This window comes from Leopardus geoffroyi, chromosome A2 (assembly GCF_018350155.1).
Source record: "Leopardus geoffroyi isolate Oge1 chromosome A2, O.geoffroyi_Oge1_pat1.0, whole genome shotgun sequence".
In the NCBI taxonomy this organism is placed as follows: domain Eukaryota; kingdom Metazoa; phylum Chordata; class Mammalia; order Carnivora; family Felidae; genus Leopardus; species Leopardus geoffroyi.
Genome location: NC_059331.1, coordinates 95,947,258 through 97,082,956, shown reverse-complemented (window position 1 = coordinate 97,082,956; position 1,135,699 = coordinate 95,947,258). Strand labels below are relative to the sequence as shown.

General features: G+C 38.0%; 12 protein-coding genes, 3 long non-coding RNA genes, 2 other non-coding genes and 3 pseudogenes across 50 annotated transcripts; 13 read left to right on the top strand and 7 right to left on the bottom strand.

Annotated features, from left to right (window-relative positions):
- Positions 1-42,049: 42,049 nt before the first annotated feature.
- VPS50 (VPS50 subunit of EARP/GARPII complex) lies at positions 42,050-185,232 on the bottom strand. 6 transcript variants are annotated; one of them, XM_045494784.1, is made up of 28 exons: positions 185,051-185,232; positions 167,503-167,571; positions 152,574-152,696; positions 151,212-151,283; positions 148,900-148,953; positions 147,998-148,068; positions 147,192-147,309; positions 147,073-147,108; positions 145,587-145,669; positions 131,117-131,159; positions 129,265-129,363; positions 127,487-127,627; positions 111,828-111,960; positions 108,134-108,222; positions 100,645-100,739; positions 100,236-100,334; positions 88,347-88,437; positions 85,329-85,505; positions 81,418-81,536; positions 78,940-79,046; positions 68,939-69,060; positions 61,214-61,294; positions 53,478-53,626; positions 52,365-52,461; positions 51,218-51,376; positions 47,669-47,790; positions 45,727-45,916; positions 42,050-42,771 (listed from the first exon to the last, which is right to left on the bottom strand). In XM_045494784.1, the coding sequence occupies exons 8-28, from the start codon at positions 147,079-147,081 to the stop codon at positions 42,652-42,654; spliced, it is 2,325 nt and encodes a 774-aa protein (XP_045350740.1). In that variant the 5' UTR covers positions 147,082-147,108; positions 147,192-147,309; positions 147,998-148,068; positions 148,900-148,953; positions 151,212-151,283; positions 152,574-152,696; positions 167,503-167,571; positions 185,051-185,232; the 3' UTR covers positions 42,050-42,651. The 6 variants fall into 6 exon arrangements, with proteins under 6 accessions (XP_045350740.1, XP_045350734.1, XP_045350739.1 ...); XM_045494778.1 differs by lacking the exon at positions 185,051-185,232 and adding an exon at positions 174,572-174,740; XM_045494783.1 differs by lacking the exon at positions 185,051-185,232 and adding an exon at positions 170,991-171,112.
- Positions 180,934-223,992, top strand: HEPACAM2 (HEPACAM family member 2). Of its 7 annotated transcripts, XM_045494792.1 has the most exons (11): positions 180,934-181,229; positions 181,628-181,693; positions 185,821-185,826; positions 188,487-188,840; positions 192,452-192,736; positions 203,575-203,871; positions 214,421-214,546; positions 214,636-214,660; positions 214,752-214,789; positions 216,139-216,212; positions 219,934-220,047. In XM_045494792.1, the coding sequence occupies exons 1-11, from the start codon at positions 181,151-181,153 to the stop codon at positions 220,045-220,047; spliced, it is 1,464 nt and encodes a 487-aa protein (XP_045350748.1). In that variant the 5' UTR covers positions 180,934-181,150. The 7 variants fall into 7 exon arrangements, with proteins under 7 accessions (XP_045350748.1, XP_045350744.1, XP_045350745.1 ...); XM_045494788.1 differs by lacking the exons at positions 181,628-181,693; positions 185,821-185,826 and adding an exon at positions 221,713-222,858 and having other exon boundaries at positions 180,937-181,229; positions 188,490-188,840; positions 219,934-220,043; XM_045494785.1 differs by lacking the exons at positions 181,628-181,693; positions 185,821-185,826 and adding an exon at positions 221,713-222,857 and having other exon boundaries at positions 180,940-181,229; positions 219,934-220,043.
- A 31,450-nt stretch (positions 223,993-255,442) lies between these two features.
- Positions 255,443-274,705, top strand: SAMD9L (sterile alpha motif domain containing 9 like). Of its 3 annotated transcripts, XM_045494776.1 has the most exons (4): positions 255,443-255,662; positions 258,931-259,127; positions 264,377-264,481; positions 269,609-274,705. In XM_045494776.1, exon 4 carries the CDS (start codon positions 269,629-269,631, stop codon positions 274,399-274,401), a length of 4,773 nt encoding a protein of 1,590 aa, XP_045350732.1. In that variant the 5' UTR covers positions 255,443-255,662; positions 258,931-259,127; positions 264,377-264,481; positions 269,609-269,628; the 3' UTR covers positions 274,402-274,705. The 3 variants fall into 3 exon arrangements, 2 of the variants coding, with proteins under 2 accessions (XP_045350732.1, XP_045350733.1); XR_006716280.1 differs by lacking the exon at positions 269,609-274,705 and having other exon boundaries at positions 264,377-264,482; XM_045494777.1 differs by lacking the exon at positions 258,931-259,127 and having other exon boundaries at positions 255,454-255,662.
- Positions 274,706-293,682: 18,977 nt separating this feature from the next.
- On the top strand, positions 293,683-304,444 carry LOC123607256 (annotated as a pseudogene).
- A 10,342-nt stretch (positions 304,445-314,786) lies between these two features.
- LOC123606427 lies at positions 314,787-478,583 on the top strand. 3 transcript variants are annotated; one of them, XR_006716278.1, is made up of 4 exons: positions 314,787-314,980; positions 335,781-335,913; positions 379,330-379,444; positions 474,019-474,775. It is a non-coding gene; the product is annotated as an uncharacterized LOC123606427 (long non-coding RNA). The 3 variants fall into 3 exon arrangements; XR_006716277.1 differs by lacking the exon at positions 474,019-474,775 and adding an exon at positions 392,364-395,176; XR_006716276.1 differs by lacking the exon at positions 474,019-474,775 and adding an exon at positions 478,487-478,583 and having other exon boundaries at positions 314,788-314,980.
- Positions 377,758-378,299, bottom strand: LOC123606426 (annotated as a pseudogene).
- LOC123607733 lies at positions 473,901-474,009 on the top strand. The gene has a single exon (XR_006716882.1). It is a non-coding gene; the product is annotated as a U6 spliceosomal RNA (small nuclear RNA).
- Positions 477,639-492,217, bottom strand: LOC123606428. The gene is made up of 3 exons (XR_006716279.1): positions 490,049-492,217; positions 486,002-486,075; positions 477,639-477,688 (listed from the first exon to the last, which is right to left on the bottom strand). It is a non-coding gene; the product is annotated as an uncharacterized LOC123606428 (long non-coding RNA).
- CDK6 (cyclin dependent kinase 6) lies at positions 489,714-740,030 on the top strand. Of its 2 annotated transcripts, none has more exons than XM_045494774.1 (8): positions 489,714-490,134; positions 492,986-493,591; positions 561,041-561,176; positions 611,295-611,462; positions 673,871-673,980; positions 729,132-729,182; positions 734,396-734,531; positions 739,853-740,030. In XM_045494774.1, the coding sequence occupies exons 2-8, from the start codon at positions 493,359-493,361 to the stop codon at positions 739,997-739,999; spliced, it is 981 nt and encodes a 326-aa protein (XP_045350730.1). In that variant the 5' UTR covers positions 489,714-490,134; positions 492,986-493,358; the 3' UTR covers positions 740,000-740,030. The 2 variants fall into 2 exon arrangements, with proteins under 2 accessions (XP_045350730.1, XP_045350729.1); XM_045494773.1 differs by lacking the exon at positions 489,714-490,134 and adding an exon at positions 492,441-492,873.
- Positions 534,258-534,362, top strand: LOC123607765. The gene has a single exon (XR_006716910.1). It is a non-coding gene; the product is annotated as a U6 spliceosomal RNA (small nuclear RNA).
- A 17,783-nt stretch (positions 740,031-757,813) lies between the features above and the next one.
- On the top strand, positions 757,814-759,370 carry LOC123607643 (annotated as a pseudogene).
- Positions 759,371-762,632: 3,262 nt separating this feature from the next.
- On the top strand, positions 762,633-793,895 carry FAM133B (family with sequence similarity 133 member B). Of its 3 annotated transcripts, none has more exons than XM_045494771.1 (11): positions 762,633-762,777; positions 773,044-773,141; positions 774,964-775,042; positions 775,936-776,010; positions 776,123-776,155; positions 776,625-776,687; positions 777,254-777,346; positions 778,646-778,696; positions 786,586-786,678; positions 788,260-788,301; positions 791,406-793,895. In XM_045494771.1, exons 1-11 carry the CDS (start codon positions 762,754-762,756, stop codon positions 791,490-791,492), a joined length of 738 nt encoding a protein of 245 aa, XP_045350727.1. In that variant the 5' UTR covers positions 762,633-762,753; the 3' UTR covers positions 791,493-793,895. The 3 variants fall into 3 exon arrangements, with proteins under 3 accessions (XP_045350727.1, XP_045350725.1, XP_045350728.1); XM_045494769.1 differs by having other exon boundaries at positions 762,638-762,777; positions 788,260-788,307; XM_045494772.1 differs by lacking the exon at positions 762,633-762,777 and adding an exon at positions 762,886-763,126 and having other exon boundaries at positions 788,260-788,307.
- Positions 793,896-794,339: 444 nt separating this feature from the next.
- LOC123606423 (EF-hand calcium-binding domain-containing protein 1-like) lies at positions 794,340-819,967 on the top strand. 2 transcript variants are annotated; one of them, XM_045494767.1, is made up of 6 exons: positions 794,340-795,183; positions 804,272-804,427; positions 804,724-804,828; positions 811,413-811,564; positions 815,070-815,174; positions 817,097-817,193. In XM_045494767.1, the coding sequence occupies exons 1-6, from the start codon at positions 795,036-795,038 to the stop codon at positions 817,151-817,153; spliced, it is 723 nt and encodes a 240-aa protein (XP_045350723.1). In that variant the 5' UTR covers positions 794,340-795,035; the 3' UTR covers positions 817,154-817,193. The 2 variants fall into 2 exon arrangements, with proteins under 2 accessions (XP_045350723.1, XP_045350724.1); XM_045494768.1 differs by lacking the exon at positions 817,097-817,193 and adding an exon at positions 819,856-819,967 and having other exon boundaries at positions 794,342-795,183.
- On the bottom strand, positions 817,194-824,579 carry RBM48 (RNA binding motif protein 48). Its single transcript, XM_045494764.1, has 5 exons — positions 824,410-824,579; positions 823,566-823,756; positions 821,720-821,865; positions 819,679-820,244; positions 817,194-817,841 (listed from the first exon to the last, which is right to left on the bottom strand). Exons 1-5 carry the CDS (start codon positions 824,518-824,520, stop codon positions 817,755-817,757), a joined length of 1,101 nt encoding a protein of 366 aa, XP_045350720.1. The 5' UTR covers positions 824,521-824,579; the 3' UTR covers positions 817,194-817,754.
- A 163-nt stretch (positions 824,580-824,742) lies between these two features.
- PEX1 (peroxisomal biogenesis factor 1) lies at positions 824,743-885,170 on the top strand. 4 transcript variants are annotated; one of them, XM_045494759.1, is made up of 24 exons: positions 824,743-825,007; positions 829,846-829,989; positions 832,793-832,876; positions 833,291-833,405; positions 833,497-834,182; positions 836,067-836,186; positions 839,269-839,392; positions 839,648-839,748; positions 840,851-840,933; positions 842,049-842,181; positions 848,032-848,128; positions 850,094-850,264; positions 851,690-851,844; positions 856,924-857,113; positions 857,317-857,483; positions 858,906-859,040; positions 862,084-862,148; positions 865,319-865,461; positions 865,539-865,642; positions 866,441-866,617; positions 868,007-868,237; positions 869,409-869,606; positions 869,892-870,022; positions 871,751-872,518. In XM_045494759.1, exons 1-24 carry the CDS (start codon positions 824,879-824,881, stop codon positions 871,833-871,835), a joined length of 3,768 nt encoding a protein of 1,255 aa, XP_045350715.1. In that variant the 5' UTR covers positions 824,743-824,878; the 3' UTR covers positions 871,836-872,518. The 4 variants fall into 4 exon arrangements, with proteins under 4 accessions (XP_045350715.1, XP_045350716.1, XP_045350718.1 ...); XM_045494760.1 differs by lacking the exon at positions 871,751-872,518 and having other exon boundaries at positions 869,409-869,601; positions 869,892-870,006; XM_045494762.1 differs by lacking the exons at positions 869,409-869,606; positions 869,892-870,022; positions 871,751-872,518 and adding an exon at positions 884,743-885,170.
- On the bottom strand, positions 884,504-895,283 carry GATAD1 (GATA zinc finger domain containing 1). 2 transcript variants are annotated; one of them, XM_045494765.1, is made up of 5 exons: positions 894,779-895,283; positions 893,871-893,996; positions 892,162-892,221; positions 888,462-888,645; positions 884,504-885,894 (listed from the first exon to the last, which is right to left on the bottom strand). In XM_045494765.1, the coding sequence occupies exons 1-5, from the start codon at positions 895,028-895,030 to the stop codon at positions 885,704-885,706; spliced, it is 813 nt and encodes a 270-aa protein (XP_045350721.1). In that variant the 5' UTR covers positions 895,031-895,283; the 3' UTR covers positions 884,504-885,703. The 2 variants fall into 2 exon arrangements, with proteins under 2 accessions (XP_045350721.1, XP_045350722.1); XM_045494766.1 differs by having other exon boundaries at positions 888,440-888,645; positions 894,779-895,263.
- A 10,597-nt stretch (positions 895,284-905,880) lies between these two features.
- Positions 905,881-931,854, top strand: LOC123606417 (protein lifeguard 1-like). Of its 5 annotated transcripts, none has more exons than XM_045494758.1 (11): positions 905,881-905,990; positions 906,139-906,277; positions 909,718-909,986; positions 915,916-915,994; positions 916,706-916,759; positions 917,414-917,504; positions 922,771-922,808; positions 922,892-922,940; positions 924,736-924,825; positions 927,634-927,681; positions 931,326-931,854. In XM_045494758.1, coding segments are annotated over exons 2-11 (873 nt in total). In that variant the 5' UTR covers positions 905,881-905,990; positions 906,139-906,275; the 3' UTR covers positions 931,479-931,854. The 5 variants fall into 5 exon arrangements, with proteins under 5 accessions (XP_045350714.1, XP_045350710.1, XP_045350713.1 ...); XM_045494754.1 differs by having other exon boundaries at positions 905,887-905,990; positions 922,892-922,979; XM_045494757.1 differs by having other exon boundaries at positions 905,893-905,990; positions 906,153-906,277; positions 922,892-922,979.
- LOC123606419 lies at positions 922,942-924,497 on the bottom strand. Its single transcript, XR_006716275.1, has 2 exons — positions 924,108-924,497; positions 922,942-923,134 (listed from the first exon to the last, which is right to left on the bottom strand). It is a non-coding gene; the product is annotated as an uncharacterized LOC123606419 (long non-coding RNA).
- A 15,045-nt stretch (positions 931,855-946,899) lies between the features above and the next one.
- On the bottom strand, positions 946,900-1,092,690 carry ANKIB1 (ankyrin repeat and IBR domain containing 1). Of its 3 annotated transcripts, none has more exons than XM_045497041.1 (20): positions 1,092,544-1,092,690; positions 1,039,618-1,039,898; positions 1,029,735-1,030,035; positions 1,017,467-1,017,649; positions 1,006,768-1,006,885; positions 999,103-999,311; positions 997,840-997,928; positions 990,861-991,005; positions 989,224-989,390; positions 979,153-979,241; positions 970,432-970,562; positions 962,275-962,409; positions 961,268-961,354; positions 961,115-961,181; positions 958,592-958,737; positions 957,398-957,576; positions 956,535-956,586; positions 952,342-952,456; positions 950,385-950,518; positions 946,900-950,044 (listed from the first exon to the last, which is right to left on the bottom strand). In XM_045497041.1, the coding sequence occupies exons 2-20, from the start codon at positions 1,039,803-1,039,805 to the stop codon at positions 949,304-949,306; spliced, it is 3,276 nt and encodes a 1,091-aa protein (XP_045352997.1). In that variant the 5' UTR covers positions 1,039,806-1,039,898; positions 1,092,544-1,092,690; the 3' UTR covers positions 946,900-949,303. The 3 variants fall into 3 exon arrangements, with proteins under 3 accessions (XP_045352997.1, XP_045352999.1, XP_045352998.1); XM_045497043.1 differs by having other exon boundaries at positions 952,342-952,438; XM_045497042.1 differs by lacking the exon at positions 1,092,544-1,092,690 and adding an exon at positions 1,089,850-1,089,868.
- A 386-nt stretch (positions 1,092,691-1,093,076) lies between these two features.
- Positions 1,093,077-1,135,355, top strand: KRIT1 (KRIT1 ankyrin repeat containing). Of its 5 annotated transcripts, none has more exons than XM_045497044.1 (17): positions 1,093,077-1,093,598; positions 1,097,886-1,097,989; positions 1,098,924-1,099,083; positions 1,103,504-1,103,596; positions 1,104,698-1,104,827; positions 1,106,572-1,106,815; positions 1,107,010-1,107,125; positions 1,107,356-1,107,499; positions 1,114,328-1,114,484; positions 1,115,390-1,115,497; positions 1,118,292-1,118,448; positions 1,120,712-1,120,863; positions 1,126,011-1,126,177; positions 1,126,908-1,126,995; positions 1,127,589-1,127,795; positions 1,134,259-1,134,375; positions 1,134,863-1,135,355. In XM_045497044.1, the coding sequence occupies exons 2-17, from the start codon at positions 1,097,888-1,097,890 to the stop codon at positions 1,134,929-1,134,931; spliced, it is 2,211 nt and encodes a 736-aa protein (XP_045353000.1). In that variant the 5' UTR covers positions 1,093,077-1,093,598; positions 1,097,886-1,097,887; the 3' UTR covers positions 1,134,932-1,135,355. The 5 variants fall into 5 exon arrangements, with proteins under 5 accessions (XP_045353000.1, XP_045353002.1, XP_045353001.1 ...); XM_045497046.1 differs by having other exon boundaries at positions 1,093,141-1,093,450; XM_045497045.1 differs by having other exon boundaries at positions 1,093,144-1,093,560.
- The last annotated feature ends 344 nt before the right edge of the window (positions 1,135,356-1,135,699 follow it).

The following is a 1,135,699-nucleotide window of genomic DNA, read 5'->3' as shown; positions in this document are numbered from 1 at the left end:
TCCTTTTTAATTTTTATTACAAATATTTTTCTTTCATATTTTTATACTATATTCTTTACTTTTGTGTAATTTTTTTCAAATTCTGTTTCATTCCCATCATCTCATTTTAGTCTACTTCAGTGTATTCATTTTTTCAAATTCTCAATTTCTTTCCCCACCCCCCCCCCGCCTTTTTTTCTCTAATCTGTCAAACCACTTTCAACACCCAGACCAAAACACACCTAAGATCTAGCCACTCTGGAACACAGTATGAAGGTTTCTCAAAAAACTAAAAATAGAACTACCCTACAACCCAGAAATTTCACTACTTGGCATTTATCCAAGGGATACAGGTGTGCTGTTTCAAAGGGACACATGCACCCCCATGTTTATAGCAGCACTATCAACAATAGCTAAAGTATGGAAAGAGCCCAAATGTCCATCGATGGATGAATGGATAAAGAAGATGTGGTATATATATACAATGAAGTATTATCAGCAATCAAAAAGGATGAAATCTTGCCGTTTGCAACTACATGGATGGAACCGGAGGGTATTATGCTAAGTGAAATTAGTCAGTCAGAGAAAGACAAAAATCATATGACTTCACTCGTATGAGAACTTTAAGAGGCAAAACAGGTGAACATAAGGGAAGGGAAACAAAAATAATATAAAAACAGGGAGGGGGACAAAACAGAAGAGACTCATAAATAGGGAGAGCAAACTGAGGGTTATTGAGGTGGTTGTGGGAGGGGGGATGGCCTAATTGGATAAGGGACACTAAGGAATCTTCTTCTGAAATCATTGTTGCACTATATGCTAACTAATTTGGATGTAAATTTAAAAAAATAAAACAAGTAAAAAAAATTTTTTTTAGGGGCACCTGGGTGGCTCAGTCAGTTGGACATTTCCAACTTTGGCTCAGGTCATGATCTCATGGTCCATGAGCTTGAGCCCCACGTTGGGCTCTGCGCTGACAGCTCGGAGCTTGAAACCTGTTTCAGATTGTGTGTCTCCCTCTCTCTGACCTTCCCCCATTCATGCTCTGTCTCTCTCTGTCTCAAAAATAAATAAACGTTAAAAAAAATTATGAAAAAAATTTTTTAAAAACAAGTTTCACAGATGATATATATTTTAGGACTGGACAGGTATCCGTATTCAGGGGAAAGCAATCCTCCTCCAGTTCATTGGGAGACTAGAAAGAATAGAGAAAAAAAATTCTGAAAGACTAGAAAAAAAGCAAACCAACGTTTGGAACTTAGTGACTAGAAAAATACATAAAGAAGCGATAACTCTTGACCTGATTTATATGACAACTATGTGGTCAAGGAGGGTGAAACCAAAGCACTTAATCAGCAATGACAACCAAAAACCCTACCAATAAAAAACTCAATTAATAACAAGAAATAACCCCTGGACTTAGTATATGCTAAAATAGTTGAATCAGAGAAAATACATTGTGCGTTTAAAAAGTGAATAAATCTCCATTCTAGAACAGTGAGTATGTTGATGTACTGAGAAGTCAATCGTCACCTCTCCATTCACACCACCATCTAAGAGAATCTGTTTTCCACCCATGCTTTGGCAGCTATGTTTAGGCCAGATGATCTCACTGTCTGCCACAGCACATTGGACTATAAGCAGATACCTAACCTAAGCTGAACTAGTAAAATTCTCTCTGTCTCAGGAATCCTAACTAAGAGACATAAACACTATTAATTACATGGTGATGGACTTTGGAGATAAAAGTCCACAAAGATCCTGATTTGGTAGCCATTTTTAGCCATAAATACAGTGATAAATAATGAGAATCTGGAGAACAAAATAGACAGACTGAGGGAATAGAGACAAAGAGCTATGATGAGAGTGAGAGAGTAACAGAGAAAGAGAGAGAGAGAGAGTGAGAGAGAGAGAGAAGAGGGGAGAGAGAGGGAGAGTGAGAGAAATGGAAAAAATAGCTGCCTGATTGCTTTCTATCTCTGAAGAGACCTGGCTGTATTTCCAACAATTGGATTCTATAATATTGCCATGTATTCTTACAATTAATCGCTCTTTTCTTGAAATAGTTTCAGTGGATTCCTGTCCAAATATCACAATGTGCCCTGACTAAGATAATTGGCTTCTTAGAACATATGTCTAAGCCCTGAACAAAAACTTGCCAAGGCTAATTAAATGCACCAGACATACTCTTCTAACTCCTATAGGAATGAATAGTAATGTCATAAAAAAAAATGTTCCCTGTCAGAGGGTTTTAGGTAAGAAACAGAGGGTCATGGAAGCACAGATGGTTTTCATCTCTTCTTCCAAATGATGGTAGTAGTTTTGTCAGGGAAAGAAGATAAAATGAAAGGAGTCCAAGCTGAGGATATGAGTGAAAAGTAGAATTTGGTTTTCTGAATTTTATTACAATAGTACATTGAGTCTCTGCTGAGGAGCTGCCGGCTCTACCTAAAGGCTAAGAGGATTCTACTGGGCAGAAAACTTACTGGTAAAATTCAAAAAAAAATGTTTTTGGAACTAAAAAATGAGGACGAAAGGAGTAATAGTGCCCAGATACTGCTCCACAACTTTCTCTGGAGGGCCCCAGCATGCCAGATAAAGCAAACCGAAGAAGAATAGGGTATGTTTCATGGAAAAGTATCTGGGAAGAAAGTCAGAAATAATTCTTCTATCCTACAAATCTATATGACAATGTGAAGTGTGGTAGTAACAAAGTGAATCAGAAACATTAACACAAATAGACAAGTACTGTCACATGAATGTTACAGAAAGTTGGAGAGTCAACAGCAATAGAAAGATGTGATGTCATGTGTGTATGTCTGCATGTATGTGTATAATGTGTATAATGATGTCAAACACCTAAGTTTTATTATATACATATATTTTTTAACTCAACTATCAAACAAGTGAAAGACCAGAATACTATATTGAGAATATATGGAAAAATCATTGATATGCCTATAAAACCAACAGTGGACCTAATGAGGAAGGGGAAAAGAGCATCAAAAGAAATCAGCATGGTATTCATGAAGATCTCTAAGTAAGATACAGAACATTATGTATCTCGCGAAATGTGCACAGCTGGAATTCCTAGTTCTATTAGTGGTTCGTTAGGTAGTTCAGATTCTTTCAGAAACCAACCAAGAACTTCAATAAAATATTAAAATCATCTTGTTAAAAACAAAAAATGAAAACAAGAAAAAAACCAAGGCACAAAATCAAAAGTGGATGGAAAATAATAATCCAGAATCATGAGTGGTCCCAGAAGCCACTCACACATTGAGGGCATTTGTTGATTGAGTGAACCTTAATTTTGACAGATAAGGAAGACAGACAACTTAAAACAGAAATCCCCAATAAGCTATCATCCCCAAAATCCTGTCAGGATTCAGAAAGAGGGTAAATTAAAGTGAAATAATTTATGGAATTACATTCCATCCCACTCTTCAAGATAAACTAGGGAATTTCAACTCTTGAACTTAGTTTAACTTCTTCAGAAATACTTGTGCTGTCCACTGGTGCTTTAGCAAAAGAAAACCTAAATGTCCTGGCAAACTCAAGTGTTCTATTTTTAAAAAATGTAAGTGTAAGCTTTGCCAATAGTAAAAAAAAGTGTATGTAAAGTGTAAAAAAAAGTGTATATAGATATATATGTGTGTGTGTATATATATATATACATATATATATACACATATATATATACACATATATATATATATATACATAAATATATATATATATGTGTATATATATATATATCTCCTGTGCAGCACACAGTCAAAAATGACTAGGCACGTAGGAACAAGGCTACATGAAAAGAACAGGAAAAAAAATAGACTTGCAAACACATTAGATATTTAAATTGTTGTGTGTGTGGGCTATGAAATAATTCTGCTATGTTAAACATACAAAAAAGACAAGATATCTGCAAACGATAAAAAAAAGTTTAAGTAGTATGCTAAAAGAATCAAATGTAATTTCTGTAATGAAAAATATAATAATATTTGGGAGACAGTATATGAGTTTAATGGACAATAATAAGACAGAAGTATAGAGGATTCATGGACTAAAAGAAAAGTGAGAATACAAGGAGCCAAGATGGCAGAACAGCATAGAAGCTTTATGTGTGTCTCGCATCCATGAAACACAGCCAGACCAACACTAAACCATCCGACACACCTAGAAAACCAATTGGAAGATTAACACAACAATCTGCACAACCTGAGCCACAGAATTCAGCAGGTATGCGACACGAAGAGCTGAACTTGGGGAGCAAATAGCCCCGGAAGGTAGGGAACCACTTTTGCGGGCAGAGAGAGGACGGAGACTGGGGACCAGGGGAGCATACGGGAAAAGCACCCCTCCCCAAAGCAGCTGAGAGAAAGTGGAAAATTGGAAACAGCCACAGGAACTAAACTAAAAAGGGAGAAAGGAGAAAGGAGAGGGTTTAAATTCCATTAAGACTGTAAACAAGAGGAATGCAAAGGCTGCAACTCCGCAGCTCGATACCTGGCAGTGCTCTGGTGGGAAAGGTGAATCCCCAGGAACAGAGTGGGGTCCGGGAGGTTCTCGGGCCACACGGGGAAAAGCGGTTTCACTGCTGGAAAGACATTTGATAGAGACTGTTGAAGACACCTGGTCCTGGCAGACCCCGGAAGGCAGCCACATTCGCTGGTGCTAGAACAAGGTCGTTAAGGGTGAAGCCTGGTGCCAAATGTTGTGTTGTGATTTTCCATGGTCCCTGAAATGCTGAGGCTACACTGTCTCTCAATCTTTTCTTGAGGCAGGCTGGCACCTGGCCACAGTCCCGGGGCGCTGGCAACAGCAGGGTCCAGTGGGCGTTCCTGGGTGCAGGCGACATTTGGCCATTGCTCATTTGGCCATTGCTCGGTGAGAGCCTCCTGCAGAGGGGCAGAACGGGTCAAAGCCGCAGTCCTTTGGAAGTAAGGGGCTGGGGAAAACAGCTGCATCTGAGACAAAACTTGGGAGAGAGGTACTGCCTGGGGCCTGGTCACGGAGAGTGGCAAAGCGAGGAGTGCACGAGAGCTGAAGACGGAGGACCGGTGCACGACTGCTGATCGGGAGAACAGACTGGGTGGCTGGGTGACGCCATTTTTTACCGCTCCTGCGCATGCGCATGCGCACCGACCAGCACAGCAACAATCCACCCCAGTAGGCTAGCAGCGCCATCTAGTGGAGAGCAGAGCTGTAACACCGAGCCCTACCCAACTGGGCCAACTTCACACTTCAAGAACACAAACCTCATCGCTTCTCGGCCTTTTGGCTAAGATCAAGAACACAAACCTCACCACCGGCTTAATTTATGGACTGTAAAGAGCTACGTGGACTGACCTCTAGGGGAAAACGAAGCAATTTCAGTCCTACTTCAATCTGTTACCAGGTTTGTCTATGCAATTTTTTTCTTTCTCTCTTTTTCCTTTTCTCTTTTATACTTTTTTCTTTTTCTTGAATACAGAAAGAGAAAAAACTCATTTTTATTTTCAATTTTTATTAAAAATATGTCTTTAATTTTTATTACTATATTTTTGAGTGTGTAAATTTTTTTCAAATCCTACTTTACTTCTACCACTTTATTTTAGTCTACTTCTGTGTACTCACCTTTTCAAATTTTCAAACAATTTCCTTTTTTTATTCTTTTTCTTTTTTTCTTTTCCATTTCTTTTCTTTTTCTTGAATGCAGAAAGAGAAAAACTTCATTTTTACTTTCAATTTCTTTTAACAATATTTTTATTTAATTTTTATTACTATATTTTTTGCTTTTATGTAAATTTTTTCAATTTCTTAGTCCCATCATTTTATTTCAGTCTACTACAGTGTATTCACTTTTTCAAATTTCAAACTATTTCTTTTTGTCTTTTCTTTTCTTTTATCTTTTTTCTCTTTATTGTTTCTTTTCTTTTTTCTTAAATACAGAAAATGAAAAAATTCCTATTTCTTTTTAATTTTTATTAAAAATATTTTTCTATAATTTTTTCTACTCTATTCTCTACTTTCGTGTATTTTAGTCTACTTTAGTGTATTCATTTTTTCAAATTCTCAAACTATTTCCTTTTTTTCTCTCTCTCTCCCCCCCTTTTCTTGTTTTGTTTTTTTTGTTTGTTTGTTTTTGTTTGTTTCTCTAATCTGTCAAACCACTTTCTACACCCAGACCAAAACATACCTAGGATCTAGCATCATCTATTCGATTTGTGTGTGTGTGTTTTTTTAATTTTTAATTTTAATATTTTGTTAATTTTAATTTTTTTAATTTCAATTTTTCTACCTCATTAATTCCTTTTCTCCCTTCAAAATAACAAAACGAAGGAATTCACCCCAAAAGAAAGAGCACAAAGAAACAACAGCCAGGGATTTAACCAACACAGACACAAGCAAGATGTCTGAACCAGAATTTAGAATCACAATAATAAGAATACTAGCTGAAGTCGAAAATAGATTAGAATCCCTTTCTGCAGAGATAAAAGAAGCAAAAAATAGCCAGAATGAAATTAAAAATGCTGTATCTGAGCTGCAATTACGGATGGATGCAGCAGCAGCAAGGATGGAGGAGGCAGAACAGAGAATCAGCGATATAGAGGACAAACTTATAGAGAATAACGAAACAGAAAACAAGAGGGAGATTAAGGCAAAAGAGCATGATTTAAGAAATAGAGAAATCAGTGACTCATTAAAAAGAAACAACATCAGAATCATAGAGGTCCCAGAAGAGGAAGAGAGAGATTTAGGGGGAGAAGGGTTATGTGAGCAAATCATAGCGGAAAACTTTCCTAACGTGGGGAAAGACACAGACATCAAAATCCAGGAAGCACAGAGGACCCCCATTAGATTCCACAAAAACCGACCATCAACAAGGCATATCATAGTCAAATTCACAAAATACTCAGGCAAGGAGAGAATCATGAAAGTAGCAAGGGAAAAAAAGTCCCTAACCTACAAGGGAAAACAGATCAGGTTTGCAGCAGACCTATCCACAGAAACTTGGCAGGCCAGAAAGGAGTGGCAGGATATATTCAATGTGTGAATCAGAAAAATATGCAGCCAAGAATTCTTTATCCAGCAAGGCTGTCATTCAAAATATAAGGAGAGATAAAAAGTTTCCCAGATAAACAAAAATTAAAGGAGTTTGTCAGCCCTGCAAGAAATTTTAAGGGGGACTCTCTGAGGGGAGAAAAGATGGAAAAAAAATATATATATATATATCAAAGTATTTATCAAAATATCAAGATATATATAAATAAATATCAAAAAGAAGCAAAGATTAGAAAGGACCAGAGAACACCACCAGAAACTCCAACTCTACAAGCATCATAATTGCAATAAATTCATATCTTTCAGTACTCACTCTAAATATCAATGGACTCAATGCTCCAATCAAAAGACAAAGGGTAACAGAATGGATAAGAAAACAAGACCCATCTATATGCTGTTTACAAGACACCCACATTAGACCTAAAGACACATTCAGATTGAAAATAAGGGGATGGAGAACCATCTATCATGCTAATGGTCAACAAAAGAAAGCCAGAGTAGCCATACTTATATCAGACATCTAGACTTTAAAATAAAGACTGTATCAAGAGATGCAGAAGGGCATTATATCATAATCAAGGGGTCTATGCAGCAAAAATACCTCTAACAATTGTAAACATTTATGTGCCAAATGTGAAAGCACCCAAATATATGAATCAATTAATCACAAACATAAAGAAACTCATCGATAGTAATACCATAATAGTAGGAGACTTCAACACCCCACTCACAGCAATGGACAGATCATCTAATCCAAAAATCAACAAGGAAACAATGGTTTTGAATGACACACTGGACCAAATGGACTTATCAGATATATTCAGAACATTTCATCCTAAAGCAGCAGAATATACATTCTTCTCCAGTGCACATGGAACATTCTCTAGAATAGACCATATACTGGGACACAAATCAGCCCTAAGTAAGTACAGAAAGACTGAGACCATACCGTGCATATTATCAGACCACAAGAAAAAATTTGGAAAGGTAACAAATACTTGGAGACTGAAGAACATCCTACTAAAGAATGAGTGGGCTAACCAAGCAGTTAAAGAGGAAATTAAAAAGTATACGGAAGTCAATGAAAATGATAGCACCACAACCCAAAACCTCTGGGACGCAGCAAAGGCGATCATAAGAGGAAAGTATATAGCAATCCAGGCCTTCCTAAAGAAGGAAGAAAGATCTCAGATACACAACCTAACGTTACGCCTTAAGGAGCTGGAAGAAGAACAGCAAATAAAACCAAAACCAGCAGAAGACAGGAAATAATAAAGATTAGAGCAAAAATTAATGCTATTGAAACCAAAAAAAAAAAAAAAACAAAAACAAACAAACAAAAAAAAACACAGAACAGATCAATGAAACTAGAAGCTGGTTCTTTGAAAGAATTAACAAAATTGATAAACCACTAGCCAGTTTGATCAAGAAGAAAAAGGAAAGGACCCAAATAAGTACAATCAAGAATGAAAGAGGAGAAATCACAACCAACACAACAGAAATAAAAACAATAATAAGAGAATATTATGAACAATTCTATGCCAATAAAATGCGGAATCTGGAAGAAATGGACAAATTCCTAGAAACATATACACTACCAAAACTGAAACAGGAAGAAATAGAAAATTTGAACAGACCCATAACCAGTAAGGAAATCGAATTAGTAAGCAAAAATCTGCCAAAAAACAAGAGTCCAGGGCCAGATGGCTTTCCAGGGGAATTCTACCAAACATTTAAGGAAGAGTTAACACCTATTCTCTTGAAACTGTTCCAAAAAATAGAAATGGAAGGAAAACTTCCAAACTCTTTCTATGAAGCCAGCATTACCCTGATTTCAAAACCAGACAGAGACCCCACTAAAAAGAACTATAGACCAATTTCCCTGAAGAATGTGGATGCAAAAATCCTCAACAAGACATTAGCCAACTAGATCCAACAATACATTAAAAAAATTATTCACCACGACCAAGTGGGATTTATACCAGGGATGCAGGGCTGGTTCAATATCCGTAAAACAATTAACGTGATTCATCACATCAATAAAAGAAAGGACAAGAACCATATGCTCCTCTCAGTAGATGCAGAGAAAGCATTTGACAAAATACAGCATCCTTTCTTGATAAAAACCCTCAAGAAAGTAGGTATAGGAGGACCATACCTTGAGATGATAAAAGCCATATACGAGTGACCCAACGATAATATCATCTTCAATGGGGAAAAACTGAGAGCTTTCCCCCTAAGGTCAGGAACAAGACAGGGATGTCCACTCTCGCCACTGTTATTCAATTTAGTATTGGAAGTCTTAGCCTCTGCAATCACACAACACAAAGAAATAAAGGCATCCAAATCGGCCAGGAGGAAGTCAAACTTTCCCTCTTCACAGATGACATGATACTCTATATGGAAAACCCAAAAGATTCCACCAAAAAACTGCTAGAACTGATTCATGAATTTAGCAAAGTTGCAGGATATAAAATCAATGCACAGAAATCGGTTGCATTCCTATACACCAACAATGAAGCAACAGAAAGAGAAATCAAAGAATCAATCCCATTTACAGTAGCACCAAAAACCATAAAATACCTAGGAATAAATCTAACCAAACAGGTAAAAAATCTATATGCTGAAAACTATAGAAATCTTATGAAAGAAACTGAAGAAGACACAAAGAAACGGAAAAAGATTCCACAGTCCTGGAGAGAAAGAATAAATATTGTTAAAATGTCGATACTACCCAAAGCAATGTACATATTCAATGCAATCCCTATCAAAGAAACACCAGCATTCTTCACAGAGCTAGAACAAAGAATCTTCAAATTTGTATGGAACCAGAAAAGACCCCGAATAGCCAAAGCAATCTTGAAAAAGAAAACCAAAGCAGGAGGCATCACAATCCCAGACTTCAAGCTATACTACAAAGCTGTAATCATCAAGACAGTATGGTACTGGCACAAGAACAAACACTCAAATCAATGGAATAGAACAGAGAACCCAGAAATGGACCCACATATGTATAGCCAACTAATCTTTGACAAAGCAGCAAAGAATATCCAATGGAATAAAGACAGTCTCTTCGGGAAGTGGTGCTGGGAAAACTGGACAGCAACATGCAGAAGAATGAACCTGGACCACTTTCTTACACCATACACAAAAATAAACCCAAATGGATGAAAGACCTCAATGTAAGACAGGAAGCCATCAACATCCCCGAGGAGAAATCAGGCAAAAACCTCTTTGATCTTGCCCGCAGCAATTTCTTACTCAACACATCTCTGGAGGCAAGGGAAACAAAAGCAAAAATGAACTACTGGGACCTCATCAACATAAAAAGCTTCTACAGAGTGAAGGAAACAATCAGCAAAACTAAAAGGCAACCGACAGAATGGGAGAAGATATTTGCAGATGACATATCAGATAAAGGGTTAGTATCCAAAATCTATAAAGAACTTATCAAACTCAACACCCAAAAAAACAAATAATCCAGTGAAGAAATGGGCAAAAGACATGAATAGACACTCCTCCAAAGAAGACATCCAGATGGCCAACTATACATGAGAAAATGCTCAACATCACTCATCATCAGGGAAATACAAATCAAAACCACAATGAGATACCACCTGACACCTGTCAGAATGGCTAACATTAACAACTCAGGCAAAAACAGATGTTGGCGAGGATGCGGAGAAAAGGGATCTCTTTTGCATTGCTGGTGGGAATGCAAGCTAGTGCAGCCACTCTGGAACACAGTATGGAGGTTTCTCAAAAAAACAAAAATAGAACTACCTATGACCCAGCAATTGCACTACTAGGCATTTATCCAAGGGATACAGGTGTGCTGTTTCGAAGGGACACATGCACCCCCATGTTTATAGCAGCACTATCAACAACAGCCAAAGTGTGGAAAGAGCCTAAATGTCCATTGATGGATGAATGGATAAAGAAGATGTGGTATATATATACAATGGAGTATTATCAGCAATCAAAAGGGATGAAATCTTGCCATTTGCAACTACCTGGATGGAACCGGAGGGTACTATGCTAAGTGAAATTAGTCAGAGAAAGACAAAAATCATATGACTTCACTCGTATGAGGGCTTTAAGAGACAAAACAGATGAACATAAGGGAAGGGAAACAAAAATAATATAAAAACAGGGAGGGGGACAAAACAAAACAGACTCATAAATATGGAAAACAAACTGAGGGTTGCTGGAGGGGTTGTGGGAGGGGGGATGGGCTAAATGGGTAAGGGGCATTAAGGAATCTACTCCTGAAATCATTGCTTCACTATATACTAATTTGGATGTAAATTTAAAAAAATAAAAAATAAAGTTAAATTATAAAAAAAGAAGAAAAAAAAGAAAATAATAAGGAAGAGAAAAAAAGAAAAGTGAGAATATAATATCTGGAGTTCACACAGACTGATAGAAGAAACAGGTAAAAGAGAGACTAAGAAATGTGAGGTCTAACATCTATTTAATCAGAACTCCAAACAGAATGAAGAGAATGAATTGCAAGTAATATTCAAAGAGATAAGGGCTTAGAATTTTCCATAAACTTGAAACACATCAATCCACAGACATAGGAACCCAATAAAGCCAAGAAGAGTAAATAAAAAGAAATTCAGTCATACAGACTAAATTCACAGAAATCCAAAAATAGGAACTCTTTTTTTTCCTTCAAAGTTTATTTATTTTGAGAGAGGAGGGGGGAGGCACAGAAAGAGAGTGACAGTGAGAGTGAGAGAGAGAGAGAGAGAGAGAGAGAGAGACAGAATCCCAAGCAAGCTCCGGACTGCCAGTGCAGAGCCCAACGAGGGGCCTGAACTTCCGAAATGAGATCATGAGATGATGACCTGAGCCAAAATCAAGAGTCTAACGCTGAACCAACTGAGCCACCCAGGTACTCCCAAAATAGCAACTCTTAAAGAGCAATCAATGACAAAAAACAGACTAACTCCTCATGGGTGAATGAGTTAGTTCTCAACATTAATAATGGAAGACAGTAGAATGTGAGAATCAATAGGATAAAATAAAATTAATATCAATCTAGATTATGCACTAATTCAAAGGATCTTTTAAGAATAAAGGCAAAATAGAGAAGAGGCACATTCAGAATGGCAGAGTAAGGACTTCCAAAAATCTACTCCTCCATGATAGCAACGAGAACACTGGCAAAAGCTGTCAAAATCAATATTTTCAGAGCTCTGAAAATTAACCAAAGGCTGAATTATTCTGGGAAAGTCATTAAGCCTCAGCTAGAGGCTTCTCCCTGGGAAAGGAAAAAGTTGGAGCATACCTCTAATGTTCCAGCTTTTGGGGCCAGGGAATACCCCAGAGACTTATTTCTGTCTCACGCACTAGGAACCAGAATACTCTAGGAGCCTGGGGGCTGCTGAGGACAAAAGAAAGCTGGGAGGTTTGCAGCAGCTCCAGAGAGCCTGCAGTACTGCAGACAGACACCAGAGGGAGGAAGAGCTTACAAACTCCTGGGGGGGAATAATGTCAAATCCCTCTAATTGAGAAATCATGCACACAAATCCAGGAAAGACACATCAAAAGCAAAGTGTTGAGACACCGCCAGAGTCTCTAGCCAGACTGATTTGGTAGAGGCCTTTCCTTGTGCAAAGCCAATTTGTAAAGACTGATCAATCATTTCCTAAGGACACTAAGTCGGGAGCTAAATGACAGTGGCCATTCTCAAACACAGGTCTTCATACTTCAAGTGTCACCATTTTCACCACATCAGCTTACCTGTATGTGAGAAAGCTTGAGATGATAATAGATGTTTCACATAACATCCATCTCCACTGGCTATTCCTGGTCTGTAAAACTTAGTAGAGATGGTGGAAGACAAATTGTGGATGCTGCTCAGATATTTCCTTGGTGGTTTAAATATGTATCATGCATCCTAAGTGAGTCCATTTGTATTCAGAATTTTCATTAGTAAATTCACAATACTTTGAAAATCAGTTAAGATTTAATTCATAGCCCTGGGGATGGCTGTTGAGGACTATATTTATAGAGACCAGTGTGCAGAGAGCATGATTGAGGATTTGTCAAGTTTCAAACACCATCATTAAAATGCATAATTATTTTTGCACTTAGGAGGTTCAAAGCCTTCACATTTGTCCTAAGGAGTCTTTGCCCAACAAAGTATATAAGACACTGCTATCATAGGCATATAATTTATACTAGGCATGTATCCATCAGTTTGCAGATTTAAAAACAAAAACAAAAACAGATTGGGCTTGTGGCAGACAATGTGAGCGTTGTTTGGTTTTTCCCTTAGGAAAGCACTGGCCGCCCAGATGTGTGATTAGCTGGCAGCAACCAGCTGTTAATTCCAGGTCCCCCCCTATATTCTGAGCTGAGCACACACTCTTCTCACAGTGGCCCCAACCAATGACTAAGTGACTATTTTTTTTTTTTTTTTTTAAGTAGGCTTCCCACTCAGTGCAGAGCCCAACATGGGGCTTGAACTCAGGACCATGAGATCAGACCTAAGCTGAGATCAAGAGTCAGAGGCTTAACTGACTGAGTCACCCAGGCGCCCTTAAAAATCTGCATTTTTAACAAGCTGATGCCAGGTGATTCCCCAAGTGATCCCAATGCTGTTGGTCCTTGACCACACCTTCCTGAGTATCTTCTAGCCAGGAGCATTCAGCATGCCACATTTGCTAGTGTATTTTACAGAGGAAAGGTAAGAACATGGTTTCATCTGGAAAGCCAGAAGAGTTTCTTCGATAATGACAAATGAGGTTTTACTTTGATCACATGCTATGATAAGTGCTATACATAATTTCGTTTTATCCCCTGAAATACCATATCAGGGAAGATATTATTCCCATCTTATGGATCACAAAGTAAGATTCAGCCAGCTAACTTGCCCAATGACACATGATCAGTAGGTGGCGAGAGACATTCTGGCTAGGAAAGAACAGGTATTCTTATTTCCAATTAAGATTTTGAAAATCAACTAAATGAAAGAAAATATAACCAGTCTGAAGAGAAGACTAGCCCACTTCTCACTTTCTTTATAGTTCTAGGAATTTTCCCAAAAGGAATGTGAAGCAAAAGAGAGAATGAATAGTGTTCAAATTCTGAGATTTCTGAACAAATTCTGAGGAAGGTAAGCCCATGCCATACTTTATTTACTGAAGGCAAAATCCTTATCTTTATTAATAGAAACACTTTCATGCTTGAAATTCTGTCGTATTTATTAATTTATGTTTGTGGATTTTTGAGTGCTCATGAATCAAACATACACCTTACATTAGCCCAGAAGGGATGCAATGTCAAAAATTACAAATATAAGTATGCAACCAAACCCAAATGGAGTTTCACTGAATCCTAAATATTTACAAAGTTGCTGAATAATCCAGCCCTTTACAGATCTGGAGGGACCCCTGGCTGGCTCAGTTGGAAGAACATGTGACTCTTGATCTTAGGGTCATGGGTTCAGCCCTATGTTGGGTGTAGAGATTACTTAAATAAATAAAACTTTATTTTTTTTTAATTTTTTTAAATGTGTATTTATTTTGAGGGAGAGAGAGACAGAGTGTGAGAGGGGAGGGGCAGAGAGAGAGGGAGATATGGAATCCCAAGAGGGCTCCAGGCTCCTAGCTGTCAACACAGAGCCCAATGTGGATATCAAACTCACAAACTGTGAGATCATGACCCAAGCTGCAGTCAGACATTTAACTGACTGAGCCACCCAGGCACCCAAATAAATAAAACTTAAAAAAAAATGTGTAAGTGATCTCCTTCTCGATTAGTAAGGACTTAAAAAGAAGAGTCAAATTTATATTTTATCCTCTTCTTTGAATCACTCTTTTAACACCTACAAGAAAATAAAGCAACACAATGAACTAATACCATAAGCCAAGAAAGCAGAATCCAGATGTTTTTAAGTTTTTCTTCCTGAACAACAGTACAACTAAAAGATATTGTCGATTCCACAAAAATTCTCTAGTTATATTAATTATTAGTTGACAGAACTTTAAAGAATAAATTTAGCTTCATAAGGCACTCTATCAAAAAAGCATTTTGTAGGGGGCACCTGGCTGGCTCAGTCAGTGGAGTATGCGACTCTTGATCTTGGGGATTGTAAGTTCAAGCCTCACATTTGGTTAGAGATTAAAATAAAATAAATATAAATTAAGTAAGTAAAAAGAAAATAAAAACTTTTTTTAAAAAAGCATTTTGCAGATGGTAATTTCAGCCTGTTATTTATGTAAAGACTTATTCAGCTTGACAACTATTTGAGTGCCCACTAGTGGTTAAAAACAGTTCTGCACAACAGTTGACCTCATCTCTTGAAGAAACTGAGGGTCCTACAAGCTTGATTCAGAGTCTGCAAATATTCAACCAACTCTCCTGCTCTCTTCAAAAAGCCGAATTACTTGGAGGAAGCAGGCATGAAAAGTGAAATTTAGTATCTATTATTTTTTAAAAATACAATTCACAAATTACATTTTCATTTTCTTGGAAAGTAAGATTTCTTCCAGCAAAAGACAATGCCAAGTAAACCTGATGTGACAGGCAGCCTGGTTGAAAGAGTGTGAGTGGGGAAGGAGCAGAGAGAGAGGGAGACACAGAATCTAAAACAAGCTCCAGGCTCTGAGCTGTCAGCACAGAGCTCAATGCTGGGGCTGGAACTCACAAACCCACAAGATCATGACCTGAGCCAAAGTCGGAGGCTTAACCGACTGAGCCACACAGGTGCCCCTCAAAAAGTATTTTTCAATCTGAACATGACTAAAGTTTTGTATAGGTGAAAATTAAAAAGTACTTTCCAAAAAATAAACTCTTTTAGGAATACCCTATTAGACATCTTGTTTAGACTGTATCAAACTAAATTTATTTACATAACAAATTCCTACAGATTACTTTTTAAAAACAGGACTAAAAGGCATTATAATTAACCTTTTGCTTTGACATATCATCAAAATAACAAAGTGTTTTGAAATTTACATAGTCTTCAATTGTTTTGTTGGGGAAAGAATCTCTCAAGTGTATCATACTTAAGAGTGATTAGTCTATTTCTGACAATTTGAATTACAGAAGTTCATATAATTTTAGAATCTTTAGGCAATGTGAAATAATAAAAATAATTTGATAAAGAGTATTACGAATTAAAAAGGGATATGTTCTTAGTGATTTTTTTTTAAGAATAAGAAAGTACTCTTTGTGACATAAATATGGGGGAAAAAACCCCACTAGTTCCATTAAAACAAACAAACAAAAAACAAGCAAACAAATAAACACCTTCTTATCCATCCAGGCAGCAGAGACAGAGTAACAGTAGTCCACCAGAGACCAACTGTTTTACCAAAAGTAAGGAAACACATAGTCCATAAGAAAGGTCTTGTAACCACAAAAAGAACTATTAAAGATAAGCAGCAATGTTGTGACAAGGAAAAATTGTAATTGCTAAGACTTAACACATTTGTAAATTGTACCTTTGGATAATGAACGTGATATTTATCAACAGTGAATGGGGACAAAGAAATTATTCACAAAGGAGAGATTATATCGGAAAAATGTTTATCTAAATATATCTGTCAGGGAATGTTTTTCCTCTTTTTAAAAAAAAATAAATCACAGGTGAGTCCTTGTCAAAGAGCAATATTGATTCATTTCATTTAATGGAAGCATTGACTCATTTTTCACCCAAAAGATTTCAGAATATTCTATGTTCATTACTAAATGGTAGATCAAGTATAATAAAAATGGACTATCACCAACTACCCTCCTAGGCAAGACTTGAGTAAAAAGTCATTCCTGGGGGCACCTGGTTGGCTCAGATGGTTAAGTGTTGGACTCTTGGTTTTGGCTCCAGTCATGATCTCACAGTTTGTGAGTTCGAGCCCTATGTCAGGCTCTGCACTGACAGTGGGGAGCCTGCCTGGGATTCTCTCTCCCCTTCCCTCTCTGCCTCTCCCCAGCTTGCTCTCTCACTCTCAAGATAAATTAACTTAAAAAATAAAGTAATTCTTGCGCCTTTGACAAAAAAAGACATGCTGCAATTAATTTATTCTTCCCATGGATGGTGTAAATAGCACAATCTGATTTTAATCTTTTACTGGCATTCTCACTAGGGAAGCATTTCTGGGAAGACATCAATCAATAACCTTCCATGTTGCTAGACTTCAATTTATTTACATCTGGTTTTTCTACCTGTTAGTGACTCACCTTGAATTGACGACTAACCAACATAAGAAAATTCCTAAAGTTGTGTATGGAATAAACATGCTTTGGGTCTTCCCTCCCCAGTAACTTAATACTCAATAGTGTGATATTGTTATTACCCAGGGATTTTAGTTGCAAGTGATAGAAAGCCAATGCGAACCAGTATGAGGGGGAGAAAACGAAGGATTGGCTCATATAGCTGAAAAAGCCAAGGTTGAATCGGATTTCGGCATCGAAAGGTCCAAAAGTTCAAGGTATCATCTGGACTTAATCTCCCTTTCTCCTCTGAGCTTCATTTTACTCTGTGTTAGCTTTGTCCACTGGCAGGCCCTCTTCATTTAATAATCCCTAGCATTTCCAGCTTCTTTTTCCCCCTAGTTCCAATCAAAACCCAGAAAATAAGTTTCACTTGTCATGCCTGGATCATGTTTCCATGCTTGTAACCAGAAGGGGGTGCAAGAGTCTGTGCGATCCCATCTACAAGGACTAAGACTAAGGAGGCATGGTTCCTCAAAGGAAAATCAAAAGTGCTGTTACTGGAAAAGGGAAGAAGGATGCTGGGCAAGCAAAACCTACATATCTCTATCAAAAGTAGTCAGGACCCTCTGGCTACATGCAACAACCTCAACTCTAATTTAGATAATGGAGACGTTTGGGTCAGAAAATCAAACCAGTGGCAGAACAGGAGAACAGCTGGGCTTCAAGGACTCAGGCACTGCCAGGACTGTCTCTCTCTCCATCTCCATGCTTCTTTTTGAGTGCCAGTCTCATTTTCTCAGACTGGACTCCACGCTGGAGACATGGTGACCTATAGATCCTAGTATCACTTCTCCCAGCCTCAGCCAAGAAAGCGTACTTGGCTGGCACCCTCTAAACGCAGGCTTAAAAATCCTAGGAAAGATCTCTGATTGGTTCAGGCTGGATTAGTTACCATACTTAGACCAATTACTGGGTCAGGGAGGCAACAACTTGGATGGAACCATGAAAGCTCCCTCATTATGGAAGTGGAAAGAATGGTTCCCAGAAGGTAAGAGATAGAATTCCCCCAAAGAAGAGAGAAAGAAGGCAGGGCAAACTGAACAGCAGATCTCCCAATTTGTATCCTGGCACATCACAAAGTTCTATTCTATTGTGGTCTCTATACCTTCTATATCTCTGAAAGCAGATATAGGAAATTAATAAACAAATGTCACTGCAGTGACTGTATGCTAATGAACAGGTTCTCCAGGGCCTCTTCTATGCATCCTGCTGGCAAGGAGTGTTATGTTCCAATACAAAACTGTCTTGTAAAAAAAAAAAAGTTTCTTAAGAGGGGACATGTATCATTTTTATTCTGGTACGTATAAATGCACTTGGACTAGCCTGAAAGTAGAGTTGGTATCTATATGACATAACCTATTTTCCCTTTTTCTTTCACTGCCAAAAGATGATACAAATTCTTCTGTATCATTTCAGTAATTCTCTGGTAAGTGAAACTACATCTCTTATCCCTCCTCATATATCAGATTTATTTTTGTATGTACATTTTTTTAATAGACTGCTTCAAATTACTTTGGGAGTACAATGGGGCATATTTTACAACAAAATACAATATTAAAATACTTTAGATATTTATAAATATCAAACCAGAAAATGTTTGTCTAGACCCTATGTCTCATTCCTTATAGGCCCAGTCATTCCTGTTACTGCACAAGTTAGAAGATCTTCCAGGAGTTTCTCTATAACTTGGAAGGTTGAGAAACAAATCCATGCCCTCAGTAGAAGCTATTTTATCTCAAGAATACGCATATGTCTAATTTTGATACCAAAAAAAACCCTCTATAACCAAACTCCCTGTTACATAAAAGACCTGAAGAGCCATTGAGAACCTCAATGAGAACCTAAAATTTACACTGCTTTCCACAGTATGCAAAGTAATCTGTTGAGATGGTCAGTGTCAGAGCCATTGTCATTAGCATTCCTGGTTTTATGAACACCAAAGTGTAGAGAGGCCCAGTGATTCACCCAAGGCCACAAACCTTTGAACCCATGGCCTGTCCAACTCCAGAGATCCTTCGACTACAAGACTTGGGCTTCCCTAAACAGGCATCCAGGTCCTGCTGCTCTCTGGGGAGACTGTGATTTGTCTCAGATTTGTCATCATCTTAACGAGGAAATTCTGGTAAATCATGACTTTCCAAGGCTAAAAATCCTCTGCCAAGTAAACATGGGGCCTGGAATTCATTAATTCATTATTTATTTTTGAGTGGCCACTCTAATTCATTCAAAATTTATTTATTGCATACTAAGGTCTAGGAGTTCAGCAATGGATAAGAATGACAGAGTCCCTGCTCTTAAGAACCTTATATTCAAGTGGAATAAAATAAACAATAGGCAAGAAAAACAGTAAGTAAAATTTTCCCAATAGTAATAATGCTATGAAAAAGAATACATGGGGCGCCTGGGTTGCTCAGTCGGTTAAGCGTCCGACTTTGACTCAGGTCATGATCTCGTGGTTGGTGAGTTCAAGCCCTGTGTCCAGCTCTGTGCTGACAGCTCAGAGCCTAGAGCCTGCTTCAGATTCTGTGTCTCCCCCTCTCTCTCTGCCCCTGCCATGCTCACTGTCTGTCTGTCTGTCTCTACACCCACCACCCAAAAACAAATAAACATTGAAAAAGAATACAAGAAAAGGGGATATAATAGGGAAAAACTAGGTGGCTATAGGAGCTTTGATACTTGAGGTAGGGTTACCAGGAAAGCACCTCTAAGGAACTGACGTTTGCACTGAGCCCTGACTAATAGGAAAGAGCCAGCCATGGGAAGATCTGGGAGAATAGCAAATGCAGAGGCCCTCAAGGGGTGAAATGTTGATATGTTTGGGTATCAGAGACAGCAGTGTGGCTGGATCAGACTGAGAATAATCAGAGTATCATCAGAGAGGTGCACGGGACATGCTCTATAGATGGTATTAGAGAACCAAGTTGGACTGTGCATTTTGAAAACAGTATCAGAACAGTGGTCTACTAAGGATATTTTTTCAGATGTTTGCATTTATTGTCATTAAAAAAAACCTCGTTAATTATATTAAACTCAAATCCCATGTTGGTGTACATTTTAAACAATTTTTTCTTACCTTTTTTAAAAAATATATTATTTCAAATGTTCATTTCTGAGAGAGACACAGAGTGTGAGTGGGGGATAGGCAAAGAGAGAGAGGGAGACACTGAATCTGAAGCAGGCTCCAGGCTCTGAGCTGCAAGCACCAATTGTGGGGCTTGTAGTCGTGAACCACCAGATGATGACCTAACCCGAAATCAGATGCTTAACCAACTGTGCCAGCCACCCAGGCGCCTCCTTACACAATTAAAAAAAAAAATTGTGTTTATTTTTGAGAGAGAGAGACAGAGCACAAGAAGGGGTGGGCAAAGAGAGAGGGAGACAGAGAATCTGAAACAGGTCCAGGCTCTGAGCTGTCAGCACAGAGCCCGACGTGTGGCTCGAACCCACGAACTGGGAGATCATGACCTGAGCTGAAGTCAGACGCTAAACCGACTGAGCCACCCAGGCACCATGTAAACATTTTTTTAATAATGAGACATCATGAACTTGAGTACAAAGCCCAAGAATTCAACAAGTGAAGCTAGTGTAATAATAGCTTTGGTAGTCTTGGCACAGATCTGCCTGGAAGGCAATGAAGAAGCAAGTGTAAACCCCTAAACATTGACTGTAAGGTTTTCTTCCCTTAGTTTATCATAATAGGGGTAGTTTACCTGGAAGACTGGAACATAACCAATCTCTTGTTGAAGATATTATTTTTTGCTAAACATTTTGTGGCTTTTTGGAACTCTTTACATTTGTACATAATTGTCTTGAACAATGCTGCTGTGTGAAAAAATGGTCAAATCATGCAGGGGAAAGAGGTATGCCCCACTTAGCAGTGAATGATCTTTTAACTCCAATGGATGCTTCACATAATGGGGGTAAACTGAACACCAAGACTGGGGGAAGAAAGTCTCACCACAGGCCTGCCTGGAGATTTAGCATCATGGCACTTCTTTGTAGGCACTTTTCTGAACATCTTGCTTTTCATGAAAAGAGAGGTACTCACTTCACAATCTGAGAGACACCAAGGAAATCCCAAAGAATATCCCTCTGGAAAAGGACATGATACCCTAACATTAAGCTTTGAATGAACTCCACAGTAACTGCTGTGGTTTCCCTTTTTCCTTCCAATTTCCTTCTTTACCCCTTTCTCCCCCCACCCATGAATCTTCAAGGGGCCCTCTTAGGATGTTTAACAAAGCAGAACAGAGCATTTTTCTTCCCAAACTTGCAAACCTGTTTTAGAACATGTCCTATGTTGGGTGTGGCCCAATTGGATCTGATTTATTTGTCAATCCAGGAACTTCCAATAAAGCTTACGTTCATATTTTTTCACTTTATAAACCAATTATTACACAGATCTACCCCAAATAGAAACAAATGGTGTTATTCGTCTAACAGACACAAACACATATTATCCTCTCTGGCACTGGAAAAATGTGTTATCTCCTGGGGACAATCAAAAGGTTTTTGGTTTATACTAACAGGAACCCCGTTCTGCAGCTAATATAGGAGGTGAGGCTCTAGCCAAAGCAAGGATTTTCTGAAATCACCAGTCTCTTCTTAAAACTGTTAATTTTATATGCTAAAATTGTTGCACTTAGTAGGAGACATGAGACCAAAGAAACTAGCCAATATTCATTCATATTTCTGTAGGCTCCAAGAGGACATACTAAAAATAAGGAAAATTTACTAAATTCGTGATGGTTCTCCAGAGAAGCAGCTGAGATCTCTATACATGTATAAAAGATTTATTATATGGAATTGGCTTGTGGAAGCTAACTAGTCCCAAGATCTGCAGGGTGAGTCAGCAAGCTGGAGACCCTGGAGAGTGATGGTATAGTTCCGGTCAGAGGACTGCTGACTCAAGACCCAGGGAGAGCAGATATTTCAGTTTGAGTCCAAAGACAGGAAAAAGCCACTGTCCCAGTTCAAAAGCAGTCAGGTAGAAAGAAATTCTCTCCTACTTGAGGGCAGGTCAGCCTTTTTGTTCTATTCAGACCTTTAAATGATTCCATGAGATCTGCTTCCATTAGAAAGACCAATCTGAATCACCCCATCTACTGATTCAAATGTTTATTTTTTTAATTTTTTTTAATGTTTGTTTATTTTTGAGACAGAGAGAGACAGAGCATGAACGGGGGAGGGTCAGAGAGAGAGGGAGACACAGAATCTGAAATAGGCTCCAGGCTCTGAGCTGTCAGCACAGAGCCCGACGCAGGGCTCAAACTCACAAACGGTGAGATCATGACCTGAGCCGAAGTCGGCCGCTTAACCGACTGAGCCACCCAGGCGCCCCTCAAATGTTAATCTAATCTCAAAATCTCACCAAAACACCCAAAATAATGTTTGACCAAATATCTGGGTACCCCCATGGCCCAGTCAAGTTCACACATAAATTAACCATCTTTACCAATATCACTATATCTTAAGCCATACCTCAAAACTATAATTGTTTGATGGAGGTTATGAAGCCAGAGGCTTGACTTTTTCATCCAAAAAATAATCCTACTTTGAGGCCAGACACTAGGTTCCTGGACCTGTTTTGAAAGCATAAGCAGAACTATAGTTGTATTAGTCACATTATTAACTTAGCGCCACATTTTGTTTTGTTCCCTACTTGTTTTATGTCTCTTAATCTCATGCACAATTAATCATTAACTTTGCCTTTTATCCCTACTCTCTGTTTGCCTACTGTTTGTAGAGACCTATTGGTGATGGATGGTAACATTTGTCTTGAGACTGACTTATCTGATCTTACCAGGTCCTGGATAGCTTTCATCATCTAGAAGAATGCATACCTCCTGTTTCAAGGCCCCTCCCCCCAAGGTTTCAAGAAACCCTTTACCCTCCTCTCCTGTCCCTAGGCTCAACAGGGCAAGGCAGCTTTGGGAATGATCCCCCTGCCCTTCTGATAACAAAGCTTTCTTTGCTTCAAAACCAGTGTCTCACACATTGGCTTACTGTTATCATGTGCATGGGCAAGTTTCAGCTCAGTAACAGCTTTACGTGGGGCATTTTCAAAGGGTTAAGTGTGGTCATCAGAGATAATGGAAGTTCTATGCTATGAGTTTTTTTGTACAATGTAGATTATGCCTCATGTAATTTTGTGCAATTGAGACTTACTATTAGAAGCTGGGGATTCTCTTTATACTGTCCTTGATATTAAGAAACTTGTTAAACTTCCTTCATGAAGAACCAAACAACCTAGATGTCCCATGACCAGCTTCAGAATAAAGATAAAATCTCAAATAACCAGAAGCTTTGAGTAAGTAGTATTTTCCAACATTTCTTTTAGAAGAAACAAAACACAGGTAACGCAGCACAAATCATGAGATTTAATCAAAATGCCAACCCACAAGAGAGGACAGATACAGTTGATCTCTTCCACCTATATTGACGTGTTTGAATAATGAGAAATCTGAGTGAGGATTCTGAGACACTACAACGTATTCAATCACTGTCAAACAAATAATAACAAAAACCTCTCAATTATCTACCAATGAGTGTGCATTTACTAGACTGAGATACTTAGAAATAGTTTGTCAATAAATACTGAATCGCAAAGGGTGTGGAGATGCAGTTTGAGTTCTAGAGTGAGACAGGCTTCAGTGATGTCAAACATGATGGCATACGGGACCTGAGCAAGCTATTTAAAAGGGTCTTTGTAGGGGCACCTGGGTGCCTCAGTCGGTTAAGCGGCCGACTTCGGCTCAGGTCATGATCTCATGGTCCATGAGTTCGAGCCCCGCGTCGGGCTCTGTGCTGACAGCTCAGAGCCTGGAGCCTGTTTCAGATTCTGTGTCTCCCTCTCTCTCTGCCCCTCCCCTGTTCATGCTCTGTCTCTCTGTCTCAAATAAACGTAAAAAAAAATTTTTTTAAAGGGTCTTCGTGTTTAGCTGGTTCTGAGAAGGCAAATGTTCATGGGACTTTTGCTTGGTGTCAGGCTCATGCAGGGGAATAAAGCTGACTTTCCAAGAAAAGAAAGGATTCCCTGGGCAGATGAAGAAGAAATGTCCTCACCTGGGAAAGAGTAGACAATCCCTATATGCCCAATTTTGTACAAGACTCCAGATGGGGATATAAAGGCAAGGAGCTTGTGGAAGGTGGCTACACAGCCCTAAGGTGCTGTGGAGACCTCTGGTTCTGAGCTTTGATTTGTATAAAAGAATAGTGTGTAGGTTGTCATCACACGTGAGTATGAGGCCCAAGAACACAGACCCAAGAACCAAACTGTGCAGCAGCATCTGCGGTGGTCAAGGCCAACTGACCTTAACCTATTTTCCAAAAGCTACGTAAGTCCCTATAATTCCTCCATGGTCTTAGTAGACATAAGGGCCCCAGAAAACGTAACTGAAATCAAACTTAATATCTTGGCAAGTGGGAACATTAACATATTTAAGTTTTTAAACAGCTTTATTGAGGCAAAATTGACACAATAAACTGCATTTGCAGTTCCTTGATAGCTAATGAGTTAGAGCATCTTTCCATGTGTTTATTGGCAAACAACAGATCTTTTTTTGGTGAAGTATACATTCATATATTTTGTTCACTTTTTAACTGTAATTCTGGTTCCTAATTATTGAGTTTTGAGAGTTCTTTATATACTCTAGATACAATTCCTTAATCAAATATGTGATTTGCAAATATGTTCTCTCAGCTTGTGACTTGTCATTTTTTTCTCTTAATGTCTTTCAAAGATCTTAATTTTTGTGCAGTCCAATTTATAAATTTCTCTTATGGATCATGCTTTTGGTATTGAGTTTAAGAAATCTTTGCCTGATCCAAAGTTACTAAGAATTTTTCCTGTGTTTCTTTCTAGAACTTTAAAATTTTTAGATTTTATATTTAGATCTAGGATCCATTTTGAGCTAATTTTTATATATGATGCAATCTATGCATCAATTCTTTGTTGTTATTGTTGTTTTCTTTTGCATATAGGTATACAATGGTTCTAGCAACATTTGTGGAAAAGACTATCTTTCTCCAATAAATGGCCTTTGTACTTTGTTAAAAATCAATATAGAACCACATATGTGTGCATCTATTTCTGGAACTTCCAATCTGTTCCATTGGTCTATATGTTTATCTTGACAGAACTACTAAACCATCTTGATTACTGTAAGTTTATAATAAGTCTTGAATTCAAAGTGAATAAGACTATTGACAGCAGACATCCTGGCTTTGTTCCCAATCTTAGGGAGAAAGAATTCAGTCTGTCACTATTAACTATAATGTTACTTGTAGCATTTTTATAGATACTCTTCTTCAAGCGGAATAAATTCCCCTCTATTCCTTTTAGGATAGTTTTTAGCATGAATGAATGATGAATTTTTTTCAAGTGCTTTTTGTGCATTACTCTTTCTCCACTGAATTGACTCCAATGGGGTCAAACTGGAATCAAGAGCAGAGAGATAACAGGAGAATCTCCAAACACTTGAAAACTGAGCAACATACTTCTAAGTAATCTTTATGTCAGAATTCTCAAGGAAAATCAAAAGATAAACCGAACCAAATGAAAACAGATCATATCAAAGCAAGCAGAAAGAAGAAATAACAAAATAAGAGTAGAAATAAATGAAACTGAAAACAGAAAAACAAAGTCAATGAACTAAAGAGCTGGTTCTTTGCAAAGATCAGTAAGTTAGACAAACCTTAAGATAAGACTTAAAAATGAAAAAAGAGAAAAGACACAAATTATCAACATCAGGAATCACAAATGAAACTAGGTATCACTACAGAACCTGCAGACACCAAAAGGATAATAAGGGAGTATTACAAAGAATTCCATAGAAATAAATCTGACAGTTTACAAGAAATGTAGCAAATACTCAAAAACACAAATTACTACCACTTACTATGAAACAGATTATTGGGATAGCCCTCTATATGTTTAGGAAAGTGCATTTATAATTTATTTTATTTTATTTTATTTTATTTTATTTTATTTTATTTATTAAAGTCTATTTATTTATTTTGAAAGAGAGAGAGAGAAAGAAAGGGGGCTGAGGGCAGAGAGAGAGAAAGAGAGAGGAAGACACAGAATCCCAACCAGGCTCTGTGCTATCAGCTCAGAGCCCAACAGAGGACTCAAATTCATGAACCGTGAGACCATGATCTGAGCCAAAATCAAGAGTTGGATGCTTAACCAAGGCAATCCTGCAAGAAGAAATAGAAAATTTGAACAGGCCTATAACCAATAAAGAAATTGAATGAATAATCAAAAATCTCCCAAAAAATAAGAGTCCAGGGCCAGACGGCTTTCCAGGGGAATTCTACCAAACATTTAAAGAAGAGTTAAATTCTTTTGAAGCTGTTCCAAAAAATAGAAATGGAAGGAAAACTTCCAAACTCATTCTATGAAGCCAGGATTACCTTGATTCCAAAACCAAAGACCCCACTAAAAAGAACTACAGACCAATATCCTTGATGAATATGTATGCAAAAATCCTCAACAAAATACTAGCCAACCGGATCCAACAATACATTAAAAAAATTATTCACCACGACCAAGTGGGATTTATACCAGGGATGCAGGGCTGGTTTAGTCTCCACAAAACAATAAATATGATACATCACATCAATAAAAGAAAGGCAAGAACCACAAGATCCTCTCAATAGATGCAGAGAAAGAATTTGACAAAATACAGCATCCTTTCTTGATAAAAACCCTCAAGAAAGTAGGGATAGAAGGATCATACCTCAAGATCATAAAAGCCATATATGAAAGACCCATTGCTAATATCATCCTCAATGGGGAAAAACTGAGAGCTTTCCCCATAAGGTCAGGAACAAGACAGGGATGTTCACTCTCACCACTGTTATTTAACACAGTGTTGGAAGTCTTAGCCTCAGCAATCAGAGAGCACAAAGCAATAAAAGGCATCCAAATTGGCCAGGAGGAAGTCAAACTTTCAGTCTTCACAGATGACCTGATACTCTGTATGTAAAACCCAAAAGATTCCACCCAAAAAACTGTTAGAACTGATCCATGAAGTCAGCAAAGTCACAGGATAGAAAATCAATGCAAAGAAATCAGTTGCATTTCTATACACCAATAATGAAGCAACAGAAAGAGAAATCAAGGAATCGATCCCATTTACAACCGCACCAAAACCCATAAAATACCTAGGAATAAACCTAACCAAAGAGGTAAAAAAATCTATACACTGAAAACTATAGAAAGCTTATGAAAGAAGTTAAAGGCACAAAAAAATAGAAAAAGATTCCATGCTCATGTATTGGAAGAACAAATATTGCTAAAATGTCGATACTAGCCAAAGCAGTCTACATATTCCATGCAATCCCTATCACAATAACACCAGCATTCTCCACAGAGCTAGGACAAACAATCCTAAAATTTGTATGGAAACTGAAAAGACCCCAAATAGCCAAAGCAATCCTGAAAAAGAAAACCAAAGATGGAGGCATCATAATCCCAGATTTCAAAATGCATTACAAAGCTGTAATCAGCAGGACAGTATGGTACTGGCACAAAAACAGACACTCAGATCAATGGAACAGAATAGAGAACCCAGAAATGGACCCACAAATATATGATCAACTAATCTTTGACAAAGCAGGAAATAATACCCAAAGACAGTCTCTTCAGTAAATGGTGTTGGGAAAACTGGACAGCAACATGCAGAAAAATGAACCTGGACCACTTTCTTACACCATACACACAAAAAACTCAAAATGGATGAAAGACTTAGGTAAGACAGGAAGCCATCAAAATCCTAGAGGACAGGGGCGCCTGGGTGGCGCAGTCGGTTGGGCGTCCGACTTCAGCCAGGTCACGATCTCGCGGTCCGTGAGTTCGAGCCCCGCGTCAGGCTCTGGGCTGATGGCTCAGAGCCTGGAGCCTGTTTCCGATTCTGTGTCTCCCTCTCTCTCTGCCCCTCCCCCGTTCATGCTCTGTCTCTCTCTGTCCCCAAAATAAACAAAATCCTAGAGGACAGAGCAGGCAAAAACTTCTATGACCTCAGACACAGCAACCTCTTACTCAACATGTCTCTGGAGGCAAGGGAAACAAGCAAAACTGAACTACTGGAACAGCATCAAGAAAAAAGCTTCCGCACAGAGAAGGAAACAATAAAAAAAAATCAACTTCCTCCAAAGAAGACATCCGATGGCTAACAGACACATGAAAAGATGCTCACCATCACAGATGTACAAATCAAAACCACAATGAGATACCACCTGACACCAGTCAGAATGGCTAACATTAACAACACAGGCAACAACAGATATTGGTGAGGATGCATAGAAAGAGGATCTCCTTTGCATTGTTGGTGGCAATGCAAACTGGTGCAGGCATTCTGGAAAACAGTATGGAGTTTCCTCAGAAAGTTAAAAATAGAATCACCCTACAATCTAGCAATTGCACTACTAGGTATTTATCCAGGGGATACAGGTGTGCTGTTTCAAAGGGCACATGCACCCCAATGTTTATAGCAGTGCTACTGACAATAGGTAAAGTATGGAAAGAGCCCAATGTCCATCGACAGATGAATGGATAAAAAAGATGTAGTATGTATTTGTGTGTGTGTGTGTGTGTGTGTGTGTGTGTGTGTGTGTGTATAATGGAGTATTACTCAGCAATCAAAAGAATGAAATCTTGCCATTTGCAACTATGTGGATGGAACTAGAGGGTGATACGCTAAGCAAAATTAGTCAGAGAAAAACAAATATCATATGACTTCACTCATATGAGGACTTTAAGACACAGATGAACACAAGGGAAGGGAAGCAAAAATAATATAAAAACATGGAGGGGGACAAAATATAAGAGACTCAAATATAGAGAACAAACTTAGGGCTGCTGGAGTGGTTGTGGGTGGGTGGGGGAAGGGCTAAATGGGTAAGAGGCATTAAGATAAACACTTGTTGGGAGGAGCATTGGGTGTTATATACACGGGATGAATCACTGGAATCTACTCCCGAAATCATTATTGCACTATATGCTAACTAACTTGGATGTAAATTTTAAAAAATTAAAATTAAAATTAAAAAAAAAAACAAAAACCTATTCAGAAAATAAATAATATTTTTTCTAAGCAATGGAAGAAATTAATTATGTAACTAATACTGTGCCATCATCAGAAACCCTGAGTAAAATACTATATTTTGTTTCTCTCACAAAACATAAATAAATACATAAATACATAAAATAATAAAAGAGAGTACAAAAGAAAACTACAGACCAATACTCCTCATGAATATAGACACAAAAGAATATTAAAAAATAGAATTCAGCAATTATAAAAATAATTCTACACCATGACAAAATGGGGTTTATTCCACAGATGAAAAGTTGATTCAGCATTTCAAAAAATAAGCAATGTAATCCACATAACAACAGGCTAAAGGAGCAATTACATGTGGATTACGTTTCCCTCAATGGCCAGAAGTACAATTACATTACAAACCTGGATAGGCCCTAGGAACATGTCAAAACAATGGCATTTCAGAGGCACTTCAGAGCTGGGTTTTGGTATGCTTTGTAAAATTCCCAAGACACCATAAGTGGTCAAGGTATAGAGGCTTGTGCTACCTATTAGCTCTATTGAAGGTTAAAATTACCAACTTATACAGTGACTAAGTCGATTTTCCAGTTTAATGACACAGAAAAGCAGAACAAAGGGAAAACAGGAAAATCATCACCCATTTAAGAGTTAATAATAATAATAGCAACTTATTAGCTGATAAGGCTTGCTTTCAGAACAAATCCTAAAGCATCATTTTTTATCCAATTGCATAATGACTGTTGTAGAACAAATATGATGAGTCCTAACCTGTCGTCTCTTTGAACTGGTGCACTGTGGAGTATGAAGAACACCTTGCTCTAGGTGGAGGCTTCCAATGGAAAATATGGAGACTGCCTAAAACAAACAGAAGGCCTACCCAGGCTTAATGTTAAAAGTGTTCATAACATGATTCAGAAAAATATAACACATCTTAGAAACACCATAATGGCTTACTCATTTCCTATAAAGACACATTGTTTTTAGAGAATTCTAAGAAATTGACACAAGGCCAGCTAAACAGGTCTGTGGAACATAGAGCATCCCCTAAGTCTTCAACTGCACAGCCTGACTGTGAAAGGCTGAGGGGACCAAGTGGTAATCAAAGCACACTTGGGGAGAAGACAACTTGCCCAAGGGAGGTGAAATATCTAATTCCAACTGCTGGTGCTATCTGTCCATATATCCCACATTCCAGTTCACACTCATCAACTCCAACCTTCCCTCAGGGACTCTTTCCAGTTTGGCTCCCACTTGCTCCAATAAAACTATACTATAGAAGTAGATCTCAAATCTGAAGACATACTCTAATAAAGCTTATTCTGACGAAGGCAGAGGCACCTGAGGAATTCTTGCTTTGCCTTGCTGATGGTTTCGTCATTCACGAAGGAATAAGGACCGGTGTGGGCGCACTGCACACAGTAGAAGGCACTATTCCCTGCGAAGTTCATGTGCGTGTTGCCCCCTGCAGCTGAGTGGGACACAACCTACAGCCCTGGAGGCAGTTTTTTAAAACTTCAAATAGTGGAATACTGATTAATAAAGTGGAGATGATGAGAATATTGGAAGAACAGAACCAAATTCCTAGGATCCATGGTAGCATGGCCATAAATGGCCCCTAGAAAATAATAATAATGTTACTAAGAATTTTACAGATTTTACCTCATTTAATCCTCCACAAAATATGACAAATGATTCCATTGTTCCAATTTTACAGATGAGGAAACTGAGGCACAGGAGGTTATGTAACTTGCCCAAGTTCCCCTAGCATATTAGACTCTGAAGTTGAGTTGCTTAACCACTATGCTATATATGGTGTCCTCCAAAAGAGATCAGGTTTCAGAAAATGGTCAGGAAAAGATATCACAGTCCTGTGTCCAGAGACTGAAAGGGAATTCATCTCTAGAAGAACATTTGAAAAAAGAAAGAAAAAGAAAAAAAAAGGAAAGAAAGTCTTATGGAACCCAGCCATCATTCTGAGGAAGGAGACAGCGTTGTCTGAAGATGATAGGGTGTCTTCCAAAGGTATATTCTGCTCATCTCACTGCCAAAAATAACAATGAAAATAAAGGTAGGTATATAATCAGGGTCAAATACAAGAATGACAAGGGACCTTTTAGGAGGTTAAAGCATAGTATGGCTTGAGATAAAAGCAGCTTCACCACAACTCTAAGGGTTTTTACATATGTGCTCTAAGCAGAAAGAATAGGAAAACACATCGCTGCTTGAAGCATATGGAGTAATATTAATTAGACTTTAAAAAAACAAAACAAAACAATCCATCCATTACAGTAAGAAAGGGAAAAAAACATGATTAAGGTAAGTGGAATTCAAAGACAGATAATATACCAAAGCACACAAACACCTAGAAATTTACAGGAGTTCAAGTTTCCCTCCTGTGGTCATAAAGGAACTAGAAGTAAGAATTAGAAATTTATGCACAATTATATTGGGTGGAGAAGAGATGTCTGAAGTGTGGAATTAGGTGAATAATATTCTAATATATTGAAAGAATTAAGCTTCCCACACAATCATCTGGTAAGCTTACCATTGAATACTTGGCAGAATTCAAGAATAAAATATTTAAAAATAGTTTGTGAGCACTTATAAAATTTAAAGGTCTTCATCAAAAGCCAGCATGGATTCAAGTGAGGACAAAAATACCAAAATATTTTCACTTTCCATTTTGAGGGCATTGCTAGTATTGTATTCCTAGAAAAGAATATCACAAAATTTCATATTACCTTGTGGCCAAACTGGAAAAACAAGGGGAAAGTGAAAAAAGGTAGTGCATTCATGGCTCTAATATACTTGTTCAAAGAGTTCTGATTACTGGAGCTGCCTTGTTACAGGGCTGAGACCTCTGTCCTTGGTTCTATCCCACTCACATTCTTGTCTACTTGACTAAGGACCTACAAGAAATACTTCCTTATCACTTGAGCAGCAAAGACATGCTTCACGTTCTAAATGACAGAATCCGGAACCAAAAAATTCCAAATAGCTGTAACAAGGTCCAAAGTAACAAAATAGTATTTTTTTTTAGATGAAAATTACATAAGATGTTGAATTAACATTTAAAACAATCTACTGTACAAATGCTGAAGAGGGCAGCATTTTTTTTTAATTAAAAAAAGATTCTTTTCTATTTTAGAGAGAGAAAGAGAGCACTAGTGAGGGAGAGGCGTAGAGGGAGAGAATCTTAAGCAGATTCTATGTTCAGCACAGAGCCCAATTCAGGGCTTGATCCTACAACCCTGGGATCATGACCTGAGCTGAAATCCATTTGGACTCCCAACCAACTGAGCCAACCAGGCATTTCTAAAGACGGCAGGATTTTAATAGCACTGAATAAACTCAAGATCTTTAGGTGAATATATGCTCAAAATGAGTTGACATTCTACATGTGATCTGCTTATCATTAGTCAACACAGCTACTCATAGGTGTTAATGGAAAGGAAACAGACAGGTTTCTATATTCTTCCTGATCTCAGGGCACAACAGAGGACAATGAGAGTAGGCCCCATGGAGTGTAGTTTCAGACCCAGGAAGATCTCTGATGTTCAGAACTTGTGAGAAAGCAAGTTACCTGTTGCTGGAAATTCTCAGGAAGTAGCTAGGACTGACTGGGTAGGAATGCTGTAAAGGATATCATCCCTTGTGAACACCCTAAAGTTATGGACATCCATAACTTTCCTAGTGGAAGGTTGCACTAGGTGGCCTCTTAAGCTCCCTACCAGCTGCAAAACTGTTAGATTTTACTCTGGAAGCTTCTCAGTACTTTGTCTTCTTATTCCCTGGGGCTGCATACTGAGCTCCCTGCTGCGAGGCCCATATGCTGCTTTCCACACAGATTCACTGGATCCTGGGGAAATAGGATGTTACTGGACTTGGGTTTACAAAAGACTCCTGGACACTTCCTGCCTACTCGTCACTCTCCCAACTCTATACAGATCTACTGTGGACTCCCCAAATCATGGTGAAGAGATCACTGCTTTGTCTTTTTTCTGCATGCTCAACTGTTACCAATATTTACTAAAATATTTTTGACTCTCCAACTCTACCTTGCCAGATGGAGAATTCTAGTGTCATGCTGTTACTGCTAAGTCTTCCTATTTCAAATACTACAGTTCTATCATTTATGCATTGTCCCTGAAGCTTAGGGTACAGCAGCTCATCCCACCAACTGGTCTGTGCCTGCCCACCCCAACCCCTGCACTTCTATGCCACCATCATTTTGATTATATCACAATCTCTTCCCAAAGTTCCTCGTCACACTCTCCTGAAGATGAAATCTAAGAGCTAAAAAGGCAAAAGAAGAGTCAAAGGAAAAAGAGGAATACTTGACCTTTAACAAAAAAACCAAAACTCTATTTTGGCTTAAAATGAAAAAAGCAGCTATCAAAATGCCTTAAACCACAAGAGCCAAGTTCCTATTATTATTGTCAAATACCAGCCAAACAACACTTCACATCACCAATATGTTGCAAACTGCTGTAATGTACGTGCTCATGGTGAGCAATGGTACTTCACTTACAAAGATCACCTTGGCTTGTCTCTACAAGATGCTTCGAAAATCATTTAAACCAGCGTCCAACAAGTGAGCTTTTAAACAGAAAGACAAGTACTTACTGAGAAAAGTTATCAGGTAATGCCAAATCTCAGTCTCTGGTGTGTGCTAATTATAATCTCATTTACAATTTTATTACTGACACATGCTTAAGTCTCAGGGACTAAACTGCAGGTAGTTTGCTTGGAACAAGCCTTGTCTCAAAAATTAAGGACTCTGAAGAGGTAGCTGATGGACCTCAGCCCTAATAAATTTTAAAATAACCATCCCATTATCTGAAGAAACAGATACCAGGTAGTACATTGGTTTGTTTAGTCAATGAAGTTGGGGCGCAGGGAGATGTGTGTGAACATAGGAGCCTGGAGAGGAAAATATCAGGTTCTTGCATTATAAATTTACAAACTACAAAGAAATTTACTAAGAGAATTGAGAGTACTCTCCTGACAATCTTAAAATACTGATAAATGGCAGGGTTCTACCTCCATTAATGCCTCTGTTGGTCTGCTGCTTTTCTTTGCTTCTCACTAAACATCTAAATACCACTTTTCTTCTTTCAACCCTCAAAGAAGCTGAACTAGTGAGTCTAAGAAACTCCTAATTTAAGTGTGAATGAAAATGTGCCCACTTACAGAACTACTTCTTCTTTCCCCCAAAACATTGTAAGATTGGAGCTAGAGAAAGAGGTTGGGGAAGAAAGGTATGGAGAGCTAAGCAGAAAAGGGGGGAGGGCACATGGGCAAGAGAGCAGAAAAGGGACTCAGTGCTGAGCTGCCCAAGTGTGGACATTTCTATTCTGTGGGCCACCCACTACTAGACAACCCCAGATGTAAGCCCCCCAAATGGAGAAAACCTTTTCCACACCCGAGATGGAACCTGAACAGAACACCTGGAACTACCTTAGAAGCTGATATAGCAGCAGAAACACCACCACTGTCACATGAATCACACCTGAATTTCTTAAGTCAGAAGAGGGTCTCTTGGGTGGTTTACCAAGAGAATGCATGAAGGAAATGACGCCTCAGCATTTTCCTGTCATAATGGCATAAACAATGATTCTCACTTCCCCAAATTGAGACACATCACTCATCCACAAGAGGCTCTGCTATTAAATCTGGAATCACTAAAGCTGTAAGGAATCCCACGGAGACCCAGCACACATTCTACAGCGTGCCAACTAACTCCTCACGAAGGAGGCGGATGTACAGCCAAGGAATTGATAGTAGGATGCAGTTCAGGCAGCCTAGCATTCTGAAGAAATGTGATGAGGTCTGTCAGTGGCCGGTATGTGGATCACACAGTAAGAACAATGGACTCAGGTTCTGGTTCCATCCCTTGCAGTGTGACTTTGGGAAAACTGCCTCAGCCTCCTGGCTCCTAGTCACCATCTGCACAAAACAATAGCCCTATTAAGTTGGTACTGTTATTGTTCCCATCTTAGACATACAGAAATACTCTTTAAATTATGGCACAGAAGGGTAACTGGAGACTAGCGAGAGTGCAAGAATATGAACTCAACAGAACTCCAGCCACCAACACTCCAGCTCACGCTAAGCTTCCCTTACCAAATAGTCAACTGGCTTCTCTCTCCATCTGATTCAATTAGTGGCTGAAAGAATCAATGACCAAATCTCTGTAAAATGATACATTATTCCTCCAGTTCCATGGTCTCACTGCACATGACTCTTGCACCAATTAAAAATCTCCTGGGAAATCTCTTTCCACTCAAGTCAATGTGAAGGACATACACATGTTTGTTGGCCTGTTCCAACAGTAGTCACTCATACAGGTTCTAATGGGGAAGGCAGCACTATAAGATTTATTTTATGGAAAAGTAGCAATTGTTATACTAAAGTGGACAAAAAATAGTGTCTAAAAACAAAAAACAAACAAAAAAAGGCCTTGTCAGCAGTCGGTCTGGAATAGCTATTCTACAGCCCTGTGAAGGGAAAGAAAGTTCCAGGTGAACAGCTTTTCTGGATCACTTTGTCTCAGGGTGTCTTTGAAGTCAGTGGTTCTCAAAGTTCAGTATGCGTCAGGGGCGCCTGGGTGGCGCAATCGGTTAAGCGTCCGACTTCAGCCAGGTCACGATCTCGCGGTCCGTGGGTTCGAGCCCCGCGTCGGGCTCTGGGCTGATGGCTCGGAGCCTGGAGCCTGTTTTCGGTTCTGTGTCTCCCTCTCTCTCTGCCCCTCCCCCGTTCATGCTCTGTCTCTCTCTGTCCCAAAAATAAATAAAAACGTTGAAAAAAAAAATTAAAAAAAAAAAAAGAAAGTTCAGTATGCGTCAGAGCTATTAAAACACCAATTGTACAGTCCTACCTGCAGAGTTTCTGATTCTATAGGTCTCTAGTGAGGCCTGAGAATTTGCTTGTTTAATGAGTTCTCAGGTGATGCTGAGGCTGATGATCTGGGGCCATACTTTGATAACCACTGGTCTAGGGCAGTCTATTAAAACATGTCAAGTTTTATCTCAGTCTGTAGGCGTTAAAAACTTAAGAAAGTGAAGTAAGTTATTGCTTCTTTTTAAACTGCTAACCTTTTGGCTTCCAATGCCAGTGTGCACCTCTCTTCAACAATTACTAATTAATCCTTTTCCACAACACTGAGAAGTCAATAAACAAATAGCCATTACATGTCTGATCCAGTACAAGGAGCTCTGGGGTGTAAAGAAATATACTTGCGACAATCCAGCCCTAAAGAACCAAGCAGCACTTGAGGACAGTTTAGGGAGGAATTCTAGCTCAAAGGGCCTGAGTATTTATTTGCATTCCACTCGACCATTCCATCCATCATATAGTTTTGAGCTAAGTAATATTCTGTGCTAAGTGCTATCAAGATGGATATAGCGGAACACACAGATAGAAGTTCTGGGAAATTCCCTCATCTATACAGACTCCCTTCTCCTCCAAGCTGATGGATGGAGGCCATTCATTCCCTTGGATGCAGAGATTAAAATTCGAATTCAAGTGCCTGTAGGTACAGCCGGGCCCACATTGTCCACATCTCAAACTGCCTGTCATTCATTATTGAATAAGACCTGCTGCCTAATTCATTTGTGTCTCCTGCTTGGCTGCACAGGATATCTGCCACGTCTTCTCAGTCTTTTCTGTGCCCCTCTCCCTGCCCCTTGTGTGTGCCAACCACACTGCCTTTTCTGATCCTCAAGCACACTCTTCCCTCAGCCTCCTCACCTCATGCCAGTTCTTCTTCATTTGAACATGTCTTCCTCAGTGTAGTTTTTCCCACTTCTGAACTCTCCTTTGGAGTACCCCCCAGAATGAAATATGTTTATCTTACATCTGTTTATCCTACTAGATTTAGACTCTTGAGGACAGGAACTATTTGTCCAATCCACTAGAGACCAGCCAGCTCCTGACACAAGACAGTACCCTGGAGCTAGCTCTAGTTGCCTGAACGATGAGCCAGCTAGGGAAAGGGCTGCCCCAGAACTCATCTTCCCAAAGGAGAAGGCTTCTGCTTCCCAGCCAGAGGAACTACACTGCTCACAGGCCCCAGGTCACTAGGTGGTCAGTTGCTCTCACATTTGTTGCTAACAACCCCCCCCCCCAAATACACACACACACACACACACACACACACACACACACACACAGAGTCTCTGCATTCTCCCAGCCCTCTCTCACCTCTCATGGTGATAATGTTGGGGATGGGTGAAGAGGGTTTGGGGGGGGGGGAAGGGGAAACAACGCCTTTTCTTTCTCTCTCTCTTTTTTTTTACTTTTTGCTGTCTCAGGCTTGTCAGTTTCCCCAAGAAAGCCTATTCCTTAATCTATCCTGTGTGATGTGGAAACTGTCCTGAGCTCAATTTCAAGGAAGATAGCAATCCTAAAGGGATAAAATTTCTATGACCAATGCTTATTAATATTCATGGGCCAAGTAAGATTTTTCTGCCTCCTAAAGAAAGCTTTGGGTTTATTCTATATGCTGATGACTCCCACGTTTACATCTACAGCCCTGACTTCTCCAGGTTCACGTGCACAGCTGCCTCTTCTACACCTCCAGTGTTGTATCTCAAACACAGCTGTCCAAGTATTCCCTTGATCTTCACAAACCCAGTTCTGTCAAAGACTTCTACTTTCTCAGGCGAAAGTTTTAGAATCATCTTTAATCCCTCTTTTCTCAAACATCACATCAACCAATCAACAAATCCTAATGTCTCTACCTTTGAAACACATCCAGAATCTGCTCACTCCTCACCATATCCTGCAGACAGAGCCTCCATAATTCTGTTCTTGGTTTGCTGTATTAGATTCTTACTCTGTCTCATTGCTTCGGTCTTTGTCCCCCTACGGCCTTTTCTCAAATACACAGGTAGAGGGATTTTGCTAAAACCTAAGTCAGAAATGAGGTGCCCACTCTGTTCACAATCTTCCAAATGCTTCCCATCTGAAAGTAAAATCCAAAGGCTCACAGGTCTTCACTCTGTGTGACTCATCCTGCTATACCCTTTCCATTCCTAATCTCCCCCACTTACTGTGCCTGCTATGCTGGCCTCCTTACACTTCTCAGAGCTGAAGCCTTCACCCTGAGCCTTCACTTTGCATTTACTACTCCCTCAGCCTGCAACCCTCCATCTCAGATAACAGCATGACTGGCCTCCTCATTTCCTTCCAAGAGAGATCTTCTGCAATCTTCCTTGTTAAAATTCTATTTCCACCGTGATCACCACCATGCCCTATCACTTCTTCCCCAGAGCACCTACTCTGGTAAAGAACAGGTTTCGTGGAAAGTAAAGCATCTTGGTTGAGTTCTTAAAGGTGGAATTGTGATAGGAAGTAGGGACAACAGAAGTAAAATAAGGTAGACAGCAGGCAGTCAGCAAAGCTGTCTTCTAATAGCTACCCAAGGGTGTAATTACATTTCAGTGTAGGCTCCAGAAGTGACTTCTGTTGAAATGGGAACCCTGACTAAAATATCCCTTCCATCTAAGGCAACGATTGCTATGCTGTTTGTGGTAGCTGGACCAAAAGGCCCACAATATGGAAATGTCTTTTCTTTAAAACATAAATCCTTTTGCTTACTGATAGGCAGAATCAAGAAACAAGGGATGGTGAAGAAACAGAATAAAATATAGGCTGTAGATTAAAACAAAAACAAAAACACCTCTTTTCTGGACTGAAAGGCTTGGCTCAGTGTGAAAAAGTCCTCAAAGAGCAAATCTGGAAATTTCAGTCTTGAGATCAAGAAGTGATCACTAAAGAAACATAAATATGGCTCTTCATCAAAACCAAAAAGCAAAACAAAAAAATGTTATAAATAAATCATATCAATAAAGTACCAAAATTCCAGAAAGAGACTAGTTATCCTTCTTCCCTGAATTCCTGCCCCTTCCTCCAACATCACTAGCAAATAGAGAATCTAACTGTGGGTTTGTTTTCAAACTGAAAAAATGATGCAGATATACTTAGCAAGATTCACAAAAGGATACAACAATCAAGAAAAGTGTATTAGAGTTAATGAACTATGTTTCTCCATTGAGTTTGAACAAGAATTCTCAGGTATAGGGGCACCTGGGTGGCTCAGTCAGTTAAGCATCCATCTTCAGCTCAGTTCTGATCTCACCGTTCATGGGTTCAAGCCCCGCATCAGGCTCTGTGCTGACAGCTCAGAGCCTGGAGCCTGCTTTGGATTCTGTGTCTCCCTCTCTCTCTGACCCTCCCCCACTTGCACTCTGTGTGTGTCTCTCTCAAAAATAAATAAACATTAAAAAAAAACTTAAAAAAAAAAAGAATTCTCATGTATAAAATGTGACATAGTTTTGTCCTGGGGAATGTTGTGTAGCTTAAACTTTTTGATGGCCTTTAAAAATTTGTGGATGATATGAATTGAGCAAATATTTTCTGTAATACTAAAGAAGAAAATCTGCAAAAAGCTGCACTAGTCTTAATATTTACAAAGATCACACCAGAATGTTAATAATTTTGTCACTACTCATTCTGAAGAGTTAAATATCATTTGTGTTAACCACTATGTATGTATTAAAATTGCCTCAAAGAATAAATATAGAAACGTAAATATTTCCCCTGGACTTGTTCATTTTGCTCTGAGTACAATTTGTATTTCATCTTCGGGTCCAATTTTTCATTACAAAAGATAACTATACTTTCAAAGTGAATTGAATTACAAGCCTTTTTTATGACTACATTTTAGTGAGTAGGTAAAGAAAAAAGCTATTCAATCTAACTTAAAGTTTCACTTTAGCACTCAGCTAAACAGGAATTTTCAAAGGAAATTCTGCTTAAAGATATGATAAAATACCATATGGTCCTGGCTTCAAGCAAAATTCGATTTCATTTTGTAAGTTGAGCAAATGGGCTTACTAGTCAAAGTGAACTTATAAGATCTCTGTAGATTTTACAAACTGAATCAAACTCAGTCATTTGAATTGCTATGCATCTCTCTAGCATTTTTTAATGCAAGACAACGTATTTGTAGAAATAATCATTCTTTCCCAGGGGATGCAATTTTCTCCTGCTCTCATATCAACTTAAAATCTTGAATTTCATAAGACACTTTCATACGAAATGCAACGGTTAAGGAAAACTTAGGCACAAAAAGAAAATTTTGGTTACAGTAAAACTTTTGGAACACAATTAATTCCATTTATATTCTCAAGCTTTTCAATTCTATTTATCTTAATGTTAGTTTCACAAAATGTTACATGGTTATAACTCATTATCACTGCATAATGTATTTGAGAAATGTCTGGTTAACTCTCTTGTTTTTAGGTAATTTCACAGCTCAAGTATCTGGTTACTGTTTTGATGTTAATGAACACTCATTAAGCTACCTTGAAATGCACAAAAAAAAGTTTTTAAAATTTTTATCAAAGCACAGTATACGTAAGTTAAAAGATCTGTCCGATTGCATGGTTAATTGTCTAACAAGTAATTCTTTTGTATCAATTCCTATCACCCTGGAAAACACTCTAACAGGTAGGTAACTGTTGTTCATGCTACCTAGGGCAAACTAAAGTAGAAATTAAAGAAAGCCAACTAGAAAGCCCATGTAAAAAAGAATAAATAAGTGGCTCCCAATCAACAGAGAAAATGAGATTGATTAGCTCTTTATGTGCCCAACTGAATATGTCATTTAAACACAAGGACCAAGCTTATTTCATATTCATTTTCTTCCAGCGGCTCTGTATGGATAATGGCTCCTGGCAAAATCTGCCTTCCAAGTACACAGTCCAATGCCACGAGTAGAGCATAATAGCACCAAGCTCATACCGTTTTACAAGAGGAAAGTTTTACTGTCAATATTGACAGTAAATGAACTGCAAAGGGAGAGGCTGAAAACAAAAACCTCATCATACAGACACATATACTAGCATCCAGAGATGTATTCTCAAAGCATTTTGTATTCTAATGTGCTGGTTATGAAAATCTGCAGGGACTGGCAGACACCGAGTGGCTATCACCTCCTTATTCACCTCCATGCCTGCCCTACACGCCACCCTCTGCCCTCCATTTCAGCATCTCAGTTCCCAGAAGGCTCACAGGACACAAAGCCCATTTCTCATGAAATGATGCTTTAGGATTCTATGAGCTGTTGATGTTGTAGGTCACGCCCAGTAATCCTGGACCAACACCACACAAACCTAAGAGCCTTCTACTCCCTAGTCATAAAGAACATGAAAAAAATTCCTGATCAGTCAGTTGGAAGGAGTGCATGGGAAACTGATTTTCGTGTCATATATGTTGACAGAAGGTCTCTGGTTTCAAAAGCAAAGTACATAGTTATTAACTGAGTTCCAAAGTTTATCACTAGCTAGCTCACATTATTTTACATCTGTAATACAAAGCAGACATCTAAGAAAGATGAACATATGACCATAAACTTATTCTTGACTAACAGTCCTTTCCCTAAGTCAGCTAAGCCAGGTTTTGCCATCCTAAGACAAAAGTTGAAATCAAAGAGAGCCACTTATGTGGAAAATGTCCCACATTAAAAAAAATCCCACAATCACCATTCTGTGTGCTACTCAGGCACTGAATAGGTACACCCAATAAGTTACTTTTCACCATTGGTTTCGGGATATAAGATCATTACAATTAGAACATACTAAAAAATTCCATTATCGCTTCCTAAACTATACCTGCCATGGAAAAATATCAAAATTTAGTCTCACATAGGCTGATAGTGTTAGAGTATAATATTTATTCAATTTCATCATTTATGATCACTGTTTTAACCAAATTAACCCCAAGATAAACTCTGACATTCAAAAACACAGAGAGCATACTGATTTTTCAACTATTTTGCTTACATGTACTTTTCAATTCTCATGCAGTGCTCATAATTAGGAGATACTGTACAGAAAACCTCTCATTTATGCTTTCAAGAACCAAGTAGAGAGGGCAAAAAAAATACCAACATAAATTCATTCTCCAAAAAGTGTCCGTGGATGTACTGCCACTGTTCCTTCTAATTGCATTATCTACAGTACATTCTTCGGTAAAATATGTTACTGCAGTCACATAACAATACTTATGACGAGGCAATGATATCATTTCAGGAAAAAAATACAACAGATGAGACTAAAAGTTGAAGAGAGGACCAGAGCGTATAAAAGTCATTTGAGAATACCACACAGACTTCAGTGTTTTCCACTTTCCAGTTGGAAGGAACATGCACAGAGATTTCTTAGCAGACAATTGTCAGGAGTGCATGAAAAATTGGCTTTCATGTCATCTATGTTGAGAGAAGATCAATGTCATTGAGGAAAAAAAAATGCGTTCATTATCTTTTGGGTCTGTCTATATCATCTATAGCAGCTAGAAGTTTTTGTCTTGCTTTCTTATTGATATGGGATCCCAGGCAAACATTTACCAGATTGGTCAGCTGCTTCGTTGAGTACTCCTGCTTGGAAAAAAAAAAAAAAATCCAAATTTAGTATGCTGAAAGACGTGTTTGATCAATGCAAGGAAAGAACAGACACTCAGTTTTCAGTGGATAGTAACTGAGCACTACAAATCAGTGAAAAGCAGTGAAAATTATAGTTTAAGATATGGAAGACAAATTGTTTACTGAGCTGTAATAACAAGAAGGATACTGTAGCAACCATTTGAAACAGAAAGCACTGGAATCTTTTTAATTATGGCAAAGTAATCTGATATGCCCACTTTTAAACTACACACCTTATGCTTATTTCTGTGATACTTTATTAAGTTACTAAAATACACTGACCTCCCAAATTTTTTAAATGTTACTAAGTAAAGTATTTTCTGGAACTCCACACTTCGCAAACATATTAGGTGAAAGAAATAAATCTCTAACCACAGAACAACTTTTCTGAGATACGATAAATAAGTAAGGTAACAAGGATCAGGAAGGTACTAGATTTTAATCCTTCATACTGTCATTGTAGCTAATAAGTAAAATGAAGACTACAAGTATTTTATGCTGTACAAATCCATTTGGTTCCTGAATTTCAGATAATGAGTTGCTAGGATGAGAAGAATAGGGACTCATCAGAAAGGTTTGCATATTGATCGGGTTATAGAGGATCAATAGCAAGAGTTCAGGTAAGGAAAGAGAGTTCTATACCGAATCTAATAAGAAAAGTCATCTGTCAGGATGGCCTGGGTGGCTTAGTAGGTTAAGCGTCCAACTCTTGATCTCATCTCAGGTCATTATGTCACAGTTCATGAGCTCGAGCCCAAAGTTGGGCTCTGCACTGACAGCAGGGAGCCTGCTTGAGATTCTCTCTCTCCCTCTCTCTCTCTGCCCCTCCCACTTGTGTTCAAGTTCTCCTCTCTCTCTCTCTCTCTCTCAAAGAAATAAATATTAAAAGAAAATGAAAGAAAAGTCACCTATCTGGGGCGCCTGAGTGGCTCAATTAGTTAAGCGTCCAACTGAGCCCTGTGTCAGGCTCCAAGCTGACAGCACAGAGCCTATGGGATTCTCTCTCTCTCTCTCTCTCTCTGCACTTCCCCTGCTCTTCCTCTCCCTCAAAATAAATAAAAACTTAAAAAAAAAAGTCATCTGTCTTCACTGGAGGTAGCCACTAAAGATAGTATAATTTAAAAATATGAGAAAGAGTTCATTTAAAAATTCAGCAGGGGCACCCGGGTGGCTCAGTCAGTTAAGCGTCCAACTTCGGCTCAGGTCATGATCTCACGGTTCGTGAGTTCGAGCCCTGCGTCGAGCTCTCTACTGTCAGCATGGAGCCCCCTTCAGATCCTCTGTCCCCTTCTCTCTCTGCCCCTCCTATGCTCTCTCTCAAAAATAAACACAAAAAAATACAAACTACCACCAAAAATTTTAAAACTTAATCTATTAATTAATTTTAAAAAATAAAAATTCAGCAAACTCTTCAGTTTGTGTATCTGCTCTGAGAGCACCTGTTGTTAGCATCTGGTAAATTCTCTCTGTCAGTTAACACTTAACAAGTATTCACTGCCATCAGCACTGGGCTAGACCTTGTGGGGAGTTCCCTGGAAAGCAGGATAGTCAGCTCCTGAGAAAATTTCAGTGAATTACATATATCAGTTAAAGTTCTCACAAAATACTAGACTAAAAATTTTGGCTCACTATATTAAAAGAGGAAACTGAAAAACTAAAAACAAGAGGAAACTACAGTTCAGAAAGGTATTATTCTTGCCTCGAATAATGGATATCTAAGGGCTGTGCTTTCTCTCCTCAGTTACTTGTATTCTTTCCCTAAGTGCCTTCCTCAGTAGCAACATCAAAGTATTTGTAGCTTACTTTACTAAATGAATTCCAATAACATCCAGCACTTCATCTGCACCTGCTTTAGCATTCTGGTTTTCAAATGTCAGATGTCAGTGGGACTAAAAGGGGTGACATTTTTCACAATTCTGGTGTATTGGTCAAAATCATTGAAAATAATATATACATTTCTACTTTGCTCCTACAGACCTGAAACTGACCTACAGTGGGCACATTTGCACAAAACTCAGGCTAATATTCATTTAGTTTTTCTAGAGTATTGAAACCAGACAGGATGAGGCTGATAAAATATAAATAATTCCTTATTTCCTTACCCAGTCAAATGAAGTTAAAATTTACTTAGCTTTTACCCATGATGTTACAGCATAAGTAAATGTGAGCACCAGAGTTACTGAAGGAATAAAATTTGGTGATAATTTTAATACTTCCCATATTTTCATTAAATCTGTCTTCACATACTGTCTACCTAGACAAATGACAGAACAATCACATAGAAAAGCTCCCCATATTGAGCATGCTCTGGTGATACAGGGTGAGTTGAACTGTGCCCAAAATTCAGCATCCGATATAACACATAATAAATAATATTGTTCTCTACTTATCTCTATATCCACACAAAACAAAAATGATCACATCTATACTCAAGGTAAAGTCTAATGTAGGATGAAGTTAAATTTAGTCTTTTAAATATTAACATAAATATTTAAATTAATCATCACTAATACATGTCAGTGTGGTCAGGATGATACGAGTTCATTGTTGGGGGCTAGAAGGCTTAAGTTATATAATAGACTTTAGCTTGTAAATCATTTCAGTGTTGCTGTCTTCAATTTGTCTTGATGTTAACCAACTTCAGCCTTTTCCCACAACACAGTTGAAAGATAAACATAGCTAAAGTTCAGGCTCCGGCTACCTTTCCAGATAATTACTATTACAGTTCAGAAAGATCTCAAAAGGATTTGATTACTCAAAGGGCACTGCATAGATACTGTGTGAATATGGCAAAGAACTGGCTGTTTCTTTATATTTCACTCTCATGACTTTGAATTATATAATATACCAGACAAGAACAGCACAAAGAAAAAGGAATAAAAACTTAATTAACTATTTTCCAGCTCTCACCCTGTGCTCTTTGATCCAGCGTTCCATGTCATTCTCGGTTAGATAGTAGGCTTTAATATAGGTTTCCACAAATTCTTTATCAGGAATGGGTCTGATATCTGTTAGTTTTTCAAGTTTCATTAAAAACTGTTGAAAATCCAATTGCATCAAGGCACGACCCTCATTACTGCACTTCTTGACGTTGGCATATCTAAGATACACAATAATAAAAAAATAGAGGATGGAAAAAGAAACCTGTAGGTATTTCGACTTTTCTTAACGTGTATGTGGACAGATTCTCTAGGAATGAGAGGGTTATAAGAAAAAGAACACATTAGCCTTCTTCCGAAGGACTGGGTTGTGTCCGGACCCTGTCACTCAGCAGTCATTTTACCTACGGGGCCTTAGTTTCTTCATTTGCAAACCAAAAAGATCAAATAACTTACAAAGTTCTTTGCTACAGTTCTTTGCTACAGTTCCCCACAGTCAATTAACATAATCATGTGTAAGAAAGTTAAATTGGTATTCCAATACATTTGACTGCCAAGAACTATTTATAAAAAACGAAGCTATGAATACTCCAAAGTAATCTTAGTTTCATAAAACTGTTCAATATTGTAACTACTGGGTGCAAAGGAAACAAATGTAATAATTCCCCTATGAACAGTCAGCGAACCAGAGAAACGTGTGAGCATCTGAGCAAAGAAGGTATATACATACTTTTCATAATAAAACACTTTATAGACTTATTCTGACACCCGACACTACTGAAAAACTGTGTTCTAAGGTGGAGTAGTAATAAGAATAAATGTATTAACCCTATGAGTACAACATTTTATTACTCATAAGTCAGTGTCTCATTCCTTCAATAATATTCCAACCCTAGGAACGCAGTACTTCCCCTAAGGAAATCTGCAAGGAAACTAAAGTGCATATTATTTGAAGTGACCAGGCTTTTTTTTTTTTTTAATAATAAAAAGTGCTTCGTACAGAAATAAAACCTTCACTTTTCTACTTTATTAAATAAATTTATTAAAAATACTTTTCAGTCATGACTGTTGACAGGGCCATTCTGTGACATACAGCACTGTTGATTTTTCAATGCAGAGTGCCAAAACGTCAGCTTGTCACTGTCACCTTCCCATCTCTAAGACGTTCTTCTTTATAACAAAGAAGAACTGAAAAGAAATCAGATAAATGATAATGGAAATTTACCTGATGTGCAACTCCAGACCATATGAATGGTCTATAGCAGATTGCTTTCCAGAGAGAGTCTGTGTTCTAGATGCAAACATGGTCTCTGAGCGAGTGGGAAAATTAGTACTGAAAGATCTTTAAACTCAACATATGAAAGATGTATATGGTTTACAATGTTATAATGATATCATTAACAGATATAGTGGTTATGAGGACTGATTTTGTCATCAGAAAATCAGTAGTTCATAAACCTTGGTGTTTGAAAACTGTGTGAACCTGGATAAGTTATTTAACCTCTCTAGGCCTCGATTTTCTGAAGCTAGATTTTCTCCTTGATAAAACAGAGAGAGAAATGCTTCTGTCAAAGAGATTATGTTAGGATTTGGTGATATAATCCTGTCAAGTGCTTGATCTAATAAATGACACACAGTGCTCAATAAATGTTATCTACAATCATCATCATCATCATAATTATATTATTAAGGAATAATGACTATTAGGAGTTTAACTTTCTGATAACCATTAGACGCTACTTTCCATGCTCCTCTACTAGCTGGTTCTAGGTCACCACAGAGAAAAAAAAGCACAGACAGAAGAGCCACAGTGGGGTTTAAAGTTTCTTCAATTATGTTCGAAAGTCAAACCTGAATTATTATAGGATTATATTTACTATTATTTATGACATTATCTCCAGGTGATAATACGCAATGTTATTGCATTATGATTTATCACTGAAGACTCAGATAATGCTTTCATGAAAACTTACCCTTCCACAATAGTTCTATTGGCCAGCCGTATACAGTGTTCCCAAAGTATATTAGACACAGGTAGGGGTATCCGAACTCTCTTAGAAACCTCGTTTAACCTCCTGTTAAACTGCTCAAATTCCTAAGAAGACAAAAATCATGGCCATATATGAATATAATTATAATGCCACATTGCTTTCCCATCTTACTGGCAAAGAAGAATCTTTAGAAAGACTCAGAGTCAAACTAAGTAAAACAAAAAGCGAGAATGCAAAAGATAACTTGGACTTAGTATGAAGGGTTTTTTTTTTAAAGTATATCAAACTGCATAAACTATGTTGTGATACAGAGTACACTACATTTCATCTCAACAGATTAAACAATGCAACCAATGTTCAAATGCTTCTTCATCTCAAATTTTTCTATGACTGTTGGTATGGACTAAAAGAGTTTAATCACCTAAAATGTTTTTAAAGTTATCTTCAAGAAACTCAGTTTAATTTTTTTTTTAATGTTTATTCATTTATTTTTGAGAGGGAGAGAGTGTGTGAACGGGGGAAGGACAGAGAGATACACACAAAAACCAAAGCACGCTCCAGGTTCTGAGCTGTCAGCACAGAGCCCAGTGCGGGGCTCAAACTCACAAACCGTGAGATCACGACCTGAGCCAAAGCTGGACGCTTAACCAAATGAGCCACCCAGGCGCCCCAGCAACCCAGTTTAAAAAACTGTCTTAAAAGTTTTCAACTCAGAGTGAACTGTGAACCATTTGTAATTTGAGGCAATACTCCTTAGAGAGCAATCGGATAAAGTATTCTCTTTCCTAAACATTTTTTAAACATAAATAATTATATTCTGAATGATTTGAAAGTCATGTGATAGCTGCAAATTTTTAGTACAAAGGAAAAAATAAAATAAAACCATTCTGGTTTCCTGCAGAAAAACTGAATATTTTTATTACTTATTAGTAACTTCTATGGTACCAGTGTACTAAAAATAAAAATACATGTGACTAATTTACACAATTTCTAACAATTACATGAAAGCAAATGGTTTACCCTTCATTAAACATATTTCTAGCTTCTCTGGACTATTATCGTCTACATATGTTCATTTACAAAAGTAAATGCTATAGATCCTTCCTTGACAATATATTGCAAATAAATATAACAAGGCTTAAAATGACATTTTTCCTTTAGTTTCCTCAAAACAGCAGCCACACAATGCTTAATAAGTCAAGACTGACATGTGTTCAAATTTTCTAATAACACACAGGAGGAAAAAGAATCTAATCGTCACCAGTCAAGCTACTATACGATTACTTGTTATTCTTTTGCTAATCACTTTTTTTTGATGACTTATTTTTGACAGTTAATTGCTTTTAATTATGTATGAAAAAGTAAACTTTCAATCCACTAAGCTTACTTTTGAGAATCAAAGTTAAATAAACAATTGCTCTTCATCCTTTTTGTTTTATGAGTCTAGCAGACACTACCATTTGCTACTGCATTCATGCTTCACTAAACTCTGCTTTAGCTTTCCAGAGTCTTGATTCAGTACTTTTTCACTAATATATATTTTAAAAATTTTTAATGTAATTTTTTTAATGTTTATTTATTTTTGAGAGGAAGAGAGACAGAGTATGAGCAGGGGAGGGCCAGAGAGAGAGGGAGACACAGAATCCAAAGTAGGCTCCAGGCTCTGAGCTGTCAGCACAGAGTCCAATACGGGGCTTCGAACTCACAAACTGTGAGAACGTGACCTGAGCTGAAGTCGGACACTTAACCGACGGAGCCACCCAGGCGCGCCACTAATATTTTAAAGATAAGGTTATATGCTAACTGTATGAAATGTCACTCTACTCATTGTTAAATTCAATGTTCAAGAATGCCTCTTATCAAATGAATAATAAAAGCATTTCATTTTACTTATGATTCTGGCGGGGGCAACAAATGCAAATTGCTTTTTACCTAAAGGTTTGGACTTGAAAAAGTAATAGAATAAAAGTTATATAAAAGTTTCTTTAGAAAAGATGGATTTAAGTTGCTCAAAACTGGGTTCAGGTTGATAATCGGAATACATTGGTTCCTTCTCATAATATTAATGTTTCTTATAATTAAGAATAACTAGACAAGTAGGTTCCATCTAGTATATATATTCACTGAGTGTAGAAGTCTCATTCTTCTTACACCCATCTATGAGTACCATGGTCCGCATGCCATAAAAAAATAAAATCAATCTTTCAAAAGCAAAATTGTTTAAAAAAAATGGTGTGTGTGATTATTTACAAATTACATTTGTCTATCACATTCCAAATTAAAATTCCCAATTGAGACCTCCTGGGTGCCCTAGAAAGCAAAGTTCTCCCAGGGTGGCAATTAGAGAGCACCCTTGTTGTCACTCACCCTTCAGACTTGACACTAGCCCCTAGACATTGCTAACTGATGGCCCACCCTTAGTTCCTAAGTTGGAGTTTCATCACAGAACTCTAGAAGGGCACTGGGCATTGCTGGGAGTTGGCACACTAGATGATGAATTCCGCTGCTATCTCTGTTTTGATCTCTGGCTTTGCTTATTGGTTCACAAGTGTCCCTGGCTACCATGTGTTGCCCAGGACTAAGCAGGTAAGAATGTTTATGTAAATGAGATAAAAGTCAGGAGCTTAAGAAGGCCCATTTTCTTTTCACTGACAAATATGAAAAACAAAACTTTTCTGAAAGTGGTTTTCCTTAGATGCCCTTTCCTCCCCTCAGACACCTGCATGGCTCATCTCCTCGCTTCCTTTGGGCCTCTCCACAACCCTCCCTTTATCAGGATCCTCCTTTGACCACAAGTAAATTAACAGTATTACCACCCTGCCCCCAACCCACACCCTGCCACTCTCTATACCACTTCTGCTGCTTATTTACTTTTTCACTGGACTATTCATCATCTGACATGTCTTATCTTCATTTATGTCTTTACTGTTGTCTCTATACGGGCAGTAAATTCCTTGAGGGCATGTAAGTTCCTTAATTCCCAACTATATTGTCAGCACCTAGATCAGTGTGTGGCAGATGTCAGGTGATCTACAAGTATCTCTTGATGCATAAATGACAAAAAATGAACAATTCTTTCCAGAAAAATTTTAAATGTAAGTTTTGAATTCAAAGATGTTTGCATGACACACTGCAAAAGTAATGTGATTTCTAGGAAAAAAAAAAAGCAACATAGAGTAATCAAGGGCCTGATCTCTTGCTGATAAATCTGCACAAGTAGAAATATCTTCTAATTAAATAGAAATATCTTCTTGTCACCACAGTCATGGTTACTGAGATTACATAATATTAACTTGAACTCTAATTCAAGATGGGAAATTAGCGAGCAAAACCAAAAAATCTGCATAGTATTCTTGGGTCTGAAAGAACACAAAATTCGAAAAGCAAGTCTATTCCAGTACAGGGGCTTTAATATCACGATGCTAGAAATATGATAACAACTATAACCTCACCACCTCAGGGCAACTGCAATGAGCGGAATAGTTCTCCTGATAGACTCCACTTTGACAAAGATGCTCCCAGAGTACTTGCCTTCAGCAGGGCATCTACATATATGTTGTGCTGTGACATAATTTCTTTCACATCCCACTTCACATTAGCCATTAGGAGCAGCATCTGTTCATAATCAATAGCTTTACCAGCTACAATCCAATAAATTGGCTTGCGTAGTTCACTGGCAGTTGAGACTGTCTGAAATAAATTTCACAGAAATGAAAAATGACAGATATTTTCTAAAAACCTCAGATTTACCCAAAATATTTTGTGCCTACTTCAATTACGAAAACACTTTAGTTCATAGGTAGAGGTCTTACTCAAAACATAATCTTGAGACATACAATCAGTTTGAGGCCACGGATACTACAACTTTAAAGAACCAGAGATACTCATGGAGACTAGCAAATATTTCTCAAATTTTTACACTTCTCTCCATTTCTACTCTAAATGTCCGACCTCAAGATTTTGTCCTCTCAACTGTATTTCTGTAAGAGCCTGCAAGCCAGTCTCCCTGCCTGCAGGCTTGCCATCTACTGCCGCCAACTACTCTAACACACACACCAACTGCACCGCTTACCTGTTTCAAATCCTCCGGGACCTTCCCAGTACCCTCGAAATAAAGCCCACCTCTTGGCTGAGAACACTGCGCACCATGTGGCTCCTGCTTATCACCTAGCCATCTTTCTCATCGCTAGCCCTCTTCCCTGCTCTGACAATTTGAGTTTTCTTCAGCTGCTTACGTCCACCGTGCTCTCACTGGCTGATATTCATGTAAGCCATTCCCTTGGTTTGGAAAATACTGATATACCCAGCTGGTCTGGTTTAAACATCACTTCCTCCAGACAGCCTTTCCAGACAACCTTCTCCCACCACACCTCCTTCCCCGCCCACCCCCCCCACCCCGCCCCCAGCCAAAGTTTAAACAGCCTGCTGCTATTTCCTTCCCATTATCGTAATTTATTGTAAATGCAGTTTTGATGGGCTCTCTCTCTCTTTCTCTCATTAGACTAAAAGTTATATGAGGTGCTCAGTAAGTATTTAACACAGGAATTCACGAGTGAATAAACATATTCTAATCGCTCTCGTGGAATACGGAGACTGGCCACTAGCTAAAACACCTGAAATAATGTGTGACAATCTTATCTTGCTCACAGTTGAAATGATTTGCAAGACCATCTCTGACCTGTGAATAAAACTGCTGAAGAAAGGGCTTTTTGACTGCAGGCATCACAGCATCCAGATGGGGTTGAAGGAACTCAAACTGTTCAGCCAAAAATACCCTAAAGAGAACAAATAACCCACCGTGTAAGCAGAGTGCAGGATCTAGAGCCTGTCAGTACTTTTGTAATCTTTAAGATCTCTAAGCAAAAGTTTAACCATTAAAATTCTTTCCCACTTTAGTGAACTGCCTCGTATTAGCTCATTTACAACCTATCAAAAACTTAATGCTGAGTTTATCGCTGAATGTGAGCAGAGGTGCAAAAAGAGGGACTTCAAAAAACTACTTGGAAACTACAAGGTGAAGAGCTATGCTGCTTTGCATGTGAGACAGGAGCAAAGATCACATAAAAAAAAAAACTGAAGAAAAAATACAACAGTATTTTTTGAAAGGATTTCTTACGAAGATCCTACTTAATTATACAGAACAGATCTCTAAATTCACAGATTTAACATCTGGCACTTCTCAGAAGTAACCTCATGTGACACTTGGCTGAGACATACACGTGAACTTCAGGTCAGGAAGCTGTGTGCAGGAGTGGGAGTCATTTGCCTGGAGAACTGCCAGCAGCTATCCCATTTTTCTCTACATTTTGTTATATACACAAAAACTCAAGTTATATTGGACTACATTTTATGGAAGAAGTCATATGCGTTAAGTGTATTAAAAATTGGGGGATTTTTAAAGGTCAAGAAATATTCTCACTGGTGTCAAGGGCTGACTATATCTACCACTAAACTAACAATGTAACTACAGTTTCTCTAGAACCACAATTCAATAGGAAAATATAAAGTATACTACAACTTTTTTTTTTAAAGTTTTACTTTAAAGCAAGGATCATCTTGCTAGCTAAAGACTGAAACCTAAAAGATTTCCCTTCTTTCATTTTAGAACTGAAAAACAACCATGCAGTTTAAAAAATCAATTGGTAATCTATTTTAGGATATACTTCTCAGAAATATATAAGTAACATTCAGAAGAGGGAGATGTATACAGCTAGAAATCTAATTATACAATGCTTACTCTTAAACTTTTCTTAAGTACTTAATGGCAAAGCAACTGTTTTTAACAACTTACAAGGATTCTGTGGCGACCACTCTTTCTGCCAACCCATATAATGTATCCCCAGATGTCAAAACCACTAGGTGACTGAGGTGTGGGCTTGGTACCTTCTCCTTTCTCTCTTCTGCTGCTGTGAGTGTGGCAGTAGGATCTGCTGAAACTTCCTGAAAATATAACACAAGTACAAACACAGCCTGAAATCAAATCTAATAGCAATAAACCATGTGATTTTACAAAACTGGACCTATAATTAAAATACTCGTAGGCATACATATTAATTACATTTAGTCTCTGTTCTTTCTTTTCCTTCCTTTATATTTTCTAACTACTGGAAATTTTCTTTTTGTACTAAGTGAATATGACCCAACTCTATGTGCCATTATTATCTGTGCATGACCTAAAGTTGGCCAACACAAGCAATCTTTATGAATTGGCAGATGTTTCATAAAGACAATAGTAAGATGCCCTTCAAGAACCTGTAAACAAGGAAAGAGATTGCCTCTTGAGGATCATCATGCTGGAACATTACAAAATCATGATATAATTAACCATTTCACATCTGAACTTTAATTAAGGTTAACTTTGGTATAATCTCAAGAAGGCAGGACTAGAATGCACTTACAAACTGAAACTGGACTAACTGTATTGTGTAAGTCTGCAGTCACACTGCTGATGAGAAGGAAGATAGATGGTTAATGGGAATAAAAGAAAGGGATGCCCGGAGAGCAGAGTGTATTGAGCTTTAAAAGATCCTCAAAGACAATTATTGCACAGAATTTGGACACAAACAAATCTAAAAGTGTACAAAATGTAAATCTAGGTTACTTCTTAAATCAATTACATAGTCACAAATCTCCAACACTTGCCTTATGAATGAAAAAGACATCAAATGCACAGTGGGAGCATAACAGGCTTATAAATTTAGCCCAATGGAACTAAAACATTATAAAACCTTTTAAGTTAGAAAAATGGTTTTATTCTTCTTTAGTTCTTTTTTATATCTTATCTTCTACTAAAGATATTGTTTCTTTTCAATCTCTAATTACTCAATTAGCATTTAAAAGTTATTTTGGGAACAACTGCACTTTCTCTAAGGGGAATCAGGATAAGGAAACTATGCGAGTTAATCAATGTCACCACTCCATTATTTATTTCCTACTAAAAAGGAAAATAATCACCCCCTCCTGCTTGTGCGTGTACACACACATGCACGTACACGCACACACGTACACACACACACAAACACAAAGTTACAACTGGCTGCCTATGCTATTTAATTTAATGCCTGTGGTCATTTAAATCACCATCTACCAGACTGTCCAAGTGAAAAACCTTGGAATCATTCATGCCTCTCCCTTTCCTCCCCTCCATCATGCCTTAGCACACAGCTCTCACGTCTGTTTCTTCCTCTCGCCCTGCTTCATTAGGACCTAGGCCCCACAGCATTCTTGCCTGGACTAACAGTCCCCAAATACAGACCTCTGCCTCTAGCTTTTCCTATTTCCACTCCATTTTGCACACAGTTCACTGGTTGATATTTTTAGAATACCCAAGTGATCTTCCTAAAAGGGAGACGTGATCACACCACTCCCCAGTTTAAAAGTCCCAATGGACTATTCACTCCTTACAGAAAAAAAAGCCTAAACTGTTACCATGATACTACTTTTTACAGTGATACCAGCTACCTTGCCAGCCTCATTTCCACGTAATCTATGACTCTAAGGTCTAGCCATACTGGACTTGCTACACCTGTCCTACTGACACTCTTGTCTTACCTGCTCTCTTCTTGTCTCCCTGGCTCTTTCCTTCTCATTTCTTAAGTGCGAGGTCATATTCACCTCCTTTCTATAACTTTCTCAATCTCCCAAGAAGAATTAGTATCTTTCTTGTGTTAGCATATCTACATGTATACTTAATGTCTGTATGTGGCATAAAGTACACTTAGTCAATTGTTTCCTGACCCTTCCACCTCACTGTGAGTTCTTAGAGGGCTGGGACCAATTTTACCGCCTTTGTATCTTAAGACGTTGGTATGCCTCCTGGCATTAGCAGGCCCTCTAATAGTTTAATTGATGGAGACAAGACAGCCTTTACTGTTATCAAGGTCCCCACTGGCATCCCATGGCCAAGTCCAAAAGTCAACTCTGAATATCCATTTTAGTTAACCTACTGTAGCATCCTACATAGCTAATCTTGAAAAACTTTCTTAGTTTCCAGAGCACCATACCCTTCTAGTTTTTCTCCTAAGGCACCAGCCACTTCTCAGATTCCTTTGCTAGTTTGTCCTCCTCCCCCAGATCTTTAAACAGTGGAGTGTCCTAGAGTTCAGTCCTTGGACTTCTCCCACTCACACTCTACTCCCTAGATGAATTTTCTCTCCCAGTTTAAATATCAGCCACATGCCAAGAGCTCAAAATGTACATGCTAGCCCTGACCTCTCTCTTACCTGTAGTGCATTTAACATACCTGAAAACTGAACTCAAATGTGTCCCTCCTAAAAGTCTTATCTATCTACAGTAATGGCACTTCCATTCTCCAGAAGTTAGGTGTCATCATTGACTCCTCTCACAGTCATATCCCACTTCCAATCCATCAACAGATCTGACAGGTCTACCTTCAAAACAGATCCAGCATGTGATCCTATTTCACTACTTCTTCCGCTAACACTTTGGTACAAGCCCCCTCATCTCTCTCAGTAGCCAAAATAATTCTCTTTTACCTAATTTCAGCTCTTCTGCTTAAAGCTCTTTAATAGCTTCCTGTGTTACTCAGAGTAAAATCAGCCTTATAAGATTTAGGCTCCGGCTACCTCTTTGGTTTTATCTATCACCAACCCTCTTCTATGCTTCATTCTAATTATACTCACCTCTGTGCTGTTCCTGGAATAGGCCAAGCATGGTCCCAACCTCAGGGTCTTTGCATTCCTTGTTCCCTCCACCTGAAACACTTCTCCCCAAAATATTCCCTCTCTATTAGAAAAGAAGTTGCACATGAGTAGGGAGTTTTGTCTGATTGCTGTCTCCCCACCAAAATTGTATCCTCAATTCCCAGACAGGATATGGCATCATATATAAAGTGTTCAATAAACAGGCACTAAATAAATGTTTCTTAAATAAATGAATTCTCATTCAGGTGGCTCACTCCTCTATTTCTTCCTTCAGGGATCTACTTCAATGTTACCTTCCCAGAAAGGCCTTGTGTGATCCCCTAAACAAACTAATAACCTTTTTCTCCTCTTTCTACCCTTTCCTAGTTCTATGTAATTCCTGACACAATCTGACATTAAACTGGATATTCATTTATTCCTTATGTGCCTCTTCTACCAGAAAGCCCATCCATTGGTCTTCCACAAAGTATCCCAGCACTCATTACGTGTTTGCTGACTGACTTAATAATAAAGATACCTATCCAACTATCGTGTATCCCTTGAGTCTTACACTGTCCTCACGTAGCTCCTTGCCTTCCATCTACTTCCAATACCTCCTATAATATTCTGTATTTTCTTCTTAGGTCAGAGTTGTGAATATCCATCTCAGAACAAGTCAAGAGATGGTGAGGAGAACTGAAACACTGAAACAAGAAAAACTAATAAAGAAATTGGGTGAAGAGATCACTCACTTAGGCAAGATAGCTAACTAAGCTAGCCGAAGTGGCCCCAATGGGGTAGAAATAGATAACAGAATAGTTCCAGAGAGGGAGAAATGGCTGCATCACAACAAAGCACTTTCTATCAAGCAGAAGTCTACAGCAAGAAGGGTGATGAGTTCCCTATGGAAAGAGGTTCAGTCAGGAGCTGACAGTTACTCGGAATGTATAAAAGCTGTAAGACTGAATGAGCACAGGTAAGCTTCTTTCTATGTTTATATGAGTAGAAACTTGGGAGTATTAGACTCCATAAGTATATTCGAAGCACCAAACACACCCTCTTTCAAAATATTTTGCAATAAACTGACAAAAACAGACATGAACTTTCTGCCAATATTGTAAAATCTCAAACTCAAAAGAGTTCCAGGAAAACCATAAATACCACACATTTGTAACAGCAGAGTTACTTCTGAATTTCATTCTTTTATGATAAGTTATCACCATATATATAACATATATTTATATGTGAATGTAGATATTAACTAGTTAATTTAGGATAGAAAAGGGAGGTGGTGCTGGAAGGCAAAGAGAGGTTATATCCGCAGCCTGAGAGAAATGCAGTTGATCTCTGGGTATGAAGGGAAAGGCCACAAGCACTCACCTACTACCTCCTCGACCTACTCCTTACCTACCTCCAATTCAAATGTGTTGAACTCCCTCTGTACTCACAGAGCTCTTTCACAAAAACATTCCTGCAGAGATCACTGGCATTGCTGCCCCCACTTCAAAGAGTTTGCATTAGGATGCCATTCTTTGTTCCTAGTCAACACTGGTATTTTAGGCATAAAAATTATGGTAATTATCTGCTTAAAGGCTAACGTTCTGTGTTTATATTCAGGAAAATACCCATGAAGAGAGCAAGAGAATAACAACAATGTCAAGTTGATATAAATAAATGGTATGTGCTTATTGCAACTGTCAGTGGAAAAGCTCCAAAACTGGATCAGTGTTTCAGATTACACCACTACAATACGGAAAAGATATAAAACCCTTTGAAGACTTTGAGGAATAAAGCCTTAATCAAAATCTTTAGTTTCACAGTGAAAGTCACAATGTTTAACCTTTCCTGCCACTAATAATTACGACTACAAAGAGAAGTCGTTTCTATGGAATTTTCCGGACCGATTTAAAATACATTTTTATTATCAAAGCACAGGTATCAAAGCACAAAGGTTTGATAGCCAAATATCTTAAAGCAAACAATTTAACATCACCAGATAACTAAAAATTCACAGTTCTGGTACCAGTGTGATCTATACCAGCTTCCGTTTCTTGTCTTCCCCTTGTAGACTCCTTTTCTTGAAAGTCTATTTGATGTGTCAAGTTGTCTTATATTTACATTGAATTTATACAATAAATCATTTCAGGTGGCATTTTTAAGACCATAATGATTCCAAGTTGCCTTTTACAGCTTAAAGAGAAGGAAAACTTAGAAGATATATATGGAGAAAATGGAAAAATTACCAGAAATGTGCTCATTAAAATTTTAACTAACACATAGGGGAAATACAGGAAAAAAAAAATACAACTTCCATCTAGTGGTTCCAGATTGATTAGGCTATAAATTATTTTAATAGCCAAAGAATGTATTGAATAGCAAGAAACCAATTAATGTTCTCTGCCAATGTAGATGCAAATTAATGAAGTGAAGAAAAAGTAATATACCAGCATATGAAAACCTGAGATCAAGGTCTAGAAAATGACAAATATATTTTCTAAAATAATAAACCAATTCTTATCAGTATGAATAAAATTTAACATGTAAAACACTGGAAACCAACAGAAAATTCGGGAAAAACTTCTGTATTACTGGAGGAGGAGTAAGGACCCTGGAGAGGCCCTGTCAAAAAACAGTCAGCACTACTTACAAACTGAAGAAGCAATGACTACTCACATGGTCTTCTGAGCCAAATGCTATCTGATTTAAGAGATGGTAAGGATAAGGACTTAAAGAAAAGATATCTTTAAAAGATGAAGTGCCAAAGAAAAAAGCAGGCACATCTATCTAACCATTTACTAGGGAGGGGGCATGTAGCTGGTTTCTGAAAATACATTTCTAAAGTTGACTACCAATTCTGGAAAAAATTTATCCAATGAACACAGAACTGGTCAGACATGCTACAGATACATTGTTATCAATAGATGGGTGGCAGCTTGTCTCAAAGAATAGCTAGTTCGGTCCCACTGTTTACTCGATAATATTTCATTACACACCATATGGCAAAATCTGAAGCATCAAATCCACTCTTTAAGACTAAAAATTGGAACTGCAGTTTGACAATCATAAAGTAGTAACTAACAGAGAGGACAGAGACGTCAGAATGAATGACTCTAGTGGTAAATTTTGACCCGTCAAGCTTTTTTTCAAAAAACTGTATTATTATTATTATTATTATTATTATTATTATTATTATTTTATTAGGAAAATAATAATAGGAATCCATCACTACAACTGTCATGAAGCCCAGACTGGATTAAGAGCAATGAGTTCTAGAGGTAACTGCACCCCACTCTGGACTTTCTGGTTATGACTATTCAGTTCATCAATTTCAAGGCTTTCAACCAGAAACAAGAAAAACTTTAGCTGTGGACTAAGATCTGGAAAACAAGATCTGATTGATGGTCAAGGTTGTACTAAGTGTCAAACCAGGAGAAGCAAAACTGAAACACAGATACCTTCTAATGGGGTTGGAAGCCAATGGATTTTGCAAAACCAAAACAAAAAAATAAATAAATGGTTGGGTCAAATAAGGAGCCTGGACTCTGAAAATGAAGATCAGGATTAAATGGATAACAAAGCCAAGAACAAAAGCCAGATTAGGCCAGGAGACAAGAAACTCATGGACTGGAGTTTATTCACTTATTCTATGAACATTTACTGAAAAAGTATAGTTTGCAGAGCTAAGTGTTATGAAAATATATATGTGCTGAGCAAGAAGATCTCCAAATTATAAGGGAGATGGATATAGGTGATTTCCTCTGTGTAAACAGTGCTCATCTGAGATATGAGCACATACCTCTCTCGTTTTATTCACATCTCTGCTCAAAGATTACCATTCTTACCATTCTGCTTCATTTTCTTCTTAGCACTTCTCAGTATCTGATACTATATTACGTATTTGTTTATCTGCCTGCCTCAATAAAATATAAGTTCCCAGAAAGAAGTACCTCTACTGTGCAGTGATGAATATCTAGCACTACAACCATGCCCAACAAATAATAATTATTACAATGAGTATTTCCTAAAAGAATAAATGATTACATTGCTTTACTAAGAATTTCAATAGCATAAGTATGTACATAACACAGAGCTTATGAGAAAAGAGGAAAATGACTGCTTGTTTGGGTAGGTGAAGAAATAAAGAAAAATCAGAGGATCCTGAGATTAATGTAGATGCAGAGAAATGTGGCGAACAACAAAAATCTCTGGCTACTGTGACCCATCACAAGAAAAAAAAATTGTTATTTTAAATGCCGAGGTTACCTTAAACACTACAAATGCTCAGCCCTGTATTGTTGCCTAATCTATTTTCTTAAGATACGCATTACATCAAGTGACCCAACAGTCAAGAATCCAGACCCCATACTGCATAGCCAACTACACCCAAGCCTCTTCCTTGAATTTCAAGTGGCTCTAAATACTCCCTGCAACACAACTCTTCAGTATTTATCAGTATCCCAATCACAAAGATGGCCAAACTTTGGGCCAGGCTTGCTCCCACCTCAAGGCCCGTTCTCAGCTTCTGAACCTTAATTGGAATGCCATTCCTTCTTTTTTCCCACTAACCCCTTGCCTGCTCTTCAAAGACTAGCACAACTCTCACTTCTTCCTTTAGCCATTCTCTGAAATCAAGTTTCCACATGAAACTTTCCTCCCTTTGGACCTGTACTGGATGTATAGCCAATATTATACTCTTTCATGAGGATCAGTTTTCTCTCTCCAATCAGACTATAAGAAACTTCTATTTACTTCCTACAAGCATGTAGAGCAATACTGAGGACTCAGGCACTCAATATATATAGAGACACACATTTATATGTAGTTGATTGGATGGTTAATTTTTATTTAATATAACCCAAAAAATTAATTCCAAATGATTACTCACCATATCGATAAGGCTTTCTTGTATTCTGTTAAGAGTTGTTCTTAGTCTACTACTACTAAGGCCTAGTCCTGTTGATTCCAGCTGAAAAAGAAAAAGAAAGGCATATGCTACCATCACTTCGGAGATAATCTTTCATATGTTATACCTTCATATTAACTCAAGTTAAGTATCCATTGAGTTTTCATTCAGATACTTAGTCTTCGGAAGGTCTCCAAACTACATTTAAAAATTTCAAAACATCAAGTCAAATCTTAGCCTTTAAGGGAACAAGAGAACTATTTCACACATTTGCATTTACAGGTCACACTGGCATCTGTCAATCTCATAAATTAATTGGGAGAGAGCTCACCAGTATCTTTTTCCCATAAGTTATTATTTTTAGTTATAAAACTTATGATTTCTGATACTTAAAGATAGTGTACTGCATCACACTTATGTATAAGCATAATAATGTAGACTGTTTTAAATTTATTTTTCTAACACAAATTAGAGACAGCCCAAATCCTCATTCAAAAATGAAGAAAACTTTTTATTAGCCTCAGTAAACATTTCACAGTATAGAATTCGCTTTACTACATCAAAGTCAAAGCACATATAAATACCCCAAGAACATAAATGAGAAGAGACAGTTGACTGTTAAATCATGAAAAGCCAGGTAGTTGCGTCCTTGGGTGATGATTCAATTGATGAATATAAATTTAATTTAGAGGTAATCATAGATATATATAGACCTCTAGAAAGATGTTAAAATGTTCTGTATGAGCCAAAAATTTTAAAGTATTAATAGTAAACTATAAAATATATCATCTCACTGATTCATTTATATATATGTTTGTGTATACATACACACACATACATACACACACAAAACATATTGTTCCTCATCCTTTCTTATCTGAGATAGGATGAAAACAAGTAATTACTTACACAACATGTGACAGAAATCCTAAAGCTAAAATAGTTGTGTGATGGCATGGTACAGTAAAACATGAAAACATGAACTCATTTTATGTGGTAATTTCAAAATACATTTTACTTTCACTACATTTTATAAACTTTATTATTTCATTTTCCCTCTTTTTTCACTAGAGTATTATTTTTATATAGTCAAATTCAGCCATCGCAAGTATAGTTTGATGAATTTTGGTAGTTGTAGAGTCTTATACTAATACCACAATCAAGAGATAGAATTTTCCTCACCTTGAAAAATGCCCTTATGCCCTTCGCACTTGATTTCCTCTCTCCAATCTTACCCTCTGATCTATCACTACAGTTTTGCCTTTTTAAAAATTTTGTATAAATAGAATCATACATGTGTAGTCTTTTGTGTTTGACTTTCTTGTCTTTAGCATGCTTTTGAAATTCATCCATGTTATAAGCCTATTAGTAATTCATGCTCTTTTATTGTGTTTTATTGCTCTTTTATAGTGTTCCAAAATATGGATATATCACAGTGTGTTTACTTATTCACCAGGTGATGCACATTTGGGTTTCAGTTTGAATAATGTCACTATGAACATTCACATATATATCCTTGAGAAGACATATATTTTCTATTCTTTTGGGTAAATATCTACCAGTGGAATTTCTGATTCATATAATAAGCATAGTTTTAGCTTTATAAGGTACTGCCATACTGTTTTCTAGTGGCTGTATTATTCTTCATTTCTACAAGCAATGTATGTAAATTCTAGTTATTCCATTTATGGTCTGAATGTTTGTTGTCCCCTCAGAATTCATATGGTAAAGCTCTAACCTCTAATGAGATGCTGTCTGGAGATGGGAGAGGTAATTAGGGTTAGATGAGGTCATGAGAGTGGTGCCCTCATGAGAGGTTTGGTGCCCTTGTAAGAAAAGACACGGTGCATAATTTATGCTTCTTTTTCTACTTTCTTAAGGTGGAAGCTTATCATTACTTGAGTCTTTCTTCTTTTCTATTATAGGCATTTAAAACTAGATACTTCCCTTAAGTACTGATTTAGCTGTATTGCACAGCTTAATATGTTGTGCTTTCACTATTATTCACTTTTAAGTATTTTCTAACTTCTCATGATTTTTTCTTTAAGCCAACCTTTATTTAGAAGTGTGTTAATCTCCAAATGCTTAGATTTTTTCCCAGTTATCTTACGGTTATTGGTTTCTAATTTAATTACATTGTCATCAGAGAACATATTCTGTATGATTTCAATCTTTTAACTTGATTAGAATATACTTAATGGTCTCTCTCTCTCTCTCTAGATACACACACACACACACACACACACACACACATATTATACACACACACATGCATATATATATCCTCACTTTGTGTATTTTTTACATTTAAAGTGTTTCTTTTGTTTTGTTTTAATCCATTCTGACAATCTCTACCTTTTGAGTGTTTAGTCCATTAACATTTAACGTGATTATTGATCAGGTCTAAATCTACCATTCATTATATGTTATATCTTTTTTTGTTCCTTGGTTCCTCCTTTCCTGTCTCTTCTGATTATATGAATTTTATATTTTAGAATTCTAGTTTAAGGGGTGCCTGGGTGGCTTAGTCGGTTAAGTGTCCGACTCTTAGTTTCGGCTCAGGTCACAGTCTCACGGTTTGTGAGTTCAAGTCCCATGCAGACTCTGAGCTAATACTACAGAGCCTCCTTGGGATTCTCTCTCCCTCTCTCTCTCTGCCCTTCCCCTGCGCTTGCTCTCTCTTTCTCAAAATAAATAAATGAAAACTTAAAAAAGAAAAAAGAAGGGGTGCCTGGTGGCTCAGTCAGTTAAGTGTCCAACTTCGGCTCAGGTCATGATCTCACAGTTTGTGAGTTCGAGCCCCACATCAATCTCTGTGCTGACACTTTGGAGCCTGGAACCTGCTTTAGATTCTCTGTCTCCCTCTCTCTCTGCCCCTCCCCCACTCGTGCTCTGTTTCTCTCTCTCAAAAATAAATAAACAATAAAAAACAGTTTTTTAAAAAAAGGAATTCTAATTTAATTTTCCTTTTGGTAAAGAGTTAATCTGCAATATTATTTTTCATTGTCCTGTGAATTATAATATACATTCTGATATTACACAATCCATTTACTGTTTAACATAATATACAGAAATCTTGCCATCTTATAGATCCATATCCCCCCACGTATCTTGTTGTAGTTGTTACATGTAATATATTTACATATTTTATGAACTCTAGAAAATAATGTTATGATTTCACTTTTAAACAGATATATGGTTTATAAAGAAATTAAAAGGAAAAATACAAAAATAATCTTTTGCATTTCCCCAAGTAGTTTCCATAACCAATGCTCTTTATTCTTTCCTCAGGATCTAAGTTTTCTGGTATCATTTTCCTTTAGCCTGAAAAAAATTCATTCAGCATTTCAGTATTACATGTCTGTTGGTGACAAATTCTTAGGTTTTTTTTTTCTTTTTATCTAAAAACAACTTAATTTCACATTCATTCTTGATATGGTGTTTTTGCTAGATATAAAATTCTGAATGGACATTCTTTTCCTCTCTTTCAGTACCTTAAAGATGTATTACTCTCTCCTACAGCCTCCACAATTTCTCATGAGAAGTCAGCTGATTCAGATCATTGATCCCTTTATGTAATAAGTCTATTGTCATTTTCAAGAGTACTGCTTCACCGTGAGGTACCCTGCTGTATGTTCCTTTGTTCTTATTCTGCTTGCTGTTCATTTAGTAACTTGTATCTGCAAATTTTTGATCAAGGTTTCCTCAAATATTTTTTGTACCTCATTCTATCTCTCTTGTCTCCATCTGGTATTCCAATTACATGTATGTTTGATCATTTGACTTAACATGTCCCTAAGGCTTTGATCATTTTGTTTTCCAATCTTCCAATTTATCTTCAAGTTTTACATATTCTTTCCTCTATCATGTCCATTTAGCTGTAAAGTACATTCAGTAATTTTTTTTAATGGCTGAAATTGCATTTTTCAGTTCTAGGATTTCCCTTTGGCTTTTTATTACTGTTTCTACTAGAACTTCCTACTTCTCTACTGAGATGTTCATACATTTAAAACATCTTTCTACTTTATTCAAGATAGTTCTAATAGTCCACTTAAAATATTATCCCTTAGTTCCAACATCTTAAGGGGTCAAACTAAATTGACTTTCATTTTACTTAAGGATGTACTCTGCTTTTTTTACTTCTATGTATGTTGGGTGAAGTTAGACTGCATCATCAATTTAATTCTGGAGATTTTGGATTCTGTTATTTTTTTCCACTGGGTACTGTTTTCTTTGTTTGCATTATGTAATTTTCTTGGCTGAGCTTGTACTACAAACTGTCTCTTATGCAACAGCTTCACTCTCTGTTCAGATCTTTTTTCTTTGGCTGTAGTTAATCTGTTTCATATGAACATGGTTATGGGTTAATCAAAGATGGAGGTAAAAAAGCTTGGGAATCCCCTCCCTGGCCCTTTTTCTTCTGAACTTCCCCCCTACTATTTTCATTGTTCTCAATTTCCTGGCTTCAATTTTCTGGTTCCCCAATCCATAAAGACAAAGTTTTCCTATGCTTGCCTCTACCTTTGTGCTGAGTGAACTGTACTTAATCCCAGGCTCAAAGGCCATGGAGATGGAATTTATTTTTTTACACCTCCCCTTTCCCCAATCTACACACTAGCATGAACTCCCCCACCCAGAGTCTATATGCTTCGTTCATTCTCCAGTATCTTCAGATAGTTGTCTTTTGTATAACATTCAGGTTTTGTAATTGTTTTCTACAGGCAGTATTATCCCGTTAGACTGTAGTCCTACATATCCAGAAGTGGAAGTTAATTTGTTCATAAAAAAATTAAAAACTGAATCACAGACACTCTATTAAAGAAGTTTCATTAATGAAAGGTAACTTTAAATGATGCTCACAAACTGTTTTCAAGTAACAACACTCATCAGATTAACTTGGATAAGAAATAATTAGGACATCAATCCATGTGTCCTAAGAATCCACTATGTGCTTACTACTTTGTTAAGGTAAGCTACAGAATGGTCTTCATGAGAGGCTATGAACAGGAAAAACCACAGAAAACATAACTCAAGAGGTGACCAATGGAAGGCTGGGGCAAGGCAAGATAAAGCAACACTACAAGTAACATTATTATAATAGAACCAAATGGATTAGATATATAATACAGTATGGTGTTGTAGGCTATAAACAGTTCAATGAAGAGCAAGAGCTTCTGGAGGAGTTAATTTAAAGAGGAAGAATCCCTTAGCCTGCTGCATACACTATGGCCTCCCAGCCAATGACTTTCTAGAAACCCTGGGAAACAGATTCTTCCATATGCAGCATCCATCTGAATTCACTCATACAAGTATCTTTCTTCTCTGGGAGAAAAGTAGGAGCAACTATGTACCACTGTGCTCTTCCTATTCTACCCATTACCTAATTACCCCTCCCCTCCTACCACATAAGACTCAATAGCTAACAGGGCAACTTGGGAGTATATGTGTGTGTATATATATATATATATATGTATGTATATATGTATGTATACACATATGTGTGTGTGTATATATATATATACACACACACACATATGTGTGTGTATATATATATATATATACACACACACACATACATACATACATACATACATACATACATATTTGAATACTGAAATTTCTAGGATTTCTAAAAGATTTAAAAGCTTATTTTCTTAGGAAATTAAAAGTTTACCTCTTCAATCTTATATACTTGCATATGCTTATTTATGCTATTTATTTAGATTGTCTTGTTCCAAAAGTAATTTGAAGTAGCTAATTAAGAAGAATATAATCTTGCAAGGTAAAAAACAAAAACAAAAACAAAAAAAAACCTTTAAATGTATGTAAAATTAAGCTAAGTAAAATATGGGTAGAAGGATGAAGTGTTTCTTTTTACAAATTTGTAAAACCCTTTATAGATTGTCTTTGTTTTGCTTTAAACAGTGTTTCCTTCATTTTTGCAGAATCAAAAACAGCAGAATCTAAATTATATTCTATTTGAAGATGTGCTGTTTTCAATATTCACATGGTCGAATAAAGCTAGTATTACTAAGCATACTCTAACAAAAGAAGTCTTTCTTAAAAAGTACAAGTAAGAGGCAGAGTAAATGCTATATTCATTCAGACATATTCACTCATATGCACATTTTGTATAGGTTCATATAATACAAAATGTTTCTAATATGATATATGGGTAGACACCCAGGTTAAAGACAGAAATGCTTATCACTGACAGCTAATTACCTGAATACAGTGAAATGTCTGTTACTGAGTCTTACAGGATTGAAAATGCTTTTAATACAAGTTATAAGGTTAATGTGTTCTTTAAAACATACTATATTTTAAATAACATATGCAGCATATTTTATAATAAATACCTAACTATACTTTGCTAACTTTCTCAGGTCCTAGTGAACCCTACTGTAAACAAATTTGTGCCAGTATTTAATCAGTATTATAATCAGCTAGAAAGTCATGTCCAAAAGTATTAGTTCCCAAAAGTTTCCAAAGGACCCTATATTAACACATCTTATCAATAATGTGGTCCAGAACTGTTCTACCCAATATGATAGTCACTAGCTACCTGGGGCTATTTATATTTAGCAATAAATTAGCTAAAATTAAATACAATTAAAAATTCAGTTCCTCAGTCATACTAATTACATTTCAAGTGCTCAAAGGTCACATGTGGCTAGTGACTACCATATGAGTGCAAATTTAGAGCATCTCCATTACTTTAAACTTCTCTTGGATAGTGCTGGTCTGCAGGTTTGGCCCAGGAGACACAGTAAGGCTCATCTAGAAGACTGAAAGATTCTGACAATTAGCTAAAACCCCAGAATGTCTTTCTTCTTTAATATTTATGTATTGAGTTTCCAAATTCAAAGAATTAATATTTAATAGCAACAAATTCTGTAGCAATAATCTGTCTGTGATTATTGGTATTCTTTCTAAAAAATATATTGGACAATTAAGAACATAGGAAATTCAGATCCCATATTAAAAGATAAATTCACATGTTTTTAAAAAGATACAAAATATACGAAAAGTTAGTATTATGATATATTCATAGGGCCCAGCAGTATACTTTTACATTATACATTACAGTATACAATAGAAATCTATTGACTATCTAGGTGAACCACATAATAATTACCAAATATTATATAAGGTACCTGTCTAATACCATGTTGTTTTCTTTAGGAGTAGAAAAAGACAAATGCAATAAGAGCTTGTGGAAACACAAAAAGGAGGTACAGGAAATGATTCTGTGGCAGACAGAAGGTTAGTTCAAAGGTTTTCAATTATTTTAATAAATGCTTGCCATTATCTTCTGACTGTAGGAGTGCCTGCTAAGATTTGTAAGCCAATATTAAAAATGTCTCATTTACTATGTAGTAATTACACACTGAGCCATATTTAAACAAAGCAACCCACACATTTTTCATTGCCAAAATGCATCAAGGTTAAAAACAGATGCTGCACTTTTTCTGCCAAAATTTGAATAACATAAAATATGTGTATCATATCAGAGCTTAAGATTAATACATAAATAAGGTAATTAAGCAGACAAAAAGGTGACATCAAAAATTCTGTTAGATTTTCGATGGATAATTTTCAAAATAATATTATTTGTATATTTCATACAAAGAGAATGAAAAATTTTACATTTTAAAAATAAATAAATTTTTAAAGAAACAGACTTTCCCACCAAAGGTGACTTACTGAATCATTTCGACCAAAAAAGGTATATATTGCATACAAGTAATAATCAAATAGCTGAGACATGAAATGGATAACATCAAAGGCAATTGGCTTAAGAATGTTCATCATCTGCATATATTTACCTGAAAAAAATCAAAATTAGAAAAAAATTAAAATCTGTTAAGTCTAACATTATAGAGACACTATATCAAATGTATTTTTTAATGAAATGTTACATTCCTAGTCCCATTAGCCATTTTCAAGTACTCAATAATCATTTGTGGCTAGTGGTTATTGTATTGGACAGCACAGATACAGAACAGTTATAGCATCTTGGAAAGTACTACTGGAGAGCACTGACATAAATAATACCTACAAAAATATTTTTATACTAATATATTTTACTGTTTGTCAAATATTCATGGAACATCTATACTCTTTTATAAATAACACTGCACACACTATAGTTCCACATTCTTGGATTCCATTTGAAATAATCTCTTCCAATAAAATAAAATAAATTAAAAAAAAATTTTTTTTAATAAATTAAATAAAATAATTTCTTCAAAAGTGTTTAGGCATAATAATACCAAAGACAATGTACTTGAAAAAAAGCTTTTCCTTTTTCACAAGCTTATATACACAGAGCAAAAGTAAAAAAGCAAGAAGAAAAAGGACACATAGAAGGCACATCCTATTCCCTTGAACCCTAGCCCTGTGAAATCTTGTGTCAGAGGCCAAGAACATTTCTTTATCACTACATCACTCAAGAGCTCAACACTCTCAAAGTGCCAAAAAAATGTCCTATTCGTTCCTTCCTTTGGGAGATGCCAATATTATGTTCTCTTCTCCCTAAACATATGACACAGTTACAGAAAAAAATATTTAAAAACCAAAATCTCAAAAAAAAGTAAAATGAAAAAAATAAAACCTCAAATCTCTACGTTTATAAACTTGTTAATGTATTTGAAGGGTGCACAGGAGATGGGCTGAATCAAGTAATAAATAATAACAAGTCCCTAATTGTGTTTCTTTTTTATGGGGAATAATAGGGAAAGAAGCACATCTATAAAAAAAAATGCTCTTCTGCAGAAGATGTTAAAACAGGCCATTTGCTTAATTTCCAAATGAGCAAATAATTCAGGTGCTCACTCTACTTAATGTAACTGCTATAAATTTTAAATTGGTACTATTGAAGACACCATGACTCAAGAGAAAACACATTAACTGCAGTAGAAAAAAATTTACTCTAATGGAAATATCTACTATGGAAACCATTTCTTTATTATTTAAGAACTCAGTACAGCTGCTTTAATTTACATGTGAAATGATTCTAAACAATACTCAGATGGTCAGGAAAAGAAACAAACACACACACACACACACACACACACACACACACACACACACACACACCAAAAAGTAAAAACCATTCAACTCAGATTCTATTCTTACTCTTATTTGTAAGTCTTTTGTTTTAGAATCATGATTTGTAATTATTTCACACAGACTTTTTTAAAAAAATCACAATGGAAAAATATTTGAAAATTATGCTCCTAGAACTTTCTGGATCACTATGCAGGTATTTCATCAATTACAAACATGTAGGTTTTAAACTGCAACTATTTACACAAAAAATGTGACACTGAAAAAAATTTAAAAATATCATGTTTTAATTGATATCTGTTTTGAGATATCAATTAGAGAGAGAGATAATAAGAGATGATAAGTAAAATGAGGTAGAATGCAAATATCTGGGTTAATATATATCCAGAACACAAAGCTCCTCTCCATTACTAGTAAGATTAACCATTGTTTATATAATTAATCTTAAGGAAGAATATATAAATGAATTATTAATAGGTAAAGCTATTTTAAATGTTGCATTCAAAAGAAAAAAAAAACTAGATAAAAACCCACCACTCTCACAAAAATGTTTAAATATATTTATATTCATTCATTCAATTCATTCAACAAACAATTTCTGAAGGCTTATTATGTCCTTGGCTTTGTGTTAAGACACAAGGTGTTAGAGTCCCTGCTCTCATACCTTAAATGGTCAGATGAGGGAGGCGGCCATCGATAAGCAGGCTGCCAGCATATTAAAACATTAAGACTAAGACTAAGACTAAGACTAAGACTAAGAATAAGAGCTCTGTTCCAGTTCATGAGGGCACAGTAGGCTTTTGGAGGCTGGAGGAGGCCTATGTACCTTCTCAGAATTACTGAATTAAAAGAATTTTACAGTAGTTTAAGCCTGTATCTATGAAGAGAAAGGGATGAGGAGGGAAAGGCAAGTAGGTATGATCACCAGAAAATGAGAAATCTCGAAAAATTTCTACACCAAACCAATTTCTAAATTGGTAAACCTTTCTGATAAAGGACCAAAGAGTACATAGTTTTAGGCTTTGCATGCCATACAGTCTATGTTGCAACTACTCAGCTCTGCTGGTCTCTGTTTCAACTACTCAACTCTGCCTTTGTAGCACAAAAACAGCCATAGACAATATGTAAACAAATGAGCATGGGTGTATTCCAATAAAACTTTATTTACAAAAACAGGTAGCCTAACTCACTTGACCTGCATGTTATACTGTCCCAACCCCTGTCTGGATGACACATAAGAGACAGGAGAGTTTGACAGAATAATACAAAGAAATCCATAAACCACAAGACGACCATGAAGGAGATAAAAGCTATTCTGTAGGATGGTGACTGCTTAAACTTGGTGGGCAGTGCAAGAGGGCAGGAGCCAGAAATAGAGCTGAAAAAGGATGGATTCATTAAGGGTCCATTACTCTTAAATTACCATTCAGCATGTCTTCCTCTATCACTATCCCTCACCAACAATAGAGTACAGGCTACCAGAATATTCCCATGGACAAAAACAAAAGAAAACAAAAACTCTTAGGATTTCTCTCTAAAAGAAGTAAATAAATGACATGAACAAACCAAACAAAAAAACTGAGCAAAATTAAAAAAAATAACAAATTAGAAAGGCAAAGGCTTCTAGTGTGCATGTTGGCACCACAGATTAAAATCTACCTAATTCTAAAAATTGGGGGATCTGTCCCCATAAAGTAAAGATTGCTAGTAAATCCACCCAGCCTTGCCCGATTCTATAGGAAGTTCCCAGTCAGGATCCCTACTGAGGAGAAAGGGGCAGGAAGAGCATAGCTCTCATTACTCAGCAAGGGACACCCACAGCAGCTATGCAGGCCTTCTATTTTGGATTTGAAGAGGTCATCAAAAATCACCAGTCCCAGAGAGTAAAAGTAAAAAGAAATGCTGATCCCAGAGAAAACAGTAAGTCAAGCTAAAGAAATGTAATAATTATATAAACCTTATAACAGAAGAATATGGGGGGTGGGGGGAAAGAGAATACACAAGGGCTCTTAAAGAATTTAAAAGTGATTTTAAAATTAAAAATTAAAAATTAAAGAAAAAAATGGAAAAATGGAAGTCTTCTAGAAGATCGAAAAAATATAGGAGACATAAAGGGGCCAATCTAAAAGACCAACACTTAAGCAATGAGAAATCAAAGAAAGAGGGTAGAGAAAATGGGGAAGTGGAAATCATCAAATAAATAGTAGCATTAGTCACAGCTGAGGAGCATAAGAGCTTTCAGATTGAAAGGGTCACGAACTACCCAACACACTTAATGAAAAATAACTCACACCTAAACACATCACCAGAGAGTTCTGAAACATCAAGGAAAAAAAAAAAATACTAAAAGCTTTCAGAGAGAGAGAGAAAGAAGAGAGAGAAAAGAAATTCAACTACAGTAAAATGAACAGAACACTACAGGTTTCAACTTTCCGAGGAAAAATAATTCTTAATCTGTAATTCTATTATGCACAGCTGAATTGTCATTCCGTGAAAGGGCAGAATAAAGACATTCAAAATGACAAGAATTCAAAACATTTACCTCTCATTACTCTTTCCTGGGAAATTACAACTAGAAGACAAACAAAAACAGACCAAGAAATTGCCTCCAGGCTGGTGGTAGGGAGGCCTGGGGTGGGAGACTGCTGTTTCCTCACAATCTCTTCTTTACTATTTACTGCCTTACAGTGAGAATACTACCTTAATAAAAGGGAAAAAGCAAGGCTCTGAAGTTAGCCGGCCTCGTTTAAAAAATGTGGTCGGTCAGTGAATGGAGATGTGGTTCAGATGCACTCCACCTTCTCTTCCTTCCCTTCTAGAACTCCCTACAGAGGACATGAGAATGGAGTGCACAACAGCATGCTTTGGAAACATGGAGGAAGGTTACTTAATACACAGCCCAGATGGATGTAGGACTGGCCGATGCCTCAGGAGGGAGGACCTCAGGCTACATGTGAGGAGGGTTCCTGGCTTTGTGAGAGAAAGAATTCAAGAGCAAGCCACTTAGAGGAATCCTTAGAGGACAAGGATTTATTAAATATAAAATATTTATTAAATAAGAGGACAAGAATTTATTAAATATAAAAGTAAGCAAGGAACTACTTCACAGACAAAGTAGCAGTCTCTCCTCCCAGGTGAGAAAGAGGACCCCGCCCCCCCTCCTTTGCCTCTAAGGAAAGGTTTTATAAGTTTTATTTAAATTAGCTAACCATATAGGGAGGGGTTTACTCTTTAACTTAGGGTTTATCATTCACATTGGGCAGTTTTTCCATTGTTTTAGGGTTATGGAATTACCCACAGGAAGCAATTTTAAGAAAGTCCAGCCTGTGTAGCTTTTTATTGCTGGAGAGAGTGAGGCTTATGGTTTTCCATAAGTCTGATCTTGTGACTCTTTTTATGACCTGCTGCTGACTTTTAGGTTAAGGGTCAGTCTAAAATCAAAATGGCTATACTTTGGTCAACTTGTCTCCCTAGCCTCCCTTCCCTCCTGCCTCAAGATGACTAAGAAAAGCATCTCTTCCCAAATGATCACCTGCAAGAAATTCTTATTCCTGTTTCCAGTCTATATTATAACCTCTGTGAACTTCGTCCAGGTGTAAGAATCAACATTCCTGATTTCCTTTACCAGTTGTGAAGCATGAAAAGAACTTACTGGCTCTAGGAACAGACACTCTGGGCTCTACTAGTTAGCAGCTTTGTGACATTAGGCAAGTTATTTACCTCTGGGCTTTAATTATTTGGTGTATAAAAGGGGTATTGTAAAGAATTCATGAGAAAATGTGTGTAAAGTGTTTACGTGGCCTATAACAAGGGAGCAAGAAATCTTAGCTACTGCTATCATTTTAAAATAATTATAGTTATGACGAATGCAGGAAGGGAGAAGTACAGAGTGCTAGGTAAAGAAACTTAGGGGCGCCTGGGTGGCTCAGCTGGTTAAGCAACCGACTTCAGCTCAGGTCATGATTTCAGAGTTTGTGGGTTCGAGCCCTGTATGGAGCTCTGTGCTGACAGCTCAAAGCCTGAAGCCTGCTTCGGATTCTGTGTCTCCCAATCTTTATGCCCTTCCCTCCTCACGCTCTTTCTCTCTCTCTCTCTCTCTCTCTCTCTCTCTCTCTCTCTCAAAAATAAATACACATGAAAAAAAAAAAAAAAACAAAGAAAAGAAACCTAACCTCATGAGGAAACGCAAAAGAAAGAGCACCGTTTACATTAACATCCTAAAATCTAGACTGTGGGTCCTGCATACTCATGGAGAGGAGACACAGAGGGACTGGCAAAGAAACCAACCAAGGAACAAGATGGAGGAGAACTATACAACCAAGAGGAACAGTGGGCCTGCCTTACCCAGCTCATCAGCACAGAGAACAAATATTTTAAAATATTTCACATAAATAACAGAGCAATTACCACATGAAAGCTGGCCCAGGGAAATTCATTTAGAGAGCCACACTTTTACACAGAGGAACAAATTCAAGGGTACAGAGAAGGTGCTGTGTGTGTGTTCCTCCACTGTTGATTAAGACAGAAGAGGAGGAGAAAGTGTTGCTCCAATATTCAAGATTTTAAAAATCGAGGTTTGTCAGTTCAGTATACTGGGCACCTACAAAAGCACTGGCTGAATGCTCTATATGCTGCAGAGATGACTCTGACCGTTCTCATCTGTAGGGGCTGACAAATTGATGGGGAGGAGCAAGAACAGAATCTGAGCTGGAAGGATGTTAGCTATTCTTATCACAGCGCACTAAGTTGAAACACCATTAATGGATATAAATAGCACATAAAGGCAAGCTGGAAATGCTATAAATGAGCCATAAAGGAAAGGAAAAGTTAGTTCAGCTCATAAAATTTAGAAAAACACATTGAACAATGAACTGAAGACCACAGTCTATTACCTAAGTCTTTAACTACCAGCTTTTATTCTACCATTTCATTGTTATTTATTTTTATTCTGTAGTTTGAGTATTCTATTTCAGCCTCCCAAATCTCCTATATGATTTTCTTGCACATTTTGCTGAAGGATGACACTTCTTGGGTCATCCTCTCAAAATAGCATGTTGTATATAGAGCTATCAGCTCAGAAAGTGTTTTAAAACTGTTTAAAAGTATTTCATATGAATAACAAAATGTAAGTATCTTTTAGAGAAACAAAAATATTGGAATGTAATCTAAATTAAATAATGACATATTTTTTTCCTTAAACATTACATATCAAAATATTAAAGTTTCTGAGATAACTTTATTCTGGTTTCATGTTAAGTCTGGATACATGACGTGCTGGTGTGTTATGATTTTCAGCTGCTAAAGTAATGTAATAAATAATTTTATCCTAAGGTCTGTAGTTTTGATAAGCATGGATTTTGGCAACCTGACTTCTGCCCCTCTCAAACCTATCATACCTGCTCAAGTGAGAGCTGCCTCCAGGAGAAGAAAATCTTGAATAGGAAGCCTATCTCAGTGATGAGACACATTCCTTAAAATTTCTCTACCTCTGCAAGAAATTGTCAGGTTGACAGAATTTTCTCTTTACTCAAGCAAGCATTCTGATTAGTTCTCTGCACTTGTGAAAGGCTCCCTGGGCTTTTCTAACAGATTTAGGTACCACCTAGGGCTGGGAAACCCCATTAACACTTTTTTGTTTAATCTCTCCTAATTACCTGCCAAATAAATACTACTTGAAAAGGACATTTTGAATATGCCTTTAATGTTCTAAAATGTGCCTCCCAACTATTGAATAATTAGTTCCTTCATCTTCCCAGGCACCCAAAATTAATCAACCTTATTTACACAACTGTACTTCTGGCTTTGTAAGTAGAGACATTACCTTTGCGGGTTTATTATCTTCAAGCACCTCTATAGCATTTACTCGTTGGAGACCCCTTAGTGAGTGGTTCTCTTAAAGTTGTATTTTATGAATATGTACAAACTGAAGATAAAGACATCCCAGGGAGAGAAAGCGGTAGGGATAAAAATCTACGGGAGGGAATAATGGAAGCACCTAATCCCAGCCCTAAATGGGAAGATGTGAGAGTTAAAATAGCATACTAGGAACTGTTTACTAATTGAAATTCTAGTAAAAGATCTGGCGGTGGTGAAGGCTGAAATTACAATCGTCAGATTCTCTTCACTGAGTAAGGTTTTATTCAGGACTGTCTGCTTTATAGGGTTGACATACCAAAAGCCCATTAGAACACAACTTTTCCCCCATTTCTTAAATCCACGATTAGAAAACAATGTCCACTATGTCAATCAGTAATCCTTCTATAAGAATTTGTTGTTACTGACTTCTGAATTTAGCACCAATAGCACATTTCTATCCATTTCTTACATAATGAGAATAGCAGAATGCAGTTTTTTCATTTCCTTATATCTGCTAAGAAGTGAAGATTTGCATCTGTTGTCTGCATTTAACTGAATGAAACATGATTTGCCCCCCTCCTCAATTTTGTTTTAGCCTTATATTTGATTTAGTTCTACTAAATATATGTCTTTTAGAGTAAAAGTAGTTGATAACCTCTAGTTCTTTTTGAACTAGGTGAGGTTAAAAATATAAACTATCACTAAATGGGATTGATTGTATTATTTTCCCCATTTATCCCAACCCACTCCCCTTCCCTGTAAGAAGATTATGCATCCTCCTCTACTGTAGGAGAGTATTCATACTCTAAAGAGTATGAATCTTAACCTGAATACAAATCTTAACCTGTAGTGCCTTACTGGGCACAAGTGTACCTCTCTCTCCAATAGTCAAGCCTGACTTACCATGGCCAGTGACATATGTCACAGGAAGTCAGTGTGCCACATCAGGGTGGAAGCCTTAAGGGTCATAACATGGACTGACTCCTGCTCTTTTCCCCAAATTGGTACTATTCTTTCAGCGTGAATCTCAGAATGGCACATGAAACAGATCGAAGGTGATCAGGAGCCAATACACATCATGTAAACTTTTGTGGCTGAAAGCCACTGATGTGTTAGGGTGATTTGTTCCTTCAACACAACCAGGCAAAAGATGACTTCATTAAACTACATCTCTCAAGCAGTGTGTTCAGACACCAGAAACTACAGTGAGTCCAGAAAGCTGAGGAGGATGACAAGGATTTTGGAATATTTGTCAGTGGGAACCACATAAGGGAAATGAGCACACTGACCCTAAAGAAAGAACTGGTGGAGCATACAGAAAGGAAGGACAGTATAACTACCACCCAGACCTGAAAAGTGATCACAGGGAAGAATAGGAGAAAAAAGTATAGACTTACTCTTTTTACTTTTAAAGGCATAACTAAGACCAACAGATAAAATTACAGAGAAAAAGAAAATGATTTATCACAAGGAAGAGATTTCTACCAATTAAATCAGTCTAATAGTTGAATGAGTAGCCTTGCAAAATAAGACGTACAGTCACTCACTGTGAGACATGAAACAAAAGCTAGGTGACCACCACAAATTAGGGGCATTAAAGAAAGAAATCCTAGTTTTATAGGAATTTATACCAGATGACCTCTCAGAACTCTTCCAGTTCTGGTTCTATAAATTCTAGACAGGAACTCATAATGCTATGTTCAGTTAGCTCTCTTGGATAAAGAAGAAAGGCTAATTTCCCTGGCAATAATCAGCCAAAAAACACTTTAGAATCTGGTCATTTTTTGGTGTGTCATAAAAATATACAAATTTTTCTTTTCCTCTCAATTCATTATTACTTTTCCACTATTTTTCCTAAAGGAAATGGGACTTCTAAGAAACATTTTGTCTACTTTGCCCTATTCATTAATGAAATTTAGAAATTATCTTCAAGAATACAGACCATTTTATCAGAGTCAAGAGTAATCAAACTAGGCAGCAGGATATTATCATCTCCATATAGAATACAGAGGTTTTTTGTTGTTGTTGTTGTTGTTGTTCTAGAACACCATTAAAATTCCTGACTGGTATAGATGACTTAATTAATTTGAGAAGACATCTCTATAACTTATATGCCAAATGTACAGACTTACTTGTGAGACATAAAGGTTAGGATGGCATATAAAATGTTGAAATGTTGAATGTTAAAAATTCCACATCATCTTCAAACCTAAATATTTTAAATGTAAAATGGGTACTATCATCATCCTACACACACCTCTAATTCACATAGAGAATTTTTCATTACATGCCAAATAACTGGAATATTTTAGAAAAAGTAGAAGACACAAATACCAAGTAGTTAACTGAAAAAGAAAAACTGACATTAATATTAGTATTATACTATTTGAAACAATTATGATGAGAAAGCATTGACCTCTAACAGTCTTAAAACCTTCCTTGGGGCGCCTGGGTGGCGCAGTCGGTTAAGCGTCCGACTTCAGCCAGGTCACGATCTCGCGGTCCGTGAGTTCGAGCCCCGCGTCAGGCTCTAGGGCTGATGGCTCAGAGCCTGGAGCCTGTTTCAGATTCTGTGTCTCCCTCTCTCTCTGCCCCTCCCCCATTCATGCTCTGTCTCTCTCTGTCCCAAAAATAAATAAACGTTGAAAAAAAACATTAAAAAAAAAAAAAAAAAAAAACCTTCCTTGTGGTAAGCATTGGAGTGTACAATGAAAACCCCAATAAAAGTAACAAAAGTAGACTAATTTAACAATTTTTTTTTAAAAGGTGTAGCTACTTACCAACAAGTCTTATTACATTCAGTGTTGTATTTGTTAAGATGGGTGCATTCACTTTATTTAGACTGTAATCTGATTTCTTCCTGCTTTTTAAAGTTTCCCTAGAAACGCTTAATATGGAAAAACAAAACAGAGTTGCAATTAGGGTTGTCAACTAGTAAATCAGTAAGTTATTGAGATTAGGATCTATCCTCCATTCCTAATTAGTTATGAAAAATGTTACCATGTATCAGGTAGGGATATAAAGATTATCTCCTGTCCTTACAAAGTTTACAGTCTACAGGAGAAGAGTAATTCATAAACAGAGAACTAAAGTACTATACTCTATTTCTTTGATTCAAAGACATTAATTAACAACTTAAAAAAAAGCTATGTTACTTTAAAAAATAGATGTTTCAGGGAAATTCTGTATCAAATGTACCAAACATCCTGATTTCAGACTTATAAATATAAAAACATAGAATCTAAAGCTAATATCTAAAACATAAGGTATAATGACAGAGTCTGCGGTTAGGTATGACACTAGGTTCAAAGAAAAAGTAGAACTTATGTGATAAGTACAGAAAAAAAGGGGGGACACAGAGGTAAAAGAAGAGAGTGTGCTCAGAGAAGCATAGAGTTCGCAATGCCAGCATGGAGAATGCGTGGGCTGAGGGAAAAGTGGTAAGAAGAAAGGTAAAGGCCAGGTCACTGAAGGCAATCACATCTAAAGAGTATGAATCTTAACCTGAATACAAATCTTAAGCAGAAAAATGACATGATCAAATTTTTAGATTAAGAAAAAAAAATCTAGGGGCGCCTGGGTGGCGCAGTTGGTTGGGCATCCGACTTCAGCCAGGTCACGATCTCGCGGTCCGTGAGTTCGAGCCCCGTGTCAGGCTCTGGGCTGATGGCTCAGAGCCTGGAGCCTGTTTCCAATTCTGTGTCTCCCTCTCTCTCTGCCCCTCCCCCGTTCATGCTCTGTCTCTCTCTGTCCCAAAAATAAATAAACGTTGAAAAAAAAAATTAAAAAAAAAAAAAAAAAAAAAGAAAAAAAAATCTACATTTGTATCCAAGAATGGATTAGGAGGGGGTAAAACTAGACACAGGTAGCCAAGGTAAGGGGCTGATCCAATGATCTGGCACAGAGATGATTTTTGCATGAATTTCGATGATATCAGTGAAATACAAGACATTTTGATAAATTCTAGAGACACTTTGAGGTTGGAATTGATAGTAATTGATCGAATGCAGGTTGTAGTTCACATTATTCATACTTCTTAGTTGTAAGTTAGGTGGGTAACTGCATAACCCTACAAAAAAATGCAAGTATATACACACATATACTGGCAGACACTATCTTACATGTTCATTTCAATTAGAGCTTTCCTTTTAGCCAAAATATACCCGAAATATCCAGTGAAGAAGTCCAACAACACAGTTCTACTTGGTTCATAACAGATCATAGATGGGAGATATTTAAACATCATATATATGTGAAAAAAAATGGAAACAATTTTTAACATTAAAATATCCATTACCACACAAGTAGATCATTTTTGAGGAGAGAAATTATATTGATTAGGGTTTCAAATTAAATAGGTACTAACTAGGTACTTTGGGGGTAAAAAGTAGGGCAGAATGTACTTAAGTCTATCATTAAGAATAAAGTATATTTGCAGTCACTAAATGTCTGATGCTCAGTCATGAAATTAACTCACTCACATCTAAGAATCAGCCCATTTAAGTGGGAGAAGTTGACAAAAAATTCTTATGTAATTATCATAGTTTTTGAACAGGACAGTTTATCATAGAAACAAAACAATGAAGGAACCTTAACAGAAGGCCCAAATATATTTGTAAATGTAATTGACATCGGAAAAATGAGTGGAGACTCTCTGCATTTACTAGATTGAGGCAGAAACTCCACATACAGAACAAATGACTACTTTCCTCCTTGAGTTTTTTTTTCCTTTTTTTTAATGTTTATTTATTTTTGAGAGAGAGAGAGAGAGAGAGAGAGAGCACGCGCGCGCGAGCGAGCATGAGCGGGGGAGGGGCAGAGAGAGAGGGAGACACAGAATCTGAAGCAGGCTCCAAGCTCTGAGCTGTCAGCACAGAGCCCAATGTGGGGCTCAAACTTACAAACCACGGCATCATGACCTGAGCCAAAGTCAGATGCTTAACCGACTGAGCTACCCAGGTGCCCTTCCTCCTTGAGGTATTTTTTAACTTATGTGAAGCAGGAACTGCCTCCAAAGACAGCTCTGATTTTATAAATCAAAAGTTTGTTTTTCTGCAAAAACCACTGCTCTCTAAATTAAGAGCCCTTTGATTATGCCCAATATAAAAAAATAAAAACTATTTTTTTAACCTTGCAGGAATCATTTAAAAACATATCAACTTGTCACATGACATCATAACCTACAGAGATATTTAATTTTTGTTTTTTGTTTTTTCTTAACCACAACATAGAAAAGCATACAATCTAAGAACAATTACCTTTTCACAGGTGCATCACCTGTCTGTTCATCCACATAATCTCGTTTTAGCTCCTCAGGAACATCACTGTCACTGTCATACTCCTGATAGGCACTTTTTTCTTGTTCATCAGATTCATACTGAAGAAAACACAGTATATTCAACAATGGGTATGAACAGCCAACCTTTCTTGGAATCTTTCAACACAACAAAAGTATCCAATTTTTAAGAAGTAGTTTATGGAAGAAAGTTCTTAGTAATTCATTTTTAATTTTGCCATCAAGAATCATAGTAATCATTTCCATTTTCTCCATCATCTACCTTAACCAGCTCAAAAGAAAAAAAGGAAAATAAGATACAAACATTATACCTACAAAAGTTTCTAAATGTCTCCTAAAAAATCAAATCTTGGGGCGCCTGGGTGGCGCAGTCGGTTAAGCGTCCGACTTCAGCCAGGTCACGATCTCGCGGTCCGTGAGTTCGAGCCCCGCGTCGGGCTCTGGGCGATGGCTCAGAGCCTGGAGCCTGTTTCCAATTCTGTGTCTCCCTCTCTCTCTGCCCCTCCCCCGTTCATGCTCTCTCTCTGTCCCAAAAATAAATAAACGTTGAAAAAAAAAATTAAAAAATCAAATCTCCACATAAAGAAAACAAACAAACAAAAACAAGAATCCTGATAGCTCTCAGGAGAGGAAAAGAGTGTACATTTGACTAAAAACAAAAAATCTCGTCTCTTCCTCCAAGTCGTTTCATGATACTTCCATTTTGCTAATTCATTATAAAGAGGTTGAGTGTACAATTCTGGCACTCTGGAAGTGTTAATTCAGTGTAATAAACTCTTACAACACACATGCTAACGTTCTAATTTATTATGAGGAGATTTAATTCCAAGGGTGGCTTAGAAAATTATGCTTAGCACCATGGGACTAATGAGAGCAAGGGCAAAAATGGTGGATTTCCTCTTGAGAGGAAGGGTGCCTATCTAACCTTTTCATCATCTTTATGGCACCATGGCCCAGTGCCAGCATGGGAGAGGACAGTGGAGTCCAGAGTCAGGAAAGAAAGCAGTTGCAGCAATAGCATTATCACTTAATATTTTAAGTTAGTATGATTAAATAATGGCTAACATTTCTTCAGTGTTAAGTGCTAAGTGTTTTCATGAATTTTCTCACTGAATCTTCAAACCAATTCTATGACAAAGTTTTATCCCCATATTCCAGTTGAGGAGACCAGTATAAAGACAACATGGAAAGAAATTGGTCCCCTAATTCAACACATTTTTTTGAAAGTCTAAAGCAGTGGGACAGGCCATAGTAAGATCTCGACCTTAACTCTCAAGAACTTATGTGGTACCTAGAAAGATTAGATCACATGTTAATAACAACAAACAAGAATTCTATAGGCATTCTTACCCACTTGTATACAATGTGATCATGATAACATTCAGAAAGGTAATTCACACACACCAGGACATTCTGGTTATAACAACAGAGCTTCATGATTCCACAGTACAAGAGATCCTCATTATTTTTTTTTTTCAACGTTTATTTATTTTTGGGACAGAGAGAGACAGAGCATGAACGGGGGAGGGGCAGAGAGAGAGGGAGACACAGAATCGGAAACAGGCTCCAGGCTCTGAGCCATCAGCCCAGAGCCCGACGCGGGGCTCGAACTCACGGACCGCGAGATCGTGACCTGGCTGAAGTCGGCCGCTTAACCGACTACACCACCCAGGCGCCCCAAGAGAGATCCTCATTTTTAAGGATTCTGTGTTTGCAAACTTCCCTACTTGCTAAACTTTATTTGTAACCCCAACATTCACGACACCTTCACTGTCAACCATGGATATGCATAGAGTATGCAGAAACTTTTGAGTTACCCAAAATGCACATTCCTAGCTGAAGGCAAACAAGGTAACGCTCTACCTTTTTGCCTCATTTATCTTTCTTTTTTTTAGAAATTGTATTTATTTTATTTTAAAATTTATTTAAAAAAATTTTTAATGTTTATTTTTGAGACAGAGTGTGAGCAGGGGAGGGGCAGAGAGAGAGGCAGACAGAACTCAAAGCAGGCTCCAGGCTCTGAGCTGTCAGCACAGAGCCAGACACAGGGCTCGAACTTATGAACCGCGAGATCATGAGCTGAGCCGAAGTCAGACACTCAACCGATTGAGCCATCTAGGCGTCCCTTTAAATTTACTTGAGAGACAGAGAGAGAGAGAGCACGAGCAGGGGAGAGGGACCAGAGGGGGAGGGAGGGAGGGAGGGAGAGAGAGAGAGCGAGAGAGAGAGAGAGAGAGAGAGAATTCTAAGCAGGCTCCATGCTCAGCATGGCGCCCAATGTGGGGCTCAATCCCATGACTCTGGGATCATGGCTTGAGACGAAATCAGGAGTCAGATGATCAACCAACTGAGCCACCCAGGCATCCCTTCATCTCTCTTACTTAAACAATGTCCATTTCACTGTCTATTTAGTGCCACATCTAAAAAATATCTGTGCTTTTTGCTGGTGATTTCACTGTTTAGAATGGCTCCTAAGTATAGGACAAAAGTTTTGTCTAGTGCTCCTGAGCACAAGACTGTAGTATATCTTATAGTAAAAATACATGTGTTAGATAAGCTTCGTTCAGGCAGGAATTATGGTGCTGCTGGCTGTGAGTTCAACGTTAATAGACCAACACCTTATATTAACTTAGATGTCTTTAAGCAAAAACATACATAAAACAAGGTTATACATTGATCGGTTGATGAAAATGTGACCAAAGTCTCACAGGAACTGAATCCCGTATTTCACCTAGGAACAATGGTTCTGTATTTACTAATTCAGCGTTCAGAGGGACTTTATAGAACACAATTGACACGAATAATGAGAATCAAGTGCTATGCGAGATTCAATTAGCAAATCATCAGTACAGGTGGATATATTATTTCAAAATGTTGAAAAGACTTTTAATTCCTCTCAGTTTAGTCTGCTTTATAGAGGCAAAGTGTCACCCAGAATCACTAAATTACAACTGTAAGTACAGCTTCCTATGAAATAATTTCTACTTTATGATAAAACATAACAAATGGTATACTTTCATGGCAATGTTTTTTTAAATTATATCTTCACTAAACAAAAAATAAAAATGCCAAAACTAAAAACACACACAATTTCAACAGATTTTTGTCAAATCTGAACAGTTTCACTTCGGCTTCATTAAATCTAAAATAAAAATCATACAGGGTCCGTCTGGAAGTGACGAAGATCAGATGAACCCATCCAAATTAAAAACTGTATAGACACAGGTTACTGTGAAGTAAGCATTCCCTCACTGTAAATATAGGGAAACGGAGGATCACAAAGTTAAAATAAGTTGCCAAGGAACACTAATAAATAACAAAGGTGATATTCATTCCAACTGCCTTCAAATCCTTTCCATTAACTCACACAAACTCTGGTTTATATTATGTTTTTTGAGCTGTTCAAAGTGTGAAAACATTGTACTTCTAAACATCCCGGCCAGGTAACCAAGCAAGACATTACTCTCTCAAATAAAGGAACATGGACAAAATGATTCAGGTGCCCAAGAGAGAGGATGAGAAGTACAGATGATCTATTCCCTCATCCATCTCTCCAACAAATCACATAAATATGCAGTGAAGAAACTACCCCTACCTGATTCAGTAATCTAGTAAGAACATACAGAAATCTAATAAGAGCACAAAATAAACATAAAGGCAAAATGTATTCTTCAAAAGGACATTTTCAACAGAGCATACTATAAAGCCATTACTGTACAAGTGTTATCGCAGGTATATAAGCATATAGGTAGGAAGATGGGTGGTGGATGGATAAATGGGTCTAGCCAATCACCTTGCTCCTTGGGTAGAGAACACTTTTCAATAAGAAAATCTCACTTACATTCCACAATAGGTTTTAAAAACACTACATACCCCATTAGAAGCCAGGACATCTTCTGTTTCTTCATCTTTATGGTTGGCCTGAATTTCAAATGGATTCCCATCACTACAGTACTGCTCAAACAAGGTCACTGTTTTTGAAGAAGTTGAGGCTGGCTGCTTACTAGGTGAAACTGATGGGGAACGAGACTGTTCCATGAATTTAAATTCCTAGACATTAAAAAAAAATGAGTCAGATATCTTTTAGCAACAACAATAAAATTCAAGTACATAATATATTCCATCAATGTACATGCAGAGTTAGAGAAAAAAAAATTAAACCTGATTCTTCAGGTTATTCACTTTTTAATCTTCAAAGTTGTCTGAAAACACAAACTTGAAAATATATGCTCAAAGTTTTCCCTAAAGACAACTCAGTTGCTGATATCACTTTAAGAAGCATTACCTAAATCAAGCTACTTTTGGCTTACTTTATGGAACTGCACAGAAAGTTTTCGAAAACAACTTGAATTTGAATAATTCTAAAAAATTTCACATAGCAGCAAAGACCTAGCAGAATATGGTTTTAATCAATAAAAAGGCCACAATAAAAATTGTTAGGTCAGACACCTTGTATACTTATATGTTTACACCATTTAAGATATTCTACAAAAATACATCAAAATCTTTCTTTGTTATATTGCAGTGAAGAACTTAAAAACTTTCATTCTATAAACTTGCATTTATTTTTCTTCATATATCTAGAAGCAGATAACACAAACACACATACTGAGGTCAAATGATAACATCTTCTAGACCTAAAGCTTGCCATTAATCAATTATATTCCATTAACTTCTTACATATGTTGGGAATGTCACCTGGATTCTCTGTGCCTCAATTTCCTCACCTATAAAATGAGAGAGTCAATCTACAGTAAGAGAACCACAATGCTAATGCTAAAGAGTTGTAGCACCCAGCACAAATCATGCATTTCTCATAAGAGGAAACTGAAGTAGTCCAGAGGGATTCAGTGCTGAGTTCAAGATCACATTGCTTATTGGTGGAAAAGATGGAATGATCTTTAAAGTTTATTTGAATTCCAAAACTCTTGATTTGATGATTTTTCACAAAAATTTGGTAATTTTGCAATTTGGTAATGTTTTTAATCTTTTTAATATTAATACTAAATTTCACATTTTTCATATTCAAAGATAATATTCTTAAAAGTTACATAGGCTTGTTAAATTTCAAATGACATGGTTATTTTCTTTTTAAATTGCAACTACACATTAAATCAAAATCGTAATAATGCTTAAAAACAATGCCATTATTTTTATCATTCTAAACAAGGGAAGACGCTAAATTAATGAGATGATTTTTAAAACCAAATCTATAGTACATGTGTCAAGTGAACACGATCTCAGTTGTGAATAGTTTTTAAAGTGACTACTTTTTAAAATAGTTGTTAGAACCCTTAACATGACCTCTACTCTCTTTTTTTTTTTAAGATTTTAAGTATTAATCTCCACACCCAACATGGGATTTGAACCCACAACCCTGAAATCAAGAGTTGCATACTTCACCAACTGAGCCAGCCAGACACCCCTAGAACTACTGTCTTAAGAAAACTTTAAGTGCATAATAACAGTACTTTTAACTATAGGCAAAATCTTGTACAGTAGATCTTTATCCACCTTGCAAAACTGAAAATTCAAGGTAACTACTTTAAAGGAGATAATGTTCAATTGGATAGAAATATTTCAAATGTATCTTGTAAAAAAATTGTTTTATATTTACACCAAGTACATGTGCTCATATACACAAACATAATTTGATAGTTAAATACAAATTCAAACAAAATTATTTAAATAGGGATTCTAAAATCAATGCTAGAATTCTAAATAATGTTAAGGAATCATATTAAGATTTCTAAAATTATGTTAAAATCAATGTTAATTTTGCTGTCTTTCAAGCATTTATTAATCAACACATTTCACTGTATTTAATATTTCCACACTAGGAAGGCAATATGATAGAACTGAATAAGAAGTTAGCTCTTAAAAAACCATAAAGACTATCCTTATATAAAACTTTTAATCGTGTATTCTTTACATTTATCCAGAATACAAAAGTTGCTTGTAGAATGCCATTCCTTCCAAGGGCAAAAGCTAAACATACTGGATCTTTAATGCAGGGATCTAAGTTTATATATTGTGTTTTGACATTGGTATTTGTAGATCATCATCTATCACACAAGGAGTATTTATCTACAAGTGTGTTTCAACCAAGGCTTAGAAAACAACTCAATTAATATTTTCATAGATCATATATTCTATAAAGATGCAAGGAATAAATTAACTAATAAAAATTAATTAAGAGTATTTTTTATAAGTACCTCTTTTATTCCCGAGGAACTGTCTCACTACAAGGCACATTTACAAGTTGCAACATAAATTAAGAATCTATTAGTCCCTTTAAGAAACGACAAACAAGGGTGCTTGGGTGGGTCAGTAGGTTGAGCGTCCAACTCTTGATTTTGGCTCAGGTCATGATCCCAGCATCATGAGATCGAGCCCCATGTCAGTCTCTGCACTGGTGGAGCCTGTTTGGGATTCTCTCTCCCTCCCTCTTTCTCTCTTTCTCTTTAATCCTCTCCCCCATCTGCATACTCTCTGAGCTCTCTGTCTAAAATAAAATTTTAAAATTAAAAAAAAAGAAATTACAAATATTCTGTAAATATAAGCTTTTTCATTAAAGACCATCAAAATACAGCTGATTAATTTTCTGCAAAATTTAAATAAATCATTACTAGATATTCTTCTGAAATCAAAAGAAAAAGATTAGGCAAAAGAGCTTTCCTGAAGTGCATAAACAGAATTTGTAAAAAGAGACAGATTTTGATATCTATACAAGGATCACTCTTACAAAAGAGGTTTGCTATTAATCACTATTAAGTAAGGAAGGAAGACACTATTCTTTAATGATTTTATGAATGATTTTTTAATATCTGGGTTTTTTAAAAAAGATGACTAAATAAAAGACAGATTTATTTGTTCCTAAGAAATACTTACGTGAAGTTGCAAAATGCTGAAATTTGACTTAACAGGACAAAGCTCCCAGGTCTCATTCTCTAGAAACATTCTCAATTCATCAAGCCGTGTCCTTAAAAAAAGAAAACACTCCAAAAAGTTAGGAGAAAAGTAAACTGCACACAAGATTTAAGAAAATAAAATTTGATTATAGAATTATCATCATAATCACAATCAACTTTGAGAATCCATTCAAATCAACACAGCAAACACAAACATTTACTTTTACTTGTTACTATCTTATCATTAAGAGAAAAAATTCTCAAATATTTACTAAACTCACAATATCTTTATTACAAAAATAATGTACAGGAAATGATATTTTAATTAAGGGATTAAACTAAAAGCTACTCACCAATTCACATACTTAAACTATCCCTAGCTAATTATATATCAATGCCAAAAAGCAGAGAAATAATTTACAAAGTTTATGAGATCATTAACACTAATAAATGCTTTATGCTAAACAGCAAAGATCTTAATCATACTTACTAAGCCACAAGATCAAGATGATTATCAGTCTCCAAATATATTTAGCTCAGTCCCTATCTCTACACAGCATTTACAAATTAAATTAGCAAATATGGTACTTATATGGCCAGCACTTACATCATTACAGCATTTACATCATATTGATCTCTTCTTACTTTTTTAATGCTATTGCAGTTTACTGTCTATCGTGGATCATATATATATATATATATATATATATATATATGTATATGTATATACATATATACACATATACATATATGTGTATATATGTATATATGTATATATAATGTACGATATACATATATCGTACATTATATAGGCAGTTCCAGAAGAATAACTACTTCTTTCCAGTTGACCCAGGAAACAAAGGGCCAGTGCCCGCCCCTACTTTTCCCTTCTTGTAACAGCTTCATTGTTATTACTAAACTGCCAAAACCAAAATCTAGATTTTTTAAAAAATCCACAGGTTCTAAAGTAAAGAGACAATAAATAGGTAAATCTATAAACAGCAAAAACTGCTCCAAATATTAAAATTAACAGAGGGGGACTTTAAGATAACTATTATAATTAAGTTAAATAAAATAGAGAAAAAGAAGTACAAAATGGGTAGAAAACAGAATTTCAAAGAATTGCAGTAATAAAAACAAAAAGAGAATCAGACATTCTGTAACTGAAAAATATAATCACCTTGAGTTAAAAATTGGTTAAGTAAACAGAAGACAGACAGATTGACAGAAACTATCCAAACTGAAGCATGAATTGAAAACATAAAAGAACCAACAGAAAAGATCATAAAAGATAGATGAGTCACAGTCAAAACATCTAGTATGCATGCAACTGAATTGAGAGGACAGAGAAATGAACAGAAGCAATATTTGAGGAGGTAATGGCTGAGAATATTCCAAAAGTGATTGTGCCCGAACCACACACCATATACAAAAATGAACTAAAATGGACCATAGACCTAATGTAAGAACTCAGAACTATAAAAGTTTACAACTCTTACAATTCAACAATAAAAAGACAAATAACCCAACTGAGAAATGGGCAAAGGTTTTGATCAGACATTTCTGCAAAGATTCACAAATGACCAATAAGCATATAAAAAAATGTTGAATATCATCAGTCATTAGGGAAATGGAATCAAAAGCATAATGAGACACCACACCACTGAGACAGCTATACTCAGAGATCGACAATAACAGGTATTGATAAGGATCTGTAGAAATTAGAGCTCTTATACAGTGCTGATGGGAATTTAAAATGGGGCAGCCACTTTGGAAAACAGTTTGGGGGTTCTTCAAAACATTAAGCGTGGAGTTACCACTTAACCTGGGAATTCCACTCTGTATCGGTTTCCGGTGCTGCTGTAACAAACCACCAGAACCTGAGTGGCTTAAAGCAACAGAAATTTATTCTCTAACAGCTCTGGAGGCCAGCGTCTGAAACAGTATTCACCAGGTTGCAATCAAGGTGTCAGCAGGGCTATACTGTCTGCAGAAGCTCCAAACATCATCTACAAATGTGTTCCTTGCTTCTTTCAGCTTATGGTGGTTATCACCATTCTATGGTTTGTAGCCTCAGCATTCCAATCTCTGCCAATCTTCATATTACTTTCTCTGTGTGTGTCTTTTCCTCTGTGTTTGTGTCAAAGCATGAGAAAACTCAACGTGCCAATACTGGCTTTTAAGATGGAAATGGTCATGTGCAAGGACGGGTGAGCAGCTTCTAAAAGCTGAGGATGTTCCCTTGCTGACAGCCACCAAGAAAATAGGGATCTCAATCCTAAAACCATAAGAAACTGAATTCTGCCAACATCCTGAATGTGCTCAAATGTGTATTCTTCCTCAAAGCCTTTTGATTAGAGCCCGGCCCTGCTTACACCTTGATTTTGGCTCTGTGAGACCTTAAAGTTGAGCACCAAGCTGATCCAGACGTCGAACCTCAGAACTGTGGCGCAATAAATGGATGTTGTTTTAAGCTGTTAAGCTCACAGCAATTTATTACCTAATAATATAAAACTATTACAGTGATAAAAGGTACCAACTCACAGACAAAAGCAGCTTTAGTAAACCCCCTCCTGCATAAGGAGTATACAAAAAATAAGACAGGAAGTAAAAGTATACAATAAAAACATAGAAAAACACTAGAAGGGTAAGACAAAGTAAATGCAGTTAGAAAGTTGGTTCTTACATTACTCTGGAAGTATACTAACCTAAGATCAACTATAACAGAACAGGAATGCACAGTGAAATGACAGTGACCACTATAAGAATCCATTTTTAAGAAGCTAACTGAGGGAAAAAAAACAGTATAAAAGTAAAAAATATGTATGATCAATCCAAAAGAAAGGAGGACAATTAATAAATGAAAAAAGAATAACACTTTTAGAAATAAAACAATATGATGGATTTAAACTCAACTATGCCAATGAATACATTAAATGGAAATAGGAAAAACCGTTCAAACAAAATACAAAACTCATAAGACTGGATTTAAAAACAACAGCAACATTGGGGGTGCCTGGGTGGCTCAGTCAATTAAGCGTCTGACTTCAGCTCAGGTCATGATCTCAAGATTCGTGAGAGTTCAAGCCCCATGTCGGGCTCCGTGTTGACAGCTCAGAGCTTGGAGCCTGCTTCAGAATCTGTGTCTCCCGCTCTCTCTCTGCCCGTCCCCTGCTTGCTCTCTCTCTCTCTCTCTCTCAAAAATAAATAAACATTAAAAAAAATAATAAAACAACAACAACACAACAAAACAAACTACATGCTATTTACATGAGATACACTTTAAATATAAGGCCATAATTAGACTGAAAGTAAAAATTACACAGAAACATGATTTCTTAAAATTATGAAATAAGGTGGAATTTTTTTATCAAAATTTTTTTCTTCACCTACTGTGATGATCTTTATGGTATTTTTCCTATATCCTGTTAGTTAGTAAATTAAATTAATTTTAAATATTTAGTCAACCTTATTCTCCCTCTTAAACATTATCTGTTTGTGATGTTATTATCCTTTTTAGGTATCACTGAATGCAATTTGCTAATATTTGTTTAGAAGTTTCACATCTATATTTTTAGGAGATACTAGCCTATAATTTTTCTTTTTGTAATGTCCTTGTTACGTTTTGGTACCAGTGCTATGATGACCTCATAAAATACGTTATGAAGCATTCCCTTTTCCTCTATTCTCTGAAGGAGTGGTGTTGATTTTTCCTCCTTAAGTTGGGTAGAATTTACCAGGAAAGGCAGCAGGCCTAGAGATGGAAATGTTTTAAAGTACGTATTCAACTTCTTTAAAATACATAGGTCTATTCAGATTTTCTGTATTTCACTTTGTTACCTTATTAAATTTTGTTTTATAAGAAACTTGCTCTTTTCATCTACATTGTCAATTTCATGTTACTAAACATTTACTGTATTCTTTTTTTAATTGAAGTATAGTTGATACTCTATTATATTTTTAATGTCTAGGATCTATAAATACCCTCTTTTTAAATGCTGATATTGATAATTGGTTTTCTTTTTTTTTGGTTCAGTCTTGCTAGTAGTTTTATAGAATTTTACTATACATTTGCTTTCTATTTCAGTGATTTCTGCTCTTATCATTTTTCTCCCTCTGTTTCTTCTTGTTTAATTTGCTGTCATCTTTGTAAGTTTTTGAAAGTGAAGTTAAGTGTACTGATTTTAAAACTTTCTCCTTTTCCAAAAACATGAACTTAAAGCTAGAAACTCTCCCCCCTCTGCTTTAGGTGAATCCCACAATTTTGATGTCATGGTTTCATTATTATTCATTTAAAAAGATTTTCTAACTTCCAATATGATTCTTCTTTGACCACTAAAAATAGGTTGCTTAATTTCCAAAAACTGGTAGGTTTTTCTTGTTACCTCTCTGTTACTTATTTCTAGTTTAATTTCACTGTGGTCAGAGAATATAATCTCTATAATTTCAATCCTTTGACATTTTTTTTTTTTTTTTAAATTTTTTTTTCAACGTTTATTTATTTTTGGGACAGAGAGAGACACAGCATGAACGGGGGAGGGGCAGAGAGAGAGGGAGACACAGAATCAGAAACAGGCTCCAGGCTCTGAGCCATCAGCCCAGAGCCCGACGCGGGGCTCGAACTCACGGACCGCGAGATCATGACCTGGCTGAAGTCGGACGCTTAACCGACTGCGCCACCCAGGCGCCCCGTTTTGACATTTTTTAAGTACTTGCTTTATGGCACAACAGATGATCAATTTTGATAAACGTCCTGTGTGCTCTTGAAAAAAAAAATACATATTCTGTAATTGTGTGTGTCTCTCTCTCACACACAAACACAAATGAGGCAAATGTTGGTCAAACACATATCCTTAGTGATTTCTTGCCTGCTTTCATTATCAATCATGAAAAGTGGTATATAAAAAAATTCTATCATTATAGAATTGTCTATTTCTCCTTTTAGTCTGAATATTTTGCTTTATATGTTTAAGAGTTATGTCAGTAGGGGCATACAAATTTAGAATTATTGTTCTTCCTAATGAGTAACCCCTTATTATTATGAAGTATTGTCTTTATTTTTAGCAATACTTCTTGACTTAAAGTCTACTTTGTCTCTTAGGAATTTCTTTAATCTAATACAAAGCATCTACAACCGACTACCACAAATATCATACTTAACAACAAAGCACTGCACAATTAAGACACCCCCCCCCCCTCACTTGTCATGACTTGTATTCAAAACTGTGCCAGAGGTCTTAACCAGTACAAAGATTAGAAAGGAATACATAAAACCATCATTATTCACAAATGACATAACTGTATACACAGAAAATTCAAAAGAATCTCCAACTATTAGATTTAATAAAATGCTAATTTAACCACCAGATCACAGGAATTTCAGGTCAACATACTAAGTCAATTTATATATGTGTATATGTGTGTGTGTGTGTGTATACATATATATATATATATATATGTATGCATATGTGCAAGAAACAACTGGAAACTTTAAATACAAATCAAAACTCAGAATAGCATAAAAAAAAACTTTAGAGAAGGTTCAAAAACAGGCATGACTAATCAACAGTGATAGAAGTCAGAACAGTGGTTACCTCTAAGGATGGTTTTGACTGGAAAATTGTGTATCTTAATCTGGGTAGTTTATGTGGTATACACATGTAAAAATTTATGGATTTGTCCATTAAGATGTATGTACACCTTAATATTACACTTTAATATTTTTTCAAAAGATAAAACCTTAATAATCCTCTCACTCCACTCCCTAAATTGTCTGCAATAAAGGCAGGCTTATTTTAAAAATATGGCCACCAAGGGCCTTAGGAAATGTCAATCCAATTGTGAAGGGTCGCAAGGTCATGACTAGGAGACAGCAGAGAGAGGGTCCTTTATTTCCAAATCTTATTCTTTTCATTGCACTATAGTTGAAAAATCTACTTATTTTGTGACTATAAATGATAAATTGGTTAATATTGTCCAAATTGATTCATTAGAGCCACAGAAAACTTCCTTTACACCTTTTTGCCCAAGAACATTTTACACAAATTGGAAGATTTGCATTTTACTTCTTTCTTCTATTTTACTCTACTAATACACACAAAGAATAGCAGTTATGATGAAAAAGCAGTGTGTATACAAACTACAAACTGCAATCAGATGCTGAATAACAGATATGACTGCAGACACATTACTTGAAGAGCAATCCTAGTTATTACTATTTAAGCAGTTCAGGTGCCCTCTGTGTCTTTTAGAAATAAGATACAAGTAGGATACAAAGAAGCTTCTGTGGCATACAAAAGAACAGGTACAATTAAAACGAAATTTGAAAGATTGTAAAGGGCAAATATAGTAAAGAAGAACAATGACCAATCTGAGAGGCATCTCAAATGTACTGACCTCTGAATTAAAGGGAAAAAAATCCATGAATTAGAACTGTGTGATACCCCGATCTTTTATTTAACTTGATAAAAGACTTGATGCAATATAAGGTAGATTCCAAAAACGAATGATAAAAACAAAGACTTCAAAGAAAGTAAAGATGCCAGTACAAGCCCATCACATTTGTAAGAGAAGGAAGTTGATGCTCAGAGAAGAAAACCAAATTACTGAGGAGGTGAAGTTAGTGAGTAGCACAATAGAGGCAGGAACCCAAGGCCACTGATAACACCACACTGCCCCCAAACACTTTACCAGCGGGAAGAAAACTGGAAGTCAATAACAATAGTATAAAGGAGGAGTTTATACTCCTCCTCTTAACAATAGTATAAGTGGAGTTTAATAGTGGTCCACCCACTATTACTGTGTTCTGTTGCAGAGGGAGTTAGTCTGACATCAGATATACACCATGAAGATTCTGTTCCCAATTTAACTCAAAAATTTAAGCCCTACTGCATAGAGATGCAAATGTTTTTATTTTTATGTAATCTAATTTACAGTAGATTATTTTAAATGCTAAAAATAATTTATTGGTACCATTATAATCAAATTCAAGAACGTCTGTTTTCTGAAAAATATTTTTCCTATTCTCCCCAGAAATACAGTGAAGAGAGTTGCAACAATATCTCCTATCCCACACACATTCTCTCCTGCGACATGACTTTACCAGTATCCCATCAAATTTCTCTCCTCTTGAATCTGGGCCAACCTCATGACAGGCTTGTATTCCAAGGAATGTGGTAAAAGGACTGCATGACTTTGTTTGTTTGTTTGTTTGTTTGTTTGTTTGTTTGTTTTGAGGGCAGGGAGGGAGGGGCAGAGAGAGAGAATCTTAAACAGGCTCCATGCTTCGCACAGAGCCCAACACAGGGCTCAACTTCACAGCCACTAGATCATGGCCTGAGCCGGTATCAAGAGTCAAACGCTTAACCAACTGAGCCATCCAGGACTGCATGGCTTCTAAACATACATCAGAAAAGGCCACGAAGCGTCTACCTGTGTCTTTTGGAAAATTAGTGTTGTTGGAAGCCAGCTGCCATATAAGAAGCCCAACCATTCTGAGATCACCATACTGGAAAAGCTACATGCAGGCACTCTGGCTAACAAACCCAACTTTGTACATCCTCCGAGCCACCTCCACCAAGGTACAAGCAAAGGTACCATGGATCCTCTAGTTAAATCACTTGGTCCAGGTAGAAAACAAAGAGAAGTACTGTATATGGATAATAAACTTGATCCTAGAAACACACATCTTAAAGATACTTTAAAAGTAAATCTTTCTTGGGGAGCCTGGATGGCTCAGTCAGTTAGGCATCTGACTGTTGATTTCACCTCAGGTCATGATCTCATGGTTCTGAGATCAAGCCCCACATTGGGCTCCAGGCTGGGTGTGAAGCCTGCTTACTATTCTCTTTCTCCTTCTGCCCTACATGCACGCACGTATGCTCTCTCTCCCTCTCTCTGTCAAAAATAAAAAATAAATAAAACTTTCTTACTCAGGCAATGGGAGAGTTTTTCTCCCTAAAAGGATAGGTGACCACTCCCCTCTTTTAACACCAGTTGCTGGACCTTTAGGATCCTTGAAAATATTTTATAAGATTTGATTATTAGAGTAATTAAAAATTAAGATGCACTTATTTTAAATAGAATGTTTTGACAATTACATATTCTACATAATTTTTTTGTCATTACTGTTTAAATCAGAGAATTTGTGCTTTGGGAATTCTGCAGCATCTGGCAGAATGCTTTGGATGTATACAAACTTGGTACATGAACATAAAGGAATTTGGGGGAATAAAACCTATATATTTGTAAGGTAAGAATTTATATTGATATAGACTGTGCTCCCTCATAGTCTCATATAATTTTGCCCTAGAAAAAGATAATTGCATATAGTCTTTTATACAACTATCACAAGCCAACATGAGCACACTTTATAAATAGAAGATGTTCCACCCAAAGAGTAAAATGCTTCTATTTTCATCTTTTTATTATGCCTACATTTTCAAACCAATAGTCTAAGTAGACTCTAAGTCTGAATAATTTGGTCCAAGAATTTCTTCATTCTCAAAAGCTCTATTTGGTAGTAGAAAACCATGAAACAAATTGTGAGCATATTTTAACATTTTTATTAACAAAATTAAAACCCACTTGATCTGTATTTTGCCATGCTTCATACTGCTTTTCAATATTTATGTAGTCTAATTTGATTTGGTGACTAAGACATTAAATAGTCATTTAATAGATTTAGATTCATCACTAGCTAACGCAATGACTTCTGTCAATTCAGTATTATCATACATTGGCATCATTTCTAAACCACCTGTAAAGTTTATCTTGCTTTGTAAAGAAAAAGATACACTTCAGAACACATTAATGGTTGGCACTAATTTTACCAAATGATTTTTATTGTAATTTTCTAAATGGCAGCTGTTGGAGAGATAATGACTATAGCTAGTATATAAGCTAGACTTGTTTAGAAACTGGGAGTAGAGAAAAATCTTTAAAAGAAAGTTAAATGTTTACTTTTTAACATATTCCAACAGCCTAACATACAATGCAGCAAGAAAAAAAGGACAAGATCTGCTGGCAACACTTATGGAGACCTTTTTGACTAGCCACCTCATTTTGCAGTTGATAGAACCAATATCCCAGAGAAGTTAAATGATTTGTCCAATGTCAGGGAGCTGGCAAGCAGCAAAAGTGGGATAAGAACCCAAGTCTATCTCCCAGTCCAGCTCTCTTTCTAAAAATACAGTATAGGGGCTCCTGGGTGGCTCCGTCGGTTAAGCATCCGACTTTGACCCAGGTCACAATCTCACGGTTCATGGGTTCGAGCCCCGCGTCTGGCTCTGTGCTGACAGCTCAGAGCCTGGAGCCTGCTTCAGATTCTGTGTCTCCCTCTCTCTCTGCCCCTCCCCCGCTCACACTCTTGTCTGCCTCTCTCAAAAATAAATAAAACGTTAGGGGCGCCTGGGTGGTTCAGTTGGTTAAGCATCCGACTTCGGCTCAGGGCATGATCTTGCAGTCCGTGAGTTCAAGCCCCGTGACAGACTCTGTGCTGACAGCTCAGAGCCTGGAGCCTGTTTCAGAGTCTGTGTCTCCCTCTCTCTCTCTGACCCTCCCCCGTTCATGCTCTGTCTCTCTCTGTCTCAAAAATAAACGTTAAAAAAAAAAAATTAAATAAATAAACATTAAAAAAATTTTTTTTTAAATACAGCACAGCCTCTTCAATGGGAAACAAATTTCATAAACACTTCTAAGAGAAGTCCATTAAAACTTTGAGTGTTTTGGAAACATTTAACAATTCATTTCTACAATCTCTAATTTCATCAAGGTGAACTTTGGTGAGGAAACTCCATCATGGTCATAGTCTAGAAATGCCCGTGCCTGGCTGCCATAGATGACAGACACCTTTTGACAACAAGTAAAGTAAAAAGCAGAAGAGAGATAATTAAATAAGTGTTTTTGCATTGCACAAATCTTGCAGTCACTAGAAACACCAAAATGTCTCCCAGCTGTCTTACTGAATAAAAGTAATCTTTGAAAATACATATGTGGCATGCTTTCATTCTGACAGGTAAGTGAGGCTTCTGGTTCCTTCATGGTTCCTTATCCTTTCCCTCTGATTTAAAAACTAATCATTTTAGGGGTGCCTGGGTGGCTCAGTCGACTAAGCGTCCGACTTCAGCTCAGGTCATGATCTTACATTTCGTGGCTTCGAGCCCCGCGTCGGGCTCTGTGCTGACAGCTCAGAGCCTGGAGCCTGTTTCAGATTCTATGTCTCCCTCTCTCTCTGACCCACCCCGTTCATGCTCTATCTCTGTCTCAAAAATAAATAAATGTTAAAAAAAAAATTTTTTTTTAAATAAAAATAAAAATAAAATAAAAACTAATTATTTTGGAGCACCTGGGTGGTTCAGTTGGTTAAACATCCAAGTCTTGATCTTAGCTCAGGTCTTGATCTCAGGGTTCTGAGTTCAAGCCCCATGTCAGGCTCCATAAAGTAAAATAAAAACTGCTCCTTTTGTACAGCAATGCATACAAGTCAGGCCGTCTGTTTCAACATGGCTTAAGTTTTAACAGGAAAATAATTATAAATAAATAAAGGCAGTGTTAGTGTTTCATGCTGTCCCCTTTCCACTGTTTTCCTGAGGTATGATCAATTAAAAATTTTTTTTTTAATTTTCTAAACATTCTCTTCAATTCAATTATAAAATTCAAAGGCTCTACTTTTGTACTGGATCAATCTAAATCCCTTTCAAAACATATTTAATAGTTCACGATTAACACAGAACACTGGTACTTAAATATATTTAATAATAAATTAGTCAATAGTTTGATGTCCAATAATCTCTCTTCTGATATGACATCAATGACTGTAACCATGTATTGACCCTGAACAAGGAGAAAAAGCAGAATTTAAAATCCTCACCAACCTGGCATCAAATAACAACCAAAAAAATCAAACCTTGGGGCACCTGGGTGGCTCAGTCGGTTGAGCATCCGACTTCAGCTCAGGTCATGATCTCGCGGTTTGTGGGTTCGAGCCCCGCATCAGGCTCTGTGCTGACAGCTCAGAGCCTGGAGCCTGCTTCGGATTCTGTGTCTCCCTCTCTCTTTGCCCCTCCCCCGCTTGTGCTCTGTCTTTCTGTCTCTCAAAAACGAATAAATGTAAAAACAAAATTTTTTAAAAAGTCAAAATTTTAAAAAGTAAAAATGTACAATAAAATTAAGATACAATTCAAATGATAAATTGTATGTAAGGGATACAGTACATATAGTACAGGGCTCACCTTATATCAGGAAAGGGCTAACAAATAGCTCTCTCGATTTAATGCTGCTTTAATTATCCAATCACATTGCTAATTAAACATACTTTCCTACCTTCCTCCATTCCCAAAACCATTCCTAATCACCCTTTCTAAAGTCAGTGATGACTGTTTTGGAATGTAATACATAATCTTGACTTTGTGGCTTGATCCTAAATATCATGTCCTGTTCTTTAGAAGCCTTCTTACTCCTAAAAGGCAGATGCATTTAAGTAACCCCTCAATGAATGCTGCCTCCACCGATCTAACTTTCTTACCAGCTCACACCACATATGGAGGTATAGAATAGTGGCCAAATTGTTTTCATGAACTCTGACATAATAATCATCTTTCACCCAAAGAGAAACTGGTTCAATATTTAGTTCAACATTTTGAGCCCCTCAAAACAATCTATTAAATTTATAATAAATAAGTAATGAGGATATTTTATGGTATTTTAGAGGGAAAAAAGTCCTTAACCATCTTAAAAAGACTTCAAAGAACAAATTCTTCCAAATTCAAAAGTAATTGTTTTAAACCAATTAATGCTATAAGGTTTAAACATGAGACAAAGTATTCTCATTATGTACATAAGTCTATTCACATTTTATTAGAGTTCCTACCTATGGTAGTTCTTAAAATAATTGACGCTTTGTTTTCTGATGGACTCTTGCAAAACTTCAGATTTGCTACCACAAAATTCTTCTCCAACTTGCATCAACCTAATTGGATAAAAAAATTCATATTAATTTCAGTAACATCCTTATAGAACAAAAGTAGTCTAGGTCATCTTTCTTCAAAGATAACAAACCAAAAAAAATGGATGTTTGAAGAAGTTCTAAACATCACAAATTCATTATGGTTTACAGACATCTGAAGGACAGAAACCCAGCAGAAATTACATGATGAATGTTCAATTCTCTTCATTTCCATGAAGAAGTTACACCTGATAACTCACTGATTCATGATTTCTTTGATTACCATGGTTGAATGAAACAAACTAAAGAATTAAAACAAGATCTCAAACAGTACCTGCTGATTATATCCAAAACAAAGATGAAATCATCATATTTAAATATAGACAAATCCGTTCCAAGCAAGTAGGTTTTTACTTTTAGTTGAACATCCTGTAAAACAAAACAAAAAAATATTTCAGGTAAACCCAAAATATAGAAAATAAGTTCCCAGAACCATTTATTCTACAGTTACAAATTAAAATGAGACAGGAATATATTACTAAGAATATATATTTAGGACAATAACCAATATCCTTACAGTGGTATCATAGAGACAATTCCACAAGCATCAGTATAAAAATAGTAATGGCCACAATCATCATTATTAATACATACACACACGTAAGATAAGAATTATACGCAAGTGTTGGCTATGAAGATAAAAATCATCACTTATGTGTAGCTTGGTAGGCTAGAAACCCCAAAACAACCAATTAAAAAATAATTAGAATTAATAAGATAACTATTTCAAGTGATTATGTATAATACATAAAAATTAAGTTTTCATGTATTTCTGCTGTAGCACCTTAAAATGAAGAGATTCCATTTATTTATTTATTTTTAATTTTTTTTAACATTTATTATTTATTTTTGAGACAGAGAGAGACAGAGCATGAACGGGGGAGGGTCAGAGAGAGGGAGACACAGAGTCTGAAACAGGCTCCAGGCTCTGAGCTGTCAGCACAGAGCCCGATGCGGGGCTCAAACTCACGGACCGCGAGATCATGACCTGAGATGAAGTCGGCCGCTTAACTGACTGAGCCACCCAGGTGCCCCGAAGAGATTCCATTTAAAATAAATGTTAAAAGTGTAATATACTTAGGAAAATTTTAAAAGGCAATATCAGACCTATAAGAAAGAACTAACAACTCTAATAGGATACAAAATAAATTTCAATAAAATGAGAGTCAAAGGACTGAATGAGTGACTAAATAGTGCAAGTCAACTTTTCCAAATTAATGCAGTGGTTCAATGAAATTCTAACCAAATCACAAAAAACTTTTCCTTTGAACAATCACTCTAAAATTCACCAGAAATAAGAAACAGGCAATAACCTCTTTTTTAAAAATAAAGCTTTGAAAAGACAGCTTAAAAGGTATAAGTGAATGGGGTGACTGGGTGGCTAAGTTGGTTAAGCATCCGACTTCAGCTCAGGTCATGATCTCACTGCTCGTGAGTTCAAGCCCCGCATCAGGTTCTGTGTTGACAGCTCAGAGCCTGGAGCCTGCTTCAGATACTGTCTCCCCCTCTCTCTGCCCCTCCCATGTTCATTCTCTCTCTCTCTCAATAATAAATAAATGATTAAAAACTTTTTTTTAAAAATGTAAGTGATGTTGGAGGACTTGTACTATCTGCATTAAATACATAAAAAACTATTTTTTAAAAAAGAATACTACCAATACCCAAAGAATCAATAAAATATGACACCTCAGAAATAGTGCTAATATATATACATGAGCTTAAGAAACCGCAATAAAAACTACTGTTTGCCCATTATTTACTTTTTGTCAGCATTATGCTAAGAACTTCATATATTATCATTAATCCTAAAATCGTTCTGTTGAGCAGGCATTTATTATCCTAAGAGATAAAAAACTGAAAATAGGTCAAGTAATTGTCTAAATTCACATGCCCCATGAATGACAAAGCTAAGACTTGAACCCAGGTCTCTCTGCCTCCAAAGTCTCTTTTCACTGGACCTTACTACAAGGAGGCATCACAAATAAAGACACAAGAAAAAAGATCATCCAGAAAATGGTGAAAGGAAAACCAACTAGATTTGGGGGGAAGAACAACTCTCTCCTCTCTACATCACATATCAAAAGATATATAAAAGGACTGAATAAGTGTTTTTGTATGTTTTCAAAAGATTAAAAATTAATCCAATAAAGCAAAAATATTTTCTGAGTACCTATTAAGTGTTCTAGGCAGTACTCTACGTACTTGGGATATAGCAATTAATGTAAAGATTGTAATGTATAGATAATGTATAGATAAATATCTATAATTACCAGATGAATGTTGACCTGAGCTTTACATAGGGAAAAATAGTTTAAGAATAAATGTAGCATAAATTACAAAGGACAAAGGTCAATAGTTTGACTTCATAAAAATGTAGATCATCTGCATATTGAAAATAAGTGAACAGACATATGATATACAAAAGATTACTCATTATCATATAAATCATTTAGAACTTATGAACAAAAAACAAATAATTCACAAATCAGTTAAGTTATGGAGTTTTTAAATGTTCACCTTCTCTAATAATTAAAGAAGTATGAATTAAATTTTTTTTTTCAACGTTTATTTATTTTTGGGACAGAGAGAGACAGAGCATGAACGGGGGAGGGGCAGAGAGAGAGGGAGACACAGAATCGGAAACAGGCTCCAGGCTCTGAGCCATCAGCCCAGAGCCCGACGCGGGGCTCGAACTCACGGACCGCGAGATCGTGACCTGGCCGAAGTCGGACGCTCAACCGACTGCGCCACCCAGGCGCCCCAAAGAAGTATGAATTAAAACACTAATAAAAATATAAACAGATTCAACTGCCTAATTAAAAGATAAAGTCTCTCAAAAAAAACATTTCTTTTATATTTATAGAAGACACAAACATGATCCAAAAGCATTTAAATAAAGACACAAAGGAAAATATGAACAAAATAAACACAGCAATGGTAATAATAAAACAAGCTAGAATTCACAGCAAAATGCCTCAGGACAAAAGAACTACATTTGTTTTTAATTAATGAAGGGAATTACGTACAAAGTAGGTAGGTAAAGTGGTTATTAGCATTGCAGCATCAATCAACCTAGCATCCAAGTATAAAAAGCAAAAGCTATTGTTAGAAATAAAACAAAAACCTGACAAAATTACAATGCTTCTGAAAGATTAAAACCCCTCCCTCAGAATGACACAGGCCAAGGAAACAAAAAATAAATAAAATATAGAATAGAATAATACAATTAATAATAAGCTTGCTTTAATATACACATAGAACTTAACTCCCACTTGGGGCGTCTGGGTGGCTCAGTCAGTTAAGCAGCCGACTTCGCTCAGGTCATGATCTCGCGGTCCGTGAGTTCGAGCCCTGCGTCAGGCTCTGTGCTGACAGCTCAGAGCCTGAAGCCTGTTTCAGATTCTGTGTCTCCCTCTCTCTGACCCTCCCCGGTTCATGCTGTCTCTCTCTGTCTCAAAAATAAATAAACGTCAAAAAAAAAAAATGTTTAGAAAAAAAAAAGAACTTAACTCCCACCACAAAGAAGAAATACATGGTTATTTTTCCAAATGCCCAAGCAAAACATTTTTAAGTGGGTGGCTAATAGGATGTAAAGAAAATCTCAAATTCACAAAAAGTAGAAATATTGCAAACCCTAATTCTCTATAGTAAAAAGAAATAATAATCACATGAATAATATGAATAATTTCTTACATGTCAAATATTTAAAGATAAAATAAAAATCTTGGAAGATCAAGACTTTCATATAGTTAGGTTTGTAAGCTCCATAAGGTCAAGTATCATGGGTTCACCACTATGTTCTCAAATTGACAGTTTCTGCCAAATGGTACAATTGATACAAACTTTTTTATTACAGACTTTCTAGTTGAGTCAAAATACATGGAAAATATTCTAAAAATTTTCGTATCAAAAATCACAGTCATTCTGATTTTGAATTTAATTTTTATGTCAGAAAGGTTAAATATCTTCTTAGAATTTAATTATCCCTATATTTATGACGAATGTATACAAACTGTCACACACTCACTTATGCGTTGGAATTCAGGATTTCAGATGTTAGAAATGTATTATGGCACATATATAGCATATATCATATAACAGCCCCAGTGGGGTGTAAGGCAGTATCACAAAATAAAATGCATTAATATTCCTGCAACATATAAATGTTCACTTTTTTTTTTTAATTTTTTTTTTCAACGTTTATTTATTTTTGGGACAGAGAGAGACAGAGCATGAACAGGGGAGGGTCAGAGAGAGAGGGAGACACAGAATCGGAAACAGGCTCCAGGTTCTGAGCCATCAGCCCAGAGCCTGACGCGGGGCTCGAACTCACGGACCGCGAGATCGTGACCTGGCTGAAGTCGGACGCTTAACCGACTGCGCCACCCAGGCGCCCCAAAATGTTCACTTTAATGAGATAAACACTACAAAAAGTTTAATGACAATACTGGTCTGGTTCTGCTGGTAAATGAATTCAAATTGGGTCAGGTTTGCCTGCTGAATATGTTAACAAAAAACATTTGTTTTTTTGCTTTTTCAAATTGAATTGAGCCTTGTACTTTCAACTGACAAACACTCAAATGCGTTCCTAATGTATGCAAAATACTGTTTAGAACTAATTGAGAACTGTGGTAGGGGGGCAAATGAGACTTGGGAGTGGTGGAGATGAAGATATTCTAAAGCTTGAAACATACAACACAATAATCTATACTCAAAAGAATGATCACTTTCATTAAACTAGCTAAATGCTTAAATTTACTAAACCTCATATTTAACAGATTCTACTATATCAGGAATGATATCAGATTGCCAGACTGAATGGAAACTAGCCCTATGAAATGCCAGGTCAGTATTTCAAAGTACACTGAATTACCAGAAACTCTGCCATGGATTCTACAATTTCAAGTACAATCAGTGTTATTAGGAGACTATATCAGGAAATTAAATCAGAAATAACTCCCATCTGACCCTACACTTATATTCAGTGGGTATGAGATTTCCCTTTCCAGTATATACAAAATTCAGAAAAACGTCAGCCCAAACCCATAATTAATAATAAATTAAAAAGCAGTTAAAGGGGGCAGCTGGGTGGCTCAGTCAGTTAAGTATCTTACCTCGGCCTAGATCATGATACCGTAGTTTTTGAGTTCAAGCCCCATGTCGAGCTCTGTGCTGACAGCTCAGAGCCTGAAGCCTGCTTCTGATTCAGTGCCTCCCTCTCTCTGTCTGTCCCTGCCCCACTCCTGCTCTTTCTCTCTCAAAAATAAAAACAAACATTTAAAAAAAAAAGCAGTTTAGGGATGCCTGGGGGTTCTCAGTTGATTAAACATGCAACTCTTGATTTCAGTTCAGGTCATGATCTCAGGGTACATGGGATCAAGCCACACATTGGGCTCCAGGCACTGATATCATGGAGCCTGCTTAGGATTCTTTCTCTCCCTCTCTCTCTCTGCCCCTCACCACACTCTCTCTCTCAAAATAAATAAACTCTTTTTTTAAGTAGTTTAATATAGAATAAAGGCCACATATGAAAAACCCACAGCTAACATCATACTCAATGGTAAAAAACTGAGAGCTTTTCCTCCAAGATTAGGAATAAGAAAAAGATGCCCACTCTTGCTACTTTTATTCAACACTGGATGTCCTAGCCAAAGCAATTAGACAAGAAAAAGAAAGGAGGCATCCATATTTGTAAGGAAGAACTTAAACTGTCACTGGCAGATTATAGGGTATTATACATAGAAAACCTTAAAGACTTGACCAAAAAACTACTAGAAGTAAAAAATAAGTTCAACAAAATTTCAAATTACAAAATTAATACCTAGAAATCGGTAGCATTTCTATAAACTAATAACAAAGTGGCAGAAAGAGAAATTAAGAAAATAATTCCACTTACTGCTGCGCCAAAAAGAATAAAATACCTAGGAATAAACAACCAAAAAAGGTGAAAGACCTTTACTCTGAAAACTATGAAACGATGAAAGAAATTGAAGACAACATAAACAAATGGAAGGATATTCCATGCTCATGGACTCAAAGAATATTGTTAAAATGTCCATACCAGCCAAAGCAACCTACAGATTTAATGCAATCCCTATCAAAATACCAACAGCACTTTTCATAGAGCTAGAACAAACAATCCAAAATTTGTATGGAACCACAAAAAAGACCCCAAATAGCCAAAGCAATCTTGAGAAAGAACAGCAAAGCTGGAGGTATCACAATGCCAGATTTCAAGATATATTACAAAACTGAAACAATCAAAACAGTATATTACTGGCACAAAAATAGATACATAGACCAATGGAGTATAATAGCCCAGAAATAAGCCCATACTTGTATGGTCAATTAATCTATGATAAAGAAGGCAAGAATACACCATGGGAGAAAAGACAGTTTCTTCAATAAATGATGCTGGGAAAACTGGAAAGCTACATGCAAAAGAATGAAACTGGACCACTTTCTTCCCTAAGCACAAAAACAAATTCAAAATGGATTAAAGACCTAAATGTGACACCTGAAACCATAAAACTCCTAAAAGAAAACATAAGCAGTAATCTCTTGGACATTAGCCTTAGCAACATCTTTACAGATTTTTTACCTCAGGCAAGGGAAACAAAAGCAAAAATAAAGTATTGGAACTACACAAAAATAAAATGCTTTTTCATGGCGAAAGAAACCATCAACAAAATGGAAAGACAACCTACTGAATGGGAGACGATATATGCAAATGATATATCTGAGAAGGGATTAATACCCAACATATATAAAGAAATTATACAACTCAACTGCAAAAAAAAAATCCTCAAATAATCCAATTAAAAATGGGCAAAAGACCTGAGTAGACATTTTTCCAAAGAAGGCATACAGATGGCCAACAGACACATGAAAAGATCTCAATGTCACTAATCATCAGAGAAATGCAAATCAGAACCATGAGATATCACCCTATACCTGTCAAAATGGCTAAAATCAAAAAAGAGATGAAATAACAAGTGTTGCTGAGGATATGAAAAAAAAGGAACTCTTGATTTAGCACTACTGATAGGAATGTAAATTGGTGTAACCACTGTGGAAAATAGTACTGAAGTTCCTCAAAAAATTAAGAATAGAATTACTATATGATCCAAAAGAGCAGCCCAAAAAGAACAAAAAAGAGTTATCTTCAAAGAAATTACACTTTTGTCTAGGAAGTAATAAATTTAAAGAAATTAACAAATTTAATTATCTGATAACAACTATGCCACTAAACTGTAAAAGAAAAGTTTAAGAAGATACATTCAGTCAATAAACATGTAAATGCCTTCCAGGCACAAAATCACTGACTTAGAAAAAACTTTTTCATTCTACACTAGATGTTAACCCAACTATCACCTATTTAGTTTTCCTTTATCTAAAATTAACAGAAAGGAAAGAAAACATAAATAAATGAAATAAAAATAAATAGAGTATCTCAATAAGAAAGCAATTTCTTAAGGTAAGCGTGTATTTGCTAGGACACTAAAAGCAAAAATGTAACCAAGGAATATATATATATTTCCAATAGAGATTTTCAAATTAGAAGATTTACAGACAAATAAAACTGTGAACTAAATTACAGAAATTAAATTAAATGACAGATATAGTCCAAAGAAAAACTAACATATAACTAAATCTATAAGGAATACAAATAAGTACAGAAAAGTTCAAACACCGAATTTCTAAAACTTTGACATGAAAGTTTCAGTTGCTTTTGTAAAGAAAATAATTTAAAAAACCCAAACCTGCCATATTCGTGTAAGTCCATGTTCCAATTTCTTTTTTATGTAGCCACGATCAAAATTAGTTTCTTCAGTACCCATATTACTCCCTTCTGAAAATAAAAGAGGATACACATTTTCAGATTTGATTCCCATTTTTGTTTTCCGAAAAAAACATTTTAACTCTCATGTATTGTAAGCCTGTGTAAAATATACAAATATTTATACAATCAAAACAATGTCAAAAACAGGTATTAGGATTAAACCCATTTGATAAGATACACAAATTCAGACTGTGAAATGTTAAGTATTCTACACTTAAGACCACTCAGTACCTATGTGATTGCAGCTGGAATTCTAACTTGGGTAGTGTGATTGCAGAGACAAGGTTCTCGATGACTGCCAGGGCATTACAGGAACCAATAACCTAAGTATCAGTTAATATGCATGTTACCAAAAGTACAGATTGCAGAACTGCACATGCAGTAAGGTAATGATGCATATGTTTTATATTTTTCATAATCCAGGATAGTCTTATCCATTCCAAATAATCTAACAATGTCCAGTTCAACAGGTAAGAGCAATGATGTGCTTCAAAACAAATTTCCCCCCTAAAAGCAACTGAAAATGCAATTATGTACATTTATGTTAAAAAGATTATGCCTTTTTATGACTAAACTATGTGGAACAACTGAGGATGTTATTTCATCTTAGGCTAGCAGGGTGTCCACTGGTAACCAGCAAAAGGCTCTTGCATAGGCCACATCCCAGGTTCATGCCTCGTGTACCTTTGACCACTCCTACAGCTGAAGCTATTTATTATCTGTTCAGTGTGGCTACCAAGAATTCAGCAGCTCAGGGCAGTGCACCCAGACTATACCTTTAGAGTTTTATTTTATGATAGTAAAGTGTTAAGATACCAAGAGTATCATTACAGCAGGTGACCTCGAGACTGTTTCAGCTTTATGAAGTTCTGTGAAGAAAAATTTTCAAATTTCAGACTCCTACAATTGTATTTCTTAACGTGAATATGAAAGGATTAATTTCAAGTGAAAAAATGACTTTTTGGAGTTCTAGATATTGTCAGCTGTTAGGCTCATCAGAGTCCTGAATACTCTTAAAATACACAAAATCAGGTCAAGGAATTGTAGCAGAGAGGATTAAGTATGAAAGGCTCAATTGGTGTTTTAAGTTTGACTCTATAACCCAATAAAAATACATACATATATACAATAATATATGCAAACTATGAGCCTGAAGCAAAAAAGCAAACCTCACTATGATGAATATATATTGTCTCCTAAACTCTTATTTTATATCTAAAGTTGTATTAATTTTGTTCCAAACTTTGTCTTTGGTTTCTCCTTAATGTATTAAAAAAGGGAAAACAGGTGCTGAAATGTCTTAACAGTTTCTGCAACTAGAAAAAAAAAGAAAGGTTGCCAAAACAGGATAAACTTGTGAAGACCTGGAATCCCATTAAGCCAAGCAATTCCCTAAGTAGCCTGAGGTTTAAAAAGAAAAAGGCAGGGACGCCTGAGTGGCCCAGTCGGTTGGGCAGCCGACTTTAGCTCAGGTCACGATCTCGCAGTCCGTGAGTTCGAGCCCCGCGTCAGGCTCTGGGCTGATGGCTCAGAGCCTGGAGCCTGCTTCCGATTCTGCGTCTCCCTCTCTCTCAGCCCCTCCCCCGTTCATGCTCTGTCTCTCTCTGTCTCAAAAATAAATAAACGTTAAAGAAAAAGGCATATGTATATTTCATTAATAATAGTCTTATTATTATCTCTTGACCCATTTCATTTGATATTAACAACAACCAGTGTAAGCACTTCATATTTTCTCTAAACTTTACACCAAATCTACAAGTAGATGTGTTACTACCCTATATGGGACTTTTTATTTGTTCTGTTTTTTTTTTAATCTATCATTCTAAGAGGAAAGCTGAGGCATGGAGAGGATAAACTTCTTCACATTCTTATCTTTGGAAAATGGCAGTCAAAATTGGAAGCCATGTATCTCTGACTGCAAAGCCCATGCTCACAGAGGTAGTACAGGGATGAGAGTATAGGAGTTAGGTAAAAACAGTCTGGCCTAGAAACCTAGCTCAGTGTCCACTCCTTTCTTCTGCTTTCTCATTTTTCCCTACCTTTGCCATCCTCCCAGCAATATTTCTAAAAGGATTCCTTCTGTAGAATTTTCCTGTTATTTTTTTCAAGTTTATTTATTTATTTTGAGAGAGAAAGAGAGAGAGAATGAGCAGGAGAGGGGCAGAGAGAGAGAGAAAGAGAGGGAGAGGGAGAGAATACCAAGAAGGCTCCATGCTTAGCACAGAGCCCGACATGGGGTTCAGTCTCATGACCATGAGATCATGACTTAAGCCACTATCAAGAGTTGGATGCTTAACTGAGCCACCGGGGCACCCCCATTATTTTTTGCTATCTATATATCCTATATATATATATATATATATATATATTTACATATTTATAAATAAGCTTTATAAGCTTCTTATGAGTCAAGACAAATATTAAACTTATGTCTTCTATACTACCAGAATCCTACAGTAAGATTTGAGTGAGCTTCTACCCACCCAACCACAGAAACCAAGAATCTCAGAAATTAGAAGCTACTAAAATAATTTGATTGATTAGCTACATTAAATTGTGTGCAAAACAAAAACTTGTGCAGTATACTTTATTTTGACCATATTAAACAAAATGCTGATAAAAGCATTTAGTACTTTTAAAAAGTATCTCAAATACTTAATCTAAGCTATTGTACAAGGATAATCACTTAAGACATATAGTTATATAAATGAAGTAATTTAAATATAATGTCTAGTTAATATAATTTCTCAAAGATTTGTTCCTTATGTAGCTGACTATACCATAGTCATTTAAAGTTGTGGTTTTTATTCAAAGATTAATATTTTAAAACATTGCTTTTTATGAAATTTTAAGTCCTACTGTGTTTTCACAGGAAGAAAAATGTAATTATTAATCCTTAGAATCTAGCTTTATTAGTACAACTTGACAACTAGCAAAAAGATTTAACAGTAAACATTAGCATTAATTTTACAGTAAATTTGGACAGACCAATGCCTTAACTAGTTTGGAATTAATTTTTTCAAAGACCTTTTGTTAATAATTTAGTCCTAAAGCCATCATGACATATTCCTGAAAACTGGTAGTATCTGTCACTTAAGAAGTCCTTTGGCCCAGTTAATCCCCAAAGATAATGGAGATTGTAAAGAAAATGAATGACTTGGGGCACCTGGGTGGCTTAGTCAGTTAAGCATCTGACTTTCACTCAGGTCATGATCTCACGGTTCGTGGGTTCGAGCCCCACATCGGGCTCTGTGCTGACAGCTCACAGCCTGGAGCCTGCTTCGGATTGTGTCTCCCTCTCTCTCTGCCCCTCCCCCACTTGTGCTCTGTCTGTCTCTCAAAAATGAATAAATGTTAAAAAAAAAAATGATTTCCAGGGTGCCTGGGTGGCTCAGTCAGTTAACATCCAGCTCTTGATATCAGCTCAGGTCACGATCTCACAGTTCATGAATCGTGCCCTGTGTCAGGCTCCACGCTGACAGTGCAGAGCCTGCTTGGGATTCTCTCTCTCCCTCTCTCTCTGCCCTCCCCTGCTCAGGCTTTCTTTCTCTCTCTGTTTCTCAAAATAAATAAATAAACTTAAAAAAAAATTATAGATTAAAATGATTTCATACCAGCAGCAGAAGTAGTATCCTCATTGTCATGCTTTTCATGCCATTCCATAGTCCTGTAATAGCTGAGCATAACTTCCCACAGTGCTTTGCACAGGTCTGCAAGGCATGGAATATAGCTGTCTGGGGTAACATGCTGAAGAAAATGAGAAAAGTTAACTTGAAAATTATCACAACTTGCCAAAAGGAAATCAATCAATCAATCATGTCATTTGTGCAAACTAAATACCTTTGACAATTTCTAAATTCTAGAAATTACATGGATATTATAGATATTCCATACCTATTAATATTTAAAAATAATGTTTTATATAATGTGGCTATGATATAATATGTGGTCTCAGATCTCCCTAATGAAAATGTGTGGATTTACCCCCCTCTATCCTTTGTATAAACTACCAGTTTGTCCTTCTGCCCTTTTTTTCCTGCAGGTAGAGTGATGCCTCCATCCTATTTTGTAGGCTTTCTGTCAAAATGGAACATCTGCTTCATCATTTGATATTTCCTAACATTTCTTCTTTTGGTAATTAACCCACAAGAACCAATCATGCTGATAAAACACTGAAAGGCTAGTAAGACTGGTATATTAAGCTCTCCAAAGTAAATAGCTGGTAGAAATAAGTACATAGCAAGTATAGTTATGGTGTGACTGATGCTTAGGATAGCACAGGTCGGTAGTGGTCCTCTCTCTTTCAAGAAGTTTTTTCTCTCCATAATGATCTTTCCCTCCTCTAAGCTCCTTGTTTATTAAAACATTCATCAAGCAATTAATAAAAATACTAACTTGTATGACTCAGTCCATTTTTATGTAAGCATGTCAAATCTCTGAAATTCAACTAGGAAGTAGTAAAATAAAAGAGTTGTTAAGCTCTGGAGTCATAGCCCAAGTTGGGTTTAAGCCAAGAATGGCAGGATGGTTCAATCTTACAAAATCTATTAATATAATTCATCATATTAACAATGTAACAAAAAAAATCAAATGATTATTCTAAAAGATTCTGGAATAAATCTTTTGACAAAATTCAACAGCCGTCTGTAATAATAACTCATAAAAAATAAAAATGGATGGATATTTCCTTAAGATAAGAAAACTAAGGCATACCCACTGTGGTTAGGAACAAGACAAAGAAGCCCACTATCTCCACCACTATTTAACAATGTTCTGGAGGCATTAACCAATACAATTACACTATAAAAAAGAATAAGAAGCAAACAAACAGGAAAAGAAGAAACCAAACTATATCTATCTGCAGATGATATAATAATATATCTAGAATATAATTCTTAGAGAATCAGTGATAAAAGCAACTAAAACAATAAAATAATTCAGCAAGGTAGCAGGTTATAAAATTAGTGCATTTGTGTGTATATATATATATATATATATATATATATATATATATAATAACCATTTCCAAGATACACAGAATGAGAAACTTCCACTTATAATAACAAAAGAGATAAAAAAAGATGAAATTTTTTGGAACTTAACAAATAATGATCCAAAATTCTATGAAGAAAACTGAAAGACATAAAATAGACTTGAACAGAGAGACATCTCTTATTCTTGACTAGGATGTGTCAACATCATCAAGATACCAATTCTCCCTAATTTATAAATTTACTGAGATAGAAATTAAAAAAGGCCAGAAATAGATCCAGCCTCATATGAAAATAGAGTATTTGATAAATATAGGTGAATATAGTTTTTTTCATAAATAGTGTTAGGATAACTGGATAGTCAGTTGGAAAAAGACAAAGTTAGACCCACTCCTCACACCATACATAAGAATAAACTCCAAAAGGATAAGAGATCTAAATGTAAAAAATAAAACTATACTAGCACTAGAAAAAAATTTGAGTTAATTCTTCCCTCAGCTTGATGTAAGGAAAGGCTTTCTAACTATGACTCAAAATTAGAGATAATAAAATGTAAAAGTTGATACATTTTACTACATAAAAATTTTTAAAAAGAATTTACATGGCAAAACAAAACACTATAAACAAGGTCAAAAGACAAATTTAACAAACTTGAAAAATATTCACAACATATATCGCAACAAAGAGTTAATATCATGCATTTATATAGAACTCTCTGGGGCGTCTGGAGGGCTCAGTCAGGTAAGCATCCGACTCTTGATTTCGGCTCAGGTCATGATCTCACGGTTCATGGGATCGAGCCCCATCTTGAACTCCATACTGTCAGTGGAGACTACTTGGGATTCTCTCTCTTCCTCTCTCTCTGCGCCTCTCCCACTCACTCTCTTGCTCTCTCTCAAAATAAATGAATAGACTTAAAAACAAACAAACAAAAAACTCCTAAAAGTTTTTTGGGGAAAAGACCAAGCATCCTATAAAAGAATGGAAAGAAGTTACAAGCAAACTTCACAAAAAGAGATACAAAAATGCCATTAAACATATGAAAAACATGTCCCACTTCACTCATAACAGGACATATGTACATTAAAACTACAATAAGATATAAATTCTCACTCATCAGATTGGTGAAAATTTTAAAGTTGACCACTAACAAAGAATCTCTTCTTGACCAAACTCTAGCTAAGATTCTCTGAGCCCTCTTCTTGACTAGGCCTCATTCTTGGCCTGTAAAAAATCGAACAAAACACTAACATAGTTTGTAAAAGCTCAAGGCTGCATACTAGGATGACCCTAGTCCCCATTAACATGCCTACTGAGAAAACTCAAGCCCGCCAAAAGAATTTACTGTTTCTTTCAGCTAACACCTGAAGATAGGCCTCCTGTCTCCCAGCCTCTGAGGGAGAGAGTAGGAGCCTAACTTCCATAAGTGCCAGTCAGCAAACCCAGATGGGCTTCACAAGGATTAACCCCTACCTCCCGCTTTTTGTAATTTTTCATTTCCTGACTCTAAGCTCCTACTCATACCTTTCCCCTCTAAAATGCCGTGTAACCTCTGTACAAAATGAAAGGTGAACTTGGTTCACACTGGATTCTTTTCCATTTCTCAACAGTGTATTATTGATCAAAATCTTTCCATACAACTTTAATTAGTATTTGGCTTTGTTTATCTTTGATACTCTGTATACTCTGTTGGCAAGGCTATGAAAAAGCACCCACCCTCACACACTGCTAGTGGGAATGAAAAATGATATAACCCTATGGAGGAGAATTTGGCATTGATTAACAAAACTACATGCGCATGTTCCCTTTGACCCAGCAATCCCGCTTCTAGGAATTTATCCTGAATTTATCCTCAAACAATGTGAAAATACTTATGCACAAGATTATTTATTGTGAAGGATTATTTGTAATCACAAAATATTGGAATCCATCTAAATGTCCAAATAGGAGACTGGTTGAATAAACTAGTGTTTATACACACAAAGGAGCACTATGTGTGTATAAACTATGAAAATGATAAGTTGACAACACATATTTAAATTTTAATTAAAAAAAATTTTTCCTGGTAACCATCCGTTTGTTTGCTATAGCTAAGAGTCTATTATTTGGTTTGTCTGTTTTTTATCCTTTGTTCATTTGTTTTGTTTCTTAAATTCCACATAAATTTTTTCTCTGACTGACTTATTTCACTTAGCATCATATTCTCTAGCTCCCTGTAAGAGGGGAGGTAGGTGAGAAGATGTGTGAAACAGGTAATGGGGATTAAGAGTACATCAAGATTTTATGAGCACTGAGTAATGTACTGAATTGTTGAATTACTCTGTGGTACACCTGAAACTAATCCAACACTGTATGTTAACTATACAGGAATTAAATTTTTTTTTTAATTTCCCCTTCATGACATACATATATGAGAGAGGGAAATTTTTTTAATTATATACAAGTTTTTTATATATATAAAATATATTTTTAAAAACACTGAAGTTAGTTACCTTTACAAGGTGGGGCTGGGAATGAAATGGAAGAAACATAGGAGGAAGTGACACTTTTCTAAATATACCACATAGGCTATAAGTAACCTATTCATAGAAGAATTAGAATGACCATCCACATTTACACATGGCTTACAGAGATTAATATAAAATATTATTGCATATTTATGCCATAATTTGGAGTAATTTTTTATGTATATATTTCATGTTTACTTTTATAATTACCACTTGACAATGAACCAGTCTTGATTGTTTTTCCCTTTGGTTTATTTTTATCCCATCATAACAAATCTCTTATAGCACACACATTTAATAAAAACTTGATACTGATGCACATGGTCAAGAAAAAGTCAAAAGCATAGGGCAAAGAAAAAAAAATCACAAAAAAAGTTCTGGGCTGCAACTCCCCAATCATTCACCTAAATAAAGGTACTCTTCTACAAGTCAATTTTTTTCACTTTCATAAACTCAACTTTACATAAATTTATATTTATATTATGCAAATAAATTTAATCTAATTATATACCAACATTCTTTGGGGTAGACAAAAGGAAGACAATTCTTATTTCTTCCCAAAGAAAAATTATGGCTATACAAATAATTGTGTTATAGCCCACCAATTAATTTTTATTATACTTGTCACAGTTTAACAAACCAGAAAATTGAATCTTAGAACTACTACTACCTTCTATTTTCCACCCAGCCACTGTCTAGCTACATTATTTGTCTATTTTTTCTAGGAAAAGGAGGTTCTTTACTACATTTCGTCTTGATGATTTGCTGAAATTTAATGTGTTTGGACAAAATACACAGAGATGTATTTGTATTTTTTCCCAAAAAAGTTGAAATTATTGAAGTTATAGCAAGCTTTTTCTCACCAAACTGACCCAAATGTAAATAATTCATAAATCCAGCTAAACCACTGCACATGCCCAAAAGTCTCCCAAAAGAATCCATATTTTATCATCTTCAAAAATGTTCATACGTACAAACATAAAACTATGATGTACTGAGCACAAGATAACAAGATGACTCTTGCCTACATTTTTAATTTAAAATAGAAACAAATGCAGAGATTCATTGTACTAAATACATACACAATTTAAGAAAAAAAGGGCAAGGTGGGCTAGATAAAAAAATACTGTTTTCAATACATTTAAGCCCAGATGTGTTAATTTCTGCACTTGAAGACCATGTTGGCAATAAATTAAAAGAGTCATTTCATTTTAAAACTGGACTCCAAAAACCACTTTCCCTATACCATGTAACTAAGTGGTGTCAACTCTCATAGCAACAAATGGTTCTCTCATGCTTTTAACACCTTATTACTAAAATCATTCACAACTAGTATTCTCTCATTACTTTATAAAAATCTCCTCTAAATTTCAAATACGGAAATTACACAGACATGGGTGAATCATAACTATAACAAAAGAAATTCAAAGAAACCAACAAATAAGCAAATAATTGCATAAGTAATCAAAAACTAAAAGGCAGGCCAAGAAGAGAATCTGGGTTTCTGAATTAACAGCCCATGAAACTTCCATTCAGACATCTATTCTTTTTCACACCAGCAAGGCATATTAGAAACAGGCTTAGAGAAGGAACTGGAAGTCCTGGGTCCAGCCAGCACCAGTTCCACAACTTATCAGTCACATACCCTTCCACAAAACACCACTCTGGATTTAAGTTTCGCCTTTCATAAAATAGTGTTAGAGATTCCTGGATCTAACTACCTCATCACTAGTTTAATCCACTCACCAATTACTAAATGCCTAATACTTCATCTCAATTCAAATCCCAATTAAGGGAGGATTCATTTGGAAAAAAAACAGGAATACCAAGGCAGAGGAGCACCATATTGTAATTCCAGTTCTATGTTTGTATCACGTATCAATCATAGCAATGAAATCTTGATCAATTTAGATAATATTCACAGCAAGACATCCCAAAGAACTGAAATAACATGTCTTTAAATTCTTTTAAAAATTAAGAATATATGGGAAATAGAAATTTAATTATCAAATATTACTCTGTGTTCAAGAGCTATTTTCCATTGCCATTCTTTGAAAGCTAGTAGTGTCAATTTTTTCAGCAAAGGTTGTGAGGTGAAGGGAAAAGAAAAAAAAAAGTACGGTATTTTAGAAATATCTCTCAAAAACATACAGACAAGAAAGAATATTTTAAGTAATCTAAAAAATTTTAAATCCATAACCTCTATACAGATAACATAGATCTCTAGTAACTCTGAAGGTTATAAAAGGTAACAGAGGGAGCAGGATTTGGAGAATATTCACAAATCTGGATATTACAATGTAAAAATTTCAACACAGTATTACCATTATGCTTCACTATTCAAACATCAAAATAGGCTTTTTTTTTTTAATGTGTATCTATTTTTATTTTTGAGAGAGAATGTGCGTGCATGTGAAGGGGAGGAGCAGAGAGAGAGAGGGAGAGGGAGAATCCCAAGCAGGCTCCACATTATCGGCACAGAGCCCGATGCGAGGCTCAAACTCATGAACCATGAGATCATGATCTGAGTGGAGTAGGACACTTAACCAACTGATCTGAGCGGAGTAGGAGCTGAATGGGACACTTAACCAACTGAGCCACCCAGGCATCCCCCAAATAGGCTTCGTAATCAAATCTTGAAGAACACTTTAAAAAAATCCACAGATATCATATCCCTTTCTTCCTCACTGTCAGCTAACACTTTGCACCTTCCATTTCTGCTACTTAACCATCTCAACCAACAAACATACCTGGTCAAAATAAAAATTATGAAATTAGCTTATTAAAATAGCAACATTCCAGCCCAGACTATCAGCAGTAAGTGAGACTCTAGAGGACATTTTCAAAGAACGTGAAATGAACATAAGCAGCCTTTCCAAATCTGAAGCATGCAATGAAAAAAAGTCATCTTTTAAAAGTTGCTTAAGTGCAAAGTGGTAAATATGAAAAAAAAGATGCTGCAGAATTTAGCTTTCTCTTATTAATTTACTTTTATATTCCTCAGAAATCTCTACTACCAAATACTTACAAAAATTTCAGGAAGATGATTTTTCTATTAAAATGTCAAAATAAAAATTCTTAAGGAATATCTTAAGGTATTTTTTGTTGTTGTTTCACTTTGATTTAGCACTCTGATCACATCATGACAAACATAAAGGGAACAGATGTCTTGGCATCCTCACAGGGCTCCCCAACTCCCAGCCGCTGCCACCCTCCATCCCCAACTTCAAACACACACTGATAGATTTAAAAAAAAAAAACCCACAAAGAGTTAGCAGTATCTTCAGATGAATACTGCTAGTGCTGTGAGCTGCATCACCAGAAGCTGGTGGGGAGGACCACTGCCTGTCCGGGAGGACCCCTACCTGTCCGGGAGGACTATTGCCTGTTGGGGAGGCTTCAGGAAAGATGTTGCAGATTCAAACAGCACTTGGCCCTGGAGCTAAAAACATCTCTGGGGAGGCTAAACTCCAGACCTAAGGAAGTGTCTGGGCCAAGCAATTACAAGATCTTTCCAACCTTGAATTACTTCTGTGAGGGCCACGCTGTACAAAATATGAATATCTTCAGTACTTTTTAGCCACTGGAAGCCAGAAATGTGCACAGTATAGCGGACTGGATAGCCACACGTTTGGGCTTAGGGCCCGACTTTGTGACTTATTCAGTCATGATGTTATAAATATCACTTCATTTATCTAAACACCCCAAGGGATAAAGCAAATAATCTAAATTCTCTCTACTAGGTTATTCTGAAGCTTTAAACACTACGACTCTCCAAAGACAACAATATACATACGCTGTAGCAAAACTTCTCTTGTGTCAAACTGGATGCATTCATGATTTAAAAACACAAATGTATCATGGTGAAAAAACAGGCACTCTCATCTCCCAGGCATTTTTATCATTAATGCTAAAATTGTATATATCTATGAAGTCATATGCAGTAAGTATGATATAAATGATGCTAACTCGGAACTAAGAACCTCGCACCTTCTAAATTGTGAAACAGAAAGCTCTCCTTTAAATTCAAATTGCTATTAAATGGCCTTAATCAAATAGACAGTTTAATACTCAAACAAAGCAGGTATAATCAGAATACATAATTTATCTTTCAAAGTTACAAGTGATAAAATGCTGTGAGAATACCACAAAAAAAGGGGCAGTATTTAAATGTAAAAACACTATCAAATTAAAAATAAGGTTTCTTGACAGGTCTCAAGAATGACTTTCTACCAGGAAATTATTTTTTGTTTCTGCTGACAGTGTCTGCCAGCTTTAAAAATAGGTTGGTTTTTCAACATTTATTCCCATCCTCCACCACAACACACACACACACACACACACACACACACACACACACATCACCCAGCAGACTACCTTACACTGACTGGTTCTTAGATGTGGGCAGCCCAGGGGCCTTGCCACACCTGAGCCAGTTTCAAATGGCCAGAAAACCCCTCCATTTCCAAAGAGGCAAGGCTGGATGCCCAGATAACTACAACCCAAAGTATGTACTCCATTGGCACTCATTAGTCCCCAAGAATACTGAAAACAACCAAATATTCATACTAAAAATCCAGTTAAAGCAAGTCAGACAACCTAACACTGCTCACTACCCCAAACCCCCAGCTCCCACCCCAGACACAGCCACATACATTGTGCCTGTTGGAATCCAAGACCCAGCTCAAAAGTTGCAGCTTTCTCTTAACAGTAAGATACGGTTTTGCTTTCCTTAGAACCTTAAGGAACTATGTTGATCCCAATGACACTTTATGTTGTTTCAACTTTTCTTATCCTACCTCTGATCATAATTAATGTGATTTTACTAGGTTATAAATTCTGTAAAGCCTTATCTATCCTTGTTGAGCTAAACTGATTACTTGATTAACAAAAGCTGAGTAATGACAAGGGAACTGGTTTCTAACTTAGCAAGTCAGAGTACCAAGATAATGGAATTTTATGTCCTATTCCAGCATCCATGAAAGAAAGGGTCACAGGCTAGCGTGTCAGTTTGCAAGTAGAATAAAATTTCAGACCCTTCACGGTTCTTGACAATCCAGAGAATAAATGGCAGAGAAAATTTTTCCTTACCTATCTTTTGATTAAGTTTTGAACTTTAAAAATTACCAAAACCTAGTTTTTATTTTACCTTAAATATATAAAAATCAATATATATTCATATATAAAAAATATATGAGTGGTGATGGTACAAATAGGTGATAATAAATCCAACAGCTGAATTCTTTGGAGTATTCTACAACTGACCTAAGACAGCAACTCAAGTAAATACATAATATTGCTCTTCTAACTAAAAAGGCTTCTCTCTTTGACCAAATGTTCAAATTTGTAGCTTCCAGTAAGACAGAAAATGTCTGTTCACCTATCTAACCAAATCAACCAAATTAACCCCAATAATCAATTAAGTGTCCCAGTTGAATTTCCTTCACATCCTAAATATGCCTGACTGATAAACAACATAAATTATTTTGATATGCTACCTTCTGGTAACTGACAATTAAGCTATTAAATACAAAACAATCAGCATTCATGTGTACAAGGAGAGGGATAAGAGCAGACATTGCTGATGAGGAGTGTAAACTGAAACACACTTTCTAGAGGGCAATTTTGGAAAAATGAACCAAAAGCCTTTCACAATACAATTTCATTTCTCGACACTTATCCTAAATAATTAAAGATGTAGGCAAATGGGGCGCCTGGGTGGCGCAGTCGGTTAAGCGTCCGACTTCAGCCAGGTCACGATCTCGCGGTCCGTGAGCTCGAGCCCCGCGTCGGGCTCTGGGCTGATGGCTCAGAGCCTGGAGCCTGCTTCTGATTCTGTGTCTCCCTCTCTCTCTGCCCCTCCCCCGTTCATGCTCTGTCTCTCTCTGTCCCCCAAAAAATAAATAAACGTTGAAAAAAAAAATTAAAAAAAAAAAAAAAAAAGATGTAGGCAAAGACTTACCCCTAAGTCTATTTACTATAGTGTTGTTCATAATGACAAAAGCTAGAAATAACATAAATACCTAAGAATAGGAAGCTGGTTAATTAATCCACAGGATCTTACACTGAAACACTGTCAAGCTATTAAAAGTTATGTGGGTAGCATATTTACTGAAATGGAAAATTATTTATAATATAGAAAGTGGGAAAAATGTTATAAAACTGTGTATACAGCATTATCCCACTTTTAAAAGCTATTTGCTTACATACACATTAAAAGAACCAGCTTTGCATGCATAAATATTAATTTTCTCCTTTTTGCTTATCTATATTTTCTTACAACTAATGTTTTACTTGTATAATTTCAAATATGTATACTTTTAAGAGTAAACATGTTAATTAATGATTGCTTAATTCGAGCAACTATTTATATAATCTACATTCTGTCTAACTCTATAAAGACTGTAAGTGATATAAGAACATATGAATACTAGACTAGTTTAAGTCAGAAAACAGCAAAAGGATAAAGAGGCAGTTAATTCTACAGAGAACAAAAACATGATTATTACTATACATGAACATTGAATTTAGCTCTGAACTTCCTAGCGACTTATCATTCATTGTAAAGACAGTCCATATACTCTCACACCATTTGATGAGAGAAAATATATTCTTCATAACAGAAAATGCCCTGAGAGTTTGGGAATAGAAACATGTTTTGACTAAAAAGAAGACTTGTCTTTAGGTTTCTATATGAACATCAAAATGAACGATATCTTCAACAGAGGACTTACTAAAGACATTTACTAACTCTCAAAAAACTGACACTGAATTATAATTCAATACCAAGAGTTACTACTCAGAAGAATGAAAGTTTAAAAACCTAGAAGAATGGAGTATTACACTAGCCTTCGGTTTGTCTCTCTACGATGTATGCACACAAGGCACCTGTAAAAGTACACAGCACAAAGAGGGTACATAATGTTGGTTTCCTTTCCGTCACATTTAACTTAAATTTGAAATGTGTCAACACCACACCAATTAGAGACTAAGAGGTAAATCCAATTTACTCAAGAAACATTAAGCACCTCCAATGTGCCAGACTCTGAGAAAACTCACACTGAAATGATTTCAAAAATTTTTTTCTAAAAAAACAAAAAACAAAAACAAACAAACAAACAAAAAACTAACTCATTTTTCACCCAAGTATTACTACATTACCAAGCTCATTTCAAAAACAGAACTCAAAACTCATTAAGTTCATTTGGAAATGAAAAACTGAAAAATGGTTGGGAAAATTTCAGCCAGATTTAGCCAGCTTTATTATCATAAAATTAATCAATAACATCCTAATTAACATCTTTAAAAAGCTCCCCAAAGAAATCCTACAGACTGCCAAACAAGGCTGTAAATAAATTTTTATAAATGATGCATACTTCATAAACTTTCAAATAACCTGCAAATAGTTTCTTTACAAAGTTACTAAGTAAAGAGCATCTACTTGGTCTAGAAATCTCTCCACAGACTGGTATAAACATGTAGGGGTACATCAATGTACCCCACAATGTATTTGTGCTTCAAAATAATGTACATATTTTTAAAGCCTAAATTGCCGATCTAAATAAAAACTGTAAGCCAATATATTCAAGAAAAACAGGAAAACCAGACAGAAAGATAAACTATAAAAAGAAAAATTGTGCTTCTAATTAAATCTTTCAGAAAACATTGTTTAGTAAAGAAAGAAAAGTAAGTACATTCAATTACAAAATGATTTCAAAAAGTTCAAAGCCAACTAAACTTTTAAACTCAGAGCAGTGGCTGACAGGACACAGAATTGGAGAAATGCCGTAACAGAATAGGATGCTATTGGCCTTAAAAACTCTGAAGTTCTCGGTTTATCAGAGTAAACAGAAACAGAACACTAATTTTGCCCCAGATTTCTTTGTAAAGGGATATCAAAGAAAAAAAAAATAGTACAATTTCATTCTAGCTCCTCTAGTAATAAACAGATACCTGTGAGTGGTTTAAAATAATACTATGAATGAGGGCAAGCGGATGATTAGAGTTCTATTTCCAATCTCTTTCCATTTAAATGAAACATAATTGTTCCCTATTTCCAGGAACTCTCATCCCTCTCTCAACTCTGCTGAGTATACTATTTCATGTATTTCACTTTTTAATGTTATATTTAAATGCTATCTAGGATTAAGGATTTCCTTCAAAATATTGCTATTAAACAGAGAAAACCAACTGCCCAAATGCCTGAACTCTTTCTTCTCATTTCTAAAATCTACCAGTCAACACCTTTTACACATCTCCTGAGGGCTGTGTTCCTTCTTTCTTACCTGACATAAGACTCTCCCACTAGCACATCCTCAATAAGTATTTTTTAAATGTTTTGTTTGTTTGTTTGTATGTTTGTTTATTGAGACAGAGAGAGACAGAATATGAGCAGGGGAGGGCCAGAGAGAGAGGGAGATACAGTTTCCGAAGCAGGTTCCAGGCTCTGAGCTGTCAGCGCAGAACCCAATTCGGGGCTCGAACCCATGAACCGTGAGATCATGACCTGAGCCGAAGTTGGATGCTTAACCAACTGAGCCACCCAGGCGCCCCACTCAATATGTATTAGCAGTTACTTTTAATTGGGGCTAAAATGATTCACAATTGCTATGTATTAAAAAATCAAGAACCTTACATTCAAAAACAAGGTTCCTTCACAAATCATCTCCCTTGCTTGAGCTGTGCCATTACAGATCCTTTATATTTGTTCCCACCAGGAAAACATATTTAAATTTCCTTTCATCAGTTTATTTACTAAATTTCTAAGGGTTGTTTCCATTTTTCTCTCCTGAAGTAATCACCTTCATCTGTAGAATTCAGTTTCTAAAAGGTCACATCTTTTCATCAAACTAACAAATAAATAAATGTGATGAGAAATAATTTCTTTCTAATCTTCCCTGGTTTAAACATGTCAAATAGAATACAATATTATAAAACAAATTAAAACTTGCTTACGTTTCAAAGAGATATCCACATCCATCTGCTTGTAACAGTACTGCTTAAATACTTCTAAGAGGCATGGGGTAAAGTTCTGAACTTTGTTAATTTTTTGTTGAGAATTGTGCCAAACAAAATGGGCCACCTTAAAATGGATCACATCCTTCACCTCATTATTCAGCTCCTCTACAACATAAAGAGCCCACCATACCTAATTCTGTTAAATCCTTTCCTCAAAGAAATTCCTCCAGGGGTTATCTGGGTGGCTCCAGTTGGTTAAGTGTCCAACTCTTGATTTTGGCTCAGATCATGATCTTACTGTTTGTGAGATGGAGCCCCGTGTTGGGCTCTGTGCTAACAGTGCAGAGCCTGCTTGGGATTCTCTCCTCCCTCTCTGTCCGCCCCCCCCCCCCGTGTTCTCTCTCTCTCACTCTCTCAAAATAAATAAATAAAATAAACTTAAAAAAAAAAAGAAAGAAAAGAAATTTCTCCATGAAGCCATCATCAACATATGCTATTACTCTCACCACTTCAAAACTCCTTCAAAGAATGTTTTAGCACAGCCTGAATATAAACCAGGAGCATAAACTGTGTTGGATGTATAACAACATATGTACCAGCTGTTCTGTACAGGGGCTGGGAGGGTGGTTCTATGACAAAGCTCTAGTATACCGATAAATCACTTGTTTCCTTAATTTAACTGTATATACCTCGCTGTAATCATACATAGATGAATAATTTTATAAAGAATTACCAGATGTTTCCTGAAGTCATTTTAAGAAGGATTTACTCAAAATAAAATCAAGGAAGATAAGCCCTTTGTTATCTGATAATTTAAATATACACAGCTACTTCAAAAATCAGCTTCAAAAAAAACAGTGAAATTGTTTAAAATGCTATGGTAAAAACTTTAAGCACAAATTTTTGTTCATAAACATTTATAAATTAAGTACAACTTTCATCTTTGTATTTTGTAAATGTACAGAGAACTTTCTCAAGAAGTAGGAGCACAAATATGTCTCTGACTTAAAAACATGTCAAAGTTTAATGGTAACAAAGTACACTATACATATACACAAACACACACCAGATTTAATCAAAGTAAAGACTTAAGGACAAAAGCCTAATTTGTTTAAATGTTTGTTTTAATTATTTTTTTTGTTTTAATTATTAAAAGTTATTTTCTGCTGTAACAGAGAAATCACTAACTTGTAATAAATTGCTTTACCATGAGACATCTATTCGTGACAACACTAATATAATCAAAAAAATGACACTGATTGCTTGGATATTTAATTTAAAAATATATACTATGAACCTAAGAAAACACATGGATTAGAAGATAAACAACACATTTCAAAATCACTGAAATATAACAAATGATGGCTGTACTTAGAACTGGATAACTAAAAATGTAATTATGCAACTATATCATACTTGAAGTTAATAATCATTAAGTTTGTGAAATAGTTCTCGTGATTTATGAAATGATTTTTGAAAAAAAAAATTTTAAGCTTTATTAACAACCATCCACTGCCATTATTAACTTAATCCTTAATCTATCCTATATAATCACATCCTCCTGGAATATTTATTGTCTCTTAAGAATACTTCCCAATGGCCATAAAACCTGCACTTTTGACAAACTCAGTAAAGAATGAAGATTAGCTTAATTTTACACTGGTTTCTAGACATAATTACAGTAGAGAATAGATATCTACTTGCCATAACTGTTATTTTCTGAGTAGATGTTAGAAATAATTCAAGAAAGTCTCCAGTGAGAGACACAGAACATTGTTGAGCTAGAAATAAAGAGACCAAGGTCAACAATGACCTCCATATTATCAAATCAAGTGGTCATTTCTGTAATATCACCTTATACAGACTCTCAGAAGCATCTGACATAGGTTTACAGTCAATTCTTCTTGAAATACTTCTTCTGTAGGCTGTTCCACCATCTCCTAGTTTTTCTCCTACCCAGCTAGCTGCTCTTTCTCAGACTCTTCTATTGGTCCCTCCTCCCTACCTAATCCCTGAATGTCACAAGGCCGAAGGGCCCCATAGTTCATTTCTCTACACCCATTTCCCCAATATTCTTATCAATTACCATGGACTTAAGTATAGTTAGATGCTGATGACTCCCAAATCTAACTTCAGCTCTTGTCTCCATAAGTTCTTTTATCCAACTGCCTCCTCAACAAGTCCACTTGAATGTTAATTGGCATCAAACAGAATTCATGACTTTCTACTACAAATCAGTCTTCCTTGTAAACACAAATGACACCACTGTTCTCCCAGTTGTTCATCATTCTTTTCCTCACACTCTATATCAATCCATCAGCAGGACCAATTCTAAAACAGAGCCCAACTCAGTTCACTTCTCACCTGTGGTTATATGACCTATAGACCTCTGTTTCTTTAAGAATGAAAAGAAATTGGTTACAGATGCTGACAAAAATAGCATTTATACACATGGAAAGACTGACCGAAAGTGTATACAGGGAACCAGCAAAGATGATTGCTTTAGAAGGACCTTACATGCAATCACAGAAGAGAATTAAGAGCCTGAGAGAAAAGGGTAAAAGAAGCTATGACAAAGAGTCCATTTAGAAGCAACTGCACTCCATAAATCTATACTACCTCATCAACCTTTACCATTTGTGTGACTGAATCTTCCATTACGAGAAAAAGAATAATATGGGGAAAAAAAAACATTTGGCAAACATATTTGTTTTTCTTTCAGTAGCATCTTCAAATAATAGGTGCTATGAAAAATGGAATATGAATTTAAAAACTAAAAAAGAGAGACGTATGAACAGTTATTAAATTACTACATACTGTACAGAGATCCTTATATTGCAGCTTTTGGAATTTTGTATCTGTGTTTCCTGAACATAGTTCCACATAACCAAGAACAACTTGAAACACAGTATTATGAATGGCTTGAGTGAAGTGCATGTGAAGTTGATCCATTGCTGTCTATGGAAAGAAAAAAACAGTTAACATAATTTCATGTTATTAAAATAAATAAATTTCAATGGATGTGAAAAACATAAGAAAAAAATCTTTACCAATTATAAATTAGGCACAAAGATCACTGTTTTTCATAAAATTATAATTGTACTGTTGATTATTTGCAAATAACCCTTCACGTAACCATAACATCATATTCCTAAAGATAAATATGAATCGTGAACACTGCTCTGTTGCTTTGTGTTTATGACTGGTACCCATCCTGCTCTTTCTTAGACATGTCAGGCATAATCACACCTTTGGATTCGCTCTGCCATCATTCCCTTATATTGTTCAGGATGCTTCTCAATGGTCACCTTCTCAAAGAACCATTTCTTGATCATCCTGTATAAATCAGTACTTGACTCTATCGACTTACGCTGATATCTATTTCTTTATAGCACTTGTTACAGCCAACATCCTGCTTCCCTCACTAAAAGACACATGAGGGCTCATACAGAGGTGCCTGGAGCAATGCACACCGTAGGTACTAATAAATATTTAACAAGTAAAAGAATTAGCCTAATGGGGGAAATTAGACGTTATGATCATATTTTTAAGGGTCTTTAAATATGTCTCTCAAAATTACCAAGCATCTACCTTCTTGTAATTTTTCCTAGGTAGCCTAAGACACACAAATTAATTAACTACGGTAAACAACCAAATTTCTTTATCCAGATTTTAAAATGTAAACAGAGTTTAAGTGGTTGGGTAAATTCTTAGATCTCCTTCTAAGACAGGAGATCATTTAAGGGAAGAAAACATTTACATCTATAATATTTAGCTATTTTTTAGATAAATGTATAATCCTATACATGGAGGTGGTACAATTAACTTTCAAACAATGACACCCTTTGCAAACTTTTCAAGGAAGCCCTTGAACAGTAAGAGTATGTAAAGCCATGCACCATGAGGGTAAGTGAGAACAATCGGAGAATAAAAGAATTATTTGAAAAATCTGATAAATGAGGGGCACCTGGGTGGCTCAATCAATTAAACCTCTGACTCTTGATTTTGGCTCAGGTCACGATCTCATGGTGTGTGGGATCAAGCCCTGCATCGGGCTCTGTGCTTGAGATTCTTTCTCTCCCTCTCTCTCTCTCTGCCCCTCCCCCACACATACTCTCACACACTCTCTCTCAAAATAAATAAATAAGCATTAAAAAAAGAGAAAAATCCAATAAATGAAATGGACCTATTTTACAGGTAAACATACACAGTACACAAAAGTTTACATACCACTTTGAGGGAAACATGCTGGCCCATCTAGGAACCATGAATCTCAATCAGGACCAAGAGCTGAGGTACAAGACTACACATCCTCTCCAAATGAATTATCTTATAATACACTTTTTTTAAAAAAAAACCTACATAAAATTGTGAAAATATTAAACCTGATGAACACTTCATAGTTCAAAACAAACCTCTGTAAGGTTACACTCCATACACTCTGAGCCTATGTGAACCTATGTTAATATGGCATAAAAATTTACTTTGTTAAATGAAACTTTTTAAGGACATTCTACATTAGTAAATATATTCAGCATTCATAAAGATCAACAGATTCCCAATTAATAAAAAGTAAATATTCTTTCAAAACTAACCTGTGTTTTTCCAAGAAGTCGATAAGCTTGCTGAACCTTGGTGTAATGGTTAATGTCAAAATTCTTGCAGATTTTGGAAAGAGCTACATCCAACTGCTCCTATGGAATTACAAGAGAAGGCAAGAGGCAGTTAAGGAATTATGTTTTCAAGGCAATGAGAAGAAAGTAATTTCTCACTTTTAATTAATATCTAAAGACATTTACTATCATACTAGATTTAATAGTCAAAAACAAATTTAGTTATTTTTTTACTGTTTTTTATTTTTGAGAGAGAGAGAGAGAGAGAGAGGCAGAGCACGAGCAAGGGAGGGGCAGAGAGAGAGGGAGACACAGAATCTGAAACAGGCTCCAGGCTCTGAGCTGTCAGCATAGAGCCTGACACGGGGCTCAAACTCCCGAACCATGAGATCATGACCTGAGCTGAAGTCGGAAGCTCAACCGACTGAGTCACCCCGACACTCCTAAGATGTTCTTTTTAATTTTTTTAATGTTTATTTATTTTTGAGAGAGACAGAGCGCGAGCAGGGGAGGGACAGAGAGGGAGACACAGAACCCAAAGCAGGCTCCAGACTCTGAGCTGTCAGCACAGAGCCCAATACGGAGCTCTAACTCACAAATTGCAGGATCATGATCTGAGCCGAAGTCCGATGCGCAACTGACTGAGCCACCCAGGTGCCCCTACTAAGATGTTACTAATATGTGAGTATCTAAAAACCCATGCTTAGTGTTTCAAGGGACACCAAATCAATATAAGAGTAACTAAAGGAATCTTATTTTTATTTGTACTTTATGTTTCCTTAAGCAATTGCTAAAATCTTACAATTGTATGAACTGAATTTGTAAGACTATTAAAAAATAATAAAACAGTCCTTCTATATAATCACTAAAAACTAATTCTCAACAAAACTACATTGACCTTCTAAGCACATACCTTAAGGTATATCTAAATGCATGAACTTTGTTTAAGGATTTCTATTTCAATGATTTCATTGTAACATAATGATTCTCTACGTAAGTACAGAATAATATTATATATTGTGAGTGAAGAAATACTGAGCTTTCAAAAGAAAGTCCTCAATATTAAAGAGATTATTTACTTAAAAGCATTACCTTTATGTTTATCAAACTGTCATTCTTATAATTAGTAAATGATTGGATTTATGATAAAAAAAAAAAAAAACTACCTTCAAAAAAGGTCATTTGAAAGTCCAGCCTCAATTTTTATAAGCACTCTCATCAGGAAAACAGTAAAATAAAATATCAGAAAAAAATAAGTCTAATTACATTTATTAAAACGAATACCCTGCTTTGCAATGACTGCCAAAGACAGCGATGAACTCTGAATAAATGCAGGAAGAAAAGCAAGACTTCATGCTCACAATGACATATCTTTTCCTTTCCATTTCTACATTTTTGATGAACTGTATGAAATATCAGAAGGCTTAGGAATTTAGGAGGATTAATCAGCCAATAATTATTCTTATGTAACTTAGCTCACTGAACTAAAAAAGTTAATAATAAAAAAATAATTAATACATGGTAAATATTTTGTCTATAATTTACATGAAAACCTATCTATAACTAACAGTTTGGGGATCTTTCCAGATATGGTGTTTTCAGATACAAAATACCATTTTCAGATCCCAAAACTCCAAAAGCATTATTGAGTTTAAAAGAAGACTAACATTAACTTGACCATGCACAGATATTCCAAACAAAAAACAATAAACAAAGTGTTGTGATCTAGAACACTGGTAATAACACAAAAGTCAAAACATAAGATTCATATGTACTATTCAAAAACCTCTGAAAAGAAAAAAAACATTATAACTTATGATATAATCCTTCTTACCTCAATTTGTTCTAAAGTATCTTGAAGCTTTGAATTCAATTCACTATTAAATAAAACAGAGTTAGATGTTACTGTCTATCTTTAAAAGAGACAAACTAAGTGCTAAATATATACTAGCTGAATAAATAATTCATAAATTCACAAATAAATGGTAAGAGAACTAAGTTATGCTGATTCTACAGACAGTACAATAAAGCAAGGAAAATAAAAGGGTAATAATTAGAAAAGAATAAAAGAGTCATTACTAGCAGCAATAGAATTGTATAGGGAGACACTCCTAAATAATCTGTAGATAAAACTAAGAATTTAAGAAATTCACAGTTGATAGCAAGTTTTAAAGATTAAAAAGTATAATATCGATAAAAAGTAAAATTTCAAACGTAAAATCAATTTCTATATATTAGGAACAAAGAATTAGATAATGAAAAATTTTAAAATACCATTTCAAAAAACCAAATATCTCAGAATAAATCTAACAAAACATATCCAATACAAAACTGTGCTAAAGTAAAGAAGATGTAAATACCTGAAGATATATACCATGTAAAAAAAACTATAACCTTTGATATAGTTATCAGTTCTCACCAAAATGATCTAGAATACCTGAAATTTTAATCAAAACTCCAGCAGGTTCTTCTTTATGTATGTATATGGAAACTGGCAAGCTGCTTCTAAAATTTATGCGGAAACTCAAATGGTTAAAAATAGTCAGGAATCAGCAACATGCAGAAGAATGAAACTAGACCACTTTCTTACACCATTCACAAAAATAAACTCAAAATGGATAAAGGACCTGAATGTGAGACAGGAAACCATCAAAACACTAGAGGAGAAAGCAGGAAAAGACCTCTCTGACCTCAGCCACAGCAATTTCTTACTTGACACATCCCCAAAGGCAAGGGAATTAAAAGCAAAATGAACTACTGGGACCTCATGAAGATAAAAAGCTTCTGCACAGCAAAGGGAACAATCAACAAAACTAAAAGGCAACTAACGGAATGGGAAAAGATATTTGCAAATTACATATTGGACAAAGGGCTAGTATCCAAAATCTATAAAGAGCTCACCAAACTCCACACCCAAAAAACACATAACCCAGTGAAGAAATGGGCAGAAAACATGAATAGACACTTCTCTAAAGAAGACATCTGGATGACCAACAGGCACATGAAAAGATGCTCAACGTCACTCCTCATCAGGGAAATACAAATCAAAACCACACTCAGATATCACCTCACACCAGTCAGAGTGGCCAAAATGAACAAATCAGGAGACTATAGATGCTCGAGAGGATGTGGAGAAACGGAAACCCTCTTGCACTGTTGGTGGGAATGCAAATTGGTGCAGCCGCTCTGGAAAGCAGTGTGGAGGTTCCTCAGAAAATTAAAAATAGACCTACCCTATGACCCAGCAATAGCACTGCTAGGAATTTACCCAAAGGCTACAGGAGTACTGATGCATAGGGGCACTTGTACCCCAATGTTTATAGCAGCACTCTCAACAATAGCTAAATTGTGGAAAGAGCCTAAATGTCCATCAACTGATGAACGGATAAAGAAATTGTAGCTTATATACACAATGGAGTACTACGTGGCAATGAGAAAGAATGAAACATGGCCCTTTGTAGCAACATGGATGAACTGGAGAGTGTTATGCTAAGTGAAATAAGCCATACAGAAAAAGACAGATACCATATGTTTTCACTCTTACGTGGATCCTGAGAAACTTAACAGAAACCCATGGGGGAGGGGAAGGAGAAAAAAAAAAAAAAGAGGTTAGAGTGGGAGAGAGCCAAAGCATAAGAGACTCTTAAAAAACTGAGAACAAACTGAGGGTTGATGGGGGGTGGGAGGGAGGGGAGGGTAGGTGATGGGCATTGAAGAGAGCATCTTTTGGGATGAGCACTGGGTGTTGAATGGAAACCAATTTGACAATAAATTTCATATATTAAAAAAAAAAAAGGAGTATCTTGAAGAACAATGTTGGAAGGCATATACTAAAATGTGTAAAGGTTATAAAGTCACAGCAGTAAGAGTGTGTTACAAACAGAAGAACATAAGGGGCAAAAGGCTTGAACAGATACATGACAAAGGAGATGACGGGCCAATAAACACATAATAGGCACTTCAAGTAGGCATTCAGGAAATGGAAATTAAAGCTCCAATAACACTCCATAATAAACAACCAGAATGGCTAAAAACATTTTTAAAATATTAAAAGATGACATCAACAAATGTTGGCCAGGATGCAGAACAAATGGAACACTCAGTTCAATGTTGGAGGAATGGAAAATTGATACAACTTCTTTGAAAAAATATAACATCTACCAAAACTCAACACACACTTACATTCCGGGAGTCCTAGATACATATCTTACAGGAATGCATACATAACCCTTGCAGCATTACTTGTAACAAGTAAAACTTAAAGCAACACAATTGTCCATAAACAATTAAATGGATAAAGTGTGATATCTTTATATGATGAAATACTATAGCAATGAAAATGCTATCACATGAATCTCAAAAGACGTATTAGACAAAAGAAGTCCACTATATAGAAGTCACTATATGATTCCATTTATATGTATATAAAGTTCAAAACAGGCAAAACTAAGTTTAATGACAGAAGCTAGAATTGTGGTTACCTTGAGAGAATAATGACTGGGATTAGGCAAGAAGGTAGTTTCTGGGGTAACAGTTCCTATGACATAATTACATAACTATGTTTACTTTGTAAGAATTTATCTAGTTATACACGTAGGTTATGTGACTGAATATGATTTTGAATATGATTTTTCCCTTTAATTCCTCCTAAGTCAGTTAAAAAACCTAAAAACCAGACGTGAAATTATTTGAATTATCTCATTATTAAAAAGGATCTGTGATATCTAACAAAATAAATACAATCATAGAGAAAGTATTTTAACAAAAAAAATTAAGGCAAACTAAAATAAAATAGAGCAAGTGAAAGGTATAATTTAGTACACAAAAATTATACAAGGTATCTTTTCTGAAATTTTTTTAATGTTTATCTATTTTTGAGACACAGAGAAAGCATTAGCAGGCGAGGGGCAGAGAGAGAGTGGGAGACAGAATTTGAAGCAGACTCCAGGCTCCAACCAGTCAGCACAGAGCTGTCAGCAGAGCCCAAAGGTGGGGCTCGAACTCACAAACTGTGAGATCATGACCTGAACCGAAGTCAGACACTACTTAACCAACTGAGCCACCCAGGTGCCCATATACAAGGTATTGTTTTACAATTGTTAATCTCTTCATAAACTTGACTCTCAAAGTCTTACCAGCCAAACAAATAGGGAGAGTCCAAGTATACAATTTGGTGTCCATAATATCAAAAATACTCAAGGGAAAAACAAAACCAAAAAACCCAAACAAAAGTTACTTTTGTTGGCATTTAAGTTCTGAGAGAAAATTTTACCAGAGTCCTTATAAAGGGAACAATGACCTTTTATCTCCTAAGGCACAACACTCTTCGCAATAGCCTTACAGAATATATAATAATGGATTCATGGATTCCATGCATTCACTTCTTACCAAGCCTTTTAATGCAAGGTGAGAAAATAACACCAGCGTGGTTATTTATATGTAGATACAGATATAGATACATAGATATAAAGCACTTTGTCAGAATAGTAAAACCCGTAACACAAGTACCCATTTTTGATGGTCTCAGGGATAAACGTTTAAACACACAGAGAAATTAGACAATTTTCTACAAATATTATTTATCATAAGCACACTTTTGATTAAAGTCAGGAATTGGAGATTACTTTAGTAAAACCTGCAAAATGAGCAAAACTATACACTTTGACAATCAACAGTGTAGGACTGTTAAGGTCTTTAACAAGGATTTATGCCTGAAAAATACCCATACACAGCCACAGACATATCCAAAGGAATATTTGTAGGCAAGACTGAGATTTTCCTTAAAAAAAAAAAAAGATTCTGGGACAATCTCTGTCCAAAGAACAATGAATGAAAGAATGAATGAATGAATGAAAGAAAATGAGACTTAAAGGCCCCAAAATAACACACTAAAAATGACAGTCATTATAAGTACCTTGGCACTTAGAAAGAATTAAAGTTTCTCAGCAATACAACCCCACCTCCCACCCCCGGCCAAGTCAGTATCTTCTCAAGTTGTACTTTGGAACATATTTGAAACATACATTCTTGAGTATATTCCTCAAGTTGTTCTTTCTCCTATGTTCTCTGTCTTTTGATTTATATCATCTTTTGATTTATATCATCACCACCCATTCAATCCAAGCTGGAAATCTCCATGTCATCTTTAATTCTTCCTTTGCTTCCTATGTGACTGATAATCAAATCCTGCCAATTCTACCATTTCAGTATTTCTCATATCCCTCTATGCTTCTTTTTTCTCAATTATGTGCCCGAACTCAAGAATTATCACCTTTTGCTTGAATTACCTTAATAGTTTCCCAACGAATCTCTGCACACGATACCCACACCCACTCTTCAATCCATCATCCATTTATTTGACAAACACCATCAACCTACTGCATACCAAACATTATACACCATCCTCCCAAAAGCTCTCAGGGATAGCTTGAGCAGGGATCTTAATTTCAGATTGGGTTTGGGCAGTATTCTGTTTGATCTGGCAGACACAATTTTTCAAATAGCTTATACATGAAAGGCTTCAGACAAGGCCTGACCACTCCTGTGGGCAGGACCATTTCTTGCTATCTTACTCACATCTGGCAGCTTCATGTTACCAACCTGAATCTGCAGCTCCTAATTAAAGTAGAATTCACGTTAATCCATGGAGGTTCTCCATTAAACCAAAGATAAAGCCCCAAACTGATACAGCATGTAAGATTCTGAACAATGACATGAAAAATTAACTTCCCCGTCACTTTTTAATGCCTACATTTCAGGGACCTGGACTACGTGCAATTCCCCTAATAACCCCCAGACTTTCACACCCTCTGTTCTACTTGTATGTAACATTCATGAGAAATAGAACATACTTTCTCTTCTTCTCACTCACAAATGTCCATCTGTCTTTCCAGGCCCATCCAAATGTCATCTTTTCCAGGAAGTCTTCCCCTGCTGACTGTTCCCCTCAGTTTCATAATACTCTGTTTCCAACATACCGAATGATAGAAGGGAATATCTGTGACTGTCTCCCTTAGCAAAGACTGTGGCTTATTCTCCAGGAATCTCCAGGACTAACTAAACTCATAGCCTGGCTCACTGCTGAGTCAAATTTGCAATTCAAACATAGTGAAATTTTCCCAACATTCCTTTAGCCCCTATTTTCTATCTCAATAAATAAAACTACAGAGATAGAAAAAGAGAAAGGAAAATGTTTTAGAAGAAAAAGAACTGCACTAAAGTCTGGGTCTACAGGTGCCTTAGGAAGAGGAAAAGAGAAATAAGCAGAACTAAAGCAGTTCTACTCCTCTATCATACAGGGCTCAGAAGTTCACCTATGGCTGAAGATAGAGACACAGATACAGAGAGGCAAGAATACCTGGAATAGTAACTAGGTTAGAGCTGGTAAACATATTCTTATGGGGAGTATTTTGAGTTTGGGAGAAAAAGAAATATATCTAAACTCATTCATAGGAGAGAGTAATGATTTCAACTCCTCAACTGAAAAAAATGGGCTTTAGTATTTATGAAATCATCATAAATCTGGATGCTTTTAGTGTTTCTATTACTTATGGTTAAAATGACTCTATATCCTATGTATTAAGAGTTAATGTAAACATGGTAATGTAAATAGTATGTATAAGACTTTAAATAGAAAATCTTTAAATCAAACATTTTGGCTTTAAAATGTTTTCAGAATCTACAACTGCATTTTGACAACAATTCATTATTAATTGAAAACACATACATAAAAAGTAGGTGATTAAGGAGTGTATATATTAACCGTGCAGCCTTCAAGGAGACCTTTAGCCATCATTTATAAATATGAATTCATGCCATTTCAGTCAATTAATGAAAGTATGCTAAAAGGATCTATTCATAAACATTTGGATAAATAAAAGCTACATTATGGTAAAAGAAATTACCAGTTCTAAGATGGAAGGCTAAAAGCTATTAAAGGCTATTTGCAAGCTGAATAGAATAAATCAAACAATTTGAGGGGGCATTTTTAACATCACTACAGAAGATATTAAACATAACATATTCATAAATAACTACCTAACATTGTTCTTTTAAACAGCTGATCTACAATATACACACTCAAAGAACAAGTCCTGGAAAGGCTGCATATAAATCAAAATTGTGTACAAGATTGACCACACAAGAGACAACATGGTACAGAGGTAGTTAGCATCTTAATTATCTTTCCCTGGTCTGTTATTAATGAGCCATGATTTAAGTCAAGTCTCTTAATATCCCTGGGCATCAGTTTCCTATATAAAAGTGTGCTATATCTAAAGGGTTGCTTCCTGCTCTAAAGTTTTAAGATTTTATTATATGCTAAATACCAGTTACCCAATTACTACATCTTTGTGTATGATTGATTCAGTAGAGTGCTAAAACTTTAAAATGAGCTTGAGTAAAATTTATACTTCCAAGCTTATACTATGTGTCCATGGACCCTGGATATTTCAGATATTTAGATCAGAGATCTATTCCAGTGGTTTCAATTTACTCATAGCTGGCAGAGAGTTTATTAACATACTGCAGAGAAAACCTGACTTTCCAACACTCTGAAGCTAAACCAACAATGGTGAGATACCAGGAAATTTCCACGTGGTCCTTCAAACCATGAACAGATTGTAAAAGAATTAAGATCACTTTGAATCTACCCAGATCTCTGTCCTCACTCTGCTCAGAAATCTGAGTCCACTACTAAGAATACTACAGATATTCAAAACATCTCTAAACTTTATGAATTATAATTCTTGAGCAGAGATCAGGCCCAGGAGCCAAATCTAGCCAATAGTCTGTTTCTAAATAAAGTTTCACTGGAAAACAGACACATGAACTTGTTTACATACCATCTATGGCTACTTTCAGACCACAAGGGCAGAGGTGAACAGTTGCAAACTGAAACCTTACTGCCTAACAAAGCTTAAACTATTATCTGGCTCCTTAAAGACAAAGCTTGCCTACCCTGTGCTAAAGTTCAGCAGACCTTTCAGCTGGTCAATTAATCAAAGTTAAAATGGGAATATTTATATGTTGTGTGTATGTATGTTTACATGTATGTTGAACGTTTTAACAAAAATTGTATAACAGCAATTCATTTACCCACTTCTGATTTAGAGCCAAAATCTTTTCTCTTGAGCAGAGTTTTAACTTCTTAGTCTTACATGAGCCAAATCACAAATAAATTGTCCATAATTTCAAGTTTCAATTTCTCTACGATGAGGCAAGAATTTAAAGACAAATGCGGAACAATCCAAATGCCAAATCACATTTAGTTACCTTATATCCCCAACTTTTATGAGTTGTCTCATCCAAAACAAATTCAAAAGGAAACATATTTTTAACAATATGTTTTGTTTTTCCAATGCATTTAACTTACTTTCAAAAACTTGTTTCCTTAGTTTATTTACTTAAGCAACATAAATACGATAACAGATAACAAATACAACCGGTAGAAACAGGTTTAGGAAAAAAATACAATTAACTCAGCTACTGGAGCAGATTAAAAAAAATCATCCTCCTAGCCATGAGCGTCCGCTATATATAACAGTTAGCACACTACTAGATGGTATAATGTAGTAGTAATTTTTTTTTTAATTTTTTTTTAACGTTTATTTATTTTTGAGACAGAGAGAGACAGAGCATGAACAGGGGAGGGTCAGAGAGAGGGAGACACAAAATCTGAAACAGGCTCCAGGCTCTGAGCTGTCAGCACAGAGCCCGAGGCGGGGCTTGAACTCACAGACCGCGAGATCATGACCTGAGCCGAAGTCGGCCGCTTAACCTACTGAGCCACCCAGGCGCCCCAGTGTAGTACTGGTTAAGAGCAACAGGTTCTGCATTCCAAGAGACCAAAGTTTAAATCCTGGCTCTGTCACTTATTTTACAAAGCACCAATTTCCTCACCTATAAAATAGAGACAATAATAATACCTTTGTGGAATATTTTGTCAACACCAAGGAAGAAAAAGTATGGGAAATGATTAGTACAGTGCTTGACACATACAAAAGTCCAAACAATGTTTAAATATTATCACAACCACCATTACTATCACCGTTACCATGATTCAATTTTTAAAAGCTAAAAAATAAAGCTTTAGTAAGAAAACCTTATACAAATCTAATTTAGAATTACTCTACAGTCAATGAATGCTGTCAAAGCTGACAGTGCCTAGCTTCTACTCACACTCTTACAGATGTCAATATTTCCATTCTTGCAGGGGTATAAGAAAGTAAGCCATTCACAGCATGAACATTTCTGATGGTCTTTTGTTTATGTACTCTGTGTTCTTAACTGGCATATTATCCCACAGTCCTGTCTGTTAACTGCCTGTTATTATAAGCTCCTAGAGAACAAACACATTTCAAAAGCTCCTGGTAAAACAAGTAACATAGCAACTTATGCAGATGAGGATTAAATAATACGTCCTTCTTGTCTCATCATGTAGGAGTAAAGAGTCCAACACAGATGACTTTTCTAGACAACTGGTAAAATTTTGGAACACCAAATAAAAAGAAAAATCCTTAAAATGTCTAAAAAAAGAAAAAAGACACTATTTATAAGAATGAGAACAGCATCTGACCTTGTCCTACAAACAGAAGGCCGATGGACAACTGAGCAATGTGTTCCATTTTGTAAGAAAAAAATAACTTTTCTTTCAATCATGGGTATGGACTAAGTTAACATCACTTCAAAATCTGAAAATGTATTGCCCATGTATCCCATATCAAAACAAACAAACAAAAAAATCTCAAAGAGGTAACTGTAACAAAACTGTAACAAAACAAGACAAAGGAAAACATGTAAAGAAGGAAATATTACAGTTGAGTAGGACCTAAAAAGGAGAAAAATGTTCAACAAATAAAAAAAAAACCATCAATGGATTTTTATTTTCACAAAGAGACAAAAAATGACTTTTTAAATAAATCCAAACACTCTACTCAGTTCTGCACATAATAATATTTATATAATCATAATACAAGAAATACAATTTCTATTAGGTTCATTTTTTTAGAAGTAACCTACTGAGAAAACACAGAAGATTTAATTATAGCTGCAAAAAGAATATAAATTTTACAAACTTGACAAAATAAAAATAACTGTTTCACTAACAAAACCTGGAAGATGGAGAACAGGAGTAAAAGGAAGTATACCAAATTCTTATATTTTACTGGAATTTTAATATGAGAAAACAGAGAATCAACAACTATCTACAATGATGAATCATGAAAAAGATACTTTGACACAGTATTTTAAATTACAATGAAATCTACTGGGAAAAAAAACTAATAAGCTGTGAAAGTGGTTTACTCCAGGGAGTAAGAAAAAGAATGGTGGGTAGGGCAGAAAGAAACAGTTCACCTTTTGTTTAAGACACTTTTTGTTTACATTTTTTTTTTGACATTTATTTATTTTTGAGAGACAGAGAGACAGAGAGACAGAGCACAAGGTGGAGAGGGGCAGAGAGTGAGGGAGGCACAGAATCTAAAGCAGGTTCCAGACTCTGAGCTGTCAGCAAAGAGCTGGATGCAGGGCTCGAACCCAGGAACGATGAGATCATGACACGAGCCGAAGTCAGACGCTTAACCGACTGAGCCACCCATGTGCTCCTAAGACACTTTTATTTAAATATTATGTTTTGCTATTAGATTTTACTTTATATTTTTTCAAAATGATGCAGCATGGGGGAGGGAGACAGAGGAAAATTAAATAAAAAGATAAGGAGTACAGGCAATATGAGAATAGCATGCTATGGATTATTCGGCCCAAGCTGACCGAACAACTTGTACTCCAGATCTACTCATGGGTCTCACTAGCTGGCCTGATGATCTAGCAGAAATACTCACTGTTCAAATGCTACCCCAGCCAGAGCTCCTATGTTCCCCTTGCCTGAACCTAAACAGAGACAGAGCATGACGTCTTGCTAGAAAGGAATGAAGGGCAACACGGGAAGCATAGTCCCTACAGTACCACTGTACTTGTACCCAAAAGCTGTGTTTGTTATTTTATGATTTATTTAAAGGAGTTCTACAACCGAAAATTTTCATTCAACTGCCAAGTTCATATTCTGAGGGGGAGGGGGGAAGGGTATTCCAAAGATTTTGAGAAATTAAATACATGTGTCTATGCTACAGTACTCAACAAAGATACTCTAGTTCTGATGGTATACAAACTTTTCAGTGCATAATCCAGAATGCTCTCAGATTCCCTCAAGTAGTTTCATTCAAATTAAATTAAAAAAACTAAAGCAGTTTTGACTTTTAAAAACAACTTTTCTTGAAACTAATTTAGATAAATTTCAAGTGAAAAAGAAGTTAAATGCTTCATTCACAGACACACTTAAACACATTCTGATTTCCATTCCCAGTAAATCCCAACTATATGATTCTGTCGATCAACTCAAGAAATGTCAAGTAATGTAAAAATGTTCCCTGTCAGTTATAAAAGTGAACACAACTGGTGCTATAGTATCTTTTATTAAAGATGCTGAAACACACCGTATCTAAAGGAAAATACAAGGTACTGAAGGGGTACAAGTTTTCTTCCAGTTTTCAATCTACTGGGTACATTGTATTACTTGGTACTGTGTGTATTAAACTACACAGTCATATAACCTGAGACAATATCGTGAAGGGCTCTTTATGCAGAAGCAAATACATGAATTCTGTTCTTCCTGCTTTCAGAATCATAAGAGTTAGCCCTCAGTTGCCCTATGTAATCTACTCCTAAGATCACAGGGTCTCTGCCATCTACCAAAAACCTTATTTCCAATAAAAGAGCAATGTGACTAGCAAAAAAAAGAGGAACATACACTCCACCTCCAAAAAAATTAAGAAGTGGACAAACAGGTACATTGTGCATATGAACTTGCTTAAAATATATTTTTAAAAAAATTACACCAGAGTCCAGAAATGCTCTGCATCACAGGTGGTTCTCTTCTGGACACTTCTAAAGAGAAGATACTTCATGATTCTCTAGTTATCAACAGAAATGAAAATAAATTTAAATATTAAAGAAAACGAGAGTATAAATAGTCAGAAACTAGTTACTATTCCTATGATTACCAGAGTGTCAAATGATTTTTCACTCGGATTCACTCAGGTACAAGCAAAGATTAAATCTTGCCTTTGGTTAAATTCCACGTCTCCAGGTAAATTAAATGAATTTTTAAAGTGTTGATCAATCATGTCTGAACAATCCTAACGAGAGAGCTCAAGAACAGGTTCAGTATTGTATTTACAAGACCAAAGGAGAGGCGCCTGGGTGGCTCAGTTGGTTGAGTGTCCAACTCTGGCTCAGGTCATGATCTCATGGTTTGTGGGTTCAAGTCCCACATCGGGCTCCCTGCTGTCAGTGCAGAGCCTGCTTTAGATCCTCCGTCCCCATCTCTCTCTGCCCCTCCTCCTCCTGTGCTTGCACTCTCTCTCTCTCTCTCTCAAAAGTAATAAAACTAAAAAAAGAAATTAAGAAAATAAAAAATAAGATAAAATAAAAATACCAGAGGAAAAAGAAAAACAGATAGGAAAATAAATGCACAGAATAAAAAGCATGCATCTAATTAATAAAAGGAAGTTAGAATAAAATTCCTTTCATTTTTGTGGACTCAACCTGACCCACACATCTACTAACTCTGTCACTATATCCCATATCACACTATCTACCAGAAGTGAACAAACTTCTCATGCTCTCCCAACTAGGAACAAAAGTGTAAAAAACAAGAGGTAAAGGGAAAAGGGAACTGGGTTGAGCAGGATGAATGGTGGCTAGCAAAACAAACGGCACTGGTGTGTGGGAAGAGGAATTCTGGTGGAGCGGCTGCCATGACTACCAAAGAATTCTAATAGCTAAGCTCTCTGAGCCACCCTTGACATTGTCACTAAATCACTAAGATAAAAACACAACTCTTAACAGATTTCCTGGGAAGCCTAAGGTAAAATTAATTCCTTAGGACATTTTAATACATTTGTGCATGTATTTTTACCTATTTTAAGAGAGTAAGACAAACTTTTATTATTATTACATGCACAATTCACATGTGTAAACACAGCATGCTTCTTATATAAGGTACTCCCTAAAATAGAATAATTATTACTTTAAATCACCATTCTAGATCTTTTCAATTCCAACCTTTTACCAGGTTGGATAACTGTAGTCACACCTCCTCCATATATCACTACATACCTTAATGAGAAAGCACTTAGAAGCCACTTCATGCTAACTTTAAAAAGCCCAAATAAAAACTTATTTAAAAAACATTTTGTATAGTTAACTCTCATCAAGTAAGAAAATTACTTCAGCACAGCTAAAATTTTTCATTATTGAAGAAAACAAAGTGCCAACACATGTCACCTGCTACCTCAATTTCCTGCCACCAAGTTTCCTATTATAATAGATGGTGACCTTTTTAAAGTCTACTCTAATACCTACAACGCCTTCACACATTATGTTCTCTATTTTATTTTCAACCTCTCACTTTCCCATAGATTTTCAGATATTCAGCTTTCCCCCCTCAATTACACATCTCCCTTCTTTATAAAATTTCCTCATCCTATACTTCTGCTTCAAGCAAACTGTCCCAACAAAGTCAGCTATGATTTCTTTGTTGCTATAAATCCAATAAATAGATATTTTCAATCCTCATTTTGCTTGTTATCTCTGCAACAAAGATTTCACCATTATACTCAGAATGTACTATCTACAACCCTCATACCTTGTCTTAGCTAACTCCTATGCCCCTCCTTCAGGCCCCCCTTAGTCTTGACCTCTAAGGAGAGTTCGATCTCAATGCTTCCCCTGTATGTTCCACTCCCATCTCCCTAAGGCCTCATCCCACTATGCCTTCTTCAGTCCTTCGGCCTTATCCTGATTACATTATGTGTAATTCATCACTATTCAGCCAATTCCAAAGCAAAGCGCCTGGCATATAATAAGCAGTAATGTATAACCATCTGAATTATGTTCACCCAATCATACATAAGTGCTCTCACTATAACTGATCACCACAAAACAAACTAAATGTGTGCTATGCTCTTCAGGACCCAGAAAGCCTTGTTAGAAATTGTCAAATACATGCAACATATCAGAGCTAACTCTCTAATCACTCAATTTAAATTTTAAAAATCTAAATAACATAATCAAAGTTTTTAATAGTGACAGTTAATCAGTGTCACAATGGATAAAAACAAAATATCACTGGAACTATCTATGCATTTCCTAATCAAATAAAAAGTGTTGCTTCAGTATGCACGATCCTAAAGAAAAAAAAAATAACATAAATATTTAAATAGCATCTCTTGCAGGGAAATTGCTAGCTCCTTCCCCACATCCTGCAGAGACCTATGATGTGGGAGTATATTAAAAGAAAAAATTTAATTAAAGCTATATTAATGTTTTCATCTACCATAATCCTTTTATTTTTCAGATACTAACAATCAACATCTACAACATAAATGCATCATGTTCAGTGACGGCCAGAATTTCCATACAGGTGAGACTGAGGGGCTGTATATTCTAGGACAGGTATGAATTTAATTTGAAACTGGGTTTGCCTGGCAAGCACACTATTTTACTTAGAGTGTATGTTTATTTGTGATGGTTTTAGAGGAATGATGGAAACTACACCTGGGGATTGAGCCTCCCCAAGGGACTGCCACCAGCAATGCAAAACCTTCATTTTAAGCAGACCAAAAACCCATTAATAAAGCAGAACTAATAACAAAGGCTGCAGTGGCCATGTTAACATTGTACATTTTATAAATAACTAAAGATGTAACACCTTAAATACATAATCACTTAAATATGACAAAGATAATTATTACATAAAATTAAAACACACTTAAGTTTTCCAAAATAATTCTTATCAGGATGAGCCAAACACTTGAACCATCTGGATCTGAAAAACAAACTGTGGTAACACTCTCAATATTTATAAGCTGGGCAAAGTTAAGTAGGAAAAATTCCCAAGAGATGCAAGAGAAACGTAAACAGATACATTATTCTTCTCTACTACTCCATATACTAGAAATAATATATGTATACACACACACACACACACACACACACACACATATATAAAAGAGTTTGAATGAAGTGACAAGAAAGGCTAGGATTAAAAAGTATCTGATCTTTCCCACCTTAAGAATTATTATTTATAATTTCATCGTACTGCCCATTTATGAACAAGAATGTTAAAACAGAACATACCACTTAATGTTAATTTTCAATGTTTGTTAACATTCTATGTTACACAGCTAGCTCCTATGTTAAAAACTGGCAATAGAGTCAGCTTTAAAATTTTTACATTACCTTACCTTATGCAACTATAATGTTTAAAAGTGCTGGCGGCTTTCTGACATTCCAGGCACAACTGAATAGCTCCTGGATAGTCTTCCTCCTTAAGATAACAATAGAAGTCATTAGACAGGAAACATTTTTCCTAAAATGTTTCCCTTGAAAAACAACTAATGTCTGTTTACACTCCATCCAAAAGTTAGGGAACCGGAAAATTTTAATTCCTCTTAAATAAGGATTAGAATACCAATGATAGATAAATAATAAAATATAAAAAGACAACTAGTTCCAAGCCTAAAATGTATGTGTAGATAAAATATTCTCCACCCTAATATACACAGTAACAGCCTTTAAGATCATGACATGTGGATAAAGCCTATACAGAATAATAAGCTGCTTCACAGGGAAGCTATTCTTTAACTGTTAACATATCTTCTTTCAGTAATGTTTACATAAAATGTTTCAAAACAGTATGAATTTCACTTGTAATCAACATTCAACAGTCCTACCACCAAGAAACCAATAAATATTTTAAAAACAAAACTAGAAAAAAGTGAAATATTCATTAATAGCCTTGGAATGTTTTTATCACCTAAACACTAACTTAATGTCAAATAAAATTTTCTTTTTTTAAAATTATTTTTAATGTTTATTTATTTTTGAGAGAGAGAGAGAGAGAGACACAGAGCATGAGCAGGGGAGGGACAGAGAGAGAGGGAGACACAGAATCCAAAGCAGGCTCCAGGCTCTGAGCTGTCAGCACAGAGCCCAACGTAGGGCTTGAACTCTCAAACCGTGAGACTGTGACCTGAGCCAAAGTCGGACACTTAACCGACTGAGCCACCCAGGGGCCCCCCAAATGAAATTTTCACATGCATTTCTCAATTCAAAGTTTAGAAGTTATGCAGGGATTACAGATGGCTCACTCAGAAAACCGATTAATATATGAGATACCAAACATAACTCAAGTATGATATATTCCTTAAATCACTACTATATATTTGATACAAAAGACAATTTTATTGCTATTTGGGTGACTGAAGTTAACATTCCCACAATGCTACAAAGTAAACATTTTCCCAAATAAATTTTTCTAGGGGCGCCTGGGTGGCGCAGTCGGTTAAGCGTCCGACTTCAGCCAGGTCACGATCTCGCCGTCCGTGAGTTCGAGCCCCGCGTCGGGCTCTGGGCTGATGGCTCAGAGCCTGGAGCCTGTTTCCGATTCTGTGTCTCCCTCTCTCTCTGCCCCTCCCCCGTTCATGCTCTGTCTCTCTCTGTTCCAAAAATAAATAAACGTTGAAAAAAAAAATTTTTTTTTTAAATAAATTTTTCTAAATGAAATATGTCAATAGAAAAATGCTCTAGAGCAAGTAAATTTACATGTCTAAAAAATGTTCTTTATGCCATAAAGCAATTTGAAAAAAATGTACACCTGAACGTTTTCCACTATAATTTTTCTGTTTAATATCATCAAGATGGCGAAATTTTCAAATTTTGTTTACTTACCTCTAGCATTTCACTTAAGCGCACATCTGTTCTTTGCTGAAGAAAAACAACAATCAAAGGTTAAATCTGTTTTAACCATAAAATTAAGTTTTAATTTTTAAATAGTAACCTGTACATACCAATGTTTTTATGGTTCTCAGAGATTTCAGAAGTCCAATCAGCAACTGACGTTTCCTTTGATTTGCAAGAAGGCCTAAACTAGCTTGAGTAAAACCTTCTTTGGCAATATTCAAGTGTCTGCAAAAGTGGAGAACAGTTACACTTTTCTATTATAATAAGAATACTATTCATACAGAACAATTAGGCAACTGATGAGGTAGCATCCTCGATTACTCTTAAAATCAGGGATTATGACTACTATTTGACAAATTTATTCAACGGCTCAATCTAAACCAGCGCTACTCAAAGCATGGTGGGTGGACTGGTGCCAATCCTCAAATTGTTATTTATTCATCACGATAAAAGTACAGAAATTGAGAGTAAATATTAAAAAACCACTTAGAGCAAAAACTGACATAATGATTTTATGTTTGATGAATTAATAATTAAAAAACTGAGGCTACATTTTATATATTTTTGGTTATTTTGTTATTTCCTTAGAATTTTGTTTTTATTGCATTTTATAAAAATAGTCTGTAATAAGTTGGAAATTTAAAGAAAAAATACTGATCCTTATATTTTGAGAAGCACTAACCTAAGCAATATAAAAACAGTAGTATGTTAAAGCCATAACTAGACTTACAGACATTTCATTTCACACATACCTTCTTAGTGCAGTTTTTAAATCATAATATATGTTCAGTTAATGAATGGTATTCTAAAAAACATACTCATTATAAAAAAAATCAATTATCAACAATGGTTTTGCAATTTTTCTTAAAATGTTTTTCCATCTTAAAAAACAAAATACCATCAAATATAATACCTTCTCCCATTTGTGCAGATGACAGCAGCTAACTGAAGACCTGTCTGTAATGAGGTAACTCTTTCAAGTTCCTAAGGAAAATTAGGTATAGGTTATTGTTGGAGGTTTTATTTATTTATTTTTATTATTCATATGATACTCTAACAAAAACTTCAGTGGGTTTCAAAGAAAAGCTTGCTTGGGAAACAAAGTAGCAACAAAAATACCTAAACTTAAAAGTTGTTGGCATATTTTTCACAAAATAAGTTAAAATGACTACTTCCAAATGATTTTCATAATGACATATGATAAAATATTTAGTCAATATTGCTTATAAGGAAATCTAGACCAAACCCATTTTACAAGCATAAACAAGTACTAATAATACATCTACTGAAACGTTTCTACCCAACAGAACTTCCGGAGATAATCAAGGATATGACAAATATGATTTCTGTTTGCTAAGATGCTATGACAATGGATATCTTCATTTGAACACTGCTGGATATTTCAATGGATTCTGAAGTCTCTGATTTTCAGATACAAAGATAGATTCAGCTATAAGATTCCAATTTTATTATATTTTAAAGACAGATTGTTACACTGCCATTGAGCAGTCATTATTAATGATCTATATGTTACAAAGTACACAGAAGCAATTTTCACTGGGCCCTCTAAAGTTTGAACAAACCAAAAAGATTGCTTTAGAATCATCAATAAAACTTTGGCTTCTTCAGTTTGGTAAATTCCCCAAATAAGAGAGAAAAACATACATAAAAAGGCCCTCCTACACCCCAAATAGAGTCGATATGTTGCTACAGAATAACTACAAACAAGACAATAAATTACTTCAACAGTTTCAAGTATAAGTCACTAAAGCATTTTTTAAATTTTACTATTAAAAATAACAAATATCATCCTACCTTTACATAAGCAGGCTGTTTTTCAAGGATTAAATCTGCTACTTTTTTAGAGACCTATAAAAACATGCAATCAAAGGAAGTAAAAGAAAAAGCCACATGCTTCCTATTCCACTTTACATTTTGAATTTTTGCAAGAATATTCCATAGGTCTTCCCAATAACTTCTAGCATGCTTTGGGCTATGAAATTAGTAAAAGAGGTATAACAGAGAGCACACTACTTAATCCTTAATAGAAACTCAAAAAATGGTCATTACTACTGTTAATAATATCAGTATCAATTGATTTAACTAGTATGTACAAAAGTATAACATCTTTAAGGGCACAAGATTTGCTTTCAAAAGATGAACACATAAGACAAATATCTAATCAGCTGAATTTATGGAGACAGTATCTGGGAAACAGAGATCATCCTGAACCCTTCAGACCCTCTGTACCACATAAAAAGACAAACAGTAATTTGGTCCTCTATTTCTGAAAACTGGAAAACATGTTTTTGGATTTTTTTTTTAATGTTATGAACATACCTAAGGTGTCCTTGGTCAATTCCATGAAAATTGCTAGTATGTTATACAAATTAGAATTATAATGATTTTGAATATGAGACTCTCATTTCACAATTTCAGGGGCACCTACTAGGCTACACTACAGGTACCATGGAGCATGGCACATCCAAGACATTTTTAGCCTTGATGCTCAAGAAACTCAATTAGTTGAGTTTCCCTTCCCCTTCCCAAGCCAACTGAGAACAAAGCATTACACATACATTCAATTATTGCATCCATCCTTCTAGATTTTAACTCCTTTGAATTTGTATACATATGAATATGTATAGATGTTCCCAGACAGAAACTCACCTAATTTTACCAAATTGGTTTTTTTTTTTTTTTTAAGTTTAAAATAGGGGCACCTGGGTGGCTCAGTTGGTAAAGCGTCCGACTTCAGCTCAGGTCATGATCTCACTGTTCATGAGTTCAAGACCCACATCAGACTCTGTGCTGACAGCTCAGAGCCTGGAGCCTGCTTGGTATTCTGTGTCTGTCTCCCTCTCTCTCTGCCTCTCCCCTGCTTGCTCTCTCTCTCTCTCTCTCTCTCTGTCTTTCTCTCTCTCAAAAATAAACATTACCAAAATGTATTAAAAAATACATACATAAATAAATAGTTTAAAATAGATGATAGAGTTGTTAATCTGCACTGTGCCAGGCAGCGTACTAAGTGCATTCCCTATATTATCTCCGTTACTACTCATGACAATATATTAAAATGAATTACATGCTTCCTCATTTTCCAGATGAGTAATCTTAAATATAGTAGTAACTCACCCACAGCCCCCACAGTAAGTTACAAGGCTGGGATTCAAGCCCAGGTTGACCAAATTCCAAAGGTCATTATGCAGTACAGCCCTTGTGGTGGCATTCTGTCCCCAAAGAATACTACCACATCAAGTACAAGATAGACACGCACATATTTAAACATGCTGAAACCAACAGAAGGCAAGAGATGCCACCATCCGCTGAAATCTAGTTCTCCAAAATCACAACACACTTTTACCACACAACCCTCTACTGGTCAAGTCCCTTTCCCAGACCACTGCTGCTACCCCCAGGGAGATCCCAGCACCCACTGAGACCACTGAGTATAACACAAAAGAAAGAGAAGTACATCTTCCTTTATTTGTCAGATGTATTTTTAAAAATCACATCTTAAATTCAGATACATTTATTACTAGTGCTCCGTTACTATTAAAAAAATTAACAAGACCACATACTAATTTTAACCTTCTACAGTATAGTCTGAGTATTATTAAAAGAGCTCAGCCTAATGCAAGGAAAATCACAGAATCAAAGAATTTTACAGCATCAGAGAAAATGCAGGCCTAACGCACTGCTTCACAGAGAACATGAAATAGATTTAGCAAGGCTAGGTGACTTACCCAATGCTACACAATTAATCAGTGACTACAATTCAGACTTTCTGAATCTTAACTCTCTATTCTCTATGGGCCTCTTTCAACTAGAAGTGGGGGCCTTTATTCTGAGATAAGAAACTGTAAGTGGGGGAAAGATACTTAGCAATCTAAAAAAAGTTCAAAATTCTTTGATCACATTTAGGATTCCAGAGAAAGAACTAGCAAATCTATATTAAGGTAATGTGAGAAGCTGAATAAATTTTAAAATAAATGTATCACTGAGTCTGAGTCATGTTAAATAATATTTGTTTAATATATTAAGTTAAACCATAAAATCTGCAAACATTACACCTCTCTGCTGTGTCTCATTTAGTTATGTCAGAAAGAAAGGTGTTTTTTACTTACTGCAGCTTGCTGTTGTTTCAATTTGTCTCTGTACTCCTCTAATTCTTGCAAATTGAGAATAGGAGGGAGCTTCTAAAAGATACCCACAAATAAAGAGTAAAAAAATAACTTACTTTTTGTTTCATTTACCTACATACCTCTGACTTATAAACAGTGCCACATCCCATTCCCACCCACTCCTCTTGGCCTCCCCAATCTCCCCACTAGACTTCAGACACAAAACCCTACACACCTTTGTTAGCCAACCCACTGGTGCTCAAGTTCCATCCCTCACACAGCCCTATAGGACAGGAGAACAAGAGAAAGTCCCTCATCCTAACCACCCTCTCTACCAGCCACAGGTATATCCCTATTGCCTACAACAGAATTCAAAATATATTTCCCCTCTGAAACACTATGAATAGTAACTACATGCTACAGTGTGAGAGTGATAGTTGCTGGAGTGCATTTTAGATTACACATCAGCTTTCAGAAGGTAGTATGGGAAACTAGCAAAAATACATGCCACTGTGTATACCAGAAACTCCAAGTTAGACTCCAAGTCTCAATCAATAGATTGATGAAACTTCAGAATGAGTGGGGGCTGACTATATACATCCTGCGTATAAAGTAAATATGCAAACTGTATTTGGTTTCATCTAAAATCAAAACTGACTATTCTTTTCTGAACTTCCTGTAAATTTAAAATGACAACATTATAAACATTATGGTATAGAGGTCTTTATCATGGCTAAACAATTATGTAAAGATACATTCATGAGGGGCACCTGGGTGGCTTAGCTGATTAAGCATCTGACTTCGGCTCGGTCATGATCTCATAGTTCATGAATTCAAGCCCCGCATAGGGCTCTGAACTGACAGTGTGCAGACTGCCTGGGATTCTTTCTCTCCCTCTCTCTCTGCCCCTCCCCAACTTGCTCTCTAATAAATAAATAAATAAATTAATTAATTAATTAATTAATTAATTAAAGAAACCAACCTAAAAGAAAAAGAAACATGATTGAAAGTCTTAGAGCTTTTCTAAATATATTTAGACAATATAAGATAAAGGCAGCATATCAACATATTGTAGGCTAAAAGTTAAAAACCAAAAATATAGAAACGTTTCCTGGACGAATATTCTACAGCAGCACTTAATTTTACATTTTTCTAAAATAATTTCAGTGTAAAAACAATGCGGAAAGTTCATTTAATCATAATATGGTCATCAGAGACCAGTCCTGGTATTAAGACAGACAGATAGAGATAAAGAGAAAGAAAGAAAAAGAAAGAACACCCCTAAAAAGCATTCAACTCTCATCCATGAATTCAGTCACTGAACAAGACAGAGTTTAGATAGGTTTTAATGAATTTTTTTTTTACCTCCAGCTCATATTTAACAATATCAAATGAGTCCGTAGAAAAATATACTTGTTCAATACTATTAATTAGTTCTTGTTCAGCTTGAGGGTCACTAGGCTGTTCTCGAAGTTCTCGGAATTCCTCCTTTAAGGAAAAAAATCACAATTAAAGTACTTGTAGCTATTATAATTCTACCTGCATGGAAATAAATAATCATCTATTTTAACAATCACAAATCTCCTGGGGACCCATTCTGAGCAAGGAGACAAACTGACAGAAACCATGAAGATTCATGGAAAATTAGGACTACTAAGACACTAAAAACTATTCATCTATTGGAGAAAAAAAAAAGGGGAGGGTTAGAGATTCAGATTTTATTTTCAATTCTGTGTGTGTCAACTGGTAGGTAAAATAATTTAGAAGTTTAACAAAAGGAAAAAACAAAGTGTCTATGTAATCTGTTGTACATACATACCACATATATACATATTTTCATCATTTAACATTCTAAAATCCGTCTCAGCACAGATAATCAGGGAATGCCTCAATGACTTGTGGGGTCACCGTCAGCATTAGAACCCTGAGCAGAGCAAACATTCTTCCCCATGCTGGCAATCTCACTGCTTGGCTAAGACATACTGGCTCCAGAAAAGACTGCAAGTTTAGCTCTGTAATCCTATGAGGCTTCCTTCAAAGGGTGCTGATACCACAGTTAATAATCTGATTATGAACCTAAAGCTCTGTATTTGATAAAATGCTTTCTTCTTAATGATATAGAACAGGGCTTCTGTGGACTTACACAACTAAAAAGAGCCTGACAGACAAATCTCTACCCCTAAGGTCAGCATCCTTATCCTCTCAATTTTACTGCATCATTGGGTAAACCTTCAGTTAACTGGAAGTTTCATTAATTCAGATACCCCCTCTCTGCCACACTAATTAACCAACATTATTTTTATACACATACAACAATTTTGTCCTTTGATATTTTTATTCATATTAATCTCAAATATATTTAAGAACACAAAAGGAACTAATATTTAAAATAATTTTACAGTCACTAAAATAACATTTAACAAAAATTCTTAATAAATCACCATTGATTAAATATGCAAAAATTATAATGTCTATTAGAGAACATTATTTTTCAAACAGAGAAACTCTAGATTATTTTATTATAGGGCATAGTTTTCATTTATAAAAAAAACCTAGCTTATATATCTTTTAGGCTTTAATTTATATTTTAAATATGTAAAGTGATTAATTATAAAATTATCTCCTCTTAGATTCAAGCTAAAAGAAAATATTAGAGCAATAAATCTGAAACTCAAGAGAAAAACTGTTTAAAATTCCAATAAATTTAAAAGAGAAGGCAAAGTCACACAAACATCAAATCTGCATAATTAAGAGTGCATGGAAAAGAAAATGCCTCTTCTGTACCAAAACTCAACTTATAAAATATACTAACCAAAAAAGGTCAAAGACACAGTCATCACTGATATAGCATGCAATCAAATACTATAAGTAAAGTAAGAAACCCTGTGTCCTAACAGAAGAAGCTGCATTGGCGTAGGGGAGGGAGGGGGGGTCTACAACAAACACACGAATCTACATAACACCCTGGACAATGGAGCTGAGGAACAGACCTGGGTTAAAACCATACTACTTATAGAAAGGTTTCCAACTAACCTACTCATGGGCAACCTCCAAGCATTTAATAAAAATTTGAAATGAGTGAGACATGAAATAGAAAACAAGATCAGGGGCGCCTGGGTGGTTCAGTCAGTAGAGCATCCGACTTCAGCTCAGGTCATGATCTCACAGTTCGTGGGTTCGAGCCCCGCGTTGGGCTCTGTGCTGACAGCTCAGAGCCTGGAGCCTGTTTTAGATTCTGTGTCTCCCTCTCTCTCTGTCCCTCCCCGTTCATGTTCTGTCTCTGTCTCAAGAATAAATAAACATTAAAAAAAAATTAATAAAAAAAAAGAAAACAAGATCAGATATTCCTGGAAATCTCCCTCCCTAGAAGTCCATAGGCATTTGAAATACCAGCTTCAGATGCTGCAAACTGAGGTAGGGAAAAAGACCCAAGTCGGGATATGGCAATATCCTCCCTAGGACTTTCCTCCCTAGGAATTTCACAGCACCACTAACAAACAAATGTAGTTGGTACCATTCAAAAAAAAATTTTTTTTAATATTATAAAAACTGCTAAGATTGAAAACATCAAGTACGAAGTCAAGCAAAAATTCAAATAGATTGCAATGAATGAATACTTTCATCTTAAATGTATAAATGCCAAGGATATCTAACTCCATGCTGAAGTTCTCTATACACTACCTAATTAATTGATCTGAAGGTAAAGACACTTAGGTTTTAGTTACAACTCTGGTATTAGCTTTGGGTAACTTAGTCTCTCTGTGCCTTTTTTTTTTCATCTGTAAAGGACAAACATACACATACGATGACAGTGAAACAAATATCCAAAGTTATTAAGAATGTCAAAGGGAAAACACAATTTCAGTTATAAGTATCTCACAAGTGTACATTCTACAAAATGTAATGAATCTGTAAAAGGAGTACAATCTGTATATGTATATAAAAGGTCAAATGCCATTCGTTCTTGGAGAACTAAGCAATTATATCACAGAGAGCAGACAAACCCACAGAATTTCAAAGAACAGACACATAACACATGACACTCTAAGTAACCTAGACTAAGGACATTGGCATAAAACCGAGAAAGGCAGAAAAAGAAACCTAGCACACAAAGTAGAATTCAACCCAAGACAAATGCCCAATGCTATATCCCTATAAAATACCCTCTCCTTTCAGATAATTTAGTGGCTCCTGTGTGAAAACAATACATCCGAACTCATTCAGACAAACTCCATTGTGCCTACATCCCAATCACCTCGTTCCTTTTAATCCCAGTGCACCTGCAGGCTGCCAGACTCTGCTTCTACCTAATCATTCTCTAAATATTTCACTACTGTTAGTGCTGCCTGCTCAATTTGATTATACACCTTTGGAGAACTGAGATTTCTCCTTATTCTCCATCATTATGCTCCACAGTGCCAAGGCACATTGTAGATAACAATCACTGATCTAACTAAAATTAATTTATCCAGTGAATTGTATGAAAAAAAAGGAGAACAAAAAGAAAGGAAAAGACAATATGTTGTTTTGACAGTAAAAACTTTCCCTAAAGTCTTAATAAAATGTCTCTTCTAACTAGAAATAATAATAAGTGTTAAATGATTTTAGGGATACTTTAAGCATGTAAATTAGAAGAATAAACAGAAACAGCTAGATTGTACATTCTCAACACAAATAGTCCATAATTTTGCCATTATATAAACTGGTTTCCTAGGATTGGTGATGTACAAAAATACATACTTCTTCACCTCAAACCAATTTTGCAAGTCAACATATATGTATGAAGCAAAATTTTACATAAACAAAATGAACAGAAGATTTCCTACAAAAAAATTAAAATGCAAAATCAAGGGAATAGAATATTAAATGAAACTTCTTATACCATATAAAAATAAGTGATTTTTTTAAAGTGACAATAATATTCGATACTTAAACTCAGTTTGAGAATAAAATATTTTGGTCTTACAGACTGCTTTTACTAATAAAATTCTTTAAAGGATTTTATTTTATCATAAATCTTACGTCACATAGTAACTAATACATATTATCATTGGAGTGGTACAAATGCTCCATAAAACTTGAAAATCCAAAAATAATTTGTCAATGACAAACCATCAAAATGTGCCAGAACTTGCTTGTTAATGATAATCCACTACACTTCGAATAAAGAAAACTAAGCAAAAATACAATGGCAAGAACAGAACAAGTCTCTCTTCCATACTATCATTAAGAAATAACCTGTTAACTTTCAAAGCTCTGTTATCATACCTTTCTCCATCAAGTCACATATTTCAATTTAACATTTATTTTAATTCCCACTATACAAAAATTCTCTATACTAGGTAATAAAGAAACAAAGCTGAGTAAAAAAATAGCAGCTAAAATAACAGGAAAGGTCAGATGAATAAACAATGCCCCTGCCAGGCATTACATAAGGGAGTACAAACAAAACACAGGGGTATCAAAGGGCAGTGAGTTCACATCTGATGAAAAAGGTACCATTTAGAGAAGATAGAACAGGCAAAATTTCAAATTTGAGAAATGTGGGGAAATAAGGCAGCAAATACAAAGCAAAGCACAAGTAAAAAGTGTAGCAGGAAAGCATACAACAGGTTAAACATCAGAGAGTGGCTTCATAGGGTAGAAAAACGTCAGCGGGAGCATCTACATATATACCGAGGCAATAAAATGCAACAGTTGAGATTTTTTTAAACCCAATAATATATTTTTATATACACTAGAGCCATATTTTCCCTTTACTAAAAATAAAATACCTTAACACATATCACTGTGCCAGACACTATATCAAAAAAGTAAGCATAAATATTCAATATATTCTTAACGTAATAAACCAAGCAGGATTATTTTAGGAAAGTGGTAGAAAACAAAGAAGTTAGTCAATATTTTAGAAGCTGTCTTTTCCAGCAGTCACAATACACTGTAGGATTACCTCTAATTCTACCTAGTCTATTTTTTTTTCCATTTTGATCCATCTCTGAGATAAAGTGATAGGAACATACATATAAAATGCACATCATAAATGTAACTATGAAAAATGAAGAAAAACAATCATAACAGAAATTTAAGTGAACATCTTTGTTTCAGCCAAGCCATTTTTCCTCTCAACATAACAACAAAAGGTTTTATGAGAACTGGGGATCCAAGTCTATGAAACAATTGGAGCCCTCAAGTGTAAGGTGTTATGAAACATTTCCAGTATATTTATGGTTTCTAAGGAAATAGGCTATAACTTTACAAAACAATTTCCCACTTAAGAGTTCATCTCTTAAGGGAATATATTCAAGTTTAGGAGAAAAAAAAGACCACAGATTTTGCATTTAACAACTACTTTTAAATTATACAAAATACCATGCAAATTAAAAATACAAAATCAAGTTCAAATTTTTCAATTCTATTCACTTTTGTAAGTGTAAAAAGTGAGTTATGACAACTTCACAGTTCTCCTTACCATTATTAAATTCAATTTTCTCTTTAATTTTGAAAAGCAATTTAATCTAATTTTTGAACCCACAGAACAGCCTGGAAATTTATAATCTCCAACAGTAGATCTTTATTCAAACAAAAAAAGATGAATGCAAAATCTTCATTCCACAAGTCAAGTTTCAAAACCCCACAAAAAATGTACAGAATAAAAAAATGAAATGCAAACCAACTTCCATTTCCGTGACTGGTTTATTAGACTACGGTTCACATTACATATCTGAATAGCAGACTGCATTGTGTTGAGAGGGAATGAGGTGGAAAAAAAAGAAATTTTATTCTTGTAAAGCTTGAACTGAGGTTTACCAAGACAAATCTTACCAAGACAAATGCTGTGGTTTTCTTTTTAACTATTTGCACATTTCTTCGTCAATCAACATAAAAAAGCTACTCTGTTAGAATAAATTCTAAAAATGGAAATTACAGTTTTATCAAACTTAGTAACACCTTACAGCTCAAAATGAGAGCAAAAAATGTTTAGCTACCAAAATCCATACAGAGCTAAAAGGAAGAACAAAACATCAAGTTTTCAATATGCAATCAGTGTTACAAAAATCATAAATCATTGAACAAAAATAGTTTTGTTTCAGATGAAAAGGATTCAAGATCAGATACCCTAAAACCATACATATACCACATAAATCTGTAATGAAATGGCAGATGTTGGCTTACGTGGGGAAATGGTACATTTTCTTAAAATCCCACTAGAACAACAATAATGATCCATCAAAGCAGCCAGCTCATTATCAGTTTGTGTTTGTGTGTTTTAAATAAAACATAGCTTTTAAAGCCTGTTTGTGTTTGTTTTTGTTTTGTTTTTTTCCAGGCTTTCAATGCCATCTAGTGGAATACTGGTGAGGTTACAATGAAGGGAGATTTTGAGAAAATGATTTATAGATTTTTCTAGAAGGTTATTAAAGTGGCATTATTTTAATCCAGATTTACAACATATTTAAGTGATTGAAATAATGTATTTTTAATCACTTTCTACATAATAACAGCATTCCAAATGGACACATTTGTCTTTAAAGAAAAAGATCAAGAATACATACTGATGTTATTCACAGAAATATAATTATTAACATACGCTAAAAATACAAAATTAGAAAGCAAACATTTCATACGTGATACTCTGCCAAATATTTTTATTTACTTCTTTTACTTAACAGTTATATTCTTAACAGGCATTTTTATAAATTTATTTCTATTAAAAGGAAAATATTAAAGATAATAGCTTTAAGACATCAAATATACATATATATGTATATATTTATTTTTAAGCTATCTTTAAAAACTTCTCAACTTCAGCGAACAACATCAAGCTGCCTGCCACATACCTGTCCATTTGGAAGCTAATACTAAAGAAAAGACACATCACAAACTGAAGAGAGAAAAATCCAGTGTATAGTCTGCATTCTGTTTTTTAGTTTTAAAAACATTTCATCAGACCCTTTTTCTTTTTTTTTTTTCAATATATGAAGTTTATTGTCAAATTGGTTTCCAAAGAACACCCAGTGCTCATCCCACAAGGTGCCCTCCTCAATACCCATCACCCACCCTACCCTCCCTCCCACTCCCCATCAACCCTCAGTTTGTTCTCAGTTTTTAAGAGTCTCTTATGCTTTGGCTCTCTCCCACTCTAACCTCTTTTTTTTTTTCTTTTTCCCTTCCCCTCCCCCATGGGTTTCTGTTAAGTTTCTCAGGATCCACTTAAGAGTGAAACCATATGGTATCTGTCTTTCTCTGTATGGCTTATTTCACTTAGCATAACACTCTCCAGTTCCATCCATGTTGCTACAAAGGGCCATATTTCATTCTTTCTCATTGCCACGTAGTACTCCATTGTGTATGTAAACCACAATTTCTTTATCCATTCATCCGTTGATGGACATTTAGGCTCTTTCCATAATTTGGCTATTGTTGAGAGTGCTGCTATAAACATTGGGGTACAAGTGCCCCTATGCATCAGTACTCCTGTATTCCTTGGGTAAATTCCTAGCAGTGCTATTGCTGGGTCATAGGGTAGGTCTATTTTTAATTTTTTGAGGAACCTCCACACTGTTTTCCAGAGTGGCTGTACCAATTTGCATTCCCACCAACAGTGCAAGAGGGGTCCCATTTCTCCACCTCCTCTCCAGCATCTATAGTCTCCTGATTTGTTCATTTTGGCCACTCTGACTGGCGTGAGGTGATATCTGAGTGTGGTTTTGATTTGTATTTCCCTGATGATCAGACCCTTTTTCCAAAAGAAGAAATGCTATCTATTCTGAGAAAAGACATCACAACACCTTCAATCTCACTGTCTAAAAACTGCAGTCTTGGGGTGCATAGATGGCTCAGTCCTTTAAGCGTGGGACTTCGGCTCAGGTCATGATCTCTCGATTTCTGAGTTTGAACCCTGCATGGGCTTTGTGCTGACAACGCAGAGCCTGCTTAGGATCTTCTGTCTCCCTCTCTCTGCCAGGCCCCTCCTCACACTCTCTCTGTGTCTCTCAAAAGTAAATAATCATTAAAAAAAACTTAAAAACTGCAGTTTTTCCAGTATCTTCACCTTCTACATCCAATAAAATCCTCAGTCCTAAATTCTTTTAAAATGTCTCTCAAATTTAGCCCTTCTCCATTTCCTAAATTTTAGAAGTCTTTTCATGGATGCTAAGAAGTCAAGTCAAACTCATTTATCTTACTTCACAGAAGTATTTTACACGTGAGAAAACATTCTGCACAAACTCCCAGAATGTTATATAAGAGAAGGTATACAGTAAATATTTGTGGAATGCATTAAACAGACAAACAAAAATACTTTCTTATATTTAGACAAATGTATTTTCAAGTTTTGACTGCAACAGAGATATCTTTTGTCCTCTTGGCCTATATTTGTCTTACATGAAAAAAGTCAAAGGCATAGCTAAACCAACCATGTGTAATAGTAAACCTAGCTGAATCCTATTTGTATTTATGAGTTAGGAGAATCAGGGCCTTAAAAACAAAAAAAAAATTTATCTTTAAAGAATAATATGAGAAGGTAGAAGCTCAGAAAAATTCATAAAACAATATTAACATTAGTACTCTTTTCTTATCAGTACTCTTTTTATACGTAAGCATTATGGAAGAACTATGGAAAATGTTTACTTAAAGTCAAGATACAGATTTATAAGGTTCCGAATATTAATATTTTTAATCAGGATCCAACAAATACTCTCAAATGCAATCCTAATAAGTTCTGTAACTAGTAACCATGTGGCTATTGTTATTATTATATATTATAATAAATTTTGGTCTCAAGTCTTCATAAGTCTTGTAACCAATTAAAATAAGTGAAAACCTTTCACATAATTCAAAAAGTATAAATTTCTCCAAATGAATAACAAATTTAGTCAGTAAATACTATATAGATCAGTTTCCTCTATCTTCACTTCAGCATGAAAATCCCATTAATTTGAATTATAACAGAGTCCATTTCCCAGTAATGAAATTTTAGGTCATCACTAACTCTTTACTCTTTCCCACAAAAACTGTCAATAAAATTTCAAAAATTTTCTTCTACAATAGTTCCTGTAGTTCCCCTTTTTCCATTCTTGTCACCGTGTCCTCCACTTGGCCAAAGATTCCCAAACACTGCTCCACATTGGAATCACGTGGGGATTTCTTAACACTGCTGACACCTGGCTCCACCCCACATACTGTCACTTAATTAGAATGGGGTAGGGCCTGTGGGTTATTAGTTATTCTAATATGCAGCAAAGCTTGGACACCACTGATCTTACCTCTGAATGATTTAAGCTAAGATTTTTGAAATCTTTCTCAAAGTTTCCTTTTCTATAGAAAATGCTGCAAATAATCCTATTTTTTTTCTTTCTACACTATTTTCTCCACCAAAATTCCAAATTTCCAGTATATGGATTATTTGACTCACATCTCTTAAAATGGAATACAGTGTCATGCTGTCCATAAAAGGCAGAAGTTGTACTAGATGATTTCTTTTTTCCCCCCCAAGTTTATTTATTTATTTGTGGGGGGATGAGTGGGAGGGAGAGGAGAGAGAGAATCCCAAGCAGACTCCGCACTGCCAGTACACAGCCCAACGCAGGGTTCAAACTCACAACCCCTGAGATCATGCATGACCTGAGCTGAAACCAAGAGTCAGACGCTTAACCAACTGAGCCACCCAGGTGCCCCGTACCTGATGACTTCTAAGGTTTCTTCCCACTCAGAATTTATATAGTTCTCAAAACAACAACAACAACAACAAAACAGTCCTTTCTGGATTCTCAAGCACACTTAATGCCCTTCTTCAGTTTTCCTTAACCATCTGCCTTTCTGTAATGAGTTGCACCATATGAAATTTGCCAGTATTAGATTATTTTTAACCTAAACAAACAGCCTTTCTTATGATTCATCCTAACATTCCCCTTCTATTTATTCTTTACACCAGAACCTTTTAACATAACACAACCCAAGCTAAACCATTTCCTTCTTGAAAACCCCAGTGAAATCTCACTTCCTTGTTACAACTTAGATAAGAAAAGGAAGAAGACATGGGTCCATACAGAAAAACCAAGGAGGCCTTTTTTAAAAATGTTCTACATACATATACTTGAATGAGGTAAAGCATTAGATGAAGTTAATGTTTAAAAGTTTCTCTAGGGGCGCCTGGGTGGCGCAGTCGGTTAAGCGTCCGACTTCAGCCAGGTCACGATCTCGCGGTCCGTGAGTTCGAGCCCCGCGTCAGGCTCTGGGCTGATGGCTCGGAGCCTGGAGCCTGTTTCCGATTCTGTGTCTCCCTCTCTCTCTGCCCCTCCCCCGTTCATGCTCTGTCTCTCTCTGTCCCAAAAATAAATAAACGTTGAAAAAAAAAAAAAAAGTTAAAAAAAAAAAAAAAAAAGTTTCTCTATACAAGTATTTACACAGACTACTTAAGAAGCATAAATTGGATTTTTTACTTCTGACATTAGAATATCAAGGGAACCCAAATTAAGACAGTGAGGTGGGTTCTTTTGGTGGTGTTTTTTTGTTTGTTTCTTTGTCTGTTTTTTTACTGATGATTCAATATTTGTACATATTGCAACATGATCATAGTCCATCACCCAGTACACAGAATAATTTTTCCTTGGATAAGAACTTTAAAATCTACTCTCTTAGCAACTTTAGAATATGCAATACAGTATTATTAACTATAGTCACCATGTTGTATGTTATGTCCCAATGACTTATTTATTTTGTAACTGGAAGTTAATACTTCTTGACCCCTTCACCCATTTTGCCCACCCCCAAACCCCTTGCCTCTGGTAGCCACCAATCTGTTCTCTATATCTATGACTTGTTGCTTTTTTTGTTTTGTTTTCTTTTTAGATTCCACATATAAGTGAAATCATATGGTATTTGATCATATGGTCTTTCTCTGTCTGACTTTTTTTACTCAGTAAAATTCACTCAAGGTCCATCCATAGTGTTAAAAATGGCAAGACTGCATTCGTGTCTGTGGCTGATAATATTCCATTGTTATGTATTTGTGTGTATATGTGTGTACACACACACACATACACACACACACACACACACACACACACACATTTACTTTATCCATTCATCCATCTATGAACACTTAGGTTGTTTCCATGTCTTGGCTGTTGTAAATAACGCTGCTGTAAACATGAGGGTGCATATATCTTTTCAACTTAGTGTTTCCATTTTCCTGGTAAGTGGAATTGCTGGATCATACAGTAGTTTTATTTTTAATTTTTTGTTGTCCATAGTGGTTGTACCAATGTATATTCCCACCAATGGTAAACAAGAGTTTCCTTTTCTCCTTATCTTTGCCAACTTGTTATTTCTTGTCTTTTTGATAACAGGCAATGTAACAGGTATAAATTAAGTTAAAAAAATATCTACCCAAGCCAAATAACTGGGTAGCTTGCTTTTTAAACCTAGTAATATACTGCAAGCATTTTCTCTGCAATACGTTTCACGAAGTTTAAAACCCAAGCTTCAGAATAATTTAAACCATTTTTGAAACAGAAAAGGAAGGAGGAACCTACACTGACTACTCCATGTGAAAGAGCCTCCAGCTTCACAGTCTACATTACCACTCTATTTCCTTCATAGTATTTGTCATACTTTGCATCCCCTTGTTTACTGCCTATCTTCCCTCCGCTTGAACCTAGGTAAGCTCTCTGGCAACAGAGAAGTTTTCTCTTGTCTACTGCTATAGTCAGTCCCTAGAGAATGTCTAGCACAAAATAGATGCTCAATAAAATTTTGTATATGCATGGGGAAAAGATCAGAAGGCAAAGTTAACCTTGACTGTGTTGGTGATTTTTGTGAATTTTTAGGTATCTTTTTCTGTTTACTGTATTTTTTGTTCACAGTATATACTAACTTTTTATTACAGGAAAAGGTTATTTTAAAATAATAATTTTAAATTCATGTTTTACATTTTGTTGAAATATTTTTAACAACTTAAAAAACTCAATATAAAAGTTATTTTTTGAAGCCATAGAAGTTCAATCATCAAGAACTAGCCGTGACACTAATTTTAAGACAACTGTATAAAAATAAATCATGTAAGGGACACCTGGGTGGTTCAGTCACATAAGCATCCAACTCTTGATTTCAGCTCAGGTTGTGATCTGACAGTTCATGAATTTGAGCCCCTTGTGGAACTCTGTGCTGACAGTGCAGAGCCTGCTTAGGATGCTCTCTCTCTTGCCCTCTCCCGCTGCCCTCCCCAATGTGCACATACTCACTCTCTCTCTCTCTCAAATACTCTCTCTCTCTCTCAAAATAAATAAATAAACTTAAAATAATACTTCTATTAAAAAAATAAATCATGAAAAATATATATCACCATCACTCATCATCAGGGAAATGCAAATCAAAACCACAATGCAGTATCATTTCACATCTGGTAGAATGGCTATCATCAAAAAGACAAAAGATAATGACTTAACTTAGTGAGGATGTGGAGAAAGAGGAACCCTGTGCGCTGTTGGTGGGAATATAAATTGGTACAGCCACTATGGAAAACAGTATGAAGGTTCCTCAAAATAATTAAAAATTCAGCAATCCCATTTCTGGATGTATATCCAAAGGACATGAAAATACCATCTCAAGGAGATATATGCATTCCCACGTTCACTACAGCATTTCAATATCCAAGGTATGGAAACAACTTAATTGTCAGTCAAAAGATGAACACATAAAGATGTAGTACGTATACACAATGGAATTTTATTCAGCCATAAGAAAGAAGGAAATCCTGGCATTTGTGACAGCATGGGTGGACCAGGAAGGGCACTGTGCTAAGTAAAATAAGTCACATAGAGACAGACAAATACTGTATGATATCACTTATATGTTGAATCTTAAAAAGTCAAACTCATAGAAACAGAGACCAGAATGATGGTTACCAGAGGCTGAGGGGTGGGGTAGATGGGGAGATGTTGGTCAAAAAGTACACACTTCTAGACAGAAGATGAATAAATTCTGGGGATGTAATAAAAACTTTATATATATTATATATATTATATATATGACCTAACTATAGAGTAACATCTAAATTGTGTTTTGGGGGTTTTTTTGAGAGAGAGACAGAGACAGAAACAGAGTGCAAGCAGGGGAGGGGCAGAGAGAGAAGAAAATACAGAATCCAAAGCAGCTCCAGGCTCTGAGCTTCCAGCACAGAGTCCTCTGGGGGGCTTGAACTCACAAACCTTGAGATCATGACCTGAGCTGAGTCGGACACTTAACCAACTGAGCCATGCAGGCGCTCAAATAACATCTAAATTATGAAACATATACTCAGCATTAAACTTATACCAAACTACACTGTATAAGGGCATTTCTGAACACAAGTCTTCTTAACTCTTAATTTCAGTCTTGAGTAGGAACTTCACCCATCTCAAACTTGGTGTACTGACTAGAGTTTCACTACTCTCCTGATCCAGCAACTCTTAAAGTCTCAAAAATATGCAGAGGAGAAGGCAGCAGTTAGCTCACCTTGCAGCACTTGTGATGTTTCCAGAGAATGCACAGAGAGAACAGAACAAGCACAAGGACTTATGAGCTTTCTTGAGTAAGGCTACATTTAAGCCCAATGCCATGATACTAATTTTACTATTAATTGTTTTATAATTTAACTTAGCTTCTTAATGAGTGTCAATCAGACCAATGCCCCAAGCTTAATCATCACCTGAATCATATACATACCCTGATCATATGATCCCAGACTAGCCTCTCCACCCAGAAGCAGTCATCTCAAATTACACACCACAAGCCACTGATGGGGCTGCGGGTGGGGAGGTCAATGAGGAGACTGGGTAATGAGATCATTATAAATTCACTACCTACAAGTACTGGAAAAACATTAAGGTGCACAGTGTAAAAGACAACAGGGGTGCCTGGGTAGCTTAGTCGGTTTAGTGGCCGACGTGGGCTCAGGTCGTGATCTCACAGTTTGTGGGTTCAAGCCCAGCATTGCGCTCTGTGCTGACAGCTCAGAGCCTGAAGCCTGCTTCCGATTCTGTGTCTCCCTCTCTCTCTGCCCCTCCCTGGCTTGTGCTCTGTCTCTCTCTCAAAATAATAAATAAACGTTAAAAAAAAAAAAAAGACGACAAAGTTCACACAAGGTTTAAAAACGACAACGTTCTTACGCAATACAACATCTAACGCAATCCAATTTAAGGCATGTTTATAATGCATGATAATCTTTTTTCTAGAGTCAAAGAAATAAAAAGAATTGTCAATTAGGATTTATGGTTATTGCTTAGTTCCCAATTTCATCACATGCAATAATCTTTTATAACATTATATAAAACTATTCAAAATGCCTCTTTAAGGTTTTTGTCAAAGTCATTTCATGCAAAAGGGCTGGCTGGAATATTATCATATTTGGAGAATATGTTTGGGTCTGCTCCCAAATAAAGCCTAAGCTGTAAATACAAAATTCACATTAGGGGATAAGGCTCCTCGCGGGGATGGGAAATCACTCTCCTGAGCAGCTGACACTGAGGCGTCATGAGAGGACTTATGATTGCTGACCAAGAGAAACAAGCCCTATGTATTAAGATGCCAGACACAGGAAACAAATAGTATTTTGAAATATCATCCTCAAATTGAAAATCACAAGAGCAGACATTCAGAAGACGATGCTTTGATCTGTGATGGAGCCGCTATTCACCAAGGCAGCTTCGAATGGCAATATCCCAGAGTGAGGAACAGCACGGTTGTTTTTTGTTTTTTGTTTTTTTTAACAATGGTTAATAATTCTCCTGAGGGAAAGCCAACTAGCTTTCAAGTAACACCTATTAAAATATGTAAACATAAGTTCACATGAATCAGGAGATTAAAATCTAAGATATTTATAATTTATTATAAACTATGCTTTAGCTACTTACTCAAAGATGTCTGCTCCATAACAAAAATATATTTGGCTCAAAATGTTACAGCATAAAAAGTAAATTATTTCATTTTATTTCTCCAAATTACAGCATATAAATCAATAAGTTCCATATATACATATAAAACTGATTTCAGGCTAAGAATGTGATACAATAATAAATCTAAATTTATCAATTTTGCATTTTTCTGTTTCACTATAATGAATCATACTGCATCCCAATGAGTAATGAAAGCAAAAACAAGCCCCAAGCCCACTATACTATAAAAATTTACCTAGTTTTATCATAACTACCATCTTCCTGTGGGAAGGAAAGGCTTCTGTGAATCAATTATTATCCAAAGGCAATATTATTTTTTAAGGAAGTGAAAAGTCACGCTCACACATATAGATCAATACCTTTCCAGGGACCCGGAGACTCTCAATGGCACCAAGATCACTAAGGTTCTCCGGAGGGCTTTTCAGACCCTTAAAAAAATAATAATAAAAAGAATTTTAATTCTGCTGCAGAACTATAAAATGATAGAACATATTTACTAAAATTGAAATCACCATTAAAAACAGAAATTTTCCTGCTTTAAAATATATAGAACGTACGTTCTAAAAACAGCTGTCACTTAATATACTTAATAGGTATTAATATGATATTAAATAGTATTTAATAATAGTATTAAATCAAGTAAAGATGTACTTTTGGAAGTTTAAAATAAAAATATCATATGACATCTTCATAACTAAAGGCTGAAGTCTAATTTAACCATAGTTTAAAAACAACGAAAAGAAAAGAAAATTGGGTGACAAAAAGCATTCTATAAAAGGACTTATCTATTAATCATTACCAAATTCACCTGATAAAAAGGAACAAGTATTATGATTCTCTGATATAATACACCAACCAATTGAGCTAATCAAAGACTTTTAAATAATGCTAATTGCTTAATTAATACGTAAGTAATCCCTTGATTCTACCTGATTATTTCTCATCAATGCACCCAATTTGTACTGTATAACAAATCTCCTATCTTGCTGCTTTCTACTGTTCTTTAGCTCCCTGGTACCTGGTAATTTCTATATTCACAATCTACTGAGGGACTCTGAAAGTCTCATTTGTACCAGGGAAAGTGAACAAGACAGAAAGAAGTTAGCAATCTAACTTTTCCTTGAAAGCCTCTTTTTAAACATAGGCTATTCAAAGCAGGTAACTAAAATCCCTGTAAATATTAGTCTGTGAGGGGCACCTGGGTGGCTCAGTTGGTTAAGTGTCCGACTTCAGCTCAGGTCACTATCTCAGAGTTGTGGGGGTTCTGGATGGGGCTCCAGGCTGACAGCTCAGAGCCTGGAGCCTGCTTCAATTTCTGTCTCCTTCTCTGCCCCTGCCCTGCTCGCACTCTCTCTCTCTCTCTCAAAAATAAATAAATATTTGAAAAAAACTGTGAGCAAAATTAGCTGATGCATAAATTTGAGTTTTGTCCTTTAGGTACCTTATATTGGTCCTTTGATGTCCTTAGTAGCCAAAATATATGGTTTACTTAGGTTGACTATTGGAGAGTTAGAGCAGAACTTGCTTATTTTTAAACTATAGAGCCATGTATTCTATCTTCCCTATTATAAAATATGGCCAGTCATGACTACAATTTTTTATGACAGCAGGTGCTTTGCCTCACTCCCAAGTATTCCATTACTCCCAGAAGACTCCACACCCAGGTTTCTCTCACTTTCATTCTCTCTCATATTCTCTCTTTCTACCCCTCTCCCTCTTTCTCTCACACACACATACACACCTACATGCACATATATACATAAATGCACACGTGTAAAACTTCATAATTTCATTCAAAAGCATGAGCACCCCTAAAATATATTTTAAAAATATAACTGTCATGCTTCTTAAATAAATATTTTTAAAAGTACAGATTTGTGTAATCAATCCAACAGAAATTCTTGGAGGAATATATCACATGTAATTTTCTCTTTCCCCAGAGCTACTCAGTAAAGAAACCAATGCCTTAAATGTAAAGTGATACACACTAATATCTAGGAAAGGGCCTTACCTCCAGATTAGTCACCCCATATAATAATCTGCTAATACTATATGGCAACTTTCTAACAAATGTACAAAATAAAAGTTGTAAAAATTGGAAACCCTATTACATGTTGGGAAGCACGGGAGCTCAGTGATTCAGGGAATGGGCTCTGTGGTCTTGAACAACTTACCTACCTTGCCTGTCTTTATATTCTAATTATGGTGACAATAATGCAGAGGCCAGTGGTAAGGAGTAAAGGAGATAATGTATGTGGGAGGCCAAAAACAGTGTCTGGTATATGGCAAGCATTCTTTAAGTGCTAACCATTATTCTGAATATTACTGTGATCACAGAGAAATGCTTCTCTTTTATCAAAACAGAAATGAATTACATAAGTGTCTCAGAGCACATCTGACACTCACCTGTATTTTTCACATAAATGTCTCAGAGCACAACATCTGGCACTCATGTGTATTTTAAGATTAGCAAGTTTATTAGCAAGTTTATAAATTTCTATTGACAAAAAAGAAATCATTTTTATCTTTACTTCTCTAAAGCAGGAATTCATGGTTATAACTGTAGTACTCTGCTTTTACGAAATTGAAACTCACTGTAATCATTAACCAGTATTTGATTTTCTTTTATATTTAGTATTTGTTTTGAAAATTTCCTCAGTTTAAATTTATAAAAAGCTCAGCATAAATAATACCTGCCTCTGATCTCTTTTGCACTGCTTGTGGGAATGCAAACTGGTGCAGCCACTCTGGAAAACAGTATGGAGGTTCCTCAAAAAATTAAAAATAGAACTACCCTACAACCCAGCAATTGAACTACTAGGTATTTATCCAAGGGATACAGGGATGCTATTTCAAAGGGGCACATGCACCCCCATTTTTATAGCAGCGCTTTCAACAATAGCCAAATGGAAAGAGCCCAAATGTCCATCGATGGATGAATGGATAAAGAAGATGTGGTATATATATACAATGGAGTATTACTCGGCAATCAAAAAGAATGAAATCTTGCCATTTGCAACTATGTGGATGGAAATGGAGGGTGTCAGGCTAAGTGAAATTAGTCAGTCGGAGAAAGACAAATATCATATGACTTAACTCATATGAGGACTTTAAGACACAGAACAGATGAACATAAGGGAAGGGAAGCACAAATAATATAAAAACAGGGAGACGGACAAAACAGAAGAGACTCTTCAATGTGGAGAACATACAGAGGGTTAATGGATGGGTTGTGGAGGGGGTGGGCTAAATGGGTAAGGGGCATTAAGGAATCTACTCCTGAAATCATTGTTGTGCTATATGCTAACTAATTTGGATGTAAATTTAAAAATATATAAATAAAAAAATGTTTTAAAAAATACCTGCCTCTGCACTTTATTTCTTTGCCCAAAGCACATTTTAACACTTCAGACTACTTCTATTATGCCTAAATGAATCTTCTATTTCCATTTATGAGACCAGCAACTAAATGTCCCAATGATCAAAAGGAGCATGTGAGGTGATTTCTGCCTCTTTCTCTCTTCAGCAAAATTCAACATAGTGGCTGTACTCAGTCCTCAATTTCTCTCTAACCCACCTAATCCAGCTTTCCTCCCCATCACTTCATGAGAAGTGCTATTGTCAGGTCACCAATGACCTCCATGCTGCTTGATCCAAAGCTCATTCTCACCTTCTGCCACCCATCTGTTGCAGCATTTAGCACAGGTGATCACTCCTTCCTCTTTTCAATTCTTTACGTGGTTTCCAGGACCCACACTACTTGTTGTCTTTATCCAACATTTATCCAACAAATATTTATTCAGTGTCTGATAGGGGACAGGTGGTCTTTGAGATGCTGCGGTCTTACCTCACCAGCTGCTCCTTCTCAGTCTGCCTTGCTAGATCCACCCTAACCTTCCAGCATTGAAATCTCAAGAGCTCCAACCATGGACTGTTTTATATCCACACTCAATCCATTGGTGATCTTAGCCACTTTATATACCTTATATATGTTTTTAAGTCCCAAATTTTTATCTATATCCTGTGCTTCTCCTCAGAAATTCAGACTCTTAGCCAAGTGCCTATTTTTAATCTTGCCACTTAAACATCTAAAAGAGGCTTTTAAAAAGCAAGTCTAAAAACTTTCTGCCTTCCCTGAATCTGTTCCTTCCTCAGCCTTACCCATTTCGTTAAATGCCAATTCTAATTGAGGGGGCCAAACCATCTGGAATCAACCTTAATGCTTCTCCTTCTCTCACAGCCCAAATCTGATCTGTCAAGAAGTCCTGTCAACTCTAAATTTACAATATACCACAGATCCAGCCTCTTCTCAATCCTTCCACCACGAGGACTCTGTATAAGGCCCACATCCTCTCTCGTTCAGATACTGCAATAGCATCCTTATGGTTCTCCCTTTTTTTGCTCTTTTTCCCTCTTCAACCTATTCTTTAAAAAGAGGCCAGTCTTTGCTGGCAGTGAGGAGCCTGCTTAGGATTGTCTCTCTCTCCCTGTCTCTGCGCCTCCCTCACTCTCTCTCAAAATAAATAAATACACATTAAAAAAATAAATAAGTAAATAAAAGAGGCCAAAAATGTCTTTGTGAAGTCCACATATGTAAAATGGCATCACTCCTCTGCTTGCTATTTCAATCAAAATGGAAGCATGGCTTTGCTATTAGTAAGGAAAAAAGTAGTAGGAGATGAGGTCACAATGAGGTCCTGTGTGATCGGCTTCCTGCTTTCGGCTCTCATCCCGACCTCATTTTCTACTATTTTCTCCTCACTTTACTCCACCCACACTGGCCTCTGTTCCTCAGCCATGGTCCTTCCTCAAGGCCTCCACATTTGCTCTTCCTTCCACCCGGAATGCTCCTTCCCAAATATCCACATGGTTTGCTTCCTCACTTCCTTCAGGTTTTTACTCAAATGTCACCTTCTCAGTGAGGCCTTCCACAGCCACCCTATCTAAAATTAACAACCGCAAATTGCCAACAACTTCCAGACCTCCCTATCCCCTATTCTTCCAAAGCATTAATCCCTATGTCTGCCTGAGCATTTGTCTGATTTGTTCACTGCTGCACACCCCCAAACTTAGAATAGTGCCTGGCACATAGTGCTCTGTAAACATTTGTTGAATGAATTGAAAAAACAGAGGCCAGCATAATAGAGAAAGCTGAACAGACCTCATATAAATAAACAGAGCTAACAAAGCCCACCCTCCCACTCTTTTCCAAAGCAAGATCCTTGCAAAGCTGAAATGCCAAAAAAAAAACCCGTAAGTTTCATAGACCTTTCATATCTCTCCACATTAACAATATTACTTGCATATTCTTTAGCCTCACAAAAAAGAAACATCTTTGTGTATATGTATTGTAATACTACTACATTTAACCCAATAATAAATGTTACTAAATAAAAATCTCCCAATGTAACTCCAGGCAGCACTCTATTTTCACATCTTAAAGATTTATGAAATGTGTATTCGTAACGATTAAATATGTGGAAGTCAAGCCATAAACAAATATAATTAAGATGACTTTTAAAATCTGTGTAAAACTTCTAACTTTACTTCACTTTTTACACAGTATGTTCCAGTTATTTTGTATGTGTTCTTTAGGGTTTTTCTATCCTAAGCACGGATTTGAGCTGCTCAAGTCCAATAAGCAACTGACTGAGACTGAAGAGTCACCATTTACACAACAATTCACTACATTTAGGAGATCTAAACATATCACGGGTATCTGGACTTGTGTATTTTTTCTCTCCCTTCAGTACTACAAAATAAGGTTAAAAACGAATAAAACAACCAATGTTGCTATACAGTGATGACTACACTGAACTATATGGCAAGCAACATGACAGAAGACCAAATTTACCTGATGCACAAAAGTCCAAATTCAGCATTCTAGAAGCAGTTTAGGAGTAGTAGTGATATAATGTATATTGGTGTAAAAATTAAAGAGATACTAAAAAAAAAGCAAACAGATACCAAAAGTCAGCCTGGAATCATCTACTATTGTTACTGCAACAGCCTGCTTCCAGTTTTCCTGCTTTCTCAGCATCAGTGCAGCCACTGAGATGAACTCTGTGATCAAGCACTTCCTTCATAAGACCCAGATGCCGTGTTAACTCCTTGATCTCTTTACCTTCATCATATCATATGAACATCACCATCAATCTGACACCATGAGATACGTGTTATCATCCCTATTTTAAAGATGTGGAAACAAATGCTCAAAAAAGGTGACTTCTTCAAGGTCACCTAGCTACTACTGGATGGAGCAAGATGCAAACATCCCTAAGTAACAAGTGGTATGAACCATAATACCAGTACTCAACAAATGTGAGGGATCGCCACTTACTTAAATCTTTTATTATTCACAGAACTTTTTAATTTTATTTTTGTGACATTAACAATACAATTTAAGAGAAGTAAAATAATCACGTAGGACTCATGTATTCTTCACAAGATATCTACCATTTGTAACCTATTCAGGTATCTCTCAAATTCTGAATTCTCAAATAAGAATTTAATTTGGAATCTGTTTTCTAATAAACAACAAACCTAACTCACAAATGAAACTTTCACTAAATGACTATCCTTCATGTTCTCCAAAGTTCTCAAAATCTCTAATTTACAACCCTGAATTCACTTCTCTCATATAAAAGTAATAAAGTATGGCCAATTACGGTGAAATATTAGAGTTGAATAAATAAAGGTATATAAAGTCATAATTTCTTGCTTGAAGAAAGCTGAGACATGACTAGGAAGTCCATAACATTTATGAGATGGAATAAAAAGCAAAGTTTTTTATTTATGAATTATCATTGTGGCAAAAAATAAAAGACCATTATTTTGCCATAATAATGATTTTTTAAGTATAATTTCTCACGCATTAACTTGGTGACTCTCAGAATTGTAAGATAAGATTAACAAAAATAATTATTTTCATTTTAGCGTCTGGAAATTTAGGCTATAAGGTTTGGGAACTCGCCCAAAGTCACCAAGCTACCAATTCTGTCTTCAACTCATCCACTTTTTTTCACTCTTTCCAGGTCATCTCTATTGCACAGACCTCACCCGCCTACCCAGGCCACCTGCTCAGAGACGACAGGCAGCCTGGATAAAGGGAGTCCTGCAGGCAGCTGAGACTGTCACTGGAACGACGGCAAAAGGGAGAGGAAAGGAAACCAAGATAGCCTTCACTGAAACTCCCTCATTGACCTTATCTAAAGGAATGTTTCTGGGACGCCGCTACCCGCCTGAGCAGAGCTCCGATCAGGGCGGCTCAGATTAGTTTTCCAGGGTGTGCCCCGACTTTCCAGTGCCCCTGACACCTGCCACCAGCCATACCTTAGGTGTCCGCCCGTCCCGGTCCAGAGTCAGACCATCTAGACTCCTCTACCAGCAGAAACGAAGGAGGCCTTTGCTTCAGCCTCTGCGACTTACCTGTCGGGTCATAAGAGATTTGATTTTTTGCATGTCGAAATCGTGAAAGGGGTATTCTGTGGCAAAGAACTGACAAATCACGCCCAAACACCAGACAGCTGGCCGGTACACAGGGAAGCCATAGTGAGTAGTCACGTGGAGCTGCCGACCCTGGTCATCCTCTCTCTTTCCCTGAGCATGCTGGGAATTGTAGTCTTCCGGCTACCACCGACACCCGCAATGAAGAGGAGAGGACAGCCCAGGTACTACATTTCCCAGCAAGCAAAACAGTGGACACTTAAGCCTGCAAGTCTTGTTGCTCTGAGTGACCACGGCGACCGCCTGTCTTTACAGAATTCCTTGCTCTTGGTAACTCCGTTGATAAAATGAAAAGCTAACTCGTAGGTGACCAGGCATTGAACGACAGGAACAAGCATTGAGAAGACAGTATATAAACCAGACTGACGTGATTCCCCTAAGAGTATAATGGAGGAAACCCCACCTAGTAGAGACGGGCGGAGTGGGAGGACCTGAGATTGAGGTGACAGGAACTCAAGGGAAGGCAGTCTCCCAGAAGTGACCTGAGAACCTGGGACTCTCTAGCTGGCTCTGGGCTTGGCCTGAAGAAAGGTGTGGTCCAGGTTGTCCAATAGGCAGCTGTCCAGGGTTAGGGCTGTTCTTCCTCAGTCTTGGCATCCACTGCAAAAAAAAACTATAAAACCCAAAGATTTAACCCCTACCTATTTATTTCACTACCTTCCTAATCTAAGGCAAGTCAAGATGGAAAATGCAACAATAATAAGTACACATGTCACTTTAAAGTTCTCATTTCAACTTTTAGCAATTCAGTTAAATTGAGGAAGGTAGAAGAGTCTTTCGGGTTTAATTTAAGGAAGAACTTTCCAGGGGCACCTGGCTGGCTCAGTTGGTGGAACATGTGACTCTTGATCTTGGGATTGTGAGTTCAAGTCCCATGTTGTGTGTAGAGATTACTTAAAAAAAAAAAAAAAAAAAGTTGTAGTTATTGAGAACACCAGGGGGAAAAAAAAGGCGACCCAGCACTAACAACAGGTAACAACTATTGAGCGCTTACTACATGTCAAGAACTCTGCTAATAGCTTTACATATATTATCTCATTTATCCACATAAGCATTCTATGGGGTTGGTACAATTATCCCCATTTTTTTTTTCAATTATCCCCATTTTAAAGATGAAGAAACCAAGGTATGGAAAAACTAAGTAACTTGTCTGAGATTACTGCAGACATGCAAGCAGAAACTGAAGGACTGATTATGCAGATGTTGGGTTTTTTAAGTTTATGTATTTATTTTGAGAGAGAGAGAGAGAAAGCACGAGGCAGGGAGGAGCAGAGAGAGACGGAGGGAGAGAGAATCCCAAGCAGGCTCTGCACTGTTAGCTCAGAGCCCGACATGGGGCTCAAACCCATAAACCGCAAGATCATGACCAGAACCAAAGTGGGGCACTTAACAAACTGAGTCGCCCAGATGTCCCCAAGATGTTGCTTTAAGTAAGAATTTCATGTATGGTGTTGCAGAGTGAGTCCTGAAGGGTGGTAGCAATAATTCTTTTTAAATTTACTTTTAATTAATGTTTATCAGAAACCCATGATTTCAAAAGTATTTCTTAGGACAACTGAAAAAGTGTTGAAGTGTGCCAAACTAATGAAAAAATTCGGTAAAAAAAATAGTATGGGTGGTACTACGATATGGCAAAAATAATAAAAGTAGTTTGCAAATGACTGAAGTTTAGAGGACCTTACAGAGGTTATTTCCAGTTCTGAAATTATTTTTTTTTTATTTTTTTTCAACGTTTATTTATTTTTGGGACAGAGAGAGACAGAGCATGAACGGGGGAGGGGCAGAGAGAGAGGGAGACACAGAATCAGAAACAGGCTCCAGGCTCTGAGCCATCAGCCCAGAGCCCGACGCGGGGCTCGAACTCACGGACCGCTAGATCGTGACCTGGCTGAAGTTGGACGCTTAACCGACTGCGCCACCCAGGCGCCCCAATTATGAAGTATTCTAGTCACAATTCTTCCCAGTTCTCTGCTCCAAAAGAACCACCCTGTGCATACTTCTGTCGTGCTTAACAGTTCTTTTTGAAATTATGTTTACCTATATGCTTCTCTGTTATTTGTACCCCATAAAAAATTCCAGGTACTTTTAGGCAACCCTAGTTTAGTTTATTCTTTACCTGCTCTGGGCTTTATTGCCAGGCAGTTCTTACTGTATGAAAATCTTCAATATTTAAAAGTCTCTGAAAGCACCAAAAGAAACAGAAACTGCTGACTATATTGGCATGTAAAATGAAACCCAATTCAATTTTTGATTGTTAGGCACTAAGCGACACTACACTAAGCACTTTAGATTAGTAATATACAGTCTCAGTCCTCAAAGAGTTTACAGTCTAGTTGAAAAGCATATATTATAGCTGATCCAAGACCAGTAGTTCTCAAACCTGACCATTCAAATTCACTGGCGGAGTCTGCCATTGCTAATGTTTTCTTTTAGGTTCTTTGTTTAAGATCCTCAGTGATTCTTATAGGCAGCCAGCTCTAGAATTTCATATCCATTCTTTAGAAATGAGAAAATTTTTCCATCTCAGGTTTCAAGGTCACACATTTTAAAATTAGAGCTTGAGTCAGAACTAGAACCCATATCCAAACCCAGAATTTTCCCTTTATATAGTCAATACACAAAGTTACAAGTGACAAAACAAAAAACTTTTTTATTCCATGTATTTGTCTTTTTCTATCAGCCAAATCGGGGAAATGAGAGTTTTCCGTATCTCCATGACCCTGAAAAGTCAAGAAAGCATTAAAACTTTGTTTTACTCTAATACTCTTAAGTTTTAGTTTATTTCTTATAAACTAAAAAGAAACGAACAATCCAGTCTTCTAAAAGTTTAAAGGCTGTAACTATAATGTTGAAAACATGTAAAGTAAATCAGTGCTATTGTCTAAATAAACTATATTTTCTAATTCAGCGTACCCTAACATGATAGAAAATAATTGAGCCATACGTGATGCATTTTTAATTCCCTAAACTAAACAAACAAACCTAGAGCCCTAAAGAACACTTTTTAAAAGGTGAAGCATGTTATCTCATTTCCATTTTTCAAAAATGAATGTAAGGCTTATTTAGGACTTTCATATTTCCCTGAAGGACGTTAGTGGTAGGCCAGAGTAAACTAGTGGAAAGTTTGGATGGCCTGCCAATAAGTCTTAAGAAAGGCTTCCTGGATGGGAGGCCCTTGGTAAAGGAGTGACAGCCCCATTTTTGGAACATCAGAGCAAAGAGTTTAAGTTGATCTGGACAAGGCAGCAGCATTAGCAGGAAAGTAGGATAAGGGCATATTTCTGGTGGCCCAAACAAAAGGAGCCTCTGGAAACTTAAATAAAAGCTGGTTTGATTAGGAAGATACATTTCAAATCATCGTATAAACATGAAAGCAGCACAAAGTTGTGGCCTCTCCAGGATGAAGTAACTACACTTTCGGAGCAAGGAGTAGCTTGCTTAAACTTAAACTTAAAACTTAAAACAAAAACAAAAACAAAAACAAAAACACTTACTGAAGGTAAAGCAGTGACCTGGAGAAGAGCCCAGGAAGGAAGACTGCTACATAGTCATTTAGCAGCCACATGAGGAGACCTAGGCTTCTGGGAGACAAAACTGTACAGGAGTGAACACCAGCACAGCCAGAGGCAATTGCGATGGCCTCCTCTAGAAGCCAGCTCTTTCCAATAACCTGTAAATTGAAATCTAATTACAACATAAGACAGTGCTTTCTTTCACCAGTTCTTAGTCCCCACTATTCTACATTGACCTTGGCATTGGCATTTTACCACTTTTCCAATTCTTCTTACCATTCCAAAATATTCATATGCTACTAATAAATAATGAATGCAGGGGTTTGAAATGCATGTAGCAGACTGCTTGCCTTATGAAACAAGACCAATCTTATTTACAATTTAAACTAGATGATAGTGTGACGTGAAAAGCTGCAAAAAAAGCCCTTCCCTAAAATCTCCCCCCAACACAGTGACTCCTTTCATTGCTTGAAATTTTATTTTATTTTTTTACTTTAGAGACAGGGGAGAGTCAGAGAGAGAGAATCTTAAGCAGTCATGCTTAGATTAGAGCCTGACATGGTTCTCAATCCCATGTCCCTGGGATCATGACCTGAGCTGAAATTAAGAATTGGACACTCAACTGACTGAGCCACCCTCATTGCAATGAGGTGCCTCTCATTGCTTGAAGTTTAATCACCATGGATATAGATTGATTAATCAGACTTTTCACTTTAAATGTAATTATAACTAAGATCAATAAATAGGCTACAGAACCCCTCTGTGGGTTACAAGTCAAATGTGAGATATTGATGATGGGAAATTTCTTATATAATAATAAAGCACTTGAAACCATTTTCAGCAACCATGTAAAAATTGACAACAGTTGAAGTTCTATTTTATCATTACCTTGTACGACTTCCTGTGCAAACATCCTGTATTTAGAAATGACTGGGATCCGTAAGAGTTTATGCCTACCACCTGCCACTAGAGGGCGCCTTGCATTGCATATGCCACGTAGCACTTTCCCCAGGCGTTAGGTACAGGTGTTGCCGTTTTTTCATGTGTGCCATGACATGAAAAGATCACAACTATGATTCATTTTGGCATTTGTTTATATAGTGTCTGTTATCACCTATTTCATAAAATAAAGGACATTTTAAAATATCATGCAAAAGAAACAAAAAATCTCAGAATAAAAATCAGCCCTTTATATTGAGTAAACCTAACATTAAGAAAAAACATCACTACATTGTCTTCATTTCTCTCATTTTGCCTAGGACCCAAAAGGTTTCCTTATGTGCCAGCACTGGGTTCGAAAAACACTGGAAAGAGCTTATTTTAAAAAGACAATTAGAGATTAATATTGATTTAAAAGATATGAGGGAAATCTATGTGATATCTATATTTCTGAATTATATTTTGTACAAACCAATATTAAAAGTATATGCACTTCTTAACATCAGCTGAGAATCAGAAGACATGGGCCAACGAGCATTTGGCGTTTATTTCTCAGGGAACAACTTAACAAAAATACTAGTTAGGCACCAGGTAGGTGCTAAGGATCCATAACAAATTCGACTGGTTTCTGTATTCGAGTTGCCCAGAGCAAAAATAAACATGCAATAAAATTAATTGAGATTAGTGAGATAAGTGCTGCAGTAGATGTATGTCCAAGATTTAGAGGCACCACAGAGAAAACTGTGCTATAGTAATTACCTGGGAGGAAGCTCTGGCTGTTTTTCCGAATCATGGAGAGATCATAAAATGACCTCTGGAGAGGCCTCAGGTTTTCCAAAAGTCACTTACTCTCTCTTTACCTATAGAAGCATTTCTGGAAGTGTTGGGAGCCTTAATGCAAAAAGTGTTTCAAAACTTGGATTCCAAAATAACTATCATTCCTTTTTTTTTTTTTAACCTTTAATTACGCTTGGGAATCTCTTTCCTCTTATCATTTAACTCCTTCAGTGAGCCTTTATGGTTAAAAATGATTTATGCTAGGAAATTTTGCTGGATTTGGTGAGATTTTCTCACATACTTTGTTATATGCTTTATGTTACATGCTTTTGTTACATACTTTATGTAGTGGAAGTCTTGGACTAGAGCCTTCTTGCAATAAATGAAATTAAATGGGAGTTAACTTATAACTTAGTAAATTAAGAGGAAGTGCTAAGGCTGCTTGCTCCCATGGCAATAAAGAGGCCAGGCTGAAAAGCTATAGCCCTGACACCACAGCAGAGACTATAAGAGCTTCTCTGGGCCATTGGTTTACTTCCCCTATGCTTCAGCTGTGAAAATGTAGCTTCAGATATTATCTGTTTTCATTATAATTATGCATGGTCCATGATTCACTGTCACTTGGAAACACACCTGCGGTTTGCTTTTAAAAATAACATGAATCCATAGATTGAATAAAACCATGCCAGACATTTGTAATAGAAAATATTACATAGAAAAAATCAGTTTTAAAGATATTCAGTGCTCTGTTTTGATTCTTTAGTATAATTTTTACATGTTACTTAGTGACTTGATGATTTATAACTATTTAGCAGATATACGAAATACTTCAATTTTCATAGAAAAAGAATTTTAATTTCAAAATTATGGCATAGTTTTTGCCTGATAGGAAACCAACTTACATTTTTCAGGAAATTTCACAATATGCTCTCATTATGAAAGCATACTATTCTTCAGTAAAGTCACCCAAAAGGATGTTCTCCTTCATGTGATTATTAATAACTAAGAATGATTCATGAAATACACTGACAATTACTGATAGTCTGATAATCGCTAAAAAGCTGTTCTAAAGTCATAAGCCGGTATTCTTGCAGAGCACATAACAGGTGTTCCCACTCCCTGTGTCCTTTGTATACACATTCATTCTGTATTCAAATCACAGAAGCAAGAGACAGGATAGGGTCTGTTACCTCACTGCTAATTTCCCTAGCAAATAAACCACCAGCTGCTGGTCCATGAACCAAGTTGCCACCAGGAACAGGGCACTGTATGCATGGGACAGGATGCTTTCATGGAGTCCTTCAGCAGCACGGTTGGGATCTTTCAGTGCAAAATATACCTCCTTCTCTTAGGTAAGGCACTGCATGAATTGTGTTTCAGCTGTTGTTTGGGTTTTCTTTAATTGTGGGCATAAGGTAAATATTTGCTTTAAGCTGCAGATTCACTCAGATAATTGAAAAACAGCTCAGAACCTTTTAAACAATAACACACTTTGTTCCAGAAAAGAAGCAGAACATTTTAGGAGAAATGAGGCTCAATAAGTAGATGATTGTGGTTTTCTTAGAACAACATTTATTGTCAACAGCATTCATTAAAGACCTAAAAACTGAATGAATTTCTTTTTACAGTTTACATATAGATTTAATAGTCTTTAATGCATTCTATTTTGGCAAGTATTCACATAGGCCATAAATTTGTGACTGATTTTAGTGCAACTTGAAACAGTTTATGAAAATGATTTTAATTAAAGATATTGTAGTAAACTGTCAGCTCTACTTCATTTTGAGTTACCTATCACAAAATGCAGAAAAGGTGTGTTTTCAAAGTTACAAAAAATATTTTATACACAATAGGGAAAAATGTGTTAAGTATAATTTCTCCAAATACCTTTAGCCTTTCTCTTTGCCCAATGGCTAGTCCTATTTTTTTTTCTTGACTTTACTGTTTTCCCCTCATTCTCCTCTTTAGTCTTAGAGTTTGAGTCTTCCTTCAACATTCCTACTATTTTATGTCAATTTTTTTCACTAGGTGTTCTGTTTTTCATTCTTCCTACTTATCAGGTTTAAAAGTCAAGTTCATTTCTTGTTTTATCTATAGTCAATAGATAGGGACTTAAAAAAGACTTTATTCTTTAAATTATAAGAACAGATTAGCTAAATAATTTAAGTGTTAGCCTTTTTCAGTAGTTTCAAGCCTTGCTTTCACTGGTATCTTTTATTATAGTTTTCACTATAAATGTGATTATTATTCAAATTTATACCTAATGTTGTATATATCCCACATATTTGAAATGTTCAGTTGTAAATTTTTCTAAGAAGTGTTTGAATTTCCCATAGTTGTGATTGTTCCAGTGTTTATGTTGTCAAACTCAAGCCTATGTAGTTTTTAGTTTTTGAAATTCTTAGAAAAAATAAACAATTACCATAACAGACTTCTTGCCTTTGTGCATTTTTCTGGGTTCTGAAAGTATCCTACGTGTCAGTGCCCCCACTTACTTTTAACTGTATAACAATAGGAATGCTGCCATTTCATTAAGTGATATTTTTGTAATTGGCTTTAAGAAGAACTTATAGACAATTTATTTGAAGATTTTGACTAAAATAAAATTAAAATGTACTTTAGAGAAATAGCATGTTCATAAGTAGTTAAAGCGGTTATCCCTTAAGTTATTCATATGTAAATTCACTTTTCTCCATTGATAGTGTGTTGTAAAGACCATATGTAATGTGGAAATCTTTTTGCTTTTAGAATATTGGATATCTGATTGTTTTTTCTTTTTTTTTTAAGTTTATTTATTGATTTTGAGAGACAGAGAGGGCGTGAGGGGAGTAGGACGGGAGAGAGAGAGAATCCCAAGCAGTCTCCACACTGTCAGCATAGAGCCTGATGTGGGACTCACCAATAGTGAGTTGATGACCTGAGCCAAAATCAAGAGTCAAACACTTAACTGGCTGAGCCACCCAGGTGCCCCCCTGATTGTTTTTTCTTTTTGAAAAAAATCTTAAAAATTTGAAGCCCAAGGGGTGCCTGGGTGGCTCAGTCAGTTAAGCTTCCAACTTTGCCTCAGGTCATGATCTTGTGGTTCGTGGGTTCAAGACTCACTTCGGGCTCTGTGCTGACAGCTCAGAGCCTGGAGCCTGATTCAGATTTATCTCCCTCTCTCTCAATCCCTCCCCTGCTCATGCTCTGTCTCTCTCTGTCTCTCAAAAATAAATAAATATTTAAAAAAATTTTTTTTTAATTTGAAGCCCAAAATGTAGTTTGTAAAGTCTACTCAAAGTACAAGTCCATAATTTCTATTTTCTCTAAAGATACAGGAGTTTATTTTCAGTCAACAATAGTTGTGTTATGCTTGCTAATATTATACATGATAAAGGGGAAGTAAAGCCAACTATTTTGAGGTACAGCTAGAGGTCACTTTTTGAAGTCTGATGTTTATATCCAATACAGTGCAACTAGTCTACGGAATATTTGTTGCTGGAATATAGATAAGTTTCACAATATGACTTCAAGTGTTCCTTACCACTGGATCAGTCTTTTATAGTGCTGTTGTTATACAGCTTAGGGGAGTCTCTAAAAGTGAAATTATTGCTATAATATTGTACCTCAGATTATTAAAGTTTCTCCAAGTTAGTATAATGCCTTATATGCAAAAAGTCTAAGAGTTTTCCTTTTTTTATATTTAGGAAGTAGGTGTTAGTGACTCTAATAATAAAATTTAATTTTTATTTAAGTCCAATTATTTGGAATATCAAAGGAAATTAAAATTTCATCAATTTTTTTACATTTATTTTCTTAAAGTTTATTTGTTCATACAGAGGTTAACTTTCTAAAATCAGTAGTTTTAATTCTTTAGATTTTCTCATAAAACTAGAAAAGAGAGCTTGAGAAATTTTCAAAATGAAGCTAATTTTTTTAAGTTAATAAACTACTGTTTTGACAGCACAGATTCATCACATCTGTGTGTGATACACAGCAATGGCAAAAAGTGTGTGTTCTGAAAGTGTAGAGGAATTATCCAATTATCTGTTTATTCACTAAAGTTTACTACATGTAAGGATTACATCATATCAATAGGTTCTTTCCTGCAAAATGAAAAGATTTTAGTAGCTGAGATAAGTTACTGTATGAAGTGAATTACATTCTTTGCTGATATTCTTATAATGTGCTACCTATAATTTATCTGATAAAAATGGTGTAGATGGTCTAAGGAAAAAGCTATTATAATAGCTGTGCTATGTCTCACTGTCATATGTATATTTGAAAGATCACACATATTTGAAAAAAATTTAAATGATATGATTTCATATCATTTGATATTATAAACATTGAATACATTCAGAGGTATTGGTAGCAATACATTATTTAAGGCATTATTACATGACACAGTTTTCCAAATAGCTCAAAAAACTAGTTAACCCTCCTTAAACAATTATTATAAATGCTGTATAAAATGTTATTTTCTTCTAAAGTAGTTTTATTATTCCTGGGCTGCAACATTTGTATTGTATTTAATCTTTTATTAAATAACATTTGCTTTCCACAACTCCAGTCATAGACTCTCCAATCAGTCTTTTTTGTACTTACTATTCAACATTCTGATTCAAGATACAAAAGTCACCAACATTTCTATTCCAGTCATGCTAGCACTCCATATTTGTAAAGTGCCTTCCAAGCATTTTCAGACTATTACAATCTCAGTTACTCTTTAAACTACAACTACAACTACAACTACCAAAAAAAAAAAAAAAAAAAAAAAAAAAGGGTAGATGAAAAACAGTTCTTCCCTTTTCCAAAATATAAAAGGAAAAAAAAAAAAAACCTACACAAGGACTGCTGACTTCCCCACACAAGAACGCCATCTAAACCTAGAGCTCACTGTCAAAGGCGATTCCTGAGTTGTAAGTCAGCAGCCACACAGCTTTTTCCAGGGCATTCTCAAGACAATGATGTGGATTCCCACCATCCCCCATGGTTCCTTGGCAAAAAACACAGACTTTCTGCCTTATTAAAAGATATCCAGGGTTTGTGACTTAATAAGCAGACTAAAATCTGAGACTCAATACTTCAAATTTCTTTGGGCCCTTTCAATTAAATATGGGTCCTTCACCTTCAAGTGTAAGGTAGTCAAATACAAAGTGTCAAATACAAAAAATTTTTATTTCTTGCTTACCAGGAATGTGTCCAGAGCTTCTTATCCCCACTTTCAATGAAAAGCATGTAGATGCATGTTGTTTTGTGCAGATAACACAGATGCTAAGAAGAATCTTTTCCTTTACTGGTCCCTCATCCAAAGGCCCAATGTCTTTCTGAATCTGTGACTTGAAGAACCCCACTCTCTTCTGTTGACCCCTGCTTCACATACCACAATCATTATGAGGTTTAAGTCCTAGATTCAATTTCTCTTCTTTTTTCTCTCTCTTATGATTTCCTTGCAGAAACCACTACTCCTTTTCTGCAATCCACTTTATTTCCTCTTTAGAATTCCTAGCACCAGTTCCTTCTTTTTCTAATGATTCAGATGAGGAACAACTACAAATTAAACATTCTTGCACTTGCCAGAAAAGAAAACAGAAGCAAATCCTATACCTTTGTAACTCCTTTGTTACAAACCAAATCACTAAAATGAATGTGCAGGCACAGCCCTTTCTCAGGAGAAAAAAAAAAAATTACAAAGTCCATCACAAATACAGAAACTAAGGAGACTATAGGACACATAATTCTTTTGCCCAGATAATCACCTAAGTCTCAGTCCATACAGTCAGTTTCTGGTGAGCACCTAGGAGTTCCTTCTCCCCCTAACATTCTGTAATCTTCCTCTTTATGTTTTCTGCTGAGTTCTCTAACTTTCCTGCTGGACCCCGGTCTCACTCTCTACCAACAGCTAGCCAAAGACCAAAATGATGGAAACCTTTGCACTCACCTCCATCCTGGGAAGCAAAGGGAGAGGTTTACTGTTGGTAAAATTTGATTCCTTATAGTAACAGGCCTACATCTTTCCATTTCTCCAAAGAAATCATTGCACAAACAGATCTTTCTACCTTTCCCTTCCTAATACTGGTGGCCTTTTTATAACACAACTTAGAGAAAGCTTAAAGGTCGTTTCTCAAGTAGGGGTGAAAAAGGAAAGCAAGAAAAGAAAAGAACTATTTTTATACGAGAAAATTGAAGTTGTAAGATCTATTTGTGCCCAAATTTTTATCTTTCCTCACCTAGGATTTTATTCCACCTTTACTCATCTATATTTGGCTTCATCGAGTTTTCTCTTTGTAGTGGATCATTCCAGTAGCTACAGACATAGTGTTCAGCACCCATTCAAAGAAACAGAAGAAGGAACAGAACACTTTTCTGCTCCCCTTCACAGCAAAACTCCCCAGAAATATTGTCTATACTCACTGTCTGCAGTTTCCATTCTTTTTTCCCCTCACTGTTCAAAATATTTCACATTTCAATTCCACCCATTCTCTCCCCCACTATTTCAAATGTTCATATGATGTTGGTAGTATACTACTCCCTTTTAAAAAGAGGATGTTGAAAAGAAAGAAAGGGTGTGCCTGGATGGCTCAGTGGGTCAAGCGTCCGACTTCAGCTTGGATCATGATCTCATGGTTCACAAGATCAGGTCCTGCCTTGGGCTCTGTGCTGACAGCTCAGAGCCTGGAGCCTGCTTTGTATTCTGTACCATCCTCTCTCTCTGCCCCTCCCCTGCTCGCTCTCTCTCTCTCTTTTTCTCTCTCTCTCCCTCAAAAATAAACATTTAAGAAAAAATGAGGATGTTGTGGGGTGCCTGGGTGGCTCAGTCAGTTAAGTGTCCGACTTTTGATTTTGGCTCAGGTCTTAATCCCAGGGTACTGGGATCAAGCCCTTCCTTGGGCTCTCTGCTGAGCATGAAGCCTACTTGAGATTCTCTCTCTCTCCCTCTGCCCCTCTCCCCTGTTCTCTCTCTCTCTGTCTCTCTCTAAAATAAAAAAATATATTTAAAAAATAAAATGAGGATGTTGAAGCAAAGAGCTTTTAATTAGGATTCTAGCAACATGGTAGTCTGAACTAAGGAGTCTCTTCTCAATTGCAAACACACAGAAGTGCTACATAACATTTAAAAATGTATATCATGGCTCAAGGTAAAGGTGTGGAAATTTCCAGGTTCCAGAAAATAGGAAGAAACCTGCAGATGTAGCAGTGAGTGCATGGGCCCAAACAACTCAGGCAGGCAGGATGCTGGGAGCCAGGGCCTCGCATTAGCAGAATTCCATCCCCCCCAAGTCCTCCAGGCCCTCATTCTCTCTTAAACCCACATTAATCAAGCTTTCATTCCCAGTATATCCTTTCAGTATTGCCTCTTGTATGTCAAATGGGCTTCTAAAATGAACATATCCAAAACTGACTCCCAATTTGCGCCCCCCCCCCACCAAAAGTCTATTCTCCTCAGTCTTCCCCATGGTTAATTTATTAGTTTCCCATTAACAAATGACATCCATTCTTCCAGTTGATCATATCAACAACCTTGGGCTCATTCTTGACTCTTCTTTGTTTCTTGTATTTCACCCCAATGTGCCATCAAATCCTGTTAGCATCACCAGCCTTTCTCACAATACCTTTTACTACCATACTAGTCTACAGTACAAATATCTCTTGCCTACTTTATTGCAGTCACCTCCTAAGTGGTCTCCCTGCTCCTGCTCTCGCCCCTATCTCAGTCTTTTCTCACAGCTGCTAGAGTATATCTAGAAGAAGGAGAAGGAGGAGAAGGAGAAGGAGGAAGAGGGAGGAGCAGGAAGAGGAGAAGGAGGAAGTCAAGAAGAAGGAGAAATATCATATCCCTGTCTGCTCACAAAACTCCAGTTTAATCCCCATCTCACTCGGAAAAAGTGCCAAAGTGCTTGCTGTGACCATGAGACACCGCCTGATCTGGCCCCAACCACCTTGCTGACCTCATGTCCTACCACACTCCTCCTCCACTCTGTTCCCTCTGCTCCTGCCTCTTGCTGTTCCTCAAACACACACCAGGTTCCTGTTTCTGGCCAAGAATTATTGATCATAACTGGTAATGGCTTCATGCCACTCTTCTTGGGATATTTCCATGGGACAAGGCTTTGGCTAAAGGCTAAAACTTCCAATAATAGACTAGAAGCCATTTCAGAAGACTTTGGAGGGAGATTCTGAGGAGGAAGTAGCCCCTCAATGTTTCTTGAATCACATAGTTTCATTATGATATAATATGAATCAAACACAGTTTCATAATTCTAGAGGTGTCATTGAACTTTAGAACTAATAATCTTTCCCAGTTCTCCTTTTCTCAGTCAAAGATAATAACTTCTGCTTTTCCTTTTCATTTTGCCTTTAAAGAAGCCACTCAATCAAACCTTTGGGTGGGGTTTTTAAAATTGCCTTTAAAGAAGCCACTCAATCAAACCTTTGGGTGGGGTTTTTAAAATGCAGAAGGTTTGAGAGACAAATATTTACCTCTCCAGGTAACAGGTACTAGAATGGTCAGTACCTAGAAGCCTCTCTCCTTTGTAAGCATTATCACCTAATCAGGTTTTCTCTGTATTGCCCCTTAGATTGTGAAATGTGGCTCAGGATCATTACAACTTTCCTTTCCTTCACAGCAGGTGCTTGCTTGGGGCTGAAAGTGACAGTGCCATCACGCACCGTTCATGGCATCAGGGGTCAGGCCCTCTACCTCCCCGTGCACTATGGATTCCACACTCCGGCATCAGACATCCAGATCATATGGCTGTTTGAGAGACCCCACACAATGCCCAAATATTTACTGGGCTCTGTGAATGAGTCTGTGGTTCCCGACTTGGAATACCAACACAAGTTCACCATGATGCCACCCAATGCATCTCTGCTTATCAACCCACTGCAGTTCACTGATGAAGGCAATTACATCGTGAAGGTCAATATTCAGGGAAATGGAACTCTCTCAGCCAGTCAGAAGATACAAGTCACCGTTGATGGTGAGTCCACTATCAGTGATGTGGGCAGCTGGGTAGCATGGCAGTTAGTAACAGCTCAGGAGATTAGACCATGTGGGCTTTAGGTCCTGGCTCTGTAACTTTGGGCAATTAATTAACCCCCAAGGCCTCAGTGTTTCAGGTACAAATTACATTATCTATCTCATGAGGCACATGTAAAGTATACGCATGTGAAATATATACACAGTGCCCAACTAAAGGTAATCAAGCAATGAGTAGAACTTATTATTTGTTTGCCTGGAAACTATCAAGGATAAAGTCACTGATATAATAATATGGAGGAAATTTTATTTTCTCAGTATCAGAACACACTCTAGGAAGAGCCCTCTTTGTCACATGAACATTCTATGTTGGCACACAGTTTGCGGGAGGATGAGACTTGCTCAAGGACCATACTTAAGGAACAACAGAAATTGCTGGAAATAATCCTCTGAGGGAATGTAGAATCAGCTAAATTTCACACATTTATTTTCCTTAATGAGGTATATAAGTAGCGTACCTCAAATATACGGTGTCCAAATCATGGCTTCTGATGTCTCCCCTTAAACCTGATTATTTAACAGGTTAGTATTTAAAATGCCCTCCATTTTAGTAAGTACTAACTCCATTCTATCAGTTGCTCAGGACAAAACTTTGCATCACCATTGACCCCCTCTTTCTCTCGTATCCCACATCTAGGCAAGAAGTTAATAACTCTGTAGGCTTTACCTTCAAAATGTAGAGTTCAGTTACTTCTTATCACCCCCTCTCCCACCCCTTTCAACCGCACCACCAGCTCTGACCTGGACTATCCCTAATAGCCTGCTACCTGATCTCTCTGCCTACACTCCAGCCTCCAGACACTTAAAATCCTCCCATGGTTTTCTGTCTCAATTAGAATAAGAGCCAAAGTACTAACAACGTCCTACAGGGCCCACATGACTACCCACCCCCCGCCCCCGCAGCATACCCAACATCTCTGATTCCATTTCCTACCTCCCTTCCCCCTCACTCACTCTGTTCTGACCACACTGGCCTCAGAGCTCTTCCTATCACAGGACAAACATTTTGTAGATGTCAGGGCCTTATAAGTCAGGGCCTTTGTACTTGCTATTCGATCTACTTAGATTGCTTTTCTCTTAGATAATAGCATGGTTCCCTCCTCTATTTCCTTTAGGTCCCAGCCAAAATGTCACTTTATCTGTGAAGGTTTTCCTGACCACCTTATAGAAAGTATAACCTCATTCCTCCAAATAGGAGAGAGAGAGAGAGAGAGAGAGAGAGAGAGAGAGAGAGAGAGAAAGAGAGACTATCTATCTTGAGTTCTGCTTTATTCTTTTCATAGCACTTATTTCCACCTAGATTTTATTTGATTATTGTTTCTCTCCTTCCCCTAGAACATGAGGTCCATGGGAACAGGGACCTTTTATTGTTTACAGCTTTGTCCTCAGTACCAAAAAACTGATACTGGCCATTAGTAGGCACTCAGTAAGTGTGCATGGGGTAAATGAGTGGAGACCAGAGAGACTGCAAGGAAGCAAAGGCACAGGATGTGAAAGCAGATGCCTACAGAGCAACTATGAAAAGAGAAAAGGGAGACAATGTTCATGAAATTCTCCTGAGTAGTATCCTATCTCTCCCTAAAACTTAATGGAATATCCATTACTTTTTAATATATAGTAAATTGGATCTGTTTAGGGAAATGCAACTAAAAAAAATCATATCAGGGGTTTAGGGTCTATCTATGTAAAAAAATCTTCCCAGGAAACTTCCACATCTGAGTCACACTCTTTAAGGCAGGTGTTATGATCACAGTCTATTCTGATTGGTTCTCCCCATATAAGACCTTGACATTACTTATTTGACTTATGCCATACCACATCTATTTCCACACAGAGAGATAAGCTTTTCCTAAGTAAAACATAAGCTTTTCCTAAGTAATAGATATACACAACTCATTTTTCTTTTTTAATCATAATAATGTAAAGAAAAGCTATTCCATCCACATCCTTTGTTCTTACCAGAAACTATAAAAGATTAAACTGGGGGCACCTGGGTGGCTCACTTGGTTGAGCATCTGACTCTTGATTTCAGTGCAAGTCATGATCCCAGGGTCATAGGATTGAGCCCCAAATTGGGCTGTGCACTGGGTGTGGAACCTGCTTAGGATTCTCTGCCTTTTTCCCTCTGCCCCTCTCCCTTGCTCACTTGCTCTCTAAAATAAAAGCAAAAATAATAAAAAGTTTAAATTGAATGGACAAATTCAGTTGTCCTCATCTTAAGAAAGGCTAGAGGCTTCAGAGCTACTCAGGTCCCCTGCAAACTGTTTCAACCACCTTTCTCCTTATTTTTCATTTTCTCCTATATTCTCTAGGCTGAAGGATTGGGTCTGTCTGTTTTCTACTGCACATTTCTCTGTATAGAAAAATGTGAGCATGAGTCAAGAGAAATTTACCTGCAGAGATGCATCAACCCCAATTTAAAGCTTGATAGCAAATTGAAATCTAAACATTAGAGTCAATCATTTCTCACTTTTATACCATCTCATTCTCTCTGTGTCCTGTGATGATGCATGGAAGATTATGAAATGCATATCTCTCCAAAATGCAGACGAGAAACACAACCAGATATGCAGCTCTCTTCATTTTGTCACTGACTGCTGTGTAACTGGGCAAGTCACTGTCCTTTATCAAACAGAACCAACAACCTCAAAGATTAGTGAAATTTACTGAAAGTATTTGTGGATACTTATATAATTCCAACCTTTACCCAACAATTTTAGAGTGAAAACCAAGGGAGGAAATATTTGCTCATTCTTGGAAATGTGTTCATTTGACAAATAGTACTATGTACCAGATTCATGACATGAAACTATTTTCCTATGACTTGAAGTTCCAACAGGAATCACTATTGAATTTGTCTTTTATGTCTCTAATGGGATGTAATTGCAATAACACATTTTATCCTATTTTCAAACTGAGTCAGTGTTGAAATGTAGGCTTTGGTTTTGGTAAAGTGGCTAACATAGTGTTGCAATTCCACAGCAGTTAAAACATAATTAGTTCACTCACAAAGAAAGAAAAGTAAGTGGTGAACATGTGATTCTCTAAAACTTTCCCTCAATATTCCACAAGTATAATGTATCTGAGCTTTATATTTTCAGATAGTGGATAAAGATTTAGGTTCATCTATCCCAACCAGCTGCTCTTGAGATATTAGAACAAACCAAAAAGAGGGAAATGTCTTGTTAAAATTTGCCTGTGAGAGTATATATACCTTTATGGTGTTGGAGACAGTACAATGCAGAGGAAATAAGGAAGCTGGTGTTCTCTACACTAACTGCATTATCTGTAAAGTAAAGGTTTTCGTTAGAAAATCCTTGAAAAGTACATTCTAGAATTTGGCTATTTCTGGTATAAATGATATTTTTGTATTTTATCACTTTGCATTTTTCCATTAGTTTTTTATTCTTCTTTACCTTCTGAACCGTCCACATCTACAAAATGTAAAATTTTAGATTCATTTCCCCAGGATTTGGTATTTGAAAGACCGCACAGATTTGTATTATAATTCTGTGGTGGCAAAAATCACTTTTGTCTCTTTTGATATTGCAGATCCTGTCGCAAAGCCAGTGGTACAGATTCAGCCTTCCTCTGGGGCTGTGGAGTATGTGGGGAACATGACCCTGACATGCCTCGTGGAAGAGGGCACCCGGGTGGCTTACCAGTGGCTAAAAAACAAAAGACCTGTCCGTACCAGCTCTACCACCTCCTTGTCTCTCCAAAACAACACCCTTCATATTGCTCCAGTGACCAAAGAAGACATCGGGAATTACACTTGCCTGGTGAAGAATCCTGTCAGTGAGATGGAAAGTGACATCATTATGCCTACCATATATTGTAAGTTTTTTAAAAATACGTACTCATGCGTTTTCTTCTGGGTAGTTTACACAAGGGTTGTCGTCACAGAGAATATCAATACCAGCTGTCATCTGTTTTTTAAGCTACTGTAATACAGTACTGGTTGTAATTACATTTCCTATACACTGCCTTGTCAGGAAATACAGCTCATAGCACAACCCTGTTTCTTGAAGTTCAGGTTGAGATACCGGCCATGGGCCTTTTAGGCTACATTTTCTGACTTAGTCCATTGTGTGACCTTACTTCCAGTAGCAAGTAGGAACCTCAATTTCAAAAACCCAGAGCCATGCTGAAGGACTAATTTATCCAACCCAAGGACAAAGAACTGGTGATTATAAAGTGGGAGAGGGTGTGTTCTGTTGCTGACCACAGAAAGAATGCTCCCAGATTATGCATGGGTATTGTATCCCAGGTTATGGCTGTTCTCTCTGCCCATTTTCTCATCTCTGTTCTTAGAGGCTGGGTGCGGGAAGAATCATAGTCAGAAAAACCTGAATTATTCTGAAAGTAGGTATTAAGGTTCTCAGAGGATCAGTAATTACTTCAGATTTCAATTTCTTTGGTTCTTTTCTTCTGTCATTGTTGCTGTTATTGTTTAATCTCATATACAGAGTTAAGTTCATCAGACTCTTCAGTTTATGTCATATTATTATCCTAACCCAACCAAGATCCCTCTTTCTTGATTGTATTATTTTTCCCAGTCCCCTCTATTCCATGGCACCACCTCTAATATGTTTAATATGGCATTCTAATTTCAGCTTCACACAGAGTTTCTCAACATCCACACTAGTGACATCTTGGGCTGGACAACTCTTTGTTGTGGGGGATGTCCTATGTATTATAGGATGTTTAACAGCATCCCTGGCCTCCCCCCACCCCCCTGCAATTATGATAACTAAAAATGTCGCTGGACATTGCTATATGTCCCCTGTGTGGGGAGGGGTACAAAAATCTCCCCTAGTTGAGAACCAATAACCTATCATATTGGGAAGCCTTCATATCAGTCACTATGTAGCTTAGAGCATTAGCCACAACAGTGTAACAAAAAGAGTGAGGCATGGCAAAGGAAAACTCACCCCTGTGGCAGGAGGGTGGAGGTTTCAGCTAGGTGAACCATAGGGCAGAATTAAGCGTGGTAAGTGTATCTACTTAATCTTCAAGTATATCTGTATAATACTAGGAGAGGCCTAAAGCCTAGTGTTTAAGTAAACAGACCTAAGTGGTAAACTGATTCTGTCATTACCCATATGAACTTAAGAAATTCCTTGACCTTGGGGTGCCTGGGTGGGTCAGTCGGCTGGGCATCTGACTTTGGCTCAGGTCATGATCTCATGGTTCATGGGTTCAGGCCCTGCATTGGGCTCTGTGTTCACAGCTCAGAGCCTGGAGCCTGCTTTGGAATCTGTGTCTCCCCCTCTCTCTCTGCCCCTCACATTCTATCTCTCTCAAAAATAAATAAATATATTTTAAAAATTAAAAAAAAAAAATTCCTTGACCTTTCTGAAATAGTTAAAACCGCCTCACCATATGGCTGTGGTTCAATTAGGTACTGTCTGAAAAATAGCCAAATACTGACACAAAGCAAGCATTCAGTAAACAGAGGCTGTTTATGTTGTCAGTTCTATTTTCTTCAATAGAAAATTGATAGAGCCCTCTTGAGGAAGTGTGTTACTAACTTTTTGGAGAAAAGCACCATATGTACCAAATGTAGGTTTTTCCAACTAGATAAAACTGAGCTCCAGCAATGGAGCAGGAAAAGCGACTGCAAGGAGAGGAGTGCAGTGGTATGATTCAGGTTTACAGTTATGTTTGCTTGAACCAGCAAAATTAAGCCAATAAAAACAGAATCATTGAATCTTGGAACTGGAAGCTATTCTATAGTTACAGCAGAAGTGAGAAAATGTGCACAATAAAGTGTATAAAATAAAATGTCGTAGATACCATAGGGAAGTGTACAAAGGACCATAGTAGCTAGGAACATGAACTCAGGAGCCAGGGCCCTAGTTGCAAATCCTGGATCTACTACCTTACCCCTCTGTGCCTCAGTTTCCTCATCCAAATAATGGTAATAATAGTAGTACCTATTTCATAGAGTTACTGTGAGGATTAAATCTGTTACTACATGTAAATTGCTTAGAACAGTGACTGGCTCATAGTAAGTACTCTGTTAGCCATTACTAGCACTACAATATTATGAGGCTATAGATGAATTTCATTCAGAGAAGGAAAACATTACTTCTGGCTAGAGAGAAGGTGAAATTTGAGATGGACCTTTGGGTATGGGTATGACTGGGGCAATGGCAACGTCTGGAAAAACCATTCAGGCGATGGGGACTACAGGAAACCAAACACAAAGCAGAGGTCAAAGGTTAGGCAAATGGTCCAGTTTAGAGTGTAGGATACAGCAAGGGGCATGGTAGGCTAGATGGTCAAATAGATATTTTTGAGTTAAATCATTGAGAGCTTTGAACACTGGGTATTATTTGATAAACAATGAGGAAAAATTATTTTTTAAACAAAGGTCCAAATATAAAAAGACTAGAGAATGGTCTATAAGCTAATACTTAGACATACATATTCTAGGCTAAATCAAAAAATGTTTGCCAAAAGAGCACGTTTTCAAGTTAGATCACAAACATCATACAATTATAGAAATGGTATATATAGGAAAGAAAAAAAAGGGGAAGTAGGACATATTGACCTACAATACAGAGAGAAAAAGTCATCAGTTTTGAACTATAAAGAGTGACTACACATATCTAAGAGCAATTTGAAATATTTTTTTCTGAAAAGTATTATTCACATAGAAATAGAAAACAAACTTCATACATTGTATAATTCATTTTTGGTGGAGGGGAACCTAAGAGGATTAACTCCTAGTCCACCCTAGTCCAGAATGCATTGTCTCAAAGATTAACCATTCCCCAAATTATATTCAAAAGTGCTGAAGAAGAAGGAAATTATAGTTTTTTACCAAGAAATACCAAAATACCACACACTCCAAGCAACTTACTTAAGATTTGTTACAGTCATTAATTATATTGTGCTTGACAATGGCATTATTTTCATGGCTGAACGTTTACAGTTTTATATAATTTTATATTCAGATAACATTGTGAAAATGTTCTGTCTGTCTTAAAGTGTAGGCTGAGAAATAGATTCACAAAGAAAGTATAAACTGTGCCTATCTGCATGACGACCATTGCATTGGAGTGAAAAATTCAGATTTCATGTGGTCTGTTTATAGGTGTAGTCATATCCTTGACTGAAGTTTTTCTGACATGAATTAACACTTCCATTCAACTGCAAGTAGCACAGACCTAAGTATTGAAGTTATTTAAACACAGTGAAAAAAATATGAGCAGGCCAAGTATATCAAATCTAGGATTATGTAGATAAATCTTTACATTGTTTATTGCTTGGTCTAAATGGTTTACCTTCACATACAAGGTACAAAATGCAAAACCAGATATTAAACCATCCAGATATCATCTACTGAATATCAATCCCAAGGAACTTCCCATTATTCAGTGAGATGAGAGGCAGTAGGAAGTGAGCTTATGGTGGAACATTCCTTATTAACTGATGATCTGTTGTTTCAATCACATTAAATTCTAGTTAATATCATGTCATTTGGGAGAGCAGTGGAGAGCACAGTAGTGATGAGCCTGAGCTGAAAATTCAGACTGCCTCATTTAAAGCCTTGCTTCTACCATTGGCAGGATGTGTAAGTGATCCCATGTCCTCATCTCCTTATCTACAGTTCTCAGTGTAAGTCTAATACCTGTCTCAAGAGGGATAGGGAGGATTAGGTGAGATTTTATGAATAAAGAAGCCAGTGAGCAGCACATAGGAAGAACTCAATGATCTTAGCTTTTTTTTTCTTCCTTTTTTATTTCTTGTTTTTTTCCCTTGTGCCAAAACTATTCTGACATAATTGGAAACATGGCAGCAAGAAGTTATGGAGAGCTTGGGTAATTTAGAAGATGCCTGCAAAGAGAAAATGGAAAGAATACCTTGAGAAGAACATTTGTCTTTCCCAAACATTACCATTGGTTAACATACGTTATTTTGTTTACATGAAAATAGTTTCTTTACATCAATTCTTTCTTATATCTATCTATCTCTTCATCTATTTGCCTACCTTTAAACTCTAGCCATAGATTTAAATGAAAAATTCCTGGGGGAAATTGCATAAACAATCACAGATACATGAAAGTATCTTTTGCATCTTTAAATACACTTTTGTTTGGCTATATCATTTACTTTAATCTGGCAAAGTAAGAATAAGATTTTTCTTTTGACATGTACAAGCTCATGCCCCAATCTCATTATTATCATAGAATATGGTGATATACGATGTGTAAAGAATAAAAATGAGGGAAAAATCATAATCCTTTCTATAAATATTAAATATTATATGCTTTAAACTCTTGAATCTTCTTTCTTATCCTGTGTTATTTTAAAGAATTAAACTATCCCCATCTGAATAAATTCAGATTTCGCAGAACATGTCTTCTATTATAGACTGAACTTCCTTCTTTACATTCTTTTAGATATAGTATATGGAAATCTCACAGAGAAATGTCAGTCATGATTAAAGACTAATGGCAGATAGTAGAAAGAAGAACATTTAGAAAATGTACATATGTATGTTCCACTCACACATTATAAAGATGAATTATGTAAATTATTTAAGAATTACTAGTCTTATTAAGAGGTAATTGTGAATATAGTATTATTAATTTTCTTTCTTGGTTAATTTTACATTCAAATGCAAAACTCTTCACTCAGTCAACATCTCATCTTACTGACCTTCATTCATTCTTTTATTCACTCAATCACTCATAATTTGTTTGATTCAAAAATCAAACATCATGGTCTAGTTTGTGCTAAATAATTATTACTTATTACATAACATATAGAAACACAACCCAGACTCATTAATTTTTAAATTTTTCTTTCTGTTGCTATTTTAGCCCATTTTATTGTTTGTTTTTGTTTGTATTGTTTTGATTTGGGGTTACAGTAATTAAATAAAATATATAATGGAAATATTGGTCATTTATCCTTTCTGTTGATGTGGCACCCTTATTTTTGCAGTCTATATCATTTTATGAAAACTGGGAATGTGTGCCTTGGTTGATGTTCCCACTTCCCTTTCTTCACTTGGTTGCACCCTCCTCTTCCTTCACAGTATCATCTTCCCCAGAAAGGCTCATCTGCCCTTGCCTTGTCTCACCTCTTCAGAGTCGCAAAGAGGTTTGCTGTACTCCTGTGGCACCATCTTTCCTGGCACTCACTGCACCGGAGTCTTTCTGCTCATAAGCACCCCAACCCCAAGTAGGAGCTCTGAGTTATTCATCTCAATACTCCCTGACACAGATTAAGATTAACCAACTCGATACGAGTTTCTTGAACTTGACTAAAATGGAACAGCTTTCCTCATATCCCTTTCAAATTACAGTGTTACTTGAGGATGCTGTAACAAGGCTAAATTCCCATAATAAGATAACAGCTTCTCAATTATAGTGCTTTGGCCTTTCATTTTGTTTTTTGTTTTTTTGTGTGTTTGTTTCTGATCTTTAGAAAAGTTCCTCAATAAAAATGTCATATTGCAATATTCTCCCATGGAGGTCTACATCATAACTTAGAATTTCAGTATGAATCTACTACTCTGTTTTCTTAAGGCACTGTTTCTATGACAGCTTCCTTCACGAAAGCAGCAGTTATTTTTTTATTTTAGCAGAAAAAGTATAACAGAATCTGTCAAGATTGGCCATGTATGTATGAGGTCATGATGTCATAACCTGGTATTGGATTTGGTGGAATATAACGTCAAGTCAGTAATTCAGACAAATACCTACTTGCAGTTCATGAAATGTCTATGCCCTCCAGCTCTGTTGTGAATAATAACCCAGTAACCACTGTATTTTGTGTGCAACATATGGCACGGCTGCAGGGAAGTACTCTAAGTGATAAAAATTAAAGGGAAAAAAAAAAGGTCATTCACTGTAAATACTTACCATCTGCTCCCCAAGCAGGGTGGCAAGCAGCATCATGATGGAAATTTAGGTACTGTTCCCGCCCAGTCATAAATTGTGAAAAAGAACAGATGATATGTGGTTTTATAAGTCACTTAGTAAACAGCCATTTCTGAGGCAAAGGGTTTAATTCTACTGGGAGTTCTCTGCCACAGGCAAGAAACTAAACCATAATCCAAAGTCAAAATAGAATTATCCTTCTTTCATTTTCAATGTCAGAGGCCACACTGGTTGAATCACTCCAAATGTCTTCAATTGGATTGCCCATTCTGATGAATAATGTATTAGGCTACACCTCACAGTAAAAGATGGACAGACTGAAGTGCTCAAAAGGAAATAACATCATAGTGTAGTAAGAAAAAACATTCTAAGAGTGAAGAGTGCAGAGTGCAAGAGAAAGGAAGGAAGGAAGGAAGGAAGGAAGGAAGGAAGGAAGGAAGAAAGAAAGAAAGAAAGGCAATCTGTGTGTATGTGTGTGTGTGTGTGTGTGTGTGTGTGTGTGTGTGTGAGAGAGAGAGAGAGAGAGCGAGAGAGAGAGAGAGAGAGAAGTATAGAAGATTTAAAGATCGGGGTGCTTTGGGTGGCTCAGTCACTTAAGCGTCTGACTCTTAATCTCAGCTCAGGTCATGATCTCATGGGTTCATGAGTTTGAACCCCCAGCTCTGCACACAGACAGCATGGAACCTGCTTGGGATTCTGTCTCTGCCCCTCCCCCCCTCAAAATAAATAAATAAACTTTAAAAAATTAAAAAAAGAAGATTTAAAAATCATATACTGAAATATGGATATTCATTCTTTGAATGGTAAAATTACAAATAAGTTTTCTTTCCATCTTCATGATTCTCTGAATTTTAGGGTTTTATGCAATGAAAATATATTTCTTGTATAATCAAATAAAATATGTTACATTTTAATAAATCATATCAGAAGAAAGGAATTTAAATAGTTCAAGGTATTAGATTCCAGGAACTGGAAGAAATGTTTGTATGGGGGCTGAGAGAGTTTGAGGGATTTTGAGGCTAACTCTGAAGAGTCAGATATAGCATTTAATTAAGGCAGAGGAGAAAAGTTTATGCCAATCATGAAACCCAACAAATGAGGAAGTAGCAAAATCAAAATATACATGCATACAGGAAAGATATGCTAAGATTCCTTTCTTTATAAGCATATTTTATTTGAAACTAGAGCAATATTATTAAATTAGGTAATCAACCTTATTCACCACTTGGCTCTGACAGTGGACTTCCTTTACATATTGAGTCCACTCTACAAAATGAAAGAATTACTATTTTTTTCTTTTTTTTTTAATTTTTTTATAATGTTTTTATTTATTTTTGCGACAGAGAGAGACAGAGCACGAGCAGGGGAGGGGCAGAGAGAGAGGGAGACACAGAATCGGAAGCAGGCTCCAGGCTCTGAGCTGTCAGCACAGAGCCCAATGCGGGGCTCGAACCCACAGACTGTGAGATCATGACCTGGGCCGAAGTCGGACGCTTAACTGACTGAGCCACCCAGGCGCCCCAAGAATTACTATTTTTGAGAATATTCCATTATGTGGCAGGATCCTAAGGCAATTCCAATTGAGGAGTTCTCAAAAAGTTTTGAGTAACATCAGCACACTGAAAAGAATATCACTCATTTTTATGTGTGTCAAATTATCAAGCAATTTGTTTTTATAGTCACATTCTATAAACTCTGAAAGCCAGTGAAAACAGAGACTTAAACTGAATGGCTGTATTTTTATGACCACACTTCTCTTCTTTATCACAGCTCAGAGAAAAGCTCTCTCAGACTTTAGTTTTTGTGCACAGACTTGGGTCTCTGGCTGTTCCAACCTTAGTTGTTTCCTTCCCTTGGTTTCCTACAATATGAAGCATAACCAATACCCACCAGGTGGTGGTCTTTGCTTCTTTAATGTTCTATCAATGCTGACAATGTAAGGGGATGCTGTTGCTGCACTGAGCCCGGGAGAATAGCCACAGGAATCCTGTCTATCACACCTCGGATTGCCCCCGCAATGCCTAGAACAATATTATGCACACAGTAACATATCAATGCCTAGAACAATATTAGGCACACAGTAACATCTCAATATTGATTTTGGTCGAGTGAGTGAAAACAACTTTTCATTTCCGTTATACAACCTACATTTAGCGGAATTCAGAATAAAAGGGTTCCATTTAGCACACACTTCTGAAAGAGTGGTTTTCCCCCTGAGACTGTATCATAGCCTGAAATGATAGGGTTCTAGTACAGCTAGTACAGTTACAGGAAAGGGTATTCATTTCTCTTCACTTTAATTATTCATCTCCTGTTCCTGATTACTTCAAATTTGAAGATACTAACTTCTATGTTCGCTTCCTGAAATCAGGATCATCTCATGTATATATATATAAATATAAACCTGTAAGTTTCCTTCAGATGTCTGTGTCTTTAGGAAGCAAGTATGTGTAAAGTGCATGTTCCCTAGCTAAATATAATTTATTGTTTTGCATCTTCAGTTCCTGTTTTATCTTAGGAAATGTGTTTCTCCAATGATAGATTGGTCAGAAAATGCTGACATAATAGAGAACCACTCTGGGAATCTGCAAATTTGAGGTTGGCTTGTCAGTATCCAAAATAGCTTTAGCATATCATTAATCACTCAAAGGTATTTCAAAGGTAGAAAGAACTTTGTCAACCATTCATCCAGTCAGTGTTTCATAGTAAAGGTGAAAAAAGTGAGATCTAAAAGTTTAAATGACTTCTGAAGAACACGTAACTAACAATTGACAAAATTAGGATTAAATGTAGTGATAACTGATAATGACTACTGTATAGTCATTACATCATATTATTCCATACAATGAGAGATGAATAGTCAGTACATTTTTTTAAAAAAATCAGAACCTTGGGGCACCTGACTGACTCTTCGGTGGAGCGACTGACTCTTGGTTTCGGTGCAGGTCACTATTGGTGAGATTGAGCCCAGCATCAGGCTCTGTACTGGCAGCATGGAGCCTGCTTGGGATTCTATCTCCCTCTACCTCTGCTTCTCCCCTGCTTGCACTTTCTCTCTCTCTATCTAAATAAATAAATATTGAAAAAAAAGTCAGAACTCTGAGACTAGGTTATTACTGAGCAAACCACCCATAGCCTTTTCTAGTTTACCAATCCTTGAGTGTAAGAACTGTGTCTTACACATTTTTTTCTCTCATATATTAAATATACCATCTAACAATATCTCTCAAACAGGACTTTTTGATTTATTACTTGATTAACTGAGTACAGAATTAATATGTAATTAGATAATTACTTATTATAGAACTAATAATATAGTTATACAATAAGAAATTGTTCTGATATAGAAAATTATGCCACATACATTTTTGGGGAGGTAATGTGAATGATCAAATACATATATTATAGAATCCTAGCTCTGCTATATAATAGCTATGTGACCATGGAAAAATTAATTTTTTAAATGTTTCTTCCTTCATCTTATAATGGGAATAACATCTACCTCATGTGGTCGCTTTAAAGATTAAATGTGGTAGTCTGTGTAAGTACTTAAAGTGCCTTTATATGGAAAGTAGCCAATAAATATTGGTTATGACCAGCTGAAAAATGAACATAATCATACCTAAACCTTGAAGTTTTTAGAATAGAAGCCAGGAATGGGGGAGGGGGAGGAAAAAAGAAAAAGAAAAAAAAAAAAAAAAAAAAAGAGGTTAGAGTGGGAGAGAGCCAAAGCATAAGAGACTGTTAAAAACTGAGAACAAACTGAGGGTTGATGGGGGGTGGGAGGGAGGAGAGGGTGGGGGATGGGTATTGAGGAGGGCACCTTTTGGGATGAGCACTGGGTGTTGTATGGAAACCAATTTGACAATAAATTTCATATAATAAAAAAAATAAATAAATAAATAAATAAAATACTAAAAAAAAAAAAAAAAAAAAAAAAAAGAATAGAAGCCAGGATTTAGACTGAACAAGAAAAACTTATCTAGCTGGGAAAATTTTTAAATCTGTCTTTATTTTTGGAAGAAAGCAATGGGAAATGTGTCTTTATCTGCAGCCATTCTGGTGCCACAGAAATAGCAAAATGCTACAAGAATATTGCAGTAAGGACAAACACCATGGGATATCCATGACTAAATACTTTATTGATGCTCAATGAATATTTGTTAATAATAATGAAGAGATTATTTTTCCAAATAGAATTCTAAGCTTAGTTTGCAGGGAGGAGTATTTAAAATTCTTTAACTGCTAATGGGACACTTCTGTATCTATTTGCACAAATTTGTGCTCCATGTGAAACTGTATTTTATAAATATTTGCATGGCTTACCCTAGAACTGAGAATAAAAACAGATAATACTCAAAATATGGCTGTCAATGAGAAAATAATGGCCATAATCTATTTTTTAAAGTGCTTTCAAGTGCAACTCTGTTTTAAGAAAGATGGAACTTGTCTAACATGATTGCAGATGTATCAATACTCAAAACTCAGCATGACAGTTATGATGGCAGTGTCTCTGAAATTACACACTAAGTTTCAAGCCTTACTATATCAGATAAGTTCAATCACACCTCAAATAATTTCCATTGTTGTGGATATCAGAATAACACATTTTTAGGTCCTCATGATTTATTGGGAATCTAAATGAGGATCTATCTGCCAAGTTGAACATGAAGACTTTCATAGAAAGTAAAATGCTGCTAAGCTCTCCAAAATTCTATAACTATATTGTGATTATTTATGCCACCCCTTTATTTCCTTTTTCAATTAATGCAGATGGACCTTATGGACTTCAAGTTAATTCTGACAAAGGGCTAAAAGTAGGGGAAGTGTTTACTGTTGACACTGGAGAAGCCATCTTGTTTTACTGTTCTGCTGATTCTTACCCCCCCAACACCTACTCCTGGATCCGGAGGACTGACAATACAACATATGTCATCAAGCATGGACCTCGCTTGGAAGTTACATCTGAGAAAGTAGCCCAGAAGCCAACTGATTATGTGTGCTGTGCTTACAATAATGTAACTGGACGGCGAGATGAAGCTCATTTCACAGTCATCATCACTTCTGTAGGTAAGTGTGACATAAAAGGCAAGGATCCCAAGGAAACACAAATGCATGCTGGCCTTCTAATAGTCCAATTTTATACCTGTGTGGAAGAGAAAGCCATTGTGGATTGTTGATAAACTCTAAGAAACTCTCTTTCCTGAGTAAACTAATCCATGGCTTCTATGAGTCAAAGAAAGAAAACCCAAAACATAATGGAGGGGGAATTCAATTGTTAACTCTCAAGGACTATGAAGAAAAAGGGAATTCAATAAATGACTCTAAATATGCATTTATGCTCTTGATTTTACAAACAGGAACATAAGAGAAGCAGTTTACTCATTTAAACTGGGTTTATATCTGCTATTGCATTAGCTCAGGTGAATAAATCTCAGTGAGTTGGAAATCTGGTTTTCCTACTATCTAATTTGACTCCTCTTCTCATTGTCTTTCATGGGCCTCCCTTCGTCTTTTATCACTTAAACACCTGCAATCTGTGGAAGTTCTCAACAAGGGTCTCAACACCTTGGAAACTACAAATTTTGTAGGTCTGTGAAATTTGACATTCTTTAGAAATTAATTCTAAATTCTTCAGAAAAATCTGATTTTTCAGAAAGCCTATTGATCCACAAAAAGTTAAATATCACTGCCCAAAAATGTATGCTTGTCAAATTCCCATCCTTTTAAGCCTTCTCATGTCTGTAATACGATTTTATTTTCCTATATGATTTCCTTCACTCCCATGGTTTCATATAACACTGGTACATCCCAAATCTATATCTTTAAAGCTCTAAAACTGTATACTCAGTTACCTTCTGATTACCTCCAATTTGAAATACCAGAGGCAGTGTATAAGTCCAACATACCAAAACTGAACCATCTTCTTTCCCCCAAATAACTATTATTTCTGTATTCCCTGTTTAAGTGAAAGGCCCTGCTGTCTACCAACCTAAACCAGAAAGCTAAATGCCACTCCAGACCCCTTTCTCTTGCTTATTGCTGTGCCCAGCATCCCATCACCACGTTTGTCCATTCTCCTTCCTTCCTACCTCTTAAACCCATTTTATTCTCTCCTTATTCCTTCTCCTTCTTTCTTGAATTTCTTCTCCTCTCCCTCTCCTTTTCCCTCTCCCTTTCCTCCTCCTCATCCCCCTCTTCCATCTTGTCCTCATCCCCCACCTTTTTCTCCTTTTGCTTCTTCCTCTACTACTTCTACTGCTACTATCAAGTCCTTCCTGGACTCAGCTTTGCACATAAAGACAAGTCAGTATCCACCTGGGGAACACCTGACAGCAGGCTTGGGCAGGGATGGGTGGCTCGGGTGCCTATTAGTGGTGTAGGAACAAGTGAGCAAAAGGTAACACCAAACAATACTTTCTCAATTGATATCTTCTCTTTCTCTGTCTTTACAGCCCTTGTGTCTAGATTAGGGCCCATGATATAGAAAGAGTTAATACATTTTGTTGAATAAATGAAGCAAGAATATAATCCTTATAATTCTTAGGCTAAATGTTTTAGTATGTAGCTATTGGGCCATGCGCATCAAAATCACCTGGGGAGGTCTAATGATGTATTTTCATTAAGACACCTCAGACCTATTGGGTCAGGACCTTGAAGGTAGGATCTAGGAATCTGAATATTAAACAAGCACAAGTGTGGCAATTATGTGTTTAAGGTGTTTCTTTTTCCCCTATAGTCTTTTGAGCTTATTAAAAAGCCACCAAGAATTCTAAGACTATAACAAACTACAAATTGATAAAGAAATACATAGTGGATAGAATCCCTCCATGATTCCTTAAAGTTGAATGTATTCATATTTGTGAAATCACCTGAATATATTGGAATTTGTATAACTGTCATGGTGAAGTTTTATTTTTTTATGTGAAGAAAATACCACACTGTCTAGAAAAGTGTTATCCAATAGAAATTTTTGCAGTGAAGGAAATATTTGATCTGCACTAGCCAGTATGGTAACCACTACCTTCATTTGGTTTTTGAGCATTTAATTTTTTTTAATGTTTAGTTTTATTTTTGAGAGAAGGAAAGACAGGGCATGAGTGGGACAGTGGCAGGGAGAGAGGGAGACACAGAATCAGAAGCAGGCTTCAGTGGCTTTTGAGCATTTAAATTTAGCTTTGCAACTGAGGGACTGAATTTATGTTATTTATTAAATATTTAAATTTTATTTTAAATTATAAATAAATAGCCACGTGTATCTGGTGGCTACCATATTGGACAATGCAGCTCTAGAATTTATACCTGAGTTATGTGTCATTTGGCAAGTAGATAATAATTTATTTCCTTTATAGCTCCCCAAAGCGTATCTGTGTTTAGGGTGCTCTAAATCTGACGCTCATTTATTCATTATCTAGCACCTAATATTGGCCAAATACTGGGGTAGGCATTGAGAATGCCAACTGAAAAAAAATTCCTACTAACAAAATGACCACAGCTTAATATACACAGCAGGCATATGAACAGCTAAGGCGCATCATTTGCTTTCTATTTTATTAAAATTTTATTAGGATTAACCAGCTCTTAACCTCAGTGGCTGACCAAAACATAATTTTAAAGCAAGCCATAATTAAGCATATAAAGTAGTTGACTAGCAATCTGGGTGTCATCTTAGACTTGTTCCTTATGCTCATTGCAAATGAAAACATGGCTCCAATATGTAGTTGTATACCACATTGACAACTTTCACACTGCCTGAACTTTCTCCATTAATATTTGGCTAAGGTATTTTCATAATATCAGAAGCCCCCAATATTTGATTAAGATCTTATTACTGATGCCCAAAGACAGCTACAGTCTTTATATCAAATAATTGCCTTTTGCAAAATATAAAAAACCTGTTTGACCTGTACAAAGACCAGGTATTTGTTATTATAGTAAATAAGAAGAGCAGGTGCTTATTTTTCAGAGGGATTCGGAGTTGTCAACATTAGTGACCTTTTTGTGGTTTTTAGAGCTATTTTTCAACTCCTATATGTCCACAGAACTTTAACTCAAACAGCAACAAATGCCAAAGAAAATGAGTAGTATTGATGTGTTTTAAGTATTTGATTTTTTTTAAGTTTTCCAAATTAATGAATCTCCGCAATGGAGATTAAATATACACTAACCTACAGTGAAAAAATGAACATCACTTGTAACTACCATTTGAGCACTTACTGATCATACACTCTGAGAAGCAATCTATGTTAAGATCTGTAGAGAATTTTGAGGGAGAAGATACCTGCCTCTGGGATATTTTCAGAGCCAAGTTGTGTTTGGTGTAACCAGAGTCTAGTACTAAGAAATAGATGAACGTTTTTGTTTTTAGTGAGGCACATAACATGGTGGCCAACCAAAAAGTTTCAGCAAAAAGCTGTGGAGGGCAATGGACAAAGGAGTCAAAGACGACTCCAAGATCACAAATAAGGAAAGAAAATAACAAGGTCAGGAAAGAATCAAAAGTTTTATTGGAGACTTTCAGTTGGGGAGAGGAAGGCGAGAGAAAGTGATGTTTGACTCCAGATGGTGCCTTCTACCTCGGGGCTATGATTCACATCTAATTTGAGACATTAATTGACCTTTCTGTCTCAGTGGAGATATACTACAGAAAACAGGGACAATGGGCAAGGTCACACAGCTAGTAAGTCATAAAATAATATCTGAATTCAAAGCCCTTGTTTTAATCATTATATAAACTGCCTCCCTTGACATTCTTGACTGAGAATATCAGTAAGACTATGGTCTTTCTAGAACGTATACCACATATCCAGGATAGTGTATATTTTCTCATCACCTTAACTAACTTTGTGCTATATACAAAGAGATACTCTAGTTTGTCCATGACATGTATATGCTTTCATATTAATGAGAAATTATGAAATACCTGTAACTAAAAATAATATCTAGAATATAAGTTTCAAGGAAACAATAGCAATTAAAATAATACATTAGCATTTGTATTTGAAAAATAAATGATTTTATTTCTTTGATTAAGGACTTCCTTGAATGCAGATGTCCATGATTTACAATTTTAATGGGGTCTAAACCACTATTGTGACATGCAATATATATAAAATGAAAGTTTATGATGAGAATTCAAGTGTTCACACTTAATGAAGATATTCAAATATATAAATTATTAGAATTCCCAAGAACCACATGGCTATAATTCAGAATTTAGATATAATAGAAATGTCTTGAATTTGTATGTGATCCTGAGAAATCTATCACTTTGAGAAAGAGAGAAAGAGAGAACGCACGTGCGCACACGTGGGGGAGGGGCAGAGAGGGAGAAGGAGAGAGAGAGAATCCCAAGCAGGCTCTGCACCACCAGCATGGAGCTCAATGTGGGGCTTGAACTCACAAACCATGAGATCATGACCTGAACCAAAGTCTGACGCTTAACTGAGTCACGCAAGTGTCCCTATCATTTTTTTATATTTATTTCTATTGTACATCATTTCATACAGAAGAGAATAGGAAAATGATCCAAAGTAGGAAAATGAATTGACTAATTTCTTCTACCTAGAAACTTCTCTCATGTTAAGATCTTAAGGAGACATATTTCACTTTGGGCCACTGGAGAAAACAGCTAAGATAGAACTACAGCCCTGACATCCAGACCCTAAGAACTTAGACATCCCCATGAGCTTTTAGCACAGAATAACTGTGTCAGTCAGGTGGAGCCATGGGAGAGTATAGAAACAGCACCCTCCCCAATATGGGGCTTTCATCTCTATAGGGACAGGAATCAGCTGTCATAATCAGCAAGCAGACTGTCTGGGAGAGATCTCAGAACTCCATTCTGATCTCGGAATGGACGAGCAGACTGGTGGCATATGGCTGCCCTGTTCTGGGTGCAGTCTCTCAAACAGCAGGGCTGTGATGCCATGGAAACCACACCTCTTGCCCATATTTGCACTTAATTATGTTATTTCATTTTATTTGTTTGCCTAAGGAGGGGGCAAATAGCATTTGCAGTAGGGCTTTGGTAAATGAGTCAATCATATTTAAATAATGAAGAGAATGGCATGCTATGAGCTAAACGGTAGGAAACTCTCTAAAAGAAAGAATGGGGCTCCTGCAAGTGTCTAGAACTACATTCAGAATTCCTATACATTCTCTGTAGCAATAGGATCAGAATTTATCTGCTGCCTTACTTTCAAGTGGGGGTTTCAGAAGTCCATCTCTCCAAGACACACTTGCCTAGAACTGAGACTACAGCAACTATGCCCCTTGATTTGATCCTTGACATATTTGGCATTTTTTATTTTGTGAAAGGAAGTAAATTTCAAGTTCTGGGATGGAGAATCAGTGTCAAGAGATAGTCAGGATGCTCTAGAGGAGAAGGAGGCCTAACAGAGAATATCATTTGTTCTGAGAAAAGGGACTATGCTTATTCCTCTTTTTCCAGGGAAAGGATTTGCCATAGCCAAGGTTTTGGGGTGACAGACATTGGCCACTATAGGGTGGTTCTCTGATGTAGGGCTAACAGAGCTAAAGGGAAAAGAGGCAAGAGGACAATAAGGAAGGAATCTAAAGAGATAAGGAAGTAATGGTAAAGGGACTAAGTGGGATCCTCTGAAGGACAGAATGTGCAAATTCGATCATTTTAGGAAACACAAATCAAAAAGGACAAAAAGTTAAAAATGAAGGAGACGCAAGGAGATGTCTTATCCAAATGTAAGACATCTAATCATTGTATGTTAAACTAACTGCCAGGCTTCAGAATCATGGAAGTGCCTGGCAAAGAGCTTATGTATTCAAGAGTGTAACTTCACCATTAGAATGAGAAGTACTTGGAAATAATAATTATTAGCATATTTTCAAGATTAAGGGGGTAAAAACAGCAAAGACTATACTAAAATATTTTCCTGCGGTTTTTCTCATGGTATAAAGCACATAACAGAAGCTTGAGAAGAATAAATCAGCATTCAATACTTTTGTGAGGGGTTAGTGGAATTTTGGTGAAGACAATCTATCAAGAAGTGAAACAGCTGAAACACATCAAGTCTGGTGTTAGAAAAGGTGGAAGGTAAAAGTGATTATATAGGAGCCTACCTGCCATTACAAAACCACTCTTTGACTATGGATTAACAGGAAAAAAATGAACTTGCAGTCAGAAAAAAACCTATGTTCCAGTCTTAGTTATGACTTACTGTAGCAAATATTTTAGTTTCTTGGAGACTATTTCTTTATCTGTACCTATAAATGGTACTTTAATTTTTAAAATTATTTACATTTTAGTGATATGATACATCTCTACCAAATAAATGGGAAACAAATGTACATTTGGTTTTAATTACGTATGATGATTATACATTTAATTGTGCATATCTGAAAATTGGCTAGTTTTGATTTTAATATATGATCTAGAATGAAGAAATAGAAGGGAACCTGGGTGGCTCAGTTGGTTGAGTATCCGACTTCAGATTTCGGCTCAGGTCAAAATCCCCCAGCGTCGGGAAATCGAGTCCTGTGTCCGGCTCCATGCTGACCAGGGAGCCTGCTTAAGATTCTCTCTCTCTCTCTCTCTCTCTCTCTCTCTCTCTCTCTCTCCGCCCGTCTTCCCCTCTCAACTCTCTCTCTCAAAAAAAAAAAAAAAATTAATTAAATTAAACGAAGAAATAGAGAATTCACTTGCTAAAAGTGGTGCCCAAATCATATTCTATATTTAGTATTTCACCCTTATTACTTTGCTTTTCTATCCCTGCTGGTGTTTCAAGAGAGTATTCTATTTGCCTTTATCTTACTGACAATGACACCAGAGTACGGGTTCTTCCAAATTTATATTTTAGAAGGAAAACAGATTAGCTTTTGTTGAGTTTCTAAAATTCTACCTCTAGGATAATAGAGAATGTGGAAATCAATCATACAAAGAACAATAAAACCATTCAGGGATTTTGATTCTGAAGAAGAGAATTCTCAGGGGAGATGTGACAGAAAAATCATGCAGAAAAAGGATTTGACTTATTAGTTATAATTTCATTGGTAGAACTGAAGAGATTTGAGCTTAATGGTGGAAGGATTGCTGTTTCTCATATAATGGTCAGGTAGGAGTGATGGAAAGAGCATAGAACTATAGTCAGACATTATTGAGTTCAACTTTGTGTATCCTGAGTGTTAGCTGTCCCATCTTTTATATGGAACTTATTCTTGTATTTTGGAGGCCAGTGGAAGTGGTAAGCAGTAAAAGTATTAATTTTGGTTAGTTTTTTTTTCATCTTCAAAGTCTAAGACACAAAGAAAAAATGTATAACCAACAAGCAACTAGAGAGGAAAAGAGAAATAAAATGAAGTCCTGATTAATCCAAATGAAGATAAGAAAGGAGAGACAAGAATAGAGGAAATATAGAAAAAATAATAAGACTGTAGATCTAAAACAAAATATATTAATAATTTCATTAAATATTAAGGTACTAAATATTCCAACTAAAAGACAAAAATTGTCAAACTGGATTACAAAATACTATTCAGGAGCACCTGGGTGGCTCAGTAGGTTAAACGCCTGATTTCAGCTCAGGTCACAGTCTCATGATTTGTGAGATTGAGCCCCACATCCAGCTCTGTGCTTACAGTGTGGAGCCTACTTGGGATTCTCTCTCTCCCTCTCTCTCTCTTCCCACCCCCCACTCATACTCTCTCTCTCAATAAATAAATAAATAAATAAATCAACTTAAAAAATACTATTCAATGCAAAAAATACTATTTGATGATTATAAGATATACATCGTATATATAAGGATACTGAAAGATTGGAAGTAAAAGGATGAACAAATAAACCATACAAATAGCCAAAAGAAAGCTGATATACCACTACTATTATCAGACAAATTACATAAGAATTGGATAAATTTTTTGAGACAAGAAGTAATACTTTAGATTAAAAAGTGGACATTTCATAAGAGTAAAGTGGTCTCTCGAGGCACCCGGGTGGCTCAGTCAGTTGAGCGTCCGACTTCGGTTCAGGTCATGATCTCACAGTTTGTGGGTTCGAGCCCCACATTGGGATCTGTGCTGATGGCTCAGAGCCTGGAGCCTGCTTCGGATTCTGTGTCTCCCTCCCTCTCTGCTCCTCCCCCGCTCATGCTGTCTCTCTCTCTCCTTCAAAAATAAATAAAATCATTAAAAAAAATTTTAATAAAAAAAAAAAAAGAGTAAAGTGGTCTCTCCAGCAGGAGGATGTAAGCATTCTGAACTTGTATGCATCTACTAGCAGTGCTTCAAAGTGTATCTAATAAATAGCAAAAATTAACAAAGTAGAAAAATCCATAATCAGAGTAGGAGATTTTAGCGTACATCTCTTGGTAACTAATAGAACAAACAGGCAAAAACTTAGTAGGAATAGAGAAAAATAATCTGACCTAATTGAATTAATATAGAATATAACATACAACAACTGTAGAATATACCCTCTTTTCATATGACCATGTATATGGTCATCTTTCTAAAATCTTGGTATTCAAAAGATTGAAATCAAACAGGGTCTGTCCTCTAGAGTAGACTTCAACTAAAAATCAATAACAGAAAACAAAACTAGAAAAATTCCCAACTTAAATAAATAAAGCAACATGTTTTCTAAATAGCCCATAGGTCAAATAAGAAATCTCAGTGAAGGGGTGCCTGGGTGGCTCAGTTGGTTGAGCAGCCGACTTCAGCTCAGGTCATGATCTCATGGTTTGTGAGCTCGAGCCCCACGTCGGGCTCTGTGCTGACAGCTGAGAGCCTGGAGCCTGCTTCAGATTCTCTGTCTCCCTCTCTCTCTCTCTCTGCCCCTCTCTCGATCACACTCTGTCTCTATCTCAGAAATAAACATTAAAAAAAATTTTTTTAAAGAAATCTCAATGAAAATTATAAAATATTATAATTTTATAATATAATAATTACTTAATCATGAAAATACTACTTATAAAAAACTCACTGGATGTGTTGTTCTATAGTAAGATTGTCTACACTTAAGAAAGTGATGGAGAGGGGTGCCAGTGTGGCTCACTCAGTTGAGTGTCTGACTCTTGATTTCAGCTCAGGTCATGATTTCATGGTCATGAGATCGAGCCCTGAGTCAGGCATGGAACCTGCTTAACATTCTCCCTCTCCCTCTGCCCCTCTCCCACGTGTACTCTCTCTCTTTCTCTGAAATAAAAAAAGACAAAAAAAGAGAAAGTGATGGAGAAAATAATAATGCCAAATAAATTTAAGAGTATATTATGTCCATAGCCATCACATTATCTATGGCACAAAAAATTAAGGAAATATTCTTCTAGCATCAAAAACTATTATTCAGTCCAGCAGTTATTCACATGATTGATGAATGAATGAAGTTCCAATGTATGCTGTCATTTCCTTTTCATCACACTAAATATCAACCAACATTCATATTAAAACTAAACTTGTTCATTTATGATGTAACCTATTTCTTTGTTCAATTACATAGTAATCATAGTAGTTATTTCAAGTCTAATTTTTTCAAAATATGGTTGAATTTAACCCATAGATGGAAAATATAAGAGTTTAGCAAAAAGCAACAAATGCATTTCCTGAGAATCAGCTATGTGTAATTAACAGTAAAGAGTATTGCATATTTTATAGTTATTTCTAAGTTATGTGCTACACTTCCTTTATACCATTAAAATTTGTAATTTTTGTATGTATATATGTGAATACATTTTTTTGAGACTCAATTACAGGTAGGCCACTGGATAGTATCCTATTTACATAATACACTTCATATAAGACTCTCTGGCTGCCCCAAATTCTAGAATATTAGAGAAACAACAAAACTTAAATGCCTCTAACTCTAACCTCATTTCACTAGTGTGAGAATCAAGGCCATCAGTCAAGTGGCTCACCCAAAGTTCCCCAGCTCTTTAGAAAGAACAAACCTGTGAGGTAGGAGCAGAGTAACTGAAGAAAGGCTCAGACCTCACAAAGAGACCACCCAAATGCTAAAGTAGTTCCAAACTAAAAAGGCCAGCTTTCCAACAGTGGGAGAATATAAATTATTAAGAGAGAAAATAAGGAAAAATAATCTTTCTAATAAGTTTTTGGTGTTCTAGTCTAGATCTAGAATCAAAAATCACATACCACCTGCCTAGAAAATCCATGTACCTGGTTTATACTAAGAGTGAGACAAAAGGAAAGAGAGAGAACCACTTAGCATCTGGGGATATTTGATACAATGAGATCCAAGTTAAATGGATAAATGGTGGTGAACACTATTGGAAAGTATGACATAAGCTATATACGACATCTATTTCAACACATCAGTTGTATCCTGGGCAGCTTACCACATTTCCAATCACAAATATCCTTAGCAAATTTAGGCCATTGTGATCAAATCGCTGTGTGTCCTAAAATAAGTGCATTCCTTCTGCTTGGTCTTTCTCATTCTCACTCACCTGCTCACTCCCGCTCTCTCATGTTCTCTCTCTCTCTCTCTCTCTACATATAAACATAAAATAAGTAATATATAATATACAGATGCAGTAATGTCCCCAGGTAAAGCATAAAAAAGTCAAACCATATAGTAATTTATTATTGATCTTTAATAAAAATATTTAAAATATGTCTTTTTATTTAGGACTCGAGAAGCTTGCACAAAAGGGGAAATCATTGTCCCCTTTAGCAAGTATAACCGGAATATCACTCTTTTTAATTATATCCATGTGTCTTCTCTTCCTATGGAAAAAATATCAACCCTATAAAGGTAGGTTAAAATTAGAAAGAAAGTTTACAAATGGTTTTATATATGTGCTAAAAATTACCTTACTGTGTTTTTTTTCCTCTTGGTTTTAGTTATAAAACAGAAGCTAGAAGGCAGGTAATACATACATTTCTACAAATATAATTTTTTCTTGAATGCCTTTTCCTCAGTTATTATCAGTAACAGAAATGCCTCTTTGTCTTTTCAGACCAGAAACAGAATACAGGAAAGCTCAAACATTTTCAGGTAATGGCTATGCTGAAAGGGACTAATGTAATGTTAATGTATATTAATTAATATTGCTCATTTTAATTATTATATATAATGTACTATTGATGTAATAGAATTCATATAAGGTATGAACTGCTATAATGCAAACAATCCCTTAACTTTGAATAGTGCCCTCATTTTACAAAGTGCTATCCCTTGAATTGGTTTTACTGTAAATCATACAAATCTGTAAAATAAACCTGAAAGGCACTGAACTCCAGTTTATAGGCTAGAGAACCAAGGCTCAGAGATTAAGTCACTTGCCCACCATCACTGAGTTCTTCTGAATCCTAATTTATTGATCCTTTTATTATTTTGAAAATGCCCAAGACCCTCTCACTTCATTCATTCCTAAAGCAGGGACAATGCTGGCAGCTCCCTCCCCAGGAGCAGTGGGCAGGGAGGTTTGGCAGGTTTGCTGCTTCTTTGTCCCCAGCTGGCCCCCTTATTGCCCTTCACTATTGATTCCCTACTGAGTTGTTATAAATTAAGAATGGGGCTACCCTCCAGGCCTTGGAGTCACATGATGCTGGGTTTCAGTGCCCTGTATGCCACTTTTTCCCAATGTCACCTTGGGAAAATTAATTTTTTCTGACCTCAACTTTCCTCATCTATATAATGGAGGTAATTACTGCCCCCTCCCTCCACCAGGACCACAAGGAGAATTAAATACAATGATGTAGGTGGAGTGCCTAATATGCCAGGATGCTTAGTGAATGTGAGTCTGCATCCTCTTATCAAGCCCCAGAGACCATCTGGTTCCTCCCAACCACCCCACTCCCATCATTTTACAGATGATAGTTTGGGTGATTTTGATATTACACTGCATTATATTTTGCACATATGGGCAGCTACAATAGTACATTATATATAATAATTTAAAATGAATAATATACATTATACATTGATATTAGTAGTTCTGGTGGTCTCTATTTTAGATCTGACAGGGTGTAATAAATACTATGTGTAGACTAAGAGATGCTGTGATTCCCAGGCTGAAGCCTTGGTGTGCTAACTCTCTGAGTTAGTTACAAAGGACAAAACTGCCCACGTGCGTTTATTTGACCATATAATACACCATTCCCACATCAGGCTTTAAGAATAATTGTCCCAATTCAATTCCAGTTCTCAGCTTCAGAATGAGTGATTTCCAACACTGCTTAGTTGACAATATGACCACAGGGAATTAGGAAATGTTAAATTGGTTTTATACACATATCACTTGAAACAAACAATAACGGTAAGTTTTACAAAGTCTTAAAAAAAAAACTACAATAGCAGATGGAGGTATTTGATTTGTAAGTAGTATTTGTTTTACATTTCAGGCCATGAAGATGCTCTGGAAGACTTCGGAATATATGAATTTGTTGCTTTTCCAGATGCTGCTGGTGTTCTCAGGGTTGGTTTTCCTAATGGCTGATTAACCAGAGGTGTAAGCAGCATTCACTTAAGTGCTTGGGCAGTGTGGTCAAGTGGTTGCACTACCTTCAGCAGAGTTTGCTCGCTCTGTAAAGAAAGATGTTGTTGGATCTGAGGAGCTAAAGCATCTTTTGTGGCCTTTATAAATAAGGCTAACACGAATTAGGAAGTTACACTAATTTGTAAACATTCTTTACCTGGTAAGCTCAGTGAAGAGAAAACCAGCTAGGTTGAAGTTCAAGAGAACCGAACAAATAGGGAATCAGGGACCCTGATTTAAATCATTTTGCATCACCTTCATGGCTACAGCCTGTCACTTCACTGAACTCTCTGTCTATAACTCAGTTTTTTCTTCACTTCCCCTCATGTTTTGCAGAGACAATTGATCATACCCTTATGCTGTTCAGAAGAAAGGTACTATGTAAACCCAAATTATGCAAGTGCACATCTTTACTTTTATCCTAAAGTTGCCTGCGATGCAAGAAGCAGAGCTTTTACACTGTTGAAACATTTTGTTTTTCAGTGTGCAAAGACAAGATCTTTTAAGACAATCAGTTTTGTTTCACAGACATAAAGAATGTTCTCTAAACTAATCAGCTCGTTAACATTTTTATAGACTTTTGTAGGGCCTCTGCTTCCGAGTCCCCCTATAATAGTTCACTTAGGGAAGGGACCATAAACAGACTACTTGCTTTGGGCATTTTCCTTTTTTTTTCTTCTTAAAGAACTATTTGTCATTAGGGATTAGTTACCTCACCTGTTCAGTGAATTCTATCAATGTGTAAGGTTCATCCAGTAATTTTCCTAGCCACCGACTTTATTTCACAAATGCCATGTGAGTAATAGAGGGAGACTGATTGGATTTCATCCTTCTGAGGGCAAGTCGGCAGCACCAGCTCCCACATCATCACAAAGCTTTGCACTGCCCTATTCAGTCTCAGACAGCATTGACTCACCTTTCACTTCTACAACCAAAAAGACAAAAATAAATATTTGTAGATCAATTATTTCAAACAGCTTCTCACCACAGCAGAAAGCACCCCTCTCAGGTGTGGCTTTTAAGTAGGAAAGCAGGAAACTGAAGAGCTAATAAGACTTAGAATTGAATTTTTGAAGCTGGGAGTTTCTTTATTTAAAATAATGCAGTTTGGGGGTGCCTGAATGGCTGTCGGTTAAGCGGCCAACTTCAGTTCGGGTCATGATCACTGGTGAGTTCCACCCCGCATTGAGCTCTGTGCTGACAGCTCAGAACCTGGAGCCTGCTTCAGATTCTGTCTCCCTCACTCTCTGCCCCTCCCTCACTTGCACTCTCTCTCTCTCTCCTCAAAAATAAATAAAACATTAAAAAATTTTTAATTAATAAAACAATGCAGTTTTTATTCCTAGGAATTCATTAGAAAGGAGTGAGATCTATGTAAAAAACTTAAAATTTAGCCTGTGATTAATCAGTACTCGGTTTCAAGATGTTATTTCAGAGGACCTCTATTTGCCCAAAATACTATAATCCTTAAGAACATGGGGCAGAGAAATGAACACTTTGAGTACATATCAAAAGCCCCACTTATTTCTGTCATAAGTACAATAATGTAATTTGGAGCCATACCAATCTTCAAAGCTGAAAATTCCTGAGGAATCAGTGAAGGTTCTTCAACTGCTGGTGCCAGGTGCTTTGGGAAAAAGTGAGAAATCAACACCAACAACAGAAAGAAAAGCGTGAGCAGCAGGACACGTGTAGGAGAACCTATGTGGGAAGAAGCTGGCATGGTGGTTCTGTGTAAAGATTAGCAGCCAAATGCAATGGCTTTGAGAAGAAAGGGAAAAATAATATTAAAACCAAGATATCAAAATTGAAGTTAAGAAGGGAAATAAACTCAATTACTAACTTTTGGGGTTTTTAAAAATGAGAATAATCTCTTGGCTTGTTGTGGCACACGTACACATGGACTCCTCCTCCTCTCTCTACTTGCTGGAATTTTGCTGTCTGTTTAGCACCTCTTTGAGGAATTGGACAGAAAGCAAGGGTATGAAAGGAACAAATTTATTACTTGCTGCCAGCTCTAATATTAGCTTAGGTAAGTAAGTTAGTTATTATCTATAGATTGCTTTTATCATAGGTCCTGGACACCCCCATACCAAAGAAAATCAAGAGTTGATCTCAAGTACACTTGACCCTTGAACATCATGGGGGTTAGGGGTGCCAACCCTACCCAGTCAAAAATCTGCCTGTAACTTTTGACTCCCCCCAAACTTAACTACTAATAGCCTACTGTTGACCAACAGTCTTACCAATAACATCAACAGTCGGTTAATGCATAGTTGTCTTATATACTGTATTCTTACAATAAAATAAACTAGAGAAAAGAAAATGTTGGGTGGTTCAGTCAGTTAAGTGTCTGACTTCAGATCAGGTCATGATCTCTCGGTTTGTGAGTTCAAGCCCTGCATCAGGCTGTCTGCTGTCAGCACAGAGCCTGCTTCGGACCCTCTGTCCCCCTCTCACTCTGCCCCTCTCCCACTTGCTCTCTCTCTCTCTCTCTCTCTCTCACACTCTCTCAAAAATAAAAAAAAATAAACATAAAAAAAGAAGAAGAAATGTTAAGAAAATCACAAGGAAGAAAAAATATATTTATAGTATTGTCCTGTATTTATTGAAAAATATCCATGTATAAGTGGACCTGCACAGTTCAAAGCTGATTTGTGCAAGGGTCATCTGTACAAACTGTAAACCAAAATCTCCTTGGCACATAAATGAGAGGATGAATCACATATCCTAGGGCTGTGCTTTGAGAACTTTAGCAAGTGGAATGGAAACAGTTTCCAAAGAAAACACAAAGCTAAGATGTTCCAATGTAACATAGCAGGCTAAACTGGAATGAGTTGTCAGATGATTTATCAAGGGCAAGAGTCCTCTAGGTGGAGCTGTATAAACAGGGAGGCCTGAAAATAGGAAATGTGATGAAAATCGGAATAGCTCGGGATGAGGAGGGGAACCAGATTTTACCTAACTAATTGGAATGCAATGTTTACAGGGAAAAAGAACATTATCGGATACAAGAAAGGGGAGTTAATAAAACATGAATGCCAGTTTTAATAAAAATGCATGTTGGCTTTTACCGCAGAAATATACTACAATACTTTCCACATTCTTCCAAGCCTTCAGTTTTTAGAACCCACTACTGCATTCAAACCAAAACATCTCCCTTTGTGTTCTATATTTCTTGGTACTTGTCTTTATTAACTTGCAGTGTGATCAGGGCTTTTGGTTGTGCATTATTTTTTCTATTCAACCATCCTTGCGTGTATAATTGGCAAGAAGTGTCAAAAAGCTAACTGAGATGTAATATAAAAGATAATCATATATGCTCTCTGGTTCTAAGCTATCCTGATATCTTCTCTTTTGCTATTTTTTCTTTCTATTATATTTCCTTTACAGTACTGCCAGCTCTTTTTCTTAAATGAAGAAAAAAAAAAGCGATAGCTTTTGTCAAGCTCTTCCTCTTCTGACTTCTAGCTATGCTGCCACACAAACTACCATAGGGTAAGTGCAGGAAACTGTAGCAAGGAGAAATGAACATCATAGGGAAGATAACCAGATCTAGTTCTCTAATCATCACTACTTCCAATTGTTTTCAACCATGCAGTAGAGTAGACACGCTATTTACTGGTCTGCTAATTTTTTTTTAATGTGCCACATTTTCTAGATGCCAAGCAGGTCTGTTCCAGCCTCTGATGGTGTATCAGGACAAGATTTGAACAGTACAATTTACGAAGTCATTCAGCACATCCCTGCCCAACAGCACGACTGTCCAGAGTAAGTATGAACTTGCATTTGGTGATGCTACTTTGGAGAGGCTCAGCATTCAGTCCCTGCTTTCCCCAGAATTTATTGAAAGACTCAGAAGAAATAAATTAAAACAGGAAATTACAGCTTCTGTACATTTGAAGAAATTTCCCCACTGGAAAATAATTTTAGGGAAAAAATAGATAAACACAAGTATCTCCTAGGATTGTGCACTTGGGCCAGTGGACTAGGCGCAGAGCTCTGGAATCCAGTGTTTCCCCCAGTGAATCTACATCTGGGTATGAAAGAGATTTTCAGGCGGGTTTGCAAGCCATTTTTGGTTATCTTGATGATTTTCCAATGACTGTGGTGGTTTTGGAGCCAATGATCTGTTACTACAAATAGGACCAGGAAAAAAAAAACCTACAAAATATGCACAGCTCTGTCACCATCAAATGCCCAACCTCTTACAGATTCAAAGTAGTCTACTCTCAAGTGAACAGAATCACAGCAAGGACTGGCCTCACGCCCAGGGAGGATAAAACCTGAGCTGAGGCCAAAGCCAGGAAACTACTTATCTAGTTAACCTCAGGGCTGACACTAAGGAGTTGCCCTCCCTTCCCAGCCAGGGAGAAACTAAGCCTACAGCTTTTTGAAATAATGAAATGAACTTCCCTTTTTTGTGCTGTAGTTGCCCACAGGCATAACTGCCACAAATCATCTTCCATCGTTTCTTTATTTGTCATTTATTGACTTTGAAAAGAACATCAATAACCACACGGCAGGAACTTCCCCTCTGGCAAAAGAAACAGTGCTAGCAAAGTAATTCAGGCACACCTCTGGATAAATACCAAAAATAACAGCTAACAGTGGATGAATGCATGGGAAATCATCTTAGCAGGAGGAGACCAGTCCTGGGGGTGGCAGGGGGGGGGACTCTGTAGTCATTTAAGGGCTAAGTGGTGAGACATCTCAGAAGACCCATCAATGCACTCCTTCTTGACCCAGGGTGCCTGGAGAAAAGGGAGTCAGGTAATTTAGAAGCATACCCTGACAGAGCTAGGAACTTATGGTTTGAAAAGAAAATAAAATGTTTTAAAGAATTATATTATTAATCTAGTAGAACACAAGAGTTGGACTATTGTTCCATGACAGTTAAAAAAAAAAACAAAACCCTACCTCTCAAAAATGATACCTGACTCTCTTTACTTCTGGAATAGAAAATAAGGGATATTTTTCTTTGTTACATATAAGGAACAGAAAGAGTTTTCAGAGTATATCTGCTTCCCAATTTTGAGATTATATCCAATTAAAAATGTTATCCTATTTAAATTCATGTGTTTTTCTATATGTCTTTCACTCTGCATTATCTATTTTTTCCAATTAGAAGGCAAACAAAACAAATGAAAACTTGAGCTTTATCTTTTAAAGCTCCCAAATATAAAATAAATGCTGATTTATTTACAAAACTGTAGAATATGGCAGCTACAGTTTCAGAACACAAAATAAAGTGATTGGGTTGGTTTTGTGTGTGTGGGGAAAAAAACACTATCTCTAAGTTAAAAAAGAAAATCACCCTCTGAAACTAGACTGCTTTCAGACATGAGCAATATCTTTAGGGTTTCTTGGGAATATAAAACTTTATTTCAGAAATAAACTTGGAAGGTTGAAAATAAAGCAGAAATGCTTTTTTTTCTAGCACATAAAGGACTATTCGAAACTGCTATTGAGGACATGCTCCCTCAAGGGGCAGCAACCCCAGAACCCAAGTTCACACCCCCTGTCCCCCTCCCCATCTCCATGGCCTCTTTTCACCTCCTTTCCTGTCTTCCTAGTCTTTCTTGGCTTCCCTTTGTGTGTCTTTGTCTTCCAAAGACTCTCTTTTCCTTTACCTCCATCCTTGGATGTCTGCCTCTCTGAATCTTTCCTTCTTTTTTCTTCTCTCTCTGGAAAACTGTCTCCCTTCTCTCTAAAATCTCTTTTAAAATTTCCTTCTTCTCCCTTTCTTCCAACTCATACTAAAGGGGAGCCAACATTTTTTAAAGTGTCATTTTCCTTGAATACAGACTTATTTTACCTATTCTAAATTTTAACAATGAACAAGTACAGTGCTTTCTTTTCTTTCATCGGAAACTGTTATACACTTATTTTATTTACAGCCAATCTATAAACATTTCCAGACTATTAACTATCTGCTAAGGATAGAGGTTAAGTAAGGCTCAGTCTCTTAAGGATTCCATAGTTTAGTGGACTCTTGTTTGTTTATTTTATCTAAAGACTCATGGTCCTTAGTAGAATAAATATTCCTCAATAAAGCAAGTATTCCCTAAACATACAGAGGCTATTTTTTTCTCCTGTCTGCCTATCTAAGTCCAGTTAAACTTAACGATCAATTTTATGAATAATGTAGTATTACAGGTGGTTAGTGAATCTCTCTCATTCCCCCATTCCCAAAGTGAAGGTGCCAACTCTGGGTAAAGAAAAATAACTTACTGCTTTTTTGTACCTCTGTTTGACAGTTGCTTCTGTAATAGAAAAGACAGCCAAAAAAATTGTTTCTTTGGCTCTTAGATTATTCTAGCAGTGTTGTTTTCATTACTGCATGTGTCTGTTACCTAATTGGACTGGTGTTTAACAAATTGGTAAGTTGACCTGTTTTCTTATTTTAGTACTCAGCTGTTATTTGTTTATTGAACTGATGGGTACATTTATTTAAATGCTATCTGTTGACCTCATGGAATGCTCCAGGCACAGTTTGTTTTAAACCCATGACTGCCGGGGCACCTGGGTGGCTCAGTCGGTTGAGTGTCCGACTTCTGCTCAGGTCGTGATCTCGCAGTTTGTCAGTTTGAGCCCTGTGTGGGGCTCTGTGCTGACAGCTCAGACCCTGGAGTCTGCTTCAGATTCTGTCTGTCTCTTTCTGCCCCTCCCCCATTCATGCTCTCTCTCTCTCTCTCTCTCTCTCTCTCTCTCTCTCTGCCCCTCCTCCACTCACGCTCTGTCTCGCTCCCCTTCGGAAATAAATAAACATTAAAAAAAAAAAAAATTATAAACCCATGACTTGGCTGTTGAGTCATTTGAGTAAGTAAACCTTTTACTAAACCTTTACTTTCAAAAGGAAATTATCTACAGAATTCAGTGATTCCTTACTCTTTACACTTACTGGCTTATAAATGTAATTTTCTTGAACTAGTTAAAACACTCGTTATTTGCAGCTATTGAAAGGAATAAAAGAGTTTAAGGTTCCTCTACCTGGGGAACTGGAAATCTGTAGAATATTTTATGCATCTTGTAACATCTCTTTGCCAGGTGAGCATTCTTGGGTAAAGCTGTGCACTGGAGTGAAATAATGAAGGAACATTTTGAGGAAAAAAAGTGGAAATGTATATTCACCCGGAATCAGTGAAGAAATCAAGCCCAATACCTCTTACTCATTACTCCTTTTTAATGCAGAATATAGTCATTTATAAAACTGGACTGAAGGTTTCCCAGCATACACACAATGCATTGTGCTACAGAGGAACATGGTGGGAAAATAGTTCTCAGTGGACAGTCTTTATCACGCTGACTGAGAGGAAGAAAAAGACGGGACTTTCCAATCACTCTTTTCATATCAAATTTCTCTAAAAAGCTCAATTAGTTCTAATCTATACTTCCACTTTCAACAACATTGACTATCCTATTTGAGTGACGAATGTGGAAACTTCATGTTTGTAAAATTTCCAGCAGGCTTTGTTTTATTAAATTCTCATTCATGCTAAACTACTATACTAATTTTAAAAAATTTTATTCCCAAATTTCCTTCTTGCTATTTGTACCACAGAATAAGGGTGGCCATCACAACAGCAAGACTTGCCTTCTCCTAGGTTGTCAATTACCAATGGCTTTTTGAAAAGAAATAAAACACTGAAGGAAATGACATTTTTATTTTTGTTCAAGGAAAGATGAATTCAAATAAATTATTCTGGTTTTGCTTTTATATGGCCTTGATTCTTTGGTAGGGCAAAATTTTTACATAAAAGTCAGATTGTACAATTAGATTTTTTATCCTTGTTTCTCAATGTGCAATAAAGTATAGATGGTAGAGAGCTACTAAAATAAGAATCTTGCTCTTTCATTGCTTTTTTTTTTTTTTTTTTTTTTCAGGCTTGAAATTTTTACTTTATTGAATTGCTGATTCTGGGAAAGATCTCCCTACTTGTATATTGCTGTATTAAAAAAATCAGATAGAGGGGTGTCTGGGTGGCTCATTCAGCTAAGTGGCTGGCTCTTGATTTCCGCTCAGGTCATGATCAAGCCCCACATTGGACTCTGCACTGATGGTACAGAGCCTGCTTGGGATTGTCTCTCTCCTTCTCTCTTTGCCCCTTCCCTGCTTGTGCTCTCTCTCTCTCTCTCTCTCTCTCTCTCTCTCTCAATAAATAAGCATTTTTTAAAAATCAGTTAGAGACGAAGTGGTAGAATCAGAAAACACCAATTTACAACCTCCAAGTGAAATAACTGATTCAGATACCAATCGTCATTAGGCAAGACTGCTAGATAAATGGTACCATATAAAACTACTAGATGACCAAGCATCAGGTTGCAGAAACTGTGAAGGGAAGGTGGTCTGAGGCCTAGAGAGAAGTACACAAAGTAGCACAAGGCAGCTGGGCGTGCTCATCTAAGTGTGGTGGATCTGGAAGACGAAAGATGGATATTTGTGTGTAACGACATTGGCTACAAACACTCTGACCTGGCAGTGCCACACTTTAAGATTTCATTTTGGCCAAATAAAGGTAGCAACAACCCAAATATTCAACAATCGGGGGTTTTTAAATGACATTAGATCCATGCAGTGGTTCACACTGTAACTATTAAAAAAGAAGATATATGCCTGTATTTACTGACTTGAAACTATTATTGTACACTATTATTTTATACACTTCTTTTTCAAAGTGTTTCAACTGAACCACTATATTTACACTGTACTTTCCGGGTTTTCACAGAAGCGGATGGTAAAAGGAAAATTAAGACAGCCCACAGCCCCTTTCTGGTCTTCTTTCTCTGCCACCTTATGCATTTTTCTGCTGGAAAAGTCCACCAGTCCCACCACAAATATTTTCTTTTGCATTTGGTAAAAACTGTTTTTATCTAATTAGAAAAAGAAGTAATGCCCATTGTAAATATACATATAATATATATACATACATACTTGGAAATGCAGAAGGCTAACCATAAGATACCTAAAATCACCCATAGAGAGTAGATCTTAAACGTTCTCACAAGAACAGCAAAAAAAAAAAATTGCAGTCATGTGAGGTGATGGTTGTGTTAACTAACCTTATTGTGGTAAATTATTTCACAACATATGCATGTACCAAATCATCACACCTTAAACATATACCATGTTATATGTCAATTATATCTCAATAAGTCTAGAAAAATAATATAAAATCACTTGTATTCTCTCTCAGAAATAGGCTATTAACATTTTCCTAGATTAGTTATGCATGTATTCGTTCATACACCTTCCAGTTCTGGGAAGGATTTATGGTTTATATGATTCAGCTCATATAAATGCATGATGTAACAAGAAAATACTCCAAAAAAATAAAGTTGATACAGAAAACAGGATGAAGGAACAATGTGAGTTTACAAAGGCAAGCTGAAAGCAGAAATGGTGTTAATAACCAGCATGATGAATTCTCCTTCATCTCTTAGTATTGTTTTATCCCGCCAAGATCACACGGCATATACAGGTAGATGTCTGAGGAGGTACTTCTAAACTGAATGCAAGATGTAACTGTCAGAGCCAAAGAAAGGTTGCAGCCCCATCGCAGGGCTGGTTGACAGTACCTTTCCCAGCCACCACTCCTCACAGGTCCATCTGCCTCTCCCCTCCTTTCTCCATCTCGAATCCCCTTCCCCCAACCCACCCCCACATGCCCAAGCATCTCTTTCTTGGAGACCAGATTGACTACAATGAGCTGCAGCTGTACCTCTGTGTTCCCCTCCCAAGACCCAGCCCTGGAACACTTTAAACCACAGACCATCTTATACAGCCTTTTCTACAATAGTTAATCATACACTCACATGATTCACACCAAAGTCCTATAAAAAGCATATGCACCAAGGCAGGTGTTTGCATTCCTTTTTTTGATTTGTGTTTTTGGTTTGGTTACCTTTGTGTATCCCTCCAGAGTATCTTACCACAAACCAAAGGAGACACAAACACATATTTTTGTTTTTTCCAACTCACTTTCCAACCACTTGTAATGCCTCTCATTTCTGTATTGCTCTCTCTCCCCTGCACAAACACACAGACTCTCTGAGAGCATGGTTCCACTCAAAGCAACAAGGAATTGCTGAAGGGAGAAATGCACAAGGATCTAGAATCCAATTAACTTTTGCTGTCATTGGTGTGTGACACTGGATGACTCACTGCTTTTGTTAGTAAATGGGAATGAAAATCTCATAAATTAATCAAGTTTCCAAGGGAAGTGATGAACCAAACCCAGGTGTTTACCTAATTAACAAATTAATCTTTAAAAACCAGCCTGAAGTTCTTTCCTTATTACTAAACATAATCTTAGCTGAGCTCTTGTTAAAATGTTTACCTTTACATTACTGCTTCTCACTTGGAATAGAATTATATTCCTGGTATTCATTAAAGAGTATATCCTACAGATAGACTTTTAAACAAAGAAAAATAAAATACTTATGAATAAAACATAGTTTCCCTTGTTTTTCTGACCATTTCTGTGTTTCCATGTTAATAAGACAATTTCAGTTAAAACAAACTGCACACGTACACTCAAAGATAGTCCATGCGATCAGTTTTACAAGATCATAGCACTTTATGAGGTTTTGTTAAAATAATAAAACTGAGTGATAACACAGTACATGGCATATGGGTAGTATTTATATATATTATTAAAGATTTAATTTGTTTTTAGGAAGTTTTTATTTTCTGTTTCTATATTACTGTGTATGCCTGTGAATTCCTATGTGATTCTTATATGTTCCTCTAAAGCTCATGTTCAAATATACATGAATGTATATGTTTTAGTTTCATGAAGCTGTAAAAAAAGCAAAGCTTTCTTTCTCGCAAGCAGACATGGAAATCAGACATAGCACTTGGATTTAACACTGTTACTTTCTGTCCTTCTCATCTCTGAGATACAATGTTTATTGGCATTACCATGTTAACCTTGAGGTTTATAAACACTTTCATACCCATTACTGACCTTGATCTTCACAAGATAAACTTTGTGGGCTATCATAAGCATGCCCATTTTACAGATGAAGAATAGAGACTCAGGAAGTTAAAAGACTGTGAAAATCACCAAACCAGTGAGTGGCAGAGCTGACCCCTACACCGCACTTCTGGCTCCAAAGTCCAGGGTCAATTCCAACATACCACATTATTTCTCTGGACAGAGCATGCTGGAGTAGAGGGCACGCCAACATTTCTTCTGTCAGTCCTACTTTAGGAACTTCGTTAGTTTCAAATACTATTGGCTCCCCAGCAAACAGTTTATTTCATTTTCGGGTCAGAACTTTCTCACTTGAATATACTCCTAGGGAAGATGACAACTCAACTGCTCGCCATACAATAGGACATAAACTGGCAGATTGCTTCCTCCCTACAGCAAAATTCCACTTTAGGTTAATGACAAGATTTCTGAAGCTTTGGAGCTGTCAGCTCCTTAAATTCTACATAAAGCAGTTGTCCCAGGAGGTTGACACTTCAGAGACTCTCAGGATCACATATTCTTCTGAGTGTCCCATATGGCATCCATCCCGACATATGTGCTTTAGAACACAGACAATAAATGTTTTTTGAGTTGTACTGAATTAGATTACCTGCCCTCTGCATATTTAATGAAGACCACATTCATAGAAAGCAAATAAATTACTATGTTTCCAATAACCAAGTTTCTCTGAGACTGATTCTCAGGAGCACTTGATAACTTTGGGAGTTATTTTTCCTACAGTTCACTGAGACCTTAAACTGTTTTGTTCTCCAGGAAGACAAGTTGTGAGAGTACGACTGTATCTACAAAATTTTATCCTTATTACTTATAAAATAACTAGTGTATGACCCACAGGTCACTTGTCAGGACTAGTTAAGGTTTCCAAATAGAAATGTCTGATAAACAGTTGCATATCCAGGATGAGAACTTTGAGAAGAGGTCTAGATTTAAGAAATAAATTTGAATCTTACAATGCCTTTGGCAGTGAATAACAGAAAACTCTGACTAAAACTGACTTAGAATAATTTATTATCTCAAATGACAGGAAGTTGAGATGCAAAGTAGACTCCAGGAATGGTTAATTTAACGACTCAAGAGTATCATTGTTACAGCAGTTAGTGCTCAGGAAGAGACAAGCCACACGCACTCGGGGAATCAGAAAAGACTGTTTATTTTGCACCAGTGCTGGCCCAGCAGAGTCACCTCCAAAGGCTGACCTGGTGCTGGCCTCCTTTTATGGGTGGGATTAAAGGGACTCAAAGAGAAATAAAATGGGAGGAACCTATCGGTTGTGCTACATGGGCAGTTGGTGGACAAAGGAGGCAAGCAAGATTCCAGAAGCCAAAAGTATGTAAGGGGAGTATCCAGTCTCAGACATCTGGCTGGCCCCCTTTTTTATCTGCTCTTCCTAGATTTCCTTCTCATCATCAAGAACCCAAGTTCTCCTCCATTTCTCCACTCTGCTCTCATGGTTACAGATGGCTGCAGCAATTGCAGAAATTACATCCAGACACCACAAACTCCAGAACATGGAAAAAGCCACCTTTTCCTAGGTTTTGTTTGTTTGTTTGTTTTGCTTTGTTTTTTTAGTATAAAGAAACCTTTCCCAGCAGTCTCCACCAGAATTCCAGTAGTGTTTCCTTGGCTATACCACATGTCCTTTCCTAAAGGGACTACTGGCAAGAGATATGAGATTATCTTGATTGATACAGTACTCAGAATTTACTCCCCTGGACATGAAGATGAAGTCAATACTCCCAGAAGCACATGCCTGGGTGTGAGAACAGTGGGCATCCGAATAGAATTGAAGTTGTTAGGGAAATGAGGAACAAGTGGAAATGAATGCAAGAGGATGAGATCAAGAGCAAACAGATGGAAACACCCTCGGAAATACCAACTTCAGGAGATTAAAGAGAAGCGAAGGAAGGTTAAGAAGCAAGAGAACCTGGAAAGAGATTTTAATGATACTCTGGGCATACTTTAAAAAGACAGTGTGAGAGAGAAATTAAACATGAATTTTATCCTTGTTTATCCATAAATATCTAAGAAAGAGGGTGGTCCTATATATTTTTGTCTCTGGTGAAGGAGGTTCCTGTGTTTACAATGACCACCATCTAAAACCACATAGTCTCAGACAATTCTATTTTAGAGAAATTTCATTAGTCTAATTAACATATAACTTAATATATTTTTAAACTAAATTCACTTTTAACTTTATGATTTTTCATATTAAAAAATTTACCAACTGCAAGTTCTGATTCTTAGTTTAAAGCCCTCAGTGGTAAACGCCTGGGTAGCTCAGTTGGTTAAGCATCTGACTTCGGCTCAGGTTATGATCTTATGGTTCATGAGTTCGAGCCATGTGTTGGGCTCTGTGCTAACAGTTCAGAGCCTGGAGCCTGCTTCTGATACTGTGTCTCCCTCTCTCTTGGCTCCTCCCCCATTCATGTTCTGTCTCTCTCTGTCTCTCAAAAATAAATAAACATTAAAAAATTAAAAAAAAATAAAGCCCTCAGTAGTAGAGACTAACCTGTCTATAGTCGTAATTGGATGTTGATAGACAAAGACATTTGCTTGATTCCATATCCATCCTTGATTTAGTTTCCCATATCATGAAGGAAATTGTTCATCACCTCCCCACTTTTCCAACATACATACTTAAAATTGCATTTGTTTTAAGCCATCTACTCTCAAAAAGTCCCAATTTGAACAATAAAAATATCATACTATACATGTAAAAACCTCCATGATCTGTCTCTTTGTCTTCTGGAAAATTCTTGTTTACTCTTCAAGATTATCAGTGCCAATATCACCCCTGCTGGGCAGCTGCCTTGATAATGTCCAAGTCTCTTACACAGGCTCATGGTGCTACTCACAAAACTCTGTAGGAGCCCTGGTCATGTCCACTTACCCATACAAGACAATGGGTGAAATAATTTTAAATAAATGAAATAATATTTAGTTACTAGGTTACAAACCTAGAATTGATATTAGCAAAAGGTGAGTGTACATGTCCATGCAAAACCAAACACTGTTTTCTTGTGCCCAGCCACCATTGTTTAATCTGTATATGAGAGGACATGACCAAACAAGCTCTTTAATTTTTTAAAATTCCATAGCCTATGATTTTATTAACTTACTAAAAATATCTCTTTCTTCTTAGCAGACAGATAATGTCAGATCGAAATCTTAACCAAGCTGCTGCCTTTGCTTAAATAACTGAACAAGGAACTAGACATAAAAGGTTTGTTTTCTCATTTAAGAACTCAGCATGTCACCTCACATGTACCCTTATCATTTTTATGCAGCACTATGTAGTGTAAGCACCGATTAGTAATTATACATACTATAGCATTGCCAAAAACTTATTATGTCAATAAAATATTCAAAAATTTTCTAGAACATTTTTGGATTTCTTTTTCTTTTTTAAATTATCTGTTTAAAGGAAGAGAACAAGAAGCCAGCCTAAACACTTATCAATGGGTGACCAGGTAAATACTAGTCAAATAGAATTAGGTCACTCTGTGACTCTTAAAAAGCAAAGATAAAAATCTATATGTAATACATGGGGGAAAGTTCTATACATATTATTAGCTGAAAAGCAGTACATCACAGGTCAGTTTTTATGGTATGATTCTTTATGTGAATAGAAACATTATTTCTTTATGCAAAGAAAATATTCAGTAGAAAACATACTAAATTATCAATGGTAGCAACTACTGGAAAGAAGAAAGGAGTAGTGGGTGGAGAGGCTTAATTTTTTTTGTTTTTTACTTCACATAAATTTGCACTGCTTGCTATATATGTTTAAATAATAACATAAAAGAAAAAAATTTATATAAGGAGAGCCTAACATTATAAATCATTTATTTGACTGAAATTCCATTTGTTCAACATTGTTCTGTCCTTTTCAATTACTTTCTTTTCTTTTTCTCCATTTTTCTGGTGCCTTTCCTCCGATTTTCCTTCCTCCCCTCCCCCCCCCCCTCAATTTCATTTCTCCTTGTTTTAATTCCTGTCTTTAATTTCTTTCTTCCCACTCCCAAACTGGATCCTGGAAGGTAGAAATCAGAGAATGTGAACAGGGAACATTCGTATCAGCTGGTGGCTCTGGGCATGGCCCAGGACTTCCTGAATGGAGGATTCTGAACTAACCATGTGGTTCTGGCCACGTGAGAGGAACCGTGGCCAAGACAGAAGGACACCAAGATCCAGAGATAAATATCAAGATATTTAATACAAAATTTTATTGCTGAAACCCAGAATTTTTTTTCTTCATCAGAATGTATAGATATTTGGCTTAAATGGCCTGGCCATTTCTCCTATAGGACTTTAGAAGGAGGAGGAAGGGTGAAACCTGGAGTAAAGAAGCCTCTGTCACCAAGAAAGGATGGGGTATTGGCTATCATGGCAACTGCAAGGTTAGTCAAAGATATAAAATAACTGGGGTCTTGCTTCTTATGGCTAAAAGTTTATGTCATTGAACTGAATTGAAATGAAGTTGAATTAAAACACATTAAATTGGAACCCACAAGACTAATTGAAGAAGAGGGCTTTCATAGATATATTTAATTAATTTATTGTTGCAATAGATGCCCACTTCTGCTAGGTACTTAAAATATATTCTCCCCCAAAATTCAAATCAAAACCACAAGACATCATCTTACACCTGTCAGAATGTCAGAAAGACAAGAAATAACAAATGTTGGAGAAGATGTAGAGTAAAAGGAACCCTCGTACACTTTGGTAGGAATGTAAATTTATGCAAGCACTGTGGAAATCAGTAGGATATTCCTCAAAAACAAAAATATAAATACGATACAATCCAATAATTCCACTCCTGGGTATGTGCCCAAAGAAAACTAAAACACTAATTCAAAAAGATACATGTACCCCAATGTTTATTCCAGCATTATATTTACAATAGCAAAGATTGGAAGCAGCCCAAGTGTCCATCCATAGATGAGTGGATAAAGAAGATGTGGGATGTATGTTTGGGTGTGTGTGTGTGTGTGTGTGTGTGTGTGTGTGTGTGTGTGTGACAGAATATTACTCAGTCATAAAAAAAGAACAAGATCTTGCAATTTGCAATAAAATAGATGGACCTAGAGGGCATTATGCTAAGTGAAATAACTCAAAGAAAGAAAGACAGATACCATATGATTTCGCTTATATGTGGAATCTAAAAACCAACACAAATGAACGAATAAAGCAGAAACTTTGGGGGGATGGGCAAAAAGAAGTGAAGGGGAATGGGAGGTGCAGGTATCCAGTTATGGAAAGAATAAGTGACAAGAATAAAGGCACAGCATAAGGAATATAGTTGGTGATACTGCAGTGGCATTGTATGGTAACAGATGGTAGCTACTCTTGCGCTGAACATAACATAATCTACAGAGTTGTCAAGTCACTAAGTTGTAGACCTGAAAAAAGCTAATATAACTTTGCGTGTCAACTATACTTCAATTTTAAAAAGGTAAATATATATATTTTAAATATATATAGTCTTCAAATATACACACCTGTATGTGTGTATGTATATGTATATATATACATATATGTGTATATATGTATATTCTTCCTTAATCGTAAGAATAACTTTATAAAGCATTATCCCTACTTTATAGATGAACAAACTGAGTTGCAGAGAAGTTAGGTCACCCATTCAAAGTCATTAAGTGATGAATAAATGTCTGTGTCTCTCTCTCAGCTCTCTCCCAGCCAATCCAGCAAAGACTTTTTTTGTGAAATTCTATGAGAGGCTTCATGAAGGCATGTGTTTATTTACAATGTCCCCAGCTAAAGCCTCTAAGCTCTCTGGAATTAAACAGTCATGGAACTGTTTAATCAACTGTTTAATTTGTTTAGTGCTCAGGTGGTTTTCACTTTTCAGACGGTAACTAGAAAAAGTAGAGAATTTTTTGAGCAGACTCAACAAACTATAATCAAAAGGAATATGTCTCTCTTGCTATGTACATAATATATACACATATATACGTACAAATACATGTATTTCTATATGTAAACATCTATATACATATTTGTACATATTCAGTCAATATTTCCATTGTATGAAGCCGACCTGTATGTAAACTACTTTATCTGCAGAGAGAAAAAGATAAGGCAGTGTTCTTGAAAGCTCTGGAATTGGGTACCCAGAATTTTAACTCATATTTCTGATACCAAGCTGGTCCCAGAAGGTTGTCAGTGAGAACTTTATTTATATAGAAACAAGAAGGCCCAGGATGTGTGTGTGTGTGTGTGTGTGTGTAATGTGACTCTGAAAGATCTCTGAAGCAGTGGGTACTTGTTTAAACTAGTGTAAAGTAGTTTCAATGGGTAGACTCGATTCCCATGTCCTCTGCATCTAGTGCATTTTCATCATAAGTGGCAAGGTAGTAAGGATTAGCATTTCGTGACATACCTTTGGAAAGGCACAAACACAAATGCCTCCTATTGCTTTTCTTCCCTTCCTATCTTCCCACCAAAAAGTGGGGTGATAAAACCATTTTCTACTGTCATTGCTGAAGGAAGTTACAGAGGGAAAGCCAACTATCAGATTTTCATTTCAAACTAAGTCAGGGCAAGCGCTATTTGATGTATGTTCTGTCTGTATCAGTAGGAGCCCTTTGGTCTTCTAAGAAAAGCAGGTGCTCTTCAAGCTTGTTTGCTTCTCAGTCACTGATCTATTGAAGTCTAGAAGTGTTAGGTAAGAATTCACATGGATGCCAAGAATAGCTGACCAATTCCCACTGCCTCTGTGTACGCAGTGGACAGTGGGAACATGTAAAACCATTTCTGCCAGGACACGTCAATTTGGCATTTATATGTTTTGCTTAAAACACAATTTTCATACCGCAAAACTAGGTTACTATACAATTTAGCAAATTAAATATGTCACATGAACTCACATTCAGAGTGGTATAGTGCTAATCTTTATGACCAGATCATGCTCACATGATCTTTCTTTGACTTTCTGACCCATGACCTATGTTTTCTTCTTGGGAAAAAAAAGACACACAAAAGCTATAGAAGCAGAAGAATGAAAAGTTTTGCATAAGATAGTTGGTATTTTAAGAAATAGCTTGCAAATAGTGTGTCCCACAGCCTAGAGCACAAGAAAAATGCAAATAGGCTTACATTGTTACAGAGTCTCATGTACGTCAATTAGGACTAAAAGTATAAGTTTAGAATGGGGTTTTTAGATAATGTTAAAAACAGAAACTATTATTTTTCTAGAAATGTAGCTTACCTGCCACAAAAGAGGGTGGCTGAAATGTCCATTCACAATCCCTGCCAACCTAGGAGTCTGGGAGTGGTTCCTTTCCTTTATGCTTTAGTGCCACCTATGGTTCCAAATTAGAAAGTGTTCATTTAAAACTAGCATCATTAAAAATAAATTCTAGAAACTGTAAACACTATCCTGGTTTTAAATTAGCATACTTATCACTCAATTACATTTTGCCTTTTGGGTTTGAATAAAGAAACTGAATATCTTTCTGGAGGGCAATTTGACAATATGCATTATGAGATTTTAAAATGTTTAGACTCTTCAGCCCAGTAATTTCATGTTTAGGAAATGATAAGAGGCAAAGACACATGTATGAGAACATATATTATGATATTATTTAAAAGAAACTAATGTTCAAATGATTGTAATACATAAGTAAGATGGAACATGATGAAGCCATTTAAAAATATTTAAAAAAAAAAAAAAAAAAGAAAATCACCTTTAGTTGTAATTTCTATAATTTTTTTCCTTATAGAAAGTTTAGGTCTTGGGGCACCTGGGTGGCTCAGTCGGTTAAGTGTTTGGCTCTTGGTTTCTGCTCAGGTCACCATTTTGTCATTTGTGAGTTTGAGCCCCACATCAGGCTCTGTGCTGACAGTGCGGAGCCTGCTTGGGATTCTCTCTCTCTCCCTCTCTCTCTGCCCCTCTCCCACTCACTCTCTCTCCCTCTCTCAAAATAAACTTTTTTTTTAAAAAGAAAGATTTTATGTCTTTTATAAAGTGTTAAAAACCTAAAGAGTGTGAAATAGCATACCAAAAATAATATAATCCATAACTGACAAAACTAAACAACTATGTACCTAAAAAATCAAATTTATAAATAGGCTGGAAGAAATTATTTTTATTTTTCATACCCATCAGTAAAGATACATGTGATAAAGTCCATATTTTGCAGAGAAAACGAAGTCATCAGATGGAAACTTCTCCATCTTTCTAAAATGAAGCACGCGTACCTCCTTTGTGTATCTGTCCTGGTCTGCATCTCTCCAATTATCATAGAGGGACCTAATCTCTCCACCTCTGCTTGGAGTTCTTCCCCCTCTCCTACTCAAGAACTTTACACTATGCATTATCCCTTTTCTTCTCATCAGTATAGCCAACCTTTCAATTAAATGTTTTCCACCAGTTTTAAAATAAACTCAGATGTCTGTTATTTAAAATAATAAATATTAAATAATAATAATTCCTTACTCAAACTCATGTCCTCCATATCCCGAATTCTAGCAAAATATAGTCTTCTCTCTCTTACTTCACAGTGTTCTTAATTTTCTATATAAGTTATCACAATGTTTGCAACTTCTGCTCAATCCTAAACTAACTCCAGTTTGGTATATGGCCCCATTACCCCATTAAAACACCTGTTAAGCCACTAATGGCCTCAATATTGCTAAATTTATGGCTTTTTTCAGTATTCATTGCAGTATCTCAGCATAGTCAACACTCCTGACCTATGTGTTGAAATACTCACTATTCTCAATTTTCCCCTCTTTTCTAGCCACTCCTCTATCTCCTTTGCTGCTTCTCTTCCTATTGGTCACTAAATATCATGGCTCAGTCTTTGGCCCTCTTTCCACTCTATATCTCTTCTAGGCAATTTCTTCTTAGCTATGGTTGATCACCATTGATACACAAATGAGTCACAAGTGCTAATTTCTAGTCCAGTGTTTCCCTCCGAGCTCCAGGAACACATATAAAAATACATACATTTTTTTTTCACTTCTTAGAGGTCTCCAAGGTATCTTAGTATCTATTTGACCAAAATCTAATTACGATTTTTCCTTCTAAATTTCTTCTTTAAGTTCTATAAATGGCTCCACCACCAATCTAGTTATGCAAACCAAATCCTAAAAGTCACCCTTGATGCTTCCACCTCCTTCACCATGCATATGTAATCTACGTTCAAGCCCTGTCGCTTCTATTTCCTACCTCTTAAACCTATCCTCTCTCCAACTCGACCACCATATAGATCCAGGTCACCATTATTTCTTGTCTGCATTACTGCAATAGACATATTAGTTGTATGTATGTATGTATGTATGTATGTATGTATGTCTACATGCACTTTTTAGGGCTTCTAGTATAATGTTGGGTAGGAGTGGTGAGAGGAGGACATTTCTGTCTTGATCTCAGGGGAAAAGCATCTAGCTTCTCACAGAAAAGTATGATTTTAGTTGTAGGTTTTTGTAGATGTCTTCCTCAAGCAGAGAAATTTCTCCTCTATGCCTAGTTTGCTGAGAATTTTTATTATGAATGGGTGTTGGATTTTGTCAAATGATTTTGCTGTATCAATTGATACGATTGTATGATTTTTCTCCTTTAGCTCATTGATGAGGTGGGTCACATTAATTAATTTTCAAATGTCAAAACAGCTTTCCATACTTTCATACCTGGAATAATCCCACTTGGTTCAGATGTATAATTCTTTTTAAACACTGGTGGATTTGATTTGCAAATACCTTGTTGAGGATTTTTGCATGCATGTTCATGAAAGATAGAGGTTTATGGCTTTTCTTTCTAATGATGTCTTTGTCAGGTTTTGGCATTAGAGCAATTCTAGCCTTGTAAAATGAGTTAGGATGTGTTCCCTCAGCCTCTAGTTTCTGGAAAAGATTGCATGCCACCAGTATTTGTTTCTTTTTAAATGTCTGGTAGAAATTGGGGCGCCTGGGTGGCGCAGTCGGTTAAGCGTCCGACTTCAGCCAGGTCACGATCTCGCGGTCCGTGAGTTCGAGCCCCGCGTCGGGCTCTGGGCTGATGGCTCAGAGCCTGGAGCCTGTTTCCGATTCTGTGTCTCCCTCTCTCTCTGCCCCTCCCCCGTTCATGCTCTGTCTCTCTCTGTCCCCAAAATAAATAAACGTTGAAAAAAAAAATAAAAAAAAAAAATAAATGTCTGGTAGAAATCACCAATAAAACTATCTAGGTCTAGTGCTTTCTTTTTTGGAAGATCATTAATTATTGATTTGATGCCTTAAAAAATATAGGCCTGTTCAGATTATCGATTTCTCCTTGTATGAATTTTGATAGTTGGTGTCTTGTAAGAAACAGGTCCATTTCATCAAAGATCCCAAATTTGTAACAAAAGAGTTGTTTGTGGTATTCTCCTATTAACTTTGTAATGTCAGTGGGATAAGTAGTGATGACCTCTCTCTTTTTTATTGTTGTTGTTCACTGTTCTTTCTTACTTTCTTTCCTTTGTTTTCTTTTCTTTCTTTCTTTCTTTCTTTCTTTTCTTTCTTTCATTTTAAGTTTTTATTTTAATCCCAGTTAGTTAACAGTGTGATGAACTTTCTTTCATTTCTGATATCATCAATTTATGTTTTATTTTTTTATTGTTTTGTTAGTCTGTGTAATGGGTTGAATTGCATACCCCCAAAATTCATATGTTTAAGTCATAATCCCTAGTACCTAGGAATGTGACCTTTTGTAAATAAGGTCATTGCAGATATAATTTGTTAAGATGAGGTCATACTGGAGTAGGGTGGGCCTCTAATCCAATATGATTGGTGACCTGTGAGGAAACAGAGACACATACAGGGAAGACTATGTGAAGACACAAGGAGAACACCAGGTACAAGCCAAGGGATGCCTGAGGCGACCAGAAGTTAGGCAAGAAGCATGGCACAGATTCTCCCTCGCAGGCCTCAGAAGAAACCAAGCCTGCCAGTGCCTCCATCTTGGACATCTAACCTCCACAACTGTGAGATAATAAATTTCTGTTGTTTATAAGCCACCCAGTTTGTTGTAATTTGTTTCACTAGCCCAACAAATTGAAACTCTGGGCCCTGGAAAATGCATGAGCTATAGGTTTCAAACGCTTTAAATTCCTCTAGTGTCCTTGGTTTTGCATCCTCCTTAAATAATGTCTGTATTTTGGAGTTCTTTTAGCTATAATCCACTATAATTATACTGGAGCCCTGTTGATGTGGTGTTAAGGTGTGGGGGAGAGAAAGCATTCTACAATCCTATAATTAAATCTGTCTTTTAGTGGGCTTGCATTCCTTGGCTGTAACTTTCACAACTATTTCTTAACTTCTTAAGAAAGGAAGGCAAAAGTGAGTTGGATATGGGTAAAGGCCCTTCCTCATAGATGGGGTAAGACTCTGGGAAAGTCTTTTCCACTAAGAGTAGGCGTTTGTTATGAAGTATAATCTGGGTGCAGTTCAAAATGGTTACTTTTCTTCTCCCCCCGCCAGAGCTAGGAGGCAGAATTTTCTCGGCTCTTCACCTGGAGGTAAAGCCCATGAAAATGTGGGTCCCTCTTAGGACTAAGAGTTTCTCTTCTTGTGTTAGTCCACACTCAGCCTCCAGCAACTTATCAAAATTACCATTTTGGTGTCCTCACCATTTTATGGCTTCATTGGCTTCTGCTCCAGGTAAGTAAATCTCAGCTATGATTCTTTGTGTTTGCCTATGCGTCCAGATTTTAGTTTGCAATTTTCCCTGTGACCTCAGTTCTTTGACGGGTCCAAGAAAAGTCACTGATTTTTATTTCATTCAACATTTCTCTTATTGTAAGGTTGGGAACAACTATTTCAGAGCCTTATACATGTCAAAGCTGAAACCAGAAGTCAGAATTATTATTATTTTTCAGATAATTGTGGATATTCTTTCTTTTTTTTTAAGTTTATTTATTTATTTTGAGAGAGAGAGAAAGAGTGCAAGAGCTGCAGCCGGGGGCGGGGGGGGGGGGGAGAGAGTGCGGGAGAGAATTCCGAGCAGGCTCCTCGCTGTCAGCACAGAACCTGACGCAGGGCTCGATCTCACAAACTGAAATCATGACCTGAGCCGAAATCAAGAGTTGGATGCTTAACCGATTTAGACACCCAGGTGACCCCCGAAATATTTTTTAAGCACAATATAATGCCTAAAATATATTTTACATTCATTTAAGATTCTTTACAATGTTAAAAAGAAAACCACAGGTCAAAAATAGTGTCTATTAGGCCGAATCCCTAAACTGGGGCTTAATATATAATCTGATTTTAGTTTCAAGCTCCCCTCAAAATCTAGTCTTAACCAGTCAGTCAGAAATTTTCCAATTGGTGCTAATAGGTTTGCTGCATGGACCTCTTTATTCCCCAAAGGAAGATGAGGTAATCTGCATGATAAGACCCGCCCCCCCTCACCTTTTACTTGCTAGATGGAATGCTGCCTGATTCATGAATCTACTAATAAAGCCAGTTAGACCTTTAAAATTTACTCAGTTGAATTTTTGTTATTTAACAGTAATCATAAGCCTTTTACAGTATTATTTTCAAGTTTTTAAATTTTAAATGAATGGGGCCATATTGTAAATACCTTCCAACTCACTTTTATCATGCATTAATAAATTTTGTAGATTAGTTCATGTTGATGCATGTAGGCCTAATTCATCCATCTTAATTGTTGTGTAATACTAAATTTTATGAATATCTCACAATGTATTTATCTTTCCTCTGACTGTTGGACATTTGAATTTTTTTTGTTCTTTGCTAGAACAACAAATATTCTCATTCACTTATTTCATGAACTTATGTGAGAGATTTTTCATGGTATAAACCTAGAAACTGAAAATCCAGGTTAGGGTCATGGAAATCTTTAGCTTCTCTAATGCTGACTAATTTCTCTCCTTAACAACTTATATTCCCACCAGGAACTTATGAGCATTTTGTTGCACCAACTCTTTATATTTTTCCAAAATAATGGATGTAAAATAGTACCTTATTATATAGGTTTGATATATATTTCCCTGATTACTGAAGATGAAATCTTTTCTTATGTTTACTGTCCATTCAGATTCTCTCCTCTATAAATTAATTCTTTACATCTTGTGTCCATTTTTTCTAATAAGTTGTCATTTTTATTGATTTGTAGAAGCTCTTTGCATACTGGATATTAATCCTTTGATTAATATAAATAATAAAATAATTAAAATAAATAATAATATAAAATCCTTTGATTTTATAATCCTATCTTGATTATGTGACTTGTGTTTTCTCTCCTATAAAATATCTTTGTTAGTTAGGATGCAGTGGGATGTTACGCAAATAAGAGGACTGAAAGCTATAAACAGAAGGGAGAAAGATGAAGGGACAAATGTGTTTTGTTTTGCAGAACCAACAATTCCATCCAGGGAGACCTCAACTAGGTGTTTCACCTAATCACTCCTTGCTAGATGTGTCTTGCCTGACAGCCCCTTACACAAGCCACTTTGAGCTGAACTGGAGCTGAGGACCTGTGCAGAAGTCTCCCTGAGTTGTCCTGAAGTTACCTTTAGCTTATTATAATCCTAAGAGCTCCTGTGGGCAGAATTTGCTGCCATTTTTTGAACACATGATGTATGCACTAGCATGTTGACATACACAATTAAACCAAAGTGCTTATGTAAACTCCCTACACCCACCTCCTAATACTAATTTTCCATTGCATAAAAGCTTCTGATACTAACCCCATGGGAGACAGTGCTTTGAGAGCTATCTCCCTGTCTCCTTACTTGTAAGAAGAACTAAAAAAATTTCTTTGCTTTCAATATTTCCATGGGTTGTGTTCAACTTGATGCACCCCAAGAGGTGAAACCCTTGAGTTCCGTTGTATCTTGTTACAAAAGAATTTTTTAATGTTAAAAAATGTAATATTTTCCTTTATGATTTGTGCCTTATGGCAAAAATCCTTTTTCACGTCTCAGGTTTTAAATATTTTTCTGGGGGTGCTTGGGTGGCTCAGTCAGTTGAGCATCTGACTTTTGGTTTTGGCTCAGGTCATGATCCCAGGGTTGTGGAATTGAGCCCCATGTCGGGCTACATGCTGAGCACGGAGCCTGCTTGAGATTCTCTCTTTCTCTCCCTCTGTCCCTGGCCTCTACTCATATGCTCTCTCTCTAAAAATAAAAAGAAGGGGCGCCTGGGTGGCGCAGTCGGTTAAGCGTCCGACTTCAGCCAGGTCACGATCTCGCGGTCCGTGAGTTCAAGCCCTGCGTCGGGCTCTGGGCTGATGGCTCAGAGCCTGGAGCCTGCTTCCAATTCTGTGTCTCCCTCTCTCTCTGCCCCTCCCCCGTTCATGCTCTGTCTCTCTCTGTCTCAAAAATGAATAAAAAACATTAAAAAAAATAAAATAAAAAATAAATAAAAAATAAAAATAAAAATAAAAATAAAAATAAAATAAATAAATATGCATATATTTTTTCTGAAATCCTTTCATTTCATATTTAGGTTTTAAATTCAACTAGATTGTGTTTTGTCAATTTCGTCACGTAATTTAGTTTTTGCTTCATATGTTTCAAGGTTATGTTTTTATTTTTTTGTTTTTATTTTTTTTTTTTTTTTAATTTACATCCAAGTTAGTTACCATATAGTGCAATAATGATTTCAGGAGTAGATACCAGTGATTCATCCCCTATGTATAACACCCAGTGCTCATCCCAACAAGTGTCTTCCTTAATGCCCCTTACACATTTAGCCCATCCCCTCACCTACAACCCCTCCAGCAACCCTCAGTTTGTTGTCTATATTTAAGGGTCTGTTTTGTCCCCCTTCTTGATTTTACATTATTTTTGCTTCCCTTCCATTATGTTCATCTGTTTTGTATCTTAAATTCTTCATATGACTGAAGTCATATGATATTTGTCTTTTCTCTGACTAATTTCACTTAGCATAATACACTCTAGTTCCATCCATGTAGTTGCAAATGGCAAGATTTCATTCTTTTTGATTGCCGAGTAATACTCCAGTGTGTGTGTGTGTGTGTGTGTGTGTGTGTGTGTGTGTGTGTGTATGTGTATGTGTGTATGTGTATACACTCCACATCTTCTTTATCCATTCATCTGTCTATGGAAATTTGGGTTCTTTCCATATTTTGGTTATTGTCAACAGTGCTGCTGTAAACATTGGGGTGCATGTGCCCCTTTGAAACAGCATACCTATACCCCTGGATAAATACCTAATAGTGCAATAGCTGGGTCGTAGGGTCGTTCTATTTTTTATTTTTTGAGGAACCTCTATACTGAGTGGCTGCACCAATTTGCATTCTCACCAGCAATGCAAAAGAGATCCTCTTTCTAGGCATCCTTGCCGACATCTGAGTTGTTAATTTTAGCTATTCTGACTGGTGTGAGGTGGTATCTCACTGTGATTTAATTTGTATTTCCCTGATGATGAGTGATGGTGAGCATTTTTTCATGTGTTTGTTAGCCATCTGGATGTCTTCCTTGGAGAAGTGTCTATTCATGTCTTCTGCCCACTTCTTCACTGGATTATTTATTTTTTGGATGTTGAGTTTGGTAAGTTCTTTATAGATTTTGGATACTTACCCTTTATATGATGTTACATTTGCAAACATCTTCTCCCATTCCATTGGTTGCCTTTTAGTTTTGCTGATTGTGGCCTTTGCCATGCAGAATCTTTTTATTTTGATGAGATTCCAATAGTTCATTTTTGCTTTGGTTTCCCAGAGACGTGCTGAATAAGAAGTTGCTGCGGGCAAGGTCAAAGAGGTTTTTGCCTGCTTTCTCCTCAAGGATTTTGATGGCTTCCTACATTTAGGTATCTTATCCATTTTGAGTTTATTTTTGTGTATGGTGTGAGAAAGTGGTCCAGCTTCTGCATGTTGCTGTCCAGTTTTCCCAACACCATTTGCTGAAGAGACTGTCTTTATTCCATTGGGTATTCTCTCCTGCTTTGTCAAAGATTACTTAGCCATACATTTGTGGGTCCATTTCTGGGTTCCGTATTGTGTTCCATTGATCTGAGTGTCTGTTTTTGTGCCAGTATCATACTGTCTTGATGATTACAGCTTTGTAATACAGCTTGACATCTGGGATTGTGATGCCTCCAGATTTCATTTTCTTTTTCAAGATTGCTTTGGCTATTCAGGGTCTTTTCTGATTCCATACAATTTTAGGATTGTTTGTTCTAGCCCTGTGAAGAATGCTGATGTTATTTTGATAGGGATTGCATTGAATATGCAGATTACTTTGGGTAGTATTGACATTTCAATATTTGTTCTTCCAATCCATGAGCATTGAATACTTTTCCATTTTTTGTGTGTCTTCTTCAATTTCTTTCATAAGCTTTCTATAGTTTTCAGTGTAGAGATTTTTCACCACTTTGGTTAGGTTTATTCCTAGATATTTTATGGTTTTTGGTGCAATTGTAAATGGAATCAATTCCTTAATTCTCTTTCTGTTGTTTCATTATTGATGTATAAGGATGCAACTGATTTTTGTGCATTGATTTTCTATCCTGCAACTTTGCTGAATTCATGGATCAATTCTAGCAGTTTTTTTGTGGAATCTTTTGGGTTTTCCATATAGAGTATCATGTCATCTGCGAAGAGTGAAAGTTTGACTTCCTCCTTGTCAATGTGGATACCATTTCTTCCTTTGTGTTGTCTGATTGCTGAGCCTAGGACTTCCAACACTATGTTGCACAACAGTGGTGAGAGTGTATATCCCTATCATGTTCCTGACCTTAGGGGGAAAGCTCTCAGTTTTTCCCCATTGAGGATATGTGATGGGTCTTTCATATTGGTATTTTATGATCTTGAGGTTATCATCCTTCTATTCCTAGTTTCTTGAGGGTTTTTATCAAAAAAGATGCTATATTTTGTCAAATTCTTTCTCTGCATCTATTAAGAGGATCATGTGGCTCTTGTCCTTTCTTTTATTGATGTGATGTATCACATTGATTGTTTTGCGGATATTGAACCAGCCCTGTATCCCAGGTATGAATCCTGCTTGGTCGTGGTGAATAATTTTTTTAGTGTATTGTTGGATCTGGTTGGCTAGTATCTTGTTGAGGATTTTTGCATCCATGTTCATCAGGGAAATTGGTCTGTAGTCCCCTCTTTAGTGGTTTTTTTGTCTGGTTTGGGGATCAAGGTAATGCAGACTTCACAGAATGAGTTTGGAAGTTTTCCTTCCATTTCTATTTTTTGGAACTGCTTAAAAAGAATAGGTGTTAACTCTTCTTTAAGTGTTTGGTAGAATTCCCCTGGAAAGCCATCTGGCCCTGGACTCTAGTTTTTTGGGAGATTTTTGATTACTGATTCAATTTCTTTCCTGGTTATGGGTCTGTTCAAATTTTCTATTTCTTCCTGTTTCAGTTTTGGTAGTTTACGTTTCTAGGAATTTGTCCATTTCTTCCAGATTCCCCATTTTATTGGCATATAATTGCTCATAATAGTGTATTATTATTGTTTGTATTTCTGCAGTGTTGGTTGTGATCTCTCCTCTTTCATTCTTGATTTTATTTATTTGGGTCCTTTCCTTTTTCTTTTTGATCAAACTGTCTAGGGGTTTATCAATTTTGTTAATTCTTTCGAAGAACCAGCTCCTGGTTTCATTGATTTCTTCTACTGTTTTTTTTGTTTGTTTGTTTGTTTGTTTTGTTTTGGTTTTTTTTTTTTTTTTTTGGTTTCAATAGCAGTGACTTATGTGCTAATCTTTATTATTTCCCATCTTCTGCTGGTTTTGGGTTTTATTTGCTGTTCTTTTTCCAGCTGTTTAAGGTGTAAGGTTAGGTTGTGTATCTGAAACCTTTCTTCCTTCTTTAGGAAGGCCTGGATTGCTGTATACTTCCCTCTTATGACCACCTTTGCTACATTCCAGAGATTTGGGGTTGTGGTGTTATCATTTTCATTGGCTTCCATGTACTTTTTAATTTCCTTTTTAACTTCTTGGTTAGCCCACTCATTCTTTAGTAGGATGTTCTTTAGTCTCCAAGTATTTGTTGTCTTTCCAAATTTTTTCTTGTGGTTGGTTTCGAATTTCATAGCATTGTGGTCTGAAAATATATAAACAGTATGATCTCAATCTTTTTGTACTTGTTGAGGGCTGATTTGTATCCCAGTATGTGATCTATTCTGGAGAATGTCCCATGGCCACTCGAGAAGAATGTGTATTCTACTGCTTTAGGATACAATATTCTGAATATATCTGTTAAGTCCATCTGGTCCAGTGTGTCATTCAAAGCAAATGTTTCCTTTCAAGGTAATGTTTTTAGAGGCCCACAAATTCATCATTATATTTTCTTGGTAGAATGTTCATTCCTATAAAAGTCTGTTGTCTTACATTCCATTTTATTTTATTTCATATTAACATTGATATATCCTTTGGTTATTTGCCTGGTGTATTTTTAAATACATTTTTTAATTTTTGAAATGTGTATTTATTTTTGAGAGAGAGACAGAGACAGAGACAGAGACAGAGGATCCGAAGTGGGCTCTGTGCTGACAGCAGAGAGCCCTATGTGGGGCTCAAACTCCCAAACCACGAGATCATGTTGGATGATGAAGTTGGATGCTTAGCCAACTGAACCACCCAGCAGCCCATTAAATATTTTATTTTTATTTTATCTGGGTTTTTTGTAAGCTATATATAGTCAACATAACAGACTGAATATCAGTAAGTGAGTTTATGCATTTACATTCACTGTGATCAGTATATATTTGCATTTTCCCTTCATGTTTCATGTTTTCTATCATCCTTTCTCTTTGTTTCTTTTTTTTTCTGTTTTCCTATCTCCTGTTAAATTGGTAAAATGTTCTACATTTCTTACATCCCCTACTTTCATGGAAGCTATGAAATGTATTTCTCTTCCCTTAGTGGTACCCTATATTCTTAAAATCACTTTTTTAAAAAATATATGAAATTAATCCATATCTCTATCACTATCCATGAAAAATACATACTTTAATATTACTTCATCAGAACACACACACACACACACACACACACACACACACACACACCTTATTACTGCTGGCTAGAGTTCTGGTTAGAGAATAAAACTTTCAGCATATTTTATGAATTTGTGTGCCTCCATATTTTTCTCAATGTCCTATGTGTCTATAAAATGTTTTTAAGGTTTTTTTTAATTTATTTTGAGAAAGAGAGAAAGAGTGCAGGCAGGGGAGGGGCAGAGAGAGAGGGAGAGAGACAATCCCAAGCAGGGATTGACAGAGAGACAGAGACAGAGGATCTGAAGTGGGCTCTGTGCTGTCAGCATAGAGTCCAATGCAAGGCTGAAACCCATGACCATGAGATCATGACCTGAGCCAAAATCAAGAGTCGGATGCTTAGCCAACTGAGCCCCCCAGGCACCCCATGTTTCCAATTTTTTAAGTCATGTGTGTTCCCTCTAGGTTCACTTCTCTTCCAATTACCATTCACCATGCAGTCATTTTTTCAATAAGAATCAATTAGTGACAAATCCTCTAGATATTTTATGTCTGAAAATGTCTTAATTTAGTTTTCACCTTTGAATTATGGTTTACCTAAATGTAAGTTTCCAGACTAATGCATACTTTCTCTCAAAATATTCAGTATATTACTCCACTGTCTTTTCTCATCAGATATGTCCCTTTCTTCATCTTTTTTCTTGCTATCTTTCTTTCTTTTTTTAGAGAAAGAGAGAGTGCATGAGCAGGGAAAGGGGGGGAGAGGGGCGGAGGAAGAGAGAGTATCCTAACCAGGCTCCGTGCTCAGCATGGTGCCCAACATGGACTTCAGTCCCATGAACCTGAAATCATGACCTGAGCAGATATCAAGAGTTGGTCACTCAACTGACTGAGCCACCCAGGTGCCCTCATCAGATGTTTATGATGAGAGTTTGCTCCCAGTCTTTTATAGATTATTTGGAACTTTTGCTTTGGGAGTTTAAATCTTTTAGATTTATATTTAAGTTTCACTATGCTATGTCTAGCTATGGATTTATTTTTATTTCATCTGCTTTTGTTATCTTTATTTTCAAACAAAGATTTCATGTTTTTCCTCAATCTTGAAAAGTATCTACCATTATCTCGGTAATAATTGCAATGCCATTATTTTCTTCACTTTTTCTAGAGTAATTAGACATATGTTGAAATCTCTCAGGCTATTCACAATGTATTTTAACGGTTCTTTCATATATTTTTATTTACTGTTTTTCTCTGTGCTTCATTTGGAGAAATTTCTCAAAAGTATCTTTCAATGCACAAATTTTCTTTTTTACTATAATCAGAATTGATCGTGTTTTTTTTTTTTTTTATAATTTTTTTTTTCGTTTATTTATTTTTGGGACAGAGAGAGACAGAGCATGAACAGGGGAGGGGCAGAGAGAGAGGGAGACAAAGAATCGGAAACAGGCTCCAGGCTCTGAGCCATCAGCCCAGAGCCCGACGCGGGGCTCGAACTCACGGACCGTGAGATCGTGACCTGGCTGAAGTCGGACGCTTAACCGACTGCGCCACCCAGGCGCCCCGTGTTTTTTGAAGATAAACATATATGTATTAAATATATCTACATATTTACATAACATATAAACATACATATATACATAACATGCATACGTAACATATGCATATATCATATATAAATATAATACACAAATACAACAAAATTGATATATGTATAATATTTATGTATTTATATAATATATATTTTTATATATATGTATATGTATGTGTAGAATTTCCAAGATTTTCTTTTTTTTTATTTTTTAAACGTTTATTTATTTTTGAGAGAGAGAGAGAGAGAGAGAGACAGAGTGCGAGCAGGGGAAGGGCAGAGAGAGAGGGAGACACAGAATCTGAAGCAGGCTCCAGGCTCTGAGCTGTCAGCATGGAGCCTGATGCAGGGCTTGAACTCATGAACCATGAGATTATGATGTGAGCCAAAGTCAGATGCTTAACCAACTGAGCTACCCAGGTGCCCCTTCCAAGATTTTTAATTAACTATTTCCTCTCTTTTTTTAATTGAATTTCTACCTTTGGCATAATTTCTAATTATATTTATGGCTAGTATCTCTTCAATTATCTCTGTAACAATCCTAAACATGCTTATAAAAAATTTATATTCCTAAACATGCTTATCAAAAATTGAGTTACTTTTTTTGGAATGAATTCATAGTAATTTTTGTTGTCTATCTTTTTGACATTAGTTGGTTTGTGCATTTTGGAATTTGGGCTTGTGAACTCATTTCAAGTGGACTCATTCCTTTTCTCTCTCACTCTCTCATTCCCAATCTCTTTTCTCTCTTCACCAGTTTATCAGTCTCAGTTTGGCAGACTTGCAATTGCCTCCACGTGGCATTCAAGACTCTCATTGTAGTAATATTGAAGTTGTCACTGCTGGAGTCCTCAGACAGTTGTTGTGTTGGTTCAGTTTCTGCTTGGTTCCTGGTTGTGAGACAATGTCTGTTTTCTCCCAACTCCCTGAATAGACCTAGCTTCACAGAAACAGTGACCACATCCCTCCCTAATGTGCAGTGGCCGTCCAAAGATTAACCTTGTGGCCTGTTCTTGCTGCATGAATCGTTCTCAGTGTTGGGTAGAGAATGGCCCATGGGATTTCTTCATGGCTCCGTGGTGAGAGTTATTCAGAAGCATTACAGAAATTCCTCCCTCTCCCTCAGCAGGCAGTTTTGAGCTCATCCCCAGTGCCATTCCTTAACTTACCAAGTGACCTCTTGGTGCTGACACAGTGGGACCCTTTTCCAGCTTACTTCACAACTCTTGAAATTATGATCTTTGGGGGACTGCAGCCTGCATCCCCTGCTATTCCTGCCTAGCTATCAATCTCATGCCTTGTGCCCCAACCCTATTGTCCTAGTGAGTAGGAGAGAGCTTTCCACTGCCCTTTACTCACACTACTGAGAATAACTCAGGCTCTTTCCTCTATCCTCTTCACTACTTTCTCCCAGCTAACTCCTAGGCACCCTAGGATCCTGGATCCTAAGGCACGGTAATTTTTTCATTACCTGATCCCTCTTGTTCAAATTCTCAATGGTCTGAACTGTCCTTTAAGGTATGACACAGAAAAATTGAACTTTTTTGAATATTGAAGCTAAAGTGAGTAGTAGTACCTACTAATTGCTGGGTTCTACTAACCACTACGCCATAAACATATGCCCACAGAAAACAGCGATGATGGATCCTCTTTTCTCCACAGATAATAATTTGCCTGGGATGATGCAAGGAATAAAATACAACAGATCATTTTATTTTTTTAGTTATTTGTTTTTGCATAGCTTTGGTCTGCCATTTAAATAAACTCTACACAGAAGCTTACATGAAAAGTTTAATACATATCTAACCAAACACTTTTCTGCTCAGTATGTTCAAGGGTATAACAGGAAGAAAGACACATGTATTACTATTGAAAGAGCTGCAAAACTGACAGGGGTGGTCATTAGGAACCTCTGGTACACAGAGACTCTGTCCTTTGGAAGACCTGAGTCAGATCCCCCAGAAGTACCACTTGCTGTACAACCTGAATGAGGCAGAACTTCAGCTATAAACACTGATTCTCATGGGCTCATGACTTAGATAATCAACTTCAAACTCCAAAATTCTTGAATCCCTGGGAAAGTTTATACTTACAACAGAAACATAGTTCTTTTGCAGGAAACTGGACAGAGTCCAGGTAGTTGGAGAAAACAAAAGGAGTACACTAACTTGGAATGATTACTATACATGAAAGTTGCCTGAGAAAACAAAGCAAAAAGCTGCCTCCACCTGGAATCTGCTTCTAAATGGTAGAAGAAACCCCAGTCTCAGGGCCATAGGAACTGCTGCAAGCACATTTCTTTCCCTCACCAGATGGCAAATCCTGTAATACGTAATACCACTTCCCTCACAACCTACTCGTATAGACCACAGCTGCACATTCAGAATGCATTCCTATCATTATACTTAATGGTATCTTCAGGGCTTTTTTACACATTGCTTCATCTCAGATGATCTTAAAAGGAGCCCTATCATCCTCATCTTAATAGATGGAAAAACTGAGACAAATAGAGATTAAATAACTTGGCCAAGATCACAAGACTAGCATATTGCTGAGTCAGAACTTTCCAGGTCTTTCCAGAACAATAAATCTTCTTTTGTCTTCAAATAGATCTCTTGAGTCTGATGTATTTTTGTGTGGAATCTCATGTCAGTGAATCATACATCCTATAATCACTCTGGTAATATGCACTCCAGAGGCACCCTACTCAGGAAGACAAACACATATGCAAAGAGGTATCAATTTCAGTAAGGATAAATTAGTCCAGGGTAGAAAGGGTCTGATATAACCAACCTAACACTAAGTGCCTGGCTGGGATCTTCAAAGGACAGTATCATATTGAGGGCTCAGAACTGATCTATGCTGTGGGCAGGTAGGTCAACAAGCAGGGGTAGTAGCTAGAACCAGAGTCCTAAGAAGAGTTCATGCTATTGGGAACATGAATAGCCTTTAAACCTGCCATGATGGCCACTGCATTCAAGGGCCTATTATATAAGCAGTGAAATGACTGGGAACAGAAGCGCTGACATGAGTTGCTCTGTCTGGTAAGACAGATTGGTTTTTTAGTGCCTTCTCTTCAGCGGATACTCTCTGGTGGGCATAACATTAGGCAAAAGGATCCACAGAGTTTGTGATAACTCCCAAAGATCCATTCATATGCCTCTTCCTCAAACTCCCTTGTTTCCAAGATTCCATTTTGCTCTTTGAAGCCCCTGAACAGCCACCTAAGCCATGTGACTGCTCGGGGTAGGGGGTGAGGTCCATGTTTATCCATACTTCAGATCATTTCCCCCTCTATACAAATGAATGACCAACTGCACTGCTTATATCCCTTCCACTGAAAGGATTTCTTTATTATTTTTTGTCAAGGTTACTGTTGAGTGTAGCTGTAGGTTAGTAACAGTCCATTTTTGATTAGCACCAATATGCTGAGCTGACTCATTTGTGAACTGAGCTTCATTTTCTACCTTTTCTCTCAGTTGTCATGAAGAATCACCCATGATGTCATATAGATAATTTGAGAAAGAGGCAACAGTGCAATTGAGATAGATGAGTTGAATTCTGGGCCTGTTTCAGATATTAATACACCTGTTTCTGTAATTACTCTTGACCTCTGAACCTCCTCAGATATGATCTAAATGTACTATTCTATCATTTGACAGAATGCTATTTTACGAGCTTGACTGCATGACTCATTGGATCTGATAGTATTTATCTTGTGTTGTGAAACTCTGGTCACATAATCATTCAATGTCTAGTGGTCAGGCACTCAGTCTCTTCCACAGATCTTTTTCAAACATCAAGTAGTTCTCTGCTACAAAAGTCCTGCTACTAGTCCACAACCCTGGAGAATCTGCAATGTGTCTCTCATATTAGGCCTTTCTAGGGACTCTACGAAGGATTTTTATCCACAATGGATAGCTCTAGCATCATGGAATCTGTTGGGCCACATGCCTGAATAGCAGAGCAGCTTACACCACACTCTGGATCTTCTACAGAACTTCTTCCTCTACCCTCTGTAGACCATATAATCCCTAAGAACTTTGTTGATATAACAAGGCCCTGAATTTGTATGGTGCATCTTTCACCTTCTGGCATGTATTTGTCTTACTAAGGAATCCAGAGTATTTGCTATTTCCCATACAGAAAGTCTAATTTGTGTGATATTACCAACATAGTGGACAAATATGTTTTATGAAATAGCCACATGATCCAGATTCTTGGAGACCATATTAAAACTACATTAAGAGACTTACTGTAATCCAGAGCAACTGCATGGATATGTATTGTTCTCCTTCCAGTTTAAATGCAAGTTGTTTTTGACTGCAATTACTGACAGAGATTGAAAGTAATACATTAACCAGATCAATAGCTGCATGTCAAGTCCCAGAGTTTGTGTTGATCAGTTGCAGTAGAGATACCAAATCTGGCAGAGCAGCTATGGTTGGGACTACCATTTAGTTGAGCTTATGATAGTCCACCACCATATGCTTGATTTATCTACTTTTGCAAGGGTCATATAAAAGATTTGAATGGAGAAATGAGGCCCACTACTCACTCTTTTGCTATGTTTTTGATAGGAGTGCTAATCTTTGCAACTCTCCTCAGGATAACATGTTGCTTCCTTATTCACTGTCTTGGCAGGAGGATGTATGGGCAACTTTAGGAGCTTCTATTTGGTCCACTCTACTGTAATGACACTTGTTTGATAGGTCATGAAACCAATGTAAGAGTTTTGTGAGCTGATAAGAATCTTTGTCACAGTTGTGTACTCTTGGACTGGAGAAGTAACCAGTGTGAGTTTGCAAATGCATTGGATCTACCTGTAAGATGGACTTGTGCCATGACTCTATTATTTGTTTCCGCCATGAGCCCCCACTCTAACCAGAGGACCACAGTGGCATTTTGGATCCTTGGCATTAGTGTCATCTCAGAACTTATATTCAACAATCCTCAAGAGGTCTAGGTAATCCTCTTTCTTCACTGTACTTTCAAGTAAATGAGTGCATGTCCCTGTGGGGAAGAACTGAGGAAATATTTATCATATTTATTTGTTATAGCACTGCAGGGACTTTATGAAGAGCAAGTTGGCTTAGACCTCAAAACTGGCTATAGGAACATAATTGTCTAAATGGTAACTGACATCTGCTCTCCAGCTGTTAATCTTTTGGATTATGTAAGCCTGGTTATACTTGTCATAGTTATCATAGTTTTGGGTTGCCCATTCATCTTCTTCCCAGAACACACTGTGATCTCTTAAACAAACAACAGGCCCTAGTTGCCATTCTGTTTTTGCTGCTATGAAAAGATGAGCTCAATGATAAATTTTTCACTGGAGAATATTACATATAAAAGAAGCAACAGACAGGACAATTGACACAAGTTTAAAATAATCTTAACTCATAATCCTGACCCCTCAACATGTTTTTCCTGTATTCCCATCCTTGATTTGTTGGGCCACCATTCGACCTGTTTCTCAAATTTAAAAATTTCGGAATGATCCAAGACTTCTCACTCTTCCTACACGTGTATATCTATATCATTCATTCTAGGGGCGCCTGGGTGGCGCAGTTGGTTAAGCGTCCGACTTCAGCCAGGTCACGATCTCGCGGTCTGTGAGTTCGAGCCCCGCGTCGGGCTCTGGGCTGATGGCTCAGAGCCTGGAGCCTGTTTCTGATTCTGTGTCTCCCTCTCTCTCTGCCCCTCCCCCGTTCATGCTCTGTCTCTCTCTGTCCCAAAAATAAATAAACATTGGAAAAAAAATTATATCATACATTCTAACAAGTCCAAATTTTTCATAAATAAATAAAATATAAATAAAAGTAATAGATGACATGGAAAAAAAAGAACAGAAAGAAATATAGTTAAAAGTAAATTTCTTCTTATCCCTAAGCCCCAGTCTCTTTTCTCAGATATAATGATATAATTTCCTGCTAACTTTCAAAAGTTTTATGCCTATACCAGCTTATGTGTACATGTGTGTATGCAGAGTCTATGTTTATATACTGTTACATACTTAAAAAATTTTTTTACACAAACAGGAGTGTACAATATACCCTATCCTACTCCTGAATTATTTCCCTTGGATTCTGGAAATCATTCTGTTTTAAAAAAAATTTTAATGGCTGTATTTCATTTATATGACTATATTACCGATTCCTATTTATAGTCAGTTAGGGTACTGCCAATTTTTCTTTGATATTATCAACATGCTTCAGCAAATATCTTTGTATAAACATCTTGGTACCAAGTGTTTTGAAATTTTTCACAAAAGAGTCTTAGCAGGAAATTTTCTAGTATTTTCTAGTATTTTCTTTAACTGGAAACTTTCTAGTATGAATTGATATAGTAAAGCATCCTAAAACAAATAAGAAAAACACGACTAATTTGATAGAAAAATGTACAAAAAACGTGAACAGGAATTTCACAGAAGAGGAAGCATAAATAGCCCTAAACCTATGAAAAATATTTCAAAATTTGAAGTATGGCTTCTACTGAATGCATATCACTTTTGCACCATCGTAAAAATTTTCAACCTCACTAATAATAAGGGAATGGAAATTACAACCACAGCAAGATAGGATTTCACATGGTCTTGAATGACAAAATTTAGAAAGTCTCTAGGGGCACCTAGGTGGCTCAGTTGGTTAAGTGTCTGACTTTGGCTCAGGTCATGATCTCACAGTTCGTGAGTTCAAGCACGGTTTCAAGCTCTGTGCTGACAGCTCAGAGTCTGGAGCCTGCTTTGGATTCTGTGTCTCCCTCTGTCTCTGCCCTTCCCCCACTCGCACTCTGTCTCTCTCTCTCTCTCTCTCTCTCTCAAAAATAAACATTAAAAAAAAGTCTCATAATACCAAGAGTTAGCAAGGATGTAGAATAAGGAGAACTCTTACTAACACTACTAATAGGAGTGTAAACTGGTGTGACAACTTTGGGAAACACTATGGCTTATAGATGCCTGTCTTCTCCCTGCATCTTCATGTAGTCTTTTCTGTGTGTGTGTGTGTGTGTGTGTGTGTGTCTATATCCTAATCTCTTCTTACAAGGACACCAGTCATGTTAGATAAGAGCCCACCCTAGTGACCTCTTTTTAACTTAAATATCTCTTTAAAGACTTTATCTCAGGGCACCTGGGTGGCTCAGTCAGTTAGGTATCTGACTCTTGGTTTTGGCTCAGGTCATGATCTCAGGGTCATGGGACCAGGCCCTGTGTTAGGATATGTGCTGGGCATAGAGCCTGCTTGGGATTCTCTCTCTCCCTCTCTCTCTGCCCTTTCCCTGCTTGCACTGTCTTGCTCTATTTCTCAAAATAAATAAATAAACTTTTTTAAAGACCTTATCTCCAAATACAGTCACGTTCTGAGGTACTGAGGGTTAGGACTTCAACATATGAATTTTGGAGGAGCACACTTCATCCCATAACAGGCACTTAAATCACATTTGAGATTTCAATGTTTTCTTCTGTATTTATATGTTTTATCCATAGGGTCCCCACCACCACAATTTCTGAACTCTTATGACTTAAAATAATGTCTGATGAATAGTTTCTAAGCAATGGTTCAAATTTTTTTGATAATTTTATGAGGTGTTAACTTTGATATTTTACATCCTTCCAAGTCCAAATAAACCATTCCTGAGCAAAACTGAAACTGACTGCATTTCTAACTTCCTCATTCTGCTTCTTCACTGCTGATCTCACACACGGTCAGAGGAGTTGGCGTATTGGGAGACCAGAGAACTCCACAAGTTCATTGTTTGGATTTCTAAAAGGATCTTACAATCTTATTTCTCCTGCCCACTAGGAAAGGATTAAGAAAACAAAGGTTGAAATCAACAGCTTCAACTTTTCAATATAAAAAGAAGTTTTCAGGAAAATCCTGGTAAGTTACAGAATCAGTAAACCTTTAAATTTTCTGCCGATGGTGTGGCTATTTTTTAAAATCCCAGCTGTACTTTTTATATAAATACTTGTGTTTATACATAAATGATTGCTTGTAAAAATGTTGAAAGTAATTAGAAGATCAATAGATTAAATATGTAGCAACATATTTAACTGAGGCTAACTTTGTGAATGCTCTTCTAGAAAGAAATGTACTGTTAAGTGTACTTGTAGTGGTGAGAACCTTATGGTCCCACAGGGCAGTAGGAAAGACAACAGAAAAACAATGCAAAGTTCAGGAATGTAAACGTTAAAGATTGTAAAGGAACCTGTGGTCATGTGAAACTGTGTAAAATTCTGTCTTCCGTAACTTAAGATGTTATTAGAAGCTTTACATTTAATCAAAGATAACACTCTCCAAAGACTATTTTTCTTTGTAAGAAGTCCCTTCACATTCATTTTTTTTACAGCGATCTAGTTAAAAACTGAAAATGGAAACTTAACCAGGAAATGAAACTTAACTTGTGTTGTGTATGGTTTCGTTTCTTCAGACCAGCAGGGGGAGATGTGTAGCCCTCCCAGACTAGCATCAGAATCCTGCAGAGCCTCTCCCTGATGATCAGCCCTGAGTCCTACGGAACAGGACTGCTTGGGGCATAGATATCTGGGATGCTCTGAGGACGCCCCTGAGATGAGGGTGGGTGGGCACCAGTGCTTGACCCTATGCACTCTGATGATTTGGCATTTCTTGTTCAACACCTAAAGAGAGAAAACTGGAGCAGTTGCTGGAGGATGGCATCCTGTAGCTCCTTTGCTAATAATTAATGGTATTACTGATAAGATTTGTGTTCACAATTGTTTCAAAACAGGAAGATGAGGGCCCCCAGGAAGCCAGAGTTATGTCAAGTCAATCTCAAAATTTGTCCACACCAGTCATTTTGATCTTTGCTTAGCTCCAACAATATATATGCAGATGCTCTTATAACTGATAAGGTATAAACTATTTTAAAAGCATTATTGAATATAGTAAGTTCAAATCATTATATGTTCACAACTGCTGTCATGAGAGGAGAGGGAGGTTGAGAACCTTTTGACATTATAATAGGTCCAAGATATTAGTAAAGAGTTTAGTGTATCATATTAAGACAAGGTATTGCCGATTTTTCCATATAACAAAACGAAAGACTCCAGATTTGGGGAATAAATGTCTGTGACCTTATCTGAGAACAGTGTTTCTATCTCCCTGGTATCTACTGGCAGAATCTGAAGGAAGAGAAAGCTGCCACCTCTTAGGTGGCACAAAGTTACCCTTGCAGCACTGGACACAGCACACAGTGAGTTGCTGGCTGTATAGAGGCATAAAAGCTGTAAGAAGAAGGGATACACTGCAGAGGGAAATTTCTGATGTGCTGCCTCATTCCTAAAATGTTGGGCCTTAAGAAATATTGTTTAAATAAAGTTAAAAAATTAAAAGGGGTGCCTGGCTGGCTCACAGAAGAACATGTGACTCTTGATCTTGGGGTCGTGAGTTCAAGCCCCACATTGCGTGTAGAGATTACGAAAAATTTAAAAAATAACAAACTTTAGAATGTTGGGCCTTGGTGGAATTGCTATAATCACTGGCTAAAACAAAAGAGAAACCTTGAGTCTGTCCTCTCAGTCTTTGGGATATCCAGAGACAGGGTGGACGGTTAAATTACTGAAAGAGAACTCTGGCTAAGAGAAGTTTTGCAGCAGATCCGAGCAGGGTGTGTCTGTGGGAAGGGGCTAAGTCCCTCACGAGGAGATCAGCTTTCCAGAGCAGAGGCAGCAGATGAGAACAGCAGAGGTGCTGAGGCTCTGACACTGAGGACCCAGAAGAAAGAGAGAGAGAGAGAGAGAGACCTAGTCCAGTATGAGAAATGACCTTATTTGGAAACTGTGAGTGACACAGCAGAAATGATACAGGATATTATGAAACTAGGGTACCTAGAAGGACTGAAGGAGAAAACATACTTATTAACTTTCCTTTCCTTTTGACAAAATTTCCTTTTCCTTCTTTGTGACCAGGTGATTGAAGCTAGAACTAGTTCTGGCCCTAACGAACAGCCCAGTAAGAATGTCTAGATATCTGTGTGAGATTCAAGCCGAGTGAAAGAACTGCCCTAGTGAAATGAGCAGTCGTTTGGTCCTTTGACCCACAGACATAGCTAATTCAAGAGTTGTCAAAAATTTATTACTTTAAACTACTCTGAGAAAATGTTATTCGTTCAACAAATTTTTTGTTAAAAGCTACTCTGTGCTAAGCACTGTAAAATAGTAAATACATGTAAAAACTCCTGATCCTCATGAAGTACACAGAAATAATGGGTGGGACAGAAAAAGAAACAAGATAAATAGGTAGGAGTATGTGGAATACTTTATTGTGATAAATCCTAAGTATACATATTTAAGGGAAAAAAAATAACAGAGAAGAACAGGAAATACTGGAGATGGAATAAAGTTTTCAGCAGGCTGGCCACCCATGCCTCAGTAAGAAGGTGACATGTGATGAAAGACGTAAGCAAAGGGAAGGAGTGAGCCCTGCAGGTATCTGAGGGCATCCCACAGAGAGGAAGCAAGGACTATGCCAGAAGCAGAAGTAGGTTCTTCCTGCAAGAAACAAGAAGGGGCTGGACCAGCTTTAGAAAGGGAAATGAAAATAAGATTTAATATCAGAAGGGTAACAGGGTGCCAGGTCATGTGAGGCCTTATAGTTTATAATAAAGGGCTCAGCTTTCACTCTGAGTCAAATGGTAAGCCACTGGAGGGACTGAACAGAATATTAGCATGTGATTTACATTTGAACAGGGTCACTCTGGCTGCTATTTTGAGAAGTCTCCAGCAGGATCAATAAGAGCAAGGGTGAAACAAGTGAGGGAGCTGCTCCTGACATCCAGGAGAGAGGTGGGGGCTTGGACGGGTTGGTAGTGGTGGAGATGCCAGATGTGTTTTAGAGAGACAACCTACAGGATTTGCACCACATTGAATGTGGAATGTGGCAGAAGGGGAAGAGAATGCCTGCAACAAATTTTTGGATGTTTGTTTAATTTATTAAAAGTATTTAAATACAGGGGTGATGCCATCTTGGTGGAGGATGTTCTTTTCATTATTCTTTCAAATCTTGTACATGTTTGACTTTTCACAATAGGAAGTTAGGGGGAAAATCTGTCTCATAGAGTTCCTAAGCAACAATCCAATCAATTCCATTTTAATTTTCTGTGATATCGTTTTGTTTTTTGATGTAACAGATTCTCAACAAAAGGCAAACTGGAAAAGGACCAGATCTGTTCTGCCTACATCTGTATTTCCTCACAGATGCTTTCCAGGGCATCACTCTTGCAAATTTTCAAGAAAAGACAACTAATCTAATAGCTTGAGATCAAAGAACCTCACAAAGAGTTATTTCAAGTTGCTGATATAAAAAGAAGTTTTCAGAAAAGTCTCGGTGAGTTTCTAATCATTAAAGATACCTGTTTCATCAAATTTCTTTAAAAAGCTGTCTTTAAAAACTAAGTCTAAAACATAGAGTAGAACTTTGAAAATGAATATATTTTCAAGTGCACATGAGCTATTTCTAATGAAACAATTTTAAAGGAATGAGAAATATTCCCGTTTGTAACATGTACGTATCGCTAGATGTAACTTGCGCTGGCTGCAGAATTCTTAAAAAAAATTTTAACACTTATTTATTTTTGAGAGACAGAGAGAGACAGAGCATGAGCAACGGAGGGACAAAGAGAGAGGGAGACACAGAATCTGAAGCAGGCTCCGGGCTCTGAGCTGTCAGCACAGAGCGCAACGCGAGGCTCAACTCACAAACTGTGAGACCATGACCTGAGCCGAAGTCGGACACTTAACCGACTGAGCCACCCAGGTGCCCGTGAAGAATTCTTTAAGAAAGAAACCTTCCAACCACCATGATGCAGAGTGTTTCTGAAAGTGGAAGTCTCCAGAGATGAGTCTAGAAAGACCTAAGTAAAATGTTGATCAGAGGATCAGGAATTGAAGCATAGCAACCTGTGTAGAAAATTATAGCCATGTGCAGCTATGTCAAACCCTGTCCTGTATAACTCAAGATGATATCAAAGTTAAAGATTAGACCCACCGAAGTCTAATTATTTTATTTTTTAAAACATTTATTTATTTACGTAATCTCAACACCCAAAATGGGGCTTGAACTCACAAACCCAAGATCGAGAGTTGTATGTTCTTCTGACTGAACCAGCCAGGCACCTCTAATCATTTTATTTAAGGCTTTCCTTTACAACTAGCTTGTACAAAGACTATGGGAGGAAATACATGATTTTAACGTGCACTTCCAGAAAATATAACCAACTTGCTTGGCAGTTTCATTTCTGAAGAACAGTAGGCTTGCTGATCTCCAATTGTGAGCATTCTTTACAAGAGGCAAAGATACTTGTGGGCTGCTGAGACCCAGCTTCCTGGAGGCAGGGGTGTGCACCACTGCTTGCCCTAAAAGCTGTTTGGTTTGATCCTTCCTGATCAACCCCAAAGCGAGAAAATAAAAGTCCTTAAGAAATGGGTCCTGAGGGTACCTGGTTGGCTCAGTTGGTTAAGTGTCTAACTCTTGATTTCATTCAGTTCAGGTCATGTCTCACAGTTTGTGAGATCAAGCCCCATGTCAGGCTCTCTGCTGATGGTGCAGAGCCTGCTTGGGATTCTCTCCTTCCTTTCTCTCTCTCCCTCTCTCTAGAAGAAAGAAAGAAAGAAAGAAAGAAAGAAAGAAAGAAAGAAAGAAAGAAAGAAAGAAAGAAAGAAAGAAGGAAAGAAAGGAAAGAAGGAAGGAAGGAAGGGGTCCTGAATTGAGTACTCATAAGGAGAACTCTGGGGTTCAAAAATATCCCAGAACATAATAAAGGAGATAAGGTAGAGGTCTTCTCCCCAGTTCCAAGCAGAACAACACCTTTATCGATTTCAGATCTTAAGGTTTTACATGCTTTTCTTTTGAAGAAGCAGAACAAAAGCAAACAACAACCAAGACAGCACTGGTTCTGTCCCATGCTCCTATACAATGAAAACAGGTTGGCTGAGAGGAGACATAATTAATCATGACATTGTTTTCCTGATCACAACCCCTCCCCTTTATTTATACTATGTAACTTCTTGTTATACATAAAGGTCCCTCATATTTAAAAAATATGCCAACACTCCAGGACATGAATCTAATCAGATAATGTTCATGAAATGATTTTGTCAGCCTCAGAACAGTGAAATATGTCAAAGTTCTACATAAATGTTAAGGAATCATCACCCAAAACAAGGTTGAATAATACACTGAGCCAAAGAGTTATACCAAAGCATTATTAAAGCATTTTGCCCAAATCATGGCCATCTTGAATTAAATAAATGATCCAAATATGGATCATAGACTATGTAAGATGCTTGTATAATTGACAGAGTGCAAAATTTATGTGAAAGCATTAACAAATATATAGTAACTTCAAATCATTATGAATCGTCTCAGCTCTCATCACAGTAGTGGGCAGCTGAGAAAGTTTTTACTGTTATAAAGGGTTTTCATCTTTGAACAGTGGGGAACCTGTGAGATAAAGTACAGATTAAAAACAGATTTGGGGAGGACAGACGCACTTCCAATTTGAGAAGAGCGCTCCCATCTCCCTGTAATTTCCAGCAGAATTCAAACAATAAAGGAGAAAATGTCTCCCTGGCAGGTGGCCCAAAGACCAGCCCTTCCACATCCCCACATTATACACGGACACACACTCTTTGTAGAGTGCTGGAGTCTAGTGGGATTGGTATACTCACTGGCTATATCAGAAGAGAAAATCTAGAGCTTTTCCTTGTAATATCTGGGGTACCCAGAGAAGAAGGTGAGAAAGGACTCTGACTAAGAGAAGATATTGCCACAGACCTGGACAGAGCACATCTGTGGAGAATGACAAGAGCATCTCCAGAAGAGATGCCCAGGGATGCGTGGGTCTCCTCTCTAGAGCAGGGAGTTATAGACAGTCTGTTCAAAGAACAGAAACTAAAATAGAATGTATGGACTTAGTAACAGAAGAGAAGTCAAGAAGCAGTACAGTGGTAGATGTGGTTTCAGGAGCTCAAGAAAGCTCTCTTCTGATTGTTTCAGTTTCCTAGTTGCAATAGGAAGCAGGGTTATAGCAGAAAGTGACAACGGTGAGGAGGTGTTGGAGATTTGTGTGAATGTGTGAAATAGCCATTTAAGACAGTGAGAGAGTGAATATAGCAGGGAAACAGGATGGTAGCTCAGAGCATTTAACAGCCTGCTGGAGGACAGTGGTCATGACTGTAAAGTGAGACCAGGCAGGTTATGGAGGGTCATGTCCAGCCATGTTCCACCGAGTTGACACAGACAGAGTACAAGAGGAGGGAGGACAGAGCAAGTGATTACAATGAATGAACAAAGAAAATCAAGCTAGTTACAAGGGAGAAGCAGTGAGGAGATGCAGGAGGGAGGTATTTGAATCTGAGATGCTGGAAGGCTTGCAGCCATTAGTGATTCTATTAGTTGGCTAGGGTTGCTGTAACAAAGTACCACAAAGTGAGTGGCTTAAACAACAGAAATGTATTATCTCACAGTTCTGGAGGCTGGAAGTCTTCAAGATCAAGATGTTGGTGAGATTGTTTCCCTCAGAGGGCTGTAAACTGGAATATGTTCCTTGCTCTTCTTCTAGCTTCTGGTGGTTTGCTGGCAATCTCTGGCATTCCTTGGCTCACAGATCACCCCTATCCCTGCCTTCTTCTGCACGTGGTGTTCTCCATGTGTGTGTGTGCCTCTGTGTCTGAATTTCCCCTTCCAACGTTTATTTATTTTTGGGACAGAGAGAGACAGAGCATGAACGGGGGAGGGGCAGAGAGAGAGGGAGACACAGAATCGGAAACAGCCCAGAGCCTGACGCGGGGCTCGAACTCGCGGACCGCGAGATCGTGACCTGGTTGAAGTCGGACGCTTAACCGACTGCGTCACCCAGGCGCCCCATGAATTTCCCCTTCCTATAAAGATACCAGTTATACTGAATTAGGGCCCACTCTAATGGCTTCCTGTAAACATCAGCAATGACCCTATGTCCAAAAGGGCTGCATTCCAAGGTAGTGGGGCTAGGACTTTGTCACATCAACCTAAACTTGTCAGGAGGTAATAATTAAGCAAGAGTGTCTATTTGGGACCAAAGAATATGTACTTTGGGATACACAGATTTAGGTAGCAACACACATAGTGTCCCACTAAGCAAAAGTCAGGGGATTTTAAGGCAAAAAGGGAATGCTCATATTCATAATGTTGCTTACAAAGGATTTTTGACTGGGGATCTCAGTCGGTTAAGTGTCTGAGTTCAGCTCAGATCATGATCTACAGTTTCTAGGTTCGAGCCCTGCGTCGGACTCTGTGCTGACAGCTTGAGCCTGGTACCTGCTTCAGATTCTATGCCTCCCACTCTCTTTGTCCCTCCCCTACTCATGCTCTGTCTCTCTCTGTCTCTCAAAAACAAATAAACATTAAAAAAATTTTTAAAGGGGCACCTGAGTGGCTCAGTCGGTTAAGCGTCCAACTGCGGCCCAAGTCATGATCTTGTAGTTCTTGAGTTCAAGCCCCACGTTTGGCTCTGTGCTGACAGCTCAGAGACCGGAGCCTTCTTCGGATTCTGTGTCTCCCTCTCTCTCTGCCTCTCCCCAATCACACTGTTTCTCTCTCTCTCTCAAAAATAAACATTACAAAAAAATTTTTTAATGTTAAAAAAGAATTTTTGATTGTTTTTGGTGGCAGAAAGCTAATCTTGACTGAATATAACTGATTGCTAAGGCTATCACTAAGTAAAACCTCTTCCTAGCAAGTAGAAAATTTGGGCTAAGTCCTTGGAATACTTTTGATTGGGCCAGGTTTAAAAGTTCATGGTTCCTCCAGTGAGGGCATGTATATGGCCCATCTCCTTAATGGCTCCATTTTAAAACCTCTTGACATAAGTGACGCCCTTTCCTTTCACCTATCACAAACACATAGGTTTTTTGAGGGAGGTGGTCATAATTCAACCCATAACAGTTATCATAAGGTCAATGATGTGACTTTTAAGACTGGAGTTGGAGGGAGGTCAAGATCATTAGACAAGAGGCAGTCAAGAGGGAGAAAGTGTATTGAAGGATCATTTGAGCCACCAAAAATTGTGACAGGAAGTGTCTGAGGGCATGAGTGCCTCTTCCCTTCAGCTACCTAGAAAAGGAGGTCAAAATATGTTAAAATATATAAAAAAGCAAGTTTGGTTAAACGTCGACTTCAGCTTAGGTCATGATCTCGTGGTTCATTAGTTTGGGCCCCTCATAAAGTTGTCTGCTGACAGCACAGAGCCCGCTTTAGATCCTCTGTCTCCCTCTCTCTCTCTCTCTCTGCCCTTCCCTCCCCCACCTCTCAAAAATAAAAGTTTAAAAATTTAAAAATAATACAGTAGTCATTTTTTATTCAAACTTTTCTCCAAAGTGACCTCAAAAAATCTTTCATTAGGATTATGTTTACTAATAACTGCTTCTACTATTCCGCATATAGTGCTTGTAAACAGGTAAGGCAGGACCCCTCCCTTCAGCTTATCTGAAATGACACTTAGGACCTCTGCAGAGGAAGCAGGAGGATGCAGGCTCTGGGGTGTGTGGAGTCATCTCCTGGTCAGTAAATTCCCTTTGCTCTGGAATTCTCTTTGGCAGACCCAGTACCTGGATCTGGGAGTAGGAGCACGGACAGCCCACTGTGGAGCACCACCACACCCATCTCCTTGGACCCTGTAGATAGGACTTTGGAAGTCCTACCAGGTAGACTATGCCTTACTCCCTTCACTCTGCCCCCCAGACTTGTTCCCTCTACCTGCCTCCCACCCTACTCCAGAAGCCCCACTTTAACTTCACCTGTCCAATGTCCCCACTTTCCTCATAGTGACATTCCTCCCCTCCTCACAGATCCCAGTCCTTTGCCCATTATTGAGTCTTACACAAAGCACGATCACAATTTATTATTATAAACTGTTTTGAATGTATGTGTCTGGCTTTTTTTTTTTTTTAATTTGCTCCATTGGATTATAAGTACTATGAAAAAACTTCACATCTGTTTTGGTTACCACTATTTTTCTTGAGCATGATGCCTAACAGGTGCTCAATAAAAATTTGTCGAGTGAATAAACAAATGATATTTATTTCTGGTTGCGATATGTGCACTAATTCTTATGGAACCTAAAAGACCTCTTGGATCTACACTGTAAAGTGAATGGAATCGATCATATGAAATACGTTTATAATGTTCATTGTGCCAGTAGCTCATAGTTCTGCTAATTGGCTCAGGACTAGGTATGTCCTGCAGACTGAAGGCAAAGTGAAATCATATGGTATTTGTCTTTCTCTGACTGACTTATTTAGCTTAGCATAATACTCCCTAGCTCCATCCACATTGTTACAAATGGAAAGATTTCATTTTTTTATGGCTGAGTAGTATTTCATTGTATATTTACCACTTCTTTATCCATTCATCATTTGATATATACTTGAGCTGTTTCCATAGTTTGGCTATTGTAGATAAAGCTGCTATAAATATTGAGGTGCATATATTCCTTTGAATTAGTATTTTTGTATTCTTTGAGTAAATACCTAGTAGTGCAATTGCTGGATTGTAGAGTAATTCTATTTTTAACTTTTTGAGAAACATCCATACTGTAATCCAGAGTGGCTGCACCAATTTGCATTCCCACCAATAGTGCAAGATGGTTCCTGTGTCTCCACATGCTCACCAATACCTATTGTTTCTTGTGTTGTTAATTTTAGCCATTCTGACAGGTGTGAGGGGAAATCTCATTGCAGTTTTGATTTGTATCTCCTGATTATCAATGATGTTGAGCATCTTTTCATATGTCTGTTGGCCATCTGGAACGTCTTCTTTGGAAAAATGTCTATTCATGTCTTCTGCCCATTTTAATTAGATTATTCATTTTTGTGGTGTTGAGTCTATATAGTTCTTTATAGATTTTGGATACTAACCTTTTATAAGATGTCACTTGCAAATATCTTCTCCCATTCCATATGTTGCCTTTTAGTTTTGTTGATCGTTTCCTTTGCCATACAGAAGCTTTTTATTTTGATGAAGTCCCAATAGTTTATATTTGCTTTTATTTCCCTTGCCTCAGTAGGCATATATAGAAAGAAGTTGCTATGGCCGATGTCAAAGAAGTTACTGCATGTGTTTTCCTCCAGGATTTTTATGGTTTCAGGTTTCACCTTTAGGTCTTTAATCCATTTTGAATTTATTTTTGCTTGGTGCAAAAAGAGGTCCAGTTTCATTCTCTTGCATGTGGCTGTCCAGTTTTACCAACACCATTTGTTGAAGAGACTTTTTCCCATTGGATATTCTTTACTGGGTTTTTTTGAAGATTAATTGACCATATAATTATGGGTTTATTTCTGGGTTTTCTATTCCATTCCACTGATCTACATATCTATTTTTGTGCCAGTACCACACTGTTTTGATTACTACAGCTTTCTAATATAACTTGAAGTCCAGAATTGTTATGCCTCCAGCTTTGCTTTTTCTTTTTCAAGGTTGCTTTGGCTATTCGAGGTCTTTTGTGGTTCCACACACACAAAAAAAATTTTTTTAATTTTAGAGAGAAAGAGCATGCAACTGGGGGAGTGGGCAGAGAGAGAGAATGAATCTCAAGCAGGCTCCATGCTCAGCATGGAGCCCAACATGGGGCTCAATCCCACAACCTAGGGATCATGACCTGAGTCAATATCAAGAGTTGGATTTTCAACCAACTGAGCACCAGGCACCCCAGTTCCATACAAATTTTAGGATTATTTGTTCTAATTCTGTGAAAAAATGTTGTTGGTATTTTGATAGGGATTGTATTAAATGTGTAGATTGCTTTGGGTTACACGGACATTTTAACAATATTTGTTCTTCCAGTCCATGAGCATGGAATGTCTTTCCTTTTTTTTTTTTTTTTTTTGGATCACCTTCAATTTCTTTCATTAGTGCTTTAAATTCTTCAGAGTACAGGTTTTTTTCACCTGTTTGGTTAGGTTTATTCCCAGGTATCTTATTGTTTTTAGTGCAATTAAAAATGGGATTGATTTTCTCTTCTTGTGGCTTCATTATTGCTGTATAGAAATGCAACATATTTTTGTACATTGATTTTGTATTCTGCAACTCTACTGAATTCATTTATCAGTTCTAGCATTTCTTTTTCTTTGGTGAAGTCTTTCAGGTTTTATGTATAGAGTATCATGTCATATGCAAATAGTGAAAGTCTTACTTCTTTCTTACAGATTTGGATGCCTTTTATTTCTTTGTGTTGTCTAAGTCCTGTTGCTAGGACTTCCAGTAATATGTTAAATAACAGTAGTGATAGTGGATATCCCCATCTTGTTCCTGACTGTAGAGGAAAGGCTCTCAATTTTTCCCCATTGAGGATGATATTAGCTGTGGGTTTTTCATATATGGTCTTTACTGTGTTGAAGTATGTTCCCTCTAGACCTACTTTGTTGAGGTTTTTATCATGAATGGATGTTGTAGCTTGTCAACTCTTTTTTTGCATATATTGAAATGATAATATGGTTCTTATCCATTATTTTATTAAGGTGGCAGATCACATTGATTGATTTGCAAATATTGAACCACTTGGGAACCCAGGAATAAATCCGATTTGATCATGGTGAATAATTTGGGTCCTTTCTCTTTTTGATAAGTCTGGCTAGAGGTTTATTTTATTAATTTTATTTTTTTTTTTTTCAAAGAACCAGCTCCTGCTTTCATTGATCTGTTCTATTGTTTTTTAAGTTTATATATCACTTATTTCTACTCTAATCTTTATTATTTCCTTCCTTCTGCCAGCTGTAGGCTTTTTTGTTGTTGTTGTTCTATTTCTAGCTGCTTTAGGTGTAAGGTTAGGCTGTTTATTTGAGATTTTTCTTGCTTTTGAGGTAAGCCTGTATTGTATATACTTCCCTCTTAGGACCACTTTTGCTGCATCCCAAAGACTGTTTGAGATTTCATTTTCATTTGTTTCCATGTATTTTTTAATTCCTTTTTTGATTTCCTGGTTGACCCATTCATTGTTTACTAGCATGTTGTTTAACTGCCATGTATTTGTGATCTTTCCAATTTTTATCTTGTGGTTGACTTCTAGTTTCATAGTTTCATGGCCAGAAAAAGTATGTAGTATGAGTTCAATCTTTTTGTATTTGTTGAGGCCTATTTTGTGACCTAATATGTGACCTATTCTAGAGGATGTTCTGTGAGCACTTGAAAGAATGTATATTCTGCTGTTTGGGGTCAATTTCTGGGATATTTAGGATGATTTGATAGTTAACTACTTGTGTTCATGAGTCATAATGAGTCTAGGGTCCTCCTACTCTGCTGCCATCTTCCTCTCCTTTCTTATTGCAGTTTTTATTTGTAGTTCCCTGATGATAAGTGATGATGAGCATCTTTTTATATGTCTGTTGGCCATCTGTATGTCTTCTTTGGCGAAATGTCTATTCATGTCTTCTCTCCATTTTTAATTGGATTATTTGTTGTTGTTGTTTGTAATGACCCATATAAGTTCTTTATATTTTGGATATGAACCCATTATCAGGTATGTAATTTGCAAATATCTCCTCCCATTCAGTAGGTTGTTTTTTAGTTTTATTGATTGTTTCCTTTGTTGTACAGAAGCTTTTTATTTTGATGGAGTCCCAACAGTTTATTTTTGCTTTTGTTTCCCTTGTCTCAGGAGATATATCTGGAAAAATGTTGCTTCATAGGCTGAAATCGTTTTAACAAAGTTAAAAACTCATACTATTTTTCTTATCTAATTTCAGTCAGGCCAGGCCAGGTTGAAATACAGCTAATTCCTTTGGTATCTCTGAGAGCCACAAGAATTAGCCAAGCAAATTGACTTCCCTAACATTTTGCTACCACATCTCTTTCTGTCTTGGTGGCCTAATAGCTTGAGTTCCAAAAGACAGTAGGTGATGAGGTAGCTGATTGCTTCATTGCTATGTAACAAAGATGGCCATCTTCCTAGTTGAGAAAGGAGTTTTCTGTTCCCCAACCCACCTCCACTTATCTGGTTTTATATTTAAAGTTTATTTGCAATATTCAGCTATGGGAATCAATGTCTTGTTACTTAAAATTCTGGTTTTAAATTACAAAAACCCTTGTTATACCTAGGTGGCTGTCAGGTGAGCTTCCAACTTAAGCTCAGGTCATGATCTTGTGGTTCATGGGTTCTGGCCCCCCGTCAGGCTCTGTGCTGATAGCTCCAAGCCAGGAGCCTGCTTCAGATTCTGTGACTTCCCTTCCCTCTCTCCACCCCTCACCCACTCACACTCTGTCTCTCTCTGTCAAATATAAATTAAAAAAAAATTCAAAAAACAGTTGCAAAAACCCAACTTTCACCAAATTAAACCTAAAAGGGATAATTACTATATGGATAAAGGTGTATGTGATCCTAGTTGGAAGCAACTGCTCATTTCATGATAATAATTATAATCGCCTAGGAAACAAGGGCACTAATTGGGACTACAAAACATTAGTATCGACTAGTTTTTTTTTAATTTTTTTTTTTTACATTTATTTACTTTTGAGAGACAGAGTGAGACAAAGTGAGAGTGGGGGAGGGGCAGAGAGAGAGGGAGGCACAGGATCGGAAGCAGGCTCCAGGCTCTAAGCTGTCAGCACAGAGCCTGACGCGGGGCTCGAACCCACAGACTGTGAGATCATGACCTGAGCTGAAGTCGGACGCTGAACTGACTGAGCCACCCAGGCGCCCCAGTATCGACTAGTTTTAAGAGTCATTCTTGAACAATATTTTATATATGTTGTTTGTGTAAAATTATGTACATAATTGACTATGTAATTTCAATCGTTAAGCATAATACTAAAATGCTTATCGTATTACTTTTTCCAAGGAAAAAACTGCAAGCTCGAAATGAGTGAAAAAGTAGAGCTACCCGAAGTGACCAACAACTGGACCAAAGAGCATGTGAAACAATGGGTAACCAAAGACCTTAAGATTGATGAGAAATATGGGCAGATTCTGATCGATGAAGAAGTAACTGGATTAGTCCTGCAGGAATTAACTGAGATGGACCTTAGAGAAATGGGGCTACCACGGGGTCCAGCACTTTTGATAAAACGTACATATAACAGATTGAATAATAGGTACCCTGAAAGTAACAATCAGGATTCTGGACAATTAGATCATACAAAACCATCCCTACAAGAACACCCAAAAAAGCCACAACAGACAAAAAAGGAAGATGAAAAATCAGGGTTACCCAATTTTAATCATGATCTCAGAGAGATCAGAGATACCAAAAAACAAAAATCAATTCTTTCGAAAGAAGATGCATTAAATGGAGGAACAACCACTGAAGACCAAAATCAGGATAAGCTAGAAACTGAACAGTTGACTTGTATGCCATATCCTTTTGATCAGTTCCATAACAGCCAACGTTACATAGAACATAGTATTCTACAACCTGAAACTGGCCCACTCAATCTCATAGACCCAATACATGAGTTCAAAGCCCTCACAAATACAGAAGCAGCCACAGAAAAGGACATTAAGATGAAATTTAGCAATGAAGTCTTCCGATTTGCAGCAGCTTGTATTAATTCACGCACCAATGGCACCATCCATTTTGGAGTTAAGAACAAACCCCATGGACAAATTGTTGGTGTGAAAGTCACCAGTAAAGATGCCTTCATTGACCACTTCAATATAACGATCAGACAATACTTTGAAGATGAGGTCAATGAAGCCAAGAAGTGCATTCGGGAACCAAGGTTTGTGGAAGTTCTACTGCAGAACAATACACCATCTGACAGATTTGTCATAGAAGTAGATGTTATTCCAAAACACTCTGTGTGTGAAGAAAAGTATTTCTTAATTAGGATGCAAAACTGTAAAAATGAAACATGGAAACCAAACCAAGATCTTTCACTGTTTGTGAGAGATGGGGCCAGCTCTAAGGATATCCTGGCCAATGTTAAGCAACGGGATATAGCTTACAAAGCATTTTTACAAAATTTAAAGCCACTAGCAGCATCTAGAAAAGAGGCTGAAGAAGAATATGAGGTGAAAGCAAATAAGAAGGAGAGTGAAGGACAAAAGCTTATCAAACTTCTCATAGGCAACCGAGACTCACTGGATAATTCATATTATAGCTGGTACATTCTTGTAACAAATAAATGCCATCCAAACCAAACAAATAACTTAGATTTTCTAAAGGAAATGAAGTGGTTTGCTGTGTTGGAGTTTGATCCTGAATCTGTGAGCAAGGGGGTGGCCAAAGTTTACAAAAAAAGCCGAGTAGCAAATCTTCACTTTCCAAATCAGTTTGAAGAAAAGACAAATAACATAAGGGAGAAAATTTCTAGTTTAAATCTTTACCAGCAGCCCAGCTGGATCTTCTGCAATGGCAGATCAGACTTGAAAAATGAGAGCCATAAGCCCCTAGAACCACACTTATGGCATAGAGAAAGAGCTTCTGAAGTCAGAAAGTTGATTTTATTTCTCACAGATGAAAATATAATGACAAGAGGGAAATTTTTGGTAGTGTTTCTATTACTCTCTCCAGTGGAAAGCCCAGGAGATCCCCTCATTGAAACTTTCTGTGCTTTCTATCAAGCTCTCAGAGGAATGGAAAATATATTGTGTATCTGTGTAAACTCACAGATTTATCAACGATGGAAAGATCTGCTACAAACAAGACTGACAATGGCAGATGAATTAACAAACCACAGTATTTCCACTTTAAATTTAGAACTGATAAACAGTACTATTCTTAAACTAAAACCAGTGACTCAGTCATCAAGAAGATTTTTGCCTTCCCATGGATTTTCTTCCGTTATCTTAGAGAAAAAGGAAGAGGATATCTTGACTGCACTGGAAATCCTCTGTGAAAATGAGTGTAAAGACACAGACATAGAAAAAGATAAATCTAAATTCCAAGAATTTAAGACATCAAAAGAGGAACACTTTTATCGAGGTGGCAAAGTATCCTGGTGGAACTTCTATTTTTCTTCTGAAAACTATTCTTCAGCTTTTGTCAAAAGAGATAGTTATGAAAAGCTTAAAGATCTGATACAGTGCTGGGCAGACTCTCCTAAACCAGTATTTGCAAAAATTATCAATCTTTATCATCATCCAGGCTGTGGGGGTACTACATTAGCTATGAATGTCCTCTGGGACCTAAAGAAAAACTTTAGATGTGCTGTGTTAAAAAACAAAACAACTGATTTTGCAGAAATTGTAGAACAAGTGACCAAACTGATTACCTATAAGGCAACCAGCCATGAAGACTACTTTCCTGTACTTCTCCTTGTGGATGATTTTGAAGACCAGGAAAATGTTTATGTCCTACAGAATGCCATCGATTCCATTTTAGCAGAGAAGGGCTTGAGATATGAAAAAACACTGGTAATTATCCTCAACTGCATGAGATCCCAGAATCCTGATGAGACTGCAAAATTAGCAGACAGTGTTGCACTAACCTACCAACTTTCTCCTAAGGAACAAAGAGCTTTTGAGGCTAAACTTGAAGAAATTGAAAAGCAACACAAGAACTGTGAAAACTTTTATTCCTTCATGATCATGAAGAGCAATTTTAATGAAATGTACATAGAAAAGGTAGTCAAGAATATCCTAAAAGGACAGAATGTTGACAGCAAGGAAGCACAACTCATCTCCTTCCTGGCTCTACTCAACTCTTATGTTACTGATTCTACAATTTCAGTGTCACAGTGTGAAATATTTTTGGGAATCATATACACTAGTATACCCTGGGAACCTGAAAGCCTAGAGGATAAGATGGGAGCCTATTCTACACTTCTAATAAACACAGAAGTTGCAGATTTTGGGAGATACACAGGTGTGCGCATCATTCATCCTTTGATTGCCATTTTCTGTCTGAAAGAACTAGAAGAAAGCTATAACTTGACTAAATGTCAAATTGCATTGAAGATCTTAAATGAAAATTTATTCTATGTTTCTGGAATAGGAAGAGAAAAATTTCAACATGATGTGCAAACTCTTCTGCTTACAAGACAGCGCAAGGAGTATGGAGATGAAACAGACACTTTGTTTGCCCCGTTAATCGAAGCTTTACAGAATGAAGAAATTGAAAAGGTCTTGGTGGCAGGGAGTGTTCGATTCCCACAAAATGCATTCATTTGTCAGGCCTTAGCAAGATATTTCTACATTAAAGAAAAGAATTTTAATATTGCTCTGGATTGGGCAAATCAGGCCAAGAAGAGAGCATCTAAAAATTCCTATATCTCAGATACACTTGGTCAAGTCTACAAAAGTCAAATCAAATGGTGGTTGGATGAAAGGAAGAACTCCAAGGATATTACTGTTAATGATCTGATTACTGTTAATGATCTAACATATCTGCTGGAAGCTGCTGAAAATGCCTCAAGAGCTTTCAAAAAATCCCAAGAGCAAACTGAGAGGAAAGGCTATGAAACTGAGGCCTGGGCACCACAGAAGTTGCAAAGAAAATATGACACATACAATACAGCCGGTTTCTTGGGTGAAATCGAAGTTGGTCTTTACACTATTCAGATTCTCCAGCTCACTCCCTATTTCCTCAAAGAAAATGAATTATCTAAAAAAGCTCTGGTAGAATTTTTATCAGGAAAGGGACTTACTCCCATAAATCCAAAATGTGAATATTATTTGGCTCTTAGCAAGTTCACACCCTACTTACAAGATTTACAATCAGATTTGAAAAGGTGCTTTGACTTCCTTGATGATTATATTGTTCTTTTGAAAATGAAGAACACCCAAAAAGAAATAGTAGAAATCTCATTAAGGAAAAAAATCGCTCGTTGTTTCAGGAAATACATGGAACTTTTCTGCCATTCGGATTTCGGTCCATTACAGGGCAAAGAGAGTCAGTTTCTCCAAGAAGAGAAATGCAGGAAAGGTTTAGAAGCTTTGAGAGCAGATAGGTTTTCTGGACTCCTGGAATATCTTAATCCAAATCACAAAGATGCTGCAACCAATATGGAAAATATAGTGAACAAATATTTTTTCCTATTGAAGCAAAACCCAACTAAACACCTGGCAAAGGAGAAACTAAATTTCATTTTAGCCAACATTATTCTTAATTGTCTAAAACCCCACTCCAAATCCATTCAACCACTTACCACACTGAAAAAACAGCTCCGAGAAGTGTTGCAAGTCATAGGACTAAGTCATCAATATCCAGACCCTTATTTCTTGGCCTGCCTTCTGTTCTGGCCAGAAAATCAAGACCTAGATGAAGATTCCAAACTAATGGAAAAGTATGTTTCATCCTTAAACAGGACCTTCAAGAGACAGTACAGGAGCATGTGCAGGTCCAAGCAGGCAAGCACACTCTTTTATCTGGGGAAGAAGAAGGGTCTCCACAGTCTTGTTCACAAGGCTGAGATAGAGCAATACTTCAATAAAGTACAAAATATAAATTCTCTCGGGCAGAGTGGTGACGTTTGGAAAAAAAAAGAAGTCAAAGACCTCCTGTGTCGTCTAATTGGTCAGGCTGAAGGCAAGCTAATCTCTATGGAATATGGAACAGAGAAAAAAATTAAAATACCAGTAACACCTGTTTATTCAGGTCCACTCAGAAGCGGTGGAAACATAGAAAGAGTGTCCTTCTACCTAGGATTTTCCATGGAAGGCCCTCTAGCATATGACATAGAAGTAATTTAAGAAGACATATTAACTCAAATATGTTTATTCATCTCTCTCTGTGATTTTATTCCCTCTCTCTATTCCCATGGCATTTTAATAACATTATTGGCTCATCTGCAATCACAGATTCTGCGTTTGTCTCCATGAATGAATTATAATTTTTGAGGGCATGAAGTGTGTCTACACAGAGTTTGGTACACAGCAGAGTTGACTGTTCATTGTTTTAAATATGCATTTTCAGACTTATATTCTGTTGGTATTCACTGGTCACATTAGAGCTGGCTATAGATCAATAAAATCTGTTTTAATTCTATCACTCTTATGAATATTCTGAATTGTGAATTATTTATTCACTGTGAAAGCAGAGACTTAAATAAGATGAATATGAAAGGAAAAGCCCCTCCTGTGTTTGGAAATCAGACCCAGAGATCCACACCAGAGTGCCACCTACCTCATCTTGGTATCAATAAAAATGTACAGAAGGTAAATATTTTGTTCTCTTTTCTACCTACCCCTCTACCTATCTATATAAATACACACTTCCTTGTACCCCTTGCCCTTCTCCCAACTTCTTGCTTCAGGAGGGGGAAAACAGAAAACAAAGTAGTCACAAGCCTGAACTCCCTTTGCCCCCTTGCTCCCATTTACAGATAAATCTGTTTCTACGGCCATTCTTGCTTCCTGTCAACATAGTCTTATCTCCACCTGTTCTTTAGAGCCCATCTCCCTTGGCTTCTTTTTTCCATTCACTGCCCTCTTTTCTCTTTTGACTTCTCAACCTGTGCTATATACACGCTATTTTCTCTATCAAATATTCCCTTATTTTCATCCAACATTTTCCATATGACTATTCTGATTTGTCCATCACAACTCAGTTTGAATCAACTCCACCAGAAAGTCTTCCCTGACCCTAGAGCCCCTGCCATAACTTCCTCATGGCAATATGTGTTCCCAACTTTCCAGAATGCAATCCTAGAAGCTTGGCCCTAGACTTAAACAAAGCAGAACAGCCTCGAACAGCATTCTAGAGCTTGGATTTTAAGAGATATCCATTGCCTATAAAGTAAAACACATGCTAATATAGATTAAATTAAATACTTAACAAATACATGTTTATTTATCTACTTCCTATCTCCTTAGTAACTTAGATATTCCAGGTTGCAAAACCAATTCCTCTTGTCATCTAGAGATCTATTCCCTATCAGGGTTCTTTTCACCAGTATTTCTGTGAATCTCTGAGGAATGCTCACATGGTCCACAAACATGCCCCTGTTGCTAAAAGCCACATCTGCTGCTGATCTTGCTCCAGACTGCTGCCTCCCTTTTCTGCAGCCCACCTGTCCATTTGGTGGGCTTCCAAGTGTCCACACACCCCTGGACATAGGCTGGACCCTTAAACCTTCATAGCTCAGCTAAGACCGGGCTACAACATTTAGCAACACTTAACTAATGGCTTGACATAAGAGAAAAAAGTTCTAATAGAAGGAAGAAAAATTGTTAAATATTTCTATTATCCATGAATATCCTCAGAGTTCACAGGCCCAGCTCCTCTACAAGGTTTTTTAGGGATCTTCTCTTTTCTCAACCTGCTTTTATTTATCCAATCACAAAAGGCTATTTATTTTTATGAATCACCAAATGAATAATGTTTTATTGATCTAAGATGGGTATGTTTTACCAAGTTTTCTTAGGCCTTTTTGAATTTTTTTTTTTTTTTTTAAGTAGAGGCTTGAACTCACAACCCTGATATCAAGACCTGAGCTGAGATTGAGAGTCAGATGCTTAACCAACTGAGCCACCCAAGTGCCCCAGGCCTTCTTTAATTTAAATACTAGCTATCTTTGTCACTCCTTGTCAGTCTTTGGTTAAAGGAATTTACTAACTCAGTGATACTCTAATTCAAGCCCTGTCCCCTAATCATACAACATTAGTGTTCTCACACTGTATTGTTTACCTCTTTTCCAATACTCATCTTCACAAGTAGGTATGCTGCAGTACATCAGTTTATATGATTTTAAATAAAACCAGTATTTCCCCAATACTTGAAAAACTATCACATTGAGAACAAGGAACTGAACAGTTAGATGAAAACAAAACCAAAAACCAAAAAACTATAGTTCATTACTCATAACCCTGTTAAATACGAGCTGAAAAAAATTATAACCCAAGATGTTTTTTTCAGATAACTTAAAATGTTTTATTTTTTCATTCTTATTTGAGAGAAAATATTATTTCTGAGTCTCAAATATGTGTGAGTGATCTGAGAGGCAGAATGTCTTCAAACATGGTTGACTTGCACTGAGCACTGTGAAGCCACATTCCATTATCTCATGAGGGGTGGATAAATGCTGACACTTTGGATCACCAAATCCCTTGAGGAACAATCATTCTATTTTCCAGTATTAGCAATACTTTCCATATTTTCTCAAAATACATGACTACATAAACAAAGAGACTGGATTAGAGAAAATTAAATTTACATTAAGCTTGGTATCACTATAAAGGGATTACTGGTATATTAGTTTGGAAATACTCATGATATGAATTACACAAACAATGTGGGATTTATAATCATGTGAATTATAATTAAAGTTACCAAACAGACTCTTAACAAAGCAACAAGCAAGAAGAAAAAAAAATTTAAGTACTACACCCATCGTGGAGCCCAACACAGGGCTTGAACTCATTACACTGAGATCAACACCTGAACTGAGATCAAGAGTCAGATGCCTAATCAATCAACTGAGCCACCCAAGCGCCCCAAGAAGGAAGAAATTTTTAAAGAGAAGTCAAAGGTCAAAGTTTTCTGCTTAAAGCTGAATAACCCTTGGGTAAATAAAGCATATCTATATGCTCTGGGTCTAACCAATCTTTTTCTTTTTCTTTTTTTTTAAACATTCTGTGGAATAGAGACTCTATTGTCCAAACATGACTTGTCCCTCTGTGAAAGCTGAGCCTTCCAGGGTGGACAGTTGGCAACGTTGTATCTGACCCTCACAGGGCACAAGCCAGTTCCTAAAGGGAGTCAGATCTTCAAGAAGCCTCATGTGTCTTAAAGACTAAAGATGTGTGTTGGCCATAAATAGGCACAGGAAGATCCAAATTGTTCTTACCATCTTAGAAAAGTGGAAAGTAGCATTACAAATGAATCATGGCATACAATTTATAGGCTCATCTAGAAAGGATAATTAGTAAAAGGTAGAGAATAGGCAATATCCATGTGGTCTGCTCTTACTTAAAAAGTACCAACTATGTGCTAAGGAACAATATCTGCTTGGTAGGATACAACATCCACATGTAACCCTCATAATGTCACTTTACCTTGTTCTTTCAGCCAATTGTATTAAGTTTCTAACTACCTACCAATATGCTTAAAACACATTCATTTTACTGGCTCATCTTGGGAGTTTTGAAATGATATTCATTACAGATACTGTAAAAATATAAACATTTGCCAGTGGGTGCCACAGCTTAACCCCGTTAAGATGGTAAGAACATATTAGCTAATTCTAACATCGGGCCAGGAATTATGGGTACTAATTAAACTAAAACATTGGTTACTCACAGATGTGGTAGAGTAAAACTGTGATGCTTGGCAGCCTATGACTCTTCATATTGATGTGCTAAGTATCATTTTTTCTTTATTTCTAAACTTTCCAGGTGAAATGACATCAGTTCCTTGTTTCATTTTGACTTATACAAAAGACGGACACAAAGTCAAATTTAGACAAAGGCTTGACAGTTTCTTATAAAGTAAAAGGTGTGCCTATTACATCCAGTAATCCCATGCCAAGGTATTTACATAATAAAATGAAGACATATGTCCATAAAAAGACTTGTACAAAAATAGTCACAGCAGTTTTAAGCATGACTGCCCAAAACGGAAATAACTCAAATGTCTATTTAAAGGAAATTGGATAAACAAATTGGGAAATATTGACAAAAACAGAATACTATTCAGCAATAAAAAGGAGCAAACTAATGATACATGCAACACTAGGACCAATCACAATGACATTACATTGAATTTAAAAGAAGCCAGTCACAAAAGAGTTCATACTATATGATTCCTTGTATATGAACATTTGGAAACTAATCTATGGTAAAAAACCAAACAAAACAAAACAAAAAAAAAAAAAAAAACAGAAGAGTGGTTTCCTCTTCAGGGGGTTAGGAGTAACCAGGGAGGGACATGCTATTACAGAAATGTTCTATGTCTACATTGGGGTGGGGGGATGCTACAGTTTGTCAAGCCATTTGCCAAAACTTTACATTTAATAAACATGCACTCCAATTCTATCTCAGGGAAGCTATAGCTAAAATAAGAGTAGGAGAAGTAAAAAAGAGAGAGAATAGCAGAATGTTAATAGCTTTGAAGCTGGGTGATATATACAAGGGGGTTCATTATGCTATTTTGTTTACTTGGTTTTTATTTGAAATTTTCCAAAGAAAAAGGTTTTAAAATTATGCGAAAAGTCTATTTAATGATGTAAGAAAGAAGCTATATTTTGCTGAGTAGAAAAACACAATATTGGGGCGCCTGGGTGGCGCAGTCGGTTGGGCGTCCGACTTCAGCCAGGTCACAATCTCGCAGTCCATGAGTTTGAGCCCCGCGTCAGGCTCTGGGCTGATGGCTCAGAGCCTGGAGCCTGTTTCCGATTCTGTGTCTCCCTCTTTCTCTGCCCCTCTCCGTTCATGCTCTGTCTCTCTCTGTCCCAAAAATAAATAAACGTTGAAAAACACAATATTGAATGACCCATGCTTCTACTGTTGGACAAATATTTGCCTACCCATAAAACACTGGGAGATTTTATACAAAAGTGTTAACAACTTGGAATGGGGGTGTAAGATCCAGGTGTCTTATGTTTTTCTTTCTTTCTAGTTGTTTCTGATTTTTTTTAATTGAACACATATTAGTTTTTCAATTAAAAAAAATACGACATAGGGGTACCTGAATGCTCAGTCGGTTAAGCGTCCGACCTCAGCTCAGGCCATGATCTCATAGTTCGTAAGTTTGAGCCCTGCATTGGGCTCTCTGCTGTAGGCAAAGAGCCAGCTTTTGATCCTGTCCTCTACTCTCTCTGCCTCTCACTAGCTCATTCTCTCTCTCTCTCACACACACACACAAAATAAATAAATAAAATTTAAAAAAAAAAAGAAAGAAAAATACACAGTAAATGTTACGTTAAAAAAAATAACCAAGATGGGAATGCAATCTGGTGTAGCCACTCTGGAATACAGTATGGAGGTTCTTCAAAAAACTAAAAATAGAACTACCCTATGACCCAGCCATTGCACTACTAGGCATTTATCCACGGGATACAGGTGTGCTGTTTCAAAGGGACACATGCACCCCCATGTTTATAGCAGCACTATCAACAATAGCCAAAGTATGGAAAGAGCCCAAATGTCCATCGATGGATGAATGGATAAAGAAGATGTGTATATATATATATATATATATATATATATATATATATATATACATACATATACATACACACACAATGGAGTATTACTCGGCAATCAAAAAGAATGAAATCTTGCCATTTGCAACTACGTGAATGGAACTGGAGGGTATTATGCTAAGTGAAATTAGTCAGTCAGAGAAAGACAAATATCATATGACTTCACTCATATGAGGACTTTATGATACAAAACAGATGAACATAAGGGAAGGTAAACAAAAATAATATAAAAACAGGGAGGGGGACAAAACAGAAGAGACTCGTAAATATGGAGAACAAACTGAGGGTTACAGGAGGGGGTGTGGGAAGGGGATGGGCCAATTGGGTAAGGGACACTAAGGAATCTACTCCTGAAATCACTGTTGCACTATATGCTAACTAATTTGGATGTAAATTTTAAAAAATAAAAAATAAAAAAAAAACAAGAACAACAATGGAAAAAAATTAAAAGTATTGTTCCTAGATACTCTCAAACAATAAGAAAAGAGGGGAAAAGAGCGACCAGGACCCTTGGATAAAACCTGCCTCATAGGCTAAGAGGATTCTTGGTATTGTAATTTGGCAATACTTCCTTCATCAAAGAGAAAGAGGAACATGATAAAATGTAAAACATTTGGTGGTTCGGTTCCTAAGATAAATTTCATATAAAAACAAGAGAAAGTAATAATAGCAAGAGATATTCTACAAAGTCTTTCTTGGTCATGAAAATTTTTTCTGTGCTTGCTGTTTTATAATAATTTTATTAACAAATAGGGAAAACACCTCCTCACACCATCCCCACAAAGACCACAAGTGAATTAAGAGAAAAACATTGAAAAGATGCTATCCAGGGAGCTTAACTTTAAGTAACCTTCTTTTAAGAAAGGGGTCCTCACTGTCTGGATTATGAAAATAATTTCTTTTTTAAAAAAATATTTTTTTTGGGGGGGGGGCCTGGGCAGCTCAGTCAGCTGAGCTTCCGACTTTGGCTCAGGTCATGATCTCACAGTTAGTGAGTTTGAGCCCCACATCAGGCTCTGTGCTGACAGCTCAGAGCCTGGAGCCTGCTTCAGGTTCTGTGTCTCCCTCTCTCTTTCCCCTCCTCCACTCGCACGTGTGCATGCTCCCTCTCTCTCTCAAAAATATACATTAACAAAAATTTTTTTAATATTTATTTTTGAGAAAGAGAGAGAGAGAGAGAGTGCAGGGGAGTGGCAGGGACAGAGAGGGAGAGAGAATCCCAAGCAGGTTCTGCGCTGTCAGCATGGAGCCCAACTTGGAGCTCCACCTCACAAACCATGCTATCATGACCTGAGCCAAAATCAAGAGTTGGACACTTAACCAATTGAACCACCCAGGTGCTCCTGGCATTGACTATATTCTTTATGCTATGCTTTTTATTCCTGTGACACATTCATTCCATAATTGGAAGTCTGTATCTCCCACTCCCCTTCACCCATTTTGCCCATTCCCCCATACTCCTCCCCTCTGGCAACCATCAGTTTGTCCTCTGTAATTATAGGACTGATTCTGTTTTTTGTTTATTAAAAACATGGGCAGAGGATCTGAGTAGACATTTTTCCAAAAAAAAAAAAAAAAACATACAAATGGCCAACAGACACATGAAAAGATACTCAACGTTTCTAATCATCAGGGAAATGCAAATCAAAACCCAATGAGATATCACCTTGGACCTGTCAGAATGGCTAGTATCAAAAACACAAGAAACAAGTATTGGCGAGGATGTGGGAAAAAAGGAACCCCCATGCATTGTTGGTAGAAATATAAATTAGCATAGCCACTGAGGAAAACAGTATAAAATTTCCTCAAAAAATTAAAATAAAAATACAATATGATCCAATAATTCTACTACTGGGTATTTACCCAAATAAACAGAAACACGAATTCAAAAAGATACATGCATGCACCCCTATTTTTATTGAAGCATTATATGCAACAGCCAGGATGTGGAAGCAGCCTGAGTGTCCATCAACAGACAAATGGATAAAGAAGATTTAATAAACACACACACACACACACACACACACACACACACACACACACCCCGAGGATATTACTCGGTCATAAAAAAGGATAGACTATTTTTAAGAGCAGTTTTAGGTTCACAGCAAAATTGAAAGGCAGGTACAGAGATTTCATATACTGTCTGCCTGCCTCCCACACACATACAACCTCCTCCACTATCAATATCCAGCACCAGAACAGCACGCTTGTTACAAATGATGAATACACACTGACTCATCATTATTACCCAACATCCATATTTTACATTAGGGTTCACTCTTGGTGTTGTATATTCTATGGGTTTTGACAAATGTATATCATATATATACATATACATATGTGTGTGTGTGTGTGTGTGTGTGTGTATAGGCATGAATCCACCATTATAGTATCATTCAGAATAATTTCATTATCTTAAAAATCCTCTATGCTCCACCAATTCATTCTTCCTTTCCCCACTAACTTCCCATTGATCCTTTTGCTGCCTTCATGGTTTTGCCTTTTCCAGAATGTCATATAATTGGAATCATACAGTAAGCAGCCTTTTCAAATTGGCTTCTTTCACTTAATAATTTGCATTTAATATTCTTCCATGGCTTTTCATGGCTTTACAGATCAATTCTTGTTAGTATTGAATAATGTTCCATTGTCTGGATGTACCACAGTTTATTAACTCATTCATCTACTGACGTTTGCTTCCAGGTCTGGCACTTATGAATAAACCTGCTACGAACATCAGTGTGCAGGTTTTGTGTGGACGTAAGTTTTCAATTCCTCCGACTAAATACCAAGAATTGCAATTACTGGGTTGTATGGTAAGAGTAGGTTTACTTTTGCAAGAAACCAACAAGCTGTCTTCCAAAGTGTCTGTACCATTTTGCACTCCCACCAGCAATGAATGTGAGTTCCTGTTGCTGTACATCCTTGTCACCATTTGGTGTTATCAGTGCTCTGGATTTTGGCCATTTGAATAGATGTGTAGTGGTATCTTGTTGTTTAAATTTGCAATTCTGTGGTGCAACACATAATGTTGTCCTTTTTATGTACAAATCACAGATATATAGTATATCTGTAGTATTAAATTTTCAAGGGGGTAAGAGAACTAGTTTGTTCCTTAAGTGGGCAATAATGAGATTTTTAAAAAATTAATAACTGGCCTGGTGGTCAGAGAGGCAGCATGAGGAAAAAGACACAGGACAGAAGAGAGGGCTAGCTCATGCTGAAGGCCTAGGACCTGGCGTCACAGGGAGTCTGAGCAAATATATATAAGGTACTGGCATAAAACTCAGTATGGAGAGCAGAGCAGAAGTTAATTTTTATAACTTGATTGTATTACTCAGGGTTCTACAGAGAAACAGAACCCATAGGATGGATAGATAGATAGATAGATAGATAGATAGATAGATAGATAGATGTGTATGTATATATATATATACATGTATACATACACACATAATATATAAATATGTAAACATTAAAAATTTTTTAATGTTTATTTATTTTTGAGATGGAGAGAGAGATTGAGACAGAGCACAAGCAGGGGAGGGGCAGAGAGGGAGACACAGAATCCAAAGCAGGCTCCAGGCTCCAAGCTGTCAACACAGAGCCTGATGTGGGCCTCGAATTCAAGTGCTATGATCATGATCTCAGCCAAAGTCAGGTGCTTAATCAACTGAGCCACCCAGGTGCCCCGATACATAAACATTTAAACACACACACACACACACACACACACAGAGAAAGAGAGAGAGAGAGAGAGAGAGAGAGAGAGAGAGAGAGAGACAGTCACATTATTTAAGGTCTCTGTGCTTCAGCTTCTTCTGCTATAAAATGGAGATGATAATAGCATCTACCTCAGAGGATTGTTGTGAACAGTAAGTGCATGATAAATGTTTAAAAACCATATAAAGCCAATGTGAATCAACAGTGGAATGTGGAAACAAAAAGCTAATTGAGCACGCACAATAAATGCTAGTAGCACTTGGTGTTAATTTTTTAAATGGTGACTATTTTTGTCACTCTCACTCAGGTAATTCTCTACCTAACCTGATACTGACCTTAAAAAGATAAATCTCTGGAAAGAGCGCAAATGTCCATCGACGGATGAATGGATAAAGAAGATGTGGTATATATATACAAGGGAGTATTACTTGGCAATCAAAAAGAATGAAATCTTGCCATTTGCAACTATGTGGATGGAACTAGAGGGTATTAGGCTAAGCAAAATTAGTAGGACAGAGAAAGACAAATATCATATGACTTCACTCATATGAGGGCTTTAAGATACAAAACAGATGAACATAAGGGAAAGGAAGCAAAAGTAACATAAAAACAGGAAGGGGAACAAAACATAAGAGACTCTTAAATATGGAGAACAAACAGAGGATTACTGGGGTTGTGGAAGGGGAGATGGGCTAACTGGGTAAGGGACACTAAGGAATCTACTCCTGAAATCATTGTTGTACTATATGCTAACTAACTTGGATGTAAATTAAAAAAATAAATTAAATTAAAAAAAAAAAGATAAATCCCTGCCATGTGGCCATCTAACCCTGGTCTGCCCTACAGAACTAACCCAGATATCTTTAGCATTTATAGGAAGCTCAAAGAGTCCCTGTAAGCCACTCCTTCATACTTGAAAACAGAGATGGATGATGAGTCCACCATGGAAGGCCAATGAAATACCAACATAAGCTCTTCTCTACCCGGAGCTCCACAAGCTTTCAAGAGCAATAAAACTCATTATTCCAAAGTATTCCAGATACTCAGAGTATCTGGGAGTTTGTCTGTAACCAAGACAATAGGGCTCTCTGCAGTCCTCAAAACTCTCAAGTAAAGAAGAGATTTTAAACTTTGGATTTTTGACCAAACAGACCAGACTGTGGTGGAGCAATGACTTACCAAAAAAGCATTTCAGAGAGAAAAGGCACTTCTGTAAACTCAGATCTAGGAAAACAAAACTGAAATCAGCTTCCTTCCCCCACCTGCCAGTTTTCAACACGCTCATTTCTGAGACACACCCTGGAGTTCCCGAGCCAAGTGAGATAGAAGCAGAGGATAAATAAACTTTCATAAAAGCTAGAATGAAGAAAATATTTTTCTCTAACATTGAAGGAGGAAGGAAACACAAGATATTAGATGTTCTCTGCACTGAAATACATGGTTTTCCCCTCATATATGTAGAAGAAATTTGCAAGACAATCTGGGTTAAGTATAATATCTACTATTAATATTATTGTTACTATTACAGCATTTCGTTGAATAGGGAGGAATCTACTTTTCTGTTAGAGGATTGAAATATACCCCAAAACAAAAACAACATTTTGAGCCTAGAAATTCTAGACTATTCATTGCTGTGACAGGAGTCTGCTTTGTATTAGTTGAAAAATGAGTCATAACATTCCAGAAAAGATGTCATTGAAAACAAGAGGCATTTTTATTGATGAAATCCCCCAAGGCATTAGCAGTATCTTCAGAAATAACATATGATGAACATTTAAAAATGTACTTTACATTAATCAAACATATCTTCCACCATCTACTCTAAGGAGTAGGCATCTGCCATAACATAAAACTCAGATATTAGTGTCAGATGATATATAGAGAGTGACAGAGGCAGAGGCAGAGGCAGACAGAGACAGAGACAGACAGACTACCACAGGAAGTCCTTGAAATGGCAGCTTTCTGTTCCTGGTAAAAATCCTAGGTTTATGTCTAACTTCCCCCAAAGGAACAAGGTTCAAGAGAGTATAGGGAGGGGGATTACATTTCTCAATAAAGGCCTGATTTTCAACTGTCTTTAAAAAGCTAGCAAACCCTACAATTAACACTACAATTAATAAATATATGTGTGTGTGGGGGAGGGGTGGAGGGGGTGGCGCTGGGTCACTCAGTTGGTTAAGCGTCTGACTCATGGTTTCCGCTCAGGTCATGATCTCATGGTTGGTGGGTTTGAGCCCCACATCAGGCTCTGCGCTGACAGGGCAGAGCCTGCTTGGGATTCTCTCTCTCTCTCTTCCTCTCTCTCCTCCCCTCCCTCACTCACACTGTCTCTGTTTCTGTCAAAAATAAATAAATAAACTTAAATATATATATATGCAGTTATGTAACAAATTGTGTTTCCTTTTTTTATACTCATTGCTGAGCTCAGAACTAAAATTTCAGGCCATTATAGTAAAGCATATATAATTGAAAACAATTATTTTTTTTTAATTTTTTTTCAACGTTTATTTATTTTTGAGACAGAGAGAGACAGAGCATGAACAGGGGAGGGGCAGAGAGAGAGGGAGACACAGAATCTGAAACAGGCTGCAGGCTCTGAGCGGTCAGCACAGAGCCCGACGCGGGGCTCGAACTCACGGGCCGTGAGATTATGACCTGAGCCGAAGTCGGACGCTTAACCAACCAAGCCACCCAGGCGCCCCAAAAACAATTATTTTAGACACTAACTTTACTCCATGCTTTCACCTTTCTTTCCCCTCTTACTTTTCTGCCATTAGCCTTCCCCCGATTTTGTTACCTGAGGGCTCTCGTACATGTGTGATCCCATATCACTTTCTAAACTATGCAATAAACCATTTCTGGAACAAGGGATGGTATAAAGAGATCACGACTATGTGAAATAACGAATGGTGGCATAAATGGAGAAAACCCAGATGATAGACAGCAGTCATTCTTCCAGTATATATTCGCCCAGGGTGGCATTTTCAACAATTTTTTGAAAAATTAAGTTATTGAAACATACTCCTATCAAGACTCTGACAAAGGCTATAGGATAAGCCATGTGAAAGTGAAAGCTTTTTGATTGCAATGTAAAGATCCATAATCTGGTAGAGAAAATCATCGAAAGTCATTCTTTTTTCACTTGTTCACATTCCCAACCATTCAGGACTAGCTTCCCACCTCCCAACTCTTATATGAGAACCTGGCTTTTCATTTGTACATGTATATGGTGTGCAGCTTGTGCATAAGGGCTGCGCTTGTATAACTGTGACAGAAAGTCAGAGAGACCCCAAGAGAAGTATACTGCCAGGATGGGGCAAGAGATTGGGCATGGCGAATTCAGGAGCCTGAGCATAGCTGGCATCAGAGTGATCAAGAACTCCTGATTTAGGTGTTACATTGGTGTGGGTGCAACCAAAGTGAGCTGCACTTTTACAGGGTGGAGTAGATGGCACACAGTGGATCTCATGGATACATGAAAATGACTTAAGACAGTAGAGTGACTGGAGGAGAGTCAGGTAAAAAGACATTGAATCAATAGTGACATGTGAAACCAAAAGTTTTCCCATAATCTGAGGCTGCAGTTGTAATTCTCCAATGAAACTTTTAGACTTCACATGCCCAGAATTGAATTAATCACTATCCTTGATTGCTAATACACCTTCATTTTTTTTAATGCAAGTACCTCTTTTATTCATCTGTTTATCATGTATCTTTGAGGCATCGTTTCCTTTCAAATGAAGTATGTTTATGAAAGGAACAAATCATAAGGGTACAGCTCTATGAAATTTTTATGTGTATTCATCAGCATAACCAGTAACAAGATCCACACATAGACATAAATATTTTTATCCTATCAGTTTTCCTTGTGTCCCTTCCCAGAAAATATCTTCCTCCCAAAGGTAACCACTACTCTGACTTCTGCTGCAATAAATTAATTTTGCCTGTTCTTGAACTTCGTATAAATGAAGTCCTACAATGTTTTCTATTGTTACTGGCTTCTTTCACTCAACATCAGACATGTGAGATTCATTCATGTTGTTGCCTGTAACACTCTAATCTGTTTCTTTATAATTGCTGAGTCATAGGATCAGTGTACATTTAACTTTATTGAAACCCAATTGTTTCCAAAATTGGCTGAAACAATTTATATTCCTACTAGCAATGTGTGAGAGTTCTACTGACTCCACATTGTCACCACCATTTGGTATTGTCAGTCTATAATTTCAGCCATTCTTCTGAATAGTATTACCTCATTGTAGTTTTATTTTGCATTCCCATAACGATTAAAGATTTGGGAGCACTTCTAGATTCCAATCCATCATATCCACTCATGTGACTGTCAAAAGCCCCACTGGTTTCTCTTCCTCTCAGTAGGCCAACTCTGATCCTCAACTCCAGCCCAGAATCAGCAAATGCTTCCCTAGCAAGGGATCTTCCCTCTCTGGCATTTTAGCTCATCCAGTCCTTATCATCAAGTCTAGCTACAACTGTATAATAACTTCAAAAATAACTTTTATAATTTATCTGATTTTTTCTATTTGTTGCAGTGGGAGTGTTGGTAGCCTGCTGTGATCTATGATTTCACACGGGGAAGTGGGACCTTTTCCATTTCTTCTTGGGACATTTTTGGTAAGTTATATTTTTCAAGGAATGTTTTCAATTTATTTCAGTCTTCATATTTATTCAAAGTTGTCTGCAATTTCCTCTAATCCTTAGAATTTTTACAGCATGTGATATTGGTTAGTTTTTTCATCATTTTTAGTTCTTGGTTACTCTTCACAGGTGTGTCAATTTTATTATTCTTTTTTAAAAATTTTTTAAAATGTTTTTATTTATTTTTGAGAGAGAAAAACATAACGCAAGAGGGAGAGGGGCAGAGAGAGAGGAAGACACAGAATCCAAAGCAGGCCCCAGGCTCTGAACTGTCAGCACAGAGCTTGACTTGGGGCTCGAACTCACCAACTGTGAGATCACGGCCTGAGCTGAAGTCAGACGCTTAACAGACTGAGACACCCAGGCACCCCAATTTTATTACTCTTTATGAAGGACAACTTTTGGGTTTCTTTGATTCTATTGTAATTTTTGTTTCTATTTCATAGATTTCTGTTCTCATCTTTATTTTCTCCTTCCTCTACTTCCTTCAAGTTTATTCTATTCTTCTCTGAATTTATTCTATTGATATTTAGTTCATTCAATTGAAAGATTTTCAGTCCTTCTTCTAATTTTATAAAAGCATTTAGGCCCTAAATATCTCTCCAAGTATTGTTGACACTGTATCTTTCAAGTTTTCAAATGCAGCTTGCTTGCTTGCTTGCTTGCTTTTTCTCTTTCTTTCTTTTAGAAAGAGAGGGCGCATGCGAGGAGGGGAGAGGGGCAGGGAGAGAGAGAAAATCTTTTTTATTAACTTTTTAAAAAATTTTATTTATTTATTTTGAGAGAGAGTTGGGGGCAGAGAGAGGAGAGAGAGAATCCTAAGCAGGCTCCACACTGTCAGCATGGAACCCAAAGCAGGGATCAAACTCATGAATTGTGAGATCACAACCTGAGAAAGTTAAGAGTTGGATGCTTAACCAACTGAGCCACCCAGGTGCCCTAAGAGAGAATCTTAAGCAGCATCACGCTCAGTTCAGAGCCTGACACAGGGCTCAATCCCACGACCCTGGGATCATGACCCAAGCCAAAATCAGGAGTTGGACATTCAATTGACTGAGCCACCTAGGTGCCCCCAAATGCAGCATTTTAAACAAAAATTGTATATATTTAAAGTGTACAACATGATGAGTTAATATGCATATACGTAGTGAAATGACTATGACAGTCAAGCTAATTAAATATCATCCATCTCTTCACAGTTACCATTGATTGTGTGTGATAAGTGTACTTGAAATCTATCTCTTAGATTTCAGTGTTCAATACAGCATTATTAGGTACAGTTTTCATGCTTGTACATTAGATCTCTAGCTTATACATCCTAGAGAACTGCAAATTTGTACCCTTCGACCTATATCTGCCCATCTCTTCCCCCTCCAGCCCCTGGTATCCATTGTTCTATGCGCTTTTACCTTGTTTTTGTTTTTGTTTTTGTTTTTATTTAAAAAAAAAAAATTTTTTTTTCCAACGTTTATTTATTTTTGGGACAGAGAGAGGCAGAGCATGAACGGGGGAAGGGCAGAGAGAGAGGGAGACACAGAATCGGAAACAGGCTCCAGGCTCTGAGCCATCAGCCCAGAGCCCGACGCGGGGCTCGAACTCACGGACCGTGAGATCGTGACCTGGCTGAAGTCGGACGCTTAACCGACTGCGCCACCCAGGCGCCCCACCTTGTTTTGTTTTTAGATTCCACACAAAGGTGAGATCAGACATTATTTATGTTACTCTTTCTGGCTTATTTCACTGAGCCTAATGTCCTCCAGGTTCATCCTTGTTGTCACAATGGCAGGATTTCCTTCTTTCTCATGGCTGAGTAAGATATAGCACATCTTCTTTATCCATTCATCCACTGATGGGACACTAAAGTTGCTTCCATATATTGACTATTGCAATGAGCGTGGGGGTATAGATGTCTCTTCAAGATCTTGATTTCATTTCCTTTGGATATATACCTAGATGTGGGATAGGTGGATCATATGGTAGTTCTATTTTTTATTTTTTGAGGAAGCTCCATACTTTTTTTCATAGTGACTGGACCAATTTACATTCCCAGCAACAGTGCATGAGGATTCCCTTTTCTCCACCACTTCACCAACACTTGTTATCTATTGTCTTATTTCTTTTTTTTTTCTTTTTTTTCCTACCAGGCCATATGCCTGGGTCCATGGGAGCCAATCTAGAGTTTGGGTCTTATGGGACCTGGTCCACATTGGGGCAAGTTGAGAGTCTAAGCCCACAGGATCTGGCCCGGTACCGGAATGAGGCAGGAGCCTGGGTATGTGGAAGCCCACCTGGGTCTTCAGGGACTTTGCTATTAGGATTAATACTACATTATAAAATGAACTGGGAAATATTCCCTCTTTTACTGCTTTCTAGAAGAGATTGTGTAGAATCAGTGTTAATTATTTAAATGTCCAATAGAATTCTCCAGTGAACCTATCTAGGCCTGGAGATTTTTCTTTGGGGGGAGTGTTTTTTTTTTTTTTTAATTAAAAATCGAATCTTCTATAAAGTTATGGGACTATGCAAAGGATCTATTTAATATTGAGTGAGTTGTGGAAGTTTGTGGTTTTTGAGAAATTGGTCCATTTTAATTGAGTTGTCCAATTTATGTGTTTGAAGCTGTTCATAGTACTCCCATATTGACCTTTTGATGTCTACAGGGTTTTAAATAATACCATTTCATTTCAAGTGTTGGTAAATTGTGTCTGCTCTTTTTCATTCTTTGTCAGTTTTGGTAGAGGTTTGTCAATTTTAATGATCTTTTTTAAGAAAGCAAATATTTGTTTCATTGATTTTCTCCATTATTTTTCTATTTTCAATTTAATTAGTTTCTGCTCTTATCTTTATTATTTCCTTCCTTCTGCTTGCTTTGGGTTTATTTTTCTCTTCTTTTTCAAGCTCTTCTAGATTTTTGAAGCAAGAGCTTACATGATTTTTCTTCAACTTTTCTTTTCTAATATACACATTTATCACTAGAAATTTTCCTTTCAACATTGCTTTAACTGTGCCCCACAAATTTTATTATGTTGTATTTTCATTTTCATTTGTTGCAATGTATTTTTTAATTTCACTTGAGACTCTTCTTTGATCCATGAATTATTTAGGAATGTGTTGTTTTAGTGTTCAGCAATTTTCCTCTTAATTTTCTGTTACTAAATTACTAATAAGATTCTATCATGATTGGCAAACATATTCTGTATGATTTCAGTTCTTTAAATTGTTGAAATTTGTTTTATCATTTATCTTGGGCACTTGAAAAGAATGATATTCTGCTGTTGTTGGATGAACTATCTTATAATTGTGGTTTGGAAGGTATTGGTTGATGGTGTTAAATTCTTCCATATCCTCAGTTATATTCTGTCTAGTTGTTCTATCAATTGTTAAGAGAAAGGTACTGAAATATCCAACTATAATTGTGGGTTTGTCTAAGATAGTAAGTTCTATCACTGTTTCCTTCAACTTCCTTCTTTGATGCACACACTTTTAGGATTGCTATGTCATCTTGTTAGATTGGCTTATCATTATGTAATATTCCTCTGACTCTGGTTATTTTTTTCTCTGTAGTCTACAGTCTTTATCTGACATTAATATAGCCATTCTTGTGTTCATTACATATCTTTATCCATATTTTTACTTTCAACCTGTCTATATTATGTTTCGAGTGAGTATCTTACAAAAAGGATATAGTTGGGTCATATTTTTAATTCACTCTACTAATTCTGCCTTTTAATTTCTATATGTAGGCAATTTATATTTAATATAATTATTGGTATGTTGGGACTTATATCTACCATTTTTTTTTCTGTTTGCTCTCTCTGGTTTTCATTTCTCTGTCTTATTTTCCTGACCTCCTATGGTAACTTGAAATTTTTTTTACAATTCCACTTTTATCTACAGTGTTTTTGAGTATATAATTTCATATAGCTTTTTCTAATAGTTGCTCTAGATGCTACATTATACATACATAACTTTCAACAATCTAATGGTGTTATCTTACCAGCTTGAATGAAGTGGAAAAAATCTTACTTCCCTTTTCACCCCCTTACCCTATCCCACTTACAATTATCCACATATATCGTTATCTCAAATATGGCCACTACATACATTTAGAACCATATCAGACAGTGCTTCAATAATCAAACATAATTTAGAAAACCAAACAAGAGACAGCTTATTATATTTACTAACATTTTTACTTAGTGTGTTCTTTTTTCCTTCCTAATGTTTCAAGGTTCCTTCTCTTATCATTTCCTTTCTGTTTGGAGAGATTCCTTTAACCATTCTTCTAAGGTAAGTTGTGTAGATTATACCATTTAACATTCTTATCAACACTGCATAAGGGATCCCTCCAGTTTCTCAATATCGTAACCAAGACTCATCATTTACTGTTTTTTAATAGCAGTCATCATAATGGATGTGAAATGATACATCATTGTGATTTAGGTTTGCATTTCTCTAATGATTAGTGATGTTGCTCATTTCCATATACTTGTCTGGCATTTGTTTATCATCTTTGGAGAAATGTTTATTCAAGTCCTTGACTATTTTTTAATTGGGTTATTTGTGTTGTTGAATTGTAGGAAGTTTTTTAAATATATATTCTGGATATTAACCCTTATCAAATATATTTGCAAATTATTTTGCAAATATTTTCTCTTATCCCATAGCTTGTCTTTTCATTCTGTTAATTGTGTTTTTTGCTGCACAGTGTTTGAATTTAATGTAGTCCTACAAAAGGCTACTTTTAAAGTCCTACTTTAAATCTAAAGCAATTTTCCCCTTCCACTCTCTTTTTCTCTTCCCAATTTATTTTATTTTTTTTAATGTTTACTTGTGAGACAGAGATAGAGCACAAGCTGAGAAGCAGCAGAGAGAGACTGTGTGAGTGGGGGAGGGGCAAAGAGAGAGGGAAAGAGAGAATCCCAAGCAGGCTCTGCACTGTCAGCACAGAGCCCAACATGGAGTTCAATCTCACAAATCATGAGACTATGACCTGTGCCGAAATTGAGTTGGACGTTCAGCCCACTGAGCCACCCAGGTGCTCCTGAATTGAGTATTTTTAAATAATACAGTTAACGCACATTATAGCAAACAGCCATTAATGAGGATGAAACATCTCTCTATATATTGACCAGCACTATCCCAAAGATACAGTTAGTGAATAAAGCAAGTGAAGGAAATTGTGTATATTATGTTGCCCTTTGTGTGAAAAAGAAGTGCTTATGTATTTGCTTGGAAGTATTTTTCTGATAGGATATGGAAGAAACTGGTAATGGTAATTTCCTCTCAGGAGGATAATTAGATGGCATGTGTATCTTTTTAAACATTCTAAATTTTATAAGAAATTTTTATAATTATATATATTTTTATATAACCTTTTAAAAATTAGTTGAAATTTTACTTATAAAAATACTAAATAATTTTTCTTTTTCTATATACAGCTATCAGAATGGCAATGCCACTGAACCTACCAGAAAATACAGATGACTGAACAGAAGATATAAATTGATGTTTGGAAAGTCATAGAATTAATCAAAAGTACAGGGAAATCTTGACTGCAAAAGATATGCATAGAGTAATCTTGGAAGTGGTTAACTAAAAATCACCTTGTTGATATGGGCATAGCACATGGATGAGCTATCCATATAGAACAGCTATTCAAATAATTGCAGAAAACATCCTCTGAAGATCTTCGTCAGACATGAAAGAGGGAAAAGGTAGTAAAAATGTTCCTAAAATACAACATTTGATGTAAGAAGAAAATGGAGAAACTTCAAAGCAAAAGCAAAATGATACAGAGAAATCAGTTATGGCTAATGCCTCTACAGTGGGTACAGTCACTAAAAACTGAGTTCATGGAAGATGAAATAGATGACACAAAGGAAAGGCAGCCATCCAGAAAACTGACATGTGTATCATACTTTTTTGACGAATTTGTAACCCATATCACTACAAATCGAATTTTAGTCTACAGCCTGAAACAGGACCACCACTCAATCTCACTGATCCAACAAATTAATTTAAAACCTATTTGTGAAAATAGGGAAACAGCTGCAGAAGAGATGTTAAGGTGAAATTTAGCAATGAAGTTTTCCAATTTGCTTCAGGTTGTATGAAAATTCACCTACTAATGGCACCATTCATTTTGGAGTTAAAGGCAAACCCTATGGAAAAATTCTTCACATGAAAGTCACCAATTTCACCAAGGAAGCCCTCATTGACCATTTTAAATTGATGATCCACCAGTATTTTGAAGACCATCAGGTCCAAAAAGCAAAGAAGTACATTTGAGAGCCAAGATTTGTAGACGTTTTACTGCTAAACCATAGGTATCCTGACAGATTTGTATTGAAGCGAAGGTCATTACAAAGTACTCTGAATATGAACAAGATTATTTCCATACTAAAATGCAAAATCACAACAACAGAACATGGAAACTAAGTCCAAAATATTCAGTCTTCATGTGAGATGGGGCCAGCTCTAAAGACATCATGAAAAATAATGCAGATTTCAGAGCATTTAAATTAGATTTGAAAGCGCTGTCAGAGTCTAGAAAAGAGGCAGAAGAAACATGCAAAGTAAAAACAAATAAAAAAGAGAGTAAGGGACCAACACTTGCTAAATTATTGACAGGAAATCAGGATTTGTTTGATAATTCATTCAAACCATGACTGGTACACATTCTTGTGACAAATAAATGCCATCTGAATCAAATAAAACACTTAGATTCCCTAAAGGAAATTTAATGACTTGCTGTGTTGGAGTTTAATCCTCAATCTGTGAGAAGGGGGGTAGTCAAAGCTTACAAAGAAAGCCAAATATGTATGTGTAGGGGGAAAAAATACAAAATGAGAAGATTTCTAGTCTGAATCTTTATCAACAGCCCAGCTGGATTTTCAGCAATGGCAGGTTAGACCTTAACAGTGAAAAATATAAACACTTAGATCCAAGTTCCTTGCAAAGAGAAAAACTATTTCTCTTTATTATTCTATTACTCTCTTCCATGGATGACCTAAGAGACCTCCTCCTTGAGACCTTCTGTGCTTTCTACCAAGATCTCAAAGGAATGAAAAATACATCGTGTATTTGTGTACACTCACATATGTGTCAAGGATAGAAAGGCCTACTCGAAACAAGATTAATAAACCAGCAAAATGAGCTATCAAGCTAATGTGTTTCTGACTTAAGTCTTGAAGAAATAAATGGTACTATTGTTCAACTAAAATCTGTCACTCAATCTTTTTGCCATCTATTGGTTCATCTAACTGTCCTTCTAAAAAAAGGAGGAAGTTGTCATGACTGTTCTGGAAATTCTTTGTTAAAGTGAATATAAAGACACAGTCTTAGAGGACAGAAACAAAGTATTTGAATTCTAGGCATCAGAAGAGGAAGACTTCTATCGAGGTGGGAAAGTATCATAGCGGAACTTCAACTTTTTTTCCATCAAAAAGGATAAATATGAAAAACTCGAAGCAGTGGTTCAAAACTGGGCAAATTCTTCTAAACCAATATATGCCAATAATATTCATTCATAGCATCATCCAGGTTGTGGTGGGACTACCTTGACTCTGTGTATTCTTTGGGAACTAAGGAAGAAATTCAGATGTGCTATGTTGAAAAACAAGACAGGGGATTTTTCTGAAACTGGAGAATAAGTGACTAATTTAAACACCTTTGGGGCAACCAACCATCAGGAAAACTTACTTGAACTGCTCCTTATTGATGATTTAAAGAACAAAATTATGTCTATTTTCTCCAGGCCTCTATTAGCAGTAGCTAATAGTACATTTGACATGAGAAACCTCCAGTGATCCTAACTTGCATGAAATCACAGAATCCTGTAAAAGGTACAAAGATCTCAGATGGTAATGCTCTAATACAACAACTGTCTGTCAAAGAACAGAGCTTAAATTGAAAAAAATTGAAGTGCAGCATAAAAACTTTAAAGATTTTTGTTTCTTCACGATCGTGAAAAGCAATTATAATAGAAAGTACATTGAAAATGTGGCTAGGAATATCCTGAAAAGACAAAATACTTCTACTGGGAAACAAAGCTCTTTTCTTTCTTGACTCTTCCTAATTCATATATGCCTGATACAACCATTTTACTATCATAGTGTGAAAAATTCTTAAGAATCATAAAAAAGAAGGTTTTCTGGGGAACAGAAAAACTTGAAGGCAAGATAGCACCAACTCTAGGCATTAAGGAATCTACTCCTGAAATCATTGTTTCACTATATACTAACTAATTTGGATGTAAATTTTAAAAAGTAAAAAATAAAAATAAAAATAAATTTTTAAAAACAGGGAGGGGGACAAAATAGAAGAGACTCATAAATATGGAGAACAAACTGAGGGTTGCTGGAGGGGTTGTGGGGTGGGGGGGAATGGGTAAATGGGTAAGGGGCATTAAGGAACGTACTCCTGAAATCATTGTTTCACTATATGCTAACTAATTTGGATGTAAATTTTAAAAAATAAAAAATAAAAATGAAAAAAATTTTTTTAAAAAAAGCACCAACTCTACAATTCAGATAAAAACAGAGGTGGAATGTGGGAAGTACTGTGGAGTGCATATTATTCATCCTTTGTATGCCATTTGCTCACTGGAAGAACTGAAGATAAACTATCTCTCCCAGTTCACCTCTCTGCACAGCCTATCTGCTGAGTTCTGTAGCTCGAGTTATGCGGATTGTTGTGTTAATCCTCAGCTCAATTTTCTAGGTGTTCAAAATGGTTCCGTGCTGATCTAGCTGCCTTTCAGGGATGAGACAAGCTCAGGGACTCCATGCTGCTCTGCCATCTTAATTTCTCCTACTGTTGTCCATTTCTGATCCTTTTTTTAGAAAATAAGCATTGGCTAAAACAATGTCCTCATATCTGAGGTCATTTTGATCTTCTCTAAAAGATTCCATAACCATCAAGGAAACTGCAACTAGGGCTGGTATTTATTTGAGATTGTGGTAATTTATTGTCTAGAGATGAGATCTTACCAGCTTCAAGTAATAAACTTATAGAGATTCACATTCTCTGACTGTAATGCAAGTTTGAAACGGCTAATGAAAATAACCGAATAGAACCACCTCTATATATTTAGAAGTTATATATTTAGAAGTTAAAAAAACAAACTCATGAGGTAAAGAGAAAACCCAAAAAGAAATTTCAAAGTGGTTATAGTTGAATAAAAATTTAAACATTACATTTCAAAACTCATGAGATGCAGTGAAAGTGTTGGAGGGTAAGAAATGTATGGCCTCAGGCACCTGGGTGGCTCAGTCAGTTAAGCATCTGACTTTGGCTCAGTCATGATCTCACAGTACATTAGTTCAAGCCCCACGTCGGGCTCTGTGCTGACAGCGCAGAGCCTGCTTGGGATTTTCTCTCTCTCTCTCTCTCTCTCTCTCTCTCTCTCTCTCCCCCTCTCTTTCTCTGCCCCTCCCCCACTTGCTCTCATGCTCTCTCTCTCACCCTCTCTCTCAAAATAAATAAATAAAAAAAAAACCAGAAAAAAAGAAATGTATGATCTTAATCGCTTATTCCAAATAAGAAAAGAGTGAAAAGTAAACAGGTATAAACTTCAAAAGTTAGAAAATAGACAATAAACTCAAATAAAATATGTGTAATTAAAAAAACAAAATGAGGGGCGCCTGGGTGGCTCAGTCAGTTAAGCGGCTGACTTCGGCTCAGGTCATGATCTCACAGTCCATGAGTTTGAGCCCCCGTGTCTTGCTCTGTGCTGACAGCTCAGAGCCTGGAGCCTGTTTCAGATTCTGTGTCTCCCTCTCTCTGACCCTCCCCCGTTCATGCTCTGTCTCAAAAATAAATAAACGTTAAAAAAAAAAAAACGAATGAATAAACAAACAAACAAATAGCAGATCAGACCTATAAATACAGTGAACAAAATAATAATTGCTAGAGAGAAGGGGGAGAGGAGATGAGCAAAATGGGCAAAGGGGAGTAGGAGATACAGGCTTCTAGTTATGTAATGAATAAATCACAGGAATAAAAGGCACAGTGTAGAAAATATAGTCAATGGTATTGTAATAGTATTGTATGGTGATAGATGGTAGTTACACTTGAAGTGAGCATAGATAGCATAACATAGAGATGTTGAACAACTACGTTGTACACCTGAAAATAAAATAACACTGTGGTCAACTGTACCCAAATAAAAAATCGTTATTAAAAAAATTGTCTTTCTATAAATGAGCCACAAACACATGGACATCAAAATAAAATATCAATACCTTTTGTAATCACTCAAAAAAACCTGAAATGCTTAAGTGTAAGTCTAACAAAACATGTGCATAACTCTTATATTGAAAATTACAAAATGCTAATGAAAGAAATCAGAGTTCTAAATAAATGGAAATACACGCTATTTTCATGAATTAGAAGACTCAATATAGTAAAGGTATCTATCTATTTTTCCCAAGTTGATATATAGTTTTAATGCAATTCCTATCAAAATCCTCACAAAATTCTTTGTAGATATAGACAAAATTGTTGTAAAATTTATACAGAAAGGCAAAGGAAGTAGCATAGCTAAAAACAATTTTTAAAAAGAAGAATAAAGTGGGAAGAATATATTTGACTTCAAGACTTAGTGATCAAAGCCATGTAGTATTGGCAGAGAGATAGATACACCGATCAATGGTACACAATAGAGAATTTACACATAGACTCACGTAAATACGCTCTAGAGATTTTTGACAAAGTCGTGAAAGTAATTCAATGGAGGAAGGATAGCCTTTTTGACAAATGGTGCTAGAGTGATTGGACATCCATAGGTTAAAAAAAAGGAACTTCAATTTAAACCTCATACCTTATGCAAAAATTAACTCAAAATTAACCAAAGGTTTAGGTTTAATAATAAATATTTTAACTTTATAAAATTATAAACTTTAAGGGAAAAAAGACAGGAGAAAATCTTTGGTATACAGGCAAAGCCTTCTTAATCTTGACATCAAAAGCACCATCCATGAAAAGAAAAATTGATAAACTGGACTTAATCAAAATCAAAAACTTAGTATGAAACATCCTATATGAAGGTGAAAAGACAGGATACGGAAGAGAAAAAATATTTGCAAACCACATTATCTAACAAAGGACTAATACCCAGAATATATAAAGAATGCTTGAATTCTCAACTGTTAAAAACAAAACAAAACATAACACCCATTCCAATTAGAAATGGGCGAGGGACATGAAAAGACATTGAGACACTTCATTCAAAGAGGACTATAGATGGCAAATACGCACATGAAAACATGCTCCACATCATTAGCCACTAGGGGAATGTGGACTAAAACCACAATGTGTTATCACTACATACCTATCAGAATGTCTAGCATTAAAAAAAAAAAAAATAGTGCCAATACTAAATCCTGGCAGAATGCAGAGAAACTCCTGCATCACAGATGGGATATAAAATAATATAGCTACCCTAGAAGACAGTTGGGCAGTTTCTTAAAAATATAACTGTGCAACTAGTATGCAACCCAACAATTGCACTCCTGGGAATTTATCCCAGAGAAATGAAAACTTATGTTCATCCCAAAACCTGCACATAAATGTTTAAAACAGCTTTATTCATAACATTCCCAAACTGGGAACAACCCAGATGTCCGTCAACAGGTAAATAGCTAAACTAGAGAACCCTCCATATGATGAAATATTACTCAGCAATAAAATGAAACAAACTATTTACACACTTAACAAATGGGAGAATTGGCAGAGTATTAAAAAACCTGATCCCAAAAGCTTATATACTGAGTGGTTCAATTCATGTAACATTCTTGAAGTTATAAAATTATAGAATTGGAGAACAGGTATTGGTTGCCGGGAGTTAAGCCCCAGTCTGGGGAAGTAGAAAGAAAAATGGGTGTGATTATAAAAGGGTAATAGAAGTGATCCTTGTAGAGATAAAATTATCTGTATCTTGACTATATCACTGGATATCTGTATTATTTCTTAACAGCTACATGTGAATCTGTAATATTCCCCTCCAAAGTTTTTTAATTTAAAAAAATTAAGAGAATACTATCAATAATTCACACCAACTTTGAAAACAAACAGTAAGTTTATATATATAAATTTATATTTACAAATTTATTCACATATATATGTTTATATACATATATATAATTAAGTTTCCTGAAATTGTATGTAAGCCTGTTTGGCTTATCAGTTGTCTTAGTAGAAAGGCTTAAAACCATGATTTCAGTTTCTTTTTATTTTTATTTATTTATTTATTTATTGAGAGAGAGAGAGAGAGAGAGAGAGAGAGAGAAAGAGAGAGAGCAGGGGAAGGGCAGAGAGAAGGAGACAGAGAGAATTACAAGCAGACTCCAGGCTGGCAACACAGAGCCCAACACAGGGCTCAAACTCACAAACCACAACATCATGACCTGAGCCAAAAGGAAGAGTCAGATGCTCTGAGCCTACTGAGCCACCCAGGTACCCCTCAGTTTCTTTAATAGTGATAAGACTTTTCAAACTTACTTTTTTAGTCAATTTTGTAAGTTTTCTATAATTTAGGTAACCTTGAGTAAATGAATTAATGTATACATATACATATGTATATGCACATATGTACGTGTATAACATACATATCATACATATGAAATACATGTATAAATAATATATATGACTTAAAATAACTGTTAATAGCCCCTGGAATGTTATAGCACTGCAGTTCCTTTCCTCTGTGGTAAATTTGGGTGGGATGCAATGAAAAGGGGTGTACTTCCCTGTTTCATACTTCTGGCATTTACGACTTAGAAGGAAAACAGTAACTATAAAGCTCATGGAATTAGTCAGTGCTTGCTAGGCTCTACTGATGGAATGAAGAGAATGATATGCTCAGGTCACTGCAGGGTCGTAGAAGCTAGAGTTCACTGTCTAACACCCCGAGGCTCAGCAGTTCTCTAATCTGAACCATTGTTGAAGGTTTTAGAAAAATGAAGAATAATTTCCTCCTCTACTCTATGTTTAGTTCATTATTTTGCATTAGCCAGTATCCAAAACATGTTTGTTAGTTGGTAGATTTTATTCTCCAAAGGTTTTTTATGGTTCTAGTAACTTCCATTTGTCCATGGTTCTACTCTCCACCTTCTTCACTCTCCTTTCTGCCCAAGATGCTCACCTGTGTGGACCACATGCATACTCACTCTCTGGCTTCCAGTTGAGGTTGGCTGTTTAGGAGGCCTCAGTAAGAAACTAAAGGGAAGGGGAAGAGTAAGATATTTATTACCCTGCTTCCTCTTTGCAAAGTCACCTTTCACCTCTTTGCACATCTTTCTGGTTGTGCTCCTGACTAAAGGTAACTACTTCTTCCTAAATTTTTTTTTAATGTTTATTTATTTCTGAGACAGAAAGAGAGACAGAGCATGAGTAGGGGAGGGGCAGAGAGGGAGGGAAACACAGAATCAGAAGCAGGCTCCAGGCTCTGAGCTGTCAGCACATAGCCCGACGCAGAGCTTGAGCTCACAAACCGTGAGATCATGACCTGAGCCAAAGTCAGTCGCTCAACCGACTGAGCCACCCAGGCGCCCCCCCTTTTTTTTTAAATTTTTTAAAATATTCATTTATTTCTGAGACAGAGAGAGACAGAGCATGAGTGGGGGAGGGGCAGAGGGAGAGGGAGACACAGAATCAGAAGCAGGTAGGTAACTACTTCGTTCTAGTGAGACTGCTTGACAAGACTCTCTCTCCTTTTGGACTCTAAAACCTCTCCGTGTATTCATTTCTGTAGGCCTCACGGGGAACAGCTCCACTGCCATTAAGCTCAGGACAGTGCTTTTGGTTTCCTGCACTAACATTTCTGGGTATATTCCCTTAAATTATCTTCCCCAAATTATACTAGTTTGCATGTGCCATCTATTTCCTGCTGGGATCTTACTGATTTATGTATGCTCTTGGCCGTGTCCTGAAGCATCTCCTAGGGGCTGGATGTGATTAACTTGGAATGAGGTCAGCCAGTTCCAAAAGAGATGCAAACCTTAAGGAAACGTCTCATTTTTGGTACTATGAAGCCTAGAGTCTCAGGCTCTCCAAAAATGAGAAAATGGGAAAAATTTGCATGTGCCTCTTTTCTTCTTTCCCACTCCTCAGGTCAGAAATTCTGTATAACCCTCCCTTTACTGACTGCTGACAGTAATTTTATGGAATGTTTTCTAATCCTTGCCCTGAAGAACCCAAAATTTTAGTGGAGGGTCTTTGAGGAAGAAAGTACAGTGAAAATGAAGACAATCTCAGTAGGTACAGCTTTCCATTTTTATCCAGAACACTTTTCATTTTGTTTACAAATGTATATGCTCTTGTCCCATGTAAATTTTTACTTGAAAAAAATTTTCATTCCACCAATTAAAAAAAATTTAACCACTGGTTTAATTCACTTAAATAGGTAACCACTAACAAATCAAAACACTTTAAGTTTCAAAAAGAAAACTCTTAATGGTAGAACTTCAGGTAATAACAGAACTTCAGGTAGAACTGGTAACACTGTGGAGATTTAGAACCAGGTTATTCCAGTCCGATGTACTTCATGTTATATCAAGTTACTAGGAACAGCCACTCAAAACCCCTGCTGATTCATTTCTTTGTTGACAGGGAGGCCTCCTTGCTTATTTACAAATCCCAACCTCTAACTGAGTCAATCTTTATCCATTTATTTTGATCTTCCTCTAGGAACCCTACCCAGGCTATGTGGTAATCAGCCTTCAGCATATGATATCTAGTATAATTTAGTGGCTTTCAATTTGTGAGTCACAGAATCACAGAAACGGAGTTGGAAGGGGTTTGTCAGTGTCACTTAGCCCTGCTCTAATTTCCCTGACAATTCAGGTGGTCACTCAGCCACCTGAATGCTTACCAGGTAACAGGTAAGGCCCTATTTTGCCAGGCACTCTATGTGTGAGAGATATTTCCCTGTATTAATTTCAAAATGCATGTCCCTGTGCATGACACAGTTAGTGCCAAGCATTCCTTCCAGAACAAAGAATAGGTCCCCTCACTATTTGCAAGACAGTTTAAATATTAGCCAACAGTAATCACGTAAAATAATCCACAAAATCACCCATCATCACCAGATCTAAAATTATGAGGACATGTGATCGTTTCCAGACCCATCACTATGCTTGTAGCTCGTTCCTGGCTGTGCTCCAGTTTTCACTTCATTCTTAAAATTCATGCTCAGGGTAGAACAATTCAGGAGACATGTTCTAACCAGTTGAACCCATAGGCTACTGTGCTATATAAACGTTAAACTGCCTAATGTCACCAAGACTATACCTGTCTTCTTTTTACCAGTCAGTAGACACCATGATCCTGACTGATATTGAATCAACTACAACACTCACATTTTTTTTCACGTGAATTCTTACAAAGCTAGGTAACTCCTGTCCTATATTGATATCTAAATTCAAATCTCACAACGTAGACACACTCATCCTAGTATTCAGGTGGGGAAAACCACACTCAGAGAAGCTAAGTATTTTGCAAAGGTCACACAATTAGTAAGTGGCTTAGCAGAGATTAACTCCAGATCTAAATCTGTATATTTTCCTCATCCACTTACTCCTTATGTGTCAGACATTATTCCAAGCCCTGAGGATAAAGTGCTGATGAAGCCATGTCCCTTATGGAAATTATATTCCAGTGAGCAATATGACTTACAATCACAAAAACATTTAAATGCAAGTAGGAATGATATCAAAAAACACAGGAGAGAAAATGAATAGTCAAAAATGTAAACAACCTGGGTGCCTGGGTGGCTCAGTCAGTTAAGTGACTGACTCTTGATTTCAGCTCAGGTCATGATCTCATGGCTCATGAGTTTGAGCCCTGTCCTGTGGGGCTCTGCCTGCTTAGGATTCTCTCTCCCACTTTCTCTGCCCCTCCCCGGCCCACATGCCTGTGCACTTGCTCTCTCTCTTCTCTCTCTCAAAATAAACTTAAAAAATATAAACAACCAAAACATATCAAATTTTATACTTTAAATGTATACAATTAAGTGTGTGTCACTTAACCCTGAAGTTAAGGGGGGGAAAGTGCAAGGGAGTTCCACTTCCGGTTTAGATGTAGGATAGACCATCCTATGCATGCTAGCAGGAAAACACCAGATAAATTTTAAAGTATTCTTTTCATTAAAATTATAAACAGCAATGGATGCTTTTACTCTGAATGAAGTACATTCTTCAGAGGAGTAAGCTCCTCATACGTGAGCAAAGAATAGCAGTCACTTCTACACCTGGGGGGAAGTGATTAGTTCAGGTACAGTCAGAGGAGCAAACTTTCCAAGGACAGGGAGAAACGAATCCCATTTTCAATGACAATGTGGAGGAACATGGCAGATTAGAATCTGGAAGACCTCCAAAAGCAAAAAAAATAAATCGTTTAACTTGTGAATCCTTCCCCATGGTAATTTTTGCTGAGTAAGTGGGACTGGGAACTAGAGTAAAGAGCAGAAAACAATTTTTCAGTCTCTTGTAGTCTTGTAGTGTTTGAATTCCTGACCCATACTGAACTTGAACTCCATTTTTTTGGTAGTAATAGCATTAAAAGTTATTATCTTAACAATTTGTAAGTACCTTGTATCTGTTGAGGTACATTCCTTCTATACCTAATTTGTTGACAGTATTTATCATGAAAGAATGTCAAATTTTGTCAAATGTATCTTTTTCTATATCTATTAATATGTTTATATGGTTTTTATCTTTCATTCTAATATTGTGGTGTATTTTATTTTTGATTTGTGTATGTTGAACCATCCTTTCATCCCAAGGATAACTCCACTTGATAATGACGTATAATTCTTTTAATGTGCTGTTGAATTTGGTTTCTAATATTTTGTTGAGAATTTTTACACCTATGTTCATCAGGAATATTGCCCTGTAGTGTTCTTGTAGTGTCGTTATCTGGCTTTGGTATCAGGATAATGCTGGCTTTGTAAAATGAATTTGGGAGTGTTACCTCTGCTTCAATTTTTTGCAAGAGTTTGAGAAGAATTGGCATTAATTTTTCTATACACGTTCAGTAGAATTCACCAGTGAAGCCACCTGGGCCTGGATTTTATTGGGGGCTTTCTGATTTTTTACTCAACTCCTTACTCATTATTGGTCTGTTAAGCTTATTTATTTCTTCATGATTCAGTTTTCATAGGTTGTGTGTTTCTAGGACTTTATCTCTTCTACATTATCCAATTTGTTGGCTTATAACTGTTTGAAGTAGTCACTTATGATCCTTTGTATTCTGTAGTACCATTTGTAATGTCTCCTCTTTCGTTTCTGATTTTATTTTTTTGAGTCTTCCTCTTCTTTTCTTAGTCTAGCTAAAGGTTTGTCAATTTCATCTTTCAAAATAAATAAAGCTCTCAGTTTTATTGTTTTTCTGGTCTCTATTTCATTTATTGCTACTCTGATTTTTTGTTATTATTATTTCCTTTCTTCTGCTAATGTTGGGGTTAGTTTGCTCTTCATTTTCTAATCCTCTGAGGTGTAAAGTTCAGTTATTTTTTTGAGATCTTTCTTTTTTCTTAAGTCAAACATTTATTGTTTTTGCTGCATATCATGAGTTTTAAATTTTTGCATGTTGAATTTTCAAATTTGCATGTTGACTTTTTGGATTTTTACACTTGATCTTAGCCAAAAGGCCGAGAAGCGATGACTTTTTGGATTTTTGTATGTTGTGTTTACAATTTCACTTGTCTGGGGATATTTTTTATTCCCTTTTTTATTTCTTCTTTTTCCCCTTGGTTGTTCAGGAGTGTGTTGTTTAATTTCCACTTACTTGTGAATTTTCCAGTTTCCTCCTGTTATTGATTTCTAGTTTCATACCATTTTGGTCAGAAAAGATACTCAGTATGATTTCAATCTTTAAATTTTCTAAGACTTGTTTTGTAACTTAACATATGCTCTATCCTCAAGAATGTTAAATGTAAACTTGAGAAGAATGTGTGTTTTGCAACTGTTGGATGAAATGTTCTGTATATTCCTGTAAGGTCCGTTTGATCTAAAATATATTTCAAGTCCAATGTTTCTCTATCAATTTTTGGTCTATACGATATGTCTATTTTTGAAAGTGGTATATTGAAGTCCCTTACTATCATTGTATTGTTATTTTTCCCTTCAGATCTATTAGTATTTGTTTAATATATTTAGGTGCTCTGGTGGCAGATGAATATTTAGAAAAATGAATTTCAGGGGCACCTGGGTGGCTCAGTCAGTTAAGTGTCTGACTCTTGGCTTTGGCTCAGGTCATGATCTCATGGTTCATGGGTTCGAGCTCTGCATTGGGCTCCATGCTGACAGTGCAGAGTCTGCTTGGGAATCTCTCTCTCCCTCTCTCTCTGCCCCTCCCCTGCACAGTCTCTCTGTCTCAAAATAAATAAATAAACATAAAAAAAGAAAAATGAATTTCAAAATAATAAAATTTTTTTTAAAAAATCTATGAAAGTAAAAGTACAGTCTAAGTGGGAGAAAATCCTAAGACAGGATATTAGAAGCTATAAAAGGAAATATGCATACATTTGTCTATGTAAAAGCAAAATAGGTTTTTACTCATTCCAAGACTGTTGAATTCCTCTTCTGCATTAGTTCTGGACGGTAGGAATGTAACAGTGAACAAAACACAAAATTATCTGCCCTCTCAGAGCTTGGATTTTACTAGAGGGAGTCAGAAAATAAACAAATAAGCTTATTACTTAGTATATCCCTAGTGTAAGCCTAAGACAAAAATAAAGCAGAGAAAGGATATAAGGAATGGCAGGCCGGAGAGTGTGGATGAAAAGTTCATTACAATTTAAAACAGTAGGTTCAGGAAAGGTGTCACTGAAAAGGTGATTAAAGTAAACTGAACCCTAGCTTTGAAGGAGATAAGGGAGCAGGTCATGTAGAATCCACCAAGCAGAAAAGACAGTAAGCACAAAGACTATGAAGCAGGAACAGGCTGGAAATATCTGAAGAACAAAAAGGAAGCCAGTGTAACTGGAGCAGAATAAGCAAGTGGGAAAATGAAGGGCATGAAGTTGGATGGTAGATGGAGGCCAGACCTGATGAGTTTGCATACGCCATGATAGGACACTGGATTTTACTCTGGGTAAGATAGAAACCATTGAGTCCCTCTGCTTGCTTTTATAAAAAATTATCACATTGGCAAAGCTTTGTTGAAAGTAGCAATCTTTTTTATTTTCTCAAGACTTTGAGAGTAGACCAGGGGTAGAGGAGAGGGTGGGCAGGAACAAGGAGGGAGACAGGGAGACAAGCTATGGGCCATGGGCCATTGTGATTATCCAAGCCAGAGAAGATGGTGACAAAAAGTAGTCAGATTCTGGTGTATTCTTAAAGTGTAGTCAACCGAATTTACTGCCAGATTCAATGCTGGTTGGGAGAGAATGAGAACAGTAGATGATGATTCTAAGAGTTTTAGCCTAATTGGAAAGATGGAGTTTCCAGGTATTTATTTTGAAAGAGAGAGAGCACACGAGTGGGTTAGGGCAGAGAGAGAGAGAGAGAGAGAGAATCCCAAGCAGGTTCCACACTGTCAGTGCAGAGCCCTGCTAGGGTCTCAAATTCATGAACCATGAGATCATGACATGAGACGAAATCAAGAGGCAGATGCTTAACCAACTGAGCCACCCAGGCACCCCAAGATGGAGTTTGCAATAACTGAAATGGGAAAGACTGCAAATAGAGGTGATATTGAGGGAAGATCAGGAATTTCATCTTGGCCATAGCAGGTCTAAGATGCATATAAAAGCAGAGACATCCAAGTGAAGATGCTGAGTAAGCAGAGGGATAAATGAGCCCTATATATACAAATGTTTGTATATATGTAAAAGTATGATACAGGAATATTTTATACATTGACAAGAACAAGACCCGCCCTCCAAAAAAATCCAGTAGAAAAAGGGATGAATGAAACAATAATTTACAGAAGGAGAAATCGGAATGTTCAACAAACATATGAACAGATGCACAAAGTCAGTAGCAGAAAGAAAAATGTGAATCTCAATATAACAAAGAGATAATGAATCACACCTATCAGATCGGCAAAATTTTTGAAAGATTGTCAGTAGTACGTGTTGGCAAGGATGTAGAACAAAGGGAACACTGGTCCACTGCCAATGGAAATGAAAATTGGAGCAAGCACTAGTGCAATCATTTATCAATACACTACAAGTTGAAGATGTGCATGTTCTAATCCAGCAATTCCACTTCTAATTATATTCCCTTCAACCATGGATCTTCAAACCAGAGTACCTGTGTTTTTGTGGGGTAGATGGAAGTCTTTCAATGCATACCAGGGCATGGGAAAATAAATGAGTTTTAGACTTTTAATTTTCATATCTATTCTTTCCTAAAAGTGATCCACATAAAAACAATGCCTGCTCCATTCACTCTAAGACTCATATAATTTGTTCTGTTCATCCAACCCTTTTTACAAACATCCTTCCCACTCTACAATGCTCAGAGTATTGACTTACCAGAGCAAACCACTCCAGAGCCCTGTTTTCCTTTGCTACAATAACTGGTAACACCCCAGATAGAAGCAGCTCTTTCAGCCTGGGGCCCAAAGTGAAGATAATGTACAGCAGAGCCCAGCTAATCCAAGAATGCAGGTTGAAAGATAATGAAACTTTGTTGTTTGAAGCCACTGAAATGTGGGGGTTGTTTGTTACTACAACATAAATTGCCTATCCTGGCTGATACAGAGACATGGCTCTTCCCATTCTAAATTTTATTATGGGGTCCAGCCCAAATGTAAAAACCTCAGGGGCACCACATAAAGAAGCAGTTTGAGTTATTGGTTTCTTCTTTAATGATTGACTAATGTACTGTAATCCAAAGGTCTTTTTGTGCCTTATGCATATTTGTTTTAAGATAGAGAAGCAGAGTGTTAAGAACAGGATATTTTGGCCCATGCTAGAATGTCATGAACTTACATAGTGGTGTAGGAAGATGGGAGAAATGACGTTCATTTTAATGATTTCATCCCTTTGGTCACTCTCCTGTTACCACGCAATCCTTCCTGAAGAAAGTCCCATAAGAGTCATGCAAGGAAAACATTAGTAAGAAATAATGAATGCCAAAAGGGGTCTTCCCACATATTTATGTGTAATTTACTCTTAGCAACTAGTCTCAAAATCCTCGGAGGTGCCTTCATTTGAAAAGAAAGGAGTCTTTAAACTGAAAGCTGAAGCAGAGCAAGGAAGTGATGCTGCTTCATTTACAAGAAACTGGAAAGATGTTCAGAACTACTTCATGTTTCAAAATTTATGGCATGGAATTAGGAATGACAACTGAATGGCTATCTTTCAGGTTCAATATGTACGTTGTTTGATATAAACTTACTGTGCCTCTCACTACCTGTGTAAGTGTTCAAGGTGCTTCTCTGTGCCTTGGTCTCCTTGGCTATAAAATGGGGATAAACTGGGGCACCTGGGGGCTCAGTTGGTTGAGCGTCTGACTTCGGCTCAGGTCTTGATCTCATGGTTCATGGGTTCGAGCCCCACATCAGGCTCGCTGCTGTAGGCATGGAGCCCGTTTTGGATCTTCTGTCCCCTCTCTCTCTCTCTCTCTGCCCCTTCCCTGCTTGCACTCCCTCTCTAAAAAATAAATAATCTTAAAAACAATGGGGATAAATTACAGGAGGTATCTCACAGGATTGTTATGAGAAATAGATCAGTTAACATTTGCAGAATACTTGGAACAGAATAAACACTATTTTTATTAAACAACCAATAAATTAATAAAGAAATATTCCATGAGATGGTGAAAGCATATTTATCAAATTGTATTATGTATTATTTATACCACTTATATAATTATGTAGTAATAATTATATAAGTTTATATAAGATGATCTGATGTCACCTTATAAAATGTTTCTGGTTCCTATTAAATTGTGGTTCAATATATTTACAGCAAATATACCTTTATTGTTTTAAAGACAGATAAGATGATGTCTTTGAAAGCATTAAAATTATTTTAAGTTTTTTACATGATTTCCAAAAGACAAAAAAGAGAGTTCAATAAGCAAACACACACACACTTTCTTACCAAAAGAAATCCCATGTCTTTGTTTACTGCTTTTCACATATATCATGCTATTTTGGCTACATATTGTGTATTTCAAATTAAATAATGAAAAACAGTACTACTTACTACTTACAAAAAGAATATTTTATATTAGAGCTATATATATCACAGTAACTTCCTCTTTTTCAATAGAAAAAGATGCACTTTTATTTTTCATTGGCTTTCATAATATACCTTGAAATGTGTATTAACACATGTTTGAATTTTAAAAAATGAAGTCACGCTTTTTCTATCAGAAGCTTTAATTTGGCCGATAGCTTTGCAAATTAAGTTTTAGTCTGCCATTCTAAGTGGACTGAATTATATAAATCTATAGTTCTAAGATTTTGATGAAAATATCTTTAAAACATGAGATTATGGATGTTTATCAAAAATTATCATATTAGCAAAGCTGTTTTGAAATTAACAATATATTTATTTTCCCCAAACTTTCTAGTTATGTTGGTTTTACAAGACGCCTCTAAGTAAAACAGCAACAAGTATAATTTTTCCATAGGACTGCTAAAGACTTTTTGGTGTATTTCCCAGAATCTGAGAAAGTGAATGACTATAATATCTGTATGACAGAACATTTTGTAAATCAGGTTGTTTCCAAATCTTTGCTTTCAACAAAACTGAAAGCAGATCTAATTGAGTTGTCAGCTGACAGGTTATTAACATTTATGATAATTACATTATTTTTTACAGTATGACTCATTATAAGTTCAAATAATTGACATGGTTCTAGCAAAATACTCCATTCTCATCCATTTTTTTATATGAACAATATTCTCAGCAGCTTCAGCTATAAAAATAAAAAGCAGGAATAGGATTGGTTGCTGCACTCATAGTTTTCTAGCAATAATAATTATTTTTCCATAGATACATAGACTAATTGAAAAACACTCAAACATATTTTACCAAATATAGTTTTGGTAAAAATTTAATATTTATGCTTAATAACCATTCACCAAAATAATTATGTTGCCTTGACCAATTTTGTACTGCTTATAATGGTACAAATAGCTCAATTCAGAATGAAATGTTTTACCACTCAGAGTCTTTTGGCCACAGAGAAAAAATGTCTACATTTTGATGTATATTTTGTTGTAAGGAAATATGATAGGGCAATAGTGAAAATATTTTCAAATATCAAACAATGCATTAGGATAAAACTCTGTAGAGTATATTGGAAACCCGCATTGAAGCTGGAAAGAGAACAATGTAAAATTTCCAACTACTATATAATAGAACTTCTCATGTAACTTTATACTGATGATATTGGTGCCTATCAACCTCCTTTGATATTTGTATTTTTTGAACAGTTCTATTTTAAAATATCAATATTTACAATAAACCAAACATCACATCATTTGCTACAATTCAAATTTTAAATGAAAACATTTAAATACTATCACTAAAGAGTGCAAGAAATTACATAGTTTGTCAAGATTATTTTAGGGGGTACATCAACAAAAGAGTTGCTTTAAAGAAATTCTTACACCTGTGCACATGGAGAAATCGAAAGAACATCATTCTAACATTGTTTGAAATAAGAAAAACTTAAGGAGAAACTAAATATCCATCAACAGGAGAATAGGTAGGACAAAAATGTATATATGCAAATGGAATACTACTGTACAGGAATTAAAGTGGTGAACCAGATGCGTGTCAACTAACACGAATGGGTGTCAAAACCATAATGTTGATAAGAAAGATATATTATTCATATAGATGTTTAAAATAGCAAAACATTTAAAACTAGAAAATACAGAAAAAATGTTAAAGCAAATATGGAATTAATAAACATCTAATTCATAACAGAGGTGAATCCTTGAGAGAGAGAGAAGGAAAACTGAGATTGAGGAGGGATACACAAAGACTTAAACTGAATCTGTCCTTTTTGGTTTTTTTTCTTATTTAATAAACCTGAGGCAGTTACAGCCAAATTCTAGGGTTAAAACTTCTTAAAGCTGGGAGAAGGGCACATGAGTGGTCATACACATACTTGCACAGTTGAACGATTTCATGATAAAAAAGCTAAAAGAAAATGATAGTACAATGAATCCTAAAATAGTGGAGAGAGGAATATATACATATATATATTATATATATATATAATATATATATATAATATATATATATACACATATACAATGGATCATAATAAAAAGAGAAAGAAAATACAGAGAAAACACAGTAAATTTTAAAAAACACAAAATGAGATTGTGGAAGTAAGTTTAAATACATCAATAATCACAGTATTTGTAAAGAGAATAAACTCACTACTGAAAGACAGAGATCCTCAGATATTTTTAAAAATTTTTTAACATTGGGGCGCCTGGGTGGCTCAGTCGGTTAAGCGTCCGACTTCGGCTCAGGTCAGGATCTCACGGTCCGTGAGTTCGAGCCCCGCGTCGGGCTCTGGGCTGATGGCTCAGAGCCTGGAGCCTGCTTCCAATTCTGTGTCTCCCTCTCTCTCTGCCCCTCCCCCGTTCATGCTCTGTCTCTCTGTCTCAAAAATAAATAAACGTTAAAAAAAAAAAAATTAAAAAAAAATTTTTTTTAACATTGTATTTTATTTTTTGAGAGACAGAGACTGACAGAGTGCAAGCAGGGGAGGGGCAGAAAAAGGGAGACACAGAATCTGAAGCAGGCTCCAGGCTCTGAGCCACCCAGGCGCCCCAGACTTTTTTAAGCCAGCCATGTAAGGCTTACAAGGGAAACAACTTAGACAAAAGGACACAAAAAGGTCAATAACGATAAAAGGATTTAAGAAATACCCAGCAAGTAATTTCCCAAGGGAAGCTATTGTGGCAATACTAATGATATATAAAATGGAACTTAAGGCAAAAGGCAATAATGAGGACAAAGAGAGACACTACATAATCTAAAAGACCATTTCACTAAGAAGATTGAAAAGCCATGAATTTATGTGCATTTAACAGTGTATATACAGAAAGCAAAAAACCTGACAGAAGTATAATGAGATGGTGACAAACCACAATCATAGAGGAAGATTTTTACCTTATTTGTATCACAATATAATAAAGTGAGTAACTCCCTCACGCCTCAAATCCTTAAGATACAGAAAATTTGGGACAACCAAATTCACACTTATATATAAGAACTCTGAAAAAAACAAAACCAAACCAAACCAAAGTATATTTTGTTTCTGTCTGCACATAGAACAATGACAAAAAGCTAGCATGGGCTGGCTTTTAAAAGAAGTTTCAACAAATTCCAAGTCACCATCACACAGATCACATTCAGTTCGCAAAATAAAATCAAATTAGAAAACAACAATAAAATAACAATTTTTAAGTACTAACATATCTTTGAAAACTTTTTTTTAATGTACTCTTAAAATAAGGGGAAGGGACTCTCAGGTCCTATCAGTCCAGTGTCTAAAATAACTGATGTTAACTTTGAGTTGATGTTAAATTTGTTAAGGTCCACCCCAAACAATGGCAATAACATGTAGAATCCACTAGATGTCAGTGTTACCTTATATTTATTCTCAGTTGTCTGCATGGTGGAGTCCAATTACACAGACCGACCAGTCCAAAGAATTAGATTTCAGACGCGGTCCTAAGCCCCTTAGAGTTCACTCAAATATCTATAAATAATATTTGTAGTAAATAATTTTAATGTGCTATACAAATGTAAATTATTATCACACAATATTTTCCTAAATCTCTTTCTGTGTACTTCCCATATTTTTTAGCTTGCTAAAGCAGTTTGGTATAATTTTATAGGCCTTTAAAGAGACAAAGGCAAGACAAAAAGTATTTCCCATTGCTTTGGGAACGAAAAAATCCCTGTAAATTCTTTAATTCATAGATGGGCATAAAATGAGTTCCTCTTAGAAACAGCTTCTGATAAAAGTAATCCTAATATTAAAAGAGATCTTGAAAAACCATCTATTCTGACTGCCTGTATCTTAAAAACTGATAAACGGGTGAGTATTCTATTTTTAAGGCCTGCTGGGAAGGAAATCATCGTCAGGAAGTTCTTCTTCCTGTCTAATCTAAATCCCTCCTGGTGAAGTATAATCCCATTTCCTCTAGTGTGAACCTTTCTGGTGAGGATGAACGAATATACTGCCCATGATCCTCATGTAAAGAATAACCCTTTACATTCTAGAATACGTGTACGTTATACTCTACCCACCCCTTAACTGTGGGGGATACATTCCAAGATCCCTGGTGGATGGCTGAAACTGCTGGTACCACTGAACCCTATATATGTTTTTTTCCTGTACATAGATTCCTATGATAAAGTTCAATTTATAAATTAGGCAAGGTAAGAGATTAACAGTAATAACTAATAATAAAATGGAACAATTACAATATACTATAATAAAAGTTATGTGAAGGTAGTCTCCTTTCCTCTCAAAATATCTTATTGTACTCTACTCACCCTCCTTCTCGTGATGACACGAGATGATAAACTGCCTGCGGAGATGAGATGGAGCGTGGTGAATGACGTAGGCGTTGCGACAGAGCGCCTCAGAACGCCGACCATCTACTTCCGGACCATGGGTGCCGGTGGGAAACGGAAGCCGCAGAAAGCGGATCTGCGGATAAGCGGGGAATACTGAATGTGAGGCTCTCTTGAACTATAAAGTGGATCTCAACAAGGCGAGCAGCGAACGAGCAACCGTCAGGTAAAGTAATAACAACCCAAAAGTTACCGTTGTCACAGAGACTAACAGAAGCCCTGTAATGTAGGGTCCTTGAAGTAAAGAGATGTGAGTTCTTATCTCCGCTCTACTCCACTAGCACTCTCGGTTACCTTAGAGGGTTGGATTAAATATAATCATGATTGAGGACTTACTATGAGCAAGGTGTTATAATTAATCCTAATAACTCTTTTTTTATTTTAATGTTTATTTATTTTTGAGAGAGAGCGTGAGCGGGGGAGGGGCAGAGACAGAGACAGAATCCCAAGCAGGCTCCAGGCTCTGAGCTGTCAGCACAGAACCTGACGCAGGGCTGGAACTCACTAACCAACCGGGGGGTTGTGACCTGAGTTAAAATCCGGAGCTTAACCGACTGAGCCACCTAGGCACCCCTAATTCTTACAACTGGCCCGCAAGGTAGGAGGAATTATTATCATCATTACCGTTATGATTGTAATCATTTCCAAATGAGGAAAGTGAGGTTTAGAACGCTTAACTACTTTGCCTACAGGTACACAGCCGACTCCAAGGCTGTGCCTGTACAGTGTACCTCCGTTCTTCAAGTTATTCCAACTTCACAGTGATGGGCTCTAAAAAGGGAAACATAACTGGGGCGCCTGGGTGGCGCAGTCGGTTAAGCGTCCGACTTCAGCCAGGTCACGATCTCGCGGTTCGTGAGTTCGAGCCCCGCGTCGGGCTCTGGGCTGATGGCTCAGAGCCTGGAGCCTGTTTCCGATTCTGTGTCTCCCTCTCTCTCTGCCCCTCCCCTGTTCATGCTCTGTCTCTCTCTGTCCCAAAAATAAATAAACGTTGGAAAAAAAAATTAAAAAATAAAATAAAATAAAAAGGGAAACATAACAATGGGAAGTGGGGGGTGGGTTTCCTTATCAAAGTCACTGCGCCTCCCCTAATCTTATCATGGGTAATTGAAAGTTAACGCTGTGTGTTAATATATGATGATCAGCTGTTCTGTTTCTACAATCGGGACAGAGATACTCAGATAGAAGAAAGTAGTATCTCCTTGTCAAGATCATTACAAATGAAAATGGTTACCAAGGGAAGTGGTGGTGTCTACTATTCTCTGTCTTTAAAAATAAGAAATATTTGCAATTGTTTGGGGTCGAATCTGGTCCTACCTGAAGTCATTCTTCCAAGTCCTGATCAATCATGAACGCTGATGATTAGGTAGGTGGTCCTTTGGCTCTGCAGTACAGATAACTGTTGTCTCCTCCCTTCCTTCCTTCCTTCCTTCCTTCCTTCCTTCCTTCCTTCCTTCCTTCCTTCCTTCCTTCCTTTCTTCCTTCCTTCCTCTCCTTGTCCTCCTTTCTTTTTGAAACAACCAGAGGTGAGGTGGGGCCAGGGAGAGGGGGTGATAGGGAAATGAATGAAGGTGATCAAAAGGCATAAACTTCCACCTATAAGATAAATTAAGTTCTTGGATGTAATGTACAGTGTGGTAACTATGAGTTGCTAAAAAAATAGATCTTAAAAGTTCTCATCACAAGGAAAAAAAAGTTTGTAACTACGTGAGCTGATAGATGTTAACTAAGCTTACATGGTAGCCATTTTGCAATACATACATATATCAAATCATTACATTGTACACCTTAAACTTACCCAATTTTATATGTCAATTGCATCTCAAGAAAATTAGGGAAAAAATGTTAATTACAAAACAACCATACATTCATTGAGAAGAAAAATTAAAGTATAATAGGCATACAGAAAGTAAAAAAAGGGGGGGGGGCTCTGGGGTGGCTCAGTTAGTTGGTTAAGTGTCGACTTTGGCTCAGTCATGATCTCATGGTTGGTTCATGAGTTCGAGCACAGGCTCTGTGCTGACAGCTCAGAGCCTGGAGCCTGCTTCAGATTCTGTGTCTCCCTCTCTCTTTCTACACCCCACCCCCCCGCCCCCCCCCCCCCCGCTCATGCTCTATCTCTCTCTGTCTGTAAAAAAAATAATAAAATGTTAAAAAAATTATTTAAGAAATTTTAAAAAAAGATTAAAGTTCTCACTTGCCATCTTTCCACTCCCTTTCTCCAGGTGGTAACCACTACTAATAGTTTGATGTGTATCCTTAGGGCATTCTCAATTCATTTACAAAGAAAAAGGAAGGAAAGAAGCAAAGAGAGGAATAAAGGAGTTATTTTTACAGAAATGAGATAATATCAGGGCACCTGAGTGGCTCAGTAGGTTAAGCATCTGACCCTTGATTTCAGCTCAGGTCATGATATCACAGTTTGTGAGATCAAGCCCTGTGTCAGACTCTGTCTTGGCAGCGTGGAGCCTGCTTGGGATTCTCTCTCTCTCTCTCTCTCTCTCTCTCTGTCTCTGTCTCTACCCCTCCCCTGCTTGCACGCTTGCATATGTTCTCTCTCTCTCTCAAAATAAATAATTTTTTTTAAAAACGAGATATTATTATTCATGTTCTTCAGTAGCCTAGTTCTTTCACACAAAAGTATCTCATACGTATCTAATATTTATGCTTTCTTTTAACAGCTGCACAGTATTTATTAACCCAGATGGCCATAATTTGTTAACCATGGCCCTGTTGATAGACATTTAAATTGTCTCCAATTTGTTCTTATTCCAAGCCATGCTACAGTGAGATCATTGCCCACATATCTGTTGGCACTTTATGTGAATATTTCTAGGGACAAGGGGGAGAGCTGGGTCAAAGTTATAGCAATTTCTGTTTTGATAGGTCCTGTCAAAGTGTCTTTCCAAGTCTCTAAGAAGTTACATGTCTACCAGTTATTAGTTTAGGGTGTTTTTTTTTTTTTCTAATTCTTTATATGTATTAGAAACAATTCTTACTTCCACTAAACAAGCAAATAGAAGTAATGAATAGGGGCACCTGGATGGCTCAGTCAGTTACACCTCTGATTCTTGATTTGGGCTCAGGTCATGATTTCATGGTTCGTGAGTTCAAGTCCCACATCAGGCTTTGTGCTGACAGCATGGAGCCTGCTTAGGGTTCTCTGTCTCCCTCTCTCTCTGCATCTCTCCACTTGCTCTCTCTCTCTCTCTCTTTCTCTCAAAAATAAAGAAACATTTGAAAAACAAGGAAGTAATGAATAGAGCATATACAAAGGCTTAAGGATTATCATTTTAAGGATACTTTTACATCCTTCTTTCAATTTTTTATGAAATTGTGATTTTATGTCATAGAGAAAAAGTAGCAAGCATGAAGTTGGGTTTTTTTCTTGCCTTTTTTTTTTTAAGACATTTTCTTCAGAGTCATTTCAGGTTCATAGCAAAATCAAGGGGAAGATACATAGATTTCCCATATACTCCCTGCCCAGTAAACTCTCCCATTGTCAATAGCCCCAACCAGAGTGTTACATTTGTTACAACTGATAAACCTACATTGACACATTATAATTACCCAAAGTCCATAGTTGACATTAGGGTTCACTCTTGGTGGTGTATTTTCTATGGGTTTGAACAAATGATAAATATCCATCATTATAAAGTACCCTTCCCTCGTCCCTAATCCCTGGCAACCATTAACTTTTTATTATCTGCAGAGTTTTGTCTTTCCCAGAATATTATATAATTAGAATCATACACTGTGTAGCTGATTTCAGACTGCTTCTTTCACTTAGTAATATGCACTCAAGGTTCTCCCATGTCTTTTTGTGCCTTGAGAGCCCATTTAGTTTTAGTGTTAACTAATATTCTAGTTTCTGGATGTACCATAGTTTATTTATCCATTCACCTACTGAAAGACATTGTGGATGCTTCTAGGTTTGGGCACTTATGAGTAAAGCTGCTATAATCACCTTTGTACAGGTTCTTGTGTGAGCATAAATTTTCAGTTCCTCTGGGTAAATACCAAGGAGTGCAACTGCTGGATCATATGTGAAGACTTGTTTAGTTTTGTAAGAAATCACCAACTATCTTTCCTAGTGACTGTACCATTTTTCATTCCCACCAGCAATCAATGAGAGTTTCTGTTGTTCCACCTCTTCCTTGCCATTTGGTATTGTCTGTGTTGTGGATATTAGCCATTCTAATAGGTATGTAGTGATAGCTCATTGTTGTTTTAATTTGCAGTTCTCTAATGACATATGTGATATGGAACACCTTTTCAGGTGCATATTTGCCATCTGCATGTCTTCTTCCATGAGGTATCTGATAAGATTTTTCTTATCCCACCTTTTAATCAGATTGTTTATTTTCTTCTTCTTGAGTTTTAAGGGTTCTTTGTATATTTTGGATACAGTTCTTTATCAAATGTGTCTTTTGCAAGTATTTCCTCCCAGTCTCTGGCTTGTCTTCTTATTCTCTTGACGTTATATTTCACAGAGCATAAGTGCTTAATTTTAAGGAAGTTCAGCTTATCCATTATTTCTTTCATGGATCATGCTTTTGGTGTTGTATCCAAAAAATCGTCACCATACCCAAGGTCATCCAGGTTTTCTCCTATGTTATCTTTGGTTTTATCATTTCACATTTTACATTTAGGTTTTGACCCATTTTGAGTTAATTTTTGTGAAGGGTGTAAGATTTATCTAGATTCTTTTTTTTTTTTTTTTCATGTGGATGTCCATTTGTTCCAATACCATTGGTTGAAGAGACTGCCTTTTCTCCATTGTATTGCCTTTGCTCCTGTGTCAAAAATCAGTTGACTCTGCTTATGTGGGTCTACATCTGGCCTCTCCATTCTGTTCCCCTGATCTGTTTTTTCACTAACAGCACACTGTCTTGACTACTCTAGTTTTTATACTAAGTTTTAAAGCCAGGTAGTGTCCATCCTCCAATTTGTTCTTCGATGTTGTATTGTCTATTCTGGGTTTTATGCATCTCCATAAAAACTTTGTAATCAGTTTGTCAGTGTCCACAAAATAACTTACTGGAACCTTGACTGGGATTGCACTGAAATCTCTAAATCAAGTTTGGGGAGAACTGATAATGTTGTGGGTTTTTTAAAAAAAAATTTTGAAGTAAAATTCATATACAGTGAAGCGCACATATCTGAAGTGTACAATTCAATGAGTTTTGATAAATGTAATAGAGAATATTTGTATCACCTTAGAAAGTTCTGTTTCACCCACTTTCAGTAAATCCCAACCTCTATAATATTCTCATATACATTTTTTTTGTGGACATATTTTCAGTTCCTTTGAATAAGAACCTAGGAGTAGAATTACTGAGTGATAGGGTAGTTGTATATTTAACTTCATAAGACGTTATAATATAGATGGTACCATTTTATATTCCAACTAACACAGTATGATAGTTTTAGGTATTCTATGGTCTCACCAAGATTTGGTATGAAATGATATATTGCTACGGTTTCAGTTTGCAAATCTCGACAGTGAATGATGTTTGAGCATTTATTCTTGTACATTTCTTTTGTGAAGTATATGTTGTAGTAGTGTTTTGTCCATTTTTAAATTCTTGTTTGAGTTTTACTTGTTGATTTGTAGTTAGTTCTGTACTCCCTACATAGCTCTTTTCTCAGATATACATATGCATTATATTTTCTCACAGTCTGCGCCTTATTGTTTTATTTAATTAATGGGTCTTTTAGATAAACAGAAGTCTTAAAATTTTGATAGTCCAATTTATAAATATCCCTTTTATGTTTAATGTTTTTGTCTCCTAATAAATATTTGCCAACCCATGGTCTCAAAGATATTATATTCTCCTATGCTCTCTTCTGGAAACTTACCAGTTTTAGATTCTAGGTTCGGATCTAAAAACATCTCAATTAACACCTGTGCGTGGTGTGAGGTGGGAGCTATGGTTCATATGTTTCAAAAGGTTTATCCAATTGTTCGTATACTATCCATTAGCATAAAGGCATTACTCCCTTATTTTTTATTACCATTTTAATGTTTATAGGACCCATGGTATTATTCTCTATTTCATTCCCGATATTGGTAATTCGTGCTTCTCTTTTCTTCTTGATCAGCCTGGCTAGGAGTTTGTTAATTTTATTTAATCTTTTCAAAGAAACGTCTTTTGGCTTTTATTAATTTCTTCTATTGTTTTGTATTATATCAATTTCTGCTCTTTAAAAAAATGGTTTTATATACGGAAATTATATATATGGCCTAATTTCTTCTTTTAGAGCAATTTAAAGTGAAATCTTACATCATTGATTTTATATCATTGGTTTTAAATGATATCAAAATATCATTTAATGTGCCCATTTCGGCAGCACATATACTAAAATATCATTTAAAGTTTATTCCCTCTAAACACCGATTTAACTGCATTCTGCAAATTTTGATATGTTATATGTTCATGATCACTTACTTTTAAATGGTTTCTGAGATGCCTGGGTGGCTCAGTCGGTTAAGCGTCTGCCTTCGGATCGGGTCACGATCTCGTGGTTAGCGGGTTTGAGCCCTGCATCAGGCTCTCTGCTGTCAGCATTGGGCCCACTTTGGATCCTCTGTCCCCTTGTCTCTCTGCCCCTCCCCCATTCATGTTCTCTGTCTCTCTCAAAAAATAAACATTAGGGGCGCCTGGGTGGCTCAGTCGGTTAAGTGTCTGACTTTGGCTCAGGTCATGATCTCATGGTTCACGAGTTCGAGCCCCGCGTCGGGCTCTGTGCTGACAGCTCGGAGCCTGGAGACTGCTTCCGATTCTGTTTCTCCCTCTCTCTCTGGCCCTCCCCCTATTCATGCTCTGTCTGTCTCTATCTCAAAAATAAATAAACGTTAAAAAAAATATTTAAAAAAAATAAACATTAAAAAAATGTTTAAATGGTTTCTAATTTTCCTTTTTTATTTTTCCTTTGAGCCACAGTTCCTTTTGCAATCTTCAAGGTTTTTAGTGTTGTTAAGTTCTACTATAACTCCACTGTGTAAGGAAATAACTTTGTAAAATTTCAATCCTTTGAAATTTGAGACTTATTTTATGGCCCAACATATAGCCTATCCTGATGAATATTCTATGTGTGCTTGAAAAGAACATGTGTCCTGAAGTTTGGGGGTATAGCATTTTATAAAAGTCCATTAGGTCAGACTGGTTGATGATGTTCAAATCTGCTAGAGTCTTGATTTTTCATCTAGTTTTTCTATCAGTTACTGAAACCATGATGTTCAAGTCTCTAACTGTGATTGTGGATTTATTTCTTTCCTTGGTTCTGTCAGTTTTTGCTTCATGTATTTTGAAGCTGTTGTTAACTGCATAAACATTTATGATTATTATGTTTCCTATTGAAATGAACATTTTATCATTATGGAATGCCTTTAAGTTCTAGTCATTCCCTTTGCTCAAAGCCCACATTTGTGTTGGGTTAATATAGCCACACCGTATTTCTTTTGCTTAGGGTTTGCATGAGTATCTCCTCACTTTTATTTTTAATCTATTAGTCTCCTTGTAGCTCTTATAGATTGCATATTCTTGAATCTTGCTTTTTTATGCTATTTGCCATAATTTTAATTGGTGTTTAGTTTATTTACATTTAATATTGATATAGTTGAACTTAGGTTTACCATTTTTCTATTTGTTTTCTATTTGTTCCATCTTTTTTCCTTTGTTTTTCCTTCCTTATGCTATTTGGATTAATCACATATTTAGAATATTCATTTTAATTTCTCTGTGGATTTAAACTCTATCTTTTTGGATTTTTTAAGGTATTTTCTAGGTATTATACAATGCATTCTTAACTTACTGTGGCCTACCTAGTAGAGTGAATATTTTACTCCTGCATGTAAAATGTAAAAATCTAGCAACAGTAAAATTCTATTAATGCCCAGTCACATATATGTGCATGTATTGTAAATAGTAAAATACAGTGTTATAAACTTTGCTTTAAACAGTGAGCTCTTTTTTTTAGTTGGAAAGAAAATATTTTACACATATCCACTTTTGTGTAACAATTTCTGGTGCTATTTATTGCTTCTGTTGATCTGAGTTTGTACCTGCTATCATTTCCATTTAGCCTGAAAATTTTTCTTTGACATATCTTTAGGAAGTCAGACTTTACCTTCATTTCTGAAGGATATTTTTGCTGGATATAGAATTCTAAATGCACTGAATTTATCTTTCAGCACTTTAAAGATGTTCAATTGTTTCTGTTGAAAAGTCAGTGATAATCACTCTCCCTTTATGTGATGCCTTTTTCCTTTGACAACTTTTCAACTGGTTTTCAGAAACTTGGCTTAATTGTGCCTAGATGTGGTTTGTTGTTGTGGGGTTTGTTTGTTTGTTTGTTTGTGTATTTGGGGGTTTTTTTTGTACTTACCTTACATGGGTTTGCTGAGCTGCTTGGCTCTATAACGACGTTTTCTACCAAATTTGGGAGATTTTCATCTATTTACTAATTTATTTTTCTCTTTCATTTTCTCTCTCCTCTTCTTCTGAGAACCCAATTAAATGGTTTTTAGATTGACGTTTTCCCACAGGACCCTGAAGTTCTTTTCACATACTTGTAAAACATTTTTTTCTGTCTGTTCTTCAGATTGGATAGTCTCCACTGATGTCTTCAAATTTCCTGAATCTTTTTACTACTCTTAAGCCTATCTGTTGAATTTGGTTTTAAATATTATACTTTTCAGTTCTATAATTTCCATATCTTTGCTCTAATTCCCTACATGTCTGCTCATTATGATTATCTTATCCTTCAAGTCCTTTTACAAATATATAATAGCTGCATTAAAGTCTTTCATACATCTGAGTCATCTTGTGTCATTTACTATTTGGTCACGTTTTCTGTTTCTTCCTATGTCTAGTAATTGTTTAATGTATACTAGACATTGTAGAGGGTTCCTTATAGACTCTGGTTTTTGTTATTTTCCTCTGAATAGTAATGAATTTTGTTCTAGTTGGTAGTTACATTATTGGCTGATCACCCTGCACCCTGAACTTGTAGAGACTAGGTTTGATGCTTTGATGGAGTCCATTTCAGTTTTGTCATTAGTCCCAGGGCAAATCTCTTAAATATGATATCTAGTCTCTATGTCTAAGGCACGGCTTTTCTAAAGTTTAAGTAAAAATCTTGAGAAATCACCAAGCTCCTCAAACTTGGCAGGACTCCGATTCTAAAGTCTGTCTCTATGCAGTGGGCAGAAGCTGGAATCTCTGTTCTATTCTTTCAGTGTCCTGGCTGTAGTTTTCCACAGGGCAATTTGGAATCTCTGAACTGCACATGCATAGTTCAGAGGTCAGGCAAGGATTTGAAAGGATGATATAAGTAGTTTTGAGGCCTATTTCCTGCGTGGTCCCTCTTTCTGGGATTTTTACCCCTTAATTTCCAGTCACTATGATAGCTCCCAAACTTCATCCTCTGAACCCTCAGGCCAATAAGACTATGACTTTCTGTTTGAAGTGAAGTTGTCTTGTCCCAGGTAGACTCTAGAGCATCCTTGGGGAAACCCATAAACATATTGATCTTATCCAGAATGGTTCCTTATTTCAAGGATCAAATTTCCTCTGGTTTCTGCCTGCTTTGGTCTCTGTCCAATATGTTTAAATAGCTGTCCTTTAATATTTTGTCTAGAGCTTATAATTGCTTTCTATAAGAAGGATAATCTGATACTTGGTACTCCATTATGGCCAGAACCACAACATATAACTAGAACTTTTGCATCTGATTTCACCTAAGAGCTGCCTTTCTTTACTTACAGCAAAGATTGTAGCAGTTTGAAATTTGAGATGAGCCTTTCATTTTTCAATCAGTGGTTTCCACTTCTAGATCATCATTGCTTTACCAAAAGGTAGATGCTCCAAACAGAGAAACAAATGGTTGCCTTTCTTGAGACAATCTCAAGAGAAGTATCAAGTCTGCTTTTGCTTAATTTAGTATGTGTAATAGGAAGCAGCTTAGGACCATCACCTTCTAAACTCTTCAGCTGAAAGATGCGAGTTTACTGTCCATGTGGCTTCTCCATTTTACAAATAATCCTTTGAAAACATCTCTGTGACTGACCATTCATGTAAGTAAGGGAAATCTTTGTTTTAATTTTATTGAGTATGTAGACAAATCAAGGGAAGGAGAGCCAGATAAAAGAATGTAGTAAGCTGGGAAATATTGGGTGTTTACTTTGTAGGATGTGGTTTCGAGATTCCTGGTTGGAATGGCCCATACCATAAGAGTTCCGGGTGGGTGCCATGCCACACAGGAAACAATTGTACCCTGCCCCTGGGAGTAAGCCAGAGAGCTAACAAATTCAGTGTGCATTGAAATGCTTCATCAACAGGCCTTCTGCAGGGCCTGCCCTCTCTGCTGGGTCACTGACCTTTATAAGTGCACAGTCATGGCCACCGCCTGACAGACATGAAAAGAAGACAGACAATGGACGAGAAGGAGACATGCACAGAGGGGGAAAATGCACTCATTCAAGGGATTTACTGGTCAGGGATGTCATGTCCTATGTCCAGCTCCAGAATGCAAGTGACGGTATTTAAACCATGCATACCAGGCCAAAGAAATATAAATGATTTTTATTAACATAAAAATATCTCTGAGAATCATGATCAGTTTTGTGGTAGCATAAAAAAAAGGTAGAAAGTTGTTCATTGCTATAAAATTTTTTTACCAACTTCTAAAAGCTGTAGATCATTAAAATTGATTAGAGTGTCATACAGCCTGATTTCAAAGGCATTCCAGACTCCAAAGACAGCATCATACGGTAGCTTGCAAGTGGGGGAAAAAATGAGTTTGGGTCCTGAGTTTGTCACAAAGTAGTATAACCTTTGGTCACTTACTGAAAACCCTCATTCTTTGTCTCTGTATTTAGTGCGTGTTCTTATAGTAAAATGATCCAATTTCCCTAATATTTTAGGACATCTGTTTGTTACTGTCCTGTTGCATTCTCAGGTGACTTATACAACTTCTTGTTCAGGAAGTTTAAAAATCATATTAACACAGTGAGTTTCAAAACAAGCTTCTGGAACCCTAAATTTTTCCTCATTCAACAAGAGGCCCTACTGTTATTGTACATATTAGAATTCCACGTAGTCCTATATTTATCTTCATTTTATTTTTTATGTATTTTTTTAATGTTTATTTCTTTTGAGAAAGAGAGCGAGAGTGCTCAAGCCGGGGAGGAGTAGAGACAGAGGGAGAGAAAGAATCCCAAGCAGACTCTGTGCTGTCAGCGCAGAGCCTGATGTGGGGCTCGAACTCATGTACTGGTGAGATCATGTCCTGAGTTGAAATCGAGTCAGACGCTTAACCGAGTCACCCAGGTGCCCTTAAAATTTTCCTCATTCAGTAAGATGCCCTAGTGTTATTTTACATATTAGAATTCCAGGTAGGCCTGTATTTATTTTTATTTTATTTTTTAAGGGAATCCACTACCAGGGGAAAAAAACATTTGAAAACCCATTCTCAGGGATGTTCTTTGTACTTCCAAAGGCCTATAATTCCTGTAGTGAAAAAGGAATGCAAACATTTGTACCTTTTATTGATTAATTTTCAGAGGCTTCTATCGGTGGTAATAAATTACACAGCTCTACTATTCTTGGCCAAAATACTATTCTGATAGAAAAATGCTGTACTATCAATGCCTATAGGGAGAGACACGTGTTCTGAGGAGCCTAGTCTGGAACAGGAGCCCTGTGTTAGATTGCTTTTACATCCATTCCCACTACAGAGACAGTTCTCATAGAGTGGTGTTGTCAGCTGGTTCTCCACATTTCATGGTCTCTAAGTGCATGTAACCACCCTCATCTGGTTACCTCAGCCTAGGGGCATCTCAAAAATGGCATCTTGCCTGGGATTCCACGCCTAAGTGCCTAACAACCCATCTTGATTCTTGGAGAACTTCTCTCAATGATCAGTTATTCAGGGAAAGTGATCTAATTTTAACATTAACTGAACCCAAACATAATCATGTGCATATGTCTGCAGAAAGAACAAGCATATGATGCATTTTAAAGCCAAATACAAGCGATTCTATTATTGATCATCAAGGAGTAATCTTTCTTACTACCCCCTTCTACAAATACAAGGTAACTGAAGAGGTAAAGTGTGTGAACAATCTGCAAGCGGGTTCCTAAATCCAAAGCACATAGCTGATATTCACAGTAGCTTTGACTCAAGAACCTACTCCCATATGAGGTGGTAATTCTTTTTATTTCCAATATGCAAAAATAAAGAAATTTAGTTCTGGAAAGGATGACATCAAAGCTCATTTTAAGTCTCTGCTAAAGAGACTGAGCTCTCTATTACTTGGCAATCAAGAAGAATGAAATCTTGCCATTTGCAACTGTGTGGATGGAACTAGAGGGTATTATGTTAAGTGAAATTAGTCAGAGAAAGACAAATATAATATGACTTCACTCATATGAGGACTTTAAGATATAAAACAGATGAACATAAGGAAAGGGAAGCAAAAATAATATAAAAACAGGGAGGGAGACAAAACATAAGAGACATTTAAGTATGAAGAGCAAACAAAGGGTTACTGGAGGAGTTATGGGAGGGGGGATGGGCTAAATGCGTAAGGGGAATTAAGGAATCTACTCCTGAAATCACTGTTGCACTATATGCTAACTAACTTGGATGTAAATTTAATTTTTTTTTTTTTAATAAAAAAGAAGAGACTGAGCTCTCTGTGACAGAACAGAAGTGTCTGATTAAGGATTATGGTGAAAGCCTTTTCATCTTCTGAAAGAAGAGAGTGATACTTCCTTGTTAGTCTCTTTGAGGTTGGAATAGCCATTCCCAGGGCTTCATGAGAAATACTGGAAGAGCAATCATTGTGTTTAATATATTTACTCCCCAAATACAAAGACCCTGTAGGAGCATTTATTCTGTTGCATGAAGACTCTCATAACATTCATGTAGCAAGAAATATCACAGTCATATACTGGACACTTGACACAATTAGGTTTTTTAGATACATTTTTAGTTTGTTCTTGATTTCTCTATTCCTTTTTTGATTTCTTTATTCCTGAAGTTTTTCTTGCTGGGACAGAGGGGGAGCCACATTTAAATGTAATGGAGAGCACTGTTAGAATTCTGAGGGAAGTGAGTGTGCTAACCCCACCCACGTCATGAAGAGAAGCTTCCTCTGTGAGGTGGGATTTAAGTCATATTAATTTGTCCCAGACCACACCAAAATTAAGCTGTTCACATCCAAAACATTCCATGAATTCAGTTGCGAGGAGGAATTTGTTCAGCCATGTTATGGATTCATATTTCTCTCCTCTCCCAAGAAGGTCTGGGTGTCCTTATAAGGGAGAACGCCTCTGTTTCCCACAGTGTGGAGAGCTAAATAAATACTCTCTCACAGTCAATGCAGAGGTAACTTTTTTTTTAATGGATTAAAAAAAAAAAAAAAGCAGTTCTGAGAGCCCATCACTGTTTCAGCATCCCCATTCAGAGAGGGGGCTTTTGTCTCTCTCTCAGTGGGAGCTGCCATTTTAATGGGGCCTCCAGCGGGGCCTAGTTTGATGATGTGAAGTAGGCCTGGAAGAATTGAGGACTTTTTTTTAATTTAGATTTTGGTTAATTTAACTATACTAGCTTTCAAATGAACTGAAATTTTAAAAGTAAATACATGGTAAGTGTCCCTCAAAAGCTGCTGCCAGATAATTTCAACCATTTCTCCTTTCTGAAGCTCTGTCATGTGAAAACCAATCCCTTGAAGTTCTAACAGGCATTAGGGCACCCCCCCCTCCCATCTATTTGCAAAAGTGAAAATCAAGAGTGTTCATTCTTAAAAATAGACCTACAGTAAACACACATACTTGGACGCAAGCATGCACTAAGTGCTAGATGAAAGCATCTTCCGAAAATTGCTTTTAGCTGATTGGTGATGCCAAGCCAGAATTGGGATGACTTTGTGGTAATTCTGGGGTTTCCCTGTGGCCTGAGTCAAGAGCACAAAGGTACATGGAGTACTCCCCAGCTCCATAGCCTCAGGAGTGCCAAAGTTACTCCCGTGCCCCACGTGGGGGATTCCAACCTCCCACAACACACTTTCTAGATAAAAGTATTGTTCTCAGTAACAAGTAGAGTCTATAGAGCCAAATGGGCTGTGGGCCGCTTTCTGCAGGCCTTGGCATCAGACCTGCCCTCCCCTGGCTCACCCCAAGGCCTCAAGGCCACACACTGGCTGCTCCTGGCAGCTGTGCACCCAGATGGCAACCACTGGAATGTGTTTTATGTTCCTGAGTCTCTGCCAGGCTGGCCTCCGGGGAAGGCGCTTCCCTGGCCTTGCCGGTTCCAGTGCTAGGCTGTGGCAGCAGGCAGCACTGATGTGAAATCAGTTTACAGATGAGCCTTTCACCCTTAAAGGAACTGTCTGCCTACACAAATTCTGGGCAGGGGGTACACACTGAGCTCCTTTTTTTTTTTTTAATTTTTTTTTTCAACGTTTATTTATTTTTGGGACAGAGAGAGACAGAGCATGAACGGGGGAGGGGCAGAGAGAGAGGGAGACACAGAATCGGAAACAGGCTCCAGGCTCTGAGCCATCAGCCCAGAGCCCGACGCGGGGCTCGAACTCACGGACCACGAGATCGTGACCTGGCTGAAGTCGGACGCTTAACCGACTGCGCCACCCAGGCGCCCCCCACACTGAGCTCCTTTATAGGGCTATAGGACCACAGCTCTCTTTCGCCTAGATTTCTCTAGTAACTGACTTACTGCATGGGCCTGCTATACCTTCCCAGTACCAGGAGTGTGTGTGTGTGCGTGTGTGTGTGCGTGCACACACGCGTGCAGGTGCACACACACCTGCACACACATACAGGTATGTGAGCTCATGTTCATACATAAAGGGGCTCACTGTTTGCAGAGATGAATGAATGGATGAATGAATGAATTGTTTAAAAATATAGTTGACACATAATGTTACATCAGCTTCAGGTGTACAACACTGTGATTCAACAACTCTAATCTCTAATTTTTTTAATGCTTATTTATTTTTGAGAGAGAGAGAGACAGAACATGAGCAGGGAAGGGGCAGAGAGAGAGGGAGACACAGAATCCAAAGCAGGCTCCAGGCTCTGAGCTGTCAGCACAGAGCCTGACGCGGGGCTCAAACTCACAAATGGTGAGATCATGACCTGAGCTGAAGTCAGACACTCAACCAACTGAACCACCCAGGAGCCCCTCAACAATCCTATATACTATGTTGTGCTCATCACAAATGTTGTCACCGTCCATCACCATGCAACACTACTACAATGTCATCAACTATATTCCCTGTGCTGTACCTTTTATTCCTATGAATGAATGAATTCTTAAAAACAGGATGGAAGAACTGATACATATCTGAAGAAGCAAATATCTGGGAAAGTGCAGCAGGCCCATATGTGTTTTTATAACATATCTATCCATCATTCCATTATTGAGGAATTTACATAAGATATCTTATGGTCAAGCAACCAGCAAACAAGAAAGCACTCCCTGATTAAGTTGGAAGGGGGAGAGAAAAAAAAGAAAGAAAAATTATCCCTGTGATATCATTTGAAATTCAGCTTTGCATTTTTCTCAGTAATTGTGTTCCCAGTAGCTGGGGGATGAGACTGGGACTGGAAAAACCTATCAGTCTTAGTTCTGCGCCTCTCAGAAGTGACTGTGAAGTCCTGCAGGCAGTCTGTAATTTGTGTTTGTTTCACACATGAAGTTCTAATTCTTGATACGTAATAAAATTTGGTATCATGTCATTCACTGGCAAGTTGGTCCAAAGCTTCTCCTGCCTGCTGGTGTAGCCCTTTGGAATATAAAAGTTTGAGACCTTCCACCACCAAGAGCTTGGATGATGATAAAAAAAATCATTTTACCACTTTTTGCCTTTTCTATGCTAGAAAGAGAAAATGACAATGGCAGATCCCCAATGCTAGGAAACATCTGAGCCTGAGATAAAAAGTCAGGCACTGCAGACCCAGTTTTACACATACTTCATTTTTGGAGAAGGCATGTAACAGTGGCCCTCCACTTAAAACATACAATCTTGACAGCAGATATGCTCTAACTTCAAAAACAAAAAATTAAATTATAAATGTATTACCTTCTTGTAAAACAAGAATACAATCCAGAAATGTTTAGAATAAAAAGTGTACATTACCCTCATTCCTTCTCCCCAGAAATTATCACTTACAAGGCTATGAGTATCCTTACAGTAATTCCATACATGCACATAATATATATGTATCTATAATGTGTACGTGTGTTACATACGCATGTAAAAGGAAATAGATATTTAATATATATACATAGAGGGGATCTATTCTCTTTCAAAGGATCTTGTTAAATATATTGTTCTTCTTTTCACTCAAAAATGTATATCAGGGACAAGTTTTCATGCCAATATATACATTTTTATGTGGGTCTATAATATTCCAGAATATCAACGAATTGTGATTTATTTAGTCCTTCTTAAACTTATGGCTATATCAGTTATCCCAGTTTTTTTCAGTAACACAAAAATGCTATGGTAACTGTTCTTGCATATATATCATCAATTTTAAGCATGCCATATTTGGATGCAGCTGCACTGCGCAAATTTGTCGATTGAGCAGGCAGGAGTGAAATATGGGTGTTGCATAAAGTATAAATCTGCAAGCTGCAAAGCAGTGAGTTGCTACTGGCTTATAGAAACAGTAGACTCATTAAAAGTTGCATTTAGGGGGACACCTGGGTAACTCAATCAGTTAAGCATTCAACTTCAGCCCAGGCCATGATCCGTGCTTCATAGTTCAAGCCTTGCGTCAGGCTCCGTGCTGATAGCCTGGAGCCCAGAGCCTGCTTCAGATTCTGTATCTCTCTCTCTCTCTCTCTCTCTCCCTCTCTCTCTCAGCCCCTCCCCTGCTTGCACTCTGTCTCTCTGTGTCCCAAAAATAAATAAATATTAAAAGTTGCATTTAGGTATAAACGTATTATTTTTCATAGTCAAGAGACTGTTCTCACAATGTCTTCATAAGAGAATATATCTGTAGGCATGCAGAGCTGTCTCCAACTTTACAACTAAAGGAGGTGTGGAATTGGCTCTACCCTATAACTTTGAGATAATGAGAAGGACAGGAATAGGCATAGGATTCCCTGCAGCTGAAAAGACCAGTGTTTGCTACAATACAACCTATAGCTGTATTTGTCTCCATTATTCAATGCCTGAATTTGAAAATTACAATTTATTTTTCCTGCAGTTTGAGATCCTCTCTAGTCTACCTTCTTTTATTGTATATTCTTTTTGAAAACCCCTCACACCTTAATTAACTGGATCTAGAGTCATCCTTTATTCATTCAATTATTGATATACATCAGGATACATTAGAGCTCAACAATCTCCAGTACAGCAGGAAAAAGTAATCACCATTCACCATCTGGGCCAATGAGCCCTTTTTATTAATTCATTTTTTAATATTTTAAGTCATTTACAAATAATTTATAGAAATAAAGGGATAGTAAAAAACAGATTGTATTTAAAATTTTAATAAGAATTTAAACATAGCAAATTCAAATTTATATTCCATATTTTCCTATTTTTGAAAGTATACATGCTCCAGATAGGCAGTATCTTTAAAATCCAACTAACTGTCCATCACCTGTCATGCAGGAGCCTGGATCATTTCTATACTATAAATACTGATTTTGGATTTTAAACACCTCTTCAGTAGGCTTTAGCTTCTCATCATTTCTGGTTTGTGTAGTGTTTGGCATTATCAAAATGTAATACAGGCCTGGAACATACATCTAAGATGAAATCGGGCCATCACATTAGTTTCTGCACTGGAAAGAAATGGAAATTAACTGGTTATTGTTTGCACATTCTTGAAACCAAGTGTCATGTATTTCCAGGAATCATCCACAATCTTACAGTGCTTAGCAGTGTTAGTTTGGGTATGGGTATGAATACAAAGTTTTAAGTTTCAGTGAGCCTCCTGCTATAAGAAGTATGTGAACTTTAATGCCCACTCTTTTCCCAGTAAAGAGTTCTGATACCAACTTTAGCAGCATTTCCAGTATAAATGTTTATAGGGCCTTCAGGAGCCTACAACATGCAAGTAACTGGGTCCTGAGCATGGTCTCTCTCATTCATATGGGAATTTCTCATGGTAATCAGAGTATCTTGCTCCTTGCTGCTACACCAAAAGCTTGTTATTCTCTTTATTTGTTGGTCTTTGCCCACCCTTCTCCTTTTTTTTTTTTTTTTTTTTTTTTTCCTTGCAACCCAAGATTCAGATCATTAAGGGATTTGGTGGTTTTGTCATACAAAGGTGATTCAAACTCCCTTCACAACCAGACCAATTGCTTCCATGGAATAACTTCATCCACATCATTTGCAGACTGTAAATCATCAGAGAATGAACTATCAGCCATTTTCAGATAAAAGTCAAAATCTAAACTGCCAAGATTTTTTTTATTTTATTTTATTTTATTTTTTTAATTTTTTTTTTTTAACGTGTATTTATTTTTGAGACAAGGAGAGACAGAGCATGAACAGGGGAGGGTCAGAGAGAGGGAGACACAGAATATGAAGCAGGCTCCAGGCTCCGAGCTGTCAGCACAGAGCCCGATGCGGGGCTAGAACTCACGGACCGCGAGATCATGACTGACCTGAGCCGAAGTCGGCCGCCTAACCGACTGAGCCACCCAGGCCCCCCTAAACTGCCAAGATTATTAGCCATAGAGTCTTTGTACTGCCACCTGGCCTAGTGAACAAAACTCTAGGCTGGAGGTACAGATGCTGCTTCTTCCGTCTACTAGGCAGATGACTTTGACCCATTCTCTCAACCTCTCTAAGCATCAGTTTCCTATCAGTAAAACAAGCATAAAATCTACCTCACTGGGTGATGTCAATGATTAAATGAGATTAAAAGAGAAAAAGCTCTATAAACGTGCCTACCACAGTGCCTGGTCCACTGTAGGAGGAGTTATTAGTGTTAACGAAATCTAAATCCTTTGAAAAAATATATCGAAAATAAAAAAACTACATATTGCACAAAATTATTAGCCCTTCCAAACCTCCAAGATTTTAACTTATAGTAAAAGATTATTTGCTTATAAAAATCCCATCTTAAGTGAAATATGCTTTTATACAAAGTAACTGGTAAAAGTTTGTTCATAAGTAATTTTGTGAATATTTATATAATTTCATTAGGTTTTTGTAGATCCTAATTTAATAATAGAGGGAAAAGGAAGTACATGCATTTGATTACTGAAGGAGAAGAGAATTTTTCTAATTAAGTTCTTAAGAGCCAATTTTCATTTTCCAGAATATACATTTTTATGGAATGACTCTAGTCCTGAGTCAGATCATAAAGGCATGGTTTACTGAATTTTAGACCCAACTACTTTGGGGAGCTGGTGTGCAATCTTGAATTCCAATCAAGGGAGCATTTGAAATTAGGGCTGCTTATGTGTGATTATTCTCATCCTGTTGGAATGATCTTTTACTTAGAATTTAAGTTGTTCATTTAATCTTTCCCTTTTAATCCATTTTTAGCTATCTTTCTTCCTAATCCCCCTAAAACTCTGTTCTCTATTTCCCATACTACACAGTCACCAGTATTTGAAATCCCATTATCGTTTTTTGGTTTGTTAGATTCAAAGTTCCACAAGTACAGAGATTTTATCATCTTCTAATACTACTATACATATAGTGAGTACTTAACACAGTACCTGACATAAAGTAGGTGTCCAAAATGAGTTCGTTGAATGAATGAAACACTTTTTTAAGTTTGTTATCATGATTTAATAATGCAAATACCTTCAGTAGTAACATAGTCTGCAAATCCATCATTAGAACCTTAACGGACTCAAAGCATTTAGATGTCCACTGTGTGCCACAACTATGCTAGTACCTTAGGCACAATACACTTAGCAGCTATGATAAGAAATTGCTTTTCTGAGATCAGGTTTTATCTGGGGGAAGGGAAAGGATGTATCTAGGACACAGGGCATCTTGGAAGGGAGAATTCTATAAGGGAAAACCAATAATAATAATAATGGCTTTCATTTACTGTGTTCTAACTGTAGAGCAGACATTATCTCATTCAACCTTTATGCCAACACTATGAGATTATTTCCATTTGACAGATAAAAAAATTGAGGCTTATAGGTGGTAAGGAACTTCCCCAAGGTCATGCAGCAAGGCTAAGCTTTGAAACCATTTTCTTACACCAGAGCCTTGTTTCTGGTCACAGTGCTTCTGGCCTTTTCTTCCACAGGCAGGTTCTTGGGACAGGGTGAGGTGGGGGTAGAAGCAAAGGGAAATGTGAGCTGGTGGTGCCACCAGACCAGCCTCATCTATATCATAATGTTGTTTAGAGTAGGCTTTGTTCAGGAGGAAAGGTAACTAATACTCATAGAGTTTCATTATCCAATTTTACTCTTTCTTACTAAAAGTCCCTTGGGACAACACAGGATCCTAGACAACATTCCCACTCTTAGAGGCTTATAGCTGAACCCTGGAATGTGTGCAGGAAATACCAGAGATCCCAAGATATAGATCTACTTTAGCAAGTATGCATCAGCCATAATGTGAGAATCTTAGGTTCTCTACGTCTGAAGTTAATTCAACTGCTTACCTCAGCTGTTTCCCGGTCTTCTGAGAAAGCAGTGGCAAATGCTAGAAAGCTACATATATAACGGAAGTGAGTACAAGGTGTCTCATGCTGTCTACACAGATTATGGGACTTCAAATCAGGCCAGTAAATGCCTGCATATGATAGTAAACCCCAGAGGCAGAGACGTCTGACTTTCCACACAGTGGGATATAGATGTATTAGCCATGTCTAATGAACCAGTAGAGCTCGTCTCAGGAATTCGTTTGTGAGAGGGTTTGTGTCTGAAGAACCAGAGAGAGTGGGCTTTTAGAGGGAGAATGCAGAGAATAATGTGATGTGTGTCATTGATTCTAGCTCCTGACATCAGCCCCCATAGACTCATGTTTGAGACCTGAGGAGGCAAAACCTGATGGAAGAATTTTCCTGAGAAGCTCTGTGAGGCTGGAGGCAGGTCCCATAATGCCTGGTGACCAAGTAGGACAGCCAGGTAGGAAGAACTATTCTCTCCATATTGGGGTTAGCCACAGCAGCATTCTCTTTCAGAGAGCTCTGGGTGCTGCATCCTGCCCTGGGCATGTTAAGGATTGGCAGCTTGAAAAGCTCTGAAGGACCTCTATCCCAGACAAAGGCATCAGTGCCCACAGGTGGGCAGTGGCCATGGAATGGTGGCACCATCCAATGCCTTCAAAGGTGGCTGAAACCAACAGAGAAGCTATAGAAATATCACATGAAGATATTGGATGTGAATTCCCTTTAGATACCCCCCCACAGCCTTCTGTGAATAAATTCCAATGTTTGCTGAAGATTATGTGTTTGAAGGTAGTTAAAAGAACTTAGATGCCTTAAATGATTACTTAAAATGTGACCCACAAAGGCTTGTATTATCCTGAGAATGGAATTTTATGCTACTAAAAATAAGTTTTGAGAATCCCAGACCCACTCATGGAAAAATGGCCTGGACCCTTTTACTTCCTTGCTCTTCTTATCAGCTCCTGCCCCCTTCTGTCATCCCAGCCTTTCTTCTTGTCCTGTGCTATCCACATGCTGCTCTTCCCTGATGATGAATACACTGGGCTTCTCCTAATTTGACCTTTCTCTTTCTTGAACACTGTTGACTTGTTGACTATAGATTACCCCTCCCCAGTGTTGGGCCCTGTCAAGAGCAGCCCCATTCCTCTGCCTAGCTTTGCCTGCCTCTCACAAGTGGAGTCAAACATAGAGAAAAACTCTTTCCACACTAAGGTTTAGTGAAAACAGACAGCAAGTACTTGAGACCCTCCACATAAATGCAAAAAAACAGACATCTGTAGTTTACATGATACATGTTTCTAGGTTAAAGGACAGTATATTATAAACATAAATGACACTTTCAGAGAAGCATATTGTATATATTATAATTCCTAGCATTGTAAAACAAGAATGTTAAAGTCCCCTAAAGAGAGAAGAGACCATCTGTGGTTTTATGGCATGAAGCAGATGGAACAGTATCTGAGAAGGGCTTAAGTTTCTCTTCCTGATATTGTCATCAATTCAGTCATAACTTGAATAGTCTGAGAAGGATGTTTTCAAATTTTAAGGTGACATAGTATTTAGGAAGCACCATGTAAATGATGGAGTACATCAGAATTCACCCCAGTGATTATCAACTGTGTTCCTGGCATACACCTCATACCACGTGTTATCAAATGTAACCCTGTTACATACCCAGGCAATGCAGTTATGAGAACCAAACTTTCCCTCCTAGTTTTTCCCTGATCGCATTATTTCCATTATTGTCTGGCACAAGATTATTTCAAAACTTTTGCACAGCATTCCAAGGTCTTCCAGTGGAAAGAATCAAATAAAGGAAGCAAATAATTTCACCCTTCCATCTAAAAGGGCTTTGGCTCTATGATATAAACTATGGCTGTCTTAAAGCACAACAGCTACCAACTCTATTATGGGCCCTCTGAATGAAAGCCTCGAGAGGCCTTGGAATCTGCATTTTAACATACTCCACAGGTATTTTTTTTGCAAAATTTGAGAACAAATGCCCCCAGCATATCCTAGTTTGCTACAAAAATATGAGAAAATGCTCCACAAAAACTATGTTCTTCATATACTCTTAGAGGTTGAAATGAATAGAATCAGGATACCTATTTTGTTTGTGAGGGGGTTTTGGGTTTTTTTTTTTTTTTTTTGGTTTTTTGTTGTTATTGCTGTTGTTTTTAAGGAGTGAAAGATATGCAAATAGTTGAACAAGAAGGCATGTATGATAAAGATCTACAGAAACGAATTATATATGTCCTCCAAAGGGGAATTAATACAGTAGGACTTACACATTTTTACAACCTGGATTAAGCCTATTCTATGGTGTCATACAATTAGAATTTGTGAAAGAAGAATTACTTCACTCCCAGTGAATCAAAGCAAAACAGCTTTCAAAATATCATATGTCTTTTCCCACAGACATAATGCACAAAAAACTATTTAGGCAAATTCACCCAGTGGACACTGTTTATTACAACATACTTTCAGTAAAGCCTCTTTGGACTAGATTAGCTCATAGCAGCTTGACGTGGAATGCCCAAACATTGGAACAGCTGCTCTATAAGTAAAATATCTTGTTACATTTTCATTAACTAACCTACTATTCAGAATATCTTGTCAGTGTGTCTCACAAACATATGAAGTCTCATAAGACTATTCAAAATCTACTAAAACCCAAGAACAAGAATGTATATTTCTCCAAAGAAGACCAAAGCAGGAGGCATCACAATCCCAGACTTTAGCCTCTACTACAAAGCTGTAATCATCAAGACAGCATTGTATTGGCACAAAAACAGACACATACACCAACGGAATAGAATAGAAACCCCAGAACTAGACCCACAAACGTATGGCCAACTCATCTTTGACAAAGCAGGAAAGAACATCCAATGGAAAAAAGACAGTCTCTTTAACAAATGGTGCTGGGAGAACTGGACAGCAACATGCAGAAGGTTGAAACTAGACCACTTTCTCACACCATCCACAAAAATAAACTCAAAATGGATAAAGGACCTGAATGTGAGACAGGAAATCATCAAAACCCTAGAGGAGAAAGCAGGAAAAGACCTCTCTGACCTCAGCCATAGCAATTTCTTACTTGACACATCCCCAAAGGCAAGGGAATTAAAAGCAAAATGAACTACTGGGACCTCACGAAGATAAAAAGCTTCTGCACAGCAAAGGAAACAACCAACAAAACTAAAAGGCAACCAACGGAATGGGAAAAGATATTTGCAAATGACATATTGGACAAAGGGCTAGTATCCAAAATCTATAAAGAGCTCACCAAACTCCACACCCAAGAAACAAATAACCCAGTGAAGAAATGGGCAGAAAACATGAATAGACACTTCTCTAAAGAAGACATCGGGTTGGCCAACAGGCACATGAAAAGATGCTCAATGTCGCTCCTCATCAGGGAAATACAAATCAAAACCACACTCAGATATCACCTCACGCCAGTCAGAGTGGCCAAAATGAACAAATCAGGAGACTATAGATGCTGGAGAGGATGTGGAGAAACGGGAACCCTCTTGCACTGTTGGTGGGAATGCAAATTGGTGCAGCCACTCTGGAAAACAGTGTGGAGGTTCCTCAGAAAATTAAAAATAGACCTACCCTATGACCCAGCAGTAACACTGCTAGGAATTTACCCAAAGGATACAGGAGTACTGATGCAAAGGGGCACTTGTACCCCAATGTTTATAGCAGCACTCTCAACAATAGCCAAATTATGGAAAGAGCCTAAATGTCCATCAACTGATGAATGGATAAAGAAATTGTGGTTTATATACACAATGGCAATGTGTATACTACGTGACAATGAGAAAGAATGAAATATGGCCCTTTGTAGCAATGTGGATGGAACTGGAGAGTGTGATGCTAAGTGAAATAAGCCATACAGAGAAAGACAGATACCATATGTTTTCACTCTTATGTGGATCCTGAGAAACTTAACAGAAACCCATGGGGGAGGGGAAGGAAAAAAAAAAAAAAAAGAGGTTAGAGTGGGAGAGAGCCAAAGCATAAGAGACTCTTAAAAACTGAGAACAAACTGAGCATTGATGGGGGGTGGGAAGGAGGGGAGGGTGGGTGATGGGTATTGAGGAGGGCACCTTTTGGGATGAGCACTGGGTGTTGTATGGAAACCAATTTGACAATAAATTTCATATGTTGGAAAAAAAAAGTCATAGAGGGGGGAAAAAAAAAAGAATGTGTACTTCTCCGAAGATGTTCACATTGAGTCACAAAGCCCATCCCAATATCCTTTGCTCAGGTTTACAGAATGAATTAGCTCACTTATTTATTTATTTATTCATTCATTCATTCATTCATTCATTCATTCATTCATTCATTTCACCTAGGACTACAGCTAGTCTCAAAAGCTCTTGAAGCTCCCTGTAATGGTCGAGCCAGTGCCTTGGTCCTAGGGGGCCTACCAGGCCTGAATAACATCTGATTTCTCCTGCACCAAATGATCTCACCATATAATTCCAAATCCAGAAGATTTAGGTTGCTCTTGTAGAAAGTTCCTGGAAAGACTATGACTACCCAGGTGACCCAGTTTACCCCTGAGCTTTCCTGAGAAAAAGACTCTAAATGTACTAACCATTAGCCAAACCAGATCTAGTCCCTTCTTTTCTGCCTTTTGAAGTAATTGTAACCTAATGCAGAAATCCTTAACAAGGGCTTCATGGATGGGCTTCACTGATTGCATAAAATGCTTAAGATTGTGTGTGAAGATTTTCTATGTAAATGTGCGTATGCATTTCCCTAAGGAGATTGTCTACAGAGTCCTACATTTTTTCAGAAAGGTCTGTGACATTAACGGTTATGACATTCACATCTTAAAGGTTGGTAATAGCCCTGAGTTAGAACCTATTCCTTATGTTTATTGGCTTACTTTATAGCAGGAGCCTTCACTTCTTTGTGTCCTGTGTACTACCCATGTACTGAGAAAAGAGTAAGCAGCTTGCCTTCTGTATCAGTCAGGAATTGGCTTTGCCTGCTAGTAACACAGATCCTGTCACAGTGGCTTAAACAAATTAAGGATTTATTCTTTCTTGTAAAAGAAATCTGGGAAGGGAAACCCACAGTCTTTATGCAGCCACTGAGACGCCATTAGTGACATGGGCTACTTCTACCTTCCTGCTCTGATATCATCAGGACCTAGCTTTGTACTTTACAATGACAAGAGAGCTGCCATCTGTCTGTTTTTCTTTTTAGGAACTTTCCTAGATGTTCCACCAGATAAATTTACTTTATATCGTATTGGCCAGAACTTAGCAACAAGGGAGAAATGAGAAATAAAAGCTTCATTGGCAATTTGCTTCTCCCACACCTCCCAAAATCAGGTTTTTGTTACTAAGGAGGAAGGGGAAAACATGTTCATTAGGCAACTAGCAACCTCCTTTATCTTTCCTGAGAACAGATGTTAATGAAGTGCTTATTTTCTGCTTAGGTTTCCTCAGGAAGAAGTTCTTTGTAGCACCTATTCATTCAAGGAGGCAGAAGCATGTCTAGAAAATACACTGTTCTACATGTTTGTGAATCTCTCGCATTCCTTCTGTCTTTCCGCCTCTTGGTGTCTCTCACAAGCATGTGCATGCTCACACCCACATATACACACACACATACATTCACAGCACCGACTAGGCTTCTGAAGCTGATTAAAGAACCACTGGCAGAACCCAGCATCCGTATTCACCTGTCGCAAGCACACCTCCCTCACACCTCATTCAACCTGCTGCCACACACCACTGAGTGAAGAAGGGGTGACTCCCCTCTTCCTGTTACTCTGTTTCCCTGTCTTGGAGACAAATGAGCAAAGAACCTGTCTCTGCCATTGGAGTATTCCTTTGCTTTTCTCCCCACACCATGGCTGCACCTCAGCCTTTCCTTGAATCTATCTGAGCTTCATGAGTTGAGTTCACTTTATTCAAACCCAGTTCAGCCTCTTTTTAGGACGGGATTGGAATCCCGAACTCTGGATCTCTCTCCATATTCTGCCTCACTTACTATGATTTACATGGTGGACCAGATGGGCTGCTTTCCTGTCTTTTGTGAGAAGACACCCAGAACCCCATTTATCTTTTTTCCCCTTAAAGGACTCTGATTTATTACCCAGAATGAGTTCTCAAGATGACATCAGCCAGTCCATGGGAGCAGGGTGTGCATATCCTCCAGTGGTCGGATGGAATAGGGGTCGGATGGAATAGGGGTCGGATGGAATAGGACAAATATTTCTGTGTCCTTGAGCAAATCACTTCTGTTCACTGTCAGTAAAATGGCAGTGATCATATCTGCTCCAAAGGTGGAGAAATGGAACTTTCTCACCTGAAAGGTAGTATTTTCCACCAGTGGTTTCATCTTTGTAGCTCCTTTAGTGTGAAGAGAGCATCCTATTTGAGTGCAGGCCCCAGTGCTGTGGAATTTGCACTGTAGAACTTCACTTCCAGTCCTTGGAAGTAAGAGGGCCTTTGGGTCCTTCTGGGGAAACAGGGGAGAGGTCAACCCCTAATCCACCAGGCAAATGACAGAGAGTGTTCTGACCTCCATGGATGGTCTATTGTGTCTTCTCAGCCAGGAAGCTAATGGCTGCAGGATGAGCTCTGAGCTACCTGAGAGGTGCAGTCAGGGGAGGAAATGGTACCCCCAGGAATGATGTGGTCATCCTTAGGACAAATTGGGAATGTCTTTCATCCAGTATGGTTTCTCTATTTGGTTTTCTGCCTTGAGAACAGCATGTGTAAGGGTGACAAATGCTGTGTGGAAGGGGCTCTTTAAAAACAATTAAACTGGAAGTCTGTAGATGCTTCTGGCTGAGCAGTGTCTCTTCTCTGCCTGCCAGAGAATGCAAGCCCTGTCTGATTTCCTGTGAAGCTAGTCAGGGCAGAACATCTTTTCTCCGGACCCTCTTCCCCGCAGCAGCCACAGCAGTAAATCTTCAGAGAGGCCTCATTAGGCAAGTTCCTTTTTCAACTCCCTCCACCCTCCAAACCTCTCAAAACCACCACTGCCATTCTAGCATGTTATTATTTTTCCTCCTAAGTTTGCATTTTCCTCAATCCTGGCACCTAGGCCTCCCCACACTGCTCTCGCTTTCCTTAACGGACTCTTCTCTGGCTGGAATCTTTCCAAAGGGTGTGTTTGGGCAATCAAAAACTTCCCTTTTTGTTTTATCACATCACTGAACATACCAGATAAGGCTCAGCTAAGGGAGGGAGAGAGGGAGAGAGGGAAGAATCTGGTTGGTTTGGGCTGGGGGGTTTGGGGAGGGGCAGGTGAAGGGAGCACAGGAAGAAAGCAGAGGAAATCTTCACATCAGCTCTTAGGACCACGTAGGGACAGCAGACAGACATGTGAGTATGGCCTCTCCCCAACCCCAGTTGCCTCTCAGCAGCCTGCACACCCACATTCAAACCTGCAGCACATGACCACAACTTGAAAAGAGCATATAGAACAAACCAGACACAAGATACAGTGAGACACAGACACCAGGGCATTAAATAGTTAATTTTTAGCAAACCCAAAATTGCATTTCCATCATGTGCAAGCAGTCAGCTGCTATTGTAGGTCACCGAGATACAACGCATTATTTCTACAGTTTGTGGAAAACATTAGGCAGCTGTAATAAAGTCAATGGTATTTCCTTCCTTACTGAAACATGACTTCAGTAAATCCCTGTTTAAATTTTTTCCCTTTCTAAACATTTCTCTCCATCTGCACGATAAGTCAATAAAAGAAATTAAAAGTTAAAATGCCTAATGAAATTTTATCAGGCATGAAATGGCATTTAAACCAGAGTTGCCACCCAGGCTTAGATGCATGAAAGCTGACCCGAACTTGAGGAGTTTATGAAAAGCAGGGGGAGGGTAATAGCAAGTTTCAGTGGCCTTTATGTATTGCAGCCACTGAAAAAGAAAATCATTCCAAAGAGGCATTCCATACAACCGAGACTCTCAGAGCAGTTGAGATTTTTTACAGGAGGTACCTCATTTCTGTAAACCTCTGCGTGCTTTCAGGCCACCATTCTTTTTTCCTTATTCACTTCTCTGCACTGACATGCTTATTCTGAAATCAGTCTTCACGTGTGTATCTCTGTCATGATCCCAGGAATAGTGGTGGGAAGAAAGACTGAGAACTTTTTTAAGAAGAAGAAACAGATGGGATGGGTAGGGCACTTAATCCTTAATCTTTCTTAAGAGAACCGGGATGTGTCACATAGGCTCAGAAAGAGTTTTAAATCAATGGGCACAGAGGGGGAAAAGTCACTCGTCCTTGTATAAAATTGTGTATTTTAATAATTCCAATCACCCCATACTTAGCTCATAATAGACATCTAATTTCCATAGGAGTCTGGGAAGAAAAGGAGACATCCAATGGATGTGTGGATAGTTCCCAGACTTAACAATTTAAAACATTAAACTCTTTAAAAGCAAATCCCAGAGTCCTCCTTCATGCAGAACACCCACTGAAGTCAAGGGACATTACATCTAAGAAGGGACAACAGTGTCAGACTCTGAATGGAGAGCATATTCGGAACTTTCCAGAAACGTCCTATAGCTTGTAGCCAGAGGGCTGTGTTTCAAAGAGGTTGGCCTTACTGATCGCCTTAGTGGAAGAAAGCTGTTGTCCAGCCTGCAGAGCAGGGAGAGGCAGTCTATCCATTTCCAGTGGCTCTGAAAATCAGCATGGAATAGTGGTTTTCTCACACTGTGTTCCATTCAGCTGCACTTGAAAGCCAGCTGTCGGAGTGCTGAGCCCAAGCAATGTGGACAAGAATCCTTGCCTCTATCAGACACTGGTATTCAGGTAGATAGGGAAGTTAAGTTTGTAAACTGCAGGCAACATCACAGCACCACCACGATTATGAATGCATCTTACCAACACCCACTTCAACAGTATTAAAATTCCCTCAATTCTGACAAGACGATACAATTTTCAAATATTTGCACAGCTATCAGTGTCTCCCAATCAACAAAGAAAGCTGGGTCTGCAAGTCCAGAAAGAATGTGTTCACTGTTGTTTAAAGAAAAAAATCCTGACTTTCTGTAAGAACAAAATAATTGGCCTTAATTTTCAAATTTTTGCCTTCCCAGTGTAACCCCAGATATCCTGTAGTATTAGACGTTCAGTGACACTGAAACACACAAAACAGTGGTAATATTGGGAGGGACAGCTGACTCAAAGAAAAATAATTGTGAATTCTATGCAACAAGTACACACAGCTCCAACGATGAGAAGCACTTGCGATTTGCAGATATGCACAAGTCTCTCATGTTTAACAGCCGTCCACCAAATCCCAAACAAGGCTATAACCCATCTGCACCAGACCAGATATAACCAGAATGCCTGCATTGTTTCCTGCTTCTGGAGAGAAATATAAGAGATAGATAGACAGGTCTGACACAGGGAAATTTAAGGGAGATCCTCTTTGGATGGACACATGATATGAACTGTGAGGCAACAGTAGTGTCAGAAACAAAATCAAGCCAGACAAATGGTGGGAAAAAAAGGGTAATGTTTAGATGTGTGTGGTGTGGAGAAGACTGAGGCTCACAAATCTGCCATTTCTGTAACACCTGCCACAGGTAGAAACCCCATTAATAACCTCTGGGTAAAGCCAGGTCTTGTGGACCAGAGCTTGCATAATATTGGGGCCTTCTTTAAGAAAAAAAAAACATTTAATTTTTTTAATGTTTATTTTTGAGAGAGAATGCATGGGCGGGGGAGGGGCAGAGAGAGAGAGACAGGATCCAAAGCAGGCTCTGTGCTGACAGCAGAGAATCTGATGCAGGGCTCGAACTTGTGAACCCCGAGATCATGACCTGAGCTGGTCGGATGCTTAACCAGCTGAGCCACCCAGGTGTCCCTGCTTCTAAATCATGACATTCTACTTTCATTTCTTTACTCAGTAGCATTAGCAGTTAATCCACTCCCATTCAACCTAACAGCAGTAGGAAAATCTTGATGCTGCAACTGCCTTTGATATAAATATTCTAAATAGCATTTTATTTACTAGAAAGTGGCAAATAAGCTTTTTTATTTTTTGAGGAAAATTAGACTGATGGTGCCCCTAGTCCCTGGAGAGGGGATTTGAGCTGGGTGGGCACAGATGGAACACTTAACAGCCTTCTACACAAAGCTAGTTGCCTGGAAGTTTGGCCCCCAAAGCTGGTGTGGCCAGTGGTCATAACAAAGAGAATAACCATCTCTTCCACAAGGAATTGGGGCATCATTCCAGGGTGATATAACACATTTCCCACATTGCAGTAAGGATTATAAAATTGCCAAAGTTTCTATGGTCACTACCTATCAATACATGCAAAGTCTATGTTTTTATTTTTGTTTTTGTTTTTTCATTAACTCAACTAACATTTATTCAGGGATTAGAGGTATGTAGAGATCTACAGATATGTAGAGATACTCTTGAGGAACTTAAAATACATATTACATGTATATATCTATGTGTTTATACCTCTCACATATTTAACCCACAGACACACACCAGACCTTCCTGCGTGCGCGCGCGCACACACATACACACACACACACACACACACACACACACACACACACACACACACAGTTATTTCCGGAGATTTAGCTATCTATGACAAAGCCAAGAACCTCTGAGTCACTTGGGGAGGGAAAACATGTCACAAAGTTTAATGAAAAGAAATTATGAACTCATAAGAGAAGCCTCTGGCCCCCACACAGAACCCATGTGCTCCTACTTCTCTCACAGTTCCAGCAAGATCCATTATCTCATTCCTAATACAGCAGTTTGCAAATAAAAGGCCAATACCAACAGGACAGGAGGGAAGCTATTAAATGAACGCAGGAAGTAAAAAGTACAATCATTTCGTACGGGCGCAAACAACACTACGCCTCCAATAGTGCCTGAGTTACCAGGGGAGATTAAATTTGTTCAGCAGACTCCATTATGAGCACAAGGAAGTGTACAATTCATTTAAGAAAAAATGTTTTGTTTTTAAGCTGGTACTTTGTTACATTTCTTCAATAATATTGCTAAACAAATGAACTGTTATTATGCAAAGACATTTGTCACTCACTGTGAAACTCCTATTTATCAAGTTTTGTCTGTCACTAGTTTGAAGAGAGAAAATTACAGATAGGAAAATAATTATAGAATGGTAAGTGTGATGTTATATACACTTTTTCCACTGTGAAAATACTCTAGCAAAAGAAGTGTCTGTCCAAAAAAATCCCTTTGGTGACAGCGGAGAGGTTCCTGCATTCGAAAAACAAGGCTAGGGCTCTGTCTTCAGCACAAATCCCCTTGATTTGTGACATAATAGTTTGCATGACTAATGTTTTTGATTGCTTATTTCCATGGACTGAATTGGTGAAAGTGATTCTACTTTCCCTGGAATTCCCAAGACTTAAAAGTGAGCTCTTTGCCATTTCAAATGCAACCTGTGCAACCTGTTTTCAAAGCCTCTGAAGTGAGGTGCCAGGCTCCCATGCATCAGGAAACCATGGGAGAGCAGGATAACTTGACAGTCTGAAAAGTAGAGCTGTTCAGCAATGCCGCCCACTTGCCTCCCATGGTGCTGGAGACCTGGTATTTATGACCTCCATGACAAATTACACACATCATGGACATGAAGGGATTCATTTAGGGGGTTCATTTGCAAGGGAACATGAAAGCAAGAACTTATAATGAATTCTTAGGATACGTAAGGCTTAATAGCAACTGATGTAAATTATTATAAGAAGCAAAGGGATGCTTCCAAAATATGTACAAGTGTTCAGAGTACTTATGTGAGAGAAAGTTCCCCTCTTGGTTTTTCCAAATTTGACAACTCTATAAAGAATGTAGTGAAAGCTGGAGGTTGTCCACCATCTGATTTCAAGATTTAGGATAAAGCTATTATAATTAAAGCAATGTGGTATTTGCATAAGGATAAACAGAAGAGAGTCAGAAATAAATTGACACATATATAGCTGATTAATTTTTGAGAGAGGCTATTCATTGGGGGAAAACAGTCTTTTCAATAAATGGTTATGAACAATGGTCTTTGCCACCATAAAAATCATGAACAATGGTCTTTGCCACCATACCAAAAACTAACTCAAAATGGCTCAGAGAATTAGGTATAGGTGCTAATATTATAAAACTTATAGGAAAAAAAGAATAGGTGAAAATCTTTATCATCTTTCTTAGGACACAGAAATCAAGGAATAAGTTGGTAAATTGTACTTAATTAAGTCACTTCATTAAAAATGCCTCCTCTTAGGGGCACCTGGGTGGTTCAGTCGGTTAAGCACCCAACATCAGCTCAGGTTGTGATCTCACGGTTTGTGGGTTTGGGCCTGGTGTCAGGCTCTGTGCTGACAGCTTGGAGCCTGGAGCCTCCTTCGGATTCTGTGTCTCCCTCTCTCTCTGCCCATTCCCCCACTCACACTCTGTGTCTCTCTGTCTCTCTCTCAAAAATAAATAAACATTAATTTTTTTTAAAAAATACCTCCCCTTTGGAACACAATGTTAAAAAAATTAAAAAACAAGAAACAGATTGGGAAAAATATTTATAAATTACATATCGGATAAAGGAATTATATCAGGATATATAAAAGATCACTCAAAACTTATATAAGAAAGCATAGGGTGCCTGAGTGGTTCAATCAGTTAAGCGTCTGACTCTTGATTTTGGCTCAGGTCATGATGTCACAGTTGTGAGATTGAGCTCTGTGTCAGCCCCCACATCAGGCTCCACATCAGGCTCCACGCTGGGCATGGCACCTGCTTAAGGTTCTCCCTCTCCCTCTCCGTCTTGCCCTCCCCGCTTGTGCTCTCTCTCTCAAAACAAAACAAAACAAACAAAAACAAAAAACCTTATAAGAAAGCAAGCCACCCAGTTAAAAAATAGGCAAAAGATTTGAATAGACAGTTCACTAAAGAAATATAAATATGGCAAATAAGCATATGAAGAGATGTTTGTTGCAGAAATACAAATGAAACCATGATGTGATACTATTATACAATCATCAGAGTGGCTAAAACTTTAAAATAGTAAGTGTTGAGGATGTGGAATAACTGAAATTCCTTTTTTTTTTTTTTTTTTTTAATGTTTATGTTTGAGAGAGAGAGAGTGTGAGCAGATGAGGGGCAGAGAGAAAGAGGGAGACACAGAATCCAAAGCAGTCTCCAGGCTCTGAGCTGTCAGCACAGAGCCTGATGCAGGGCTCAGACTCACAAACTGTGAAATCATGACCTGAGCTGAAGTCAGACGCCTAACCGATTGAGCCACCCAGGCACCCCAACATGGAATAACTGAAATTCTTATACGGTGCTGATGGAAAGGTAAAATGACACAGCCATGTTTGAATGAGTTTAGCAGTTAAACATTAAATTTCAACATAAACTGAACATATAGCGTAGCCATTCCATTTCTAGGAATTTACCCAGGAGAAATAACATACCTCCACACAAAGATCTATGTATAAATGTCTGTAACAGGTTTATTCATACCCACCAAAAGCTGGAAACAGCCTAAGTGCTCAGCAACTGGTGAATGGATAAATAAATTTTGGTACATCCATACAATTACTCTGTAATAAAAAATACTCTGTAATAAAAAATATACTACTGATATGCACAATGGTGTGAGTCTCAAGAGCTTTGAGCTGAGTAAAAGGCAGATTTAAAGGCTTCCCACTGTATGATTTCATGCATTAGCCTCTTAAACATAATTAAAATTGCCACATAACACAGAGGCATATTGCAGATTGTAAGGTTTTGTGTGCATTTTCTTTCTTTTTTTAAGTGTTATGTTAGAGAGAGAGAGAGAGCGCGCACAAGCAGGGGAAAGGGGCAGAGGGAGAGAGAGAGAGAGAAAGAGAGAGAGAGAATCTTAAGCAGGCTCCATGCTCAGGGTGGAGGCTGACTTGGGGCTTGATCCCACAATCCTGGGATCATGACCTGAGCCAAAATCAAGAGCCAGCTCAACCGGCTGAGCCACTCAGACACCCCTTGTGTGCATTTTCTGTTTGGTTAAATGTACAGTTTTTTTTCCTTCTTAACTGAATTGCTTATCAATGGAAGTTAAAGAGCTTCTCTTGAAAGTAAGATAAAAATTTTTACCATCAGATATTCAGTACTTAAAATTAAATGCCCTGGCTCTGCACTGACAGTGCATTGCGCCTCCCCCACTTGCTTGCACGCGCTCTCTCTCTCAAAATAAATAAATAAACATTTAAAAAAGAAGAAGAAAAGAAAATGCCCCGAATTCTACCATATTTCTGAATCAAATTCCATTGAAGAAGACAACTGGGGACAATATGATTGATAAGATTTTGGAAGAAAGGAACTTGAGAATTGAGAAGAAAGATGGTAGCTGGTACCAGATTGGAACTTCACAATTTAGAATAGAAAGATCTGGTATGGTAGTGGTACTTGTCACCCACCAAATCTTTAGTGAACTATCCATTTCTAGTTAATGTGTTATACACTTTAACCCATTTCTCAATTTAACCCATTAAGCACTTAGTCCTTCTTCAACATGGGAGTAGAGGAAAATGAAGGTTACCACTATGGTATAGTCATGTGCCAATTATAAGAATAATACAATTCGCTGCTTTAAATTATTTTGGGAAGTAAATAAAGATAATTGAAGATCTTGTACAATACCAGGCACTCAATATATGTTAACCAAATTTTTATTTCCTTTCACTTCCTGTAGGAAAAGGAGAAAAAAGTCAATGATGTGCCTGAGTAGCATGGCCGGGGGGTGGGGGGTGGATATGTTATGCCAAACATAATTCTAGTCAGACCAAAATTCAAATCCCTCACTCTCTTACTAGCCGTGTGGCTATATGACTTTGAGCAAGTTACTTAAACTCCCCCCCCACAACCCTCCTACCCTTGGAGTCTTCAAAATAAGGATACTTTAAGATTTTGTGAAGATCCAATATGATAATAGGAAGAAGGCACTGTGATCGCTGTGCTTAGAATATAATAGCTACTTTTATAATTACCATTTGTTAAGCTGTACATACATATGTTATATCTTTTATATATATTTGGCATAGTTCACAATAAAAATTATTCAAGCAAAATTGCTAGATTGGAGGCAGACTGGTGAGGATCTTGAATGCTAAAATGTAGAGTTTGGATGCTAACTTTTATTCTATAGTTATTGGGGAGCCATTGCTATCTGCACAGTGTTTGGGGTCCTGAGTCCAGGAACCTCTTTCTCAGTTCCCTTAAAAACTACCTAGAAAATGTTGTAGCATATGATTTCCTATAGGGTCAAGCACACATTAACCAACACAGGATGAACTGACCTGCCTCCTCTAACCATCTTCTCCTCCCTCTGCTCCAATCTTGACAGAGACGAAAATTAGAAGTTATAATTCTTCCCATTGATCTACTTTGTGGTGTATGAGAAATAAGCAGGCATAAGACACAATCAGAAATAATTCCTACCCCATCACTTATTGATTAGCAGAATGGCCTCATCCAAATCAGTCAACCCTTTCTGAGGTCTGTACAATAGGGATAATACCAGGGTAAGATCTTAGAATTAAGACTCTAGAGATTACCTGTTATAGGAGATGCTCAATACCTATATTTTTATTTTTGAGTTCATTAGAGCACTACCCTTAAGTTTTATGACTCCTAAGTCCCTGGAGTGCTCTTTCTCACACCTATCATAAAAATCTTGTAACTAAGTTTCAGAAGACTGTCCAAAATTGAGGACCAGTCACATAGACCAACTTTGTCTAGAAAAGTGTTCTGCCAAAATATCTTAGACAGCTGGCACCTGAGTGAGTCCTATTCTTACTCAGCCTTCCATTTGACACCATGTAGGCTGTAGTCTTAAGGTTCACCCATTTCCTTGCTCATGCCTTTAGAACCTGTAGATGGGTGTTATCTGCTCCTTCTGTTTGGTCAACTTCAAGAGCTTCTAATCTTTTTATAACCAGTTCTGTTGGCTGTTATCTGGATTCCTTGTAATGCCTTGTCTATTGTACTGTTTAACAGCTCTCCACCCCCTTCTCTGGCAATGAGAAGGGCAATATAATTACTAAACAAAGTGCTAGAGTCTTCTATCAGATAAGCTCCTTAATTGGACCTTTACATCCTTTGCTGTGTGTGTGTGTGTGTGTGTGTGTGTGTGTGTGTGTGTGAAAAATGTCACCTGAAGATTTTTCTTAAAGTTGGATTCTTACACAGTTTCCTGGGCTAAATACCAGATAAGGACCCAAAGCACCCTTCTGTCAATAATTCCCCCTCCTCCTTTCTCCATGCTTGGAGAGACAACTGTTACTTCCTATAACCTGGAAAAATTAATCAGACTTATTATTTTACTTTCACAGCTCTGTCTTTATATAATCTTACCACTCTTTTTATTCTGGTGTCTTCACCTGTATGACTCCATAGACATTGAAATCTCCAACTCCATACCTAATCACAGGATAATGTAGGATACTGGAAAAAGTGATAGACTTTGGGTCAAGAGAGTTAAGTTTTCATCCAGGCTCTGCCCCTAACTATGTGACCTTGTCAAGACAGTTAACTGCTTTGGCTTTCAAATTCCTTATTTATAAAATACCTAGGAAATACATACTCCCCTTCAGGTTTGTGCTCTGTACATTCTCAACTCTGAAACACCCATCCTCACATTTATGGGTTTTCCCATTCATTTCCAGTCACCCAACAGAGAATTGCTTTTACCTTATTTCAGTATTTGACTCTTAATTTTTGCCAAATTTCTACTCATATACTCTTTTGCTAGCTCCAAGTGGCTCAGCTTAAACTTAACATAAAGCACCTCATAAATTTTTCTGAATATTTGATATTATTCACTAACCTATAGTTACACCTATTAACTATTCTCTGTAATTTAAAAATTTAGCCATAAAAGTTTTTTAAGTAAATAAAATGTTAGTGATCTAAATTTAAAATTAGAATTCGTAATTTAAAACTGAAATTGTATATTTCTTGATCAACTTGTGAAATTATCAGCAACATTTTTTCTTAAACAAAAGAAGTGGTGGGGCACCTGGGTGGCTTAGTTGGTTATGTGTCCAGCTTCAGCTCAGGTCATGATCTCACGGTCTGTGAGTCTGAGCCCCACATTGGGCGGGCTCTGTGCTGACAGCTCAGAGCCTGGAGCCTACTTTGAATTCTGTGTCTCCCTCTCTCTCTGCCCCTCCCCCACTCACTTTGTCTCTCTCTCTCTCTCTCTCTCTCTCTCTCTCTCTATCTCTCTCTCTCTCACTCTCTTTCTCTCCATCCCTCTCAAAGATAAACATTAATTTTTTTTTTAAATGGAGTGATGGAAGAAGGTTAGCTATAAACTAGGTTTTTTACCCTCATTCTATGCAGGATGAATTAGGAGGCCAATAACCAGATACATTATGTTCATGGAAAGGCAAACAGTAAATTCTAAATGTGAATTTGAAGACCCTCTCAGTCATTCTTGAGACTTCAAGGGTTCTTTTCTCCTCAGAGCCCAAGTTTCTCCCTGTTTGCTATTTGGAGAAGAGCTGAGTATAGCGATAGAGCTCAGTGTTCAAGGAAACTCCCCTAGGGTCTGGGCAGGAGCCTTAAGACAGGAGGTACCTACAACACTATTTCAAATCCTTGCATTATCAGATACCTCCAGCCGGGGTGAGGACCAGCTAACCACAGTGACATGCAAAAAGCAGCCACAAATTTTACTGACCACAGGCTACACCCAGCTTTGGAGTAACAGCCTCCTTCCCGCTATCCCATGGTTATTCTAGGGGAAACAAAAGGAAGAGCATCTCAACTTCAAAGGTAACCCTATGTTAATATTGAGAAGAGGCTAAGTGTGTCATTGGTGGTGTTTTCCTTTGAATATAAGTGTATACCACAAGTTAAACCCTGTAAACTCAAGAAGACATGCTGCAGAAGCTACTTCTTGCTGTGGTTGATCTCCTCTCCAGTCCCTCTTTCTTGGCTAGATTCAAGTTCCCCCATCTCATCCAGACCACCTGTAGTGCTTAAGTAGTCATCCTGTCTTCAGCCTCACCTTGCCTGCAGGGTCAAAGCGCTCATCCTAAAAACTATAATTCAACTGGAATTTCCCCTATAGAAAGTTCTTCACTCACTCCCAATCACCCTCAGGATACAGTTGAAGGTCTTTACCATTAACCTCCCTAAAGTCCTCCATAATCTTAACCCTTCATACTTATCTTGCCTCACTATACATTCTTCTTCTCCCTCTGGCATATTAAACTCGAGCAATGTTGAACTTTTCATGTATCTCTGAATACAAAGTACTACTTCAAACTTCTAGAGTGCCCTTTTCTTGGATCCTCACCCTCTTATCCACTTGATTAATTCACATTCAACTCATCTGATAGATGGATCAATAAAACTCTAATGCAACCTTCAAAACCCAATTCATAAGAAGTTAGTGGGAAAAATAGTATTTCATTGCTATTTGTAGTAGCAAAATTTCTTAATACTAATAACATTCAAGTTTTTCCATGTTTATCAGCCACTTACATTAATTTGAATAACTTAATTCTTAACTTTTATCTATTCTTCTATTTTTATAGTATTTTTTAAAAGCAGTGCATATATTTCTCTATAAAGAGGATCCATTTGTTTGTCATGTATGAAGGATGAAACTTCTTCCATCTTACTGATTGTCTTTTAATATCCTATTTTAGTGAATAGTTTTATTTCACTGTGAAGAATTTGCCTATACTTAAATTATATCAAAGTTCTATTGCTGATGTTAGCTGTTTTGAATTATTGATTATAACAATAATAAAGAAATTATTTTCTGATTTTTAAAAAATTGATACATTGTACTTAACAAGAACAATAACAAAACCCAGTTTATAAGTCAAAGCCCCCAACACAGAGTAGGTGTTCAGTAAACAATTGCTGAGTGGATTAATGCACAGAAAACCAGAATCCAAGCAGTGAAGTTACAACCTTTCTATTTTTAAGTCTCATCTTTCTTCTGACTTTAATGGCTTCAGAGGTATCAAATACAAGATACAAAAAAGGTTTCTAGGCAAGTACCATTTTACCTCCAGTTCTTAGTCTCTCTCTCAGAAGATGACTGTCCCATCTGGAAGAGACCTAAGAAAACCAACCAAACCTTAAGTTTTCTCCATTCTGGAAGAACACAGGGAAGGACTATTTTAATTTTACGTGGACGGGTCAGTCAAATTGTATAGACATTTTACTTGTTCTTTTTATTACACTTAGTCCAGAACTCCTAAAGCATCAATTACCAGTACCTGCCTCCAGACCTACTGTGATAGTCTGGCCTCTTGAACATTTACATAGTTAATTTTGGGCTAACTCAGCCAGAATTTTTAGGGCCATTTCCATCCCAAACACTACCAGAACATTAGTCCTGCATTAGGTGGTGACTGGTGTCCAGACTGGGGAGGAAAGGAGGTTCAATAGTGGTCTCTGGTCTCAGTTTTTCTCATGTGATATATTGCTTAAGGTCCTGAATTGTATTTCCCCAATACCTTTCATATAATGTGAGACACTAGCTTTTCTGGGGGAAATTTAACATTAAAGATATTCACAAATTATACCAAACAGTATAGAAAACATTTTGGAGCCCATCTTAAAGATGACACAAAAACATAATATTCATGTAATCACCAGATAGGTATTGAGCACTTCTCTGGGGATAGAGTAGATCTGGAGATACATAGAGCATAGATACTTGTAATAAGTCATAGTAAATAAGTATAAAAGATTAAAAGATGAAAATAAAAAAGCTAAAACTTTTAAAGTATAATAGCTTAAGAGTCTAACGTTAAAAAGGTAACTCAAAAGGTTGTAATATAATCGGGTTTTTGTTTGTTTGTTTTGAGAGAGGGAGCACGCATGCAAGCAGGGGAGAGGGACAGAGGGAGAGAGAGAGAATCCCAAGCAGCCTCCATGCTCAGCACAGAGTCCAACACAGGGCTGAATCCCACCACCCAGGGGTCATAACCTGAGCTGAAATCAAGAGTTGAACCCTCAACTGACTGAGCAACCCAGGCACCCCCATAATATAATAGTCCTAAGAGTCACTTTTTTATAAGAAGTGCCTTCACGAATGATATACAACAACATGGCATGCCACACTGTGTGGATCTAACCCAAATTCTTATCCAGCCCCAGCCTCTCCCCTAAACTCCAGACTTCCTGAGGAATTGAGTCTGTACTCCACCAAATGCTGCCTTCTCCACTTGGGAGCTTCATAGGTTTCTCAAACTTGCCACACCCGAAATCCGCATCCTAACACTTGTTCCTCCAGTTATCTCCTACATCTCAGTTAACAGCTACTGTCATTTTCAGTGTTCCATAAAACAAAACCTTATACTCTTGACTCCTTATCCTCTTTCTCTCTAACATCCAATCCACCACCAAATCCTATATACCTATGTTTAAAGTATGCCCATACCTCTCTCTTCCTCCACCATTATCATCCTGGTCCAAGTTACTTCATCTTTTTCTTGAACATTGCAGTCTACTCTTAACTGATATTCTTGCTTCTGCCCTTGCCTACTATAGTCTATTCTTAACCCAATAATCAAGGTGATTGCTTTCAAATATAAGCCAAGTAGGGTGCCTGGGTGGCTCAGTCAGTTAAGCATCTGACTTTGGGTCAGGTCATGATCTCATGCTTCGTGGGCTCAGGCCCCGCATTGGACTCTGTGCTGACAGCTAGGAGCCTGGAGCCTGCTTCAGATTCTGTGTCTCGCCCTCTCTCTCTCTCTCTCTCTCTGTCCCTCCCTTGGTCATACACACACACTCTCTCTCTCTCAAAAATAAATAAACATTAAAAATAAAATATAAGTCAGGTTATACCACTCCTCTACTCTGAACCCTCTTGTGGTTTTCCATGTCACCCAAGTTAATGTCCAATGTCCACAACCTACTTTGACGCCCACTACCTCTTGAACCTATTTTACTCCCTCTCTGCTTTATGAAGAACTAATGCAATCTTGATATGTTACCAGTTTCTAGAATATAAAGTTAGTTTTTCAACTAAGACTAACCAGATAGCATACAGTTGCATATCAGAACAAGAAACACATGTCAACTGAAACTAACACTCCTAGTATAGGAGGATAAATAAAGTTCTATCTTGTATTATCCAATAACGTACATCCTGCCAAATCAAACTTAACAGGGACCTTCAGACCTAGAAGGGAAGAACTCACAAAATTGTACTACGGCTTTTTTGGAGGAAAGGGACAGTGTCATCTACTACTTTATACACACATACACACACACACACACACACACACACACACGCCATTTCTTTTTTGTGGTGGGCACTTGTAAAATGTTTAGAGATTTTGAAGTATGTAATACAGTATTGTCTATAATCAGTATGTTATGTGTTAGATCTTAAAAATATATTCATCTTATCATTGCAAGTTTGATCCTTTCAACATCCTCCCAGTTCCCCCAGCCCTTGTTAACCACCATTCTACTCTGTTTCTGCAAGTTTGACTTTTCTATAAGTTCCACATATAAATGATACCATACAATATTTGTCGTTCTTTGGCAGGCTTATCCCACTAAGCATAATGCCCCAAAGTTCCATCCATGTTTTTGTTAATGGCGAGATTTTCTTTTTTCTCATGGCTGAATAATGTTTCATTGTATATATACCACATCTTCTTTATCCATTCATCCACTGACAAACATGTAGGTTGTTTCCATATCTTGGCCATTGTGAATAACGTTGCAATAAACACAGGAATGCAGCTTTCTTTTCAATATCCTATTTTGATTTCCTTTGAACATATACCCAGGAATGGGATTTCTGGATCCTATGGTAGTTGTATTTTTAATTTTTTGAGAAACCTGAATAACATTCTCCATAGTGACTTAATCAATTTGCATTCCCAACAGCAGTGCACAAAGATTTTCTTTTCTCCACATCCTCACCAACACTTGTTACCTCCTCTTTTTGTTGATAGCCGTTTTAATAGGTGCCATTTTAATTGTGGTTTTGATTTGCATTTCCCTAGTAATTAGTAATATTGAACATCTTTCACGTACATGCTTACCATTTGGATGTGGATGTCTTCTTTGGAAAAATATCTGCTAAGTCCTCTGCCTAATTTTAATTAGATATCTGTTTTGTTGTTGTGTGTTATTCTATGACTTCTTTATATATTTTGGACATTAACCCTTTACCCAGTATGTAGTTTGCAAATATTTTCTCTGGTTCTATAGGTTGCCTTTTAATTTTACTAAATTTTTTCTGTACAGAAGCTTTTTAGCTTAATGTAAAATCCCACTTGTTGATTTTTGTTTAGATTCCTTGTGCTTTTGATATCATATCCAAAAACTTATTGCCAAAACCAGTGTCAAGGAGGTTCTTCCCTCTGTTTTCTTCTAGGAGATTTACATACTAGATCTTTCTTACACATAAGTCTTTAATCTATTTCAAGTTAATTTTTATGAGTGGTGTTAAGATAGGGGTACAAACTTTTCTTTTCTATTATCCTCCTTTTATACAATCCTTCCTTCCTCTTTCCCTCCTTTCCCTCCCTCTCTCCCACTCTTTCTTGTTCTTCTTTTTGTCTGTAAATCAAAACCGTGTGTGTGGGGGGGGGGGGGGGCTTTTTAAAGGAGTTTTCCAGTATTTACTTTATGAAAACATTTTTTTTAAGTTTTCTCTAACTTTTAATGAAAGCCAAATGTTAGAAATAGTAATTAAAATGTTTACATTGAAGTAGATTGCTAGATCTGCAGTGTAGCCAAGCCTGGCAGCTTTTGATAAATTAGAATGAACCACACAGCCTGGTCTTTTTTTGCTAAAATGCCACAGTGTCCAGAAAGCAAATCTACCCCACACACCACCGCTGTTTCAGATCAGATGAACTGAGCAAAGAAAATGCCTCTTAACAGGGCAAAATACCCACTGTATCAAAAGAAATTGGAAGATGTTCACAGTGGGAGGGATGGCTTTGGAGAACAGGTAGGTCGGGATTTTGATGTAAAGTTTGATCTTTGGGTTTCTACCAAACTGCCCTTCGTTAGGGGAAGCATCATTCTGGGTCATTCATGCGACTTTCATTATACCTTGATCAGTTTACGTACCACTGACATATTTCAAAAAATAAAAAAGAAAGGGAGAAGAGGAACCTTTTCTAGCTCATTCTCTCTAAGTGCTCTTATGTAAAAAGCTTTACCAGACCCCCAGAAGCACTTGTTTCATATTTTCCTGAGTGGACAAATCTTCTGTAGTCTGGAAGCATAGCATTTTTAAAAGTTTTCACACTTTTTGGTGGCATAAATGTCTGGCAAAATATCCATGGAGACTTCACATAACCCCCATGCAGCAATGCCTTTTTAATGAAATAAAGGAATTGCCAGTGAGCAAATCTTGCTGATTGCCTCCCATATTTAAATCAGGACTTCTGATCAAGCAATAAGTCATTCCACATTTCCTCAGAATTTGTAATATATTTAGAAATTATCATGCAGATCTATGATGCTTAACACTGGCCACACAGAGAGATTATCTGGAGAGTTTTAGAGACCTGGGGAGGACTGAGCATCAGTATTTAATGGAAGCATTCACACATACCCTCCCACTAATTCTAATAGATAGCTGGGCTAAGAACCACTGACTATTGAGGAATTCTGATTTTTAGAATTCAGTATTTTCATTCTTTTTAATTTTTTTTTTCAACGTTTATTTATTTTTGGGACAGAGAGAGACAGAGCATGAACGGGGAGGGGCAGAGAGAGAGGGAGACACAGAATCGGAAACAGGCTCCAGGCTCTGAGCCATCAGCCCAGAGCCCGACGCGGGGCTCAAACTCACGGACCGCGAGATCGTGACCTGGCTGAAGTCGGACGCTTAACCGACTGTGCCACCCAGGCGCCCCCAGTGTTTTCATTCTTAAGGGATTTTCTTTATTGTAGCCCACCAACTTAATCTTCTCACTTGGCCAAATAACTTGTTTTGTATGGTACGGTCAGAAACTTGAGACTTTTGTTTTTCAAGTGATCTTTAGGTATACATGTCATTACTGTGTCTATGGAATGTTCCAAGTTTCTTTAGTGGTAGCCAGGTTCTTCAAAAGAAAGATCTATAACTTGATTGTTTTGGAAATATTCAGTAAGTCCAGGTGTTAACATATAAATAGTTCTCAAGGCCATGTTTAGCACCTTAAAAATCTATCATTAGTTACATTAAAAAAAAAAAAAAAAAGTGGCCAAAGACTCATTCCCAGATATTAGAGAGCTTCTTCTCTTAAGGAAATGCAGTAAGAAAAACATGGATTTTAGTTTGCTTTGCATAAATGTGTGTGTGTGTGTGTGTGTGTGTGTGTGTGATTTAGATTTTCTTTAAAAGAAAAAAAAGCCATATCAGCAACATCCACACTTTTATAAACATGAAAAAATATATAGTCTTATGAAAGTAAGAGTCATACAAATACAATGTGGGTTAATGCTGCTTTTGCTACATTTGTGGCAGATTAATTAAATAAACCCTGCCAATATGTTAATGCTTACGCAAAACAGAAAATGGTTCTTTTCCCCACCAAAATCATAATCCTTTTCAAATTCCATTTGAAAAGCTATAAGAGAAAAAATTTTAAGGCAAAATTTTAATGAAATAAAAGGGTTTTTTTCCTTGTAAGGCTACTACTAAACAAGAAACTCAGTCAAGTTCTTATTCCCTTGTCTGTGCATATGTATTTCCATGCAATAAATAAACCGGATTGTGCAAATCCCCAGAATAGAAATCTCCCAGCATCAAGTGGCTTTTTGCTAAGCGAGGAATAGGTCACATGAAGAACAATTTTTTACAATAAAATGAGTATGTCAATTCTTTTTTAGGAGTCTAGAAGAAAGAATATTTTCCATTGATTTACCAAGAAATCAGCAGTGTATAATCAACACACCAAGTTTCCATTACACAGTAATAAGAGAAAAAAAGGAAATCATGAATGAGGTGAGGCAGTGCCAGAGACAGAAAAGGAAAGGTGACAGTTGTCAGGGTAGTGGGAAGTCCTCTCTAACATTAGCTTTAATTTGTACTCAAGGGTGATTTTTATCTATTTGCCATGAGAGTTGTGCTTTACACTCATGACATGAAGGGCAGCCACCCCCCACACATGATCTTCCACAGTAGATCTTGTAGCTCATACTAAAATTCAAGTCCAGGGTCGTACCTTACCATGATGTTAATTTAGAAAATGGCACTTTAACTATATAATGAAAACTTCCATGTTGCAATATTCAGTCACCATCCCATGGTGAAAAAGCAAACCCTGGAGCCAGAAAGACACAGGTTCAATTTTGTTTTCATAAGTAACTATCTGTATGACTTTGAACAAATCATTTTATCCTTCAGAACTTCACATGCCTTATCTGTAAAATACAGACATGGTGCCCACTTTGTAGAGATAGTACGTCTGTTTCAGGATTAGGAAACTGCCCAGCACATAACTGATACTCAATAAATGGTAGCTACTATTTTTTTATAACTTCTTTAAAGAAAACTAACCTGGTGAATGGCTTATAGAAGGTACTCAACAAAACTAATTAGCTGTTTCTTTTTTTCAAGGTTTATTTATAAGAGAGAGAGTGTGTGCATATGTGTGTGCACAAGTGGGAGAGGGGCAGAGGATTGAAAGCGGGCTCCATGCTGACAATGAAGAGCCCAACGTGGGGCTCAAACCCACAAACAATGAGATCATGACCTGAGCTGAAGTCGGATGCTCAACTGACTGAGCCACCCAGGTGCCCCACTAGTTAGTTGTTTCTTAAACAACCTTTGTCTAAAATATTTATCCTTTCTGAGTCTACCATTTAAATCTAAGTTAAACTTATGAATAACTGACCAGATAAACCATTTTTTAAAAAAATATGAAATCATGTAAGTGTATATTTTGTACATTTACATGATTTCATATTTTTAAAAAAATAAAATATATATTTGATATATAAATCAGTATATATATTTTGATTTATATATATGTTCACAGTATAACATGAGCTATGATGAAATTGAGTTTATGTGGCAGAGCTTGAAAATCAGCAAAAAGATGGGGTGCCTGGGTGGCTCAATCAGTTAAGCATTTGACTCTTGGTTTCAGCTCCAGTCATGATCTCATGGTTCATGGGTTCGAGCACCATATCGGGCTCTTCACTGTCAGCATGGAGCCTGCTTGGGATTCTCTTTCTCTCCCTCCCTGGCTCAGGCATGTGCGCTCTCGCTCTCTCTCTCTCAAAATAAATAAATAAACTTAAAAAAAAAAACAGCAAAAAGAGGTGAATTTCTGACTCTCTCTTCTCTTCCCAGCTATCCCACTGGTCTGTGATATTAGACTAGGCACAAGCAGTCCCCAAAACCAACAAGCAGACAAGAGCTTCAACTTGCATCTAAAAAAGCCACATGAGGGAGGTGCCCACAGGTGGCTGAAAGCCTGGAACTGGAAAGAGTAATCATGATGACCAGACAGACAGAGAAAGAGAAGAGAGGGAGAGAAAATTAGGAAACAGGGAGAAGGGGAACTGACTGAAGCAGCTAATAGGTACCCTTCTCATTCTGGATGCCTATTTTTAAAATTTTGTTATGGTAAAATAAAACACAGAAAGAAAAACTCACACAAATTCATAGGTTAGTGAATTATTATAAGGTGAACACCCTGTAACCACCACCCAGGTCAAGAAAGAGAACTTTGCTAACATCCTTGAAGGACCTCCCTCTATTCCATTCCAGTCTCTCAGCGCCTCTCTCTTCCCAGATGTAAGCACCAACCTGACTAGCATCATAACCGTTCCTCCTCTGTTTCTTCATTTTTTTTATTACCCAAGAGTGTACCTCCAACACTCTAGTTAAGACTTGCTGTTTTAAAAAAATGGTATCTCTTTTAAGTCATTTTTATTCTAGAGATTTCCTCTCTACCCATGTCTTTTCTTTGCAGTTTATCTGCTGAAGAGCCCAGGACATTTGACCTGTAAATATTCCCACGGTCTGAGTTTTGCTGATTGCACGCTCATACTGTAATTCAGCATTTCCTCCGTCCCCTTGTATTTCCTGCAAATTGGCAGCTGGATCCAGAGGCTTGGTCAGTCTCCGGTTCCATACCTTTGGCAAGTCCATAGGTAGTGATGTATTCTTTCAGCGGGAGGCACATGATCTAGCTCTTTATGTGATGTTAGTAACCTTTGATGCTTGATGCCTAGATACATTAATTGATTAGGGATTGGAAGATGGTGATATTCTTCTAATTTTATCATTTCTTTTACATTTACATGGCTGAAATACTTATATAAAGAGATACTGCTTTTATCTACTTTAGATTACTCAGTATAATTCATACAGAAAAGACAGGATAATTGCTTGATTCTTTCATCTTATTTACCAGTGTTCAAAATAATTAATTGCTTCTTTATCATCATTTAAAGGTGACTGATTAGAGGTTTTGTTCATATCACTATGAACTCATGAATTTAAACATATTTGATGGTTCAGCTGTTTTTATCAGACTGCTCCCCATGTGTACCAAGCTACCCTCCAGTGTTTTAAAGGCAATGATTGATACCAAATTCTAGATAAGTATCTATTTCTTACACCTTTATTTGTATGTACCATCAGAAAGTTGGAGTTGGGTAGATTTTCTAATCCCTGAAAACACCACTTTGCTAAAACCTAGTTTTAGGAACCTATTACATTTGTGCTAAATAAAACGACAACACACCCAAATACTGGAAAACATAAAATATTACAAATTCACTCTAAGCCGATCACTTTACTCTCTAAAAAATATACATAATTTTCAACTTTACCAAAGTAAATACATAAATCCATTATTAATTAATTAATTAATCAATCAATCTTAGAGCCTGGGAGTCATGGAAATAGAAATATGAGCCACTCAACCAGCAGAGGGAGTACAAGTTATCTGATGAATCCAGTCTCCCAAACTCTGCTTTCCTATTGGTGAAGTCACTGATAATGTTTTGGAGAGAAGGAAGATACCAGCAACAAGACAGGACATATCTGTACTTCTCTGTTGTCTGTTGGATGCAGAAAAACAACACTGATTCTTAATGAAGGGAAAATACAACAGTAAGGGGAAAAAAGTATTCCCATGAATTTCGTCAGTCTTCTTTGCTCAGAATTTAATATGTCATTGTCCATAGCCTGACTGACAACTGTCTTGGTGGATAAGAAAGGAGAAAGATATGATTACATCACTCTCTGTAAATTTAAAAACCAGAGGCATCCAGAGGTGATATGAATTGTCTATAGTCACATCAATTCAGAAGTAGAGGCAAAATTAGTATAAATCATCCAAGTCCCATTCTAACTTTTCACACGGGACCTTAGTCAATGACAACTATTTTAAAGGGAAAAGAAGTTACGAAAGTATTTTTGCAGTTTTTCTATTTGCCTTTGCTAATAATGATCCAGTCAAGAAAGAATAAGAGCTCAAGAATATAGAACACCCGAGCACTCCCTGATTTCTTTGCAAATTTTCCTCTAGGGTTGGTGCTTTAATTTCTAATCAGTCTGAGTCAATAACGTATGGTTGTCAGTGCCATTGTTGACTCTCACAATTTCTTGTCTCAATCCCATAGTTCCTAAAGCTTAGGGCTTAGGGTCACTGACAGGGGTTTTGGTTTGGAGCTTTCTATGTTTACACAATAGGGCAAGTCAATATCTCTCCTGTATCAGTGAATTCTGGACTAAACTGATCTATTAAGCATTGTAGACAAATGAAGACCTTTAGGGGTAGAAAGAGGGCTCCCTGGAAATCTCCTCTGCTTTTACATTTCATTAAATCCACAGACTCCCACTTGCTCCCCACAGAGATCTGAATGCAGCTGAATAAGAAAGGAAGAAAAGTCTCATGAGAAGAATGGAATGCTCTTACAATATTTTTAGGCTCCAATGTATACTGAATTCCATTCACACGGTCCTGCAGGAGGTTTGGCCCATCTTCACAGAGCATGCCACAACTCCTGCTTATTGCAACAGATATGTACATTTCTCAAGGACTGACAATAATTAAAGAAAAAACAAACTGGGAGGTTCTTTGCATAGGATTGTTGAGGCAAGCTTTCCCTTTTTCTTTTGTTGATTACTGTTCTATAAAAAGGATGATGAACTGGTGTTGGAAAGTTCAAATTTTTCTCCAACTTGTTGGACTCCTAATTGTGTACCTGATTCAAACCAGTTTTGGAGATAACGGGGTTACCTCTAACTTTCCAAGAAGCTAATAAAAAGACCAAGAAGTTTTTGAAAAATCTATGATTATTTTTAAAGAAATAAAATCAATATGGAAATAAACTTTTTATGAGAAACATGAAAAATTTTCCTTGGAGACACAGGTTGAATAAATGAGGACTTTTGATGGTGGCCACAAATGAATGAGTTCAGTTTTTGCTTTCATTGAACTCAAAGGGTGCACGTTTCTACTTGCATGTTCATTTGCTTTTATTCTGTGAATCTAATCTGTCTATCCCACATCAACAGACAGAAGGGACTCTTGAAGTCTGTTCCTTCTCAGCCCAGGAGCCTTCAACATAGAGGCAAGACTTTAATGACTTCTAAGTGTTCCAAAACACCCAAATCTGTGCTAAGCTTCTTTAGCTATGTGAAATACTGAGTTAATGAAGGCAGGGTCATTGATTCAGATATATATACGATGACTCTGCAAATCTTGTCCTCCTAGGCATCAAATAAACACATTATTACCAAACATATCTATCCCCATTGACATTATAAATCCATTACTCACTAAGAGGAGAGGGTAGGTAGATATGGATGGAGGCAGACTGTACTAAACTTTTCTCAGCCATTTTATAGCTGTGTGAACTTATGTAGATTTCTTCAAGCTTCTATTTCCTCACTATAAAATAGGAATAATAATAGCAGCTACCTCATACAGTTGTTGTAAGGATTTAATAGATTATTCATGTTATGTGTATAATGCAATGGCGAGTAATAAAAAATGCTCAACAAATGTTATTTTAATTTCAATTTAATGCTGTTGGTATTGCTGTTGTTATTATTGTTATTGCTGTTGGACATTTTAAAGCACAAATTCCATGATGCTCACTGCACGTATGTGTTACAGCTTAAGTTCCTTTGGCATTGGTACATATTGGCTTTAAAACTCAGACACACAAAATATATAGAATCCAGACAAGCCAACACACCTTCATGAAAGCACAAAAGAGGCAGTAAACCTCTACTCTCAGCACCACTTCACACATCACACACTTAAATCAATTAACACAGCTGACCAGAAAGTAACTCATTGGTGCTCACTGTGACTTTTCAATCTGCTGAGGATGTCTTCTAGTGATGAAGCTTAAACAGATGTTTAGTAATGAAGGGTGTGGGTATAATTATAGACATGAAAAATATGGTCTCCTCTCCTAAAAAATCCAGAGTGCAGTCATTTCTCTATTTTTGCTTTTTGGAAGAAAATAAGAAATGAATTAAAAGAGTTTTCTGTTTTGTTTTCATTTTTCCTCTTTTTAAAATAAAACATGTCATTAGTTCTACACTGCAGAAGTCCAACAAAGGAGTGAATAATTCCCTGATGGGTTAGAGAAATATCAATATCTATTTAAGATCATCCCCATACCAATTTCAAGTGCACATCTATTCAACTTAAATGCAGTCAATAATTGTTTACTCCTCTTGAGCTTGTGTGTGTAGCCTGAGAAGTATATCTTTAAGATAGATGGAAAAAGAGAATGTTCCAAGTACTTGTTTACACGTTAGTAGATGCAATGACAAAAAGGGAACAGTCAGGAATAATACTAAAAACACCAATTTCTAGGGACACCTGGGTGGCTCACTTGGTTAAGCATCAGACTCTTGGTTTCAGCTCAAGGTCATGATCTCATGGTCATGAGATTGAACCTTGCATTGGGCTCTCTGCTGGGAATGGAACCTGCTTAAAATTCTCTCTCTCCCTCTTCCCCTGACCCTCCCCAGCTCTCTCTCATTCTCAAAAAACAAAAACAAACAAAAAACAAAAACAAACAAAATTCCTAGACAACTCCTCTAAGTGATTCTGATTCAGTAAGAATGATGTCGGATTTAGGAATCCCTGTTTTCAACACCTGTTCTGGTGATTTTTATGATCTGCCACATCAGGGACATTGATCATCTGTTTTTTCTACATGCCTGACATCTCTTCCTTCTTCTGATAAAAACACCTCAATTTTCCTTTTAGAAAGCACTCCTCCCCAGCTCTCTGCTCATGTGGGTGGTTGGGGCTGATTCCACCACCAGCTCCATAGTGGGCCTTGGTCCCAGGCCTGTTCAATCATTGTAATCAATCATTATCTCTGGTCACACTGATTGGTTCAAAGATTGGTGTGAAACCGAATCCTGGGATGTTGAAACCATTGGAAAGAGGAGCTCTCTTTCCTCTGGGTTTTGGAAAACGTAGCTACCTGAAAAAGAAGCTAACAGTGAGATGGAATAAATGGAAAAAGGAAAGCAGAGAGATTGATACACAGAGAGAAAATAGGAAAATGAGAATGAATACCTAGATGATTTCCTTTAGATTCACACATTCAGGCAATTTTTGTTTGTTTTGAGGGAAAAAAAAACACAACCTATAATGACAGCAATCAAAGGAACAAAATGGAGACATAACTCAAAGTTTAAAAATTCAGATGGAAATGTAAAAGACTTAAGCTACATGACCCATTAATGACTATTTTCTAAGGGTTTATTAAATTAGGCATAGGAAACTATGGTGGTCAGATATACAATATAAGAATGAGTGTACTGTGGGTTCTTCATAAATATTTTTTTAAGTTTATTTACTTATTTAAGTAATCTCTACACCAACGTGGTGCTCAAACTCATGATCTGGAGATCAAGAGTTGCATGCTCCTACAATTGAGCCAGCCAGGTGCCCCAAGACTGTATTGTGGTTTTTATAGAGTTTTTAAAATAAGAAAAGTGCATTTAAAATGAAATGGCACAATACAGGTATAATTGTGTTTAAAATACATCCCCACCAGGGCGCCTGGGTGGCTCAGTCGGTTAAGTGTCCGACTTCAGCTCAGGTCACGATCTCGCGGTCCGTGAGTTTGAGCCCCGCGTCCGGCTCTGGGCTGATGGCTCAGAGCCTGGAGCCTGCTTCCGATTCTGTGTCTCCCTCTCTCTCTGCCCCTCCCCCATTCATGCTCTGTCTCTCTCTGTCCCCAAAATAAATAAACATTAAAAAAAAAATTTTAAATACATCTCCACCAAATGTACCCAATAACAAAGTTCCCAAATACATGAAGCAAAAGCAGATAGAAATGAAAAGAGAAAAACGCAGTTTAACAATAATAATTGGAGATTGTAATACCCACTTAAATAATAAATAAAACAAATAGATAAAAGATCAACAAGGAAAGAGAAGACTTAATGCTGTACACCAAACAGAACTAACATAATCTCCAGAACAATCTATACAACAATAGAATACACATTATTCTCAAGTACACATGATATTCTCCAGTATAGACCATATGTTAGGCCACAAAATAAATCTAAATAATTTCAAAGGATTGAAATAATCCAAAGTATGATCTCCAACCACAATAAATTGAAATTAGAAATTAGTAACAGAAGAAAATCTGGGAAATTCACAAATATGTGGAAATTAAATAACACACTGCTAAATAATCAATAGGTAAAAGACTAAACCAAAAGAAAAATTAAAATACTTTGAAGTGAATGAAAATGAAAACAGAACATACCAAAATTGATGAACAGCAGCTCAAGCAGTGCTAAGAAATTTACAGCAATAAGGGCTCCTGGGTGGCTCAGTAGGTTAAGCATACAACTTCAGCTCAGGTCATGATCTCACAGTTCATGAGTCTGAGCCCCACATCGGGCTCTGTGCTGACAGTTCAGAGCCTGGAGCCTGCTTAGGATTCTCTCTCTCTCCCTGTCTCTCTGTCTCTCTCTGTCTCTCTCTCTCTGCCCCTCCTTCATTCATGCTCTGTCTCTGTCTCTCAAAAATAAATAAATGTTGGGGCGCCTGGGTGGCTCAGTCGGTTAAGCGTCCGACTTCAGCTCAGGTCACGATCTCACGGTCGGTGAGTCCGTGAGTTCGAGCCCCGCGTCGGGCTCTGGGCTGATGGCTCAGAGCCTGGAGCCTGCTTCCAATTCTGTGTCTCCCTCTCTCTCTGCCCCTCCCCCGTTCGTGCTCTGTCTCTCTCTGTCTCAAAAATAAATAAACGTTAAAAAAAAAAGAATTAAAAAACATAAATAAATAAATGTTTAAAAACTTTAAAAATAAAAGAAGTTTATAGCAATAAACATTTGTTTAAAGAGAAGAAAAGAATAGGGCGTTGGGTGGCTCAGTCAGTTGATCATCTGGCTCTTGATTTCAGCTCAAGTCAGATCTCACAGTTCATAAGATCAAGTCCTGTGTCAGGCTCCTCACTGACAAATGGAGCCTTGAGATGCTCTCTCTTCCTCTCTCTCTCTCCTTCACCTACTCATGTTCTCTCTCTCTCTCTCTCTCTCTCAAAATAAATAAACATTTTTTAAAAAAGAAATTATCAAATCAGTAACCTAACTTTCCACTTCAAGAAACTCAAAACAAACTAAGTGAAAACAGAAGGAAAAAAAATAATGATTAGAGCAAGAATAAATGAAATAAAGAATATAAATACAATAAATAAAATCAGTGAAAGTTTGTTCTTTGGAAACATCACAAAAATTGGAAAACCTTTAGTCAAACTACTAAAAAAAAAGACTATGATAACTAAAATAAGATTTAAAATAGTGATTAGTTTCTGATCTATAGAAATAGGAAGAATTATAAGGGAATACTGTGAATTATTGTATGTCAACAAATTAGATAATCCAGTTGAGATGAACAAATACCTCAAAGGGTACAAACTACTAAAACTGACTCAAGAAGAAATAGAAAGTATGAATAGATCTATAACAAGTAGAGATTGAATTAGAACTCAAAAAATATCTCACAAAGAAAAGCCCATGCCCAGATAGTTTCACTGGTGAGTTCTGCCAAACCTGAAGAAGAATTATCACCAATATTTCACAAATTCTTTTAAAAAATAAGAAATTTTCCAAATTAATTCTACGAGGTCAACATTACTCTGCTACGAAAACCAGAGAAAACTTCAGGAGGAAACAAAAAATTCTGCAACAAAAATACCAGCAAACTGCATCCAGCAACATGTAAGATTATACACCATAACCAAGTAAAATGGATCCCAGTGATGCAAGATTGGCTCAGCATATAAAAATCAATCAACACAATGCATCATACTAATAGAAGAAAGGACAAAACCACATAATTATCTCAAATGATAAAAAAGTATTTGGCAGCGTTCAACACTCTTTAAGGATTAAAAAAAAAAAAACTCAAAAACTTAGAAATAGAAGGCAGCTTCCCCAACCTGATAAAGAGCATCTGTGAAAAATCCACAGCTAATATCATACTTAGTGGTGAAATCATTTCTCTAGACCTTAACTCCCTCATACAATACATTGAAAATGCTACAAGTCCTGGAGTTTTCTACGTCCATATTTCAGATTTTATTCTGATTTTGATGAGAAGTCATCAGAGGAATTTCAAGCAAAAGAAGGTTATGATTTGATTTTTATTTTTAAAAAGTACTGTTGTTACCACATATCTATTCCACTTAGATTCCATTTGTACTGGGAGTAGAGAATAGGAAGGAGCCTTGGTATGGTTAGCAGATTATGTAAGTAGTCCAGAAGAGAGATTCTGGTGACTTGGAGGAAAGTGTAGTGGTGGAAACAGAGAAAAGTGGAAGTTTTCAGAATACTTTTAGAGGTAAAGTAAGTCAGTGGGATTTGCTAAGTGTTCAGATATGAAGATGAATGAGAAAAGGAGAATCAATGTTGACTCCTAGATTTTTGGCTTCAGCCACTGGGTATATGGTGATGCCATATACTGAAAAGAAGATCCAGGGACACCTGGGTGGCTCAGTCGGTTAAACATCCAACTTCAGCTCAGGTCATGATATCGCAGTTTGTGAGTTTGAGACCCATGTCAGGCTCTGTGCTGGCAGCTCGGAGCCTGGAGCCTGCTTCAGATTCTGTGTCTCTGTCTTTCTCTGCCCTTCCCCCATTCACATTCTGTCTCTTTCTCTCTAAAAAATAAACATTAAAAAAAGAAAAGAAAAGAAAAAGATCCAGTGGGGTTAGATTTGGGAAAGAAAGATAAAAGTTTTATTTGGCATACATTAAATTGGAGAGGACTGTTTAAAATTAATGTGGAGATGTCTGATAGGACTTGGGTATATTCTTGGGAGCTCAGAAGAGAAGTTGGAGCTGAACATAAAGATTTGGAATTCATCAGCATACAAGTGGTATTTAAAGCCATGGGATTAAATGAGGTTTATTTTAAAAACTATTTAAATAGAGCAAAGAAGGGAGACCAAGATAGAGCCCTGAATTGCTCATACCTATAGCATTGAGACACAGAAGACAGAGCTCAGAAAGGAGACTAAGGAAAGCAGCCAGTGAGATAGAGGAAAACCAGGAGACTATGTTGTCATGGACTCCAAGAAAAATAACTGTCTCAAGAACGAAGATGAATAATTTCTAGGGATCTGCTGTACAACATTGTGTCTATATGTAGGCACAATACCCTATAAATAACAATATTTATATAATATAAATAACAATACCCTATCATATACTTTCAAAATCAGTTAAGAGAGTAGATCTAGTGTTAAGTGTTCTTACCACAGTAAATTTTCTTAACAAATAAATCTTTTTTAGAAAATAAGAAAGAAGTAGTGATCAACTTTGTTGAATACTGCTGAAGGGGCAAGCAAAAAAGGAATGATAGAATGGCCATTAATGTTTGAAATACAGTGATTATTAATAATCTTGACAATCATGAAGTCAATGAAGTTATAGGGACAGATGTACTATTGAGGTTGGTTAAGAGAGAATGTGAGTTGAAAAAGTAAGGGCAGCAATTATAGATAAATCTGAGGAATATTTTAATGAAGAGGCATAGAGAAATGGAGCAGAAATTCAAAGGATAGGATCTGAGAGCAAATAATTACAGAAACTAAGTCACTGGCAAGGATCTGGAACACCATGAAAGTCTTTAGCAGGTTGTCTTTTGACCTGGGCCAAGCCACATCATCCACAGTACAGAGAAGGAAGTTGAAGAGGAGTCATGAGGCAAGTTTTCATGGGAGAAAATGAAGAATTTCCTGTCTAAATGTTTCTGCTTTCCTGGTAAATATAAGCTTATAGTGAGCTGTGAAGGTAGTGGAGAGACCAAGTAATATAAGAGTGTCAAAGAGAAGGAGTGAAATTATCACTTGGGAATTACAACAGACTGAATTGTGTCTCCCCCCATTTTTTTTTTTATATTAGAGAGAGGGAGAGACAGACAGCATGAGCAGGGAGAGGGGCAGAAGAGGAGAGAGAGAGAATTTTAAGCAGGTTCCACACTCAGCACAGGGCCCAACACAGAGCTTGATCCCACAACCCTGGGATCATGACCTGAGCAGAAATCAAGAGTCAGATCCTCAACCAACTGAGCCACCCAGGCACCCCACCACCGCCCTCCAAATTTTTATGTTGCAGCCCTAACCATCAATGTGATTGCATTGGAGATAGTATCTTTAGGAGCTAATTAAGGTTAAATGAGGCCATAAAGGTGAGGCCCTAACGTGATCAGACTATGGTTTTGTAAGAAGAGGAGGAAGGAGAGAGAGAGTGAGAAAGAGGGAGAAAATCTCTGCCATGTGAGGACATAGCAAGAAAATGGCCATCTGCAATCCAGGAAGAATGCCCTCACCAGAAACTGGAATAAGCCAGCATTGATCTTAGACTTCCTGCCTCCAAAACTGTGAGAAATAAATTTCTGTTGTTTAAGCCATCCAGTCTATGTTATTTTTTTATGGCAGCCTGAGCCAGAATGTAAGATGGTAAAAATATTATTAAAGTTGAGTAAGATTCTGGACATGATGAGTGCCCAGCTGAGATTTGTAGCTATGGAACTTAAAGAGAGACCAGACACACAGTTGTGGTTTTGTTTTTGTTTTTGTTTTTGTTTTTGTTTTCGTTTTTGTTTTCCCCAAGCCATTTCAGCTGCTCAGATGCCGGCACAGTGTCAGTAGACAAATGGGTTTAACCCAGGTCATGATTTGGGCAAGTCCTGCCAAGAGAATACAGAAAATTAAGGGTATTCATAAGACAATGTTTAGGTGAGATGAGACAAATAATATTGATGATGACAACTTTAGAAATAAAGTCCTTCTGCCTCCTCTCTGATATGAAGATGAGCTTCCTTAAGAAAGATTAGGCTAGATATTCTTTACCCATGTTTGCAGTGCAGTATATAAAATTTCGAACCCTTTTCATTCATATGTGGATCCTGAGAAACTCAACAGAAGACCAGTGGGGAGGAGAAGGGGGAAAAAAAAAGTTACAGAGAAGGAAGGAGGCAAACCATAAGAGACTCTTAAATACTGAGAATAAACTGAGGGTTGATAAGGGTCGGGGGAGGGGAAAGTGGGTGATGGACATTGAGGAGGGCACCTGTTGGGATGAGCACTGCGTGTTGTGTGGAAACCAATTTGACAATAAATTTCATATTAAAAAATTAAAAATAAAAAATAAAATAAAATTTCAAACCCACTGCTATATCAGTATCAAATGATGACACTACAACTGGTAGTGCATTGCTTTTAAATAATCATTGATGCAATTCATGTGTATTTTGTACCGTAAACTTCCTAATAAACTGGAGATCCATGTAGACAAGAGTCAAGTGAGTACATGTTTGTTTAAGAAAGTCTTTCAGAATAGAATTTAGGGTAATTCTATCTCTCCTAACCCATTAGATTTTTCATTTCTAACACTTTTTTCCCTCAGAGGCTAATATGTTTGATCTCAGACTGATATTGGTATGCATAAGAGGAAGTGAAATTTTACAGATGAAATTTTGCTTTGGAAATTAAACTATGTTCCAGTCTTCCTTCCTGTCCAATTTTGAGCTAAAATCCTGCAAACAAAAACCATTTCTAGACTCCATGAATGCCCTAATCCTAAATTCTTCCTGAATTGTGAAGTGGAAAATTAAATCATTTTTGTTGGAATACTCCCTGTTCAATGGGTCCAGATCAGCACTCAGATGATGTCAGCAAATGTTACATTTTTTTCCAATTATGAAATGAATTATGGGGCGCTAGCTAACCACAGTCAGTCATTAAATAAAGCTATTTTTGCTGATACATTGTTGTCCTGCCAGAAAACACAGGTGTTTTGTTTTTAAAGAAGTTTTTAAAAATTGCTGTAAGAAAAGATTGCATTAACAATCCTTCAGCACAAGCAATATAGGAGCATAAATAAGAAGGTGCTATTTGTAGAGAGTTTGTGTGGCAAGGGTAGAGATTGTGTTTTCACATACGAAATAAAGAGTTGCTTTATGTCCAAGGAATTGAAACATTTGGGCTATGATGTATGAAGACAGTGATATATGACCATGCATATTTAAACACATCTATACACAGAGTCTTAAGAGTTGAATGAAAGGCACCTTATAAACATGAATTATTATTGTGAACAAACTTTCTTGCACTGGTATTTTTAAAGAATGTTAGTTCATTCATTCTTTGACGATTCCCAAAGGTTTTAAACTCATAGTCTCAAAAATGACGGCATGTACATCTGTCAATATCAAACATGTACTTGTTAATAGAAGACCTAGAGCTGTGCTTTCACTTGGAGGCAGTTCCTTGAAAACAAATGAGCATAAAATATTTTAATTGGTCCAGTAGTCATAATGATGATTTTTAATCATTTTGCATTTTCAGTAATAGCCTTACACTTACTCATTTTCTTCCTCTCTTTCAATCAACTGTCTTCAATTTACATATCTTCAAATCATTCCTAAACTAAGCAGCTGCTTTCAGTTGATTCATGTAGGAATTTGATTATCTCATCCAAACAATGACATCTTGGATCATGCATTAATGGCATGCTTATGGAATGAAGCAGTTTTCTGTTTCAAAATGACTTTTTTTTTCCTCTGTGTGTGGAAAAGAGTATAAATGGTACCTGTCTATAATCCTCAGAACTCAAAAACTAATGCAACAATCAACTTCTCATCTGGGTTAAAACTATGTTTAAAAAGAACAATGATTGGGGTGCCTGGGTGGCTTAGTCAGTTGAGTGTCCAACTCTTGATTTTGGTTCACGTCATGATTCCAGGGTCATGGGATTGAGCCCCATGTTGGGCTTCATGCTGGGTGTGGAGTCTGCTTAAGATTCTCTCTCTCTTCCCCCCTGTCCCTCTCCCCCACTTGTGCACACACTCTCTCTAAAATAAATTTTACAAAAAGAACAGTGATCTATTGACAAACATACCTTAATAAACTGTTGTTGGAAATAAATCATAGCGTTTAAGTGTTGAAAATGGCATTTTAAATATATTCTAAAATTCATTTCCAAGAACTAAATTGCCCAGGTTTTATTTCAAAGTTCCTAAATTCTTTTATTTCAGACTTTAGAAAAATCTCCTCAAAATAATTATGGACATCTCACCTTTGAATACTGATATAAATCAAGATTCTTAAAATTTTCAAGAATGTCTTAAAAACATATTTTAATCAACAGTCCATTTAGAATTTCACTAATTATTCACAAATATGTGGAATTCCCTTGGGGTACAAAAACAGTTTTTAAAACTACTGAAAGACTTAAATTATTTATGAAGCCACTTTTGCCCACACAAAATCGAATGATTCAGTAACTATGAGTTATTGTTCAACTAAATGTTAAGGACAATTTATAAAATGAGAGAACTCAGACCAATGATCACATTTTATACTCTTAGAGACATGATTTTTAAAAACATTGTATCTATGAACATATAACTCCTACATCACTTCATTCATTCAATTTTAAATGTGGCAAATCCTATTATCCAGGGTAATTGGCAATACATTGTTCTTAATCAAATGTTCAGGTTAAATGGTTGGTTCAACGAAAATTTTATACAAAAATATAGCATATAACTAGATACATAATACATATATAACATATATATGCACATGTATAGAACAACTTTCAAAGTTCAGTGCCCAGGTGAGCCACTAAAACTCACTTAACCACAAACAGTGGTTAAACATCATCACCATAGCATTCTAGAACTTAATTACATGTATGACATTTCCAAGGAAAAAAGCATATATAAGTTTTGTCTGCAATGACTAAAACTTTGTTCATAGATAGAAGACCTTCCTTATCCCCTGTTACACTTGCTACCCCTGACCCACAGCAGGCAATAAGGACTGCATTCCCATAGTTTTACCCAATGATGGTAGCCTCTGTGATCTGATGGTCCAGTTGAGGAGATATAGAGGCTAAGGGTAAACTCCTGGAGGCTGAAGAGCTATGATGGAGTGACCAGAAGTCTTCCTAAAAATTCTAGGGAGATTTGGGTGGGGGACACACACAGAACACTTAACTACCTAAAGATAAATTTGCAAGCTGATAAAGGGTGAAATTATTCACATAGCAAAAGAATTACAGTGGGTCCCAGGAACATTTGAAGAAATACATTTTCAAGTGTTTGGTTATAACTCTTTAATTAACAAAGGAAGACATTAAAAGCAAAAATTTTATAACATACTGCTGATTTCCAGATGTAGAAGTTGAAATATTTTTTTTTAAGATGGTGAAAGTTATTCTTTATTTTTTTCAAAATTTGTAAGAGAATATGTTTCAGGTGTTATTTTTCAGCTTTCTTTTCGTTTTAATTTTTTTCTTCCAAGATTTTATTTAAATTCAAGTTAGTTAACATATATTGTAACATATAGTGTTGGCTTCAGGATTAAAATTCAGTGATTCATCACTTACATTTAACACCCAGTGCTCCTCCCTAAGGTCCATCACTCATCTAGCCCGTCTCCCATCCACCTCCCTGTCAGCAACCCACATATTCATTTTTTAAAATATAAAATTATTAACCACTGTTCACCACTATTTACAATAAACAATATATAGTTGGATAGCATTTTAGTCACGACAAAGTTATGTTTTTCCAGGCTTCCTTTGAACCAGTCACCCAAACACTGAAAAGATTGAGCCTTACATGTAAAGAATGAGTTGTGTGTAAAGAAAAACATGCAAATTGATAGTTTAGATTACCAAAGTCTGTTTACCCATTTACTCCAGCAGGTCCTAAATTGCCAACATCTCTAACCATCTGGTTAGGTTTCCATGAACAAAGTCTTACACATTAACCTTTTAGTCAATAGAGTACAGATTTTTCCAACTGCCTGTAAAGGAAAGCTTTGCTAGAGGAAACCTTTAGATGTCCATTTAACTAAGTCCTGCTTGGCTAATGAATACACACCAGGATTTGTCTAGTTTTCTCATCTAGGTGGGGAGATGGTTGATACTGATAAAAATTTTCCTGTTAAGAGTTTTGCAAATGGCATTAAATGACAATAGATATACATATGGATTCTGATATGGCTGTTTTGAAATTGTCCAATTGGAATTGTCTAAGTTGTTTACAATACATTTAAATTGTTCAATTAATGACAGAATCATCTATTTAATTTAAAATGTTAAATTAAAATATTAATTTAAATTAATTCTAATTTAATTTAAATAATTTAATATAATGTAAATTTTAAATAATTTAATATTAAAATATTAATCTAAAATATTAAAATATAGTTTAAAATATTAAATATTATTTTAATTAAATCAAAATATTTAATTTAAAATATTAAGTGGTTTATTTCATGGGTTGCTTAGAATGATGGCCTTCCAGAAACACAGGTTTATCCATGGTTGTGAAATGGTGTTTTTGTTTTTCTTTTGGTGAAAGTTAAAAAAAGAAAACCATTTATGTAGGTATTTTATGTGTATGCACACGAGAAAACAAACAAAAAAATCTCAGACTGGTCATTAGACATTTATGAGTTAACCAGAAATTCTGATTGAGTAATGACTATGGAGATCTTCCCCCAACTTTTAGAAAAGCTATTCTCTAATGCAAAGGAAATAGTATACCATGATATCAAATGTTCTTTCCTGATAAAGGAAGCAACTAAGAAAGCCTTATTTATTTGTTCAAAGCTACCAGTGCTGTAGATAAAACCCCAACTTCCTCAATACTACTTCAAAACAAACATATCAAATTTGATTCTCATTAGAATGTGGTTATTTCTTCACACTAATAAATCAAAAACCAAGACACAGATTTTATATATATGTGTGCATATATATGTATATATATAATTCTATAATATAATTGCATATATAGTTGCAAACAATTATTGAGCTTCATTTTCTGTACAAGAATGCCAAATTAGTCTCCTTTCATAAAAAGGGATTGCAATCTGACAACACTTCATATTTTTGCCCCTTTTGCCAGTACCAAGTCTGCCCCATCTGAATCTTTCCATTTCTTGAGAAGTATTAATTCTCCACTACTGTCTGCAGCACCGATTATTCATGTGAGATCTAGACCTCTGGCAAAACCTCTTGGTTTGCCAGCAGTAGCTCTTTCCTTTGATTTGCTATCAGATTCACTGACAGATAAAGATTTCCTTTTTGTACCATCTTTTTCTTTACCAGCTCTTTGAGAATTAAGAAATATTTCTGTTAACTCCAGACAACGTAATTTTTCTTCAGGTTGCCAATATTGTCAGCATGTGTATTACCTTCCACTTCAGGAAGTACTCCTCTGCTTTCCCAGTCACTATGCATCAGTCACGTGCTCTTTCCACCACAAATTCTTTAGGCTCTGCCTCTGACTTTTTTACCCTTTCCATTCAGGTTCTTTCCTTTGCAATGTAGTTTTGTCAGAGGCCATTTTTTTTTAATGTTTATTTATTTTTGAGCGAGAGAGACAGAGTGCAAGTGGGGGAGGGGCAGAGAGAGAGGAAGACACAGAATCTGAAGCAGGCTCCAGGCTCTGAGCTGTCAGCACAGAGCCTGACGCAGGGCTCGAACCCACAAACAGTGAGATCATGACCTGATCCAAAGTCGGATGCTCAACCGACTGAGCCACCCAGGTGCTCCTCTCAGAGAGCGTTTTTTATTACAAACCTGGAAAGCTATTATCCACCTTCTCCAAGATGTCCCCAGATGTTTCACTTCTCCAACCCATTGAAGCTCAAGTTCCATTTTTTATTTTTAATTTTCATGTTACTGGACACTTTATTTTTTTAATGTTTATTTATTTATCTTGAGAGGGAGAGTGCACAAGCAGGGGAGGGGCAGAAAGAAAGAGGGAGAGAGAGAATTTCAAGTAGGCTCAATGCTGCCAAGGCAGAGCCCATCATGGGGCCTGAACTCATGAACTGGGAGATCATGACCTGAGCTGAAACCAAGAGTCTGACACTTAACTGATTGAGCTACCCAGGCACCCGTGGACATTTTATTTTTAATTTTCATGTTTTAGGCTGTAAGATGCAATCCTAATGTCCTGGCAAAGTGAGCTATGAGGGCTATCTTGGGTCTCCCCATGTCTCCTCTGGCCTTGGCCCTACTCCTCCTGCCACATCACACATCACTGCACACAACATCCAGTCACTGCCTTTCTCCACAAAGGCAGAAAAGCAGAATGGAGGGCTCTCAGGACAAATGCCCTCATATTTTGGGGACAGTAATAAAGTCACATCTTTGTCCAGAGAGCTCTCCCAATTCTTCAGACACCTTTGACCCTCATTTTCACAGGCCTTCCTTTCTCTGCCCTCACTCTGAAGGCCCACCTCTACCCTGGTTTTCTTTCTGATTCAAGGAGGAAAGAAGTCAAATGTATTTAAGGCTCACCAGTGACTGAGGAATTACCTACATTTGACAAGAACACTCACATATGACTGCTTTCCTTTTCTCATCAGGGCATCTTTGGTGATCATTTCCTGACAGAGCAGTGCTGGGAGCTGCCTGGGGAATTTATCTTTCTTGTCTTTGACCTTGTTTTATCACGAGACTGCTAGTGGTCAAATGATAAAGGTAAGCGAACTCCTGAAGCTTCATAAAACGTATTTATAAGAAGTTCTTTCCTGCTTTATTGAAGATTAATTGACCATAAAGTTGTGGATTCATTTCTGGGTTTTCTATTCCGTTCCATAGATCTATGTGTCTATTTTTGTGCCAGTACCATACTGTCTTGATCATTACAGCTTTATAATATAACTTGAAGTCATATAACTTGTAATATAACTTGAACTGTGATGCCTCAGCTTTGCTTTGCTTTTTCAAAGTTGCTTTGGCTATTCAGGGTCTTTTGTAGTTCCATACAAATTTGTACTAACTCTGTGAAAAATGCTGTTGGTATTTTGATAGGGATTGCATTAAATGTGTAGATTGCTTTAGGTAGTATAGACATTTTAACAATGTTCTTTCAATCCATGAACATGGAATGTCTTTCCATTTCTTTGTGTCATCTTCAATTTCTTTGAATGATATTTTACAGTTTTCAGAGTACAGATCTTTCACCTCCTTGGTTGGGTTTATTCCTAGGTATCTTGTGGTTTTTGGTGCAGTTGTAAATGAGATTGATTCCTTAATTTCCCCTTCTGCTGCTTCATTATAAGGAGGCATTTCTAGGCTGTATATCATAGGCTGGCTGCTGGCTGACGCTGCTATAACCACCTTTCTTTCCAGCACATCCACCATCCCAACTAAAACCCTTCAGCATTTAGCATCATGTTTCTCTGCCAGAAGTGCAAGAGAAGATGCTATATGCCTCAGAGTGATATTTTCTAAAAATGTTTGTACCAATGAGTTCCCTGTGTGGAAAAGAATCCTTTAAAAGAGGATTTATTAGGTTTTAGTCTGCTTGCGAAAGTAATGGAAGCTCAACTTTAGAAAAGCCCCAGAAGCATAAGGAAAATAAAAATCATATGCTATTCCACCTCCCAGAGACAACTAATGTTAACATTTTAAGGTATTTCCTTTCAGCTTGAGAGACGAGAAAGAGAGTTACCACAACTGGGATCATGTTAAATTATATATGCATTTTTTTGTATCTTGCTTTTTTTATTTAGCACTACAGAATTCATTTAATATTCAACAAATAGGAAATTGCTAAAATTGCTGAAGGGGTTTCTGTTATCTGCACCTGAACTCTGAATGATCCAGCCTCCTTCTATACTTTATCCTCCAAGAGGACTAAACAAACTCTTTGCACTGCCTCACACACCATACTGTCTCATACTTTTCAAGCTCTGTTCACGGTGTTACTTCCACCTGGGAGGCATTTCCCTCCCTATTTGCCCAGGTTACTTTAGTGAGATGGGAAACTGCACACAATTAAGGAACTGTCAAAGTCCTGTCAAAGAACTAAGGCATGTAAATGTGTCCTTGGGTTTGTAAAGCCAAAAGTTCCTCTGCAACATTTCTCCTAAATCTTTCTCCTATGCCTGATTTACAAAATGTATCACCTCAATCATCAATTCATTACACATCCACAAAATTCTGGCTGATTTCTAGCTAAGTACCATTCATTACTATCTCTTCTTTTTAAAAATTGTTTTTAAATTCCATTTCTATTTGTCCATCTCAAATTCCTACCAGCAAACCAAAAATAAAAGTCTGATAAATACCCACTCCCCCCTACCCCAGGAATCCATTTGCTATGGTATTCATGGAAAGCTTCTATAGCACAAGAGAAATAGAAGTGATTAGAGGCTTTTCGGAAAATACAAAATAAATTCTTTCATTCAATTCCCTGTGACCATGAGCCTGAAGATTTTATTCCTGTGAGGAGCTAGATGTCTCAAGATCATGACATGGTCTCTGTTGTATGTGGAATTAAAATTGATTTTTCACTAAGTAGTAGAACATTAGTGCTACAAGGAATTTTAGCAACCATCTCCCTCCCTCTATGGATGAAGAGACAGAGACTGAGAAGAGAGAAATAGCATACCTATAAAGTTCTGACATATTTATGGCAGAGTTGTGTCCCATAATGCGAATTAAAATATCATTTTCACTATTTTTCAATGCCTTTCTTTTCCAACATTTCCAATACTGATTAACGGTCTGCAAGAGTCAGTTGTTAAATTGTTCATTTTGGAGCAACTGAGAAATGGAGAATTTTACACAATGCAAGTGAAAGTAAAGAACAGAATATTCAAAACAGGAAACCAGATTAATCTTTTCAAATAATCACTCATTCTATACCAGGCTGGGAGGGAGCAGAACCTTGGAGAATTAGTACATGATACAAGACAATTTAATTCAATTGTTTCTTATATTTCTGCTGAGCCCAAATAGTCAGACTTTGTGGTGACTGCTTAGATTCAAAGCTATCCTTCGTATGCACTAAAACATGAGTCTATGACTTCTCTCATTTCAAGTGTATTTTGGGCTTTCCACAAGGGTTTCCAAATATGTATTATTTCTCAACTGAGTTAACATAGCCATCAGTATGTGAGGCCTCTTGCTTAACCAAGTATAAAGTAAATCTCTTTCAAGCAGACCTGTTTTATCACTATTCCCATTGCCTTATTTTGGAGCTCCTAACTACCTAGATATCATGACAAGGTCTATAATAATTTGTGAACCTCCACAAATTAAGAAACTGGAAAATAACTAGGGAAAATATTGGCACTGTCCCAGATGCTCACGTGCAATCTCATACATATTGGTCCCTTAGAGGGTCAAGCCTGAATTGCCATCCCAGTGCTGTTGGGTAGGTCACCATCAGACTCCAATTCAGATAGCAGTTTTTACAGATCTAACTACTGTTGCTCAACTGGGTGTCCATGGAAACTAAAAAATTGGTTTGTTGCCTAGAGAAGTGGAAAGAAAACCAAGTCATTTGGTTTCTATGTGGTTTCTATGAAGCTAAGGAAATTTTTTGGCAAATGATAAAAATAAGGATGGCTAAAGCTACATGATTCCCTTGGTCAATTCTTGATCTTATCAAGAAATATTCCCTATGTTTATTACTCAAAAATATGAAAATATTCTAAATGAAGGCGTACCAGATTCTCAGGTTATTTCATTCTTGGCTGGATTAGAAACAATTCCTTAAAAGAGTGACCAATATATGTAACGAAATCTAATAGGTTAAAAAGTCCTTGGATTCATTACATATGGAAAATGTTTCTCATCCACAAATTCAACATAGTTCCAAGTATGAAAGAAAAAGCTAGTATTTAATAAGGGCGGAGGAGGCTGAAACACCTATTCATTAATCCTATGGAAATATTTGTCACTCATATGTGGTTTAGGGAATTGGGTAAAAATAGCAACTTCTTAAGAATTTTTTCATCTGGGCATAGACTTTTATCTGAGCAAGAAAATATGACATAATAGTAGACAGGGGACTTGTACAATGAAATCCCTGATAAACAGGGATGCAGAGGTGACAACTTGGCACATGTTGGCATGATTTGACATCATCTGTTGGCTTGCCATCAGATCGAAAACAACTCCTGGCAGATACCCTGTCTCAATGAATACACAAAATCAGCCAGGCCAAGAAAGGTGGTATACATGTGCTATAACCAAGAGTTGGCCTGACCTTAGGTTTTCAGAACTTAGGATAATTAATGCTGCTTTTTAGCTTGTCTTAGAATACTTAGAAGAAATACCTATAAAAATTCAAATTCAGATAGGAAAAATAGAAATTGGTTTTATCCATGAGTCATAAGCTAAAATGTCTACAGGGCCAAGTAAGGAATGAAAATCAATATATGGAACTGACTAGAAGCAAAACAATAGCGCTAGTGTGATAATAAACATCATTGACACACAGGCTCAGGGTCACAGAATAGCAAGAAGTAATGATGACAACTGTAGCCAAGTATGGAACACATTTATTCTCAAAAGGGGGCAGTCACTGTTCCAGTGTAGATATTTGATGCCATGTCTTCACCTATTGCAAAAGAGGCTAAGTTTTGCTTGTCTGCATCTTGCTGGAGTCCCTACAATGATCTATTAATTTAAGAAAAGAATAGTAAAAGCATGGGGATACAACCAACTATAACAAATTCATAAATCATTAGAATTGCTGTGTAATTTTGTACAAATCACAAATTTGTATAAAAAAATGTATTTTTGTATAAACTTGACACACTGCTAAAAGTACATATGTACATGTGTGTGTGTGTCACACACACACACACACACACACACACACACACACACAGGTACATGGCCTAGAGATAAAGGAAAGCTGACTTGCTTAAAATAACAAAAACTGAAACATGGGCTCTGAGTCCAATGTGGATAAGGAAGATGTTCTCTGGCTCACTTTCTTCCTTTGGGCTCCTGGGCCATCTCCTATTTGTGTTTTGAGTTTAAGTCATCAAGAGGTTACAGTAAAGGAACACCTGGGGTGATTGCTTACTTCTCCTCTGCCTATAGAAGAGTTATTCATTATAAGTCATCCCATGTCACTAATTTTAATTTCCAATCCAAGATCTGCTCAGTACCTTTGAAACAAAGTCCCATTTTTTTTTTTTTTTTTTTGGTTCAGGTGTCAGTGAGCTTCCCGTATGTAGTCCACTGCACACACACCCTCAGTTTTCATCTTACCCTCCTCTTTACAATTCCCATAGCCTACTGCCACATTGCTCTCTTCTACCTTAGTATAATACTTTTACTCTGTTCTCCGTCAAACACCTAAGATCCACTTAAAATCTTACCGTATGTAAGACCAATGCAAGGTGATGTCTCTCTCCTCTAAGTTTTACATGGAATCTCAGGCGCCTGGGTGGCTCAGTCAGTTACGTGTCTGACTTCGGCTCAAGTCATGATCTTGCGGTTTGTGGGTTTGGGTCCCGCATTGGGCTCTGTGCTGACAGCTCAGAGCCTGGAACCTGCTTCAGATTCTGTGTCTCCCTCGCTCTGCCTTCCCATGCTCATGCTCTGTCTGTCTCTCAATATAAATAAACATTAAAATAAATACATAAATAAATACATTTTACATGGAATCATAATAACAATGATGGTGGTCCCAGCTGGAATCTGTGCTAAATGCTCTATCTGCCTTATCTTATTTACTCTTAGCTCCTGATTCTCTATGAAACAAATACTATTATTCATCTTCATTTTACAGGTGAATCATAAGTGAGGATTCTGGGACCCAGAGATATATAAACCAGAGATCTTTTTACTGATAGAAAAATAACAGGGAGGGATCTCATTGGACAACTTGGATTATTTGCTCATCCCTGAACCAATTATTGTGGCCAGGCCTTGAGACACATATTGATGCTATAGGAGTAGATGAACCAAACTCCAAATCATACTGACTGACGTCAGAGAGGAGAGAAGGTTCCCAAAGGAAATCTGGGGTCACCTAATGTGAGAAAGAATGCTGGGAAGGCAAAAACAAAATATCCACTGTCCTTACTTACCTGGAGAACTGTTAGCTCTCTCTAGCTTCTGCTGCAAGATTACCCCACCCCCCAGCTTTCCTTCCTTAAGTAAAATGAAGACTTCTTGTCAAGATGATGCAGGGAGTCCATTCTTTCACACAGCCCCTCTGCTCCAACAACTTAAAAAAAGAAAGATAAAATCAAAAAGGATTTAAAACACAAAGCTCTGAGCAGTGCTGGAGTTAATGGACATATGACAGTTTTAGTATGTAAAGTTAAAGAGCAAGTTGGGCCCTCTCCCCACTTCCATTCTTAATCCTCTATATTATCAGTCCCTCTGACCATATGACCTGTGACCTGTGACAGAAAACTGGGAAAAACTATTAGTGACCAATGACTAGGACTATGCTCTTAACAAGGTGAAAGTCTACAGACCATATACAGCTTCTTGATGAAGTCTCCTGCTGGCTCACTAACTGGATCTGTCATATCTCCAGCATCATCTTTTAGGGCAAGTCCTCCAAATGCCATTATAAATTCTGGTTCTTGATAGAGGTACATGGTGAACAAAATGAAGCCACCACCAAATGTTGAACAGGGAGATGTGAGCACAGTATAGGAAAGGTCTTAATCACATACCTCCAACTGAAAATGAGCCTACATACTGAAATTACAAAATATCTGAGGAAATATAATATTAAGAAACACAAAATAATTAGAACATTAATTTACCCCAGATGAAAATAATTTATGAAATAGTCTGATGCAGACTTTAAATAAATTTATACTGTTCAGCTAAAAGAAAGGGGGAATTATTTTCACTTTAAAAAGAGCAAGAAATGGTGAAACAAAAATAGACAAACAAAATTAGTATTGAACACAGTTTAAGAACTTCAGTGAGATCCCTCTTTATCCCAACTAGAATGACAAAAATTTTAAGAGTCAGATAATAACAAGTATTGCCAATGACATGGAGAAAGTGGAGCCCTCATATACTGCTGGTGGTAATATAAAGTGGTGCAACTCTTCAGAAAATAGTATGCACTTCCTCAAACAATAGAACATAGAGTTATCATTTGACCCAGTAATTGTACTCCTAGGTATATACCCAAGAGAAGTGAAAACATATGTCCACACAGAAATTGTACATGAATGTTTATAGCAACATTATTCGTAGTAGCTACAAAGTGGAAACACTCCAAATGTTCAAGAGTTGATGCATGGATAATTAAAATGTGGAACATACATCCATACAATGGAATATTATTTGACCATAAAAGGGAATGAAGTATTCATGCATGCCACAACATGGGTACATTTGAAAACATTATACTAGATGAAAAAACCTAGTCACAAAAGACCACATATTATATGATTCTGTTCTATGAAAGTCTAGAATAGAGAAGAGAGACAGAAAGTAAATTAGTGTTTGCTTAGGGTAAGTGGAGGAGGGAAGGAGAAGATAAAGGAATAGAGAGATAATAAATAAGGAATACAAGGTTCCTTTTTGAGGTGATAAACATGTTCTAAAATTGACTGTGGTGATGGTTGCGTATGTCTGTAAATATATTATACCGTTGAATTTTACATTTTAAATTCATAACTTTTATGATATATGAATTATATCCTAATAAAGCTGTTTAAAAATGTTTCTAAAAGGTCAACCCCTCTAAAGTGTCTTAGAAATTTTTAATTTGGAATTTCCACTTCATTGAAAAAAATGCTTAAGTGTAATATAAACATTTGTTGGGATTATCTGGATGACCAGCCTATCGCCACCACCAAGTAACATTAGTGCCCATACTCTAGTTTACAATCTCATTCTCACCACATGAAAAGCCAAAAGGCCTCAAGGCAGATAGCACAAATTAGAGGTTCAGAGTCATTTAAGTACAGAAAAGTGGTGGGAAAACCCAGCCATCACACAATGTATGGTAATAAAGGGAAACCAGACTCTAAGAACCCACCCACAGCAGCCAGGACCACATTTACCGCCTTGTATGGTATTAGCAGTGGAAGTAATAGCAAACCTACTGCAAAGGATTTGTTATAAAACAACTCTAGTAGAGTTTTCAATATTGTTTGGGGGTGCATTCAAATGATTGGGTCAATCTTAAAAACAAGATCATTAAGAGGAAAATTAATGATACCGGTAATGATAATGATTCAAACTTTGGTCACAGTGCTCAAAATCAAAAGAATCAAGTTAGGGGTGCCTGGGTGGCTCAGTCACTTAAGCATCTGACTCTTAGTTTCAGCTTAGGTCATGATCTCATGGTTCATGAATTCAAACGCTGAGTCAGGCTCTGCGCTGACAGCACAGAGCCTGCTTGGGATTCTCTGTCTCCCTCTCTCTTAGCCTCTCCCCTCTTCAAAAATAAAGAAATAAACACTTTTTTAAATTAAAAAAAATAATAGTTGACCTCAGCATTAGAAGTCCCTGTAAATTATTTTCCTCTAAAAAAGTTCTGTACATTTCAGAGTGCACTTGTTGTAAGGATTTGATGAGGCAGTTTATAAAGTGCTCAGGCAAGAAATGCAGATTTTAGACTCAGGCCAATAACTCATGACCAAAATGCTCATAGTCTGAAACCATGACAAAGCTATAGACTTCAGAGAAAGCAGAATATAGTCTCAATTAACTAGACTGTTGGAGGCTGATGTTTTGAATAACCAGACATTTATTTTTCAGTTTCAAGCCTCCTTGAAAATATCTGTTAAGGTGTTATTGGGATACTTTTCTCATTATAGAAGATAATTTCACCTTTATTTTTTGACCTAGAAACTGCCAGTGCCTCAGTTTTATCTTTCAATAATAAATTCATACTTATAGATCCATAATTAAAGAAAACAAGAAAGAAATTAGTCTTTGAAAAAAATACAGGGTATAAGGGTTTTCTTTATGCAACTTCCTTTTTTTTTTTTAACCAGTGGAGTGTATAACATGAGATTTCTCACGTTGGAGTCCAGTTAATTTCAGTTTTATTGTGCATATATGGCCACTTTGATGTAGGATTGATAGGCCTAACTGCGGTGGAGGGGAGGGAGGGAAAGGAGGTGAGTCATTTGTCCCTATGTGCAAAGCAGTGGGGAAAGTTTATATTCCATTTTATACCCTCAAAATTGAATGACTGCTATGGAGGAACCTGGGGGAGGGATAAAGAGAGACATAAAGAAATGAGTGAGATACTATCACCAACTTCTTAGAAGTTTATGGCCAAAAGAGAAATCGAAACTTTGTAATCCTGTTGCTTCAGTGGACCTGAACATACAGTCACAGTGATTAACCCTGAGGCTGAGAGATTCCGGATTCCAACATCATCCACAGTGGTGGTGACAGCTCTGTCTACTAGAAAGTAACCCTGTCAACCCATCTAATTAATGGACTGATGTCAAGACAGGGCCAGTTCCTGAGGGAGTGCCACAGGCTCTGCGCAGAGCCCTGTCCTGCTACCACTTTTTTGAAAACTGAAAATAAAAAGATATTTTGCAAATTTATCAGATTTGCAGTTAAAACAAAACAGAAAGGATAGCAAACACAGGATGAGACTCAGGAGCCAAACAGCTGAAACATTTGGCTGAATTTAACAAGATGATTACAAAGGGGAAAATCTAAGTTCCTGCACTCTGACCCATTAAAAAAAAACAAAAAACAAAAACCACTGTGCACAAATACAGGATGGGAGAGGCATGGAACAGTGATGTGTGTGTGTGTGTGTGTGTGTGTGTGTGTGTGCGCGCGCGTGTGTGTGTGTGCGTGTTAAAGAGTCAAACTGGCTTGAACTGACAACCATACAAAGAAGACGTACAAATGATTAATAAATAAACAAAAATGTTTATCCTCATTATTAAAGAAATTAAAATTAAAACAGTAATCCCTCAATCTACCAAATGAGTAAAGACGACAAAGAAAGAATGATAGTCCTCACTGCTGAAAAAGATTTGAAAAAGTAGACATTCTCATATACTTCATGTCAGAGTATGACCTGATAAGTCCTTCTGCAACAATTTGGCAATATATATCTAAAATCATAATACTGTGCAAACCTTTTATCCTAATAATTACAGTTCCAGGAATTTTCTTAAATAATTAAGGATACACTGGTGATTAGCTACTAGAATATTAATCACAGTATTTTTTTTAATGTTTGTTTTTGAAGGAGAGACAGAGAGTGAGTGGGGAGAGGTACAGAGAGAGAGGGAGACAGAATCTGAAGCCGGCTGCAGGCTCCAGGCTCTGAGCTGGGCCCGAACCCATGAGCCATGAGATCATGACCTGAGCCAAAGTCAGACATTTAACTGACTGAGCCACCAGGAGCTCCTAATCATAGTATTTATTTTTTCCAGCTTTATTGACATATTATTGACATATAACATGTAAGTTTAATATATGCAACACACACACATATATAGATACACATATGTGTTATATACATTGTGAAATGATTACCTCAATAAGATTAGTTAACACATCCTCACCTCATATAATTGCCTTTATTTTTTTAGTGATAACATTTAAGATTTACTCTCTTAACAACTTTCAAGTATATAATAGAGTATCGTTAACTACAGTCACCATGATGTACATAAGATCCCCAGAACATATTCATCTTAAAACTGGAAGTTGGGGAGTTCCTGGGTGGCTCAGTCAGCTAAGTGCCTGACTCTTGAGTAAGGCTCAGGTCATGATCTCACGTGTTGAGATCAAGCCCCACCTCTGGCTCCATACTGGGTGTAAAACCTGCTTAAGATTCTCTCTCTCTCCCTCTCTCTCTCTCTCTCTGCCCCTTCCCCACTCATGCTCATTCTCTCTCTCTCTCTTTCTCTCTCTCAAATAAATAAATAAATAAATAAATAAATAAATAAATAAATAGATGCAATTAAAAATAAATTAAAAACTGGAAGTTTGTATCCCTTAACCAACATTTCCCCATTTCTCCCAACCCCTAGCCCTTGGCAACCACCATTCTACTCTATATTTCTATAAGTTTGGCCTTTTTAGATTCCACATAATCTAAATACATACATACTGTATTGTAAACATACAGTACTGACTTATTTTTAGCATAATGTCTTCAACATCTATCCATGTTGTCACAAAAGGCAGGATTTCTTTCTTTTTATGGCCGAATAATATTCCTATGTATATGTATATGTATATGTATATGTATATGTATATGTATATGTATATACACCACATTTTCTTTATCCGTTCACTTATTGGTGGTCACAGGTTGTTTCCATATCTTTGCTATTGTGAATAACGCTGCAGTGAACATGAGCGTACATATTCCTCTTCAAGATCCTGTTTTCATGTCCTTGTATATATACCCAGAAGGGAGACTGTATATACACTGGATCATATGGTATATGTATTTTTAATTTTTGAGGCATCTCCATACTGTTTTCCATAGTAGATGCACCAATTTACATTCCACCAGCAGTGCACAAGTGTTTCATTTTCTCCACATCCTCACCACTTAGCTCATCTTTTTAATAATATATATCCTAACAGATATGAGGTGATATTTCATTGTGGTATTGATTTGCATCTCTCTGATGGCTAGTGATGTCGAGCCTGTACCTGTTGGCCATTGGATATCTTCTTTGGAAAATATCTATTCATATCCTCTGCCCATCTTTAATAGGATTATTTGAGTTCTTCTGTTATTGAATTGCCTGAGTTCCTTACGTATTTTAGATGTTAATTCTTTATCAGATAGATGGCTTGCAAATATCTTCTCTCATTCCATAGGTTGCCTTGTCATTTTATTGATTGTTTCTTTTGCTGTGCAGAAGCTTTTTAGTTTGATACAGTACCACTTTTTTTAATTTTTGCTTTTGTTGCTTTAACATTTGGTGTCATTTTCAAAAATTTATAGCAAAGATCAATGTCAAGGAGGTTTTCCCCTATGTTTTCCTCTAGGAATTTTACAGTTTCAGGTCTTATATTTAAGTCTTTAATCCATGTCCAGTTAATTTTTGTAAGTATGTAATATAGAGGTCCAATTCCATTCTTTTGCTTGGGAATATCCAGCTTCCTAGCATCATTTATTGAAGAGACTATCACAACATTGTTAATAGTGGCAACATATAGCAGACACATATACACTTGTACACACATAAATGTCCCAAGTTAGGAATGAATTTACACATTGTGGTTTTTTACATATGCAGCAATTTCAAACGGATTTGTAGAAATAAGTATATTGAAATTGGTGAAATGCAAATAAGATCTATAATCTAGTTAGTGGTATACTAATATCGATTTTCTGATTTGAATAATGTATTATTGTTAGGTAAGATGTTACCATTGGGAGAAGTAAACTAAAGGGTATACAGGACCTCTCTATAATATTTTTACAACTTCTTGTGAGTCTATAATAATTCCAAAATAAAAAATAGAAAAAAAAAACTTTTTAAAAAAGAAAGCTGGGGCACCTGGGTGACACAGTCAGTTGAGCATCCGACTCTTGGTTTTGGCTTAGGTCATGATCTTACAGTTCATGAGTTCGAACCCCACATTGAGCTCTGGGCTGCTGGCATGGAGACTGCTTGGGATTCTGTCTCTCCTTTTCTCTGTCCCTCCCCTGCTTGTGCTCTCTCTGTCTCTCTCTCTCTCAAAAATAATAAATAAACTTAAAAAAATGTAAAAATAATTAAAAAAAAGAAAGCTGTTCACAATGTATCTTTGAAAAAAAGCAATAAATCAGAAGGTTTAATTCTTTTTTTGTAAAATATACATGAAATTCATATAATTATGATGATGATAATAGAGTACCATTTTCTGAAGTCATGTTTTGTGGTTTACAAACAGTATCTCATTTAAATCTCAAAACTAATAAGGTAAATGTTATTATTTCACTTTCCCAGTGAGGAATGCTGTTAGGAGAGATTACACAATTTTTCAAATGTTAAACAGCTAGCCAGTATTTCAGAATCCAGTGACTATCTTCCAAAGAACTTACTACATGATTTTTTTTTTTTTACAGTCTAGAAAGGTACATACCAAAATTTTTACCATAGTTGTCTCTACAGTGAATATTGGAAGCATTATTTTTCTTTTTTCTTATCAGATGTGTGTCATTTGTGTAACTAAAAATAATACTTATTTTAAGAGACTTTAGTATTTTAGTTGAAAGCAAGGTCAGTATGAGTCCATAGGCTGAAACAAGTGTCAAAAAAACCTAAGTTTGGCTACGTTAACAGAAAAATAGTATGTAAAATAAGGAGGCCATTGTAGTATTCAACAATGCAGAGATAAGATGTGATCTGGCATGTAGAACCTTATTTTGATAAGGACATTGACATAGAGACTGGAAGTTATTTACAGAAAAGCAATCAGAATGGTGAAAGAATCCAAAATCACATCATAATACAGATGGTGGTGAGAATTGAGGACATCTAGTTTAGAAAGAAACAGACTCAGAGACAACATTATAGCTGTCTTAAAATTTTGAAAGGGTCCACACTTATAATAATAATTGTAAACAGCTACCATTTATTGAGTGTTCACCATATACTGAGTACATACAATCCTCACCACAAACCTATGGGGTATCTAGGAAGGTATTAATATTATCCTCTTTTTACAGATGAGGAAACTGAAGCTCAGAGAGTTTGGATAATCTGCCCAAAGTCACACATGCATCAGTGATAAAGCCAACATTCAAGCCTGGATCCTTTCTGAGCTGTTAACCATCTCATAGGGCTATCTCACATCCCAACAAAGGAAAAGGGACTGGGCTCGTTGTGTGACTTCTCATGAGTATAATTAGGAACACAGAAGAGAGATTCAGGGACACAAATATCAGCTCAACACTGGAAAGATTCATCTCAGAAAAATCAAAGCTGTCCAACTGTGGGATGGATTGCCTTGGAAGATAATGAATGCCCCTCTATACATTTAATATAGGTTCAGTGACATTCAACAGTGATGTCAGAAGGATCTCAAACTTCAGTGTGTATCAGAATCACCTGGGAGAGCTTTATCAAACACAGATTGCCCTGCTCCACCTCCAGAGATACTGATTTAGGTGTCCTGAGATGGTTAGATTCGTGAATTTACAGTTCTATCAGGCTCCCAGTCAATGCCAGTGCTGTTTGTCCATGATCACATACTGAGATCCCTTCAAACCCTAAATGTCTATTACTTTTTAAAAATCATACTCCATAGACTGGACAAATTTTGTGTCCTTCACAACCTCTCTCACAGAATGGCAGCCATAATGCCCCTAAACCATACAACAAGGTTTGTTTCTTTGTTTTTTCCTATTCAAGTTACCAGTCAGTAGAATGTCCTACATCTTTTAAAATAGACTTTTATGCTATTGTTTTTTATTAATTCCCAGAGTTTGCTAATATACTAGAGACAGGTCTTTTGGGGTTTTGTTGTTGTTGTTGTTGTTGTTGTTTAGAAACTCACCTATATTTCTGATGGAGAGAGGATGAATACAAGCAAACTTCATTAAATTGTGAGACAAGAGTCTGATAAATCTTAGCATGTTCAGACTATCCAAGAGGAAATGTACTTTTCTAATATGATTCACTCTTCAGCTGTCTAGCTCAATTTGGAATGGGAAGTGGAAATGCTATTGCTTGCCAAGAAATAAGGACGATGGCCATATGTTATAAACTATGCTTTGTTATTTTCAATATTGGCAAACTTAGCATTAAGTAGTGTTAATTTTTCAGAACTTCTGAACTCTGTTCATGTTTACCTTAAGGGCAGCTTCCCCCCCCCCCCACTTTCTGATGAAGTTAAAATCGCCAAGTGTTTTTAAAGTGGCCAAAACACTCCAAAGTCAAATATTAAGAAAAAAGAATAGCTTTCTGTGGACTGCCCCACTGGCCCTCTGCTTTCTGGAAGGCAGCTGATACAAGGCCCACAGCTGCTTGACACCTAGCATTGTCCCCAGCCAACCTGAACAGCCAGCATCTCCATATAAGAAGCACAAGTGGCTTTGAAGGTGATAAGATAGAGTTTCACTGCTGTATTTTATGACATAATTCAGTCGGTGTTTCTTTACAGAGTGCCACTGGCTGCCTAACTTTAAACAGTCATAAACATTTGATTGTAGAGTAATTTAATTTAATGATTTATTTGATCTTCAAATCACAAGAGGCTGTTCTCAAAACACTTTGTTGCCATGCTGATCCTCTCTTAACCTACAGGATTAATAATTGATGTTGAAATACAGTTGGAAAAAAAATTGACAATGAACTTCTTTCTAAAGGAAACAACACCTGGATGAAATAGAAGATTTATACAATGACTCCCCTAGATAACAAATACCTCTATGTGAACAAACTTTTAAAATCACAGGCATTTTGGATTGAAATCTTTCTACAGTGTCTCACCTGCTTTCTTACCATCTTAAACAAAGTAATAGAACATACTTAAACATCCTCTGGTAAATCAACATAATCCTTATAAACAAGTATAATTCTGTAGTATAACCAAATAGTATTCTCAGAGGGCACGGTCAAGATTTGATCATTGCCTCTAAAATGCCTTCAGAAACGTATACCATGTTAGTCTTTCATTGAATTTTTATAGTATTACACTTTGCTTTTCACTTAAATGTACTGACCACAATTAATTTTTCCTTGCCTTTAAATTTGCTGTTAAATTGGCTGTGCACTAGAAATCGAGGTTACTAAATTTACTGGAAGTGTGTACAATGGGTAAGGGGAGTCTTTGTGAGAATTGTCTGTGGCAGCTACTGTGTATAGAACTTGTGCCATAAATTTTCGCTTCTTAAGGAGTTTATTTTTAATTATTTCTGCTTCTTTTCTATTATCCTATAAATCAGGTTGCCAGATATGTGACCTCCTAGTTAAGAAAAATCTAACTGTGGTCAAGCGATGATAATGGCTGATATTTGTTCTCTCACCATGCTACTCCAGTGAGGCCAACTCTTTGTATTCAAATCCACATCTTAGAATGCAGTACCCACAATGGCAAGTGGAATTGAAATTACTTTTCTTTGTAAAACCTCCCATTCCCCTGTCCCTTTATCCTTTAGACCTCAGAAATGAAACCAAAGTAAGAGAAAAAGACATGACTTCAAGGAGGCATTTTACAACTCAGCCCTTAATTCCTCCTGAACCGAAGAAAGTCCCTGAATTGTAGTTTTTCATCTTTCCTAATCTCATAGATTAAGGAAGGAATGGGAATAGGAAAACAAGGAAAAGCATACCATTTTATTTTACCTCCTAAAATCGTGATTCTTTGAGATTCTTTTCAAGTACATATTCTGAGTGCTACTGTGAGAAATGGCTTTCATCAAGTTAGAAAAAAAAAGTTCTAAATCTGGCCTTCAAAGGCCTTTACGATATGTCTCAACCTACCTTTCTAAGCCCATCTTCCACTGCTCTACTTCCGCTAGACCAAATCCTCCATAGATCCCACATATCTTTTGCTTCTCTGCTTTTGGAGCACTTATCAGGTGCTAATATGTGCTCCTCAAAGGGGCAAAAAATAAGGTGGGTGTTACATGGTCAAATAAATTTGGGAAATGTTGGATTAACCACTATAAAGACACGTTTCTTTACTAGAGTACTTCTCAGAATCTTTTAAAATCCTAATGTTCATTTAAATCTCCAAAAAGGTATTATGGTATAGAAAAAGAGTAACTACTCATCTCAGTTTGCCTGGGACAGTCTCAGTGGACACCTGTTTTTCTGGCGTAATTAACAGTATCTCTTCAGCTTTTAAAGTGCTTCATGTTGTACAACATGGTTTTCCTACATATAGTGCTTGCTAAATTAATCTGACCACCATACCCATTTCTCATAGAATATCTAAGTATCCTGTATAACAGTTTGGAAAATATAACTTTTGCTAGCCATCAACATCAACCTAAATCTCAAATCCTATCCCAAATAATTGACTCTGTGGTGAACTTTCTCCTATTATTGGTCCTCCACAACTGGAATCACTTTCTCCCTCTGCTGAAGGTCATAATACCTCCTCTGTATCTTTCCCTTGTGACATTTAGCATGTTCTGACCTATTTTGTTTTGAGGGTTCAAGCCTTCCCTCCTCTACTGTACCATTCACAGTAAAATCCAGGTAGTGTTTCACTTAGTATTCCCCTACAATGCCAAACTCAAAAAATATCTTTGAATGATTAAACTTAGTTGTACCTGAACAACTCTTTTTCTCGTTACACAGAAGTAGACTTTCAACGCAGGCCAGGTGACCCCACCACTGCCCTCTCCTGCTTTCTTGGAGACCTCTGCTGATTATCACTACATCCATTTCTGTCTCCCACAATCTCTTAAACATACTCCAGATTCTCCCATCTTAAAAAAAAGCCTGTTCTCAGGGTGCCTGGGTGGCTCAGTTGGTTAAGCATCTGACTCTTAATTTTGGTTCAATTCACGATCTCATGGTTCGTGAGTTCGAGCTCCATGTTAGGCTCTACAATGGCAGAATGGAGCGTGCCTGGGATTCTCGCTCTCCCTCTCTCTCTGCCCCCCATCCCCCCATAAATAAATACGCTAAAAAAAAGAAAGCCTTTTCTCAACTTTTCTCAACTTTCTTTCTCCCATCTTTCAGAGTCCACATTCTCAAAAGACTTGAGCAAATGTCTGTCTCTACCTGTTCACTTCCATTCACTGGCCAGCCCACTGTCATCTAGCCCCCATGTCCACCCCTTCACCCAAACTGCTCACATCACCAATCACTTTTTTCTTTTTTTCCTGAATCCAATTGGTACTTCTCATTTAGGTTTGAAAAGCTCAGTATTCTAAAACAAGTTGGCTTCTGTGATTTATACTCTTTAAAAGTTTCCAAAGTTTCTCAAAAAGTTAAACATAGAATTATCATATGATCCAGCAAGTCCACTTCTAAGTATACGCCCAAAGGAATTGAAAACAAGGGCTCAAACAGATACAGTCATGGTAGCAGTCACAATAGCCAAAAGGTAGAAACAACACAAAGAGGAGTACCTGGGTGGCTCAGTTGGTTAAGTGTCCGACTTTGGCTCAGGTCATGATCTCGTGGTTCATGAGTTTGAGCCCCGTATCGGGCTTTGTGCTGACAGCTCAGAGCCTAGAGCTATTTTGGATTCTGTGTCCCCCTCTCTCTCTGTCTCTCCCCTGCTCATACTGTCTCTCTCTCTGTCTCTCTCAAATGAAAGTCTAATACATGCAACAACATGGGGTGAACCTTGAGGACATTATGCAGAGCATAAGCCAAACGCAAGAGGAAAAATATTGTATGATTCCATTTATATGATGTACCTAGAAACAGCAAAGTCATAGAGACAGAAAATAGAATAGAGGTTACCAGGGGCCAGGAGAAGGAGTTATTGTTAAATGGATATAGAGTTTCTCTTTGGGATAATGACAAAGTTCTGGGAATGAATAGTGGTTAATGGTTGCACAACATTGTGAAGTATTTAATGCCTTTGAATTGGACACTTTAAGACACTGGTTAGAATGATAAATTTTATATTGTGTATATTTCATCACAGTATGGGGGAAAAAAGAAAGAAAAGAAAGTGCCCAAAATATTGAAGTCCCTGAAATTAAAAACTTTTGCAGTACATAGAACTGCAAAATCAGTTTCATAGCACCCTTCTGTTCAACTCTAATGTCATTCTGGGGGAAAACCTGCTGTGGGGAATTCCCAACCCGGGTAGGCGTCCTGAGTAGGTATTTTGGAAAGAGCTTTCCACTTAACCTTATCTCTGGCCTTTCTGGTTACACAGCCGCACCTTATTTTACCAAGACCGATGTTTCTATAAAGAAGCTGAAGCCTATTTTCCCAATAACTTAGGTTATATAGTTAAAGAGGTTTTATGTCACTTAAAATTGCTCTTCAGGTGGCATTGCTTGAAAAGTTTTCCCTTCAGGTTTCCTCCTGTCCCCTCCTACTCTTCTGCAACGTCTCCTTCTCTTAGAGGCTGTGATTGTAACAAATAGATGGATAGGCAAGGAGAGAACCAGACACTTGTAAAATCAAGTAAAAGAAGTGCATGCGATGTGAATGGTCGTGGGTGGTTGGGAAAGGGCATAAGAGTCCACTCCTGCATGCACAAATTAAATCTCATTGAGCATTAAGTTATCAATGCTCAGGTTTCCTGCTCATGGTATATTCTGTATTTGTGCGGTATTTTCTGTCAATAATGAATGGCCTGCTCCATATGCCCAGATTTGTAACAACATAAGACCAAATACATGAAGGTGATTTCTCTGGCTTTTCACAGGTAACACATTACTTGTTAGTCTTTGTTGAGGATGTACCCATTGCCTGATATGAAAGTCCTTATTCCTAAACCTTATAATTCTCAACCCACAAGTAAAGCATCTTGGTCCCTCACAAAGTTCGCTGTAAGTCTGTCACTGGAAAAAGCCCCTAGTGTTTCAAAGTGTGAGCTTTTATTTGGTTTGGTAGCACTTGGGAGCTCCTTATAAAATTCTCACTTAAAGGGTAAGTGGGATGTCCAAATTCCCGCCTGGGGTGATTTTTACTGTTGTGAATTCGGTAGATTTGAGGGAGGACAGATAAAAGCACTGAGGCTTTTCAGTATGCCGAGTTGCTAAGGCCTGACTGTGGGCTGTGGTAGTGGAAAAGGAATGATTCCAAAAATATTAAAAACATGAGAAAGGAGGGTACTTGGTGTCTCAAACATTCGTTTCTCTGAGCGTCTTATCCTTAGATTTTCTGAGCTACCTGATAACGTGGGAGAGAGTTCCCCCTTAGAATAAAGTTACAGGAGGCCTTTTCTCACTTTTTTCTCCTTAAAAAAAAATTGCCACAAAGGTTCTTTACTCCCATGGAATTTCGAGGAGATCCCATGAAACTGTGCGTGAATTGTACCTCCTCCAAGGACACTCCCTCATGCACACGACGCTGGCCGGATTTTGTAACTGCATTTATGACTGATTTACGGAACTTTTACTTGGCAGGCCCTGCTGTTACTGTTAGCTGGTTACTATGGATCTTTCAACATGCCACTCTGGCATGTTGCATTAAAAATAACCTCCCAAGACTGTACAGAATGCATAGAACAACGGGAGTACAGTCATAGCCGCGGACTCCAGGCTCCACTTTGGTGCCTATGTATTCACATGTGCTCCTCTATAAAGCAACTGCAGGGGAACAATTCAAACACCTTCTAAAACGTCTGGTTGCATTGTAATTTTCCGCAGCTTCCCCAGAGCAGAAGTTCTCAGAGATCAGCAACATCCCAGAAAACTGTAGGCCAAAAGAACAACAAAACACAAATTATAAGTATCTGTTAAGGACACAGATCCAAACACAGACTGTCTGGGTTTGAATCCTGACTCCAGGACTAACTAGCTCTGGGATCTTAGCAAGTTCTACCACAACCACAGCTCTCTCATCTGCAAAACAGTGACGACATCATCAATCCCCAATGGGTCCTTCTGAGGGTTAAGGGAGATACTCAGGTAAAAGTTCTTCATTCAGTACCAGCACACGGAAGGTGATCAATAAATAGATTATTATCCTTTGAATGCCATCCTTTTAGTACAGTCTTTACGGCAGTTAACAACATGCAACTTCAGTTACAGTGCCTGGCAATGAGTAGGTGCTTAACAAATATCTGTTGACCGACCGAGTGATGCCCGGTTACTTATGCACACATTTGATACTCTTTTCTAGATTATATACTTCTTAAGATAAGAGCTCTATTTGATTCATCTTTGTATTCTCCACAGCTCCACGGTGTGTGCTGAATAAACATTTGTTGAAATAAATGGAAAGAGAAAAGCTGTCACAATGTAAGAGGCAATAGTTAGTATGTAAACTGGTAGTAAAAAAAAAAAAAATTTTTTTTAATCACAGGCTTCAAGTGCAGATAGAATCTAATGCCAAGAAAACACTGACATTCCCTGAAACTAAATGAATATATCAAGCTACATATGAATACAATATTTGTAATGCTGGGTCTGGTTCTAGCTGGGTACTGCAGAGGGGAGGAACGCTTTTAACTCTATCCCACCACTGGCCTCAGCCCATGACTCAAGAGAAGACTTGCTTTCCCAGAACCAGACACCACGGTCCCCACAAGCAAAGTAGTTTCCTTATGCCACTTCAAGCATCACTGGATTCAGTGGCAGCAGAATAAGCAGAGGGCTTGTGAGAGGCCAAAAGAATATAGACTCTGCCCCAGATTCCACCACTAGTGCTTGAACAAGTGTGAACACAGCTGTGTCCACAGAGTGGTGAGAGAGGGATATCTCCTCCTGATCAGAAAGCCAGCAGGCCACTGTGGATCCTTAGCAGAGAAAATAGTAACAGGGTTCTGTGACTATAGGCTCATGTCTGATCCCCAAAACAAAAGTAAAAATAGTAAATCTTTGTGTGTGTGCACGTGTATACGCACACAAAGGTATGAAGAACACCATTTCCTTCATTCTGACAGTATGTCAGCACTCTCCAACCAAAAGCTAATAGGAACATACCTGTAGTCGACCTAGATGGGTTTATTACTTGGTACAGGAAGGGATCGCATTCACTATGGGGAAACCATGGGGCATCTTAGTAAGAGGATGTTCTAAAGAACCTATTATAGAATTGGGGCTTTGGATGAGTGATTTGGTGAAGGCTCTAGAAAAGTGGGATTTATTCTAGATTGGATACTATCAGAGAGCAGGGATAGTTCTATGATTAGGTATCTGTAGATAATAAATCTTATCTACAGAAAGGACAGGCTAGAGCGAGGATAAAGCTATAATTGCCAAAGCAGCAGCAGTTACTTAAATTTGCTGGGAGAAGGGAATGATTGGTAATTTGGGGATTGGACAATATTCATGTTTTCTCTGTGTTCAGACATGTATTTCAGTAGTATTTCAATAAAGTCTCTTGGAGTTTGGTACAACCATATAGCATTTTAATTGATTGATGATGATAGTGAGAATTGATTATCAGGTTGAGATCAACCTGTGTTATTTACTGGTTTGCCACAGGCACCACCCTTGGTTATATCTTATCAATTTGTTTATCACTGAAGGCATGTGATCAAAATCTAAACATATAGTAAATATATTAGGGTAGCAGATTTTGAATGAAAAAAAAAAAAAAAACCTCCACAGGCCTTGATGATGGCCTGAGTCAAATAAGATGAAGTTTAATAACAATTAATGAAAAGCAGTTAATTTGGGTTCCAAAAAATCAGTACCAAAGACAGGATGGGAAAGACCTGACTAAGAAGCAAAAGAAGGGGGGGCGGAGACTAATGTTTGGCTGACTGTAAGTTTTATTATGGTCAACAGTTAAATAAACAAGCAATAACGTAATTTTAAACTACATTAATGGAAGTATGGAATCATTAATGAGGGAATTGACAATCCGATCTATTCTGTACTGATCTGACAATACCTAAAATACTGTGTTCAGGTCTGGGCATCACAATTTTGAAGAATATAATTCCTCATACAGAGAATGTTACTGACTGCCCCACTTCACTTAGAAACTAAAGATGGGTCATGTCAAACAAAACAAAAACACAGAATCAGAAGAAGTGACTGATGAAGTAGTAGACATTCAACCTGGAGCCCAGGAGATCCAGGGGAAACATGAAAACTATCTTCAAGTATTTTAAGGTCTGTCATGTGGAAGAGCAATTAGACCATTTTTGTCTGGTTTAGGGACTTAGGATCAGTTAAAGTTAAAAGCAGGCAGATTTTGCTTTTAAGATACGCATACATGCATTCACACACATGACATCAGAAATCATCTTTCTCTTGAGGAAGCAAATTCCCCATCATTAGAATTTTGCAAACAGAGGCTGAAGGACCACTGGTAAGGATATTATAGGAGGGTATCAAGTGGAGAAGATTGAATTTTTAACTCCTTGACGAGAGCTTTTATATAATAAATACCTGTAATATGATATTCTCTTGTATCTTTCCAGATTCTGAATCTACTTGACATCTCTAGAAGTTATTTTTTTTTAGGCACAGATCCCATTCGGAACCTTGTAGAACAGCCTGCATGCTTATCAAATTTATATATAACTCAGCAAGAATCCTAACAGGAGCTTAAGTTTGTTCTCAAACAATCCAGTGATTTTGGACTTGGTTAACTCATTTGGCTCTATTCCAGCTGACTATTTCTACCGATTTATATCTTAAATTATTTGCTTTGTATCTGAATATTAAATATTCTGAGTTACAAATTCTACTTATTGTTTTCATAGCTGCACTGATCTGTGCTACCTCATACTCTTGTGTAATGACTAGATTTACCTTCAAAATATAGTTCTAGTTCTGTAGAACTTGAGAGTTATAAACTTTTATAGGATTTGAAGGTCCCTGAAACTCTGTATCCTTCCCAACTTGATAGTGAAACATTGCCAAATACAAGCAGGAATCCTTTCTGAATATGCACAATTGTCTCTTAATTTATAAGCAACTAAACTGATATTCTTTAAGTTTTCTTAATGTAAATCTTGCATACAACTAGTATTTTTAAACCTTAAATAAGCTTGTATTATACAAGCTTATATGTGTATATATATATATATATATATATATATATATATATATGTGTGTGTATATATATATATGTATGTATATATATGTATATAAAGCAAGCACCACACCCAATGCCTGGGTGGCCTCAGTTCAGCTCAGGTCATGATCTCACAGTCATGATTTCAAGGTCATGAGATCGAGTCCTCATCGGGTTCTGTGCTGGGCACGGAGCCTGCTTAAGATTCACTCTTCCTCCCTCTCTGCCCTTCCCCCCTACTCTCTCTCTCTTAAAAAAATAAAAAAGTAAAAAAAAATAAATAAAAAGTATTGCATGTTCTACTGACTGAGCAAGCCAGGCACCTAAGCTTGTATAATATTAATTCATCTTGTGGGCCACCTGGGTGGCTCAGTCAGTTAAGCATCCGACTTTGACTCAGGTCATTATCTCGAGGTTCATGAGTTCAAGCCCCACATTGGGCTTTGTGCTGACACCTGGGAGCCTGGAGCCTGCTTCAGATTCTGTGTTTCCCTCTCTGTCTGCCCCTCCCCTGCTCATGTTCTCTCTCTCTCTCTCTCTCTCTCTCTCTCTCTCTCTCTGTCTCTCTCTCTGTCAAAAATGAATAAGCATTAAAAGAAAATTAAATCATTTTGCATGAAGGCTTCTTTTAGTCTGGGATCTCTAGAAAACACAGCCTAATCTCTGATATGTTGATATCTGTGATATTGTGATATAATAAGAAATACATATTTGAGGTTTTATCCCTGGCTCCTGGCCAGAGCTCCTAAAACCTTCCCTAAGCAATAGGGGTGCTAGGGGCATCTTTTGTTCTAACATTTGGTCTTTGACCCTGGTTCCTGATACAAAGCTCTTAAACCCCTTGAAATGTCCTGGGTGATAGGAGAATCTTTTGTTTTAATGAGGTAACTCTTGATAGGCTCCTGGATAGCTTCAGAATGGGTGTTGATCACCAGAAAGACTAAGCCATGATTAGAAATTTGGAATTTTCAGCTCAATCCCCTATCCTCCAAGGAGGGGAGAGGGACTAGAGATTGAGTGAGTAATTAATCATACCTATGTAAGGAAGCCTCCATAAAAATCCCTGATCTGTGGGGTTCAGAAAGTTTCTGGCTTGGTGAACACATCCAAGTGCCAGAAGGGTGACACATGCCAACTCTATAGGGACAGATGCCCCGGTTCTCAGGACCCTTATGAACCTTGTACTACATATCTCTTCACCTGGCTGTTCCATATCCTTTATCACAGCCTTCATTATATGATAAACTAGTAAATAAAAGTGAGCATTTTCCTGAGTTCTGTGAGCTATTCCAGCAAATTGCTGAACTTGAAAAGAGGGTCATGGGAACCCAGAATTACAGCCAGTGTGTCAGAAGTACAGGTGAAAACCTGGGACTTTCACTTGGCCTCTAAAGTGGGGGCTGTCTTGTGGGACCGAGCCCGTACTCATGGGATCTGACAATAATTCAAGGTAGATAGTGTCAGACAGAACTGAACTTAACTGCAGGACATTCAGTAGGTATCCACCAAGAATTGGAGAAGTGCCTAATGTGTGGGGAGAAACCCCACATGTTTGGTGGTCAGAAGTGTGAGTATGGTAGTACTAGAAAGTAAAGTACTAGAGGAGGAAACTTAGGTTTTTCTTGCAATGTTTTATTTGGGAATATAATCCCAAGCCATCAAGAGTAGGGGAAAAAGAATATGAATCAGGAAAAGATGGGGAGCCATAGAAGGTGAAAGATTTCCATGCTGGCCACTGCTTTACAATGGGCCAGATGCAGCAGGTCTCCTGACTGACCTTCTGGAAAAACTATGCCTCAAGGAAAGGAGGAATAAGAGGGAATGTATCTGCCTATTTCACTCCTGACTCCTGTTTTCCATTAGTCAAAGTTTGACCCACAGACAGTTAGCTTCCCAGTCCTTCCAGGTTGCCACACTCAGCCCCTTTGGCATCCTCTTGGAAAGTCATATTTCACACCCTGCTGTGCACATTTCATCCAAGTTCAGAATACACCAGAGAAGCTCCACAGTCCAGCACTCCCAGTGACTTGTCAGCCCCAGGTGCTAGAACCACTTAGACTCTAACCAAGACCAAGGCAGAACAAGTGGCTAGGAGACCAAGAGACACTGGTACAGAGTAACTCTGAGGAAGCACTAGCCATTTCTGATACACTTTCTCTGCCTCTCTAAGCCTCTGTCACTTTCTACCTTTAGTGAGCTTTTAGCACTTAATCGTTACTCTTCATGCACAGATGTCTAGTGTCTCCCACATGCAAATGTCCTCTCCCTCCTAGACACACAGGAAGATTACACTTCCTGCCTCCTTACTGTCAGGTGGAGCCATGTGACAGGTTCTGACTAATGGTCATGAGAGGAAGTGCTGTGTGTGCTCCTGGGCCAAGGCATGTTAAGAGACAGCTTAAGTTCTCACATTCTTTTATTGCTGCAGCAACCTTGGAAGTCAGGCTCAAATAGTGGAGCCCAAGATGGAGAGAGACTGAAGCGCTGAGACAGCATGTGTGGAAAAAAGCTATATTTGGACTTCATTAATTAGACTTAGCTGATAAGCAACAGAAATCTTGCTCTAAGTAACTCAGGCAAAATACAAAGGGAGGCTGGAGAAGCAGAGCCAGAGAGCAGGCAGGAACCAGAGATGCAACAATAAGAATGACAGTCAAGTTCAGGCCATGGGAATTTCCTGGCTAATATACTGCTGCTGACCACACCATCCCTACCCTAACAGATACCACTACTACTGGACTCTCTACCCTGCCATAAATAATTTCTAAACAATCCTATGTCTTTATATTACAGCTTTCAGGATAAAAGTACCAAGGGGAGAAAAGATCTCAGCCTACATCATCATGTCTACACCCTAGATACAAGAAAGATTCTTGTTCCATCCTACCAATACCACATTCCATTCTTCTTCCATCCTACCAATACCACACACTAGGGCATAATGAATGAAATATTTGTGATTGATGAAGAGCTGAGTAGTTTAAATTTAACTGTACAGGAAATAAATGGGAAGCTGCAGAATTCAGCACCTAAATCCTGTTTATTTCTGATGAGCACAAATCAGGATTTAAAAAGAGAATGAAAGTTAGGAACAGAAGTTGCTAAGTCAATGTAACTATTGAGATACCTCTATAGTTGCCTTCCTCACAGGTAGAGCTTTATCAATTCTATGTGGGCCTAGATATCTCCTTGTTTTTTCCTTCTGAAGTCCTATTTTCTGGGAGAAGCAGAAATCACCCGATCAGCGTTTTTCTCCCCACTTCTTTGTTGAAATGAACACATGATCTCAATTATCACCCAGCTCAAGCACCTCTAACTTCCATGCCTTAGGTGACAGTCTCCTCTTCTCTGGAAACCTTGAGATTAACTAAAAAAAAGATCCATATCCTTTCTTCTTTGAGACTCTCTCTACCGTAAAATATGTGACTATCTGTATCAAGAAACCAATGTGAGGAAACAAAGAAATTCTAGATATGTAAGCAATAGGTTATTAGAAGTTGTTGAAGATAACTAAGATATTTTCATAATGTTTTGAGACTCCCCATATAATTTTCCTTGATGTAGAAACAAAATACTTATATGGATAGACCCATAATCTGACAGGTTAGCACATCTTATCTCTTCAATTCTTTTTTAAAAACTTGTTTTTTAAATGTTTATTTATTTTTGAGAGAGAGGGAGCAGGGGAGGGACAAAGAGAGAGGGAGACAGAGGGTCCGAAGCAGGCTGTGTGCTGACAGCGGAGAGCCCAATGTGGGTCTCAAACTCATGAACCGTGAGATCATGACCTGAGCCAAAGTTGGATGCTTGACCAACTGAGCCACCCAGGCTCCCCTATCTCTTAAATTCTTGAAAGAAGTAATTAAATACTGAACTCACTATTTGAGGAAGATTTTCCTGGTGTTTTGTATGGAAAGAACTGGAACAAGGTCAGCAAATGTAGGTAATAAAAACCTAGATGTGGGCTGTGGAGATTTAAAAAGGACAGCATAAATCTAAGAAAATTCTGGTGTCTTGTCCAGCGTAATTTGTATGATAAATACCAGGAGAAAGTAGTACCACTAGAAGCAAGATGGCTTCAGATAGACAAAAGTCATGGCTCCCTGGTGCAACACATGGTGACATCCCCAGAGTGAGAGCTAAGACAGTGATTGTTTTGGCAATAATCAGCAGGGCAACAGTTGAAAGCAACATGCCCCAAGGAAACAACCTGAAATGTGCTCACTGCTTACTTATTGCCTTAAAAATATATGGAATGGTCTGAAATGTCCTAATTCAGGACAACCAGAGGACAATTGGAGTTTTTCCCTTAATAATAACCATCATTGAGTAGCCACCGTACAAAGTCTACTATATTAGATACTTGACATATACTACCTCCCATACTGTTTCTGTCATTCTGACAGATGGGGGACTGAGGCTCAGAGAGGTTCTAGAATTTTTCTAGAATCACATAGAAAAAGTGGCAAAACTAAGAACTGAAGCTAAGAATGCCTGATTTCAAGTGCATCCTCTCTTTACTGAACTATGCTGTCTCAAAACAAATATGCTAGAAGAGAGGGCATTTGACTTATGGTTTAAAAAAATGCCGTTGTGGATTACATTGATGGGTGATTAAAATATTTCCTTTAGTGGCATAGTAACTCACCAATGATAAAGCAAAAAACAGTTTCATGGTAATATTGTCATAATTTTTAAAATAAATGTAGGGACTGTTTGTCAATGGTACTGGGGAATTTCCGGATATAACTCTTTGACAAGCTGATCACTGTTTTATAGATATGTATCCTCTATTTAACATGAAACTTCTGCTTGGAAAAATCAGTTTATAGCCTACGACTTAAATGTCTCCAAATAAGGTTAATTAGGCACAATTAGATCTAAACACTGCTACTTCCCTAAGAATGTGTTTGCCTTTTCCTTATGGTAATGATAATGTGATTTTTTGTGTTTCTGTTTTTTTCCTAGCTTCCAAAACCAAAACTGATGGCTGATGCCTCAAAACAAAAATTTATATATGTATGTATATATATATATATATATATATATATATATATATATATATAACTTGCTTTCTCTTATTTTCTTTGATTTGATTCTTGCTATAACATATATATACATATATATATCATATATATATATGTATATATATAACTTGCTTTCTCTTATTTTCTTTGATTCTGATTTTTAATAATTTACTTATTCAGTAACTATTTGAGTACCTAATATGTGTCAGACACTTTGCAAAGTACAATGCATATAGAGATGAACACAGCTTGATTCCTACCTTCAAGGACCTCATAGTCTAATAAGAAAACTTACATTTAACAGCTAACTGTGAGGCCATATGATAAATGCCATAATAAAATTATATGCATGGAACAGCAGTAGGACAAGATAGAAGGGTCAGATTGATGAGGAGTTTTGAGTTGGATCTTTAAGTATGTATGAGTTGAGTTTAATGGGTGGTTGACTGGGGGCAAGAGGTTAGGAAAGAGCATTGTAGGTAAATTTGTAATTATTTAACTTTTATTAACCTTTTTGGGTAGATATATTTTGTTTAAAATTGCTGAAATCCTTTTGGAAAAGAAATAGGAGGTGATAAGCAAATTTCTATGCCAAAGGAATTCTATCCAGTTGGGGCAAAAAAAAAAAAAAAAAAAAAAAGAGGCAGGCAGCCAATAAATCCTGATCGTAGACTCAAGAATGAAAGGTCCATCCATGTTGTCACAATTGGCAAGATCTCATTCATTTTTATGGCAGAGTAATGTTCCATTGTATGTATATACCACAACTTCTTTATCCATTCACCTGTGATGGACACTTAGGTTACTTCCATATCATGGCTATTGTAAATAATGCTGCAGTGAATATAGGGGTGCATATATCTTTTCATATTAGCATTTCCATTTTCTTTGGGTAAATACCCAGTAGTGGAATTACTGGATTGTATGGTATTTCCATTTTTAATTTTTTGAGGAATCTCCATACTGCTTTCCAACAGTGGTTGTATGAATTTATATTTCCACCAACAGTGTATGAGGATTCCTTTCTCCACCCTCGTCCACTTGTCTTTCAGATACTAGTCTTTCTGACAGGTGTAAAGTGGTATCTCATTGTGATTTTTTTTAATGTTTTTTTAAGAGAGAGCACGCATGTGCCCCTGTACACACAAGTCAGGGAGGAGCAGAGAGACAGGGAGAGAGAGAATCCCAAGCAGGCTCCAGGCTGTCAGTACAGAGCCCAACATGGGGCTTGATCCCATAAACTATGAGATCATGACTTGAGCTGAAATCAAGAGTCAGACACTTACCTGACTGAACTACCCAGACACCCCTCATTGTGATTTTGATTTGCATTTCCCTGATGATGAGTGATGCTGAGCAGTTTTTATGTATCTGTTGGCCATCTGTAATAGCATTATATGGTGACAAATGGTAGCTACACTTGTGTTGAGCATAGCATAATGTATACAGTTATCAAATCACTATGTTGTATAGTGAAACCGTATAACTGAAACTAATGTAACAGTGTGCATCTACTATCCTTCAATAATTTAAAAATGGAATGAAAGGTACACTTATCTGCAAATCCAGAGCTCTTAATTGTCCACTTCTTGAGGAAGGTTGAAACTTTTCCTGTTCATCTTTCCTCATTGCTCTTTTTCTCCAGGGTCACACCATATATATCTGCTGTCTGGTTGCTCTGCCTGTACATTAGCATAAATCTCAACGGACTTTTCTTTCTTTATATACCAGTGGTAAATGCAATTCACTTCAATCATTTAACTTACCAGCAGTGACTCCACTTTTTCTCATGTAAGGTAATTTACTCCCTTAAATGCTGAAGTCTTTGCATTGGATTGTTGCTGAGGGTGTACAATTAGCCTATGTTTTAATTCTCCTGTTTCTCATTTCTTCATGTTCTCTTTGCTTTGTAGGGAGTGCAGAGTAAAAAGTATAAACTTTGGAGTCAGATCTGACTTTGAATTCATGCTCATCCACTTACTAGCTGCAAGGTACCTAACCTGTCTGAGCTTCCACATATGTAAAATGATGACACTAAAATTGGCTTTTTGGAATTGGTGAAATAACATATACAAGGAGCTAGTACATTGCATGTGGTAGCTTCAATACATTGTGGCTGCTACTGAAGTACTAACACTTCTTCACTATTCATCTTATCGTTGTCACAATCCGATTCATTTTTCTTAACCTTTTCCCTTGCTCTCACAAAGTCTTTTCAAGGGCATTACACTGACTAAACATCATGCTTACTTTTAAAGGATTTCTTTTAAAGTCCTCTATTCCCTCCACATTCCCATCCCCACTTTTCCAGAGACTTCAACTTCCCTTCTCTCCTACCTAGGCAGCCTCTTCCTATCTGCCAAGTCTTCCCCAAGCCAAGATCCTACCCCTTCTGTTCTGTTTGTCTGAATTGGAATATAAACTCCCCAGGGCAGGAAACTTGTCTTTCTGCATATTTGTCAAGTATCGTGTGCATGTAGAGAGCTAAGTAAATAACAACTATTACACAGTCAGAATGAATGTGTTTGATAAATACCTTAGGTATTATCTCTAAGCTCTAATTACATGAAATCTATGGACATGAGATGGATAAATATAGGGCTGGCTACAGAGTAATAAAGTTACATTTTTGGCTGCTTTTTGTTGGTAACAGCCTGTCAATGTGGATGGGTAGCCAAGGCGTTTCCTATCCTTTACTCCTAAAGAACAGAGCCTTAGCTAGCACTCACACCAGGCATCATACTCAAAGGGCTAGCCGTTGCTCAAAGGCTAGCCCAGGACAATTTCCTTCCCCTGTGACATCGCCCACAGCCAAGCTGCTGAAACCACTCAGGTCAGATTCCTCCAGCAGGAGCAGACTGTGCTTCACAATTCCTTGCCTGCATCTATGTTACTTCCTAATTGTTGTATAGGTCTGGCTCTGTCTCCTTACTAATTGCTAGGCTCCTAGAAAGTACCTTTCCTTCCCTTTATTCTCTCACAATATTGAGCACTTAATCTGTGTTAGAGAAATACTTTGTTTTCATTTGCAAAGCCACAAAAATGATGGTCCCTCTGTGTAAAGTTTTGGCTAATTTCTCATTTGTTTTGAATGTTTTCAAGTTGTGTATATAAAACATTTCTAACATATAGATAAGAATGAAAACATAATATGATATTTATGTACCCAGTACCTGCATTAAACAAACATTCATATTTTGCCATATTTTTATCCACCCTCTCCTTTGTGTTTAATGGTACAAACACAGACAAAATCACCCTCATTCCTTCTCTCTCCCTCCATCCCTCAAGATATCTTTCAGTCAATCTAGTTCATTCACATCTAAAATTTTTAACTACTATATGTATAACTATCTGTAAACTACGTATTATTGTTTCGTGTGTTTTAAAATTTTACATCCTTGGTGTTATTGTGCATATCTTGCTGTACCTTGCTTTTTTTCATACAGGAATCTATTCTTGAGATTCATCCATCTTGATATTTGTAAGTCCAGTTCATTCCTTTTAGCTCCTGAATATTAGTCCATGGGTAGATTCAGCCATTCGGCTTTGGAGAGGCAGTGAAGCCATTCACACCTTTTGGTTTTCTAAGCATTGCTGTAGTGAACATTTATAAACATTGCTTCTGGGGTGTGAACTTCAGAAAGTTTGGCAGATAACAGCTGAGGCTTTGACACCCAATTGCCCACTCTAGATCCAAGCTCCATCTTAAAATCCCAACAGTGTGATCTTGGGGATGTTTCTTAATTTCTCTGTGCCTCCTTCAGGAAAATTAGGATAATGACAGTACTTTCTTCAAGAGAATACAACAGTGAAAACAGAGTCTTACACAAACCAAGCACTCAATATATGACAATTATTATTAGGGCAACCACCTAGGTAGGAGGAGGGTCTGAGCATCCTTGCTTTACTGAATTTACCAAATTGATTTCCAATTGGTTGTGCCAATTTACGTTCCTACCAGCACTATATGACTTTCTGTTCCCCACATCCTCACCAGGACTTGGCATTAACAGTGTGGCTTCCTAATCCTTTCACATATAAGAAGATCCAAGAATGAGATGAAAGAATAGGAGGACTCAGAGGTGTGTTGGTAATGAGTAATCACAGAGATCAGGTGACCAGCAGGAAGGAAAGGAATCAGTGGGGAGGTTTGCAAAAGTGGAGGAAAGTGAATTCTTTTAGGTAAGAAATTTAAAAATCATTTAGAGTCAGACTCAGTGGAAATTGGAGATTTACAGAAAACAAGGAGGCATGGTACTAAGGAAAAATGGCCACATACGGAGTATGTAATGTGAATAAAGGAGAAGCTCAGTGGACAACAAGCCTTTTGGGAACCTGTTGGTAACTTCTCAGAGAGGGTCTATTAGGTGGTATAGGTAGTGACAGGATAACTTTTTCTGAAAAGGGACAAGACAAGAGAGAGAGAAAGAGAGAAAATGTCAGGGTTTGTAGAGTAGCCAAGGTGAGGAGATGGAGTTTCAAGGAAAGAATTCAGTTGGAAGCACTATTTTTTTCTGGAGGCCAGAGGACCAGAGTCACCTGGATGATGCAGTGTCAGCCTCTGCAGGGCCTTTCTGATTTCTTTCTTCCACTCAGTTTCTGCATCCACTGCTGCACTCCAGATGCTGATTTCATCACACCCGTGTGACTACAGTGGCCATCAGTGGTGTGCTGAGCCATTCCTGTTTACGAATGCAAGAACTAAGGCTCAGACAATGCACTGACTTGCTCAAGATCACATGTCTTAAAAATCGCGAAACCAAGACCAGAGCCTAGGTGTTCTGATTCCAAGTCTAGGGCTCTTTGTCTCAAAAAGAATTCATGGTCATCTTAAATCTTTCATTCTCAACTCTAAGGAGGGCTCCATTTTTCTCCCTAGAAAATCGCAAGTTCTCTGTTTGGCTTGCAAGAAATTCCACTAGTTGGCACTTGTCTCTCAGTCCTATTTCCCAATATACTCTGGACCATACTCTCACGTCCCCACCCAAAGCATGTCTTGGCTGATTTGTGAGGTCACCAAGTACATTCTCACCTCTGTGCCTTTGCCCATCCCATTCCCCTTTCATAGAGACACATCCCTCTTTTCTCCATCATTCCTCTAGGCCCTGTTGAAGTCTTACACATTCTGCTATGGCTTCAAACCACACTCTTTGGACTGCCATACTGGTTGTTTCATCATGAAATATCATTCCATTGTTCATTCTCCTGAACTGTCCTCAAATTGTTACCCTGTGCAACAAAATACAAAGCAAGTCACTGCAAGCAATTGTTTTCTTGCTTTGTACTTTCTTACCAGTTATTTCTTGTTGTATAGAAATTGTTCAGTTGCCTTTAGCCTAATGCTGAACATATATCAGGCCCTCCAAAAATACTTGATGACTGATGAAGTATGGAAGAATCAGGATTAATAGGAAATATGAAGTATGAAGACTTTGGAAGTTATGACAAAATCGGTAATCAAGAAAAAAGTCTATTGGGCATGATAGAAAATTTAAATGACGAAGTTATAAGGCAACCTGGTTAAAAAGATGCAGAGACAGAGATCATCGCCAGACCAAACCATAGTGTTTTCTGTTCCTTCTCTGATGACTCTGGTTTTCTGGCACTCTGCAAGGGAAGTGACTTCTAATCACTACTTAACAAACAGGTTCACTCATGTTCAGAAATAATCAGTATTATCTGCAAATGATGATCACATTGTACGTCTGGGCAGCCAAAGGTGTATTTAACATTTTATGATGTGATGCAAAAGATTGTGTGTATTCAACTTTTCTAATTTAATGAGCATCTTGTTGGTGAAGAGATATCAAGAAGATCATGACCCCAAGCCCTTGGGGAGCTGAAAACGTGTGTAATTAGGGAAAAGTACTCCTATCTATGCACAAGTAAATGGATCCTCTGCAGAGCAACATGTAAACAAATCCAAGTTAACACAATGCTGTATGTATTTCCATGTTGAGGTGATACTGATAAAAAGGAATAAAAGGAATTATGTAGAAGATTTCCAAAATAAAGTCTGTAAAAAAGATGAACTTAATTTCATGGAGAGGAAAAGGGAAATATTCTAGTGTGTGCAAGGTCATAGAAGTGGGAGCAAATACTTTATCACAGTGTACCTGGTATAATATGGTAGTAATAGTAGTCATAGCAGTAATATTCCCATTGAATAATAGGAGATGGCTGGACACTTACATAAACTTTCCCTAAATCAGATAGCAAGTTACTGGCACAGCTAAAACAAGTGGAATTTTGGGAACAATTTGCATCATGAAACACTGAGGCTGTATGTTTTTTCAATACATGCTAGTACTCCCACGTACTTCTTGGACAACAATGAGTAGAAACTAAAATGTATGCTTAAAATGCCTACTTCATAAATATTGCAAATTACAGGACAAGGAGCCTTCTTATTCTACTACTTCAGGAAATCAGAGTATTAAAAAAAAAAAAAAAGAATCATTAACAATATTTCCTGAGGGAGAATATGGACTTCCAGCCTATGCCAGAATTCCACGTTATTACCTGAATTCAAAGATTATGGGTGTGTTTTGCCCACACCCTACATTTTTGGGAACACAGGCCCTGCCATTATGTAAGGTCTACTGAGAAGGATAACATGATTCGTCTCTTCACGACAGAGCCCTTATTCTAATCCATATTATATATTTTTTAAATGTGCTCCATTAGCCAAGCTGACAGATTATCATCCAGACTGACACACATCTATTCATCTCTATGGCTGCCCACTCCTATAAATGGTAGCACTTACACAAGACAGAAAAATCTCTGGGAATGACCGGTATATTTGTTTTAATTCTACAGAACCATAAAATGGGGAGGACTCAGAGTAGAGGAATGGCTGGTTTTAAATACAATATAATTTTCCTCCCAGACCACTGCTGAGAGCCCAGCACACTACTATATAGTATGAGCCTTTGTTGAGACTTATATTTCCCACCTGTATTTCTTTTTCTTTCTCCAGCAACAGTCTGTCTTTGTGCCAGCTCCTAAATAACCATAAATTTTGTTCTTATAAACCTTAATGAATGCCTGGCCAAGATGCTGTAACTATTGGCTTCTACACTGGAGCATAAGTGGAAAGGAAAAAAAAAAAGTGTGCACAGTGAAAAACTGGATAAAATGGAAAAAAGATCACAGCAAACCCAAAGTCGCAATTTGCCTTTAATGTGAAGGAGGCCTTGTTTTCACGGTGTGGCAGCTTTCAGGGGTTTTAATCTCAAAGTGGCTGATCAATTTAAGGTAAGTGGCAGGCATTTGGCCTGGTTCCCAGGCTTGGCTTTGCTGCTCTGAGAAAAGAAAGGATTCAGTCAGACACACAGACAACAGGCATCCTCGGCGGCTCCCACATTCCAAGCATTTTAACACAGATTAGGTTGGCATGATTCTACTGTTTACTGAAATCTCCTAGGTGTTGCATTTTTCCCTCTCCTCGCGTGGTTATCCAAGATGGTTTTCTCAGGTCAGGACCTTCATATGCCAAATAGCTTGTAGGGCTGTGAAGGGAAAAAGAAGAGCATGGGTCAAGACTTCTGATTTAAATTCTATTTTACTTGCTCATTGCAAAATATGAGACTTCAGAGAGCAGGTAATTGAGCACTGAACTTTTTGCCTTAGGCATACATCGAGACAGGAACTGTTTTACATGCATTCCTGAGGGGGGAAAAACGAAGATAATTTCTTTAACAAGGACAAACTTAATTCAGCTAGAAATGCCCAATGGATTAACAGGGTGATTTGTAGTTATTTTCTCTCCAGATTTTATAGGCATGAGCCTTTCACATATGTTGAGCAGTATTGCAACCGAGACAGTCCATTTTTTAAATTAACATTTTCACGTTAAATATTCTTTATTTTTTCAAAGCCATTAATGTTAAATGCGGCTCGACAGATCCCTTACCACCATCTCATTTTTTTATTTTAGCAAAAGAAGATTTTCTTAATTCATTTGACCTAAGTTAAATAATATATGCATTCGATTGATCAAAATCCCCAAAAAACTGTTAGTTGTCTCTGCATGTGCTTTTGGCTATATTATGCTTTATGGAAATTTTATATTTTTTAAATACATTGTCACAGTTTTAAAAATACTTTATTTTACTTTAATATAGTCAAGAACCCATTTCCTTTAGTCATCCTCATGGCAGATTTCCTCATTTTTTTTCCTAAGAATTTTATTAAAATAAATAATTAATATAGAGTTAAAATTTTTTTCCAGCTATCAAACTTTTCAAAAGCAATGCCCAAATTATTATACTTAACTACACCCAGAAATGCCTTCTTAACATTTCATAAATTTACATTAATAAAATTCTTCCAAAATTAACATTGTTGCAATTGAGTAATTATATTAAGACTGTTTTCTTGTCTGTAAGGGTTAGCTTAGAAACTAATGCAATTATATATACAATTATATGCATTTATAATCCAATTATATGCATATATATAATATATAATATATATATAATCCAATTGTATGAATTTATTTTAATTTCTATTGTTATATATGCAAGTGTGGTTTTGTAAAAAAACAATAGGTGATTCTACATTGATTAGAGAAAGAAAAAGAGATAAATGAGAAACAGCAACCATCCTTCTGCAGCAGCCAATGTGTCTTGCCGACATGGGATGCCTGGAACTGCAATAGCCGTCTTGCAACCATGAAGAAAGCTACCCCAACAGACCAAGCTGGCATTCTAGAGAAGGCAGACAGGGAAGATGAAGAGAACCGGGCTCTCAATTATGTCTTTGAGCCATAGAACCAACAATCCTGCAAACACCCAACTCAGGACTTCATCTTATATGAAATAATAAATTCCGTTTCCTTCACTCAGCAATATTTGTTGAGCACCTACCAAGTGGGATGCTCTAGTGTCCTGTTCTAGGTGCTTGGGATATCTCAGTGAACAAAGTACATAAGAGCCTTGCCCTTTTAGAACTCACATTCTAGCCAAGAGAGATAATAAACCAAAACCATAAATAAGAAAATTCTATAGTATGTTAAGAAGTAGTAAGTGGATAAAATGTAAAAGTAGAGCATGGTAAAAAAGGATCTGGAGACAGGTGTTGGTGTTGAATAAAGTGAAGGTTGGTCAGTCTCACTGAGGAAGTGAGATTTGAACAAACACTTGAAGGAAATGAAGAAATTGTTCTTTAGCCAGTAGGAAGTAGGTTTTTTGGTTTTTAATTTTTCTTATTATTGAAAATCCTCTAAATGAGAAGGTAGGCAGAGATAGATGGATATTTGGAATATATATGATGCCAGTTCCACTCATTTCTTCCTAGTTCCCATAAGCCAAAACATTTCTTCCTTAGTTTAAATTTGAGTTGGGTTTCTGTCACTTGCCACTGAAAGAGACAGACTAATAAATTTGAAGTTGGTCACAAATAAAGTAGCTATGGTTCTACAAACAATGAGTCCAAATAGATACTGGATTGTAATTCCATCCTCTATGTAATGAGTTTGACTTTCCACACTGGGGATGTCTAGGCATCCAAAAAAACATGACTTAGTAATCTGGACAGAGTGGTATTGATGAAAAAAGAAATAAGTCAGTGGAACAGAATAGAGAGCCCAGAAACAACCCCCATAAATGTAGTTAACTGATCTTTGACAAAGGAGCAAAGGCAATACAATAGAGAAAAGACAGTCTCTTCAACAAATGGTGTTGGAACAACTGGACATCAATATGTAAGAAAAGCAAATCTTGACACAGACCTTATATCCTTCACAAAAATCAACTGAAAATGAATCAGACAGCTAAATATAAAACAAAAATTATAAAATTCCTAGAAGGTGACATAGGAGAAAACCTAGATGACCTTGGGTATGTCAGTGGCTTTTTAGAGTCATTATCCATGAAAGAAATAATGGATAATGTAGACTTCATTAAAATTTAAAACTTCTGCTCTGTGAGAGACAATGTCAAGAGAATGAGAAGACTAGCCATGTACTGAGAGAAAATATTTGCAAAGGACATGTCTGATAAAGAACTATTGGGGCACCTGGGTGGCTCAGTTGTTTAAAGGTCTGACTCTTGACTTCAGCTCAGGTCATGATCTCACAGTTCATGGGTTTGAGCCCTGCATCGGGCTATGCACTGACAGCGTGGAGCCTACTTGGGATTCTCTCTCTCCCTCTCTCCCTGCCACTCCCCCACTTGCACTCGTTTGCTGTCTCTCTCTCTCTCAAAATAAATAAACTTAAAAAATTTTTTTGAAGAACTGTTATCCAAAATATACCAAAAAAAAAAAAAACCCTAAAAGTCAACAATAAGAAAACAAACAACCTAGCTTAAAAATGGGCCAAGGATGGGGCGCCTGGGTGGCGCAGTCGGTTAAGCGTCCGACTTCAGCCAGGTCACGATCTTGCGGTCCATGAGTTCGAGCCCCGCGTCAGGCTCTGGGCTGATGGCTCAGAGCCTGGAGCCTGTTTCTGATTCTGTGTCTCCCTCTCTCTCTGCCCCTCCCCCGTTCATGCTCTGTCTCTCTCTGTCCCAAAAATAAATAAACGTTGAAAAAAAAAATTTAAAAAAAATGGGCCAAGGACTCTAACAGACACTCTACCAAAGAATATAGACAGCTGAAAAATGAATATATGAAAAGATTCTCCACAACACGTCATCAGGAAAATGCAAATTAAAATAGCAATGAGCTACCACCACAGAACAATTAAAATAGTAAAAATCCAGAATATGAATAATACCAACTGTTGGCAAAGATATGGAGCAACAGGAGGTTTCATTCATTGCTGGTGGGAATGCAAAATAGAACAGCCACTTTGGCAAACAATCTGGTGGTTTCATACAAGACTAAGCATATTCTTATCATATGATCCAGCAATATACTCCTTGGGTTTTTTTAATGTTTATTTATTTTTGAGAGAGAGAGAGAGTAAATGGGGCAGGGGCAGAGAGAGGGGAACAGAGGATCCAAAGCTGGCTCTATGCTGACAGCAGCAAGCCCAATGCGGGGCTCGAACTCATGAACTGTGAGATCATGACCAAGTGAGCCACACAGGTGCCCCTTCTTGGTTTTCACCCAAAAGAACAGAAAACTTATGCCTACACAAAAACCTGTCCACAGATGTTCATAGCAACTTTGTTCATAATTGCCAAATCTTGGAAGCCACCAAGGTGTCTTTCAGTAGGATGAGTGGTTAGATAAACCATGGTACACCCAGTCAATGAAATGTTATTGAGTGCTAAAAAGAAATGAACTATCAAGCCATTAAAAGACTTGGAAGAACCTTAAACTCATATTACTGAGTGAAAGAAGTAAGTCTGAAAAGGCTATACACCATATGATTCCACCTATATGACATTCTCGAAAAGGTACAACTATGGAGACAGTAAAAAGATTAGCAGTTTCCAGGAGTTGGAGAGAGATGAAGAAGTGGAGCACAGGAAAATATAAGGGAAGTAAAACTATTCTAAAGGATACTGTAATGATGGATAAATAGCATTATGCATTTGTCAAAATGAAAAAAAAAAAGTGTCCAACACTTCACAAAGTGTTCACACTTTTTCACAAAGATGAACCTTTATGTAAACTAGGACTTTAGTTAGTAGTAATGTATTAATATTGGTTCGTCAGTTTTAACAAATGTACCACACCAATGCAGGATGTTAATAATAGGGGAAACTGGGGAGGGGGAAGAAATATATGGGAATCTCTGTTCTTTCTACTCATTTTTCTGTAAACCTAAAACAGCTTTTAAAAAAATAAAGCCTAATAAAGAAGTCGTGGTGTGTGTGTGTGTGTGTGTGTGTGTGTGTGTGTGTATGGAGTACTGCTTGGCAATGAAAAAGAATGAAATCTTGCCATTTGCAACACATGAGTGGAACTGGAGGCTATTATGCCAAGTGAAATAAGTCAGTCAGAGAAAGACAGATATCATATGCTTTCACTCATATGTGGAATTTGAGAAACTTAACAGAAGACCATAGGGGAAGGAAAGGAAAATAAGTTACAAACACAGAGGAAGGCAAACCATAAGAGACTCTTAAATACAAAGAACAAACTGAGGGTTGATGGGAGTGAGGGGGCAGGGGGGGCAGGGAAAACGGGTGATGGGCATTAAGAAGGGCACTTGTTGGGATGAGCACTGCGTGTTGTATGTAAGTAATGAATCATGGGAATCTACTCCCGAAGCCAAGAGTACACTGTTTACACTGTATGTTCGCTAACTTGACAATAAATTATATTTAAAAAAATAATAAAATTTTAAAAAGTTTTAAATAAAAGTGAAGTCTATTTGGGCTCCTTGCTGGCTCAGTCAGTAGAGTATGCAATCTGATCTTGGGGTTGTAAATTTAAGCCCCACATTGGGTATAGGGATTACTTAAAAAATAAAATAAAATAATAAAAATAAAGTCTATGTTTTTTAAAAAGCACTAAACATAGGGGCATCTGGGTGGCTCAGTTGGTTAAGCATCCAACTTTAGCTCAGATCATGATCTCATGGCTTGTGGGTTTGAGCCCTGCATTGGACTCTGTGCTGACAGCTCAGAGCCTGGAGCCTGCTTTGGATTCTGTGTCTCCCTCTCTCTCTGCCCCTCCCCCACTCACACTCTATCTCTCTCTCTCTTCCCAAAATAAATAAACATTAAAAAATGTTTTTAATTTAAAAAAGCACTAAACATAATAGGAAAGATTGATCATTTAGACTTACTACAATTTAAAACCCCTATTAATCAAAAGACATCATTAAGAGAATGAAAAGGCAAGATGCATTGTGGGAAAAGATACTTTACATATATAAATTACACAAAGAAATATGTCTAGACCATGTAAATATCTCTTATAAATCAATAGGAAAAACATAGACTCAATTACTTTTAAGAAAGGGTAAAAGACGTGAATAAGTTTTTTACAAAAGAGAATATCCAAATGGCCAATGAACATGAAAAGATGCCCAACATCATTAGTTATCAGGAAAATGCAAGTTGAAAACAAAACAAGATATCTCTACACACACCCCAGAATGGCTAACATTTAAAAGGTTGACAATACCAGGTGCTAGGATATAGACTGTAAGAAACTCATACAATGCTGTAGGAGTGCAAATTGGCAAAACTACTTTAGGAATTGCGTTGCCAGTAACGTTAAGCATACACCCACCCTATAATTCAGCAATTCAACACCTAGGTGTAAATCCAAAAGAAATGCATACATATGTGCAGAAAAAGGTAATTACAAGAATATCCTTAGTACATCATTCTTAATAGAATCAAACTAGAAGCTACCCAAATGTCCATTAGCAATAGAATGGATAAATAAAGTATACACATTAATATATGCACAATGTAATAATACTATACAGCAGCAAAGAAAACCATTCCTATGTGTAACAACATGGTTGCATCTCAAAGATACAACATTCAGCAACAAAAAGAGTACATACTATATAATCTGGTTTATTTAAAGTTCAAAAGGCAGGCAAAACTAATTCTCCTCAAGAGATATCTGTGTAGTGATTACCTTTGGAGAATGGGAGCACAAAGTAGGCCTTTGTAGTGTTAGTACAATATCTTGCTTTCTGTGATAATCAAGCTATAAACTTAAGATTTGTGCCCCTTTCAATCCATATGTTAAACTGAAATAAGTAACACTAAAGACACGGTTGGCTAAATCAACCAACCATAAATTAAAGCCATGAGCCATAAAAATTTCTAGGTTATTGGGGCGCCTGGGTGGCTCAGTCAGTTAAATGTCTGGCTCTTGATTTCTGCTCAGGTCATGATCTTGAGGTTCGTGGGTTTGAGCTCTGCCTCAGGCTTTATGGTGACATCACAGAGCTTGCTTGGGATTCTCTTTCTCTCTCTGCCTTTCCCCTACTTGTGCATGTGCTCGCTCTCGCACTCTCTCAGAATAAATGGATAAGCATTTAAAAAAAAAAATAAATTTTAAAATTAAAAAAAAAAGATCATTGTATAACTTATAGAATCGCCAGCATGGTGGAATGGTGGATTGAGGACTCTGCGGTCATGAGCAATGCCCCAAATCAAGTCATGGATAGTTAATGACCAGCACTGAGAAGTGCCATCTAGTCTGCCAGCCAGGAACCCAGATGCTGCCATCAGGAGAACCACTGCTGCTATGCTGGAGCTTGCTGTAACCTCTGCCACTGTTGCACCGAGGATGCAACAATCACAGTAAGAACACACAATTCATGTCCTAGGGCAACAAAGAATGATATGTGCACACTTCTAAAATCAGAAGTCCAGGGATGGCAAGTAGGGATTTGAACCCAGTCAGCTTGGCTCCAGCACCCAGGGTCTCAACTACTATGCTAGGCTGCCTCCAGATGGGTGATATTACTGGACCGTTTTAAGAACCAGATGAAGCAAAACACCCAACAACACTTCATGCCACCATATCATGTAGGTCAGAAAGTTTCAACATTTGTTGCTTGACTAATTTGGAAAGACAGAATAAAACTACTCATATGTAAATTGGGCTTCTAAAGTCACCAGCTGCTTTAATAAAGGCAAGAAGAGTGTGCCTGCTATGACAGCTCATCGAGAGCCATCATGCACCATGTGGGGCCATGTGGCTGCATGCTGACTCAGATTGGTGGTGGAGAAGGGGGGCCACTTCTGAATCACCAACACCACATCCTGCCCCTCCCTCATTTTTTCCCCTGGAAGCTGCCCATCAGTCTTCTTGCTGAGATCTCCACCCAGCACATGGGGCTCAGGTATTTGTAGCAAATGTCTATGAAGCTAAGAAGTCCCATTTTCCAGGAACATTTGGCTCTGGTTCTTTCAGTGTTGTCTGCGTGTGAAGTTGACTGTGACTAAGTGTGAAACTGATAGTCTGTGCATGAAGACTCTGGCTCAATTCCTGTCATTTCTTATGTTTCACTGTGTTGTGGTGGGCACAACATAACATCTAACATCACATATACTTGCCTTTGACACATCTTTTAACATATTTAAACTAAAAGAAAATTCGTAATCTAAACACATAATGCTAACTAGATAATGACTTGGGAGAAATGTGTTCTTCCTGAAAATTGTGTCATAGACACATATTCATTATAGCCAAAGTCTAAGCAGGCATTTCATTCTGCTCTGATTCATCTTAGAAGAACGTGTGGTAAGCAATTCAAAATTCTCCCCCATTTGCTCTCAAATAAAGAACAAGAGGAAAGGTCTTTTTTTTTTTCTTTTTTGGTAAAGGCAGTTTAGTAAAATTAGTATCTGTTGGGGCTTTTGTTTTGTTTGGTTTGGTTTGGGATTTTTTTGGCTTCCACTGAAGACAGTAGTAGGTGTCAGATGACAAAGGCTGAGAGGTCTAGGTATAGGGAGGAATTTGAATATGGAGGAGTCTGACCTTTATCCTGTAGGCAGGAAGTAATTCAAATAGATTTTTAAAATATAATTTACTTTCAACAATTTTTAAGTCAAATACAACGAACAGAAAAGTAAATTTAATTTAGAAAATTATCAATCAGAATCTGTGCAACCACCACACGTAACGAGATGTAGGTGGTAGCTAATACAGTTGACCCTCAAGCAATGCAGGAGTTATGGGTGCTGACCACATTCCTACAAACCCCGATTGCCCACACAGTCAAAAATCCAAGTATAACTTTTGATTCCCTCAAACTCTAACTGCTAACAGCCTACTGTTGACCAGAAACCTTACCGATAACAATTAACACGTTTTTTATGTTATATGTATTATTTACTGTATGCTTACAATAAAGGAAGGTAGAGAAAATAAAATTAAGAAAATCATGAGGAAAAGAAAATACATTTATAGGAATATACTGTGTTGAAAAATATCCACATAGAAGAGGACCCAGGCAGTTCATACCTGTGCTGTTCAGGGTCAACAGTACTAGGGTGATGATCATTTTGCAATTTATAAGTGCATTGAATCAACACAATGTACACGTTAAACTTACACAATGTTACACATTAATTATATCTCAATAAAGCTGGAGAAAAAAGGGAAATAGGAGACTGCCAACACCGCAGAAAGTTCCCTAGTGGCATTTTTTTAAGTTGCAATAATAGAGACAAAGCATAAATCATCTGTGTTAAGTTTAACATGTTGTCCCCATCAAAGTCAAAAAGTCTAAGATCAACAGCATCCTAGGGTTCTCTTGAAATCACCTCCTCAATCACAACTCCCTTCTTCCCCCAGCTAAGGTAATCACTACCCTAACATCTGGAATAATCATTTACCTCCTTGTTTTTCTTTATGGTTTTACTACCTAGCTATGCATCTCTAAATAATGTAGTTTAATTTTGCTTTGCTTTGAACTTTGTTTAAATGGAATCATACTTTGTTTTCTTTGGTTTTTGCTTCTTTTGTCCAAGAATATTTTTGAGAGTCATCCATGTTAATGTTTGTAATCTACAGTCCTTTCATTTTCTTTATTGTAAATATTCCATTACATGAATGTATCATAAGTTATTTATCCATGCTATATTATTAGACATTTGGGGTGTTTCTAGCTTGAGGCTGTTACAAACAGTGCTGTGGTATGTGGTATGTGTGTGAATGAGTGTGTATGTATGTGTTACAGAAAAAAAGACAAGAAGATCTATCTAGCACTAGTGTGCAAGTTGAACTCAGAGAGTAAGAAAAGGATCAGGGAATTCAGTTGTTTGCCTCAATCACACAAGACTGATTCAATATTAAGAGTAAGAGAATAGATTCATAGCAGTAGTTCACCAAGTAAAAGTTACGCTCATTTAAAATGTTCATATACTGCTAAGTATCTATTTTAAAAGGCTTTATCAGTATACACTCTCAACCAAAAAGTTGTGTATGAATGAGAATGCCTATTCTTCTGTATTTTTGTCAACTTGAGATATTATCCATCTTTTCAAATGTTGACCAAAATTATCAGGAAATTTTTCAACTTTTTAACTTTAAAATTTTAAATCATTTAAAATTTTATTTTCTTACTTCTTGATGAGTTTGAGCATTTTGTTACATTTTTCACCAGACTTATATTTTGCATATGACTTTCCTTTTTTTTTAATTTTTATTTATTTATTTTGAGAGAAAGAGCACAAATGTGGGAGGGGCAGAGAGAGAGAGAGAGAGAGAGAGAGAATCCCAAGCAGGCCCTGAGCCATCAGCATGGAGCCCAAAACGGGGCTCAATCCCACAAAGCATGAGATCATGATCTGAATCAAAATCAAGAGTTGGACACTTAACCAACTGAGCCACCCAGGCACCCCTGTGTATGAGTTTCCTATTCATATTTGCCCATTTTTCTATCAGCTGTTTATTGACTTTTTCACTGATTTCAGGGAACTCAGTAATTTTGAATATTAATCATTTTATTATCTATGCTGTAAGTACATTTTACCTCTCTGTTGTCTTTCTTTCTTCACAGTATCTTTTGCTGTACATAAATTTTTAATTTTTGATGTGTCAGCTTGGCTAGGCTATAGTATCCACTTATTCAATCAAATGCCTTGGTTTTGCTGTAAAAGTATTTTGCATATGAAATTAAAGCCCATAATCAATTGACTTTACTAAGGGAGATTATCCTTAATAATCTGGGGGAGCCTAATTCAATCAGTTGAAAAGACTTGAAAATAGAACTTAGACCTCTCCTAAAAGAAGATACAGTTCCAACCTACCTGTGATATTTCCTTCCTGAAGACCTGCCTTGCTCATTTCAAACTTGCTTACCTAGCTTATATATCTATCTATCTATCCATCTATCTACCTAATATTTTTATTTATTTATTTTCTCCATTGGTTCTGCTTCTCAGGTTGAATCCTGACTGATATTCAGTATAATATTTTTACATAGCCAGTCTACCATTCTTCTCATTTATAGCATCCAAGTTTCATGTCTTGCTAACGTAGGCTTTCTTTCTATAAAGATGTATGTAAATCATGCTTATGCAGCATTGGCAGTAATGACTAAAAATTGAAAACTTCTCCTTCACTCTCCTTTACCATCCCTTCCCTATCTAGAGGCACTTATTGTCAATAGGTTGACAATTTGTCTAACCTACTTTTTATGTAAAAAACTGGGAGCCCATATGTGTGTGTGCTTGTGTATAAAAGTCTACAAAGTGGGCCAGAAGAATACACCCCACTTTAATGAGGATAATTATCTGTGGATGAGGAAGGGTTGGTGGGGAGAAGTAAAAGAGGACTTTTAGGGCTTCTGTACTTTAGGGATTTTGTGATTGTCTAAATCTTATACAATGGGAATATATTCATATTTAATTTGGGAGGGTTTTTTTTATCATCTTAACTATTTTTTTTCAACGTTTATTTATTTTTGGGACAGAGAGAGACAGAGCATGAACGGGGGAGGGGCAGAGAGAGAGGGAGACACAGAATCGGAAACAGGCTCCAGGCTCTGAGCCATCAGCCCAGAGCCTGACGCGGGGCTCGAACTCACGGACCGCGAGATCATGACCTGGCTGAAGTCTGACGCTTAACCGACTGCGCCACCCAGGCGCCCCCATCTTAACTATTTTTAAGCCCAGTTCAGTGTGGTTAAATAGAATGATGTTTTTAAAGGCAAAAAAAAATTTTTTTACAAAAGTTATCAACAGTGACTCCAAGATTTTAACGTTGGGTGACCAGGAAATGATTCCATTGAGATAAATAAATATGCCAAAAGCAAGATGGTTTATTACAAGCATCACAGACTTCAAAGCTTTTAAGGGCCTGGCTTAAATGCAGAATAGAAGATAACAGAAATGTTGAGTGTGGTGTCTGCCTACGGAGAACACTCTTGGCCTAAATTTCAAAAGCCTATAGACCAAATAAAATATACTTACAAGCCAAATTTGCCTCATAAACCATAAGTATATCACCCCTGCAACTATTCAGGAAAAAGTGAGGTTGCTTTTAAACCAAGAATGATAAAATTTGAGACTTAGAGAAATATTAAAAATGACAAAACTGTGACTCTAGAAAAAACAATTGTCAAGTGTTTTTAAGTCTGAGATGAGCAGGTACGAGAATGGACAATAGCCCACAAATGCAAGGTTGACTCAACAGCCAACAATCAATTAATGTAGGTTGGAAGATGGTGGTGGGGTAGGAGGACCCTAGGCTCACCTCATCCCATGAATATGACCAGATAATCATCAAGTCATCTTAAATATCCCAGAAATTGGCCTGAAAACTGGAAGAACAAACTACACAACTACAGGTAGAGAAGAGGCCACATCCAAGGTAGGAAGTATGGAGACAGAGTTTGGGAGAGAAACAGATCATGACTGCTGCAGAAGGGAGAGAGATGCAGTCATGGAGAAGGGCAAGAGACAGACTAGCATGTAGGTCATGGCTCATGGGGAAAATGAATCACTATAGCAGTTGGCGAGGAAAGCAAGAGGGGCTGAATTTTGTGAGTTCTTACAACCAGCAAGCCTGGAGTTTTAAAGGTCAGCAGGCATGGCTGGGATACAACCCAGAGGTCATTGCACTGCTCTTGAAGAGGAAGCAGGCAAACAACCCACAGATGTACAGCATGGAAACAGTGATCTGAAGAGCACCTGGGCACATATTGGGGAGATTATTTGTTCATCTTAGAGTACCTCCCAGAGAAACAGCATTCACAGAGAGAACCCTCCAGAAACAAAGGAACTGACCAATGCCATTTCCCTCCTCTGCCCCTCAGCATAAGCATGGGGCCACCTGTGGGAACCAATGCAGTATTAGATATTTACTACCTAACTGTTTACACTAAGCCCTGCCCCACATACTGCAGTGGGACCACCCCTCCCTGTCATGCTTGTCTCAATGCCAGCACAGCAGGCCCCCTCCCCCAGAAGACTGACCCAAACCTCTGCTCACACCATGCCTCCTGACCCATGAGTTATGCAAGGCCTTTGTTCCAGCAGCAATGGTGACAGGTCTCATTTCACAAGCAGACCAGGGCATACCTAGTTACAATGTGCCACATTCAGACCAAGGACTAAACACTGCCTACAACAGGTGAAAAGAGCTTATGAAGATGAATTGCCTGAAGGATAAAGCAGCCAAGACAAAATAGCAGAGTATATACAGCACACATTGAAGATGCTCCTGGAAGCACTAGGCTCTTGAAAACAGAGGACATCAAATGGCAGCACACTACAGGACTTCTTCATAAAGCCATTACCCTCAAGAACAGAAGTAGCTGAAATCCTAAAACTGAGAAACAGGCCCGGAGACTTAGACAAAATGAGAAGACAGAGAAATTTATCCCAAATGAAAGAATAGGACAAAGCCATGGCCAGAGATATAAGCAAAACAGATATAAGTAACATGTCTGATAGTAGAAATTTTAAAATAATGATCATAAGGATACTCACTGGACTTAAGAAAAGAATGGAATACATGAGTGAGACCCTTAACACAGAGATAAGGAATAACATAGCAGAGGTAAAGGGTTCAATAAACAAAATGAAAAAAAAATGCTTGATAGAATGAATAGCAAGATAGAAGAAGCAGAGAAACAAACTATGGACTAGAAGACAGAGTAAAGGAGAGTAATCAAGTTGAACAAAAGAGAGAAAAAGGAATTATGCAAAACAAGAATAGATTTAGGGAATCTAAATCTCAGTGACTCCATCAAACCTAATAACATTTGTATTATAGAAAACCAGAAGAAGAAGAAGAGAGAAAATGGGGCAGGAAATTTATTTGAAGAATAATAGCTGAAAACTTCCCTAATCTAGGAAAGGAAGCATATATCCAGATCCTGGAGGCACAAAGAACTCTGATCAAAATCAGCAAATGCAGAACCACACCAAGACATATTGCAATTAAATTGGCAAAATATAGTGATAAAGAAAAAAAAAAAAAGCAGCAAGACAAAAGCGAATAACTTACAAGGGAAAACCAATAAGGCTAGCAGGATATTTCTCAGCAGAAACTTTCCAACCCAGAAGGGAGTGGCATGATTATTCAAAGTGCTTAAATGAGAAGAATCTGCAACCAAGAATACTCTGTCCAGTAAGGCTATCATTCAGAATAGAAGGAGAGAGAATTTCCCAGAAAACAACAACAAAAAGAAAACTAAAGGAGTTCATGACCACTAAACAGCCCTGTAAGAAGTATTAAAGGGGACTCTTTGAGTTGAAAGGAGAGACCACAAGTGATGGAATAAAGGTAGGAAACACAAAAACAGTAAAAATGAATATTTCTGTAAAAAATAAGTCAAGGAACTCACAAAATAAAAAGATGTAAAATATAAAAACATATACCTAAATTGTGGGGAGTAGGAAAGTAAAAAATGGCTTCAAACCTAAATGATCATCAACTTAATATAGACTGCTGTATGTTGAAGAGGTTATATACAAACCTAATGGCAACCATATATGTGAAGAATAAGGAGAAAGAAATCCAAATATATCACTAAACAAAAGCAGCAAACCATGAAGGAGAGAAAGACAATAAAGGACTAGAGGAAATCTTCAGAAATAACCAGAGAACAAATAATACAATGACAGCAAATACATATCTATCCATTAATTACTTTGAATGTGAATGCACTAAATGCTCCAATCAAAGACACAGAATGACAGAATGGATTAAAAGAACAAGGCCCATCTATATGCTGCCTACATGAGACTCTTAGACCTAAAGACATGTGCAGATTAAAAGTGAGGGGATGGATGGGGCGCCTGGGTGGCTCAGTCGGTTAAGTGTCTGAAATCAGTTCAGGTCATGATCTCACAGCTCATGGGTTCAAGTGCAGCATCAGGCTCTGTGCTGACGGCTCAGAGCCTGGAGCCTGCTTCGGATTCTGTGTCTCCCTCTCTCTGTCCCTCCCCTGCTTGCTCTCTCTCTCCCTCTCTCTCTCTCAAAAATAAACATTAATTTTTTTTTCAAAAAGTGAGGGGATGGAGAAACATCTATCATGCAAATGGCACAAGAAAGCCAGAGTAGCAATACTTACATTGGACAAAATAGACTTTAAAACAAAAACTGTAACAAAAGACAAAGACACAATATAATTATAACAGGGGCAATCCAACAAGATTTAACAATTGTAAATATTTATACACCCAACATAGAGGCACCCAAATACATAAAGTAGTAAGCAACAAACATAAAGGAGCTAACTGATAATAATACAATAATAATAGGAAACTTTGACACCCCACTTACTTCAACAGAGAGATTACCTAAACAAAAAATAAATCAGCAAGGAAACAATGGCTTTGAATGATACACCGGAACATTCCATATATTTAAACATATATTTAAAACATTCCATCCTAAAGCAGCAGAATACACATTCTTTTGAAGAATACATAGAACATTCTCCAGAATAGATCACATATTAGCCCACAAAATAAGCCTTAACAAATTCAAGATAATCAGTCATACCATGCATCTTTTCTAATCACAACCCTTTGAAATTCAAATACAACCATAAGAAAAACTTTAGAAAGACCACAAATACATGAAGGTTAAATAACATGCTACTAAACAATGAATGGACCAACCAGAAAATTAAAAAAGAAATTAAAAACGTGCATAGAAACAAATGAAAACTTGAAATCCAAAACTTTTGTGCTTGATTCAGCAGCACATATACTAAAATCCAAAATCTATGCAATGCAGCAAAAGTGGTTCTAAAAGGAAAGTTTATACCAATAAAAGCCTACCTCAAGAAGCAATAAAAATCTCAAATAAACAACCTAATCTTACACCTAAAGGAAGGAGAACAAACAAAACCTAAAACCAGCAAAAGGAAGGACATAAATATTAGAACAGAAATAAATGATATAGAAACCAAAAAAAGTATAGACAGATCAATGAAACCAGGAGCTGTTTCTTTGAAACAAAATCAATAAAATTGATATATCTCTAGCCAGACTTAACAAGAAAAAAAGAGAAACAACTCAGGGCGCCTGGGTGGCTCCGTCAGTTAAGCATCTGACTCTTGATTTTGGCTCAGGCCATGACCCCAAGGTTATGAGACCATGCCCCTCATCAGCCTCTATGCTGGGCATGGAACCTGCATAATATTCTCTCTCTATCTCCCTCTGCTCCTCACCCACTCTCTCCAAAAGAGAGAGAGAGAAAGGACTCAAATAAATAAAATAAAAAGAAAGTGAAAAAATAACAACCAACACCACAGAAATACAACTGTAAGAGAATATTATGAAACACTATATGCCAACAAATTGGACAACCCTAGAAGAAATGAATAAATTCCTAGAAACATATAAACTACCTAAACTGAAATAGGAAGAAATAGAAAATTTGAACAGACTGATAATCAGCAAAGAAATTAAAACAGTAATCAAAAAACTCCCCAAAAACAAAAGTCCAGGACCAGATGGTTTCACAGGTGAATTCTGCCAAATATTCTTTTGTTTAAATGTTTATTTATTTTTGAGAGAGAGAAAGGAAGGGGCAGAGAGAGAGGGAGACAGAGAATCCTAAGCAGGCTCTGCACTGTCAGCACAGAGACCAACATGGGGCTAGAACTCACAAACTGTGAGATCATGACCTGAGCCAAAATCAAGAGTCAGACACTTAACCAACTGAACCACCCAGGTGCCTGAAAATTCCACCAAACATGTAAAGAAGAGTTAATACCTATTGTTCTCAAACTATTCCAAAAAATAGAAGGGGAAAAAAAAACTTCCAAATTTATTCTATGCCAGCATTACCCTGATACCCAAAACCAGATAAAGACGTCACTAAAAAAGAGAACTGCAGACCAATAGCCCTGATGAACATAGATACAAAAATCTTCAACAAAATACTAGCGAAACAAATTCAATAATACATTGAAAAAATCATTCACCATGATCAAGAAGGATTTATTCCTGGATTGCAAGGATGGTTCAGTATTTGCATATCAATCAAGACACCTCACATCAATAAGAACAAGGATAAGAACCATATGATCATCTCAATAGATGCAGAAAAAAGCATTTCACAAAGTACAACATCCATTCATGATTACAAAAAAAAAAAAAAAAAACCTTCAACAAAGTAGGTTTACAAGGAACATACCTTAACATAATAAAGGCTGTATATGAAAAACCGCAGCTAATATCGTCCTTAAAGGGGAAAAACAGAGTTCTTCCCTCTAAGGTCAGGAACAAGACAAGGATGTCCACTCTTACCACTTTTATTCACCATAGTACTGGAAGTCCTAGATGCAGCAATCAAACAACAGAAAGAAATAAAAGGCATCCAAATTGGTAAGGAAGTAAAACTTTCACTATTTGCAGATGACATGATACTATATAGAGAGAACCCTAAAGACTCCACCAAGAAAACTGCTAGAACTGATAAATGAATTCAGTAAAGCCACACGATTCAAAATCAATGTACAGAAATCTGTTGCACTTCTACACAGCAATAATGAAGCAGCAGAAAGAGAAATTAAGAAAACAATCCCGTTTACAATTGCACCCAAAGTAATAAGATACCTCGGAATAAACTTAACCAAAGAGGTGAGGGTCCTGTACTCTGATAACTATAAAACACTGATGAAAGAAATTGAAGATGATACAAAAAAATGGAAAGACATTCTATGCTCACAGATTGGAAGAACAAGTATTGTTAAAATGTCTATACTACCCAAGCAATCTACACATTTAATGCAATCCTTATCAAAATACCAGCAGCATTTTTCACAGAACTAGAACAAACAATTCTAAAATTGTATGGAACCACAAAAGGCTCCAAATAGCCAAAGAAACCTTGAAAAAGGAAAGCAAAGCTGGAGGCAACACAAATCCAAACTTCAAGTTATATTACAAAACTGTAGTGATTAAAACAGTAAGATACTAGTACAAAAATACATAGATCAATAGAAAAGAATAGAAAATTCAGAAATAAACTCACAAATGTATGGCCAATTAATCAACAAACCAGGAAAGAATATCCAATGGGAAAAGGACAGTCTCTTCAACAAATCTTGTTGGGAAAACTGGACAGCAGCATGTAAAAGAATGAAACTGGACCACTTTCTTATACTATACACAAAAATAAAATAAAAATGGATAAAAGATTTAAATGTGAGACAGGAAACCGTAAGAATCCTAGAATAGAACACACAGGCCATAACCTCTTTGACATCAGCCATAACAACTTTTTTCTAGCTATATCTCCTGAAGCAAGGGAAACAAAAACAAAAATAAACTATTGGGATTATGTCAAAATAAAAAGTTTCTGCACAGCAAAAGAAACCACCAACCAAACCAAAAGGCAACCTATGGAATGGGAGAAGATATTCGCAAATGACATATCTGATAAAGGGTTAGTATCCAAACTATAAAAAACTGAGCTTGGGTGGCTCAGTAGGTTGAGCGTTTGGCTTTAGCTCAGGTCATGATCTTGCAGGTCTTGAGTTTGATCCCCACATCCGTCTCTCTGCTATTAGTCAGCACAGAGCCTGCCTCAAATCCTCTGTCCCCTTCTCTCTCTGCCCCTCCTCTGCTTAATATCTCTCCCTCTCTCCCCAAAATAAATAAACATGAAAAAATAAATAAACATTAAATAAATAAATAAATAAATAAATAAATAAATAAATAAATAAATAAAATCAACGACACAAGAAACAAGAGGTGTTGGCAAGGATGTGGAGAAAAGGGAACCCTTGTGCACTATTGATAGGAATGCAAACTAGTACAGCCACTGTGGAAAACAGCATGGAGGTTCCTCACAAAGTTAAAAATAGATCTACTCTATGCTCTAGCAATTGCACTACTAGGTATTTACTGAAAGAATACAAAAACACTAATTCAAAGGGATACATGCACCCCTGTGTTTATTGCAGCATTATTTACAATAGCCAAGATATTAAAGCAGCCCAATTATTCATTGATTGATGAATGTATAAAGAAGATGTGGCATGTATATATGCCAAAATATATATAATGGAATAGTATTAAGTCATAAAAAAAGAATGAAATTTTGCCCTTTGCAATGACATGGGTGGAGCTAAAGAGCATAATCCTAAGTGAAAGAAGTCAATCAGAGAAAAGACAAACTATGTGATTCACTCATATGTGGAATTTAAGAAATAGAATAAATGAGCAAAGGGGAGAAAAGAGAGAAATTAAGGAACAGACTCTTAATTACAGAGAACAAACTGGCAATTTCTGGGGCGGGGGGATGGGCTAAATATGTGATGGGGATTAAGGGGTGCACTGGGTGTTGTATGGAAGTGTTGAATCACTATATTGTACACCTGAAACTAATATTGTACTGTATGCTGAGTGGAATTAAAGTAAAATAAAGAAATAAAATTCTACATTTAAAATGTTTTTAAAAATCAATTAATGTAATATATCAAATAGAATAAAAGACAAAAGTCACATGCATCTCAATAGATGCACAAAAAGCATGTCACAAAATCCAATACCCTTTCACAATTAAAAACACACACATACAACTAAAAAACTAATAGAAGGGAAGTTCCTCAACCTGATAAAAGTGTATCTGTGAAGAAACCCAGTTAATATTATCATACTTAATGGTGAAAAACTGAATGTTTTCCCTAAGATCAAGAACAAAATGAAGATGTCCACTCTGAAAACTTCTATATAACATTGTACTACAGGTTCTAGGTGAACTATTTTATGGTGAGGTGGGGGAGTGCTTGAAAGAAAAGACATAAAAGGCATATAGATTTGAAAGTAAGAGGTAAAACTATATACAGATGACATGATTTTGTATACAGAAAATTTTAAGGAATTCACTGAAAAACTATTAAAACTAATGAATAAATTCAGCAAAGCTATAGGATACAAAATCAACATACAAAAATGAATTGTTTCTATACACTTGTAATGAACAATCTGAAATGAAATTAAAACAGTTCCATCTACTATAGCATCAAAAGAAAAAAACTTAGAAATAAATTCCACAAAATGCAAAATGTGTATTGTGGTATGAAACATTGTGAAATAAAGAAAAGACAATGTAAATGGGTGAAAAGATATGTAATTTTCATGAATTAGATACGATGGATACACCCATGTTCATTGGCAATACTCCCCCCAAATTGATTTAGAGATTCACTTCAGTCTTTATCAAAATCCCAAGTGGCTTCTTTACAGATATTACAAAACTGATCCTAAAATTCATATAGAAATACTAGGGACCCAGAAAAGGCAAAAAAAAAAAAAATCTTGAAACGGAAGGACAGGGGCACATGGGTGGCTCAGTCGGTTAAGCTTTGGACTTACGCTTAGGCTATGATCTCACAGTTCTTGAGTTCAAGCCCCTCACTGGGCTCTCTGCTGTCAGCTTAGAGCCTGCTTCAGATCTTCTGCTTCCCTCTCTCTGTCTCTCTCTGCCCCTCCCCAGCTTGCACTCTTTCTTTCTCTCTCTCAAAATTAAAAAAAAAATAGAAGAACAAAGTTGGAGAACTCACACATGCCAATTTTAAAACTTACTACAAAGCTACAATAATAAAATAAGGATAGTATTGCCATAAAGATAGCCATGTAGATCAGTGGAATAGAATTTAGAGAACAGAAATAAAGCCTTGCATTTATAGTCAATTAATTGTCAAGACCATTCAGTGGGGAAAGAATAATGTTTGCAACAAAGGGTTCTTGGACAACTGGATAGCCACATGCAAAATAATGAATTGGTCCTTTGTCTCACACCATATACAAAAATTAACTCAAAATAGATGAAAAATCTAAATGTAAGAGCTGAAACTATAAAACTCTTTTTTAAAAAGGCCTAAATTTTCATGACCTTAGAGAAGACCATGGTTTCTTAGGCTTGACACCAAAAGCACAAACAATAAAAGAAAAAAAAATAGATAAATTGAATTACATCAAAATGAAAAACTTTTATGTTGCAAAAGTTGTCACCAAAAAAAGTGAAAAGGAAACCCACAAATGGGAGAAAATATTTGCAAATCATATATCTGTTAAGGGACTCCTACCTAGAATATATAAAGAACTCTTACAACTCAATAATTAAATAATAACTTAATTTTAAAATGGGCAAAATATCTGAATAGACTTTTCTCCTTAGAATATATGCAAATGGCCATTAAGCACATGAAAAAAATGTTCAACATCATTAGCTCATAATAAATAAAACTCAAAATACAATGAGTTACCACTTTACAACCACTAGGTTGGCTATAATCAAAAAGACAGACAACAGCAAGTATTGGTGAGGATGTAGGAAAACTGGAAGTCTCATACTTGCCAGTGTCAGTGTAAAATGGTACAGTCGTTTTGGAAAACAGAAGAGCAGTTCCTCAAAATGTTAAACGTAGAGTTACCATGTAAACCAACAATTCCACACCTAGATATACATTCAAGAAAATGAAACCATATGTCCACACAAAAACTTACACAGGAATGTTCTAGAAGCACTATTCATAACAGCCAACAAGTAGAAATAGCCCTAGTGTCCATCAACTAATGAATAGATAAATAAACTGTGATATATACATACAATGGAATATTCTTCAGCAATAAGAGGGAATAAAGTAATGATGCATGTACAACAGAGATGACCTTTGGAAACATGCTAGATGAAAGAAGACTGACACAAAAGATTAGATATTGTATGATTCCATTTACATGTAGGCAAATTTATTGAAACTGAAGGTAAATTAGTGGTTGCCTAGGACTGGCGGGTAGGGGTTGGTGAGAAATAGGAAATAGCTACCAATTGGTCCAGAGTTTGGGGGAAGATGTTGAAAGTATTCTGGAATTAGTAGTGTTGGCTAAACAATTCTATGAATATACTGAAAACCATTGAATTGTACACTTTAAATAAGTAAAGTATATGGATATGAATTATATCTCAATAAAACTTGTTTTTATTCTTTAACTTTTTCATTCTCTCATTTTTTTTAATTTTTATTTAAATCAAAGTTAGTTAACATATAGTGTAATAATGATTTCAAGAACAGAAGTTAGTGATTCATCACATACATATAACACCCAGTGCTCTTCTTAATGCCCATCACCCATTTAGCCCATCCGCCCCCACCCAACACCACACCAGCCACCCTCAGTTTTTCTCTGTATTTAAGAGTCTCTTATGGTTTGTTTCCCTCTCTGTTTTTATCTTTTTTTTTTGCTTCTCTTCCCCTATGTTCATCTATTTTGTTTCTTAAATTCCACATATGAATGAAATCATATGATGCTTGTCTTTCTCTGACTTATTTCACTTAGTATAATACACTCTAGTTCCATCCACATTTTTGCAAACGGTAAGATTTCATTCTTTTTGATCACCAAGTAATATTCCATTGTATGTATATACCACATATTCTTTTTTTTTTTTTTTAATTTTTTTTTCAACGTTTATTTATTTTTGGGACAGAGAGAGACAGAGCATGAACGGGGGAGGGGCAGAGAGAGAGGGAGACACAGAATCGAAACAGGCTCCAGGCTCTGAGCCATCAGCCCAGAGCCTGACGCGGGGCTCGAACTCACGGACCGCGAGATCGTGACCTGGCTGAAGTCGGACGCTTAACCGACTGCGCCACCCAGGCGCCCCACCACATATTCTTTATCCATTCATCTGTTGATGGGCATTTGTGTTCTTTCCATACTTTGGCTATTGCCAGTAGTGCTGCTATAAACGTTGTGGTGCATCTGCCCCTTCAAATCAACACTTTTGTATCCTTTAGATAAATATCTAGTAGTGCAATTGCTGGGTCATAGGGTAGTTCCATTTTTAATTTACCTCTGTACTGTTTTCCAGAGTGGATGTGCCAGTTTGCATTCCCACCAGCAGTGGGAATACTGCTCTTTCTCTGCATCCTTGGCAACATCTGTTGTTGCCTGAGTTGTTAATTTTAGCCATTCTGACAGGTGTGAGATGGTATCTCATTGTGGTTTTGATTTGTATTTCCCTGATGATGAGTGGTATTCATCATTTTTTCATGTGTCTTTTGGTCATCTGGATGTCTGATTTGGAAAAGTGTCCGTTCATGTATTTTGCCCATTTCTTCACTAGATTGTTTTCTTGGGTGTTGAGTTTGATAAGTTCTTTATAGATTTTGGATACTAATCCTTTATCTGATATGTCAGTTGCAGATATATTGTGCCATTCTGTTGGTTGCTTTTTAGTTTTGCTGATTGTTTCCTTCACTGTGCAGAAGCTTTTAATCTTGATGAGGTTCCAATAGTTCATTTTTGTTGTTGTTTCCCTTGCCTCCAGAGACATGTCAAATAAGCAGTTGCTGTGGCTGAGGTCAAAGAGGTTGTTGCCTATTGTCTCCTCTAGGATTTTGATGGTTTCCTGTCTTAAGTTTAGGTCTTTCATCAATTTTGAATTTATTTTTGTGTATGGTGTAAGAAAGTGGTCCAGGTTCATTCTGCATGTTGCTGTGCAGTTTTCCCAACATCATTTGCTGAAGAGACTGCCTTTTTTCCATTGGATATTTTTTCCTGCTTTGTCAAAGATTAGTTGGCCACTGTTTTTTAAAACACAATAAAATTAAGTTAAAGACTGGATGGCAGAAAGACTGCCCAGTCAAAGCCCTACAGAGAGTGGGATGAGGTAACTATAAAGGCGCACTATTGTTGGACAGGTGGAAATGTGTTAATTCTTACATTCAAATCTTTATATAAAGGCCAGAGATTTCTGAATTTTCTCCTACAGCCCCCTAACCTCACACTGAGTTCAGTATAACACAAGTTAAGTTAGCATAACCAGTGTGTTGAGCCATTCTCCGGGAGAATTGGCACACTAGAAGATCAAACAAGATCATACATAGAAATCAAGGCCAGGCAGACTTTTGGACAGAAGTACCAGGCAAGCTAAAAGGCAAAAAATAAGTCTCAAACAGTTTCAGCCTCTAGATTATAGCTGTATCTGCATAGTTCTACATTCACTTCCCATTGAAGACAGTTGGTCAATATTTCTGATTATGTGCCTACTGTATACCACACACTCTGCCAGGTGACAGCGACATAACAATGAGTAAACCAAGTTCTCTGCTTCTGAGAAGTTCCCAGCCTAAAGGGAACCAAATAATTACCCTACAGTAATAGACAAATGCTATAGTGGAGGTCTGGACTAAGTGCTGTGGGAGCAGAGAAAAGGGAGCAACTGACTTTGCATTAATAAAGCTGAAAAACCTTCCTGTGAAGGTGACCTTCCAGCTGGGTCTCAGAGAATGAACAAAAAAATACTTGCAATGCCATCTAGGCATTTTTTCTATGCATATAAGATTCTTGTTATGCTATTAAGCCAGTGTTTATATATATATATATATATATATATATATATATATATATATATACACACATATATATGTATACACACACATACATATATATATGTAATTATATATATATTTATTTATATATGTTATATATAAATATACCCTTATCTAAAAATGAAGAATTAAATATCCAAAAAGCTATTCAGAGAATAAGACATGAGTATGTGATTTGAGACATTTACAGGCATTCTTTATCCTGCATTTTATAAGAACACAGATAATTAAGAAAATAATCTATTGTAGACTATAATTTATCTGCTAATATTTAAGATTTTTCTGTTCTATTTTGCTCTATCAAACAATAGACTCATTTCTGAATGAAAGACTAGGCTAAACCACAAAATCATTTAATTATAGGGATATGCACTATGTAGCCTGTGCACCTTGACTTTAGGCCCGGCTGGGTTTAATTACTCCTGGCTTAAAATATTTCTTTTCTTAAAATAGTTTGGAAGGACTTTCCATAACTTCCCCTGATAATCTGTCTTTTGTCACCTGCAGTCTCAGATGTCATCTGTTAAGTGAAACAAAGTGGAGTTTTAATGTGCAATTAGTAGTAAAAACAAACTGGCAACCCAAAAGAATACTAGCATGGGACTTCTCAAAAGCTTGAATTCCTCTGACATAGAAACTTATCAGCAAATGGTCTGTCAACCAGTTTTGGCCCCCAAATATTTTGCTGGGTCTCTGAATGAGCAAAGTGCTTTTATCTCAATATGATTTTGTCAAGCAATTTCAAAGACACCCTACCATTTGATTTCCAGGATGACCATCTCCTGCTGTGATAAAATAGAAATTTCTTCTTTTGAAAGGGGCAAAAATATGATAACAGGAAGTAAAGTTTTATTTTAGGAAACAGTAAGAAACTACCCACTGGGGGTCCTGGGTGGCTCAGTCAGTTAAGCGTCCAACTTTGGCTCAGGTCATGACCTTAAAGTTTGTGAGTTCGAGCCCCGCCTTGGGCTCTGCGCCACGTGCACTCTCAGAACCCGGAGCCTGCTTCAGATTCTCTGTCTCCCTCTTTCTTTCTGCCCCTCCCTCATCTGTGCTTTCTCTCAAAGTAAATAAACATACATTAAAAAAAATACCCCTTCATAGAATGAGTTTTCTTCCTTTCCAACCTTGGATACTGCTAATGTCCCAGGAACAGACAAATACCTTCTCTTGCCTCCTATGCCTGTTTACACTCCAAATTAGCCAAATAAATTTACTACTTATATTTGTGGGTTCCCCGTGATTTTGTGTAACTGACAGTGTTATATGGTTTTGTTAAAACTATGTTTGCTGTTTAGAGGTAGGACTCTAATTTCAACTCCTCTCTACTTATTTTCTTTAGATTTAGTTCTTGCTTTAATTTATTTAAATTCAATGTTTCAATCTCCCCTTCCCACCCCCAGGAGGATTGGCTTTGATATGTTTTTAAAAAAAACAAACCCTACATGTGATTGAAACTCAGGATGAACTTTGAAAGTAGCCAGAGGTACTTGGAAGTCTTTTTCCAATATAATTTGGCCACAAAGCACAAGAGCAGAACAATCAGGGACTTAAATTAGTACTGAAGGTTTACAGACCTTCTACTAGTGGCAAATAATAGTTTCACTAGAAGCCAACTGAGTCACTGGTTTTATGTGAGCAATTTCCTAACAAGCACAAAAGCAGAATGTTATTTCTTCTCAAATGAAAGGTTAATTGTATATGACAGTGTAAGAATTGAACAGAGAATTAGGGAGGAGGCCCAATTAGGAATCAACAGTCCTCTGCCCCCAATTCCACAAGCTCTGTCCCTCACCCCAGCCTCAGACACTAGCCATCACTAATCTAACCACTTCCTAGAAGCCCTTGTGACAAGAGCCTTGAAACCAGAGCCTCTCCTAGAGTAAATCCAGACCAAGAAGTTAGTGCATCCTGGCCAACTCCTTCCAGAGGAGACCAGAGGTAGACTCTTCCTCTGAGTCCATGGTTTCTTAGATGTGTGGTCAATCCACTCTTTTCAACAAGGATTCACCCTGGGCTGTTAGTATTTCCAAAGTCTGTGGACAGTTCACGATGTCTTATGGTGGCACTAAGCCTGAGAAACAGTCAATCCTGGTCAGATGAATCCTTGCTGAATAGTTTCAGAGCACCTCAACCCATCATTCGTTCTTTAGGCAAGTTTATAGGTGGCCAATCCAACCATGCAGCAGTAAATTGAGCTTTGGCAGACCATGCCAGCTATAAGGAGCCCATCAGAAAGCAGCACAGCAGAGTGATCAAAGGTTTGAGCTCTGAACCCAACTGTATGATCTTGGACAAGTCACATAATCCCTCGGTGGCTCAGTACCTTCATCCATAAAATGGGGATAATAATAGTATTATCTTATAGGAAATTGTGAAGAATGAATGAGTTAACACATCTAAAAGTGCTTAGAATAGTGCCTGGAACATGGTAAATGCCACATAAATATTTGTTATTATTATTTTTGAGCATGGCCAACACAGAGGTATTTAAAAATCAGTATGATATAATTAAAAACAAATGAAATTGCACTTCAATATTGAATATCATAAACATACATTAAACATACATTTAAAAAATCCCTTGAATATTCAGTGCAAATTCAAAAATTCCACTTCAGCTTTGATTGAATTTCCTGTATGTAGCATGGAGACACATATTTGATTATTATTCAAGAGCAACTATTCAAACACTTCTTAAATTGGTTCTTAACAGGAGATTATTCCAGGAGATGTTAATTAGGTGTGTCAGAAAAAAATTTTCCTGCGGCAAACAAATTTGTTTGTTCATCTAATAAACAAAATTTAACTGATTTCTTGACTCCAGGACTTCTTAGTCTTTCGTGTGATATGTACATTATGAAACACGCGAGAGAGATTTGGTATGCAAAGCTTACCAAGTATAATCGAATACAGAAATCTTCATTCTTAGAGTTCTCACACATCCACTAGCTTCCCCAAAGGGAATGCTAATAGGTGTTACTTGGCAACTGACAAAAAAACTATTACATCAAATAAATTTAAGTCCTGCCTTCTTAATTCCTAATTGGTATGAACAAATTATGTCAGACTGAAAAAAATATTCACAAGTGTGGAAACCAATGAGCAGTTTCCAGATTTGAAGTTTTCAAATACCAGCAAAATCAATATGTTGCCACACTTTTATCTTAGCAAAAATGATCACTAAGATAAATTGTCATTTATTATTACCATTGTTTCATAAAAGAACCAATCTCAATAACCGAAAAAGTGAAGGAATAATATAACTTAACAGTAAAGGACAATTATTTTTTTTTTTCAACGTTTATTTATTTTTGGGGGGACAGAGAGAGACAGAGCATGAACGGGGGAGGGGCAGAGAGAGAGGGAGACACAGAATCGGAAACAGGCTCCAGGCTCTGAGCCATCAGCCCAGAGCCTGACGCGGGGCTCGAACTCACGGACCGCAAGATCGTGACCTGGCTGAAGTCGGACGCTTAACCGACTGCGCCACCCAGGCGCCCAAGGACAATTATTAAATTTGAATAAATTCAGCTATATGAGAAAACTCACTACATTATTTGTGTTTTTGTCATTTTGCCTCTAATCAGGGAAAATTTCTTCTTGATCCATCATCTGGGCATCACTGATGTACACAGCAGCATATGGAGCTTGTCAAATTAATACTATGTATGTCAGATTTATTTTATTTTGCACAAGATTTCTTCTTATTTATTGGCCCATTGGTCACTGTCATGGAGTCCTGCATGTGCAGACGACTATCATATATATGTCTGGATAATATTATTATGCAGAGAGATGGTGCTTGTAACTTGCTGGTATGTTTGGAACACTGTGGTGGTAATAGGAGGAATGGACAAGACCGCTCCAGGCATACCTCTACCCTATGAACACATCTCCATACTTCTCTGGGCATTTTGTCCAGACTTAAACTATATCCTCCAGAAATGCCTTCTGTAAAAAAGGAAAACCCTCTCTTTTCTCAGAACATATAACACCTTGCCTTAATTAAGACACAGGTCTCCCTTAAGGAGACTACAACTTCTACAGTCTTTCAAGTAGAAGTTACACATTTCCTCCACTCCATCTGGGTGAAAAAGAGGGGCTGATGTCTTCTTCACTCCCTACTACAATTTCCAAAACCATCGTGCTCCACTTTTAAATGAAAACGACTTGAAACACTCTCTTCTCAGATTTTAGGAGTACTCCCCTTCTCATGGATTTTTCCCTCTCTCCTGCTTCTCAGACTCCTTCATAGGATCCTTTCTTCACCATCCCTCCAAATATGGCATTCCTTGCTTTGGTCTGAGACCCTACTCTTTCTCACTTTATATTCTTTCCCTAAATTTCTCAATCAGTCCATTGGTATCAATTATCACTGATTTGCTAATGAATCTCCGATTTTTACTTCTTGTCCAAAACTCTCTTCTGGGCTTCAGACGTGTATATCCTGTTATTCATTCTCCTTGTACATACCTAACAGGTTCCTTGAATTCAGCATGTTTATAACTAACCTCATTTTCTTCACCCAAAACCTGTTTCCTATCTCAGACACTGCACCATCAGTCATCCAGACAATGCTGAAAACTAAGAGATACTTTCACTCTTCTTTTTCCTTCACCTTCCCAATCCCCCAGAGCACAAATCCTGTTTCTCCTGGAAATCAGTCATTTACTTTCCAAGCATCTCTAGAAATCTACCATTTTCTTTTTTTCTGGACCATCTCCTGCCATTATGCAAGGCATATCATCTCTTGCCTGCATCACTAGGACCCCAGCCTCACTCCTTCAGTATTGTCTTCACTCTGCAGAGTGATCTTTCTACAACTCAACTGTGATCACAGCATCTCCAGGTCTGAAACCCTTCAATGGCTTCCCTACCCAACTCTTTAACATGACAACAAGGTCCTTCATGGTCTGGCTTCTGCTTGCTTCTGCAACTTGTGCTATCTCCCCTCTGTGCCCAGTGGCCCTCAGCCTCCCCATACACATACACCATTTACCGCACACCTCTCTTTGCCTGGTTCATTTTTTTTCCTCTGACTTCAGGCCTCATCTTAGGATCTATGTAACTCTGCAGAATGAATGTTGTTTTTATTAATCATCACATTTCTTTTTCTTTAAATTTCTTTTTTAATGTTTATATATTTTTGAGAGAGACAGAAAACAAGCAGGGGAGGGGCAGAGAGAGAGGGAGACACAGAATCCGAAGCAGTCTCCAGGCGCTGAGCTGTCTGCACAGAGCCAGACCCGGGGCTTGAACTCACAAACCGTGAGATCGTGACCTGAGCCAAAGTCAGATGCTTAACCTACTGAGCTACCCAGGTGCCGCTAATCATCACATTTCTTGAGCTTCACACTTGTCTAGCTCATACTAGGCACTCAATAATAATTCAAAAAAATGAATTAGTACATTTGATGGTCGTTTTCTTTTTTTTCCCATAGAATCTTAAGAGATCTTTTTTTAGTTTCATTTTTAAAAATATTTTTTAAATATGAAATTTATTGTCAAATTGGTTTCCGTACAACACTCAGTGCTCATCCCAACAGGTGCCCTCCTCAATGCCCATCACCCACTTTCTCCTCCCTCCCCCCACCCCCTCAACCCTCAGTTTGTTCTCAGTTGTTTTTTTTTTTTTTTTTTTTTTTAAATTTTTTTTTTTCAACGTTTATTTATTTTTGGGACAGAGAGAGACAGAGCATGAATGGGGGAGGGGCAGAGAGAGAGGGAGACACAGAATCAGAAACAGGCTCCAGGCTCTGAGCCATCAGCCCAGAGCCTGACGCGGGGCTCGAACTCACGGACCGCGAGATCGTGACCTGGCTGAAGTCGGACGCTTAACCGACTGCGCCACCCAGGCGCCCCTATTCTCAGTTTTTAAGAGTCTCTTATGGTTTGGTTCTCTCCCTCTCTTTTTTTTTCCTTCCCCTCCCCCATGGTCTTCTGTTAAGTTTCTCAGGATCCACATAAGAGTGAAAACATATGGTATCTGTCTTTCTCTGCCTGACTTATTTCACTTAGCATAACACTCTCTAGTTCCATCCACATTGCTACAAAAGGCCATATTTCATTCTTTCTAATTGCCAGGTAGTATTCCATTGTGTATATAAACCACAATTTCTTTATCCATTCATCAGTTGATGGACATTTAGGCTCTTTCCATAATTTGGCTATTGTTGAAAGTGCTGCTATAAACATTGGGTTACAAGTGCCCCTATGCATCAGCACTCCTGTATCCCTTGGGTAAATTCCTAGTAGCGCTATTGCTGGGTCATAGGGTAGATCTATTTTTAATTTTTTGAGGTACCTCCACACTGTTTTCCATAGCGGCTGCACCAGTCTGCATTTCTCCACATCCTCGCCAGCATCTATAATCTCCTGATTTGTTCATTTTAGCCACTCTGACTGGTGTGAGGTGGTATCTCAGTGTGGTTTTGATTTGTATTTCCCTGATGAGGAGTGAGATTGAGCATCTTTTCTTTTGCCTGTTGGCCATCTGGATATCTTCTTTAGAGAAGTGTCTATTCATGTCTTCTGCCCATTTCTTCACTGGATTATTTGTTTTTCGGAATTTGGTGTGGAGTTTGGTGAGTTCTTTATCGATTTTGTATACTAGCCCTTTGATACAAAATTAATGTACAGAAATCAGTTGCGTTCTTATACACTAATAATGAAGCAAAGAAAGACAAATGAAGATACTGATCCCATTCACAATTGCACCAAGAATCATAAATACCTAAGAATAAACCTAACCAAAGATGTAGAAGATCTGTATGCTGAAAACTATAGAAAGCTTATGAAGGAAATTGAAGAAGATACAAAGAAGTGGAAAAACATTCCGTGCTCATGGATTGGAAGAATAAATATTGTTAAAATGTCAATACTACCCAAAGCTATTTACATATTCAATGCAATCCCAATCAAAATTGCACCAGCATTCTTCTCAAAGCTAGAACAAACAATCCTAAAATTTGTATGGAATCACAAAAGACCCTGAATAGCCAAAGTAATATTGAAGAAGAAGACCAAATGGGAAGCATCACAATCATAGACTTTAGCTTCTACTACAAAGCTGTAATCATCAAGACAACATGGTATTGGCACAAAAACAGACACATAGACCAATGGAATCGAACAGAGACTCCAGAATTGGACCCACAAAAGTATGGCCAACTAATCTTTGACAAAGCAGGAAAGAATATCCAATGGAAAAAAGACAGTCTCTTTAACAAATGGTGCTGGGAGAACTGGGTAGCAACATGCAGAAGAATGAGACTAGACCACTTTCTTACACCACTCACAAAAATAAACTCAAAATGGATAAAGGACCTGAATGTGAGACAGGAACCATCAAAATCCTAGAGGAGAAAGGAGGAAAAAACCTCTCTGACCTCAGCGCAGCAATTTCTTACTTGACACATCTCCAAAGGCAAGGGAATTAATAGCAAAAATGAACTATTGGAACCTCATGAAGATAAAAAGCTTCTGCACTGCAAAGGAAACAATCAACAAAAGTAAAAGGCAACCAACAGAATGGGAAAAGATATTTGCAAATGATGTATCAGACAAAGTGATGATTGTTTTCCAAGTATTCTTATTAGTGGATGTATCATTTAGGTTTCAGAAGGAAACAGCACACTCAAAATAGGTTAATTTGGGGACAGGTGACTTACAAAGGGATTATATACAAGTATGGGGTATACATACTTGTAGTAATTATTCAATAACTTAGGCTGTTACCACCCTTTGGCCAGAAGCAGTTGCATAACAGAAAGGAAAGAAAGAGTCAGTCACTTGACAGGAGCATTGGCCTTTGGTTAAGAGACATAAGCCAGCTCAAGGCTACTATATCAGTCAGGATTCAACCAGAGAAACAGAACTAGTAGGAGATAAACATTAAGACATTAAGTGCAAGGAATTGGCTTATGTAATTGTAGAGACTAGCAAGGCAAGGCCAAAATGTGTATAATAGGCTGGAACTCTTAGGCACAGGATGAAGCTCCTGTCCACAGGCAGAATTTGGTCTTCTTAGAAGACTCAGTTATGCTCTTAAGTGCTTTCAACTGACCAAATCAGGCCTGTCCAGATTACCTAGGATAATCTTCCTTACATAGAGCCAATTATAGACTTTAATCATATCTAAAGATTACTTTCACAGCAACATCTAGATTAGTGTTTGATTAAATAACTGGAAAATAAAGCTAAATTGACACATAAAACTGACCATCTCAGAAGGAAAGGAGCGAAGGAATGCACATCCTGTCCTTACTGCCCAGGCTCTCCATTGGCTGAGCCCTAGTGGTTGTCAGTCAGGAGACAGAATCTATTGATGGAATTGTACAGGTTGCTGGATTCCACACATTGCCTGGAGTGTGAAGCAAGGAGATAGAGCCAAGCTCCACACCACACTCTGTGGATTGGAAGTGAGATTTCACCAAAAAAAAAAAAAAAAAGTGAATGAGGATTCAGACTGAGCAGTTTTGAAGAAAGAAGCTCCCTGAAGAGGAGAGGAGTCTCAGAATTACAGAGTTAGGTGAAAAACAAAGGTGTTTCTAATCATGGGCTCCCATGTAAAAGGTTTGTCTTTTTTTAATGCTTTTTCTTGGGGCTATAGGGATAGACCTATGTAGTATACAGTTCCACATATTGCCCTGTTAAGGCAGAAATCCCATTACTCACACCAAGACTTTCTGACAATTTGAATGCACCTCTACAAGTTCTTGTGGCATGTTGTGAGGAATGGAGCCAGCACAGTACAAAGGGATGTGGCCTGACCCTCATCCTTTTTCCTATGCTATCTACATAGGGAAACTGCAGCCTGGTGAACTAGGGCTAACCAGTCCTGAAGTGGGTGTAAAGCAGCCAGTTGGACGATACAAAACTGTGAGGTAAGCTCAACTGCCAGTCTTTACCCAATGCAAAATAATAAGGTGACACTGGAAAAGGGTGAACTGTCTCCCGGCTAATATTTACTTTTCAGTTAAAAGTTCAGACTCTGAAATTAAACTTACAGGTGCAAATCCCTGCTTCACCACCTGCTGAGTATGAGATCTTAAAGAGGTTAGTTAACGCATGGAAAGAAAATTGGTATGGAGATTAGATGAATTAGTGAACATTTCAGAACAGTACTTGGCACATAGTGTCTAATGAGTGCTAGCTATTACTATTGTTATCAAAGGCAAATTGATGTTTTTGATTTCCTAAATGCAATAACCTTCAAGAACTCTAATGAATTTAGAGTAGAGATCAGCAAACAAAGCCAAATCCAGTCTGTCACCTGTTTTTGTAAATAAAGTTTTATTGGAAAATAGCCACACCCAGTCACTTACATATTGTCTGTGGCTACATTCACTCTGCAGAGTTACATAGTTGTCACAGAGATGGTATGACCCACAAAAACTAAACTATCTATTCTGTGACCCTTCATAGAACCCCAGATTTAGAAAATGTGTTAACTTGAAAGAGATTAAGTGGAACTGCTTTATACCCACAAGAATAGATACCCTCTTATAATACATAAAACTCAATTTTTCCCCCAAAGATATGTTATCATTCATTACACAATATTCAGGCACAAGTCTAAATGATGTTCCCTCCACCCTCCTGTTTTTTTTTTTTTTTTTGCCTTGACTAAAGAGAGAAACCTGAGATAAGATTTCAAAATTGAATTTTAAAATGAAGACCCAGAAAATTCCCTTTCCCTTGGTTCTGTATGTACAACTTTGATCACAATCTGTCTATGGCAAGTCAGTTCAATAGATTAGAGAAGGGTGTTACTGGAACCAAAGTCAAGATTTTCTGAGGCACCTGGATGGCTCAGTTGGTAGAGCTTCCGACTCTTGATTTTGGCTTAGGTCATGATCCCAGATCGAGCCCCGAGTTGAGCTATGTGCTGAGCATAGAGCCTACTTTAGATTCTCTCTCTCTCTTTCTCTCCACCCCGCCCCCCACCCCCATCTCCAATGCTCTCTCTCTCTCTCTCTTTCAAATAAAATAAAATAATTAAAAAAAAAAAAAGACTTTGACCTATAACTGGTCAAAGCTGATGTTTTATTCTGTACAATGACCTTGAATTCAGACCAATAGCTAATTCTGGTCAACTCTTTTACCAAGCCATGTACCAGATGCTCACAATGCTATCTCAAGTGACACTTTATCCCTCCAAAATGTATCATCACTACTGATACAGTCAGTCAAGAAATATACCTTCATATGATGGTTCAGAAACATTGTTTATTTGCAACAGGTGATTGGTTTTCATGAACCATACTATTATGGGTCTTCAGCGAAACACATGGATTGACTATATAGGGTCTTATCTGATAGGTGAGGTCAGTTGGGAGATACAAGAATTATTAAACTCCATAAAACCCTCTGTTCCAGCAATCTGCCTATCCTTTGTTGCAATATTTCCTTTAACTTTTCCTACCTTACTGATCACTACATGCTCCTGACCTTGACTTGGCAACTCTTGTTTTGTTTTCTAAGTCCTGATTTAAACATAGCAACTGCTTCTGCTATCCATCTTTCCTAGATTCTCCCCTCCATGATTTTATTCAAACCTAGTGATTTGACCCTTAATTTGTGTTATTTTCTGTTATTTGATTTAAGAGAGAGGGATAAGCCCCTTCACAAACATAAAATAGTCTCCCATTGAAAAGAACCTATCAGTGCAAAACAACATCAAATGTGGAGAAGGTCAAATACTGAGTATTGTGTTTCTTCACTTCATATTGTACTTGGTATCACATCCATGATCAATCTGCAATAAAATCTACACATGGATTACATGTATGAACAGTAGACATTTGGGAAACGGCTTTATTTTTAAAACACAATGTTCTGTCTCTCAGCCAAGAATACTTATTTTAAAGAGTTGGAATGCAATTAATGTATTTGGAACACATGACTGATTAAAAATAGCAGCACTGTTAAGTTCTAACTTTGTTCTTTTGCCAGTTTTGAAGTTCCATGAGAGCAAAGGATTTAACGATCATAGTAACTAGATAAAACTGATGCTTATGTATGTTTGCCTGCTTTGTCTCCTTGAACATGTCCAAAACTGCATATGTAATCCAAATCAGGTACTGCTACAGGCATACATTTTCAGTTCAGTAGATCATTTACAAACCTGATATCACTTAAAGCTTTCTAAAGTATTTTACATATTAGCTTACTTTATTAGATACACTTACTTTCAGTGGAACTAGATATTTTTATTATTGAAGTATAATTAACATAGAGCGTTATGTTAGTTTCAGGTGTACAACATACTGATTCTACAATTCTATACATTACTAATGCTCACTGCAATAAGGGTAATCATCATTTGTCACCATACAGCATTATTACAATTATTATTGACTGTATTTCCTATGTTGCCCTTTTCATCTTCGTGACTTATATATTTTATAACTAGAAGTTTGTACTTCTCAATCCCCTTTATCTATTTTACCCATTCCCCCACCCATCTGTTTTATTGTTTGTTCATTTGTTTTGTTTCTTAGATTCCACATATAAGTGAAATCACATGGTATGTGTCGTCTTTCTCTGTCTTATTTCACTAGGTTCAGCCATATTGCTGCAAATGACAAGATTTCATTCTTTTCTATGGCTCCGTAATATTTTCTATGGCTCCATCTATCAATGGACATTTTAGGTTACTTCCATATCTTAGTAACTATAATGTTGCAATAAATATAAAGGTGCATATATCTTTTCAAATTAGTGTTTCTGTTTTCTTGGGTAAATACCCAGTAGTGGAATTACTAGATCATATGGTAAGTCTATTTTTAGTTTTTTGAGGAAACTCTACACTGTTTTACACAGTGGCTGCACTGATTTCCATTCCCACCAAAAGTGTATGAGGGTTCCCTTTTCTCCATATCCACACCAGCACTTGTTATTTCTCGTCTCTCTGATACTAGCCATTCTGACGGGTGTAAGATAATATCTCATTGTGGTTTTGATCTGCATTTCCCTGGTCATTAGTGATACTGAACATCTTTTCATGTGTCCATTGGCCATCTGTATGTCCTCTTTGAAAAAAATGTCTACTCAGGTTCTCTGCCCATTTAAAAAAATTTTTTTTTAATGTTTATTCATTCTTGAGGGAGAGAGCATGAGTAGGAAAGGGGGAGAAAGAGAGGGAGAGAGAGAGAATCCCAAGTGGGTTTCACACTGTCAGCATAGATTCCGATGTATAGGGCTTGAACTCACAAACTGCAAGATCATGACCTGAGCCGAAGCCAGATCCTCAAATGACTGAGCAACCCAGGCACTCCTCTGCCCATTTTTTAATTGGATTTGCTGGGGGTTTTTGTGTGTTGAGTTATGTAAATTTTTTTAATGTATTTTGGATGTTAACCCCTTATTACATAAGGGGTTTGAAAATATCTTCTCCCATTCACTAAGGTTGCCTTTTAGTTTTGTTGATGGTTTCCTTTCCTGTGCAAAAGTTTTTATTTTTGTGTAGTCTTAATAGTTTATCTTTACTTCTGTTTCTTTTGCCTGAGGAGACACATCCATAAAAATGTTGCTAAGGGCAATGTCCATTGCCTATGTTTTCTTTTAGGAGTTTTATGGTATTAGGTCTCACATTTAGGCATTTATTCCATTTTGGGTTTATATTGTATATGGTGTAAAAAAGTGACCCAGTTTCATTCTTTTGGATGTAGCTGTCCAGTTTTCCCAACACCATTTATTGAAAAGATTGTCTTTTCCCCATTGTATATTCTTGCTTCTTTTGTCATAGATTAATTGACCAGATAGGCATGGAGTTTATTCTGGGCAACAGGGTAGAGATACTCTGTTCCACTGATCCATGTTTCTATTTTTGTACCAGTTCCATACTGTTTTGATTACTGTAGCTTTGCAGTATATTTTGAAATCTGCAACTGTGATACCTCCAGTTTTGTCTTTCCAAGATTGATTTGGCTATTGAGGTCCTCATGGCTCCATGTAAATTTTAGGATTATTAGTTCTAGTTCTGTGAAAAGTGTTATAGAGCTTGCATTTGAATCTGTAGATTGCTTTCAGTAGTATGAACATTTTAACTATATTAATTCCTCCAATCCATGAGCATGGTGTATCTTTCCATTTCTTTGTGCTGTCTTCAATTTATTTCATCAGTGTATTATAGTTTTCAGACTATAAGTCTTTCACTTGCTTGGTTACATTTATTGGTAGATAATTTATTTCTTTTGGTGCAATTGTAAATGGGATCGTTTTCTTAATTTCTCTACTACTTTGTTACTAGTGTATAGAAGCACAACAGATTTCTGAGTAATGGTTTTGTATCCTGCAACTTAACTGTATTCATATGTTAATTCTAATAGTTTTTTGTGGCATGTTTAGGGTTTTCTATATATAGTATCATGTCATCTGCAAATAGCGACAGTTTTATTTCCTCCTTATCAATTTGATGCCTGTTTTTTTTTTCTTATCTGATTATTTCAGCTAGAACTTGCAGTACTATGTTGAACAAAATTGGTGAGAGTGGACATCCTTCTCTTGTTCTAATCTTACAGGAAAATTTTTTCACCACTGAGTACAATGTTAGCTTCGAGTTTTTCATAAATGGTCTTTATTATATTGAGGTATGTTCCCTCTAAACCCACTATGTTGACAGTTTTTATCATGAACAGATTTCGAATTTTGTCAAATGCATTTCTGCATCTATTGAGATTATTATATGGTTTTTATCCTTCCTCTTGTTAATATGATGTATCACATGGATTGATTTGCAAATATTGAACCACACTTGTATCCCTGGAATGGAATAAATCCCACATGATTGTGGTGAATCATCCTTTTAATGTATTGTTGAATTTGATTTGCTTATATTTGTTGAGGACTTCTGTATCTATGTTCATTAGAGATATTGGGTTGCACTTTTTAAATTTTTTAATGTTTATTAAACATTTATTTTTCTTAATGTTTTTTAATTCATTTTTTAGACAGAGAGAGACAGAGTGCAAGCAGAGGAGGGAAAAAGAGAAAGGGAGACACAGAATCTGAATCAGGCTCCAGGCTCCAAGCTGTCAGCACAGAGCCTGACGTAGGGCTCTAACTCATGAACCTCAAGAACATGACCTGAGTTGAAGTTGGACACTCAACTGGCTGAGCCACCCAGGTACCTGCACTTTTCTTTTTTTATCATGTTTTTGTCTGGTTTTGGTATCAGAGCAATACTGGTCTCATAGGGTAAATTTGGAGGTTTTCCTTCCTCTTCTATTTTTAAGAATAGTTTGAGAAGAATAAACATTAGCTCTTCTTTAAATGTTTGGTAGAATTCACCTGTGAAGCCGTCCGGTTTTGGACTTTTGTTTGTTGGGAGTTTTTAAATTACCAGTTTAGGGGCACCTGGGTGGTTCATTTGGTTAAGCATCTGACTCTTGGTTTCGGCTCAGGTCATGACTTCATGGTTTCATGAGTTCGAGCCCCACATCAGGCTCCGTGCTGACAGTGTGGAGCCTGCTTGGAATTCTCTCTCTCCCTCTCTCTGCCTCTACCCCACTCACGCTGTCTCTGTCTCTCTCAAAAATGAATTTAAAAAAATTTTTAATAATATAAATAAATTACCAGTTCAATTTCATTACTAGTAGTAAGTCTGTTCAAATTTTCAATAATCATTTTCAATAATTTTCAATAAGCAGCCGACTTTGGCTCAGTTCATGATCTCGCTGTTCCTGAGTTCAGGCCCTGCATCAGGCTCTGTGCTGACAACTCAGAGCCTGGAGCCTGCCTTAGATTCTGTGTCTCCCTCTCTCCCTCTGCCCCTTCCCCACTCATGCATGCACACTCTCTCTCAAAAATAAACAAACATTAAAAAATATTTTTTTAGGGGCACCTGGGTGGCTCAGTCAGTTGAGGGTCCAACTTCAGCTCAGGTCATTATCTCATGGTCCGTTAGTCTGTGAGTTCGAGCCCTGCGTTGGGCTCTGTGCTTACAGCTCAGAGTCGGGAGCCTGCCACGGATTCTGTGTCTCCCTCTCTCTCTGCCCCTCCCTCACTCACACTCTGTCTCTCTCTGTCTCTCTCTGTCTCTCTCTCAAAAATAAATAAACCTTAAAAAAATTCAGACTTTCTATTTCTTCCTGATTCAGTTTTGGAAGATTGTATTCTTCTAGGAAATATATCCATTTCTTCTAGGTTGTCCAATCTGTTGGCACATAATTTTTCATAATATTCTCTAATAATCCTTTGTATTTCTGTAACATGGATTGTTATTTCTTCACCTTCATTTCTTATTTTATTTATTTGAGTCCTGTCTCTTTCTTCTTCTTCTTCTGTTTTTTTTTTTTTTTTTTTTTTTTTTGAGAGAGAGAGCGAGCGTCAAAATCAAGAATCAGACACCTAGCTGACTCAGCCACCCAGGTGCACCATCTCTCTCTTTTTTCTTATTAAGTGTGGCTAAAGGTTTATCAATTTTGTTTATCTTTTCAAATAATCAGTTCTTGGTTTCATGATATAGATTGTTTGCTTGTTTTTTAGTCTCTATTTCATGTATATTCATTCTAATCTTTATTATTTCCTTTCTTCCACTAGCTTTGAGCTTTGTTTGTTCTTCATTTTTTAGTTCCTTTAGGTGTAAACTTTGGTTGTTTAGTTGAGATTTTTCTTGTTTCTTGAGATAGAACTGTATCACTATAAACTTCCTTCTTAGAACTGCTTTTGCTGCATCCCAAATATTTTGGAGCATTGTGTTTTCATTTTCATTTGTCTTCGTGTATTTTTGGATTTCTTCCTTGATTTCTTTCTTGACACACTGGTTGTTTAGTAGCATGTTGTTTAGCTTCCATGTGTTTGCAAATTTTTTAGTTTTTTCCTCGTAATTAATTTCCAGTCTCATACCATTATGGTCAAAAAATATGTTTGATATGATTTCAGTTTTCTTAAATGTATTGAGACTTGTTTCATGGCCTGCCAAGTGATCTATCTTGGGACAATGTGGATCTAGACTTGGGTAATAACAATCAGGCATAATTTGGAGGTTTCTCAACACAATAAACTTTTCTTGCCCAAACTATGAGCCTTATGCTTCCCCAAATTCTTTCTGAATTTTATCCTCTAGAACAGGTTCTTTACAGAAAAAATCTTTTTCTGTTAAATTTATTTATTTTGTTTGTGGGTTTTTGCCCAAACCTTAAAAAACCATTTCTGCCTTGCCAGTTCATGACACCAAATGTATCAAAATATTTCTTTCCTCTGCTTCTGTGCTCCTAGAAAAATTAAATTAAATAACTATTAATTGGTTCAATTAAAATTTTGATGGGGCCTTACACTTAACCAAATACACTTCTATTCTCTTTACATAGCTCCCAGTTATTCTCCATGGCTTCTCTCTTAGACTGAAGTAATGATGGAACCTCTTGCTTCAGAAAAAATACAATCCACATTGCCTCCAATCAACTCCAGACTTCTGTACTATTAGTTACTCTCTCTTCCCTCTTGAAATTTTCACTTTGTTCTCTTCCTTCAGGCTATAAACAGACTTAAGTTTCTCTGAATCTAAAACTTTTTAGATGACTACATAGATATAACATAAGAAGAGGAGTGCGTGGGTGGCTCAGTTGGTCAAGCAGCTGACTCTGGTCTTGATCTCAAGGTGGTGAGTTCAGTCCCACATGGGACTCCATGCTGGACAGAAAGCCTACTTAAAAAAAGAGACACAGAGAAAGAGAGAGGGGGAAATAAAACAAGAAGTAAGTCTTGTTTCTTCTGTGCATTCTCTGTCAACCAACAACCCTTTCTCTTATTTTTTTAACTGGCTTATTAAAAGGGTAATCTATACAGACCATTTAATGTCCAATGAATTCTTAAAATCTGATTTCTTCCTTATAATTCTACACAAATAATCTTGGCCCTCTTTCTCACTATTCTTTCTATTGAATTTGACCTGGTTGAACGCTTCCCAGTGTTGGGAGGGTGCCTTGATTTCTTTCCGGCTTTATGTTTTCATGTGAAGCAAAGACCACTAGGGTAGTACTTTCTTTGCTCTCCTAGGGAAGGAGTGAATTTTTTGATTGATGAGTTTGGGAGAAGGAGCAGAGTTTGCTTTCTCCATAACAGGGAATGACTTCAATAAATTATAATAAATCCATATGATGCTTCCTCAGCATCTACTTGCATGAGAGCACCACACATTCTTTCTTGCCTTCTCCTTGCTGTAAGTGGAGGTTGTCACTTACTGACATTGGAAAACTAGACAGTTCTGTTAGCTAAGCAGGCTTGCTAACAGCAATATCTGGTTCTGATTTCTATTTGCCTTTCTCCATTAGTGCCAAAGTCATAGGGTAGATAGGTGTTTTTTTATTGGCCCTTCTCCCTCAACTTCAAAACCAACCTCTTTAGCCTCCTCTTATGACTTTCATGTCTTCTCCCTTTGCACATATCTATAGGTGCTATTTTGCAGGACAAATTACGTTGCATCCTTAATATTTTTCTAATTATTAAAGTATTTCTTGTTATAGAAAATGTTTTAAATAAAAAATTATGAAAATAAATGTAAAAATTTATAAACTTAGAACCCAGAGATGTCCACCTTTAACATTTTGGAAGCTTTTCATCTAGTCTTCTTTTTCTAAGTGTATAATAAAAAATTATATATATATTTTCAATGTTAGGATCAAACTTTATATACTTTTGTATTCTGGTTATTTTTTAAGTTTACAGTGAATATTTTTCTATGTCATTAAATATTCTTGTAAAATATGATTTTTAGTGCCTGCATAATATTCCATCACAATTCATTTCAACCATTTTCTATTATTGAACAATGTTCCCTTTTTTTTTCTGTTAAATACAGTAGCTATTATCTGTTCATGTTTATTACATGCCAAGAACTATCTTATGTCTTTTTACAAAGGTTGCCTCATTATTTATTCAAACAATCCAATGAGGAGGTGATGTTATCACTGTTTTACAGAAGAGGAAATTGAGGTTCAAACACTTGATCAACACAAACAGCTGACTGTTTGCCACAAAGGCAGAGTATAATCCCTGTTTCTTCTGACACCAGTACCTATGCTTGGAATCACCTCTCTATACACCATCTCTAAACAGTGATGTGATGAACATCCTAGCACATCAATGATTATAATCTTAATCTTTTCGAACACTTTTCAGTCACACAAGTCCATCCTTTTCATTGTAAACAATCAGAATATCAGATAAGCACATACTTTTCAAAAGATTCACCCCTACATCACACAATCCTCAAAAACAAAGTCAAGAGGAATTAAGAAGTAAATATTTTTAAATTTTTTAAATGTTTATTTATTTTTGAGAGAGAGAGAGAGACAGAGCATGAGTGGGGGAGGGGCAGAGAGAGAGGGAGACAGAATCTGAAGCAGGCTCCAGGCTCCAAGCTGTCAGCACAGAGCCTGACACGGGGCTCAAACTCACAAACCGTGAGATCATGATGAGTTGACGTTGCACACTTAACCCACCGAGCCACCCAGGCACCCAAGAAGTAAATATTTTAAATATATACAAAATGTGGAAGATAATATGGGAAAATATATTTGTAAATTTAACATTAAATGAGATATAATCTCTAGATGCAATAAAGGAAAGGACTAACAGAACTATAGAAAAATTTAACTCTATTAAAAAGTATATACCAATCAGTGGACACAGCTTGGATTAGGCTGCCCAGTGCTAATTACCCCCATTTAAGCAACAGCTGATTCCTATTTGGCCACCTACCCTTACCCTACTCTTACCTATTATTTTTCCAATGCAGTTGATTCCACCCCTGGTTCCAGGGTGGTCAGGTGATCTGTTCCTAGTAATAAAAGCAACACAGCTACCTAGCAGTGATTAAGAAATGGACAGAAAATCCAAGTCAGAAATATCAAAGCCAAATTCAATTGCTGGCTCTGGGAGAAGTAGATCTTCCCTCTTCCACTGGACTTGGTGTTGGGATGATGTGAACTGGGAAATGCAAAGTCAAACCTGAGAGCAAAGCTATCACAATTTAAGGCAGAATGCAAACTCCATAGAGACAGGGATTTTTGTCTGTTTGGTTCACTCAGTGATGAAATTTTAGTTCCTAGAATATTGGTTGTACAAATTAGGCACTTAAATATCAGTTAAATGAATGAATAAACTGAGAGAGAAAGAAGTTAAGTCTTGATGACATGATTGAAATCCTGATTCCAGTTGTAACTGGCACCAGTCCATCCCTGAGTTTTTAGATATATTAACAATATATTTCCATTTTTACTTAAACCAGTTTCAGTTGACTTTTCTGTCATTTGCAACTTGCTGTGGTCTGAATATTTGTGTGCCTGCTAAAATGCATATGTTGAATTCCTAACCCCCAAAGGTGATAGTAGTAGTTAAGTGTGGTCTTTGAGAGGTGATTGGGTCAGAAGGGTGGAGCCAGTGTGCATGGGAATAGTACTTTCATAAAAGAGATGCCATTTATCATTGCTGTTTTATACAGTCAATATTAATTTACATTTGCCCATTTATTTACTCTCCCATTTCTCTTACTGTCATTTCTATATCTCTGCTTCCATCTGTTATTATCTTGGCTTTTTTTTTTTTCTCTCTCTCTCTCTCTTTAGTGTAAGGCAGCTGGTGGCACATTCTCTCAATTTTTGTCTGAAAATTAATTTACTTCATTTTTATTTTTAAAAGATATTTTCAAGGGCACCTGCATGGCTCAGTCGGTTGAGTGTCCCACTCTTGACTTTGGCTCAGGTCATGATCTCACAGTTCCTGAGATTGAGCCCCAAAGTCAGGTTCTGTGCCAGAGATTGCATGCAGCCTGCTTGGAATTCTCTCTCTCCCTCTCTCTGCCCCTCCCTGCTTGCACACTCCCTATCTCAAAGAAGGAATGAATGAATGAATGAACGAGTAAATAAATAAATAAATAAATAAACTTTAAAGGATATTTTCACTGGGCATAGAATTCTAGACTGGCATTTTCTCCCCAACACTTTGAAGACATCATTCCGTATATTTTCTGTAGTTCAATGTTTCTGTTGAGAATTCAACTATCATAATTTTTGTTCCTTTAAGTAGGTACTTCCTGCCACCTCTGACTGCTAAGATTCTTTTTCTTGAGAGAGAGAGGGAAAGAGACAGGGAGTGTGCCTGTGCAAGCAATGGGGAGGAAAGGGTAGAGAGAGAGGGAGAGAAAATCCCAAGTAGGTGCTGATGTGGAGCTTGATCCCATGAACCATGAGATCATGACCTGAGCCAAAATCAAGAGTTGGATGCTCAAACTGACTGAGCCACCCAGGCACCCCTGACTGCTAAGATATTTTAAATTGCCTTTTATTTTCAAAGTTTTACTAAGATGGACCTAGGTATCGTTTTCTAAGGATTTATCCTGCTGTCATTCTGATACTTTCTTGAATAATGTTCATTGGTTTTGAACATTTTCAGACATTATTTCTTCCTGGTTGCTTCTGCCCCATTCTCTTGCTAGTCTCCTTCTGGAAGTTAGATATTTTCACTCTATCTCCTGTATTTCTTATTCCAATATTTTTTATATTCCATTCTTTTTTACTCCATGCTCTGTTTTGGATTTTTTCACCTATCTACCTTCTAGTTCTTTATTATTTACTTCAACTGTGTGCAATCTAAGGTTATTAATAAAAATAAATAAAGGGAACAATAGAGATCCCACAGAGCAAGAAAAATATCCAATGGGAAAAGGACCGTCTCTTCAATTAATGGTGTTGGAAAAACTGGACAGCAACATGCAAAAGAATGAAACTGGACCACTTTCTTACACCACACACACAAATAAATTCAAAATGGATGAAAGACATCCATGTGAGATAGGAAACTATCAAAATCCTAGAGAAGGACACAAGTAGTAACCTCTTTGACATCGATTGTAGCAACTTCTTACTAGGCATGTCTCCTGAGACAAGGGATACAAAAGCAAAAATAAACTATTGGGACTTCATCAAAATAAAATCTTCTGCATGGTGAAGGAAACAATCAATAAAACTAAAAGGCAACCTTAGGAATGGGGAAGGTATTTGCAAATGACATATTTGATAAAAGGGTTAGTATCCAAAATAAATAAAGAACTTATAAAAACTCAACACCCAAAAACCAAATAATCCAGCTTTAAAACGGGCAGAAGACATGAGAAGACATTTTTCTCAAAGAAAACATACAGATGGCTAACAGACACATGAAAAGATGCTCAACATCACTCATCATCAGGGAAATACGAATCCAAACTACAATGAGATATCACCTTACACCTGTCAGAATGGCTAAAATTAACAATACAGGAAACAACAGGTATTGGCTGATGGGGATGCAGAGAAAGGAGAACCCTCTTGCACTATTGGTGGGAATGCAAACTGGTGCAGCCACTCTGGAAAACAGTGTGGAGGTTCCTCAAAAAGTAAAAAATAGAGGGGTACCTGGGTGGCTCAGTCTGTTGAGCATCCAGTTTCAACTCAGGACATGATCTCACAGTTCCTGATTTTGAGCCCTGCATCCTTGCTGCACTCAGTTCAGAGCCTGCCTCAGATCTGTCCCCCTCTCTCTGCCCCTTCCGTACTTGCGCTCTCTGTCTCAAAAATAAATAAATCTTTTAAAAAAAAGTTAAAAATAGAGCTACCTTGAAGCACCTGGGTGGCTCAGTCGGTGGTGTCCGAATCTTGATTTCAGCCCAGGTCATGATCTCACAGTTTGCAGGATCAAGTCCCACATTAGGCTCTGCCATGATAGTGCAGAGCCTGCTTGGGATTCTCTGTCTCCCTCTCTCTCTGCCCCTCCCCTGCTTGCTCTATCTCTCTCTCTGTCTCTCTCTCTCTCTGTCTCTCTCAAAAATTAATAAATAAGCGTTAGAAAAAAAAGAGCTACCTTATGATCCAGCAATTGCACTATGAGGTATTTACACCAAAGATACAAAAATACTGATCCGAAGGGATACATGCACCCCAATGTTTATAGCAGCATTATCAATAATAGCCAAACTATGAAAAGAGCCCAAATGTCTACCAACTGATGAATGAATAAAAAATATGTGGTATATATATACAATGGAATATTACTCAGCCATCAGAAAGAATGAAATCTTACCATTTGCAACAACGTGGATAGAACTAGGATGTATTATGCTAAACAAAATAAGTCAGAAAAAGACAAATACCATATGATTTCACTTATATGTGGAATTTAAGAAACAAAACAAATAAACATAGGGGAATAAAAGAGAAGCAAACCAAGAAACAGACTCTTAAATATAGAGAACAAACTGATGGTTGCTGAAGGGGAAGTGGGGGTGGGGGGATGAGCTAAATGGATGATGGGGATTAAGAAGGGGTTTTGTTATGATGAGCACTGGGTGTTAAAAGTAAGTGATGAATCACTATTCTACACCTGACACTAATATTACCCTGCATGTTAACCAACTGGAATTGAAATAAAAATTTGAAGAAAGAGGGGCACCTGGGTGGCTCAGTTGTTAAGCATCTGACTCTTGATTTCGGCTCAGGTCATGATCTCACAGTTCATGAGTTTGAGTCCCACATTGGGTTCTGTGCTGACAGTGCAGAGCCTCCTTGAGATTTTGTCTCTCTCTGCACCTCCCCCCTTGCACACACTGTCTCTCTCTCAAAAATATATAAATGTTAAAAAAAAAATTGGAGGAAAAAAAAAAGCATGGAAAGTTCTAAAAAAAAAAAAAATAGGAGAGAGAGATCTCACTTCCAGCCCCTTCTGCCCTATGAAGATACAAGAAGTTTGTGACCCAGAAGAGAGCCCTCACCTGACCATGCTGGTACCCGATCTCAGACTTTCAGCCTCCAGAACTGTCAGCAATAGATTTGTTTTTTATAAGCTACTCAGTCTATGGGTTTTTTAATAGCAGCCCAAACAGACTAAAAAAGAAAATTAGTCCAAAGATGGGAGTTGCTGCTTTAACGAATACCTAAAAATGTGCAAGCAGCTTTAGAACTGGATAATGGGCAGAGGCTGAAAGAGTTTTGAGGTGCATGCCAGAGAAAGCCTACACTGCTATGAATGGACTGTAAAGAGCAAGTTTGGCAAGAGCTCAGATGAGGAAAGCTGTAGAGAAAGCCTCCATCTTCTTAGAGAATACCTAAGTGGTTGTTAGCAGCATGTTGGTAGAAACACGGATAATAGAGGTCATCCTGTTGAGGTCTCAGACAGAAATGAGGAACATGTTGTGTTAACTTGAGGAAAGGCCATCCTTGTTATACAGTGGATAAGAGCTTAACTCATTGTGTTCTTGTCCTCATGTTTTGTGGAAGGTAGAATTTGTAAGCAATGAAAAGTAGATATTTGACTGAAGAAATTTGTAAGCAAAGTTTCGAAGGAGCAGCCTGGTTTCTTTTGAATGTATATAGTAAAATTCGAAAAGAGAGAAACAATTTAAAGGTGGAATTATTAATCAAAAAGAACGCAAAAATTAAATTGGAGAATTCTCAGCCTATCTATGTATAAAGAAATAAGAAAGCTTGTTTGGGAGAGAACACAAGGAGTGGGGCCAAATTTGATAAGGAAATTAGTCTGGATTGACCAACTCAACAGAAAATAGGAGTTATTCATCAAGACAATGGGTAGATTGGTGGGCCTTCCAAAGAGAAGCCAGGACCTATTGTTCAAGACAATGGAAGAATCACCCAAAGGCAGTTCCAGACTGACCCTACCTCCACAGGTCCAGAGTTCAAGGGCCCCAGGGCAGATCTATTTCAAAGCCTCACAGTGCAGGCTGTGCTCCCCCAAAAGCACGAGCCACACCCCTTAGCCTCCAGGTGCTGTGCAAGGAGGCCAAGGCAATTGTCACAATGGAGGGGAGAGGCAGTAAACCTTGGCAGAGCCCCTCCGGAGATCAGAGTACATTAGCCTGAGCAGGGTGAAAGGCGAGGCCAGGTAAGAATCACAGGATTGAGACCTGTTTCAAATAGCTGCATAGCACCAACATTAAATTCATGAATCATTCAGTTTATTGCACAATTTTATCACACAAGTTACTCAACACAATAAAGTTAGAAGGGAATTAATGAACCACTCCAAAGAGGATACAAGAAGGAGGCATCACAGTGTGAGCAGAGAGGCACCGGTCCCATTGTTGTTCCTATAACAAGTGTTGGCCTGGACTGCAGTTAGGTGGCCTTCTGCGCCTGCCAGAGTCTCTGGCAGCTCCTGTGTGGAAAGCCTGTGAACATAACACAGCACAGAAGGTCGGTCAGCCCTCTGGCCGCTGCTAGACAGCTCCTTCTTTTAAGGGTCCACTGAGCTGGGTGTAACGGTTCTGCCTGATGGTCTTTGCCATATCAGCTCAGTCCACTAGGTCTCACCCAAGTCTCTCTGTGGACCTTTCTTAATAAGTTTTACTTATCTATCAGTCACAGAGCTTATCTACAGAGGCACACTCGAAGTCCTACATCTCACGTTGACAACTATTATGGGAGTTCACATTGGCCACTGTGACTCCATCTTGTCTTACTCTGACTTAGCTTATTCTCTATCTTCTATGACTAGGAATCACATATAAAGTATTTCACGCCATGACACAGCCACTAGCCATTAGCCAGTGGGAACATGGATATCTCCACCTAGATTTGGAAGGATGGGGTCTCCCAGAGCAGTGGGCTCAGGAGGGGGAGGGGCCACTTCAGAGAGATCTGACTAGGGCAATGACCATCTGAGTCCTAGGGCAATGACCCCTGCCCCCGAGAGAGGCATGGGACCCCAATCCATGAGAGCTGCTGTATGGGCTGCACCCAGCAAAGCTGTGGGAGCAAAACCACCTGGAGCCTCGGGGGCCCCAACTTTCACCCCAGTTTGTCGAGAAGGTGGGACCTCTGCCCCATTGGGGTTTAAGATTTTGGACTTGCTGAGAAACTATTACCCATATCTTCTTTCCTATTTCTCCCTTTTGGAATGGAAATGTCTGTCCCATGCCTGTCCCTCCTTCGAAGCACATAATTTATTTGATTTCACAAGTTCATAGCTGGAGAGCAATTTGCCAAAACATGAGTGTCTCACCCATATCTAATTCAGATTATATTTAGATGAGACTTTGGACTTAGGCTTTTGAGTTGATGCTGGAACAAGACTTCTGGGGCTATTGGGGTGCAATGAATGTATTCTGCATATGAGGACATAAATTTGGGGGACCTAGGGGTGAAATGCTGTGGTCTGAATGTTTGGGTCCCCTCCAAACTCAAATGTGGAAATCCTAATCTCCAAAGATAAAAGTATTAAGAGACTGGGCCTTTGGGAAGTGATTAATTCATGAAGGTAAAGCCCTCATGAATGCATTTCACATCCTTACAAAAGAGGCTCCAGAGAGATCGTTTGCCCCTTCCTGCAAGGGAGGACACACTGAAAGGTGCCACCTACGAACCAGGAACCCTCATCTGGCCATGCTGGAACTTTGATCTGGGACTTTCCAGCTTCCAGAACTGTGAGAAATAAACCTTTGTTGTTTAGAAGCCACCCAGTCTGTGGTATTTTGTTACAGCAGCTGAACAGACTAAGATACAACTAATAGAGTCTTATAAACAGATATAGCCAAGTTCAAAGTTAAATGATAAAGAGCAGATGAAACACTTGCTACAAACATAACAGACATAACAGCACATAAAGTATTTCTTCAAATCAATTAAGACAACTATCTAATAGAAAAAATATGCAAAGGAAATAAGCAAGCAATTTATAGAAGTAATACAAATGAAGCATGTGAAAAAAAGTTCAACATCACTACTAACCTAGTAAATATAAGCTAAAACAACAGTGTGATGTAATTTTGCAAATATAACTGGCAAACTTTTAAAAGATTGACAAGGTCTAATATTAAGATTGTGAGCAAACTGTCTCTTCTGTGCTGTTGGCACAAGAGTAAACTAGTGAAGCCTTTTTTAGAAAACAACATGGCAATATCTATCACAATTCTAGATGTGCATACCCTTCAATCCAGGATTTCTATGTCTAAGTATCAGAGTCCTTGAGAAGCATCTGCATCCAGTATATGACCAGAGACAAGTACAAAGGCATTTACTACAGCATTGTTTGTAATAGCCAAAAATCAAGAATGGTCAAATAAATGACAGTAGACTTCTTTGCATCATTTAAAAAGGTTGAGGGGCACATGGGTGGCTCAGTTGATTAAGTTTCTGACTCTTGATTTCCACTCAAGTCACACTCTCATGGTTTATGAGTTCAAGCCCTGTGCAAACAGCACAGAGCCTGCTTGGGATTCTCTCCCTCTCCCTTCTCTCTCTGCTCCTCCCCTGTACTTGCTTGTGCACTCTCTCTCTTTCTCAAAATAAATAAACTAAAATTAAATTAAATTAAATTAAAAAGTTGAAGTAGAGCTTTATATACTGCTTGGAAAGATCTCTAAAATACGTATATAAAATAAAAACATAACTACAAAATAATATGTATAAGCAGAAATATCCTATTTATATAATAAAAATTATTTATGTGGGTAAATATACATACCTATATTGAGAAAAATCAGGAATGATGCACATCAATTCTCAACAGAGTTGAGTAACATCTATGAGCATCGAGATATGGACAAAGTGAGATGTTAACTTCTTACCCTATACTCCTAGAGGAAACCTCTGTTAATATCACTTTATTCTTCAAGACCCTTTCTAAGCACTTATTACCCAAATATCACCAGGCTTCAAAGTACTAGGGTTTTTTGTTGGCTTGTTACTACCATGTGAAAAAATGTAAGAACATGGGAAGGAGTTGCCCTTGTGCAGTTGCCCTTGCCCCAGGGCCACGTGTGCTGCTGGAGTCGCTCACCCTCACACAGTTCTAAGTTTCAGCAGCGCACAGTACAATCCTGGCTCCCCATTTGAACTACATTCAAATGTAGTACTTAACTGTGCTTCATTCAGGCCGGTATCTCCACTCCAGTGTCACCTCCTCAGCAACTTTTAGGACCTATGCTCATCCTTCCCCTGAAAGTGGACAGGCATATGGCTATTCTTCCTGGGTTAGGCTCTCTTGGGGGGTTTCCATCACAGGGTGCCTTGGGCCCTAAAGTGTTACAGCTCTTTTTAGCTTCACACATACACATCCTTTCTCCCACCAGGGTGCATCTCAGAGAGAATAGCTAGGTGGTCACTTTGAAATTAACAAAAGCACTAAAGACTCAGAATTACTTTTGGAGGAATTTATCATGCAGATACTCATGCATAGGTAAGAAATGACTTTTGTGCAAAGTTATTCTCTGTAGCATTGTTTGTAATAGCCAAAGATTAGAAACAACCCAAATGTTGGTCAAAAGTAACTGGTTAAATAAATGATAATATGTCTATATCATAGAACATTAAACAACTGTAAAAAAGAATGAAGAAGCTTTCATTATACCAATAGGAAAAGAAGCCCAAGATAAACATACAAACAAAAAACAAGGTGCAGAATGGTATGTAAAATATGCTGCCTTTGGAAGCAAATGAAGAAAAATAAGAATCTATTTGATTTTGCTTGTATATGCTTGAACAAACTGTGGAAATTTATGTAGGAAATTAAGGACAGTGCTTACCAATGGTAGAGACTGGGTAAGAATTGGTTAGATAAATGACAGGAATGGTGGGGAGACATTTTACTGTATATCATTAATATTCTGTGGTTTTTAAACCATATTTATGTTTACTCTATTCAGCCTTCAGATTTTCTTTTCTTAAAGTCAAGTCCTTGCCACGGACCTAAGTAAGAAAAATCCTTGCAAGTTGGCTTTCTGGCCCCAATCCTTGTTATATTTTCATTTTGTTTTTCTTCTCCCCAGAGGTTCCTCTAGGAATTTTTTTATTTAATCAATGTAAATGGTTATGGGACAGATAGAGCACAGGCCTTTTCAATCTGATCTCCCCTTGCTCAGGATAAACTCTGTTTTACACACTGAATAGAATAAATAGAGTGTAAATAGAGTATATAACGACATATGCGTACATAATAACATGTATCATGTTTGCATAAATGAATACTCTTTGGGTTACAAATACCAGAAATTCAACTCAAACTCTTATAATAATCCTGAGATTCCCCATGCACACTAAGGGCATGAAAGCACTTAATAAAATTCCTAACTTCCAGGGTTGATGGAAATATGAAATAAATTAATGCAGAGATAAAGAGCTTGGTCATGCAGCTACTTCATAGTAAATAGAAAATAAATGTTAGTTATTGTTATCATTTGTGGTCATTTTAAAGTATAATATTCATTCTTTTGTGCCGTATGTCTGAGTATTGTTTATAAATGTGCAGGGTCTATTATACAAGTTACAAAATAAGTCGTAGGTTTTAGGGTTAGTCTTTTACTTGCACACACAAATTTTTATATGGAAAGACAAAAAAAGTCCACGATAAATTTTGAAAAATTTTAAATGGTTAAACAAATTTAATTCAAACTTCCAAGTGTAATTGAGACCTAGAGTATAGGAAAACGCCAAGCAGGAGAAAATAGGGGATTCCGAATGGTGCCTGGTAAACACTCATTCAAGATCTCAAATACTCACACAGGGGGAAAGATGAATGATTTGATTGGGCAGCAGTTATTGTTAAAGGAAAATAAAGTGGAAGAAACTGAAATATTTAGGTACCTATCAAGAAGTGATGAAAGCCAGCTGTGGAAAAAGATTCTGTAAGGGAGTTTCTGTATTGCAAAGGAAATAGCTGCACAATGTCAAGAAGGGAATCAGTGAGATGCAAAGCAAGGAAACCCACTGCAATAAGATGCCATATTCACAAAAGTATTATTCACACATAATCTCAACATTTTCTCCCTACTGTGCTGTGGTTTGAAAATTTTGCTTCATTACTCATGAATTTACCTCCAAACATTTGTGGCTCTATCTCATTAATTTTAATATTTGTCTTCTAAAATATTTTTATATTTGTCTCTTGGGATCCCAGGAATGTACTGTGGTATGTCTCTTGTTCCACAGGTTGGATTTATTAGTTGAGATGGGAATGGAAAGTGGAATGTCTGTGGTAATTTTCAGAAGATAATATGTCAGTGCTAAAATCTGAATGTCTAGAATGTCTAGATTCCTACACATTTGTGACAACAATAAATCAATGATTTTGAATTATTCTTAATGTATATTTAAATATCGAATAGCTTTTATATACTGGAAGATAGACCTGTTGGCATCACCTTTCTTGTAATAAATATGATCATGGTGATGGTGTTGATGATAGCAAACTAAAATTTTCTGTTTTTAAAAAATATTTTGAGGTTTAGCTATAAGAAGTCCACTGAAACGTTTTGCTGTTAAGATATGTAACAACTCGGGGCGCCTGGGTGGCGCAGTCGGTTAAGCGTCCGACTTCAGCCAGGTCACGATCTCGCGGTCCGTGAGTTCGAGCCCCGTGTCAGGCTCTGGGCTGATGGCTCAGAGCCTGGAGCCTGTTTCCGATTCTGTGTCTCCCTCTCTCTCTGCCCCTCCCCTGTTCATGCTCTGTCTCTCTCTGTCCCCAAAATAAATTAAAAAAACGTTGAAAAAAAAATTAAAAAAAAAAAAGATATGTAACAACTAGAATATGAAACTAACTGTACATGTAGCCACAGTTGATGTTTGTGCTCCTTGAAACTTCAAGTGTTTTGAAGCAGTATTGTGGACTGGAAAACCATAAGTGCCCTGAAACTAGCTCATTTTAGACATTCATCAACAACATTTTGATGGTTAATTTTATGTGTCAACTTGAATGGGCCACAGGGTGCCCAGATATTTTGTTAAAAATTATTTCTGGGGCGCCTGGGTGGCTCAGTTGGTTAAGCGTCTGACTTTGGTTCAGGTCATGATCTCACCATTCGTGAGTTCAAGCCCTGCATCAGGCTCTGTGGTGACAGCTTGGAGCCTGGAGCCTGCTTCGGATTCTGTGTCTCCCTCTCTCTCTGACCCTCCCCCACTTGCACTCTGTCTCTGTCTCTCTCTGTCAAAAATAAATAAACATTAAAAAGTTTGAAAAAAACCATTTTTTTCTGGGTGCATCTGTGAGGGTATCTCTGGATAAGACTCACATTTGAATTGGTAGACTGAATAAAGCTGATGGCCTTCCCCATTGTGGGTGGGCCTCGTCCAATCTGTTGAAGACATAAATAGAATAAAAAGTTAGGAAAGGATTATTTCTCTCTTCCTGTCTTTGAGCTAAAACATTTGTTTTCCCCTGCCTTTGGATTCAGACTTGGGATGGAACTTATACCATTGGCTCTGCTGGTTCTTGGACTCAAACCAGAACTATATGCCATAGTTACAATAACTTAAAACTCATAATAACTCTCTTTTGCGTGTGTGTGTGTGTGTGTGTGTGTGTGTGTGTGTGTTGTATAATTTTTTTTTCTCCAGTTGGTTCTGTTTTGTTTCTCTGGATAACCTTGACAAATACAAACATAAAATGCTCTATTAGGTCTTAAAATCAGGCTAGACAACATGAAGGAACAGACGGTCTTGCAAGATTTCCAGGACTTCCTGTGTTCAGTTAAGGCAGCAATGCCACGAGATGAGCCTTTCTTGTTTATTTTTGTACTTCCACTTCCTGTCAAGTGCTCTTAACCAGTGAATTCAGAGGTGCATGAACATTTAAATAAACTCAAAGAGTGCATAATTATGTGTTTAGTGTTTCTCCCCCTCCCCCACCAATAATTTCAATTTCTTTAGAAATTTCTGTAATCGATTGACTGGCAGAATTTTTATTTTAATTCAAAGATGAACACCATTACCTCTCTCACTTCTCTAAGGGCACATGTAAAGGTAGTGTTCTTTCTTGGGTAATAACTATAGTGACAAAAATTGTAACACCACCTATCAGTTTGTTATGGCTTATACCAGTGTTTCTCAAAATTCTGGTCCCAGACCAGCAGTGTCAGCATTACATGAGAATTTATCAGAAATGTAAATTCTTAAGGTCTATCTACTCCAGACCTTCTGAATCAGAAACTGTTTAAAGTTTGAGAACCACTGGTTTATAGAATCACTTCATAAGCATTATCTCATTAAATCTTTGAAACATGGGTTTGGTACTATTATCTGTATTTTACAGAAGAAGAAAATAAGGCTTGGAGAAACTAAAAGGTCTTCCAACGACCACACCAATAAAATGCAGAGCTAAGGCTTGAACCAAGTTCTTGTGACCCAAACCAATGCTCTTTGCACAACATCGTTGTTCTCTCCTGATATAACTCGCATATGTTCCTAACATGTACCCCCACTGCCATAAAAGACTTGGGGTACTTTACATAATAACTCCACACAGTGGAAACGTGCCTAACCTAATAGGAAAACAACAGTAAGTGGCCCTTTCATAGAGCTCCTATGTGTTTTCTCCTATTTATGCATGGCAATGAGGCACACAGAGAAGCAGGACCTAAAAACATTTGGTTCATGTGAAAACAGTTCATTCTGTCCTACCTTGCCTCTGATGCTCCCATCAAGAGGTTTTCATGTTCTTTCTGCTCAACTCTGATGCAGTATAGTTTTGTAACAGAAGAATGTAAACAACCTCAATGTCCATCAGAATGGAATGGTTAATTAAATTTTGCAGTGGTTGTAAAGCATAAGGCAACTCTATATGGACTCATAAGGAAAAGATCTCTAAGACACCTCAACAAGAGAAAAAAGTAAGGTGCAGACAGTGCATATAATATGCTATCATTCATGCGGTGAAATGAAGAATAACTAACACACATATATGTTTGTAAATGCAAAGAATTTCTCCAGAAGGATAAATAACTCAATAATGGTGGTTTTGTCCAGCCAAGGGAACTACGGGGAAAGGAGAGGGGAAGGGAGACGGTGATTAAGAAAGGAAAGAGGGGGAATTACTTTTCATTGTTTTGTATTGTTTGAATTCTTTTAAAGCCACAATTAAAATGGCCTATTAAATTGTATCTTTATTATACATATATATTTATTTATATTTTTTATAGATTGGAAAGGACGGCATTCCATCTGCCCTTCATAATCAATTATGTTTTCATTCCCAAGAAGCTTCTTATAATTTTAGTCTAAACTATCTCTTATGTAAATTCGCAAATTTCATCTCATTGGGTGAAGTGGAATTAATTCTTCTTAATTAATAGGAATTAATTCCTATTTCTAGCATACTAGGAATGCTTTCTTCATCTTTCAAAAGCTGCTAAAAACTCCCCAATCCAAAATCCTCTTGCAAACCTGGGACATCTCTGAGCCTAGGGTTCTCCATCTTGATTTTTTTCTAACACAAATTGCTTTCCACCCTCGTTCCTCCAATCTCAAATCCCAACCTGCCTCATACTTTTTAAATGAGCCAATGCCCAATAGATAATTAATGAGCTGTGAAGTGCCCTCACGGCCAGGTGCCTTCTTCCTGTGAGAGAACTAACTCCCCCCAACTCCTCACCCTCTACAAAAAGCAAAACGGATGAGGAAGGGAAAAAGAAAGAATAAAAGAGTTTTGATAATTACATATAAGAGCCAGCTATAATTATGCAAACCAGGATGAGCAATGGTGAGTTCATTTAGAATGGATGTTAAAAATATTGCAAATAAAGGAGGAAGAATGGCTGTTATATACTAACAAGTAAATGTGTAATTTCTGGAACGAGTAAAATTTTGAGTGATTCATAAATAAAACTTAAAAGAGTGTAGGAAGCAGGATATGGGCTAAGTAAAAAATGTTTGTATAGGGGTTGGTAATTTATTGGGAAATACCTATAACATATCACAACCTGATTCAAGTAGGGAGGAATGGGGAAAGGAAAGGGAAAAAATATATTGGGTTGGCTGAAACAGCCCTATTTTGCTAAAAGAAAATGTGGAATTATCTTATTAACATAACTACCAATTTATATTACTAATGATTTAAATCACCTAACTAGGTACTAGAGCATTCACAAAATAACTCAGTTTGTTAGGGCATAGAAAGTGAGAGCTCTGAAGCCAGACTTACCTCAGATTTCTGTTCCAATTTACAGCCCAGAAGCTTAACCATGTTGACTGATTGTTAAACAATGAATAGACATTATCTGTGCAAATCCACAAGGGTAGGCAATGTAGGGGAAGAGAGAAGACCTGGTTTTCCTTGATCCTTGCCTCCCCCATGTTTCTCCAGTTCACCCTCACACCAACCTCAGCTGATTAAAAATAAGAACGCTTTCTTTTGTCCTATAACTTGACAATTATGAGAAAACTCTAATAGGAAGACACTCTACAGAAACACTATGGTTCTGGGGACTAAGGGAATTTTTAGTGTAGCTTTTAAGTTGGTTTTTAGCATAAATTTGTTAAGTAACTTCAGTTACCTTCTATTTGACTTTCTCTTTTCTAATTGATGAGGCTAATAAATTATTATAAAAATAATAACTCCAGGCTGTGGGATGTTACATATTTATTGGCATGCCAATGCCATGAGTAAGCATTGTTATTGGCATGCCAATGCCATTGGCATGACATGGCTCACTCTTTCCCTTTTAATTCAGCACTCTCTGAGGCTTAGCTTCCCACAAATCAAGATTGTTTTCTACTAACTTAGTGTGATCTGTCTCTATGACTGAGATTTTTCAATGATCTATGCAGGCGGTAGTCATTATAGGTGAATATTCATAGTATATTAATAGGCATTTAAAAATGTATCTTATATAGCTATTCAAAACAAAAGACTAATAAAGACTTAGGGGCATGACAGATGATTTAACAAACATTTATTTGGTACCTATTGTGTTCTGGGCACTGTGCTAACCATTTGGATGGCAATGATGAATAAGATGATGTCCCTGCTTTGATATACTCTCAGTCTAATGGAAGAAATGGAAAGTACACATACAATTTCAATATAATAGTGCTGTAATAGAGTACATGAATAGAAAATCATGGCAGGACAGAGGACCACTAATGCTGCCTGAGGCACTCAGCTAAGGCTTTCTGTTTCATCTTGAGGACAAGGTGAGCATCTTTGGCATAGCAGGAAAGGTGAACATGGCTTTAGAAGAGCTAGTAGCCCAGTAGGGGAGAGAGAGTAACCGAAAAATAGCTATAAAACAATGAGGGAAGGACTTTAAGTGGAAGCAGACATAAAATGCTATGGAACCCCAACATAAGAATTAGTTTTGTGACAGCAGTGGGAATGGGGTGAAGGCTGCGGTCAGCAAAGATGAGTGTAATAGAAAGGAGGTGACACTGCAACTCCACATAAAAGTAGAATCGAGATTTGCCAGACAGAAGAGGAGAGAAGAAACATGAGCATTCCAGGGAAAAGGAGCACCTTGATCTTAACTATGAAGGCACAAATGAGGAACATTCTGGAGTATGTAAAGGCATATGGCGGTGGGAGACCAGAGAGTAATTAGAAAATCAGACTTGGCTATATTCTGAAGGGAATCTTATGATGCACAAAGGAGGTTGGGCTAAAGTATATCCTATAGGCAGATGGAAATTGAAGAAAGTTTTTGATCCTGGTAGTGACGTGATCAGATCTAGTTGTATAAATATGACTAAGGAAAAGCTGTATAAATATGACTGAGGTCACCTGGATGTGACCTTCCAGGTGTGAGGTGATGAGCTCTGATCTAGACTGAAGCAGTGGAATGAAAAATGAAGGGGCAGGAGAACGTTTTTCAAGAGGTAGAACTGAAAGGAAGTAAGGAATTTAGAGGAAGGTCACAGTTCACTCTGGGAGAATGACAGGGTTTTTTTGGCTGAGCTAGGGAGAAAGGGAGAAGACATTTCTGTGAACAAATTGTAGGGACAGTGTCATTTCAATTCTTCACCAGATGTTGAATTTTTAGGTGCTTCAAAGGGAATTCCTTTGAGTAGTTGGAGATACAGATCTACTGATGGAGGAGAAATCAAGCCAAAGCATGAGATTGCCTAAGGGTGAGGGGGACTAGCGGAAGGAGAAGAAACAAGTGAGAAAGAAACCCTAAGGAACCCCAACTTCTAAGGGCTGGACCGAGGGGCAAAAAAATAAGGGAAGAGGCAAAACACTTAGAAGGATACATGAGGGGGCGCCTGGGTGGCGCAGTCGGTTAAGCGTCCGACTTCAGCCAGGTCACAATCTCGCGGTCCGTGAGTTCGAGCCCCGCGTCAGGCTCTGGGCTGATGGCTCAGAGCCTGGAACCTGTTTCCGATTCTGTGTCTCCCTCTCTCTCTGCCCCTCCCCTGTTCATGCTCTGTCTCTCTCTGTCCCAAAAATAAATAAACGTTGAAAAAAAAATTAAAAAAAAAAAAAAAAAAGAAGAAGGATACATGAGGATGACCAGGAGGGGAAGTGAGGCAGAACTCGGAAGAGAAGAAGACTTTCCGTCTGGAGATAGTAACAGTTAGTGGCAAATGGAGAAGAGAGGCTAGTAGGATAGTGTCCATGGAGTGGTAACTCAATGTTCTTACTCACCTTGGTGACAGCAGTAGAGTGGGGGCAGAAATCCGATGGCAGTGAATTAAAAAGAGAATAGGACCATGCTCCATTTGGCAGCACCTATACTAAAATTGGAATGATTAACAGAGAAGATTAGCATGGCCCCAGTGCAAGGATGACCCACAAATTCATGAAGCATTCCATACTTTTGTCTTCCAGAGGAGCAGTTCCAGGAGGCCAAGCTTCTTGCGTGCATCACTTCAAGCCCAGGCCGGTGTGTCTGAGTAGATGGCTAAGTGCCCAAGGAGCTAGAGTTTTATCTGAGGAAAACCAAAGCCTGAAAAGGCAAATAAATCTTCCTCCCTCCTGTCTTCGGTCATGTAAAAGAGGTGTTTATTATTCAAAAAAAAGAAAAAAGAAAAGAAAAGAAAAAGAAAAAAAAAAGAGAATAGGACCTAATGAATAAAAGAAGTCATGTAGCCTTCTTTCTTGAGAATTTGATGATGAAAAGGTGAAATGTAAGGCATTAGCCCAGAAAAAAAGGAAGTTGAGCTAAAGAAAGAGTGGTTGTTTTTGTCACTGTTTTTTATTTCTTTAACGTCTGGTGGAGTCTCGAGCACATGTGTGTACCCAGAAGAGAAAGGGTACATGAAAGGAGGGGAGATAACTGAGGAAGCCAGATTCTGGGGGCTCAGGGTGAAAGCCAAGGCTTGGAAAGTGGCAGAAGATTTTCTTCTGGGATAATAAGGAAGAAGGAAGCATATGTTGAAGCCGAGAGAAGTCTGAAGATGGTGAGGACGGCCACATCAGTGAGTTTATCCCTGACGATCTTTTTTTTTTTTGACAAGGCAGCTGGCGAGGAAATCTCTGAAGGTGAAAAGAGCATGAATATACTGAGAGAGGATGTTGTTAATAAACACCAGTGTCTTGTTGTTAATAAACACCATTGTCTTAATAAACACGTTTAAACACATTGCTTCAGTTTCTCCAGTGAGTTCATTAAAGTCTTATCTCAAGAAAGGTAGTCAAAAATGACTATGGGAAATTCAGACCACAAACTTCTAGATACAGAAGAATCTACATAGAGCAGGACTAATACTGGGCTTACATAGCTTGGGGTTCCACAAATGCTTTTGATAATGCTTCCTTTAAGCAACTTCAAGGCAAATTTTGGGTGTAAGATTTACATTTTATTTGGAGTAAAATATTCTAGTACTTGGTATCCTACCAAAAATAAAAAATATAAAAAGGCACAACAACCAAACCTGGACTTCGCCTTAGTATGGGAAACATCATAAGCCTGGGAGAGAATTGATGTGTCTCTCCAGCCATTTTAGAAACTCAAACTACTGATTATCAGGTCTGGTGTGTGCTGCATGGTTGCCCTGAACAAATGAGCTTCAGACATGACCATAAAAGAGAGACATCAGACTAGACAAACTATCATTTAGAAAGAATTAAGACAGCCATATTGTATGCTAACCTTCAGCTCATCTATGGCTGTTCTGGTGTCACTACTCTCCAGAGGCTACTTAATCTCATTGAGACAAGACAGCCAGCCTAATTGATACAGAAAATGAAAGCCCTTTGATCTCATATCAAACAGAGTCAGACTAAGAGAAGGATCCAGCAGGCAAGATGACTGTCTTCCAAAGGAGAATTAACACTGCAGGCAGGAAAGTGGGAAAGTGGTAATATCTTACTTTGGAATTTCATGGACTTGGTTTACTTAAATAATGACTGAAAAGTAATAAATTCATCTCAATGAATGAATGGGGTGTGTGTGCTCTTACTGATAAAGCGCTAAGAAATCTTTCAAATTATCAACATTTTCAGTTAAGTGTTATAGTACTGATGAAAAGCACAATAGAAGCATAATAAATGTAAGAACACCTGCCTCTGGGCACTTAACTCTACAGGACAGGTGTTTGCCAATGTCAACCTTTACTGATAGGATCTGCTGCCCCTACTAAATAACTTCCTTGGAAGAGGTTTATTATATTATGATTTAAATAGCATTCACTAAGCTTTGTGAACAAATTAGGTAGCTACCCATGCAAAGTACCTGGCTTTGCAATAATCAGAATATCTATGAATATACTAATATGTCTGTAAAGTTATCAGAACACTTATTTGTGTGTCAGGAAACTCATAAAAATTGGTGTTCTCTATTCTAATGCAAAAAGTACACATTTCAACGATCATATCAGTTGTATTTTACATACTTAATATAATGGTGGTTTTGAAAACCAGCCCAAGACTATGCTTATATAAGTAGGATTAACTAAATTATGGTATTTAGAAAGAAAAAAAGGATTACTAGAGTGTTTTCCTTTCAGATACAGGGGATTACTCTGAAAAATAACATACTCTCTAGTTTAGTTGGTTCTGCCAACTGGATCTTATTCTTGATATATGTAAAAAGCCTCGAGTATCTAATATTTGGGAAAGTGTATCCTCCCAGTATTTGACATTTTTAAAGCTGAGAAACCATGAAAAAATACTATAAAAGAAGTGTTAGAAAGGAATCAAGACAGAATATAAAATAACATCTTTTTCTTACCCAAGACAGTATCCGTAATGATGAATAATCAAATCAACAACAACAAAATAACATGTATTTGAATGAACCTAGGAAAAAATGTGGCTGATTGCATATAATATATGGATGTGTCCAAAATAAATTCTGGCCCTCTTGGGATTTTTCTTCCGGTAATTTACAGGGCCAGACTTTAAATTTTTGGGCTGCTCAACTGTCCACTTCTTTTTTCTCCTCATTTAAAATTGACACCACTTCTCTGTTCCACCATCTTAAAGGCACCACAGCTGTTGTTTACTGAACTCACATGAGACCCATTTCCATCTTTCTAAATGAATATAGCACCTGGTTTATGATCTTCCTCCACATCCTCATTCCTCATCACCACTTTCTGACAACTTCAAAATTCATGCTGGGGACCCATCAGTTACCTCAGCTGTAGAGGCTCATGATCTTGTTCCCTGCAGTCCTCCAACTCCACCCTACTTCAGCCATGCATCAGCAAGATCATCCCTGAATTTAACCATTATAGGCACTATTTGTTTTTGATGCACAACCCCCATATGTGCTACTGCACTCCTCCCCTTCCCAACCTTCCTGCTTTCTGCTCACTGAGTTTAATAAACACTCAATCCTTCATAGTTTAATCCATCCATAAACACTCTTCCCAGCCTATTATTGCCCTCCCCACTGAGGTCCTGTCATATTCTTGTGACTCACCATGTCAGTGGGCAAACCTATGTCACACATGCGGTCCAGTGTTCTGTGCGTGCCCAAGAGCATTGCTGGAGAAAAGCTGGGATGACTCTGACTCACTGTAATACACTCATGCTCCCTACCACTGTGCCACAATGCCAACAACAATCCCTGATTCAGTGCCGAGAACATTCTCCTCCACGGCTCTGCACACATAATTCTCTCCCATGTACCTCAAAATCTCATATAACCTTCCTGTGTCATTCATAGCAGAGACTTCCTGAAGCAATTGAATGTAACAGGTCTCATATCCCCTCCACATCTCAAAGTACACCTGTCTCTTCATTTAACTTCCTTCAATTTACATCTGCTTCAAAGGCACTTTTAACACCATTTATCTGACTTCCAATTCTCACCTCAAGGTCTCTCCAGAAGCCCAACATCATATTACAACTTTTTACCTGAGGGGTTCCTGGGTGGCGCAGTCATTAACTGTCCAACTCTTCATCTCGGCTCAGGTGGTGATCTCATGGTTCATGGGTTTGAGCCCCACATCGGGCTCTGTGCTGATGGTGCAGAGCTTGCTTGGGATTCTGTCTTTGCTCCTCTGTGCCCCTCTGCTGCTTGTGCTTTCTCTCTCTCAAAATAAGTAAACTTAAAAAAAATAAAAGACAAAAAAACGTTTTACTTGAAATCATTATTACAATATATGTTAACTAACTTGAATTTAAATAAAATTTAAAAATAAAAAAATAAAACTTTTTATAACATGTCCCCATGCTGAGTACTAAGCTGGCACATGGTAGGCACTCAAAAGATATTTATTGAATGAATGGATAAATAGATAAATCTATACCTGGATGTTTTACTTCCAGTTTGACTCTAGGTAAATGGCATTAACTGGAGAAGAAAAGGATCGTCAAAGAGGAAAACTGCTTACTGCCTCTTCCATTCCAGCTGTTGCTATTACCTTTGACTCTAGTCTTCGGTGCTGTATTGATTTTTCAACAACAGAGCTTTTTTTTTTCTTTTTTTGAAAGTAATTGTAAGATGGAACCAGGCCCACATATGATTACTCTAAGTGAAATGAAAACAACTTGATTGCACACATGGTGTTTTAAAGGGCAACAATTAAATGTATATTACTTAAGTACACAGCATGCATAAAGTAACCTATTTATAAAATCAAAGGGGCATAACATCACCCCAAAACCATCCTGATCACTATCATACTTCTGCTACATTCAAATTCTTATAGCCTGATGACTACTGTTTTTGTGTTCTTCAAATGTATAGGATCCTTATGATGGTATAAAAAATAGTCACCCACCACATCGTTCTATATATTTTCCTACATGCTGTTTCTATTATGTAAGCTATTTTAAATTTCTTATGATCTTGTTAAAAATATGTGTTTATAAATTGTAAATTCTGTTTTTCTGGTTTCTACAGCTATGATTTTTTTCCCCTCTAAATATGGATGGATTCCAGAAAACCCAGAGACAATATCTAACAAGATCAGAGCAGAGGAAGGAGAGGAATGGCAAATAAACATTTTCCAGTGTCGAGTTAGGAAGATATTCGATCTTTCAATGTGCTCAACAAATGGGTTTAATAATGCACATTTTGGTATAAAACAGTTCACAACAGAAATATTTGCTACTCAGCCCATTTATCCTGGGAATTACACAACATGGACCATTTTCAATAACTCTTTTCATTGTAATGATTTCCTCCTGCTCAAGCAACAGAGATGTACAAACCATTTTGGTCTAGAAATGTAATATGTCGAGATACAAATGTATTAAAAAAAATTAAAATACAATCATTTTCATCACTTTGGTTCAATGTTATATTGTCTTTCTCAAGGTACTTTAGCCTTCTAAACTCTTTCCAATGAGAATATAAAACTTCTTTTTATTCAGAATCCATACAACTTGACAAAACAGATTTATTTAAAAGTCATAGTAAACTATTGATAGACCAAAACAAGAGATGAATATACTTTTTTAGGAGACCAGTTGGCTTCTTTTAATCTTGAAAGTTAAAGATCTTGAAGTGCCTTTTGAATCATAAGAAATAACATTATGTTTGGTATAATTTTGACTCATGCAAATATATGTATGTATGTGTGTATTTATTTCTTTTGAGAGAGAGAGAGAGAGCAAGCAGAGGAGGGGCAGAGAGAGAGGGAGAGAGAGAATCCCAAGCAGGCTCCACACTGTCAACACAGAGCCCAACATGGGGCTCCATCTCACAACTGTGAGATCATGACCTGAGCTGACATCAAGAGTCAGACACTTAACCAACTGAGCCACCCAGGTGCTCCTGTAATTTTATATTTTAATGTCAATCCATACATATCATATAGATAGTAACTTTTTTACTTAATTGAATTACGGAAAACCTCTTTGAATATTCTGAATGAGTGGAAGTCTAACATCATCCATTTAATCATTCATTAATTTATTCAGCAAACAGGTATTGAAAGCATATGATGTGTATAGCACAACAGTAGAAACTAGTTCACCGAGGAGTTTAACAATTAAGAGAGAGAATTAAGATATATCTCTATATCACTATAATTTACAGTATAGTAGTCTTCTCCTGCCCCAACTTACCCACCAGGGATATGTTCCAAGACACCCAGTGGATGTCTGAAACTGCAGATATAACCAAGCCCCATTATACTGGTTTTTCTTATGCATGCATACCAATGATAAAGTTTAATTTATAAAGTAGGCACAGTAAGAGACTAACAATAATAACTTACCAAAATAGAACAATAATAACAAAGCTGTGTGAATGTGATCTCTCTCACTTTCTCTCTCTCTCAAAATATCTTATTGTATTGTACTCACCTTTCTTTTTGTAATGATGTGCGATGATAAAATGCCTGCATGAGGAGGCAAAGTGAGGTGAATGACATATGCATTGTGACATAGCGTTAGGCTACTACTGGCCTTCTGACGATAGGTCAGAGGGGGATTATCTGCTTTCTGACAAAGCTTGACCACAGGCAACTGAAACTGTAGAACGTGAAACCACGAAAGGGGGGGTCTACTGTAATTATTGCCACAGAAGATATGTTGTAAAAGTTTACAGGATCATTGAGATTTGAGATAATTTTTTTTTTTTTACTGGCCTGACAATTTAGTCTTATAATTTTATGTTTCACAAAGCTACATGAATGACAACAACATAAAGCACTGCACTCACTCATGGGTTTATTCTTTCAGCCTTTGTGTACTCAGAATTTTTTACCACATTTGTCTAGTACTTGAAAAGCAAAAGTTTCATTATTGAGCATGTATTGTGAGGAAGGCACTAAGCTGAGCACTCATCCCAAACATTAAAAATGAAGGTAGCGGACATGGTCCCTTTGCTCAAGGAGTTCCTAATCTAATAGGACAAAGAGGAAAAAATACACATTTGCACTGAACATGTCTTTCATTCCTTCCTACATTCTCACCATCACTGGAATTGAATTTTATTAGGCATCAAAGTAACCACATTATTTCATCCATGCCCCCTAGGAGCAGCAAGCAATACAATTGGTTATGGTCGATTTTATGGTTAGCCCATGATTGTTGATAAGACAAGTCAGTGTTTTCAAAAGCACTGGATGCTGCTGGTATAACCCACACATAGGTTAAAAGTGCTGAGATGGCATTTCTGATCAACTTGAGCAGCAAACAGTCTTTGATAAAGGGCCTCAGATGTCTAAAGCAGAAGCTGCTTGAAAGAACAAAATTCTACCCAGGAAGTGAGAGCCTGAAAGATTTGCTTCTGGGGATTCTTCCTGGTGACATGACAGGTCTTTTCCCTCCTGTGAATGAGAGCAGAAACAACAGAAGAATGGAGGAGAGGACTGACAGCTAATGCAGAACAGACTGCAATGTATGAGAGAGGAAGTGTAGGAGAAAGTAAGAAAAGGCAAGATTTATGAGAAGAAAGGGAGGGAAGAGGAGGAGGGAAGGAAGGAAGAAAGTAAAGAAGGAAGGAGGGAGGGAAGGAAGGAAGGAGAGAGGGAGGGAGGGAAGGGGAAAGGAGGAAGAAAGGAGAGAAGAAAGGAAAGAAGGAGGGAGCAAGGGAGCAAGGGAGGGGAAAAGTAAGAAGGGAGAAGATTGCATATATCACTAGTAGCAAGGGATCCAAGGGTGTGGTGGCTGTACCGATTGAACACAGAGTACTGTGCAGTAAATCCTGGGCCAGGTGCCCAGGAAAAAGGACAGTAAAACTCTTAAGAAGTGACAGCTGTTTTATCAGGAGGAATATTAGTAATAATCATAACTAACTATGTACTTTCTATGTGCCAATCCTGTTAAGTGCTTTACGTGGATTAACTCATTAAATCCTCAGGACAACCATAAAGGCAGGGAGTCTTAACCCAGATAAAGAAACCAAGTTTCAGAGAAGTTAAGTAACTTACCAGGGGACACAAACAGCTCAGTGGCAGGACCTGGGTTTGAATCACCAAAGCCTGGCTCCTGTGATGCGATTCTTAAGCACTGAGCTACACCTCACTGGCTCTTACCGGGCTTGCAAGACTCTAGATTTGTAATATGGTAGGAAAAAATCATGATGGATTGAGACCTGAATCTGCTCACCTCTGGCTTCCAAACTTCTTCCTACTCTTTATATGAGGAGAGACAAGTATTTTAAACAAAAGTCACATTTGTTATATACACATTCCAGTGTAAGACACACATTCCAGTATAATTTCAATTAACTGAATATACTGACTTTATAGTGGCAATAATTTTAGATAACAATCTGTGGTGTGTTGAATCAAATTATCCTTAAGTAACATTTTTGTGAACAATTTCAGCTGAAGCCCCTAGCAGAATATTGGTTGCATGTAAAATACATAAATTCAGAAGGATTGCCCTAAAGTTATGTATTATAGAGAGTTATTTTCATTAATAAGCTGCCGGCTAGCCAACAATGGGCTAGTTGTGAGCTTGGGTAAGAGGAGAGATCATTTATTCATTCATTTGACAAATATTTATTGCCCACTATGTGCCAAGGAATTATTTTAGTGATACAAGAGAACATAAAACAAATTTTGAGCTCTTCTGTAGATCATATGCTGGAGGTGGGGGGAGACTGACACTAAACAAATAAACAAATAAGCCTATAGTGTGTTAGAGGATGATAAGTGCTAAGAAAGAGAAACAAAGTGAAATAAGATAGATGGGAGTAGATGCAGTTCATGTAGGGTGGTCAGAGAACATCCCTCTGATGACTTCTGAGTGAGACCTGAAGGAAGTAAGGAAGACAGCCATGCTTATGTGTGGGTGAAGAGCATTTCAGCAAAAAACAACAACAACAACCAAAACTCCAGCAAGTGCAAACCTCAGAGGCATGAATGTGCTTGGTATGTCTGAGAAACACTAAAGAAGCCAGTATGGCTGCCGCAGAGGAAGCAAGGGGCAGAGTGATGAGAAGAATCAGAGCAGAAGTGGTGCAGGGCAAGACTGCGATTTTATTCTGAGAGAAATGGGATAACAATGGAGTATCTGACACTAGTGAGCAGTGATTTGAACTGTGGACATAGACCTGGGAAGTTGAAAAAAAGAAAAAGAAAAAAAGAGGGTAGGATAGGGGAAGTGAGGTATCTCCCCTTGCATGCTTCTAGGGAGAGAGTATGGGATAGGAAATACAAGGTTGTCTAAGGACAAATAAACTTCTGCTAAGCTCAGAAGGCAAGGTTGACAGAGAAGAGATTGAGAGGATGACAAACAGCTCTTAAAGGGAAAAAAGTGGGAGCCAGGGACTGTGGAAGAGTGATCAGTGGAGGAACTCTTGCAGGGAAGCAACAGAATGCATGGCTTTTAAGACAAATGTCAGTAAGTATGGGTCACACCAGAGCAGTGGGAATGAAGAACAGAGAGCCACATGGAAGGAAAAGGGTGAGGAAGACGGGGGGGGGGGGGGGGGGGGGGGGGGGGGGGGGAGGGGCTGGGAATAGATGAAGAAGGTTGAGCAGTACTGGGGTAACGTCTCAGGTGAGACAACCCACTCTCTCCTCCATCTGTCACATACCCAGAGACCGTTGTGGTTTTGTCAAAGCCTAAGATGTTTGGTGTGTACTATTTCTGGGGTTGTTCCTCCTGCAATGGGTAGATGTTTCAAACCAGTTTAAAAAAGAAAATCTTGTTGGTCAAAGGGTTAGCTGTCTTTAAAAAGAGATAGAATAGGAAGTGTGATTTCATGAAAGGGATATTGGTTGCATACTAATATTTATTAAAGGTCTGTTAAATGCAAAATGCACAAAGTAGAAAATTAATTCTCACCCCGCTTTATTATAGCAGATAATTGTATCCCTACTTTATGGGTGAGGGAAACTGGGGTTCTGAAAGTTTAGTAACCTACTCCAAGGTCACATTGTGGCCAGGCTTCTGGTTCCAACTGCATAAATGTCCCTGCACATCTAGGGAAGACCTTCAAGCCAACTGTGCGTGTGAGCCAACGTAGTAGAAAACAACACAGGGACAACAGCCTGTTCCTCTGCACACGTTTTGGATCGGCAGTTCTCAGGATTTCTGATATTTCTGGAACTCCTCAGATTCACAGCACACTGCCTTTTACTCTCCCGACCCCCCCACCCCCACCCACCACCACTTCCCACTGCCTCACAGGACACTGGCTGCCACTCACATTTTCAGTGGTTTACAGATATGTCACATCTCCCAAAGTTATGCTTCATGGTATCTTTAAAGAATTGCTGTGATTAGCCAAGACTTCTAATCTTTAGTATCCAAGCTTTGTGAGTACTACTGTAATTTACTTATCACATTTTATTAATGAGGGTTGATTGACTTAATCCATCACATTTAGTTTTAGTCCAGTAATTAAAAACCTGGCTCCTCTCGCCCCATCTAGTGAATTTTTCTAATGTTTTTTTCCCCGAGGTATTCATGTCTATCGTCTTGAAAATCCAGAGACTTATGTTAGAGAGCCCCAATATATTTCACATTTGAAGTCCAAACCCCTCTTTGGGTTGCTAACATCAGAGTCCCATCCACTGGCACTGTTCTTGTTTAGGGCATTTATAAGAACAGATGTAGAATGATGGTGCCAGACGATAGCATTTTCAAGCTGCAGCAGCACCCATACGAATCGTTGAGTCTTATCATCTTTTTTACTGACAAAGACCTTAAGGTCTCGGGGCTTAAGTGTGTTGCCCAAGGTCACACAGGTAGTTCATGGCCAACTCGGGTTAAATTTCAGGTTTTCTGACCCACAGACCAGCAACCTCAATTACTCTTCCAGATCTTCTCTTGCAAAGGTAAAACTCTCTGTTGCCTCTCTCCAAACTGTTTTCATACCATCTTCCTAAATGATTAGCAAACCCACTTAATAGGCATAGACACTGAAGGTCAGAAAGGTTACATGACTATAACTGGGGGTACAGTGAGCATTGCTGTGAGGAAGAACTAGGAATAAAACATAGGCTCTTGACTTAGAAATCAAGGATTCTTTCCTTTCACATACACTCACATAGATATTAAAGACATTGTTCAATAAAATTAGCAATCTTTCTCAGTTCTGGGCTATGTAGTTTCTAATTGATCTCATAATTTAGTACTTGCTCTTTTTAAAGAAAAATTGTTTAACTGGAATTTGCAGGGGGAGGAAATGCAGAAAATTACGTCGGTATTTTTTGCAGGTAAGATTTTAGAATTTGTCTTTCAGTCAAATTTAGAAATTTATCTGAACACATTTTCTTTCAGACAAATATGTTTTCAGTGACTAATATCTTCAACGCAAGAGAAAACATAACAAATCCACAGAAAGTAACAGGACAACCTGGTTCTTTCCTATTTAAGCAAAGTGGAACACTGTCCTCAACTTTTCAGATGTTATTCTATTTATGCCACACTGTCCTGGTCTGTCTGTGCCTGCTTGATTCCATAACACTCATAGAGAGAGACAAGAACAATTGCTGCATTTCATTGATCACCTACTATGGTCAAATGGCACAACCAGGTGCTGGATCATTGCCAAGAGGAACAAGGATGGTAAACTCGCTTGGAGAGCTCAGGGTGGTAGAAAGCAGAGCATCAAGCTTGTAAGGAGGTAGAAAGCAGATGGCCTCAAGGAGTCAGAGCTGAGAGGGATGTCGTTCAGCTGAGGGGATCTCCCAAGGTTTGAGAGCTGGGCCCTAAAATGATCATAGGATTTAGAGAAGAGGAATAAAAGGAAGGGAACTGCAGGTAGAAGAGACTGATTCTGAAATCCTGACCTCCCTATCCTTAAACTTTGCTGATATTATATAAAAAATTATTATGCTATATCTCCCAGAAGGGAGTAGGAAGAAGTAGTCCCAGAAAAGAGGGATGAAGGATATAAAGCCAACTTTCTCATTGACCAGTACTTACTAGACATAAAATACTTGCCAGTTACTGTGCTAGGCATTGAGGACACTATGATGTGAATGACAACAAATTTATAACAGAGTTTAAAAATAGGACTCTCCAATTTATGGTAAAATGTTTGATCCACAGAGCTATGCTATTATATACTTTCTTACAGAAATTCAAAGACCCCTGCAAAGAATGCTGTTGTATATTATTTTTGGGAAAAACCCATAATGAGACAATGTAGAAGAGTTACATCAATATGGGCACATACATTATACAATCTCATTTAATAAGATGGATTTCAGTGCATAACAGGACAGACACAGAATGCCATTCATCCTAAAAGAATTAGATTGCGAGGACACTCTATACTCAGAGCCCTGAGGCTACATCTCTTGGCCCCAGGACCTCAGCTTGTACTTCCTTCACTTGCCCCTATGGTCAGGCCATTCACAGAAGTTTCTCTCAGGTGCCCAAAAAGAAGCTTCTCCCTTTGCCCTTCCTTCTACCTCCCAGATCCCACTTTATCATGATTTACCCCCACTGTGTTGTACCCTCACTGCCTCATCTGAATGGTCTATGTAAAGCATGTACGCACCTTTCAGCTCAACCAAAGGCAGTTATGCCAACACAATTGTTAGGCCATGTGTGCAGCGGAGATTCAAGTATTACCTTAGAAAAGAGATGTTAGAAGTCAGTGAAAACTGTAGGACACTATAAATCAAAAGGAAATGTAAATATTTCAATGTGATTATCACCATCTTTTATAAGTGTATTTTTACAGTTATTTTACTGATTATTCAGGATACTAATGTAGATGATGAAAGGATCTTAACACGTTTTGAACATGTCACGACAATACGCCAAGAACACACAGGTATTCACACACACATACATAAACACACACACACACACACACACACACACACATACACACTAAGCAAAGAGAAGATATGAGTGCCTATCAGAAGGGAAAAAAAGAAAATATGACAATTATACAAACATGAACATAGTACTGACATGTTGCACAGGAATAATTATAGAGTAGTAGAACCCACAAAAATGGAAAGTTCCAAAAAATAATAATGTCTGGGTTTTTTTCTTAAATTTATAAGCTACTACCTGATACATTTTTTCCCTCAAGACAAATATCAAAATTTGCAAGTTTCACTGCTTAAATCCAATATATTAGATCACATCACATGCAACAACAAAAAGAGAAAAAAAAAAACAGGTGTTTTCCAAATCAACTAGAAGTAATTTATTTGGAAGACTGAATTAAAAAATCCTTTAAAATGCAGAATTTTACAATTGAAGAAAGTTGGTAGTACAATTGAGTTTTCCTAGAATATTTAGTAAATTTTCAGTATTTTAAGGGAAAACCTAAGAAAACTTCTTGAAAATGCCTGGGGAAGAAAGAATGCATTAAAATGCACTGCATTATATTATACTATTTCTGTTAACATTATAATTTTTCACAGTAATTACTCAACAAAGATAACATTTACATACACATATAAATCAAGTTAAAGATGAGGGCAACTGATCTTAAAGTTATTAAACCAAAAAAAATTTTTTATCAAAACAATAAATAGATCTTTATAGACAAAAAGTATACATTTGCATGAACCTCCAATTAAAATTATTGTATAGTGGATTATAGCAAAACATTATTTCTGAGTTTCTAGAAAATATATTTTATAAATTCAAATAGCCAATATAAATCAGAGATGATTTAAAATTAGATGTACATTATAAAGTTACTAATTTTAAATAAATTACTCATTCCTTAAACAAGACTACAAATTATAGAACAGAATTTTAAATTTCATTTTTGTTTTAGGGAAAACAAAAATTTACAGATATCTGATATAAAATGTTCACAAAGAATGCATCTCTTGTGTGACACTAAGAAAACTTTCAGCATAAGCTACAACATCATATTTGAACATAAATACATTACTTCTAATTTTTAAAAGCCTGTAAGATGATTTACAACTTTCAGATACCAGATACATGGCATGCAAATCATAATTCTTGAAAGCTCCGCATTCATTCATAAAAGACTCCTAAACAAAGGGGTAAGAATTTGGTTCACAGTGTAAAAACTTTGCACAAATTTTGTTATGATAACCTATTACCCACAGAGGAAGTTATCCATAAACAAAAACAATCTGGTATTTACTAATTTTACACAATCCATTTTAAAACTTCCTGGTCTGAGGCTTGAACCAACTGGATTTTATGTGAACCATAACCAGAGAGAGTGAACAATGATAAATTAATAATATCAGAGAAAGCAGATGACATAAAGAGAGCTAACACTCAGGAATTATAATTAAATAAAGTTTCTTTCTCTCCTTCTTTCCGTCTTTCTTTCTTTCCTTCCTTCCTTCTTTATTTCTTTCTTTTTCCTTCTTTCTTTCTTTTCTTTCTTTTCCTTCCTTCCTTCCTTTTCTTTTTCTTTCTTTCTTTCTTTCTTTCTTTCTTTCTTTCTTTCTTTACCTCATACAAGTGATATATTAATCTAAATGATGGAATTTCAAATCTATCTATGGTTGTTGTCAAATTCAGTAATTAAAAATGCAACCCAGTGTAGAAAAGACATTTTTCTGCTAATTTAAAAAATATTTATGGCTTACTATCTTTCAAACAAATTATTTACCCAAATAAATTCTTGCAATCATTTGCTGGTTTCTACGACTATTTATTGACAATTATTTCTAAATTACATAAATGTGTTAATTACCAACAAGTACATTTTGTTTTAAAATCATTGATAAGTGTAACACTTCTAAAAATGGAAGATTCTCATTTGTATCTCTGTTTTAAAGTCTAATCATTTGTAGTGATCTAATATTTCATATAAATACAAAATCTAACAATTGGTTTCTTAAGTCTATAAGGTATATGAGGTTATAGATATCTTTACAAATTTTGTTCAGAAATTGAATTTTATTTTAGAAGATATACTCCTAAGCACAAAATGTATTTTATGAATTATCTTAAGTATAAAGAAACACAAATATCCACTTTATCATTCAAGAATAAATTATTATAAGGGATTGCAAAATATTTGCTAATGGAAATGCAACAATTTTTATTTACCTAACCTGTTACTTCACACTGTAGTATAGAATGAATTTTATAAAGGCAAAATTGATTTACTCTGAAATTAGCAACATGGTTTAATTAAAAAAGTCACAAGATTTATAGAGGTAATATTTCCAATTCAAATAGTGTTTTGCTGGGCTTCAATTTTTCCAGAGAGCACTGAAATAAATAAATATTTTTTTGGCTTTACTTTAAGATATTTAAAAGGGTTTTAAGTATTCTACAGATACAGACTTTAAAGAACCCTGAATTCTTCAAAAAAAAAACAAACAGCTATTTCTTTCTTCTTCTTTTTTTTTTTTTTTTGGTTTTGCTCCATTGTAGGAAGTCTTGAAGACTTTGTCTTTTTTTTTTTTTTGTCCAAAATCTCATTTTCACCTGAAATAATTGTATTCAGGTTTTCTTAGAAGGTAAAGTATACATTCTTACAAGGTTTCAAATTTCAGAATTCCAATAATGCATTTAAACTGAGCACCCACTGAATCACGTTCTCTACTCTTTGTGTGTGTGTTCTGTGTGTGTAAATGTGTGTCTATTATCTTGCAGTTCTGTTATTTGTATTAAATTTTAGTCTTTTTAGCTCCCTAGAAATGCCTTAGTGAACCCTCAGCAATTGCTAACCACTTAATAATTGTGAACCCGCCAGCCCCTTCAAGTAGATTGTTAACCACAGAGTGCCTGACAATTTCCAAATCATATCCTCTGTCCAAAAGGAATAGATAGGGCTTTGTGAGGCCGAAAGGAAGCGAAGGAAAACAAAACAAATGTAGCTCATGCTGAAAGTGAAAAGTGCTTGGACAGATTAGTATTTTCTTTTCTGCAAGGCGCTCTGCCAGATTTTTTTTTTTTTTTTTAATAGAGAAGAGTTATTTTTTGGTTTGATTTTTCAATTTCTTGGAAAGTGTTTGTATTTACCATCCCCACCGGCCCCTCATAATTATGGTTGGTTGTTTTGTGTTTTTTCCATCCGTCCACATCACAGACTACTGATCCCCCCGCTTCACTCTGTCAAAACCCCAACTCTGGGCGACCGTGGGTTTGGAAACTCCGCGGACTCCCGACGACACATCCCACCCTCCCTCTCACGCCTCTCATTTTAGTAGCAAGATCCCCCACTCCAGTTGCAGCGAAAGCCGGAAATTTTCATTTAACTCCCCCCCCCCCCACACCCCCCACTCGGAGCCGAGAGCTGGGGAGCTGAGAGGCTCAGAGCACAGCCGGGTCTCAGCCGCCTCCCCTCTCTCCGGAAGGCTTTAATTTGCACACTTGCTTGCCGCTGCGCAGCGAGCCCCTAACCCCGCCGCCGGGTGGGTCTCCAGCAGAGACAGCCTCCGGGGGCCCCGCCCCGCCCCCGCTCCCCTTGCGCTCTTTCCCCGGCTCCGGCCCCGAGCCCCGGCCGGAGCCCCGCGGCCCCGGTTCGCCCCCAGCGAGCCGCGCGGGCGGCGCCCTCAGTTGTCCCTCCGCCCTCCGCCGCTGTGCCCACCCCTACGCAGTAAAGAGTGCTGGTGACTCCTTCCTCCTGACGGGTTACCTGCTTGGCGCCGCTGTGGACACGTGCGGAGGTCGGACAGACACTCGCAGCCCCCTCCGGAGGCCTGACGCGGCAGGGCCCCGCAGGTGAGGAGCCGTGCGTTGGTGTGGGTGGGCTGCTGGGTGGGGGGTCCCCGGGGGAGATTTGGGAGCTTGGCCAGGGTCGGAAGCCAGGGTGTGGGTGGGGGTGACTGTGATGGTGGTGGTGGGGGGGGGGTGTATTCGAAATCGGCTTTAGTTAACCCCTTACGAACCGAGGCAGGCTAATTACGGAGAGCAATTTTGGGGAGCTAGAGGAGTCCCTCCTAATCTGGCGAGAGGAGGACAGCCTACCCTAGGGACACCCCGAACACTAAGATCCTGTGCTTACTCCCACATAGCCTTACGCACAAACACCCACACACTCATCCAGCTTCTTAAAGCGGAATATCAACTCCACTCAGACATTCACAGAATAATCCACACTTTAGAGTTTAAAATGCACTGCCTCTGGGGACTCCATGCGGGACAATGTGTTTCCGTGCCCCATATTCATTTCCCCACGAAAGCTCTCTCCCCAGCTCGCGGAGGTGTGGGTGTGGCCTCCACCTTCCTCACCACGAGATAAATGTTAACGCAGGCTTCTTGCTGGCAGCCCCCGCGGGGGTGTTATCCACACTTACTGGAGTGCACGCAGGCGGCTAGTGCACAGGCTTGGAGCCCCACAAAGACGCACGTTTGCTTTAGTTTATAAAGTATAATTTACTTTTATAATTTAAAATATCCGAGTTAAAACGCACACCCTGCGGTAAGCAGCTCCGGGCCCTGCATTGCGCCCGACAGTGTGCACGTGGGGCGCATCTGCGTGTGCGCACACGCGGGAGTCGTGGTCCCAGTGCGGCCTCTTGTCGCTGCTCTGGTGGCGACCCTTGCGGTGCTTGGCAGGCTTCGGGAGAGGCACATGAAGGATTTCATTGAGTGTGAAGACAGAGAGCAGAGACAGAAAGCAGAGGGAGGCGGCTGCAGCCTTTGTAGTCGCGGAGGAATGCGGAAATGTTGAAGCACTATGTCAAACTTTTTTGAAATGGGGTCAAGTCACATTCAGCCAGCGTGGGAAAGCAACAACAACAACAAAAAAAAGTGGAGGAGAGGGGGGGAAAAGGCACTGTTGCTCCCGTTTCTCTCTGCCGGAGCCGACCGTCCGGGGAGCTAGGGGGGAGAGGTTGGGCGGGCGGTGCGGGGCCAGGCCCGGGCAGCGGGCGCAGCTCCCTGCGGGGGTGGGACGTCCGCGACGCTGCCTTCGCAGCTGAGCCTCCCGCTGGACTAGGGCAGGGAGGGGGTTGCGGGAGGGGCGGGCTGCGCTGCCGGCGGCGGCTCCTCGGCTACCTGTGTGGCCCTTTGCCTGGCTCAGACCCCTGTGCAGGCCCTGGGGGGGTGGGGTCTCGTTCCTTGGCTCCTCCAGGATTCGCCTTCACTTTCTAAGGAGAGTTTCGAATGGAGTGAGTGTGAGGGGCTCTGCCCCCGCTGAGGTCCCTTCTGCCCGCACACCGTGGGGATCACGCCATTTGTTTCTTTAATTCCTGGCAGAAGGCGAGTGGACCAGAAGTTGCGGGGCAGGTAATTCCGAGGCGTCCCGGGAATTCCGGACACGCGGCCGGCGTGGTGAATGCCCCGCCGAGGCCGCGGCGGCCGTGGGTTGGAGGCTCCCTAGGTCCTGGATTGCAACTCAATGGGGAAGGAAAGTGTGCCCCTCCCCTAGCCCCCTCCCCGCACTTTGTTGTGCGGAGGGCTGGGGGAGGTGGTGCGTTTGGCCCCTGATAAGACCAGGCCTTAAGCCGAAAGAGGAATGGAGCAGCCTCCTCTGCTACTTACTTCAGAGACGATCCAGGGAGTGGGAAAAGGTTCTGGAGTCCTGGCCCCGAGGACGCAGCCCCTTCTCTCTCACCCCCAAGGCTTGGCATTTACACCCCCCCCCCCTACTTCCAGCCTTTTTAAGACGAGGTTAAGTTTTGTTGAGGTTGAAATTAGTTGAAAATTTCAGGGCGAGTCACGGTTATGCTACCTTCTTCCCGAAGTTATTCTTTAAGGAGATGACAAGCTAAAGAGCGGCGAATACCCTTTTCTCCCACCCTTATGGTCCCGTGGGCGACTCCCCCTCCAGGGCCCCAGCGTTCCTCCACTCTCGAGTAGCGGGAGCCTCAGCCCTCCCCGACCCCCATGGGTTTCCACCAGGGAGGTCCTCCGAGTCGGAGAAAGAATTCCGTTTCCAATCCAGACTCCTTTACCCCAAAAAGACCATTTGTGTGTGCATGTCGTTTTTAAATGTCTCCTCGTAGAAAAACTGAAAGTAGAAAGAAAGGAAGCAATTTCCGAGCAGATGTCTGACCACCCCTTCTCGCACACTCCCAGCATCGGGTTACAGGGTCCTGGGAGCCCCCACCCACATTCTGCAGCCCCACACCGATGGACCCACAGTCTCTCCACAGCAGCCTGGGTACGACCCCTGAAAGGCCCACGGCACCCTGGGAGCCCCACTCCCTGCACGTCCAGGCCCGGGGAGGTGGGGTGGGTAGCGGTACAACACAATGATGTAGGGATAAATATTAAGCCGTGACATTGACGTGCCCGGCACCTCCCCTCCCCCGCGCTCCCGGCACACTCTGGGCTGATCGGCACGCCCCCTCCCGTCCACTGCGTCCCGCGCCGCTCACTCATCCCCGAGGGGCCCCTGCAACCTCTCCGCGCGAAGACGGCTCCAGCTCTGCAGGGAAAGAAAAGTAACTTCGCTTTTCTCGGAGGAACCAGGAAGGATTAAGCAGCCTGGGAGAGGGCAGGAGCGCACAGAGGGTAGCGACGGGGGCTTTTATGAAGGAGGAGGAGGGGAGTCTGCGGGGACCCGGAGGAAGGCGCTTGGGATGTCTGATTGCACTTTTTCTTGTCCTCCCGTCTCTTCTTTTAGGTGGAATGATTGTGGACTGAGACGCGCTGGGGCATAGGCTATGTAATCGCCTCGGTGTCTGTGCAGAGGACTGCGCTTCGGGGAGGGAAGAGGAGGGATCGGCTCGCTCCTTGGCGACTCGGCAGGCGGAGTTTCGCGGCGGCACCGGGGTTGCGCCCGCCCGCGGGGAGGTCGCTCCATCCAGCCCCAGCAGCCGCGAGAGCCGGAGCGCGGGAGAGCGGTAGTCGGCGGGGGCGAGGGAGAGCGAGACCGAGCTCCGGGGCGTGAGGGAGCGGGCCGGGAAGTCCGGGAGGAGGCGAGCGGCGGCCGAGAGCGAGCCGAGCGCGCCCCCCGCCCGTCCCAGCGGCGCCGCGCCGGGCGGCGTCCAGACGGCATGGAGAAGGACGGCCTGAGCCGCGCGGACCAGCAGTACGAGTGCGTGGCGGAGATCGGGGAGGGCGCCTATGGAAAGGTGTTCAAGGCCCGGGACCTGAAGAACGGAGGCCGGTTCGTGGCGCTGAAGCGCGTGCGGGTGCAGACAGGCGAGGAGGGCATGCCGCTCTCCACCATCCGCGAGGTGGCGGTGCTGAGGCACCTGGAGACCTTCGAGCACCCCAACGTGGTCAGGTGAGCGGGGGAGCGGCGCCCTCGCCGTCGGAGGCCGCGCGCGCCGGGGGAGGGCCAGGGATCCTCGGGGCCGGGACGCTGCCAGGCCGGAGGGCGGCAGGGGAGGCATGGCGCGACCCGTTGCCCTTACAGAGTGAGAGTAAGTTATGTGGACAGAGCCGCAAGCCAGAGAGGGTGACCTTGCCAGACAGCGAGCAGAAAGACAAGTCAGGAAATGTGACCTGCGCAGGCTTCCCTGCCGCTGTGCAAGTTCTGCGTATTCTCCCTGCTGGCCCTGAAAGAGGGTCCAGGAAGTTGGGTGCCTTTTAGGGACAGAACGATCCAAGCTGAGACGTGCCCTGCCAGCCCCCGCATAGTTTCCCTAGCCATTGGGGAATTTTTGAGAGGCTGAGAATAAGAGAAGTAGCAGGATGCGGTGAAAATTGGGATGAGAATTTTCTTGGTGGAGCTTCGTTTAAATAAGGTTTAAAAATATAGAAGCATAAAAATATTTTTGCCAATCACATCCAGTTTTTCTTTAAAGTTATATAATGAAAAATAAGCATCAAACAGGGTAGCCTAAGAAACTTCTTCCAAAAATGTTGCCTATTAGTGTGTATTACTTTATGTCTCTGGGTCAGCATAGTCTTTAGACTACTTCTCAAAAGTAGTGATGTTGAGTCCAAGATGTGGAATCTTTAGATTCCAAGTGTTCTGCTTTTGCTTTTTCTGGAGGGGTTGTGGCAAGTGGATGGAGAGACAGCATTTCTTAAAGCCTCTCCTGTGTGGTAACCAGTAATTAAAGTGTGTGTGACTACGATAATGGTGTTTTCTTAGTGATCCTGGAATTTCCCCATTGTGTGGTTGACATTGTGTGGTGTGTCATCCTTTTCTTTTCTAAGCAGATATGTGTAGTTTTAAGTAAAAAAGGAATGCACAGAAACTTGTACAAATTCGGGTGTGATTTTACCTGTCAACTCTCAACCATAGTGTGTTGGAAAAAGGAGATCTTGGGTATTCTTCCTGTCTTCTCATCTATGTGGGGATTCTGTTCAACAAATACATGCCTACTGTGTGCGCTGTGGATGAAATTATGTAAACAAACACAGCTAAATATTTTTGTAAAAAGTCCAGCAATTTAACATTAGTCATCAAAGTCAAGAGACCCAAGACTGACCTTTGAAATACCAAGCCCTCTAGAGACTCAGGGAGCCCAAGTGTCTACAAAATCTTCCTGGGAGGTTTTAACTTGTGTCCCCTTATCCTAGGCTGTTTGATTTGTGTGGTGCTTTGTTCCCAACACAGACTAAGCCTAGAAGGCTGCAAAGAATCATAAATACGTAAAAAAGGTAATAAATGGCTATGAAAATAGGACCCCCATTATACCTCTGCTTTAGCCAGTTGAGGAGAGGGGCAAAAGGAAAATGAGACCAGGAGAATGAGTGTTTTAGGAAGTTGGGATTATACATAACAGCAACAGGTGACCTTTTGTGCGTGTTTTCTTTGTTGCAAACCGACAAAAACTCTTCTGGTGAATCTTTGTGATGTTGGAGGGGAAAGGGGTGAGTACATTTTGTCCCCTGTAACTTAGGTATCTTCCTGGAAGAATCACTTAGGTTCTTCCCAGAATTTTAGGATCAAAGTTCTTGTTTTATTTTGTCTGTTGCCTATGGGGAGTGTCCAGTTTTTTACGTGTAGATAAATAAAATACTGTCCTTCCAGCATAGAGGCATTATAGAGGCACTCCTGTGTAACACTATTTTTTACAAAGCACTATCCCTTTAACAGCAGGATGGTTGTTTTTGACATAGTGTTGGTAGATTTTGGCTAATCTATCTTATTCTCTTGATTTATACTCTTGAAATTGGTATGTCTTTAGAGATTTCTAACTGACCCGTGACTTGAATTCTGTACTGAGAAATTTCAGGAGGCTATACTCAAATTGAAGGTGAAGATATCTAAAGGTTTTCTAAAATTATTTTTACAGGTTAAGTGGTGATGATGATGCCTACCTCTTAAGAGTTGTGAGTAGGAGCTGAGATGGTGTATATGAGAGCAGTTTAAATTTAAAAATGCTTCAGGTGTCCAAGTGTTATTTGTTTTCATGCTGATTAGTGGGGCTGTTGCCTCCAAACAGGTTCCCAGTAAAATATCAGTTCACCTGACCTTTTCTATAAAGCAAATCATACTCAAACCCAGACATTAGAGGCTCTGGAACCAAGAAACTACTTGGATAGAACAAGCCTGTGGTTTGTCAGAAAAGACCCATCAGTCCTATGCCATGACATTCAGTGGCACTTGGAAAAAAATTATTGATGATGTCATCTTCATGAGCTACATATCTCCATTCCATTTTGTTTCCTTCCTGTTTCTTCTCTTTACCTCTGCCTTGGGGTAATCTTTGGTCCCCATGACTTCCTTAAGTAGACTAGGAATTCCAGATTTTGAAGGTTGCTAATATTTGTTCAGGCAGGGTTGGGAAATGAAGGACAGGTAACAACAATTCTTTTCCTTCCAAGGGAGAGTTGTCAAAGTTGGACCCCCAAACCTGTGACTTATTGGTGCCCCACAGTGTCAGCTTTACAATGCTAGGGCTGGTTCTTAAAAGGTTTCTTAAAAGGACAGATATCTCTGTAAGTGCCTTCAAGTCATAAGTAATTGATCAGAATTATAGGCCCTTCCCACAGGTAGTTAAGCCTCAGCTTGAAGGGGTATCATAAACATATTAGTTTTTTCAAACATTTAAGAATTAATTTTGATGGATTTGCCAGAAAGGCTGACTTGTTATTGCTGGCACTGATACTGCCTGTATGCACAGGGATAATGACTTGAAATTCTTGTTTACCTGTGCTGGATGTATCCCAGGCCCAGGCTTGATCAGCCAATCACTGTCTAGCCTGTAAATTTACTCTTATTTTACAGTTGGTAATCCTAAATCCTAGAGCATTTGCCAAAATCAGACTTCTGTGTGAACCTATGTTGGAGCTTCTATGCTCCACAAAGGAATCGTTTTACCTTCTGACCTAAATATATATAGGTTAAAATATATATATATATATATATATATATATATATATATATATATATATATATAATATGTTTAAGCAGCAGTCTGTTGATTCACCAAATATTTATTGATGGCCTATCATGTACCAGACACTGCTAGTTGTTCTTTTTTCTCTTCAAAAATTCACTTCTCTTTATTTCCGTTGGCTTGTTGTGCTATGTTTAGACTAACTAGTTTTATGAAACAACTAATATTTGTAATGGTTTAGTTATCAAGAATTTGCTGATTGAATAAGACAGCCAAAACACGAATCAGAATCAAATGTTTTTCATAAATTTTTTTAATGTTTATTTCTGAGAGAGAGACAGAGTGTGAGCAGGGGAGGGGCAGAGAGAAAGAGGCTCGAACTCATGAACCATGAGATCATGACCTGAGCTGAAGTCAGACGCTTAACCAACTGTGTCACCCAGGCGCTCCTGAATCAAATGCTTTTCAAAGATTAACTTTCACCTTAGGGACAGATGTACAAATAGATTGCTACAAGAAGATATTGACGTGTAACTAACAGATAGGAACATTTGGGCTCCATGTATTTAACAAGGATTAGGAAGAAGGACCTACTATTTAAAAACCATGGGGGTTAGGTGCTGGGAAAGATGCATGGGTAAATCACTTCTCTCAAGTAATTCCCGGCCTGGTGTTTGAAGGAATAAGATGATCATCAAACCCTGATACTTGATGGTAGTGTGTCATTACAAAGATACTGGTAAGCGCTACCAGCCTTGTCCCCAGGTATTAAATTTGTTAGTGTAAGTGTAATTCAAATTCAAGTACTGGTTCAGAAACTCAAGGTGAATTTTCCAATTTTCTTTTTATTTTTAAAAATTTATTTAGGGGCACCTGGGTGGCTCAGTCGGTTGAGCATCTGACTTCAGCTCAGGTCATGGTCTTGCAGTTCGTGAGTTCGAGCCCCTTGTCGGGCTTTGTGCTAACAAACAGCTCAGAGCCTGGAGCCTGCTTCAGATTCTGTATCTCTCTCTCTCTCTCTCTTCCTCTCTCTCTCTCTCTCTCTCTTCCTCTCTCTCTCTCTCTCTCTCTCTCTCTCCCGCTCCTCTGCTCATGCTCTGCCTCTGTCTCTCAAAAATAAATAAATATTAAGAAATTTTTTAAATTTATTTATTTTTAATATTTCTTTATTTTAAGCTTATTTATTTACTTTGAGAGACAGCATTCGAGCAGGGAGAGGGGCAGAGAGAAAGGAGAGAGAGAATCCCAAGCAGGCTTTGCACTATCAGCATGCAACCCGATGCAAGGCTCGATCTCCCAAACCATGAGATCATGACCTGAGCTGAAATCAAGAGTTGGACACTTAACTGACTGAGCCACCCAGGTGCACCCAATTTTCTCTTTTTAAAGATCTTAGTAATGTATAACATAAAAAGAAAATAAAAATATTATTTTTCTAGGAAAACCTAATCATTAATAGGGTAGAAGAAACCTGGCATGTTGATGCAGCAAAAAGCTGACCCTTCGGTGGATTAGTTCATGGGAATCCTTCTGAATAGAAGTGTTATCTTGCAGATAAAGAATATGTTTCTTCAGGCTTGTTTTAGTGAAAGCAGGAAACACAGGAGTTTACTTTTCTTTTTAAGTTTCAGTATGTTAGAAGTAAGTTTGGTCCTTTCTTCTCTAAGAATTCCTTGAAAAGTTTCCAATTTATCAAGGTTATTTAATAAATAAGCATTTTCACAGTTATGTTCTGCCCATGCCTTGTTGCTGCAGAAGAATTTGGTAATGCTGAATTGTTGGCCTTGTGCTTATATTCTTTTTTACACAACTGTTACCACCCTGGAATTATTAGAATTTCCCTATTAAGGAGGAAATGGATTACAGGAGGGAAACTTGTATAAACTTGAATATCTCTTGGTGTATTTCCCTATGTTTAAGACATGGACAAGTGAATATCTATGAAAACAGGTTCCTTGTTAAAAGTAAATTATCCTTTTTTTTTTTAATGCCTCACTATAAATGATTCCCTAAGAATGTTTTTTCATATTGAAACATCTAATTCTTAGGCTATGTCATTGCAAACTCATGGGTATTAGAGTTGGAAAGACTTTGGAAGTCTTTTAGCCCTTTTATGGTATAGATCAAGAAACTAAGGCTCAGAGGTTAAGCAATTTGTCTATTGTGCCGTTTTTAAGTGGTTGACTTGTTTTAAAATCTGAGTAGCAATTTTTAAAAAATTCTTTTTGTTTGTTTGATGGAAGAAGTTAAGCAAGTGAGTACATTTCTAGTTTGGAAAAAAAGAACTATATGTAGACAAAGGTAATGATTTGCCAGGAATAAATGACGTATCAATTCAGGAAACTCCTGAATTCTATGGTGTGCCCTACTAAAGTTTGTCTGTAAAAAGTGATCATCTATTAAATTCTGCCATTAAGGAATTTGGGTAATAACTATGATCATATAAACAGCTATAGTTAAACAATAATGTAGGTTAATAATGTACTTAAATAAGTAATAATAGTGAATTCATTTTAAGGAAAACGATGGAAAAAATCTAAATGCTTGTCTGATGAATGAACTATCACATAATGTGGCTCTGGCATCTACTACCCATTTAATGAAATAAACACCATAATACTTGAAAATTAGGCAGCATAACAACCTGGAGACCTATGAGCAAATATGGTACTAATGCTTCTTGAAGAACTGATCGTACTATTGCTTTATTTGTCATGAGGTTCAGTGAGCTTGTCTTCCTAGGAAGGAAATGTGTGAGTTTCTTGGCGTAATAGAACATGACAGAAATGAAATCTGGGTGCAGGAGGTTTGGTAATAGGACAAGGTAGTGTGCATGGTGTTGGGCTTTGTCCAGTGGCCAAGAAGCAGCATTGAAAATGGGCACTGATTGGGGCGCCTGGGTGGCGCAGTCGGTTAAGCGTCCGACTTCAGCCAGGTCACGATCTCACTGTCCGTGAGTTCGAGCCCCGCGTCAGGCTCTGGGCTGATGGCTCAGAGCCTGGAGCCTGTTTCCGATTCTGTGTCTCCCTCTCTCTCTGCCCCTCCCCCGTTCATGCTCTGTCTCTCTCTGTCCCAAAAATAAATAAACGTTGAAAAAAAAAAATTAAAAAAAAAAAAAAAAAGAAAATGGGCACTGGTGGTTGGTAGCAAGCGTGCCTACATAAAGGTCATCACCATCTGTGATGATCTATAGATGCTAAGTCTGCAGGTAGGTCAGCAGTCAGAGGGAGGAGTTTTATAAGAGACACTGGCCAGTTGTTTTAAATATCGCCAGTTTGCTGCCATACTTGCTTTTATTTTACTATCTGCACACGTAGCTCTCTGTTGAGAAATGAAGTAAAAGTACCTTAAGACATGTGGCAAGGGGGCACCTGGGTGGCTCAGTCGGTTAGGCGGCTGACTTTGGCTCAGGTCATGATCTCATGGTTCATGAGTTCGAGCCCCGCGTTGGGCTCTGTGCTGACAGTTCGGAGCCTGGAGCCTGCTTCAGAATCTATGACACCCCCCCCCCCCCGCCCCGCCTTGTCCCCTCTGCAGCTCATGCTCTGTCTCTGAAATATAATAAAATAAAAATAAATAAACATTAAAAAAAATTAAAAAAAAAAAAGACATGGGGCAAGAATCTGTGTGAGTACCTAGTAGTAGCCTGGAGGTCCATTTGGGATAGGATAATTATTAAACATTTAGTAGTTTACCTAAATTTGGGCTACTGTTGTTGGCTTTGTCATTTAGGCGATGATTTTAATTTTTAATTCTTATTATCTGGCTTTCCTAAAGGATTTTAATGCAGTAGAATTAGAATTACAGTATATGGATTTTTGAATTGGAAGGAGTCTTAGATATAACCTAGTCCAAACCCCTTTGGTCTGTGTAGGAATTGTTTTCTAGATATGTAAAACAATTGTCTTATTTTTAGTCAACTGTTTTATTCCACAGTTATATGCATTTTAGATCCAAATTGAGGATGTCCAAGGTTCAGACGCAGGTTTATATCCAATGTTTGCAGGACTCATGGTCATTGCATGTCAGAAAACTCCCATTGGGGGTGCCAGGGTGGCTTAGTCAGTTGAGCATCCTACTCCTGATTTCAGCTCAGGTCATGATCCCATGCCTCTGCCCCTCTCCCCACACTTGTGGCTCTCCTTCTCTCTCTCTACAAACAATAAAAATTTTAAAAAGAAAACACTTCCTTGGGTTGTAAAAAATGTTTTCAGTTTAATGATTTTGCGTTTTTTCTGACTTGAGTACAGGATTATGTCTTTTATATCTATAAATAACAATGTCTGCAACCATGAGTTGCCCGGTATGTATTTCCTGAATGAATGAAGTAGAATAAATTAAATTATAAACCCCCAGATGAGAATTTCTCGTCCTTTAGAGCTGGATACAGCATTAGCAAGTATTTCCGGCTAAACACTGGGAGATGATTGGGTATTAACTGTGATGCATCTGCACACCAAGACTGTTTAGTAAGAACCTTCAAATACTTCTATCCATTTTTAAATTACAAAACCCATGTTTTGTCTTCAGTACTAGCTTGGTCTTTGGTAGGATTTTCTTGTGTTCTCCCTGTGCATTTGCTACATGTATCCTCCAGGCAGACTGACTACTCTGTATATGCCCCTTGCCATCCACCTCTGCAGCTTTAATTAGGGCTGATTTTGGAATGTGCGCTCAGTGCTCTTCCCTGTACTACTGTTTCCACCTGTTGAAATGCTACCCATCCTTCAGAGCCAAGTTCTGATGCCACCCTTTTTTTGTGTGGTGTACTCCTTAATACCTACATTTGGATAAAATTTGTTTCCTTTGAACCTCGATATCTTTGAACTTCCTTTATGACATTTAGTATATGTCTGCCCTTTTAAATTATTACATCTGTTATATAAGATATAATCTTAATTTTCTGCTCCACTCACCCTCTTATGGTCCTCTAAGACCCAGAAAGTGTCTCGTGGTCATGTTCACTTACATTCTACGTCCAGTAGAAATAAAGTGAATAAATGAACACATGCATGAAATAATAGAAAAGAGGTTCAATTATTAAGGAGGGAACCATTTGGATTATTTCCATCAAATGAATATTAATACTAAGGAGTGTCAAATAAAGAGGGAGAAGGGATCTGTATATAGAATTATACTTAACTTGGTTTCCTGGGAATAATAAAAAATACTGAAAAGAGAACATTTTATTTTTGTTTTAGTCCAATCTATATAGTTTATATTGAAGTGAGTTTCTTTTTTTTTTAATATGAAATTTATTGTCAAATTGGTTTCCATACAACACTCAGTGCTCATCCCAACAGGTGCCCTCCTCGATGCCCATCACCCACTTTCCCCTCCCTTCCACCCCTCATCAACCCTCAGTTTATTCTCAGTTTTAAGAGTCTCTTAAGGTTTGCCTCCTTCCCGCTCTGTAACATTTTTTCCCCTATCCCCTCCCCCATGGTCTTCTGTTAAGTTTCTCAAGATCCACGTAAGACTGAAAATATATAGTATCTTTTTCTGTATGACTTATTTCACTTAGCATAACACTCTCCAGTTCCATCCACGTTGCTACAAAAGGCATTTCATTCTTTCTCATTGCCAAGTAGTATTCCATTGTATATATAAACCACAACTTCTTTATCCATTCATTAGTTGATGGACATTTAGGCTCTTTCCATGATTTGGCTATTGTTGAAAGTTCTGCTATAAACATTGGGGTACAAGTGCCCCTATGCATCAGCACTCCTGTATCCCTTCGGTAAACTCCTAGCAGCGCTATTGCTGGGTCATAGGGGAGTTCTATTTTTAATTTTTTGAGGAACCTCCACACTGTTTTCCATAGCGGCTGCACCAGTTTGCATTCCCACCAACAGTGCAAGAGGGTTCCCATTTCTCCACTATTGAAGTGAGTTTCAAAATTTAAGTAATTTCCATAGTTAACTGTATAGTCGTGGACTTATAGATTGTACAGAAGACATCAACATTAGGAAGTGTGCATACATTCAGTAAAAGTTGAAAGTGATTTGAACATTTTTGAATATAACAATGGAAGGTATTCTGAATCCATTCAGTTGCTTGAATTATTTTGTTTTTCCCCCCACTAAATTTTAATATTGTTGGCTTTCTTTACTGGAAAAACTCTTAGGAGGAGGAAAATTAAGGAAAACTTTCCTAATATTTTCTAGAATAATATCAGGATTCTGAGTTCATAAAAACTTTGTCTTCTACTCCATTTCATAATTTGTGTATAGATAATTTGGATTCCACCTTGACAAACTGGTAGGTTTAGTTAAGTACTCTTCCAGCCAAACTAATTCCAATTCCTCAAGACCTACATGGTTGGGGTGTGTGTGTGTGTCTGTGTGCACACACACATGTGTGCATGAGTATGTATCCAGAATAGTTGAATGCAAGATCATGGAAAGAAGGGACTGTGTGGGACTGTGTTTGCTTGTTCCTTTTGCTGTATACTAAGCACTTAGCATGGCAGCTGGCATCTTGTAGCCCAGAATAAATATTTGTGAATGAATAAGTGTGTACTACCTAGGAATATGTACTACCTAGCAATATGTACTACCTAGGAATTCAGAATTGATTTTTTTTTTTTTAGTGAGAATTGGATAATAATGTCTGAAAGCATATGTAAGATCTATAGAATTGAACCAGGTATTTGTTGGTTATCTGTTATACTCAACATTTTATTAAATGTGATTGACTTACATCTTGAAATATTTATCAAAAAAGCGGTATTAGATCTGGAATTTATTTCAAAATGGGGTGCAGGTAAAGATAAAATAACTTTATCCTTGTTAAAACTGTGGTAGTTCATTGTTCTCTTCTCTCTTCATTTGTATATGTTTGAAATTTTCCATCATAATCTTTAAAATGTTCCTAGTCAGTGGAATAGTAGTCTGAGTACTTTCCTTTTGACTTCTTCCACCTGTTGCTGAGTGCCTTAGAGTGAATTCCTTAATGTCTCTTCACTGTGGTTTCCCCACCATAAAATAGGAATTATTACTACTCTTTTGACTTTAGAGAGTTTCTATGATCAAATGAAGTTGTGTGTACGAAGATCAGATGTTACACGAATATCAGGTGTTTTTAACAAAACGAATTCTTGCCCTCAAGTTTGTGATTTTGTGGAGGACATGGACATGTACACAGATTTCTATATTGCAGATTGGTAGTATGTACTTTTATTTTTTTCACCTCACAGTGTGAAAGTATGAATGGAGCTAGGTATTTCTGAAAGGACATGTATTGGATTTGCAGTAATTATAGTAAAATACTGTCTTTAATCTGGGTATTGGTAATTGGTGTCAAGTTTACCCAGTGCTGTATCCTTTTCATTAATGGATTACTGCAGGAGGATCCGTGGACAGAATGCTCCTAGGAACACATTGTCAAAACTGAAGGGAGCTTGATGATTTCTTTTGTATTTTACTTTTCAAATTAAGGAGAGGTTGAATTCTTTGTTTGTTGTCTCTCTCTCTTTTAAAGATTTTGTTTTATTTATTTTTTTTAATGTTTATTTTTGAGAGAGAGCAGGGGAGAGAGAGGGGAGACAGAGGATCTGAAGTGAGCTCTGTGCTGACAGCAGAAAGACCAATGCAGGGCTCGAATTCGAGATCATGACCAGAGCTCAGACTCTTTTTTTTTTTTTTTTTTAATTTTTTTTTTCAACGTTTATTTATTTTTGGGACAGAGAGAGAGCATGAACGGGGGAGGGGCAGAGAGAGAGGGAGACACAGAATCGGAAGGAGGCTCCAGGCTCTGAGCCATCAGCCCAGAGCCCGACGCGGGGCTTGAACCCACGGACCGCGAGATCATGACCTGGCCGAAGTCGGACGCTTAACCGACTGCGCCACCCAGGCGCCCCGAGCTCAGACTCTTAACCTACTGATCCACCCAGGTGCCCCTAAAGATTTTATATTTACATAATCTCTTCACCCAGCATGGAACTTGAATTCATGACCTGGAGATCAAGACTCTCACACTCTTCTGACTGAGCTTGCCAGGCACCCTCTCTCTTTCTGTTTTTAAATTTCAAATCTGAAGTGGAATTATTCCTTTTTATGTCACACATTGGCATTTAAAAAAAAACGTTTATTTATTTTTGAGAGAGAGAGAGCATGAGTAGGGGAGGGACAAAAAGAGAGGGAGGCACAGAATCCGAAGCAGTTTCCAAGCTCCCAGCTGTCAGCACGGAACCTGATGTGGGGCTTGAACTCAAAAACCGCAAGATCATGACCTGAGCCGAAGTTGGACACCTAACTGACTGTGCCACTCAGGCGCCTCACACAATTGGCACTTTTGCTTGTTCACTTTCTGAGGCTCTTCTTGGCATGCCTGGCTTGTGACATTTGAAATTCTGTTCCGTGTATGCTGCATTTATGTCATTAAGAACTTACATCCACAGAAAAGAAGCAGTTCTCTTTCAGCAGCACTAATCTCTAGTGAATTTTTTTTGCTTCCTTTTATTTCTGAGTAATTTCATAATTTCTGTTAGGTATTTCTAACAATATAAAACATTTTTTTCTAAAATGCTTTATTTGTATAAAGTTGGGAACATTAACAGCAACAGAACGAGAGAAACAAAAGATATCTTTGCATTTCAAGGGTACGACTTTTAAATTTTAGGTATTTGGCTCTTATCAATACATTTTTTAAACTTTTTAGTGGGAACCAAGAGGCTATCTAAATAGTTTCAAGTTGGGAGTTTTAGATGATATCATCTACATTTCAACCAGTAGAATCACTTGAAGAAGTTATTAAGTTGTCTTGGGTAAAAACGGGTTGTTGTCTTGTTGAGCCAGGAGAAAACAGGAGAGATTGAGAGGTTGGGCTAGAACGTACTCCCAGTGCTAATCATGAATGCAGTGTATTTAAGTGATGGAAGTCCCCCTTAAAGAACCAGAAAAGCATCCTTTCTTTGAAATAACACGCCTTCACACATTAAGACACAAATAAAAAGTTGTGACATCCTGATAGTCATTACAGATTATTTTAAGCCAGTGGGATTTAATCAGTGGTAATTTAGCTAATTACTAGTTCATTAGACTAGAACTTGGGGTTGTTGATGGCAGTTGGGTTCTCAACTAATAAACCAGTTAGTAAGGCAAAGAGAAAAAAAGTCTGTTTCAGAGGCATTATTCTCTATCCCTTAAATGTTGGCTGACTCAGAATGATGGGATTGATCTCAAGGAGAACCAGATAAGAGCATGGTTGACTCAGTGGTGCCAATTCTAAATCCTAGAAAAACAGGACCTTTGCGATGAGTAAAGAGTAGTATTATTGTTTATGAAAGATGGTAGTTTTTTCCCCATCTTACTTGATAAATTGAAAGGTGGATTTATCATTAGGCAAATAGAGAATGGTCTAGAGATGTACCTTGTGATCTGAAAGGACCATATGCTTTCAAGGTGGGGCAGAAGATGAGCTAAGTTAAGGTAGAGATGAGAGATACAGTGAAGTAAAGCTACAATATGGTGATAGAACCTGGGATAGTTTATGTAAATCTGAAGTTTCTTCAACTTCGAAATCTGAAACCCAGTGATCTGAAAGTAGATGAAAACTGGTATGTTTAGAAAGGCCTCAACCAGTACTTGCTGAAAAAGTAAACTCAGAGTATCATTCTTTAATTACATAATAATGAAATGGAACTTTATTTTCTGATTGCTTTTTCTTGGAGACCTTATTTTAACATTCTTCATATTGTCCTTTGTGCCTAGCACTCAGATTGATGCATGACTTAATGTACAATGTATGCTTCCCATTAGAACATAAACTTCATATGGGCAGGAACTTTGTTTTGTTTACTGTTTTATTCCTAATATCTAGAACAGTGCCTGGCACATAACTCAGTTAATATCTGTTGAGGGACTGACTGAGGGAATAGTTAAACTGTGACTAGAGATTACTCTTTTTACAGTAATTTTATTGACAGTAAAAATGTAAATTAACACCAAAATTTAGCAGTTATTTTTCTATTCACTTATTAGTATTGCACTTAATAGTCTTTAATAATTATAGTAGTAAATTGGATTCTGACTTAGGAAATCATTGAATAATTTAATGACTAGCAAGTAGATTGGATGCTCAGATATATCCCTTCTAAGCTAGTTCTTCCACTAATATTTTCATTTAAAGTTATAAATATAACTTTAAATGAAAATATTAAGTGGTATCTTAAGTGGTTATGTCATTTATAGCAGAATAGATTTAGATGTTTTGATAGAAATTTTAAGATATGGTTTTAGATTCTCTGAGTTATGAGATTTTTATAAAAAGGATTCACATACATTCTCCTAAAGAGTTTGACATAAGCTCTCAAGCCATTGTATAAATGACTATAGCTGCCCTTAGAAGTAATAAAGCCCAAGTGGCCAGTCCCACTGTGAACCTTGCCCCAGTACTCCTATTTGATGCTATAAGACCTTCATTTTCAGCTTAAATCAGTTGATTGTGATCATATACGAAATCTGGCATTATTTAGTTATAACTGGCTATAAAGAATAAACAATAATGATAAGAAGAAGAGGGAGGAGGAGATGGGAGAGGAGGGAGAGAGTCAAGGAAGGCAGGGGAGAAGAAAAGGAAGGAAAGAAAAGGAGGAATAGAATAAGAATAGACTAGACTAGACTAGACTATCAGGTATGTTGCTAGGAGTTGTTACTAAAGTAGAATACCATAGGGCACCTGCGTGGCTCAGTCAGTTAAATGTCTGAGTCTTGGTTTTGGCTCAGGTCATGATCTCGTGGTTTCGTGAATTCAAGCTCCGTGTCAGGCTCTGTGCTGGCAGTGTGAAGCCTGCTTAGGATTCTCTCTCTCCCTCTCTCTCTGCCCCTCCCCCACTCATGCTGTCTCTGTCTCTCTCAAAATGAATAAACTTAAAAAAAATTTAAAGTGGAATACCGGGAGAAATGTTTGCAGTTTTTTAGTTAAAGCAATTACAGTTTTCTGTTAATTGTTTTGGTTATTATTGCCATGTAGTAAATTGCCCCCAAATTTAGGAGCTTAAAGCAACCATTTTCTTATGCTCAAAGATTCAGCGGGTGGGGAATTCTGACAGAACACAGTGAGAATGGTTATACCTCTGCTTCATGATGTCTGAAGCTTCAACTGGAGATAAAGTAGCAGCTAGAGGTTTGATTCACCTGGAGATGTCTTCACTCTCAAGTTTGTTGTTTCCTGTGGGCTGACTGACGTAGGAGAGGACCTGAACTGGGACTGTGGTCCCACCTGTATTTCCTGTGGTCTGGGGTTCCTCTAGCATCAAGGATTCAGAGTAGTTGGGCTTAAATGGTGGCTCATGGCTCCAAAAGCCAGTCATTGTCCTTAGGAACAGGCAGTGTCATTTCTCCCACATTCTGTTGGTTACAGGTGAGTTGAAAGAGTTATAGATTCCAGGGGAGGGGATGTGTATTATCTCTTATTGGAAAGAATGTTAAAGAATTTGTGCACCTCTCTGTTTTTTTGGTTTTTGTTTTTTTTTTTTTTTTTTTGTAATTATGACATTAATTCTTGACGATTAGTACAGAAGATTTATGATAAAAAAGCAAGGCTCCTGCCCCATTTATCCCTACTCCCAGTACACAGGTACAGCTTCTTCTAACTCTGTTTTTGGTGCTTCTAGTAGTTCCATCTGTTAATCTAGATAATATGCTGTGCTCTATTTCTTGATATTTAAACTTAGGATACCTATTGATTTTCTGCTCTGAAAGATGAGGATTTAGCTCATTGAATGCAACTATTTGTCTTCTTTACCTTTTGTTATATAGGGCTATTTTATTTCATATAATAATTTAGGATAATATCCTTAAACATCAATTTTTTGTTCTTTCATTTTTTGGCAGTATCTCTTGATTCTCCATTTAGTAATACCCATTTAGAAGAGTATTTTATCCCCCTAACCTTTGTATTCCTTTAACATTACAACTTTTGTCATTTACTTTGTTAAAGCTGTTAAAACATTTGAATTCTCTTCTGCAACCACAACTTTAGGTTCAGTGTTACAATTCTATGAAGTCAAAGGAATCTTTCTTTCTTAAATACAGACATCTGGATTCTCTTTTCTTACTCTACATCACTTTTTAAAAATTGTACTCTATTTTAGTGTATAGTATTTTTTATTTAGACCATGACATTTTTATACTGTTTGCGTTTTTCCTGGAGTTTACAATTGCCTTTCTATTTTTTCTTGCACTGTTGGCCTTTATCACAGCCTAAACTTTCTTTTCAAACACTTTATCATACCACTCATTTCTATTGAATTGCCTCATTTCCTGAAGTTTTCTCTGAAGTTTTGGTTTACTCTGGGTTAGTTATTTACTATGTCTGATGAACAGTTGTCTTTCTGAGACTTTTTCACTGCCTCTCTAGGTTAGAGCTACTCATTCCTGCATCTTGGCCTTTTCTCTCTAGTGGTTCACACCCTCGTTTTGCTAGTGTATGTTTGCAAGTAACTTCCTAAGAAATTGTGTGTGGGAGATAAACTTGCTGACCAATTTGGAAACATTTTTATTATCCTGCACATTTGATTATAGTTTGACTGTTTTTAGAAGTCTAGCATGAAAAATTTTACCACTGAACTTGAAAGCCATTGTTCTTCTGTGTTTAGTGTTGCCAATGAGAGACCATCTGCCAGTGTGATTTTTCTAATTAGTTTTCAGTAATATTTTTGTCTAGGAACTGCTAGAATGTGTTCTTCAGAACTAAGTATCTATATGTGGTGCTTTTAAAAATTGAATTTGCAGGGCATTCTGTGATATCTTTCTGTGTGCAGATTAGTTTCATTTTACTTTTAAAAATTTCTTCTTTATTCTATTCTTTCTTTCTGAGGTTCTCGTGTTAATCAGATATTTGATCTTTCAGTTGGGACCTTGAAATCTATTAAAGTTTAGTTTTACACATTGGATCTCTGTATGTGTCTTGCCTTCTTGTCCTCTGTTTTCTAACTATTCTTATTTGCTTTGGTTTTGCTTTTTGTTTTGCTCTATATTCTAAAGAAATCTTCTCTATTATTTTCCAAACTGTCCATTGAATCTACTCTTGGCAATTATATTTTAACCTCAAAGCATCTTTTTTGTTATTGTTCTGTGCTTGCTTTTTTTTTTTTTTGCGTTATTTTCTGTTTTATGGGTATAATATGTCCTTGAATTGCTCTAAATGTTTAAAAACTTCTCCATATTATCTTTGTTTTAGTAAATCTTTAGTTTTTAACTTTTTTTGTTTTCCTGTTGCTAGATGTTTTAAATGCCTGGTGATGTTTGCATGTCCTTTGCTTTTACTAAGAAAATCAGGTTTATTCATACATACTTTATATGTGGTCAAAGATATCCATTTTTAGCTCTCAGACCAAGGAGCCCAGGGGCAGTCCAGGGCCAGCCTGGCTACGTCAGGGGCCAGAGATAATATGACCAGGACTACTTGGGCACCTAGGTGCCCAAGAGAACCCCAGAAGAAAGCAATAGTCTAGGCCTAAGACATGAGGGATCCGGCAGTTCAAACAACAGCCAACCTTTCCTAGAGATCAGGGCAAAATGTGGATCAGGAGGTCAGAGAGAGGAGCGGTCAGGCCCCCTGAGTCATTTAGTGGTATTGCCAACAGCTCCTGGCCCATGTGGAATCTTCCACGTGGTTCCTATCAGAGAACCGGTTCAAACAACCCATCAGCGTCAACATGTACCTGCCACGTGCAAGGCACGGGTTCAGAGTCTGGGTGGCAAACAGAAGAATGAAATTGGACCCCGCTTGCCAAACACATGGTGACCCCAGGTCCTCAGCAGGCCACAGCATGGAGCAGGCCCTCTGAGAATGGTTCCTGAGGTGGCAATCGGCACCATCAACATGAGGCTGGCTTTCTTTTGCCAGGACACAGCCTCTACCTACCCTCCTATTCCTTCCAATGAGGGTGTCTTCTTCAACCCATCTAGATGCCTGGAAAACTCACATGCATCCTTCATGAGTTAATCCCTTCTGGGACACTACTGCCCGCTCCTCGTCATTTTGCATTTGTTCCAACCATTGCTCTGGTTGCCTTGTGTTGTGAGGTGGCTTATTTTTTATCTCTCCTATCAGATGATGGGATCCTCAAGATCTCTGATTTCCCCACAGACTGACTTTTATTAAGTGCCTCTATGGACCAGATGCGGAGATAGGTGCTTCATGTATACTGTTGTTTCACAGTTTCCTGCAATATCATTTAGATGACCAAAATATATTTCTCATATATGTTTGGCTTTGGTCATGGTTCCTGGCTCATTAGCTCCCAAGCCCTTGGAGTTCCCTGAGTAATAAGAGCAATGGGAACATGCTTTTGTTACAATATTTGCTCCCTAGTCCTCAGTTCTCAAAATCACTTCAGAGAGTAAAGGTGGAATGGGTGTCTTATTATTCACAACAAGCTCCTTTCTACTACAATTGGGTTTCTCTTAATGAGGTGACTCTCAGAAAGCACCTAAGGATGGGGCCTGGTTACCAGGGGAACCAACTAGGATTAGAGGGGTGGAACTTTCCATCTCAAGCCCTGATTTCCAGGGAGGGGAGAGGTACTAGAGGTGAGTCCATCACCAATGGCCAATGATTTCATCAATCATGCCTCTGTAATGAAGCCTCTATAAAAACCCCAAAGGAGGGAGTTTGGAGAGTTTCCGGTCTGGGAAACCAGAACGCACTCATGTGCTACCATGTTGGGCCCCAAACTGTACGAGGACAGAAGCTCCTTTGTTTGAGACTTCTAACTATATATCTCTTTATTTGTCTGTTGATACATACCCTTTAATTTTTTTAATTAAAGTTTTTAATTGTAATTGAAAAAAATCCATTAAAATTTTTTTTCGTGTTTATTTATTTTTGAGAGAAAGAAAGACAGAGTGTGAGTGGGAAAGGGGCAGAAAGAGGGGAAGACACAGAATCTGAAGCAGACTCCAGGCTCTGAGCTGTCAGCACAGAGCTCGACACAGGGCTCAAACCCATGAACCAAACCCATGAACCATAAGATCGTGACCTGAGAGGAAGCTAGATGCTTAACTGACTGAGCCACCTAGGTGCCCCAAAGACATCCATTTTTTTTTAAATTTTTTTTTTTAACGTTTATTTATTTTTGAGACAGAGAGAGACAGAGCATGAACGGGGGAGGGTCAGAGAGAGAGGGAGACACAGAATCTGAAACAGGCTCCAGGCTCTGAGCCATCAGCACAGAGCCTGACGTGGGGCTTGAATTCACGAACCGCAAGATCATGACCTGAGCCAAAGTCGGACGCTTAACCGACTGAGCCACCCAGGCACCTCGAAAGACATCCATTTTTAATAGTGTGTTTTTTTGTGAGTTCTGACAAATTTATACACCTACATAACCACCATCACAATCAAGATCTTAAATACTTCATCACCTCCAAAAGTTCCCTCAGACGCCTTTATAGTCCATCTCCTCCCCCTACCTGGACCCTTGGGATTATATTTGTCCTTTTCTAGAGTTCTGTGTACATGGTATCAGACAGGATTGGGTTCTTTTGTATCTGGCTTTCATCGCTAATTTTGAAATTCTTTCATGTTGACCGTATCAGTAGTTCATTCTTTTCCAGCATATGGGTTTGCCACAATTTGTATATCCATTTGCATGTTGACAGTTATTTGTGTTTCTTCTAGTTTGGGGCTGTTATGAATAGTGCTGGTATAAACATTTATATACAGGTCTTTGTGTTGGTAGGACATATGCATTCATTTCATTTGCATAAATACCTAAATGTGGTTTGCTGGATGTATGGCAAATGTGTGTTTAATTTTTAAGCTTATTTTTTTTTTTTTTTTAATTTTTTTTTTTTTTCAACGTTTATTTATTTTTGAGACAGAGAGAGACAGAGCATGAACGGGGCAGGGGCAGAGAGAGAGGGAGACACAGAATCAGAAACAGGCTCCAGGCTCTGAGCTATCAGCCCAGAGCCCGACGCGGGGCTCGAACTCACGGACCGCGAGATCGTGACCTGGCTGAAGTCGGACGTTAAGCTTATTTATTTATTTTGAGAGAGAGAGAGGGAGCGAGAGTGCAGGAGTAGGGGAGGGGCAGAGAGAGAGGGAGAGAGAATCCCAAGCAGGCTCCAGGCTGTCAGCACAGAGCTCAATGTGGGGCTCAATCCCACAAACCATGAGATCATGACCTGAGCTGAAATTAAGAGTTGGATGCTCAACCGACTGAGCCACCCACATGTGCCTTGTGTGTTTAATTTTTAAAGAAATTGCCAAACTTTTCCAAACTGGTTGTGCCAGTTTACATTTCCACCAGCAATGTGTGAAGGTTTCATTTGATTTGCATTCTATTCAACTCTTGGTGTTGTCAGTGTTTTTAATTTTAACCGTTCTATATTAGGTGTGAACTGATATTATATTGTGGTTTTAATTTGCATTTACCTCATGACTAATGTTGTTGAACATCTTTTCATTTGCTTATTGGCAATTCTCTTAATTTCCTTTGGGAAGTATCTATTCAAATATTTGACCATTATTTAAAGCTGGGTGTATTTAAAGCTTGTTGTATTATGAAAGTTATTTATATTTTCTGGAATAGTCTTTCACCAGATACATGTACTGCAGATATTTTCTCCAGGTATATGGCTTGCCTTTTTCTTTTTCCTTTGTTTTTTCTTTTTAATGATCTCTCTCAAACAGAAGATTTTAATTTTTCCGAAGTCTGATTTATCATTTTTTTTCTCTTAAGGTTTGTGCTTTTTTTATATCTCATCTAAGAAATCTTTGCTTACCCTAGAGGCATGTAGATTTTTTTCTTTTATTTTCTTCTAGAATTTTATAGTTTTTGCTTTTATGTTAAGTCCATAATACATTCAAGTTAAACCTTTGTGTGTGGCTTGAGGTAAAAGAAGTTCATTTTTTTCTTCATATAGATATCCAGCTGTCCCAGCACCATTTGTTCAAAAGTCAATGCTTTCTTTATTCTGAATACATTGGCAACTTTGCAAAAAAATCATTTGCCCATGTATATACATTTGGGTCTATTTTTGGACTCTATTCTGTTCTACTGCTTTATATATCTGTCTTTTTGCCACTGCCATGGTGTTTTATTTACTGTAGTTTTACAGTAAGTCTTAAAGTTAGGTAGTGTAAGTTTTTCAGCTTTGTTCTTCTTTTTGAAAATTATTTTTTGCAATTTTGCCTTTGGAGATTTTGCTAAGAATTTTTACGTCTCTATTTATGAAGTGTATTGTTCTGTAATTTCCTTTTTTAATAGTGTCTCAGATTTTGGTTTTGAGGTAATGCTGGCTTTAAAAAATGAGTTGATAAGTGTTTACAGCACCACAAAGATTTTCTGAAATATTTCCTGTAGCATTACCATCAATTCTTTCTTATACATTTAATAGAATTTACCAATGAAGTTATCTGGCCTAACATTTTCTTTATGGTCAGGTTTAAACTACAAATTCTATTGCCTTAACAAACATGGGGGGCCCTATAGGTAGAATCACTTCTTGTAGTTTATTTTTCAAGGAATGTGTGTTTCATATAGGTTTTGAGTTTATTAGTATACATTCTTGATCTTTATTCTCTTATATTTTTGTCTGCAGAATCTGTAGTGATGCCCTCTTTCTCATTCTTGATACTAGAAATTTGTATGTCCCCCCACCCCCATTTTTTTTCTTAATCATACAGGTAGAGTTTTGGCAGCTTTATTGATGAAAAATCAGTTATTGGTTTCATTAACTTCTTTATCCATTGTCTAGTCTATATTTACTTTTATTTAATTGCCTTTCCTACTTAGGGTTTCATTTGCTCTTTTAGCTTCTTAAAATAGAAACTTAGCTCATAGATTTTAGAATTTTCTTCTTTTCTAATGTAAGCATTTATGTTGTTTTATTCGCTTCCCACACATTTTAGTATATTGTGGTTCTGTTTTCATTCATTTCAAAATATTTTAACCTTTTGGTGATTCTTCTTTGAGCCATGGGTTACTTAGATTTGTGTCCTTTAATTTTCAAACATTCCAAAATGTATAGGATTTTTCAGATAACTTTCTGTCTAATTAAATTCTGTTGTGATCAGAAAACAACTCTGTATGCTTTTAATCCTTTTTAAATTTATTAAGACTTCTTTTGCTCCAGGTAGTTTATCTTGGTACATTTACATTTGATTCTTTTTAAAATAATTTTCCATTTCCTCCCTCATTATGTTCATGTTTTCCTTTAGGTCTTTGAGCATATTTATTATATTTATTATAATAGTTGCTTAATGTCTTTACTATTATATAATCTTTGTCTTTTCTGGGTCTGTTTATATTGGCTGAATTTTCTCCTGGTAATCTGCTACATTTTCCTTTATGTCTGCATGTTTAATACTTTTTCATTGGATGCCAGACATTATGAATGTTATATTGTTGACCGCTGGATTTTGTTCTATTCTTTTAAAGAGTGTTGGACTTTGTTTTGAGGGGCTTGTGGTTCAATTTGATCCTTCCAAGGTTTAATTTTACTTTATTTTGGTTTGTTTGTTTTTAAAGTTTATTTATTTATTTTTGAGAGGGAAAGAGAGAGAGAAAGAGCATACATACCTACATACACACATGAGTGTAGGAGGGGCCGAGGGGGGGAGAGAGAATCCCAAACACTGATAGTGCAGAGTCTCACATGGGGCTCGATCCCCCAAACCACGAGATCATGACCTGAGCCAAAATCAAGAGTTGGAAGTTTAATCAACTGAGCCACCCAGGCACCCCTGGTTTTTTTCTTTTAATGGGGAGGGCATCTAGTATAGGCTTTACTTTAGGTCTAATGTAGGACCATTCATTCCTCTCTGGCTGGTGGGAACTAAAAAGATGTCTTCCCTTTGTGAGCTCTAGGAATCATTCAGTTTACAATTTTCTGGTAGTTGTTCTTTCCTCAGAAGCAGTTTTTGCCTGGTCTTCTGCAGTTCCACATGTGTAGGATTCAATAGATTGTAGATTTCTGAAGATTTCTGTAGATTTCTGAAGCTCTTTTTTTGGGTGGCTTTTTGTTTTGCTTTGTCTTATGAATTTTAGTCACCTCACTCTCCTTGTCCTCTTAGCTCTGATCTCTTCCTGCTCAACTAAGTGATATAGTCCTCACATTGAGTTCCTCCTCCCTGTGCCTGTCTGGAGGTCTGGAAACTGCCTCCACACAGAAAGCCAGCAGGACAGCTTGGGGCTCCCCTCATTACTTCTCTTCTCAGGGATCACAGTTCTGTACTACCTGTAGTCCGGTATCTGAGAACAGTTATTTCATATATTTGGCCAGTTCCTAGCTGTTTGTGACAGGTAAGTCTGAACCCTCTTGCTCTCTTACTGCCTTGTATATCCATTAGTTTTTATAAAAACTGGGTATCTGGTATGGTTGTTAAATAAGATTTTTTTCTCCTTTCTTGATCTCATTTCTGAGTAGAATTTCTGGGAGGCTCATTTGGAGTAGGGACTCTTGGGGGGAGAGTATCTTTTATCAGGCTTTACTTTTGAGTGAATGGGAAAACTGGCTGTCAGGATTAGATCCCCCAAATGCCATAATAAGAAAGGTTTTATCCCAATATCTATGTTCTGGGGATGCTGACCACCGCAGTTACCTGGTACAGACCTTCAGTTGACTCCCCTGCTTGGGCTGCGTTTCTTTCTCCCTTTCTCCACCACACCTGCTGGCTCAGTCCAGCTCCTGCTTCCTCCACAGCACCCTCATAGCTTATTCCAAGGCAGTGGCCTTCCCTTCAGTAAAAATATTTGAGCATGCCACTGATACTCACTGACTTAGAGAAATTATATCCATATACATTTACATATGTTAAAAAATAACGGTTCTTATAATTAGAAGATATTTTCTTAATATGGTTCCTGAATTACACTTTTGCCACTTTGGAGACCACTGTCTTTTTGGTGACTTTCTCTGTCAATTTCCTCCGTTAACTTGCTTCTATTTATTTTTGGTTATCCAGAAAATCTACTCAACTCTCAATTTTTTGATGATACCTTTCTTTACTTATGGGTTTTCTTTCTTTTACTTCGGTAGTATCTTAAAGACTAGAGGCAGATGTTTGTGATGGGTCTGCTATTTTGAACGGGAAGTCCGTCTGATATGTTTCTGAAAATAATTTTTTAAATAATTAAAATGTCATTATTTCTTACAGTTTAGTTTGCTTTCCTGAGTGGGAGCAGAAGGATGGAGCTAAACGTAGTGGCCTGAGAATTGCTTATAACCTTCAGGAAGTTTTATTAATGTAGCAGTCTTTACATTTGGATATGTTGAAAGTAGTGTGACTCAAGGAAGTAGCCCGCAGATTTCACCAGGAGCAAACAAAGTTGAAGAACATGCTCTGGAGACATATGGAGTTCATGTGAGATAGACTTCTCCTCTATTTTTGTGACATTCCTTAATTTTAGCAACAGTCTAACCACCTGGAAAAGAGCCATGAATGTAGAGGAAACATTTTCACAGTCTCCTAATGGCACCTGGTTATCTACCATCATTGTTATTTCTAGGTTTTCATATAGCATCCCAATAGCTAGTGTAAACCCATAACAAGCAATAACTAATTTGACATCATTATTGGGAATGTTAGTCAATTGATTTTTCTTAAGAGAAACAAACTGAAAAGATAAGCCCACTATGAATTAATTCTTTGTAGGAATTTCCCATGTCTGATGATTTAAAAGAATAAATTCTGCATGTAAATGAATCATTACAAGCTTAATTGAAGCTTGTTGGATATTCAAGATTACTCACTGTGGTGTGTTTCTGATGGAGACAGGAAGTGAAAAAGCAAAGTATGAGATTTTTTTTTTGTGCATGAAGTCTCAGCCAGTCTTTTAATGTTTCTCATTGAGGCTTTGGTCTCTAGGGTAAATGACTCAAGGTATCTATTGCTGCTTAGCTGTTTTTAAGGGGGAATTTCCCCCCACAGTCCTCCCCTCCCCAAAATAGCTAATTATATACTGGAAGTTTCAGTACATTGTTCACAGTTTGTGAAGTCAGCATATTTCTGGAAGCTCACTGTGAATGTAATTCTTAGCTGTACTGATGCTTTTGTTTCTCCATCTCTGCAGCCAGCACTGTACTGTAAGGACACAATTCTATCGCTATTTTTTCCTTCACATTTGATGTGGTAGTTTGCATACAGCTGCAGAGTAGACAGTTACCTTTGAAAGGAACATTTGGCTGCTCTAATTTGATTAAAGAAAACCACCTCAATCATTTCTAGACTGAGAACGTTTTCATTTTAACTTGGCAGTAGGAGTTGGGAATGTACTCACTGCACTTAGATATGTGGGGGAGCAGTCAGGGAACAAAACCAACTGCTCGAATGGAGAAAGCTTTGGTGCAACTTTTTTTTTTTTTTGAGGCAAGCGGTGTTTTATAGGATTGATTTTCTTTCTCTTTCTCTCCCAAATATTCTACAGCCTTGATTTTCACTTCTGTCCCCCTTTCACATTTGTTTTTTTTTTAAATCAGCAATTGCAGTAAACTGATTGTGGCAGGGGTAGGATATTACCCTAATGTGATTTGAAGGACTTTGAGGTCCTCAAAAAATTATTCCATTTTTATATAAAGAGAAAACCCCAAATCATAAATGACTATGAATTGCACATGCTTTCCTGGCCGCTATTGAATGGCTAAAAAAGTTTTTAGAGCATGTGTATACTAACGACGGTTGGGAATTTAGTGGGAACTTGCATGGAAGAAAATTGCTTATTGTTGGAAGCCTGCATCCCTAGCTCTAGACAATTACCAATTATGTCACATGTGTCTACTTTGCTTCTGAAATTCCAGGTCTAATCACACAGCTAGTATGACAGTTGAAAATATATTCTGCTGATTGTGGGTTGACATCAACTTTATACATATGTTACTGTGAATGACTGAGCAGGGGCTTTGTTTGTAGGGTAATCCACGGATGCATTCAGCATGAACCACAGTTCAGCAATGTGGTATATGGTGTTCTTGGGCAAGGTGCTATGTTGGCATCCTAAAAAGTTTGAACGCAAAGTTTTAAAAAAAAGTATGAGGGTACACATGCAGTCTTGGAAATACAACTATGTTATTTGTTTTTAGTTTTTTATATTTATTTTGAGAGAGAGAACATGCGCAGGGGAAGGGCCCAGAGAGAGGGAGAGAAAGAATCCCAAGCAGGCTCTGTGATGTGGGGCTCGAAACCACGAAACTGCGAGATTATGACCTGAGTGGAAATCAAGACTCCATCGCTCAACCAACTGAGCCACCCAAGTGCACCCAACCATGTTGTTATTAATTGACCCTTGGATGTTATTGATAACCTTAGAGTTGAGGTCAAATGTGGGCTCACATTCTCATTCTACCATGTGACAGTATGACTTGACCACATTATACTTCTCACCTCTAAGCTTCAGCTTTTTCATTTGTAAAATTAGCACACATATTAAATGATGTTTCTAAATTTAGGTTCCTGTTATGTTTTTGACACTTGGCAAATATTTAGATACCTCACTGCCTCTTCCTCTCCTCCTTGGTATCACTACTCAACTACTTGTAATGTTTTGAGGGAGGGTTTTGTTCATGGAATGTGTGGCTGAACTCAACAAAATCCCCTTGAAATTCTAATATTATGTGCAGCTCTTATTCTCTTGGACAAAATGATTAAGTCCAGCAGGACTCTATCCAGTCTGCCTGGTTTTCCTATGGGTAATAAGCCCTAGGCAGACATTATATCAGGTACTAGTTAGGATATAAGCACAGAGGACATGAGAATTGTTCAGCAAATGTTAGCTGTTTGGTAGAGTTATGTTGTCATCTCGAGTTCTTTTCCATCTTATGTCATCTTTGGGTGCTAAAATCATTTCCACATTTAATCTCAAGATTTAATGAAGTCACCTTGGTCTGTTCTTCCTTTTGGGAATTAAGGCCAAGAGGCAGTCTTCCTGTTTTGTTTTCACACACAGTCAGAAGAATATAAATCTCTTCAGTCACATCTGCATTATCTAAGCATACAAGGATGGCAAAGGGACTGAAAAGATGATTGTCCAGAGGCCGCTACTACATCTGGATTTGGCACCCCAAGATTTCTAGTAGGTACAACTTGGTAAATGTACTTGAATCCCTGCTAGCTCACAATGCTTATTTGTTCCATAACATAACTGAATAATTTATTACAATGAAATAAAATATTTCAAACAGTAATGCTTGCTGTTTTTGTTTTTTTCAGTTACCAAAATTTTAATATTAGATGATTTTAAAAATTAATTGCCAGTGATTAAGGAAAAGTTGATTTAAAAAATTTTTTTTACATTTATTTAGTTTTGAGAGACAGAGAGAGACAGAGCACAAGTTGGGGGAGGGGCAGAGAGAGAAGGAGACACAGAATCCAAAGCAGGCTCCAGGCTCTGAGCCGTCGGCACAGAGCTTGATGCGGGGCTCAAACTCACAAACCGTGAGATCAGGACCTGAGCCGAAGTCGGATGCTTAACCAACTGAGCCACCCAGGCACCCCGTGGAAAAGTTTATTTAATCTGAATAGGTTTTTAGAGACCTGTAGGGATTCTGCAGAGAAATGCTGAGTACTAATTATTGATGTCACTTCAAACTTTCTCTTTCTTCAATAAAGTATTGTGATGTTTCTCATATGTAATTGCCTTTTTAAAAATACACTTTTACATAGCCCAATACTGTTGAACTGTCCGTGTACTACTATTAGTGTTCTGAGATTTTCTTCTTGTGTGGACTCTAATCTGGTGACATAAACATTAAAATCCCGCGAAATTATTGAAAGTGTCCAATGAAGTGCATTAGAGCCTGAGACCAGAGTTTGGTTTTGTGTTGTTTTTAAATAATGAATGTGTCATTCCTTTTTGCATGGCAGTTATCTATTTAGGTGCTATTAATGTAATTATTCTCACAGCTGGGAGGACTTGTTATTCCTATTTTATAGGTAATGAAACAGACACAGAAAATGTAAATGACCAGTTCAAGGTCACCTTGACTCCAGGTGTTATTTCCCCCATCATAGGGTTTTCTATCTAGTACTGTAAGTATTTTAGTCATGCAAAGATAATTTGGATAGGACTATTTTGATAATGCCTGTTTGGGAATTAAATGCACATAAACTGCATGCTGGCAAAGGCATACTGATTATTTGAGGTGGAAACTGTCTTCTATTACCAGAAACTAGTGGTATAATCGCTTCATTTGGCAGATATTAAGTGTCCTATATTTTTTAATTTAATTAAAAAAATTTTAACAATTTGTTTTAATAGTCATATGTAGAGACTGTGCTCATGGAATTGGGATTGAAATAGAGTTATTTGTTAGGGTTCATGCTGGTCCTCAGCTTGGTAGCAGTCCGTTCTCCATTGCCTACGCTGGACCAGTGAGGAAAGGAAGAGTGGCAGGTCAAAGGAAGTACACTCACCTCTGAACCTGGCACCAGAAGTGCTGACGAGGACGTCACTTATGCTCTTGATGACTCAGCACTTCCTGGTTTCTCTTTGTAGCCCTGCTAGGGCTAATAATATCCAATGACCTTAGTCCAAACTGAGGGTTTCAAGGAACCTTTGGTTTCCTCATCGTCAAAAATTTGAGGTCAGGAATCATTCTTTTCCTTTCTGTTGCGAATTAATTAATGGTACTAGGTCTCAGCCATTATGTTCTGTGTTGGACCACATGCGTTTTGTTCTTAAGATTAGAAGATCCAAAGCTACTCTGGAGTATAAATAAATATATCCTTACCTTTCAACTCAATGGCAGTCCTGTTATATAATGCATTTGGTCTTTGTGTTGTTTCTGTGCAGTCTAATGGCTGGGGAAGGAGTGGAAGGAAATGAAGTTCAAACTACACTTGCAGTGTATTTGCTTCTTTGATTTTAGGAAAGGCTTAAGGGCGACCTAAGAGGCCTAGTGAGGGTGGGCGGGAGGGAAATCGTGGATCTGTTCATGGGGACCCTCATCACCTAACAAATAGTCCAGGACAGGCGGCCTGGCCTGTTCTGTGTGAATGAAACCAAATTGTATTTATTAATTAGTTTTATATTTAGAACTAGCCAAAATTGTTAGACTCAAAACTTGTAAGTATTGAGACATCTGGAGATGAAACATTTCAGAAAGCCTAGAAAAATTTAGAAAACCTTGGAATTTTTTTTACCTGTTTTCCTGGGCTGTTATAACATTAATTACAGGACATGGTTGAGAGTTCATCCATGTTGACAGCTGATTTATTTAAAAATTTATGAAACAGTTTTAAAGTTATTGTATAGATTATCCAAACATCAAGTTTCTGTTGAAATATATTTTTATTAAAGACAGTCTTAAAGGTATAGTTTACAGTGAAGAGATACTTAGAGTAAAAATAATGCTGTGTTTAAAACACAGATATTTATTATTAAATGTTTCTTTATGTGTTTTTATCTTTACAGAGGCCCCTAAATAGCAAGAACTTCACTGCTTCCAAGTAAGCAAAAGTAAAAATTCCTACAGAAAACATAGCCCTGACCTTTTTGCACATGTAATCCAAACGAAAAGTTAGCTTTGAAGTGGCGTTTTGTTACATAATCATACTCAAAATATGCAGTAATATGTATTCCTTTGAATGTCTTTCATTCAGAAACATATTTTTGTTTATTTGACTATCCTACCAGCTGAAAATGGATTATGTTCTGGTTGTTCATCTAACCACCCAACCTCAAAATACTTGAGAAATTACATGAAGAGCTTCATTCCAAAGCATAACATTTTCAGAGAGATTCAGACCATTTGGAAAGTTGAACATGGAATTTCACTCCATAGATGATTAAAATAAAAAGCAAATAATAGGAGAAAATAAACAGAATTTACAAACCCAGTGTTTGCCAGACAGAACACCTGTCCAATCAGTAGTAAATTATTTTAAAGAGCATTTACTTTCTAGAAGGTACTTAATGTGGATCATTTGTTTCAGACATGTCTGTATACATTTCTACCAGACTATTTGGTCAGCTCAACATTAGGGAACAGAGCATTCAAAGCATCACAAATCATTACAAAGAGTATGAAAATTATGACCAGTACAGGCAAAAACAAATGAAAGCCCTTCTTTTCTTGGGTGTTCTCTGAGATGCTGCTATAGAAATCTGAGAATTGATAGCATATGCTTAAGACTCCCAAGTTTCTGGTGCTGCCCACAACAATACAAAAACTGACATTTTGATTCCTTCTGCATTTCTCCTCATCTGATTTAGTGAGCACTCTGTATATTGAGGTATGGCAAGAAATTCTACTTATCACGGAAAAAGAAAAATACCATATGAGATTTCTAACTTTTGTAATTGTTTGACATTTGTAGGGAAGTCTTTTTGTTAACTTGCATAATTGAGGAATCAAGCACTCCAGTTAATAAGGAAACCTAGTTAATAGAAAGTTATCTCTTCTGACCATTAAGACCCATTTTCAAAGAATTCGGATATGACAAATACACTTAACACTAAAACTCATAACATAAAAACTCATAATTTAATACTTTAGTGATTATTGAGAAAATATTTCAAGATTTATACTTTACTGTAATCCTTCTGAACTACAGTTATGATGAACACTGACTATTCCTGCTATTTAGAGAATTATAGTTGGCAAAATGTTAGCTTGGTTATATGATTTGGCTATCCATGCTAGAGGAGAGAAGGCTTTCAGTCATGTCTTTTAAAGAAACAAAATCTATTGTATTATGTTTTGGTTAGGTATAAAATTTCGCTTTTTAAATTTAGAGATTATGGAGGGAAAGGTTGAGAGGTTGAGATGCTAGTAGTGAAGGGCAGGCAGGGAGTTTAGATCGAGAATAAAGTAATGAAAACTGAGAAGACAAATGTATAAGAAGAAGAAAGTTCTGAATGTATAGATGTAAATAAAGTAGAGAATGACCAAAAAAAATCAGAAGAGACCAAATTAAAGAAATTATTTTTTAAAGTTTTAAAATATCATGAGGTCAAAATTAGTATGGCAAAGAACTCCTGGTTCTGAGAGAGTAACCCTAGAAAAGACAGAAAGAAAAAAATGAAGTTAAAGGAGAAAATAGAAGAAGAAAAAAAAACCACCTAAAACTGCAAGAGAGTAAGAAAGAATTAAAATGAGTTTGGATCCAAAATTGGTAAAAACTATAACTTCAGTATGGTTTATCTTAAATTGTTGACCTGTTACCCCAGACCTCAACAAACATAGATTTGTTTGTTCTTTTCATGTGGGAAACATAAGGTAAATTCATCTTGTACTCATTAGGTTTTGGTCTTATTGTAGAAAAATGGAGATAAAAAAGTTGTTACACTTGACATGCAAATAAGAGTTTTTGGTCTGTTCCACATTTTTTTTTTTAACATTTATTTATTTTTGAGACACAGAGCATGAGCAGGGTAGGGGCAGAGAGAGAGGGAGACACCATCTGGAAGCAAGCTCCAGGCTCCAAGCTGTCAGCATTGAGCCTGACGTGGGGCCCGAACTCATGAATCGCGAGATCATGACCTGAGCTGAAGTCGGATGCTTAACCGACCAAGCCACCCAGGCGCCCCAAGTTCCACATGTTTTAAAGTTACTGTTGGTTTTCATTAATAGCATTACTTTTTTTACATAATTAAAAAAAAATGTTTATTTTTGAGAGAGAGTGCGCATGCCTGTGCATGCAGGGGAAGGGCGGAGAGAGGGAGACAGAGGATCCGAAGCAGACTTCATGATGAAAAGAAAAGAAAGGTGATAGCGGAGAGCTAGGTGCAGGGCTCCAACTCATGAACCTTGAAGTCATGACCTGAGCAGAGTCGGACACTTAACTGTTGGAGCCATCCAGGCATGCCATACAATTGTTTACTTTTTTAAAGGAACATTTTATTGCATTTTATCTTGTTTTATTTTATTTTTGTAAAGATTTTATTTTTAAGTAATCTACACCCAATGTGGGGTTCAAACCCACAACCTCGAGATTAAGAGTCATGTGTTCCACTGACTGAGCCAGCGAGGTGCCTCAAAGGGGCATTTTAAACACCCTAGATACATTCTCAAAATACATTGCTAACTTAGGGGGAGTTTGAAGATGTTTTATATATATTTTGTAAGGAGAAAATCTCCAACTCTCTGGTTTTACTTAATGTTGAGCATTAGAAGTTTCTATAGATAGGAAATTGTAATCCTACCTTTCTCAAGAAGATAGTGTTTTTTTAACCTTTTTTTTTTTTTTAGTAAAATATATATAACATAAAAGTTACCATTTTAACCATTTTCAAGTGCACAATTCAGTGGTATTAAATACAGCCACACTGTTGGAGAGCCATCACCACTATCCAACCCCAGAATTTTATTCCTCTCCTCCTTACAAGAAGATAGATTTTTAAATGACATTTTACCACCAGGAGATGAGAACCAGGCAGTAGTTCATGATACGGCCAGCAGGCTTAGTGTTAGGAATGGAAATAATAGAAGCCCACCAAAGCTAGCTCCAGAAAGACATTTTATTGTAAATGAACAGGGCCCTCATGAGATTCTTTACACATTTGTCTTCTTGGGACAGGGGTTCTGGACTCTGGGAGCCTATAAGGAGTGCCTGTGGTCTGTCTTGCACCAGGGAATTGCCTCTGAGTGTTTGTCCTCACTACTTCCTGTGTGTCTTCACCCAGGGCTTCCTCATAACCTCCATTTCCAAGGGCCCATGGTGGTCATCACAGCACTGGTTCTGTGTGAGGTTTTTGGTGTGGTGCCCCACACCAGCATGCAAACACTAGTTCTTAGTTCATATTTCAGAGAATCTGAGGCATGGTGTGGGGGAAGAAAGTCCCAGTCTAGGAAAGACTGGATTTTTGCCCTGGTTTCAGATGGTGAAGAAAATTAATTGACATTTGATTCTTTGTTGTTCTAGCTAAGGTCTGAGTCTTGAAGAAGCAAAAACCGTGTTTGTCCTGAAAACGCAGCTTTAGGATAATTCTTAAATCATTTTGAAGTTTAAGTGTTTCAAAGCCATATATATATGTGTTACCCGAACAGGTTTAAAATTGTATGCCAACACTTAACAGTAGTTTTTAGTCATAGAAAGTTGGAGGAGTTTCAACTTGAGAACACTGAAGATGTTCATGAAGAGTAGGTAGCATGGATGAGCATAATCAGTTCCTAGCCACAGTGATGTCTGGAGCTTACTCGTTTTGGTGGAAAAGTCATGCTCTTCAGATTGAAAAGTTGGAACATCAGTACAGAAAACGAATTTTTATTTTAAACCAATTGAGCAGAAATGCTGCTTGGCTTCATGATGGCTAGAAGACACCTTAAGTATAATTAACTCACGAGCTAATGCCTAGAAGTGGCAACATGGCATTATGCCAGTGGGGCAGGCAGCTTCACGAATCCGCTTCCAACACAGGTCTGGCCATGCCACTCTGTGTGTGCCTACTTTGGGGGCACTGGTTATTTGACCAATTTTCTTCCACTGGGGCTCCAAGAACCCTTGAGTCAAGAGAAAGGGCCATATGTTTTTTCAAGTTAAAGAAATCATAGACTTTCAATTATTCCTACTCATTTGTTTTGTCTTTGAACAGGAGTTATTTATACGAGCACTGCTTTACCAGTGTTTGTCTTCCAAGATCACATTATAGCAGTGGTCGTCAACTGGTAGCGGTTTTACCTCTCAGGGGATATTTGGCAATCTCTTTGTCATAGCTGGGGAAGGATGTTGCTACTGGCATCCAATAAGTGAATGTCATGGATGAATATCCTACAGGGCACAGGACAGCTCCCTACTGCAAAGAAAATGCAAAATGTTGATAGTGCTGAGGTTCAGAAGGCCTGCGTTACAGAAAAGCACCGTTAACATCAATTCGTAAGAAGCAAAAAACAGTAAAAGTCTGTGTTATAAATTGATCCTTAGATAGGTCCAAAACTATCTAGCATTAATAGGTTTAACATTTAGGGCACCTGGGTGGCTCAATCAATTGAGTGTCCAACTCTTTTTTTTTTTAATGTTTATTTATTTGAGGGGGGTGGGGTGCACAGAATCCAAAACAGGCTTTAGGCTCTGAACTGTCAGCACAGAACCCGACACAGGGCTCAAACTCCCGAACCATGAGATCATGACCTGAGCCAAATTTGGACGTCCAACCAACTGAACCACCCAGGGGCCCCTGAGTGTCCACCTCTTGATTTTGGCTCAGGTCGTGATTCCAAGGTTGTGAGATTGAGCCCTGAGCTCCACACTGAGCGTGGAGCCTCCTTAAGATTCTCTCTCTCAGAGAAGGAGAGACAAACGAAGAAAGAGAATCTTAATTATAGAGGGGTGAGGTATATGGGGGGCTCTTAAACAAGTGACGGGGGTTAAGGAGTACAGTTGGGATGAGCACTGAGTGATGTTGGAGTTGTTGTATCACTGTATTGTATACTTGAAACCAATGTAACACTGTATGTTAACTAACTGGAATTAAAATAAAAACTTAAAAAAAAAAGATTCTCTCTGTCTCCTCCCCCCCTAAAATAAAAAATAATAATAATAATTAAAAATAAAAATACATTTAACATTCATATCATCAGCTCTCTGATGTTCGTATTTCCCTTACCATCAATGGATGAGAAGAGGAAAACCCAGAGGAGGGATAAGTTTTTTCCTTAATTGTTTAATTGGGAACAAGATGAGATGGCTGAGGTAGATGGAGCTAAAGTCAACTGGAAAATTTAATATTTCCTTAAGAGTGTGGCTTAGGACTGCAATCCATGATGAAGGTCAAGAGGTAAAAGGTTGTTACATTTTTTTCTAATTGAATTTTCATTAGTTTTGTTTTATCCTTACCGGGAAATCAAGGGTTTTAAAAAAAGGACCAAGGAAGCAGGATGGCTCAGTGACCCCTTCTTCCAAGAGTATGTATTTATCCTCAAGTGAAGAAAGCCCAAGGGAGTTCAGACAACTGACACCTTCAATTAGAGCCCTTTCCAGATTATGGATGCGTTGCCTCATGTCTATTCTTTATTGTCTTAACATATATCACAGTGGCTGGTATATCAGGTTTTACAGTTTTCCTTCTAATGCCTCCGTTTATAAACTGTCCTTAATCCATATGAGGGGATTAAATAAAATAACCAGTGGAGACGAACTCTTTTTTTTTTTTTTTTTTAATGTTTATTTTTGAGAGAGAGCAAAAGAGAAACAGAGCACAAGTGGAGGAGAGGCAGAGTGGAGGAAGACGCAGAATTGGAAGCAGCCTCCAGGCTCTGAGCTATTAGCACAGAGCCCAGTGCGGGGCACAAACCCACCAACTGTGAGCTCATGAGCTGAGCCGAAGTCAGATGTTTTACCGACTGAGTCACCCAGGTGCCCCAAGACAAACTCTTAAGATTCAGTAAAGTGGGTGATTCTGAAGTCTATGAATATGGTAGATGGCATAGATAGGCAGAGGCTTCATTTGTTTTTCTAGTCCTCTAGACGTGACCCTCGAAGGTTAATTTCCCTTCTACTTGAGGTGGTCTGATATTAACCAAGTCCAACAGGCTTTTCCTTCAAAATGTCCTTGGTGCCCATTTTTTTCTCTTCTTTGTCATTGTTATTATGCTAGGGTTCTGTCAACATAGAGCTATATGGTTTAACTTTTTTCTCTCTTGTGTTAACCATCTTCCAGTTTATATCCTGCCCTCTTCCCATATCACTCTGTACTCAAAATGCCCTTTAATTTCTACCAACCACATCAAATCTGGATTTTTCTGCCTGTCTTTCAGAGCCCTGCATAATGTGGATCTGTTCTACGTGTTCATGCTCCACCATCTTGTGAGTGAACTCTGCCTTGCTTGGCCCTCAGACAGAGCCTCATTGCTATCCCCAGCAAGCCTTGCCCATGTGGCTCCCTGTATGGCCTGCCTTCTCCTCTCTTTACCTATTTGATATGCACCCATCTTCAAAGGTTAGGCTCTGATCTCATCAGCTCCATAAGAGTATTTCTGGAAACGTGAGTGCTTCCATTGATCATTTCTCCTCTGAGAAGTTTGTTTCCTGTGGTTTAACTCTGTGTTCTATCTTGTCCTGCAGTATGGGTGGTTATTTCACATGGTCATGTCTTCTTTCCTCAGCTGTAATAAAAGATCTTTGTGAATAGAGCTCATGACTTTTTAATTTTTTTTTTTAACGTTTATTTATTTTTGAGACAGAGAGAGACAGCATGAACGGGGGAGGGGCAGAGAGAGAGGGAGACACAGAATCGGAAGCAGGCTCCAGGCTCTGAGCTATCAGCCCAGAGCCCGACGCGGGGCTCGAACTCACAGACTGCGAGATCGTGACCTGAGCTGAAGTCGGACGCCCCACCGACTGAGCCACCCAGGCGCCCCTAGAGCTCACGACTTTTATTTGTCTTCAGTGGTTAATATACTGCTGACCATACTGCAAGTGCTTAGTAAATGCTCTTGTTTGGTGGACTGTGTGAGATACTCTGTTTCTTTAAATATTATATCGAAATAATATGCACAGAGTCAGTAATAACAATTATGGGGTATGAGAAAGCCTGAAAAGATTAATTACTACCCATCATCCTAACATGGGGTTACATGGGAAAGGTATGTCTTAAAAATAGTATCAGAACATGGGGCGCCTGGGTGGCGCAGTCGGTTAAGCGTCCGACTTCAGCCAGGTCACGATCTCGCGGCCTGTGAGTTCGAGCCCCGCGTCAGGCTCTGGGCTGATGGCTCAGAGCCTGGAGCCTGTTTCCGATTCTGTGTCTCCCTCTCTCTCTGCCCCTCCCCCGTTCATGCTCTGTCTCTCTCTGTCCCAAAAATAAATAAACGTTGAAAAAAAAAATTAAAAAAAAAAAAATAGTATCAGAACATATATGGAGTGAACACCCCTCCCTCAATAGCAGTTTTTCAACTGAGGGAGATTTTGTCTTCGGGACATTTGGCAATGTCTGCAGATCTTTTTTGGTTGACAGTTGGAGGGATGCTGCTGGTATTTAGTGGGCAGAGGCCAAAAATGTAGGTAAACACCCTAAATGCACAGGGCAGCCTCCCACAACAAAGAGTTGTTTGGCCTCAAGGGTGAATATTCCCCTGGTTGAAACACCCCCACTCATAACGCTGTGTGGACACCACCATCAACATCCTTCACCACCTAAAGGGATGAGAGCAAGCAAAAAGCAGTGCATATTTTTATATGGAGGAAATGATTATATATTATAAACTCCTAAACGTGGGAACTGCAGCCTTGTACATAAACCAGAACGGTAGGACAGTTTTAAAAAACATGTGATAGCTGCTTAGGTAATAAACGGGCACTTCATGTCTTTGGCCTTGCCTTTGGGAGGACAGGACAGTAAACAGAATTCTCTTAAGGCTAACCACATCTATCCCACAATTTCAGAAAATGAGAGGCATCTGCTAACCCGAAAGATATATTCGAATATTAAGTCACGTTTTTAATAAGCTGGGATTCCTCCAAAAGGTTTGATAGTATATTAGAACATGAAAGCATACATTCTTCTGTTTTTTCAAAAATTTTAAAAGCTTCCCTGAAGAATACTTGATAATTTTTTTTTTAATTTTTTTTTTTTCTACGTTTATTTATTTTTGGGACAGAGAGAGACAGAGCATGAACGGGGGAGGGGCAGAGAGAGAGGGAGACACAGAATCGGAAACAGGCTCCAGGCTCTGAGCCATCAGCCCAGAGCCCGACGCGGGGCTCGAACTCACGGACCGCGAGATCGTGACCTGGCTGAAGTCGGATGCTTAACTGACTGCACCACCCAGGCGCCCCCATACTTGATAATTTTTAAGGTATAGAAGTAATATGCTTTTCCTCCTGAAATTAATTTTGGGAGGTACTTTTGCTGCATCAGTGGTAGAATGGTATAGTGGGAAGGACAGTTCACAGAAAGATCCTAAGCAGGTCACCTTAACCGTTACCTACCTCATTTTCTTCATTGTCGAAAAGGAGATTAAGGCTTGATGACTTTTGGTTTTAAAATTTTACGTTTTGGTTTATTTTCAAATAGTAAAAAAATAGATTATTTAGTTATTTATGAGAGAAAATTTGAAGGCATAAATTATACCAGTTTGTTTCTTAGAAACTTCAGAAATATCCTTTCCTACAAAGGCTTACTTCCAGTGTTTAAAGAAAGCAAGGAATTCCTGTTATAAGTAAAAGTTGTCCCCACCTCCAAACAAAATAAAAAGAGTCAAATAAAATTTACAGCTGAAATTAAAATGTCATTGTTAGCCAATTTTGAAAATTCTGCCCATTTTCTTTTCTATGTTTATACTTAAGTATAAAGAAAATATTTTAATAGTACTAATAATGCTGAGTTTTTCACATAATTCATGTTAAGCTAGATGCTTCCAGAAATTTGCTGTTTGTAAAGGTGTAAAACACATTTGAAAGCTTTATTAAGGTTTTTAGTCTACCATTTAGTAAGCTCTTGGTCTCTGAATGAAAGGATGAAGCTTTCCTATTTGCTGGATGGAAAATTAAGTGGGACTTTGAAATTTCCTCCTTTTTCCTAACATGGCAATTCATATATTCACAAGATTGGGGATATTATAATATCACAAGTAATGAAGCTTGCTTTTGTGGTGTCTCTATTCTGATAAGACTGGGAGGCTGACTTTGGCATATCCCAGTTCATCCAGGGACCTGTTCTAGAACTTAGAGATTAGTTATTAAGATTGCGTGATTTGAAGATGCTTTTTGGATACACTCGAAGATGCTAAGGGCATCCAGGATCTCATTCCGAGAGTTGATGTTGCCTGCAGGGAATAGCACTATGTGACATGGGACACATTCATAAAACGGTGCCTTAGATGACTTTTCACTTAGTAGAGGCTACCTGAACACCTCCTGAATGCAAGGCACTTACTATAAGCAGTATGTACAGTGGAGAATCAAAATGTGTATAAATAGTCCCTGTTTTCAGTGAGCTTATTAGGACATAGTGGGAGGAAAGAGAGAAAGGGCCTATGCAAAATACTATAATTCGAAGAATAAAATAAGGACTATTCAGAGGCACAGATACAATTCTAAGCTACTTCAGAAGAAATGGTTTAACTTGTGGGAGTAGGAAAGTTAGACACCACAGAAGAGGTGAACCATGAGCAGAATCACACAAGTGGAGATGAAGGAAATACGATGCATGGCAGACGAATCTGAGGTGTTAAGTTGACCACAGTAAGAGAAGAAAGGAAGTAGTAGAGATATGCACAAGTGGTGGGGTCAGAATAATAGAATAAACCAGGTTGAAATAGAATCTAGAGACAAGCAAACCAGGGAAAGGACCATTTTTGGCAGGGGAAAGAAAAGAATGATGACCCGAATTGGCATAGTTTCCTTGTAATAAGAGGAGAGGTTAAGTAGGAGAGAATTGAATGCAAGAATTGGCAGTCTGGGTAGCTGGTTGGTTGTGCAGGCGAACAGGGCCATAGAGTCAGCAAGGTGAACTGGGGTTGTAAGCCTGCGAGAGAAGATGGTGGTGCTACTGTTGGAAATAGAACTTCAGGAGAAGGGGTGGGTTTGATGGGACACTGGTGAGTTCTGTTTTGAATATGTTGAGTTATATGTACTCTCAGGCAATAGCCAAGGCAGGGTTATAATTGAAGTACAGGAAATTGCAAGCTCCAGAGAGGAGTCCAGAAAACCTGTGATGGTCTTGAAGGAGACATAGATCTTTTTGAGTCCCACTTTGGAGTACCATATTGCACATAATATGTGTCCCACCTCAGGGAGCGACTCACAAATGCCCCGTGTGGAAACTGAGCACACAACTGGGCTTGTGTCATCAGCCAAATGACTTGTTAACACACACACCGGTTTTCAGAAGCACAGGTGGTTCAAATCATGCCTCAGAAACAGTTGCTGTCTGTAGTAGATCCTTACGGTCACTGTCAGATCAGATGCCACATGTTCAGTCAGTGACTGAGCAAGAGCAACCAGATGTTGAAGGAAAAAGTAAGACTGTGAATGGAACCTTGAGATTACCTGCATTTAGAATTGATGAGGGAAAATGGGTTGGAGAAGAATGCAGAGACCAGAGAAGTAGAGGTATTCGGGAGAACTTGGGGAAGCCATGGGAGGGGAGAGTTTCCAGGAGAAGGAGGCATTTCATTCAGGTATTCCAGGTGCTGTCAAGAGGTTGAAGAGACTGCATTTAGTAGTGGGAAATTCTCAGTATCCATTTGAGAGACAGATTTGCTGGAAGAGAGAGAGGGGAAGCCAAGTAACATAACAAAGGAATGGGAAAGTGTAGCACAGAGAGTAGACTATCATTAAAAAAATTGAGGGGATAGAATGTTGTTGGTAGAATGACAACCAGATTGAAGTAAGAGTGGTTTAACATTTTTGTTGTCATTATACAAAGGAACTATGAGTGTGCTCGTAGATGCAAAGGAGAGATTGGAGAAGAATGATAGGGGGTAATAATTGATGATGTGAGGACTTCACAGAGTGGGGGACATCTCTCCTTGGATAGAAGGATACTTTCCTGTGAAACACGAGGGATGGAAGACCCATGGATGAGGCAAATGGCTTTGATTTTCTTCTGTTACAAGAAAAGACCATATGCAGATAGCAGGGAGAAATTGGGAGTCCTAGGTGAAAGCTGAAGGAAGTATCTAGAATTAGGTAGAGAGGGTGGAGGAAGAAGAGCCACGTGTCGAAGACCAGGAAGTGGAGCAATTGTCTGTCCTAAGAGAGACCTGAACAAGTAGAAGAATCTTTTTTTTTTTTTTTTAAGTTTATTTATTTTGAAAGGTAGAGAGAGCACTAGGAGGGGAAGGGTAGAGAGAGAGCGAGAGGGAAAGAACGATCCCAAGCAGGCTCCACACTGACAGTGCAAAGCCCTACACGGGGCCCGAACTTACCGTGAGATCATGACCTGAGCCAAGATCAAGAGTTGGACACTTTGGGGCGCCTGGGTGGCGCAGTCGGTTAAGCGTCCGACTTCAGCCAGGTCACGATCTCGCGGTCCGTGAGTTTGAGCCCCGCGTCGGGCTCTGGGCTGGTGGCTCAGAGCCTGGAGCCTGTTTCCGATTCTGTGTCTCCCTCTCTCTCTGCCCCTCCCCCGTTCATGCTCTGTCTTTCTCTGTCTCAAAAATAAACATAAAACATTAAAAAAAAAAAAAGTTTAAAAAAAAAAAAAGAGTTGGACACTTAATTGAGCCACCCAGACGCCCTCCCCACCTCTTTTTTTTTTTTTTAAGTTTATGAACAAGTAGAAGAATCTAAAGCGATCAATACCCTTAGAGTCCCTTAGCCACAGAGAGAGTGTCCCTCATTCATCAATAAATTAAGGCTTTGTAATGTGCTAAAGGCATGCATAAAAAGCCTTATGCTTTAAAAAAATTGTTCTTGTAAATGAAATAAAAATGAAATAACTTATTCTTAAGAATTTTTATATTAATCATCATCTCACAACTAAGATTCTTAAGGATAAGTCATATTCATCATCATCATCATCTCACAACTGACTGAACCCCTAGTTTTAAAAGCTGTACATACACACACACACACACACACACACATATATATATATATATATATATATATATATATATATATATACACATGTATATATATGTATATACACACAGATAATTTTTTGGCATGTACTTAGAGTAGATTATTTAACTTATGTGTAGACACTTAAAACTTGTTAGGGTGATATATTTTTTAAAAAGTATACATAAAAAATATTTTAAAAGCCTCTTTATAAAAGAGCTCTTCCATAGCCAATCCGTCCAAATTTATGCTCAGTTGAGTAACGCATACACTAAAATTGGAATGATACAAAGAAGATGGACATGACCACCATGCAAGGATGACACACGAATTCGTGAAGTGTTCCATATTAAAAAATAATTAATATACTTAACTGGGCTTAGTAAAAGGTGGGTGAGCCTTCCATAAAACAGTTACTATTTGTTGAATTCCTTTTCCATCAAAATGTTAACTTAGAGTTGAAATGCAAAAGGAGATTCGATACAGCATTTTGGCATTTGACATTTTAAAGTAATTTCATTAGATCATCAAGCTGTGAATTATTGAAGACTGTTCTTCTGTAAACAGTTTTTTCCATTATCTTTCTTTGAGTTAGAAACAAGTTGCATGCCATTTGCCTGGCAGAAGATAAATGTATTAAGTGCTAAAATATACAAAAATTTTGGCATTATGTCTTCTCTGCTTTTTATTAATGAATGCTTTTGTTTAGTCTTATATCAGATTACTAGAACAGATTTATGTTTTGAATAGTTAAAGCCAGGAACAAAATTCTCTGTAATCGTGTTGACAAAATTCACTTGAAAAGTCGAATCTCACTTGGGATGAGTCATTTTCAATCTTCTTCCTACCCCAGCATGCCCAAGCAAGGAAGTAGACTCATCAGTTACAGTGGTTCCTCAAGACAGTGATTCCAGTCATATGGGGACAATTTTGCTAACTGCCATATCTCCAGTGTTAGTGCATCAGAAGTGTCCAAGAACCTACTGTTGATTAATTGACTGATTGTCAGTGGACGGTAAGGAAGAGGTGTTTGACAAGGTCCGCAGGGGATTCTATATTATTTGGTCCTCATCCTCCAGCATTTCCCACCACATGAGGCAATTCATAACTGAAACAATTCAATCTAAACTAACGCTAAGAGTTAGCCTTCTCAAAAGTACTTTATGTGCTGCCCAAAGAGATGGTTGCTTTAGAGGTTCTAGCAAACCTGTAAATATGTCCTGAGGTATTGTCTTTATTCTAACAGTTTATAAGTTGCATGCATTAGAAGTTAGAATGCAGAAACATTTCTGTTACAGTGTGAAGAAAAAGTATGTCTCAAGGTCAAGGTAACCACTGTTGTCTTTTCAGGAGTCTGTCAGAATGATGGCTGGCTGCCCATAGACAGGGAGCCAGTTCTGTGGTGTGGTTGCCATGTTCCAGGATCTGCCTGGCATTAAAGGCTGGAAGCCCAATTTTATTAGTATACCTAGAGGGATTGAGAATCCAGGGATGACAGACTCATGCCAACCTCATAAGAAACCGAAGTTTGAACCAAAATGTTAATTTACTCTTTTCCAGTAAAAGCTGTACTTCTCGACCGTATTCAGATCCGGCAACCAAGGCATTGCCTTCCCTGCATGCTTATCTGTGAGAAAGCCAGATTATAGTGGGACAGTTTGCACTGTGAGTGTGGAGCCCGTGAAGGGCGTGGGCTGATGATCTTAATGTCTGATGGCCTCAAACCCTGTGCTCAGTGCGTCCATTTTGACTGTAGGGAAGAAATCTGTTTGTCATACAAACTCCCTCCTCACCTGTGACAGGGTCTGAGCCACACTGCCAAATGGGGTCTTTCCAGAGTTTGCTTCTGTAAAGATAAAATCTAGGCTTTTTAAAAAGTACATTCAGTTGTTTCCTCTATGCTCTGTTAGTTGCCACCACAGCCCTGTCCCTTAGATTTGAGGTGGTCATAGTCTCTTGGGCCTTTTCTGTTGGCAGTTCACCCTCATCCCTTATGTTTTCATTTTATCCACTTCAGTCTTAGACTTTTTCCTTCATTTTGGTTCAGGGGCTAAAATGGTTTCTGTCCCATGTCCTACTTACCCATCCTTTGTGTCTGTTCATTGAACTAACCTCCCTGACTGAAAACTAACCTCCTACAGATAACTTTTTGGCACATCCTTTAATAGTGACATTTAAAAAAAGTTTAGTATATAAGTGGAGTATCTTAGAGTTCCCTAGTATTTTATTTACCTCCGTGTTTAACAAATACTAAACTATGAACTGTATGCTTGGATGTTTTAGAATTTTCGCGGATGGTTTTCTTGCGAATATCTAAAGAATAATGTATCTATTTGAGGGGAAAATGTTCTACTCTTACCAACTCAGTTTTTCTTTAAGAAACTGATATTCTAATTCTGAAAGGGAAATACACTGTATATCTGAAAAACAAAGAAAAGAGAAGTGACATAGCAAAGAAGGAGGTCAGAAACAATAGAAGTACAATAAATAAACCGTATTTACACATTTAGCCACTTGTCAAGTATAATTATCTCTCAAGTTACTCTGTGAGGGTGATTAGAAAGGCTAACCAGAGACAGTATAGACTATCAGGTTTATTGTCATTTTAGCCTGTCAGACCAAGTCAGTAAAAACTGTGCCCTCCTAGAACAACTTGTTAGCTACTCATTTCTCTGTTAGTTAAAGGGGGATATGTAGCCACTTTTGCTTCTTGGTTTTACTTTGAACAAAGAAGTATAAGCCAAGAAGGCAGTGATTAAATATTTACATGTCTATAACTTTTTGGAGGTTGTAAGAGTATGTTCGTTCCCGAGGTTCTATTTTTCAAAACTATTGTTCATTACCCAACAAGATGGGAATATTCGAAGTGATATTCTGTTAACAGCCAGGAAGCAACTAGTCAGTGATATTAGCAGAAATGTGCTTATCAGGCTAATACCGAGATCCAACCTTTGTATCTGCTCCTTGCATACACATAATGTAAAAATGTATAAAATTCTGACATTAAGAAAAACTAGTTACATTAACGTACTACGGGTAGTTGTGCTTAGAGAATTGGGCGCCATCACAGACGGGCTGATTGGTGTGTCAAGATTGAGGGTTGGAAGAAACAGAGAAATCAACTGTCTGCACAACTTAATTATCTTCTGTTGCTTTGTTGGGGCTCTGAATCCAGATTGGGGTAGGGCTTATCTAGGATGTGATTGAAGATGTAAAGTTGTTTGTTTCAGGAAGCTCTCTTTTTGTAGTTCCTTGGAAATTTCTCAGAATGTTGGAAGAGTGAAACATGTTGTCATGTTAAAACATTTTGTGACTAGTTTTGGCCTAAGTGTACTTTTGTACTGGCAAGATACATGGGGGACTTAGGCTTTACTCTGATAGCTAAATGAACTCAAATATATGCTGAATGTAAATTGCGTTGATGGCGATTGGATCACACATTCGTAGATTCTGTACTTTGTTTTTCCTTTCATGAGCAAGACCTTCCTTGGAGTTAAGGGTAGAGTTAAGTTAAAGAGTAGCAAATTATTTCCCTCTTTGGAAATAAGCAAAATCACCCTCTGATAATAAAATATTTCTTTAACATGTCAAAATAGTTACCGAGGAAAGAAAGCATGAGTGGGGAAATGGGGATAACTCATTTAGCGGCTTGCTGTTTAGGAAATGAAATATGTTTAATAAAAGTGCAATTGCCTTATACTGTGTGACTTGAAAATAATGAGACAAAGAAAAAAATGAAAAGCACCATACTAGAACTTATATGACCAAATAAATCTTATCCCACGGGATGCAGTCCGGTTTTCTAGCTCTCCTCTAATTGAGCAAAACATTTTCAGACTCTTTCGGAATTGTCTTGAGAACCGTTTCATGAGCCAAACCCTAAAATCAACATCTTTACTTTATTATCACACCTCTTTTTGGACCCAAAAGAATATTACTCAGCCTGATCCCCCACTTAATTTATCAGAATTGGCTCAGGCTATTTCCAAAAATACAGTGTGCTCTTTTATAGGACAATTGAATATTTGTATTCATTTATTTCTTCATTCGGTGATGGAGGCCTAGTGCCTCCAGTGCATCAAGTATGTTGTGGTAAGATATAGGGGTCTAGCTCTGGGGGCAGCAGGGAGACCAGTGAGGATCACAGAAGATGCGCACCCCTGAGCAGTCTTTGCAGATGAGCAGGAGGTCACCAGATGGACAGAGAAGAGAAGAGCTTTCTAGACAGAGGTATCCGCGTGTGTTGAGGCATGGAGCAAACGCCACGCACATTTCAGGAACTGCACGTGTTTCAGGATGGATAGAATCTACTTAAAAGATAAGAACAGATTGGTAATAAGGGGCGAGATTGTGAGGATCCTAGTAAGCCATGGAATGGAGGATACAGTGGTTAAGAGTGAAGGTTCTCTCTCTCTTTTTTTTAATGTTTATTTATTTTTGAGAGAGACAGAGAGAGTGTGTGTGTATGAATGGGGAAGGGGCAGAGAGAGAGGGGGACAGAGAATCCAAAGCGGGCTCTGTGCTGACATCAGACAGTGCGATGCCAGGCTCGAACTCATGAACTGCAAGGTCATGAGCTGAAGTCGGGCGCTTAACCAGCTGAGCCACCCAGGCACCCCAAGAGTGAGGGTTCTCTTGCCTGACTATCTGAGTTCAAATTCTGGCTCCTTCATTTATAAGTGTTGTGACACTGGGTGATCTCCGAATCTTCCAGCCTTAGTTCTTTTCATCTGTAAAAGAGATGATGATGCCTACATTATAGGGTTAAGAGGTTTAAATACATAGATGCAGATAAAGTTCTCAGTACCATGCCTGGCACAGGGTAAGCGCTCAATAAACGTTAGGTGTTTGTACTGCTACTTTGTCCTGTTGGCAAGAAACAATAATGGAAGTATTTTAAAAAACAAAATATATGTATACTTTATTGCCTTGTGTAGCATTGACCACTCCTCTCTTCTTGAAACAGTCTCTTTCCTTGTTTTTTCTTTTCTTTTTTTAAAATTTTTTATTTTTTTATTTTACAGAGAGAGAGAAAAAAGAGCGAGGGGCAGAGCAATAGAGACAATCCCAAGTATGCTCCAAGTTCAGTGTGGAGCCCGATGTGGGGTTCGATCCCATGACCCTGAGATCGTGACCTGAGTCTGACATTCAGCTGACTGAGCCACTCAGGCGCCCCTGCTTTTTCTTTTTCAAATAGCTTTTTGACACATAATTGACATGTTGTAAAGTTTACCCATTTGAAGTGGGTGATTAAAAGATTTTAGTGTATTCGCAGGGTTGTGTAACCATCACCATAATCTAATTTTAGAATGTTTTCATTCCCCCTTATAGAAACTCCACCCCCATTAGCAGTCAGTCCCCATTTTCCTCCACCCCCTGCTACTTACTGCTCACCCTAAGCAACCTCCAGTCTACTTTCTGTTTTTATCGATTTGCCGATTCTAGCCATTTCATATGAATGGAATCTATTCAATATGCAGTCTTTTATGACTGGCTTCTTTCACTTAGTGTAATGTTTTCAAGAGTCATCCACATTGTCGCGTGTATCAGCCCTTCATTCTTTTTTTGTGGCTGGATGATATGCTACTGTATCTACATGACATTTTATTTATTCGTTCATCAGCTGGTGGACATTGGGTTGTCTCCACTTGTTGGCTATTATGAATAATGGAGCTGTGAACATTCCTGGTCAAGTTTATGTGCGGACATAAGTTTTCGTTTCTCTTAGGTGTATATCAAGAAGTAGAATTGCTGGATCGTACAGTAACTCTATGCCTAACAGTTGGAGGAACTACCCAACTGTTTTCCAGAGTGGCCACACCTAATTACATCCTTACCATAACAATATATGAAGGTTCCACTTTTTCTGCATTTTTGCAAATATTTGTTATTTATTGCCTTTTTAATTTTAGCGGTCTTGGTGTACATGAAGTGGTATCTCATGGTTTTACTTTGCATTTCTCTAGTGACTAATGATGTGAACATCTCCTGTGTTTATTGGCCCTTATTATATCTTTTTTTTTTTTTAATTTTTTTTTTCAACGTTTATTTATTTTTGGGACAGAGAGAGACAGAGTACGAATGGGGGAGGGGCAGAGAGAGAGGGAGACACAGAATCGGAAACAGGCTCCAGGCTCTGAGCCATCAGCCCAGAGCCCGACGCGGGGCTCGAACTCACGGACCGCAAGATCGTGACCTGGCTGAAGTCGGACGCTTAACCGACTGCGCCACCCAGGTGCCCCGGCCCTTATTATATCTTTAGAGAAATGTCGATTCAAATCCTTTGCCTGTTTTTATTTTACTTTATTTACTTTATTTTATTTTATTTTCAGCTTTATTGAGGTGTATTTGGCAACCTCTGCCCATTTTTAAATTAGGTTGTCTTTTTATTATTGATTATTTTATTGTTGATTACTGATTAGTATAATAATATTATTATATATATTTATATATTCTGGCTGCAAGTCTCTTATCAGATATATGATTTAAAGATAGTTTGTCCCATTCTTTGGGTTGTCATTTTATTTTTATAAAATTTATTTTACTTATTTTGAGAGAGAGAGAGCACACAAAAGCAGGGGTGTGAGAGAAAGGGAGAGAGGGAGAGAGAATCCCAACCAGGCCCCGCACCGCCCACACGCAGCTCAATGTGGGGCTCAGACTCACGAACCTCGAGACCATGACCTGAGCTGAAATCAAGAGCTGGAGGCCCAACCGAGGGAGCCACTCAGGTGCCCCTGTCTTTTCATTTTCTTGATTAAGTCCTTCATAGCACAAATGGCTTTAATTTTGATGAATCCAATTTACCTATTTTTTCTTCTATTGTTTGTGCTTTTGGTGTCATATCTAAGGTATCATTGCTCAACCCAAAGTCCTGAAGATATTCTCTTATGTTGTTTTTTTAAAGAGTTTTAGCCCTGCAGTTTGATTTGTGATCCATTTTGAGTTAATTTTTATTTATGTTGTGAGGTAAGGGTCCAACTTTAGTGTTTTGCGTGTCAGTATCCAGATATTCTGGCATCATTCATTGAAAAGTCTGTCCTTTCCCCATTGAATGGTCTTGTCAAACTTGTTGACTATCAGTTGAGCATAAATATGAGAGTTAATTTCTGGACCGTCAAGTCTGTTCTGTTGATCTGTATATTTATCTTTATGCCAGTACCACACTGTCTTGAGTATTATAGCGTATAGTAAGTTTTAAAATCAAGAAGTCCCCCATCTTTTTCTTTTTCACGATTATTTTGGCTGTTTGGGCCGCTTGCATTTCTGTGTGGATTTTGGGATGATTTTGTCAATTTCTGCTAAAAGCCTGGGGTTTTGCTATGGATTGCATTGAAGCTATCGATCAGTTTTGGGAGTACTGCTTCTTAACAGTTTCAAGGCCCTCTCATCTATGAATACGGATGTCTTTCCATTTTTGTAGATCTTCTTTAATATCTTTTAACATTGTTTTGTAGTTTTTAGCGTACAATGAACTTTTTTTCTTAAGTTTGTTCCGAAGTATTTTGTTGTTTTTGATGCTACTGTAAGTGGAACTATTTCCTTAATTCCCTTGTTTTTTGTGATGTAATTTTGTCAGCTGTTTTCTTGCCCATCTGATTCATTCAGGGATGCTGTTCTTGTTGCATGTTATAGCCCCTAAGATTCTGTCTCCTCTTTATGCTGATAATTTTTCAAAATATTACTTGACCTGTGTCCAGAACTCCAACTATGTGTTTACAGTTGTTCACTGGACATTACCACCTGAGTGTCACAAACATCCAGTTCATCTCTTCTGGAATGAACTCATTAATTACTCCTCATATCTTCTGTTTTTTTCTTCTACTGTCTGGAAATAATACCACTATCTACCATGTTGCCTAAACCAGCACTCTGAAAATCATTCTAATCTTCTTCCCTTCTTTCAACTTGAACATCCTGGTTGATCAACAAATCCTTTGGATTCTACTCCTAGATATTACTATGGGAGTATAAATTGGTGCAATCTTCTGTAAAACCATTTGAATCCAGAGCTTTTTAAAAATATGTATTTTTTGATTCAGGAAAATATTTAACTTTTGATTTTTTGCAATGTCACTTACAGGATTTTATCATAGGGTAATGAGCCAACATTATAAGAATAGGGTAATGGTTTAATAAATTATGTAAATTTAATGCATCTTAAAAATGGTTTTATCATATATGTACACATATATAGAGACTTGTGAAAGCGTTTGATACATTGTCAAATTTTTAAATTGCAAAATATTTATGTAAATTATGATCCTCTTTTTGTTTTGTTTTGTTTTGTTTTTTTTTAAAGAAAGGGAATTTTAATTTTTAACTTTTTAAGAGTGAGAGAGCACGAGCAGAGGAGGGGCAGAGGGAGAGGAAGAGAGAGAATCTTAAGCAGGCTCCATGCCAAGCGCAGAGCCCAACACGGGACTCGATCTAACCACCATAAAATCATGACCTGAGCTGAAATCAAGAGTCGGACGCTTAACTGACTGAGCCACCCGGGCACCCCTATGATTCTCTTTTCGTTTAACAAAATAGAAGATAAGTTCCAAGAGAGCAGGGATCTTGTCTGATTGACATTGATCCCCCCCGAAGAGTGTAGGAGCTCAGTAAATATTTGTTGGTTGTACTGGTCTCTCTCTTTACTGTTCCACTTGCTTTAATATATCTGTATTTCTTACCTAGGCTCTTGCAAACACTTTGAACTTGGTTTCCTCACCTCCAGTTTTATTCCCCTACAGTCCAACCTCTCTTCTGCAGTCAGAATGGTATTTCCAGGTGGTAAATCTGGCCATAGCCTCGCCTACTGGGTCATCATTTGATTCTTCCCAGTGCTCATCAGATAATTTACAGACTTCTTAGCCTGGATTACCAACCCCTCTGTAATTTCACTTCTGTGTACTTTTCCAGCTCTTCTCTTGCCATTTTCCAAGATAATCATCAAGTCATGCCAAACTATCCACAGTTCCCCAAATATGAATTTTCCTGCATACCTACATACCTTTGGACATGCTGTTCCTTCTGCCTGGACCATGCCAAACTTCCTTGGTTTATCTGGCAAATTCCAGATCATCCTTAGAGATTCTGCTCCCCAGCCACTTACCCTCTAGGCACATTTGAGTGCCTCTTCTACAGGGTTTCCATAATTCTGGAACTCTTTTTTTTTTTAATTTTATTTTATTAGTTTTCTTTATTTTTGACAGGCAGAGAGAGACAGAGTGCATGTGGGGGAGGGGCAGAGAGAGAGGAGACACAGAATCGGAAGCAGGCTCCAGGCTCTGAGCTGTCAGCACAGAGCCCGATGTGGGGCCCGAACTCACAAACCATGAGATCATGACCTGAGCCAAAGTCGGACGCTCAACCAACTGAGCCACCCAGGCGCCCCCATAATTCTGGAACTCTTTTATAACCCTTAATATATATGAGATAGACATCTCTTTAGGGCTAGAGAGTTAGTGAGGGCAGGGACTATATTCTCCTCTGCCTTCAACTCATCATCTTACTGCTGAACGGACTTCTGCTATATCTCCATTTCAGGGCTTCCCAGCTTTGGTCTGAGGCCTGGTACTAATTTTCTATCATCTGTGATAAAATTAGAAAAATAAGGGCCCTGTGGTAAATTTTTCAGAAAGCGAAATCTGTTTACATTTTGGGTGTTAAAATATGCTTTTTCTAATGAAATGATGTTGATAGTGGATGGTAGGGTATATTTAGGTCTTTAGTTGACAACATTCTGTCAGAGCCCAAAATTTGTTGGAAATTTTACAGTTCCCTGAAAACCAAAGGTCTGGGAACACTGCTGTATCTCATGGGGTGGCACCAAGTCCCCAAAGTCAAAAGCCTATGAGTCATCCTTGGCTTCTCCTCCTTCCTCATCCTTCCACCCCCGCCACATTCAGACACTTAGCAAGTCCTGCCAATTCAACCTCCTAAATATTTCTGGAATCTGTACTCTCCTCTCCGTCCTTGCTGCCAATTCCTTAGGACAGGCCCTCTTTATTTTCCCTGTACAACTGCAGCAGTCTCCTGACTGGTGTTCTTGCCACTGTTCCCCTCTTCTCCATGCTCATCAGAATGAGCTACTTAAAAATCAAAAGTAGATATCCATTTACTATGGGATTAGATTTCCTTATGGCATACAAGATTTTCCGCCAGTGGGATTTCTTGCTGTCCTTTGTTCACACTTTCTCCTGGTTTTGAATGCCCTTTCTTTACCACATTCTTGGGTAACTCCTGTCTAAGTTGAATTGTCACTTCCTCCACAAACACTTTCCTACAAGTGTGAGTTAGGTGCCCCTCTTTATTGCTCTTAAAGTCCCTTGTATGTATCTCTACCTCAGCATTTCCAGATTAGTCGATATTCATCTTTTTATATCTGCATTCCCGCTAGACTCTGAACAGCTTAAAAAAATGTATTTTATCCCTAGATCTTTCTATACCTAGCACTCTGTACAAAGCTAGAAAATAACAAATATTGAATAAATGTTTGTTGGCTGCATGCATTTGTTTGGTATTATGATCATATGTATACTGTGAAAGGTTTATTGGCCAGAGTGAGGGCTGAGTACAAGAAATCTCTACGAGGCAGAGAACAGGATCCCTCCATAGACATTTAGGCAAGAGTGATGAGTACTTGAACTCAGGAAGTAGCAGTGGATAGAGAAGTATTTAGGTGGTGCAGTTGCTGGTTGATTAAATGTAAAGGGTCAGGAAAGAACCTAAAATTACTTGAAGGTTTCTGGGATTAGGAAATTGGTTGGATGGTGGTGTGATTCACCAAGGGGGGTGAGCCCTGTTTTAGACACTTTGAAATTGAGATGTTCAGAATATTGGTTGAAGTTGTCCAAAAGGTGACTGGGTATGGGGTTTGGGGAGAGAACTGTTTTGGAGAGATAGATTGTAGATTCTGCAGCCTTTCTTTAGAGTTATATGAAGTCTTTTTTAAAATTTTTTAAAAAATGTTTATTTATTTTTGAGACAGACAGAGCATGAGTGGGGGAGGGGCAGAGAGAGAGAGAGACACAGAATCCAAAGCAGCTCCAGGCTCTGAGCTGTCAGCACTGAGCTTGACGCGGGGCTCGAACTCACAGACCATGAGATCATGACCCGAACCGAAGTCGGACGCTCAACCGACTGAGCCACCCAGGTGCCCCAAGAGTTATATGAAGTCTTGACCATGAAGGAGATAATTATCATTTGTTGTTGCACAGGTGGTTGGTGGTACATTGGGTAGGAAGAGACAAGATCATGAGATTCTAGATACTGAAGGTACAGATCAAAGAGGAGAAAAAAAGCATATGAAGGTTCTAATTGAAATCCTGGTTGTTTCTTACAGTTCTATCACTCTGGACAAAATTACTGTTTATCTCAGCTTCTTCGTCTGTAAAATGAGAATAATAGTACCCACTTAATAGAGATATTGAAAGAATTCAGTGAGTTTCCATGTGTAAAGTCCCACGCTTTACTCTAGGGGCTCATAAATGATAGGTCAGAGAGGGGATTCAAGAAAATATTTCTCAGATCATGAAGATAGTTTGAAAACAAAGCATTTCTTAGTGGTGGCATTGGGAATTACAATTAACATCTTAAATTTGAAACAGTCTAGTTTGAAATAATACTAACTTAGCTTTTATACTATTGAAAGCTTTTTTCCTGTACAGCTCTATCCCCTTTTATGCTATGATTGTTATGCACTTCATCTTTATATATTGTATGGCCATTATCATAGATTTATAATTGTTGCCATATGCATTTGTCTTTTCAGTCATATTAGGGAAAAAAAAAAGTTCCAAACCAAACTACAATATTACTGGTTTTCTTTATGCTTATGTGTGTAGTTAATTACCCTTGCCAGTGTTCTTATTTGATTCATGTGGCTTTGAGTTACTCTCTTGTGCCCTTTCATTTCAACCTGATGGACTCCCTGTAGCATTTCTTCTAGGGCAGGTCTCCTGGCCACATACTCCTGCAGCTTTTGTTTAGCTGAGCATGCCTGGAGTTTACCTTCATCTTTGAAGCATAGTTTCTCTGGATATAGAATTCTCGTTTAACAGTTTTTTCCTTCAGCACTTTACATTTGTTATCCACTGCCTTCTGCCCTCCAGTGTTTGGATGAGACATGGGCTATTAATCCTACTGAGTTTCCTTTGTAGGTGGTGAGTAGCTTATCTCTTGCTGCTTTCCAGATTCTTTTTTTGCTTTTTGAAAGTTCGATTTGTACTGTCTCAGTATGGATTGCCTTGCCTCATGTTTATGTGCCGAGAAAGCACTCAAATAAAGGATCATAATAATAATGCTGAATTAAATTATTGTCATTTCATAATAACAATAATGATCATGAATTATCCATCAGTAGAATACAATCAGTATAGTGTGCTTAAAAAGTAGGGGCGCCTGGGTGGCTTGGTCGGTTAAGCGTCTGACTTCGGCTCAGGTCATGATCTCATGGTCCGTGAGTTCGAGCCCCGCGTCGGGCTCTGTGCTGACAGCTCAGAGCCTGGAGCCTGTTTCCGATTCTGTGTCTCCCTCTCTCTCTGCCCCTCCCCTGTTCATGCTCTGTCTCTCTCTGTCTCAAAAATAAATAAACGTTAAAAAAAAAATTAAAAAGTCAAGAAAATATTCAGTGCATGCTATAGAGAATTCCATTAAAAACTTTAATTAAAAAAAATTTTTTAAGTTTATTTATTTATTTTGAGAGATAGTAAGTATGTGCACAAGCGGGAGAGGGGCAGAGCAGAGAGACAGAATCCCAAGCAGGCTCTATGCCATCAGCACAGAGCCTGATGCGGGGCTTGAACTCAAGAACTGTGAGATCATGACCTGAGCCTAGACCAAGAGTTGGACACTGAACCACTTAAACGACTGTGCCACCCAGGCGCCGCAAAACTTTAGTTTTTAAAGGTAGTGTGAGGGCTTGAGATGGGTAGGAATCAGGTATCGAAAATATTCACTTATGTGGAACACCCAGTTGCCGGATAGAATCCCAGTATGAGTTGTTCTTACGGTTCTTTGCAAAAGAAAAATTCTTCTTTGGGGGACATGTAGTTGCAGCTACACTTCCACATTCTTATCTCCTTTAGTTGTTTTTTTTTTTTTTTTTTTTTTTGAACATTTATTTATTTTTTGAGAGACAGAGAGAGACAGAGCATGAGCAGGGGAGGGGCAGAGAGAGAAGGAGACACAGAATCTGAAACAGGCTCCAGGCTCTGAGCTGTTCGCACAGAGCCCGATGCAGGGCTGGAACCCACAAACCATGAGATCATGACCTGAGCCCAAGTCTGACGCTTAACTGACAGAGCCACCCAGGCACCCGTATTTTTTTTTTTTAAGCTTTTTTTGTTAAGTTTATTTGTTTTGAGAGAGACAGAGAGAATGAAAGTGGGGAGGGGAGAAAGAGAGAGAGAGAGAGAGCGAGAATCCCAAACAGGCTGCATGCAGTCAGTGCGTATACTCTTTTGAAACCTGCATTTTCTTTCATTAATATATTATGAATGTCTTGCTTTCAGTGCCATGAAATATATTCACCTTATTATGTGAAATATTCCTAGAACAAAGATCATACTCTAAAATACAACTATGTAGGCATACTACATCATAACTTAGTATTCTACATTTTTACATGTGAACAAAACAGCCTAATTTCAGATGCCTGAGTTTGGCAGTTGATAGAGATAACAGTTCTTTCAACTTTTCCAACTATGTTCTGTTTTTCTTATCTTTTAATATAGTTTCCTGATGGTGTTCTTAAAATATATTTATAGAACCTTTCTGAATTCTTACACAGTAGTTCTTGGAAATTTTGCTTGAATAGATCTAATTTTAAAAGGTAAGATGTTAGATGTTAATTTTTATAATGACTTTTAAAAAACATGTGTTCGTTATTGTGGTTGCTTATACTTTATTATATTAGAAAGGGCACAGAATTCTTATTCATGAGACCCAGGTATCTTATTTCTTTAGTTTTGCCATTCTGCATTCTGTTGACCTGTGTCTCCTTATCTATAAGATAAAAGTACAAAGCCAGATAATATCTAAAGCTCCCCATACTTTTAAAATTCCATAATTCTACCTTGTCTTGTATGGCAAACATTAAAGTAACCTGAAGAATTCGTGAGCTGTCATTGTTTCTCTTATATTTCATGGTAATTCTGTTATTTTTGACCTGACAATTAGCCAGGCATCAGAAAGGTAATTTTATTTTTCCCACATTCTTTACGGAGTTACTCCATATTGGAGAAAGATTAAAATCACATACCTTCAGTGAAGCAGGAATGCATACACATTTTTTTTCCTAGAACAAATTTAAGACCGTAAATTGTTAACATACTTAATTTTTAAAACTGCAGTTTCAGGATTGAGGATTGGGATTTTCTCAGTAACTCAGGAGCAGATTGAAGAAAAGTATATGGGTGATGGAAGGAAGAAAACTTAAATGAGAAAAGAAGCTTTTATAATTCTTGTTTTTGAAATGGGGATTTTTTTTTTCTTATTAAAAACTGTTTAAGTTCTCATTATAGAAAGTGTAGGTAGGCAAATAACAGAAAAAGCAATTCTGTAATCTTATCACCAAGAGATAACACTGTTAGCATCTTGATTCATCTTTTTTATTTTATTTTATTTTATTTTATTTTGAGAGATTGAGAGAGAGGGAATCCCAAGCAGGCTCCGCACTGTCATTACGGAGCCGGATGTGAGGCTTAAACTCACGAACCAGGAGATCATGACCTGAGCCAAAATCAAGAGTTAGACGCTTAACCAACTGAGTCTCCCAGGTGCCATTCTTGGTTTATCTTTATACCATTTTGTTTATATATATGGAATCATGCTGTACATACTCTTTTGAAACCTGCATTTTCTTTTAATAATATATTATGAATGCCTTTCCATGTTCAATAAATATGAATTTGAATCCTCTATCAATTTGTGTCTCTCCAGAAAGTTTTTTTTTTTTATTTGTTTGTTTGTTTTACCAATTTGTACTCCCACAGTGATGTGGGTCCATTTCACAAACACTCACAGACGCTATTCCATTTTATCTTATAAAAATTTGTTACCCAATTTGAGGGGCTTAAACAGTATATCGCTAATGTTTTCATTTATGTTTCTTTAAGTTATTACCATAGTTTAACATTTTCTCATATGTTTACAGTCATTTATGTTTCCTTAAAAGGAACTAACTTCAGTAGTTGTTTTATTAGATAAGAACCTAATCCTAAGTACCTGAATTAGTGCTGGGATAAATTTACTCACCTCATAAGGATGTGATTATGAAAGATTTTTGGCTTACGGTGTAGGTAAAGTTTGGTTAGTTTTCTTCTAAGACCCAGCAGACAGTCTTCAGCACAGACAGCTGCCTAGTTTTGGCTGATTCGTCGTTTTTCCTCAAGAGAGGCCCAAAGCTGGAGAACAGGGCTTTTACAGGTCAGAAATGGAGACAGAACTGAATGTTGAAAGTTTTCCAGAATCCAGCACTCTTTCTGACTCAAGCCAGAGCTGTTGACTTTGCTTTCAAAAATATCATTTAACTCTTATATTTTTGAGATCAGAATATCTTTTTCAAGCCCTGTGGGGTGAACTGAAGTGTGTCATTTTTCTAACTAGTTAAGGGGAAGACGTAAGGGGGCCTAGGGAGGATCAGTAGTCTTCAGCTTTATTTTTTCTGTGAATTTTCTGAACATTTTTTTTTCAGCCCAGCATGTAAAGCATATACTGCTATATCCAAGTTTACCAGAGACATTTGTGGATTGGCATTACCACAGCTCCTGCCAGCCAGTGTGTCTTCTTTGCCGTGGAGAGGTCTCTGACCCAAATGCTGCCCTACATACAGAGGCAGGATTGGTTAGGAAATCAGACTCTGGAAGCAGATAGCCTGACTTCGGATCCTGTCTCCACCACTTACTGTAGTGTGCTTTAGGCAAAGTACTAAACCTCTTTCTGGCTATTTCTTTTCTCCTTTTGTTTTTAAGCAATTTTATTGAGATATACTTTACATACCATCAAATTTATCTGTATAAACAATTCGGTGGTTTTTAGTGTATTTACTGAGTTGTGCAACCATCACCATGATCTAATTTTAGACCATTTTATCACCTTAAAAAGAAACCCAGTACCCATTAGTGGTCATTTTCTATTCCTTTCCACCTCTCCCTGCCCTACCAACTTCCAGCCCCAGGCAGCCACTAATCTACTTGCTGTCCCTACGGATCTGCCTACTCAAGATTTATCCGTATCACACCATGTATCTCTACTTCATTCCTTTTTATTATCAAATAATATTCCATTACATGGATATACCACATTCTGTTTATCCATTCATTAGTTGATGGACACTTCCGTTGTTTCTACTTCAGCTATTATGAATGATGCTGCCGTGAACATTTGTTTATATACATCTGTTTCTTTATTCATAAAATGAGCACCATTTCATAGAGTTGTTGTGAAGACTAAAGAATTCTAAATACGTAGAATTACACAGTAGATAGGGAGCAAACTAACAGTGTTAAGGAATAAATGCAACTTATTAGTGTGTGTCCTCATTTACCACCAGTTACAAGATGTGGCTTACTCAGAGTGCCATGCTTTATTTCCTAGTGATGTCTCTGAGGATCCCCTCTTTTCTTTTACTGCTGACTTTTCCCTGAGTTACAATTCTGAAAACTTTAGTTCATTCAGTAAACATTATTAAACACCTGCTGTGTGTTAGATGCGGTACTGGGTACCATTCTGGGTGTCGTGGAGAATTAAAAGAACAGGATAAACACAAGTGTGGAGAGGCACACAGTTTAAGCCTGTTTTTAGTTTGTAGTCTGCAACCTCTGACCTCCCAGTAGGGTTGAAGACTTGGGGGCCCCTGAACCCCACCTTCACACCAAATGCCACAGTTTTTGAGGTCTCTTAATCCATTCTCTCTTGTCAGGCCCTTATTTTGACCAGCATATCTATCTATGTATGTCAGGTGGCTGATTGAAGCCAAGTGGTACGTAAGAAAAAGGCTAAAAGTGAGGTAATTGAGTCTTGGGGGAGACCTCAACAGGTAAAAGTGTAGGATCTCATTCCTGCGCTATAGCTGGGGTTGCTGAAAGTTGTTTATTCTAATCAATATGTAGTAGTCCCTGATTTTCTCAATTTGCAGGTTTCTTCTTTCTATGGAGTTGACTTTATGGTTTTTTGAACTTACAAAACAACTATTTTGTATTGGAACTGGACTCAGCAGAAGTATCAGCTCAGTATTGTCTAGCTACCCCTGTTTTCTCTCTCTTGATTCTGGGTAGATTGACTCGCATGGTGACTTAAAATACACTTATCGAATATTTGCCTCTGCTACCATTCTCTGCCCTCTAAGAGAACAGATATGTTTTTATGATTTCCTCATTTGTTTTAGCGCTAAAGTAGCGTTTCCTTTTTCCCATAATAGCATATAGTTGGCATAACAGAGTGATGCTGCTACCTCATTCTCTCTGCCTTTCATTGAGACAAAATGCATTAACAGTTTAAAGAACGGTTGGGTAAGAAGTGCTTGCTGTAGGACTGACTGTGAAAGAAGTTTAAATTCTATTGTTTAATGTCCATTTCAGGAATTCATCTTGAATATGAACACAGTAGTATACAGGCACCCCATATTCCCATTAGGACATCCAGAAAGCTTATTTGGGGCCTAGCTAATAGTATACCAATTTTGTGCTATCATGTGCGCTCATATGGTAGTAGTGTGTTTCCATATATACAGGTTTTACTGTTTGCTCTGTGTTAAATATTTACTGTAGTGCAAGTCATATCTTGTAAACTTGCCCAATTTGGGGGATTCCCATTTAGCTTGTAAAACATTTTCTGATTAATGCATGCAAAGATATTAACTCATAGATCCAGATGGCCACACATATATAGATAGACGCTGAAACCAGATTAGTAGAAACTCTGAGGATGAACAGGAAGATGATGAACCACAAAACTATCTTATGAACACACTTTATGCTGTAAAGAATCAAGTGATTTCATAAATAAAAGAGGTTGACTTTGCATTCACTCGTCAGGTTATGGTAGCTTTAAACTTAACAACATGAACACAAAGAGATTTGCCTGCTTTAGAATTACAATTTGACATTTCAGTTGACCCTTGAATAACACGGGTTTGAATGTGCACACCCACTTGTATGCAGATTTTTTTTCTGATATAGTACTGTAAATGTATCTTCTCTTCCTTATGATTTTTTAAATTACATTTTCTTTAGCTTACTTTATTTTTTTTTTTAATTTTTTTTTCAACGTTTATTTATTTTTTTGGGGACAGAGAGAGACAGAGCATGAACGGGGGAGGGGCAGAGAGAGAGGGAGACACAGAATCGGAAACAGGCTCCAGGCTCTGAGCCATCAGCCCAGAGCCTGACGCGGGGCTCGAACTCACGGACCGCGAGATCATGACCTGGCTGAAGTCGGACGCTTAACCGACTGCGCCACCCAGGCGCCCCAGCTTACTTTATTTTAAAAATACAGTATGTAATACATATAACATAGAAAATATGTGTTAATCAGCTGTTTGTGTTCTCAGTGAGGCCTCCGGTGAACAGTAGACTATTGGAAGTTAAGTTTTGGGGGAATCAAAAGTTACACATGGATTTTTGACTGCAGGGAGGTCAGCACCCTTAAAAACTCTGCATTGTGCAAGGGTCCACTTTACTGTGCATGTCCCCTTTTCAGCAATAGGTGGTGGGGTTGCTTAATTGAGGGTTCCAGGAGAACATATCTCTGAGCAGTGGATTCAGCCTTTAAATTAAACTTTGTGTTATTTTTAAATACTTCTCCTTGCCTCCTCATTTCCTCTTACCCCACTGAGTCCTTTCCTGTTCTAGGTTACATATTCCTATTTGCGATGAACTTATCCCTGTGTCTTCTGCCTTTCTCTGCTTTTTCTCCACAAAATGTTTCTGTAGTCAGACCAGGAGCCTCAAATGGGAATCCTGAAAGGAAGTCGCATGGTTCCTTGGGAGAGATGAACTAGTCTGTTCTGGGGCTGCCCAGTGCAGCCCAGTGGACATGCTCATGGAGGGACCATTTAAGGTAAATTTTCTCCCAGCAAGTCAGGCCTGGTGCAGTCACCTAGAGAAAACTACTATTGTTTATATGCTTGACCTTAATTCATTTTGTCTAATATATAAGACATATTTGAGGTCAGATGTTGAGGTTTCAGAATCATTTAACCCTTCTAAGATATGTATAAATGTCTTAAGGCTGTTTTTGTTTTCTGTTGTTGTTGTGTTTTTTTGTTTCTTTGTTTTTGCTAGTAATAAAAGCCCAACCCAATGTTACTAACATAACTAATAAATCCAAGGGTATATCAGGCCCAGGTAGGGCCAGTACTTAACCAAAGTCTCTTGCCTGTCATTTCTCTGCTCTAGCTCTTTTCCCTGCTGGCTGCATCCTATGGTATGCTCACTAAAGTGGTGGCAATGACAGCCATCGGCAGCTGCGGGCGTATATGTTGCCGGTTTGGTAATCTCAGATAAAGAGAGTTCTACCCTCCCAGAAGTTACAGTTAAAGTCCTGGGACTGATTCACACGGTCCTGTCCATCCCTGAATCAATCATTATCACTCTCTTTGTCCAGGGTAGGTTTACATGCCATGCTGCGCTCATGCCCCCAAAACCATATTGCCTGAGTAGGAGTGGTTCCTCAAAAAAATGAGGATATGGTTTATAGAAGAGGTAATAGGTGTTGGAAAGGCAGACATCACAGATGTCTACTGTAATAGCACGTAGAAAGAATTTGCTTTGATGTGATATATAAAGTTTCATGTTATATTTATAGAATTTATTTGGAATTAATACACAGCCATACGTCATTACTTATGATTTTATATGTCAGTCTTCTCTCCCCTGGCTAGATAGTAAGGCTCTTACAGACAGTACCCATCTTAGATGTTTTGTAGTCTCTAAAACTTAGTACCGCACCTGCACGTGGTAGGTACTCATAAATGTTTATGGATGCTGCTGAAATGGCAAGCTCCTTCTGGAAGCATGCTGATTATTGTTGGTGGCAAATACCTCTGGAGTTACACCATTCAGTGTTGGTTTAGAACAAGTGCACACACAGTCCATATTTAATGAGCAAAAGGAGAACACCCTGGCAAGGATCCAGTAGTGTAGGGCAAGTGGGATGCGTGAACATAAATTGGATCCATGCAAGAAGCTATAGGCACAGAGTGTGCTTCATGGACAATAGAGAAAAGGAGATAAAAAAGAATACTTCTCAATTCCAAAGACTGGCTGTAGTTCAAAAAAAATTTTGTTTAGGGCCCTTAGGCAGCTGTGCCAGACATCTCTCAGCTCTTGAACTATTTGATGTCCAAACATTCAAGAGTATGAAAAAAAAAAGTGACAGGAAAAAAAAAAAAATCCTCCTAGAACTTCCTGTGACAGGTCAAAGTTTAATCACAGCAAATAATGCAGATTTCCCTTTTATTATAACCACAACAGAAAGGCAGGGCTTGTGTTTACAAAGCATGTTGTTTGGGAGACCTTTGTAAATTGTAATCTTTGGAAATCCCAAACCTATTGGATGTAATCCCATCCATTAGATGAAGGCAACTTGCCTATGCAGTAGATCCAGAATAGCAAGTTAAATGGAAAACATGAACAGGAAGCAGTCATTAAGAATTACAATGGGTAGGATGCAGAGTTAATTCACGGAGATATTTTGTTATGAGATAATTACATCACTAGGACAGCTGGAAGGCTGAGAGCTGTGCTGGGACCACAGTGCTTGCTCTCTGCCCTGCAGCTGAGGGGTCAGGACAATAGAGACTGGGAGAGAACTTACTTTACGGGATAGTTAGGGGCTTTGGCTGACTTAATTGTGAAATGGTAATGACCTATCTGCCTTTTTTGGATTGCCTTTTGCATAGCTAAACTGGATTCAAAAATATAGTAAATGCCGAGAACCACTTTTCACTTCTACTTTTTGAATATTCGCTTGGATCACATTAAGCACAGCTCTAATGGATACCTATTGAATGGTAGTTTTCATTTCCTCTAAAAGTCATCTGAGATATTTTGCTCATATTCAGCACAGTGTGAATATATTTCTCTTATGGAACTACAGCATGTAATATAGTTGAGATGGTATTTTTGTCAGTTTACTGAATAGCAAAAAAAAAAAAATAATAAGTTCTAGAAAGTCTTAAGATGTTGGTCAACACAAGAAATCATACAGTTGAAGTTATTTTCCAGTGTTTATGTTCAAATGTTCAGACCTGTCTGGCTCTTTTGTTTTGCAAGTGTAGGGGTTATAGGCAGCCCGGCCACATTCCTCATTGATTTATATAAATATATTACAGATTGTTAACCTCCTGCCAAATACCAGGGATTTCAGTTCTTGTTTAGCTCAGTTGCTTTATGTGAGACTTATTTGTTATATTAAAACATCTATGTTCTCTTTATTGCCCACCACAGTGACTATTATTTATTTGATTTGGGGTAATTCCAGAGGGAGTCATTGTAGACAAAAAAGCATCATAAATATTATGTTCTAAAATTCCTAAGATGAATACAGGCTTTTCCTGCTATTTGGAAGTAGACTGTTCCTATGAAACCTTCTGTAGGCTGAAGTGGTGTAAAGTGAAGAAGCAATTACCATTAATTTATATGGAAAATTTTTTGAGTGTTCCCAGACCCAAAAAATAACCTCTCCTCGGCTTTTCTGATACTATGGGACACATCTTGCTCATGGGTGCACAGAATAAATCGAGAAAAAGCACAGATGCTCTCAGAAACAATTCAAAGCTATGGTGGCTTGATGCCTAGAGGCTGAGTATAGTTGTGAGGACAGAGGTTGGGGGTGCCACCTCTCACTGTTTGGGGTGCATGCTGTCTCTGTAAAGGCTCACTACAAAACAAATATTGAATGCTATTTTCACTTTTCTCCTTTTTTCCTAAAAGTGAAAATCCTCGGGGTGCCTGGGTGGCTCAGTCGGTTAAGCATCCGACTTTGGCTCAGGTCATGATCTCACGGTTTGTGAGCTCAAGCCCCACTTCAGGTGAGCTGGAGCCCCAATCCAGGCTCTGCACTCTCCCTCTCTCTCTCTCTCTCTCTCTCTCTGCACCTGGTGGGATTCTTTCTTTCCCACTCTCTCTCTCTCTGCCCCTTGCTCACTCATGCTCTCTCTGTCTCTCTCATAAATACATACATACATACATACATAAAATACATTTTAAAAGTATTTTTAAAAAAGAAGAAATTGCTGAAAGCAGCAGGAGGATAAAAGAAAAGGGTAGCAGCACTGCCCAAACAGGAGGTTGTTCAAGAAGAGGAAGAGACAATACATGAAGACAGTGAGTGAGGTATTGAGTTGGTATCTGAGGTTTCAGAAGAGGAAATTCTTCAGGTCCAGTTCCTGACTTACCTGAAGGAATTACAGTGGCATATACAATTCCCGAAAAGTAAGGAGATTCTGTACCTGAGGTGACTGTGGGAGATTCTGGTGAAAGCTCGGAAGACCTCTTGGCCAAGATGAAGAATTTGTAGATAATGGACTGACCTGTGTTTTTCCTGAGTTTAAGCCTATCCAACATTAATACATACTCTTTACAAAATTGTTATACTTTTTGAAGATACTATGTTACTTGTTGCTTTCTCCTTTCAACTAAATCAGTAACTTTTGTCACTTTCTCCCTTCGACTAAATTAGTTACTCTCCTAAAACCCATGTTTCATTCTAGTTAAGAAAAACGTGAAAACTTAGCCACTGAAATGTTTTGGCCTCTTGGGAGGGGTGGGAAGTAAGGACCAATTTGATGCTATATTTCTTTTCTTTCCAGTAATTCTGCGTGGTCTGTTTCCTGAGGCCATGGACAGTAAGTAGTATGTGGTTCTCAAATATAGGGGAAAAGGACAGGAGGTACAACCTGTTGATTAGAGCTAGCAGGCATCTACTCATTGTATTTAGAATCATGCTCTATAAGAAAACTATCCACTACCAGTGACTTGGCCAACAGTGAAAATTTATAGTACTAACCTGCAAAATTAAAATATCCTCTCAAATGTTACCTGATGAAATATAAGCTGAAATGTAGCCATTACAAAATTCTGTAAACCGTGAATTATATATTCAAAACAAGACAAAGGCAAATAAAAGGAAGCTTTCTTCATGGGTAAACAGATAAAGGTACTTTCCGAAGTACAAATTATTCTATTTCTGCACTGACCAAGGAAAAGAAATAATTGCATCTGTGGAAAAATGTATCTGGAGTCACTGTACTTTATTGAAGCACAAAGAATAAATTTAGGCTAAGATCATCTAGATTATACCCATTATATGGGCTACCTTCTGAATACTGCATTTTAATTTGATTCTCTAGATAATTAGATAGTTGTATTTGGGGCATAGAAGAGACCTAAATTTCCCCAGCAATGACTGGCATATATTTATTCACTGGAAGGGTATCATTTACCCTGATCATGACCATTACATTATAAATTGATAAACTGGTTGTCTCTGAAGTTGCATACAAATAATAAAAGCTTGGAGAGCCTTGGTTACATAAATGCCCCGTGGTTTGGAAGCCAATAAAAAATATGCATATGTAACCATTATCAGTAGGATGTTAACATGCTATGCTAATCTTGCATTTTGATGATTTTTTGCTTTGAAGATACGAATGTCTGAATTGTATCTCTAGGGAAGGGGTGCCTAGGTGGCTCAGTTGGTTGAATGCTTCTGACTCTTTTCTTTTTTTATTTTAAATGTATTTATTTTGAGAGAGAGGTGCAGAGAGAGGAGAGAGAAAATCCCAAGCAGGTTCCACACTATAAGCACAGAGCCTGATCCTGTGCTCAAACTCACAAACCGTAAGGTCATGACCTGAGCTGAAGTCAAGAGTGGGATACAACAGACTGAGCCACCTGGGTGTTCTGCTCAGGTCACGATCCCAGGGTTGTGGCATCAAGCTCCACATTGGGCTCTGTGCTGATCCTGGAGCCTACTTGGAATTCTCTCTCTCCCTCTGCCCCTCTACCCTGCCCTCTAAAGAAAGAAAGAGAGGGAGAGAGGGAGAGAGAGAGAAAAAGAAAGAAAGGAGGAAGGAAGGAAGGAAGGAAGGAAGGAAAGAAGGAAGGAAGGAAGGGGAAAGAAAGAAAGAAAGAAAGAAAGAAAGAAAGAAAGAAAGAAAGAAAAAGAAAGAAAGAAATTCTAGGGAAGAAATGTTAGTACAAAATGAAAAATGCGATCTCCACTTATAAAATAAGGTTCTAAAAGTTGATTTCAGAAAGCCCCCCCACCCAAAAAATAATAGCACCTTAAGAAATAAAAAGAATTATCTCTTTGAACCAGCATGAGCCTTCTTACCTAACACCATTCTTTACCTAGTCGAGAATACATTAAGAAGATACATTAAAATTTATACAAGAATGGTAAACACTATGCAGTGTCATGTGTGTCTCTTTAACATTCCACATTTTAGCAGTTGCCAATTAACATTAGTGCCTTTTCTCCATGGCTTATGATTTACAGCAGTTGGCAGTGGCTTCCATGATTTCACCTTAGCCTAGCTCTCACATGTGGAGTCCCAATCACTTCAGGTGCCATCAGTGAGTCTTTATATCTTGAAGAGAGTGATACAACATTGAGGAAAATAAGTTGGGTGGGTTAGATGTTATTCTTGAGTTGTGTCATACTAAGAGTGTTTGAAAACATGGTTTCAGTAAAATGAAGCAACATAACATACTGCCGCGGCTGTTAGGTAACTAACAACGGTTTGGAAGTGGGTGATCTTTGGTTCAGCAGTGTTTTATGATCGTTTTATTCTCCAGTTATGTCCCTGTCAATTACAGATTATAAGCACAGTAAGAACTGGACTTACTAAGATCAGTGTTGACCTGAGGCAGTGATAAACAATGTATTTTTTTTTCATGAAGGAAATGTATTCATTATAGTGGAAAGCATTTTTAAAGTGATGTTTAAGGAGCACAGCTATAGTGGTGCAGTTCCCATGTTTGTGTTTGAATTTAGTACATCACTGTGGTTTTATTGTATTACAAAAATAGAAGCAGGGGTGCATGGGTGGCTCAGTCAGTTGAGCGTCCGACTCTTGATCTTAGCTCAAGTCATGATCTACAGTTCATGAGATTGAGCCCCAAATTGGGCTCTGCACTGACAGGGCTGAGCCTGCTTGGGACTCTCTTTGCGCCCCCCCCCCCCCCCCCCCCCCCCGGTCAGGAGCTCGTTCTCTGTCTCTCTCAAAATAAATAAGTAAGCATTTTTTTTAAAAGAAAAAAAATAGAAAACATATAGAAAGAAGCTTCTTTTTCTTCTTCAAAAGGAAGGAAAAAGTAAAGCTGGAAAAGTATTAATGGGATTAATGGAGAGAAGATGGTTCAAAGGAACCTATGAATAAATGGTAGTTGCCTCACATTACCAAACGGAAAGGGTTGTTTTGATAAACTTCCCAGATGTCGGATTCATGCATGATAGCAAGTATATTGGTCATAGTATGACACTCATATGATTAATGGCCTTATCTTTAATAAATTTATTAGGAGTTTTTACTTAATCAGAATAATTTTTTAGAATAAGTCACATCAGTGACTTTAAGAAGACTTTAGAATTTCAAGAAAACAAAAAAATCACGTGTAGAAGTAGGTGACTAAAACTTAGAAATCAGAATACTTAAAAGTAGATAAATGTGAGAAGAAATTCAGTTGATCTTAACTGATTTTAGTGGAGTCGTAGAACTCATCCCAAATTGCGTATAATTAAAAAGTAGTGCAGATCTGGCTGTGAAATAAGTGTGGTTGGTGATGGTTGTGTTCATCCCACCAGATTCAACTTCATTATAGTGTTCTTTAGTTTATTTTAAAGTTTAGTTTAGATTCACAGAGAAGTACCAAATATTGTGAAGGACCTGTTCAACCCAGAAATGCAGTAAGGTGGCATGCATTAAAAATTCAAGAGGTAGGATGCAAAGTAGATAATTGAGAGTCAACCCGGCATTTTAGTAATGGGTTATATGCACATTTATAGTTAGTTTCTTTGAAGGGCATGTTTATTCCGTCTTTAAAAGTGAGAAGACTATGTATAGCATTTTGTTAGCCTTTTCTTAGTATTTATATTACATTCTTGTCAAATTTACAGCTTGTTTACAGGTGGTTTGTTTAATTATTCAAGCATGTGGTGAGCATCTCATCTGTCAGATAGTGTGTTATGTGTGGTTGAAAGTAAAGAAAAATTTGTCCCTGGGCTTAAAAATGCTTTTGACTACCAAAGCCTTTGCTTTTAAAACTTAAATTTTAAATTAGTTGTAGAATTTTATGGAAGATACCAGATTTGCCCATCCAGACTTAATTATAATGTTTGTTCATCTGTATCATTTAATGATGATGTAGTTTACTAATGCTGTTTAAAATACCTCCTCTCTCCAAAAAAAAAAAAAAAAAAAAAAGTTAAAATTTCAGTTTTGATTAGTGTGATATTTGAAATTTTTAAACCAAGGATTTATGCCCTTTCCAGGGAAATGATTTGATTCCCCAGGATGAGAAGGCTCTCTTAGAAATAAACCATATTTCATCATCCTTATTTTCACAGGCATGATTGTAACACCTTAAATTCCAGGAAAATCTTCATCGCAGAGTGCAACATCTCCAAAGAATACTTAATCTGTCTCTTTAATAATTCTTGAACTGTGAGCTAAGAAGAACCATATTTTTCCTAGGCTGCAGTTTTTTAAACTATCTCTATTGGCAAGTACTACGTAAGGTCTTAACTAAGGAAACTCTCCAGGCAGACATTCCTATGCTCTAGTCATGTTGTTTTCTCTTTGCCGCTGTGGATTTTGTCACCACTTAATGAAGTGTTTCTCTCCTAAATTTCATATTGCAATTAAAGTATCAGATCCCATTAGGCATCCTTACATATTATTTGAAGGAATGATAAATGCTGCCCCCCGCCCCCCCCCCGCCTTTTTTTTTAAACCTGTTGTGCGATTGAGTTGCAGAATATGTTACTTCTTTGCTTATTGCTACCTACTTAATATCGTTCTTTTTTTCTTTTAGGTTGTTTGATGTATGCACAGTGTCACGAACAGACAGAGAAACCAAACTAACATTAGTGTTTGAACATGTTGATCAAGACCTGACCACTTATTTGGATAAAGTCCCGGAGCCTGGAGTGCCCACTGAAACCATAAAGGTACCAAGAATCATCTGTCTGTTTGATTAAATAGTCACACTATTATAGCCTATTAAGCAGTCATATTCCTTCCATATGAAAATTGCCAGGAGGGCACCCAACTGGCTCAGTCAGTAGAGAATATGACTCTTGATCTTGGAGTAGTGAGTTCAAAGCCCACATTGAGCGTTAAGCTTACTTTAAAAAAATGCCAGGGGCACCTGGGTGGCTTGGTCGGTTAAGCGTCCGACTTCGGCTCAGGTCATGATCTCACGGTCTGTGAGTTCGAGCCCCACGTCGGGCTCTGTGCTGACAGCTCAGAGCCTGGAGCCTGTTTCAGATTCTATGTCTCCCTCTCTCTCTGCCCCTCCCCTGTTCATGCTCTGTCTCAAAAATAAATAAACATTAAAAAAAATTGCCAGAATTAGAGCTTTTGGAACTCAATATATAGTTAAATATATCAACCAAGATGTTCATATAATGAGATATATTCTAATTCATTATTTTTAGGGTTCTGTGAAAAAACTGTTTTAGTTTTCATACATATTAAAGTTACTGAAAAATATTTAAATATACATTATCTGGCCATAACCTTAGAAGGTATAGTGTTGTAAATGTAGCTCAGTCTTTTTCTGATGATTCACAGACTCGGAGGAATGTAATTTGAAACTTCACACATGAGCACATTGCATATTATAATTGTATACTGACTCCAGGATGTAACTTATACTATGTAAATCTGAAATACTGGCTTTTAGGCCCTCCTTTCTCCATTTTTCTTTCTCATTTATAAAACGTTTATAGGAAGCCTAAGTGCCAAGTACTGTCCTAAACCCTTGGGATTTAGGAATGATTTAAGACTCCTTACAGGTCAGCAGGCTACATGTGCTGTATTGACCAGACGTCCTTTCTTCCTTTAAGTCTAATGGAAAAACCTACTTAGAAAGTTTTGTTGGTCATACTTCTGTTCTGCCTAATGGAACTTTCCAGTAGATCTTTTAGATCTATGCACATCGTGTGTAGGTCTTCATGAAAGACCCTTCTGTTTATGTGAGTTAGGTGACTTCACTAAACAGACTCTTTACCTAATCATTCATTGTTGAGAAATGAATTCTGGAATTCAGCATTGTTTTAGATAGTAGGGAATAGCTGGAAATAGTTTCTCTTGTGTTTCAGTAATAGCCAGTTGGTGTTGTCAGATACTGACACATTTAGAACTTTGACATATTGAATGATTTATTTCTTTGGTTTTAGATTGATAAAGAGTTTATGTTCCCATCTGCCTTTCATAAAAGAATATAATGCTCAGTAGTGCTCTCATTTCTTCCTGAGCAGTTTCAAGGACTTAAAGGCCCTTTAAATGCAGGTGTCCCTACTTATCTGTTCTTGGTCCTCTTCTCCTCCATATATGCACCCCTCTTTCCTCTGGACTTCTATTCCAGTTTTGTGGCTTCAGTTCTCTCCTTTGTAAGTTTGTCTAAAACCCCATATTTAGCATGCAGGGCGTAGCCCCTTTTCATGGACGATATGTTCTGCCAAAATAGACTCTTAGTGTGGTTCATCATTTCCTACCTGTGTGGTCCTCCTGCTCAGTGCCATTTCTTTACTCCCCATCAATAACCATCTGCTTAAGTATCTGGCTCACCCCAGATAGCGTTTGACCAACTTTCACAGGTGGATATAACCTTATTTGTCAAACAGCACTAGTTCTACACATCTCCTCTTCTTTGTTATATTTTCTACCTTTAATTGTATTTGTATCCATATTTTAACTATTCATTCATCTTTGTATCCTGACAGTCCCTACACAATGATTTATACACATAAGTACTCAATAAATAAGACACATTGACAACCTTTCTTTAGATGTGATTATTTCAAAATTATTTTTAAGTGACTTCCAAAAGCTTAAAGTTATACTGTCAAAGTAACCATCAGCTTCTTCTGATGCAGTTAGTTCTAAGTTCAAGATTAGTTTGAAGGGGGAGTCAATTTTTTTAAGCAGCAAAACAAGATAACCATATATGTATATATTATATCATACATTACCACCTGCATAGGTAATTTAAGTTTCACATTAAATCCTCCTGGCATTAGAGGGTACTAAGTGGAATTGTTTGCTAAAGTATCATGTAGTTAAAGTGGTTGATAAACCAGACTGATGGGCTAAACTATGGTTTGATCAGGTAGGAGTAGAAACAAAGTGGGTTATGGGGCGCCTGGGTGGCGCAGTCGGTTAAGCGTCCGACTTCAGCCAGGTCACGATCTCGCGGTCCGTGAGTTCGAGCCCCGCGTCTGGCTCTGGGCTGACGGCTCAGAGCCTGGAGCCTGTTTCCGATTCTGTGTCTCCCTCTCTCTCTGCCCCTCCCCTGTTCATGCTCTGTCTCTCTCTGTCTCAAAAATAAAAATAAAAAAAAAAAAAAAAAAAAGAAACAAAGTGGGTTAGGGGGAATTATTATTATTTTTTTAATGTTTATTTATTTTTGAGAGAGAGCAGGTGGGGGAGGGGCAGAGAGAGAGGAGGACAGAGAATCTGAAGTGGGCTCTGTGCTGACAGCAGCGAGTTCTGGGGCTCGAACTCATGAACTGTGAGATCATGACCTGAGCTGCAGTCAGATGCTTAACCCACTGACCTGGAGGGCGCCCCTGAGGGAATTCTTAAGGGTGGGGTGCAGGGGCAGGTAGGATAAGATGAGGAACAGGCAGAAAGCTGGCCACCAAAGTGAGGAGAGGAGAGTAGAGGAAAGGAGTTTGGGGAGTATTTGAGCCAAGGTTGATGGGGGAAGATGGGAGGCAGGAAAGGGAGAGGGAAATAATGCTTGTTACCAGAAGGTTTTGACAAATTGAATGTTTTGTGGTTAATGATCTATCCATGCTTTCATAGTAAATTATGAAATATTTCAGTCAGTTAATGTGTATGTCAATGGTTAATTGAACATTTTTGCTAACTTAAAGGCCAGTCAAAAGACTTTTTGTCTTCATCTTTAGCTTTTGAAAATTTTCTGAACTATGCTATGCTAGTCTGCTTTTCTTCCTTATCAATTATTAGAATTTTTTTTTTTAATAATTTGAGTGTGAGTGATCTTTTAAGGCCATTATTTAAAACACAAGTAATCACTTAGAAGCATTATAAAACTATCAATTGTATAATTTTAGGCCAAATATACAAATGATATAAAATTATTTTTAGTAAAGATGTGTACTTTTGTTTTTGTGATCGACTTCTTTTTAAGAGTTGGTGTGCAGGGTAAACATCTGCTGAGTAAGAGGTTCTGAGTTGGGGTTCTGGTTAAATGAATTTTGGAAGGGCACAGCCAGAGAATAGGAATATTTCATTATTGTCTAGGCTTATTTATAGGAAGTCTCAATAACTAGATAACTAGATCAAGAGAATATTATTGTTCTGAAAAATCTATTGGGAACACAGTTGGATTCTTATGTGGAATGTTTGTTGTAATAAGAGTTTTTCTGAATATGCTGCTACAAATATTTATTGAATATTTATGGACAGTTTTGTGCTAGCATTTGGGGAACACAAAAGTGAATTAGTCATGAAGCTACTCTCAAGGACCTTATACTACAAGAGAAGAGATAAAGTGCACCCAGAAGCATGTGATACCCATTTTCTGTGGTTATTTCAATAGTTTAGGGAATGTTTTCAAGTAAACACACACACACACACACACACACACACACACACACATGTGAATGAACACAATATATAGCTGATTCTCTGTATTACGAAACCAAAATATTTTCTAGAATCTTCTTCAAAATCATAGATACCAGTATTGACTTTGGCTTGCAAGTGTCAGAACATGCCAGATTGTAAACTATAAATATGCATAAAATCTTAACATGAAATAGATTTAAAACAGAAAATCAAGAAAAGACCTCACATAAGATCGTTTAGGCTAAGGGAACTTTCCTCAACTACCCCACTGTGTTCTCTGTGGCATTGTTTACCTGTTATTCACAAGTTCAGGATATTCTAGTGCCTGCTAAGGACATAAATTGCAGGAGGTAAACAGTACTTGGTTAAAACTGGAATGCTCCATGGTCTTTGACTAGATATTATAGAGGTAAAATCTTTTTGTTCAGTACTATTTTTATCAACATGTTTGTTAGAAAAGAACCCATGATGGGCTTATTTGACCTGCTTTAATTAGATCACCTAATTTTTCTTTTTTTATGTTTTATTATTTATTTCGAGAGAGAGAGAGAGCCCACAAGGTGAGGGAGGAGCAGAGAAGAGAGGAGACAGAATCCCAAGCAGGCTCTGTGTGCTGTCAGCACAGAGCCCAGCATGGGGTTCAAACTCCCAAACTGTGAGATCATGACCTGAGCCGAAATCAGGAGTCAGATGCTTAACCGATGGAGCCACCCAGGCATCCCGATAATTTTTCAAGTGCATTTAAATACCATTTGTTATTAAAAAATATAAAAGCCAGAAAAGCATCCTTGAAGTCCTAAGTATTTGTGAAGGTTGGTGGTTGGGTGAACTCACTGGGATAAGCCTGCAATTATTGTGTGGTGGTCATGTGAGACTTTGGCAAAGTAGGTGAAGGGTACAGGCCTGAACTGAAAATTGCCATTGAGAGGCTCATGAGAATAAAATAAAATCATTAGTGGTTCTTTCCAACATTTTAAAGTGTATCTTATTCTAAAAAAAATAAATAAATGCATACATACATCCTATGCATACTTCATCTTGACGTCTTTATCATCTCTTCTTGATTTTCTAAGGTACATCCATTCATGTTGATAATGACATTTGTATAGAGGAGCCTGCTGACTGCTGCGCCCAGAAATCAACAAATAATCACATTTTGCCTCATAGACTTAACCATTGCCGTATTTTGCTTTCCTATTTCTACTTGAGAATGTTATCTTTTGATTTACTTTATTATGGAGGAATTTAGTGCGATCTTTATTTTTATATGAGATTTGGTATTGTCTTCTTGGGTTTGCTGCTTAAATTTACCAGTCAATAATTGATACCTTATTGATTGTCCTTTTTTTTTTTTTTTTTTTTTAGGGTTCATGATACATTTAGAATTTCTGTGCTTATATAGCACTTTTCATTTATGAGGGCTTTATGAGAAAAAAGGGCTTCCAGATTTTTTCCCCCTCTTTTCATGCCTTTATCTGCCACTCTGAGAGGGGATCAGAAAGAAGCTGTAAATAAAATCCCTCTCTTGTTCCAGGTAAAATCTGCTTTATGAAGCCTTTAAAATGGAATGCCCTGGGGCGCCTGGGTGGCTCAGTCGGTGTAGCGTCCGACTTCAACTCGGGTCATGATCTCACAGTCTGTGGGTTCGAGCCCCGCGTCGGGCTCTGTGGTGACAGCTCAGAGCCTGGGGCCTGTTTCAGATTCTGTGTCTCCCTCTCTCTCTGACCCTCCCCCATTCATGCTCTGTCTCTCTCTGTCTCAAAAATAAATAAAATGTTAAAAAAAAATTTTTTTAAATAAATAAATAAAATGGAATGCCCTTGGGGCGCCTGGGTGGCGCAGTCGGTTAAGCGTCCGACTTCAGCCAGGTCACGATCTCGCGGTCCGGGAGTTCGAGCCCCGCGTCAGGCTCTGGGCTGATGGCTCAGAGCCTGGAGCCTGTTTCCGATTCTGTGTCTCCCTCTCTCTCTGTCCCTCCCCCGTTCATGCTCTGTCTCTCTCTGTCCCAAAAATAAATAAACGTTGAAAAAAAAAAATTTTTTAAATGGAATGCCCTTAGGGCGCCTGGGTGGCTCAGTAAGTTGAGTACCCAACTCTTGGTTTCAGCTCAGGTCATGATCCTAGGGTCTTGGGACTGAGCTCCACATTGGGCTCTGTGCTGAGCATGGAGCCTCCTTAAGATTCTCTTTCTCTTTCCCTTTGTCTCTCTCCCCAGCTCATGAGCACTCTCTCTCTCTTAAAAAACAAAACAAAAACCATACACACACACACACACACACACACACACACACACAAAATGGAATGCCCTCTTTAACTGAACTTGGTACATAGGCTTAACTATAATAGTACAATATATTTCCTAGTGTATGACCTGGCTTCTCAACATCTTATAAACTCTTTAAGAACTTAGTATCATTGTTTGGGCATTCTGTGCATGTAACATATCTGATGAAATTGGCAATATAATTTCACAAGTATAAATTTGAGGCACTGAAAGATTAGTCAGAAAAGATCAGTTGCCTCTCCAAAATAAAATGGGGTTCTTTTAGCTGAAGACCAGATGGCCCCTTTGTATGACTCAATCTTGTAGTAAAAAATTACATTTTATTTATGTATTTCTATGATAAATGAATTCTATAGGGCTTGAGAAGGCCAAAAAGCTCAAGGTTTATGTGTCTGTGTGGGTCATTTTCTCTTTGAATTAGATTTCATTTTATCTTCAATTGAATGTTTCTTACAGATTTCTGTTGGTTGTAATCTTTTCACTAGGAGATAAAATATACTATTAGGTTTATTTTACAAAACCCAGACTTCAGAGACTGACACGCACTCTTAATAGCACCTGTTTTGTTGCCTCTGGGAAATCTCTGTTTTCATGAATAATATCTGCTTGCAGTAAACAGTGGCTCTGGTGTCAGTACGGGATGCCCAGGGCCAATTCATCTTTCTCCATCTGACATAATGCAAAGTGACTGATGGGTCCCCCTCCAACTGCAGATGAGGAAAGTCTCCCAGACCCTTCTCTCCTCTCACCCCTAAAGGAATCAAGCCATCACCCCTCTCAGCTCCTGGTGGTCTCCACTTTGCCTGAATTATGAGCAGGTGATTTGTCTCATCTTTGCAGGACACAGAGCAAATTAACATGAAAATATCGCTTCTCAGAAAACAAGGCAGGCTTGAATGCCCTGTCGCTGCTGGTCATTAGCCATCTGCCACCGACACTCATACTCTGTTTATCACATTTGAAATTCAGAGCAGATGTTGCATAATAAGGTGATCCCAAAAACAAGGCAAGAAATTCAAAGAACACATACTCCACAATAACGATAAGGATCCTGGAAGGACATTTTTTTTTTCCATCTAATATCATGGCTGGACTAATTGAATAGACCATGTTTTTTAAAACACACATGTAACACACACACATCTGTCCTAGTGTTTAATGCTGCTTTTTGTACTAACATGAAATAATTTTAAAAGAAAATGCATATGTGAAAGATGCCTGAGAGGACTGTTTAATAAAATTAATTTTAATAAGCAAAGCAGAATGTCATCGTAAGACTAGTTCTTCTGCAAAGGACCTCAAAGGCTGGTCATGCTGGTGTTGATTTTTACTCTAGATGGGCCTCAACTTACAGCAATTTAAGTTTAAATAGTTCATTCCTGTAGTACAGTTGGATTGCTCAGGGCTCATGGCTCTCCAGTGCTGTTTCCCAGACAGTTAATTTTCTTCTTAGTACTCAATATCTTATGTTCCCTATACTCTTTCCCTCTGCCCCTATCCCCCCACCACCCACTGTCCCCACCACTCCCACTGTCCCCACCACTCCCACTGTCACCCACACCCTGACTCCCCACACACTTAGCTTTCCTGGGTTCTGCATAGCTCTGCCCCCACCCCCTCTTCTGTCCCTGGCTTTGGGCTCTTTCCAGTCTGAGTCCTAGGAGTCTTTCATTTTAGTTCCACTATCCTTCCACACTGATATAGTATTTTACAGGACTGGCTATCACCATGTTTCATCTAATCAATGTAAGCACATTCTAGACCCTTATGCCTTATAAAAAGTACATCATTCATAATATATTAACCATGGTACGTGGAGGCATTCTTTTCTTTTTTTTTTTTTTTAAACAACAGGCATCTGGACTTTCATCAGAAATATAACCTAGATTATAGTTTTGGGGGTTTTTTCCTGTAGAAAGTCAGCTTTGAATATAGTCTTTTGACTCAAAAGAAATGTTTTCTCCACACAAACCACACCCTTACATATGTATGTGCTCCCCCTATGCACACACACACACACACACACACATACACACACACATACACACACACACACAGAATTTGGGATATTCTTAAGAGGAACAGCAGCACTATTGCTCTCAGAAAGAGTTAAGCAGCCAGTCCAAGTGGAGTAGCAGAGTGGCACCACAGTCGGCCATTGACTCCAGTATGAGAGATCATCAGAAGGAAGTGAGTCAACACTGAGTTTTGCCCAAATTTAGGGGGAAATGTGGAGTGTAAGAGCTGTAAGTGTGTGGTAACTTTCAATACTTCTTCAGAGAGAACATACTTAGATAATCTAGATTTTGAGGACTCTCCCAGGACCAAATGCTTAGGCAATTTCCCAAGCCCTGTAGTAGCTGAAAATATCAGAAGAAAAAGGACAGAATTATGCAAATACATGATTATCTAAAACTATGTAATAACAGACTATAACAGAATTATTTAGTGGTTTGGATTTTTTTTTTTTTTTTTTTTGCCTAACAGGAAATAGGGGTTAAAAAAAAAAAGCTAGTGTCTTTATAAAGGTACTGTAAGACTGACTCAGTAAAATAAATAATACTGACTCACTAAAGTAAGCATGTGACACTTTGATCAAACTAATAACAGGTAAGTTGGAATGTCTTTAGAAAATGCTTCTTCACCTTAGGCATTGAATCTGTTTATAGAGCCCATTAAAAAGTTGCAGGCAGTGTATACCCAGTCTGTATCACCATGGTGACACATAGCAAAGTGATGCTGTGCATAGAAGAGGGATATTCCTCATCTAAATTTAGTATGTGCCTAAGCTCCCTGGTTATAGTCTTTTTTCTGGCTCTCTTCCTCTAAATATTGGAACATTCAAGGCTTCTCCCTCAGCCCTCTTTTCTTCACTGTCTATACTTTCTGGTTAGGTGATGTCACTCAGCCCAGACTTCAGATATCATATATCCTGTAGCCTGACCTCTCCCTCGAGCCCTAAATACATTATAGTCAGTCAGCCATTTGATATCTCATCACCAAAAGATTGCCCAAGAATTCTCTTCCCAATTGAAGCCTTCCCCATCTGCCTCATTATTTGAACCCCAAACCTAGGCATTATTCTTAACTTCTTGCTTTCCTTCACAATCTTCATTTAATCCAATCTAATCTTCATCCACATACTTTTGGCTTTATCCCCAAAAGATATCCCTGGTCCAACTAGTTTTCAGTATCTTTATTGCTAAAGCTCTAGTCAAACCCATCAAACCAGCTTCCTAACTCAACACGCTGTCTTCTAATCCTGCCTACTATATAGACCATCTTCTGTATAAGAACCAGAGGGACTTTACTAGAACATGAATCAAAGTGTTACTCCCCTACTGAAAACTTTTGTCCAGTGGTTTCCTATGACCTGTAGAATAAAAGTCCTACATAATCTAGGGCTCTTTCTTCCTACACCTGCCAAATTCCAATCTGCCTCCACCCTACTCCTGGTTCACTGTTCTTTAGCCACACCTGCTTTCTTTCTGTTCTTCCCCCATCCTTCCAGCTCAGTGTATGTACTGACTGTTCATGCTGTTTGGAATGTTCCACACCTCTCCCTCCCACATTGTCCTGTTTTATCTTCTTCATAACACTTAACTGAAATTATGTCATTCATTTTTTTATGGGTGTTTATCTTTCTCAACTAGAAGGTAAAAGCTTTGAAGTCAGGACTCTGGTTTATTGTACTTATCCCCAGTACCAGCCAGTACTAGTACAGTATTCTACTGTCTAGAATATAAGGGATACCCAGTAAACACAGGTTGGTAACTATACTCCGGTGTTTACCTTATCAACCCTCTAATTCTGAAATGTAGGAATCAGTATTCCTGCTGTATAAGTGCGTAAATTGTACTTCTTCAAGGATAGATTTTATAAGTAAATATGCATACACACATGTATAGAAAAATAAGCTGATGTGATATGTCCTATCTCCACACATCCATTTTTGCTTTCACATTCAGCTATTTATGGTGGGGAGCAACATTGGGATTATCCATATTTTGTAACTAAGGATTTGCTTTATCGGCTTGGTTTACACATAGTCTAAAACCAATAACTGATCTCCGCTAGAAGTATAAAGCATTTTCTCTGTTCATATAGTACTGACTTAACAAAATTCCAGATATTATCCTCTTTCAATGTTGGATTCTGTTAAATATGTTTTATGTGAAAACTGGGAAACGAAGTCAAATGAAGACAATGATTGATGCTATGAATCCTCGACCCTATTCTCGTCTCCCAGGGATATATATCTAAAAGATAATTCAATAGTTACGCATTTTTTTTAAATTTGAATATAAGCTTTCCATAAAGATATCCTCAGCACTGTGTGCAAAAGTTCTTCCCCATCCCCACTGGAAAAAGTAGCAACTTTGAAGAGTTAAGTTACTTTTAAAAATCTAATTAAAAATACTCTCCTATTCTTATTCATTTGGATTTGTATCATTCTTATCCAGAAATCTCAGATACTCATATGCATTATGGAGTTTGGAAGTTAAGAAAGTACCATTCTTTGGGGCGCCCAGGTGACCCAGTCGGTTAAGCATCTGACTTCAACTCAGGTCATGATCTCGCAGTTCATGAGTTTGAGCCCCATGTCATGCTCTGTGCTGATAGCTCAGAGCCTGGAGACTGCTTCGGATTCTGTGTCTCCCTGTCTCTCTTGTCTTTCCCCCGCTCACACTGTGTATCTTTCTGTCTCTCAAAAAATGAATAAATGTTCAAAAAAATTTTTTTAATTAAAAAAAGAAAGTACCATTTTTCTAGAGCATTTGCTAACAATTTACAATTGCTTTATTTTAAATTAGTGAAAGGCCTGTATAAAAGGAATCCATGAGTTATCTAAGGTGGTATTTTATTTCTCATTCCTAAGCAAGGTGGAAAGGACTAATCAGTCCTCTCACTGCAGTTAAAAAACTCATTTTGGCTCTAGTAAATATTTGTTGAATGAATAAGTGCTTTCACAAACACTTCTGTCATGAAAACTTGAAAGCCCCATATAGAGGGGCAGTCATAAGAATCAAATATCTCCAGTGTATGAAATATTGTTGTGATTCTGTCATTCTGCTCTTTCTCTTCCTCACCATCATTCTGAAAGAACAAAATTCTCCAAAAAGATTTACTTCAATGGAATATCAAATAAGGAGAGTTTGACCTGAATTTGGACTTATCTATCTAAATCAGGGCCTAATGCCAAGCATCTGGAGCCTGTGACACTTGAAATCTTAGGAAGTGAAAGATAATTCCTTGAATATTAGAAATAATCAAGTATAAATCTACTATCTAAAAACTCTGGCTAGTACCATACAATGGTAAGCCTAATTTAGATGCCTGAAAAATACACTAAACCCAACAAATTTTGAAAAATAAAAGTTCCATCTAATAAAGGGTTAATGGCATTAGGTAAGCATGATGCTCCATGTCTCCAAGTGTGGTCATGAATCACCTAAGAACCACTGTCCCAGGGTGCTCATTTAAAACAATAGTCCTGGGGCGCCTGGGTGGCTCAGTTGGTTAAGTGGCCGACTTTGGCTCAGGTCATGATCTCGCGGTCCGTGGGTTGAGCCCCGCATCGGGCTCTGTGCTGACAGCTCAGAGCCTGGAGCCTGTTTCAGATTCTGTGTCTCCCTCTCTCTGACCCTCCCCTGTTCATGCTCTGTCTCTCCCAGTCTCAAAAATACATAAAACGTTAAAAATAAATAAATAAAACAATAGTCCTGCCCTAACCAATTCCCCAACCTAATCTCGGGAGAGAGTTTCTAACAAGTACCCTCTGGTGATGCTTAGGGACAACTATACAGTTTAAAAAATACACTCCTACAGTGTGACATAGGTCAGTACTGGAATGGGGAATGGAGGACATTCTGAGATGACTCAAACCTCTGGAGTATTTGCTTGATGTGCATGGGTAACCCCAGCCACCAGAAGGTTCAGATCTAAGTCCAGGTAAAGTCAGGTGTGGCATTTTAACTAAAGTCGCCCATACACACAACACTAGTTTTATTTTTTTTTAAGTTTATTTATTTATTTTGAGAGAGAGAACAAGTAGGGGAGGGGCAGAGAGAGAGAGAGAGAGAGAGAGAGAGGGAATCCCAAGCAGGCTCCATGTTGTCAGTGCAGAGTCCGACGCAGGGCTCAAACTCACAAACCATGAGATCATGACCTGAGCCGAAGTTGGACTCTTAACCACCTGAGCCACCCAAACACCCCCACAACACCTGTTTCAAAACCCGAGGTTTTATTCCTTAAGATGTCTTATTGACAAATGCTAACTCACTAATATACATTAAAGAGAAGACAATTAGGAATATATGAGAATTCTAACTAGTTCTTAAGCCAGCCTGAAATCTTAACTCTTTAAAAAAAAATGTTAATGACACATCATGATTTGACCTTGAAAGATGCTTTTTGTTTCATTTCACTTATGTTTTCACAGTTCTCTGTGGTCTTAAATTAGTGAACAATTACTGGACTTGCAAGTGTCCCTGGTACAGAATTCCAAACTCTGTTTTATAGACAAGGAACCAAAGCCATGTGAAAGTTACGTGGATGGTAACTTTTTAACACTGACACCAGTGCCAGAAGCACAGTGTTCACGTACTATCTTGGAAGCCCATGTATTAGAAGCAATGAGTGCTCAGAATTTCTCCCAACTGTCACTCTAAGCTTTTAACAAATATAAGCTACTAGCTTTGTTTTTTATATTTACAACTGCTCTCTGCTGTCCCTAACCATACTTGTTCATTTTTCCTTTCTTGGATAAAACCAAAGAAATATTTATCATTCTATTCTAGTATAGTCATACCACTTTTAGATTGGAAAGCTAAAACAACAAAGCAGGAAATTGGGGACCACAGGGCATAGGAAATTGCATTATGATTTAAGTTTGGGAACTGTGACATTAAAGGTTAATTAAGTCTTCATTGAGCAATCAGATATTGATTGATCTGGAAATAGTTATCCCCAGTTTAAGATATTCTTCGGATACGGTTTGTATGAAACGAACACTTGAAGTGCTCCTTGTTGCCATTTTAATTTCACTTATATGTTCAAATCTGGAACTGAGGAATTCACATCACCCATAGCTGAAGACCTGAAGTGTTTGTGGAGACTGATTTGGTGTAAAGGCTGTAGGCAAGGGCCTTGCCTCCCTCTGCCCCCTCCTATGAAAATATATTCCTGTCAGCAAGATGGGGAACAAGAAGAGGAAGAAATAAGTTGGTGGTAACAAGAGAAAAATTAATTGAATAGGTCCCCAGGAAAAAGGAGAAATTTATAACCCTCGATAAACCCCCAATGGTAGCTCTTTAAAAAGCATGTGATTATGTTGAATATAAATATCTGAAATGCTCTTATTCCCCCATTATGAGTATTACCCCAATCATGGCAGTTTATCTTGTAAACCTAAGTTCTTTAACACTTCATCCAGATATTAAAGATTGGTTGATTCATGTCTTCACTGAAAAACTATATGAATGCCAATAAATGACATAGAAGGGCAAAAATACTGGTTAAGTTTTATCTTTAATATCATCTGTTCTAAATGTGGCTACTGTACTAATGGCCCTTGATATGCATCTCATCATTGCTGTAAGGCCTTGATTGAAAACACTTAAGAACTGGGAAGAAAGTGAAATATAAATTACATTAGAGTGAATTAAGAAAAGAGTTGCATTTTGGTATCGTCCCAAGCAGAGAGATTTATGAAAGCATCACACACCGAGAGAAAGGACTTCTTTCCTTTTCTGTTTCAATTCTACCGTCACTTTCACCACCACGGTTTCTCAGGACCTTCTTACTTTATTTATCACTAAGTTCCATAATTAACATATGGTTCATGTTATTGATTTCTCAGGTTTCAAAGTAAAATAAATTGAGCTTTCTTCCACATTTAGAATATACAGTTTTTTTAAGGAACTCTAAACAAAGACACGCATTATTTGTAAGTCAGAGAGCAGCTGCCAGAAAACAGAAAATTAGGAATGGAGTCATGGGTGAAATAATGGAGATACTGTTCAGAGGTAACCCTTTGTACAGCAGGAAATTTTCCTTAGAAAAGAGACAGCTGAGTTTGCTTGTAAATTTTGCTAGAAACAGGCCTGATTTAGTAACATTTAGTGCTGGTTAGGAGGCTGAAGACAGCACTTTCAGCTTCAGATACCAAGCAAGTGCCCTCTTTTATGGTTTTGTATAAAGTCTAAACACTTTATAGTTTCAAAAGGCATGTGTGTATAGGGAGTCGCTATTAATTTTTTAATGAATAGAATAATACATAAGCAAATACCAGATCCAGGAGTAGAGTTTTCTAAGCAAAACACTGTGGACATTATCACAAAGGAAACAATTCATAGATTAGACTATAAAAGTTTTAAATTAAAATAAATACATTAAATTAAAAGGCAAATTAAGTATTTACAAAAATATGACATAGGTTTGGTGTCCTTAACATATAAAAAGCTTTTATAATCCAATAAGAAAATTACCCAATTTAGATATGGGTAAGATATGAACAGAAGTCACAAAGAAATACACACACACACACACACACACACACACACACACAAAAGAAATACATATACACAGGATGGCTGAACGATAGGTAGGGGAAATACTCAGCCTTACAGATAATCAGAGAAATACACAGTAAAATCAGAATGTACTATGATTAAATAAATTATGAACATCTATCTAACAGAAGTATTTATGTAAAAAAATCATATTTTTAAGAATAATTGCCTAAAACGAGACAAGCTCCAAACTGTTTATATAATATGATCTTAATTTTGAAATCCATGTCAAGTACATGTATAGACAACTAGAAGGAAATCTACTAAAATACTAATAGTGTGTATCTCTGTTGAGATATTACGGGTTGTTTACATTTATGGTCTGAAGTGAGCAGTCGACTGCTTTTGCCCTACAGAAATAGGAATTTCATATGATTTAACCTCTAATATTCTTATAATCTGACAAAAGCATGTTTTAACATTCATTTTTATGGAGAATACACTCTATGACAGAGACGTTAAAAGTTCTTACATCTGAATCTTTTCTTTATATCCCAACATAAGTATTAACAACATAGTATCGTTACCTTTGCTGTTAAGCAACACAGTAAGACAGATTTCATAAAATAATCAGTGTATACATAAAAAAATTTAGTACATGCTTATTGATGCTGATACTGATAAAATGGTAAATGTAAGACTTACTGACACCATTGTTATTATCTCCTTTAATCTTATTGTCATTTTACCATTAAATAGTGTAATTGGGCTATGGAGGAATTTCACTTGATTATAAATGGAAGTAATTACTGGTGAGTAGTAAACCCTATAGAATAAACTTACAGGCCATATTTGCTACAGTGGAAGGCATAGGTGTGTGTTTCTTTAATGTACATTAAATGTTTTCACTATTTTTTACTTAAAATCAACTGTTAGTCTTGTTAAAATGAGCTCATAACAATTACATTATATAGTGAAGCAAAGGTTTTTTCAGACATTTGTGTTATTCTCTACCTTCTAAAAAAAGAAAAAAAAAAAGAACACTTCTTTCAAACTCTGGATTGCCTATACAGGGAGATTACCACGAACAGGTAAGATATTAACCTATTTGCAAAATTAGTTTAATGTAGGGCTATCTGATGTCTTTGCAGTTTTTCCTGAAGTAAGATACTGAATATGGGACTCAGTGCTAACAGTTGTCTTTGCAACATGTAATTGCCCTTAAAATAACAAATAACTCCTCTATCTACTCAAGACAGCGTATATTTCTTCAAAGTTAAAGGAGGGGGAAAAGGGAGAAAGGTGACACCAGATGGAATTTGGATGTCTCTTTAGTATTTTCTAAACTTTTTTGCGGGGGTGGGCTTTCCTTAAAAGTCTGTCGTCCCTTCCTACTGTGCTCCTTTTGAACATAGGAAGATGAAAATAGACCACACTGGGAGATAGTAAGTGAAAAATCATTAAGGATATATCGTTTACAGAAAGATAATACCTGCAGCTTTTGTAGTCCCCTTGTTGGATTTAGAAAACTGGCATTACCAAACAAGCTCTTCAGAATAGCTTTTATTCCAGACCGAATCATTTGTACAATAGGTGACATTTGCTGTGTTTCAACTTAGCGCTGTGAGCCCTAGGCCATTAAACCAAATACTCTTAAGATGGGAGGCAACACCAAATACTCTTAAGATGGGAGGCAACACACCCTAGATAATAACGTAAAGCATCACATAGGAGAGAGTCTCATTTCACCCGGACAGAAACCACTGAGCTTTCTTTCCTGCAGCCAAAATAACAAAGTCCTAGCCTCTGGTGATTGATGAGCATGTTGCCAGGGGAAATGGACTGGAAAATCATCGCCTTGTCTTTTACTTGCCACAGGAAAGCCATAACAGAGATCTCTATTCTTCTTGTTCTGATAAGAGGCCTAACGAAGCATCCAGAAGGACTGGGAAGCCTGGAAATGTTATATCCAGCTGCTTGCTGGATTGCCTTTTAAGTACGATTCGTAGCTCCCTAACTCACAAATCAGACCTGTGTGCAGTCAGACAGCCTTTAATAAGTTGTGCAGCTTTGTGACTGCTACGGTGTGGCAATTGAGCTGAGAAAGGCTATTTTAATAAGTACAGGTATCTCCTATTTAACTGAAAAATATGCATTTCTAAAATGTATCTCTGTGGTGAAATTACACATGTAGAATTCTTTTACTCCTTCTGGCATTGTTGAGTTAGATATTTATATCTGGAAAAACTTGGGAGCTCAGAAATGTAAGTTGGAGCTAAATTCATAAATGCAAATAATATTTTAGTTAATGAGAAACGAGGTAAAAAGCACCCCCATAGCACCCCTCTTGGCAGAGCCTTTGGTGGGAGGTTGCACAGCCGCTGAGAAACCTGTGGGCATCATACTTTAGGCTCAGGATTTCGCCTGCTTGGGTCTTCAGAAATATTTGCAGAATAAATTCTGAGAGATTCCAATTCGCACCACCCAGTTGTCCCATAACAGGGAATGTCTGAAGTTGAATGGGATTCCTGTCTATTGATGTTTCCACATTGGTCTTGGCCATACAGACCTATTATTTAGACAGTTTGTTCTCAGCATCCTTTGGATTTTGAATGTTTGAACTGTCATTAAAATATTACTTTGTGATCAGAAAGCAGGGATCCTTAAAGACTATGCTGAAAGTGACAATTTTATTTTAATTTTTTTATTTATTTACTTTTATTATTTTTTATTTTTTAACATTTATTTTTTATTTTTGAGAGACAAAACATGAGCAGGGGAGGGACACAGAGAGGGAGACACAGAATCTGAAGCAGGCTTCAGGCTCTGAGCTGTCAGTACAGAGGCCGACACGGGGCTCAAACCCACGAACTGTGAGATCATGACCAGAGCCGAAGTCAGATGCTTAACCAACTGAGCCACCCAGATGCCCCATTTTTTTAATTTTAATTAAAAAAAAATTTTTTTAGAGATCACGCCTATGTGCACGAGCAAGGGGGAGGGGCAAAGGGAGAGGGAGCAAGTGACTCTTAAGTAGGCTCAGCACGGAATTCAACATGGGGCTTGATCCCACGACCTGGAATCATGACCTGAGCCAAAATCAAGAGTCAAGACGCTCAATCAACTGAGCCACCCAGGTTTCCATTGGCAGTGACTATTTTAAAAAGACTCAGTGTAGTGTTAATATAATATATTATATAACATATTTCAGGAATGTGTTTAAGTAATTAGCATTTCTATTTCCATAATTTCTTTCTTTGTGTTTTTTCCAGGCCTATAGTCCAGTTGAGAGTTAGAAACATGTTAAGCCTTTCCTAATAAATTCAGTAGATCTCTCACAGATTATATTTGCAGAAATAACCACCCATCTGTTATTTGGTGGAGGGAGGGCATGCATACTGTTTCATTCTCTCTCTGGTCTTGTGCTTCTTTTCAGGGTGAGTTGGAGAATTTTGTTGTTTCCATTTGTTGGTGGAAAGATAGAATGCCTGTCCCCATACCTAACTAACTCTTTGTGGCCAAAGAGTGACCATCCTGAGGCCATCACTCTAATGTTGGCTTTGAGAAGTCCTCTCGGAAGTGGAAACACATGTCCACTTTATTCCACAGGGTCAACCTGGTAACACTGTGCAATTACATTCTCCCCCTTCCCCGGCCCCCCGCAAAAACCAAGAGGCCTAACTTAGACCAAAACCTGCACGTTGTTCATTTGCTGAATTCTCTGGTTGCTGTGAGTGTTCCTTATTTTCTCAAACTATATCTTTTTTTAAAAATTTATTTATTTAAATTCAAGTTAGTTAACATAAAGTGTAGTATTGGTTTTGGGAGTAGAACCCAGTGATTAAAACTAGCTACATCTTTACATCATCTAGTACACTTTAAATTTTTACATAGGAGAAAAAGTGAGTTGAATATATTCTTGTTTTTATGAGAGTATCCACTACTTTAGAGCACCAACATTTCACTCTATGCCTTGTCCAGACACAAAATTGAGGAGCCTCTTTGTTGTGCCTTTTTAAAATGCCCTTAGGGCTTCCCAAGTTTGTTATAAACACGTACCAGTGTAATTTTCCTATTACAACTTTCTGTCTTTCTTCCTAAACTCGACTTTTGAGTTATACACAAGATCACGGTTAGGTGACTTTTCTACTATGCCTTTTTTTGGTTTTGGTTTTGGTTTTTAATTTATGAGCCTTTATTTGTTTGTCTGAGCCAAAATCAGCAGGGCCTAATCTATAACAGCGCCACCGTTTTAAGTGACCACCGGCAGAGTTTGATTTCTGATTATAGTGAGAGGAGAGAGTGGATCTTGCCAAGGTTGGGGCGGATTCCCCAACCTTGTAAAACGTTGCAAGTAATGGGCTTGAACTCGAGATTCTTTTGTGTATGTGCTTGTATGTGTGAGAAAGAGATGCATGTGAAAGAGACACCCATGCACAGAATTTTTAAAACGGACAGCACCATGGTAGTTAGCTAGAGGCAAGAGATACCCTGTTGGCTCCTAGGCCTTCCTGGAAGCTGCCTGCTGGAAAAGCCTCCTTGGAGATGAATCTCATGTGGCTTCTTTTTGCACGAATGATGTTCCTACCCTAAACCTGAGAAAGCCTTGGGCGAGGAATACTTCTTATATCTAAAGTACTTTGCACGTTAGAGTCTTGTACTTTGTCACTCAGGAAAATAAAACAGCATATGAACTCCCGGCAAATGCTACCTCCTTGGTTTGAAGCCGTTTGTAAAGCATTTTCTTCCTGGTTTATGCGCCCTACATTGTTTCGGCTCCTCTCATCACTGACCAGCTGGCTTGTTGGTGAATAGAGCTGTGGGCCCCTCGCCATGTTTCATGTGAGGTCTTGGCTGGGTGGCAAACAGGCAGCCTGTAGCCAGTGTCAGCAATTCAGGAGGAATTGGCACAGCAGTGTCCCCATTAATTTCTGCTTGTCACATACTGTCATGCAAGTTACACCAGAGAGGAAATGACCGTTAAAAAAAAAAAGGTACCCTTGTGGCACTGGGTCCCCTCCAGACGTTCCCCGAGGTTAAACAAGTGGATACAATTAGCTGTACACAGACAGCTGCAGGGAAGGGAAAGCCTAGAAGTGGGCCCCACAGCAATGTGTCTTTCCTGTTAGCAAGGAGTGTCAGCTATCAACATCTGCCATATTTTAACCCTTCAAAGAGACCGGTAAATTAAGGGGAGCTATTATCCCACGCTCTGCTGATCATTATCAATCATAATGCCTTGGGAAATTACCACAGCACTGCTGCCTTGGTGGCAGGTTTTGTCCTTTGGGGAGCGTTTTTTATGCTTCTGCTGGGAGCAGAGAAGAGTGGTGGAGGCAAGGAGGGTGAGGGAAAACTGGCCCTTTAATCGTCGGTAATTTACTGCCACAGGGAAGGGGGCTAGAGGGCAATAAACTCCTCTTCATTTCAAACTGAAGTCGTTAAAATTGGTGGGCTCCAGACAGCTTCCATTTCCAAGGAGATCGATCTTGCTGACTGACTTTTGTCAAGCCGTCTTCATCAAGAGCTATGGCGACTTTCACAACACAGACCAGAACTTTGGGAAATGAGAACCGGTTTTAGAGGAGGGCCATCCAAGATGAGAAAAGAAAGTCTAAGAGAAATTAGAGGCTTCTGGGAACTGTTACTTTATTTTTGAAAGATTGAAATGGTTGATCTGCTGTTTTCCAGATAGAGCCCTAACCTTTGTAAGCACATACTTTGTGTTGGGGTAAATTTGTCTAGTGCAAATCTGATTCCAATATGGAAGGATAGATGAATGAGATGGTCATCCCATATAAAATTATGTTTGTTGAAACTTGTTTGTCTGAACTCCTCTTTAAAAGTGGTTGAGAAAAACAGAGAACCCATAACTCCCAACTATGTTGAGTTCGTATTTGTGTACTTGGAACATTTCTCTTTTGAAAAGGTACCATTTTGCTTGGGGGCATGGTGTTCAGATGGGTGTTCTGAAAATGATCAGCAGTGATGGCTGTAGGAGACACAGATTAATGGTTGTCTATATGATTTGCACCAAGGACAGAATATTGGAGGGAATACTCATACTTTGAATTTCACTGAGTTCTTAACATTACTGAGTAAAATTCTGGCACCATTTAACATAATCTTAAGTGAGGGCTGGAAGCAACCAGTAGGATAATTGAGTAGAAGTAACTGCATCATATTATCTGGACTTCATCACTTCTTATATGGAATAAGAGATGGCATGATCACCAAGGACAGCTTGGGAATAGGGTCAATGATGAATGTTAGAGCTGTTGTAATTCTATTGCATCATCTAGTCTGAAACCCTCATTTTATAGATTAAAAAACAGAAGCCCAGAGAGGTGAGGGACTTGTATAAATCTCCAGTGAAGCCAAGGCAGAGTTCCAGTCTCTCCTTCCCAGGTGAACTGTTCCTATCATTCCATAGGCTGACTCAGTACAGCAGGAGTCCTAGTCAATCTCAGCAGTAACAAAGGGTCCCCTGCCCTGTTGACAGCAGGGAGTAGGAAGGAACCAGAAATCTGGGGTAGAGGTGACTTTATTCAGAAAGAGTCACAGTCAACCTCTGCCATGATGTCAGGCTATAAATTTGATGTACCCATTTTAAGTTGGCCCTATTGGAGCAATAGATACCAATTTTAAAAGATGGTCTCCCTGTCCAGTTTTAAGTATATCTAGTAATACTTAAGAGTATTTTTTAATGTTAATGTCAAAATAATACATAGATTTAGGGAAATTGGCCTCTTTAGGTATTCATAATCTTTTACATATTAGATTGCAAAAGAGAATAAGGAAAGTATATGTAAATGTGAGTCCACATGAATATATGTTCAGCCCCTAACTATGGGATCTCTTCTTGTCTTGTATGGGTAGAGTATATGTGTTTTTCTATTATTCATGTTGATCTCTGATTTTAGGGGATAATCAGTAATTGACTACTGTTTGAGCTTAGGTGAATATGGAAGCATATAATTTAATACTCTAAGAAATATCACATTTTTGTATTCAGAAGTGTATTTATTCACTATAAAGTAGATCTTTATTTCAGTTAAAAGGGAAAACATGCAGAAACTAAATTATATTCATTTATGTTTAAATAGCATTGTTTTCTCAAAGGTGTTTCTTTGGCCTGATTTGAGGATCTGTCATACAATGTCAGGCTTTAATTAAAGCCCATACCTGAAGATTGTGCAGACTCTAGAGGAATACCAGATTATTGCAAACAAGATAGCAGAGAAAATGCCAATTTAGTGGACAATGACGAGCCAATTTGACAAAAAAAAAACAAAAAAACAAAAAAAAACCACTAGATTGAATTTCATGGGAAGTCACTGAATGATTACTAACTCCCATGGTATTCAGAATCATAACATCAATCATGATGAACCATTTGGTAGTCATGTGTCCATAATATGTAATTCCATAAAAATTCTCTGGGTTTTGGAATTAATAGTGCTATATTTTATAAAATGGCCAACTTCATTGAAGACACTTACACTTACATGTCAGCCAAGAACTTGAAAATCTTTCCTAGCATTCATTAAGATTATAATTACTGAGTTCTCATGGGAAAAAGTAGTTTCTCATTTTAAGTCCTAAAGTTTTGACAGGATTTGGTATAGCATTTCACTTCACTTCAGTCCTAATGACTCATTACATTCTTTTCCCCAGAACTTATCCCCTGTTTACCCTCAGCCTTCTCTCTCATGTAGACACAAGCCTGGTGAATCAGTAAGCATGACTGTTTTCACAAACAGTTGAATAGTTCATCTTCAATAATGCCACTGGAAGACATTATCTAGCCCTCAAATTTAAGGAGAATTAATATTTCCTGTACATTTATATCTTAATTGGATTTGGCTTTTTAAAAAGGTTAAATTCTGGGGGAAACTTCTCAAAGCTGAGCCGGTGACATTCTCATATAGTTGAGAAGTAGCACTGTCCTCATTTTACAGATGGAGGTAGCTGGCATAACCAGCTAATTAATGACTTGCCCAAGTTCACACAAGTAAAAAGCCAGGAGCTACTTTTGTGACTCTTGCACAATCCATTAGACTGTTTTCATCTAAGTCACCATAGTAGAATTAAATATAATTTATATATCTTTGTGAGTGCTATTTAATGAGTAAGTCCTATTTACATAAATGTTGTAGTATTTCTATGCCCTCCAGGTCATTAAGGCAATTTATTTTCATAATTTAATTATTATAAGCCTCTAAGTGTATAAAGTAAATTCAGAAACAAAATGAAGACAGATACATTTAATTTTATTAATATTATTATTATTAAACCCCATGGTGTCAGTGATAGGATTCCAAAATAAAAGCTTTTTAGTAGATACTGGCTGTTCATTTCATGTATCGTGTTTTAACACCTCTAAAAGTAGATTCAGAGTTAAGGAGAATATGCTTTTATTTCTACAGATTTACTTTTAAACCATTAAGGAATACATAGCATGTTTTCAGAGATACAGCTTGCTTCTTTAACGTTAAGAATCTTGTAAAAAGTTAGCAGAACAACCTATGTGATCACTACTTTTATGATGTTTCCTCACAAATCTAAACTATCACTTGTTGGTAGTTGTTTTTTCCATATTTTTTGTCACAGAGAAAAGAATCCACACTAGGATAATCTTTAAATTCTCTTCTCTCCAATGAGAGGATTCTGCCCCTTCCTTTTTAATTAATTATTTATTTATTTATTTTTAATTCTGGGAGAACAACACGTGAACTTTAACACAATTGTGGATTAGAGCCCAGTTTAGTTCAAGGCAAAAATTTATCCCGAACATCCCTTTTCTCCTTAAAGTATCAGTGATAATCTGGCATCTGAAATGCAAGATCTGTGACCACCTGAAGACTTAACAGTTTTCCTTGTGTGACTTAGTATTTTATGCCTTTATTTGAGAAATAAAGACTGTGAGAGACCACTGAAAATAGAATTTTTGTATTTAAAAGGAATTAATTGTATTATTACCTTGTTCTTCCAACCACTCCTGGGGGCACCTAGGTGGCCACTTAACTGACTGACTCTTGATTTCAGCTCAGGTCATGGTATCACAGTTCATGGGATCGAGCCCCACATTGAGCTCTCCACTGGCAGTGTGGAGCCTGTTGGGGATTCTCTCTCTCTCTCTCTCTCTCTCTCTCTCTCTGTCTCTCTCTCTGCTCCTTTCCCATGTGCTCTCTCTCTCTCTCTCTCAAAATAAATAAATAAACTTAAAAAAAAAAAAACCCAAAAAACAAAGAAGAAACCACTCCTGGGATTTCTTTATTTAGTGCCTTATAGATATTACAATCTGTGTCTACTTCCTTTGTTAAAAATAGGAAGGCCTCCCAGGCTATAATTTTTACTAGCAACTTTTATAAGGATAAAATATAGTGCCCCTATAGAAAATGTGCCTTATAGTTGTTTTACTGATAATCTAAAACTTAGGAATAATTTTAATAAACCATTAAAAAATCTGTCATTAAATATCATTAAGTCCTTTTTTGAAAAACTTAATTTATGCCACGTTAATTTTTATATGGTGATACCTGCACTGAACCAAAGCAGACCTTGTAAAAACCTGTTAGAGTACACTTGAAATTCACATTGCAAATATAACAGGACAGATTTTCAAAGTCAGCATTCTAGTTGTTTCATCAGGTCCTCTTAAGATGACTAGAATGTTGAAAAAGGCTCACCTACAATGTGACATAAGTCCACTTCTTTGTTTTACTTTTCTTCAGAAATGGCTTGTTGCAATACAGTTTTGTCATTGTGACTCTGTGTTACTCTTTACAAATGGTGTACCTCCAGCCCATTCCCATCTTAAACTTTCTTGTAATTTTCTTTTTTTTTTTTTTAAATGTTTTTATTTATTTTGGGTGCATGAGAGAGAGACAGAGTAGGAGTGGGGAGGGGCAGAGAACGAGGGAGACACAAAATCTTGGGCTCCAGGCTCTGAGCTGTCAGCACAGAGACCAATGGGGGCTCAAACTCATGAGCTATGAGATCATGACCTGAGCCGAACTCGGATGCTTAACCAACTGAGCTACTCAGGTGCCCCTAATTTTCTAAATATTATATAGTACCAACTCAACTTGAAATCTTGAGAAGATGACAAGGTTTATCTAGTAGGATCTAGAAATTAAAAGTGTCCACAAAACTGGGTGAATCATTTTAAACCTACTCAGGACAGCATTTTTAGAGGCTTGAAGACATCACTTATACACAAATTAATGAAATACAAAATTTTCAAAATTGGAAAATGCCTTTGAATGTATGTAGTCCAGTTTCCACATAGTACATTTAAGGAAATGAGTCCCAAAGAAGTAGGGTGAGCTGCCTAAAGTATGTAGTTAGGACCAGTGCTAGAACGATAATCCAGGTCCTATTATTGTAGTCCAGTGGACTTTCCAAAGGCTGTATAAATGTGGTTTTGTTCTCGTTTATATAGAATTATTTGCTATAATAAAGACCTAAACCTGAAACATCTTGTTATTGGTTTGAATGAGTTACCATACTAACTTGCACATTCTTCTAAAAACAATGTTAGTTTGAACTTTGCCCTTGTTTTTACTGACCTAACCTCAGAATCTGTAATGTTTCCTTTGCTAGAACTTTCATTCTTAACATTCTCTTCTCTTCAAGTAAAGCCTCATTCCAAATGTGCTTCTTTCTGTCCATGAAGAGTTGTAATGATTTCTGTATACTTATTTCATTTTAGTAATGCTCATGCAAAAGTTATTTCTTCCTCTTTCCGTGCTAGTTTCTAAGGACAGCTGTTTGTGTATTTGTCAAATAAGGATATCTGTCAGATAAACACGTGGCTTTTCAGTTCAATACATTGAATTGTGCATCTTCTGGATGTGAAGCACTGTGCCATCAAAGGGCCAGAGATGCCTTAAATAAGTAAAGCAGAATGCCTTCGAAAACTCACAGGGCAAGTGCTGCCAAATATCAGATGTTCCCTGTGGGTCCGTAAAGGGGGAAAAGGGAGTGCAGTAGAAGCTTAAAGGTTCAAAAATGCACACGTGGTTAAAGGAATAAAAATTTAGCATGCCTACCCCAAAGAATTTCTGGTTTGGTGTTTGGACACTGGCATATATTTTACTTCTCAGCTGACTTTTTTTTTTTTAACCTTTGTTAAAAACACGTTTATTACAAATCTTTCTTACTGCTTCACTACATACATTGTGGAATTTGTATCACTTCCATTCACTGAAAAACACTGCTCTGTGCAGCTGCAAGTAGCTTGCTAGAATCAGTTGACTTTAAGTTGCAAAAATCACCTTGCAAACTTTGCATTAACATTCATTAATTCTACAGGTGTGGATGGGGAAGTAGGGGAGGGGAGTAGAAGTAGTAATATATTTTTGCCTTGTATGGAGTCTCAGGAAGCAACGTCTCAACTAGATTTGGGGAAGTACTACAATACTTGAAGGTCTTAAGGCCCAGGAGACACTGTTTATTTCATTTTATTTATTTGATATGGAGAAAGAGTCCATGGCAACAAGAGGCCTGGTTACTAGCCATGTGACCTGAGCAAGTCACTGAAATTTTCTGAGCCTTAGGTTTTGTATCTGTAAACGAGGATTAAAATGTACAAATCAAATCAGTTAAAAATGTATACAGTATTTTTAAAGAGTCCAGCATCTTACTCATACAAAGGATGGTGATTGTTCGCTTATGTACTTTCTAGTTACCTGCGTTTACTTTTCAAATGTAGAGACCCCAGATGATCACAGCACTACCCAAGGTCTGACCAGTGATGGCAGTGGCTTACCAAAAGTGTCTAAAATGGTGCATGGAGACATTAATGACCCACAAAGATCACTTCATCTATTTCGTGTCCCTAATGGTCTTTCTTCCTTCTGGTTTGGGCCCTCAGTGATTACAAAATGCCTTTTTGTTTTTCCTTCCACTTATTTCTTGCTGTTGATATGACAGTTACCTCCTGAATTACTATAAAAAAAAAGTCTTCAGATTCTCTGGAAAGTTAAATCCTACAAACTTTTATCTCTGAAATTTCTAAGTATAGAGCACACAATGTGCCATCATGATTTCAGAGAGTTGATTTTAAGAGTTTTCCATTGTGTGGGGCAGCCTGGATGGCTCAGGCAGTTAAGCATCTGACTTCAGCTCAGGCCATGATCTCATAGCCTGAGTTCCAGTCCTGCATCAGGCTCTGTGCTGACAGCTCCGGAGCCTGGAGCCTGCTTAGGATTCTGTATCTCCCTGTCTCTCTGCCCCTCTCCCCACTCTCTCTCTCTCTCTCTCACTCTCTCTCAAAAATAAAATAAACATTAAAAAAAAAGTTTTCCATTATGAAAGGTGGAAGGCCTGAGAATAGTATATTTAACATTTGTGTATTTTCCCTCAATTTTTAGTTGTTTTCCTGATGGCAGCTGACCAAATTAAAATGCTAAGTTTTAGGGTTACCTGGGTGGCTCAGTTGGTCAAGCATCTGCCTTTGTTTCAGGGCATGATTTCACGGTTCATGAGTTCAAGCCCCACATTGGGCTCGCTCCTCTTGGCACAGAGCCTACTTTGGATTCTCTATCTTACTCTCTCTGTGCCCTTTCCCCATCCATGTCCTCTCTCTCTCTGTCTCTGTGTCTGTCTCTGTCTCTCTCTCTCTCTCTCTCTCTCTCTCTCTCTCTCACACACACACACACACACACACACACACACACAAATAAAACATTTTAAAAAATAAAATGCTAAATTTTAAAATAATCTTTGATGTACCTCAAATGCACCTTTTATTGGATGGTTTAAATGAGAATAGGAAAGCCTGTCTAGCAAGGAGATACATTTCAGTTTTGCATCTAATTTATTCTGTGAGCCATGGTACAGCAGAATGTCAAGCAATGGTGCTAAATAATGTGAATATATCATATAAACACAATTTATACATGGTTTAAAATCTAGAAAGGGAAAATAAAATATAGAGAGAAAGACATAAAGCACAGTATACCACATAAAGCATCAGTATATGGCAGATGCCATGTGCGTGTTACAAATGATGAGTGCTACAGGAACTAAGAGGAGGGAAAAATAAAGACTGGCTTCACGAAGAAACAGGCACTTGGGTAGGACCTTGGTGATGTCACTCTAAGGCATGAATGACACAAACCAGAAGAGGCAAGGACTTGGAAGTCTTAACTCAAGAGTGACCCATTGCCACTTGAGGAAAGAGAACAGTAGGCTGGGCACATCCAAGAGATAAGGACAAGAGGCCAGCTGGGTGGGTGGCTGACTTTGTCATTGTAGGGTTTTTAATTGATTGATTTGATGGTGATGTGCTCATTTAGGAGCATTTACGGCCAGAGTTCAATCAGAGAAGTTGCTCCAATGGTTTGAGAGGGAGATAATCAGGGTCTCTACTAGAAAGGTAGCAGTGGTGTACTGCTGGTGGGAATATAAACTATACAGGTTTTTTTTTAATGTTTACTTATTTTTGAGAGAGAGGAGGTGCAGAGAGAGTGGGAGACAGAGAATCCCAAGCAGGCTTCATGCTGTCAGCGCAGAGCACGATGGAGGACTCGAACTCACAAACTGTGAGATCATGACCTCAGCCGAAATCCAGAGTCAGACATTTAACCAGCTTAGCTACCCAGGCGCCCCTAAACTGATACAGGATTTTGGAAGCAATCTGAAAGTATCTGTTAAAACTAAAAATGAATATTTTCAGTGACCAATCATTTTCACCTTTCAGAGATACCCTGACACTAGTGCAAAAGGAGCTTTGAATCAGGAAGTTTGCTAGAACATTAATCATATTGGAAAAAATGGAAATAACCTAAGGGCTCATCAGTAAGGGAAGGGCCAAATTGACTGTAATACCGTATGGAATTCTATGTGACAATTAAAAAGAATGTTGTAAATCTGTAAGGAATTACGTTTAAATCATAGTGTTGAGTGAAGTAAAGGGAAAAAAAGATGGTTTTAGAACTGTGAAGACAACTTGGTTCCATTTTTCTGAAACACATGTGTATCTCATATAATTACAGAACCAAGTCTGGAAGAGTATACAGCAAACTGATAATAGTGGCTACCTCTTTGGAGGACACTAAGGTTAGAATAGGTGGTAAGTGTTTCAGATGTATATCTGACAATCTTAATAGGTAGTCAAGTAGAACTTCTACTCTTGAAGTTTTGCATCTTTTATAACACAAATATATTCACATGGTTTTGTGTGATAAAATAAGGCTTAAATGTATATAAAGAAAAATATGATAATCACTAGGAGTTAGCTTAGTTTCCATAAGAAATTGTCCTCAGGGGCGCCTGGGTGGCTCAGTTGGTTAAGCGTCCGACTTTGGCCCAGATCGTGATCTCGCGGTTTGTGAGTTCAAGCCCCACATCGGACTCTATGCTGACAGCTTGGATCCTGGAGCCTGCGTTGGATTCTGTGTCTCCTTCTCCCTCTACCTGTCCCCCACTTTCTCTCTCTCTTTCTCTCTCTCTCAAAAATAAACATTAAAAAAAATTTTTTTAAAAAGAATGATACATCATAAAAACCCAAACCTGAAGAAGTCGAAGGAGCCCTTTTCCTAAGTATAACTAAACCCTCTATATGATAAGAAAGAGTAGTGTCATAGTTTCATTGGCAGTTATCTTCCTTCTTTAGTGATACATTAAAATAATAGTAAGTCTTAAAATAGATGGTGTTTTAGATTCGATGAAATACACAGACATGCCCAATGTCACCTAGCAGGAAAGGTACAGTCAGAACCTCATAAGCCCGTCCCCTGAGGCACTGCAGTGAACTGTAGACTGAAAGGAATAGGATTGGACACTTTGCAATCTTACTCATAATTAACCTCTGATGTTTTGTATCTCAAGAAATTGAGAGTTGTCAGGGAAATGGCAGTGATAAAAAATATATCTTTTAAAAAAATAGTGTCTTTAACATTATTTGGAGAACCCTTCAATCTTCCAAATGCCATATAAATAACAGTAATATGTACATCCATATAACCCACAGTGCTTTTCATAGCACTTACATACGCACGTTACCTGATTATTGTAACAGGATGTGTCATCCTGTGTCATCCTCCCACCTACCAGTGAAGAAAATGGATACAGGTGGAAATTAGGCAAAGTGATAATACTGCTGAGAAGTAAGAATGAACAGATCCCAAAGGAAAACTGAGAGCCTCGTCCATGAAGCCTCTAACACTGTGCCTGCCAGACAGGTCCTGAATAGTATGACTGACCTGGATAACTTCCCAGATTTGGATGGATATTAGAAAGACAGGCAGTTTTTTTTCTAATTGAGGTATTAGAAACATATAATAAAGAAGTGCACTCATCTCAAGCATGCCTGCCACTTGATGGTTTTTTACTGTTGTAACCACAGCCCAGATCCAGAAAGAGAATATTTCTGAAGACTTCTTCGTGAGCCCTCCCAGTCTGTAACCTCTCCCTAGAGGTAATTACTACACTGGCTGTTTCATAGAAACACATGTACTTTTTTGTGTAAAGCTTTTAACATTCAGCATCATATCTGTGAGAGAAGTTTTTGTTCTTCTGTGTACAATAGTTTTGCCAAACAGTTTCCCATGTGGTTTAAACTATTCTGTATTTCTCCATCAGTACTATGAGAGGCTCAGTTGCTCCATGTCTTTGTCAACACTTGTTGTTGTCAACTTAAGCAATTGTAATGGTGTCTATTTATGCTTTTCAATTCCATGATGACTAATAAGGGTAATGAGCACGTTTTCATAAGCTCCTGAACATTTGGATTTCCCACTTGGTGAAGTTCTTGTTCACATCTTCGCTATTTTTAAAGATTGTGTTATATGTCTTTTTCTGATTGAATTGTAGGAGTTCTTTACATATTGAGCGTGTAAGTCCTCTGTCAGATATGTGCAGGGCTAAAATCTTCTTCCAGTGTGTTGGAATTTGAGTGGGATCCTTCTCTTTCCACTCAGAGCATCAGATGTGATTTTATCATCACTTGTGTCTCTCCTAGCCAAGCACTTCAAAATACATGGAGGCAGGACACTTCCCTACTGCCTTTTTAGCCTATTTTGACATTTTAAGTATCTAGTAAGATATTTTTAGCTACAAACTAAGTATATGTGACAGATGGTAAAATCTCATATCTGGGCTTTTAAATGTTAGAAACTTTCTGTTTCCCGTGTGTAATGTCACTGCCCAAAAAATGACAAAAATACAATGCCAGAAGAGAAGAGTTTTATGAACTTTAAGTATGAAGACCATTCTTTTGGCTTACCCACTGTGCTGCTTTATAAATACATTGTGTTTGTTTGAGTGTGTGTGTGTTGGGGGGTATAAATATCATATTCCTTTTAGGTGTATGGTAGTATATAATAAAAGTAAATCACATTGGAATATAAGCTATTAAGGAAACACCAATAAGCACTGGCAGACCTGGTACCTCTTGGCAAGCCAACAAGTGTCACATCTGACAGAGCTTGAAATGACCTTAAAATCTATGCTGACAGTTGCCTGCTTTCAGCCAGGAGGCCAGATACAACATTTCAGAAACCATTTTGAAAGGGTATGCATGGTGATTCCAACAAACAGGAGGGAAGAAACAGGGATTGGAAATAAGGCAAGGTCACATCTTTTTTTTTTTTTTTTTAAGTTTATTTATTTATTTAGAGAGCATGCAGAAGGGGCAGAGAGAGAATCCTAAGCAGGCTCTTCTTTGTGCAGAGCCTGTTGTGGGGCTCGAACTCACGAACCATGAGTCATGACCTGAGCTGAAACCAGGAGTCTGATGCCTAACCAACTGAGCCACCCAGGCTCCCCAAAGCAAGGTCAAGTCTTACTGTGATGGGTACTTCTTCAAGGTTTCTACATTGGTTATTTTGCCTGCAAACTTTTCAGCTTTGGACTCTCAGCCTAAAGAAAGTTTGGGGTTGTTCTAGGAAGGCGTTATTGATATAGCTTTCATTCTAAAGTATTTCAGCAGTTAACTGAGTAAGAGTCTAAAAACAACCCAATAATTACTTGTATCATGTAAAATGGATCATTTTATTGTCTTTTTAGAACTACTTGTAGCTTTTACTTTAAATATTGAAAGTATAAAATTTATTGAGTACCTATTTTTCTGTAGGATCTGTGTCAGGAAGTGGAGGTTAAAATGTGAGTTGCACTTAGAACTTTTAGGCAGCAGTAGGATTTTTCTTGGTTCACAAATTTTATCAGAGACTTACTAATTTTTAGATTTTCAAAAGATTACTGCCTACTAGTTTAAAAATGTGGTTGGCAAAAGGGACATTTATATATAATTATATTAAATTATATTAAGTATTAAAATTGTATGTCATATTATATGATTCTATTAAAATATATTTTAATAAATATATATGTAATTTTAACTGGCAACCTCAGAAAAACATCAGAAAGTAAAAATCATCCACAATCTTACCAATTTAAAACTTGACATAAAAAAGCAGAAATCTCTTCCTTTTGTTTCTCCTTCCTACCCCCACCTCCAGTGGTAACAACCTTTAATTGTAGCTATACTTCCTTCCAAACATTTTTATATGTGTTCAGATAGGGTTGCCAGATTCAACAGGTAAAATAAAGTCACTCAGTTAAATTTGAATTTCAGATAAACAACAAATACTTTTTTAGTTTAAATATGTCCTATGCAATATGTAAGATATTTATATGGAGAAGTATTTGTTGTTTATCTGAAACTCAAATTTAAGGGAGTATTCTGTTTTTTTATCCAGCCACCTTGATACAGACATAGCCACACATGCATTAATGAACATGTACACATTTCTTTTATCAAACCAGAATCAAGCTCTGTGTATTTACTCTAAGGCTTACTTACGCCTTTTGCTGTTGATTTATCTAGTTTACAGAATTACCCAAGTTCTCCCTAATTACCCAGGTTCTCCCTTACATTGTAGACTCATAATTTACTGAACTTTTCTCCTATCGGTAGACATTTCAGATATTTTCATTTTTTTTACTATTTCAAACAACATATCGTCGATCCTCTTTGTATTGACTTATTATAAACTAATGTTGTTGCTTCTGTAGGATGAATTCCTAAAAGTGGAATTGCTAGGTCATAGCATATTTTAAAAGCATCGTTTGTTCAGTTCCTTCATACTTCCTCACTGAGACCCAGGGCATGAGCAGCTGAGCACCAAGTGAGTTGGCCTCCCCTCCTCCACTGTCAACTCCATGAGACCAGGCACTGTTGTTCTCTAGTGTAGCACAGTACCTGTGACACAACTTTAGAATGAATGACTGTGCATTTACTCAAGGGGTTGCTGGGAGAATTAAATGAAATAATGTCTGCAAAGTGCCTGGGATGCTTCTTTATTTTCTCATCTACCCCCATTTGCAGTTCCTTCCTTAGCATTAAGGATCTCTAAATTAGTGAGGAAGATACCACAATTCCAGTAAATTAGGATAAATTCTGTAATAGAACTATACTCAGTGTGCTGAGTGGGATTACAGAAGGGGGCACCTAGCTTAGCCTGGGTGTGTGAAGAGAGTTACCCAGGTCTTGGCCAAGATCTATTTAAAGTAAGTCTTGAAAGATAAATTGGAAAGAGCCAGGCAGATAAGCTGTGTGTGTTGGGCAGTAAGGCAATGGAGGGAACATCCCAGGCAGAGGGAACAGCATTACAAAGGGGCAAGATATAATAGAGTTCATCACCTTCAGACCATGGAAAGAGCCAGAAATAAAACCAGAGGTGGTTAGGGATCAGACATAAAATGCTTCAGGTAGCAAACTAAGTTCTACCTTTGTCTTATAGTGAACAGTAGAGAACTTCTGTATGACTCGAGTTTATATTTTAGAAATATCATTGAGTCAACACTGTGGAAAAAAAAATTAAAAGATGCTTAAATCTAAAAACAGATAGCCTATCTGTGTTGCAACACTATTACAGTCATCCAGGCAAGAGATACTGGCAACTTGACAAGGACCATGGAGATGGGAAAGAAGGGCTGATTTAAAATGTAATTTAGGAACCAGGATTTGGTGACTGATTAGCTATTTGGTCAGGAGAAGAGAAGGAATCTAAAATATCTGTAATATTTTGGCTTGATCATTTGGGTGAATAGTGGTACCATTTACAAGGTAAAAAATATAACAGGCTGAAGAACAGATTTTGATGGGGCTGAAAAAACTGTACTATTGTTTTGGGGTCATATTGAGATTGCAGTTGCTGTGGAATATTCTAGAAAACATGAACAGGAAACTTTGAAGTTTGCATGTCTGAAACTCAAGAGAGCAGTCCCACCTGCCATTATGACTTGGGATACCTCAGAATATGACCAAATGTTGGAGCCATAAACGAATAAGGTGAGGTAGTTAAAGCAGAATTTAGAATTTAAGATACTTTCAAAGCACATACTTGGGAACACAGATAGTGTAACCATTGTGGACAACAGAAAAGGGAGCTTACCAGAGACCCAGAAAGGTAATACTGAAAGCCCAGATGAAAGTGGAGACCATGATGTGGTGGTGATTTTCTCTCAGCAGCTTTAGTTGTAAGAGTAGGGATAGGCAGATAGGTACTAGGGTGAGGCACTGGAGGATCAGCGTAAGGAGAAATGCAAAGATGATTTTGTGGCGCCTCGAAAGAGAATGATCAGAAATGCTGACTGGGAGTTTCAGGTGAGCCAGGAAAAGATTTGAAGGCAGGAAGGGCAGGTTTGAGACCACAATCGGTCCAAGAAGTTTTGGGGAGGACAGCCTTAAATCAGAGCAGCACTCAGTGTATATATGTGGATACCCTTTGTAACAAGTTCTCTAGCCATAGTGCCGCCCATCTTTTCCTGGACAAATCCTATTGTATTGCCTATTTTAATGTTAACTTGCTGAATTCTTTGTAAGATACACATTAGGTTCTTAATGTCATTTTCATTTTTGTTTTGGTGACTAGCTCGTCAGTTCCATTTAGCTTAAAGATCCCCTTTTCTCTTGGCCTCCATCCTCTTCCTAACTAGATATGAACACCTAGAGCCTCTCTTCTTCCCATAGATTGAAGGAGTTATTAGTAAGGAGCATATGGTTCTCCTTCCCCTGGAGATGCATTTGCTCTCCTAACAGGATCAGCTTAAAAATTCAGTCCTTGCAACAACACAGAATGAAAAATGTTGAGCCCCCATAAACAGCTGTTCATGCAGCTTTCCCCAAAATAGATAATATGCACAGATGTGTTTATGGGAAGGAAGCATGAATACTCAGTGAGTTGTTTTTGGCTTCTCACCACTGTAGGGATTTCTTTTCTTTTTCAAGGAAAGGTACATTGTGGTAAGCAGTGTTTTATGACCTATAATAAAAACCTTTGTAAAGACCATTTTTTGACCAAATGAAGCTAAGTGTTCTTTTCAGAGTCCTCGTTTGCTCCTCTCTCCCCCTCTCTGTATTGGAATGCACACAGCTCAGCATTAATGGATAACATAAGGAAATAATATCACAAATTCTAGTTCTTATTTGTTAAGCTCAGAAAGCAACCAAAGTTGATTATGTAATAAAGTTCATTAATAATGTTTTTCCCTCCTCCGTATTAGTTTCTGAATATATATGTTAAGTAAAAAGTTATATTGCATTTTTTGAGTAAACGGTTATTATCCATGAAAGCACAATGAGACAGTTTGAGGGAACCTTACCAGTTGGACGCCTCATAGAAAAATCAGTTTAGATACAAGGTAAAAAGCAACTTAAAGCCACTTTAGAAAGTTACGTTATTTGCAAAAAGAGACATATTATGCATTCAGTAAATAACATATTTCTAAGGATGCATCTACATCTAAAATGCTAGCCATCTTTAGACTTGCAAAATAAAGAACAGGCAACATAACACTTGATTTAATTAAAATAATAAATATTTTGAAGATTGTACCTTCTAATAGGCACACAGTAGTGTTTGTTGATCTTAATAATCACTGTTTGGGAAGATGGGAGGCTGTCCACGTCCTAACAAGAGAAAACTAGATGGATCTAAACTCTGCCAGATGCCATGGCTAATGGTGGGTCCTCTTCTTGATTTAGTGGCACCAGTTCCAAACCTGTTCCAGTTCCAGTTACCCAAGCTGGGGGGTTCACACACTGGTTTTAGTCTCCACAAGCATCCTAGAGGAAAGTATTATCCCCCTTTTACAGATGAGGAAACTAAGGCTTGATGCGAGGGGAGGGGAGCTTAAATAACAGGCCCAAGGCCACCCAGTGTGAAACCTGGAGACGTAGCAGAGCCCTCAAAAGATGGTCTGTTAAAGTTGACCTGTGAAAACAGACATTTACATATTGCATTTCTCTTGTGAATTGACTTTCCTCTTGCTTTCCCTTCCTAGTTCAGACCCTCCTGTCTTATGTCCAGAGTAGGGGAATAGGCTCCTCACGGCACCTCCCATCCATTCTGTATGCAAAAGCATCAATAATAACATACCATTCTTTTACACATTTTCACTAGTTTCCTGACTACAAGACTCTATCCACTCCCTACACAGGCCCAGCAGTAAAACCCTTTGCAGTGTGGTCCCCTTTCTCAATGCGCCCTCTGCAGGGGTGGTTGCTGGTCCTGAGCGCTTGTTCTCTGAAGCCTCTGCTAGTGTGGCCTTCCAGGCAGATGATTCCCCAACCCCAAACCTAACGGTAGCCCGCCTCCAAGGTCAGTGTGGATGCTAGCTTCCTCCGCAGTGCTCACTCGATGCCGGTAGCACCCATGCCATCTGTAGCCCTTGCCATATACCGACCTGAAGTGTGTAGGGTAGATTTCTGTTTTCTCTCCCCAGTAAAACAAGAGCACCCCGAGTCTCTGTTTTAGGTGTTTCTGTGTAACATCACCTACATGATGCCTGACACATAGTAGGGGCTTCATATTTCTTTTGTGTAAATGGTAGCATTACGATGCATGTACTTTATACCATGTAAGTACTTCAGTATTTCATGTTCTACTTATTACATATAATTATATATTATTACAATATATGTAATTATATATAAATATATAATATCTTATTAAGTGTCTTCAAGGTTATTTCCATTTTTATAGCTGTGAGGACCAAGGCCCACAACGGTTGCAAATGACCTGCCTTAGATTATATGACTAGTAAGCTATATGACTAGTAAGACTAGAAATTCAGATGTAATGTTTTTTGCTCTAAATTTAGTGCTTTTTCTTTTAAATCATTAAATGGAAATTTGGAATCTCACATGCAGGTGGCTTGCTTAGGTTATATACATTTCCAAGAGAGATTTCTTTTGTGTTTCCACGTGGCAAACAGTTAAATTCTTAGTGAATAACTGATAAACCACAATGGAGGATTGTAGCCTTTTCTCTAACGACTCAGGAACCAGCTTAATCAGTGAGGATGTTTTATATAACTGCTGTGCACAAAGCCAAGAACAAAAGTCATTATACTTCATCTTCATGCCTATCTATATACACTGTTAAGTAATTCATCAAATCAAGTAAAATCAACAGATTTCTCTGTGTGAGGTGCTTTGTTGGATTCCATGGAGAGTATAAACATGTCCCACATTCCTGTTTCTCTGGGAATTTATTGTCTAGCTCAATAGCACTTGACAGTTTAAAAAGCAAATCAAATATATAATGTAAAATGATAATAATATCTCTGCAGTTCTGTGATGGAGGAAGGGAAGAATTTGTCCTGATTTTTATAAATGAAAAACTGAGGTTCAGAAAAATTGGGCCTTGGTGAGTCAATCAGCCAGTGGCCAAGATGAAATGGAATTTAGTAGCACTGGATTAAGAGACCACACTTTGAGAAACATTGATGTGGTGGCATGAAATTAAAGTGCTGGGAGATTTAGCCAGTGGTCCAATTCTGTACCTAAGTGATGTATTAAGGAAAATGATTTGATCTATAGAATGCTTTTCTTAGGGATGAGAGAGGGTAAGAGACTTACTTATAGCCATACTTCTAGCTGTGGAACAGTGTGCTAAAGTCCATGTCTCTTGATGGTCAGCTGCTAAAAGAATTTTGGATAGAGGTGGTAAGATAGAAAACATCTTTAACTGTTTCTATTCCATTCTTCAGTGAAATTCATTATAGACATAAGGGTATTATATTTATGAAATAATGAACCAAAAGTCTTAACACACATATGAAGATGCTGTATTGGCTAATAGGTAGGGATACTGATTTATATGTGATTCCTCTTGGATCCCTATCCCATGATCCAAATCTACTTTTTCTGATTTCCCTAGAGTTTTATCACTGCTAAAGTATTCCTGGGAAGAATCAGTGAGTCCTTTTTAAGCTAATGGCTTTTATAGATTGCATAGTCATTTCCAGTTTAGTTTGGGTCTCACTTCTTAGTGAAAAGTCATTGAACATTTATGGACACCTGTTAATACAGTGTCCTAGGAGCCTCATATATATGAAGGAAGAGTGACTAAAGCAGGCCCCTCTTTCAGAAGACGGGGCCATAGGGTAGCGAGTGGGTAAAGATGGAGAAAGTCTTCAGGAGTTCCAAGAGACAAGGCCAGAGAGCCAGGTGGGCTTTGTCTGAGGGCATTCTAGCATAAGACTAATCTGATGGGATCAGGTCTGCATGTTAAAAAGATCAACCTAGCCAGAGAGTAAAGGGTAGATTTGAGGAATGAGATCAGTGGGGAAACAGTACAGTACATGTAAGCAAGGATGAGCACCAGCCTACTATAGTAGGGGTCTCACAGATGTAGGAATTATGTGAAAAAAAAGTGACAAAACTTTACTGAGGGAGTCAGAAGAAGACTTGAATAAAAAGAGAGCCACAATATGTTGCGAAAAGGAAAGATTCAGAATTATAAAAGACTCCCAAAATTATCATTTCTTAAAAATTAGTGAAAGTGTTTGTGGAAGGATATGAGAACTTAACAAAATGATCTTAAAATCGTTTGAGAACAATAACATGTAAGAATATCCAGGAATATTTTATAAAGAATGGAAAGAGGACACTTGCCCTACCAGATATGAACACAAATTCTAAATACTTAATTATTAAAGGAGAGAGATACCCTGTACCCTAAACAGAGCCAAACAAGTCAAAGTCCAGAAACAAGTTCAAGTAATTTAGAACATGATAAAAGTAGAATTTAAAAAGTGGGTAATTTGGGGCACCTGGGTGGCTCAGTCGGTTAAGCGGCTGACTTGGGCTCGGGTCATGATCTCGCGGTCTGTGAGTTCGAGCCCCACGTGCATGCTCTGTCTCTCTCTGTCTCAAAAATAAATAAACGTTAGAAAAAAAAAAAATTTTTTTTTAAAGTGGGTAATTTGATAAATTAAAACTTCTGGCCAAAGATAGTATGTAAATAAAAGAATACCACATGACCATTAAAAATTGAGCAGTAGACGAATGGATAAAGAAGTTGTGGTTTATATACACAATGGAATACTACATGGCAATGAGAAAGAATGAAATCTGGCCTTTTGTAGCAACGTGGATGGAACTGGGGAGTGTTATGCTAAGTGAAATAAGTCATACAGAGAAAGACAGATACCATATGTTTTCACTCTTATGTGGATCCTGAGAAACTTAACAGAAGACCATGGGGGAGTGGAAGGGGGGAAAAAGAGAAGGAAGGAGGCAAACCATAAGAAACTCTTAAAAACTGAGAATAAACTGAGGGTTGATGGGGGGTGGGTGGGTGGGAGAGGAAAGTGGATGATGGGCATTGAGGAGGGCACCTGTTGGGTTGAGCACTGGGTGTTGTATGGAAACCAATTTGACAATAAATTTTATATTAAAAAAAAACAAAAACAAATATAAAAAAAAATTGAGCGGTAGACCTGTATTCATTGATGTGCAAATGAGAGTCCAGTATACATTATGTGAAAAAGGCAATTACAAAATCACATACACTAGTATTCCATTTATAAAAGGAAAATAACTTTCTATATGAGAATACATGTACAGAAAAATTGCGGAAGGAACCATCAATGTGTTAATTGATTATGATTGTCTTTGGATGGGAGAATTGTGGGTGGTATTTTTTTTCCTTGTGTTTTGGCTTTTTTAACAGAACAAATATGTTTATTATGTTAATTATGCATTACATTTCTAATGAGAAACATAGGTCTTTTTATTTTGGAGAACAGTGAATAGGAGGGCGAGACCCAGTGTGAAATGCCATGGAAAGGTTAAGTGAGGAGTGGAATGTCCCATTGGTTGTGGCAAACAAGTGGTTATTGGTGATCTTGGAAGAGCTGCTGCATCTGCATTCATTGTAGTGATGTGATGTGGATGAGAATTAGGAAAATGTGCATTGCTGTGTAAAGATCCTTGTCTAAGAAAAGAGGAGGAGGGGCTCCTGGCTGGTTCAATCCATGGAACATGTGACTCTCGATCTCAGGGTTGTGAGTTCGATCTCCTCGTTGGGTGTAGAGATCTTAAAAATAAAATCTTAAAAGAAAAAAGGGGCACCTGGGTAGCTCAGTCTGACTCTTGATTTCGGCTCAGGTCATGATCTCATGGTTCACAGGATTGAGCCCCCGTGTCAAGATTCTCTCTCTGCCTCTCCTGGGATTCTCTCCCCCCACACACCCCCCCCCCCCGCCCTTCCCTTGCTCATTCGTGAATAAATAAATAAATAAATAAATAAACAAACCAACTTAAAAAAAAAAGAAGGGGGTCGCTTGGGTTGTTTATTGGTCAAGGGACAATAGAAAGGGAAGAAATCCCAGGTGTAGTAGGGGAGGTACTTGAATAAGCTACATTGAATGAGATCCAGAGCATAAGGAGGGAGATGAATACTGTGTAGAAGGAAGGAAACCTTTCCTACCAGAAGATAAAGAAGAAGGGTAGATGCCAGTGCTTTTAAATTTGTAGGTGGACACAGGGAGGTAATAGCATCCCCTTGATGGAATGAGTTTCTCTCTGTAGTGGAGTATAGGCTAGTGTGCTAAGAGAAGAAAGGGAGATGGTAAGTTAGGGAGACAGCAGTAAACATTCGGACTGGCCTATAAGGACAGCAAGAGAGCTTATTGGGGACCACGGGGGACTACCTGGTGGCACTATGGTAATCAGGATTTAAGACTGACTTCATATCGATAAGGGACACATACGTGATCATGCCCTACCCCTACCCCATAACAGCTGTCTGAATCACTGGTATAACAGCCAAGAAAGAGTGGTTGGGCTAACTGAGGATTAAGCTTTGTAAAGAAGATAAGATAAAATGACCAACAAGAGAGATGAGGGAATTGGCAGACCTAGCACATGGTGTGTGAAGAAGTTGCTCTCCAAATTTAATTAGTTATGCTGTCTGATAAGCTTATGTAAATTTAAGTGACATTTTGATATCCAAGTAAATGTGATTAAAGTAACTTAAACTTTTTTTATTAAAAATATTTTATGTCAGAGTTGAGTAATAACACATTCCTAGTTTTAGCCATGGAAATAAATGGTAAATAATGGAATGGGGTTAATGATGTCAAAGGTCTCTGAAGTTAAGGTACTAGCTAAGGGCATCCTAGCTGCATAATGTTGAAGTCATGCAGGAAAATGGTGAGTGTAGAGTAGAGAGGATGAGCCATAGTCCCTGAGGAATATGGAGGATTGATAGCAAATGATAGCGATGAAGAAGAAAATGTTGTGACAACAAATGGAAGGAGGAATAAGTCTCAGAGAGAAAAAGATAACCCCCTGGAAGTGATAATTGGCAACAGGAAAAAATGTTGATACAGACCCCATGGTGGGGCAGGGGCAGGGTGTGGGGAGAGAGGCAGTGCACACTGGCAAAGAGGGCTCTGAATGAAAGATAGTGACCTTAACAGGTTTCAGTTGATACAATTTTAGTTAAGTTTGGTTTGTTAGAATAATTGTCAACTGCAAATTACAGAAGACTCAATAGAAAAAAAAAAAAAAAAAAAAAGCTTTAAATAAGGGCATTACTGTTAAAACTACAAGACCAGAGGTGGGCAACCTCAAAGTTGTTCAGCTATTCAGCAATGTCATAAAGACCCAGACTTTTTCTCTCATTTACACTCTGGCATTTTATGCGTACAGATGATGTCTCCCTTTGTGCTTCAGGATGGTTGCTACAACTGCAAGTTCAGGTCCTCAAGCAGCAGCATTTAGTGTAAGATGCACGGATAGGGAGTGGGGGCTGGGAGGTGAGGAGGAAGCACAGCCAAGAATTTTCCACTGTGGTCCTCTTATAAAAGGGAAAAATACTTCCTGAAACTCTACAGCAGATTGGTCCATATGTCTCGCTGGCTAGGACTAGGTCTCATGTCTATCCCTAGATCAATTTCCAACAAATTTATGGGAATGTGATTAGCTTGGACCAATCACTCGTGGCTGGCAACCAACAATGTCTGCTACCGTAAACAAATAATAATATGCTCCACTCTGTGGAACAGAAAACCAACTTTTTGTAATACATTACCTCATTTGGAGAGGAGGGAAGTACTAAGGGAGGGGAAAATTCTCAAAAGAGGGAAATGAGAAGGAGAATGGGGAAAGATGAGAAGGTGTTTTTCCAAATGCAGCCAATAGAGCATATTGTTTAAAGAAATTATAAAGAATATGTTGAAATGGGGATATATCCACAGTATGTGGTTAAATGTTTTTAAAAAGATTACAAAACAACGTGAATAGAACAGAAACCATTGGGTCATTAGTCAAAAACCTAGGCAGTTGTACTTTGTATTTTCTTATTTATGCAATGCTGATTTTTATATCCTGCTCTGAAAAAGTTATAATTAACATGGCTATTTGTAGTTTCAATTCCTGATGACTTTCCACTGTGAGTTAAAAATAGCCATTGTGGTGACGTAACGATTCCTTCTTTCAAACTGTCCACTTATTTAGTCATTACATTGTCCTTCAAGTACCAACATTTCCAGGCTTGGTGGAAATTAGTTATTTTCTTTTTCCTGGTTGGTTGAAACGGATTCTTTACTTACTTCAGCATTAGCATCACTCCCAGGAATGAATAATATATGGATTCTTTTCATTCTGTCTTTAGAATACACATTTTATTAATGAAATTGGCATACAAAGCCACTTTTATTATGCTTTTATCCAGTTGCCTAGAAGCAGTAAAAATAGAAAGTCAGCACTTGAAATTAGGGGCCTTGCCTTTGTTTCTGCTGAAGAGCTGGTGAGGAGCAGTGTTGCCCTCCGTTATCCCATTCCCACCATCCCTGACCCACTGGGCACGGTGGTGATGTGACGGGGAATATGAAGCAGCTTGACTGCCCTTTTCTGAAACAAAGCTCACTCATGACTCTTGCAGTTCATCTCCACCAGGTCCTCCCACTTATTGCTTGCTTTGAATTCACCAATTACATCCTTCCAGGTGGTCCGAGGTTTTAAGGAACCTGCTTTAACCCCCCTCACTTGCTTTTCCAAAATTTGTTTTGCCCTTTGTGATTTTGGGTGAAGCATTCTTTGGGTATTCCTGAGGACCAAAACGAGAAGTAGGGGGGGATCTGTTTATAAAGCAGTCTTTGCAGCCCATTGTTATCGTTGTGAATTGATCAGTGAAAGCTTGAAGGAGCTTCTGTCAAGTTTTGAAGTAGAGTAAAAGGTGTGTACTGTACAGTGAGCTTGATGTGGTGACAACAGCAGATTCTCCTTGAGCACAGAAATCGGAGTGAGTGACATCGCCAGGGAGTGTATGACCTGCTGAATGATCCAGACATGGCTCTGTCATTCACTACTCCGTTGCTTATGTAGAATATTGTACCATACTTTGTAGGAGAACTGTGATTTTAAAAGATCCTGGGACTGCATCTAGCAATTCCACTTCTGGGCGTGTGTGTGTGTGTGTGTGTGTGTGTATCTCCCCAAATAATTGAAAGCAAAGTTGCAAAGAGATATATGTATACCTGTGTTCATAGCAGCATTATTAACAGTAACCAGAAGGTGGAAACCACCCATATGTCCCTCAACACATGAATGGATAAGCAAAATGTGGAATATACATACAATGGAATATTATTCAGCCTTAAAAAAGGACATTCTGACATATGCTACAACATGGATGAATCTTGAAGACATTATGCTAAATCACAAAAATACAAATACAGTATGATTCCAGTTACATGAGGTATCTAGAGTAGTCAAATTCATAGAGTAGAAGAGTGGTTGCCAGGACCTGGAGAGAAGAGAATAATAGGGAATTGTTCAATAGGTATAGTTTAAGTTTTGCACGATGGAAAAGTTCTGGAGATTGCACAACCTTGCACAACAAGGTGAATATACTTAGTACTGAATTATATACTCAAAAATGGTTAAGATGGTAAATTTTATGTTATGCGTATTTTACCACAATTAAGAATTTTAAAATAGGGGCACCTGGGTGGCTCAGTTGGTTAAGCGTCCGACTTTGGCTCAGGTCATGATCTCATGGTTCGTGAGTTCAAGCCCCACATCAGGCTTTCTGCGGACAGTTCAGAGCCTGGAACCTATTTCAGATTCTTTGTCTCCCTCTCTCTCTGCCCTCCCCTGCTCATGTTCTCTCTCTCTCTCCTCAAAAATAAATAAACATTAAAAAAAAATTTTAAACCAGCATTTTAAAATACATAGTCTTAATCAGCATAAACAAAAAAGGATCCTGGGCGTAGCCCGCGTTGTTGTCATTATTATTAAAGTGCTCTACTTTTTTTTTTTAATGTTTATTTAATTAATTTATTTTTATTTTATTTTATTTTATTTTATTTTATTTTATTTATTTTTTTGAGAGAGAGAGAGAGAGAGACAGAGCACAAGCCAGGGAGGGACAGAGAGAGAGGGAGACACAGAATCCAAATTAGGCTTCAGGCTCCAGGCTCTGAACTGTCAGCACAGAGCCCAATGCGAGACTTGAACTCAGGAACTGTGAGATCAGGATGCTTAACTGACCGAGCCACCCAGGCACCCCCGAAGTGCTCTACTTTCTTTGTGGCTTTCCCATCACCCTTTATATGTAGGCTGTCATGATCTTTTATTTCTATTCCTAATGCTAACCCCTACCTTAAACCAGAATGTTGTCAGTTTAATTTAAGATACCTTTGTTGTATGTAATCCATTTTAGACTGTAGACTCCTGTAACATCCTTCATAGGAAACAAACTGGATAGGAGGCTTTTGTAGGAAACAACAAATCATTAGGAAGGTACTTCTATCAAAACTTGAATAACAAATTTGAAGACTGTAGTTTACACATTATAAAGAGAAAAAAATGATTATCATTGACTATAGCTTGTACGTGTCTTGTTTTAGTTCTTTTTTTTTTTTAACATTCATTTATTTTTGAGAGAGAGAGAGACAGAGCATGAGCAGGGAAGGAGCAAAGAGAGAGAGGGAGACACAGAATCCGAAGCAGGCTCCAGGCTCTGAGCTGTCAGCACAGAGCCCGATACAGGGCTTGAGCTCACAAACTGCGAGATCATGATTTGAGCCGAAGCCAGACACTTAACTGAGAGGGAAAGAGGGAGAGAGAATCCAAAGCAGGCTCCATACTCAGCATAGAGCTCAACATGGGGCTTGATCCCACCACCCTGGGATCACGACCTGACCCATAATCAAGAGTCATATGCTCAACCAACTGAGCCACCCATGTGCCCCTTATTTTTAGTTTTTAGACTATTGATGTACATTTTTGTTGCTAAAATCTTGAGGATGTGACTACATCACATAGATCTATCCAAAACCCAGAATTGTCTATTGAAAGCTGTCATTTCTGTGATTTACTATATGATATAAATTGGATGTTTTCATTATCTTTTGGAACTAATTATACTTTGTAGTTGGGGGGAAAAAAAAAAAAAAGACCCAATGAAAAATCTTTTTCCCATTAGGAAAGCTTGAGGTAACTTTTCAGCTGGCTTGTTTGTTTTGTTTTTAAAGAGTTTTTTTTTTTTTTTTTTTTTTAATTTTTTTTTTCAACGTTTTTATTTATTTTTGGGACAGAGAGAGACAGAGCATGAACGGGGGAGGGGCAGAGAGAGAGGGAGACACAGAATCGGAAACAGGCTCCAGGCTCTGAGCCATCAGCCCAGAGCCCGACGCGGGGCTCGAACTCACGGACCGCGAGATCGTGACCTGGCTGAAGTCGGACGCTTAACCGACTGCGCCACCCAGGCGCCCCTGTTTGTTTTGTTTTTAAAGAAATAACAGGATTAAACTTGTAGAACACCTAAAAGAAATGATTACAAGGCTTTACAGATTTGTGGTATTCAGACTAAAGTCTGGAATCTTCCTAGGGGGGTTGCCAAGGACAAAACCCCACCCAAAGTCCCTGGGAGCCAGATTTCATTCCATGATGGGGTCCTGTTGAAACATGCTTCCATGGCACGTGTTTCGGAAAGATACAGAGTGATGGCCCCAAGTGACTGTTTATCTGTCATGAGTATGACTAGATGTTTAAACCTCTTCCACCAGAATTGTGCACTGAAACGTAAAAAGGTTTTAAACCTGTGTTTAACTTAAAGAGCCTTAATTGGCAGTGTCCGTAGTCTCACTGCATTGCATCATCAGGATTACTGTGAAATATTTGCGTCTTGTATAAAACAGATTAATTGAGATTAAAATCTTGAGGAGCTAATTTAAACGTATGTCTCACGATACTATAAACTGAGATAGAACAGATAATAAGCTTAAGTAGAGAATCCTTTGAAATATCTTTGATCCAAGCACTTCTTGTGATTCTGAAGTAAAGGTGTTTTTTCCTGCCTTGTTTACTGTTACAGTTTATTCATTCATATAATTCTCAGGAATTGGGACCACATCTTCTTCTTCTTTGTGACTGGAGTCCCCAACATAGCTGCATATATTTTCCCTTTGAAGTTAGGTGTTCCAGTGAATGATGGTTAAAGGTTGAGGAGGGTCCCCAAATCACACTTCTTACAAGTCTATAACGTGTATCAACCTACCTTACAGTTGAATTACTGAAGATCATAAGACTTGGGCAAAATTTTTCAAAACATTTAATTCAAAACTCACATAGTTCAAAAAACTCTTGTAGCTGGGTATTGTAGGTTTAAAAGAAAGCCCAGTTTGCTCAACAAAAATATTTTTTAAATAGCCTAATAAAATCTAAAGAATGTTAATTCTTATGTAAAACCAACTTACCATACATCTGTAAGCATCATTTACATGGAATCAATGTTAGTGTAATTATACCGGTTGGCACTATTTAAACTATGCTGGTGGTAATAGTTATAATGGAGCAAGTCTCTTTCCTGTGCCCTAGTGTTTAAATGAAGGAGAACTAAACTCTGGGTATAAGTTCCAAAATAACACAACTATTGGGACACCTGGGTGGCTCAGTCAGTTAAGTGTCTGACTCTTGATTTCAGCTCAGGTCATGATCTCTCAAGTTGGTGAGATGGAGCCCCGCATCAGGTTCTGTGCTGACAGCACGGAGCCTACTTGGAATTCTCTCTCTCCCTCTCTGCCCCTCCCCCACTCAGGCTCCCTCTCTCTCTCTCTCTCTCTCTCTCTCTCTCTCAAAATAAATAAATAAACTAAAAAAAAAAAAAAATAACCCAACTAAAACCAAATAGTAATTACTATGGCATATCCCAGGGAGGAAAATCATGTAGTCATTAAAAGTCATATTGTATTGGGGCACCTGGGTGGCTTATTTGGTTAAGCATCCAACTCTTGATTTTGGCTCAGGTCGTGATCTCACAGTTCTTGAGATCAAACCCCACATAGGGCTCTGCGCTAACAACATGGAGCCTGCTTGGGATTCTCTCTCGCCCCTCTCTCTCTGCCTCTCATCTCTCTTTCTCTCTCTCAAAATAAATAAATAAACATTTAAAATAAAATAAAAATGAAGAGGTTAGAGTGAGAGAGAGCCAAAGCATAAGAGACTCTTAAAAACTGAGAACAAACTGAGGGTTGATGGGGGGTGGGAGGGAGGGGAGGGTAGGTGATGGGCATTGAAGAGGGCATCTTTTGGGATGAGCACTGGGTGTTGTATGGAAACCAATTTGACAATAAATTTCATATATCAAGATAAATAAATAAATAAATAAATAAATAAATAAATAAATAAATAAAAATAAAAATGATATTGAGTTAAAAAAAGATACATTGCAAAAGAATTTTGTTGAAGTGGCAAAACATTCATAATGAATTATTAAATGTTTTTAAAACAATCACAAAATATTGTGTACAGAATAATCATTTTTATTTATAAATACATTTACATATTAGTATTGTTTGTATGTGCTATACATTATTTAGCACATATTTAATATGTAAATATATATTTATACCTACAAATACAATAATAGCTGTAATTTTGAAAGACAAGACAAAATTATTTAACAGTGAAGTTTTCTCTGTTCTTTGAGTGATAGGATGTTGAGCGATTTCGATTCTTCCTCTGGATTTGTAAAAAATTTTGTTAAGTTCTGCATTAAACATATACCAGTTTAATAATTAAGAAAGATGTAGTATGTCCTATATAAATGAATACACAAGTAAAAGCAATACACACTTTTTTTTATTATTAAATATAATTTATTGTCAGATTGCTTTCCATACAACACCCAACGCTCATCCCAACGGGTGCCCTCCTCAGTGTTGTTGGTTTTTTTGTTTTTGTTTTTTTTTACTCTGTGGATCAGCCTTTTTATAAATTTAGATGGGCTTTATTATTACTTAATGAGTTCAAATTTCAAAATTTTTATTCTGCTGATTGGCTGCTTAAACTGTTTGAACACGAGAAAATGAACCAAACAGATTTATTCTTTGTGCAGTTTTACGTGGTTGATGTTCAGCATGTAAGAAGTTATAGGCGACAAGTCAGCATGGCATTACTTTAGGTTAGTCAAGCTGTTTAAACTCCAGGGCTTACAAGTCGTGTGCATACGTTTCCAGTAGTGAAGGATTTGCCCCAGTAGACTTTTGTTAACATCGCACACTTCGTTTTCACACTGTAAGTGTGTGCATTGAGAGGTGTGTGACCTGCGGTGGTTCTCAGGTCTTGGAGAACTGACCCTCGACAGTGCAGTCTTCTGCAAGGGTTTTGTCCTTGAAAACTTAGAAGGTAAACCCTGCCCATTCAGAATATCCATTGAGGTGCATCAGAAAGGATTCCAGTACACCTGTGTCATTCATTACACACCACTGCTTAGTGCTTTGTTCACTGACCTTGTGGCACTGGCCACATTTTCTTACGGATGTTTGTGACTCTGTCTCCCCCTGGGAAATGGGACACTTTAATGACTGTCATTCATTGAATGCTTAATATGTGCCAGAACTGCACTTACCCCTGTTTGCATACATTACTTCATGTAATCTCATTACATTATTTTTAAAAAGTAAGCACTGTTTTCTCTTAGTTTTATGGAATATTGAGGTTTTGGTTTTAAACAAGCCAGGATGTAAAGACAGAACCCCCAGCTCTGAAGGAAGAACCAGTACCATAACCCAATAACCAAGTATGGTCCAGCTAGTAAATGTGTCCTTGCAGCCCCTGCCAGCTGTGAAGCCCATGATACTGCCTTACCATTTCTCTAACCCTTATGTGAACAAAATAATTTCATCCTCCCTTGTTTCGCACGATATTTGGGGGGTGGGTCAAAGATTTCAAGGATCAAATGCTCAGGGTCTTAAATTCCTATTTTCAGACACTGTTTCTGAGTTTTAAATCTTATAATTTACCGGTTCCAAAGTTAGAAGAAGATGTGACATTAGTTTTTTTTCTGAATATCCCCCATTCTCCATTCCATAAGTGGTAATAGCTACCATTTATTGAACGCTTACCACTGCGTTAAGTGCTTTACAAACAGTGATCCTAGGAAGTAGGCTTTGTTGCATTCTCATTTTACAGACAGGAGAATTGAGGCTCAGCAAGATTAAATGGCTTACCTGGCTTTACATGCTCATTTGATCATTGATCTAATAAAGGAGTGCACTGGGAATTTGAATTTGAACTCACTTTTTCTAGACTATAGTTTGATCAACACTATTTCTTGAATAGTGATGTTACTTTGGGCTAATTACAAACACCTGTTTCTTGGCCTATAAAATGAGGTAATGATATTATTTACCTCAGTGTTTGGTTGTGCACTGAGTTTCTAAACAGAAAGTGTTTAGAGTGGTGGTTGACCTGTAGTGACTGCTTAGTGTTAGGTGCTATAAAAATAATAGGAATTACTGGGGTGCCTGGGTGGCTCAGTTGGTTAAGCATCCGACTTCAGCTCAGGTCATATCTCATGGTTGGTTAGTTCGAGCCCCGCATTGGGCTGTGTGCTGACAGCTCGGAGCCTGGAGCCTGCTTCGGATTCTGTGGCTCCCTCTCTCTCTCTGACCCTCCCATGCTCATGCTGTGTCTCTCAATAATAAATAAATGTTTAACAAATTTTAAATAATAGGGATTACCATTAATATTACCATTTACTGGATTTTAATTGTTGAAATAAAAAATTAAATCATATAAAAGTATATGAAGTAAAAAGTGTCTCCCTTCTTACCACCTACTTCCTCTCCCCAGCATTAACTACAGACACCAGTTTGGTATTTATCTTCCAGAATATCTCCTATGCCATCTGAACCTATTTTTAAATTTTCCTTTCATTAATAAAATACAGGCTGATGTGAAATTTTTTGTAGTGACCTGGAGAATGGCGGACTGGAGAGGTGGAAAGGGAGACGAATTCATTTATTCAGCAAATACCCGTCAAGTACTTCTAACACAAAGGATTCAGTATGTTAAATTTATTGTGACAGTTTATTGACTTTCTTTTTTGTTTGTTTGTTTTATTTAGGATATGATGTTTCAGCTTCTCCGAGGTCTGGACTTTCTTCATTCTCACCGAGTAGTGCATCGTGATCTAAAACCGCAGAACATTCTGGTGACCAGCAGCGGACAAATAAAACTGGCTGACTTTGGCCTTGCCCGCATCTACAGTTTTCAGATGGCTCTTACCTCAGTGGTGAGTAAGAAAGTGCTATTCTTTCATTAGGTTTATGTTTCCTCTTTTAAATGATGAACTTCCCCATACCATGCCCCTAATATTATTACTGCCCATGGTCACTTGGGGGACAGAATGGAGCCTGGGTGGCTCAGTCAGTTGAGTGTCTGACTTCAGCTCAGGTGATGACCTCACAGTTCATGAGTTTGAGCCCCACGTCAGGCTCTGTGCTGACAGCCCAGAGCCTGGAGCCTGCCTCAGATTCTGTGTCTCCCTCTCTCTCTCTCTGTTCTCTCCCACTGTGCTCTGTCTCTCTCTCAAAAATAAATAAACATTAAAATAAATAAACAAACAGGGCTAGGAAGAAAGGGTTTTGCTTACAACTACAGACACATCCAGGCTGGGCTTGCCATGAATAGGACCTGTTGCAAAAATAGTCTGTTACATTGTAGCCGCTAGAAAAGACTCAGTTACAGGTTTCCAAATGTTTTTTGCCATAACCACTATTTCCAGAGCTGCATATGCAAAGTCTGGGGAAATACAGCTCAAGGGTTAGGGAAGAAGGACGTCAGGAACATTGACCTGTCTGTAGTGACCTGGTTTGAGAAACAGCTAGGTACCTGCAAAGGTGTGTGAAGGCGTTCTTCTGGAGCTGTGTTGCTGTGAAGATACTAAATTTATAGTAAACTTGGATAGCCCATGAACAAGCAGCACCCCACACCCCACACCCCACACCCCACACCCCACACTGGGGGAAGCCTTCATCCAAGCCAAAATACAAAGAGCAAACCCAAGGCCCTATGTTGGTAGAGAATGACAGTTACGGTATCCTGTTTATTTGGTCTCATTCAGACACAAAACCATAATAAGCTATTGACTTCGGTTACCTTCTATTTCTCCTTCTAGTTCATTGTTTCTGAGATGAATTTTTGTGAAATTCTGCACCCAGAGTATAAAAAGAGCCCAGAAGTAGGCACCAGTAACTCTTACCTTTGAAAGACCTATTTTACATACAGTGAATTCATGCAGAGATACAAAAAGCCAAGGAATGTCCCTTTACTGTGCCGCTTATTTGGGATAGGAGTTTGATGCAGAGCATCCCTTGGGATCTGTGAACACTATAAAAATTGCCCTCAAAGCACTAGATTAAGCCTTAAGAAAAGGAATCCTCTTGGGTCAGTATGTTATTTTTCACCTGGTCCATCTTTGGCCTCGAAGTGATTCTCAGTCAGGGGCAGCACTGCCCTGGGTGGAGGGCACAGCTGAGAAATGGATGGCAGCATCTTTGGTCATCTTAATGACTTGGGGAATGGCAGTGGCCACAAGGAGGCTGGTATTCTGCCTACCAAAGAATTGTTTACTGAAATTCCAGTAATGCCTCAACTGAGAAATAAACAGCAGGGGAGTTGGAAATTTTCTAAGAGAGATAATTTGTCTTAGAACAACATTCAGTTTACAAAAGTATTCCATTTCCTCACCTCCAAAATATGGATACTACAACCTGGGCACTTAAGACCATGTACTTTCGCAACATCGTGTACTTTACCTAGGGCCGTCAGAAGTTTTACAGAGGATTCCTTGGAGTGTGTCACCATTGTTAAAAGAGAAATCAAACTTGTTTTCTCTTTGCCCATCACTTTTGAGAAGACAAGGCACAAGATGGTATTTAAAGGATACGCCTCAGCTTTGGGCTGGGTCAAGGGAGCCCTTGTATTCTTACATAATTACAGCAGAAATGCTGAGTATGTGTGTTTCCTCACTGGGAAGGGTTAGGTAGGCTGCGAGCTTCCTTAGAATGTAGTTGCAGTCCCTGAGGAAAAGCTTAAATAGGCTTTGTGATCCCTGTGGTCATCAGAGGTAGCAGATGGAAGGAACTGATCTTAGGTACGTTAATTGAGGGAAAGATGAGCCATAACTGAGACAGACGCTTTATTTTGATCACCCCCAAATGGGCACAAAGAATCACAAATAAAAACAGGAAACTCAGTTGGTTTTGTTTTGTTTTTGTTTCTTTTTTGCTTATTAAATTTGAGGAATGATAGCCCAGCTTGTGCGTAACATCAATTAACATTCCATTCTTGCTGACAGTGGATATGTTCAGACAGGAAAATGTAGACAAATTATTTCATAGAGAAAAGGGGAAAGGCAGTCATAAATACCTGATTTTTCAGTGTCTAGTTTGTACTGCATACTCTATTTCTTATAGTGACATAAAGTAAAAAATACTAGCAACCAGGAAAGACACTGGGAACAGATTTGACTTTTTTTGCAAGAATGATAGCTGGAATTTCATGCCAGTAATAAAGCTTATGATTCCTAAAGGTCACTGCATTTAAAACTTTTCCCATTGTTTTCTGTTTTTCGATTTAGGGAAAATCCACTTAGTATCGTGATGCATGTAGTTTACGTACAAATGACGATGTATAAAGCCTTAGAAGCACGGCTTTTCAGACTGAACTGGTATTTATTTTTAGAATTTCTTGAAGAGAAAAAGACTGCACTCCACTTCCTGGAAATACACATTTTTTAGTGGGCTATGTCATACCGGACCTGGGAATCAACTTAATCTGTGGAATGTTAAAGGAATTACAAGTTAACTGATTCGAAACTGACATCTTACAACCATGAGAAATGCTTATCTATTAGTCATCTTCCAAACCCTGACTCAAATGTCCCCTTCTGGTACTCCCTACAGAAATCAATCCCACCTTCGTCCCTCAGTGTTTCCAGAGTAACGTCTTATTAATGTCCTTCATAATACTGCTTTCTGTTTTGTTTGTAATTATTTTGGGAGTCTGATATATCAGGCTATACGCTCCTTGAAGGAATTAGCCTTAGAGGTGGAAATTTAGGACAATTGTTATAAGCCTGGTCCATAGTTGTAGCTGTAGGTGGTGCATAACTTAGGGTGTATAAAAAATGATGAAGCTTGTCTTCATCTGATAGGGGAGGGTTAAGTGTCCTTTAGATGCCTGGCTTTACTGGGATGCCTCCAGCATGACACTCAGATATCTTTAGAGAGTATTGGATACTTGCTGCTCAGTATACAATCAGACATGCATGTGTATCCATACAGAGAAATGGTGTTTATACCTATTTATTCAAAGGTTTTAGAATTAAGATGTGAATGGCTACCATGGATACCTTAGACTCAGGCAAGAGGGGCCCCTGGCCTGGATCTCCTACTTTATTTTTACTTAATGTTTGTTTATTTTGAGAGAGAATGCAAGAGCATTCAAGCAGAAGAGGGGCAGACAGAGAGAGAGGGAGAGAGAAAATCTCAAGCAGGCTCCGTGCTGTCAGTGCGGAGCCCCGTGTGGGGCTCCAACTCATGAACCGTGAGATCATGATCTGAGCTGAAGTCAAGATCCGGACGCTTAACTGACTCAGCCATTCAGTCACCCCTCTCATACATTAGAGGAGACTGCACTGGCCCCTCTCCAGCTAGGCCTCCATTCATGGAGCGTGGATTCCAAGGTGCAAGGCATATTCCAGCTAGCGCCTGAGACCCCTGACCCTCTGTTGCCTCGCTCAGGGCATTGGAATTCCCTGACTGACAGAGAACTGCATGGACTTGCCTCAGGTCCTTCCTCCTGAGAGCAGATTGCACCACTTGTGTGTTCACCCAAGTCAGACAGCAACGGTTCTCAGTCATACGTGCAGAGTGTGGACATTTGGATTGGAGTGCCCGTAAATATGTGCCTGAGACCCCTTGTGGTCCAAGAAGGATCTGGGTCTGCAAACAGCCCATTACACTTGCCACCTGACATGGGTTCTTTTTAGCAGCAATTTCTCTGAAACTGTGAAAATCAACTTCTGTGACCTGTCTTGAAATATTGCCTGTGTGGGAAACCGAAGAGAGTAGGGGAAGGTTCTTTCCATTGCACATAAGTAATGCACGCAAGAATCATGACTCATGTGGTTCTATGATCTCGGTGACAGAAGTGTTTCGAGACTATGTGCTTATTCAGTAAAATGACTACAAGGCTAGCTAAAATTATATTTAGAGCCATTCTAAACTTGCCATTTTTTTTAAATTTTTTTTCTTAATGTTTTTATTTATTTTTCAGACAGAGAGAGACAGAGCATGAGCAGGGCAGGGACAGAGAGAGAGGGAGACACAGAATCAGAAGCAGGCTCCAGGCTCTGAGCCATCAGCACAGAGCCCGATGTGGGGCTCGAACTCACAGACTGTGAGATCATGACCTGAGCTGAAGTCGGACGCTCAACCGACTGAGCCACCCAGGCGCCCCTAAACTTGCCATTTCTAAGTACTTCCCATGTCAGATGCATTGTATGGTGCACCTCATTTTTGTCTGTCAAGATCAAAGAGAAATGGAGAGCAGCCACTCAGCCAATGATCATCCGTGATTGTGCAGGCAGGTCTGACAGGGAGTCTGAGAAGCAGAACCTAGGACACCACCACTAGCCCGAGGATGACTATGATAATCATGAAGCACGGTGAGCAGTGGCTCAGGGAGGGAGCAGTCTTCGTATCTCTGTGATGCAAAATCTTTACTATTTTTTTTTCTAAATGGGATCATACATCATGCAGGGTGACACCATTGCTATTAGATCCAGTGTTTGGAGAACTCTTTATCAACCATCTCATTTTGGAAGTAAGGAAGCTGACACTGCGCAGGCCGTTTATGGCCAGGTTAAGTCTGAATTCACCAGATAGATTGTAAATAGCTTGGGGAATTCTAACATCTATATTCTGGCTCTTACCTACCATCCCCTTTCCCTTCCTCTTCACACCATAGGCTCCAATACTTCAGGGGACATCAGACTATTTTCTGTGGAATTATTGGGTCTGCAAAGGGCATCCAGAGATTCCACAAGTGTCCCAATAGTCTGTTTTCTAAAATGTATTTTAAGTTTTGTTAACATTGTAGTTAAAAAACAACTAGGTCATGCCACATTTAGACACAGGGTAGAGGCATAAAGGGAGGCACGAACTTAATACCTCCTGGCTAACTTACTTTCTATGCAGACCTCAGAATAAAACTTCTGCCGCACTTGTGCAGACTGGAACATCTTGTAAATGTATCGTTGCTTAGGAAGCACCAAGCATTCTCTTGATTCGGTCCTGTGGGTGTCCGCCCCCTTAAAATCACACAGATGCATAGTCGCAACAGTGACATGCCGTGCTGCACTCGCTGTACATCAGACTATGTCAAGGGCCATCCAGAGCAATGCCAGTGTTGATGTGTTTATATCCAGATGTAATTGCCAGAACACCCAGACAGTTATAACGAGCCAGTCACTCCCTAGGACAGTCACGAGAAATCTGCCCATGGATAGAGACAAGACTGCGCCTTAAAATGAGGTCGTTCCTTTTACCGTCTCTAACTTTTCGCGTGCTGAGATAAAGTCCAGGAATGGCCTGCCATAAACCAGTTTCTGCTCTGCAGTGAACAGTCTTACAGTTCATTTGGACAGTATATTTGGAGGGCCTTTATCCAACCCTTAGACAAAAGGTACAATTAGCATTTTTCCCCCAAATGCCTGTGTGTAGTACACATAGTTTGGAGAAAAAAATCCACATTGTACTGTAATGGAAGAGTAAGCAAGTTTTCCGTCTTTTTAGTGACTTAATGACATTCTCACTAAGCTGAATTATATTCCCCTTCTCCAAAGATCTGTTTTTCCATATCATCTGTCCTATTAAGAGACACTTGTGTTCTGAAAACATCTTCCACTCCAGAAATCACCAGTGACAACAAGTAAATAATAAACATGGGAAGACCTTTCTTTGACAGCTCTACAAATTGGAAGAATTCACTTGGGTTTTGTTTTTTTTGTTTTGTTTTGTTTTTTATGTGGAACTTACTGATGATCATTCATCTATTTAATACCACAAGTATTACAAAAATTGGAATTGCTTACAACCCATTCTTGGCCTCCAGCAATACATGGTTCCCTACTCTCCCCCTAGTTTGGTAGCATTCGGTAAATACTGAAGGAATCTTGCAGATTCAGAAACCTTTGATAAGCCTAAGGGAGAAGAGTAATGAAATGGAGTTGTAACATTCAGTCAGCAAATAATTACTGATGACTTTCCACGTGCCAAGCATTGTCCATGAACCTCAGAGATGATGGGGACTAGAAATGGGCATGGTCTTTGCTCTCCTGGAGCCCATCATCAAAATGAGGAGACAGATCTTCATCACATAGTCACACAAAGGGATGTATAGTTAGAAACCAAAGTGCACTAAAGGAAAGGAACACGCTTCTATCAGGCCCTGTGTCTCAGGAGCCCTCACAGGCTAGGGTCAGGGAAGCTCTCCCTGCTCACCCCTGCCAGAATGTGAGATGCTTGGAGGGTCTCCTGTCGGAACCTGCCTGGATGCAGGCCCCGTGGATGTGCACATCATGCAATCTGCACTCGTTTTCTCTGTTGATGCTTGGAGTAGTTCACTTTCCAGCAGCAAGTGGGTACCGCCAGGCTGACACAGTGAAGCAGGACCAGAGATAGGAGAACAGTATCATCTTTTACAGGAGAAAGTAAATTGTTTATGCTTGTTTCCTCTTCATGCGTGTTGTATTTACTATGGAGACCTGGCAAGGTTTGTGCCTCAGCTTGGGCAGCCGAGTTACTCCCACAGAAGCCTGCAAATGCTGCCAGTGCATACTGAGTAAATCAGACGAAGAGCATGAATCGAGTATAATGGAAAAAACCCAAAGCCCTGTCGCCTCAGCACCTCAGTGAAAGTGCAGGACAAACCTCTGAAGCCGGAAAGGCTCCTGTAATTCCCTCCCCACTCGACATCCCCTTGCCATGACACAACCAGGTCTGTTTTGTGAAAATTTCCAGTTGCCAGTACATATTTCATAGTTAACAATGGAGTGTTTGTGCCGGTTTCGTTTTCACTTTCACCAGTGAGGGAAGTGGAACACAATGGGGCAGTGCACAGAGCTGGGAACAGGACACGTTTTCTTTAGGATTCCCAGGGCTGGGTACGTGGAAAATGCTAGAGCCAAAACAAACATGAAAACCCATCCAGATCTTTCATTTGCACATTCTCAGTGGTAATAAAACATTTTGAGTTACCATCTTAGAGGTTAACTCTGCCTCCGTAGTGAAGGCAAGCATTGATGACCACTGTGAGAATTTCTCCCATGTAAAAAGATAATGTATTCCATACTGTAAAGAAAGCTGCTGTGGGTGTGTGCATGTGGGTATTTAACTGCACCACGTATACTTGTGAAGTTAACTGAATGACTGCTTTCCTCACTTATAAAAGATAGTCCTTCATCTGACTCACCTAATTCTATCTAGCTTCTTCATAAGTGGTCACTGTTGCCAGTTAGTTCTGGACGAAAACGGTTTAACTGTAATGCTATTGCCTGGCGGGTGTTTTACTCGAAGAAAGGACAGGGTGTTCTTTGATTCCATACATCTGTTTGGCCACCGTGTCCTATTGAGGTACCATAAAGACAGGATCTGCTTGTCACCTAGGTTTTTATATTACCTTCTATAGACACCCTGTGTGATGCCATTCAGATCTCAGAACTTGAGGCCAAGTCTGAGTGTAAACACCAAGTATTGTCTAAGCCTGGCAAGATGGAGTGCTTTTAGAAAGGTTTTTTGCAGACAAAGGGTTTGTCAGAGATCCAGAAGATAGAAAAAGTTCTGTTTAACGTTTTTATGGGCATGTGCCTTCTTTGGTTGGTTAGGGGCTTGTCCAGGAAATTGTATTTAATGAGATAATTTCATCTCCCCTATATTTGCCTAACTCAGGTGTGTTAATGTTCATCCAAAGGAGAAGACAAAATCCTTAGAATTAAATATAAAACAGTGTTTCTATAACTTGCATTTTTACATCCTATTTCACATATTCTTTGGATATGTGAGCTTTCTTGTGTTTTACAAGTGTTGCTACTTACTTCCAGATAAGGAAGGGAAAAGTGGTAGTATCTTCATTTTGCTTGGACTTTGGCAGGTCTCATGGTATAAGTTCCTACTCCGAGATATGTTATTGAACTTCTGTTAATGTATCCATTTTTGTTCCCTGAATCCAAACCTTACACTATTTGAGTGTTCCCCACAGTACCTTCCTGGCCCATGGTGGGTACTCGATAAATACACAATGAAGGAATGAAATGAATCCTTATGATTCTTCAGTGCCTAAAGAATGAATTCCAACTCAGTAGCATGGCATGCAAAGATTTTTTTGTAGTGTAGCCCCAACCTACCCTTCTGTCCTGCTGCTGAGAGACCACCCCAGTACACATAAACGCATATTCCCTGTCATCCAAAAACACCAAATTTCTCACTTACTGTTTGAACATTCTTTCCCAGTTCTCTGCTTTCACCAATGAATCAATGAATGAATTTCCAACTCGGCATTTTCCATGTTGCTGCTGGGGTCACTGCATCATCAGTTACAAGGTTTTGTGTTTGTGTTTATGAAGCATCTAAATGTTTGTTTTGTTTTGTTTTGTTGGTTTAGACACAACTTTCAGCTAATCTTCCCAGTTGCCTGCGTCACTCCCTGATAGCAATTTGGGCTCTGAGGAAGTAAAACAATTCCACTTGAACTTATACTTTGAATGTCTGTCTGGGCAGTCATTGCTAACCTTCAGATAATCATTGTCCTTCATCCCTACTTCTTCAATATCATAAACTTTCATGCACCTCCCCACCTTGTGCACTTACATTTTCTGCATGCTATGTTTTAATTAAAAATTACGATCTTTTGGGATCTTCGGAGGAACCATGATGTTATGGGGAAAGGTTGATATGTCTGCATTGTAGTTTTCTTTTAGTTATTTTATTTAGTCTACTTGGGTTCTTGAGATTAGGTCCATGTTTATGTTAATCTGTATATAGGTCTTTCCAAAAGTGAAGCTCAGACTTTTATATGATTGCTTTATAATGATGGATTTTCTTTCATATTTTATTGACCTTATTGCTGATATGCCAAATTGGTTTCTAGATGATGCTCTTCGGGTTGCTGAGCTGTTCCCTCTTACTGCTCCCGCTTTCTGTTTTCCTTTCCTCTAAGGGATTGAAGCACAGAGTTTGAATGACATCGTTGCTCCTGACATCTGTACGGATACTGATGATTTTTAAATCCCTCATAAATTTGAATGTTAAGCTTTACAGTTGGCTGTGGAGGAATAATCTACCTTCAAGTCTCAGCGAAGCATCCAAAAGAAAGCAAGGGAAAGCGTAGGAGAATTTACTTTAGCGCTGCTCATATATTTATTTTGAAGGTTGGCAGAATCTAAAAGTGGGGCTGTAAATTTAACAACTCGGCCATAAAAGCCCCAAAATCAGGGAGAAGAATCTCTGCTCCTTCTAGGTTTGGATACAAGGTTTCTATTCTTCTTCCGTCTTAAATTTTGTTTTTTAATTTCTAAAGCTACCCTTCCCTTCCCTCTTTCTCATTTTCATATTGGTTAATTACTTTTTTAAAGGTTACAATGCTTTGAAATGTAGGGAAGGTCTAAATACTTGCTGGGAGACTTCAGTTGATCGATTTCACAGTGACGTTGAATACTATCTGTACCTTATGTAACGCTGGGTGATTTCAGTGAGGTGGGGACTGCACATGGTATCAGTTCTTGTGGGAAAATATGCTTCAGTGGCTTACTGGCACCGCTCTTGGAATGTGGCATTTAAAAGTACCTTTTTACAGTGGGAAAGAATTCTGTCAAGAATAAACAGTCTGACCTTGTTAAATGGGCCAAAGTCTGTCTGTAACCTAGTTCCAGAAAACTAGCTTTTACTAGTTTAGAAAAAGCAGATACAAAAATTACAATTAAAACTCTCTAAAGGATGGGAAAAGTTACTATGAAGAATATGAAATTCCAAAAATGATACTCTTCACATGTATGCATGAAAATTTCTTTAGATGACTATAAAATCCCACTCCTCCGGAGTGGATGAAAGATCAGGGCTACAGTCCGAAAAAGCAGATGTTCTTTTTCCTGGAAAGACAAGACTGGCTTATAGAAAGGAGCCGTGGGAGTGGCTACGTAGCATGGACCAACTGTGGGAAGCCAGCAGGCTTGGGGAGGTGAAGGAGTAAAAATTGTCATCGACTCCCCCATTGCCCACAGGTTAAAAAGTCTGAATATTCTGAGCTCTGGAATGCAACAGTCCGTTCCTAACTTTTCTCTCCATCCCTGCTGTCTCACCCACACCAAACCCATCCACACACCCCCGTGATCTTGCCACTCCAGACCTCTTTCCTCCTGCATGAGACCACATGCCATTTGATTTTGTGCCTCCGTGCCTTAGACATTCTCTCTGCTTAGATTGCCTTTCCCTTCTCAGCCTAACAAACTCCTGCTCATTCTTTAAGACTCTATGCAAATGCCATCTCCTTTTTTGAAGTCAGCTTCACTCTGTAACATAAAGCTAGGCATTCCTTCTCTGTGCACATTTGATTTGCCTCTAATATAAGTCCATTTCAGCACTTGGGTAACAACACACAGGTACATGGTACTGCTCTGTGAATGGAGAGAGAAAGAGAGAGAGTGAGAGAGAGAGAGAGAGAGAGAGAGAGGGAGAGAGAGAGTGTCTTAGGAAATAAGAGGTTTCTGAGTAGAGGAGTGGAGGGAGGCTGCATTGGGGGTACTGAGTGAGTTTGGGAAGAGAGGCTTCCCCTAAACAGCTTCCCTGAAAGGTATTACATTTCTGCATCTGTATCAGTATCCGTTTTGAAATTACAGCACCAGAAATCAAAGTTGTTTCATTGACCACTTTCACTGCTAAAAACCTTGTGTTCATATTTCCCTGGTATTTTGGAAAACCAAGACTTGATTTCTTTTCCTCAGATGCATGACTAGTAATTAGTTGGTTAGGTGTTAGCAGAGTATGCTAGATCTCAATAATGCTTTTTCCAGTACTAGCCATTTTTCATGTTAAACAGCTAATTTATCAGTAATAATTTAAATTGGGGAAAATGTTTTAATGGAGTTACAGTAATAACCAAATCTTGTGTTCTAAAACATAGCTTTAAGAAAAGTGTGTTAACTTAAAAAAAAAAACCCTAATGTGTAAAATAGATAAATAGTCAAGTACTTTACATTTGCATTTTTACAACCATATCAGGATTATACATATTTTGTGAAGCTTCTTATTCTGTCTGGCCACCCAGTGTCTTACTGGGTGTATGTACAAAGGTAGTTAACAACAGCCAAAAGGATCCATTGTGAGTGTAAGTGTTGAGTCCAGGAAGAAAGAAACTCACATGTTCTTCTTTTACCCAAACACAAATTGGCCACTCTCATGCCTTTTACTAGCAAGTTGAGGTTAAAAATGTAGCATAGCATTTACGATTTTGACAAGATTGAGTAATCGATCCATTTGAAGCTAGTAAAACTTCAAGTGTGTACTTTCTTTAGTAATTTTATAGCAAGCCAAAATATAGTATTTGTCTAGAATATCTGTCATTCTACTTTTATATCTAAAAGGACTCCTTGATTTTAGGACATACGTCTGAAATGCCACATGCAAGTGCATGTTGCTGGTACCATGCCTAGAATGTCATCCAGTTTGTATTTTCCCTTAAGGTTCTTTCTCATGGGTAGTTTATGTGCTCCTGTTTTTAAGGCATCAAATTTTCCCAGTTTTTTTTCCATCAAAAAAAATTTTTTTTCATTTATTTATTGTCAACTTAGCTAACACACAGGGTAGTCTTGGCTTTCAGGAGTAGATTCCCGTGATTTGTCACTTACATACAATACCCAGTGCTCCTCCCAACAAGTGCCCTCCTCAATGCCCATTACCCATTTTCCCCATTCCCCTGCCCCCATCAACCCTCCGTTTGTTCTCTGTATTTAAGAGTTTCTTATGGTTTGCCTCCCTCTCTATTTGTATCTTTTTTTCCTTCCCTTCCCCTATGATCATCTGTTCAGTTTCTCAAATTCCACATATGAGTGAAATCATATATCTTTCTCTGACTGACTTATTTCACTTAGCATAATGCCCTCCAGTTCCATCCACGTTGTTGTGAAAGGAAAGACTTGATTCTTTTCCATTGCCAAGTAATATTCCATTGTTTATATATACACATCTTCTTTATCCATTCATCAGTTGGTAGACATTTGGGCTCTTTCCATAGTTTGGCTATTTTTGATAGTGCTGCAGTAAATACTGGGGTGCATGTGCCCCTTTGACTCAGCACTCCTGTATCTCTTATTTTCCCAGTTTGTGAGTGTAGTATCATTATTAGTCATGCAATATTTAATAAAAGTATTATAGTCATCAGTTGCTTTAAACTTCCGATATTTATAGCATCCATTTGCTCTCTAGTTTTATTTTTAGAAATTTGATATCAGGAGACATTTTTTTAGAGGGAGAATTATCTTCTGCCTTATCCACAGAAGATATGTTCTAAGACCCCCAGTGGATGTCTGAAAATGCAGATAGTGCCAAACCCCATATTTACTATGTTTTTTCCTATATATACATACCTATGATAAAGTTAAAGGTCTGAATTAAGCATGCTAAGAAATTAACAACAATAACTAATAATAAAATAGAACAATTACAATAATATACTGTGACAGAAGTTACATGAACATGGTTTCTCTCTCAATAGTTTATTGTACTCTATTCACCCTTTTTCTTTTTGTTTGTGACGATGTGAAGTGATAAAATGCCTTTGTGGTGAGATGAAGTGAAGTGAATGGCTATGACGTAGCATTAGGCTTCTGTTGACCTTCTGACAATACTTCAGAAAGATCGTCTGCTTCCAGACCATGGTTGACCACAGGTAACTGAAACCACAGAAGGCAAAACCACAGATAAGGAGGGCCCACTGTATTTGTAGAGATAGTTCACCAAATCCAGAGGCATTTTCTGCCATTTCCTCTGCATTGTCTTTGTGGCATTTGTATGCATGAGTCAGAACCCTCCTCTAAACCCTTATCCTTCCTTAATCCATTTTTTAAGTCTACATTCTTTTTTAATTGCTACAGTTATTTTAAAGTTCAAAAATTCCAGATAGATAAAAAAAAGAAAAAAGAAGGAAACTCCTCAATAATGTTTCTTCCCCAAAAAGCTACTGTTAACAGTTTGGTAAATGAAGTTTCACACCTTTTTCTATCTGTATGCAATCATAGGTGTGTGGAGACAATACATACACAATTATTTTTGTTTGTCTCTGCGGGGTCTTTTGTTGATTTAATGTATCTTGTGCATTTTTCCATATCTAACACTGTAGGCTGTTTATTTTTCTCTTACCTTCACTATGTAAATGTGCCTAACAGTTTTCACCCAGTCTCCTAGGATGAACCTCGCAGTGATTTCTTGTTGTGTGGCTGCAGTGTGCGTCCTTGGGCATATATCTTTTTGACCAAATACTAACCTTTTTGTAGGGTAAGTTACAAGAAATGGCATTACCAAGACAAAAGATGAAGAGTATGCACATTTTCCCCTTTTTTAAATGTTTATAAGAGACTGCCAACTGTCTTTTAAAGTGGCTGTCCCATCACATCTCCTCCTATCCCCCAGCAGTGAACAGGACTTCCTGTTGTTCCACATCCTCACCAGCATTTGGTAGTGTCAGTGTTTTGAATCTTGGCCCTTCTGGTAGGTGTGTGGTGGTGTTTCATTGGTTTAATGGGTATGCCCATTTCAGAGTCTGATAGTGCCAAATTGTTCCTCAAAAGGATTTCAGTTCTCCTTCTCTCTTCTTAATGGAATATGATTGAACTCTGCTTTGTCTTTTTGGAATGTCTTTGGTGATCCCCTTTTCCTGCTCTTCCTGCCCCTCCTGCCCACTAAGAAAACATCCTAAACGTTCACACCTCAGTCCATCCTCAGATCTCACTTGGGTTATGGCTTTAACTCCTATCTCTATGCAGAAATGTCCCCTCCTACCTGTCAGACCTCAGCCCCACTTTCCCATTCTGTAAGGGGTGGAAACATTTTCCCTTCTCCCTTTCTAGGTTCTTTGGCTGGTCTAATAATTACATTCATATATAAGACAGATTAACAGGAAAAAGAACAAACCAACTTCATGTATACAGAAGCCCGATACAAATACGAGACCCAAAAGGCAACCAGGGAATTGAAGCATATGTAATTATCCTGAGCTAAGGAAAAGGGGTAGGGGTCCAGGGATACAAAAGAGAGGAAGACCATTGACAGGAGGCAGAGGAGATGTTTAGAAAGGAAAAAGTACTCTTATGCAGATGAGTTTCTTAGGTAAAAAGGTATCTTTGGTGATAGCTCTCTTCCTGATTCAGGCTCCCTCTCCAGTGTAAATTTAGGCATTTGAGGAGAGGGCAAAGAGCTTTTCCTGAATCTACTGGGTTTTGATTGCCTTTAGCTCAAAACGATCCTGATGCCAAAGTGACATGTTTTGGGGTGACAAATTTTGCAGCCCTTCAGTCCCACCTTTGAAATGTCAAGTAAGAAGTGTCATGGTCCAGAAGTTAAGTTGATAGATTGCTCCATATCTCACTAAACCAGTCTGTCTTGAGAAGAGGTCATTTCAGTTAAACAGTTATCTCATTTCAGAAGGTGGTGGTGCAGCTGGGCTCCCAAAGTTAGGCCTACATCGTGCAAGCAATCAGGTAATTAATGAGAGGCATTTCTATAGAAACAAAAAGAAAACAAAAGTTAATGGCTAGAGCAAATTATTAACCCAACCCTGAGAACTTCCAGTTGAGAAGATTTCTAGATGTCAGACTTGAAGCATTTTAAGATGGAGTGAGGGCAGGGAGTGGCAGTCTGATAAATATTCCTGGTTTGCAGTTGGAATGTCTCTGATCCTATCATTAGGTCTCCTGGGAAACTTTGAGTAGCCCATACAGCAACAGGCACAAAGAAGATTGTCTAACATGAGCTATTGTGACAGTTTCTCTGAAGTTTAAATTAAGTTGTCTAGCTTCAGTTTGTAGGACTTCAGGAAAAAGGACAGTTTTAGTTCTTAGTGATTCCAACTCAAAAGATGAGAGAAAATTGAAAACATTAGTTTGGAGAGGCATAGCCAGATATTGGAGAGAACTAGAAGGATTCAGGATCCAGTCCAGTTTACAGGTAGAAAACAAACTTCAAAAACAATGCACTAAAATCTAATGTCTATAAAGGTACAAACATAATTTTTCTCTCTGAAATTGCTGCCATTTCTACCAAAGATAATCATGGTAAAACTAATTTGTTTGCAAACTAAGTCTCATTTCAGTACCTTCGGCCTGATTAGTTACATAAGTGCATCAAGAATAGCAATTGATCATATAGGGTCTTTAAATCTGCTGTTTTGGAACTTTTCATGAGGAATCTCAGATTGAACTTCCAAAAACATCTTGAGGCTAGGAAGCCAAGCAAAGGTCTTGCCCTCAGACAAAGTATTGCCATCAATACCTATTGATCTGGGTGAATTCCTCTCTTCTCACATTCCTAAGTATTCTCAGGTTCCTGTACCTGCCAGGAAGTGACCTTCCTTACTCATATGGTTAGGCTATCGAAAACAATGAAGCCTAGGTATTAAGTTATTTTTTTCCCAGGGGGCTCCACAAAGTCAGCCTTCGTTCCTTAAAGCTGTCTGGTCAGATCTGAGTCTATGTCCATTCTCAAATCTGACATTCTAGTCAAAACCTTGATGATACTACCAGTGCTTCCAGTTGTGTTCTGTTACAAAGAGAACAGATTCTGATTGCACTTATGCAAATAACTACATAATAAATATTGCCATGAAAAATGAGAATACTGAGTTTCCAAATTCTGGAGGGATCAGATAGGGAGAAAAATTCTTTCATCTTTGTTCGTAAAGGTACACTTTACCAAATTGCTGTGAGTCATAGTTAGCTTAAGAGAAAAGGTTCCCTCGAATCTGGAAAAACAAAACCTTAAAGAACCAGTAGTGTTTCAAACAAAATGTCATAAAAGTTATAATCTCCCTCTTCAGTTCATTCAGTCCCAGAATTAATTTTTGTTCTACCTGAGTGTAATTTTTTATTAATTCTGGAAATTCTTACCCTGTTCACTTTTATGATCTTAAAGTTATCTGAAACCTGTGCTCGACAGAATCCTTTCCATGAATCTCCTTGAATGTGAAACACTTTTGCAAAAGTATCAGAATAAAACAATAACTTTCTATAAATTACAAAAAACTCAAATGGTTAGAGATCTAATGAAAGTTCATTATAATGCAGTTGACAAGGAAATTTGCTTAGTAACTAGAATTATATAACTGAAAACAATATCCCAAAAACTATCAAAGTTTTAGGAATTTTACACAATTTCTGGAATACTTACATACCTATACAAACAATATACTGTATTGCTTTTGATTTGACAATCCTTCCCATGTAATTTAACATATCAACTAAACCTAATTAGTTTAATAGCTCTCTATATTTTTATAAAGAGAGAGAACATATCTTTTGAGATGTTCCAGGGTTGCTCTGAAAAATTCCAAAGTTAGTTTAAAGTCAAAAAGACTTCATTTAGAATTAGATTTGGGGAAATTTGTCAAAAATATCAGAAGTTTTGGACATTTGACTAAGGATCACATATCATTATGAAACAATACTTAGTTATTTAACCAAAATGATAATAAAAGATTACAAAAGCAAGCACAAAAGTTTACATAGGTGTTAGCAAAACTTAGCTCTTTTGACATTGAGAAGATTCAGTTTCCTAAGTAATCAAAGATCTAATTCAGACAAATGAAGCAAAGGAAATTATTTTGATAAAACATAGAATCTTTGCTTTCTAGGCAGAATACTTAAAAGTTAAAGAAAAATCCTTCACAGTCTCTTACGAAGAGTAGACCAATAACTCCAAGAAAGCTTTGTCCAGATGAAAGAAAATTAGGTTTTAGTTTTACATAAGTATACTGTTGATATTAAAGCTCATTTTAAAAACTCTTATAACAGTTCAACTTCCGCCAGCTTGAATGCACCAGGTAAAAGCCTCTTTTTCTTTCTCTCTCTTGCCAACTTTCTATACCGTTCTGTCCCTTATTCTCTTCTTTCCCATTCTGAAATAACCAGTTTTATTTTAGGACAGATTTACTTTCCTTCCCTCTACAAACTAATCTCCATACCTCATACCATTTTGTTAGTCAAAAACACATACTACTTTCTTTGCATACAGAGGTTTCCCTTACTGTTTTTTTTTAATTTATGAATAAAATTTATGAATACATTTCATGATTCCTAGAAGCACGTGCTCCTTTTTAATAGTGCAGTCTTTTCAGTATGAAACAAGACATGTTTACTAACCCAAATTTATCTGTAGTTTCTCTATAATTAGGAAACCAAAAACCTGTGTTCAGAAATTAGTGTTCAGTATTTTGTCTATTTGGAGATGATCTAGACAGTTCATGAACTTCACACCACTTAATTTAACTTAGCAAAACTTTAAAGTTTCAAGTTAACAAAGAGATTTGGAAAGCTGTTTTTAAGCATACATACCAGAAAACGTAATTATTGTTAGAAAGTTCACCTAAAAACTCTTACCCCACATATATCTGTCTAAATCACTTACTCCCAACAATTCTGTTTAAACTACTCACAGAAACTTCATGAGACATTAGACAAAGTCTGCCGTCATTCCAGACTACTTCTCTTGCTGACAAATTTTTGTGAGTGATCTAACATAAACTTATTTGACTAGTAAACTCAGGCAGAATAAAAGTTGTATACCTATATTGTATTCGGTGTTGATAATACTAAAGACATGTCTATTTTAATTAAATCAATGAACTTAAATTAGCTTTGCTACCTAATATTTTCAGATCATATGAACCTGAAAAACATTTGGGTTGGTTTCAGTTATATTCCTGAGACCTTTACAGAATATTTCATTTATAAGTGCTTAGTTTTAAGCCAGTTAAATAAAGCTCTTTGCAATATTAATTCTGGCAATACCCTTCAGAGACAGAAAAATAGCACACAATATAACAGACACACGTATGTATAGACCAACATAAACATATAGGCAGATGCAGAGACTTACAGCTTTTGTTTTAGAATTTTAGCCATGAGTCAGGTACAACAATACAAAACTCACTAGTGTATAAAAGAACAGTTGGATTCAAATTTTGTTTTGGCAGTTGGAATTAATTACGTTTACCTTAGATGGCTAAAGCTTTTCACAAATATTTGTAGAGAGGATGTACAGGATTTTTTCATTTGCCTAATTTTCAAAGACCTCCTCCTGCCTTTTTGTTTCTTTTAATGAGAAGCATGTCCATAAAATTTGCCTTTTAAAGAATGGCTATTAGGTCCCAGAGGAGATGAGGTAGAAAATCTACATCACAGAGGCACAGAGGCACAGAGGGACACCTGGATGGCTCCTTTGGTTAAATGGTTAAGTATCCAATGTTTTGCTCAGGTCCTGATCTCACGATTCATGAGTTCAAGCCCTGAATCAGGCTCTGTGCTGACAGTGCGGAGCCTGCTTGAGATTCTGTCTCTCCTTCTCTCTCTGCCCATTCCCCACTCATGCTGTCTCTGTCTCTCTCTCAAAATAAATAAATAAACTTTGAAAAAAAAAAAAAGGCACAGAAAAAATGTCCAAATTTTATCCAAGGTGGAATCTAGGGGCAGATTTGTTTTTTATCAGAAGTTTTAAAATTTTTCCTTTCCTTAAGTTCAAGACAATTCTGTTTTATTGTTTTTTGTGGGTTTTTTTTTTTTTAAAGAGAAAGAGCATGCACACTAGCAGGGGAGAGGGGGGAGAGAGAGAGAGAAGGAAAGAAAGAAAGAAAGAAAGAAAGAAAGAGAATCCTACACAGGGTCCATGCTTAGTGCAGAGCCCAATAGCAGGGCTCGATCCCACAACCCTGGGATCATGACTTGAGCCAAAATCAAGACTTGGACACTCAACGGAGCCACCCAGGCACCCCAAGACCATTCTGTTTTTAATGTCTTGTTCTTGTACAATATCCACAAGCATTTTGAGTGAACAGAAGAAGTTTGGGAATTCCTAAGGATAAGTGAGCTTTGAATTGTTTCTAGAGTCACATTCCTGGTTTTGTAAAATTTTGCAAGACAAGAGATTTCTAATTCCTCAAAAAACTGGGTTGTATCCTAAATGTCAAGGGACTGACCAGCCCATCCAATTAAACTTGCTTCTTGGGGTGCGTGGGTGGCTCAGTTGGTTAAGTGTCCGACTTCTACTCAGGTCATGATCTCATGGTTCCTGAGTTGGAGCTCCACGTCGGGCTCTATGCTGACAGCTCAGAGCCTGGAGCCTGCTTCAGATTCTGTGTCTCCCTCTCTCTCTACACCTCCCCCGCTCATGCTTGCTCTCTCTGTCTCTGTCTTTCACAAATAAACATTAAAAAAAAAAAACTTTATATGAGGAAGATTTCCAACTAAGAAATGAAAAGATTTCTAGAACTTCAGGGTTTAATGCAGTATGCCTTTAAAAACTTAGGGTGCCTGGGTGGCTCAGTCAATTAAGCTTCCGACTCTTGGTTTCGGCTCAGGTCATGATCTCAGGGTTGGTAAATTTGAGACCCACGTTGGGCTCTGCATTGACAGTGCAGAGCCTGCTTGGAATTCTCTCTCTTCCTCTCTTTGCCCCTCTCCCACTCACATGCACATGCACTCTCTCTCAAAATAAATAAATAAACTTAAAAAAATAAAAAGTCTATCTAACGTATTTAACAAAGGCCTCCTTTCTAAGTTCACAGTTCAACGTTGGATCAATTCACTTTAGGGGGAAGGGTCTTCACTGTTGGTTCTGTCAGCCCCTGAACATTGGCCTTGGCTGATCCGTTTCCCTGATCATTGTAGGAGGGCCTGGGAGAAATTCTGGTAATCTATTTCCTCTGTGAAGGGTGTCGGGGAGTGAGGGGGGGGGTCCCTAGGAGGCCATCTGGCATGTCTGATACCTACTGTGTAATCGTGGGTGACAAGAACACCCCTTAGCAGTCAATTGAGGCTCCTGTGAGTAGGGTTGTGAATGGCCAGGAATCTTTCCAATTCCTCTGTGAATTTGGTAGGCTCTTCTGAAAGGAGAGGTGAAAGGACTTCATAATTTAGAAGATCTACTCCTTTCCAGCAGACATGAATTTTTTGAAGTGAAGGTACAGGGTATATCTACAAAGGATGTTGCATAGGAAGACCCAAAGCTGACAGTCAGATTACCGAGCTCTGGAAAGGAGGAGGAATCTTGAGCCCTACCACCCATCCCTGGTGCTTATGCTGAATTTATTTCCTGCCTTTTTTATTTGCATGAATAACCTGTATACCCCAGGTCTAAAGAGAAGGCTGGAGTGTTTTCTGTAAATCTTATAAAGAAAAGAAGTCAAATAGGTAGCTGGATGTTTGAGGGATTTTCTGTGGAAGTTGGAGGAGTTTGGGGATCCAAGGGAATTGGCTGAAGCAGTGGGGCTGGATTTTGAGAGGGGGTGTTTGGATCAGGGCCAAGAAATCTAAAAGATCTTTTTTTTTTTTTTTTAATTTTTTTAATGTTTATTTTTGAGAGAGATAGAGTGTGAGTGGAGGAGGGGAAGAGAGAGAGGAAGACACAGAATCTGAAGCAGGCTCCAGGCTCTGAGCTGTCTGCAGAGAGCCCGATGCAGGGCTCGAACCCACAGACCGTGAGATCGTGACCTGTGCTAAAGTCAGACACTTAACCAGCTGAGCCACCCAGGCGCCCCCCCAAAAGATCTTCTGGAGTGCCAGGGAGAGGGAGTTGGTGATAAGGGCCTGTATAAGAAGATAGAGAAGGGGACTTTACATTAGATGTGGATTTTAATTTTTGTTTTTCCATCTTATTAAGGGAGTCCCTATAACTACCCATAATACTCCTTTGTATTCACTTCTCACCGTGGTCTTTCTATAGGTACCAATAAAACAATTGTTCAGGATGAGAGCTGTCCAAAAAAAAAAAAAAAAAAAAAAAATGCTTTTAAAATGTAGCCAAGTCAGAGGATCCATTATCTGACCAATGATGAGTAAGATCTTAGGTTAATATAATTTTTTTTAATGTTTATTTATTTTTGAGACAGAGGCAGAGCATGAACAGGGGAGGGGCAGAGAGAGAGGGAGACACAGAATCTGAAGCAGGCTCCAGGCTCTGAGCTGTCAGCACAGAGCCTGGTGTGGGGCTCAAACTCACGGACCGTGAGATCGTGACGAGGACCGAAGTCTGATGCTTAACCGACTGAGCCACCCAGGTTCCCCAGATCTTAGGTTAATCTAAATAGCAACTCTCAAAGCAGTAAGCCTCCTTAAGGCTTAATTGTGGACACAGGAGGCAACCCAAAGGAGACTACAAAAGATGAAGCCCTCCCAAGATCCAGAACGAGACCATAAAGGTTAAGACAGCACAGGCCCCTTAAGGACACCTTACGACAGACTTTCCTGAGAGCTGGCATAGTCGGACAGAGATGCCGTTGGAAGCCCAGGTTGTTACCTGTGATTCTGACTAACCAGCTCCAGCTAAACTTACCCTAACATGGGACCTTGGAGTTGGGTGGCTAGTGTTCTATCAGCTGTTAAGTGCTCAACCTGTGCCCACCAGTTTCTGTGGTTGCTCCCATTAGGAATAGCCTGTACCTTATGTCCTATTAAATCACAGTAAAGTTTGTCTAAACAGATGCTGGTCTGTTAAGAACACGAACTCAGCATGTGAGGCCTGCTTGAACAGTGGGCTTATAGGACCCCGCCTGTGTTGTATCCTGTTGTCTTCTTCCTTACGACAAACATAAAAGACAAAAACAGTGGCTATCTCTGGGAGTAAAAGGATCAATGGAAAACAGGTACTCCTAACAAATTTTTGCCAGAGTCGCTATATCCAAAGACCAAGTTCACTCAAATATTTTCCCTTGTTAATCTAAACTGAGAAAAAGAAAAGGGCTCTCACCACCCATGCCTCCATCAGACCCTGCAGGCAGAGTTCCGGGAGACTGACGTGGTAAAGAATTATTATCTTCTGCTGATCTCGAGGGTTTCTTGGCTGCAACAGCCCCAGAGCCAGCAGTGTTCAGACAGTGAAGGTCCCTTCACAGTTGCCAACTCTAAGGGCTGAAAATTTTTCCCTTCTTCCCTTCTAGGTTCTTTGGTTGGTCTCATAATTAAATTGATATATAAGACAGATAAACAGGAGAGGGGCACCTTGCTGGGTGGCTCAGTTGGTTAAGCACCCAACTCTAGGTTTCACCTCTGGTCATAATCTTGCCGTTTGTGGGTTCAAGTCTGGAGTCAGACTCCACGCTGACAACACAGAGCTTGCTTGGGATTCTCTCCCTCACTCTCTGCCCCTTCCCCATTCACATTCTCTCTCTCTTGCTCTCAAAATAGATAAATAAACTTAAGAAAAAAAGATAAACAGGAGAAAAACAAATTTTGTACATAAAGGAGCCGCATAAAAGTATGACAACCAGGGGGGCCCTGGTGGCTCAGTTGGTTAAGCGTCCAACTCTGATCTCGGCTCAAGTCGAGTTAATGTGATCAAGCCCCCGTTGGGCTCTGCACTGACAGTGTGGAGTCCGCTTGGAATTCTCTCTCTCTCTCTCTCTCTCTCTCTCTCTCTCTCTCTTTCTCTCTCTTACTGATCCTTCCCCCCCCCCTCCCCAGTCTCGCTCTCAAAATAAATAAACATTTAAAAATATATTTGACAACCAAAAGGCAGCCAGGTAATTGAGGCTTCTATCCTTACCCTGCACTAAGGAAAGGGAGGGGAGGGGTTCTGGGATACAAAGGGGAACGCCATTCACAGGAAGGCAGAGGAGATGTTTACAAAGCAAAGGTGGTCTTGTTATGCAGATAAGTTTCTTACTTAAAAAGGTATCTCTGGTAATAATTCTCTTCCTGATGTAGGCTCCTTCTCCAATGTAAATTTAGGCAGTTTGAGGGGAAGGTAAAGAGCTTTTTCTGAATCTGCTGGGTTTTGATTGCTTTAGCTCAAAGTAACATGGGTTTGATTGATTTAGACAAAGTGACATGTTTTGGGGAGACAAATTCTTCCCTTCACTTTACATCTCTACCTGATATGCTGTGAGCAACAGAAACATCATATGACAAAAATGTCAGTCCCTGTCCCAGGGGATCCTGCTTCATTTTCCTTTCGTATACGACTAGTGACCACCAAAGCTAGAATCCTCAGTCTTTTCTGGATCCGTTTATGTCAGCATTTCATTTGGTTACAAGTACAGAATACTCCATCAAAAGTGTCTTGAAGAATAATAATTTTTAAATCTTACCTAAAGAAGTCTGGCAATTAATAATTCTTCAATTAGTGCACTTTGATTCCTATAACCAAATTAAGAAAAGTCCATTCTTCCCTTCTCAGTGAATTATGTTTTCTTTCATGGTCTCACGATGACTGCTGCAGCCTCAAGCATCACCTTCCTCCTACAACAGCAGTCTAAGCAGCCAGTGCAGAAGCAGGGGCCAGAAGGCATTCACTGCCCTTTTGATCAGAGAAGACAATCTTTTCCAAAGGCTGTTTTCAGACTCTCACTTAGTTTCATCTCCCAGAACTGGATCATCTACCTGTTCATAGACCAGTTACACTGCTGAGAAGCATACTGCTAGCTACCCAAAGAAAATCAGGTTATGTTCACCAGGAAGAGGGGGGAACGGCTGTTAGTAGACAACCAGGAAAGACAGGCTTTCATTGATCTAGAAAACTCCCCAAGGCAGCGGGGCCACTGTATATATAGAAACTTGTACTGTTGGTTCCTTTCAGAGGTACACAGATATATTCAGTGATCTCTAATAAAATATTTTATGAAGTACAGTGCCTTTTTCCTGAGTGTTTCACATATGTTAAAAGCAGAAAGCTTTAGAATTTTATGAGAATGTTAATTAGGCAAAGAATGAATGCTTAGCATCCTCACCAGGACTATGATTGCTTGGATTCTTTAGTAACAGTAATTCACATACATTTAGGGAGCATTAGTAGTCTACAAATAATCTGCAGGTTAATATCTTCACATGAAATTCAATTAGGTGTATCAGAAGCTAAGGATGATGGTTTTTAGAACAACGAATCAGCAAGAATTATTTTGTTGAACTAATTACTTTCTAAAAGAGTTTACTTTCACTTACATATTATTCTTAAAAATATTAATATATTAATGTTTATATTCAATGAATATATTAATTTATGTTTTTAAATTTTTTTTAATGTTTATTTATTTTTGAGAGAGAGCGTGAGCAGGGAAGGGGCAGAGAGAGAGGGAGACACAGAATCTGAAGCAGCCTCCAGGCTTCGAGCCATCAGCACAGAGCCAGAAGCGGGGCTCAAACTCAAGAACCATGAGATCAAGACCTGAGTCGAGGTGGGACGCTTAACTGACTGAACCACCCAGGCACCCCTAATTTATGTTTTTAAAGTAATACTATTTTTTAAAACGTGTGTGCATATATGAGTCTGAAGTCACCTCTGCTACATCTCCTATCTAGCCAAATACACCGAATGAGTCAGGAGGCAAGCATTGTTACACCTGAGAGGTAGGGGAATGCTTCACAGGAGAGGTGACTATTGAGCCAGGTCTACAAGAATGAAGAGTCTGCCTGGCAGACACAGGAGAAATGTGGTGTCTAGATACAGAATTGGGAAAGGGCAGAGCATGTTCACAAAACAGAAGTATGTGAGTGGATGAGCATGGTGTCTTGGGAGAATATGATCAGACTCTTTATTTTCTGACTTTTTTTTCCCCAAAAAGATCACTCTAATGCAATGTGATGAATGGATTGATAAGGAGGGTTTGGCGTAAATTAAGAAATTGCTGGCAGGAGGAGCAGTGTGGAGGCTGTTTTGAGAGAGATATAGCATGAGGGTCTGAATTCAGGCAGGAAAGAAGAGATAGAAACTGGACATATTTAAATGTAGATACAGTGAAAAGGAGGGAAACCCATTACATGCCAAAGTCTGATATGAATTTACCTTATAAAAAAACAAGAAATAGTTTATTTCTCTAAATCCAGTAAGTATCTGTGGTCATAATTCTCTTCATATTACGCTGTTGTGATAGTCATGTAGACACATGCTCAGGACATAGTGGTAACTATTGATGTAATCAACACTGTTTTTACTGGCAGTCGTATAAATATATATAGTAATTTTTCTTAGTATAATGAGTGTGTCCATTCAGAATAGATTGTATAACAAAGAGTCTGCATAAGGCATCTCACTAGTAGTTGTGTGAATCACAAATTTACTAATGGTTTAATGTTTATCCCAATTATAGTTAAGATAATCAGTCGTAAAATTAACTTTTTTTTCTATTTACAAACATAACCTTTTTCTAAAAATATGTCTTTTCATCAGGACTTTGGCTTATTAGGCCTAAAGACCCTATACCATGGTTATGTTCTAATTAACCACTTGTCTGTTTCTCCTTTTTCATTCCCATAATGCCGCTTTTGCTAAAGTTGGCAAATTATATACCTCACATGTGGTCATTATATGACTAAGCCCTAATGAGGGTTCGGTAATGTAAACAGCCACAAAATGCCACAGTTTACTCTTTTCATTAGAGAACAAGCACCTTGAGGGAAGAAACCGGGCATCACGTATATTGTGCTCACAAAATAGTAATTGGTAATGATGATGTGCTTTTCAGACGTTTATGTCCACAAAGTAATACATGCTCATTATAAACAAATTTGTGTGGTCTTGCTTTATCCCTGTCTCCATCCTCTTAGTTCAGCTTGTCCATTTTTTTAAAAAATGGTAACATGGAGTTGTTTTTCAGTTTTCAAAGTCAGAAAGCCAAAGTGGAGTTTGAAAGAAAGATGTCCGTAAATAAAGGTATAAAATATTTTGTCAACCCTTTGTTAAATTGTTCTGCACCTGGGGCTTCTTACTTTCTTTCGTCTTTCTTCCTTTACTGCTCCTAAGGAGTATCAAGTTTAGAAATTAGATATTGGATAGGATTCCAGTAAAAGTCTGTTGAATTTGAGGATTAAAAAAAATTTTTTTTTTATTTCACTGTCAGCATCATGTGCCTACCTCTCTCCCCCAAATGGCATACACTTGATAGTGGCCATTTCTCAATGTCATTTTTTGGGGGGCCAGATGTTGTTAAGTTGGAGAAGTGTAGGAAGACATCAGAATTTAAAACATTGTATATGCCTGGTGTTCTTTCTAATAATGCGTTGAGGTGTGTGTGTGTGTGTGTGTGTGTGTGTGTGTGTGTGTGTTTTATATCTCGTCAGGTATTGTTGAATAAATAGTTCACACCCTCCCAAGAGAATAAGTTCTTTCTTTTCTTTAAACAGTGACTCCATTGATTCTGTTTTAGAATTTCTTGCCTTGTTTCTCTTCCTTCTTGGCAACATTGTTTTTGAAGTCTTAAATTGATTCAGATACTCCTGGAATATTCCTTTCTCTCTTCTACCATTTTCAACTATAGGCAAAGAGATTTTTCCCCCCAAAATCTTGCTGTATCCAAGAGGCAGTACAGGGGTACCTGGGTGGCTCAGTTGGTTAAGCGTCCACCTTTGACTCAGGTCATGATCTCACAGTTTGTGAGTTCGAGCCCCGCATCAGGCTCTGTGCTGACAGCTCGGAGCCTGGAACCTGCTCAGATTCCGTGTCTCCCTCTCTCTCTGCCCTTCCCCCACTCACTCACACTCTCTCTCTCAAAAATAAATAAACATTAAAAAACTAAAAAAAAAAGAGGCAATACAGGACAGCACTGTACACAGTACACAGGACAGGAGATTGATTAAGGGGACAGATTCTGTCCAGACCTTTTATTTGAAGTATATCTTGGTATTTAACAAGGTGAGTGACCTTAAGTAAATTCTATAGCCTCTCTATCTTCTGGGGGTTTTAGTTGTTAAAATGGAGACATAATTATAACTGTGTTACAGTGTTGTTATAGGATTTAAATAAGTTAATACATGGAAAGAATAAATGCTCGATCTCGATACAGTATTCTAATTGAATTATGTAATTAGTAATGCTCATCTTTGCACCTGAACATGAAGACAGGTGCAGAAATGAGTAACCAATTAAATCACCCTCCTAGTACTGGCTAGTTACTTGGGACCACTCATACTAGGATTCAGGTTACTAACATCCCAGGAAGACCACTCTCTCGTTTTTTCATTATTATCTAAGTGTTTCTCAAAAGGGAGACTGTTTCTAGTATTTCTGAAATGAGTATGTTGAGGAACCCTTCTTTCCACTGTAAGTATTCTTTAAACAGTTTTGAAGTTTAGGAAAAATAAATATATCCTTTCCAAGAGTATACATATACCTGGTCTTTGAATATCAAAAATTGAATATGCTTGGGGCGCCTGGGTGGCTCAGTCGGTTAAGCGTCCGACTTCAGCCAGGTCACGATCTCGCTGTCCGTGAGTTCGAGCCCCGTGTCGGGCTCTGGGCTGATGGCTCAGAGCCTGGAGCCTGTTTCCGATTCTGTGTCTCCCTCTCTCTCTGCCCCTCCCCCGTTCATGCTCTGTCTCTCTCTGTTCCAAAAATAAATAAACGTTGAAAAAAAAATTTTTTTTTAATAAAAAAAAAAAAAAATTGAATATGCAAATCCAAACAGTTGCAAAATTTTCACTAATAAGACTGAGAATGGATGAGCATGTTATTGTGAATGAGCTTCATGGACAGTATAAACTGCAGTTTTCAGGCACCATCTCTCAGTGTAGGACGCCAGAATCCCAGAAACACAGTGCTTCAATCCAGTAATAGAGGGTAGGAAAAGAGAAACTGAGTTTTGACTTTATAGCAAAAACCTTCATGATGGTACTCTTTTCTTTACCACCTACAAGGCAAACCCTAGAAAGATAAGAAAAAATTTTTTTCAGGAAGGACACGTTCTGTATTTAATCTCTAGAGAGAGGAAGGTAGTTGACTGAAAAGTAACAATTCCTAAATTATGAAAGTAAATTTATTTCCTTACTGTAGTCAAAATGGGCCTTTTTAATCTTAATTTCTGGACTAAACCATTTTTGTATTCCAGTTAATCACTTTTCTCTTGGGAGTTAAGTTGTGCCATGGTTAATATTCAGAAAGTTTCCTTTCCCAAATAGGTTAGATTCTTCTCTGGTCAATAAGTGACTCATTGTACCAACCACACACAGATTAGGAATTAATTTCACAAATAACGTACACTTCCTTTCCATAGTCTGCTTCAGATGTGTCCCATAAGAACTCTTTCAGCTATTAACCTTTCAGAAAAATTAGTGAAAAGAAATTCTTGAGGCTTTCAGCCCAGCCCTTGAATAACCGAACTGTTTTGTTTTACAAAGGCTTGCAGGAATGCCCCCCACTCACAAAAGGAGTTGGTACCTAAGCTGATGCTTCAGTGGCATCTTCAACCTGCCATTCAGGGACTTGGTGTGTGGAATTTTACACAGTTGCTTACTGTCTAAGTTTTGAGAACATTTGTCTTAGTATTGCTCCTATTTACCTAGTGCCCAATTCAGGATTCAGATTAAATAATGATACTGTCTCTGAAGAAAATGTACTCTGGCTTTTCTTAGATTCAAGGTAAAGGTGTGGTTTGGCCGCAAAAACAGTGTTATGTGGAAATGTAATTCAGAAGCTTCTGGAACATGACCTGACTAGAATCCAGCTCTCTTTAGACACTTCCTGCTCTGAACTCCTGCAGCACTTCTTAAGCCACCCAGTTCGCCTTTACATGAAGCCTTTCGCCCTCTGCTTAACTTTCCTGTAACTTCCTTCTTTTTTTCTTTTTCTTTCTTTCTTTCTTTCTTTCTTTTTTTTTTTTTTTTTTTTTTTGCCATGCTGCTCAAAGCTCCTTGACATCAGGAACGATGACTCATGTGAGCCCTGCATGCCTAGCACCATCAGGGTGGACCAGAAACCGAGGAGATGGTTGATTGCTTGGTGAATAACTACCTCTTACACTCTTCTTCTCTTGGTGTCTGTAGGACATTGTAGTGGAAATAGCATCACTGTTGCAGATATTTTATTATTCTTCCTATGTATATGTAGAATTCTAAGTACAGAATACACTCATGAGATAGACATTTTCAGATAACTAAAACCAAGAGAGTTTACCATCAACTTTTCCCGAAAGAAACTTCTAACGGACATGCTTCAGAAAGAAGGAAACTAATCCTAAAAGGAATATCTGAGATGCAAGAAAGAATGGTGAGTACATAAATTGGTAAATATGTCCAAATAAATTGTTAATCACATTAAGTGTAAAATGTACAGAACTCACCAGTTAAAAGATAGAGAATGTTAGATTGGATTTTTAAAATATTTACCTAATACCAACTTATGCTTTTTCAAGAAACACCTGAAACTTTGATCCTCCCCTGGCAGGAATGTAAAGTATTACACTACTTAGGAGAGTAATTTGCTATTAACCGTGTAGTTTAACACACTCATAGCATGAAACCCTGCAATTCTGTGCCTAGTTACATACGTTAGAGAAATTTGTGCACGTGTGCACCTAGAATCACACTCAGATATATTCATAATAGCATTGTTCTTAACAGCAAAAAAATGGAAACAACCCCAATGTTCATGGATGAAAGAATGATTAAATCGACTCTGGTTTATTCACACAGTGGAATTATACAACAGTGAAAATGAAAATGAGCTGTAGCTATAGGCAATAACATGGGTGAATCTTAGAGATGGTACTGAGTGAAAAAAAAACAAATTGTAGAAAGTTACAAAGTATAGGAAGTATTTATAAACTCTAGAAGCAAGCAATACTAAATATTATATTTTAAGCATACTTGTATGATAAAACCAACATTTTTTTACAGCAAGGAAATGGAAACCATGGGATTTATCATAGTGGTTACATGGTGGGGGCAAGGAAGGTAAGGAGGCATGGGAAAGTAGCAGAATGTAAAAGAACAGAAAGGGGACAGGAGGGCTCTGAGCACCCCAATAGCTATAAAATCGTTACGGCCTTGCACTTACCTCCTTGGGCTTTTCTTTAGATTTCTACTCTTATTTAACATGATTTCTTGAAGTTCTGTGCTATGGTTTCAGCTGGCCAGGCACTGAGAGTGTCCATTGATGAGACGGGTAGAAACTCTCCTCACTCTGGTGGAGCAAGTGATTGGGATAAACAAGTAAACAAACTAATATATAACTGTAGACCGTGATACGTTCTATGAGGCACTGTGATGGGATAGAATATGACAGACCAGGAATCTTAAAGAGGGAGAGTGGTCAGAGAAGGTCTCTTATAAAAGAAGTGAGGGGCAGAAGCATGCTAAGATCCAGGAGAGAGCATTCCAGGCAAGAGGGAGTTTGACCTATCCAAGGAAAGCAAGGTCAGTATGGCTGAGGCAGAGCAAGTGGTTGGGACAGTGGACAAGGCTGACTGAGTTTCAGGGAGGTAGGTGGGGTTCCTGTCCTGGGGGCCTACCGGAAGTGTTTAAATTCATGGGTTTTTTTTTAATGTTTATTTCTTTTAAAAAAATTTTTTAACGTTTATTTCTTTTTGAGACAGAGAGAGACAGAGCATGAACGGGGGAGGGTCAGAGAGAGAGGGAGACACAGAATCCAAAGCAGGCTCCAGGCTCTGAGCTGTCAGCACAGAGCCTGATGCAGGGCTCGAACTCAAGGACTGTGAGATCATGACCTGAGCCGAAGTCGGACGCTTAACCGACTGAGCCACCCACGCACCCCTTTAATGTTTATTTCTTTATTTGAGAGAGAGCATGAACAGGGGAGGGGCAGAGAGAGAAGGAGAAAGAATCCCAAGCGGGCTCTGTGCTCAGAGCATGGGGCTCAAACCCACGAACCTTTGAGATCACAACTTGAACTGAAATCAAGAGTCCAACGCTTAACCGACTAAGCCACCAAGTGCCCCTTGTTTTTAAGTATAATAGGAAGCCACCTGAGAGCTTTGAATAGCAGCCTAGTCCAAAAACACAGGCAGCATAACAGCAGGAAAAAAAGAATATTGATAATAAGAAACAAGCAAGAAAAAATTTAAGTGATTAAAACAATATACTTTCAGAGCTTATAAAGAGAAACTTAAGTAATCTGGGAAATTTTGTTATATCTAAGTCTTCATTCATCTTCCCAAATATTTAAAAAAAAATTTTTTTTTAATGTTTATTTTAGAGAGAGAGGAGAGTGTGAGCAGAGGGGAGGGGCAGAGAGAGAGGGAGACAGAGAATCTGAAGCAGGCTCCAGGCTCTGAGCTGTCAGTGCAGAGCCCAACATGGGGCTCGAACTCACAAAACCATGAGATCATGACCTGAGTTGAAGTCTGATGCTTAACCAACTGAGTCACCCAGGCGCCCTGAGATATTAAAATATTTAGTTACCTATGTGTATTGTGACACACATGCATACATGCAACCCAAATGCTACATATTCTTTTCATGACACATTCATGTCATAAAAATGTGACATTTTAATCTAGTGAATTGAGAATACTCATTTTGTGCTTGAATTACGTAACTGGAAATATCCTAACGATTAGTGAGGGCATTTGAAATATGTTCTTGCCCATCCTGAGATTTGCAATGTGTGTGAAATGAACAGTAGTATCATTAATTTTTATGCAGTGTAAAAAGAGAATTTTTTTTTTTAAATCTGCCCTTATTATTAAACGGAGTTCAGCTGGAACTCTTTATGATCAGAAGTGTATTTACTGTGCCTAATGTGTTTTCAGTTCAGAGCCCCTCACTTACAGCCCCTTCACACACACCAAGGCCGCGGGAAAGGCCCCAACAATGTGTGCATATGAGCTTTATTGTAATTGCAGAAGTAAGCTGTTTTAAATGCAATCGTTCCCCCCTGCCCCCCGCCACATGCCTCTACCCCAGCACACTCCCCCTTATGTCAGGTGGCACTGGAGTGGCCTTCACTCTAGATACCGTTAACCCTTCAGTTTCATGCAGAGAGCCTTCTGCTCCCACCATATTACTGTTGTCAATATTCTAAGGTTCTCATCTGGCTTAGCATCTGCTGGTACATGTCTGCTTCTCTCTTCTTCATTTCTTGTAAGTATCCACCGTGGCTTCTGTGACACCATCGTTTCCTGCGTTTCTTCCTATCTGTCTAACACCTCTGCCTTCCCCTCTCTCTGCCCCTACCCTGCTCGCGCTCCATCTCTCTCTCTCAAAAATAAATAAACACTCCTCTGTTGTCCCCATCGGTTCTGGCCTAGGTGTGCTCTCTCTCCTTCAAGACCCTCTCCCTTGAGCCCCAGACCCAGAAGTTCAACTTGCATGTCATCACAAGCAGAAAGCCTGCCTGTCATTCTCCTTCTGGATCCCCCATTCAGGCTGATGACCCCAACATCCACCCTGTCACCAGGCCAGAAACCTGGGGCGCTTATCCTAGGTTTCTTTTCTCTCCCCTTCTGCTTCATTTGACTCATTTAAAATTATTTCTCTTGCTTCTGCTCTTCTCACAGCTATAGGTCTGTAGGTCCTCTTCCCAGTGCTCCTAGATCATCACGGCCTTTTTTTTTTTTTTTTAATTTTTTCAGTGTTTATTTATTTTTGAGAGAGAGAGATGGAACGCAAGCAGGGTAGGGGCAGAGAGAGGGGAAGGCACAGAATCCAAAGCAGGCTCCGGGCACCGAGCTGTCAGCATAGACCCCTATGTGGGGCTCGAACACACGAACTGTGAGATCATGACCTGAGCCAAAGTAAGATGCTTAACTGACTGAGCCATCCAGGTGCCCCCATCACAGCCTTTTGATTGAGTTCCTTGCCTCAAGGGTCACCTCTAGCTTCATCCAACACAGTTACTAGAATGTTCATTCTAAAATGCAAACGTAGGGGCACCTGGGTGGCTCGGTCGGTTAGGCGGCTAACTCTTGGTTTTGGCTCAGGTCATGATCTCATGGTTGATGAGTTGGAGTCCAACATCAGGCTCAGTGCTGACAACAGAACCTCTTTGGGATTCTTTCTTTCTCTCCCTTCTTCTGTGTCCCTCCCCTGCTCATGTGCACATACACAACATACTCTCTCTCTCAAAATAAATAAACCTTTTAAAAAATGTTAAAAATAAGTAAATAAAATGCAAATGTGAATACATTCCTGCATAAAACTCTTCAGTGCCTCCTTTCCCCTCAGGATAAAGTCTAGGCTGTCATCTGGTCCTTTGTCATCTGGTCCATATGATCAAGTTCCTCAACTTTGTGCTCAATCTTCTCCCTTTGCCATTCATGCCTTTACACCTCCTCTCTGAGGCCTCTACCAGTGTATACCCTGCCCTTCTCTGAGGAGTTGACATACATATTTGCTGATAACCAAAATTTATAGAGCCAGGCACCTGCAAAGTACTTCATGGACCTTACATCATATAATTCTCCAGTTGTTCTATGAAGTGTAGGTACTATGGTTCTCCATTTTGCAGATGATGAAACAGAAGCGTGGAGAGGCTGTGATATTTGGCCAAGGTGATACAGCTCATAAAAGAGGAGCCAGGATTTGAACCCAGCCTCTTAAATCATATATCTCTACCAGGCACAGGAGTTTATGCAATTGGTAGTTACACGTATGCATCTCCTGCTCAGCTGTGAGCTTTTGAGTGCAGATACCCTATCTTCAGTCATCTTCACATCATCTTTATAACTGGGATCCTGCCATCACCACATAACAGGCACGTTCTTATGTGTATGAATGACTGCCTGAATGAATCATTGAAGTGTGTTGTAAATGCTGCATAAACATGAGAAGTGATACTAAAAGTATGTGGGAGTAGTACAGATGTATGTGTATTTCACCCACCGTGTTTTCTGAGGACATAACAGAAGTAAAAATGTTGTTATTGCCTTTAAGGAGAGTTTGGTTTAATTGAGAAACTTAAATAGTTGAAAGAACTTAAATATTGAGCTTTTTACAAAAGCCATTTTTATTTCTGTTAGCAGTGAACAATATTAATTTACAGGACACAACTTATCTTTTAAAGGGTTCATCATGTGCTCATAGCTGGGAGCATCAGCAGCTCAATTATTGATTTAATCGAGATCTAGAGCAGACAGATTTCCTGGCACTTTGTGAACTACTGGCCACTTTACATGTCAGCCCTGCTTTGCAAGGGACCTTAAACAAGCATAAGCTTTCCATCTTCCACTGGTAGGTAAAGTAGTTTATCAGTTAAAATGGAAGGGATGCTTCCCAGCCCGGTTAAAGTTAGCAAGATTATTGATCTTGCGTATCAAATTTACACATCAGAAGAATTTCAGTTACTATTTTAACTGCAAGAATAATATGCTTAAAATATAGGTGTGGGCATATGGCGGTTTCTGGAACTGTCCTTGCTTGTGGAGAATCATTGAAACATGGCCTCCAATGCTCTTTGTAATAGTAACATGCTTATTCCATAAATCAGAGCCATGTAGGAAAGAGCTTTTTTTTTTTCCCCACGCAAAGGCTTATAACTGAATGAGAAAAAAATTAATTAATTACATGAATATTAAGAGGTTACTTATCTATTATAACATTGGGCCACAAGTTGACTAATTAAAAGGAATGCAGGTTGGAAAGCTGCCACAAATCTGCTCCTTTCATTTAGAGGACCACAGGCTGAAGCCAGTGATTGTGCGTGACAGACCCTGGGAACAATGGTGCAGTGCACAGACCGTCCAGATGAAGCATGCTAGTCTGAATTACACCGACAACGGGGTGGCCTACAGGCAAACAAAATGGTTAAACAATACATAATCAAGTTTTTATTTGGTATTTCCTGCGAGGCTGTACCAGTTGCCAGGGAGTGTACTGTATTTTTTCTACGGCTGTATTAATTGTTGACCATAGTTGGCAGAGCACCAAACAGGGACAGATAAGGGGGAAAATGGCATCTGGACATTAAAGCCCCAAGCGTACTGGGGGGAAAAAAAAGCACAAAAAATTACAGCATATATCAGGAATTTTCCAACTAACGATGTGCGGATGTGGTAGCGCGAGGGAAAAAGAGCCAAACTGAGCTTGCTTTGTTCACTAAGAGAGGCCCCCCTGTAACATTCCTTTTAGCTGTGCATATTTTGGCTTCATTTGTACAGTTTTAACTTTATACAGTGTGTGGAGAAGCTCCGTTGTAACTAGTTGTTCCTAATAATTATATTGCAATAATTAAAGTTCATGGTTGACTGTTTTGCTCTTAGTTATTTAGGAGCTGCTTCAAAAACCAAGTCTTAAGTTGAAAACCTTTTTTAAGTGATATGTCATTACTGTATAAAAGATGGCAACAATTATTTTCTTTGATTTCACGAGGTTTTGTTTTGTGTGTGTGTGTGTGTGTGTGTGTGTGTGTGTGTGTGTGTGTTTAAAGATCATATTCTTTTATGGAGACCACTAGGAAACAGTGTCTTAAAATCTTGGGATAGGAGTAGCAGGTCCACACTGGGAGTGATGAGAGTGATGAGATTTTGTAGCCTGCAGATAAAACATTCCCCGACCTGTTTGTAAAACATGAAAATTCGTGATAAGGATAATCCCATTTGCTACTTTTAGATTCCATTTAAAATGTAAAGGTATAAATATTATAAATATGTATAAATATTTAAATATGTATGTATAGATATTATAAATATATATAAATATTAGCAAATCTGTTGCCGAAATCAAGTATTACAGTTTCGTGACCTCTGTGAGAGATCATGGTACCGTTTTAATTCAGTAATAAAATGAAAACTCTCCAACTGCACACTGCTCTCTTCTCGATAGATTGATAAGCCTTGGGGTCCCCAATAATAATAATCATAACATGTATCCCGCTCTCAGAGCCGTGTAGTATGTCCGCTGGGGGCTTCTGCTGGGAGCTTCTGCAGCAGTCACAATCTGTCTGCGCGTGTGGCTCTCAGGCCCCATAGCTACACCTGTAGCCCCGGAATTACACTGGGTTTGGTCCTAGCCCCAACACGTGGCCAGCTGTAGGGCTTTACTACAGTTAGTAGCATGTTCTGAACATCAGTTTCTGACCTAGAATACAGGTAGAAAATGTGGTACCTAACTCACAAGTTACTACAGGATTTAGATGACATAAAATTTGTGCAGTCTTTACTGAAATGGCAGGCATTTCACTGTGGAGAACTCATAGTAAATTTTAGCTGTCATTATTACATCTTCTCTGTGGTAGAGCTCTGGGATTTCTTTTAGATTCATGAAACATTATTTCTCGTCAGTGTCTGCATTTACCTGGAATATATGTGCTTAATCACCATTGACTTTTACAGTGACAGCAAGGAACACGTTGTTTGGTCTGTAATGAGAACAGGGACAGCAGTTTTGATTATTCTTAAATATTCTTGGTGAAGCCGAAATTTTAATAACTTATTAAGACCCACTTATTAGTTCAGGAAAACTGAAAAATAGTCTTCTCAAATAGTGCCATTCTTCTGGGAATGGATCTCTACAGGATACGCATACTTTATGATGTTAGAGGCAGCTGCCTGGTAGTACAGAGGCCGTGACTTCATCTCCAAATGTTGAGAGAAAATCCTCCCTTACTGCTCCTTCATATTTGATTAAATGATTTTCATAAGGTTTATTTTAATTACTTTTGTGCGTATCAGTTGCACTGGTGTTTGCTGTTAGTCATTTGCATCTCCAGAAGTCTTAACCCTTAGCCTTAAACCTGTGTCAGGGTTTTGTAGACTTAGAATATTAGGACTGCACGATTCATTTCCATAACCCAGAACTCCATGCCCTGTCCCTTCAGTAAAGGGATGCCAGTATTAATGGTGATCAATGTATAGGTCCCAAACATTGTTAAATCCACAAAGCTTCTCATAGGCCAGAGCGTTTGTTAAAACAGGCACGAGTGCTTGACATCAGACCAGTTTTTTTTCCTCAAAGTAAATGTTACACCCTGAAAACATTTTGAGGCCTTAGATAATATTACTGCTGCATCACATCTTTTGAGTCATTTAATAAGGGCTGTAATAAAACATGCACATATATAGTAGATTTTTTATAGGATCTTTACTTCTTAGCATTAGGAATAAAAGATGATTAATTCTCCCTCACCAAAACAGTAACAGCAACTATAATCATAAGGCAAATGTGGTCAGCTTTAACTTAAGAGCTGGAAAACTCCCTTTTCATTTCTACAATTGGCTTTTTCTGTTCCGCTGCTTTTTAAGTTGGGCTGTTAGCAATTTCGCCTGTCCCTAATTTTAAGCACCATTCTTGCAGTCCGGAGATCCCTATAGGAAGCCCCCCTCTCGTAGCCTGGCCTCTCATTGGCTAGCTGGGAAAAGAGCATTTCTGCATAAATTGGATGCTTCCTTCTCCCCTGGAGACCGAATATGCTCATGTTTCACAGTCCCCTGGTTTTGAGCTTGAATCCATTGCCTGAAGCTGGAAACTTTCACTTTGTAGAACACAGCACACATCAAAATCTAGATCCAATACCCCTGACATGCCCGTGGGTCCGATAGCAGATTGAATACATGCTTCTCAATCCAGTGTTTCTGAGCTGCCCCGACTGAAATCAGAAACCGATGTGTGTGAGAGAGGTGTCCTTCAAAGAAAGGTATTTCCTTTGTGCAGCACCAGCGCACACAGAAATCAAGGGGTTAACCTGAGAGCTGCTTTGAAAACAGAGGCGAAGGTCACTGGCGGCAACAGCAAAGACTTTTAAAGCCTGCCGTCCTGAGCCTTTCACCCTGCCTTTCCCACCCAGGGGATTGTAAACATTGGCTCCCAGCCACCACGTCCCACAGCACAAAACTTCTCTGTGCTTTCAGCATATAGCATATACATTTATGCTTTTTTATGGAAGCTGAAGCAAAGGCGCATTATTGCTGTGGAGCACAGAGAACATGTTTCTGTTCCGTGAAAGAGGAGGAATCCTGTTCTGGAATGTGGAAGCATATAGATACGCTTATTTAGCAGTGCTTCACATGTAACTGAGCTGCTGCTCTCCTAGTCTGACTTTCTCAAGTCAAAAGAATGTGTAGAATGCTGTCACTTAATCAGAACCCAGAAGAGCTCTTTTATCTGCCATTTGTTCCTAACTAGCAATATTGCCCTTATCTCTTTGTCCTTTAGCTTGGTCCAGTGCCCTTGGATATGAGAACTGGTAACATGAAAGCACTTATTACCTTGAGCATTGTTTCTTCTTTTTCTTTTTTTAAGCTCAGAGTTCTTTAATCACCAACAAAAAGTTGTGGAAGTCCTTTAAAACTTAAATACAGTTGTCTTAGTCCTAGGACCACAATTGCCTGATAATGTTTAAAAGAAACCAAGATGGGGGTGCCTGGATGGCTCAGTTGGTTAAGCGTCCGACTTTGGCTCGGGTCATGATCTCAGAGTCCATGAGTTCAAACCCCCCGTCAGGCTCTAGCTGACAGCTAGGAGCTTGGAGCTTGCTTTGGATCTGTGTCTCCCTCTCTCTTCCTGCCCCCACTGGCCTTCTCTGTCTGTCTGTCTCTCTCTCTCTCTCTTTCTCTCTCTTTCAAATATAAATGAAGATTTTTTAAAAAGTAATAAATAAATAAATAATATAGTAAATAAGTATTTACTTATTTATAAGTAAATAAATAAATAAGAAACGAAGATGTTTCATAAATTTATGCTTCCATTTATACCTGATTCTTCAGAAGTCTCTTGTCCATGCAACTTATCATAAGAAGTCAACCTTCATTGACTGAGTTGCATGAAAACAGAATGAAATTTCCAGAGATACTATGTGTAGCTTAAATTTCTCCCTCCTGAACTCAATGATATATTGTGTGTGAGTTAATATCTTTCCATCTATTAGTGATTTCGTGTCATTTCAGTCACTTAATACAGTAACTTTTCAGTAATTTCTAAAGAAATGAATGGAGAATTCATTTTAATAAATCCATGTGATGTAGTAGGGAGGGGCAGAAAAATTACACGCTATACCATTCTTTCTCGTCATGGCCTTTTTTTTAGAAGGGACTGTACTTCACAGGCAGACATATAAAATCTTACCCCTTTCTTCTGAAATGGCTATTACGAGCATATTTTTTAACAAGTTTGGATGCTTGCCTACCTAAAGTACAGCCAGGCACTATACATTCCTATTTGAATAATGATACCAGATTCTGAAAAGAATACAGGACAGACAGCAGCCCCTACCGTATTACACAGACACACAGACATGACTGCTCTCTGGCGTATAACCACAGGATAAGAGATATATGCCTTTGCCTTTTGCCTTTCCATGTAATGACTCGTTAAGGTTCTTTACAGTCTCTTCTGGAATTCCAGTTTTGCTTTATGGGATCAAAAACTGTTATTGGGCACTAATTCATGCCCTTTAAATTTTCATCTTGATCACAGTTCCATTTCTTAAATGTAGAGTTTCTCTGAACAGCATCATTGACCTGGATGAATAGGTACATAGTACATTGTCCAAATAGTGTCACTGAGTGTGTAGAAATTTTTTATTCTTGATTTTAGGATTCTAGGGTTCAAAGGACTTTAAAAATAATCTAATGTGACTCCTTGATTTTATAGTCGGGGAAACTGGGGCCCAATGGTATAAAATTACTTTTTTTTTTTTTTTGCAAGATAATTCACAGAAGTTATTTGGTGGTATATCTGAGAGTAAAACCCAGGTCTCCAGATGTCAGTGCAGGACTCTTTCTTTCCTTTATTCCATGCAGTCTTGTACCCGCTGGATTGTACGAGTTCACTGATGACCAAAAATGAGATTGGTGAATGTCTGATATTTGCACCATGGGTGTATCTCAGCAGGAAGAAGTTGGCATAAGTGATTATGAGCAGATGTTACGTACACTAAGCAGGCGGCAACATGAAGTCTTGGTCTTTACTTGTTCCCAAGGCATTTGGTTCCACTCATCAGCTTGTCACACCTCAATTTCACTGATAAGTTTCTCACAATTTCTGTAGAATCTTCTCCTTCTCTAGCCTATTTAACTTGTTCTGAAGTGAGAGTAACTTCACATTTTAACAGTGAACTCTATATCAAAGCTGACAATATAACCAAAGCCATGCATGAAGGCTGAGAGCACCGAATGCTTTTATGACTAGATAAGAAGGATTGAATATAAAGGTAAAAGCCTTCAATCCAAGGATCATTAAAGAAAAGGAATTCTTTTCAACAAGCATCTATTGAGTAGTATTGTTTTTTAAAGACAAATGCTATATATCCTTATTATGAAACATAGAAACATAATGATAAATTGGAGAAATGCCTATATAAATCAGGAGACGAGAGCAAATAAAGTTTTGAACATGAATGAATTAGAAAAATTCATTCATGGGCACCTGCGTGGCTTAGTCGGTTAAGCATCCAACTTAGGCTCAGGTCATGATCTTGCAGTTCGTGGGTTTGAGCCCCACGTCAGGCTCTGTGCTGAGAGCTCAGAGCCTGGAGCCTGCTTCAGATTCTTTGTCTCCCTCTTTCTGTGCCCCTCCCCTGCTCACACTCTGTCTCTCTCTGTATCTCAAAAATAAATAAATGTTAAAAAAAATTTGTTTTCAATTTAAAAAAAAATCATTCATTAGAATGAATTAGTAAGAGTACAATGGAAAATAAACCTAAGAGTTGGTCCCTTATGAATTCTCTGCAAAGCTGATCAAGAAGAAAATACAGTATGGAGCACATCTGTCAACTTTGCTGCTGGGTAGCAGGGCTAAATTGAAAGAACTGGCCACATACAAGACTGGACCAGATGGAATAGGAGGGAATGTTGATCAGAGTAACCTAGAGCATCAAGGCTCCTCCTGGGAACCCAGCCTGTCACCAGATGTCAAACCCGGTGCCCACATTTTTCCCTTTGTGTGTGTCCCTTTCCATTAACCTGGGTAAGAAAAACCAGTATCTCCGATCTATGTATGTTGTTAATTCTCATGCAAGCAAGAGAATGGAGAAAATACATCCTACAAAAAAAAAAGAGTTTGGGACTGAGCAAGACAGGCACTCCGGCTAGAACTTGGTAAAGCTCCTTTTAGTCATTCTCGGCAAACACTGACTGCACATCACCTCTGTGCAAGGCATGAGGTGCTGATTCAGTACTGGGAGTATGCAGTGTTAGGAGACATGGAATACTCTGGAGAAGTTTGTGGTTTGGTGGGTGAATCAAATGTGAGAAAAAGGTACAAGCGGTGCCCTGTAAAGGGCAATGATGATAAAATATTATGGATATACCAGGGGTGAAAGTGGCTAAAAATGCCTGGTTTTCATTAATAAAACTTTTTGGTCACAATACTCCTCATGAGGAAGACCATGGAAAGGCTTAGTCCTGTGTAGCTCTGTTTTGAAATGAATTTGTTGTTGTAACGGTCGCAAATGATTTGGGAGTGCCATGGTGAAAGCGTCCGTTCTCTTCATAAGGTAGCAGCTTCTCAGTGTTAGAAATTGAGGCAGAAATGTACTGTTAATGGTATATATGGGCTTATCTTTGAAGTGAAACTGGCACTCTGCAGACAGCTCTTGCTAATCAGTGAACGCACGATTGAAGTTCCTTCCTACTAATGCCAATTAGTTAGATTTTGCTGCCGGTTGTGTTTTACGGAAATTTGTGATTGCTGTCACTTTCAACTGGGAAAATTCATACGTTTAGTTCTGTAGGTCTCATTGGAGCAATAAGATGACAGCCTTCAATTATTCAGTAATTGCTTGTTACTCTCTTGCATTATGTTTCAGGAATTTTAAAAATATAAATTATTTGTCTATGGAGAAAAATATGTGTCTCTGCACTCTGGTTTTCTTTTATGTCAAAGCTTTTTCTTTACATCTGAAGTCTTAAATATCTCCATATATACCTGAAGCTTTTCTTCGACGAGATTTACTCCCTCTGCTGGCTCTAACTGCGAAATGATTACACATCCCTGGAATTGCTTGCATATGATGTTCTTTGCTTTAGAGTTTTTCCAAAGTGTAAAATTAAACTTTAGCTTGGCTCCCTCTAATTCTGGATATAAAATTGCCCGAGAATCTGAGAAATATTTTACATTCCTTTTGAGAACAATATGAAATTCTATGAGACTAGTAGTAATTTGACATTTGAGAAAGTCTGGCACACAGATTTATAGTATATAATAGGTGCTCAATAAATATTTATTAATTTCTTGATTGCAGTCATATTTTTATTGTATACAGACAGATTGTGTATGCTTTACTGTAGGAGCAATAAATCACCCATTCTCTTTAATGAAGTCATCTGTGTTTCCATGGCACTTTCTCCGTGCCTTATTATAGTTCCAACCACACTGTGTTATAGTTATTTCTTTTTATATTCGCCTCACTAGACTATGAACTCCTCCAGAACAGGCATTGTCTATTATTTGTCTTTATAGTCTCAATCTCTTTCATGGTAGGTTGCCCAGTAAATGTTGACTAACTTCAACATTACACTACAATAAACTTCTTCCCAAATGAAGTGCACATAGACAGAAAGTTTAAGTAACCAGAATTTTTCCTGCATTCTACTTTTACCATAAAGGGGTGATTGAAAGTAAATGAAGTATGTATTCAGAACAGCCACTTCCTAAATGTGAGCACATCTGTACTAACACAAAGAATATAGTTAATACAGACATAGCAAGACTCCTTCACCATCTACATCTATAATATTTTATAGTGATAAAAGATATTATAATGGTTATACCGTAGCCCTGGGGGGGGGGTACCTTTGCAACTCTTATTTACATTTTATCCTTTCATTTTCAATGCAAAACCATATTTTCATAAATGTGGCTTACTTAAAGCAAGATATACCAGCTCTTATTTTTCAGGATGTTAGTTTAGAATGTGAAGTTGCTTGCATGCATCACACTCCAAATTTTATTTTGGATTATTTGTGCTCTTAATCCTGGACATTGTCATAGACTATTGCTTTTCAGAGCATTTTCCAGGGAAATCTAACTCTATAGGTGTTGTATGGGGGGAGGGCAAGGGAGGGGAATCATTCCATGGACAATACATGGAAAATGTTAAATAGGTTTCTGTTTCAACTGTAGAACTTCTCAGAGCCTTTAATATGTCAGGGTAAAAATGTGAATTTCAGAAGTGAATTCAGCATATTCCCAAAAGATTTAGATCTGGTTTTCATGAAACATCTCTGGGCATTATTATCCTCTAAACTCCCTTTGGGAAACGAGTGTGTAGACAATGAGGACTTAATGGTATAACAAAATGGCTTCCTCCCACATCTTCTCCAAGATACTAGCAATATTTGTCTCTTACTGGAAATGTCTTTATTAATAGAAAATACTAATGGAATGTTTTGTATCTGTTTCTTTTCGAAGTTAAATGTAGAATCTCCCAGATTCTTCTGTTCACCTCAATAAACGTAACTTTCAGGGGTGAGTCAGAGTATTCCTTCCCATCTTTTCCCACTACACTTCTGCAGTCAGTCAGTCTGTGAGCCCCATCAGGGCACAAACCATGGTTCATTCATTCACAGTGAGGGCCAGCCACCAAATAGCAGTCTGCAAATGTTTATCCACTAAGTGAAGAAAATAATTTCTATAGTCATTCAGAGTTTCTAAACAAGGGAAAATGGTGCCACATGTACACCAATTTGTCCTATAGACTACCCCGCCCCTGAAATAGTTGCTGTGGTTCACCATGTTTACATTTCATGCCTGGGCAGGGGCGCGTGGGTGGTTCAGTTGGTCAAGCGTCTGACTTCAGCTCAGGTCATGATCTCACAGCTCATGAGTTCGAGCCCCACGTTGGGCTCTGTGCTGACAGCTCAGAGCTTGGAGCCTGCTTTGGATTCTGTGTCTCCCTCTCTCTCTGCCCCTAGCCCACTCACATTCTGTCTCTGTCTCTCTCAAAAATAAATAAACATCAAAAAAATTATTTAATTGCATGCCTGGATGAATGTGAACATAGGCTCACCACAGATGGAAACGTGACTGCATGACCTGTTGGGAAGGAAATGAGGCAACAGGGGCCAATAGCGTGGGGTTTGCCTCTTAACTAAGCCACGGGACTATATTCTGACCAGTACGGTTCTGTAATTTAGTTTATACTGATATGTCTGAATTTTGTCCATAGAGGAAATCTAGTAAAAACTACCATCCAACAGCTTCGAAAACTTTTACGTTATTAATATTTTAACTTAGAATCTTGGCACAGACACTTCAAAATACTTTCCAACTTAGTTTCCCTGTTCAATGTGCAGATTGTCTAAGAACTCTGTGTAAATATATGGTTTCTCTACCTCAGGAGAAGAACAAACAGATGCTTAACGGGTTGGGAATTTGCTAAAAGTGAGATGTAGCAGGGGCAAAAGTGAAAAGAGAAACATAACATTTAAAAAATTATCTTAAACTATTGAGTCACGCATCTATACACAAATGACAAATATCATTATTTATTCTGTCATTACAAAGAGAACCTAATTAGTGCTTTAATAAATCCAGACTATATTTTCAGTTTTAGAACCTTATATATTCTTATAAATTGGTTAGTCTGAAGTATACGAGGTGCCACTACACCTGACTTGAATGGTTGGGAATATCAAGTGTGGCAAATTGGAAGTGTCCTACATTCCTAATGGGACTAGAGAATGGCTTAACTACTTGGGAAAACTCTTTTGTAGTATCTGCCACACATATGCCTACTCCCTTTGTTTTTTTCTCATAGATAGATAGACAGGTAGCTATAGAGATATATATACCCAAGAGAAATTAGTGCTTATATCCAACAAGAGACACACACAAAAAGATTCATGGCAGAATGTTCATTCACCATCACCAAAAACTAAAAACACCTATTAACAGAAAACAAAAATGGGCAAATAAAATTCTGGCATGTTGACACGATGGAATACTACAGACCAGTGAAAGGGAAAAACTACTGATATGCACAACAACATGGATAATTTACATATTAGGTTGAGCAGAAGAAATCAGATGCATATTGCATGATTCCTTTTATATGAAGTTCAAGAACCAGCAACATGAATCCATGGTGATGTAAGTTAGAATAGCGATTCCAGATTTCTGGTATTGAGTAGGAAAGGCACAAAAGAGCCTTCTGTGGTGATAAAAATATTCTGTACCTTTGGTCGGAGTGGTAATTACTTAAGTGTGTACATATGTAAAAATACTTTGTACACTTTAACGTTCGTGTACACCTTAATATAAGTAAATGAATGAATGATTCTTCAAGCAGTAAGGTAGGTAGGTAGGTAGATAATGTCTGTCTATCTATCTATGCCAACAGGTAGCTAAAACTTGTTTGCTGTTTACAAGAAGTTTCCTCTAAGGTATGATGTATAAGTCTGAAACACCTTTTGTACCTTTGGAATAATTCAACGATGGACAGATTTTTTTCCCTTCTGCTTTTATTTTGATTTTGTAGGTTGGGAGCAAATTTGAACTTCTTAGTCATACAGTTATCAAATAGTCATTGAATGCTTGATGTATGCCAGGCACTGTGCCAAGATTTGGAGATCCAAAGATAATTACATCCCAGTCCCTGTCATTCAATCTTGTGGGGGTGATAGAGCTAGAAGTCGATTCTTGTGGTCACACCACACATCATCAGGGGTTATAAGAGATGCTATGGAAGTGTAGAGCAGGGACCCCTCCCTAGCTCAGAACCTCTCTCTGGAAGCCCAGAAGGATCACTAGGCCCTGCTTTTACTTTTGCCATGAATCAGAGCCCTTCATATATTAACCATCTGGAATGATGATTTAAGACTACTTTTCAATTACTAAAGAACAATTAAAATATTTCATATAATCTACAGGTTTTCTTTGATATCATTGTGATCACTTCTTAGACCATTTCAAAATCCTGGCAGTTTCAAGGATAAAAGAAGGTACCTGCCACAGGTTTCTAGAAAGCAGCAACATTCTTTGAAATGTTTGTAAGTGGAAAAGCAGTATTTCTTTGAATTCGTTCTGAACTAAAAGCTAAGTTTTACCCAAACTGGAGGGTTACTTTTCCTTTCAAGTAACGTTTGCATGCAGCAACCACACTGCCCCGAACATACGTGCAGCATGAGCCTCCAAGCTTAGGTGAGAAGCCTTCCGCTGGTTTTTATGTTCACACATGTATTTCTCCTAATAACGGATGTACCTAGAAGTACTCTGTAAAGTCCTTGGTATTCGTGTGGTTCTTCCTAGAAACTGAGACCGTTTTAAGACAAGTATTGCAGCTCATCACAAGCAAATGAACTTATGTTTTATAATTACCTATTTAATGAAGAGCACTGTATTCTTGTAAAGTGCTTTTCAAACTTCCCCTCTGCTCATAGAAGATACAAAAATATCAAAAATCCTAGGAGTGTAGGAAGGTGTTTTATAAAAGAAAGGAGAAATTAAATGAAATAACAAAACATTAAAAGAATAAAATTTATAAAAGAAAGAAGAGGAAAATAAAGAGGGAGGACATATATTTACACGTGACCTCTCCTGTTTTTAGTAACTTTGAAATCAGATGGTAAAACCCAGAGTGATGTCATCACATCCATACAATTGCACAGAGTCTTCAAACCTGAAAATTTCTTGTGCCCAGTGATGTGATTTTTTTCTCTTACTCGGGAACGTTTTAAAATGGAGGTTCTCCAAACTGTATTTTCCATTTTCCTGTTTCCACAACTGTAGTCCAATGTGCTTTCTGCTTTTTCTGGAGGTAAGAAAGCACCCTCTTCACATTGGGGCGGCATAAATGGGTGAGGGGTAAGTTTGAGGAAGAGCCTGGCTTGGGGAACTGGTTAGATGGTGCTGTCATTTGCAGAGATAGGGAATACAAAAGGAGAACAAGTTTGGGAGGAAGGACATTGTTGTGGTCGCCAGGGAAGGAGTGTTCTGAGAAGACACCCATGAAACATTTGTCATCAGAAACACGCCTGTGCACACAGCACCAGACCCAGATCCCTGTGCAGAGCATGTGGGTAGGGAGACTTTCCCTGCCCTCCACCCAAGCCCCAGCCATTTATTTGCACATCCATGACCTTGATGCCTTAAGTGGTAGCCATCTTGATGAAATCCTTTGGGATACCATCATGCTAGGAAAACGGTTTCTTTTGTTCTTGTCCGCTTTTCTGTTAAACCTACCCTGCTACGGAAATGATTGTTTTGGAAATACAGACTTTTAAAAATTATAATTAGGCTTAAGGCAAACAAACACACAAAAAAAGACCCGAGGTCATTCAGTCTGCTCAGTGAGAATGAACCTGAGTCGGCTAAGCCCTACTTCAAATCCTTGTATTTACTAGCTAATTGGTCCTGGACAGGTTACTTAACTTGAGTTTCAACTTCCTTATCTTTAAAGATAGATTCATTGATACTGCCTTCATACCATTAAACTGAAGATTATAGAAGGTAACAGATGAAGTCAATCCAGCATAGTACTTTACATCTTTCCCTCCTTCCCTAGCCCACTTCTTTGCCCCTAGGTAGGATGAAAATAAAAAGTATTTAGAGGAAAGATCACAAAATCCCACAATAATCCATCTGACATTTAACAGTCTTGTCAGAAAATAACTTCCTTCTGTCTAACTACCCTGTTCCTAGTGCTGCAATCTAAGTGCTTCTCTCGGTTATGTCCTTCTTCTTTTCTGTTTGCAGTTGTAATCTTGCTAAATGCACTACGTGAAACGTCCTAGTCTTCAGAAGCATGTTTTAATTCTTGCCTTTAATAGCCAAAAGCACAAAATATAGTGGGAGCTCCAGAATCTTTGGTAGTTCTTTTCTGGTAGCCCAGGTCAGTTGGAAATTCCGTAGCTGGTTTTCTTTTCCAGCATGCATTTTTGTGAATCTTTATGGATGGAGATGGGTAGCTAAAACTATGGAGGCAGTGGGTACTGAAGAATGAACCTGGGCCTTTTTTAGCTCCTTCCAGCTGAAGATCTCCAAATCCTTCTTGTTTAAGGAAGGCAGTGCCCACTGAGTTTTAAGATGTTGAAGAATGTTTGAAGCTAAACTTAATCTTAAAACTGCTCTCCCAGAGGTGCCTGGATGGTTCAGTCGGTTAAGCGTCCGACTCTTGATTTCGGCTCAGGTCATGATCTCGTGGTTCTTGAGTTCAAGCCCCACATCAGGCTCTGTGCTGACAACACAGAACCTGCTTCGGTTCTCTGTCTCCCTTACTTTCTGCCCCTTCCCCACTCCCATCTCTCAAAGATAAACATTAAAACATTTTTTTAAACTGTGCTTTTCCATTTCCCTGGTCACTTGCACTAACCATGTAACTTGCCAGTGCTCATTTGGTAGGTTTTCAAGGGAGGCATGGACTTCAGAGACATTTGACTGTTTTCATGATAAAAAGTCCATTTTTAATACTCTTACAAATCTGAATGATGATATTGCCTCCCAGAGCATATAGATTTTCTTAAGAGTTAGAACAACTTTTGAAAGGAAATGATGAGCTCTGCAGCCTGCCATATCCTGTGCTCAGAATAATTTTCATTTCTACTTATCTGTGAAGGTTGAAGGAATGTCTACAAATATTTGCTTGGTTTCTATGGTGAAGGCAGAGAGATCAAGCGTGTGATTGTTTAGTGTCAAAATCAAAACTACACCATACTGTACTTCTAAAAAGAGAGTAAGTTTGTTACTTGAAACGTAATAGACATTTAGCAAGTGGTAACTATTTTTAAGTTTCACAAGTTCAAGATAAAATTTAAACAATACAGCCTGAAGGAAAACATGCCCTTTGGACATTTTAAAACTTTGTTTTACAAAAATAAAATGGTCTTCAACTTTATTAAAAAGTCCTGTGATAACTAAAGATGGTGGACTCTCAGAATACCTGGTATAGGGATGGGGACATGATTGTGGTTTGTGTATTTATGCTATATCGGAAGCCCTGCATCCTGCCCTGGGTTATCTCTCCTAACTCTATAACCCTCTATTCTGCTGTCTTCTGGCTCCCCATACATTTTTTGGAATATACATTTGTTTTGTGCCTGCTATACACAGCACTCTGAGGTGATGTGGGTGTAAAGTCCACATGGGAATGATGTCTGCCCTCAAAGGGCTGGCTTTGGGTCTAGTAGGCAGTAAGTACACAGTGAACGGGATATAGTGTGATAAGTGCTGGGGTTACATGGAATTGGGAAGGACTAGCCAGGGCAGGGTTCACAAGAAATAAGAATGATATTGTGAGAAGACATTCCCGAGAAAGGTCTCAGCATACGGCAAGGCCATGAGGCATGACACATAAAGCATCTGAGCAGCTTGAGGAAAGCATTCGTGTCAAGGAGGAGCAGGAAATAAAACCAGAGAGAAGGTGAAAGCCAGATCATAAGGGCACTGTGGGTAAACTGGACTTGAACTTGTTCCTAAAAGCTCTGAAGAATGAATGGATTTTAAGCAAAAGTGATGTAAGCATGGCTTCAGATGCAGTAGAGAGGACAGAGTGGAAGGAGGCAGACTGGTAGGAAAAAAGCCCAAAGGAAGTTTGGGACCATCAGGAGAGGACAGGTTCACAATGGAATTGTCAGGATCTGGTGACCTCACTGATAGTGAAGCTGAGTGAGGAATGTGGGTAGCTGTTGATTTTGTTTGCAGACACAGGGAATCTAAGAGGAGAAACAAATTTCAGAGGAACAACAGTGCATGCGTTTTGAAATTGAAATACGTGTATGAGTACTGCATGGTTACGTCCAGGAGAGAGTCGGATACATGGGTCTATGGAGTTCTTGCTACAGGGTGGCACTGGAGGGCATCCACATATGATATTCCCCAGAGGTTGTATACATCAATAAGAATAGTAACTGCCTGAGGATCTTAGCCTTAAAGAAAACAACTACTTAAGGGACTGGTAGGGGAAGATACCTCCAAGTAGGAGGGACACCAGGACAGGATCTAACATTATGCATTTAAATCACTACAGCCCACCCCCCACCCCCATTGTTTTTCAGCCAACCCATTTAACTTGCTGCTTTCCTAATTTGTGACCATCCTGTCCAGGACTGACTGTCCAGGGCCTCTCTAAGAGTGGGCGCTAACGTGATGAACTGAACTGAAGTTCACTTGGGCCTTTAAGGCCTGATGTCTGGAGATTATCTTTTTTAGGTTGATATGCTAAAATATTAGCAGAATGAGAGAGAGGTATACGGCTCAGAAAGAGATGGTAAGTGCCGCTGGTATCATGAAAGGTCAGAAGCCTGGATCCCTGAACTCCACCTCCCTTCATCCTTCAGTGGGGTCATTATCATCGCCCCTTGAACACAGTACACAGGCCCTTGACTGCTGAGTCAGGGAAGATTCCTTCCATCTCCACCTGGAGGGAATACTCATCTCAGTTCTGTTTCCTGGTTTCATTACCCTCCGAATCTCCTTACAAATCCTCTGAATCACATTGGGTTCAGCCTCACCTCACTCCAAAATCCAGTTTCTTTTTTAAAGATTCATGATTATTCAAAAGTACTAAGTTATTATTAAATGTTATTGTCCCCATATTCTCCAGTCTAGCAGAGTGCCTCCATCCACCATCAGCACTGCCCCTAAGGTTCCCTGTGCTTCATTTATGTATCCAGTCATCAGATAATTACTGAACACCTTTCAGGCATGACCCTGCGTATACACTGTGACCAATAAATTGAATGACCGTAATGGAAAATAGAAATAGAAATAATGGAAATAGAAAATGGAAATAGAAATAGAAATAATGGAAAATAGAAATTCGGTGGAAGCTCAGGAGAGAGCAATCATTTCCAGTTGGGAGACCAGGAAAGGCTTCATGGAGGAAGTGATATGTGAAGATTCAGACCTGCAGAGACTGACGGAAAGAATATCCCACAAAGAGAACCACAAGCAATGGCCAGGTGGTTGGAAATCACATCTAGATGGAGCCAGTGGCTCCATTTGTGAACCAGGACAACTGTAGGTCCTAGGAAGGATAGGCAACCTTGCTGCTGATAATGGATATGTCAGAGCAGAGGCCAAGATCGTTTGTTGTTGGCGCAGTGCTTTGTTGAGAATCTCATTTTTTGTCGTCTCATCTGTCAAAACATCTTATTCTGGCCCTTAGATTATAACTGAGTCTATTTGAAATGACTCAGTTATTTGTTGCAAAGTACTTTGTGTGTTAACTTTTATTGGTATTTAATTCTTTTTTTTTAATTTTTATTTATTTTTTTAAATTTACATCCAAGTGAGTTAGCATATAGTGCAACAATGATTTCAGGAGTAGATTTCTTAATGCCTCTTACCCATTTAGCCCATTTAGCCCATCTCCCCTCCCACAACCCCTCCAGTAACCCTCTGTTTGTTACTCCATATTGAAGAGTCTCTTATGTTTTGTCCTCCTCCCTGTTTTTATATTCTTTTTGTTTCCATTCCCTTATGTTCATCTGTTTTTTATCTTAAATTCCTCATGAGTAAAGTCATATGATATTTGTCTTTCTCTGACTAATTTTGCTTAGTACAATACCCTCTAGTTCCATCCACATACTTGCAAACGGCAAGATTTGATTCTTTTTGATTTCCCAGTAATACTCCACTGTGTGTGTGTGTGTGTGTGTGTGTGTGTGTGTGTGTGTGTGCGTGTGTATCACATCTTCTTTATCCATTCATCCATCAGTGGACATTGGGGCTCTTTCCATACTTTGCCTATTGTTGATAGTGCTGCTATAAACATTCGGGTGCATGTGTCCCTTCGAAACAGCATCCCTGTATCCCTTGGATAAATACCTAGTAGTGCAATTGCTGGGTTGTAGGGTAGTTCTGCTTTTAATTTTCCAAGAAACCTCCATACTGTTTTCCAGAGTGGCTGCACCAGTTTGCATTCCCACCAGCAGTACAAAAGAGATCTTCTTTCTCTGCTTCCTCGTCAACATCTGTTGTTGCCTGAGTTGTTCATGTTAGCCATTCTGACAGGTGAGGGGTGGTATCTCATTGTGGTTTTGATTTGTATTTCCTGGATGATGAGTGATGTTGAACATTTTTTCATGTATCGGTTGGCCATCTGGATATCTTCTTTGGAGAAGTGTCTATGCATGTCTTTTGCCGGTTTCTTCACTGGATTCTTTGTTTTTTGGGTGTTGAGTTTGGTAAGTTCTATATAGATTTTGGATACTAACCCTTTATCTGATAGGTCGTTTGCAAATATCTTCTCCCATCCTGTCAGTTGCCCTTTAGTTTTGCTGATTATTTCCTTCACTGTACAGAAGCTTTTTGTTTTGATGAGGTCCCAATAGTTCATTTTTGCTTTTGTTTCCCTTGCCTCTGGAGACATGTTGAGTAAGAAGTTGTTGCAGCCAAGGTCAAAGAGTTTTTTGCCTGTTTTCTCCTCGAGGATTTTGGTGGCTTCCTGTCTTACGTTTTGGTCTTTCATCCATTTTGAGGGGTTTTTTGTGTAGCATGTGAGAAAGCAGTCCAGGTTTATTTTTCTGCATGTCGCCATCTGGTTTTCCCAGCACCATTTGCTGAAGTGACTGTCTTTATTCCATTGGATATTCTTTCCTGCTTTGTCAGAGATTAGTTGGCCGTACATTTGTGGGTCCATTTCTGGGTTCTCTATTCTGTTCCATTGATCTGCGTGTCTGTTCTTGTACCAGTACCATACTGTCTTGATGATTACAGCTCTGTAATGTAGCTTGAAGTCCAGGATTGGTATTTAATTCTTAATAGCTTCCATTTAACTGGCTTGACAGAATTAGAATTCTGATTATGCTACTCTATTTTTTTTAAGTGTATTTATTTATTTTGAGAGAGAGAACATGAGCAGAATAGGGGCAGAGAGGGAGAGAGAGAATCGCAAGCAGGCTCTACGCTGTCAGCGCGGAGCCCGATGTAGGGCTCGATCCCAAAACTATGAGATCATGATCTGAGCCAAAATCAAGAGTCGGACACTTAACCAACTGAGCCACACAGGCATCCCTGAATATGATATTCTTTATTTAAATGTGTAACTTTAAAGAACTGAATTTTGAGACCCTTTATGAAAAGTCAGTGAAATTGCCACTAATTTTGATTTTTGCTTTGCAAAACCATAGTAGTTTTGTGGAAGGAAAAAACCATACATGCTAGAGAGTTTTATATTGGTTTGAAGCCAATAAACAGCTTAGAGCATGGTTTAGAAAGCCTTCATTTTGGCACTATAAGGATTGAGTTCTTCCAAGGATCGTATCCATATTCCTCAGAAATCCTTATCTAACTTTACATTTTAGATGTGATGTTGAAGTGGACCCCAGAAGGAGAATATCACCATACTGATACCCTCCATAAGTAATTACTAAACTAAAGTACAGGCAAGGAAGTCCAAAGAATTCTTGGGTCTGTACAGTATCTACATTTTTTAAAGCTTCATGAACATTGCCGCATTATTTAGGGACTCTTAGAATCCGAACAGAAGTCATCTTACAGATGATTTTAGTCTACATGCCCTTGTTGACAGAAATTAAAATGAAACTTAGGTAAGAATTTGCCAGCCATGTTCATTTCTTCATCTGCAAATCCAATGTGTTAGTTAAGGTCCCACCGGGAAATAGATGGCACACTCACAATAAGATAATTCAAGAAAGGTTTGTTTACAGAGACCAGATCTACAAAGGTGGTTTAGAGGAAGTGCAGTGGATGGTGCCGGAACTTTGATCTCAGTTGCAGCCAAGCTGTTACATTCCCAAGCTTGACAGGAAGGGGGCGAGCAGTTCCCGGAATGGGTAGAGCCCAGGATGGACAGAGTTTGTAATGGCTGCACAGCCAGCTCTAGACAACCTTAATGGGAAGCAATCAGGGTGTTAAAGACTCACCTCAGGTTTCTCCCTTTCCCTGAACTCCTGCCTAGGCTTCCCAGTGGCTAAACCCAGGAAGAAGCTGGAGGGCATGTGGTAGGTACAGATCCACCCCCGCCCCCCAGGGCAGAGACCATCTGAGAGGCAGAAGGAAGATGACCAGCAAAGTGTTCATGACATGCTTTTCTGCTCTTCGTGCATGTAGCCGTGCAATAAGGGTGGTTCAGATAATCTACAAAGTTTTTTCAGGATCTTGGTGAAAGGATCATGAATAAAAAAGACTGTTAAATCGCATATTAAGGAAGAGTGGTTTACTCTGATGTATTTTGAGTCCGAATTGGCTTGGGCTCTACTTTATCTTACACTGTTATTGAACTTGTTCAAAAAAATTGTGGGTAGAGATCAAAGCAGTTTAAATAGATACATCCACTTGAGTAAATATCCTTGAACTCCTCTCCCACCCTGCCGTCTTCCGCTCCCCCTCCTGTTGCCAAATCCATTCAGCACCTCTAGAGGCTGTTAATACATGTAATGATTATAATAAACATCGCATTTGCTTTGGTTCCAGCTGGCTCCAGCCACCAAACTCCGTCCCATAGTTCGTATTGTTGTCTTTGCTTAATAGACAACTGCATTGTTATCATTAGAGGCTACCTTTGTCATAGATTTCTAAATGTTGATCTTTATACATTGCATTTGTTGATTCCCTCTACATGTTTTTAAGTTTAAATTCACCATTATATTTTGTATTTAAGAATATTTAGAATTATGAAGCCTCAGGTAGAATTGATTACATTGTTGAGAACATTCCTCACTTCATGCCCTAAAATCTTGAAACATGTTTTTTCAGTTTTGTCCATTCCTTAAAAAGCTTTGAGGTAAAAATTAATAAATCTGCTTGCGTGTGACAAACTGGTTTTAAGTTAGGCAGTCTTCCATCAGAAAACTTTAGAAGTACCGAAGTGTGATAATTCCAAAGCAAATAGAATGTATATTTTACTGTCAGGAAAAATTGTTACAGTCTATTCAAAAAAACTTTGAATTTACATATTTTCAATCCCATGAAGTTGTAGAAATTATCATCATTTGAGATATTTTAGATAACAGTGACCTAAGTGAGGACTGAGAGACTCTGGATCAGAGAATATGGAATATTCTCCAGATAAATTAGCAAATTAAAACTGGGGACACTGCTGATATATGAGATAATATTACATAAACTAGGGAACAACTATTAGATTTATATCTATTGCAAAAGGTAGTAATTTGTTATTTTTAAATGAAGGCCTTGAGCATTGTTGGGTTTATTATTATTTTTTTAGAGAATTAACTGGAAATGAAAAGTCAATTAATACTTTCTTTTGGAATCCAAGCCTGTTGAATTCCACACAGACGAAACCGAAAAGATGTCTCTTTAGACAAACGCTGATAGAGTATAAGCAGACACCTAATTAATAATTCTGACTCCTCCCATTTTCTTACAATGATTTACACATAGACCAACCAAAAATCTTAGAAATACCAAAGAGATTTTTTAATCTTTTTTTACTGAAGTTATTAAATAGGAATTTGACAAATTGATGTCATACCATACAGAGCACTGTTGTTCAAAACTGAATTTTGAAATCTTTTTCTTAAACCTTATTTTTAAGGAAATCATTTAACCCCAAAGGATAGCTGAGGTTTTGAGATCTGTAAAACTCTTTTAAGAGTTCACATTGAAATATCTCAAAGTGAATTTAAAATCTTTCCCTCTTGGTTATTTAATTACAACCTGTATGCTCGCCTGTTGATTTATGGATGTTTCCTGTGTTGGATATTGAGGAAGGAGCACAGAGTTGGAAGCAGACGGTCCTGGTGAGAATCCCAGCTCTTCAGCATCTCTGCTCCATGATTCTGGCCAAATGACTTAGGCTCTCTGAAATTCAGTTTTCTTAGCTACCAAATGTGCTTACTAACAGCAGCTGACTGACTTTGTACTTCTGAAATCATTCTCCGGCCCCTTTTTCCTTTTCATGTTCCATCTCCTGCACTGCCATATTTTCATAGCAACTGTTCATTTAAACCTTGCTGTTCAGGGGCACCTGAGTGGCTCAGTCAGTTAAGTGTCTAACTCTGGATTTGTGCTCAGGTCATGATCTGGCGGTTTGTGAGTTTGAGTCCTGCATCAGGCTCTGCACTGCTTGGGATTCTCTCTCTCCCTCTCGCTCTCTGCCCCCCACCCCAACTCGTGCACTCTCTCTCTCTCAAAATAAATAAAGTTAAAAAAAATTTTTTTAATTAAAAAAAAAAAGGCTTGGTGTCCATGTATAGAGTCCTAGCAGACATCCTATATACATATATGATTATTGTATTACTACATATAATCTGTTAATAAAAATGAGAAGGATAGCTGGGGGAGGGTGGTCAGTCAGTTGGGCATCACCTCTTGATTTTGGCTCAGGTCATGGTCCCAAGGTCATGAGATCGAGCCCCATGTCAGGCTCCACACTAAGCGTGGAACCTGCTTGAGATTCCCTCTCTCCCTCTGCCCCTCTTCTTCACTTGCTCTCTTTCTCTCTCTCTCTCTCTCTCTCTCTCCAAAAAAAAAAAAAATTATTGCAATATATTTCACACTCTTCCAAAACTTACTTATTCACTTAACAGTATATCATGGACATCTATCTGTGGTAGCACAAATGAGTGGAAATGAAAACTAGCTCATCTTTTTTGATGTCGTGATAACTGAATAATATTCCCCTATTGGACATTTTGTGAGGTAAACATCCTTGTGAATACCTCTTTGTATACTAGACTAATATTTTGGATAAACTCCTGCAGGTAGAACTCTGGTTCAGCAACATGGGCACTATTCCTTTTATAAATACTATCAGATTGTCCTCTAAAAAGGGTGTGCCAATTTAGTTTGAAACCGTTTTCCCATACCACAGCCAACCTGGAATTCATTTCCACTAATCAGACAAAAATAATACCCCTTTATTGTGATGGCTTTCTTTATTCCTTCCTTATTTTTTTAATGAAATTAAGTAATCTTTGATAGTGTGTTTCTTCTTGTGAATTGTCTTTTTATATTCTTTATCCATTTTTCTGTTGTATTGTTTATTTATGTAATTTGTTTTAGATGTTTTAATCCAGGTTGTTATTTGCCTTTTGCCTTTATTTTATACTGTTTGACAACAAGAATTTCAGCTTGAAATAGCTGGATATGTGAATCTTCATCTCAAGGTTCTATATTTCTCTTCATGCTGAAAAAGTCCTCCATATCCTAAGGTCCTCTTCTGTTTTATTTCTTTCTTTTTCTTTTTTTTTTTAAGTTTATTTGCTCTGAGAGAGAGAGAACATACGCAAGCAGGGGAGGGACAGAGAGAGGGTGAGAGAGAATCCCAGGCAGGCCCTGCACTGACAGTGTGGATCCTGATGCGGGGCTCAAACTCAACAAACCACGAGATCACGACTTGAGCCGAGATCGAGAGTCAGATGCTTAACCAACTGAGCCACCCAGGCACCCCTCTCTTCTGTTTTCTTCTAATACATTTTTCTAGCTCTACTTTTTAGGTGTTCTATGTATATACCATTTCTCCTTATACATGGTGTAAAGAAGAGATCAAACTTACTTTCTTCCAAATGGATGGCCAGTTGTCTTGATTTCAAATGTTGAAGTATATTTTCTAACTAAGATGAAATTCAGCACCTCTAATAAGAGTGTTAAACTCCATAAATAGATCAGTCTCTTTCTGGACTTCATTCTTTTTTTTAACCTGTTAGCACCTACTGTTTTCATTCCCATACCTTAGAATATATTTGCAAATTCTCCTCACCCTTATTTCTCAAAACTAGTTTTAGCTCTTTTTTAAGCATTATTCTGCCAGAGGCCCTGTATTGTCAAAGTTAAATTCCTCCCACAAATCATAGCATTGCCTTAAACTTTCATGTTAATATAGGAATGACAATTTTTTTTATAGTATGACTTTTTCCCCATCCTAGTCATGGTCTGTCTCATCATTTATTTAGTTTTTAAGTTCTTCAACAATAGTATATCATTTTATTTATATAGATTTTTCTTTTTTTTTAATTCTTCAGTGTTTTTTTGTTACTGTTGTGAATAGGATACTTTTTACATTATATTTTGTAACTGACTTATTAAGATTTATGTATTTATTTTATATCTTATGTCTACCATCAGCTAAATTATTATTATCCTAATAATATTTTTGTTGTCATAAATTTTATTTACCAGAATATAAGGCCAATATGTATAGGGCAGAATCCCTTAGAAATACAAGGAGATTCTGGGGGGGGGGGGGGGGGACAAAAACTCAATTCTCTTCCAGAGTTTGACAAAGTATAGAAAAATATAATGATCTGTATGAAACAAAGTCTTATTAATAAAGAACCTCAGACTTAAGAGAATTGCTCTTCTGATACCCTATGATACAAAATCTAGGTATGCACATAGTCCTTCAGAAAGCAATAATAAATTCTTTCAAGTAGAAATTGTACAGGTTACATTCTCTGACCATGGGTTTGTAAACCTGAGATTCCAACAATTAAAACATAACCATTGGGGCACCCAGTAGGTTGAGAGTCTGACTTCAACTGAGGTCACAGCGGTTCTTGAGTTCAAGCCCCGTGGGCTCTGCACTGACAGCCCCTGCTTCAGATCTTCTGTCTTTCTCTCTCTCTGCCCCTCCCCCACTCACTCGAGCATGTTGTACTCTCTCTCAAAAATAAGCATTTTTTTAAAAAGAGAGATAAATAACTTGACCATATGGAAATTTTAAAACATTTTTTTGAGAGAGACAGAGTAAGCAGGTGAGGGGCAGAGATAGAAGGAGAGAGGAGGGATCCCAAGCAGGCTTCTCACCAGCAGCACAGAGTCTTACTCGGACTCAAACTCATGAAACTGAGATCATGATCTGAGCCAAAACCAAGCGTTGGACACTTAACCAACTGAGCCACCTGGGCGCCCCTAAAACACTTTTCTACATAATGTATTCTTCAAAGTAGTTTATTCTTGGATTAAAGAGAAAATTAAAGTTAAATTATATATTATTTAAAGAACAAAAATGAGAAAAGTCCACTTAAAAATATGTAAGTAAATCTTCTATCATTATTTAGAATTGAAAATAAGTCAAGTTTCGACATAGATAAAGGCAAACAAAGAAACTAGGATGAGGAAATTTATAAAGATAAAAGTGGAAGTCAATAAAGTATAAAATAAAACAGCTATTCCCCCAAAAGGGAAATAAAGCTCTATGTCAGTTGTTTTTAATAAATAATACAACTTAAGCTCCTGGAAAACTTGATATGAAGAAAAAACAAAATTACACAACATTAAGAAAGAAAATTCGATTTTCTCTTTCTCAGAAAACCGAGGAAACAAATGACATTACAATAATTATAAGAAATACCATGTACAGATTTAAGCCAATACATTTTAAAATCCAGATTAAGGGTTTTCATGGGGAAATCCTTTATCATTACCAAAATTGACTCAAAAAGAGACTGAAATCTAAACAGACTTAAGAAGAAATTCAAAAGATTGTTAAATACGTAACTGCTAACAAAGATCCTGACCCAGATGGTTTTATGAGTGAGTCCTTTTAAGAGACTGATTATTCTGATGTTGCTTATAATATTCCAGAATACAGAGGATAGAAACCTTGCACATTTCTAATATCAAAACATGAAAAATTAACCCAAAAAATAAAACTGTAGATCAGTCTCACTTATGAATATAAGTTAATATTCTAAATAAATATTAACAGATAGAATCTAAGGGTCTATGAAAAGAATAATATATCATGATTGGGAGTGATTTACTCCAAAAAGGCAAGAATGGTACAATATTAGGATATCTATTAGTGTGATTAATATACCACTCATAGAATGAAGGAGAATGATCACGTGGTCATTATTAATAGACATTTAAAGATATTTCATAAAAATTCATTATCCATTTTGAGTGGTAACTAATTTTTAAAAGGAATAGAAAGGAACTTTCTAAACATATCAGTATAGTTATTTTAACTGTCTACACATTGATTTGATCATCACGATAGGTACACTGATTAAAGTACTACAAGTGAAAACAGTCCTACTAAAGAGTTTTGGGATGGGTAATCAGTCAGAAATCAGAGCCTCTTTAGAACAGCTTAAAATAATGCAATATTCAGATTAAAATTTTCATTCCATATGATGCTAGACTTTATTTCAAATGGAAGTGAGAAGGTAGGTGTGTGCCTGTACACTATGTTTATAAACCACTAGAGGAAGAAACTTTATGGGCCATTTACACCCACACTTTTGTTTGCAGTGTATCAGAGAAGCAGGGAAATATTGATAAAGCAGAAATAATTTATGCAAATAAAAACTAGAGCCCAGAATTGGATGCTCTTCTTAGCAAATGGAGTAAGTGCCCTCTTTCTCAGGAATGACTGGTGATTGAATTTTGCCCGATTATCTTCCAGCAATGATTGCCTTAAATCATTAATTAGGTATTTGTTAAACCCCAGTTGTTATGCGAGCAGTATTATGATGGGTATCTACAGATGTAACCATGGATAAAATCGGGTCCATGCCCTCTGAAACAAACCGTATTATGAACTATGTTACAAGGTGTGATTTTCAGGTGGCACTGGGTTCAGGGAGGTGATGGCATCAGAGGCAGGCTTTGTAAGATAAATAGAATTTCCACATGTGGAGAGAAGAAATGCTTCCCAGACCAGAACAGTATCAACTAAAGCATGGAGGCAGGAGCTGGAGGAAATGTCTATATAATTGAGTGGTGCTCAGACCTAGCCAAGGATCAGTATTACCTGAAGAACTTTGTTAAAAAAAAGAGAGAGAGAGAGAGAGAGAGAACTCCAAGGACCCCACCATGGAGACCTAATTCAGTGACAGAGAGATAAGGCCCAGACATCTATGTTTTCCTAAAATCCCCATGGATGATTCTGATGCACAGTCAGGGTTGAAACCCAGTGATGTGGTCTAGTATGTGACCAGCCTGTAAGGATTATGGAGATACTATGGGATATACTGCTGGAAAGATAGAGCAGAGCCAATGATAACTGAGTAACACTATATGGTATTGTAGGTTTGTTTGCTTCCTTTTTTTTAAACTTTATTAATTTTATTTTGAGAGACAGAGAAAGCACACACATTAGTGGAGAAGAGAGAGAGAGGGAGGTAGAGGATCCCAAGCAGGCTCCACGCTATCAGCACAGACCTCAATGCGAGGCTTGATCTCCTTAACTATGAGATCATGACCTAAGCTAAAATCAAAAGTCAGACACTTAACCAACTGAGCCACCGAGGCACCCCATCTGCTTCCTTTTTTTAATTTCTATTACATCACCACCATCCCTCCATTAGATATCAACCAGATATCCCTTACACAAAATTTGACCTCTTGTGTGAATTCAAAGGAAAACCTGTTAAATGAGAGGACGAGGAGGAACCGATCAAGAATCTTGTTCCAGTAAGATATGGCTGTATAATCCGCCCCCCCCCCCAAACTTAAAACAACAGACATTTTATTATCACTTCTAATCCTGTGAGATGACTGGACTCAGCTAGGCAGTTCTGCTCACTGTGACATTGGCGGGGGTGGGCCACAGTTGTCTGGGGGACCAGTCCAACTGGAATGTCCAAGACGGCTCACTCGCATGGCTTTCAGCCAAGAGCTCAGCTGGGGCTCTACACTGGAACATCTTTGTGGGCTTCTCACTGCGTGGCACCTGGGCTCCAGAGGAAGTGTCTCAAGGGTAAGCATTCAAAAAGGCCCCGACTACCAGGCTTCTGCTGACCTAGTTTTGGTAGCCTCAGATATATTCTGTTAGTTGAGTTGACCAGACCACTGAGGCCAACTCCTCAATGGAAGGTGAATTTAACTCCATCCCTTGATAGGAGGAGCAGCATGTGCCCACAGGAAAGAAGGAAATAGATGGCTGTCGTGTTTTGGAGAATTGCTACTGCATTCTTCATGCACCAAGTACTATAGCATCAAAGTACATAAAGGAGAATTTTAGGAAGTTTAGATAGATGTCAGCAAAAGTACAATTAAACAAAACAATAAGTAAGGATAAAAGGAATCTGAATAATACAAAATGCTTATGTAGTAGATTTATGTCTTGAATTCCTTATCTGACAGTAAAGAATATTACTTTATTTCAGGCATCCATAGACTATCTGCTCTCCCCAAAAGAGAAGCACTTAAACCCCTATATACTTATACAGTATTTATATACAGTATAAGGCTGAAGCCTATACATCTGTTTCCTTACCTCCCAGCCTTGCAGAAGTAGTTACAGTTGTGTTTGTTTCACCTGTTACTGTACACTACTCTATTAAAGGAGATTCTTCCTATTTGGGAATCCGGTACCCTGGATGGCTTTTTTACACATAGTATAAACAATTCAGTTACACATTCTGTCTTAAGTTGTTTTTTATTGTTTTCTGAAAAGAGTACATTGAAGGGGGTTTATTTTGATTTTGCACAGTCTCATGATACGAGTAGTTTTGACTTGTCCTGGGTGCTCTTTATACTTCAAGGTCCACATCCAGCAACCACTGGACTCATCTTCTGATTTCCCAATACTGCTGACCTAGGAATTGAGCTAGAATCATTGCCTACACTTATTTTCCATGTATTGTTTTTTTAAGCCCCTTAACAAAAAGAACAATTTTGAGATTCGTGTTTCTTTAAGTCTTTGCTTTGCTTTCTGAAATTCAGTTATTTTACCATCCTAGTAAGAAACACCCAAGTCTGAGGTGGGAACCCAGGTTGTGGGGATGATGTCATTTCCTGACCTGTCAGTAATGAGTCCTAGTTGTTTATTGCTTCTATCTCAGCGTCCCCATATGATGGCTGAGAGCTCTTTCTGAACTGGATCTTGGCATTAAACCAGCCAGGATGAGAAGTTTAAGCAACCAGCCATCTTCCTCAGTAACGCTCAAATCTGTTTGCCGTTGCAGGTCGTCACGCTGTGGTACAGAGCTCCAGAAGTCTTGCTTCAGTCCAGCTACGCCACCCCCGTGGACCTCTGGAGTGTTGGCTGCATATTTGCAGAAATGTTTCGTAGAAAGTAAGAGATGCCTTTTGTTTCACTCTGTCTTCCTTAGAAAGAGGCTTTTTGGTCTTCAGTAATTTAAGTGACAGCATAGCATTTCTGTTGCAAGTAAGCTCATGCTAGGTCCAGATCCACCTGCTTCAGGTACCATGTCAAAGCCTGTCCTGGAGATGCTGTCTCTACGGTGTACTTACGGTGTAAGTCCTTACGGTGTACTTTTGTATGACTCTAGCTTCCAGCTCTCAGAAACTCTGTTTGGAAAGTGACATGCCAATGTTCTTATGACTTATTTTTGTTGATGATGATAGGACGTAAAAATATCCTCACGGTGGACTTTGTACACAGGAGAAGGACCAAGGCTGTTAAATGTATGGAAATTTTGATGGTGAGAATAGTTGCTTAAACAGAATGTTCAGATTGAAAAGGAATAGGCAAAGAAGATGTCAGCACTGCTTCAGAATACTGAAAATGCTGTCAGATGGAGGAGAGATTAGACATACCCAGGCACCACAGACAGCAAAACAAGGACCAAAGATACAGAAATTACAGAAATAAAGACTTTTGCACAGAAGTGGGAAAATGTAATGTTAGGCAGTCCTCTGAAGAGACGATTGGGGTCACTGAAAGTGGTGTATCCTCACTGGGTATTCAAGAAGAAACTGGACCACCACACATTGGAAGTGTTTGCTGTGGCATTCTTGGAGTGGGTGGATGGGCTAGATGACCTCCAGAGCCCTCTGATCCTGAGAGTCTATGATTCATTTGATTTTCAGGTCACAACAAGTAGCCAAACAATACAACAAAGATCTGCCGGGAAAGTAATCCATTCCCAGGCACGAAATTCAGCAAATCAAAATTAAGCAGAGAACCTAATCATAATCTAATGACTCCTTGTTTTCTATTTTCATTTCCCTATGTCCCTGGGAAACCTGAGTTGGGAAGCTGAGTATATTCCCGTTGCGCATGTTATGTTCAGAGTGTTGGCTATATGATAGCTCACAAGGAAGAGAAGTGCTTGACTGTTCTTCTGTTTTAACCAAATGAAGCTTAGTGATGTAATAAATTTGGGGACCTATTTTTAGAATCAGCATTTTTGTATATTGCTCACAGGAAGGGATCATGCCAAAGAAATCAAAGTACATAGATGTTTGATGCAGGCCTACTGTATGCCAAGTACAGGACCAAACTTCTTCCCTTCTGTTACCTTTTTATGCTTCCTTACCAAAGATAACTGAGAGGCACCTGGGTGGCTCAGTGCGTTAAGTGGCTGACTCTTGATTTTGGCTCAGGTCATGATCTCTTGGTTCGTGAGATTGAGCCCCACCTTGGGCTTTACCCTGACAGCCCAGAGCCTGCCCTGACAGCCCAAAGCCTGCTTGGGATTCTCTCTCTCTGGCCCTCTCCTGAGCACATGCTCTCTAAATAAATAAATAAACTAATTAATTAAAAAAAGATAATTGAGATGCAGTGATAAATTCATTTGTCTAACATCAAGCAGCTAAAAAGTAGCAAGGGTATTATTCCAAATGAAGTCTTGTGAGTTTTAATCCAATGTTGTTTTTCTACCAAGGAAGGAAGAAAATAAGTAATATAGAATTCAGCTGCAATGTTTACCAAACAAGCTAAATAAGTGGTTTGGAAGTGTAGTCCTTGGACCTACAGCATCAGCATCACTAAGGACCTTGGTAGAAATGCAAATTCCCAGCTCCCCCCATCCCTACCCCAGCCCACTGGATCAGAGGCTCTTGGGCTGGGGCTCAGCAACTTGTGTTTTCACCAGCCCTCCTGGCAAGTCTAATTCACCCTCCAGGGTAAGAACCACGGGGTTGGATGACAAGATCACCAGGGATGAGCAATGTAGATGTGCAATTCCCAGACCTCTCCCTTAGAGATTCTGATTCATTACTAGGCTGGGGCCAGGCATTCTTGTTTTTAAAAGTACCTCATGTAATTCTTTTCATCAGACAAGTGTAGAAAACATTGGGTTAAAGCATTATGGTCAGAACAGGAAATAATTTACTGTCAATATGGCAAGGTGGGAGACAAGCAGGCATTCTAGTTCATCCCATAAATAACTTCGTTCACCTAAGAGCTGATTAGAGAAATGTCCGTTAAAATTACATTGATGTGTCCGGAATTGTCCTCAGATATAAAGATTGATCCTGCTTTTGTAATAAGGGGGAGAGTGATCAGTTTTGGGGGTTTTGTTTTGGAGGGACTGTTTGTTTTTAAATAGGCTTCATGCAGGGTTTTTGTTTTGCGGGGACTGTTTGTTTTTAAGTAGGCTTCGTGCCCAGTGTGGAGCCCAGTATTGGACTTGAACTCACAACCCTGAGATCATGACCTGACCTGAGATCAAGAGTTGGATGCTTAGGGGCACCTGGGTGGCTCAGGTGGTTAAGGGTCCGACTTTGGCTCAGGTCATGATTTCTCCGTTCTTAAGTTGAGCCCTCTGCCGGGGTCTGTGCTGACAGCTCAGAGCCTGCAGCCTGCTTTGGATTCTGTGTCTCCCTCTCTCTCTGCCCCTCCCCCGCTCACACTCTGTCTCTCTCTCAAAAGTGAATAAAGATTTAAAAACAAAACAAAGGGGCGCCTGGGTGGCGCAGTCGGTTGAGCGTCCGACTTCAGCCAGGTCACGATCTCGCGGTCCGGGAGTTCGAGCCCCGCGTCGGGCTCTGGGCTGATGGCTCAGAGCCTGGAGCCTGTTTCCGGTTCTGTGTCTCCCTCTCTCTCTGCCCCTCCCCCGTTCATGCTCTGTCTCTCTCTGTCCCAAAAATAAATAAACGTTGAAAAAAAAAATTAAAAAAAAAAAAAAAACAAAACAAAACAAAACAAAAACAAAAAACGAGTTGGACACTTAACCAACTGAGCCGGCTAGGCACCCCTGATCGGTTTTTTTTCAATAGTACAAGACTTGAATACCAGCCACTATTGATGATAACACCATTATTTTTCTGAAAGATGTTAAAAGAAAGATAAAACTTAAGATATGTAGCGTTAAGCATTCACTAGTAAGGAATTTACTGTATTTCTAAGCTAGTTGCTACCTACGCAACGGTTGTAACCTGAATTTTCATTTTATAGCATTAAAGCATTTTCCCACTGAAGTGGTGACATAATTGCTAATCTGGTTCCCAGTCTAGCTTGCAGAATCCTATATAACCTGGGATATATATGAAACATTATTTCTACTAATTCATCAAAACCTATTTTCCATTTATAACATTTTTTTCTACGGAAAAACTCATTCTCTCTTCCAATCCAACGTTTATTTATTTTTGGGACAGAGAGAGACAGAGCATGAACGGGGGAGGGGCAGAGAGAGAGGGAGACACAGAATCGGAAACAGGCTCCAGGCTCTGAACCATCAGCCCAGAGCCTGACGCGGGGCTCGAACTCACGGACCGCGAGATCGTGACCTGGCTGAAGTCGGACGCTTAACCGACTGCGCCACTCAGGCGCCCCTCTTCCAATCCAACATGACAGGGATACCCGTCTCTTCACCCCAGCATGGAGTCTGGGAAGGGGGACTCAATGTTGGAGGCTTAGGGAAACGCTCCTTTCATGATGGCAGCAACAGTCTTTCAGTTTACTAGGAAAGTGAGATGATGAGTAGAGACCCGTTGGCTTTTTAGATGTGCACAAAAGAAAGTACTCTGTCTCTTGGAGACTTGCATAGAGGTAGTAAATTGAGAATTAACTGCCTGAAGGAGGAAGCAATATCAGAATCCAGGCCCATGTGGACGAAGGAGAATGAATCCAGGCTTAGTACACACCATTCACAGGGCGGGTGCCCTGTCTCCTAAGTAGTTCCCGCTTTGGCTTTGACCTTGAATATGGCCGTAGGATCTGACCTTTGTTCCTACTCTGTTCTTGTTTGGTATTTTCTATGATAATACCAAGATAATCTGATTGTGCCCGCTTCTTACTTATGTCAGAGGAGTTCTGTGGTCCAGTCCCCAGCTGGTCCTGATTCTGTCTTGATTCCTGAGTCCATCTTGACACACCTATTGCAGTGTCCAGCTGAGAATTTACAAGCCATAGATTCTGAAAGCAGACTCCCTCATTACCTTAGGCTAACTCTAAATCAGAGAATCCTGGCATGTGTCCACTCTGGGTTCCTACTTGTTATTATGGCAGTATTTCCCAAATTTTGTCATCTTTCATGATTTTTGCCATATCCTCGGAACAACTATACTTACTTAATTTTTTAACCTAAACAATTTACCTTTTTTTTTAATTGGAGTATAATTGACATACAATATTATGTTAGTTTCAGGTGTACAACATAGTGATTCAACATTCGTATACATTACAAATCAATCGCCACATTAAATCTAGATCCTTTCTGTCACCATACGAACTTGTTATGTATTATTAACTCCAGGCATACCTCATTGTATTGTGCTTTGCAGATGCTTTTCTTTTTTTTTTTTTAACAAATTAAGGTTTGTGTCCTGCCCCAAACAAGTCTGTCAGCACCATTTTTCCAACAGCATTTGCTTACTTCATGTCTCTGTGTTACAATTCTTATAATATTTCAAGCATTTTAATTATTATCATATTTGTTATGATGATCTGTGATTAGGACTCACTGAAAACTCAGATGATGATTAACATTTATTAGCAATAAAGTATTTTTAATTAATGTATATTCATTGTGTTTTTAGACATAATGCTATTGCATACTTAATAGACAAGAGGGTAATGTTAAACATAACTTTTTTATGCACTGGGAAACCAAAAAATTCATTTGGTTCACTTCACTAATATTTTATTATGGTGGTCCGGAACTAAAGCCATGGTATCTCCAAGATTTGCCTATATTGCATTCATTTCTCCTCTCTTTATTATTATCTTTCTTCTACTAACTTTAGGTTTGTTCTTCTATTCCTTTAGGTGTAAAGTTAAATTGCTTATTTGAGATTTTTCCTGTTTCTTGAGGTAGACCTGTATCACTGTAAAATTCGGTCTTGGAACTGCTTTTGCTGTGTCTCATAGATTTTGGACTGTTGTCTTTACATTTCATTTGATTTCCTCTTTGATTTTTTCATTGACCCTTAGGTTGTTTAGTAACATGTTGTTTAGTCTCCATATGTTTGTGGTTTTTCTAGTTTTCTTCTTGTAACTGATTTTTAGTTTCATACCATTGTGCTTTGAAAGACGCCATATATGATTTTAATCCTTAAATTTATTAAGACTTGTTTTATGTCTTAACATGTGATCTATCCTGGATAATGTTCTGTGTACACTTGAAAAGAATGTAAATTCTGTTGCTTTTGGATGTTATGTTCTGTAAATACCTCTTCAGTTCATCTGCTGTAAGATGTCATTTAGGCTAATGTTTCCTTATTGATTTTCTGTCTAAATGATCTATCCATTGGTGTAAAGTGAAGTGTTAAAGTAGTCCCCTGCTATTACTGTGTAACTGTCAGTTTCTCCCTTTATATTTGCTAATATTTGCTTTATATGTTAGGTGCCCCATGTTGAGTGTGTACATATATGTGTTATATCTTCTTATTGGACTGATCCCTTTATGATTATATAATGTTTTTCTTTGTCTCTTGTTACAGTCTTCGTTTTAAAGCCTGTTTTTTTCTGATACGAATATTGCTACTTTAGCTTTCTTTTCATTCCAATTGCCTGGAATATCTTTTTACATCCCTTCATTTTCAGTCTGTGTGTCTTTAGATCTGAAATGAGTCTCTTATAGTCGACATATAGATAGGTCTTGTTTTTTTTTGTTTTTTTGGTTTTTTTTTATCCATTCAGCCACTCTGCCTTTCTATTGGAGCATTTAGTCCATTTACTTTTAGAGTATTTATTGATGGATATGTACTTATTGCCGTTTTATTGATTGTTTTCAGGTTCTTTTTATAGTTCTCTGTTCCTTCTAATTTTTTTCTCTTCCCTTGTGACTTGGTGACTCTCCTCAGTGTTATGTTTTATATTTCTTTCTCTTTATTTTTGCATGTCTGTCAGAGGTATTTGGTTTGTGGTTACCATGAGGTTCATATATAATATTCTATATATACATATAGCAGTCTATTTTAGGTGGATTGTTTCCTATTTTCACACACATGCTAAAACCACTACATTTTTACTCCCTTCCATTCATATTTTATGTTTTTGACACTATATTATATACTATTTTGTGTATTCCTTGACTGATTATCATAGGTCTAGATGATTTTACTATTTTCGCCTTTTAACCTTCATACTAGCTATGTGGTAGATAATCTACTACCTTTACTATAAATTTACCTTTACCAGTGAGATTTTTTTTTCTTTCGTGATTTTCTCCTTTCTAGTCATGGCATTTTCTTCTCCATTTAAGAAAAAAAATTTTTTTAAGTTTATTTTTGAGAGAGGGAGTGCACGCAGATGTGCTCATGCAAATGGGAGGGGCAGAGAAAGAGAGAGAATCCCATCTCGGCTCTGCACAGTCAACACAAAGCCTGAGGTGGGGCTTGATCTCACAAACTGTGAGATCATAACCTCTGCCGAAATCAAGAGTTAGCCACTTAACCAACTGAGCCACCCAGGTGCCCCACCCCCTTTTTTTTATTTTGTAGAGAGTGTGCAAGCAGGGACGAGAGGCAGAGGGAAAGAGAAAATCTTAAGCAGGCTCCACACTCAGTGCAGAGCCGTCCACTGCAGGGCTGAATCCCACAACCCTGGGATCCTGACTTGAGATGAAATCAAGAGTAGGATGCTCAACCTACTGAGCCACCCAGTCACCCCTCTTTTCCATTTAAAGAAATCTCTTGAAGATTTCTTGTAAGGTTAGTTTGGTGCTGATAAACTCCTTTAGCTTTTGCTTGTCTGCAAAACTCTCTATCTCTCCTATTCTGAATAATTACCATGATAGGTAGAGTATTTCTGGTTATAAATTTTTCCCTTTCAATGCTTTGAATATATCCTGCCAGTCCCTTCTGGCCTGTAAAGTTTCTGCTGAAAAATCAGATGATAGCCTTATGGGGGTTCCCATGTTTGTAACTAGTGGTTTCTCTCTTGCTGCTTTTAAGAGTCTCTATCTTCAACTGTTGACACTTTAATTATAATGTGTCTTGGTGTGGATCTCTTTGAGTTTATCTTATTTGGGATTCCATGTGATTCCTGGACTTGGATGTCTTTTCTTTCACCAGGTTAGGGAAGTTTTTAGCCATTTTTTTTTTTCAAATAGGTTTTCTGTACTTTTCTGTCTCTCTTCTCCTTCTAGGATCCACGAAATATCAAATATTAGTGTCCCAGAGGTCTCTTAAACTATCCTCAATTTTTTTTTCATTCTTTTTTCCTTTTTCCTATTTCAGTTGGGTGATTTCTACTTACATTGTCTTCCAGATCACTGATCCATTCTTCTGGGAACCTCTAACCTGCTGTTGATTCCCTCTAGTGTATTTTTCATTTTAGTTATTGTATTCTTCAGCTCTGATTGGTTCTCTTTTTTTTTTTTAATTTTTAATTTTATTTTGAGAGAGAGAGAGAGCACACATGCAGGGGAGAGGGCCAGAGGGGAGGGGGCGGGAAAGAGAGAGACAGAGAGAGAGAGAGAGAAAGAGAGAGAGAATTTCAAGCAGGCTCCACACTCAGCATGGAGCCCAATGTGGGGCTCAATCCCATGACCCTGGGATTGTGTCCTGAGCCAAAATCAAGAGTCAAACACTCAACCAACTGAGCCACCCAGGCACCACTAGTTGGTTCTTTTTTATATTTTCTAGACAATTTACTTTTGTTAGCCTCATCCTGAGTAAAAATATATAAAATCACAGATTTGATGAACCAGTTATTTATGTGCCTAGTACACACTCAAATAGATATATAACCATTAAAATTATTGAGAAACATAGTCCATGTTCAACCCCTAAAATCATCTCTCTCACATGTCACCAGTGGTCTATGTCACATGTCGGAAACCTTTTAACAAGCATTTCATTTAATCTACAAGTAACTTACTGCGTGGCTACTATATGCAAGACCCTTTTCTAGAGAGATAAATTAAATTCTAGTAGGGAAGAGAGGCATTGCGTGCATGATTAGTTAATTAGCCAGAGCCAGGTAAATGCTATGAAGAAGCATAAGGTTCTGTGAATAGGTATAATGAGAAGAGTGTTTCCAGAGAGGGAAAGAGATTTCTTAGTGGAAGACCAGAAGTCAGGATTAACCTAACTTAGAGGTCACATCCTAGTTGTTTAAATAAAATTATTGAGGAATAATCATTTATGTATTAGGAAGGCTCACCATTCTCCATAAAACCTAAGAAGAAAAATAAGAAACAAAGGGAGGTGACATTTGTCTGTCATGTGACAGACACAGGGCCAGGCCCTTCACACACATTATCTCACTAAACCCACATTCTGAGGACTATTATCCAGTTTCCAGATGACAGGCCAAAGTCTCCTGCAAGGAGAATAAATAATTGTCCATGGGCACACAGCTCTTAAATGGCAGAGCCAAATTTGAACCCAAGTCTGCCTGACTGTATAACGTTTGATTGTTTTTCACTCTGTCATGTTTCTGCCCTTGCTGTTGTTTCACCTATTAGGTTATATTTTTATCTGGAATGTTTTATGCATTATTACAGTGTAGCAGCAATGACATTTTAGAAGGTCAAGAAGCAAACCATGCATTTAATACCTTTGATTTCCAGTCTCTCCTGTCTTAGTAAAGTTGGCCAATTCTCTGTGATATTATCAAGAGTTGCCAGAGAGGGACGCCTGTGTAGCTTAATCGTTTAAGTTACCAACTTGATTTTCGGCTCAGGTCATGATCTCATGGTCTTGAGAACGAGCCCTGCGTCGGGTTTCACGCTGAGCATGCATGGAGCCCACTTAAGATTCTCTCCCTTTGCCCATCCCCACTTGTACACGCATGCTTTCTCTCTCTCATAAAAAAAAAAAAAAAAATGAGTTGCCAGAGAGTTTTAATACTATCTATCAATATCATCTGGGTTTAATAATTGCCCCAATGACTTACAGCAGCATTTTACAAAATGGCTGAGAGTTGAAGTTTTTTTTATCCTCCTTTAGCTCTTTGTCTATGGGTAGTCCATCTGTACTCCACATTGAGTTACCTTCTAATACTAAAAAACAGTGTTAGGAATTTGGTCAGCTAGCCAGGCTGAAGGATGGGACGAGATGGGATAGGATGGATGGATGAGATAGATTGATTTTTAACTTCATAGCAAATTAAATTCACAATTGCTAACTATCCAGGTTATCTTGTGATCCTGATCGGAACTATTGTCTGTGGTTTGAAGGTTATGGGGTTTTCCAGGTTATAGCAAAGTCATAAAAAGAAAATGCAAGTTTGAAAAAAAAAAACTAATTCTAAAACTAGTTCTTTGAATATGGAGATTGTGGTAAGCAGATAGTAATTCTTAGAAGTTCTCAGTTGCCAACTCTACTGATGCCTAGCTAAGAAATGCCAAATGCTATTAGGAAGAATATAATAAATACAGTCACTGTTGGAAGGAAACAAACAAGGCTTCATGGTTATATTATCCCATGTATGGTGGCCTCTCTAGGCTTGTCGTCATTGATTTCTATGAATTAAATACCCAGTAGCTGAGAAACAGACAGTGAAACTGTCTTTTGTGGCTGAGTGGTCTGTGAACAGATGTCTTTAAAATGTCACTGAGTGCCTTGCCAGTTTTCCCATTGGTTACTGTGTTGGTGGTTCCCCATATTTGAATGCTCTCTCCTTAGTGACATCAGTAAAATGTGGTCCTTAATTAAGGGCTGACCTGAATAACAAGGCACCAGAAGGCAAGCTGTAGCCTGTAAGTGGAAACCCATTACCTCAGGTTAGGTCAGAACACGTGTGTGGAAACCAGGGCACTTAGCTGGACCTTGAGATTTCTTATCTCTTCTTGGGTGCTTTCCTAGGCCCTTTTATTTATGTATTTATTTTTCTTTAAAGAACCAACCAACCGGGGCGCCTGGGTGGCTCAGTTGGTTGAGCGTCTGACTTCGGCTCGGGTCACGATCTCACGGTTCGTGAGTTCGAGCCCCGCATCCGGCTCTGGGCTGATGGCTCAGAGCCTGGAGCCTGCTTCTGATTCTGTGTCTCCCTCTCTCTCTGCCCCTCCCCCGTTCATGCTCTGTCTCTCTCTGTCCCAAAAATAAATAAACGTTAAAAAAAAAAAACTTTAAAAAAAAAAAAACAACCAACCAACCAAGTGGGAAGAACTTTAAAGAAGCCTTTTCTTGAGTAAGGAAATACCCACAATGGTACTTAGGAAAAGAACTGATCTTGGTTGAATAATGCATAAAAGGTAGTTCTAATAACAAAGGAGCACCATTAATGTAATCAGTGTTGATTTCTCTTATTCTTAATATGTGTTTTACTTTAGCATGAATTTGAAAAATGCATTTGTTTTAACGATGTATATCGAGATGCTGCCTTAAGCCATGGCCTTTCCCTGTCGGGACAGCTCTGCGGCACTTGGGCATCCCAACCCACAGCCACTTGAGTCTGGCACCCTGGGTCTGCCTGTTCTGTGGTCTTCTCTGCAAACTAGATTTTATCTTTATAGTATTCTTCTGCCATTCTGTCATCCTGCCCTTCCCTCCAACTGCCCGAGTCATTGCTTCCCTTTTACTGACAATTACTGCTCTGTGACTTCTCCCCATGGTCTCATCCCTGTTCTTTTTTATTTTTTAAGCTTATTTATTTATTTTGAGAGAGAAGGAGAGAGAGAGAGCAGAAGGGGCAGAGAGAGAGGGAAAGAGAGAGAATCCCAAGCAGGCTCCACACTGTCATTGCAGAGCCCCATATGGGGCTTGAACTCATGAACCGCGAGACCATGACCTGAGCTGAGATCGAGTCGGATACTTAACCGACTGAGCCACCCAGGTGTCCCTGGTCTCATCCCTGTTCTGAGCAGCTGCTTCCCCCTTCTCTGGCTCTCGCAACTTCTACTCATCCTTTCTACTCTGTCCCTTGGAATCCCTATTCTGAGCCACAGGTTGCCCCACTTCACAGAACTTTCCTCACAGTCTCCTTCTCCAGGGCATTTTCTGTCCATGCTCTCTTCCCTCAGAATAGAACTGGAATGTTCTTGGGCATCTGCTCCTGAGGGCAATATTCTGCCATTATTCTCTCATCTCCTTTTTGCCATCCTCTCCTCCTCCCTCTCCCCCATCTTAATTACATCACCTGTCACATACAGGACCAGTGATTTTGTTTTTTGTTTTTTTAAGCATAAAGCTTTTTTGAAGCATAGTAGCTTTTTCAGAGCTACGCTGAGGTAAGAACTGTTACCAATGGAAGTGCTTTGAATGTAAAAGGAAACAGCAGATTGAGGGTCCTGACTGACTTTGCTCACATCACTCAGCTTACCCTGTCTCCCTGTCCCCCAGCCTGTACTTAAGCATTCAGGACCTTCTGATGTACTTGTGTCCTTTGCTCACTCCTCATGGGCACTGCACCTTAGGCGTCATCATCCAAGTGTTCTACCATTTAAAATAAAGCCCGGCTTACAGACAGAATCAAGGGCAACTAGAGCACACAAGCTTCCCAACACTTGCCATCTGAGCTTTTGGTGGCCACATCTCCTGTCCTCTGGATCCATAGTCTCAGACCTGGTTCCATGCACAATTTCTTACCTCCGAACCCCTCTAGTCTTTAAACCCAGTCCGTTCCCATAGTCCCAACCCAACGTTCAGCCATGTCTCCACTTCATTGAGATGAGTGAGGCTATCCAAAGTGAGCTCCTCTGTGCCCCTTCTTTCAACCCAAAAAATCTCTCCTTATCCTTGCCCTCTCTCCTTCTCTCCCGTTTGCAAGAAGGTTGCATTCTTCTTCCTTATAAGACAAGCCCTTCAACTTATGTTCTTGATCCTACCCTGCTTCTGGACTCTCCCCACCATCCATCATCCCTTCTGATTTTCTGCTCCAGAGTCTCCCCGTCTACTAGCTCTCATGGCTCCATCCTAGAAAAGACCTCACTCCCCCTTTCTGTGCCCTCAGTCTTTCTCCTTCCTTTCATGGCCAAACTTCTAAAAAGAACAGAGTCTCTACATGCAGCCGCCACCTCTTTACCAGTGATAAATCCTTCCAGTGATAAAAATAACAGATAATATTTATTAGGAACTTGCTATGAGCTAAACACTATACCAAGGGCCTTAAAATATATGATTTCTTACATCTCAGAGTAACTTCACGGGATACTGTTGTCCCCCACTTTACAGGTAAGAAAACTGAGGCCTGAGAAGATAAAGTAGTACAGAATCCCACAGCTAATAAATGCTGAGGAGATGCTCTGAAGCCAGGCTTATCTGACTGCACAATCCTCCTAGCGATGCATCCGCTGCCGCCTTTTTTTTTTTTAATTTTTTTTTTAACGTTTATTTATTTTTGAGACAGAGAGAGACAGAGCATGAACAGGGGACGGGCAGAGAGAGAGGGAAACACAGAATCGGAAGCAGGCTCCAGGCTCTGAGCCATCAGCCCAGAGCCCAACGCGGGGCTCAAACTCACGGACCGCGAGATCGTGACCTGAGCTGAAGTCGGATACTTAACCGACTGAGCCACCCAGGCTCCCCCCTTTTTTTGTTTTTTAATTTTTTTTTTTTAACCGCTGCCTTCTGAGTTGATACGAACCATCTCTCCATCCTCATCTTGCTTGGTGTCTTCAGCATCTGAATCCCATGACCACTTGTCCCATTAAACCCTCCCTGTCCTTGCTGTTGGTGAAGAGCACACTACAGGGTACCTCTGCCTTTGTCTCCTTTACCGGCTCTTCTTCATCTTTCTCTTCCAAACCTAGATGTTCCCAAAGACTTTCTGTCTAGATAAGATGCAGATGGGCTCCAGAGCCACGTTCCTGTTCCCTGATGGACTGTCTGTCTGCCAACCATCTCACAGACACCTTGCCTTCACCAGACCCCCACACCAACAATTCCTCTTGCCATCACTTTTCCTGTTAATGGAACCAACATCCTCACAGTTACCCAGCTGGGTCCTCAAAGTCACTTTGGGATCCTCCTCATCCTTCTCATATTTCCAAGCCCTGTGGTTCCCGTCTCTACAGGGTCGATCAGATCTTGCCTCTTTGTATCATGACTTCTGTCACCTCAGTTTGGGCCTTGACAGTCAGCCTAAAGCACTAACCTGCCAGCCTGCTTTCCTGTCTCCTGCCTGTTCATGGATTCAGGATAAATCGGTCTTTCCATTGTCACCCCTTTACAAAAACCTGTTAAAACTGGTGTAGGATCTTTGGCTCTCAAGACCTTCTAAAGAAGCCCCCAACTTTATTCTGGCCTCAGCACATATTCCTGTCCAAGATGTAACTTACAGGTTAGTGAAAGCAATCTACCTTTTGGCCCCAAAATACGCATCATGATTTTCCTCCTTAGAACCCATGTGATTCTCTTGACCTGGGTGCTCACCTGCCCCCTTTCATTTTCCAGAGCTAAACCTAGAGGCTACCTCTTCAGAAGGAGACCTGCCATACTCCCCCCACCTCCATGACTCCTCAGCACCCTGTGTGCACCTGTCTCATGGCACTTTTCTCAGCCACTTTCTTCCTGCACACGTACGTCGTCCACCACAGCTACAGTAATGATGTGATGCAGAGCCGTATTCTTTCTTAGGAACCAGATACTTAGCCCTGTTTTGGCCCTGTCCTGCCAGCTCTGTGACTAAAGGCAAGCCATCAGCCTGGAGTTCAGTGTCTTTATCTGTAAAATGGAGAGGCCACGAAAAGACGCAATAGCCATGGTGTCCAAACTCCTCTGCCTAGCTCAGGAACTACCGTCTTTTCTTGTTCCCACACTCCGTTTTATTCAGAGCAGCCTCACTTCATCTTTTTTATATATTGGGCTCCTGAGATTGACAAGAGTTTTAAAATACAGCAGTGGATAATGGCCAAGATTCATTCTAACCCTGATATTCTTTGCTTCTGGGTAGAAGCATGACTTGGTCATTTCTGGAACCCTTGACCATGTCTGGAACAGCTAACATTTGTTGACAGAGTTTATTACATACCCTTGCATGTGGTCCTGAGCACTTGACATGTATTCTGCAGTTTAATCTCCCCAAGTGACCAGCCCCAGGATCCACATCTGGTCATTGGCAGAACTTGAACTCACAGCTGAAGACCTATAACAGGTACACTGAATTGTAACAAGCAACACTGAATATTAGAGAGACATTAAATAATAGAGAGTAGCATTATAACGGTTAGTGTGTGTGTGCATGCATTCTTTCCTCCCTCTCCACCCTGCTTTTCCTTTTCCTAAATATTTGAATATATAGATATCCCATCCAAAAAGGTCTAAAGCAGCTCTGTCCGATAGAAATACAACGTGAGCCACGGCATAAGTCAAAATTTTTAGGAGCCTCGTTAAGAGGGGGGGAAAGAAACAGGTAAAATTAGTTTTATTAGTGTATTTTATTTTAAATCAATGTATCCAAAATATTATTTCAGTGTAATGAATATTTAAGAATATGAATGAGTATTTTACATTCTTTCTCATAAGTCTTCAGACTCCAGTGTGTATTTTACACTCACATTTCAGACGAGCCACACGTCAAGTGCTCAGTAGCCACCTGGACTATACTAGACAGCACAGATCTACACCATCAAATAGAAGGAAAAGTAAAGAAAAAAACAGGCTGCCATTTATTGTCAAGAGGAGAAAAAGTGAGTCAGTGCCCTTCTCTCCTAAACTCATTAAATCTCAGTGAGATTCCTTTTTCTTCTGTCTCCTGTGTCTTTTCTAGTTTGGGCTGTAAAAGTTGGGGTCCTCATATGTAAAACTAAGAGAAGTGATGTTGATGCAGGTGCTTGGCCTTTGTCCCTGACTTGATGGCACTTGAATGCCAACCTGCACGTGGTTTGTCAGCACCAGCAGATCTTCCCCACTGTGTCCTCTTTTAAAATTGCTTGCACCTGGAGCCTCGCCGTCTCTGTGATCTCTCTACATACCACTTTCAGAAACAAGAATTGCTGAGTGCAGGAACAAATTAGGAGATGTAGATGCCAGCTAGCTTTATTTAAAAGAAAATAAAAATTTTTAGGGGCACCTGGGTGGCTCAGTCAGTTAAGCGTCCAACTTCGGCTCAGGTTATGAGCTTACAGTCAGTGGGTTCAAGCCCCGCGTCTTCAGAGCTGCTTCAGATTCTGTGTCTCCCTCTCTCTCTGCCCCTCCCCCACCCAAGCTCTGTCTCTCTCTCTCTCAAAAACAAGTGCTAAAAAATTAAAAAAAAAAAAAAAAGGGAAAAAAATCTTTAACCACAAGGTAAAACAGTATGGTTGCAGAAATGCCAAGTGGTACAGAAGTATAAAAAGTAAATATTATCTTTTCTGTACTCTCATCCAAAATCTTCTTCCCCAAAATAATCCCCTGGATACACCTCCAGATCTTCTTTATTGCAAATTCAAAAGTGTGTATGTTTATAAAGGCATATATACATACTCACACAGGCACATCTGTAAATTTATGTCAGAGAGATGGGCTTACACTATATACCACACTCTTCTGTACATTGCTTTATTCACTATTTTATTATAATGGGTTATGTCAGTTCATAGATATCTAGCTCATTTTCAAACTGCTGAATAACTGTCAGTTCATTTATTTCATAATTTAGTTTCCCACTGATGGACATTTAGGGGTTGTTTTTAGTCTTCTTGCAAACAATTTTGCAGTAAAATCCTTGTGCTTATTTTGTGGAACATTTGTCCAAGTATTTCTGTATGGTGAATTCCAGAAGTGAAATTACAGGGTCAGATAACATGCATACTTAAAATTCTGCCAGCTAAACCAAATTGCCCTCCAAAAAGCTTCTATTAAACTCGTTTAAATTTAAGGTGGAAGGTAGGATTGAGTTTCTCAAAGATTAAGAAGGGTTGTCAAGACTAAAACAAGATACAGACTCTCATGTAAGCCCTGGCTTCCTTCTCTACCTGCATTTTAGAGTAATATTAAGAGGCACTTGGGTGGCTCAGTCAGTTGAGGGTCTGACTTTGGCTCAGGTCATGATCTTGTGGTCTGTTAGTTCAAGCCCCATGTCGGGCTCTGTACTGACAGCTCAGAGCCTGAAGCTTGCTTCAGATTCTGTGTCACCCTCTCTCTTTTCCCCACTTGTGCTCTGTTTCTCTCTGTCTCTTTCTCTCTCAAAAATAAATAAACATTAAAAAAATTTGGAGGGGGGGCGTGCCTGGTGGCTCATTTGGCTAAGTGGCTCAGGTCACGACCTCACAGCCTGTGGGTTCAAGCCCCACATCGTGCTCTGTGCTGACAGCCCAGAGCCTGGAGCCTGCTTCAGATTCTGTATCCTTCTCTCCCTCTGCCCCTCCCCCACTCATGCTCTGTCTGTCTGTCTGTCTGTCTCTCTCTCTCTCTCTCAAAAATAAACATCAAAAAAATTTTTAAGAAGATAATATTAAGAGTGAAATATAAGTAATATGGTAATTTTATAAAAACTGTTGTTAAGCTTGGTTTGAAGCATAAGAGACCTCCTTCAACCGTAAAATTCACTGTGGGTTTCCTTTTTATCAGTTGTATAGCGATAGGGAAGGAATCAACCTCCTTTTGTCAGTTTAAAAAAAAAATTATCTCAAGATTAAAGTCCCCAGCAGTTTTGCAGACTAGTTTTTTTCCAGTTGACAGACAACATGAAGGTAATTCTGCAGAGCTCCAGAGTGCCTAGGCTTGGAGAATAATGTGTATTGATTTCTGATCTTCCTTCAGGGCAACACTTGGAACGTGGCCCTCTCTTCACATTGCCTTCCTTCTTAGTCTTCTTATTTTCCAGACCCTGTGCGTATTTACTTCAGATTTTGCATTCTGAGTCTACTCACTGGAATTGTTTCAGAAGCCCTTGCATTGCTAGCACTAATAGTCTCTGTTCTACCTTGGTAATAAAGTCTCCGGTCTTCCTGGTCACCTCTTTCAACCATTGTTTGGGATAAAAACATTTGGTTTGAGACCAGAAGCCATCCACTTCTTATTATAGAACAGCAGCAGAGAAAGTAGCTATTTTATATAGTGAGAGCCAATTCTTAACAGTCTAATCTTTGGTTGATGGCAAACTTGTCTTCGTTGTCCCCTGGCTCCCATGAATAAGAGATGCCTCTCAGCCCTGCAAAATAAAAAGTATCAGGCCTTCACAGAATTACTTCAGCTGGAGTTTGGACCTCTGATTTGGGTCGAGTCTGGCCTTGGTAATTCCTTCAAAGCTTCATGTAACATTTTATTTGTGGCTTTACAACGATCTTGCATATTTACTAGACAAGACAATAATTCTCTCTATTCGGGAGACTTTTACTATATACCTGAATAGTTTTCCACAGAACAGTATTAAGGCACCAAATTATAACAAATAGTAAGATGTGACAAATGATTCTACTTGGTCTTGTCCTAAAATGATAGGGTGTAATGACAATCTGTCCATAACTCCATGTGGCCCAGTGCTGTGGGGTGGTCTGGTCTATCTGGTACCCATGCTTCATTGTTTCACACTGAGTTTCTGCCTCCCATTGGCCTTCTCAGGGTGACTAGATGAGCTAGTCATCTGATAAGACCCAGAACTTGGCTTCACTGAGAAGCATTGGACATTTTTCTTATAAAAATTAAAGAAGTTTCCTAGTTTTTCTTATTTTTCTCCTTTCAGCTTTTCTCCTCTTACTTCCTTCAGACTTCTGTCCTCCTCTTCTGACTCGCTCTCTTTCTTTCTTCCATTCTCCCTGTGTCACTCTCTCCCCTCACATTCCCAGTTTAACCATGGGAGACACAGGGCATTTAACACAGCCTTCCCTGTATCCTTCTCTGACAAACACATGGTAGTACTGAGTTTCTGGTTTATTGCTCCTGTTTTGCTGGCTCAATTACATTTTCAAATGATAGAATCTACTCAGAGATAGGCCTAAGAGTGATCAGCTGCTTTAGGGGTGTGTGTGTGTGTGTGTGTACATATGTGTACACATGTATGTGCATATGTGTGCCCATGTGCTTTTATAAAACCAGGAATCTGGTTTATTATTTCTAGATCCTTTCTTGTTTTCTTACACACATTTCACAAAATCTTAATATGTGACAGATGCGACACAGAGACAGCTATAGACATGTGGGCTGTATTTACTTGCTAATTAAACCATTGCAAGGGACTATTCAAAAAGCAGGTTTCCATTGGAAATTAGATTTTACTGTGAGGTGAATTGGATAGTGCTAGTTCTTTTCTTATTGCTGGCACAGTTCTAGTTTGCTGGACATTCTCAGTCCAAAACCTGGGAGAAGATTCAAAACCTTAGAATCAAGCATCAGGAGGCTGCCAAATGTGTTTGCGCTATGTTGCCCAACCATTTAATAATCGCATAACATACTAATATTTTGATATTCAGAAGTAATTTGGAAGCCAGTTGCTCTGTGTTTGGCTGCTCAGAGTCCTATTGGATTCTACAGGTATCAACATGCAGTAAAGTTAATTTGGAAGACAGTCAGTTAAATGGTATATAGTCCTGATTAAAAATGGGAATGAATTGAATATATGGACATTTCGCATTTTTTCTCTAAACTGGCACCTTTTTTTAAGGATTACAAATTAACAGCTTCTTGTAGTGCCTCTGTGAGCCCTCAATCAAAAGTCATTAAAAACGTTAAGAGCTTGTAGTTTAAAATGGTACCTACTACCCCTCTCTCAGTTTCTGACACCAGAATTAAAACTGGCACTGAAATAATTATCAGAATTATTTGGAAAAATTCCCATTTAGCCTGAACTAGATTTAAAAGCCCATTTGGGGGCACCTTGGTGACTCAGTCAATTAAGCCTTCAACTCTTGATCTCAGCTCAGGTCTTGATCTCAGGGTCATTAGTTCAGGCCCCACATTGGGCTCTGTGCTGGGCTGGAGCCTACTGGATAGGTAGGTAGGAAGATAGATAGATAGATAGATAGATAGATAGATAGATAGATAGATACCCACCATTTGGTGACTCGGGTTTGTTATGTGCACCTAAAAATTGTTAGATAGACCTTTTTTCCTCTCCCTCCTTCCCTTGTTTCAGAAACACAGGTTGACTCCAATTCAGAAAACGGTCAGCTGTTCCCACCACTGTTTCTGTTGAGATCTCCACTGTGTGTTGCCTCCCCTCTGCCATCAGCATGGTATCTCTTTCTTTTGCAGGTATGAGTGTGTATACCAGAAAAACAGATGCAAAAAGGGAACAGGGGAGCTGAGAAGAATGGGATATTTAGGAGGTAGACACGCGAGAGCAATATTAGATGAAACATGGTAGATGTTAAAAATGGAGCTAAGAGCTGGGATGCCTGGGTGGCTCAGTCGGTTAAGCATCTGACTTTGGATTTTGGCTCAGGTTACGATCTCACAGTTCACGAGATTGAGCACCATGTTGGGCTCCATGCTGAGAGCATGGAGCCTGCTTGGGATTCTGTCTCTCTGACCCTCACCTGCTCATGCATTCTCTCTCTCACTCTCTCATCAAATAAACATGTAAACTTTAAAACATTTTTAAAATTAATCTAAGAGCTACTCAGAGAGTACTCAGTATTTACATAATGCATTCAAAGTAATGTCTACATTTTGTTGCCTACAACTTGTCTGGATTGATTGACCCTCTTTGAAGAATGAGAAAACCAAGCCAATTAAAAGAATAAAATTCTTATGACTTCTGAAAAAATACTACCGATCAAGAGAAGTAACATTATCCAGAAGCCTAAGTAAAAGATATAAAACTGAAAAGATTAGTGAAATCAGAAGAAATTTTCTAAAAATTAGTAGACTAATTGAAAGAATACTAGAAGACACACTCTCCAAAACAAACAAAGGCCGCAAGAATTGGACATTCTGAAATGTAAAAATAGCAAACTGAGATGGAAAGGGAAGTGGATGAGATGTGGAATTGTGAGGAAGCCCAGTACAGTGGCACAATTAAAATCTGGTCAGAGGGAGTAAGAAGTAGAATTAATACTATAGGAAATTGAATCATTGATTTAAAGGACAGTATTGAGACATTGTCACAGAATGCTGAGGAAAAGAACAAAAGGTTTGAAATGGTAAGAAAATAACAAATATGAAGAATAGAGAATGGAACTCTGGTTTAAGAAATTGATGGCCTTGGGGCACTTAGGTGACTCAGTTGGTTAAGCATCCGACTTCAGCTCAGGTCATGATCTCACATCACAGCTCATGAGTCCGAGCCCCGCATTGGGCTCTGTGCTGACAGCTCAGAGCCTGGAGCCTGCTAAAGATTCTGCGTCTCCCTCTCTTTCTGCCCCTCTCCCGCTCGCTCACACGCGCATGCTCTCTCTCTCTCTTTCTGTCAGAAATAAATAAATATTTTAAAAAAAGAAAAAAAAATTGATGGCCTTGAAATGCAGTAATCAAAAACATAATTATAGAAATGTGTTCCTGAACAGAGACAGGACTTGGGTGTGTGGATTAAAATGTCTCAGAATATTTGGATGGAAGACATTGAAAAAGAGACCCTAGTAGTTTGGGTGCTCAGGGCTGTGAGTACAGAAAATTCCATTTGGATCGACTAAAGAATAAGGAATTTATTAGTTCACATGAATGGTGATTCCAGAGATAGGTGAGCTTCAGGGTTGGCTTAATCCAGAGGCTGCAGCTCCATTTCTCTAAGATTCCCTTGTCTATGTCTTGGCATCTTAGAAGACTGTCTTCCCGCATGGCAAAGTGGTTATAGCGGTTCCAGGTTTCACACCTGCACACCAGGACACTCAGACAAAGAACACATTCTTCTGGACCAGGGCTCCAAAGAAAAGTGCAGAATTTATCCTTAGGACTGCTTATGGTCTATGCCTGCACTTGAACCAAGGACTGAGACCAGAGGAATGGATTCTGTTGACCAGATAGATGGTGGTCTGAAGAACATCAAGTTCTCTTACAAGGTGAAAGGGAAAAATGGATACTAGAGAGGCAACCCACGGAATCTGCCACAAAGGCTGTCACAGAGCACATCTGGCGAATGTCTGAACTGCATGGAGAAAGGGAAAAGCCTACAAAGAACAAACTAATTTATTTGACAGTTATACAAAAAGGTAGGAAAGTTGGGCTGGCTTCAAACTTCTCTTTTATTTACCCTTTAAAAGGCACAAGAGATTAGAGAAAAATCGATAGCTTTGTCGGGGGGAGTCTGTGCCCAAGAACTTTATAGTCAGGTGAGTTATCTTAAATAAGTGAAGGCAGGGGCACCTGGATGTCTCAGTTGGTTAAGCATCCTACTTCAGCTCAGATCATGATCTCACGGTTCATGGGTTCGAGCCTTGTGTCAGGCTTTGTGCTGACAGCTCGGAGCCTGGAACCTACTTCAGATTCTGTGTCTCCCTCTCTCTCTCTCTCCCCTTCTCCTGCTTTTGCTATGTCTCTCTGTCTCTCAAAAATAAATAAATGTTAAAAAAACATTTAAATAGGTGGAGGCAACAGAAAAGGTTCCTATGTACAAGGATTCAGTTACTGTTTGTTTGTTTAATACAATTTGAGCAAATTTGAGCTAACTGAAAGAGATACCAAAATTAGCACATCAAGAATGGGAGGCCACAGTCTGAAAGGACTGGCTGTCTACAGACCGAACACCCAACTTTTCACAGACGTTCTGAGGAGAACTGGGACTTAAGCAGACCTCACCTGTTTGTACTGGCCATACTAATGACCCTATAGGAATGTGGTTAGGTTAGTATATTTTTCACAACAGGATCTGGATGAAGCTTAAAAGCAAATAATTCCATTATGAATTAATAGTCCTTATTATGAGACTAGCCCTATAATTGGACTTCAGAAATTCCCCTGAAAAAGCTTCAGGCAGAGAGTACCATCAGATTTAAAAGTCTAATTAAATACGACTAAAATTATGTTTCATTTTAGCCCACCTATAAGTAGAAAAAAAAATGGTTTCTAAAGACCTTTAAAAATAACAGAAGAGTGGGTCAAAGTGAAACACTAAAGATGAAATAGAAAGGGAGGTAAATGGGATAAACAATTATGAAGATGGAAATGGAGTAGCTAAATTAAAGTCCCTTAAGGAGGCACAGAAAGCTGAATCGACCCTTAAGAAAACTGCAGAAGTGATACAAAAGACAGATTGGGTTAAACTTTCAGGTTGGTGATTTGTTCCTCCTGATATCATAATTTCTGGCATCTTCCCATTTTTCTTGAACGCTGACTTTTTCTATTTGAAGATTATATTAATACAAAAAGTGGAATTGATCAAAATGTTCAACATCAATGGAATTGCTTCTTAAAATAATTGTATCAATATAATTTATGAAGAGTTATAAATTATCTCTCATGATATTCACATTGTTGGATATCTTAGGGTTGCTAATAGTACTGCATCCCGTACCCATTGTTAAAATACTGGCATACTTCCATACCCATTAGTACAAAAGCCACTGCCCGGAGCACTCTAGCTGCCTAGATGCTGCTGCATCCCCCAAAGGGTCACCATCTGGCATGCCAGGGTTGGTCCAGAATCCTGCTCCTGCCCTTCCATGTTAAAAAAAAAATTGGGGGGGCGCCTGGGTGGCGCAGTCGGTTAAGCGTCCGACTTCAGCCAGGTCACGATCTCGCGGTCCGGGAGTTCGAGCCCCGCGTCAGGCTCTGGGCTGATGGCTCAGAGCCTGGAGCCTGTTTCCGATTCTGTGTCTCCCTCTCTCTCTGCCCCTCCCCCGTTCATGCTCTGTCTCTCTCTGTCCCAAAAATAAAAATAAACGTTGAAAAAAAAAAATCTCATTTAAAAAAAAAAAAAATTGGGTTTTTTTTTGTTTTTTTGTTTTTTTTTTTTTTTTTTCACTATTATCTCAGTCAATGGAGATGCACTCCTAGGTATATACATTTGCAGTAACCCTCTTTTAAGTTCCTGGAAATCATCCTGTGCTTCTGCCCGTCATTTCTTCCAGCTCCCATTTGAACAATTGTTGATCTAAGGCAATTCATTATGCAATTTATGTCATAGACCTTCTACCAGTCCCTAACTGGCTGCTGATCTTTATCCTATTTCTTGGACCTAAAAAGTATTCTGGAAGCAGAGTAAAACTTGGAATTTAACATCAAGCTGTGAAATTCTCCCTTTTTTTTGTTTTGTTTTGTTTTTAAGTTTATTTTTATTTATTTTGAGAGAGATATATAGAGCAAGCAGGGGAGGGGGCAAACAGAGAGGGAGACAATACCAAACAAGCTCTGTGCTGTCTGCGCAAAGTCCATTTTGGGGCTGGAACTCGCGAACAGTGAGATCATGACTTGAGCCAAAATCAAGAGTCATATACTTAACCAACTGAGCCACTCATGTGCCCTTGTTTGGGATTTTTGTTTTTGTTTTTTGTTTTTGAAGTAGTGTTAGTGTTATCATTCACTGCTGTTTAGCGATCTTGGCCAGAAACATTCATCAAAAGTTGTACCAAAATGGCCCATAAATATGTCTGTACCCTACTCCCTGTGAATTTGTTTCGTTATAATGGCAAAAGGGATTTGGGAGATGTAATTAAGGTTATGAACTTCAAAATAGGAAGATTATTCTGGATTATCTGGGTGGGCCAAATCTAGTCACAGGGGTCCTTTAAAAGAGAGAACTTTCTCAGGCTAGAGGCAAGAGATGGGGCAGAAGGGGAAGTCAGAGACATTCTAAGTGTAAGAAGGATTCAGCCCACTGTTGCTGCCTCTGAGCCATAGGGGCCACATTAGGAACCAGAGGGAGGCCCCTAGGAGCTAAAAGTGGCCTTCACTTGACAGCCAACAAGGAAGCAGGAACCTCAGAACAGCAACTGTATGGAGCTGAATTCAGCCAACTCCCCGAATGAGATGTGAAGCAGTATATACCCCAGAACCTCCAGAATGGATTGCAGCCCAGCCAGTGCTTCAATTTCAGCTTTATAGGACTCTAGCAGAGAACCAGCCGAGCCCAGCCAGCCCTAGACTTTTGATCTACAGAACTGTGAGGTGGATCATGGGTGTTGTTGAAGCCAGTACACTTATCATGATGTGTTACAGCAGCAAATAGAAAATTAACAAATATACCAACATATAAAAGAATGGCAACACTGCAACAAAACCAGTGGAATAAACTATAAACATTGCAGAGTACAGAAAAGCTGTTGAATTGCTAAATTCAGAAAAGCTGTTGAATTGCTTTCTGGCTGAGAATGTCTACACAGTGAGGAGCACCAGTTCCAAAGGCCAAAAGGACCTAGTGGTACACTCAGCCAGCACTAGGCACTCAACTAAGAGCATACAAAGGATTGAGTATTAGGGGCATGGGGTGGGGGGGGGGCATGAATATGCATACACATGTATATCATTTTTTTGTAAGAAAGATATTTTAGAGATGAACCATTTCAACAAAGTGGCCTTGAGCATTACTGTGATTAAAAGAGGATGAGTATATTAGTAGTGTCTTGTTTCTTTACGTAAGGTTAATGTTGTACATGTTGTACGTAGTAACAAATCAGTGAAAAGAAATCATGCCAGGGGAAGATTGTTTTGACAATGGGTACATGCTGTCTCTTGTATTTTCTTTCTTCTGGCACAACTGTAAAATTTTGGCAGACTTTTCAAGTTGTGTTAGCATGTGTTCTGGGTGTAATTTTATGGTCCCTGAGCTCTGCAGCCTACTTATATAAGGCTTCTTGACCCAACTGGAAGGTTTGGCGAATTGCTTTGTGGTCTGAATTGCACCTGTAATGTGGAAGTTTGCTGATACATGCTGTAATTCCAAATGTAGTAGAGTATAAGTAGGGATCAATAACTCTCGAGCCAGACTGCCTGGGTTTAAATCCTAGCTCTTTCACTTACCAGCTGTGGAGCCTTAGCCAGTTACTTACTCTCCCTGTGCCTCAGTTTCCTTTTCTGTGGAAATGGATAATAAGAGTACCTGTCTCCTAATTTATTGTGAGAATTTAATGTAAAGTGCTCAAAATAGTACCTATCACATTGATTGGCAGCAATAAATGTTGGCTATAATTATGATTGTTAGGCTTTGTGGAAAAATGGAAATATTCCTGAAATTGGGGCTTTTCAGACCCAAGAAAACAGAAGATCCTGAGGATCCCCTCAAGTTAAGATGATCCTACACATCCTGTATCAGTTACCCAAATCAGGAAATCTTTTCTGTTTCTGTCCACTGTTATTTTCCACTTCAATTCAAATTAGTGAGGCTTTATAGATAATGTTGGCATTATGGTATATTCCTTACCATAAAAATCTTTATCTTTTTAACACCTTTAAAGGACATTTCTCTATCTGCTGTTTCATAGAATAGTGTTTCATAAGATGTGATATAAGGCATGCTGTGAAGTAGTAGGATAATACTAAAACAATCTTCTGACAAACGCTGGGTTAAACAAAAGTTTCCTTACTTGGGACTGACTCATCAGAGCTCTTAGTATTAATGTAGATTTTAGAATTTCCAGGATATATAGTGCATTGCTCCCCAAACATCTTTAACCACAGAACTTTTTTTTTTTTTTTTTTTTTTGTCGTCAAGATATGCCTGTTAAAGTTTACTGGAAGTATTCTGCACATCCAGTTTGGGAGGAATCTTCCCTAAAATATGAGTGTTATTTTACCAAGATTATTTCAGATTTATGGTTAAGATTTTTATGAACTGTATTTTTACTGTAAAGGAGATTTTATAGTTACCCATCTCAAATATATATCTGTATGTATGTGTATCCAATAAAACAGTGAAGAGTTTAATTTTTATTTTGTAGATTAAAAATGGCCCTGGCGAGGTCAGATTAATAATTTTTCCCAATAATCCTTCTCTGACAGAGATACTGAGAATTGTGTTGCAGAAGGACATGATCCTGCACTTGGCCAAGACTGAGTCATCAAATACATATTGAATTGGGCATTCTAGGTCTGTTATCCATAAACTGAGTGAGGCCTTTTGAAAACAATTTATATTTTCAGCCAGCACCATTTACTGAGATGGTAAATTCTATAAGGTGAAGGAATTCCTCTTTTGTCCTAAATTTACCTCTCCTAAATGTTAGGGATTTACCCCTTGTTTTGATATTCATGTTTGGTGAACACAACCATGTTTCCTCTGGTTGATTTTAAGACTTTGGCCTTATCTCCCTCTGGGGTTTTACTTTTCTGAACTAAAAAGTCCCCATTCTTCAGTCTGTCCATTGACTAATGGCAAGAGCTGTGAAGCATCTGAGATTTTACCCTCCTTGCAAGCTAACAAATTAGCCTGCCACAGTTTCATGGAGGCTGGCAGAAGACACAAGACTTCTAGCTGAGAGACAAGGACAGTTTATTACTACCAGCAATAGCAGCAGCTAGAGTACCAGTGTATGCACAGTTCCCTTAGGGAAATGAGAAGAGGGCCAGTGGGTTGTGTTACACAATCAGACTCCAGGGAACCTGACTCTTCTAATGGGCAGCATGTCCACCTGACCTTTGCCCCAGCAGGAGACATTATTATGTTGAAGAGTAAACCGACCTCCTGGTGCTCTAGAGGGAGATACTGTCTATCTTCCAAGGCTGTTCACTTGAAAATCTAGTCCAGGACAAAAGCTGCCAGTGCCTCTAACTCAAAAGATGCACAAAAACACAAGGTTCCCATGCAGAATTATAACAGCTGTCCCCTCCATCCCTTACATCACGATTCTTTCCTCTGCTTTCATCACATACGTACCAAGATCTGTTGCCAGACCTGCAGTATTTAGATGAATATAAGTTTATAAGTGAATGCTTTATGTCTTGTCACAGAACATAAACTCCACAGGGAAAGGGACATTTGCTTTATTTACTTGGAAATCCAAGGGCATAGAACTGTATCTTGCACATAGCATTCCATAAATATCTGTTGAATGAGTCCATGAATACCCCAAATCCTTTTTATTGAGATTCATACGTGTATTGGCTTTGCCATGCAGATGCAGCAATTATATCCATGCCTCCAAGGGACTGCTTGCAGTGATTCCTGAAGTCCTTGCCTGAACTATTCCCCGCCCACCCCCCAATTCACCTCCTGACTGCTCCATTTCATCTTTCAGATTTCATCTTAAATGTTATTTCCTCAAAGAGGTCTTCTCTAACGCAAAATAAAATCAGAATCCTGTGGTATTTTCACTGGAATAGCACCTTGTTCTTTTCTTTTGTAGCACTTAACCACAGTTTGCAAATACATGTTTATTATAATAGTGTTTCCAGGTTTAAAACCCGTCTGTCTCACCACTCATGCTGACCACCATATACCTAACATCTAACACCCATGGCATAAAGTAGGCCCTGAGCAAACAAGTATTGAATGCATGAATGAATCAACATGCAGCCTATGGCTCACAGCCTATTCTGAGTAGTTTGGACATAAAGTGGACCGAGTGCATCATTCATTTCTTGCCTTCCTCAAAATAGTTTTGCCATATTTCTCCCCAGTCACACAGTCTCCACATTTTTCTTCAGTGAAGTTTGGTTTTTACTTAATATTCCCAGAAAGCACTTATTTTAAATATTGAAATGTTACATCCTTTTACTAATCAAAATGATATAAACATATTAAGTAGACACTGGTTCTAACATGTTTCCTCTGGGTAATTCTAATGTTTACACTTCTAAATATTCAGTCCACTTGAATCATAAGGAAATGAAACTTTACCAAAACCAGGGATTCCTATGGGGTTTTTTCTCTGAAAAACCTACCAGGTGGTTAAGATTATTCTGGCCACTATGGAAGATAGCAAAGAAGTAAAAAGAAAAGACCACTTCTCTCTTATACATGCCAAGGTTGGTGGCCAGGACCTCAAAGAGGTTATAACCTACATGAACAAATAAGAAAAATGGACCTGATGTGTTAGAATGTCACGATTAGCAAGTGGACTGCAATCTGTGCACATGTAAGTGCTAAGCTACGTGGTCCAGTTTTAAATACTACAAGAGCTTAGAAAAGCTCCATATCATTCTGAACTGGACTAGAAAAATAGAGACTTCACGAAGTTAGTCCTGAGCTGGATCTTGGAGATAGTCAATTGGATCTTTAACAAGAACTGCATTAGACAAGCCACAGGAATAGCAGTGTGTTCTGGGAAAAGCATGGCCTGTCTGGAGTGGAAGGTGTAATTTGGGAAATAGTGTGTTTTATGGACAATCCCTGCTGGACTGTGAGAGCTGCACACACGATCTTTAGGACCCCTTTTCCAGTCAGTTTAACGGTGTGCAGCGATGAAGCCACACCTGTGGGCAAATACAGGCGGGATGAGAGAGGCCAAAAGATGGAGCCCTTCTAAGGAGTATCCATGAAGTAAAAAAAAAACTCTAAAGGAAAGACTTGGAAGATCATCCAGTGTACTCACAAAGTCCAGCTATTACCAGAGATGAAAGGGAAGCGAGAGGCATGAAGAACAATAGGAAAGAGTGTTCCCCAGGCCCCTCCAACTGCCTGTTTACAGTAGGGGAGGAGCAGCGGGCCGCCCAGATGGCAGAGCCGAAGTTAGAATGATGCTTCCTTGCCCTAAGACCTCGTTAGGAAATCCTGTTTGTGACAGTGGCTTCACTGCAAAGTAATCAGCAGCCCTCCTTGTGTTGTAGAAGCACACTTCTGGATTGAACTACAGTTTCTAATGAGCTTGAAATCTTATTATCACGTGCACTCGGGAAGATAGAAACTGCGGATCAGGTGAGGCTTGGATCAGACCTTATTTTGCAAGCGTTTACTTATCTTTCTTGTGCCATTGAAATGCTGGTAACACAATAGTTTAAAAACAAGATAAGCCTCCTCTTTCTTCCTGTATGGGTATGTTAGGGAATGATGGTTTTGATGGCCTTTAAAAAGCAGGAAAGGGCAAAGCCCTGTGATGCCATTTCTTTGGCATTGTGTTACTTCATTAATAGAATTCTCTTAAAAGCCTAGGAAACACAGCTTAAGATTGGTGAGAGCTGGGTGAAAACACCCTAGAATCCAAATCAAATTAACCAGAAGGTTCATCTCCAAAGAGATCCCCTTTTATGTCCACACTTGGGGTCTATGCTTTTCCCCTCTTTTGCTTCTGCCACTCAAGTGCTTTTGGATATGGAGGTAGACAATTTGCTTTCTATGCCAAGCCTCATGAAATAGGATTTTCTTCCCTCAAAGACAGGTGGCCAAGCTGTGACAGAGAGAGCCCTGCCTGGCTGGCTGCTGGCCTCTTTGGAGACACAGCCCTGCCCCGGCACAGCACCAGGCCACATATCTGACCCTATGACCTCACGGTCTGGAGGCCCACACTGGCAGCCCCAGGTGCTGACAGCTTCGGTCAGTTGGTGTGAAGTTCCACTGGCAGACAAAGCAGGACAGCATGCTGCTCCATGTCACTTCTGTGTGATGGAAGAAACCAAGGCCCTGGATATTTGTGACACAATAAAATGGCTGCTCTGATCATTCGAGTACAGGCTTTCCTCCCTCTTTTTTGCGGGGGGACTAGGCCTTGGGAAAGGAGCGTTGGCCTTGTCAGACCGTACACGTTACTTAATGGGTAATTCTGCACTTATTCTGTGCATCTCTGTGCATCAGGAGCAGATTTCACAAGCCTTTTTCTTTGAGATTAGATTAGTCATTAGGGTTAATTTTTGGTATAGAGGAAGTATTACAATGGAGAAAAAATAGACTTCTGGAAGCCAGGGAGTGGAGGGTCTTGGAATATCAAATTGCCCCATGTAGAGAGCATACAACCATTTTGTTACAGGCTTTGAACACAAGAAAATAATCATGATTCGAATCCTCTAAACATCAAAAACACTGCCTTCTTAACTGTAAATGGCCTCCAGTCCCAGTCCCACATATCTTTAGGGGGTTTCCCTTCCCTCAGAGAAAATGCAATCAGATTCTAGTAAAGAAGGAGCCTGGGTCTTCTGTGCTGTTGCCTTCAGCCGACTCTCTAGAATCTCTACTCTTGAGATGATAAAATAACCATTTTCAGAAATACGAAGAGGCTGGGTCGGGACTCCCCAGTGCTGACTATGAAAAAGCCTTTGGTTCTGAGTGCCGTATCTGACCACTACACAGACTGCATTGGTGGGGAAAAAATTGGAAACAGTTCACTGCTTTTGCCTTCTCCTGTCCCCCTCAGGGCTCATATGTGAATAGCACATTTGGCTTTGTTTCCTTAGGACCCTCCGGACCCATTTCTTTTCTTTCATCATCTTTCCTAGAACTGATTATCACCATTCCACAGGGAAGAAACAAATGGTACACTTACTTGGATGAACTCCACAAAACACAAAGAGCTTCTCTCTTATCCCTGATTCTGAAGTGATTTGATTTTCCGTATTAAAAAAAAAAAAAATAGGGGCGCCTGGGTGGTTCAGTGGTTAAGGCATCTGACTCTTGATTTCAGCTCAGGTCCTGACTTCATGGTTTGTGAGATCTGTGAGATCGAGCCCCACATCGGGCTCTGCGCTGGCAGCAGGGAGCCTGCTTGGGATCCTCTCCTCCTCCCTCTCTCTTTGCCCCTCCCGTGCTCTCTCCGTCTCTCAAAATAAATAAATAAACTTTTTTTAAAAAATTAGAACAGTCCTAGGCTGAAGCATAAAATCTCAATTTATATCTAATTTGGGACATTTTTAACTACCGGGAGAAAGCACTAGTGATAAAGCACATGGATTGTGAAGTGTAGTGGTTGACCTCCTTAACAGAACCCAAGGAAAGCATTCTTGAACAATGCCTGAAAATTCCAACTACTTTCACAGACGAAAGGGATGTGAATAGACCTCATCGGCTCTGCCTCTTCTGTGTCATCTTTTAGATTGAATGGCACCCCCTTTAGGTGGCCATCCCTCATTGCTCTGTTGTTCCCCACCAGAGCACCTTACTTACTTCAAAGCACTCACTGCTTATCTAACGATTATTTTCCTTTCTCTCTCCCTAAACCGTAAGCCCCACAAGGTCAGGGACCACCCACGTCAGTCCTGTCGTTTCTGTAGTCCCCACGCTCACCATGGTGAAGAGTCTGTCACAGACCCCCAAATGCGTGGAAGGAACAAATGAGCTACTGAAGTGCTAGGTGGCAAACGCACTCCGTGTTCTCCGCCGACTCGCGGTTACGTGGGATCCCCTCTTTTCTTGGATTCAACCAAAGAACGTTACTTGGTCTCCACATCAAGCTCACCAGGATGGTTTCCACTCATTCGTTTTTCTTTTTGAAAACGTGGAAATTTTTGTTCAGGCAGGGTCTCAAGTCCCAAGTCCGCACACGGTTCCATAGGCCTGTCTGAAGGACACCATACAGTGAAACAGCCGCAAACTGGCTTTGGAGCATCTGATGTTGCCTCCACCACTTCTTAGCTGGGTAGTGATGACTCATTATTAACCATCTCTCGACCTCAGTTTCCTCAACTGTAACATGAGGGTATTATTATAGACTTCCCACCTAGGGTTGATCTGAGGTTAAATGAAACAGTGCATGTAAAGCACTGAGCTCTGTGTTTTGCATTGCCTATGCTTCGTAAAACCGAGCCACTGTTATTATTGTTTATGTTGTTAAAGCACCTGGGTGTGTCATGTTTCTAGATCAGGATAAGGGCTAGATTCTTGTCACAAGTAATATCGGATGTTAGAAGAATTTAGTCAAAAAGCTTTGGGCCTGGAGTGCCAGGATTTGGGACAGAACCTCATGCCTAGGGCACAGAGCATGAACTTAGGTCACAGCTGACTGGGCAGTATGGCCAAATGACTCAATAATGAAGTAATGACTAATCTTTGCAGGGCTCCCTGTGTCCCCTCCACCCCACCACAGTCACCACAAAGGCTAAAACTGATCCTGGCATCTGGCAAGAGGCTGTGAGCATACGATGAGTTTCAGTAAACCCATCTAATAAGATTAGAGAAACCAGACAGTGCACTCTTCTGGTGAGGGGTCTACTCACTCCTTGAAAGGGAGGAATGGGGGCTCCAGTTTTCTTTACCTCGGTGCCTTACAGAATAGAGGGTGCAGTTCCCAATGTGCATCGGCCCTCATGGAGTCTTGCTCTGAGCCACAGGAAGCAGTGCCTCACACCAGCTCATAGGGAAACTCCAGACAGTCAGCAGGAAGAAACTCAATCACAGATGAAAATGATTTTGTCTCACTATTCTATGCAGTTTTCGGGAGCAGCCAGGGAGGGGCAAGGAGGGGGTGGGGAAAAGGAGACGTTTGGCTATGACAAATTCACTGGACAGAGTGTACTTTAACCATTTCCTTTCGTGTCTGGTGTTGCATGGTTGCCTTATTGGTTTCAATCAAGAAAAGAGCCACTTATGCATTTAATGATTTTACTGGATATAATTGCCTTTCATACCGCTTTGTAAGGCAGATGCTCCCCTCTGCCATCTCAGTTGGAACTCAGAGAGAAGCCCCATTTGTTTAATATTCCTAAACCATACAGTGTCAGCAATCTTTACTTTTTAAATAATCTTACATTCTATGTAAGGTTTTTTTTTTAATAGTATATATTATGTTCCTTCATTTAACAAAAGTAATACATGGGTATTTTAGGACTGTTTTGAAAATATGGTTAAAGAGGGGTACCTGGGTGGTTCAGTCAGTTGAGCATCCAACTCTTGGTTGCTGCTCAGGTCATGATCTCAAGGTTCGTGAGATCAAGCCCTGTGTCAGGCTCTGTGCTGACAGCACGAAGTCTGCTTAGGATTCTCCTCTCTCTCTCTCTCTCTCTCTCTCTCTCTGACCCTCCCCGCTCTCTCTCTCTCTCTCAAAAATAAATAAATATTAAAAATATAAATATATATGTGAGAAAAGAATATAAGATAAGCCTAGAGCATCTTCCTGTACCAGAAAGTAAGAAAATAATAAAAATGGGAACATGTCAAAAGCACACGGAATTTGGCTTGAGGAGACCCCTGGACAAATCTGAGACAATTTGAGCATGAAAATATGATTACATATTACTATAATTACATATTAATGGATTATAACCCATTAAAAATAATGAGTTATTTTATCGAATAAAACAAAATCCATGAGACCATACTGACATAAATAGGTAAAAAGAAGAGAAGAAAAAGCTCTTTCTTACAGTAGAATGGTAACTAATAAATACAAAAGGAATGATAGTGTTAGAAAATCATCAACAGATGCTAAAACTTTGAGTGAACATTTGATACAGATCAGGAGATTTACATCATTTCAATATTGATTTCTATAAAATACTTTATCTTTTACAAAGGTAAGGAGAAAGAAGAAGAAAGAAAAATAAACCATAAGCCAGTGACCCAAAGATTACTGTTACTGATGGTTTAGCAAGTTGTCTTTTGACTGTTTTCCTATGCACTATAACCTTTTGACTTTCTTATAAAAGTGAGCTCATGGTTTTTTGTAACCTACTTTTCTCATGCAAAAACACATCCTGACCCTGGGGCAGCTGGGTGGCTCAACTGGAGAGGCATCCACTTCAGCTCAGGTCATGATCTCACGGGTTCGTGAGTTTTAGCCCGCATCATCTGTGCTAACAGTTTGGAGAGCCTGGAGCCTGCTTCAGATTCAGTGTCTCCCTCTCTCTCTGACCCTTCCCTACTTGCTCTCTCTCTTTCAAAAATAAACATTAAAACGTGTGTGTGTGTGTGTGTGTGTGTGTGTGTGTGTGTGTGTGTGTATACATACATATATATATATATATATATATATATATATATATATATACATATATATACATATCCTGATCTCATTTATGTATATATAAACATTCGCGGGCACATAGTAAGCATGTAGCAGATATTTATTGAATGAGTGAAATTTGCAAGAATTTTTAAAGCATACCTGTGATATCTGTTCTGATACTAAAGTTTTCCACATTTTCACGACAGTTTCGTTGGGACTAATTCCTGGAAGTGAAATAGTGTGGTAAAGAATATTAACAAACCTAAAGCCTTTGATGCATGGAACCAATTTGTCCTCCAGAAAGATTTTTATTCTTTATTTATGACAGTGGTGTCTTAAACACATGCCTTTCACTACATTTTTAAAGAGAAAGATTGGGATTGATGTGTTTGAAGTACCATCCGGAGTAGGACGTAACAGTTGTCAGTTAGAAAATAATAATCGTCAAGTCCTCCTCTCTCTATGTAGATAGATTCTGTCAGGACCAAAAGATGAGGACTACTAACAATTTCCCAAACCCTTTACTCATCTAATGGAAAATTCTGTTAATGCAGAAAGCTCCAAGGTGGGATAGACTCTGATTTTTGCTGAGCCAACCATATATTATATCATATACCATACCATCCTCTCTTAGTATCACCTGCACTAGGCCTGGAGTCTGCTATGTCAAGGTAAATGATGATGAGAAAAACCAGGTTCCTGACTGTGATAGGCTAGCATTGAGTGGTACCTCCATTATCAACACAGAACCTCCAAGAGGGCCTCCTTCACTTGGACTTTGATGCTGGATGCTTAACATCCTTGAACACCAGCATCCAGTGCAGTTTCCAAAGGTGGACAGTGCAAGGTGAAGGATACAGAGGCATTCCGTGGGCAGCTGAGCACTTTGCCCTCTTATGCCATGGCAGCCCTTACCAGCTGACTTCAGCCTCCAGCTGGTTGTAGCAGGAGGGTATTATGTCCTGATCCACACGTTAGGCAGATCACTAAGGAGAACCAAGTAGAGGATATCCAGAGAGGTACTTTTGGATTCAAAAGATGAGAAATCAGTAGAACTACACCATGATTTGGATTTGCTTCTATTTTCCCTTTTGGCTTCACTGGCTCTCATGTTCTCAAGTGATGACAGTTAGGCTGATTGAGAGCCGTTAGTCAAATCCAGTAATAGTATTAATCTGTGGTTGGAAATGACTGTTAAAGTAAGTGCCAGCCTATTCAGTTGTGGTTTTTCTTCCAGCTTCCAATTGTGCCAGGCTTCCAGCAGAAGGAATAGAGGCTGTGGTAAAGGAAACCGTTGATAAACGAAAGAAACCAGAAACTGTCACTACCCATAACAACGAAACAACAACCAAAAAGTTAGAGAAAAGGTGGGGGAGACAAAGGAAATTGTACAAAGCGGCTTAACCCTGCACAGTCTGATGGGATCTTTGGGCATGAAGCTAGCATGGTGGTACTCAGGCACTGACTCCAATTTTCCAGTGAGAACAGGAAGACTTTAAGTACCAAACCCGAGCTCTCTGGTAATACTGCTGAGCAAGAAAGCTTCTCTTGAGGGAAAAGAATGACTGGAGCTTAACTGAAGCTATTTTTATCAGCTTCCTAACATGCTCCTCAGTCCGCTAATACACAAAGGAAGCTGGAGGTCTGGTCACCAAATTGTGTCAAAAGAGTTTACCCTATAATCCTCTTTACTGAATTTTCCATGGAAAGTATTCAGTAAAGTTGCTACCACTCGTCAGTTATCAAGAAGTGCGTGTTGTAACTGAGAAGTGCTTAGCAATCAAGGTTTCTGTTTGCTGTTTTTATTTTAAGAACTTTAGACTGGCAGCTCTCCATGTTTTTTCACCAAAGCTCCAATTTTTTTTTTTAATACTTTGAAAAGAAAAAAAAAACTATAAGTAAATCTGTATTCAGTGAACTGGAAAATTAAATAGATCTCTAAAGCAACAGAAGACACAAGTTCCAGAGTAATATTGAAGAGAGTCTGAACACAGTACCCGGAATATTTCACTACCTCCCTATGAGAAAATAACTATTTTATCAGCTATTCTACCCTAGTTCAGTGTTTCTGAGATGTTCATTTTTTTTCATATTTGATTATTTCTAGAATCAGGATGTAATTTGCGACTGGTAGCATCTTACATTTGAGGAGATAGGGTGGTTGTGCTTGAAAAGCAGAAGTTAGTAATTTTCTTTGTACCATTGGCATCCAAGAGCTGGTTAACTCTGAGCGTCAAAAGACATTTTTCAAGCATTAGTAGGGAAAATGTATTTAATTTGTGGACATTTTCGTTATAACTTCGTATGTGAGTGATGGGACATTAAAGGAGTAGACTAAGGAAACAGAGTTCATGTTGTTCTCTTGGGTCACAGCTGGTCAGTGGCAGAGCAGGTCTGGAGTCCGTGCCTGCTCTGGAGGGTCCATACAGGGTGTGTTGTCCTTCTGTCTGTCTATTAGAGCCCACGCCTTGCAAAAGCAAGACTCTGTGAGGCAAACCCCATTTTCTCTGAAGCGTCCTTCTATCTGAGCATTGGCCAAACGCCCAAACAAGTGGGAAGAGGTACCAGAAAAGTTCAGCCTGAAATGAGTGCATCAGTGAAACCTGACACAGTAGGACATTGTTCTGTGACAGCGCTGTGGGGTCGGTGTGGCTATGCAACTCAGCCACTCCTAGCTGAGCCTGAACACTCTTACCTGGTATCAGAGACTTCCACTTCTCAGGTGCCAGGTTTATCTTTTGAAATAAATCGTGTATTTAAAGAACAGTACTCATGTTAATAAAATAATAACATCAAAGATATCCTAAAGGTATATTTTGGTAAATTAATATGTTGTTAATTATATCATATACCATACCATCCTCTCTTAGTATCACCTGCACAGTTGATACTGCACACAGGAGAGCGGTTCAGTTACCACATAAAGAAAATTTAAATGTCTTTGAGACTTCAGAGCATGAAAACCCGAAGTAATCAAAGGTGTGTGTTGGTTACATGCTAAAGCAACACAACCTGAAAGTGGGTTTTTTTTTAACGTTTATTTGTTTATTTTGGGGGGTGGGGCAGAGAGAGGGGGAGAGAGAGAATCCCAAGCAGGCTCTGCATTGTCAGTGCCAGAGGGTGACATGGGGCCCAAACCTACAAACTGTGAGATCACGACCTGAGCTGAAATCAAGAGTTGGACGCTTAACCAATTAAGTCACCCAGGTGCCCCCTGAAAGTACTTGTCTTAACTAAATGTTTCATTTGTATGACTGGCATAAAACCTCTTGCCCATGATAACCCTTCTCTTATAAAGTCAAATACGTGGCAGATAGACTCATACCTCCCTAGAGAATATGCAATGTGAACAGATTGTAAGTAGAATCCTCTGCCCTCAACCTCCTCATTCTTATAAATTCATTTGTTTTCATAAATAAAACAAAGACTGTGCTGAGGCCAAAGACTGACCTTAATATTTGTTTGGTAACATACGTTTTTCAACGTGCTTTGGTAGATTGCATTTAATATATGATAAAATAGTATCAAGAAGCAGTCGGAATTAGCAATATTGATTCCAGCTCCTACACTTACCACATACATGACTGTGTCTGTTTAAGTTACAAAACTCTCCTGAGCCCCAGCTTCCTCATCCATAAAATAAAGCTAGTAAGGACTACGTTTCAGAGTTGCTTGTAAGGATTAGCAAAGTATGTCTTACCTATCATTCTTACCCCATTTCATTAAGCAAAATTTATATGGCTGTGTTAGAACTGAGAAGTAGAAATTCACAGAAGTGTTACCAATGATAAATAAATATAAGAATTAAAATGTTCAAACTCACTACTAATGGGGGAAATACACATTCTAACAATAATTTATTAATGTGTTCAGAGAGAGGGAGTGTATTTCATTTACTACTGTACTGAAGAGGGAGAGGGAATGATCTAACTAATGAGCTTTACTGCCATGGATACTCAATAAGGAAACACATTTCCCCCCATATTTGTCATTTTCCTGACTGCATCATCTTTAAATTTTCTAAGCCGGTGATCTTTATGAATAGCCCAGCAGAATATCATGGGTAAATTAAATTCAGAGATTTTTGTTCAGAGATAGGACCAAAACAACAGCATTGCATTTTCTTTGCACATTGAGACACAATGAGAAAAAGAAACCACGAAGGGGGTAGGAATGGGGGGAGGTAACACAATATTAAGCAAAAAGGAATAACTTTGGAACGAAAGTTCATTACATTTGCTGTTTGATAGATAGCATTACTTCCACTGAGAAGCTAATTTTACTTCTCACTGGCTCTAACTGCTTCATCCACATAGTTTATTATTTTGGTAGCACGTCTGTGGTATAGAGTAGGGCAGAAGCTGTGATGACCGTCCTTTAACAGATGAGCAGAGGTTAAGTGGCCTGCCTGCCTGCACTCAGTGATTTGTTAATCAGTTACAGAGTCAGCATTAGGAGCTGGGTCTTCTGTCTCCTGGTTTATTCTCCTTTCCATTACACATGGCTGAGTGCTTCTATCTTGTTCTACAGAAGTCTCTACAGGGCACACACCCCTGCCCTGTTCTAGAAATAGCATTGTTACCTGATAGGCTGGTCTGCCAGGGTGACCATTTTCAAATGTTTTAGGGAGCTAGGATATAACAGGGTTTTTTTTCCCCAAGAGGAAGTAGCAATGAATCCTGCACCAAAAATAACGCCTTAACTGCTAATTCTGCTTAGTAGGTGGTTTCCCAAGGATGATCCAATGCAGTGAGTCATCAATCTGAGTGCTTATTAGCACATTATTTCTCTTTTTTTACTAACCCCTGGTGCTTTGGGTTGCATGTTTTTTAACCTTTACAGCCTTTCTGGGAGGTTTATAGTCTTCATACTATGAATATAAACCATTCCCCCCAACATGTCCCTCTTTTCCTTCTTCCTCCACTCTTCAAATCTAAGATAACCCATGACTCAAGAACAGTCAGGATTATGACCTCAGACAACAGAGTGACGTGTCTTCAGAGTTGGTAGTAGCTCCATTTCATTCCCAGTAAAAATTAAAAATGTAGACTCAGGGGCGCCTGGGTGGCTCAGTCGGTTGAGCATCCAACTTCGGCTCAGGTCATGATCTCGCAGTTCTTGAGTTCAAGCCCCACGTCGGGCTCTGTGCTGACAGCTCAGAACCTGGAGCCTGCTTCAGATTCTGTGTCCCCCGCTCTCTCTGCCCCACCCCTGCTTGTGCTCTCTCTCTGTCTTTCAAAAATGAATAAACATTAAAAAAAATTTTTTTAAATGTAGACTCATGTGAACAAATGTGTGGGACCTATATCCAGAAAACTATAAACTTGATCGAGAGATCTAAAATGCCTACATAGATGTAGAGAACAGTTAAATGTTAGAAAGATGCTACATCTTCCTGAATAAGAAGATTGAATATTGAAATTAAGTCATGGGTTTATGCAACTTCAATCAGAATCCCAGGGGGATTTTCTAAAATGCATCTGAAGAGTTAAACTCGTGAAAATAGCCAAGAATTAATTAACACACACACACACACACACACACACACACACGAAGGGAAACTCTCCACCATGAACCACTAAAATGCATTATGCAGCTACAATAATGAAAACAATGTAGTACCAGCAGAAGAAATGATAGACATTTATAGAACTGAATAGAGACCCCAGTTTAGGAAGTGATGTGACTTATCAAATTCACAAATTCTGGAGGACAGACTCGCTTGTTCAACAAGTAAGATAGGGTAACTAGTCAACTTGTTAGGGAGGGTAGGTGGGGAATGATAATCTAATTAGAGTCTCTATTCCTTAGCATGGAGCAAATAATAGTTTATTTAAGTATTAGAAATGAAACCATAAAAGGGTAAAGAAACTACAGGAAATACTTACAACCTTAAAATGGAGTGGACTTTCAAAGCATTAAAAAGTCACAAAGAAACAGACGCCTGGGTGGCTCAGTTGGTTAAGCATCTGAGATTGAGCCCTGCATCACTCTGGACTGAGAAGTACGGAGTTTGCTTGGGATTTTCTCTCTGCCCCTTCCACTGCGTGCTCTCTCTCAAAAATAAATAAATAAACTTTTTTTTTTAAGTCACAAAAATATTTGACTGTATAAAAATTGAAAACTTTAGTTCATCAAGAAATAAAAATACCTCAAAAAGCATACGGTAATCTTGGAAAAAATGTTTGCAATGAATATGACAAAGGCATAATAGACTTCATGAATAAAGAACTCTTAAACCAATAGCATACCTCAGTGTAGCTATACCATTTTCCTATCACATTATGCCCATGTCACAATGCTAATAAATAGGTTTTGTAAACAGTACAGTTCAGATGACACAAGAGAATGAGAGAAATTTAGATCTTATTTTTCATTCACATATTCTTTGTTCAAAGGCAGTTTAAGGAAACTACACATTATGCTATAAATACTTGAGGACAGTTTGTCCACATTGACACTTCCATTTCCTAAAATGAAACCCTCAGTGGCCCACAGGGAGAAAAAAGCCTGGCTTTGTTAACCAGCTTTATTTCAACAAGCACATCCATATGGTAAGAACTTCCTCTGATGAGTCACCCACAGTTGTCAAACATCAACTTTCCTTTGTTTGACCCGTGCAGAAATAAGGTCTGTGGAAGCACAATGCAAGAGTCTGAATCATTTAATTGTGTTTTTTTTCATATCTGAATTTGCATCCGTCACAAACCCAGTGTGTACACCCTGAAAAATTACATTCCTCAAATATCACTGAAAAAATCCCATTCAAATGGGTCTGTTCTGTCTAGATAGTCTGTGAAATTTCTAAGGAATGTTGTGGGCTTTGCTTCCTGTGCTAAATTGTTGAGTTATCACACATTATTGGATTCTACCCAAAATGTACTGGATAGGAATATTATATTCATACAGGATACCAGTTGTCTGTAGCATTCAGAAAGGAAAAAAGAATAAGATGACTGCTGCTCCTTGTCATAAGATATAAACTCTATCTAAAAGGATAGGTAGAAATATGTGTGCAAATATTTTTTTCTTAAATATGTCCTTGATTCTTCTCTTTATAGAGGCTTGAGTTGTATTCAGTCACAGCTTTGTTATGACTGCTAACCACTGTCTTGTCTCTTTGTTCTTGTTCAAACCAAGGACTACAAACCAAGGACTACAGAGCTGCTGTGGGGTATGGTACCATCCTTAGTTTGTTTGAAAGGGAAGACATCTTTAGAGATACCATCTTATCCATTTGTATATAAAAAGAGAAAAATAATTGAAGTGATGCTGTGTGATTTTTTTTCTTCCACTTACTTTTCTCTATTTTCCAAATTTTCTTCAGTGCATATATATTTTATAATCAGCAAAATAACTTGTTATTTTGTTTTAAGTAGGCTCCTTGCCCAGCATGGAACCCAAGGCAGGGCTTGAACTCAGAACACTGAGATCAAGACATGAGCTGAGATCAGGAGTCAGATGATTAACTGACTGAGCCACCCAGGCACCCCATATTGGTTATATATTTTAAAGTACCCACCCATCGTTAAAAATATAAATGCAATAGGGACACCTGGGTGGCTCAGTCAGTTAGGCGTCTGACTGGCTCAGGTCATGATCTCATGATTCCTGAGTTCGAGCCCTGCATCAGGCTCTGTGCTGACAGCTTGCTTTGGATTCTGTGTCTCCCTCTCTCTGCCCATCCCCTGCTTGGGCTCTGTCTCTCGCTCAAAAGTAAATAAATAAACATGTGTGTGTGTGTGTGTGTGTGTGTGTGTACATATATATATATATATATATATATATATACACACACACACGATATATAAGCCTTTTATTTTTTTAAGTTTATTTATTTATTTTGAGAGAGAGACAGAGTGCAAGGAGGGGAGGGGCAGAGAGAGAGAGGGAGAATTTCAAGCAGGCTCCGCATTTCAGCACAGACCCCAACTCAACACTCGAACTCACGAAACTGTGATATCATGACCTGAGCTGAAATCAAGAGGCAAACACTCAACCAACTGAACCACCCAGGTGCCCCTAAATAAGCTTTTTAAAAAATTAAGGTGGCTCTTGAATCAATAAAATTTTATCCAGAGAGAATAAATGCTAACTTTTGCTGACTGATCACTGCACTAATTTTTCAATCTTAGTGTCATATGTAGACATCACTAACATTTAAGGGCCAGCACCCATATTTGTATGCTAAGCAGATTTTTTTTTTTTAAGGAAAAAATGAGAAAATCAGTCTTCCACTGTTTGGAGTATTTTTAACCAAAGATTGAATCCAACTTAAGGATATTTTTGGATCATTTGTAATACTCTCCGAGTGATACTTTTGGTTCTCTTTTGAGCAGAGCTTTTTTTTTTTTTTTTTAATAAGCCACTTCAACCAACAGACACTTCTATTTGAGAAAATTTCTAGTGATTATTTTCCCCCAAAATCAACATTAAAAACCTTCATCCCTGGATTATGTCATTTCGCTGACAGATGGTTGATGTCAATATCACAGTGTTTGCAAGAGAAAGCATGTGTAAGTGAGCATAAAGGAGGTCAGAACTGCCTACTAAAAGACCCACAACAGAGCTTGTAAGACTCTCTTTGGCGAAAATATTGTGTCAAAGACAAAGTCTGATGGATTCCTAGAATAAATTTAAGAAGTAGATTTGAAAGCCACATTTTCGTTACCTTAATATGTGTAATATTTGCTCTTGGAGTATGTCATTATTAGACAGGCTAACTTTTACATTTGCTAACTTTTATTCCTTGTGTATTGCTTTGATGTCAGTTTATCAGAGAGAAAAAACTTGATTCGCCTGGGTCACCTTGATTCCCATGGCTAGTTTATTTTCCATATGTGTTCCTGATTAGTCTCCACCCTCTCTCCTGCTATACCTAGGCAGTACTTCAGAATTATTCTCAGCCCAGCTCACAGCCTATTGCTACCAGTCGATGAGGTTGAACAAGATGAATACTTCTTGTCATCTTAGATGAGTAACTCCACCCCAGTCTCTATTGGTGGTCACCTCTTTAGATACTGCACTTCCCTCAGACTGGGTCACCATACTGTAGACAAAGCCACTGGCAGTGCTCTTTCCTTAGGCAAGATATACAGTTGACCCTTAAACAACAACTGTATTTGGTACAGTTAAAGGCACCAAACCCCTCCCCAGCACAGTTGAAAATAGGTATATAACTTTTGGCTCCCCTCAGACTTAACTATTAATAGCCTACTGTTGACTGGAAGCCTTACCAAGAACATAAACACTTATTTTATATGTTAGATGTATTCTATGCTGGATCCTTCCAAGAAACCTGGGGAAAAGAAAATGTGACTAAGAAAATCATAAGAGAATATTACAATACTGTTTAAAAAAAAAATCCTCGGGGCACCTGGGTGGCACAGTCGGTTAAGCGTCCGACTTCAGCCAGGTCACGATCTCGCGGTCCGTGAGTTCGAGCCCCGCGTCAGGCTCTGGGCTGATGGCTCAGAGCCTGGAGCCTGTTTCCGATTCTGTGTCTCCCTCTCTCTCTGCCCCTTCCCCGTTCATGCTCTGTCTCTCTCTGTCCCAAAAATAAATAAACGTTGAAAAAAAAAAAATGAAAAAAAAAAATCCTCATACAAGTGAGCCCATGCAGTTCAAACCTGTGTTGCTTAAGGATCAACTACGTATAGCTTTATGAGGTCATTTGCTAGAAGAGAGTAATAACATCTTGAATTATGGTAGGAGGAGGGAGCTTACCAATAATCTAGTCCCTTATCACATAATAGCAGTCAGTTGTTAGGAAAAAAAGAGAATGAAACCTGTCTGAGCCACCTTCATTCTTACTGTTTTGAGAGATGTTTCTCTGATTTTTCAAAACAGCCCTCAGAAATAACAATGAAAAAAATTTTTTGTAGATTTCTCTCTCTCTTTTTTTAATTTCCTTTTCTACACCCTCTTGTTCTGGGTTTCCTGGATAGTGTAACCAACCACCCCATTTGCCTGGAACAGAAAAGCTTCTTGGGATACAGGATTTTCAGTGCTAACACTAGGTCCATTGTGGGTAAGTTGGTCACCCTGTTCCTGGGGTGCTCTACCCAAATGGCCAAGTACTGAGAAGCATGAGTGCTAAGGTTCTCATTCATGAACCGGCTAGCTCCCTATTACAGCTTTTCTTTCTCTCCTAGGAAGGCACAGTATAAAGAAAGGCTAGGACTGTAGACAGATGATTTTATGATGGGGTCTAACGAGTTTCAAGTTTGGTTGAAGAAGGTCTCTAGTTCACAGTTCTGCAGAGTGAAGATAAGCCCTAGCCCAATTAATAATAAAAAGCCTGACTAATTAATCTATGGCACCAATTCAGCCAGATGTCCTGGTAATCACCAGGTAATCACCATCACCCTTGCCCCAAATGATCTTCCAACAACGTTATCATTAAAGTTTCTCAATACCAAGCCCAACATAAAATACAGTGAGTATTACAGCTACAGTTTCCATATGGGAGAAGGATCCATCCCCTGGGTTTGTTTATATGACAGACCAGAAGACCGCTTTCCCCAGGGCACTGAACCTAAGATGTCTGGCTGTTAATGGAAGCTTACTGCCCATGAGGCGCGAGGTGCTTCTAATAGGCGTCACAGGTCACACATTCTGGACTGCCTCCAGTTTCCTGGTAATTAGTAATACTGATATAAATGCTCCACCTTGCGAGTTACCTCCTTTTAGGTTTGACTCAGATTTCTTTTCCCTGTGCTAAAACTTTCTTTCAAATGCAGTATTATATAGTATTTGGTCAGACAACAGGGCAAGAGTGAGGACAAAAATGTAATAATGCAGCTAGGAACCCAGCCGGTAGAAAATGCTCAATGTACGGCCATTTCTTCCCTGCCTTAAGAACTCCCCTGAGCCGTATGAAGGGAGAGCAAGAGATAAGGGAGGCACTGGGAGAGTAATGAACATGTAATTTGGCAGGAAAACTTACCAGAAAGTATGTAAAATGAGTACTTGGATCCCAGACATGGAATGAGACAAACCATGTTTGTTGCTCCTATTGGAAAAGAACATGTCCAGCTTTCTAACTTTAAAAGTCGGAAGGGTATTGTATTTAGTAATACGAGGAAGGAAGTGTTACGGACTGAACATTTGTGTCTTACCACCACTACCGCCAAACTAAGATGTTGAAGCCTTAACCTCCAATTTTGATGTTATTTGGACACAGGGCCTTTGGGATTATTCAGGGTTAGATGAGGTCAGGAGGGTGGGTCCCCCATAATGGCATTAGTGCCCTTATAAGAGAGACCAAGGGAGCTTGTTGCAAGTGAGTACACAGCAAGCAAGTGGCCATCCACGAACTGGGGAGAGAGTCCTCACCAGACACCTTTGTCTAGGACTTACAGCCTCCAGAACTATGGGAAATACCAGCCTGTGGTGTTTTGTTACGGCATCTCAAGTTGACTGAGACAAGAAAAGCTAGCGCTGGAAGAACAGAAAGATAATTCTGTAATTAAATAGGTATTTAAAAGCAATGATTATTTCTGGCAAACAATAGATAATTAATACTTATTGAAGTGCTTAGAAATGATCTTTTTTTATCTTCATGACCACTTAGGCTTCTTGAGTCATATATAAAATTGACTAAGTCAGTAAATGTATTAATTTGTAAGTTTCGTAATGTTTCAGAAGTCTCAAGTGGTTTGGTGAAGTCTGGTTTAGTTTTAATTCTCAATTTTGAGTTGAAAAGTGGTGGGGTTTTCCTCTCTGCCTCTCTCATGTACTCTCTCTCTCTTTCTCTCTCTCTCTCTCTCTCTCTCTCTCTGTCTCAAGGAAGTTACTCATACATAGTCCAGTAAAATATGAGCCCTCTATGGAGAAATAAATTATTCACATCTGGTAACAAGGAAAAAAGTAAATTCAGCTATTTATTTGTAAGGAAATGACCAGACTCCAAATCCCCTACTATGGACAGATAGGGCAGCACACTCTCTAAATTGTGTTCATCTGGCCTTTCCTGTGAGGGGCACCTCCCTTTCCTGGTAGAGGTTTTTTCCTATCTGTCTCTGTCTCAGTGACAGAACTTCATCTCAGATTCTTCTTTTTGCCCTAGTACTTGCCTTGTATTACTCGGGCTTTTAATTTTTTTTTTTTTTTTTTTTCTCACTTGCTCTTTCCCACCAGCCCTTCCTTTCTGGGCTGGTTTCCTTCCAGAGCCTCTTTCCCCTCCACACCCTTTTTAATCCTTCACTCTGTTTGGCCTTTGCTACACTTCTTTTCATCCCTTCTCTTTCTTTGTCTTCCAAAGAGCCCATCCCTGGCCTGCCTACCTGGTGAAGTAAAGCACCTGAGGGCAAAGTTCCTATCCAGCATGCCTCTTGCTGCTTCTCGGGTGATTTTGGTGACATTTGAGATGTAGGAGACCAATGGTCAGCCAGCCCACATTTTTAAATACCCATTAGTTGCAGGATGATACCGTCTAGTAATACGGTAACACAGGCCAGTTAAAGCATAAACAGATACAACAATATAAATCAAATCGGTTTTGGCTCTAAATGCCTACACATCTATTCATATATATATGTGCAAATACACATGCTCACACTTGAATTTCCCAGAGATGAACCAAGGGCATGAATTTTGAGATGAGAAGAACTGACGTTGATGGGAAGAAGGGAGAGAAGGCCTTCTCAGTGCAGAAAACAGTAACCACTCCTGTGTATTAAATGAGTGCCAGTCATGGACAGAGTAAGCAGTAAATTATGTGCCCTGGATACAGAAGCAAGTAAGGGTTGGCCCTGTCCGCAGAGAGCTTCCAGTTTGGCTGGAGAGACCAACAAGTAACGAGTAATAGAAGTGGGTTAGCAGAAGACATGGGAATGCAGAAGTGAGGTGGGCAGATTGCATTCATTTAGTACTGTATTGCAAGTAACAGTGTTGGGGTTTTTTCTTCTGGTTTTAAAAAGTTATTAGGGCTCATAAAATGCTCAATGAAGAATATTAGAAAAATGCAGAAAACAAATCACCCATAATCTTGCCATCCAGAGGAAAGCAAAAGATAGTAGTTTTGTAAGCCCTTTTTGTACAAAGACTTTTTTTTTGTCTTATTATTTAGTTCTAATCAGATAAATCAAATGTTTGGGGAAATCCAGATTCTTATTAGTAGGTTATTCAGAACTTCCAGAGCACATGTCTTCAAATGGGTACTTAACCGAATATATGGTAAAATGTTTGTCATTGTATTCTAATACCATGTACTTAAGCCTTTTTTTTTATATTTAGGCCTAAATCAGTTTTTTTACTGTCCTTCTGAATCTGTAATGTTTGCTTGGAAATACAGTTTCTCAACTATTTTTTAAAACTGCTTTATTGACATAAAATTCACATACCATACCATTCACCAATATAAATTGTATAATTCAGTGGGTTTTAGTTTAGTATATCCACAGAGTTGGGCAACCATCACCACAGCCAATTTTAGAATATTTTTATCAATCCAGAAAGAAACTATATACCCATTAGCAGGCACTCCTCATTTTCCCCCAAGCCCCCAAACTTAAACAGCCATTAATCTACTTTCTGACTCTGTAGATTTGCCTCTTCTATATAAATGGAATCATATGATAAACATGGTCTTTTGTGACTGGGTGCTTTTACTTAGCATAATGTTTTCAAGGGTCATTCATGTTGTAGTAGTGCTTCATTCCTTTTTATGACTGAATGAAACTCCATTGTACAGTTCCACGGCATTCTGTTGACATTCTGTTATCCCATTGTCGGTTGGTGAACATTTGGGTTGTTTCTACTTTGGGGCTCTTATGAATAATGCTGCTGTGTGCATTCGTGTACAAATGTTTGTGTGCACATACATTGCCAGTATTCTCGGGTATATACCTAGGTGTGTTAAACTATCATTTGCATGTTTTTCATTCTCAGATTTCAAAGCATTGTTTTATGCATTATTTTGTATTCTAAAAGAACATATTTAAAATTAATTACCTTCCAATCTTCTCCCCACACCATCCTTTCCCCACCTTTTTCATTAAGCTTGATTTTACTAATACTGGAAACTTAAAACCACACTGCTTCTCCCAAGCCTTGTTGAGCTTTTTTTTTTTTTTTTTTTTTTTTTTTTTTTTTTTTTTTTACCAAATTCAGATCACCTTCCCTTAAATGTCTTTGTGGCCTTTCCCATTTGCTTGTCCACCTAGTATAGGTCCTTGTCATCTCTTTCATACACTGACCTCCCCACTGGCGCCTCTAGTTCTGTCTCTGTCCCCTCTGAGTGATTCAGTAAATCTCTGCCATATTAATCTTTCTAAAACACAGCTTCTGTTTCCTGCTCATTGGAGTCAGATAGACCAACTTAGCCACTTACTGAATAGAGTTTCCTTGGATAAGTTTCTTTAGTTCTCATCTGTAAAAGGCAGTTAATCAGACCACCTTCCAACATTCTAGTAAAGATTAAATGATTGCCTTGAACTTTTGTCTCCCACCAGTAAAATGAGATAAACATCTTTAATTCATGATCCTGCATTTGTATCTCTTGTCTCCCAGAAAGGCAAGGATCATTATGGTGATGTGTAATACATAGATCTTGTAAATATTATACATTTATATTGTAATGTATTTATATCAAAATGTGTAATATAATTTAAGTATATGTATAGTATATATTAAGACCATATATTATATAATATTTATATTTAATATATTTTTAGGGGGAAGGGTTCTCTCCCAGCACCTAATGCAGCCCTGTGTGCTTAGTGAGTGATCACTCAATTAGTGTTTACAAAGTAAATCAATTAATTGGTTTTCTGCTTAAGGTGGTTATTTGAATAGGTGGTAATTGAAAGGTGATAACATTTTTAAGTGAACAGATAATAGCTCTATCTAAAACTGAACATGGGAGCAAGGTATAAAATAGTAGGAAATATTTTTCAAAAGGTCATTTTATGAACATGGAAAATTGCTCTACTAATCAAGAAAGATAGCAGTTAAAGCATAGCTGCAGGTCAAATACAGGTTACAGAGGTGTTCTATAGAGTGATCCATGATTTCCTCATCTTTTTAGTACAATGAACATATTGTAACCAAACGTAAGCTTTTCATCTTCCTTTATGCGTGAATCATTTCCTTTCTATAGCAGACTTATCAGCATACATGTCTCATCTGCTAGAAAACATACCCTACTTCTAAATGTTTTCCACTGTTTATTGAGCTTATGAATGACATTTATATGTTCTTTTAGTTGTTTGTTTAAAAAAGCATGTAATCTGAAACGTGGTACCCTTTGTAATTTGACCCAAGGAAATTCACTTCATGGTTAAAAGATAGGGTGCGTGTGTTGCCAAAACTACATACAGAGGAAGAAATTATATTGCCAATTCAAAATTAATCAAACTTTATCCGAAAATTTGACATTCTTTCTTTCTTTTCTTGATGATAAAGGTGTAAAAGTTGTAAGGGTGTATGACCCTAGCAGAAGAACTACTAGGCTTTAATATGATTTGGGCATCCACCAGGTGGTGACAAATGTCCTCTTCCTTTCTGGTTCACTATGTGAAATACTTTGTCATCTGTGTATAATAGTGGCCAAGGAGCAGGAGAACTATCTACCATGTGTGAGTGTGAGAAGGTATGTGTGTTTAGTTGCCATTTATTTTATAGGTCTGCTATAAACTGGACATTTTACAGATAAAGCAAATAAGATTCAAAGAGGCTAAGTGACTTTCCTAGGGTCATTCAGACAGAAATGGCTGAGTGGGGATTCACACCCAAGATAGTCCATCATCAAAGTCTATGCCCTTTCTCCAGTCCTGAAAAATCAACATGTCAGGGGAGGGGGACTGAAGGTGGTGTGCATTAAGGCTGAAACTCACAAATTCAAAAAAACTTTGGGAAAAATGCTTGCTAAAGAAAACCCCAAGAACCATTCTTGTTTTGATATGACAGTGCCTACGCTCATATGAGAAGAAAATTGAGTTTGCTGTGGTTTGAAACGAATGCAATCTGCCATTATATTTGGCAACAATCCTTTTAGTTAGAAAAAATGCTTATATGTATAAATTAAAATTTTTTTCAGAAAGAGTTTATCTTATCAGCATTAACTATTAATTACCAAGTATAACAGTGAAGGAAGATATTTGAAGAAAATACTTGGAAATAACCTAAAATTCTCTTTCATCAAAACATAGCGATACTCAGTTTCAGATATTTCCCCCCAAATATGATTTATCTTGTCAAATAAATTGGCCTCAAAGGTTGAAATGGTAAGGCCTTCCAGTACAGTCTTCTGTAGTTTAGGTGGGAATTTGAAATAAAAAAGAGGTTGAGAGCCATGAGAGGCAGAAGGAGGTTTATGCAAAAGAATGTGAATAGTCCTAGCAAGTGAGTGTGGAGAAAATCTTCTGAGGAAAAGGGAAGATCATAGGCCAGGTGAAGGAAAAAGAAATGTATAAAATTAAAAATGGTTTCATGAGGGGCGCCTGGGTGGCGCAGTCGGTTAAAGCGTCCGACTTCAGCCAGGTCACGATCTCGCAGCCCGTGAGTTCGAGCCCCGCGTCAGGCTCTGGGCTGATGGCTCAGAGCCTGGAGCCTGTTACCGATTCTGTGTCTCCCTCTCTCTCTGCCCCTCCCCCGTTCATGCTCGGTCTCTCTCTGTCCCAAAAATAAATAAACGTTGAAAAAAAAAAAAATTAATTAAAAAAAAAAAAAATGGTTTCATGAAATGTAGATGCAACAAAGGTCTTTAACAGATAATATTTGCAAGCCACTACCCAAACCTTTGCTTAAACTACTGAGAAGTGATCTGAAGCAACTAATATAATAAATCAGAGTTTTTTGTTATAGTAGAGTGCATAAAAGTTACTGACCTTAAGTAAGGTCAGTATAATAAATAAATAAGTAAGTCCTGTATAATAAAGGGATTTTTTAATATATTAATCCAGTAAAACAATTGCATAGTTTTTATTTGGGAATGTTCTTGATAGGCATAATCTTTCCATTTTACTAGTTAACCCCTCCAAAAACTGTGTATATAAAGCAATGTTTTAAAAAATATAACACCATGGGGGGTGGGAGGGAGGAGAGGGTGGGTGATGGGTATTGAGGAGGGCACCTTTTGGGATGAGCACTGGGTGTTTTATGGAAACCAATTTGACAATAAATCTCATATATTATTAAAAAAATATATATATATATAACACCAAACTTCAGACTTACTGCTTTCAGCAGAATATCTCTTCTGTTAATTTTACTTTTAAGTAATTAGTATAAAAGAATTAGTAAGTATGTTACCTGGGAGGCTTATGGGATAATTTAGTGGATCCTCTCCCTACAGTGACTCAAAAAAAAAAAAAAAAAAAAAAAAAAAACCATGACTTTTTAAGAGCCTTTGTCTCATGATATATAATAGAATATTCCCCTTTCATCTTCAGTTTTCATGTTATGAAATATATATAAATATACCCTAGGATTTCCACAAGAGATAGACTTTTAGGCACTAGGCAGAAACAGAGTTCAGAGTTATTTTGGACCTCCTCACATTGTCCCTGTCTGATCATCTCTAGCTCAGTCTGTGTTTCAGTCTTCTGTGTCTTACTCTCCCCCATTTTGGTCCTTCAACCCTCTACTTCCTTCCTTCCAGCTCAGCCCTATGTCATGGTAATAAAGAACTAGCCAAGTTTGACTCATGTATTTGTGTGTTTTAGCTGAATCATTCGTACAATTATAAAAATTATTCAAGGCAGTAGAATTAAACTCTCCCTCACCACTAAACCAAAGAATATAGTCAAAGATTATGTCCATAATGGTCCACCTAAGATATGACATAAATTATATGAATTGAAGGATATTTAACTCAGCTTATCTGAGGAAGGAAGAAATATTCAAAGTAACCTCAGTGAAAATACAATCCTTCTGGCCTGATGCACACAGGTCAGAGACCTGATACAGCCAAGACTTTTGACCATGGAGCCTTAAAGACAGATTGTATCATATAATGTCCTTGATGATCTTATTCTTTCATTTCCATACTCTACCATAGCACCCCCAAGAATTCATCATGATGGAAGGTTTCATCTTTCCTCTAAATCCACCTTAACTCCCCATGCTCCTGACAAACTTAGCATCCTCTGTCATAAAACCAGCTCAAACTTGAGAATTTTCAGTCAAAAACTGAATGGATGGTTCTAAGAGTTTGATCACATTCATGACCAACCTTTTGGTCAACTAAGAGTATCAGTACCAGTACCAACTAAGTAGGTCTGTTACCCACTTCATGTGACTCCTTTTGATCATCTTGTGACTTTGTTTTTGCATCCAGAGACCTATCTTATAGGAGTTAATTGCATGCAGTCAGGATTTAGTGGTTCTGTATAACTCAAGCTAATCCATATCTCTTATAAAGCCAAATTAATAGACTACAAAGTCACATGCCAGGTCTTCCTGTGTGGCAAAAGTCATTTTGGGCTGTACACTGAATTGTTGCTTCCAAGTTTCTAGTATTCCCCATAGCAGGTCACAGAAAAGTGGTTATGATTAAGACCTTCTGCTTGTTGCACTCATCAAAGGATGCCAAACTAATGGGCCAGTTCTGACTCAAGGATGTAAAGCACATTTCATTTTGTGGGCCAAGTCCAGCCAATAGAGATAAAACTTTAGGCTCTCACAGTATGGTAGACTATATGACTTGAAAGCCCTCTGCTAAAACATGTAGCAAATGTAAGATAAAATATAGCAAGCATTTGCTTGACTGCACAGGGGAACTAGCAAAGATGTTAAAATATTGCCAAGAAAGAAAAAAGGGAAGCTGAAAACCAAACCAGTAAGGGCATAAGCCACTGCTACCCCTGAGCTTCAGGCTTGGGTCTTGGTACCCCTCTCTGGAAAAAGGTGCTCTTCTCCTTTTACCTGGGAACAACATCCATTTAAGTTAGTCTGCTTTGTTTATTTCCCAGTAGCCACGGCCAGTTGATTTTAAACGGTTCCATGATTCTCAAAGACAATTTCACCCTTGCCTCTGTGGATACCAGTCTTCTCCATGAAGGGTGAGGGGCTTGGCATGTTTACAAAGCTGCCTAACTAGCTCATCAGATTAAATGCATGCTCTCTGTTCCCTCTGGGCCTACTCACCTGGCATGTCCATCACTTGAGCCATGTGAGATACCTGCTAAACAAAGAGGGGTCATTTGTGTTTGTCCAAACCTTGTAATGCTGGTTACACTTAGTTTTGTAATTTCATACTTTAATATTAAGGAAACAGATGAGTGTGAAAATAAGGAGCAGTGTTGTTTCTGTGCAACCCAAGTTCTATGCTTTGGAAAGGAAAAAAAAAATAATGTACCAATTAAGATGTGAGCAAAACAGCTGTAAAAGACTACACTGGGGGGAAGAATGTAAAAATCTAGAAGGGCCTAACACTGTATGTTAACTATACTAGAATTAAAATTAAAATTTTAATTTAAAAAATCTAGAAGGGCCATCAGACAGTAAGTTTATGGAAAACATAGAGAACTTCAGTCAGTCTGGTGGATTGCTTTGTTCCTTGTTAAAACAGGGCAAGAATTTAAAGACACTTGGACACTTGCAGAGTAGTATGGGTACAGAATCCCGCAGACACCTGCTTGTGAGACACCACATTCTCTATAAAGTGCCCTTCACATATTCTCTGTGCTGTTTCACCCCACAGCCTCAGCGATAGGTACTGTCTATGAGTGCGGAGGACATTAGTAAACAAAATAAATGGATCATAATATAATAATGAAGCAGATAGGCTTTGGGGCAGGGCAGACCTGTTTTGAATTTTAAGTCTGCATTTTGTTATTTGTCCTTAGGTAAATCATGAAACATCTCCAATCCTATTAGCTCAACAGCAAATAGGGATAATAATAATAACTACCTTGGTCCTGAAATTTTTGTGAGAATTAAATGAGGTAATGTTTGGGGAGCCCATGGCACTATGTCAGATTCAACATTAGTGTTCTGGAAATAACAACTGTTAAGATTCCATTGTTTGGCTTTTCTAAAACTTGCTCTTTGAAGACCTGTCTGGATGGCTTTCAAAAGCCGTCTCCCTGGTTCTTTCCGAACTTGGCTGCATTAGTGATGTGGGAGTTGCCTATCTTAGTTTGCTATGGCTGGCATAACAAAATACTAAAGGCTGCGAGGCTTAAACAACATAAATTTATTTTCTCACCATTCTGGAGGCTAGAAGTCCAAAATCAAGGTGTCAGCAGATTTGGCTTCTTCCGAGGCCTCTCTCCTTGGCTTGCCTTCCTGCTGGGTCCTCACATAATCATTCCTCTGTGTGCACACATGCCCCTGATGCCCCTGTGTGTCCAAATTTCCTCTTTTTATAAGGACACTAGTCAGATGGGACTAGGGCTCACCCTAATGACCTCATTTTAACTTAATCACCTCTTTAAAGACCCTATCTCCAAATACAGTCAGTCCTCTGACTGGGGGTTGGACTTCAGCATGAATTTTGGAGGGGATACAGTTCAGCCTGTAACATTGCCACAAATTAATTATTTTTGGCTGCATTTGCAAATAACCCTTTTAAAGAATAAGAACCTGAAAAAAATTAAAAAGAATAAGAACCTGAATAGAAACTATGGTTGAGGGATTTTAAGATATCTTCTAGCCACTGAAATGCTAGGACTTTGCAGGATTCTCTATATATGATCTATATAACAAATTTACTTATTATGCCTAAAAAATATTTAAAAGGTTTAAGCCTTTATAAAATAATATATAATACTTATATTTATAACTTGTATATAACATTTTTAAAGTACGGTCTCTGGTAATAGGCTAAAAATAGTTTTTAAAGCACATTGTTGAAAAATACCTGTGAGGCATTGAGCAGGGGGTTAAGAAACATTTATGTGTGTACCATAGGAATATATTAAATGAAATATTTATTAACTGAGCACCTGTTCAGGTACAGCATTAGGCCAAAGATTAGGGGCAAACCAGAGAAGTACTTGCCCTTGAGGGGTATTGATCTACTTGGGAAAATGCCAGAAATGTCACCAAGTGAGCTCATTTAATTGCCAGTTAAATTCTCAGTGTAGACACTGAGGCCTGTGTGTTCATAGTCACCTCTGAAGCCAAGAGTGATGGTTGGCTTCTATAACGTGAGAAAGGAAGGTGAAAATCAGAAAAATAGGTCCAGGGGTTTTCTCCCTGCAGCATCAGGACAAATGGAAACAGAAAGCCCTGAGGAAGTACTGTATGGCAGAGAGGTGGGGCAAGGGTGCTCAGAAAAGAATCTAAGAGCAGTTTCAAAGCCCACAGACCCCTCGGTTCAGACTAGGACAGTGATGTGTTCCACCCTTTCACTAAGTTAAGTAGGATTTTGAAACTGAGGAATGTATATGCTGGTGGCACTGTTTTTGGAATGAGTACAAATAGGATACCCGTGGTTAGAAAACGTGGGAGTCAGGTACCACCAGATACTTAGGAGAGATCCTCACCATGCAGTGAAATGCAAGAAAAACCTTCATTTACCAAAGGAAAGAGGTCTCACTTCTTTACCTCATCCTCACCCTTAAGGAATATTTTACTTCGCGTAAACCATGGTAATGACCAATATGATTGAAATGTAACTTGCGAAAATCCTGTTTAATGTGTATCTTTATTCTTCTAGGCCTCTTTTTCGTGGAAGTTCAGACGTTGATCAACTTGGAAAAATCTTGGAGTAAGTAGTAACTCTAATTTTGCATCAGCATCTGTAGCATTAAAACATTTATAGTGCCTTTCATATAAAATGTTTATCTCTTGTCCTTCCTACCCCAAGCTGCTGCCTCAGACAGTGTTACTATTTGTGTGGTGAGTGGGGACATGGCAGACATGCTGTTTTATGCAGAGCCCATCATGACATGTAGCCTATCCGGGCTCTGTTCTGGCAGCTTGTATGTTGTTCGTGTGGATCTTTTCGCTAATCCTCCTTCTCCATTTGGCTGAGCTCCAGTTCTTTTCAGATGTGTTGTGTGCTTGGGCCATTTCAGATGTCCACTGTCAGAGGTGGGGCGCTTGGTAGCCTGGTAACCCATTCTTGCCCACTGGGCTTCCTGTCCCCATTGAGTATCCTTTTGTTATCCAGATTGGTTTTGCATTGTTTTGTTTTCCTGGGCAAAAGATGGTATGCTACACAACCCATTTTTCTTGGGAGCACCAAAATAGGAAATGAGAATCCTAGATTCTAACCCTACATCTGTTGCTAAATAACTATGCAATCTTGAGAAAGTCATTTAAAATGCCTCATAAAGTGCTTACACAGTGCCTGGTGCATAGTGAATACTTTAAAAATGGTAGCTATTATTATAATTCATCCTTAATTGTTTAACCTTTTTGTTCCTTAACTTCTTCACCTGAGTAATGAAACTTTGGATGTAAATTCTAAGATTCTTTCTTGTGCTTAACATTCTTTGGTTCTAATTGTCTGTTACTTGGCTTGTTGATGATTTGCAGAGTTCCATTCATGTCTACATGTTTATGCATGTGGGGGTATGTATGCTTTCATGTTTCTAGAATGTTAAGAAGGAGCTTTATCTTCTCACAAAGCATGAAGTATGGCATCCTTTTGGGATATGTGCTTGTGCCAAGCCCCATCAGAATGGGGGGGGGGGGGGTGGGAAATAGGGCGCCTGGATGGCTCAGTCAGTTAAGCATCTGGCTCTTGATTTTGGCTCAGGTCATGATCTCCCTGAGTTCAAGCCGTGTATTGGGCTCTGCTCTAAGAGTACAGAGCCTGCTTGCGATTCACTCTTTCCCTCTCTGCCTCTCTCTCTCTCTCTCTCTTTCTCTCTCTCTCTCTCTCTCTCTCTCAAAAATAAATAAATAAACTTAAAAAAAAAAAAGAATTGGGGGGAGTAAGAAAAAAGTGGGGATTCTAGAACCAAAAATAACCCTGATCATTGGTCTATAATATTTTATAGGAATCCCAGAGATTTTTATGATACTTTCAGTCCATCTGTAAAACTGATGAAAAGTATCCCTAAAGAAAAGAATTATATTTTAACACTGTCTACTCAAACAGGACTGCTTAAAACAGTTGGAATAAAACTGGAACCTGAGTTTTGTCTTTTAGTGACTAGAAAGCTTCAGTAGGCTTCCATTGGTGCTATTGCCACTGCCGAATCAGAACCCGGTGGCCTTAAGGCCTAAAAAATATTTGCTGATTTTATTGCCTGGGGGCTTCCCAGGTCCAGGGAAGCTGCCAAGACTACCACTCCTCCTCTTCCTCCCTTCCCCCCCCCCCCCCCCCAGCCACCTCCTACCACTACTACTGCGTAGACAGTGACTATTACTGCTATTACTGTCACTCCATAAGGTAGACAGATTCAGGACAAAACTCATGTTCTCCCTGCTTCTGAATGTCAGCTTCTCTGATCATACAGTGATAAGCCGTCCATCTATTCTTCCCCCTTACTGTGTATTTTGTGTGCAGTGCAGTGGGAACTTGAAGCAGGAACTGTGAAAGTCAGACCTACCAGTGACTCTGTTTAAAGGAAAAATGATCTTGACCGAAGCCAGCTTGCCAGACATTGAAACCTGTCACCACCTTTCCCTTACTGACACTACCGGGGCGTTCTCTCCAGCCCCGGGGTCTGCAAACTTGTTAGCACTATTAGTGCCCCTTAGTATCTGAAGCCACTGAGATGGACCCAAAAGAACCTTTGACAACCATGTTTGACTTGCTTCCAGTGGAAAGCCAGTTCCACTTTTGGCAAAGGCCTGAGACCCTAGGTTGCCAGCAAAAAAGAAGCCATAAAGTTCTATATATGTTATGCCTTCAGATATTACTTCTTGGTTTCTGGCGTTGTTTCACTGAAATTATGTCTGTTTACTCTGCGTTTGTTACTTTGGCATAAAGAAAAGGGACAATGCTGCACCCTAGTGTCATTTCTAAAGTACTTGAGAAATGATTTCTGTCCCCACTGCCATTTATAGGTTTTGTGCTCTGTCAGTCTTTCCAGTACAAATGTCAACTTTTAAGGCTTATATTCAGCTGTCCAAATACTGAAACTTGATGCAAGCACTTGTTAATGGACCTATCAGAATTTCACAACACTCATATATGGGCCATAAAAGTTCATACTGGATATTAAACTGAAAAAAAAATTTTTTGAGGAAAGCCACATTAACATTCTCTTAAGGGCAGAAATGTTTCTGCACTTGGAGACATTTATACTTTCAAAGAACAACAAGTACTTTGAAAGTGAAACTAAATGCTTTTAGCTCGTGACATTTTAGAGCATTTTTAGGAGCAGAGTCATAGTTAAATGGAAACAAAATATTGGATTTGGAATAAGGAGAACTGGGTTCACTCGAGTGAGCTGAACTCACTGTGTGTGACTTTGGCAGTTGATTTCACTCCTGTCCTTAGTTTCCACATCTATAAAAAGGAAGTAATAACTGACCTACATGTCTCAGAAGGTCGTTATGAGATCAGAGGAGGTGATAGATTTAAAAATACTTTTGAAAGTTATTTATATAGGTAGCTATGTATATATACATGTAATTATACACCACATATACACATACATACAGAGACGCTGTTTCTTTAAGGGCTTTTGGCAGTCAGCTGCCCATATCGCCAGATTTATTTCGACATAAGTATATTCAAAGCTGCAAATAAAAAGATTTTAAATTATTACTAAGAATTATTATAACTGATTTCTAGATGATTGGTGATGATATGCAAAAAAATGATATACAAATGGCTAAAAAGCTGAAAATAAAAGGAAGAAAATTTTTAAAGTTTTTAATAAGTATTCTTTTTTCTTCCTCTGCCTATTCCATTCTATCCAAACACACACATTGATGTCCTTTAATAATCAATAGTGATATCTTTTTTCTCTTTGCTCTTGTTCTAGATCTTGCTATTAAGCAAATTTGTATGTTGCCCAAGTCATTTCCATTCATTTGTTCTGGTAAATATGTCCAAGAATCTGTCTTTATTTGCCTCAACAACATGGCTTTCCCAGCATGTCCAACAGATACAGGCATACAGTGTCTTTCCCCGGACACCCAGTAACAGGTGCAATTATGGTATGGGTATTTGCTCTTCCCAGGTGAGGTCTGTGACCTGGGCTCTGCTGAAATTAGGGAAGGAGGAACAAAGCCTTACAGAGAGCCTGTGATTTTCACCACCACATCTTCCTAAAACCTGGGAAACCCAATCAGGAGAACACATCTCAGGACCTCAGTCCCAGGCCAGCACCATCTCTAACTGTAGTTAAAGTAATTTGGTCACGGGCACCTGGCTGGCTCGGTCAGTAGAGCATGTGCCTCTTGATCTCAGGGTTGTAAGTTTGAACCCACGTTGGGTGTAGAGATTACTTAAAGATAAAATCTTAAAAAAAAATAGTTTGGTCAATTTGAAAGCTATATATTCTGTCCACTAAATTATAACTTTTAGTTCGGAGTTAATCAGAGTCTGTAAGTGAGATGTAATTTCTTGCGTCCCTTAACTTCCCTTGTTCAAACCTACTTACTATCTATACATAAACTTTAAATAACATCTCTATAGTGTATAAGTTGCATAAGGCCACTGACAATATTTCTGAAGAACCTCAAGTCACATATCAGTAGGACTCAAGCAGTTCATATTTTTAACGTGATAGCAATGCATTGCCCACACATTTTAGATTAATAGCATTATTTTCTTCTCATGATAATAATAATGGGTAATGTATTGATATTGACAAGTACTGTTTATCAGGCACTGTGCTATGCACTTTATATAAATTATTGCTGTAAATTATCATTTTTTTCTTTTGTTTTTTTTGAGAGAGAGAAAGAGAGAGCGCGCGCATGCGTGCTTGAGCAGGGCAGGAGCAGAGGGAGAGAGAGAATCCTAAGTAGGCTTCACACTTAGTGCAAAGCCTGATGCAGGGCTCAGTATCACAACCAGGAGATAATGACCTGAGCTGAAATCAAGACTCGGACGGTAAACCAACTGAGCCACCCAGGCACCCCTAAATTGTCGATGTCAATAAAGAAAGACACTAAGAAAGAAGCTAACTAATTTGTCCTTACCTAGCAATAAGTGGTAGATGCAGAATTTGAACCTAGGTCTACCTTTTCTAAAGCCTGTGCTGTTTTTTTTAATTTATCTTTTGTATTTGAGTATAGTTGACACACAATATCTATGCTGTTTCTATATCATTGGATCCACTCTCCATGTTTCTGATTCCAGAATGATTTTCAGCAGAAACATAAATGATACTGTCTTTCGTTATTGTTTACTCTGGAATACCACAAAATAGTTTGGTAATATAAAATATATAAAAGCTAAATTTAATTCAATTAATTTGAAATTAAATTATAAAATAGCGTGTGCCTGATAGTTGCACAAGATTAACATACTTTTTAGCCTCTTTTTGGTCTGATTCTAGTGTATATAATTACTGTTTGGAGAATTATTCTTTAACCAAAAGTGCAACCAAATTTATGTGTTAATCATGTTAGATGAGCATCATAAAGCATGTCAGTATGAGTGTTTGATCAGAATACAAAAAGCATTCTCAGGTGTAAAGGAAATAGTGTATGCTCTTATGAGCCTCCTTTGAACATATAGGTTCTACTCTGTCAGTACATCAGGACTTACTGGTAATATAATAATTTCCATTTCTGCATCATCCTATATATTTGGTATCTGCTACCAGAGTAATCTTTTATCTCTTCCCAGTGAATTATACAATTCTCCCCTGAGATCATCCTGTGATCACCATACTGCAATAGGACAGAAAGAGATGAGAATCCCGCCAGTAATATAAGTGAGGGGCTCCTGGGCTCTGTGTCCCCCATACTTGCCTCTTAGACTGTACCATCATCTAGAATTTGGTAGGAAAACAGCTTCAGCATAGCATCTAATGCTTATGTTCACATGTGGTTCTTTTGTAGTGTAATTGGACTCCCAGGAGAAGAAGACTGGCCCAGAGATGTCGCCCTTCCCAGACAGGCTTTTCACTCAAAATCTCCTCAACCAATTGAGAAGTTCGTAACAGATATTGATGAACAAGGCAAAGACCTACTCCTGGTAAGTTCATGCGGTGCAGAGTTGGTCTGCACTGGGTGGATGAGAGCCTTGCCCTGTCCACTGGGTGGTCTGCTAGGTGGTGGGCACAGCATCAGTTCAGCATCATGTGCCACAACCACACAGGGCCGAGGCCACAACCTCTCTGCAGCTTTCATTTCCACACCTGCAGCAGCTGGTGGCTTTTGATTCTGGAATGTCTTCATTTCCTATAGAAAGAGAAAGAGAAAGAGTCTGATCCACAAACTTTCAATCTGCCATCTTTAAACGTTCGTTTGAATGCAGCCTTTGAGGCCTTTCAAATTCATCTAGACATATGCTTCTAATAAGTATTGAATGTGCCATGCACATATAAAATACCTCACTGAAAATAAGGACTCGTGTTCAGCTTAAGATTCAGACTCGTAATATTTGGCCTTGTATGTAATTCCCTAACTTGGAGGACAGAAAAGTAGGTAGAGGAGTATACCTGTTGAGCTACTCTTGGTGTTCAGAACCCAGTGACTGATGAGTGTTTCCTTTACCTACTGAATAACAACCTATGATAGCTAGCCAAGAAAGTACTCCTAGACCTGGAGGAGCTAGTGCTCCCATTCTGTCAGTGTATTCTAAATTTCAAATATAGACCTAAGAGTCTATAGGTCTCAGTAGAAATGTTATACCTTAGCTCTGTGTGGACACAGCCATTGATTGGCATGTTTGCAGAGCCACGGATTCTCCCAGTGAAAGCCCTAAGTCCCATCTTCACCTGATGGGGGCTCATTTTCTGATGCTTACTCTACGGTTCCCTCCACTGCCACATTATGGAGAAGGACAGCTATTTTCCCTCCCCACCGTTTATTTCTAAGACACTCACTGACAACTTTGGCCCACATCCTTTGAAACAAATTCTTATTAGAAGGGAGAATATTCTCCTATACAAAAGCTCACTATATATACACACTTGGCTGGCTCACCTACTATTTAGGAAAATTTTTTCTTGGTTTCAATTAACAGACAAGTATTTGCATTACCTTAAGAAAAGGAGGTTTGATGGAATGTTTCATGTGGCCTGGAAGTGAAAAGCCATCCAGAGTGTAAATGCTCTCCCAGTCCTGCTAAGAGCATCACCTGCTCTTAGCCACTCTGCTTTTCTCTGCCCTGCAGGCCTTTTCTCCTCTTCATTGTTCCTTTTCAGTTGTGCTGTCTGCTCCCCTTAACTTTGGCTGGCCCCTGACTATCAGAATTTCAGCTAACTCATGGATCCTTTCAGCTCTAACCCCCACCACTAACATTTGCTCTGTTAGTATTTCCTACATCAGATTCCTGAAAGGAAGAATGTGGCTGACACGCCTCACCTTTTTGCCAACCCATGATATGGGTTGCTGCCTAGGGCCTGCATTCCTGGTCCAGTCAGCTGTGCTAGGAAGGAGGGAGGGATGATGAGTTATAAATATGGCCACCATAGGCTTTCCTTTTCAGCAAGAACTCTGAGTGAAATGCTCCTCTTAGAAGAAGATTCTGGACAGTCAGTCACAATGATAAGCAACTTTAGTAGTGAAGTATTCCATTTCTTCAGCTACTGGGACATCCAAAGACAACTCAGAGTCTCTCAACATCATTAGGAATCACCAAAAGGAACTTAAAATGTAAAGCTAGCAGACAGTGACACATGCTCATTCATTCGGTGTCTCCACTGGTGGTGCTGGCTTTCAAAGTCAGACCACACACTAGTGCTGGACTAGAGAAGTAGCAGGAAACAAAGAAGAAAAAGGAACAAAGAAACTACCAAAGAGAGAAGGAAGAGGGTGGACAAGAGTGTCAACAGAGATTAGAAAAAGCAAAGGAAGGGAATAAGAAGCAGATCCAGTGACCTCAGGACTAGAAGCAATTTAAGGACAAAACATAGTAATCCGAGGGCATTCAGGGAAAGGATAGCCCAAGACTTCAAAGCCTAGAACCCCCTGAAAGCTCTCACTGTTTTCATGCTAGAGGGACAGAAGGTAGAACTATTATAATGCAGAAGAAAGCAGGCTGTTCAGTACCAGATAGGCAGCTGAGATCCCAGCAGGACTTGTTGCCTCTATTGAAATTTATTTAGTAAGGAAGGAAAGTGAAGGGTATTTTAGGAAGTTGTTTTATTTAAGATACAACATTTAAAAGTTTAGCACTATGAGAGTTGTCCTTTGTTTTATCTCAAATAAAGGCTGACTATATAATGCTCAGCCATGTATGAATGGATATATGCATTGACATTTATAAATGCTCTCACATACATATGTAAGTTGGGCATAGTAATAAGACCATTCAGAGGAAAAATTATTTTTTAACAACCAGAACCTACCCATATTTACAAGTTTTGTCCCCTCCATCATGGTTAACTGGAGAGGCCGAGTACTTATTCTCTTGCCGAAAGAAGTTTTAGAGTTTCTGCTGTCTAACTGCTTTCAGGGCCTAAGGTATATATTTGTGGGGGCTGGTGGAGGGGACGGTCCTTGGATTAGTCTACTTTTGCTACATAACCAACAACCCCCCAGAAATCTCACTAGCGTACAACAGTAAACATTTATTTCTTGCTCATGGGTCTGCAGATGGATAGACAGCTCTGCTTCAGCCTATGGGTCAAGTACAGGTCTTCTCCATGTGTCTCATTCTAGGGCCCAGAACAAGAGGGGCTTTGGCTCCCCAAGGCCTGTTTTTCTCATAACAGATGTTATGATGCTCCCAGAAGGGCAAGCAGAAACACATGATGCCCCTGAAGGCCTAGGCTTGGAAGAGGCACCCTGCTACTTCTGTCCACATTCCATTGGCCAAAGCAAGTTACGTGGTCAAGGCCAACTCTAATAGAGGGAAGAACACTCCTCCCATGAAGCAAGGGTGGGAAGAAGGAGGATACGTGCTGAAAAATGATCCAGTCCATCATAGTATTCAACCCTTGACTAAATAGCAATCCCAGAGGCTCATTTTATAAGACAGTTATTTAGCAAGTAAATTAGATATTCTTAGATAAATAATATTCTTACACAAGATTTTGGATTAATTCTCAAGTCATCTAAATTGCTCTGTTGAAGTAGAGCAATGATAGAATTTAGCCACCATTTCTATGTTCTGTAGAACATAAAGGATTAAGACTTCGAACTGAAGATTCTCACACACTTCCACATTAGGCTAAGGATTTCTCCTTCTCTCCACCATCTTCCCAGCTCTAAGCCATCAAGATAGCTGTGGGGACAGGCTTCCTCCGAGACAGTCCTCTGGGACATGTCTCTCTATCTTGAACGTATTCCCACAACATTTTTTTTCTTCTTTCCTGTGTCCTAGGGATTACATTGGCTGCTGCTTTCTCTAATGCCGCTACCTAATTTTCTCCTTCCTAGACTCTGGGAAGAGAGAACTCAGGCTTAAGGGTTCTGCCCCTGCTCTTCTGTCCTTACAGAATTCAGCCCATGCAAAGCTTTTCTCACAATGTTTATTGCTGTTAGGGACAGTAGAACCATTCTGCCACCAAGCTCCCTCATCTGCTTGCCCTTTGGCTCTTTGGTTTTCAGGAGACACTGTGAGAAACTGGCATCCATGGACTGGTGGGGAGTTCAGGATAAATAAGATTTCAGGGGACCCAAATTTGCCTGGAATTATATATAGAGTTTTCTATTTGTGAGTGTTTTTCTAGGTCAGTAGCATTCAGCAGAGTGTTAAAGGGTCCCTAATCGTCAAGATCTGATGGAGACTTTGAGGTCCTTGAGGGCAAAAGCCCAGATTAAATGGAAGTCAGCATAACCATGATAATGTTAAGTCTTCAGATTACATAGAGGACTGAAATTCATAGACATGTCAGATACCCAGCTCACTTAAGTGGGCACTGCATCACAAAGATGGAGAAGCTGGTAGAGTTTCTCTCCTACTTGTGTGTTCCTGGGCAATGGATGGGTCTTACTCATCCTCCACTAGTGCTTACCACCTGCTAGTCACTCTGGAGGTGTTGGTGGAAGGACAGGAGGAGGATGTGAAGAACAGGATTACCTGGGGTTGGCGTGGAAATGGAACTAAGATTAGGGAAGCATTCTGTCTAATTGATTATGAATCGTCAGTTTGAGAATGGAGATTGCTGCCCCAGAGGTTCACCTCCCTCCTCCCCCCGCCGCCAACCCTTTCACCTTCTACCTACACTTGAGTTGACAGCCTGGAATAGAGTTTAGTACCAGAACTGAACCTAATGGACATTGCTGCTGCCCATGAGGCACCTAGACGTGCACCAGAGGAAGGAATCATTTCCTCTGGATGGTGCAGCCCTGGGCCAGAGTGCACAACTTGCTAGCAGGTCAGGGTAAGTTGGGCCTAGGTTTTAGCCCTTACTTGCCCTCCTTAATAGAGAAAACCTTTATTTCCTGCTTTAAAATGTATTTCCTTTTTTTGTTTTCTTGTTATTTTGTTTTGCTTTTGATATTAGATACATGTCAGAAACAAGGGCGCCTAGGTAGCTCAGTCGGTTAAGCGTCCGACTTCAGCCAGGTCACGATCTCACGGTCCGTGAGTTCGAGCCCCGCGTCGGGCTCTGTGCTGACAGCTCCGAGCCTGGAGCCTGCTTCAGATTCTGTGTCTCCCTCTCTCTCTGCCCCTCCCCCACTTATGCTCTGTCTCTCTCTGTCTCTCAAAAATAAATAAACGTTGAAAAAAAAATGTCAGAAATTGTTACTGTAGTTTAATAATTACCCTCTTACCCCTAAACAGGACAACTCCGTTCCATTCCTGACTCATCAACAAACCTTGGGGAAGAGTAAAAAGTTAGGGTGACATCTCTGACTACAGCACTAAGTTTTCTAGCATTAGAAAAATCACTACCTAGGGGTTCCTGGGTGGCTCAGTCAGTTAAGCGTCCAACATTGGCTCAGGTCGCCCCCTGATCGGGCTCTCTGCTGTCAGCACAGAGCCCGCTTCGGGTCCTCTGTCCCCCTCTCTGTTTGCCCCTCCTCTTCTTGTGCTCCCTCTATCTCAAAATTAATTAAACTTAGAGAAAGAAAAATCACTACCTAAATAAAGTTATATACATACTATGATAATACTAATAATATCTTTTAAAGGACCTGGGATAGGTAGAAGAGAAAGCCTGGGGAGGTAAAAGTACACAGGCAACCCAAAAGCTATTGCTTTTTCCTGAAGGGCAGTTTATACATTGAGGACATATATAAGATGGCTACTGTCTACATTTTATTTAGTGTCCCATGAAGTAGATACTCATTCTGTTTCTAGACACACTTAATTCATGGCAGTGAACAAATGTATAACTGTGTAAACACATTATTTAAATGGACATGTTTTATGTCAATTATTTTTTTTCTTTATCACAGAAGTGCCTAACCTTTAATCCGGCCAAAAGAATATCTGCCTACAGTGCCCTGTCTCACCCCTACTTCCATGATCTGGAGAGGTGCAAGGAGAATCTGGATTCCCGTCTGCCTCCCAGCCAGAACAGCTCAGAGATGAATACAGCCTGAGGTCCCGACAGCCATCTGGAGCTGATCACCGGAGCTGATCACCGGAGCTGATCACTGGGAGAACACCCCTGGAGGCTGATGGCCCCCCCCCCCCCCCCCCCCCCCCCCCCCCCCCCCCCCCCCGCAGAGCCACTGAGGATCACTGGCTGGGGACCTTCTAGTTGCCGTCGTCTGGACGGGCTCTGCTTCTCCATGGAAACCGCCTAGTTTACTGTTTTGAAATCAATGCAAGAGCGATTGCAGCTTTATGTTCATTCGTTTGTTTGTTTGTTTGTCTGTTTGTTTGTTTGTTTGTTTCAAGAACCTGGAAAAATTCCAGAAGAGAAGCTGCTGACCAATTGTGCTGCCATTTCATTTTTCTAATCTTGAATGCTGCCAGTGTGGAGTGAGCAATCCAGGCACAGCTGAGTTATGATGTAATCTCTCTGCAGCTGCCTGAGCCTGCTTTGGTACTTTTGAGTGAGAGTGTGCACGCGCGTGTGCATGTGCATGCATGCGTGCGTATGTGTGTGCGTGAGATTCTTGATTTCTTAAAGTGTTACTTTCTGTAAACAACAAGAATAATTGAATTTTAAAGACTCAAAGTGACCTATAAATAACAGGTGTCTATTGACTAAAGGTGATTTACCAGAATGGGCTTCTCAAATTACACAGTTGAACCTATGTCCTCAGAATTTCTTTTATGGCCAAAAACAGTAAATTTGTTAGAAGTAAAACATTCACTATCTAGATGAAGTTTTATACACACAACAAAAGGAAAAAAAAATGCTAGTATCTTTTAAGAGACCTGTTTTTTAAAGCATACATTCTATTTACTCTTGATAAAAGCTGAAAATTACTCACTGTAAGCCCATTTTAACCTGTATTATATGCTTTGTTATTTCTTTTGAAAAACACCCTATAAGCTTTTTCTTACTTGCTATAGATTTAGGGAGTGTACCTCAAATAGGTAAAATGGTCAAAAAAAAAAAAAAAAAACAATTAGAGAAAGCCTTTATTTCCTGATTTGAAATGTTTCCTTTTTGGATTCTGTTGTTACTTTATTTTGTTTTTTTGATTTTAGGAATTTGTCAGAAACTGTTTCCTGTTTTGGCTCAGAGAATAGCTTTCTCTGACGAGACAGGAATACCATTTAAGTTTTCCCTATTACACTGTACTTTTTCTGCCATGCACTGCCTTGTTTGCAGAGTTTCCATCTTATCTCCTAGGGCCTCTAGTATATATTACTACCATTACATAACTAATAACAGATTGTTTAATCCGTTCCCATGCACCTCCTGCTTGCTTTCTTTCAGTGAACCTTTTGTAAATAGTTAGATTCAGATTGTGGCTTAATGGATCCAATTTTTCAGCCCTAACAGGGTCCCCTAGGCTCTCACTCCAGTGTGATCTTCCCACCCAGCATTAGTTGTTGTTCCCTAGGCAGTGAGTGGAGGATTGGCTCTTCTCTATCACCAGCACATAGATTGCCTTAAACTGTTACTTAGTGTTTTACAATTTTTTTAGAAGATGTCCGTGTAGAATCGGAGAGAATGTCTTTAACTATTTTTTTTTAGACGTATATATTTACCCTATAAAATGATCTTTTCTCCATCTCCCAGGCTGTGCTTATTTCTAGTGCCTGTGCATACTCCCTCTCCGTGCAGAGCCAGCCTGACCTGGGCATTGTGAACAGCTTTACTTTTTCTCTCACCATTTTCTCTACCGTTCTTTATATTTCATGTCATCTCTGCCTTATGTGTGGTTAGTGCTCAGTTAGCTCAAGTAACCCGAAGACACAGAGATGAAGTATCCTTTTGGAAGTTTAGCTGTCTTTGCTCTCTGACTCATGTTTTGAGTACATGCAACAGATAGGCTATGTTTAGAGTTAGGGTTGTCAAAGAATGAACATTGCTTCACTCAGTAGAAAATGTTCCAGTTGATGTTTATATATTGTCTAGCCTTACTGAATTCTTCACAGCTTAATATTCTATACTACCATGATGAACAAGGGAAAGATTAAGACTTTTCTCCTTGAAAGCTTTTTGGGTTGGAAATTACGCTTTTTTTAATATGTATACTGTTTAACATTTTTCTAATTCAGTAACTTGAAGAGCAGGAAAATTGGTCTAAAGCTAGATATGAATGAGAAGATGGGCCACAAGAATGTTTGATGCTTTCTTCCTTGTTGACAATATTGCTTATGTTTTGTCATCACTGTAAATGCTTGAGATATAATGAATCCACAGCAGTCGGGGCAATGTCTCCCCTGGAAAAGTGATTTCTGCCTTTCCTTTGAAGACATTTTTTGCTGGGCCCTAGAAATTCAATTTTAAAACTCAATATAAGTACTGATTTCATCATGCGCTTTCTGGTTAGTATCCATGGCTAGAGTGAACATAAGTTGAGTTTCTGCTTTTTTCAGGTTTTCATAAGTTCTCTCAAGAAAAATGCAGCCGTTCTGAACTGGAATTTTTCAGCATTCTTGGGAATTCTAAACAAGTAGAGAGCTCCACTTTATTTCTAGCATATACTTTTGGTTCATTTCTCAGTAGTGTTTATGAAGAAAACTTAAAGCACAAACATTTTGGCATGAGATTCATTAGATGCTTGGCAGATTATCCCCTGAGAGGCAGAAGGAGAGGGTATCTGGCCTCTCTGACCCCAGCTCTTCCATCTGTGTGGTTCTTGCATTTGAGTAATTACCCTCGTTTTATGTCTTTTACATCCAGGCTCACCAGTTCTGAAATCCAGATGCCACACGAGCACCCTTCCCATTAGGGCACTTTGAAGCATATGGCAGCATAGGAATTTACTGAATACAGCTTATTCTTCTGTGACATATGGTTTCAAACGTCTTTGCCAAAAGCCAAGCAGTGGTCAGCTAAAAAAGTCATACTGCCTCAGGGATATACTGAAGCAGCTTATATCAATAAAAATACGGTGTCAGATTCAAAATCACATTTATATTCACATTTGAGGGCTGGTGCTAGAATGTGCCTGATAGTTTCTATATGATAATTGTTGTCTTAGGGCCCAGGCATTGTGGGAACCATAGTGCATCGTGAAGTTGTAACAATCCCATTTAAGAATAAGAGAGAAACCTGTCCATTTCAGCATCATAAGCTATCATGTGGCAAAGGTAATAAAGCCCTAATCTTACAAACTTAAAAACACAATACCCAGTGCATTGGCACCTCCCACTTTGTCTCTCCTTGAAAGTGGATAAGAACCCAAGAAACAGAGAACCTGTTTTAAACAAGACGTTGCAGCCATTTCATCCCTCTGTATTCTCATGAATTTCTCTCAGGAATCACACACTAGGAATGGCATACTTTTCATTTAGCCCAAGGTGTCTTACTAAAATAAAAATAGTTCAAAATATTTACCTAAGAATAGAATCTCAGCCATTTAGTTTTAAGTAAAAATGAAAATTTCAGAATGCACGGGATGTTAATATCTTAAAGAAAATGTACACCTCTCAATAGAAATTTATCATTTGACTCCAGAACGCGGTACTGTCCATCTTGATGGGGGGGGGGAAAAAACAACCAAATAGTACCAAATATTTTGAATCTTAAATTATGTATTTAAATTGAGCTTTTAACTATATGCCTCTTAAGGTCAGTAATGGCAGTCCTCATGCCATTATGGAAATTAAAATCATGTAAGCTTCCTAATGTCACAAACATATTAAAATTCTTCTTTCCAAAGAATTGCTTTTAAGTGACAACTTGGCTATTTTTATGATAAGCACAGAAGAGAGTGTCTCACATTTTCCAAAAGCAGGCTTTTGTTGCATAGTCAGGTCTAGGAAAGAGTAATATTAAAAGTTAATAAGCTGCTGTAATTACTTAATTGTGTTAGTACAGTAACTATAGAATATTCACCTTGGAAAGAAAATGTTGAGACATTATAAGTTCTTAGGTATTGACAGAATTCAAAAGAATGCATGTTTTACATTGTGACACATAAAAACAGTGTCTTTATTTTAAAAAATAAAGATGGTAGCATGATTTCTAAATCTTTAAAAGGCAAAATAATGGACAATGGATAGAGGAAATTCTAGAGAAAATGAAGGTATTCAAAGAAGGATAGTTTCAAAGTTAGCTATATTTTGAAGGATAAATATTTATTAGCAAATATATTGTAAGAATTTCTATTAAAGTCATCCGGCAACTATGAAGTTGATAATGTTCCAAAACATGTTTTATGGAAAAGCCCTTCCAAGCAGTTACCATACTCCTTACTTCGTGGGAAGAAGCAGCCATGTGAAACTAACGCTTGTTATGCAAGCCTAAGAATGTTCACTGTAAATAATAATAATAATAAATTTTAAAAAGGCACATATTTCCTGTGCCACCAAGATTTTTTGAAAACTGGTAAAACCCAAATCCTTGATCATATGCACTTGATACATTCAGATGTATGATATGGAACATAGCTACATGTTTCCACAGTAGAAAAACTTACTGAGACTGCAAAAGCCTATCACGCAATAGAAGTCCCCAGGTAATTAGTAGTGGTGTTCTCTTCAAAAGCGTACGAAAATAGCATTTTCATTTCTTATTAATGTAATTTTCAACCTAGTTGTGTTACATACCTATATCTCAAGCATTTCTGACTTGTACTTTTTCAGAAAATAAGCCACAATATTCCTTTGGCCTTTTCTATCTTCTGACCTTTGTAAACAACAGAAATGTAGAAAGAGGAGGGGTCTGATTTTTTAAATGTTTTTTTTTCCTCAGTTTGTTTGTTTGTTTTAATGACGTACGAATCAGCTCTTCAAAACGTTTTGTTTCTTAGCATTCCCAGGGAGTTGAGATAAATGAATGAACTTCCATCAACATATTTATGTTTCCTTGATACTGGTGCTCTGGCTGTCAAGAAGAAAACAAGAGCCTCTTGAAAACTAATACAGGCTTTTTTCAATCATCTGTTTAAATATTGTTACAGCAGTTTGAAGGTTATATGGTAGGAAAGTGAGATGATTTTTCTTGGAAACCTCTATTTTAAAATTCACACTGTCCTAAGACATGGGCTTTCTTCTTTTATTCCAGTATTTTCCACAAGGTGGCACTTTGGGGCTGGGGGCCTGGGGGTGGGGGTGGGGACTAGGGAGGGGGAAATCTGAGCAAAGCTAAAGAGGTACTTCTAAAAACTTCATTCTAACTTTGTTTTTCTGCACATATTTTACTCTTGCTTAGCACTTGTTTGTCAGGATGATGAACAGTGTTCATAACATTCTATAACTTAAATATTTTAGTTGTTAGCTAGGTTCTGAATGATGATCTGCAGGGAAGTTGTTCTTGATAATGGATAATATACCCATTTTGATCATTTAAGTGCATCAAGAGAGCCTAATCATCCATTTTTTCAAGAAGCATTTTGTTAAGGTATTTAATTACCTTACTTTTATAGGTGCAGAAGTTACAAGGATGTACAGGCTTATTAGCTAAAAGGCAACTCTCATCTGTGAGCAGGGTAGTTTTGTTAGGAATGTAAAACTCCTCCAGTGGCCTCAGCCAAAAATACCTATGCCCACTGTCTGCTGTTCTCATATTTCCTACCATGATGGTCTTTAAACACTGATTAAAATTTTAAATCCTAATTTAAAGATCAGATGAGCAAAGAAGTAACATCAGTATGTAAGTACACAAAACTATTTTTTTCTAAAGAATTGCCATGCTGAAGTACAGCCCTTAAATGCTAAAAGACCTGGTAATTTTTTTTTTACATTTATGTAATCACAAGTGTAAATACACAAGAAATTCTAATTTTTTAAAAGTTCTGTCCAAGCATGTGAGCATAATAACCTAGGAATATATTTACATAAATCTTTAATTTCTCCATTAGTGAAATTCTTTGGCAACTACATACACACACACACACACACACACACACTCCTATGTTTTAATTCACAGGTCTGCTCAGAGATGCATTACCCCCAGATGATTTTAGTTAATTTTAGAAATCATTTTCCTCAATAAGTGTCACAGAAATTTAGGAGGAAGGAACTAGTACTTTTCAGAGTTTCCTTATTAGCACGGCATAACAGAAGGCAGTTTATTCCTTCCGAGTGGCAGAAACTCAATCCTGCCTGCCTAATTTTCCTGCAGAGTAGCGGGCAGGCGAGTCTCACTAATTCATACTGAATCAAAATGGGGCTGTCACCCTAGGGGCTGTCAAAAGCTCTTAGGGAACCCAGGCTCGTCCCTCTGCTCAGAATCCCACCGAAGTAGATTCCAATTTAAGCCCCTAAATGGAAGGCCGAATTCCAACCTCGAGTCTGTTATCGGTTGGGCCAGTCTGAACTCTATTTGCTCGCGGTGAACACTTGATACCCACCTGAAAACCCTCTGGGAGCGCTGCGCCGTCACTCCGCCCCTTTGGCCGCAGAGTGGCAGTGGGCGGAGCTGGCTGGGTCCCGCTCGCCGCTCACCTGTTAGTGCCTGAGATGACGTACAGACCCGGAGGGCTACTGTCCGAGGTCCATGTGCCCTGCTGCTGTTTCAGAAGCACCTGTTCTGCCGTCTTAGGAAATAGAATGCCCCTAGAAGCAAACGGGTGTCTTCTGTGCATAAGTAAGTACAACACAATTCTTCGAAAGTTCGGGTATAAAGAGATGCTGGTCTGTATGAAGCGTCTACCAGGCATCTCTCAAGCTCTAAGCTCAGCTTTTTTTTTTTGTTTGTTTGTTTTAAAGAGAAGATGTATAATTACAGGAAAGATTTTTTATTTTTTTATTTTCTATCATTCTACATATACGATGGCGAAAGATAATGCGTGGAAGAGTTTTGTTTTGAAAATGTGTTTATTTTCTGCTTAGGCAAAAGCTCCTAACTCTTTCGTTTCTGATTTCTTCTTTTGTTTTTGTCGAATAGTTAAAGGTATGTAAGCAAATTATCTCATGTAGTGTAGGGGATTTTCCTGTTTGGAGGAAACTTTTGTGTGAATTGTTTTGTCAAGCAAATAATCAACCCCTTCTCTACTTGAGGAGTTTGAATTGTCACATACAGGTTTCCTTAAAGGGGGCACATAACTGTACATATTGCTATAAAGAACTGTGACCGTAGCACTAATGAGCAAGCATAGAGCCCCACACAGTTCATTTAATTTCTAACGCTCTGTGGTTTCTGGCCAAATTCTGTTGACATGCTTAGGTTACGGTCCTGAAGATACCCTTTGTACCCTTAACTTGAAGTTTTCTACTCTTAAGTAATTGAGATGCAATAATATGTATTAGCTAGCAATATTTCTGTGATCACCAGCAACTCCTGATTTAACCTAGAAGTCTCTGAATAATTAAAATAAATCCCAGCAGTGATACATTTCTTGAACCACCCTCCGCCCCAGGTGCATTATATAGCTTGTCATCTTGGTCCTGTGTTTGCAACAATGTATACGTGAATATTAGAGTTCCTCACTTAACTTTGTATTCATGTGTTTTCCTATGACCAGTAATAAATATATTAGTTAGTACATGGAATAAATAGCAGCAACGACACCTAGAATCAGCACTTAACAAGGTGGGGAATTTCTATTTCAAGTTGTTCTGCATTTGCGTAAATTATTTCTGTTATTATTCATGTATGTTATTTATTTCTGAATCACACTAGTCCTGTGAAAGTGCGCCTTAAAGGAGATGGCATTAGGATTTGCATTTAATGTTCATTACCATGGTCTTGATGGAGCTAAGTAAATTAAAATTAGACTAAGCCCCGAAATAAGCTGCATGCATTTTAACATGATTAGTAGAACTTAAGTTTGTAGGTGTGGTATTTTTGTATCTAGGTGTTTTATCATTATGTAAAGGAATTCAAGTGGAGGACTTTGTAGCTTTTCTTTTGTCAAATATGCGTATAGTATAGTGTGAAGATACAGCAAAAATTAAAACTTGAGATACAAAGCATCAGATACTGCCTTAATTTAGGGACTCTGCCAGATGGCCATCAGAGTAGAGGCCAGGCAGAGACAGGGGCTTGGGTGGTGCCTCCTCTTACCTGGCCTCGAGAAGAAGCTTCCCCCTGATATCTGGTGCCCTTCTGGTATCGTGTGCCATAGTGGGAACAGGTGGTACTGTTGCAAGAACAGCGTGAGAGTTTTCTGTAGAAGTAAACTGTCAGCTTGTGCCTTGAGGCTTCCAGAATGTGTCGGATGGAGAAGTTCAAGTTTCTGTGCTTCAAGCACCTTGGTTTTGTACAGAAGCGATTCACTCTGGTCATAAAAGCAAGGACTACATGTACAGTAGTCAACAATGGATTTTAACAACCGACAGTCCCCAGCACCTCAGAAGCATGTTGCATTTCTGGTATTTTAGGTTTTGATCTGAAGGTTAATTGGCAAGTGTCTGGTATAGAAGAACAGTAGGTGTTAAGAAAAGCACAATATCGGTTCCCGTAGAAATTAGAACTAGAGGGTTTATAGGATTATCAGGTCAGAGATGTCTAAATGCATGTTTTCACTGTAAAATGTAGTAGCATAGTGTCTTTGCATTCCCATAGGGCCTAGTTAAAGCTTTTATTCGAGGTTTTCAGCAAAGCTGTCATACCCAGTGAGCTTTTTCTTTTCTTTTTTCTTTGGTTTTTTTTTTTTTTTTTTTTTTTGGACTTATAACAGAAAATGTGTTAACCGTAGGGAAAAAAAGTCTTAATTTGGACACTTGACTTGTTGGTTTCTGTGTTTAAAGTCACGGTTCTGGAGATGTAGAGATTGTGCATGTGCATGTGCACGTCCGATACTAATCTAGGCTGTGTGAACCAGCCCAGGATAACCGATGTCCTCCCAGGCCCTGCATCCTTCCTCCCTCCCTCCCACTGCTCCCTTCCCCTGACCCGTCCAGGCCTGTCTGCATGGTGCTCTTTATTCTCTTCGGCCACTCTCTGGGCATCAGGGACATGACAAGAGAGATGCTTTAGGCATCACGGGTGTGCCTGCCCAGGCTTGGCCACCACTTTTACTTGACCTTTGGCTGGGCACAGAGTGTGCTCACAACACCAATCACAGATACCCTCTAGCATGTTTGTATGCATCTTGATTTCCAAACCAAGTCCTCTACAGAGCATTCAGTTTTGGCTGTGGTACAAAGAGAAAAACTAAACAAGACTATAAACCACATTCCAGGCTGCTGTTTTCTATCCATCTACAGGCCATACTTTTACTGTATTTCTTCATACTTGAAACTCATTCTGCTATTTTGATATCAGGGTACAGACTTACAAGGGTGCATGTTCCTTAAAGGTGCAAAATTACTCTCATTCCGTTTGCTCATGTTGCTACAGAATGCTGTTTTGGTGCTTTGAGTTGAGCAGGTCAAAGAAGCAGTGTGGAAATTCACTGCCTGGAACACAGTCTTACAAGAATGTTGGCAGATGGCTTGGTGTTAGATACTGCTTCTGCTCTTTTCTCTGTACACAAGGTTGAAAGTTACCACACTGGCCTGTCAGGTTCACCTGGGTATCCTTTCTCACAGAGCACAGAAACCCTGTGCTCTCCCCAAATGTGGGTGCGGTGCAGCTCTCTGAAAGCAGGGACCTTTCTACATACCAGATAATTTAGCCCCCAAAGAAAAAATGGCTGTGGGTGTAGACAGGGGCAGGATGGGAAAGGCCCTCTCACTCTAGCAACCATCCCTCCATTCCGTACAGAAAGCTCTCCTGGGGCAACAAAAAAAAAAAAAAAAAAAAAAAGAAAGAAAGAAAAGAAAAAGTGAAAGAAAGCTTATCTGTTAAGATACCCCCTTCATAGCATCCTGAGCTAAATGATCTCGCTTCTTTCCCTTTAGGTAATTTGAAAAGACAGGTCAGTTTATCTAGACTATTCCTACCTGAAGAGGAAAATAGAAAAGTAGATTGTTTGTATCATGTAAACTATGTAATCCAAGGACTACCAAAACTTACATTAAATCCCCCATCACTAGAAATCTGTTTAAGTAGCTCAAGTAAAAGATGCTTTATGACCGGGACTGCCTGAGGTCAGAGGCAGCCATTCTAGCATGCGCCGTACTCTGAGACTTATTTGGAGAGAGAGAACTGCCAGTGCTGACGCTGTTACTGTGGCCAAGGTAGCACGTCAGAAAATTCAGAGGGTTGCAGATCACAGATCCTTTGGAAACTGGATGTCTTACCGGGTGCTAGAATGCAAATTTAGGTATTTATTGTCAGATAATGGAATTCATTGTTTTATAAGAATTAGTGTTGAAACGTCACTGTCCAGTTCATTGTTTTCACTTATGCACAAGCGAAATTGAAGCAAAAAGAGCAAATGGTTTGTATATTTGTCATACCTTTTGTATTTCTTACAATAAAAATATTGGTAGCAAATAAAAATAATAAAAAACCCAGCAATCTTAGACTGCTTTCTTGGAGACGAATTACTATCCTAGCTATTTTTCTTTTTACTTAACGTAAAATGAATATAATTACGGTGAGTAAAGTAAGTTATAATTAAATAGCACATTTTAGCATGGTGTTTTCAACTTTTGTTACAAGAGACTCCTTTTCAGGCTTCAGACGTGTTTAAAAACTAAATAGCAGCTCATTGAGCTTAAAGTTTCAGTAACAAATGTTTAATTAGCTCTTACTAGTTGACATGCTAAACTCTGACAACTCAAAAGTAAGACATGGCAGTCCTTTCCAAAGCTTATAGATGGGGAATGTGAAAAGGTTTGTATGACCAACTGCTGATAATCTGGAGATGAGCAGAGTTTTCCCACTGGAAATGATGCTTGAGTGGACTCAAAACCAAAAGTCAAGGTCTGCCAAGCATACAAGCAGAAATACTTTGCATTTGTAAAGGCATGCAATTATGAAAGAGGGAGCAGGAAGATTGGTGAGGCCACCCTGGGGGCAGTGGCTGTTAACATCTGGCTCATAACCTACAGAAAGACCTATAATCTCACAGCATGATCTATTATACACACATGTGCACGGATCCACACATACATGTACTGGAAACTTACATTTCACAAAATGATGCTGGGTGCCCCACATGTTCTCTTTTCTATTTTGTTATTCTCCACTCTGAAAATACTGGTGGCAACTCACTAAACTGATCCCATAACCCCACTAATAGGCCATGACTTACAGTTTGAAAACAGTCAGGGGGGATGGGTATATGCAGGAATCTGGAGGTGATGTCGAGAAGGGTTTAATATGCCATATAAAGGAATTTGGAACCACCAAAGGGTGTTAAAGAGGAAGACAATTTCTGTTAATGTGTGCCTCTTCTTGTTCGACTGCTTATATACAGAGTGACAGATGAAGCAGCTACTGAGTTATTAACACAGCAAATCAGAAGTGCTGCTTTCTCATTCATTCTCCTCTTCATGTATGATATCAGGGTTTTTTTTCTATAATTTATTTTTTTAATAATTTGCATCCAAGTTAGTTAGCACATGGTGCAACAATGATTTCAGGAATAGATTCCTTAAGCCCCTTACCCATTTAGCCCATCCCCCTTCCCACAACGCCTCCAGCAACCCTCTGTTCTCTATATTTAAGAGTCTCTTATGTTTTGTCCCCCTCCCTGTTTTTATATTATTTTTGCTTCCCTTCCCTTCTGATCATCTGTTTTGTATCTTAAAGTCCTCATATATGTGAAGTCATATGATATTTGTCTTTCTCTGACTAATTTTGCTTAACATAATATCCTCTAGTTCCATCCACATAGTTGCAAACAGCAAGATTTCATTCTTTTTGATTGCCGAGTAACACTCCATTGTATATATATATACCACATCTTCTTTATCCATTCATCCATCAATGGACATTTGGGCTCTTTCCATACTTTGGCTATTGTTGATACTGCTGCTATAAACATTGGGGTGCATGTGTCCCTTCAAAACAGCACACCTGTATACCTTGGATACATGTCTAGTAGTGTAATTGCTGGGTCATAAGGTAGTTCTATTTTTAATTTTTTGAGGAACCTCCATACTGTTTTCCAGAGTGGCTGCACCAGTTTGCATTCTTACCAGCAGTGCAAAAGAGATCCTCTTTCTCCGCATCCTCGCCAACATCTGTTCTTGCCTGAGTTGTTAATGTTAGCCATGTTGACAGGTGTGAGGTGGTATCTCCTTGTGGTTTTGATTTGTATTTCCCTGATGATGAGTGACGTTGAGCATTTTTTCATGTGTCGGTTGGCCATCTGGATGTCTTTGGAAAAGTGTCTATTCATGTCTTTTTCCCGTTTCTTCACTGGATTATTTGTTTTTTGGGTGTTGAGTTTGATAAGTTCTGTATAGATTTTGGATACTAACCCTTTATCTGATATGTCATTTGCAAATATCTTCTCCCACTCTGTTATTTGCCTTTTAGTTTTACTGATTGTTTCCTTTGCTGTGCAGAAGATTTTACTTTGCTGAGGTCCCAATAGCTCATTTTTGCTTTTGTTTCCCTTGCCTCTGGGGACGTGTTGAGTAAGAAGTTGCTGCGGCCAAGGTCAAACAGGTTTTTACCTGCTTTCTCCTCAAGGATTTTGATGGCTTCCTGTCTTAGGTTTAGGTCTTTCATCCATTTTGACTTTATTTTTGTGTATGGTGTAAGAAAGTGATCCAGGTTCATTTTTCTGCATGTTGCTGTCCATTTTTCCCAGCACCATTTGCTGAAGAGACTGTCTTTGTTCCATTGGATATCCTTTCCTGCTTTGTCAAAGACTAGTTGGCCATACATTTGTGGGTCCATTTCTGGGTTCTCTATTCTGTTCTATTGATCTGAGTGTCTGTTTTTGTGCCAGTACCATACTGTCTGGATGATTACAGCTTTGTAATACAGCTTGAAGTCCGGGATTGTTGATGCTTCCTGCTTTGGTTTTCTTTTTCAAGGTTGCTTTGGCTATTCGGGGTCTTTTCTGGTTCCATACAAATTTTAGGCTTGTTTGTTCTACCTCTGTGAAGAATGCTGGTGTTATTGTGATAGGGATTGCATGGAATATGTAGATTGCTTTGGGCAGTATTGACATTTTAGCCATATTTTTTCTTCCTATCCAGGAGCATGGAATATTTTTCCTTGTGTGTGTGTGTGTGTGTGTGTGTGTGTGTGTGTGTGTGTCTTCTTCTATTTCTTTCATAAGCTTTCTATAGTTTTCAGTGTATAGATTTTTCACCTCTTTGGTTAGATTTATTCCTAGGTATTTTATGGTTTTTGCTGCAATTGTAAATGGGATTGATTCCTTGATTTCTCTTTCTGTTCCTTCATTATTGGTGTACAGGAATGCAACTGATTTTTGTGCATTGATTTTTTTCTTAATATTTTTTTTCAACGTTTATTTTTGGGACAGAGAGAGACAGAGCATGAACGGGGGAGGGGCAGAGAGAGAGGGAGACACAGAACCGGAAACAGGAAACAGGCTCTGAGCCATCAGCCCAGAGCCCGACGCGGGGCTCAAACTCCCGGACCGCGAGATCGTGACCTGGCTGAAGTCGGATGCTTAACCGACTGCGCCACCCAGGCGCCCCTGTGCATTGATTTTATATCCTGCAACTTTACTGATTATGGATCAGTTCTAGCAGTTTTTTGGTGGAATCTTTTGAGTTTTCCATATAGAGTATCATGTCATCGGCAAAGAGTGAAAGTTTGACCTCCTCCTGGCCAATTTGGATGCCTTTTATTTCTTTGTGTTGTCTGCAGAGGCTAAGACTTCCCATACTATGTTGAATAACAGTGGCAAAAGTGGACATCCCTGTCTTGTTCCTGACCTTAGGGGGAAAGCTCTGTTTTTCCCCATTGAGGATGATATTAGTGGCGGGTCTTTCATATATGGCTTTTATGATCTCAAGGTATGATCCTTCTATCCCTACTTTCTTGAGGGTTTTTATCAAGAAAGGATGGTGTATTTTGTCACATGCTTTCTCTGCATCTATTGAGAGGATCACGTGGTTCTTGTCCTTTCTTTTATTGATGTGATGTATCACACTGATTGTTTTGTGGATATTGAACCAGCCCTGAATCCCAGGTGTAAATCCTACTTGGTTGTGGTGAATAATGTTTTTAATGTGTTGTTGGATCCAGTTGGCTAGTATCTTGTTGAGGATTTTTGCATCCATGTTCATCAGGGAAATCGGTCTACAGTTCTCCTTTTTTAGTAGGGTCTTTGTCTGGTTTTGGAATCAAGGTAATTCTGGCTTCATACAGTTTAGAAGTTTTCCTTCCATTTCTACTTTTTGGAACAGCTTCAAGAGAATAGGTGTTAACTCTTCTTTAAATATTTGGTAGAATTCCCCTGGAAAGCCATCTGGCCGTGGACTCAGGTTTTTTGGGAGATTTCTTTACTGGTTATGGGTTGATATCAGGTATTTTAAAGTAGTCCTCCAGAATTCCCTGGGAGCTTTCAGTAGGACTTGCCTTAATTTTGTGCAACAGGTCCTGAATTGCATCTAAATTTTAAAAATTTATATGAAATATTCAGGAGGGATCGTACAGAAAGTCAAGAATATGGCCTTTATTGAGAAATTGAAAGTTTGGGGCGCCAAGGTGGCTCAGTTGGTTGAGTGTCTGACTTCAGCTCAGGTCATGATCTCACGGTTGGTAGGTTCGAGCCCGGTGTCAGGCTCTGTGCTGACAGCTAAGAGCCTGGAACCTGCTTCGGATTCTGGGTCTCCCTCTCTCTCTTTGCCCCATCCCCACTTGTGCTCACTCTCTCTCAAAAATAAATAAATATAATTTTATAAAATTGAAAGTTTGTAGTTTAAGAAGTCACTCATATATGTTTCCACAAACTGTGGGCATCAACAACCAGGTTTGACTGGACCATTTTCTTCAAAAGCAGCACACAGAAAGATCCTTCGGTTGAGCTCTAGTTATCTCTGCTGTGCTCACTTAGAATTTCATTTTATAAAAAGCCCAAAGGCCTTTGCCACTGATTTTTGCCCTTTGAAGTGTCAGCCTAGTTTACTGCTATCTAGGGAAGAACTCCCAGCAGGGATGGGCCCCAGGAGATCATACTTGTTCTGCAAATCCCCCCTTTCCTGGATGGAGCAGATTGGGGAACCATAGCATCCCAGGGGATATGGGAACAAGAGACTGTGCATCCGTCTCTTCTATGTCTGTGAGTGCTATCTATAAATTCAGAGCTGCAAATAGCTGTATTTCTCCCTGTGTACACAGGGGATCATGGGGTGCTGATCCGTGGAGATCGAGATGGTAGAGTGCAGAGACTGGATCCAGACAACCATCTGGCTCCTTTTCCCCAGGCTCTGAAACTCCCCATATCCTTATAATGAAGTCTGTCTCTAGCTTTTTTTCTTTTCTCCAATTAACTTACGTAGCTCAAGTAAATTTCTATCAATTGCAGCAAAAATCCTAACCCAGCTCCCTCTCTCCTCTATCAGTACTATAAGTTGAGGTCGCTGCTCTGCACTGTAATTTCAAACTATTGAAAAGCTAAGTGCAAGAGTAGTATCCTTATTTAAATGTGGATAAAAACCATGATAGTGGAGCCTGCAACTTTTCAAATGGGGATTCCCAGAAATCTGGAGTATAAGGGGAGAATACAAAGCTACACATAAAAAGATCTACATTCCTCAAACATCAATTTTCTTAAAAGAGAAAAATGTTTCATTAAGAAAGACGCTATTTTCAAAATAACATTTAAGAAGACTGGAATAGAATGCAAAATTAAAATTTTATAATAATATAGATGACTTCAAAGACATTTCATGACTTCAGTAACTGCCTGGGACTACTACATCAACAGACCCCACCCCCTACTACAATTCACTCTCCTGCAGAACATTTAAGAACACTTGTAATGGGTCCCATTGTTCTAAATCCTGTACCTCCTTTGGTCCCCATGATTCCTCATTGGAAAATGACATCTATTATGACAGTGTATTCAAAAAGCTGATAAGGAATGTCAAGTTCACTCCTATTCACTCAACATCTACTGGCCGCAACCTTTCAAACAGCATATGATACAAAGATGCAGAAGTGTCAAAAGTGATGGTTTGTGATAAAAGACCCTCCCTCCTGCTTGTTGGATTTCATTGTGATACAGTGTTACTTAACTGTATGTGCAGCAAAATAATGGCGCTCTCAGGGAGAGAACAAGGGAGGCAATTAACATTCAAGGAACCACCTCCTGAAGTGCCAGACATTCTGACATGCTATACAAATACAAATTATCTTATTTCCTGAAGTCATTCTCTCCAAGTCAGAAGTAGATGGTGGTGTTGGCTTCAAACAGTCCTGGCATACGATTGCATATAACACACAAGAAAGAAATATGAGCGTATGCTCTAGGGTCTAGAAGTGAATAAGTGAATGAGTTTCCAGTGACCAGACGATTTATATGTAGCTGGTGAAATAAAATGATTACACATTGACCATAAAATAACTTTAAAAATGCAAAAACTAAAGGAAAAAATACGTTTCTTAAAAACATACAAATTCTACCACCTAGATAAGACTACTGCTAATATTTTGATAAACAATTTCTAGGTACCTAACTTTACAAAGATACATCAATGTAATTTTATACCACAGAAATGGGCTGTGCACTCCAATAAATTGTGCTTTGGGAGTTGTTTGTTTATTTGTTTACATAATATCCTGGATAATTTGTCATTTGAATAAATACAAATTTACATCACCCTTTAGTATGGCTGTATAGTGTGCCATTGTGTAAATGTATTCTAATTTACTTAGTCGATCCCCTATTGATAGACCTTTCTCCCCAGCCATCCCGTTGTTTTGTATATGAAACAGTGCTTCCATGAGCAGTACTATGAATGCATCTATTTGCACACATGAGTTAGACTTAAGTCATCTAGTCACTGGAAACTCATTCACTCATTCAACATTTATTGAACCTTTACTCTGTGCCAAGCACCTTTAAACTCTATAGATACAGCTGTGAACAAGACGGCACTTGCTCTTGTGGAGCTAACATTTTAGTAGGAGACAGACAATAAATAAATATGTGCTCAAGATAATTACGTGATGATAAGTGCCATAAAGAAAAGAAAGACGTGATAAGATAAAAAGTACTTGGATCGTGGTCGGCAGGAAAGGCCCTGTAAGAAGCGTTGAGTTGAAGCATAAAGGAAGAGACAGGAAACCAGGTGGAGTACTGAGCGTACAGGCACAGAAAGGAGGCTGATGTGCTGAGGGCATAGAGAGCAGAGCCAGGGGAGAAGAGTAGTCAGAGATGAAATTAGGGAGGTGGAGAGAGAATGTTAGACAACCTCTTCGAGAGACTTTTTTACGTAAAAAAAAATTTTTTTTTAATTTTTTTTTTAACGTTTATTTATTTCTGAGACAGAGAGAGACAGAGCATGAGTGGGGGAGGGGCAGAGAGAGAGGGAGACACAGAATCCGAAGCAGGCTCCAGGCTCTGAGCCGTCAGCACAGAGCCTGACGCAGGGCTCGAACTCACGAACCGCGAGATCGTGACCTGAGCCGAAGTCGGACGCTTAACCAACTGAGCCACCCAGGCGCCCCCCAAAAAATTATTTTTTTAAAGGAAAAGACAAACCACAGATTGGGGAAAAAAGATCCAAAAATATATTCTGGGATCGGTATTCAGACAAATGATCCAATTTTTTAAAGTACTTATTTATTTATTTATTTATTTAGAAAGAGAGAGAGAGAAAAAGAGATAATCCCAGGCAGGCTCCATGCCCAACATGGAGCTGGATCTCACAACTGCGAGATCATGACCTGAACCAATATCAAGAGTCAGTCACTTAACTGACTGAGCCACCCAGTGCCCCATCCAAGTTTTTAACTGAGCAAAAGATTTGAAATAAAACTTCACCAAAGAAGATCATAGGCCGAAATACATAAAATAAGTACCTGAAAAGGTGAACAACTGCATTAGTCATTAGGGAAATGCAAATTAAAACCACAGTAAGATATCACTACACACCTCCTAGAATGGCTAAAATTTTTCAGTTTGACAACTCCAAGTGTTGGTGAGGATGTGGACCAACTGAAACTCTCACCATTGATCTCACCAATGCAAAATGATACAGTATGCTATTTTGGAAAGAGTTGGGAGTTAAACATACACTTACAATTCAATCCACCAACCTCACTGGTAGTTATTTACTCAAAGAAAATCAAAGCATATGTGCACACACTTATATATGAATGTTCACAGAAGCTTTATTCATAATAGGCAAAAACTGGAAACAATCCAAATGTCCACCACGATGTCAATGAAGGAGCAAATTGTGATTTATAAGTACAATGGAATACTACACAGCAATAAAAAGGGGCAACTGTTGCTACACACAACACAGGTGAATCTCAAAAGTATCATTAAGTGGAAGAAATCAGACACAAAAATATATCTCATATTTGATTGCATTGATATGAAATTCTAGAAAAGGCAAAAAAACATACTGACAGAAAATAGATCAGTCTCCCACCCTGGGAGAAAGGGAAGGGAATTAACTGCAAGAGGGCACAAAGGCACTTTTAGAGAAATGAACACATTCTATATTTTGACTGTAATGGTCAAAATATAGACTAGGCATTTGTTAAAATTCAACAAACTGTATATTTTAAACTGGTGAATTTTATTATATGTAAGGTATACCTCAATCAAGTTAATTTTTTAAATTAAAGGTGTTCTCTTTCATTGCTAGCAAAAGTCAACCTGAAATAATTGGCAAAGAATTTTTATAGCTTGTGAGTCACCTCAATAGAGATGGGAACAAGAGGAGAATTATAGTAAAACTGTAACACGTTGATTTAGTTGAAGCTCTAATGAACATCAGGAATTTTCCTTTCTGACTCACTGTGCTTGGTAACTTCCACTGCCCCTGCCCATTAATAGTAATGAACCATGGGTTTACAAAAGGAAATGTAAGTAAAGTAAATGGCTCCCTTTTGGACGAATCGCCATCTTCCAGTAATTCACCAAAATGACCAACACAAAGGGAAAGAGGAGAGGCACCCGCTATATGTTCTCCAGACCCTTTCAGAAAACAGGAAGTGGTTCCTTTGGCCACGTACATGCCTATCTACAAGAAAAGTGATATTGTAGACATCAGGGGAATGGCACTATTCAAAAAGGAACGCCCCAGAAATGTTACCATGGCAAAACTGCAAGAGGCTACAGTGTTACCCAGCATGCTGTTGGCATTGTTGTAAACAGACAAGTTAAAGGCAAGATTCTTGCCAAGAGAATTAATGTACATATTGAGCATAGTAGCACTCAAAGAGCCAAGAGAGCTTCCCGAAGTGTGTGAAGGAAAATGATCAGAAAAAGAAGGAAGCCCAAGAGAAAGGTACTTGGGTTCAACTGAAGTAACAGCCTGCACCACCCAGAGAAGCACAATTTGTGAGAACCAATGGAAAGGAGCCTGAGCTGCTGGAACCCATTCCCTATGAATTCTTAGCATGATAATTAAAAAAAAAAAAAAGAGAGAGACCTCAAGACTATAAATAGATAGATGATAGGTAGACAGATAATAAAGTGAATGGCTATTTGGTTTTCGTGATTCAAAATCTTTAAAAAAATGTATCTTTTTTATATTTTTTGCAGTGAGAAATACACCTGTTTAAAGCACAAGATGATCATGTTTACTGGTCACTGATTTCTCTCTGTGTAAGTAAAATCACATCCAGAACTGACATGGTGAGAGAGGAATCAGAAAGGGGGGTTGATTCGTTGAGCAAAATTTTAATAAAATAAATCAGAAAAGAAGGCTATATGGTGAAAAATATGCCCCCCCAACACTTCAACTCACTAATACTATTATAAAGTAACCAGCAGTAAGAGTTTAGTGTGTAAACTTTCCAGAAATTTTCCTGGGCATATTCAAGCATATATATGTAATAAGTTAAACCATATGATTGCCATTCATATAGGTTAGAAATTGCTAAATATCAACAATTTCATATGGTTCAACCAATATATCCTCTTGTTAATGCACGTGCTCTCATATTCTATATACTCTTTTAAAATGTTCTCTCTTAATAATGTATCATGGCTATTTTTCCATATCAATACATACAGCTGTACATCACTTTCTAAATACCTGGGTAGTTTGCCATTGCATGGATGTACCATACTTTATTTCACCAGTTCCTTTGTAATGGATATTTACCTTGGTTCCTGTCTTTTCCTGTCTTTTCCAATTAAGATAGTTAGATAATCACATGGCTATGTCTTCAAACATGAAAGCTCCATGCTTCCATCTCAAGTCTAGGGATATGCCCACTCAAACAACGAACACTTGCGTTTTGTGGATTGGGTTTCTGTGTCTCTGTTGTTGAAATTCTTATATACCCACACAACAACAATGAAAAGTATATAATATTTAACTACAGTATTAAATATGGATACAGATCCAAGTCAGTCCAAGTGTATTTAATGTTAAAGATGCCTTTTGAGTTAAAATCGTTGAATGCTATTCAAGTTGAAAATCCCTGTACCAGCGAATAATAATAATAATTATTATTATTATTATTAGACCATCACTATTTGGAGCTTTGTGTTTTATCATTGCTCAAGTTATTCCTTTATTCAAAAACTTTGTCTGCAGAATGAAATAAAACTTCTTCCCTTAGCCTCTAGCTACAATGTACCTTTCCAGCCTTGCTTCCCCACCCCCCCAGCACATTTGGTCTATGCTGCCACACCTGATTACCTTTCCTTTTACTCAGACTGTTCCCTCTGTTTGCAGTATCTTTCCATTTCAGCTCCTCTGTGGGAGTTTGAGTTTGTCACCTTCCCAATCCACCTGTAATGACACTTCTCAATTATCCCTCATCCTTCAAAGGCAGTGTGATATTGTAAGGAAAGTATAGGCTTTCAAGTTTGTCACACCTGTATTTGAAGCCCCAGCTTCTCCACTTTCTAGCTATGGGACTTGGGGCAAATTACCTGGCTTATCTTAGCCTCAGTTTTTCTCATGTGAAAAATGGAATGCAGTGGCTTAGTTCTGTCTAGAACATTTGGGAGGGTTATAAGGTCCATAGCTAGAAGGGAAATGTGTTTATTAGCAAATCACACTGTACAGAGGAGGTATAAAGCATTTCTTTATTCTTCTGATTGAGTCACTGTTAGTTACATCCTGAGAAGGCCAGGACCAACCCTTTCTTTATGGAGCCCACTCAGGTGAGCTCCCAATTGCTCTGGCCTTCTTCATTATTTCTACGGGTCATTTTCCTGTTTCTCTATCCTCCCATGGCATCCATGTACCATCTGGAATGTGCTGTATACATTACCAGAGGGGGAACCATCTACAAGAAACAAAAAAAATTTCTGTTGGATTATATCATTATCATATTTTAAAAATCTCTGTACTCTGTATAACCAGCCAAAGGAAGTCAAAGGTAAGAAGGAGCTAAAGAGAAAAACTATTCTTTCACAGATATCAAAATGCTTATGTTGGAGCACTGGAAATAATATCTATGAAGTTTATAGACTATTAAAAACACTGTAAAGTAGCCATGAAAAAAAAAACTTTAATATTCACAGATTCCTGTCTTCCTCTTGTGCATACTGGGAAGCTGTCTTTGGTGGAAGTCCTCAGCTTAAATCAGGGGTAATGGAAGAGGAGGAGGAGGAGGAGGAGGAGGAGGAGGAGGAGGAGGAGAAATGAGACTAGAGGACCAATTTACAGTAAAAAGCAAAATGAATTACTCAGGAGAATGAACATCTAGTGGGGAGTAGAACCACCAATGGCTGCATTTAAGAGAGTTTGGGAAATTTTTGAGAGAAAATGGGAGTTGGCAGCATCTGTTGTGCAATGCAGTATGAGAAAGGGGAGAGAGAGAGATGGAAATTGGGAAAGAGGGGTGTTTTTGTTTTTGTTTTTTAATGTTTATTTTAGAGAGCTTGCGGATGGGGAAGGGGCAGAGAGAGAGGGGGAAGAAGATCCAAAGTGGGCTTTGTGCTGACAACAAAGAGCCCCATGCGGGGTTCGAACTCACAAGCGGTGAGATCATGACCTGAGCCTAAATTGGACGCTCATCCGACTGAGCCACCCAGGCGCCCTAGGAAAGATAATTTTAAGGAGTGCTCATGTATATAATGATATAAGCCTATTTTGCTTTTTTTCAAGAGTCCAAAAAAGATTAAAGTTGATTTTCGATTACTTTCTAATGACATTGTGCTTAGATGGGCCCAGAGTGGCCCAGCTCTCACCATGTCGATAAATACTTGGCTCCTTCTCTGGAACTCAGATCACCTCCCTTGAAGTTTTAGTACTGTACTTACGTTATTATGACACATCGTGCAATAAAGTTGGCTCTGTGTATGTATATCCCCTAGCAGGTTGTAGACAGTCCATTTGAAAGCAGGTTTGGTGTGTTTTAATCATCTTCGTGTCCACCATATCCAGCTTCCCATCACCTAGTCTATGAATTGCCCACCGGCCGGACTCTGTGAGGGAACATGTCTGTCCTGGTCTTCACTTTACCGCCAGCACTTGCACTATGTTAAACCCACAGTAAGCGTTGGGATAATCTTTGTATCCCCTAGAGTAAGGATTTCAGCGCATAAGGAATGGAAGAGAGTAAAAACGTCTAAGCCGAGTTGGTGAGAACGCAGTACAGAAGAGCAGTGGCGGCCGGCCCGGGGCTGGGTGGTAACGAACAGGAATCCGCCAGGAGAAGCCTGGGAGGAGCGGGTGATCGCCGGCGCCCTCCTCTCCTCCACAGCGGCAGGTGGCGCTGTGGTCGAGTGCGGCCGCTAGGTTCGCGAGGCGCCTCTCTCTGGGCAGGGTGGGGAGTAGGCAGAAGGACCTGCGGCGGGCCCATCTCGGCCGCCTCTCTGGCTTGATCTTCGTCGGCGTCTGACTGTGCGCTTAGTCCCGCACCATGGGGAAGCGGGACAATCGAGTGGTGAGTACTGAGTGGGGAAAACAGTGGGGCGACGCGGGGCCGGCGGCAGGGGAGCAGAACCCCTTGCTCTCCCCGACGGGGCCTGAGGGTCAGCGGCGTCGCTCGGACCTCGAGCCGGGAGATCCAACTCCCCCCATCCCCTTCGGCCCCAGACGCGCGTGCGCCGAGCACGCAGTTGGCGCTTTCGGGCCCCCCACTCTCTGTCCCCTCTTTCCTCTTCCCGTGTCCCCCTCTTTTTTTCAACCCCGCCGCACCTTCTGGCAGTGCTCCCTAGCTCCCTTTCCTCCGGTACTCCGACTAGGAGTGCCCAGTTTTTACAGCTACAAGGGCTGGAGGAGTTCTGTCTCCTGTACGTTTGTCGTAAGTCTGAGGCCCACGGAGGCCCCGGGACTGGCCCCCTACCCGGTATGGAAGATCTGGCTCCGCGCCCCTGTCGTGCGCACGCTGGTGGGATGGAGGGGCGGAGGCCTCAGGCGCAGCTCCTTTTTCTGGGCTTGCTGCGCGCCTAGTTTTAGCGGCAGGTAGACTCCCGTTTGAGGACCAGGATCGAAACATTTGGCTCCGTGTCCTCAGCGCCTAGCACTGCCTGGCACTTAGTAGGACCTGTGTAGGAATGAAGGGTGAAAAACAATTGCCTTTGAAGTCAGGTATAGACGGCAATGTCAGTTTTGGGCCCTCAGGGGTCGGGTGACTAGGATAAGTTGCTTTTCTTCTCTGAGCCTCTGTAAAGGGGCATTAGTGTTATCCACAGCTTTGCAGAATAGTTGAAACCGCAAAAGGCAAATGGCCAGAGAACGTTTGGCATGGAAGTTGTTCTAGTAAATGAGATAAAAGAGACACAGGAATGTAAGAAATAACATAATGCAGTTTCGAAGTTCTTGAAGGCATTCGAAAGAGAAGGTACTTTGGACAGGAGGAGATGGGAAGAAGGCATTCTAGATGGCTACTAGGTTGGTTTGGAAAGTCTGGATTATAAATCAGACTGGATGGGCCGTAAACATTAGGGATTAACAATAAACTTTGGTTGCAGCCTTCAAGTTCCTGGATTTGTGATCGACTTTTAACCACCGAGCAGCAAAATGAAAAAAAAATAAATGCAGTTAAAGTTAGTGTACTAAATTGGGGTGCCTGGGTGGCTCTGTCACTTAAGTGTCCGACTTTGGTTCAGGTCATGATCTGTGGTTGGTGGGTTCCAGCCCCATATCGGGCTCTGTGCTGACAGCTCAGTACCTGGAGCCTGCTTTGGATTCTGTGCCTCTCTCTCTCTCTGTCTGTACTCCTCCTCGCTCATGCTCTGTCCCTGTATCTCAAAAAAATAAATAAACGTTAAAAAAGAGTTAATGTACCAAATTTAATGAACTTTTATATTCAATGATTATTGCCTTTTTGGGTTGGGAGGGCTACTAAAAGAGCTTTACTTTTATGATATGGTGACATTTCTTCAAAACATTCATTTTAATTTTATATACTACTCATAATCAAAGATGTTTAGGAACCACAGTGGTGAACTTTGATTACAATGTTAAGGAATGTTCTTTTCTCCTGCTTTCCCAGTTGTGGGTCAGACCTTGTGGTATCCAGTTTCTCATAGGGTTGAAATGGTGTTCTGATGGAGCATCCTTATTAGGTTTGAGGTGTTCAGAGTGTTTTGACTCTTTAAACTGTGGACTTGAAAATTTAGAAATCACCAGACCTTGGATATGGTTTCTTACAGAGGCCTAAGATGTTTTGTCTTTGTTTTACTTAGGAGACGTGTTGCTTTACACATACCTTTAAAGCATTTGAAACTTTTCAGATTAGCTTCATTTTACTAGAACATTTTGATAATAACTCTGGGCTCTACTTATTAGTTGGTATGCTTTTGTGGCATAGAGTGTTCTGGTAACATTTTATTTGCAGTTAAAAAGTGGAAAAGAGGGATGCCTGGGTGGCTTAGTCATTTGAGTGTCTGACTTCGGCTCAGGTCATGATCTCGAGGTTCATGCGTTTGAGCCCCCGTCGGGCTTTGTGCTGACAGCTCAGAGCCTGGACCCAACTGTTTCAGATTCTTTGTTTCCCTCTCTCTCTGCCCCTCCCCTGCGCGCTCTCTCTCTCTCTCTCTCACACACAAATAACATTAAAAAAAAATTTAAAGGTGGGAATGAAAACATGAAATTAAGATTTAGAAGACAGATTGTCTAATTTTGTGTTCTCGTTGCATGGAGGAGGAGATGGAACTTTTTTTCTCCCAAATTTTTATTTAAATTCTGGTTAGTTAACATATAGTATCATACTGGTTTCAGGAGTAGAATTTAGTGATTCAGCACTTAAGTATAATACCTAGTGCTCATCATAACAAGTGCCCTGCTTAATACCCTTCACAGGTTTAGCCCATCCCCCACCTCTCTCCATCAACCCTCGGTTTTATTATCTTTCATTAAGAGTTTCTTAGGGTTTGTTTCCCTCTCTCTCTCTTTTTTTTAATGTTTATTTTTGAGAGAGAAGGAGAGGGAGAGAGAGTGTATGTGATTGGGGGAGGGGCTAAGAGAGAGGGAAACAGAATCCGAAGCAGCCTCCAGGCTCCCAGCAGTCAGCACAGAGCCAGATGTGGGGCTCAAACTCATGAGCATGAGATCATGACCTGAGCCAAAGTCGGATGCTTAACCGACTGAACCATCCAGGCTCCCATTTCCTTCTCTTTTTAACCCCCTTCCCATATGTTCATCTGTTTTGTTTTTTAAGTTCCACATAAGAGTGAAATCATATGGTATTTGTCTTTCTCTGATTGACTTATTTCGCTTAGCATAATAGAGTCTATCACCATCCATGTTGTTGCAAATGGCAAGATTTCTTTCTTTTTGATGGCTCAGTAATATTCCTGTGTGTGTGTGTGTGTGTGAGAGAGAGAGAGAGAGAGAGAGAGAGAGAGAGAGAGACATCTTCTTTATCCATTGGCTATTGTTGATAATGCTGCTAGAAACGTCAAGGAGAACATACCCCTTCGAATCTGTATTTTTGTATCCTTTGGGTAAATACCTAGTAGTGCAATTGCTGGGTCCATAGGGTAGTTCTATTTTTAACTTTTTGAGGGACCTCCATACTGTTTTCCAGAGTGGCTGCACCAGTTTGCATTCCCAGCAACAGTGTTAGAGGGTTCCCCTTTTTCTGCATCCTCAACATCTGTTGTTTCCTGTGTTAATTTTAGCCCTTATGACAGGTGTGAGGTGGTATCTCATTGTGGTTTTGATGTGTATTTACCTGATGATGAGTGATGTTGAGCATCTTTTCATGTGCATGTTAGCCATCTGGATGTCTTCTTTGGAAAAATGTCTATTCATGTCTTCTGCCCATTTCTTTTTTTTTTTTTTTAATTTTTTTTTTCAACGTTTATTTATTTTTTTGGGACAGAGAGAGACAGAGCATGAACGGGGGAGGGGCAGAGAGAGAGGGAGACACAGAATCGGAAACAGGCTCCAGGCTCTGAGCCATCAGCCCAGAGCCTGACGCGGGGCTCGAACTCACGGACCGCGAGATCGTGACCTGGCTGAAGTCGGACGCTTAACCGACTGCGCCACCCAGGCGCCCCTCTTCTGCCCATTTCTTAACTGAATTATGTGTTTTGGGGTGTTGAGTTTGATAAGTTCTTTATAGATTTTGGATACTAACCCTTTATCAGATATGTCATTTGCAGTTATCTTCTCCAGTTCTGTAGGCTGTCTTTTACTTTTGTTGATTGTTTCCTTCCCTGTGCAACAGCTTTTTATCTTGATGAAGTCCCAGTAGTTCATGTTTGCTTTTGTTTTCCTTGCCTTCCGGGACAGTGTGTCTCGTAAGAAGTTGCTACAGCCAAGGTCAGAGAAGTTGCTGCCTGTATTCTTCTCTAGGATTTTGATTGTTTCGTGTCACACATTTGAATTTATTTTTGTTTATGCTGTAGGAAAGTGGTCCAGGTTTATTCTGTATGTTCTGTGTGGTGATGTCCAGCACCATTTGTTGATTCTTTCCTACTTTTTCAAAAATAGTTGACCATAGATGGAACTGTTTAAACTGGGACCAAAACTTGGGTCATTTGGTACTTAGTTCAGTATATCATAACTTTTAGGGTTTTTTAAAAATGTTTGTTTATTTGTTTGTTTGTTTTGAGAGAGAGAGCACACACATGAGCGGGGGATGGGCAAAGAGAGGGGAGAGAGAGAATCCCAAGCAGGTTCCATGCCCAGTGTGGAGCCTGGTGCAGGGCTTGATCCTACAACTGTGACACCACAACCCCAGCTGAAATCAAGAGTTCAGTGGACTGAGCCACCCAGGCACCCCATTATAACTCTTGGTTTTAAATAAAATGAATGTTTGCCTCTGAAAATAATGGCATGTTTTTCTTCATACATTGATGCTAAATTCATAGTTCTAAAGATGATAGAATTGCTTTCTAAAAAAACCATAAAGTCCAGGTTGAAAGTTTTGTTGTTGTTTTTGTTGTTTTTTAAAGACTTACTCTGGGGTGCCTGGCTGGCTCAGTCAGTAGAGCATGAGACTCTTGATCTCAGGGTTGTAAGTTTGACCCCACGTTGGGTGTAGAGATGACTTAAAAATAAAATCTTTAAAAAAATAGATTTTTCAGAGCAGTTTTGAATTCACAGCAAAATTGAGCTGTAAGTGCAGAGAGTTCCCATGTATTCCATGTGCACAGTTACGCACAGCCTCCCCCTACTTGCAACCCTGCTCTGAAGGGCGTTGTTATAGTTGATGAACCTCTCTGGCCACATCATTTTCACCTGAAGTCCGTACTTTACATTAGGGTTCATTCTAGGTATTGTACATTCTTGAACAGTTATTTTTTTAACTGAACATTTTAGTTCTCAAGATTTATGAAGAGCTGTTAAATTCATAATGGCCACCCTTTGTCCTCATTGTTTTCCAGAAGTTTCATGTTCTTTTTGGTTACTTTGTGCCCTCTAAAACAGATGTATCCTCTAGATAAAAATAGGTAATCAAAATAACAAATGAAGTTCTGCACATTTTGTTCTCACATTGCTCTTTTCAGTACCTGCCCACTTACTTATTCCTTCAGTTTGATTTGCTATCCTGAATTTCAAAAGCAAATTGCTTTGTTACCAAACTCATGCAGCAGTTTGGAGCCACAGACAATTTTAGTTATATATGAATACAAGTATTTGATTTGTAAGGTCACAGCATTTAATATGATTAAGTCATAGTGAGACAGTTCAAGAAATTGCACAATTTCTGTGTTTTAACTGGTGCCTAACCACCCAGCCCCTTAATGTTAAGAACATTGTTTTTAACACTGCTGCATAATAAGCAAAAAGGCTTTATCTTTGTAAAATTAATTTTTTTTGTTTTAAAAGCCTTTCTGTTCATAGTAAAAAGAAGCACTGTTGCTTATTGATTATGAGCACAGACCATCAAGTGTTTTTGCAAGGAGCCTGGCATATAAGATGTCTTTAATAAATATTGCTATTTTTAAAAAAGTTTTATTTGTTTTGAGAGTGCTCACATGAGCAGGGGAAGGGCAGAGAGAGAGGGAGAGAGAAAATCCCAAGCAGGCTCCCTGCTGTCAGCTCAGAGCCCCCCAATGAGGGGCTTATGACCTGAGCTGAGATCAAGACCTGGATGCTTGAGAAACTGAGCCACCCAGGTGCCCTTTGCTGTTTTTTAAAATAAATATTACTGTTATAGTTGAAATAAATAATTGAGATATTTGGAGTGTACTTAAGCGAACTAAGGATAGTGTTTATAATCAAAAGCTTATGTTAAGCCTATTACATAGACAATGATAGCTCTTGTAATTGTATCATAAGTTGTCTGTGATTAATAGTCTTAGGATGTGAATATACTATTTTACTATTTAATTTTCCTCTGAAAAGTAAACCGTAAGACAGACTGTATGTACTTGAGGGAAGCAATTTCACAGTAGACATAACATAAAAATGTTAATGTACTTTTAAGATACATGCAAGTATATTTGAAGACTGTAAAACATGGTGAATGTGTTACGATTTTTTTTAAGTAGGCTGTATGCCTAAAGTGGGGTTTGAACTCATGACCTCGAGATTAAGAGTCACATGCTCTACTGACTGAACTGGTCAAGCGCCCCCCAATTTCTTTTAATTAAATTGATAAGTTGTCACTGTACTGTTTGTGAATTTTTACTTGAAAACAGTTCAGCTCTTGGAATTGGAGTGGCAGTATTGTGAGTGAATTTTTCTCATTTTGTTTACCTTTATTATTATGATAATGTTTGTGTGTAGTTTTTTTGATTTTTTTCATTTATAAAGGTAATGAATTGTTGTTTTTAAAAAATTTTTCCAGGGTATGAAATGATGAAAGTGGACATCTGTCTTTATATTTTGATGCATATAGATATTTTATCGATTTATTTATTATGTTTTATTCATTTTTTTGGTAGAGAGAGACAGAGCATGAGCAGGGGAAGGGTAGAGAGAGTCAGATATAGAATCTGAAGCAGGCTCCAGAGTCTGAGCTGTCAGCACGGAGCCTGACACAGGGCTCGAACTCACGAACCCCAAGATGATGACTTTGGCTGAAGTCGGATGCTTAAACTGACTGAGCCACCCAGGCCCCCTAATGCATCTAGATTTTTAAAAAATCTATAGTTGTTCATTAAAATGGCATCTTATATTTTGGCCACCTGCTTTTGCTTCACATTTAGGAAATCTCAGACATCTTTCCATATCAGAAACTATAGATCTCTCTTTTTATGGCTACATAGTATTTCATTTTGAAGGTATATTTTAATACATAATTAATGAATCTCAATGTGATGGCTCTTTGGGTGTTTTCAGTTTTCCCTATTTTAGTAATTTAGTTTTGAACATCCTTGTATATATTTGCATTCTTTGGAAATAAACAGTTTTTACAGTTTTAAACTTAAGATATTTTGCTGGTAAGTGCTACTAAAATTATGACATGGGACCAAAGAAATGGGAAGGTGATAGATATCTCCTGTTTTAAAAATGATGAACTTAGCTTTGCACATATATTTGCTTCTGGTTATTAGGATTGTCAGTGTCATTATTTGGGCCACAGTTCCTCTATTGCAGCTTCCATTGGTTGTCATATTTCCACATGAACTACATGAACTGAGTGAAATTCTCAGCAGAGGCAGTTGATTGAAATACTCAAAGACATAACAGTTGATGTAAAGAATGTCACTATATGCCTCTCTCTTGAGTTGGATTTGATATTCACATCTAGCCCTGACTCTGTAAACATGCCTGACATTAGGAGTTCTAGCATTAATTCCTGCATGGAAGAAAATTATGTTAATGGACTTTTTCATCCCATGTAATTAATTAGGCAGTATCCAGTTGAATGGGACTAGTTCTCAGTTTGTACTGTTTATAGTAGTTTTATGTTGTTTGATCTGCCAGAGAAATCTGGAAATAATATAACTCATACTTGTTTTGAGGGTGGGAAATGTTGGTTATTTTCAAGGGTTTTGTTAAATAAAATGCAACAAATACATTCTTTCACTTCTTTTGGAATATTAAGTCTTAAGTTTAAGGCCTTAAAATCAATGTTGATAATAGTCATTTTTGACCAGAATTCTTTTTGTTTAAACAGTGGAAGAGTTTTTATAAATGATTGCTGACTTGGATTAAATTTGGAAAACCAAATATGAGGATCAAGGAGTTGAGACTAATTTAAAGACCAAATTTTATATATGTAGCACAGTTAATTTTAATAAAACAGTATTTCTTTGCTAGATAGTGTCATTAATAAAGAAACATGCTTTATTTTGTCTGGATATGTTTTTTTTTTAAAGTATCTAAAAATGTGTTTTTCTGTCATAGTAAGTTCAGTATAGACAGCAGAATTTGATTTTTGTAGAGTTCCTTATTGTGTAAAAATATAACATAAAGTTCATTGTCTTAGCCATTTTTAAGTGTTTGTCAGTGGCATTAATATATTCACAGTGTTGTACAAGTGTCACCACTGTCTATTTCCAGAACTATTTTTTTAAAGTTTATTTAGAGAGAGAGAGAGGGCACACATGTGTGTGGGGGGGAAAGGGGCAGAGAGACTCCCAAGCAGGTTCCATGCTGTCAGAACAGACTCAGGGTTCAAACCTATGAACCGTGAGGTCATGCATGACCTGAGCCGAAATTTGACCCAGATGCTCAACTGACTGAGCCACCCAGTTGCCCCCTCCAGAACTTTTTCAGCATCCCAGATAAGAAACTTTGTACCCGTTAAAGAGTAATTCTCAGTCATTTGTTCCCCTTCAGCCCTTGGAAACCTTTTTACTTTCTATCTCTATCCATAATTTGTTTATTCTAGATACCTCATATAAGTTGAATCATACAGTATTTGGCCTTTTATATCTGGATTATTTCACTTAGCATGTTTCCACGGTTCATCCATATTGTAGCATGTTTAAGAATTTCATTCTTATGCAAGGTGGCATCTTGCATTGATGCATCTTGATTTGCATTTTCTTTGCATTTGCATCGTGATTTGCATTAATGGATTGTCAGTGTCATTGGTTGGGACAGTGACTAGGGAGTTGAACATCTCTTCATGTGCTATTGGACATTTGAATATCTTCTTTAGAGAAATGTTTATATAAGTCCTTTGTACATTTTTTAATTGGGTTGTTAGAGTTTTTTGCTGTTGAGTTGTATGATTTCTTTAGGCATTCTGGATATTAATTCCTTGTCAGATCTGTGAGTTGCAAATACTTTCTCCCATTCTGTGGATTGTCTTTTCATTCTTGATAGTGTTCTTTGATACACAGATTTTTTTTTTAAGTTTATTTATTTATTTTGAGAGAGAAAGCAAGAGCACAAGCAAAGGAGGGGCAGAGAGAGAGGGAGACACAGAATCTGAAGCAGGCTCCAGGCTCTGAGCTGTCAGTACAGAGGCCGGTGCAGGGCTCCAACTCACAAACTGTGAGATCATGACCTGAACCAAAGTCAGATGCTTAACCGACTGGCCACCCAGGCACCCCAATAAACAGATACTTTAATGTTGGTGAAGTCCTGCTGTTTTTTTTTCTTTTGTTGTCTGTCCATAATTTAATATTTGACGTTAACAATTGGCAAGTAAAATTGCCATCAGTATGGCATAGTATTTCCTGAGATAAAAGATATAGTAGAATAAGTGATGAATTTAAAGTTCCATCTTTGGGACACCTGGGTGACTCAGTTGGTTAAGCATCTGACTCCTGATATCCACTCAGGTCATGATCTCGCTCTCCTGGGATGGAGCCCACATCAGGCTCCCCACTGGGCATGGAGCCTACTTGGTAGTCTCTATTCCTTCCCCCTTCTCTCTGCCCCTCCTCCACTCTCACTCTCTGCCCCTCCCCCGTTCCATCTCTCCTCTCTCAAAATAAATACACTTAAAAAAAAAATAAAGTTAGATCTTTAATTATTTTGCAACCAAGTTTCTTAATTTGCCAGTAAGCATAGTGTTACTGTCTCATGGGGTTATTGGGCTTTAGGAGAAAACATAAAATCATCTTACAGTAAGAAAGAGGTATCATTATTATTTTTATTAAATTTCTAGTTTAAAAAAAAAGGTGGGGGGCGCCTGGGTGGCTCAGTTGGTTAAGCGTCCGAATTCAGCTCAGGTCATGATCTCACGGTCTGTGAGTTCTGTGAGTTCGAGCCCCACGTCGGGCTCTGTGCTGACAGCTCAGAGCCTGGAGCCTGCTTCGGATTCTGTGTCTCCCTATCTCTCTGACCCTCCTTCCGTTCATGCTCTGTCTCACCCTGTCTCGAAAAAATAAATAAACGATAAAAAAGTTTAAAAAAAAAAAAAGGGGTGGGGTGACACCTGGGTGGCTCAGTCAGTTAAGTGTCTGACTTCAGCTCCTGTCATGATCTCGCGTTTGTGAGTTCGAGTCCCACATTAGGCTCTGTGCTGACAGCTCAGAGCCTAGAGCCTGCTTCAGATTCTCTGTCTCCCTCTCTCTCTGACCCTCCCCCTTTCGCACTGTGTCTCTTTCTTTCCCTCTCTTTCAGAAATAAATAAGCATTAAAAAAAATTTTTTTTTAATTTTAAATCTCTGGTAAAAAAAAATTTTTTTCTATGTAATAGTGATATGATTCATCTCCTGAACTTGTGAGACTTAATAGAGTATTAATTTTTTTTGTAATGAAAAATTTGGTTAGATTATTCATGCTTAGTTGGACATAGTATGCATTTATAATAAAAATTGCTTGGTGAGTAAGTGAACATTTGCATTTTTGATGTTTTTTTTTTTTTTTTTTTAATTGAGTTAATTTTTGTTCTTTCCTCAAGGCCTATATGAACCCAATAGCAATGGCCAGATCCAGGGGTCCAATCCAGTCTTCAGGGCCAACAATCCAAGATTATCTGAATCGACCAAGGCCTACCTGGTATTTGTGTAACAATTTAACTATTTATAAGATTTTCATAGATTTTTTAAAGGTTACTCTTATAGTTTTAATTGATTGCAAAGCAATTGTCAGATACATAATTTTTTGAAGTGATATTCATTGGTGCTTTCTTTTCAATGTATGAAATACACGCATCATGCATGAACATAGAACAAATATTTGAGAAGCCACCACCCTGTGTAGCTAAAGAGCTAGCAGTTAACCTTTCATATCAATCTCTTCTCTATCCCCTAAAAGAGACCTTAAGCTTGCAGTTTTAAGCTATTTAAAATGGTAGGTTTGACTAATCTCGCCCTTCATTGAAGTGTAAGTAGGTGTTAGGAAGGATAATATTAAGCCATGTTTCTATTCTTACCTGATGGCTTTTCAATAAGTTGAATTTCCCATTAAAAAATTTTTGTTTTAAATTGTTTTTTGGGTTTTTATTTGCCCTCATTGAGTAACTCTGATTATTTGTAAATAAAGCATCACAGCACTGGCCTTACTTTTTTTTTAGTATGTCTTATTATTAAATATCAGACTCCTGAGATAACTTATGACAAGTTTCAGAGTTGTTAGCTTCATAATGCTTGTAAGTGCCCCTAAAAGCTGGATAACTATAGTTGAAAGTTGTGCTTATATGTAACAAGGACTCTTCCTTTGAGTTAAATAGAAAGTAAGCCATGTCTACCTCTTAGAGTTTTCCTGAATGCTGTTGTTGACTGTTGCAGCATACCAGAAAATTATCCCAAAACAAAATACATTTTACCTTCAAAATTGGTGAGAAGAAATGAACTTTAAGGGGAAGTGCTCGAGAAAGTATATTATGTGTGTATCAGAGTCCCCCAAGATAGCCCTTCAGTTGTGTAATTTGCTAGAAGGACTCCCAGATAGTTGTACTCTTGGGTAAGACTTATTACACTGAAAGAGTACCAGCCACAGTCAGCAAAGAGAAAAGTTGCATGGGGTGAAGTCCAGGGGAGATTGGGCTCAGGCTTCCAAGGCTTCTTCCTATATAGTCACATGGAATGTGCTTAACCCCCACAGCAATGAGTTGTGTTAACATACATGAAATGTTGCCAACCAGGGGAGTTCATTAGAGACTCAGTGTGCTCAGGGTTTTTACTGGGGACTAGTCAACCTCTCCCTATCAGATCCCAAAATTCCAGACTCCCTGAAGTACAGGTTCAGCCTAAGCAGTAGTATTTGTACAGATAGGCACAGTGAGCCACTCTTAACGGAATGGTAAGGAGCCTTCAAAATCCAAGTTCCCAGATGCCAGCCAGGGCCAAACTTGTAAGCAGGCCATTCTGAGAATTAGCAATCAGGCCATGTTGTACCAACTCTTCTGTGCAGTATGAGAGGTGCATTGTAAAATAGATGTTTAATTAAAAAATTTAGTAGTTTAAATAGACCTTAGCTCTCCCTAACACTGAAACTATCAGCTTTGGGACCCTAGGCAGATTTCTTACCTGCCTCAAGCTTTGCTTCATATCTGTAAAATTGGTGTAATAATACTGTGTTTTCTCACAGGATTGTTGTAAGGATTAAAGGAAAATGTATTGAAAACAGTGCTCAAATGTTTGGTGTATTAGCTCTTGTAATCCATGTTTGGGAAAGGAATAATCAGTGTTATCTGAAAGACTGTGTTAATGATAATTGACTTATAAGGCTATGAACAAAGAACTTTAAAATGTGTCAACACTGGAATGGAAGTTTATTAGGATACTAATATTTTTTTATTTACGAAATTTTGGTTTTGTTTGTAAGTATTCATCTCTAATTTGAATTGCTTGAAAACTTATGTGTCTATTTTATTAAGGGAAGAAGTGAAAGAACAACTAGAGAAGAAAAAGAAAGGCTCCAAGGCATTGGCTGAATTTGAAGAAAAAATGAATGAGGTTTGTGAATAGTACCTGTTTGAAAAAATAGACACATATGTTTTCTTAAAAGAAATATGACATTGGGGCGCCTGGGTGGCTCAGTCGGTTGAGTGTCCGACTTTGGCTCAGGTCATGATCTCATGGTCTGTGAGTTCGAGCCCCGCATCGGGCTCTGTGCTGACAGCTCAGAGCCTGGAGCCTGCTTCGGATTCTGTCTCCCTCTCTCTCTGCTCCTCCCCCGCTCATGCTCTGTCTCTCTCTCTGTCAAAAATAAAATAAAACATTAAAAACAGAAAAAAAAGAAATATGAAATAATTTTTTAACAAATCAGGGGTCGGGCATGGTTTTTAGGTTTAAGGGCGCTCTGTACATTGAATACAGGTGTGTATATAAATGCACGATTTCTTTAAAATAAAAAGAGCAAAAAAATTAAAAAGTGGAAAATCATCTTACAGTAATTTAGGTCATCTGGGTTCTTCCCTTTATCTTCCCCTGCCCCCATGGCCCCATATTACTCTGAGTTTTCCATGATGTATGCCTGTTTTGGTCACAAACATGTATGTAGTATTTCAGGTACAATATAGATTAATTCAGTTTTTACTGTCTGGAAAGAGAATCTAACTTTTTTTTTTTGTAAAAAAGAAAAAAGTTGTCAGCTTCAGTGATAATACCTACTCCTCTTCTCAATATGCACTGGAGAGCTCCCACTCTTTAATATCCCCCTTAATAAAGAGCTTTTAGAGGATTCTTTGGTGACAGGGTTCTGGCACCTGGAATACCTTTTCCCTGTTCTTAGAGGCTGAGATGGTGAGAGGTAATAGAGGATAGAGGGAAGGAAGTAGTAGCTGTCTATATCAGGTGTGTTAGAAGGGGATAGATAGCCTTTGATGTTGTTCATAACCTTTTTGCAGAACTGGAAGAAAGAACTAGAAAAACACAGGGAGAAATTATTAAGTGGAAGTGAGAGCTCATCCAAAAAAAAGCAGGTAAGAGTTTAATGTTGTTTTTAATATCACAGTTGGGTGTACTACTGTCAGTATAATATTAAAAACTCACATCAGCTTATTTAGATTTGTACTTTTATTTGTTTGTTTTTAGAGAAAGAAAAAAGAAAAGAAGAAATCTGGTAGGGTGAGCAAAAGTTTTCCATTTTTCTAAATGTTACGATTAAGAGTTTACAAGAAAAGTAAGATAATTTATACAACCTGTATGCTGACTGTAAATGAGTCAAGGAGCCTGGAGGTCCTTTGGTAGATATGGGTGGTTTTGTTCTATTAGCAATATAAAGAAAGGCGCCACCCGCCTTATAACCTAGTAACTCCTCTGTTGCTATCAGGGAGGGAAAGGGGAAAATTGACTACCATTGCCATATCTGTTACTTTGTTGAGCCTTTTTCGTGTGTGTGTGTGTGTGTGTGTGTGTGTGTGTGTGTGTGTGTGTGTAAGGGCGTATGACATTTCACTTTTTAATGTTTAAGTCTTCAGAATAATACAACATCTGTTTCTCAACCACTAGATTGATTTTGTTAAGTATTTGAAAGACTTAGTAATAAAAAAATTCCTGCATCTCACAAGCTTTAATTGTTTTGTGCTTGGTCAAGTATTCATCTTCTTCTTCATCAAGCTCTGATTCTTCCAGCAGTTCTTCGGATTCTGAAGATGAGGTAAGGTTTGCCTGTGATGACTCATGAAATAATAATCTCTAATTTATTTAATGACAAGAGGAAATCCATTATGTAATATTTTAGAAATGTTGACTTGCAGGTTTTGGTTAATTATCCATAACTGAGAGCACTGACAGGAATTAACAGCTAGATACTTAAATATTAACATATTTTTTTTATATTCCTAAATTTATCTTATTCACTTAAAAATATCAGAGAAGATATACAGTTTAAAAATCTAAAATGCTATCTGACTAGAAGCTAGAGGGTACGTGTGACTCAAATTACTTGACTTTTTTTTATAAAACAGGAAGGTTAGTATAAGTTATACTTTACACAATTATTAAGGGGGTGCTTGGTTGGCTCATTCGGTAGAGTATGTGACTCTTGATCTCAGGCTCAGGAGCTCAAGCCCCACATTGGGCATAAAGTTTACTTTAAAAATACTGTTAAGTAAAACATGTATTTACAACTTGGTTCTTTCATGGATAAAGTTTTTATATTAATAAAATGCATCAATTATATTTTTGAAACAAAGCAAATGTTTGTAAAAATGTTTTATATAGGATAAAAAACAAGGAAAAAGAAAAAAGAAAAAGAAGAATCGTTCACATAAATCTTCTGAAAGCTCCATGTCAGAAACTGAATCGGACAGTAAGGTAAAATTACTTAAATTAGCAGCATTTTGGATAGCAAACCACATTTAATTAGCTTCTTTTAAGTCATCCTATCTTAAATTGCTCTCAGTTTGGAAATGAGATACTATTTTTTTTTGTACTTTGATGGTCTGTGCCATTTAATTGATATACTTAATATCTCACATATGGTTTTCAATTGTTTTCTAAGTACTTCCACATATGTCTCCATCTCTCAACATTTCCATGATAGCTTTATGATAAATGTGACAGATACTATTTTTTCCATTTTCATAAAGAAGTCAGAGTTTAGAGAAAAAAACATACTGTACTATCTGGTCCAGTATCCTATTCCTAAATCTGCTCTGTACTGTCCAGAATTGTGAAACATAATTGGCATTGGCTCTCAGACATTTGTGATAATAAGGAATACATGCAAGTTGTAATAAAAGTGTAGATTCTAGGGCCTCATCTCCAGAGAGTATGATTGAGTAAATCTGATTAGGCTCAGAAGTCTACATTTTTAATAGATGTTCTCTATGATTCTGATATAGGGGTGTCTTCGGACCACAATTTGACAAACACTAACCTAGGGTCTCAGAAAAACAAAACAACTGTCTGGTTTTGTGGCAGATCTCTACTAGTCCTAGTGTCATTTCTTTTGACAAAATTCCTGGCATCTAGAAAGTATTCAGTAAACACTGGTTTTCTTTTTGTCTTTTAAGGCTGAAGACTCAGTCTCATGATAATGATAGCTAATATTTTGTCCAAGTGCCTCCTCTGTGTTAGGCATAGTTCTAAGCACTTGACGTTTTAACTCAATCCTCATCCACTTTTTGGATCAGGAAGGCTCAGGGAGGTTAATGGCTAGAACTGAAACAATCAAAAGAAAGAAATTCTAGCCTCTCCTCCTTACAAGGAGAGTAGGAAAATGAGATTGGTGGACGTCCACAGTCAGTGTGAATTAGAACTCCCATGCATATGACCACCACGGGCAAAAATAGGCAGATGGCATTAAGTCTTATTTTTTAAATAAACTAGGTAGTTATTATAGATAATCTGTCATTTGAGGTATACCTAGATTTGATATGTAGCTAGATAAATGAAGAATGCCCATTTCCTTACAAGCACATATATACACAACGTAACGTTCCTCCTACATTTTCAGAATAAAATTCTGGCATTGAAGTAAACTTTTTCCAGTTTATATAATAAATTGAGTGAATCATAGAGCAAATCACTGTTTTGGTATTTTTGTCCTTATACTATTATGCTGTATCTTTTAAATTTAAAATTGATATATATATATGTTTGTGTGTTTAGGATAGTTTAAAAAAGAAAAAGAAGTCAAAGGATGCAACTGAGAAAGACAAGGTAATTATAATTTTACATTGCCTTTAGTCTGTCATACTATACTTCATTTACTTCAAAAAATTGACAATATGTTCTCCCTTTTAACTTAAAGAGATTTATTTATTTTGTTTTTATAGCATTTCTCGCTGATTTAAGGAAATCATTTATTGAATTCATTATTGAAGGTTAAAAGATCAGAAAAGTATTCCTGCAGAGTTTGAATTTGTACAGATTATCTCAGATTAAAAATTCAAAATGATGGAGATTAAATATTTCCTTTGTTTCTTCAAGTCATTTTGTTTTATTTATTTTTTAAATGTTTATATTTTAAGAAAGGCAGAGTGTGAGTGGGGGAGAGGCAGAGAGAGAGAGAGGAAGACAGGATTGGAAGCTAGCTTTGCACTAACAGCGTGGAGCCTGCTTGGGATTCTCTGGCGCGCACGTGTGCTGCATGTCTCTCTCTCTCTCTCTCTCTCTCTCTCTCTCTCTCTCTCTCCCTCTCTCTCCCTCTCCCTCTCCCTCCCTCCCTCCCTCCATCACTCTCTCCCACTCTTCCTCCCTCCCCCGCCTCTCCCCTGCTCACATTTTGTCTCTTTTTCTCTCAAAATAAATACATAAACTTTTTTTAAAAAGTTAAAAAAAAAGACTTTTTAATTACAGAACCTGGAGTTCTGTTTCAAATTGAATACATCGTAGATAAGTTTTGAAAAACCTTTTTACTACTATAGATATTTTATTTTTATTTATACTTAACTATAAATAATGCAAGTTTATTCCTGTGTTTCTGATGTACGATTAAAAATCTTTTTCTGGTTCTTAGTAATAAAAACCTAAAGGAAGCAGTTACTAATGAAAGAAAACTACAGACCAGTGTCATTGTATTTTATTCAGTCTTTTTAAACATATTTTTTAAAATTTTTTTTTTTTTTTTCAACGTTTATTTATTTTTGGGACAGAGAGAGACAGAGCATGAACGGGGGAGGGGCAGAGAGAGAGGGAGACACAGAATCGGAAACAGGCTCCAGGCTCTGAGCCATCAGCCCAGAGCCGGACGCGGGGCTCGAACTCGCGGACCACGAGATCGTGACCTGGCTGAAGTCGGACGCCTAACCGACTGCGCCACCCAGGCGCCCCTAAACATATTTTTTAAATTGGGGTGTAATTCACATAATATGCTATTAAACATTGTAAAATTACAATTTGGAGGAATATTGTGTATATACAGTGTTGTGCAATGACCACCTCTGTAGTTTAAAAACGTTTTCATTACCCCTTCAAAAACAACCCATACTCATTAACTAATTACCATTCTCCCTTTCCCCCTTCCCCTAGTAACTTCTGTTCTACTTTCTGTCTCTAGATTTATATATTCTGGATATATCTTTGTTCTATTCTGTTTTGTGTTTTGTTTTGTTTTGTTTTGTTTTGTTTTGTTTTGTTGAATCAAAAGTGGAACTTCATGGGCACCTGGCTGGCTCAGTTAGTAGAGCATGTGACTCTTGATCTTGGGGTTGTAGGCTTGAGCTCCATGTTGGGTGTAGAGATTACTTAAAAATAAAATCTTTTTTTAAAAAAGTAGGAACTTTAACAAGTGTATCACTTGTATTTACATTAAAATAAATGGAATTTATTAGAATTAAAACAGTCCTTGCTATTTACAAATTGAATGTATAAGACAAATTATCCTTTGTATTTGCTTTCTGTTTGTTTACAAATTCAATAGTATTACACTTTGGAAAGCCAGTTACTTTTTGTTAACTTTGATACAAATATAAGGTAGCATTAACATAGCATATTCTACAGATTTAAGGACAGGTAAAACGTAGCATTAAACCCTCAAACACTGCTTCTTCTCCTACATTTTTTGGAGTAAAACACTGATATTCTTTTGTAGACTGTTGAGCTTAGGCCTGATTTTTTAGTGAGAACCACTCAGCAAGTAGGTGATTTCAGTTCCACATGGAAGAGCTTCAGCAGAAGCTTTCAGGCAGCACCAAGGGCTGGGTGTGCCAAACCCCTGCCAGCTGTGCTGGTCACTGGGGCTACAGCTGGTAGCTTGTAGTGAAGTCAAGTGAAGTTTGACTTCACTGGGGCAGGTTGAAGAACAATTCTCTTATAACTTCCAGGGCTAGATCTTGACAGGGACACTCTGTGGATCACAGAGGATGACATAGACTCAGGACAGGTCCAGGTCCCTTCCCCTCTGAGTATATCATTTAAAAGCAGTCATACAATATATTGCTTTTTGTGTCTGGCTTCTTTCACGTAGTGTAAGGTTTTCAGGGTTCATCCCAAGTGGTAGCATGTATCAATACTTCATTCCTTTTTATGGATGATTAATATTCCACTGTGTGTGTATGCCACAATTTGTTTATCCATTTGTCTGTTGATATTTAAGTTGTTTCTACCTTATGCTGTTGTAAACATGTATGTACAAGTTTCTGTGTGGACATATATTTTTACTAATCTTGGATATATACTTAGTAATGGTTTTAATATCAATTTGCAAATAAAAAAGCCATTTAGACACTAAAAAAAAAAGCCATCATGATCAAAATGGGTTAATTTTAAGAATTCAAAGATAAGAACTTTATTAATACAATTTGCCATATTGTAGTAACTGCCCAAATGAAAGAAACCGTAATTGCCAAAGGGATATGATGTAATTCAACATTAATTTCTGATTTTCTAAATCATTATAGAATGAGTAGTACCTTTCATATTTAAAAAGATATATGTGTTAGGGGCGCCTGGGTGGCTCAGTCAGTTAAGTGTCTGACCGGCTCAGGTCACGATCTCATGGTTCATAGGTTCAAGCCCCATGTCGGGCTCTGTGCTGACAGCTCAGAGCCTGGAGTCTGATTGGGATTCTTTGTCTCCCTTTCTCTGCCCCTCCCCGACTTACCATCTGTTTCTCCCTGTCTCAAAAATGAATAAACATTAAAAAAAAAAATTTTAATATACGTGTGAAACCAAAAACTGGTAGTATACAAACATGAAATACTAAAACAACTGCATTGTGATTTTGTACTTCAGTACAAGGTACAGAGTAATAATGTGTTTTTGCAGAGTAAAAGACAAATAATACAATAAACAAATACCCATATACATACCAGCCGGAGTTGGCAAACGATTTACATTTTGTCATAGTTGCTTCAGGTCTGGTTTTATTAAAGAAAAAGTACAGGGTACCTTGGTGGCTCAGTCAGTTGAGCGTCTGACTTCGGCTCAGGTCATGATCTCACGGTTTGTGAGTTCGAGCCCCGCATCGGGCTCCGTGCTGACAGCTCAGAGCCTGGAGCCTGCTTCAGATTCTGTGTCTCCCTCTCTCTCTGCCCCTCCCCCACTCACACTCTTGTCTGTCTCTCACAAATAAACAAACATTAAAAAAAAGAAAAAGTACAAGACACCCTCTCCTTCCTTAGAGGAAGCTGTTTCTGAAATTAATGTGAATTTTTCCCATCCACATTTATACACTTTTATTGCATAAGTATATGTTCTTAAATAGCATTAGATATTTTGCATTTTCTTTTTTTTTTTCAACGTTTATTTATTTTTGGGACAGAGAGAGACAGAACATGAACGGGGGAGGGGCAGAGAGAGAGGGAGACACAGAATCAGAAACAGGCTCCAGGCTCTGAGCCATCAGCCCAGAGCCCGACGCGGGGCTCGAACTCACGGACCGCGAGATCGTGACCTGGCTGAAGTCGGACGCCTAACTGACTGCGCCACCCAGGCCCCCCTATTTTGCATTTTAAAAATGGTATCTTGTTTCCTTCTGGCACCTACTTTTTTCATTCAGCATTGCTGTGGACATTTATCCTTGTTGATGCCCTCAAGTCCTTTTGCTTATAGTATTCTGTTATATTAATTTGCCATAATTTATTTCTCCATTCCTTTTTTAAATTATTTTTATGTTTTAGAGAGCATGAGCAGGGGAGAGGGGCAGAAGGAGAAAGAAACTCAAGCCAGGCTCCATGCTCAGTGCAGAGCCCGATTCAGGGCTTGATCTCATGACCCCCTGGGATCATGGCCTGAGCTGAAATCAAGAGTCGGACACTCAACCAGCTGAGCAATTCAGGCGCTCCTGTTTCTCTGTTCTTCTGTTTTTGGGACATCTAGCTGTTTTCATTTTTCAGTAATGCAAACAGTGCTGCAGTGACTATTTCTTATCCATTTTTCCTTTTCCACAAGTTATTATTACTTTTCTAAGACACACCTGGGGAAAAAGGAAATAAATAAGATATACCTGGGACTATAATTTCTAGGTTCAAAGATGTTCATACATTTAACTTGTCTAAATTTTGCCCACCCAAATGCTCATTAATTTGTATCCTGCTAGTAATGTATTGACCGTACCCTTGTTCCACATACGTGATGGTCAACACTATGAGATTTCTTTTTGCCAATTTAATATGTGAAGATGGTTTAGCCTCTTCCTTTGCTTACTAGCCATTCAGATACCATTTTCTGTGAATTGCCTATTCATAGTCTTTGCCTACTTTTCTGTTGGTTTTTTGTTTTTATGACTCATAGGAGTTTCATATTTTAGATATTACTCATTTTTCATATACATGATGAACATTTTGGGGTCCATGGCTTCTCTTAATATTGTTTAGAGTGACTGTTATAATCATAAAAAGGGTGTAATTTTTTCCCTTAGGCAGTATTCTTTGTTTTTAGGGTTTTCATTTTAATTCCAGTATAGTTAGCATAGTGTTATAAAAAAGGGTGTGATTTCAAGTCATATGTCAGTCATTGTTTTCAGTTCGTTTTTAAATTGTTACAAAAATGGAATATGATACCTAATAATGGAAGGAATATCCTGTTTCTAATAGTAACAAAGACTATATAGGAAATTTTAAAAAAATTGATTGGAACTTACTTGAAGAAAATATGCAAATCTATTCAGAGAAGCACATGAAGATGAAGATTCAGTAAATTTTCCTGGGTATGAGCTACCCTATTAGACATTAATGCTTTGGTTAAAAAATAGTGTTGTATGGTACAGGAATAGAAAACAACAACAACAAAAAAAAAACAATGGATAAAATGGAACTAACAGTTGGGGGAGGAGGGAACAGTCTGGAGCCCAAGTAAAACTTTGTAAGTATTTGTGGAACTTAATATATGATACAAGTGGCTTTTCTTGGGACAAAATGTCCGTTTGGAAAATATAAAGCTGGGTACTCCTTAAGGCCAGATAAATCCCAAATATGTCTGTTTTAAATCTGAAAGTATAACTGGAGAAAGACCATGGAGAATATGGTATTGGGGTGGAGAAGGCCCATAACTCAAAACTTTTGACCAGATAATTCTAATTCTGAATGACAAAGATCACAAAAAAGTAAACCATGAACAAAGTTTAAATATAATGAACAAACTCAGTAAAAACTAGGAATACATAATTTAAAACTTCATAATTAAAAAACGATACTTTATATTTGCTGTGGAAGGCAGAAAAAAATACCTTATATACACAGAAAAAGTGGTAGAATTCATGTTTAGGCATTTCTTAAAATACGACTGTATTCCAATTATCTGAGATTGATATGATTGATAAAAGAGCCCGATGAGGCTTCTTGGTAAAGTGTGATTCATAAATGAGTGAAATAAATGATTGAGGGGTGGTGGTGGGAGAATGAGCAAATCATTTGGGTGAAGGCTACTTTGGTCTTTCATTTAAAACATTGTTATTAGGTAAAGATTTTGTACTCACGCACCCTTTACTGTATTTCAACTTTGTTTTTGTTATTTTTTAAGTTTATTTATTTATTTTGAAATAGAGAGCGAGGAAGTGCGAGGGAGGGAGAGAGAGAGAATCCCAGGCGGGCTCCGTGCTGTCAGCGCGGGGCTCAATGCGGGGCTCGATCCCACGAACCATGAGATCATGACCTGAGCCGAAACCAAGGGTCGGATGCTTAACTGACTGAGCCACCCAGGTGCCCCTCAACTTTGTTTTTATTACTTACTCATTTATTAAAGTTTATTTATTTTGTTTGTTTATTTGGAGAGAGAGAGAGAGCACAAGCAGGGAAAAGTCAGAGTGAGAGGTAGAAAGAGAGAATCCTAAGGTGCCCCCAGGTGCCCCTCAACTTTTTTTTTTGTTTTAATTTTTTTTTTTTTAATATTTATTTATTTATTTTGAGACAGGGAGAGACAGCATGAACGGAGGAGGGTCAGAGAGAGAGGGAGACACAGAATCTGAAACAGGCTCCAGGCTCTGAGCTGTCAGCACAGAGCCTGACGCGGGGCTCGAACTCACAAACCGTGAGATCATGACCTGAGCCACCCAGGCACCCCTCAACTTTGTTTTTAATAGCAAAGAACCCATATGTACGCCTGCCCTCCAAAAAGAGATGGGTTAAGTAAATTCTGGCATATGCTGTCAATGAATGTCAAAGGCAGCCATAAATGACAATGCAGTTGGCATGGAAAGGTACTGTTGGGTGAGAAGAGCAGGTTCTAAACAAGAATTTATGTAAAATAGTAAATGTACACACATAGCTGTTTCCAAAAATCTTCATGATGTTTAATGCCTGGTACTGGGCTTCAGGTGAATTTTCTTACAGTGAGCATTTATCATTTCTACCAAAATAATAAGCTGTTTGCAGAAACAAAATTAAATCACCTGTAATATAACACAGATCATCACTGTTAGCTTATTTTCTATGTGATTTATTTTTGTCCAATGATCTTCAAAATTGGGTCCATGCTATATAGTTTTGTGGTTTTTTCTATATGATTCAGTAGTGTGCATTTTTTCCATTGTAGTTTTTTTATTGTTACGAACTAGTCAGACATACAGGAAGAGTATATGGAAAATAATAAAATGACAACCTGCATATCCACTATGAAGCTTTAATAAATCTTAACATTTTGCTGTATATCAGATGTTTTTGAAATTTTTATTCCTCAGAGTGTATATTTTTAAGTGTCTAATAACTCCTTCAGTCTTTCTTCTTCCCCAGAGTTACACATTTTCTCATCATTAAGAATACTTAGAGATGAAGATTTTTTTAATATGAATTTAACACTGGGAACATACTAAAGTAATTTATACTGTGTAGAGATCTTTTTTACCCTTTGGGGTGTGTGTGTGTGTGTGTGTGTGTGTGTGTGTGTGTGTGTGTAGCACTAGGCTTTTCTGATCCAACACTGGGTAGAAACAAAACAATCCAAATACAAGGGACTTAAATCTTATACCACCTGTATGGTTTCTTACGAGTTTTTATAATTCTGTCATTTATAATTAAAATAAGAGGGGTGCCTGCCTGGCTCAGTCAGAAGAGCATGGGTCTTTTGATCTCAGGGCCATGAGTTTGAGCTCCACGTTGGGTATAGAGATTACTTAAATTAACAAATATTTTTTAAAAAAGAGGTTTAAAGAGGTTAATTACTTAAATTAACAAATATTTTTTTAAAAAGAGGTTTAAAGAGGTTAATTACTTAAATTAACAAATATTTTTTAAAAAAGAGGTTCAGTCGATTGAGTGTCTGACTTCGGCACAGGTCATGATCTCATGGTTGTGAGTTCAAGCCCCATGTCAGGGACTGTTCTGTCAGTGCAGAGCCTGCTTCAGATCCTCTGTCTCCCTTTCTCTCTGTCCTTCCCCCACTCATGCTCTCTCTCAAAAATAAATTAACTTTAAAAAAAAAGGAAAAAAATGAGGATATTACATCTAAAAGGACATGTAGTTATGTCTTTGAGGGTTATGTAATAAAAGCATTATTTTATTGGGGCTAAAGACTGAATACTGGTGAATGTCATCAATTTTAGACATTTCTAAAATGAAAATAGGTAATTTTTGTGATAATTGGAGGAATTGTTAAATAGAACTTAGAAGCGAATTTTTGTGGCGTAGCATTACATCTTTTTGAGTCAACGTACATGTATTTATTTTTCATAGGACATTAAAGGACTCAGCAAAAAAAGAAAGATGTATCCTGAAGATAAACCTTTATCATCTGAGTCCTTATCAGAATCAGATTACATTGAAGAAGTAAGTATATGATCAAATCCATTTTCTTCACTTGAAAATGTTATTTGATTTTGGGGTGCCTGGGTGGTCTAGGTGGTTAAGTGTCCAACTCTTGATTTCAGCTCAGGTCATGATCCCAGGGTCATGAGGTTGAGCCCCACATCCGACTCCGCACTGACAGGGAACCTGCTTAAGATTCTCTCCCTCTGCCATTCTCCCCCCATCATGTGCATGCTTGCTCTCTCTCTCTCTCTCTCTCTCTCCTCTCTCTCTCTCTGAAATATAAAAATAATTGTTCAGTTATTTGATTTTAATAAAATAAATTAGTTAAAAGAAATACGTCATGAATATTTGATTTACTCACTTCTCTAGTAAGTGTGCTATGAAAAAGAAATGGAAGTTCTATTTCAGAACGAGTTTTTCATTTCCTAGAAGATAATTAATTATATAGCTAATATTATAATTAACCGTATTTACAAATATCTATTCTGAGCTCCTTTTTAATGTTTATTTATTTTTGAGAGAGCACAAGATGGGGAGGGGCAGAGGGAGGGGAAGAGAGGATCCAAAGCAGGCTTCGCACCGACGGCAGCGAGCCCAGTGTGGGGCTTGAACTCATGAACCATGAGATCATGACTCGAGCTGAAGTTGGACACTCAACTGACTCAGCCGCCCAGGCGCCCCTATCTTATTTTATTCTTCTAATATTTACTTTTTACTATACTGCTATTTTGATTACGTGAAAGATGCTGTTTGATGTGTAGTGTATTGAAACCTAGCATTCCCTTGTTTTTATTTGGAACTACTACTATTTAAGAAGTAGAACAGTGATGAGATAGAGCAGAAATGTTGCTGTGATCTTTTTTCCTATCTATAAGGTGAGAGGAGAATTAAGTAGTCTCTATACTATGGTCCTTTTCAGCTCTGATATTCCTATCTTGGATTTTGTTTGTACTCTGTTAGAATAAGAGTCCATTTTTAGATAATTTTAGGTCTGTAAGTTACCATCTTTAAAGTGTTTTTCTCTTGGATTTTGTTTCCTCATTTGTAAAATAGGGCCTATTGCTCCCCTTTTGTAATAGTATTTTGTAATACCCCTCTGAAATGAAATTGAAATGAATTGAATTGAAATTGGCAGCACATATGTATGTATTACAGATCCGATCTACACATTTTATATTAATATCCCCTAACATATTTTTTTAATATATAAGAAAATATTAATGTATAATTTTACTTAATTTTATTTCAGTGCATAAATGCTGAGTGTGATAACACCAGAATACATAAAATCTTAAGACATAACAAAATCCAAGCTGTAGCAGGTACATTACATAAGCCCTTCAAAAACTCTAAAGTAGCATTGTCATCAATGCATTTTCCAAAACTCAGTAAAGCTCTGGATGAATGAAACAAAATACAGTCTTCCCTTTGTTTTTATGATATCTGCATTTCTGGGATGTGCAAACAGGGGTTTAAGGTATAAGAAGGCATTTAAAATGCCATTTGATTGTCAAAATGGTTTTTACATATAAATTTAAAAAAAATGTCTTAGGTGCAAGTTACATATTTGTCTTCTCAACAAAAATTCAAACTTTTTAGGTACGAGCAAAAAAGAAGAAAAGCAGTGAAGAACGAGAAAAAGTAATAGCAAGTATCATTTAAATTTTTTACATGACAATAGTGTGGTTCTTTTTGTTAAGATAAAATGAATCCTTATAAGGCATGACTTCATTTACTGGGCCTAAATATTTATTGGGAAAAATGTGGTATTCAGCTTTACTTAATGGGTTAAAGCAAGTTAAATTGGCTTAGGAGAAAGGAAGAGTATCCTAGTAGTAAACGTGTCCTGTTTCCATTTCAGTGTTTTATTCAGCATTTCATTGTGTTTTATTCCATATTCAGTGCTGTTAGAAATGAAAACTCAAACTTTTTTTGATTTTCTTAAGCTGTAATATGAAATATGAGATTTAAGTATGGTGATTCCCTCATCTTCAATAGAAGTTACTTTCAGATCAGCCAAACCTATAACAACAGAAAAACCCTCTAAGCACAGGATGCAATAAAAAATAAAGCAGGAATGTGACAACATAAATGATTCACTAATAAAGATGATTCTTTTGATTATTTCTAAAGCCAGCTCTGCTATTATGCAAATTGAGAAGTATAAAAGGAGAAAGAAGGAAGAGGAGAATAAAGAAAATGGAAGTGATATTCAAATGAGAAGCAGACCAACCTGGGGAAAGTAGATAACAGATTATCAAAGAGTAATTGCAGACCATATCATTAAAGTAATTTAGGAGCACTCAGTATAAGCATGGGTGATTGCCTTTGAAAGTATTTTCTTAGGGAGAGGTAGAAGAAAAATGAGAACAGCATCTTTGGTAGGTTTGAGGGTTAACTTCCCTTTCCCGGAATTTCCCTCACTCTTAAATGAGGGTCTTTTTCTGGTAGAAAGAATCACCTGGTAATATATGACTCAGAAGTAACATTTACTGTACTTCATGACCAAGGCGACATTTAAGAGACTTTTTTTTCTGAATGGGAATATAATTTGAGTGAAAACTGCTTTGGTCTTTGGTTCAGATTAACTAAGACATAATAGTTAATTTAGGATAGTTCCAATTTGTACTTGCATACCACACTGTTTTCGTGCATTCAGCTAGCATATGTTTATTAAGCATCTCTATGCAGGCACTGTTGGTGTTAGTAGTGTTGTTATAATGGAATACAAGATGGATAAGAGGATGATATGTAAGAAAGTGACTTTGGGGAAGGAAAGCCTTTCTGAGGAAGTAAAATTAAGCTGAAATAGGATTTACAAGAAAGAACCAACCATGTGAAGATCAAAAGAAGAATATCCTAAACAGAGAGAAGAGCTGAGGACCTGTGGTAGGAATGAGCTTGATTTGTTTGAAGAATGGAAAGAGTAAGCATGGCTTACACCTGGTAGATGAAGAGGAATTGCATACAGTGAGGTTGGGAAGTAAGCAGAGGCCATGTCACGTAGCCAAGTGTTTCAGTTTTAATCAGAATGCTTTGGGAAGCTATTTTGAGTGTTTTTAACAAAGAAGTGACCTAAATCAACTTTACATTTTTAAAATACTGTGGCAGAGATGGAGTAGAGAGAGGTGAGGAATGGTGTTCGTATCACATTGGTAGTAGTGAGGATGGACTGGTGTGATGGATTTGAGTTATGTTTTTGGCTTAGATGGTAGGGCTTACTTGCTGCTTTGGATGTAGAGAGTGGAGTTAAGACAGAGTAGAGCCAACCGCAGCTTAGTTTCTTTGCCTTAATAGAGGTGCCATTTACTAAGATAGCTAAGAGAATTTGGAGAGAAAAAATAGCATTTTTATGGTAATTTTAGATACACTTGTTAGGTATCCAGGAAGAACTCACAGTCTTGAGTTCAGAGCAAGGACTAGATAGGAAGATTTGGTATGTAAGTACTATTTAAAGCATGGGAGACTGAGAGAGCATGTGGAAAAGGAAGGAGGTCCTGAAAGGTCAAGCAGAGGAGTAAGAACAAGGACGGGAGGTGAAAGGGTCTTTGCAGTAGAAGAAAGCAGCAGACTGAGGTGTTGTGGAAGCCACGAAGAAAAGTATTTTAAAAAGAGAGTAGTCAACCGTGCTTTTATGAAAAAGCAACGTAGACCCAAAACATTAAAGGTCCAAATACAGGGAATTTTGTAAAATTCCCTGTGCACTTGATCTTTTCGTGAAGAGAATGATGAAAGTTAGCTTAAAGCTGCTAAGTGGTAGAGACCTTAGAGAGGGGCAGGGGGATTGTGGAAAGTTCTTATTGATTCAGAAATGATAGGAAGCTTTGCTTTTGCTGTCTTTACACGTCTCCTTTCTTGCTTTTTTTTTTTCCTTTCTTGCTTTTTATTTTCTTTTGCAACAACTAGTCTCTCATTTGATACCACTTTCCTAAGTATCTGTTTCTAAGAGTTCTGCCTTCTCTTCTACATCAGAAATAGTCACAAGAGTCAGAGTTCAACAAAATCGTAGCTCTCTTTATCTAGTCATGAGTTGACTACTTTTTCTAGGCTTTAGTGGCATTTTTGCCTAAAAAGTAAGCATCTGAATGCATGGCTGGTTCTGCAGGTACAGCGTATGACTCTTGATCTTGGGGTTGTGAGTTGAAGCCCCATGCTGGGCATAGAGCTTACATAAAAGCTTTTTTAAAAAATTAAAGTTACTAAGCTAAGTAGACTTTTCAACTGTACATCAATATTTTGTACCAGTTAGTTGTTGTTAATTTAATAATTAAAATAGTTACCAGTGAAGACAGGACCTAATAATTATGTTCCTGTTTACCCAAAAAATACCAGATTCAATATATATATTTTCCAAAAATTGTCATTTATAAAAACAGTTGTGTTTTGCTGTGATATGAGGACTTCTTTGCAATAACTACAATTACTTCGCCTTTACAAATTATATAGTATGAGATACAGCAGTTGATATGATTATTCATAGAATTTATTTTCTGTAGAAAGTTTTATTTAGAAACTACATTAATGTGCTAATGACTTAAGAATTTTTCCATATCTTTTTGAAAACAAGCACTCTTAGTCCTCATGATATTAACTATTTAGACTTTTCCAAAAATGTTCCGAATAGTTTACTTGGTGGTGTGGATTGTTTGAAATAATTATGTAGTAGCTTAGAAGTACCATGGTAAAGTTGTTTTAGACTTGCATATTTTCCTGTAGAAATGTCTAACAGGGAACTCTCTTTACAGGAAAAAACAAAAAAGAAAAAGAAGCATAAGAAACACAGTAAGAAGAAGAAAAAGAAGGCTGCTAGTTCAAGTCCCGACTCGCCATAATATTAAGAAAAATCAGGATTCCTTTATAAAGAAAGTGCAATGTCTAAGGAAATCTCAACTGTGAAAATTATGACATAATTACTAAAATGCATGAATTTTCTTGTTTTTAGAATTATTACTGGACTATTCAGTAGCCACTTGGATGCCTCTGTGTGAAAGGGCCATAATTGTTGCCTGCTGCTTGAACATCAGTTTTTTCTCTTCCAGTGCTTAACAACTCTGGGAGATAATACATTGCAGTTGTGCTAGTGGTTAAGATATTTGGGGATAAAGTTAATATTTTTGACTTGAAGTATCTAATGATAAATCAACAGAAATCGAATCTGGATATATCATTAAGATGTAATTAGAAATGACCAGATGACTCGAGTTAACATTTTGGAAATAGGGATTACATTGATATTTCAAAATCCTTATTCTGTAGATAAGTGTATTTTAATTTTTTCCCCTTATATACTTTTATTTACCCGGGGAAGGAGCTTTTAGGGTTGGGGGGGGTGGTTTGCTATCTCTTTAGCTAGCAGAATAGCGTGCCTTTTATCCTCACACATCCTATTTTTGTGGACACAGTAGCCATGCTTCACGGGGAGGTCAGAGCTGGTACAGCAGTCTTGCCCTTAGACATCCTTGGACTCTTGTCATTTGCTGCTTTAAGTGAACCAGAGTAACAGCCTTTTGCAGCACGACAAAGCCCCCAAAAGCTCTGGGATTTACCTCCACTTCAATAATACTGAATGTTTTTTAGCATTAGAATGTGTTATAACATTTGAATTAATTTTGACTACACTTTGGCTTTGGAGAGGAATCATTTCCAATAGACACTGGTACTTTTTGAACTTGATAGCTAAAGATTCTAAAATGCATGTTTTATACTGTTAGTTTTAACCAGTCAGGAAAATTTTATGTAACCAGTGATAGTTATTTTATTTTTGTATGAATTTTGTTTAGGCTGCAGTGTTTAGCTTTTATTAACTCCTTATTCTTGCTATCTTAAATTCCATACTGTGTTTAATGGCATACTTGCCAAGATACTTAGCATGTAAAAAAAAAAAAGCAGACTTCTAATTTTTTTTTTTTTTTTCCAAACAGCTTCATATTGAAGCTGAGTCTTACCATAAACAAGTTGAGTGGCAGGCCTGGTATGCTGTGTCTTGTTACATAAAGCTATTGCCAGAATCTTAGTAAATATAACATTTTAGAAATTTGTCTTTGTATATTCATAACAAATTATGACAAGTTAAGTGAGAATTACATTATTGCTCTTCCTGTCATATTTTACTAAGATTTTGTGCCTCATATCTACTGCTGAATTGTTTACTAGTAACGTTAAAAGGAATTGATAAATCATTTTCACTTTACATTTTTATATAATCAGGTAACATGAAATATAATTTGATGTACAATTTTGCCTGTTTCAGAGGGTGTGCTAATTATAGTGGTATATGCACAAAACATTTTGGCATGACAAGAGGCTGAATAAATAGCTATTTTACTTAAAAATAGCTGTGTTCTTATCAGCTCCCTTTGAGTTGCAAATAAAGTTATAAAGATTAAGAAACACTACTAGGGGTTCAATGGTAGGTGGATAAGACATATCCCCAAATTTTTAGCTGTAAAAATTATTTATTTCTTGATAAACTTCCTTAAATTTTTATGCTTAAAGCTTCATACTCTTTCCTAATAAAAGATATGTAGGGGCACCTAGGTGGCTCAGTCAGTTAAGCATCCAACTCTTGGTTTCGGCTCAGGTCATGATCTTGAAATTGTGAGATTGAGACCCATGTTAGGCTCTGTGCTGACAGCGCAGAGCCTGCTTGGGATTCTCTCTCTCCCTTCTCTTTCTGCCCTCTCTCTCTCTCTCAAATAAATAAACTTAAAGAAATAAATAAAAGATATGTATATGCTCTTGAGTACACAGTAAGTTTTGAGGAACATTTTTTTATCTGAAAGGAAGTTTCTTAGAATCGTTCAAGAAAATGCTAAAAGATAAGTTTATCAGTTTATTTGGTGATCAGTTTTGGTATGAGCACACTGGTCCAGAATGTGATGATTATATCAAATTAGAAAGCAACGGTTATTAGACTGAGGAATAAGGTGACCTGGCAAAAAAACTGTTCTTTCCAGGCTGTGTTGACTGTCTGCAAAACACCTTTTTCATTGCTGCTGTGATGGTAGCCTTAATAGTCTTCTTTCTAATAAGCTATGGGAAGAAAATTTGATAGAGTAATGTTATGTGCAAGTCCCTAACATTTCTTACTTCTTCCTTCCACCAAACCGCCCTTTTTCTTGAATACTTTTATACCAGTTTTATAAACACAGGGCATGTTATCTGGATAATGATGCCAAGGTAACTGCAACAAAATTGATGAGTGTCTGAATTGAAAAATTGAATTTATACCAGTACTTCTCTGTCTGATTGTTTTGGATTCATTTGGTTGCCTTTAGTATATTTAGGTGTTTTATTTTAAATACCGTAAGATTGTTCTGAGTTGACTTTATCCAGAATATAGGTTCATATTCCTCCAGTCAAGGTGTGCTAAAAGTCCATTGCCTCATTTGCTTTCATTTCATAGAGAATAATAGACTGAGAACAGTTATTCTTCAGACTTAAGTGACAGGTTTCACACTTTTAAAACATTGCCAGTTTTCAACTTAATTCAGTGAACACAGTATTTCCTAAAGAAAAGTTTTGGGAGAGCTTTTGTGTTCCAGTTGTATTTGCATTATTTTACTTTTTTATAATTTGTTTTAATTTTTTTTTTGTAATCTCTATACCCAACATAGGGCTCAAACTCATGACCTCAAGATCAAGAATTGCACGCTCCTCCAGTCGAGCCAGCCAGGCGCCCTACATTTGCCTTATTTTAAAATTTACTTTATATTTTATTTAAAATTTGTAAGAATATTGTATTCTAAATTCTAAAATTCATTCTGGTACATTTTCTTGCCTTACTATAGTGAAAGCCAGTAAACAAGACTAGGAAATGTTTGTTCCCTGTATTATGATTTGACAGTAGAGTTAGAACAGTTGTTATTTTGGCCAGCTTTGGCATAGTCACACCATGCTTTCTTACCAGTCAGTCAGGTATAAGTTGGAGGGGTACTAGTGGGGTTTTACATTTTTCTAGGAGCTCCCAGATTGAAGTCTCTCTTACGAGAAGATGCTTAAAGTTTTTTAAAGGAGATTATGTAATCTTTGAAGGAGCTATTTATAGCCTAGAAAAATATGCCCACTTAAAAATAAGATCCTTATAATTTTATTTAGTTGTGTGTTCAGTTAGGAAGGAAACATTTTCAACCATACAGTTTGTGCTGAGGAAATATAAATGACAATAATATCAAGTACCACTTTAAGTGGTGTTTAGCCCTAAAGAAAAGGTAAATGTAGGAATTGCTGTAATATTTCAGATCACAATAACATTCATGGAATCATTGCATTTGTTTTGAGTGCTAACAACCGTTGTTGCATATTTTTGCAATCACTTGAGAACCTTCTGTGGTTGCTGGAATGTTGCCGCTGTCACATTCTGTTGGTATAGAGTAATGAACTATGGAATCAGTGACAATCCAAGACATGTAGGCTTGGAACTAGGCTATCTGAGAACTCTACAGTGTGTTGAAGCAACACTTGACATGGACCAGAAGACTCTGAAGAAACTGGTGGAATCCATTAGTAATACTGTCAAGAACTGTGAGTACTAACCAGACATCCAGCACTGCCTGAACATCTTTATTCAATCAAATAGAAACATTGATAGATACATTGGACATTAACAGGTTCTTTGTAACACCCAAAATAGAGTTCCTCTAATTTCTGTCTAATGTTTTGGCCATTTAAAAAAATAGATTACAAGTGAATTTACAAGATCCCTGCACTACACTGAGAATATTTTAATCAGGTTCCTAAAATATATTTGTGTATGTGGAAAGAAGAATTTGAGAACTTATGTGACATATGTACTAAAGGATTATCTGCCAACCAAGAACTCGTTCTGTTAACAGTCTGAAATTTAATAAGAGATCTCAAACTCTAAAGGTTTACCTAGACCAATTCCCTGAGTTCTCTGGCACAAAACCCATAGAGGCAGAGGATTGATAGAGCTATAGAAGATATTTTAGTTGGTGAAGAAATAAGCATGGTACTTTGCACATAGCAAATGTTTATTAAAATTAATGTAACAGATTGGGGGAGGGGGGAATCCTTGCCCTGACAGACCTTAAAAAGTAATCTTATGTATCTTGTCTCATGGGCATGACAACAAGCAGTCCTGACTGAGATCCATTTGACAATGTCTTTAGACTTTGAGGAAATGACTTTTATTTCAGACACTAGTACAGCCTCGTTGGGCACTTCCATTTTTCCTTGTGTGGTCTCAGTAGGTCTCAGTAGTACCACCCTAAGAATCTCGTTGGTAGACTTAATTCAGTTTTCTCTCATTCCAGTTATATTTTAAATGATCCTCAAGCACTTCTAGGGCCTGTTTTTGCAATCTTGCTGTTCTTCAACTCTTAAAATCCATCTAGCAGATTTAACCAAAGTTGAATGTAATATCTACTGTTATTCGCCGTGTTCTTTTTCTTTTATTTTTTGGAGATTGGTTTGCTTTCTTTTTAATTTTTTAAACATTTTTAATGTTTATTTTTAAAGATTTATTTATTTTTATGTTTTATTATTTTTGAGAGAGAGAGGGAGACATAGACTCCAAAGCAGGCTCCAGGTTCTGAGCTGTCAGCACAGAGCCCGACACAGGGCTTAAGCCACCCAGGTGCCCCTTTAATGTTTATTTTTGAGAGAGAGTGTGAGTGGGGGGAGGGCAGAGAGAAAGGGAGAGACAGAATCTGAAGCAGGCACCAGGCTCCCAGCTGTTAGCATAGAGCCTGACATGGGGCTCGAACCCATGAACTGTGAGATCATGACCTGAGCTGTAGTTGGACCCTTAACCAACTGAACCGCCCAGGTGCCTCTGTTTTTTTTTTTGTTTGTTTTTTAATTTTTTTTTACATTTATTTATTTTTGAGAAACAGACAAAGTGTGAGCAGGGGAGGGGCAGATAGAGAAGGAGACACAGAATCTGAAGTAGGCTCCAGGCTCTGAGCAAGCAGTCACCACATAGCCTGATGCGGGGCTCGACCCCACAAACTGAGATCATGACCTGAGCTGAAGTCGGACGCTCAACCGACTGAGCCACTCAGGTGCCCCTATTTTCAATTTTAAGTTTATTTTGAGAGAGAGACAGCCGAGTGGGAGAGAGGAGAAAGAGAGAATCCCAACCAGGCCCCGTGCTGCCAGCACAGAACCCAATGCGGGGCTTGAACCCACGAAGCTGTGAGCTCATGACCTGAGCCAAAACCTGGAGTTGGACACTTAACCGACTGAGCCACTCAGGTGCCCCTATTTGCTGTTTTCTTAACCTGAGTTTTAAACATTCAAAAGGAAATTTTGCATACTTTAAAAATCTAACTCCTCTCCCCATCCAAATGAAACTACTTTTAGCCTGCTACCCAAATGTGTGTTTAATACCATAATTTGTTATTTGAAAACAATTCTCTGAAAGTATAGGTAATATAAGTAAAGAATATGTAATACTAGATCAGGCCCGCTTCCCATACAGTCTCCTACAAAGAAGGTACTGAACAGTATCTTTCAAAAGAGGAATGAGTTGCATTCCTTTTGCAGAATTTTGACACTAAATTAGGATCAAAAGTTCAGTGTAACCAGATTACTATTTTATACTGAGATTATTAACAACTCATGTTTATTAAGCTCTTCATTGGGGAAATGGTATGCTTAATGGTTTATCTTCATCTTCAAGTCTCAGGAAAAAAAACCCAATGAGGTAGGTGAAATTTTCCACATTTTCAGATGAGGAAACCAAGTCTCAGATTGTCTAAAATGACAGCTTTTCTGGTGGAGGCAGAGCTAGAACCCAGGTAAGTCTGATGCCAGAACCTGCATTTCATCTTCATTTCTCGATGCAACTAATAAGCATTCTAGACTTCTCACGGCCATTCTGTATAGTACTCTCCCATAGTGAATGCAAAATAAAAATTGTTGAATTCAGCTCAGTTCTTGGGTCCTTGAGTTGAAAAACCAGACTGGCCTCTCATGACTGGAACTTGGGTGTTTTTTTGTTGTTTTGAGATTTTGTTTGTAGTTTGTACACCCAACTTGGGGCTCAAACTCACAACCCTGAGATCAAGAGTTATATGTTCTACTGACTCAGCCAGCCAGCCAGGTGCACCTAGAATTTGCTTCTCAATGGGTAGGACTGGGGAGAGCTAACAAATAGTACCACCTTGGCCTTCCCTTCTCAGGAAGAGATTGTCTTGGGGTGGCTGCATGGCTCAGTTGGTGGAATATGTGACTTGATCTCAGGGTCATGAGTTCGAGCCCCACACTGGGGGTAGAGTTTACTTAAAAAGACAAAAGGGATCGTCTTACTATTTCTCTTGGTGTACATAGATAGTTTTAGTTGTCATGTGCCAGAAAGTTGAGATGGCTTTTCTTGGGCTTTGCTTTAAAGTTTCTTAAGAGGGAGGCTACATAATTTACTAGGCCTACATGTGCCACATGGCTTCTTGAGTCCAAACTACTAGATTGCGTGACTCTGATCCTCCACTATTTCCAGTGACCTCACGAAGAAAATTCATTACCTTACCAAACAGCTGTTGATTTTTTTTCATACAGCTCTAGAATATAAAACATTGTAGAGCTGTATTAACCAGTATAGTAACCACTAGCAATGTGTGGCTATTTATTTACTTAAAATTTTTTTTAAGTAACCTCTACACCTAAAGTGGGGCTTGAACTCGTGACCCTGAGATGAAGAGTTGTCCCATGGTCTACCAACTGAGCCAGCCAAGCGCCCCATTTTTTAAATATGTGTGTGGCTATTTAAATGTAAATTAAAATTAAGTGGAGTTTTTTAAATCTTTAGTGGCAGTGGCAGATCATTACCTCAGGGCATAGTAAATGGCTTCATGTGTGTGCAACCTATGCATTGTCATGGGGCCCCACGCTTAGTTTAATGTTCCACGAACACTTAATGTTTTCAATGAGGGACCCATGTTTTCTTTGCATTGGGCCCGCAAGTTCTGTAGTTGATCTTGGCTGTATACCTCTTATTCCTAGTATGGTAGGAGTATCTCCAGCATCAGAATCACCTAAAGATGCTTACTGAAAATGTAGATTCCTGGATACCACCCTAGGCACATTTAAATATCTCTGCGAGTGGAGCCAATCATCCAGATTGTTCACTCCATTTATTCTTGGACACACTGAAGTGTAGGGTTTCCTGATGAATCCCTAGTCTCTCCCAGGTGAAATTTCAGTTCTATCAACCTAATTGCAATCACAGCTTGATTAATAGTGAGTTAGGAATTGACCCAGTCTTTTTCACACATATTGTTCAGCCATAATTTTTACACATACAGACTAAGAAATTTTTTTAAAGCTCAGTGAACAATTTTAAAACTTTCTAATAATTTCATGTTGTTTGATTCAAGTGATTATTTTGGCATCTAGAGCTTACTTTGGATCCTGTCTCCTCCAGTATATTCCTTTACCTCATTTGTGTACAACGAGTTATCATTTACTTAGCAAACATTTATGTGAGAGCCTACCATTGTGCTTGGCACTACTGGATACTGAGTAGATAATTGACATAAGAGTAAGATTTTTGTTATATGCCTTCCTAAAATGCAAATATTTTGTGGGTTTTTTTAATATGTATTTATTTATTGGGGCGCCTGGGTGGCTCAGTCAGTAAGCATCCGACTTCAGCTCAGGTCATGATCTCACTGTTCGTGAGTTTGAGCCCCACCTCGGGCTCTGTGCCGACAGCTCAGAGCCTGGAGCCCCCTTCAGATTCCGTGTCTCCCTCTCTCTCTGCTCCTCCCCCACTCACACTCTGTCTCTCTCTCTCAAAAATAAACGAACATTTAAAAAAATTTTTTTTAAATTTATTTTGAAAGAGAATGGGGGAGGGACAGACAGAATCCCAAGCAGGCTCTGTACAGAGCCCAACAGGAGGCATGATCTCACAAATCGTGACATCATGACCTGAGCTGAAATTAAGAGTCTTGTGCTTAACCAACTGAGCCACCCAGGTTCCCCTAAAATCCAAATCCTTTGTGAACTGCATTTCTCTGATCTACTCCTACTAGAAGGAGGAAATAAGTTAAATCTAGTATGATTAGCCCTTATGAACTCATGAGCCCTGAGTGTTCGTGAGGTAAAAAATACAATTGATCATCTCTTCTGGGACTTAGCCCAGGACCACCTATAGACCCAGTGGTCCAATATTTGGCTTTCACTTCATTTGTCACACATAACATGGTCCAATATGTATGCATATATAGGTAAGTATACATACATATTTTCCAGTTTTGTCTGCTGAGAGGGCTTAGAAATATTCCACTGTACCCATCCCAGCTCCTGGTTATGTATTGGGCCTAGAAATATTCATCTCCCAGTAGTAATAAGCACACCCAGTGCATAATCCTTGGTGTCTAAATACCAGTCTCCAATAAAAACAACCAGGATTCCTTGAAGAAATAGCCACACAGCGTGTAAAGGAAAACCTATGCTATGCCTTGTTTCTCTTTTACTGACACTACTCTGCTACACTTCTTGACACTTCCAGTCTCCAACTGTGTGGTTTTTTCAAGCAAGCAATTTTCTGTGACATCAGCCGGGTACCCTACAATTTCTCAGTTCTGACACTACCTGAGATGGCATCAGATCCTGTACGTTGAGTTCAGTGCCACAAGACTGTCTCCCACTTCAGATGCCCATCACAAGTCCAGGTTGTTACCTGCATTTCAGACTAACTGGCTATAAATTGGAGGCTCAATTAATTTGCTAGAGCAGCTCATAGAACTGAGGAAAATTGTTTACTTAATAGATTACTGATTTATTATAGAAGGATACAGTTTTTAAAATACAAGGATACAATCAGGAGCAGACAGCAGAGATGCACAGGGCAAGGTATGTAGGAAGGGGCATGGAGCTTCCATTCCCTTTCCCAGGACCTTCATATGTTCACCATCCCAGAAGCTCCCTGAACACTTTGGGGGTCTTCTTGGAGTTCTCATCACATAGGCACCATAGGTCATTAACTCAATATCCAGCCCCTCTGCACAATGGGGGATACAGCTGAAAGTTCCAAGCTTTTAATCATGGACTTTTAATCAAGTCTTTTTGGTGACTAGCTCCCAGCCAGGAGCCACCAGTAGTCGCCTCCTTAGAACAAAAGATTCCTATCACCCCTGGTGTTCTAAGGGATTTAGGAGCTTTGTGTTGGGGGCCAGGGTCAATGACAAAATTGAACAAAAGATACTCATGCTGCTCACATCATTCAGGAAATCCCAAGAGCTTTGGGAGCTATGTGCCAGGAACCAGGGACAGAGATATATATAATTTCCTGTTACCTCACACAGGGAAAATATAAGATTGGCCTGGCAAGTAGTGCCAGAAAGCAAAGAAGTGAAAAAGCCAATGGGGTTGCGTGATGTGAAACATACAAGAGCCAACTTGAAAGCTCCCAAGGGCCAAAACTGGAACAATTTGAGTAAGATGACAGGATTGTTATAAAACAAGTGTATGTGACCCCCCCGCCCCCTTGCACACACCCTGACATAAATAATTGAGTAAATAGGGGAAAAAAGACCTCTTGCTTTCATGAAAATTCCAAGTAATAGTATAGATACTCCTTCCCAAGAAGTGGAATTACATTTTCCCTAAAAGATTGGCTTCCAAAGAATAGATTGTGGAAAGGATAAATAGCAACTACAGTGGAGAACCCTGTAGACTAGCGTAATCAAGTGATCAAAGTTCTCAGCAGTTAACCTTGTATGTGTCCCCCGACATGTGAGAAGAACAGCAATTTATCTCTAGAATTCACCCCCCAAACCCCTAACCACAGCTTATTATGCAAAAAAAAAAAAATTAGACAAACCCAAATTGAGGAATATTATGCAAAATGAAAAGTCAAGGTTGGGCCCTCTGGGTGGCTCAGGTTAAGCATCCAGCTCTTGATTTCAGCTCTGGTCATAATGTCACGGTTTGTGGGATTGAGCCCTTGTCCATGCTCAGCATGGAGTCTGCTTGGGATTCTTTGTTCCTCCACTGCTCATACCCTCTCAAAATAAATTAAAACTTAAAAAAAAAAAAAAGTCATGAAAGACTAAAAACTAACATAAATTGGAGGAGACATGCCAGCCAAATGTATCCTGGCTTGGATTCTGGAATCAAAAAAGCATTAGTGGAAAAGTGGTAAGATCTGTATGTTAATAATGTGCCGATGTTAGTGTATTCATTTTGATAATTGTACCACGGTTCTGTAAAGTTTTAACGGAGAAACAGTGAAGATTGGGAACTCTATCATCATTGCTTCTCTTGTGTAAATCTAAAGTTATCCCAAAATAAAGTTAAATAACATGAGCCAGTGCCTAGCACCTCACAATTCTCATTACCCAAGATCTCTCAAATATCATTTACAATGGTTCCTGGACCGCATGAGTAAGGTCTTTAGCTGTAATGAAATGTGAGCTTACATGGATAAAACTCAGAAAAAAATTACTACCTGCTGAAGATTGTGCCTAAAATCCTTGATAGCTGTGTTGGATGACTTGTTAATATTTGGCTCAGAGCAGCATCTGACTCTTAAAACCTCCCTTTCCTCAAGGAGGAAACTATTGTTGATGCTAACGTTTGCACTCCCGATAATTCTCCATCAGATTTAAGCAGGATGACTTTCAGGCAAACATTAACATACTCTACACTTCATACAGCACATCCACACCTGAGCTTCCTCTTTCTCTGTATTTTTTATGAGAAAAAATTCTTTCCAAGTTTTTGTCCTCAGAGCAGCTGCAACCCCTTCTGTGACCTAGCCTTGAAAAGTTCACACTGCCTCATTTCCACTGAGCTCTACTGGTTGAAATGTCAGAAAATGCCTTCCCTGTTTCAAGTGAAGGAGACAGATCCCATCTCAGAGGAGTATCAAAGTCTTTGTAGAAAGAGCATATGGGATGGCATAGACTGTTAAAATTGTTTTGGGGAAGACACAACCTTGTCACATGTGGACTCATCATTCATAATGTGGTTTTGAGAATCTACTGCCAAAGTGACCCTCCTTAAGTGCAAATATGATGTTAACTTGCCAGCCAAAATTTTTCAGAAACTCCCCATTGTAAAGTCTAGTCTGCCATGTGGCCATACCAACCATCTGCAGCTAGCTCTCAGAACATACCTTCAAGCTGCCTCCTCTGGCAAGCGACCCCTCCTCCTTGGGACCTTTGTTAATTTCCTGCTACCTCCCCAGTTGATTATTCCTTCCTTTGGGTCACTGCCAAACACCATCAATCATAGTGCTTGCACTTTTTTTTTTTTTTCTTATCTCTTAGCCAAAGTGTAACAACTTTGTGGGCAGAAACCCTGGTGTATTCACTGCCTGGTTCACAGGAGGCCTTCAGTATAAATTCTTATTGGATGGGTAAAAATGAGCTTTTTGTCATATTTCTGAGCTTATAGTTACACTGTGTAGCCTGCTAAATCGAATCCCTTAATTCTCAGTCCTGATCAATGCATTAAAATCACCCTGCACTTCTTTAAAAATACCCTTTCCTAAGTCTGGACTGAAATCCAAGTGTGTGAATAATTGAACATTTCTGTTTGAAAATTAGTCACCAAGTCCCACTGATTTTCTGCAACATCTCAAGCTCCCTCCCACTTTTTCAACCCTCAGGGCCTAGAAGAGTCAACTGAGGTCTTGTTTTTTAAAAGCTAATTCCTGGGTCTGATGTTAGTGATTCTGACTTGGTAAGTCAAGTAAGGCTTGGGAATCTGCTTTTGAACAAACAAAGGAGAGGCTGTGGATTTCTCTCATTCAAATGGTCCTGGACGGTCCATTAGAAACACTGCTCCAGTAAAATGTAGTTGATCCTTGAACAAAGTGTAGGATATAAGCACCAACCCCTGCAATACAGTTGAAAATTCATATATAACTTTTGACTCCCCAAAAGCTTACCTACCAATAGCCTACTGCTGACCTTACTGATAACATAAACAATCAACCTATTTTGTATGTTTTATATATTATATACTGTATTCTTAAAGTAAGCTAAAACTTTTAAGAAAATCATAAGCAAAATACATTTACAGTACTGCGCTATATTTATTTTTTATTGCATTTAAGTAGACCCACAGTTCAAACCTATGTGGTTCAAAAGTCAACTGTAAATGTTAATTTTCTGACTAGGCATTCAAGGCCCTCTGCCATCAGCCCGTCCTCTTCAATCTTGTTTTTTCACTTCTTCCTAACTTGCTGTGCTCCCAATAAAGCATGTTCAACTTCAACCACAATTCTACTTCTTTCCTTTACCCATATTATCTCTCCCTGGAATTCTCCATTTTACCACCCCCAACACATTCCTTCCTGTATAAATACAATGTATCCTTCCAAGTCTCTGTTCAAAGTCTACTCCCATGAAAATGACCTAACTCCTCTTTCCCACACTGATTTCTCTTTCTTCACATGTCTGTAGTAGTGAGCATTATGTTACATAATTTTTCATTTACATAGCGTCTTACTAGTCTTCTGGTGACAACCACCTTAATTGCATAAGCCCTTAAGTAACAAGTGATGTCATTCTTTTTTTAATCACTTAGAGCATCTAGCATCATAGGAAAAAAATAGCTGCTTAGTAAAATATTTTTAATTGGAGTACTCATTGAGTAAGTGTAAGTTGTACTTATTTGTATTTTTATTTTACAGTCAAAAAAAGTGAAGTAGAATGTCTCATAAGACTTTTTCACAGCTTTGTGGAAAGAGCTAATGTAAGACTTAATAACCTTGGACTAGATCGTAATGCTTTTCGAGCGATCCTGCACAGCGTATTTGGAATGACTGACGATATGCTAATGAACAGGGGTAAGAGGCTTAAGTAATGGAAATGGGCCAAGCTGAGATGGCGATGTATATGGTGTTCATAATTAATATGTGGCAAACATTTTTGTGATGACAAACTATATATATATATATATATACACACACACACACACACACACACACACATATATACACACACACACATACATTTCCAATAATTTTGACTCTTAAAGATGGCCTAAACCTTTTTTTCCTCTCAATTTGGGAAGAAGGTTTATATATTTGAATTATAAAATAGCTTTAAATTACAATATACTTCTGTGGTCTTTTTCTTTCAGTATTTTTTGTGTTTGACAAAGACCACGATAACTGCATAAATGTGAAAGAGTGGGTTAAAGGATTATCAGTGTTTCTTCGAGGGACTTTTGAAGAAAAGCTGAAGTGTAAGATTTCTATATGTGATTACTGACTTAGTAATATACAGTGTCAATTTTGTATTTAGTGAATGCTTAAACAATTTTTAAAAATATAAAATCAGTGTTCTCTATAGCAACCTTTCAAAAATAGTTCATGATAGCTTTAAAAAAAATCAAAACAAATGAAATGGGTGGTCTTTTTCTTGGGAGAGTCCCTCCTTTAGACCTACACTTCCTTCACTGGTTCTGTAATGCCTAAATGTCACCAGGATGGGTCTTTGGGTCAAGTCCCAGGCGAAGACGAGCAAGTCAATGTCAGGGCTTGTGCCAACTCCGGGTTTCCCAGGCTGGCTCTGGGCTCAGCAGGAAATGCGCCTTGATATCGGGCAGTGCATAAGTCACAGTGAAGACATTCCTCATCTCTTGAACAAAGAAAATAAATGTGAGGGATTGACACAAAACAAAATGAAATACATATTAACCACCAATATTCTAGTGTTAGAATTTGTGTAGATCAGTGAAGAGAGGAAAAGAGATTGAGGACAGAGAATGCCCACAGGGAGAATGGTTACAGAGAGAATTTCCTACAGGAAAGATATGTTAGTAATTCCAAAGACAAAAATCTTCCCATTCACAATTTTGCCTAGAAGTGAATAGCTCTGGCCTCACCTCGCCTATACCATTGTTGTGATGTGTATTTTCTATGTTTTATACCTCTGGGTCCAGGTTTTGGGGTGAGGAACCCAGGAAAGAGAATAGGAACAATTTCTTTAAGTTTATTTATTTAGAGAGAGAGAAAGAGAGAGTGCAGGGGGAGCAGAGAGAAAGGGAGAGAGAGAATCCCAAGCAGTCTCCGCACTGTCAGCACAGAGCCCAACATGGGGCCTGAACACACAAACCATCAGATCATGACCTGAGCCGAAACCAAGAGTTGGATGCTCAACCAAGTGAGCCACCCAGGCGCCCCAAGAATAGGAACAATTTTAAATGACAGTTTTCTAGGGAACAATTGCTTAAAGTGTCAAATTGCTTAGGAAAAGACTGCAGAATTCTGAGTAAGTAAACAAATCTTTATCCCTTGTTCTTCCACTTAAATTTGGATTTGGAATGTTGAAAAGAAGATCCCTAAAGTTAAACACATTTTACTTATTTATTTTTAAAAATTTTAGGTATGTATTTACTTTTGAGAGACAGAGTGTGAGCGGAAGAGGGGCAGAGAGAGAGGGAGACACAGAATCTGAAGCAGGCTCCAGGCTCTGAGCTGTCAGCACAGATCCCTATATGGGGCTTGAAACCACGAATCATTGACATTATGACCTGTGCCAAAGTCAGAGGCTTAACCGACTGAGCCACACAGGTGCCTCTTAAACACACATTTTAAAAAATGATAGCAACATTAAAAAAAATCACCAACTTTCTTTGACATTTACAATTTTTTGTTTTGTGTTTTTTCTTTTAATTTTTTTTTTTGAGGTAAAATTGACATTATGTGGGGTTTTTTTTCCTTAACTTTTCTCCAGTTTAATTTTTCACAGGATAACATTGAAATATAGTTGCTACTTAAGGTTGTTGCAGCACTCATACAGAAGTCTCACCAAGAAGTGAAAAGCTAAGTTTTCATGGATGTAAATTCTTATGGTAATACTAATACATGGTGAAAATGGCTGTGACACTGAATACAGCTGTATGTGATTGAATACCATCATGCTGTCAATGAATTTTCCTCCTCTAATCCTACTTCCTAAAACTGTTTCATATATATTTCAAGATATGTTAATTTGGGAAAAATGCCACTTCTCATAGGGTTGAGCTGCATGTGATGAGGAAATGGTGGGGTTCTGAGTGAACAGTCAAGCAAGAATTCTTGAGACACCTCTGGTGCAAGAAGGTGGTTTTATTAAAGCAGGGGACAGGACCTGTGGGGAGAAAGAGCTGCACTGGGGTTGTGACAGTGGCTGATTATATACTTTCAAGTTTGGAGGGGGGTAGGGATAGCATAAGGTTTCCAGACCCTTGAGGGGCTGTTAGGAAAAAGTCATTTACTACTGTCTAATAAAACCTTAGTCATCTGACCCTTCAGATGTATACCAGTGGGTCATATGCCCAGTGTTTACTAACATACAATTTGGCGGGGGGTGGGGGTAGAGAAAAAGGAACTGGTTACCAAAGAAATTTTTATTTATTAAAGGAGACTACTGGAGGTTGGGTTGATGTTAAGACTGCCTTTTGCCCATAGCAAAGTATCGACATAGAGACAGTTGAGTTCCTAAAGGAAAGTCACTCTGCCTATCTCAAGGACTTGTCCATGCACTACGAGTTGTCAGGAAATTTAATTTTTTTTTTTTTTTTGCCTTTGTTCCCCACATCACATGTATGCTATGGATTGAAGAAACTCAACAAAAAGACACAGCTAATCTGATACTCTGGAATTTTATATTGATTCTATTGCTTTTGCTAAAACATTTAACTAGATTGCGAACTCCAGAAGAGCTCCTTCATTACTGTATTCTCAGGACCTGAGTAAGGTCATCTGTGGCATGAATGAATGTATAGAAGTCACAGAAGTCCCTCTTCAGGGAGAGAGTGGTCATTTTGGGTAGTGCAGATGGGCAGACTTCCAAGGAGATGATGGACTCACTACACAGATATACTGAAAAATGTTCTTTGCCAGTGATATGCTGAAGTTTGTACTTAGTTTTTGTACTCTATGTAAGAGAATAATAATGAGATATACACACACGTATGTGTACACATGTGTATATATGTATTGCATGACCAAAGGTTTAAAAAAAATATTTACTTCTAGGGGTACCTGGCTGGCTCAGTCAGTAGAGCACGCGATTTTTGATCTCTGGGTTGTGAGTTCTAGCCCCATGTTGGGTATAGAGTTTACTTAAAAAGAAATTATTGGGGCACCTGGCTGGCTCATTTGGTTAAGTGTCTGACTCTTGGTTTCAGCTCAGGTCATTACCTCACAGTTCACAGGTTTGAGCCCCGCATCGGGCTCCTCACTGACAGTGTGGAACCTGCTTGGGATTGTCTCTCTCTCCCTCTCTCTGCCCCTCCCTAGCTCTCTCTCAAAATAAATAAACTTTTTTTTTTTTAAAAAAAAGCAAATTTAAAAGTAAAAAGAGATCTCTTTTATTGCAGCTTCATCACATTTTTTTTTTTTGAAGTCTATACAGTTATTGTCTTTTATTTGTGTCATTCTACAGGAGATGCTCAGTTCTGGGTCACATAATACATATAAACCAATAACCATAATATAACATGATTACTTCAAAATCTATGTATTTTCAAAATACTATATGGGAGTGATGAGAAAGTGCTTTCTAGTGGATCTGGTGGATCAGAAGACACTTCCACAGAATAACTAGCATTTCAGTTAATTCTTGTAAATCTTGAGCAGAAAGAAACTAGAAGGAAGAGCAGGCTAACCAACAGGAATGAACATGTGGAGTTGGTAGAACTGATGTTGAGACATGTAGTATTAAGGTCAACTGAATGTGTATTATTAAGGTTGAATCGTCTACTGAGCAACATTCCTCTCCCCAACATTCCCTAAGAGGACAGCTGTGAATCAACTATAATAAATAATGAAATATTGGATGGAGGCAGGAGAGTTTCCTAGATTGTTGAAGTTACCTAGGAAATAACAGTGAGGACAGAGAAGAGGAAAAGGACTATTAATATCTACAAATTGGAATTGATGGTTATCTCTGAACACAGAAGGTATTGTTTGTTTATAAATAGTTTCAAGTACCTAAATTAACGTCATTGATTTCAAAGTATTCCAACTTTATTATTTTTTTAAGTTTATTTATTTTGAGAGAGAGAGAGAGAGCATGAGCAGGGGAGGGGCAGAGAGAGAAGGAGAGAGAGAATCCCAGGAAGGCTTCCCACTGTCAGAACAGAGTCTGACGTGGGGCTCGATCCCACAAACTGGGAGATCACAACCTGAGCTGAAATCCAGAGTCAGACTCTTAACCCACTTAGCCACCCAAGTGCCCCTAAAGTATTCCAACTTAAAAAAAAAAAAAGGCAGGGGGCGGTCCTTGAGTGGCTTAGTCGGTTAAGAGACTGGCTCTTGATTTCAGCTCAGGTTATGATCTCACAGTTGGTGAGACTGAGCCCCACATAGGGCTCTGCTGTTAGCGCACTTGGGAGTCTCTCTCTTCCCCCAATTGTGTTCTAACTCTCTCTCAAAATAAATACATGAACAACAACAAAAAGTATTACAGAAACAAGAAGTTCCCAACGTAGATAACATAGTATATTAAAACATAGTTCATAAATGCCAAGACAGAAAGAAAAATCTTAGGTACGTAAATTTCTAATGAGCCACTTTTTTTTTTTTTTTTTTTTTTAGTGTTTATTTATTTTGAGAGAGACAGCATGGAAGTATGGAGGGGCAGTGAGAGGGAGAGAGAATCCCCAGCAGGCTCCATGTTGACAGTGCAGAACCCAACACGGGGCTCGAACCCACAAACCACAAATCATCCTGAGCATAAACCAAGACTCAGACACTCAGTCAACTGAGCCACCCAGGCACCCCTTTAAGGAGCTGCTTTTTAAATTAAGGCTACAATGTAAAGTACCTATAAGACTGATTCTCCAATGTGGATTGAAGACTGGTTTCAACTGGCTACATCGGTTTTACCTTGGGAACGTTTTAAAATAGCATTCTCTGAGCTACTAGCACCAAGGAATCCATACTCTTATTTTGTGCTATATCAGGAAAAGTTCTGTTTATTTGTGTGTTTTTTTAAAAATGTTTATTTATTTTTGAGAGAGTGTGCAAGTCATGAACATTGAGATCATGACCTGAGCCAAACTCGGAAGCTTAACTGACTGAGCCACCCAGGCATCCCCACTTATTTGTTTTTTTAATTATGAAGATTTAGTATCAAATCTGTTCCTTACAAAGATCACTTGATATCTAATCTGTAACTGTTTCCTCTCCCATCTGGGTACAGGTGAACAGGAATCTGCATCTTTATCAACTACTTTTTTTCCCCCAAATTCTTTTATTTTTCTAGTTTTATTGAGAAATAATTGACATATATCACTTTATAAATTTAAGGCATACAGATCAGTTCTACATATACTACAAAATGATTACAATAGGTTCAGCTAACATCCATCTTCTTATATAGATACAATAAGAAGAAAAGTATAAAGGAAAAAAAAATACTTCTCCTTGTGATGAGAACTCTTAGAATTCACTCTCTTAACAACTTTTCTATATATCATACATCAGTGTTAGTTATGGTCTTCATGTTGTATGTTACTTTCCTAGTACATATTTATCTCATAACTGGAAGTTTGTGCCTTTTAGCCATCTTCCTCTAGTTCCCCCTCCCTCCAACTGCCCATCTTTGATCACCACAAGTCTGATCTCTTTTTCTATGAGTCTGTTGTTATTGTCAGGTTTCTTGTTTGTTTTGTTTTGTTTTTGTTTTGGGGATTCCACATATAAGGGAGGTCATAGAGTATTTGTCACTCCCTGTCTCAATTATTTTCCTTAGCATAATGCCTTCAAGTTTCACCTACGTTATTGCAAATGATAGCATTTTTTCATTTTTTATGGCTGAGTAATATTCTTATATTTATTCATCCATTGATAGAAACTTAGATTGTTTCCAAACCTTGGCTATTGTACATAATGCTGCTATGAACATGGAGGTGCAGATATCTTTTTGAGTTAGTGTTTTCATTACCTTTGGATACATTCCCACACATAGAATTGCTGGGTTATATGGAAGTTCTATTTTTAATATTTTGAGGATCCTCCATACTATGTTCCATAGTGGCTCTACCAATTTATAATCATAACAACGGCAAATAAGTGTTCCCTTTTCTACACATCCACACCAGCATTTGTTATCTTATTTTTGGCATTTTTTGTTTATTTGTTTGTTTTAATGATAGCCATTCTTGCAGGCATGCGGTGATATCTCATTGTGGTTTTAATTTGCATTTCCCTAATGACTAGTTATGTTGAGCATCTTTTCCTATAGCTGTTGGCTTTTCATTTATCTTCTTTGGAGAAATGTCTATTCAGGTCCTTTGCCTATTTTTAATTTTTTTTCTTTTTTGCTATTGAGTTGTAGGAGTTCCTTATATATTTTGGATATTAACACCTTATCTGATATTGTTTGCAAATATTGTTTTCCCATTTCACAGGTTGTCTTTTCATTTTGATGATGGTTTCTTTTACTATGCAGAAGCTTTTTAGTTTGATGTGGCCCCACTTGTGTTTTTATTTTGTTGCTTGTGCTTTTGGTGTCATAGCCGTGAAATCATCACCAAGACCCATGTCAAGGAACTTGTTCCTATGATTTCTTCTAACAGTTTCATGGTTTCAGGTTTCATAACATTTTTAAACTCTCAATTTCAAATTCCACATTCCAAGGAGTATTTAATCTTGTGCCAATAAGTATAAAAGGTGCTTTATTTTAAAATTCATCTGTCATACAGACCAATAATTGTAGGTTGTATAAATTGTTTTTATCTTTTTAAAAACTATATACTAAAATAACTTAAGGAGAAGACTAGTGATATTTTAACTGTTCTTATCCAAGTCTTTACATTTCCTGTGCTTTGGACAGTCTGTTTTGAAGTTTACTATTTGAATGGTGATGGTTACATTTCTCGAGAAGAGATATTTGACATGTTAAAGAACAGTCTACACCAACAGTCATCTGAAGAAGAGAATGATGAAGGAATAAAAGAGTTGGTAGATATAACACTGAAAAAAATGGTAAGAATGAAAACCTATAAGCAGATATTGGGGAAAGCTAAAGACAAAGAAATTATTTATTTCCCTATATAATGAAAGTAACCTTTATGAGGACAGGAGATTTTGTTCTCTGCTCTATCCATTGCCTACAACAGTGCCTGGATGATAGTGGGTGCTCAATAAATACTTATGGAATGGCTGGGTGATTAAATGAATCACTACACAAAATATGAACTGTATTATTTTAAAATATTTTACTCAATGTGGGGGTTGGGAGGGAGTGGTGCAGCAGATTCAGTTTGTGTAAAACTGGATGCCACTCTAGTCTGTCTGCATGACCTTAGCCCTCCAATCCATCTAAACATTCGTTATAACAAAATAACATAATAATTAAAATAGCTGTCTCTTATAAAGTACTTAACTATATGCCAAGGGCCTTCATAGAACTTTAATTATAGGAACTCATTTTACCCTCAAAACAACCCTATGCAGTAGAAATTACTATCTCTATTTTACAGATGAGAAAACAGAAATACTAATAGTTTTACCCAAAATCATGATAGAAAATGGGGTGCATGGGGCGCCTGGGTGGCGCAGTCGGTTAAGCGTCCGACTTCAGCCAGGTCACGATCTCGCGGTCCGTGAGTTCGAGCCCCGCGTCAGGCTCTGGGCCGATGGCTTGGAGCCTGTTTCCGATTCTGTGTTTCCCTCTCTCTCTGCCCCTCCCCCGTTCATGCTCTGTCTCTCTCTGTCCTGAAAATAAATAAACGTTGAAAAAAAAAAAATTTAAAAAAAAAAAAAAAAAAAAAAAAAAAAGAAAATGGGGTGCAGAATTCTTCTTTCAATGAAACAAAAAGTACCACTTTATTATGGACATAGTGATTTCTTCCCTTTTCTTACTATGCCCCTATCCTGGATACCAGTGAAAAGTTGTTAACTCTAAAGCATTCTGGACCCAGCTCACTTCCATTACTCTGGAGATGAGGAAAGAAATAGATGATGGGGGCTGCCAAGTCTTAGATTCAGCTAACACAGACTCCAGCATACCTTCTTCCTTCAGAAATACTCTCACTGGGGACGCCTGGGTGGCTCAGTCAGTTAAGCATCTGACTCTTGGTTTCAGCTCAGATCATGATCTCATGGGTTTTGTGGGTTCAAGCTCCACATCTACCCTTGTGGTGCAGAGCCTTCTTGGGATTAGGAATTACTCTCACTAGCCACTGCTAGGGCTGAGGGTAGACTTCTTGAGAGACAGTATTTTCCCCAATTCCAAATTCACTCTTTTCTTGTTTAATTAAAAACAAATTTTTTTAAACATTTATTTATTTTTGAGAGACAGAACATGAACACAGGGGAGGGGCAGAAAGAGAGAAGGAGACACAGAATCTGAAGCAGACTCCAGGCTCTGAGCTGTCAGCAGAGCCTGATGCGGGGGCTCGAACCCATGAACCATGAGATCATGACCTGAGCCAATGTCGGACACTTAATTGACTGAAACACCAAGACACCCCTTTAATTTTTTTTAATGTTTACTTATTTTTGAGAGAGAGAGAGGAGCGTGTGTGCATGAGCGGGGTAGGGGCAGAGAGAGAGGGAAACACAGGATTCAAAGCATGCTCCAGGCTCTGAGCTATAGCACAGAGCCCAACGCAGGGCTCAAACCCACAAACTGCGAGATCATGACCTCAGCAGAAGTTGGACACTTAATCTACTGAGCCACCCAGGCATCCCTCTTCTTTTTTTAAAGGACATGTTATGGAGTGAAATTTTTCCTTTTTTAATTTTTATTTATTTTTGAGAGAGAGAGAGACAAAGCATGAGCGGGGAAGGGGCAGAGAGAGAGGAAGATACAGAATCTGAAGTAAGCTCCAGGCTCTGAGCTGTAAGCACAGAGCCTGACATGGGGCTCAAACTCATGAACCATGAGATCATAACCTGAGCCAAAGTTGGACGCTTAACTGACTGAGCCACCCAGGTGCCCCTGGAGTGAATTTTTTTCTGGTAATTATTCAAACCTTTCTCTAAGTTAGACTCTCAGCAACCCTGAGTTATGCTCAGAAGTGAAAAAACAAGGACCCATCAAATCAAACCCAAACTGAATTAAGCAGTTAAAGCATTTATAATCTACATATATGGTCCCCTGCCCCTCCCGTGATTTAATCCCCCACAGTCCCTGTCATTTTGCTCCACTCCAGGCAGGTCTGTCTTCTTCCTGACTTACATCGCCTCATGTTGTCAGACTTCAGTTTGGGCCATTCTTCTGCATTTCCACCTCAGACCTCTTCAGCTACCTAAAAGTCCTCTCGATCATCCTTAAAGGCCTCCCAGTAGTCTGCAAGCATCTTCTTACGATTCTAGTCCATCTTGAACTGTTACTGCTCTGACTCCCAGTGCCTTGCTCCTTAAGTGAGTAACTTCACTTTTATCCTTTTTACATGATGAGCTCTCAAGTCAGAGATCCTTTGAGGAACAAATTCTACTACTAAAAATTAAGTTTGAAAATCTTTGCCCTATGGCACTGATTTTATCACAAATGTAGCACTATAATATGTGTCCTCTTTTTGTTTTACTCCCCAGTTACAGTATAAATCCTTTAGAGACACGACCATATTTTATACATTTAAGGTAACTCAGGTGTCTTAGTCTGCTTGGACTGCTGTAACAAAATACCAGACTGGGTGACTTAGACAATAGGAATTTGTTTCTCAAAATCCTGAGACTGGGGAGTGCCTGGCTGGCTCAGTTGGTGGAATGTGTGACTCTTTATCTCAGGGTTGTAAGTTCGAGCCCCTGTTGGGTGTAGAGATTACTTAAAAATAAAGTCTGCCTGAGTGGCTCAGTCAGTTGAATGTCCAACTTCGGCTCAGGCCATGATCTCGTGATTTGTGAGTTCAAGCCCCGCACTGGACTCTGTGCTGATGGCTCAGAGCCTGGAGCCTGCTTCGGATCCTGTGTCTCCCTCTCTTTCTGCCCCTCACCCATTCACACTCTGCCTTTCTCTCAAAAATAATTTAAAAATATTAAAAATGAAATAAAATAAATAAAATCTTTAAAAAAAATCCCGAGACTGGGAAGTCCAAGATCAAGGTGCCAGTCAATTTGCTTCCATAGTGAGGGTGCTCTTCCTTGCTTGCAGACAGCCACCACCTCAATGTGTCCTCACATGGCAGAGAGAGGGAGCTCTGGTCTCTACTTACAGAGATGCTAATTATATCATGGGGGCTCCACCTTCAATACCTCATCTAAACCTAATTACCTCCCAAAGACACCTCCCAAATCATCACATTGGGGGCATTAACATTGGATTTAGAGGCAAGAGGGACACAAACTTTCAACCTCTAATAACAGGTATTCTAAACAGACTTCTAGGAATAAAGTAAGTAGCCTTGATAAATAAGTACCTTTTGATTTATGTAAGTAGTGCCCACAGAAATGTAAACTAATAGTTTTACTTGGCAAAGAGTTATTTTCCATGCGAAATTAAAAACTATTCTATCATTTGTCAAGAACTCCTCTTCCTCTCTAGGATTATGACAACGATGGCAAGATATCTTTTGCAGACTTTGAAAAAGCAGTTAGAGAAGAGAGACTTTTGTTGGAGGTATTTGGACCGTGTTTACCAGAAGCAAAGGTACAGTGCCAATAGCTCAAAGTGGTTAAGAGCAAAGTTTTTAAGGGATCAGACAGTAATACCTGCTGGACACTCACCTCTGTAGGGGCTTTAGCCCACAGCTGAAGTTCAGGCAACCATGACGATCTCAGCTCCATCCTCACGTTTTGGGAATCAACAATAGTGAGGATTCTATTCAACAGACTTTTTGAGCTTGCAGCCTCTTTAGCTATACACAATTCCTGATTTCTTGTATGTTAATATTTTCCCAAAGAAAACTAGAGTCTATTGGCATGCTTAAGGGATAGAACATTGAACAGTGTACGCAAGTACCCACCATAACTGCCAGGACAAAATTTGATCTCTTTCAACCCAAATGTTGCCAAACCATGAGAATCATTATTAAAAATCTTGAATACATTTAAAGTACTTTATAGTATTTGTGCTTAGGAAGGCTTTTCATGTATGAATTTGACAAGTTTTCTGAGCCAGAAGAGCCAGCCTAATAATTTGACACATTAAAATTTCCTTTAATTCTTCCTTTGAAGAAGAAAGTAGAAACTTTTTAATTCTCTGCAGTGATCTAGATGGCGATTTTATGCACAAACTTGCATGTTAAGTTCTCCTATGCTATCTTCGGCTCATTTGTCTAACTTGTCCCACTGTAGTTTATTCCTGGAAATAAATAGTAAAATGCAGTGTGTGAAAGGCACACTTCTCATTTTGAGACTGATGGAGGAAGCCACATAGAATGGACTGGATTGGAGCAGCTACTTAGGTCAGATGGAACACCAACAGATCTCCAGTTGTTCCCAGAACTCAGTAGCCCAGTTACTGAGAACCTTGCTACTCACCAGCAGCAATGGTGTCACCTAAGAACTTGGGGAAAATGGGGAATCTCACCCCCCAACCCAAACCAACTGACTCAATCGTTGTTGTTGTTGTTGTTGTTTTTATGATGCTTGACACAGCAAAGGTTACTTCCACTCATCTTGATCAAATATTGTGCATGTTGGTGGGGATGGGGAGGCATGCTGGCTTCCACATGGTCACTGGAAAGATCCTGCAAAGTCCTGAGAAGATCAGGAATCCATTCAACAAAACTGAACCCACTGAGCAGCTCCTCCTTTTAAGGCTGTCAGATAATTTTTTTTTCAGTTGTGGTAAAACACATCTAACACAAAATTTACCCATCTTAACCAATTGTAAACATACAGTTCAGTGATGTTAAGTACATTCACAATGTTGTACAACCAATCTCCAGACTGCTTTCCATCTTGGAAAACTGTAAACCATTCTGCATTCCCATCATCCACCAGCTTCTGGCCACCACTCTCAGAATCTACATTTTAATAAGACCCTGAGGTAGAAATTCATAGCACCTTAAAGTCAGAAGCATGTTGTAGATAGTAACTTGCTCTTTCCAATTCTATGCTTGGGTCTCTAACATGTCTTTTACCTGGGAGTTCAGCAGAAAAAAATAATTAATTACCTTACAAGGAAGTAAGGCCAAACCCCTTGCCTCCAGCTTCTTTTAATACCATCTACCATTTGTACCATCCCAGCAAGTTTGAATCAGGTCATAACTGATGATGAATCTTCTTAACCGGTATGTTCAAATTCAATCCATTAGGTAAGAGGCCTTTAGGTATATAGAGAAAAGAAAAACAGACAGTTTGGTATGGGCCTTCTCAAGGTATTTTTAGCAGTTAAAAAAAAAAAAAAAAAGGACACAGCTTGAACATACTTGTTCCAGTTTCCAATTTTGTAGTCTGATAGGACAAACAATGTAGGTATGCTAAATGTACTGGTTAGCAGTCTAGCACTGACAAATACAGATTTGTTTCTGCCATAGATAAGCAAATTCTTCTTAGAGACTAACTAAAGAATATAGGCTCCTAATTTCAGCTTTGTTCTAATAGTTTAACTTTTTTACTTTACAGAATTGTATTGATTTTGAAGCCCTGGCATTCAGACACATCCTGAATTCTAGTTTTTGAATGTGAAACACTTAATACTTGTATTAAAATCAGAAACAGATCCTGGTTGCCTGTCTTTATTTGCATTGTAAAATTTTTATCTTTTGTTCAGTTAATTTACATATAACTATTGCAAAGTGAGAAGTAATAATAGAAAAACACTTTCTGTAATATTAAGTAATGATAAACTAATTTTATTTTTTAAGTTAGCCAACAACCTTGGCCCCTGTGGGAAATACTTTCACAACCCTCTTTTCTCCTGCTTCCTCACCCAGAGAAGTTGGAAACCTAAAACATTCACCATTCCAGACCTTCCCAGTTAGGAACAGCCATGAGCCCAGTTTTAGCCAATAAAATGTAACCAAAGTCACTGGATGGAGCTTCCGGAAAACTTTAATTTTTTTTTTTTTTTTTTAAGGAACATATTTGGCTGACATGTATTCTGTGAATGATAAGCTAATTTTAAAAGATGAACCTTTATTAGATACGACAGCTTGAATGGTATCACAAAGAGGAGTGCACTAAAAAATACCAGCAGTAAAATCTCTTAAAGAATTAAAATGATAGGCTAAAAAATAAAAGATAAATAGTCCCTTAGAAAATATAATTTGCTGCTGGCAATCTATATTCTTCTTCTTTGTTTTAACGGACGACTTGTATGTACATCTTCCAGCTTGTCTTCTGGAGGTTTGGGCGTAGATGAAATTACCTAGTTTAGAAAAAAGAGAACCACCAAAACTTAGTTTTTATAGTACAAGAATAAATAAACTATTAGGATAGGTAGGAGATACATCTAGTAGTTCAATTCTTGCTGTCACATTTAAGGCAGTTAGCCCAATTTCAGGTTACAGCCTATGGTCTACGCACAAAGTTTTCTGTCCAAACACTGATGGGAGTAAAATTTCTAAAGCCATTTAACAAGAAAAAAAAAAAAAAAAAACTTGAGGGGATAAGAGTAAACATATACTCTACTTTAACAATCCTTTATAGATGTGAAGTCACTTGCTATTTTATAGACACAGATAGAGATCTCCATTCTGTGTAACCTGAAACACTGATAACATTTGATGTATTTACAGACATGGAGGCTTGACCGGGCGGGGGGGGGGGGGGGGGAGTATGAAAAATTGGAGAAATAAGTAGAAAATGGTATAATCCTCAATTTCCTAGGGAAGTGAAACCAAACACATCATTGGAAAAAGAGTTGACAATGAGTTAAAGCAGAGTAAGACAGTCTTCACTTAACATGTAAAATTATTAGAAACTGTGTAAGTTGTATTCAGTATTTCTCCATTTTGTTGTTCTATTGTCTCCTTACTTAGGATTTGGACCTAACAACTTTTTTCTTGAAAATATAGTCATTTCTGGCTGAGGGAGCTATGTATCCGCATCTATGCCTCAGTTCAACTGTATCTGAAGGAAGAAAAGGGCCAGCACAAACTCAAACATTTAAAAAGAGGCTTAAGCATGGAAATTGTGTTCACAGACTTTTAATATTATAACATAAGCCCTCATCCTTAATCAGATAGTAATTTTCAGGTAAAAACATATACATAAAATAAATGAAGCTACCTTAGATTCCCTTAATCACATTGTAAAATACATTTACAACTGCGTGAAAAGCACTTTCTGAACCTCCTGAGTTAAAGTTTAAAAGACGGTTCCTTTCCCTCAGTTTGATTTATAAAAGGTTTACCCCACAAAAAGCTATCTTTCAAAAGCTAACTCAAACGTTAGCTTTCTTCTATTTGTGCTTAGAAAATGGAAAATGATTATGTAAATATGTAAAAAAATTAGTACTTAATTAGGACAGTTGAGTTGTAATCTATTTAAGAAGTTTACATTTTGAAATGCAGACCTTAGGGCCTAGACTTTAGAATAATCTCACCTCATTCTATGGCTATCTTTATCAAAGAAGCAAAAACCATTTTGATATAATTTGTAAGAACACTGAACTTGAGAAACAGTTTTCCTTCAACACAATAATTCTGTACTTTGACTCATAATAGAACCATTTGGGGAGCTTTAAAAAGAGAGGGCCTGGGCTCCACTCTCACAGATTGATCTCACGGACTGAAACCACTGCTTTTATGTTTTATATCTAGAATGACATAGAATATGTTCTGTTCATTTTTTTAATGTTTATTCTTGAGACAGAGAGAACAAGTGGGGGAGGAGCAGAGAGAAGGGGACAGAGGATCCAAAGCAGGCTCCTTGCTGACAGCAGAGAGCCTGATGCAGGGCTCAAACTCATGTACCAAGAGTTCATGACCTGAGCTGAAATCAAGAGTCAAATGCTTAACTGACTGAGCCACCCAGGCGCCCCTGTTCTGCTCACTGTTTAAAGCAAAGGCTAATGATATCAAAGCACATACTTTTCTGTTCGTCAGATTCAGTTAATTCAACAGGAACTGTAGAAAAACACATCAAAAAACTGAAAACAAAAAAAATTAATGACAATACTTTAGTTGCCACAAATCTCCATTTAGTTGTTAGCCCTATAACCAAATGGTCTCTTAAAACAGTTTTTTTAAAAATGATCTTACCTCTTTAAGTTTATTCCGAATTAAATTTGCTGTCGTGTTCAACGAGTCATCGTGCATATCCACTTTGGGTAAGTCTGGTAACAGAGGCCCAATCATAACCTCATTACTACTCGTGCTTGTTCCAAGAAAAGTTCCAATTTTACGATCATCTGCTCTTCTTCTTTTCCGCTCCTGCAGTTGTGTTGTCCTAGGCATAAATCTGTCAACTGCCTCTGAAGAAGTAATAGCCTTCTGTGCGCCAGGGCAGGCCGATGAATTTTTAAATGGTTTCACCCGTATTTTCTGCAAAGAGTCACTGTGCATACAATGCTCCAATGTTTCTTCATGGTTTCTACCATCCTGAGAGAAGTTTGATGCCCTGTCCATATGCTCCCCTGATGAACATGTACATTTCGAGGAAAAATAACATAAAGGCAATTCACAAGAATAAGGAAGACAAGGATCTGAGTTGCCAGTAGAAGTGTTCAAAGTGGCTGCACATCCAGAGGTCTCTGAATGGAAGTCCTGTCTAAAATCTTGTGTGTTTTTAAGCTCCGTAACCAGTTTCTTCTTTGTCACGTAATGATCTTTATGTTACAATTTAAAAGAGGAGAGAAGAGGAAAAAAATGGTTCGTTTACTGTTTTCATTATTTGGAAATGTGTGATTTTAAAAACAAACACTACTTTAAAATGTTAACAAATGCTACCCTGAAATTTTTTTTTTCTTGAGCAGGTAAAAGATTCATGTGTTTAAAAAGTATAAAGGGTATATTAGTGTCACGCTTCACACTTTCTTTATCCCCTATATGCCTGGTTTCCACCCTCCGCCCATAAGTAATCCCATTCTTACTTTCTTATTTATCTGTCCAGTATGTCTTACTTTTCTTCCCCCTGCCTACTCCTCTTTTTTCCCCCATAGTAGCCATTTCTCTGCACCTTTGTGTTTTCCACTTAATTGTAGATCTTAGAGATTTTTTTTCCTAGGTCATTACATAGAATGCTCCTTTTTTTTACAGCTTTGGAGCATTCTACTACATGAATGTATCATGCTGCTTAGTTGGTGTTTGTTAGTTTTTAAAGGAGGCAACAGGCTGGACCCATATTTTGCAATTTTATTTGGCACACAAACGTAAGTTCTCCTGGAGCTATTCACATATCCCACAGGTTAAAAGTTCATTGTCTACAAGTGATCAGGGACTCTCAACAGCTCTCTTGCCAAATTTTCAGGTAAGTTTTCCAAGAGTCTTCCTACCTTCTATCTCTCTTCACCTCTGCCACCTGCCCTTTCCCTAATCACTCATTATATTCAATAGGTGTCTGCACAATGACTTTGTCCTTCAACTAAAGGGTAGATATTTTGTAATGTGGATTTCCAGTACTATTCAGATTTCAGACCACACACATTATTTCAGTCCAATTCTGAGTACTCTGTTCCTACAGTCCATGTACTAAAGCCCATGGCTCCATTCCAGGCACCTAGAATTTGTGTCTAGGGAAACTCAGTTGGGCATATGGGGCACCTGGCCAGCTGCTGGTCAAAAGTGGAACTTTTCCACAATTAGCAGTTTTAGATTAGCAGTTGGTAACTGGTCTGCAAATCATAATTGTTTCTCATTGCCTTTAGGTCAAACCTTAATTCCGTAGCCTGTGACACAATGCCCTTCATGATTCAGTTCCTGTCCTCTTCTCTAATCTTCCCTCTCACTGCAATCCCTGTGTTGCGGTTATCCTGTACTATTCATAGTTCCTTCAAATGCATACTGCTCATTTATTCCTCTGGACCTTTAAACTTTCTACCTGGCCTACCTTTCCATCTCTTCCTCTTGCCTCCTGAGTAATGTCTACTCCTTCAAAACTCAGCCACCTCTCTCATCCTGTAGGAAGGCTTCCACAAACCAACATCTCTCCCTTTCCAGCCCATATTCCATAAGAGTGCTGCAGAGTTCTTAAATATTGTGATCATTTATTTGCCTCTCTTCCCACCAGACTGGGAGCTCCATGATGATATACCTAGCAGAGTGCCTTACACGTTGAAGGTGTTTAGTAACAGGCTTTCCATACCTTTATTTTTAGTAGTTCTTGCTATATAAGCCTTCCTCTCCTGTAATTTTTTTCTAGTTTCTTCAACTGTTTCAAATTCTGGAGCATAGCACACGTGAAGCAATCCACCAAAGAAACTCTGTTCATCCATTTTTCTCTTGGCTGTCCTAAACAGAAATACATGATAGCATGGTTTATTAATCTTGACTTACTTAGGATAATAGCTGAACTAGGATACAGTGCATTGATCTAAACAGTAAAGTTCAGCTTTTGTTATGTGTATATACTTCCTATGGGTTGGGAATTAAGATGTTCTCCTTATGGATGGTATTGATTCTACTGATGTAGGGAATACTCTTAGAACTCTCTATAGTGCTAACAGGTTTTGAGCTAAGTCATCCACACATATCCAGACCCCCTTTAACCAACTTAGGGTCCCCAGCAGTTAACCTGAGGTACACAATCTATGGTCATGAAATACAGATTTCTCTGTGTTAAATTAAATGGCCCTTAAGAGTTAGCTCATACCCAGTTTAGTCTTTTCACCACAGTTTTGTTCCTATGATGGGATTCATATATAAAAATTAATAATATTATAATTATATAATCTTCAGTAATTGAGTAAATGCTGAATATATAACTAATCAATGACAAAGTCAAAGAATGGTATTCAACAAATATTTATTAAACATTTATGACTGGCCAGGCATTATACTACAATAAATATTTAAGTACTTCTGTGCCCAGGGATAATGATAAAAATACTGAGATTTTTCATGCACCAGGCAGTGCCTGAAATGCTTCACCTGAATTAATACTTCATAAAAACCCTATGATGAAACTGAGGCCTAGGAAGATGTATAACTTAGCCATGCTCACACTGGTTTGTAGAGCTACAATTTGAATCAAGATACTGAACTTCACATAATGTACTATGTGCTATGGGAGGTGCAAAAGTTCTAGCAAATATGTTTCCCTGACCATGAAGAGCAGGCTAGGGGGAAGTGATTAGGGGAAGTGAGATCACATATAAGAGCAAACTGAGAATAATATACAGCCACATAAAATCAATTGCTTTTGTGGCAGGCTGCAAGTGCTATTTGTAGTACAGAAAGAAAATATGAATGATGGGGCTCCTGGCTGGCTTAGCTGGGTAGAGCATGCAACATTTGATCTTGGGGTTGTAAGTTTGAGCCCCATGTTGGGTATAGAGATTACTTAAAATCTTTAAAAAATATAATAAAGAAACTATGAATGGCAACAGCCAAAGAAGGATGAGTCTTGGAGCAAATTAGTGACAAGAATGGGGTCAACACAAAACTAGGTAAGGCATTTCATACTTCAGCCTTATTGGAGCAGAATTTATGTTACAGAGAAGACTGGAAAAAATGGGGTCAATTCACATAGATGCATAATAATAAGAACTTCAATACCTAACGTTTACTGCATTCTGAACAGGAGGCACTACACTTAGCCCTTTACATAGGTTATCTCATTATCCTCACACAACTTCAGTGAATAGGTCCTTTTACCATACAGATTTTACAGAATAGAAAAAAACCAGGCTTACTGAAGTTAAACAACTTGTCCAAAGTCATGATGACAGTAAGCAGTGGAGCTCAAAAACTTAACTCCAAACCCATTTTTTAATCTACCACAATACACGACAGAAGATTCTTAAGCATGGGAATGACACAATGTGAATAGTGTTTTGATAAGGCTAACACTTAAGACTAGAGTAAGACCAGAGTAATACAGGGCAATATTAGGTTATTGGGTAATTCAGGTATAAATGAGGGAAAACCAGGGCCAAAATGATAGCAATGGGGATGGGGGAGACAAAACTTATGGTTAACTTGCAAATTACCTTGCACTTTGTAGATTCATAAATTTAATAAGATAAACTTCTGTAAAGTCTTCTGCTGGGTATTCATCTAGAGCATTATATTGTTCAATTGCACCATACAAAGCAAATCGCTCAACTAATTCCTTCATCGCTCCCACTGCAGGAACTCCTTGTATTAACAAGTACCGAGATTCCAAATTGATTGTATATACCTAAAAGAAATGCAAACACATAAAAATATACTTCCCCAAAAAGCCTAAGACAAAACTATTTTTAAAAACTGCTCTAGGGTTAATGAGTACACTTATCATGAAGAATACTGAGTAATATACAGAATTGCTGAATCACTATATTGCCCACCTGAAACTAACATAACACTGTATATTACTTACACTGATATTTAAAGTAAAAAAGCTTAAAAAAAAAAAAGCCTCTGAAAACAAGAAACATTCTGTTCAACCTGTCTGCAGAAAAAAAAAAAAAGTAAATTCACCCCACGAGAATCTAACTAAAGAATAAATTTTCTTCAATCGACATGTTTTCCAGAAGTTGGCTTGGGAGAAGTTACTACAAAGAGAGAACAAATATTCATTGAGTGCTTACCACGCACCACGCACTATTGTAAACATGAAAGATGCAATGACTAACACAAAGCACAGTGTTTGCGGAGCTGACGTTCTAGCAGTTGACCGAAGCGTTCTTGAGAATCTTTGGTAACTTGAGTACCAGAGATTCTCATATCCATCTCCAATGAGTGACGGATAGGATCGCAGCCTTTCAAACCTTTATTTACATATGCTGGGATGTGGAATCACGGCGAAAATAAAGCTCTCAAGGACAAAGGATGAAACCGAAATCACTTTACCTTGACAGCACGAGGCCGTCGCCCCTCCCGATACTTGGCCCGCGTGTCGCATACAGCCCTCTGGACATGGTGATCAAATACACCTCCAAGCTCCCCGCCACTAGCCGCCATCTTGACGGCTTGGCCTCTTGCAAAAACGACAACATCCGTCTCGTCGCACTCCCGCTCACCCAATAAGAGGGGGAGATAGGTCAAGGCGTGCCACGATTGGCTGGAGAATCGATAGCGTCGGGCATCGTTTCCTGTGAGTGTGACTTCGGTGAACGAGATGCCGCCCTCCAGCGGACCGGCGGAGAGGCCTCGGAGAGTTGGAGACGCTTGCTTGCCCACTCGGTACAGGGGCGAGGCGAGAGGGGCGTGGCCTCAGGGGGCGGGGCCGATCGATCTTCTCCGGTTCTGACACACTCGGCAGGCCCAGTGGCCCGAGTCCGCTGGAGCGTACGTTCGGGGGAATTTGTGCTTGCCGGCGATGTGGGGTGGCGATCGCCTGGCGGGTGCGGAGGGTGGTGGGGTAGCGGTGACTGTGGTCTTCACCAACGCTCGAGACTGCTTCCTCCACTTGCCGCGGCGTCTCGTGGCCCAGCTTCACTTGCTGCAGGTAAGGCGCCGGCCCTGGACGTGGGCCCCCAGCCCGGACTCGGGACACCTGGTCGGCAGCCTGGGGGCGGACCGAGTCAAGGTCTTTCAGGGACGCGGCGGCGGCTCGGGCCTCTCCCGGAGGCGGCTGCCTTTCCGTCTCCGCCGAGCCGTTCCGAGGCCAGACTGAAGGCCCCTCGAGGGCAGGGTCCGCGGGGGGCACACTCTGCAGCCCACGCCACGTCTCGTGCAGCACTGGGCCTTAAACTTATCCTATTCCAGGTGTTTTCACTCGCTAAGAGTGGGCTTTCAATCATCCCAGTATTCTACGTGTGCTTTGGGAAATATTCCTCACTCCAGTTTGGAAAGGCTCCTGGGAAGTCGGTAATTTTTATTACCTTAAAAAATGTTTTTCCTGCTAGTGATTTCCTGGTGCCTGCCCGACTGCCGTCCGGGCCTTCAGAGGGAGGGGCAGATTTGGTTTGCAGAGTCCCTGTTAAGTGAAGGGCACGTTAACAGAGACTAAGCACCGTCTCCCTGAGCAGGGTAGGTTAGAAAATGAAGGTTCTTCCCTGTGTCGCCGATGTTCGGAACCCATCCGAGGTGTACCAGGAATGTGCAGTAGAATTATGCATACTTGGAAGTACAGAGGTAGGTTTGCTTGAAACTCTGTCGTCAGTTGCCCTTCTAAGCACAGGCAGAGACAGTATCCGTATTTTCATAAGTAGAAATAGAGGCACATAGTCTACAAGTGTGAGCGTGCTTATGCGGGCAGAAGGATAGGATATTTGAAATGCTCAGAAATCGTGGATGCATGGTACCCAGCACTGACTGATCATGCAGGAAATATTTAATAGTTTACAATAATTTTTTTTAATTTTTTAACATTTATTTATTTTTGAGACAGAGAGAGGCAGAGCATGAACGGGGGAGGGTCAGAGAGAGAGGGAGACACAGAATCCGAAACAGGCTCCAGGCTCTGAGCGGTCAGCACAGAGCCGTATGCGGGGCTTGAACTCACGGACCGCGAGATCATGACCTGAGCTGAAGTCTGAGGCTTAACCGACTGAGCCACCCAGGCACCCCAATAGTTTACAGTAATTTTAAGTATCCTACTTTTTCACTTTACTTCTCTGTAATTTTTTCTAGATAATTTTCCCCCTAGAATTACTGGGCTAGAGGGCATGAGTAATTATTAAAGCATAAAGTCATGAGTTGGGAGTTAATGGGTTGAATTATTTTATTTGGGTTGAAGCATGGAGTACATAATATCTATAATGTTGAAATGAGAAGAGGGCCAGAACAATGGCCTTCTGGCCTGTGTCAGACTTACCTTGAGCTTTTAAAAATATGAATGTTCTGTTCCTTCCTCAGGCCTACTGAATCAGAATCTTGGGGAGTGAACTTCAGGCATCTGTAATTTAAAAAGTAACTTTGGGCTATTTGGATGTACAAGAATTGAGACCCACTGTTACAGATTCCTAGGTTGTTGATGGTGAAAGGAACGTTGGGTATCTAGGCCATTTCTGTACTCACTGGCACTCCTAGGCTGGTATTTCCACACAGTTAATTTGTCCTCTTGTCTCTCACTCAGTGTGCAGCACTGTTTCTTCCATAACCCCGCTCCTTTCCACTTGTGTATTTGTGCTATTGTTTCTTCCCAAAATGTTTTCCCTCCTTCCATGACTTTAAAAACTGAGCATAATCAATCTTACCTCCTCTGCCTAGCTTTCAGATTCTCTGTTGCTCACCTGTGTCTCCTTTTCAAAACTTCACTGCTCTGTTTATGTGACACATCTCCCTTGTCATGCTCTGTGTTTCAAGTATTGTTTTGTTTATCCAAGTCCTTATTTCAGGACTGGGTACCCAGTAGATGCTTTAACTCAGGATTTTTTAATCTTGGCTCTTTAGGCTGGATAATTATTTCTTATGGGGGATTGTGCTGGGTATGGTAAGATGTTTACAGGAACTTTGATCTCTAGGCCCTACATACCAGTAGCATCTCTCCCCTTCAGTAGTGACAGCTAAAAATGTCTCCAGACATTGCCGGATGTCTCCTGGGAAACAAAATCACCCTTGCATTGAGAACCATTGCTTTACCTGAGTTATTTTGTCTGTATGCTAGTCTCAGTGCTTGCTGTGACGGCTGAAATGGGGGAAAGGATTCACGTCCACACTGAATTCAAACAAATAAACCTAAATGGCCATCCGGAAGTGGCCAGGTACAGACTTTTCATTTCTTTTGTGTTAGCAAAAGATAACCTAGGCCTCAAATCTGGCCAGTCCTAAGGCATGACTACCTGTGATTTCACCTGAAAGTTCCCTCCAGATTATACCAATACCACAGGTAATGGTAAAAGCAGATATTTACTGATTGAATTCCTGGGAGAGGGGCTCCTCTCTTTCCAGTCTGTGGGTTTCTTCTCTTTACCTGAGTGCCCAGTGGTTCTGCAGTTCAGGTGGAAAATGTTTTACATGAAAATGGACTCACAATATTAGTTTGCAAAATCCAACTGAACGTGTATTATGATTATGGAGCTGGTTATTACACATTGACCAAAGGAATAATTGAAGTATTTTTCCTGTTTAATAAAGTCAGTTTTTCCCTTTTCCAGTGAGTTGGTAGAATTCTCATTTTTGATATTTCAGGCCATATTTTGTATCTCCTTATTTAACATCTCTAGTTTTAAAAGTTTCTTCTGTAGGGGTGCCTGGCTGACTCAGTCGGTGGAGTGTGCAACTCTTGATCGCGGGCTTGTGAGTTTGAGCCCCACGTTAGGTGTAGAGATTACTTAAAAATAAATAAATTTAAAACCTGCCCCATTTAAAAAAATAAAATTTTCTTCTTATGAAATAAGAGTTGATCTAGATTATATGCCGCTGACTGATGAAACTGTGGAAAACACCCAGGGAGTTGGTCATCTTCACCCTGTAACCTCAGCTAACATACTTACAGCTGACATAATAATCTGGAATTTGACTCCAGTCCAGTGCTCTGTATACTCTATTACACTGTGCTTAGCATCAGCAAGAACAGTTAGATTATCCTGTGAGTTGTGAGAAAAATTATACAATTAAGGGATACACGATGACTTTCTTGTATAAAAAGTTTTAATAACATGGTTAGTTGGAAGTACATTATATTGCCTCAAAATCCTTTGAAATTTTTCCTAATTAAAGAAACACAGTAAGGGTGCCTGGATGGCTTAGTCAATTGAGTGTCAGATTCGACTCAGCTCATGATCTTGTGAGTTCAAGACCTACATGGGGCTTGCTGCTGTCAGCACAGAGCCCACTGTGGATCCTCTGCCCTCTCTCCCCCTACCCCACCCATGCCCTCTCTCAAAAATGAAATATTTTAAAAAAAGAAAGAAGCACAATAAGCAGCCTATAACCAGTTTTGAGGTAGTAAGATTTGATGGAAATGAATGAATTTAATATTTAACAATTCAGTGCATCAATGACTTAATATTAATAAATGACTTTAATAATACTAAAATGTCATGAAGTGGTAAGTTTTTATGGCTATCAATGAAGTCCTTTTAATTTTTTTTTTTTAATTTTTTTTTTTAATTTTTATTTTTGAGAGAGAGAGAGAGAGAGACAGAACAGGAGTGGGGGAGGGGCAAAGAGAGAGGGAGACACAGAATCTGAAACAGGCTCCAAGCTCTGAGCTGTCAGCATAGAGTCTGATGAGGGACTTGAACCCACGAACCATGAGATCATGACCTGAGCTGAAGTCAGACACTCAACTGACTGAGCCACCCAGGCACCCTGAGAACACATTTTTTTTAATAAATATTTTTATTTTTAAGTAATCTCTATACCCAACATGGGACTCAAACCTAGAATCCCGAGATCAAGAGTCGCATGCTGCACCTACCGAGCCAGCCAGGCGCCCTGAAAATACATGTTATATTTTGATTTAATTACTTGCACATACAATTTCTTAGTTCTCAAGCTTAAAGTTATTTAAGAAGCTGCATAATATAAAATTTCTGGAAGTGTACATAAGAAGCTGCTAATAGTAATTACCTCTGGGAACAGGAACCTGCCTTCATGTTTTATGCTTTTGTAATTTTTGTGGTTTTACCATGTGCATTTATTCCCCTTTAATAAACATACTGTTACATTAAAAAAATTTTTTTAATGTTTATTTATTTTTGAGAGAGCCAGAGTGCAAGCTGGGAAGGGGCAGAGAGAGAGGGAGACACAGAATCCAAAGCAGGCTCCAGGCTCTGAGCTGTCAGCACAGAGCCCGACATGGGGCTCGAACCCACAAACTGAGATCATGACCTGAGCCGAAGTCGGACGCTTAACTGACTGAGCCACCTAGGCGCCCCAGTTATATTTTTAATGATCGTGATGTATTTCTACTTACTGACTCATGCTTTACCAAAATGGTAAATTTGTAACTTATTTAATGATATTCCTATTAATAGATATTTGAGACAGTTCTAAGTTTTTACTGTTACAGAAAATACTGCAGAGATCTGTTTTGGTGTGGTTTTCTTCTGTCAGTCATTAATTCAGAATAAATATTCAAATATATACATCTAGCTCAAAGTTTATATAAATTCATTGGCTACCTGTTGCCATTTTGAATTCTGGAATGGTTGAATCAATTTGTATTGCCATCATAAGAATGTAAGAGTATTGGTTTCACCCACAGCATCACCAGTCTTGGATATTAGAAATGATTATAGTTTTTTAAATGCTCTGATGTGCACAACCAAGACCTATCGCCTATCTATAGAACTCTTTTTGTATGTGTGGATTGCAATAATAGTTTATCTTTAATGTGAATACAGAAAAGCACACAAAAACTCTCATACACCTCCTTTCTTCTTTAATAAATAGAATCAAGCTATAGAAGTGGCCTGGGGTCATCAGCCTGCATTCTTGAGCTGGGTAGAAGGCAGGCATTTTAGTGATCAAGGTGACAGTGTGGCTGAAATTAACAGACAACTTGGTCAGAAACTTGGACTCTCAAATGGGGACCAGGTGAGTACAAAATGTGATGACTATAACTTTTTCCTGATGTCACATAATATAACAATGGAAAGTAAACATTCAAATTAATTTTTTAAGGAGGTGAGATGACACCTAACTTGTGTGCTGCTATAACCAGTACAGGATATGCAAGTTGACTGTAAACTCTGTTGTTAAATCTTTATCTTGTATTCTGCTCCCTAGTTGATTTTGTGTTCTATCTATTTCACTCACTTTCCAAGTTCCCTAATTTTGTTTGTGTGCAATTATTTTTACTTTATGAATTATTGAGTTTTACTTACATTACTAGACTTCATTTGCTTCCAGCAAATCTTCTAACCTTCCAGAATCATACTTGATTTTTAAAAAATCTATCCAACAAAAAAGTTGTTATTTTTCTATTTTTGTCTTGCCTATGAATTTAATTGTAAACCTCAGAGCTTAAGGACTTACGTCTAGTTTTTCATTTTATTGTATTCACCAATTTATGTCCTTCTAAATACTTTAAACTATGGAAATAATACATATTCATTGCAAATATTTTACAATTGAAAGTAAAAAAAATGGATTTCTCTAACCCCAGCCTCAGAATGAATGTGTACTGTATGTTGGGATCTTAGTACACCTTTAGGATTTAAAGAATGGGAGGAAGGAAAGGAAAGGGAAGGAAGAATACACATTTTCTTTTTTTTTAATCATACACATTTTCTGCAGTTTTCCCCACAAAGTATATCAGAGGTACCTTTCCACATACTACAGTATGCATTGAACATCTCTGAATCCGTATAGAATGAAACATTACAGATTGACTTACAGAGTCCAGGGGGCTACACATTGAAAATTCTGATAGATGGGGCTAAACTGCATTCTATTACCAGCTTCCCATAACAGTATATGAGAATGTTACATCTCTTTATCTTGTTTTGAACATAGACTAATTTTGTTCATGCTTGCTTTTAATAATGAGAAAAGGCCACTAATGAGAAATCCATAGTCCTACTATTAGTCCTTCGCTTACCCTAAGTCTTTGTTAGAATCTTAAAACTTTAGCACCGGAGCGACTTAGACATCACTAATTTTGGTTCCTTGCTCTACAAACCTAGGGAGACAAAACATTTTGCCCAGGATTGCACAGCAAGTTAAAGTTCTGCTCTCTTAGAATATGTGGTACTTTCCAGAGAGAAACACCAGCTTCTTGTTCCTGATCTTGATGTCTTCATCTGCCTCTGAACAGGCCTGTTGGTTTCTAATGCCTGTTTGCTTCAGAGTGAACTTTTTCCTGATTTTCTGCAGATCTTCTGTATTGTAGCAATACCACTAAGTCACTGTCTCCCAAAGAATAGGAGCAAGGTGAACTGGCTTGCCCAGGACTCTAGCTTCTTGGTGGGTGGGAGCTGCTCTGTGCTTCCCTGGAATCGCCCCTTTCAAACAGGGTGTATGGGGAAATACTAACGGGAAATTCACTGAGGGTGAGGCACTTGGGGGAAATTCTGCTCCAGTCCGCAGAAGCAACAAAGGAAGGGCTGGTTAACTGGAGCATGTAACATTTGGTGGCTTTGGATTTTACTCCTCAATGCTCAGAAATGCCTAAAGAAAGGGAAAAGAAAGTTAGGTGGTAGATTGCAGCTTCTTGAAACACTAACATTTCTTTCTTTCTTTTTTTTAAATTTTTTTTCTTTTATTTTGAGAGAGAGAGGGAGAGAGAGTGAGTGCAGGGAGGGGTAGAGAGAGAGAGAATCCCAAGCAGGCTCCACACTGTCAGCATGGAGCCCAGTGCAGGGCTCATGATCTGATGTAGGGCTCATGACCATGGTGAGATCATGACCTGAGCTGAAATCAAGAGTTGGACACTTAACTGACCGAGCAACCCAGGTGCCCCATCTTTTTATTTTTTTTTAAGTTCTATTTATTTATTTCTCGAACTCACAACCCCGAGATCAAGAGTTGCATGCTCTGACTGAGCCAGCCAGGCACCTCAAAAGACACACTGGCATTTCATATGTATCTGTAGACTGGAATGAGGGTATATTTGTTTTACTTTACTTTTAGCTGTGAATGTTTATACTTCTAAATAATTTTCTCTGATCTCTGAGCTTTTTTTTTTTTTTTTTTTACTTTTCTAGACTTTTCTAGAAGTACCATGCAGGTTAGTTATAAAACTAAAAGTCTTAAAACTTCTAGAAATAATAGAGTGTGTATATGCTAGATTAAGCCATGACTTGATGACATTGTTTCTTCTTCTATTTTCTTTTAAGTTTATTTATTTATTTTGAGAGAGAGAGAGAGAGCATGGGCAGGGGAGGGGCCAAGAGAGAGGGAGAGAGAGAGAATCCCAAGCAGGCTCTATGCCATCAGCACAGAGCCTGACGCAGGGCTCAAACTCACGAACTGTGAGATCATGACCTGAGCCAAAATCGGATGCTTAACCAACTGAGTCACCTAGGCACCCCTTCTCGCATTTTTAAATTACGTTTTTTTTGTTAATGGTTATCTTTATTTTGTTTTGTTTTTTTTTAAATCTATTGTGCTAGGGTGTATTTTCTTTTTTTCTATAATTAGTTGTGAAACAATTTTTCCAAAAATGTTGGGGTATATGAAGGCCTAGCTAAGAATAGGTACTTAATAAATATTTGTCAAATGAAGGTCCACCCAGTGCAGGCAGGCACCCACTCACACAGGCACGCACACTCGTTCATTCACTCACTCACACTTTATTATTTACCTAAAGAGAGAACTTCTTTTCTAGGGATGCAAAAAAAAATTTTTTTTACAAAAAATATTTTAAAAGTAATTTTACATTTTTGATTTATTCCAGGTGTTTCTCAAGCTGTGCTCCCATGTGGTGTCTTGTCAACAAGTGGAGGTGGAACCCCTATCAGCAGATGATTGGGAGATACTGGTAAAGAAAACAGAATGAGAATTATCCCGGTTTAAGGTTAAACTGCTTCAAAATAGTTGTTTGTTTGTATTGAAGTATAGTTGACGTACAATGTTACTGTAGTTTCAGGCATACAACATAGTGATTCAACATCTCTGTACATTACGCTTTGCTCACAAGTGTAGCTGCCATCTGTCCCCATACAACACTGTGATGATACCACTGACTATATTTCCTATGCTGTACCTTTTAGCCCTGTGACTTACTCCTTCCATAACTGGAAGCCAAAATATCAGTGTCTCTAGATTTCTCTTTTCTGAGCTTCATTATATATTCTGAGCTGTTTCGAGTTATAAGAATGACTTGTGATTTCCTTACCAGACACAGAATGGACTAAACATGAAGTGAATTGATTTTTTTGTTTGTTGGTTGTAGGAACTGCATGCTGCTTCCCTTGAACAGCATCTGCTAGATCAAATTCGAATAGTTTTTCCGAAAGCCATTTTTCCTGTTTGGGTTGATCAACAAACTTACATATTCATCCAAATTGGTAGGTGTTATTATATTTTTCCACTGTACTCCATGGTAATGCATCCATAGCAGAGGTGAACACGTACTAATGAGCTTTATTTTCCACACAGTTGCACTGATTCCAGCTGCTGCTTATGGAAGGCTGGAAGCTGACACCACACTCCTTATTCAGCCAAAGACCCGCCAGGCCAAAGAGAAGACAGTTTCAAAAGCAGATAATGCACATGGGAAATTTCACAATAGGTCTAATAAAACAGAAGTTACAGTTGACTCACCATCCATGCCAAGCTTATGGACTTTGATAGGAAGCATTTTTTCTTTTGGGTCTGAGAAGAAACAAGAGCTATCTTGGGGTTTAACTGAAATGAATGCATTCAAAAATATGCAGTCCAAAGTCGTTCCTCTAGACAATATTTTTAGAGTGTGCAAATCGCAGCCTCCCAGTATGTGTAATGCCACAGCAACTTCTGAGTTTCACAAACACTATGCCGTTCATGTATTTCCATGGGACCAGGAATATTTTGATGTGGAGCCCAGCTTTACTGTGACCTATGGAAAGCTAATTAAGCTACTTTCTCCAAAGCAACAGCAAAGTAAAACAAAACAAAATGTCCTGTCACCTGAAAAAGGGAAGCAGATATCAGAACCACTAGATCAAAAACAAATCAGCTCAGACCATAGTCAAGAAGCTGCTAAGTCCTGTGTGCTAAAGGTTGTCTGGAATGGACTTGAGGAATTGAAGAATGCCATAAAGTACACCAAAGACATAGAAGCACTTCATCTTGGGAAAGTCTGGGTTAGTATAAATTTTATTATGAGAGAAAGCATTTTCATGTTGCTTGAAATTCTCCAAATTATGAGTTAGAATAATATTTTATATGCAATTTGAAAATCAGTATAAGAAGTGGTGTCTAAAATCCCTGCAGGGGCACATTTCTGATTATATGGTAAAGTCCTTGTTTGGGTGAAGATTGTGTATATTCTGGTTAAGTAAACTTGGACAGCTATAAGCTTAGATAGTTATAGGCCCAGAGAGGTAAAAATTACTTGCCTTAGGTTACACAGTAAATAAAACTAGGATTTACGCCCAGGTGTGCCAACTCTAGAGTTCATGCTTAGCATGGGGTGCCCTACAAAGCCTCACAATTTTTTTTTAAAGTGTATTTATTTTGAGGGGGCGCCTGGGTGGCTCAGTCGGTTAAGCTTCCGACTTTGGCTCAGGTCATGATCTCGCGGTTCGTGAGTTCGAGCCCCGCGTCGGGCTCTGTGCTGACAGCTCAGAGCCTGGAGCCTGTTTCGGATTCTGTGTCTCCCTCTCTTTCTGACCCTCCCCTGCTCATGCTTTGTCTCTCTCTGTCTCAAAAATAAATAAAACATTAAAAAAATAATAATAATTAAAGTGTGTTTATTTTGAGAGAGGGCACGTGCATGCATGAGCAGTGGAAGAGCAGAGAGAGAGAAAGGGGGAGGGAGAACCACACTGTCAGCATGGAACCCTACATAGGGCTCTAACTCACGAACCCTGAGATCATGACCTGAGCCAAAACCAAGAGTCGGACACTTAACCGACTGAGCCACCCAGATGCCCCATGAAGCCTTACGTTTTTAATACCTTCCAAAGGTTTGTTCCCCAGTTCCTGAAAGCAGAGGAGGGACTTGTTATATGTTGGGGGAAATGCCCAGATAGGGAGATCCCCATGGTGTGAGCTGGCACCAGGATGGGAACGTGTCCAGAAGCTGCTTACCCTGATGAGGTCAGCTCTTTAACTGTGGGCCTGGCGGGGAGGTGATGGGGGGTGGGGGGGTTGGTGGAGAGAGGAGAGCAGCTGTTGTTTCATCTTCTCATCCCGGCCTCAGGTAGTAATGCTTCATTTATGTGAAATGAGTCACTAGCCCCCTCTTACTTGAACTTAATTTGAGCATTGTAAAGTGAGACTTCATGGTGATAAAGGGAGGAAATTGTTAGGGAAGAAAAATGGGAAAGGAAGGGGGTCATCTTTGTAGATTTCTTTTACTGCCAGTTTTACATATGACCTCTGTGCTGGCAACTTACAAAGTTTTAATCTCTTTGGCTTATATCATTTTCTAAAATTCTAGACCATCAGCTCATTATTTTCTGTTAGCTCTAAACTCCCAGTTTAAGAGGTCCTGCTACATCTTCAAAATAAAAATGTTTAACACTGAACTTGTTAGGACTTTCCTTCTGTGAATGGTTCTGCCACATGGTGGGAATACTTTTTTTTTTTTTTTCCTTATGAATATGTGGTGAGTACGGGGTGAAGAAGTGCCAGGTAAAGGCCTGGAGACCATATAAGATAGCAGCAAGGAGTCCACACTTCCCACTCCACTTTAAAGGTTGGCAGCCGTGGGCACTGAACAGTGGTGGTACTGGCAGCAGGTGCCATCCCATACTCACACAGGCTTGACTCGAGAGCACAGCTGATGGATTGCATTCTGAGAAGGGTGTGAGAAGAAAGAAATGAAGGGGAAAAGCTAAAATGTTTGTGATACAACAATACCTGAACATCCATCTGGTTACTCTCCGAATCATGATAACGCAAATTTACTTACCCATTAATTTACCCGAGTTTATGAAAGTTAATACCAATATTTACACTGTGGAATATTTTTAAATCAAGTTTTAGACATATTTATATTTTTATTTATTTTTATATTTCAGATTCCAGATGACCTGAGAAAGAGACTAAATATAGAAATGCATGCAGTAGTCAGAATAACTCCAGTGGAAATTACCCCTAAAATTCCAAGATCTCTAAAACTACAACCTAGAGAAAACTTAGTGAGTTCAAATTTATGTTTTGTCAGTTGTTTTACACATCTTATGAGATGCTTTGGCTAAATAATAAGAATGTTGTATTTCTTTTTGCTAGAAGGGCGAAGAAGTCTTTTTTGTGGTAAAATATATATAACAAAATGCTGTTTTAACCATTTTTAAGTGTACAGTTCAGCATTAATTACATTCATAATGTGCAATCATTGCCACATCTATTTCCACAACTTTCCCATCTCCCCAAACAGAAACTCTATGCCCAGTAAGCAATAACTCCCTATCCCGTCCTCCCCCAGCTCCTGGTAACCCTATGTACATTCTGTCTCTGTGAATTTGGTTATTCTATATATTTCATATAAGTGGAATCATACAGTATTTGCCCTTTGTGTCTGGCTTATTTCACTTAGCGTGTTTTCAAGGTTCACCCATGTTATACAATGTATTAGAACTTCATTCCTATTCATGGGTAAATAATATCCCATTGTATGTATATACCACATTTTGTTTACCCATTCATTTGTTGATGGACCCTTGGATTGTTTCTACCTTTTTGGCTCTTGTGAATAATGCTGCTATAGAACCTGTTTGAGTCTCTGCTCTCAGTTCTTTTGGGTATATACCTAGGAGTTGAGTTGATGGATTTTACGGTAATTCTGTGTTTAATTTTTTGAGAAACTAAGACGTCTTTAGTAAGCAACACACATATTGTGTATATTGTGCCAATGCAAATATGATAATTTAGCTTTTTTTTTTTTTTTTTTTTTTTTTTTTATTAAGTAAGCTTTACACCCAACATGGGGCTTGAAATCATGTCCCCAAGATCAAGAGTCGCATGCTTTTTTTGACTGAGCCAGCCAGGTGCCCTGATAATTTGGCTTTTAGAAGATAGGTATTTTTGCTATATTCATGTAATTTTTAAAAATTTTCCCATATTACAGCATTAATATTGCAACCAAAAGAGTGCTAGACTGCTTGCTAATAGAGTATTATCACCTGTACCAGTTTAGTTTACCAGTTCTCAGAGCACTACAATCCAGGAAAATTACTGTTTTCTAGGTTTTGAAACTTCCAAACATGACTTTATCCTTCTCTGATTATTTGAATGGTCCTTTTGGGTCTTTAGGATCATGATGGTCATTATAGCATGGAAGAGCCATTTTAACAGAACTTTGATGAAACCCCAGATAAGATTGCTTGTATTATGTACTGGAGAAGAGAATAATAAACAGAATAAATGCCATTTCCACAATAGTATGGAACTGAACATTTAACACATTGGCAGAACTGTACACAATGATTTCTAGTTTTAACTTTTTAGCTAATTGATCTTCGTATTTTTCAAAAGTTAGGTCTTGTGTACAGACATTTGACTTTTTTTTTTTTTTTTTTTTTTTTTTTTTTTTTTTGGTCTCAGTATGAGGCTCTTAGTGCAGAATTCCTTTTTTAATCCGGAGTTGCATATTTTAGTGGAATTTTTAGGACGTTGGCAGGTGTCTCTGGGGTGATTATATCTCTTAGAACCTAAACATGTTTGATTCTAGAGGAACTGTGAGTTGCTTTCTGATTCTTCAGGTCTTGATTTTAAATATATTTTTTTAAGTAAACTCTACAGTGGATGTGGGGCTTGAACTCATGACCCCAAGATCAGGAGTCTCATGCTCTACCAACTGAACCAGCCAGGCGCCCGGTTTTAAATAATTTTCGTTTTCATTTTCAGACTTCCTTTAGGTCTTTAATCCCATTGCCCAGTAATATCCAAAGAAGTGACAGATGGTTTCTGTGATCTTGAAGAATGGGAAAGCGATGCCTGTACTTAGTTTAGCCTGCTTTTGTGGTGATCAAGTTCTAAACCGAGCTTAATCAGCAGAGCTAAGCTTGACTCTGGATGAATAGAGGCTTATTTTCCTAGGCAGATATTAATGATCTTTCCTATATGAATTTTTGTGTATTCCTGTTTTTGTCTTCATGTAGGTTTTAAAAACTTAAAAGCTTTAAAAATTAATAGTGTTTTTCTCAGAATTTCTTTATACCTTTTAATTTATTAACATTACACTTACTGGGTATGACAGTACTACAATCTGCTTAACAGAAAAACAAAGAAAAGTGACTTGAACATACAAAGAATTTATTTTTCTTATGTACAGAGAAGTTTGGAGGAGCTCATAGGTGGTTAAACCATGTCATCAGGGACCTAGGCTCCTTTGGTCTTTCTGCCATCCTTAGCCTATAACTTTCCTCCTCTTAGATGCAAGGCATTTGCTGTACGTATAGGCATCACATATGCGTTCTTGGCAGAAGGAAAGACACAAAGCAAAAACCTCCTTGCAAGGTTTGTATACCTTTTAATTAGGAAGAGAGGCCCTTCTCAACAATTGCTGATTTCACACTATTGGTCAGAAGGGAGTCACATGTATGTGCACACATATGCACACACAGGTCCACTCTGGGAATTGGAGAGTTTTCTTTCTCACCTCTTTAATAGAGGGAAGCAAGGGAGAATGGAGTTGGAATGGTTTTCCATCCAGTGAGCCAAATTATGGTATATGTGTCACTGGTCCTAGAGGTAGAGAGTGTTAAAACTTTGCCACTTGTGTAAATGTTTCTTCCAGTTTCAGTGTATTCCTTGTGCTGTAATATCAATTCCCAGATCTGTGCCTCTAAATATGAACATCCTTCCTGGTTTTGTTTGGTAAGGTTTGCTTTTTTTTTTTTTTTAATGTTTAAGTTGTTTCTTTTTAGTTGCTTCATTTAATAGATTATAAAATTGAGGTTCAGACAGTTTCATTAATTTGCCCACAGTCACACAGATAATAAATGGTCATGCCAGACTGGTTTGCACCTTGAACTAGCACATTTATTTTTGCCACACTGTTGTAGAATGGGTATACCGTGATTTACTACCAATGGATACCATCTTATGGTTCTCACATGAGGTGAGCAAGGCTCAGAGAGGTTAAGAAGCTTGCTTAAGGTCCATCAGCCATATCAAGGTTTACATATTATTAGCAAAGTAAGGTGTTAAACTAAGGATGTTAACGTTAAATTTAGGTATTTGGGTAATTCATTACTGTTCTTCCCTTTTCTCTGGCAGCCTAAAGATGTAAGTGAAGAAGATGTAAAAACTGTGTTCTCTTCATGGCTACAGCAATGTACCACTACCACACTTCCTTTGATAATATCAGAGGAAGAATATATTAAGCTGAGAATTAAAGATGGTGGGTAAATTTTGTTATTTTGATATTTTTCCTACTAAAGAAGTGAAATATTTTCATTGTTGTTACAACCTTTAATACATGTGAACAGGAAGCATAATAATGATAAGTAAATGGTAGATTTTACATATTGAAGAATGCTTTTATTTAAATTTAAAGAAATTTGAATCTTAAATTATCTCTGTTTCAGTACTAACTCACATTTATTTAAACTTGTTTTTTTCTTTTTCTTTTTTTTTTTTTTTTTTTTTTTGATAGAGTTGGAGGAGTTTTCTCTAAATATAGTTCATTCTTGGGAAAAAGAAAAAGAAAACATTTTTTTATTGAGTCCCAGTCTGCTGCAGAAGATCACAATACAAGTAATCACATAACTATTGAATCTTTAATAAAATAATATTTGTCACATTGGATCAATAATAAAGTATGAATTTACCTGTAAGACTTTGCATCCTGAAGTGTATTAGAAACGTGAACGATAAGAGTAAGGAATAACTTGATTTAAAATATTATATAGTCTCTTTAAGTTATCTAAACAATTGATTTATCCTAAATTTAAAATCAATGCACAATTAAGTTTCAAGAATAGAATTGATTGTGTTAACTGGCAGATAGATCATGATTTCAAATTATTCTCATATTGAAACAAAGGAAAACTTAGCTTTTGGGATTTGATTTTTAAAATTCCTATTTTTAGGGGCGCCTGGGTGGCGCAGTCGGTTAAGCGTCCGACTTCAGCCAGGTCACGATCTCGCGGTCCGTGAGTTCGAGCCCCGCGTCGGGCTCTGGGCTGATGGCTCAGAGCCTGGAGCCTGTTTCCGATTCTGTGTCTCCCTCTCTCTCTGCCCCTCCCCCATTCATGCTCTGTCTCTCTCTGTCCCCCAAAAAATAAATAAACGTTAAAATTCCTGTTTTTAGTTGGAGTTCTGCTGCACAACCCATATTATTTTGTCACTTCTTAAATTCTCAACTCTTCACAAATATTACCAGATCACTTCTTCTAGCAGTATTTTAAAAGTGGTCTTTTTTAGAATATTATGTTTTAGCTAGGATATTCACTCCCATTGTTAAAGAATTGAAGATGCTCTAGTCGTTTAGAATTTGAATGGTTTGGAACTAGACCTTGTCTCTACTTTTGAGATAAAATTGAAGGAATACCATTCAAAGAAGATACAAATGGAAGAATTTTGGAGAGTAAATATGACACAAATCAAAATTATAAATAAAGATGATCTGCAAAATGTATGAAGGAGATGACATTCTTTACTGCTTGGATGAGTAAATTATGTTCCTTGGATGAATAAATTATGATTGTCAAGGCTAATTTGAATAATGATCTTGCATGCACAATGTATCTTTTCTTAGTGGTGTAACAAAATCAGTAATCAGTTTCCTAGGACCCAAGAAAAACAGGCCACAGATATAACTTTGAAATGTAAAATTGATTTTTCCTTGCTACTGTAGGTCCTTCTAGATCCTATGGTAAAAGAAGAAAACAGTGAGGAAATTGACTTTATTCTTCCTTTTTTAAAGCTGAACTGCTTGGGGTAAGAAGTTATGGCCAAACTAATATGTTTACAGACATGTTTGACATTATCTCTGGCAGGGTTTTTATATGTAAATATTAAAGTAGATGTTAATGTCATTGAATAATCTCAGTAATGCATTAGTAGATATTTTTTCGAGGATTGTTTCTGTTTTCACACCTAGCTTAGTAATTTGCCTTGTCTTCTTAGGTAACTACATAAAAGTCTGAAGCTTATTAGAAATTTTACTTCAAGATTTGATTTGTGAGAAGGAAACAACTGGTTATGACCCAGATCATATGTGCTCGAATAAAACAATAATTCTTAAGAGTTAATACATTTACTTTAAAAGTTAATCTAAAAACATTATTTGAATGTTTAAAAATATTTCAAATTAAGTTATTCCTTCAGCTATTTTATTAATGTACTAATTGGGATTATTTGTGTTTTCCTTAACTTTTAAGACAAGTCTGAAAAGAACCTCCTCTTAACTTATCTCTTAGGAAATATGAGACTCTCGTATAAACATTATATCTCAGAATTCCTCACAGAAGCCTTTAGTGGTTATAGTAGCAGTGATTTGATTTCCTGTAATAGTATAATCTGTAAATGTTTTAATAAAAGGACTAAACCATAAAGTAACAATGTTTATAGCATAATGCTCATGTAGAAAGTAAAATCTCTTCAGCTCAGATTCTGATTTTCAGAATTTATATTATCAGAAATAAAGTGGTAGAGTCAGGAAGTAGGTTGAAGTTCATGCTTGTATAATCTACAAATTGAAACCGGATTTCAAAGCTTAATTTAAGAGGAAATAAGTCTTCAATTCTTTTAACACTTCACATGCTCTCATTTATGATTTGTTGTTTGTGTCTGTTAAGACAAATTCCTTGAGATGTCCTGTTAAGACAAAACTTTTAGTTACTGTACATGTTTGAAATTAACAAAACTAATTTTAAAAGTTGTGACTCAGATTTGGCATTAATTCAATACGCTGTCAACTAAGGGAAACTTTCTAACATTTTACTCTTTTAAAAATCATTAATTAGCCTGGAAAGGAAAGTTTCAGAATTTTTTACAGCTGGATTTTATCCTGCTTCAGCGTTTTTTCATGCAATAATGTATATATTTTGCAGAGGAGTGAATTCTTTAGGTGTGTCTTCCATGGAACACATCACTCACAGCCTCCTGGGGCGCCCTTTGTCTCGGCAGCTGATGTCCCTTGTAGCGGGACTTAGGAATGGAGCCCTTTTATTCACAGGAGGAAAGGTACGTAGTTAAAATGTGCCCATTTCACTAATAACTAATTTTATTTTTTTCTTTGAGTTTTGATCATCTGTTACATAGAGTTGTTAATACAAGATATAGGAAGTGGTGATTTAGAAAGTGGTGATGAATAAAATGAATAAGGTGTCATGCTCACTGCCTTTTTTATGTATCACTTGATACAATTGTGTGATTTTTCTTTTTTAGGGTGTTGATAGGGTTGATTTTTTTCATATGTTGAACCAGCCTTGCATGTATGTAATAAATCTCACTTGGTCGTGGTGTATTTTCTTTGTATACATTGCTGAGTTCTGTTTGCTAAAAATCCTTTTTTTTTTTAATGTTTTAAAAAAAAATTTATTTAATCTCCATACCCGACATGGGGCTCAAACTCACAACTGAGATCAAGAGTCTCTTCTGACTGAGCCAGCTAGGCACCCCATTATTTGCTAATATTTCTGTTGAGGATTTTTGCATCTAAATTCATGAGCAACAGCCGTTGTTAATCATCTGACTTTAGCTCAGGTCATGATCTCTCAGTCCCTGGGTTTGAGCCCCGTGTCCAGATCTGTGCTGACAGTTCAGAACCTGGAGCCTGCTTCGAATTCTTTGTCTCCCTTTCTTTCTGCCCCTTCCCCGCTCACACTCTTTCTCTCTCAAAAATATATAAACATTATGGGGCGCCTGGGTGGCGCAGTCGGTTAAGCGTCCGACTTCAGCCAGGTCACGATCTCGCGGTCCGTGAGTTCGAGCCCCGCGTCAGGCTCTGGGCTGATGGCTCAGAGCCTGGAGCCTGTTTCCGATTCTGTGTCTCCCTCTCTCTGCCCCTCCCCCGTTCATGCTCTGTCTCTCTCTGTCCCCAAAATAAATAAACGTTGAAAAAAATATATATATATATATAAACATTAAAAAAATTGTTTTAATTCATGAGCAATATTAGCCTATAGTTTTCTGGATTTGTACCACTTTTGTGTGGTGTTGCTATTAGGGTAATACTGGCCTCATAAAATGAGTTGAGAAGTGTTCTTTCCTGTTCTGTTTTCTAGAAGAGAGCATATACAGTTGGTATTCATTCTTCCTTAAATGTTTAGTAAAATCTCCAGTGAAACCATCTGGGTGTTGAGATTTTTGTCACCTTTGACTTTTTTTTTTTTTTAATATTTATTTATTTTTGAGAGTGTGAGCGGAGGAGGGGCAGAAAGAGAGGGAGACACAGAATCCAAAGCAGACTCCAGTCTCCAGGCTGTCAGCACAGAGCCCAGTGTGAGGCCCTGACTCATAAACCATGAGATCATGACATGAGACATGTCGGACACTTAACCGACTGAACCACAGAGGCGCCCCAACCTTTAACTTTAAAAAAAAATTTTTTTATGTTTATTCATTTTTGAAAGACAGAGAGACACAGAGCACAAGCAGGGATGGGGCGGAGAGAGAGGGGGACACAGAATCTGAAGCAGGCTCCAGACTCTGATCTGTCAGCACAGAGCCTGATGTGGGGCCCGAGCTCATGAACTGCGAGATCATGACCTGAGCCGAAGTCAGACACTCAACTGACTGAGCCACCCAGCTGCCCCAGGACCTTTAACTTCTTAATTATAAATTAAATTTCCTTAATTGTCTTATTTCACCATGGCAGACATTTGGTAGTTTGTAATTTTCAAGGAATTGGTCCATTTCTTCTAAGTTGTCAAATTTATGAGCATAAAGTTGTTTGTAGTATTCCTTTCATTATCCTTTGAATGGCTGTGGAATCTACTATGGTGTTCCATTTCCTGATTTTGGTGTTTTGTGTCTTTTCTCTTTTTAATCTTTATCAGTTTTGCTAGAGTTTCCCTGCCCTTTTTTTTAATTTTTTTTTTTTTTAACATTTATTTTTGAGACAGAGACAGAGCATGAATGGGGGAGGGTCAGAGAGAGGGAGACACAGAATCTGAAACAGGCTCCAGGCTCTGAGCTGTCAGCACAGAGCCCGACGCGGGGCTCGAACTCACGGGCCGCAAGATCATGACCTGAGCCGAAGTTGGCCGCTTAACTGACTGAGCCACCCAGGCGCCCCTCCCTGCCCTTTTAAAGGGCTTACAGTTTTATTCTTTACCAGTGCAAAATTGTTTTCAGAGGTACAGTGTGGTCTCTGTGAATCTTTGTTCTTTTATTCAATTCAAAATTTTAAGACTTTTTCATTTCCATTCACTTTTAACTTTAGTAAAATAACTCTTTTTCCTGTTACTAGTTCAGTTGCTTTCTTCTGATTCTTACTTAAAATGTAACAGCTACTCCAAGGGTGCCTGGCTGGCTCATCAGTAGAACATGTGACTCCTGATCTTGGGGTTGTGAGTTCAAGCCCCACACTGGGTGTAGAGATTACTTAAAAATAAAATTTTAAAAAATACATATTTTTATATACATATCTATATGCAGTAAAAAATATATATGTGTGTGTGCATGTGTATGTGTGTGTGTGTATATATACACATACATGTATATATACATAGTTATGTGCAACTACACCAATAACCCTACTATTCCCTTTAGGAAACCAGAAAAAAAGAGCAAATTAAGTCCAGTGTAAGGAGAAGAAAAGAAATAAGAATTAGAGCATAAATCAGTGAATTAAAGACAGGAAATCGACAGAGAAAAATCAGTGAAACCAAAGCTGCTTCTTTGAAAAGATCAATAAAATTGATAAGCCTTTAGCCAGTCTAAGAAAAAAAAAGAAGACACAAATTACTAATACCAGAAATGAAAGAGGGAACATCACTACAGATCCCATAAACATTAAAAGGATAATAAAGTCGTAATAGTAATAGACAACTCTGTGCCCACAAATTTGATAACCATCTTAGATGAATGGACCAATTCTTTGAAAGACACAGGTTCCCAAAACTTGCACAATATAAAAAGGCCTATAAGGAAGCTATTATACCAGTTTTCTACAATCTCTTTCAGAGGATAGAAGCAGAAGGAATGCTTCCTAAGTCATCCTGTGAGTCCAGCATTACCTTAATACCAAAACCAGACAAAGACGTTAAAAGAAAACTGCAGACTGATAACCTCTCATGAACATAGATACAAAAATCCTCAACAAAATATTAGCAAAGCAAATCAACCAATGTGTATAAAGAATTGTATACCATGATCAAGTGGAGATTTATCCCAGGTATGCAAGCTGGTGAAATATAGGAACTATTCTATGTGGTTTCTAGGTTTCTGTGTCACATTTCAAAATGCATCATCATTTTATATTTATTTTGAAAAAGCAATATCGTATTGACTCAGAAATCAGACTTCTCCATCTCACCTAGGGGTATCATGGGTAATATGAAGAACAAGCAGAAGACCTGGATTTGAGTCCCACCTCTGTCATGTACTTTCTGACTATGACCGCAGGCAGTTTTGTGGTTTCTTAATCTGCCTTCTTGGGATAAACCTCACTTAAGGGAAATAATATATGGAAAAACACTTTGTAAACTCAAAAGTGCTATACAAGTGTGATTTACTTTGTGAGGAGAAAGCCCTCAAACTAAGCAAAGTATGATAGATGGGACCTGTACCCCAGCACCCTTAATTTCTTTATTTTTTGGAGCCCGTTGACTTTAAATGTAAATACAATTCTGTAAGGTGTAAATGTGGTAGTATTTGTTGAGTGGCTGCTAAATTTCAGATTTTGTATAACAAGCTTGGCTGTTTTTCCAGTCCACGGTGCTGAAAAACAAAATGTTAGAACTGGTGCAGGGCTGTTAAAGCTAGACAAAACAGCAAGGGTAGGAAATAATACTAGATCGAGGGAAAAAACCTATATTAAAAGAACTGTAAAAACCTGTCAACATTCAGCTTTTCTAGGGGGCACTATAGCAACGGTCAGCAAAAATTTTTTTTTAAATGTTTGTTTATTTTTGAGAGACAGAGACAGAGTGTGAGCGGGGGAGGGGCAGAGAGAGAGCGAGAAAGACACAGAATCTGAAGAGGCTCCAGGCCCCAAGCCGTCAGCACAGAGCCCTATGTGGGGCTCGAACTCACAAGCAGCGAGATCATGACCTGAGCTGAAGTCGGACGCTCAACTGACTGAGCCACCCAAGGGCCCCGGTCAGCAAAATTTTAAATATGTGTGTGTACCTTTTGATACAGTAATTCTGCTTCTAGAAATTTATTCTAAAGGTGTAATCTGACAAATAAGTTAACACATATATGGATATTTATTTTAGCTTTATTTATAATAGTTAAAAATTGGAAACATTAGTATACATTAGGAAGGCGCTTATTAAACGTGTTATGTGCAGTATGTCCCACAGTGGTGGTGTGCTGGGGAGCCGAAGCAGCTCCATAATTGTGGATAAAGAGGACAGTGATTTATCATGAACCCACGTAAATACTGTAATCCCATCTTTACAAATTTACTTAAATGTGTATGAGGTGTCTGGAAGGGTGATACCTCAGAACAATGGACTGTGGTTACTTCTGTGAGGTGGTAAGATTACAGAAAATTTTTTACGTTTCTCTTATACTAAGTGTTTACAGTTCCTTTGTATGCTTCACATGTTAATTTATAAACCAGGAAAAAAATAAAGCTTTTACTTGAAAAAAAGAAGTACACATTGGATCAAACTCTATATAGTCTAGAGTCACTTAATAAAAAAGTAAATAGTTCTGCCCACTTTAATAGTCTCTGAGGGCTACATAGTACACTAAGGTCACAGTAATACTGTATATCACCAAGAAACTGTAAATTAAAATTGCAGTTAATTTAAGATAACAAGGAAGTGGGTAATAATTTTTTTTTCACTGAAAATAGTTGAAATTAAATGGGATTAGGTTTCATTTCTCTAGAAAGATTTATTTAATGTTTACATTATTCCCTTCTAGTAACAAATAATGAAGCATTGACTGTTTTTAAAGGTAAAAGATTTAAATATCAGTGATTTAAAAAATTGTAAAAACAAATGTTTATTTTCTGTCTGTGCGGTGTAATGAACATAGGACACATCCACCTTTTAACAGGTTAAAAGAAAAGACATATTTTGGTGATATCTGCATATCTTCCCCAGCAACTAGACCTGGTGTATTTTTTTTTAACTTTCTCAAAGCAATTGATTATTTTTAGTATTAGTACCAATTAAGGTTGAAGTTGGGGTGGGAAACATACCTTTTTGGGGGGTTTATATTCCTGAGATTGGGTTGTCATCTGTTAACCTTGCCTGTGTTTATATACCACTTGAGTCATTCTATTAGAGCTGGGAAGCTAGAGCCTTCTGGGTTTTTTTGCAAAATATTACATATTTTTCTTTGCTAGACTTGAATACATGTTTAGGAAATCATTCTTTCCCACTTAATCCTGGAGTGCTCTTAAAACTTCCTGAGTTTCTGGGGCGCCTGGGTGGCTCAGTCGGTTAAGCGGCCGACTTCGGCTCAGGTCATGATCTCGTGGTCTGTGAGTTCGAGCCCCGCGTCGGGCTCTGTGCTGACAGCTCAGAGCCTGGAGCCTGTTTCGGATTCTGTGTCTCCCTCTCTCTGACCCTCCCCTGTTCATGCTCTGTCTCTCCCTGTCTCAAAAATAAATAAAATGTTAAAAAAAAAAAAGTTTAAAACCTCCTGAGTCTAGAGTTTCAGTCCTTCCTGTCAGTTTACTTTATGCTAAATGTCACACACCATAATGTGATCCTAGAACTCCAGGGAGGTGGGTTTTCTTTCTTTCTTTCTTTTTTTTTTTTTTTTAACCCCAGCTTTATTGAGTTAGAATTGACATAGAATGTTGTGTAGTGTATACTTGATTGGTGAGGCTGAGTCTTGGTTGCCACAGTAACAGAAGCTATTTCTGTGATTGAATATATTGCTTATGAAGCAATTATTTTCTAGGGCAGTGGAAAATCAACTTTAGCCAAGGCAGTCTGTAAAGAAGCATTTGACATATTGGATGCCCATGTGGAGATAGTGGACTGTAAAACTTTACGAGGTATGAATATGGTAACACTCTACATAAATCCCTTTTTTGCTAGAAAGGCAGAAATGTTATTTCATGCTGTTAATCTAGTAAGTACAAATATCTAATCTTCCCTTATCTTTTCTGTTAGTTGTTGAGAAATTCCTTAGAAAAAAAATTTTTTTCCTTTGGAAAGAGAGCATGAGCTGGGGAGGGGAAGAGGGAGAGAGAAAGAATCTTAAGTAGGCTCCACACCCAGCACAGAGCCTGATGTGGGACTCAGTCTCAGAGATCATGACCTGAGCCAAAATCAAGAATCAGACGCTTAACCGACTGTGCCACCCAGGTGCCCCAATTCCTTAGAAATTTTAAATCTTTAGCTTTCTAATATTTTCAGCAAAATTTTCTAAACTCTCTATACTTGATGGAGACCCCCCTCCTTTTATTTTCTTAGCCAAAACTCTTTGTAGACTATATTCCTGGAAATGCCAATTTAGACCATTCTGAAAAAGTTTGTATTTAGGATATACTCTAATGGGTGTAAATATTCCTAAATTGCTAGGGAAACTCGGCTGTGGACAGTGAAGAGGAGAATTACAATTTACCATATATATACTTTTGTACTTTTAAAAATCTTTAATGCTTATGTTACCATCTATTTGATCAAAAAACAAGATTGGAAAGATTTTATTTTGAGTAACCTTTTTCTTTCCCCCTTGGCTACCTCTACCTTGTCATCCCAACCAGTCCATGCTGTGTGTGTGTGTGTGTGTGTGTGTGTGTGTGTGTGTGTGTGTGTGTGTGTTTTATGTCTACCATATGGTAAGAAACTAAGAAATAGCCTTCAAAAACTGACTAATTCATATGCTGCAAAGGTGGTTTTAGAGATACTGTCCATCTCTCAGAGTCATGCTTGAACTTCATGTAAATTTTTGTTTTATTTTTTATATTTATATTTTTTTAATAATTTTTTTTTTAAAGTCTGAGATAGTGTATGTGCATGAGTGAGTGTGCTAGTGGGGAAAAGGCAGAGAGAGAGGGGGGGGGGGGGGGAGAGAATCTCAAGCAGGCTCCATGCCATCAGCACAGAGCCTGATGTGGGGCTTGATCCCACAAATGATGAGATCATGACCTGAGCTGAAATCAGGAGTCAAACGCTTAACCAAAATAGCCACCCAAGAACCTCCAAAATTTTGTTTTTGACCTAAGTCAAAGTAACAGTAAGTAACAGAAATTCTTTACATTGGCTTATGAATGTGTATGTTTTCTATTTTTTGAAAATTAAAACTTGGTAATTCACCAGGAAGTTTGAAGCCAAATGTTGTATGATTCAAATATAGCAACTCTGGGATCTCTAGATAGCTACATTTGTGTTTGATTTTATTTGAATCTTGATCCCCTAGTCTTTCATTTATGTTTTTCCATATCCTGCTTTTATTTTGCTATTTTTTAAGATAGTAATTTTTAAAAAAAATTTTTTTTTTTTTAATTTTCCTTTTTCTTCAACGTTTATTTATTTTTGGGACAGAGAGAGACAGAGCATGAACAGGGGAGGGGCAGAGAGAGAGGGAGACACAGAATCCGAAACAGGCTCCAGGCTCTGAGCCATCAGCCCAGAGCCCGACGCGGGGCTCGAACTCACGGACCGCGAGATCGTGACCTGGCTGAAGTCGGACGCTCAACCGACTGCGCCACCCAGGCGCCCCTAGATAGTAATTTTTTATACTGTCTAAAATTTTCTGTGGAATGAGTCCAGGTAAAAATAACATGCATAGTATCATATTCCTTTTTTCAGCTTTATAAAATTCAGCACTTTACTGGTCCTTTGAGGTTCTATTAATTAAACCACGTTAATGATCAAAGTTTAGTGATTGGTATATTAACAAAATATGGATCAAATTTTCATGGTTAAATCAATATTGAATGTTTCTAATGCTCTGAAAAGGGCAACCTATACTTACCAGCCCTGAAATAACATTTCATATCTTGCATATTAAGGAAAAAGGCTTGAACACATACAAAAAACCCTGGAGCTGGCTTTCTCAGAGGCGACATGGAGGCAGCCTTCTGTGGTTCTGCTGGACGACCTTGACCTCATTGTTGGCCTGCCTGCTCTCCCAGAACATGAGCATAGCCCTGAGGCTGCGCAGAGCCAGAGGCTTGCACATGGTAATGGTAACACATCCACTCGTGGCCATGGGCCTTTTTCTTTGGTTAGACAGAAGTTTTAGTCTTAATGTTAAATCTGCTGTCTTCAGAAAACAGATATATGTTATATTGCTTTTGTGGCCTCTGTATTAGCAAAATTGGTAAATAAGAGCCATGTGAAAATTCTACAACCTTGTGATTAGTCTGTTGGGGCCTTTCATTCTCATATACTTATTAGAAATTGCTTAAGTATACAGATTTACTCTGTTCATTTGAAAAATATTTCTATAATGCTTATGCAGAGTCTCTATTCTTAAAATCTAGGAGAGGGAAGAAAAGGAAACCATTTTAGTACAGAATACTGATAGTAATAATGACAGCTACCATGTGCTGAGTGCCTTTTCTGGGCTAGGGATTGTTTTGTACTCTACGGGTAAATATTCTGCTTTTACAGGTGAGTAAATGGAAATTCAGAGGTTAGGTAACTGACCAGGGTGGCATAAGTAGGAGGTGGTAGGCTGTGCTCTGCTGGAAGTGTGCACAGGGCACTGTAGGAACATGCACCCTCAATCGGGACTGGGAAGGGGTGGGTAAGGAGCTATCAGAGAAGGCTTTTGGAGCGAGTTAACAACTGAGACTAATGCAATTTTGATGGAGAAGTGTAAATTAGCATTAAGTAGCTTCATGCTAATAATGAAGCACAGGAAGCGTGATCCATAGGCAAAGATACAGAGGTACAAGAAATCGTGGTATGTTAGGGAATACGTAGCTGGAGCTTAGAATTCATGGAGAGCTCAGGTTGGCTGCTGGAGGATTTGGTAGCATTCGGCTGCCTCAAGGTTCTTGAGATCTGGAATTGGTAGAAAATGCAACCACAGTGCCTTGGTTATTGCAGATAGTGTTAACCACACAGTTTGAATTCTGTAGCATCTGCAAAACTTATTAGAGTAGTGTTTAATGGAATGCTGCAGATTTCTAGGTCACGATTCCTACACGTTGTTAATGCTTGTTTCAGTTCTGACAAAGAACTGGCGTAGAAAGAGATTGTTTAGAAAGTCATAGGAATGGGAACTGTATTTTGCCCAATCAACAGAACACAATATTGGAAATTTATCTTCCTTCTATATTTCAGAGACTCCTGTTTGTTTACTTTCTGAGATCCAGTAGTAAGGAACCTCCTAGGCATTGTTTTGAGCTTATAAATCGAGTTTATAGTACCTGCTAGGCATCCGTTAGATTGGTTAGAGTGTGGCAGATATTAGGTCCTCAATAGATAAATCAATGAATGAGTGGCAGATGTAATATTTAAAAGATATGAAGGATCCATACTCTTTGTACTGCACCTTAAAGCTCGACTTTAGGTTATCATTATTTTTAGTGATTTTATAATTTTTAAATGTCATGTTTATATTTACTAAGCTTCTAAACTATATTGCTTAATTCTAGCTTTGAATGATGCAATGAAAGAGTTTATTTCCATGGGAAGTTTGGTAGCACTGGTTGCCACAAGCCAGTCTCAACATTCACTGCAACCTCTGCTCGTCTCGGCTCAAGGAATTCACATATTTCAGTGTGTCCAACATATTCAGCCTCCTGATCAGGTAACATACGACTTGTGAGAATTGCTGAAATATATCCCTCTTTATATAAACCTTTTTTCAGTTTTATTAATGATTTATGTCTTTAAACTTATGGTTAAGGATATTTAAAAGGTGACATTTGGGGGGAGGGCTCAAAAAAAAGGTGACATTTGTTGCATGTTGTGCTTAGATGCACAGTTTCCATTTATAACCATCTGAAATGTTACGAGGTACTTTCCAAGGCTTTTTTGAAAGCATTTCTTCTTCTTCTTCTTAAAGTTTTCTTATTCCATTTAAAAGGAAACAAAAACCCTAAAAATTCTGAACTGTTTCATTTCCCATTGGTGAAATCTGTAAATACATCGTGGAAATTAGAATTTTTTCAGTTTATTCAGATATAATTGACAAATAAGTTTGTATATATTTTAAGTGTACAATATGATTTATACATTGTGAAATAATTTACCACAATCAAGTTAATTGAGGGGCGCCTGGGTGGCTCAGTCGGTTAAGCGTCCGACTTCAGCCAGGTCACGATCTCGCGGTCCGTGAGTTGAAGCCCCGCGTCAGGCTCCGGGCTGATGGCTCAGAGCCTGGAGCCTGTTTCCGATTCTGTGTCTCCCTCTCTCTCTGCCCCTCCCCCGTTCATGCTCTGTCTCTCTCTGTCCCAAAAATAAATAAACGTTGAAAAAAAAAAATTTTACAATCAAGTTAATTGAACACATCCATCACCTTACATAATTACCTTTTTTTCTTTTTAATAAGAAAGAGCATTTAGTGAGAAATGTGTATCGGTTTGTATGTGTGTGTGTGTGTGTGTGTGTGTGTACATTATATATATATAATATGTATATATAATATATATATATATAATATACATATTATATACATAAAATTCCCCCCCGCCATCATGATAAGTCTACTCTTTAATCCCCTTCACCTATTTTACCCATGCTCCCACCCACCTCCCTTCTGGTAACCATCAGTTCGTTCTCTGCAGTTAAGAGTTTCCTGATTTGTCCCTTTTTTTTTTTTCCTTTTCCTTTGCTCCCTTGTTTTGTTTCTTAAATTCTGTTATGAGTGAAGTCATATTTATCTTTCTCTGACTTATTTCACTTAACATTATACTATGGTTCTAGGCATGTCATTGCAAATAATAAGATCTCATTCTTTTTTATGACTGAATACTCCATTGTATGTATATACCACACCTTATCTATTCATCTGTCAGTGGACACTTGGGCTACTTTCATAGTTTGGCTTTTGTAAATAATGCTACAATGAACATAGGGGTGCATGTATCCCTTTGAATTAGTGTTTTTTTATTTTTTTGGTAAATACCCAGTAGTGTGATCCCTGGATTGTAGGGTAGTTCTATTTTTAATTTTTTGGGGGAACCTCCATGCTTTCCACAATGGCTGCACCAGTTTGCATTCCCACCAAAAGTGCAAGAGGGTTCCACCTTCTCCACATCCTCGCCAACATTTGTTGTTTCTTGAGTTTTTTATTTTAGCCATTCTGGCGAGTATCAGGTGATATCTCACTGTAGTTGTGATTTTCATTTCCCTGATGATGAGTGATGTTGAGCATCTTTTTATGTGTCTGTTGGCTATCTGGATGTCTTCTTTGGAAAAATGTCTCTTCATGTCTTCTACCCATTCTTAATTGGATTATTTGGTTTTTGGGTATTGAGTTTTATCAGTTCTTTATGTATTTTGGATACTAAGCCTTTATCAAATGTGTCATTTGAAAATATCTTCTATTCAGTAGGCTGCCTTTTAGTTTTGTTGATTGTTTCCTTCAATGTGCAGCAGCTTTTTATTTTGATGTAATCCCGGTAGTTCATTTTTGCCTCTATTTCCCTTGCCTCAGGAGTTACATGTAGAAAAATGTTGCATTGGCTGATGTCAGAGAAATTACTGCCTGTGCCCTCTTTAAGGATTTTTTTTTTCTTTAAGGATTTTTATGGTTTCAGGTCTCACATTTAGGTCTTTAATCCATTTTGAGTCTATTTTTGTAGATGGTGAAAGAAAGTGGTCCAGTTTCATTCTTTTGCATGTGGCTGTCCAGTTTTCCCAACACCATTTGAAGAGACTGTCTTTTTCCCATTGTATATTTATTAATTGACCATATAATTGTGGTTTATTTCTGCGCTTTCTGTTCTGTTCCATTGATCTGTGTGTCTATTTTTATGCCAGTACCATACTGTTTTAATTACTACCACTTTGTAATATAACTTGAAATCTGGAATTGTGACACCTGCAGTTTTGTTTTTCTTTTTCAAGATTGCTTTGGCTATTTGGGGTCTTTTCTGATTCCATATAAATTTTAGGATTGTTCTAGTTCTGTGAAAAATGCTGGTATTATTTTGATTTAGGAATTTCATTAAATATGTAGATTGCTTTGGGTAGTATAGACATTTTAACAATATCTGTTATTCTAACCTGTGAGTGTGAAATGTTTTCCCATTTCTTTGCATTGTCATGAATTTCTTTCATTAGTATTTTATGGTTTTCAGGGTACAGATCTTTCACCTCTTTGGTTAGGTTTATTACTAGATATCTTACTATTTTTGGTGTGGTTGTAAATAGGATTGTTTTCTTAATTTGACTTTCTGCTGTTTCATTATTAGTGTATAAGAATGCAACAGATTTCTATACATTGATTTTGTGTCCTGCAACTTTACTGAATTCATTTCTTAGTTCTAATATTTTTTTGATGGGGTCTTTCTACATATGGTATCATGTCATCTGTATATGGTGAAAGTTTTATTTCATCTTTACCAAATTGGGTATCTTTTATTTCTTTTTGTTGTCTGATTGCTGTGGCTAGGATTTCAGTATCATGTTGAATAAAAGTGGTGAGGGTAGACATGCTTGTATTATTCCTGACCTTAAGGGAAAAGCTTTCAGTTTTTCACCATTGAGTATGATGTTTACTATGGGATTTTCATATAAGGGCTTTATTATGTTGAAGTATGTTCCCTCTAGACCTACTTTGCAGAGGATTTTTATCATGAATGGCTGTTGCACTTTGTCAAATGCTTTTTCTGCATCTATTGAAATGATCCTATGGTTTTTATCCTCTTTTATCCAAATAAATGTTTTTTAAAATTTGATTAAACATTGTTTCTTTACCAGCACCCTGATACTCTTTTTTTTTTTTTTAAGTTTATTTATTTATTTTGAGAGAGAGAGACCACGCAAACAGGGGAGGGGCAGAGAGAGAGAGAGGGAGACGGAGAATCTCAGAGTCTCTGCACTGTGAGCGCAGAGCTGGATGCGGGGCTCAAACTTAGGAACTCTGAGGTCATGACCTGAACTGAGATCAAGAGTCAGATGCTTAACTGACTGAGCCACCCAGGTGCCTCCTGATATTCCTTACCCACTATGATTTTAGCACTCATTTCTAATGTGTGGGTTTTTCCCTCACACCACCAAGCAATTCTCAGACACCAGATGGGTGTGCTACAATTCAACTCAATTCTGACACCATCTAGTCAAGATATCATCAGATTCCACAGGTTAAGTAAGAGCTGAGTCCTCTAAGACTGCTCTCCACTTCCAATGCCAATTGGAAGTCTAGCTTGTTACCTTTGCTTCTGACCAGCTGGCTATAAATCAGAGATTCCCATGACCCACTCCTTGGCTTTGATTGATTTGCTAGAGTAGCTCATAGAACTCAGGAAACTAGTTTACTCAGTAGATTACTGGTTTATTACAGAGGCTATTAAAGGATACAAATCAATAGCCAGATGAACAGACGCATAGGGTGAGGTTCTATTCTCACAAAGTTGCTTCTCTCCTTGTGAAGTTTAGGGCCTGGCATGGTGGCTTAGGTTTTTGTGGAGGTTTCATTACATAGGCACAATTGATTAAATCTTCGGCTGTTTGCAGTTAATTCAACCTCCAGTCCTGGAGGTTTCCCCTTCCTGGAACCAAAAGGTGGGACTGCAAGTTTCAACCCTCTATTTATGGTTTGATTCCCTGGCCACCAGCCCCCCATCCTTAGGTGCTTTCTGAAAATCACCTCATTAACATAAACTCTGGTGTGTTGTGAATATCAAGACACTTTTATCACTCTTATCACTTAGGAAATTCTAGGAGTTTTAGGATCTCTGTGCTAGAAACAGGACAAAGACCAAATATATGTTTCTTATTATGAATCACAATATCACAAGCACATATGGTCCATTGTCCCCTTTGGAGACTTATGTTCATGATGGTTTTAGAGGCAGGGAACTCAAAGAAGAATGTTCTAGGACTGACAAACACATTTTAACCTCCTCTTTAAATTTTTTTTTAAATGTTTGTTTATTTTAGAGAGAGAGAGTACGAGCAGCAGGGGGCAGAGAGAGAGAGGGGGGGGGAGAAACAGAATCGGAAGCAGGATCCAGTCTCTGAGCTGTCAGCACAGAGCCCGACGTGGGGCTTGAACCCATGAACCTTGAGATCATGACCTGAGCCGAAGTCGGACGCTTATCCAACTGAGCCACCCAGGCGCCCCTTAACCTCCCCTTTAAAATTTTTATCCTAAATATTCAGGCCTTGTGCTAATTAACTGTTATTGAAAAAAGGAAGTGTTATACCTATTATTAAGCATAACACAATGGTAGTGGGATTGGTCATTGAATATCATTTTAGAAGTAAGTTTTATAGGAACAACAACAAAAGCCACTCTTGAACCAAATGTTACTAAAAAGGCTTCTTACTGGAGAAAGAAATAGCAATCGTTTATCAATGTGATTTTTTTTTTTTTTTGCAACTTTATTGAGGTATATTTGAAGACAACAAACTCAGTATTTAAAGTGTACAATTTGATCAGTTTTAACATGTATATACATTATATATTGTATATACACCACTTAATATGTATACCATAAAACCATCACCACAGTTAAGGTAGCAAACATTGCCATCACTCTCAAAAGTTTCCTGGTGCCCCTTTGCAATCCCCGCCCGCGCCCCCCCCCCTCAATCTGCAGACAACCACTAGTCTGCTTTCTGTCACCATAGATTATTCAACCTGATTTTCAAAATATATGTACTAAAATTTACATTTGAGTAAAATTAGAAATCGAATTTTGTGTTTTTTCTTTAGGAGCAAAGATGTGAAATGCTACATAATGTAATAAAAAATAAACTGGGCTCTGATGTAAACAAGTTCACTAATCTTGACCTGCATTGTATAGCTAAACGAACTGAAGGGTTTGTGGCTAGAGATTTTACAATGCTTGTGGATCGAGCCATACATTTTCATCTCTCTCACCAGAGCATATCCACCAGAGAAGGTATGTGTTCTTATTCAAACCAAAATCTGAAATTGTTCCGTTGCAGAGGAATGTTAACATCCATTAATGTAAGTATTAAATATATTCTATTTTAGTATATAAGCAGTTTAGTAGAAAATCGACATCTCCAGCTAAGATGGTAGCATATTTTGAAGATTCGTACACAGATGTGACTACCAAAAGTTGTGTTTATTTTTAAACAGAATTAGTTTTAACAACATTGGACTTCCAAAAGGCTCTCCAAGGATTTCTTCCTGCATCTCTGCGAAATGTCAACTTGCATAAACCTAGGGACCTGGGCTGGGATAAAATTGGTGGATTACATGAAGTTCGGCAGATACTCATGGATACTATCCAGTTACCAGCCAAGGTAACTTAAAAAAAAAAAAAAAGAAAGAAAAAAAGAAAAAATCAAGTATCCCAGAAGAATTACTGAATGGCTTTATGTGTTGACTTGCCTACTCTCAGTTTGATTAAAGAAAACTTTATTGAGTTATCAAATAAATGCCAGCACTATTTTTGGCACTCTAATGGATTTTTTAAAGTATTTGATAAAGTCCTTGTCTGTAAGAAACTTAGAAAGCTGGGATGATATTTACAGTAAATATATTTTGATGTGAATTTCACAATTCTTGTGTTTTGCTTGAATCATTCAGATTGTACTAAAGCAAGATGAACTGTCAGCTGGGATTTGAACAAAAATGGGTAGAAATAAGCTGAAAGAGTCATCTAGGTCCACAGAACTGATGGAGTAAGCCAGATTTCCAGACTCTGGGTGTCAGTCCTGGAAAGATAGAGTTAGCAGGCAGCATAGACCAAGCAGGTGTCAGGATAAAGGGGGCAGAGGTAAATTGTTCAGAATCTAGGTGGTAGTGCATTTGAACCACAAACCTGAGAAACGAGTATCATTGCATGAGATCAGGGATCCATGCAGAGACATAAAGACATGGGTGAGTAAGGACCTCAGTTATATGTAACTTGATGGCAAGTCCTGGAAGTGTGGCCAGTGGGGCCTGGGACACATTGAGTGCAGCCCAGGACTGCAGGGAGAATGCAGGCGTGGAATAACTTGCCAGCAGGATCATGATGCCAAATGCTGAGTCTGGGCATTGGAAACCAGATGCGCAGAGACTCTCTGCATGATGGCTGACTCTGGGGCCTCTTCAGATCAGAATGGAGGTAGAGACGGGGTTAGAATTTTGTCAGCAGGTGGAACTCAACAGGCATTCCTCACAGAGGAATCCAGGATATTGCTGACAGTAGCCTGATGCCTGGCTCGCCTGTTGACACAGTCTTCTTGCTCTTTGGTAATTTAGAAGCAGTCAGTCGCTTGCTTAGCATGGAGACTCTTGGGAGAGCTTACTGTTATCATTACACATACTTCTCTATTATTTTTCTTTCTTTGATGGAGTATATTTGAATATGCATAGTTATCATAACTTGCCCTGTGAACCATACAAGGGGAAGACAATCTACTTGTTAAGAGATTGTTTTTATTTTCTCAATGTACTTTTTATAATATTTTTAAAAGCCAGGAAAAAAACACGAAGAAGTTCTGATGCAGTTGTGCCCACTTTATGTAGAGTGTATTCCATGGTCCAGTTGGTAAAAAAATCTGTGGTAATTCCTTTGAACTTATGTACTGAGTAGGAATTTTATTTTCTGTCCTTATCCTGTTAATAAAGGTGGCAGTTACTAACAATCTGAATACTTTTTCTCTGTACATTGACTTGGGCTGCTCCTTAGTTATTTTTTTAGACTTAGCTCTTGATCATAGTTCTATATTTTTCAGTACCCAGAACTATTTGCAAACTTGCCCATACGACAAAGAACGGGAGTACTGCTGTATGGTCCTCCTGGGACAGGAAAAACCTTACTAGCTGGAGTAGTTGCACGAGAGAGTGGAATGAATTTTATTAGTATCAAGGTATGTTTTTCATTTATCTTTTCTTCTTTTTTCTATCGAGGTAAATTTACATAACAAAGTTACGTGGTGTGTAATGCAATTACAGTGCTATGTAACCACCACGTCTCTCTTACTTCAAAACGTTTTCATCCTGTTCCCTGTCCCCCAAGCCCCTGACAGCCACTAATCTGCTTTCTGTCTATGGATTTTTCTGTTCTGGACATTTCATGTAAAAGGAGTCATGCAGCATGTCGTGTTTTGTCACCGGCTTCTTTTACTTAGCATGTTTTCAAGGTTTATCCAAGTGGTACTGTGTGTCAGTACTTCAGTTCTTTTTAAAACTGAGTGATAATTCATGGTGTGGGTATGTGAGTTTTTTATCCATTCATCATTGGGGGATATTTGGGTTATTTCCACCTTTGGGCTGTTAGGAATAATGTTGCTGTAAACACTTGTGTACACATTTCTCTGTGGACATAGGTTTTCATTTCTCTTGAGTGTGTACCTAGCAGCGTAGTCGCTGGGACATGTGCTAATTCTGTGTGTGACTTTCTGAGGAACTGCCAGACTGTTTTTCCCAGTGACTGCATCATTTTCTATCCCCACTGGCAATGATGAGTGTACCTATTTCTCCATATCTTTGCCAACATCATTTATGTTTCTGGATTGTAGGTTAGTCTCATATTTGGAAAACGAGTAGCAGCTATCCATCTGTTAGTGAAAGCTGTGTGGGAAATTGGATAATGAGCCACTTCTTTTTTGTAGAGCTTATGATAGTCTTAAGGTAAACAATTATAAAATAGAATTATAAGTTCTTTAATATATAAATATATAAAATTTTATAAATATAATAAACTAGAATTATAAATTATATTAATATATATAAATATAATAAGACATTATAAAATAGAATTATGTATAAATACTCAGATAAAAAAATCAAACTGTACCTGAAGGGAGGAGAAAACCTAGAAGACTAGGGGCTGGAGACCACATTGAGACAGGAAGCTGGGTTTTTATAGCTCTGTTCCTTGTTGGCTGTATTTCATCCTTACGTGGGCCACACTGTGCCTGAGTTTTCTCCAAAGGTGCATGTAGTAATTAAGGGACACAGTAGCATACAGCTTTGGGTAGTGCCTCAGGCTGCCACGGATGTGTCATTATGGTCTGAGGTCCGATATATTATTTGTACTGTTTCAGCAACCCCACAATATTAGTTTACCAAAGAGTGATTAGATTTCAAAGGAAAGGAATCATATATTGTAGCTTTATTCATAACTGATTGAGAAATATGCAGTTGGGTTATGCCTACCCTCTTTTTTTTTTAATGTTTATTTTTGAGAGAGAGAGAGAGAGACAGACAGACAGACAGCAGGAGGAGGGGGAGAAGCAGAGAGAGAAGGAGACACAGAATTCGAAGCAGGCTCCAGGCTCCTACCTGTCAGCACAGAGCCCGATGCTGGGCTAGAAGCCACGAACCATGAGACCATGACCTGAGTTGGAGTCGGACGCTTAACTGAGCCACCCAGGCGCCCCAGGCTGACCCTCTTTTTAATCACATGATTTTTGTGTGTGTGTGTGTGTGATATGATTACATGGCTACTGGCTACCCTGGCAATAATGGAGAAACACTGTAACTAAAATTTCCCTACCTTCTTTTTCTGGATTCTAGAATAACTGTGATTATACATACTCTTCTTTTCTGCTTATGACTAAACTGTAGTTTCACTGTTAAAAAAATAATATTCAAGATGAAAGATATTGTTGTATTTCAGATTGTTCCATTAGGGAGGACATTTTATCCCTTTTAGTAAACCTTCAAATCACAGTTTGGGATGAATTCTCAATGGAAAGGTTTCAGTGAAGAGAATTCTCTCTGGGTGGGTAAGAGTAGATCCTAGGAGACATGCATCAAAGACCGGGGCCATCCCTGACACCAGTATGTTGCCTTGTTCCTAATATTTTGCCTGGCTTCTTGTTCCATCCTCTTTGGCTCTTGATTGACTAGGAAATCTAATTAAATGCTAGTATATTAATAGATATCTAGCTGGCTTAATATTAGAAAGTCCTTATTGTGGTCACATATCCTGATCAGTATTTGGTCTTTTGAGGTAATGATTTTTCACTAGAGATCACGTTAGAGCCTATTTAGTTTTTTAAAAGATCCCAATTTAAGCAAAGTTTGTCCTCATTATTAATTTTGTTAAATGGAGTAGTTTTGAAAGTTTTTCAGTTGACTTAGAAAAGATGATCTCTTCTGCACCACTGTACAAATAAACTGGTTTCAGTAATTGAAGATGATTAAAATAATTCATGTCTCATTACATATTTTTTTAGTCTCCAAAAATTTGAGATAGATGGAAGATTTTCCCTTTTTAAACCATTTGTTACTAAACAAATAATTATTCAGTATTTATGCAACACTGTTTTTGGCACTGGGGATTCAGTAGTGAACAAACCCACCTTTTTGGAACATACATTTTACTGGCAGAGAGAAACAAGAAACAGACACATTCACTATATAATGTATTATCAGATGGGAGAAGGTTCTATGCAGGAAGACAAGCAGGATAAGATGGGGTCATCACACAAGGCCTTTCTGGGGCTGTGGCCTTCTGTAGAGAGCTACGCCATGAGATGGCTAGACAGAGGAGACACAAAGTGTGGAACTTGTGATGGGATATTTATTCTAGCCACATAATTTTTGAAATGTATTTAAGAGACATCTGTTTAATCATATTAAAAGACTTTCCCATGAGGGTCCCCTAGGTGGCTCAGTTGGTTAAGCATCTGACTTCAGCTGAGGTCATGATCTCGCATTCGTGGGTTCAAGCCCTGTGTCAGGCTCTGCGCTGACAGCTCAGAGCCTAGAGCCTGCTTCAGATTCTGTCTCCCTCTCTCTCTGCCCCTTGCCCGTTCACACACTCTCTCTCTCTCAAAAGTAAACATTTAAAAAAATAAAAATAAATTTTCCCATTAGTGCATTTGGACTAAGTCCTAAACAAAAATTATATTTTGTTTTTAAATAACTTTATCTCAGGTCTAATTTAATTTTATCTCCTAGGGGCCAGAGTTACTGAGCAAATACATTGGAGCAAGTGAACAAGCTGTTCGGGATATTTTTATTAGGTTGGTTCCCTCTGAATATTTTTTAAGTAATGGACACTATCATTTTTCAGTGCTTTTTTGTATTCACTTGTTTATTTTAGAGAACTGATGTTTAAAACTTTAATTTATGTGGATTAATAAGCTAGAGAATTCTCCAAATATCACTTAAAATATAACATCTTTGATATTAAATTCTGGAAGTTAGTATTATATTTATAATAGAAATATTCCTAAAATGCTATCTCAAAGGAATCTCAAAGTAGATTTTTATAGGAAACACATAATTACTCCAGTTTAATTAAGTTGGCCAAATGCAATGTTAATTTATAAAAGAGATAAAATAAAATTATTATGGCATTTATATAAAAATACAGAAGATAATATTTAAGGATTAAAGTAAAATTTTTAAATGCAAAAACTACTGTTTTATCCCAAAATTTCATTATAAAATATGATCTGTAGTTAGGAGAATATAATGTCCTTATATTTTATAACTTTTTAAAATATTTATTTTAAGATAAGTCTCAAACCATGAGATGATGACCTGAGCCAAAAAGTCAGACACTTAACCTACTGAGCCACCCAAGTGCTTGAAGTTCATAATTTTCTAAAATATTTATTTTAAAATAAGTCTCGAACCATGAGATCATGACCTGAGCCAAAGTCAGACACTTAACCAACTGAGCCACCCAGGTGCCCCAAGTTTATTTATTTTGAGAGAGAGAGAGAGAGAGAGAGAGAGAATATGAATGAATCTCAGGCAGGCTCCATGCTGTCAATGGGGCCTGATGTGGGGCTCAGTCTCATGAACCATGAGATCATGATCTGAGCTGGAATTGAGAGTTGGACATTTAACCCACTGAACCACCCAGGTGCCGCCTCATATACATTTTAACTAAAATGAACTTTTTGGCGGCACCTGGGTGGCTCAGTCGGTTAAATGTCTGCCTCTTGATTTCAGCTCAGGTCATGAGTCATGAGATTGAGTCCTGTGTCAGGCTTTGCTTTGAGTGTGGAGCCTGTTTAAAATTATCTCTCATCCTCTCTCTCTCTGCCCCTTTCCCACTCACTGTGTGTCTCTCTGTCTCTAAAATAAATAAATAAATAAATAAATAAATAAATAAATAAATAGTAATAAAATAAATAAAATGAACTCTTATATATCCACCACCCAATTTAAGAACATTAACAGGAAAGCATTATTAGAGATAAAGGCAGTCGTCACCATATGGTGACAAAAGATTCAGTTTACCAGGAGGATATTACAGTTCTAAAATTGTATCCAATACCCTAGCTTCAAACTATTTAATAAAGGCAAAAATTGATAGAATTGCAAGGAGAAATTGATAAATCCACCTTCATAGAAGACTTTCACATAGTTCTTAGTAAGTAGTTAGATTGAGGTTTAAGAAAAACCAACAAAACAGTAAAACTTCAGAAGATTTAAACATCATATTCAAGATCTAAGCATATTTAGAACACATACCCAACAACTGGAGAATACATTCTTTTTAATCACACTCGGATATTTTTGAAAATTGGCCACATGGGTGGCCAACTGTAGTAAGTTTCAAAGAAACAGTATCATACAGTCTATTTTTTGAAAACATAAGTTAAAATAAATAACAAAAAGATAATCCCCTCATGTACTTTTAGATTCTTAAAAATAAAACTCTTCTAAATAATTCATGGGTTAAAGAAGAGATCATAATGGAAAATCCTGGGCACTAAATAATAATGAAAATGCTATTAAAATTGTGAGATGCTGCAAAATTTATTTCAAGGAAAATTTATAGCCTTAAATTTTTAGGGGAAAAAAAGTTAAAAATCACTATGTATCCATCTCATGAAATTAGGAAAATATAAGCTAAAAAAAATAAGTAAAAAGGAAATAATAAGAGCAAAAATTAATGAAATAGAAAACATTTCAGTGGAGTTCATAAGCCCAGATATTTTTGACAGCGTAGTACAATTGATAGATCTCCAGCAGGACTGATAAAGCAAGCATGAATTAATAATATTAGTGATAAAAAAGGGGACATGACTAAAGTTATACCAGAAATGTAAAAGATAGTAAGGGAATATTATGGAATAATATTACAAACTTTATGCTGTTAATACATTTAAGACTTGGGTGACATAGACAAAAATATAATTGACCAAAATCAAGCAAAGAAGAAACAAAATCTGAAAAATCCTGTAACTATAGAAAACAATTGAGTCACTAGTTAAAAATCTTTACCCAAATCAAACATGGTTTTCTGAGAGTAAACTTTCAAGGAACAGGTAATTCCAATCTACTTATTGGCCCTGGGAGATTTATCTTATGTGCCAGTATTTCATGAGCTATGTATTGGGTTTTTTTCATTCAGCCTGACAGGCTCTATAGAGAGCAAACTGAGGGTTGGTGGAGGGAGGAGGGGTGGGGATTGGCTAAATGGGTGATAGGTATTAAGGAAGGCACATGGGATGAGCACTGGGTGTTATACATAAATGGTGAATCACTAAGTTCTACTGAAATCAATTTTACCATATAGGTTAACTAACTAGAATTTAAAAACTTGAAATTAAAAAATCAGCACAACAAGTATTCTGTATGGGTATTCTGTATGGGTGATTCTTCAGACATCTAGTTCACCCTGTTACCAGGTATGGAATTTGTTTTTCATTAAAACAAAATTTAGTTAATAAATTAAAAGCAAAGTTCAAATTAGGAAAAGATATAATATATGTAACTAAAATATATTTTATAGAGATCCCCTATAAAAATATGTGAAAATAATGAGCTTGTCAAATTTTAAAATAATGAGCTTGACAAAAGACGTGAATCAGTATTTCACAAAAGAAGTAAAGGTGGCCAATAAGCATATAAGAAATGCTTACTTATAATAAGAATCAAAGAAACATTTCACTTATTGAATAAGACTCTAGTTTTTGGTTTAGTCCCTGTCTAGAAGGTATGAGTCTTAGGCATACATCTTGACTTATTTATTGAAAACAAATTTACATATACTTTTTATTCTTTAAGGATTTGTTATGAAGATTTAAATAAATACACAGATACATATGTCTATCTGTATACAGATACATATATGTACATATATATATATATATATATACACACACACACACACACAATTATTTTACAAACACCGAAGCCCTATTCAAATATGAAATACTGTTTTTCCCAGAGCACAGGCAGCCAAGCCCTGCATTCTTTTCTTTGATGAATTTGAATCCATTGCCCCTCGACGAGGCCATGATAATACAGGAGTTACAGATCGTGTGGTTAACCAGCTGCTGACTCAGTTGGATGGGGTGGAAGGCTTACAGGGTAAGAACTGCAAATACAGAAATATCTTATTATAACAGATTTCACCAGGACTTAGTAAAGAATTTTTTTTTCCCCAGGTGTTTATGTATTGGCTGCTACTAGTCGCCCTGACTTGATTGACCCTGCCCTGCTTAGGCCTGGCCGACTCGATAAATGTGTATACTGTCCTCCTCCTGATCAGGTGACAGTTTCATACTTTGAGTCCAAAACTAACAAATGCCACACTCTTTCCTTATGAACTTCTTCCTGGTAACAGCAGTTGTCCTTAGAAGACCAGCTTTAGGCAAGGCCTTTGCCATGATTTGCTCATGGCATGGAAGGATTCTGAATTAGATGGAAAGCCCAGCCATTTCCATGCAAGTCTGAAAACTTTGTAGTCTTTCAGTGTTAGCAGGTTGGGAAAAAAGGAAAGAAACCTAAAGTATGTATGTCCACATGCCCTGTGCTCAAAGATCACAGGCCTCATTATCCTGGCAAGACTCTGAGAATCAAGCGTACGACTAGTGTACATTAAGCAGGTTACACAGAGATGAGGTTTTAACTGTTTCTGGTCTGTGTTGTTCCAGCTCTTCTCCTCAGATTTAGAAACTGATGAATAAATGAGGGAAAGAGCAAATAGACAAATGAATTGTCGAAGGTATAAAATATCTAAATATGTCATTTGTAGCTATTACTTGGATGTTTTCTTTTGAAACACTTTCTGGGCACATTTGTTGAAATCTAGAAGATAAGCACTAAGAAATGATTTACACTGAATGGTTAAGAATGTCGATTTTCATTCACTTTCCTATGTCTCTTCTGTTAGGGAGAAAGTTCATCTATCCTCCACAGAGGATACATAGTAGATTGGTGGTACATTTTTCAACTTGTAAAAGCTCATTAGAGATACAGTTAATTTGTAAAAACAAAAACATAAAATACACAGTTTAATATTTAATTTTGTTTTATTTGTTAAGTCAATTAGTTTTTCTCCCTTCAGGTATCACGTCTTGAAATTTTAAATGTTCTCAGTGACTCTCTACCTCTGGCAGATGATGTGGACCTTCAGCACGTGGCATCAGTAACCGACTCCTTCACGGGAGCTGACCTGAAAGCTTTACTGTACAATGCCCAGTTAGAGGCCTTACAGGGAAGGCTGCTGTTCTGTGGGCTCCAAGTAAGTTATAGGAGATCATTGCTGTGGTGTTTTAAGAGGAAGAAGAGCAGTTCACGGTTAAAATTCCAACCTTAAAAAAATCCTATTTTTTAACAACTTTAGTAAAACTGTATAGAAATTTACCTGTAGTCAAATGTTCCATAGTTGGAATATTGGCTCTGCAGAGAACTCGTAATTATGAAGTATTTAAGTGTCTGTTTCTTTAATGTTACCTTACTACTGATAAAATATGTTGGGGAATGGAAGGATATTATTTAAATTGGGACATCATGAATGAGAGAATAGGAACAGAAATATATTGAGATTTTTAGTTAGTTTTACACTTATGAAAAAAAAAATCAGTATTTATTTTGAAGCTCAAATAGTCCCAGATCTGGCCCATAGGAGCTGCTTTTAGATGGCCTCTGTGTCCTTTTGATTTGTCCTCTTCATTCTTTGATCATGTACTTTCTTCCTGATACAACAAGGTATTCTAGCTGTATTTTGTACTTTCTGTACCCCAGACCTAACATCAGTCTTTTCCTCTAAGGATAGTATTTTTACAGCAGATAATTTGACCTCTGCTACATTATGGACTTTATTGCATAGTTTCTAGGAAGGGTTTTCCTGTGTACTCCTCTCCCCTATGTTTTGTTGAGATTCTTGCAGGGCCTAAAGTTCCTAAATCAGATATTACCAAGTTTTTGCTATTTATTTTGGCAAGTCACTGAACTTCTCCACCCTCTTCACTAACAGAAAACATGTTCACGTATAAAGCACTCTGTAATGACAAAGCACTGCATGACGTGGTTGACTCATCATTTCACAGTTGAAAGATTCATACAAATAAAATTCAGAGGTATGAATCCTAGCTTTGTTAGAGTTCCTGGGGAGATGGTTGTTAAATTATGTACACATTCCGTCTTATTTTAATAATTAAATTTTATTATGTGCCTCAACCGTTAGAAAAGTAGTAAGAGCCAAAGTTTGGCTCAATGCATGTTTCCTGAATGCTGGTTGTTTTCTTTCTGTAAGCGTCAGACACCCTGATCATGTGCTGTCTGCTGGTAAGGATTCGTTACATAATCAGGCAGTCTACTTAATCTGCCACTGAGTCATATTAATAATGGCTCAAACAGCATTTGCACAAAAGAAACATAGTTGGTGCCTGGCTCTCAGAACTGTTGTATTCTGGGTGTGGGAGAGCTGTAACACCTTTGCCATTCGTGCCATACGTACTGGTCTGTGGGGATCATAGAGGACAAGAACCTCACCAAGAAAATAAGAGCTTTTTTGGAAAATGCCTCTGGTTTTCCTCGTACTGGTCTGTTAAAATGCTATCTGTTTTGCTAATTTCAGAGTCATAGATTATTTAGATTTTTACAACTGTTGTCCTTTTGTGTGTTTTAGGATGGAAGTTCCAGCTCTGATAGTGACCTAAGTCTGTCTTCAATGGTTTTTCTCAACCACAGCAGCGGCTCCGATGATTCAGCTGGAGATGGGGAGTGTGGCTTGGAGCAGTCCCTGGTTTCTCTAGAGTTGTCTGAGATGCTTCCAGATGAATCAAAATTCAATATGTACCGGCTCTACTTTGGAAGCTCCTATGAATCAGAACTCGGGAACGGAACATCTTCTGATCTGGTATCATGTTCAGTCGCCATTGTACGGTTCTGATGCGTAAAGCCATAGTGTATCCAGTTGGACAGTGACTTACCCCCTAACCTGCCCCACATGTACTTTCTGGTTGGTTGGTTCTTCAGTGAAGTAGTCTTGTTTTCCCTTACTCACACTGATGAATCCTCTCATTCCTTGTTAAGAGCTGTGAAATGTAGCTGGCAACAAAGAGGGAGCCAAAGTAGCCACTGGTGGTGAGGACCCTTTGGTTCCTCGCAGGTTTATTATCTCCTTCATTAGTTGTTTTAAAACATCTTTAGTCGCAGATCCATTTTATATTAAACTCTATTTATATTAAACTCTATTATCGTTAAAATAATTGAAGATGAGAAATTTGATGTAACGTTGCAACAATGAAAATGTTGTGGGTGATATCCTTGCTTTTCTAAATTAAAATAGCATTTCACACATGTCCGCAAATTATTTACTGTGGTTCACGATTACTTTATTGGTACAAGTAACAGTTATATTTTTGTTTTTTGTACATCTGCTTTAATCTAAAAATGAACTATTTTGGGGCACCTGGGTGGCCCAGTCGGTTAAGCATCCATGACTTCAGCTCAGGTCATGATCTCATGGTTTCATGAGTTCAAGCGCAGGGTCAAGCTCTGCACTGAGTGTGGGGCCTGCTTGGGATTTTCTCTCTCTCTCTGCCCATCTCTCTAGCTTGTGCTCTCTCTAAAAAAAAGTAAAAGTAAACCATTTTTATTTCAAAGAATAGTAAGCTGTTGTTTTTGTTGTTTTATTTCTAGTCTTTAATTCTGTTTTCTGTTTCTTAACTTCCGTACTATGTTCTCCAACCTTATACTAGAATTAACTCTATTTGCTGAAACTGAGAATAAGGCACATTTGGAACCTGTCACTAGGACATTAGTGTGGTGAATTTAATAAAAAAGCATTAAAACAATTTTTTGTGTTATGGCAGTTTTCACTTTATGATGGTTGAACAACATGTAGAAGACAAACATATTTTGAACTTGCTTATTAATTCCAGTTAATTCAAATGTAAGCTTGTCCATGTTAAGGTTTTACTGCTTAAAATGTTTAAATTTAGCCTTGGTAAATATATACTTCTTTTCTCCCTCTCTTTTCCTCCTTTCTCCTTCCCCTTCTCTCCTTCCTACACTTAACCTTGCAGAGCTCACAGTGCCTGTCTGCACCAAGCTCCATGACACAGGACTTTTCTGGAGTCCCTGGGAAAGATCAGTCATTTTCACGACCTCCAGTGTTCAGAACATCCTCACAAGAGGGTTCCCAAGAACTTACACAGGAACAAAGAGATCAGCTACGGGCAGATATCAGTGTCATCAAAGGCAGATACCGGAGCCAAAGTGGAGTATGGCTTTTCTCCCCCCATCCCCATGAAAATTGTGAAAACTGTAAAAACTGTTTTTCCTTTTTTGATGTGTGTTTTGGTTAGTAAATGAGCTCTATTTATAAAGAAGGGACTGAAACACATTGACCATTTGATTATATGCATTCTGCTTTCAAACAGTTTTTAATCTTATGAGAAAGAGAATGTTTGGTCTCCTAAAAAAAACCTGATGGAAAGAAACAACACATGGGCTGCTACTTTTTCCATCACAGCCCTAGGTTAACTTTTTGTCCTTTTCTGTTTAAGGAGGATGACTCCCTTAACCAACCAGGACCGGTCAAAACCAGTTTGGCTATTAGCCAGTCGCATTTAATGGCCGCCCTCAGTCACACAAGGCCATCCATTAGCGAAGACGACTGGAAGAATTTTGCTGAACTGTAAGTAACCGATTCTCCTTCAGAAGTACAGATATTACAGGGTGACAGTTCTTCACTTAAACTTTTGAAGTTACTTATAGTGAATATATAAAAGGCCACTTCGAGCCAATAGCTATGCATTTAAATACCCCAAAACTTAAAGAGTACTGAAGTAAAAAATGAATTTTCATTAACTGGTTCACTTGATTATATTTGAATTATTTATAATGAACTGATTTCATTTTTAAAGCTTTGAATAAAAGGAAAATTAAAATCTCAAAATGATTCCAATATAGTTTGTAAAAATTGTTCTGAAAAATATACCTGTTTTACTTTCTTTAAATGCATTCGAATTTATTCCCTTGTGGACTGTGGCCAGCACACATTTAGATTTACAGGCTTCTTGCAGTTGTCTCTGGGCACCTTAGAAGTTGGAGACCCATAGATTGGGGACCATTCACGTTAAGGATTTCACTTAATTCAGTGCAAGAAAGGTTTATTCCTGGTTCTAGAAGTTACAACTCTTTGTTTAATTTTGTAGTAGTTGGGGTGGGCATGTGTGGGTACACTGTAAAGGCAGAAAGATTTTCCCTTCTTCCCTTCTTCCCTTCTTGTTCTTTGGCTGTTCTATTAATTAACTGACCTAAGACAGTAACAGGAGAAAAATAATTTCATACATACAGGAGCTCCATTAAAATAGATATGCCATCCTGAACTAAAGAAAGAGGTTAGGGGCCTGGGGCTTCAAAGGGGAGGCAGGAATTCACAGAAGGCGAAAAGAGCAGATGTTTGCCCTGCTGTCAGTCTTGCAGATTAAAAAGTCTTCTCTGGTAATAGGAAACTAAACTCATCAGGCAGGTAAGGGAGGGAAAGAGCTTCTCCTGAATCTGCTGGGTCTTGATCTCCTTCAGCTCAAAATAGTCTACATGTCAGAGTGGCACTTCTGCTCCGCCTCAACATGTATAAGTAATATGTGCTTGTTGTAGAAAAATCAGAAAATAAAGAATAAGAAAACAAATTTCCCTTAATCCCACCCCTCCCAAAGTATACATTTGTATGTTTTTTTTTTTCTTCACTAAAACACTCTGCACGTATTGCCATATAGCAGGCCCGCTTTCATCCATCTTGAACATTCTTTCACATTTTAAATGTTACTGCTTGGTTTTTAATGTCATTTTATAGTATGGCTAGGCCACAATTTCCAATATTTGGATATTTAAGTTGCTTCCGGATTTTCCCTATTACACTAACATGATAAAGAACTTTCTTAGAGCCGAATGTTTGCACATATCCTCCATTATCTGAGTTTGAGGTGGAATTGTTGGAGCATAGGATACATTTTGTTTTTATGGCTTTTGAGATCAGTTGCCTTCTAGAAACACTGTACAGCCCAATACATGGAAAGGGCCAGTTTCACCACAACCCTCACTAACATTGGGCATAATGTCTTTCTAAACTTGGCCAGTGTGACTGGAAAAAAATCTAACAATTTACATGCCTTTAATTAAAACAGTAGGGTTTTTTTCATGTCACTGCCATGTGCATTTTATCTTTTCTAACTTGTCTCTTTATCCCTTTTGCTTTTTTGATTGGAATGTTTAACTTTAGAAAATTTAAGAACTATAATTTGTTAGGTTTTCTTCCCCCAGTTATTTCCCTTTTGTTTCTTAAAATATAATCTGTTTGCAAACAATTCCTTGTCTTTTGTAATTTAGAATTTACATGTATTAAATATTATCTCTTTTTAAGGTATGAAAGCTTCCAAAATCCAAAGAAAAGAAAGACTCAAAGTGGAACAATGTTTCGACCTGGACAGAAAGTAACTCTAGCATAAAACATACTTTTGATTTTGTTTTTGCTGGCTTGTTCCTATGTTGTGACAGTAAAAATGGGGTCTGTAAATTTCTTTTTAACAAATTAGGTTAATCTATAAAATCACAGATTGGCAAACCTGTGGTTATGTCATAATCAGGATTACTTGAGATTAATTCTGTAGAATAAATTGGGATATTTATAACTGATTATCTTATTTCCTATAAATCTAAATTAAATCCTTAGTGAAAAAATATTGTCTTAATGGTGTAACTAATTATTTTCTCATCTGAGGAAAATACATTTCTTAGAACTCACATATTCAACATCTTCCTTGCGTTTGACAAATCTTATACTTAGCACCTTTGACCATTTGAAAATGTCCTATTATTTACTGATCCGATGCTCTGTTCTTCTATCAGAACATGTAGACTTTACATACAATTCCAAATAAATTCAGTTATTCCCACCACCAGAAATGAGATCGTATCCCCTTAATATACTACATCTAGTTCCAAGGCCAAGATCTTAAATGAGGTCCATTCCCCCCCTGATCCATCATGACTTTGTCTGGATGTTCTCTAATCTGTGAACTAGATGTAAACTGAGCCACCATCAACACAAACTGTGTATAGTAATGCAGTAGGAGAAAGGAAAAGGGAGAAAGTTAGGTGAAGTATATAAATAAATACATGAAATGGCAAAGAGGGGTTGCCTGTGTGTTTCTGTCCATTGAGCATCTGACTCTGGACTTCACCTCAGGTCATGATCTCACGGTTTGTGAGATCAAGCCCCATATCGGGCTCTGCACTGGTGGTGTAGAGCCTGCTTGGGATTCTCTCTCTCCTCTCTGACCCTCTCCCCTCCCAATAAATAAGTAAACATTTAAAAAAGAAAGAAACAGCAAAGAAAAATGTACAGGCAGCAACTATTGCCCTTTCTACAATTAATCATGAGGTCATGGTTGGTAATTTTGATTTCTTTTTTTTTTTTTTTTTTTTTTTTTTTAAAGCTTATTTATTTTTGACAGGGAGAGAGAGACAGAGCATGAGTGGGGGAGGGGCAGAGAGGGAGACACAGAATCCGAAGCAGCCTCTAGCCTCTGAGCTGTCAGCACAGAGCCCGATGCGGGGCTTGAACTCACAGACTGAGAGATCATGACCTGAGCTGAAGTTGGACGCTCAACCAACTGAGCCACCCAGGTGCCCCTGGTATTTTTGATTTCTGTCTTCAGTTACTTATTCCATGTTTCTTTGAGTTCAGCCAGAACATCAGTGGATTAGTCTTTTAGTAGGTGGAATGGTCTAAACCTTCATTGCCATCTGAGCTACTGGTGGTCTGTTTATTATCACAGAAATCTTCCATTAACTCCTACTATATTTAGTATTACCACAGGGTTCCATCCATACTTCTCCCATCCTTTATCATGCAGCAGCAAGACTGTTCACTCAGCCAACACTCTAACCCTCCCACACCTTCCAAACCACTGGAATCATCACTGTGTTCCTCTTGTATTTCTCCTTTGCTCACCTCTCAATCAGCAAAGCCCAGAATCACAGGGAATGGAGGCAGAGATTTTGGGTCACTGAGGTATTAACAGAGGAGTGCTATCCCCCTTCCTCTTTAGTTCCCAGACCCTTGCTTATATAGAGACCATGGTCATGGATTCACAGCATATAACAACTGTACTGTATTTATTCCAACCTCACAAATTGCGGTCTCCTTGGAAGGCCAGCTGATTCAGGGTGCTGGGTGTTTATGTTGAATATAGTGAATTCTGCTGGTATAGCCTACCATCTTCCTCTTCAATGTGAAGAAAATTTTGTGATCAGAAAGCAAGTGTCCAGGGGCGCCTGGGTGGCGCAGTCGGTTAAGCGTCCGACTTCAGCCAGGTCACGATCTCGCGGTCCGTGAGTTCGAGCCCCGCGTCGGGCTCTGGGCTGATGGCTCAGAGCCTGGAGCCTGCTTCCGATTCTGTGTCTCCCTCTCTCTCTGCCCCTCCCCTGTTCGTGCTCTGTCTCTCTCTGTCCCGAAAATAAATAAACGTTGAAAAAAAAAAAAAAAAAGAAAGCAAGTGTCCAATGGGATAACTTAACAACATAAAAACATGCGAGTGAGTCCTTGAAAGATGGTATTGGCAGAAGTTTGGAGGACAAAGCAAACCCAATTCCAGAATGTGCCCCTCCAGGGAGGACAAATTGCTGCTTCTTCCCCTCTGCTCATTCTAAGAAATCTGACCATACTTTTCCTGCAGACCTCCTCACTGCCAGTGCTCTAGTCCTGCTCTCACAAATCTCTGATCACCAGGTTATTAGCCACAGACTATGGATTAGCATGGATTTTTATATCAGTCATCTCTACCTCCTGCCACAATGGAAGAGACATGTTGCTCCAAAATTCTGCTGCCTTGGAGGGTTTTCTGTGTCCACTGGTCATCAGGGCTAGTATAGTAACAGTGCCTTCACTTAGACGGGTAGGTCACAGTGGAGTTCTGGGTCTCCAGGAATTAACATTAGCACAGGCCCAGTGTCTCTGATAATCCCCAGAATGTCTGGTTATTTCTCAGGATACCTGGACAATGGTCTGGTGAGTGGCTTCAGGTCCTTTGGGGAAAACTTGGAGGAAGCAAGATCCATAGCAAGTACTTATGATGTTATTTCAGGGCCCTTTCCCTAGACACCTGGCTTCCTCTTTCTTTGACCTAGACCTGAGACTGGGTCAGGTGCCATGACTATGTTGTAACGACGCCAATCAGACCTTTGTTTATTAAGTGGAAGATTTTTAAATTCTAAAAATCAAATAGGATCTTTGACCATCTATTTTGGTCTTCAGGACCCCACAATTAGTTGGGCAGCACCAAAGAACCCTGCGGGTCAGACCCTTTTAATAAATGCACTGTCTTCTGGTTATGGTAGCCACATCCACCTGGCTTCACACATTGCAGCTACCTGGTCTCTGCTATCCCAGGATCCACTCATCCCCACTGAAACCAGAAAGCCCATTTGTACTGCAATGTCTCCCTACCAATTGCATCTCCCACCGGTTGTCACAGTTTCTACGGACAGAGTCACTCAACAATCTTTCCAGCACTCTCTCCCTTGCCTTCCTATGCTCCTTGGCAAGTGAATTACTGAGTCACGTGATTTCCATTACAGCCACATATGGCTATGTGACATAGTTCTAGATAGCACAAGGAAGTAGAAATCCCTGGGACAGACTTTCTTCCTGAAATGAGGGCACAACCTTTAGAGATGCAGCAACCATCTTCAAACATGAAGGTGAGAACCATGGGTGACTGAGGCAGTGCAAGAACACAAGGAGCCTGTTTCCCTGAGAGCACCACTGAGGTGACCTACTAGCCCTAGATGTCCTATGCCCAGATTTTTTTTATATGCCAGAGACAGATAAACCTCTTAATTACTTCTCTGAGTAGGGTACCTATTACAACCAAGATCAATCCTAATACACCAGTGTATTTCTAAGGCCTTGTTGAGGGAGTATTTTCTGACACCCCCTCTATCTTGGGGGACATGGTTGGGTAGTGGTAAGTTGGTGAGTTAGACATGATTCATTCACTCAACATGTCTATCTCACAGTCTTTGAATTTCTTCCTTTATGTTACACAAAGGTATTTCAGCCATCTCAGTGAGGTACGAGGGCTAAAAGGACTCCACTTATTTTTATTTATTACTTTTTCAAAGAAAGTTTTGGTTTATTATTTATTGGAGAGAAAGAGCATGTGTGCACATGAGCAGGAGAGAGGGGAAAATGGAAACAAACAGGCTCCACACTCAGCACAGAGCCCTACTCGGGGCTCTATCCCATGACCATGAGATCATGACCTGAGCCAAATCAAGTCAGAGGCTTAACTGAGCTATCCAGGTGGGTAGCTACCCAGGTGGGACCCCTAAAGGGTTCCATTTTATAAAGGCTCCATCCCTGCTGTTTTTATGCTAGGCCTCATTTACTTGTATTCCATATTTTGCCTCTGAAGAAGCCCAAGCAGCCATGTTCTCACTTCAAGGAGGAAGCAAGAAAGTTAATCCTTTCCTGAGTTTTGTCCTAGGCCCCCAAACACCTGATGACATCTAAGAAGATCCAGATCCCAAGCATGTTCTAGGACATTAGCTTCAAACAAATCTTAGGTTACACTGGCATCAAAACCCCTTACCTTCGGTAATTTATGGAATAACACCTATAGTTCACCTGACACGCACCTTTGGTCGGATCCTACCCTGGATTCCCCAGGGGAACATGTACCCTAGATTCCTCCCTTCCAATACAAACCCCTAACCCCAAGTGACAGACATTCTTTCCTTTCTGAGTCTCCCAGACCTCCATCTGCTACTCTCTACCTGTCACACCACTCAATAAACTCTGTTTTCACTTTCTCTGGCTCATGTTTGATTTCTATCCTGCACAAAGCCAAGGACCCTCCTCTGGGTCCTTGGACCTGGCTTACCCGCATCATATTTTGATGACATGAAGGAACCCTTAGAGGAACAACGGTACCCCAAACTACATCTGTGTAGTACAATTTGACCTCCTCACCATGCAGGGGTACTGGTATGTTCCTCCTCTGGGAAACAGAGTTGGAAAGTACAGGGTTACTTCCTATCTCTGTACTTTTTCTGTGAACTGGACTGTTCTCTGGGAAGAAGGAAATGTGGAAAAACATGTCTGGGGACCTGTTCTCACTCTCTCCTCTCCTGGTGCTCTGACACCACCTCCGGGGATCCCAAGACAGAGCAGGATCTCATGGTGGTGCACCAGGGCTCACTGGTGCATTTCCCCGGGCTAGTAACTCAGATGACCACGGGAGGTTCTTCCTGCTCTCTGTGTGCTCTGCTGGCTCCAAGTTTTACTTTCACCACAAACTCTCTCCACTCTGGCTTCTGGACAATTTCAAGGTTGTTGGTTGGCATAAGAGACTGAGTCACTAGCTCTGAAGAAATGGGACTCTTGCTTCTTTTCCCCGAAGGGAACAGTCCTATAGGGAACTCTCTCTCATGGCAACTAATTTCTGGCTTGGCCAGGAATGCACATGGAAGGATTGATCATCCAGTGCTGTGACAAACCCCTACAGCAGTTTTAGACTGCTGCTTGGGAGAAACCAAGACACATCAAAGAGGAAGATCAGTTCCTTGGTGACTATCTGAGAAGTTGTCCCCGTAAGTAGCCCATTCCACCCACCACTTTGTTCCCCTAGAATAGACTTCTGTCTCTCTACTTTTTTGTCCACTGTCAGGTGACTGTGTCATTGCAGTTCTGGTACATCAAGATTGAATTGAGGCAATTCCGGGACAGTAGAACTGCCTTAAAGATTGTTGGACAATCCTGTTGTTGGACCAAAGGATGGTCTTGCTGCCCCAGTTGCGCTGGGTTATTGGATGATGGTAGAGGAGACACACGGCGTGCTGGAAATGTGGCAGGTATGAAGGAGTGGGATTTACACCCAGGCTGGTTTTCTGTCTTTTGTAGACCACACCCTCCTACTCACAGTACCAGACCTTATCATGCTGCTGTGTCTGCTGTGTCACAGGCTCAGTGGCATCGCTGGGCATGTCCAGAGATGTCTACTTCCTCCCTTCCATCTTCTTCTTCCCACTTACCTTTGAGCTGTTTGCTTCATTATTGTTTACAAGCACATTGGAAACTATCCCATTTATAGGATTTGGTTTGTCTGTATTACTATCGTCACATTGATGAATGGCATAATTCCTCATCCCTCAGAACCTCTCTCTCTCTCTTCAGTTTCTAGGAAACCCTGTGACTTTCATCCACCTCACTCAGCTGGGACCACCAAGGCCAGGAACTCTTTACTCTACCTTAGCTCTCTGGCATTCCTGACAATACTTTCCTAGAATCTTATCCTCCCTCTGTACCCAACCTGATTTTTGCTTAATGCAACACAACTTTTTGACTTCTGTTGTGCATTTGGATCCTTTTGTTGTATTTGCCTGGAAAGACAACATCCAGACCTGTCCTTTGTCTATTTCTGCCTCAAGTGCCATTTAAAACATCTGTTTTGCCAGATTCCCTATTCTCGGCTAGCAAGTCAAATTTCCTCTCCCCGTTTATATTATACACTTAATTTCAGGATAATTATCTAGTAGACTCCATCTAAAACCTTAGCAGAGTGAACTGCTGTTGCTTTCCTCTTGTGCCTGGAAAGATAAAGGCAGGAAAACAAAGTGCAAAATCTGGGTCTTATGTGACTGAGGGAAACCATAGTGTCACGGAAGAATCCCCACATGCAGGTCCTAAATGGGGGCTGCTATGAACATCCCAAGGATGCACTAGGGTGCATCCTAGAGAATTGGGCACAATTTAAATTGGGTAATTTAAAGAGAAATTAATATTGCACTGTAATGAAACTTGGCTTCAATATCAACTGCATGTCGCTGTCCAGGTTTCCCAGCACCACTTGCTGAAGAGACTGTCTTTATTCCATTGGATATTCTTTCCTGCTTTGTCAAAGATTAGTTGGCCATACGCTTGTGGGTCCATTTCTGGGTTCTCTATTCTGTTCCATTGATCTGAGTGTCTGTTTTTGTGCCAGTAAGTACTGTCTGGATGATTACAGCTTTATAATACACCTTGAAGTCCAGGATTATTGATGCCTCCTGCTTTGGTTTTCTTTTTCAAGATTGCTTTGGCTATTTGGGTCTTTTTTGGTTCCACACAAATTTTAGGATTGTTTGTTCTAGCTCTGTGAAGAGTGCTGGTGTTATTTTGATAGGTGTTGCATGGAATATGTAGATTGCTTTGGGTAGTATTGACATTTTAACCATATTTGTTCTTCCTATCCAGGAACATGGAATATTTTTCCTTTTTTTGTGTGTCTTCTTCTATTTCTTTCATAAGCTTTCTACAGTTTTCAGTGTATGGGTTTTTCACCTCTTTGGTTAGATTTATTCCTAGGTATTTTATGGGTTTTTGTGCAACTGTAAATGGGATCGATTCCTTGATTTCTCTTTCTGTTGCTTCATTATTGGTATATAGGAATATGACCGATTTCTGTGCACTATTTTATATCCTGTAACATTGCTGAATTCATGGATCAGTTCTAGAAGTTTGTTTGTTTGTTTGTGTGTTTGTTTGTTTGTTTTGGTGGAATCTTTTGGGTTTTCCACATAGAGTATCATGTCATCTGCAAAGAGTGAAAGTTTGACCTCCTCCTGGCCAATTTGGATGCCTTTTATTGCTTTGTGCTGTCTGATTACTGGGGCTAAGACTTCCAACACTGTGTTGAATAACAGTGGCGACAGTGGACAGCACTATCTTGTTCCTGACCTTAGGGGGAAAGCTCTCAGTTTCTCCCCATTGAGGATGATATTAGCGGCAGGTCGTTCATATATGGCTTTTCTGATCTCGAGGTATGCTCCTTCTATCCCTACTTTCCTGAGGGTTTTTATCAAGAAAGGATGCTGTATTTTGTCAAATGCTTTCTCTGCATCTATGGAGAGGATCATGTGATTCTTGTCCTTTCTTTTATTGATGTGAAGAATCACATTGATTGTGTTGCAGATATTGAACCAGCCCTGCATCCCAAGTATCAATCCCACTTGGTCATAGTGCATAATTTTTTTAATGTATTGTTGGATCCAGTTGGCTAATACCTTGTTGAGGACTTTTTGCCTCCGTGTTCATTAGGGAAATTGGTATATAGTTCTCCTTCTTAGTGGGGTCTTTGTCTGGTTTTGGAATCAAGGTAATGCTGGCTTCATAGAAAGAGTTTAGAAGTTTTCATTCCATTTCTATTTTTGGGAACAGCTTCAAGAGAATAAGTGTTAACTCTTGCTTAAATGTTTGGTTGAATTCCCCCGGAGAGCCTTCTGGCCCTGGACTCTTGGGTTTTTTGTTTGTTTGTTTTTGTTTCTGGGAGACTTTTGATTACTAATTCAGTTTCTTTACTGGTTATGGGTCTGTTCAAATTTTCTACTTCTTCCTGTTTCAGTTTTGGTAGTTTATATGTTTCTAGGAATTTGTCCATTTCTTCCAGATTGCCCATTTTATTGGCATATAATTGCTCATAATATTCTCTTATTATTGTTTTTATTTCTGCTGTGTTGGAGGTGATCTCTCGTCTTTCACTCTTGATTTTATTCGTTTGGGTCCTTTCCTTTTTCCGTTTGATCAGACCGGCCAGGGGTTTATCAATTTTGTTAATTCTGTCAAAGAACCAGCTTCTGGTTTCATTGATCTGTTCTACTGGGTTTTTTTGGGTTCGATAGCATGGATTTCTGCCCTAATCTTTACTATTTCCTGTCTTCTGCTGGTTTGGGGTTTTATCTTGCTGTTCTTTTTCCAGCTCCTTAAGGTGTAAGGTTAGGCTGTGTATCAGAGACCTTCCTTACCTCTTTAGGAAGGCCTGGATTGCTATATACTTCCCTCCTATGACCCCCTTTGCTGTGTCCTGGAGGTTGTGGGCTGTGGTGTTATCATTATCATTGGCTTCCATGTACTTTTTAATTTCCCCTTTAACTTCTTGCTTAGCCCACTCATTCTTCAGTAGGATGTTCTTTCGTCTCCAAGTATTTGTTATCTTTCCAAGTTTTTTCTTGTTGTTGCTTACGAGTTTCATGGTGTTGTGGTCTGAAAATATGCATGGTATGATCTCGACTTTTTGGTACTTGTTGAGGGCTGATTTGTGTCCCAGTATGTGATGTATTCTGGAGAACGTTCCATGTGCACTGAAGAAGAATGTCTATTCCACTGCTTTAGGATGCAATGTTTTGACTATCTCTGTTAAGTCCATCGGGTCCAGTGTGTCATTCAAAGCCATTGTTTCCTTGTTGATTTTGTGTTTAGATGATCTGTCCATTGTTGTCAGTGGGGTGTTGAAGTCCCCTACTATTATGGTATTGTTATCAATGAGTTTCTTTATGTTTGTGGCTAATTGATTTATCTATTTGGGTGCTCTCACATTTGGAGCATACATGTTTACAATTGTCAGGTCTTCTTGGTGGGTAGACCCCTTAATTATGATATAATGCCCTTCTTCATCTCTTGTTACAGTCTTTATTTTAAAGTCTAGATTGTCTGATATAAGTATGGCTACTCTGGCTTTCTTTTGGTGACCGTTAGCATGATAGAGGGTTCTCCATCCCCTTACTTTCAGTCTGAAGGTGTCGTTAGGTCTAAAGTGGGTCTCTTGTAAACAGCACATAGAGATGGATCTCGTTTTCTTATCCATTCTGTTACCCTATGTCTTTTGATTGGAGCATTTAGTCCTTTGACGTTTAGAGTGAGTACTGAAAGATATGAATTTATTGCCATTATGTTTCTTATAGAGTTGGAGTGTCTGGTGGTGTTCTCTGGTTCTTTCTAGGACCTTTGTAGTTTTTGGTCTCTCTCTCTCTCTCTCTCTCTCTCTCTCTCTCTTTTCTCTTCGAGTTTTATCCCCTCAGAAACTCCCCCTAAAAATTTCTTGCAGGGCTGATTTAGTGGTCCCAAGCTCCTTTAATATTTGTTTGTGTGGGAAACTTTTAATCTCTCCCTCCATTTTGAATGACAGCCTGCTGGATAAAGAATTCTTGGCTGCATATTTTTCAGATTCAGCACATTGAATATATCCTGCCACTCCTTTCTGGCCTGCCAAGTGTCTGTGGCTAGGTCTGCTGCAAACCTACCTGATCTGTCTTCCCTTGTATGTTAAGGACTTTTTTCCCCCTTGCTGCTTTCATGATACTTTCCTTGCCTGAGTATTTTGTGAATTTGACTATGATATGCCTCGCTGATGGTCGGTTTTTGTTGAATCTTACGGGAGTCCTCTGTGCTTCCTGGATTTTGATGTCTGTGTCTTTCCCCAGCTAAGGAAAGTTTTCTGCTGTGATTTGCTCACATAATGCTTCTACCCCTTTTTCCCCTCTCTTCATCTTCTGGGACCCCCCTGTGATTCTAATGTTGTTCCTTTTTAATAAGTCACTGATTTCTCTAATACTTAATCGTGCTCTTTTGCCTTAGTCTCCCTCTTTTTTTCTGCTTCATTATTCTCCATAAGTTTGTCCTCTGTATCACTGATTTGCTGTTCTGCCTCATCCATTCATGCTGCTGTGGCATCCACTCGAGATTGCAGTTCAGTTATGGCATTTTTTATTTCATCCTGACTAGCTTTTCCTTCTTTTATCTCTGTGGCAAGGGATTCTAATCTATTTTCGACCCCAGTTGGTATTCTTATTATCATAATTCTAAATTCTGGTTCAGACTTCTTGCTTGTATCTGTGTTGAGCAAGTCCCTGGCTGTCGTTTCTTCCTGCTCTTGCTTTTGGGGTGAATTCCTTTGTTTCATCATTTTGAAGGAAGAAAAGGAATTAATAAGGTAAAAAAAATTAAAAGTAAAAAATTTTAAATAACACACACATGCACACACACACACAAATCAAATAAATGATGCTAGATCCTAGGTGTGTTTTGGTCTGGGTGTTTAAAGGAGCTTGACAGATTAGAGAAAAAGTGGAAAAAATAAAAGGAAAATGTTTGAAAATTTGAGAAAATGAATACAGTGAAATAGAATAAAATGTAATGATGGAAGTAAAATATAATTTGAAAAATTTACAAAGAATTAAACAATATAGTAGAAAAAATAAAAATATTTTTAATAAAAATTGAACATAAAAATAATTTTTTTCTCTTTCTGTATTCATGAAAAAGAAAAGAAATAAAAGAAAAAAAAGAAAATTAATAGATGGACCAGCCAAAGGACTGAAATTCGTGAAATTACATTGTTTTCCCGTTGAAGTCAAGTTATTAGGCACTTTATATTCCGTACACTAAGCAGGTGGAGAGACTTGTAGTGTTCCTGAAGAGCAAGGTTGGCCCAGTTTGGGGGGCTTAGTGCAACGGCTCCGTTCCCCACTAGATGGCGCTGCTTAGCTTACTGGGGTGGATTGTTGTGTGCTTGTAGGTGTGTAAGCACATGTGCAGGGAGGGGTGGAAATGGTGTCGCCCACCTACCCAGTGTCTAGTATCGGAATTCTGCTCTCCCCAACCAGCAATCGCGTACCCATTCTTTGTCTCTGGCTTCCATCCACTCCCCGCTTTTACACTGTCTGTGACCAAGCCATCAGGTTGCCAGGTGGCACCTCCTTCCTGAGTTTTATCTCAATTGTGGCTGTTTTTCCTGCCCCTTGCTTCTGAGGGACTGAAGCTTTGACCTGTTCTGACCCTCTGGGGGAGGGTCTCACTGAGCAAGGCTGAGTGCCGGCTGCACCCAGGAATGTTTGTGGGACCATGCTGTTGCCAATGGCCAGAGACTGCAGTTGGGTGGCAGCCTGACCCAATAAAAGTTCATGGGATCGTGTAGCAGCAGGGTTTCATGGATTATGGAAAATCACAACACACATCTGGCGCCAGGCTTAACCCTTAACAATCTTGTTCCAGCATCAGCAAATATGGTTGTTTTCCAGGGTCCACTGGGGCCTTTGCCTGTGGGGGGGGCCACACAGTTTCTACCAAACAACCTCCCTGCAGTGGAATCGCCTCTCCTCATGTGGCTCAAGGACCCCTGGATTCACTCTGCTCCTGGGAATTTGCCCTTCTCACCAGAGCACTGTCAGGTATTGACTTGCAGTGTTTCAGACTCTGCGCTCCCCGTTTATAGAGTCTTAATGGAATTTAAACGCTCTCCTTTCTCCCCTTTTAGTTCAGTCCTTGTGGCTGTTTTCACTTTTCCACTTTCTCTCCAGCTGCTTTTGGCAGAGGGAGGGTGAGGGGGAGGGCTTTCCCATACTATCCCCCATCTTTGTCCTCTCTTTGCAAGCAAAAACAGCTCCCTGCCCTCCATGGCTTCTCTCTCCTGTTCACCTCTCTGCACCTCGTACCTGCTGAGTTCTGTGGTTCGGGTTAAGATTGTTGTCTTAATACTCCAATCAGTTTTCTAGGTGTGCAGGATGGTTTAGCATTGGTCTGGCTGTATTTCATGGCTAAGAGACACACACAAAAAAACCTTCCATGCTGTTCTGCCATCTTGGCTCCTCCCCTTGGTTTTTAATTTTTTTTTATTTTTTTGAGAGAGAGTATGTGCACATGGGAGGGGCAGAGAGAGAGGGAGAGAGAGAATTCCAAGCAGGATCCTCACTGTCAGCACGGAGCCTGACTTGGGGTACGATCCCACACACTGGGAGATAACCTGAGCCAAAATCAAGAGTTGGATGCTCAATTGACTGAGTCATCCAGGCACCCTGGTTTTAATTTTATATACACATTTTACTGACAGAAATTTAAAAATTTTGGGGGGTACCTGGCTAGCTCAGTCTGTAGAGTCTGTTGAGGAAGAAAGTGAAAATTCCATCTTTATTTTAAAAGATATTACACAAGTATTTACCAATTTATAAACACATGGTATTTATTGTTTTTTCAATATTTCCTAATTTTATTAATTAATTTTTAAAAGATTTTAAGTAATCTCTACACCCAACATGAGGCTTGAACTTACAACCCCAGGACCAAGAGTACCATGATCCCCTGACTGAGCCAGCCAGGCCACCCCATTATTTTTACATTTTAATAAGTATCTTACATTAAGTATTTCTTTTCCCAAGTAGCCATTCTTTGAAATTTTCCTAAAATCAAGTATATATTGATCAATTTGTTGCTCCAAATTAAGAGTATAACCTTGGTGTTTTCTATTTATACCATTAGAAAGCCCCACATTTAATTGTTTAAATGAAATAAATCCAAAGTGAATACAATATGAAAAATACATTTTAATCCAAAAGTTTGAATATTGGCACTTAGCTATTTACAATAGTATTTACAACAAATTTTACTGTAACTTTTGTAGAGATAACTATGTACATAGAGCTATCTACAGTTGCTTGCTTCTAACATACAAACCATCACTGTGTAGAAAAATGTGAACAGGTAAAACTGCTACAACTCAAAATCACTATGATTAAATAAGATTCTGACAAATTTTCCTGGAGTTGAAAAATGCTGGTTAAGTCACGACAGAATTGGAGGCACGAGTGTATGGTCCCCACTTCTTCCCATTTTCACATTGTTGTCCCCTTACTTAGCTGACCTGCATTTGAAGTAAAACTTACAGCTGAATTCTGGACAATTTCATAGAAAACAGGGCTTCTAAGTCTAAGACTTTGTTTTAGGCCTGTTACTATGACTCTATAGCAGATGGTAGACTTTTTGAAGATATTAAATGCTTATGGCCCATTAATCATTTTTATGACTGCCAAAAGGTTGTTCTAATGGTAGTCAAGAAACTACCAAGTGGGATGCCTGAACACTAGGTGTCTCCTATGTGTTTTTCATGAAGTTCACTGTCTGCTCTACAAAATTTTATTGTTTGATTGGAAACCTCAGTTTGAGAAAGGGAGGTAAAAACAATGAAGAATGAGCAGCTCTGTTAAGATCAACAAAATACTTCTGAATCTGTTTGCTGCAGAATAAAGTTTTAAAAAGCCCAGGCTAATACAATCATCCACCTATCAGTTTCTTTAAGGTTTAAGTGGCCAAGAGTATACCTAGTATTTTCTAGATGAGAAAATAAAGCTTGTGTAACTTTGTGATAGATACAGTTGGTCATAGCTATATTTTATTTGATTAAGTCCTTAGAAATCTAAACCTTAATTACCATTTTGTTCTTGTAGAAAAATACAATCCATTTAGAGAAATACAATCCATGGAGAAAAATAGATACCACCGTTCCTAATGGTCTCCCTGGAAATTATAGCCTTTGCCTGTAATTTAATTCCTTGTTATCCCTTTTTACTTTCCAAGTGACTAGTAATAAATAAGCTACTGGTTACTGGGTAGTAGGGAAAAACTTCTTAGTCTTCTTTCCATCTAGGAATTTCATGAAAGAAATATGTGGCAAGTCTTAGAGTACTATGAATCCAAGATAACTGGAAATAAGTTTTACTTTCTAAACTACAAATGGTTGGCAACTGTTTCCTTAATAGTGATTGCAGGAGTGGGTCCAACATGAGTCCATATATAGCCCTTCTCTGGTCTGGTTGGAACCGTGGGAAATGGTGATGAACGTGACTTGAAATATTCAGAAGGTGCGTGACACACAAATTCCAAGTATTCCATCTTCCTTGGAAGATCCTCCTCTGGTCCTAAAAGGCAGTCAGTGGAAAGATTAAATATCTTTTGAACATATATGTCATTTTCACAAAGGGTTAAAATTCCTAAATGGTAGGACAAACCACTCTGGTGACCTGACATTAGTCCTTGACACGTGTATTACTCTGAAGTCACTCTCCACTACTTTTTCTACTTTACCTGTTTAACTCCCCTGAACAGTGACTCAATATAGGAAGGACTCTAAAAATATTAGCACACCAGTGTTTATTATTATGTGCCCATACTGTTCTAAGTACTGCACATACATGGATACTTTGAGTCCTCACAATTTTGCTTGGAGGAAGGCACTATTATTATTCCTGTTCTATGTATCAGGAAAATGAGGCAAGAGAGATTAAGGAACTTGCTCAGGGCCACACAACTAGTAAGTGCTTGGCTATGAACCCAGACAGTCTGGCACCAGCACCTGTGTTCTGAATCTCTATGCCATACTTCCCACTCTAGTATCTGAGGATTAGAGGAGGAGGTGGGAGAGGAGCCCCAGAGGTGATTCTTCACATCACCGCCTCTGCTGAGAACCCAGTCCTAGAAGTCAGGGAGATGAAAGTCCACTCTTCTATGTACCTACAAGCAGAAGACTTAGAACTGATTGTGTATCAAGCTTCACCCATAGGTGAGAATAACAGCAGTAGTTATTTGTCCCTGAGTTCCCTCTGGAAAAAACGAAAAACCCTTCGTATGAAAAGTAATGCAAGGGGCGCCTGGGTGGCGCAGTCGGTTAAGCGTCCGACTTCAGCCAGGTCACGATCTCGCGGTCCGTGAGTTCGAGCCCCGCGTCAGGCTCTGGGCTGATGGCTCAGAGCCTGGAGCCTGTTTCCGATTCTGTGTCTCCCTCTCTCTCTGCCCCTCCCCCGTTCATGCTCTGTCTCTCTCTGTCCCAAAAATAAATAAACGTTAAAAAAAAAAAAAATTAAAAAAAAAAAAAGAAAAGTAATGCAAGTTCACTGCAGAAAGGTTGAAAATATGGGGTAATTTAAAAACTCTGAACACGTTTTAAACTATTAATCAGCAACTTCTTCCTGCAAGTCTATGAGAAACATTTATACCACTTCTTTTGTCAGCTTTGAAATGCATAAAAGTACAGTGGCTGCCATTCCAACTGTACACAATGACATGTTATAAACGTCTAGGATGAATATGTGTGACATGTGGAGGGATACGTAATGAAAATTTGTTAAGATGGCAGAAATAATAGGGACGGTTGCTTTTCAAATTATTTTTAACTAGATTTTTATAAGTCAATATGCCTAAATAAGCCTAACTCCTGAGCAATAAATTCTTTTAATAGAGTTTAACCTGGGTCACTCAGAAAAATCTTATCCACATCACTTGTTAGTAGGTATGTATTGCCCTAACTCAAAAACTGATAGCACTCAAACCCCAACTATATAAAATATCTTTCATATTTTCTATAAAGTTCTTTCCTTTTTAACATTTAATGATGCTTATGTTTCTTTGCCATGGACTGAGTTATAGTCCCACAAATTCATATGTTGAGGTCCTAACCCCTGAAGTGATGGTGTTTAGAGATGTGCCTTTAGGGAGATAATTAATGTTAAATGAGGTCATAGGTACAAATGCAAGCTGGTGCAGCCACTCTGGAAAACAGTATGGAGGTTCCTCAAAAAACTAAAAATAGAACTACCCTACGACCCAGCAAGTGCACTACTAGGCATTTATCCACGGGATACAGGTGTGCAGTCTCGAAGGGACACACGCACCCCAATGTTTATGGCAGCACTATCAACAACAGCCAAAGTTTGGAAAAAGCCCAAATGGCCATCGATGGATGAATGGATAAAGAAGATGTGGTGTATATATATACAATGGAGTATTACCGGCAATTAAAAAGAATGAAATCTTGCCATTTGCAACTGCATGGATGGAGTTGGGAGGTATTATGCTAAGTGAAATTAGTCAGAGAAAGACAAAAATCATATGACTTAACTCACATGAGGACTTTAAGAGACAAAACAGATGACCATAAGGGAAGGGAAGCAAAAATAATATAAAAACAGGGAGGGGTACAAAACAGAAGAGACTCTTCAATATGGAGAACAAACTGAGGGTTACTGGAGGGGTTGTGGGAGGGGGGATGGGCTAAATGGGTAAGGGGCACTAAGGAATCTACTCCTGAAATCATTGTTGTACTATATGCTAACTAATTTGGATGTAAATTTAAAAAAATAAAAAAACAAGTTAATAAAAAAAAAAATGAGGTCATAGGGTAGAGCCCTAATTTGCTAGGACTGATGTTCTTCTAAGGAGAGGAAGAGACACTAGGAGTGTGCACACACAGAGGAAAGGCTATTTGAGGCCTTAGGGAGAAGGTGGTGCCTACAAGCCAGGAAGAAAGCTCTTATCAGAAAGTGATCTTGACAGCACCTTGATCTTCAACTTCTGGCCTCCAGCATTGTGAGAAAACAGGTTTTGTGTTTATGGCACTCAGCCTGTGCTATTTTGTTATGGCAGCCTGAGCAGACTAATACATTCCTTTATGTAATAGTGGAGACTTACCTGTGCCACTTGTCATACTCACCGATGATGTAGGATGCAGGATCAAACTGGCCCCGGGGGCTAGAAAGGGTGGGAATGAGCCACGTCAGTGCGGCACTCTTCTCGCAATACTGGTCCTGGATGAAGCCCCTGATCTGAGCATAGTAGGGCTTTCCATCTTGTTCATCAATCACAGAAACAACGTCTCCAATTTGGTAATAGACTCCCTGGGGGAGACAGAAGATAATCCCATATTTGAAGTGAAAATAAAAACCACAGCTATGAACTGAAACCTCCTTAACATGAAATAAACAGTTTGCAAAGTGGTCAGTAAAACACCTTTGAGATGGTCTAATATGCATCAACATTCATACTGTTGATGCCAATCCTGAAGTTTTTCACTCTTCAATGAAAATTACACACACATGAAACTTGCATCTGGAGGAAACATTTATTTATAATGACACTTTGATTTCATATCAGAATTTTCATATCAGATTTTCATATCAGACTTGCTGAAGGCTACATAAGGCAGAGAACGCAGCTGGGGCTCCTTTATCAGCTCAGTGGTCCTTCTCTGTCCTGTACTGAAAAGCAGTGCTTCCTGGATGAGAATATGCTCTATACATCTCCCTCATTGGCGTCCATAAAGAAAACGGACATGACAAATTCAAACCCAAAGAAATGACAGAAACTCTTCTGATTATAGTCAGTCTTCAGGATAGGTCCTTTCCCATTCACTTTGATATCCTCCCACAAGACAATTACCTGTATGTCTGGCACTCAAGCTTTCATGTCTTTTTTTTAATGTATTTTTTATTTATTTATATTTATTTTTTTAATGTTTATCTTTGGGAGGGGCAGAGAGAATGGGAGACACAGAATCAGAAGCAGGCTCCAGATTCTGAGCTGTCTGCACAGAGCCTGACGCTCCAACTCACAGACTGCGAGATCATGACTTGAGTCAAAGTTGGATGCTTAACCAACTGAGACACCCAGGTGCCCCTCAAGGCCTCATGTCTTATCCCTACTCTACTTCACAGCCAACTAACTAATCCGTACATGTCCTGTGTCTAGCCCTCCCTATGACTCTGTCTGCTATCTGTTGTATGTTTTCTCCCCTAGGTCTTGAAAAGGAAATAATCTCTCCTTCCAACACCTATAATGGCTGATCCAAATGATACTCAGCACTTCCTTAGGTACGTGTGGTTCTCAGCTGGTGAAGGAATCCTTGACTTGCAGGAACCAAGTGTGATTGATCACTACTTCACTCAAAATAGGGCCTTGGCAGCCGGTAAAGCCATTAAAGATATTGTGCGTCTCAACCCTAAAAATAATTCTGAAGAAATACTTGCAGTGAGTGAACTGTGACAGGAGTTTCTCCAGGTGGATCCTTCATTCATGTGTCTAAGGCCGACTGCTGTATGTAGATCACTATGGACAGGTAGGGTTAATGGGGGCTACCATTTGCTACTTCCTAGTTCACATCCATCATCATCTGGTCCTTGTAGACACTACTCAAAGTTCTTTGTCATATAAATACTTTACACTTATGGTTTACTTTGTCTACACATAGAATCATTATTCCCAAATTACCAATGATTAGTTTGTTTTTTCACACATAAAAAAACAGGACCTTGCTTATCATAGGCACTCAAATATATGCTTAATGAATATTAACTCAAAATATATAATCATGTGAAAACAGAACTGCAAGGCAAAGACAATATCTTGGTGAAAGATTCCAATGGCAAGCAGTACCTGGCACATGGTAAGTGTTTATTAACATGTGTTGTGTATGTACCTACATAGAGCAATGGATGTGACTAAGGTACTTGATCTAAAGAGTCCCTTCATTTGCAGGGAGGTTTCAGGGTTTTTGGCAGACAAGAAAGAAGGTCAACACAACATACTGAAGAACACTGGATTAGGAGTAAGCAGAGTGGTTCATGGAGCTCTTTTGCCACAGGAAGGCCATTTAACCATCTGGGGTCTTGGCTGCCCATACTCTTGGCCATCAGACCCAGTGGTTCCCACTCAGCTCCCCCTAGCATGCCTGATCTGGACTCCAGTTCAACAGATGGCAGTGACCTTTTAACTCTCCTGCCCTGGTGCTGACCACAGTGGCACTGCAGTGATGGCCTCTGCAGTACTGGGTATGGTATCTGCAGCATTACCCGAATATCTTGTTGCACTTTGTCCTTATTGTTTAACAAATGTGGATGGTAGATAGCAATAAGAAATCCTGATACTTGTGATAACAGGTCCCACACGCCATTGCCTTTTTGTCAGTTGAGACATGCGTGGAAATCACTAGTACGCTAAATCCTTAGCCAAACCAGTTGCTTCTTTTTTTTTTTTTAAGTTTATTTATTTAAGTAAACCCCACATCCAGTGTGGAGATCCCTAAGATCAAGAGCCACATGCTCTTCTGACTGAGCCAGCCAGGTGCCCCCCAAACCAGCTGCTTCTGGACTCAATCTGTAAACTGTATGTTCAGCTGTGAGAGTGATACACAAATTTGAAAACATGATGGATATCAATTTCTACTCTTCATTGAGTGCTTACTCTGCTGAGTGTTTAACATACATGATCTTGCTTGACCCACTGAGGTAGCTATTTACAATCCCTATTTTATAGATGAAGAAACACGAGAGAGGTTGCCACACAGCCCAGTCACACAGCCACTTGCCAGTGCAGCCAGGAGCTGAGCTCGCTCCATGACTTGACTATTTTATCTTTGACAAGTTCATTAATTTCTCTGTGCCTCACTATTTTCATCCATAAAGTGGGAATAACAGTAGCACTTCATGGAGGGGACTGAATGAAGTAAAGCATGTGACATGCTCACCTCGGTGGCTGATGCATAGCAAGCACATGCTAAACTTCAGCTATTTTATTCTTAACAATGATGAAAGGCTGGAAATACAGGACAGATGTTTGCCTGTGTATACAGACCGTTAGTCTGGGCTAAAAAAAAGAAAAAAAAGGTACACAGTATAACACTTGAGTTTCTCAGCGTTTGGTCCACTTCAGTCAGGTATGAAGCACTAATTTGTGTCACTGCCCCCCAAAAGATAATTCAGATCCCAAAACATCAACAGTATTTAATGGCTGCTGCCTGTGCCAGGCCTGCAGGTTTTGAGGCTCTTTTCTATGTTGCAACTGCTTTCCTAAGGCTTCTGGTTAAAAAATAACAATAGGTCATGTCTCTCCGGAGTAGCAGATGTCTGTGGGCTTTGGATCCCAGGAAACCTGACTTCCTCACTCTTGTATCAAAACATTTTGGACTCTTTCACCATGGACTTCTAGTAGATGTTAATCACCACCACTATCCTTATTCCTCTCACTTCTCCTTAAAGGCATTTTAGAATCTCTGTGCCTCCTCTACCCACCAGATATCAGGTCTATACAATGTCTACTAGTCGAAGCCCCTACTCTGCTTCTCACACAGTGACTGTCACAGTGACTAGGATGGTTCACTCTTTCATGACTCCACACTATACGTTAGCATTTCGAGATACTTAAAATAGTTAAAAAGAACATGTTTCAATAAGCAACTACCCCTCAGCTCTGGATGAGATGTCTTATACCAGCCACCTATGAGGGAAAATAGTTTAGAAAAGAACAAGAAATAATCACATACCGTACAGAGGAGCAGAGACCTTTGGACTAACCCAACATTTGGCAGCATATCACACAACAGGTCCAAATCTTCCCTCAGTGACCCTACAGGTGCTTACCTTGTAGAAGATCGATTCTGCAGTGATTATAGTGGAAACAGACTCAGGAGCTTTGATGGGCTAGGAAAAAAAACAAAAGCAAACATATTAGCACACTCATAGTGTATTATATGTGTGTAGTGTGTATAGACATTTTCCCAGCCATCTATGAGAATTCTGTAACTTCAGAAATCCTAAATCTATTTATTGACAAGGAGTGCAATAAAAAGACAAACGATTTTCTGAATGTTGTGGCAAGGCAGTTTGAATATTTCCATGGCTATTTCTGCTACCAGCAGCTTAAAAATTGCTGAGAACCAAAGCACAAGCTTCTGATTATGCTGCTTAGATCCACTGCATGCACTCTCAAAGCTTTATTACATATTAACATTCTAGTTATAAAAATATCCTGGCTCCGATGGCCATGATAGGAGTGGAAGTCATAAAAAACGTGTAGGTGAACACAAGGTGAAAAAGTGTCTCCTTTGAAGACATTTTCCATCTCAGCTTATCTGTGGAACTACTAGGATACTCATTGTCATCAGAAGTAATTTTCTAGCAAGGCTGAACTAAGGCTATATGAAGCTTCCTTGGGAGTTCTTAGTAAATTTGTCACCACCCAACCATTCCTGAAATCCCTTCTAAAGCTGCAGTATACGCTGTGTGCCACAACACAAAAACCAGGCCTCCCCAAATATGTCTTGGCATCATCCTTGAAGAAAGGGGTTGCTAGAGAAATTGATACTGAAATAACTGCAGGGCATATTCAGCCACACATGAGAGGAAAATATGTGTTTAAGTGACACAACTATAGTCAAATGCACATTTACTTAACAGGCTTTGTCTAGTCAATAAATGCCTCATTTTAAGAAAACTAAATTATAAAAGTCTTAAGTAAATTAGGGGCAACTCTTCTCAATGGGAAAAGAATCTGCAATCTGCACAAGAATATACTGCAGGGCCCCTCTGTGTTTTACAAATGAATATGCCCAACTTCAGAAATGCCTTTGCAGGTAAGTGAAACATTCCTGTTCTGAAAGAACACCATACTAAGGTTTATTTTATTTTATTTTATTTTTTTCACCATACTAAGGTTAAAAAAAAGTAGTCTACATTTGTGTTTGACCATTTTCCCCTTGTGTTTACAAAAATCCTGAGTATTTAACTGCAAAAAAGGCGCTTTCAACTACCCCCAGCACAAGTCTGTCAACCATCTATTTTCTTACAGCAGCAGAAGAAAAGGTTAGCAAAATATTTGATTCATATTCATCAAACTGATCATCATAAGTCAGTAAGATACATTTTCTGGGGCTGTAATAACAAACATGTAAATGAATAAGTTACGGTATTATTTACTTCAATCTTTAAAGAATAAAAAGAAATTTTTTTTCCTAATATACCTGGTGATACCAAGAACCATAATCCCACCTCCTCCTTTGCACAGAGGACCCAATAAAATGCATTTGAGGCTGAGGTTTCTTTTAGACTCATATTTTATATTTCCCAGTGGAAACAATTAAAAGCTAAAAAAAAAGAGAAAGGATATTATTAACTATAAACAGTAAGCCTCCTGCAACAGTGTTAACTTCCTTTCAGGTAGTGTGGACCACTCCCCAGAATACTGCAGAAAGGCTCCCAAGAGCGAAGTCCAAATGAGAGATGAAGGCAGTGACGACACACTACACACACAATGCCATTACCGTAAAAGACACTGTCCACAATCATCTTACATTTTTTAATTTAAAAATATGTCTTCTCCCTTTTCCTTTGGTGGAAACTTTCTTTTCAGCAGCTGGAGCAGATTTGTATTTAGTGTTTCTCAGACGAGCAGACCTCCTGTGAATTTCCTGCTTACTCTGTTATATGAACAATTAAAGAACAAAAAAGATAAATAAAATTATAGAAAGACTGCTGTCCCGATACAACCATCTTACAAAGACTCCAGAGTACGCACTTTATGCTGATTTATAAAAATTAAGTAAAAATGTACCTTTTCCTTTTATGCTGGGTAATCACAGGAACGGGGCTAATTAGAACGCCCTGGGCAAGCATCTCCATAGCCTCCAAAAACGTGTGAACTACTTACAGAAAGGCAGGGGGGCAGGAGTGCGAGTAAGTCTAGGCCAAGGCAAGAACTATTCATTTGTTGGCATTTATAGTAGTGAACAACCCTTAACGACTGAACTCTCCAGGGCGAGGGTTAGTTAGGTATGGCACTTCCTACAATGGAATACTTATGCTGCCATTTAAAACAATGACAATGATATTACTTAACATGACATAATGGTAAAATAACTGTAACAGAGAAAGGTCCAGTAGTGTGATCCTGTTTAGTGTCTGTGTATACGTGTGTGTATTGAGATGTCTGGTTACTCCTGCAACTGTTACTACAATGAGGGGGATTTCTGAAGGGTTTTTAATTTTCTTTCTGTACACTTTCAATTTCTGAAAATAACAAAAGGTGCTTACGATGGGCCAAATCAACGAAGATCTTTTCGTGGTGGGCGGAGGCGGCCCGCTCTAGCAGGGTCCCACGGTCGGGGAAGGCCACAGTGCGCGCCCCCTCCCCGCCCGGCCGGCCTCCGCCCACCTCAAGCCCAATCGGCCTCCGCCTGCGGGAGGGGCCATTGAAGCTCACCTGCTTGCCGCCCCCGCCCCCGTTGCTCTGCGGAGGGGCAGCAGAGGTGCTAGCGAAGGTCGCCGCGCCGAAGCCGCCACCGCCACTGCTGCACCCAGTCCCGCCAGTCGCCCCTGTGCCGGCGCCCCCGCCGCCCGCGCCGCCCCGGCCCGTGCAGTGGTGGCAGAGGATCTCCCCTTGCGGGCCCTTCTTCCACATAGAGGACGACGTGGTCTTGCAGACGCTGCAGGTAGGCTTCAGGCCCAGTGGCATCGTGGCGGGCTCGGGCGGCCCCCGCGGGCGCAGCGACACGGGAATGGCGACCGCCGGCCCGGGCCGCCCGCTGGTCGGCCCGCCACTCCCAGCGACAGGAAGAGCGGCGCGGGCGCCGAGCTGTCCACGAAGGGACCAGAGCGCGGCCGCTGCCCCCTGGAGGCAGGAAGGCGGTTCCACCCGCTCTGCGCGGGACACCTACACCCGGAGGCTCTCAGCGCCGGGAGGTGGGCGCGGAGGCGGGACCCGGCCTGGGAAACTTCCGGCGATGGGCGGGGCCTGCGCGGTGCTGGCCTGCCCCCCCCCCCGACCGGAAGTGCCCCATCCCGGGATTTCTGGAATTGGACCCTTGATCTCCTACTAGGGGAACTGATCTCCTACTAGGGGAACTGATCTCCTACTAGGGCAGACTTTTGCAAACTTTTTGGCCTTAGGCCTGGGACTGGCAGGTAAAATGCAGAACGCCAAATTAAATTTGAATTTCAGATAATATTTTGGTATGGGTGTATCCCATGCAGTATTTGTTTATCTGAAATTCAGATTTAACTGGGTGTGCTCTATTTTTATTTGCTAAATCTGGCACTCCTACTGAGGACCCCTTTACGGTCTTAAAAATTATAATTTAGAACCCCCTCTCCCCCCGCCCTCCAATACTCTTGTTTACAGGAGTTACATCCATGGACATTTATGCATTAGGAGTTGAAATACATTTTATTTTATTTATTTTTATTTTTATTTTTTATCATTTCTTTTTTCAATATATGAAATTTATTGTCAAACTGGTTTCCATACAACACCCAGTGCTCATCCCAAAAGGTGCCCTCCTCAATACCCATCACCCACCCTTCCCTCCCTCCCACCCTTCATCAACCCTCAGTTTGTTCTCAGTTTTTAAGAGTCTCTTATGCTTTGGCTCTCTCCCACTCTAACCTCTTTTTTTCTTTTCTTCCCCTCCCCCATGGGTTTCTGTTAAGTTTCTCAGGATCCACATAAGAGTGAAACCATATGGTATCTGTCTTTCTCTGTATGGCTTATTTCACTTAGCATCACACTCTCCAGTTCCATCCACGTTGCTACAAAGGGCCATATTTCATTCTTTCTCATTGCCACGTTGTATTCCATTGTGTATATAAACCACAATTTCTTTATCCATTCATCAGTTGATGGACATTTAGGCTCTTTCCATAATTTGGCTATTGTTGAGAGTGCTGCTATAAACATTGGGGTACAAGTGCCCCTATGCATCAGTACTCCTGTAGCCTTTGGGTAAATTCCTAGCAGTGCTATTGCTGGGTCATAGGGTAGGTCTATTTTTAATTTTCTGAGGAACCTCCACACTGTTTTCCAGAGTGGCTGCACCAATTTGCATTCCCACCAACAGTGCAAGAGGGTTCCCATTTCTCCACCTCCTCTCCAGCATCTATAGTCTCCTGATTTGTTCATTTTGGCCACTCTGACTGGCGTGAGGTGATATCTGAGTGTGGTTTTGATTTGTATTTCCCTGATAAGGAACGACATTGAGCATCTTTTCATGTGCCTGTTGGCCATCCGGATGTCTTCTTTAGAGAAGTGTCTATTCATGTTTTCTGCCCATTTCTTCATTGGGTTATTTGTTTTTCGGGTGTGGAGTTTGGTGAGCTCTTTATAGATTTATAAATCTATAGTATTTATAGATACTAGCCCTTGGTCCGATATGTCATTTGCAAATATCTTTTCCCATTCCGTTGGTTGCCTTTTCGTTTTGTTGGTTGTTTCCTTTGCTGTGCAGAAGCTTTTTATCTTCACATGCCTTTGGGGATGTGTCGAGTAAGAGATTGCTGCGGCTGAGGTCAGAGAGGTCTTTTCCTGCTTTCTCCTCTAGGGTTTTGATGGTTTCCTGTCTCACATTCAGGTCCTTTATCCATTTTGAGTTTATTTTTGTGAATGGTGTGAGACAGTGGTCTAGTTTCAACCTTCTGCATGTTGCTGTCCAGTTCTCCCAGCACCATTTGTTAAAGAGACTGTCTTTTTTCCACTGGATGTTCTTTGCTGCTTTGTCAAAGATGAGTTGGCCATACGTTTGTGGGTCTAGTTCTGGGGTTTCTATTCTATTCCATTGGTCTATGTGTCTGTTTTTGTGCCAATACCATGCTGTCTTGATGATGACAGCTTTGTAGTAGAGGCTAAAGTCTGGGATCGTGATGCCTCCTGCTTTGGTCTTCTTCAAAATTACTTTGGCTATTCAGGGCATTTTGTGGTTCCATATGAATTTTAGGATTGCTTGTTCTAGTTTCGAGAAGAATGCTGGTGCAATTTTGATTGGGATTGCATTGAATGTGTAGATAGCTTTGGGTAGTATTGACATTTTGACAATATTTATTCTTCCAATCCATGAGCACGGAATGTTTTTCCATTTCTTTATATCTTCTTCAATTTCCTTCATAAGCTTTCTATAGTTTTCAGCATACAGATCTGTTACATCTTTGGTTAGATTTATTCCTAGGTGTTTTATGCTTCTTGGTGCAATTGTGAATGGGATCAGTTTCTGTGTCTTTCTGTTGCTTCATTGTTAGTGTATAAGAATGCAACTGACTTCTGTACATTGATTTTGTATCCTGCAACTTTGCTGAATTCATGTATCAGTTCTAGCAGACTTTTGGTGGAGTCTATCGGATTTTCCATGTATACTATCATGTCATCTGCAAAAAGTGAAAGCTTGACTTCATCTTTGCCCATTTTGATGCCTTTGATTTCCTTTTGTTGTCTGATTGCTGATGCTAGAACTTCCAACACTATGTTAAACAACAGTGGTGAGAGTGGGCATCCCTGTCGTGTTCCTGATCTCAGGGAAAAAGCTCTCAGTTTTTCCCCATTGAGGATGATGTTAGCTGTGGGCTTTTCATAAATGGGTTTCATGATGTTTAAGTATGTTCCTTCTATCGCGACTTTCTCAAGGGTTTTTATTAAGAAAGGGTGCTGGATTTTGTCAAAGGCCTTTTCTGCATCGATTGACAGGATCATATGGTTCTTCTCTTTTTTTTTGTTAATGTGATGTATCACGTTGATTGATTTGCGAATGTTGAACCAGCCCTGCATCCCAGGAATGAATCCCACTTGATCATGGTGAATAATTCTTTTTATATGCCGTTGAATTCGATTTGCTAGTATCTTATTGAGAATTTTTGCATCCATATTCATCAGGGATATTGGCCGGTAGTTCTCTTTTTTTACTGGGTCTCTGTCTGGTTTAGGGATCAAAGTAATACTGGCTTCATAGAATGAGTCTGGAAGTTTTCCTTCCCTTTCTATTTCTTGGAATAGCTTGAGAAGGATAGGTATATATCTCTGCTTTAAACATCTGGTAGAACTCCCCTGGGAAGCCATCTGGTCCTGGACTCTTGTTTGTTGGGAGATTTTTGATAACCGATTCAATTTCTTCGCTGGTTATGGGTCTGTTCAAGCTTTCTATTTCCTCCTGATTGAGTTTTGGAAGAGTGTGGGTGTTCAGGAATTTGTCCATTTCTTCCAGGTTGTCCAATTTGTTGGCATATAATTTTTCATAGTATTCCCTGATAATTGTTTGTATCTCTGAGGGATTGGTTGTAATAATTCCATTTTCATTCATGATTTTATCTATTTGGGTCATCTCCCTTTTCTTTTTGAGAAGCCTGGCTAGAGGTTTGTCAATTTTGTTTATTTTTTCAAAAAACCAACTCTTGGTTTCATTGATCTGCTCTACAGTTTTTTTAGATTCTATATTGTTTATTTCTGCTCTGATCTTTATTATTTCTCTTCTTCTGCTGGATTTAGGCTGTCTTTGCTGTTCTGCTTCTATTTCCTTTAGGTGTGCTGTTAGATTTTGTATTTGGGATTTTTCTCGTTTCTTGAGATAGGCCTGGATTGCAATGTATTTTCCTTTCAGGACTGCCTTCGCTGCATCCCAAAGCGTTTGGATTGTTGTATTTTCATTTTCGTTTGTTTCCATATATTTTTTAATTTCTTCTCTAATTGCCTGGTTGACCCATTCATTCTTTAGTAGGGTGTTCTTTTTTTTTTTTTTTTTTTAATTTTTTTTTTTTCAACGTTTATTCATCTTTGGGACAGAGAGAGAGCATGAACGGGGGAGGGGCAGAGAGAGAGGGAGACACAGAATTGGAAACAGGCTCCAGGCCCTGAGCCATCAGCCCAGAGCCTGACGCGGGGCTCGAACTCACGGACCGCGAGATCGTGACCTGGCTGAAGTCGGACGCCCAACCGACTGCGCCACCCAGGCGCCCCAGTAGGGTGTTCTTTAATCTCCATGCTTTTGGAGGTTTTCCAGACTTCTTCTTGTGGTTGATTTCAAGCTTCATAGCATTGTGGTCTGAAAGTATGCATGGTATAATTTCAATTCTTGTATACTTACGAAGGGCTGTTTTGTGACCCAGTATATGATCTATCTTGGAGAATGTTCCATGTGCACTCGAGAAGAAAGTATATTCTGTTGCTTTGGGATGCAGAGTTCTAAATATATCTGTCAAGTCCATCTGATCCAATGTATCATTCAGGGCCCTTGTTTCTTCATTGACCGTGTGTCTAGATGATCTATTCATTTCTGTAAGTGGAGTGTTAAAGTCCCCTGCAGTTACCACATCCTTATCAATAAGGTTGCTTATGTTTATGAGTAATTGTTTTATAGATTTGGGGGCTCCCGTATTCGGCGCATAGACGTTTATAATTGTTAGCTGTTCCTGATGGATAGACCCTGTGATTATTATATAATGCCCTTCTTCATGTCTTGTTACAGCCTTTAATTCAAAGTCTGGTTTGTCTGATATAAGTATGGCTACTCCAGCTTTCTTTTGGATTCCAGTAGCATGATAAATAGTTCTCCATCCCCTCACTCTCAATCTGAAGGTGTCCTCAGGTCTAAAATGAGTCTCTTGTAGACAGCAAATAGATGGTCTTGTTTTTTTATCCATTCTGATACCCTATGTCTTTTGGTTGGCGCATTTAATCCATTTACATTCAGTGTTATTATAGAAAGATATGGGTTTAGAGTCGTTGTGATGTCTGTATGTTTTATGCTTGTAGCGATGTCTCTGGTACTTTGTCTCACAGGATCCCCCTTAGGATCTCTTGTAGGGCTGATTTAGTGGTGACAAATTCCTTCAGTTTTTGTTTGTTTGGGAAGACCTTTATCTCTCCGTCTATTCTAAATGACAGACTTGCTGGATAAAGGATTCTCGGCTGCATATTTTTTTCTATTCAACACATTGAAGATCTCCTGCCAATCCTTTCTGGCCTGCCATGTTTCAAAAGAGAGATCAGTCACCAGTCTTACAGGTCTCCCTTTGTATGTTAGGGTACGTTTATCCCTTGCTGCTTTCAGAATTTTCTCTTTATCCTTGTATTTTGCCAGTTTCACTATGATATGTCGTGCAGAAGATCGATTCAAGTTATGTCTGAAGGGAGTTCTCTGTGCCTCTTGGATTTCAATGCCTTTTTCTTTCCCCAGTTCAGGGAAGTTCTCAGCTGTTATTTCTTCAAGTACCCCTTCAGCACCTTTCCCTCTCTCTTCCTCCTCTGGGATACCAATTATGCGTATATTATTTCTTTTTAGTGTATCACTTAGTTCTCTAATTTTCCCTTCATACTCCTGGATTTTTTTATCTCTCTTTTTCTCAGCTTCCTCTTTTTCCATAATTTTATCTTCTAGTTCACCTATTCTCTCCTCTGCCTCTTCAATCCTAGCCGTGGTCGTTTCCATTTTATTTTGCATCTCATTTAAAGCGTTTTTCAGCTCCTCCTGACTGTTCCTTATGCCCTTGATCTCTGTAGCAAGAGATTCTCTGCTGTCCTTTATACTGTTTTTTAGCCCAGCGATTAATTTTATGACTATTATTCTAAATTCACTTTCTGTTATATTATTTAAATCCTTTTTGATCAGTTTGTTAGCTGTTGTTATTTCCTGGAGATTCTTCTGAGGGGAATTCTTCCGCTTGGTCATTTTGGATAGTCCCTGGCGTGGTGAGGACCTGCAGGGCACCTCCCCTGTGCTGTGGTGTATAACTGGAGTTGGTGGGTGGGGCTGCAGTCAGACCTGATGTCTGCCCCCAGCCCACCACTGGGGCCGCAGTCAGTCTGGTGTGTGCCTTCTCTTCCCCTCTCCTAGGGGCGGGATTCACTGTGGGGTGGCGTGGCCCGTCTGGGCTACTTGCACACTGCCAGGCTTGTGGTGCTGGGGATCTGGCGTATTAGCTGGGGTGGGTAGGCAAGGTGCACGGGGGCAGGAGGGGCAGGCTTAGCTCGCTTCTCCTTAGGTGATCCACTTCAGGAGGGGCCCAGTGGCAGCGGGAGGGAGTCAGACCCGCTGCCAGAGGGGTGGCTCCGCAGAAGCACAGCGTTGGGTGTTTGCGCGGAGCAAGCAAGTTCCCTGGCAGGAACTGGTTCCCTTTGGGAATTTGGCTGGGGGATGGGCGAGGGAGATGGCGCTGGCAAGCGCCTTTGTTCCCCGCCAAACTGAGCTCTGTCGTCCCAGAGCTCAGCAACTCTCCCTCCCTTTGTCCTCCAGCCTTCCCGCTTTCCGAGCAGAGCTGTTAATTTATGACCTCCCAGATGCTAAGTCCTGCTTGCTGTCAGAACACAGTCTGTCCGGCCCCTCTGCTTTTGCCAGCCAGACTCGGGGGCTCTGCTTGGCCGGCAGGCTGCTCCTCCACCCCCGTCTCCCTCCCGCCAGTCCGTGCAGCACGCACCACCTCTCCGCCCTTCCTACCCTCTTCCGTGGGCCTCTCGTCTGTGCTTGGCTCCAGAGACTTCGTTCTGCTAGTGTTCTGGCGGTTTTCTGGGTTATTTAGGCAGGTGTAGGTGGAATGTAAGTGATCAGCAGGACGCGCGGTGAGCCCAGCGTCCTCCTACGCCACCATCTTCTCCACCCACATTTTCTGAAATACGTTTTAAAGCCTACCATGTCAAGCATGTGTTCATTAGCCGTTGGGTGTTGATGTCATCACATGCCCTGTAGCCTCTGATCTTGAGCACTCCACTGAAAGCATGAGAGTGGAAAGGCAAATAACTGGCTTGGCTTTCTTGGAAACACTTTTGACCAGGAGGACCTTCAGAAAGGGTCTTGGGGCCTCCCTGGGCCACACTGGCGAACAGCTGACCTAGTACGAGGGCATTATGACAAGCCAGCCCCCTTCTTATTAATATTGCTAGTCAAACAGGCTTCACCAAGTAAAGGGGTCTCTGCTTTTCAGCCTCACTTCATAGTGTAGTGGTTGCATACCTGTCTTCAAGATCCTGGGTTTTCTAGGCTTGATATACTTGGAGAGATCTCAATGAGTATGCTGGTGGCATCTCCCAAGGAGGAAAAGAAGAAAACTATACTGAAAGGCTATGATATCACAAAATCTCATTTAGTGCTTATGACAACCCTGAAAGGAGTTATTATCCCTATTTTATTGTTAACTGATGATTAACGGAGGACCATGATTTGGACCCGCTGCAGGCACATAGCCTCTGCTCTGGCACCACATCTGGAAAGACCTTCAAAGCAGGCTGTGGCTCAGGCATTCTTGCTCTGAGTCTAGGTTTCCCAATAGTAGAACAAACTATTAACTACTTTCCAGGACCGTTCTGGGGATTAAGAGCAAGTGTAAAAATGGTTGAGAAAAATAGGTAAGGACTAATGTCTCCTCATTTTAGAATAGTGCATTCTGTGAAGGGCACCTAGGTGGTAAATTTCATGCCCCCTAATGCATCTCTCCGTCTCCTAATGTACTTCTCTTTGCAGTTCATCTGCAGATTACTCCCTCTCTTTCACTGAGAACCTTGACCCCTGGATCACCAGCTTCCTCTCCACCATAGGACACCATCCTGGGTTGGGTCAACATCCACATGTGTGAAAACACCCAACACTGTTTCCACCATTCCTCCTCAGCCCATATCTCCATCTCCTGTTTTTGTCAGCTCCTACAGCTCCTGGTCATCTCCTTCTGAGATCATCAGGAAGAACTACATTTCCCTCCCTTTTATCACAAAGTAACTCTGGCCACCAAATCAAGAAATAGAACATTACCACCATGAAAGCCCCTATTGCCCCTTATCCAGAAATAACCAGGGTATTGGCCTCAGACACCACAGAGTTTGTAGATTCCTCTTGTTGGGTTAAGAAAGTTGCCTTCTGGTTCTACTTTCATCAGAAATGTATACAGTTTTATCAAATAGTTTTCTCTATGAGATGATCACAATGTTTTTTCTTCTTTATCAATGTGTGGATAACACGGGTAGATTTCTGAGTGTTAAACTAACATTACAACTCCTGGAATGAATCCAACTTGGTTGTGATACACCATCCTTTTCACATATTGCTGGATTTGGTTCAGTAATATTTTTCAAATTTTGTGTCTATGTTCATGAGATGGGCTTATAATTTCCTTTCTTGTAACATCTTTGTCAAATTTTTGCATCAAGATTATGTTGGCCAAAGTAAGGACTTAGGATTTCATTCTGAGTGACACATGACTATTTGAGGCTCTTCTATGTGCTTATATGAAGATAAAGGAAAGAAAGCAATTTATAAAACAGTGTATAAAATATGATAATTTTGCATACATTTGAAAGCTATATGTGTGTGATGAGTACTTGTGTTAGTCGTTTAGAAAGAAAACTTGTCAGTTGATGGTAACAGAATTGGTGAGGGAGACTTTCACGTTTCATTTTGCATTGTTTGAATTCTTTTCACCACATCGTGTGTTCCTTTTATTTTATTTATTTTTTTTAATTTTTTTTTCAACGTTTATTTATTTTTGGGACAGAGAGAGACAGAGCATGAACGGGGGAGGGGCAGAGAGAGAGGGAGACACAGAATCGGAAACAGGCTCCAGGCTCTGAGCCATCAGCCCAGAGCCCGACGCGGGGCTCGAACTCACGGACCGCGAGATCGTGACCTGGCTGAAGTCGGACGCTTAACTGACTGCGCCACCCAGGCGCCCCTTATTTTATTTTTTTTATTAAAAAACTTTTTTAATGTTTATTTTTCAGAGAGCGAGACAGAGCATGAGCAGGGAGGGTAGAGAGAAAGGGAGACACAGAATTCGAAGCAGACTCCAGACTCTGAGCTGTCAGCACAGAGCCCAATGTGGGGCTCAAACCCTCAAACTGCGAGATCATGATCTGAGCTGAATTCGGACGCTTAACCGACTGAGCCACCCAGGCACCCATGTTCCTTTTCTTTTAAAAATAGAGAAAGTATCAAATGGGAAAAAAGGAAACACAGGCAGTTTTTCAGCCCTTAAAATCCTCTCCCAGCTGGAGATAGTGTGCAGTGGATTGGGTCTAGTTCAAGGACTGGAAGCCGGATCTCCTCCTGTGGCTCAGGTCCTTGTCTGTAAAGCAAGGATGGTATTGCCCACCTTAGGGCTGTGTGAAGATTTGATCAGTTCTTGTACTTGGTTCGTAGTTCTAAGTCAATAAGTGGGGCTTCTCCCCCAAGCAGCAAGGCTGTCAGTCCTGTGCAGACGTACTAGAGTGTAACAGAGTGGTGTGCTGTGGGGTCAAACTGGGCTGCTAGGCAGAGAAGGTGATGCGGTCAGGGGTGGAGAGACAAGTCAGGAGGTGAGGGAAATGGGTGGGAGAAAAGAACTCAGGAAGGCAACTCGATGCAGCCTGTGACCCAATCCCCTGCTTCCTCACAGGTGCCTCAGTAAGAGCAAGAGCCACAATTGGCCAGGCTTGGCTCCCTGAGCTGCTAGAGGAGAGGTCTGAGACTGAAACAAAGACAGAGAGAGACACCCAGCCTGAACCCAAGCGAAGGGTTCAGTTGTTGCCCACAGAGACAAGTTGTACCTATGGGGATGCTTGAGAAAATTCTGTTCATGGTGTGTGTGTGTATGTGTGTGTGAGAGAGAGAGAGAGAGAGAGAGCTTTGAAGAGAGAAATAAATACTTCCTAAGGTCTTAAAGTTAACACTAAGGGAAAGGAATAAAGCTTAATTTCCCAGGGAATTATCAGTGTTGATAGTCTAATTTGCATGGTTCATTAATTTAAAGTCTTAAAATTAAAAAAAAGAGAGCAGATGCATAAAATATATCACAGGTTGGTTTCAAAGAGAATGCTATTCATCCCAGTGAATACGGGCAGCGTGGAACTCCTTGACCACTCATACCTTTGTCCTTTACATCTCAGATGCAGAGCACCTGAGTCCCCACTTACTTACCTGTCAAAGGAGGATAATAAGAGCATATACTTCACAGGGTCAATGTGAGCATTCAGTGAGTGAGTACATGTGAGACTGTAAACAACTTCTGCATCTGATAAGTGCCCAATTTATTAATGTTGATTCTGAGGCCAATAAGAAAGGAGGAGGAGGAGGAGGAGAAAGAGGAAGAGGAGGAGGAGGGGGAAGCATTTCTTTTGACCAGGTTGGTCAAGGCATTAGTTCTACTCCCCCCTGACATGTAACCTTGGGAAAACATAGTTAACTCAAGTTGTCAACTGACGACAAACTAGGGAGAGAGATTGTGGACAAGACAGAGATGGTGCAGGAGAGGAGAGCCTAGGCAGATACTCTTGCTGACTTTTCCCTTTGTCATCCTGAGGAGAGGCATCCTGATGTCCACATTTCCCCACAGACACACCTTCCGTGTCATAACCTAATACAGTTGTACGTGTGTCCCATGGCTCCCACCCCCGCGCCTGGAAGCCTTGGACCAAGGTTTTTAGGACTCTCCTTCACCTGTAGTTGGTTTTGGAGGTTCAGGGGTAGGGCCTCATTGAGACTCAGGACACAGCACATCAGCCATGACCCTTTAACCACTGTGAGTCTAAGCATAGACTTGACTCAGAGCCCCTCTCCTAGGCAGCAGGGACTCTGTCCCACCCCAGGCTCCAACTGCCACTCCCCTAACTGTCACTCAGAAGTTCCCTTCTCAGCCTCAGGGTCTGCCTGTCCTTTGGATGACCTCTGGTTTAGGAGACAAGAAACCTTTCTGAGGACCAGGTGAAACCTTTCTGAGGACCAGGTGAATGCCTTGTTCTAAGATTAAGGCACGGCTGACTGTAGTTTCAGGAGAAGAGCTCAGCTGCCTTAGATCTTTGTTAGTTTGTTTTTGTTTTCAAGTGCTTTGAAACTCTTGTTGCCTCCCCAGCTTCTTATTTGCAGGACTGCTGGGGAGGAAACCAGCTCGGGTATCGAAGCAGCTTTCAGTGCTCGTGGGAGGACCGTTTTCCTCAGAGGAGCTCCAGACTTTATCAACACAGAGAAGTCTTTCTTTTTCTCTTCAAAATGTAAATATCTTTTTATTATATAAATAATAAATGCTCATTATAAAAATTCGTACAACTCAGAGTGTATTCCCCAACTCTGCTCTGTTAGAGATAAACATACTAACAGTTTGTAGTATATGTTTTCAGTCTCTGGAAATTGTGCGTGTGGTGTATATAATTCAAAAGTGTATCGTAGTGAACTTATGGCATGAATCCATATATATCTACCTTTTCTTTGCCAAAATCAATCTAACCATTTCCTTAATGGCTGATATTTAGTCTGTTTTAAAATTTGGGGCAGTAACAGTGAATAAGGTAATGAGCTCCCTTATACCTGTATCATTGCCTGTTCAGATATTTTTACTGGATAACCTCCTGGAAATGTAATTGTTGGGCATTTTGAATCTGATGCTGCCAAATTACTACAAGAAAAAGCTTCACATAGCTGCCAACTCCCTGAGGTTATCTCAGGGCTGACTTCGCCACTGGGCACAATAGGCATGTTGCCTAGGGCCCACTGTCCTTTTAGGGGTCATGAAAAAATTTTAATTTCTTTTAAAATCAGGAAAAAAAATGAATAGAATACAATTAATCCAGCCTGGATTGTACTTTTTTTACACTAGTGCAGTCATAAAATGTATATTTTAATATCTTTTGTGTGGAGGGGGATCCCCAAAGGCAAATGCACGTAGGACCCCCACAAGTCGTACTGTGGCCCTAGGTTATCCATTTTTTTCTATACCCTCGTGACTCTGAGATTTATCTTTTTAGTTTTCACTAGTCTTTTATGCAAAAAACAAAAACCACAATTGTTTTTACTTGAAGACTGTTCACAGTTGTTTTTACTTGCACTTCTTTGGATATTTGTGAGGGATTATCTCCTAAGTTCACTGACCATGTAACTTTCCTTTATGAATTTCCTATTTATATTCTTTTCTCATCTTTCTGTTGAATTGCTCATCTTTTCCTTGTTAGAAACTTCTTTTCACAGTAAACATTGCAAGCTTTATTTTCACAATTTTGCATTGCAGACTTATTGGTATCTTTTTATAATGATATTTTAAGTGTTTTTGTACCCCAGATTTAGCAAGCCTTTCTTTTATGGTATCATTCTTCCAAAGGCCTACGAAGATTTTTTTTGATATTTTCTTATAGAATATCTATGGCTATTAGATATTCTATATTTTATGAGAGATTATAATATCTTTAATTCATCTGGAATACATTTTTGTAAAAGATGTGAAATGGTTCTTAACTTTGTTTTCCATGCATAGCTAATTGTTCCAACACCATGGGACAATAATTTCAAACTCCACCTTCATCAGATTTTTTTTTTAATTTTTTTTTAATGTTTATTTATTTTTGAGACAGAGAGAGACAGAGCATGAACGGGGGAGGGGCAGAGAGAGAGGGAGACACAGAATCTGAAGCAGGCTCCAGGCTCTGAGCTGTCAGCCCAGAGCCCGACGCGGGGCTCGAACTCACGGACCGCGAGATCCTGACCTGAGCCGAAGTCGGACGCTTAACCGACTGAGCCACCCAGGTGCCCCAAGATTTTAAATTCTCATATATACATGGGTCTATTTCTTACATGTCTTCCATTCCATCAATCCATTTATCTATTGACGTGCTAGCACCACACTTTTAATTCTATAGCTTCATGATATTTTGGTGTTTGATAAGGTAAATTGCTACTCCCCACCTCCCCATAATCCTTCTCTTTCAATTTTTTTTGATTATTCTCATATATTTACTCTTTCTGATGAACTCTAGAGTTAACGTTTTCAAGTACTAAAAAAAAAAATCCCAATGAATTTTGTAAAATTTAGAGATTAATTTGAAGAGAAGGACATCTTTATAAAATAGAATCTGTCTCTCCAAGAGTGTGGTGTTCTGTTCAGACCTTCTGTTTATGCCATTCCCAGTTGGTCTATGGTTTGCCCAATCCCTGGCCCTCTCAACAATCTCCTCAGACTTTGTGGGGCAGAAGGCCAGCAGCAGGGGCTTGTCTGAGTCTTCATGTCCTCCTGAGGTTAATGGTGGGGGGCCTTTATTTGCCACTTTTGGTTCATTTAGTACTGGTTTTCTAAGAACTGTGTTCTGCTCTAAAGCACTGTGGCAGAGCCACCGTAATCTCTTATCTGGATTTCTGGTCTCTTTGCTTCTGTTTTTGCTTATTCTGGCTCTTTCTCCACACTGTGCCTAGTGCAACCTTTCTAGTCAGATCCCCATGGTGCCCTGCTAGAGAAGCTTCAGTAATTCCTCATTGTATTAGTTGTCTATGGCTGCTGTAACAAATTACTATAAACATGATGCCTTAAAACAATACATATTTTCATCTTACAGTCCTGCAAATCAGAAGTCCAAAATCAGTCTCATTGGGCTAAAACAAAAGTGTCAGCATTCCTTTCTGGAGATGCTAGAGGAGAATAAATGTATTCCTTATCTTTTCCAACTTCCAGAGACCTCCTGCATTCCTTGGCTCTTGGCCACTCCCTCCATCTTCCAAGACAGCAGCTCTATTACTCTGACCTCTGCTCCTGTGGTCACATCTCCTTCTGTGACTCTGATCTCCAGCCTCCCTCTTATAGGTATAATCCTAAGGATGCTTATGATTCAGCTGGGTCCTCCAGATAACCCTGGATCACATCCCTACATCAGAATCCTTAACTTACATCTGCAATGTTCTTTTTGCTATGGGAGGTAGCATTTGCCAGTTCCAGAGATTAGGATGTGCACCTCTTTGGGGGTGGGGGCATTTATTCTGCCTACCACAGTCATTACCTTCAGGATGAATTTGGCTTGCCAGCCCCTCATTGACCTGCCCTAACTAGTCCTCTGTCTAACCTCATTCTGCTCTGGAACCTGACCTCTCTGCTGCTTCCTGTTCTGGTCCAGGCTGATTCCCCTGCCTTTCCCCACCTCTTACTCCTACTCATCTTCCAACTTTGGCTTAAACTTCACTTTCTCTGGAAGCTTTTGACAACCTCTTCTAATTCCTGCATATTCCTCCAGATTTCATTAGGGGTTCTCATATCATCCATTGTTCCCGACCCTGCTTATTTTGCCTTTTATATATGTGTTTTTTAATATGAAGTTTATTGTCAAATTTTGCCTTTTATATTGTTTGGTTATCTTCTCTTCCAAAATATAAGCACTTTGAGGGCAGAGGTGATGAGGACAGCTGCACACTTGGCACATAAGAGGGAGATTATTAAGTCTTTGCTGAATGAATTTATAAACATTAATTTTATAATAGAATGCAAGTTATTTTACTCTATAGACCTCATCTTAAAAGTATTCATCATTCATCCAATAAATATTTGTTAAGTACTGACTTGGTAAGTACTGAGCTAAGGCAGTTAAAATTAAGAAAAAAAATTCCTTGAATGGTATGAGGATGCTAAGGTTGTAGTGGGTTCATGAGCCCAAGGACTTAAATAATGATTTTCGTCCTTCAGGAAAATGGACTTGGAGGTCAGTGAACCAATAGACTTTAGTTCTGGAGATCATCAGCGTCTGGTTCGGAAAGCAGTAGATAGAAACGTCCAGACCAAGTCTAGTGCCTCCACAAGTTCACCTTCATCTGAGCCACAAAGAAATCATGGAGAACCACATGCAAAGACTAGAGAGCCCATGGATAGCTATGTGGTACAGATTTCAGAGGATACCACCCCAGAGTTCAGCAATAGTTTAAGCCATCCGTTCTCAGATTCATCAATCCGCAGAGGTAAGAATAAAGAAATGAACTTTTTGGAACAGAAAAGCAAGTGTTCTCTTAAAATGTTTCCAGAGTGGACTGTTAGAAGACTTAACTTTGCCTTTACTGTTTCCAAGTCATACTTTACCATGAAGCATGATGTAGGGCCATGATGTAGATGGCCCCAGAGTGGTCCAAAGCATTCAGAAGTTCATCACAAACATATTATGGGGAATAACTTGTGGTTCCCTTAGGATATATGAATTACTCATTGATTGTGGAATGTTGTTACCTACATACAACGTGATGCCATGATCCTGTATTAAGTTTTAAAGCATACTAATTCAGTGCCCTAGACATTAATTTTGTATAGGAAATACATTCAGCTGTGAGCAACAGGAACCTAAAACACTATGGCTTAAATAAATATTTCTTTTCTCTTTCATGAAATGGGAAATTTGAAGGTAGGCAGTTCAAGGCAAATGCTGCAGGTCCCCAATGATCACTTTGTCACACTTAGACCTTCTTAGGGCCTAGACAACTTAAAGGTGGACTGTGAACTTTGAATCCCATTGCCGACTCCCTGTGACCCTCACCCCCCATCTTGTGGCTGGAAAGATGCCTTTTGGAGCTCTGGCCTTCCAGATAGGGAAAGGCAAGGGCAAAGAAAGGCCATGGCTGGTCTGCTGCCTTGACAACCGCAAGAGGTGCCATTCATGGGTCTCAGATGTCCTGAGAGTCAGCCAAATCTGACCTCTATTGAGAGGTTTCCCAGAAACCACACCCACGAATTTCCAATCTCCTGTCATTGACCCTACCAGGATCATATGGCCACCTCCACGTGTAGTTCTTCAGTTGGGCCCATTGCCATCTTTAACAAGATTTGGGGTGGATAGTGATGGAGCCAGGGAGAATGGATGTCACTAAGCAACTAGTCACCTCTGCCACGGGTACCAATCTTTCATCACCAGGTGTGCAAGAGGAATATTTTTGCATTTGGTCCTTATAACAACCCTGTGAATGAAGTCATTGTAGTGTTATTTAACAGATGAGGGAATCGGGTTTAAGGGGTTATATTGAAAACATATGTAAAGCCTCCTCACCACTGTTAGAGTTAGTTATTTGCTTCTCCTGGAGGGCAGAGGCTGGGGCCTTTCCCCCTTAAAAAAAAATTATATGGTATATTGACAGCACTATGGAAACAAAGGAAAAATATAGCAGGGTAATGGATTAAAGGTTATGGTAGGGGTGCCTGGGAGGCTCAGTAGGTTGAGCGTCCGATTTTGGTTCAGGCCATTATCTCATGGTTCGTGGGTCAAGCCCCGCTTAGGGCTCTGTGCTGACAGCTCGGAGACTGAAGCCTGCTTCAGATTCTGTGTCTCACTCTCTGTCTGCCCCTTCCCTGCTCATGCTCTGTGTCTCTCACTCTCAAAAATAAATAAACATTAAAAAAAAAGTTATGGGTCTGGGGGGCTATAATTTTTTAAAGCAGCTTTATACAATTTATATATCATAAATTCACTCCTTTTAAGTGTACAATTCAATGATTTTTAGCATATTTACAGTTGTGCAACCACAAAAAGAAACCCATATCCATTAGCAGTCAGTCACCTCTCATCCCATCCTCCCCCTGGCCTCTGACAAACCACTAACCTACTTTCTGTCTCTATGAATTTTTGTATTCTGGATATTTCATATAAATGGGATCCTACAGTATGTGATCTTCTGTGATTGCCTTGTGCTTAGCATAATGTGTTCAGGGTTCACCCATGTTGTAGTCATGTCAGTACTTCCTTCTCTATGATCATATAGTAGTCTATGGCTTGGATAGAACACATTGTGGTTATTTTGTAGTAGGATTCTCACACAGAGAGTCCTGACCCTGAGGCTTTTCTTTCTAGGAAGCAACTTTATTCCTGCCAGCACTACTCAGTTGTGTTCTAACCCGAAGAAATGAGCCCTGAACGCCACGTGGAGTAGTTTTTTTTATGTATTTTTCACTTCTTTGTCTCCCATATATGGTAAAACACAAACATGTAGTCTGATTAAGTGGTCTCATGTTACAAGGTCCTGAGGGATGTTGTCAGGTGAGCGAAGAGCAAGGTTGCCTTGAGGTTTTTATTTTTTTCTTTCCTTAGGGAGGGAACCCTACCACACTCCCCCCTTTGATGCTCAGACCCCTCTATTTAGGGTCAAAGAGCATCATCTTGGTTTAGAGGTTTATATAGGCTGTCCTTCCACATATCTAGTATATAGTCCACCTGGGGCCCACCACTTGATAGCTGCGTTGATGTTGTCCCAGGCCTCTCAGAGATGAGAGAAGTTAGACAAGGAGTGGGGATCTGGCTCAAGGTGATCTGGGTCCCCCACCATTGGGTTTTTCAGGCAGTTGAGTTAGAAAATGTTTGCCCTAGGCGTGTTAAGTTTTTAACAGAGATGACGAAGAGCTTTTTTCACACTAAGCAAGACCGTTTTTTTTTTTTTCAATAATCGAGCTTTTGAGAAGCCAAACCCTTTTAGTAGGACTGGGGTATTTTGTTTTACTATAAGTTTGTGGGGATCTAACTTTTTTAGTCTTTTATGGCCTTTGTTTCGCCATGTTGGTACCAACGAAGTATCCTATCCACAAAAGGAAGGTGAGTGTTAACAGAAACACATTTATCACATTTATCACATTTATCACATTACTTATCACATTTTTAGCTGGCCAGAGCGGCCTTAGCCCATCCTATAGCAAAGAGTAGAGCAAGAATCATAATAATAGTGAGAAGCAAGGTGTGACAGTGCATCACAGTAAGGAAACATATAGAAAATAAGGACAGTCTTTTGTTTCACTGGACTGTTGATTCCTCAGGCTTTTGCCCTGGGTAGATTAGTCAGCTTCTGGAGTGACTAAAGCGGGGCTGCAGTCTCCTGGAGCCTTTGGAGTTGCAGACCACTTCCTCCATATGGTGAGCTTGCACAGCATTGATAGATCAGGAATGCACTCCCAGTTTCAAGATTCCAGCTTCACTCTGCTGTAGTGAATCCAGGGACCCACTTCAGCGATCTGTACTGCAGTAGGGGTGAACAAAATGACAGTGAATGTGCCCCTCCAGAGGCAGAAGAGACAGAAGAGACAGGTGCCAGCGGAAGGCAGAGAAGAGAATTCCCAGTTTTAAATCTTGGCAGCTCAGACAGAGGAGCTGACCCCAGGTTTCTTTTGTTTTGTTTGCCACCAGTGGAACGAGACAGTCCATGTCAGTCCTGAGAAGACAGGGAATTTCCCCGAAACAAAAGGAGTTTCGGCAGCTGCTTGGGAATATTCCCTCAAGTCCCCGTTCTGAGGTAGAATAACCAGAGACAGTTGGCTCGAACTATAGTCGTTGACCAAGGAAATGAAGGAGACACAAGTCCCCATACACAGTCACACGGCGACTCCAACCTGCTGCCCAGCACCAACACCTTAGTGTTGCAGCTTCGTTCCTCGTCCCTTGTGGAACTACTAGTGCACCTCTGGGAGGTGATCAGGCTCCCCTTCTGCCTCTTACGGGCAGGTCTGCCAAAACGAACCTGGGTTCTTAGAAGGCTGATGGGCATCCCTGAGCCGGTTCCTGGGCCTCTTGGGTTCCATGAGCACATACGGGGGTTATTGCCCCGGTGTGCCAGGAGGGCTGGTCTCCTGTGGATCAAGCGGCCTGCTGGCACCAGGTGAGGCTGCCTCTCCCGGCACCCCGAGGTTTGCAGCCCCAGTGGCAAAGGAGGTGGAAATGAACTGTCTGAATCCCGGACGAGCCCCACAGTAATGTAGCAGAATTCTCGCACAGAGAGTTGTAACACTGAGACTTTTCTTTCCAGGAAGCAACTTTATTCCTGCTGGCACTGCTCAGTTGGGTTCGTACCCAAAGAACTGAGCCCCGAACGCCACGTGGTGTAGTTTTCTATGTATTTTTTTACTTCCTCTCCCATATATGGTAACACACAAACATGTAGTCTGATTACGTGGTCTCATGTTACAAGGTCCTGAGGGATGTTGTCACCTATGCATATAGTCAGGTTGCCTTGAGGCTTTTTTTTTTCTTTCCTTAGGGAGGGGCCCCTACCACAATTTATCCTGCAGTTGATAGACATTTGGGTTGTTTCTACTTTTTGGTTATTATGAATAATGCTGTGGTCAATATTCATATTTGAGTTTTTGTGTAGAGATACATCTTCATTTCTCTTGGGTAGATACCTAGGACTTGCTGAGCTATGTGGTAACTCTGTTTAACATTAAGAGGAACTGCCAAACTTTTCCAAAGTGACTGCATCATTTACATTCCAACCAGCAATGTATGAGGGTTCCTATTTCTCCCAAGTCCTTGTCAATACTTATTGTCTATCTTTTTTAAAAAAAAAAAAAATTATTTTGAGAGAGAGAGAAATCACCAATGGGGGAGGGGCAAAGAGAGAGAGAATCCCAAGCAGGCTTCGTGCTGACAATGCAGAGCCCAACATGAGACTCGAACTCACAGACTGGACTGTGAGATCATGACCTGAGCCGAAATCAAGAGTTGGACACTCAACCAACTGAGCCACCCAGGCCCCCCTCCATCCATTTTAAACTAATAATTAGTTTTTGTGTGTGTATGACCTAAGGAAGGATCCAATTCACCCTTTTGTATGTATTCTCCCCCTCTCTTTGCCCCTCCCTCCCTTCCTCCCCCCCCCCCGCCCTCTCTCTGTCAAAAATAAAATAAACATTAAAAAAAGCATTCCCTCCCAGTCCCTGAGACATAGTAGAGGTGAAATAAATGTTGATTACATGAATGTTTTAATGTAGGCAGCCCAAAATCGGGCACATATGTTCTGGTATTTTTATTAACATAGCTCAGTCCCATTTCTTTGTTGTCACCCTTCCTGTGCATAGAAACCACACAGCAAAACGGCACAGTTGACAGTCCTTTAAGTCATCTTTAAGCAGCACTCTGTTTTTTTTCTCCTTTTAAAATTGAGAGAAAGCTACAAAACAGTTCATTGTCATCCCCAGCACCATATTCAGAGCACTTCAGAAAAACCTGTGCAGTAGGAAGTTAGCAAAAGGAGATGCCGACATGTTCTGTATTGTGCTTGGGAGTGCGGCTGGGAACCCTTTGGTCTTGTAATTCCTTGTTTTACCTGATGTCCGCTCGAGTAGAAGGGAAGGGAGTTGCTGAAGGCAGGAAGGCTGGCAAGAAAAGTGGTGGGAAATCTGCAAACTTCAGGCGAGCCCAAGGCCATCTCCAAGGGCTAACCACCCTCGCTACCCTCAGCTTTGAGGCCTCTCAGTGCTCCATTCTGCATGCATGCGGGAGCTGGATCCCTAGTAATGGCCTGCAGTATTCAGAGACTTTCAGGTCACTTGTGGTCCTAAGGAGGACAGGGTGTGAATCATAAGGAATTAAGTTCCTGGGTTTGTCTTTTAGGTTTTTTGGGACTTCTGTGGATAAATCCTCAGATGGCCAATAAAACACCTCTAACCATCCAAATGGAATATTTCCCACAAGTTCTGTAGAGCTGTATTTTTGTGGTTATTCCATTTGCTGACTCTAAACTACTACTCCTTTTCCCATCCTCAAAAAAAAAAAAAAAAAAATCAGAGGAAATATTTTGTTAAGTATCAAAAATAGGTAATTACATTTCTATTAAAATTTTTTTTAATGTTTATTTTTGAGAGAGAGAGAGAGAGAGAGTGTGTGTGTGTGTGTGTGTGTGAGAGAGAGAGAGAGAGACAGAGAGAGAGAGAAGGGGAAGGGCAGAGAGAGAGGGAGACACAGAATCTGAAGCAGTCTCCAGGCTCTGAGCTGTCACAGAGCCTGATTCAAGACTCGAACTCACAAATCGTGAGATCATGACCTGAGCCGAAGTGGCCACTTAACCGACTGAGCCACGCAGACGCCCCTATATTTCTTTTTTTACTTTTGAACATTGTATCATAAACATAATGTTTCTGTCTCTTCAGCTTTCATTATAAAAGTGTTCCTGATCCTGTCGGCTCAGTTGGCGGTCACTGGGGCGATTATCAGCGTGTTTATTTTCTGGTAAGTCTTTGTTACTGATGTAAATGAAATATTAAGTTGTTCACATTAATTCTTATCGAATCAACTCAATTTTGTTCATTAAAAATTATCTATTTTTTCTTAATCATTCATAGGATATAATATCTCTATAGCTTTGTTGTTTCTGAGGCAACTCTTAGACCAAGGTGTTGGTAGATTTCCACACTTTTACTTCAACTTCCTAAGCCAAGATCTTTTTGTCTTAGTCTTTTTGGGGTGCTATTTCATTTTCTATTTTCCCTGGCTATTTCCACAGATGAAAGTGGATAAAGGAAAAAAGGTGAGATTATGGAGGCCTTGGAGACTTGGAATGTTGAAATTATTTCAGGGACTATGACCCATCACTGCTTAAACCTATCCTGTGAAAATCTCTATTTACAAAACAAATATATGAGAAATTGATTTTCTTTGCTTTGTACACTTAGCAGTATTTTTTAAAAATAAAAATGTCACCAGGACATTTGCATTCATACAAATTTAACTTACAACTTATTATGACTATCTTTTTATAAATATATTTTAAGAAGCAAGGTATGGTTATATGTTTCACCATTTAACTCCTCATTTATCATTGCCAATGATTAAGGGTTTACCCCTTTCCCATGAGATTGTTTTACTTCTACTGAAATATTACATTAGTTAGAAAAATAAACAATTTATCATTTAAAACTATATTAATTATTTTTTAACCAGGAAGGGTTTAAAAGCTTGGGTGCTCATGAATGCCTGGTTCACCTATGCAATCTTGTAAGTATTCTTGGATTTAATAAAATGTGGTTTTTTTCTATTAGCTATTGACTGAGGTTCTTTATTAAAAATTAGGTGAAGGTATAACATTCTTGAAATGATAAAATCATAGAGATGGAAAACAAGCAACTTAGTGGTTCTAAGGAGCTAGGGTGTGTGTGTGTGTGTGTGTTGTGTACCATAAAGAGATGGCATGAAGGAGATCTTTGTAGAGGTTTTAATGATGGGATAGTTTCAAATCTTGATTGTGGTGCTGGTTACACATGTCTACTCATAGATTTGTGTCCAAGTTCTATGACATAGCATTATATATACCTTGTACCAATGTCAAATCACTGGCTTTGGTATTATACTATATTTATGTAAGATGTAACCTTTGAGGGAAACTGAGTAAAGGATGCATGGGACCTCTGTCTCTTGGCAACTTTTTGTGAATCTATAATTATTTCAAAATAAAATTTTTTGAAATTCTATGGATGAAAATGAGAAAAGTTAGTTTTAAAAGCTAAAAAAAGAAGGTAATAATCTGCATGCAGTTTTGTTTATAATAGTGATTATCAGATAATAATGTATATTTCTGTCTCTATTCATCTACCTGTATCATTTGATAAAATCACTGGAAACAAATAACACATGGCTTTCAATTACCCTCAGGCCAGCATTTTTTGGTGTACTTATTGTATTTGCTTGTTGTGGGAATCTCCAGCGTCAGGTGCCTGTGAATTACATTCTCCTGGGAGTATTTGTAAGTAAACTTTGTTAGCATGTGTTGTTAGCTCACCTGTGAAATATATTTTTGACACATTACTAATTCTGCCTCTACCGTGGAAAATCTTCTTGTGGAATAATAGAGATAGAAATTATTTGTGAGATGTCCTCTGGGCTCAATCCTGGCTGTAACAAAGTCATAAACTTGTTTATGAGATCATATCCATGCCCTTTTACTAAAGCTAGAGAATCTGGGGACACTGAGCAAGTCCTTATTGCCAGCCACCTGGCCTCTGGGAGGCCACGTGGGGAACCTGCTCAGAATCCAGGCTCCATTTCAGGAACAGTTACCTTGACTGTTACTGGCCCTCTTCTGGGCACAACAAACACATTCTGTTATGGAGAGTGGATTCCACATTTAGTTCACAAACTCATGTGTTTGAAGTATACTTTATTTTTGTAAGAGTTCTCTTATTTCTATTTCGAGTCTCACTGGGTGCATAAACCCAGGTCAGCACAGGTTCCCTTAGTTCCCCACCTTGCACCTCTGGCTTTTCCAGAGAGTTGGGGGTGAGGCTGGGGCTTCTGGTCCTGGGCTCTCCTCATTTCAGCACGGTCTGGTTCCTGTTTCACCAGCGCCTCCTGTGGGGCTTCCACTCACAAGGTCTCACCACATAGGTCCTTTCTTTGTGGATCAGTGCTGCTCTCTCTGGGCCACAGAAAATGTGTGGCTCCTTTTCTTGTAGACAGTTCCTTTCTGTGCTGCCCACAAGGATTCCAGGAACTCAGCACCCTTCCATTGTGAAGATTTATGTACCAGTTGATTTATTCCTCATCTGGTTCCACATGAGATTTGAGGTAGCTTATAAAAACACCCACAATATAAGAGGATAAGATAAACTGGTAGGGAAATCTGATGAAAGGAAAAATAAGGGTAGGAAAATAAAGTCAGTGGTTAGATTAGTGTACAAAATGCGTATGCTCCCTGAATAGCCAAAGCAATCTTGAGAAAGAAGAACAAAACTGGAGGTATCACCATTCCAGATTTCAAGATAATTCTAGGTTTCAAGATACACTACAAAGCTATAGGAATCAAAACAGTGTGGTAGTGGCTCAAAACAGACACATAGATCCATGGAATAGAATAAATAAACCCACAATTATATGGTCAATTAATCTATAAAGGAGACGAGAATATACAATGGACAAAAGACAGTCTCTTCAACAAATGATGTTGGGAAAACTGGACAGCCATATGGAAGAAAGAATGACACTGGACTGCTTTCTTATACCATAAACAAAAATGAAATAAAAATGGATTAAATACCTAAGTGTAAGACCTGAAACTATAAAACTCTTAAAAGAAAACATAGGCAGTAAACTCTTGTGACATTGGCCTTAGCAATATTTTTTTGGATCAGTCTCCTCAGGCAAGGGAAACAAACAAAAAAAAAAAATTGGGACTACATCAGATTAAAAACTCTTGCACAGTGAAGGAAACCATCGTCAACAAAACAAAGAGGCCACCTACTGAATGGGAGAAGATATTTGCAAATGATTTATCTTAGAAGAAGCTAATATAGATCTATATCTTATCTATATAGCTATATAGATAGATACTCATACAAATGAAATCTAAAAAAATCTACCAAAAAATCATACCAAAAAAATGTAATTAAAAATGCACAGAGAATCTGAATAGACATTTTTTCCAGAGAAGACCTATGGATGGCCAACAGATGAATAGATGCTTAACGTCACTAGTTACGGAAATGCATTGAGATGTCACTTCACATGAGTCAGAATGGCTAGTATCGAAAAGACAAGAAATAAGTGGTGGCAAAAACGGAGCCCTCTTGGCCTGTTGATGGGAATATAAATTGGTACAGTCACTGTGGAAAACAGTATGGAGTTTCTCCAAAAATTTAAAATTAGAAATACCATATGATCCACTAATTCCACTTCTGGGTATCTTCCCAAAGAATGAAAACACTAATTGAAAAAGATATATGTACCCTATGTTTATTGCAGCACTATTTACAATAGCCAAGATATGGGGGCCCCTGGGTGGCTCAGTCGGTTGAGTGTGTCTAACTCTTGATTTAGGCTCAGGTCATGAGCCCAGGGTCGTGGGATCAAGCCCCCCATTGGGCTCCGCGCTGAGTATGGAGTCTGCTTAAGATCCTCTTTGTCTCCCTGTGCCCCTCTTCCCACCTCAAGTGCAATCTCTCACTCTCTCTCTAAAATAAGAACAACAACAAAACAATAGCCAAGATATGGAAGCAACCTAAGTGCTCACTGATAGATGAGTGGATAAAGAAGATGAGGACATATGTACAATGGAATGTTATTCAGCCATAGAAAGAATTAAATCTTGCCATCTGTGATAACATGGATGGACCTTGAGGGTAAGTGCCAAGTGAAATAAGTTAGAGAAAGACGAATATCATACGATTTCCCTTATATGTGGAACCCAAAACAAAACACAACAAAACAAATGAATAAGCAAACAAAACAGAACCAGATTCACAAAGACAGAGAAAAAGCTGGTGGTTGTGAGTGGGAATGGGGTGGATAGGCAAAATAGGTGAAGGATTTTAAGAGTTACAAACTTCCAGTTATAAATGAATCAGAGGGATGGAAAGTTCCAGGGGAATATAGTCAATAATATTGTATGATGGCAGTTGATACTGTATTTATTATGGTAAGCATTTTGCAACATATATAATTGTCAAATCACTGTGCTATATACCTGAAACTAACACAGTATTGTATATCAACTGTACTTCAATGAACAAATTTTAAAATGCATAATCCTGTGCACTTGAGTGTGATGAGGCTAGATTTGGGCCTGTGCCTTCGGGTGGTCAAAGAGAGTAAGGACACATGACCAGTGGTGACATTCTCAGCATGCAGATAGCTCGGTGTCTAGTGTGATTTATATGTTGGGAAGCACATCTTCCTCTGGAGACTAGCTCTCTGATGCCCGCATCTGGGCATTCCTTGGCTGCCAGTGCATTGAAAGGCCTTTCTTACCTGGCGTGGATACCTTGCTCATCACTCGGGGGAGCAGATGGGGTTTCCTAGTTCCTGGACAGACTACACTCAGGAAGAAGTGCAGGTTAAAAGCCAGGCATAGAAAGATAGCTATACTAGAGCCTAGTCCTAGAGCAGAGGTGATAGGATGGGGAGAGGAGGTACTTTTCTAAAAATACTTGAATTTTTTATTTAAAAAATTTCCATGTTTTTAATGCTTATCACAAGAAGAGATCAAAGCTCTCATCTCTGAGGTTTTGTTGTTTATCCCGACGCAGGGAACAGCTTAAGAGAAGAAATATACAGGGACAAAGAATTAGATGCATTTTGTAGACTTTATGTTTTGGCTAAGTATTAGGAAATATATGGAGAAACCATTTCAGAAAAGGAGTTGAGGGGAAAAAAGCACACATACCGAAGATAGCTTTTGTCCCATAGAATTTTGAGCCTGTGTTCTGCGCTCTTGAAGCCATCAGGCAGGTTTGACTTCTAAGGCCTCTTGTTCTCCTCTTTGGAAAACTGAAGGGTGGTTTCCAGCTTTAAATCATTCTCTCTCCCTCTACTTCTGAGCCCTATCTTCCTCTCACTGTCCTCTCCCCCACCCCCCCCCCCCCACACACACACTTATGTGCTGCTAAAGATGGAAAAACATGAAGCATTTGAGCAAGTAGAAGAAGAAAATCTTAAGAGGAAGTTTGGAAGCAAGCACATTATTAAAATATCATGTGGGGGCACCTGGGTGGCTCAGTCAGTTGGGCATCAGACTGGATTTCAGCTCAGGTCATGATCTCACAGTTTGTGGGTTTGAGCCCTGTATCGGGTTCTGAGCTGACAGCACGGAACCTGCTTGGGATTTTCTCTCTCCCTCTTTCTCTGTTCCTCCCTCACTTTCTCTCTCTCTCTCTCAAATAAACAAACTTAAAAAAAAAAAAAAAACATGTGTAGGGGCACCTAGGGGGTGGCTCAGTCAGATAAGCTTCTAAATTTGGCTCAGGTCATGATCTCATGATCCATGAGTTCAAGCCCCATGTCAGGCTCGTACTTACAATTCAGTCTCTGTCTCTCTCTCCCCCTCCCCCCAGAGAGTCACACTCTGTCTCTCTATCGGACATAAATAAACATTAAATTAAAAAAACAATCATGTATACATTGGAACAGATACACTCTTTTTAACCTGTGGTGGAAATAAGGACAGCTTTGGTAGATTTAACAAAGAAGAGAATCAGGCAACTACTCACTGAGTCTGGGAAACGCAAAGATGCAATCCAGGACTCTCAGGATTCCAGTTCTTCTCGTCTCTTATCCTATATGATGTTGGCCAGCTGGAGAAGTTCAAAGCCACTCTAGCAGTCCTTGCACCATGGTTAAAATGTGTCTTCATTTGTACTCCTGGAGACCAGAGCATTCTTTCCTGGCTCTTGCCATGGACCAGAGGGTTAGCTGAGTTTCTGGATTTGCCTCTGGTGGAGCTCCCTACCAGCTGGAGAATGTCCTCAGGCCCTTCAGCCACTGTTCACTGTTGCCTCACCCCACCTGCCCACTGTTCTGGAGCCTGACCACAAACCCGGCTACAACCTCGTTGCCTGTTTTTGGTCTCTGGCTTGACCACCTGCTGGCTCTCAGCACCTGCCCCTCTCTCACGTGGCCCCAGCAGACCATGGAAACCCTCCGGCCTGATGCAACCTCAATGCAGCCCTCTTCCCAGCCCTGGATGGGCACCTACAGGTGCAGCCCCATCCTCCGTAGAGATCTGTCCTGGAGCCCCATCCCCAGTCCTGAAAAGGTCTCAATCCTCCTCCCTCATCTGAGGTTTGAAGTTTTCAACTCTCACCCAAGCCCTGTAGGAAAGGTCAGCACTTGAAACTGTTGGTGAAGCATTAGTAGAAACAGAATGTCCTGCTTTGATAAATTGTTAAGATGTGTCTGTGTGGGTGGGCCCATTTGATCTGGTCTTACAGATAAACCTTTTATTATGGTTTCCATATTCCTAACTAACACATATGTAATGCAATCAATATGCTGAAAGTTACTCCTGCATTCTAAGGAATTTTTACTAGTAGAAGAATCTTGTCAGGCTCGGGGGAATGTTAGGTAAATGTTTAGTTCTACTATTTTTGTCCCATAATTAACCTTCCCGTAGCTCTGGGCACCGGGGTTGTGCATATTCCCACTCGCTCCCTAGACCCCGCCAACACACACACTCTTTAAATCATCTCTGGATTCTGGGCCTATGGGACCAGGGTTCTGATTGTGAATTTTGTCTTTAGACAGTTCTTCAAGGTCTGCTGCTGGGAGCCGTTTCAGTGTAAGTCATTGATACATATTTCCTTTCTCGCGTGTGCTTTTCTTTGTATGTATGTGAACAATAATCACAGTCTCTGGTTTTAGTTTCTATAATGCAGAGGAAGTGCTGTGGGCAACAGCAGTGACTGCTCTGGTGACGTTATCGCTCACTTTATTTGCTCTTCAAACAAAAGTATGTATCACCGAAAAAGATTTCTGTCACAAGGGAATGTGTAGATGTGTTCCTTTGGCCCTTCCTGACCCATTCTTATCTCTCCTCCTTCCTGCTCACTGCTGTCCTGTGGGCCTCACCTCCGTAGCTTCTTCGCCTTCTGGCTTCTGACTTTCCTAGTAACCACGTTAAAAAAAAAAAAAAAAAAAAAAAAAAAAAGCAAAAAGAAACAGGTGAATTTAATTTTAATCATATATTTTATTTAACCCAGTGTATGCAAGGTATTAACATTTCAGTAAACAATATAACGCAAATATTGAGACATTTTACATTCTTTTTTGAGCTAAAATTCAAGTTCAGTGTGTATTTTATTATACTTACAGCATACTTTACTTCAGACTAGCCACACTTTGAATGCTTACCTAGCCACAAGTATGGAATGCATAGCTCTAGACAAGTATTTAAAAACAATTTTTGGGGGGCACCTGGGTGGCTCAGTCGGTTGAGCGTCCGACTTCAGTTCAGGTCATGATCTCAAGGTCTGTGAGTTCAAGCCCCGCGTCGGGCTCTGTGCTGACAGCTCGGAGCCTGGAGCCTGCTTCGGATTCTGTGTCTCCCTCTCTCTCTGACCCTCCCTCGTTCATTCTCTGTCTCTCTCTGTCTCAAAAATAAACATTAAAAAAAAATTTTTTTTAAACAATTTTTTGTAGAATGTTTATTTCTGAGAGAGAGAAAGCAGGGGAGTGGCAGAGTAAGAGGGAGTCACAGAATCCGAAGCAGGCTCCAGGCTCCAAGCTGTCAGCACAGAGCCCAACGCGGGGCTCGAACCCACAAACTGTGAGATCATGACCTGAGCCGAAGTCAGATGCTTAACTGACTGAGCCACCCAGGCGCCCCTCTAGACATACATGTTTTAAACAGCCATCAGAATTCTCTCCTATTCTCTGGAGGGTTTGTTAAAACACAGATTCTGGACACCCTGGAGTTGCTACTTCAGAAAGTCTGGGACACAGCCCAATAATTTGCATTTCCCAGATAGTGCTGGTTTGAGAACCACATGTGGAAACCTAGTGCTTCTAATTATTTTCTTGGTGTGCAAGAAGTAAGGAGTGAGGGGGGGACATACAGGAGTTAGGAAAAAGCTCTTACAAGAAAGTATCGTGGATTCAAGGGTCTTCTTTTGCTGTGTAATATCATTCTGTTCAGGTCAGAAGATGAATATTCCCCTTTGTTTAAAAAAATTCCTCAGCTTCCCCAGGCTGTTTTCATCCCTGATTTATGAAGGCAAAACCAAAAAGCATATTAGTAAATTTCAAAATTACAAAAGAATCAGCAATAATTTTTGAAAGATTAGTGTATATATTTTTATTAAAATATATGCATACAAACATGGAAAGGCGCCCAGTTCATTGCTGTATTTTATGCACATGCTTTCAGAAATATGACCATACTGTACATACAAATGTACATTCTATTCCTATAAATACAAAAATAGAATAGTATAATGAGCCCTCGTGTATCCACGGCTCTTGTTATTTCATCCATACTCCTACCTTCTTCTCCCTCATGAAGCAAATTCCAGTCAACACCACACTTTTTAATGTAGCGTTTTTCAGTGATAGGGGCAAAAATGGATGTCTGTGGTTCTCAGAATTGTCCAGGGTAGATTATTAGCAAATGGGCCAGTTTCTGTCTATGGGGCATAAGGTGCATCTCTAAACCTCCTAAAATTCCTTCCAGATGATAAGTGAGCTGTTTTTGTGTTATATTTCCTCAGTGGGATTTCACCATGCTAAATGGGATGCTGTTCGTTTTTCTCTTCGTACTGTTCATCTATGGAATTTTCTTCCTCTTCATACGCTCATATGTAAGTGGGATCTCGTTTGGGAACCTCAGAGAATTGTTAGAGGGCAAAGTGCTGGTTGTGTTGGCCTAGATCTTCTGTGAAGCAGACACTCGGTTGGGTGAACTGGGTGAGGACTTGAACGGGAGAAGTGTCTGTGAGAGAAAAGGGGCTGGGGAGCCTCTGAGGGCTGGAAGACGTGCCCCACCACAGTAGCACATCTGACACCAGGTGAAGGGGAGGGAAGGTGGGCAGTGGGAACATTCTAAACATGAAGTCGAGGAAGGTTCAGCAAGGCTGTAGGGGGAGTGAGGGGGGGAGGTTCCTTGAGCTAAAGTTGACTGTAGTCCTGTGTCTCCCAGGAAGTACTCTGCTGCTCCCCAGTGACTGACAAGTGACAGGCATGGCCCAGAAACTCACTGCAGTGGGCTGCACAGCACAGCGGCCGGGCACCTCCCAGTAGCTGGAGGTCTGTGAGGCCTGTCCTTGCGGCCGCCCAGCGTGGTGTGGTTGGGGTCCTGTTGGAAGTGTGGGGCATGAAAATGGAGCTACTTCTCTAGACTGTAGCTGTCTTTCCCTAAGAGGGTCTTGGGGTGAACCTACCCACAGGGCTGGTCAGACTTCTCCTATACCTGGGTGCTGCTTGTTTGAAGTAATGAAAGTGGAGTGATGGGCTTTTCAGACTTTCCTGATGGCAGCATAGAGTAATTCCAGCTTGCTTGCTTGCTTTCCTTCCTTCCTTTCTTCCTTATATATATTCACTGACTTCTTACCAGATATCAGATATAAGCCTGTGGTTTTCTCGTAGGCATTACATTTAATTCTCATGACCTTTATGAAAAGTACATGTGTCATCTATTGTTTAGCTAAAAACACATGCTCAGAGAAATTAAATAATTCACCCAGGTCTACACAAGGAGTAAGTGGTAGGGGTGGGATGAAAGCCAGATCTGCGGGACGCCAGTGCCATGCTCTTCCCAGCGCCCAATCTGTGGATGGAGGCTAGAGGGGGTGTGGGCCCGGCTTGTCATTGGCCCCTGTGGGGAGACCCTATGGGCAGCCAGCTCCACTGAGGATTGGCCTGGAGCCTGTGACCTTTTGACTAAAGCCCTAAGGCCAACTTGGCCCAACTGCTGAATCCAAGAGTTTTTTTGGCAACAAGTAGACTTGTTAAGTGATCTTCAGACATATAACTAAGAGTTAAGCCTGTTTAGCTTTATGAATGACTATGTAGACTTGTAGTTAGGGAGATTTTGTTTTATTTTATTTTTATTTATTTTTGTAGTATCTATATTTTAGAGGTAAACTCGAAGATATAACAAAGATGTGCCTTAAAAGGCCACACAGCTCTCCATTTATTATTATGGCTGGTAGCCATAATAATACAAATTGGTAGGAATAATATTGGTAGGAATAATACAAATATTTATTAGGTTGGTTCCATAGGTCTTTACAATACCATTTAGGTGCAGTTAAGAAACAGTGTGGGGCGCCTAGGTGGCTCAGTCGGTTAAGCGTCCGACTTCAGCTCAGGTCACGATCTCGTGGTCCGTGAGTTCGAGCCCCGCGTCGGGCTCTGGGCTGATGGCTCAGAGCCTGGAGCCTGCTTCCGATTCTGTGTCTCCCTCTCTCTCTGCCCCTCCCCCGTTCATGCTCTGTCTCTCTCTGTCTCAAAAATAAATAAACATTAAAAAAAAAAATTAAAAAAAAAAAAAAAAGAAACAGTGTTTCCTACTAGACAGACGAAACTTTGTTCCCCTGTAAACTTCCTTTCACAAATATTTACAATATTTAATCTTACACACATGTTTAAATGGAAGGGAAGACTTTTGACAGAGCCTTGTTGTAAGTATACAGGCTTGTTTGACTTTGGCAATTTTGAATTCTTCAGACTCCAGTAATCAGATATTTTCTTACTATTAGCTCATTCTGGAAATACTGTCCCTCCCACACTATGTCACTGACTCCTGGTTTATGTCATCGGCCAAGGATCTTCCCTGGTTAGCAGAATGCTCTATTTGTCTAGGATGAGCTTTCTTGTCCTGAAGAGTGAATGACATTATTTTTCTCAGATGTTATATACCACTTCTTTATCCTCTCCCTCTATAGAGCCAACCCCTTTGGCATTCACATCAGTCCCATATTCTGATCAGGGCTGTTTTGGTTGCAAGGAACAGACACTACCCAGACTAACTCGAGGCAAAGACCCAGGGAAGCTCATGGAACTCCTAGGTGGGAAGAAGCGGCAGGATTCACAGAAATGGAAATCCCACATTCCTCTCTTGGGCTGAGTTGATCAGCCTTCTCTGTATAGTAGTAGCCCCAACAGTAGCTGATGATGCAACAGCCTCTGGGAATTGATTTCTGACTGGCCTGGTGCATCTGTTTGATCTTACTTTCTGGTCAGTCAAGAGAGTCACTGCTGTTGGAGTAGACATCTTCCACCTCTTGTCAGTTAGCCCTAGCTAGGGTATATGAGGGTCACGATTTTCGCAGAGCCACCCATTCCAAGAGTGAGTATAGGGGCAGACGCCCTAGAAGGGCTATGCAATGGTGCATAAAGTGAACCATATCTAGTATGTTCTACTTGTCCTACCATGAGTGAGATGTTTAGCACTTATCTAGCAAAACTGATTCGGCAAGGGTAGTTTTCATGTGTTTGCTGAATGGAGTTGAGTAGATGCTGTCGACCACTATGTTCAAAAAGATGAAATTCCCCACAGATGTGACTTTCCTTAACACTGGGTCCTTATCTGACAGCAGTAAACTAAGTGAGCCCTTTCGTCATTCCAAACCTTTTTCTTAACATACAATTGTTTCTTCTCTTTGCAGTGGTTGCACCTATTGTATGCTGGACTTGGAACTGTACTCTTCTCACTTGTGAGTCTAATTTCTCCCTCTCTTTGACAAAGAATATGGTCTGTGCATTGACAAGTGCTAGGCCCAGAGTCAACTAGAGTCAGTATTTCATTTTCCCCTCCTATGACTCCCCCTCTTCCTTTCCCTCCTTCTCCTTCTTCTTTTTCTTTTTTTAAAAAATTTGTTAAATGTTTATTTTTGACAGAGAGAGAGAGACAGAGCATGAGTGTGGGAGGCGCAGAGAGAGGGAGACACAGAATCCAAAGCAGGCTCCAGGCTCCGGGCTCCAAGGTCTCAGCACAGAGCCTGATGCAGGGGTCAAACTCATGGACTGCAAGATCATGACCTGAGCCAAAGTCAGACACTCACCCGAGCCACCCAGGCGCCCCTATTTTTCTTTATAAAGACAATTTTTAGAGCACTTTTACATTCACAGCAAAAGGGAGAGGAAGGCACAGACATTTCCCACATATCCCTTGCCCCCACACACGCATGGCCTCCCCCCCCCCCACCCCCGATCAACATCACTCACTAGGGTGGTACCTTTGTTACATTGCCGGCTCCCAAGTTTTGGCAATTATGAATAAAGCTGCTGTAAACATCCCTGTGCAGGTTTTTCTGTGGACATAGTTTTCAACTTCAGTGGGTAGATAGCAAGGAGTGTGATTACTGGATTAGATGGTAAAAAGTATGTTTAGTTTTTAAGAAACTGCCAAACTGTCTTCAAAAGTAGTTGTACCATTTTGCATTCCCACAAGCAGTGAATAAGAATTTGTTACTTAACATCCTCAGCAGCATTTGATGTTGTAAGTGTTCCTGAATTTGGCCATTCTAATAGTGGTATCTTATTGTTGTTTCAATTTCCATTTCCCTTATGACATATGATGAGGAGTATCTATTAATGTGTTTATTTGCCATCCATGTATCTTCTTTGGTGAGGTATTGCCTATGTTTTTCAGCCCAGAGAACAAGTAATGATCTTTTTAAATCAGATTGTTTGCTTAATGTTGAGTTTTAAGTGTGTGTGTGTGTGTGTGTGTGTGTGTGTGTGTGTGTGTGTGTGTATTTGGGGCAACAGTCCTTTATCAGATATTTCTTTTGCAAATATTTTCTCCCATCTATGGCTTGTTTTCTCATTCTATTGACATTGTCTTTCACAGAGCATAAGTTTTTAATTTTAATGAACTTCAGCTTATGCATTCTTTCTTTCATGGATTATACCTTTGGGGTCATATCTAAAAAGTCACCACCATACCTTAGGTAAAAGATCCTCTGTTATCTTCTAAGAGCTTTATAGTTTTGTGTTTTACACTTAGGTCAATGATAAAACAAATTTTTGTGAAGGATGTAAGGTCTTTGTCTAAGTTTTTTGTTTTTTTTGTTTTTTTGTTTTTTGTGGGTTTTTTTTGCATATGGATGCCCAGTTTTTCCAGCACTATTTGTTGAAGAGATTATCTTTGCTCCATTGTATTGCCTTTGCTCCTTTGTCAAAGATCACTTGACTATATTTACATGAATCTATTTCTGGGCTCTCTAGTCTGTTCTATTGATCTATTTGTTTCTTCTTTCATCAATACCATACTGTCTTACTCCATAGTAAGTCTTGAAGTCAGACAGAATCAGTCCTCCAATGTTGTTTTTTTCCTTTAATGTTGTGTTGGCCATTCACACCTATCCCCCCCCCCACCTCTTTCTTTTTAGTGTAATCATACTATATAGAAGGTTCTACCTTTGCTTTTTCACTCAAAAATAATGGTATTCACATATTAGCAGTCATGGATTGAGCTTATTCTTTTTTTTTTAAGTTTATTTTTTTTTTTTTTGAGAGAGATTGCAGGAGGGGCAGAGAGAGAGAAGGAAAGAGAGAATCCCAAGCAGGCTCCATGCTGTCAGCACAGAGCCTGATGTGGGGCTCAAACTCACAAACCATGAGATCATAACCTGACTAAAACGAAGAGCTGGACACTTAACTGACTGAGCCACCCAGGCACCCCAAGTTCATTCTTTCTTAAAGGCGCATGGTATTCCATTTTATGCTTTTATCATGTCACATATTTTAGGTTTTCCTTTAATTATTTTTGGCATTTCCAAACATACCCAGAAGTACCAAGAATGGAGTAATAAACTCCACATACTATCACCGGCTTAAAAATATCCACATTTTGCTTTATCACGTTCCTTTTTATTAGAATTATGTCCTGTCTATTTTCAAATGTCAGAAAAATTTAGACCAGGAAGTTATGTATGTATAATTCAGTTTTCTTATTTCTTCTCCTAATACCGAAAGGAACTAACTTGTGCTCATTTTCCTTTACTCTTATGCTCTCAGCCTTTGCAATTGATGCCTGCTGTTATATTTCTTGTGTCCTGTTTCAGGCTTAGTTTGTTTCCATGCAAAAGTACATTGGTGTTTCTGTTCCCAGTTTGGAGGCAGAGCAAAAATTCTTGTAGCCTCAGACAGGTCTACCCAACACTAAACAGATAAAGCAAGAGGGACATTGACATTTTTTTCAGCGGGGTAGGGAGGGGATGCTTAACCACCAGAGTTGTAGGGAGTGAGGCAGGGTGTTACTCCCAAATGCCCCTGGGGATCTGAATCCCAACTGGGGCTTCCCTGTGGGCTGGCTGTGTCTTGGGTTGTATCCTGAACCCCATTCTCCCTGAGGGGGAAGGGGACAGGTGGATCCCACCTCATCTCACTCTCACTTTCCTGTCTGCCTTCAAAAACATAATTTCACCTGGAAGGTGTACTCCTAACCACCAAGGCATGTCTGTGAAACGATTAGAAGTTATTATCCCTCTTATGAGAAGAAATAAGGTAAATTCAGGAGTTCTTGGAGGGGATGAAGAGAGAAAAGCGCTTCTCTGTAGAAGTCAGGACCTCAGGGTTATAAATGAAGTCTGGAAGCCCAGCTGCTGTGCAGCCTGCTTTTTAGGGTGACCAACTGTCCTTGGTTTGCCTGGGACCGAGGGGTTTCTAAGGAAACCTCCTCTAATGTCCTCATGCTGCCCAGGGCTGCTCACCCAGCCACAAACACAAGGGTGAGCGAGTCTCTGGCTCTTTTCCTGCAGTTTTAGGGGCTCCTCATTTTATCTACTGCAGCTGAGCTACACTTTTTATTTGGGGGAAATATTTAACTATATACAAATCCCACCTTCCCCTCATTCTATGTTTTGGAAATACTAACATCATCATAAAGCCATTCCAATGGCAAGGTTTGAAAAATGCTCTCATCCGAAGCTCCAAGAATTTCAGCATTATTGCTGCATATCAATCTAAAGGTCAGGAACCATTTTTATTTTCATTCTTGGTTCACCAAGAACATGTGGGAAAATCACAAATACAGGGCAGTTTGTAGTTTATCTCTGTGTCCAATTGTCCCATCTCATTGGCTAAAGGAACAAAGTTTTCTGGATTTGGAAAGCAAAAAGAAGGCTCACAGACTTGATCCTGCTGGCCTCAGGAGGATGAAGCACTTGTAATAGAGTACAAACTCCGGGACATAGTGAATGGTTGAGGCTGTAAAAATAACCTAACTTAGCCATAAATCGACTTTATGCAGTATATTTTACTGATGCTAAAATATTTTCTCCAGGTAATTTAGGATACTTATTTGATAGAAATATACCATTTCTGTAGCTAATTCTTCCTTCTTTTCTTTAAGTACTTGGTGATGGATGTGCAGCTCATGGTGGGAGGGCGCCACCATCACTCTGACCTGCACCCCGAGGAGTATGTTTTTGCTGCCCTGAACATCTACTTGGACATAATCAACCTTTTCCTTTTTATTTTGGAACTGATTGGACTGGCACGGTAGTCATATGGCCAAACTGGTTCATGTTGAAAAAAGGGAAGGAGGGATGCTTCTGAAATGTTGCCAGGCTCAGACATGAGAAGGTTACCACTTCATAAACCTTTTGTTAACAAAAATATTTAAAGATACTTACTTTTTGTCAAATTAAATCAAGCATTCAGTAGATGGTAGTTGTAGCTGTGATATTTTTGGTTCTATTGTCACATTGCAAAACTATCTGGGGACATTTCTAATTTTTATAAATTCAAAAGATGAGTATCAAAATTACATGCTTACAAACATTTGCAAGATGCCCATTACAGTGTTGAAGTTTTCCAGGCAGTATTTCAAGCAGTAAACAACATCTCTCTACGTGAATAAATTTGATTACAGAAACCTATATGTACCCATTCTCTTCTCTTGGACATTCTGTGGACATTTTTGAATATTTTGGCATCTGACCTTTTTTTTTTTTTTTTTTTTTTGAGTAAGATAAACTAAAGAATTCTGCCTTTTCCCTGTATTCCAGAGTCAGACTGGAGAGAATAGTAGTATCTATCTAGTAGGGGTCAGAGGAAATTAAGAGAGTTAATGTGCAAAAAGGGCTCAGGATAGAGTATCAGCTATATTGTCACTGTCCCATCTATACTCCCGGGCTTAACTCAGCAACCACCTCCACTGATTGTCTGGAACAACTAAAAAAATAATCATGATAAAACACACATAACAAAATTTACCATCTTAACTATTCTTGTACGGTTCAGTAGCGTTAAGTACGTTCACAGTATTGTGCAACCCATCTCCAACAAATGTTTCATCTTGCAAAAGTGAAGCTCCATACCCACTGCAGTAAGAAGTCTCATAGCATTTTCCATCACTTATTTATTTATACATATCTTACATAACTGATTTGATTACGTTCCTGAAGGTCATAGATTAGACAGGTCTTTATATCCCTTCTGGAGTCTCTCACCTTGTTGGTGTGAGATGCTTGATGAGAAAATTTTCACTGAGATGTAAAAGTTCACAGTTTCAGAGCCATCCAAATGAACCTGTGGCTACATCCTTGCCTCACTTGTTTCTAATTTCAGCCAGTCTCTGGTGCTCGCCCCAGCAGGAAGCATGTAAGTCACGTCTGCAGGATGAGCAAAGGCATGAAGCAGGCCCACACCTGGTGTGCTTCAGGTGGCTCAGGGAGGGAGCTGGAAAGAAAGATTTATGTAGAGGGATGGTTATGCCAGGTGATTAAGGACCTCAACTTTCAGGCTCAGGATTTCAGACCTTTATCTTGTAGGCATAAGATTTGGATTGCAGTATCATGGTGAAGGTAGTGCTTTAGGAGAATTAGTCTGCATTATGGTGGGTGGGTTAGAGTAGAGAAGGGAGGTGTTAGAGAGGAAGGTTGTATGAGAGCTAATGCAATACACGGAAGGCACGAAAGGACAGTTGATAAATGGTGTAGAATGAGTCAGTCATATGTGACCACGATAATGGCCAAAAGGTTTGATGGAGGTTGAGGTATGATTGGATGATTCTTCAGGGCAGGTTTTTACTGTGGGTAATTGTCATTTACTAAAGTAAAGCCTTCTGAAGAAAGAAAGAAATGGCTTGGGGAGTTGTGAGGTGATGTGATAAAAGTAGGTTTGGATATTTTGATTACTTGAAAAGAGAGGAAATGTTAATCTGGCAGAGTTTCAGGAGATGAAGCTTGGGGCTAGAGGTAATTGGGGGCCATCACAAGCAAGAACTGAGGCTGAGAGAACAGATGAAATAGGAATGACATAAATAGGGGAGTCCAAAGACCAAGTTTTGGAAATGCCATAATTAGGATATGGAAGGAAGAAAAAGAATGTGGGACATGAAAACAGAGCAGTGAAAGCATAACATTATGGAGGCCAGACAAGCCTTTCAGGAAGGTGTTGATGAAGTGTAGCTATAATTCACTTAGGGCTGTGGTGTTCTAGGCCCTTGAAAATACACATTGTTTCATTTAACCTACACTCAAAGGTCAAGGCACAAAAAAGCAATAACAAACCCAACAAATCTGACAACTACTGGATCACTGATCTGGAGAAGCAAGAACAGAGTCCAGACTTCATGGAGGCCAAAATGGACATTGTGGAAGGAGAGGCCAGACCCTGAGAGAAGTCTGGTTGCTTCATCTCTGGAAGGAGAGAAACAGCAGGGGCAGGCAAAGGTTGTACGTTTTTTTTTACTTTTTGGTTTTTCACTTTCCAGGACAGGGGAAATTTGGGGCATATGTGAAGGCAGAAGGAAGTGAAGGTACTAGAAATGGGGAAAAAAATCAAAATAAGTAGGGATATGAGGAGGGATGGCCTTGGACAGGCCCACGGCTCTTTTTTCCAAAACTGGAGAAAAGCATTGGAACATTTACCTGTGGCAACCTCTTTTGAGATGGAGGGGGGAGCTGTGGAGCAGAGGAAGCAGGGTCTGCAGAGCCCATGCTGGGGGAATCAGGGCTTAGAGAAGAATGGAAGAGGTTTGATCTGGCTGCCAGGGACTCTGCATTGGGAGTCAGCCAAAGAGAACTGGGAAAACTCCTTCCTCCTTAATCGAAAGTATTAGAGAAAATAAGGCTGTGAATCAGGCAAATGAACTTCTCAAAATTGATACTCCAAAGAGTTCCAGTTTGGGTAATGTTCGAACAACAGTGGATTACAATTCTGTGATGACTGGATCATGATAGCATAAATCTCTTATCAGTCTGAAATGGATCAATTGGCCAGAGATTTACGCAAGTGTTGTCTGCACAGTCTGTTTGTGATGCTATGGTATTACAAATTAGACAAATAGAATAAAGTAGAATCAGATTGAAAAATCCAGGCTGGGGGAATAAAAAGCTTACTGGGGAAGGAAGTTTGATTCCATTCATTGAGGAGGTTAGTCTTGGTTCTTCAGAGGTCCACAGTTAATCATAAAGAAGGCTAACATGGAATTGAAGTGAACCTGACCAGGCAAAACAATTTGCAAATCCCACCTCTGTTTTCTGTTGGGGCCAGGCATCTGTCTCACAGATGAATTTACAGATCTCAAGTAATACATTTGAATTTAAGTACAAGCACTATAGTCATATACACCTGACTTTTTGGTTACCTATTGTTTCAGATTAGCCCTATCTCCACTACTTAAGTGGAGTTTCTTATGTGTTTATAACCACTTAATACTACTGGCAAAGTCCTGAAGATGAGCATAACCTCTGAAATATGGGCAAGTAGAAGATAAAGGGACTTTTTCAAAGCCACCCAGCAAAAAATCTGGGAGGGCCCTCTAAAGCTCCTGGGTCGTCATACATTAACAAACATTGGCACGTGTACAACTGCCAAAGGCTTTGGTACCCAAGTTGTGGTGAATTAATTTCATAAAAGAAGAAAATTCAGCTGGGAAACTTGAGGTTTTGCGTACTCTCCTGGCATCAAGAAAACCTTCCTCTGCATATAATAGGACATGCTGGCCAATTTCGGTAAGTTTCTGCTGTCCCAGCACCACATTAGGTATTTCTGTTGTTTTAGCAATGTTCACAGCCACACACAGGCTATTGTGTGAGTCTAATGTGTATGCCATTACATAGCGGTGACTTGATTAAAAGAAATTCCAATATGTGTATGACAATCTTTTTTTTTTAAATGACAATCTTTTGACTTTTGCATTTAGTAAGGACTCTGAGGAAGCCATACCTCTTGGCATCAGTCTATCCAGTGAGATAGACTATCCACTGAGATAATTTATTCACAGTATTAGAAATCTGTCTTTTGAGAAGAGTCCCCAGTTTGGAAATCTGTCAGGAGTGGTCTCAAATGTGTGACACACTTGAAAATCAACTCAGGATGTACTCAATAGGCAATGGAAGCTTACAGGAAAAGAGAGGAGAATCTATAGAATTCTATAATTTTAACTTCTTTTCTTATATTATCCCAAATGGGTTCCCTCATCTAGCTCTAGCTCTAGGTTTCTAGGTTGTGATGAGCACAAATATTTATCTACATACAAGTGGACCTTGCTGAAACTACTCATGTTAAAGGCTGTTGCACAGTCAACTTTGTTCATTTTTAAAAAATTTAGTTTGAGAGAGAGAGGAGCATGAGCGCGGGGGGTGGGGGGGGGTCGGGCGGATGAGGAGGGCCAGAGAGGGAGAGAGAGAATCCCAAGCAGGTTCCATGTTGTCAACATGGAGCCCCATGCAGGGCTCGATCTCACAACTTTGAGATCATGACCTGAGCTAAAATCAAGAGTCGGATGCTTAACTGATTAAGCCACCCAGGTGCCCAAGCTTTGTTGTTTTTAATATCAGTATGCCACTTGGCACTCTGTGGCTCAAAGAATGTCAATAGCTGAAATGCTGTGGCATATACTTGACATTACTGTCAAGAACAAATGTTGGCAGTTTCAGTAGGTTTACTTAATCCAAGTCATTGAAACAAATCAACTGCTGAAGATCTCATCAATGGTTCCCAAGCTGCAGCACTACTGACAGCTCATTATGCACTAAGACAACATTTTATTTATGATTGTTGCTCTAAAGATGCGGTCAGCAAACTATAGCCTGCATGTCAAATTTGGCCTGCTTTTTTAATTTTTAATTTGAAATAATGACAGATTCACAGGAAGTTACAAAGAAAATGTAGAGAGGCCCTCTATACTCTTTACCCACTTTCCCTGATGGTTCTTACATAACATACAACACCAGAACCGGGAAATTGACATTGGTACGACATGTATGTATATAGTTCTATGTGACTGTACCACATAACAAAGGTAGCCAAGATAGACTATGACATCACCACAAAGATGACCCTTGTGCTACCCCTCAATGGTCACACACACTACTCCCTGCCCCCACCATCCCAAACTCTTGATAACCACTAATTTGTTTGCATCTCTATTTTGTATTTTCAAAAATGATAAATGGAATCACACAATATGTGACATGTTGAGACTGGCTTCTTTCACTCAGCATAATGCCTTTGAGATCCTCCCCAGTTGTTACAAATTGGGTCAATTGTTCCTACCCTTTCATTGCTGAGTACTAATCTAATGCATGGATAGAATACAGTTAGCCATTCCTCTATTAGAGGACATTTTGGTGGATTCCAGTTTTTGGCTTCTATGAGTAAAGCTGTTCTCAACTGTTGTGTACAGGTTTTTACATGGACATGTTTCTCACTTTCACACCAGGTGTGCGGGTGCTGGGTCATATGGTAAGTGGATGCATGGTTTTTGGCTTCTATGAGTAAAGCTGTTCTCAACTGTTGTGTACAGGTTTTTACATGGACATGTTTCTCACTTTCACACCAGGTGTGCGGGTGCTGGGTCATATGGTAAGTGGATGCATGGTTTTAATACCCAACTATTTTCCACCGTGGCTGTGCCATCATCTACTCCAACCAGCGGTGCATGAGTGACCCATTTCTCTTCCTCCTTGCAAGCATTTGGCGTTGATGCTATTTATTTTAGCCACTTTTATAGGTATGTAGTGTGTCCTATTGTGATTTCAATTTGCATTTCCTGATGGAGTAATGTGGAACTTTTCATATGCTTATATATTAGCCATGTATCTTTTTTCGTCTGTGGTAAATATTTATTATCTTTCTCATATTTAAAAATGTTAAAATACCATTTTGAACATGAGTGATTCTAGTTTTATTTTATTTTTATTTAATTTTCTAATTTACATCCAGTGAGTTAGCATATAGTGCAACAATGATTTCAAGATTAGATTCCTTAATGCCCCTTACCCATTTAGCCCATCCCTCCTCCCACAACCCCGCCAGTAACCCTCTGTTTGTCCTCCATATTTAAGAGTCTCTTATGGTTTGTCCCCTTCCCTGTTTTTCTATTATTTTTGCTTCCCTTCCCTTATGTTCATCTGTTTTGTATCTTAAAGCCCTCATATGAGTGAAATCATATGATATTTGCCTTTCTCTGACTGACTAATTTCACTTAGCATAACACCCTCTAGTTCCATCCACGTAGTTGCTAACAGCAAGATTTCATTGTTTTTGACTGCCGACAGATACACACACACACACACACACACACACACACACACACACCCCACATCTTCTTTATCCATTCATCCATCGATGGACATTTGGGCTCTTTCCATACTTTGGCTATTGTTGATAGTGCTGCTATAAACATTGGGGTGCATGTGTCCCTTCGAAATAGCACACCTGTATACCTTGGATAAATACCTAGTACCGCAATTGCTGGGTCGTAAGGTAGTTCTATTTTTAATTGTTTGAGGAACTTCCATACTGTTTTCCAGAGTGGCTGTACCAGTTTGCATTCCCACCAGCAGTGCAAAAGAGACCCTCTTTCTCTGTTTCCTTGCCAACATCTGTTGTTGCCTGAGTTGTTCATGTTAGCCATTCTGACAGGTGTGAGGTGGTATCTCCTGGTGGTTTTAATTTGTATTTCCCTGATGATGAGTGACCTTGAGCATTTTTTCATGTGTAGGTTGGCCATCTGGATGTCTTCTTTGGAGGAGTGTCTATCATATCTTTTGCCCGTTTCTTCCCTGGATTATTTGTTTTTTGGGTGTTGAGTTTGATAAGTTCTTTATAGATCTTGGATACTAACGCCTTATCTGATATGTCGTTTGCAAATAACTTCTCCCATTCCGTCGGTTGCCTTTTAGTTTTGCTGATTGTTTGCTTCGCTGTGCAGAAGTTTTCTTTTGATGACGTCCCAATAGTTCCGTTTTTGCTTTTGTTTCTCTTGCCTCCAGAGACGTGTTGAGTAAGAAGTTGCTGCGGCCAAGGTCAAAGAGGTTTTGGCCTGCTTTCTCCTCAAGGATTTTGATGGCTTCCTGTCTTAGGTTTAGGTCTTTCATCCATTTTGAGTTGATTTTTGTGTATGGTGTTAGAAAGTGATCCAGGTCCATTTTTCTGCATGTCGCCGTCCAGTTTTCCCAGCATCACTTGCTGAAGAGACTGTCTTTATTCCATTGGATATTGTTTCCTGCTTTGCCAAAGATTAGTTGGCCATACATTTGGGGTCCATTTCTGGGTTCTCTATTCTGTTCCACTGATCCGAGTGTCTGTTTTTGTGCCAGTACCATACTGTCTGGATGATTACAGCTTTGTAATACAGCTTGAAGTCCGGGATTGTTGATGCCTCCTGCTTTGGTTTTCTTTTTCAAGATTGCTTTGGCTATTCGGGGTCTTTTCTGGTTCCATACAAATTTTAGGCTTGTTTGTTCTAGCTCTGTGAAGAATGCTGGTGTTATTTTGATAGGTATTGCATGGAATATGTAGACTGCTTTGGGTAGTATTGACATTTTAACCATATTTGTTCTTCCTATCCAGGAACATGGAGTATTTTTCCTTTTTTTGTGTGTCTTCTTCTATTTCTTTCATAAGCTTTCAATAGTTTCCAGTGTATAAATTTTTCACCTCTTTGGTTAGATTTATTCCTAGGTATTTTATGGGTTTTGGTGCAACTGTAAATGGGATCGATTCTTTTATTTCTCTTTCTGTTGCTTCATTATTGGTGTATAGGAATGCGACCAATTTCTGTGCACTGATTTTATATCCTGGTCATGTTACTGAATTCATGGATCAGTTCTAGCAGCTTGTTTGTTTGTTTGTTCGTTTGTTTATTTTGGTGGAATCTTTTGGGTTTTCCATATAGGGTATCATGTCATCTGCGAAGAGTGAAAGTTTGACCTCCTCCTGGCTGATTTGGATGCCTTTTATTGCTTTGTGCTGTCTGATTGCTGAGGCTAAGACTTCCAATACTGTGTTGAATAACAGTGGTGACAGTGGACAGCCCTGTATTGTTTCTGACCTTAGGGGGAAAGCTCTCAGTTTCTCCCATTGAGGATGATATCAGCGGCGGTTCTTTCATAGATGGCTTTTCTGATCTCGAGGTATGCTCCTTCTATCCCTACTTTCTTGAGGGTTTTTATCAAGAAAGGATGCTGGGGGCGCCTGGGTGGCGCAGTCGGTTGAGCGTCCGACTTCAGCCAGGTCACGATCTTGCGGTCCGTGAGTTCGAGCCCCGCATCGGGCTCTGGGCTGATGGCTCAGAGCCTGGAGCCTGTTTCCGATTCTGTGTCTCCCTCTCTCTCTGCCCCTCCCCCGTTCATGCTCTGTCTCTCTCTGTCCCAAAAATAAATAAACGTTGAAAAAAAAAATTAAAAAAAAAAAAAAAAAAGAAAGGATGCTGTATTTTGTCAAATGCTTTCTCTGCATCTATGGAGAGGATCATGTGGTTCTTGTCCTTTGTTTTATTGACGTGAAGAATCACATTGATTGTGTTGCAGATATTGAACCAGCCCTGCATCCCGGGTATAAATCCCACTTGGTCGTGGTGAATAATTTTTTTAATGTATTGTTGGATCCGGTTTGCTAATATCTTGTTGAGGATATTTTGCCTCCATGTTCATCAGGGAAATCGGCCTAGAGTTCTTCTTAGTGGGGTTTTTGTCTAGTTTTGGAATCAAGGTAATGCTGGCTTCATAGAAAGAGTTTGGAAATTTTCCTTCCATTTCTATTTTTGGGAACACCTTCAAGAGAATAGGTGTTAACTCTTGCTTAAATGTTTGGTAGAATTCCCCCAGAGAGCCATCTGGCCCTGGACTCTTGGGTTTTGGCAGGCTTTTGATTACTAATTCGATTTCCTTACTGGTTATGGGCCTGTTCAAATTTTCTACTTCTTCCTGTTTCAGTTTTGGTAGTTTATATGTTTCTAGGAATTTGTCCATTTCTTCCAGGTTGCCCATTTTATTGGCATATAATTGCTCATAATATTCTCTTATTATTGTTTTTATTTCTGCTGTGTTGGAGGTGATCTCTCATCTTTCATTCTTGATTTTATTCGTTTGGGTCCTTTCCTTTTTCCGTTTGATCAGACCGGCCACGGGTTTATCAATTTTGTTAATTCTGTCAAAGAACCAGCTTCTGGTTTCATTGATCTGTTCTACTGGGTTTTTTTGGGTTCGATAGCATGGATTTCTGCCCTAATCTTTACTATTTCCTGTCTTCTGCTGGTTTGGGGTTTTATCTTGCTGTTCTTTTTCCAGCTCCTTAAGGTGTAAGGTTAGGCTGTGTATCAGAGACCTTCCTTACCTCTTTAGGAAGGCCTGGATTGCTATATACTTCCCTCCTATGACCCCCTTTGCTGTGTCCTGGAGGTTGTGGGCTGTGGTGTTATCATTATCATTGGCTTCCATGTACTTTTTAATTTCCCCTTTAACTTCTTGCTTAGCCCACTCATTCTTCAGTAGGATGTTCTTTCGTCTCCAAGTATTTGTTATCTTTCCAAGTTTTTTCTTGTTGTTGCTTACGAGTTTCATGGTGTTGTGGTCTGAAAATATGCATGGTATGATCTCGACTTTTTGGTACTTGTTGAGGGCTGATTTGTGTCCCAGTATGTGATGTATTCTGGAGAACGTTCCATGTGCACTGAAGAAGAATGTCTATTCCACTGCTTTAGGATGCAATGTTTTGACTATCTCTGTTAAGTCCATCGGGTCCAGTGTGTCATTCAAAGCCATTGTTTCCTTGTTGATTTTGTGTTTAGATGATCTGTCCATTGTTGTCAGTGGGGTGTTGAAGTCCCCTACTATTATGGTATTGTTATCAATGAGTTTCTTTATGTTTGTGGCTAATTGATTTATCTATTTGGGTGCTCTCACATTTGGAGCATACATGTTTACAATTGTCAGGTCTTCTTGGTGGGTAGACCCCTTAATTATGATATAATGCCCTTCTTCATCTCTTGTTACAGTCTTTATTTTAAAGTCTAGATTGTCTGATAAAAGTATGGCTACTCTGGCTTTCTTTTGGTGACCGTTAGCATGATAGAGGGTTCTCCATCCCCTTACTTTCAGTCTGAAGGTGTCGTTAGGTCTAAAGTGGGTCTCTTGTAAACAGCACATATAGATGGATCTCGTTTTCTTATCCATTCTGTTACCCTATGGTAACAGATTGGAGCATTTAGTCTTTTGACGTTTAGAGTGAGTACTGAAAGATACGAATTTATTGCCATTATGTTTCTTGTAGAGTTGTAGTGTCTGGTGGTGTTCTCTGGTCCTTTCTAGGACCTTTGTAGTTTTTGGTCTCTCTCTCTCTCTCTTTTCTCTTCGAGTTTTATCCCCTCAGAAACTCCCCCTAAAAATTTCTTGCAGGGCTGATTTAGTGGTCCCAAGCTCCTTTAATATTTGTGTGGGAAACTTTTAATCTCTCCCTCCATTTTGAATGACAGCCTGCTGGATAAAGAATTCTTGGCTGCATATTTTTCAGATTCAGCACATTGAATATATCTTGCCACTCCTTTCTGGCCTGCCAAGTTCTGTGGCTAGGTCTGCTGCAAACCTACCTGATCTGTCTTCCCTTGTAGGTTAAGGACTTCTTTTCCCCTTGCTGCTTTCATGATACTTTCCTTGCCTGAGTATTTTGTGAATTTGACTATGATATGCCTTGCTGATGGTTGGTTTTTGTTGAATCTTACGGGAGTCCTCTGTGCTTCCTGGATTTTGATGTCTGTGTCTTTCCCCAGGTTAGGGAAGTTTTCTGCTGTGATTTGCTCATGTAACCCTTCTACCCCTCTTTCTCTCTCTTCATCTTCTGGGACCCCCTATGATTCTGATGTTGTTCCTATTTAATGAGTCACTGATCTCTAATACTTAAATCGTGCTCTTTTGCCTTAGTCTCCCTCTTTTTTTCTGCTTCATTATTCTCCATAAGCTTGTCCTCTGTATCACTGATTCGCTGTTCTGCCTCATCCATCCTTGCTGCCGTGGCATCCACTCGAGATTTCAGCTCAGTTATGGCATTTTTTATTTCATCCTGACTAGCTTTTCCTTCTTTTATCTCCACGGAAAGGGATTCTAATCTATTTTTGTCCCCAGCTTGTATTCTTATTATTGTGATTGTAAATTCTGGTTCAGACTTCTTGCTTGTATCTGTGTTGAGTAAGTCCCTGGCTGTTGTTTCTTCCTGCTCCTGCTTGTGGGGTGAATTCCTTTGTTTTGTCATTTTGAAGGAAGAAAAGGAATTAATAAGGTAAAAAAAAAACATTGAAATTAAAAAATTAGAAATGACACACACATGCACATGCACACACATATCAAATAAATGATGCTAGATCATCGGTGTGTTTTGGTCTGGTTATTGAAAGGAGGTTGAAAGATTAGAGAAAGGGGGTGGGGAGGGAGGAAAACGTTTGAAATTTTGAGAAAATGAATACAATGAAATAGAAGGAAATGATGGAAGTAAAATTTGAAAAATGTACAAAAACCCAAAAAATATAGTAGAAAAAATATTTTAATAAGGATTAAAATGAAAATAATTTTTTCCCTTTCTGTATTGAAGAAAAAGAAAAGAAACAGAAAAGAAAATAAAGAAAATTGAATAGATGGACCAGCAAACAGACTCAAATACGATTGACATTACATCGTTTTTCCCTAGAAGTCAAACTATGAAGCACTTCATAGTGCATAAAGTAAGCAGGCAGAGAGATTTGTGGTGTTCCTGAAGAGTGCGGTTGGCCCAGTTGGGTGGGGCTTAGTGCAACAGCTCCGTTCCCCACTAGATGGCACTGCTTAGCTTGCTGGGGTGTATTGTTGTGGTGCTTGTAGGTGTGTATGCGCATGCGCGGGAGGGGTGACAATGGCCTCACACAGGTACCCAGTCTCTAGAATTGGAGCTCTCTGCTCTCCCTGATCCGCAATCGTGTACCCATCCTTTGTCTCTGGCTTCTCCACTTTACCACTTTGTCTCCAGCTGCTTTTTGGGGGGGGGGGGAGTAGTTTTCCTGTGCGCCCCCCGGCCCACACACACATCCCCCTACTCCCGTCTCTGTCCTGTCTCCACAAGCAAAAACAGCTCCCTGCCCTCCGCGGCTTCTCTCTCCCCTAGTTCACCTCTCTGCACCATGTACCTGCTGAGTTCTGTGGTTCAGGTTGTGCAGATTGTTGTGTTAATCCTCAGATCAGTTTTCTAGGTGTGCAGGATGGTTTAGTGTTGATCTGGCTGTATTTCATGGACGCGAGATGCAAAGAAAACTTCCATGCTGTTCCACCATCTTTGCTCCTGTCCCTGAGTATTATAGTTTTGATGTTGGAAGGGATGCGTGCCACTTCTAAATAATAGTTTTTAGCTATTTTTGACTTTGTATAGAAGTTTTCGAATATATCATCTATAGCTTAAAGCACTATTTCCTGGGATTTGGTAGGAGTTTCTGCCGAGCAATTGAACCAAGTGCAGGCCTTACTGTGTACTGAGACCCCCCACTAAGCCATTGCCTTTTTTTTCAGGTTGAAGTAATATATCAAAGTATTTCCTGAAGGGGTACCTACTAATTTATTCATGTAAAATTGAGATACTTACTTCCTTGGTTACTTGGTTACTTGGTTACTTCCAAGCTAGCTGTACTCTCAATTATACCTCTTCTAACATAATTTCTATTTGACTTGCAGGGCCTGTTTGGCCTGTGTTAATTTTCTAATTCCAGCTAACTCACTTCAAATCGGAGAGGTCATCCCAATGAGTCACAAGGCCTCCATGGGTCAGGCATTCAGTTTCAACAAGGTCCTAGCAGCAGGTTGATAGGTGAATTTCTCTAAAATGGTTGTACTTAGTGGCTGCATCAGGCAGGTGGCAATGTTGTGCTGGGAAATGGTCTGCATACTTTCACAGGAGTGATTTCCTTTCTCCTGCTGGGGTTTCTTTTATTGTTTCTGTTGGACCACTGGAAAGGAGACAGCTGGGCTAACCGGGGAGCAATTTACATGCCCCGCTGTTACTTCTCTGGGTATGGCAGTCCTCGAATGGGAGAAATCCCAGTGACAATTATGAGACAGGTAATCGTAAGCATTAACCCATCAATTCCACATTTGGATTTGGAACCTGCAACATTACACTGAATCACCCATAAGGCCCCACTCATAAGGGAAGGCCTCCCTTCTCTGCTGTGGAGCTTGTGCAAACAGTGTAAAATATGTGTGAGTTGGGAGCTATAGCAGGTGGCATATGGGTGCAGGATCCTGCTATCCCCCTTCCAAGAGAGTGGGAAACCTGAGGAGGTGGGAGAGGCTAACCTGTGGGGAAGAAACTGAACTGTTGGCTTTTTTCTCCTTTAGCCCCTCACTCCAGGGTCAGTGCTCCAACTAGCTCTCCCATGGCAGTGGTGATGCCTGTCAGCATCCAGAGAGAACCAGGCCCCCGAGGCTCCTTTCTTCTCCACGTGCCACAATGTGTTTTACCCACATTGTGAGGGCCGCCTGCTCTACACTCTCAGGCAAGGCTTTGCATACACTTTTGCAGTTGAACAGTGTCACGACTGCTTGCAGCCCAACCAAACGAACCTTTAAAGTTTTTGGTCTACCTAAAGCTCTCAATCAAAAAGCAAGTTTCTTATTGCTGACAGCATTTATTTTATGTTTGGGGGCTCCTTGACTCAGGAACTACAGCAATATAACCTTTCAGATAGGGCCACAGGAATTGCTGATTGCTTGTCATTAAAATATTCCTTCCTCTGCCTGCCTGCAGGAATCACCAGCCATCAAGGTACCATTTGGGCAGCTTGTTTAATCCTAGCTTTTATGGTTAAGACTTTAAACATTAGGTTAACTTCTGTTCACTAGTAAGTAGGACAGAGGGAAGCCTTTCTCCCTCACCCCCCACCTGTCACCTGGGTGAGAGCATTCACTACCAGGTAGATTCTGGTGAGTCTTAGATTCCCAAATCTGGCCCATGGTTCCTCTTCCAGAAAAATCATGTTTCTGTCAGCATTCCATCCCCATAGCCAAAATTGCCAGGTCTGGGATTTGATTTTACCCTATCAGTACGAACCAGTAAGTTGACCTGTCACAGTATCATGGCTGCTGACAGAAGACACAAGACTCCTGGGTCAGAGGTCAAGGATTTTATTTAGCATTCTTAACACAGCCTGCAGAATGAACATTAGCATGTTTGTTGCAGTTCCCATTGTCCCTAGATCCACACGGGCAATGCACTGGGCCCGGAGAGATGTCAAGCATGCAATTGAGAAACACAGGGTGAGGAATCCACTTTTACAGCAGGCCTGCTCCCTGTCCTCAAGGTTACTAACTACATACATCCTGAGAAATACCCAGGCAAAACTGTTGTCAGCCCTGTGGTCTTGGCCCACCCAGCAAAGCGTGTAGGTGCAGAAGAGGTGCAACAGAACTGGACAGTCTTGTCTGACAGCTTTTCCAATATTGTGTTTTGTTTGTTCTTTCGTGTATTTCTCTTTCATCCTCTCTGTAAGTGGACGCCCTGTGCAGGCTAGGCCCTTGGGCAATAGCTGGCTACAAAATGATGTGTAGCCTAATCAAGAATGTTTTCAAAGTATAGTTTCAAAAACTGAAGAAGGATAAGTCCTTTAAAAGTGTGCCCACCACTCAGTATGTCAGCCACCTGTCAGTCCTAAGTGGGACAGAGAGCTAAAGAAAACTTTTCTGGTCCATCTCTCTTTAAGAATTAGGACTACTTCCAGTTTCTAAAATAAGGACAGTCACATAATAGTCTGGAAACGGCCACTTACATTTTTCTAGAAAGAAATCTATTCTGGTGAGAGGGTGATGACTGACAAGGCAGTAATATACCGTTGCTAAGGAGAAGACCCAATAATTATGCTGATGGTCCAAGGCTGACATAATATAACTCAGCCCAAGTGTAGAGCATGTGACAATTTTTTTTCTTACAGAGTTTTTCAGCCTTAAAAAGACTCCCAAAATTTGTTATTTAGATTCCAAGATTTTACTCTTCAGAGATATACTAACTGTAACTGTTTTAAAATTACAAAGCAAACTTCAGTTAAGTCTCAGCTTTTAATTCATGACAGGTAATAAGCAACAACATTTGAGAACTAAAAGGAGAACAAAAATGAGATCGGTGGCTGCAATAAACAACATCTGAAGAATCATTCAGTAGATGGACATTAGTGATTAAGCTTCAGAGTCACACGATGAAAAACATAAATACATGACTAAGTAGTTATCCCTGGCAGACCCCACAAAGCCTGAAGTTCAGATGCAAAGGGCTGTTTTGGTAACTTAGAGGAGATAGAGTAATACAGTGATGGTGTTTCTATTCATTTGGCATAAACTCTTTTTCCTGTCCTAAGCAGTTTCACAAAACACCTTAAAATTCTATCTTTTCCTGTGTGTTTCTATTAGAGATTTCAAGGAAAAATCCTAACACTTTTCTCCTGAAAGTGATGAAAATAAAAGCACTGAAGTCACAATGTTTTAACACATTGTCATGCAGTGTTTCAGAGTTTATCTTTGGGGTATAAAATAGTAAGTGGGCTAGTGTAAAAAATATTATGCACTAATTAGTTACATGTAAGAACCAAATTAATCCCATTTTTTTGGAGAGAATTTAATTTGAAGAAAATCAGCTTCCTGACTTGGTTAAAACAAAGTCTATAATGTAATGAGACAAAAGTGAAGTAGTTTAAGTAATAAATGTTTAATCAAAGAATTTTACATATTAACAGCATTCATTTGGCCAAACATCTACACGTTTGTAGAATCCTACTGTATATAAAGTGGGAATGTATCAAGTATAGACTATGAAAGTGCAAATAACAAGTCAAGGTTAGAGTAATTTTTTTTTTTACATTATAAAATTAACTTGTTTACAAAATAGGCTTTGCCAAACTTTATTTCTGAACTGTAAAGTCAATGACTGTGTTGTTTTTAAAATATGTACCAAGGAAATACAAATTGAATAATGATCATTTTTCATGCTCAGGAGATAGCACAGAAACAAAGGGTACTGCACAAGGCGCAAGGAACCAGAACCCATCACATACACTGTCTTCACACAGAGCACTCTTTCTCACCTTATTGCAGCTTCGCAAGACACCTCAATGTGATACAAAGACTCTTTCTATTGAAAAGTTACAACTCGGTCTAAAAACTGATTGGTGTTGATATTTTTAATCCAAAATAAATTTGTAAAAAAATCCTTTAATGGACTGTTTCAGTTGAATATACAGTAATACACTGTAGACAAAGTCAATATTTTCCCCAACTAATTTACTGGGGATTGATATCACTGTTTCTGAAGACCGGGGAAATAAAAGCTAATGTGGACCTTTGATATCCATGGCCTAGGAGCGATTCACACACAGTTTATTCTAAGGGAACCCGAGGAATATTAAGTACTCTAATAGAGTGTCCTAGCCATATGAATTCCAAGTACAAGAGTTTCAGAAACAGGTTTTGGAGGAAAAAAAAATAAAAACCGTAATCACAACTCACATGGATATCCATACTAATGTAACCTTTTACCCAGCCCAGGACTTGCCTGTACAAACTCAGTACTGAAATTTTGGTATCTGTAGATTTCTGGTAAGAATCTGGCAAAACATTAAATGGAGTGTTGCATATCTATTTTGTTTATGTTACGCTAGTTTTGATAATATGTAAGTAAAACAGCCATTCCAACAGTTTACTCTAGTTTTAATTACACACTGTATCACTGTATCTTAATTACAACTAAGACCAGTATTTTCTTCACAGTAAGACACTGATAACTAGGAAGTTGATTTTTTTCCAACACTAAACAGTAATCACACAGCAAATGAGTATTGTGCAATAGAACAAACACATGTCAGCATTTGCTATTTAGGCAAACAAACCGATTGAACATTTAGTTGTTATATTTACTGTAAAGGCAAGGCCATGGGTGGTTTTATGGAGGTCTTTGCAATTCATAGCATAGTTACTTCAGAAGAGACACTGAAATTTCAATTACTCACTTATTTAACTGGCAACTATCCATTTAGTTAGGCAAAGGCACGGTAACATGTTGCGCAGGATGTTTTATTGAAATTTTTTAATAATTGTGGGATTTACTATAACTCATGAAAACTCCACTTTTTTTCTATTTTATAAAACACCATTAAAAGTAATTGCACCCATTAGTAATTAGAATGCACTGTAAAAGTGTGAAAACAAAGAACTATGATTGCACTTCCAATAAAGTGTCTCTTAAAATACAGCACCGCTGTTGCTAATCAACTGTATTTTAATATTAAAATAAACTGTTTTTAACAGCAGCATTAGGTTTAGTTAACTTAAGCTACAGGCTACATTTATTTAAATGCAGTCTCCATGGCAACAAAAGCCCATTATATTCTGGTACCAAGTGGCACCTTCAACTCCCGAGAAGGCTGAGACTACTCTGGAGCCCTCTAGGACACTGCACACCTAAACACCTTGTTAGTGCACGAGTCAGTTTGGCACAAGTGGACTGGAAATAGACATGAAAAGAAATCTTTGATTCATGTGAATATTAAAACTACACTGTGGTAGACGTAGCACTAAAGAGATGCCTTGGATACCTCAATTCACACCGCTCAGACAAAAAGGAATAAAGTTATAGAAGAGCACAAAGAGATTGAGGAACAACATGTTATCAGATCTGTCCAAAATAACTTCTAAAATGAAGAAAACTTTTTTCTTTAAAACAGGAAAAAACCACCCAAGGATTAGGAGTAAGCCTTTAATTTAAACATTCAATTTAAGTATCGCTGACTTTAGGCTAAACAGAGGACTGCATTTTCTCACAATGTGGAATCTAGCCTATTTATTCCATTTGTGTTTCTCTTACTCTTCTTTTTTGTCAGCACAAAGGGGAAAAGCTATCCAATTAAATACAAAAGAAATTCCCTCTGAGGTAAAAATCAGAAATGAAGCTACCATTCAAGGGAACTCCTTCGTATTCAATACTAATGTCAGTGGTTTATAATTGAGTTGGAATTAAGTGGATCAAGTCTCTACAAAGCATACTCCACTAGAATACCATCTGTACCTGTGATTCGTTTAGAGCCCAGAGGTGTGCAGTTCACACTAAATGTACTTGTTCAAGCCAGTCACTTGAGGCCTGAGGTGTTTGGCTTGAAGCATCTGAACCATCCCCATTGTTGGCTGCCTCATTACTACTAATGCCAGCTTGAGATGCTGCTTCCCCAGCCAGAGTATTTTCTTCCAAAGGATTTTCTTCTTCTATTTGGGTTCCTCTACCTTCACTGACCACGGCATCTTCAAACACTGAATCTTCTGGTGGCACCAGCTCCACATCCCTCTTACCTTCTGATTCATCTTTGACACAGGGGAGCTGGGGATCTGCACTGATTTCTGTAACTGCTGGAGGAATCAGGGCGATACTCTGAGGATTCATGTCATGAAACCAAGCCATGATGTTGCCAAGAAGATTGTCATTGATGTTGGCATCCTGGCCAGCTGAGTCAGGGTCACTGGATGAGGGATAGAATTCACTTCTCGCCTCACTGAGAGGGTGTGAACTTAGAGTGTCAGTTGAAAATGGGTCACTCTCTGCTCCTAATCTCATGAGGCTGTCACCAAGTTCCAACAGCTCAGAGCTGCTCAGTGCAGCCCGAGGGCTATCTGTGTTCCTGGGGACCGAGTCTAGTCTGGAAGGTAAAGAGGTGCCTATCGCTCCTAAGGATGCTTCATTATTGAGGAAGTCTCTATTTTCCTCATCAATGGCCAGCCCGGATTCTTGCAATGACAATTGTATTGCAAGAAGTATATTGGGATCATCTTCATCCAGGGAACTCAGAGCCTGAGGCAACAGAAAGTTAAATCACTTTAAAATTTAAAAGGAAAAATTATTTAACCTAATGAAGTTTACCAACTATTCCTTCACCAGATAAATAATACTACCTCTATTTATACAGAATTATTGCTTTATCTACTCAAATCTTAATTTTTTCCTTGTCCATGATAAAGAGAAAAAAAATTCCTTAAGATAACTGACATTTAGGAATCTTTTCCTGTAGTACATCTCTGAAACAAAGATTTTTAATGAAAGGAAGAAAAAGAGCAATAAAGTAAAAATAGGAAGTCAGGCTAAACAGAGAAAGAGCAAAAACAGGAACAGTGAGGCTGCCCACAAAGGCTACCTGAAGAGAGTCCTGGTTTTCAGAGCGACTGGCAGGGGTGTAGTCACGCAGGGAAGAGCTGTGCAGCACGCTCATTGATGCGGAACTTACCACAGAGGCACCCGGCCTGCGGCCACTGCCACCATCTGGGATGTCTGTTTCAAAGCAAGTGGAACCAGAGACAATTCAGTCATACAAGATTTCACACATGTTTTTTGCACTTATTTTTTTAATTTTTATGTTAGCAAGCAGGGGAGAGGGGCAGAGGGACAGAGAGGGAGAATCTTAAGCAGACTCCACACTCAGCGCAGAGCCCAATGCAGGGCTCAATCCCACAACCATGGGATCATGAGCCAAAATCAAGAGTCGGAAGCTTGGGGCGCCTGGGTGGCTCAGTAGATTCAATGTCCAACTCTTGATCTCTGCTCAGATCACGATCTCACAATTTGTGGGTTTGAGCCCCACGGTGGTGGGCTCTGTGCTGACAGGGTGCAGCCTGCTTCAGATTCTGTGTCTTCCCCTCTCTGCCCCTACCAGGTGCATGCCCATGTGCTGTCAATCTCAAAATATATAAATAAGCTTTAAAAAAAAAAAAAGTCAGATGCTCAGTGGACTGAGCCATCCTGGCACCCCGACACATCTTTTTATTTTAGTCAATAATTTCTCTTTCAGTGCTGGTGAAAACCTGTGTTCACATGTTCACTTAATCTTTCAGAGATTCTCCTCCCTATATGTCTCATCAAAATATATCTAATATTACCACTTCAAACACGATTGCTCTTTACGTTTTTGTTTGCATTACATATGGTTCTATTCATAAATGCAAGTGCTACCACCACTCTTTTTTTCTTAAGCAATAACAAAGGTATTTTAGTTTTCAAAGTTCTTAAAACTAAAGAATTTTGGAATTACAATAGCCTGAAGAACAAATCTTTAGGTTCATTGATCCTGATTTATTAAATATGATCTGCTGACATAAGAATTTGAAGATTTTCCATTAAGAATTTAACATTTAAAAGTTGATAATCAAAATAATTGATTTCTAGAGGCGCCTGGGTGGCTCAGTCGGTTAAGTGTCTGACTTTGGTTCAGGTCATGATCTCACAGTTTGAGTTCAAGCCCTGCATAGGGCTCTGTGCTGACAGCTCAGAGCCTGGAGCCTGCCTCGGATTCTGTGTCTCCCTCTCTCTCCCTGCCCCTCCCCTGCTCACATACTCCTTCTCTCTCTCAAACATTAAAAAATAAATTTTAAATGATTTCAGAAATTTTCTTTTAAAGAATGTTAACGGGAGAAGTGAAGCTAGGAGGAAAATATTCCATGAACACAGTAACAGTGATCAACAGCTACAATTTATTGAGTGCTCTCTAGGTGTTACTAGTGCTTAATTAAGGGTTTTATACACATTATCTCATTTAATGCTCACAATGAGCCCACAATGTGGCACTGTTTTTATTGCTTCTTAAAATGAGGAGACTAAATCTTAGAGAAGTTAAGTCAACTTGACTGAAGTCTTACACTGATACATAGAGATGGGGTCATGAATGCAGGTTCCAGCTGACTCCACAGCCCATGTTCTTTTTTTTTTTTTTTTTTAATGTTTATTTATTTTTGAAAGAGACAGTGAGCGAGCAAGTGCAAGTGGGAGAGGGGCAAAGAGAGAGGGAGACACAGAATCTGAAACAGGCTCCAGGCTCTGAGCTGTCAGCACAGAGCCCAAAGCGGTGCGCAAACCCACGAGTTGTAAGATCATGATCTGAGCCAAAGTCAGATGCTTAACCAACTGAGCCACCCAGATGCCACTCCACCGCTCATGTTCTTAACCTCTCTGGTTTTATGTATTCTGTGACATTCAAAGCATCTGCATATTGATTATATATCTACACTACAAACTATTTCACAAACATTTAAATTTGCCAGTTTTAAGAATAAATTCAAGAGAACTAAAAAGACTAAAACCGAGCCAAATTAAGAGCTTACCTAAAGTGCTTTCACTCGGCTCATCAGGGTCTGGAGGGTTACTGAGCAGACTGTGCACATCTCCTCGACGGCGTTGTTGTCTGTGCCTCCTCCGATACTGAAATTCAGCATATTCCTGCATAAACCAAAGGTTATAAAATACAGAAGAGCATGCAATTTTTTTTAATGCAAATAAAACACTTTTTTTCCAGGAAAAAAAAATGTGTGATTTTATATACATATAAAGTCACTTGGCATTAACGAAAGAAACTTCAGGTTTTGCCATGCCAAGGAAACAGAAAAGGTAAAATGGAAAAAGAAAAATTTTAAATAGTCATTACAACTGCCTGGATAAATTGGGAATACTTGCAAGCTCCAATGCCAGGGCAGAACTGAGCCTTTTTCATATGCCTGGGTCTTGTTACATAATGTTTAACACCATAACGATTTTGCTAATATAAGTTAGGCTTTTATTAATATAAGCTAGGCTCTTGGAGGTCTGGTTTTTAAAAAGTGACTGTGATATATGCAACAGAAAGGGGAAAAAAAGAGTGTACACTACCAATTGCTTATCAGACTATGAGATTTTGTATTCCTTGGGACTACAACATATCATACTCACAAGTTAAATGATTAAAAGAAAAATGTGAAATTAGCTTTAAAATAAGATGTCACTTGGCTTCCTTCCTATATTAGTTAATATGTGGGGCTATCTACAACACAGGCAAAGGGCATATGGGAAGGATGAAGGTATGGGTGGAGGCAGAACCCGGGACCACCTGCTACTACCTGGGTATACACATACTTTTCCAGGTTTTAGTGACGGAAGAGATTAAAAGAGAGGCCAGTCAGTGTGCATGACACTAGCACAGATAAGCTTATTTTGAGAATCATTATAGAATCTTTCAGTGATAAACACAAATATACTCAGGTTTATGATCATCCTGGTTACCCTAGGATATTCAATATGTTTATGTTGTGAAAGTACTAGAATAAAAACAAAGACAAGTTTTTACATCATAAATAATACTTTCACATCACACTACTCTGGTTAAATTTATTTAAACTCCATTTATGTAAACAAGCAGTTGGACTCCAATATGAAATGGGAGGCATCCTACCAGGTTAGAAACCAAGAAAGAGCCTACAGGTTCTCAGAGGGATTATTTAGGTTCTTTAAAATTTACTGCTGAGCTGTGGTATGAGTTCTTCCTTTGCTGGAGGCCCATGATCCCAAACTGGATAACTATTATGTGTCATCATGGTTCACTAGACCACTGAGGAACACTGCATTTCTTAGCCAAAGATGGCATGAAAATTTTATTTCAGTTCAAGGTTTATATTTAAGGACAATTTGCTTCCTTTGTACACTTGAATACAGTACAAAAAGTTATTCTGAATTAATAGTAAACTATTAGTTTGGTTACTATTACTATTAGTTAGTAATAGTAAACTATTACTAACCACATAATACACATATTTCCAATTTAAGAAAACTAAAATTTGGGTTAAAAACAACCATAAAAGAGGGGTGCCTGGGTGGCTCAGTTGGTTAAGCATCGACTTCGGCTCAGGTCATGATCTCACAGTTTGTGGGTTGGAGCCCTGTGTCAGGCTCTGTGCTGTCAGCTCAGAGCCCGGAGCCTGCTTCAGATTCTGTGTGTCCCTCTCTCTCAAAAATAAATAAAACATGAAAAAAATTTTTTTAAGAACAACCATAAAAGAAACTTGTTATAATTACTCTGATGGTAAACCCAATAGCATTCTCTCATGATGCAATAGGCTTAAAAAAATTGATCTCATAAAATTAAACCTATCTGAAAATTTCTAAGAATTCCTAGATTTTTATGTAAGCATATGAAAAAGGTTTAGTTGTGGTACTCCAAAAGGTTGAAGAGTGTTAAGGTTACAGACAAGACTGAGAAATTTTAAGATTTATAGGAGAAAAAGCTGCTAGGAGCTTTTTGTTGAGCACTAATTTATTGAGCACCACATTTATCAGTGACTTAAAGAGATGCTTTAATCCTTCTAGAACTTCTATGGGGTAGATGCTGTCATCCAGATTTTACAGATGAGAAATTAAGGAAGAATGGGGAGCCTAAAGTGTAATAAGTTCCAGAGCTAGACCTTGAATTCAGGTGTCCCTCAGACTTTAACACTTATGCTCTTTCCTCTGGGCTCCACTGCCTTTAAAGTGGTACAAAATACTTATGATTGTCACTGACTCAATTTAATTAAAAAAGGAGAAAGATGGAATTAACTTGACTGAAAAAATATAAATTCAACCTAAAAGTCTATTGAAGTTTGGTAACACTAATTTTTTTTTTTTCCAAAGTATATATGAAGGCAAAGAGCTAATTTTTAAAGATATTATTTTGGCAGTTACTTGATAGTCAGAATTTTAGAGTTTCATACTGTAGAGTAATTCTTTAGACTTGCAATAAGGTTTACATAAAAGCTTGGTGTTTCAATGTGTCAAAGACTTTAAAGAAAAATAAAAGTAGTTAAAAATTCTTATAAAACTTATGAACACATAAAAATAAATTTAAGAAGGAAATGTTACTTATACTTTCATAATTCTCAATCTCTGGAGAACAAGAGCTCGATAATTTTATTCATAAATATTCACATGTGAGGTAGCAAGCTTTCCTGTTTTTTACAAAATGAATCTGTGTCAGTCACATTAGTAGGTCCTCAATATTCAAGGACAAATATTTAGGATTCCTAAAGTTACTGTCAGAGCTAGAAGCTACAAGAGATGTGTACATGACTATGAGTACACTGGTAAAGGTTTTATTTTTGCTCAAATAAAGCTAAATTGTTTTCTACCTTGAAATACTGAAATCTTTAGTACTTTTTTTTTCATAACTGAAGCTTGTTTTTCATGCTTTTAGGTAGAAATTTTCCATAACATCCTCAAAGTTATAATAGAATAATAAGCATAGCATAGAAAAAGGTTCATAATTTATTTTATAACAGTTTCAGTAATATATTAAAGTCTTTATGCAATTTAAGTGAATTAAAAATTTTCCATATCAGAGCTCAAAGCACAAATTGTTTTCTCAAGTCAGTATTTTCTTAGATATATCTACCAATACAACAGGCCACAAGGTGATTGCAAGTATCCTCAGTAGCTAAAAAGACAAAGTATCTGTTTTAAATAATCCACAGTCATTTCTCGATAATTTCATTCTCCTTCAGTTGAAGACAACAAATGGGCTATAAATTATAAAGTTTCACTGTTTGTCCTGCTCCCTTCTAAGAACTAAGTTAAAAGGTTATTGTAGCACAAACACCAGATAGTATACTGTTTTAGAGAATAAGGAAGGAGAGACAGAAGTAGAGATAACTGCTAAAACCATTTAAAATCAGACTCAGGAACAGTGGCAATTTAAATCTCAGAAAATAGCAATGTGATTAAGATTTTCACTCTATCTTATTTGTGGGAATTACTACTTGTAGTGTTAGTATTTTACACTGCATTTTATTTATTTACTTTTAAAGATTTTATTTTTAGGCAATATCTACACTCAACGCAGGGCTTGAACGCATGACCCCGAGACCAAGAACTAATAAAGTTCTTGGTGACTGAGCCAGTCAGGCACCCCCTAGACTATTTGTATCTTAAAATCTATCAATAACAACTAAAAAAAACAAAAACAAACAAAAAAAAAAAAAACAAGACAAAAAAAACCAAGAAGAGGGTGAAAATCTTAAAGAGCAGAAAGCAACTAAGCAAAGCATTTTTTCTGCATAAACATTATTAATGTCAAGTTTCCACCTTAGAAACTGATTTATAAATCAATTCAATCAGGTTGTTGCAGTAACTTAAAAAAATAGACTGTGCAGGTTTTTCATAGATTCAGACTGAAACAAGATTATGACAAAAAATGCATTTCTAATAAATAAAATTTATACTCATTAACCAATTTGAAAATACACTCCAAAATATATGCTATATGATAGCCTTAATTGTGCCTGTTCAGTAATTACAAATAATAAAAAGGGGGATGCATTTAACAATGTGATGATAATCCAATACCACAAATGGCTAAATGCAGGCTCTGCTGAGGCATTTTTATTATATAAGAAAGAGAAAACATTGCCAACGATCTCAGTAGGATTTAGAATAGATAAGGGTGGAAATGCAAGCAAGATATCACTAAGGAAAAATATAATTAAAAAACGAAACAAAACCCCCGCAAAACAATTACCTCAGGTGATGCAAATCCTAAATATTCCCAATCCCATGTTCCACCAGCAAAGCTACAAAGAAATTGGACATACCATTTGATTTATTATCAGCACTACAAAGTATGAACAATCAGACCCTTGCCCATTGAACATTATTTTTAATTCCTCTGCTTGCAACTTGCTTAACCAAAGTACACCAACTACTGAATATAATTAAAATGATCTTTCAATTATTTCTTTCAAATTCTAATTGTTTGTGTAAAATAGTATAAAAATAAAAATCATCATGTTATAACAGTATTTTATGATTGCTTCTATTTTTATGTGTTTATGTAAAAATAGGGTCAAAGGAATTTCTAATGAGTATAATTGTTATGAATAAGAAAACATGCTTTATAGTGGCAGAAACAGTGTAAGTATCTGAAACAACCAAAACTCAGCTGTTCTTTATTGGATGAATATGAATCACTTAAATTATTAATATGAGATTTCTAATTTCTTTATAAGCTCTTACATAAAAATATAAATATAACAAGTTGGCAAGGCTTTCAACTTTGACACTGTAAGGTGTTTATGACTATCATATCACTACATACATTACATATTTGAAGTGATGCATTAGAATACTCTGAATTATGAGTTCAATGAAGTGTGAAATTAACCTAATTTATTCCAAGAAACTACACAATGACAAAAAATGAAAAAAAACAGAAATAGTTCTGTGGGTGAAAATCACCAAAAAGAAGTTAACATGCTTTTATCAGCTATCCATATTTAAGTATAAGTAACTTCCAAGAATATAAACCCTAGTTAGATAAAAAATAAACCTGGTGGCATTTGTGGCTGGGGCTAGGATAATTTCCACAGTGTGCATCTTTTTTACCTGCGCCTTGGAGCTTCTGGTGAGTCTGCAGGAGCAACTCCCCGAGCCACAGATGCCAGGAATTCTTGTCTCTTCTGCTGTACAAGGCATGCTGCCTTGATGATCTTGTGGCGGGGTGTACGAAGGTAAGGCCTATTGACTTTTTGGGCAAGGTCTTCAGTGACCATTTCTAGGTCTGTCTAAGGTTAAGAGAGAAAAAAGAAGGATTATAGGCTGAGTACGTTAGTCAATTGCAAATCCATAGTCTATCTGGTTTCTCAGTTAAATCTAACTCTTTTGAAGTCAGAAATTAATCCAAATTATAAAATAACTTCCTATTTGACACATACTTCTTTTTTTACAAATTTCACAAAAATAGTACTCATTTGATAGACATTTATAACAATGTAGAATGGTATGGATTACAAAGACATAGTATACCAGCTGTCTACAGGAAATTTATCATTTGTCTGTGTGAAAAAAACCGAGTAAATTTCAAGGCACTACACATGCAAACACATGACTGCGTAGTGTAGATGTAGACCAAATGTAAATGCTGAAGGAATCTGAGGCAAGGCAAGACCCCTGTGATCTGGGGTTAGGTCTGAAAGGCTTCATGGAGAAAATTAATATTAAGCTTTTAAAAGAAATGTAGGATATACGTTAGTAGAGAGCAGTTCAAAGGGGTGACATGAAAATTGTAGCAAGAGAAGAAAGTTTGGTGGATTAAAAAAAAGAATTGTACATTCTTTTTTTTAGCCACAGTGATGTCACTTGGCTTAGGTGTTTTTGTTTTTAAATGCTGTAACTTTTTCAATTGGACTTATAATATAAACTGGTAAATAGCAACTTTCCCATCTAGTATGTAATGTGGTTTCATCTTTGAAGATAAAATTTCTAATTACATAATCAGAATTAGGCCATATTTCAACATCACCCAGTGTAAAACAAACAAATAAATGTGGTAGGAAATGTTTGCTCAGTCAATAGCTCAGAATTGACTCAGATCTTACAGTGGCAAATTTAAATATAAAAAAATTTCAGTTTATTACTGGTTAACTTTTCCTTTATTTAAAAACCATTCTAAAAATGAAAACAAAATTGTTTACTGGTCACACCCAAATAAGATAAAACTTAGTTACGTGGTTGAAAAAGGACACAATCTGTTTTTTTATAATAACTGCATTTAAATTTAATTTTAAAAAGATATCTTACTTGCATGAGTTCAAAAATTTCTTTCTTTGTGCTTTTAGGTTCTAAGAAAAATCCATATGGATAAGAACACTTGAGAATGCGTCGAGTTTTTAAGAGCACATGAACTGCATCTTCAATGAAAGTGGTATCTGGACAGCCTCCTTCAGCTATAAAGTAAATCAGGCACAGTGAAAAAAAAACTGTTTTGCAAATATGCTGTTATACTATTAAATGACTGAGTTTTCTTAAAAAAACACTCACAACAAAGGATCTCTGGGAAGAAACTGAAGTAGCTGTATGATAGTAATAATTTGGACGACTAAAAACCTACACAAAACATTCATGTGTGGCTTGTACACATTTATAAATGAAGCACACACTGCAGCTACCTAGGAGCACTAATGGCAATCATGAAGGAATGTGTACACCAAGTCTGGATTCTGTTCTTACCCTGTTGGTTAAACAAATCTAGCTTTAGGTCAACTCCTCTTCACTATGTTTTTCAGGTTATCTTTACTGAAACTTTGCTGATTAAGAGATAGGGGCACCTGGGTGGTTCAGTCAGTTCAGCGTCCGACTTCTGTTCAAGTCATGATCTCACAGTTCACGAGTTTGAGCCCTGTGTTGGGCTCTGTGCAGACAACTCAGAGCCTGGAACCTGTTTTGGGTTCTGTGTCTCCCTCTCTCTTTGCCCCTTTCCCGCTCATACTCTGTCTGTCTCTGTCTCTGTCTCTCTCAGAAATAAAACATTAAAAAATTAAAAAAGAGTTAAAAACAAAGGCGGGTGGTGTCTGGCTGGCTCAATCCGAACAGCATAAGACTTGATCTTGGGGTCATGAGTTTGAGCCCCACATTAGGTGTACAGATTACTAATACAAATAAACTAAAAAAAAAAAAAAAAGGAATTAAATGCCCTGGTAAGTTGTTTGCTAGGAAAAAAAAAAAAAAATAGCCTAATTATGATTATGCTTCTGCAAAAAAAAACATTGTAAGAAAAAGATATTATGGAGGGACAACTAGAAAACTAATGCTAGTAAATAAAATATATCAAGGAGAGAAAGAAAGGGAGGAAGACTGAGGAAAACAGGAGATGAAACTGCCTTAATACTGAGACTATTCCTTTTCCAAGTATCATTATAACATTCTAGCTTTCTCCTTTAACTGCAAATAAAGGGAAACTGAGCAGTAGAATCTAGATTCATAAGTACTTTTGAAAATAAGATTATTCTGCATGCCCGTGGAAAGAAATTACATGTGTACGTACACACACTGATATATACAGACTATTCCAAAATACCTACCCTATAAGAGGGATCTGAACTAAGATGTAAAAAAGGAAAAACAAAAGAAAACAAACACCATCCCTCACTATGACATGTGTGAGAAGTATGTGAAGGTTTGTTTCTTAAACCTTTCCAATTCTTACATCATTTAATGTATCTTATTATGTTGTCTAGAACCACCGGAAGGTTCAATATAAGCAGTAATTCACACCTACAGATATTTACTAAATGTTTGCTATGTGTCAGGCATTGTTGTAAGTATTAGGGACAGCCTGAAAGAGACAAAAATCCTTGTTTGAAGAAATGTAGAATGTGTGAGGGTTTTGTCCTTTCAATTTTCACTGTGGACAGTACCTCAAGAGTTTGATAATGGCAATATAGTTACATCATTACCAAAGTCTAAAAACTAGTAATTAACAAGGAGACAAAGCTGCTATTGATACTTTTTCTCCTACTCTAATTTATTTAATTTATGCTTACTATCTTAATTAGGGAATTACCCTCATGAAAAGGGGCTTTTTATAAACTAGAGCAAATACAATTACAATTGCATTTTTAGGCTGAAAACCTTTTATATATGTTATGATTATTTTAAAAATGTGACTTTTTAAAACAAATATGGTAGAACCTATGCTCTGTGTGGTTATTGTGAGATATTATATTTTAATGATGCAAACAATTCTTAATCCAATTTAGGAATTTTTTTGGATTTCCATCTTAGGATCTGTAAGTCAGCCCTATCATGTCTTTGCTTTTAGACTCCGATGTGCATTATTTATCAGTGAGATGATTTCTCCCAAAATTGTACTTGACTTCCATCCCATTAGGCACTCTGCTGAATTTTCTCAAGAAACTTTGGGACTTCAGTCACACTACAGTTGGGGGGGGGGGGCATGTGAATCTTGCTCTTTTGACTATATCAAGGATGCTTTTTAGGCCCTTTTAGGGCCCATCCACTGTTTCTGATATTGTAGAACATTAGCAGTGGCGCAGAAGAAGCAAAACTATGATGTATGTTTATCTGCTAATAGCACAGGCTACATTAAGAGGAGCATATGAGGTAGTCTGGGTAGAAAATCTAATTACAGGGGACTCAGCTGCTGAGATGCACTCTCAGCTTCAGAGAACTCTAAGCACTACCAGAATGAGCTAATGGAGATCATGTTTTCCTTGAAGGGCCTTAACCTCCTACCAATTAAGTGACTTAAGCATGGAAAAGGCTATTTTATATTAATTATCACACATACCACTTATAACTTACTTTCTTTGAGAGCTCTACTCAATTGCTCCATCTTTTCTTTGGCTGTTTTAAGAAGGCGTTGTTCTAACTAAAGGAATAGAAATACATAATTTATATAATTTTATTTATTTACAACAGTATAATTCAGAGCATTTGAAATGATTTGGGACATACCTGATAGCTATGCTCATGGTTTTTAAATCTTGTATAATAGTGCATAAATCTGTCAAGTTCCTGAAATCGTTTGTGTTTTTTCTCAGCCTAGGAAACAAAAGTCCATAAATGACTTTTATAAATAAAATACTAGCTATTAAGATTGGGGACTTTTGTCACTTAAAATTTTTATTAGTAATAGGTAATTGTGCATACCGATTTGATTATTTTATTGAGAGAAAAAAAAAACAGTACATTTTTAAGGCTACCAGAACAAAGTCTTGCATTTGTATTCTCTGTGATAAACCATTGAATCTATGATCCCAGAATGTAAGGCAAAGATGCCTCTCGAGACCTTCATTTATCAGATCTTCGATGTTTTACTACGTTGTTTGTTGCTATGGGCTGAATTGTCTCCCCCCAAAATTCATGTTGAAGCCTTAACCCCCAATGTGACTGACTGGATTTGAAGACAGGGCCTATGTATGAGGTGATCATTAGGGTGGGGCTTTAATACAGTAGAATTAGTGCTCTAATAAGAAAAGAAAGAGACACCAGAGGTTTCTCTCTCTCCATACCACGTGAGGACATAGCAGAAAGAGAGCCAGTTCTCTACAAGCCAGGAAGAGAGTCAACTACCAGAAATCGAATTGGCAGGAACTTGATCTAGGCTCCAGAACTGTGAGAAATACCTTTCTGTTATTTCAGCCACTCACTTTATGGTATTTTGTTATGGCAGCCAAGCAAAGAGATTTATTATATGCTATAACATAATACTGTATTGTTGACATTATGCTAAAACTGTTAAGTCATTACAGAGACAGGGATATCTGAGACTTATCTCTACCAATATAAAAAAAAAAGGAATATTAAAAAAAAAAGCTCTCAAGTTGATAGACCTATTGTGTTTAAATTAAAGGCTACTATAAAGGCCTCATTATAACAAAGATAGGAAAAGAAGAAATGCAAAATACTTGCAATGGTATTAAGTGGCTTAGCCAGAGGCCTTAATTTAAACAGTTGTTTACCTCCACAGTCATTTCCTTGGATTGCTCCTCCACATGTTGAATGACTTCATAGCGAGTACATCTGTAATAACCTCCTGTGGAAGAACTATGTTTTTTCCATTCTTCTAGGCAAATCCAGCAAAAGTCATACTTGCACTTCAAAAGAAAACATATATGCAAACATCACCCTGTGTTAAGATGCAAATTGTTTTCTGATTTCTAGTCAACCACTTTGTAGAGATTAAACAATTCTGCCTCTGTGACCAGGAATAAATCTTCATAAAGACATGCCATCTTTTTCAATGTGTCCTCTGGGAACCTCATCTGCACTATGAAAGATGTGGGGGTAGTTCAAAATTACTGCTGATGAGGATAAATGAAAAAGTAAATCATAATATTATGAAGTAGTATCAAGGAATCTTTAAAAATAACAATAGGAGGGGTGCCTGGGTGGGTCAGTAGGTTAAGTGTCTGACTTTGGCTCAGGTCATGAACTCGCTTTCATGAGTTCGAGCCCCACGTCGGGTTCTGTGCTGACAGATCAGAGCCTGGAACCTGCTTCAGATTCTGTGTCTCCCTCTCTCTCTGACCCTCCCCTGCTTGTGCGTGCTCTCTCTCTCTCAAAAATAAAGATTTTAAAAAACTAAAAAAATATATCAATAGGATATTCTTTCCCAGTGATAAAGACAGATACAATATTTAATATTTGATTTTTCCAGTGCATGGTAGTCTTACTTTGGTCTCTGAAGCTTCACCAGTCTTCATCAGAAGTTGTTCTGATGACTTTGACAAATTGGTTTTGAAACCAGAAACAAGTTTGAAAGGTTTCTAAGTAGGAGGACTGATATAAAACCTGTTTCTCATTTTTAAGAAAATTTCACTTTCTTAATTACCAAAATTAGCAGATAATGCCAAAAATATGAGAATCCCAGTATGAAAATACATCCTTTTTAAATGCTTACAGATTGGGGGTCAGAAAGATCTTCTCATTTTAAGTCTGTTTTCTTCAGGCACTTTTTTTTTTTTTTAAACAGTTAAATATTGGTGCTGTTCAGAATTTATCTGGGTATACTGTATACAGTATGGATTCAACTTTCTTTTCCACACAGCTACCCAGTTATTTCAATTCTATTTACTGAACAGTTCATGTTTCTCCACTGATTGGAGATCCTCCTTTATGTAATATATACTAAATTCCCACATATCTGTGTCTATTTTCTGGGCTTTCTATTACGTTTCTAGATTAATCTCTAGATTCATGTCCCACCACCATGATGTTTTAATTATTGAGCTTTTACAACAGGCTTAGTATCTGACAAGGCTAGTTCCTCCTTAATGTTATTTTTCAGAGTTCTCCTAGCTGTTCTTGCTTTGTTTCTCCATGTGAACTTTTGAATTAGCTTATCTAGATACAGAAACAAAACCTGCTGGTATTTTTGTTTGGAATTTTTCTATCCAACCTTTCCAATTATCATCTTTTGTGTCCTACACAAAAGGGGGTCTTAAGGTTTTCTTCATATAAGTTTTGTGTATTTCTTAAGTTTCTTTCTAGATAAATGAGGTTTTCCTTTTTAGTTTATATTCTATTTGGATGTTTTTGGTACACATGAAGGTTATTGCTTTCTGCATATTAATTTTCTACTCTAATTTACTGAATTTTGTTAGTAGTTTTTAAATTGATTCTTGTGCGTTTTCTGCAATCTGCAAAAAAAATTTTTTTATCACTTCATTTCTAATTTTTACATCTCTGATTTCTTCCTATTGTCTAAATATGTTGACTGGTATCACCAGTCCAAGTTAATACTATTTGAACAGCTCCTTATCTTGTTCTTGATTTTAGTGAGAGTACCTCTAGTATTTCCCATTAAATATCATGCTAACTTTTGGACTGAAGTAGATTTATTTTTATCACACTAAGGAAGAGTCCATCTATACCTATTTCTCTGAGTGTCTTAATAAAGAATGGTTGTTGATTTTTTTGTCAAATGCCCTTTTGGCACCTATAGAACATATATATGGTTTTTCTCTTTGGATCTACTAATAAGGCAAGGTATAGCAATTGCTCTTAAAAAGCAATAGCTTAAAAAAATTTTTTTTTGGATGTTTATTTATTTTTGAAGGAGAGAAAGACAGAGCTTGAGGGGAGGGGCAGAGAGAGAGGGAGACACAGAATCAGAAGCAGGCTCCAGGCTCCAAGCTGTCAGTACAGAGCCCGAGGTGGGTCTCAAACCCGTAAACCATGACCTGAGCCGAAGTTGGAGGCACAACCGACTGAGCCACCCAGGTGCCCATCATTTTATTTTATTTTATTTTATTTTTTTTAATTTTTTTTTTTTTCAACGTTTATTTATTTTTGGGACAGAGAGAGACAGAGCATGAACGGGGGAGGGGCAGAGAGAGAGGGAGACACAGAATCGGAAACAGCCTCCAGGCTCCGAGCCATCAGCCCAGAGCCCGACGCGGGGCTCGAACCCACGGACCGCGAGATCGTGACCTGGCTGAAGTCGGACGCTTAACCGACTGCGCCACCCAGGCGCCCCCATCATTTTATTTTTTAATGTTTGTTTATTTTTGAGAGAGAGAAACAAAGTACGAGTGGGGGAGGGGCAGAGAGAGGGAGACACAGAATTGAAGCAGGCTCCAGGCTCTGAGCTGTCAGCACAGAGCCTGACATGGGGCTGGAACTCACCCACCGTGAGATCATGACCCGAGCCGAGGTCAGACGCTTAACTAACTGGGCCACCCAGGCACCCCCAGCAATAGCTTTTTAAATACCAAACCATTCTTGTATTCCGGAAATAAACCCCATGTGGTCAATTACTTCTTTTTTTATAAAACAAAATTTTCTAATTGAGATATAGTTAACAATTATATTAATGTTTTCTGCTGGATTAAGATTCCCCCCTCTAATATCTTATTTAGGATTTATGCATTATTGTTCATAAGTAAGACTAATCTATAACTTTCTTTTAATATTTATAATCTTGTCAAGTGTTGATATCAAGGTTCTCACTTTATAGTAATTTGAAAGTTTTCATTTTTTAAAAATGTTTATTTTTGAGAAAGAGAGAGACAGAGTGTGAGTGGGCAAGGGGCAGAGAGAGAGAGGGAGCCACAGAATCTGAAGCAGGCTCCAGGCTCCAGCTGTAAGCACAGAGCGCGACACAGGGCTGGAACCCACTAACAGTGAGATCCTGCGCGACCTGAGCCAAAGTCAGATGCTTAACTGAGCCACCCAGGCGCCCCTCATTTTTTTTTTTTTTAAACAACTCCCAGAAATAGTTTAAGTCACAACAGAATTGCCTTTTCTTTAAAGGTTTGATAAAATTCTATTGTGAAACTGTTAGGGCCTATTGCTTTAAAGGGGGGAGATTGCTGAAAAACTTTCTGTCTTCTATGGAAATAAGTTTGTTTGGGTATTTCTTCTAGGATCAGTTTTAATAAATTATACTTTCTTAGAAAATCAATCCATTCCACTCCAGGACGCCTGGGTGGCTCAGTTGGTTAAGTGTCCGACTTTGGCTCAGGTCATGATCTTGCAGTTTGTGAGGTCAAGGCCCACATTGGGCTCTGTGCTGACAGCTTATACCCTGAAGCCTGCTTCCGATTCTGTGTCTCCCTCTCTCTATGACCCTGCTCTGCTCACGCTGTCTCTCAAAAGTAAAAATAAACATTAAAAAAAAAAAAAATCAATCCATCCAAATTCAAGTTTGCTTTATTTATTGATTAGTCCCCTTAATTCTTATATCATGTTTTTGAACTCCCTTATCTTCATTTTTTTCTTATGTAAGCTTAATGGTTTATCTTAAAAAAAACAAAATATTTTTTGTTTTTGTAGTTGTATTGTTTTTCAGTTTTTTTTTTTTTTTAATTTTTTTTTTCAACGTTTATTTATTTTTGGGACAGAGAGAGACAGAGCATGAATGGGGGAGGGGCAGAGAGAGAGGGAGACACAGAATCGGAAACAGGCTCCAGGCTCTGAGCCATCAGCCCAGAGCCCGACGCGGGGCTCGAACTCACGGACCGCGAGATCGTGACCTGGCTGAAGTCGGACGCTTAACCGACTGCGCCACCCAGGCGCCCCTGTTTTTCAGTTTTTAAGTCACTGATTTCTGCTTAAAAAAAATCCTTCCTCCTGGTAGTCTCCAAGTTTATTGTTTTTCTAATTTTTAAAGTCATATGCTTAAATCATTCCTTATTTTGTATTGCTTTAATAAGACTAGGGGACATTTCTGAGCAGTGGTTTAGATATAGGTACTCAGGTTCTGACAAAGTAATATTTTCATTATCCTAGTTTTCTATATATGCTTTAATTCCCACTTTTACATCCTTTTTTTTTTTTTTTACTCAGGAGTTGAGAGATTTAAATTTTCCAAATGGAAAGGCCTTTTGTACCTTCATTACTAATTTCTTTTTTTTCCTTTTTTAAATTAACTTTTTAAAAAATTTTTTTTAAATTTACATCCAAATTAGCATATGGTACAACAATGATTTCAGGACTAGATTCTCTAGTGCCTCTTACCCATTTAGCCCATCCCCCTCCCACAACCTCTCCAGTAACCCTCAGTTTGTTCTCCGTGTTTCTCAGTCTCTTCTGTTTTGTCTCCCTCCCTGTTTTTATATGATTTTTGTTTCCCTTCCCTTATGTTCATCTGTTTTGTCTCTTAAAGTCCTCATATAAGTGAAGTCATATGATTTTTGTCTTTCTGTGACTAATTTCACTCAGCATAATACCCTCCAGTTCCATCCACATAGTTGCAAATGGCAAGATTTCATTCTTTTTGATTGCTAAGTAATACTCCATTGTAGAGATATATATACCACATCTTCTTTATCCATTCATCCATCAATGCACATTTGGGCTCTTCCCATACTTTGGCTATTGTTGATAGTGCTGTTATAAACATTGGGGTGCATGGGCCCCTTCAAACAGCATATTTGTATCCCTTGGATAAATGCCTAGTAGTGCAATTGCTGGGTCGTAGAGTAGTTCTACTTTTAGTTTTTTGAGGAACCTCCATACTGTTTTCCAGAGTGGCTGCACCAACTTGCATTCCCACCTTTATTACTAATTTCTATTTCATTCCATTATGATAAGAGAATGCTGCTATTACTATTTCTATTTTCTGCAGTATTACTGAGATTTTCTTTGATGAACAATGGTCAATGTTTTTGCTAATGCTCTATGGATACTTGCAAAGATGGTGTAATCCATATTTTCAGGATATAGAGTTTGAATATACAGCAATCAGATATACCTTAGTAATTATGTTAAATCTCCTGTATCTTTACTAATTTTTTCTTTACCTGATAGGTCATGAACACAGAAATGAATTAAAGTCTCTGTATTCATCTAGCTCTTCACTAACATGCATTTACACAATAAATTGTGGATATCAAGGTTCTGAGAGTATGCAGGTTTTGTTGTTTGCTATTAGCAAACTCTGTGCCTAATTTGATACAAGTACCCTTCAGTACAGCTTTACTGATATCTCCAAATTAGTGGCAAAACTTTCTACAAAATAGCCAAATTTCATATTCTATTAGAAAAATAATACAGAACTTAAATAACTTTTATTTTTTAGTTGCAGCATATAGTTTTACAGACTCAGTTGAAGAAAATTACTGTAAGTGATTTAAAATGTGTGAGAATGCAAAACTTAAATAGTCTCCTAAAAATTATCTAAAAGGAAATGAATAAAAGTGGGTTTTTTCCTGAAATATACAAAACTATTTTTATAAGGCTAAATTTGTTATTCTTCTTTTTTAAAAAAAATTTTTAATGTTTATTTTTGAGATAGAGGCAGAGTGTGAGTGGGGAGGGGCATAGAGAGGAGACACAAAATATGAAGCAGGCTTCAGGCTCTGTGTTGTCAGCACAGAGCCCGATGTGGGTCTCGAACCCACAAACGGTGAGATCATGACCTGAGCCGAAGTCGGATGCTTAACTGACTGAGCCACCCAAGCGCCCCACTATTCTTCTAAGATGTTTAACAGTTTGATTCCAGAAAGTAAAAACTGTGTATTGCGTCACAACACTGTGACATTAATAAAAGTAGATTATGACTTAGTCATTATATTAGAGCATGGATTCAATTACACATGATCTGTTGTTCCACCTTCACATTTAAAAAGAAAATTCTAAAAGTATAAAATTTTTCTGTAGCAAGGTTATTACTTTCTAGATGTCTTTCTTCTTCTGTGTCCTAAGAATTATTTGTTAGTTTCTTTTGTTCAATGTAAATACTTTAGATGGTATATTAGACAAGACTATTACATTTACATAGTGTGCAAGTAAATGTTTCTTTTAAATGCAACAGAAGCTTAAGCAAAAAGCTGTTTTAAGATAAAAAATCTTAAATCATTAGCCTGATGAATTCATGAAAATATTCACTCAATACGTATTTATCAACTACTTACTACTGGTAGGTGTTTGAAGAAAATAAAGGTAATTATCGGATCTTGCCTCTACTGACTCTTTATTAGTAGCCCAACTGCTGATTTTTTATGGTCAACCTGTATTTCTTTACACATCTATATAGTCTGTATCAGATTTTCTAAGAAAAAACTAATAATGGATATTGGAGAGAAAACCACAAATAAAATACTTTTGGCCTGACCAGCTGAACTAATAATAAGCACCTCTGAGCATTTTGCTCAGAACACTGTACTACATTTTTTTCTTCTTCCTTCTTAGGAAATCATTACTGTCCCACTAAGACAACTAATTTATATTAATTTTATAGTACTAATTAGCTTATAAAAATGATCTGGTAACTGCTATCATTTTTTATGTAATAATGATAATGATCGTTAGCTTTAATATTAAAGCTCAAGTCATACTGGGGCTCTTGGGTGACTCGGTTAAGCACTGGACTCTTGATTTCAGCTCAGGTCATGATCTCATGGTTTATGGAATTGAGGCCTTGTTGCGTTGGGCTCTGAGCTGACAGTGCAGAACCTGCTTGGGATTCTATTTCCCCTCCTCTCTCTGCTCCTCTGCTGCTTGTGCTCTCTGTCTCTCAAAAATAAATCAATAAACTTAAAAATATATATTAAAAAAATCAAGTAATACTTAGAAGATATTGATGTATTTAATATTGGAATCTTCTGAACTATTTGGGTTTCTTTCACAATGTAAATTAGAAAAGTTACATTATCCTCTCAATTTTAAGTAAGTATTTTTTATATACATGGAGCTTCCAATGAAAAGAAAAAAATTGGATATCATTATAATTTTAAAACAAAAATGTTTATAAATTTGGCATGGATTAATAAAATATTTATTAACCTAATCCAGAGAATTTATTTTAAATATGGCAGTTTCTTTCTATGCAACTATGTCAGGAGGGTAGTCTTCCAAAAGTCATTATTTATATTAGTTATTTTCTGGTCAAGATCTTTGTTGGCATTTTCATTTCCATTATTTTTAAGTTTATTTATTTATTTTTGAGAGAGAAAGTGAGAGCATGAGCAGGGGAGGGGCAGAGATAAGGGAGGGGAGAGAGAGAATCCCAAACAGGCTCTATGCTGATTGTGTGAGCCTGACGTGGGGCTCAATCCGATGAACCATGAGATCATGACCTGAACCGAAATCAAGAGTCGGACACTGAACTGAGCCACCCAGATGCTGCAGCATTTTCAATACAGGAAATAATTACTTGTTTGATTGATGATTTCATTAGCAGACTTAAAGTCTGCTTACAATCTTAGGTACTTTTATTACATAGCCACTTACACATAGATACCAAGATTTAGATTTGGACCTAGCGGAATTGCCTGGGTCCTGACTTGGGCTTTGAAACTAAGCTGTGTGCTCAAAAGCCAGCTTTGTAAGAGATCTCTATATAAAGTAGCACTTTATCATTTAATATTATTATTTATATACAGGCAAAACTCTCAAAGTAATCACTAGGAGAGATGATTAGCAGGGAAAGATTCAGGCATTTTTGATCTTCTGGCCAAATATCACTGAATCCTTAACCTATTTTTAACATTCATCATGAGTATAAAATTTAGTAGTATAAAGCAATACTTATGTCATTCAACAAAGAATATAGAATTTAATCTGCTAGAATCCATCTGAAACCCAGCAACATTTTTATGCTTGTTTCTTCTTTGGATTAACAGATTAAGATTCTAACAGCAAAGCATGCAAAATCCTCTTCAACTTCTTACCTTGGCACACTGCATGTGATTGCATCCCTCATTCTTCTGTATTGGAGACTTACAGTTAGCACAAGGCTTGGAGTTCGTTAACAACCAGAGACAATTGGCAGCATCCTCATAAGCTTCACTAACTCCTACAACTTTGGGATATTAAGCACAAACACAATATACATGATTTAGTGTATAACTTCAGAGGGAACCTCCCCCTACCCCCTGTGAAAGTGTTCTTTGTAGGCTGTCTCTATGTTTTAACCACGTATTTTTCTTTTCTTTTTTTTAATGTTTATTTATTTTTGAGAGAAAGAGAGACAGAGCACAAGTAGGGGAGGGGCAGAGAGAGAGGGAGACACAGAATCTGAAGCAGGCTCCAGGCTCCAAGCTGTCAACACACAGCCCGATGCGGGGGTTGAACTCAAGAACCATGAGATCATGACCTGAGCTGAAGTTGGACGTTTAGCTGACTAAGCCACCCAGGTGCCCCAAACCATGTATTTACTTTCTTATTAGGATCTATGGCAAAGTTTTAAAACTGCTTTATTCTGAATAGCAGGATTATAGGATAAGGAGGTGTATTCCAAAAGCTTGATATATGAAATATGATTTAAAGATTTCTTTCTAAAGTTGTGTTCAAATAAATTGGGGAAGAAAAAACCCATTTTAAAAAAGCAATATATTACTGTCTGTTTAAAATAACTATTGTAGAAAGAATGGCCCCTAGACCATAATTCCTTGTGGGTCAGTTGTAAACATAATGACCAGATACTTTTCACCATTGTAAAAAACATGAAAGTTATATTGAAATATCAATATTTTTATCCATGAAAACTTCAGATAAACTAAAAATGAATCCCATGTGACATGTCTAAAACTAAACTTATCATTTCCCCTAAACCTGCCTCTTTCTCTATTCCCTGTCCTAGCAAATGATATGATCATCAACTCAGAGTCAATCCAAGAAGACCATGATTTTGGACACCCTCCTTTCCCTCACCTGCCACATTCCATTGTTTCTACCTCTTTCTCTTTGTTTATGTCTCCTCTCAATTCCCACTGCTTACTGCTTTAACTAAGGTACTCCACACCTCTTGCCTGGACAATTAAAACACACACAAAAAAACAATCTATTTCCCTGGCTCCTTCTTCTGCCCCTGACTTCTACTATACTGCCTACACAGTGATCTTTTAAAAATACAAATTGCTTTTTGGGGTACCTGGGTGGCTCAACTGGTTAAGCGTCCAACTCTTGATTTTGGCTCAAGTCATGATCTCACAGTTCCTGAGATAAAGCCCTACACTGGGCTCTGTGTTGATAGCGTGGAGCCTGCTTGGGATTCTCTCTCTATCTCTCTCTCTCTGCCCCTCTCCCACTTGTGCGTGTGCTCTCAAAATAAATAAATGTCAAAAAAATAAAAAAATAAAAAAACAAGTCTCCTTTAAATCTTTAAGATGCTCCCCACTGACTGCAAGATAAAATAAAACTGCTTTAGCAAAAAATGCAAAGTCCTTCATGATTTGGCTGCTGTCTACCTGGCAAGCTTCTCCTACCCTCTAACCCCACACTAATCTTCTATTCTTCATCTGAAACTCAATTTATTCTACTTTGATTTGAGATCTGCAGTCTTACGGAATATCATGGTTTTTAAAGATTCTAAATCTTACATTTTATGTTTTATAACCAACACCCCTCCCAGCACCCCAAGAGGAGAGTTAGAGCTAGAGAGAGTTGCAGATGCACAATTAAAAAATCATTTTTTTCCTCCCTGTCAGTATTAAGTTTGTTTTGTTTTCTAGCACTAAGTGCACAGGGAAGCTCTACCTTTTCTTTCCTGAAAAAGATGTCCAAAACTCACTTTGACATCAATGCACATGGACCATCCAATCAAGGCCCTGAGTACATGCAGCCACTCTCAAAAGGGTGGGGTAGTTAGTGTACTGTTAAAAGCAGGTGAGAAATCAGACTCTTTGAGTTTTGAAGCTTAAAAGGAAAAATTACCCAACCCTGAGAGGGAAGGGAGACAAAGGTTTGGGTTGGCTGACCTCTGGGACGTGACTCAGTATATGAACTGGAAGAGCTGAGCACTATGATTAGCCCTTCGATGGAGCTTAGCAGTGGAGGAGCGGGGCTGTCTTGCTGCAAGGAACCCCAAGTGCCTACCTACTTACATTTGTTCAACAACAGAACAGCAGCTACTGCTGGACTATGAAGCACTGTTTTTCTTTTTTTTTTTAAATTGTTTTTTTTTTCAACGTTTATTTATTTTTGAGACAGAGAGAGACAGAGCATGAACGAGGGAGGGGCAGAGAGAGAGGGAGACACAGAATCGGAAACAGGCTCCAGGCTCTGAGCCATCAGCCCAGAGCCCGACGCGGGGCTCGAACTCACGGACCGCGAGATCGTGACCTGGCTGAAGTCGGACGCTTAACCGACTGCGCCACCCAGGCGCCCCTGAAGCACTGTTTTTCAATTTCACCACATAGCAAAGTGAGACAATAACAGCAATGAACGGACCAGACTCCACTCCAGTACTAAACCCACTTGGTAGAAGATGGTTTGATTACGGTGTTGCTACAGAGAACTCTCAATTAATTTAGTGGAGAACAGGAGTTTCAGAAAGAACTTACTATACTTATAGTTAATCAGCTCAAGCTGTGGAGGTAATGCCATTTACAAAGGGTACTGCTTTAAAACCTAATCACTAAGTACAATGTCTAATTTTTTTTTTTTTTTAAGGAGTGGCCTTTCTCCTCCTTTCAGCATCAACATTATTTTTAGCTCAGAAGCTCTAACATATTCTTATGGCCTTTATTGTCCATTGTTATAATAAATAAAGCACAAAGCCATTAAAACAAAGCAGCTTGTGTGGCCTGCAACATAACAGTTTTTTTCTACCACCCTCGGAGAGAATGCTAGTTCCTGTGTTCTAGAGGATTGTATGAAGTAAATTGTGTTCAAGAAGTAACTATTATTAAAACAGAAACTTGTAGTGGGAAAAAGGCCTTTACTTCTAGTTCTCTGAACATGCTCATTTCATACATGTGCCTTTTGTATATACTCTTCTTCATACCTGCAATATCTATCTCCCTTCAGTCTACCTGGTGAGTTTTCTTCACCCTGAGTTCCAGACTCTTCTCTTCAATTACATGACTACTGTATCTTGATCTTCCTTCCTCAATAACCTAGTGTGCTTAGGTCTCTTTGTAAGAAATATTAACTTCATTTAATCAAGTATTAGAGCATAACAATCTAAGATCTACTAGTAGAATCAACATGTATGTAAGTGAAAAAAATGTTGATTTTAAAGACTGACTTCTTAAAAAGACTATTTGAATTGAATTCTATTCAATAACCATTTATTATGTAGTATGGAAAAACTGGCCTGAAAATTTTTATAAATTAGCTATCTTTTCACAGAATATATAATCATTCTCCTTCTTGCTCTCATTAGACATAATAGCGGCGGTTTCAGTGCTGAAAAATAGTATTTGAATCCTTATATTGAATTCTTTGAACTAATCTTAGTATATCTTCTAATACTTTTTTCTCATTAGATTTTGTCACTCCTTTTGAGTCTCATAATTCAAAGACTTTGGAAAACTTGGCATAAAGGAGAAAATGATCTCAGGAATTGACAAGTTCAGTTGAAAATGCTTATGCCAAAGATATGTGACCATGATCCAAATTAATATGTAAACAATACAGCATTAAGTCATTCCAAGTCTTTCTTGGAATATTATTTTTATATATTTAATGATGATGTTCTGCTTAAACATTTCAGTTGGTCCACTATTGTTTGCATTAAGCCTTATCCTAAATTTCATAAACTTCAGTGGCCATTAATAGTGGTCAACAGGTCATCACATTTCAGTATGGAGGACAATGAGAAAATTCCTAGGTTTTTCTCAGCAACTGGGAACTTTTCTGCAGTCTTGGCTTTGGTCCTTCTCTGGTAGACAACTTTTTAGGTATCCTCAGCCTTTTGTCTTCTATCCAATTTTCTAAAGTTCCTCCATTTTTCTGAATTAAAACCCTATTTGGAACTCTTTAAATGAATCTTCGGTTTTTAATTTGAGGTCTCCCTGTCTCTGGCCACCAAAGTAACTATGTATAGACTATATATACCATTTTCTAGTGCTTCTATTTCTCTTCTCTTTTCATTATCAGAATCATTATCGTATGTAAAGATATTTTGTCACAGTTCCACCAATAATCTGCACTTACTAGCTAGGTTGTTCTCTCTCTCTCTCCCTAGTAAAAACTTATTTGTGGGTATGGAATGATTGACCAATTTTACAATGTTAAAAGATAACTAAAAATAATCACCCATTTCAAAATGCTTGTTTTATATCTTAAATCAGACATGGCCATTTTCTACTCAAGAATTAAATAATATATTGTACTAATTACTTCCTGTTGTGCATTAAGTCTTCTAGGCAACTGATAAGTACACTAGATTTACAACTTAATAAAATTACATCTTCTTAACTCTCCTCTCCTACCTGCATTGCCTCTGTCTTGTTCCAGCCCTCATATCCTCTTACCTGGACATTCTGAAGTTTTCTCAGAAATAGTGTTCTTACCTACTGTCTCAATGGTCCTTATTCACCATCCACACTTCCACCTGAGTGTTCTTTCTCAGTAAGCATCTTTGATTATCACTCTCCGACTCAAAACTCCTTTTCAGTGTCTCAGGATGAAGTCAGACCTCCCAGCATTGCACATAACTTCTACCTCGCCGCACCCGTGACACCTGATTTGGACTTCTGCCTGTGCAGTCTCATCTCTGGTGCAGCACCTTCCTTTGCACTGGTTTGTACTCAGTATCTGCAGCCCTTGAATACACCATGCTGTCTCACAGCTCTGCTTCACCCAAAGCCCCAGTACCCTTCCTGTGTGCGTGAAGTACATCTACCAGTTCTCAAGAAGCAGCTCAAGCACCAATTCTTTTATAATGCTTTTCCTCACACTCTCGTAGAGAACTGGTCTTCTCTTGCTCTATTCCCTCCCTCACAATGTGCCACAGGTATGCTGTTCTTTCACAGCATTAATAATATTTCTTTTTCTTAGTTTTGTATATAGCTGTCTTCATCTCTAAAATGTAAATTTCAAGTAGAGGTCACCTTATTTCCATATTCTAATATAAAATACTACTTAATAAATGTTAAATAAATAATAAAGATATCACTTAAAAGCAACAAGTTATTTCTAAGTTTTCTCAGCATCTCTTCTAAGCTGCAGATAAGCACTTGTAAAATCCCACTGGACATCTCCACATATATGTCCTACAAGTACCTCAAGTTAACAATGTCCATAACAAAACTCATTATTGTTCCCTGAAAGTTACTGTTTTTTAAAAAATATTTATTTATTTATTTATTCGTGTGGGGGTGGGAGGAGGGACAGAGACAGAGGGACAGAGAATCCCAAGCAGACTCCACGCTGTCCGTACACAGCTTGATGTGGGGCTTGAATTCATGACCTGTGAGATCAGGACCTGAACTGAGATGAAGAGTCGAACGCTTAACTGACTGAGCCACCCAGGAGCCCCAAAAGTTACCCATAACTGAATTTCCTAGGCTGACCAATGATTTACCCTCTTACTCAGATTAAAAATTCCCCTCCCTACTTTGATCTCTCCTTCAGTCTAACCTTCCTAGTCATCACTTATCTTTTTTTTTTTTTTTTTCGTTTATTTATTTTTGGGACAGAGAGAGACAGAGCATGAACGGGGGAGGGTCAGAGAGAGAGGGAGACACAAAATCGGAAACAGGCTCCAGGCTCTGAGCCATCAGCCCAGAGCCTGACGCGGGGCTCGAACTCAAGGACCGCGAGATCATGACCTGGCTGAAGTCGGACGCTTAACCGACTGCGCCATCCAGGCGCCCCAGTCATCACTTATCTTTATAAAAATATCTCAGATGCCACTTCCCTACTTAAAAAATGCATTCTATGGCTTATTCTGTTAATAAAATAACTTCAGACAATTTGGCAAAACTTCACAATCTGGCAACACCTATCTTTCCAGCCTCATCTCTTACAAATTCTCCCATGGACATTAATGTTAGGCTTCATATAAATGTATAAAGAAATGTAAGTAGGTGGGCAATAGCAAACCATGTCTAATAAATATGTTTCTTGGTTCCCGAAGCAAAAAGAGAAAGCAAAATCCAATTGTCTTGTCATGTTTAAAGGTGTTGCAGGATATTAGTATTAATCTATGGAACTCACACATGTACACAGACCCATACATATCAGGAGAATAGGGAAAATGGATGGGTGTCAAGGGAGCAATGGCAAGCTATTATCTGGGATTCAAGAAAGACACACAACGTACCTGGGGAATAAAAACAATCTATACAGGTGTTTTTGATTTGGGAAGTTCCTAGCATGTACCAGGTACTCAAAAAAATATTTGCTGAGGAGGGTCTGGGTGGCTCAGTCAGTTATGAGTCCGACTTCAGGTCATGATTTGTGAGTTTGATACCTGCTTCAGGCTCTGTGCTGAAAGCTCAGAGCCAGAAGCCTGCTTCAGATTCTGTGTCTCCCTCTGTCTCTGCCCCTCCCCTGCTCACACTCTGTCTCTCTCTCAAAAATAAATAAGCATAAGCAAAAAAAAAAAAAAAAAAAAAAAAAAAAAGAATTGGAAATATTAAAAAGAATTGTTGATTGAATGATAGAACGTACAGGGTAGAAATATTTAATTGGATCTCACCATGAAATATCCTAAGATTATCCATTTCTTTTTCTCCTGGATAAGGGACATAAGCCTTCTCATCATGTGAAAGGTATCTCCCTCATTATCAATTAATAAACTGATATTCTGGTTTACACAGTAGTCTCTTCTTCATGTATTTGAATGACCCTGAGTCAATGCATAAAATGAATCTTGTGAATTTAAAACGCTAAGGACAAGCTCTTGGGCAATGGTATATTGCCTGATAGAATACAAAACTGTAGGGTTTCATAGCTGTCAGCCAGACTCTGCCAGCGTCACTTCAGCTGCTGACAGGAATAACTGCCAGATCTCTGCCTCTGCAGATATGCTAAAACCCAATTCCTCTCTCACTGTCTTCAGGAGGATTCTTTAAAAAAAAAAAAAAAATTATTTTTTTAACATTTATTCATTTTAGAGAGAGCACGAGTAGGGGAGGTGCAGAGAGAGACACACACATACAGAATCTGAAGCAGGCTCCAGGGTCTGAGCTGTCAGCACAGAGCCTGACATGGGGCTGAACTCACGAGCCGTGAGATCATGACCTGAGCTGAAGTCGGATGCTTAACCAACTGAGCCACCTAGGTGCCCACCTTCAGGAAGATTCTATGACACCCACCTACCCAGCCTGATTTACTCTCATCTTTATCCAACTATAGTAGTTATCATGTGATATTGTAATGATCTGACTGCTTCCCTTCTAGCCTATTACTTTTTGAAGGCTGGCATCATCATCATGTGCTTTGCTCATAATAAGTATAGGTTCACTGAGTGAATTTTTTTTTTAATTTTTTTTAATGTTTATTTATTTTTGAGAGAGAGAGAGGGACAGAGTGTGAGCAGGAGAAGGGCAGAGAGAGAGGGAGACACAGAATCCGAAGCAGGCTCCAGGCTCTGAGCTGTCAGTACAGGGCCCAACAGGGGCTCAAACTCAAACTGAGAGATCATGACCTGAGCTGAAGTTGGACGCTTACCCTACTGGGCCACCCAGGCGCCCCTGAGTGAATTCTTTTTTTTTAATTTTTATTTATTTTTAATTTTGAGAGAGAGAGCACATGTGCAGTTGTGCATGAGCGGGGCGGGGGGACGGGCACAGAGGGAAAGAGAGAGAGAATCTTAAGCAGGCTCGATGTCCAGATGAAGCTCAGTGAAGGCCTTGATCTCATGACCATGAGAACATGACCTGAGTCGAAATCAAGGGTCGGATGATCAACTGACTGAGCCACCCAGGTGCCCCAGTAAATTCTTAATCCTGATTTGTAATACCTGCAACTAATGCCATTATATAAAAAGTTAAAAAAATTAACTTTTATATTAATTTGAAAATAAACAGTTGTCATAAAACACTTCAGGGGATGAGAAATTATTGCAAAGCAGATATATTTACTTGTTAAATGCAGGAATTGCTATTAGGAAGGCTAATTCAAACCCATTCTGTTTCTAGGCACATACCCTGTTCCTGATGTCACTCAATCCAATCTAAGGGTTAATTTCCTCATCTGCAAAATGGAATTACTAACACCAATTTCATAGCATTTCTGTAGGATTAATATTTATAAAAATCTCAGTTAAAATAGTTATAGACATAGCATTTAATATAAGTAAATCTACAGAGCCACATAATACCAAGAAATTAACTTGTCTTATCATCCAATGGAAGATTCCAGGGAAGTAAGAAACTTCCTCTCACTACAGTTTATACATTTCTTCCCTTAAAGTACAGAAAAGCTAGTTGGTCCACCCCAGGATAAAGGGGAATGGCTGTAGGAGAAGGACTTAAATGTGACCCCTGTTTACCCTGTTTATCTTAACTTAAAACAGTCCGTTAGAAATATGGAACCTCTGATTCACCATTGCAAAAACCTTGTGATGTCCAAAAGGGTGTTGGTTAGAGGTGTAATGTTAAACAGGAGAGCTATAGCATTGAAAACTTACTTAATGAAGACTCTAAGTAATATGACCATATTATCTTTTGAATGCTATTAGAACATATAGTATAGCTTTCTAAGATTCCTCTTACGTTCTTCTGGTTTCATTTCAGTTATTTTTTGTAGCCAATTTTTCCATGTTTGGCAGTCACAAGGCTCATGTGCTTCACCAAGGCACTCCCTGAAGAGGAAAACATAGAAAAGGCAATTAAATATTCTTTATCAACATCAAGGCAAAAGAAAGGGTGAAAAGTGTTCTTCCAATTAAAAAAACATTTTTTTTAAGTTTATTTATTTTTGAGAGAGACGGACAGCGAATGGGGGAGGGGGGGAGAGAGAGAGAGAGAGATAGAGAGAGAGAGAGAGAATGAGAATCCCAAGCAGGCTCTTGTCTGCAGTGGCATCACAGAGCCCAATGCCAGGCTCAATCTCATGAACCATGAAATCATGATCTGAGGTGAAACCAAGAGTTGGATACTTAACTGACTGAGTCACTCAGGTGCCCCAGTGCTCTTCCAATTTTAAAGCTGAGAAAACTGAAGCACAGTGACTAGTGAGAAATGAAGTATTTCAATAGAGGAAGTGAAAATATGATTCTAGAGCTTGATACTGCCAGGTCAATTTTTTTTTAAAGCAGCACATTCATTTACACATTTTTAAAAGTTCCAAATAGATTACCTAACATTTATAATTTAGTTTTGCATGCTATAAGTTATGAGCTATAAAATATTTTTATCAGTTAGGTTCTGTCCTCCCTAATACTACTCAAAGTTTGTTCCCTGGGATAGCAGCATTGCCACTACTCAGGAGCTTGTTAAACATGCAGAAGAGCGGGCCCATAAGACCTACCGATTTAAATCTACATTTTATCAAATTACCACGTGACCCGTCTGCATTTTAAAGTTTGAAAAGTACTGTTTTACATTACATTTTTGTTACTTTGACCTTGGAATCCCCAAGTAACAGCTAGGGCAATTTAATTTACCATTGAGTTTGCTGAATCCCAATTTTCTATTTAACTGGAATTTGGCAAATTTTGATTTAAATAATTAAAAACATATCAATTTATCATTTGTAACTTGATTTTACATTCTTTCTATAGCTATATAAAAAATCCAACAGGCTTAAGGGGGAGCCTGGGTGGCTCAATCGGTTGAGTGTCTGACTGTTATGATCTCAACAGTCATGGGATTGAGCCCTGTGCTGATGGCTTGGAGCCTGCTTGGCAGACTCTCTCTTCCTCTCTCTGCCTCTCCCTCACCTCCTCTCACAATAAATAAATAAACATAAAAAAAAAAAAAGGCTTAAGGCCTTTAAAAATTACTTATTTTAATTCAATACAATGGTATATTCTGTAGTACAAAGGAAATTTTACAGTAAATAACAAAATATCATTTTGAAAGGAGAAAAACCCAATCTGTAGGTGCCATCATCATCATCATCATCATCATCATCATCATCATCATCATGTGTTATTTTAAAACAAAGATATTATTTGCAAAGTTTAAGTCTTAAGAAGACACACCTGTTGATGCAGGTAGAGTCTTACCAACTCTGAAGAACATTTTACTATATTAAGAATGTTTTGGGGCACTTGGGTGACTCGGTTAAGCGTCTGACTTCAGCTCAGGTCATGATCTCACAGTTTGTGGGTTTGAACCATGCACAGGGTTCTGTGCTGACAGCTCTGCTAAATTTCAGTATCTCCCTCTCTCTCTGCTCCTCCCCTGTTCACTCCATCTCAAAATAAATAAACAACCACATAAATAAATAAACAAACAAACAAATGAATTGAATGAATGAATGAATGAATGTTTCAATTCTCCTTCAAGCCCATTAGAGTAACTACTATTAAAAAAATAGATGCTAACTAGTGTTGGGAAGGATGTGGAGAAACTGGAACCCTTATGCAGTGCTGGTAAGAATCTAAAATGATGCAGTTGCTATGGATGCAGTTTGATGGTTCCTCAAAATTTAAAACACAGAATTATTACATGATCTATCAATTACACTCCTAGATATATACATAAAAGAATTGAAAGTTTCACAATGACTAAAATTTTCTCACCAATGTTTATAACAGCATTACTCACAAAAGCCAGAATATGGTTTACAACCCATATGTCCATTAACAGATGAACAGATAAACAAAATGTGGTGTATATACACACAATGGAATTATTAGTTGGCCATAAAAAGGAATGAAATTCTGATACACACTACAACATGGATGAAACTTGAGACATTATGCTAAGTGAAATAAGTCACACACAAAAAGATAAATATCGTATGATACCACTTACATTAAATATTCAGAAAAAGGAATTCACAGACAGTAGAATGGTGGTTAACAGTGGCTATGGGGCAAGGGAAGATGGGGAGTTATTGTTTAATGGTTAGAGTTTCTGTTTGGTATGAGGTAAAAAGTTCTATAAATGGATAGGAAACGGTTGCACAACATTAGGAATGTACTTAAAACCACTGAATTATATACTTAAAAATGCTTTGAAGGGGAAAAAAAAAGCATCAATTATCTTGAAAGAGTAATTTAGTTTGCTTAAGTTCCTGATATTACTGGGGTGCCTGGGTCACTCAGTTGGTGGAGCATCTGATTCTGGATTTCAGCTGAGGTTATGATCTCAAGGTCCTGGGATTGAGTCTTGAGTTGGACTCCGAGCTGAACATGGAGACTGCTAAAGATTTATTTTCTTTCTTTTTCTTTCTTCCTTTCTTCCTTCCTCCCTCCCTCCCTCTTTCTTTCTTTCTTTCTTTCTTTCTTTCTTTCTTTCTTTCTTTCTTTCTTTCTTTCTTTCTTTCTTTCTTTCTTTCTTTCTTTCTCTGTCTCTTCTTTCTTTTCTTTCTTTCTTTCTTTCTTTCTTCCTTTCTTTTCTTTCTTTCTCTCTTTTTCTTTTCCTTCCTTCCTTCCTTCCTTCCTTCCTTCCTTCCTTCCTTCCTTCCTTCCTTCCTCCTCTTTCTCTTTCTCTCTCTCCCCCCACCCTGCCCCCCCTGGCCCTCTGCCCCACTTGTGTGCTCTCTTTAAATTAAAAAAAAAAAAAAAGTGTTAAAAAAAAATTCCTGACATTACTGAATCTGGCATTTGGGAAATCTTTTCCATAAGTGTGGTTTTATAAAGTTTCTTAGGAATTTAATGGTGACTTAACAGTCATTCAAAAAATATTGGGTTGATTAAAAATGGAAGTAAAAAAAAATGCAAGTAGATGTATTATATGTTACATTCACTTTAGTACATATTAAAATCAACTCTGCTTTCCAGAAATATAAGGGATATCTGTGATAACTGTTAATTTTAATTTGGCACGTATACTAGCATACACTAGAGTAAAAAATATGCCACAGATCTAGGAACAGTGTTTCCATATGGTGCTTAGGAATACATGCAGGAATCGAGTGTCTAGATTTGTCATGACTTATTAAAAAACAATTTAGGTGTAAAATAGACTTCTATATCTGCAGTATCTAAATGAAGCCAATGAAATAAATTATTTCTGTTAACTTTAAAGTTTTTTCCCCATGAAGATTAAACAACACATTGAGTATTTTTTCCCTACTAGAATCAATACCAGTATGACTGGCTCTGGTGTCAGAACATTTTTCTGACAGAACCAGGAAAATAATCATGAGGGTTGTGAGGGGAAAACCCAATGTTTACAAATGGAATCTGAAAAAATAAATGCTATTTCTTCAAAAGGCCATAATTGCTTATCGGTGTGCTTGGTTCTCTAAGGTGCTGCATTAGACAGCAATACAAATGTTCTTTTCCAGAACCTCACTGGAGGATATAGACCTGCTGCTTCCTCAGGTGCTAGCTCAATCAGCAGGATCACTCTGAATGTTATAACTAGGCGGCACAGTTTCCAGAGCAATGCTAAGAGTGGGTATATAAATAGGAGAGGCTTATAAATAATAAATAAGTTAGAGCAAGGACTGTAAATTAAAAAGGGAGTTATTTTAAAACTAAGGCATTTGCGAAAATAAGCCCAAACTACTTTAAAGTATGGTAATAACAATGTTACCAGACATTACATGGTTGAAAATCTGAATTATGCCATGTGTAGGGAAAGGGTTATTCTGAGAGAAGTAATAAAGAGACTGGAATGTTCTGCAAACACTGGAAAATTAAATATCTGAAGAAAGTTTCAACCAAGACACCAATAACTGGTGACAAGTTTTCTGACAGACCTAGCACCTGCTGTTGAGACTGTACCTCAAAATGTCACTAAAAACAAGTGAATTGGAAGAGGAATTTTGTTATATAGTTAAATGAAATGTAGACACACCAACAGAGTGAGTTCACTAAGGGGAAAAACTGCTTCGTTATAAAGGAAAAAGAGGTTATCTAATATAAAATCCTTAACCCTGTCCAAATATGATAGTTAACTAATATCAAGAGATCAAGGAATGGTTCTTTCCTTGAAAATTTGTCAATATGCACAACCGTTGGCAGAAATATACAGTGACTCCAAAGGATTCTGGAAAAGTAAAAACCTTCTACTAAAGTTTCATCACCTGATGGAAGAAATTTCTATCAAAAAGTTGACAATTTCAGTTCACTGCCATTTTAGAACTATATTAATGACGAATCCTGATTAAGTAGAAATCCTCATTTTATGATTTTCTTCCTTTAGTTAACTTTCTCCCTTAATTAACAAATCAACTAAAAATAATAATTTAAAAAAACTAGAATTTGGGGGGCACCTGGGTGGCTCAGTTGGTTAAGCATCTAACTCTTGGTTTCGGCTCAGGTCATGATCTCACAGTTGAGGAATTTGAGCCCCAAGCTGGGCTCTGTGCCGAAAGCACGGAGCCTGCTTGGGATTCTCTCTCTCCCTCTTTCTTTGCCTCTCCCCCATCCTCTTGAAAAAAAAAAAAAAAAAAAAAAAAAAGCTAGTAGTTTTGAGTATACCAGGCAATGTTGTAATACCTTACATATACTGACTCATTTAATCCACATAACAACTTTTTCAAATTGGTACTATTATCCCCATTTAAAAAATTTTCTTTCTTTTCTTCTTCTTCTTCTCCTTTTTTTAATAATTTTTTAATATATATTTTTGAGAGAGAGACCAAACATGCACATAAGTGGAGGTGGGGCAGAGAGTGAGAGAGTGAGAATGAGAGAGTGAGAGTGAGAGAGTGAGAGAGAGAGAGAGAGAGAGAGAGAGAGAGAGAGAGAATCTGAAGCAGGCTCTGCACTATCGGTGCAAAGCCCGACATGGGGCTTGAACTCACAAACTCAGTGATCATGACCTGAGTCGAAGTCAGATGCTCAACTAACTGAGCCACCCAGGTGCCCCTATTATCCCTATTTAATATTTATTTATTTTTGAGAGACAGAGAGACAGGCGTGAGTGGGGGAGGGCAGAGAGTGAGACACAGAATCTGAAGCAGGTTCCAGGCTCTGAGCTGTCCGCATAGAGACTGATGTGTGGCTCGAACTCAAGAACCATGAGATCATGACCTGAGCTGAAGTCGGACACTTAACCGACTGAGCCAGCCAGGTGCCCCCGTATCATCCTATTTAAAATGCACAGAGAGGCTCAATACTCTGCCAAAGGTCACACAAGGAGCAAGCAGATGAGCTGAGATTTGAAGCCAAATTGTTTGACTTTGGAACTAGTACATTTTATGTTGACTGCATCAGTTACAAAGGCTTCAATTGTATCACTGTATTATAAGAGAAGATGCTTGTTTATCATCAAGTCACACAGCTAGTTAATGGCAGTTAAGTCTCAAATGCAGGTCCTATGTTTCCCATGTCAATCATGTGCTCCACTGAAATCTGATAAATTGAACTTTCAACAGTATTTATTTAGATGGGTATGATACTTTGTATAGAGTAGACAGTGATATTTAAACAGGGTCTTATGATCGATTTCTATCAAATAAATATCATGTTTCATTTCTGGGCCTAGGACAAGCTGGTGAATATATTCTGCTAGTTAGCAGGACTCTGATACTAAAATAGCTAAATACTGCCAATCTGGAAAATTTTTTTCCAGAGCCAGAGTTTATTAAGCTAAGTAAGGGTTTGAGACTCTAATTTTGCAAGAGAAGATGAGACTCAACTATTAGGGTCCACAAACAAGAACAACATCAAGTATTTTTCCCAGAGGACTCTTAAAGAGTCTGTTGCCTGTGAAGTCTGTGGAGGAGATGAAGCATGAAACTACTGCTTTAACTCAATCAAGATTCATGATCCTAACAGGAGAGTAGGTTTTATCAAAATCCTTATTGTGGGTATTGGAGGAAAACAGAATGAGCTGACAATATTAATGCAGACATTTACTTGTGAAGTTTCCTGAAATACCTGACAAGTCTGCACATTGTACTTTGATTCACTGGAAACTTCAGTGGACTAGAAACCTGACACTGTTGTTTCTCATCAATTGCATCACTATAATCCAAATCTTCTTCTTGGGTTCAATTTGTTTCATGGTGATGGTGACACTACTTTAAAGGGTTCTTTGCATAGTTTCAGAAAATAAATGCTCCACAGCTGGGTGATATATTAAAAACCACATAACATTACTGTTTAGAATATTCATGCCATTCAATTTTATTCAATAACTCAAAAATATGTTTGACAGTCTATGGATTTAGAAGAGATGAATTCTATTTAAGTTCTCCATTTCCAATGGCAACAATGGTGATTAAAGGGACTGGGGACAGTGATATAGGAGAGATATGACCATTATACATAAGGTTAAATTTGAGTTCTTCTCCTCACAGATTAGAATTTGGGTGGTATTAAGAAGTATTTTTGACAATAAATCTTTAAAAAGTTGCCTCGTAAAAGAAAGACTTTGCATTAGTTCAGAGGGCATAGAAGTTACATAGTAGCATATTCTACTTCATAAAGAGGAAAACAGAGGGGAAATGCTCATTGGCTCAAGTTATGAACTCGGTCTATGGACAATATTGTCAAGATCAGACAAAATACAATTATACAGGCTAAGGGAAGAAAGCATTCTAGGTTCAGTTATTAAGGGCACAGAACTGGTGGCTGAAAAAGTTACAAAAGAAAGGACTACTTTGTGGTGGGAAAGGAAATGTATACTCCTACCTTCCCTCCTATCAATAAATATGTTCAGTTATACCCAGGCCCACATCCCTCTTGGGAATGGCTCTCAACTCATTCTGTCACATGCAGCTCTTAAAAAAAAGGAACTATTAGGGGCACATGGGTGGCTCAGTCGGTTAAGCATCTGACTCTTGATTTTGGCTCAGGTCATGACCTTACGGTTTGTGAGATAAAGCCCTGTGTTGGGCTGTGTGCTGACAGCGCGGAGCCTACTTGGAATTCTCTCTCTCCCTCTCCTCTGCTCACGCACTGTCAAAATACATAAACTTAGAAGAAGAAGAAGAAGAAGAAGAAGAAGAAGAAGAAGAAGAAGAAGAAGAAGAAGAAGAAACAATTACTGTCTTTTCTCATGGTTTTTGTAATCATCTTTAGAGAATATTTCTGAGGTTTCTGGGGAAAGAAAGAAACCGAGAATCATATACCTTTATTTTATAAAGATTTCTCTTACAAAGCTTTCATTTGCATAGAGCTGATTTTGCCTCTTTTTGAAATACTAGATAAGGGCAGTAGAATTCTACTTAGAATTGTTTTAATTTTTAGAATTTCTGATTACAGACAAAGCTCTTTTATTACATGAATAAGATTAGGAAGCTAAGAATGTAAAAACAGAGACTGCAAATTAATGCCTAGAGAGGTGAAACAGGCAATGTAGAAATCCTAGAATAGGATTTAGAACTAGAATTGCTATGTCCAGAAAATGATGGTTCTTTTTGCTAAGCCCTCTACTACCCTTATGAATAAGAGCAAGAGAAATGATTACCAAATGTGACTTTGAATCCATGTGGCCATTCACAGATCCTCTGAACTGGGATAAAATTCAAAAGAGGGCCTGTGATCTTGGCATACAGTACCACCCAGCCTGACTGGAGTGTGACAAAAAGCAAGCTAATATAATTCTCCAAACACTGCTCTAGAAATGTACAATTTGTAGCATCATATATGTTTATAGAAACATCGATACAGCTTTTAGAATCTGTCATTGGTAGGTTTTTCCATTAGTTTCATCATGTTCAGTCAAACCAAATCTACTACTTGTAGCATACAAAGAAAGATGGGGAAGAACATAAAAAAAAATTAGCTAATCTGTAATAAAAACTAGTAAAAGCTAGACCACAGAAACCACAGAGCTTAAGAAGACAATGCCAATCATAGGTTCTTCTCTCCCCTTCAAAACTTTTTATTCTCTGATCTTAGCAAATACTATCTTCTTATTTTCTAAATGTTTTATTAATTTACCTTTTCTATTTTTGTAGCTTCTCCACCAATCCTCTGAATTAGCTTTGTTCAACCAGGATGCTTACATGGACCAGAGAACTCAGAAACTGATTTATGTGGTAACTTGCCTCAACGTTCCCAAGGATAATACATAATTAGTACCATTTTAGATGCACAGGGTGCACACGATGAGGTGCCTGATGGCACATGTGCTTAAATTTCTGAAGGAACTCCACACTAAGTCAGAACAGGGAGCCCCTTTATTTTTCTTACTTTAATTTTCTTATATTGTAGTAAAGTGGGTTCATATTCATCTAAGGACTATTTATTCATGAACAATTAAACTCTTGTGTATTCATTAACTCACTTGTCCCTTCTGAGCTGGATCCTGAACTCCTCTGGTGAGGTAGTAAGGTGGGGTTAAGAACCAATCCGCAAATAGTAAAACATGTAAAATTAAAAATTAGGAATTTGTCTTTTAAATGTTTTGAGAAATTACTATAGTTCTTAAAATATAATAAATTACTATTATATGTGGATATAATCTATTACTCAGTAATTTGTTGCTGTTTTACTTTCTGAGTCTGATTTAGCCATGAAAGTAGTCAATATGGTTTTCCTTTCATTAATCCCTTCATTCAAGCACCTAGTACAGAAGTCTAGCAAACTTTTTCTGTAAAGAACCAAATGATACATATTGTGGGTTATGTAGGCCATATGGTCTCTGTTACAACCAGGCAATGCTGTCATGGCCTGAAAGCAGCTATACACAATAGGTAAACAAACTGGCATGAATGGGTATGGCTGTGTTCAAATAAAAAATTGGTGGGGACAGTAGTTTTCTGACACCTGACCCAGAGTTCAGTGGTACATATAGACTGACAGTTCAAGAGATATTTTTAGCTAATGATGATGATGAGGGTAAGAAATAGAGCTTTCAGGGTAGGAATATTTCCATAACTATGCCTTTTTACTACTTAGCAGTGCTAGAATTTGACTTTGGTTTCTGATAAGTAGATAAGAGTTTTATACCCACCTAAAGTATATCCTTGCATATGTGATAAATTTGGAAATGAGAAAAAAGGAGAACAAATACTATTTCTTATTGTGATCATTTAACTAACTAAAACAAAACAGTTAATTATGACTGAATTGACTCTGAACAAAGCAGAATGCTAATGTCAGATATACAGTCAGCCTATCCATTACTGATTTATCACCAGTTCATACGTATTAAGTACTTTATTAAACAAAACACAAGACACACAAAGTGATTCCTAAGTAGGACTGTGCATTAAGAACCACCTAGAAGCTTCTTTCTTGGGGCCCTACTCCAAAATCTATTATCAAAATCTTACTTGTTGGTGTCTAGATGAAAATTTGGGAAAACTGTCTTAGTTAATTCTGGTTATCCCTGGAGTCTTCAATTTTAAGAAAAAAAGTTAATCTCTAAACATGTTCTAATCTATGGTCAGCAATTTGGTATTACTGTTTAAGTGCATGAGCTCTGGAGTCAGAGCTGGGCTCTAAACCCATTTTTGCCATTTCCTAGCTGTATAACCTGGGCAATTTCTATATGCCTGAGTTTCTTTATCTGTAAATTGGGTATAAAACAGCATTCAACTCATAGCATTGTTGGGAGAATTCAATAGGTGAAAATATCTGGCATAACACCTGGCACACATCAGTCACACAATAAATATAAACTATTACTACTTATCACACATTTTTTCAATTACTAACAATGATATCAAAATATACTACATTTTAAAGGCCTAATTCAAGGTGCATAGTCTTTTAAAAAACTGTTAAGTGAATAGGCTATTCCAACTTGTCTTGTACTGACCAGCAGAAGAGGTGTCCTTTTCCACAGTCCACAGCAGGAGCTCTGAGCAAGGGAAAGCTGAGTGTATCAGACCCAGATGTATTTGACCCTTGTTTTGTAAGTCTGACTGCTCTTTCACAGCCTGGAGTAGGACACCATTTAATGGCAGGATTATTTTCAACAAAGGCCTGTTGGAACAGCAATAACAAAACATGACAGAAAATATTTTAATACTAAATTCTCAGAGTATATTCCACGTCAATTTAATTTAGAGGGAAAAAAAAGGCGTGAAATAAAAAACAAAGAGTAATCAGTCTACCAGAAAGTATGAAACTTAAAAGTAAGAAGGAAAAAAGAGGTAATTACTTTAGTAACAACATGACTTTTTAAATTTATATTTTCTTTAATCTAAAAACCAGGTAGGGGTGCCTGGGAGGCTCAGTTGGTTAAGCCTCCAATTTTGGCTCACGTCATGATCTCATGGTTCGTGAGTTCAAGCCCAACATCGGGCTCTGCACTGGTGGTGTGGAGCATGCTTGGGATTCTCTCTCCCTCTTTCTCTCTCTGCCCCACCTCCACAGTTGCTCTTTCTCAAAATAAATTAAAAAATATATAAAAAACACAAAAGCCAGGTAGATGATGATGAAGTAAAACATAACTATTTACAAAGAAAATGTGTAATTTAAACATGTTTTCTCACACAATGTGCTGCTTTTCTGATGGCAAATAATTACAGAATAGAATCTTGTATGTGATTATTAGTTACATTAGAACTGCAAATTTCTAAATGGTGCCCTAGTAATACAGAAGACAATATTATGATGCTTTCTATGTTATGAAACAGCAGGATGTCTTTTTAAAAGTCTGTATGTTATAGGGGTTAGACTACAAAAAAATCTGCATAAAGCAGTCAAAGTATAATTTTTAAATCACACAAGAAAGTAACTTACCTATGCTTCTGCACAACTCTTAAACAAAAATAAAGAATGCAGAAAAAAGAAACATAATTCATTATATGAAACTATTCTTTCAAAAAACCCATTCTAAATTGATAATCTTTATTTCTGAATATTTACATGTAGTAATGTAAAATATGTCTTTTAGAAAACTTCAAATAGGTACTACCTACTTTGAATACTGTTCTCATCAATCAGTTATACAAGTGCCAACAGGCAAATCAGCATACAGTTCTGACCAACATTTTTTATTTTCTGTAAATTACTACTTCGGCTTTTAATTTTTACTTGTTTTTTAAAATTAAAAAAAAATTATTTTAGGGAGCGAGAGAGCGAGTGGGGGAGAGGGGCAAAAGTGGGGAGAGAGAGAATCTTAAGTAGGCTGCATGTTCAGCATGGAGCCTGGTGGGGGGGCTTGATCCCACAAACCTGGGATCGTGACAAGCCAAAATCAAGAGTTGGACACTCAACCTACTGAGCCACCCAAGTGCCCCTACTTTTACTTCTATCATGACTACAAAATAATGCTTTAGCTTAAAACTGTAATTAATGCCACCACTCCTTCAAGCAGTTTTTCTGGGAGACAAAAGTCAGAGTCCATTATTTCATGTGTTTTCAAAAATAAAAAAAAAAGTTAAATAAAATCTGTTACACAGTTTTAATAAAATTAAAATGATGGAAATCAGATAATTGGCAGCATACCTTAATATCAAATTGTAGGTATCGTTTGTCCATCTCCTTAGAAACTACACTTTCTATGATATCCACAGGCACAAGTTGGAAGCAATCATATGCAGGGCAGAAAATGTTGTGAGCTTCACCTTCTTGAATTTTCAGATTCAAAAATCTATTAAAATTATCAATTGATAGAAAAAAAAAGGAAAAATATAACTTATTTTCACATTCTAAGAATTTTTTCTTCATGCTCAATTTTCTTTTAGAGTGTAATTAAAATAACACCAATGAACAAAGTGTGGAATATCAATTATAATACAATTGATTTAATAAAATATATATAATTCACATAATTCACAAACATTATTAAATATTATTTGCCCAACCATTCATTCATTTATTCATACACACATATATGAATATATATACTCATATTTATGTTATATATATATTTTATACATGTTCCTCTTTTGCTTTATTCTAAAAATCTGAAACAATATACATAACATTAAAATTTAAGAAATGAGCGATTTGGAAAGGTCACATTCAATTCTCAATATTCCGTACTTTTAAAGAAAAGGGAGCAACTGTACAGAATTAAAATCCTGGAAAATCCAAGAGATTTGGGAGTGGCATTGCAAAATAGCATACCTTTTTGAAGAAAAGACTTTCTGCTTATATTTCATTCAGATGAGTATTAAGTTGCATGTCCTACTCCAGGCACACTAGTTGACCTAGTCAAACTAGTTCCCTAGATGCCCAGGGAAAAGGCATCCTGGAGAGTGACAGGAATGTAGCCCTAGGTGAATTAAGTGCTTAAGAGCAGGATTTTGAGTTAGACAATTCCAGGTCTGCCACTAACAAGTCATGTGATCTTTAGCAATTTGTTTACCTGTCTGCCCCTCAGTTTCACTATCTGTAAAATGGAGGTAATAATAAGCATTTCTTGGGGTTGTTACACAGATTATATGATATAATGTATGAACATCTCCATGGTGCCTGGCATAGATAAGAATTCATAAATTTTAGCAAGGGTTTTATTTTTATTATTAATATTTCCTATGGACAAACAAGAAGAAATGAGCTTTTAAAGTGTGATTTAACACTTAAACCTAGAGAAAATAAATGGAAAGCCAGGCAATTAAGTCACCATTCTCTAGTGATCACTATCAACTGTTTGACTCTTCTGCCTGCAGTATTTTTCCTTCAGGGTCTCTCAGGCTCTTAATTCTACTGCACTTAAAAAAAAAAAAAAATCAAACTTACTGTCATCAGATCTACCCCCTCTGCTCCATTTCCTTCTTCCACAATTTCATCCTGGGACTTTAAGGAAAACAGAGCCCTCTCTTTTGTTTTTTTTTAATTTACTTATTTTAAGAGAGCAAGAGAACATGTGCTGGAAGGGACAGAGAGGAAGAGAGAATCCCAAGCAGGCTCTGCACAGTCAGCACAGCCCAATGGGGCCCGAACCCACGAACCATGAGATCATGACCTGAGCTGAAATCAAGAATTGATGCTTAACCTACTGAACACCCAGGTGCCCCCAGAACCCTCTCCTAATACCCTTTCTAACATACCCCAGACCTAGCCATATCTTTAGCTGTCTCTGCCTTCTCACTTCAGTGAAAGAGGGCTTCCTTCTTCACCCCCAAGCTAATCCTTAAATATTCTGGCCAGCTCTGGAACTTGTGCAATCCAGAAACCTATCCCCTATTTGTCTCTGTTTCTGTCTCTCTGTCTCCCTAATGGCTCTTTTCTTTGGCACAATACATATGCTCAAGTTTTTTCCCACCCTGAAACATTTCTCAACCAAATGATCCTTTTTAGCTCTACTTTCCTTTCATATCAAATTTTCTTGACAAAATAGTTTGATGATTTGTCATTACTTCCTCAAGTCCATCCCATTCAACCTGCAACACTCTGGTTTTTGTCACCTCTTCACTGAATGGCCAGCTCTCAACAAGGCCATAAGACTACCCATTAGCCCAAGGATTCAAGACTTCTCAATTTTTATCTGCATTGACTTCTCTGGAGCATCAGACACCACTAAACAGTTCCTTCTTTCAGATTCTCTCTTTTCTCTCGCTTCTAGGACTTATTTTTTTCTGCTGGCATTATCTTCTTACTTCTGGTTGCTCCTTATCCATCTTTTTCACTAGTGACTTTTACTCCTCTGATCACTGATTTTTACGTTCTCTAGGGTTTTCACACCAAAACTCTTTTCTTCCCATTCCATTCAATCTTCCTGGGTGATCTGAATATTAACTTGGGGTGCCTGGGTGGCTCAGCTGGTTAAGTGTCTGACTTTAACTCAGGTCATGATCTCACAGTTTGGGGGTTCGAGCCCCGTGTCGGGCTCTGTGCTGACAGCTCAAGTTCCTGGAGCCTGCTTTAGATTCTGTGTCTCCCTCTCTCTCTGCCCCTCCCCCACTTGCACTCTCTCAAAAATAAACATTAAAAAAACTTTTTAAAATACTCCTAACTTAAACTACCACCTATATGCTAATGACTCCGAAATTTAAAGCCCAGATATCTCTCCTTAGCTATAGATTTTACTACACACCATATTTGTTTAAATGCCTCATATGCATTTAAAATTCAACATGTTAAAATCTTCCCTTCTATTTCTCAGTATAATTTAAAAACCACACACACTCCACAAAACTGACGTATGTCAACAGAAGGCCACTCTGTACCTTAGTTACTAGTTAAAAATTACCTGTATATACTCTGTGTCAAGAAAAACAATATCACAGAAATAAAGATGGATGAAGTGTTTAGGGGAAATGCTATGGAGCAGCATTTCCCAAAGTGTGATCTGTGGACCTGAGACTTTTCAGGGGGTTTATGAGGTCCAAACTACTTTCATAATGGTATTAAAACTTTGTTTTTCAGTTAAAACTGCTGATGCTGTAGCAAGAATCATGGCAGTGGTGCTAAAACCGTACTGGTAGACTTTATATTCTTCACTGCTTCACACTTGTAGTTAAAAAGCCAGTTTCATTTAAGAATAGCCTTGATGGAATTAATTATGAATTACTGGTTATTAATAAATTTTATTATTTATTTTATTATATTAAGTCTTAGCCCACAAGTACACATCTTTTGGGTATGCTGTGCAAAGAAATGGGAAGTAAGCATAATGAACTTCTGCTGCATACCAAACCATGCTAGTTGTCTCGGGGAAAAGTACTTAGGAAAATGTTCAATTTAGAAGTGGACCTACCTACTTTTATCATGGAATGCTATTTTTATTTGAACACTATTTATTTAGAAAATTAATTAAATGAGCCTGTCATGTCAAGGAAAAAAGTTGACAGTATTTGTTGTCAATAATAAAGTTCAAGACTTCACATAGAAATTAGAATTTTGAAAAATTCTTAATGCTACTGTGAACTTGACAGCTTCCCAATATTTATAGACTTTTCTTTTTTTCTTTTAAAAACTTATTTATTTAAATTCAAGTTAGTTAACATACAATGTAGTATTGGTTTCAGGAGTAGAACCCAGTGATTCATCACTTACAGATGATACTCAGTACTCATCCCAACAAGTGACCTCCTTAATGCCCATCACTCATTTAGCCCATCCCCCTGCCCACCTCTCCTCCAGCAACCCTCAGTTTGTTCTCTGTATTTAAGAGCCTCTTATGGTTTGCCTCCCTCTCTGTTTTTATTTTTCCTTCCCTTCCCCTATATTCATCTGTTGTGTTTTTAAATTCCACATTGAGACTTTTCTGATGAGTTTGGTGATGATAGTAATTAATGTGCTTTTTTTTTTTTTTTTTTTTACTATATTTATGTGTAGTGAAATATGTTAACACTGGAAGATCTACATAACCCAGTGAATCAATGTTTTCCAAAATGATGCAGTGCAAGATAGACCAACAGATTTTAATGTAGAGGTACCAAAAAAAAAAAAAAATCTATTGATAAGGTTTCAGATTTTATACTGCAGCTAACCATTAAGAATCTACCAGTATGATGTATATTAGAGTATCTAAACTTACTAATATACTTCTCTTTTTTCCATCTACATATCTTTGTGAAGCCAAATATTCTTTATATATGTCAACCAAAACAATATATTATTATAGACTGAATGTATGGGAGTATAGCTGTCTTTCATTAAGCTAGACATTAAAGAGATTTGCAAAACAACACGACTCTTCTAATTTTTTAATTGAAAATAATTATTCACAGTAAATGTTATTTATGTTAACACATAAATAATGGGTTTATTATCATTCCTTTTAGCTATGAATAAGTTCCCTGAAAAGCTGAATATATCTTAATAGTCTCCTGTGAAAGTGCACTGTTTGCTGACAGTTTCTATATGATGATGTTTTGAATTTTATGTACTCTAATCAGAGCAGGTTTAACTATCTCTGGGAGTTTAAATGACAGAACTGAGAAGATCTCAACTGAAAGCAAGATCATTTCCCTGTGAGCCATGCTATTAATCTTCATCAAGATACAATTTCCCACTAAATTTAGGAGCGGAACATGGAGTTGATGAACGTTAATAAAAGGGAGAAATCTGGGGCAAACTTTACTTACATTTTTATCTTGTTGGTTACCCACCCTTAGGAAGATAACGATAACTACCATTTATCAAGTGGTAACTATGTGCCAGGCCCTGTTCATTCTCAGTACTTTACATACATTAAATCATTTGACAGTAAACTGACAACAATCTTATGAAGTACTATTATCACCATTTTATAGATAAGGAAATGGAGGCACAAGGAGGTTACCACTTAGCTAAATTAACAACTAATAAGTAGCAGGAAGATATTCTAGGCTGGGTAGAAAATAATAATTTTTTTTCATTTAAGACCTCGGAGTAGATGCTTTCAAGCACCTGGCTGGACTGATGACATCATGGGGTAGGGAAGAGTGAAATAAATTGAAAGGTTTTTCAACTATCTAAGGATCTTTTAAAATTCTTCCAATTTTATTAAACAAAGAAGTTTCTTTTCTATATGCCTAGAAAGGGCTACATTTAATTTAAAAATGATTTTATCAACATATAAGTCACCCAACCTAGAACCTGTTTTACTGCTGCTTGATTTGACAAGAACTACTGGCAGGCTGATGGAAGGGGAATCCTAGGTAGGTTGATAAAGTACCACAGAAAATAATAATTAGATCTTTCAAATTTAAATCTTACCATAAACTTCCCATGGCTAGTCTGATGAGTATGGGAGATGGTTCCTGTGACAGAAGTGTGGCGAAGGAGGTAAAGGAAGTTCAAAAAAATTCAAGTAAATCCCTTGGGGAGGCTGAGTTTTCACACAGAAACCAAGGTCCAAAGTAGCAAACTTGGTAGAACCCAGAAAATACTCCCTAATGCAACAGAGTTAACAATTAAGCTAAACAAAGTATTGTACGTGTGGAAGATTTTCTGCATCCAGAACTAGGTCAAAGTTAGCTTTGGACTGTAAACCCTGACCCTTACCAATTAGGTTGCTTGTATTAGCTGTACTAATTTGATCTTATTAATTAGAGTCTAGTCTATGTTTAAAGAAAAAAAAAAACCGACCATGTAGTCTCATTTATTTTGACTTTTTAAGAAGCAGTACTTCCCCCTCCAAATGAAATCTTGCGCTATACACTGACTTAAAAAACAAAATGTACTCAAAACCAGAATGACAGAAAGATGAGTGGTTGTCTACAAATTGGAGGCAGGAGGGTGTGCAGAGGATGAGGGAGAAAGGAGGACTGGAGGGATTTCAAGGAGAAATGAAGTTTTGGGGGATGATGGATATTTTTATTATTTTGATGGTTGTAATGGTTTCATGGGTGTGCACATTTGTCAAAGCTTATCAAATTATTTATTTTAAATATGTGGTTTATCATATGTCAGTTATACTCCAACAAAATTTGTTTAAAAAAATCTGTTTATAAGAACAACAGAAAATTTGCTCAGGTTCTTGCTCTCTCACCCAACACGGTATTCCCCAGGTCCCTATACTTGGTACCTGGTACTCCATGAAAAATAATACTTTGAAAACTTCTGATTTTTAAGATTCCTTAAATACTAATGACATGCTTTGCCTAGGTCATTAATCAGTAGATTTATGTGCTCCAGAGATAACATGGTTATTGTATTGCTCACTAATTACATTGATCTTCTCTTTCATTTTGTTTATAAACCTCTCTTGAAAAGTGCGACAGTAGAGCAAAGTTAATGGATGGAAAGAAAGTATAACTCTTGGCAAGATAATGGGAAGGAGAACAAAAATAAACATGAGAAACAAAATAAACTTCCCATTTTTAAAATATGTCTAGAAGAGACATTGAACTCTGAATAGGTTAAAAGAGGATTTAAAAAATTTTTTAATGTTTATTTTTGAGAGAGAGAGAGAGAGAGAGAGAGAGAGAGCAAGGGAGGGGCAGAGAGAGAGGGAGACACAGAATGCAAAGCAGGCTCCAGGCGCTGAGCTGTCGGCACAGAGCCTGATGCGGGGCTTGAACCAATGAACTGCGAGATTATGACCTGAGCCAAAGTTGGATGCTTAACCAACTAAGCCACCCAGGAGCCCCTAAGAAGGGATTTTAAACATCCATCTTGTTACAAATTTTCAAGGCTATTTGCTTGTCACAAAAAATTCAGAGAAAGCATAAAACAAATGTTTACAAATTATTGGAATATAAAAAAAGTTATTCTTGATATGTAGGTGTAGGCTTGAAACTTACATTAGATGTAATATAAATGAAAATACTAAGGAAACTTATTTATGCATACCTGCTTTGTTACCAGAAGTACCTTACATTAAGTGAAATAACATTTATTACTAAATTAAATGATTTTACTGTATTAATAAATGGGAAGATGTAAAAATAAGGAAAAAAAAATTCTTCCTTAGTAGTATATTTCAGTGTAACTCTGAAACCAATTATTAATAATCCATATCATTAAATATCAAAAGCAAGCAATTTCATTACCAAATCAGAGCGCTGTCATGCAGTAAGAAATACTAATAAGCTGCACATATACTCACGACTCCCAACATCCTCTACAAAAGTCATGTCCACAGGGCATATCCACTGGGTCTTCAAATACAGAAATACTGCACATACAAATGTCACACTGGAGATGAAGAAAAGCAATGATTTAAATGAAGTTATACTTTGTAGAGAGAACAATATATTCATTTGTTTGTTAGTTTAATACAAAAATGCTACTGTAGTAATTACAAAGTTAAGTGTTCCATAGTTATAAGGGAAGTTAAAGTTAGTACGCCTATTTTTGACTGAATACCAAATACCATGCCTACTTCATTATAAACTATTAAGGGATTTAAATATTTTAATATACAAGTCAAACTCTTAAATTCTAAATTTCCCAAATGCAACTATCCATTTGGGAAGAAAAGTATAAGACGCAAACCATTAGAATCTATTCAGGTCCAAAAAAAATTTAAAAAATCTACTCAGGTCAAGATCAAATTGTCCACTGCAAAATAACCATTTCAATATCATGTTCTTTAGCCCATACTCATCCCAGAAAATCTACAAAAACAGAGTAACTTTGTGTTTTCAACATTAAAAACTCAGGATATTTAGAGTAGCAATTTAAGGATTTCTACCCAGGGAACCCTGCTGCAAGGCTATGTATCTTCTAAACAATGACTTATCAGGAGCAAACATTCCAATGTTACAGATGCAAACTATAGAAGTAGGATCCTGTTTTCTGAGAAAGCCGAGATAAAACCCAGAATACTTTCATTTTTATCACATATTTGAGTATAACAGCATAACAATGGTATGCCACTTAAAAATGCAGACAATGGCAGTATTGTTTCTCAAAAAACAAACATTTACTATGGAAATCTAGATGATACACTCAAGAAGCTTTACTGAAACAAAATCAATATTTTATTGTAAGCGTTTTCATATTTTTTATTTAAAGTGCCTACATAAACTCAACTTTTAATATTTCAGCATGGTGTGTTTAAAACTTTAAACACCTGGAGATTTTAAGTAAAAATACAGTAGATGGCTTTCTCAAACTCTTTTCTGTTTTCTGTTTTGAAATGAGAAAAGAAGAGCTTTTGTTTTTCAATCTGTAATTCAGAGATCACCAAAATATTCTATGATAATAAATACTTACCAAAGGGTGAAATAACTGAACCCTTTAAGAAGGGTATAGGATTCAATTATAAGAATTTAGCTAAAAGGTTCCATGAAACAACATTAAATAAGTTAAAAGTTAAAAGACTAAACACAAAATTAGGGGAAATACACTGAATACCAAACCATACCAAACTGGTGTCCAAATCCCCAGGAGATAAACTTATTTCATCTGGAGAGGTGACAGAAGAACGTGTAGTCCTTGGAGTTCTTGGAGAAGGGAGCGTATCCCAGGCATTATACCCGCTCGGTGGTGGAGTTGGCATTTGAACACCTGATCGTTGGCAGCAGTTCTCTGGGTTGGACATCCAAGCCTCAAGTAATTTCTCCCTGTCCCAGTCTTTAAGAAAAATGGAATAGATAGCTCTCAAAAAACAGAAAATATGGTGATGTTTTAAGAGTTTCATAATAACAAAAGAGGATAAATTAAAGTGATATAGGCTATCTCTTCTATATGAAAGTAGTAACTGCAAATGAGTATTCAGGTATGTTATATGCACTAATATTTTTAAACAAGAATTTAAACTTTTATAATCTACTGTGGTTTACAAATATGTCAATATCTACCAATATCATCAAAACTCCCAGTCATTTCTAATAATCAAAAGAAATGCCTCATCACTCTTGGAAGTTACTAAATTTTTTTTGGCATAGGTTTCATTTAGCCATTTTACTCTTTTCAAGAAAAATATGTAAATTTTGCAACTGGTTTCACCACTGTCAAGTGGTAAAATGATTGAACAGCTTACTATAAACATGTCAAAATGTCAACAATAAGTCCAAAAATCATTTGATATACAGCTTGAAAGCAGAAGAAACTTCTGAAGGGATTATGGTTATAAAGTTTTAGTGAATTAGGTATAAATTCTGTATTGAGTTCACATCTGACTGAAGACGATCTTCCTACTATGAACACTTTTTTTTTTAATGTCTATTTAGTTTTGAGAGAGACAGAGACAGAGCGTGAGTGGAGGAGGGGCAGAGAGAGAGGGAGACACAGAACTCAAAGCAGGCTCCAGGCTCTGAGCTGTCAACACAGAGCCTGACGTGGGACTCGAACTCACGAACGGTGAGATCATGACCTGAGCTGAAGTTGGACGCTCAACCGACTGAGCCACCCAGGCACCTCCCCTACTATGAACACTTTTAAAATAGCCAAGTGAAGTGTGTTATAAAGTCCAGAGCCATAAAAACTAACCCATTAAAAATAATAAATAAGTACATCCAATTTTGTTAGCTGTTTTATAGACATTACTTAATTTATTCCTCCCAACAAACCTTTCAATCATTATTTAGGTGAAGAACCAGGACTCAGGAAAGTTATATAACTTGCTCCGGCTCACACAGATAGTGAGGAATTTGAAATCAATTTCTGTAATTCCAAAACCTGTTTTCTTTCCACTGTAGCACAGTGAAGTACAGGGTCAAGAGTCATTCTAGAGTCAATTATTCAACGTAGGCCCATTCTATACAATTTTACAGCTCTAACACAAAGAACTATAGGAATTTCCTATGCAAGACTTTTTCCGACCATATTAAATCAGTGTATTTGGTGGTTTAACAGCATAATTATTATAACTCAGAGGTGCAATATAGATAGACTGGGTGTGTTTCTGGCTGTGTAAACCATTTGTGAAAAGGCACAGAAGTATAATGAAGAGACATGAGCAATTCTGTAAAGTTATAGCATATCATACTATGGTTTGAAAAGATGGAAAACAAGATTGGAAAAGGAGTCAGATTACAAAGAGGAAGAAAAATCTAACAACTGAAAAAAACTGTATGAGTGCACTCTAGGAAATGTTGCTACATGGACATCAGTGTTTTGATAGGTCATTACTTACTTAAAAAGTTAAAATTACTTTTCTTCGAACAGTAGGATTATTTTCCAAAGTATCCATTATGTCACTTTTTAATAAAGGAAAAAGAGAGAACTACTATAATTTTTATAAACAGATATTAAGTATGCTAAATTTTAGTTTTATCTACTAGAAATATTTTTCAGCACAAATTCTGCTTGGATTCTATAACATTCACTTAGCAAATATTTACTAAATGTCTTTTATATGCACTGTCAGGCAGTAGGGATACAATGGGAGGAATAATCAGGCATGATTCCTGCCTTCATGAAACTTATAGTCTAGTAAGGAGAAAGACATGAAGTAAAAAATCAATACAATAACAAAAGAATCATCACCGTCAGAGTGCCATGGAGGAGAGGGAGAGAATCTGAGTCAGAGAAGGTGACGCTGGAGAAACAGTTTGGAGTGGACAAATGAAGGGTGAGTGGGAGTTAACTAATAAAAGAGCGGGGGGCGGGGGGAAGACATTCTAGACAGGCTGTACACAGCATGTTCAAAGACCCTGTGGTAGGAGGGAAGATGGCATTCTTGTGAAATTAAAAAGGTCAGTGTAGGGGCGTCTGGGTGGCTTAGTCAGTTAAGCATCCAACTCTTGATTTTGGGTCAGGTCATGATCTCACAGTTCATGAGTCTGAGCCCCGCATCAAGGCTCTGTACTGACAGTGCGGGGCCTGCTTGGGATTCTCTCTTTCTCCCTCTCTCTCTGCCCCCTCCCCGTCCCTGTTGTCTGCCTCTCTCTAAAAATAAACAAATAAACTTAAAAAAAAAAAAAAAAAGAGTCTCTTAAAAGAAAAAAAGGTCAATGTAGCTGTAGCATGGAGATCAGAGGGGAGGCATTGTATGAGATAAGGCTGAAAAAATAGGCTGGGCCTAGATCATGCAAGACTTTTTAATAACACTTCTATCATCAGCTTAGGAGTGATAGAAAGTCACTGAAAAGTAGAGCTTGGGGTCAAGAAGGACAGGTTATCACAATCAGATTTGAAAAGATCATTGTGACTACAACAAACAAAGAAACTGGATAGGGCAGAAGTAGAGGGAAGATAGTCCAAATAGGATGGTAATGGGTAGTATAAGTGAGAGATGAAGCCAGGGCCAGGTGGCTGTAGTGGAGATAAAGAGAAAGAGAGAAGTTTAAGACATGGAAGGTGAAAGTGACAATTTGGTGATGACAGCACATAGGGTCTGAAGGACAAGATATGCCAAAGTTGGTGTCCCAGGTTTATCCAGTTGGCCGGTTGATACCATCTATGTAAATAGGGACTACCAGAGAATGATCTTAGTTTTAGACATACTGAGGTTTAAGGAGCTTCTGAGATATCCTAGAGATGCTTTAAAATAGGCAATTATGTATAAACATGTGGAGCTAAGAAGTCTAGTCCAGAGGGAAAAATCTATACCTATATAAACCTTGAGAGAAGATATAATTTCCTAGGAAGAGAGCAGACTGAGAAGATATAGGCCACTGACATTTAATTGCCTATAGAACATGACAAATCTCCAAAGGAGCTTAAAAAAATACTTCAATGTAAATGAACTCTAAGCACAAAATTAGCCTTGGTCTCATATTTTGTAAATTTTACGTATTTTCTTATTAGGTAGCATTCAATTATGTATTACTTGTATTAATGAGGCAATACTTAGACAATGACCTCTGTATTCCTAACAGAGTCCTCCTTAAAATTCAATTACTGCTCAGCAAATACTGCTCAACATTTCGGTCTTCTGCTTAATCTAGATCAACTTCATTACTTTGAGACTAAATTTGACAACAGATAATATAGTGCTCAAATCTATTTTCCTGTGTAAAGCTGAGTGAATGTGACCAAGGATATGATCTATAAATCTTCCAAATAGTTCAGTTTAATAGCTCTGAAACAAAGCCTATTCAGGTTTTGAGAGCAATCAGTATAAATTGTGGTTCTGTGCACTATTTTGTTCTCTAACATCACTTATATCTGTAAATATTATTTGATTGTCAAATGTCACTGTCACCAATACTACCCAAACAATTAGAAGAGATGTCCATTTGAAAACCCGCTAGCCTCTATTTTATTCCTTAATAGGGAAGTAAAATATAGAATATGTAAGTAAGTTATCAAGAAAGTTATCACAGAATAAATAAATGCCAAATAGGAAAATTCAATTAGATATCACCTTATTAGAACTGACCCCTATTATGTAAAAGAAGTAACAGGAAAATATCAATGGAGTAAAAATGGAGTTGATTATTTAATAATACTTGATGATATACGGTAAGCAGATACAGATGAAAATGTTCTTTTAAAAAATTATTGGTAAAGTTAGCCTTGGATTCTCTCTATATTGTGACTTGGAGCTATGATACATTGTATTATCTAGGTGATTGTAGATTCCTAAGGCAAAAATGGCTACAAATACACAAAAAATACTGCAGTGCAGAACTGCTGTTTGCAGTTAAGTGTGGCCAAGTGACCGAATTGTAGCCAATGCAATATGTGCAGGAGTAATGTATATATAAATAACATTTCAGGTATAGTACTTGTTATGTATTATTCTTTCTGTAAACATTTTCTGAGGGCTTAATGTATGTCAGATATTTTGGAAACAAAAAATAATAAAAGCTATCCTCTAAGAGATCTCAGGTTAAGCAAAAAAGAGATTATCATAATATTGTATTTCCCAGGTTAAGCTCCAGGAAAAGCAAAAAAAGAGATTATCATAACATTGTATTCTAAGTGTATGACAGAAGATGTAGTAGGAATAGATAGGAAGGGTCTCAGTGCAGACTTGGGAACACATAAGCAGAAAAGGCTTCCTGAAAGACATGGTTAATTAAGAAGGCGTTAAGTAAAGGAATGGGGTGACTGACAGTTCAGGTAAAGAAATTTGGGTCATAAAGGTCTACTAAAGAGTCTGGATGGTTTTAAGTCTGTGGAACGCTAGTGAAGGATTTTTCAGCAAGGCGGTGACATGCTCAGATGTGAATTTTAAAAGAACAGTCTAATGGCAATATGAAAAATTAATAGGGTGAAAGAAGAATGGCAACATGGGAGACCAGGACTCAGGAGAATACAATTTAGATGGAAACTAATGACAGCCTGAATTTAAGTCAGTGACAGTGGGAATGGAAAGAGCTAGAGATGGTGGGGGTGGGTATGCTGGGAGGATGAGAGACACTTAAAAAGAGAAATGGTAAGGTTGTGGCCAAATTTAACAGAGATGGTGGAGTAAGTAGACTTTCAAGTTTCTGGCAGGATAATTTAATGAATGTTGATACTCATGTAACAAGATAATGGGAGAAAAGAGGAGTTCAGGTGTGAACATCCTTAGACTGGGGAGAAAATTGTTAAACGGACATTTAGAAATGCAAACCTCAGGGTACCTGGGTGGTTCAGTTGGTTTAGTGTCCGACTCTTTTGACTCTTGATTTCTGCTCAGGTCATGATCTCACAATTCATGAGATCAAGCCCTGAGACAGGCTCTGTGCTGGAGTCTGCTTGGAATTCTCTCTCTCTGCCCCTCCCCCCACTCTCATGTGCACATGCATGTACTCTCTCTCAAAATAAACAAACTTAACAAAATGAAGTATCTGAGGTTGTATTTCTTTTTTTTTTTTTATGTTTATTTATTTTGAGAGAGAGAGAGAGAGAGAGAGGTGTGAGCAGGAGAGGGGCAGAGAGAGAGAATCTCAAGCAGACTTTGTGCTGTCAGTACTGAGCCTGACGCAGGGCTTGTTCCCAGGAACAGTGAGATCATGACCAGAGCTGAAATCAAGAGTCAGATGCTTACCGAATGAGCCATCCAGGTGCCTCTCAAATACTTTATTAAAGTCAGGTTGTAGATACACTCTTTATTCTTCAGGTGGTTTTTGAAATCTTGGGTTTCATTAGATAAATGTGTGCAGCAATGTTTCTCAGAGAGTGGCCCACTTGTAGGCATCTCTACAACACTTACTTTAAGCCTCATCCCTCACCTAATGACTTGGACTCTGTGGAAAGTCCAGGAATCTGTGGTTAGTTCCCAGGTAATAATCCTTATTTATATGAAAATTTAAGAATCACTGGCATATAAAGCGGAAAAGAGTCTCAAATACAGAACGGTGGGAAATTTCAATACTGAAGGCAAGGATTCTAGAGAGTTATATTCCAAATTATTCACAGTGATGATAAAGGGATGATGAAATATGGAATTTTTTTTTTTTTAATTTTTTTTTCAACGTTTTATTTATTTTTTTGGGACAGAGAGAGACAGAGCATGAACGGGGGAGGGGCAGAGAGAGAGGGAGACACAGAATCGGAAACAGGCTCCAGGTTCTGAGCCATCAGCCCAGAGCCCGACGCAGGGCTCGAACTCACGGACCGCGAGATCGTGACCTGGCTGAAGTCGGACGCTTAACCGACTGCGCCACCCAGGCGCCCCTGGAATTTTAAATTTTCTTCTGATCAAAAGATCATATATTTTTGAAGTTGACATTCTATTTTAGTATAGATGATACAGATTTATAGTTAAAATAGGTAAGCCAAGTAATGACTAGAATAGTTATTTACCTCTCTCTTTTTAAAACTAATATTTATTTTATTTTTTTATTATCATCTTACTTTATTTTAGAGAGGGAGAGTGTGAGCAGAGAGCGGGGCAAAGGGAGACAGAGAGAGAGAAAATCTTTTTTTTTTTTTTTTATGTTTATTTATTTTTGAGAGAGACAGAGACAGAATACAAGTGGGTTAGGGGCAGAGAGAAAGGGAGACACAGAATCCAAAGCAGGCTCCAGGCTCCAATCTGTCAGCACAGAGCCCGATGCGGGGCTTGAACTCACAAGCTGTGAGATCATGACCTGAGCCGAAGTCGGACGCTCAACTGACTGAGCCACTCAGGTGCCCTGAGAGAGAAAGTCTTAATCAGGCTCCATGCTCAGGGCAGAGCCCAGTTCAGGGCTTGATCCCACATCTCTGGGATCATGACCTGAGCTGAAATCAAGAGCTGGATGCCCAACCAACTGAACCACCCAGGTGCCCTAAAAATAATTCTTAAATCGGAAAAAACTTAACTCTGAAACTAGACAAAATATCAAATATGAACTGTGCAATGAGAGGGTCCAGCTCACCATGTGACAACTCCCAAAATGGCTGCCTTAAGTATATCACAGAAAATTTAAAATAAGCTGAGTACTTTTCCTAAGTTGGTAATGTTCTTAAAAACAAAACAAAACAAAACAAACCTTAAAAGAGATAGTATATTCTTGCATTGACTCTACAATTTCACTTGTGCATTTCATGGCAAGAAACACCCTTTATATAAAATAAATATAACTGACAGTACTAATAACACAATTGTTAAATATTTCATTGACTTTAGTAAAAATTAATGTCAAAACTAGTACTAGGACTACAGATTCCAACTTTCAATCCTGCTTAAATCAGACACATTTCTAAAATTAGACAATCTTTAAGCTGATTTAGTAGCCACGATTTTTTTTTTAATTAAAAAAAAATACTTTTTTAAAAATTTTTGAGAGAGAGAGAGAGAGACAGAACAGAACACAAGCAGGGGAGTGGCAGAGAGCGAGAGGGAGACATAGAATCCGAAGCAGGCTCCAGGTTCTGAGCTGTCAACACAGAGCCTGACATGGAGGTCGAACTTATGTACTGTGAGATCATGACCTGAGCCGAAGTCAGATGCTTAACAGGCTGAGCCATCCAGGTGCCTCTAAAAGCATGATTTTTAAAAACAAATTTCCCATTTCCCCTCTAGGATTTACAGGCAGTTTATACTTCAAAATATAGAATGTTCTGAAGATGGTGGATACTGCAGTAACCACTGCACAAAAAACAACTTAGGCTTGTTTAACAAACTATTTTGTTTTATACTGAAATAGTAAAATGGCTATATTTTAACTCTGAAAAGTTTCAAAAGGCACTCATGTTCTCAGAAGCATAAGACATTTTTCATTACCATGAGCTCGAAGTAAAGCTTCAGCAGTAAACAGTGGAGCCTGAAGCATGTCTGCAGTTTCCACAATAAGCATATCTTTCAATCTACGAAGATCTTGAGGCCTTAATCCTTCATATGGCTTTGAAAAGAAGAAAACCAAGTTAAATTGGCTGTTATACTCTTAGGAAATTCTAAATGCCTAGAAACAAAATTATATGATTATCATTTATTCAGTCTTCCTATTTCAGTTTGATAACTGAAGTTAAAAAGGTTCTATATGTTCTACAACTATGGACTTCAAACTACTCTTTCACAGGTCTTATTATAAAAGCTAGAAAGTGGAATGAATGCCAAGGTTCATGCACCTTATCTAAAATAAAGGTATCACACTATAATGACAAGACAAACTTACTTTATACCTTTGAAAGTTTGGATAATACAAAAATTAGAAATGAAAACCTTATAATACCACCACTGAGCAATAATCATTATTAAAGTTCTAAGTGTTTTTATCCAGTCTTTGCTTTTAGCAAATCAATTATGTGTAAACATATGTGTTCAATGAGTTTATCCACTGAACCACAAAACATTTACACTTACTAAGATCCAACTTGGATTATTAGTGGTTTACATGATACTTATTAATTAATTTGGGGAGAAGTGACTATGCCATACTATTCAGAGCTCTTAGTCACAAACGTATTACCTCTGTTTATTCAAGTGTTCATTAATGCTCCTTAGTTTTCGTTATATAGGTACTATATCATATCAGGTTTTTAATTTTTTTGTTATCCTTTATCTTTTCTTTTAACAGAAAACAAAGAATAAAAATCACAAGTGTTTCACTATTCAGAAACAATTACTGTTTTTGCTATACTTGTTTCAAGTCCTTTTAAAAAAATTTTTTTTTTATTTTTGGGACAGAGATAGACAGAGCATGAACGGGGGAGGGGCAGAGAGAGAGGGAGAGACAGAATCGGAAGCAGGCTCCAGGCTCTGAGCCATCAGCCCAGAGCCTGACGCGGGGCTCGAACTCCCAGACCGTGAGATCGTGACCTGGCTGAAGTCGGATGCTTAACCGACTGCGCCATCCAGGCGCCCCTAAAAAATTTTTTTAATGTTTATTTTTTTTGGTGACAGAGCATGCCCACGCGTGTGCATGAGTGGGGGAGGGGCACGGAGGGGAGACACAGAAACCGAAGCAGGCTCCAGGCTCCAAGCCGTCAGCACAGAGCCCTATGCAGGGCTTGAACCCACGAACTGTGAGGTCATGACCTGAGTCAAAGCCTGACACTTAACTGAGCGTCCCTCAAGTCCTTTTTAAAACACAATGAAACAAAAGAAGCAAAACTTTATATAGTAGTCTTCCCTGCAAAGCCTCACTGGTGGGGGAATGTGTGTTCCAAGACCCCCCCACCATTGATCTGTGAAAACATGGATAGTACTGAACCCTACATATACTGTTTTTTTTCCTATATATACATACCTATGATAAAGTTTAATTTATAAATTAGACATAATAAGAGATTAACATCAATAAAAAAGAACAATTGTAATACACTGTAATAGTGGTACGAATGTGGCTTCTCTCTCAAAATATGTTAATGGACTGTGCTCACACTTCTTGTGATGGTGTGAGATAGTTAAATGCCTGCGTGATGAGATCAAGCGAGGTAAATAACATAAGCATTATGATACAGTGTTAGGCTACTACTGACCTTCTGAGGATATGTCAGAAGGAAGATCATTTGCTCTGGATTGTAGTTGACTGCAGGTAAATGAAACCTCAGAGACAAGGGGTGAGGGATTATATAGAAGTAAAATAATCTGTAACATGTTTTCCCCATTACATTTCCCTAACTCTCCCCATCTTGCCTATGGAAATCACTATCATGAATTTGACATATGGTTGTCATAACATTATGGCATAACATTATATCACTAGGCAATTTCCTTTTATTTTCACTCAATATTGTTATTATTAATATTGATACACATGTATTCAAATCTTTTTTTTTTTAATTTTTTTTTTTCAACGTTTATTTATTTTTGGGACAGAGAGAGACAGAGCATGAACGGGGGAAGGGCAGAGAGAGAGGGAGACACAGAATCGGAAACAGGCTCCAGGCTCTGAGCCATCAGCCCAGAGCCCGACGTGGGGCTCGAACTCACGGACCGCGAGATCGTGACCTGGCTGAAGTCGGACGCTTAACCGACTGCGCCACCCAGGCGCCCCTCAAATCTTTTTTTATTATAAAATTTTTTTTAATGTTTATTTATTTTTGAGAGAGAGAGACAGAGCACAAGCAGGGGAGGGGCAGAGAGAGAGAGGGAGACACAGAAACCAAAGCAGGCTCCAGGGTCTGAGCTGTCAGCAAAGACCCTGACGTGGGGCTCAAACTCACAAACCCTGAGATCATGACCTGAGCCGAAGTTGGACACTTAACTGACTGAGCCACCCAGGTGCCCCCATGTATTTCAATTCTTTAAACAGTTGTAACCAGATTACTACAGTAAACATAGACTAAAGGCCATAGCTTAAAAAGCAGTAGAAATTCCAAAGAACTGAGAATGTATTTTGGCAGCATGTATCACAGTCTCTAGAGAATTCTGGGTAATTAGCAAACCTCATCCATTTTAGCTGATTTATAGATATTTTAGAATAATATATTATCTTTATTTCTTGCTTCATTTTTTTGGTATCATGGAAAACATTTTACAAAGTCTTACTTAACCTCCTATGACTGCGATTCAATGGGGATAATTTTTCTCAGTTGACATGATAAACTTTCCTGATCCTTACAATCCCAACTATCATGTATAGTTTGCTTTTTAACTAATTTATGAACCACATTTTCCCCTGCAAAAACTTAAGAAATCCTTTTATGGTTAAATTTATAGTATTCACTCCAGTATAGAAGTTACACACTATGTAGAACATTACTTCTAAAAAATATATTCCAAGTTTATACTTGGGATTCCAGGTACCTTTCCTGCCTCAGCAATGAGAATGGATATTTCTCTCTCTCTCTCTCTCTTCTGTTTTTTTAGAAAAAGAGAGAGTGTGTGCATGATCAGAGGAGGGGCAGAGAGAGAGAGAGAGAGAGAGAGAGAAATTCCAAGCAGGTTCCACGCTCAGTGTGGAGCCTGATGTGGGGCTCAATCCCATGACCCTGGGATCATGACCTGAGCATGACCCTGGGATCATGACCTGAGCAGAAACCTTTGGATGCTCAAATGATTGAGCCACCCAGGCACCCCGAGATTAGGTATCATTCTGCTTTCATTTATGTAATCCAAATAAATTTTGAGTACACATACATTAAAAAAGAGAGACTATAAAGCAATCTGCATATATTAAGTTTAAAAAATGCATAGTTTTAAACTTAAAAATGTTACATTGGAAGAAAAATAGTTCTTGAAGGAGAAAGATATACTGCCTTCATGGGCATGTGACACATTCACTCTGAATCTCTGCAACAGAACTATAATTAGGTCATGTGAAGCATTTCAATACATTGCTCAGTCCCAAGTGGGCACTAGCCATCTCTTCTGCAAGAAGAATGAAAATGAAGGTGCCTTTCTCTTTCTTGTTGCAAAGATAAACTGCTTCTATTTTCAGATTAAACACAATCTAGCAATAACCTTCAAAGCAGTCAGTACTGATACACAGAAAGAAAACGGAAACTAATTTAAAAAGGAAGACAGTGAATAAAAGTACCTCTTTTGCATCAATGCATACTTTGCTACCAAAATACCACTGAAGAACTGCAAAACAGCCCAACATACAAACTGTACCCCTTTGATATCAAGTATAAAGTGACAGTTATCTTCAAAAACTGTTTCAGAAAAAAAACTATGACAAAGGATTTATGAAAGAAGAAATTTGTTTTTATGTTTTTCCACAATGAAAACAGCTCCCCCCTGACTATATAGGTAAAACATGCTTGTTGTTAAAAATGAAAAAAAAAAAGGGGGGGGGTACTTATTTACTCAATTATATTGGTAATTGTTAAAATTTTAGAAGATGTGAAAGGCACTCAGGGAAAAAAGAGTATTTCCAATTTCTCTTAATATCAATCTCTCATTACCTGATCCATGAGCCTAGCCTGGAGGAGAAAGGGTAAAGAATAGCTAAAGAAAGTCTTTAGAATTCTAGGACCCTTCCCTTTGTTTTAGTTTCCTTGCTCCTTACTCAGCTGTTCTCCCCTGGGATTAAGACAAGGTCTACCCTGATCTGTACTTTGACCTAAGAGGAAGGCAGCTGCTCTTGCACAGTAGGTTAAACCAGCTAAGGCAATGTCCATCATATGGGTTCCCTGCCAGAAAAACAGCCTGAGCCTTCCTGGGTTATAAGACCTAGAGAGGAATTGGGAGAGGGGATTCTTCAGATGGCTTTCATAGCAACATATTGCTCAGTTTTCCCTTCATTTACTACATGTAGCCACACAATCTACTCCTACAGAGCCTGACCCCTACCAGGCCCAATACCCACTAGTTTCTTTGTTCTGCCTTTCCAGATTTATATAAATTAAATACAGTCTTCCCAGCCATCACTCCAACACAACACCTTGTTTTTATGCCCCTATAGCAATTAGCACTCTCACAAACTGTGTTCATTTACTTTTCAAGCTTATTTGTGTGCATCTCTATCGATGCTGGAATATAAGCACCTAGAGGGCAGGGGTTTATCTTTGTTCCTCACTGTATCTCCAAGCTCCTAAAACAGTGTCTGGCAGAGTAGTCCCTCTGCCAGTTTTGTTGAATGTCCCTCAACAGTTTTGTTGAATGATGGGATAAAGAAGTAGATTTTATTCATTTCTAAACTAATCTGAAGGAAAGAACTTAATTAAAATGTGTCAAGAAGAAATTATAGAGATATAATATTATACACTGTCCTGATCATTAATTGCATCAAGAAACTTAGCTAGAAAAAACACTTCACCTTGGGAACAGGAATCTTTTAAACTACCTAATTATATAGTTTAATACAATCACATAGTGGGTTGTATAAAACTATTAGCATAGGCAGAATAATCCAAACATTGGTCAGGGTCAAAGTAGAAAGTATAAAAATGAATTTTAAAGGAAGCAATTTTGTTTGGTTTTATTTTCATCTTTTTTTTTTAAGTTTATTTATTTTGAGAGAGACAAAGAGAGAGAGTGCGTGCATGTAGGCACGAGGGAGGGGCAGAGAGAGAGAGGAAGAGAGAGAATCCCAAGCAGGCTCCTCGCTGTCAGCACGGAGCCCGATGTGGGGTTTGATCATGCAGGGCTCGATCTTACTAACTGTGAGAAGATGACCTGAGCTGAAACCAAGACTTGGGACACCTAACCGACTGAACCACCAAAGCATCCTGGTTTTATTTTTAAAATTGTTATGAAACACACATTACTTAAAGTTAACAATTTTAAAAGGTCTATTTCGGTGGCCTTAATACATTCAATAATGTTGTACAACTACCACATACATCTAATTCCCCAAATTCTCATCACCCCAAAAGAAAACCTCATACCCATTAAAGTAGTCATTCCCTAGTCCTTCCTCCTCTTCGGCCCTGGCAAACACTAGTGTGCTTTCTGTCTCTATGGATTTACCTATTCTGTATATTTCATATAAGTGGAGTTATTTAATATGTGACCTTTTGTGTCTGCCTCCTTTCACATAGCATAATGTTTCTGAGATTGATCCATATTGTAGAATGTATTAGTACTTCTTTCCTTTTTGTGACTGAGTAATATTCCATTGTATATGTATGTATACCTCACGTTTTATTTATCCATTCATCTGTTGATAGAGATTTGGTCTTCAACGTTTGGTTATTGTGAATAGTGCTGCTATAAATATTTGTGTGTAGGTATTTGTTTGTGAAAGTATTGTTTTTAAACATTATAAAATATCAGACAAAATGATCCTAATAAGGATTAAAAACAAAACTAGAAAACTAGAAAAAAACTGGGGCATATGATTACAATATTAACATTAAACAAATTCAGAAGCCAAGGAGTAAGAAAAATTTACATCTCTGAATATCCTAAGTGAAAACAGAAAAATACACAAACTTTTCTTGGAAAGCATTAAGAACACACAAACCATCCAAAGAAAAAAACTCAAATGAACAATCAATTTACAGAATAGTCAAGTAAAAAAATTCAAACAGGTACCATTTGTCTAAACTAGCAAAAATAAAAACACTGATAATATGTAATGCTAGCAGAAATATGTGGAAAAGAATTCTCTAACATGCTACTAGAAGAAAATAAACTGATATAATCTTTTAGGACAGTCTAACAACATCTATTAAACTATAAAATATGTACATCTCATGATCCATCAAACCAATTTCTACAAATTTATAGGGAATATACTTTTAAAATATGTATATAAATGCAGTAACAATTATTTATGATGACCATGATTATAACAGCATACATTTAGATAAAACATATAATGATTCAGGCACTGGTCTAAGTATTTACATATATTAACTCATTTAAGCATCACTACAATTCTCTGAAGTAGGGACCATTATTATCTCCATTTTAAGGAAGAAGAAACTGAAGCAGAGGAATAACTACTTAAGGACACATAGTATGTCACTCATGGGACTAAAATATGAATCCAGTCAGCATGGCTTCAGATTCATGTTTCAAACCACAATAATGACACAACTAGATAAAAATATATATGAAATAGATAAATATTCACTTTAGCCTGTTTTTAATATCAATAATATCTAAATTATTTAAATATTCATCAATAGGTAAGTGGTTAAAATGTGTAGATCATATTCTGATTTAGGAAAGATGGTCACGATATATTGTTAAGTTGAAAAAATATTTTAGAGTTGTGGAGGATGTGGAGAAAAAGAAACTCTCATGCACTGTTTGTGGGAATGTAAATTGGTATAGCTATTGTGGAAAAGAGCATGGATGTTCCTCAAAAAATTAAAAATAGAAATACCATATTACCGAGTAGTTCCACTACTAAAGAACTCAAAAACACTAATTTGAAAAGATATATGCACCCCTATGTTTATTACAGCATTATCTACAATAGTCAAGATATGGAAGCAATCTAAGCATCCACTGATAGATGAATGGGTAAAGATGTGGTGTATACACACATACCTGATGGAGTATCACTAAGCTGTACAAAAAGTATGAGATCTTGACATGTGCAACAACTGGATGGACATACAGGGTATTATGGCTAAGTGAAATAAGTCAGATAGAGACAAACAAATATCATATGATTTTACTTAAACATGGAACCTAAAAAAAACGAATAAAAAAAAAAAGCAGAAACAGACACATACGTACAGAGAACTAATGGTTGCTAGAGGGAGGGATGGTGAAGGGGTGGGCAAAATGGGTGAAGGGGAGTGTGAGAAATGGGCTTCCAATTATGGAATAAATAAGTCATGGGAATAAAAGGTACACATTAATTTATTAGGGAATAAAATTAATGGTATTGTAATAGCATTGTATGGTGATATAAGGTAGCTATATATTTGTGGTGACCACTGCATACCATACAAACTTGTTGAATTTTGCACAACTGAAACGAATGTAACACTATGTGCCAACTATACTTAAATTAAAAAAAAATTTTTACAGAAAAAAAATATTGTAGCAGAACTCAATGACCTTCCTTTTGCAATAAAAATTCTATGTTATACGTTTGTTTATATCATATGTATGTTTCTTAAACAAGACATACACACAAGAAATTGTTACCACTGTGGGGTAGAGTCAGGAAGGAGGAAATTTTTTACTTTTTTTTTTTTTTTTCAACGTTTATTTATTTTTGGGACAGAGAGAGACAGAGCATGAACGGGGGAGGGTCAGAGAGAGAGGGAGACACAGAATCGGAAACAGGCTCCAGGCTCTGAGCCATCAGCCCAGAGCCCGACGCGGGGCTCGAACTCACGGACCGCGAGATCGTGACCTGGCTGAAGTCGGACGCTCAACCGACTGCGCCACCCAGGCGCCCCGACATTTTTTAGCAATAAATACTCATTATAAATTTTAAGAAATGCATGAAAATAGAAAAATAATAATAGTAAAAAAACTTATCCATACCATAATTAGCATTTTGGCATACTTCAATCTCAATATATACTAGTCTTTTCTATATAATGAGTATCAAACTGTTATGCAACTTTTTGTTAACTTAATAGTTTATTATAGTTACATTAAATTCATTTAGATCTTAAGTCTATTGATAATGAATACTATTATTTTTCTGATTTAATTATAAGTTAAGATAGTATCTTTGATAAAAAGCCTAAATATAATCATAAATGTTTTTCAGTTTAATCACATTATTTTTAGAATATTACTGCTTAAATATTTTCTTCTGACTAAATTACATTAATTATTACAGTAATAGTATGTATATATGTATGTATGACTCAAGACGATAGATTATGAAAAGACAGACAGTATAGCAAATAGAGATGCTTTGGCTTGAAGTCCGAAGAATCGGTTTAGCTCACTTTGATCCTGGTAGGTTATTCAACTATTTTCTGGTTTATCTTCCTCATTTAAAAAAAGAAGGGGTCATAACAGTTACTTAAGCTTACTGTGTGAATTTAACAACCATGTGAAAGTGTTTAGGACATTGGCCTCTCTTTCTTTTTTTTTTTTTTTAATTTTTTTTTTTCAACGTTTATTTATTTTTGGGACAGAGAGAGACAGAGCATGAACGGGGGAGGGGCAGAGAGAGAGGGAGACACAGAATCGGAAACAGGCTCCAGGCGCTGAGCCGTCAGCCCAGAGCCTGACGCGGGGCTCGAACTCACGGACCGCAAGATCGTGACCTGGCTGAAGTCGGACGCTCAACCGACTGCGCCACCCAGGCGCCCCTGTTGGCCTCTCTTTCTATGTGTGACTTAACCTGAAAAAGCATTCCGATAAAATAACCTAATTTAAGAAACACAAAGGGTAAAAAAATATAAATTTCTTAATTCCAAGAAACTCAGTTCCTTTGGTAATCTGGAATACTGAAGCTCAAAATACTTAAGAAATACCATCTATGGATGTTCACTGTGTAAGCAGTGTGTCAGACACTGAAAATACTCTGTTGAATAAGGCAGTTATGATTCTGGCCCTCATGGAGTTGACAATCTAATAGGAAAGAAGGGCAAAAAAAAGAATAAATACATAAACAAAATCATTACAGCATGTGATGAGTGTTATAAAAAGTAGGGTGTTATGGTAAAGAATAATGGAAGGAGAGGGACCTATTTGGGAAAGAATAGTCCAAGATTGCCTCTCTGAAGAACTACTGAGCCAGCCAAAAGAAAAACTGGGAGAAGATTTCTCATGTAGAAAAGAGCAAATGCAAAAACCTTACTGTAGTCTAGGTATTATAATTAGAGCAAAATATGCTGGGAAGAAAGGTTTGAGATGATGTTGGGAGAGGTAGTAGTGAGACCATATAAGGTTTTATATCTGAGAGAATAGTTTGGATTTTATTCCAAGTACAATGAAAAGTCACTAAGTAATTTAAGAGATTTATATGATCTAATTTAAGTTTTAAAATGTCTTTCCAGCTTATGTGTACAAAATGGATTCTAGGGGGACCAAAACAGAAGGAAGGAGGTCAGTTAGGAAACTGTTACAGTACCTCAGATGAGAGGTTCGGGTGGAGAGGACCTGGGGAGGTAGGAGCAGAGACTAGGAGGAGTAAATGGATCTAGGTTATACTCTTGGAGGTAAAATTGACAACATTCTCAGATTGTTTGGATATAAGGACAAATGAGGAACTGAAACGCTTGCCCATTTATGCTTAAGCAATTCAGTGGAGGGAGGTAATGTTTATTGAAACAAGAAAGACTTAAAGGAAAACCAAAGAACAATGTCCCTGAGGCTAAGGGAAGAATGCTTCACTAAGAAGGGAGTGGTCAATTGTGTCAAGTGCTGCAGAGGAATTCAAGTAAGAGTGGGAGAGAACAGTACCCACTGGATTTGGCAAAATGGCAACTCTTGATATCCATGACAAATGCACTTCCAACAAAATAGAAAGGAGGAAAGTCACGCTGCAAGAGGCTCAGAGATATGGGGCTACAACTGAAGGGGGAGAGGGAGAAAAGTGGTCAATGGAGTGACTGTTTTGCTGTTTTTGTTTTGTTTTGTTTTTAAGATAAAAGTTAGCAAAGCATGTTTGCTGCTAAGAGCAACCTAGAAGACAGGAAGGACTGAGGAACAGGAGGACTGCAGTTTTAGAACAGTAGAAATGGTTAGGAGTTCATATTACACATTAGCATCTCTACTTAAATATAAGTAAACATATACATATTTTAGAGGACAGTTACCACCTCCAAGGTTTTCTAGATGTATTTTTATACTTATGGCTATATAAAAAAATTTTTTTTAATGTTTATTTATTTTTGACAGGGAGAGAGAGAGACAGAGCATGAGCTGGGGAGGGGCAAAGAGAGAGGGAGATACAGAATGCAAAGCAGGCTCCAGGCTCTGAGCTGTCAGCACAGAGCCCAACCCGGGGCTCGAACCCACAGACCGTGAGATTATGACCTGAGCCGAAGTCAGACACTCAACCGACTGAGCCACCCAGGCGCCCCTACTTATGGCTATACAGATGAAATGGTGTTAAGCATATTGCAGAGAAGACCACACAAACTGGGTTTTAAAGTAGAAAAATAAAATTTAATATAAAATCCATATCATTTATTTAAAAAAAAAAAAACCTTACCTCTCGTTTGTCTAACGCGGCATATTCAGCTTCTATTTCTTCAGCTTCAGGATCTCGTGAGAATACCATTTGTGATTCCAGATTGAGGGCCAAATCTTTGTGGTGCTGCTTTTCAGCACAATCACAAGGAGTATCTTTATTCTCATTCTCAGCAAACAAGTCTCCTCCGTGTTTTACTAAAAGCTAAAAAAGATTTTTTCAAAAACTTGCAACCACAGATTTAAACAGGTTACTTCATGCTACGTATTTGAAAAAATTAACAATATAATGAAGTGCAACAAAAATACAACAGTATGTACTTGAAATAACAATAAAAATTTAGATACCAGTGACTTTTTAAAAAAATATTTTTAATGTTATTTTTGATAGAGAAACAGAGTGTGAGCAGGGGAGGGGCAGAGAGAGAGAGAGAGAGAGAGACGCAGAATCAGAAGCAGGCTCCAGGCTCCAAGCTGTCAGCACAGAACCCGATGTGGGGCTCAAACTTACAGACCACGAGCTCATTACCTAAGCTGAAGTTGGACACTCAACCCACAGAGCCACCCAGGTGTCCCAATATCAGTGACTTCGATTTTAAGATGGTAATTCTTGTTTATTAGCATTTAAAAAAAATGTTCATTTTTGTGTGTGTGAGAGAAAGAGAGAAAGAGAGGAGACAGAGACTGGGTGGGGAAGGGGCAGAGAGAGAGAGAGAGAGAGAGAGAGAAAGAAAGAGAGAGAGAGGGAGACAGAATCTGAAGCAGGCAGAAAATCCAAAGCAGGCTCTGCTGTCAGCCTAAGAGCTTGATGCAGGGCTCGAACCCATACACCATGAAATCATGACCTGAACTGAAACCAAGAGTCAGACACTTAACTGACTAAGCCACCCAGGAGACCCAAACAATCTTTCAATTTTTTAAAAATATTTTATTATTTTATTATTTTTAAGAGAGACGGTGTGAGTAGGGGTGAGGCAGAGAGAGGGGAGACACAGAATCCAAAGCAGCTCCAGGCTCTGAGCCGTCAGCACAGAGCTCAGAACGGGGCCCGAACCCACAAGCTGTGAGATCATGACCTGAGCCAAAGTCAGACGCTCAACCAACTGAGCCACCCAGGTACCCCTACAATCTTTCAATTTTTAAAGGTGGGATTTCATTCCAAGAAATATCACCTTAAAAATACATGGAAAAGGGCACCTGGGTGGCTCAGTCAGTTGAGTATCCAACTTTGGCTCAGGTCATGATCTCACAGTTTGTGAGTCTGAGCCCTACATCAGACTCACTGTTGTCAGCGCAGAACCTGTTTCAGATCCTCTGCCCCCTCTCACCCCTCCCTAGCTTGCTCTCTCTCAAAAATAAATACACATTGGGGCGCCTGGGTGGCTCGGTTGGTTAAGCATCCGACTTCGGCTCAGGTCATGATCTCACAGTCCGTGAGTTCGAGCCCCGCGTCGGGCTCTGTGCTGACCGCTCAGAGCCTGGAGCCTGTTTCACATTCTGTGTCTCCCTCTCTCTCTCTGCCCCTCCCCTGTTCATGCTGTGTCTCTCTCTGTCTCAAAAATAAATAAACGTTAAAAATAAATAAATAAATAAACAAACAAACATTAAAAAAATACATGTAATAGTGACTTATTTATTACTATTGAGGTTTCTGACAGTTTTGCAGAAGTTAAATATGTTGTTACTAGAGGCTATAGGTTCAAATTTCCCCATTATGTCTATAGAAACATTAGGAAGGACATTATGCCATGAGGACCATAATCTAGGACACAATCTACCCTAAAGGACAGCCTGACAATTAGTCATGGAGCTGATTCTTTTATAGAATTCAGTCATGATCATAATAACATAGTAACGGCCACCATTTATTGAGTGTCTTCTAAGTTCCAAGCCTGATGTTAAGGAATTCAAGTACACATTCTTATTTAATATTAACAACCCCAGGGATATTATAATGTCTCAGAAAAGTTAGGTAACTTGACCAAAATTACCCACCTGGCAAGCAAGAGAACTGGGATTCAGACAAAAGTTTGACCAATTTCTTATAACCATAATTGGATATTGTACAGACACACAGAACAGGCTGATCACATAAATTAAAAGAAGTCAAATACATCCTGGGTCCACCATAAAGTTCTACCTAGATCTTACTTATGATCTAAAAGTGAATAGTTTTTATTTTTTATTTTTTATGGCATTTAATAAAAAAGGTAGCTTCTTCCCATTTTCTTCCATATAATTTTATCTTCTCTCCCTACAACAAACATTCAGATCTTCCTATAAAGTTTCTTTATTGCTTTTGGAACTGGAATCCTTATGATTCCTCTATAGCCATCCCAAGAGGCCTGACAACATAAAGGACTTATATCAATGCTGGGCCTGAAAGCCATGGGCTAACTTGACAAGCCCAATGGATATGACCTTCAGTTTCTTGCTCTAGGCTGAAGGTACACCTCAGAGCTAAAATGGTTTAAAAAAATTGGTTTTAATTGTTAAAAACAAGCATAGAAATAAATCAGGAAGAATACAGCTTATGGCCACAAAGCTTAAAGTATTTACTCTTTACATCTGGCCCTTCAAAAAAAATTGTTAAGCATATCTCTAAGCAGTCACTGCTGTAGCTACCTTCTAGAGCCTGCTATTTACCACCTAGAACCTTCCTAGTCAAAGTATCAACTGGGAGTTTGTTAGAAATGCTGAATCTCAGCCTTAACTACCCAAATCCCTTCCACTCCAGTCCTCTGAATCAGAATCTGATTCTGATGTCCAAGAGATTCTTAAGCACATAAAAGTCTGATAAGCAGTGACCCTAGACTATCACCTATGTGTCTGTGGAAATGGATATATTTACATTTTATAATATACTCAATACTGGGGACTTGTAGTAAGTCCAGAGACTTATCATACCTATAGTACAGTCTATTACTATTTTTTAGCTTTTCTGCTTCACAGGGTACCCAATCCTAACAGACAATTAACTATTTGCTTCTGATTGCTATTGCACTAAGAGAGCCGACTTTATTTTCTGTTTTTTTATTCAGAGTAGTCGGAAAATGATTTCTAAAATGAACACTGGGAAAGCTTTCAAAGCCTTGATGTATGTGATTTACTTTCACAACAGATATTACCACAGAAGAGATTTAAGTATTAGCCAACAAGATAAATCACCTTTAACTTAATGCCCCAGTCCTTAACAAAAGCAAAAACAACAAAATTTAAGAGGTTATGCCATTCCAGAATACTGCTGTGAGGAACCTTCTTAAGAGGATATACTGGAGTGTAGACTGCATTCCTTGGGATTAAAAAAAAATGGGGGGGGGGGTGGCACCTGGGTGGCTCAGTTAGTTAAGCGTTCAACTTCGGCTCAGGTCACGATGTCAAGGTTCTTGGGTTTAAGTCCTGCGTCAGGCTCTGTGCTGACAGCTCAGAACCTGGAGCCTGCTTTGGATTCTGTGTCTCCCTCTCTCTGCCCCTCACCTGCTCGCACTCTCTCAAAAAATAAATCAATATTAAAAAAAAATTTTTTAATTAAAAAAAATGGGTGTGTGAAGAGGGAATGTGTGAGAAGCCATCACTGAGAATCACTGCTGAATGTATTTAGAACTTGGATAAGATTTCTTGCCTTCATTGGTAATCTATCTTCAAAAGGGGTTCCCAAATGACTGGAGTGGAGGCAAGGGGACTACAAAGAACTATATCTCATTGCTGCAATTGGAACCTGTAGAGAAATTCATAATTGGTGATAAAATGTAGGGTCCATTTTTGTAGCCATTTGTTTTGGCAAGTTAGGTCAGCATGTATGTACCTTTGGTATAGAAGCTAGCTAACAGCAGTACTGCTTGACACTGGAGCAGTACTTAAACAGTATTCCAGCTTGGGGTGCCTGGGTGGCCCAGTTGGTTAAGCGTCCGACTTCAACTCAGGTCATGATCTTGAGGTTTGTGAGTTCAAGCCCCACGTTAGGCTCTGTGCTGACAGCTCAGAGCTAGAGCCTGCTTCAGATTCTGTGTCTCCTTCTCTCTGAGCCCCTCCCCCACTCATGCGCATGCGCTCTCTCTCAAAAATAAACAAACATTAAAAAAATTTTTTTAAAAAGTTATTTCAGCTTGCTGACATTTGGGGCATCAGGTTGGGAACACCAATAAGTGAAAGATGTTTTAGGTAGGGATATCCATGAAATCGATGCTGCAAAAAGTCAGATGTTCTGCTTTTATACAGTAAGGAAGTTACTTGGGGTTCTGAACAGGTAGTTGTTTTTTTTTTTTTTTTAATTATAATTTTTTATTTTTTATTTTTTTTTGAACAGGTAGTTTTTAATCACCTTCCTTACTCTCAAAGCAAGGAGGACTGAATACTTTATTCAAAAGTGATTTTTAGTCTATTTTATACACTTGGTAGTACATGAAATGTTCTAACTTAAAAGAAACATCTGATTATTACTATCTCAACACATCTGCTCATCTATTTTGCCTTCCTTTCTGTTTATAACCTCAAAGGGAGAGGGGTAGGGCAGCCCCTAGTATTCAAGACAAATCCCTCCCCAACCCTTTGACCCATAATCTAAGTGGCTGGTAACTCAGGACAAGTCAACTGACTTAAGTCTCAGTATACACAAATCCATGGGTAAAATGAGGTTTATACAATCTTGAGAAAAGATGTTGAAAAAAAGGTAATTGTTAAAGTCTGTTCTGGTTGAAAATTACCATTTCATCATCTCTATTTCCTGTATGACCTTGAGCAGTCCATTACCCCTCTATCTTCCCTCTACAACTTTTTATTGGCTCCTGGTACATGCGTTCTTTATCTTAATTTTGTTATCCTTCTAGTTACCTTCCCAATGTTTTCCTTTCTTTCCCAGCCACATTTCTCAAATTAGTGACTGACACCCACTGTCTCTCCACTTCCCCAGCAAATGACTCAATTACTCCCAGCAATGACTTTTACCCTGATCATTTCACTAAAACAGTATTTCTGAAAATTGTAAGTACTCTCAAATTCAACAGCCATTCTTGGTTTTCTAATAGCTTTACCTCTTTGCAGCATGTCACATGACTGATTATCTTCTACCCTTGAAATTCTCTTGGCACCCTTGACAGTGTTATCTCAGTTCTTTTCTCTGCTTTTTCTTTTTGCTTCATAGGCCACCTCTTTTTTTCACTCCCTTTAAATACAGGTATTCTCCAAATTGATGCTGTGACTTTAACTCTGTAATTTTGTCTATAAGTTAAAGTCTTTTCCTTAGGCTACTCATCTATACCCTGTTTTTAGTTTTTGACTCTATGCAGATGACACTTAATTCTAAATCTATATTCTTTACTCCCAAACAACTAGTCCTAATTTTCAATAACCTGAATACCATTTCATGTAGCTAATCCAGGACCTTAATATCCATCCTTCTAAATGAAAACTCAATTCGGTATTTGAACAAATTCCTTTACCTCATCTTACTTTTTAAATGTCTGTTAATTGATAGCAGGCTTCAAAGTAATCCAGGCTCAAAACCATACACATTCTACTTAAAAATAATTTGCTTTACTCTAAGTATGACAGCAGATTGTTATAGAAAATGTGGAAAATCAAATCATTCAAAGAGAGCTTAACATTAACATTTTAAAGTCTCCATCTTTTTTTTTAAGGCACAGATTTTACTTTTTTAAGTAAGCTCTAGGCCCAATGTGGGACTTGAACTCCCAATCCTGAGATCAAGAATCAGGCAGGTGCCCCTAAAGCTTCCATCATATTTAACCCTTAGTCTCCCACACTTTCTTGTATCAATTGACCAAGTCACCAAATGCTACCAGGTCTTCACAATGTCCCTTGCATCTGCCTCATTCTTTCATTTCCAATACAACCACACAAATCCAGGCTTTTTTTCAGTTCATACCAGAATTAGTGCAGTAATTTAGCTCCTATCATTCTCTTTAGTACACTGGTTTTCAACCTTGGCTGCCCACTGGAACCATCTGGAGAAGTTCAAATACTAGTGTCTAGGCCCCCACCTCAGAAATTACAATTTTATTGATCAGAGATAGGGTCTACATTATGGGATTTTTTTGCATGCAGCCATGTTTACAACTACTGTTCCAGCACAAAGGCTTTCAAACTGTTTAAGAATCATCTGGGTAGCCTGATAGTCGTATTAGGGGGAAATGGGGTGGGGTGGGATGGGGACTAGATATATGCACTTTTTACAAGAAGCGTTATGATTCCACTATAGGTGTCTCACTGACTATCCTCTATGCCAGGACTTCTGAAACCTTAATGTGAATACGAATCACCTTGGTATCTGGTTAAACTACAGATTCAGATTTATTTGGTCTGGAATGAGGCCTAAGATTCTGCATTTCCAACAGGTTTCCAAATAATTAACGCCAGTGCCAGTCTGAGGACCACTGTTTGTGTGGCAAGGCATCAAGAAACACTGCTTTACAAGTATCCCATTCAAATCTATTCTACACAACAACCATTAGGCTAATCTTAACCATATTTGCTTTCATAATAGCACTTCTCTGATAAAAAATTTTCAGTGGCTCAACTTTCTAGAAATCTCAAATTCTTGGCCTTGGCATTTAGTATTTTCTACTTGGTATGGCCTCTATCTTTATTTTAAGTCATCTGTCTTATCATTCTTCTGCAAAATGCTTTAATCTGCATATGTCTGAGACCTGGAACAGTGCTTCTCAAACTCTGACATGTAAACAAATAACCAGCAGAACTTGCTTAAAATATTCTTGGAGTTTACCCCGAGAGATTCTGATTTGGAAATGTGGAGGCCTGGTGGGGCCAAGATTTTGTATTTATAACAAGCTCCCAGTAATAGCTGATGCTACAGGTCCGAGGGGCACACTTTTAAGTATCCTCCAAATACTAATATCTTACCCACTCAAATTATACTACTACCCATGAATTCTTCCAGGATAAGTAAAATTAAAATGGTCTCTCTCTTCAATGCCTTTAATATTTACTGCCCAAATAATTAATATAGCCCTTAGCATAGAAACATTTTGGAGGTAGAAATGAGATCACAATTTTCTTGATTAAATATTAGAAAACTGAGGCTCAGATAGGCAGTTACTCAGTTGCTGAGCTGGGACGACAATTTCTGTATTCTTTTGAGTTTTAAAACTCCAGGTGCTAAAAAACACAATATAATTAAATAAAACTCTTCAGTCTGACCTGTGAATGGTTTTTATGACTTTCCAATGAAGTGTGAAATGCTCTGATAGCTGCCAAAGTGTCAAATAGGCCTTATGGCTGTAAAGAGAAAAGTGATTTACCACCTTTGGTTTTCTAGTGACCTCTATTTGATCTAACAATAAGTATCCATACTTAAAGCTTTGAATAAGCAAGTAGGACAGGGGTGCACAGGAAATACCCAAGATAATGCTCATTTAAAAACACACTTTTCACAAAGAATGAAGCACTATCAAAACCAATAACCTCTGCACATCAACCGTTTATCGAATGACTATAACAGGAAAAGCACTAATAGAAATAAAATGAGGCTTAATGACTAAGCTGACTCTTAGGGAAGTCTGCCAAGAGGAGAAAGATCACTGGGCTTTTAATTGGGGCATGCTAATAGAACTAACCCATCATTCCTCTCCAAAGCCCATCTCTACTCTAAAGAAATAGAAAAACAAAAACTCAGCAACTAAGAAAAAATGCATTATTCACTGTATTAAATAAATTCTTTTTTTTTTTTTTTTTTAAATTTTTTTTTTTTCAACGTTTATTTATTTTTGGGACAGAGAGAGACAGAGCATGAACGGGGGAGGGGCAGAGAGAGAGCGAGACACAGAATCGGAAACAGGCTCCAGGGTCCGAGCCATCAGCCCAGAGCCTGACGCGGGGCTCGAACTCATGGACCGCGAGATCGTGACCTGGCTGAAGTTGGACGCTTAACCGACTGCGCCACCCAGGCGCCCCCTGTTGTCTGTTCCTATACAGTCCATGAACTAGAAACTGTTCTTACATTTTTAAATGGTTGAATGAAAAATCAAAAGAATATTTCATTATATGCGGAAATCATAAGAAAGTCAAGTGGGAGTGTCCATAAACAAAGTTTTACCGAACACTGCCATGTTCATTTGTTTACATATTGTCTATGGCTGCTTTCAGGCTACAATGGCTGAGTTGAGCAGTTGCCTAAAATATTTACTATTTGGCTTTCACAGAAAAGTTTGCTGACCCCTAGAAAAATTCTTTGGAATATAAAAAAATTAGAATTAGAGGGCCTTCATTTATCATTTGTCCTTATATATGTTTAACATACAAGCATTTTCAACTTTCAAACAATTGCAGCCCATTCCTCTTTGTGTTACTTTTTATCTCCTAAATGAGTTTGAATCATTTGTGAAACTCCAGATTTTCCTACTTAACGAAGTTTTGATAAATACACCAAAGTGAGGATTCAATATAAGCACCTGGTTACAGAGTAGTCAACAGAGATTAAAAAGGAGGCTGGCCAAAAGAGAAAAGGAAGAGCTCTATTCTGCAAATGAGTGGCATGAGTTTGGTGCAAAAAAACAAAAACAAAACCAAAAACCAGTCCAAGGTAAATTCAGTTATCAAGATTAGATATAGGGATAATGATGGCATCACTAATAGAAGGCAGTCATGAGGAGGAGCTAGAGGGTAGAAACGACTAAGTACAGTTTTTGAAATGTTGAATTTGACAGACTCTTGGAATATCAATACAAGGAAGTCAACTCAGGAGCAGTATAGCAGGAGAACTACACACTCGGTTGCGGTATCTTATATAGAGCCACTGATACCACCACACTTGGAAGTTCCCAGAAGAACTCTATGATTAAGAGTTTTTTCTTATGTTATGTTGCGCGTGTGTGTGTTTTGTACCTGTAGCTTACTATGCAATACAATTATTACAAGGAGAAGGGGAAGTTTTAAAGTTAATCTTTCATTTTTATGGTTTGAAATAATGAGCCAAAAAAAACATAAAGAAAAACGAACCTTTTTAATTATTAAATGTACATAAGAAATTATCACCTGATGAGTTCATCAACTCTGTCTTTAAATAAACATAGAAAAACATTTTAAAGAATTAGAAAAGGTATATTTTCATAGAAATGAGTAAAAAAAAAAAAGCTTGGCCTTAACTATGCAATCAAATAATCAATTTAGCCTTAAAGGCTATACACTGAAAATGGGGTCTATTTTATAGCAATCAAAGATCAACAGAAAATTAGTGCTAAAAGGGGTCTTTTGAGGTAATGGTGATAATTTGCTCCTGGATGGTTGGAACTGATAACCTCAAAGAGATTTAGTGACCCACTCAAGGTACTACAGATAATCACTGTGAAGACTAAGTCCTTTAGCTTTACGAAAAAATTAATACTTGATAACACTCTTTTAACTCAAGGAGTATGATACTACATGAAGATAACTATAGACTAATACTGTAAGAAGTATTGTTATTAGGTTCTTTATTTCAATGTATTTGTTTTATGTACTAGTATTATTAGAAAACACAGTAAGACATCTGGAAATTAATTACACTTCCCACGGAAACTCTTCTAGTTTAATTAGTAGTAAGCATTACCAAAAGTCATTCAAGGCCTAAGGCCGGGCAAGTGTACACTCATGTATATATACAAGATTAAAGATAACTTTATATAGGTAAAATGATACGCTGGATGTTGAGGAAAACAAGAATAAATACAATCAAGGTGTTTATAGGACTCTTTTTGGATTTTTACATTTGGGCAAAGAGTTCCTCTGAATACAGAAAAATGAAAATAGTCCCCCAACGGTGTGGTTTATGAATGTGATTTGCTGACAGATCAAACAGTTGAAACATACACACACATTCATTCACACAAAGCAAATCATCAGGCCTGTTAATTCAGAATAAACCTAGCACTAATCTCCTTCACTGAGCAAAAAATAAAACTGGTAAAAACACTGTACTCAATTTTGGAGAACAATTTAATAAGCATGTCATTGTAAACATACTTCAAAATCAACAAGTACTAAAGCAATGCTTCTAGGGAATTTTTGGAGGCAAGATATTAAAGCAGCAAAATAAGAGAATTATTACTACTATCAAGAATACGCTATTATCTACTCTAACCCACTTGAGAAATATGCAATCTCATCAATTATGATGAGTCACTATAGCAGAGATTCTTTCATAGGAGGTGGGCACAGAACAATACACAAAAAGGTTTGTATAAAAAGTCAAAAAGGTTTGTATAAAAAGGAATTCAGAGCACCTGCATGGCTCAGTTAGTTAAGCATCAGACTCTTGGTTTTGGCTCAGGTCATGATCTCACAGTTCGTGGGTTTGAGTCCCGTGTTGCGCTCTGCGTGGAAAGTGTGGAGCCTGCTTGGGATTCTCTATCTCTTCTCTCTCTGCTCTCTCTCTGTCTCAAAATAAACTAAATAAACTAAAAAAAAGTCAAGTCTCAGGAATTCTACTGATAGCACCACCATCCCCAAATCCTAGGACATCCTTCCACCACGCTATAAATCAGTGTTAGAAAGCTCTGCTTAAAAAAATAGTCTCAGGTTAAATGACTGTCACTAACTTGCTAGTGGGCAAAGGTGACACAATCTTAAGAGACAAAATAGCAAAGATTCTAAAAGATTTATTGATTTATTTATTTACATTTATTTTTGATGTTTTTAAATGTTTTATTTATTTTTCAGAGACACACACACACACACACACACACACACACACACACACACACACACACAGAATTCAAAGCAGGCTCCAAGCTCCAAGCTGTCACCATAGAATCCGACGTGGGGCTCAAACCCACAGGCTGGGAGATCATGACCTGAGCCAAAGTCAGATGCTTAACTGACTGAGCCGCCCAGCACTCCTAACTAAAAGATTTTTTTAAAGTTTGTTTGTTTGTTTGTTTTGAGAGAGAGTGTGAGTGGGGAAGGGGCAGAGAGAGAGAGGGAAAGAGAGAACCCCAAGCAGCCTCTGTGCTGTCAGCATGGAGCCCAGTGCTGGGCTCAACCTCATGAACCGTGAGATGATGACCTGAGCTGAAATCAAGAGTCAGATGCTTAACCGACTAAACCAAGGCGCCCCAAAGATTCTAAAAAATTAACCGGTATCACAAATAATACCAATAAATAAAACATAAGATCAGAAGTATATATTTATAAAGTGTATATAAAAATATATATTTAAATAGATACGAATATATATTTAAATATACAAATTTATATATATTTATATTTTATATACTTATATTTATTTAAATATATATATTTATATATGTAAGTATATACTTATATACTTATATATATACAAATATATATATATATTTAAAGAAACACTAAATTTTCAGATATGTATTTCAATCTGATTAGGATCATTGCTTTTCCATCAAAGATCTACATTTTTGGTAACATAGATATTCTGTGATCCAATCTATAATGATCCCCACTCACACTTGAATATATCTACAGAAGAACTTTTATGAGTTATGTACAGATTGACATGAATGTAGCTGAGAAAAACCCATTCTGATGTATGTATAGTAGTGATGATACTATAAACAGTAATGATTTCTTAGCTAAGATCCTGTATTATATGGCTGATTTTACCTAAGCCTGTTGTTATATATGAAATATATACATGGAAAAATTCAAATGCAATATAGTCTTCAGGAGCACATTAACATTAATGAAGATTAAACAGAAAATCAGCACATTTTAAATTACAAATGTTTTGGGGCACAGAGCCTGCTTGAGAGAGGGGGATTCTCTCTGCTCCTCCCCAGCTTACATACTGCACACCCCCCAAAATAAACATTTAAAAAATAAAAAAATAAATTACAAATGTTTTTTTAAAAGACTGAAATAAATATATTCATTAATATTTATCCCTTGCTTAGGGAACTGATCAATTCTAGATAATACAGCTGTAAGTGACACTTGGTAAGATGTGCCACATCTAATATGTATAAACTGGTTTCTAAAAATCAACGCAAAAGTAGAACATATCTCTACTAAAGCCGTTGCTCTCAGTGACAGGGTTTAATTGATGACTGTTATCTTCTGGGATGTTAGCCAATTTTTAACTGCTCTTGATTCCATTTTATTCCCAAGGTAGACTTGTTTATGGATTTGTTTTTAATCTTTCCCTAAAATAAGGGAATGAGTTTATTTAAAATGGGTCCAGATTCTTATAGAACCACAAAGCAGACAAAAAGGACTAGTTAAAGTAACTGTTAAGCAAAACAAGCTCTGATTATTACGTATTACCAAATACACAACTTTTAGAGTATTAGAAAACAAAGTTTTACCTCTACACAGGTTTTCATCCCTGAGGCAGCAGCATAGTGTAGGGGTGTGTTTTTTTTGTTATCAACAGCATCAATAGCTGCTCTCTCATATTCGCCTTGGTCAAGTTTTGCTCCTTTCCATCTTAAGATCATCTGCAGACAATCTGCTCTTCTGAAATCATCTTCTGCCGGGCGTGCTAAGCGAGGATGAAGGGCTCCTTCAGATATCATAATTTGAGGTCCCATACACAACAAATGCATAGATGTTTCATTGTGCACATTCCGTTTATTTGGATTTCCATCTCTACCAAAAAGAAAAGTCCTAAAATGGTAAAGAAAAAATGAAAAGCAGTTTCTTTCTATCTTGAAATAAGAACACACAGAAGATAAATTTAAAAGATAAACTCTATTCCTAAGATGTTAATAAAATGTCTATTGAAGTACTGTTTTACAATAAGCTAAATGACTAATTCTTACAGTTATAAAAACTCCCTTCTAGAACAAAATACTAAAAGAAAGCAAGCTGAATATCTTTATGGTATTGGCTAATAAAAGAAGAGGGATAGGAAGAGGAAAAGGAAGGAAAAATGAAGAAGTGAAGAAAAAAGGGAAGACAAGAAAAAAGGAAGGGGAGGAGGAAAGAAAGCAACAGAAAGGGTCATGTATAGATTAATATGTCAATTACATAGATGTTTTAGGGTACATTCTTACACATTTCACAGCAACTTTTTTTTCTTTATTATTCTTCCCTATTTCTCTCAGGTACATCTTTACTTAGTAAGGATGGTGGCAATGAATATAAGTACAGCTAGTAATGCATAAGTCTAATTTTTAGACCTAGGAAAAATTTTTCTACTTGATAGTCATTGGCTAGCCTTTGAAAGAATAAGATATATATTTGTGCAGTGTAATACTGTTTGAGGAGAATAAGTTGTGGTTAGTCCTAGAAGACCAAGATCTAATTCCACAGTGATAGCCTTTACCAATGACAGGTCTAGGTGAGCTCCCTTAACTAATGCCAAACCTAGACCTGACAGCTATGCCTATTTCCCTGATACATCTTTGTACTAGGATCATAGGATTAATAATTGAGCCAATTTAGTGGCTATAATAGGATACTGGAAAATAGGTTGGGAAAAACAGCTGCAATATAGTCAGCCTATATGAGAAAACACACAAATACATTATGAAATGGGCATATAAGTCCCATAACTGATGATGAATGCCTACATTTACTGTGGAGGGCTGATATCATTTGCATTTCTATGCCCAAGTCCAGAATAGCAATGGGAGGGTAGCAGAGCCAAACTCTAACCCCTAGGTACAGTTGGGTTGCTTTTAGGTTAGTTTCAGCTTAGTCATATGGGTCTGATAGAAAAAACTGACGATAAAGGAACTAGGATGGACTCTTCAATTTGAATGAGTTAGTCAAGCTGGGAAGCTCTTATGAGAAAAAGGCTGAGTAAGGAAGAGGTCCTATATATCATTTAGTCTCTCAGTTTATTCAGGAGACCTCAGGTCCTCATCAACACAGAACATTTAATGCAAGTTGGAAGGAGGTCAGTTGATACAGAGAGATCTCTTTCTCTTATTAAAAATCTCTAGGTCCTCCCCAATATAGAGAAGAGACAGATCATTTTGCAAATGTTCTCATATCCAATCTGCCAGACTCTGATTAATCAAACAAAAAAGTTTATTATTCTGAAGTTAAAATATTAAAATAGCTTCTTTATACGTATTTACTCAGGAAAGGTTCTTAAATTTATTAGACATAGTACCACACCTCTATAAACATTCTGTGCTAAAACTATAAATGGGGATAGGAAAGGCTAGATAAAATGTGGCTTACACAGAACCCTACAGAATCTGAATTTTATTTTCTAAATAAATTTTTAAGAAATGAATTTTTTGTTGTGAATTAAATGCTTCTTAGAAAAGGTTTTAATTTTGAATATACTTTTAGAATATCATTTTAATTTTAGTTATCCACTAGAATCACACTATATAATTCAACCATTATAAATACATATTATCATCAATTGTTGACATGGGGAAAATATTGTATGTTTTCCTTTTTTTTTTAAACTTATAAGCAATATTATGGTCATATAAACAAAACTACCCATGTTCCTGCCTCCCTAAAACAACTGTTAGAATTATTCTGTATACTTGGGGCACCTGGGTGGCTCAGTTGGTGGCATCCGACTTTGGCTCAGGTCATTATCTCACAGTTTGTGGGTTCAAGCCCCTCATCAGGCTCTGTGCCGACAGCTTACAGCCTGGAGCCTGCTTCAGACTCTGTGTCTCCCTCTCTCTCTACCCTTCCCCCGCTTGTGCTCTGTCTCTCTCAAAAATAAACAAACTTAAAAAAAGATTTTTTTAAAGAATTCTGTATTCTCTTCTAGTTTGAGGTATAGTATATGTGCTGCCGAAGTGAGCACTAATTTGAGGTATAAACATTCATAGCTAGACTTCATAATTTTTTATTGTATAGAATACTAAGATTTGTATTTCCCATTTCTCCTATAACCAGACATTTAAGTGATGCCAAAGTTTTTCTATTTAAAGTAACACTGTGTTGAATGTCATTGTTCCTATAGATATTTATTTCTTATAAGTAATTCCCTTTAGGATAAATTTTCACAAGTAGATTTACCTAGTCAGAAGATATGAACCATGTATTAGTTGTTAATGAGCTATTTATTATGTAACTTGCCCAAGATCACATAGCCTAAAAATGACAGAATTGGGATTAGAGCCTGGCAGTCTATATTACATGTCATGTTCTTGACCAGTCTATTATACTGCTGGCTTGAGAGATCTACGGTGCTGTCTTGAGAGATTCCTAATGCTGTGTCACCAGTCTAGATCATAAGAGTAATATATATTCAATTCATCTGTCAAAATTATAGCAAGAAACTGCTGTGACACTGTACTGAGGATTTCAGGAAGAACAGGATATAGACCCTGCCTTAGAATCCCCACTTCAATATGACTCTAATCTTATCAATGCGTTGAAATGGCCCTCGTCACATCACCAGGAATTTCCTAAGAACTAAATTCATCATCATTGTCCTTCTCTTCTCTTTTTTCTTTTTTTTTAAAATTTATTTATTTAAATTCAAGTTAGTTATCATACAGTGTAATACTGGTTTCAGGAGTAGAACCCAGGAATTCATCACTTACATATAACACCCAGTGCTCATCCCAACAAGTGTTTTCCTTAATGCCCATCCCAACTCAACTCTCTTCCAGTAACCCTCATTTTGTTCTCTGTCTTTAAGAGTCTCTTATGCTTTGCTTCCCTCTCTATTTTTATCAAATTTTTCTTAAACAATTTTTTAGCACTTCTCTTTACCCATGATGATAGCTCTACTTCCTAACCCCTTATTGGAAGCAAATTCAGTTCTTTTTTTTTTTTTTTTTTAAATTTATTTATTCTTTTTTTTTTTTTTTCCAACGTTTATTTATTTTTGGGACAGAGAGAGACAGAGCATGAACGGGGGAGGGGCAGAGAGAGAGGGAGACACAGAATTGGAAACAGGCTCCAGGCTCTGAGCCATCAGCCCCGAGCCCGACGCGGGGCTCGAACTCACGGACCACGAGATCGTGACCTGGCTGAAGTTGGACGCTTAACCGACTGCGCCACCCAGGCGCCCCGCAAATTCAGTTCTTGAATCCATTTTCTTCTTCATATAACCTCCCTCCTTCAGAGAGCAAATCTGTTCTCAAAGCCATCTATTTTTCAATGGTTTCTGTGAATATGTTTTGAAATGGTAAAGTATTATCAGAACCCAAATGATAGACAATGATGGTGGAATCACAGTTTTTTTTTTTTTTTTAATTAATTTATTTATTTTGAGACAGACATAGTGCAAGGAGGGGAGAGACAGAGAGAGAAGGAGAGAATCCCAAGCAGGCTCCATGGAGCCCAATATGGGGCTTGATCTCAGGAACCATGAGATCATGACTGGAGCTGAAATCAAGAGCTGAACGCTTAACCAACTGAGACACCCAGGTGCCCTGGAATCATGGTTCTCCTAAAGGGCTTCTATTATTACTTTTGTGATATTTCTTAATGCTCTATCATCCTTTCTGATTTCTTGTTTGACCTCTAGACCATATTCTAACTCTTTATAGGCTCCTTTCTTCTGCATATTCCACTATCATCTCATATTCAACTGATCTCCCTCCAAAATAATAGTCAGCCCTGCCAGGGCCTCAATTTCTTGCCATTAGCATTCTTATTCTTCCAGTCACTAACATGTATATATTCCTTTCAGTTCCTTTTAAACCTTCTCCTTCATGCAACAAGTATTTATTGAGCAGTTGTAACTTGGCAGGTATTATTCTAAAACTTAGGCATATTGTGAAGAAAACAAATTAAGTCCCTGTCCTTATGGGGTTTGCAGGCAAGGAGGGGTAGGAGAGGAGAACTTCAATCCATTTAATTCATTAAAAGAACTTAATTCCTAAAATACAAGAGTCAAAAAATAGAAATCAACAATTAGAACTCTTTTAATTCTCAAAACTTGATATTAATGTATGTTCTAATAAAGGTCTTAGATTTTATTTACACCATAAGATAGTCCCCTTTTATTTCCAAAGAAGCAAAAGAGGCTACTCTCTAAAATCTAAGGAACAGCATAATTCCCATTTTATACATGACTTTCCAGAAGATAGAACTAAAAAGTTATATATCCCAACCTTGACACACTGACTGCAAAGTCTAACAGTCTTTTTGCTATATTAAGTAGTAGCTATTTATGAATATGGATTTAGTTTCTCATGAAGAAGGCAATGTGGTATGGTATAAGGTAAATACAGAGAATTTGGGTTCAGAGAGATATGGAGCTCCTAAACTGTAAACTACCCTTCTTTAACCTTATTATTCTGCCTAAGAAGAGAGGAAATTTATGCCTGCTGTTGCAGGTACCATAAAACTAAAGGAAATGGTGATAAAACCAAAGTCTTATTCCACATAGAGGCTTTATTTACTTTCTGGCCGCTAGGTCCTTGACTAAATATATCTACCTTTGTCTATCCATATATATTTCATGGGTTAGGAATCTAGCCAAGCTGAGCTTAGGGTATATACTGAAGCCAGCAGACAGGTACTCCAGATTAAATGAGGCATCATGAGAAAATAATGGCCATCAATTTGTCAGAAAGTCTACAAGGTTAAATACAGTGAAATATTTGAAGCTTTTTAACCACAAATAATTGAAACAGACTTGCTATTTTATTTAATATTGATGAGTAAATGCTATTTATCTTTATTCTATATGACAGTGTTAAGAAGAGTAATTTCTTGGGGCACCTGGGTGGCTCAGTTGGTTGAGTGTCTAACTTTTTTTTTTTTTTTTTTTTTGAGAGAGAGAGAGAGATCGGGCACAAGTGAGCGAGGGGCAGAGAGACAGAATCCCATGACGGGCAGTCCCACAAAGGGCAGAGAGTGGTAGAGAAAGAAAGAGACAGAGAGAGAGAGAGAGAGAGAGAGAGAGAGAGAGAGAAGCAGGGCTTGTGTTTTACCCGAAGCAGGGCTTGTGCTCACCTGATGTGGGGCTGGAACTCACGAACTGTGATACCATGACCTGAAATGAGGTCAGATGCTTAATGACTGAGCCACCCAGATGCCCAAGTGTCAAGCGCTGGACTCTTAATTTCAGCTCAGGTCACAATCTCACAGTTCATGGGATCAAGCCATGCATTGGGCTGCACGCTGACATCTCTAAGCCTGTTTGGGATTCTCTCTCTCCCTCTCTCTCTCAAAATAAATAAATATTTAAAAATTTTTTTAAAAAAGAAAGATATTTAAAAATATTTATTCATAAAAAAAACATTACACAGTAAACTTTCTTAACATCCTAAAATGAAAAACAATATTTAAAAAATTAAGCAAGAGGAATGGCATTGTTTTACATGTTTATAAATTTTTTTTTAATGTCTAGCTAACAGAAGACAAACTCATAGTATTCTATCTGTTGTGATACGTTACTTTGGTTCAAAGCATATGAAGAAAATCTAGCCTTTATATAGTTAGTAAAGTAGTATTCTAAAATGCCTTTTCAGATAACGTGAATATTCATATTTGATACAATACCAGAAATTTAACAAGTGGCCACTTCTTAGGTTATTTGTAATGTAAAACCTGAAATAGTATCAATGACTTTTTGTACTCTGTTACATTAAAAGCTATTGGTCTACCTTGCACTTTGAATAAATCTTTTACCCATGCATAATTTAAAAAAATCATATACTATCTTTTGAAAAATACTGACTCACTGAGTTATACAGATCTCCTAGATATTGTCACTTTTCACCATACAATACTAAGGAAAATCACATTATCACACTGCCAATCTTACAATAAAAGTCTTTAAGTATTGGGAAGCTGCCAAGCTAAAGACAGTGATACAAGTTTTTTAAATTTGAATATTCACCTGAAAGCTCAAATTTTATAATTTTCAACAAATACTGTCAGCTTCTCTTTGAACTGATAGGCTCACATAATTCATTTTCAAGAAAATGTGAACCAAGTATCTCAGTCTGAATAACCATCATTTTTGTTGTGGTTAGTTTAAAATAGTGTTTCATGAAAAAAGCTGTGGTTGCAGCTTGCAACTCAAACAACAGTACAAGTGTTCTTATTCAAAGCTATCATGATACTTCAGTATGCAGAGCTGCTTCAGGCACTCTTCCCATCTGCCACATGGAATATTAAGATGTGTACTGAAGGATGGAGATTAATTAAAAATAATAATTTTTACTGCTTCATCAAGGACACTTCTAAGGGAAATGCTTGGCCTTTCTTTTCTAAAAACAGCAAGTGGCTAGCAGTAATGAATACAATGATTGCTAGTTAAGGTTGGGTGCCACTGTTTTAATTCATCTACAGGCATCAGCAGTTTTAGCCTCCAGTTTTTGCGCTTTCACTGCAAACGTCAACACGGTGAAAAGGGCAAATAACACTTTAGCATTAGTACAAAAATAGATTTGACCACATGTACCTCCTAAGAGTCTCAAGATCCAGGAGTCCTCAGAACACACTTAAGAATTACTACATTAGATAATTTTCTTAATAGTGTTTTCCAATTTTAGAACGTATATTTGTAAATTACACTATAAACGGTTAAAAAACATTTTGCTACTTGTTTTTTATGTTAAAATATACACATTATTTTAGTAATAATATGTAAATATATTTTAGTTTAGTATTCCAAGCAAGTTTTAATTAATCATGTAACAAGACTTGATACTAAATATTATTGTAGTGTTCAATGTTAGGAAGCTAATGCAATACAACAGTTCTGTAATCTCAATATAAATATTTAACTTCAAAAAAAGAAAGCTTTAATAGATTAAGCATTCAATAGCTAATCTATTGAGAACATTACCAAGTGTCTAGCACTGTATTTACAATCTTTAAAATGAAGTGGAGAAAATGAGTTTAATAATAAGATGGTTTAAAATCTAAGTTGTAGGAATTTCAGAAAAAAAATACTGCAGGTCAGAGTAGTTGTAGATAAATTAATGAAAAAGGCAGAAACCAAGTTAGGACTTAGAGGGAATTAGAGAAGAAAGAAAACACTGGAGAATCAAGGAACAACAGGAATAAAGTGAAGGGGGTAGCATTTCTAAAGGTAGGGAGAGTACAAAGGAAGTCAATCAACTAGTCCCAATGATGAGAGCATGCTAGAGAGTAATGAGATTGGGTAGAATGAGGGCAGAGTCAAAAGAGCTTTGGAAGCCAAAGAGAATAATGCAGACAATAGGGTATTGTTACAGTTTTGTCATGACAGAAAAATATTAAAAAGGATACAATTGAGCAAGATTAATCTGGCCATGAGATTACGACAAGAAAAGATTTGCAAAAAGAACATTTAGGAATCAGGTAATTTCAATATTGGGAGCACTGGTTGATAAGAGTGAGCTAAGTTTGGGGCAATGGGAATAGAAAGAAATGAATTCCAGAGATAAGACTTAGTGAACTTCATATCAGCAGCAGGTTAGGTAAAGGAGAAGAGTAAGTCAAGGATGATTTGAAGATATTTAGGGTTACAGAGATGAGAAGTAATAACATTACTGAATACATATTGTATCCTAGGTAGCATGATAGACGTATAACACATTAATTAAATTGTCCCACAGCTGTATGTAATAGCAATCTATTTTACAGATAAGGGAACTAAAGCCCAGAGTGATGAAGTAATTTGCCTTGCTAATAAGTGGCTTAGGCAGCCCTGACACATAGGTTTATCTAACTGGAGAGATAAAAGGCTATCACAATGGTTAAAAAGCCTGAAGCCTACAAGTCATTTGCCTAGGCAATTAGCTTTGTCACTTACAAGCTGCTAGAGACCTGACAAGTTGCTTAATCTTTCTGTTCCTGTTTTCTCACCTCTAAAATACAGACAGCAAACTACTTACAGAGGTGTAATAAGGATTAAATGAGATAATGCATAGAGACACTGTTAATAGTGCCTACAAAATAGTAAGCATTCAATACATTTGCTATTATATCAGCACAATATACTAGTGTCATTAATAGAGAGAAAACCCAGTTTGGGAAGAAAAAACATAAAATTCCAAACAAGATGAGTTGGAGGTGGCTTCTTTAAAGTTAATATTTTCTTTTTTTTTTTTTGAGAGAGGGGGTGCAAGTGAGCAAGGGGCAGAGACAGAGGGAGAGAGAGAGAGAGAATCCTATGCACTATCAGTGTGGAGCCTGAAGCAGGGCTTGAATTCACCCCATGCAGGGCTCGAGCTTACCCTATGCAGGACTCAAACTCAGAAACCATGAGATCATGACCTGAGCCGAAGTCAGAGCCACCCTGGAGCCCCATAAAAATATTTTCTTGTGTGATTTTATAAAACTGTTGTTTACTTTGTATAAGATACTATGCTAGATGCTAAAAGTACAAAGAAGGAAGGTAGATAAAAGGGTAATTTAGGTAGAGAGAAGATAGACAAATTATGAAGTACAATGATACACTATATACCAAATAAGCAATACATACAAACAAAAAAAGCCCCAGAAGTTAAAAAAAAAAAGATTGAGGTTCCCTTGACAGGCTAAGATAGATAAAGCCTGCACAGGACCTTGGAGGAAGGATAAGACTTAGATAAGAAAGAGAAAGCTGAGAAGAGTAAGGAAGGAGATCTGTCAGGAGAGCAGCATGCACAGGGCAAACAGCTCACATGACATGTTTCAGAGAAACCAAAAGGAGCAGCTTAATGTGAACAACAATTTGCATTAAAAGATACATTAAAAAGGTTGAAAGTTTTTTTTATCAAGTTCTAAAGAGCTTTGAATACTGCTTTATGGACTGTATTTCACTATGTAAGCAAAGAAGAGTCTCTTTAGTTTTCTAGCATCAGACTTCTCTAGCTACATACCTACTTCTAAAAACACTAAATTTGTTTTAGAACTACCATCCTCTGCGTCTTTCATTTTATAAGCTAGCACATATAAAATACGATCATACTCAAATACGATCATGACTAGATGAGGCAAATGCATCTGTTCTGTCACCTTAAACTAGCTAATCAGAGCTTATAACTTTGCCCTAGGCACCATTTTTTGACAGCTGATAAGTACTTTTCTAGAATTGAAATGCTATAAATTAAACTCTAAATTCTTACCAAGGTATCATGCCATGAAACATACTGAGGATCTAAATAAATTTACAGCCACAAGATATGTGAACCAACCTCACTATTAGAACTTCTGGTCTAATTTAGGCATGATAAAAAAATCATAATAACTTTAGCATTATCAGTTTTAAAAGTTGATTAGAATACCATAAAACATGCACACATGCACATATATATTTTCAAAGATCAAGGATTTTTTTTTTCCCTTTCACTAATTTATTATTAATTGGTTTACAGTATTACTTACCCTAGTATTCTATTCATTCCATGTCTAGCAGCATAGTGTAACGGAGTATTGTGCTGGTAGGGCTCTCCATAAGATATATTTGGATCAAGGGATTCTTTTAGCTGAGGGTTGTTTTCATATATTTGGCAGGCCAGGTTTTCATCACCATTGATAAGTGCTTTACGGAATTTGGTGGTTGTATTTCCCATGTTTTCTTTTGTTTTTTTTTTTGATAGGCAGTGGCACTTTTTTCCTTCCCCGTTCAGCCACTTCTTAAATGTTTCTGCAACATGTTTCACATTCTAATGGAAGAAAAAATTATCAAATTAGATTGTGAAGCAGTACCCTAAAGAAACAATAACACAATTAGGAACACTAATAAAACATAGGAAGCATATACAAGAGAACAAAATAAATTACATTTTGCCAAATTCATCTTAACAGCCAAAAAAAACTCAAATTTTTAACGTTGCTCAAATTAACTTCTTGTTAAACTGTACCATTTACCCGCACAAAAACTTTAAGGCTGCACTTTGTACTATGAAGGTTATTGTACTATGAAGGTTATCTACATATATGAGACTTTCAATTTTCCTCTTCACATAGGCAGGAAATAACTTGACTGAATTTTATGATTGCATACGCTTAAATCTCTGTATAAATTATGTATAAGATGACTCGGCCAATTTTTGGGAGAGTAAAAAAATGTAGGAAATTTTGCTCATACATGAACTTCAGAATAGGTGTTAAGTTATAATAAAAAAACACACAGTACTTGGCTAGCATGCTCAATAAATGCTAGTTTTGCTCCATTCCAATAAATCTTCCTTCCTTCCATCCTTCCTTTCTTTCAGTTATTTATTTTGAGAGAGAGAGAGAGAGAGAGAGAGAGAAGAGGAGGGGAAAGGAAGGGAGGGGAAGGGAGGGGAGGGGAGGGGAGGGGAGGGGAGAGGAGGGGAGAGGAGAGGAGAGGAGGAGAGAAGAGAGGAGAGAAAATCCTAAGCAGGCTCCGTGCTATCAGCACAGAGACTGGTGCAAACACACAATGTGTGAGAGATCATAACCTGACCTAAAATCAAGAGTTGGATGCTTAACGGACTGAGCCAACCAGGAGCTCCTCCAACAAATGTTTCTGAATCTATTCTTGAACTATGATCAAAATTAGTGATAAAGGAAATAGCTATGTGAAGGCAGGTATGAAATAAAAGGACTCTTCAAAGAACGATCAGTATAGATGGAGTTGAGGGTATCTAGTATTGAATTCACAGAAGATAAAAAATGAAAATAGGCTGGGGCCAACTAAGAAACTTATACTTTAATCTGTAAAGAATGGGTAATTAAAGGCTTTTATGCATGGCAGTGATACAATTATTTTATGCTTTAGAAAATTAACCATTGGGACAGCGTAGAAGATAGACTGGAAGGAGAAAAATTAGAGGCAGAATACAGAGTCCATCATGTTACCCATTAACTCAGTGAGCGGCAGGCTGGACATTAAAACATAGCTTTTAAAAAAATTTGAAAACAATATGTACTTGTTCAATACAAGTTTTATATAGGGTAGTAACAGTTTCAACATAATACAAATTAACAGACTAAAAAACAAATGAGTTATTTTAAAAGCTTGCTACAAAACAGAGGCTCTCCACCTTGGCTATACATTGAATAACATGGAGAACCTCAGGGTCCCAACAGCCAAGCTACACTCCAGACTAATTAAATCAGTTTCTAGGGGGTGGCACACAGGCACTGATATTTCAGCTTCCTTGGGTGACTTCAATGTGCACACACTACTGTAAAAAAACTCCTAACTCTGTCTAGGCAAATGGTTACATCTGAGAATGTAGATGAAGGTGAACAGGCAGGATAAGACATGTACTAAACCTATTTTAGAGACAGGTGTTGACTACTGACTATAGCAGCATTGGCACACATCTATACTTAATGAAGTCACCATTTGAGTCTTTTAAGGGCTCTTTTTTATTGACATTTTTACTTTAAATATGCAAATACATACACATAGTAGGATGAATAAAGAAAACCAAAAGATAACTGGAAGATAACCACAATTAGCATTTTGATATATAACTACCCTATTTATAATGTATGCAAATGTGTCTTATGCATAACATATACACTATAAATATTTATATACATAAACTGGATCACACTAATTAAAAAATTTTCATTTAATTTTCCAGAGGGTTGATGAACTAACTTTAGACTAATGTACTACTCTTTTATCATTTCATCTAGAATAAAGAAAATCCCTCCCAAAGACAGTCTTCTACTTATTGTAATATACTATAGACACTTTGGAGATTTTTCAGGGACACCTAGTATTTTTTTGTTTTGTTTTTCATAAAATCTAGGAGCCATGTGTTTATTCTTAGTGAAATAATTTGTGTTTTGTTGTATTGCTTCAAGCACTTTAAGGATTTATTATTTTTAATGAGAACTCCATTCAGTTTACTGTATATTTCAATCTATAACCAAATATAAAATATATCATGTAGATTCTAAGCGTCTTACCTAAAGGATTTGAAAACATACAGTTGTTTAGTCTTACCTTTCTTCTCTGTTAGAATGTAGCTCAAATTATAAACATTTTTGGAGTTTGGATTAGATTAATAAACAACATATTTTCTTTGATTTACATTATACTTTAGCTAATATTCTATAAGAAAAGTAAATTCTATCCAAGATGTGAAAAAAAGAAATATCTAAGAAAGCAATGTTATCTTGGAGTAATTATTTGAAATAACAGGATACTAAAAAAAAAAACAATAATTCTCTAAATGTGCACTGAACATTACTGTCACTCATGGTGAAAAGCATAATGGCATCTCTAAATCTTTTTGTGGTTCTCAGTTATTTTAAGGTCTGTTTCATTTTTTTAATTTGAGTTCAATAAACCTGAAAGTCAGCAGGAAATGCATCACTTAAAATTCATAGCTCCATTAGCTCAGATTATTCTCATGTCTTATCTAGAAATTTACCAGATGTGTCAACTTTTTCATAGCCACAGCTAGTATAACCTGAAGTGACTGTTTCCTCTGAATCAAACTCTTAAATAATATGTTCCCAACTCCAAGATAAATTTATGTATAGAGTTTCATGAAGCAGGTGATAGATTACCAAAGAGGTGAAAATAATTCCTTATTTGGGGGTTTTAAGTTTTACAGGAAAATCTATACAAAGTTTCAACTGTCAGTGGTAGAATACAGCATCTGATAAGTATTTAATGAAAAAAGTAAGAAAAATATAGACTATCAATGGACTCTAGAAAGCTTTCTCCAATTCCTGATTAATTTAACTGTGAGGAGCTCTATAACTCTTGCTTTAAATCTTTGTCTCTCAACTTCTGTTTTCATAGGTTAATAATCTGCAACAAAAATTCAAGGGCACTTAAATTAATAAACTATTACCAGAAGTCTTTCATAGAATATGAAGTTCTTCAGAAATAACTTTCTCTTAACTTATCTGTTTCCACACAAGTAAATTATTTTTAAATTCATAATTACAGATTAAAATTGTTGACCTAAATGAAGTAATTGGCTTCCATTCTTCACTTACCTAGAAGAAAACCCATTACATACATACACACACAAACACATTCATTCACCATCTACCCCCAATTCATCTTTCTTCAACTGTCTGCCATATTGATAAGAATAACAATTGTAAATCTACAACTAAACGTCTCTTTAGCCAGAATAGAAACAAATAGAAAGTTTATTCAAACAGTAAGTCCCAACCTCATTCCACTCTAGGTTGAGAGATGTACCTCAAAGAAGATTCGAGAAAGCTCTACACCCAGAGAAATGGATTGTCATTGCAATAATACTTACAGAGAAGGAGAGGATGGTTTAAGAACTGACTCTAAGAGAACTTTCAAAGGACAAGGTAAAAAAGAAAAAGAAAAAAGAAATAAGGATAGGAGAAAAAAAGCCAGGAAAAGTCAATATACTACAGCAGACAAAAACCATGTGGACAAATAATATATTAAGCTATCAATTCTGTTCATTCACCATTCAACAAGCACTATTAAACTGTAGTTATTTTCATTTGTCACTATGCATCAGAATCACCTCAAGAGGTGATTTCAAGTGGTCTAGGGAGCACAAGGCCAGAACAGAATTTTAAAAGCTTCCTAGTTGATCAAACCCTACAGGTCAGAGATGAGGACCATGGACTCATTCTGAAATCATGCCAAACCATAGGTACTAGAAAGCAGTGTGATGGCATGGAAAGTGTAGGAGTTAGAAAGACTTGTGTTCAAATTCTATTTTTATATTACCAACTAACTTAACTTTTGAGTTGTTTCTTCATCCATAAACCATTAGTATTAACATCTACTTTCTTCAGCCAACTAAAATAAATGACCAAACATAAGCATCATTGTACCTATGGAATTTATATTCTAGTGGGAGTAGAGGAGATAAACATTGTAAGGCTTTGATTTTATTCTGTGTCCGACAGGAAGCCATTACAGGTTTTGAGCTACATCTTTCTCAGGGTTTAGCATTTTTAGAAAAATGCAATTATGGTTTATCCATGTTGACAAATTAATCAATAGTTCAATCATTGTTATTACTGAGTAGTATTCAATTGCAAGGATGTACCACTAATATTCACATATTAAAGGACATGTTGATTGTTTCCAGTTTTGGGCAATTGTTAATAAAGCTATCATAACATTCACATACAAGTTTTGTGTGAATGTATACTTTAATGTCTCTTGGGCAAATATCCAGGAATGGAATTGCTGGGACATGTGCTAAGTCATTTGTTTAACTTCATAAGAAACCATTAAACTGTTTTCCGGAGTAGACATGCCAATTCATTCCTATCAGCCATGTATGAGAGTTATAGTTGGCTCTGTATCTCAGTCAGCATTTTGAATTATCAGTTTTTTGGTAGGCTTTTGTTGTTGCTGTTGTTGTTATTGTTGTTGTTTTTGTTTGTTTGTTTTTGTTTTTGATAGCCATTCTAATGGATGTATTGTGGTACCTCACAATGGTTTTAATTTCTATTTTCCTAATGATTAATGATATAGAACATGCTTTGATATGCTTACTGCCACAACTATATCTTGACTGTATATCTAAAATGTCTGTTTAGATCTTTTGACAATTTTTAAGGCGGATTACTGTTGAATTTGAGTTCCTTATACAGTCTGTAAAAAATAAGTCCTCCGTTAGAAATGTGATTTGCAAATATTTCTTCTCGTCAGTAGCTTCTCTGAAAAGTCTCTTAACGGTGCTCATAGGCCACAAGTTTTAAATTTTGAAGAAATCAAATTTATCATTTTTTTTTCCTTTGGACTGTGCTTTTGAAGTCATATATAAAACTTGCCTAACTCAGGTCACAGAGATTTTCTCCGATATTTTCTTTTAGGAGTTCTTTAATTTTACGTTTATATTTAAGTCCATGATCATTGTGAAATCATTTCTATATAAGGTTGAGGTGTGGATTGAGATTCATTATGTTTTATGTATGGACAGCTTCCTTTATTGAAAAGAGTATCCTTCCTCCACTGAATTAATTGCCTTTTTACCTCTACCAAAAACCAAATGACCAGCAAAGTGAATTCAACAATACATTAAAAGGCTCATATACCACCACGATCCAGTGGGATTTACTCCAGAGATGCAATGGTGGTTCTGGAGTAACTGCAATGGTTCAACACCTGCCAATCAATCAATGTGATACACCACATTAACAAAATGAAAGATTAAAAAATCGTATGATTACTCAATAGATGTAGAAAAAGTATCTGATAGGACCCTGGGAAGATGGTGGCGTAGGAGGATGCTGGGCTCACCGCGCGTCCTGCTGATCACTTAGATTCCACCTACACCTGCCTAAATAACCCAGAAAACCGCCAGAAGACTAGCAGAATGGAGTCTCTGCAGCCAAGCGCAGACAAGAGGCCCACTGAAGAGGGTAGGAAGGGCGGAAAGGCAGTGCGCGCTACACGGACTGGCGGGAGGGAGCCGGGATGGAGGGGCAGCCTGCCGGTCAAGCAGAGCCCCTGAGTCTGGCTGGCAAAAGTGGAGGGGCCGGATGGAGTGTGTTCCGACAGCAAGCGAGACTTGACATCTGGAAGGTTATAAGCTAACAGCTCTGCTCGGAGAACGGGAGGGCTGGAGGACAACGGGAGGGAGAGTTATTGAGCCCTGGACGACAGAGCGCAGCTTGGCGGGGGAAAAAAGGCGCTTGCCAGCGCCATCTCCCTCGCCCATCCCCCAGCCAAAATCCCAAAGGGAACCAGTTCCTGCGAGGGAACTTTCTTGCACCGGGCAAACACCCAACGCTGTGCTTCTACGGATCCATCCCTCTGGGGGGTCTGACCCCCTCCCAGTGTCACAGGGCCCCTCCCAAAGAGGATCTCCGAAGGAAAAGCCAGCTGAGCCTACCCCACCCACCCCTCCCGCCCCTGTGCACCTTGCCGATCCACCCCACTAATACGCCAGATCCCCAGCACCACAAGCCTGGCAGTGTGCAGGTAGCCCAGACAGGCCACGCCACCCCACAGTGAATCGTGCCCCTAGGAGAGGGGAAGAGAAGGCACACACTAGTCTGACTGTGGCCTCTGGGGGCAGACATCAGGTCTGACTGCGGCCCGCTCACCAACACAAGTTATTCAAGACAGCACAGGGGAAGTGCCCCACAGTCCCACACCACTCCAGGGACTATCCAAAATGACAAAATGGAAGAATTCCCCTCAGAAAAACGTCCAGGAAATAACAACAGCTAACAAACTGATCAAAAATGATTTAAACAATATAACAGAAAGTGAATTTAGAATAATAGTCATAAAATTAATCGCTGGGCTTGAAAACAGTATAAAGGACAGCAGAGAATCTCTTGCTACAGAGATCAAGGGACTAAGGAACAGCCAGGAGGAGCTAAAAAATGCTATCAATGAGCTGCAAAATAAAATGGAGACAACTACGGCTTGGATTGAAGAGGCAGAGGAGAGAATAGGTGAACTAGAAGATAAAATTATGGAAAAACGAAGCTGAGAAAAAGAGAGATAAAAAAATCCAGAGTATGAGGGGAAAATTAGAGAACTAAGTGATGCACCAAAGAGAAATAATCTATGCATAATTGGTATTCCAGAGGAGGAAGAGAGAGGGAAAGGTGCTGAAGGGGTACTTGAAGAAATAATAGCTGAGAACTTCCTTGAACTGGGGAAGGAAAAAGGCACTGAAATCCAAGAGACACAGAGAACTCCCTTCAGACATAACTTGAATCGATCTTCTGCATGACATATCATACTGAAACTGGCAAAATACAAGGATAAAGAGAAAATTCTGAAAGCAGCTAGAGATAAATGTGCTCTAACATATAAAGGGAGACCTATAAGACTCGTGACTGATCTCTCTACTGAAACTTGGCAGGCCAGAAAGGAATGGCAGGAGATCTTCAATGTGATGAAAAGAAAAAATATGCAGCTGAGAATCCTTTATCCAGCAAGTCTGTCATTTAGATTAGAAGGAGAGATAAAGGTCTTCCCAAACAAACGAAAACTGAAGGAATTCGTCACCACTAAACCAGCCCTACAAGAGATCCTAAGGGGGATCCTGTGAGACAAAGTACCAGAGACATCGCTACAAGCATGAAACCTATGGACATCACAATGACTCTAAACCCATACCTTTCTATGATAACACTGAATGTAAATGGACTAAATGCGCCAACCAAAAGACATAGGGTATCAGAATGGATAAAAAAACAAGACCCATCTATTTGCTGTCTACAAGAGACTCATTTTAGACCTGAGGACACCTTCAGATTGAGAGTGAGGGGATGGAGAACTATTTATCATGCCACTGGAAGTCAAAAGAAAGCTGGAGTAGCCACACTTTATCAGACAAACTACACTTTAAAGGCTGTAACAAGAGACGAAGAAGGGCATTATATAATAATCACAGGGTCTATCCATCAGGAAGAGCTAACAATTATAAATGTCTATGCGCCGAATACAAGGAACCCCCCTCACAAACATAAGCGACCTTATTGATAAGAATATGGTAATTGCAGGGAACTTTAACACTCTACTTACAGAAATGGATAGATCATCTAGACACACGGTCAATAAAGAAACAAGGGCCCTGAATGATACATTGGATCAGATGGACTTGACAGATATATTTAGAACTCTGCATCCCAAAGGAACAGAATATACTTTCTTCTCGAGTGCACATGGAACGTTCTCCAAGATAGATCACATACTGGGTCACAAAACAGCCCTTGGTAAGTATACAAGAATTGAGATCATACCATGCATACTTTCAGACCACAGTGCTATGAAGCTTGAAATCAACCACAGGAAAAAGTCTGGAAAACCTCCAAAAGCATGGAGGTTAAAGAACACCCTACTAAAGAATGAATGGGTCAACCAGGCAATTAGAGAAGAAATTAAAAAATATATGGAAACAAACGAAAATGAAAATACAACAATGCAAACGCTTTGGGATGCAGCGAAGGCAGTCCTGAGAGGAAAATACATTGCAATCCAGGCCTATCTCAAGAAACAAGAAAAATCCCAAATACAAAATCTAACAGCACACCTAAAGGAAATAGAAGCAGAACAGCAAAGACAGCCTAAATCCAGCAGAAGAAGAGAAATAATAAAGATCAGAGCAGAAGTAAACAATATAGAATCTAAAAAAACTGTAGAGCAGATCAACAAAACCAAGAGTTGGTTTTTTGAAAAAATAAACAAAATTGACAAACCTCTAGCCAGGCTTCTCAAAAAGAAAAGGGAGATGACCCAAATAGATAAAATCATGAATGAAAATGGAATTATTACAACCAATCCGTCAGAGATACAAGCAATTATCAGGGAATATTATGAAAAATTATACGCCAACAAACTGGACAACCTGGAAGAAATGGACAAATTCCTAAACACCCACACGCTTCCAAAACTCAATCAGGAGGAAATAGAAACCTTGAACAGACCCATAACCAGTGAAGAAATTGAATCGGTTATCAAAAATCTCCCAACAAATAAGAGTCCAGGACCAGATGGCTTCCCAGGGGAGTTCTACCAGACGTTTAAAGCAGAGATAATACCTATCCTTCTCAAGCTATTCCAAAAAATAGAAAGGGAAGGAAAACTTCCAGACTCATTCTATGAAGCCAGTATTACATTGATTCCTAAACCAGACAGAGACCCAGTAAAAAAAGAGAACTACAGGCCAATATCCCTGATGAATATGGATGCAAAAATTCTCAATAAGATACTAGCAAATCGAATTCAACAGCATATAAAAAGAATTATTCACCATGATCAAGTGGGATTCATTCTTGGGATGCAGGGCTGGTTCAACATTCGCAAATCAATCAATGTGATACATCACATTAATAAAAGAAAAGATAAGAACCATATGATCCTGTCAATCGCAGAAAAGGCCTTTGACAAAATTCAGCACGCTTTCTTAATAAAAACCCTCGAGAAAGTCGGGATAGAAGGAACATACTTAAACATCATAAAAGCCATTTATGAAAAGCCCACAGCTAACATCATCCTCAATGGGGAAAAACTGAGAGCTTTTTCCCTGAGATCAGGAACACGACAGGGATGCCCACTCTCACCGCTGTTGTTTAACATAGTGTTGGAAGTTCTAGCATCAGTAATCAGACAACAAAAGGAAATCAAAGGCATCAAAATTGGCAAAGATGAAGTTAAGCTTTCACTTTTTGCAGATGACATGATATTATACATGGAAAATCCAATAGACTCCACCAGAAGTCTGCTAGAAGAATTTAGCAAAGTTGCAGGATACAAAATCAATGTACAGAAATCAGTTGCATTCTTATACACTAATAATGAAGCAACAGAAAGACAAATAAAGAAACTGATCCCATTCACAACTGCACCAAGAAGCATAAAATACCTAGGAATAAATCTAACCAAAGATGTAACAGATCTGTATGCTGAAAACTATAGAAAGCTTATGAAGGAAATTGAAGAAGATATAAAGAAATGGAAAAACATTCCCTGCTCATGGACTGGAAGAATAAATATTGTCAAAATGTCAATACTACCCAAAGCTATCTACACATTCAATGCAATCCCAATCAAAATTGCACCAGCATTCTTCTCGAAACTGGAACAAGCAATCCTAAAATTCATATGGAACCACAAAAGGCCCCGAATAGCCAAAGTAATTTTGAAGAAGAAGACCAAAGCAGAAGGCATCACGATCCCAGACTTTAGCCTCTACTACAAAGCTGTTATCATCAAGACAGCATGGTATTGGCACAAAAACGGACACATAGACCAATGGAATAGAATAGAAACCCCAGAACTAGACCCACAAACGTATGGCCAACTAATCTTTGACAAAGCAGGAAAGAACATCCAATGGAAAAAAGACAGTCTCTTTAACAAATGGTGCTGGGAGAACTGGACAGCAACATGCAGAAGATTGAAACTAGACCACTTTCTCACACCATTCACAAAAATAAACTCAAAATGGATAAAGGACCTGAATGTGAGACAGGAAACCATCAAAACCCTAGAGGAGAAAGCAGGAAAAGACCTCTCTGACCTCAGCCGTAGCAATTTCTTACTTGACACATCCCCAAAGGCAAGGGAATTAAAAGCAAAAATGAACTACTGGGACCTTATGAAGATAAAAAGCTTCTGCACAGCAAAGGAAACAACCAAGAAAATGAAAAGGCAACCAACAGAATGGGAAAAGTTATTTGCAAATGACATATCAGACAAAGGGCTAGTATCCAAAATCTATAAAGAGCTCACCAAACTCCATACCTGAAAAACAAATAACCCAGTGAAGAAATGGGCAGAAAACATGAATAGACACTTCTCTAAAGAAGACATTCGGATGGCCAACAGGCACATGAAAAGATGCTCAACGTCGCTCCTCATCAGGGAAATACAAATCAAAACCACACTCAGATATCACCTCACGCCAGTCAGAGTGGCCAAAATGAACAAATCAGGAGACTATAGATGCTGGAGAGGATGTGGAGAAACGGGAACCCTCTTGCACTGTTGGTGGGAATGCAAATTGGTGCAGCCACTCTGGAAAACAGTGTGGAGGTTCCTCAGAAAATTAAAAAAAGACCTACCCTATGACCGAGCAGTAGCACTGCTAGGAATTTACCCAAGGGATACAGGAGTACTGATGCATAGGGGCACTTGTACCCCAATGTTTATAGCAGTACTCTCAACAATAGCCAAATTATGGAAAGAGCCTAAATGTCCATCAACTGATGAATGGATAAAGAAATTGTGGTTTGTATACACAATGGAGTAGTACGTGGCAATGAGAAAGAATGAAATATGGCCCTTTGTAGCAACATGGATGGAACTGGAGAGTGTTATGCTAAGTGAAATAAGCCATACAGAGAAAGACAGATGCCATATGGTTTCACTCTTATGTGGATCCTGCGAAACTTAACAGAAACCCATGGGGGAGGGGAAGGAAAAAAAAAAAAAGAGGTTAGAGTGGGAGAGAGCCAAAGCATAAGAGACTCTTAAAAACTGAGAACAAACTGAGGGTTGATGGGGAGGTGGGAGGGAGGAGAGGGTGGGTGATGTGTATTGAGGAGGGCACCTTTTGGGATGAGCACTGGGTGTTGTATGGAAACCAATTTGACAATAAACTTCATATATGGGGGAAAAAAAAGAAAAAGTATCTGATAAAATTCAACATCAGTTCATGATAAAAAACCTTCAACAAAGTGGGTAAAGAGGGAACATACCTCAACATAAGGCCATATATGAAACACCCACAGCTAAATCATACTCAGTGATGAAAAGCTGAAAGCTTTTCCTCTATATTCAGGAACAAGACAAGGATGTATACTCTTGGCCACTTTTACTCAACATTGTATTGGAAGTCCTAGCCAAAAAAATTAGGAACGATAAAGAAATAAAAGGCATCCAAATTAAAAAGAAAAGAGTAAAATTGTCACTACTTGCATATGATTTGATACTATATATAGAAAACCCTAAAGATTCTGCCCAAAACATTTAGAATAAATGAATTCAGTAAAATAGCAGGATACAAAATCAATACACAAAAATATATTGTTTCTATATGCTAATAAATGAACTATCAGAAGGAGAAACTAAGAATAATTCCATTCATGACTGCATCAAAAAAAATACCTTAGGAATAAGTTTAACCAAGGAGGTAAAAGACCTATTCAGCAAAAATTACAAGACACCGTTGAAAGAAACTGAAGATGACACAAATAAATGCAAAGATATTCTGTGGTCATGGATAAGAATTAAAATTGTTAAAATGTCCATTCTACCCAAAGCAATAATCTATAGATTCAATGCAATCTCTATCAAAATTCCAATGGTATTTTTCACAGAAATAGAACATCCTAGACATTGTACAGAACAAGAAAAGACCCCAAATAGATAAAACCATCTTGAGAAAAAACAGCAAAACTGGAGGCATCAGATGCCTTGATTTCAAACAATATTACAAAGCTACAGTAATCAAAACAGTATGGTATTGGCATTAAAAACGGACACATAGATTGGGGCACCTGGGTGGCTCAGTTGGTTAAGCATCTGACTCTTGATTTCGGCTCAGGTCATGATCCCACAATTTGTGAGTTTAAGCCCTGCATCAGGCTCTGTGCTGACGGTGTGGAGCCTGGTTGGGATTCTCTCTCTGGCCCTCCCTTGCTCTCTCTCTCTCTCTCAAAATAAATAAATAAACTTAAAAACAAAAACAAAAAATAGACACATGGTTCAATGGAACAGAATATAGAGCCCAGAAATGAACCCATGCAAATATGGTCAATGAATTTATGACAAAAGATCCAAGAATAAACCATGGGGAAAACAGTCTCTTTACCAAATGGTGTTGGGAACACTGGACAGCCACATGCAAAAGAATGAAATTGGAACACTATCTTACACTCTACATAAAAGTTACTCAAAATGGATTAAAGACGTGAACGTAAAACTGAAAACCGTAAAACTCCTAGAAGAAAACAGGTGGTAAGCTCCTTGACATCACTCTTTATGATTTTTTGGCACTGATACCAAAAGGAAAGGCAACAAAAGCAAAAATAAACAAGTGGGACCATATCAAACTAAATAGCTTCTGCACAGCAAAGGAAACCATCAACAAAATGAAAAGGCAACCTACATAACGGAAGAAAATATTTGCAAATCATTTATCTGGTAAAGGGGCTAATATCGAAACACATGAAGAATTCAGTTAACTTAATAACAAAAACATCCAATCAAATTTGGACAGAGAATCTGGATAGACATTTTTCCAAAGAAGACCTATAGATATATGGCCAACAGGTATATAAGATGGTCAACACCATTAATCATCAGGGAAGTGCAAGTAAAAGCCATAGAGACATCAACTCGTATCTGTTAGAATGGCTATTATCAAAAGTACAGGAAATAATAAATGTTGGCAAGGATGTGAAGAAAAGGGAGCCCTTGTACACTGTTGGTAGGAATGTAAATTGATGCAGCCACTATGGAAATCACTGTGGTGGCTTCTCAAAAAATTAAAAACAGAACTACCATATGGATTCAATAATTCTGGGTGTTTATCCAAAGAAAACAAAAACACTAACCTGAAAAGATACACGCACCCTCATGCAGCACTACTTACAACAGCCAAAATATGGAGACAAACTAAATGTCCTTCAATGGATAAATACATAAAGAAAAAAAAAATATATATATATATATATATATATATAATGGAATATTATTCAGTCATTTAAAAAATGAAATCTTGTCATTTGTGACAAATGGTTGGACCTTGAGGACATTCTGGTAAGTTTAACAAGTCACACAGAGAAAGACAGTGTTATGATCTCATTTATATTTGGAATCTTAAAAATCAACCAACCAAACAAAAACAGCAAGCTCACAGACATAGACAGGGAGTCAAAAGGCACAAACTTCCAGTTTTAAAATAAGTAAGTCATGGGGATGTAATGTACCGCATGGTCACTAAGTTAACAATACTGTACTGAAACTTGATATGAGAGTAGACCTTAAAAGTTCTCATCACAAGAAATTTTATATGTGTGCTGATGGATGTTAATTAGACTTACTGTGGTGATCATTTCACAATACATACAATTACTTATTCATTATGTAATCATTATGTAATCATAATGTAATGATTATGTATGTAGTACACCTGAAACTAACTTAAAATTGTATATCAATAACACCTCAATTAAAAAAAACAATTAACTAGGGGCACCTGGGTGGCTCAGTTGGTTAAGTGTCTAACTTTGGCTCAGGTCATAATCTCACGGTTTGTGGGTTTGAGCTCCGTGTTGGGCTCTGTGCTGACAGCTCAGAACCTGCAGCCTGCTTCAGATTCTATGTTTCCCTCTATCTGCCCCTCCCCCATTCATGCCCGCGCGCTCTCGCGCTCTCTCTCAAAAATAAATAAACATTAAAAAAATTAAATTAAAAAGCAATTGACTATATTTGTATGCATCCAATTCTGGACTCTATTCTGTTCCATTTTTCTGTGTGTCTATTCTTTCAGCAATACTACCTTGTCTTGATTACTGTGAGAACTGACATCTTAACGATATTGAGTGGCCCAAGCCATGCACATGGTATTTCTGTCAATTTATTTATGTCTACTTTTTCAGTGAGTGATTTATAAGTTGCATCATACAAATGGTATACATATCCTGTTAGATTTATACCTAAGTATTTATTTTTGGGGGTGCCATTATAAATGGTACTATAAAAAATTTTAAGTTCTCATTGTTCATTTCCAGTATACAGTAATACAACTGAATTCATATATTAGACCTTGCAATCTAGAAGTTTGTTAAATTCACTTATTCTAGGAGTTTTTTGGTAGATATTTTGGGATTGTCTAAAGCAAGCTCATGTCTTCTATGAAAAGAAGCAATTTTATTTCTTCCTTTAAAATCTACATGCCTTTTCTTTTTCTTGCTTTATTACACTGGCTAGACTGATTTTTTTTTTTTTTATGTTTTTATTTATTTTTGAGACAGAGAGAGACAGAGCATGAGCAGGGGAGGGGCAGAGAGAGAGGGAGACACAGAATCTGAAGCAGCAGGCTGTCAGCACAGAGCCTGAAACAGGGCTCGAACTCACGGACCGTGAGATCGTGACCTGGCTGAAGTCGGACGCTTAACCGACTGCGCCACCCAGGCGCCACATAAAAATGTTTTTAAATGAGTTGGGGATTTGCATAGAGGACTAAGCAGAGGTAAGGCTGAATAGCTAGATAGGACTGGACCCTTAGATTCCTGTCCTAAGTTTGGCTTCAGCTTTCAACTTAATTTCAGATCATCACAGTTCTTAATGATATTTCCTACTTCTGAAATGATAGGATTATTATGATATTTAATTATTTTGACTTTAAACTTGGCCAGTGTAATTTGGTGTTATGTATATACTGTTTGCTCTGACAGATTAATTAATGAAATGGGGTGTAATGAGTTGAAAGAGCTGTTTAAAAATTTTTTTTTAAATGTTTTATTTATTTTTGAGAGCATGTGAGCAGGGGAGGGACAAAGAGAGGGAGACAGAAGACCGAAGCAGGCTCTGCTCTGAGAGCTGCAAGCCTGATGCAGGGCTCAAACTCACGAACCATGAGATCATGACCTGAGCCAAACCCGGATGCCCAACTGACTGAGCCACCCATGTGCCCCTGGAAAGAGCTTTTAAGCTAGGTAGACCTAGAATCCTGGCAAGTCTCTTAATGACAACATCCATTTTCTCATGAAGAAAGTAATACTTATTTCTGAGGGACCTTGTAAATATTAAATGTAATAATATACATAACATTCCACAGCTTATAATAACTGATACAACATATCTTCTATTCCCCTAAAGACTATAATGTACACTGATACAATAAATACCTTTTATTTTCCTGTATGAAGAAAATTTGTAATATTGAATTTTTACCAATTAAACTCACAAAATCACAGAAATAGAAAGGGCTAATTTAAATGCTATCAGCGTATATTCCCAAGACTTACCCATAAAAGCTTTAATGTCTTGTAAGTAACTAACTGCCTTCCACATTAGACAATCTAAAAAGTGTATCCTGAAATTGACCATAAGATGATCACTGAAATCTTGTATGAAATGTATTTGGTACTCTTTAATACTTCATATAGATTTTAGAAAACCATGGGCATTTAGTGAGATACAAGTTGCCCCAAAAGATAATGCCAAGAAAACATGATTAAAAATTAACACGACTTAAGGTTCACTTTCCCCCCACCTTGTATTCTTTTAAGAAGTGGGATGTCAAAGATTAGAGAACTGCCGTTTTTTTTTTAAAGTCCCATGCAGATTTTAGCAACTAGTAACAATAACAATAGAAAGTACTGCAGTAAAATGAAACTGGCATAGTTCCTTATGAAAATGACTTGAGATAAAAAGTCTGAATCTGATCGACCAAAAGGCAATAAAGAACGCCTTCAGCAATATGATGTCAAGCCAGTGAGACTCTACTGAGGAATCTTAAAACCTCCTGTAAGGTTACATACTGTAGCAGCTGGTGTCTATGCACCTTTCACCCCCCAACATATATCCCTTGATCTTAATTCTATTACTATCACAGATTCAAAAAATTTAAGCTATATTATACTTTATTACAAACAAACTGTATTTGAGTGCAATCATTAATTAACACAACTGAAGGTACAGCTTAAATTCATAAATATACTACTGAAATGTTAACTCATATTCACCAAAAATAAAACAAAAAACAAGGAAAGCAATTTAGGCTTGCCATCACAAGAAAACTTAAATATTTACAAGTATTGATTTTTAATGAATTATAATACATAGAATCATAGATATAGAAAGGACAGCCAACAGTTTATCTGTCTTCCTCATTAGATTATGGGGAAACTACTTTATTGTTCTTGTCTCAGTCTAATGTTTCAGTAAGATTGAAATGTATACTACTGAATGCACACTCAGTTCAAATTCACCTCTAAGCAATGTATGGGGTGGTGCAGGTGTCAGCAAACTTTCCTTTTCATTTTCTTAACCTTTTATTTAGAGATAATTGTACATTCACATGCAATAATAAGTACTTTTAAAAAGCACTTATTAGCACAGTACCTGGCACACAGAAACCCTCCCAGGAAGTGTTAGCTATTAGATAATTAGAAAAAAGGAAGAAGGCATTCAGGATGGGCCTTTGAGGAAGGAAGAGCTTCTCTACAGAATGCTTGACGTGTATACATACCAAGCTTAGGTGATCTTTCCAACGACCTTAACAAGCAGGGAAGAAAAGGGAGGGTGAATCAGGATGGTACCAATCCAGGCCTTGCTATTAACTGGCTATGCGCCCCTGGCTATCAGTCAGCCTCATTTTCTCACTGACCAAATGGATCTTAGGGCCCTGGTATGTTCTGGCCTTAGCTATCCCTTCTCTTACCTTATCTCCTGCTTTTCCCCTTACGGTGTTGCTCTAGTCACACTGTCTGCCTTCTAGTTTTTCTACATATATGCTCTTGACACCTTCTCACCTGCTCTTCTCCCAGTTTGGAATGATCTTCCTCAGAGAAGCCTTCCCTGGATACTTTTTAACACTTTATCCCTGCTTATCTTTTCTTCAGAATACATATGAAATCATAGAACTAGTGATTTAACTTGTTTTGTGTCTTCTCCACTAAAGCAAGTTCCATGAAGGCAGTCTTTGTTTGCTTTACTACCATATCCCAGTCCCAAGAGTATATATCAGACATTCGTTGAATGGATAACTGAAGTGTATGTATGTATGTATATGTGGTGCCTAAGGTCTCTTTCCAATTCTGGTATGCTATGATTAACTCATGGGCTTGTGGAATTGGAGAACATCTCAGAAGTTCAAGCCTGAGCCTTAGATCTAAACTGTCCTTTTGGCTCCAACTTTTTAAAAAGAATTTCTATGCTCAACTTGAGGCTCAAATTCATTAGAGATTAAGAGACACATACTCCACCGAATTAGCCAGCTAGGTGTCCCTTTTGGCTCCAATTTTTGATAACTGCTTTGCCTTAGTGGATCTTTAAAAACCATCTCCAAATATAACACACACATGCTAACACAGAGCTACACACATGTACAAAGATAAATATCCCTTAATTTAGGAATCATTATTGTATGCTGTGTGAAACACAATACACACACAATATTTCCTTAGCCTGGAATATTAGTCCTTATAAAGTTTAATACTAACTTGCTTTAATAGCTTCAATTCTAACCAAACTCCTTTCCAGAAATTCTATACCTTGGCTATAGTGGACTATTTATCCTTCTCTGAGACACACATGTAAGCTTCTATGCCTTAGTTCTCACTGGCCTGTTTGCTGGAAGGTACAGATTCCCTTCACAATTGCCAAACACCTCATCTTTTACAACTGTCAATGTCTCTTACATCTTTGAAGTCCAACTCAAATATCACCTCTTCTGTGGAGCTTCCTTCATCTCTCAGGGAATTAGTGTCCACTCCATATGCTTCCATCATAGTGATCATCATTGCAGTCTACTTACTTGCTTGTCCTCTTCAATCAACTATGGGCTTCAAAGGCCTCGACCATGTGTCTGCCTTCTCCTTATTGCTAAGGACCTATGTGTGCCTGGCACAAATGTTTATCAAATTGGATGTTAACATAGAATCACAACTAAGAACGCTTTCTAATGTTTACCGGCAGTCTTCATCAGGTAGTTTCTCCTTCATACTGTTCAAAAGTTGGTTCCCTTAATATTTCTACCCACAGCAAACTTCTTCTATAAAAGGCCAAATAGATATTTTAGGCTCTGTGAATCATACTGATCTCTGTTGCAACTAGTCAATTCCACTGCTGTAGCTTGAAAGCCACAGGCAATATGTAACAGAATGGGTGTGGTTGTGTTCCAATAAAACTTCACTTACAAAAATAGGCAGGGAGGTTGGGTCCATGGATTGTAGTTTGTCAACTCCTGATTTGATGGAAGGAGTATAGCATAGAACAATTTGGGTTGGAATCCCATATTTACTATTTCCTAGTTCTAGCACAAATTCCTTAACCTCTCTGTACCTTAATTTCCCCATCTGTAAAATAAGGTTAAGGCCACCTATCTTGCAGGACTGTCATGATTATCTAGGTAAAGTATGTAATATGGTGCCTATCAGATACTAGTTACTCAATAAATTTTATCTCCCTTCCTCTTTCAGGATCTGTAAAGCAACTGGTAAAGATTCAGTTGTTGCCTTTAAAGAACTCGATACTCATTCTTTTTAAAAGACAGTGAAACCTTAAGAGAAATGTCACCAACTCTATGTTCTATATCAGGAATGATATATAACTGGTAGTCTAGACTTTATCATTTATCAGGTGTCTGGCTGTTGGCAAGTTAAAAAACATAGTTTTTTCCACTGTCTTCTGAACCAAGGTTAACTCCATTTTCACTTTATTTCTAGGTCACTGCCAATATTCATAAAGGTCTCTCCTATGTAACTGCACTTAAAATTCCAAGTAAAATGGATATAGAATTGAATACAAAGCAAGGAGACAGAATCTCACACTGGAAATAAGTGCAAACACATATACACACAAAAATACCCACCTTTGGCAGGAAGCAAGAGGTCTTAGTCTTAAAATGTTGCTAAAAATGAAGTCTGGTTTAAGAGCTTTGGGTTTAGCTTGCATAATTGCATATTAAGTTAAAGTCAAATGTGGCTTTACCTTTGGTGGCTTCCCAGAAGTTCACGAATATCTCCAGTTTACAGGAAAACTTTATGAAAATGACCTGAGCTCAGAAAAATCTTTTAACAAAGAATGCAACTTCTCAGTCACAGGCATTCCTGATTTAAAAATTACTTTGCTGTTATAACAGTATCTTAATATGATAGTATTCAAAATACAACTACACAAACACAAAAGCATTATCGTGATAGTACTAAAAAACTCTGTGGCAGTTTGGCTGCCTGAGGTTTCTCAGCAACCAAGATAAAGGAGATAATCCAACATATTCTGGCTGTTCTTGGCTATCTTTTATATTTACACAGCTTTCAGTGTAGAAAAGGATGCTGCAGTTAGAAAAGAAGAAATGAAAACAGCTGCAAAGGGCAGCAGCTGTCTCTTTTAGCCAAACCAGCAAATGAACACTGAAAATAGCTAGCATGAGGTCCACAAGTAGAAAACTGTCCAAACTTGGGATACAACCGCTATATAAAACACCACTCTTACTTTTTGTTTCCTACTAAAACATAAGTATTTGGAATGATCACAGACCTCAGAACTCACCACACAAATATTTACTTATTTTTCTTTCTTTTCTTTTTTTTTTTGAATATAATTTACTGTCAAGTTGGTTAACATAGTGTATACAGTGTGCTCTTGGTTTTGGGGGTAGATTCCTGTGATTCATTGCTCACATACAACACCCAGTGCTCATCCCAACAAGTGCCGTCCTCAATGCCCATCACTCATTTTCCCCTCTCCCCTGCTCCCCCCCCCCCATCAACCCTCAGTTTGTTCTCTGTATTTTTTAGATAGCTGCAATTTTTCTTAGGCAATATTCAGCTTTCATATATTTGACTTTCCAACTACTCAAAATGTTAATGTATTATACTCTAACTTGCCCTTCACAACTACTTTTCATACTTTGAATTCAGAATTTCATTTGGTGCTGAAAATTTAACATTTTGGTCTCTAATGCTATAGTGCTGTCGGTAAATAGCTTAATTTCAGCAACTTTGGCATCTCTGACTATTGAGCAGTATAAGAGATGAAGGTTGCCTAGGAAATTTGAAAATGATAGACCCATCCCCATGAAAGCTGGCTCACAGATCCTCTTGGTGCTTCTGGCTATACTGGCTAAAGAGGGCAGGGGGTGGGGGGTGGGGACATGGAAAGGGAGGAAGAAGAGTATATCCCAGGTGATCTCTCTCTCTCTCTTTTTTTTTTTTTAATAGAGGGAGACAGAGAGTCCCAAGCAGGCTCTCTGCTGTCAGTGCAGAGCCCAACACAGGGCTCAAACTCACAAACTGTGAGATCATGAACTGAGCTGTAATCAAGAGTCTTAACCGACTGGCTTAACAGACTGAGCTACCTAGGCACCCCTGGAGGTTTGGTTTTTTTTTAACATATATTTTTATTTTTTTATTTTATATATATATATATAGAGAGAGAGTGCTAGTGGGGGAGAAAGGCAGAGGGAGAGAGAGAATCTTAAGCAGGCTCCACACTTAGTGCAGAGCCTAATGCAGAGCTTGATCCCACGACCCTGGGATCATGACCTGAGCCAAAAACCAAGAGCTAGATGCTCAACTGACTGAGCCACCCAGGTGTCCCCACTTCTGGAGTTTTAATAAGCAGTTTTTACTTGCTAATGAGCTTGTGTGAAATGAAATTTCTGATCCTTAGAGGCTGATGATTTTTCAGCCCAATGTATGTATTTTTGAGTGGGTCGATTTGGACTCTATGTTGGATAAGACACAAAGGCTAATAAGAAAGCTTTGCTTATTACTTGGATTTGGAACACAGTTGTTGGGCCTTGTAGAGTCTCGGCTTTGCAAAAGACTAGCTTTTTTGGAATTCTGAATTCACGGGGCCTAGTTGCTTGATCCTGACTCTAAGCTAAAACCTGCAGCTGTCTGATATTGGCTGTTTTAGTCTCAGCACAAGCTCCACTGAACTGAAAGTAAGCAGAGGCTCAATGAACAGAACTCAGACTCTGGAAGCATTGTATATTTAGGACATTCCCTGTGGGGCCCTAAACTATGAAAACATCACTGGATGCTAGCTGGATTGTCTGGGTCACATCCACATGCCCACAATAAATGTCTTATTCTCTGATGGGACCATCTAAAATTAGGCTACTAATAGGCTCTATATTTCTGATGCAGAGGCCAATTGCATTCCTAACTTGTGATTCTTACCAAAAGGTGCAAGTTGGAAGAGGGCACATCATAAGGAGTGTGACCCCACCACTCAGTACTGGCAGAATGGATTCTGGACTTCCTCCCGGGGATGGCCCACTCCTGTTGACTTGTGTTCAGGTTTCCAGATTAGTTACAATTTACAACAATGGACTAATAGCCTTACTCTAATTCCATCACCTTTCTCCTGGTAGATATGCCTCAGTGAGGCACTCTGATTATTTAATACAGCTGTCCCTAAAGAGGAATTGATCTTTTCTAGGCTGCTCACTAGATAATTAACCAGGACAAAAGAGAGAAGTTATGTTAACTGATTTTGAAAAATTTTGAATTGTCAGTATTTAATCCTGACCAATTCCTTAACATAATATGTCTTTCTGGTCAAATTACATAAAAATGCTTTTCTATGAAAATGCTTTTGTCCTTTTTGTAGTCAATCCTTGTGGATAAAAGGTCTGGGTAAGAACAGGGAATGATTGAAAAAATGTAAAGTTAAGATTGTTAAATGAGACACAATGATTTTGTAACAACAGAGACCAAATAAAAAATCTGGCAATTGGGGAGGCATGTGAAAGAGTATTAATAATGATCTTTGTTTCTCCCAGAAACAAAGAACTATTCTTGGAGGTGTTCTTTTCTTCCTGAAGGAGGCTGCCTTTCCAAGAGGCTATGAGCATTCCAAGTTCATACTGACTGCTGAGCTATGATCACACCTGACAGTCCTGACTACAAGACAACAAAGTGTGTCCTACTTCCCATGCAGAACATCTCTAGATGTGGTCCATACTTATCAAGCAAATCATGGTCAAGCAAATCTGTTTGGAACTGTCTGCCTTTAGGCAGTCCTGAGGCCACATAATGGACTGAATTATTTGGGACTGGATGGGGAACCTTAGGGTGGAACACCGCACAGTAGGTGGTCACATTAGGGGCCCTGTTACCTGTACTGCCTAATATATATCCTGCTGGGGGTTTCCTAACAATTGTGAATTCTTTGTTTCCAGGGGTATTACATATGGCCTTTAGAACTATACTTCTTTGTGTGTATGCTGACTCTTGAGGACACTGCTTCAGCCCTAAAAGGCATTTAGGTCACTTTCAACTTATCAGTCAGATTTGTGCTGTGTCTTAATTGATGCCTTTAGATAGATAAAAAAAGAAACTTAAATACAAAAACTTAAAGAGAAGCCACCTGGCTTTCTAAGATAGACCTTTATGATTAATTAAATTTAACCATTTAGAGGTTCAGCCTAAACTCTGAACATCTTTTTTAAGTTTATTTATTTATTTATTTATTTATTATTATTTTTTTTTTCAACGTTTATTTATTTTGGGGACAGAGAGAGACAGAGCATGAACGGGGGAGGGGCAGAGAGAGAGGGAGACACAGAATCGGAAACAGGCTCCAGGCTCTGAGCCATCAGCTCAGAGCCCGACGCGGGGCTCGAATTCACGGACCGCGAGATCGTGACCTGGCTGAAGTCGGACGCTTAACTGACTGTGCCACCCAGGCGCCCCTATTTATTTATTTTGAGAGAGACAGAGACAGCATGAGCAGGAGAGGGACACAGAGGAAGAGAGAAAGAACCCCAAGCAGGCTACATGCTGCCAGCTGCAGAGACCGACATGGGACTTGAACTCACGAACCATGAGATCATGACCTGAGCTGAAACCAAGAATCAGTGGCTTAAATGACCAAGCCACCGAGGCTCCCCCTAAATGCTGAACATCTTAGAAGCACAGGTATCAAGGACTTCCAGATTTCACACTACACTACAAAGCCACAGTAATAACTACAGTATGGTACCGGCACAAAAATAGACACACTGACCAAAAGAACAAAATAAAGAGCCCAGAATTAAACCCTGACATATATGGTTAATTAATATTTAACAAGGAATCAAGGAATACTCAATGGGAATGGAGAAAGGACACGCTCTTCAACCAATAGTGCAGCGAAAACTGGAGAAATACACAGAATAATGAAATTGGACCCCTATCTCACACCATTCAGAAAAATTAATTTGAAATGGATCAATGACTTAAAACATAAGACCTGAGACCATAAAACTCCTAGAAAAAAATGTAGGAAAAAAGCTCACTGGTATTGGTCTTGGCAATAATTTTTTGTTATGATGCTGAAGGCAGAAACAACCAAAGGAGAAATTAGTCAATAGAACTATGTCAAACTCAAAGTTTCTGCACAAAAACAGATGCAATTACCAAAACGAAAAGACAATCTACAGAATGGGAGAACATTTTTGCAACCTATAGATTGGATGAGCGGTTAATATCTAGAATACACAAAGAACTCAGTCAACTCAATAACAAAAAGCTAAACAATCCAATTAAAAATATGGGCAGAGGAACTAAATAGACACTTCTCCAAAGAGGACATCAAAATGGCCAACAGACACTTGAAAGATGCTCAAATATCACTAATCATCAGGGAGATACAAATCAAAACTACAATGAGATATCATCTCACACCTGTTAAGAATGGCTACCATCAACCAAGAAGACAAAAGACAACTGGTGCTGGCAAGGATGTGGTGAAAAGGGAACCCTTATACACAGCTAGTGGGAATGTAAATTAGTCCAGCCAGTATGGAAAACAACATGGAGGTTGCTCAAAAAATTAAAAATAGATCCATGGAACTATACAATCCAGCGATTCTACTTGTGAGTATGTATTTAAAGGAAATGAAAACAGGATTTTTACTAGGTATATGTACTTCCATTTTTACCGCAGCATTATTCACAATAGTCAAGATATGGAAACGACTCATGATGAGCATGAAGCCTACTTAAGATTCTCTCTCGCGCGGGGCACCTGGGTGGCTCAGTCGGTTGAGCGACCGACTTCGGCTCAGGTCATGATCTCACAGTCTGGGAGTTTGAGCCCCGCGTCGGGCTCTGTGCCGACAGCTCAGAGCCAGGAGCCTGCTTCAGATTCTGTGTCTCCCTCTCTCTCTCTTCCTCCCAGCTCATGCTCTGTCTCTGTCTCAAAAACAAATAAACACTAAAAAATATAATTTTAAAAAAGATTCTCTCTCTCCCTCTGCCCCTCTTCCCTGCTCGTGCGCTGTCTTAAAAAACAAAAACAAAAACAAAAACAAAAAACCAGAGAGTAAAACAGTGGTTACGAGGGTGAGAGATAAGAGTAATGGTGTTTAAGGGTATTAACCTGTAATGAGGAATAAATAAGACACAGAGATCTAAGGCACAGTATAATGAATATAGACAATAATGATTATACTGTAATCATGTAAGGTGATAAATATCGCCATATTGGCAATCACATTACAGCATATACATGTATCAAAATAGCGTTGTACATCTTAAACTCTTAAACATATATAATGTTAATGTGTCAAATTTATTCATAAATAAATAAATAAATAAATAAATAAATAAATGCCATGGGTAGAGGGAGAAAAAGAAATGTACCAAATTGAGGTAGTTATTTGGTAAATATGATAGTCACATTTTTCCCTTGATACAATCTTAGGAATTTACTTCACACAATAAAAATCACCAATATTAAATTTGAAAAAAAAATAAACAAAACCAAATGTAGCAGCATGCAATTGGAAAATAAGAATTTTAAATTCAATTTCTATTTAGCATCAAAAATATATTTAAAAATAAATTTAACACAAGAAGTGAAAGACTTCTGTGCTTAAGCAAGTATTTTTGGGATTAAAGACATAAAAATATGGAGAGATAAACCTTGTTCATAGACTGGAAGACTAAATATAGAATTGCAAAATCCCAGAAAATCCTAAGCAATCTTGAAAAAGGGAACAGATCAGAAAATTTTATCACCTGATGTCAATATTAAGATGGTGTGGTACTGTCATAAGTTTCAATAGATAGATTAATGTCAAAAAATAAAGTGCTCACAAATAGACTTAAACTTAAATAGCACTATGACTTTCAACAAAGGTGCCAAGGCAATCCAATGGGAGGAAATTAAGTCCTTTTATCAAATGATGCTGGAATAAATGTTTAGTCATATGGAAAACTTAGATCCCAGGGGTGTCTGGGTAGCTCAGTCGGTTAAGCATCCACTTCAGCTCAGGTCATGGTCTTATGGTTTCTGAGTTCAAGACCTGCATCAGGCTGTCTGCTGTCAGCACAGAGCCCGCTTCAGATCCTCTCTCTGCCTGTCTCCCTCAAAAATAAACATTAAAAAAAAAAAAAAAAAAAAAAGACTGGATCTCAGACCTAAGCGTAAAAGCTAAACTCACAAGTTTAGTATCTGGAATTTATAAAGAGCTTTAATAAACTAGTAAGAACAAAAATGCAAAAGGATACAGTGACAGTAGTATTATTGTTTCCAATTATTCACTCCCCTCCTTTATAGAAAGATTGTACTTCTGGGGCACCTGGGTAGCTCAGTCAGTTAAGCACCCGACTTCAGCTCAGGTCATGATCTCACAGTTTGTGAGTTCAAGCCTCATGTTGGCTCTGTGTTGACAGCTCAGAGCCTGGAGTCTGCTTTGAATTCTGTGTCTCCCTCGCTCTCTGCCCCTCCCCCGCTCATGTTCTGTCAGTCTCTCTCTCTCCCCCATCTCAAAAATAAATAATAAACATTAAAAAAAAGTTTTAAAAAATATGTTTAAAAAAAAAGATTATACTTCCCTACCCATTTATGCCACTTCTGGCCATTTGTCTTGCTTTGGCCAATGAAATGTATATAGAAATGAAAAATGACATTTCTGAACCAAAGTTTTAAGAGCCCTCATGTGGTTCTACCATGACTCTTTTTCTCATTGTCAACAAGACCCTGGCAGCAATTTATCCTTCACCTTGGGTCCCAGAATGAAGACATAGGAGCATACCTCAAGCAGATCTGCAGCTGACATGTTTAAGTGAATGAAAAAAGAAATGCTTCTTTTTTTTTTTTTTAAACGTTTTTATTTATTTTTGAGACAGAGAGAGAGACAGAGCATGAACGGGGGAGGGTCAGAGAGAGAGAGAGGGAGACACAGAATCCGAAACAGGCTCCAGGCTCTGAGCTGTCAGCACAGAGCGCGATGCGGGGCTTGAACTCACAAACTGTGAGATCATGACCTGAGCCGAAGTCGGATGCTTAACCGACTGAGCCACCCAGGCGCCCCAAGAAATGCTTCTTATTATGAGCCACTTAAATTTTGTGGTTGTCTCTATGGCATAATTTAGTCTAAGCTAACTACTACAGGAACTAACAAGCAATTGACATTAGAGTGAATACTCAAAATCCTGTAAGTGTGGCTTAAACAGAAGGCTTTATTCTTTTCATGTAACTATAAATCCAGAAGGAAATAACCCTGAGTTCTTATATAAGCTACACAATGTCATCAAGGTCCTGAGCACCCCCCTGTTGTTATACTCTATTATTCTTAGCATGCTGTTTTCACCCATGTGGTCATAAAATGGCTGCTACAGCTCCAGACTACAAGCTTCGTGTGCTACATTAGTCAGAACTGGACCATATGGCTACTTCTAACTGCAAGAAGAGCTAGGGAATAGAGTTTTGACCTTTTAAGGTTTCCATAGTTTACAGAGGAAGAATGAAAAGATTTAAAAATAAAGATTGGTCAGCATACATACAGTGTCTGTCACACTGGGAATGTGGGATTAGTAGAAGAGTCTGGAAACACTAGTTGACGTGCTTAAACACTGCTGGTGAAGTATAATTTGGAGCAATGATTTTGTAATTTTCTAGTATGTGTTCATGTTGAAGATGAATATATAGTAGGCCTAGGAATTCTACTTCTATAGACAGTTCATCTGTATATGTTCTTATACGTGTTACACACACACACACACACACACACACAATTTGCTTATATATTTAAATGAGGTACATTAGGGCCAAACTATTTCTTTTAATAAGCTAAAAATATCAGAGCATATTTGTGTAGTAAGGGTTGTTCTGTGAAACTTTTGTTTCAAATAAATAAACACACACACACACACAAAGATACATATAGCATGTATGTATATGTGTATACCCAGGTTATGATAAATAAAATTACTTCTTACGGTGCGTTATGGTTACAAAAAATTAGCAGATATTGTCCTAGGTAACCCCTGACAGGTACACAAAGAGACCTGTACACTAATGCTTATTTTGTCATTATTTATAATAACAAAGCTTGGCAACAAGCAGGTTGCACTGTAGCATGAAACTGGCTGGGCAGACCAGCTGCAGAATGTTTACACCTATTCCCTCAGGCTAAATGGAGGAAAGAAGCAGCTGGGGTAGGTCTCACTACATAGTATGTATATTTCCACCTAAAGTCATTTCCAGAAATGGTGCATCACTCTCTGCTGTCTGTCCTTGTGCTTCTGTCAAACTTTGTGCAGATGATATTATCTCCTGTCTTCTTCCAGCACAGAAATGGAGCAATAGCTCAGATGCACAGAATGGATAGAAGATCTGGCTGATCTTTTACTCCTCATCAAGATTTTTAAATCTCTGCTGTTTTTAGCCATGTCCCTTCTTCATTTAGAGAGACCTGTGCCTCCAATTCCTGCCTTTTTTTCTTTCACAATTGTTGATTTGACCTCTGATTCATCAGTTTAGTTTTGCTAAATAAATCAGTTGTCTTTTGTGCAACTGCTGTCAGGCTTTCAAAACTTTTTTGAAGTCTTTCTTCGGCTATTATTTCCTCTCTTGTTCTTTTTGACCTTAACATAAAATTTACCATTTTAACTATTTGTAGGTGTACTGTTCAGTGGCATTAAATACATTCACATTGGTGTGTAACCATCACCAACACGAATCTCCAGAACTTTTTCACTTCAAACTGAAAGTCTGTTCCCATTAAATGATAACTCTTCCCAGTTTCCACCGTTCTATTTTCTGTTTCTATAAAGTTGTGTGGTTCTTTTTTAAATTCACTTTTCCAAAACAGAGCTCTATCTCCTTAATTCAGTTCTAGGACAAATTCTTTGATCATCTCTGCCTCTCCATTTGTATTCTCCCTTTCTGGAACAACTATTATTTGGATAATGGATTTCCTAGCTATATTGTCTAATTTTGTAATCTTTCTCTTCTTCTTTACCTCTGCCTTTTTGTTCTACTTTCAGGGAGATTTCCTTAACTTTATTTTCCAGCTATCCTACGGAATTAACTTCCAGCTGTATCATGTTTTAAACTCCATAGTTCTTTCTTGTCATTTGGTTGTTCCTTTTCCTATAGTATTCTATTATGTAGTATTATCTAGTATCTAGATATAGTATTCTAATATCTCATCTCTATGAAGATAGTAATCTTTTTAAAAAGTTTTGTAGACTTGACAGAGTTAGAGATATCAATTCTCCATAAACTGACCTACAGAGTTAATGAAATTACAATCAAAATCACAGCAGGACTTTTTATAGATATAAACAAGCTAATCCTAAAATTTATATGGAAGGGCAAAGGAACTAGAATAATTAAAAACAGTTCTTAAAAGAAGAATAAAGCTGTAGGAAAAAATACTAATTCAAAACTTACCCTAACACTAAAATAATTAAGACAGTGTGCTACTGGCAGAGATATATATACAAAGACTCCTGGAACAGGGGCGCCTGGATGGCTCAATGGGTTAAGTGTCCGACTCTCAATTCTGGCTCAGGTCATGATCTCACAAACTGTGAGATTGAGCCCCACATCAGGCTCTGCGCTGGCAGGGTGGAACCTGCTTGGGATTCTCTCTCTTTCTCCCTCTCTCTTTGCTCCTCCCCCACATGTGTGCGTGCATTTGCTTTCTCTCTCTCAAAATAAACAAACATTAAAAAAAAAAAAACCTCCAGGGGCACCTGGGTGGCTCAGTCAGTTGAGTGTCCAACTTCAGCTCAGGTCATGATCTCACAGTTTGTGGGTTCGAGCCCCACATCAGGCTCTGTGCTGACAGCTCAGAGCCTGGAACCTGCTTCAGCTTCTGTGCCTCCCTCCCTCTTGTGCTCTGTCTCTCAAAAATGAATACATGTTGGGGCGCCTGGGTGGCGCAGTCAGTTAAGCGTCCGACTTCAGCCAGGTCACGATCTCGCGGTCTGTGAGTTCGAGCCCCGCGTCGGGCTCTGGGCTGATGGCTCAGAGCCTGGAGCCTGTTTCCGATTCTGTGTCTCCCTCTCTCTCTCTGCCCCTCCCCCATTCATGCTCTGTCTCTCTCTGTCCCAAAAATAAATAAACGTTGAAAAAAAAAAAATTAAAAAAAAAAAAAAAAAAAAAAGAATACATGTTAAAAAAAAACAAACAAAAAAACTCCAAAAGTGTACCTACATCTAGGGATTGCTTTTCTTTCTATGTTGTGCTCTGTGCTGACAGAACAGAGCCTGCTTGGGATTCCCTCTCTCCTCTCTGCCCCTCCCCCTGCTCACATGTACACATACTCTCACTCTCTCTCAAAATAAATAAACATAAAAAACCAAACCAAACCAAACAAAAAAACAAAAAAACAAAAACACAGGGCTCCTGAGTGGCTCAATTTGTTGAGTGTCTGACTTTGGCTCAGGTCTCACCTGATCCTGAGTTCAAGCGTCTCACCATTCCTGAGTTTGAGCCTCGCATGGGGCTCTGTGCTGACAGCTCAGCACCTGGAGCCTGATTCAGATTCTGTCTCCCTCTCTCTCTCTCTGCCCCTCCTCCACTTGTGCATGCACATGCGGGCTCTCTGTCTCAAAAATAAATAAACATTAAAAACAAACAAACTAAACTAAAGATTCGTGAAACAGAAAACAAGAGTCCAGAGATACACCCATACAAATATGGTCAAATCATTTTTTGACAAGGGTGCAAAAGCAGTTCGATAGAGAAAAGAGGTTTTTATTTAAATAATGTTGTTCAAACAACTAGATATCCACATGCAAAAAAAAAAAAAAAAAAAAAGAACAGACCCATAACCTAAAGAGTAAGAACAGCTTACACAAACTTATCTAAAAACAGTTCATAGATCTAAATGTAAAACTATAAAACTTTAAGAAGAAAACATAGGAGAAAGTCTTCATGACCTGAGATTATGTACAGTTCTTATTTAAACAATTTTTAAATGTTTACTCATTTTTGAGAGAGAGCATGCATATGAGTAGGAGTGGGGCAGAAAGAGAGGGAGACAGAGAATTTGAAGCAGGCTCCACACTTTCAGCGCAAAGCCTGATGTGGGGCTCAAACTGTGAGATCATGACCTGAGCTGAAGTTGGACACTCAACCGAGCCACCCAGGCACCCTGTATTAAGTAGAGTTCTTAACATGATACCAAAAGCTTAACCTAAAAAGAAAATAAAAAGATAAATTAAGACTTTATTAAAATTAAAAACCTTTGATATGCAAAGACAGCTGTTAAGAGACTGAAAAGACAAACTGCAAAATGGGAAAAAATATTAACAAATCACCTATCCAACAAACAAAATGCCAAAGTGGATGACTCTCAAAGGCATTCTGCTGAGTTTAAGAAGCCAGGCTAAAAGGATTACGTTCAGTATGATTCCATTTATACAACACTCTCGAAAAGACCAAACTATAGTTATGGGCAACAGATCAGTAACAGCCAGGGGCTATGGGTGAAAAAGGGTAAGACTATAAAGGGACAGGACAAAGGAGTTTTTTGGGGGTGACAGAACTGTTCTGCATCCTGATTATGATGGTGGTCACACCAATCTATATAACGTTAGAACTGTATACCCAAAAAAGTCAGTATTACTATAAAATTTAAAATTAAATGTAAAAGATTTCTTCTGTTCTCCAAATTATGGAAAAGTCATATGGGCTTCTCTACTCTTTTTGTTTGTTTGTTTCAGCCTCTATCATGGTACACATGTTCCTCAAATGTCTTTTTAGCTCACTATTCACAGTTAGGAGTGGAAATTGTAGTTAGGCAAGAAAGATAGTGGAATGCTTTCAGTTGTGGGAAAGGAAGAGAATATGATGCTGATTAACCAATATATTTTGGGCGATGCTGGCTAACTCCTTGGAAGTACCGATGAATCTAGTTGCCTTAGGTTTATGTAAAGTTAGAAATATTCTTGTCCATACTAGGACTACAGGATCCCACCAAATAAAATCTTGATAGGAAAAGAATTTTCAAAAAAAAAATCACATATTCAGCCATTCTTCACAAATTCAGATGCTGTTACTGAGCAATCACTATGTGTTGAGCAAAGCACAAAATAACAAAAGAACTTTTCTATGTGGTTAGCTCTACTTCCTTTCTCTTACTTAAGGAGTAAATCAATACAAAAACATTTGTTTTTCTATCTGGTTCTACTTCCCTTTTTTATATGAAAAATCATTCCAGGATCACAGATTTACCTGATGAAAGCCAAACTCTTCTATTGCTAAACAGCTATAGCCCTCAACCTAAGAAAACTAGTTTAGAATCTGGGGACATTTTATTATTTTCCTGTCCTTCAATGCTATCCTACTGATTCAATCTGAAAAACATGCTATTCTGAAAGAGATTTCAGAAGAAAAGTGAAGCTATCTTACAGGCAATGGTATTGTATTTCAATTTTAAGACGAAAGATAACCATTTCCAATGTTCTTTGTGTTTAAAGTCAAACATTTTAAGAAAAGTCTGGCAAACACTGTGTGGTCCATTGCCAGGTCTGCAAAAGTTATCTTCTTGTGATGAATAATTTATACTTTGGAGTAATACTCTCTCCCAAGTACCTTACTGCAAACTGGAAAAGAAAGAAGAAATGCAAGCTGAAAGGAAATACCTATAGTCCATTGTTTTTTTGTTTTGTTTTGTTTTTAAGTCAAAAGACACTAACAGTAAAGACAAATTCTAAAATAAGATTAAAACCTTTTAAAACATAATTGCTTCAGTTTTTAATTCACTGATTTTATAAAAGAGACTATCATACTCCTTTGAAGATAAAGGGTCAAGGAATGCTTTTCTCCATTATATTCCAATATATTTTTATCTCCTTAACAGCTGCTCCTTCCTTTTCTGGTAAAAGCAATCCAATTTTTCTGGAGAAACCCCCTTCCATCACAGTCAAGAAATGGTTTTGATGGGGCTGGCTCCACCAGGGGGTAGGGGTTAAGGCACAAATTTGGCTAATCGGTTTTCTATTCACCTAACCACAGCGATTGGTTCATGTCATCCAAACTGGACCACTGACTTAATTCTACGACTTTTGTTGGAGGAACCAAGAAAGAAGTGTTTCCTTTTAAACAAAAGACAGAGACATGTGTAAGTTGCCATGTTTTATATCATGTGTTCCCTGCCCATAGCTAGTTAGACTAAGGATGGACATCTGATCCAAAATGAACCTTTTAGGCAAGTTAGTCACCTATTACAAGGTTTAATTCCAGGGTTTTACCCAAAAAAGGGGCTCTATACTGGATAGTGACTAACTTAACCAATCAAATTCTCTCTCAGAGAATCTGAAGGTATGAGAAAGAAAGAACTGGGCATTCACACTTTATCATTTCTCCTCAATCCTCCACAGCCCTTCCCTCCTATACCTACCTTCTCAAGACCTACCCTTATTTCATGACCAGAGCAGACCACACAGAGAATTCCATGGTCTTCTCATAGCCAAGCTTATAAACCAACTTGCATTTGCATTCATTTTTCTCTTCTTAGAATGAAAGTGCATCCCTTTCAAAGCAAAGACAAATATGCTATGGATCCCTTCCTTCGCAAAAATGTTTCTTTCCTCTTCAGACACTATGTCCTTTCATTTACCTTATCCCATTCCTATGCCATCAGTTCCCTAGAATATAGAAAATGATCTAGGCCTAGATCACCTTTCAACAAGCAAACATGTTCTATTATTTTCCATCATTAAAAAATCTCCTTCTTTAAAGAATGTTCTTCTCAACAAACGCTTGGTCATCTGTATCCACGTGGAAAAAAAAGAATCTTGAACCCTACCTACAGCTCCACACAAAAGTAAAATTCTATATGAATTGCAGATCTAAACTGGGGAAGGTAAAAACCAATAATGCTTTTTCTTTCTTCTCTATTCTTAGAGAGAGAGAGAGCATGCGCACAAGCATGCTCAGGGGAAAAAGGGGCGGGGGGGAGGGGGAAAGGGAGAGAGGAAGGGAGGGAGGAAGAGAGAGAGAGAGAGAGAGAGAGAGAGAGAGAGAGAGAGAGAGAGAGAATCTTAAGCAGGCTCCATGCTCAGCGCAGAGCCCAACAAAGGACTTGATCCCATTACCCTGGGATCATGACCTGAGCTAAAATCAAGAGTAGGACACTCAACTGACTGAGCCACCCAGGCATCCCATAATAATGCTTTCAAAAGAAAATATGGAGGCGCATCTTTATAACTGCAGGGTAAACAAAGATATCTTAAGACATTGTTAATGTTAATTTACTTCATGTCCAGAATGTCACTGTCTTTTCCTCTGTAATTGTTTCAAATCTCTTTATTTTTCAAAGATATAACATGTAATTAGATTTTCCTTCTGCCACAATTCTTTCCCTTCCTCTCTCTCAGAAAAACTACTTTGAGGGGCACCTAGGTGGCTCAGTCGGTTGAGTGTCTGACTTTGGCTCAGGTCATGGTTTCCAGTTCATGGGTTTGAGCCCCACGCTGGGCCCGCTTCTGTCAGTGCACAGCCCACTTTGGATCCTCTATCCCCGCCCCTCTCAAAAATAAATACCCATTAAAAAAAGAAAAAGAACAATCACTTTGAAGTTGGTTTTTTAAAACTGGAATAATCTTGTTATTTATCAGTAGGAGAACAGAAAAATAAATGGTGGTTAATCATGTAATAGAAAACTATGTAATAGCTCAAATATACCAAAAAGTCTACATGATCACTGTCTAATGGAATGTTTTTTTAACCAGTCAAAATGTAAACTTATAGTTAAATATAGTTTCCTATTTCTTTCCATTTCCCATAGAGAAGAGTGTCCATATTTTCCAAATCCAAAATTAAGAAACTTGAATAGAAAAATATACAGCCCAAATGTAATAATTGATATCATAGTTGTCCTGGACTTTCTGGAAGGTGGTGTTTCATGTACCCATAAGCAACAGTGTATCTGAATATCAAAGTAAGCAATGTATATTTACCTACCTACCTACCTACCTACACATTATATTGCCTATAATAGTTATCATCAGATAGACTCAATTCACTATACTTAGGTGTTTCAGCAGCCTTTTACACTAACTTCTAAACAAAAGTACGAAACTTGAAAAAGACGTTGACAGTAACACTTTCCCCCATTCCTAATGATTTCCTCCATTTGCAAGGAGCCCAAATGGTATAATATTCTTGACCCTTATCTACCTCAGGGATTTTAGCATATCTGGAGAGGAAAGAAAAACTGGATATGCTTACTGTTTTGACCTCTCAACTAGTTCAGAGCTCAGGGGAGGAATAGAAGCCCTTGCAAATTTAACAAAATACTAAGTTTCTTAAAACATCTTTTAAGGAAGCTGAGAAACATAAGCTTTGCTCCTTTTAACAAAGTATCATTGATTCTCATGAAAATGAAACTTCCAAAAATGACTGCAAAAATGCACTATATAAACATAAAAACTATAAAAAGCGAAATGCCAATCAACTGATTTTGTTCTTTAAAGAAATGCAATTTACAGGTTTACTATTATAGTAAATTTCAGATAATGTTGTCAATGGAAATATTCAACAACAGTTTGAATAATACATGTGCAGAATCTGGGGCGCCTGGGTGGCTCAGTTGGTTGTGTGTCCAACTTCGGCTCAGGTCACAATCTCACAGTTCGTGAGTTCGAGCCCAGGCTCTGTGTGGAGCCTGTTTTGGATTCTGTGTCTCCCTCTCTCTGCCCCTCCCCTGTTCATGCTCTCTGTCTCAAGAATAAACATTAAAAAAAAAATATATATATATGTGCAGAATTAGACTGAAAAAAAAAAAAAAAAAAAAGCCAGAAGGCTGTAACTATAACAAGATCTCATGAAGCAGCACCTGGATGGCTCAGCTGGTTGAGCACCAACTTTGGCTCAGGTCATGATCTCACGGTTCATGAGTTCAAGGCCCACATTGAGCTTGCTGCTGTAAGTGTAGAGGCCTGCTTCTGATTCTGTCACTCCCTCTCTGCCCCCACCTGCTTGCACATTCTTTCTCAAAAATAAATAAAAAACATTAAAAATAAATCTAAAAAAAAAAAACTCATGGGAAAAAAACTTGTCCTATGCTTTATGTTCCTTGTGCCATTTAATATGCACAACAATCCCACCACCGACATTTTACAGTAAAGAAACACAAACTTTGGGAGTTAAATTATTTTGGAATGGCCTTATGGTATATACAGAAAATTCTGCAAACTGCAGTATTAATCCTGGCTGTAACATTTACTAGTGTACAAGCCACTTAAAAGTTTTGAGACTTTTTCCTAATATGTAAAAGTAAATAATTAAGCCTCTGTTGCTGGACAATTATAAAATAGGGTAACGAAATATATAAAATACATTCAATATTTGCCAAATAGTAGGTAATCAATATAATGTAGTCATCGTCACTGTTATTAGTAACTTGCCTAGAATCACATAGCTGTATCTAGTTCGAAAAACCTTTTTCCTTCTTTTAAAAATACTTAATAAAAAGGGTGCCTGGGTAGCTCAGTGTTTAAGCATTTGATTCTTGAATTCGGCTCAGGTCATGATCCCAGGGTCATGGTATCGAGCTCCACGCGGGGCTTCATATTGAGCACGTAGCCTGCTTGAGATTCTCTCTCTTTCTCCCTCCCCTGCTGCTCACATGCTCTCTAAAAGTCATGTTTAAAAATAAAATAAAATAAGAACACTTAATAAGGTTATACAGAGTATAAAATTGGAACGTATATAGAAAAATATAAAGAATAAAATAAAAAGATCACTATAATCCTCAAACCCTATAATAATGACTATTAACACATTGGCATGTCTTTTATATAGAGAGAGCCTTCTTTTTTTTTTTTTAATATATGAAATTTATTGTCAAATTGGTTTCCATACAACACTCAGTGAGACAGCCTTCTTTTAAGTGAAGAACTGGATTGTGCTGTATAATGAAGTTGCAATTTTTTTCTTTTATATTTAGGTTTTATCATTAGTCTCCTCTCTATAACTTTACATTAAGCAGGTTCTAATGTATCCACTATAATAAGTAAACTTATGTGTATCTTTGAACCTATGCTTTTTTTCCCCCAAAGAATGTCTTAAGCCAAGTAGCAAAATCTCTGTTTTTAGCAAAGCTCCAGCGACTACAAGTTAACATTCAAGTATTGGTTTGCATCTGAAAGAATTCATTTATACTTTATATATTTTTATTACGGATAGTGAATCTTAGCATTAAGATTCTATCACATTCTATTGCCATAGCAATGAAATATAATTAAGGCTAAGGGCTTCCTCATGTTTGTTCCTGCTGTCCAAATCACAGCCCCAGTCTGAGACTGGAAACTCTCCAACATCAGAAAATAAGAAACTGAGTCCTATGTATTAACTTAATGTTTTCTAATTCATTTTATATTCCACATATCTTAATGAAATAATGAAGGACATAAGAATATAACAGTCTTTAACACCTAAAAGAATTTAACACCTAAAAAAGACATGAAGAATTGAGATTTGAGCCATGCTTTCCTGCATCCTGAAGAAATGGAAAACTGAATGAACATAAGTGCTTCAATGACCCTTTCAGACTGAAAAGTTAGAGGACATGATTCAAAACATGACGTGATAATAAGGCACAATACCTGAAATGAAAAATCTAACATGTATGACCCCCATAGCAGGTACATAAAATTCAAGTCTTTTTGAGCCACGAGAAAATGAGTAAGAGAACGAAGTATGTCTGTGGGACCTAACAGATCCAATAGTGATTAAGCACTGGCTACACGAACATTAAGACCTACAAAACTCTCTCAAAAATCAAAAAAGGACCAAGTACTCTCAATCCAGATTTACAAGGGAACAGGTATTGACCTTTCTTAAATAATACGAAAGAAGCTATGGTATACAGTTATAAATCATGATAGTCATGTAAAAGCAAGATGCATACCAAAATACCACTATGACTGTTAAGAAACACCATATCCAAGAACAATGAATAATTCATATACTTTACAAAGGATTAAAGAATGCTTAATTATTTCCCAAGATAATACATGAATTTAGGAACTACAATTTATGCAAATTGTACGTTGCAATAAAAAACAAACAGTAATTTCAAACTGAACAAGAGAAGCATAGGATATGTCATTTTTAGAAATGGGACAAGTCGAATAATAAGTATTGGAAGTCAATGATTGGTAGTCTATGCTAGAAGCACATGATTATCGGGTGCATTTTTCAAAGGAAAGGCATACTCCTCAGGCAGATAAAATCATAATTCATGCCACAGATATTTACTGAGCACCTACCATTTGCCAGACAAGTAGGGAAATACAACAAAACAAAATAAACTAAAATCCCTGTCCCCATGGAGTTTACAACATATTCGTGTAAGATGTTATTTTAACAACAACAACAACAACAACAACAACAACAACAACAACAAAGCCAAGAAGGGGATGGGGTTTTGGGATGCTGTAATTATTCAAAGGACGATTAGGGAATGTAACATTTGAGTAAAATAGGTAATATTTTATTAATTCCAATTATAATATTCCAGGCAGAGGAAATAGGCAGTGAAAGGAGCGTGCTCAATACATTCAAGGAACAGAAAAGAGGCCAGTATTATTGTAGTGTACACTGAGGAAGAAAGGAGTAGGATATGAAGTCAAGAAAAGTAATAGGGCAGACAGACTTTTGAGGGTCTTAAAGGGTCATCGTAAATTGCTAGGTAAAAAGAAAAAAGAAAAGAAAAACCACTAGAGGGTTTTTAGGAAAGGAATGAAAGACTTAGATTTAACAGGATCACCCTGGCTGGCTATCTACAAGACTAAGGGGAGAGGCAACAATGCTAGAAGCAGGGAGACTACTTAGGAAGTAGCTGCAGTAATCCAAGTAAAAGTTGATGGTAGCTTGGACCTAGGAGGTAGCAGTGGAGGTGGTGTGAATATTTGATCAGATTTTGGATGTACTCTGAAGGTAAGGATGGAATTTGCTGACAGATGGGAAGTAGGAGTGAGGGAGAAGAGGAAGATAAGAATGACTCCACGGTTCTTGGCCTGAACACCTAGAAGGCTGGAATTACCATTACTGAGAAGGGATGATTGCAGGAGGTGAAAATGTGAGTGGGAAGGTGGGGAATCTGCTTAAAATTGAGCATACTACATTTGAGAGGCCTACAAGATGTCAGGTAGGCAAGAGGATATACAAATGTGAACCTCAGGAGAGAGGTCTGGGCTAAAGACACAGTTTGGAAGTTAACAATGTATAGATTGTATACTATTTGTGTAAGTAATTTAATATTAAATATAAACCCACTGACATTTTCTATACATATTTTCCCAACTTTAAAATACTGAGATTTTTCTCCTGCCAATCTAATAGAAATTAATGACTTATAAGTTATTTAGTATATACATGTTAAAAATGATTCAAAAATAGAAGCCAGAAATCCAATTAGGGAGAAAACAAACAACATCAAGGAGTAAAGGGTATGAAAAAGGAAGGTAGTGAAAGGAATCATTCAGACCTTTAGGCTATATGACTTTTAGGTTATGCATTGGCACACTGACATTATGGTACATACTCTATTTAAAACTGGTCCTTGACATGTGGTTGATATGACCTAGGTTTAAGGGCACAAAATTCCAAATGAAGAGAGGTCTCTTTAAATCATATTCTAAATAGCAGGTGGATAAGAGAAGTTCCTAAGTAAATGGACTTGAAACCTGTTTTTTCCCACTCCGATCCTTCCTGCACCTATTAATCTTATGTCCATACAGCTATGTGTTTACCTTCTCTTATAAGATAAGATTTGGAATTATAGTAAATTTCCTTCATTTTATCTGTCCCATCAGAGTTCCTCATCTAAAGAACTTTGGAGACAGGGCGCCTGTGTGGCTTTGTTGGTTAAGCGTCCGACTCCTGATTTTGACTCAGGTCATGTTCATGGTTCACTGAGTTCGAGCCCCATGTTGGGCTTTGTGCCTGCTCGGGAGTCTGTGTCTTCCTCTCTCCCTGCCCCTCCCTGCTCTCTCTTTCTCTCTCAAAAATAAATAAACATTAAAAAAATAAAGAGCTCTGGACACAGAAAAACGATTTGAGGAACAGTTTTTAAAATTCTTCCACTGCTTCTATACAACTAGTACTATTTTAAGGGCCTAAGAGAGACATAAATTAATTTCATACAATAGATGCCAGGAACATCAGCAGCACCTGAGACATTACTGGAAGTGAAAACTCTCAGGTTCCACCCCAAATTGACTGAATCAGAAACTTTGGGGGTGGGGCCAGCGATCTGTGCATTAACAAGCCCTCCCAGTGATTCCAAAACATTTTAAACTTTGTGAACTTCTAGCTCAGAACATTAGGGATCAATTCTCTCAATGAATATCAATTGAAAAGGCTGCTAGGCTATAATCCTTGAGCATAAGAATCTTACTACTTTGCACTTTCACTGCATGAATCTGGCATTTAAGCCACATTCAAAGATTGTGAATAGTTAAAAAATCAGAAGTAACACCTCCCTCTGAATTTGTTTTTCTCCATCCTAGGATACCAAGTTCTCAGTACAACTTCTATCTTTCCTTCCTAGTCCTCCTTACTCTATAGAAAAGGTAATTTTTTTTCAATTGGAATATCATACACTAACTTTTATTTATTTATTTATTTAAAAAAAAACTTTTTTTTTCAACATTTATTTTTGGGACAGAGAGAGACAGAGCATGAACGGGGGAGGGGCAGAGAGAGAGGGAGACACAGAATCGGAAACAGGCTCCAGGCTCTGAGCCATCAGCCCAGAGCCTGACGCGGGGCTCGAACTCACGGACCACGAGATCGTGACCTGGCTGAAGTCGGACGCTTAACCGACTGCGCCACCCAGGTGCCCCATACACTAACTTTTAAAGTAATTCTGTGGATGTCATGTCAAGTCACATTTCAGAGCAAGAAATACTCTAAGATTACAGTTGACCCTTAAGCAACATGGAAGTTGGGGTGCTGACCCTACAGTCAAAAATCCACATATAACTTTTGACTCCCCCAAAACATAACTACTAATAACCTTCTGTTGACTGAAAGCCTCAATATAAAGTTGATTAACACATATTTTTAAAAATAATATATTTTTTAAATGTTTATTTTTTTTTTTTGAGAGAGAGCAGGGGAGGGGCAAAGAGAGACGGGGGGACACAGGATCTGAAGCAGGCTCTGCACTGACAGCAGAGAGCCCAAAAGCGAGGCTTGAACTCATGAACCGTGAGATCATGACCTGAGCTGAAGTCCAATGCTTAACAGACTGAGCCACCCAGGCACCCTGATTAACACATATTTCATACGTTATGTGTATTATATACTGTATTCTTGCCATACAGTAAGCTAGAGAAAAGAGAATGCTATTAAGAAAATCATAAGAAAAACACAGTTATAGAACTTTACTGTGTTTATCCCAAAAAATCCACATATAAGTGGGCCTGTGTTCAGATCCATGTTATTCAAGTATCAACTGTATTTATCCAAGTGTATCAACTTACAAGTAAGAAAATTGGGGCCTACAGACATTACATGGCAAGTACATCCTAACAGAGGTGGACAGACACCAAAGGATAAAATTATCATCTCCAGTCATCTCTACCTGGACTGAGTCAAAATAGCTCCTCTAACAGATTTAAATAAAGTAAGGCATTAGAAAGACTGAAAGAAATACAAGATAATCTTTACTTTTCCAACTGTTTTCTGGAAATACAAATAAATACGTCATCAAAAACCATCATTGATGGGGCACCTGGCTGATTAAGCTGGTTAAGCATCCAACTCTTGGGTTTTGGCTCAGGTCATGATCTCAAGGTTTGTGAATTCCAGCCCTGAATCGGGATCCATGCTGACAGCGACAGCAAGGGCCTGCTTGGGATTTTTCTACTCCCCTTCCCTCTTTGCCCCTCCCCGCTTGTGCACATTGCTCTCTCTCTCAAAATAAATAAATAAACTTGAAACAAAGAAACCCATCACTGCTTTATTTCCTTGCAATAGTGATGCCTTTTTCTCATTTGGTGCTCTATATACTAACTGGAGAAAAGGACCCTTAACATTAATAGGAACACTCTGCAGCTATCTAGTGAGGTGGCATGCCGCACGCACCAGAATCTTGTCCTCCACTGTCCTATCAGTTCAATACTAAATTTCCAAGAAATGAATCTCAAGACTGTTTACAGCAACTATTTCATTCAGATAATGTGGCAATTTTTCTGACCAACACTTACCTTCCTGGTTATACCCCATTCAACACAGAGACTGCCCGGAGAAAACTAGAGTGTAGCTCCTTTGATACTCTGTGCCCCAAGCTGAAAACCATTTTTTAAATTTATTTTAAAAATTTTGTTTAAGAGATGAAACAGATGAACACAAGGGAAGAGAAACAAAAATAATATAAAAACAAGAAGGGGGACAAAACATAAGAGACTGTTAATACGGAGAACAAACAGAGAGTTACTGGAGGGGTTGTGGGGGGGGGGATGGGCTAAATGGGTAAGGGGCACTAAGGAATCTACTCTTGAAATCATTGTTGCACTATATGCTAATTTGGATGTAGATTTAAAAAAAATAAAATTTAAATAAAATTTTAAAAAAATTTGTTTAAAGTTTTATTTATTTATTTTGAGATACACAGAGAGTGCATGAACTGGGGAAGGGCAGAGAGAGGGAGAGAGAGAATCCTAAACAGGCTCTGCACTGCCATTGAGGAGCCTGATGGTGGGGCTGTAACTCACAAACTATGAGATCAAGACCTGAGCTGAAATCAATAGATGGACACTTAACCAACTGGGCCACCCAGGCGCCCCAAGCTGAAAACCATTTTAATTGTACTCTAATCTTATTTCACAAGGGTTCTGCGGTAACTTACAAGCAACATTCTGATAAATAAGTTAAGGGGAAATAAGTGTTGTGGAAAGTAGCACAGCCTTCCACGTGGAAAGAATATGAGCTTTGGAGCCATGAAGATCTACTGGGTTCACGTTTTATTTCTAGTCCTTAGTTGCCCTCATTTTAAAGGACAGAAGCCATAATGTTAGTATTCTGCCTTACATTGTTGATATATTTAAGTTTTTAGTTATTTTAAAATATAAACATCTTGAGAACAGGAAGTACATTTTATATATCTCTGTATCACTAACATCATACCCACATAGGTGTTCAACAGATATTTAACTAATATGGAATAGATTTTATTATTATTTTTTATAGTAAGCTCCCTGCCCAACATGGGGCTCAAACTCACGACGCTGAGAGTTACATGTTCTACTGATGGAGCCAGCCAGATAGCCCTAATATGGAATAGATTTTAATATATCAGATAAAACTCCTAATAAGTGCCCTTGCTTCCAGATTCCACTCCCTAAAGCACCCTCCCCCTCAACTACAACTAGCTTACCTTTATCAAAAGACAAATCTGATTTTGTCCAATTCCATTTTAAAACTTTCCCAAGGCTCATAGCCTTTAAGGAATTAAGGGAAAGTCTCTGCCCAAACCAGAATTTATCTCATCCTACCCTATCTCTTATAACTCAGGCCCACTTCTGAATTACTGAAGCTCCTGGAATGTTCTTCCCATGACCCTAACATGCTCCTCTTTAATAGGCTAACTTCTACCCGTCATTCAGGTCTCAAAAGCCACGGTTCCTCAACTCTTAACTAACATAGTTAGATGTCCTGCGTCCCTAACTTGATAATACACCCAACTTACCATCTAATACTGAATATGTACTAGAAATGTATCTACTGTCTACTATCTAGTATCTACTAATACTAGAAATGTTTATTCTGCTTCTCCAATTATCTGTAAACTTTTTGGGGACAAGGGTCACACTTTACTGAGTTTTATATGCACTGTTTATCATAGTTACTGACACAAAAAACACCTTTAATTAATATTATTTATTGAACATAATGATAAAGTCCAATGTTCTCAAAATCATTAGTTTCCAATTTGATAATATAATCATGTTTATTTCCCTGTCTGTCTATAAATAATTTTGGGGGGAAAAAACCATAGCTGCCTAGTAGGTTAAAGAAAAAGATTCTGGTGCCTTATTCTGTACATACATTTATTATGACAAAGAAGACAAAATGAGCATTATTACTTTCAAAGAACAGAGAAAATATTTCACAAGAACTTGTTATTATCAGGGGACCTGCTTTGTGCTGGCCTCATCCCCAGAAATTATAGTCACCAAACTGGATTTGATCCTCAGTAAAAATAAGCAGAGCAATGAATGATAAAAGAAGAAACACAAAAAAGTTGCTTCTCAGCCTGGAATGCCATCCTGGGACCAAAAGTTGACATGCACCTGCTACAGATGACTGAACCAGAAAGACAAATGAGCCTGAATTCCTGACAGCATTATGGAACCACCATAACAGCTCTGGACGGCCTGTTTCTAATTTCTCATTACTTAAGGAAAATGATACCCCTAATTTATTTATACCACTCTTTTTATAAGATTTTTAGAGCAATTGAACATGATTCTTAATTGATAGGAAAGACAATATAAAGTTAGGAGAAAATTTAATTTAGGAAAAAGCTTAAATTACCTAGAATAGGAGAGAGATAGTCTCAAGACAGGAACAGCAGAAGCCATAGAGGAAAAAGACAGACACCAATGATTATATGAAATACAAAAAAACAAATGTATGGCAAATGATGCCATAAACTAAGATTAAAAACAAAAGACAGACTGACAAAACATATTTGCAAACAAAGCTAAAGGATTACATTCATAACATATCAAAGAAAACAAAAAAATTGGTAAGAAAAAAATCCAATAGGAAAAAATGAGTAAAGATATGAATAAGGAATTCATAGAACTGAAAAATCAGAAGGACCGACAAATAGAACAAAGGATGGTCAGCTTCACAAATAGTTAATCAAATACAGAATTAAGTACCGCAAGAAACTTTTTTTTTTTTTTTTACTAATTTTATTGCCAAAAACAAAAATCAGCAATGTTTAGTTTGTAGGGGAAATACTCTCAGTCATTAATGATGGCAATAAGAACTGCATCAACATTACTGAAAAATAATCTGACTTTCCTTTTCTTTCTCTCTCTCTCTTTCCCTCCCTTCCTGTTCCTTCCTTTCTTTCTTTCTTGTTTATTTATTTAAGCAATCTCTACACCCAACATGGGGCTTGAACTTACAATCCCAAGATCAAGAGCTACATGCTCTACTGACTAAGCCAGTTAGGCACCCTTGGCATTATTTGTTAAAATTAAAATGACACGTACTAGGTACAAGATACTCACTGCAATACTGTTCATAATAGAAGACTAGAGACAACCTAGATGTCGAAAATGAACACAGATATGGTTTCAGACATCTATTACTACACCTTAAACTTAATGCCTCAAAACAATTATGTTTTATCTCACAATTATGTAGTTTGGCTGGGCAGTTTTTGTTTTTTTTTTTGCTGGTTTCACCTCTGGGTCTTCTGTGGGTTCTTCTCTGAGTGCATTGAGCTAAAAAGTCAGCTGAGCAAGCAGATCCAAGAGAGTCCACTTTCATGTTTGCTGGTAATGCTGTCCACTAGGGAGTCTAGGTTCTCTTCCAAGAGACCTCTCATCCTCCTGTAGGCTAGCCCAGCTTCCTTATATGGCAGCTGCAGGAAATCATCTCTTGAAGGCCTCCTAAGGACTAAGCTCCAGCTCTTATACATCACTCCACCATATTCATCGTTCAAAGCAAATCACAAGGTCAGCAAGACTCAAGAGATGGAGAAACAGATTCTGCTTCCAGACAGGAGAAGCAGCAAAGCCACAATGCAAAGGGGAATGCATGCCAGGATGGAAGGAATTTATGGTCATTAATCATTCTGCCATAGGTAGGTAGGGGTGTGTGTGTGTGTGTGTGCGCGCGCGCGCATGTGCGTGTGTGTCTGGATGTACACACACACACAATGGAATACCATATAATCGTTAAAAACAAAGCATAGAACATTTAATATAGTATGTTATCATTTCTAGGTGGGAAAACTATATATATATTTCATGATATATATGTATGTTCAGATATCCTGGAAATACACTTAAAAATTAACGAATGAAATACTGGGCCATGCAAAGTAGTCTGCATGCTGCCTGAAGATAAAGGGCACTGAGGGCATGTTAGGAAGGCCAGCAGAGGTGTGAGTCAACAGGCTGGAGGCAAGGATAAAATGGGTGTTGTATGGAGACACGCAGCTGCACAGAATTGTGGGCCCAGTTAGTGGTTGCAGATCCACAAAAAAAGCACAGGCCAGCAGGCCCAGTGGTCAATGATGGAGGGTGGTAGAAGATGATCTACATGGCAGGGAGAATGGTAACACACTGAGCAAGTCAAACAACTGAGCAAATGATAACTATATTGAAGATAATGTGAAGCCAAATTTCTTACTGCCAGAGAAGGCATTTATTTATTTATTTACTTATATTTTTAACATTTATTCATTTTTGAAAGGCAGAGAGAGAGCGCGAATGGGGGAGGGGCAGAGAGAGAGGGAGACACAGAAACAGAAGCAGGCTCCAGGCTCTGAGCTGCCAGCACAGAGCCCGACGCAGGGCTCGAATTCACGGACCATGAGATCATGACCTGAGCCGAAGTCAGCCGCTTAACCGACTGAGCCACCCAGGCGCCCGGAGAAGGCATTTATAAACATGGAAAGAAAGAAGGTGAGAAAAAATCCTGGAGTATTAGACTAGAATTGGAAGTACAGGGACGAACTTATGGTTTTATAAAATATACACCTAGATACAGAAAAAATTATGGATATATATGTATGTATTACATATGTGTGCATGTATGCAAACCATACTTGCGTAGTCACACATTTCCTAGTCCCTATAAGTAATGACACCCCAGAAAGCAAGAGCACACTAAGCCCCTAAATCTTTTTTTTTAAATTTTCTTTAATGTTTTTATTTATTTTTGAGACAGAGAGAGACAGAGTATGAGCAGGGGAGGGGCGGAGAGAGAGGGAGACACAGAATTCGAAGCAGGCTCCAGGCTCTGAGCTGTCAGCACAGAGCCTGAAACAGGGCTCGAACTCACGGCCTGTGAGATCATGACCTGAGCTGAAGTCGGACGCTTAACCGACTGAGCCACCCACGTGCCCCTAAGCCCCTAAATCTTTGTTTTTAAATACCGTCTTTTACAAAAACAAACAACAATGACAAAGACCAAACAGGGCTCCTTGGAGAGATGGCTGATTCCAGGGCTAGACCAGGCAAAGTACAGAATGAACAAGGAACAGCATGTTCTGCCAGAAATGCAGAATGAATGAGATGGGAGAATGATAAATAGGCAAATAAGCCAGCTTGAAGGGGCTCCCATGAGTTAAGTCAGGAACAATTTAAACAGCAAAGTAAGTAATAATAGTAACAAATCACAACAAATTAAATAAAATTGAAATCCATGAGTCCCTATTGATTTAATACACAAATGGGGGAGAAAGGAACATTCCACCTTACAAAAAAATACCAACTAATACAAGTAGAAGGAATAATAGAAATAGAGGAATATCATTTGGCAATCATCATGTAAGTGGTTAGTTAAGGTGAGAGCCTTCACTGATACCCACATTAAGGCTAGTAGTACAGATGTCTGATGAGAAACAAGATGCTTGCATAATTTTGGAATACCTCTCCACAAATACTGATCAAATGCAAAAGGATTTCAGTATGATCAAGGTTTTAATCACCAACAGTGGCAAGGTTTGACATCATATGCCTCTGGATGCAATGCACTAAGAAGGGGACAGACCTATTTCTGTGGTACTCCTGGCCAGGAATGCATGAACTGATTGGAGTCATGAGGAAATATTACACGAACCTAGGCTGAGGGTCATACAGAATGTAGGGCCTGTGCTTCCTAAAACTGTCAAGGACAGGAAAGACAGGGAAAAATGAGGCTGAAGAAGTCTGAAGAAACATGACAACTAAATGTAAAATGTATTCCTGAACAGAATCCTGGACCAGAAAATAATGAGATATTGCTCGGATTGTCAATGAAATATAAATCGGTTCTTTGCACTAGATGGTAGTGTTGTACCAATGCTTATTTTCTGATTTAGAGGGTTATATGTTGGTTATATAACAGAGTAACTTGTTTTTGAAAAACAGACACTATAGTGTTTACAGGTGCTGGGACACCATATCTGCTGCTTGCTCCAAAATGTTTAGAAAAAGGCTAATACAGGATAAATATATAGATATATATTTTTACACACATATATACACACATATGTAGCATTATGTATGGAAACAGAGGGCCGGCAATAAAAGAAATGCAGTAAAATATTAACAATGGTGAAATCTGAGGGAAGGGAATATAGGAGTTCTTTGCTATCTTCTGGCATCTTTCTGCAAGTCAGAGAAAGCTACCTTTTCTGTAAATCACTTTTTTCTGCCAGAGGCCAGAAAACAGAATAAAAACCCTGGCCTAATATGTTTATTTACATACTTTCCTTTATAATACTCTGAGGGGATAGGTTAAGAAGGAGGACAATGTTTTTAGGCTTATTTGGAAAAGAGCATCATTGAGTTTTTAAATGAAGTTTCCTCTCTTCGTGGATTTTCAACAGGCATTTTACAGTTCAATGAGGAAAGGAATCTTGACTTACTCATCTTTATGGTCCTAACACCTAATGCATTTATAATTTAGTCACTATTATATACTGGAACAGGAATTCTCAACATTGTTCTAATCAGAAAACAGTGACCTGAGTAACAAGAATTCTGCTACACAGAAAGGGAAAAACTGTCTATGTCAAGTGAAAATACGTCTGAGAACAGGAAAACAGCAAGGATTATCTTTCTTAGGAACTTGAAGGAGGGTTATCTGCTTTATAGTCCTAAAAACAGAAGAATGTGTAACCAGTAGCAAAGACCTTAACTTAAAGAATGGCAAACTGTTGGGAGTTTATGGTAAAAACAAACCAAACCAAACATACAAACAAAAACAGAATAAAATGTTTAGAATAGAAGTGAGGTTTTTGGAGAAAACAATGGACAGTGGAAGATCATCTTTAAAAAAAAAAAATGTGAGGGTGGGACGTGTGGGTGGCTCAGCTGATTAAGCATCTGACTTCAGCTCAGGTCATGATCTCATGGTTGATGAGTTTGAGCCCTGCATCAGGCTCTGTGCTGCCAGCACAGAAGCTGCTTCAGATCCTCTACATCTCTCTCTCTCTCTCTCTGCCCCTCCCTGCTTGCGTGCACGCTCTTCTTTCTCTCACAAAAATAAAAACATTTAAAAAAAACCCTTTTTTTTTTTTAATGTTAGGAGAGTCTTGGTGGCTCAGTAGGTTAAGCATCAGATTCTTGATTTCAGCTCAGGTCACACGGTCTCACAATTCAAGAGACTGAGCCCCGTGTCCCGTGTTGGGCTCTGCACTGACCATGCAGAACTTGCTTGGTATTCTCTTTCTCCCTCTCTCTCTGGCCCATTTCTCATTTCTCAAAATAAATAAATAAACATTAAAAAAAAAGTGAGACTTTGGAAAATGATTAGATAGAACTATATTAAATCATTAGGATAAACCATATATATTTAAAGATTTTTAAACCTGAAGGAATACATTTTCACTGAAATGTATTCAAACCTTCAAGATATCAGACAGTTGTCAAAGTTAAACTCAAAACTTAAAAAGCTGAATAGATTTCATATAGCTCAACATCCTATCTTTCCTGGAGAATTTTTTTGGTACATTTTATAAGCTGTTGATCCCATTGCTAAACTAGAAGAAAAAAGAAGTTATGTACCTGAAGATCTATAATACGATTAACCATAATGAACTTCCAAATTATCTTTTCGAAGGTTTCAATAACTACTGAAAATTATATTGATAGTACATAACTCATCTGCTTTAGAAAATAAAAGATATTAATACCTTATGAAATGAGAATTTTTCTATTCAAAGCATTAGAGAATTAAAAATTGCTATATCTATATTACAACTTATTTTCCTGATGGAGGAATCTAGCATATTACAAGTAAAACAACATTCAGTATTACTATAAATCAGAATCTGTATGGTTTTTAAATGGAGATAAAACACTTCTTATGACTATTATATGAATTGAATGAAATTATGTATATAAAGCATTTAGCATGGTGGCTAGTGTGAGTCAAGCACTCAGTAAATGGCATTAAATGTGTTTATTCTCGTAGAAATGATGTGAAACAACCCTGAAATATGGTGAAGTGACTTCAAAACCTATTAGAGATGTCTATAAAGGCAGATGGATAGAATCTAGACTGACAAATTCGATAAGGAAAGGAATTCTTACTTAAACTTGTAGTCCCAGAATCTAACATAGTGCCTGGCACACATAGTAGGCATTCAATAAAGGTTTACTGACATGAAGTGAATATGAAAGGAAGTTATCTGTAAAAGAAAAAAAAGAGGTAGCCTGAGATTGTCTGAAAAATAAGCTTACAGTCCAAGAATTACTATTCCCTAAGCAAGTCACTTTGAGAAAGTAAAGAAAATACAGAAACATTTTTAGAACCATGCATAGAAACTCCTCTGACTGGCCTTTTAAATAATAACAGAGTCACTCTCAAGTCTGTTTTGGCAAATGTGTCACAAATGAAGTCTAATATTATAGAAAAGTATTTTTAGGGGCGCCTAGTTTGCTCAGTCGGTTGGGCAGCCGACTACAGCTCAGGTCATGAACTCACCGTCTGTGAGTTCGAGCCCCACATTGGGCTCTATGCCGCGAGCTCAGAGCCTGGAGCCTGCTTCCAATTCTGTGTCTCCCTCTCTCTCTGCCCCTTCCCTGCTTGCTCTCTGTCTCTGTCTCTGTCTCCCTCACAAAAATAGTAAACATTAAAAAAATTTTTTTAATAAAAATAAAAAAAGAAAAGTATTTTTAAATTTCATCTAAATAACTGTTGTATCCATCCTCAAAGAGTGAAAAAGCACCCAAGGCACTGAGGAATATTTTCTAAATTCCATTCAAGGAGAATCAGATAAGCTCAATTCAAGTTTTTCCCTCTATTTACACAGAAAAATTACCTCGGAACTTTTACTTACAAGTACAATGTAAATATACATATTTCACTTTCACAAGTTCATCTTGAAAATCAACTCTCAAAAGTGAGCAGTGCTACCGGAATACAAAAGAGTAGCTAACGAACTTTTCTCCCTTGTCTCAGCAGCCACCTGTTAGAGCTCATCCTTATGGCACAATCTGCATGGTTTTGCAACATTTTCATACTGAAAACTCTAAATTCTCAGTGCAGCTGGCAAGGAGAAAAGTATAATACGAAAATACAGTCCTATCTTCCCCACTCTATTTCCAAAGATAATAGGGATCAATAGACTTTTTTTTTTTTTTTTTAAAAAGGCTTTTCTAAGTTATGGCCCATCACCTCACTTTTATTTGGAAACTGATCAATTTTATGCAAAGCAAATCACGTCTTTAATAATACACTCAGTGCTTGATTCTGAAACAAGCCAGTAAAGTACACTTCTAGACAGACAGCTGGAGCTACATCTCCTGAGCCTACTTCAAACTAAAATCTGTGAACAATGTGAAGTTACAAATCAAATAATAATCCAAAATCAATCGCTGGAAGAAGGTTTTGAAAACAACAATAAAAATCATCATTAAACACATCTACCTTTCCTAACAAAATGACTATGTCTTCAGGAAAAAAAAATGACAAAGCTACCGGTTTACATTACAGAACAGTTTACAGAATAGTAACAAGGAACCTGCAATATGCAGAGAAAAATTATTCTTAAATTATTATTTGCTTCCTGCAGTGCTCTGTAAAGTGTCAAAAGCATGAAGGCCACTGACAATATTACAATTATTTTTTAATCTAATTTCTGGAGAGTTCTGCAGTGGCAGTTTAGAAAGCAAACTAAATTTTGAAGAGAAAAAATGCTTAGCCGGAAATCTGGAAATAAACATTTCATTTATTTTTTACACTAAGAAGCAGTAAGGTCATAGGGGCCAAAATGTGTAATATCTGTAGGTGGCTGATCCAAATCAGTAAAAATGGGTCTCTCTGGAATTAAGGACTTAAAATAATATCTTACCAATACAATCTGACATGATCTTTAAAAATCACTTTTTTTAATCACTGACCATGCAAAACTTTCCAATACAAAATTTATTTCAACAAACACAAACACATACTTCATAAATTAAGAACTAAGTGTAAATCCAAAACACTAAAAATTACTTAAAGACATGAAAAAACATATTTGAAACACCAGACTTTTGTTTTTACGTTCATTTCTTAGATCTACTAGCAAAGCTCTTCTGGAAAGGGTCTTCATTCCAATACAAGATTGTTTAATATGCAAATTCCGTGTGAATAGAGTTTTTGAGACTAATTCTTAAAACCTCCTTAGGAGATGCTTAGGAGATGCTTAATTACAGCTGTAGTTCCAATCTCCTGCGACTCAAACAGTAATGCACAGAAAAGAGCCTATACACAGTTACGGTGAGGAATGAAGGTCCAGGAGAGACCCATCCTTTTGTTTTGGTGGCAGACGCTGCAAAAATAAAGGTCCAATAGAGCTATCTGCACCTATCCCCACCCATCACAACCCTACAGAGCACTTTCACCCATCCACTCAAGACCCTCTAGCTCACGAGATTTGCCCAACCCGTGGCTTTCCACGTCTTAAAGGATGGGCGGGGAAGGCTGCCAGGTCTGGGATACAGATAGAAAAAGGGGGAGAACACAGATCTTTGAGGACAGAGGGACAAGGAACTGCATCTGGACGAGGATGGGACGTGCCACGGAGACTTGCAAATTCACTGTGAGAAAAGCCCCATGGGACCAACAGAGGCTGTTGCCTATTCAAGGATGGGGACAGGCAGAGGTACAATCCTCCACAAGAGGAAGGAGACACATTTGTAAGAGACCCGGGAGGGCGTGGACTAGGCAGCGCCGAACTCAGAGCCCAAAAAGGGTTGAGATAATCTCAAACACATTCGTATGGTGAAGCTGAGACTTACGGTTACTTCCCGGGCTGAGGATAAGGGTCAGGTGGACCCCGAAGCTCTGCAGTTCTGCCAACGCCGTGGCCGCCTCAGCCTCTCGCGCCGAGCAGGTGACCTCAGGTACCCTCCCGCCCCACCCACCCAGGCGGGTGCCCCCTCCTCGCCGGCCGGGGTGCGCCGGGCAGAGGCTGCTGGGGCCGAGGGTGCGCACTAGAGGCCCGCGAGGAACGCTGCGTGAGACGGAGGCACCCGCGACGAGGCTCAGACTGGGCGGGCGCCCCCCATCCCTCTCTGGCCGCCTCGCCGCCTCACTCAAGAGAGGGGAAGAGGGGGCGGTGGCTTTTGCCTCCGCCTCGCGGTCAAGTCCGGCTCATGCTCCAGCCTTGCACGCGCGCACGCAGCATGGGCCGCCCTCCTCCCCACCCCCGTCTCCGGCTCAGCCGCTGGCGTGCCGGCCGCTGCCACCCCCGTCCTCGAGCCGCCTGCACCACCAGCACCAGACAGCCCGCAGCCCCAGCGGGAAGCAGCAGGAACGGCAGCAGCTAACCCGTCGACCCGGAAGCTTTTCCGTCGCCAACCGCGACGCTGCAAGGCGCATAAACCCGGAAGTGATTTCCTCGCCCCGGTAGCGGCGATATGGAAATCAAAGGCTTTTGAAGACCTGGAAACCCTTACTTTCGGGAGAGTGTGATATGGTGCTGAGGTGCGAGTAGAGGGAAGGCCAATAAAGAACTAGGCGGCAAGAGTTTCTCCGAGTCCAGAGACTCGAGCGCTTGAGGCGCATTTTTGGAAGAGCGGCCGAACACTCCAGGAGGCTTCTGGTGGCTACGGAGGGTTTTCCTGTCACAGGAAGTTAGGCCTGGCTGCTGGGAAAGAGAAGGAAGGAGGAATGAGAAAGCGGTGACAGCACCCCGCCCCGCAGGTGACTGTCCCACCCAGTGAGTTGAATGTAGCGGTCCTGGAAGTGCTCGGCCGCCCGCACGGGTGAGACGAGGAGGAGCGAGAACCAGATTCCCGCGAGGGAAAACAGAGGTGGGAGGCTGAACTACCTCCACATCTAGTTTCTCCAGGCAAGGAATTTATTTCTTAAAAGTAGTAACAAAGAGGCCAGAGCCACTTCTGGGGTGGCAGCTCTTTGAGCAAAGAGACGTGCACGTCCTTTCCCGGTAGTGGACGTTGGGTGGTGGCGGAGGAAAAATCTGGCAGAATGTTGGAGATTTTTTTGTTGTTTTTGTTTTTGTCATTTCGGGGAAGGCGATTCACAACTTGTCATTCCAGCTCATCTAACCTCTTAACACTTCTATCTTTTGAGGCTTTGGGCTTTCTCTGCTTTTTATTTATGGTGTATTTATCTTCGAAAGAAATCATTGATCTAGCTGGCCTAACTCAGGATCTCACTCTCATTCCCTTCTGACTCGCTTAGAGAACTTGTGCGCCTTCACAGTTTGTTTGCAAATGCTTCTTTCTCTTTGTCTATAGTCTCTTAACTGCCTTGGTGGCCTCATCTTATTTGGGGGAAATGACAAAAATTCAAATATGTTTTCAAAAAAGTATAAAAACGATTCATTCCATGATCTTCTCCAGCCCTCACACCATGCTTTACTGTTACTTGGTTCACCTAAATATTGGGTTGCAGAACTATAGTGACAGCTGATACACAGCATATTTAGTACACTATGTATGAAATTATGCTCCCCCAAATAACCTTAAGTAACATTGGTGTTCATTGTAGGATTTCATTTGGTTCCCAATTTCAGTATTACTTAGTTCCTTCTGTGTTAGCCATATTTAGTGTAATTGCCTTCAAAAGCAATTTGAAGATTATTAAATATCTTAAGTTACAGAACGGAATGTCACTTAACAGAAAGAAAGTCTTTGAAAATTATCAGTGACACTTGTTGACCTTGATAAGTGATGATTAGAATTGGTGGAAGGGATAAGGAGAAAGCAAGCTTACTTAGAAGTAGCACCAATGGCTATTTTCTGTTCTACTTTATTAATAATTCCTCTCTTTTTAGCAAAAGGATGAGATTTCTATGGTCAATAAATCCCTGTGGAGGAATTCTTACTGGTAATTTAGTTGCCATCTCTTCTCTTTAACGTTATAATGCTATAAAATAGTGAATTGTTCCAAGAGAATAGGGAAGGGTCAAATAACTTAGCTACTCAGCTTTTTTCCTGTAACATGGGGATAACAGTAATAATACCTATTTCATCAGGTTTAGGGGGGAACAATGAATTAATGTATGTAAAGCATTTAACATAATGTCTAGTACATAGTAAGCATTGTAAGTGTTATTCACATTATTTTTAAAACATATTAAGTGTTATATTGAGAAAATGAAAGCAACAAAACCTAAGGACAACTTGATAAAATCACTTTGGCTGGTGGGGATAAAAAATATGCTTTCTCAGTGATTTTCAACTATGTGAATAGAAACATTTTGTGGGTTTGGCTTGGTTTGGTTATTTCAAGTTGACGGGAGTTAAACAAAAGATTGAGAAACATTGTTTAAGGATGAAGAAAGGGGATCATTTTCTGTCTCAGGAACATTTTACAGAGACCTAACATAACATCCCAATTTTTGGTTTTTACTGATGAAGATATACTTTCTGATCACTGCTGGTAATTTCCTTTTTTTTTTTTATAAGTGAAATATTTTATTTATTTACTTATTTTAATTTAATTTTCTTTTTAAATTTACATCCAAGTTAACATATAGTGCAACAATGATTTCAGGAGTAGATTCCTTAATGCCCCTTACGCATTTAGCCCATCCCCCCTCCCATAACTCCTCCAGTAACCCTCTGTTTGTTCATATTTTGAAGTCTCTTATGTTTTGTCTCCCTCCCTGTTTTTATATTATTTTTGCCTTCCTTCCCTTATGTTCATCTGTTTTGTCTCTTAAAGTTTGCATATGAATGAAGTCATATGATTTTTGTCTTTCTCTGACTAATTTCACTTAGCATAATACCCTCCAGTTCCATCCACATAGTTGCAAATGGCAAGATTTCATTCTTTTTGATTACTGAGTAATACCCCATTGTATCTATATACCACATCTTTTTTATCCATTCATCCATTGATGGGCATTTGGGTTCTTTCCATACTTTGGCTATTGTCGATAGTGTTGCTATAAACATTGGGGTGCATGTGCCCCTTTGAAACAGCATACCTGTATCCCTTGGGTAAATACCTAGTAGTACTATTGCTGGTTTGTAGGGTAGTTCTATTTTTAATTTTTTGAGGAACCTCCATACTGTTTTCCAGAGCGGCTGCACCAGTTTGCATTCTTACCAGCAATGCAAAAGAGATCCTCTTTCTCCGCATCCTCACCAACACCTGTTGTTGCCTGAATTGTTAATGTTAGCCATTCTGACAGTTGTCAGGTGGTATCTCATTGTGGTTTTGATTTGTATTTCCCTGATGATGAGTGATGTTGAGCATTTTTTCATGTGTCATTTGGCCATCTGGATGTCGTCTTTGGAAAAGTTCATGTCTTTTGCCCATTTCTTCACTGGATTATTTGTTTTTTGGGTGTTGAGTTTGGTAAGTTCTTTATAGATTTTGGATACTAACCCTTTATCCGATATGTCATTTGCAAATATCTTCTCCCATTCTGTTGGTTGCCTTTTAGTTTTGCTGATTGTTTCCTTCACTCTGCAGAAGCTTTTTATGTTGATGAGGTCCCAGCAGTTCTTTTTTGCTTTTGTTTCCACTGCTGGTAATTTCTACTAGCGTGTACCTTGTAAACTGGTAAGTCATCTTGTCAACTTTGACTTCTGCTTACTAAATTTGCAATACCCATATTCACATACTGAATCTTCTCTTCTTCTCCGGTGTAAAAGGCTCTAGTTTGTTCATCTGTACTCAATATAGCAAATGTTTTTTTTTTTTTAAGTTTATTTATTTTGAGAGAGAGAGTCAGGGAGGGGCAGAGAGAGGGAGAGACAGAATCCCAAGCAGACTTTGTGCTTTGGATCCTCTGTCCCCTTTCTCTTTCTGCCCCTCTCCACCTTGTTCTCTCTCTCTCTCTCTCTCATAAATAAACCTCTGTCTCCTCTCTCTCTCTCTCTCTCTCTCTCTCTCTCTCTCTGTCTGTCTCACTCTCCCATAAATAAACCTAAAAGAAAATCATTCCTTTGGGGGAAAAAAAAAAAGTATTTTTGATGTTTTGTTAAACAGAACTTTCTGGAATAGCAAAGAAATGTAACAAGCCTGCCCCATGGGGACTAAATGGCATTTGTACACCTCCCCTTTTCCAAAGTGAAAACCAGAAATGCCCCTACATGCTTTCAAATGATCCCAGGTAGGGTACCACCCTTAGTTGAGAACCACTTCTATATATTTGTAAGACCTTATCGCTTGGAACATTATCAGTTATACCTAAGCATTTTTCAGAATAGAATGAGCCATAACAAAATGTCACCTATTTCCTATACTTAGTCACTTGAACTTTTATCTAAAACTCAGTCTAAACATATTACTAACTGTAGTTATACCTTTCTCTATTATTTTTTAGCTCAAGTTATTCTTTTCCAATCCCTCTGCATGTGTTTCTGCCTTAGCAGTTTTGCCTTGATATGTTAACAACTTTTGTTCTTTTCCTAACTTAATTAAGCCTTTGTTTTCTTCTTTCATGTCACTGAAAATGTGTGTATTTAAAATATTCAAGTATGAATATTTCTTGGAAATCAATTTTTAGAATCTTTGGAGGATATGTTAACATTAAATGATGTAAAAACAAAATACTGTAACCCTCATGGTTGTGCCTTTTTTCTATTACATCACATTTGTTTATGTTTTAAAAGGTGAGTGGACTGTGTAGTACTATATATTCCAGAGAAATTATGAGTATTAAAAAAGCATTTTCCTAGATTTTTAAAAATGTGTATTTATTTTTGAGGGAGAGAGAGAAAGAGACATAGAGTACGCATGAGGGAGGGGCAGAGAGAGAGGGAGACACAGAATCGGAAACAGGCTCCAGGCTCTGAGCCATCAGCCCAGAGCCTGACGTGGGGCTCGAACTCACGGACTGCAAGATTGTGACCTGGCTGAAGTCGGACGCTTAACCGACTGCGCCACCCAGGCGCCCCTAGACATACAAAATTATTATCTCCATTAAATTTTTTCACAGAAAAGGAAAAAAGGAACATGAGAAAATCTGAAAATTATAAGCTAAGATTTTGAATAGTTCAGTGGTAAGATCGTCATCTCTGGCTTGCCTTTTAGGTGGTATATATATTCTAAGATAGAAAAATAAACATGTTATTTTTGAAATTGTTTTTCAAACTGATTATGTTGATTATGTGTTTTTTAGTATTTCAGAGGATTTCTGTTTGTTTGTTTTATAAAGTAATGGGAAATCCAGAAAACATAGAAGATGCATATGTTGCTGTTATTCGTCCAAAGAATACTGCCAGTCTCAATTCTCGGGAATACAGAGCTAAGTCCTATGAAGTGAGAACAATTTACTAACATTTGATTTGCTACCATTGAATGTCATTTTTGGTTATTTTCATTTACATATATAGTCTTCTCATATCCTGCGAATTTTGGTTGACAACCTAGATCTTGGAAAAGTAGAACTGATGCTTCTAAATCTCTGCTCCTCACCGTCTGCTTATCTGTTGCATGCCTTGTGGCCATTTTTTAATTGATAGGTGTAAATTATTAGATATTAAAGGCAGTCATTTGTGTTTTCTTTATAATGTATAGATTTAATTTTTAAAATAACAATTTATGAAATGACTCTCAAAAATTAAAAAAAAATTGCAAAAGTCAGCTTATTCCAAGTTCCAATGTAAATATTGTTCTTGGTTATTTCCCCAAAGAACTCTTTTTTAACAGTTCATTTTAAAATATCTTTTTAACTTTATTTAAAGTTTTAGGCAATTAAGTTACTTCTCTGTAGTCCGGAATTGTATTACATATACTAATAAATGTGATTGAGGCCAAAAAAAACCCAACAACAACAAAACCTAAAACAGAATTATCTCTTCTATGCGACAGATTCTAGGCATCATAAAATACTTCTAACTCCAGCTAATTTCTCTAGCTTAAATTGCTGTCTTAAGGTTAGTTATCTGAAACCTATTAAAGGATATCGCAGAGGTTCTCAGGAGATTGCTGCTTCAGTAATGCTCTGGCTTACCAGTTCTCAATCCCGAATGTACTGTTGAATCACCTGGGGAACTTTAAAACTTTCACTACCAGGGCCCCACTCCCCACACATGCTGATTTAATAGGTCTGGGAGGAAGCTAGGCATTGCTATTGTTTTAAAAGCTTCCCAGGATATTCTAATATGAAGCTAGGGTTAAGAAACACTGCTGGCTTATTATAATCTAGGACAAGTAAATTTTATTTTAAATTTTAATATTTTTCTCATCTAAGATTTTGTTGCATGAAGTTCCCATTGAAGGACAGAAAAAAAAGAGAAAGAAAGTTTTATTGGAAACTAAACTTCAAGGCAACAGTGAAGTAACACAAGGCATATTGGATTATGTAGTAGAAACTACCAAACCAATTTCTCCTGCAAACCAGGGTATCAGAGGTAGGAAACTTTTTCTTTTCTTTTTCTTTTTCTTTTTTTTTTTTAAATACAGTTTCCTTCAACTGATTGTGGAGAAAGATATTTTTAAAAATATATTAAGATCAATTTCTTTGGGTAGCCTGGATAGCTCAGTTTTAGAGTGTGTGACTCTTAATCTCAGGGTTGTAAGTTCAAGTGCCACATTGGGTTTAAAGATCACTTAAAAATAAATTTTTTACTTTTAAAAAAATGTTTATTATTTTTAAGAGACAGAGAGACAGGGTAGGAGCGGGGGAAGGGCAGAGAGAGAGGTAGACAACCAAATTTGAAGCAGGCTCCAGGCTATGAGCTGTCAGCACAGAGCCTGATGTGGGGCTTGAACCCGTGGACTGTGAGATCATGACCTGAGCTGAAGTTGGACACTTAACTGACTGAGCTACCCAAGCGCCCAAAAATAAAATCTTTAAAAAAAAAAAAAAAATCAATTTCTTTTTATGTTCCTTTCCATTAAAAAAAAAGAAAAAAGCTTGAAAAAGACTCAAAACTTTTTTTAAGGTGTAGCAAAGCACTTCAAGAAATAACTTGACTGTAATGTTCTTTTAAGTTGAAAAATATTTAAATAAGTTGCAGTGTTAATGATTTGTTCAGTAGAGATAGGAAACCAAGGGGTGTCTTGAAAACTAAGAGAAAATTCAAATCACTTTTATGAGAAATATAGTTCACAATTTAAGTGTCTTTGAACTACAATTTTTATTTATAAGGAAGCTGTTTAAAAATTAACCAATTGGGGTATCTGGGTGGCTCATTTGGTTAAGTGTCCAACTTCAGCACAGGTCATGATCTCGTGGTTAGTGAATTGGAACCCCGTGTTGGGCTCTGTGCTGACAGGTTAGAACCTGGAGCCTGCTTCAGATTCTGTGTGTGTGTCTCTCTCTGCCTCTCCTTCACTCACGTTCTGTTTCTGTCTGTCTCTCAAAAATGAATAAATGTTTAAAAAAAAAAAAAGTTACAAAAATTATAAACTATGTCCAAGATTCAGGCATTATTATTAAGAAGCTAAAGCCAATTTCAGTCAAATAGCTGTTGAAAACAGTTGTTGATGAGGTAAGGCATACCTCTCTGTGCCTACTTTTTTTTTTTAAAGCTTATGCAGTGTTTTTTTTTTTTTTCTGTTACTCTGTCTAGAAATTGTCTAATTCATCTGTTTTCAGTAAAGAGACTATTTATGTTGCAGAGATAGGGTTGAATCCTGTGGTTTCAGTTATTAGTTATTTTGGGTATTTGTTGGCTAGAGACAGTTGAACTGTAAGCCTCTGATTCATAATTTTTAGAGTATCATTCACCATATTTTACCTTTTTTTTAATGTTTATTTTTGAGAGAGAGACAGAGCATGAGTGGGAGAGGTGCAGAGAGGGAGACACAGAATTTGAAGCAAGCTCTAGGCTTTGAGCTGTCTCCACAGAGCCCGATGGAGGGCTTGAACTTGTGAACCATGAGATTGTGACCTGAGCCAAAGTTAGACGCTCAACCAACTGAGCCACCCAGGTGCTCCCATATTTTACCTTTCTAATAGGTAATCTCCCTAAGAGGGCCTGAAGGGTAGAGGCTCTAAGGCCTCTTTTAGTTATATAATAAGTTACTGCAGTTATAATAAGTTACTGCATAAATTTATAGATCTCTGATACATATTCTAAGTCCCTTAAAGAGATCTCCTTTCCCTAATCATCAGATTGATTTTTTAATAAAATGATCTAGAAATTGATCTTAGCTAAAAAGAGGACTATCCTTGTTGGTGATCAAGGCACGTAAAAGGCTCTTTTTGGATGCCACAAATTTGCCAGTCTTTTCTACCTTAGTCTTGAACTTCTCTGATAAATTTTCATCTAGACTTGTTCTGTTGCCAAATTGTTGTAGTTATCAGGATTGATCCTGAGATCAAATTCCTGAGACATATATCCAGATCACATATTTGAGCTAAGACAGACGAGTCATAATTTGTTATGTGAATTAGCCATACTCTGCCACTCAGTCCATTCACCCAGAAGGGGGATGGAGTGGTGTCATTGTTAACAAAGATGTCCTCTGGCCCAGAGAAATGGGTAGTGTTTTTAGAAGATTTTCCAGGAGATGTAAAAAAAATTTTTTTTTTTCAACGTTTATTTATTTTTGGGACAGAGAGAGACAGAGCATGAACAGGGGAGGGGCAGAGAGAGAGGGAGACACAGAATCGGAAACAGGCTCCAGGCTCTGAGCCATCAGCCCAGAGCCTGACGCGGGGCTCGAACTCACGGACCGCGAGATCGTGACCTGGCTGAAGTCGGACGCTTAACCGACTGCGCCACCCAGGCGCCCCTAAAAAATTTTTTTAATGTTTATTTTTTGAGAGAGAGAGAAATGGAGAGAAACAGAGCATGAGCGGGGGAGGGGCAGAGAGAGAGGGAGACAGAATCCGGATTCCAGGCTCTGAGCTGTCAGCACAGAGCCCGATGTGGGGTTTGAACCCACAAGCTGTGAAATCATGACCTGAGCTGAAGTTGGACGCTTAACCAACTGAACCACCCAGGAGCCTCTAGGAGCTTTTAATAAGAGAAATTAAAATGGCATACTTTAACCTAACTAGTTATATTAGTTATAATAAGCTATACCACATCCTGACTATACTTTTTGTATTGAGTTTTCTAAATATATGAAATATTTTTTGTAGAGTAAGAGGATTCCTTATACAAGCATCACATGTAAATCACAAAGACTTTATAATAGCAGTGGTTATACCTTAATTTTTTGTGCAGTGCCATATATCGTTTATAAAAGCACTATCACACCTACTTATTAATGAAATTCTTTAAAAAAATTTTTTTTTAATGTTTATTTATTTTTGAGAGAGAAAGAGACAGAGCATGAGCAAGGTCGGGGCAGAGACAGAGAGGGAGACACAATCTGAAACAGGCTGCAGGCTCTGAGCTATCAGCACAGAGCCCGATGCAGGGCTCAAATTCGGGAATGGAGAGATCATGACCTGAGCTGAAGCTGGATGCCTAACTGACTGATGAAATTCTTAAATTGGTCCTGTGAGTTGGTATATGGTCATCTTCACATCTGTAAAATGGAAATGCAGACATAGGATATTACTCGTTAAGGTCATACTCCCATTAGTGGAGGAGTTAGGGCTAGAACCTTCATTTCCCAACTTGTAGTCAGTGCTTTTATTTTTTCCCCACAACAGATCTCATTACATCTATCATTTGCAAAGTACGCAATTAAACAATGGATCAGAACTGGGTTTAGGGATGCAGCAAAACAGGAAAGATAAAGTGGGACAGGACCTCAAGCTAGACAAAAGAAATTACCTCTGAAATTTATTAGATGTTATCCTCTATGTAACACTCATATTTTGTACACATGTCCAATTTGTAAAATAATTGGGGGCTATAATAATCACATATATTGACTCCAGTATTTTGTGAATAAATGAAGCTGCTTGAACTCTTAGATTATCTACCTGTCCGTAGAAGGTATCCGGTCAGTCTTCCTACTTGGGTCAGGAACAAGTTTCTGTATCTTGGAGTGGGGAAATTGGAAGAGTTGACAAAAATCATGGCAAAGGTGTCCAGATGAGAGGTTTTAGAGGGCACGATTTGTAGGTTATTATTTATAGCCCCTTTGTGGCCAAATCTGGAAAAACACTAAGAATGGAGGTTACAATTCAGAATACAGTAGTAGTTTGTAGCCCAATCAGATTTTAATAAACACTGACATTGAGGGTGGAGGTTGAGTGTTAACTTTAAGACTTTGCAACTTATGTATACCACCCTCCTTATCCACCTGAGATCATAGAAAAATTCTTCCCATCTGTATCTCAGCTGAATGAGGAAGTACTGTATATGGCTCTTGACTGCGGGGTGCCTTGCTATTCAGCTGCTCTGTCAATCTTTAGCAGGACAGTTTTCTTTGCTATACATAGGAAGCTTCTCTTTTAGTCCAGACCAGGACCATGAATCTACTGGTTGATTGTGCACAGAATAATTTGCATTATTATCAGGATTAAGAGTTTTCATTAGGGCATGTAATAAAATTGGCTGTTTTTATATTTTAACTCCTCTTAATGCTGCCTTTTAAAAAATTTTCTAGTTCTCAAAAAATAAAAAATGGGATAAACTAAAAAAACCAAATCTTAACATATAGAGAACAAATTAGTTGTACCAGAGGGGAGGTAGCTAGGGGGTATGGGTGAAATAGGTGAAGGGGATTAAGAGCACTTATCCTGGTGAGCATTAAGTAATATATGGTATTGTTGAATTCCTATATTATATACCTGAAACTACTACAACACTAGATGTTAACTACATTGGAATTAAAGTATTTTTTTCTAATTCTCAAGGTAATTTGTAAAATTTAAAAGACCTTTTTTTTTTTTTTTTTTTTTTTTAATCAAATGGTTAGGAAAACGAGTGGTCCTAATGAAGAAATTTCCTCTGGATGGAGAGAAAATTGGCAGAGAAGCGGCATTATTTATTGTTCCATCAGTTGTCAAAGGTAAAGTCTAAGATTTATCTTATGGACCTTTATATATTTTAGACACTAAGTTAAAATCTCCTGAGGAATTTAGGAATTTATATTCATAGTTACTATTCTAATATTGTTGTAAAATACGTATTTTTAAATTAGTAGAAGGTGGGGGAATTTGTTACTTAAAAAAAGATGTTTTGATTTCAAAGTAATATTCAGCCTTCTGGACTAAACAGTAATGTTTTTGTTTCTAGTTTTAAAAATAGAATACAGAAGTGAGGAAGGAAGCCATAATTGAAATAAAAAGTTTTCAGGTTATAAGGGATTTTTCAAAGGATATGACTAGAAATAGATATTTCATTATTTTGGAAAATTAACAGACTATCATCAGGACCTATCTGGCATAAGAAGGTGTTAATAACAGTTCTTAAATACTCTGCCCAACAAACAGTATCGGTATTATTTAAAGACTAGATCAAATGTAAAAATTTGAGCCCTTGACATCCTGGAATAATTGAAAAATTACTAAATTTCAGCGCAGAACATGTAGCCTACTAATTTTGTGCTCTTGGGCAAATCACCTCTTTAAGCCTCAGCTCTGTTTGTAAGATGGGTATCTGCTCCTACCCAAGTTCATTGTGCTGGAAGAATTAATTAAGGTATTAGGTGTGAAGATCACTTTGGAAACTTTAGAGTACTACTCTCCTATAAGGCAGTAATAATACTGACGATAAATTAATGACCCAGTGGGGATATGCCATCAGCCTGCTGCTAACATAGTACTTACACATATTTTATTAGCCAGCTCTGGCATTCCAATTATATATATTTTTTCCCAGCCATACTTAGACTAAGAAGTACAGTATTTTAAATGGTGTCGGAAATGTTATTAATCAGAGTTTTGCTACATTGTTAAGGAAGAAAACAAGGAAACAACTTCTGCAATCCTCTAAGAATATAGGTCTTCTAATTCCAAGTGGATAAGGTCACAGAACTGGTCATCAGTTTAATCAAGGTCTTCTAAATCCAAATCTAAAACAATTCATGTTACACTTAACTGTTTTTTTAATGAAAAATATGTTATTGTAAACCTTATATGTGATGACATTATTCATTTTTCTTTTTCAGATAATACTAAATATACATATACTCCAGGATGCCCAATTTTTTACTGCTTACAAGATATTATGCGAGTCTGTAGTGAATCCAGCAGTCACTTTGCTACACTTACAGCAAGGATGTTAATAGCCTTGGATAAGTAAGAAATACCACTAAAAATATTTTTTAATAAGCCAAATACAGCTTCATAGTAGAAATTAGCTCTGTTAGAACAGAAGCAAATAATATGTATGTAACACAATGGTAAGTTTTTGAAGTAAAATATAAAAATGAAAAGCTCCAAAGACAGGATTTTCCTGGTTTGCTTACAATGGCTAATTTTTTTTCAAAAATGACAAAGACTGCCCTGGATGAAGGATTAAGATTCCTTGATATAAAACTAGATTTGGGGGGTTTTTTTGTTTGTTTTTTTGTCTTAATTTTCAAGTTGACTTAACCACTGCCTTTGTTTTCCCTCCTACTTTTATATGAGATCTCTTATTTCCATCTTTCCTCCACTGCAGTAGTTCAATAGAACTAATTATGTCTTTAAAAATAATTAGGAGTGCCTGGGTGGCTCAGTTGGTTAAGTATCTGACTTCAGCTCAAATCATAATTTCACAGTTCATGGGTTCGAGCCCCGTGTCAGGCTCTGTGCTGACAGCTGGGAACCTGGAGCCTGCTTTGGATTCCGTGTCTCCCTCTCTCTGTCTCTCCCTTGCTCATGCTCTGTGTCTCTCTCAAAAATAAACATTAAAAAAAAGTTGTTTTTTTAAACAGTTAAATAAGCAATTGACTGAAGTTCTCTTTCTGTTTTCCCTAATGCTGGGCCAAATGGCTCCTCAAGTTGTTCTGACAGATTTAGTACTGAGTTACTCTGAGTGAGAGTAGACAAGAGTAAGTTAGACAAGTTGTTTAAACCTATCATGCCTTTGTCTTTCTGTAACAGAGCAAATGTCACCTACATCTCAATGGTTCAGATCTTAAAAGTACTTCATGGTTTTTGAAAGGCGTTTTATTATAATGGTATATGCATTTTTTAAAATTTAATTATTTTGAGAGAGACAGAGCACGAGTGGGGGAAGGGCAGAGAGAGAGGGAGAATCCCAAGTAGGCTCCATGCTATCAGCGCAGAGCTCCATGCTGTCAGCTCAGAGCCCCATGCGGGGACTGAAGCTACGAACTGTGAGATCATGACCTGAACTGAAATCAAGAGTCAGATGCTCAACCAACTGAATCACCCAGGTACCCTGGTATAAACATCTTTAAAAATAGTTTGCTGTGTCTATTAACAAAAACTTTTATTAATACTAAATGAAGTACTTAACACTAGTTAAAAATATAAAAATCTGAATGTGATATTAGAATGTATCTCACAATAGGGGGCACCTGGGTGGCTCAGCTAAGCATCTGAGTTCGACTCAGGCCACGACCTCACAGTTTGTGGTTTCAAGCCCCACATTGGGCTCTCTGCTGTCAGTGTGGAGCCCGTTTCAGATACTGTCTCCTCTCTCTGCCCCTCCCAAACTTGTGCTTTCTCTCTGTCTCAAAAATAAATACAAAAAAAAATTTTTTTAAAGGGGCACCTGGGTGGTTCAGTCAGTTACTGAACTTTGGCTCAGGTCATGATCTCCTAGTTCTCACAGATCTCACAGTTCGTGGGGTTCAAACCCCACGTTGGGCTCTGTGATGACAGTTTAGAGCCTGGAGCCTGTTTCATATGCTGTGTCTCTTTCTCTCTGTCCCTCCCCTGCTCATGCTCTGTTTTTATCTCTCAAAAATAAATAAATTCAAAAAAAAAAAAAAAAAAAGAATGTATCACACATCAGAGTTGGATGGTCTACTTTCTTCATCTTCACTTTTGAACAAATAATTCTACTACCTCTTCTTTTTTATTTTGCCAGGTGGTTAGATGAACGCCATGCACAATCTCACTTTATTCCAGCTTTATTCCGGCCTTCTCCTCTTGAGCGGATAAAAACTAATGTCATAAACCCTGCATATGCTACTGAATCAGGTCAAATGGAAAACTCATTACATATGGGCTACAGTGCACTAGAAATAAAGAGTAAAATGTTAGCCCTAGAGAAAGCAGATACCTGTATTTACAACCCTTTGTTTGGATCAGATCTTCAATATACAAACCGGGTAAGAGTTGAATGAATTTTCGCTCTGATTTCAAAAGACATTTTATGTCAAATGTAATTTTTTCCTAAGGTAAATATACCTGTTACTAATTGTAACCATAGGATGACATATACAGTTAGTTGTATCTATGTCTGTTAAAGCCAAGTATCTGAAGTTCTTAAGGGGTTTTTGTTTTTTCTATTTTCCCGTTTTAGGTAGATAAAGTGGTAATAAATCCATACTTTGGTCTAGGAGCTCCAGACTACTCAAAAATCCAAATTCCCAAACAAGAAAAATGGCAGAGAAGCATGAGCAGTGTAACAGAGGACAAGTACTGTTTTGGTTTTACTCCACATTGCTTTTTTAAAACTTATATTCTAATGTTAAAATATTGTTTAAAATGATATATGCAATTAGTATGCAATGTAATCATTGCATAGATGATTTAGTTTGCAGCTGTTAAGTGACCAAAGCTTTCATATATATATCATGTTTGTTTTGAAACAGTTTGAATTTCAAAAGTGCTTTTTAAAAAAAAAATTATTTGTTTTTAATAATTAGGGAACGACAGTGGGTAGATGACTTTCCTCTCCATCGAAGTGCCTGTGAAGGAGATTCAGAATTACTAAACCGTCTTCTCAATGAAAGATTTTCAGTCAACCAATTAGATAGTGACCACTGGGCGCCCATTCATTATGCATGCTGGTAAATGGATTACTTTTTTTTTTTCTTAGAAGGAATGAATCTTTAGTTATAAACGTTAGTGCTTCTTTTCAGAACTATTCTCATTCCCGCTCCTTTTTCTCTACCACATTTGCCTTATGAGCTTTCTATTTAGATATCTGATTACTATATATACATACCACTGTTCAGAATTACAAGGTCTGCCCCATGAGAAAAGTATTATTGGTGTTCTTATGCATTACCAGGTCATCCTGTGTATAGCTAATCACTAGCAAGTGTCATTATATAGCAGTAGGTCCTTTATTCACCCTTGTAATTTCTATTGTTTTGTATTAGATAAATGTTTGTTTTACTCTTCTCTTGCTATAAAACTTACATGAGGTAACTACTTATGTTTTGATGTTGATCATATTAGATAAGTATCCATTTAGTACTTTGGAAAACCGTGGCATCAAGAAACTCCCAAAGCCTTCATTAGAATCAAAGCCTTCCATTCTTTATTTTTTTTAAAGCAGAATTAACTCACAAGATTGGGGTTATTAACTCTTTCTACTCACTGTGAACTTGTGTTCATTACAGTATTTAAGTGTTAGCTATAGTTTATCCTCTAAAAAGGATGTAATGAAGTGATTTACCATTATTTCTTATAGGTAAGCTGCTTTTGAGTTACTGTTGAAAGTGAACTTCCTTGGCTAGTTTAAGAAGTGCCTACATTATTCACTGCCTGTTAAATGTCCACTTTTTCTTTTTGAAGGTTTATTTCTTTATTTTGAGAGGGGTAGAGGGAGAGAGAGAGAGAATTCCAAGTAGGCTCCGAGCTGTTGGTATAGAGCCCAACGTGGAGCTGGAACTCATGAACTGTGAGATCATGACCTGAGCCAAAATCAGGAGTCAGACACTTAACCAGCTGAACCACCCAGGCGCCCCAAATGTCCACTACGTCTTATCTGAGCCACATTTAACAAGATATTTCACCTCTCCGCGTCTGTTTATTTATCTGTATGTAAAGGCATTAATTCGATCATTGCTCAAACTTATTTTGATTTCACTGATTCCAAAATTTGTGATCCACTAGCTAAATATAGTTGCTTTTAATATACATCTTTTCTCTCTTAAAAAATATGCTGTTTCCCTAAAACTATGCTAGTTTATTCAAGAAATATGCTCTTATTTTTTTTTCTATTTCCTCAAAACTAGGCTTCTTTATTCTGTGTGTTCATAATTGTTTTCTCATTACAGGGAATTTTCTATTCATATTTGGAGTTACCTTAAATATATATATATATACATATACGTATATTTGTATACATATATACGTATATGTATATATATATATGTATATATATATATATACACACACACACACGTATTTATTTTAATTTTTTTATTAGAGAGCTTGAGCTGGGGAGAGGGGCAAAGGGAGAGAGACAGAAAACCTTAAGCAGGTTCCACACTCAGCACGGAGCCCAAAGTAGGGCTCAATCCCAAAACCCTAGGATCATGACCTGAGTAGAAATCAGAAGTCAGATGCTCAACCGACTGAGCCACCCAGGCATCCCTACCCTAAATATTTTTTTAACTGAACTTCTGTTTGTTTCTTCAGATTACTAATAAATATTGGTAGCAGCAGCAGTACAAAAAGAAATCACGTGCCTTATATGGAACTAAACGAAAAGAGGTAGAGAATATACTTCAAATCACAAGAAAGTACACTGTGGAATTGGGAAGGATGGAGGCAGAGAATTTTAGTTGAGAAATCCCAAATTTATATTTGGTTAATATTGTCCTTTTTTGTGGCATGGGTTATTTTCTAATAAAAGAATGGTAATATTTTTAAGTACCTATTACATAAAAACAGAAGTATGGTATAGTATTTAATGTTCTTTGGAATGTACTTAGGTTTTAGTCGTAATAATTCTTATTTCCTAAAAGTATGACCTTTGGGAAGTTACTTAATGTCTCTAAGGACCTGTGTCTTTATCTACAAGATGAACTTAATATATTTCTTAAGATTAAAGGAGAAAATGCAAATAAATGCTTTGAGGGTACCTTGCACATAATAAGTATTCAATAAATGTTGGCTGTTATTAAAATATTGTAAAAATTTAAAGATTTTGATTTCTAAATCTGAAATTTATAAATCCGTAGTTTATTTATTTTGTTTATTTATTTTTTTTAGAGAGAGAGAGAGAGAGAGAGAGAGAGGGAGGGAGGGAAGGTGGGAGGGAGGGAGGGAGGGAGGGAATCTCAAGCAGGCTCCATGCTCAGTGTGGAGCCCGACATGGGGCTCAATCCCATGACTCTGGGATCATGACCTGAGCCAAAATCAAGAGTCTTAACCAACTGAGCCAGTCAGGCGCCCCTGACCCATAGTATTTTTAATTGGAAAATCTTACTACTACAGTATACCAAGGAAAAGAGTTTTATCCTTAGATAACATTTTCTGTCAGAAATAATAACCACGTTTAATATGTCAGGAGTAGTATGGGCCACCTTGCAATACTTTCATCAGATGAATCATTTAATTAATGTGAATTTGAATGAAGGTAGATTTGACCATTTAGTAAGAACTTAAATTACTTTATCTTGGAAATGTACTTTTATTCCCTAATTAGTATAAGGATCGAGGAGGGGAATACTAGGTTATCTCATTAAGAGTTGGATTTGAGGCCTGACTTTATAAGCTTAGACAAGATGTTTTACCCCTCTTGGTCTGTTTTCTCATCTTAAAGTGAGGGTTTTTATTAGATTAATGGTTCTCAAACATTTTGGTGGCAGGACTCCCTTTTCACTCTCAGAAGTTACAGGATCCCGGGATGCCTGGCTGGCTCATTGGTTTTAGCTCAGGTCATGATCTCGTGGTTTGTGGGTTCGACCCCCACTTGGGCTCTGTGCTGGCAGTGCAGAGCCTGGTTGGGATTTTCTCTTCCTCTCTCTGCCCCTCCACACTCTCACTGTCTCTGTTTCAAAATAAATAAACAGAAACTCTTTAAAAATTATTTTAAAAAAAGTTACAGAATCCCAAAGAGCTTTTGTTTATGTAAATTATATCTAGTGTTGTTTATCATATTAGAAGTTAAACCTGAAAAATATTTTAAGTATTTATTCATTCATTTAAAAATGTTTATGAAATATGCCATATTTTTCAAAATTAAAAAAAAATAATGAGAAGAGTAGAATTGTTCTACATTTGTTGCAGTATTATATGTCACATGGCTTCCTGAAAATCCCACTGTACACTTAAGAGAAAGTGAAAGTTTAAAGGATCAGTAGCATTTTAGTATTATTATTAACGTAAGTTTGACCTAGAGGATACCTTGAAAAGATTTCAGGGATTCTCAGGGGTTCCCAGATCACTCTTTAAGGACCACCCCTAAGATTACTCCAAGCTTTTAAAATTCTCATATTGGTTGGGGCGCCTAGGTGGCGCAGTCGGTTAAGCGTCCGACTTCAGCCAGGTCACGATCTTGCGGTCCGTGAGTTCGAGCCCCGCGTCGGGCTCTGGGCTGATGGCTCGGAGCCTGGAGCCTGTTTCCGATTCTGTGTCTCCCTCTCTCTCTGCCCCTCCCCCGTTCATGCTCTGTCTCTCTCTGTCCCAAAAATAAAATAAAAACGTTGAAAAAAAAAAATTTAAAAAAAATAAAATAAAATTCTCATATTGGTGACCATGTACCTGAAAACTATTCTGTACTATTTTCCAAAACTGTTTAAGTTGCCTTTCTTCCCATATGGGTAACTTATCAACCACTCAGTAAATGTTTCACCGACATCACATAATCTATGACCTTTCTCAAATCAATGTCTTTTTTCTCTGATCCTATTTTTAGGTTTCATGTTATTGCTAGAGAGTATTTTTGAACTAGGAGTATATTATTCCCTTCAAATTACCCCATCTTCACAGTAGCTTAGCTGTCTATCCTTTTGGTCTCATTTATCCTGTCAGCCATTTAGTCCTCCCTTATGAGCTGTTCTAAACCTTTGTAGTCATAAGCACTTAAACTCCCACTACTTCCTTTCTCTCCTCTTATCAGGTAGTTTTACCCCCCTATTTTCAAAGAAAATTGAAGCCATCAGAAATGTCCTTCTGTATAGTTTTTGTTCTCATTTCTCTTCTGTGTCATGCAGTATGCAAGTAAAAATCCTTGTTTGCCATTAAATTCACTCTCTCCTTTTCTGCATTTTCTTTTTTATTGCCTTCAAACATGTGTGGTCTCTCCCTCTTGAAAAGAACGTTAATTTGGCCCTGCTGCCTTTTCTGGCCACTATCCCGTTTCTTTCCTTCCTTTCACAGCTAGATCTCAAAGGTGAGTGGATCACACTCACTGTTGTCTCTTTTTTTACTCTTCATGAACCTTCTTAAACTTTTCTGAGTTTTTAATCTCTTTCCCTGCTCTCCAGCATTAAATACTGTTGACCACCCCTTCATTCTAAGAACAAATTGGAGTTGAAGGGGCATAATGGAACTATAATGAAGGTCAATACAAATACAAATTATTATTGTTACATTATTAGTATTCTTGAAATACTGGCTTCTATTCTGTGACCTAAGCGTGTGTTATCGTATGGGAACTGCTTTACTAAGATTCAGAAAACTGGATTCTAACACTGGCTAGTAACCATGGGACCTTCAGAAAGCTACTTACCTGGTTCAAGTTTCATTTTTCTTAACTGAGCAATAAAAATACTTCTGCCTGCCTCATAAGTTGTTTTGAAGATTGTATTAAGTAATTATATATGAAAGTACCTTGAAAACTTTAAAGCATCATGCAGAATGTATGTTTATATTAATTATTTGTATTACTTCTTGAATTGCTGTCTTAGATGTGTCTTTTCCTGTCCTGAAAGATTGTTTTTCAAGATGCATTTCATTGGTCTAAGATAATTTTTCTCTAAATTCTCTCTCAGAAGGATTTCATCCATTCTCCCAGCCTTAATGGTAATTCTTTTCAGTTAGATGAATTTGCCTATTCTCAGATAGATATGCCAAGCCTTTGCCTTCCTCCTGAGTACTAAGCATGCATTTTCAAATGCCTACTGAACAGTTCAGTCACTCATTTTTTGTGCGTAAGGCAGTTTATAGAATGCAGAGCCAGTGTACCTACCCTCCAGGAATTTCTAGGCTACCTCTTTGTGTGTTATATTGTATTTCCTCAAAAAATATATTTAAGAAGGAAAAAGGTTTTCTACCCATTGTTCCAGAATAATAAGGGGGAAAGTACATAAAATAAGTCCCACAAAAGAATGAAAAATGAAATGCTGCAGGTAGTGAGATTATAGAAGGGGAAGATTTTAAACTATTTCTAAGAAATAACAGAATTTAACCTAAACAAAATGAGGAGGAGGGAAAGGACATCTCAAGAATAGCAAAGAACATAAGCAAAAAGTGAAATGAATAACAAAGAGTAGCATACAAGTGGCAGGTTTAGGGTATAAGAAGGATATGTGAAAGGAGAAGAAAGGAAAGTGGACGGCAAATCAAATCACTTTTAAAGATGTGTAATTTTCCCTCAAATGTACCAAATTTCCTTTCCCTTCCCCCTCCCACCCATTTATTTACAAACAATGAATATACTTTTCCAATATTGCTTCAGATTGTAGCCTTATAGAAGTCTTTGGCTCTGACCAAATTGTGGACTCAACTGAGTCTGACACAAGCCTTTGTACTCTTTTGTTTTTGTTTTTGTTTTTGTTTTTGTTTTTGTTTTTGTTTTTAAAGTAGGCTTCACACCCAGTGCAGAGCCCATTGCAGGGCTTGAACTCATGGTCATGAGATCAAGACCTGAGCTGAGATCAATAGCTGGGTGCTTAACCAACTAAGCAACCCAGACACCCACCATGCTTTGTACTCCTCTGGGTCTTTGTTTACTTACTCTTTATCCCTACCTAAAATATTTTTACCTCTCTTCAGCATCTCTTCAGTTCCTTCCTATTTAAAGTCCAGTTCTAATTCTTCTATCAAAACATTTCAGGAAGTCTTAGACTGAAGTCCTGCTTTTTCTGACATTTTCTTAAAGTGTTAGCTATATATCATTTTGACTTGAGAAATAAACAATGCTTATTTTGTTGTTATTCTAAGCTGTTTCTTAAGTTTTACAGCATAATGTAACTTATCCAATGTTTTTGTTTTACCTCTGTGATTACACTGTAAGCCTTTATCCAAGCAGAGACCATGTATCTTCTCCATCTTTATGTCTCCCACATTGCCTAATACAACAGCTACATATCAAATTACATCTTTGGGCTTATTTTACAAATCACAATCAGACCTAAGTGAAAAGCATTATGAAGTTTATTTATGAGTTACATTCTGATTCTGAACCTATTTTTGACTAAAAATTTTATTTCCTTAATTTATAATTTTTGTACCTTGCACGTGGTAGTTCTTTCTCATCTTGTATTTGAGGTTATAGTCCCTCCTAGTTGATCAGAGACAGAAACAGTTGAATTGAACCAGAAGAATTCATAAGAAATGCTTAGACACTGAAAAACATTTATGTCAGTATCTTACTAAAGATCTTAAATTTCTTTGAGACAGTGTCTGAGATTTAACTTTTTAAAACATCTTGGGAGCATCTGGATGGCTCAGTAGTTTAAGCATCCAACCCTTGTTTTCAGCTCTAGGTCATGATCTTGCAGTTGATCAGATCAAGCCCTGTGTTGAGCTCTGTGCTGACAGTGTGGAGCCTGCTTGGGATTCTCTCTCTCCTGTCTCTGCCCCTCTCCTGCTCACATGCACATTCTCTCTCTCTCTCTCTCAAAATAAATAAATAAATATTAAAGATAATAATAAATTTTTTTATTTGTTTCAGATTATTTTGGGGGGTAAGTTTCATTTTTTTTTTTCCACAGGTATGGAAAAGTTGAGGCCACTCGCATATTGTTAGAGAAAGGAAAGTGCAATCCAAACCTTTTAAATGGACAGCTTAGTTCTCCTCTTCATTTTGCTGCTGGAGGAGGACATGCTGAAATAGTACAGATTCTCCTAAACCATCCAGAAATTGACAGAGTAAGTTATTTTCCAGGGTTTTTTTAAATGTCTAAGCAATGAATAACCAGTAATGACACTAAAATGTTCAATTGTATACTTGAGAAACCAACTGAAAAAAATAAATTTTACTTAGTATGTAGTATACGTAATATCTATGTATAAGCTTTGATTTTATACATGTTTTTATTGTGATAAAATATGCCCCACATAAAATTTACCGTTATAGCCATTTTTAGATGTATAGTTCAGTGGCATTAATTACATTCATTTTTTTTAATTTATTTATTTTATTATTTTTTCTTTATTTTTTTCTTTTTTCAATATATGAAGTTTATTGTCAAATTGGTTTCCATACAGTACCCAGTGCTCATCCCAAAAGGTGCCCTCCTCAATACCCATCACCCACCCTCCCCTCCCTCCCACCCGCCATCAACCCTCAGTTTGTTCTCAGTTTTTAAGAGTCTCTTATGCTTTAGCTCTCTCCCACTCTAACCTCGTTTTTTTAATTACATTCATATTGTGGTGCAATCATCACCACCATCAATCTCCTGCATATACATAAAATTTAATCTCTTTTTGTGTTATGTTGTATTTCCTCAAAAAAATAAGAAAGAAAAAGAATTTCCTCCCATTTTTCAGAATTTGTGTTAATAAGTATTTTAAAGGGGAAAATAATCACTTTAAACAAAACCTTTGTTGGATCTTATAATCAGAACTTTTAAAAAAACAGTAATCACATTGATTAGTGCTTTGAGTCTTTCATCTTTATCAATTCATGTTTAAGTATTGTATGTGCTAAGTGTGGTTAATATTTAATACTAGACAAAAGTCTGTTTTTTGTGAAACTGTGACATTTTCACTTACAATACCATATATCTGTAATACTTTTTTCTTTATATTTTTATTTTTTCCAACATTTCTAGCACATAACGGACCAACAAGGAAGATCCCCCTTAAATATTTGTGAAGAAAACAAACAAAATAACTGGGAAGAAGCTGCAAAACTGTTGAAGGAAGCCAGTAACAAACCAGTAAGAATTACTTTCAGAAATAGAGCCACACCAACTGTTTAAATTAATAAGTAATTTGAGGATCTGTGGCAAGAGTGGAATGGATGGGTGGTTTCTTATTGCTTTTAGAAAACCTCATAGTTAGATCTCTTAAGTATTAAATTTGTTATCATCCCTAACATTAAGACATTTATTCTTGAATAACAAAATAAAATTGCATGATAAATCTTTCAAGCACTTAAAATTAACCTAATTTCCAGTATAATCTCAATACTTGATAATGTCTGAAATAATTAGCAATAACATTAAGATAGAGAAGAATTAACAATTAGAAAAACTCAGTTTGCCTAATAGTTACAGTTATGATAAAATTATGATTAATTTAAAAACTGTGAAAACTTGCAAACCAGATAAAAGGATTTATATCAACAGATAAAGTGTAAAAGTTTGATCTCAACAAATATAATCTCTGAGCCTTTCCAGACCTTTCCATCAGTTAGGCAATAAGTATTTGTGGAGTATTTCTGTGAATTTAACACCTTGAAATGCTGAAAGTGACAAATGATAAAGAGTAAACATATGATCTCTGCCTTTAAGAATATAAACACACAAACTCACCACACAACAGATTTTGTCAAAATACTGTTCCATGAGGGGCGCCTGGGTGGCGCAGTCGGTTAAGCGTCCGATTTCAGCCAGGTCACGATCTCGCGGTCCGTGAGTTCGAGCCCCGCGTCAGGCTCTGGGCTGATGGCTCAGAGCCTGGAGCCTGTTTCCGATTCTGTGTCTCCCTCTCTCTCTGCCCCTCCCCCGTTCATGCTCTGTCTCTCTCTGTCCCAAAAAAAAAAAAAAAAAAAAATACTGTTCCATGAGCACAAGACAAAGTCAAGGAAGTAGGTAACAGTACAGGCACCCTTCTATTATACTTCATTACAATTTTTTTTTAATTTTTTAAATGTTTATATATTTTTGAGAGAGAGAGAGTGTGTGTGTGCAGGCGAGGGGTAGAGAGAGAGGCAGACACAGAATCTGAAGCAGGCTCCAGGCTCTGAGCTGTCAGCACAGAGCCTGACGTGGGGCTCGAACTCAAGATCATGACCTGAGCCGAAGTCAGACTCTTAATCGACTGAGCCACCCAGGTGCCCTCAATTTATTTTCTAATTATATAGAACACATTATTATTCCTGGCATAATTTTTATATTCTAAATGAACACGATAAGAGGAATTAGGTACTTTTATCTAAAATGAACTGGCCTGGAAGTTATTTGGGGGCTTCCAATATAGTAAAATGTGTTGAGAACATATTGAGTTACTTCCAGTGACAATAAAAATGTATTGAGGATATATTGAGAAACCACAATTAGCTATTACCTCACACCAATCAGTATGGCTAGTTTCAAAAAGATAAGAAATAAGAAGTGTTGGTGAGGATTTGGAGAAAATGGTGGAACCCTTGTGCAGTCTTAGAAAGTAAATTGGTGCAGTCACTGTGGAAAACAGTATGGAGGTTCCTTAAGAAATTAAAAATAGAGATACCATATGATCTGGTAATTCCACTACTGAGTATTTACACAAAGAAAATGAAAACACTAAATTAAAAAGATACATGAAGGGGCGCCTGGGTGGCGCAGTCGGTTAAGCGTCCGACTTCAGCCAGGTCACGATCTCGCGGTCCGTGAGTTCGAGCCCCGCGTCGGGCTCTGGGCTGATGGCTTGGAGCCTGTTTCCGATTCTGTGTCTCCCTCTCTCTCTGCCCCTCCCCCGTTCATGCTCTGTCTCTCTCTGTCCCAAAAATAAAAATAAACGTTGAAAAAAAAATTAAAAAAAAAAAAAAAAAAAAAAAAAAAAAAAAAAGATACATGAAATCGCTTCTCGACCTTTTGGCTAAAATCAAATATAAAAAGATACAGGTACTCCTATGTTTATCACAACATTATTTATAGTAGCCAAGATATGGAAGCAAACTAAGTGTACATCAATAGATTAATGGATAAACAAGATGTAGTACATATATACAATAGAATATTAACCATAAAAAAGAATGAAATCTCACCATTTGCACCAACATGGATGGACCTAGAGGGTATTACGCTAAGAGCAATAAGTCAGACAGAAAGACAAATGCTGTATGACTTCACATATATGTGGAATCAATAAAACAAAAACAAAAAAACAGACTCTTAAATATAGAGAACAAAGTGGTGGTTGCTAGAGGGGAGGTGGGTGAGAGAAGGGCAAAATAGGTGACAGGAATTTTTTTTTTAATGTATTGAAAATATTATTACTCTCTGAGATTTTTCTGAAGAGGAGGAAAGAAAATGGCTCAAGGTCCGTTGTTCCATAACTTTCATGTGTACGGTCTTCCATCACAGATTCCTCTTAGGACAAATTACTACTAGTACACATTTCTCCCATATAATCTTTAGCCCACTAGACTCACAAGATACTTGACTAACACCAGATTTAGTAACCAAGTCTGTATCCCCCATAGGATACCTACTTTGTACATGAAGAGCTTTAAAACATTTCCTAGAAGAATCCAAAGTTGAAATTTTTTTAGGAATCATTCATCTTCGTCTCTCAAGCTTACATGATCATGAATCATCCAGAGGAAAAAAAAGTGGAAAATATACATAATGGAAATAAAACTTTTTTAAATAATGCCAACAGATACTCACTTGAAGTAGTTTCCTGTTATTTTCCATTTTAGAAATCTATAATAAGGCATATGAAGTTAAAACTGAAGCATTTTGTTAGGTTGGGATATATAATTTCTAACCAGATTGCATAATTTATTATTCTCTTTTGTCCTAGTATGAAAAAGTTCGGATATACAGAATGGATGGATCATACCGTTCTGTTGAACTGAAGCATGGAAATAATACCACAGTGCAGCAGATAATGGAAGGAATGCGTCTCTCTCAAGAAACACAGCAATATTTCACTATTTGGATCTGTTCAGAAAACCTCAGTAAGAAAGTTGTTATTCTGTTGTGTAAACCTCACTATTTTTGAGAGTAGGTTGGCAAACTTAAGTATAGCGTCAGTTTTTTAATGACTTTCACATTTTCAAATGATACAGTGATCTTCTCTTTTATATAAATTACTAGCATTCCAACTGCTGAAATAGGTAAGCCTCTGGGCCCCGCATCCCTTGCTTCATTCAAAGCAATTTTTAATCATTTTAAAACTTATTCTTTAACCATGGAATTTAACTTGAATGCCATTAAATGTATTGCTCATCCAACTTGCCTTTATTGTCAGTGCTCATTTCACCTGAAATAATGCAAATTTTTTTTTGTATTAGTTTTCTATCAAATCTTTTTTTATTATTTTTTTTTTAACATTTATTCATTTTGAGACACAGGGAGAGACAGAGCATGAGTGGGAAAGGAGCAGAGAGAGGGAGACATAGAATCTGAAGCAGGCTCCAGGCTCTGAGCTGTCATCCTAGTGCCCAACGTGGGGCTCAAACTCACAGACCGTGAGATCATGACCTGAGCTGAAATCAGATGCTTAACCAAGACTGAGCCACCAGGTGCCCTTCTGTCAAATATTTTCATTTAAAATTATCCTGATGTCGGGGCCCCTGGGTGGCTCAGTCGGTTAAGCGTCCGACTTCGGCTTAGGTCATGATCTCATGGTCTGTGGGTTCGAGCCCCGCGTCGGGCTCTGTGCTGACAGTTTGGAGCCTGGAGCCTGCTTCGGATTCTGTGTCTCCCTCTCTCTCTGACCCTCCCCCATTCATGCTCTGTCTCAAAAATAAATAAACATTAAACAAAAAAAAAAATTAAAAAAAAAATAAAATTATCCTGATGTCACTATAGATTTGTCTTTCAAGCAAATATTGCAAATACATAAAAGAATTAATTGAGGTTATTATGATTGGTTATTTAATGATTTAATTGTCTTTTTTTTAACTCTAGATTCTACTGATTGTATCATAAATAGGCTATCATGTAATTAAAGATCTTATATACAGTTGATACATTTTGTTTGTTTTAGGAATTATCATAATTCTTATATTCTTTAATTTTTTACAGATTTTGTTTGTTTCTTTCTTTCTTTATAAGTAGGCTCCTTGCTCAGCACAGAGCCCAATGCCAGGCTTGAACTCATGACCCTGAGATCAAGACTTGAGCTGAAAGCAAGAGTTGGAGGCTTAACCGACTGAATTACTCAGGCACCCTTTTAAGATTTTATTTTTAAGGGGCGCCTGGGTGGCTAAGTCGAATGGCCTGGGTGGCTATGTCGGTTTAGTGTCTGACTCTTGATGTCAGTTCATGTCATGATCCCAGGATTATGGGATCAAGCCCCATGTTGGGCTCCATGCTGAGCATGGGGCCTGCTTAAAATTCTTCCTCTTCTCCCTCTGCCTCTCCCTTTTGCCCCACGCATGCTCTCTCTAATTAAAAAAGAAAAAAAAATTTTATTTCTTTTTTTTTTTTTTAAGTTTTTTTTTTTTCAACGTTTATTTATTTTTGGGACAGAGAGAGACAGAGCATGAACGGGGGAGGGGCAGAGAGAGAGGGAGACACAGAATCGGAAACAGGCTCCAGGCTCTGAGCCATCAGCCCAGAGCCCGACGCGGGGCTCGAACTCACGGACCGCGAGATCATGACCTGGCTGAAGTCGGACGCTTAACCGACTGCGCCACCCAGGCGCCCCAAAAATTTTATTTCTAAGTAATCTCTATACCCGACATGGGGCTCAAACTTAAAACCCTAAGATCAAGAGTCATATTCTCTACAAACTGGGCCACCTAGGCGTCCCTCATAATTCTTAAATTCTTTTTTTTTTTAATGTTTATTTATTTATTTTGAGAGTGAGTGAGTGCATGTGTGTGCAGGAGTCAGGGGGCTGGGGGGGAGGTAGGGAGAGAGGAGAGAACCAGAGAATCCCATCCCAAGTGGGCTCTGCCCTGTTAGCACAGAGCCTTGCATGGGGCCTATCCCAGGATCCATGAGACCATGACCTGAGCTGAAATCAAGAGTTGGGTGCCCAATCAACCGAGCCACCCGGGCACCTCCATAATTCTTATATTCTTAAAAACAAAAGCTCTTCACCTAAAATTGGGTAGTAATATTATTGGTTAAAGTCAGCGTTGATTAGAATTTAGACCTTTACTTTGTGTGTATTCAGCACTTAAGTACAGATAATTTAATACAAATTTTCCATGTGTTGATATAATTTATTTTTACATTATCATTTATAAAAGGAAAGATGTTTTTCAGGCCTTCAACTCAAGCCTTATCATAAACCATTGCAACACGTTCGTGACTGGCCAGAAATACTTGCTGAATTAACTAATTTGGATCCCCAAAGAGAAACACCACAGCTTTTCCTAAGAAGAGATGTGAGACTTCCTTTGGAAGTTGAAAAAAAGGTTTGTGTGGAAATCTTATTTTAGTCATTTAAATACACAGAATCTATTGAGTTCCTGTGGTAGGCACTAGAAATAAAAATTGTGCTTTTCCTGTATGAGGACGAGGAGATTTTCTGTTTTTCTGTTCAATCCTCACATCCCTGGGGTAAGTGGTAGAGTTTGAGTTAGTCTACTTACAAAGCCCCTGGTTGGTTTTCCTATTTCTACCTTCATTGTTGTAGAAACAAAAGAAATAGAGAATCTATTGTAAAGAGAATTAGCAACCAGATGGAAGATGGATTAGACAAAAAAAAAAGTTTTTAGTATAGTTAGGAAGTACGGTATCAAAGATAAATTTAATAAAGGACTAATCAGTGGTAAATTTCAGACGAGCAAAGAGATATGTTGATGTGGTAGGAGAACAGAAAATATATTCTGAATGGAGAAGATTATATTTGCAAAGGGGATATAAAAAAGTTATTCGCAAAAGTCAGTAAGTGGCTATTTTCAAATCAAGCAGAAATTATATAGATAGTAAAAAATGAGAATAGAATTTACATTTGATAAAAAGATCTGTTCCATACAAGTACACTTGGATTTGAATTTCTGTAAATTTTAGAGGATGTGGGATAATGCTATCTGAAAGATGAATGGACAACGAAGAAATTTAAGGTAGATATCACAAGTTAAACTAAGTGGGAAGGCTAACAACAAGAGTAGCTTTGAAATTGAAGAAAAAAAGTTTCAAGGTCTCATAACTTTGGTGAAGAAAAAATATACAGTGCATTTCCTGGTTGTTATCCAAGGGAATATTAAACAGACAAGGTTGAGCAAAGTTATATGAAAAGTTCAGTGGCCATATACAAACTTGATAAATGTTTTGTATCTAACTATTCATATTGTCCCTTTTATATTATCAAACCAAAGATAGACTTGATCCTCTCACTGAAATATACTGGCAGTTACATAAAGAGTGTATGAAACTTACCAAAAACAAAGATCTTAATTATTCATTAAAAAATGTGTTAGATTTTCATAAGTAGAACAAAGGGAAAAAAAAACAATTTATCATCTCAATTGACACAGAAAAGATAGTTGACAAAATCCAATACCCTTTCATGATAAAACTCTTATAATAGGAATAGATGGGAACTTCCTCAAAATGATAAATGGCATTTATGAAAAACCTACAGCTAACATACTCGATGAAAGGCTGAAAGCTAAGATCATGAAAAAGACAAGGATGCAGCTTTCACCAATGCTATTTAACACTAACCAGAGCAATTAGATGAAGGAAGGAAGGAAGGAAGGAAGGAAGGAAGGAAGGAGGAAAAAAATAAAAAGCATCCATACTGGAAAGGAAAAAATAAAACTCTATTCACAAATGACATGATCCTATATAGAGGATCCACAAAAAAGCTATTAGAGGTAATAAATAGATTCAACAATGTGCAAGTTACAAGCTTAACACACAAGAATCAGTGGTTTCTACATCAATGAACAACCAAAAAAGGAAATTAAGAAATTAATCAAAATAGCATCTTAAAGAAAATGCTAGGAATAAATTTAACAAAAGAGGTGCAAGACTTGTACACTCAGAACTATAAAACATTACTGAAAAAAACTAAAGATCTGTGTAACTGGAAAGACATCTGTGTTAAGGGTAGGAAGATTTAATATTGTTAAGATGTCCACTCTAGCCAAGCATGTACTGATTTACCACATTATCTAAAAAAAAATTCCAAAAGCCTTTTTGTAGAAGTGGAAAAGGCAATCCTTAAATTCATATGTAATTACACAGGGCCTTGAGTAGCTAAAGCAACCTTGAAAAAAGAAAAGAGTCGAGGGATTCACACTTCCAATTTCAAAACTTACTACAAAAGCCACAGTAATTAGGGACAATTATATAGACCAATGGATTAGAAATGAGAGTACAGAAATAAACCCAATACATATATAACCAAAATCTATAGTCAGCTGATTTTTGACAAGGGTGCCAATGAAAAAAGAGTGGTCTTTTCAACAGATGGTGCAAAAGTATGAAATTGGACCCTGAATCACACCATATATAAAAGTTAACTCACTGGATCAACAACTTAAATATAAGAGCTAGAAACCATAAAGCTCTTAGAAGCAAACCAACAGATAAATCTTCATGACCTTAGATTTGGCAATGGATTTTTTTTTTTAAGCTTACTCATTTATTTTGAGAGTGAGAGAGAGTGTGCAGGGGGAGGGTGACAGAGAGAGGGAGAGAGAATCCCAAGCAAGCTCCACGGTGTGGGCCTGACATGGGGCTTGAACTCAAAAATTGTGAGATCATGACCTCAGTCGAAACCAAGGGTTGGACACTCAACTGACTGAGCTACTCAGGTGCCCCTGGCAATGGATTTTTAAATAGGACACCAAAACTGTGAGCAACAAAAGAAAGTATACATAAATTAGACTTCAAAATTAAAAACATTTGTGCATAAAAGGATATTATCAATAAAGTGAAAAGACAATTTACAGAATGGGAGCTACAACTCAACAACAAAAAGACAACCTAGTTAAAATGGGCAAAAGACTTGATTTCTCCAGTGAAGATACACAAATGACCAAGAAACTTGTGAAAAGATGCTCAACGTCAATGGTCATTAGGGAAATGTACATCAAAACACAATGAGAATCTACTTCACACCTCCTAGGATGGCTATTTTAATTAAAAAAAAGAAAATAATGAATGTTGGTAAAGTTACAAAGAATTTGTCATCCTTATACATTGCAGGTAGGAATGTAAAATGGTATAGCTGCTGTGGAAAACGATAGCGGTTCTCAGAAAAACTAAACACAATTACCATATGATCCAGTAGTTCCACTCTTTGATATATACCTGAAGAATTAAAAATAGGAACTTAAACATATCTATATGCCAGTGTTCAAAGCAGCATTAGTCACAATAACCGAAATGGTGGAAACAAACTAAGTTTCCATCAAGAGATGAATGGATAAACAAAACGTGGTATACACATAAAATGGAATATTATTCAGCCATAAAAAGAAATGAAGTTCTGATACATGCCATGACATGGATAAACCTTGAGAACATTATGCTAAGTGAAATAAGCCAAGCCAGACGCAAGAAGAGCACAAATATTGTATGATTCTACTTACATTAAGTATCTAGAATAGGAAAATTCATGAAGTAAATTAGTGGTCACTACAGGTATCAGAGAGAGTGTGGAGTTACTGCTTAGTGGTTAACAGTTTCTGAATGATGAAAAAGTTGGGTAAATAGTGATATTTGTACAACATTGTGAATGTAATTAATGTCACTGAATTATACACTTAAAATGGTTAAAATGTTTTTTGTTATGTGTATTTTAGCACAGTTAAAAAAAATATTAGGTCCATAAAGTCTGCAAGTAATTTAAGTATACTCAGTCTATCTTCCTTCTCCACCTAAGTAATATTTTAAAAGTTGATTGGTGGAGAAAAAGAGCAATAACGATAAAACTTGGATGATAAATTAATTGCATTATTATAAAGAATATAAAGTGAACTCAGGTGAAAAAGAAGCAAAGTTTAGTAAGTACCTTAAGACAAATCAGAATATAATGATCATCTGATAAGATAGTTGTGTTCTTTCATTATGTAATTAAGAAATTCCAATTTGTACCGTCTGAAAAATGGAAGAATGACATTTATTGGTTGCATTATTCCTTTAGGATGAAAATGGCCTGATTTCATTAGTAAAGAATAATTGTTGACTAACGCTCACTAAATATACTTTTAGGAATTATAACGCTTAACTACTCAAACTCTTTAAATTCACTGTTAATTTTGAGAAATTAAAGCCCATAGGAAAGTTGAAAAGGTAATAAAATTCATTAAATTCACTAATGGCTAATATTTTGCTTTATTTCCTTCATCTTCTCTATCTTTTCTTTATGAACCATTTAAAAGTGTGTTGCAGACATCATAGCACTTAATCCCTACATATTTTACATATATCTCCTAAGAAAAAGGACATATGAACCTTTTTCAACCATTTTCAACCTAGAAAAATTAATATTTCCATAATAATGTCTGATATGTGATCCATATTCAGATTTTCCCCAATTGTTTAAAAGTCTTTTTTTTATAGCCCCCATATGTAGGATCTAGTCAAGGTTCATAATTTCTATTTGGTTGTTATCTCTTTAGTCACTTTTAATCTAGAACACTCCTCCCACCTTTTTTCCCCATGAAATTCTCTTTTAGGTTTTTAATATTATATAGAGCATTATAGGATATTATTTTAGTTAGTAAGACAAAAGTAACTTTTACCACAGGGAATTGAGATCACTTTGAATTATATTTGGAAATCCTTTAAGTATTCATTCAGAAACTCTATAATTGGTGACTATTTCTAAGCATAGGTATATTCTGTAGGCTAGCTTTTTTCAATCTTTGTTAATCCTACTTGATAAAGTGAAACTTCATAACGTTTTTGAAACTTAGGGAAAAATCTTCTGCTCTCCTTTAGTGTTATTTGGAAGTACCAAGTAGTTTTAGTCAAATGAAATAAAAAATGTTTTAAAATAAAAATTTTAAAACTACATGTACACTTCTAGGAATTAATACACTTTCTTGTATTTTCCTTGAGGTTCACTACTATATCATATGAAACATGTAGAATAATGTTTGAGGAATATAATTGATTTAGGTAAAATTGTGGTAGAAATTATCCATATCCATAAACTAATGATAATCTTTTATTAGACTGTAAATCAGAGGTTAACAAACTATAGCCTATTGCTGTATCTGACCTGCTGTTTATTTTTACATACTCGGTAAGCTATTAAAGTTTGAAAAAATTCAAAAGGATAATATATCATGTCATGTGAAAATTTTATGGGTACCAAATTTTGGTACCCATATGTAAAGTGTTATTCGAACACCATCACAGACCTGTATGTTACTGTATTGTCTATGGATGCTTTTGTGCTCAGAGAGACTATGTGACTCATAAAGCTTCAAATATTACTCTCTGGTCCGTAACAGGAAAAATTTGTCAACCCCTGCTGTCAACAGCTTATTTATATACAAATATGTAGCGTTTGCTTTTCCATATTAGACAGTGACAAGTTGTATATTTCTAACAGGAAATTGTAGTCCAATAACCAAATTCTGCTTTTTCTTTTAAGATTGAAGACCCACTAGCTATTCTTATCCTCTTTGATGAAGCCAGATATAATTTATTAAAGGGCTTTTATACAGCTCCTGACACTAAACTGATAACATTGGCAAGTCTACTGTTGCAAATAGTTTATGGAAATTATGAGAGTAAGAAACACAAGCAAGGTTTCCTAAAGTAAGTATTTAATACAGTATGTGGTCTTGTGCTATGTTCAGTATTCTATTTAACCAAGAAAGTTTAAAAATGTTAAGAAATATTTATACTTTGGTTTGGAACTAGAGGATATGAGGAGGCATGAAATGAAGGGAAAAAATGGTAAAGCATTCTTAAAGTTATATTCTCTCCAAAATTATTTTTCTTACATTTGACTCTGGTTTGATACACCTTTTTTTTTTTTAAGATTTTATTTTTTTAAGTAATCTCTACACCCAACATGGGGCTCAAACCCACAACTCTGACATCAAGAGTCACATGCTCTACTGACGGGCACCCCTTGATATACTTTATATTTTTTCTTTAACTTATCTTTATTATATGTTTAAATATAAGTTCATTAAAACCTGACTTGATAAGTAGTAGAAAATGTCATAAGGCAGATTTCAGTTTTTGAGAAAAAACACTGAGGTTTTAAACACTGAAGTTTGTTTATTGTAGTTTTCAATTTTCAAAAGTATTTTGTGGTTATTGAAAGAAGAAACATTCTCTTAAATGAGAATGTTAGGATTGTGGCTTTTGCTTAAAATTTTTAGAGTTCTCTAATATTTTACAATATATATTTTTCAGCTCAAAAATCATGTTACTTAAAAAAAATCATGTTATTTAAAGCAATTTGTTTCTGAGTGATTTATGTACTTTAGCTACTAAAGATGATTTATTTAAAGCATGTTGGCCTGTTTGCTTACAGTGAAGAAAACCTAAAATCCATTGTACCTATTACCAAATTGAAAAGTAAGGCACCTCACTGGACAAACCGAATACTTCATGAATATAAGGTAAGCTGTTTAACAGAAATAAAAAGACATTTTATACCCTAGTTGAAATTTTGTAAATTAAATCGTGTAATATGTTTTAAATGTAGTTACATTAAATTTATAGTACTGAAATTAAAAATTCATCTTCTAGTTCACATGAAACTGAAAGTAGCATATTTTTATTTTTAATAATGTGGAATCTTTTACTGAATACCTTCTATATGCTGGATACTGTGGTAAGGAATAGAGATTAAACACACACACACACACACACACACACACACACACACACACACACCTCACACACCATGTTCTATATGCTGGATACTGTGGTAAGAACTAGAGATTAAACACACACCTCACACACCATGAAATTATACACTATCCTTGTCCATGAGACACTTAAAACCTAATAGAATAGACAAACACTATTTTTATACTTTGATATTTCTTTCTTTTTTGAAGTATTAAGAACTGCTCTTGGGATAGTTCACACAATTTTATTCTTCTCTGGGGGCAGCCACGATTTTAGAAATTGCTTAGTTGACCTACTTGGATTATCAAAAGTGTGTTCTCTTTTCACATCTCTTTTATTTTACCTTATTTGTTTTTAGAATCTTAGTACAAGTGAGGGTGTCAGTAAAGAAATGCATCACCTTCAGCGCATGTTCTTACAGAATTGTTGGGAAATTCCTACATATGGAGCAGCTTTTTTCACAGGACAGATATTTACAAAGGCAAGCCCCAGCAATCATAAAGTCATCCCTGTGTATGTAGGAGTGAATATAAAAGGACTTCATCTTCTCAACATGGAAACTAAGGTAGATTTTCAGCTTTACAGCTGTTTTTGACCAGTGTCTTAAAAAAATTGTACCAGCATGCCCGAAAAATCTAGAAATGACATATATATAAAAGTATTCATTGCAATTTTATTTATAATAGCAAAGGAAGAGGGATGAAAAGTAAATGATTGTCAACAAAGTGTTAATTATTAACATTAATCATATTCTATAATTATGTAATGTATTAATCATAGTACATTTCTACATTGAAATACTGTGCAGCCATATAAAAGAATGAAGAATGTAGAGAATGATTTTCAAGATATATTTAGTGAAAAAGTACAGTGGTGGACCATATGTAATATGCTATTATTTGTGTAAAAATGAGGGGAAGTCAAGACCATATTTACATGAATACATATTGCTTGTGTATGAATAAAAAGTTTCATGAAGCCTTTAGAGAAGGCAACCAGGTAACTGGAAACAAGAGTAGGAGGGAAACTTTACTAAGTACCATTTTGCAACTTAAAAATTTTTTAACTGTGATTATATTACCTATTTTAAAAATCAATTAAGTTTAAATGAAAAAATACAGGTTACAAAAAGAAAAATATATTGGGGTGCTCAGTTGGTTAAGCATATGACTCTTGATTTTGGCTCAGGTCATGATCTCATGTTTTGTGAGATTGGGCTGGTGTTGGACTCTGCACTGACAGCACCGAACCTGCTTGGGATTTCCTGTCTCTCTCTCTCTCTGCCCCTCCCCTGTGTTTGCACACGCTCTTTGTCTCTCAAAATAAATAAATAAACGTTAGAAAAAAGAAAAATGTAATACCTGTCACAAGGGATTCACTTTGAAAAGCAGAATTAGTTATAAGAGCCTTTTGGGGAACAGGCAAGATGAAGTATGGAAGGGATTCAGACCTTTCCCATCAGAGGCTTGTTACTATATTATATTCCTTTTTCTAATCAAAGTCGTTATATATAAAATATGGAATTATCAATCATTTTTAGCATATTTAACACATTTATCTGGATGAACAGCTTTCTAGCTTTAATAGCTAATAAAAATCAAATTTATTTTGTTCATTCAGATTTGTTTAAGAATAGACCATTTCAGGTCTGTTAAAGTAATAACTAAGCTTATACATTAGAAAAGGTATTTTAGGGGTACCTGGGTGGTTCAGTTGGGTAAGCGTCCGACTTCAGCTCAAGTCATGATCTCACGGTTCGTGAATTTGAGCCCCACATTGGTCTCTGAGCTGATAGCTGGGAGCTCGGAGCCCAGATCCTGCTTCGGATTCTGTGTCTCCCTCTCTCTCTGCCTTTCTCCCCTGCTTGCACTTGGTCTCTTTCTCTCTCTCAAAAATAAACATACATTTTAAAAAAAATTAGAAAAGTCATTTTAGGTTAGGAAATTTTATCATAAACCTTATTTTTATTTTCATCATTTTTATAACCCTTACTTTGTAATCACATAACTTCTGAAAGTAGTTTAGTCACTTCATGATAACTCAGGATCATCCTTATGGGCAACAGCTATTTTTACCATGCTGTTAGATATGCCCGTGAATGGAGGTAGAGAATATGTACGGACATAGGGCTGAATAGGGACTGAATTCAGTAGTTTATCTAGAACTTGATTTTTTTTGAAGCCTCTGATGTCAGCTTGCTTTTGGATCATTTGCTTATTATCATTTTCTTTTTAAGCTACTTTACTCACAAAAAATAGGCCGCTTCTAATTAGTTTGTAACCAGTTTTCTATTTCTTTTGTACTAAGTTTATTAAAGGAAATCAAAGGAGAAACTCCCCTCACCATTTCTTTTTTTTTTTTTTTTTTTTCAACGTTTATTTATTTTTGGGACAGAGAGAGACAGAGCATGAACGGGGGAGGGGCAGAGAGAGAGGGAGACACAGAATCGGAAACAGGCTCCAGGCTCTGAGCCATCAGCCCAGAGCCTGACGCGGGGCTCAAACTCACAGACCGCGAGATCGTGACCTGGCTGAAGTCGGACACTTAACCGACTGCGCCACCCAGGCGCCCCCCCCCCCTCACCATTTCAATAAATTTCTCCTCTGCTATTTCAGAGCATTTTATACAACATTTACAAATCCTTTACCAAACTGAATGGTGACACTGTGGGTGTGATGCTGAGCCTTTTCTCTAAGCTATAGTTTATATTTGCCTTGGCAGCATTCCAGGTTTAGGCAACAATTCAATGTTTTATTTAGTTCCTAAATGATGGTTCAGCATTATAACATTTCACATGAATAATACTATGGTCCAGGAATCGAGTAAGTGAGATAGCAATTGCAGGCAGAGGATGATAACAATGTTATTAGTGAATAGTCTGCTTTTTTTAGGATAAGATGTTCGATTTCTAGAAATATAAATTAAAATGCTGTCCTTGGGTGATTAAACCAAAGAGTAATAATGTTTTCTGTCCACCTGATCATTACCTTGTGTTCTGTAAACCACTGATAAATTTACAGGACCTATGAAAGCTTTAAGATGATTATATTTTCTAATCATCAAAGGTGGGAGCAGGCAGCTTGTCCTCAGTTGTGTTAGAGTCATCAAGATATGCTAGGGTTGAATTTGACAAGTTTAGAATAAACAACTTCATTTGCAAAAATACCTTCATTTACATTAAAACTCTGCTTGGGATACAGTAGCTTCAGAGATTAATTCTCATGAAAACCCATAGAATACAGCAGTGTTTTTTATATCAATTACTTCTACCTTCTATATCTTGTTTCTCTTTGAAATAAGAGAGTTTCCCATTGGGGAGTATAACTCAGCCAATTTCATATGCTCATCAGAGCATACTTACATAAAATGTAGGCACTATTGAATATATAACACACTGTGTTGTAAATCATTGTTTTACTATAGTGAATGTATTTCTGTTTCATAACTGCGCTTGTTGATATATCTTTAACCATAATAGTACTATTGCCACACCCAAGCAATAGATACCCTTTGCTGATGTCAGTTTATGTTGGCCATAATGAATGCCCTTCTGAAATAAAACTGGTTATTTAGATATCCACATAGTGTCATTCTTCCTGATCAGTTATCAACATCACTGTTTCTCCTGTCCACTGGCTGGCTATTTGCTACTTGTCACTTCTTTGGTTTTCCCTTTTCTGCTCTCAACTATTCCTGACATTTTCTCTTGTGCCTTTAGATTTCCCTCACTAAACAACTTGACCCTTTGTAGGTTTTATCTCGTAAAGAGAACTACTTTTTCCTTCTAGAGTACACTGTATCTCTCAAAGCTACCATATGGACTCTGACTTTTCAGTTCCATTGAGCTGCTTTCATTATTGTGGGTTTCTCAATCTCTTCCTTTGTGCATAGCAACAAAACCTTTATTTTTAATTTACAACCCCAGTATTTTTGTTAGTAATTTAGCCCCCATATAATGGAGGACTTATACTACAGATGTATTTTTTTCTATATATTAAACTGTTTTGAGACCATATTAATGGACTATTTTTTGCTTCTTGATTAAACAAATTTCAAGCAACTGATCTAAAAAATAGACAATGCAAGGTATTACGATATCTTGACTCAAATGTTTCAATGTGTTCCTTGGTAAATAGCTATTTTAGCATATCATATCCATAAAGTTATATTTTACAATATAAATACAGGTGGCTAATTTTAAAGAAGATGTGCTTAGTTTCGCATTATACATAATGTACACTCATGTAAATTAATTGTACTGTTTCATTTAAGAACCTCACTTTTTTTTTAAGCTTATTTATTTATTTTGAGAGAGAGAGAAAGAGAGAACACAAGCAGGGGAGGGGCGGAGAGAGGGGGAGAGAGAGAGAATCCCAAGCAGGCTCTGCACTATCAGCACAGACCCCTATGTGGGGCGGGAGCTCAAACGCACGCATGGGAGATCATGATCCTAGCCACAACCAGGAGTCGGACACTTAACCAACTGAGCCACCCAGTGCCCCAGTTTAGGGCATTTTTAAAGTGAGGTTCTTGGTGTGCTCAGTCCGTTAAGCACTGGACTCTTTTTTTTTTTTTTTTTTTTTAGTTTTTGTTAATGTTTATTTTAGAGAGAGAGACAGCGCGAGCAAGGTGGGGTAGGGGGGAGGGCAGAGAAAGAAGGAGACACAGGATCTGAAGCAGGTTCCAAGCTCTGAGCTGTTAGCACAGAGCCCCGTGAGGAGCTCAGACTTGTGAACTGCGAGATCATGACCTGAGCTGAGGTTGGATGCTCAACCGACCAAGCCACCTAGGCATCTCAGCACCAGATTCTTGATTTTGGCTCAGGTCCTGATCTCATGGTTTGTGAGTCCAAGCCCCATGTCAAGCTCTGCGCTGACAGCACAGAGCCTGCTTGGGATTATGCTTCTCCCTTTCTCTGCCCCCCACCCCACACTTGCTCTCTATCTCTCTCTCTCTCATAATTAATAAATAAACTTCAAGAAGTATGAAAATTATTTTTTAAAATGTCCTAAAACCATATCCTTTTCACATAACATTAATTACTTGTAATAAGGGGGCCAGGGTGGCTCAGTCATTTGAGCATCTTACTCTTGGTTTCAGTTCAGGTCATGATCTTATGGTTGTAAGATCAAGCCCCACCTCAGGCTCTGTGCTGAGCACACAACCAGCTTGGGATTCTTTCTCTCTCTCTCTGTGCCCCTCCCCTGCTTGTGCATGCACTTTCTCTCTCTCTCAAAATAAATAAAAATAAACATTTTATCAACATTTTAAGAACTGCTAGTCATAGAAAGCAATTTTTTTATGCTTTATTTATTTTTGAGAGAAAGAATGTGAGCAGGGGAGGAGCAGAGAGAGAGAGGGAGGGAAGGAGGGAGGGGCAGAGAGAGATGGGGACAGAAGATCAAAGCAGGTTCTGCGCTGACAGCATCAAACCCGATGCCAGGGTTCAAACTCACAAACCTGAGCTCAAGTCTGACGCTTATCCAGCTGAGCCACCCAAGTGCCCCTGAAAGCAAATGTTTTTAAACGTGTATTTTAAAGGATGCACAAACACTTTCTTTGTATATGTGTATATAAATAATATATTTTTAGGGCAAGAAAATGCAAGTTGCTAGGAGAGATTCATTTTGAAATAAAAAAGTATATTGAATGCTTATTTAAATTTAAGTTTTTTGTTAGGAAAGTGTAGGAATAGGTTTTTTTTTAATAGTTTTTTTTTTTTTTTTTGAAAATTTATTTATTTATTTTGAGTGGGGGGCAGAGAGAGACCGAATTTCAGGCAGGCTCCACACTGTCAGTGTGAGCCCCACACAGGGCTTGAAGCCACAAACTCTGAGATCATGACTGGAGCCAAAACCAAGAGCTGGATACTTAACTGACTGAGCCACCCAGGCACCCCAGAAATAGGTTGTTCTAATACTGGTTTTAAATAATTTGATGAATTTATGAAGGCTATATTAATTATTAAAATTATGCTTATTTTTACCGTAAATATATCACTATACTTATTTTCAGTGAGATGGAATTGCTTAAGTCAACCTGTTACCTCATTACATAAATTTCAGATCTGAAAGTACTATGTGAATATTCAAAAGGTACTGAATAAAGTGAAAGGGATTTTTTTTTAACGTGCGGAAAGTAAAAACTTGTACATTTAATTTTCTTGAAAGTCACTGAGAGAATAGGCATCTTCTCAACTTTACTGAGACATAATTGACATAACATTGTATAAGTTTAAGGTGTACAATGGGTTGATTTGATATGTATTGCAACATGATTAATACCATAGCATTAGCTAATACCTCCACCATGTTACATAATTACTGTTTTCTTTTTGTGATGAGAACACTTAAGATCTACTCTCTCAGTAACATGAACTATATAATATAGTATTATTAACTATAGTCACCATGGTGTACATTAGATCCCCAGAAATTACTCATCTTATACCTGAAAGTTTGTACTTCATGGCTGACATCTCATGTTGCCTGTCCCCCAGCCTCTGGTAGCCACCATTCTGTTTCTCTCTGTTTCTACGAGTTCAGCTTCTTTAGACTCCACACGTAAGCGATATACTGTTTAGTCTTTTTCTGACTTATTTTACTTAACATAATGCCCTCAAGGTCTATCCATGTTGTTAAAAATGGCATTATTTTCTTCTTTCTGATGGCTGAATATTATTCTTGTGTGTGTGTGTGTGTGTGTGTGTGTGTGTGTGTGTGTGTATGTGTGTGTGTGTGTGTGTGTTTATACGTATGTGTATACATACCACAGAATGGGCATCTTTAAAATGTTTGTCAGTGTGATACAAAAGATACCATTGCTGAAGGCAGTCTCCTAAGAGTCTACCATCTATGTGGTTCTGTACTTGAGGCTCTGTAAGGTTATTGAGGGAACTTTGAATACAATTTATTGTAACATTCAAAACCATTATGTTTGGACATGACTAGATCATTGTAGATAGTAAGAGAAGATAGGTGTTGTTTTTAACATACATTTCAATATAACAATTTCTAATTATATTGCAGGCTTTACTCATCAGTCTTAAGTATGGTTGTTTTATGTGGCAATTGGGAGATGCTGATGCATGTTTTCAGATCCATAGTATGGAAAATAAAATGAGCTTTATAGTACACACAAAACAGGTAAGTACTTATCAGTTGCTCTGGACTTCTAATAATGAACTATTGTATTAGTAAAGATTCTTTTTTTTAAGTGACGATCCATTTTACTTCAAGGAAAACCTTTGATAGTATGTGAAATTAAGATATTTAAGACCAAGGATAAAAGGCAGGCCTTTCCTAAGCAGATAAGCCAGAAACTTATCTGAATAATTTATTTAGTTTTATAACAATGAAACTCTGTTTTCTGGTATTTCTTTTAATTCTAGTTAGTATTCCCTGTCTCTTTTATCCAGGTGTCTGTCAGGTAATCCTTCCCTCTTGATAAGTATTCTATCTGAGCCACTAGTTGCATCCCTTCAAAGCCTTAGTACCCCCTCTATTCTTGATAAACTTCCTCTAATAAGAAAGTTTCTTTTCAGATAGATAGGGAACTGCTCACTGCCATGTATGTCATTTACACATCCTTACATGTTTCACATTTACTGTTGACGTATATTTTACTTTATAGGCTGGCCTTGTGGTAAAACTATTAATGAAGCTAAATGGACAGTTAATGCCCACCGAAAGAAATTCATGAGAGGAAAGCAGCTGATACTTAAACTACCACATTTTGTAATGCACATTTTTTCCATGAAAGATTTCTTAAACTATCACTTTTAACAAGGCACTTAGTCTCTTGTAATATATGAATGTATACTACTACATTGTACAGAATCTGTACTTACGTTTGGTGTGTAATATACCAATTAGTTTTGTATAATATCCTCATAAGCTATTCTAATTTTTGAGAGAAACACATAAAAATATGTAGATTGATCATCTGTATAATAATGGACAAAATAGTAAGCTTTATAAAAAGTTATTTTTGGTAAATGGTAAAGAATTTGGACTGGGATGTAATGAAATTAAAATATAGCTTTGGTATAACTTTGTGTGTCATTTCAGAATATACTGAAACTCAACATATTTGAATAAAGAAAATATATTTTCTACTTAAACCAGATAACACTGTTATTTCAAACATTTTTCTGTAATCTATGAACATCTCTCAGTATGTTTTTAAAATTCTTAGTTAAAATGTGTAACTAGTATAAGCTAGTATTTCTCAAAGTATAGTTCTTGAATCCCCTGCATCAAAATTAACCTGATGCTTCTTTAAACAAAGATTGCTGGGACTCAGTATATACAAGTTCATTCACTCTCTAGAAGTAACAGGGCCTAGGAATCTTAAGTTTTGGGGTTTTTTTTCTGTTGAAATGATTCCAGATGCAGTAATGAATTTGGATTATTAAAGTAAATTACACAAAAGTGCCTGGCACATAAGTACTCATACGTAGACACACAG

Excerpts from the sequence above, each read along its gene's own strand:
- CDK6 (XM_045494774.1), top strand. The coding sequence starts at position 493,359 with ATGGAGAAGGACGGCCTGAGCCGCGCGGACCAGCAGTACGAGTGCGTG. Across the intron at positions 561,177-611,294 it reads TGCCCACTGAAACCATAAAG|GATATGATGTTTCAGCTTCT; the intron begins GTACCAAGAATC and ends TGTTTTATTTAG. Across the intron at positions 729,183-734,395 it reads CAACTTGGAAAAATCTTGGA|TGTAATTGGACTCCCAGGAG; the intron begins GTAAGTAGTAAC and ends GTTCTTTTGTAG.
- VPS50 (XM_045494778.1), bottom strand. The coding sequence starts at position 174,604 with ATGCAAAAAATCAAATCTCTTATGACCCGACAG. Across the intron at positions 111,961-127,486 it reads AATATAAGGATCTCTGTACA|CATGTTACCCCAGACAGCTA; the intron begins GTATGTAGTAAT and ends CATTTTCTTCAG. Across the intron at positions 52,462-53,477 it reads GTGGTCGCCACAGAATCCTT|GGTATTTTTGGCTGAACAGT; the intron begins GTAAGTTGTTAA and ends TGTTCTCTTTAG.
- LOC123606417 (XM_045494754.1), top strand. Across the intron at positions 909,987-915,915 it reads AGATTCATCAATCCGCAGAG|CTTTCATTATAAAAGTGTTC; the intron begins GTAAGAATAAAG and ends CTGTCTCTTCAG. Across the intron at positions 924,826-927,633 it reads TCCTCTTCATACGCTCATAT|TGGTTGCACCTATTGTATGC; the intron begins GTAAGTGGGATC and ends TTCTCTTTGCAG.
- LOC123606423 (XM_045494767.1), top strand. The coding sequence starts at position 795,036 with ATGAACTATGGAATCAGTGACAATCCAAGACATGTAGGCTTGGAACTA. Across the intron at positions 795,184-804,271 it reads TAGTAATACTGTCAAGAACT|TCAAAAAAAGTGAAGTAGAA; the intron begins GTGAGTACTAAC and ends TTTATTTTACAG. Across the intron at positions 815,175-817,096 it reads CGTGTTTACCAGAAGCAAAG|AATTGTATTGATTTTGAAGC; the intron begins GTACAGTGCCAA and ends TTTACTTTACAG.
- FAM133B (XM_045494769.1), top strand. The coding sequence starts at position 762,754 with ATGGGGAAGCGGGACAATCGAGTG. Across the intron at positions 776,156-776,624 it reads AAAAGAAGAAATCTGGTAGG|TATTCATCTTCTTCTTCATC; the intron begins GTGAGCAAAAGT and ends TGCTTGGTCAAG. Across the intron at positions 788,308-791,405 it reads AAGAACGAGAAAAAGTAATA|GAAAAAACAAAAAAGAAAAA; the intron begins GCAAGTATCATT and ends CTCTCTTTACAG.
- GATAD1 (XM_045494765.1), bottom strand. The coding sequence starts at position 895,030 with ATGCCACTGGGCCTGAAGCCTACCTGCAGCGTCTGCAAGACCACGTCG. Across the intron at positions 893,997-894,778 it reads GGGGCGGGGGCGGCAAGCAG|AGTAAGCAGGAAATTCACAG; the intron begins GTGAGCTTCAAT and ends TTCATATAACAG. Across the intron at positions 892,222-893,870 it reads ATATTTTTAAATTAAAAAAT|CCCATCAAAGCTCCTGAGTC; the intron begins GTAAGATGATTG and ends TTTTTTTCCTAG.
- ANKIB1 (XM_045497041.1), bottom strand. The coding sequence starts at position 1,039,805 with ATGGGAAATACAACCACCAAATTCCGTAAAGCACTTATCAATGGTGAT. Across the intron at positions 989,391-990,860 it reads ACCTACAATTTGATATTAAG|GCCTTTGTTGAAAATAATCC; the intron begins GTATGCTGCCAA and ends CTGTTCCAACAG. Across the intron at positions 961,355-962,274 it reads CCAAGGAAATGACTGTGGAG|GCTGAGAAAAAACACAAACG; the intron begins GTAAACAACTGT and ends TTTGTTTCCTAG.
- KRIT1 (XM_045497044.1), top strand. The coding sequence starts at position 1,097,888 with ATGGGAAATCCAGAAAACATAGAAGATGCATATGTTGCTGTTATTCGT. Across the intron at positions 1,097,990-1,098,923 it reads ACAGAGCTAAGTCCTATGAA|ATTTTGTTGCATGAAGTTCC; the intron begins GTGAGAACAATT and ends TTCTCATCTAAG. Across the intron at positions 1,103,597-1,104,697 it reads TGTTCCATCAGTTGTCAAAG|ATAATACTAAATATACATAT; the intron begins GTAAAGTCTAAG and ends TTTCTTTTTCAG.
- SAMD9L (XM_045494776.1), top strand. The coding sequence starts at position 269,629 with ATGAGTGAAAAAGTAGAGCTACCCGAAGTGACCAACAACTGGACCAAA.
- RBM48 (XM_045494764.1), bottom strand. The coding sequence starts at position 824,520 with ATGGCGGCTAGTGGCGGGGAGCTTGGAGGTGTATTTGATCACCATGTC. Across the intron at positions 823,757-824,409 it reads GACGGCCTCGTGCTGTCAAG|GTATATACAATCAATTTGGA; the intron begins GTAAAGTGATTT and ends CATTTCTTTTAG. Across the intron at positions 820,245-821,719 it reads AAGAACTACTAAAAATAAAG|ATCATTACGTGACAAAGAAG; the intron begins GTATGGAAAGCC and ends TGTAACATAAAG.
- HEPACAM2 (XM_045494792.1), top strand. The coding sequence starts at position 181,151 with ATGGGACAGGATGCTTTCATGGAGTCCTTCAGCAGCACGGTTGGGATC. Across the intron at positions 188,841-192,451 it reads GATACAAGTCACCGTTGATG|ATCCTGTCGCAAAGCCAGTG; the intron begins GTGAGTCCACTA and ends TTGATATTGCAG. Across the intron at positions 214,790-216,138 it reads GAAAGCTCAAACATTTTCAG|GCCATGAAGATGCTCTGGAA; the intron begins GTAATGGCTATG and ends TTTACATTTCAG.
- PEX1 (XM_045494759.1), top strand. The coding sequence starts at position 824,879 with ATGTGGGGTGGCGATCGCCTGGCGGGTGCGGAGGGTGGTGGGGTAGCG. Across the intron at positions 832,877-833,290 it reads CAGATGATTGGGAGATACTG|GAACTGCATGCTGCTTCCCT; the intron begins GTAAAGAAAACA and ends TGTTGGTTGTAG. Across the intron at positions 869,607-869,891 it reads GATACCGGAGCCAAAGTGGA|GAGGATGACTCCCTTAACCA; the intron begins GTATGGCTTTTC and ends TTTCTGTTTAAG.